General features: G+C 40.7%; 2 protein-coding genes across 11 annotated transcripts; both read right to left on the reverse strand.

Moving 5' to 3' along the window:
- Positions 1-21,203: 21,203 nt before the first annotated feature.
- ARL6 (ARF like GTPase 6) lies at positions 21,204-65,377 on the reverse strand. 10 transcript variants are annotated; one of them, XM_084625238.1, is made up of 10 exons: positions 65,242-65,377; positions 64,214-64,329; positions 62,665-62,745; positions 60,667-60,816; positions 57,951-58,012; positions 50,463-50,531; positions 46,530-46,624; positions 40,415-40,544; positions 25,765-25,820; positions 21,204-21,910 (listed from the first exon to the last, which is right to left on the reverse strand). In XM_084625238.1, the coding sequence occupies exons 4-10, from the start codon at positions 60,787-60,789 to the stop codon at positions 21,885-21,887; spliced, it is 561 nt and encodes a 186-aa protein (XP_084481364.1). In that variant the 5' UTR covers positions 60,790-60,816; positions 62,665-62,745; positions 64,214-64,329; positions 65,242-65,377; the 3' UTR covers positions 21,204-21,884. The 10 variants fall into 10 exon arrangements, with proteins under 10 accessions (XP_084481364.1, XP_084481362.1, XP_084481365.1 ...); XM_084625236.1 differs by having other exon boundaries at positions 65,236-65,321; XM_084625239.1 differs by having other exon boundaries at positions 64,180-64,329; positions 65,236-65,321.
- Positions 65,378-77,951: 12,574 nt separating this feature from the next.
- Positions 77,952-928,614, reverse strand: EPHA6 (EPH receptor A6). Its single transcript, XM_084646856.1, has 19 exons — positions 928,282-928,614; positions 891,039-891,103; positions 708,619-709,282; positions 458,346-458,501; positions 441,558-441,893; positions 324,928-325,052; positions 294,556-294,603; positions 293,971-294,133; positions 274,582-274,690; positions 269,730-269,800; positions 267,713-267,838; positions 246,015-246,200; positions 201,378-201,500; positions 177,647-177,708; positions 154,457-154,666; positions 95,686-95,835; positions 88,615-88,808; positions 79,948-80,097; positions 77,952-78,419 (listed from the first exon to the last, which is right to left on the reverse strand). Exons 1-19 carry the CDS (start codon positions 928,382-928,384, stop codon positions 78,305-78,307), a joined length of 3,156 nt encoding a protein of 1,051 aa, XP_084502982.1. The 5' UTR covers positions 928,385-928,614; the 3' UTR covers positions 77,952-78,304.
- Positions 928,615-1,153,433: the final 224,819 nt, after the last annotated feature.

The raw sequence follows: 1,153,433 nt of genomic DNA on the forward strand, positions 1-1,153,433 counted from the left end.
CACTGTCCGTACAAATGGGGAACATTTGATAATGGGCTCTTCAGTCTAGCAGAGAAAGGTATTAATAAGATCCAGTGGCTAGAAGTTGAAGCTAGAAAAATTCAGACTGGAATTGGAGTACATTTTTAACAATGAGGATAATTAACCACTGGAACAATTTACCAACGGTTGTGGTGGATTCTCCATCACTGGCAATTTTAAAATCAAGATTTAAAAAAAAATAGTTCAAAGATATGCTATAATTTTGGGGAAGTTCTATGACCTGCTTATACAGGAGGTCAGACTAGATCAATGGTTCTCAACCTATTTACCATTGTGGGCTGCATATGCAGCTGTGTGTGTTATGTGGGCCGCGTCCACTCAATATATATACTATCTAGATGGCTCTGAGGATGTCACATGGAACGGAGCTGTGTGCGACTGGACTGCAAAAGGCCCATGGACTGCAGGTTGAGAACCACTGAACTAGATGATCAACGATCCCTTCTGGCCTTGGAATCTATGAATCTCCCCTGATGGGAGTGGGTGGGTTGTGGGGCTTTGCTCCCCTTTTCTCTCTCTCTCGCTACTATGACCTTCCTCTCACTATAGCATCAGAGCACATCAACAACATTAGTGAGCTCAACCTGACAACACCCTATGATTAGGGCTTTTGTTTTTCAGAGTTTATTAACTTAATTTGTTAGGGTTTATTTTTAGCAATTTTTGAGTTTTAGATAGATGTCCAAAAACTGGGGACTCTTTGTATATCCTGTAACGCGTAACGTATATTATATACACTACTCATTACAATAATGAGTAATCTCTTTGTATTAGTCCCCAGTGTGTTTTAATGTAATACTGTTTCAAACAGCACTAGGGAACCTTTAATGCACACCAGTACGGTCTACACAGACCATTTAATGTGCAATACACTAGTGCAATATAGAAATTACACACACACACACACACCCCGTAGTCCACATTACTATAAGCCCTCAGAAACAAATGACCATTTCTGGTGTTTTTTCCATATTTATTGGATAGCCTGCCTTTTACATTTATTTATTTATTTAAATCAGGGGTGTTTTATTGGTGTTCGTCACTTAAAACCTAAAATCAGAAGTCCTACCTCTGATGCAAAGAAATATCATCTGCATTTAATAGATATACAACTGAGGCACAAGAGAAATGTAATGACTCACCCTAAGTCACAGTAGACTCTGGAACTGAACTCAAATCTTCTACAGCCCAGTCCAGTGCCTTATGTGGAAAAAAATCCTTCCTTCTTCCTCCCCTTGATGGTTTTTTCTCCTCCTTCCTTTCTTTCCGACTACATACCTCAATTTATTTGTGAGCCTCCTTTTCTGTGTCCCCCCATTTTAGCCCATTTTGTAATGTCCCTTTCTCTCCCTCTGATGATGTCCTCGTTCTGTGCCACACCACCCATCGATTCCCATCACTATCCTCCCCTCTATCCTGTTTACTGCAGCATTGCAGAAGCTGATGCTCCTGCTTTGCTGGCCACATATATGGTGGAGATGAAGTTTGTAGTATAGCCCATCTGCTCAATCAGCAGCCGGGAGACAGTCTGGGGCTGAGCAATCTTGATTCCTGCCTCAGCTTCTCTTACTGGTGTTTAAACACACAAAGACGCTGGGCGAGAGAGCTGAAAGGAGAAGTTGAAAGCCACATGCTGAGGTCAGTTTGCTACACACAGCAACATCTTAAGCAGGACCTCAGCTTTGAAAAATCCTTGACCAACTGCCTGTGCCACTGGCCAGGTCTCAGAGTCCCGAGAACAAAGTTTAAAAACCCAGGGCAGTTCCAGCCAAAGGAGGACATCTAGCAAGTATATAAGACTTCACAGAGTGCTGATCATTGCACTTAGCAACTCATGTCAAAGTTGGGATTGTCTCACAGAGTCTCTTCCTTGGCCCACTGTTTCTCACAGAAGTCAGCTCTGCCTCTCATGTAAAGTTAGTGTAAAAAGCTGCTGTTAAACAAGTCTTATTCAGGGTGTTAGTATTTATCCTGAACTCATTTTGAACATGCAGACACTTAAGGAACAAATCATTTCCTAGCAGCTGAAAGGCCAGTCAGCCACCTTCCCAAGAGGTGACTACAGTTATTTTGCAGATGTTTCCAACACGGAGGTGCTGCTGTTAAAAGAAGCCCAAAACCAAGCCCAGAAGTTAAGCCTTCCCCATAAAGCAGTGGTTTTCAAACTTTTTTCTGGTGACCCAGTTGAAGAAAACTGTTGATGCCCATGACCTAATGGGGCTGGGATGAGGGAGTGGGGTGTAGGAGGTGCTCAGGACTGGGGTGTGGGGGTGAGGGCTGCAGGGTAGGGCCAAGAATGAGGAGTTCAGTGTGTGGAGGGGGGGGTCTGGGCTGGGGCGTGGGAGAGGGTCAGGGCTCTGGGTGCAGGCTCTAGGGTGAGACCAGAGATGATGAGTTTGGGATGCAGGAGGGGACTCTTTTTGGGGAGACTCAAGGCTGGGGCAGGAGACTGGGACGTGGGCTTACCTCGGGTGGCTCCCGGTCAGCAGCACAGCTGGGGTGCTAAGGCAGGCTTCTTGCCTTGTCCTGGCACCAGGAAGCAGCCAGCAGCAGGTCCGGCTCCTAGGCAGAGGTATGCAAGTGGCTCTGCGCAGCTCTCGCCTGCAGGCACCACCCCCTCCAGCTCCCATTGGCCGGGAACTTGTGCTCCATGGCCCCCCCACTTAGGAGCCAGACCTGCTGCTGGCCGCTTCCGGGGTGCAGCGCAGTGTCAGAACAGGCAGGGACTAGCCTGTCTTAGCCGGGCAGCACTGCCGACGGGATTTTTAATGGCCCGGTTGGCGGTGCTGACCAGAGCCGCCATGACCCAGTGCCTTACATTTCGCGACCCAATACTGGATCGCGACCCGCAGTTTGAAAACCACTGCCATAAAGGGTCCTACTGCTTTTGAACTGTCAGCCCAATATAGAGGAAGATGAAGTAAGACTTTGAGAATGCCTTCTTACTTGCTAGCTACAGGCAGATTACCAGCAGTGTTACTACAAAATATAAGAGATCCCCATATGGATGGGCCTTGTGGTCTCAAGTCAATTCTTGGCTTATCATAGAATCATAGAATATCAGGGTTGGAAGGGACCCCAGAAGGTCATCTAGTCCAACCCCCTGCTCAAAGCAGGACCAATTCCCAGTTAAATCATCCCAGCCAGGGCTTTGTCAAGCCTGACCTTAAAAACCTCTAAGGAAGGAGATTCTACCACCTCCCTAGGTAACGCATTCCAGTGTTTCACCACCCTCTTAGTGAAAAAGTTTTTCCTAATATCCAATCTAAACCTCCCCCACTGCAACTTGAGACCATTACTCCTCGTTCTGTCATCTGCTACCATTGAGAACAGTCTAGAGCCATCCTCTTTGGAACCCCCTTTCAGGTAGTTGAAAGCAGCTATCAAATCCCCCCTCATTCTTCTCTTCTGCAGGCTAAACAATCCCAGCTCCCTCAGCCTCTCCTCATAACTCATGTGTTCCAGTCCCCTAATCATTTTTGTTGCCCTTCGCTGGACTCTCTCCAATTTATCCACATCCTTCTTGAAGTGTGGGGCCCAAAACTGGACACAGTACTCCAGATGAGGCCTCACCAATGTCGAATAGAGGGGAACGATCACGTCCCTCGATCTGCTCGCTATGCCCCTACTTATACTCTTGCTTAGGGCAAGAGGATCCCTCTTGTGTTTGGAATAAAAGTAATTATGATTCTGAAGACAAATTAGAAAAGCAACAGTTTATAAAGAGCAATTAAATGAAATTGCATGAGTAGGTCACAGTGTTGGCAGACGCCCCAGAAACTCCACCCTCACCTTTATTCTCTGGTTACAAACATCACATTTTCAGACAAAGTCCTCATGACTGATTATTCCCAAGTACATTCTAGTTTCTTCGGTACATAGGTACATATCTCGTACACCACAATCTTTCCCCACCCCATCACTGCCATAACCTCAAATCCCTGAGTTGTAAGAACCGAAAAGCACCCAGTAATAATCTGTGTTTATAGAGTACACAATATCCTCAAGCCTGAACAATCATCAATTAATGCTAACAACAACACTGTGAAGTATTTAAGTATGAAACGATAAGTGGTTTGCACACAGAGACAGACAGTTAGAAGATGTAGTTGCATCTAGAACCTGTCAACCTTACCATTAAATTGGCAGGGGAGTCTCTTCAATGCAACACAGTGGACAACCAGGTCTCTAATGGACCAGGTACAAAGAGCCAAACTAATCTGAAACTCTAGTCCCCTTCTGGTAAATTTTTGCACTCAAAATCATTTTAGATCTAGGCACTGTTTTTCCTTTCTTCAAACACAGAAACAATATCAACATATATGCAATAACAGTTCTGGTTTGGGGGCACACAGATAAGTATTCTACTCATACTGTAAACTACATTTATCCAAAGCTGGGCAGTGTTACTTCTGCAGTTGTAATACGTTTATTATCTTGTCAGGTACCCAGCAGTCTTTGGCCATCAGCTGCCTTCTAAATAAATAAATTAGGCACAAAAATAAAACAACAGACACAGGCATGTGTGGCTATAGCAAGCCAGCTTTAACCATCTATATCTTCCATGTAGGGGAAAGTTTACACTTATGCCCTAGGATGCATATTTACTCTGTGGCAAGTGGCATAGCATATTAGCACAGCTGTTAACATTAAAGACATTACTAACACATGCAAGCCAAGCAGATGGAGGGACACAGTCATCTGCCTCAAATTACAATAGCCACGTATGGCCAGCCCAGTATGAGGTAAAATGATATGGCCCAAGCTAGCAAAAACTCATTAAAACAATTTCAGCGTGAACTATGGAAACAGAGAATAACAAACCTCAGACCCAGTCTCCTCCCAGATGTTTACATTTAGTTTCTTAGGTCATCCTGCTAAAATTTTCACTAGGGTCACTACCTCAAATAAGAGAGAAAGTTGTATCCACTCCACAATCTGTTATTTTCTGCTGCCATTCAGAATATAATGGCTTGCACTCCAGGAAAATTTCCCTCCCTTTTGCTTCTTCAGTGTGAACAGATGGTGACATTTTAACTGATTGTGCTTTCAGAATTTCCCTCCTTTTACAGGCCCTTTAAAATGTTTTAGTAAATTGTTTTGCTTAGTTTGACAGAAAGAAGGAAAGTAAAATTCTTTAATGTACTGATTTATTATTTTTAAAACTGCATTAGATTGTTTGATATCGTATAGTGATAATTAGACAAAATATAGGTCTTAAAGCCATAACTTTAAAATTTTTCTTGCAAACATTATAGCAACTAGATGACACCAAAACATACCTCCTCAAGGGTATTTCTTTCTGGTCTAATACATGAAATCTTATAGTTTTAAGTATAGTCTTCCTAAATGTATGTACAGTTTAGTTTTCTTTTTCATTTAAATGTCTGAGGTACTTTATTACCTTAAAAAAAAAAAAAAACAAACCTCTTTGCTTTTTATTTCCTAAATCAGAAAATATACTGATCAATACATTCAGCATGAATGTTGCCAGCCATACCTCTTGATTCTCTTCAGAAAACGCACTCATAGGTAAAAGTATCGCAAATCTGAGATTGATTTATTTTATTAGGTGGTCCATCAGGCACCTCTTATTTGTCCTCCCTACAGTACAGTGTATAATGACAAGGTTTCCAACGTCTAGCATGAGACCACAAGTATGAAAACAGAATCTCATGTAACCACTTCCAACTGTTTTTGGCTAGCTAATATATAATCACTCTTCTGGATGCTGAAATAACTATATACTGTATATTATGTTACATGATGATTTCAAACCCATGTGCTCATTGCAGAATGAATGTGTATAATAAAACTGATTAGAGTTTGGATCTCAAATGTAGACACTTCATAGATTAAGTTTACTTGCAAAGATTTTTAGGGTATAAACTATTTGGTTATGAAGTTATGTTGGTTGGATCAGTCTCCCACCTATTATAATTTATATTGTTGAGTATGCAGCACCCAGCTTCACAACAATTTTTTGTGTCTTTTAACTATGAACACTCTGTTCCCCAATTTGATTTGTTGAAAGTTGTTTTAAGAAGAGACGCATGGTCAGCTGCTATTGTTAAATGCTTTGGTGCACGGAGGAGGCATCTAGAAATGGCTCATGTTATTAAGATTAACTGCAGCTCTCTCATGCAGCTACTGAAGGCCATAACTAATTTTTAATAGGATTAATACTGTTTCCCCTGTGGCTGGGGATCAACGTATTTCATATTACAAAATGGCATAAAATTATTTTTACAGAAACCTTTCCATTTATTCTCATCACGGCAGTTTGTGTTGTTTACATTTACACAATGGCAAAAACACTTAAAATGGAAAAGTAGTTTTAAAGAATATCAGTCTTTTGGCTCTTTTTATGAGCAGAAACGCAAGACTAACTGATATCATAAAGTTCATTTAAAACAGATTTTCGGTGGACCCAGGGAAGGGGCAAAAAGGCATACAAATCTGGACTACTTAGAAAGATAACAGAGTTAGTACATTTTAGCTAATTAACACAGCTAGTCTAAAATGGCTTTTAGGACATTTTCCACGGCACCAATATCAAATTACATCAGTGTGATCTGAATGACAAAATCTCACTACTTGTGCTGAGACCGACGCACACATGCCAGTGGTGATGCACTTATGGGCTGATCCTGCCTGTTGCTGAAAGCCTTCTATTGTAATGGAAGGCAAGGATTCTCAGCAGGCCCTTAATGCTAGCACACTCTCTAAGCTGATACCTTCTTGCTAAGCCAACCTTCTATCTACTGCCGCCCTATGTTCTAAAGTTCTAATTAGATGGATTAGTTTGGTATCTTAAACATCTTTCAATTTGTAATACATATAATATATATGACAAGAAAGTGCAAATGACTGACTACCCAAAAGAATGTGAGGACTATCAAAACATTCCTCTTACAAGAAAATAAAGATACCAAATATAGATTCTACAAATAATACTTTGTAGTTAATAAAAACACGTTTCACCCCAGGATCTCAGAACGCTTTACAAATATCAGACTAGTAATAATTAAACACTACTCACTATATAATATGCACAAACAACTGCATCTAATCTACAGATAAACTATATTTAAGATCAGAGATGGCCCAGCCTTTGAAAACCAAAATTACATTAGTGATAATTCTGAATCTTACAAGTCTGTGATAGATACATGAATATTGTTTCTTTGTCAGGTCAAAAAAACAATTGTGCAAACACCTTACCTTTGCTCAATTTCAATCAAGATGGAAATTATAATGCAAAAATCATATTCCAAAGCCCTCATACTCCTTCCCAAAAAATTATTTCCTCTCCTGGAAAACAGTCAAATGTAGTACAGGTAGAATGAACTCCTACTACTTCCTTGGAAGGAAGCACTCACTTTGCTCCAAAGGAAGAGTCTTGATTTTTAATCACAGAGAAAAATAACCCAGGATAATCTTGACTCGTGTGCTTGCACCAGTCTCTTTAATTAACTAGATTCAGTAAGAATTCTGCCTAACAGAGGTTTTCAGCTTCAAATGTTCCAGAGTCCAAAGAGACTGCATGAAACAACTTATTTGCCCCTTCATTTTATTTAGGTTTTCAAGAATAATAAAACTTGCAGATATAAAGAAAGCCCACAAATCACCCAGTCAGCAAATTATTCAGTCTTAGCACAGATACTGGAAAAAGTAATTCAAAACTTGTCTGAAGGTACATATAAGTTTCATTTTACAATCAGAGTTTATGAACTCAGAGTTATGAACTGACCAGTCAACCACACACCTCCATTTGGAACGGAAGTATGCAATCTTGGCAACAGCAGAGACAAAACAAAAGAAAAACAAAAAAACCATGGGGGAAAAAAAGCACAAATACAATACTCTGTTAAACATAAACCACTAAAAAAAATAAAGAGAAAGCAGCATTTTTCTTCTGCATAGTAAAGTTTCAAAGCTGTATTAAGTCAATGTTCAGTTGTAAACATTTGAAAGAACAACCATAACGTTTTGTTCAGAGTTACAAAAAAACCTCCATTCCCAAGGTGTCTGTAATGCTGAGGTTCTACTGTAAAAGCAATAATGCAGATTGCCTCCAAAAAGCACAAAAATAGGCTATACGGCAAATCTTAAGAAATATGCTGTGGTAAATGAAGGGGGCGGGGGTAGCTCCCTTTTGTGAACACCAGCCAGCCAGTTAGCTACAGAATCCCTCTTGGTAGCTGTTCTCTACTTGCTTTACCTGTAAAGAGTTAAAAAGTCTGACTGCATGCATAGGTAAAGGGAAGTGAGTGGGCACCTGGCCAAAAGAGCCAATGGGAAGGCTAGAACTTTTTAAAATTGAAACAAAACTCCCCTTTTGTCTGTCTGTTGTTGTTGTTCTCCGGAGAGAGGGGACAGAGCAGAGACAGGGCTGAAGCTATGCGGTAAAAAGTTGTGAACCAGGTATGAAAATCACCAGATCATACCTAGAACTACTCAATTTGAGACCCAAGATATGTAAGTAGATCAGGAAATGTCTAGAAAGATGCACTTAGGTTTCTCTCTTTTATTTCTGTAAGGCTGGTGGACTTCTCTGTGCTAACCCCCAAATGCTTTTGTTTTGATGTAAGCTGGACCTCAAGAAAACCATTCTTGATGCTTAATTATTGTATTTGCTCTTTTTAAATCTAGCAATAGCCTAAGTTCCAGATGTATTTTCTTTCTTTTTGTTTTTAATAAAATTTACCTTTTTTAAGAACAGGATCGGGATTTTTGTGTCCTAAGAGGTTTGTGCATATGTTGTTTCATAAGCCGGTGGCAACAGCTGCTTTCCTTTGTTTTCTTTCTCAGCTCTTCCCCAGAGGGGGTGTGTGTGTGAAAGGGCTTGAGGGTACCCCACGTGGAGGAATTCCCAAGTGCGCCTTGCTGAGTTCAAAAGATTTTTTTTGCACTTGGGTGGTGGCAGCATCTACCCATCCAAGGTCAGAGAAAAGCTGTAATCTTGGGAGTTTAATACAAGCCTGGAGTGGCCAGTATTAACTGTTAAAGTCCTTGCGGGGCCCCACCTTCTGCAAGAAATTCCCAGTTAGATTTTGTGTACACAATTGGGTGGTTAAGTATTAGCATAATTGAAATCAACTTTTTAAAAAAAACTCAATCATCAAAAATTTAGCAGGGAAAAGCAGAATTGTCTTAATAATCATAATTTGTGTCCATGGGTAAGTAAAGAGTGCCCTTCTACTGGTGTGAAAAGGTTTTACAAGATTGGAAAATGTCTCCGTCTCCTACACAATATTTAAGATTTTCTGTACAACTTTAAGTTATCATCATGATCCAATCATTGATGCAAATACAACAAGGATTATACAAAGTTGAGAAGAATAAGATGAGACAATGATTTAAAGAGTATTCTAACAATAGTGATAGTTCAAACTTCTGGTAATTGTTTCCTAAAATTATTTTAGTGGTACCCAGGGACGCACACTGAGATCAGGACCCATCATGCCAGGTGCCTGACATACACATAGTAAAAGATAATCCCTGCCTCAGGCAGCTTGCTCCTAAGGGGGAAGATTTTCAAAAGCACAAAGAGGAGTTAGGAAAATCAATGGGAATTAGGCACTTAACTCCCCTTTAGGCCTTTGAAAATCCACCATCCCACCCCCCAACTGATACAAAGTAGTGTTCCCATTCAGCAAATAGAGAACTGTTACACAGAAAGATTCAGTGACTTTCCCAAGGTCATATGGGAAGTCTGTGGCAGAGCCATAAATTGAAGCTAGATTCTATTCAGGTTATTAGCATATCCCTCACACATCCTACCACCTTCTGGAAGTATTGATGTATGTGACTAACATCCTTTCATGTGTGGTTCTTTCTTTCCCTCTTCCTCTTCCCAGGGAGAAACTGTGTGTGAATTCTTAAATATTTATTTTATGTATGATGTGCTTGTGAAGGCAACGTTGAAGAAGTGTTTCATACCTCAGAGCTCCTAACTCCCCAATCCTATGCCACAACCACAAACCATCCCTTCCTCTCAACTCCCTCTCTAGAATCAAAGGAAAACTATCACATGAGCCAATAATTTCTAGAAGGCTTAATATTGGCACATTAGAGGATTCAATATAGTTCACTCGAGTTTTATTTTACAGTGGAGTAAAATTATTTTACCCTGGTCTACACTGCGGGGAACTCTATTTAAGATACGCAGCTTCAGCTTCTGTCTGTCTGTGATGGCCATGAATAGTTGGGTTGACAAATGGAACTGCTGAGTCCTGTCTCTGTAGAACACCAAAACTCTTCTAACATTGAAAGTGTGCAGGCCTTGCGCCTCTCTATTGGCAAGTGATCTGGGGTAAAATGTAGGTAAGAAAATCACCAGGTTAATATGAAAATTAGATACCACTTTTGAGAGAAATCTTGGATGAGGGTGAAAATATACTTTATCCTTAAAAAAAGATTGTATAAGGCAGAGGTTCTCAAACTTCATTGCACTGCGACCACTTTCTGACAACAAAAATTACTTCACGACCCCAGGAGGGGGACCAAAGCATGAGCCCATCCGAGCACCACTGTCCTGGGTGTGTGTGGAGGAGAACAAAGCCCAAGCCTCACTGCTCTGGGCAGGGGGACTAAAGTTGAGGCCCAATGGCTTCAGACCCAGGCAGGGGGCCTGCAACCGGAGCCCCACCATCCAGGGCTGAAGTCCTCAGGCTTTGGCTTCGGCCCTGGGCAATGGGACTCGGGCTTCAGCCCTGGACCCCAGAAAATCTAAGCCAGCCCTTGCAACCCCATTCAAAAGAGGTCGCAACCCACAGTTTGAGAACCGTTGGCATAAAGTGTTTCAGATATCAGAATATGCAGCTTAACGAGGAAGCAAGGAGCACATTGCTAGAGGCTTCAATGGAGGCCCCATGAGCCTTGACTAACTAGGTTCAAGTCTCAAGGGGGACAGGCTCCCTCATTTGAGGGTACAACCTTTCCAGACCCTTCACAAATCTGATTGTCATAGCATTAGAAAATATAGAATTGATATCCACAAGGCTGGAAAGCGGATATTGCTGCAAAACAGACCCTGATAGAAGCAATTGCTATTTTAAGTGCAACAGATAGTCCTTTCATGAGACCAGATGGAAAAAAGCGTCCACTTTGACATGTAAGTAGACATGGTAGAGAGTGTTCTGCTATTTAACAAGACATTGCAAACTTGCTCTGGGCAAAATTCCTCTTTAGGATCTAGCTATGGAAGCCCCAGGCTGTTAAAATGAAGCACCCACAGATTCAGGGGGAGCAGTCAACCATAATCTTGGGAGATTAAGTCTTGGTCCAGTGGAAGCGAAGCTGGAACCTCCATTGACCCATTCAGTAGAGTGGAGAACCAGTGCTGCCAGCCTACGTTGGGGCTATTAGTATAATCCGGGCATGGTCCAGTTTGATCTTTAGCAACACTATGTAGGAGTGGGACTGGAGGAAAGCATAGCAAAGCTTGTTTGACCAGGGTACCAGGAGAGCGTCTGTCATGGAACCAGCTCTGTGACTTTGTAGGGAGCAAAACTGATGGCATTTCCTCTTGGTTTTGGTTGCAAATAGGTCTATTTGGGGATTCCCCACTGCTGGAAAACATGTGTCTGTCTACATCCAGGCAGACAGAGTGACTCATAAATGATCCTAGACTCCTCTTAGGCAGTCTGCCAGCTCGTTCAGCACTCCTGGAAGGTAAGAGGCTTCCAAACTGAATGAACTGGCAATGTAAAAGTTGCATAGGTGAACTGCCACTTGACAAAGCAGGGAAAAACGAACTCCTCCCTGCTCATTGCCGCAATGCTGTCTGTGAGAACAAACAGGCTTTTCCCCTAGACCTGAGATAGGAAGGCTTGACAGGCTAGGCAGACAGCCCTTAGCTCTCTGACATTGATATGTAGGGACAGATCCTTTGAGGACCTTAAACTCTGAGTTTGGAGGGGATCCAGATGAGGCCCTCACACCAGGGCAGATACATCTGTTACCAACATTAGCAAAGGTTAAAGGCAGACAAAGGGAACGCCTACGCAAACACTGGCTGGATCTGCCTACCAATCTACAGAAGTAAATACTCAAGAGGAACACACAATACAAAGTTCCAATGGTGATAACTTAGCTAATAAATGGAAGCCAGCCAACAATTAAGATATTGTGATGTAGTCCGTCTTGCTGGAATACGTATGTGGATGAGGCCATATGCCCTAGGACTCTTATACAATTTCAAGCTGTTATGACTCGGTGAGCCTTGAGATCTGCAGCAAGAGATCAAATTGTTCGGAATTTCATGTCTGGATGGAAAGCTGTCCTGAGTAGAGTCCATACTGCTCCTACAAACTCTACCCTCTGAACTGGACAAAGGGTAGACTTATCTGAGTTGAGCAGTAGACCTAGAACTTCAAAAGTTGACTGGATAAGATGTACACTGGACAGAGCCTGGACTGGCCTTTGACTACTGAGGTAAGGGCAGATTGGCACTCCTTGCCCTTTTCAGGAAAGCAGTTACCACTAACATACATTTTCTGAAAACCTGCAGAGCTGCTGACTGGCTGAAAGGCAGCACAGTGAACTGGTAATGAGAATGTATCACTACGAATGTGAGATACTTTTTGTGACTGATAAATTGCCACCTGAAAAGAGGCATCTTTTAAACTGAGGACAGCATATCCGTCTTTAGGATCCAGGGAAGGAATAACAGAAGCCAGAATTGCCATGCAAATCTTTCTGCGTTTTAAGATATCTGTTGAGCTGGCACAGGTCTAAAATTGGTCTGAGACCTCTTTTTGCTTCCAGGACTAGGAAATAATGGAAATAAAACCCCTTCCCTCAGATACTGTGGAACCTCCTCTATGGCTCCTACCTGAGGGAGAGCCTGAACCTTCTGGAGGAGTGGCTCCGTGTGACAGTGGTCTCTGAAAAGGGAAAGGTAGAAACAAATTAGAGGTGTGTAAGGTGATGAGTCACCCCTGAACTAGAGCCTGATTAAGCCACATGCATTGATGAGTCATTCCTGTGCTAGGCTCCATCCAATCCATAAGCCAGGTGCTGAGCTACTGTTTCTCCTTTGAGGCTTATATATCTGCCTTGAGTCACCAGCCCAGCTCCTGACTTGTATATTGGCTGAAACCTAGCATAAGAATGATCAATCAACGCATGTGACTTAACCAGGCTCTAGTTCAGGAATGACTCATCACCTTACATACAGTACTTAATACCCATTGGTCCGAGCTTATGCAGGACCAAGCACTGAGGAATTGGGAAAGGCAGTTGCGAATATGAGAGAAGATGAAACCTGGACTGTCATGGCATCTTCAAGCAACTCATCAAAACATCTGTTCAGTACTCCCTGGGTGTCTAAATGGAGCAGGCATTGATTCAGAGGCAGAAGAAGTAGGTGGTCTATGTCTATAACCTCTACACTTCTTTCTCTACAGGTACTAATAAGGAGCAGGGGAAGAGTAATGGCAGGTATGCGGAGGGCAGAAATGTTTTCTGTATGGGGCCAGAGTATACAACCTCAAACACTTTAAAGTCATCCTAGAGTCCTTCAAGCCATGGAACTTAGAGTTGGTTTGCTCCAAAAACAGTGAAGACCCTTCAAAGGGCAGGTCTTGTAATGTCTGTAGGACTTCTTGCAGAAGCTCAGAGGACTGTAGCCAAGAGCTCCTGAGCTTGGCCACTGCAGAAACCATGGTCCTAGCTGCCAAGTTTGCTGCAGTCAATGCAGTCTGCAGCAAAGTTCTTACTACAGATAACCCCTCATCAACAAAAGAGAACTCCTGCCTAGCATTTTCCAGCAGCATGTCCTTAAACTTTAATATGGAATCCCAAACATTAAAATCATAATGTCCCAAAAGAGAATGTTGGCTGGCAACCCTGAGTTGCATCTCTCAGTAGAATACATTTTTCTACCAAACAGATCTAGTTTTTTCACATCTTTTGATTTGGGATTGCTCCCCATTGGCCCTATTGTTCCTGTTCAATGGCTACTGACACCACCTAGGAGAGAACCTAGGAGGGATGAGAGTACAGATATTCAAACCCCTAGGACGGAGTATAATATTTACATTCAGCCCTCTCTGAGGTGGGAGGAAGGGACGAAGGGGTCTGCTAGAGAGACTTAATGGGACCCATAATTGCCTCATTAATAGGTAAGGCCACTCACTAAGGCTCTGTGGTGGCCAAAATATCAAAAAGGGTGGGGAAGGTCTCCTAACCACCTCCACCTGGATCCTCAAGCTTGAAACCGCCCTCTTCAATAACTCTTGCTGAGTCTTACAATCAATGGGAGGGAGAGGGGGAAGATGTTCCCTGAAGAGACTGCTCCTAATAGTGCTGGAGACCGGTACCAGGTCGGAGTAGAACCCAGCACAGCCAACATTCCAGGCTGGCCTTTCAATGGGACTGTGAGGCATGGAATCTGAGGCAATGGCAGTTGTCGCGATACTGAGTGCTGCACCGATGAAACTGGAGCCTCTAGGTCTGCTGGAACCAAGAGCGTGGTCTCCTGCACTGTCGGGAATACTTGTACTGAAAGGCGCAATCGATCTCTAACTACCAGAAATGCCTCCAGCATGGTCAGTATGGAGATGGTCCTGGGACTACAGATGTGAAAGGCGCTCCATCAAGCCCCAGACTCAAAAGGACCTGCCTTGGTGCCACTTTCTGTGGTACCAGAGAAGAGGAATGCTTGGGTTTCAGCTGCATTCTACTCTTATCCCCATGCCTTGAGGATTTCGGTTCCAGGGACATTGCTCTCTCAGTACTCTGCCTGTAGGTCTTGTGCCTCTTCTTTGGCACTGGGGAGGGCGAGCAGTGCCCGTTTTCAGGCAACATAGGAGGTACGCTCCTAACCTATGCCAAGGCACTCAGTGCCAAGTCCGAACAGATAGGCTCTGACAGAGGTCTCAGGGCTGCCTCCATGAGCAAAAACTTTAGCCTGGTTCCTCTGTCATTCCTTGTCCTAATCTTAAAATCTTTGCAGAGCTGGCAATGATCAAAACTATGAGCTTCCCCTAACCACTTCAAGCACCTTGAGTGTGGGTTGCTCATGGGCATCAGCCTAGCACAAAAGACACAGGGTTTGATGCCTTTGTTACCATGGCATCCTTTGGTACCAAGAAATGGAAACCCCAAACTGGGGCCTGAAAAAAAAAATCTTGTCTACACTATTAACTAAGTACTAATCAACTAGAAAACTATTTACAATAAATTTACTATGAGGACACAAAGCACTTGCTAACGCAAGCCAAGTAATTCCAATGACTGTCCTGAGCTGTAAGAAGGAACTGAGTGGACTCTGGTGCAGCGGGGCCCTTTATACAGACACGCAGTGACATGCAGCAGTAGTGGGTGCTTACGCCACTCCAACAGATACCACTGGAGGGAAAAAAAGTCCAACTGTGCATGAGGTACACGTACACCAAGAGTGGAATGGACATGTGCAATCACTCGAAGAACTGTCAAAATTCAGCTTAACACTTAGTTGCAACATGGGTCAGCTTTTTTTAGATGGGGGAAATGGTGTTTTTCCTCCCCTTGTAATGGATTAGTTTAGGAACCAATCCAGTTTGTTTAGAAGTCATTTCCATAAAAGTTATCAGCCACACTGACTTGCTTACATCTAATGCTCAGTGGATAACTTTTAAAGTTGTCAAGTACTGATTCTGTGTTAATTTTTCCCCCAGGTTGACAGTGTCTATTCTTAACTTATAAGAATTTAAAGGATACCTGAGTGTTTGTAAAGCCGGAGTATTACAATACCATCTTTTTACCTTGGAAGTACCTGAAAAAGGTTTACCTGCCTACATGAGTGCTGGCCAATCAGAATTGTGTAGGCAGGTAAAGTTGTGCCACATGATTACGAACTGATTTGGCTAATCAATTCTTGATTTAATCCTAAATGAGCTCTTGAAATACAGTAGAACCTCAGAGTTATGACCACCTTGGGAATGGCGGTTGCTCATAACTCTGAACAAAACGTTATGGTTGTTCTTTTAAAAGTTTACAATTGAACATTGATGTAATACAGCTTTGAAACTTTACTATGCTGAAGAAAAATTCTGCTTTTAACCATCTTAATTTAAATTAAAAAGCACAGAAAGTTTCCTTAACTTGTCAAATCTTTATTTAAACTTTCCCTTTATTTTTTTAGTAGTTTACATTTAACACAGTACTGTACTGTATTTGCTTTTTTTGGGGGTGGGGGAAGAATCTCTGCTGCTGCCTGATTGCATACTTCCAGTTCCAATGAAATGTGTGGTTGACCGGTCAGTTCGTAACTCTGTAGTTTGTAACTCTGTAGTTTTACTGTACTGTTATAAAGTGCAAAATAATGGCTCTACTGGTTTATAAGAATGGCTGGGTCAGAACAATGGTCTATCTAGTCCAGTATCCTGTCTTCCAACAGTGGCCAATGCCAGCTGTTTCCAAAGGAATTAACGGAACAGGGCAAACATCAAGTGATCTATCCCCTGTCATCCAGTCTGAGCATCTAGCAGTCAGAGGTTTAGGGACATCAAGCGCATGCATCCCTGATCATCTTGGCTAATAGCCATTGATGAATCTATCCTCCATGAACTTATCTAAATTTTTTTTTACCCAGTTATAGTTTTGGTCTTCACAATATCCCTTGGCAACGAGTTTCATAGGTTGACTGTGCATTGTGTGAAAAGGTACTTTCTTTTGTTTGTTTTAAACCTGCTGCCTATTAATTGGGTGATCCCTCGTTGTTGTGTTATGTGAAGGGATAAATAACACTTCCTTATTCACTTTCTCCACACCATTCATGATGTTATAGACCTTTATCATATCCCCCTTTAGTTATCTCTTTTCCAAGCTGAAAAGTCCCAATCTTTTTAATCTCTCCTCATATAGTAGCTATTTCAGACCCCTAATCATTTTCATTGCCCTTCTCCGTACCTTTTCCTTTTCTAATATATCATTTTTGAGATGGGGCAATCAGAACTTCATGCAGTATTCAAGGTGTGGGCGTATCATGGATTTATATAGTGGCATTATGATATTTTCCATTTTATTATCTATCCATTTCCTTTTTTAGATACAGTTTTTCCTTTTAAATTTCATCTGTATCCTGCCCAATCATCTAGCTCAATCATTTGCTTTTGTTGCTATTCTGAGCTCATTAGAACTTTTCTCTATTCCACCCCAAACACACATCTTATTCTTCCCTCTCCTTCCCCATGTACTCTATCTTGGTGCCTTCCCCACATTTCCCAATGTCCTTCTTTCCCTTTACTAAGGCTAAACTGATGACAGCCTTTGGCAGAGACAGTAGTTTAAGATGGCCAAATAATATTTTGCCCAGTCACCGTCTTGCTGAGCCTATATGGTAGTTACTACTCTTCAAAGCTATTTTCAAATCTAGATGCCTAAAATTAGGCTGTTAAATACATATTTAGGTTCCTAAATAAGCTTGGCCTGATTTTCAGAGGTGCCCATTGCATGTCACAGGGGAAATTACTTAGCCTCTCTATGCGTCAGTGTTCCTTTCAGTAAAATTGGGATAATGTATATCTCATAGGAGTGTTTACATTTAATAGATAGTTCATAAAACACTAAGACCTTCAAGTGACAGGTATTATAAATTATTGGTATTATAACTTTCATTTAATTAATAATTTTGTAAAAAAATATTTAGAACAGTGGCATTTATGGGTATCAAATTAGTATAGCATGGGAAACACCTTCATTAGAAAAGTGAAATAAAGCAAACCTAGCTCAATCTTATAGCGGGATGCCAGCAACAACTCATCTAGAATTATCTGTTCCTACAGAACCATTCTACCAAACTAAGGACTTGTTCTCTAGAAAAGTTCATGTGGATATGAATAGTAATCTAATTGGCTGAACATTGGCAAATTAATTATAAAGCACTAGTTTGTATCACTGCAGATGCTTCCACGAAATAAATTACCATGGCATGTACTACACAGCCTCACATCATATTAAGGGTATAGAATAGTGTTAAAACCACCACCACAATTGGCATTAGTTATAATGAAGAAGAAGTCCTGTATTAAGATTAGGCAGTAGCCATAATAATATCTATGCACAACACCCCCAATCAGACCTACTATATTACATAGCAGATGAATCTTCTTAGTATATGCGCAACATGCCTCAGATAGCATGTGACTAGGATTCATCAAGGGATTTGGTCTGCTGGTTGGATCATTAGCTTCCCTGGCCTGGGCACTGAATGTTGATCCAGGCCCCCAAGCAGATCAATGCATCTCTACAACTAATGGCTAAAAATCAGTCAAAATGCAGGATTTTCAATAAAAATTGGGATATATCAACATTTTAAAACAGGTTTTTTTTTTTTTAATCTCTCTGATACATGCGTGTTACCTCCTGCTAGTCTGACATCTTTCACAAGCATTAAACACACACACACTAAGAGTTTCATGGTACAACACATTATTCTAATTATTTGGCATTATAAAGTAATGTTGTTAGTGTTCTGACAGCAGTAAAAGACTGACAGGCCATCAACCTTTGGAGAAGAGTACAACAGCAGCATTTTGCGTAGACACAGGAGAGAATGGTGTGATTTACAGTCCTCGGGACAAATTTTGCTCTGTTGCAACAGTATAAATCTTAAGCAGCCCCTTCAGTTAATTATTCTGGATTTACACCTGTGAATAGAGCAGAATATGATAACTTACCACTCACTTCATATCTCACTATGTGCTCATTCTCAATGGAGTGCAGAGAGTAGGACATCTTCATCCCCCCATAAATCTCTAGTCCACTTAGCAATTAAAACATTCCAGGAATTAAAGCCTGCTGGAAATGAATATGTAATTTATTGGTCAGTGCCCTAGTGATTTTTTCTAAGAAGACATATTAGTGCATTTAACAGTTGACTTTAGCTTCAAGATAGCCAGCCTAGAATCTGTCATCAGCATTTCCACGTTGCTTGTTAGTTATAGTAAACAAAGTCATTTACATTTATTCTTAACACACATCTGCTCAAAGTAATGAATTTCTTAAATTCTAGATGATAAAAAAAAATAGAAGTATGAGGCTGCCACTTTGTGCTCACTTGTTCTTTTCCTATGGCAATAACAAATAATCATAATCATTAAAAATTATACATTATTTTACCATTTTTGTAACTAGAGTGTATTTATACAGAACTGACAAACTAATGTAGAAATTAGATGTCTAATTAGTAGTAATTAGAAAACAGAAACAGCTTTCATAAAAGGATTAACTCTCTAAAGTCATATACACATGTACTATTGTCTTCAGTAGGATGGCAGCCTACAAGAGGCCAAAATTTTAGAAGATTGGAGAAAGAGGGACAGACCATCCAAATAAAAAACTAATTTAATACACTCTTAGGAGGTATTTTAATGCAGTAATTCCTAACCCTACCATACTGGCATTAATTCTTTCTGGAGTTGTGCAGCTCACATCCAAACACAAGAATAGAAGTCTTTAGACATTGCCAAATGGGCCTCTCAATGGTTGAAATGTTTGGGGAATAAATCACTAGGAAATGGGAGTCCCCGCTCTTCCTTTCCTGAAAACCTCTCACTACAGATTAAGACCAAGCTGGAAGGAGGAAAAGATATCAAGAAATGTTAAAAGAAAAGAGCCCTTAATGTGCTGCTGCAAAAAACATCTGCATCTGAGCATAAAGGCAGAAGACTGGGGAGCAGTATCAATGCAGTTCACAAGGCAAACTGCACTGGAGCAAGTGAAAGCAGTAACAGTTTGCCTTTCTTTGAGAGTTTGGCGGGGGAATCAGCAATTCCAAGCCTGATGAGCAGCAGATTCCCACAACAGAGAAGATGCAGTTCTAAGTACAGAAAGTAAACTTTAGCACTTTAAGGAGTAGTCATTATCCAAGAAGGGGAACATCAAGGTCTAAACTCAGACACATTTTAAGCAAGAAAGTCACATACCTAGTTAAACCATATGATACGGGGTCTTAAACTTTCTTTCAGCATTAGGTACAACTTTACCCTTAATGTTATGTTTAGTTACAACTACAAAACTTCAGCCTATCGAGACTATTTTATTTAAAAAATAGTTAATCCAAGAAAAATTACATCCCCGCTGAGTGTTTTTCTTTTTTATTCATATATTACCTAGATCCAAAACAAGTTAGTAATATACAGTGGATAATATTCATAGCTGGGAGGGTCTCAGAGCCCAGGCTCTAGCCTGTGCCAAAACATCTACACTGCCATTTTTAGCCCTGCAGCACAATTCCCACAAGCCCAACTCAGCTGACCCAATCTCTGAGACTCGGTGTCATGAATTTTTATTGCAGTGTAGACATACCCTCAGTAACATCTGATGCCATGGAGACAGGACATGAAGGATAGGTACTGTCTGGAGAAGAGGCAGTATCAGGAGTAAATATTCTTCAGCTTTGACTCGTAGTAAGAACATTTTTATATGAATATTTAGTTGCCTGTAATGAACGGGTTGAGCTAGTACTAGTTCCCACATAACTATTTAATTAACTGAAAATATATGAAGCTATTCCACTATATCATGCAGTTCTCTTTGCTCCAAAAAATGAAAACGAGAGGGGGCAGGGAAAATGTCGTAAGAATTCAGTGCTGACATTCCCTCATAATTTAGCCATTCACTCCATTACTATATCCAATACATTCCAATAGTACTAAATATTGTGCCCTCCTTCCACAATTCTGGATTTTTTATTCCTGCAGAGAAAATCCTAGCAGAATTATAAAATCTATTTCCCAGGCATGAGCAGATCAACTTAAATTGCTATCTGGGATGTTTTTCCATCCAGCTAGTTTGCTGCAAGGATTTGATGCTAAACAGTTTAGTCTACCACATTAGATACGTAAAAAGATACTTTATATGACAATAGGAAGAGGATTATGTTCTAGTCGAGTGGACAAACTTCATTTTCAAAATGCAAGTTTAAATGGTAGTTTTTTTGAAGTGCCAGGCATAAAGGTGTAACTTATATGAAAGTTTACCAAAGAGAAGTAATTCTAACACAGTTTTATGCAAAGGAAGTTCGATTCTATTACCGCATTCCGTTCTCTTATTCTCAGTGAATTAGACAAAAAATTAAAAGGAAATTTTAGATTAAATGTTAACAATTCAAAACTGAGAACCATCAAGAGGCGATGACAAACACAATTCAGCTTAAAAACAACATGTTGTGTATCTTATATTTTATTGATAGAAATGTGTGTACAGCTGTTACATTACAACATAACCATACATTACATTATGAGCAATTCCTTAAAAACATCTGCAATCATTTATAACAAACACATATCACATTTTAACTTGCAATGTTACAAAATACTCTGAAAAGCTAAAACCAGGAGACAAGATTTTCAGAAGTGACTACTGATTTTGAGTGCCCTTCTTGAGACACCTTATGGGGACCTACTTTTCAAGAACTGCTGCACATCCACATTCTGAAAAAGTCTTCTTTAAAAGGTATCTCAAGTTTGGACATGCAAAAAATTATGCAGGCACACAGAAATCATTAGTAACTTCGAAAAACTGGATATTTAAATGATGTATTATAAGCTTAAATTGTATTTCACAATAAAACTTAAATGACTGCAGATGCTTATTTTAATTTTAGTATTTTCTCCAGACTTAGCAAAGATTTAATTTAATTCATGTATGTACATATCTGATGCACTACATTTTCTAAAAAGCTTACTCATCTTGGGCCCTTGTAAAAGATAATGAAAGGAACCAACAGAATGCACTGTATATAGGTTTTGTTTGTTTGTTTGTTTTAGGTCTTCCTTCCTGTTCCAGGGGCTTGTACATCCACTGCCAAAGTTAATGTATGACAGGTCTTTTATCTTACTGGCCTCTCATGTCTTCATTGCTTGGATCTGATCTGGTAACAAAAAGAAAAATACTAACTTTAGTACACCGCACTTAGTGGAACTGTCACCCCCAAAAGAAAACCAATATATTTAGGTTACAAAATGACAATATCATTTGTTGCATCTGTAACCAGGAGAAAATTGCAGTTTGCATCTTCAACTTGCACCCTAGCGGGTCTACTTCTGAGATTCCTCTCTGATTAAACAATTTCTGCCAGAACTGCCATTTAAACAGAAAGAAACTACCACAAAATTATTTTATTCTTTTCCACACCTTATGTGACTGCCTGGATCAGGGTAACAACATAGACAGGAAGTTACATGAGTATGCATTCCAACTCTGGCTATACTCAAGTTCTGGACCTCTATGTAATTGAATTCCATAAAAGCTTAGATCCTGAACAGTTTATAAACTATAGGACTCAACTTCAGTCTTACAGAGGTATTAATGCAGTTCACATGAAAATGCAGCTTCCCACTGCTGACCATATTTCTGTTGCCCAATGCCACTTCCCACTGTTGCCCAATGGCATTTCTTAGCAACGTTTCAATGTGTACTTAATTAACTCATGCAGAAATGGAATGTGGGTGCAAAGTATATGTTCCAGTTATAACTTTAATAAAATAAAATAAATATTTTTCTGGGCAGATGACAATAACCTATTCCTCAATGACAGGTTTCAGAGTAGCAGCCGTGTTAGTCTGTATTCACAAAAAGAAAAGGAGTACTTGTGGCACCTTAGAGACTAACCAATTTATTTGAGCATAAGCTTTCCTGAGCTACAGCTCACTTCATCGGATGCATTCAGTGGAAAGTACAGTGAGGAGATTTTATATATACACACAAACCATGAAAAAATATACATTGTAAGGAGAGCGATCACTGAAGATGAGCTATTACCAGCAGGAGAGTGGGGTGGGAGGAGAGAAAACCTTTTGAAGTGATAATCAAGGTGGGCCATTTCCAGCACATTTCCAGGAGTTAACAAGAATTATCAGTATTTCCTAATTTTCTGATAATCTGAAAAAAGTGAGGGTCTATAATAGAAATTTTTGCAAAATTAACTGCAGCAGAAGTAACTGCAATAATGATTTATCATCTTTTCAATTAAATGTGTTATTTTTAAATGCATCTTCTAACCCCTGGTCCAAGAGGTGACTGGGTCCATTTTTAATCTTTAATTTTGATCCAGAATGGGTTTTGCCAGGAAAGCATCTCTGGCTGGCATTTCAGATTCATGTAAACAACAGCCTGAAAGTGTGCACCTGGAGCAATACTTCCAAATCTGGGCTGTTGCCACCTGCAGGATTCCTCATGAAGACTAGAGGAATCAAAAGAAGTTGAGACAATAAGGAGACTTTCAGGTCAGGTCAGGTCAGGAACTCAGGAAAAACAGCTGAGCTGCAAGCTACCCTTTGTGATAGGATGTGGGAGAAGAAGAGCTCCCTCCCAAAAAAACCTGTGTGAAGGGTAAGGTGCATCCTGTCCTTTTGTGGGAGAACAGAACACCCTCCCATAAACATTATTTTTGGGGACTTGTTCCCCCTTCCTCAAAATGCTACTGCATAATGATAGGTAAGTAATTCCTTCACTCACATTCTCATCATCAACACACAGGAGACACAAAAGTAATTAAAAAAACCCTATGTCACTCCAGTCACTAGATTAGACTGAATAGAAAGAGTACTCTACTACTCGTGAATAAATGGAGATAATACAAAATATAGTACCTGATTAAAAGTAATTCTTTACTGCCATTTGAAATAAGACAAACATTTACTTTAGCTGTAATGTACTTTGGATCATTACTGACATCTAGTGGCTTGCTCAGAACAGACCACCAAAATGTGGGGGGGGGAGCAAATTACACAGCTTCTTATAGAAGGCCTTACACAAATATTGACTTTTGTTCCCAATTAGATTTAAACCAAATTATTTTAAGTTATGTTATAATAATTAATGAACTACTAATTTCAGAATGTGCATTAGAGTGAGGGAAATTAAAGTGATCCTACCAACCTAAATGCAGGATTTGTTGTTATTATTTGTTTAGCAATAGCTCTCAAGGACTCAAACAAAATCAGGGCCTCATTGTACTAAGCACTATACAAACTCAGTAGTACACAGACTCTGCATGAAAGAGATTAAAATCATTACATAAACATCTCATACTGTTTATATAATTATGAGACTGCTGCATGTGTTATTATCGGTATAATGTAAATGTATCACTTTGTCTTCCGTTCTTTAATCCTGGTCCCAAACAAGTAGTGCACTTCTTTTAATAATTAGTCTCAGAAGGATTTAATATTATTTTAGTTACAGTGCTTAACAGCTTCTAAGGATTGCACAAACTTTAATAAATAAATTAAATAATTAATCCTCACAACACCCCAAACAGATAGGTACTTTAGGAAGTATCACTCTCAGGATATGTTTATACTGCAATAAAAGACGCCCTTGCGAGGGGAGTGGGTCTCAGAGGCAGCTTCCAGCCTGAGCCTGAATGTCTACACTACAATTTTATAGTCAGCTGACCCAGGCTCTGAGACTTGGTGCCACAGGGGTTTTAATCACAGTGCAGACATACCTTAGAATTTCTAAAGGTATTTGCCAAGGAGCCAGGAAGTCCTTTAATGGGCTGCTCAAGGGCAGATGTGCCATGTGGACTTCCCTTGGCGAGAACCCCCAGGGCTTCTGAACTCCTGGGGGGCTGCCAGAGAGTTGTAGACCCTAGGGAGAGACCTGGCAGCTGCAGAGTAAAATTGACATTGATATTTCGTTAATTTTTTTTCAGGATTCCCAGTTCATAGAAAATGTTGAAAAACTTGGAATCATTCCAATTTGGAATGAACCCAAATATCAAAACCATGAACTTTACTATTAACTGGAAACCCCTGTGTTGGCCACCTGTACTTTTAATTCCTTTTTTGAAAGTGACTAGATTTTAAATTGACAGAGTCCCTTTACAACTCAGAGTGTTCATAAAAAACCTGTTCTACAGCTCCAACAACAAATGCAGAAGCCAGGGCCTAAGATGTCTTCAGCTTCCATATCATTATAAATGTATATGACACCATACAATACATTTTAATAGCCTTCTCTCTCCTCCAGACATCCATAAAAATTGGATATTCCTGAATGGATTGGATATTCCAATCCTTCTGTTTAAATCAATGGCAAGACTGCCATTCTCTTCAGTGGAAACACAATCACCCCTAAATGTCACAGCTTGAGTGGAGGACAGAGTCATATATGATGCAGTTAGGAAATATTTGGTGTTCAAGAGTGTTCAATAGTGCTCTCGTAAGATTAACCTGGACCAGGACTTCCAGTTCTTCTAGAAACCTTCATATATTGCTCGGCCTGTTTACTCAACATTTGAAAGGGATAATAAAATATGGAGAAAAAAAAGAAATATGGATCATTGGAGCATAACAGCTAAGGTAACTAGGAAAATAATTAAGTTACCATGTGCAACATAAGAAAGATTCAAGAGCACATTGTACTCTTACCCTAAGCAAGAGATTCTTAGACTGCAAGTCCCACTTCCAATGGTACACATTAATTTTTAGTAATAGTTTATCTTTTCTCCAAAGAATATTCTGTAATTTTGGGTTTATGTAAATTTTTAAAAAGAAATATCACCGCTGCTGGAACGGCCCTACCTGCAGAAAATCATAATAAAAAAACAAAACACCACGGCATAAAATATCAGGTTTGGTACTGGTACTCACTGTGTGATTTGATCTGAGAGCAGAAATAGATAGAAACAAGGCAAATGAAATGAAAGAAAACTTACAAAATGAAAACAAAGTCTAACGGAAAGAAAATAAAATTATAATAGAAGTAGATTTGACCTACCTTGGAGCCAATCTACACCTTCTTGTAACCCTTCTCCTTTAAGCGCATCACTAGCACTAAAACAAACAGAGACTACACTATAAAAGCCATGTAAAGACACTGGTTTGAGTAAAAAATGGTTATCACATCTGAATTATGTGGTAAGTACAGCAGAATATCTCCAAATGCAGCATGCGTCAGTGTCAGGCATATTATTCCTTAACAAGAAGTAGGCCACGCCTATATGAGCACATTGAACTATTTCACTAGAGCTATTCTAGTATAGCTTCTCTGGGTGGACACTATGCTGAAATATTTTCTCCGCTCTGCATTATACCAGAACAGTTATTCTGCCACAGACATTCCCCTGTGTAGACAAGGTCATAAAGAAAAACTTTTGCAAAGTTTATGATTAACATGAATTCTTCCACCTGGCTGGGGTACAGGGACCATGCTGAGGTTGGAGAGGAGGTCATTCTGCACCCTGGCAATCCCCAGCTGGCATTAGGGACCACTGCCAGCTGATGTAGGTTCGTGTATTACCCAGGCTAAACTGGGACTAATACAGATCCGCCATTGGAACCGAGGAACCATAACTAGCTATTTACAAGCCCTTTTTGCTGCAGCAAGATGAATTTAGCACAGCAGAGGATCTGGGCCACTATACTGGTTATTCATAAATCCATTTATAAAAGAATTCGGCCAATGCTAAAATATATGATCTTTGATCATTTTGAGGAAAAAAACACACCAAATCAAAACAAAAAATTGTAGCTATGTTATCATACGCAAACTGTGTAAAAGCAGAGAAAGGCTAGCAATTTATGAACAAGAGGTGTATTTTCAAGTATGTCAGTTTCCGTGCAAAGTATTTTATCTACATAATACAGAGGAGAAAGTCTTAAAAAGCATACTTGAATCACCATGATTATATATTTACTGAAAGTTGCAGCTTTTTATTTTTTAAGTTTGAGAATCAACCATTAAAAGAAGTTCAGAGATGACCATTTCACAGTATAAAATAAAAAGCAATTTCATTTCATTGTGACAGGACCTGCAGACTAGGCTTTCATCCTTTCCAAAAATCTCCAGGTATTTTAAAATCAAGAGAACTAGTTTAAAAAAAAAATCAGTAAATTAATGTGCTTACTACTAAAATTAAAGTTACACTATAATTTTAAAACATCTGGAAATAATGCTTTGGTTTTGTTTCTCTTTCCTATTACTTTAGTAGTATGAAGCTGTTGTAAGAGTAAGAAGAAAAAGTGGTGCCCCCTCAGGTTATGTCTACATTGTGATAAAAAACCCATAGCACTGAGTCTCAGACCCGTGTCAGCTGACTTGGGCTCCAGGACTAAAAACAGCAGTGTAGACATTCAGGTCTCAGAGTCTAAGCTCCAGCCCAAGACAAACATCTACACTGCTATTTTATAGCCCTTCAGCTTAAGGGTATATCTACACTGCAATGTAAGCCCAGGATTAGTGGGACTTGAATCCATGGACTCTGGGTTTGAAAGCCCAGGGCTTGAGCATCCACACATTAGTGACCCTAGCTTAAGAATTTTTGAGCCCAGGCTCCACCCTGGGACTCCAATGTCCACAACTTTCTATCGCCCTCCTGAAAAGTGGTTGTTCTAGCCCTTTGTTCATGGTGCAGTAAGGGAAAACTTGACTGCCACCACACCTATCACAGGAAGTTGTTGCAGCCCACCAACACATTCTGCTGAACCATCATTTTGCTCTGCATGCTCCCATTTGAGTCACCATTTGATGAACTTCTCTTGCTTGGGCTTTTGCTCTTGTTTCAGGAAACAAGCAAAGATTCCATGGTGGATGTTTCCTGACTCACCACTGGCACCTGACAGAAAAAATGATGGAGCAGGACAATGACGATACAGACGAGGAAGAATCAAATTGGCTGATGCTACTCATTACTCTTGGTATAGCTGCTTATGACCCCTTTGTGGATGGGTGCTTGTGGAGTAGGGCCACAAGCACAGACTGGTGGGATCACTTCGCCATGTGGACCTGGGATGACCAGCAGTGGGTCCAGAACTTTCACATGAAGAAACCTGCATTTCTGGAGCATTGTAGGCAGCTTGCCCCAACCCTCCAGCCTCACAACACACATGAGGATGCCATATCAGTCCAGAAGCAGATTGTTATAATCATCTGCAAGCTGGCTACCCAAGTGCCATAGGTCTGTTGCGAACCATTATGGTGCTGGAAAGTCAACTGTGGATGGCCAAGGTTTCTGAGGCAATCAGGTGCATTATTTACCCAATGGTGGTGGAAATAAACAATATTCCTAAAGTAACTGCTGGTTTTGAGAGAATACGCTTTTCAAACTGCACTGGGGTCACTGATGGGACTCATGTTGTTGGATCATATTAAAGAAGTTCTGTATTAAAATCACAAATGAGTTTGATTCCCCATAGTTTAAATTCCAGGGTATTACTAATTAAGAGGTCTCTTGGTTTTTGGTACTTTCTCTCCCTCTATGTGTGAAACTTGCAAGCTGCTAATTGTGTTAGTACATTCCAAGACAGAGTCTGTTCTCAAAGCAATTCACAGAGAGAGAGACTCAAAGCAATACTCTAACAACAGAAACAGCACCCAGAGACTCCCCGCCCTTTTGTTGTATTAACCATTGTGATTAAAATAGAGATAGAGGATGTATGTGGATGGATGCTTGGTGTGGATAATAACTGAATGATCAGGGAGGTGCCAGCCTAAGAATCCAGTGTCCATCGGCTGAAGAAGGCGTCAAGTGGAAATAATCAGAGGACCCCCCCCCCCGGTGGGCAGACTGGAATCCACCCAACAGCCTCAAGAATGGGAGAACCAAAGAACAAGATAACATCTTGGAGCCGTCAGGAATGTGCTATCTGCTGATTGATTCAGCAACAGCATGATGAAGCAATTCCCATAGACTGGCATAGGAAGAAATTCCTATAAAAATAGACTCTAAAAAGTGAGAACTTTGGGGTCTGATTCTGCAAACCAACTTCCAGGAGCATCAGATGAGCATCTGACAAGGCCCTGCTCCCTCCTCATGTCCAGGCCACCTGGCCAGTGGCTTGGCATGAGCAACTCTAAGGCTGGTAACTATGATAACAACCTTGCAGAACCTGTGTGTGTGGGTGTGTATGTGTGTGTGTGTGTGTTTGTATGAATGAATGTGTGAATAAATATGAGATTGAATGGAATGTTATAGCTATAACTAACTGCTTACTATGATTCTTTCTGTATTCACAATAAATGTGATGTTTTGCCTTTTTCCCTTTAATAAGATCCTGCTGGTTTTTTATTTTATTGGTACAACGTTTTGGTGGAGAATTGCGAAAGGGGGAATATTGGTAAAAAACCTCAGTTATTGTAAATATTGGTGTGCACACCGCCAGCTCTAGTGAGCTAGGCATTTCTATTAGGTTAACCAGACCTGCTGGCCTCCGAGAAGGTAGCAGGGGACCTGCTGGCCTCCGAGAAGGTAGCAGGAAAAACAGATTAAACCAGACCTGCTGGCCTCCGAGAAGGTAGCAGGGGACCTGCTGGCCTCCGAGAAGGTAGCAGGAAAAACAGATTAAACCAGACCTGCTGGCCTCCGAGAAGGTAGCAGGAGACCTGCTGGCCTCCGAGAAGGTAGTAGGGAAAACAGATTAAACCAGACCTGCTGGCCTCCGAGAAGGTAGCAGGGGACCTGCTGGCCTCCGAGAAGGTAGCAGGAAAAACAGATTAAACCAGACCTGCTGGCCTCCGAGAAGGTAGCAGGGGACCTGCTGGCCTCCGAGAAGGTAGTAGGGAAAACAGATTAAACCAGACCTGCTGGCCTCCGAGAAGGTAGCAGGGGACCTGCTGGCCTCCGAGAAGGTAGCAGGGAGAAACAGGTTAACCGGACCTGCTGGCCTCCGAGAAGGTAGCAGGGAGAAATAGGTTAACTGGACCTGCTGGCCTCTGGGAAGGTAGCAGGGGAAAAACGCATAGATTAAGCTATGATTTCAGAATCTAGGCTGTGTCACTTGCTAAGTAATACCAGCAGTGACAAAGAGATTGAAATATCCATGTTAAGATGTTTAAAAGAAAACAGGGTAAGCCAGTACCAGAGGGAGGAATGGAGTCAGAAGGAACTCCAACCTTACCTTTTGTTAAAGAAATTACACCTTTTAAACAAATCCTTCAAAAATGTGGGCACAGTCCTTGGACTAAACAAGCCCTAGCTGATGTCTGCACTATTTCGGACTTAGAGGATAGATTGACTCAGTATATCCTCATGTACAAACCTTCTAGTGCTGCCAAAAGAGATGCAGCAGCAATTTGGTTGTTGTGGGAGGCATGTAAGGATTCTTCCCTCCGCTTGTCTTCATGTAAAGAGGAAAAGGCACAAATGGAAAAGGGAGCAGACAATTGGAAGGTGCTGGCTACAAATATCCAAAGCCAGCTGAAAATAGTGAAAGAGGCACTCCAGGAATACAAAAAGAGTGAAAAAGTTAACTCTGCAGAGGCTGGAGGGAGGCAGGTAAAGGGGGAGAAGGTCCTATGTACGGCACCCCCAGGCATAATTACAAAGAGAAAAGAGAGTAAAAAAAAAAAAAAAAAGTTAACTCTGCAGAGGCTGGAGGGAATTAAGCAGTTAAACTTTGTATTTCACCCAAACAACTTTTAACCAAAAATGTTAAAAAGGAAAAGTGTTAGAGCATTCTTGGTTTCTTTGCAGCCATTCTGAAAGAAAAATGGGCCCTTTTCCAAAGGAATGTCCGTAAATTAGCCAGGCAAAAATAAACTATCTGATTAAAATCATTTGACTGGACAATTTAGTCAAATTTGCTAAAAGAACATAAGAGGGTTCTATTGGAACTTAACTGCCTCAAATGTATAAAGGGAATGTAAGATGTAAAAAACAGAGCAGTGTGGAAGGGATGTTAAGGAAAAGAAAATGTGTATGTATCTGTCTGTGTGTGTGTAAACATGTAAAGTTCTAAGGACCAGTTAGTTTTGTTTTTGTTAATGCCACTAAAAATCCATTTGACTCTTTAATTCAAAGTTGCAAAACTGACAGACCTTTTTGCTAGACACGGGTAATTAGTGTTGTTTGGCTTTGGGATTTGGCATTTAACCCTTAAAAGGTAACTCAATGCTTTACAAAATTTAAAATGTTTTTAAGTTGTGGCTGCAGCAGGGCAGTCAAAATCAGGAGAATATATATAAAAAAAAAATTTGGATTCTTTTTGTTTGTTTTCTTTGCAGCCATTCTGAAAGAAAAATGGGCCCTTTTCCAAAGGAATGTCCGTAAATTAGCCAGGCAAAAATAAACTATCTGATTAAAATCATTTGACTGGACAATTTAGTCAAATTTGCTAAAAGAACATAAGAGGGTTCTATTGGAACTTAACTGCCTCAAATGTATAAAGGGAATGTAAGATGTAAAAAACAGAGCAGTGTGGAAGGGATGTTAAGGAAAAGAAAATGTGTATGTATCTGTCTGTGTGTGTGTAAATATGTAAAGTTCTAAGGACCAGTTAGTTTTGTTTTTGTTAATGCCACTAAAAATCCATTTGACTCTTTAGTTCAAAGTTGCAAAACTGACAGACCTTTTTGCTAGACACGGGTAATTAGTGTTGTTTGGCTTTGGGATTTGGCATTTAACCCTTAAAAGGTAACTCAATGCTTTACAAAATTTAAAATGTTTTTAAGTTGTGGCTGCAGCAGGGCAGTCAAAATCAGGAGAATATATAAAAAAAAAATTTGGATTCTTTTTGTTTGTTTTTTGTTTGTTTGTTTTTGTAACAAAATAGCAGATGAGAGTTGTAGTAAAAAAAATAAAAATAAAAAAAGACAGTGCCTCTCTGAAGCAACAGCAGGGGTGAGGTGCACAAAACAAAAAGAAGCAATGTTAGAAACACTGAGTCTTAAAATGGCTCTGAGTAATCAGACTGTCACTTTGATAAAGGTACATGAAAACTCTGTAAGCAAAAAAAGAAATAGTGACACCTTATGTAAAAATGGATCTGGATAATGTTATAGAAGTTAAACTATGGAAGGAATGTGCATTTGCCCCAGAACATGTGCAGGGTATATTGTAGAAGGGGCAAAAGAAATGCAAACATACCATGCTACTTAATTAAAATGCTATTAGGGCTCCAAAGGGAGCCACAATAGGTTGGGTTTTCTTTTTCAGATTGCTGTGTGTTTTGGAAGCAGAAGTTAAAAGTAATCAAAACTCTGGTGAAAGTTGATTGTGTCCCTTTTAAGATGGAGTCTCTGAGCTGCTGATGGCTTTAAATCCAAAAGCAGGAAGTTTCTGTGAAAATGCAAATTACCTAAATGATAAAGGAAGGAAAGAACTAGCAGCACAAAGAAGCTGCAGATAAAGGACATACCTGGTCAGCAAACAAATTGTCTAAATAAAAGGCATGGGATAACAAGATAATTTTAATACATTTAATGATAATAAGTATCCCTGTAACAACGTATAGTGTGCATGATTTTTGGAAAAATCCTTTAAGGTCGTATGGTAATGATGCTTCTCAGTTATTACCTGTAAATACAACTTAAAGCTTAACACAGCAGGAAAAACATTATAAACTTGGTCTGCTGTATAAGAAGGAAAACTCAGGGATTTAATGACTAAACAGTGGGATAATTTCCCCATAACCCTTAAAAGATAAAAGCCTTTGAAACCTGGCCTGCCTATAGAACAAAAACAGGAAAATATGGGGGCAATTTCTCTGTTTTGCCTGCAATCAGCAAGGGTATTTGTAAAAGAAATATTTTAAGCAATAATCTGCCACCCCAAAAGGGGTAGAAACATGTTCTTTTTGTCTTTCAGAAAATCAGGAAAAGCTGCCAGCTGAAAAGCAACCCAATACCATGAATCTACTGTCACAATAGAAATTGTGTTCTATGTTTTGTCTTGTGTTTTGTGTTGTTGCTCGCACTGTTATGTGTTTAAAAAAAAAAATACTGAAGACCTGCAGGAACTTAAAAATAAATTAAGCTTTCTGTCCCAGCTACAGGACAGCCTGATACAAAAACAAGTACATGCCAATGTAGACTTGGTCCAAATTGGTCTGGGTAACCTAAAAGGCCAATGGAATCTTTAGTAATGGCTTAATACTACCACATGGCTTATCCATAAGAAAAAAAAAAATATTAGAAATAGGAAACTACACAGCCATAGCTATGGGATGCACTGAAATGCAGATACTTGCACTAGCTACTTTGGAACACAAAATGTTCTGGGTCATATTGGGAAATATTAAGGGTTTGATGCATTTGTTAAAAAAGAAAGAGATCATTGTTTGACACTTATCAATATGAATGGATGCAATATGTTTCCACTATTGTAAACCAGACTTGTTAATGGGAGAAATTGTTGTCAAAATTGCACACCAACAGTCCCTGGAGGCAAAGGTATTGAAGGTTAACCCACTCCCCATATTACACATGGGATCCTTTTGGCTACCCTGGACCTTGAGCCAGTGGGCTGGGGAGGGAGGGAAGCTATTGGACACTAGAGGTTGTACTGAATGGACTCCTCAAAAGTGGGTGTGCCTCACCTTGCCTGTTGCCCCAGAACCTTGTAGTAAAGATACATCACTAGGATCATGTATGTGGCATGAATTGGAATCACAAACTCAAATTGCCTCACAGTACTTTCTCTTGAATAGGCTACATAGAAAGTGACACTGACGATTATAAATCTTAGTGTCAAAAGGGGGATTATGTTGGATCATATTAAAGAAGTTCTGTATTAAAATCACAAATGAGTTTGATTCCCCATAGTTTAAATTCCAGGGTATTACTAATTAAGAGGTCTCTTGGTTTTTGGTACTTTCTCTCCCTCTATGTGTGAAACTTGCAAGCTGCTAATTGTGTTAGTACATTCCAAGACAGAGTCTATTCTCAAAGCAATTCACAGAGAGAGAGACTCAAAGCAATACTCTAACAACAGAAACAGCACCCAGAGACTCCCCGCCCTTTTGTTGTATTAACCATTGTGATTAAAATAGAGATAGAGGATGTATGTAGATGGATGCTTGGTGTGGATAATAACTGAATGATCAGGGAGGTGCCAGCCTAAGAATCCAGTGTCCATCGGCTGAAGAAGGCGTCAAGTGGAAATAATCAGAGGACCCCCCCCCCCCCCCCGGTGGGCAGACTGGAATCCACCCAACAGCCTCAAGAATGGGAGAACCAAAGAACAAGATAACATCTTGGAGCCGTCAGGAATGTGCTATCTGCTGATTGATTCAGCAACAGCATGATGAAGCAATTCCCATAGACTGCCATAGGAAGAAATTCCTATAAAAATAGACTCTAAAAAGTGAGAACTTTGGGGTCTGATTCTGCAAACCAACTTCCAGGAGCATCAGATGAGCATCTGACAAGGCCCTGCTCCCTCCTCATGTCCAGGCCACCTGGCCAGTGGCTTGGCATGAGCAACTCTAAGGCTGGTAACTATGATAACAACCTTGCAGAACCTGTGTGTGTGGGTGTGTATGTGTGTGTGTGTGTGTTTGTATGAATGAATGTGTGAATAAATATGAGATTGAATGGAATGTTATAGCTATAACTAACTGCTTACTATGATTCTTTCTGTATTCACAATAAATGTGATGTTTTGCCTTTTTCCCTTTAATAAGATCCTGCTGGTTTTTTATTTTATTGGTACAACAATGTGCCCACAGTTTGCCACCCTCCCCTTTCCAGGAGCAAGTGAGTACATAAACTGTAAAGGGTACTACTCCATTATTACATATTAGGCTCCTGTGGACCACAGAGGCCGACTTATGGATGTCGGCATGGGCTGCACTAGAAAGGTTAACGATGCCAGGGTTTTCTGCTGATTGAGAGTCTACCTTCCTGGACAGGCTGGGAAACTATGACATTGTCATAAACGGTGTTATTGTTCCCACTGTTATTCTGGGGGACCCTGCGTGACCCCTTTTGCCTTAAACATATCCTGATGTAAGAGTGCAAAATAGTTTAAAAAGAAGGTTTAAATTACACTCTCAACAGGTGTAGAATGGTGTTGAATGTACGTTTGGCAGACTGAAATCCCGCTGGTGCTGTCCACAGATCCCTTTAGATTCCAGTATCATTAAAGATGTCCACATTATTGTGGCTTGCTGTGCTCTTCGCAATCTTTGTGAAGCCTAAGGTAAGCTATATGCCCCTGAATGGACTTATGACGGGAATGGATTGCTGAACCAGTACACTCAACCAGAAAGCGAACACCTGGAGCCGGATGGAGCCAGGCAACAGAAATCAGGGACACTCTATGATCCCACCTTATGGACCTGCATGGGCCAACAGAAGATGAGTACATATATTAATATATTTGTACAGTAACGTTTACCATAAATGAGGTACTGTCACATCACGCGATGGAATAGAGGGTGGTGTCACTGTATACAGTGAATGGGGGGGAACGCGCTACTGATTGTCATGATTTTTGTTATGGATAATATGACTGCTAATGTAGTGGTGTGGGAACTGTGCATTTACATTATTGATATACACAGATTTCTTAATTTCTGGTTTCAGAGTAGCAACCGTGTTAGTCTGTATCTGCAAAAAGAACAGGAGTACTTGTGGCACCTTAGAGACTAAGAAATTTATTAGAGCATAAGCTTTCGTGGGCTACAGCCCACTTCATCGGATGCATAGAATGGAACATATAGTAAGAATATATATATATATATACATACACACATATACATATATGCACACACACAGATAAGTTGGAAGTTGCCATACAAACTGTAAGAGGCTAATTAGTTAAGATGAGCTATCATCATCAGCAGAACAAAACTTTTGCAGTGATAATCAAGATGGCCCATTTAGACAGTTGACAAGAAGGTGTAAGGATACTTAACATGGAGAAATAGATTCAATATGTGTAATGACCCAGCCACTCCCAGTCTCTATTCAAAACCAAGTTAATGGTATCTAGTTTGCATATTAATTCAAGCTCAGAAGTTTCTCCTTGGAGTCTGTTTTTGAGGCTTTTCTGTTGCAAAATTGCCACCCTTAAATTTTTTACTGAGTGGCCAGAGAGGTTGAAGTGTTCTCCTACCAGTTTTTGAATGTTATGATTCCTGATGTCAGATTTGTGTCCATTTATTCTTTTGCGTAGAGACTGTCCAGTTTGGCCAATGTACATGGCAGAGGGGCATTGCTGGCACATGATGGCATATATCACATTGGTAGATGTGCAGGTGAATGAGCCCGATGGCATGGCTAATGTGATTATGTCCTATGATGGTGTCACTTGACCAAATATGTGGACAGAGTTGGCATCGGGCTTTGTTGCAAGGATAGGTTCCTGGGTTAGTGTTTTTGTTGTGTGGTTGCTGGAGAATATTTGCTTCAGGTTGAGGGACTGTCTGTAAGCGAGGACTGGTCTGTCTCCCAAGACCTGTGAGAGTGAGGGATCATTTTTCCAGATAGGTTGTAAATCTTTGATGATGTGCTGGAAGGTTTTAGTTGGGGGCTGAAGGTGACAGCTAATGGTGTTCTGTTATTTTCTTTGTTGGACCTGTCCTGTAGTAGGTGACTTCTGGCTCTATCAATCTGTTTTTTCACTTCAGCAGGTGGGTATTGTAGTTTTAAGAATGCTTGATAGAGATCTTTTAGGTGTTTGTCTCTGAATAGAGACTGGGAGTGGCTGGGTCATTATACATATTGAATCTATTTCCCTGAAGTTAAGTATCCTCACACCTTCTTGTCAACTGTCTAAATGGGCCATCTTGATTATCACTACAAAAGTTTTTTTTTCTCCTGCTGATAACAGCTCATCTTAACTATTTAGCCTCTCACAGTTTGTATGGCAACTTCCAACTTATCTGTGTGTGTATATATATATATATATATATATATATATATATATATATATATATATATTTCTTCTTTCTATATGTTCCATTCTATGCATCCGATGAAGCTGACTGTAGCCCTCAAAAGCTTATGCTCTAATAAATTTGTTAGTCTCTAAGGTGCCACAAGTACTCCTGTTCTTTTTTAGTAATTTCTGTTTAGATTCACCTTGCTTGATGTGCCTTACTGTGTGTTTATCTTTATTATTCAAAATACCTATTATAAAGGTATGACATACTGATGGCAATAATTTTTTAAATAAAATAAAAGCCTTTATTTGTATTATAAAAATAACAATATTAAAGTATTGCCAGGCAGGCTTGCTACCATTAGAATACTGAAACAACAGTAATAAACCAATACCACAACCAGTAATAAAACAAAGTGCATGCAACACTGAACAATGCAAACAGTGCCGTCAGAAAAATCCTCCAGTTGTGTGTGTCACCTAGCAAGTTTTCTTCTTCCTCTCTTGTGCATTTACCACTCACTTGCCATTGCTGCATGGGCATAGAGGCCTGCGGGAGAGTGGCGGACTGCAAGAGGGAGAAGAAGGTCTGCACGGGGTGGAAGTATAAAGGGGTAGATTTGCCCAGTACAGCTGCTATTAAGTCCCAGTTGCATGGGCCAGCCAATCATGAAATTGTTCAAAGAGACCCTGGTATGCAGCACACGGTACCATGAAGAAAGAAAAGGAGTACTTGTGGCACCTTGGAGACTAACAAATTTATTAGAGCATAAGCTTTCGTGAGCTACAGCTCACTTCGGCCACAAGTACTCCTTTTCTTTTTGCGGATACAGACTAACACGGCTGCTACTCTGAAAAAGGTACCATGAAGGAGACTCAGGTCACAGTATAAGCATGGCAGGAGCCTGCACTCTTGCAACTATTAGCAAAAACAGCCATTAGTCAAACTGGTCGTTCTGCTACACTAAGTCTTCCGCCCCTAACCAACGTTCCTCTTCCAGGAACTGCGATGTAAGTATCTGCTCCCACGCTGTAATTCTGTCCTCATCTCTGCAACCTGCCTGTGCCTTTCCACTTGCCTCTCCACTTTAAGTGAATTCTTCTCTCTTTGGTATTGCACCTATTTGTTGTCCCTGTCCAGAATGTTGACAATAAATTCATCATGGGAATGCTTCCTCTAGGACTGGTGTATGATGGTATGGAAACCCAGGCTTCCAGTGGAGTGAGCAAAAGCTACCAAGGTACAACAGCCAGTAGAAGTACAAGTTCCTGCAAGCAGATATAAAACAGAACATTATTGTCACAGTGATTCACAAATAGTTCTGTGCATGAGCAAAAAAAAAAAAAAAATCCTTGTGGAATCTCAAGGACAAAAAAAAAAAAAAAAAGATACTTTGTAAAACTGAATTTCAGTATATTGTGAGAGGAATGCTTCAGATCCCAGAAGCTCCATGGACACAACCAGCTTAAATAGCAGTGAAAAGAGTGCACGGAGAATAGTAAATTAAAAATCACAATGGTGTTTAGAAATTGTAGACTGCTTTGCAGCAGGCGGGTGGCCGCAACATATTACATAAGCTTCTTTCTATGATGTTGAAGGACATAATGATTCTTGAGGCTCAGGCTGGTAAAGAGATATTTTATTCCAAGATTCCAGTGGTAAGCCAGCCATATATACCACCGAAGTATTAAAACTTATCATGACTGAACAGCACGTCTATCAGTGGAGTGGGCTGGTGACCTACCAAGATGGCCCTGGAAAATATGGCTCTCTGTGAAATATGACTACCTATCTGGAACTCCTGCTATGGGAAAAGTTTGTAGCCATCAGCACCCGCGATTGGAACAAAATTCATGGGGGAAATCAATAGGATGCCGCATTAGCATCCACATGGATCACTGGCTCCCTACAGCTTCCAAATACAGCATTTTAAGACTGCTGCAAACGCACACATTAATATGGACATACTGAAGAACTCCATGGTATATCCCCCCCTTATTAGCTTGTAATAACTTTTGCATTGCTTATAAATGGAAATTCCTCCCATTCCTATGTTAAACAACAACAACAAACATGGAGCCAAAAGCTTACCAGGCTGAGTTCTGTCTCTTCCGGTTTTCCTGCCAGTTCTGCAGCAGACTGCTTCTTGGGGGGCATCAAAAAACTCCTCTGAGGAAGGACTCAGGATATGTTGCAGCTGCTCCAGTGGCAAAGCCTCCTCCGGGACCAGTTCCAGCACCAGTGTCACTTCATCAGCCTGATCCAGCACCTAGTGACTCCCCTCCAGTCCTATACTGGATTCGGGGTCAGAAGGTCACCATCCCAGCTGATCAGGGCATTGTGAAGTACTGCTGGCTCTATGCTCAGCACAATATCCAGCACCTTGACAAACCCCTTGTAAGCAAGGCAGGATGACAGAGGTGATGTTCTCATCCCTGGCTTCCAGGTAGTCGGTCTTGAGCCACTTAATCCAATCCCTGCACTGGTGACCAGGCCAGGGAATCCCCAATGTTGCCAGCTTCATGGTATTCATTCATGGTATTCTTCCTAAAAATCAAACGTTTTGCTCGCCTTACTCCAGAGATTCACCAAAATCTGGCTGTGTTCCTGCAATCAGGAAGCGGCATGCTTGGCAAAGGACTTCTTCTGGTCAATGGCCATTGCAAATGCAGAAGGTTCACTGAGTTTGCAGTTCAGTGGTCAGAATAAAATAGTAGGGATAGATGTGCTAAGCTGTTGTATTTGAACAAGGGGGGGGTTGCTTCCATTCCCTAGGAGTTGAATGGCTTATCTTGGGATAGAGAGGACAAAGAACACCGACCCATGGGATTGTGGGATAGCCTTGGTGGACTCTCAGGACCCTAGTCTGGGAGTCCTGGATCCAAGCTGCATTGACATTGCAAAATGATGCAGTTTGGGCCCAAGTCCCAGCAGGACCTGGACTCAAACCTACCCACATTGCAGGGTCCTGGGGTCCAGGTCCCAGTGAGACAGAACTGTGTATAGACAAAAGGGGGTTTGGGCTCAAGCTGGAGTCTGAGCCCAGGCTTTCACTGCAGTGTAGACATACCTTAGAAGTCTCATGGTCTAGTGATTGAAAAACAAGGCTGGTGCCTGGAAGTCACAAATCCTATATACACCTTTATAGTTGCCACTAACAAATGCAAAGCTTTTGCCTAGTGAAGAATGGGACATAAGCCATCAATTTCAGAAGAATTTAAACTATTACTTAAAAAAAAGTTTCTAGTTTTTGTGACTGCAAAGATAACTTTCCAAATGTGAACTGATGCAGTGTTGTCTATCTTAATCTGCACACAGATAACTTCACTGCCTGTTGTACGATTGGTAGCTTTCCAAAGTACTCCCAGTGTGATATTACCAAGATTCTGATCAGTTTCACAACTGATACTCAGAATCCCACAGTGCATGAGAGGGACCGGCTACAGCACTCTGGTAAGAATCTACCACCATTCCACTTCCCAGCAATAGTGAGTAGGGTTGTTCTTCCCACTAGGACATTTCCTGAAACTTCACTGGGGACAACCCCTCTGATTGAGTTTCTGGCTAGGATATTTCTGGTAAATTTTTCAAGCCCAACTCTATATTATTTTACATATTAAATATTTTTTTCAAACCAGATTTCATAGAAAGTATTGTACAAAGCCCTGTACCTACTCAGATACCAGTAAAAAGTTACAGCATTTTATCTGGTTTGCTCTCATTTAAGTAATAGGATAGTGAATGCTATGGAATGGCTAAAAGTTGAACATTTCAATCAACAGCAAAAAAAAAAAAAAGAAAAAGGTGAGGTAATAGTACTTTACCAGATATGCCATGGTTTATCTTTGATGTTCTCTAAAGACAGTAATTGAGAGACTTTCACAGATGATACTGCATCCCTGAGGTCCATCTTGTTAGCAAAGAACAAGATAGGTATTCTACGGTGTTTGATATCTAAGCATAAACAAAAAGCAAGGAATACCAGAATATTTGGTAATGCTTGTCGTCATTTGCAAGTAATGAAACATGAACAACAAAAGAGGATATACTGCTTACCTGTCATTGTGGTTCTTTGAAGGTTGTATCCTACCAAGACACACACTGTTGGGTCACGTGGCCTCAGCCACATGCTTTAGGAGTGCTCACAAATTTTCTGGTAAGTTTTAGAATCCCTCCCCAACTCAAATACATTTATGGCTGTAGGCTGAGGTTGTTGGCGAAGAAGAGGAATGTGGAGGCTTCAAACCATAGCTTCCAATCACCACATCTTCACTATTTAGTGAAGGACAGGGTGTATAAATAGCCACAAAATTGATTAAATTAAGAGTTCATACCCCTGCAACCATAACTGAATTAGGATACGTTGAGCTATCCTCAGGTATCTGCAGGATGCCCATTACTTTCTCTAAAGCCTACAAAAATGGAAAAAACATGTACACCTCTACCCTGATATAACGCTGTCCTGGGAGCCAAAAAATCTTACTGCGTTATAGGTGAAACCGCATTATACCAAACTTAGTTTGATCCACTGGAGCGTGCAGCCCCGCCCCTCGGAGCACTGCTTTACTGCGTTCTATCCGAATTTGTGTTATATCGGGTTGCGTTATATCAGGGTAGAGGTGTATTTGGTAATCCCTCACATCCTTCCTGTGCTTGAAGAAAGGCCTCTTTTCCAATAGTTCTTCTCAGCTAGCAGCAGGAACCACAAGACTGGAGCAAGGAGCTCAGCGCATTGGCAATTGACTTAATTCTTGGCATACTTACATACACCCAAGAAGAATATGGAGAAATGTCTTTATGCCACAGATGCAGACGAAGCAGTGAGAACACACTCAGCATCTAAATGCTTAAGCCTGTCTGGCTAATATAGAATATTAAAGCATCACTGGAAGAAAACAAAGTCCACCAGTGCTCTAGCCTGTAACAAAAAATTGAGTAATAGCAAGTCTAGTCTATTCCTGTGTTGCAATCAAGGAAAAGGGTGGTGCATTAGGGGAGAAGATAAAGACGACGGCATTTGAATAGATCATCCAAATCTTGATAGGAAGATGCTACTTTTTCCCCCCTAACCATCAGAATTTGTAGTGAGCACTTCGGGCATAGCTTCTCCCTAAACTCCAAGGAACGGGAAGTAAGCACGACTAAGATATTTGAGTTTTTCAAAGAAATGTATGCTTTAAAGGATTACTAACTCATTTCTCATTACATTAATTGCCTACACTGGAACCCACAGACCAGTCTCCTTTGCTGACAAGTAAGTTTCATCATTCTGAAGTGGCTTGTGGTGTTTTGTTTGTTTTGGTTATTTTATTTTATTTTTTAAAAACAACTCTTCAGCCTTTCTTCATAATGACTGGAAACTACATTCCATCCCCCCACAACTCCCACATTCAGAGATCAGGATGGCTCATCGAAAAGTAAACAGTAACTAAAACTGTCTGCCAGCTTTGGAGTTAATTTGCTAGAGGCTGTCTGAGGAAAAAAGTAAAAGCCTCAGAACATGCAACTTATGCGTAATTAAAGTAACTTTTAGGTTTCACAGTTAAACAGCCAAGAAATGAAAAAGCTAGAGTTCCTACAGCAACATAAAGCTAATTTAATCGTATTGCCCATGTGTCGCATTCTATGGATACATTAAATATAGGAATAGGGATATCAGATGCATGCAAAGTGGCCAAATTAATGTTATTGTAGGAATCCTAACATTTTTATTTCCATCATTTATTTCAACTGTGCAAAGCTAATGTTATATTAACAGTTTACCACTCATAATTTCCTGGGTTATTATGGGGTTTGGTATTATTAATTATTATTATTATTATTATTATTTAGAGAATGAGGCTAAAGCCCATTTAAGATGCCAACATCATACACTGATAAGCGTACACTTCAGTAAGAGTATTCACTTCTATCTAGAAGCATACCTGTGTGTTAACAATATTTTCTACTGCACGTACACAGTAGCCAGTTGTTAGTCTTTCATATCATTCATATCCATCTTTTTTCCCAAAATTTGGTTATGGATGTTCTTATGGGAATTATTTTATATACCTCATTTCAAACATCAGCCATTTTTAAATTGTGTGAAGAGGTTGGTTTTTTTTAAATGGAAAAAGTATTTTTCTAACCTGCACAGAACAGAAATGTCTGAAAGTATTTTCCTCATACTTTCATCTTTTGCAAGAGAACATGCAAAGAAAACATCTGCCCAAGAAGTGGTTTTTCAGAAAGTTATGAACTTGTGAAACACTGGGGCTGAAACTGTTTTGCAACTTTTGCTTCCATTCTATAGTATCAGCTTTTTTTATATATTGCTACAAAGTTATACAGCTACAACATACCTATAAAAACACAGAAGAAATTCTCCTCTGCCGCCTTCAAATATCTGAACATTGTAGCTACTGGTTAATGCCTGCTTCTCTGTTATAGTCGGAGGCCATGGTATCTTCCCTCTCTCCCCGATGCCTTGGATTTTATATAAGAGGTTTCTGAATTTTCTGAAAAAACTCGAAGATATCTTATCCCTGGTCTACACTAGGGGGGAAGTCAATGCAAGGTCCGCAACTTCAGCTATGAGAATACCGTAGCTAAAGTCAACGTACCTAGATCGACTTCCTGCAGCATCTTCACGGTGGTGAGTTGACTGCTGCCGCTCCCCCGTCAACTCTGCTTGTGCCTCTCACGGCGCTAGACTAGACGTGATAAATCGACCCTCGATATATCGATTGCTACCTGCTGATCCGGCGGGTAGTGTAGACCTACCCTTAGAAGCATGTTCTGGAGGTCAAGTAACCCAAGAGTGGATATCTATGCAAGATAACAAACCTTTAGAGAGCATCAAGTATCTTAACTGCTGTACAATAAAGTCATAATAAAAATATAACTGACAACAGTGATTATTAAAACCCCCACTATTTGTAGTATGTGTTGTCCAATTATAGTAATTTATTTTTCTTTAAAAATGTTTTCATTTTCACAACACAGCCTGCTACTGTAATCTCAGGGTGCACACCAATATGCATCTCTTAAAAATAAAGAGATCACAATGAAATTTACTTTACCATCCTCTCCTCTCCAACCACTCCAGACAAAAGAGAAAGACAGGAACTTATACCTTACCCTAAGATATGTAACCCTCTTCTAGCAAACCTTCAGGGGAATATTGATTTTGAATTCTACACACCTTTTAGGGGATCACCAGACACCAGTCTCCATTTAAATCTAGGGACATATTCTCAAGTGCACCAATTGATCTCAACTGCTGCAGTGGCACATGGGAAGAAGTGGTTTTGTTCCAAGTAACAGCCACAGTAAATATTACTAGCCTAATCTAGATATTTACTGAATCAATCTTAAACTACTTTAATCAAACATAGTCAAACCTAGAGGATAAGGTGATAAGTAATGGCCAATACTGATGTGTCAAGAGCAAATCATGCCAAACCACCCTAATTTTCTTCTTTGACAGGATAACCAGCATAATGATGAGGAGGGAGCAGTATATATCTGGACCCCAATAAAGCTTTTGACACAGTGCCACAGGACAGTCTCATAAACAAACTAGATGAAGTTATTATAACGTGGATGCACAACTGGTTGAAAGAGCATACTCGGTAGTATAAACAGTTTCCTGGCAAATTGAAAGGACACATCAAATGGGATTCCACAAGGATCTGTCTTGGGTCTGGACCTATTCAGTATTTTCATTAACTATTTGGAGGACGGAATGGAGAATACACTTAAAATCTATAGACAGCAAACTGGGAGGGGTTGCAAGGAGTCAGGAGGACAGGATAAAAATTAAATGATCTTAATAAATTGGAAAATTGGTCTAAAAATCAACAAGATTAAATTCAATAAAGTGCAAAGTACTTCACTTAGGAAAGAAAAATCAAATGCCAGTTATTCCCTATTTTGTATTTGAGCAAGGCAGCAGTACTACAGAAAACATTGTGGATTATAGTGGTCTGAAGTTGAATATGAGTTAGTGCAATGCTGTTGTGAAAAAAGCAAATGCTATTTTGAGGTCTCAGCTGGAGTACAGTGTCCAGTTTTGGGCACCACGCTTTAAGAAAGATGTAAACACACTGGACAGACTCCAGAGGAGAGCTACAGAAATAGTAAGAGATTTAGAAAACATGACCTATGAGGAAAAGTTGAAAGAACTGGTCATGTTTAGTCTAGAGAAGAGAAGGTTGAGGGGGAACATGATAACAGTCTCCAAATATGCAAAAGCTTGTTATAAAGAGGCTGGTGATCAATTGTTTTCCATATCCACGGAGGGTACAGCAAGAAGTAATCACTTAGTTTACAGCAAGAGAGTTTTAAGTTAGATATTAGTAAAAACTTTCTAACTACGAGATTAGTTAAGCACTGGGACAGATTTCCTAGGAAGTTTGTAGAATCCCCATACTCAGAGGTTTTCAACAACATATTAGAGAAACACTACTGTTAAGGATGGTCTCGGTATACTTAATTCAGCCACAGCATGGGGAAAATGGATTAGATAACCTCTTGAGCTCCTTTCCAGCCCTACATTTCTGTGATTTCTATAATTACTGCTAGAATGATTGCTGCTACTCTTGCATACACCTTTGCATTATCAACCAATTCAGTAGTCCCATGAATATTCACAACAGCAAAAAAACAATTTCTATTACATTTGTTTTATGATGCTATGAGACAGAAATTCAAGATATCCCTTTCCTGGGCCAATGAGAAAATGGTGCCCTGGAGAAGGTCACGAGCTTGATCCCTGGAAACAAGGTTACATTCATTTGTACAGTGAACTTGCTCTTTCTGCAGTCTTCACTATTATGGGTCACACTCTTCTCCTTGACATTCTTCTCTCTTGGCTGTTGTGGTACTGTCCTCCAACTACTCCCTCTAACTGTTCTTTCTGTGTCTCCTTTTTGTAACAGAGTCTGTCCTTGGGTCCTTTTCTCTTCACCAATCAGCTCTCACAGATCCAACTACAATTTTGATGCTAATCAACTCATTAATCTTGTTGACCAAGCTGTACATATTTTGTTTTTACACCAGCCCCCAGAATCATTCTTATCTTCATTAGCTTCCACAATAACTTGGTTTCAGACCAAGAGGTACTGTGTAAACAACTTTTCCTTCTGTTGTCAGAATCCTACCCTACAATTTTTCAGTGTAATAGATCCAGCAATCAACACCCCACTGAACTGCTAGAATATGCCAGACTGGGAACTAAAATTAGGCTATATAGTGGTTTTACTTTGAATTTCCTGCATAGGGTTTGTTCTCTTGATTAGTCAGAACATCCGCATTACATGAGTAAATTGGTTTAATTCCAATACCCCTGGGAACACATGGAAACCCCCACAAAACCTATTTCAAAATGTAACCTTAGAAATAATCATGAATCTCCCTCCCCATTTAGACAGTTGAAATTGTGGCATCATTAGCTATCACTACTCCTGGCTGCAAAGTCATAAAAGAAGTTTCTAGTGTTTTTACCTCTTCAGAGGCCAATACTGAGGTCTGATACAATATTAACCAAACAGCAAAAAGTTACATTGAAGTAATTCATGGTCTTAAATGGAAATTTTTTCAGACATTGCATATGAAAACAAACATGTTGTCTATGAACTCCAAGCTTTTAAATGCCATGATTTACAGTCCCTCAAAGCAACTATTAACTTCTGTTCCACCTTGATCAAAAAAGGCCCAATCCGGCTCCTACTGAGGTCAGTAGGAATCTTATCAGGTCCTAAGTTTTGGTATTCACCTCAACAGAAGTAAATATTGGCTTATTATACAAATTCCATTTTACTTTTATTCTAGCTCCTATCAATGGCTAAAATGGAGGGAAATTTACTTAAAATGCAGAATGTCTATAATAACAAGAGTTTCTATGTTTGAAACAATACAACATAATATGGAGATGGTAGGAAAATACAGTCTTCTCACCTGGATGAGTCAGGAGGGTGTCAAGTTCTTCTTTGGCCACAACCATTCTTAATTTATCACTGCTATCAATGACAAAAATAATGGCCTGGCCTTCTCTGCATAATATAGAAAAGTAAAGAGGCAAATTGTAAGCTCGCTCAGAAACTTTGACCAACAAAAACCTTTCAAAAATATTTTCTTTACTCCTCTCCCATGCAGAGCTGTCTAGCTATTTCTACAATCTCAGGGAAGATTTTTGCTAGAAACCTTTGAGTTGAGGCCAGTTTGTGAAATCTGGCCTTTTGGTTAACAATGTAACTTTTCTGCTATAAAAATTATCAATTTCACAGCCCATAAGGTTTGTTGTACACAGATCTTTCAGGAAAGCTCAATTTCTCTGCTGAAAAACATGAACACCCAACGTAGCAATACTGGATGCTGACACAGCTGGGGCCAGCAAGCCAGAGTGAAAAGGGCTAAACCTTGTCAAAACTGTTTTGAAAAATTACATTCAAGTCATAGTTTTTTAGTTTCTTGTCTAAAGAACCTTGTTAAGAGTCCACTCAGACAAGTGGTTGGCTCATCTACAACCAGTTTAACAACTGTGTACATGCAGAGTCGTTAAGCTGTGTCAAAGGTCTACACAGATGAATCAGTATGGAAGAGATACCAACGTCTAAACCAGTAGTTCTCAACCTTTTCTTCCTGCAGACCACTTGAAAATTACTGAGGGTCTCAACAGATCACTTGATCTTTCCAGATGTTGTTTGTACCGTTAGCTAACTATTGTAATGCTCTTTGGATAAAAGCTCTATATAAAAAAAAAACTTAATAAACTTTTTTTGTTTTACAAATAAAAACACACAACTCATTTTAGTATCAGTAGTTTTACCTTTCTAATTCGATGGACATGCCCTCTCCCCCCCCCCCCGCCGTAGCAGCCATCGAGCTGGGGAGAAGGGGGGTCTCTCCCCTGCCACAGCTGCCACAGACCTGAGGCTGGGAAGGAGGGGGGGCGTCTCTCACTGGCAGCCGCAACCCTGGAGCTGGGAAAGTCGCCTCTCTGGCTGCCACAGCCCTGCACATCCCAAATTCCCCCCACCCCCTCTTCTCACCCCACTTCCCCCTCCACATACCCCCCCCCAGGCCACCACCTCACACGTGCATCTTCTCCAGGGTCTAGGCACTTAATTAGTGGAGCCATGCCTGTGCACCTCCACTAATTAGGTGGATGGCCCTTCATTCTCTTGTGTGTGGCTGCCCAGGCGCTCACCTTAGAGGGAACTACCGGGGGACCACCTGAACGGAGCTTGTGGACCATTGGTGGTCCACGGACCACAGTTTGAGAACCTCTGGTCTAAACCACTAGTATCTTGAAGAATGCAGAAACACTTTCAGTATGCATAGCCAATTCAACTAGTGACTTTGTAGACTTAATATTGAGAGTTATTTTTGCTTTCTAACAAAGGGAAAACTGAAAATGTTTATAAGAGTATATCAATGGATTTTCTGAACTGTATACAAGAAACCCCATACATAATTTTGCATTTTATTTAAATTTTTGTAATCTTTTTCTCTGCATCCTAATCTTCCTTGAAGGTCAGCTACCAGTATGTTTTTCCCTCTCATCTCCACAATACAACCCAATCCTGCAATTCTTGATCGCCTACCACTGCAATCAAAGTTAAGATTGCATGACTAGGCCCACATTTATTGGTGTGTATTGCATAAAAATCTAAATAAACTGTAAGCAAATGCTTAATATTTGTTGTGAATGTTCCAGCATATCTAAAACTACTCAAATAAAGTGTTAACAGCAGGTTTGTACAACAGTACTATAGTGAAGTTACAATTATAGCATATATTTACTTACAAAGAAACAAGATTCTCCTAGGTCTCACAGATACATACAAAAAAAAACCAAACCAACCAGTAACAGGGACAATACTCAAGAGTCAAGATACCACATGCATCATTAAATCAGATTTTGAGTTGTTAATGTACCCTTGAAGAGAGAGGTGTAAGCCAGATATGAAAAAAGTGCAAGTGTCAAGTACTTGGAAGTACCTACTTATGTGCACAGGTTCTAGATCAGACCTATAGATTAATTTAGCCATTTTTCTGTACTTGCAGTCTTGCTTATCTTTATTAGTTTATTATATTGCTTTTCTGTATGCTACTTTTAACTGGAATTAAATCCCATATAGATAAAAACTGCAGTGGATAGGGAGGATACTGATATTAGGGGGCACTGTAGTGTCAGTGTTACTGCTAAGAAACTATACTCAAACTGTGGACATGATACAAATGAAAACTAACCAGTTGTGCGCACACTGATTTTCTGCCACATAGGAGGATCACCTCAATGCCAGTTTTTAATATAGTGATGTCCTATCACACACTTTGACTGGAATTTTCAAAGCAGCTTCTGGGAATTTGGCATCCAAATTCCATCCAAATCCTGCACCTAACACCCTTAGGCTGCTTTGAAAACCCCAGCCCTAATGCAAATTTACAAAATACCTATCTACCTGACAATTTCTCAAACTGCAAATTAATTTTTGTAGGAAAAGCCCTCTATATTAATCTCCAATTTTAAAAAAAAGGAGGAAGAGGAAAAATAAAGAATATTACAGCAAAGTTTATCACATAATAAACACATCAAAATTCAAGCATTCAAAATGGAGAATTCAGGTTACTTTTGTCCTGCTCACTACTGGCCTTCATATTCACATGAATGATGATAACAACTGAGACTAGTTTAGAAGATAGAAATCACTAAAAGAGAGTTTTAAATTTTAGTATTAGCAAGAAATAAAATGGAACAATCTAAAGAATAGGGCATATGCCAAAACAACAGCACAATTTTATTAAGCACATTTATTTGATTTTTGCCACAACATATAGGATAAAAGGCATAACATTTGTTAGTACCCTGATAATTACATAGATGCCTCGTTCTTTGAAACTTTGCATTACGATTGTCTATAAAAACAGCAGTAAATCAGCATCTTTTATGTTCATCCATGCCCCATAAAGTGGATATGAATGTCAGGAAAACGATAAGATATCCAACCTCTAACCTCTGATTCCCCAACTTTTTCTTTTTTTTTTATATAAAGTGTTCAAATCTCTCCTTTTCTACACTGCCCTCAGTGAACTAACAACCAATCCCCATACATATGCTTGTTACCAACTGTTCATACATCTCCTTATTTTTTATCTCCACATGCTCCCCATCCCATGTTTTATTGTTCTAAGTGAGATGTGTTTTGAATTAATTTATACTAACAATCCAGTATAAACCAGCAGGAAGTATTATGGTTTAACCAGAAACACACAGCTAGACCTAACACAAAGTTGATGTCTCAGTACAAGAATACTTAATGAGACTACCATTATAAAGCACTGGATAACTCCAAGCCAATTAGTTTAGAAGTGGGATGTTGCTTAAACCTTTGTTTAAGAACAATATTCTTAGCAACAGTAGTAGCATAAGAACCACACTCTTTCATGACTCATCTAAGCTGCTTATAAAGCCATCATTATAGATTTTAGGACTAATAATAATCAAAGAGGCTGGTAAAACCACACTTTCTAATTTTCGTATATTATAAAACCATATGGGACTATTGTGATCATCTAGTTCAACCTCCTGTAAAACAAAGGCTATAGGCCTTCCGTGAATTAATTCCTGTTTGAACTAGAGCATACCTTCTAGCGAAATATCAAATCTTGATTTAAATTTTTCTGGTTATGTAGAATCCACCACAACGATTGTTGTGCCAATGGTTAAATACCCTCACTTAAAAATGTGCATCTTATTCCCAGTCCAGATTTGTCTATCATCATCAACTCCCAGCTCTTTAACATGTTATATCTGTCTAGATTTTAAAAAAAATCTATTTAGCTACTATTAGCAGCAACGTTTTAAAATAAAAAAAAATTACTCACTTGTAGTAATGTTCCCACAGGTTTCTGTATCTGCCTTGACCTGACATGTCAAACACTGTGAAAGACAAACTGAAAAGGAAGAAAGAGTGAGGTACAGATCCCATAGAACAAAAAAAATATATTTTCCTCATTTTAACACTTTTAAATGGACAATCAACTTAAAACATAGTAAATTAAAAAAAAATCAAAATAAAAACTTCTGATATGACACCAAACCCCAAAGCCTTCCTGCCAGTTTTTGTGGTTGTACAATCAATTTCCCATTAAAAAAAGGTTTTCTCTTCCCTCTTCTGCTGTGTGAAAGACCCCCCCCCCAAAACAGGGAAACTGACTACACACAGTAATGTCAAATACAAAAAGTAAATAACCTGAAAAAATGGGGAGCGAAGTGTGTTTTCTGTATATCAATCAATTACAGCAATGGTATAATAGTAGGTAAATAAAATTCAGATGGAAATGTGATTTTTAAATTTCATGGCATGCCTTTAATATGCACAGATGGCTTTCATTGGCTTCAGTGGGAAGAACTAACCTTCAAGACAGAATTCTTACAAGGTAATATTTCAATTTGCTCAAAACTTGAGTACTATTGGGTTTCCCCAAGCAGTTAAGTGATCTACTGTAGCTTCAACATTTAACCCAAAAACTAAGCACAATCGTAAGTCCACTTATGAAAGAGTTACAAAACAACATTTTGATCAACTTCTGGAATCAAATAAGTAACATCCATATAAATGAAACTAAGTACAATGTGGGCAAAGCTGACCTACTGACATTATTTGTATTTGTATTAAGTTCAGTATTAGGAATTGTCTACAGAGGGAAACTGACCAGGTTCCTTAGGGCCCTGGAAGGAGCCAGGTCTCTAACTTCTCTGACCCCTCTTTCCTCCCACTCTGCAGCAGGACACAGTAGCAGTAGCAGGGACCAGCTCCAGCAGGCCCCACACATGGCCAGCACCACAGGAAGCAGCAGGAGAGGGACCTCTGGTCACTTTTTACTTCTTGAAAATTTGGAAATAGAAATGAAGGTTTTCTAAAAGGGGAAAGTGCAGCTCTGAATGCTCTCCCAGCCCCTCAGCACAGGAACCACCCCCATGAACAAGGCTCTCCTCTTACAAAGAAGGATCCCTGAGCCCCAGCCCTGCTTCTTCACCTTCACCACTACCTGCTGGGCAGCAGGCCACTATATAACTTACTCAGACATGATACTGTATGATTAAATGCGAAGTACCATCTCCCTCCCAAAGCAAGTAAAAGCAACAGGGGGTGTCACAACACTGACAATATATTTCGAGAAAATGGATATCTGATCACATTGACGTTTTCTCTTGTGGGGCTCAAGCCTACCTAGTAATGATAGTGGCAATAATATTTGCATTGTTGTTATGCCACCACATTTCCAGCACAGTACTCCAGGAACACATTGCTCCAGCTCCACCCATTCCAAGGACTCAAGCAGGTTGCTGCACCAAAAAGATATACAACAGATCTGCCTTTCCTCTAGCATCTAGCAAACAAGACAACTGTTCCTTAACTTGGACCATCCCATGACATAATCCACTTCACTTGTCACTGTTCAAATTTGGAGGAACAGCCCAGGAAAACAGAAGAGCAGACATAAGAAGCTAGATTCCAGACAACTATCACCCATACGCTGCACAGGATCATTATCTAGGAACAGGTCAAAAGCAAACAGCACAAGCCACACAAACTAAAACTGACCTCAGTCCCTGGAAAAATCATGGAGCAGGTCCTCAAGGAATCAATTCTGAAGCGCTTAGAGGAGAGGAAAGTGATCAGGAACAATTAGCATGGATTCATGCTGACTAATCTAACTGCCTTCTATGACAAGATACCTGGCTCTGTGGATGAGGGGAAAGCAGTAGACGTGTTGTTCCTTGACTTTAGCAAAGCTTTTGACACGGTCTCCCACAGTATTCTTGCCAGCAAGTTAAAGAAGTATGGGCTGGATGAATGGACTATAAGGTGAATAGAAAGCTGGCTAGATTGTCGGGCTCAACGGGTAGTGATCAATGGCTCTATATCTAGTTGGCAGCTGGTATCAAGTGGAGTGCCCCAAGGGTCGGTCCTCGGGCCAGTTTTGTTCAATATCTTCATTAATGATCTGGAGGATGGTGTGGATTCCACCCTCAGCAAGTTTGCAGACAACACTAAACTGGGACGAGAGGTAGATATGCTGGAGAGTAGGGATAGGATATAGAGGGCCCTAGACAAATCAGAGGATTGGGCCAAAAGAAATCTGATGAGGTTCAACAAGGACAAGTGCAGAGTCCTGCACATAAGACAGAAGAATCCCATGCACCACTGCAGACTAGGGACCGAATGGCTGGCAGCAGTTCTGCAGAAAAGGACCTAGGGATTACAGTGGACGAGAAGCTGGATATGAGTCAGTGTGCCGTTGTTGCCAAGAAGGCCAATGGCATTTTGGGATGTATAAGTAGGGGCACTGCCAGCAGATCGAGGGACGTGATCGTTCCCCTCCATTTGACATTGGTGAGGCCTCATCTGGAGTATTGTGTCCAGTTTTGGGCTCCACACTACATGAAGGATGTGGAAAAATTGGAAAACGTCCAGCGGAGGGCAACAAAAATGATTAGGGGACTGGAACACATGAGTTATGAGGAGAGGCTGAGGGAAGTGGGATTGTTTAGCCTGCAGAAGAGAAGAATGAGGGGGGATTTGATAGCTGCTTTCAACTACCTGAAAGGGGGTTCCAAAGAGGATGGATCTAGACTGTTCTCAGTGGTAGCTGATGACAGAATGAGGAGTAATGGTCTCAAGTTGCAGTGGGGGAGGTTTAGGTTGGATATTGGGAAAAACTTTTTCACTAGGAGGGTGGTAAAACACTGGAATGCGTTACCTAGGGAGGTGGTGGAATCTCCTTCCTTAGAAGTTTTTAAGGTCACGCTTGACAAAGCCCTGGCTGGGATGATTTAGTTGGGGATTGGTCCTGCTTTGAGCACAGGGTTGGACTAGATGACCTCGTGAGGTCCCTTCCAACCCTGACATTCTATGATTCTGTGATGCCGATTATTGCAAGATCTGCCATAGCAAAGAACAAACAAACGCACGCAAAACACGTGACCATGTCAGCGATGAAGCACCTGAAAAAAGCTGCATCACTGAGACCTATCTGGATGACACCAGGAGCCCTGTGCTCGTCCACCCCATTCCTCCAGGATAATCAGTATGTCACAGAACAAGACAAGAAGGCAGGCAGCACTGTATTAATCTTCTCTGCAAACCTCAAATGCAGAGGTCCCTCAAAAGAAAGACAACTTTATTCAAATTCAGAGACGTGATGCTAGAAACCAGAGCCAAAACTAACAGATTTTATGCTAGTTTACAGGCCACTACAGATTCAAGGATTCATCAAGGAGCTCAGATACCTTGTTGAAACACCCCCAGACTACTCATCATTTGACATCAACAAAATCAACAAGGTTACAAGGCAGAAGCCCCAAAACTCATCACCTCATTTGCCTTCCTAGGAGTTTCATAGGTCATCTCAGGTCTAATCCAAGCAGCTGGTTTACTCTGGACCTGAGCTGGGGCCTGTATGTCAAGACGGAAGTCATCACAACCCAGCCACTGTACTGGACGGGCCATGGCCTCTTTAAAGCAGTGGTCACGGACCTTCCAGCTCGCAGGCAACATGATAGACCAGTAGTCCTGATTTGACCAAAGACTCTCATACTCCAATAAATTCTAAGGCCTGCTAAAGGACAGCAGCACTCCATCCACTCTCCCCATCCCCACCCCCCCGCAGCTTCCCTTTGCTTCCTGGCCATTTTCTGCAGGGAAGCACAGGAATTCTGCGGGGGGGGGGGGGGGGCGCAATTTCTGCAGGCACACAGAATCCCCCCCAGGAGTACTAGATGTAAATCTTATCTGGTAGGTGGTGCCCAGGAATACAGCCCATATGTAAGATGCCAGTATATAGTCAATATTTATAAATTCAGATACAAAAATGATACATGAATATAAACAATCAGCAAATCATAACTTTTTCATTGACATCTTGCATGATATGCTTTGTACAAAATTTGTTGCAATTGTCTAACAGTGGCAATATTAATGGTGACATTTCAATCATAGAGCATCACACACACCACTGTCACCAAGATAGCCCAGTGATTGGACAGCTAATGGATGAACAGTTGGCTCAAGCTTAATAAACCTGAGAAAAACAGAAGTGATGCTGGTAGGCAGAAGAAAACATTTTGAGGAATTTGCAGCCACAATGCAGTCTTCTTTGCTCGAAGGTGCTTATGGAGAATTCATTAATTTGGTCTGTGGTTTGGAAGAACTCTTGGATTCCTTGCTGATGCTAAGCTCTCACATAACAGCATTTGTGATGAATGTTTTCTATCAACTTCAGTTGATTAGGAGACTTCAGCGTATCCTGGTGAATGATTACTTGGCCTCTGTTATTCATGCCTCTGTTATTCATGCCATACTACAACAATGTGATAGTGATACATTAGGGCATGAAGCCTTCAGCACTTAGGAAACTTTGATTAGTAAGTGCATTTCTCAGCAACACAGATCTCTATGAATACATAAAAGCTGTCCTCTGCTCTCTACACTTGACTGTGGTCAACAACTAAGCTCCTCTGGCACAAGGGAACTTTCTACAATAAGAGTAAATAAAGCTTGTCTGTGTGGCAGACAACTTTCTCAGGGGCCAGTCTGAAACTGGAATGAAATCCTTCATAAACTAAGGACCATCACAAACCTCAGCACCTTTCACTCTAAGTACTAAGTGCATTTCTTTGTGTTTATACATAACAATAAACACCACCACCACCACATATATTCAAGCAAAAAACCCAAAACAAAACAATAACCCTAAAGCCCTACCAAAACAAGACACTCCGCTGCACACGCTTCTCCACCTGGGAGAGGATGAGAGAACAAACACTACATGACTGATGTGCGGTCACATTGCTTAATGCACTGCTGGAAGGAACTCAGGTACTAAGGTTCTTAAACCGTGCTCATCACCAATCTATATAATAAGATTCCAGGAATTGTCAGTGTGTGTCATTCTGAAGCCTAACAGGTCTGTTGAATCAGTGTAAAGTGAGGGAAACAGCTACAAGCATGGTTGAGAGCTTTTTTTGTTCAGAATATCATGAGGCTGAATCATCACTGGATCTCAGTCTGTTACAGTTCAGTATTTAATTTCTCAGCCATTTTGACTTTTACATATACGGAGTGTCTAGCTACAGTAAGGCATGCATATATTACTCCTGGGGAAATTCTGCACCAAATAATTATGTGCACAATATTTTAAAATTCTGTATATTTATATTGTGTTGTTTTGACAAATAAACCATGCCAATTTCATTTATTTTGGTAATTTATTTCTGTCACCAAGTAGGTAACGATACAGACCAAAGATTTTTTTTTTTAATTTTTTTTTTGGGACAGATTCCTTACTAGGCATATTAATACAAAACTCCCTCCCCCCCCGGAAAATATATTCTGCCCAAGAAGTGCTGCAGTTCCACCTTGTTCCCACCAGAGGCAGCTATGGTGCCAGAACAGCCAGCTGCATTCATGTGGCTGGTTGTTCTGGCACCACAGCGGCCTCTTGTGGGCAAAAGGTGGAACTGCAGTACTTCTTGGGCAGAAATGTATTTTCTGCAGGAAAAAATAAAATGTATGTGGGACACATGAATTTTGCACATCAGCAGATGCGCAAAATTTTCCCAGAAGTAATCTATGTTATACCAAGTGTTCTAGACCACTGTGATAGAATTAACTCAACCAATCACCACTCTTTACAGCTAATTTGCATGCAACAATTTCATTTGTTGTATGAGGGAGCCTGCAGTGATGGTCCAAATGCCACAACCATGCACCCAACTATCACCTATACAAATCAAGACATCTCCCAGCACAACTCCCAGACACAAAAACACGATCAGCATACACAATAACCTCAAATACACATTCCCTCCCCCGCAACACACATTCCTTATTCGCCACCTGCACAAATCTACATAACTGTTCCAGCACAATACACATATTCTCATATTTAGCATAAAACCATGAAACTCGAGTGGCAAAGCTGCAAGTTGCTCACTAGTATAAAACAGAATAAACTATTCTGTAATATCTACTCAAGAATAGCTCCCTATATGGAGACTTATTCCAAAATAAGGGTGCTTTTTTCGGATTTGGATTAATCCACTTTGGAAGTGGATTAGGCTAAACTGGAAAAAAAAAATAAAAAAGCACTCTTATTCCAGAATACCAGTCGCCACACAGGGAGCAATTCTGGAGTAGCTATTGTGCTTTAAATTCCACACCTTACCTTATTTAAAAATAATGTCCCTGTGTAGACAAACCCTTTGCATACTGGAAAATGGCTCTGACAGTAACCTCAGATAAATCTTTCATGAGCTGAAGAAAGCATTTTAAACATTCTTGTTGTGTATGAAAATGTGATTGCCACTCTGCCTCCCCTGCTAACCAACTCAAAAAGCAGATAAAGGACAGCAATACAGAGGGATATATACTGTCCTCTCCTAGCAGTGGTCAAAGCACTGTGATGCTGTGATTTGTAGGTGATATAAGGTGACCCAAAGCAATTAAAAATATTACTCCCATCAATCCCAGTCATCCAAGTTCAAGCAAGAAACGCATGAATTTCTTGCAGGTCTCCCAACCAATAGGCCACATTACTTTCAAGACTGCCTGCACACCTTTTTCAAAGTACTGTCAAGTTATATTTAGGGGTTTTTCATTATTCTCCCATATTTTTTCTATTTTTTTTAGACACACAAGTGGGGTGTTTTGAGGCAATTGCCTGTCTACCATCCTTCTTGAAACTGATGATGTCCCCCCTCTTTTCCTGACTTTAAACAATGCAACTTTCATATTTTCAAGGCTACAGCCACCATTTTTCAGTTAATGAAAGAAGACTGAAATCCATTCAAAGTATCTCAGTGATACTTCTTAACCTAGTACAGACTAATATTCAGTGATTTGAGACATGCCTAAAGACTACACACACTGAATTGGTAGAGTGCCAGCCCTACTGATTCTATAAGTGAGGCCAGGAATCAAAGCCAAGTCTCTCATGTGATACCGCAAAACATTATTGGCCTCTTCACACATTAGAGAACTGCACCAGAACATACAACATATTGTGATACAGCAACACGAGTGACTCAAATGACACTTCATTACATCACCACACATCATCACATTTGATTACATCACGCTGAAAGAGAGAGAGACTAATTTGGGGAGGGGGAAAGGGACAGCTCAGTGGTTTGAGCATTGGCCTGCTAAACCCAGGGTTGTGAGTTCAATCCTTGAGGGGGCCATTTAGGGATCTGGGGGAAAAATTGGGGATTGGTCCTGCTTTGAGCAGGGGGTTGGACTAGATGACCTCCTGAGGTCAACTCTGATATTCTATGATTCTATGTGTACACAAAAGTGGTGTTACCTGGATGTCTTGAATTTTTCTATACTGAATCCTATTGTTGGAACTATGTCTTGAGTTTGAGCCTTAAACAGAGAAAATTCATGTTTTACAACAAACTCATGTTAAGTTAGAAACAGCAACTGAAATGTAACTTCATTTCTAAATTACTTATATTTCCCAAAATTTTGGTGCAATATATAATATTCAGGAAACATTTGAGTAACACAGAATGGATGGACATGGCAGGTATTTAACATACTTTCCCAGGATTTCCTCCATCTCAAGATCCAAGTTTTGGATTTTCTAGCAAAAAAATTGAGACCTTGTATTACTTATGACCAAGACTCAGGAGTGAGGACGTTTCAGCCTTAATACTGAATTCCTTTGCTTTTGCAACAAACTAAGTTATAGTTTATGTACAGATTATGTACTGACCAGAGCTAAGTAACATACTATCACAGAAAGTGATAGCTTTCTGGGTTGAAGAGTTACCAATGAGGTCAGAGTACAAAGAATCCAAGTATTTCTACCCTCTGGAGGTCATAATTTCAACCCAAAGAGAAGTATATTATACCTCAACACCTTTAAATAGAAAGAGAGAACATATTGCCCCAATATTCTTTATCACAAGCTATTTACGTTGGGAAGCAGTAGCTTGAAATTTTAGGTTCTTATGTTGCACTAGTTCTTAGTCAACTACCAGAGCACTTCAAAGAAATTACCACATTTACCAAAGAAGGGAAGGTTGGGACAAAATAGAGCACCACGGCTCAACAAAAAGCCTGGTTACCAGTGCAACTTTTCTGGAAAGTTGGTGCAATACGACAGAATCTTTCAGAAAAAATAAGGGTTGCAAAGAGTCCAGCTATTTGAGACAATAAGAGGCTCTAAAACTTTATTTATAAAAGATGTTTACAAAGCAACTGGCTTTCCCCCACATACACACTAAAACTGGCTTAGTTTATTGATCTTTAAAACTATTTTATATTATATATAAATTAAATTAAATATATTAAATTAAAAATATATATATATATATAAAAATAAAAAAGTTATTTTCACCACCACAAGAAGTAGTTTGGCCAACAGTTTCCATCAAGAGGTCACAACTATGCACTGAACATAGAAGGTACAACTTTCCTTCAAGGGTATCTTACACTAGAAATTACAGATGACTTATTTGAATTTCATAACTAAACAGTGGAGAACAAAATTGTAGCTGGCAGGTAAAAAAGGGAGGTCTTTTAAATGCCTCTCTCTCAAGCTCTCTCAGCAAGGTGACTGCTCAGCCTGAAATATATTCATTGGCTTTGTACTCTGATGATTAGCTGACAGTTCAGAGCAATTTGTCAGGTGAACGAATTCATTTATCAGAATTAGTAGTTTTCAGGGACACTGATCTAATTAAGTTTGTTACATTTTAACAAATTAATAAAATAGTGTTATCGCATATTTTCACTTTACAATACATTCACAAATAACGACCATAATATGACTGATGAAGTAAACAGAAGGAGACAGTTTCTACTTGCTTTGCTCATATAATTAGCTTATCTATTTTAGGGTTTTCTATTGTGCCCATCATTGCCATATCTTAGCACTAACTTCAAGACTTGACCCATCCTCTGGATACTGCACTGTTTTGAGGCATATTATAAAAACAAATGTTATAATACAATCCCAAGGTCATCACTTTTGAGAACAAAGCCAGAAAAATAATAATGTGCTGGTTGTGGCAGCTTGCATCTACGCACGGCTAAAAAGTAATTTTATAGATATCTAGTTTACATTTATAGATCCAATTACATTTTATCAGAAGCAAAATTACTGGAGCAAGAAACATTAGACTCTCAGTACCTTTATAAATTGCAACTTGATATGACACGTTTTTGCTAAAAAGTCTCCTCCTTTAAGATATCAGTCTTCATTTAAATACATAATAGGATGTTAACAAATAAACAATTATGTTTTGTGACAGTTAAGGTTACATCAGGCTACACTTAACCCATCGGAATCCTTGAATGCATGGAAATAAAAAGGTAGGGAAGAGTTTCCAGTTTTCAATGGTACAGTCACTCCATAAGTCATTCAGTTCATCACCAAACCATATCAAAGAGCAGTATGTACCCTTCATCACAATCAGTTACACAAGACATTGATGGTGAACTCATACTCTCTTTTTATCAATGGATTAGTACATCTGATGGTCACAGTCCATTAATTTAGAAAGTACCAATGCTGAATTCACCATAAAAAAGTTTTGCATTCCCATTCTTAATTTCCTAGTTATGCAGCATCATCTTTAATCAATAATAGTCTAAGACAAAGATAATGATGTTTACAGACAAGTGCTAGTTGCAGTAAAACTGTACTTGTCCCAAACCATTAAAGTTTCAAACGATAATATTTATTTCTTCAAAATAAAAACAGTTTCCACAGCCCACTTTTAATCTCGTCCATCATAAACCCTTCTTTATCCTGTGATCTGAGAAGACAGTAGGCATATTAGTAGGTAGTGGTGGTTGTTTTTTAACCACTATTTAAAAAAAATATGTATATATACATATACATAAAGCGAGGTATGCAAATGGACTGAAGCTTTATTTCGGGGGGGGGGGGGCATTTTTATACATTATATTTTCTAAGCTTATAAACAGACCTCCACTTTTTTTCCTCTATATCAACTTTGCAGTAACATTTGGTAATAAAGAGTTAGCAGTGAACTAAGGTTACTTACATTTGAAGGTTTAAGTTTATTAATGATAGTTGTTTTGCCACTATTGTCCAACCCAAGGCACAAAACATGAACCTCCTTCTTCTTCAGACCAAGCCATCCTGCTAGCTTATCAAACAATCCCATGATTCTGATTCAATGCACAGAGACCACCTGTGATTCAGAAGAAAGGAAAAGGAAATCTCTATTTAAAATGGTTACGGTACCAGAGGTCTAGCACAGTAGGTAGGCATGTGGGTCAGAAGTCCTCAGGCTTTTAAAAGGACAATATGAATAAGACCCTATACAAGCAGTGTCACGGCAGGTTTGGTTAATACTGAAAGTAAACAGAGTGTAAGCTGATTACTGGGAAGAAGCCTGACACAAAAGTAGATTGTGCTTATATAGACAGTGTTATAAGTAGCCAATGTCCTTGTCAGTATTGCTAGCCAATGAATCATTAGTCAAAGTGTTCTAGTGTTGGATCATATTAAAGAAGTTCTGTATTAAAATCACAAATGAGTTTGATTCCCCATAGTTTAAATTCCAGGGTATTACTAATTAAGAGGTCTCTTGGTTTTTGGTGCTGTTTCTCTCCCTCTATGTGTGAAACTTGCAAGCTGCTAACTGTGTTAGTACATTCTAAGACAGAGTCTGTTCTCAAAGCAATTCACAGAGAGAGAGACTCAAAGCAATACTCTAACAACAGAAACAGCACCCAGAGACTCCCCACCCTTTTGTTGTATTAACAATTGTGATTAAAATAGAGATAGAGGATGGATGTGGATGGATGCTTGGTGTGGATAATAACTGAATGATCAGGGAGGGGCCAGCCTAAGAATCCAGTGTCCATCGGCTGAAGAAGGCGTCAAGTGGAAATAACCAGAGGACCCCACCCGGAGGGCAGACTGGAATCCACCCAACAGCCTCAAGAATGGGAGAACCAAAGAACAAGATAACATCTTGGAGCCGTCAGGAATGTGCTATCTGCTGATTGATTCAGCAACAGCATGATGAAGCAATTCCCATAGACTGCCATAGGAAGAAATTCCTATAAAAATAGACTCTAAAAAGTGAGAACTTTGGGGTCTGATTCTGCAAACCAACTTCCAGGAGCATCAGATGAGCATCTGACAAGGCCCTGCTCCCTCCTCATGTCCAGGCCACCTGGCCAGTGGCTTGGCATGAGCAACTCTAAGGCTGGTAACTATGATAACAACCTTGCAGAACCTGTGTGTGTGTGTGTGTGTATGAATGAATGAATGTGAGAATAAATTTGAGATTGAATGGAATGTTATAGCTATAACTAACTGCTTACTATGATTCTTTCTGTATTCACAATAAATGTGGTATTTTGCCTTTTTCCCTTTAATAAGATCCTGCTGGTTTTTATTTTATTGGTACAACACTAGTGATACAAATGCCAACAAGACTAACACTTCATTATCTTTTACTAAACTTCACCAATGACATTTATATAATATTTTAAACTATCAGAAGTCCAGCCAGTCATCACAATTTACATCATAAAATCTTCATGGTGTAATTTTGCAAAACAACATTTGCCTTTTCACACACCTACTGTAAGGTTATTGAAACCAAAACTGTAAATAAAGTATGATTAATTGAAACCATAACTGAAATGAGTTATCAATGTTGGTATTAAGAACTGTACATTAGGAAATAGTTAACTGTAAACAGAAACTGATTATGACGGATTAGTCAGAGATGTAGCCAGACAATATAAACACACTGCTACTTGTCAGAGGGAAGCCAAATTGTTACTTAGGCCCAGAAACTGTCTTTGTTCAGCAGTAGGGGGACTAAAAGGCGCTTGTGTTGTGAATTCTCTTACAGCATGTGCTTGGACATACTGTATATAGAAAACTAAGAACTGGCAGTCCTTGAAAGCTACAATCAGGGAATAATTTCAACATGTGATAATTGACACTGAATGTCTGTGGCACTCTAATAAAACATACATAATGCCAAAAGAATTTTCAGGAGGAAAAAAAATTTCACCTTGTATAGAGAACAGAACTATACACAACTCAGTTCCAGACACTGTCAGTGAATTCAGATTACCAAGAAACTTTCTGGAGGCTGGGAGAAAGAGGAAAGGAAAGCTGATAAAGACTATTCAGTCCCATTAGCTCAAAAATACCTTACAATATGAAAACCAAGATCGAACATTTAAATATTAAATTATTCTAAACACATTTAAAAGAAAATTACAGTTATTTTACCCACCACATTAGCTTAAAGTACGCATGGCAAGACGTGGATGTAGTAGAAAGTCTACTTAGAACAGATTTATAATTTCTATGATGTACTGTGTCTGAAACACTCTGCTTCGGGAATTCTACTACTATATTGTGTAGCTATATGTTCAACAGCATGTGCCTTAATTAAGTTGCTACTGAAGTAGTTTAACTTATTTGCTATTGGTAGTATTTCTTTTACAAATAGGAGTTTGTCAATGAACTGCCATAACTGTTTAATTTTCATTTTTCTTCTAGCTCTTTTTGATTCTGTTTGATAAAATAAAAGCTTTTTACATTTCTGGATACAACCATAAAGCTTGTACTTTGTCAAAATGAACCTGACCAGAATCATGTTCTCCAAAACATGCCATTTTGTTGTCTGCACAAGAGATTTGTCTGTATTCTGAAAGAGTAGCCAAAGAGGAAAGATACTTTCTGTTGAAAATTCTATAGTAAAGTACAATGACAAAGCTGACTTGGTCACTTGTGATAGTTTGATGATAAAAAAGAGTCACTCCGATGGTGATAGAATGAGCAAAGAACACAAATACTATAAAGGTACACACTGATGTTCTAGAAAACTGAAAACTTAACTTTACTAAAACCTACAATAGTGACTTTAATGTAACACAGAAGTTATACTGTATGTTTATGTATTTTTAAGAGCGTGACACATCAAATTTTCAACACCAACATTAACTCATCCTCATTACACACATCAGGCATATTTAATGGTGAAGTATATAAACATGAATATTAATCAAAGAACATATTGAACAAGAAAATACAGGTACAGAATATACTACATATATGCAATGCTGCTGAATTAACATTGCTGTTGGGACCTTCACTTTTTTTTTTAGTGATTTCATCTGGGCTGCTCTATTGTGGCAACAACTATTTTATTATAAATATTATTGTTTAACAGAATAATCATGCTATTGCTTAATATTAGGTATAAACTTCTAAAATGAGATTAGGATTATTTAAATGCCAACAGTGGGGACTGGGTGCCAGCCTTTACAGCAGCAGACAGGTTTCTGCAAGGTGGGTTAACAAAGGTTTTAATTTCACCAAAGGAGAAAGAAAAAATGTTACTGTTTTAAGAAGGTCAATCAATTGCAAGATATGTAGGACACAGAAAAAATGCTGTTAGTGCCCAAAATCTAGGAAGCTAGTATTTTTTGGGAGGAAAAATAATACGGACAAAACATTAAGCCAGTTTGTTTGAAAGACAGCGTTGTGTGTGTGTGTGTTTCAATAAAGCACTTACAGGCTAATTCATGGAAAGAGTCCTAGCAGTATACCTCAATAGCTGGGGGAACTTGATGGTACTGGCAGCGAAAGGCTACAGCCCCAGGCACAAAGGAGAAAGACACTATCAATGTCTTAGAAGCAGATCCCATATCCTTGCTTAAGCCCACTGGTCCACGTAGGCAGGAAACATGCAGAGTGATGACACAAAGGAGAGAGGGGCTTCAGAAGACTCAAAAGTCTTAGATGCCAGGTGAGCATATTCTCAAGCAATCTCTGAACTGCTTAAAACTTTATTTGCTATCCCGCTAAAGCAAACAAGTGGACATGAAGTACACAATCCTCAATGACAGGTTTCAGAGTAACAGCCGTGTTAGTCTGTATTTGCAAAAAGAAAAGGAGTACTTGTGGCACCTTAGAGACTAACCAATTAGTTAGCCGTAGCTAACTGTAGCTCACGAAAGCTCATGCTCAAATAAATTGGTTAGTCTCTAAGGTGCCACAAGTCCTCCTTTTCTTTTTAATCCTCAATGAGATCTTTATACCCACCCAGTTTCAAACCGAGGCCATTTTTTCTAGCAGCATTCCATAAATAACACTTTATAATTTTATCAAAGAACATAAAACACAGAAAAATGTGCTCCCAGACACCTGCCCTTCACCCTCCGACCTGCCCTCCCCTTAGCTAAAGAGAAAAAGGGAAGAGAAATGAGAGCAGTTAACTTAATCTTCAGGAAGAAACTAAGCAGGAAAATTTTCAGACAGTCGTGTGAAAACAAGGAATTTTACTGGCAGTCGCTCGGAGAGGGCAACGCACCCGCCCCGCACCCTGCGCAGGGACCGGGGCAGAGGCCAGCGCCGCTCAGCGCACCAGGGCAGGACCCCTCTGTTCGCGCTTTGCCGCGCGGGGGAGGGGGAAAAACCGGCCGCCGCAACAAGCGGCGCGGGACCGGCTCCGGCCGGGGCGGGCAAAGGGCTGACCGGGGGGAGGAACGGGGCCACCCCCCGCCCAGGCCGCGCCCAGCAGCCTCCTGCCCCGCCCCGCCCCTAGGCCGGGAGCTCGGTTCTGTCTCACCCCTACCGCGCCTCGCCCTGCACCGAGGCCTCGCCACCCGCTCGCGGGGGGGGGGGGGGGGGCTGCTGGAGCCCACCGGAGCCCCGCCCAACCAGCAACCGCCGCCTGCGCCGTTGCCTAGGAGACCACGCCGCCAGCGCGCGCGACCCTGACGCGACCCCGCCCTTCCTCCCACAAGCCCCTTTACTCCACCCTCTTCCAATCCCCACACGTGTAGCCCCGCCCCCTCCTCCTGCTCGCCCGGCATAAGCTCCGCCCCCTTCTCCGATCCGCTATCCGGCAACTCCGCCCCGTCCGGCGTTAGCTCCGCCCCCTCCGCCAATTCCCCCTCCTCCCCCCGGCCGCTGCGGCGAGGCGCTGGGGGCCTGTAGGTCGCGAGCCGCGCCGCGCAAGATGCATCCCAGCGACCCCGGCCCTGCCGCAGCAGCTCCCAGGCCGGGGGCTGCTGCTGGTGTCAGGTTCATCGTCCGCCTTAAGCAGGAGAGACAGGCCTGGGGAAAGGAGGGCAGTGGCTCCCCCCTCCCAAAGCTTGGTTTGCCCCCTGTGCTCCACTACGTCTTCCACACCGTGCCCGACTGTGGACACGGGCATCGGGAAAGCCAGCTTCCACCACGCCATCGCCTGATTTTTTCAGAAATGGTGCCGCTGGCGACAGCCCTTCCCTTCCCCACCTCCACGCACCAAAAAGCCTGCAACAACTCAGATCAGAACCAATACTTGACTGGGAGGGGTTTCAAAATCCGCCTCCAAATATGCCATTTTAAGGCTATCGTTATTGTGGAAACGGAGGCACAGAGAGATTACGTGATTTACCCAAGATCACACAGAGAGGCTAAACTGAGGATCAACAAAGCAAAAACTCTAGCTGCTCAGATAGCTGATAGAGCTGTAATATCTGCACGTTTCAGATGTTTAAAATCAGGGCAGGTGTACCCCGTCTACCCTTCCCTGGCCTGCAGGAAAAACGGATCTGGTGTGAGTATTCAGCCATTACTGAGGGAAAGGGAAATCAATGATACAAGTTGTGCATTTATTTCTGAACCTGGCAAGGGCTGTGGTCATTTTTAATCTCTGATGTGAGTGAATTCCAAAGTCTACAGGAGGCACCTGTAAAAGTTCTTTCCCACACTCATTTTCACTTCCCTAGTCAAAATTTCCATGGTTCCAGTGGAACACACAGCTGTTATGGAAGCTTATGGTTGGAGAAGGACCAAGCAGTAGGCTTTGGATGTAAAAGGAAGAACTTTTAGTTGAACTGTTTCATCAGTATCAGAGTAACAGCCGTGTTAGTCTGTATTCGCAAAAAGAAAAGGAGGACTTGTGGCACCTTAGAGACTAATGCTAAAATAAATTGGTTAGTCTCTAAGGTACCACAAGTACTTCTTTTCTTTTTGTTTCATCAGTAGAGAGCCTAGTACAGAGAGCAGAGCACTGGGGGATGTGATGATGGGAACCCAAGTTCCTAAGAAGACAAACTGTAGCACATAATGGTGGATGAAGTCTTAAACCATTTAAGCTCTATCTACTATGGTGAATAGAGTTCTAGAAGGATGTAGATTGATTGTGCTAGACATAGCAATGGAAGGATATTATTTAGTATATGTATTTCAGTAGTGCCTAAACATTTCTTTCTTTTTATGAAAGCTGAGATTCTCCCAAAATCACTTGACTCAAGAAGCTGAGGCTTTAAGAAAAACACCAACTGTTATGAATCTCGTAACAAAACTGCAAGAGTTGGCAACAGTATGGAAATTACTCAGCATGTGAAATAAGTCTCAGTGTAAGAGAAATTTTTTTGTTTCCTATTTTTCAGATTAAAGTTAGTCAGTAACCAAGAACTGAACCTAGATTCTTGAACTCACTCAAGTGATATGAATGACCAAAGGTCTCACTACAGTCAGAACCAAATGCAAAACTCACTTTATACTTTATGCCTTGTAGGCCAAATCTTGCAGTCCTTACTGAGGGAGCTTTTCCCAAGTAAGGACTGAAGGTTTTAACTCCAGAAATCCAGCATTCCACTACTATTAACCACATCTCTCTATTTAGTTTTGTACTGCAGTTAAGGCATTATGAAGAAAAAGCCTGCTTATACTTTTAGTTTTTAAACTTTTTGGGTCTGGGATTAAGTATTTCGTTTAGCATTTTTTTCCTGTTGTAAAATACAATGTATAATTCACATTATGTGAATAATAAAACAACAATAACTAATGTGTGTTAGAAACCTGCCGCCATGTGCGACTGGAAAGTCAAGTTTTTACTGCCATTTCAGAGAAGGAGCTGCAAGTACAGTAGCATTTTTCAGTGAAGACCAATGCTCAGAGACCCAGTTTATGGGGATTGAACAAAACTACAGAGCTTTAATAACAAATTTAAAACGTGTTCCGATTCAGATAAACAGTGTTTCTTTTGAAGGAGACAGTGTTATTATGTATATGGGATCGGATTCTTGTGACTGCAGGGATCTGCAGTTTGGGGATTATCACAGTATGTATAGTTCTTTAACAACATTATCAATTGCATGTGCATTTTGTGAAGACATTTATCAGAGCACGGAATCTACAGTGACATGTATATAAGAGTCCACACTGATTAGGAACCCTCCTGCTGTAAAAGACTACCTAAAGCATCCCAAAAATTAGAATACAATGTGATCCACTTTGATTGGTACACCACTCTGTGATAAGCAATTGATTTTTTTGCCTCGTCACATATGAGAAGTTTTACTGTGTATCATATGCGTAAGTTAAGGTAAAACAAAAAGCATGAACTCAGAAATAACCACCAGTACTATAACTTTTATTTGCTAATAAATATCTTAATAAACAGGCTTACCCCATCTGTAAGACCTGATAATGCCTCTTAGGAAATCATAGAAAAATAAAATACAATAATAATCAGTAACTTGTACTTTGTACAAAAATCTTATTATGTTGCTCAGCAGGTAGCTTTGCCAAACCCCATATTCGTTCTTCAAATAGATGGCATATGTAATGCAATTCACCTTAAAAATGCCCTAGTTTTGAGAGCTGAGCAGTCTATTACACTATTAATTTGTAGGCATGCCAGCACATGAAAATTTACATGTAACATCGTATCTTCATAATAGTAGATTTAAAAATAAGGAAAATAATACCACCTTCAAGTAAATATGAACTATTTCACCTCTGATGTAAAGTACGTAGGTTCCCACGTTCTTCTTGGGATTGAAGCTCAGTATTTTAAACTTTCTATTTCACAGTTATTTCCACAACACTGCTATAACTTGAGAGAAACCAAAATACATTTGGAACATGTGTGCGAGGCATATTACATGAAGAAAAGTAATTTGAAATGGTGAGGCAGTCCCAAGAGGAAAATAACTGTGCCAGCTGTGAAATGTTCTGTCTCTCAGAAATGTTGGATCTCACTTGCTGTTTGCAGTATTACACCCGCACATTTTTCAATGTTCAGAATCACTGAATGGCACAACTTAAAGGTACAATACCCAAGGGCCACTTTTATATGGGAAGAAAGGTGATTTAGATACAGGTAGTTCTCAATAGTCAAATGTATCTCTAAGGAGAAAGGAAGCAGTGCCAAAACACAAGTATTAGCTGGCAACTTTCTAAAGAGGTGGCTTTCAGAGTATTGATAAAGATCTGTGCAGAGGCCATTGTTTACTTGTAAAGTATTTTTCAAGTCTGATTATACTGCAACTTTAGATGTCATCTATCTTTTAAGTTTTGACATGGCTGTTTATATATTGCCTAAAGTGTCTGTTATCAAATATATATTTATATATATATATATATATATACACATACGTCAACACATTTTATGGCTATGCTAGAACAGCAAACTATGATGAGCAGTCATATTTAATCATGTATAACCTAATTTTACAGCAAAGACGAGATTAAAAACCCCTTTGGATTCATACATGTTTAAAGCCTAATACACAGAATTTAGACTATCCTGAGAAAATGTACCAAACACAACTAGAAAGACTGCTACCTTCCATGTCAAAATCAAAACTAACTTTTTGAGGGGAACAACTATGTTTTCTGCATATTTTCTCTAAATGGAAATAGCATATTTTAAAAATAATCTTGAAGACAAAATTAGATGAAGCAGAATTTTCGCCATCTTTGACCAAATTAAAGTTGCTTTACTAGACGATACTCCTTTGCCAATTAGTAAATGTAGTCTCACATCCAGATTTTCAGTATCACTTTTTTTAAAAAAAAACCCAACCTTTTAAGACCTTTTTTCCTTGCTGCATTGGAGTATTTGCAAAGTAGTTTTGTGCTTCCGCAAACTACACATGATTTTCAGAGGTGCAGAGTGCCTGCCAGTCCTATTGAAGTCAATAGGAGTTGAAGATGCACAGCACCTGTCAGAATCAGGCCATATTTTTGCTAATTTAATAGGCTTTCAATCTCAGTAGTAATGTCCATGATGTATTCTGTACTACTAAAGTAGTTTGGGGTTTTGACATTGACTTCGACAGGAGCAGGAATGAAGCCTTAGCTAAGAACTCAGGACCACATTCATCCCTGCAGTAGTATAGTAACTTCACTGGAGTTATCCCAGGGATAAATGTTGCCACCATAGTCAGAGTGGTCTTTTGCTTCCACGATAAGCATTGCTGTAAAAGGTGGAAGAAGAAACAGCCCTAAAATAATTGGTAGCTTTAAATGAAAAGGTTCTGGTTCAAACTTAACTCACCCTTCTGAGGGACGGGGAGTAGAAAAGGTATCTGTCACAAGTTCTACAAATGGATGACGGGTGTATGTCTTAGGAGTTTTCAAAACCATGCGATCCCAATGAAATATGGACTTGAATCAGGAGTCCAATAAAGAGATCCCCTAGAAGAAACATTTTTATTTTCACATTATTTGTAACTGTACCCTTCATTAACTGACATTAAAATCATGCTAAATGATTTTAAACCTCTCACATTACTTTGGGCACCATGCACTAAGGGTGTTTTTTCTGAATCTTTGGGCGTATCTGTAAGATACATAGAGGAAACTCCTACAAAGAGGAAAATTACCAGTAACGAATAATATTAAGAGGGGTCAGTCATAGTTTATCATGGTGTGTGTCACCTTAGGGAGATAATAAAACAAGAAGTACTATACAAACATTTGCATTGGGTTGGTAGGTTCTGTTTATTTGGGGGTGATTTTCTTCTAAATTGCATAAATTCACTTGTGGATATTATTTCTGAGGAGATATAGTTACAGAATTTCTAGATGTACTACTATATGCAGTACAGTATTTGAAGGTTTCTTTAATAGTACTAATTGTGGGCTAAATTATGGCAGCCCTCTTCAGGTACATTAATGGGGAGGAGAGAATATAGAGAGCATTTCCTCCTCACCAGATCTCAGCTCTGTCATGCAGAAAGTAACCATAAGGTAGCTTCCATCACTCCCTGAGCTACAACTGGTTATGCTCAGTGTCCTCTCTCCACCATCGTTCAGGTAGGGTATTTCTTCCTTTTCCCACAGCAATCCCCTAGCTGGAAAGGCCTGTTTAAGAGCCCATTTCAATCAACTGACATATTTTCACTCTTTGAAATGGCTTTGGAGCAGGCCCTAAGTGACAGAGTTTCATATCTTGTAAGTATCAATAAAGAATCATTAACAAGTCCCGTTTACATCACAAGAGAGCATGGTTACTAATACAAGTTTGGCCTTTAGCAACAACTGAACAGTGCTAATAGATGGGGAAAATACTCGTTTATACCGTCTGGACTGATCGTTATATATATAATTTACTTAGAGCCTCATTCTACTGTCACTGAAGTTAATGACAAAACTTCCATTAACTTCAGCAGGAACAAGATTGGACCCTATTGACATTTTCCCACTGTCCCACAAACTTCAAATCATCACACTATTTACATCAGTAACAGTAATCACTCTCATTACAGGATTCTACTATTAAAATACATTATTCTTTCCAGCGGGGTTTTAAATGCACTAGATCAAGTAGACTAAAAGATTCACAAGGCAGGAAATGTCTCCTTAACTGTATAGGCGTTTTACAGCACTGAACCTGTAGTTAGTGCTTAATGAATAATAATGTACAAATTTAAAACAATAACTACAGTTTGTCTGCTTCAGCTGATCACTTTTCCAGTCATGTAAAGTGATTATAAATTATATAGCACAAAGCATCCAGTATATTAACAAAATTTATGTTTTTTTTCTTTTTCACCTTTTGACCATAACCAGCAAGAGCTCAATTTGAATTAGAGAGAACTGAAATGTGGGCTTTTAGGGCTCTCATAATTGGTCAACTATACTCTTTACTGTTATTTGGGCTGCTTACAAAACGTAGTTATAAGAAGTGCAGAACAGTTAGAATTCCCAATTATTATAACATTACATTCACAAAAGAGACTCTTGTTTATTGAACATTCTAAGCTATAATGATAGTGCCTAGTATTGTCACAGGCTGGATTCTGGAGAACCAGCAAATAGATTTTTTTTCTTAATAGCCAGCATACTAAATCATCAAATCATCTTAGTGTGATAATATTGTGAAAATATTACTTCACCTAGGCTGATTTGAAGCACACTGTCTTCATAATTCACAACCAGAAATGAGCCATCATCTCAAAATTTAGATTCCAGTTTGGAATTTCCCAAACATTAAGGGTGTTCAGATCCAAGTTCAGGTATAGCTCATTATACTATATAGGACCCAGCCACTATACAGTTTACATTTAAATGAAGTTCTGAACTTCTCCAAAGGAGTCTGAGTCCAGGATTTTGGTTTGATCTTCTCTCTACTTCATATATACTAGGCTCACTAAATCACCACTAATGAAGAGGTCTTGTTATACCCATTAATTTTTTTATTAGTAAATGTGGAGAATTAGCTAACTTCCTGCTGTGCACTGAAGAGGAGAATATTTACAGAAACAAATGGAATTCCCCAAATAAAGACAGTCAGGAACTGAACAAAATCTTGCAACATATTAAAGAAAGATATAATCAGAAGATTTTCTAAAAATGCCACATAGATTAGACCTCTACTCAAGTAAACAAAATATGGTATTGAAGTTGAAAGAAAAAACATAAAATTAACATTATCTAATGTTGCTTTATATACATACTTATGAAAGCCTCAATCCTGCAAACACTTTAAATCTATGCTTAACTTCACTCATGTGAGTAGTCCTACTGAAGTCATGTGTGCTTAAGTGTTTGCAGATTTGGGGCCTTGTATAGCAACTTAGTATAGTACATATATTATTTCTGAGATACAGACATAGCGCCTAACCTGACATTGCCTAAATGTGGGACGTAAATCACAAATTAGGGACACAGCAAAAGTAGTAGAGAAAAGAGCTTGAAATGATTTTGGGATTGGTTTCTTTAATATAAAAGTGGCAAAGAGTCCTGTGGCACCTTATAGACTAACAGACGTATTGGAGCATAAGCTTTCGTGGGTGAATACTCACTTGCATCTGACGAAGAAGGTATTCACCCACGAAAGCTTATGCTCCAATACATCTGTTAGTCTATAAGGTGCCACAGGACCCTTTGCCGCTTTTACAGATCCAGAGTAACATGGCTACCCCTCTGATGCTTTAATATAAAGTTTTCCATATCCTTAGCTTCTCATTTAATTATACAGGGATAATAGAAGAGGTCTTTGTGGAACAGAGGAACAGTTGAGAAATTCCTTGCAATAAGGGAAAACTGAAAGATATTGTTACAGAACATCTTAACGAAACACAAAGAGATACTCTTACATGAACTGGTGTCATTATTTAACATAATAAAATAAGAAAATATGATTAATAATCTCATAGTGCTTACTATTTATTTTAAACCAAATGTATCTCCATAATAAGCTTCTGTCTATTGTCTTTTCTAAACTTGAATACATCTTGTTTAAAAAATCTGTCAAGTCCCATTGCCTTGAGACTTTCCCTTAAATTATCTGGGGATGGGAGGATGAGATCCTATAAGATGACATTTAAAAGAGAATAATTTATCCTGTATAAGCAGCTTGGGCTACTACAGCAGGAGATCTTAACGTTTATTTCACAATACGGACCACATCTTAATCGAGAGATTGGTTCAAGAACACCTCCCCTACCATTCATGATCACTTCAAATCCCTACAGCAACTACAATAATTATTCACATAGAAAAGTACCACTAGGACAGTGTTCAATGTGTTTAATGTGATTTAGTGACTGGAATTAGGAGGAGGGCCAGTATCATGTGACCAGCCAGCTCTCCATAGACCACAGTTTGAGACCCACTCTTCTGCACTTCTTAATATATTTATTTTGGGATGTACATTTTCAGATAAGAAGCCAGGAACTATACACACATGATACACACTGACTGAAATTTTCAAAGCTGACTGGGGGATTTAGCCACACAATTCTCATTAGTTTTAACAACAGTTGTATAATTAAATTCAGTAGTCTACTTTTGAAAATCTCAATTATAATACACACTCACACACACGCGCGCACACACACACACACACTTTTATAGCCATACTGTGCTCTGTGTAACCTAGTCTGTAATCTGAGGACCTATATTCCACCACACTATTCTTGTCTGAACAGTATGTACTACTATCTTCTAAGGATTATATGTGAAGGAGGAAGAGATTTGTGGATTCCAAATGCATGGAATATGTCTTTTGGGCAAGTGTTTTGTTTCTGTTATAGGGGACTTAAATGGGACTTAAAATTGCCCTAAAAGAGGATCTGGGGATTTCTCTGTCAGCAGACAATCCCCTGATAGCATAAAGAAGGTGTAGCCAGCTCAATTGCTACCTGTTTTCCCCCACTCTGTGCAGAGGGTATTCCAAGGTGAGTTAGAGTCATTAGGGCATTTGGCCAGAATGTGCTATGCTACAGCAACCCCCAAATGCCAGAATGGCCCCTATGGGATCATTCCAAGCCATGGAAGTTACTTGTACCTGCTCTAACTTGTACTGGGGGCCAGTTACACCCTCAGCTAGCCCCAGGGTGGATAAACTTAAAAGTTACATTAGAACCACATTTGGGGCCCTTTCCTGCTGCACTGACAATAAGCTTGGTGCAGCTAACGAACATGTCCATTATATTTAAAGAAACAGAAAACAGATATTCTAAGTTAAACATCATCAAAATACTTCAGTATATTGAAATATTCCTGTGTAAGTGGTGATCAGTCCAACAGATGTCTACCAAAGTTTAGGACAAACTTGAAGAGTGGGTAGGCCAAAGTAACAAATATGATCATAATATATGCATTTTGAATTTATGTTTGAATCTACTATTTTCAATTAAAGGATCATTTAATGTTAAAAATGTACATATATTGTCATAAAGTCCTGGCTGATGGCCAAGAATAAACATAATACTTGTGACTGAAGCCTATATATGAGCTGCAACTGATCATGTATAAGTTATGTTGAAGGAAAACATAACAGAGGCAACTTGTTCATTAGGGCAAATTTAAACCCATTTCTCCTAAATTTCCTTCCTTTTATCTCATGAGAAATCCTCGTCTTCTCAATGACTCGAATGCTACCAGTTGTGTGCAAATATCTCAGGGACAGAATATATTACAGACCTGGGTTTCTGTAGTTATCTCATTTCAAGTAAACTATCGTCAGTACTATGGACTAGGGATGAAATTCATCCTTTTGCAAAGGGCCAGCACAAGAGCTGTTCACTATATAAGTATCACTTGAGCCCTATTTTGAAGGCTCAAATGGTGCAAAGAACCCGTGTAGGCCAATAGCAGATGGATTTATTTCATTCTATATGAACAACAATAAAATCCTAGAGAAGAATGTATATGGAGACTTCACCTGTAAATTACTATATCAATAAATTTTCCTATGCCCACATTTTAATATACATTTTTGCATTTGTCTCTCTCACACTCCCTTTATTCTGTGCATTTTCAATAGTTTTGGTTACTGAATGGTGTGCATGGAGAGCTAGATTTTTAAGAATAGCCTAGTAAATCAGTTTGAATGCTAACTGCGTACGCTAAGAGCAGCTAATTTTCATCTGGCGGAACAGTCATCCATTTTAGTGGAAGCTGCTGGTAATGTTGTGCATACATTTGTAGGCTGCACAGAAATGTCCACATTTGAAAAGACAACACCAGCATATTAAAAACCCCCAAACCTCATTGCATTTCTTTTGTATGTTGAAACAGTGGAGTGGGCAAGAGTAAAAATGCAGTTTCTAAAGCTGGGTAAATGTAAGTTTGATCAAGATCATTATTAAGAAAGAATTATGCAGCACAACAACAAAAACCATCCATAGAAACCCACAAACTCTAGAAGATGATTTTTAGGTTGTTGTTTTTCTTAAATAAATGTCATCACCAAAAGAATCCTCTGTCATTCCTTCCCTGGTTACTTAAACTCTTGTTTTTATAAAAATATATTTAATTAATAAATGTTTCAATATTGTTATTATATTTGTTCTATTGAAAATATATTTTAAAAAGTGTGATAAATCTGGAAATTAATTTCCATGAGACATATCCAGGTTAATGTATATGTAACATGCAGCTTTGCATCCACACTTCCAAAAATGAACAAACATACGTATGAGCCCAAGAATGCACCCATATGGTTTGGATTAATTTTGAGTACCTCTTAGCAAGTACTGGACTCCCATGCCTCATTACATATTTAAAAAGCTGCTTGCAAAGATCTCTTCCCAAATGGCACCTTGATGGAGATGGAAGCAACGACAGGCAAAAGGGAAAGCAAAATAGTAAACGAAAATCAACTTTTAGATTTGAATCTGAAGTTCTTATTTTAAAAAAAAAGTCTTACAACATGGAAAAAATGGTATGCTTTTTGTTCCATAAGAGAACCCTACTTAACGAAAAATAAAATATGGAATTTGGGCAGAAATTTACAAGAGCGTGCCTCACAGAGAAGAACTAAAGCTAGTTTGTTCTATTAAGGGCCCTTGATCCTGAACTTCTCATGTGCACAAATTTACTCTTGTATGTGTTTGTGGGACTGGGGTCTAAGTTTTTGAAACATATTCAGCAAATTAGCATTCAAAGATACTAGTGAATCTATATCTTTAGGAAATCTATTCCTCTATTAGAACTTTAGAAAAACAAAACTAAAAAAATGCACTTGATTCACCACTATTACTCTGTTGAAATCAGTGGAGTCATCGGCATAAAAGTGGAGTAACAGCAGTGAATCAGACACAGTGTGTCTTACTCTGTGAAACTGGTTAGAAGGATAAACCTTTCTGTATCTTCTCCTGCTCTTCCTTCTCTGCCTTCCATATAGAACAGCAGCTTTTTCCCAGTATCAAGAAGTATGCTTTTTAAGCTGCAAATTAAGCAATAAATATCGTTATGATTACTTAGTCTGGTTAATTCATTTTGTAATACATATACATTTTACTGATCGCCCCAAATGTGCTTTTTAACTGAAAATTAATAATGCTCAAGTATATTCTTGCTCCACATAACTTTAAAAATGATATATAAATTAACACAAACATCTACATCCAGTTTACATGTGACATGCATGTAAAAATGTGTGTGGCTTTCAGAGCATGCAGACATGCGCTCATTTCATGGTTCACAGTAGCGCATATCTCATGCAAGTTTTGAAAATGTAGCCCATTATATCTATGTACGTCATCTGAATAAAGCATGAAAGCTTTAAGTCTTATAGAGGTACAAATATTGTGCTCGGCCTTTGCATCCATTTTCTTGCATGTAAATATGGCTATTAAACAGTTCTAGTTTTAAAGAGAATTATCTTAGACGTCAGTTAGACGTTTGTACTAAATGAAGACCAGCTAGTTAATAACTAGAAATCCATTTCATCATCGTCTGCTTTTTACTTCTAACAACAAACGTATAAAAGTAGACTCAAGGCAACATATTATTACACTGCTGTCCTAGGCCTCTCTCTCTGCCTACATATAATGTAGTAACTAATGCCATACTCTTACATTGCGTAACATACAGTAGTGATTAGTTTGTTTGTGTTCCACTGATCTCTCGTTGATGGTATGGTAGATCTGCTCAAGTATGAGGATCTCATCATCCCCCTAATGGCTGGCCCACAGAAGTTAGATAAGTCCTAAAACTACTAAACTAATGGAAATTCTCCATTAGCTGCAGTAGTAGAGGCCTGTGGTTTTGAAGCAGAAAGCTCTGTGAAGTCTATGTGACTGCAGTGTGCAGTATAGCTGACAACTGAATATTCTGTGTGGCTTACGAATTGTTACAACAGCCTTTCCAAGGGTTACTCACCATGTGGTAGAGGCAGCTATTTAGTATAAAAAAAGGATGAAAAATGGTGAAAAATTCTAATAATGAACCAATTTTGCAACCAACTCTATAAAGGATAAAATAATGTCAGCTGCTTATACAAATAAATTTAAACCCAGGGCCTCAGGAAGATTTAAAGTTCAGTTCTTTCTAATCCGCACCCCAGTTAGTTACACATAACAAGAATTCACTACATGAAATCACTGGTCATTTCTGCAAAGAATTCTAACATTTTCAGGCACCAGCTTACCAGCATTTAAACTATTACAAAGTTAAGGTCACAATCTGACCCATACATTTGGATTTAGTTAAGAGATAAAATAAATATTTATGTCAAACTTTTTTTTCTGATTGCACATTTGATATTGGAAGCTACATGATCACAAAACATGAAAAAAGTCAATTACTTTTTGATCTACCATCAAACTCTAAATACATCAATAAGGAAGCCACGCCAGGCCAAATAGGCTATCACTTTCAAAGAAGTCCATGAAAGTGTTCCAAATACTGTTATACAAAGTTACACATCCATGCTGAGTTATTCACCAGTGTGTAGCAACAGTCTTGCAGTGCGCCAGGATTGTATTGGCAGGTAACTGACGGAGGAACTATGCCGTGTGATTAAAAATTCCACATTGGAAGCATTAACGTAAAAGTGTGTATTTATAGTCTGAATGGGAGACTGCAGTTCTTGAAGTTGGGAGGAACATAAGGGAGGAATGAGAATATCTTCCATTTTAGAAATGCTGAGGCACAAAACAAAGTTGCTTCTAGTACTTTCATACATGAAATCCTTTCTCCTGTATGTGCATCATGTGTAATCGCAAAGTCTGTAAACTGCTCACTATTCGTCTCTGGTGTCCAATGAGTACAACTCCAATTCTCCTAATGTCACTGTAAGATAAAGAAAGGTTAAAATTCACCTTGCATGCATGTACAGCCACACAGAAAGAATTCTGATTGCTTCCACATATTGCTCAGCACCTAATTCTTCATCAGGACTATTCAATGTCTTGATTTGAATATGTAAAAATGCCCTACATTTGCAGGCATTCAAAGGTGCACCCACCTATTCTTTATTTGTATAGGCAGCCATTTAGAAAAAAAATCACATCTCATAGTTAGTCTCTAAGGTGCCACAAGTACTCCTTTTCTTTTTGTGAATACAGACTAACTCGGCTGCTACTCTGAAACCAGCTTTTTTGCTGTATCCTTAAAGGTCAAAATCCTTCTCCCAGCCCCTAGACACAAGCCTGAGAAGCAAGCAGAGAAAAGGGACCTCCACAGGGTGGGAGGAGGGAAGAAATCCTTCCCACCCATGCTGCAGAGGCAAGAAGAACCACTTCATGTTCACTATTGCAGGTGCTGCAGCACTTCTACTGCTTGCAGGATGAGTAGGGAGAAGACCAACAGTTTGTAGATCTGCATAGTAGCAAATCATCAGCTCTGCCCATGCTTATCTCCCAGTCCACCTTTGCCTCACCTACTTCTACAACAGGCTGATGCAAAAGAAACACCATGAAGCATCCAGCTCCTTCACTGTAGAACCTCCCAACAATTTAAGTGCATTGAGTACTGTCTGTGGATGAGGAGGGCAGTATTTGACCATTTAATGACAAATGGAAAGACCTAGTGGATGCTAATGATTCAAAACTGCAGTAAACTTAATTATGATCTGGTGACAAATCTTCACACTATAAAAACCCCACACAATAGACAAGCTCTGAATTGGCATTAAACATTAGGACAAAAGAGTAATTTATGTGGCTCATGCCAATCTTCTGAGGCAAGAACAGTGTTTTTTAAAAAAAATGTGAAGTACAATACAACTTTCAGAAAACCAGTACAGTATTATAGAATTTAGTATTATATAGCTCCCTTCACATTCAAAATGTGCCACAATGTGTGGTAAAATGTCAAATTAGATACCAATAGTAACAGTCATTATTATTCACTGCTCCTGCTCTCACTGAAATCAATAACAAAACTTCAATGGAGCAGGATCAAGAACTGAGTTCTAGCAGTGTGCCTGGGACTGCACACAACACAGAAAAGATATGATTAGTGTACATAATCTGGACCTGAACTTGTTTACAGAAAAGTACATTTTACCATTGGTTCAATGGGAGCAGATCAAGGCCCCTATCCAACAACACACTATGCATGCAAATAGTCCCACTGATTTCACATGGTCATGCAAAAAGTATGCGGTGGAGCAAGGAATTTAAAACCAAGTCCACTGAGTCTCTTAATCACCACATCATCTTTCGTTGCCATATTTTGGTTGAAAGTCTTTTATTAACTGTACTAGCAAAGTGAAAATATACTTTTGTTCCATACATCTTAGCACTTAGGCTCTATCACTGTTACATCTGAGCAATTGCAGTTTACCCACTGTACCGATAATAATTTACATACTTACTCAATGCTCATTCTTGAAACCACATCCAAAGTTGTGAAACCCGCTGCCATGAAGTTATTTTTATACTGACCCATTTTTATTGAATCTAGCCAATCAATGACTGAAACAAACAAAGGATATTCGGGAACTTCACCAGGTGAATCTGGCATTCTACAAAAACAAAATGTAAAAGCTTGTAAAGAAGTAATAAGCATAAAAAATAAAGCCTTGTTTACTTTTGTAGAGATATTTTTGTACTAAAAAGTTGACCAAACTAGGGCTAGGTCTACACTACAGCCTATCTTGGCAAAGCTTATGTCGCTCAGGGGTGTGAATATTCCACCCCCTGAGCGACATAAGTTACACCAACATAAGCATTCGTGTGTACAGCGCTATGTCAGTGGGAGAGCTTCTCCTGCTTACATAGCTTATGCCGCTTGTGGAGGTGTTTTTTTTATGCCGATGGGAGCGCATACAATGATACAGCTGCACTGCTGCAACACTGTACATAAAGGCATAACCTAAGTCTATCAACACTAGAAAGAAATAAGAGATGAGCTCATGCTGCAAAGTTCAGATCCTGAACTGAAGTTCTCCAAAGTTTCAGAAAAAATCAGATCTACTACTTTGATTCTGGCCCATTCTCTAAAATTTGTCAGTTATATTTTAGTATCCAAAATTCCTTTTTAATACTACTATGAAGGAAATCATTGGAACTCTACAGGAGTTTTATATGCACAAGAAGTTCAGAAATGGACCTATCCACATTATTACAATTTTCAATATAGAGTATATCTCTGCAGAAAAAGAGGTTACTTACCCTTACAGTAACTGATGTTCTTTCAGATGTGTGACATATTGCACAGTGGGTGAGTGCAAACCCAGTGTGCATGCATAGGACAATTTTCTAGTCAGCAGTACTCACTGTGATAGTGCACGTGCCCTTCTTCTCCTTGTTTGCTCCACAAGGGTGTAAAGGGCAAAGCCCCCCTGCCACATCCCAGGAGGCTGGGAACCAGGGGAAGAGTGATTGGCAGGACTATGGCGAGGTTGTGGAAGTCCAATATCTGTCTCAGCCAGGCTGGGGCTATGAGGATTGCCCTGGCCTTCTCCCACCTTCCAAAGTACCCTGGGGAGCAGGGGAAAGGGAAGGAACACATAGAACAGTCCCTCTGTCCATGGGTGGAGAAAGGCCTCTGAAAGACCCTGGACGTCTGTTCCTCCTCCCCCACGCAGAGGTCTCCCTCATTGCAAAAAGATCTGAGTAAGAGACCCTGCATTGTTGGAAGATGTCCTGGAGGACACACCTTCTAGTGCTCCCACCACTCATGATTGTCACAGAAGTACCTGCTGAGGCTGTCTGGACCGCTGACAGGGAGATGCCATGTCCTATTGCAGAGTCACATACTTGGATGGCTTCTGGCACAGAGCCTGTAATCTAGTGCTGCCTCTGCTGCCTGTTCAGGTAGAAGACTGGAGTGGTATTTTCCAACATTACCAGAATCATTTGACCTTGAATGACTGACAGGAAGGCTATGCATGCCTTGTATACAGCCCTGAGTTCCTACACATTGATGAGCATAGCCTTGTGTCATAAGATTGCCCATGTGAACCCCTACCCCTGAATGTAGAGGCATCTGTGATCACAGTCCTTGAGGGAGAAGTGGGACTATACAGAACCCCTGTGCAAATTATTGCTTGGGTCCTTTCACCAGCTCGGTGATTAGAGAATTGCCAGAGGGAGGTGCAGCACCTTGTCTATGGGTGTCTTTTGGAGCTGTAGATGGAGGACAGCCAAGCTTGATGGTGCCAGAAGTGAAGCCTCGCATATGGGCTGATGAGCATACAGGTCACCATAAGATCCAGAAGCCTGAGGCAGGATCTTGCTTGTGTCAGCAGATGGGAACAGAGATTGTGCAGCATCTGGAACTTGCTGAGTGATAGATAGGAGGTGGCTGCCCTTGCATTGAACATTGTCTCACTGAATTCCATCCTCTATGTGGGTGCTAATGTGGATTTCTTTTCATTAACCAGGGGCACAAGTGCACAAACGGTTGGAGAACAGTCCCAATGTTGGCCTGGACCAGAGGTTCTGAGTGGCTGATGAACAACCAGTTGTCTAAGTATGGGAACACGTGGCTAGCCGTCATTCTGAGGTAGGCAGCGACCACATCTAGACACTTCGTAAACACCTGGGCACCACAGACAGCACAAAGGGCAAAACCCAGTATGGATCGTGATTGTTCTTGAATACAGAATTCAGGAAGTGCCTGTGTGATGAGTGCATCATAATGTGAAAGTATGTATCCTTGAGCTTGAGGGCAAGGATCTAGGCAGGGGATAATTGATGCGAGGGAGACCATCTTTAACTTGAGATTTTTGTTGTTGGTAGTCAGGTCTCAGAGGTCTAATATTGGTCAAAGCCCCACTGGTTTCTTGGGGAATGAAGAAGTATCTTGAATAGAATCCCCTACCCCTCTCTCAAGAAGGAACTCCTCTACAGTGCCCAAAGCAAGGAGGGCCTACACCTCTTGCTGAAGCAGGGTCTTGTGGAGGGGTCCCTGAAGACGGATATGGAGGGAGGATGATTGTGTGGTAGAGAGAGGAAATGATGGCATAGCCACTCTGGACTACCTGCAGTTCCTAGTGGTCTGAAATGATGCTGGACCAGGTGTGAAGTTAGTGAGCCAAATGGTTGCCAAAAGGAGGGGAAGGCAAAGATTGTGGAACACTTGGTATGCTGTCCTTGGGCATTAAGTCAAATTTGTTGCCTGGTTGGTACCAAAGAGGAGTGGTGAGGTTGCAAGGTAGATCCTCCAGCAGGCTTCTTTCTTGAGGATATCTGCCTGCAACCCAAAGGCTCTGGTGGCCTGTAGTAGAAAAACGGTGGTTGCTGCTGCTAAGGCTAGGACCTGACGTGCCTCTGCATGGAGTCCAGGGGATAGATTCCCAAGGACCTGAGGATAACCTTAGAGTCCTTAAATGATTTCACTGCTTTTGTCGGGGGGTCGGCTGTGTGCTACAGGCTGGCAGTACTGCCTAATGACGATACTCCAGGGTACAATGCCTAATAGTGAGAGTCCAAGGCTGCTTTGCCTAGCGGCAATAGCTCAGAGCAGTGTCACTCATTGGCAAGAGTCTAAGGGTTGATTTCCCTGGAAGTTACAGCTTGTGGCAGTGTTGCCCAATGTTGAGAGTCCAAAGGCCGCTTTACCTAGTGGCAATAGTTCAGGGTAGTCCACGGTGCGGGGGGAGGTAGGGGGACCCAGGGTCCACCCTCCTCCAAAGGGTTCCGACCCAGGGCCCTTTGAAACAGTGGCCCTTCCACAAGGCTCAGCCTGATACCCCTAAGCGTGCTCCCTGGGTTACTTAATACCCTTGTTCCAGTCCCTCCAACGTCATCACAGGTTGACTTGGGGTTCCTCCTGTGTTCCCTTCTGATGTGTCTCCAGAGTTTCTTCTGTGAGCCCTAGCGTGTCGTCGCCCTCAGTGTCTGTGGTCAACATGCTTCCTGTGGCTGGGCTAGGAGGCGTGGTCCTGGCGGCATGGAGCCCTGGCAGCTTCCCAGCAGCTGCACCCGACTGCTCTTCTCCGCAGTCAGCTCAGACTGAGCTGAGTCACTCCCTTTTAAATGCTCCCTCCACTGGGGAGCATGCCCAGCAGAGGCGAGGGGATGTGGCATCTTGGGCCCAGAGCAGCTCTTTAACCTTCGCCTCACCAGTGTGGGGTTGGTGCACCCCTGTCATAGTTTTGTCAGACTTATCATGGAAGAGTAAGCAGCCCTTGAATGATGGATCTTCAAAGGTTTTTTGTAATTCCTTAGGTATACCTGCCAAGGTGAGCCACTAAGAGCAGCACATCGTGATCACTGTTACCATTGACCTGGAGGCCATGTCTGCCACATCCAAGGCCACATGCAGAGTGGCCCAGGCAACCAAATATCCTTCTGCAAGAACAGTTTGAAGTCATCCTGGCAGTCTTGCAGCAGCCTACTGATAAAATGTTGCAAAGCACAGTAATTGACATGGTCATATTTTGCCAGGATGGCCTGGTAGTTTGATATCCTCATCTGGAGATTTGAGGTGGACGAAGATTTCTGACCCAGCAGGCCAGGGTGCTTCGCCTCCTTATCCTTGGGTGTCGACTTCGGTTGGCCTTGGCAGGTTCTCTTGTTGGCCATTGTTATTACGAGGCTGAATTCAATATCTAGGGGTTCCTCTTAACTTTACAAAGCAGAACCAGCTCAAGCCCCAACCCAATCCCAGATTTCCCAGAAATCTGGGAAAACTAACTACTGCTGGGTGCCTCTAATAGGCAATATTTCCCCATTTGCAATCAATGAGTCTTTGTGTAACAAAATAAAACTTTTATTAAGAGTAGAAGGAACACATCATTAATTTGAGAAAACACCACAACAATGATTCAAAAGTATGCAGACAATTAAGTAAACACTCACCTCACACTATCTTGGGCAGTAGCCTTTCCCTCAGTTTCCCACCTTGTGGTGTAAAAGTCCATAGCACACCACTCTTCCTTTCCCTCCACTGCACCCCATTTGTGGTGTATTGTCCAAAGTCAGTGAAGTCTCAGAGTCCAGGAGTGCGTTCAGATGGGTTCACCTCTTGTCTCTGAATGGGGAGGGTTGAGTGATGCCTCTGCCACTGCTGCTATGTTGCCACTCTCTCTGTTCACGGTTATCATTACTGCTGCTTGCCGCCAACACTACTGCCTCTGCCTTCATCTTTAATGCCGTGTTCTGAGGTTCCACCCCCTAGCCCTAACCCTTAGTGATTTCAGCTCTTAGTGATTTCACTGGGTAGTGGGGAACCTCTCTACCGCTGCCTCCTCTGCACTATCTTTCACCACAATGCTGTCCTCAAACCAGGTCTTAGGCTCAGCCCCCTAGACCACCTTATCAGTGACTGCAGCTCTAGTGATCCCTGAGCAGAAAGAAAGACTCTCAATTGAGTCTGATCAGCTCTATCTTTAAACATTGGAGGGGGCTGGTCAAATGACATCTGGGATTCTTTCAACAGAGTCCAACCACCAGGGTGGAACACCTGTCCCCATCCCCTCTGACCTTCACTTGAATTTGCCATCACTACCTCACACTTAGTGAGTAACATACGTTTAGGTTGACTTCCTCAGTTAGGTTATATTAAGTAAAGTTCTGCTGCTGTTTAGTCATACAGTAACAACAGCAACATTTCATTACACTTGCATCCAAGACTTACGTGAATTTTGCCCCCAAACAGCCAAAATTGATCACTTTGGCCAAGCAGGTATGTCTGCTTATCTCCTAGGCACAGTAGGTACATCTGTGCAAATACGGTCTGCTCCTGAGGTGTTTTCCTTCAGCACATCAATAGATGGAAGGAGAGAGCTCATTCAGACTACGGGCTTACAGGATGAGACAGTGTAGTTCATTGGGAAACATGTTGCCCACCCTGTGGGTGTTGGGGGACCCCGGCCATATGGCACAAACATCAAGGCTGCTATGTCCAAGGATCTGGAATGCATCAGGGGTGACTGTGGCTCCAATAGCAGTAAGGACGCTGGGACCAGTGATGAGGCCTGAAGTGCTGGAGCCTCTGTGGGTTGGTCAGTACAGCTGTGAGCACACAGATCCCAGTGGTGAAGGCATCAGGATGTCCTGTACTGGAGGCAACTTGTAGCAGGTTCTGCACTAGCCGGTTACTGTTCTGACCGCCTCAATACCAAGGAAGCTAGCACTGCTTCGACAGCATTGGGGAAAGCCTCTGGACCACTGGGTCTGTTCAACTGGTGCTGGCTTCAATGCTCAGAAAACATTTTCAAAGTTTTGAGGCACCCTTAAAGTCTGACAGCATGGTAATTTTATTTAGCTTTGAAGTTGGGAGCAGGGGAGGGACATCTCCGTCTCTCCTCCTTCAAAAGCCTGCCCTCCGAGTTCAACCTATCGCTGCACCTTTTAGAGAAGTTGATGCTAGGGCCAATTTCGATGATCTATGTCCCCTGCATGTCTAGATGCCTGGAATCCAGGGTGAGAGTCTGGCCTCATCGCCTGCTTCATGAAGAAAACTCTCTGTTGTGCCTCCCTGGAGTGCTAGGTCTGCTTCAAGAAGAACCTGCAGATTTCACAGCATTCTAGGGCGTGCCCCTTGCCAAGGCAAAACTGACACCTTATTTGTCTGTCATTCAGCAGCATAACCGCCTCTCAGGACAAGCTGTTCTTGAAGCCCAGGTACTTGCCATGGTTGGCCATGGTGGTCAGTACTACCTGCAACCGTGGAGAAGGGTTCCTCTTCCTGCCGTGTTCACCTGCACCTATCTGACTAAAATAACAAGGCTAACTAGATGCCAAATTGGAGGAAAATCTGAAGAGAGTTGCTACAAAATGTACCTGTGGGTGGTAGAGAAGGAACTAGGTGTGGCATGGCAGTATCAGCCTTTGTACCCTCACAGAATGCATGAGGAAATGAAAGGTGCATGTGCCACCCCAGTGGGTATTGCTGACCAGAAAATTCTCCAATGCCTGTGCACTGGCCCTGCACGCCCCAGCTGTGGAATATGCATATGGACTAGCACTTGAAGAAGAATTTAAACTCTTGGGATGAAGATGATGACATAATTTTGAAACTCACCAAAGCAAAGCAGAGGGTATAAAAGCAGATTGAACCTTGGCTATTATGGGAAAATAGCACAATTTGAATGAAAATGTATTAATACCATGCTGGGTAATAACTTTTACCTTTATCTACATAGAAAATAGGTGAAAAAGGGAATGGCTGTTTATTGCTACATTATTAGGCAGTGGTTGCAGCAGCTGGAGTACTAACCTAAAGAGCAAATAAGAACTATATTTTATACTCTGATTTTCATGGGATTTTATGTATGGTAGTAAACAAAAATAAAAGGGTACAGCTAATTCAATCACACTTCTGTCTCAATATTTTTTAACCTACTATAGTTTCAAGTAAAATTTAAGAGATTAGAGAAAACAACATTCTCTGTTGGGTTGGATCCTTATTTCCTTTGGACTTTAATCCACGTGGTAGGGAGTGCTCTCAGCTCCCAGTGACTTTATGCATTTGGCAGCACATTGTGTATAAACGCTTTGTAAATTATTTTGTCTGTTATTTTCACCAGCCTGTGTGGTTCTTTGACAGAGCACACGGGGTGGGGCGTAAGGGGGGAACAATTTATAAAATATGAAAAAAATATAGTAAAACCACAAAACCAGGCAGGGAGACTGAGGGACAGGTGCAATATCTGAAACTATTTTAAACCAAACCTTTTAAAATTGATTAGATCACAAGCTGAATAGCAGAAATGTGTTTGTAACACTCTAAAGAATCAGTATTTTGTATTTCTGCCTTTATCTGTAATGCCATGTTCTGAGGTTCCACCACCTAGCCTAACCCTTAGTGATTTCAGCTCCCCCCATACATCACTTTGAAAGCATATTCTCTAAAACAAGCATATGATGGTTTATAAGTATTTTGCAGTACTTTTTAAAAGAAAGATATATTCTAATTTCAGTGGGGCAACTTACAGGGGAAAATACCACTCCAAACCTAACCTTAACAAGACACCACTAACTGTTCCAAACTTTGACTCTAGTGTGGGGAAACAAACCAACTCCAACTATCACACAAATCTGGGGTGGCCAGATAGCCACAGCTCTAAACCTAATCTGCATTTACCTAATAACCTTTCCCCTCAAGCTTACCTGTGGCAAACCACCAGCCACAACTTTAGCCCGAGCTACCAGCCTCTCTTCACGCTCTGGACCAGGGCCCCATGCCTCCCCCCCCAAAGTGGTCTAGACACTCTCCCTGGCTCAGGGCACTGCATCACCCCCCCAAAACCTGCAGCGAGGCTATGAAGTAGTAAGAGGTTCAGAGGGCCCTTCACACTGGAGTGAATTTTGACCTTAATGAATAGGAGTGGGGGCCAAATTCATCCCTGATATAAATTTACTGATTTCAGTTTACTCCTAGGATGATTTCAGTTTACTCCTAGAATGATTACAAAGGGCCAGTCATTTCTTCAACAGCTCTACACCTAAAATCTGCTTTATTCATGTGCATAATATTACTTTGGGAATAGGGAGGAAGCTTTGGGTAGCACCTCCAGGAATTAGTTGTGGAATGGGAGTGCCACAGATTTGTTGTATTAATATCCCTCTTCCATTAAGGGGAGCACGACTTCGCAAGTATAGAGTATAACTAGATTCAGAAGGAAAATACTCTAAGGCAGTTTACCAACTTTTCATGCACTCTGTGCTATTTCAAATGAAGAGACAGAGCACGGAAGAGAGAAGAAAATTAAAGCGGGAACTTGGAAAACAAGAGTATAGGACAAACACCAAACAAAAGGTGGAAAAACAGAGAGGAGACTCATGAAGATCAAAGACTGACAGAGCACAAACAAAAGAGAGAGATGAAAATGCTGGACCAAAAAAGGAAAATGGATATGAATGTGCTTGAGAAAAAAAAGTCCTTTTGCATGCAATTTTACCAGCGTCACTTGATAATAAAATATACTTTATAAGAGACTCAGAATGATTTTAAACACAGAACACTTAACAGCTAAGTGCTAGCTGAGCTCACAGCTGTGTCAGGATATCCCGTTCCTACATAATCCACTATGTTATCAGATGGCAGTCATGATTGTATGAGGAAAGAGCACTGAAGTGAGTCTTACACAAGTACATCCTCCACTAGGGTATGAAGGGAGCTGGGGTTGCGGATCAATTTGTCTAGGAAGCTGACAATGTCAATAAACTTTGGCCGGTGGTTTCTCTCTTTTTGCCAGCAGTGAAGCATAAGTTGGTGGAGAGAAGCTGGGCAGCCCATGGGAGCCGGAAGCCTGTAACCTTCTTCTATAGACAGTATAACCTAAATAAAGATAATAGGGGTGATTACAGATCATCATATTAACACACATAAGGACAATATCAAACTAGGAATGCAGATCAATGATAAATCAAGACTAAGACACCCTCATGGTCCAGCATTGTATGCAATTTTGAGATCCTCACATGCAGATGGGGTGAAGGCCAGGATTATGACTAGTGTTCTTTGCACTACACTTAGTCTCAGACAGAGCCAGCAAAGCATTAGTGACAAGAGTGTGTCCCATTCTATTATTTTTAACTGTTTCTACTATTTATTCTATTATTAACAACCTTTCTATTAACCAACTGTGAAGGAGGAGAAGAGGAGAGAAATAAGAAACATCCTTTTCCTCTTCAGCAACCTGAAGTCAGGAAGCCAACAAAATAATCTCATAGTAATATGCTCTGATATTTGCATTGTGACATTGCATTAATACATGCCAATGTCATGCTGTAATGAGATTGTCACAGTGCAAATACCACAGTGCAATGTCTGGCCCTCTGTAACTTCATTTGATGACAAAGTGGTTCTCCTGTTCTTCAGGACTGAGATGACTGATCCAGACAATGAAAGCCATTTTGCAGTACAACTTAATGCAACTTTGTCTTGTACAGCATCTTTCATAAAAACTGCATCCTAAAATACTTTTAGGGGTGTGTGTGTGTGTGTATTTATATATATATGAAATTACAATGTTAGATAAAAATACCAGGAAAGTTAATCTGCAAGGATTGGCAGGGGCAGAAAGATATGTTTTCAACTGAGGTTTGAAAAGAAATGGACTGATCAGATAGAGGAAAACTGTTCCATGTAGGGGGAGCTGCAGAGAAGGTGGCTTTGTTTAATAACTCTGGTGAGACAGCTGAAAGTGACAAACAGGCCAGTGCTATATAAGTGGAGAGAGCAGGAAGGAAAGCAGACACAGACAAGTTCTGTGAGAGGTCAGCTGGAGTGAGTTCATGAAAGATTTAAAAACTAAGACTAGAATGTTTACTAGATCCTGAAATGAAAAGGGAGCCCGTGGAGCTGTTGAAAGAAGAAGATGATGTAGTCATGCTTCTTTGCACATAGAGGGAAACAAGGACAACAACAAACAACCCATATACAATATCCACTGAAAAGTAAATCACAATATTTATAATAATACATTGGCCTTTGTGAGAAATATACCTGTTGAAAGCATGCACTCTGCATTAAAGTGACTACATATGTTACTATATATATGTTATATATGTTACTATAATTATACAAACACATACACGTGTGCATTGCGCATATAATCAAATACAGCAGTCAGAGTGCACACTACATTATTTACAATAAAGCAATGCTTTATAACTGTAGCTTCTGTATTTTCAATCCTGTTAGCATGGGAGTCTAGCTTGCTCTCTTTCTGAAGTCTGAATGAGCATTGTTGGCTGTTTATGCTGCAGGCGTTATGCTAATAACAGTAATGAAGCTACATTAAGACCTTCATTAAGACCCTTCACATTAAGACCCTTCACCTTGTAATGCAGAGGGAAGAAAGAGCATGATAACTGCACTCAACTGGGCCTGAATTTTTAGAAAGGAGAGCTGAGCAACAGAGCATTGCCCTCCTGTACACTGGCAGAAACCTACTGTGCGTAAAATCATAGAATCATAGAATATCCGGGTTGGAAGGGACCTCAGGAGGTCATCTAGTCTAACCCCCTGCTCAAAGCAGGACCAATCCCCAACTAAATCATCCCAGCCAGGGCTTGTCAAACCTGACCTTAAAAATTTCTAAGGAAGGAGATTCCACCACCTCCCTAGGTAATGCATTCCAGTGTTTCACCACTCTCCTAGTGAAAAAGTTTTTCCTAATATCCAACCTAAACCTCCCCCACTGCAACTTGAGACCATTACTCCTTGTTCTGTCATCTTCTACCATTGAGAACAGTCTAGATCCATTCTCTTTGGAACCCCCTTTCAGGTAGTTGAAAGCAGCTATCAAATCCCCCCTCATTATTCTCTTCCGCAGACGAAACAATCCCAGTTCCCTCAGCCTCTCCTCATGTGTTTTGAGCTGTATGGGCAACTGGGATTGTGATGGGGTAAGTTTTGAACCACTCAGCAATAGCACTAAGCTTTACTCACAAGTTAGTATAATTTGCCACAGAGATCTTCCAATTTATAGCTTCTTCCACTTCCTACATGCTTGGGTGTAATGTGCACTGATAGATCAGAGCCTAATGGGGGAGCTGGCTGTGCTGCCTGGGAGAAGTGTGTGCAGAGGGACAAACGTGTTGCAAGGGTCCTGGAAATTGCAGATTTTAGGCCTCAGATTTCTTGCAGGTCCTCAGTTTCCATGTGATTAGGAGTCCCTGCCCCCTCATTCATGCTGCTACCCATCCTCTCAATGGGAAAAACACTAGATCATTTCCAGGAGTTAGCCCACATGGAAATCTTCTTGAAATTTCCCCCTTCCATGCTTATTTGCAGGAGAAAAAACTCTGTCCATAGAGGAGAAAATGGCAGCAACTGAAATTACCACAATAGTGGATTATTTATGTCTTCCGCAGCAACACAGTCATCAGAACCCTTTCATTCTGCGCAATAAACTTGTATTTTTCCATGGCAACCATTTCATTATCAAACACAGTTTTACCATTAGGTAATATGGCCAACCCAAACTCAGGCTGATAAAGCCTTTTTACCACACTCCTCACCCTCTGTATCTATATATGTATGTAGGTGTTCAAATCTCTCTGTATATAGAGACAGGCAGATAGAATACGTACCACACGTGTGGAATTGATAACTATTGATAACTGTAGGAAGGAAAGGTACCTACTAAGTGGATAGAAGAACAAAGAAAGGAGCTCTGTGAGTAAGTTCTTCATAAAGGAGATCTTGCTGGCATGGGAAGCCCCTTTGCCAGGTCCTTTATAGAGAGGGAGAATCCTGCCAGAGGAAGGATACAGCCATACAAAATATTTCCTAGGAGACCAGTTGACTTTATGCCAATCTTGAATGTCATCCAACCCAAAAGTTTAACAAGCAATGTTAAGTATCAGCTAATGCAATGAATCAAAAATTATTTCAATTGCATGGCTTCTATTCTAAATAGCAGGAAGGGATAGATGTCTATCAGAAGTAGCTACAGAAAACTTAGTTACTTACTATAATAGTGGGTAGATTTTTATGGATACATGTTACTGAAGCTGCAACCTGTAGCTGCTCAGAAAAACAGATGTCAGCCTAATATATTACTGTACTTGCTGCAAATGGTGCGTTTCTGAATGGTGTTTTTACTTTCTAGGTCAAAAGTAAATGCTCCATACCTTTTATTAGGCATAAAACATTCAACAGTCATGCCAATACAAAGCTGATGAGGTTTTTCTGAAAGACATTATTTTAAAAAGGATTTCATTGGCATTTATACTTTCTTTGACCCATTACATTTTATAATTTCTTTGGTAGGGGAGCCAAAGGGCCCCCTCCCTCTCTGTGGCTGGCTGCTCCAGCGGTGAGCCCACTGCCCTCTCTTCTGGTGCCACATCAGCCCCTGAGGGATGAAAGCTGTAACTGCAGTGCCTCCCCAGCACAACTTCTTATTCTGCAGGGGACATGAACTCTGCACTTATATTTCTTCTGTTAAAAAGTGGGGGGCATAGTTCCTTGGCTCCCCGGTTCCAGTGCCTTGGACTCTCCATTACAACTGCCAACAAAAAGATTGATTAGCACTAACTGTGCTTCTGGTTTTCAGATGTAAACACTTGACCAGCAGGAACTGGACTGAAAGCATCAATTTATTTCACTCAGTTCACCAAGCAGAAATCAGATAGTCAAAGCCAGACTTTCTCTCTCTAAGTGATATAAATGTTAAAAGAGTTCATCAGTGAGTTTTGTGGATGAGAGTTAGAGTTAGTGAAATGTGTATGGTGAATTTTTACATATCAATATTGTTGTTATGTGAGCAAGAAGTTTTATTCAGTTTGCTATAGCAGTTTTATGCATATTCAATCAATCCATTAAATATTATATTTTTCTGAATATCCAAATTCTGCAATATGTAATAATTTTTACAACGGTCTCTAATAGGTGTTCCAGAAGAGCTCATTCACAGCTGTTCTGTAAACTGAATGCATCAGATATAAATCTTCCTTTCCTCACATGGTATTAGTGAGCTAGACTCTTAGCTCAATCTGTTCATCAGTACAATAGTTTCCTCAGAAAGCTCAATATCTAATCTAATGTTTATTAATTAAGCAATAAGACATGACAGACTGTGTAGCAGCCCTAATTAATGGACACCTCTAGTGCCTGATGCACATCCAAGAAGTGCATTAATCAGCATTACCACAGGTCTGAAATGACATAACACAATAATACAATGGTTATTTACTGGAACAAGTAACGTTTCTCAAATCGAGTAAGTTTTTAAGAATACATATTATGCTGTTGGTAATGATACAAAATGTATGGTCGACATTTTCAAACCTAGGTGCCTAAAGGTCAGCTCCTAAGTCCATATTTAGGCAATTAAATAGAAGTTGCCTGATTTTCAAAGGTGCTAAGCCTCTACAGTTCCCACTGACTTCACTAGTATTTATGGGTGCTTATAATTTCTGAAAATCAGATCACTTTTATTCAGATGCCTAAATATCACTTTATCAGACTAACTTTAGACTGTTAGGTTTGAAAATGTTGATCTATGTAAATACTTTTCTATATGCTTGTGTAGGGTGATCTGTGACAGTGAATTAAAAAATTCTAACAATTTTGACCATTGGTGCTGAAGCCCACAGTATCCAGGCTAGGAAGGGCATTTAATATATTAACAGAGTATAACTTCTAATTTTTTTCTTGCTGCTCAGTGAAGACCCAACAGGCATGAGGTGAAAGCTATCTGGGACATGGGTTTGACCAATTTGGAGGCCAACTACTAGAAGTGTCACTTAAAAAAATGTATTGCAAGATTTTACAAAACAGTCATAATAGCTGATATCTTTGCAGATCTGTAAAAAAATATAAGCTATTTCTGAAGTGATGTAAATGGTGGTGTCAGCTAGATGTAGGAAGTGGACATAAGGAGATACATTTACACACTAATGTAGCAGAAATATGGAGAATAGCAGGAAAAGCAACTAACAAAGAGAGTGTGGAATGATGTCAGAAAAAGGTCCCGACCTTAATTTGTTTTAATATTTCTTTTCTGCTGTATCTTCTTCCATCCTTTGGTATCTAGGGTACACTTGTACTGTCTTTCTGATGAGGGAGTAACACCACCATATATATCACCTCTGAATTCAGTTTAGAATGTCAGCTCATATAGCTAGTGTCCTTTTTGCTACAACAGGACCTGTGATTCTTCATATTTATGTAAGACTTGTCAGCAAAAGTTTGCACGGTGTCTTTTATACATCTGCTCTGTGCACACTTCCCCCACCCCCATTTCCCTTGCCAGAACTACAGTATCACTGACCTTTGGGAAATTCATATAATTTCTGTAAAACAAACTCATGCTTACTTAGAGTTACTTACTGTGCTAAAACATAGGCCACAATATGCTGCAAAGGTAGGTTTACACACTGTATGCCTAACTACTTGGAATTTCCCAATGCAATTTAAAGCCACTGAATGTTTGGAATGTCACATTTACTTGTTGTTAACATCTTGATCAAATTAATGAAACTTCATCAAATTGTATTGCAAAAGAGATATTTTGAGGCAACAGTTGCACTTTGGCACATATTGTACTGCATCCCAGTGATATATGTTTGGTACAGCATAATGTTGATTATATGGCAGTGTTGCCATGGATGATTTTTTTTCTGCTGCAACATTCTGAAAAAACTGGCTTCCTTAATAAAAGTACCGCTGTCAAACCTCTTTTTGACGAATCAGCCTGAAACTAACAGAAGTTGTCAGTCAGCGTGGAGTGACAACATCCTTGCAATAAGGTAAAAATAATCATCTGGAAAAGTTTTGTGATATAAAGATATATCTACATTATGCAGGGGCATGAGGAGTGATAAGAATGGGATGGCTGTCATTCTGCACCATGACAGGGAGATTGTCTCTTGAGTGAGGCTTAGACATGCTGTTCTAAACTATGGGGGTGCCATCCTCAATTGCAGTACTTGTAGAAAACTTAACTTGTGATAAAAATTGCCCCATCTCCTTCAGTGCTATAGTTTACAGAACAAACTTTCAACTTCCTTAGAAGATAATGTTTGTTCTAGTTAAGAATAACATAGATATAGTTGAAACTATTTTGAGCAAATGGCAGAGGAAAATATATCACTTTATACCTTTACATTGTCCTGTACGAAATGTAAAACTACAGGTAGTTTGTAAAGAAAACATTGTATATTAATTATTAGGAAGCAGAACTAGAAATATTCTTCTCACGGCAGCTTCAAATTGTATCCCATTAGCCCCAGGAGTGTTTTGGGATTGATCACCTAAAGTATGTTCATTGAAGGGCACCATCAGGATGCTGTAGATATATTGGACCAAACTGATCACTGGTATAACACCATTATTCATGGAGGAATTGATATATTGCTTTGTTGAGCAAATTGTATCCTCAGGTTCAGGCACAAGGCTCCCACTGACTTGGATGGAAGCTGCACACATCCAATCCCAGAATCTGGCAAACTGATTAGGACTTTTTGTGGTGTGGCTTTAGCTGTTCCAGGAAGCCAGTCAAAATTTTACTTATAGAGAGGCGGATCCTCAGCTGGTGTAAAACAGCAAAATTTCATTGAAGTCAGTGGAGTTAAGTTGATATATACTAGCTGAGGATCTGAGTGAGAAAGTAAATAAGACAGCAAAAAATGAAAGGGATAACAATCATTTGCAAAGAACATTTAATCAGAGTGGCAGATAGGTCTCATGCAGTACTTACATCCTGATTAGACATCTCCCAATATGGTCTTTCTCCATAGGACATCACTTCCCACATGACAATCCCATAGCTCCATGCATCACTTGCTGAAGAGAACTTCCTGTAGGCTATAGCTTCAGGGGCAGTCCATCTTATGGGGATTTTTCCACCCTGGAAGACATATTAAAAATGTCTCAGTATCACTAGAATACAGAACTGCAAGTACCTTAAAAATAAATAAGTAAACCCCCTTGCTGTTGAGGTTCCATATTCTGCTGTCTATGAAATAGACTGATAATACAGTTTTGCCTTGGCAATTTACTATAAATGACAATGTTGGTATTGGTGGCCTGTGATATGCAGAATCTCAGACTAGATGATCTGGTGGTCTTTTCTGGCTTTAAACTCTATGACACTACTACTGCAAAAAGGCAAATTTGCAAAAATTTGATCACCACAGTTCAATTATTTACCCCCTAACAAATTCACACTGTGGCGGTCTTTTGCATAATATTATACTTATACACTATAATCAGTTACATTTTATCTATTACATTTTGTATCTGGAAAATTATTTTGCATTTTTAAGAGTAAAATGATTTTTTTCCTGATACAGTCCTTCAACAAAAATTTGTGTTAATTATCACAAATTAGAGGAGTTCCTTGAAAAAAAGTTATTTATTTCTTGAAAGTAGTGTATTCAGAGTGCCACTAGATGGCAGAATGGGGCAGTCAGAAGAATTGAGATAACTAATCGTAGCTGTTTTTCAATTTACTGTACTGAGAATAAAGATTGTTCAGTGTGAACACTATTTCTGGAAGAAAGAAAATAAATTAATTGGAACACAGTTTTGGATACTGAAGAAAAGCCAGTTTTTAAACAAGGAAGCAAATTTACATTGTTAATCTATTTTGTTCATGTGGAAAATTATTGGTCAATAACTTGTCAAGATGATGATGACTCACAATGCTGCATCAAAAAGTACTGCAAGGCAAAACTATATAACCTTGTTTGAATGTTACTATTCCCTTTATTAATTATAACCACTGTGACAAGCCAATGTAGCTAGTTAATGTCTTTATGGTTCATAAATGATTGTAGCTAAGATGCCCTTTGTTTATATCTTTTTATTTAAGCACTATGGTTTTGTAAAAGACTTTGGGTATTCAAATTTGGCCTAACTTGATCTACTCTAAATCAATGGTAAACTCACTTTGACTTCAAGGGGAGCAGAGTTAGGCCACTATTGCTGAATTGCTTTTTAAAATCTCATGCTCTATTCCATTTATTTAGAGCTATACTGAGCCATTCAGGCACTGTAATTTTAACCCGGGGTGCTAGTACTGATTTTTCCTTGGACCTTGTGAGGATGAACAAAGGAAAGACATCTTCCATCCTGTCCCTACATGCAGCACTTGGGGCCACAGAAAAGACAGAAGGCCCGACACAGAAGTTAACATATTTGGGAACTGAATTGGATACAAGGCACTATGTATCACAGCTACCCAAAGAAAAGCTAGATAATATAAGGCTGTTGATAAGGGTACTCAAAGGTTCTAGGAAAGTTATACTAAAATGGGTACAGGTGATCATGGAGCACTTAAACTTTGCATGGAAAGTGGTGGTGCTGGGTAGGGCCTCATAATTTTATCAGGGTGACCATAGAAATGAGGGAAGATTTGGAGGTATGGGAAACATTTTTGGAACAGTTTAGTGGGCTAACAATCTGGTGATCCAGTTGCGTACTGGAATCAGAGTTTCAGGTACAACTGGATACCTCGGGGGGAATTTGTTGTAGACTGTATTACCAAGGGAGCACAGAGGTAGCCTGAGTAGTAGTAGTCTTACAACAAGAGATGTCCCATTTGAGTTTTCCACTAATATTGGTGTCTTCCAATATGTAGGGCCAGGAATTTAGAAATAAATGGGTTTGGTTTTGGTACAACATTCAGGCAGTAGTGACATTATTAACTGGCAGTCAGCATTGGAGGGTTTTCATTCCCAGTGAGTCCAGGCAATTGGACACTGGAAATTGGACTGTCACAGGACCTGTGCTCCCTTTGATGGGTGACTGGGGAAGGAAAGATGAGCTTATGTTGTCTGTCTGTGATTGCAGGAGACATCAGAGACAAGGTTGATGTTTGGATTTTCAGGCACTCTATTGTGCATTAGGCCCATACGCAGGCAGCCAGGATGGCAAACGGACTGCCGCTGAGCTTCAGGACTGAGGCTGTCTGCCTTCAGTGGTTTGGCAAAAAGGGCTCATTCTGGAATCAGCTCATGTCTCTTCTGCACTTATTGATGGGTGAACTATACCCACTGTCCTAGTTATTTACCTCGGGGAAAATGATCGAGGGGCCTGCAGGATTCAGAGGGACATGGGAGGATTAGACAGTCACAGCCAAACCTGAGATTGGTTGAGTTAGAAATACTCATGAAACATGTATGGCAGGGAGCCATCAATCTTTTTGGATGCAGGTGGCTCAGTGATTTCACAAAGGGACATCCAGTACAATGTGCTGGAGGTTTTGAAGGAGTGCACTTGTCTGGGGCTGACATTTTGGTTGTGGATTGGATTAGGTAAGAAACAGATCCCACCTGGCACTTAAACCCATCTCTGTGTCTTTCTTTTATTCACCTGTGTGTCTTGATCAGTGAATATTTCTCACTGTTCAGCTATAAGCCTATCCCCACACAACTGAAACAGGCAAAACTCCCACTCCTTCTGACCATCAAGAGCATAGGATTGGTTCTTAAGAAGAGACTAAATTTAACATTATTTTGTAGTTCTGCCCTTTTTATGTTCACCATTTCTCCTCTTGTCCTTAGTTTAGTAACTCAGGCAAAATTCAGGACCTGATCTGACAATGCATGTTAAAGGCAAAGGAAAGATTCCCATTAACCTTCTGTGGGTGCTGGATGAGGTTCTCCAGCACTATTTGCTTTTAACACAGCCAAGGGCAAATTGTGTTCATGTTGACCCTTACAAGTGGGTGCAATATCTGCCTGGATTATGCATGCCAGTTGGGGGAGGAGGGGGGTGGAAGGGGAGGTGAACAGAAGATGTAAGCATATGAGCTAAAAAGTACAAACTTTACCCTTTGAACCCAGGCCCTGTCGAAGAATTCCTCTTGCCATATGTCCATACACAAATGATCTGCAGAGTATGAACTCTGCAGGTTTTGAGGGAAGGTGCAAAAGAGGAATTCTCTGTTTCTCTTCCTTTCAATGGTTTTTTGGGTGAGAATTTATGTGCAGCTTGAGGACTGGCCCTCGAGATTTAAAAGATGCTCTTCAGCCCTATATAATACAGATATATTCCCAATTACTAACTTCAGTTAAAACAAATTTCTTCTCAGAGGCTAGTATCAACTGATATCCAAAGCCTTTTTTTAGATATTAGTGGCCAGAAAATGGACACAATCCAAATACAAGTCTTGAGACATCAGAACAGCAGTGAGGAATATACTATAACCAAGAATAAATGGAATGCTACTAATCTGAATGTTCAGTGTGTTAATTTAAAGCTCTATATCATGCAGTGAAACATATTCATAAATTGTTCTAATGAGCATACATTTTTAATTTTGTAGAAGTTTAATCAATGGAAGACATTTTTATCTATCATTTATCAGCATTTGGATTTTAATGAATAGTTCTGTTGTTAATTACTGAATTTCTATGTTTAGAGAAAACACACACAAATAATGAGTAGTTGACATTTGGATATTCATAAAATATTCTTTTGATATGAAATTATCAACAGAATTATGCATTCAAGTCTGAACGTAGACAATGAATTTAATCATTAAAGTTTGATTGAGGGTGAAGATCTAATCGTCATTCCTTCATGAATCTGATCACATACCCAGAAAATATACTGAGAAGAGGTCACAACTGTCACTTTGAATAGCATTCATAACAAAATTTGATTCTTCATGTAACTGACTTTTTAAAGAATCTGATTAGACTACCAAAACTAGCTTCATCATACAGCTTTACTGACTGATTCCTCTGGGACTGGATATTAGAATGTGAAAATAAGAATGGAGAATAAAATCTTAATAAAATTCATCGAAGTTCATTTCCCTTGGCACAGGATGTGCTCAATGTTGTATCATAAAAGGTATTTCCTGGGCTACCTAATGGCAAAGGGAAGCAAATCCTCTTAAATTCACAGTAGACTCTTTTTACGCATAAAGCCATTAGATGCAAACATGTATATTTCACTACTTAGTTATGTTTGAAGAATATCTTTTATGCAAAAAAGCTGTTTTATTTCTTGGGAAGAAATCTAAAAGGTTGAGACCTCAATATGACTAACAGTAAAGACTGATATAACTAAAAGAATTATCAGCCATTCATGCATAATAAGACACACATAAGCTTCAGGATAGCTAAAATGATACTTCAAGTTCATGATGAGAGTAATAAACAACACTATTGTTATTGGGCATTTCTTTTGAGTTTTCACCTAATTGAAAAAAAATTTGAACACAATATTGTACATGAAGTGAGCCACCTTCAAATTAAAATAATGTATACATTATCTAAATTTAACTACTCTAGTGGATTAATCAAAGCTGTCCCAGTTTCCTAGTCCAGAAGGCCTGTACACAAGCAAGCACTATTTTTGTTAAAAACCATGTTGCGTTTTTGCCCCATCTCTAAAATTTATAATGAGCTCAGTGATCAGGGCCGGATTAACACCTTGGGCTCACCTAAGCCAGTGAGAGCTGTGGAGGCATCGCTCGGGGCGAGAGCGGCCTGCGGAGCTTCCCTGATTGCCCCTGCATCTGGGGGCTGCAGGGACATGCTGGCCACTTCTGGAAGCCGTGCAGAGCCAGGGCAGGCAGGGAGTCGTCCTTAGCTCCACTGCACCACTAAATGGACTTTTAATGGCTCAGTCAGTACCGCTGACCGGAGCTGCCAGGGTCCCTTTTTGACCAGGCATTCTGGACAAAAAACGGATGGATGCCTGGCAACGCTAGCTGGCTTTGCCCTCTGCTGGGCAAAATTTGAATTTTTAGGTGCCTCTACAATGCTGGCGCCTCTAGGCATGTGCCTACTGTGAAATCCAGCCCTGTCAGTTATATGCTAATTTTGTTTTCCTGTAGTAAAACAGCTCTAATGGTGATATTCCAATGCTTATGATTTAGCCTGTTTTTTACTTGCTGCCTTCTGAATTAGGGTGACCAGATGTCAATTTTATAGGGGTAGTGCCGATTTTGGGGGCTTTTTCTTATTTAGGCACCTATTATTCCCCCCCGCCCCTGATTTTTCACACTTGCTATCTGGTCACCCTATTCTGAATAGTGACAATTCCCTGAATTATTCTTGCTTTTAATTCAGTGCCAAAATTCCTCAGTGTGCTGTCAAGACAGTACTTCTAACAAGAATACAAGCAACATATTATTCACTCAGTGCACCATGCAGCTTCAGAACACACACACACACACACACACACACACCCTCCCCTACATACACCCTACCTTACAGAGTTGACAAAAGTACAATGTGCCCTATTAACTAAAGATAGTTTTTGTATAATGTATAATTCTGTCTCCTTCTCAGAGTTTAGACACCTAAAAACTAAGTAAAAAATGGACATGTTTTTCCAAAACATCCTCTGTCTCATGACACAAACAAACAAACAAACAAACAAACAAACATTATTATTAATTTACTATTTAAACAGTTTTTGGAGATCCAGAAAGCAATGTAACAATACACTATCCAGAGTTAGCTCACCGTTGCAGCTACAGCACATTATGCTGCAATGCTGAAGACCAGACTACATTTGTTAAGCTCAAAATTACAGACTGCCTGATGGGGAGACATCAGGAATGGCAGAGAGGGAAAGAAGCAAGTGTGCTAGCTGCCCTGCCTTTAGTATTCCCTGCTAACCAATCCAAGAAGTGATACTGATGAAAACCTTAGACAAGAAAGCAGAGATTTATGAGCTATTACATATGTTAGAAGACATCATCACATGTAACTATCCAAATCATCCGAACATGATGCCTTAAAATCATGATATTCTCAGTATTAATACTAATATGAGGTCATGCCTATTTCTGCTACAATGGCTCCCTAATCTCCCCGAAAGTAAGCCAGAGTATTCCTAGCTGTGGAACTCCCTTGCCTACAGAATCCCCCATGCATGTCTCAGGCAACAACAGCAACTCCCCCCATGGCTATACGGACTCCTGGGTCAATTATATTGCTCTGCAGCAGATTTTGTTGGATGAGGCCTTGTCTACCTATGACCAGGGCAACTCTCATGTTCCTGATTTTCCTGAAAAATCCCTCCCCCCACTTCCTTCCCCCTCAAAGACAAGACAATTTGTATTTCAGTTGTTTTTAGTGAGGTAACAGAGTGTCCACAGCTATGAAGGTCTGCAGTGCAACCCACTAATCCTGCTACCATGGAACTTAGAACTGCCTACTCTTGGAGACAGGGTACGGAACTAGATAGATCACTGCTCTGATCTGGCCTGGCAATTCCTATGTTCCTATGAGTTATCAATCACATTTGCTTGTGATGTTTTGTAATAATTGTTCGTGGCACTCATTCAGTCTCAGCCTTTTACCCCAACCCACCTGACAGAAATAGAACGAAAGGCCCCGAGAATGAAAGGAGAGCAAAGACTCAGTGAGGAAACTGAAATTTAAAATATTGAATGCAATTCATCATTCTATATAAAAATCTCATCCCACTTTACTGGAGTGGTGTTTTTGTTTGAAGATGTGGATCTATCAACATTTTTCACATGAGAAATCAGTTTGGTCAACTTCAGTGAATCCCTAGAATCCCTAGTGGCATTTGTCAGCATCCCCAAACTATAATTTAGAACTATTCAGTATTACTGACATTCTTCTCCAGAGAGTCCAACTATTAGAATATCAGGGAAGCTACATGTTAGGACTACAAAACTGTTCTGGAAAGTTTCCCCAGAGTCTGCCACATTATGTCTAGCTTCAGCTAGTACTATCAATCATTCATTTTCATGAGAACTGAAATGAACAAAAAAACCCCGCAACCTAATTTTAAAAAAGATTGGATTTTTTTTCTCAAAGGAAGTACCATTTTATTTCAAACATCCTGCTAGTTTAAAAATACTACAGTTGGATACGTGCAACCTGATGATTTTTTTTTAAAGTTGGCCATCCCCATTTTTGTCTTAAAAATAACAGGCAACTTCTTAACATACAATAATTATTCTAGCAAACATCTTATTAACACTTATATTATACATGTAGGCATGTATGAGAAAAGGAAAACTATTTCTGGGTGGAAAGAATCAGCTATTAGATACCACTGTGATGAGTGCTAAAGAAACACCAAACATAGAGAGATTGGAGGTTCTCACACTGATCACCAAAACACTTCCAGATGAAGCTGGAAGTTTCACAGGGGAAAGAAGCACAGTCTTGTGGTTAAGGCATGGAATTATTACTCATAACACCTGGGTTCTAGTCCTAGCTCTGCCTCAGGTTTCCTGTTTGACCTTGGGCAAATAATCTGTGTACTTCAGTTCTGCACCTGTAAAATGGAGATAAAAATACTTCTTTACCTCACAGTGGAGGGACTGGGTCCAAGGGTCTTTGCCTAGAGGTAAGCAGATCACTAATCCTTTATCTCACAGAAAATCCAAAGGCATCTGGGACAGTGGGCAAGAAGGGTGCTACTCTGCCTCCTTTTCTTCTTTTTGCTTCATTCTGGATCATTCTCTTTTTGTGCTTGGCTAATACTACTACATGATTTGGACTATGACAGGGCTGGAGACTGCAAGCATACTAGACCTCAGTGATGAAAGCAATATTGAGTGTCTCATAGGAAATCAAGCTCATACATGATGCTGGTTTCGTTGACAGCTGATTTGTACCGTACTATGTTTGCCTTTTAGCAATAAGAACTTGTGGCTGTTTCATCTGCCACCCTGCTTGCTGTGGTTCCAGCTCAGAAATTTGATACACGGTTGGTTTTATGTCCCTGGTTGCAAAGCTTTGCCTTAGGACTTTTGGATGTATATCACTTAGTCCCGTTGATATGGGCCCCGATTCAGGTAGGCACTTAAGTACATGCTTGAAGTGAATGGGACTACTCACAGGCTTAACGTTAGGCATGTACTTAAGTGCATGATCAGGGTCTCAAACAGAGCTAAACCATGTCTCTTGAGTGTAAAGAGGCATACTGGTGGAAGGGCACTGTCCCAGTAGCAGTGCCTGGAGGCATTATAACTGTTAAAGCCTTAATTTAACCAGAAGCACTATGTGCCATGCCTTTACAAAGATCCAGCTAGCACTTCCCCCAGCTCTAACAGCACTAACATGTACATAGTGCTAGTGAGCGAACTAGGATAAACAACTCGGGAAACCCAAGCCTTCTATCAACAGAACTGGTACAGCATGGTGAGCAACAAGTGTCTCCAGAATACCCCACCAATTTGCCATTTTACTTTCCTGAAGGCCATCAATACTTTTGAACTGGTTCTTTCTAAAAACCAATTTTATTCTTTCTATGAATGACCCTTTGATTGTTCTCCAGCCTTAACTCAAAGGAATCAAAAAAATCAAACTTGTCTCTTCTCAATATTAAAAATTTTGTCACTTTTTAATCACACATTTTTTTCTATAAAGTAATAAAAGTCCCCATTAGTATTTCCTCTGTACCAAATCATTTTAACATTCAAGAAAAATCCCTTCCCTTTTTAAAGCATTGATCTTCACTTAGGTTGAAAGATAAGAAGTCTGATAAAAATGCATAACTTTGACCCTCAAAATTCACATAAACGCAAAGATAATGAATATTTCTAAACACCTAAATCTGTCCTGCAATCATTTTTCTTTATAGTACAATTTAACAAGCATTATAAAATGGCAAAGATACAGCAGACTATGCAATATGACAGGCTGATAACATTTCCAACTTGTTTGTACATCTAATGGGAGAGAAAGGGTCAAACCTCACTATTTAGGGTACCCTCTTTGACAAAGTGCCCATTATTTACCATTCATTTAAAAATATTTCTTTCATTTTAAAATGAACAAAATAGTAGAGATGGGAGAATGAGGAATCCGTAGTTGGAAACCTGATAAAACTTCCAGTATTCTAGAATTAAAAGCGTAGCATACTTTTTTGAGAAAGGGAGACAGACACAGATTTAAAAAAAATATATTTTTCAAAGTTAAATTGGTCTACACATACCCACAACCATTTTGGAAAAATCTCTATAGCCCAATCCTGCTGCAATAGAAATTAATGGCAACATTCATTGATTTTGACAATGTAGGATTAGGTTCTAATGTTTAGAAAGTGAAGCCTTACATTTTTCTAGGATTAAAATTGCTGTAGTGAATTTCACAAATTCAGATGCTTTAATCTAGGCAATGGAAAAATCCTTTTCTTTTCAGAAATCAAGTGTTTCAGAAGCACTCTTCTCTACCAGATTTAGTTTGGAAACTATAATACTACTTGATAATAGTGGAAAAATGTTATTTTCTGAAACATTAGTATTTCTGCTAAGATATACGTCTCTTCAAGCAGCATTATAGTAGAACCTCAAGAGTTATGGACACCTCAGGAATGGAGGTTTTTGTAATTCTGAAGTGTTTGTAACTGAACAAAACGTTATGGTTGTTTGTTCAAAAGTTTACAGCTGAACATTGACTTAATACAGATTTGAAACTTTACTATGCAGAAGAAAAATGCTGCTTTCCCTTTATTTTTTTAGTAGTTTATGTTTAACACAGTACTGTACTATGTTTGCCTTTTTGGGTCTCTTTTGCTGCCTGATTGTCTACTTCTGGTTCCAAATGAGGTGTGTGGTTGACTGGTCAGTTCGTAACTCTGGTGTTTGTCACTCTCAGGTTCTACTGTAATTTCAAGCTGTCTGCCAACTCAGATTACACCAACCAATTTCATGAAAGCTGCACATACCGAGTCCTTAAACCTGCATGCCCCAAACCTACCTTACTCAGACAAGTAGTCCTATTGGAGTAAGGTGAAGAGGGTTAGTTCTGAGGGTCTATATGAATGCTTACGTGCAGGATCCCCTGTGTTCCATGATTCTGTGATCATAGAATTTGCTACAGAGTCCACTCCATACTGTAGAATTGTGCTCCAGAATCTGAGTTCCCATTTGAAAAAACAATGATACTGCCCTTATGGTTAAACGCATGCACAAAGGCCCTGATTCTGAAATTACCCTGTACAGATTCTCAGCCACTTTATTGGAGGTCTTGTGTAGATCTGATTAAATTGCATTAAAAAGGGAAGAAGAAAAGCAACAAGGCAGTCTGGAAAATATTTTCAGTGCCTGTATACAAATGATAAGAGTATGGGGAACAAGTAGGATGAACTGGAAGTCATGGTGTAGAGAGGCCAAGTGGCCTCCCTCCAAGCGAGGGAACATTATACTACCCTAGGAGGGCGAAGCCTAGATTGCCCTGCCCCCCTTGCCGGAAGTACCTGGGTGTGGCCGGCAGTATAAAAGGCCAGCCCTGCAGCACAGTTGGAGGGGAGCTGTGGAGGAGAAGGATGCTCTGCTGGTTTGGCTGCGTCCCTGAGAGAAACCGTTGCTGGGCGGTGCCCAATCCACAGATGCTGACGAGGACTGGCCTGGAGTGCCTGCTGCTGTATACCCCAAGGAGCCAGAAGAGGCCTGGAAGCTAGAGGTACAGAACCCTGGGGTGGCAGGAGGTAGCCCAGGGGCAGCCATAGAGCAGCTGGCTGCAGAGCCAGGTGTGGCTCAGTTGGTGTGTTGCGGCTGGATTCCCGCCAATGCAGGGGCAGCCAATCCTGCCCCTGCCAGGGCCCTGAGCTGGGATGCAGTGGAGTAGGGTGGGCCCACATCCCCCTGCCACTCCACCCTGGGGTGGCTGACCCCCTACACTGTGCCAGGAGGCTCTAGTTCCGAAGAGGAGCTTCCCTTACCAGTCACCCTTAGAGACTATTTGTTTGCTGGCTGCCTGAGCTCTGCCCAGGCTAAAACCAGCCCTGAAAGACTGTGAGGATTGCTGGCAACCTGAGCCTACTCAAGCCCAGGCCCCAGCTCACCTGTAGACTGTGTTGTTTGCTGGCTGCCTGAGCTCTACTCAGGCCAAAGCCAGCCTGGATAGACTGTGTTGTTTGCTGGCTGCCTGAGCTCCAATCAGACCACAGCCAGCCCTGATAGATACTGTTTAAGAGCTGACAGCTTGAGCCTCCCAAGCCCAGGCAAAAGCCTGACAGTGGCTAGTGATCACCCAGACCTATTGTGGGCTCTTGGCATTCCTGTGAACTCTGGTCCTGGCCAGACAGGACCAGCCTGGGTGGCCTCCCTCCAAGCGGGAGAGCGAGGTACCATTACACATGGTATACGAAGAAAATTATGACTTAATTGGCGTTACAGAGACTTGGTGGGATAACTCTCATGACTGGAATATTAACATTGAGGGATATAGCTTGTTCTCAAAGGATAGGTTTGTGTAAAAAGGAGGAGGCATTGCACTATATGTCAAGAATGCATACACTTGCTCTGAGGTCCAAGAGGAAGTGAGTGATAGATCTACTGAAAGTCTCTGAGTGAGGATAACAAGGGAAAAGAACAGTAGTGATGTTATGGCAGGAGTCTATTATAGATCACCAAATCAGGAAGAAGAAGTGGATGAGTCATTCTACAAGCAGGTAACAAGATTAGTTAACACACATGAGCTAGTATTAATGGGGGATTTTAACTTCCCTGATATCTGTTGGAAGACTATTGCAGCAAAACATAATATGTCCCACAAATTCTTAGCATGTGTAGCTTTCTGATTCAGAAAGTTGAGGAAAGAAGTAGGAGGTCATCCATTTTGGATATGGTCTTGACCAACCGGGATGAATTAGTTGCGAACATGAAGATGGTTGGGAAATTGGGAGGAAGTAGCCATGATCTGATAGAATTCAAGATCCTATGGAAAAGAGGAATGAGAACAGCAAAACAAAAACACTGGTCTTCAGAAAGGCAGATTTCAGCCAACTCAGAGTTATAGCAGGCAAGGTCCCATGGAAAGACCAATTAGAAAGAAAAGGGGGCTGGCAGTTCCTAAAAGATGTAATACTAGCGGTCCACCATCAAGCTATTCTGACAAAGAGGAAAGATAAGAACCACCACAGGAGGCCAATGTGGAGCTTTTTAGTTATCTAAAAACCAAAAGGGATACATACGGGAAATGGAAGGAGGGGCATATCATCAAGGAAGTATACATGGGAACAGCATGAGCATGCGGGCACAAAGTCAGGAAAGCCAAGACAAAGAATGAGTTACAGTAGGAAAGGAATGTTAGAGACAACAGGAAGGGATTCTTCAAATATGTCAAACAAAGGAGATGTCAAGGATGGTGTGGGTCTGCTGCTCAAGATTCATAATAAAATGGCAAGAGTTGGCAATACTGCTGCCCCTTAAGACAGTTAAGAGTAGCTTAATGAAGGTAGAAAGCATCTACACTGAGGCTATTCACATAGTCTATCAAGTCCTGGCATGTATTTTACTACATGTATGTCTGTGTGGACTTGTTTTTAACCAGGACTTGTGGTTAAGTCTGTCCTGAAAAACTCACATTCAACGATGGTAGTCTCATTGTTCTGTAGCACTATCTATGAAGAGCAATAGGTTCCTGAAAGGCAGGTTCCCAGATGGTTAAACATGTATGTCCACTGATATTTGTCATGGGATAGTATATAAATATGATTGTAGAGGCAACAGCTGGCAGAGGGCATTCTCCTTTCCCTCCTCATTCAATATCTATATAAAGTGGTCTAGCAGATTGTTAGTTTGCATATTGCCCTAATGCTCCAATTCTTTTTCTCTATCATTAGGTTACTGTGTGGAGTCAAAGCATTGAAAACATGGGCATGGTGGTTGCTATAGCCCAGTGACACTGCATGTTTCCCAGGTTTTTCTCCTTTATTTTAGCTTCAGATAACAAGAGATCTTCTTCTTGAAGAATAAAAGACTTAAATCATAATGACAGGTTTCAGAGTGGTAGCTATGTTAGTCTATATCAGCAAAAACAAGGAGGAGACCTTGTGGCACCTTAGAGACTAACAAATTTATTTGGGCATAAGCTTTCGTGGGCTAAAACCCACTTCATCAGATGCATGGAGTAAAAAATTCAGTAAGCAATATAAATATTACAGCACATGAAAAGATGGGAGTTGCCTTACCAAGTGGGGGGGTCAGTGCTAACGAGGACAATTCAATTAAGGTAGAAGTGGCCTATTCTCAACAGTTGAGGGAAAATTACTTTTGTAGAGCTAATGAGGTCAATGCAATCAAGGTGGAAGTTGCCCATTTCCAACAGTTGACAAGATGTGAGTATCAGCAGAAGGAAAATTACTTTTTGTAGTGACTGATCCACTCCCAGTCTTTATTCAGGCCTCATTTGATGGTGTCCAGTTTGCAAATTAATTCCAGTTCTGCAGTTTCTCGCTGAAGTCTGTTTTTGAATCATAGAATACTGGGGTTGGAAGGGACCTCAGGAGGTCATCTAGTCCAACGCCCTGCTCAAAGCAGGGCCAATCCCCAATTTTTGCCCCAGATCCCAAATGGCCCCCTCAAGGATTGAACTCACAACCCTGGGTTTAGCAGGCCAATGCTCAAACCATTGAGCTATCCCTCCCCCTAAAGTTTTAGTTGTTGAAGAATTGCCACTTTGCAATCGACAAATAAAAGAATGAGAAACAGAAGCTGGGTTCTTGACAACTCTGATTGTCAGCCATGTAAATGGACAATGGAAAACAATTGTGTGGCTAACATCTCCATTTGTTTCCATGACTTTTCAGGGGAGGTAACTGTACACAAACAATGTTTTGTGGACAAGAACTGCGTTACAATTTTGTAGAGCTGCTCTTTTCAAGACCTTTTAAATCACGTCAATTATTCAAGGCTTTTGGCAATGCAATGTGGTATTTTGGGGCACTTGTTGAAATAGGAGAAAGTCCTGGCTAGAGGTAAGCATGACAATATCCAGTCTATGAACATTCTGGCATAGGAGGGTTAAAGAGCTCAGTTTGGGGCTGCCTTCTTTAGATTCATGGCAAATGTACCATCATAAATCCTGAGTCAGAAAAACAAGCTTGCTTTTGAATTATTCTTCAAATGTCTCTGCCATTATATAAAAGCTTATAAAGGAGAGGTTCTCAAACTGTGGTCTGCTGACTACCAGTGGTCTGTGAGCTCCATTCAGGTGGTCCCCGGATTGTTCCCTCTAATGTGCGTGCCTGGGCAGTCGTACACAAGAGAATGAAGGGCCACCCACTTAATTAGTGGAGCCGTGCAGGTGTTGCTCCACTAATTAGGTGCCTGGACCCTGGAGAAGATGCACATGTGAGGTGGTGGCCTTGGGGAGAATAGGGGGTAGGTGGGTGCGGGCAGTGGGGTGAGAAGAGGGGGGTCGGGGGAATTTGGGATGTGTGGGGCAGCGGTGGCTAGAGAGATGTGACTTTCCCTAGCTCCAGGGCTTGGGCTGCTGGGGAGAGAAGGCCCTCCTTCCCAGCGTCAGCTCTGTAGCTGCTGTGGTGGGGGAGAGACCTCCCTCCTTCCCAGCTCCAGCTTGGGGGCTGCCACAGTGGGGTAGAGAGGGCACATCCATCGCATTAGAAAGGTAAGACTACTGATATTAAAATGTGAGTTGTGTGCTTTTATTTGTAGAACAAAAAAACCTTGTTATTAAGGGTATTTTTAATATAGCGCTTTTAACCAAAGTGCTTTACAATAGTTAGCTACAATATTACAAACATTCTGATTGTTCCAGAAATGTAAGCAAATCATTATGGTTGGTTTTCACACTTAATATTTCACAAGTATTTCTATTTACCAGGAAAATATTTCCTGAAATCATTAAACTACATATAGTTCTTTTTTTTTTTTTTTGCAATAATACTAGTTGGTACTTTTCCTCTGAAGAGTGCTTTACAAGGCACAAATAATTACCCCTTTATAAGAGCCATTTGAGAAAGGCATTAACTCCATTTAACAAAAATAAAAATAGACACAAAGGTTGAAGATCTGACTTTCAGAGATGTTGAACACCTGCAACTCCCAGTGATTACAACTGTATTTTTGAATGCTCAGTATGTCTAAAAATTAGACCTAAAATTATTTGCCTAAGGTCAAAAAGCAAGAGTTTCAGGGGCAGAATTAGAACTGATATAATTCCTGTTTCCTAGTCTTGTGCTCAGTTCACACTTTTCTCTTACAATTAAGAAAGTTGTCCCATGTATACTGCATTGATAAGAATTAAAAAAAAAAAGGCAGAACAAAATAATGGCCCATTCCTACCATTACTTATCCATACAAGATGCCCCTTAGAGGTCTACTCACTTAAACACATGAACAAAAGTCAAAGAATTCACCTGTAAATTAGTAATGGTTGTAGACACAAAGGAAAACTCTCTGTTTTTGTACAGAGACACCATTGTCTAAATAATTATGCTGGTAATAACTGCCTTTAACGGGGGAGGAAAAATGCTGGACTTAAGGAAAGGAATTACAGTACTGCCAAAAATTCCATCTTGAAAACATCTTGATATCAATTTCTCATCTTATGTTCTACATATAATTGAGAAAATGTTCCTTGCAAATATGTTTAACTGTAGTAATGCAAATATGCCCCTCACCTTCAAATTGTGATCCAAAGTCATTATGATGATAATATCAAACCAATAATTTTCTGCAAAGGAAGGCTGAAGTATTCTACCTAAAAGTAAATCTCCTAGCATTGGTTTTTGTGTGCACTCCAAAAACAGCAGAAAAGCATTCATTCTCTGAGAACTTTTGATCTGTGCTAGTTTCAATTTTCAGTTCAGCTAGAAAGATCAGAAAGTGAGCTAAAAAAGACTTTCTGTCTAGCCTGAATAGGAGCTTGCACAATGAAAAATCAGTTTTATACTTTTGGCTGGCATTTGACACATTCTTTTTTTAATTCAGCAAATCATATAATTAATTTGATTAAACACATCACTACTATTAGGCTGGAAGAACAAAATGTTGGCTTTAATGGGTTGCTCTGGGACTTGTAATTGAGCCAAATTCACAGATGTTCAAATGAACAAACAACATTTGGGCCATTTCTAGTATAAATATCAACATAGACTTATACATAAGACTTCACAAGGTCCCATCATCTGCCCTGTCCATGTCTTCCTTATACTTTTTATAAACAGTCAAGAAAGAAGATTATTTACCAAAATCTTTTTACTCTATCACTATGGCTAGATTTTATATAATACTGTGGCAAGGATCTTATCTTTTTCATTTTGCGAGTCAGGTAGATGACATAATAGGACCCCTAGTGTACTCAGAAGGTACAAAGAACATTTTAAGGACTAGATTCCCTTCATTCATTTGGGTAAAAGAATAGAGTCCAAGATTATTAGAGAAATTTTAACATTCAATAGGACAGGAGAAATAACTCTACAATTCTACTTGATTAATTCTTACTAAATATTGTACTGATAAATAAATCACCAAGGCGCAATAAGGTTTGAAAAGCCTCTTTTAAAAGAATCACAGTAAGATATTGTGCCATTATAGGTCTTGCTGGAGCACTAAGCATGGCTAACTGTATAAACCAAACTAGGCCTTGTTAGAATAGTAATACTAGGCATCAGCTAACCAACTAAACACATTCCTGACCTGAAAGGATGGTACAGGAACACACAAACCTCTTAAGTAACAACATAAAATAATTCCTGAGAGGGTATACAGGAACACACAGACCCCTCATAAAGATAAGGATGGAATGACAGGATAATGGATGAGGGCGTTTTATTCAAACAAGGAGGGTAACAACATCTGGAATGTAATACGTACCTTGATAGTATTAATGTCTAAAAGAAGAAGCCATAGGAAGGGGATCTTTGTATTGGCCTAGGGGACAACATTATGTTATGCTGATTGAGCTGGCACCTTGTCGCAGCATACATGTGTTAGTGTACCTGTAACCGTTGATCCAGAGCACGGATACTATCCCTTGTCAACAATCAACCTGTTGAGCCTCCACCATTGAACTGAGCGTGTGGTCTTTCTCTATGAGTAACCTTGAAGTCAGCTCAATTAACAAGCTTCAAGCTATCCTGGTGCAGCTAACTCTGGAGTTCCACCAAAAAATAGTTTAAATTTAAAAGTTTTGACCAGCTCTGCTATAGGTAGAATATTGTTGCATATAGGGAGGATTTGAACCAAAATAAGACAATGAGGGTTACATATACAAAATACCACATAACTGAAATCTTCATCATGGTACAGTTAAAGAAATGCACTAGTAGAGACCAAAGAAACTAAACAAGCAGAATTGGCTAACATAGACACAAGTGAAATCACACTGTATGGCAAACCCTTCCCCTTTTTAAAGGAATTATAGTGTACAGAGCACAGAGTTTGCTATATCACTAAGGAAAAGAAAACAAAAAGGCAAAATTAGGGGGAAACTGCTCAGTCTACTTGTCTTTCTTATTCTTTTTTATTTGCTTGTGTTTTAAAAGTTCTTGGTATTGTGGTTATTGGAATTATCTTGTTTTGCTTCTTGTTTATAAGAAAAACTGTATCTTGTAACACAAGTTATTAGGTTACATGCCGGAATCACTGGGTGAAATTAGACGACCTGTGTTTTGTAGGAAGTCCATTACTAGATGATCATAAATGATTCTGGTCTTAGAATCTATGAACCCACTGTATATGTTTGGCCTCAGGTAATCTATTGTACTTCCCATATGCTACTGAAAAATATCCCCATAAGAATTTACAATTACAAAAGATTTACAATAAAAAAAGAACATTTATAGGATGAGGAAGTAAGTTATGTTGTTTTTTTGTTTTTTGCTTTTAAGAGCTCCATTTGCCTGTGGGGAGACTGTGGTTTTCATCAAGGATAATACTTGTAAGTATACTATGAGATGTAGCATAAGACAGTAGCTAAAAATAATGCAGTGCACAGGCTAAAAAGATCTATTGCATTGGAATAGTTCAAAAATCCTTTCATATGAATGCTGAGTCAGACTTCAGCATTTTCATAAATAAATGAATCCAACAAATGTGCACACAAAATCTGTGTTAGATAGCATTGACTCATCCATTACAAAAGATTACGCATAAGTATGAGGGAGAATAGCACGTGAGCAATAAACAGTTAGGTACATGAACTTCATGAGAAGCAGAGCAGCTGCAAAAAAACAAGTGTGTATTGGCTAGGAAACATAGCACTGCTTAACAGCTGTGAAACTGTGCACATGAGCCATGAAAAATGGTGTTGCATGGCAGCTGTAAAGTAGTCTGTGCACACTGTGAACCATGGCCTTTTACATGATATCTGTAAACTAACTGACAAAACTAGGTGTATCTCTTCGATAGCCATTGTCAACTATCCTGTAGAGATGGAGGACTGGGAAAAGGCCACTTGGTGAATGCTGCCCGGCCCCTTTTTCCATCTCCCTAGCCTAGATGAGCATTGATTTTCTGGGCGCAGTATTGTCAGACCCAAGCATTCAAAAATTATGATTCAGGTCCACCAAAATCATGAAATAAACCAAACCAAACCATTCTGAGTCTTTTTATTTGCCTTTTGTTTTTTTAGTACTTAAGAGTCACGTTTTTAAGCTTTTCTCTGCAACCATAACACAAATATGTTAAAAAATTTCAGCCTTATTCCTGGCTTTTCATTTCATCAAAACAAAACTCATTTAGGAACCTAAGTCTCATTTTCAAAAGGGATTTAGGCATGTAGGAACCTACATCCCATTCACTGTCTTTAAAACTCCCACCAAATATCACACGATTCACAATAAAATTACTCAAGTTCAAAACACTGTGGGTGCTGGATAGATTGCTGAATCTAGGGTGTCATTATGCCATTATTTTTTGCTGATTTTTGATCCCTAGGGATATAGAAATCTGAAAGAATCAATGTGAATACTTTATATCTAGGAGTGATATCACATAGTAGCTGTAATTAAATTTGTACACATGATGTAGAGGACACAGTATTACATATCAAGTTACCCTCCTTCTTGATCTCAGAGAGATTTTACAACTGGACCCTTTTGAATTAGATTTTACATTTTTAATTATTATTTATTTTCAAAAGCCTTTAGCATGTCATTTGATTTTTTCTTATGCTTTTACTTGTCTTTTATATTTTTTATCATGTAAGGTATCAAAGGGCAGCAGTACAGATGGCTAATAGAATTATCTTTTATTATAGTTATAAACAAATCAATGCACAAAGACAGAAAATCCAATGTGCAGCAGCCAAAAGAATAATTGTGCAAAACCTAATACAACGTTCAGGAGCGGCACCACCACACTGCATATGTGCTATGGGAGACTGTGCTGTGTGGCCACTGCAGTCACAACCATGAGTAATTATAATATGTGTACATATGGACTCTAAAGTCCATATCATTTAATGTTTTGTGACAGGGTCGGGCCAGATGGCTACAGGAGAGTAATAGAAGGCAGATATATTAGCCCCAGGTTAAGTAGGTCCCTTTTCCCTGGATAAGGTAACAGGGAAGGTTCCAGAACAATCAGGAACCTTCTGGAGACAATTAAGACAGACAGGCTGATTAGAACACCTGCAGCCAATCAAGAAGCTGCTAGAATCAATTAAGGCAGGCTAATCAAGGCACCTGGGTTTAAAAAGGAGCTCACTTCAGTTTGTGGTGCGCGTGTAAGGTGCTGGGAGCAAGAGGTGCTAGGAGCTGAGAGTGAGAACGCATACTGTTGGAGGACTGAGGAGTACAAGCATTATCAGACACCAGGAGGAAGGTCCTAGGGTGAGGATAAAGAAGGTGTTGGGAGGAGGCCATGGGGAAGTAGCCCAGGGAGTTGTAGCTGTTGCACAGCTGTTCCAGGAGGCACTCTAAACAGCTGCATTCCACAGGGCCCTGGGCTGGAACCCGGAGTAGAGGGCAGGCCCGAGTTCCCCCCAAACCTCCCAACTCCTGGTCAGACACAGGAGGAGTTGACCTGGACTGTGGGTTCATGAAAACGGCCAAACTGAGGGATGCCAGGAAGCTCCAAGGCGAGCAAATCCGCCAATAAGCGCAACACCCACCAAGGTAGAGGAGGAACTTTGTCACAGTTTACAGTTGAAACCACTGCACAACTATGTAAAAATGTTTCATAAGAGAAGCCCTTTTTTCCTAAGAATCAAAACATCTCCAGGCACACAGAGAACCTGATCTCCTGTGTGGTATATATGGAACTGGAGAATCAGGTTCCTCAGATGCAGAAAGAAAATATTCAGGCTTTGTATGTTGCATTCTGTAAATCCAAGAGGACTCAGGATGTAGTACAATCCTTTGCAGAAGACCAGCAGAATGGCTATGCATTACTTAAGTCTCATGTAAACCCCACTTTCATGGTGTAAGTGGGGCATAGGTCTTGTACTGGCCCTCTGCCACAGGAAATTGATTGTACCATTATTTTTTTCTTAAATCAACCAGATGGTCAGAGCTGAACATACAGATAGTGGATCCCAGTTATACATTTTCTTCCTCTGCACAGAACAATTACAATCGAGCCGCCTACTATCTTCTAGAAAATGATGTGATTCTCCCCATCAAACTACATAAAATGGCTTCTCATGCAATTATCATAAGAACATAAGAATGGCCATACTGGGTCAGACCAAAGGTCCATCTAGCCCAATATCCTGTCTTTCAACAGGGGCCAATGCCACATGCTTCAAAGGGAATGAACAGAACAGGGCAACAATCAAGTGATCTATCCCCAGTCATCCACTCCCAACATCTGGCAGTCAGAAGCTTAGGGACACCCAGAGCATGGGATTACATCCCTGACCATCTTGACTAATAGCCATTGATGGACCTATCCTCCATGAATTTATCTAATTCTTTTTGGAACCCAGTTATAGTACTGGCCTTTACAACATCTCCTGGCGATGAGTTCCACCGGTTGACTACATTGTGTTAAGAAGTATTTCTTTTTGTTTGTTTTAAACCTGCTGCCTATTAATTTCCGTGGGTGACCCTTGGCTCTTATGTTATCAAATTTTAAAAGATTAACTAATTTGTGATAGATTAGTAAGAGGGATGAAAAATGCAGAACATGAGGGCTCTGGGTTACTACAAATTCTTTCCCAGGCAGGGATGAAAGTAGTTTAAAGGATTTACTGGTATGCTGGAGTCCTGAGTGGGGGGTGTGGCCTCAACCGGAAGAGGCGGTGCCTCAACCGGAAGAGGCGGTGCTCCAGCTGCAGCTGGGAGCTCCAGGGCCTTTAAATCACCCCTGGAGCTACCATCTGCAGAGGCAGCGGAGAGCCCTGGGGTGATTAAAAGGCATAGGCCTCTGGCTGCCGCTACTGCAGCAGAGCTCCGTGCCCTTTAAATCGCCAATGGGGCCCTCCTACCCCAGCGCTCCGGCAGCGGGGCTTGGGTGGCGATTTGAAGAGCCCGGGGCTCTGGCTGCTGCAGGGAGCCCCAGGCCCTTTAAATCGTCAGCCTAGGGAAGCCGGTTCGGTTCGGTACACCGTACCGGCTTACTTTCACCTCTGTTCCCAGGTATCTGCCTTGTGGGTCCTGCACACATGCTCAGGGTCTAACACTAACTGATCGCCATATTTGGTGTTGGGAAGGAATTTTCCCCCAGGTCAGATTGGCAGAGACCCTGTTTGGTTTTTTTGCCTTCCTCTACAGCATGGGGCATGGGTCACTTTAAACTAGTGTAAATGGTGAATTTGCTGTAATTTAAAGTCCTTAAACCAAGATTTGAGGACTTCAGTAACTCAGCCAGAGGCTAGGGGTGTATTTTCAGGAGTGGGTGGGTAAGGTTCTGTGGCCTGCAATGTGCAGGAGTTCAGACTAGATGATCACGATGGCCCCTTCTGACCTTAAAGTCTATGAGGAGCTCGAATGAGAACACTCAGAGAGCTCACATTAAATATCCCAAGAGCTGTAGCCATGTGCAAATCTACTGAACCAGTTCACATCCCAATGTAGGGTGTAAGCAGAACAGACAGAGAGATTATTCACGAAGTAGCACAGGGAATGTAGCACAGGGAATGCAAATATAAGGAAAAATAAACCAAAATGTGTGCCAAACCAAATGCACAAATACAAAGTAGAATAGATAAACAAAATGCAAAGAAGTCCTGTACATACTGTGAAGAAAAAACATGACAATGGAAAAAGCTTTATATGTGGGGGTTATGTTATGTGCAATAAGTGTAATAAGAAAAAGCATTGTGCCAAAGCTTGCAGACAAGAAAACTGAGAAAAAAATGGACATTGGAAAAGCAAGCAGTGACTCAGCAGATGAGGTTTTTCTATGTTTATTACATGAATGCAGTGTGAAACAGCAAAAATAATGGGTTGCAAAGCTTAGACTAGCACTGTGTGCAAAGACAAGGCAGCAGCACACAAACAGAAAACTGAATACTAAATAGACAGGAGAGGCATCAGTGAATGTGCTAGCCTACAAAGACAACTTCTGTATCATACAAGGGAAGAAGGTGAAATTGCAACCATGCAAAGTCAAATTAAAAATTTATGACAGCACAATCATAATACCACAAGGACAAAGTAAATTACAAGCAGAATACCAAAGAAAAGTGTACAGGGTGAAATTTAAGATGCAGATAACAAAAAGTCTCTGTTTCCAGCTAAAACAAGTGAATTCATGAACCAAGAACACTAAACTTGGACAAATGATTCAGACAATAGACATATAAATAAAACAAAAAACATGTCCAGAGCAGACAGTACAATATGACATGCCTGAACCAAAGCTACTGAAAGATTACCATGATGCTTTTGAAGTACAGGGATGTTTTCCAGGCTTGTTACACCCAGAAAAAAAACAATTCAGCCAGTACAGCACTTGTCTTGCAGAGCACCCATTGCATTAGAGGGGAAAATAATGGTAGCAGTAAAGCAAATGGAAAAAGAAGGCATCATTGCTAAAGGCACAAAGCACACAAGCTGGATAAGCAGAATGATAGCTAGGGTCCTATCAAATTTATAGCCATGAAAAACAAGTCACGGACCATGAAATCTGGTCTCCCACCCGTGAAATCTGGTCTTTTGTGTGCCTTTACCCTATACTATACAGGGGAAACCAGCGTTTCTCAAATTGGGGGTCCTGACTCACAAGGGAGTTGCGGGGGGGTGGCAATATTGCCACCCTTACTTCTGCGCTGCCTTCAGAGCTGGGTGGTTGGAAAGCCGTGGCTGTTGGCCAGGCACCCAGCTCTGAAGGTGGCTCCCCATAAGCAGCAGCACAGATGTAAGGGTGGCAATACCATACCAGGCCATCCTTACTTCTGTGCTGCGCTGGCGGTGGCTCTGCCTTCAGAGCTTGGCTCCCAGCCAGCAGCTGCTGCTCTCCAGCTGCTCTCTAAGAGGAGAGAGTTTGAGTTGGTACACACAGAGAAGGGTGGGGGAACCAGAAGCTGTAGGAAGGAATCCACAGAAGGAGCAACAAGGGCTGAGGGAAAGCAAATCACAGTTGCAGGTATAGGATCCCTGCACAGGAACCTGGAGTAATGGGTGGGCCTGGGTTCCTCTACTGGCAACTGGGGAAGTAGTACCATCAGGACAGTGCTGCAGAAGACTGTCTGAGACGGTTTGTGTGGAAGGGTGTTGGGTAACCCCTGGAAGGAGAAAACACATAATGACTCAGCCAGAAGGAGTTCTTGGAGCGAGAGAGGCCTCAGGGCGAGACAGGATGGGTGAAGACACTGCCAGAAGAGGGTGCAATTTCTGGCAGAGCTAATCCCCAGGAGAGCCAAGAGGCGGCACCCCTGGCAGTGAGTAGACCCTGTCACAGATACATGCGAAGGCCAAAATAGACTAGACCAACAAACTAAAGACTTCCCAGTACTACAAGTGGGCGACAGTCAGGATCAAACTACTTCCTTAAGCCAAATCATTGACTTGGAAGAAAGTTACATGTCTTGAACAAATTAATCCTCATAATGTATCAATCCTCATAATGGATGGGCATATATTTCACTGAAACCACACAAACATTTGCCCACTATAAACACATGACAAAAACACTGACCTAGAAGATCATAAAATACACACTCTGAGACTTGTTCAGCAGCACTTAGAAGGCATGCAGGCCAACAAATGTTTGACAGGAATCAGAACAGATTCAAAATACCATAGCACCAAAAGAACCAAGTGAGAGGCCCTCACAAGAGAGACTAGGTCCTAACATCAAACTATCGACAAGTTATATTCAAGACTTTGTACAATACTAAGGCATGAAAGAACAACCATTCCAATGCCAGAAGAAAGACATAATTGTCAAGCAAGTTAAGAGGTAATCAAAAAGAGTTTTTAGATTATGTATATAATAATATAGAATAATTGAATGTTAAGAATGTAAGCAGATTATGGTATTCATGTTTAATTTAGCTATCTCAAATAAATGTGATACAAGGGATGTTACAATAAATAGTGTCCCAATAAGGGGCACTATAGTCTGATTATGTACAGGAATGTAGAGAGCTCTACTTTCTCTAAGTGCTCTTTTGAGAGAGAGAACAATATATGTGGAGGAAGGAATAAAGCTTGAATGTTGCACTGTCTTGCTCTCTTTCTTTATGCTTACACACAGAACAAAAAGTAATTATGTCACCTAACTCTCTAATATGTTGTGAGGAAAGGAAGGCACCTGCAAAAAGAAAAGGTCATTTTCGTAAAGAAGCTAGACTTGGTATCCACAATTATTGTTAAGGTTCCAATGCTAAAGCCCTACAAGAAGGTGTGAAGGACTCCTCTTTCCCCCAGCCTAACTTTACTTAAGGAAAACAACAGAAAGTAGACCCTGGAAAGTTTATCGTTTCCTTACCTTTAGAAACAGACTGTACACATGATGTAGAGCACACATCTCCTCCTGGAAGACTGGGAAATGAGAAGCTTGGTTACTAGTTTCCCTTTTAGCAAGGCATGCTGGGAATGGAAGGAGTCTGGGATTCTATATAATATAGACTTCTCTACTTAGTTAGTGTTGTCGGTAATAGCAGAAGGTGCTGATCTAGGGACCTGGGACGTACAAGTAAGTGCTTGTTCAGAAAGACAAAAAGCATTCTGAACACCAAACACTTGTGTGGCTTGTATATAGCTTGTCACTTCTGGTGTAATAGATATTACCATGATTTATAGAGCTATTCTATTTGACTTTATTTATCATACCAATTATGTGGTAAGCATGTATTCTGAATCACTACTGCAGCTGAAGACAGGGGGTTGATCATATTCTAAAAGGAAGTAAAGTATTAATGGACTTGATGACCCAGGAGGTTTCTGCCAGTCTTAGGTCCTATACGCCTCCTGAGAAGGAGGGGTGGTATTATTCTCAGGAGATAATGCAATAAAGCTCATGATTCCTTCAAATAGCACATCTTCCATAAGTGCTCATAAAATTATGGTAAACTTAATTATACCTTTATCTCTGCATTAGTGCAATCTTAATAAATGGAGATTGTTGAAATAACATTGATAGTCCTGTAAATTAAATTGTGATATAGCTGATAAAGTCACTTTGTTTAGTCTCTTTCCATTTGGATCATTTCATTATTTGCTAATCCTTTCATGACTCTCCACAGTAACTTTGACCAAATAACAGAAGATTATGAATGCCTTTGAAGGGGATAAGATCAACTATTTTGTAGCTATTGCATTTACATTATGTTTTTTGTGATATTTCATTTTGTTAATTTTCTCACATACAGACCCTCCCATTCAAAGCAACTGAGATAATAATGAGGTAATGTTTATGGAACAATTTGACTTTAGAAAGCAATTAGCTCATCAGGCAAAGACTTTCAGAAGTAACTAGTGATTTTGGGTGCCTCTCCTGAAACACCTTGAAGGGGCCTGATTTGCAAACATTGAACGCTCCTCCTCTGAAAATCAATCTCCTTTAAAATTTCTCAGGTTGGGCACCCAAAATCACCAGTTATTCTTGAAAATCTTAAGTTTGGGACTGGGGTCCAGTCCTGCTTCAACTGAAATTGATGTCTTCTGCCAGGGGAGCAGGATTGTACCCTATATATTACATGATATTGTGTAGGTTTCTGTTATGTATGTATAAAAATGGGATATTACTATTCTATTGAATGGAAGGTATTCCTGGTGTCAAAGTACATACAAAACAACCACTGTCCTCACTCTGTCAAGATAAAGATGTTAACTCTGCAGTCTTAGCCTTTGACGACAACCAGAATGTACTGCAGGCAATCAGCAGGAAATAACTTGATATTTTTAAAAATAACTTCTTAATGGCTCCCAAATATTTCTTTTAAGAAGAGTACAGCAGGTCTCCTACATACTTTATGAGGAGGATTGTTTTCTGAACCACTACTTTTGGAAGCTCTCATTTAGAAAAGACAAAGGGAAGTCTGCATACACAGTATCCATGACTTTCATTTAATAATTTACAATGAGTTGTGCGGTGAATTTTTTTCTTTATTCTATGAACGTAGCAATTTTCAGTAGCAATACTGCAGTGTGAAGTATATTCCGCTTGTTAGCCACAGCTGTGACGTGCATCTTTCTATTTGCTCTCATGTCCCCTCACACCATGGGGGTGTAACATTTGTCCTCTGAACAGAAGAAACGTGTGTTGCTGATCAGGTTGTTCATACACAGTAGAAATGACATATCAAGAAAACTGTGATCCTAGCTAGTTTCCTCAGTGCTGTTCCCTATAGAAAACCCATGCCAAGGAAAACGTACTGCTTAAAGTAAACCAGATAATACATTTATAGTGCACAAGGTACCTTCAGATTTTAGTTGGAAGCAATCTACTTTTGTAAGACTGAAATTCACCCCTGTGCCGAGGTCCAATCCATGTGCTCCACTTGAGTCTCACTTAAGCCCTATTTTGAAATCTTAAATGGGATATAAGAGGTGCATGAGTCCTGTGCTGACTTTCTGCACAGGGGTGAAGTTAACACTAAATGAGCTGACAAAATAATCACAGTCTATAAGGAAGACCTTGAGCATTGTAAATAAAAGGCAGAAATAATACCACAAAAAAGAGGAAGTAACTATCTCCTACAGCATATGCTGGGAAGCACACAGGGTAACAAAGAAAATTACACAGGGTGGTGGACAAATATCCAACTGTTGAAGAGGCTAAATTCTGCCCTCAGGGGATCTCCACAGACGACAAGGGGAGGGATGTGAATATCTGAGGTCAGTATTTGAAACTGGGGTGAGTTTCAGACTTCAGAATGTTTTTTGTTTTCTTGGTCTCTTGAAATTTCCAGACCTGGGGAATTGTGTTCATCATCCATGTCACCATCTTTATTTTGAATCTCATTAAAAATTTACCTTAAAGATGACATGGGGTTGATCTAATATTTTCTTATGGAGAGAGCTATTTAAAAACTCCACCTGTCATTGCAGTACTACATGATCTCCTACTCTAACTGTAAGAAGGCACCCAGCCTGGTTTTAACATTAATATAAGAACTTATGCTGGAGATCATCAGCAGTTAGCTTCATTAAAGTCAGGGGAACTTCACCAGTGTAAGTGATATCAAAATCAGGTCCACTGTGTTTACTGCACATACTTGCGGTGAATGGTGAGGGTTTTTTTAACTGTGCCAGTTTTAGGAACAACTGAATATCGAATGGATGTGAATGGAGTATTTTGCCCCCAGCTTAACTTTGCTTATCTCCAATTTTTACACTAAAAAAGTGTGCACAGGGATGTGTGTTGAAGAAGTATAGCAATATGCAGCATTCGTTCATTCAAAACAGCATAGACTGGGAAGTGACAGAATGCCCAAGAGGTAGAGGTTCACCCAGTACACAAAGCAACAAGGACCAGCACAAAACCTAGGCAACTCTTAAGCCCCACAATAAGACTTGTACTGGTTCTGTGTGAAGAGTGAATTTCAGCTAGAGAGAACTGTAGCAAAAGAGGAGGAAATGGCACCAACCAACAAGTTATATATTTACTTTTTATTTTTGGAAAAAAATTGGTGTTAATCTCCTTCAGAGAGATTTTGATTGAATGACTATTGCCTACTCCTCAGATGACAACTGGCTTGCTGATGCTGGAAACATTACTAGGTTCATATATTAAGGAACGGTGGACCAATCTGTTAAATCAAAATTCCCCTTCAATGTTAAGCCTGCGTGAATTTTCTCTTTGTACCAGTTGTTCATCTAATATTATGCTCATTGTAAAGAAAATTTGTACTGTCTGTTTGTGTGTGAATTCCACTATCCCCCTCTGGTAACCTGGAACTACAGGATCAAGTTGCTAATTCATATTTACTTTGTTTTTTTTGGAAAAAAGTGGCCTGCAAGACTCTAGTGCCTTGGTAAAATGGGTCAGATTTTCTTACTTGGGTGAGGAGCGAGAGGTAAGATAAGTTAATTATCACCACGAAGAGGCAGCACGTCTTGGGCAAACAAGAACAGGTCTTGGAATCAGAAACTCCTAAGCTCTAAGCCCAGTCCTACTACTGATTCATTGCATTGCAAATCACTTAATTGCCTGTGCCTCCATTTCCCCATCTGGGGAGGAATACCTGCCTATCTTACAGGAATGTGGTGAGGACAATTTAGTTTACATGTCTATACAGCCCTCAACCTGTATAAAGTGCTGTATCAGAGACTGTTCTCTTTCCTCATTCAAAGATATAATGGCACTAGTAGTTTAAGATGTTGTGTCAATCGTTTTTTGGGTACTAAAAATGTAATTGGGAGCTGCATTGTCATTGACACACTTTTCTCACTCTTTCCCCATGAATCTACTATATATAACCTCTGCTTATAACTCATGGTTTTCAAGTGTGCATGTAAATCTAGGAACATCAATTTCAGAGGTGCTGACTAAATCAGGGGAGATTGGACCAGCACTTAAGAAATTCAGGTTATCTTTAATTTAATTTAGGTTACTCTGTATATGGATTTAGATGCCTATCTTAAGCACCTGAAATAGCACATTTTGATCCAGCTGTTAACGATACACATGTAAAGTTTACATCTTGTCCAACAACTTTCACAGTGACTACATACCTTAAAAACTAACAGGAAATTCCCATGACTAAGAACCAGTAAAACTGCATCCACAAGCTGATGTGAATGTACTTTAGACAGAATACTGTATACTCAGTAAACCATTCACACTTTGAACTTTTTCAGGAGGAAAACATTCTATGTTCAGTTAAACAAGAGCCTGTAACCAGGGGCATCATTTCAGAAAAATTCTGGGCTTGGAGGCAGGCAAAGTTGTGCTGGCATCTCCTGCTTCCGCCATCCCACTGAGACCAGGGCTGCTCGAGGGGATTTAGGGGGCCAGTCCCATCCTGAAGGGGATGGGGAGGTGGTTGGCTGGTCCTATCCTGGGGACTGTGGGGAGGTCAGTGGGCCAAGGAGGGTGTCTCACCAATGGTCAGCTTGGGGAAAGGATCAGGGGTCTGTTCTCTCCATGCTCAGCTCCAGCCCAGAGGGCACCACTGCTGCTTCCTGTCCAGACAGCAGGGGCAGGGCGGGGGTGCTGACAACGTGGCAATTAGGAGCCCTGGTCTGCTCCACAGGGTATGTCTACAGCCTGGACACACAGACTTGTGCTAGCTTGCCTCCAACTAGCATGCTAAAAATCGCAATATAGAAGTAGCAACACTGGTGGCAGCTCAGGCTAGTTACCTGAGTTTGGACCCAGTGGGTTGGGCAGGGTTGGACTCAGGCAGCTAGTCTGACCCACTGCTGGTGCCGCAATGTCCAGGCTGCTATTTTTCGTGCACTGGCTTGAACTGAACTAGCGTGAGTCTGTGAACATGGGCTTAGTAGCTTGCTCCCAGCGACAGTGGAGACATACCCACAATAGCTTCAAAAGGCACCAGTCTTGGCTGGCAAAGAGCTATGAAAAGTCAGGGGGGCAAACCAAGGTGTGTGTGGAGGCAACTGCCCCCAGTGCCCTATAGCAAATGATGCCCCTGTCCTTAACCCTGTGTTTACAAAATATTGTTTAATAGAAATATATATAATAAGCAACTTCCATTTTAGACAAGCTTGGCCCAGCTCCTATTGGCCTGTCTAAAAGGAGGCTTCATTTTGACTCCCTTCTAAGTTCCTTCATATGATCCCCACAAGAGGTCTTGGGTTTCAGTCTTGGCTGTGAAAATGTGCAAGACTCATGTACAGCAAGACCAGCCACAGGACTCGGATAATTGGTTAAATTCTTTTTAGCATGAACAACTTTGGCTAAAATTTTCCCTCGAAAATTCAGCCTGAGGCAGACATGGAACACACAAACTTTCAGCCCAAACAGTTAAACTTGGCAAAATAAGGGACTTATAATGGGATATGTTGGGCAACCTTAACAGGCTCCCACTTTTTGAAATACACTTGGACACCTTAAAAGGGCTGCCTTTTTCTTTCATTCCCAAACCTTATTGTGAAAAGCCTTCATACATTTCTTCAACAATTTAATAACTCTCTAGTGGAAGCTAACTCTAACCAATACACAAGAATCCCCTTGTTATATAGAAGTAATATAGTAACACCTCGAGGAAATTGTTAATCATGATAGAAAGACAATGATCTTCTGAATGTTTGGGTTGTGCTTCCAATATAACCACCTTCTGTATGTGATTGAACAAGCAGGTATTCTGGCCAAATGGTAGTTTCAGCACAGAAAAGTGCTTACTTGCATAATATGTAACTGAATTATTTGCCTTCCTGCATTCAATTGCTGGTCTACCAAATGGGAAGTTAGTAAAGAACTATCCTCAAAGCAATTTATCTTGACACAACCTAAGGGTAGACTGGCACTTCAAGGAGCAAAGAACAAATTAACCTTCTATAGCAGTTATAGTTATTCAAAGTTGTATTTAATTTATGGTTTTAGCAGTTTGGATTAATATATTCTAATTTTGCTAGGGAAAAGATGAAGAGGAACCCTCAAGGTCAGGTGATTGCTATGAAGCTAAAATGTTCTAAAGAATTTTCTGATAAGTTAAATGGTCAATTCATAGAAAAACTGGTGTTAAATAAATATCTACCAAAATATAGCATTCAAACTTAATAACAATGGTAGTTTGAGAGACAAGGTGGGTGAGGTAATAGCTGTCATTGGACCAATTTCCGCTGGTGAAACAGACAAGCTTTTGAGCTACACAGAACTCTTCTTCAGGTCTGGGAAAGGTACTCAGAGAGCCACTAAATATAAGGGGAACAGATTGTGTAGCACAAGTAGTTAACATATATTGTAAGAGATAATTGAAGATGAAGTGGCTAGTTAATACCTCTGCAATCATAGTCAAACTCTCCCTAAAATGCTCCTACGTCAGCATAAACTTCTGGGACACCACAATCAGATTCAACATTGGAATCCAGGAACTGGCATTTACTGATTGTTAACTTCCAGGCAACGTTTGGACTGGCAGAGTCCTGAAGTTTGCTGGCCAGGCAGATAAGTTGGTGTGTCAGAGAACTGATATGCAGCTTAGCAGCAGCAAAGCTCACTTCTGCGAAGGTAGATGGGTAACAGAGTGGCTCAGAGTTCTCGGTGTCCTAAGCAAGACCACACTGTAGTATCTTCTAGTCAGGCTATCACAAAATAAGAATAATAATCTAGTCAAGAACATTCATTTGTTTACAGTTGGTGGAAAAAACTATACCTACTTTGCTTAAGAGGATTATTTTTTCCTGTGCTACCAATATGGGCCCTTTCACTTGACTTGACCTGTACTTTTGGCATATGCAAAAAGCTTGACAGCTTCCTGAAGTCTCAGCTTTCATTTGACGCCAGTATGAAATGTCTCTGGCCTTTACTTTGCTCCATGTATTCTTCTAAACATATTTTTCTGTAACACCTTAGGAATCATCACCCTGGTGCCTTTAAACAAAATCCCCTCTGGTATTGAGAACTTCCTCCTTAACTTGATAATAGGGGCTGAGAATATGCTGTTCTGGACATCCTGTGCTAACAAGCTTAATTATGTTCTGCAGGTCCTCATGCTGAGCAATATGTCTGGCAATCACAGTCCACATTCTGTCTGAGAACAGACAGGGATTTTTGACCAGACTCACATTCAAAAATGTGCACTCTGTCAAATGCTTTAGAGCATATATTTGTAACCACCAAATCTCTCCCAGATTTGTATTCAATTTGCAAATCATAGATTTTTAGCTGAAAAAAAATCTTTGTATTTTTTGGGGTGGGGTGGGGAGGCAAGGTATTTGTCAGATCCCTTTTGGCAAGGGCAAAAAGTGGTTTCTGGTTAGTTTCAAACAGAACAGTCCTGCCATAAACAAAGAAATAAAACTTTTTACACCATTAGACTAGAATCACAGAACCATAAGGTTAAAAGGGACTGCAAGGGTCATCTAGTCTAACCCCTGACTAGGCCAAAGCCTCCTTCTCTATTCGAGTGTACTGATACTCAGTTTTTGTTAGCACCTGTGACACATATGCCACGGGGCTCCTATTTTGACTACACTGTTGTAAGAGGCCTGAGCCAATACGCTCCATGGAGAAGTCTGTGGACAACTTAGTTTTGTGCTTATTTTCATAGTACCTAAGGACTGTGACAGTTTCACTTAACTCCTTCAGTTTCCCAAACCTTTATTAAGATGTACATCCCATGTCCATTGGATGTCTTTGTATAGTAATGCTTGCAGGTTATAAGTTCAGGCAGCTAGATGAGGCACAAATTTCCTAGCACAAATTTCCCAACACAGCTCACCTTTCCAAGGAATATTTGTACTCCTTCCTTGTCTGGTGGGGCAGGCATGTTGGTGATGGCCTCAGCCATACTAAGAGCTACATGTTCATCTTGCTGTGTTAACTTCTCCCCAGCTATGTTATTTCTGTTACATGGAATTTACATTTGTTTGTTTAGCTTTAGCACAGTAGCTGGGGATCTTTCCAAAGCAGCTCAGAGCCTCTGGTGACGCTTCTCTACTGTTTTTCCACACATCAAAACATCATTTATGTAAAAACCTTAGTACCTTCTGTGCCATCAAAAATCTGTTGTACCAAACACAACCCAAATAGCAGTCTGCAAAAACAGGGTCTTCCAAAGGGGGTGTTGAATGGGCACAAACAAATGCTCTGTTTTTCTAAGGGATCCTACCAGAACCCTGCTGAAGCATCCGATGAAGTGAGCTGTAGCTCACGAAAGCTCATGCTCAAATAAATTGGTTAGTCTCTAAGGTGCCACAAGTACTCCTTTTCTTTTTGCAAAGACAGACTAACACGGCTGTTACTCTGAAAGTGTAGAACCGTCAATCATCTTCCCCCCAAATTTCTTGCCGTGTAGATTGTGGAAAATGTTCCCTTTTCACATATTGAATTCTTTTGAATCTATACACAAGCGAAGGGTTCTGTCTGTTTTTCTGCAGTTATCCACTCTGTTGGTTCTTCTACTCGCTGTATGATTCCCAGAGAAGTTGCGCTCTTTCAGCTCTATTCTGTGTGCTATTGTGAGCTTCCCTATCCACTCAAACTCTTCCTTAACTGTTTTGGTCCTTTGCCCCTCCAAAGAATGCACCCTCTTTATAAGACTAAGGCTGTGACATGCTTTTAATCCAATAATGGGGGTGCTTTTCACTGGTATTATTACAAATTTTAATTTTTCCAATTTTTTATTTACTCATACATTTAATTTACATACGCCTTTAATGGGGATAAGCTTACCACGCTAAGCCCTGAATTTTACCCACTTATCCTCCAGTACCTGAAACTTTTATTTTAGTGCTAATAACATCATTTCTAGCAACACATTGGCTTGTGCACTAATGTCCAATGTAAATATAAATATCCCATTTGCTTTCAGGTTGATAGTCCAATCATCTTGTGATGCAATGTTTCTTGTTGCTCCTGTGAAGAATTCATCTGAGTCAGCAGTGCTTTTGTTGTGTTCTTTGTCCTTCCTGTACATACTCGCTGGTGCTTGCAAACTCTTGCAAACTAACGTAATCCATTACATTTTTCCATCTCTTCCCATAGAGCAGGCATTGTTTTGGTTTGTATTGGTTGCCAAAGCACGTGCAGCTTCATGTGCTGTTTTGGCAGGATTTTGGCTTTGAGTTTTGCATGCCTTTCTTCTTCAGGTCTCTTCTCTTGTAATATTTTCAGTTCTCTATAGTGTCTAGAGCACTGTACACTCTTCATAAGCTTTATTCTGGACTCGGTGACTTCCTTTACTTGGCAAATTCTAATTGCCCTATTGAGGGTTAATTCTGGGGGTCTCAGTAGTCTCTCTCTCTCTCTCTCTGTTTTTCGTGCAGATCTCAATCACGGTCTGGTCTCTTACCGGGGACTAAGTTAAACCCCCCAAATTGCAAGATTGGTTCTTCAGTTCTAGATCAGTCACAAACCGTGCTATGGTTTCACCTTGTTGTTCTACTGTGTTTAAAAACAACTCTCTCAGATGTTTAATTTTTATGTGAAGTGCAGTACTCCTCAAATTTCTTTAATACAGTTTTGTAGTTAGCCTCCTCTGCCTGAGTTTACCAAAAAATACTAAACACCAAAGAAACAGCTACTGTCAGAAATAAGGCTACCTTCCTGTCTTCTTTTTTTGCTGGCACCTGCTGCTTGAAGATCGAAAGTGAAGCGCTGTTTAAACCTTCTTAAGTTGTTTTCCACGTTTCCAGAGCTTCAACTCCACTGGGCCTTTTAACTGCTCCATTCTTCCACACAGATTCTTTTCTTAGTTCCTTTTTATTCCCCTTTAAGTTCCTTGTAATACCATGGGGGTATTCAGTGATCACTCAGTGCTGAAGGAGCTTGCAAGATAACTGTTTTATCCTGTATGCAGTGTTTTTGTAGTCGTGTTGGTCTCAGGAAATTAGAGAGACAAGGTGGGTGAGGTAATATCTTTTATTGGACCAACTTCTGCTGGTGAAAGAGATCAGCTATCGAGCTTACACAGAGCTCTTCTTCAGCTCTGGGAAATGGACTCAGAGTGCCACAGATATACTAAACCATCTATTTCATCTTGTATTTAAGTGGTTAACACATATTTCAAGGGATCACTGGATTCAGCTGCCAATGTGTAACAAGAAGAGCTTCAAAGCGCCCCATAGGGACACTCTGTCTGAGAGGCTCAGTACTTAAAGGAACAGTCCAAAATACCACAGCTATCACTTAATATTTAGACTACATTGTTGAATTTCCACCTTCTGTGGGATAGACTGAATGTGACCTGACAACATCTGCTTAAAAGCCTAATAAAAGATAATAGTAGCCCCTCTGTGACCTTGGGAAGGTCCATACACTAAAGAGTCTATAAGCAATTTTTTTAAAATTAGGCCTAACCAAGACACTGCTAAAAAGCAAAATGAAGTGCTTGGGTGTTGTGGAGGAACTCCAGTGTTTTGATATCATATTAAAGTTTCATAGGACCAGTTCTGCCCTTGCGTTTGTGGTTCCAGATGACTTTACAGGGAATTGGAGGGCAGAACGAGGTTTATCATTTTTAAACATTGCAGCGTTATTCCCGAAAGTCTTCAGTGTGACCAACTGAAGTATTACTCACAACAGATGTGGATACTTGCATCTTTTTTCTTAGGCTATTTTTTTAATATTATTTGCTTAGCTCCAACAGTGGATTTGGCATTCTGTGTGATATTGAGGAAGACAGTCCCTGCTCTGAGAGTTTTACAGTCTGTGGGCCAGGTTCTGACATTCCTACTCTGAGTAGACTCTGGAGTAATTGGCAAGAATAAGAGTAGCAGAATTAAACCCTAAAGACATGGACAACAGAAGTACTAGGAGACAAAGAGGAAGATACCATCTTAGATCTTTTTTAATGTAAAGAGTAGGGTGACAGCATTTTTATTGATTTGGGTTTGCTTTAAGGCTTCAGAATTGGGTTTTGAGCAAGGTGGAGGTGGATGCCTGGTACACTGGAACAGAAAAATAGGTCCAGGGATAGGGGCCAGCATGGAAGAAGGCATAAAGAAAAGAGAAGGTTAAAGGAGAGGTAAGAGATTCACTGGCATAGTGAAGGTCCACGTGGTTAGTAATGAGAACAGAGATGGAGGCATGGTTAGGGTTGTGTGGTCTTAAAGGTAAGAAGTTTGACCTTGAACTATATTTCAGCATAGTATAGAAAAATGTAAACAAAGCAGTAAGCTGCTCATATTGTTTAGGAAAAAAAACCTGGCGATCACATCCAGTTTCAAACTTTTAAATGCTTTTAAAAGTTTTAAAGTTTGAAATTTTGTTTACCTGAGATTAACTCAATGTGCTCATCTAATGATTTCCTTGCCAAGAAAGGATATTTTGGGCAAGCAGCAGAATCTCTGAATTTATTGATGACTTAACAACTTTGTCTCAGCTTTTACTTTAGATAGTTCTCTTCATAAATTGTCATCCCTCCCCTTCAGTGAGTAGAGTTCTTAAGGAGCCACAGGGAACCCAATCTCAGTAGCTAACAACATTCACGCAAACAGTTCACAGGAGAATGATTTGGTAAGGAGTAAGTTATGTTTTATATTATTAAAGACATAATAGCTGAAAACAAGAGATTAAAACGCTAGCAACAAAAGGACAGGGAGCAATGAAGCTACTGTATTAGTACAGGATATTGTTTTTCCAAGAGGCTATATGGAATTGTTGCACATAACTGTAAAAAGATTTTCAGAGTTACAGGTGATACAATAAGCAAGCAGTAGCTTTTTAATCTTCAACATAAAGAGGTACTCTTATTTTCAAGAGTGACTGAAGACTAAGCCATATCGTTTGCCACATATTAAATCCAATCCATTGCAACCACAGTGGGGCAGTCAAAGACAACACATAATATCTACTTTCAAAATGCATCCACAGTGCACAGTGAAGTAGATCAAATATGTTAGATACCAAGGGCAAAATCATGCAGTGCTTACTCAGCCAAAACTCCTGTTGAAGCCAATGGGAGTTTTGCCTAAGTAAGTACTGAGTAAAGACTGTGATAGCTGACCCACATTGATCAGAATCATACAAATCTTGGTCCGCTGTATTTTTAAAATTGGACAGTCAACCCCTATGCTGTAATATTCCTGCAGCATTCTGTTAAAGGGAAAACTCAGGAAACATATCCTAATCATTACATCGAATTATAATCTGTAAATCACCCCAAAAGGTAATGTCTCAATTGTAATAAACAGGAATCATTCAAAGCTGGTCAAGGAGCAGCTATTGTGTGTGACAATATGGCATAAAGTAGGACTGAATGAATCAGTTTTACCAGTTGAAATTATTGGAAATCAGATCAGAGACAGAAAAGCTTATATATAAGATTCCCAAGGGCTTTTGATTAAAAAAGAAAGGAAGAAAGAAATCGAAGAAACAATTTGGCTTTCATTCTTGCAAACAAACTACTCACAAAAGTAAACAGAACATCAGGTATGTATAATTGTTTCTTTTTATTACACCTACACTTCTGATTTACAGCCAAATACAACTCCCATTAAGTCAATAGAAAGACTCCTTATTGAGTTCAATCAAAATTGGGCTGGGCCCATAAGCTGGACAGTTCTGCTCCCTAATAAGTCACAGACTTTCACATTAACATAAATAACAGCAAATCAAGTCTAGCATATGCATATCTCTGATATGCCAACAAAAATTTCTTCTGTAATTATTTAACTTAAAAAAATTGAAACTCAGATATCAAAATATATTTATTAAAAAACTGCCCTGAAAAAGGCATAGTGCAGGATGAGTATAAAAGTCCTAGAATTAGCACCTGTCAGAACAGAAAAATTCAGAGGCATATAGAAGTAGTACACATGTTGGCCTTCATCTTGCTCCCATTGAAATCAATGACAAACCTAACACGTTCTTCAATGAAAGCATGATTAGGTCTTCTGTCTCAGGAAAAATAACTTATATGCTGTACATTATAATGCCTGCCCCTCATTGTATTTAACTAGGCCTTTTGTTGATTGGTAAGATTCTTTTATGTAAAGAATAGGAGGCAAACATGGAAAATCACTAGGAGCTATTTTTTTTAATTTGAGAGCTTTTCCATGAATAGCATACCCTAAGCCCTTCTGAACCGCATGATATTATCCGAGGAAGTTTGTGATTTCACTTTCTAGTATTCACCCAAAGAGTGACTTGATATTATCTATAGCAGTTAAATTAAACTTGTGTCTTTCAAAGGATAAATGCAAAGCCTAAAATTACCACCAAAGGGCAAATGCACAATCTAGTCCTTGTGCTTGTATAAAGTAAATGTAAAATGCACAGCCTGAATTCAGCCAACTTCAGATATGTCCACCAGATATAGAAGACAGTTACCACTGGCCTCCCTCTCCTTTTTGTAAGCATAAACGCCATAAATCCAATGTCTTTATTCAGTCCACCTGGAATGGTACCTTCAAATATGTGTTAACGACTTAATGCTAAACAATCTGTTGCACCTTCTTTTTGGCTGTGACACTCTGAGTACATTTCTCAGACCTGAAGAAGAGCCCTGTGTAAGCTCTTTTACCAACAGAAGTTGGTCCAAAAAAAGATATTACTTCACCCACCTCATCCATTTAATATCCTGGGACTGACACAGCTACAACAACACAGTTTGTTTTTGGTCATCTTTCACGTTGACTCTCTGATTCTTCTTCAAAAAATAAGAACCAACACCATCCCCCCTCAAAATAAAGAATAGATGCCATTCCTGAAAAGCTTCCTGGTCCCCAGTACATATTATGGCACATTCCCCACTCTAACAAGAGAAGTAAGATCATGATGTGTCTTTCAGTGCCATCAGATTTTTTTCTCTCTTCCTGCACTATATTTCTGATCTGATCTTCAGCTGGTCCTGTAGATAGTGATAAATTCACTGCAAGCTGAACACACACAAGAGCAGCACAGATGGGCCCAGTGCTATCAGAAGAGCATTTCCAGGGGCACAATATGGAATTATTTCCAAGGCTCTTTTTCTAGAAACTTGCAGCAGGAAAATTTGGAATATGTCCCCATCCTGTAAAGGCTTGATGCCCTTGAAGAATTCATTCTTCTCATATGCCAATCACAATTATAATGAACTCTTCTGGAATTCCTTTCCATGTACTTCAGTATGTAATGCAATGGGAATTCCATTCTAGTGTGGAATAGGCTAATCTTTAATTATGAAGTGTTTAAAAACATTCAGCAAAGTCAATAACTTTAAATTTTCCAATCTAGAAATGTATATGGAAACATGCAGAAAAGTTACTTTTTCACAAAAGCATTTGCTTTTAAGTTCATAAACTGGGCTGTTGCAACAACAGAATAAAAAATATTCAAGGTCTTGTTTCCTTCAACAAGTTCAGCAATATAATAGTTTGGAATTGAATTCTTTGGATCACTGGATCTGAATGGTACTTGTGTTCTCTCTGAATCACTCACCCAGTCTGACTTCTACAGTAGGCAGTAAACAGCTTCAATTTCTTAACCTGTTTTCAAAAGTAACTAGTGATTTTGATTGAAAAAAAATCATATTGGGTAAAAACTACATTCTCATTGACTATTTCTGGAGGATGCCGTACATGCTCTGTATATTGAAATGTTACTACCTGAAAGTAACTGTTAGTGTCAGGTTTCAGAGTAGCCGCCGTGTTAGTCTGTATTCGCAAAAAGAAAAGGAGTACTAGTGGCACCTTAGAGACTAACCAATTTATTTGAGCATAAGCTTTTGTGAGCTACAGCTCACTTCATGTCAAGGTTCCTTCCCCCACTCTGAACTGTAGGGTACAGATGTGGGGACCTGCATGAAAACTTCCTAAGCTTACTTTTACCAGCTTAGGTTAAAACTTCCCCAAGGTACAAACTATTTTACCCTTTGCCCTTGGACTTCCACTGCCACCACCAAACGTTTATCTGGGTTTATTTATTAGGAAAGCGTTGTTTGGAAACATCTTTCCCCGCAAAATCCTCCCAACCCTTGCACCCCACTTCCTGGGGAAGGTTTGGTAAAAATCCTCACCAATTTGCATAGGTTTTCACAGACCCAAACCCTTGGATCTTAGAACAATGAAAAAAGCATTCAGTTCTTGAAAAGAAACATTTTAATAGAAGAAACAGTAAAAAGAATCACCTCTGTAAAATCAGGATGGTAAATACCTTACAGGGTAATTAGATTCAAAATATAGAGAATCCCTCTAGGCAAAACCTTAAGTTACAAAAAAGACACACAGACAGGAATATTCATTCTATTCAGCACAACTTAATTTCTCAGCCATTTAAAGAAATCATAATCTAACGCATATCTAGCTAGATTACTTACTAAGCTCTAAGACTCCATTTCTGTTCTGTCTCTAGCAAAAGCATCACACAGACAGACACAGACCCTTTTTTTTCTCCCTCCTCCCAGCTTTTGAAAGTATCTTGTCTCCTCATTGGTCATTTTGGTCAGGTGCCAGCAAGGTTATCCTAGCTTCTTAACCCTTTACAGGTGAAAGGATTTTTCCTCTGGCCAGGAGGGATTTTAAAGGTGTTTACCCTTCCCTTTATATTTATGACACGCCCCCCACGTCACAGCTAGGGTGAAACGCTGGCTGGAATTTCTTCCTGGAGTTCTAGGAAAAAAAAGAGTTAATACGACTCATGCACCTCTAAATATACTACCAAGTACATAAAGACTAACAATATTTTCCACATCTCAAGGATGATTTTAACCAGTTGATTCTGGGAAACTTTCACAGGAGAGTGCATCAGCCACTTTGTTAGAAGCTCCTGAGATGTGTTGGATGTCGAAATCAAAATCTTGGAGAGCTAAACTCCACCGAATAAGTTTTTTGTTATTTCCCGTGATGGTATGAAGCCACTGTAGCGCAGCATGGTTGGTTTGCAGGTGGAAATGCCGTCCCCAAACATATGGGCGTAGCTTTTCCAGAGTGTAGACAATGGCGTAACATTCTTTTTCACTGACTGACCAGTTGCTTTCCCTCTCAGACAGTTTTTTGCTGAGAAACACTACAGGGTGGAATTCTTGATCCGGTCCTTCCCGCATTAAAACTGCTCCCACACCATGCTCGGATGCATCTGTGGTTACTAGGAACGGTTTGTCAAAGTCTGGGCCCTTAGTACAGGGTCAGACATGAGTGTTGCTTTAAGCTTGTTAAAGGCCTTTTGACACTCTTTGGTCCACTGAATCGCATTTGGCTGTTTTGTAGCTTGGTTACAAAGTCCAGAATGTTAGTTCCTGGAGAAGGTGTAAATCCCTCCCATTGCTACTTCACCAACTGTAATGGCCCCTTAACCTCGCGGCCATATAAAAGTTCAAATGGTGAAAACCCTAAACTGGAATGTGGTACAGCTCTGTAGGCAAAAAGCAGCTGTTGCAACACTAGGTCCCAATCATTGGAGTGCTCATTTACGAATTTACATATCATGGCCCCCAAAGTTCCATTAAACTTCTCCACCATGCCATTTGTTTGATGGTGGTAAGGAGTGGCAACCAAGTGATTTACCCCATGAGCTTCCCAAAGGTTTTCCATAGTTCCTGCCAGGAAATTAGTCCCTGCATCTGTGAGGATGTCCGAGGGCCAACCTACCCTGGAAAAAATGTCTGCTAGTGCATGGCACACACTTTTAGCCCTGGTGTTACTTAGAGCTGCTGCTTCCGGCCATCGGGTGGCAAAATCCATGAAAGTCAGTATGTACTGCTTCCCTTTGGGTGTCTTTTTCGGAAAAGGACCCGGAATATCCACAGCTACTCGCTGAAATGGAACTTCAATGATGGGGAGTGGCTGGAGATGGGCTTTGACCTGGTCTTGGGGTTTTCCCACTTCTTGATATACTTCACAAGACCAGACATAGGTAGAAACATTGGAATGACCTCCCCAAACGGTCTTTGGTTCTGTTCACCCCAGCATGGCCACTAGGATGATCGTGGGCTAAGCTCAAGAGCTTGACCCGGTACTTAGTTGGAACTACCAACTGTCTCTGAGGATGCCAGTCTTCCTGGTGTCCCCCAGAAAGAGTTTCCTTGTATAAAAGTCCTCTTTCTACAACAAACCTGGATCGATTAGAAGAGCTGAGAGGCGGTGGGTTGCTCCATGCCACCGTCCATGCTCTCTGGAGGCTTTCATCTGCTTCCTGTTCGGTCTGGAACTGTTCCCTTGATGCTGGAGACATCAGTTCCTCATTGGATTGTGGACCTATGCTTGGTCCCTCTGGAAGTGATGTAGGGGATGGGGCTGTTTCCGTTGACTGTGAACCGCTCTCCGCTGGGGTACTATGTTGGGGTTCAGGCTCCAGCTGAGCCTCTTTGTAGGGTTATGGGCTGCTGTTGGTTCAGGTTCGGTGGGGCCCTCTGGTGTTGGGGTTGCAAGTATTGGATTCAGTGCTGGCAATGGGTCTGGTGCTGGTTGTTCCGCCAGTTCCGGTTCTGGGACTGGTTCCATCTTGGTCTCTGGGACTGGATCCACTACCGCTGTCCAGGTCCATCACCTCTGACCGGGTCCTGGTAGAAGTTTCCGGAACAGCGCTAGGCGTGACGGCTGGTTTCGTCTGGCTGCGGGTGACCATTCCCACCCTCTTGGCTGGCTTTACATGATTGGCCAAGTCTTCCCCCAATGGCATGGGGATGGGATAATCATCATAGACTGCAAAAGTCCATGTTCCTGACAAGCCCTGGTACTGGACAGGCAACTTGGCTGTAGGCAAACTGAAAGAGTTGGACTTGAAGGGTTGAATCGTCTCTTGGATCTCTGGGTTGATTAAATTGGGGTCCACTAAGGAAGCATGGATAGCTGACACTTGTGCTCCAGTGTCCCTCCACGCAGTGACCTTCTTCCCACCCACACTCACAGTTTCCTTCTGCTCCAAGGGTATCTGGGAGGTATCTGGGCCTGAGGACCTCTGGTCACGAAAGCTTATGTTCAGATAAATTGGTTAGTCTCGAAGGTGCCACTAGTACTCCTTTTCTTTTTGTTAGTGTCAGTTCACTTGGTATTTAATACAACAATGCTGATCTTATGGAATTGACTTTAAACTCACCTAGAGTATGTATCACTTGTGCAGTCTACTATCAGACGTGTTTCAGGTTAATATGTTTATATGGTAAAAATATATTCTGGTACATTATATCTTAGCTGATTTTTGGAATATTAATATTCTAAATAATAAGAAAGCTTGGAAGGATTAGGTTTTTAATCAGTCAATGCTGGTAAACATCATTTTCCCACTACACACACAAACTGACAAAATATTTCCATCGATAATAATCAAAATTTAAAGAAAGACAAAGTAAGAGAAATGCTGCTTGAGAACTTATTAGAGTTTGATTTAAGGATTTTAGTTTGTATACTTTGACATATGTTGACCCGCCCCATAATTTCACATAACTGCACATTCAAATAGATAGAAACTGAAAAAAAATGCTTAAAAATAAACAGAGATATTATCCATCAAAATTACAAAAAAAAATTGAATTCTGCAAAGCCTAATAATAAGTAAACTACCACACAATGAAACTATACTTAATTTAGACATTGCAATAGCCTTCAAAACTGCCATGTACGATAAAGCCCATTCACATGATTATCAATAAACACAAAAGCTTTGATATGTCTGTAATATTCCTATATTTTTAATCTCAAGCATAGATATTATAGTATTAGATATTGCTAGACATCTATCAATAGCTTCATATTCTGCATGTTTGCCACAGGTCCCTAATTATAATCTTGCAATATGGTGATTCTGATTAATAAATTAAAAGTAAACAATTATGAATGCACGCAATCAAGCTTCATATGCGTGACAAAAACAGACGTGCATGAAATTAGATTGAAAATTCAGATAATTATTGAAGTGTTTTGAGAGGCTCTTGGTAATATTAGGTATTAATGGCAGAATGCCACAACAGTTCATGGAGAGTAGGTAAACTGTCATGTTCTTGTTTTATTGAAGCTCATGAAGGTCAAAACTACCTTGAAATGTTGACTGGTAGCTGTTGGAAAGTAACATTTTCAAAAGCATCTAAATCCAATTTAAAAAAATGGGACTTCGGCCCCTTAATCGCATGGGGTGTTTTAAATTTTTTTACCCAGTGTCATTCCAATATATACAGTCTTAATTTCATTGATATGACTTCAGAAATAATATTCAAGCACATCAGTTTGACATATCTATGACCGTGAAGATATTTAAGGACTACTTAGATCAGGGGTGGGCAAACTTTTTGGCCCGAGGGCCACATCGGGGTGTGAAATGGTATGGAGGGCTGGGTAGGGAAGGGTGTGCCCCCCAAATAGCCTGGCCCCCACTCCCTATCTGCCTGCTCCAACTTCCCGCCCCCTGACTGCCCCCCTCAGAGCCCCCAACCCATCCAACCCCCCCTGCTCCTTGTCCCCTGACCGTCCCCTCCCAGGACTGCCCCCCCCCGGGATCCCACCCCCTATCCAACCCCCCCTGCTCCCTGTCCCCTAACTGCCCCCTGAACCCTATCCACACACCCTCCTGGGACTCCCACGCCCTATCCAACCCCTCCTGTTCCCCGACTGCCTCAGAACCGCCACCCCATCCAACCGCTCCCTGTCCCCTGACTGCCCCCCAGGATCCCCTACCCAACCCTTTCACCGCCACACACGCGCGTGCCGCCCCACCCCCTTACCATGCCGCTCAGAGCTAAGGAGCTTGCAGCCACGTGCGGCAGCATGGGACGAGGGACAGCGGGGGAGGTGTCGGGGCTCAAGGGCCGAGCAGGATGGTTCCGCAGGCTGGATATGGCCCCCGGGCTGTAGTTTGCCCACCTCTAACTTAGATGCTAACAATGGCTTTTTGTTTTGGCCCAAATTCAGTGAGTGCCATACCTTTCACAAAAGCCAATCTTAATAATAATCAGAAGATCTTAAGGAAAAAATCCTATGAAAAATGAATAGTTTGATGTCATGATCTCACTGGACAAATTTCCAGTTATGGATCACAAGGGAAGTTCACTTCTGAAAATGACTCACTAGAAGCTGTACTAGTTAATTACACAACACTATCCCAGACAATACTTTGACAAATCTAATGAGTAACCATTATGGCTCTAAGCAGTTTATACCACATATGATGCAGCTAAAATATATTTTTAAAGTTCCTTGTATGCAGTGGAAGGTATTACCAAAGTCCTGCAAGGAAAGTGACCCTGTCCATGTATCCCAGAATCCTTAATTAGGGAATCAAGTCACCAGGAGAAACAGGAAATTGTATTTCTGAATACATAATAAAGACAGTTATTTATTTAAATTATTCCTTCTGAATTGTACGTTGTCTGGGAAGCATAGTTTTTATTTTGTTAGATTTTTCATAAAAGCAACTTAGAGAGGAAAGAGAACTCTATACCAGGCTATTAGATACATGGAGTATAATATACTGTCGTAGGTAGCCACATTTTAAAAGGTGGTAGGTTGAGAAATATGTAGCTTGCCCATGATTTCTCTCTTTTTTCCTCTTGCTAAATAATGATCTCTCTCTATTCCTATGTTCTCCCTTGTAGTTGTACTCCTTTTACCTTCCCCATCATCAATCTTCTCACTCCCTGATGTATCCTTACATAGAAATAAAGTGACTGAGTTACACACAGCACCATTACACAGGAGAAGGAATTATGCCTTTGGAACTTGGTCCACAGCATTTCCTCCTCAGTATAGGTAGTACAGTGTGCCAATTCTCTGTGGCTCTGATGGGTGCACACACCCTCTCATACATAAGAGAAACGGGGACACTTCCAGTCTGTTAAACAAATCAGCACCTCTGTCCGAAAGCTAAGGAGCAGAGGATTTGATGCCAGAATGACTGATAACTTCATATTAGTTGATTTAACTGTAATCTAGAAGGCATATTTTAAAACATAGATACAAAACAAAATACAGTACATGGTTAGGATTAACCATGACCACATGACACACTGTTAAACATAATCTTTGTCTACACTGTATGCTAAATTATGTCTAGCACTCTGTCCCTTTCCAGTGTAGACAAGGTCAAAAAGGAGAATGGAAGTGTTGGGCCTAACAAAACTTTGGTTTTGTGGACTGGTAACTTATTTAGTATGGTTCTGTATCTGAATTTAAAAATAATGCCTTCTAGATTGGACCAATTATTCTGCAAAGGTCTATCGTGCTATATCCACTAAGCAGCGTAGTGGTGGAAAAATCCCCTTTTTTGCCTCTGAAAATAAGTGAAGGATAGATTTCCTTTGAGATGGATCATCATACCAGTATACTGTAATGTCAACGCACAACATTTGAACTAAATCAATTCAACTATATCATTATCCTAACTTCCAAAATATAGCTGAAGACACTATCTAATTTTATCTGTATCTTTAAAAAAAATTCCAGACTCCCTCCTGGCCTGCGGTCTGCCATTTGCTTTTATTACCTCTTGTTTCTTATTATAACCAAGCACAGTGAAAATTCAAACTGCATTTTTTATAGGCTATTCCTCGCCTCAGTTTCATTTCATGACCTCCTGTTATTGGGTTAGTTACTATTTAAAGAGTTTATTGTTATCAATGCTTGTTTCTTTCTCTTCTGAATCTTTATTCTCAGAAAATTCTCTGCACAGGCTATTTTATCTATAAAAGTTAGCTTGGCTAATTTTTTGTAACTGTTTCAACTACCCAAATCCTAAATTATTTTGGTTGCCCACTTGTGCTCTGCTACAGTTTTTTATTTCTGCCATGTTTTCTCCATAATATGGAGTTTACAGTTACACGCAATATTCTATATTGAGTCTCACTAGTACAACATAAAACATCTTTCTGCAGATTTATATGCTTGTCCTTGTCCGCCTGGTTTCACTGCTCCAAACCCATTTCTCAAAATTACTCTTACATTCTTCTTCCTGGCTTGCATTCCATGTTATGCTTCCATTTGAATTGTAATTACTGTGTTCACCATTAGTTACTACCTTCATTAACATGCATTTGGCAAAATTAAACAACACACTTCTTTTGGTAAGTTATGCATTTTAAGGTCAGAAGGGATCATTTTATGATCATCTAGTATGACCTCTTGCATAGCACAGAGCACGGAATGTCATTGTGTAATTTTTGCATCAAGCCCTTTTCGTTGAGCGAGAACATATCTTTGAGAAAGACACAGAATTTTGATTTAAGCACTTCAAGTGACACAGAGACCACTACAGCCCCGGGTAAGTTGTTCCAATAATTAATTACCCTTGCTTTTTAAATCACAGGAATTACCATAGTGGATCGGACCCAAGGGTCCATCTAGTTCAGGATCCTGTCTCATGAGAAAATAATCAACATAATTACCACAAATCAGGGAAGTCACCACTACAGCCACATTAACATCTAGACCAATTTCATCTCACTCTTACCTCCAAAATATCATAATATCTATTACTGACTGCCGAGCTCCATAACAAACTCATTTTCAATTCTGTTATAAAATCCCGCACAATACACATATCCAGTTCCTCACAATTGTACTCACACACAACCTGATATCCAACTTCAGCAAACAATAAGATAGTTAATAGAATTTAACTCTTCACCTAGGTATGTTGATAAAGTATTTGCACATGAGAAATTGGCAGAAGGCAAGGAGAAAGTGAGTTGAAATCCAAGTTGGCAGAGAGACAGCTTGCAACTCTCCTAAAGGCAGCTGCCCCTTTGCCATCATAGACGCTATGTAGCTTATTGATTGGAAAATTTAGTCCACTCTTCCTGCTGGAGACTGAATTAATTATGATAAATTAAGGGAATAACGGTTTAGAATTTAAGAGTAAAAGGTAAAAAAAGACTGGTGCTAAATTTCCAAAATCATTATGGAAAAACTGTTTCCTTGAAAAAGATACATATTTGATACGAAAAAAAGGAATTTAATGGCATCTGAAGAATTATTATATTAAGTTTGGAGACTAAATTCAATCTTTAATGATGCAGGATTAAGTTGCCCCTAAATGCAAATCTCAGTGCAAATTTACTGTGGAGTATTTACTTGTCTCTTCATAGTTTAAGCAACAAACAACTACCGTAAGAAGGGGAACACACCAAGGTACAACAAATCACAAGGATATGGGGAAGGAGACTGTAATTCACACTCACTACTTTTATTCTTGTCCTAAGAAGAATATAATTATAACAGATCTTCCCCAAGTTCTTTTCCTGCTGTGCTTCTGGGTTTAGTTATGTTTTTGCCTTTTTAGCAGGGAATAAAATAAAAAAGCGGGAAAAAACAAACTAAAACAACCAACCAACCAACAAACCCTTAGATGAATCCAGAAGCTCAGCAGGAAAAAAAATCTTAAAAAAGAATCCAAGAACAGGGATCGATTGAAATACAGTAGAACCTCAGAGTACGAACTGACTGACTACCCACACACTTCATTTGGAACTGGAAGTGCAAAATCAGGAAGCAACAGAGACCCGCCCCCAAAAAGCTAATACAGTACAATACCGTATTAAATATAAACTACTAAAAAAATAAAGGGAAAGTTTAAAAAAAGATTTCTGTGCTTGTTTCATTTAAATTAAGATGTTAAAAGTGGCATTTTTCAGCTGCATAGTAAAGTTTCAAAGCTGTATTAAGGCAATGTTCAGTTGTAACCTTTTGAAAGAACCACCATAACGTTTTGTTCAGAGTTACAAACATTTCAGAGTTATGAATAGCCTCCATTCCCGAGGTGTTTGTAACTGTGAGCTTCTACTGTATTTACATTTTGATAAATGACACATGGTCTGTTGCAAATCAGCAAACAAAACAAAACAAAAAACAACCATCATCCCAGTGAGTAGATTTTTTTTTCTACTTTGAAAGATGTGATTTAATCAATTTTGGATGAAGTGACACCTTTAAATGTTACAGGTAGAGAGGAACACAACTGTTTCTGCAATCACATCACTTGTTTGGTCCCGAAGGTTATGTGTGCTTGCACAGAGTGAGCATTGGCTCTAGACTCTCATGTAACTTACCTCTGCACTAGGCTGACCAATCAAGAGGACAGTGGCTTGGTGAAGGAGGTGACATGGAGGGGCTGTATAATAATTTTCCAAGAGCAGATTGCAGAGCCAGTTGGGCTGGAAATTTAAGCAAATGAGACTTCACCACTACCCAAACACCACCACAATCCCACCATGTGTTGTAAAAGACCTATCTTAATTTATACATCTTCTATGTCCCCCCCACACATTGGGAATACAACTCCTTTCCTTTCACACATGGTCTCAGAAGTGAAATAGTTAACACTGCTGACATTTTAAAGTACAACTGGCACCAGAGTCAGCACCCATTGAAACAAACAGAGCAGTTCACTCCTCTCTGCTATTGTTTAAAGCTCTTTGCAAATGCAGGACTTCTCTACATGGTGCGGCCATGCACACGGGAGGGGTGGGATTTCTAAAGCCCAACAACATGGCTGCACAGCACTCCATTAATGCCCACCAGGGAACTTTTAGTGTGCACCAGCAGGGTCCATATGGCCCAGTCACTGCACAACACGTCGGTGCATTTTAGAAATCACCCCCATTTAGTGTGCATTGCTGCCCTGTGTAGACAAGCCCGTAGGCAGACATTGTTGCATTAGTTATAGTATGATCACATTTTGAAGATTTTGTTCACAACCATAAAAGCTCAGGCTTACTTTTAAAAATATGAAAATGGGGTCTCTGCAGAAAAACTGAGGCCTGTGTGCTGACCCTCATCCTTTCCATCTAGTCCCTGCACTTTGGGAAATACTGCCCTGGAGCAACTCTCCAAACATCCTGCACCTCATCCCCAGCAATGGGAAAGACAGAGATGGGAACAGGGTGTTCAAACTTGCACTTCACCCAAGTAATTTGTAGGGAATGGGGAGAAGGGAGAAGGAGGAGCCCAGGAGGCTATTTCTGCTCCTCCTCATTAGCTCTATTGCTACTTGAAGCTGACCATTCTGTCTGGAGCTACGTCAGCAGTGCTGCTCCATGAAATGGAAGGAACCTACCCCTTGTCAAAAATGGTGAGGGGGGACAACCTGAATATGCGCACGTCCTCCAACTAGATGACTCTGAGAATATTCTCTTCCGAGGGAGGGTAAGGAGTTGCACTGCTGTGTAGTGCTCAGTTGGCCAAGAAGAAGATGGGGAAAGGTGGGGGGGTTCATCAGCCCCAAGATACAGGTAGGACCTCTGCAATGCAGAGACTAGCTGGACTACACAAGTTCAGCTAGGCTTTCCCCTGAGATGCCCCATCAGGCAGGAATTCATTTTTTAGCTGATTGGTAGCAAGATCAAATATAAAATCTAGATAAAACAGTATTCAGTGGGATTCTAGAACACTTTCCATATCTTCAGAGGTGAACTGAGTTCCAAATACAAATCCATAATTAGTAATTTTCTGTAGATTCCTCTCATATTGGTGATACTAGAATGTTTTATTTTCATGGTGTCTGCAAAATTAGCTAGATGAGAAACTCTACCCTACCTAACGCAGTTAATGAAAGGGAAAACAAACACTGGTTAATACAAACCCTTGTGGCACCTACTCACTCTCTGACTTTGCCTGAACAGTTACCAGTAATTGTTTCACTCTATTTTCTCCTGGTAAGCTGATTCTTAAAGAAAATTTTCCAGCTATTCTGCTTGTCCCAGCACATAAAAAGTTCATACGATAAGTATCACTTGTCAGCATGAATTAACTAGGTAACTTTTTTTTATACTTTTTAGCAACCTATCGTGCATTTTTTCCTCATTAGGCTGAGCGTAATCCATGTACCATAACAAGAAAATAGATATTGTGTGATTCATGAAAACAACATAATTCACCTAATTTCAATGTATAAATTTGGGGCCCCATTCTGATCTCACTTAAGTTTTGCCCTGGGTTACTATTTAACTAGATTGCTGGCATCAATCTGTTTTGTTCCTCAATTGAATCTAATAACCTTGAAGTGTCTCTGCTCGGGCTACTTTATTCAACTTTAGCATCTCAGGCTGATTTAAGCAGGATCAGGCCCATAAAGTTCACCAAATTATACAGTGAGGACAAGGTAATAATCCTATTTCTACATAAAATTGGGGAAAAAACAAAATATATTAAGGACTGAATTCAGCAATATAACAGATAGGCAGGAGTAATCTTGAATTCTTCTTTATATACCATATAATTCAGTTTGAAGCAGCTTTTTATCTCACTAAATCACATTTAAGGCAGACCTATTAAGGCTTCACCATTAACAGAATCACCAACTTAGTCTCAATGCAGTGGCGCTACAAAGTCTATTCTAACTACATATGCACATTTCCCACATGTACGTGTTTCTCTGGGACTTAGAGTTCCTTCATAATTGCAGATAAACTTTTACTGTATTTTAAAGAAAACTGGTTCATGGGCTACAACATAGGGCTATCTGAAAACAGGGCTACCGAGCCTAAACTCCCTCTGTATTGACTAAAGTTCCTATTTATATGCTAGAAATGTCTTTTTTTTTACGATCTGGTGTTGTCTTGGCAACCTCTAGTAAAAGGTAAAATTTTGTCTCCCTGGAAAAAGGCATACCATTTAGGTCTCTCAGAAGTTGCCTTATCAGTTCCTGATCAATTTGAGACACAAATATTGCAGATGGGGTGTTACTAGGTCTTAATTCCCACTTTCTGTTCCAAAATTGAATCTTGCTGTAGGTCTTGCCTTCCATTACATCAAGTAGAGACAAATCTCTTATTCTCCCCACCCGCTAACCCTAATATCAAAAACACATTTACCCTCAGTTCTGTCAGTAGGTTGGAGGAAAAAAGGATGTCACAGAAGTCAGAAAGCCAGCTTCTGAGATTTTTGTCTTTTCCTGTACTGTTCAAACTATTCAAGAGCTCTTACAGTAGTCTCACAGTCTAAAGCCTTTGGGAAATTTACTAATCCTAAACTACAGTGCTTATTGGCATTCTCCAGCTGCTTCACCTTTCCTAGTTGTAAATTGTCTCTTAACTAGTGTTTCAGTTTGAGCTTGGAGTGCAACAACTTTTCTTAGTAATTTCTTCTCCGGCCTTTTCCTCTCACAACTTCATCTGTCATTTTTTCCAGTTCCTAAACTCCACTCCACTCCCAGATGTACCAAAAACAAAATAAAACCCAAACTAGTATTTTGTACCACTCTACTAACAGTCACGCATAGAGACTCAAATAAATAAATAAAGCTTCTTCAGATTAAATTTTAGAACCAGGGAACTCTACAATTCTCCATAACATCTGTCTTTACGTCAGCCATCAGATGCATCAGCTTTCCTTCAGTTACAGCTGTCTGCTTTCACATGTCAGATTTGTCAGAGGGCCCACTGTCCTTAGCTCAACAGCCCAAAAGAGATGGACACTTTTCTTGGCAATAGTCTGTTTGTGGATCAGTAATGATCCAACCAACCAGGCCTGATCCAGTCATTAAATACACCAGAGAAGGCAAAAATGTTGGTTTGCCTCTCAATTTCATCTCTCTGCAAATGCTGGCCCACTTTCCATCTGAGGCCTGGCTCTTTGTCCACACAGATGGGAGGCAATATACTGGCAGATTCTATGGTGTCCCATGGCATACGTACTTCTCCATGGAGAATCTCTGGAATAATTTTCCCCAAAGCTACTGAAAATATTAATAGGAATAACTCCTGACACTAGCAAAAAATTAGTGGTGTGTGCCAACAGAAAAAGGATAGCAAAATCTGGCAACTTTTTAAAAAAAATGTGATGAGTGCAGTCCAAGAGGTAACCTCCTTCAGATAAAGCTGTATTAGGAAGACTGCGACAAGGGTGGGATGGATTGTCGGACATGTTTTATGAGAAATTAAACACAGAAGTAAATAAATCTTTACAAGGGAAAGTAAAGAGATATTTGCTAAACCACACCAGAAGTATGTGATAGTAGTGAGACCTCAGAACATAGACTAGTGTGTGAAAATAAAAATATATATTGGACAACAACAGAAGAGCAACCTAGGATTCCCCAATGGATTGCAATACTCTCTAGCTAAAGGTTGTGTCTGCTGAGGGGCGCAAGTCCTGTTTGTAATACATGGTCAAAGGGTGTATGTTTAATCAAGCTGCTGCTTTTCATATTTCTTTAGTGTATACAGCCTGTTCTAGCCATAGTACATGACAACTTCATATTCTTTCATTTGAATTCTGCTCTCATACAGTATCTTCTCCAACTGCCAAGAGCTTGGCACCATTGTCTCCTGCACCATGGATGAGAATCTACAAAAAAAAGGGGTCTTACGGCTTCAGATTGGCTTGAGTCTTTCTAGGTAGACTCAGATTGCTAGGAAAATATCTAACTTGTGCCACTTTTTTCTTTTTGGCACAGAAATTAGGGTAAAAAAGGAGGAAGCACTATTTCCTGTGATCACAGAAAGAGTGTGTTGTACTTGGAGATAAATAAAGGAGAGGTGCACAGAACAATATCATTGTGGAATACGCCACAAGGCTCTTCTGTGGAGTACTGCATGCCCTATAGGTAGTTGGCTGTTAGAATCTCTATAAAAAGGAAATAAAGCAACCCATATTGTAGGAGCACAAAGTCTGTATATTAGCACCTGAAGTGCAAGGTTTACTCCGCATGTGGAAAAAGATTATATGGAATTGAATAGATTTTATGCTGCTTTGATAGATCTAGTAACATGCGGATTGGAGTAGAGAAGTTGTCCATGAGTTCTCCCACACGTTTGTTGAGAGCTGAAGGACACAGCTTCAAGGTCAAAACCCTGCGAGTATGAATAAACCAGCCTAAGGAAGTTCCATATTTTTTGCAACTGGAAGAAACTGATCTCTTTGCTTTCTCTTAGCATCATGCTAAAAGCTACCCCAGGTGTCAGTAGATTCTGTTAGTGGATATTTTCCTGGCTTACAAGAGGATATTTATGACTTTTGGTGAGTAACATAATGAGCTTATAACTTTTTACTCAAGAACCACACTGCTAAGATCAGGTTTGTCAAGTTTTTGCAAGGTATCATCTCCTGAGTGAATGAGGTCCTGGCCATTTGGGAAAAAAATAGGTTCCTCCTGACATCCTAACTAGGTCAGAAAACCAATTATGTCTTGGCCAGTAAGCTGCTATAAGGTGACTTTGTGTCCTGGTTTTATCTTCTTCATTATCCAAGGTAGAAAGGGGGATCAGAGAAAATGTATTCTGTAAGATGTTTGGACACAGATGTGAGAGGGTCCACCTTGGGATCTTCCCTTGAGTTAACTTTAAGGCCTGCTTAAGGACCAACAACTTCAAGAGAGTCCTAATTAACTCATCAGATTTTGTGCATATCACCTTTATTATGTGCAGTGTCCTGATGGATTGGATGTAAATAACTGCCAAGTGGAATAGCTGTATAAGATCTTGCTGTAGAATAGTCGTATTGTGGCCCCTGCTGATTTACATATGACATTATGGTTAAGTTGTCTGGTCAGAGAAAAATGTTTTATTTCCAGAAGACTCTTTGAAAGGCTCTCAGGGCCAGCCTCACTAATCAAAGCTCCAGGATGCTGATACCATTCTCTGCTCCATCTGGAGTCAAAGCCTTTAGGAAATGGATAGCAGCTTGTGTGGCTGAGGAGCACACATTGTGAAGGTAAAATTTGTTATAGTTGTCAGGTGAATGCCGCAATTCAACTGTGTTGACAACAGAGAGGAAGCTCAAGGCTTCCTGGGCTATAGTCACATGCTCTAGTGGCATATTGCCACTTTTTTATCATCAATCTATGGCTGAAACCATTATTCCCAGTAACGAATATATGTTCTTCTACCTTGTGTCTCCTGAGAAGAAGGAGAATTGGGATCACAGAGATTAGCTTCTGATTTGACTCTTAGGATATACATATCTTTCCTTACTGTATGCTGATCACGTGTCCCAAACTGAATTATTAACCTTTCTGTTCTTTAAGGATACAGCCATGACTCTAGGTATTAAAACCAAGCAACCAGTGATCCAATTACCAAATAACAAAGAAGGGCAAGAAAATCTCCAAGGGGAGGAAGAGAAGAAGGAAACCCCATGAGTTTAAATTATAGGTAAAATAGTTCATGAATCCAAACTAGTTTTGTGAACCCAACTTTTATGTTTAGAGGTTCACAAAGCCATTTTGCAGGTGTCCTCAATTAATGAAGTCTGACATGAAGCGCTCTCTGCTTCTCTGCAGTTCTAGTCTCAAAAAAGAGCTCAAATGCAGGAAGGAGTGATGCAGAAGGCATGTCAAGTCATTTATAATGCTGTTTGTGGAGAGTTTTCAAGCAAAAAGCTTTGTGTATTATGCTGTGCTTTAGCACTATTAAGAACAGGATAGCTGCCTTTGTGGATAAAGGCTATCATTGTTCAACTCTCTACCCAGTGTGAATGATTGACCAAACAGACATAAACATATCTGACATATGTGCTATAGTCTAAAGCAGGTCATGATTTTACAATGAGTTACCTCATTATTGCAAAATCACAATACTACAGCCAAAAAGGCAGGCACATAATAAAATCTAAGCTCTATGAAACACATGGAACAATCGCTCAATAGTTATATCTGTTAAAATCTATTGAATAGATAAAGCCCATGAAAACTTTCTAAGGTTCTATGATTTTTTTACATTGAATAGGGGAAAATTCCTATTTTTGGTTAAATGGTCTACCATTTCCCAGTGGTTTTAACCAATTGTAACTTGCCTTAAGAATCAAAACAGTTTGATCAATTCCTCCAGCCATCACTATATTCAGTGGGAGGGTTTAAGAAATAAACAAGGGAAGCACATTTACAATGGAATAAATTACAAAGTTTCATGAGTCTTTTGTGTATAGACTATTAATGCTGGAAGTGGTGTATTACAAAAAAGTTGAGACTGGATATATCTGACTTTCTTTTAATTTTTTTCAGTGTGCTGAAACGCTTCCAGTAAATGCCAGCAACATTTTGAAAGATTGTCAGTGTGTAGAATTTCAAACCATTTTTTGGTTTAACACCAAACAGACATACAAACCTGTTGTTTTGCAAAACCCTAGGCATATTATGGTAGCTGCGGTGAATTCAGCAGGATGAACAGAATAGTCACTCCAATAGAAATACACTAGATCAGTTCCACACTGTGGCTGCAATCCACTTCTTAAACTGAAAGCACGTTAAGGAATAGGTTGAGTAGCCATTTTGTTTCTGATCCTTATGATGGGAACCCATAAGTCTATGGGCATTCTGGAAGGATACTCTATTAATTAGAATATGCTGTGTATCTGTGTAATCGTTTTAGTTTCTATGGTGCAGATTAACATTATTTGAAATGAGCATATATTTAGTTAAGATTCTTAAAGTTAGTAAAAAGAACAGGAGTACTTGTGGCACCCTAGAGACTAACAAATTTATTTGAGCATAAACTTTCGTGGGCTACAGCCCACTTCATCGGATGCACAGAATGGAACATATAGTAATATATATATATACACACACACATACACACACACATACAGATAAGCTGGAAGTTACCATACAAACGGTGAGAGGCTAATTAGTTAAGATGAGCTATTATCAGCAGGAGAAAAAATTATTATCACTACAAAAGTTTTTTTCTCCTGCTGATAATAGCTCATCTTAACTAATTAGCCTCTCACAGTTTGTATGGTAACTGCCAACTTATCTGTATGTGTGTGTATATCTATATATATCTTACTATATGTTCCATTCTATGCATCCGATGAAGTGGGCTGTAGCCCACGAAAGCTTATGCTCTAATAAATTTGTTAGTCTCTAGGGTGCCACAAATACTCCTGTTCTTTTTGTGGATACAGACTAACATGGCTGCTACTCTGAAACCTGTCATTAATGTTAGTAATCATTACAAAAAGGGAGTTAAAATTTTATTTTACCAAAAAGACTGTCGTTCAGTATGGAACTTCTGTCGACACACCAACATACTCAATTTCTTATTCCCCTCATACTGCATCCAGTATATCTTATGTGTTGTAAGTCAAGTTTGAACAGTGTTCTCCAGGTTCAAGAATTTAAAAACAAGTATTCTTCATTATAGCCAACACGTTTACTTTTATAGCATAATGCACTTCAGTATTAATATGAGGAGACTTAAACCTTGAAAACAAGGTCAGTACTCTTTCAGATAGTAAACGTAAGCAACATAATTAGATATCTGAAGTATAAATGAGGGGGATGGGTTGATCCTTCAGCTCTTCCACTCATAGTATTCCCACTGAAGGGAGTTCCAGACTCCTGAGTACCTATGAGGTCAAGTCTCTGGTAAGATACTTTTCAGAATATTTTAGATAATGTCAGTGGATCACTGGATGCCAATATCGGTCGAAAAATGTACAAGATCAACTTAATCTTCATCAACACTGCATGCCTTCATCACAGAAATGTGTAAAAATGCCACTAAGAAGATACTGGCAAACTTTCCAATGAACAAAACAAAGTTAACAGCTGAAAAAATATGTTAAAAAAGCTAAACTGTGATTCACGTTTGAGTAGATGGATCCATAATGTTAACAGCATAGTAAGTTATCCCACTTCTCTAATTTTAAGAAGACCAAAAGAAATTAACATTCTTTATGCTAAAAAAGGCAGCATTTTTATTAATTTGATACTGAGGGAATAACCTGTGAAGAAAAATGATAAACTAGCAAGCTTGTTCAGGGCTTTAAGGGGACTGAATAAATCAACATATTGCTATACTACCAGATAGTTCAAAAACAAGCTAGTCCATATGAAATTGCTAAAGGTTTGAGTGCTTAATAAAGGTGATCACAAACACAGTTATAAAGACTTGCATGTGATCCAATTATGTTAGAATGCATTCTACCTGGAAAACAATGACCAAATGTTTCATGTGGTTCATAGGAATCAGCGAGAATTTTTTGTTCACTTTTTAAAAAAGCATGTCTTTGCAAATTTACACCAGGGCTGTGGGTGGGTATGATGGGGATTTATAAACCCCTAACTGAGGCCAAGACAAGAGAAAGCTGGAACAGGACTGGGCCAGGAAAGCTCCGCTCCTCAGGCACTGCCAAGCATGTTCCTGGGGAAAGGAGCAGTATGAAAAGAGCTCCAGCAGCCCAGCTAGTGGGGAAAGAGAGTTCCAGCAGCCCAGCTAGTGGGGAAGGAGAGAAACCATTTTCAGGAGGTGAAGGAGTGATTACCGAGGTGGCCCTGCTGTGAGGTTCCCCCACACCCCCCTGTAGGGACCACTCCAGATATAGGGAGAACTGTGTGCAGGGCACCAGAGGGTTGCCTGCATCAGGCCTGAGACTCTGGGGGTTTGGAACAAGGACTATTATCAAACAGCAGCCGTGCCCCAAACTGAGACATTGGGTGGGGTAGGAAGTGGCTGGGGAAGGTGAACGGGAGGTGACCCAAGTGTAGGCCAGGTGGTGCTGTCACACTTTCAGGGCCCTAGTCTGGGACCTGGTGGAATGGGAGGACCTGGGTTACCCTATCACCTCCAGATTCCCCTATGCTTAGTCCTGGGACAGGCAGGACTAGGGTGCTACTGACAAGAAAGCTGACCCAGCTGACCCCTGTTCAGGGAGCCCCTCACACAGTGAACTGAGAGAGAGACTAGAGCAGCAGGCCCTGACCACTAGGCCTGCTGACTGGACAGACCACTCTGCTACTGTGGGGAAAAAGGGAGTGGAAATGTTGCTGGCATTTACTGAGAGGAGTAAAACGCTGGTTGATAAGAAAACTGGGTGGCTTCGGCATTACTTAAAAACCTTCAGTGAAGATTACATTTAAAAAAAACAGCCCAGTTATCCAAGCCCCACACACTAATAATGAAACAAAACAGTCAATCCAAACTACTATGTCTGAGGCACAAATTAGGTTGAAATAGGAATAAAACAAATGCAGTTGACACAATTTAATAAACTGTTCAAATTAGATAAGAGACACTCACACTTGTTGTGTAAGCAGCTTCAGGGTCATCCTCTAACACTCGTGACAGACCAAAATCAGAGACTTTACACATGAGGTTACTGTTGACTAAAATATTACGGGCTGCCAGATCACGATGTACATAGCCCATATCTGAGAGATACTTCATGCCAGATGCAATTCCACGAAGCATGCCAACCAGCTGGATGACTGTGAAGTGTCCATCATGTTTCTGCAAGTAAGATAGTGCACAGTATAAGTTCAAGGAACATTTCTAGTTTTGATGTATTTAACACTATTTACATAAACTGCAGTTTGCATTTAAAAACTGATTATAGATTTAGGGTCCAATCCTGCACTTCCAATCCAGGCAAACCTCCCAGTGCAAATCCACTGTTATCACTTGCTAGTATTCCCACTGTTAGTTGATTCTCCTCCTTCTTGCCCCCTCCTTTCTCTGCAGCCCTTCAGCTCTCCAACCTCTCTCTGTCCATTATGTGGGTCACCTTCCTTTTCCCTTTCTTTCCCTCCCCTCCATCAAATCCCCCTTCTAATCCATCAATTCCCTTGTCTTCCCAACCTTCAGTCCCCAGTGCCCCTTCCCTCCAAATTCCCAAAAACCTAAAATCAATTTTGGACTATAAATGAAACAATATATAACAAAGTCCCTCCTCCCACAAACATCTAAGACCCAATGGAAATGACATGCTGTATATCTGCTATTACTCCACTCACTTTAGCTTTGTATGCAGTATCCCTTTGTATTGTCAAAAATAGCTAAATGCAGTCTGAAGGCTTGAAGCACATATAGTATTAATCAGTAATTTCAGCAGAGTGGATACTCTTATTTTTCTTTTGCTGGGAACAAGTCATAAAAATGCAACTCTTTCTACTGGCCTCTTAACTACTGTATAACATACCAGTAGCTATTGGTGCAAATCATTCAGTATTTTTAAAAACAGTAGTATATTTCCCCCCCTTAAGTGTTAAATGATTAGGAGCCCTGTATAAGTCAATATAGCTGATCTTATACAAGTTGAGTGTATTCACAATTTGTAACCCTCCCTTAGCACTGTAGTGAAGACACATGCATGTGTTATTTCTGATCTTTATTTTGGAGCTACTGAAAATGCTTTTGAGTCTAACTTTCGACATCCCTCTGTAATCAACCCTCATAAGCACCGAAACTCCAAGATGTGTCCTTTTAGGTCAAAAAAAGACCCACAGAGTGGACACATGATCAGATTTGTAAAGCTTTCAGCTGTAAGTCTCCAATCAAAGCAGAGATTTACAGACCCTCCATTTAAGCCAGTCATTTGTAATAGTTTTGCTCTTTAATGTCTACAACTTTATTATGCGCTTTAGAAGCAAAATGACTGGCATGTGATAAACATTAACTCTGAGAACCAATAAGTTTCATAATTACTTTTTCCTCCTGGATATCCTGTAACTGTCCCAGCTGCTTCAATACTGTGCAGCCTACATGTCCTCAGCTCTGCTATCACAGAAGTCAATGCTGATCCCCCAAAGAGTCATGCTGCATCTACATAATCCACTGATTCTTCCTCTGCCCGCCCAACTGCCATCTACAGTTAGGCTGGTCCACAGTTAGCAGTCAAAGCATTGGGAAGGATGCAGTGAGGTACCCTGACACTCCATAAGTGGGGAGATGGTTCCTTCTTAAAGGGGCAATATTGCATTGGGGGAATCTCCCAGATGAAAGCTCAATGATTGGGGCTATCGTGCCAAAAATCTCCACTTGGCAATTAGGAACAGAGAGATAAAACGGGATCTTCTCACTGACTCCAAATCCTCTCCCTCCCAATAATTAAGGAACCTATTCTGTCCTTCCCCTGTTGCAGCCACACAGGCCTAGGTGGTCTGACCTAGCAGCCACAGCTGGGCTACTGTTAGTCACAAGTCAGTAGTCAGGGAGCAGGGATCAGAGTAATGGCTTAAAGCCAGGATCAAAAGGCAAGAGTCAAGGTCAGAGTTAGGCCAGGGTCAGAGATGGCTACCAGGCTGGAATCATGAGGCAAGAGTCAGGGTCAGCATCAGGCTGGGGTCAGAAATTGGAAATCAGCAAGTGATGCGAAGTCTGGAGTCAAAGAACCCTGCATAGCTGCCCAGACAACTTCCTGGAGCACTCTCCATGGTGAAATAGTGACCATGGGCCAATCAGAAGGCCACAAGGTGCTGTCACTCTGGACCTTTTGGGCGGTACTTCCTGCAGTTCCCAATCTCCACAGTGCTCTTTGGATGTGGCTCTGCATTGTCTCCCAATGATGATGTGAGAATGTCATCTGCCCCACACCTGGATTCTAGTCTTGTGGATCCTTACAAGAATTCTTATAGTTTTAGGGCTTTTATAACTGCTAAACATCTAAGACTGGAGTCACCTAGGCCTGGCCAAGGATCCGTGTCAAAAACTCATATTCATCAGTTCTCCACCCACAGAACAGATGCAGGTTAGTCTGACCCCACCCCTCTATCCCAACATACTCAAACATCCCCTGTTGGCCAGGTGCAGAGAGTTCATGTGGCGACCTAGCAGTAACTTGCTCCTTATAGCTACATACATTTGCTTCAGTATTTGGTTCAACGTGTCTAGAACTGAACTTTTCTCCCAACATCTTTGGACTCCCACACCTCATTATCATTGCTGACTGTTCTACCTGCACCACCTCCCTGGGAATCCAGGTTCAAAATCTCAGACTCATTTGCAACACCTCCAGGTCTCCCTCTAAAAACCAAAAAATATCATCCTTTCCTCTACTCTCTACTCCTAAATATCTGGACGGTGTCTAGATAATAACTTTTCTTAAAATATAACCTCTTTATACTCGCCACATTCTAATATAACTGAAATGCCTATGATAAAATTCATCTTGCTCTTCTGACATTCCAACTACGTCTCCCCATCCTTGTAATCCCTTTATTAACTTTGTGTTGTACTGCATCAAGTTCAAGCTTCTAATCCCCAACTTCCAGTCTCTTCACAGGTTTCACATCTGTCTACATTTTGTCTCTAATTTCACCCTTCTTTCCCTCTCACTCCATATATCCTCTCCCGTAACTGCTCCCCTTTTCCCTTCCCACACTTGGCTGTGCATCTCATTTCATGCTGCCCCCACACTTGGAACAGTCTCCCTTTTCCTGGCAGCTAAACATCCTTCTTCTTCCATATCTTTCCTTAATCACTTCTTTTGCATTGATTTCCATGCCAATTTTATTCCCTTGCTATCTCTGAACTGCTGTTTTCCCCACATATCATACTTGTCTGTCTGACTTAAGCTGACCAGGATAGAGACCCTGGGTCAAGTCATCCCTTGAGCAGTTCAACTGAGTCAATGAAGTTACACAAGGTAAGAACTAGACCCCCTCCCCAAAGTCTTATGCATTTGTAAATCTCTATGTGCTCCTGGGAGTCAACACAATCCTCTGGCAACTTTCCCACATGTCTTGCTTCATTTATGTGTCCTAAGGAGACATAAAACACTCTCTATCATACATCTGAATGATACAGTAGTTGTTATCCAGGGCTTAGTTCCAATTCCCAGGGCTTAGATATGCAATGTGCTTTTGATATGATTCCCACCTGGCTGCAGAGGGTGTTCATCAGCACTGGCAACAATTCAGAAAATGGTGAATTTGTGCAGTTCCATCAAATTTTTAAACAGGCTTTAATAACTTTACCAAATAAACTTTTGTCATCAGCTGAGGATATATCTAATGTCTGCCTGATTCTGCATTTATGCTTCCTATCTAATGCTTTGGGAAATGTTGTTTTATGTTCAACTACAGATTTGTCTTGCAAAATCCTACTTAAATGAAAGGTTTCAGAGTAGCAGCTGTGTAAGTCTGTATTCGCAAAAAGAAAAGGAGTAATTGTGGCATCCGATGAAGTGAGCTGTAGCTCACGAAAGCTTATGCTCAAATAAATTTGTTAGTCTCTAAGGTGCCACAAGTCCTCCTTTTCTTTTTATTTAAATGAATCATTCCAATCAACCTACAGAACCTTCCAATCATTCTATAGCAGTGAATCTTAGTGTGCTTAAAATGTTATAGGCTGGTGGAGAGGATCAGTTAACTCAACAAAAATATCCCTCTCAGAAGGTCTACATTAGAAGCACCACATCTTAACTTAAAAGTTTTCAGAATGTGCTAGATACAGCCAGACAAAATAAGTATTTTACTTTGCCAAAAAAATGTAAAAGCCTAAAATTTGGCTATAGCTCAGCCCTTTGCAATCGAAGCAAAAAAAATCTGCTTCTGCACAAGCTTTCTCCATTTTGAGCACCAAGTAACTGTTTTGGTAGAATTTTCTGTATTGCTTCTGAGATCCTTCAGCTCTATCTTCAGTTCTCACTGGTTACTCTACCCTTTACATCTGAGTGAGCTCTAAACACTGAGTTAATGTTCTACTTTCCAGAAAGCAAATAAGATTTGACACAAGTATATAATGATATCGGACTGCAAGTGACAAAGATTCTATTTCAGTTTTAATTGATTATATGTTAGAAGTCAATAATTAGTTTACCAGGAACTAGTAGGCCTAATTTATATCTTATTGGCTGTTGACAGGTTCTTTGGATCATTTTTCATGAAAGCCAACTTCTCTTTGCTATAGTGTATTTGTTGTTATTATTTTACTAAGCATTGTACTAAGCACAAAGAACTTTACACAAATTCCTCAAGAATCACATTGCAACTAGGTATTACACAGACATATAATTCATGTTTTCATCATTATGTGGCAGGCACTCAGATTTTTATTTTTGTCATTGAATTATGTCAGCTGTCAACTTCTTCTTTAGTGAACAGGACTCCATATAATGGATACCAAGTAATTTCATAAAACATAATAGAAATTATTTTAGTTCATTTTAAACAGTGCTGAATGATACTGTTTCACAATAGTTCCAAGTGCTTCCAGATCCAAGATTCAAGTATTATATACTCGTGTATTATGCCATCAGAACAGACTAGGGATGCGTATCTTCTTCCTTTACAGTAACAGACTATGTTATCTCTAGTAGTGCTCAGATTGGAAACAAAATACCAGCAGTTGCCCAGTAGCCTCAACTGTTCCACCCCCCTTCTCATCTAAAGCAGTAATAAGCAGGGGATATGACATAACCATTTACCCTCCTTCTGCCCCCCCATCCCTAAAGCACTTGTCTCTAGAACACAGCTACTGCAGAATGCTCAGCACACACTTTTATACAATTGTTTCAGCACCACTACTGATTTAAAATCTTTACATTGGCTCCCCTTAAGACTCCATATCACTTTGAATTTTTTGTTGTTGTACATATTAATTACTAAATTATTTTTGTACTCCAGATCATTAGACATATGACCCTTGTCACTTCATTAGACATATGACCCTTGTCACTAAATGGGCAGAATATTTACAATGGTTGTCATTTTAAACAACCTGTTCTTTGAGCAGAACATAACTATGGTGTCTGTGGATAATGTTGGCTCTACAATGGCAACTATGGTAGTTTGCCCTCAGCCTAATCTTGAACCCCATGGATGATGGGACGTTATGTAACTATAATACTTGATTTTGTGGTATTTATTTCCAGCTCAATTTTTAAATGCCCAATCTGTTTTTTGGTTCAGAGAAAAAAAATTGCTGCCTTAACAGTCCCTACAAAAGGTACTGAAATGCTGGCTTTCTCCTACTGGGAAAGGAGTGCGCCTCCAATAAATAAGAGTGGAAGTGCATGTTGTGTCTGAAGGGAAAAGACAGAGTATTAGTTATGAGCTTTGATGTTGTTGCCTCTCTTGCTGCAGATAAATAAGAAAGGGAACCATTAAATTTAGCAATGGCATGTGGCCTCTTTTCCCCAAAGATGACTTTCTGACTAGTGAGGCCACATTAGATGGATTTACAACATGTACTTTACAACTTCATTTTATAGAACTCTCTCCAAGTCTTCATTTTTCTCTTTCCCTCCCTTTTCCCCAACGTTATTTAATGTAGGCTTCCACTGCAGCATCTAACCTCTAGCTGACAGGAAGGGTGAGGTTGATGGCAAAGCTGCTCTGGGAATTACATAATAATGGCTGTTGCCTCCAAGAGCAATATACTCAGAGACTTCTTCCCTCCAGAAACTTATCTTTCACTTCTTTTAGCCTCTACTAGACTTGCCTTGGGGAATTAAAGTTTGGTAATAAATCCTGGCCTTATAGTTTACAGTATAGTCTGCTACTGTTCATGCATCAAGATAGCTCAACAAATTATTTTATATAGTCTTTAAAAACACTTTTTTTGAGGAAGAGGATTAATTGTTTTACAGTGTTTTGGTACATGATGCTTCTCAGTATTGAAATCTAGCTTTTTCTATGACCACTTATTGTTTTACAATGAAAGAGAAAATAATGGCATAGGCTTCTAAGCAGGAGCAGGGGCCTTTCAGAAAGAGGGACTACTCAAAAATGAGGAATTTAGTTAAACAGAAATTAAAAGGTACAGTGCAAAAAGTGAAATTCCTGCAAGTTGCATGGAAACTTTTTAAAGAAACCATAATAGAGGCTCAACTTAAATGTATACCCCAAATTAAAAAACATAGTAAGAGAACCAAAAAAGTGCCATCGTGGCTAAACAACAAAGTAAAAGAAGCAGTGAAAGGCAAAAGCCATCCTTTAAAAAGTGGAAGTTCAATCCTAGTGAGGAAAATAGAAAGGAGCATAAACTCTGGCAAATGACGTGTAAAAATATAATTAGGAAGGCCAAAAAAGAATTTGAAGAACAGCTAGCCAAAGACTCAAAAAGTAATCGCAATTTTTTTTTTAAAGTACATCAGAAGCAGGACGCCTGCTAAACAACCAGTGGGGCCACTGGACAATTGAGATGCTAAAGGAGCACTCAAGGATGATAAGGCCATTGTGGAGAAACTAAATGAATTCTTTGCATTGGTTTTCATGACTGAGGATGTGAGGGAAATTCCCAAACCTGAGCCATTCTTTTTAGGTGACAAATTTGAGGAACTGTCACAGATTGAGGTGTCATTAGAGGAGGTTTTGGAACAAACTGATAAACAGGACCAATGGTATTCACCCAGGAGTTCTGAAGGAACTCAAATGTGAAATTGCAGAACTACGAATTGTAGTTTGTAACCTATTATTTAAATCAACTTCTGTACCAAATGACTGGAGGATAGCTAATGTGATGCCAATTTTTAAAAAGGGCACCAGAAGTGATCCTGACAATTACAGGCCAGTAAGCCTGACTTCAGTACTGGGCAAACTCGTTGAAACTATAGTAAAGAACAAAATTGTCAGACACATAGATGAACGTGATTTCTTGGGGAGGATTCAACATGGTTTTTGTAAAGGGAAATCAGGCCTCACCAATCTACTAGATTCTTTGAGGGGGTCAGCAAACATGTAGACAAGGGGGATCCAGTGGATATAGTATACTTAGATTTTCAGAAAGCCTTTGACAAAGTCCCTCACCAAAGGCTCTTAAGCAAAGTAAGCTGTCATGGGATAAGAGGGAAGGTCCTCTCACGGATTGGTAGTGGGTTAAAATACAGAAAACAAAGGGTAAGAATAAATGGTCAGTTTTCAGAATGGAGAGAGGTAAATAGTGTTGTCTTCCAGGGGTTTGTACTGGGACTAGTCCTATTCAGCATATCCATAAATGATCTGGAAAAAGGGCCAGAGCAAAGACAAAAGGGAATTGTCTTTTGTGAGCTGGAGTTTTCTCTACCTAAAGGCAGGGTAGTTAACCTCCTGCAGGGAAATTCACAAGTCTTCACAGACCTGAAGTTGTTTTTTACCTAAAAACAACTAGAGAGGTTTTCTGTCTATTTGCCTGGAGACAAAGGTGTTAGTTTTTGGGTTTTTTTTTTTTTTTTTAGGATTTTGATTTTTTGAACAAAAAGCACAGATCTTAAAAAGGAATTTTTTTTTCCTTTGGGCTGCTGAAAAGCAGGTTTTTGGCTGAAAGCAGTTAGAGTTTTTTTTCTCTGCTTTGGGTCCAGAGCAGAGACAAAAGGGAATTATCTTTTGTGAGCTGGAGTTTTCTCTACCTAAAGGCAGGGTAGTTAACCACCTGTAGGGAAATTCACCAGTCTTCACAGACCTTAAGAAGGTTTTTTTTTGTTTTTTTTTTAACCTAAGAGCAACTAGAGGGATTTTCTGCCTATTTGCCTGGAGACAAAGGTGTTAGGGTTTTTTTTTTTTTAGGATTTCTCTGTAAGCTGACAATCAGTATCAGAGAACATAGGTATCCGGACAGCACAACAAAATTTTACAAGCCAAGGGTTTTTTTTGTTTTGTTTTCTTTCTAACTCTCAGGTGTAAAGTTAGTTAAAAACAGAGAGGTTACGATGACAGACTCCACGGTTCAACAAAAGCTGGAATTAGCCAGATTTGAGGGTGAGGAAAAACAAAAGGAACATGAAAGACAGATAGAACTCATGCGGATGAAAATGGAAGAAAAGGAAAAAGAGAGGAAGCATGCACTGGAGATGGAGAAGGCAAAGGCTCAGCAGAATATACTAACAAACCCTAGCAATCCTTCTCCAGGTACCACTTCCCATCCCAGAAAGTTCCCCATCTACAAGGCAGGCGATGATACCAATGCCTTCTTAGAAAACTTCGAAAGGGCCTGCCTTGGGTACAGCATCTCTACAGACCAATACATGGTAGAGCTGAGGCTGCAGCTCAGTGGACCCTTAGCTGAGGTGGTGGCTGAAATGCCTAAAGAACACATCAACCAGTATGAACTGTTTAAAACCAAGGCGAGAGTCAGAATGGGGCTAACACCCGAGTATTCCCGTCGGCGGTTCAGAGCCCTAAGGTGGAAACCAGACGTGTCATTTACCTGACATGCCTACCACATTGTGAAACATTGGGATGCCTGGATATCAGGAGCAAGTGTTAAATCTCCAGAAGATTTGCCCTTCCTAATGCAAATGGAACAGTTCTTAGAGGGTGTTCCTTAGGAAATAGAAAGATACATCTTAGACGGGAAGCCCAAAACTGTAATCGAGGCAGAGGAGATTGGAGCCAAATGGGTGGAGGTGGCAGAAAGGAAAAAAACTGGTCGCAGTTGGAGCGGATACCAGAAGGGACAACTTCAGACCACACCTACTATCGGGGGCAGCCCAAGGCCCCAACTACCCCCCAAGGAAACCTCCAGAAACCTTATCGTCCCGCCACACCGTTCTCCAGCAACCCACCTCACCCCAGTGACCCGTCAGCTGGACGATGTTTTAAATGTAACGAGCCGGGGCATGTAAAGGCCAACTGCCCCAAGAACCCCAACAGATTACAGTTCATTGCAGTGGAATCATACCAGAGGTCCTCTGGCCCAGATACCTCCCAGATACCCTTGGAGCGGAGGGAAACTGTGAGTGTGGGCGGGAACAAGGTCACTGCGTGGAGGGACACCGGAGCACAAGTGTCTGCTATCCATGCTTCCTTAGTGGACCCCATCTTAATCGACCCAGAGGTCCAAGTGATGATTCAACCCTTCAAGTCCAACTCTTTCAATTTGCCTACAGCCAAGTTGCTTGTCCAGTACAAGGGCTGGTCAGGAATGTGGACTTTTGCAGTCTATGATGATTATCCCATCCCCATGCTGTTGGGGGAACACTTGGCCAACCAAGTGAAGCGAGCCAAGAGGGTGGGAATGGTCACCCGCAGCTAGGCTAAACAAGCCGTCATTCCTAGCTCTGTTCCGGAAACTTCTACCAGGACCCAGTCAGAGGTGATGGACCCGGACACCGGGACGATGTCTGCAACAGCAGTAGTGGATCCAGTCCCAGACAGAGCCAGAACCAGAACCGGTGGAACTACTAGCACCAGACCCATTGCCAGCACTGAATCCAGTACTTGCAACCCCAACACCAGAGGGCCCCACCGAACCTGAACCGGCAGCAGCCCATAACCCTACACAAGAGGTTCAGCCGGAACCTGAACCCCAACATAGTACACCAGTGGAGAGCGGTTCACTGTCAACGGAAACAGCCCCATCCCCTACATCGCTTCCAAAGGGACCAAGCCGAGGTCCACAATCCAATGAGGAACTGATGTCTCCAGCATCAAGGGAACAGTTCCAGACAGAAGAGGAAGCAGATGAAAGCCTCCAGAGAGCTTGGACGGCGGCACGAAGCAAGCCACCAACTCTCAGCTCTTCCAATCGATCCAGGTTTGTTGTAGAAAGAGGACTTTTATACAAGGAAATTCTTTCTGGTGGACACCAGGAAGACTGGCATCCTCAGAGACAGTTGGTAATTCCAACTAAGTACCGGGTCAAGCTCTTGAGCTTAACCCACAATCATCCTAGTGGCCATGCTCGGGTGAACAGGACCAAAGACCGTTTGGGGAGGTCATTCCACTGGGAGGGACTGGGCAAGGATGTTTCTACCTATGTCCGGTCTTGTGAGGTATGCCAAAAGGTAGGAAAACCCCAAGACTAGGTCAAATACCCTCTCCAGCCACTCCCTATCATTGAAGTTCCATTTCAGTGAGTAGCTGTGGATATTCTGGGTCCTTTTCCGAAAAAGACACCCAAAGGAAAGCAGTACATACTGACTTTCATGGATTTTGCCACCCGATGGCCGGAAGCAGCAGCTCTAAGCAACACCAGGGCTAAAAGTGTGTGCCAGGCACTAGCAGACATTTTTGCCAGGGTAGGTTGGCCCTCCAACATCCTCACAGATGCAGGAACTAATTTCCTGGCAGAAACTATGGAAAGCCTTTGGGAAGCTCATGGGGTAAATCACTTGGTTACCACCCCTTACCATCATCAAACAAATGGCATGGTGGTGAAGTTTAATGGAACTTTGGGGGCCATGATACGTAAATTCGTAAATGAGCACTCCAATGATTGGGACCTAGTATTGCAGCAGTTGCTCTTTGCCTACAGAACTGTACCACACCTCAGTTTAGGGTTTTCACCATTTGAACTTTTATATGGCCGCGAGGTTAAGGGGCCATTACAGTTGGTGAAGCAGCAATGGGAGGGATTTACACTTTCTCCAGGAACTAACATTCTGGACTTTGTAACCAAGCTACAAAACACCCTCCGAACCTCTTGAGCCCTTGCTAAAGAAAACCTACAGGATGCTCAAAAAGAAAAAAAAAGCCTGGTATGATAAATATGCCAGAGAGCGTTCCTTCAAAGTAGGGGACGAGGACATGGTCTTAAAGGCGCTCCAGGCCCATAAAATGGAAGCATCGTGGGAAGGGCCATTCACGGTCCAGGAGCGCCTGGGAGCTGTTAATTATCTCATAGCATTCCCCACCTCCAACCGAAAGCCTAAGGTATACCATATTAATTCTCTAAAGCTCTTTTATTCCAGAGAATTAAAGGTTTGTCAGTTTACAGCCCAGGGAGGAGATGACGCTGAGTGGCCTGAAGGTGTCTACTATGAAGGCAAAAGTGCTGGTGGCATGGAAGAGGTGAATCTCTCCATGACCCTTGGGCGTATACAGCGACAGCAGATCCAGGACCTGTGCACTTGCTACGCGCCGACATTCTCAGCCACCGCAGGACTGACTGAACGGGCATACTACTCCATTGCTCACCCAACCTTACCGGGTGTCTCCTCAAGCTAAAACTGCTATAGAATGGGAGATCCAGGATATGTTACAGATGGGTGTAATCCGCCCCTCTGGCAGTGCATGGGCATCTCCATTGGTTCTAGTTCCCAAACTAGACGGGGAGATACGTTTTTGCGTGGACTACCATAAGCTAAATGTTCTAACTCGCCCAGACAACTATCCAATGCCATGCACAGATGAATTATTAGAGAAACTGGGACGGGCCCAGTTCATCTCTACCTTGGACTTAACCAAGGGGTACTTGCAGGTACCGCTAGATGAATCCGCTAAGGAAAAGTCAGCCTTCACCACACATGTTGGGCTGTATGAATTTAATGTACTCCCTTTCGGGCTGCGGAATGCACCTGCCACCTTCCAAAGACTTGTAGATGGTCTCCTATAGGGGTTAGGAGAATATGCAGTCGCCTACCTTGACGATGTGGCCATATTTTCGGATTCCTGGGCAGAACACCTGGAACATCTACAAAAAGTCTTTGAGCACATAAGGGAGGCAGGACTAACTGTTAAGGCTAAGAAGTGTCAAATAGGCCTAAACAGAGTGACTTACCTTGGACACCAGGTGGGTCAAGGAACTATCAACCCCCTACAGGCCAAAGTGGATGCTATCCAAGAGTGGCCTGTCCCAAGGTCAAAGAAACAGGTTCAATCCTTCTTAGGCTTGGCTGGTTATTACAGGCAATTTGTACCTCAATACAGCCAAATCGCCGCCCCACTGACAGACCTAACCAAAAAGAAACAGCCAAATGCGATTCAGTGGACCGAAGAGTGTCAGAAGGCCTTTAACCAGCTTAAAGTGACACTCATGTCTGACCCCGTACTAAGAGCCCCAGACTTTGACAAACCGTTCCTAGTAACCACAGATGCGTCCAAGCGTGGTGTGGGAGCAGTTTTAATGTAGGAAGGACCGGATCAAGAATTCCACCCTGTAGTGTTTCTCAGCAAGAAGCTGTCTGAGAGGGAAAGCAACTGGTCAGTCAGTGAAAAAGAATGTTACGCCATTGTCTACACTCTGGAAAAGCTACGCCCATATGTTTGGGGACGGTGTTTCCACCTGCAAACCGACCATGCTGCGCTACAGTAGCTTCATACCATCACGGGAAATAACAAAAAACTTATTCGGTGGAGTTTAGCTCTCCAAGATTTTGATTTCGACATCCAACACATCTCAGGAGCTTCTCACAAAGTGGCTGATGCACTCTCCCATGCAAGTTTCCCAGAATCAACTGGTTAAAATCGTCCTTGAGATGTGGAAAATATCGTTAGTCTTTATATACTTGGTAGTATATTTAGAGGTGCATGTGTCTTATTAACTCTGTTTTTTCCTAGAGCTCCAGGAAGAAAACCCAGCCAGTGTTTCACTCTATCTGTGATTTGGGGTGTGTGTCATAAATATAAAGGGAAGGCTAACCACTTTTAAATCCCTCCTGGCCAGAGGAAAAAACCCTTTCACCTGTAAAGGGTTAAGAAGCTAGGATAACCTCGCTGCCACCTGACCAAAATGACCAATGAGGAGACAAGATACTTTCAAAAGCTGGGAGGAGGGAGAAACAAAGCCTCTCTCTTTGTCTGTGTGATGCTTTTGCCGGGGACAGAATAGGAATGGAGTCTTAGAACTTAGTAAGTAATCTAGCTAGATATGCGTTCGATTCTGATTTCTTTAAATGGCTGAGAAAATAAGCTGTGCTGAATGGAATGGATATTCCTGTTTTTGTGTCTTTTTGTAATTTAAGGTTTTGCCTAGAGGGATTCTCTATGTTTTGAATCTAATTACCCTGTAAGGTATTTACCATCCTGATTTTACAGAGGTGATTCTTTTTACTTTTTCTTCTATTAAAATTCTTCTTTTAAGAAACTGAATGTTTTTTCATTGTTCTTACGATCCAAGGGTTTGGGTCTGTGGTCACCTATGCAAATTGGTGAGGATTTTTATCAAACCTTCCCCAGGAAAGGGGGTGTAAGATTTGGGAGGATTTTGGGGGGAAAGACATTTCCAAACGGACTCGTTCCCAGTAACTGGTGTTGGATGTTTGGTAGTGGCAGTGAAAGTGCAAGGGCAAAAGGTAAAATAGTTTGTACCTTGGGGAAGTTTTAAACTAAGCTGGTAAAAGTAAGCTTAGGAGGTTTTCATGCAGGTCCCCACATCTGTACCCTAGAGTTCACAGTGGGGAAGGAACCTTGACAAGGGGTAAACAGTGAGGTGGCAAAATTTGCAGATGATACAAAACTATTCCATATAGTTAAGTCCCAAGCAGACTGCGAAGAGCTACAAAAGGGTAGCACAAAACTGAGTGACTGGGCAACAAAACGGCAGATGAAATTCAATGTTGATAAATGCAAAGTAGTGCACATTGGAAAACGTAATCCCAACTATACATATAAAATGATTGGGTCTACATTAGCTGTTACCACTCAAGAAAGAGATCCTGGAATGATTGTGAATAGTTCTCTGAAGACATCCACTCAATGTGCAGCGGCAGTTTAAAAAAAAAAGGCAAACAGAATGTTGGGAATCACTAAGAAAGGGATAGATAATAAGACAGAAATATCACATTGCCTCTATATAAATGCCTGGTACACCCACCTTTTGAATACTGTGCGCAGATATGGTTGCCCCATCTCAAAAAAGGTATATGGAATTGGAAAAGGTTCAGAAAAGGGCAATAAAAATGATTAGCGGTATGGAACGGCTTCCATATGAGGAGCAATTAATAAGACTAGGACTTTTCAGCTTGGAAAAGAGACGACAATGGGGAATATGAGAAAGGTCTGTAAAATCATGACTGGTGTGGAGAAAGTAAATAAGGAAGTGTTATTTACTCCTTCTCATAACACAAGAACTAGGGGTCACCAAAATAAATTAATAGGCAGCAGGTTTAAAATAAACAAAAGGAAGTATTTGTTCACACAACACACAGTCAACCTGTGAAACTCCTTGCCAGAGGTTGTTGCGAGGGTCAAGCCTATAACAGGGTTAAAAAAAGAACTAGATAAGTACATGGAGGATAGGTCCACAGTGGCTATTAGCCAGGATGGGCAGGGATGGTGTCCCTAGCCTCTGTTTGCCAGAAGCTGGGAATGGGTAACAGGTGATGGATCACTTGATGATTACCTGTTCTGTTCATTCCCTCCGGGGCACCTGGCTTTGGCCACTGTCAGAAGACAGAATTCTGGGTTATATGGACCTTTGGTCTGACCTAGGATGGCCGTTCTTATGTTCATGCTTTACAAGTACGCATGAAGGCCATAGTTTTACAAGAAAACAAACAAAATAAGGGCCAGATTATTCTTCTCCAAATGAAAAGAACTCTGATCTGACTGAAAAGGAAGGTGGGAGTGCCAGCTTTGAAGCCCACCCAAGGAGGCATTGTGCGGCTTGAGTATCAAAGGCTTTCAGACTATGTCTACACTGCAATTAAAAACCTGCAGGTGGCCTGAGACAGCTGACTTGGGGTCACAGAAGTCAGGGTAAGGGGCTGTAATAGCAGTGTAGATACACAGATACATAGATATTAGGGTCAGAAGGGACCATTATGATCATCTAGTCTGACCTCCTGCACAATGCCGGCCACAGAATCTCACCCACCCACTCCTGCGATAAACCTCTCACCTATGTCTGAGCTTACTGAAGTCCTCAAATCATGGTTTAAAGACTCCAAAGAGCAGAGAATCCTCCAGCAAGTGACCCGTGCTCCATGCTACAGTGGAAGGCGAAAAACCCCCAGGGCCTCTTCTAATCTGCCTCTGGAGGAAAATTCCTTCCCAACCCCAAATATGGCGATCAGCTGAACCCTGAGCATCTGGGCAAGATTCACCAGCCAGATACCCAGGAAAGAATTCTCTGTAGTAACTCAGATCCCACCCCATCTAACACCCCATCACAGGCCACTGGGCCTATTTACCATGAATATTTAAAGATCAATTAATTGCCAAAGTCATGTTATCCATCATACCATCTTTTCCATAAACTTATCGAGTTTAATCTTAAAGCCAGATAGGTCATTTGCCCCCACTGCTTCCCTTGGAAGGCTATTCCAAAACTTCACTCCTCTGATGGTTAGAAACCTTCGTCTAATTTCAAGTCTAAACTTCCCGATGACCAGTTTATATCCATTTGTTCTTGTGTCCACACTGGTACTAAGCTTAAATAATTCTTCTCCCTCATTTATCCCTCTGATATATTTATAGAGAGCAATCATATCAGATGTCTGGTGGACCCTCCTCCCTCACAGTGGGAACATCTACACCACAATTAAACAGCCCCTTGGCCCGAATCCTGCAAGCCTGAGGCAGCTGACATGGGCCAGCTGTGGGTGTCTAACTGCAGTGTAGACATACCCTCAGTGGCCAGGAGCAGGAGGAGCTGATCTCCATGGCATTCTGCTTTCATAGGCATCAGGAGACTGGATTATCCATTGCCCCCTTCACCACGTGTTGTCACTTAAACTAGTGACCAATGGGTGTTAGACACTACCAAAGCAGAATGACAGTGTTTACAGCCACTTTGCATCATGAAGATGAACACTCATAACTGAGGATACTTGAAGCACCCTGTACCTACCTGAGAGAGAAAACGGAGTTTTGCACTGGTGCAGGGGTGCCTGGACAAGAACCAGTGGTGCCGGAGGAGCAGGATGGAGAGTCTGACCAGCATGTAACTGGAAGATTCCCTTCCTTGCATATCTCTGGGAGTCACACAACTGGGAAGCTGCAACCCTTGACCCCTCCCTAGAACCCCATACCCCTCTCTCTTTATGGAACAGTTACATAAAAATGCCACAAGGCAAATCTTAAAGAGTTGTTTGGCCCCACCCCCCATAACCTCCCTCCCATGTAAATCCCTACAGCATTGGAATGGAAGAGTGAGACAACACACCACAATTAAATGCAAATGGATTACTAGTATAATCAGGCCTCTTAAAGAACAATTTATGGAACAAAGCAATTTAACTAGAACTGTGATCTGATTTAATGTTGCTGTGTCCCAATTTGCTATCTCAGTGCACTAATTATTGATTAGCGCATTTCAAAAGCCTAATGGAAATAAAATACAGTAGTTAAGATTAGCTACTCTGCAGCTGGAGAAAAACTACACAGGTAGCCAGGGAAGCAAAATAAAAGCTCTCGGAGGGAGAGTTTCTAATTTATTTTACAGGGTTCTAAGGTTCTTAGCCAGTCATAAACATAAACAAATCCCCAAATGTCAGTCTCTGGCTACATTCCTTTTGTGAAGCTTAAATCCTTAAAATGAACAAACCATCTCTAGCTACAGAACAGTGCAAAGTCAGGAGCTTTTCTATCTCTCACATTTCCCACTCTGACTTCTAAGCAGCAAAAACTCTCATGAACATGTAAGTCCATTCAATCTGTTTCTTACAGTTCCGATGCTAACTAGGCTCTGCTGCACTCAGTTGCTTCAGGCAGGCTGGCCCTGCTAGCAGGGACTTTGAAACAAACTGACGGGTTATAACTCAACAACCCCATGCTACCATCTGACCCTCTAGAACGACTGCTTAGACACCCCACTGGGGAGGGGATGAATCAACGCTGTGAGGCCGCTCCCAGGAGGCACCAAAAGACATACACCCGTTGTCACAACCACCTGATAAGACTGTGCTGAGGAAAATGTTGCTGTGCCACTACATTGCAGGGAGGCAGCGTGGTTCACTGACCAGGGTGCAGGAGTGGGAGCCAGCCTGACGTTCTATTTCTGGCTCCATCACTGACCTGGTATGTGATCTTGGCCAAGGTACTTCATTTCTGTTTCCCCACATGTAAAATGGGGATAACACCTCATTTGTAAAGCCCATGAGAGCTGTTACTGCTGATTAATTAATGGAGTGCCTGTGTGATATCTCACTGATCCTTCAGAAAGGATGATGTCAAAGAAAACAAGCCATGGAGTTAACAAAACAGGTAGGTTTCAGCAGTGATGTGCCAGTCTCTAAAGCTTTTCTTGTTCACATCCTATTTATCTTAATCCTCTCCTTAAACCTCTTCAAAGCTTCTTTGTTCCATACCAAGAGGCCTGAGCAAGACTCCCTTTTGGCCAGCAGCTCCCACCTTCCATTCATCCATATTGGGTACTTATATGGCCTCTATCAACAAAGCATCTCAGCATCTTTTGTTTCTCTTCACAACACCCATGGAAGGTAGAGAAGTGCTATTATTCCATTTTACTGATGGGGAGCTGACACACAAAGACAAAGTGAATTGCCCTCAGTCTCACACATAGTCTGTGGTGGAGCAGGAAATTATATCTGGTTCCCCCAATCCTGGACTAGCACTGTAATCACTGGACCATCATTCCTCTCTAGTCACGGATCACTTTCGCCATCAGGAGCAAAATTAATGGGGAAAGCTCTGTAGTCTTTTCTCTCCTAACAGGATACTCTCGGGTAGAAGCTCCAAATTCCACTCCAGAAGAGGCTGGTGACAGAAATGGAGCCACATACCCTCTCTTCACTGGCTAATGCTGGCACTGGTCCAAATCTGAAAGTCTGTACCCATTTTTTGCTCAGCTGATTTAAAGGAGTTTAACCCAAGAAAGAAATGAATATAGGGTTGCCAAGGGTCCGGTTTTCAGCCAGAATGCCTGTTCGAAAAGGGACCCTGGTGGCTCCGGTCAGTACCACTGACTGGGCTACTAAAAGTCCAGTTGGTGGTGCAGCGGGGCTAAGGCTCCACGTGGCTCCTGGAAGTGGCACACAGGGGCGGCTATGGGGGCTCTGTGTGCTGCCCCCGACCTGAAGGACCAGCTCAGCAGCTCCCATTGGCTGGGAACTGTGGCCAGTGGGAGCTGCAGGGGTGCTGTCTGCGAATGCAGGCAGCGCGCAGAGCCCCCTGGCCCCTCCACCTAGGAGCTGGACATGCCGACCGCTTCCGGGACCGCCTGAAGTAAGCGCTGCTGGGAGCCTGCGCCACGAACCCCATGCCCCAGCCCTGAGCCCCCTTCCATACCCAAACTCCCTCTCAGAGTCTGCACCCCCTCCCTGAGCCCCCTCATGTGCCCCAAACCCTTCATCCCCAGCCCCACCCCAGAGCTCGCACCACCAGCCAGAACCCTCACCTTCTCCCACACCCCAATCCCAGCCTGGTGAAAGTGAGTGAGGGTGGGGGAGAGTGAGCGACCAAGGGAGTGGGAATGGAGTGAGTGGGGGTGGAGCTTCAGGAAGGGGCAGGGCAAGGGTGTTCAGTTTTATACGACTAGAAATTTGGTCACCCTAAATGAATATGGACTTCTGGTTTGAGGCCACTGTGCTCTGGGAATTCCCCACTATTGGAACTTGAAAGTTGACTGCTTTCCTTAAAAGCCAAAGCTCTCTCCCGTGTATGAGATTTAAACAGAGGCAACATGCCCCAGTGGTAAGGAAGGCAGATTGATCATCAAGGGAGTGGAATTTTTATTTCTTCTTAAAAGGGTGGGTTTGGTTTATAGGTTAGGTTTGGGCATAGTTCCAAATTTAGGTCAGTCCTTTTGTAAGATCAGGGGAAAGAATTTAATTAAAAAATTTAACTCTTGTATTTGGAAGTTTAATTTGCACACGCATGTTACAAGAGAGGTGATATTATGCTTATCAATACTATCTAATCTAGTACAGTGGGATGGGGGAAGAAAAGGAAAACGATAGCAAGTCAGAATTTAAGAGGAGGGTATTGTCTTAGAATCCATGTATCTCGGGCCATTTAGGGTGCTTGGTGTCTTGCACACATTGCTGAGATGAGGTAAAATGAAAATGTCCTTTAATAAATAAATAACCTTACTGAGTCTGCTGTCATTAGTTGATTCTCATTCATTAAATGCACAGCTGAATCGGCTTTCAAAATTATGAATGTTTGTGTACTGTGCAGTGTGGCAAGGCATCTCTTCCACCTTGCCCAGGTCAGTGCTTCCCTCCTCTGGTAGTGGGAGGCTTGGAATAAATCAAACCCACTCCAGACACTATTTGTTTTCCCACTTGGGGTTTAGTTTTGAATATTTTTGAGGTAGGCCTCAGGACAGGCCCAAAGAGTGCTCCTCCATCAAACAAAGGAAACAAATTCACATCACAAACAAAGGGGAATACCTGTTCCTATGTCATCTCTGGGTGTGGGCTGGGGGTAAGGTGTGCAGCCTTGTTATTGACCGAGAGTGACAGTCCTTCCCCTAAACAGGCAGTCACTTAGGTAGTTTCTCCTGTAGGGAAAAGGGCAGGTTTCCGCCCTGAAGAAGCCTTTCTCCCTGCTGCTACTAGCTCTGCAGCAGCATCTCTCTCCTCTTCTCTCACCAGAGGACCGTTTTTTGAAGGTCTCAGGCAGCCCTTAATTGGACTCAGGTGTCCCTGGTTGACATGAGATAACCTCTTCTCATCAGCTTATTGGGAAAAGGACCTTTATCATTCCAGGGCTGATATACTTGCAATCTACCACTCTTTTACTGCTGTGCAGCCAGACTTTGTCACGACATATTTCAGGAACATAAGATCCGTGTGTGTCTCTTTCATATATATGTATTTTTTGAGTCTGCGGTCTATTTCATATAAGCTTCTATGTGGTGCTTAAGGTATTGGTTTTGACCTAGCAAATCCTATAGAGTTTGGACCATCTCTCTCCCTGTGTGATACCAAAGCAACATGAAGAAGCCTGATCTTGCATTTAAGACCCTGGACTGGGACTCAAGTGATCTGGGTTCAGTTCCCAGTTCTGCCACCCACTTCCTTTCTCTGTGATCTTGGGCAAGGCTCTTATTTTATTCATGGGAAACTGCAGCATGGGGATGAGGATAATATTTACTTTCGCCCACCCTTTGTTTGTCTTGTCTGTTTAGACTGCAAGCTCTTTGGGGCAAGAATTGCCTTACTATGTATTTTGTAGTGCCTAGTACTGTGGGGCCCCAATGGAGATAGGGGCATTTAGATTCTACTGAAATACAAGTAATAGCACTAAAGCTAACAATTCTCTGGTTTAAGAGCAGGGGCTGATAGTAAGATGTCTTCCATGAAGGTCTTTAAATTCTGGAGTTCACTTTCCACATTGGTCCATCAGAGCTCCCATATGATGACTTTCAGGAACTAAGATATCATTTTTTTTCAGGTTTTGGAGAAGGGCTGGGTTGAGGGATGTGGTGGTAACATGCAGGGTAACATTTTTGGAGGAGCACTTGCTATGGTGGGGGATATTCTTATATTTTGGATTTTTATCCTTTGGCTGCATGTAAGAACACCCAGAGCTGTAGAAAGAAACTCTTTTAAATATGAAGAAATATAGATGTTGTGAAGTTCTTCCAGATCTTGCCACATGAAAGGCTCTTTGTATTGTGCATAATGTGATAATACATTTTTGCATAATACAAAAGTGTATTATGATTTAGAGATAAACTCTCTCTCTACTTCTTTGTATCTTCACAAAAGCATTTCAAAGTTTAGACTTAAGAAATCGGCAGGAAGTAACTATTTTTAATGAAGCAAACTGATTTCTTTTTAAATTTGATACTGGCCGTCATTTGCTTTGGTAATTATTAACAGAAATTCCAATGAAATCTCCACAATGTTTTCGGATGCTGATTATTATTTAAAATCTTGTCAAAAGGCATTTTTAAATAGTAAACCAAATCTGCAGTGAGAAAGAAAGCTCAGAAAACAGCTGCAGAAAATAATGACTAGCACATTCCCAAACATTTTGCCTCAAAATATATTTGGTACAGTGTGAACACCATTGCTCTATAATTACCTCATAATTTTGATGATCTCAGCTTCTAACATAGTACTGTAAGTGCATATCAAGAATAGCTCATTAGATCCTACAGCTGTGCAGAGAAAGGTAATTGTGTGGAGGATTTCAGTATTTGAAATTGGCTTTCACCCTGATTCAGAACAAGACCCCAAAATTTCAAAGTTCTCCACAAAACAAAATGGAGCGCCAACTCAGAGAGACAATCTGCCTTGGAAGTCCAGGGGTCCCCAACTCAGAGGCAGTCTGACAGGTGACTCGCAATGAGCCAGTGAGGTGAACTGCTGGGAAACCAGGTGAAGGTGTGCCTGGCAGAGGTGTTTTGAAATCTGCCTGCGTTTCCGAAGGAACTTTGCCTGTGAAACAGATCGTCAACTTCTGATGAAAAATTGTTACATTTGAATTTTTCTGACCACCTCTAGTCGATACATCATAGTGTTATCCAATCTTGATGGAAGAGAGGGAGAGTGAATGTTTGGGACCAGGAGAGAGAAAATGGGAACTCCTGAGTTTCCTAGTGTAGTGAACAGAAATAGAGGGTAGATGAAAAAATAGAGGGGAATTATCAAAATGGAAGGCAAAAAATACATAAAAGCATCTTCAGTAATGCTTTTAAGGTAAAACTCTCTTCCCTCCAGATACCTCATCTTTTCCTGTATTGACTATTACCACTCTCCCCTTCCTTGCCTTCCTCTCAACCCTGCCCTGGTCCATTCAAAATACAGTTGCTAATATCACCACCTTTGCCTGTTATTCTGATTACATCACCCCATCTTTGAATCCCTCCGTTGTCTCCTTCTTCCCCACATCATCACGTTCAAGTTTCTCGCACTTGCTTTTGAAGCCACTGACTGCTCTTCCCCTCCCTGCTTCTCTGCTCCTATATCATACCAAGCCACCCCCAAGTGTTGTCAGGTTTGACCCTCTGCTTATACACTTTCCCACAAATACTTTCACACTTTCTTCCACCTCATCCCTTATACATGGAATGCCCATTCCACACTAGTCCACAAAGCCACTTAGCCTCTCCTCTTCCGAATCTCACTTCAAGGCCTACGTTTATCATGATGGCAACTAATAACGGTGAGATGGACGGTCAGTGTGGCTTACTGATATTTATACATGTAAGACAAATTTTAAATTATTCACATAGCTATCCTGAAATCGTAGGTTCCCTGCCGGTTTTGAGGGGTCTCTTAATGGAGGCTGTGCTTAAAGTAAGTGTATTTTCACGAACTGTGGAGAGTGCCAGAGCCCTCTACTGATGTTAGCAGAGGGCCCTGTATGACCTTGGGGGCAGCCTTTTCTTCCTTCCACCTCACTGATTAAAATCAAGTTCAAATGAAACAATTTCCCATGCTTTCTACATCCCTTCCTTAATAGTCACAGGGTGACCTTTAGGGGGAAAAGGGTAGTGTAGTGTAGTGTAGTGTAGTGTAGTGTAGTGTAGAGACAGTGCACCAGTGAACTGTTTTCTAATTCAATTTGTTAAATGCAAGTAACCATAAATAATTACAAATCAGTTACCAACCCTGCTGTATACCTCCCCGAGCAAAAAATTATAACAAAGTATTTCTGAAAGTGATTGAGCAAATGAACAGCTTCCATAAGGCAAGGCATTTGCGTTTCAATTTATCTTTTCCTTCATAATAGCACCATTTGAAATACATTTTGCTAAATATGGGAACTGCTCTTGTAGAAGAAATCAATTATATTCTTAAGTTTAAATCTTCTCTTTTCCAGTTATGCTCTAATGTATCACTGTACCTAAGAAATGTACCCTGGGGAAAATGCTTCTATTCTTCACTAAAAATCCATGAATAACATTATGTAAAAGTTAATTTATGATAAATGATTTAAAATCTTAACCTAGTATGGCTTCTTATTCAAATGTCATCAGAAAATGACACCTCACCCGCAGAAAGGAGTCAAGGGATCCATTCTCCATATATTCAACCACAATCATTACTGGTCTGCCTGCAAAGACAGCAAAGAAACACATTAGGATTATAGCTATATTAAGGGCTTGTTATATTTCCAGCTGTTACAAACAGATTATTTTAATTACTTAAATATGTAGCTCATTTTCAAAATCTTCCTCTACAGCACAAATGCATGTCATTGTTCTGTTATTCCTAAGCAACATTTTCAATCAATATTTTCTTTATTTGAGGCACTGAAGTAGCTGACTGCATACAGTTCATTTTGGCAGTGTTTTCTTTTCTTTAAAATAGTCAAACTAGAGTCCTCAATTCCAAACAGTTACCATTATTGTACCTGTCAGTGGGAGCAGTAGCATCTTTAACATGAAATGTGCAGTAATTACAGCTATATTCATAAAGAATACTTCTGAAAACACTCAAGGCAAGGCAAAAAAAAAAAAAAAAAAGGGAAATTGATAAATCCTCTCCAAAAGAAACCAAACCCAGGACCAAAATCTGCTCTGCCAAAGAAAAAGCATGTAAGCCAAAAACTTCAATGATGCTATATACTATGAAAGCAAGGAAATCTCTCCTTTATGGTGTGTGTGTGTGTGTGTATATATATATGTGTGTTTTGTTTTACTGATCTGCTTTTGGTGGAGTTTCTAAACCTACATTTCCGTGAAACATGGCCAGTATATTTTTATCCATAGATATGCTGATGTAGTGTGGTCCTAGGCCACCAAAGCACTGAATTCAGTGCTTAATTTTTTCAAATCAATGGAACTATTCATGTGTTTAAGTAAACCATGTGCTTAAATGCTTTACTGGATTGGGGGCTATTGGGGTCTCTTATGTATTTCGTTCTGATTGACTACTGCAGATTTCCTAGTTGGTTCTGTATTATGTTCAGAAAAGAACCAGCTCAGAAATAGATTAACATATGGTTTTTACCAACATGTCCAACTTGCCCAGTTTTACATTTTATCTGTTGTATGTACCTAAAAGGCATCTTGCTGCTGGTATCCAGGCATGAGCTGTCACTCCAGAACTGCCTAGCAGGAACAGCCCAATTTACCTGCTAATCGGAGCCTACAGTGAGATGTTTCAGAATGGTTAGTACTACACAGGGTCAACTAATAAATACAAGACTAAAGTAATGATATGCAAGATTGTTGTTCTATCCACTTTTTCCTCCTGCCCAATCTCTTTGTGGCAATGCCTGTATCTGGAAGGGTCTATGTAAAACAGAACTTTTAACAACAGGTGCCATCATGACTTATCCCACTTCTCTCTAAACAGTCCCAATAATTTCAATTCCTTTGCAAGACCTTATGTAGAAGTCTTTCCCAGCCTATCTTTTGGTTTGTAGTTGGCTGTCCCTGGACTCATTCCTATTTCTGCTATACATTTTTTTCAGATGTGGTAATGAGACAGTAACATAGTAATCAGGGTAAGTGTGTACCAGTGATTTGCATAATGACATGATAATATTTCCACTCCTATTTTCTATCCCACTCTTTATACATACTAACTTTTTGCATATTTTTTGACTGACTGTGGACATTGTGGACAGTTCAATAAAATACATAGGCTCACTGACACTCAGGTCTTTCTCCTGAGTTGTTACAGTTAATTTAGAAATGAGAAAGGTATAGAAGTAGTTTGAGCTATTCTTTCAAATGTGCATTTACCTGCCTTTGTCAACAATGAGTTTCATCTGCCCTTGTGCTGCCCATTGACATAGCTTTGTCAAGTTTTTCTGAAGTTCCTCACAGTATTCTCTAGTCTTGACAAAGAAAAGTTTATCTGCAAATCTTTCTAGCTGTTTGTTCTCCTTCTTAGATCATCAGTAAATATAACAGTTCTGTTACTAATGCAAATCCCACTGTTATTCTTCTGCTGTGTTGAAAATTGATTTTTTATTTCTTTTTGTTTTCTGACAAAAATCCCCTGTCATCACAGCATCTCTCTCTCCGTTGTAACCCCATCTCTTGGAAAGGCCTCTTTGGTGTGTGAGGAATTATCAGACCCTCTTTTGTCCACTGAGTGGTGGGTCCCATGCAGGACTGGCCTTACCATGAGGTGAACTGAGGCGACCGCTTCAGGTGCCAGACTGTGGGTGGGGGGGGCACCACTAGGATTCAGAGTGTAGAAAATTGTGTCTGCTGCTGGTGCATATGTATTCTCTCTGCTCTAGATGCACAGAGATGGTGGAGTGCTGTGCTGGAGGAAGTAGGGCACAAGAGACATAACAGGTAGGCAGGAGAAAAGGAGGGAATAACAGAAAGCAGCAGGAGCTGCAGGGAGAGAGAGGAGGAGGAGCCTCTTATGTACCTCTCTAGCACCCCCAGGAGCCTGGACTGAGTAACACCAGCTTCTCAGGGAGCTTCCTGTTTCCTGCTGCTTCCCTGAACCCACTTGAGGAGAACAGGCAGTCAACTGAAGTGATAGGAGCCAGTTAGGCCCTTAAGACACTGCTATCTTCCCTCACTCAGGCCCTACTACCAGCCTGTTTATTTGTCCCCTTCAACTGAGTGTTGAGAGCCAGTATAGTGGCACACAACAGCAGTCATGAGTGAAAGAAGAAAACGCCCCTCTGGGGCAGCATTCAGAAAAAGAAAGCAAGCAAAGGAAGCTTTTGTGTGGTGGAGGTGCAAGAAACAGCTGCTGCTGAGTTTAGTTCCTTAAGTCTAGAGGATCCTGGACTGTGGAGCCACTTGAGCAGTAACTTGAGGGACTTCCTTGTACTGCATGAGCCACAGCAAGTGAAAAACTTCATGTTCCCCAAAGACAATGAAAATAGGAGTTTCCATCCAACACATTACTAGCGTGAAATCCCCACTGGTGACAAAGAGGAGAGGCCATGACTTATGTACTCAAAAACCCAAAATGCTGCATACTGTTTTTGTTGCAAGCTCTTCCAGTCGAATGTTCCAGCCACATTGGGTTCTACAGGAACAAAGGACTGGAAAAATCTGGCTAGAAATCTGGCATGCCATGAGAAGGCAGCAAATCACCAGAGAGCATGAGATGAGACAAAGGTTAAAGGCCACCATAGATAATCAGCATCAAGAGAAGATTGCATCAGAGACTCTTTACTGGCAAAATGTTTCTAAAAAGGCTCATTGCCATTGTAAGAATGCTTGCTACCCAAAAACTAGCACTGCTTGACACTTCAGATCAGCTGTATGTGCCAAACAATGGAAACTTCCTTAAAATTGTGGAGCTGATGGCTGAGTTTGATGCTGTACTTTAGGAGCATCTAAGAAGAGTCACCACCCAGGAAATGTACACATACCGCTACCCTGGAAAAACAATTCAAAATGAGATCATACAGTTACTGGCAACAAAAGTCAAACAGAAGATTGTGGCAGATCAGAAGTCAGCAAGATATTACTCTGTTCTTCTGGACTGCACACCTGACATCAGCCATATGGAACAAATTACTTTAATTGTATGTTTTGTAACAACAACAGAACCTAGTGAAAATGTCCCTTCAATGGTGACTATCAGAGAGCATTTTCTAGAATTTATTGACATTGATGATACTACAGGAGCTGGTATGACAAATGTGCTTCTTAAAAAGCTGAAAGATACGGGAATTGCGATAGCTGACATGAGAGGTCAGGGCTACGATAATGGTGTCAACATGAGCGGAAAGAACAAAGGAGTGCAGACATGAATCTGAGAGTTAAGTGACACTGAAATCATTGAGTGCTACACGATGGGAAAGCCGAGTGGAGGCGATAAAGCCTCTCAAACACCAAATTGGGAAGATAGATGATGACATAGGTGCCATTATGGAGGATAATGCTATGACAGGAACTGTTCATGGGAGAACAATGGCAGAGGGAAATGGAATCACCAGAAACATACATAACTTCAAATTTCTGTGTGGCTTAGTGTTGTGGCATGACATACTGTTTGAAATAAATGTAAGGAAGAGACTCCAAGGTGTTGACCTAGATATATCTGGAGCAATGGAAGAACTGGACAAAGCAAAGTGATACTTACAGTCTTACCGGTCAGATGAGGGATTTCAAAATGTTCTGAAGAGTGCACAGAAGTTGGCAGAGGAACTTCACACTGAAGCTATTTTCCCACCCATCCAAGAATACAAGAGTCACCGAAGAAGAAGACATTTTGATTATGAGGCATGGGATAATCTCATAAGAGACCCCAAACAACAATTCAAAGTTGAATTCTTTAACCAGGTGCTAGATTGTGCAATAAAGTCAGTTGAAGAAGCTCAAGGAACACAGCAGTATATTTGGGATGTTGTATGATATTCCAAAACTCCTCACTGTACCTGAAGAAGACCTACACCAGCACTAGAGACAGTGTTGACACATGAGACATGTGCGATATTGATGCGAGTGATTTAGGGGAACTAAAAGCCTTTTCAAGATACATTTCAGCAGGATCAACTCCAAAGGCCGTTCTGGAATATATGTGCACAAATAAGATGACCACCCTCTTTCCAAATGCTTTTGTTGCTCTGTGCATATTTCTAACACTTGCTGTAACAGTTGCCAGTGGAGAATGCAGTTTCTCCAAGCTGAAGTTAATAAAAACACATCTATGCTCCACAATGACACAGGAGAGGCTGGTCGGCCTTGCAGCCATCTCAATAGAGCATGAGCTGGCACAGACTGTCAACCTTCAGCAGGAAGCAGTTCAAAACTTTGCAACCAAGAAGGCACGGAAAGCACCACTTTGATTATTCAAACAGATAAAAATGCCAGTGTTTACTATGCAGACAAGAAAAGTTACATTTGCTGTTTAGGCATTTGAAAGTTAAGTGTTACTTAAAATTTTTGAACAAGGCATTTTAAGTTGTTAGTTCTCCTTTATTGGGGTAGGTAGCAGAGCAGTACCATGAGAGGAGCAGAACAGGAAGAAGGCGGAATTGAGACCTTTCAAAGTTTTGGCCCAAGCGTGGGGACATGGGGGCATCATTTGAGCTCCCCGCCTCAGGTGCCAAAATGTTGTGGGCCAGCCCTGGTCCCATCTATGAGTTTATCCAACTCAATTTGTTTCTGATCTTATACATCCACTGATTATTACTGTGGGTTTTACTCTGACTGGGTGCTATGACATAAGTTTTATTTTGAAATTAGAAACTAGTGAGGGTTATTAATTTATTATTATTATTTAAATATTTTCTTCACCTCATGCCAGTAATGACAACTAACTGAGCAGCCTACTGTTCTTAGTGCCAAACTCCTAAGCAGCCCAAACTCACTTGGTATGAATTTGACTCATATAAAAACTAGTTCTACCTCTCCCTCCCAGGCAGGGAGAAACCAGAAATAACTTCCACAATGTAGACAAAGGCAACTTGCAATAAATTTAAGGGTAGAACAGGCCTACAGATGCTTATTGCTGCATTTGGTTTGACATGAGTTATCTAGCAACTTTTCTTGTTTAGTATAACTACCAAAAAAATAAGTGTGTGGAAAATTCTCCATTTGAAGGGAATGATGATGTGGCATATCCAGCTATGAAACGGAGACCTCTAGTTTACTATGAGCTCTTCCTTTGTACTATTCAGCAGCCATTTTGTAGAGTTCTATTCTTTCCAGGTTTTATTCCACTCTCATCTCCATAATATCTGAAAGCCTTCCAGAAGTATATGAAGCAATGTGACTAACATCTGCCCCATGTGATTTTTCCCCTTTCCTCTCCTAGGGTAAAATTGTGAGTATTATTTTTTTATTATTTGATGTCTTCTGGTGGTTGCAGTCTGTGACAGCAGCCCGACCTGGTGGTTATAGGATACGGAAACCCAGGCCCTCCCACTCCACCAGGTTCTGATCCGGGATCCTTCTTGAGTAAGGCAGGAGTCCGCTACCTGTGCTCTGGCTAACTCTCTCCACTGGTCCTCTTCTTACCTCTCTGCTCCTCCCCTTGGGGCCCATTGTGGCTGGCAATTGTCCCTGATCCATGGGTCTCAACAAGGTAGAGTGTCTCAGATTCATGCAGCAGACCTCCCCCTGGGAATACCTTCCTGGTGTAGTCTCTCTGCAGCAGCAAGTGCAGGACTGCCTCTCTCCGCCCACCCCCTGCTGTGCTGAGGAGGCTCTCTTTTAAGTCCTTCTTTCAACTGGAGCATGCCCAGAGAGCCTGTCAGGGTGGGTCTTCCTGGGCCTAGAGTTGCTCCTGCATTCTTAACTCTGCAGTGTGGGGTTTAGCCACCCCATCACAGTACTATGGAAGGCAAGGTCCAAGAAATGCGCCAAGTTCTTGAAACAAAAGTGAGCATATTTTAGATGGTTTTAAGATCCTCTGACAGTTTGTTTCACAGCCATGGACTGGCCCCTTTGAAAGCTCGGTCTCTTGCACAAATGGGCTTTACCCATGGAGTGCTCCCTAGTTTCCGAGGAGCAGAGTTGTCTATCATAGTCCTCATCCCAGAGTTTCAGATGATATCTTTGGTGAACAGGCTATTGAGCTCTTTGAAGATAAGGACAGAAACCTTGAATAGGACTTGATATTGTGTGGGAAGCCAAATGAAGGAATATGTTGCTGAGGCCAGGTCACTGTCTGCCAGGATTAGATGTCATCTTTTTGCCACTTGGAGATGTAGATAGTGTTTCTTGTGGACACAGCTAGGTGAGAGTTTTATGGCTCTCAGGAATCCCAGGAGCTATCTTAAACTGTGGACTGAAATGACCAGTTGTGGGAGTGTACTTTCAACCAAACCAGACCACACAGTGGCTGCAAACTCCTCATTTTGACAACCCGCATCACTTGCATTGTGCTTGGGTTTAGCTGATAGATGAACAGTTGGTTGATGTTGATCTCCACCAAGCACTGGGCCAAGAGTGATGTCAAATGTGGCAAAGACAAGGTAGAGCTGTGTGTCATCTGCATACTGCAACACTTGCGTCTATGTTGTCTTACCAGTTACCTTAGTGGTTGCACGTTGATGTTGAATAGCATCAGAGAGAGAATAGATCATTGTGGGACTCCAGAAGTGAGAGTTCTAGATGTGGAGGTGCAGTTTCCCATCACTATTCTATGGCTGAATCCTAAGGAGGACTCAAACCATTTCAGCACATTACCCATCTGAAGAAGGTTACAGAGTTGCTGGGGAAGTAGTATCTCATGAGGTCTAGGAGAATTAGAAGGACAAGTGCCTTCTATCAATCAATAGTGGAAAATCACCCAACATAGCCACTAATATGGTTTTCCATCCTGGTTTGAATCCAAATTTTGCTGGGTCTAGGATGTTGGCTTCAGTTACATGAACTTGTACGCAGCCTTTGACTCGCTTCTGTATGAGCTTGCTCAGGAACAGAACGTTGACACTGGATGGTAATTAGCTAGATGTGATGCATAAAATGCAGGTTTCTTCACTGTTGATTGTACTATTGCATGTTTGAAGGAGGAAGGAAAGATTCCTTCCCTAAATGAAGCATTAACTATTTGGGTAGTTTTTGGCCTGTAACATGGCACACCTTCATTGTGCTCTTTGCTGGAGGCATTGTGAGGGATCACAGCCCTGAACCCAGGTTCAGGGATCCCTAGGCAGCACTCAGGCCATGGCTGCCACCCAGCAGCTCACCTGGGTAAGTAGGAAGGGTCTAGGGAAGGGCTCACTCACAGAGGGTCCCATACCCAAAGCACCCACTTGGGGGAAAAATCTCTCCCCGTCATGGAATTGGTGAAGGAGTACTATATAAACCAGGAATAACAACAGAAAGTTGTCTGATTTAGATGATATGCTATGTGAAAATTAAAAAAATAACTTTTAAAAACTCATATGTAGTTAGTTCCCTTTGTGCCATACACCTGAGGAGGCTCAAGAACATGTTATTTTACATGTAATTAGCATGGATATGTGTAAAAAACCACCTGTTTCAAATGGTAGCGCAGGAAGGACATGATTTGCTAAAAGCACCCATATATGCACCTGTGGCATCACACCGACAGAAGAGACGCGCATCTGAAGATCTGCACCTTGTGAACTGTGGGAAAATTCTAGTGGAGCACAAGTTAAGCCACTGAGGCTACTGGTAGCTCCTCACAAACTCAAATTTGTACTCCTGCCGCCATGCTTGTAGTAAGAGTCTGTCTACACCAGATGCTTTATTTTTGTTTGACTGCCATTGTCCAATAGAAATGGAAAGGAGAGGCCTCCAAATTAGCCACCTATAACCTCCAGCAGAATAAGGCCTCTGTGAAAAGTGTTTAGAGTCTTAACTAGAGGTGTTGTAAAGTTTACAAAAGGGGCCATAACGGGAAACTCCCTATTCCAAACCCATTTGAAATTTCTTCTAGGGTTGGTATCAGAGCCTAATCAGTCCATATACCTTTGATTTCAGGGTCATATCCAAAATCAGAGGGGGGGGGGCTAGTTTATTGATCTTATGCAGATGTAATCAAATATCAGATTCTAATGGCCCCATTATAATCAGAAATAGTCCTTATGGAAGTCAGTAACAGCCTTTCCACAGAGTTTCCAGTTTACACTGAAGTTATTTAAAAAAACCTAACTTCTATTAGTATTGATAGTTGTACTTGTACAGCACTTTTCATACAATGAACTCAAAGCACGTTACAGACAATCTATGAAGTCTCAAGTCTCTCTGTGAGGCAGGGATTATTGCAGTTTTACGGAAATGGAAACTCAAGTATAGAGTGGTTAAATTACTTCTTCCACTCACACAGTGTCAGTAACAGAGCTAGTGACCGAATCCTCAACATCTGACTCCAGTTCTGTGCACTAATTATTAAACCAGGAGTTCTCAGCCTGAAACTCACCACTTCCAGGGGGGCTGTGGTCAGCTATCAGGTGATTAGAACCACCCTGCCCTTTCTAGAAAGCTAAACAGAACAGGGTTCCTGGCTAGACAGAGAGAAGTCTTCGGTACAGGAAAAGGCTGAGAACCCATATCGTAGACATTTCTCTCTCTTTAGGTATGAGACAGCATACATTACTATTTATATTACAGTAGCACTTTGAGGCCCCATTGTGCTGAATGATGTACACACATAGGAAGACACTGCTCCTCCCTCAAAGACTTTACAGTCCAAACAAAGCAACTATTACTTATTTAGCTCATAAAGGTACACAGTATCTATTCTTTGTCTCTTTAAATTAGAAGGTCTTCAGGTAGGGACTGTACCCTCTTCTAGTTGTACAGCACCTGGCACAATAGGGCTCTGATGCTGAATGGTCTTTGGGTGCTGCCCTCATATATATATAATGTATATATTTAAAATGATAATTGAAATGGCAGATGCTCAACTTTTTTTTATTCTGTTGCCTACAAGGCCCGATACTCCAGGAAGATCACAAGTAACTCCAGACCTGTCATTCGTGGTCGTCCTCTCTTTCCCTGATATTGTATCTCACTTTTTCCTCTTTTCAATGTGTGTGTATCACTTTGAGTCTAATTGCAAGCGTGAATCGATAGTATTAAAGCTGCTTTAGTGATTGGTTCATGTGGGCCTCGTAATGATCCAGTCTGCTCTTCTCATTCAATATGTCACTTAAGTGACAGACCTGGTCACAATATTTAATTGCACAAGGAAGCTGGATTCCTTAGGCTGCTCCTCAAAACTGAATCCTCAACTGGCAATACTACCTGCTGCCTCCATTTGACTGTTACTTTACAGGACTTTCAATGCAGATCAGAGCAGCACAAGCGGCTAAAACATCCTTGATTGATGCCTTGCCACCTCAGGGCATACATTACATTTTTTTGTATTTTGCATTAATTAATTCATTCAGGATTTCATTTTTTGTAAAAGCAAGAAAGAAGAAATATCTGCTATACATGGTAGTGTAACTTTAAATACCAGATGCATTTACAATTCATATTTATTTTTAATTTCCCTTCTAATTTTCTCCATAACATAGGATTTTGATAGTATGTAATTTAATTGAATGATAGAGTGATGAATAAGGATGAGACTATAAAGTATCAAATCAATGACAAAATATTCAGTTTGTTGTCTCCTGTTGTCATTTTAAATAATGCAGCAAAGCCCACTTTAATGAATTTTTTATGTAAGATTAAATCCACCAAAAACAAATATATTTAGTATATGTTAATCTCTACAGTCTTTATTTATAAGGAAATCTTTAATATCTGCCATGGGAATAAAACTGTTAAAGTAAACACAGGATATTTATTAGTACAGTATATAAAGAGAGAGAGAGAGAGAGGGTTGTAAGACCTAGTTTCTGTAATTTACGTGAAAATATCTTCAGGTCATCTCGACAAGTCACAGTTCATACTTTTATCTGGTATCCTCCCATTTAAGGGCCATATTCTGGTTTGTATTACAGCCATATGTCTCCCACTGAAGCTAGAAAGTGGCCCTAATTTAGTAAATGCACAGTCCTGCTTCTAATTAGGATTAGCTCTTTTAGAATTTAAAAATGCTCATCATAAACTCCCCACTTTCCTCATGTAAATGTTCAGGGCTCAAAACCCCAAGTCTAGTTACACTTGTGCTGTTTCTTATACACCAGGGGTCTCAAACTCGTGGCCCGCCGGGTTATTTTCTGCGGCCCACCAACTCCCCGCGGCACCCCTGTCCCCCCAGCATTTAACTAGAGCGACTCCAGCCCAGCACGCACCGGGGGCAGGGCAGGCTCCCTCCCTGCCGAGCCCCCGTGCCGCTCTGGGAAGCGGCCGGGACCTGAGTGGGGGTGTCTGTGTGTTGCCCTGGCCGCTCCTCCAGGTACAACCCCCGAAGCTCCCATTGGCCACGATTCCCCGTTCCCAGGCAGGCCTGCCCTGCCCCCGGTGTGCGTTGGGCCGGAGCCGCCCCCTGAACTGTTTCTGCAGCCGAACCCCCTGCCCTGAGCCCCCTGCTGCACCCCACACCCTGACCCCCTGCCCTAAGCCCTCTGCCGCACCCCTCCTGCACCCCAACCCCCTGCCCTGAGCCTCCTGCTGCATCCTGCAACCCGACCCCCTGCCCTGAACCCCCTGCTGCACCCCACACCCCTTCTGCACCCCAACCCCCTGCCCTGAGCCGCCTGCCACACCCTGCACCCTGACCCCCTGACGCACCCTGCACCCCTCCGGCATCCCAACCCCCTGCTGCACCCTGCACCCCTCCTGCACCCCCTGGGGGCAGGGAGGGGGCAGAGTTGCGGTGGGGATTTCAGGGAAGGGGTTGGAATGGAGGTGGGAAGAGGCGGGGCAGGGGCAGGGCCTCACAGAAGGGGTGGAGTGGGGGCGGGGCAGGGGCAGCGGTGTGAGGGGTGGTCAGTGGTGCAGCCCTCGGGCCAATGTACTATTTCTCATGTGGTCCTCGTGATCATTTGTGTTTGAGACCCCTGTTATATACAATATGCATTGGCAGAGTTTATTGCTCTATCTTTCTAGATGCTTCACAGCTATTACTGGTAACAGAAGTTATAGTAGTGATGTACACTGGTGGGACAGTAGATTCCAGGGAATAAATGTTTTCCCAAGAGACTTTAAAAAAAATACCCATCAAACAAAAACAAACACCCCAAAAACCAATGATGCAGAAAAGCAGCTGTACAACCAGTCAAATTTTACAGTATTAAATCAAAAACTAACAAAACCAACTCATGTACAAATCAAATGATGAATTTACCACAAATAATCGTATTTATACTAATTGTTTTAAATTAGAAATTTGTATTCCAAATACCCTAAAAGGATGGACGTGCAGAATGTGGAGTCGCTCGCCCAAACTCCCGTTAGTCCCTGGCCACTAGGATCTGTGCTAGGCCAGCATAAACACTACCATTTGAATAATATAGTTAAGGAATGACTCTCAGAGCTGGGTGTATACATCCTTGGCAAATAAACAACAGTAATGTACAATATATTGAAGAACATTATTTGCTGAATACTATTTAATACACACACACAAATGGCCCATAGCTGCCATTCCTAAATGACCAGAGTTTATTGTGTCTACATAGTATTTGAAAAATTGCATATTGTTCTTTGAAGTGTTTTTCTGCAAATTTTCATTCACTACATGTTGTTCTTCTGGTTTAATTTTGTTCTTTTCACGCCTTTTCCAAGCTTTCTCCTTCCCAGCTTATTTATAAAAGCCTTGTGGTCTCTTTCAGTATACTATACTGCCCTGTTTATCCCTCCTATATAGTTGCAGTTTTTTCAATGAAATGCTGAGTTCTGTTTCTTCTGAAGACTTCAGTGGGAAGAGGAGCAGACCCAAATACACGTAAAACTTACAAACAGAATAAACATGGCACTGCTATCACAAACTGCTCTGGGACATAGGCAGGTTTTTTTTAATTTAAACTACTGGGAACCTTAAATATGCACTCAGAGGGTCTTCCTCGCATTTTCCTGTTGAGGACCAAGGGGGATATAGAAGTTTTAAAATTCCCAGTTCTCCATTGGCTGAGCTCCCAGTCCCAGGGGGATCCATGTCTACACTGCAATTAAACACCCACGTCTAGCCTGTGTCAGCTGACTCAGGCTTGCAGGGCTTGGGCTGTAAAACAGCAGTTTAGACATTTGGGCTTGGGCTGGAACCTGAGCCCTGAGACCCTCCATCTTCCTGGGGTCCCAGAGCTCAGGCTGCAGCCTGAGCCTGAAGTCTACACTGCAGTAGACATGCCATGGAGGCCAGGATCATGTGTGTGTTGGCCCTGTACCTCCAAACTGCTTCCTAGCCTCCCCATGTCCTCTCCTCCCTCTATGTCAGGAAACATCCAAAGGTGCCATAAACCCAGGTGTACCCACTGCCCTAGCCATAGGGGTTTCACATCCTGGATGAGGAACATTCTTTAAAATAAACCTGATTTAGGAGGTGAATCCCTGCAAGGCTGAGAAAAGGACAATGCTTTAAAATGTTCCCTGTCTCCTCCGGCCTGCCACCTCTCCAGTCCCAAATCATCTGGTTTTCCGACAAAAGGGATTCTGCAGGATTGGGGGAATATTTTGGGGAAAGCTGTTTCCATGTTTATAGTTTCTCCCTTTTCCTGATCCAGTCCATCCCCACTCTCCATTCCATTTGTGGAAGCAAAGAGATTGCAGTAGTAGAGGCAAAGCACGTGGCAACTTTTTTCTATAGTTAGGCTGTACAAGTTTGATAAATGTACTGGTCAAATTTTCATTTTTACTGTTAATTTTCATTTTAGCTTTCCAGCCAGTTTTCTTTTAACAATTTTACATTCCTTCAAGATCTGCCTTGTTGGGGTCAATGCTGTGTTACTGCCTTTTCTACAGACTTATCACCATTACATATCTGATGCAAGAAAAGCCAAGTTCTGCCTTGGAGCAGTCTTATTCATCATACTCAGCTCATTTCCAACAGGTAAACCTCCAAAATATACATTCAAAATACAAACACTTGGCCATTCAATGGTCTGTGGGTCTGTCTAGCTGACCATGCATGCTTTAACACACTTCAAACATACATGTAGGGGGAACAACTTTCAGTGCTTTATAAAGTGACTACAGAATGGGGGCTGACTAATAAATAATTATTCTGTGTACTCCTATGATAGCTCTGATCTGAGGACCTCAAATTGCTTTCCAGACAGTAAGCCTTAATAGCCCTGTGAAACAGGTAAGTAAATCCATGTTATATCTGGGTCAGCAGACAGAGATTAAGTGACTTGCCCAAGATGTCAGTGACCGAGAACCTCAGCTGTGGCAGAAGGAACACACATCGCAGCCAGGAGGAAGTTTGGTCTCAATGTGCTTTTGATCATCTTTGTGCTCCCTTGATCCCATGAAGGCCGTGTGCCAGGCCAGGCCTCTGCAGTAATTGGAGCAGCCTGGAGACTGCTCTAAATTATATCAGCTGACAATAGCTCAATGGACCATTAGAGCTACCAGCGATTACTGATGCGCAGTAAAGCCTTGGCCATCTACCCTACAGCCATTTTGTCCGCTCTTCTGTTCTACAGAAGGATCCTACATTGGTTTTAGGACTACTTTCCACCAGTAGAGTGGTACAAAGCAGCAGACAAGATGGGTTCAGTGGCAGAGACAAGAACAGAACTTGGGAGTTGCAGTTTGCACAGTCTGGCCCTTATGCCAAGGAGCAAAGGAAAATGGTTACCTAAATTAATAACAGGTTCACTTTGGGCTTAATTCAAAGGATGGATAAAGTGTTTAGCCCAGTTAGATTATGGCCAGTAAAGGCAGCCCTAGTATAACTACATTTCAATACAATTTACTTATTTAATCTAATGCTGACATTTCACCCCTAAAAGCTGCTGTCCTAACATTTTTGATGTTCATACCACTATACACTTTCCTGTGTGAAGGGCAAGGGACATTCCAAAGTGAGAAAATGTGATTTCTGTCCCCAAATGAAGTCTCATTCGTTACGTGGTCTCTTGCTTTATTGACCTCGTAGTATGTCATAAAAATAAAAGGAGTACTTGTGGCACCTTAGAGACTAACCAATTTATTTGAGCATAAGCTTTCGTGAGCTACAGCATCCGATGAAGTGAGCTGTAGCTCACCAAAGCTTATGCTCAAATAAACTGGTTAGTCTCTAAGGTGCCACAAGTCCTCCTTTTCTTTTTGCGAATACAGACTAACACGGCTGCTACTCTGAAATCTGATAGTATGTCATGGAGTTTAAACAAAATGACATCTGCATATCAAAGGCTCCTATGCTCCATCAATATTCAATCTCCATAATACATAAGAGCTACTTAGAAGGATGTAAGAGGAAATAGAAACATTATACAAATTCACATAGTATCTGTGCCCAGGGAAATTAGGTGCATTAAATTTAAAAAACAACAACCTTTTGTCAAAAGTACAGGTTTCAGAAGTTTAAGGAAAATCAATAGAAAAAAAATGCATGCCTAGTGCTGCAGGAAAGCATGTTTCTCTGCCCTTATAAATACCCCAAGAAGTGCTCAACCTTGTCAAACTGTTACTTCCGTCATTCCGTGAAAGGTCAGCGAAAGCTTAGGTTATCTGTCACATAATTCCTGGTCATGTCCTGTTTATCTCGTATACGCTGTATTTCAAAATATTGTTTATATATTTTTCATTTATCATTTTGACAGCACTTGTGTTGCTTGTTTCCACCCTCACGCACAATGAGCAAAAACTGGATGCAATTATCACTGCCTACAGAGACCAAGGATTACTGTGCTAATGATTACTGCTTCACTAATTATAGGTAAATGTTCAAAAGGTTAAGTGAAGTTTGGTTTCATATCTGAAACTATCCAAAGTTGTTGAGCCAGCATCTTCCTCTCATTGCCTATGAATCTCTTTTTGCTTTCATGTGCATTTTCAATTCAGAAGCAGTTGGAGCTAGGCAGAAAGACTATGGACACTTCTGAAGCCCATAACTGTGTCTTCAGTTGTGAGGTGAGTGATATTCTCTATATTAAAATCATGAGTCAGGCCCCCCAAAATTGTGGGATTGATTTAAAATCATGAAATTTTAAAAATAAATCTGGGTTTCTTTTATTTCTCCTCTGGGTTGGAGCCTTTAGCGGATTAGATTTCCAAGTTCTCTACAACCATGAGGGCTAGAAATTTAATTTAATTTTGTAATTAAAATTGAGAGAGTCTCCCGTAATCCAATAATTCCAGGAGCTGGAGTTTAAGAAAAAACACCAAATATTGTGAGATTCGTGATAAAATTGTGCCACTTGGTAACACTAGGTGGAGAGATTGTCGTTGGAAGCAGAAAGACAGAACATATGGAAGATCTTATGAAAGGAAGTAAGCTAGTGAACAGGAAAGAGCTGTGTGTTGTGTGACAAAATTCCTCTGTTGCCTTGGTGGGTTCTGCACTTTCTGGCGGATTTGCTTCACTCAGAGGTTCACTGCAGTCCTCAGTTTGGCTCCTTTTTCTAGTGGCACAAACCTGCCATTCACTCAGCTAACCTCATCACTGGCCAGCCTGGGGAAAAGGAGGAGAACAATCCCAACAGTCTCCTTGCACGCACCTCACTAACTGAAGTGAGGTCCTTTTTAAAACCAGGTGCCCTGATTAGCCTGCCTGTCCTAATTGATTCTGGTAGCTTCTTAATTGGCTCCAGGTGTCCTAATTAGCCTGCCTTAATTGGTTCCAGCAACTTCCTGATTGTTCTGGAACAGCCCATTATCTTACTCAGGGGAAAGGGACCTGTTTAATCTGGGGCTAATATATCTACCTTCTATCACTCTCCTATAGCCATCTGGCCTGACCCTGTCACAGTTAGAAAGGAAACAAAGAGCCTTATTGGGAATGGGGAAGGAACTTCAGCTCTGCTGAGTCAGTAAAAGAGTTAGAGAGGCCTTCACTAAAAGGGAGTGACATCTAAATAAAGATTATGCATGTGTTTAGTTGGGAGATGTGTGAACATTTGAACCAGCTATTCGTGTAAAGCAATTTTCACATCCTTAATCTTTATGTTAGATATGAAAGAGATCCATTAAGATTCCCCGCCCATCATGAAAATCATGATTAAACACTGCATAATTCATTTTCCAATGGAGCTGGGTGTGTAAGTGCTCTCCCCTCAAACAAGATCTTTTTATACTTCCCTTTGTGCGGAATAGTAATCTTGCCTCAATTATCCCTGAACCCAGTTAATACAAATTATTTTTGTCAAAAATGTTCTGACATTTGTCTAAAAATGGTGCTGAATGTCCCAGAAAATGTTCCTACACTCTGATAATCCATTTAGACCTTGGTCCCACTGAAGTCAATGGCAGTATTTACATTGACTTCAATGGGTTTTAGATGACGTGCTTACAGCCAGTGTAGAGATGCAAGTCTCCAGCAGAATGATTGTTCCTCTCCCACACACAGTTTAATCCCAATTTTAGACCCTGGAAAAAATTTATGCAGCAGCATTGGCAATGATTTGCTCTTCTGAAGTTACCTTACAGCAAAGGGATGGATTAGCAAAAATACATCCTTTAGCTAATGGACAGCTCCTTGTATACTCCCACCTTGGACCTCTACCTTCCCCCTCTCCCACCCTGGCAAAAATGGGATGCATAAGGATTGTATAGTAAATTGACTGTTTATGCCAGTAAAATTACATTGTGTCTGTTCATAAATTGGACAAACCATTTCACTAGGGCATTCTGAAGAGTGTACATTTATTAGAAAACAGGTTTTGTTGCATTCTGCATCTTCAGTTATCAATTTATTACTAATCAAGAAAGATATTACATTTTTTCAATTAACAAAAATGCACACACTTCAGCTATTGTAACCCAAAGTAGGGAAAATGCATTAAGGTGCGGTAGGGGATGGCATGAGAGGAACTGAATGGCTATTTTTCTCAATATTGGTGCCACAACTTTATAGTTGAATTTCACTATGAATAATTGCTTCCTGATGGTTTTTGTTGAGTAGTTTTGTTCAATAAAGGGTTGTCAATGCAGTTTTACTCTGAATTGTCAGTTTATACAGTATCAAGAATAATGGGCTCATTCATTCAGGTGCATATGGAAATTATCATAAAATATTAATTTTGAGGAACAATGAAACTGATCGTCTGATTTAATTCATCTGATTCTTAGATTTGATTTTATTTAAGAGGCTCTGTAATAAATGTGGACACCACAGTAGGTACCAGGCAAACTTTGTTTTAGAAAGTCAGCGTGTCAAACACCCCACAGGCACCATCTCTTCTGTGTAATCTCCTTTGTTTGGGACACTACTGTTGTCATTATTCATTCCAAACTTGTATCTAACTTACTGCCCACTTCGAGCTTTTTTTCAGCCTTAGTGCTGTTTTGGATTATTTTTCATTGGATCTATTTGATTGACTTTAGGGAAATGCAATCTCATTTGTTTTCTGAACATAAATAATTTTTGAGGCCCATGACAGCAAATGCTGTTTATTTTGTCTTAGCCTCAATGCTTCCACTTTCCTGAGCTGTAAAATGGTTGAATACTTGCCTAACACAGGGGTTGGGAGGATTAATTAGCTATTGTTTACAGCACATAGAAAAAAAGATACAAAACATAATTTCTGCCACACCCTCCACACCAGAGGCTGTACAGGTCATGTCATAGGATCTACTGCAGGGGGCTTCAGCCAGATTTTCTGGTCTACCCTCACCTCCTTCTATTTAATTTGTACACCAAGTAGTGGTTCTGACTGCTAAACAAGGATCCTAGCGTAGTCTCTCCTCCTGACTTACATCTCCACTCATTACTATCAGAGAAGAATCCGGAGAGCAGCTATGAGGGAGACACTGACAGTGTTACCTGTATTTCTCCACATCTGTCTTTCTCCACGCTATAGCAGCAGGATCAGTCATCTGTCTTTTAAGTCTCCAATGATGAAAGTAGGGAAACTGGGAATATGGGTGTGACTAGCCATTACACACTGATTCCTGCCATGTGACAGGGGTGTAAACATATGTAATCCTGATCCATTTAACTTCACTAGGACCAAGAAATAAACTGAAATCTCTTACAGCACTCATGTATGGAAGAGTGAGAACTTGAGAAGGTGAATACAGCACTTCCAAATTTTCCTGCAAGCAAGTGGCACTGAGGAAAAATCAAAGATGGTGAATGCACAATTCTTTCCAGAGGGAGGATGAGAGGACTACAAATTGTTAGACTACAAATTGTTAGGCTTTCAAGAATATTTTGATTTACACACGAATGTCACTTGAAAAAGGTACACTGTCTTTACATGAAACCAGATGCCAGGTGAGACCACGGACCATTAACCTTACAGAGCTATGTAAGGCTGAGTCACATGAATTTGAACTGTCAGCAGATGGACTAAAAGAAGTCGAAATCGTTTGTGATATAACTGATCACAAGTCAAGGAAGTTACTGTGAGAAAAGGACTTGATTTTGTAAATAACAGTAGGTATTTTCAGGACTAGTGTGAACCAGGCTTCCCAAATAAAAGTGCTAGCAAGCAGTGAAAGAATTTTAATGACGCCATCAAATGCAAGCACTATTCCATCAGAATAGCAATGTCTAGTCTTTAAAATGCAACGAGATTTGCAATTTTGGAAGCAAGTCAAGAGTTTTGAGAAGTCTCACTCAATACGGAGGGTGGGATAATCAACTGCAAAGGGGTTTCTTTGCAGCACCCCTGCACCAGAAGCTAGGCTTGAAGTTGGCCAGATGAGGATTCCTGTGAATAAGAAAAGGAGTATTTGTGGCACCTTAGAGTCTAACAAATTTATTTGAGCATAAGCTTTCGTGAGCTACAGCTCACTTCATCGGATGCATTCAGTGGAAAATATAGCAGGGAGATTTATAGACACAGAGAACATGAAACAATGGGTGTTATCATACACACTGTAAGGAGAGTGATCACTTAAGATGAGCTAATACCAGCGGAGGGGTGGGGGAATGAGGGGAAGAAAACCTTTTGTAGTGATAATCAAGGTGGGCCATTTCCAGCAGTTGACAAGAACATCTGAGGAACAGTGTGTGTGTGTGGGAAATAAACATGGGGAAATAGTTTTACTTTGTGTAATGACCCATCCACTCCCAGTCTCTATTCAAGCCTAAGTTAATTGTATCCAATTTGCAAATTAATTCCAATTCAGCAGTCTCTCGTTGGAGTCTGTTTTTGAAGTCTTTTTATTGTAATATTGTGACTTTTAGGTCTGTAATCGAGTGACCAGAGAGACTGAAGTGTTCTCCAACTGGTTCATGAATGTTATAATTCTTGACATCTGATTTGTGTCCATTTATTCTTTTACGTAGAGACTGTCCAGTTTGACCAATGTACATGGCAGAGGGGCATTGCTGGCACATGATGGCATATATCACATTGGTAGATGTGCAGGTGAACAAGCCTCTGATAGTGTGGCTGATGTGATTAGGCCCTGTGATGGTGTCCCCTGAATAGATATGTGGACACAGTTGGCAACAGGGAATTCCCAAGGGATGCAAAGCCAAATACCAAATTCTACAAAACTGAATATAAAGCATCAGTTGTGGTAAACCCAGGAAAAACAGCTACAAAAGGGGGGTAGTAATTAGTCCCAGGGGATTAAAAGGCCCCTCCCTATCCACTGAGGAGAGAGAACCACAGGACACTAAGGTTCAGCTGGAAAAGAGGTTGCCAGGAAACCAATTAGGTTCAGCTGATTCCAACTACTTGGGACCTTTTTAAACCCTCCCCTGGGTGGTAGGAGGGGGAGAGTGAGGGAGTGAGAGGAGCAGGGAAGCTGCCAGTAGGCTGTTTGCAGCAAGACACCAAACCTTCCCAGTAGGGAGGCTGCACTTGCTCCCCAGAAGGGAAGGAAAACAAGCACAAGGGACGGACTGAGGAGAGGAGTAGCAGGACCCTGTGCCACCTATAAGGATTCGCCTTGCCCCAAACCTGAGTCTCCAAGGCTAAAAAGGACTGAGCCTGCTGAGGCGAACAAGGTATTTTGCCACGCAGTGCAATGGTAAAAGGCAACATTTTATGTTCAGTGAAAGAGAAAAGTCAGTTATTAGTTTCATTTTATCCTAAACCACTTTTGACACAAGTTCCTTAACAACCTATTTTCTACGTGCTCATTATGGAAGCTCTGGTCATTACTCCAGATTTAAAAGTTGAGTTTCATTTTCCACCTAAAGCAAGGATTCAACCTCTTCATTTTGTATGAAAGATACAGTGTATCCTCCCCAAACTTAAGAGCACTTACTCTTTGATTACAGAATTAGTTTTCTGATAATTTACAAGTAAATTTAACAAGTTTGAGTGAAAGGTCTTGGCTTGTAATTAACTTTAAGAAATTTAGCATCTGTCAGTCATCTTTGTCCCAAATGACCTCAACAGAATAACACAGATGCTTCGAACTTTCCATATAGTTAAAATTTCATGAAAATCTTATGCATGGACTATATTTGAATTAAATAGGTTGTAATTAAACTAAATCATTAGCAATTAGATATGTTTGTTATGCTTATAAAGCCTCAGATCAACAGCTTAGGTAACTGAAGAGGGGCCATTGTGACATCAGAGGTAACAACCAATCACTAAACTTGCTCTATTGCTAATTTGCATGCAATAATTCTATTGGTTGTTATGATTCAGAGGTATGGGGAAGAATGGACAAGTGTCAAGAATACATTATTCTGGTTGGTACATTATTTTGCTCAACCTCTCACTTCTCTTTAAAGATTCAGTAGGCATCAGCTACTTCTGCCTTAGCTCCACTGCGCACTGAGGCAGGAGGACCCCTTCATGCAGAGAATTGGGACTCAGAGGCCCTCCCTTCATAAAGCACCAGTCTCACCAACATAACCCTCCAAAATCAGGAAGAGAATTGCAAGTTAAGGGCTAAATTCACCAGTACACTGTGGCTGCTTCTAGCTACTTTTCTAGCAATTCAAAGCAGCTGTAAAGACAGCTTAATTGGACAGTGCACTCTGGCTGCTTTGGTGTATCTATGAATCTTCTCTTAAAATGAAATGTGATTTCATGACTTAAAGGTAAAAACATTACGGGGATGTTATAATTACCCCAAACCAAGCATTATAAATCAGGCAATTCAGAGTTAAGGTTACGCTTAGAAGAAATCCAAAATGTATTAAGGTAAGAAATGCACAGTTACAGCACCTAAACAACCTTCACTTTGTGCTGTACTCATGGCATGAAGGAAAAAATATGAAACAACTGAACGGCTTCAAAATCAGTTTAATCTAATCAAACTATAAACACTAAAATACCTTAATCACAATCATAATTATTGCATGGCATTGTACGGTGCAGACTTAAGGCTGTTAGTGTGCATTTCTTTACCTTAACATTGAAACTCCTCTCCTCCTCCTCAACCAAAAGTGCACTTAGTTCTTCCCTTCAACAAAATGCATGTAGTCTGCCACTGGATTAATCACGGCAGCCGTCTGCCCTTCTACAGACTGACAATCCTCCAACCTCTATAAGATGAGGCAGTTTGACAAGAAGCTGATGGGATGCCTTTCCTTCACTTGCTGCTATTGCTACAGTGGAAACTGATCTATTAGCTACATTATAATAAATTGTATATAGTAGTAGCACTTGCAGTTTCTTCTCTTTTGAAATATTCTACCAGTCTGAGTCATATTCCCTTTATTCATTATTATTAAGCCCATTATACTATATTAGCACCTACAGGCCAGCTAGGTCAGGATCCCATTGCACTGCTAGGAGCGGTACAAAAATATAGAAAAGGAAAGTCCCTGCCCCCAATGCTTACAATCAAAAGCAAGCAAGTAAACAAACAAAAAACAACAAAAAAGACAAAATAGGTAGATGAGACAAATAAGTGGGCCAGGGTAACAAATATAATAGGATGTCAGCAATTCTTAGCCAATGAGGGTCAGTAATACTATATATATATATATATATATATATATATATACACATACACGTGTGATACTCAAAGTAGGGAATATGGATGGAACCAGTAATAGCTCTTTAAAATTATTCAAGAAGCACTCTGTATAGTATTTTTCATAAGAAGATCTCAAAGTGTTTACAACCATTGTCTGCCAGCACCACTTGTGAGGTTAGTACAGTGGCCAACATTTACCAACAGTTATCAGAGAAAGTATCAAAACTATCTGTTACTTCCTATTTAGAGAATGAAGGAAAACAATGATTAATAGTGACCCCTGGCCTGTAACTATCTCTATGTTATGCATAAGTAAGTTGAGGTACAGAAAGATTAGGTGACTTCTCTCCCCAATTGGCAGAGGGAATCCAGGGCAGAATTCATTATGCTCATCCCCCCTGCTCTAACCACTAGACAACCCTTCCTGCCTTAAAGAGAAAATCCAGAGTATGTTAGAAATTAACTAGATTTTTGTGAAAATAGAAGAAACTGTAGTTCATAAAAAGGTAAACCATATGTCAAGGAGGCTGCCGTTTTCCTACTAAAAAGGGGAGAAGAAAGAAATTAAGACAGGAAGAAATTCATTCTATATTGAAATATGCAGTGTGGAAAGCAATAGATTTTGAATTCTGCTTTTAGACCTATTTTAATATAGACGTCTATTAAATTAATTAAGTGAAACTTATCAACTTACTTTTTATTTGCTAGTTTTATTGCCAGGTATCTTCCACGATTCCAGATGAAGACGGATAATGTGCATTCCCCTTCCGGAGAAAAGGAGCACCTGTGATTTGTCATTTTTCTCTGCCTCAGCCCAGCCTACTCCTGCAGATTATTTTTCTTCCCACCCTTCAGCCTGACAGTAGCCCACTCACTGTGTTGTGGATCTCATTACTACATTATGCTTCCTTTTTCAGCTCCATTGTACCCGGCAGGGAACAAACCCTAACTACTTTTATCTATATTTTTTAAAAATGCATGCTGAAGCATATGTAAAACCAGAGTTCAAAGTTAGTTGCTTTCCCCCATTTTTATTCCAGTGCATAATTAATTTCTACTTGTTCTAATTTTTTGTTACTTCCTCTTTGTTAGCTGGAAAATGGAAACTTTCATGGAAAACATTCAGGCATTCAGAGACAGCAAATCTGACATTCCAAGAGCCGTTTCTAAGTTATATTTTCTATTTACATAAGTTAATTTCATGCAATGCTTGATAAGAGAACATTGGCAGTTTTCATTTTATATTTCAGTTAACCACTTAGCTATGGCCGTTTCTCTCCTCCAGCTACAGTCTCTCCTACATATACATGGTCAGGTCCTGTACTAGCAGGCTGGTTAATGGATCGAAAAGATCCTCTTATTTTTGTTATTCATTGAGACTGGTATTAACCTCCCTATCCTACCACTAACAGATTTTGGTGCTGCTCCCCCAGTAAGGGTTGGTAGAAACTTCACCTGAAATACCTACCAGAGGAAATGCCGGGGGGCAAAGATCTGCCCCGTGAGACTGGATGTGGGGCCGGGATGCTACTTAAAAAGCCCGCCCTCAGGAATCTCGAAAGAGACTTCACCCCAATGGTTGGGAAGGATCCTTTTAAAAGATAAAAATGATCATTAATCAAACAAGCTGTTCTTTAGCTGATCAAAAGAAGCTGATTGTTTAAGAGAGTAAATGAAACCCTGCCAAATCAACAATGTCTTCACGGCAGCAGAGTCCATAAAATGCTGTTAAACGATAAAAACGTAACAATACAAACAAAACACACACAACCAACCAAAACAACAAAAAAAGAGAAAAAACCCCACACCACAAGCCATTAAGCGATAGAGTGCTAGCAAGAGAGGGCTTGTTTCCTCTGAACGTATAGCTGGCACAGTGTTTAAATGGGGAATTTCAGAACTTCAAGGAAGAAGAATATAAAGAGATTCACTTTTAAAAGCAAAATCAACCTCTGAGATCCACGTAGAGCAAAATAAGTTTGAGATGCACTATCTCCATGTGTAAAACTCCCACTGATGTCAGTGGAATTTCACACACATAATGGGAGCAGAATATCAGTCTAGATCTCTGCAATCACCTGAAAGTAGAATTTTGTCTTGGCAGGAAATGATGGGAAAAATATCATTTCAAAAGCAGTTATGACAATACACTAAACTTGTCCTCATTTTATGTCATTTATTGATAGCTATTTTGATATATTGAAGATGAAAAGATGAAGGCCCTTAATCCTACAACAGGATCCTCTGGGAAGACCCAACTTCAATGGGGCTCTGCACAGGCCTGTGCTTAGCAGATCTCTACGTTGAATAGGGGCTTGAAATCTCAAAGCTTCTTCGATATCAAAAAATACAACGGGGGGAAAAATCAAAATTCTCCAAGTTTGAAAAAAATTAAAATTAAATCTAAATTATAGTTGGTTAATGAATATTCAACATAACTTTTATGTTAGTAAAAACAACAAACAAGCTCCCATTCAAAAACTTAGGCAATGGTAAGTTTTGATATCTTCTTTCACCATTTTCAGTAGACACATCGTAGTTGCTCCTCAGAGATGGAAAAGCCTTATTATCATTATAATTAGAAAATAAACAGGTTTCTTAATCTTGATGCAGTTTCCATTTGTGGGGACTTCTGTAGATGCAGAGAAACCCAGATGAGCAAATTCATTCTGAAGAAACATCAATTTTTTGTTGAGCCTGTGTAGCCTTACAGAGATCTGAAAAAAAAAGTCGCTTCTTTGGTTTTCATACACAATAGAGCTGTTTTCCCTCAATACTTACTTCATTTCCCCTTTTAAAACCTAAAGATGGTACAAAAATTATTACAGTATGAAAAAACAAAATTGATATAATTTATGTTTTAAACACAGAACCTTTATAAGGTATCCTTAAAGATCTTTAATAACTGAAGGGTGGGATCAAAACTCTAAGGAATTTTAAAACCAAATCAAAACAATTTCTTCCCCCCACTATCTCAGGCAAGCCTTAATACATTTTTCCAAATTCTCAGTTCTATTCAAGAACTGTCCTTAATGAGCACTCCATTGGGCACTTTTGTACTGAGTTGTTCTGTGTCTACGACCTTGATCCTGCAAAGGGATCTGCATAGGAAGATCCTTCCATCCACGTAGAGGTGAATGAAGTCAGGGGACTCAGCACAGATGTATCTCTTTGCAATACTGGGGCCCAAATCAGTAATTTTCTTTTTCATGACCAAGTTTTCTCTCTAGGAGTGATCTGTGGTCTGCCAATAATACATTTTTAATGGTAAGAAAAATTAATAAAATAAATTTAAGAAGAGTCACCTCTAAAGCGATCTTTGTGACTCTTTTAAAAAAATTTGCATTAATTTCTCTTACCATAAAACATGAACTACTGGCAGACCTTAGATCATCCATCACATCTACCGATGTGAGGAAGAGCTCTATGTAATTGGAAAGCTTGCCCCTTCTGCGAACAGAAGTTGGTCCAATAAAAGATACCTTACCTACCTTGTCTCTTAAGGTATTTAATACAAAGTATATTGCAGAAGACTAAAAAAATTAATGAGAAAAATACAATATCAAAGGGGGAAAAGCAAAAATTGTAAGCATAACAGGAGGGCAGAGTGAAAAGTCTGAAAATGCAAATCAACATAAGGAAGTGGATGTGTAATAGTAAAAATGAAGTAACTGAGTTTCAGAAATGGTATAGAGAACTGCATGGATATCTCTACAGAAAATAGAAGTTCTCTCTAGCTTAGTGTGTTTTTTTTTTCCTTTAGAAAAGGAAGAAGCAGTCTTTATTCTGGTCCCAAGTCCAAATCATAGTTAGCAAAAAAGTCTCTGCAGGCTCCTATGCTTTATGTTTCCAGCTGTAAAAGTATAAGACATGTTTCTTTGCTGGGAGGTTGCTACTCTTAGGTATATTCTAAATATAAATATTTTAAACAATTGTAAACTTTAAACAATGTTTAAAGGAAAAGTTTTCTTAAAACTGATAAGAGTGGACAGCGTCCTGTTTTCATTTGAGTCAGTATAACATTTCTTTAATCAACTAGCCGTCTTCAAAAATGCAGTTCTCTCAGTGAACTTCATTGAAAGGAGAGGGCTGTACATCTATTTGGTAAAGCATTATTTTGCTCTGCACAAATTTCTTGGAGGGAGAGGGGCAGTGTTACAGCAGGTGGAGAACCTTTAGAGTAGTCAGTTATTACAGGTATTAAAAAGGAAAAAGTAGACAAGAAAAATAAGCCATTATTCCTGAGCAAGTTGAACACATTCCACTACATAGCCACCACATTAATGATTTCATCACACAAAAGAAGATCATATATATAATTACCCAGACAATGCCACAATAGCATGGAAAACTATAATTATATAAAAAAAGTATCAGCAGAAAAAATAAGGGCAACAAAACAATTAAAGTATATGGGAAGTACTTGGAATATCTGTCAGATATTAGATTTCAGAGTAACAGCCGTGTTAGTCTGTATTCGCAAAAAGAAAAGGAGTATTTGTGGCACCTTAGAGACTAACCAACTTATTTGAGCATAAGCTTTCGTGAGCTACAGCTCACTTCATCGGATGCATACATCTTCTGTATTTTCCACAGTATGCATCTGATGAAGTGAGCTGTAGCTCACAAAAGCTTATGCTCAAATAAATTGGTTAGTCTCTAAGCTGCCACAAGTACTCCTTTTCTTTTTGTCAGATTTTATTAATCTACCATATATAATAGCTAGATTTGGGTTCTATAATAATGGTATATGGTTAGAACTCAGGGCAAACTAACTTTCTTCCAGAGTTTTTACAACAAGGTTTAAAGCCAGAAAGGACAATTAAATCGTCTAGTCTGACCTCCTGTATATATTGTTATATCAGACCTATTATGTTAAACCCGGTTTGCAACCTTTCAGAATTTCAAAGGACAATACCATTGGATTGCAACTACCCAAAAACCCCAGAATGGCTTTCGTTCTGGTAGCTGGATCTCCGCTTGAGCACCTGCAGACACTTTCTGCTAACTATAATGCCGCAACACAGAAAAATGTTTTCTTTTTAAGCTATTCATCTGCATTTTGCTCCTGCCAAAAAATATTTCTGAATAAGAAAGAGAATGACTATATGATTATGTGTTTGCTTTTTATGTAGACTATGAAAGGATATGCTTTCTATTCTGTCCTTTCTAATTTTGTTGTTCCATTAATCCTTGCGAGATTTGAAACTGAATGTGGAAGTGGAAGAAAAAAAACGTGTTCAGCCTGGTCTTTCAGAGAACTGAAGTGATCAACGAGTGAGAACAAGGCACTTCAACTGAAGTGGTGAGGAAGAGCCTTGACAATAATTTTCTCATGAAAGGACGCTAGCAGATGACATTGCAGGACCAGGACCAAGGTGAGGCAATGAAAGAAACAGCTTATTTTATACCACTGTACACCATTGCAATCATATTTTGCAAATATTTCCATGTTTTGGAAAACTGTTAAACTTCAAGCTATAAGTCAATTCTTCATTGGTGACACATAGTGAGACTTCTAGAGCCCATTCTTGCTTTACTGGCACCTTTTCTGATTTACACTGTCTTGTAATGCACACAATTTCACAAGAAAAAAGACTATGCAGAAATTTGTTTGAGAAGTAGACCCAAAGAAAGTGAATAAATACAGAAGTAATGTGGAAAGGAGATAACTAACAAGGGATAATTTGAAACAGGAAGTGGTGGCAATAGAATCCCAGGGTCAGAGACCTTGGCGGGGGTGGGGGGAAGGTTTCAGAGCCCAGGCTCTAGCCCATTTCTACACTATTGTTAGCTCTGTAACCATGACTCCCGCAAACCCGAGTCAATTGATCCAGACTCTGAGACTTGCTGCCGCAGGTTTTTGGATTTTGTTTTGTTTTTGCAGTGTAGAGGTACACCTTTTTAACACATCAGGGCAGGTTCTGGTCCCCACTCCGGTAGTGAAAAGTAGCAGGAAAGCCACCTAAATTGGTTATTTGAGGATTTACTTCCTTGCATAAGGTAATCTCCAGGTGGTGCAGGGCTAGGACAATGGATTCTTTACTACACCCTTCTCTTCTGAAGTAGAGGGTTTGGCTGAGGAGCCACCACACCCAGCTTGTTCCTGTTACTGGAACAAATTCTTGGGACAAAAGGCAGTCAAATGTAAGAAAGAACAGCTTTCAGGCCACCTTTGTCTCCCCTGATCGTGTAGAGTATCCGCAGAATTCATTATTTCCTACTCAAAAATACAGAGGCTGGTTTCATTCTTAAGCATTTTGTCCAGCAATGGTGAAATTCAATTTATACAATTTACTCTCTGTTAAAGGGATAGTCTTACCTAACTAAGTATGTTACATATGACACAACAATTTTATTTTTTTCTTCTTCAGCTGTATTGCTATGCTAAATAAAGTTTTCTGGAAATAAAGAGCAGTTTGTAGCCATTTCTCTCCTAGGGCAAATACCTCTCTGAATTCCCTTCTCTCCTTGTTAGTCTCAGAATTCATGTCTGGAAATATAGAGGAAGTATGCTTCTTCCCAGATGAATTTTCCATCCTTTCCTAGCTTGTGAAAGAATGTTTTTCTAGTCCTCAAATCTCAGTTTTGTATTATGATATGCTCTTACCCTTGAATTTTGGCTGAAGAGATCTACAGAATCTTGTCTCTTCCAATTTGTGAGAGTCATTTCCCCCATCACTTTGTTAATCAGGTTGGTTACAAATTCAATCATGTTTTTGCCTTCAGCTTTCTGTGTCATCTTTATTGTTAGGTTTGAGCATCATGTTCTGTTTCTCAGGTCTTTTAATTTTATTATCAAAATGCTGTAATCACTTGACAATCTCTTCAGGCAGATACTTTAAAAGTCAACTACAGAGAGAATGACTCTTCAGTCACTGCAATTCTTGCAGTAAATATTTCAGTTGAGACGCTGAAGTTTTAATAGATAGCAGGAATTTTTGCTGGCACTGTAGGCTTCCTGTATGAATTTCTTTTAGGAATAGATGAATTACTGAAAAGTTCTCTATACTAGTTTCCTCTTCTCCAGCCACTACTAACTTTTGTGGTTTGGTGAGCAGCAAGTGCCCTTGCTGAAGTCTAGAACTTTCTCTTGGAGACAGTTTCCCTCCTCCTCTCTTTTTTTTGGTAAGTTTCCTAGTCCTCCTGTAGTATACAGGAATAGGGTAGTATCCGTTTTAATAGTTTGTAAGCCATTTAGTGGTGTTTATTGTTTTAGAAACTAGCAGTAAGTACATAGCTATGCCTCGGATATTTGTACTAATTTAGTAAGACTATGTCTACACTACAAGCTAGGGCCATAATCCCCCTTTTTCGTACACATACTCACTCTAGCTCGGTGAGAGGTTGCACGAGTATGAATAGTGTAGTGGTGGTCACACAGGGAGCGGTGGCACAGCGTTGCCATGCTGTGTAGAAACCTGCCTGAAGAGCTGCTACTGCCTGCGCCACTGCGGCTACACTACTTTGTACCCTCGATCTAGCTCTCATCAAGCGCGCATAAGTACGTATACATGAGCTGTAAATCACACCCTAGCGCACAGTGTAGAGGTAGCCTAAATATGGCTACTTCTGGCCCAACTATGCCTGTGTGGTTCCTTCATGTTGTTGTTGATGTTGTTGTGCAAAGAACAAAAGACAACACGTCCTGACTTCGAAGGAAAACTATGGGCTGCTGTTTAAGATTTAAGTAGAATTGACTATATTGAAACTGCTAGTGTGTCTCTTTGCTCTGACACTCTTCACAGTCCCACACTTACTTTGTTAATATATGCTGGTCACTTGACATCCTGAATGTCTTCCAATAAAAGGCCCCCACCTCTGTGCTGGACGTTCACTTGCTAAGGAGGATACTATTCATGTGGATTCTGCCTTGAAACTATAAAAAGTTAAGATGACCAAGAAATTAAGGGTCAGATCTTACAAATTTGAGCAAGTCAGCATTGTTCTATTGACAACAATGGCGCTATGCTGATTTCTACTAGCTGAAGATCTGGGTCTAAGGTTTGAAAAGTGTGCATGAATACGTTCAGTTCCGTAAACAGGCACTACAGAGAGAATGACTAACAGCCAGTGGTGCAAGCAGAGAATACTAACAGCCAGTGATGTAAGTAGAAATCACTTCTTGCCAGTATGCTGCACTCATGGGAGGGACACAAAGAGGGGGGCACGTGACATCCCCATGTGACTCCCCCACATGACTCCTCCCCGCCCTGCCCTCAGCGCGGGGCCCCCCGCACTCTCCCTGTCTCCTCCCCATGATCTACATCCATCCCACATTACCTGGGGTGGGGGGCTCTGTCCTCCTCCCGCTGCGCCGGAGACTTCTGCTGTACAGACCCCAGGCAGGAGGATTCAAAAGACACAGCTGTGTGGAAGGGCTGGGGGCTGGGGTTCGGGCGGTAGAGCTGCTGGCGTGAGGCTGCCCGGCGGCCCCATGTTCTGCTCCTTTCCCCGCTGTGGTTCCCAGGAGAGCTCTGCGGTTCAGGGCTCTCCCAGGAACCACAGCGGAGAAAGGAGTTGAACCCCCAGCCCTGCCCTCTGCCCTTCCACGAAGCTGCGTCTCCTCTGTCTGTACAGCAGCCCCCAGCCACGGGGCTGGGGGTGATACAGCTGCCAGAGGAGTTGCCTGCGTTCTGCTCCTTTCTGGCAGGGCTGCTGTACATACGGAGAAGACGCAGTTCTGTGGAAGGGCTGCGGGAGGGCTCCTCCACTGTCTTTCTGGTATGCCGTACCAGCTGTAAGTATTTTATTGGTACGGCATACCGGACCACACCACTGTACTTGCACCACTGCTAATAGCCTGAGTGTAGAACTATAAATCATGAACTTTTGAGATCTAATCTGGATGCTGACACTGACTTCCTTTTGTGGCCTTGAGCAAGTCACTTCACCACCCTGCCTCAATTGACCTATTTGTAAATAGTATCAGAGGGGTAGCCGTGTTAGTCTGGATCTGTAAAAGCGGCAAAGAGTCCTGTGGCATGTTACAGACTAACAGACGTATTGGAGCATAAGCTTTCGTGGGTGAATACCCACTTCGTCAGATGCATGTAGTGGAAATTTCCAGAGGCAGGTATAAATATGCAAGCAAGAAACAGGCTAGGGATAACAAGGTTAGTTCAATCAGGGAGGATGAGGCCCTCTTCCAGCAGTTGAGGTGTGAACACCAAGGGAGGAGAAACTGCTTTTGTAGTTGGCTAGCCATTCACAGTCTTTGTTTAATCCTGAGCTGATGGTGTCAAATTTGCAAATGAACTGAAGCTCAGCAGTTTCTCTTTGAAGTCTGGTCCTGAAGTTTTTTTGCTGCAGGATGGCTACCTTTAAATCTGCTATTGTGTGTCCAGGGAGATTGAAGTGTTCTCCTACAGGTTTTTGTACATTGCCATTCCTAATATCTGATTTGTGTCCATTTATCCTTTTACGTAGGGACTGTCCAGTTTGGCCAATGTACATAGCAGAGGGGCATTGCTGGCACATGATGGTGTATATTACATTGGTGGACGTGCAGGTGAATGGACCGGTGATGGTGTGGCTGATCTGGTTAGGTCCTGTGATGGTGTCGCTGGTATTAGATATGTGGGCAGAGTTGGCATCGAGGTTTGTGGCATGGATTGGTTCCTGAGTTAGAGTTACTATGGTGCGGTGTGTAGTTGCTGGTGAGAATATGCTTCAGGTTTGTGGGTTGTCTGTGGGCGAGGACTGGCCTGCCTCCCAAGGCCTGTGAAAGTGAGGGATTGTTGTCCAGGATGGGTTGGAGATCACTGATGATGCATTGGAGAGGTTTTAGCCGAGGACCGTATGTGATGGCCAGTGGAGTTCTGTTGGTTTCTTTCTTGGGCTTGTCTTGCAGCAGGAGGCTTCTGGGTACACATCTGGCTCTGTTGATCTGTTTCCTTATTTCCTCGTGTGGGTATTGTAGTTTTGAGAATGCTTGGTGAAGATCTCTAGGTGTTGGTCTCCGTCTGAGGGGTTGGAGAAAAGGCAGTTGTACCTCAGTGCTTGGCTGTAGACAATGGATCATGTGGTGTGTCCGCAATGGAAGCTGGAGGCATCAAGGTAGGCATAGCGGTTGGTGGGTTTTCGGTATAGCGTGATGTTAACGTTACCATCACTTATTTGCACTGTGGTGTCCAGGAAGTGGACCTCCCGTGTAGATTGGTCCAGGCTGAGGTTGATGGTGGGGTGGAAGCTGTTGAATTTGTGGTGGAATTCTTCCAGGGTTTCCTTCCCATGGGTCCAGATGATGAAGATGTCATCAATGTAGCGTAGGTAGAGAAGGGGTGTGAGTGGACGAGAGCTGAGGAAGCGTTGTTCCAGGTCAGCCATAAAAATGTTGACATACTGTGGGGCCATGCGGGTGCCCATAGTGGTGCCACTATCTGGAGGTATATATTGTCACCGAATTAGAAATAATTGTGCGTGAGGATAAAGTCACAGAGCTCAGCAACCAGTTGTGCTGTGGCATCATAAGGGATACTGTTCCTCATAGCTTGTATTCCATCTGTGTGTGGGATGTTTGTGTAGAGAGCCTCTACATCCATGGTGGCTAGGATGGTGTTTTCTGGAAGATCACCAATGCATTGGTTTTCTCAGGAAATTAGTAGTGTCACGGAGATAGCTGGGAGTGCTGATGGCGTAGGGTCTCAGTAGAGAGTCCACATATCCAGACAGTCCTTCAGTGAGAGTGCCAATGCCCGAGATGATGGGGTGTCCAGGATTTCTGGGTTTGTGGACCTTGGGTAGTAGATAGAATAACCCCGGCTGGGGCTCTAAGGATATGTTGATTTGTTCCTGTGTTAGTGTAGGGAGTGTCCTGAGTAGATGGTGCAGTTTCTTAGTGTATTCCGCAGTGGGATCTGAGGAAAGTGGTCTGTAGAATTTGGAATTGGAGAATTGTCTGGAAGCCTTCTTTCGGTAGTCAGACCTGTTCATGATGACAACAGCACCTCCTTTATCAGCCTCTTTGATTATAATGTCAGGGTTGTTTCTGAGGCTCTGGATGGCGTTGCATTTTGCACAACTTAGGTTATGAGGCAAGTGACGTTGTTTTTCCACAATTTCTGCCTGTGCACGTTGGCGGAAGCATTCTATGTATAGGTCCAGACTGTCATTTCGACCCTCAGGAGGAGTCCATGTGGAGTTCTGCATTTGCTCCAAACCCTCAAACAGAGATCAACACCTATAAGATCTTCACCAAGCATTCCCAAAACTATGATACCCGCATGAGGAAATATGGAAACAGATCAACAGAGCCAGATGTGTACCCAGAAGCCTCCTGCTGCAAGGCAAGCCCAAGAAAGAAACCAACAGAACTCAACTGGCCATCACATACAGTCCTCAGCTAAAACCTCTCTGAACCAGCGATCTACAACCCATCCTGGACAACAATCCCCCACTTTCACAGGCCTTGGGAGGCAGGCCCAGTCCTCACCCACAGACAACCCACAAACCTGAAGCATATTCTCACCAGCAACTACACACCGCACCATAGTAACTCTAACTCACGAACCAATCCATGCAAAAAACCTTGATGCCAACTCTGCCCACATATCTACACAAGCGACACTATGACAGGACCTAACCAGAACAGCCACACCATCACCAGTTCATTCACCTGCATGTCCACCAATGTAATATACACCATCATGTGCCAGCAATGCCCCTCTGCTATGTACATTGGCCAAACTGGACAGCCCCTACGTAAAAGGATAAATGGACACAAATCAGATATTAGGAATGGCAATATACAAAAACCTGTAGGAGAACACTTCAATCTCCCTGGACACACAATAGCAGATTTAAAGGTAGCCATCCTGCAGCAAAAAAACTTCAGGACCAGACTTCAAAGAGAAACTGCTGAGCTTCAGTTCATTTGCGAAATTTGACACCATCAGCTCAGGATTAAACAAAGACTGTGAATGGCTAGCCAACTATAAAAGCAGTTTCTCCTCCCTTGGTGTTCACACCTCAACTGCTGGAAGAGGGCCTCATCCTCCCTGATTGAACTAACCTTGTTATCCCTAGCCTGATTCTTGCTTGCATATTTATACCTGCCTCTGGAAATTTCCACTACATGCATCTGACGAAGTGGGTATTCACCCACAAAAGCTTATGCTCCAATACGTCTGTTAGTCTGTAACCTGCCACAGGACTCTTTGCCACTATTTGTAAATAGTGATGTCTTGTGAAATTTAACATCTAAAAAGTACTTCAAAAATAAAAGTGATATGGGTGCTAAGTATTATTAATAACATGCTGCTTAATATGCACATCATGATGAATATTGCAAGTATCCTTACTCCAAACTGTAAGTTATACTATGGGCAGAATCCTAGCATTACTGTGTTGAACCACATAGAGATGGAGAAGGGTGGGGTGGAAGTGGAGTAGAGCCATATACTGCACAATAAATCACAGTTATCCTACTAGCATAGCTCAGAATGGATCAGGATAGATGGATGGGTGAAGGAAATGCATCGTAGGAACACCTTACTGCTATTTTCATGCACCATCTATTAGAATCGATAGCACTCCTCTTCAAACATATTGAAGGAATGGCCATTCCCTTTGGCAAAACATGGCCCCTGGTGTACCACTGCGCCTAGTAATGGGGCTCCTGTTCTAGAGTTAGAGTGGTGGGTTAACCCATACCACTATTCAATTAAATAATATAAATTTTAAATGTTTCCAATACAGTTGAAAAATTGAGGCAATAATCTGCATTTAAAATAAAATGCACATCATACAAATATTGATGACCAAAACAGACCCAAAAGAAAAAAAAATTAAAAATACTCTGCAAAATAATTTAAAAGCAGGTAAATAAACTTGCATTTTAATATTTCAAGGGCTTAAATAAGTTTATTCCCCCCTCCCCGCAAAGAACTTGTATAGCTCATGAAATACATAAGTTACAAAAGTTTCTACTGCTTTTTACTGCTTTCCGTGGCACAGCGAACACAGCTTCTGTAAGAATCAATGAGCTGTATTCTACTTTGCATCAACAGAATTATTTCCAGGTTCCAATCACCAGCACCTGTGTAAACCCCATGGCAGCATTTGGACTACACAGGTGTCACTGGGAGCATAATTTAAAGGAACTAAATTGCACAGGCGTAGCTGAGACTCTAAATTGGCTTGCAGAATCTTTATTGTTGATTACGTGAGAGAAGGAAAGAACTCAGCTTTACTCTGAGCCCAGGTTGAGTTTTTCAGGCTGGCAGTTCGAAAAACTCTTTGTTTGTTTCTTAAACTTGTAAACAGAGTACAGTAATCATGAAAGTCCAATAGGGCATATTTAGAGTCATTGTTAAAAGAAAAGCATTTCTGGAGTTCATAGATTCTAAGGCCAGAAGGCACCACTCCGATCATCTAGTCTGACCTCCTGTATAGCATGGACCATAGAACTTTTGCAAAATAATTCCTAGAGCATATCTTTTAGAAAAACATCCACTTTTGATTTAAAAATGATCAGTGTTGGAGAAACCACCATAAAGCTTGGTAAATTGTTCCAATGGTTAATTACTCTCACTGTTAAAAATGTATGCCTTATTTCCAGTCAATATTTGTCTAGCTTTAGCTTCCAGCCATTAGATCATGTTCTAGCTTTCTCTAATAGAACTGAAGAGCCTATTATAAATATTTGTTCCCCATGTAGGTACTTATAGAGTATAATCAAGTCACCCCTTAACCTTCTCTTTGTTAAATTAAATAGATGGAGCCCCCTGAGTCTATCACTATAAGGCATGTTTTTTTAATCCTTTAATCATTCTTCTGGCTCTTCTCTGACCCTCTTCAATTTATCAGCTTCCTTTTTGAATTGTGGGCACCAGAACTAGACACAGTATTCCAGCAGTGGTCACAGCAGTGCTAAATACAGAGGTAAAATAACCTCTATGCCTCAAGATTCCCTAGTTTATGCAGCCCAGGATCACATTTGCTCTTTTGGCAACAGCGTCACACTGGAAGCTCATGTTCAGCTGATTATCCATCATGATCCCAAAATCTTCTTCAGAGTCACTGCTTCCCAGGACAGAGTCCCTCATTCAGTAAGTGTGGTCTACATTATCTGTTCCCAGATGTATACATTTAGCTGTATTAAAACACATATTGTTTGCTTGTGTCCATTTACCAAGCTATCTATATCGCTCTACATCAGTGATTGTCCTCTTCATTGTTTACCACTCCCTCAATTTTTATGTCATCTTCAAACTTTATCAGTGATGATTTTATGTTCTCTTCCAGGTCATTGATAAAGATGTTAAGTAGCACAGGGCTACGCACCAATCCCTGCGGGACCCCACTGGAAATGGACGATTCCCCATTTACAGTTATATTTTGAGACCTATCATTAGCCAGTTTTTAATCCATTTAAAGTGTGTCATGTTAATTTTATATTGTTCTATTTTTTTTAATCAAAATGTCGTGTGGTACCAAGTCAAATGCTTTACAGAAGTTTAAGGATATTACGTCAACACTGTTAGCTTTATCAACCAAACTTGTCACCTCATCAGAAAAAGATATCAAACTAGTTTGACAGGATCTATTTTCCATAAACCCGTGTTGATTTGCATTACTTACATTACCCTCCTTCAGTTCATTATTAATCGAGTCCTGTAGCTGTTGCTCTATTATTTTGTCATCCCATTTACCCTTTCCAGTGGCCTCAGTTAGACCAACCCTGAGCACTTGTGAAAATCCCACCTTTAACAAGTATGCTTTCTGGGAGCTTACTACAGACCTTTAACTTCTTTGGTGTCCTATGGACTTTTAATGAAGGACCATCAAAGTGACAAAGAATTTTCACAAACCATAGCAGGTGCTGTGTGAATATTCATACTTCCTGAATGCACACAATGTGTGACCCTCAAGGGTTTAAATATATTTCTTTCTATCATTTATTAGACAATTTTGAGTAACCAAATTAAAGCCACACATTTCTTTACATCCCTTCAAGGAGGAAATGACAATAAAATAATACTTGCTGTGTTTGTTTCAATACTCTGTCATGGAGAATTGTGTTAAGAAAGACTTCCCACTCATCCTGGCATTCAGCTAAACCCTATTTCTAAATACTCATTTATTTTTGATGTTATCTGTTCATTTGATTTGTATCAAGCCTTGCTTCCTATTAAATGGGACTGAAAAGAACAAATCAGACTCTGCGAAACACGCAGCTGAGGACTGCCTAACGTAGTATATTGTGACCCCTAGAGAGGGATGTTTCTCTTAGGGGAAATTCATGCCTCCATAGAGGCCAGCACAAAGCCTGTGCATTATGTTCCATTTATGCCCTCAAAATATCATTTAAATGGGACTTAAATGGTGCAGAGGCCTTGGCTGCCCCTCCTCACCAGACTGAATTTCACTTCTCAGAATATGGGGTAGTCTCTGCTGTTGAAGAACTCAGTCAGCTTTGCGGAGTTCTTGTGAATGAATAGTTATGATGGCTCCTTGCAGTAGGGTCAGATCTTTTCTAACTGGCAGGTACAAGCTCAGTTTTCCCAATTTCAACAGCACAGATTCAAAAGTTGAACTCACTCTAACTTCATTCGATTCTGGCATAGCAGTGGTCATAAATGGAGTGACCATAAGCACAACCTTTGTGCGTTAGTGCGAGGGGTTACACTGCTTCTTTTATTCTATTAAAGAAGCACTGTTTGTGGTTCCATACTTAAGGATGAGTTGTGTTTTGCACTTATAACAAAGATGAAACCATTTTGTATGAAGCATATAGTTATCCTCTCCAAAATTAAAGCACTTACTCTTGAGTATTGAATTAATTTTCTGAAGATTTACAAGTAAATTGGTTGATTAGTTTGAATTAAAATTAATTTAAAAATTAGTCCTTAAAAATTACCATATTGAGTCAAATGTTTTTGCTGAAGGATCTTAATAATAGAACAACACAAATGCTACAAACTTCCCTTGCCATTAAAACTCACTATAAGCTTGTGCATAGGCTACACTTGATGAATTCCCAGTAGAACTTCCCTATATCAAAAGGGCTATTATCTACCATTTTTCTCAGTGGAACTAGAGTCATAACTTGCCCACAACGAGATGGTCATTTTGAGAAAAGCAGCTATCTCCCTAGGTTTTCAATAAGACTGAGCCCAGAAACTGATTAAGGTCTGATAATGTTTCAAAATTTTCTAAATTTAAGTTTAACCTTAAATCTGAATTTCCTGGGTTTATAACACTTGGTTTTGGGATCATTACAACAGTCCTGTAATGTAGTTTGCCCTTAATTACTGATTTGTTCTCTTATTTCTAGATTTTTATACCAGTAGAACCTGGAATAAACCCAGGCTTAACCTGGTTCTATGTATTCAGTATAAATAACTATGACATTAGAGAACTGTACTCGTTCCCAGGATTACCAGGTTTGGAAGAAAAAGCAAGTGTAGACTAAGGGTCACAATTCCTGGGAAGGAAATGTTCGGAGCTGCAGAATGTTTGGGTGGAATAATAGAGTTCAGTTTCCCTGGTTGGTTCTAGACAAACAGCAATCTGAAAAAATCATTGGTGACTTGCTTGAAAATAGTTCTACAAACACTGTGATCATTTACTTTGTAGCTTGTTAAATGTTCTGGTTGCTGGGAAGACTAGTGTGAAAACATAAATATGATTAAGGCTTTTAACAGCAATAGCAACTGTTCTTTTGAATCATCTTCACATTCTTAATGGAACAGTAATTTAAAGTATTGTGTTCCTGTTATGCTGGCTGCCATAAAACAGTCTGTGTATGTTTAGTTGTCTATTAAATAAATATTTTTCAATCAGCACATAAACTGTGAAAATAGCTTTAGCAAGATACTATACAAGAGCTTTGAAATGTTAATATATTTATAGTTATGGATAATATCCGGAACGCCATTCCAAGCATTGTAAACTGTATATTTGGATTTCACAGTCATACATGTAAAATTAAATTAGGTGGGAATAAAATGTTTTAAATTTTACTATCTGATGGTTCAAGCGATGGATCAAGTGTACCAGGAACATCCCTGTAATTCAGGATATCAGTTTAAATCTTCAGATTATTTATAAGGGTTATGGAGAGAACAGATAGGCTCTGTTAAGGCTGAAAGCAGAATTCCATTATAAGCCTTATTTTGATCATCGAGTCACTACAACTTGCAGTAGGAAAAAGGGAGATTTGGTATGAGATTTTGTGATCAGTTCAGGCAGAGAAGAATTTATATTTGGGAGTTTGAAAGTCTGGGATGCATAATTTTAGAAACGACAAGTCCTCCAAAGTAACTCCGTAAAACAGGGGGCTGCAAGGTATGGACCTAGATGTATAAAATACACTTTTAAAATTTAAAATACTTTTTAAAATAAAAATGTATATTATATAAAAAGCAATATCACATCACTTTGAGCCTAATGCTCAAAAACTGAGGTGGTTTTCACTTTAGTAGGTGGAACTGCTTTCCACAGCTGTTTGTTATATTAGGTAAACTTAATGATGTGGCCTGTTGTGCAGTCATACTGTTCTGCAGTTACATCTTTGATTATTTACTACTTGTGTAGCTTGCCAGTTCATAATAATGAGAACAAAGAGTGGGGAGACAGGCAGATTCAATTCGGAGAGATCAAATAATGCTGTTGAAAGAGATTCATGGCTTTCAGTTAAGAAAGTGTTTGGAGATAGTGAACACTGTTGATAACAACCCCAGTAATGTATTCCTCAGAGTCAATTACAAGTATGACTTTTCTGGGCTTAAACTCTTTAGATTGCAGATTCACCTCTGTAAAGTGGTAGTTTGTTCTTTGTCTGCATAAAAACGTGGCGTTTAGGGCTATGCTGTCATTCTACAATTTCCTTAACAATAGTAACAATACTTAGCTCTTATGAACTAATGAAGCTCAAGTGAGAGCTAAGTGATAGATTCTAATGTCAGTCCTATCAGCATAAATCTGGAATAACTCCTTTGAAATAAATCCTTTGATATCAAGATTACACTGAGGTAACTGTGATCAAAATTTGACCTTATAGTGAATTTTGATGCTTAAATATTATTTTACCTTCAAAATATACATGATAGATATTTTTTAAATTTCTATTCCTCCTCCTCAGACTAAAGACTGATGTTCCAGCCCGGATTTTGTAAACCACCAGCAGAGCCATGTGTATCTGTTGCTACTGCCCACTGACTAGACGCAACATAGTGATTGGCAATACTAACTCTTATTGTGGAAACTGCTGCTCATCGATGCATATTATCTGTTGTTAGGGTTTTCTCCCCACTTTGAACTTTAGGGTACAGATGTGGGGACCCACATGAAAGATCCCCTAAGCTTATTTTTACCAGTTTAGATTAAAAACTCCCCAGGCACAAATTCTCCCTTGTACCTTGGGTTTAAGTAACGCTGCCACCACCAAGTGATTTAACAAAGAACTAGGGAAAAGAACCACTTGGAGTTCCTCTTCCCCCTGCAATCTCCCCAAGCCCATACATCTCCTTTCCTGGGGAGGTTTGAGAATAATATCCTAACCAATTGGTTACAAAATGATCAAAGACCCAAATCCCTGGGTCTTGGAACAATGGAAAAATCAGTCAGGTTCTTAAAAGAAGGATTTTATTTTAAAAAAGAAAGGTAAAAATCATTTTTGTAAAATCAGGATGGAAAATACTTTACAAGGTATTCAGATTCAAAATACAGAGGATCCCCCTCTGGGCAAAACCTTAAAGTTACAGAAAACAGGAATAAACCTCCCTCTTAGCACAGGGAAAATTCACAAGAAAAACAAAAGAAACTAATCCGCCTTGCCTGGCTTACCTATACTGGTTACAATATTGGAGAGTTGAATTGGGATGGGTTGGAGAAGATGGATTTCTGTCTGGCCCCTCTCAGTCCCAAGAGAGAACCCCCACACAAAACAAAGAGCTCAAACAAATCTTTTCCCCCCTCCCAAGATTTGAAAGTATCTTTTTTCCCCATTGGGCCTGTTGGTCAGGTGCCAACCAGGCTATTTGAGCCTCTTAACCCCTTACAGGTAAGGAGAAATTCTAGGCTACTGTTGTATCAACCAGGCAAGGTACTAACAAGCTTCAACAAGACTTTATTTTCAAATAAGAAGAAATTCTAGGCTACCCTTAACTGTATGTTTATAACATCTGTGTTTGTATTTGGAAGATCTCTTAACAGCTCCATACTCAATGAATCCTCTTTCTTGAGCTTCAGAGCCTGGAAGGGTGAAGGAAGAATGCACTAAGGTACATTCTACCTCCATGGTCCAGAGTTTGGTAACAATGCTTTTGACATAAACAGTGTAAAGAGAAGATTTAAGTAGCCGATAATGTCACCTCTACCCATACTTCTTAAGCTACCTGCTGCAGTAATGAAGATAAGTTGTAAATAAAATATCTAAACAATCTAAAGCACCATAAAAAACAATATGCTAAAAGAAGAATATACACTCACCAAAGGCTGAGCTTTTTTTAAAGATAAAACACTCATAATTCAAAATTAGGTAATTTCTCACTAAACCAATATTAATTTAATACATTTCTTTAGTTTCAGAAATCACGTAATACTTTTGTATTCATAATACAGTATTTGTTTCAATTTTCTATTAATATGCATATTCTGTTACATATCTCTAAAGTAAATACAGAAATTAGTCATTATTATCTTATTTATCTATGTTCAAATTTCATTCAGTAGAAATTACCTTGTTAAAATTGTGTAGAAAAATGACACTATTTACCAATTAACTTGGTCATGAATCCATTGTGGAATCTCAAACTGAATATATTTGCATCTTAAAATGTGTGTACACAACTCCCAGTAGCATTGTATGCTCACATCGAGAGGGAAACATACTTAAACTGAATATTCTGTAAATTCATATGATCTAATTATGAAATGCCTTTTAACTGTTTTCTATATTGCTTCTCCAGAGACTGGTATACTGATGATTTATTGGCAGTGATATAGTATGTTCCAAAGGAAAATGTAAGCAATAGTACTCTTTGCAAACTGTAATCCCAACCTAAACTTCAAGAGTCTAGAACAGATCCCAGATAGTTTGCATCTAAATTATTCAGTTAGCTGTAACCTGAACTGTACATGTAACAAGAACTGGAAGGACAAATATGGACTGTGAATTGGAAATGACAAGACTCCAAGAAAAGAAGAGCTAAAGAAAGGAGACTGTGGGATCAATACCATCAGAGGATCAAGTAACAGTGAGGAGCTGAGTGAGGAGATACTGCATAAACAAATTACATATGAAAAACTTCGCTAAATAAATGCTATTCTTTTGGTATTTTCATGAGGTGAGGGATTACAGGGGTAGTGGTAGCAGCATCAATTTGTCTATGTCTTATAGAGCTTGGAGCTTCAGTTCTGTGTGACATGTTGAAGTAAGATGCCAGAGAGCATGCGCACTGCAGATGACAAGTTCAGCAATGTTAGCAGCAAGTCTCTGTAGAACAGAACACAGGGAGCACATAGCAATTTTCAATGATTTATAACTCAACCAAGTCTGAACAGATTTTTATGGTGACAACAAAAGACAACTCTCTGATGCCAGGATTATTCCCCTTACAAATTTCAAAGGCCCGCTCAAATCATGAAATGGACTGTAAGTTATTACTTTCAGTGGCATTTAGTCGTGCTCACCAGAAACTGAGTATGTTTGCTTAGGAAACATGTTGCCTGGAGTGTCTCAGTTGGCTACACTCCCTAAAAACTTGTGTGTGTCCAGGGACACACCTCAGCAGTGGCATAAATATGGATGCCTCTGGTTTGGAATAAGGATAAATTCTACATAGAACTGTTCCCCTCCTTCAGCACTCCTCAGCCAAATCTGACTGCTGTTTGCATGTGGCTTTTGTGTTATGCCATACACAAATGGGAGAATATAGTTCTTCATTGGTCTTGTATTTCATATTTCTCATGAAGTTCCTTTTCTTTCTCTTTCTCTCAACTTTTCTCTGTCCCACTAAAAATATTTGTCAGGAATCCAGGCCTGAAGCAGAGCCACTCTCCAGGCACCTAATGAGTGTATCTGGATGAAGTAGGCTGTCTGATTGGCTACACTGCCTGATTGGTTGAAAGAGTCGGCACACCAGCTCTTTAGCCAAGCAGCTGCTCAAAGCTTTTGCCCATGGCTGTGACAACTCCTGCACCTGCTTGTTCCCAGACTTGCCTCACTTCAGGTAAGCTGGTTCCAATTCCAGCTCTGGCTTCTGACATTAATTTGGACCCTGAGTTCTGGCATTGGGCCTCTGACTCTGGCTCCTGACTCCAGCTGTGACCCGTGGCTCTGGCTTCTAGCACTCGACTTCTGCTCTAATCATTATGCTGGACTCTTGCTCCAACCACTGAGCACAACTGTCCATGTCCTGGTCTCTAAAACTATTACAGCTATGCTCAGTTACAATCATTTTTGCATTAGCAGGAGGATAGAGCAGATGACTTAAATTGCCTTTCACATATCTTGCTCCTATGGTTCTATGAATTCTAAAATCAGATTGCTTACATAAGAGAATAGGATCCCTTTACAATTTAATTTTAAGTGTCTATCATTTCTTAACCCGAATTAATATTCTCTGATGGCTATCTTCATTAACACACTTTGTTTTCTGTGATTCATTATAATTCTCCCCCCTAGATTCAGAGGTTTAATGATATACCATAAATTGATAAGACCTAAAGAATTACCAAAAATCTGACTAGAAGAGCAAGTCAGGTGTTTTTTGACATACATTTAGAGCCAAATTCTGCCCTTTAATGATAGCCATATGCATGAGCAGAGAGCAGAATTAGTCCTATCTGGAGAAAAAAGTGTATAAATTAGTTTAATTTTTGTAGTGAGGGATTGAGTGGTTCAAGTGTCTGATTAATTGGTTGCTCAGAAGAGGTAAAAATCTTGTATAGGTTTGAAAAGCAAAATGAAATCAAGCAGTAACATGTTTTAATAATGACCCGAATTAGTGCTTTCCAAACCTTTAGGAGAGTAATGTTTTCTGGAGTGCTTGAGTCCTATTTTGAAAAGCAATTTAGGCACCTACGACCAGATTTTCAAAGATATTTAGGTACCTAAGGATTCAGATAGGAATCTACTGGGATTTTTAAAAGTGCCTAGACACCTAACTCACAAGCACCCTTAAGAGTGTTTTGTTAATATAACTGTATATGTCACACTTTCAAAGAAAAACAAAAAAACTAATATCAAACTATTTACGTGTAATAATGGATTTTACAGTGCCTTACATCTGAGAATCTCAGAGTATTTTACAAACTACTTAATAAAGCGTCACAATATCCCTTTGATATATGGAAAGAGGTAGAAGATATATGAGCCACCAGTGAAATACAAACACCATTGGAGTGGAACACTGCAGCTCCTGAACCTCACACAAATACTACCCAATATTTTAAGATCAAAAATTGAAAAGAACACTGCATCAGCTTGACAAATTACAGGGGAAATTTTAGTAAGTAGAATATATTAACGTGAGTTAGAATTTGGCCAACACAGTGGAGTTAACACCCATTTCTCTTACAAAAAACAGCATTGGATATTTAATAGTAACTGTGACTGAGTCCTCAGCTTTACATCTGATTTGAAAGACAACCTCATGCAGCACAGTATTGCCTACTAGGCAGGGACACAGATCTAGCATACCACATGGTATGTCTGCTAGTGTGAGCTAGACACATGCAGTAATTTATTAAGATTTAAATATAATTTACAGTAATTGGTCTCTAGAGTTTTCATGCCATGGATGAGCCATCTAGGTGAAAAACCTTTCCATGCACCATCGCACCACCCCAGTCACACCCTGCTTGATCCACAAAATGTTTCTCTCTGGAGACTACTGCTGGTCCAAAGAATATAACTGGATATTATAAGACTAACAGCAACCCAAGGAAGAGAATAGTTGATAAATGAGCAAAGTGTGTGGCAATAAAGGTATTAAACATGACAGCAGTTATATCCTGGTCCAAGAAATCTTCTTTATTAGATAAATTACATGAAAAAAGGATAGCTTGCACATTTGTCCGAACTGCTGACAGGACAAAGAAATGAGAGTAAAAATGAACCTTAAGTTTCCAAAAAATGGCAGATTTGAAGTACACTGCTACATTTCCAGGCAGATATTGCACAAACAACTAAATTTAGACTTTCGTTAGCTGAGGGTCAATTTCTTAGCAAACCATCCTTGTTTAACCCCAGTAGATACTTACTTGGTAACTGTTAATGTAGATTCAGATATAGAACTATGTACAGAACCTATGGGGGCATAAAAGTAGTTGAATTATCAAACCAGAATTTCTTCTTGGAATAGGACTACAATCAAAATTACCTGTAATTCCTTTTGCTCAAACTCCAGATTAATATTACTTCCTGTTCAAATTTTAGTCCCAGCTGCAACTCTTGGAAACTAACAAACCAGCCAAAAAGAATGCAGAACCCTTTTAGGAGACTGGGTCATGTCACCCAAGGAATGCTACAGTTCCCAAATTCCACTTATTTTCTGACTGAAAGAAATGTTACAACTATCTGTGATCATTTCAGCACATAACTTTACTCTTATCAATAGAATTGGGCCCTGTAAGAGATGGGAGACTGAGTGTGGATATATTATCACACAAGAAAAATAGGTAGATAGTGATTTCTTTGCCTTTCAAAAAATAACCGAGTTATAGTAGTCAAATTCTGGCAGACTAAAATGCTTGATGGATGTCTCTGAACAGACACAGTAAAATCGTTTGCAAACAAATACAATACTGTAAGCGCCAAAAAACTAAAAAGTGCATCCTGAGCACAATAAGCTGCTGGGAGAAGAGGCAGGAGAGAGAGATGTCCAACACCAAAATAGCAGAAAATCCTACAAGTGAGTAGCACATAATTATCTCAGTCCCCTTAATTATAAGTGAGAGGCAAGACACACATCTTGGTAACTAAAATCTGAATTTTTTTGTAACATCTCATCCAAGAAGATTCCATATTTAGAAGGGTAGGAAACCATGTGTGACATATATTATGGATTGTATTCTGTCTCCATGGAGGAATTACAGGAGTTTCCTGCAGGAACTAAGAATCAGTGCGGGAGGAGGAATTAATGGAAATCACTAGACAGATAGCAAGTCTGGAGGAGCCAAACGCTCTGGGGAAAATTGCATAGACTGGTTTGACAGGTTTCAGAAGACCTGACAAAGATGAAAACTGTATGAAGTGACCAGCCTGCCATAAAAAAAGAGCTTGTTTTCACTGGATCCAAGGACAGATCCTGTAGAAAGGGTTTGAAGTATTTTGTTCTGAACAGGGTCTCCATGTAGTAGATGGATGGCTGCTTGGTAAGCTAAGACCTGCATGTAAGCTGTTTTACTATTTTTAAGATATATGTTTTCTCTGTAATGCTTTTGTTCTGAATAATAACAATTATCTTTATTAATGCTGGCTGGTCAGTGGTTAACTCTGCTATTGGCCCTAGGGGCACATCTATACAGCAATTAAACTCCCATGTCTGGCCCAGGTCAGCTGACTGAGGCTCATGGGGCTCAGGCTACAGGGCTGTAAAACAGCTGTGCAGACATTCAGACTTGGGCTGGGGTCCCAGAGCTCAGGATCCAGACTGGGCCTGAATGTCTATACCGCAATTTCACAGCCTGAATCAGCTGACCTGAGCCAGCTGCAGGTATTTAATTGCTGTGTAGACATACCTTGAGAGAACTGAATTGCACGTACTGAACTAAAGTCAGACTTGCTTGGGGATCAGAGTGAACTGCAGCCTAAATCCCCAGTGTAGACAGAGAGAGCTGAGACTCTGTCCCAAGAAAGAAGACTGGGACCTAAATGTGATACTCCCAAGGAAGTCACGAAGCGGTGAGAGGTTCAGTTATCTTGGAAACTGATGCCATGCAACTATAGTAATAGCCAAAATTGCTTGGCATGCACTGAACATGAGTAGTTTGTGGGCAGAGAGCTGCTGAGATGGCATTCTCTCTCCTCCCCTTGAAAGCTGCAGAAGGACCCCTCTGTGGATTTGTTGCCTTGTGGCCTGAGAAGCGGGGACAAGGTAACACGGTTGGCAGGATGGACCCAGAAACTCCACCTCAGAACCAACAGTTACTGCATAAGTTAGTATTGATACTGCCAGAATTATCTTGAGTGAAAACTCCTTCTGCGCATTAGAAAACCAGTTTGGGAGTTGGGGATTGGATAGGGGCAAAGGGGGCTGTAGACTAGTTTCAAAGGCAACATATACTAAGGTAGCCACATTTCAAGTGAAAACAGTCAAAAAGAGGGACGCAGGAAGTACCCACTCTCTTCTGCCTCCCTCCCATAGCTACAGAGATTTGCAGTGGGAGTCATGGAATGAAAGGTAAAATACCGCTGTGGATTAAAAACTGGCTGAAAGACAGGAAACAAAGAAGGGACACATGATTCATTGTCAATGCTCAAAGTTCTTTATTAGGACACTGTGTTGTTCAATATATTTTGTATATTGCATATGTTGTTTTCTTTGAAATTTCCCATTTTTGATGAAATTCCAATTTGAAAAGTTTGTGAGATTTTAAAAAAAAGTCTAGGTTTCCCCTAAAAAATTTCATTAAAAAATTGTTTTCCTACTGTAAGTTGAGATTGGAGCACTCTCCAAACTGTGACTGGAGACTGGGTTTTGTCACATGTCGCTATGGGTTACTCCATAACTGGATGAGTGTACTCACAAGTACTGGGTGTTGGGGGGGGGGGGATATAATTGGCTCAATTGACCTGCATCTCCGGGGTGAAGGACTTGATTTTGGGCTTTGTCTCACTGGTTTGTCTTACAGACTATTGCAATTTCAGCTCCTGGGCCGGGATTTTCAATATGAGGGGTTTGGATATGTCATACACAGTACAGCTTGGCCCATCTGCTAGTGGGGTTCCCTGTAGGGCTGCTGAACCATATACCCCTCCCCAAATCTTTTAGGGCAGAGAATAAGGATTTGAGGCTGGCAATTCTTTCACTGAACATTGCAGCTCCCCTACTCTTCCACAGCTCCCCTCTCTGCCTGTGGAGCTACCCTCTCCCGCTCCGAGGAGCTGAAGAGCTCTGTAGTGTATACCATAAAGGAACCCAGTTGCAGCTATGCTCGAGAGTGGACTTGGGGTGGCTGAGGGGGGCTGCACCTGGGAACGAGAAGGAAGAGGGGGTTGAGGATCGAAGGTGATGCTGCAGTCAGCAAAACAGTGTTACTGGCATCTTGCCGCACAGCTTGATGCTTCCTCCAGAGACGGCTTCCCAGAACTCTGCTCCCTCATTCCTGCCTCGCATTAAAATGGGAGTCCCTTCCTTACCTCAGGGCAATTGCTGGAAGCCAAGTTTGACTCTAAGATGGTGTAGTACAGCTCTCTCCTTCTGCCTTTGGGCTGCCAAGGAGATGCAGCTGTGTGCTTCCTCCATTATCACCTGCTCCACATCCCCCTCTTCTTCCTCCCTTCCGCTATACACTGAGGGTTTATTTTTGTCTGTTTTAGTGTGTGGTTTGGAGATGTTTCTTTTTTTAAGTGTGTCTACTAGAGAACAAACACTTCTCTTCTCTTCCATGACTACTGAGAAATAGATGCAAGATGGCCACTCTAGGACTCATGCTGCTGATGTCAAATTGATTTGATTTGATATTTTGTTCAGTTCAATTAGAAACTGTTGGAATATGTCAAATATTTTGAAATCTTGGAAGTCTGTTCTTTTTTGGAAGAAAATGATTTAAATTTTTGAAAATCTTTGCAAAATTGGTATTCAGTTGTTTGACCGGCTCTAGAGAACAGGCAGCAGCACAATGATAGATTCCACACTGACAGATGGAAGATCATGCATATCGGAAGGAAAGATCAGCACTAATACCTGTGACAGGGTTCTAAATGAACTGCAACACTCAGGACAAAGGGCTGGACTTCCTTGTCGATGGGTCAGTGAAAACATATGCTGAACATGCAGTAGGTATAAAAATAATGCATAAGGAATGACAATACTGAACAGATCATAATTCCATTAAGAAGAAGAAACACAATGGGATGGCCTCATCTGGGATATTTTGTTCAGTTCTGGTCACCCTATTGCAAAAAACATGTAGCAGAAACTGGTAGGGTTCAAAGATAAGTGAAGAAAATGATTAACAGGCATGAAGAGACTTTCATATGTGGAGAGACTGAAAAGATTGGAATTGTTTAGTTTAAAGAGACACATCAAAGGGATATATAACAAAATAGTGAAAGGTACAGCAATGGTCAATGGACATTCCTATTATCCCCTCATAATAAGTGACAACTGGAACAGTCAATGAAATTGAAAGACAGTGGATTTAAAACTGGGAAAAAGGATTTTTTTTTTAAAAAAGTCTACAAAGCCGTTTCCACTGGGTATCTCACTGAGTCTAAGAGCTTGGTACAATTCAAGAAGGATTTTCATGGATCAAAACATCCATAGTTATACTGGAGAACATGCACGCAAACATTTTTAGAGGGGATATTAGCCCTCACGTTTCAGGCATAAACCAACCACTAACTCATGGGGGTTGGAAGAAACTTCCCCAATGAGCAGGCTATTCTATAATTGTCTAGCATGGAGTTTCTTGCACTTTCTTTTTAAGTACATAGAACTGACCAACTTGACTAGATAGACCACTGGTCTGGCATGGCAATGTCTGTGTTGCTACGTAACTACAGGAATGCCGTTAGCACACCAACATAATTTACTATAGAAAACAACAACGTAGTAGCATCTCTTCTAATCCTAAATTCAGTCTCAACACTTTTATACTCTTTTTCTACCTAAGCTGGTAGAAATAAGCTTAGGGGGTCTTCCATGCGGGTCCCCACATCTGTACCCTAGAGTTCAGAGTAGGGAGGGAACCCTGACATGGTGGCAGGGTGGTGGGAATATTTTTGAACCAAAAGCACAGCAGGATTTTAAAAGGACAAATTTTTCTCTCTGCTTGAAAAAACAAGGAGGGTTTTTTAAAGCTGATTACAGCTGCAGGTTCTGTCTCTTTGCCTGGAGACAGAGCAGTTGCATAACAAAAGGATTTTTCTGTTAGCTGGGAACAGCTGGAGGCAAAGACATCAGATTACCACAGCGAATTGGAAATTCACAAGCAGGTTTTTTTTTCTTTCTAGCTCTCGGGTAAGCTAGGTAAGCAGGAGCTAGGATGGCGAAACGTAATATCCAACAGCAACTAGAATTAGCTAAATCTGAAGCTGAAGAGAGACAAAAAGAGCACAACAGACAAGCAGAAGAGAGACAAAAAGAGCATGACAAACAGATAGCCTTAAAACGCTTGGAGTTGGAAGCAGAGGCGAGGAAAGAGGCGAAACGCTTGGAGGCGGAGGCGGAGAAGCAACGCTTGGAGGCAGAGTTAGAGCTGAAGTGCTTAGATCTGGAAAAGGCTAAGCTGAATCTACGAGCTAACCCTAACAATCTTTCCCCAACACTCCACAAATGGGAGCGACTATGTCCACGGTATGATGAATCCAGTGATATTGCTGAATATTTTCTCACCTTTGAGAGACTGTGCACACTCCATAAAATTCCTGACGATCACAAAATGACCACACTGGTAGCAAAATTGACTGGAAGAGCTCTGGACATATTCAGTAAGATGCCCATTGATGATGCTTCTGACTATGGGAGATTTAAGGATTTGGTTTTGAAGCAATTTAAAATTTTTACCTGAAACTTACAGGGTAAAATTTAGAGTCCTTAAGAGAGGGGCTGGACTAAGTAATGTGACTTATGTAAACCAGATGAAGGATCTGTTCGATAAATGGGTCAAAGGAAGGGGTGTAACTAGCTTTGAAGGAATGGGTGATTTGACGACACAGGAGCAGTTCCTGACTGTGACCAATGATGATGTAAAACAGTGGTTATGGGATAAGAAAATGGACTCAGCAGAAAGTCTTGCTTCTTATGCCGATCAATACAAGCAGTCCCAGACCGTCAGAGAAGCGGGACAAACTGGAACAAAATGGGTGGAGGGACGAGAGAGGAACAACCCTGGTTTCAGTCTGAGTGGATACCAGAAGGGACACCCTCAGAACACACCCTACTACCGGGGGCAGCCCAAGGCCCCAACTACACCCCAAGGAACCCTCCAGACACCTTATCGTCCCGCCACATTGTTCTCCAGCAACCCACCTCGCCCCAGTGACCCGTCAGTTGGACGATGTTTTAAATGTAACGATCTGGGGCATGTAAAGGCCAGCTGCCCCAAGAACCCCAATAGATTACAGTTCATTGCACCGGAGTCACACTGAGGGTCCTCAGGCCCAGATGCCTCCCAGATACCCTCAGAGCGGAGGGAAACTGTGAGTGTGGGCGGGAAGAAGGTTACAGCGTGGAGGGACACCGGAGCACAAGTGTCGACTATCAACCAATCCTTAGTGGACCCCAACTTAATCGACCCAGAGGTCTAAGTGATGATTCAACCCTTCAAGTCAAACTCTTTTGACTTGCCTACAGCCAAGTTGCCAGTCCAGTACAAGGGCTGGTCAGGAACATGGACTTTTGCAGTCTATGATGATTATCCCATCCCCATGCTGCTGGGGGAAGACTTGGCCAACCATGTAAAGCTGGCCAAGAGGGTGGGAATGGTCACCCTCAGCCAGACAAAGCAAGCTTTCCCACCTATCCCTGTTCCTGAGCCTTCCACCAGGGCCCAGTCTGTGTTATCAGAGTCTCAGATAGAGGTGGTGGAACCGGATCGCCTGCCAACGACTGAAACAGCCATAGCGGAGCCAGTAGCAGAAACCTAACCAAAGCCAGTCCTAGAACCAGAAGTGGTGAAGCAACCAGTACCAGAACCATTGCCAGCACTGAGTCCAGCACTTGCAAAGCCATCTACAGCTCCAACACCACAGGGCACCATCAAGCCTGCACTGGCAACAGCAGCAGATAACCCTAAACAAGAGGCTCAGCTGGAGCCTGAACCCCAACATAGTGCACCAGTGGAGAGCGGTTCATAGTCAACAGAAACAGCACCATCACCTGCATCGCTTCCCGAGGGACCAAGCCCACATCCACAATCCAGTGAGGAACTGATGTCTCCAGCATCAAGGGAACAGTTCCAGACCAAACAGGAAGCAGATCAAAACCTCCAGGGAGCTTGGACAGCAGCATGGAGCAACCCACCTCCTCTCAGCTCTTCTAATCGATCCAGGTTTGTTGCAGAAAGAGGACTTTTATACACGGAAACTCTTTCCGGTGGACACCAGGAAGACTGGCATCCTCAGAGACAGTTGGTAGTTCCAACTAAGTAGAGGGTAAAGCTCTTGAGCTTAGCCCACAATCATCCTAGTGGCCATGCCGGGGTGAACAGAACCAAAGACCGTTTGGGGAAGTCCTTCCACTGGGAGGGAACGAGCAAGGATGTTTCTACCTATGTCTGGTATTGTGAGGTATGCCAAAGGGTGGGAAAACCTCAAGACCAGGTCAAAACCCCTCTCCAGTCACTCCCCATAATTGAGAGTCCATTTCAGCGAGTAGCTGTGGATATTCTGGGTCCTTTTCTGAAAAAGACACCCAAAGGAAAGCAGTACATACTGACTTTCATGGATTTTGACACCTGATGGCTGGAAGCAGTAGCTCTAAGCAACATCAGGGCTAAAAGTGTGTGCCAGGCATGAACAGACATTTTTGCCAGGGTAGGTTGGCCCTCCGACATCCTCACAGATTCGGGAACTAATTTCCTGGCAGAACCACAGAAAGCCTTTGGAAAACTCATGGAGTGAATCACTTGGTTGCCACCCCTTACCACCATCAAATAAATGGCATGGTGGTGAAGTTTAATGGAACTTTGGGGGCCATGCTACGTAAATTCGTAAATGAGCACTCCAATGATTGGGACCTAGTGTTGCAGCAGCTGCTCTTTGCCTACAGAGCTGTACCACATCCCAGTTTAGGGGTTTCACCATTTGAACTTGTGTATGGCCACAAAGTTAAGGGGCCATTGCAGTTGGTGAAGCAGCAATGGGAGGGATTTACACCTTCTCCAGGAACTAACATTCTGGACTTTGTAACCAACCCACAAAACACCCTCCAAACCTCTTTAGCCCTTGCTAAAGAAAACCTAAAAGATGCTCAAAAAGAGCAGAAAGCCTGGTATGATAAACATGCCAGAGAGCGTTCCTTCAAAGTAGGGGACCAGGTCATGGTCTTAAAGGCGCTCCAGGCCCATAAAATGGAAGCGTCATGGGAAGGGCCATTCACGGTCCAAGACTGCCTGGGAGCTGTTAATTCTCTCATAGCATTCCCCAACTCAAACCAAAAGCCTAAAGTGTACCATATTAATTCTCTAAAGCCCTTTTATTCCAGAGAATTAAAGCTTTGTCAATTTACAGCCCAGGGAGGAGATGATGCTGAGTGGCCTGAAGGTGTTCTACTCTGAAGGGAAAAGTGATGGTGGCGTGGAAGAGGTGAACCTCTCCGTGACCCTTGGGCATATGCAGCTACAGCAGCTCAAGGAGCTGTGCACTAGCTACACACCGATGTTCTCAGCCACCCCAGGATGGATCAAACGGGCATACGACTCTATTGAAACAGGTAATGCTCACCCAATTCAGGCCCAACCTTACCGGGTGTCTCCTCAAGCCAGAACTGCTATAGAACGGGAGATCCAGGATATGCTACAGATGGGTGTAATCTGCCCCTCTGGCAGTGCATGGGCATCTCCAGTGGTTTTAGTTCCCAAACCAGATGGGGAGATACATTTTTGCATGGACTACCATAAGCTAAATGCGGTAACTCACCCAGACAACTATCCAATGCCATGCACAGATGAACTATTAGAGAAGGGGCCCAGTTCATCTCTACCTTGGACTTAACCAAGGGGTACTTGCAGGTACCGCTAGAAGAATCCATCAAGGAAAGATCAGCTTTCATCACCCATGTCGGGCTGTATGAATTTAATGTGCTCCCTTTTGGGCTGCGAAATGCACCTGCCACCTTCCAAAAACTTGTAGATGGTCTCCTAGCAGGATTGGGAGAATATGCAGTCACCTATCTGGATGATGTGGCAGAACACCTGGAGCATCTACAACAAGTTTTCAAGCACATAAGGGAGGCAGGACTAACTGTTAAGGCTAGGAAGTGTCAAATAGGCCTAAACAGAGTGACTTACCTTGGACACCAGGTGGGTCAAGGAACTATCAACCCCCTACAGGCCAAGGTGGATGCTATCCAAAAGTCACCTGTCCCAAAGTCAAAGAAACAGGTCCAATCCTTTTTAGGCTTGGCCGGATATTACAGGCGATTTGTACCACACTGCAGCCAAATCGCCGCCCCACTGACAGTTCTAGAACTAGAACCTAACCAAAAATAAAAAGCCAAATGCAGTTCAGTGGACTGAAGAGTGTCAGAAGGCCTTTAACCATCTTAAAGTGATATTCATGTCTGACCCTGTGATAAGGGCCCCAGACTTTGACAAACCGTTGCTAGTAACCACAGATGCGCCCGAGCGTGATGTGGGAGCAGTCCTAATGCAGGAAGGACAGAATCAAGAATTCCATCCTGTTGTGTTTCTCAGCAAGAAGCTGTCTAAGAGGGAAAGCCACTGGTCAATCAGTGAAAAGGAATGTTACGCCATTGTCTACGCTCTGGAGAAGCTACGCTCATACGTTTGGGGACAGCGTTTCAACCTGCAAACCAACCATGCTGGGCTAAAGTGGCTTCATGACGCCAAGGGAAATAACAAAAAACTTATTCGGTGGAGTTTAGCTCTTCAAGATTTTGATTTCGAAATACAACACATTTCAGGAGCTTCTAACAAAGTGACTGATGCACTCTCCCATGAAAGCTTCCCAGAATCAAATGGTTAAAATCGTCCTTGAGATGTGGGAAATACTGTTAGTTTTTATACTGTCAGTAGTATATCTAAAGGTACATGTGTCTTATTAATTCTATTTTCTCCTAGAGCTCCAGGAAGAAATCACAGCCAGTGTGGAACAGGCTGTCCAATACTATCTGTGATTTGGGGGACATGTCATAAAAATAAAATAAATAAAAATAAAGGGAAGGGTAATCACCTTTCTGTATACAGTGCTATAAAATCCCTCCTGGCCACAGGAAAAATCCTCTTACCTGTAAAGGGTTAAGAAGCTGAAGTAACCTGGCTTGCACCTGACCAAAATGACCAATAAGGGGACGAGATACTTTCAAATCTGAGGTGTGGGGGGGGGGGGGGAGGCTTTGTCTGTCTGTGTGATGCCTCTGCCAGGGACAGATCAAGAAAGAAAGCAATCCAACTCCTATAGAGTTAGTAAGTAATCTAGCTAGAAAATGCCTTAAATTTTCTTTTGGTTTTAGCTTGTGAAATTCTTGTGCTTGTGCTGGAGGGAATGTGTATTCCTGTTTTTGTGTCTTTTTGTAATTTAAGGTTTTGCCTAGAGGGATCTCTATGTTTTGAATCTGACTGCCTTGTGAGATTATCTTCCATTCTAATACTGCAGAGTTGTTCTTTTATCTTTGTTTTGTTCTTCTAATAAAGTTCTGTTTTTTAAGAATCTGATTGGATGTTTAGGGTCCTATGCTCATCTTGTTTATTCTCAAGCCTCCCCAGGAAAGGGGGGTGTAAGGCTTGGGGGGATATTTTGGGTGAAGACATCTTGAAGTGGTCTCTTCCCTAATTCTTTGTTAAATCACTTGGTGATTTACAGCGTACCCTCCAAGGTCAAAAAGTTTGTGCTTTGGGGAAGTTCTACCCTAAGCTGGTAGAAATAAGCTTAGGGGGTCTTTCATGAGGGTCCCCACATCTGTACCCTAGAGTTCAAAGTGGGGAGGGAACCCTGACACTGATGCTGATGCACAAGAAGAAAATAACTCACTTTAACTTTCACAGACCTTGACTGTATTTGCAGCGTTGATAGGGAAAACCAACACCTTTTACTTGTAATCTGTGGATCATGGAGACAAGAAATCCAGAGCTGCTTTAATTTTTTTTTTCCTAGACTAAGACCTCACTTGTCATTCTCTGTGGCTTGTTTTTAAGATTCTGGCTAGTTTCTTATCTGTCTTCTCCATCTTCGCAGGGATTCAGTAACTAGTTTGTTTAATTTGTATGATTTAATGGTAAATTTTCCTCAGGGCTCAGTCCTAGGCCCTTTACTATTTTCTATGTACCACTTTTCCCCATGGTGAACTGATGAGTTCTTCTAGACATGACCATTATCCCTCTGCTGATTAGGTACAGTATTATCTTCCATTTTCTAGTTTCAGATGATATACTTGCTCTTATCATTAAAAATTTGGCAGATGTGTGCTGGATATACTAGAACTTCTTCACATGAACATGGCTAAAACTGAAATTATTTTATTCTCCTGTGATAGAAAACCACCCAGCTGTGTTTCTATGCTCAGGCCAACTTTAACCAAATTAACCTCAGTTGGCAGCAAGGAACCTGAAAGTCCTTTTTGATTCTAATTTTTTTTTAAACTGTTACTGCCCATGCCAATTCAGCTGACTTGCCTTCTACACTGCCTCACTGACATTCCTGAAATCAACACATACTAAACTTCTGCCACCAGTACTTTGATTCATTCCTTCATTATTTTACCGTTGGGCTTTTGTATTCGTATTCTTTCTAGATTCCCTGCTTACTCTGTCCACTACAAGCCAGGCCTCAAAGCATCACTTTAAGGTGCTCATTTAATTTTCCAATATCCTCACCCATCACACACCAAATTTTACTTTCTATACCCAATATTATACACAATAAATCATATTATGGATCCATCCTTGCTACGCTGATGGCCAGATACAAGTTGCCCCTATGCAACTGGTTGGCAGGGAGTGCGGATAGAAAGTACATTCTTCCCTTGTGCACCTACAAAAGGGTCAGCCAGACTCCCAAAGCTTGCACTGCTTGGGCCTGATTAAAACCAGTGAGAGAGGACACACTGGTGATTCCGTTTACTTCAGTGGAGTTACTCCTCATTTACAGCCGTGTGAGAGGAAAATCAGGCTCTTTCACTGCAAAAATGCATGAAAGTCATAGTTCCACCTGCAGTACTCTGTCTGAGCAGGGTGAAAGTCCGGCTTCCACAGTCTCACTTTCTCACCCAATGCATTGACTGAGGTGGTCTAAAGGCAGATAGGGTGAGCTTGTGCCTCACCTCCCAATATGGGCTGCTGCTAGTGCCCATAGCAGCATTCTACCTGAGTAATGCACAAGTGCCTCTGGACACTGATGCTGAAGTGGTGCACTTGCATATCTACCACCAAAATATAACAGCCCTGCAAAGATGCAACAGAGCCCTGTATGTATTGTAGAGAGGGAGCTGAAATAAACAGGACATTTGCACACTGTAAGACCAGCTTTGTCTAGCTTGTTATTCCCTCACTATTAATTTGTCTATTTTGATAATAAATAAAGCTAATCATAAGAGCTGCAGGTTTCATTGATAGGTGACAAGAAAGCACTTTCACTTGGTCAAGTTACACCTCCTTGATGCCACCACAACACAACTGTCATAGAGCTATCACAGAATGACTTATTATTGAAAGTTGGACTAAAGTTAAGCATTTATAGTGAAATGAAACAAAGAGACAAAGCTTTTACTGAATGTACAGCGAAAATTACTGTATTTTTTAAACTTAGGTTAAAAGTATACAAAATAATCCCTCAGATATGATCAATCGCTCCTAGACTCTAGCTTAAAAACACAGCAGAATCTCCCTAATCATCATTTTGGGAAACCTCAGACCCAAGAAGTTTTACCATTAAATCCAATGGTTTCCTCTTCTCATCAAAGACTTATCAGCAAGAGAGATGCAACTGGATTTAAGACTATTCATTTTACAAATTAGACTACAGTTAATTTACTAGGGCACTATGAGGCAATGAAGAAAGTTACAACAAATTAATGTATATTTAATAAAATAAATGAATAAAATACAGTTTATGAATCAGTGCCCTGAATTTTTTAAATTGTTTTATTTTTTACTCATTTGCAAAATAATCACTAATTTTCAATAGGTCTCACCATGACTAGGGCAAAACTATAACGGTTCTATTATACAAACACAAAATCAGCAATGTAAATAAGAAATAAACCTCATCAGTGCAACTGAACCTGTGTCCCTTTTACTCATTAATTCTCTGGACTGCATTCAGAAAAAAACCCACCATATTCCATCTACCCATTACAACTAATTTGTTCAATTTAAAGTTCAATCTTCTCACTCACTCCTAATGGGGATTTTAAAACAGGGAATTACATAATATATTCAGGAGAATGAAACCTATCCTGAAATGCAATTGCTTGCAGCTGGTAATGATGTTAATTATGCAAATTGATAGTCATATCAAGCCTTTTCTTAAAAAAACCCAAAACAAAAAATAACAACAAAAAATCTTGTGGATAACAAAAAGACTGATTTTAAAAAGTATTTAGATGACTAAAGATGTAGATAGGTGCCTAGTGGGATTTTCAACAGAGGCTAGGCATCTATCTGCATTTTTAGACACCTAATACCTTTGGAAAACAGGCCTTATGTGATTAAATACAGCCAGCTTTGAAAAAAGATCCTACAGAGTGTGTGAAATCCAGTTGCCTTCTACTTTCTTTACAGAAGCAGCTTTTGAAAAAAAAATGTATAAAGGTTTAGTCATGGTGGACACAGTATCATGGTCAGATTAAGCTACTACTAACAAGATGTTAGTTGTTTGACCACTTGACAATGTGCTTTTTCTTCATTGCTTATCAGCCTATGAAACATACAGCAAAGCTGACAGTTATATTGTATTGCTTGTTAGTTATAGTACAGAGAAGTAAAACACAAAAAGTGGAACTGCAGGAAACCATAAAAGCCTTTTGGTTCGTGCCAAAAAGTTCTGTCAGATGAAAAGAATAATTTTCTAGGGGTTTAAGAGCTAATTCCTTTCAAGTACTTGTCATTTAGGAAAATCAATTTACTGGGGTATTGTAGGTCTTGGCAGAACAAACCTTCCACAAATTATATGCAGGGTAGTGTATATATCTTTTGTAAGCCCTACTTTTTGTCTAATACTAACTCAGCATTATCTACATTAATTAGGTACTCTGGATGAGTCCATTAAGGGTAACCTATTTTACAAAAAGCATTGTGGATAAAATATCTTACTTTTGTCTTGCTTCTGTCAGACATGGTGCATAGCTCTAATTTCCAAATTTTGGATAATTTCTTCATTTTGGATCCCATTTTAATAAAACACATCCAGTGAAGATATATGGCTGATCTTTCATAATCTTTTTTGCAGTTCACCATGACACCATTTAAACTTACAGTAATGTGCAATGGTATTTAACTTTTTAAACAATATTAAAAGAAAAATAAAGACAGTGAGCCAAATTCAATCCTTGTATAAGCAGGTATAACTCCATTGGCTGTACAGGAGTGGCACGGGGTTCACTCACTGCTCGCAGCACCTTCTGCTGGTCATCCTGGGAATTAGCTCCACCAGCCTGCACTCTCCCTCCCATGGTGTCTTCCCCCATCTTGCCTCCTTCTGCTATCCCACTCACTCCCAGATTTGCAGTTTCCTCTCGTAGCTTGGCCTTCCAGGCAGGTAACTAAAATCCTCCCCTTCCAAGGAATTCAAAGGCCTTCCAGACCCTGTGTCAGGGTGGCATCTCCAACATCCTGTGCCATTACCCAATTGCTGGTAGGGGAACCCAAACTCTAACCCAGGCCTGCCCACTACACTGGGTTCCAACCCAGAGACCCTATAACAAGATATAGGCCTTGGCTTATATCTCCTTAGTCCTCATTGCTGTTTCCCCTGGGCTTTTTCCTACTTTACTGGCTTCTCCCTTCTCTAGGTTTGCCAAATCCTTTACTCAGGGAGTGGCTGCAGCCTGCCTTCCAGCAGCCCCCACCTGTAGCCAGCTACTTGGCTATATGCTGGGCCCCTGCCTGTACTGGCACAGCTGAGCCTACTCCTAGTTAGTGGCCAGCTCCTGGCTCCTCCTCCAGGTGCACTTACGGGAGTTAATTGGCATGCCTGGCCACCTTAACCCCTTGCAAACCAGTGTGAGGTGGGTGCTCCATCAAAAGGAGTCATACCATTGACACCAGGGATGAATTTGTCCCATGAAGTTTTGCATACAGTTCCAATATGCTTCATGAGACACATTCATTATTACAGTACGTGGCATTAAAAACTCAAAGTTTACCACAACACACCAGTTACTTTCACCACAATATTTGCTACATAGCATACTAGCTATACTTAGAATGGGAAATACCAATGATGCCACAATAACTAGCTGAGAATGACAGATATCACGATTGTAAAGCGACCCATAGTAGGTTTTAACCAACTACTATGGCTTTTGTTTCCCTTTTTACTAATCTATTCTAAACTGCTTCTCCATGCAAAATTGCTTCATTGCTAAAGTGACTACATTATTTATTATTGCTTTAAAAGTACTTTTTTGTGGGTGCTCATTTTCATGTCAGAATTCAGCATGGTTTTCCACTTCACAGGTATTTCTTAGCAGCGTTGGTGTCTTGAGTTATGGGGATAAAGTAAAAAGTTTTGTTATGGTTGCAGATACACTTTTATTTTTTTCTTTTGTTAGGTTTCCAAATTATTTATTAATATTGTAGATTTCAAAGACTGATAGACCTTTGACTTAGATACTCTGATCCAAGGAGAAGGAACTGACTGCGCTGATATATAACCAAACATATACAGCTGCAGCTATACAATTAATCAGTTATAAACCCTTATGGAAATACAGTACGTTTGAAGTATATGCTGTGTTAGTGTTACTGTAAGATAGTGTTAACATGACATTTATTTAAGTCAGATGTTTTCTGTTGACTTTCAAAATTTTATATTTTAGAAAACAATTACGTACAGTAATACAGTTCACATTGTTTTTTGGTACACAGTGCTAAAGACATTATGTAAACTAATATGTTGCATCCAAGTTCAGAAAGTCACTGTTTAACGTTTAATTTTCAACATTTTTTGTATACAGTGTAATTAGATTGTCTGAAAGTAAAATCTCATGATATGTGGTTGACATTAAAGTGTCACAAACTCAAAGTTACCTCATCCTTTTGCACAATAGACAAGCATATAGCACAGTATATAATAAATATATTGTCCTGTAAAATATGTAACCTTCCAAAGTGAATTCTGAATTCAGTTTAATAGTCTCCACCTGTTAATAGGATGGAGAAAAGAGCAATATTTGATGCATTATCCAGAGGGCTCAAAGACTTAAAACAACATCCTCCCTGAGGGGGTAAGAAAGGTGTGTGTGGGGGGGTAAGGAAGATTCATTGATATCTCTTGCTGACATTTGTAATGAGTGAAGAAGAGATCTGCAATGAAAAGTTACACACTGCAAATTGCAATGAATTAGGATCATGCTGCTACAATGAATTAGGATCATGCCCTCATCACGAACAATGCAAGGTGCTGCTGTCCTCCAGACTCTCTTCTTAGAGACAAGGCAAAATACCAGGAGTGGCCAAACTGTGACTCGCGAGGCACATGCAGCTCTTTTACCATTGAAGTAGGGCTCGCAGAGCACCCCCCATGCGTCCCCTCCATTCTCACTTACCAGTTGATGGTGGGTGGGGGTGTCTGGATCTCTACCTTGCAGCAGGATGGTAGGATAGGGGCTTCTTCTGCTCAGCGAGCAGGGGGTTCTTGGGGCTTCTGCCCCACAAGTCGCTGCTGCCACGTTTTGGGGCTTCAGCAGGAGTGGGGCTGAAGCCCCCAATCCCTGTCAGATGCCTCCTATGGAGATGGAGGTGTGCCCTGGCTCTCAAACTTCTGAAGATTGTCGTATGTGACTCGGAGGGTCAGTAAGTTTGCCCACCTCTGCAATATACAGTAGTTTGACAGGGAGCTCTGTGATTAAAGGTTTGAATTTGATTTGCAAGATTGCTGCCTTTTGGATTTCACAATCACATTCAAAATTTGAAAGTCACTTGAGCACAACACTCAGAAAATGATAAACAAGCTTCCAGTGTCATACCAAACTTACACCTATCATTACTGGAACATGGGCTGACACAAAACCAAGAATATGGGTGTCACCTTCTTCCATCCTCCCTTGCTGCATGGATAATTTTGAACCTTTCTGGAAAGTGACTCTACATATCATGTTATATAAAGGGCATCAGGTCTTCAAAAAGATTCAGCTTGTCAGAGTGACATTTGCAAATTCTGAAATATGCAAAAGCTGTGTTTTCAAATAGGAGGCAACAGCTATAAAATGAATTTGAATAGTTAGAGCACCAGGGCGGGAGGTGACTAACCTTCATAGTTTAGGTCACAGAGCTTGCATGGGAGGGGGATTTTCCTGGGTTTATGTAATATATAATATAATACGATTTAGATGTCAAATGGGTCCTGTTCCCATGGAGCTTAAACCCTGGCATGAGAGACTGACAATATCCTGGACAAATGGGTCCACTGAAGTAAAAATACAATTAAGGATGTGTTATTGTGGCACTGTCTGTACATCTAGTAGGACTGGGGTGCTAAGGTACTTCCTCTGTTATCAGCCCTTTGAAACCACTCCCCTGGAGAGATATACATATACTTGTTCAAACTAGATTCTCCAAGGATCAACAGACAACGAAAGGATTGTTGGATAAACAGCCTGGTTTTAAACTGGCTCAGGGCCTTCTTCCTGATCCAGCAAGGAGACAGGAAGCCTGTACAAGGAGGCCCCCAATCTTTAGGTTAGGGTTAGAAGGACTGGGCTTGCTGCGGCTCTGTAAGCCTGAGTGCCTGTTCTGAGCTGAAGCTGTGATAAACTTGTGACTGCAAAGAAAGCTCTTTGCATGCGGTGTTGTAGGACTGCTTCTGCCATAGCTCATGGTAGGATTGGGGGATTCTCTGGTAAGCATATTAGTGGGTTCTTTTATTGTTTTAATATGTTTTTTCTGTAGTGCTTTTACCCTAATAATGAAATAGGATTGCATAAAAAGAGCTGTGTGGTATCAGTAGTCATGGTCAGTCACACTGTTAACTGTCTCTGAACAGAAAGCAACTGGGTGTGCTTGGGCAACATATCTACTGGGAATAACACAGTGAAGGTAGGAAATTGCACAGCTTGGGAATCCCTGGTCAGAAGAGAGAAAGACACAAATCTTCACCCAAAAAAGGCAACACTGGGAGGCTTGAGAGTGGGTGCCCCTAGTGGACCACTGAGGGAAATACAGGTACTGTTGCCCTCAACTTCGACAACTGGCTTTGGCAACTATGACAAAGGATTAAGCAACTAGTAGGGTAAATGACCCAAATTCTACCTTTAAAGACATATTAGGAAAGTATGTAAATTGTAATTAGGATATTCCTTACAAGTAGCTAGCAAAGAAATGTTAGATAGGCTAGAGCTTCGAAATGTAAACTTGTAGTGTTAAAGAATTGGAGAAGATAGTGATTGTAGTAGTCTATGTTTACCTATATCTTGTTAGAGGTTAACAATGTAACCAAATGGTTCCTGTCTAGGGCTGTATTCTGTTAATTCAGGGATCAAAAAGAAATATTAACATTTAGATGAAACTTGGGTGAAGTAATTTCACTGTGTATATGTCTCCTTAAAGTTTGTGATAAATTGCTTAATGGATAATTACCTTATGTTAATCCATGTAGCTAATTACTGATGATGTTTCGGAAACAGAAGGTTACTTCAAAAGCCTGTTGTTCACTTGAGGACTCCCTGCTGTCAAGAGAAGGCCTGAAATTATCCTGATCCTTTTTATCTCAGATCTGCTTGAGGCTTATTCAGGTGAAGTTTGAGTCCTAAGACTGAGCTCTCCAGTCCCATCTGGATCACCCTGGGTATGAAATATTGGACGGAACCTATTTTCAGAACTCTCTGCATCTCCAATGCTCATCATCTCTATTATGAAACTGATCTCAGAACTGTATTCATGTCTGTATGTATAATGATCTTTTAACCAATACTCTCTCTTTTCTTTTTTAATAAATTTTAGTTTAGTTAATAAGAATTGTCTGTAGCATGTATTTGGGTGAAGATGGGAAATATTCATTAATGTGGGAAGTAATGTGTCTGATCCTTTGGAATTAGTAGAACTTTCATATTTGACTTGGCTGTCTGGGAGGAGTCCAAAGGCTGGGTTGCTTTTAAGGGAACTGTGTTTTGGCAGTAAGGTATTATAGAAGTTGTTTTTGGCTAGCTTGGTGGAAATAATTATTGGAAGAACCACCAGTTTGGGGGAATTGTCTCCCCATTCTTTGCAGTTTGCCCTAATTAAGCAACCTCAGTGTGGCCCCCCCCCCGGGACCTCAGTCACAGCAACATCTGAGTACTATGAAGCAAGCAGCTTCCTCACCTCCAACACCCATTTATGAAAGGCTGTCAGTGTGGCTACAGAAACACAAACTCAGCTGAGTCTGCTCAGAGTGAAAAACAAAAACTGGCTCATGAACAGGGCTCCCAAAGGCAGACTAACACCATCACTATAGCAGATTGACCTGAAAGGAAAACATGGATATTCTCCACTGCTCTAGACAAGCATATCTGAGTGGATCTGCTAGACAACAAATGGCCTCTTTATTGCAACCCACATAAATCAACAGTGTTTCTAAAACAAATCCAGTGTAAGCAAATGCTCTTTTTTGTGTTTGTCCCTTTGATGTAAATGAACTGCTGGACCCAGATTTTGTGCTGTTGCATGTCTGCTTTGGTCTGCAATGCTGACAGAAAGTGTTCCTACAGCCAACAAAATGGGCCATGGGAGGACCATCACACTGTAACTGGATCCTCTGGTGACAAAGAGCTGGTGCAGCAGTTATACCCAGATCTCCCTGCCATTGGGATGGGGGCATGACTGGCACGTGTAAGAAAGACAACAGTGAGAAAAGGGAATTACAAATCTGCTGAATAAATCCTTCAAAAGCAGAATTATTCATTTGCGAAAGGGCTGTTATAGCATTCTTTTCTTTGACAAACCACACACAGGGCAACTTTGGGGAATACTATTACTTAAATGCTAACTTCTGCTTACTTGATAATGCAAGATAAGATCTATCATTTGTGTAATGCATGGAAGCATTTGTTGTTCCCCGGTCAATAATTACTTGTTTGGTTGCGCTCTTCTGTTTATTGCAATCAATTACTTTCTCTTTTGTAGTTCAATAGCCAATGACTCAGTTAAGGAGAGTACTGCTTTGCAAACTGATGCAATATATACCAGCAATGGCTACAGCTACATAGCTGAGGGCTACTAGAGAGAAAAGTATGTGCTAAGCCAGGGGTCAGCAACCTTTTAGGAGTGGTGTGCCGAGTCTTCATTTATTCACTCGAATTGAAGGTTTTGCATGTCAGTAATACATTTTAATGTTTTTAGAAGGTCTCTTTCTATAAGTCCATAATATATAAAATAACTATTGTATGTAAAGTAAATAAGGTTTTTAAAATGTTTAAGAAGCTTCATTTAACATTAAATTAAAATGCATAGCCCCCCCGGACCGGTGGCCAGGACCTGGGCAGCGTGAGTGCCACTGAAACTCAGCTCGTGTGCCGCCTTTGGCACGCATGCCATAGGTTGCCTACCCCTGTGCTAAGCATAGTGGTACAACTCTATTAATCAAACTTATTCTATCAGATGTATTTCTACAGCTTAGTGCAATGGAGATATATATATCAGATAAACAGTGTCTGCTGTTATCAGTCTACCTCCGAAGACAAAGCACCTTGTAATCATTTTATCAACAAACAAGTCATCTAGGAACAAATTCTGCCTGACCTTTCCAGGGGTTCACAGTGGGAGTAAGAAACCTCCCTTCCTTCTTGGCTTGGTTTGGCAGAATTGCAGACTCTGCGCTCTCAAGAAAGCGCAGCGACTACATGCACACTACCCACCTGCGGGCATACGGTGTCCCAAAGGAGGCAGTGAGGGGAGAAGATGGAGCTATGGCTACCCCACCACAACATGCCGGGAAGCAGAAGGACTGCAGCAGGGTGCATGCTCCCTCTGTTTACCAGGAAACCTGGAACCCCTACTGGCACTTCTTTCAGAGTAAGTCAGCTCTGCATAGCTCCTTACTTCATGCTGTGTGCAAATTGCACAGTCTAGCATTTAAAGTGAAATTTGTTGACACTATAGTCCCAACCCCACCAATAAAACAGTGCTAGAATTAATTCTGTTGCATCCTACATATTTGTTTTTTTAAAGATCCAAATGCTAGATTTTTATTATTATCTGACAGCAATACATTTTTGTGTAACTATAACTATAAGCCACAGGAACACACACTCCCTATATCACCTTTAGGCAAATATTTTAAAAGCAATAGTCAGGTATCTGCAGTTCTTCATGGAAAGCACAAGGAATTATCTTATTGATTTAAGATGATTTAAGACCCAGATTTGCCTGTCCATGCTAGGAACGAACACTTGCACTGATTTCATTGTTTTTAACTCATGCCCACTTCTCATTAGAATGGATGACAACACATTATAAATAAGATAATTTAGAAGTGTGGCAAAGATTAAACACTAAGTATATTCTATTCTATTAGGTATGCAACATGTAATTGAATGGAAACAACTACTGTGAATCACAATCCCTAGCTTCTTTCAGAAATAAGACATATCAAATTACATTGTTGAATCAGCTAATGAGTAATGGGATATGGAGTCAAGTCATTTCTATGACACTAGTTCATAAACAGCCCAGGTCGGTAAAGATTGAAAGTGATTATTGCTATCAGATGACTGTCCACCAGTGTACATGAAACAAGCAGCTGCTTTCAATTAAGATCCTACAGATTTCCACGTCTCATACAACCATGGTTTTCCCCCTCAGTGGTATCTTACCTGGCATGAATTGGCAACCTTGCTATTTTCAGCAGAGTGATCAATGATTGAACAATCATGAAGATGGAAGTTTACAGCATATGGTCCTCATTACTGTAGTATCTGAGCACCTCATAAACATGAAAGCATTATTATCTACATTGTATAGATCTGGAGCCCAGGCCCAGAGAGGTTGACTTGCCCAAGGTCACACAGGGAGTCTGTGGCAGTTCCAGTTCAGTGTCTTAACCTGCCATCTTACTTCTAGTACATAGTGTCTCCCAAGTCTAGTGTTGGAAGGGGTGATAACAAAAAAGTTTGTGCGGCCTGTGTTGAATCTGCTGTGCAGACAAAAGGACTTCATTCCTTTATACTGTCAGTCATTACCTTTCATAAAGTCTAAATCCACTTTAAGAGAGAAATAAACAGAAGGAAGCATTGCAAATCAGCAAACATCATAAGTTGGTTATAGCAAGGATTTCATTATGAGAATATCATGCCTCCTGAGGCTTGGAATTCGTTGTTACAAAAAGTTTGCTATAAATAAATTTCATGCATGTTAATAGGACTTTCATCTCAGACTTAAATAGTCACTATGCATTTTAGTTCTTTAGACAGTTTCTTAACCTAACTAAAAATATGGATTAAGATGATCAGGGTTTTGCTGGAGCAGTAAGGTTTTTTTGTTTTTTATTTTTGTCTTTTTTTCTTGTGAGCTAGACTAGGAATAAAGATGAAGAAGTTCCATAGGTTATTCTAAATTAAAAATAGGGAATGAAGTGTATCTGTTTTTCTTCATAACGTTTTCCTGAAGGCTTTGCAAGTGTACGGCAATTTTTTAACAAAGGGTTTAAACTTTTACTTTCTTGTAGATAGGAAATGAGTTCATTCAGATATTAATGTCAGTGTAACATTATAGAATGATAGAAAGTGGGTGGCTGTGGGAAAAGAAGAATATAGCTACCACTTTCCTATCTCTGCAAGGTAATTTGCCTTCATGTTCACAATACTTGGGATTCTAGATTCCTCTCTTGTATTCAATTTTCCAGTAGATAACACTGCAATCCTATTTCATATTTACCTCTGAAGGTATTATTTGAATGAGGAGGATTTTTACAGAGATGTAGCATCCCTTATTAAAAACACATCCTACACTATTCTAAAATACTGCCCAAAATACTTACGGAAGTTTATAGTAACTTCCATAAACCTGTGGTTTGGGTCATTATTGTAGAAGGCAATCCCATTTATTTTTAACATGAAAGGTGCCCTTAATTTTGATACCAACAGGGAAGAAATAAAATAGATTAATAACTTACTTTTTGTAACAACTCCTTCGAGGCGAATAATATTTGGGTGGTCAAATTGTCCCATGATACTAGCCTCTCTCAGGAAATCTCTTCTCTGCCTGTCCACATAGCCACCTTTCAAAGTTTTAATGGCAACAGGAATCTCCCTTTTTCCTGGTGTCTTCAGACGTCCACTGCATACCTCTCCAAATTCACCTTAAACAAACAAGAGCAAATAATTTTGTTAAAAGACAATTCACATTTTGTAGAGGTCATATTTGATGATCATAATAGTTCTGTCTGGCCTTAGAATTTAGGACTCTATGAATGTAGGGACAAAGTCAGAAAGGTTAAGGCACAAAATGAGTTACACCTAGCAGGGGACATAAATGGCAATAAGAATAGATTCTATAAATACATGAAGAACAAGAGAAAGACAAAGGAAACATAGATCTTCTACTTAGTGGGGAAGGAGAGCTAATATCTGATGACATCTAGAAGGCTGAGGTGTTTAATACCTAGTTTGCTTCAGTCTTCACTAAAAAGGTTAATAGTGACCTGACCAGGATACTCAACACAATTAATATTAACAACACAAAGGAAGGAATGCAAGCCAAAATAGGAAAAGAATAGGTTCAAGAATATTTAGATAAGTTAGATGTATTCAAGTTGGCAAGGCCTGATGAAACTAATCCTAGGGCAGTTGTTCTGGAATTGGCCTGGAGCGGCGAACCACGGTCAGTGGGAGCAGTGATTGGCCGAACCTGCAGATGTGGCAGGTAAATAAATCAGCCTGGCCTGCCAGGGGCTTTCCCTGAACAAGCGGCGGCCCTAGTTTGAGAACCACTGTCCTAGGGTACTTAAGGAATTAGCTGAAGCAATCTTGGACCCATTAGCAACTATGTTTGAGAACTCATGGAGGATGGGTGAGGTCCCAGAGGACTGGAGAAGGGCAAACATAGTACCTTTCTTTAAAAAGGGGAACAAAAGAGGAACCAGGGAATTATAGACTGGTCAGCCTAACTTTGATACCTGGAAAGATACTGGAACAAATGATTAAACAATCAATTTGTAAGCAGCTAGAGGATAATAGCCAACAGGGATTTGTCAAGAACAAATCATGCCAAACCAACCAAATTTCCTTCTTTGACAGGGTTATAGGCCAAGTGGGTAGGGGAGAACCAGTAGAAGTGATATATCTTGATTGTAGTAAGGCTTTTGATACTGCCCCACATGACATTCTCAATTCATAAGCACACTAGGGAAATGTGGTCTAGATGAAATTACTATAAGGTAGGTTCACAACTGGTTGAAAGATAATACTCAAAGGGTAGTTATTAACAGTTTGCTGCCAAACTGGGAATGTGTATCTAATGAGGTCAGTCTTGAGTCCAGTATAATCAATATTTTCTTTAATAACTTGGATGATAGAGTGGGGTGTATGGTTATAAAATTTGGATATTTCACTTAGTTGGGAGAGGTTGCAAGCACTTTCAAGGACAGGATTAAAATTCAAAATGACCTTGACAAATTAGAGAATTGGTCTGAAATCAACAAAATGAAATTCAGTAAAGATAAGTGCAAAGTACTACACTTAGGAAAGAAAAATCAGATGGAAACTACAAAATAGGGAATAACTGACAAGGTGGTAGTATTGCTGAAAAGGATCTGGGGGTTCCAGTGGATCACAAATTAAACATGAGTCAACGATGTGATGCAGTTGCAAAAAAGGCTGATGTAGTTCTGGGGTGTATTAACAGGAGTGTCATATGTTAGAGATGAGAGGTAATAGTCTCACTCTACTTGGCACTGCTGAGGCCTCAGCTGGAGTACTGTGTCCATTTCCGGGCACCACACTTTAGGAAAGATGTGGAGAAAGTCCAGAGGAGAGCAACAAAAATGATAAAAGGTTTAGAATTAAAATGATAAAATATATATTTTGAGGGACATCCTGTGTCAAAGCCTTTGAGTGCTGGACACAATATAATAAATAAAATAAACAGATATTATACATCATTAGACACTATGCTGTGACAATGTCAGGGTTGCATGATTAATCATTCACTAATCAGTAAGGATACGATTCTGTCATGGAGGTCATGGATTCTGTGACTGTCTGGGACCTCCCTGACTTCTGGTAAATTCCAGAACACCAAAGCTAGAGTTGTATTCTGTTTGGATTCCAAACATTCTGTCATCAGACATAACAGAAAAACGTATATAGTAACATTTACAGCAGAAATTATATTTCTATGTATTACAGAAGGGACTAAGCCTAGAGGAAGTTCTGTTGTGTTTTTGAATCTTTTGTTACCCTGTAAAGTTATTTTCCACCCTGATTTTACAGAGGTGATTTTTACTTTTTTTTAAAATAAAATCCTTCTTTTAAGAACCTGACTAATTTCTCTATTGTCCTAAGACCCAGGGGTTTGGGTCTGTGATCACTTTGTAACCAATTGTTTAGGATATTATTCTCAAGCCTCCCCAGGAAAGAAGGTTTAAGGGCTTGGGGGATATTTTGGGGGAATAGGAACTCCAAGTGGTCCTTTCCCTGATTCTTTGTTAAATCACTTGGTGGTGGAAGCCTACCTTCCAAGGGCAAAGAATTTGTGCCTTGGGAAAGTTTTAACCTAAACTGGTAGAAATAAGCTTAGCGGGTCTTTCATGTGGATCACCACATCTGTACCCTAGAGTTCAGAGTTGGGAGGGAACCCTAACTCCACATTCTACAGGCCATTATCCTCTGATCCCACTGAGGATTACCAAAAGAAATTACACCATCTGCTCAAGAAACTCCCTGAAAAAGCACAGGAACAGATCTGTGCAGACACATGCCTAGAACCCCGACCAGGGGTATTCTATTCCCATCCAAGATCCATAAACCTGGAAATCCTGGATACCCCATCATCTCAGACATTGGCACCCTGACAGCAGAATTGTCTGGCTATGTGGACTCTCTCTTCAGGCCCTATGCTACCAGCACTCCCAGCTATCTTCGAGACACCACTAACTTCCTGAGGAAACTACAATCCATCGGTGATCTTCCAAAAAACACCATCCTGGCCACTATGGATGTAGAAGCCCTCTACAGCAACATTCCACACAAAGATGGACTACAAGCTATCAGGAACAGTATCCCCAATAATGTCATGGCAAACTTGGTGGCTGACCTTTGTGACTTTGTCCTCACCCACAACTATTTCACATTTGGGGACAATATATATCTTCAAGTCAGCGGCACTGCTATGGGTACCTGCATGGCCCCACAGTATGCCAACATTTTTATGGCTGACTTAGGGGACAAGAGCTAAGGAAACGTTGTTCTAATGCCCCTACTCTACTTGCGTTACTTTGGTGATATCTTCATGGTCTGGACCCATGGAAAAGAAGCCCTTGAGGAATTCCACCATGATTTGAACAATTTGTATCCCACCATCAACCTCAGCCTAGACCAATCCACACAAGTGGTCCATTTCCTGGACACTACTGTGCTAATAAGAGATGGTCACATAAACACCACGCTATACCAGAAACCTACTGACCGCTATACTTACCTACATGCCTTCAGCTTCCATCCAGGACACACCACATGATCCATTGTCTACAGCCAAGCTCTAGTATACAACCGCATTTGCTCCAATCCCTCAGACAGAGACAAACACCTACAAGATCTCTATCAAGCATTCTTAAAACTACAATATCCACCTGCTGAAGTGAAAAAACAGATTGACAGAGCCAGAAGAGTACCCAGAAGTCATCTACTACAGGACAGGCCCAACAAAGAAAATAACAGAATGCCACTAGCTGTCACCTTCAGCCCTCAACTAAAACCCCTCCAGTGCATCATCAAAGATCTACAACCTATCCTGAAAAATGATCCCTCACTCTCACAGATCTTGGGAGACAGACCAGTCCCCGCTTACAGACAGCCCCCCAACCTGAAGCAAATACTCTCCAGCTACCATACACCACACAACAAAAAACACTAACTCAGGAACCTATCCTTGCAACAAAGCCCGATGCCAACTCTGTCCACATATTTATTCCAGTGACACCATCATAGGGCCTAATCACATTAGCCATGCCATCAGGGGCTCGTTCACTTGCACATCTACCAATGTGATATATGCCACCATGTGCCAGCAATGCCTCTCTGCCATGTACATTGGCCAAACCGGACAGTCTCTACGCAAAAGAATAAATGGACACAAATCTGACATCAGGAAACATAACATTCAACAACCGGTAGGAGAACACTTCAACCTCTCTGGCCACTTCGTAACAGATTTAAAGGTGGCAGTTTTGCAACAGAAAAGCTGTTGACTCCAAGGAGAAACTGTTGAGCTTGAATTAATATGCAAACTAGATATCATTAACTTGAGTTTAAATACAGACTGGGAGTGGCTGGGTTATTACAGATATTGAATCTATTTCCCCATGTTAAGTATCCTCACACCTTCTTGTCAACTGTCTAAATGGGCCATCTTGATTATCACTACAAATTTTTTTTTCTCCTGCTGATAATAGCTCATCTTAATTAGCCTCTTACAGTTGGTATAGCTACCTCCACCTTTTCATGTTCTCTGTATGTATATATATATATATATATCTTCTTACTCTATGTTCCATTCTATGCATCTTATGAAATGGGCTGTAGCCCACAAAAGCTTATACTCAAATAGATTTGTTAGTCTCTAAGGTGCCACAAGTACTCCTGTCCTTTTTTTAGAAGGGACCCAGTGTCAAACAAAGAAATGGCTGCTTTTCTGTTCCTTGTGATTCCACTAGATAACTCAGTTCAGTAAGCGGTCTCAGGGTTGATGTTATCAATGCATACAGTACACTGGGATCTCCATATGTGTTTTTCTGTTTGTGTTTTATTTGTGTTCCTCGCTTTTTTTAAAAAAATATTTTTCAGTTGGAGCTCTCATTTGCTGATACATTAGTTTACTAAAGACATAGCAAACTAAATCACTCCATTGTCATAACAATTGCCTGCTGCCCTAAACAATGTCATACAAATACTAAATCAAAACCAAAATCTTTTCCATTAACAAAAAGAGAAGATAAAGTTTTCACTTGAAAAGCAAAGAGAGAATTGTTTCACTGTGCATTCCACATAGCTTGTGTACTTTAAAGAGTTTAACTGATTGGTCAGACTATATTAAAAATAGTTGCCACTGTGCACCACTGCAATTATTAACTTGAGAGCACCCCAGAAGGGTTGTTTTCCTGCAAAAAATATTGTAGTCGGGTTTTTTGTTGTTTTTGTGTTTTAGACATACTAGATATATTATGTCTTGTAGTGTAAGCATATTAAGCTAAATTCATCCCCCATGTAACTCCGTTGACTTCAAAAGAGTTGAATTACACCAGAGTATTGAGCTTATTGACTGATTCAAATGGAAACTGTGTTTATTCACCAGAGCATAGTGCCTTAAAAGGAAAACAAACAAACAAAAAAACCACCTTTCCCTGTTCAGCCCCAACCCTCCATATTGATGTAAATTTATCGTTATTTTGACTTTTTTAATTAAATTTTTAATCTTATAAAGTTACTTGGAAAATTAAAATTAAAATCTTTCACTTTCTATAATATTTAGCTAATGGAACTTTGTAAATTATTTGCAGTGAACCTTAAACCCACCTAAATTTATGCAGCACATGGGGCATGGTGGAGATTGTGCCGGGGGAGAGAGGGCATGGTCAGAGGTTGAAGTGCTCCAGCAGTACCTGGCCAACTTAATAGCCCCTAGGGGTTATTATAAACGAGGGTAACTTAGAGGGGTCTTGAGTCTGCTCTATTGTGTCAAAGGGCTGAACTGACCTCCAGAAGTCCCACAGATCTGGGGAGTCAAAAGTGTCCACCTTCTCTTCTATCGCTCTGGTCCTGCACTGAGCATTAGAGCAGGGCAGGAAACTCTTTTCCTAGCATGGGAAAATATTCACAATTTGGAAAACTCTTCTCATCCAGAATAAGGATGAAAAGTTGAAATCTTGAAAATTTTCACAAGTCAACAAACCCAAAAAATTTTCAGCTTGGGTCAGTCAAAATATTTCAATAATTTCTAAACACTTAATTTCACTTCCAACCTTTTTCTAGTTATTTATTTTATTCACTATAATTAGTAAACTAATTCCTAAACAAAAAGTCTTGTCAAACTGAGAAACCAAAATTTCTCATTTAGAAAATGTCAAAACGGGATGTTTAAACAATTTTGACACCTTTTCCCCCGCAATATTCTCTTAAGTCAAGAAATTTATCAAAACTACTTTTTTTTCTATGAACAGTTTTTGGTTTTCACAAATCAACTTTTTTTCAAGGGGAAGACATCTCATCAAAAATTCCAGACCAGCTTCACGGAGAGCAATTCAGATGGCCTCAAGAATTAAGGCAGTTGTTCCTCTCAGCTTCTCAGTTTGCCCACCTCTCTACCCATGTCATTTCTCAGAGAACTTGACAATTACAATCTTGAGTCACTTTCAAGTGTTAGGTGTGACATCTGCATTACCACACTGGCCACAAGGTCATCTGTTGCATTCATTTAAGGATATGAATGTTTGCTCAGGAGCAGTAATGTGAATGTTTGCCTCATTTCTGGCAATACCCATTGTAAACCAACAGTTAAAGTGACACCACCCCCAAACACACACACACTCATGCACACACACGAGAAATCTGCACAACTGGGATTTTAAAAAATGATTTCCTCTGAAAATTTTAGAAATTTCCCTTCAGAAGTACAAAACTCAAAGACCCCTATGCAGATATATGCAGGCCCATTTTCTATCTGCTCTGTGAGATTTGCATCAATGTATCTGGAGGCACAAAATGTTTGGGGCTCTGGTACCAATCATGTGTTTGGCCAGTCCCTGCTATAAACATGATTTGGTCCAGTGATTCCGTGTCAAGTACATGCAAGCCAATGGTCATGCCTCATGTGATATCTAACAAACAACTGAATTTTGAGTATTGGTGCTTCCAGTCTCCCCATTCCAGTAGGACTTTACTGAAAGCCTACCGTAGGTATTAGCGTGAGCTATAGGGTTGGGAATTTTTCATCAGAAAGTTTTCCAATGAAAAATGCCCCTTTCACAAAACTGAAATTTTCCATGTGAAAGTTTCAGTTTTGCTGAAAAGCTTGCTGGGACAATTAAAATGATGACTCCATGGTAGCCTGCCTGGAAGGCATTGGTCAATTTCAGGCAGAAAGTGAAACAGACTAAAGCTTTCCAGGAGGGCTGCTGAGGCTGAGCATCCTGACTCCTTGCCTCCCTGGCTTTCACCCTCCTTGTCTGCCCCCCACTTCTGGGGATGAAGAGTCAGAGAGCCCAGATGTGCAGCCTCCCCTCAACTCCAGCAGCTAGAGAGGAAGAGCATTGGGGCACTCAGGCTCTCTGCCTCTAGGGTGACCAGACAGCAAGTGTGAAAAATCGGGATGGGGGTGGGAGGTAATAGGCGCCGATAGAAGAAAATGCCCCAAATATCAGGACTGTCCCTATAATATAGGGACATCTGGTCACCCTATCTGCCTCCGTGCCAGCTCAGAGGCTGGAGAGGTTGAGCACCCCTGATATCTGTGTTTCCTGCTCCTGGAGCTGCAGGGGAGATGTGAGGCTAAGCACCCCAGTTCTCCAGAAGCCAGGCTGAAAAACTCTTGTCTATTTCACTTTCTGCTGGAGGAAGCCAAAACATTCCATTTCAGGAGAACCGAAGTAGAATTTTTCCTGAAATCCCTTCCCACAAAAGATATTGCAGTTTTGACTTTCTGTCCTGGTTTGGACAACATTTTTTTTTAAACATGAAATTTTTCATGGGAAGGGATTTCCATTTTCTAGCTGCTCTAACACATGGGAAATGAAGCCAAGTAATCAATTAGAAAAGGTAGAGAATGATGGAAGAACCAGTAGAGGCAACTATGGTTTAGTGAATAAGCAATGTTATAAAAGCCTCAGATGGCCCTAATGGTCACTCTGCTGGATTCAAACGGATCACTCCTGAAGAAAAAAAGACTCTATGGTATCTCATGCTCTGTATTCATTAGTCTTAGATTTCATTAAAAACTTCCATGATAAACATTCCTGCAGTAAGTTCATAACTTTTAGCAAATTATAATAGCAAAGGCAAAGCATCTACTCTTAAAGAAAGAGATTTTAGCTTGAGATTTTGTTTTCCACAGGAATGAATGCAGTGGTTAAAGCAGTACCTGTTATAATCCTGGCTGAGCTCCCCCGGCTGGATGCTCACCAGTCTGCAGTGTTTGGAACCAACCCTTGGATCCCACATCCTCTTGGGCTTGCTGAGTCTGCGCAGAGTCTCAACACTGTCTATGAGAATCCAGGCATGCTCTCGGGGTGGAGATTCTCTGTCTAGACTCGCTGTCCAAGACATGAGGTTCCACAATCCAACTGCTTAATCCTTGAAACACAAGGCCTCCCGCACAATAGCTCTTACGTATGCCCAGAGTTCTACTGTGGGCCCTCTAGATTACTATTTCCCCCTCTGTGGTTTAACAACTGTTAAAGCAACTAACACAGAGACTTTGCAAGAGGACTTTCTAAACCAATCACATTCTACTCATGGACAAACATAAGAGATATACAGATCTATGGGGAAAAAAAACGTGCACATATCCCTGCCTCAGTTTCTTCACCTCTCCTAAGAGTCCTTTGAGTCTTAATGACCTTCAGGGATTCCAGGATTCTTCCTCTCTGCATTCTCCTCCTGCATAGCCTCATGTTCTGGTTCTACTCTCCCACCCAACCCTTCAGTCCCCTCTTTCAGATGAGTTCCCCAGCTCATTGACCTAGTATGCTTCCATTTTAGTGGAAGACCCTCCAAGTTAACACCTCTTGAGTGTTCTCCAATGTTAATCCTCTGCTAAGACCTCCTGGAATCCCATATGGAGGTTAAAAGGCAAAATTGAAGATACAGTGCAGATTACTGTCAAAACAGTGTTCACAAAACAAAATGGGGTATTTAGTTTGACACAGAGATATGTTTATAACTGTTTGCAGATTATAATAGCGAAGATAAAGCAGCTGCTATTTAAGACAATGTTCAGCTCAAGAGATTTTGTTTATGACAGGAATGAATGTAGTAATCAGAGAAGTACTGTCTAAACATACTACTGAAAAGGAAAATTCCAGTAAAAAAAAAAAAAGATAAAATGAGTCACCTTGGGAAATTTCACATTTATTCTCTACAGCATCACCACCAACTAAATGATTGTAAACGGATGGTTACATTCCAGCAATAGGTATGATTTCGAGAGTGAAATTAATTATTCTACTTTGCTACTAGCACAGATTTATTTTTTCCACAGCCTCTGATAAAGTTTTATTTCTGTTTAATTTGATGTTACACACTCTTGGCTTCAAACCTTTTAAAAGCTCTCACTGAATTAAATAGTCGATGGTGTCTCCTACTTGTTGCTTTCAGTCAAGCATCACACTGATCACAGATGTGTCTGTATATTTCTTTACCACCTCTCACCAATTTGATCCATCTTCTCACTGCTATGTAGTCTCTTCAGGTGACTTGATTGTGACTCTTTTTAATGTTGAATTCTCTGCACTGTCCTAGGTGTTATAAAGTCCCTGTCTATCTTCCCTCCTAGTGACACTGCTTGCAATATCATCCATATTCTATCCCCACACAGTTTAAGTCCTGAATTCTCAAGCATCTTCAGGCTCCTTCACAAAATGCTGTCAGTGTAAAGTACCTTAAAGTGTGTGTACACTGCTGGAGGAATGTAAAGAGGTCTTAGATCAATTGAGATTCAGACCTAGAGGCACACGTAGTGGTGGCTCAAGAGACTGCAGGCCAGATAAGACAGGGTGAAAATGCTGGGGAGTGTGCACAGTGCATTCCTCTTTTTCTTACATGCCCAGGCAGGTTCCAGTCAGAAAACAGCCCCTACGCCCCTCTGTGTGAAAGGACTACTTCCTCCCAGCCCCATTAGCAATGCTAGTCACACCATGGAAGATGGAAAGGACGTGCAGCCATGATGCTGTTCCTTCTGCACTCAGCCAGCAGACCCTGGATACAGAGAATGCGGCGTGCTCGGCACCAGCCTAAGGAACGATGGAATGGACACCCTCCCCCTGCATTCAAGAGCACTCTAGAAGACATTCTGCTTCTCTTAGGTTCAGTGTCTCCCAGTGAACTGATCTTTAGCCTACTGTTTTTGTTTTTAGGAAATGTGCTGAATTTTGAACTTCTCATAGAGAGTGCTATGTTAGGGAAACGCATCTACTCATACCCTGCTCAAGTATTCCTATTATATTCTAATTTGCCATCTGGTCTCCCACATCTCCATTTAAATGCCTTATGATTAGCACCATGTCAATGGGTTTTGCTGCATTTGCTGGTAACATTTCATAGTTCCAGCAGCAGCAGCTGTATTTGTTCCTATGCACTGACCCCATATGGTAACCTTGTACTGGCTGCCAGAGTGGTAAGCATTTAGATAAGCCTATTTGACTTTAAGCAAAACATAACATCATTTTTTGACAAGCTGAAAGAGAGGACTGCATGGTTTCTACAGAACAAGTTTCTGGATTGCTCAATTAACTTCTTTCTGCCAACTGTACAATAGGGAAAGTCAGTTTTGTGTCACTAAAACAAGGATCATTTGCACATAATTAAAGCTGATCAGTTAGTGAACTCTGCAGTTTTTTCTAGTTAGCAGCAGCTTTCCCCTGAGCAAGAAAAGATGTCAACTTCACTGACTTCTGGCTCTTAGCTTTTATTTATTACACACATACTCAAGTTACTGCTGCAGGGTCAACATTTCTCTTGTTTAGCTAAAGTCTTCAAACTTGAGCAATCAGACTTAGATCTAGGAAAAGCATGATTCTATTCCTGTTGGAGAATATTTTTTCCTTTGGTTTTTACAGTAATTTAATATTCTTTCTTACCTAAATAAAAGTTTAAAAAATTGATCTCTATCCAGGACAAGTCTTAACATCATAAAAACAATCACGATTAGAATCCGTATTGGCTCTCTTGTCAAAGAGTCAAGGACTGAATGGCCCTGGAAACTGAAATCTCCTCTCACCTGTAGAGGTGATGCATCCAGAATGATGTAAAAACATTGGTCAGAGGAGAGTAGTGTATAGTGTTGTTTCCCATGCTTTATAAGTTCTGTGGATAGTGTGTCATCTGACATCTTTCATAAGTACATAATTCATTTAAAAATACTTAAATATCAAGAGTTGTTGTCCATAAGGCGTGAATGAATTTTAGTATCTTGAATGTTTTAGTTTCCACCTATAGAAGTAACTACAGACAAACGACAGACAAAGCAAATGGAAATTTTGGTCTATTGGCTGTATAGCTTTCTGCAGTATATCTGATCTGGCTGAAATTGTGTTATCCACATATCTGCCCTAGTTGCACAGTTTTCAATAGAAGGATTCAGATTTATCATCTGAACAGGAGCTGTTGCTGTCTGCTAAGGGATGAGTGGAATGACTTAGTAAGCATTTTAGCAAAGTCAACTATATTTATTGTAACTAAACTGCGTGGGAAAATATCTTGATAATATCAACTTTCATGCAAATAAAATCCTGCCTGGTCTTAATATGGTGCATGGAGTCAGCCTAGCAAGAGCCAATAAGTATTATTTCTCTGGTACCTAAGGTTAGATTGTGGTTGCCCAGTTGAGTGAGCAGGGTGCCATATGCAAGGAAACGACCCTGCCCATTTCATGATTCCGTGAGAGCAAATCACAGTAATAGTCTCTCTCTGTTGAGCCTTCGCTCCCTTTGGGGAACATGTCACCCAGAAAGAAGAGGAGGTGATGCCATCCCCCACCCTTCCTCACTGGCCCAGGAACAGAGACAATGCACCAGGAAGGGAAGGGAGCATTCTGTGATATCCTAATGAAAAGTGCAGACTCTGTACCTCTATCTACACCAAAAAGCCCAGGGAGATCTTGTTCCTCCTGAGACACAGCCTGAGGAAAACAATAGATAATATACATGTGAGCAGATGCTTCAGAGTCTTCATCCAGTCCTGTATTGGACAGACATGGGCTGGTGTGTCCTCAAAACCTGGGTGGTATCCCTCGGGGAACAAACCTGGGACATCTGCTTCAGAAATTCTGACCGCTGTCCCTACTCTCCTTCATAAATTGCAACATAGCCTAGTGAGGCTCTTCTGAGGCTGCAGCTGAAGGTTGTTGCTGCTGTTCCTGGTGTTCCTTTTCTCCCTCCTTTTGTATCTCTTTTGCAGAGGGATTTAAAAATTACTCATAACTCATGATGCTATATATGAGCAGGTGCCATTATCAATGTGCTCCACAACAAAGTCCACATACTGTGTAAAGTCTAATCCATTCCCTTCCTGGAGTTTGGCTTTATTAGCAATAAGATAATGAAATTCAGCTGAAGCCTTCTCCCCAAGCTTGGCAGCTCCTCAGGTTGGTACATAAGGACTATTCAAACCACACCCTAGATTTTCACTCTCAAAAGAGCCTCTCTTTTCCTCTTTCTGAGTTGTTTGCTTCATTAAGTCAGCAGAACCCACTTACGTCTTTCCTCGTAAATTAACATATGCTAACAGGCAAACACTGCCAGGCTTTTTAAGTACTGTACTGTAGGGAGCAATCCAGTATTGTCAAGACAATGGATAATATAACCTATGTGGTCTAATGCTGTGACCCAAATTGTGCCCAAAGATGACATTGTGCAACTCTGCCAACTTGACATATGAAGGCAGAACCTTCATCCTGAAGTTCTATCATCATTCCCAGCACTAGCTGCTTTCAGAAGGAGGACTTAGAGGATTTACTTTAATTTCAGGCTGTTTCACTTTGAAGTGCCATCAGAAAGTGCTCTGAAGATAAGTCCTATGGCAATTTAGCACTTCTGGATGCTTCACAGCTCCTCCATCCCTCCTTCAAAACAACGAGGCTGGGAAAAAAGATTCTGGATGTTTAAATCTGCTACTACCTTTCTTATGGCAATAGTCTGGGGAGTTCAACGAGGCTGGGAAAAAAGATTCTGGAAGTTTAAATCTGCTACTACCTTTCTTATGGCAATAGTCTGGGGAGTTGAGCTTTAGGCACAGCCTCATTCAGAAATGAAAACAATCAAAACACATAGCAAACTCACTACGCCTTTTATACAGTATTAGGGAACAGAATTCTTATCCAGTGAGGGCTGTCTTGTACACAGGGTGCAGTCTCATTTTTGGTTTTCAAAAATTATGCAAAAATAAAACAAATTGGCTGTTTTGGTTGTGGCAAAATCTACTGAACTTGATCTTCATTGGCTAGTTGTTAAAATATCTAATAATAAATATTCAAGGATTATGTTCACATTCTGTTAAATGTACTGCTTTGTGTTTGCTGCTGTTGCTGTATGTTGAGGGGAAAACAAGTTGTAAAGTTTTTTTAATTCCTCCCATTCTTCCTGGATTCCACTGGTTTATATTGCCTTTCTTGGGAGTGGGCATGACAGGGACTATTTCCATCCTAACCCCTTAATATCAGTCATAATTTTCCAAAACTTTCTTCTTTCAGGCTCAAATTTTCCATGTTTTGTGTCTACCAGAATATTTTATTTTATTGAAAATATGAGCATGAATAATTCAGGTTATATTGACTGGAGAATGAAAAAAATACTTCTTCTGGTTAAAACGACTTCTGTCTGTGTGTGAAGTTTTTTTTAAAACCGTACCAAAATGGCTGAGGTACCAAAATGGCTGGGGTAGAAATTTAAATTTGACATGGAAGTCTAGCCCTTGCTGAGGAAAAGATGGTTTTGTGAATATTGATTTTGATTTACTTATGACTCCTTGAAACCTGCCCTCCAAGTATCAACAGTATATTTGGTATGGGCTTAAAAGCACTTTTTAGTAACCCTCAGAGCAAAGGATGGATGTGACTTACCTACACACTTAGCTACTTTTGAGTATGTCTACACCTCGTGGTTCTCATCCTGCAGGCTGCTTGTGGCCCAATCAGCACATAGCTGCAGCCCATTTGACATCCTCAGGCCCATTCAAATAGTAGATATACTATGTGGATGCAGCCCACATAAAATAGAGAGCTACATATGTAGCCCATGATGGTAAATACGTTGAGAACACTGGTCTGCACTGCAAAAAAAGATGTTTTCTTAGCTTGGGCTACACAATTTGTGTTAATATATCAGTGAAGACACAGCAACTCAGCAGCTCAAGTTAAAGCCTATGAAGAGGCTTGGTTTGAATTTGAGCTGCTAACTTGAGGTAAAAGCCGAGTTGCTGTGTCTTCATTGCCATTTTAATCCAAATTAACTAACTCAAGTTAAGATCCCACCTTTTTTGCAGTTGTAGACATACCCTTAGTTAATTAGTAAATGTGCACAGAGAATAAGGTATTTTCCACAGGACCCCTTACCTGATTCAGTGAACAGCAGGTAAGGTGGGCAACAAGGTACTTCCCATTGTGCATCTTAGCTCTCATACATCAAAACATTAAGTGTGTGCTTAACTTTATGTACTTAAATCCCATTTAACTCAATAGGTGCTTAGGTGCTTTGCTGAATAGGGGCTGGATGGACAACCATTTTCTTAAGTGCTTGGCTGAACTGGTCTCCTTATGAGGTGCATGGAATACACGGAGAGCAAAGGAAGGCTACACTTTACCTACCCAATTAGCTAACTTGGTTAATTAGTACATGTGCACAGAAGATAAGATCTCTTGCCTGATTCAGGTTGTGTCTAACCAAATATTTCTGTGTTATGAATTTTTTCTATAAAACTGAACAAAAAACCTGTAAATACTGTAGCTAGGGCTGTACATGCAACTTTAATTCTGCCCCACTGGACATGTGCTTTACAATATATGGTATAATTACATGATCACATACTGATTCTCAAAGACAAAATGTTATCCTACAATTTATTTCTAGAACCATAGACACATAGCATTTTCTAATATTGTGTAGTTCTCTGTCATGTAATTCTGTGCTAGAGAGAGTTCATGAATGATACCTAACCAAATCCACATCTACAGTAAACAGTATGTAAAACATTGTAGATTAGATATAACAAGGAGAAAGTGATAATTTGCATGTAAGGAACACTGTGCTGGTGACTGAAAATAAATTATACTGTGTATAGTTGTTGACAAAATTATTAAAGAAAATACCATAGAATTAAAAGAAGTTATCAAAGTAAAATGCCTAAATCAATAAATGTATTCAGAACTCCTATGAGAATGAAATTAGTGTAAGACAAAAAGAATGGAAACATATTACAAGCTGCTACATGTTATTTTAGAAACTGTATGTGATCCTGTAATTAAGGACTTTATTGTAATGTATATGTGCAGTGGAGCTGAGTTAAAGATACTTGTGCAGCCTTTCTAGTAAAGTTAAGATTCTGTCACAGGTATTTTTAGTAAAAGTCAGGAACAGGTCTTGGGCAATAAACAAAAATTCACCGAAGCCCGTGATCTGTCCCTGACTTTTACTAAAAATACCCAGGGGGTGGGGGACAAATTGAGTGCTGCCAGGGGCTTGCAGCTGGTCCAGCCCTGCCACTGCTTCTGCGGCAGGGGCTGATCACTGCACCTCCTGCCCCAGGGGGGCTGACCCAATCTCGGCCTCTGCTCCGGCAGGCCCGGGGTCCACTGCTCCGGCAGGTCCGGGGTCCGGTGCTCCGGCGGGTCTGGGGCTGACCTCCAGTCAGCTATTCAGGCAGCCCCAGTGCGGACTGCCAGCTACTACTCCAATGGCCCTGGGGCTGACAGCTACTTCAGGTGAGAAGAAGCCAAATTTATTTTTTTTTACCATCTGACATCTTTCTAGTGGCCTGTAGTAATATTACCAATTGTGTGGTGCTTTACAAACATTAATTAATCTCCACAACATCTTAGTGAAGTAGGGAGGTATTATTATCCATATTTTACAAAATGGGGAAGACAACAAGTTTAAATGATTTGCGCAAGACCATACAAAGAATCAGTGTCAGAACTGGAATTAGAATTCTGGATTTTGTGGCTCCTACTCCTGTGTCTGCCACAGGACAGACCAGCACTGATACACTAAACTGTCTTAGTAGAAAAGCCAACAATTGGATAAGCAGAGAATGTAAACACTCTCCGTGCACAGTGAACAGTGAAAAAATCACTCACACTTAAACCCTGTGTCGTATAGTCATCAAAATTTGAGTTAAAAAGAAAACAATCTTACAAGATTCTATCCATTAAATGTATTTAGTTTTGATGTATGGTCTCAGTCCATCTGTACTCAGAGGAGGAAAAATACCTTCCCATAATAAAGAACCCACTCAATCTCAACTAATGGAATTGTTCTGGAAAGAAAACTACCTAAACCATCCAGATTTTTTCCATGCTACCACAGACCTGAGCACCTCTCACTATCAGGAGCTCTTACTTTATCCACGTTGTACCCCATTTACAGGGTGACCAGAGAGCAAGTGTGAAACACTGGGACAGGGGTGGGAGTGGGGAGGGTAATAGCAGCCTATATAAGAAAAAGACCCAAAAATCGGGACTGTCTCTATAAAATAGGGACACCCTACCCATTTAGGACCTGGTGAAAGGACCCTTCTCTTCACACAGGCTTTTCAATAAGAAAAGAAGTGCAGAAAGGTAGCATTTTCCTGGATAATGAAATACAACACTTAAACACGGGGAGGGCAAAGAGGCAAAACATCAATTCATTTCTGTGTGTTCAACAGAAGAGTGTCACATCTAAGTGTACTGGAGAGAAAAATGGCCAAATCTATGTAAAATACTGGTACATTTTCATCTTTGGAGTGTAAGGGCAATACTCAAATAGGATATGAATAAATCACTGAATCTTGTTCTACTGTATAAAGAGAAGAGACTCTTAAGGAAAGACAAACCTATTAACATTTCCGAATCATCATTGCATCTACCATTGTAGTATATCAATAAAACAATGAATGGAACTTTGCAGAAATAAATATTATAAACCACAGTTCTTCAAGCCAGACTCATAGTTCCCTTTGGGAAATGCTCATATTTTTATGTCTGACAGTGTTAAGGAAAAGTTAGCACATGTGACTCCATTTTGGTTTGGGGCCTACCACTGTCTAAAAGCAAGCACATCATGCACCAGGAGGAGTGTTCCTTAGATACTGCATTGCTGTGTAACAACAGCGCAGATCTCATCAGGTTAACTGCTAGGAACTAAACCGAATTTCATCCTCTGTATTTTTTCAGTTGAGCTTCCCTCCACAGAGATTTTCAGAGTTTAATGGTATACAGGAGCATTATGGGCACAGCACCAAAGTCTCAACATTTTCCTATGTAGAAAAGTGTTTCTAGGAGCATTCAATCACTCTGTCTGGTTGAGTGATTGAGCTCAGATCGGGAAATTTAACAGTATGCATTTCCCCCAAATAAAAGAATTTTCCAATTCCTTTCAAGTGCCTGACCTCTATACTTCTTAGAATCTGAGAGTTTGAACATAATTATGCCCTGCTCTGACTCATCTTTCTCTGGTGGAAACTTTCCAGATTAACAGCCTGTTTTTTTTTTCAGTGTAACATGAATCATCCACAATATTTTAAGATGTTCAGAGAAGATGAAGCTCTGCAAACATACTGTCATTGTCAACTAGCTCAATACTATGACCTTCCCCATTTTATTCATTAAAATATATATTCTGTAAGAAAAATTAATTGAATGTCTCTTGCAAGAAGTGCCATAAGGATTTAGCAGGTACTAAGATGATATTCACAAGACATCGTACATGCAATTCAGTTGGAACCAAAACATTGCCTACATTGCAAAAAAGACCCACAAGAGTGAGTCTGAGAGCCGAGGGCAACTGATTCAGGCTAGCAGGGGTTGTGCTATGGGGCTAAAAATAGCAGTGTAGATATTCCCGCTCAGGCTGGCATGCCAGTAAAAGCTACAAGTGGTGGCTATCTATAGTCTGGAAGGGCTCTGTAACTGGGAAAACTATATATCATATATTGAGCAGTTCTTTAAATATTTTTCATTGTGATCATTTTACATACATTGACTCTCGGGTATCATTTCTGCAACCCTAACCAGACACTTTCCCAAATACGTAAAAGAATAATACTGTTTTAAAAGACTTTAGTCCACTGCAGTGTCAATCTGTGTTCCTGTGCAGGTGACTTATATTGAAGTGACCTTACACTTCCTACCCTTTTAACTAGCAGAGACTTTACAGACAGATTCTAATCTCAAATAAAAGGTGTACAGAATTGGGTATCTCAGCGTCAGCTACTGTGCCTGAATGCTAATCTGCAGTAGCCTAATTGTTTATGAGTACCTTGGCAGAAGGCAGAGTGAGCCACTGCACAGGACACAGTACTAAGAGCTGGGAGATCTATGTTCCATTCCTAGCTCTCCTGAGTAATTTTAGGGCTGTCGGCCTGACATCGATCCCGGGCCAGATAATGGAGTGGCTATATAGGACTCGATTAATAAAGAACTAAAGAAGGCTAACATAATTAATGCAAATAAACATGGGTTTATGGAAAATAGATTCTGTCAAACTAGATATCTTTTTTTGATGAGATTACAAGTTTGATTGATAAAGGTAATGTTGATGTAATATACTCAGACTTCTGTAAGACGTTTGACTGGGCACAACATTTTGACTAAAAAAGTAGAATAATTTAAAATTAACAGACAAATTAAATGGATTAAAAACTGGTCAAATGATAGGTCTCAAAATGTAACTGTAAACAGGGAATAATCATTGAGTGGGTCTGCTTCCAGTGGGGTCCCGCAGTGATTGGTTCTTGTCCCTGTGCTATTTAACATCTTTATGTTAAAAAACAAAATCACCACTGCTAAAGTTTGCAGATGACTTTAAAAATTGTGGGAGTGGTAAATAATGAAGAGGCCAAGTCACTGAGGCAGAGCAGTCTTGATTGCTTGGTAAACTGGGCACAAGCAAACAATCTGTGTTTTAATATGGTTAAATGTATACATCTGGGAACAAAGAATGTAGGCCATATTTACAGGATGAGGGACTCTATTCTGAGAAGCAGTGACTATGAACATTTTTGGCGGGGTTCATGGTGGATGATCAGCTAAACATAGCTCCCAGTGTGATGCTGTGAGCGAAAGGGCTAATGCAATGCTGGGATGCATAAACAAGCATCTTAAGTAAGAGTAAAGAGGTTATTTTACCATTATTTTTGGCACAGGAGCTCCACTGGTGCCCACAATTCAAAAAGGATGTTGACAAGTTGAAGATGGTTCATAGAAGAGCCAAAAGAATGATTAAAGGATTAGAAACAAGCCTTATAATGATAGACTCAAGGAGTTCAATCTATTTATCTTAACAACTCTAGAAGGCTAAAGGGTGGCTTGATAACAGTCTATAAGTACCTAATAGGGGAACACATTTAATAAGGGGCTCTTCAATCTAGCAGAGAAAGTTATAAGACAATCCAATGGCTGCAATTTGAAGCTAGAGAATTCAGACCAGAAATAAAATATAAATTTTTAATGGTGAGAGTAATTAACTATTGGAACAATTTACCAAGGCTCATGGTGGATTCTGCATAACTGACAATGTTTAGATCAAGTTTGGACATGTTTTTAAAAGTCTGCTGTAGGAATTATTTTAAAGGGAAGTTCTATGGCCTGTCTATACCTCAATGGTCCAGAATCAATTAAACTTGCTCAGGTAAAACTACATGAGTGGCAGTCCAGTTGTGGGGAAAGGACTGAAAACTCCCAGTGTAGACATACCCTTACTGCCTAGTTTTTCCATCTGTAAAATGAGGATAATAATACTTATCCACCTTAGTAAAATGAATTCATTTCTATGGGAGAAAAAACATTCTGCTAAGTGCTAAGGTGCTCAGGTTAGCCTTATGTGGCTAAGGTTAGCCTTCTGTCTTAGATGTACCTGTGGAGGACTGTTTCTCACCTAGTTCCATTAATATCTGTTGTACATCCCATCCCCCATCAGAAATTTGATGCAGTTTCATGGCAGTACATACCACATAGATGAAAAGAAGCTGTGCAATGCTTTCACAACAAAACCACTACATTGGAAGAATATCATCTACCTGGATTTGGGTCAGATTTTGCAAACTTTTCAGTGAACCTGGACTGAGTTGTGAACAAAGCATGGTGAGATGATGATTTAATTTGGAAGCAAAGGGTGGAATTTTCAAAAAGCACATAAGAGAGTTAGGAGCATGAACCCCATTGAGTTTCAATTGAGTTGTGCTCTTCATATCTTTAGGCATTTTGGAAAATCCCATCCCATATGAACCTCAGTGCATGGTGTCAGCCTGAAATCAGACGAAACTGTAATCTTGGCTGAATTTCAGTTTGCATTCTGAAGTGAAACTAAAGGCATGAAAGTCAACATGAAATGAAATCAGAAAAGAAAATTCAACAAAACTTCATGTGCAATAAAACTAGCACATTCTGCGCATCTTGACAAGTTTTGGGACTATCTTTCCAAGGCCAACTAAGAATTAGACCATTTAGAAGAAAACGTAGAATTTAAAATAAATGAGCATGTTTGTGTGACCAATAAGTGGAAACATTCCAAAACCCTGGGCTCTGTTTTTATAGTCTTCATAGAGATTTTGCTGTATTCTGCACACTCTCAAAGAAAGAAAATAAAGGTTTTATGATTCTGGAAGGGAAGATAGATTTAACTCTGTCAGTCAAAAGCCTTGTGTTCATGAATCTTCTGAAAGATAGATTCAGAGGGAACTCTGAAAGAGGTGTGAGGAAAATTAACCTTTGCAAAAATAGTGCAAACTGTATTCGCGTACTGGCAGTACTTGGCAAACTGAATATCATTTGGGATATATCTAATCTATGTCAGATGATAGAGCAAAATGTGGCCTCAGTGACACATAGTTTGCCAAACAGCACTGATTTTGTTTTTTTCCTGTTACTTGGTGAATGTCATACTTACTTTTTCCATACCTACTTGTCCTACAGTGTCCCTTTTAATAGGAATAGGTTATCTTCATGCCTCTGTTTGTATTTTCTTGGAGTCTGTCTGTCTGGATGTGGAAATAAAGACAGGCACCACTAGATTTATCTGTCAATCTTCCCCACCAGACCAGGTAGGAACCCTTTTTACTTTGTCTTTTAATTAAACTTTAGAATACAGCAAAATATTTGCAAAGACTATACATCTGTCACAATCTTTTCTTATAAATGTTCAGCCACCCTTCCCTAAAGTCAGAGTGTACTGCTCTCTGAAGACTCAACAACCCTAGATAACCCTAGCCAACTTATGGAGGGAGGACTGAACTTCTACTTGTAGTGTTTGCTGTCCTCCCTCCACTGTACAGCAAAGAAGAATCCGAGGACTGGCCCCCAACTTTCAGTGGAGAAGCTAAGAGACGCAGATTACCACTGCCATCAATCTGGACTCTTCTTCTGGAGGCAGCGCAATGACCTTTATCATCCACACTTTCCTGGTCTTGAGGGAGCAATTAGTTCCCATTTTATTCTTCTAGACTCTTCAAAAGAATGGGTAGCGCATCCATTTTTCTACATCAGCAGGACAGGAAAGACTTCTATTGCCATTCCTGCTGCACCTTTAGCACTGTGGGTGAGACCTGTCCCAGAGTGTCCTTGCCTGTTGGGAAACTCTGCCCACATTTGATACAGTATTTGATTGCCACCATATGACTTCAAGTTGAGTAAGGAAGTTTCCCTATGTCTAGGGGAGACAATTATTAATATTTTTGTAAATCTGCATGCTTTTACCTGCCCCTATAACTCTCTCAATACGAATTCTTGAAGGATCTATCTCCTTTGCAAACTCATGGACAGCAAGAGATGGGTCTTCATATGTGTCTGGATCAATATACGTTTTTATTCCTGGGAAGCGCACTGGAAAGAAAGGAAGATTTTACTTATGTTTTAGTCAAAAATCCTTCAACAAACATTCCCATGCTATAACCAATATTAACTTTAAAAAATGTAGTGAACAGATGGTTCAGTGCATTAGTGATGGGATATTAAGCCTTTCATATTTAAGATGACAGACACAATCTGGACTAGGTCAATAGTGACTGAAAATTATTAGCAACCGATTGCTAATTACATTGTAGCCTATGTAAAATGAATGGGTGGCCAAACATGTACAACAGTTGGCGTGCTTGTTGGCAGCTTTAGAGCTGACAGAGATTGAACGAATATGGAAGTAACAATACCCTCCCCACATAGAGGTGGTCTTTCTATGTGGGCTTGAGCGACACTGGAGAAGTAGGGCAGCATGCGTGGAAGTTTATATTTGGATTAATAGATGACTTCAGTCTCCAGTTCTGCTAATCCAATACCTTGCACCATCATGAATATTCATTCATTCAAAGATAAAAACCTCCACCCCCGAACTCCCATCCTGCTTTCCAAAGGGTGGTTTATAATTTGGGGCCTGATTCTGCTACCCTTACGTAAAGTACTACATTACCAGGCAAGCAGTATAGTAAATATTCAGTGGGATTATGAGTAAGGTAAGTGGAAGAATCGGGCACTTTAGTAAATAAGATGATAAAATTAAGGAAGGTTATAATTAAATGTGCATATATGAATCCTTCAATTGAATACTCAGCCCCTATTCTTCAGATTTGGAGATAATTTAATTAATTTAAAGATAATTTGCTGCATTGGGAAAAAGTAGCTCTTCAGCAGAAAAATATTGAATCTCCATTTTAGTATTTCATGTAATACTACTATACATCATCAGTATCAATGATTTTGTTACTGTTAACACATGTGGAAGGCAGTGTATTACCATTAAGGAAGACAGTACCAATATGGAAACACTGGAAATGGTAAATACACAGATAGAATACTGTTAATGTTTATTTTTGGCACATCCAATTTGTCATGTTTCCCAGTAGAAGTGGGAAACCACCACAAAGAGAATGGTTACTTGCCCTATAGGAACTATGGTGTTTTGAGATCTATTGCCCATAGAGATTCCACCTTTGTTGCACATGTGCCCCAGGTGTGCAAGGTCAGATTCTTTTGGGCTAGCAGTATCCATTGGGGCAGTACCTGCACCTCAGTACCCCGTGCCCCTGCACCTCAGAGCATAAACGGTAGAGTAGGCCAAACAGCTCCATAGTTCCTTCATCAATATAGAATCCCATAAGAGAAGGACTGAGCAGTAATTGGAAAGGAGGGCAGGTTGTGAAATCTATGTTGATAACAGACCTCAAACAACCACAGCTACTACAGGGTAGAATAACTGTTCTTTTCTCAGTGATTGTCCACACAGATTTCACTCAGACTGACTAACAAGCAGTAGTCTATTTGCATGGAGGTGGGTATGAGGAGTCTACTTGAACAATGACCGCAGGACTGCACTGCTAATCAAAAGTGTCTGATCTCACGCATGTAAGCTGCATGCACCACAGGAGCAGAATCTATTGATAATCACTTCATAAAGAATAATATAATACAGAGCAGTTGTGAATTCACAGGCAAGCCTGGAAAACTGACAAAAAGTGTTAATGTTGAAATCCAAAAGACGATGGACCTTTTCCCTTGCAAACTTGCTCAGTAGAACAAATGCAAGTTTTTCAGTCAACTTTTGCAAAGAGGCTACACAGATAACAAGAGAGGCCTTGATCCTACAGTGTGGGTCTCCACAAACTAAGGGGTTTGTCCACATGGATTAAATTACAGGGTCAGGGTAAAAATGTATAGAGAAAATACATAACTTTCATTGAAAATGCGACATAGGCATTAAATAACACGATGTTGTATTACTTACAATGTCCATTTTGCAAATGAGCCCTTCTTTTTTCTTCAGACTTCATTTTGGCCTTTATGTACCACTGGCATCTTTTTAAAGAGCAAACAGTTTTAGTTAAAATGGTTGTCATACACAGAATAAATGCACTTTAAGTTTTCTATAGAGGTTAATGACATCATAAGCTACTTTGATTACAAGGTCTACCTATTCTGAATTTACAGAGATTTATAGATAACAAATTTTTGAAAGATTATATCTTATGAGCAACTACAAAAAAGCAACATATAAAAATATAATGTGGTTGGGGTGATTAATAGTGAAATGAACTATACTGAAATTCAAATCAGACACAATAAAATCCAAACTTTTCAAGTTTAGCTCAACCCAGATATTGAATTTCCAGGTTTGTATTTATCTTTAGTTTTGTCTACAAACAGCAACAGAAAACCCTTGCAATTTGGTGATAAATTATTGAATTTAGCCTCTCTCATGCTATGCCTTTGTGTTTTTGTATGTTGATTTGTACATTTTAAACCTGATCGTATTATCTTTAATGTCCTGTGGGTTAAAACAGCTCACTTTTTCTATATAGATGTAATAGATTCTATGACATTAATGGGCTTCATGAAGGATAAAACTGTTTTTCCATGTCAGAACCACACATTTTCTCTAATTAGCCTCTGCTCCAGTCTCTGCATTCATTATTTTGTCACCTCTGTGAAGATGTTAGTGAATAAACAACATACAACCAGCTGTGTGAGTGTAACAATTAACTATATGTCTGAATGTATTTATATCAAACTACAAACTCCATTTTGTTTTGTGAGCACCATTTGGTTGTGTGGCTGTACTCTGCCTGTTGTCTTTTTGCCTCAATCTTGGACTGGAATTCCAAGGGTGTTGACAAGCGAAGTTGACAAGTGAAGACAAGTGAGTGAGAAGACAAAAGAGTGAATAAGGATTGTTAAACATGACTGACTTTGTCCTGTGCAGCATACCCATTATGTTGCAGAGGATGGCCTACCTGCAAGAAAAGAGTTTTCATCTAGTCTGGACCTCAGGTGGATTGTAACCAAGCAAAGGATTCCCTAATGGGGACCTTGATAACCTAAGGGAGGCTTTGAGGCTGGCCTGGAAGATCACCTGTTAGAGGGGACTGGAAAGTACAAAAGGACACGTTCTTCTCTTGGAAGCTCTCTCTCACCAACCAGAAGAAGGGAAGACTGGACAGGACGAGCAGGGACAGTAAATCCCAAAGGCCACCTTGGAGCAGTGAGGACACTGGAGGGAGGGTATTTGTGCAAAGATGTTTATTATTTTTGCATGGATCTGTATGTCTTGTATGCTTTCTCTGTGACAAAAGGTGTGGGTATTTAGAAATCTCTCTGCAGAGTCTCTTCCTTACACTGTCACATAGCTCCAAAGAGGGAAACCGTAAATTAGTGGGTCCACAGTTTAGGTGGAACTTTGAGAGCATGTAACAACTACTGAGGAAGCTCGAGAGAGCTGGCACTAGTTTCAGGATGTAGGTAATTGGACCACAGTGTTCTCACTGCCAAGAGTGGGAGCAGACATGGCATCTGCACCTGGAGTTTATGCCTAGACACCTGGAGTCTGAGAGACAGTGCCTCAATTCTGTTGAGCCCAAGCAAGTCAAGAGCACATGGGACCAAAGGTTTGCATCCAGTATCAAGGGCACACTCAGCTGAACCACTTTCACTTTAGGGGTTGCAGCATCATTCAAGTTTGGTCTGGTGGTCTCTCCATTGTGACAGAGGATCTGTGGGGCAAATTGCAGTAAGTGGTACTGTGATCTCATGAAGTCAGTAGCAATCCCACTCCATTTGGGGGCTCTCTTTTCCCCTCCCTGGGTAGCCCTTTTTTCTCTCCCTGGGTGGTGCTGCCCCTGACAATGGTATGCACCATGAGTAACATGCAAATGGTGGTGAGCGCCACTGTCCATTGCAACAGCCTAGTGCATGTCCAGCAGAGAGAGCTCACCTGGGTTGTAACAGCGAGTCTCTCTCAGTTTTGACATGTTTTTATTATTGGTAGTTTAGGACAAAACACTGAGGAATAATTTCTTTAATGATCAAAATAAATCATACCAGGCTTTAATGCTGCGTTCCCTGGAATTTAGCCAACCATCCCACATAATTTTTGTGGCTCTAAGTCATTGCATCTTTCATTTTAATATCTGAAACTGATGGAAATGCTTCCTATTTGCTCTTAGTGGATAATCATTCACTGAAGTACACAAGCAGGTGCTTATCTCACCATGCCTCTTCAATATAAATAGACTCATCAGCAGCCTTGTGATTCGACAGTCCATCAAATTGCTAATTCTAAATAGTGAAGCAGAACACATCTGTAGGGTACCAATCCAATCTTTCACACTGAAATTTGCCTCAAATCCTATAGTAAATTGAGTATTTATTCGAAATTTTCTCACTCTGTCTTCAGAGAATAATTTCTAATGAATACTCTCTTATCACTGTGTTTAAGAGATACTTCAAAATGAATCCATATCTTATGTAATTGAAAAGTTCCATTCAGTAAGGTGTTAGAAAGCTAAAAGAACCTCTGATGTTCTTAACGTTAGCAAAGAGAAAGAATGAAAGTAGGAAGAATTCAAGAATACCCACACCAATACTAATCTTATTCCATTACTGAGTTCCTTTTAAGTGAGGCATTCACATTATTTTTCAGGAATTTCACTTGATGATTCTACGTAATAATTTCTTTCAAAATTTTCCTGTCTTTGTTGGCCGAATCCATCTTTATTTCCATTGAAACAATATATTTTCCAGTATGTAAAGCAGTAGCTACGAGTAGAGATCTCTGCTTACACTCTTAATACTGAATTTGTCACATTTAGTCTTTGAAGTTAACTTCTCCCATTTATCTTAATGGAACGTTAATACCTACTGGTTCTACTGTTTTTTAGTCTGTCATGTTACACGCTTCACAAGAGAGCAGTGCACTAATTCACATAATGACGGATATATTCACATTCAGGAGGGCTAGAACTTCATCTGTCAACCAAATGAAAGCTTAGATTCTAAAGACGAGTGCAAATACGGGGTTCAGTTCCAAGCAATTCATAGATTCCCCCTTCCTCCCAAACACCAGGTGGGACACAGAGGGAGAAACTCAACAACAATCCCTCTTTGGAGATACTTCCACTTCATTATGTTGTGTGGGGGAATGGAGTCCAGGGTTTGTGCATACACAATCCCTCCCCACGAAACAGGCTGTGGGACCCCTAACTCCAAAGAAAACAAAAGAACCTCTCTGTGGAGTCTCCTGGATCTACAGTTGGACAATTGAATCTGTACAGAAGCCTCATGCCTCTAGAGAAGCTCTGTCTCCCTGTGACTTTTCCTGTTTCCTAGAGAAGCTCCATGACCAATGACTCCCACTGGCTGTAGGAATCCCAGGCACAAAAGGGAGTGGGAACACACTGTCTTTTCCTTGGAAACTGAATCAGGTACAGGGGGGAGGTGATGTCTGTCCACCTGGCCCTCTCCTTTCTTGTGAAACCTTGGAGTGAGAGAGAGGCCACATCTTGGGGCCCAGGGAAGGTGGAGCTGGGGAAGTGGTCGAGTCCATTCTTCCACATGAGAAGGGGAGACTGCTGCATAGATATTCTTTGTGGAAGATCTGAGACACATGATTCCCCACGCTGGCAGGGAGTGAGGTTTTGATCTCAGTTACATCTGTGCAAAATGGTAGTAACTCCACTGAGGTTATATGGATTTACTCCAGATTTACATTTGTGTAAGGAAGAGCACAATCTGGCCAATAGAATAAAAGCAACTCCTCATCCAATTAACACAGTGTCAGTATTAGACCGTGATCATCATATCAAGTGAAGCAAGCTGAACAGTCAGTATAGTATTACAAGGAAGGAAATGGAAATGGAATAAGAGAGTCATTGGATAAGCCCTAATATGTCATCTAGTGCATCTCCTGCTAATGCATCAATGTTTGCTGAAGTAGATTTAATAGGACTTTGTTCAGTCTAATTTTAAAAATCCCAAGCAAATAGGACTCTCACCACTTCCTTTGGGGAGACTATTCTACAATCTAATTAGTATTACTCTTAGTATGTTAATTCTAATGGTTTTCGATTAACTTCTCCTTTACTTAAGTTGATCACATTTCTTAGTTGTCCTTCCTCTGCTTCTGGTACCACTTTCCTGATCTGTACTTAGATTAGTAAAACCATGATTATATCACTAGACTGGACTGTTTTCATAAACAAGATATATAAAAAAAATCAAACATTGATCAGGCAATAGATTTCAATAAGCATATTTTCTCTTTGTGTATTTCAATTGCTACATCTATTGTTGGATATCTATTTTTTTAAAAGTGTAATACAGAAAGCGGTCACTGAAATAGGCTACTAAAATAGGTTAATAGAGTACGCACTATTGCTAACTGCAAGCATACCAAATAATGAGTCAAGTCCCCCCACAATCATGAGATTGGCTTAAAATCATGAGATTTAAAAATAAATACATTTGGGATTCTTTTTATTTGGTTTCTAAACCCTTAGGGTGTACTTGGATCATGTTTTCAAGCTTTTCTCGGCAAGGAAGTCTAGAAAAAATGAAAGCGTGATTCTCACCTACTCACATGACTCTAGGAGTGGGGCTTTAAACAAAACACCAAGTATTAGAAGATTCTCACTAAAATTGGAAGAGCTGGCAACACTCAATAAGGTGACATTTACTCCATGACTACTGGACTACACAAGGCCCTATTTGCCACATAAGCTGTGGACAAATGATTTAACTAATATGAGCCACTCACTGGGATGAATTTCACCATATGTGAACTAGTACAGTGTAATATGAATTACCTCCCAGTGATTAGGAAGAACAGAGTGAGGATAACCAGGAGAGTGAATCCACCAACCGCAGCAGTGGCAATTACAAGAATCTGCCCCTGCTCCGCAGCTATATCAGAAGCTGAAACAGAAACACAGAGAAGAGGGGTTAAAGTTTCAATGAGTGGGATACATGCAGAAAGGATCATAATATTCCACCAGCCTAATGCCTGATTACTCTATGAGAGCTGAAAGTTGCAATGATTTCTCTGGTGGTTAAGGAGGGCAGTGGGTGGAATTTGCCAGTGGAGGGAAGGAGAGGAGGTCAACGGGCAGGTAGTTAGTTCTGTGCACTATTCCCGAAGGTGGGGAGGCAGTTTTGACAGAGAGAGATTAAAGAGGTACATGGGAACTGTGCAAACATTTTCTCCTGTGTTATTTGGTCCTGAAACTTCTGCTCCTGCCTGCCAAAGCTTATAAATTACAGTCAAAATAGCTGGGATAGCCAGCCCCTGGAGCTATCAGCTCATAAAAATAGCCAATAATTATGAAATTTAAAATTGAACCTGATTTTCAAACCTACACTGCATTGTCCTGTAATTATCCATATAGCTTGCGCGTACACTACCACATGCAGATGTCTAGACAGACTCTCCATCTAGCAATATGTAGATCAGTATGCATGCAAAGTGCACCGTTGCACACACAACTATAGTGTGAAAATCAGGCCCCATATTTAAAAGAACCCAATGCTCTACTATACTAGATAATTGTAATAATAATAGTAATAAGACAATAGTAAAAAAATGTGTTGTGTTCTTTCCAAACACAAGAAAATAAAACTCATGAAGTGGAATTGGTTTATAAGGGTTTTGGCAAAGCAATTATATTCAAATATTTTAAAAATATATTTAAAATCCTGAATGGTTTATGGCCTTGCTATATGAATAAACTGCTACTTCTTTTATATTCTGTCGCAGTTGTTAAGATCAGCTGTGGTTTCTTGAGTATAAGCTTTACAGGATGATCAGATGAAGGCCTATGGAATTCTCAGGCTCTTGCAATTTGCCAGGGTCCAAGTTTAGCAAAATTCAAGACACATGGACTGCACATTTATATAGTCAGCTTAACACTAAGCCCAATTCTGCATTCATTCTGTGGGCAAATCTTCCAGTATTGTATGGATAATAAGGACTATTTAACTGAGCCCCAAAGAAGCCAGAGACAAGACTCTTATTTAGCATGTGGGTGTTCCTTTGCAGCACAGGTTCTTCAGGCTGCTGAAGTATGTGTACAGCTTTAACTATAAGGTGCTCTGGTGAAAGGCATCTGTAGCAGAACATGATCCTTATCCTGCCTTTTTGCACTCCAGAAGCCAGCTCTGACTCTAATGGCTGTGTATGTACTGTATCATTTGAGTTCCTTCCACCAACATCTTTATACAACAGTACTGTTTACAATATCCCCTTTGCTTCAGTCCTCCCTTCAGGACCACAGGGAAGCAGTCTCCCTTCCCTGAGACCTCTGTGAGATTGGACTCAGCTAGCCCTGTCTCTCTCTCTTCACCTGGCACTTCCTTCCACTGCCTTTGTATCAGTCTTGAGCTGATGGGCTAATTGGCTCATTAGCTCATCCAGACCATCAGTCTGATTCACTAATTACCTATAATAATCCCAATCAGTTTTCTTCAGGGGAACTAATGGGTGTCAGAGTGATCCCAGTGCAGGCTCATCTGTTAACTCCCTCCCTTTATCCAGGCAACAAAAAATGTTGTTCTCAAGATTTGTCTGTTCTTATCACTTTCTCCAACAAACATTGGGTCTAAGCAAATCACCTGAAAATATTGCCTCTGCGAGTCTGAACCTATTATTATTATTATTATTAATATTAAACATTTATATTGCAGTAGTGCCTAGAGGCCAGTCCAAGGCCTCAGTGTATTAGATGCTCTATGAATGAGAGAAGGATTTGGCTCTGTTGTCTCTGTCTCTCTTGCTCTGTAATCCTGAGGGTCTTTATCTGCCCCTAATTCTATGTGACAGTTATCACCTTCCAGTACATTTCCATCTGTTATCTATTTGTTAGTTTCTATGAGATATGTAGTATTTTGAGAATTAAGAACAGGGACCCTATTGGGGCCCTCTGACAGTGGTAGAAATATAGTACTGGGTGTTTTAGCTGACTTCAATAAATGCAGGAAAGAGATCAACCTCAGCTTCATCAAGAAAACAAAATCTGGTTTTATGCAATTGTGCACTGCTCAGAAAGCACAACATGCAGCTCTCCCGGGGCCTCTGTTGATTCAAATGTTGGTACATCATCTGGGATGCTCTGAGGAGAAGCCTCAATACAATGTAGTCTCTTATTCAGTACTTTGTGACACCCAGAATACTGCACACAAACTGTCAAAAGCCTCATAAAAATGTTGTATCCAAGAGGGAACATTTGGACTTTAAATAATATTTCTGAGTGATTTAGCAACTAATAAATAGCATGAGCCATCTTTGCAACCATAATCAAAGCAAATAAAAACAATAGTAATTTATGTCCAATTTGCAATAAAAACAATGTATTAAATCTCTGGCATTAGGTTTCTGTCTCTATAATTTAATGGAAATATGGACAGGCAATAAATTACAATACTGCATTCAGTATCTATGGTCATAAACTGTTCACAGACAAGTTAGATACGTACCTCTTCGAATGAAAGATACACTGAAAGCTTTTATCAACTACTCACTAAAGAGTTAAGCTCCCAAACTGTAACCAGTGATAATGTGGGAATTACTTTAGACTTTGCATCATGTTCTATTCAATAGAGTCATATTTACTTGGAAAAAATCAACTTAATAAAAATGATGTGATACAAGTAACAATGCAAATAATGACAGGTTTCAGAGTAGCAACCAAGTTAGTCTGTATCCGCAAAAGGAAAAGGAGTACTTGTGGCACCTTAGAGACTAACAAATTTATTTGAGCATAAGCTTTTGTGAGCTACTGCTCACTTCATTGGATGCATTATCATCCCAGGCCTTCAGATCAAATGTTGAATACCATCTCTCAACTTTTGGGGTCCCTTCTAAACTGCTATAGAGGTTGTTAAGGCTAGAGACATTTTAAAGCCATAAAAAGAGAAGGAAATGTTAAATGAGTGCATATTGCCACCATTTGAAGTGGGGACTAGAGGACAAAGTGCAGCCCTTTCAAGATGAGTTTAACAGAAAAAAAGATACACAGGAGCAATGAATTCAGCAGGTACAGAAGGAGTATGATGGGGGTTCAGATAGACTAACCACCTGTGCCCAGACATCCTTCATACACACTTGCTGCTAAATCTGAAGCTTTCTTTCCTGATACTTTAAGTTCTGTATATTGGCAAAGGACAGAGTTGATGATGATAAAAATTGGTTCTGTAGCCCAAATAAGCATCATGCAGAATACTCAGAAGAGCAGAAGTCAGGCTTCCTGGATCATTTCTGTTTACTAGAACTGTTGTTTCTTGGCTTTTTGCGAGAATGAAGTGTAATATATCAGTTTAATAACATTAGTCCTCTAACCAGAACTATATCTTGCACATGCAGGGGGATGGACTCAATGACTAAATTTATCTTTTCTGTCTTTAACCAGTATGATTCTTAGCTGGGACTATATACTCTTAGAAAGTGATTATTTTGCTCCTCTTGTTCTCTTCTACCATGATGGCAGATACGCCAGAGTCCAATATATTAGGATTTTCTTCAACTAGCCACATCACTACAAAGGGTCTCTTCAAGCCTGACTCCTCCTGATTACCTTAATTTACTTGTCAGATAAAAATGTCAAATGACAGACAAGTATAACTGGAAAATGTGGGTTTGGTAAAAACTGACAGAGAAGTAGGCAAGGCCTGGAAAGTGATGGAAATGCTTTTTTTTACTTGAAGAAATCCTTGTGGAAATCAATAAAAGCACAGTGCAATGAGCAACACACACAAAAAAAGCCCACCTGGAAACACTGGCTATGGAATGGGAATACAGTAAAGCAAATGCAATTTACAGTTTTCTTACAAAATTCTTGAAAGCAGAGGTTAGATCAGGCCTTTTGCTGTCCTAGGCAAATTTTAGCATATGCACCTCCTTCTATCTGCTCTATTTCATCGCATTCTTTCACTTTTTCAAACTATTTTTTAAAGTTGACCTTTAAGTTTTAAGTAATAAAATCTTTAAGTTTTATCATGTCTCTGTTGTGTATTTTTCCACCCTTGCCACCTCTCTGCTTTTTTCTTCCGTCACCCTTTTTCTTTCCATCACCTTTGAATCTTGCTATCTCCTCCCTTCTTCTATTTCCCTTCAGATATATTTTTGATAATGTATTACTAAATTACTATATTCTTGATATTGTATTATTAAATTAAACATGAATTGTTTTACAGTGCCGTTTTAGAGGGGAAATTTGGTTTCATGGCGTACAATTCACTAAAATCAGTCCAAACTCTTCACCCTTGGGAGATGTCATTTCCTTGTAAGGCAGAATTTGGCAAAAGCAGAGGTTGTATTAGTTTGGCAAAACCCAAGTCAGCTAGTAATTTTGTAAACCCACAATGAGGGGTGCTTCAGATCTGGGTTCCATTTTTTTTAAACCTGAAGTTTGGATGTAGGGAGGTGGATAGATGTCTAATTCTATTTCAAATAGATGTGGGAAAGCTGGGGTTGGTTTTGCTTTGTCACACAATGGCACCTCTGGATGGCCTCCCCACTTAGTAATACTGTTAAGGTTCCCCCAGATCCTTGAATAAGTTCTGACATCTAAAATCTGAAATAAAAACATTTCTTCAGAATATTAGTCAATAGACGAGATCTGTCTATTTTAAGATTGTCACTGAATCATCAATTGTTATATACAGAAAGATTTCCCACCAGACCAGGAGCAGTTTTAAAGCATCAAAAGTGGCCTGTTGCAGGCTAAAACAAACCTGCCACATCAAGGAAAGAAAAAAATACACCTCTCTTTCCACTGGTAATAAGGCTGACATTATAAAACATTTTTCATTTTAAAAACAGCTTCTGTAGAAGGAGGTTACAACACAAAAATACCGCATGGTGGAACAGCTGTAAATTTTTCAATAGTTTACATGTTTCCTCTGGGCACAAAGGGCCTCTGAGGTGAATAGTAAAGGACATTCCTCCAGAAACAGGCATACTGTAACTCATTACATTTTTTTTTAAAAAAGTCTCCTGTAAAGCTCTAGTTCAAAAGTAATAAAAAGACATTAAAATATGCATACATTAGACCAAACAGATTGAATTGTGGGGTTTGAATCAGAAAAGTACATTTTAATATACCACGGACAGGCTTAGTGGTTTGTGTGGGGGAAAGCAACTCAGGTACATGGTGTTCTAGAGCCATACAAGCAAAAAACAAATAAGGGCTAGATTAAGACTCATGCAGCCACAACAGCAGGGTGTGTGTGTGGTACCCAGCCAAGCAGTTGCGGAAAACACTCTGCCTGTAGGCTGTCGATGCAGGCAGAATGCCTTGCGGGCATTAGGGGAAACATACTCAAAAGCAGCATCTACTATCCTCTCCATAAAGATACTGCACACAAAGCAATCAGTACTAGCATCTTAGCTATAATGGATGGGACTGGGGCCTGATCATGTTCCCACTCCACCCATGCATGCCCTTTTAAGGCATGGGGTTCTCCAGACCTTATTAGCTAACCCCACCCACTTTCACCCAGGGAGTACAAGCATCAGCATCAGGGAGTACAAGCATCAGTTCGATTTAACGTAGTTTCACCTATAACGTGGTAAGATTTTTTGGCTCCCGAGGACAGCGTTATATCGGGGTAGAGGTGTATTAGACTCCTTTCTTTACTCTCTACATGGAATATGTCAAGTCTAACCTCACTCTCATTTTTCTGCCTCTCCCCCCAATTCCTACAACCCAACTTTCTCTCTTTTGTTCCCATACATTTTATTGTTATCTACTGTTCAGGATCCTTATGTCCACTAAATGCGGTGTCAGATTAAGCAAGATTTGCTCTAAAGCTGGTACCAGTACATCTCTGTAATACATGTAGCTTTCCATATCTGCAGGTTAACCCACTGCCTTGTTCTTACTCATGCAGTGACTGCTGCCCTGCTAACAGGCTAGCCATCATGACTCCTGGGATCAGATTCATTGCAAGGATTTCTGAAACACTTTAAAAATCAAAGCAGAGGGCTGGTATAAAGCAAAGAACAAATTTAGGTATCCTCAAAATAGAGGACTAACTAATGAGAGGGAGGAGAGAAATGGCATAGAGAAGTGTGGGCAGATTTTTTAAGAAAAGGGTTGAGCAGGGAGGGGAGGAGAGAAAAAGGGTGTGAAGTAAATAACGAAGGAAGGGGATGACACTGGGAGTCTCAGCGTAGGCAAACAAAAAAGGAATGAAAGGATACATTATAAACTGTACTGTGTTCAATCAGCAAATCTGACAGTTGGGATTTTCAGGTACAGATTTTCCCAGCAATATTTTTGTTGTGCCCCCTTTCTGGCCAACACTCCTAGCCAGCTATTGATTATTGCTCATTCCAAATGGAAGTTCTATGCTCTACCACATTTCTGAGTACTCACACAATATGAATTCTACAGCCTCTTTGATTAATTAATTTTTTTATTACGCCTACAGGGTCAGACAGTCCTCTTTCTGCTTCATGCACCACCATTAATAATCATTCCAAAATTTCTAGCTGTTCCTTGTAATGATGTATCTAATTTTATCCCAAATAACTGAAGCAGCACAAATTGCATTTCAACCAGTAAACTGGAGCAAGCATGTAGTCTCCCACTGAAGGGAGGCTTAGTGCAATATTAAGGAAATGAAGGTTACTTGTAACTGGAGTTCTTTGAGATGACTCTACATACTCACGCTCAGGCATAATGCACCACCCTAGGCAGCCTAATGGTGGAGACTTCTCCAAAGTGTCCATTAAAGTGCACACATGCCTCCTCCTAGCCCTCTCTTCGGTGTGTCTGAACATTCTCAGGGTGAAGCTATATAAAGAAGTGCTGCGCTCTGTACTGCCTCAACTCCTTCCACTGCTTACCCAGAGAAACCAAGATAGGACTCCGAGAAATAGGGGAAGGTGGATGGGAAGTGTGAATATGCAGAATCATCTCAAAGAACTCTAAAATTGGACTGAAATACTCATCTTTTTTTGGCACCAGGACCCATCTGGAAAAAAAGCCTTGCCCCACCCCTTTATGAACTTCCTTTGTGCTCCCATCAAAAGCAATTTCTGAACTTCCAATAGAAGAACAACTTTTGTGAGATGTTCCCTGAAAATGGAAGGATAAGGGGAGTTAAAAAGAAGTAGTATTTTGAACCTTACGGCATAGATTTTTTCTATTATTTCTATGACCTGTTTGCGTGATGTAATAAGCCTCTCATAGCTGATAAAGTGGTCTAGCCTGTTTCCAAACAAGGGGTAGGAAGGAACTTTGCCAGTTGGTCCAAAACTTTTGACCCTTGTGCCAGATCTATGGCTATGTATTAAATGAAGAGGAGGATGAAGCAGATCTGCTTTGACTTTGGTCTGGACCTGAATGACTTCTTCTGTTGAGACTGCCAGAAAGAAGTTGTTTGCTGATGTTGTTGCTGAAGTTTCTGAGATAAAAAATATGAAGAAGGTTGAGCATAAAATGCACTCTGGTAATGAAAACAAGGAGTAGGAGGTCTCCTAGCAGTGGAGAACTAACCCAGAGAATGACCAGTAGATCTTGTCTCTTCTGACTTTTCCAAAAGCTCATCCATCCTGTTACTGAAAAAACCACCACCCTCAGAAGGGAGATCCTCCACCTTAAAGCTAGCGTCCACAGTCAATGATGAAGATCTTAACTATGCATGTCTTCTCAAAGTAACCACAGATGTTAAGGCTCTGGCCGAAGAATGAGAAGCATCAAAAGAAGCCCTGAAAGCATGTTTTGCCACATTTTGTCCCTCTGCCAAGACAGAATTGGCTAATTTCCTCTGATTGTCTGGTAACTCTTGCATAAATATAACCATTTTCTCCCACAGATGGAATTGACAGTCGGACATTACCACCTCGTAATTAGCTATGCTAATATCTAAAGATTAAGGAGGAAAAGCCTTCCTTCCAGGGGCATCCAATTTCTTCTTTTCTATTTGCTGGAGTTGACTGGTCTTGACCAAACTTAAATCTATTACTCGCTGCTGAAATCACTAAAGAATTTGGTGCAGGGTGAGTATAAAAATACAACACCCTCCTGTGGGATTTGATACAGTTTATCTGCTTTTTAAGAAATGGGCTGACAGGAAGCAAGAGTAACCTAAATGGCCTTAGCAGGTTGCAAGAGACCATTCAAAACAGATAAAGACATTCTATTCCTTGAAGGAGCACCAAGAATGTCAGATACTGGATGCAATACCGCTTCCACAGCAACTGAGGGTAAGTTCAAAGTAGATGCCAACTGATTCACCATACTCAACTCTTCTTTTTCTTCCTCAGACAATGTGTCAGGCACTGTTGTCTGGGGTGCAGACATACCTGATGGAATCTGATCAGAAAAATTCTCAGCAGCTGCATCCTTATTAGCTGGAACATCATTACTCCATCCACAAAGTGGATGACCCAAGAACTCATGTGGTGCAGCCCAATAAAACCATGCAGTCCAAGATTACCAGTCTCTCCCATAGTTAGTGTCCAGGAACATCTGCAAAAGAAGTGGTGGCACAAACTGACCAAAAGACTAAGGAAACCCAGCCTTGGGTGACATAAATCTGGAGAGCTGAAGTCTTTTGACTCTTTCATGATCCTCTTCTACCTGTGGATGCAACCCTGGATCTGCAATGGGTCTCACTGCACATAACTGCATGGAGGATGACTGATACGACAGGTGAGAAAGATCTTCCTGATAACCCTATAGAAGTCTTAAGAGGAGGACGAAGCAGAGGTAGTACTGTCCTATGTCTCTTTTCAGAAGTAGGGGATTTGACCTTGGAACTGATGAGGTCTTCCTCTTCCTGTCCCCCAAGAAACTCTCAATTTGGAGCTGAAGAATGATCAAGGGCCAAACAGTCAACATCTTCTACTACTGTAATAGTCCTCTTTGGATCTGATGTCGGTACAGGGCTTTGTAAAGACAATCTTACAGATTTAGGTATCACCAAATCCAGAGAGAAACTCAACTCAGTAATTCTGGATCATAAAGTAGAATGTGGAACTGACTTGGGTCTCAGACTTGGTACCACAGAAGATGGATCCAAATCGGATGGAACTGATAAATGTGATCCATGGGATCTGGCACTGCTGACTGTGGCTGTCTTCTCCTTTGTGTTCCTCTTTGGAATGGACACAATTGGAACCTAGGCATAGGGTCCTTATCTCCAGACTGAATAGATGGTGCCTCTGACACCCTGGCAGCTTTAACAGGAGGATATGATGAAATGGGAATGTATGCCAGAACCAGCGAAGGCACGGATCCCTGGGACTTCTCAGAAATCTTAGCCTTACTCGTTGATGCAATCAGAGACAATATGGGTCTTTTAGTCTTCAGATCCAAAGATCTCCTGGAACCCGAATAGTTAACAGGGAGATCTTCCTTAAATAGGACCACGTGCAGCCTATTACGCCTCTCCTCATGTGCTCTAGGTGTGAAAGTGTGATAGATGGAACACTCAGAAGGGGAGTGACCCTGCTGAATCACTTAAGGCACCTCAGATGGGCATCCAATACCAGGAAGACAGATAGGCAGAAAGTGCATCCCTTAAAGCCTGGCTTCTCCTTCATCTTCTTCTGATCTGTCACCCCACAGAAACAAATCTGCAAATTAACTTAGCTGACTATAACTACTAACACTATTTATACTAACACTAAAAATTTATGACAATAGACTATTCCAGACTAAAATAGGAAAAAAAAACCCAGATCCAAAAGACCAGAATGGTTCACTTCCATCTGACGCAAATGGTTGGAAGAAACTGAGCTGGTGCCCCCTTATATAACCTCAGTGCCCCTTTTGTAGCCTTGCCCTCAGACTGTTCATGAACACTGAGGGGAGGTATAGAAAGGGGGAGCACATGTGCTCTAACAGGCACTGCTGGGAGAAGGGGCTCCTGATAGACTATATCAGTTGGTGCCTTACCCATTAGTGGGAATATGCAGAGCCAACTCAAAGAACAATAACTTTACAAGGTAATTTTAAACCTTACTGTATACTCTTACTCTACAGAATAAGTCATCCGGTTTCATTTTAATCATGAGGTATTTTCCTTTGATATTTTAGCCTCTCTTTCCCCCAGATAGTGGTTAATTATATTATATTATTACCTTAGCATTAGCAAACACCCCAAAAACCCAAACCAGCATGTTTGACAAAGCTCGTATCCCTTTAACAGCTAATGGAGTAAAAAGGTTTGCTATATGTATCCATCTTGTTTCTGTTAGTCCAGCATTTAAAAAAATTATTATTTATTATCTCTCTTTTCTAAAATCCCTGTGAAATTGAATTGTGAAACCATGGAACATTTGAAACATTTATATAAAAGCTATAGCTTTCATTCCCACCCTGAGAGCAAAACTCCACATCCAAGTACATACTTCAATTGTGTTTATAACTATTACAAAACCAAAAACAACACAATCTATTCTATATTAAGGAAATATTTTTATGCTTGCTTTATTACTTAAATATATTTCTCCTAAAATGCTTTTATTAAATTTCATCCAATGAGTTTTCAAGCAATTTTCTCTCTTGCAATAAATTACTTTATTAGTATTCTACATGGCTTGTCCTCGTACAATTTTTCTTCACTGCCACTGAGGGAATATGTATGTATTATTTTATTATTATTTTAGCAGTAAATATTCATATTCTGATAGTACTGAAATGCCTCAGGACCCAAGTGCTTGATCCTGTACAAACACACAAAAGAAACAATCCTTGCCCTGAAGGAATTACCATCTAAAGCAGATGTGGATTCAATAAACAGGCAAATGAGTAAGGTGGAAAATTGGCAGAATTTGTTAGGTACGTGTATTTTAAGCTCTTTTGTTTACTTTTTTTGGTTTGTTTTAAACTGGGGTTAAAGGAAGGGAACTGGAAAAGAAAGAAGGGGAAGAGGAATAGTTACAGATTGTCAACTATCTATGATTAGCATGCTTAGTTTTGTATGCATCACAATAGAGACAAGTCAGGCAACAACTGCTACTAGAAGGAGCTAAATGTACTTGTCTTACAGTTAGGAAATACCATCTGCACTTAATTCTCTCTGACACCCCAAATCCCTCAGACTGCAGGAACAATTGAAGATGTGGGGAACACAACTCAAGCTTCAACTGACTGCAGTGCATCAGCCCTATTAGTGTCGAGATATTGATTTGTCATTTTACTTTTTCTTCCCTGGGTTTTGAACTCACTCTAATGAAAGGGCTAACGTCTGCTGCTATCAGTGTCTTCCTCATTTATCACAATCACATGTGATTACACTTTACACATACTGGGTGAGACTGAGTCCAGCCTTTATCCATCCTTCTTTTTTTACACCCACAATTATTTGCGGACATGACTTAGCCCTGGTCTACACTAGGAGTTTAGGTCGAATTTAGCAGCGTTAAATCAATGTAAACCTGCACCCATCCACACGATGAAGCCCTTTTTTTCGACTTAAAGGGCTCTTAAAATCGATTTCCTTACTCTACCCCTGACAAGGGGACTAGCGTTTAAATCGGCCTTGCCAGGTCAAATTTGGGGTACTGTGGATGCAATTAGATGGTATTGGCCTCTGGGAGCTAGCCCAGAGTGCTCTATTGTGACCACTCTGGACAGCACTCTCAACTCAGATGCACTGGCCAGGTAGACAGGAAAACAACCGCGAACTTTTGAATTTCAATTTCCTGTTTGCATGGTCACCTGCAGCTTGCCACGCTGGCCAGAGCTCATCAGCAGAGGTGACCATGCAGACCTCATCAGTAGAGGTGACCATGATGGAGTCCCAGAATCGCAAAAGAGCTCCAGCATGGACCGAACGGGAGGTACGGGATCTGATCGCTGTATAGGGAGAGGAATCCATGCTATCAGAATTCTGTTCCAGTTTTCAAAATACCAAAACATTTGTCAAAATCTCCCAGGGCATGAAGGACAGAGGCCATAACAGGGACCCGAAGCAATGCCACGTGAAACTGAAGGAGCTGAGGCAAGCCTACCAGAAAACCAGAGAGACAAACGGCCGCTCCAGGTCAGAGCACCAAACATGCTGCTTCTATGATGAGCTGCATGCCATTTTAGGGGGTTCAGCCACCACTACCCCAGCCATGTTGTTTGACTCCTTCAATGGAGATGGAGGCAACACAGAAGGAGGTTTTGGGGACAAGAAAGATGAGGATGATGAAGCTGCAGATAGCTCACAGCAAGCAAGCGGAGAAACCGGTTTTCCTGACAGCCAGGAACAGTTTCTCACCCTGGACCTGGAGCCAGTACCCCCCGAACCCACCCAAGGCTGCCTCCTGGACCCGCCAGGAGGAGAAGGGACTTCTGGTGAGTGTACCTTTTAAAATACTACACATGGTTTAAAAGCAAGCATGTTTAATGATTAATTTGCCCTGGCATTTGCAGCTCTTCTGGATGTACTCCCAAAGCCTTTGCAAAAGGTTTCTGGGGAGGGCAGCCTTATTCCGTCCACCACAGTAGGACACTTTACCACACCAGGCCAGTAGCACATACTTGGGAATCATTGTAGAACAAAACATTGCAGTGTATGTTTACTGGCATTCAAACAACATCCGTTCTTTACCCCTGTGGTATCCTCAGGAGAGTGATATCATTCATGGTCACCTGGTTGAAATAGGGTGCTTTTCTTCAGGGGACACTCAGAGGTGCCCGTTCCTGCTGGGCTGTTTGCCTGTGGCTGAACAGAAATGTTCTCTGCTGTTAGCCATGGGGAGGGGTGAGGGGCTAACCACGTAGTGGGGGGAGGCAAAATGCAACCTTGGAACGAAAGCACATGTGCTGTGTATGTAATGTTAACAGCAACGTTTACCGTGAAAGAGTGTAGCCATTCTTCTATAAAATGTGTCTTTTTAAATACCACTGTCTCTTTTTTTTTCTCCACTGCATGTGTTTCAAGGATCACAGGATCTTCTCCTTCCCAGAGGCTAGTGAAGGTTAGAAGGCGAAAAAAACACACTCGTGATAAAATGTTCATGCTGTCCTCCCACACTGACAGAGCACAGACGAATGTGTGGAGGCAGACAATGTCAGAGTGCAGGAAAGCACAAAATGACCGGGAGAAGAGGTGGCGGGCTGAAGAGAGTAAGTGGCGGGCCGAAGAGAGGGCTGAAGCTGAAAGGTGGCAGCAGCGTGATGAGAGGAGGCAGGATTCAATGCTGAGGCTGCTGGAGGATCAAACCAATATGCTCCAGCGTATGGCTGAGCTGCAGGAAAGGCAGCAGGAGCACAGACTGCCGCTACAGCCCCTGTGTAACCAACTGCCCTCCTCCCCAAGTTCCATAACCTCCTCACCCAGATGCCCAAGAACGCGGTGGGGGGGCCTCCGGCCATCCGGCCACTCCACCAGAGAGGATTGCCCAAGCAACAGAAGGCTGGCATTTAAAAGTTTAAAACTTTAAAACTTATTGAAGTGCTGTGTGGCCTTGTCCTTCCCTCCTCCACCACCCCTCCTGGTGCTTCTCTCCTCCACCACCCCTCCTGGGCTACCTTGATAGTTATCCCCCTATTTGTGTGATGAATGAATAAAGAACACATGAATGTGAAGCAACAATGACTTTATTGCCTCTGCAAGCAGTGATCGAAGGGAGGAGGGGAGGGTGGTTAGCTTTCAGGGAAGTAGAGTGAACCAAGGGGCGGGGGGTTTCATCAAGGAGAAACAAACAGAACTTTCACACCATAGCCTGGCCAGTCATGAAACTGGTTTTCAAAGCTTCTCTGATGCGCACCGCACCCTCCTGCGCTCTTCTAACCGCCCTGGTGTCTGGCTGTGTGAAACCAGCAGCCAGGCGATTTCCCACCCCACCATAAACGTCTCCCTCTTACTCTCACAGATATTGTGGAGCGCACAGCAAGCAGTAATAACAGTGGGAATATTAGTTTCGCTGAGGTCTAACTTAGTCAGTAAACTGCGCCAGCGCGCTTTTAAACATCCAAGTGCACATTCTACCACCATTCTGCACTTGCTCAGCCTGCAGTTGAACAGCTCCTGACTACTGTCCAGGCTGCCTGTGTATGGCTTCATGAACCTTGGCTTTAAGGGGTAGGCTGGGTCCCCAAGGATAACTATAGGCATTTCAACATCCCCAACAGTTATTTTCTGGTCTGGGAATAAAGTTCCTTCTTGCAGCTTTTGAAACAGACCAGAGTTCCTGAAGATGCGAGCGTCATGTACCTTTCCCGGCCATCTCATGTTGATGTTGGTGAAACGCCCCTTGTGATCCACCAGTGCTTGCAGCACTATTGAAAAGTACCCCTTGCGGTTTATGTACTCACCGGCTTGGTGCTCCGGTGCCAAGATAGGGATATGGGTTCCGTCTATGGCCCCACCACAGTTAGGGAATCCCATTGCAGCAAATCCATCCACTATGACCTGCACACTTCCCAGGGTCACTACCCTTGATATCAGCAGATCCTTGATTGTGTTGGCTACTTGCATCACAGCAGCCCCCACAGTAGATTTGCTCACTCCAAATTGATTCCCGACTGACTGGTAGCTGTCTGGCGTTGCAAGCTTCCACAGGGTTATTGCCACTCGCTTCTCAACTGTGAAGGCTGCTCTCATCTTGGTAGTCTTGCGCCTCAGGGCAGGGGAAAGCAAGTCACAAAGTTCCATGAAAGTGCCCTTACACATGCGAAAGTTTCGCAACCACTGGGAATCATCCCAGACCTGCAACACTATGCGGTCCCACCAGTCTGTGCTTGTTTCCCGAGCCCAGAATCAGCGTTCCACAGCATGAACCTGCCCCATTAGCACCATGATGCCCACATTGCCAGGGCCCGTGCTTTGAGAGAAGTCTGTGTCCATATCCTCATCACTCACGTCAACGCGCTGACGTCGCCTACTCGCCTGGTATCGCTTTACCAGGTTCTGGTGCTGCATATACTGCTGGATAATGCACGTGGTGTTTAATGTGCTCCTAATTGCCAAAGTGAGCTGAGCGGGCTCCATGCTTGCCATGGTATGGCGTCTGCACAGAAAAAAGGCACGGAACGATTGTCTGCCGTTGCCCTGACGGAAGGAGGGACGACTGACGACATGGCTTGCAAGGTTGGCTTACAGGGAATTAAAATCAACAAAGGGGGTGGCTTTGCGAGAAACTGAATGGCCCCCTCAAGGATAGAACTCAAAACCTCAAGGATAGAACTCAAAACTGGGTTTAGCAGGCTGTTGATTTCACAGAGGGAGGGACGGAGAAGAAAATGAATACAAAACAGATCTGGTCTATTTCTTGTTTTGAGCCACTTCATCTATCTTTATACATCTTGCTGGCAGCAGACTGTGCAGTACGACCGCTAGCCATCATCATCTCCTGGGTGCTTAGCAGAAGACGGTGCAGTATGACGACTAGCCATCATCTTCTGCTAGCTGGAGGTTAAAAGACAGTGCACTGAAGGTAGGACTCAATTGCCACGAGACAAAACAAGGGAAATGACCTGGCTGAGTCACTCCCATGTTTGCCCAGGCACCCGATTAAAAGAGCACGCAGGACTACGTCGATGACGGCTACCAGTCATACTGCACTGTCTGCTGCCAAAAGGTAATAAACTGCTGCTGTGTAGCAATGCAGTACCATGTTTGCCAGCACCCAGGAGACATAGAGTAATGGTTAGCTGAGTGGTGGTATGGCATCTGCACAGGTAACTCAAGAAAAAAGGCGCAAAACTATTGTCTGCCCTTGCTTTCACGGAGGGAGGGAGGGAACGGGGGCCTGACGATATATACACAGAACCACCCGCAACAATGTTTTAGCCCCATCAGGCACTGGGATTTCTACCCAGAATTCAAATGGGCGGCGGAGACTGCGGGAACTGTGGAATACCCACCCACAGTGCAACGCTCCGGAAGTCGATGGTTGCCTCGGTACTGTGGACACACTCCGCCGACTACATGCACTTAGATCATTTGTGTGGGGACACACACAATCAATTGTATAAAAACGCTTTGTACAAAACCGACTTCTATAAATTCGACCTAATTTCATAGTGTAGACATACCCTTAGATCATCATGAGATACTTAATCTGCTAACTAAATTAAAATGTGGTTGCAAATACTTTGGTCATAAAATTGCATCTCTCTGTGTTCCTTCTGTAATGTAATGAATCCTGTGACAAGATGGCCGATGTTAGTCTGGTGGGTCCTGCACTTTTCTTGGTGGGGAGCTAAGATGCAACCCCTTGCCCCTGTTCTTGGGGCATCGATGGCCCCGCTAGTGGCCCAGGAAGGTGGTAAAGGAGGGAAGCGGGCAAGGGGTCTGGGTTTGCTCTTCACTCTGAGCCCCAGCCCCTCTCAATCCCTGTGGGTTCTTACCCTCTTCCCCCTTGGGTAGGGTAGTCCTTAGATGCTGGGGAAGGGTCCCACTTACCTCAGTTCTCTGATTTTCAAAGTGTCACAGCACACCTCCAAACTCCAGTCCTCTCTCCTTCCTCCTCCTCTGTCTGCCTGAAGCAGGGGGGTTTATTAGGTTCCTAACAGGGCCTTAATTGACTGCAGGTGCTCCAATTAACCTGCAGCCACCTTCCCTAGGCTACAGGGAACCACGCCTTAATTAGCCTTGAGCTTATATATTTCCCCTCTAGCACTCTCCCACTGCTCCCTGACCCTCCTGTATCACAATCCCCAAACTATGTTTTCATGTATGAAGCACTAATCATTTCAAGCTAACTTGTGACAGTCTGGCAATATGTTGAACACCTACTTAAGGTTTGTCCATGCCTAGACACATCCAGTATTCAAAAAGCAGTTCTCATGGAGGATCACATCATTAGTATTAGGTCTATGGAATACACCACCGGAACTCTGATTCACTGATCTATTCTTGAGGTCTTTCAGGGAGACTTCGGAGAAACATAGTGATTTTAGTTTGCTCTGGATTCAGGAAAACCTTTTCATTTTAGTTCATGTAGATTCACACACCATTACATTTTGCTTCGAGTTAAGCATCTGAACAAATCAAATAATTCCTAATCTAACTCAGCTGAAACAGTCACATGCTAATTACAGGTCAAAACAACTGAGTTCCCAATGATTTCAATTGAAACCATTAATGAGCCCAGATTGACTCAAAACTCAGCCCAGATTTACCAAAATGTTAGCAAGGTGGGCCTGAATTTTTGGTCTGCAGTAAAATGTGAGAGAGCTATAAAATATGGATATTAAATAATATTATTAGTCACAATACTTAAAATAATGTATGCATGCCAATGATGCCTTTGCTGCAGCAAGCAAAACACCCGAAATAACAAAGGTGTTTTCTATACTTCACATAATATACATTTTCAGAATGAGAAAATTACTAATCACAACCTCTTGGTGCATACGTGACAAAGGAACTTCCTTCCTTTTTGTGATCTGCTTTACACTTGGTCCTTTATCTCGAGCAGCTGGGGCTCATGGTTTTAGATACAGAGGTGCAGACTCAACCCCCACAGACAGCCTGCCCAGGAGCATCATCACAGGTGGTGGCCCTTATGGCGGTTTGAACTGCTGTAGACCTCAGACATTTGGGATGAGGTTGTCTGGTCAGAGTGATTGTATATACCAAAACCACACTTGTAATGACACCGTCATCTGGATCTGAATGCATGAGCCTATACTGTTTCAGCTAAAGGGCCAAGGATAAACTTTTCAAAAGCATATAAATGACTTAGGAGCCTGAGTCACATTTTTCAAAAATAACTTAGGCACTTTGGTTATTCATATAGCTTTATTCCTATTTTTCAGTGGTCAAACTAAAAAAGTAAAATATATATTTTGGGTCAAACAAAACATGTTTCATTTTCAAAATTTTGATTTTTTTACCTTTTTGAAAAAATAAAAGTGAAGTAAAATTCAAAAGTTGAAGTGTTTCATTTCAAAAATGTCAAACCAAAACATTTAGAAGTATGCAGATATTTTGAAAATCCCACTTGGCGCCTATCTGCATCTTAAGGTACTTAGATACCTTCAAAAATCTGGCCCTAGCTTATTTTTGAAAATGGTATTTAAGAGTTTAAGGCGTAGGGGCACTTTAGGTATTTTTACCCTAAGTCCATTAGTGTAAAGTCAGGAGCAGTCTCAATGTTTATCTGCGATATTATGTATGAAAGGGATTAGCTATCAACTACTGTCTAGAGAGGCAAATTTAAATTGAATTGACATTTTAGTAACTAATTCTTTACATTCTTAGCTTCTGAATTGCTTTTGGTTGAATGGTCACTAACAGTCCCATAACCTTTGACTGGTAAACAGTTTGTCTGGATGCCAAGGATCCTTAGTTCCATATTGGTACAAAAGTCACTTTCCAAGAGCACTATAGAATTAGAATACATTTGCCACTTTGTCATAGCATTTCAACTTGTGATTCAGCTGATCATTCCTGGATAAATTTGAAACCTCTATGTTAAATACATTCATTTACATTTTGTCAGCAACATTATACGACCCTCTTGGTAAGATTTCTGTAATTTCTTATTCATCTATGAAGTCTATTTTGAAAACTTATACATTTATAAGAAGACTTCAGTCTGTACTTCAGCTTAAGCAGCATGAAGTTCAACACATTAATGAGACATGGTATGGGTAAGTGGTTAATTAATGTAATTTCACTAATGAATGTTTTTAATGTGGTATGTATACTAATTTTCTATCCAATATTTACAAACATCCTAACTGGGATTGTAATGGGGGCTTGGGTTTCATTACAGAAGTTGTTCACAGATCTTTTTGTGGCTTTTTATATGCTTGCTTCTTATTTGGGTATTTAGCAGACTTACTGTTTGATTGGATATACACATAAATGTTTCCATTACATTATTCTTAGATAATGGGAGTAGAGAAAGCCAACAGATGAAAGGCTCTCTGTGAGAAAATGTCAGGTTCTACTCTGCTGGCATCCATATCTTGTGGGTCTTATAAGCTCCATTTCAGGAGGATAAAAGATGGAAAGTCTCTAGGGAAAGAAAGGGGTTGGAGGGTGAGGAAATCTTGCAAGGAAAAAAAAATCCTTCAATGTTCTTCTTGGGCTGATTTTTATTTTTGTTGTTCCTGAGTTCAATATACAGGGAACCCCTCAAAAGGGGATGTGTGAGAATTGGTTTACATTAACCCAGTGGGCATTCTGTGTTGTGTATGTGGTGAATACTCAGCTCATTCACATTCCCAAAGTCTGACTGACTTAGAATTAGATACTACTTCTACTGTAGTCAGTTTTCTCCCTTCTGTAAGACTTACTTTCATCTCCAGTTTCAAATTCAAACTTCTGGCTATAGCCACTGTATCCTGCTGCAGTCCTGACTCTGATATGAAATATATATTTGGTGGCTGGCTTGAGACCTGTGATGATAACACTTGGAGCCTTGGACCTTGTGGAGGAATAGCTGAGCTGCTCATGCTCCTGAGGGACAAAAGAGGGGAGAAATGATATCAGGTTGAGTTGTGCAAACTTTGTAATAACAATAGTCCAAATAGAAAGCTCTGCTTTTTTCTAATGAATGTAAAATCTGTTCATAAAAGGAGGTGCAGGTATGAATTCTGGTTCTCTGATATTGTGCTATTATCACAATGTATGACATGACTTTGGATCAGAAATATTTTAAGAAATTTTGCTTATTCTTTCATACAGTGCACATTGTACCTTTGTGATTTGGGTTAGAAATATACTGTAGTCAAAATAATATGGTATTAGTACATGACTACATTCACAGAAAATGGCAGCTGAAATGGCAGCTACATATTTTGCACAACGGACAAATTAGAAGTTCCATAAGTACTAGTAAAGTGTAAAGATGTGGGAGTATTCAAATACCCGCTACTCACTTCTACCCGCAGGTAGTGCCAAAATGCCGGCGCTATCCGTGGGTAGGCCTGTAGGTAAAAGAAAATATAGATTAACTTTTTTTTAGTTTGAAAACTTCTATCATGGATCAACTGCTTTGTTGTTGCTGAACTTAATTTTTCTCTCCAGTTAGCTGTAATGTGATTGTATATGTATTCCCTGGCACACTATAAAGAAAAACATTCTTTGCAGAATTCCCATGTTAAGTATTTTCCAGCCGATTCTGGGAGTTGTTGAGAACCCCCAACTCCTACTGAAGTCACAGGGAGTTACGTGCTCAGCATGTCTCAAGATCAGGTCTTTAGTAGAAAGGTTCACTCTGTCAGACTGCTGCACAAACTCAGTAATATGTAGTTTTGCACACAGAGCATGCTGATGATAGTTCCATATTTTTAGGACACAGGGAGGGTGTCATGACAGAGCTGAAGCAGAACTGTCCATGGTACTCTCAATAATACAATAGCAGTACTCACAGAGCACCACAAATGTATACATGCACGGATATTATGCTATGTGACATATTAAGTTATTCAAAAGTTGTTTCTAGCTTGTTAACGTGGAGAAGATATAGCAGGGAAAAGAGCAGCTTGCAGTTACATTGCAGAAATTTACTACTTTTGAACAATATACATATGCTTTTACATGAAGCAGGGTATGGCAAACATATTAAGCCAGATTCATCCCTGATGGAACCTCACTGAGTTCAATGTAGTTACCCCACAGATGAATTTAGCATAAGTGCTTCCACTGGCCGGGATACAGCAAAATCAACTAACTAAACCACATCAGGATTTCATACAGATAAGTGTTGGTATTTGGGGTTGGGGAAACATCAACAGAAATTTAAGATTATTACAACCAATGCCCACTGTCCAAATTCTGGAGATAATTTGAGAAACTGTATTAAGAGAAAATCCTCAAGTTGCTACTTATTTAAAGCTGACTGTTATTAAATTTTGAAATAAGAACCAGTGCTACATAACAGAAAAACAAAATATGTAACATGTAAAATATATATGTACAGATGGAGAGAGAATACAGATTATACACAAACAACAGAATTTTAAAAACTGATAGACTGGTATGCTATGGTATCAAAAGGCAAAAGGATTCTGCTAAATCTCACACAAATTTTAACCATTTTGTTTAGGTCAATTTTGTGACCCTTAAACTTCTATTTTCTGTAAAGTTTGACAAAATTGGCTATTTTCCCATCAAGAGAGGCAAAAATGCTAATTTTGATTTTCAAAGCTGCTGAATAGAGTCACTTTTTGTTTGAGAATGGGCTCTCTTTAATTGGAAAAAGAGTAGCTGAGAAAAGAATCTGATTTTGCTTTGGAGAAACGGGACAGCTTTCAGGATTGCAAAAAACTGAAGACCTTTCCCTGCCCCCACCCCTGCACATATTAAACAGTACCCTGTTTCACTGTAGATGTTGCTATAGAGCAACTGTCGCTTATACATAAAAATAGTAGGCTAGAGATGAGGTAGATACCGGTATCATTAAAAAACTGGACAAGTTTTTGTGACAGTCATAATAGAAAACATTTTGTAGTCATCATCAGATCTAGTATTTAATTGGTTAGTGGCATGAGATTTTTGTTTATAGACCTGATGCTGGTTTTATTGACGTCAATGGGAATTTGATCACTGACTATTGTAAAATAAGAATTTTGATAGTGTTTTTAAAATTGTACCTGTGTCCAGAAAACTTGGTATTTGCTACATTTTATAAATTAAAAGAAACTGTGGTTGCCATTAAGAAGTCAGCATTTGCCAAAAGATACTACAGTATTTCCCTACACTTGCAATAGGAAATAATTGTGATAATTGTGTGAATCTCTTGGCAAGCATTGCTTTTTTATTGCTGATCACGGTGTGTCCTTTGGTCTAAGGAGAGGTTCATTTAAATTTGAACTATTACACCCATCATAATGTGACTACTACCATGAAGGAGTTCATGAAGTCTTTTCTGTAGCAATTTAAACAATTGTTAAGAAGCAAGTAGACATGATTGCTTCTATTCATAAATGACTTGTTTTCCATGTAAGGTTAAATTTCACCATTAACATGATGCCCTACCACAGTAAAACCATGGGAGAGGGTTCAGAGAGAAGAAGTCTTCAAGGATCCCCTTGCTGATACTTCCACCATACACATTGTGCCTTTGGGGTGGTAAAATATGGAGCCAATGTCATGGCCTGGGCCATCCCTGTAAAGGCCATGTTCCTTTGTACCAGCTTTGGTCTCTGGTTCTTAAGGCCTGTGATGATAACACATGAAGCGTTGGCTACCAGGGACTCTCTCAGCTTTAGTTGTCCCCAAGGACACTGAGGAGCTCAGTGGACAATATAACATAGTAACAGTTTGTATTATCTTTTCCAAGAATTTCTGCAGGGCTTGAGGTACATGTGGGTGTGGGGCAATAGAACAAATTTTGTGCCCTGATCTTCCCTGTCCACAAAGCACATGCTTGCATGGAGGAGCACAGGGTCACAGAGGGGCTTTTGGAAGAGTCCATAATAGGGGGAAAATAGTGCTGCGGAAATGTCAAACCTTTTTGCAGGGAAAGATAAAAGGCATGCAGATGGTCTCCCCTCTGTATATGGATCTGGGTCAATATGAAACAAGTATAGTGTTCCTCAATGTTAATAATAATACTTCACTGTAGTTTTCAGTCAATTTGGATACTTATCAGAAACTTAATTAGGGAGAACACACAGGCTGAAGGTGTGAAGCCTGAGTTAAAGAGGTAAATACAGTGTAAACCAGAAAAGTACCTAATGCTAGCTCACAACCAAAAATATGAAGTTCTGAGTGCCTAAGCGCTCCTCCTCATAACAAATTTAACTTGGCCAAAATATACAAGGCAAAAATAAACTAACCCCAAACCCCATTAATGGCATTATAATAGTACTACTGCACCAGGATAAATAGTTTAAGACTGTCCAAAAACTTAGGTAGAAAATATGCTATCAACCATACATGTGGTACCTTTTACTCTCTCTTTATTTCTAAGGAAATATTCTCTCTCCAGGTAAGAGCATATGAACATAAGAGCTACCATAGTGAGTCAGACCATGGTCCTTCTTTCCTTGTATCCTGTTTCTGAAAGTGGTCTGTTCCAGAGCTTCAGGGGGAGTGCACAGAAGAAGGCATTTACGGAGTGTTCCACCCTGTCTTCTGCTCCTTGCTTCTGGTAGTCAGAAGTCTGATGTTGTCCCAAGCATGGGGTTGCGTCCCTGACCATCTTGGCTAATAGCCATTAATGAACCTATCCTCCCTGAACTTATCCAGTTTTTTTTAAAAAAAAACAATTTTACTCTTGGCCATCACAACATTCCATGGCAATGAGTTCCACAGGTCAGTTGTGCATTGTGGGGAAAAGTGCTTCCTCTTATTTGTCTTAAACCTGCTGCTTATAAATCCCATCAAGTGACCCTGCTCTTTGTATTATGTAAATAACAATTCTCTATTCATTTTTCCACACCATTCATGATTTTACAGACCTCTATCAGATTCCCCTTTAGTCATCTTTTTTCTAAGCTGAAGAGCCCTAAATCTTTTTAGTCTCTCCTTACATGGAAGCCATTCCATAACCTTGATCGTCTTCATTGCCCTTCTCTGAACCTTCTCCAGTTCCGCTATATCCTTTCTGAGTTGGAGTGACCAGAAGAGGACAGAGTATGCAAGGGGTGGGCACACCTTGACATTACGGTATTTTCTGTCTTATTTTATACCCTTAGTAATTTAGTAGTAGTAGTAATTGTCAATTGAAAGGAAATTGCTCACTCTGGAGCCAATTTTCAGAAAAGCAGAGCATACACAACTTCCATGGAAGTCAATAAGGGCTGTGAGTATAGAACCTTACAGAATCAACCGCTGGGTTACCATCATCATGGTACAAGAACCTGAATTAGTACAGAATATCCAGATTCTGGACTTTATACAAGGCCAAGGACACTTTTCCAAATTCCATATCCAAAGGAAAATTGCTTTTGTTTTCTGACGTTCTAGATCAACAGTTTTCTTGGGAGGGCCACTGGTATGATTGTACAAAAGTGTGCAGTGGCACTGATGGCCCAATACTAGACACACTGAGGTGGAGTTCTGGCATTAATGTAAGAAGTACAGGATCAGACTGTGAAAATAATGGAAAGCTTGTTGTTTTTACAGTTCATCACAATAGCTACATCTCTCCCATCAACATAAACAGTCTATAATGAAGTAATTCTCTTGTATGGCATTGTCAGAGCAACTGGTTGTTATTCACTATGTGCCTCCATGAACAGGACATTAAGTTCACGATTCACATTATGATTTCCTATTTGGCCAAAAGAAAGGGGATTCTCTCTGCTGACATTTAAAATATGCTCTTGAATACAAAATCTTCCAGACACCAACCACGTCAATATACTGCTTTCTATATTTTTCCCCATCTGACCAGAGAGAGAGAAACAGCACAAAAATGAAAAATTTCTATGTTTCTATAGGTGAACTATTAATAGAGATAAAGTAGGATGTGGTAACATCTTCTCTTTTTAGCTTTAGATAGTGATCACAATGAGTAAAATGCTCATTTTGTGGATGACACAAAAGTATACCAAATTAGGAATATCTCAGGGCTTGGATACACTATGGAATACAACATTATACTGCCAATAATAACTTACATGCAATAACGCTCAGCTAGCTTTTAGATTAACTTTGCCAGTAAAGAACCGATATGCTTCAGCCACTTTTAGACATGTGGGTTTTGTCACCCTTCATAGATGAATGACAGAGAGAAATGCATCGCTAACTAAACTACAATCAGCACTTTAATTTACAAATGGAAAGATAACCAAGTACTCTTTGCTATTATTTTAAATTATATAACAGTAGTCCAAGAATTACCCCCTCCTCCAAATTACTCAGCCAGCCAGTTAAAGAAAAGACTTCTGACCAAAAGAGCCAAAGGGAAGGCTAGAACTTTTTAAAATTGGGAAGGAAGCTTTCCCTTTCTGTCTGTGGTTGTTCTCTCTGGGCTGAAGAGATGGGGCAACAGGAATGCTATGTAAAGTTTGAACCAGATATGAAAATAATCAGATCGTATCTAGAACTACTTTTAACAACCCACATATGTAAGTAAATTAGGAATGTTTAGAAAGACGTGATTAGGTTTATTTCTGTTTATTTTTTAAGCTGAACCCCCAAGAAAACTGTTTTGAGTGCTTGTCATAAATATAAAGGGAAGGGTAAACCCCTTTAAAATCCCTCCTGGCCAGAGGAAAAATCCTCTCACCTGTAAAGGGTTAAGAAGCTAAAGGTAACCTCGCTGGCACCTGACCAAAAAGACCAATGAGGAGACTAGATACTTTCAAAAGCTGGGAGGAGGGAGGGAAACAAAGGGTCTGTGTCTGTCTGTATGCTGCTTTTGCTGGGGATAGACCAGGAATGGAGTCTTAGAACTTTAGTAAGTAATCTAGCTAGGTATGTGTTTAGATTATGATTTCTTTAAATGGCTGAGAAAAGAACTGTGCTGAATAGAATGACTATTCCTGTCTGTGTGTCTTTTTTGTAACTTAAGGTTTTGCCTAGAGGGATTCTCTATGTTTTGAATCTAATTACCCTGTAAGGTATCTACCATCCTGATTTTACAGAGGTGATTTCTTTACTTCTATTAAAAGTCTTCTTGTAAGAAAACTGAATGCTTTTTCATTGTTCTAAGATCCAAGGGTTTGGGTCTGTGGTCACCTATGCAAATTGGTGAGGATTTTTACCAAACCTTCCCCAGGAAGTGGGGTGCAAGGGTTGGGAGGATTTTGGGGGGAAATACGTGTCCAAACTACGTTTCCCAGTAAACCCAGTTAGAGTTTGGTGGTGGCAGTGGAGATCCAGGGACAAAGGATAAAATTAATTTGTACCTTGGGGAAGTTTTAACCTAAGCTGGTGAAAGTAAGCTTAGGAGGTTTTCATGCAGGTCCCCACATCTGTACCCTAGAGTTCAGAGTGGGGGAGGAACCTTGACAGTGCTTAATTTTTGGAATTGCTCTTTTAAAATCTAGCAAAAGCCTAAAATCCAGATGTATTTTTTCTTTTTTCTTTTAATAAAATTTACCTTTTATAAGGACACAATTTGGATTGTTGTGTCCTAAAAGGTTTGTGCCTATGCTGTTTGATTAGCTGGTGGCAACAACTAATTTCCTTTGTTTTCTTCTCAGCTCTTCCCTGCAGCGGGGATGAAAGGGCTTGAGGTACCCCACGGGGAGGAATTCCCCAGTGCGCCTGGCTGAGTTCAAAGGGTTTTTTTTGCATTTGGGTTGTGGCAGCGTTTACCAAGCCAAGGTCAGAGAAAAGCTGTAACCTTGGGAGTTTAATACAAGCCTGGAGTGGCAAGTATTAATTTTTAAAATCCTTGCGGGCCCCCACCTTCTCTACTCAAAGTGCCAAGTGGGGATTCAGCCTTGACAATGTGGCACATGGGTTTTGGAAGCCTGCCTCTGCAAACATACTCATTGTGATTCAAAACTTTCAAATTTGCATGTGCAAAAAGAATTCACTTATACAATAACTGGCCATTTACACATGTAGTCAGCTGTTCTGTTTGCTAATGTAGGTTGGAACTATTGTGTCCACAAATGGAAATATGCCCTTAAATTATATTCCCCCTTCTCAGTACTTTCAAGGCACTATACAATATTGTGTGTATATATATATATATATATATACATGGGGGCCATCATTTTCTCCTGAGTACAGGTCACAATGTCAGAGCTGAATAAATACTATGTTATAGTAAAGAATAATATTACAGGGTTCTGCCACTTATAGTTTATCAATGTTTATTTAAAATCAATGAATGATGAACACAGAAAAGTGTAAAAGAACAATCTAATATTTTCTACTTTCCTGGGTGTATCAACCTGATGGATACATGTAGATGTGGCTGTTGAGAGAAGCAGCAGTATCTAAAGGAATCACCTAAACCTTGGGAGCAAGGAACGCCTATTAATCAAATCTCTGTGGGCATGCGAAAGGGGAACCTCACATCTCTTCTTCAGTTTCCTCATCTGTAAATTGGAGATAATGCTCGAAAGGGTGATGTGAATGTAATTAGTGAACATTTTCATAGCCATAAAATACAGCACATACTTGTGATAGATGTGACATCTTGGGAGCATGAAAATTTCAAAAGGCTGTTATACGGGGATGTGCCAGATGCCATAGGCACTGGGATTAGTAACAAACTTGTGTATCTATGAATATTATATGAAACTTTGGGCACTAGGGATTGTATACTAGCTTCACAGCAAGTTACCAAGCTTCCACAAGGAACTAAAACAAGTGAGGAGTAATTACCGCAGATCTCGAGAGAGAGGGAAACAACTCCAGAGAAGAACCTCTCCCTGGGATAAATTGCAGATGCTGGTTCAGCCCAGTTCAAGAGGGCCAGGAGACAAACAAAGATCTTGTGATATCAAGGGCCAGCCTGAACTGTTGAAGGGGACCCTCATTTTGATCCAAAAACTGACCTGAGAATGTAACCAAAAGGTCACCGCCCTGCTAGAAGGGTGTGAAGAACTGGACCCTTCCTGGGTCTCCATTTGGAAGATGGCTGACACGTGGTAACCTTAGCATGCAGGGAAACTGTTTACTGGTTTATGACAGATTTTCTCTGTAATGCATTTGTCCTAAAATAAATGTACGAGGTTTTGTGAAAGCTGCTGGTCACTGGGTACCACGGTCACTGTCCCTAGAGAGAGTGCAAGCTGCAGGTGCTAGACTAATGTCAGACTTGCTGGGATAATCACAGTGAATTGTAGGGGAACTGCAAGACCAAATTTTTGGTCTGGAGGGATAGGGATTTGGGTCCTTGCTCACAGAGAAGTAATGGCTAGAGGCCAGAAACCTAAAGGGATGCCCTGGAGGAGACCTGGATGGGGAAGAGGTGTAGTTAACATCACCAGAATTGTAACCATGATCACAGGAAGCAAAGGTCTTTGAAAGATGTAAAGTCTTGAGCTAGTTAGAAAGTCTACCCGTAGAAGGCAGGGAGTCAGCAGAAGCTGAAACTGTGTGTGGTGTCTCTTCGGGAGAAGAGACCAGAAGAGTTTGATGTTATAAGCCACCACATGTGTATTTTTTATTTTTGTTTGGTTTTGTTCTAATATCTGTCACTAATCTGATCTATAACTGTTTAGGTGCCTGAAATATTGAAGTGGGCTTTACCACTTTGGCCATTCAGTACTTTTATATTTTGATTGTCTGTCAGTCAGTTCATCACTCTTTCCATAAGTAAGCAAAGCTGTCAACAGGAAAGGGGTAGAATGGATAACCAATCTAAAGAAAATACAGAGAGGTCAGAACCCAGCCAAACATCACTTTAATTGGATTATATACCAGGAAAGGCTGAGGTGAAGTGAGGTGAGCCATGAACAGGAGAACATAAAATGGAGAAAGAAGGGGACAGGGTGACTCCAAAAGGTGCTTGAAATCTCACCAGCACAATGAATAATGTGGACTAAGTGAGAGAGGGTGTGTTATTAAAGGTTAAATAATGTGGAGGGCCAAGAAGAAATCAGGGTATAAGGACATTAGATAAGATATTATAAATCACATTGACAAGATGATCACATTGGGAGGAATAAAGTTAAATCTATGCCTTAAATCAATTATGGAAAATCTGCAATCAGAATACAGTAAAGAGGGTGGGGCATCTGTTTTGAAAATGCGAGGCTAGTCTGTATATTGACAAACATATACTCTCCAACAGCTATAAATTATTCTACTCATGCATCTTTTCTAATTTAAAATACCTGTGTTTACTAAAGAAAACTTTTGAATCAACATTTTAAAGACTGCTCTTCAGTTTGGCAGGCCAAAAAGTCAGAGACATTAGCAGTATTGCCAATCTCAACACATGAATCTAGCACCCCAAATCATGAGAATGGTTTATAAAAATCTGAGATTAAAAAACAAAATAAAACAAAAATAATCAGAGGTTCTTTTGTTTGCCTTCCAGTTTTTAAAGCCTGGAGGTCATGTTTTCATGCTTTTCTCTGGACCTATCAGGGTTAAAAACATTTTTCTTTAAGTGAAAGCTCAGATTATCACATTCACAAGATTGCAGGAGTTGTGGTTTTAAGCATAACACCAATTATCATGAGATTCATGAAAACAATCATGAGAGTTGGCAACATAGATTCAGCCAAACCAACCATAAGTGACACCACAAAGCCTAAACAACAGACTGCTACAACAGCAGAACCCCAGTATGACTTTACGTGTCATTCCTAGCTTCAAATTAGCATTGCCTCAGTTACAAGGACTACAAATCAAGCTTTACTCACAATGTGCTTTTTTTACCTACAAATCACCTCGGACATGGGTTCTAAAATTTATCGGTAAAGAATCCGGGACTACAAATTTGTGAGCCCTCAGAGACACGTCACCAGGCTTGTAGTGTAGAAAAGATAAACTACAATTGAGAACGGTACTATTCTTGGTGGAAGAGTCACCTATGTTACATTTTGCATTATTAATTTGAACATTATCCTATGAAAAGTTCACATATATAGCCAAACAGTAGAAAGAAGAATTCTGTGCAAAACAACCTATCATCTCGGTTGTTTTACTAGCAGAATATCAAATATGATTATTTAACAGCAGAGGGCTGACCAGAGTTTCTGTTCATTTCAATGAATTCTGAACATAAGGACGGTTAACTTTACGTACTTAATGTCCTGGGGATAATGTCTATATGTCCTACAGCACACTTTGTCAACATTCTTACCTAAAAGGTTTTATCACCTCAGAAATGAAGATGATTCACATCATTGTGTGCAAAAATCAACATTTTATTCAATTTACTCCTTACTGTGAGATCTTGGGGTAAATTTTCCATTTTAATTTGTTAAAGTTCCTCACTTTTGCAAAGTTGCCTGACTTACTTTTCTGGCATTTTATTCCTTTATGTATTATAGCTGTCTGCATTTCATTGTTCTATTTGTGAAAATTCAATAAGAAAAAATTAATTACCAGATACAGGAGGTGGATGTAGTGATCAGATTAAGAGGGGGATTAATGTACTACACTACACTGACCATTTCCTACATGTAATAAAAAAGCAGATAGATAGGCAATTGTGAGTTCTCTTTCTTTCCTCTTCATTTATTTTATTTAAGAACAGTGGTACAGTAAAGCTGAAGCACAGAAGTTGTGAATTATAGATTCATAGATACAGGGAAGAGAGAAAGAACAGAAGAAGTCAGGAGTCCATTATAAATATCAAAATTGGGAACCTTTAATTTAAGATCATAGAAAACTTACAGAGTTTCAATAACATCAATCACATGAAATTAGCCCCCCTTCAAAAAATCCAAACCTATGGCAAAAAAGACACGTAGCTGAAATCCTTCAACTGAAATCTAACAAGCATTAGAGCAAACTCCTAACACATACTGAACTCCTAAGCCACTAATGTGCTAAACATAACTTCTAAAATGTAGTGAGCCACTTCTGCTGGAGACCAGCTTCATAGTCCCTTGACTCTCTCCAATTCGCCTTTTTAAAATGCGCGCTTGCACACACACATTTTTCTTCTGGCTACAATTAAGGGACCACCACCATAAAACCCCTTATAGCAACCAAATGAATTAGTTAACAATTTTCCATTTTTCATAGGGGAACTGCAGTGCTGCTTTCCTTGCAACACTGAATTCCTAACATGAGATAGTACTGCATAAATATATAAATACAAATACATTAGAAGCAAAAGACCAAGGACAAGGTAGGCCAGTTACTCAATGGAGGGGGGGAACAATAACAGAAAATATGGAAATAGCAGAGGTGCTTAATGACTTCTTTGTTTCGGTTTTCACCAAGAAGGTTGGTAGTGACTGGACGTCTAACATAGTGAATGCCAATGAAAATGAGGCAGGATCAGAGGCTCAAACAGGGAAAGAACAAGTTAAAAATTAGTTAGATGTCTTCAAGTCACCAGGGCCTGATGAAATGCATCCTAGAATACACAAGGAGCTGACTGATGAGATATCTGAGCCATTCGGGATTATCTTTGAAAAGTCATGGAAGACAGGAGAGATTCCAGAAGACTGGAAAAGGGAAAATATAGTGCCCATCTATAAAAAGGGAAAAAAGGACAACCCGGGGAATTACAGACCAGTCAGCTTAACTTCTGTGCCCGGAAAGATAATGGAGCAATTAATTAAGCAATCCATTTGCAAACATCTAGAAAATAATAAGGTGATAAGTAACAGTCAGCTTGGGTTTGTCAAGAACAAATTGTGCCAAACCAACCTGATCGTTTCTTTGACAGGGTAACAAGCCTTGTGGATGGGGGGAAACTATAGACGTGCTATCTCTTGACTTTAGTAAGGCTTTTGATACTGTCTCGCATGACCTTCTCATAAACAAATTAGGGAAATGCAACCTAGATGAAGTTACAATAAGGTGGGTGCATAACTGGTTGGAAAACCATTCCCAGAGAGTAGTTATCAGTAGTTCACAGTTATGCTGGAATGGCATAACGAATGGGGTCCTACAGGGATCAGTCCTGGCTCCGGTTCTGTTCAATATCTTCATCAATGATTTAGATCAGGGATCGGCAACCTTTGGCATACGGCCTGCCTGGGTAAGCCCCTGGTGGGCCGGGCCAGTTTGTTTACCTGCCCCTGATCGCAGCTCCCACTGGCTGCGGTTCACTGCTGCAGGCCAATGAGGACTGCGGGAAGCGGCGCAGGCTGAGGGATGTGCTGGCGCTGCTTCCCACAGCCCCCACTGGCCTGGAGCGGCGAACTGCAGCCAGTGGGAGCGGCGATCAGCTGGACCTGCAGACGCGGCAGGTAAACAAACCGGCCTGGCCCACCAGGGGGCTTACCCTGGCAGGCCGTGTGCCAAATGTTGCCGATCCCTGATTTAGATAATGGTATAGAGAGTACACTAATAAAGTTTGCGGATGATACCAAACTGGGAGGGGTTGCAAGTGCTTTGGAGGATAGGATTAAAATTCAAAATGATCTGGACAAACTAGAGAAATGGTCTGAAGTAAATAGGATGAAATTCAAGAAGGACAAATGCAAAGTACTCCATTTAGGAAGGAACAATCTGTTGCACACATACAAAATGGGAAATGACTGCCTAGGTAGGAGTACTGCGGAAAGGGATCTGGGGGTCATAGTGGACCACATGCTAAATATGAGTCAACAGTGTAACGCTGTTGCAAAAAAAACAATCATCATTCTGGCATGTATTAGCAGGAGTGTTGTAAGCAAGACATGAAAGGTAATTCTTCCGCTCTACTCTGCGCTGATTAGACCTCAACAGAAGTATTGTGTCCAGTTCTGGGCACCACATTTCAGGAAGGATGTGGACAAATTGGAGAAAGTATGGAAAACAGCAACAAAAACGATTAAAGGTCTAGAAAACATGACCTATGAGGAAAGATTGAAAAAACTGGGTTTGTACAGTCTGGAAAAGAGAAGACAGAGAGGGGACATGACAGTTTTCAACAGTTTTCAAGTACATACAAGATTGTTACATGGAGGAGGGAGGAAAATTATTCTTCTTAACCTCTGAGAATAGGACAAGAAGCAATGGGCTTAAATTGCAGCAAGGGAAGTTTAGGTTGGACATTAGGAAAAACTTTCTGTCAGGGTCTTGAGCACTGGAATAAATTGCCTAGGGAGGCTGTGGAACCTCCATCTTGGAGATTTTTAAGAGCAGGTTAGACAAACACCTCTCAGAGATGGTCTAGATAATACTTAGTCCTGCCATGAGTGCAGGGGACTGGATTAGATGACCCGTCGAGGTCCCTTCCAGTCCTATGATTCTATGAAATAGAAGCACTGACAAGTCCCTTTCACACGACCCAACATGGAGTCCAATAGGCAGTAGGAAACACTATGATGTCTTTTTTTTCCTAGGAAAACTTTACTACAAAACATTGTTCTAAGGTAAGAATGCCTCCATATCTACTCTCTAAAGTAAGGAATGAATAAGTGCAGACTGCAGCATGTACTCTGTAGCTGGGTTCTCCTGTCTCATCTTTATCTTGGAATACAACATATAATTCAATAAATATATTTTAATGAAAATAATGTGCTTTGTTAAATTAACTGTTGCACAGATCTGTACTCCCCTCACCACGCCAGCCCCTCACTGCTCTTTGGGTGCAATCCTACCAACACTTACTCTGGTGAACAACTCAGTTGAATAAGAGTTTTCAGGTGTGAGCACTACATTTTTATACATATGCACATGCTTGCTTGCAAACATGAGACAGGAGGATAGTTTAATACGAGAGAAGGAAAGCTGACAGAGGAGTTCCTTATAAAGCACTTGTGCACTCTTAAATTTCCGGAAAACCACCAAAAAGAAGATATGTGTGTGGAGATTTTGAACCCAGTATTGAAAGTGAAACTCATAATTTTGGAGTAAATTTTGAGTTCAGAACCATGAGTACTTTAACTAAAGGTTCATCAAAGCACTGGAGGGGAAGAATTAGTTTTTAGCATGACAGACAGTAATACTTAAGATACTTTATTACAGCATCATGGTTGTTCCATAGCTGCAGTTGAAGCTAACTTCCCATAATGAACCCAGTTTATTTTACCCCAACTTCCTCAAAGAGAAACCAGTCCCCTTGTAATATTTTTATGCCACATTTCATCCCAATGTAGAGTTTTTTGGGAAGTCTGACACAATTCAGAAAAAAAATCTTAATGTTATGACTCAAATATTTTCCTGTCTACTTTTCCTAACTGTTTTTGGCTTATCTTTTCAGCAACTTTTTCAGCAGCACACCTGAGACAAAACCCACATAATATTGTGCTTTGTAGACAGAGTACTTCTAGGTAAAGATGAAAAGTAGGTCACTGGTTAATAAAGTTTTCAAATTGCAAATGAAAAACCCTAGAAGGAAGATAATAAAAAGGGATAGCTCAAGTAACTTTTAAAAATGCTCCAAGCCAAATAGCTGACAGTTCTCTAAGTTGCTGTGATAAATGGATGGGAGCCTTCTAACTTACATTAGCCTACTAGCAATATCAATTCATGTAATTATAATAAGGCTGTGCATATAAACTGATGCATTCCCACATGGCAGGGCCTAACAAGTTTTTTTCTTTATTTCAACCTCAAATCAGGAGACATTTTAAACTTAAGGAAGCATTTAAAGCTAAAACCAAACTTTAAATATAACAATGAAGATTCACTCTTCAGAGGAAGGAATCCAAAATGGAAGTTGTGATATAGCAGGTACTGTAGTTTGACTTACAAAAGCATCATAGTTTCAATGTGAGGGCACAATTCCATGTATACTGTTAATATTCAAATGGGTATCAATGCAAACAAATTACAAAATACTACAAAAGTAAGTGAGAGATGCACAAAAGTCAGGATATTCTATTGGTGCCTATGACAAGTGTAACTTGTTTCATTTGTGCATCTGTAGATGCCTGTCTGATTTCTATATCCCCACAATGTTCATGGGTGGTTGGATTGAGGATTTTGAACCCACCTCTACTACTGTACCAGTTTTCAGGATCCCATTACTCTACAGCTGTGATAAAGAATTTTAGCTGCTCTATATACTGTGTGCATTTCTATGCCTGCCTTTTTGAAAACTGTTATACTGCTTCAAAGACATTCTGTAATATAGACCTCATTTAACTCCCTTTTAATATATTCTAGGCTTTCAAGGTGGGAGGACACCTGAGAATGACTGGGCTGCTTTTGAGATCATTAGTTGTCTATCTTTAAACATCCACACCAATATAACCTTTTTACTTTCTCAGCACTGCAGATTTATGAATACCTTCTTGTTTTCCTTTGCCAGAGAGACTATTCCTACCTGCTAAGCTATGGAGAAGCTCCCTAGTGCTTCAATATTATCCAGCAACAAGACATAATTAATGCTAAGTTGGCTACTTTCTGATGGTTGATAAACACACAGAAGAGAACTCTGAATTGAGTAGAGTGTACCAAGTGAACTCTAAATGTCTCTCTTTTAAATTGGCTACTTAAACAGCCAGAACCAAGTACTTTTATTGATATAATAGGTCCAATTCTTTTGAGTTATGCTGATGCAAATCTGGAGTAACTCCACTGATGCAAATGGAATTATTCCAGATTTATATGCTGTAATACAGAAAAATCTGTCCCCATGTTTTTTTGTATGATTAACATTTCATTTTTAACTTTGCTTTTTTTGAATATGAAATGATTTAGCTCAGACATCTTCCTTTCCATAGAAAAGTAGTAAATGTTAATCTAGAATCATGTTGAAAAATTGAATATACATTGCAATAGCAATACAACTTGTGAGTATAATTGGGAGTCACTACCTCTGAAATATAAAGCAAAAACTTAATCTACCATGTTGCATAGATTTTGCTAACTACCAATATAAACTGTGGTTCTATATTATATTATCTCCTGTCTTGCTAAGGGTGGTGAAGATAATAGGGAAAAGAATTATATGGGACAGTGAAAAGTAATGAGAAGTACAATTTAGGCTAAATATCAGCAGAAACTTCCTGGTTGGCTCTGGAATTGTCTCGAAAAAGAAAAGATGGAAGCCCAGTCTTTTGTGACATCTAAAACTAGACTGGACAAAACAACTTGTAAGGTAATGCCCTTCTCTTCGTGTGCTAATATATATTTATGCCTGTTTCTGTAATTTTCACTCCATGCATCTGAAGAAGAGGGTTTTTTATCCATGAAAGCTTATGCCCAAATAAATCTGTTAGTCTTTAAGGTGCCACCAGACTCCTCGTTGTTTTTATACATTATAAGGAATTCCTGCATTGACAGGTAGGTTATCTAGTCTAGTAGTCCTTTTCTGTTTAACTGCTATTTTTTCCGTTATCACAGAGATCTTAGCTGTATGGTCCTACACGTAATGTACAGAAAATCTGAAATGTATGGGCAAAGGCAGCTTCTTCTGATGTCATCTTAAAGTGATTTGAGGGCACTAAGAGAGTTTCTTCCAGAGTTCTTGCTGGTGGTTTCAAAGTTTATATGCTTTGTAGGGTATATAGCACAAATTCCTAGAATGACTGAAGTTTGAATTTAATATGCAATCATTCCAATAAATATAGTAAGGGAGTTCAGGGGGATAGATTCTGACAAATATGCAGGGAGGACCCTGAGAGATTCAATTTAATGCATTTCATTATGCAGACACCTTCAGCTACACAAATCTCAAAACACTGTTTACAAACCAGTAAATTATCACACACAGTAGATATCTAATGCATGATTTTGTAATTTGGTTAGCTTCACAGGGCCAAATTCATCCCTGGTATAACTCCACTGTAGACTCTGGAGTTACATCACTGATAAATTTGGCTCATTATTGATAAATTACGTTTCTTTAGACATCTCAAAGGAATTTTTTCTCCTTACAGGAGTAAGTCCATTAAGCAAGTGTGAAGCTTGAAAAATAAGCCACTTTAAAGTTAGCTAAGTGTGTGTTTCAAAAAACAATCTCCCCACAACTTCCTCCCTAAAAAGCCAAACCAAACCCTGATTTTTTTTTCTTTTAAAGCAGGGGAATCCAAGGTTTTGTGTGTTTATAAAACTCAAAAGTGCCCCATCTGAATCTTACAAAACTCAGAGAAAACAACTTTGAGCTGAGCACAAAGTGTGGAAAACTTCACATGAAAGGATTGTTTTTAGGAAACGTATACATACATGAAACCAGATGTTTAAAATGGAAGTGCCTCCTTAACTATTAGTTCAGCAGCATGGCTACTACAATGCTATACCATACTAGTATTTGTGGTGATGTATAAAGGGAGACATGATCATTTTATTGAGAAATCCTTTTCTCTCAAGGTTTAAAATCAATGTAGCTTGTACAAGGTCACTGCAAATACAGGAGGCATCAATTTCTGCAGCAACATAAATGTTTTTATGAGAAGCAGGTGTATTCCCGCAAAAGACCATAAAGCTAGTAACAACTCAGGGAGGAGTACATAATAATAGGTTGTTAACTCAGTCTCCCTGACAAAAGCATTGAGAAAGGGCACTTTGAAATTATTAATACCAATGCATTTTTAAATAAATAAATAAATAAAAGCTTTACAAAAGAGAGTTTTCTATACACTATCTCTTTAAATCAACAGCATTATCTTTTTTTATTTAAATCGTAACAGAATTACATGAAAGTTCTTTCATTATACTGAGTAAGCAGCTTTCCTAAGTGCTTGAGTTGGTTAATCGAACCAAGCCTTTAAAGGTGAAACCCTATTTAATGCATAATCTTGCACTAACAAAAATAATTTAACAAGTCTATTCTTTTATTTAAAAATATCGTGTGCTATAAAATGTTTCATTTTCTTACATCGAAAAGGGAATGACTCACTCTGGAAGATCCCATCTTTCTTTTCTGAGTCCTATGTCCCCAGCCCGCTGTATAATTGTTTTGGATATGAAAGAGCAGGCTTCCGGCTTAACACATTTGCTTTTGGCATCACTGCTTAATCTAAGATGTGTTCATGTAGTTACTTGGTCTGTTACTGGGGATGAAAAATATTACAGGGTGAAATGATAACAATTTGTCCTATACGAGGGGGAGTTTCTGGCTGCAAAACTAGATTCAGGAGAACAGGGGTCTCTCGCCACTGTTCTTGCAGTACGTCCAATCTACTGAAGTAGTAAAATCACTGAAGTGAAGAACTGGGGCAAACTGGGAGGAAATACCTTGGATGGCAATGGTTTTAGTTTCTTGACAGTAAGTATTAGAATAACAGGCACACCTCAGACAATTAAGAGTCTTGATTCGGTATGGACAAGTCAGGATGTTTATCAGTTTATCTTCTGAGATCTTGTCTCACCTTGCTCAGCTTCCCAATCTTGTGCCTCCCTCACTCCAAATAAACTGGGTGCTTTTCACGTCCCAAAATTTGATCCCCACTCTTCATTCTTTGAATAAATTAGCCCTCGGGCTGGCTCTAACCAACTGGATCCAATGAGTCTTATTTTCGGGTCTTTGTTCCTACAGTTCTTTCTTTTACATCATAATGTTAGCATATTCAAAAACTCCAAACTTCCTCAGGTCACTGGCACATCAGAACACATTGTGAACACATGATGGTGGGCGAGAATTTGAAATTATGAGATTTTTATGGTAGCAGCTGATTCTATAATACCAAGACACTAAAATGGCCCTACTTGGATATCGGAAAAAGAAGGGGTCTCCTAGGGGAAATCCAGAATTTAGGTCTATGAAACTGGAGAAGTCTGAAGATGAACCAGAAAAAGAAGCACAGTGAAACGGAAAATGGTGTCACTGGGCTTAGGGTACAAGGGAGGACTTAAAAACCAAAACAAATTGAGCTGCCTGTGTGAAGAGAGCTGGATTAGGTCAGTGGAACTGAAAAGAACTGAACACTGATGGAGTTGGGGTGGGGACAGAAGGTTAAGAGGCAATTTGAACGAAGTCTATAGGAAACTACACAGGAAGAAGGTAACATACTAGAATGTGCTTTAGTTTAGACAAAGACATAATATTAAAACTGGAAATAAGTACAAGCTATAGGGCTCATAGGAATTACTGGGTGAAATGCTACTGTCTGTTATATAGGAGATCAGACTCGGTGATCATAATTGCCCCTTCTGGCCTCTATCTATGAATCCATGATGATCGTTTCAGGGGAAGAAGGATTTGGGGGGCAACAAACCGCTTGTGCTTTATGAAAACAGTGAACCACCTTTGGTCTTCAAAATGGTTTATGTTCAAGGATAAAGATTTTGGCCAAGGTTCAGGATAGTTCTTACTTTATGTAAGCTTATTCAGTTCCTAGGTTAATTACTTAGCAGACTTCAGCATAGTGGGTGTCTCCAAACACTACATTTAATTTGTAAGGAAAGAAATTATACTTGTCTATATAATCATTATTTGGTAGCTGTGCCATTACGTAATTAACTCTATACTTCCTGGAACTGACACACTACCATTTTTTGCTATCCAGAATGAGTCTCTTAAATCCATATTCAGGAACCTAAATAAGTGGCCTGATTTTTCAAGATGGTGAGTTCCTGCCACGACTAGCCAATGCACCTGTATGTCAAAAGGAAAACAAATAGAAACTAGTTCTCAATACAACAGCGTCTAAATTGGTATGTTCAATTAGTCTGTTGCTTAAAAGATTATATTAGTCTCCTATAAGCATTTGCTGTGTCAGATCTTTAACAGAGATCCAAAATGTCCTTTTCATCCTATGTTCATCTATATTTTGTTCCTTAGTGTGATCTGAAAGACACTAGGCTGCTGTATATTTTAATTTTTAAGCCTATTTATCTTAACTCTTCACACTAACAGCTGATGAGTGTAGTTAACTATATTATTCTTGCTGTGTTACTAAATTATTTGAAAACTATTTTTTCTTAAGTATGGGCTTCTAACGCTTGGAAAGAATGGAACTTGAGCACAACTTTTCTCAGAAATCCACTTCTATCATCTGCTATTTTTGAGGTACCCAACTAGCTGTGTAATGCTGTATTTATGGATTTGTAACCTGCCTTGCATATACTTTTCAAGCCTAAATCACAAGTGAAAAACACTTGTGGCTAACAACAGGTTTTTAGATGTACAACATTTGAATATCTAATCTATTGGGTTTATGGGTTTAATGTAAAGTTCCAGAAATGAAATGTAAAACAGCTCATTATCTTTATTTCCTTACGAAAAGTTATGATCAAAGAGTCAGTCATTTTTAAATCTGCCAATAGAAGGTAAACACACTGGAATAACAATCAAATGTAAATAGCTGATTACTCCTCATTACTTTTTGGATTACCCACTAAAAAGTACTAAATGCACTTTTTTTTACATTTATGTCTCTTACTATCATGCAATGCTTATGTCATGTTAAAAAAAAGAAAAAAGGTATTGACTACAGAAGGGAACACTAGAAAAGCAAGCACTGAGTATGTTTTCTTTAAATAATGTCCACTAGGATTGCTTAAACAGCATAATATTTCTCGGTGAGATCTTTGGTTTAGCAGGAATGATAACAGTAATAGCTCTCTGGACCACTCTATTATTAAATACAAAGTTTTAGAAGCTAGCTCTAAATAATTGAAGAAACCCATTAGGAGGACAGACAAACCAAGGCAGCTAATGGGGAAGGCCTAGTGCAGAATCTCTCTGATAGAACCCTGGGCTATACGTAATTGATATTTAGAGGCTAGATTTCCTTTTCTCCTAATGGTAATTATATCCGTGTCATTAATAATGGCTGCTGTAAGGTCTTTGGGTTTTTCCCAAAGGCAAAAATGATATCTGGTCAGAGAGGCCTCATAATTATTCACCTCATTTGCAACAGTGCTGAGACCTAGATTTTTCTCATTTGAGAATCTAAGATCTTATAGTTTTTCCCTTAGGGATCTACATTAATAACAGCAGAATAGGGAAATTGAAAAGCCTACTAAACACCACTCACTATACTAGAATCAGCTAGGCAATCTCCCAAAGCACATTTGCAGTAATTATTTTTAAAATTCTCAAGGTGTGGTTTATTTGGCAGTGGTTTTGAAGTGCTTCCTTATGCTGAAAAAGCAAGGAACATTCATGAAGCTTGTGGTGAGAATGCTGATCAATTCCTTGAACTATCATCAACTGCAGGAAGTCTAGAGGTTGATTTTACATCAGTGTTCAAAAGTTCACGTACTTATCCAAATTATTCAGAATTCTTGGCTCTGCAAAAACACTCGAACTCTCATGAGAACGGGGTTATCTCATGAGACTTACATTTCCGGCTTCTGGCTGCAACAGAAATATTGGTCTCTTACACTGCATGCAGCAATGTGTCTCAGTGAGATGTGAATTCTAAAGCACACCAACATGTGGCACACTCACTGGTCCACGTAGACATATTACAGTGAACATGCTCTGGAGAACTTTTGGTGCATGCCAGCAGGGTCTATATAGATTGCAACACATTAGTGGGCATTAGAATTTACAACCCACTAGTGAGCATTGCTGCACTATGTAGACATGCTCTATGTTGGCACTTCTGGTTGCACTGAGACTCCAGAAGTGCAGAGTTTAGACAATTTAAAAATAATGTGAAAATTGTTTACACTCTAAAACTTTGTGCGGGCCTGACCCTTTTTGCTGAACTGGCTACCCATCCTTAATAAGAATAATATTCACTAGCTTATGCCTTTCATACTTATTATACATAAAAATCATTTACTGAACCACTATAATGGCCACATACCTAAATCAAACTACCGCACATCTGTATTACTGTCAGCATGTCCCTGTAGACAGTAAGCTCACTGGGGTAGGGTGCATGTCTTCCTATGTCTATTATGAAGTGCCTAGCACATGTGGCTATGATATAAAATATATTTTTTAAATGGAAGCTTAAAAGTATATTCTTCCTCATTTTAAAATCTAAGATAAAGTCATAACCTGAATTCAGAAAGCAATTGCTGGTAGGTAACAGGGTTGCCTGTCACCTGTGCATTGTTTTCCAAGGATAGTCCCTCAAAAAAGGAATATCTGTCAAGGTGCACAGTACGCACTACCAGCTGTCCAATTTTATAGGCTCATGGTCATCCCAGATGTCCTGTTTTTTCTACCTCAGAGGTGGCAACCTTAGTAGGTAAGGGAAATATGGCATTAGTTGCAAAATGGTGGCCTCTGCACAAGCCTAACATTTTTGACTCAATCACAAATTATGTAAAAGAACAATTGAAAAACTTTTATTGTTAAGCTATTCACTACTATGAGAGACTTGAAAAGAATCAAGCGAGCTACATTATGTGGTGTAGATATCGCAGGAGGCTATGGGACAAAAGGGAATAACATTACTGTAGCTTACGAACATCAACCTCCTTCAACCAGAAATGTAGAGAGCTCCTTTATCTACTGACTACATTTATAAAATGTTTTGAAAAGTATTTAGGGTAAAATTCTGGCTGTGCCTCACGTAGGTGTAGTGTGTGTGTGAGAGCAGGAAAGACTTGGAATATCACACACCTAATGGGTGGGCAGAACTGTACTCTCTGCACTCAAGTGAATTGCAGAGACCTATCCCTTCTTACTTCCCCAAGAGAGCACACGGTGCCACAAAAATGGAAGGGAGGAAAACTGGCAGGCCATATGCGGGAGAGTAAGCTGTACTCCCAAAAGGAATGGAGCAGTTTGAGCACTTCCCTATGTGCTGTGGAGCTCTGGAGGCATTCTTGCCCTCTGAGGCAGAATGCCTCCATGATGCAGCTCTACAACATTTCCAGTACAGAGCTGTGCCTAAAACTGTACAATCTATTCTTTACTATGGATTTGGAAAAGTGGCAAGTCATAAAATAGCAATTTACAAGCCCATGTATATTCATGTAGCATGCAGCTTTCCTAGACTCAGGATTTAGAATACATAATCTATTGTGCACACACACTATGACTTTTAAAGAATATTGAGCACACATTCTGAGAGTTCATATCCTCGGAATTTAATAGAAAATTCCTATAATAGAAGTATTTATCAACAATAATATGTAAACACACTTTTCAAAGTGGTTTAAGTTCTGCATAACACACATGTATGCAGGCACTTTGGAAGAAACTTCCTGACGCATTAACAATTTTCCATTGTTCGTTTGTAACTAATCCTGATATTTAATATTGATTGCCCACTGATATTTAAAAAAATACCCATTTTAAGTTTTTAAAACTTCACATTGCTCCTACAAAAATTATTTACCTTGAGCTGATTTTAGGAATGTTACTGTCCCCATTCAGGTTTATTCATTTGAAATCACATGATTCAAAGAAATGGAAAAGTTTGTTTAAATATTTCATTTTGAAGTTGAGCATCATTTCTTATGTGAGTAAAGTCAATACAACTTCAGGCTGATGGGAAAATTAGCAAGGTCATATTGCCCTCAAAATTCCTTAAACCTGATGCTCTGCTATATCTCTCCATTTCATCAGCTTAATAAAAAGTAGTTATAAAGTAACAGCTCTTCATCTGTCCTCAAAATCTCACCTGAAAACTAATTTTCCCCGGTCCATACTACTCCAAGACTCTCTCTCTTTTATTTATTAAATTCTATAACCCCACAGTATTCAATTCAAAAGAATGGTAGAGTGTAGACATCAAGTTACAGAGAATCCACCATTTACTTTAGTTCTCTTTAATTGCCTCATGCTGCTGAGGAAGGCAAAACACCCACTGGGTCTCTGCCAATCTGACCTGGGGGTAAAATTTCTTCCCGACCCCAAATATGGTGTTCAGGAAGACCCTGAATATGTGGGCAATACCCAATGTTAAATCATTATGGAATCATATGGGCAGGTATCAGGCATATCATACTAAAAGATTTAATTTGCAAATGTCTAGTACCTCTGAGGACAGTGAAGCAGGGGATATCAAGAACTGCTTTGCAGAATACCTCTTGGATTTCTAGCATCAAACATTTAATGGATTGTTTGTCTCTGTGCAGACTCACTTATCATCTAAGGTGACATATGTTGCTAAATGGACAGTTTTTGGAATGATTCATCATCTACTAGAAATAAGATATGTGAATTTGCCAGGTTTCAAGATACAATGTTATTTCAGGTGCATGATATTCTGTAGCTGATAATATCACAGAAGTATTCAAGCAAAGGAAAATTTTCTATCACACAGTAATGGAAGCTTGGAATGAGATTTTCAGATTCTTTTCCCCCTGCCAGACTGACCCAAACTTTATAATCCTTTGACCAGGACAAGCAGCCACATGAAGGACAGGCACATGGGATAGGTTTAATTGGCACTTTATCAGTTATACATTGGGGAGGGGCACTATAATTCTCACCCCCTGCTCTCACATGCCAGGTTCCAGCAAGGGTACAGAGCTTTAGAACCAAACAATAACTGCCCTGTCTACCCCAGAGACTCAGCTCAGTTGTGAAAACTTCTCTCCCCAGAACTCCCAACATACAAGGTGGAAGAGGGGGTTGAGTGATAAGAGGCCACAAGCCTGTGTGGAGACCCAGAGTTTGCCAATACATCAGGTCTCTGCCCTGAGCACGAGGTCATAGAATCACAGAAGCTTAGGGCGGGAAGAGACCTCAGGAGGTCAACTAGTCCAACCACCTGCTCAAAGCAGGACCAACTAAATCATCCCAGCCAGGGCTGTGTCAAGCCGGGCCTTAAAAACCCCAAAGGATAGAGATTCTACCACCTCCCTAGGTAACCCATTCCAGTGCTTCACCATCTTCCTAGTGAAATAGTTTTTCCTAATATCCAACCTAGACCTCCCCAACTTGAGCAACTTGAGACAATTGCTCCTTGTTCTGTCTTCTGCCACCACTGAGAACAGCTGAGCTCCATCCTCTTTGGAACCCCATTTTAAGTAGTTGAAGGCTGCTATCAAATCCCCCCTCACTCTTCTCCTCTGCAGACTAAATAAGACCAGTTCCCTCAGCTTCTCCTCGTAAATTATGTGCCCCAGCCCCCTAATCATTTTCATTGCCCTCCACTGGACTCTCTCCAATTTGCCCACATCTTTTCTCTAGTGGGCGGCCCAAAACTGGATACAGTACTCCAGATGTGGCCTCACCAGTGTCAAATAAAGGGGAATAATCACTTCCCTCGATCTTCTGGCAATGTTCCTACTAATGCAGCCCAGTATGCCATTACCTTCTTGGCAACAAGGGCACACTATTGACTCATATCCAGCTTCTCATCAACTGTAATCTCCAGGTCCTTTTCTGTAGAACTGCCACTTAGCCAGTCGGTCCCCAGCCTGTAGCGGTGCATGGGATTCTTCCATTCTAAGTGCAGTATTTGCACTTGTCCTTGTTGAACCTCATCAGATTTCTTTTGGCTCAATCCTCCAATTTGTCTAGGTCACTCTGGACCCTATCCCTAACCTCCAGTGTATCTACCTCTTCCGCCAGCTTAGTGTCATCTGCAAACTTGCTGAGGGTGCAATCCATCCCATCCTCCAGATCATCAATGAAGATGTTGAACAAAACCAGCCCCAAGACCAACCCCTGGGCCACTCCACTTGATACCGGCTGCCAACTAGACATCACGCCGTTGATCACTTCCCATTGAGCCCGATGATCTAGCCAGCTATCTATCCACCTTATAGTCCATTCATCCAATCTATACTTCTTTAACTTGCTGGAAAGAATACTGTGGGAGACTGTATCGAAAACTTTGCTAAAGTCAAGGTATATCATGTCCACCGCTTTCCCTTCATCCACAGAGCCAGTTATCTCATCACAGAAGGCAATTAGATTAGTCAGGCATGACTTGCCCTTGGTGAACCCATGTTGACTGTTTCTGATCACCTTCCTCTCCTCCAAATGCTTCAAAATGGATTTCTTGAGGACCTGCTCCATGATTTTTCCAGGGACAGAGGTGTGGCTGACTGGTCTGTAGTTCCCTGGATTCTCCTTCTTCCCTTTTTTAAAGATGGGCACTATATTCGCCTTTTTCCAATTGTCCAGGACTTCCCTCGATCACCACGAGTTTTAAGATAATGGTCAGTGGCTCTGCAATCACATCAGCCAACGCCCTCAGCACCCTTGGATGCATTAGATCTGGACCCATGGACTTGTGCATGTCCAGCTTTTCTAAATAGTCCTTAACCTGTTCTTTCACCACTGAGGGTTGCTCACCTCCTTCCCATACTGTGCTGACCAGTGCAGCAGTCTGGGAGCTGACATTGTCTGTGAAAGCCGTGGCAAAAAAAGCATTGAGTACTTCAGCTTCTTCCATATCATCGGTCACTAGGTTGCCTCCCTCATTCAGTAAGGCTCCCACACTTTCCCTGATCTTTTTCTTGCTGCTAACATACCTGTAGAAACCCTTCTTGTTACCCTTCACATCCCTTGCTAGCTGCAACTCCAATTGTACTTTGGCATTTCTGATTACACCCCTGCATGCTCAAGCAATATTTTTATACTCCTCCCTAGTCATCTGTCCAAGTTTCCACTTCTTGTAAGTTTCCTTTTTGTGTTTAAGCTCACTGAAGATTTCACTGTTAAGCCAAGCTGGTCGCCTGTCATATTTGCTATTCTTTCTGCACATCGGGATGGTTTGCTCCTGCTCCCTCAATAAGGCTGAGTTCTCAAAAAGGTCCAACAGCAGAGTCCCAGATGTCATTTACCTCTAGGAACTGGCTCTTTTAGCCTCTAGCAGCACTGGGCAATGGCTGCAAGTTGCAACACGTCAGTGATCTTAATAGCATTATGTGAACTTCTGTATTTTACTATTTTCAACCCAATTGTGCCTCCCAGAGGCTGTGAGGAGGTGAAAACCCCTTGACCACATGCCAGTTTGGCCTCAGCAGGAAAAATTCCATTGTGATCCCAGTACTAAAGCTTCCCATATCTTCTGAGCAATATTAAAAGCACGTGAGGGACAAGAAGTTTTGTTCATGGGATGACTAAGTTCTGGTGGCTATAGTTAAATGAATGCAGAACTACCTATAGAGGTCTAGAATGTCTCTCTGGCCCATTCCCACAAATCACCAAAGAAAGCTCCAGGGAACACAAACTGTTACTTTTAAAAGGATTAAATATAATCCAATAATTCTGCTGAAATCCTCAGGGTTTCACAGAGTTAAACTATTGTCACACATTGTGTTATTCAGATGAATTGAGATTCTAGATGCTGCTTTCAAATAACGGAGTGTTCGATGGAGGCACTTGGTTCTGCAATGTCTGTGGGGGAAAAACCCAGTTTTCCCTCTAATATAAATGGGAGGCAAATGGGATACCATACAGGAAAAAAACTAAGAATACTCTGCAATATCTGTTCCATTCTTATTGCGGTAGTCTTTATAGCAATATCTGAGGCAAATTAAGATTGGTTGGGAATTATGCATCACTATATGCATTTTTATTGCCTCCTGAAGACTTTTCTTTTCCTTGCATAGTGAGAACTTCACATTTATTGTACAGAACTTCTCAGCTGTCTTGAGTTTAGGTTTGATGGACAGACTTATTTTGAGGCCTTAGAACTGTGTCTTTCCACTTAAGAGAGACCCACGGTAAACTGGACAGTAAGATACCATAACCAAACTCTTTTTGGGACTCCAATTAGGCATAAATCAGAATGCTGGCCACAATTTCCAAAGATCACAATACAAGGATGTCCGTTCGGTAACATCATTCACATTGATATGTCAGATCTTCACAGTCTCTACATGTTTATGGCAACAGTCCCATTTCAGGCTTGTAGTGGCCACTGAGAACTTGACTGCGGATATTTCCATCACCAAATGTTGCTGAGAAGCTTCTGTAATTCTAGACACCATTCTACAGTAAAAACTTTGTTATCCAGTATGTTGGGGGAGTCTGTGGAGGGTGGGTGCGGGTTAATCAAATATTCCGGTTAACTGAGAGTTATACTTTACCAAATGAATACTAATTTTCGAAGAATTAGAATACAATAAAATGAATAAAGTATAAAATACAGTCATACAGTATACAGGTATTCACCAATCCAGCAGTAGTACTGCACTGCAGAATGGTTGGTTTCTTGAAACACTTAGGTGTATACAGTTAAAGTTTTCTATATAGTAGGTTATCTTATGACACTACATATCACTATGAGCAGCACATGGCGTACACCCAGATCACTACAAATACACTTAACCCTAAAACTATACTCAACATAATTTAATCTTTTTTTGGTGATTCAGAAGGCACCTCAGGATCTTGTAGTACCTCAGAGTCATCATTGTCAACATCAATTATTATTGTAGATGTAGAAGGTGTAGGAGATTGGGCTGAATCTGTAATGACCCTATGACAAACCCTGGAAGTTGCTTTTTTGAATAAATCCCTGATATCAGCTTGCTTGCTTGTCTTCCTCCTCTTTTGCATAAAAGTAGAGTGCAGAATGTGCAATTGCATAACCTCCTGGGCAGTAAACTAGTCCCGGTTACTAGATTGAAGATTTGTATTAGGAGATATCAGAAATGCCAGTTAATAGAGTTTCTGGTTGATAAAGTGCTGGATAACACAGCTTTTACTGTAATATCGCTCTTCTGGGGTTTTAGTAACTGTACTCTGTGGAGTTTCAGGGTGAGGACAAATAGATTTTTGTAAAGGCCATACTTGTATTTGCTGGTTTTGGTATAGGAGCTTTCCTCTTCATTTCAGCGTACAATTTTGCTTTACATTTGGCCATTATACCCATTCGTTATCATGTCTGCAAAGCCTAATGTACTCCAAAGGTGCTATATAAATAACATTTCAATGGTGTTAAATAAAAACATTAATATGGCTACATCAAACACATTAAAATGGCATAAAATCAAATTTCCTATTTCAGTATCACAGTATAGCACATGATTCTAGTCTATCTTTCCAGAATCTGGCCTGCAAGAGTGGTACATGCCTGATGTTTCAGAGGAAGTTGTAACATATATCTTTTTTCCCCCTAAACAATCTTCCCACAGTTGTTGCTGCCCATGCTTGTCTCCCAGTTTGCCTTCTAATTAGTACTGCCAAAAGAGTGTTCTCCTATAGGCTATTGACAAAAGGTGCTTTGTTAAAAAATTATTGATTCAGTACAATGAGTGACTATCACAAGGCACTAAGGGCAAAATAACCACTGGGAGAAGCAATGTGCTATGCCAACAATGAATCCTCCTCCCCCCCGCCATGTGTAAGAGAAAGAATTGCTTACAGTAGAAAAATACCCCTGATGCATTATAAAGGACTAGAAAAGAAAATGGTGCTTTCTATATGGGGTTGGACAGGATTTGTTTGAGGTATCTATACCTTGAAATCTTTAAACCATGATTTGAGGACTTCAATAGCTCAGACATAGGTTAGGGGTTCGTTACAGGAGTGAGTGGGTCAGATTCTGTGGCCTGCGATGTGCAGGAGATCAGACTAAACAATCATAATGGTCCCGTCTGACCTTAAAGTCTATGACGCATGTGACTCTACTGTGCAAAGGTCAACTTCCTTAGGCAGTGCTAGATTTTAGTGCCCTGTTGACATTACTAAAGAGAATTCCTGTGCCAAGTTGCTCAGTAACACTGTATTTGTCTTCAGAGTATAATGTACCAATGAGTTTGTGCAACTAAGTTTGTGCTTAAAACTTAATCTAAAACTTTGATGGGCAGATCTCTGGAATGAGCCAAAATGTTTCCTACAGTTGAATTAATCTCTTAATAGAATACAGTATTTACAGTCATATTTTTTTATTGTTGATAAATAAAACAAGTGCCAGATCAAGTCATAATAGGGAAGCAACATGGTAAAAGTTATGGAATAGATCCTTGAGGATCCCTGGAATCTGTGGATTTTCCAGGCCTCATTTGTGTGTTTATCAAATAAGATAAACAGTGTAACTTGTTTTTCAATTTGAGTAATTTCAATTGTTGGACTTTTCTCAATTCTAGCTTTAATAAAACAGCATAACTGTGCACAGAACTGCAGACTCAGAACTTCTCAGGCTGAAAAACAAGAAGCCCAGATATTTACAAAGTAAAAATATAACTCCCTTTTCCTGTCTCTGCTTTATGTCTTCCTCCTCAGGGCTCTTTTCTCCTTTCCATTCATTGTTTTGTGCTTCTTAGAAAGGGAAAAGGAAATACTATTATCTCCTTAGTTTGGCAGGTTGAGATGCAGATACCTGAAAACTCCTGGATATGTCTCAAAGCATGAAGGTACCAATTACCACAAATGTTTATTTTGCAGCAAGGCTTACTCTTCAAACTAGGGTGTGCAAATATGCACAGAATGGATGAGAGCAAAAGCAGACCCCAGTTTGTGCTTACATGTGTGCACATCTACATCTGGAGTGAGGGACGTGTGTGTGCACCTTTGCCCAAATGGGCTTGAAGATTTTGGGTCCAGACTTGTGATATGAATGTTTGTTTCTTATGTGGTTCTCATTTCTCTTTCTAATCTTAAAAACAATGCCATTTTATTTAGTCTAATATTCTCTGTTCTTTGCTAATCCTGTAGCTAGAAATGTGTATCGTGTAATTTGGCCTCAGGTTGTTGCTAAATCAGACCACAAAAAATGTAATCACAATAACATTTATCAGAATTGTATTATATCAACAATATCATGGCAGACATCAAAACACATCAAAGGGACCACATATTTAACATTGTTTATAAACCTCACTAATGTGACACCATGAGATGTGCATATCTGTTTTCGTCTACTGTACTCAAATCTGACATAAAACAAGACAAATTAAAACATAAATAGATCAGTACAAAACAAAATTAACACTTAAACCTAATGATTGCATGTGGGGTAAAGTGAGAACAAGTTTACAAGTTAAAAAATATACAGATATTTCAATATACAACATGCTGCTCTGTAGAGTGTTATTTAGTTGATGTTCTAAGCAAGACCTACTTTCTCATAGTACTTGATCTCGTAGTCCAGAATGGCTCCATTGGGAAAGTCAGGCTCTTGCCATGAGAGGGCAATGCTGTTTTGGGAAGCCCAGTCCTTCCTTACCATACCTATCAAGGAGGGCGCTGAAAGGGAAAAAGATAACTAAGGGTTAAAGAGAAAGCACACTGTTTATCACTTTTTGACTTTACTTTCTTAGGATACTGAAAAGCAGTGACCTTTAGGCAGACGAGCATGACAGATGGAAATTCTCAGCCCAACTCAATAACCCGGAGTTAATGTTGAAAGTACATATCAGTAATTTCACGGTTAAAGTGTGGGTGTACTTTTGAGAACTGACTGAAAAATGGCAACACCTTATTCAAAAGATCTGCTCCCAGTTATACCTGCTGACTTTATAGACAAAAAATAGATTTTATTTTTTTAATTCTTGTTAGTACTACACAACCAACAAAATTAACAGAAGTGCTAGATTCTGTCCCTTCTTCAGCTACATAAACAGAATTGTTACATTCAAATCAATTGCACCTGTATAAATGTATCGATGCTGTCACAAGCACATAATCTGAAGGCAGTAGGGTTGCACTGGTACACTAAGGGCATCGTTTCAGATGCAGAACAAAAATTTATAGTTTATCTCTTACATAAGAGTAATCTGAATTGAATTCACCAGATTTCTTCATAATAAATAAGTAAATTTTATGTTTAATTTATAAATTGGGTCAAATTTATCTTTGGGTCAAAAGAAGTTAACAATTTAAAAATTCAATGCAATAAAAATTGCTATTTGTGTTAGCAAAATTTAGCCCCCCCCCCAAAACCAACCTAGTACATTTTAGTAGGTAACTGAGATTATGTCATCCGCAGAATGACCAAAGATATTGTAATACACTCATTTTATGCATTTTTTCTCTCTCTGACTAGAACACAAGTGAATCTACATTTCTAGATTTCTAGTCAAATATTGGGGATTATATTTTTGGTTCTAGAATAAACAGTGTGTAGTTTTTTAAAGATTTTACCCATTTACTGACTTGCAGAAAAAAGATACAGTATAAGAAATATTCTGCACAAAACTCAAATGCAGTAAAATTTTCAAGATAAAATGTATTTGTAAATAAATTAAACATTCATTTAGAAAAACGTTATTAGATTAGAGTTGTCTAAAGCACTTTTGAAAGTGAGAAAACTCACAATTAATGTTCCATATGCTATGTGAACTCTATCCTTTAAATACACCAATCCTCACATATTGTGGATACTAATTATAGCATTAAGGTCTTTAACTCATAGCTGCCCTTCCTCTGGCACAGGGAGAGTTCAGGGCAGTATTGAGAGGAAGTGTATGGTCATTGGAGTTTTGCAGCCCATTATATATGATGAATGCAGCAAAATTTGACTTGCCCTGTATATACAAGGTGGGTTCTCTGACCACTGGGTGAATGGAGTACAGTACAGTGTCAACCCATTATGTGTTTGGTGTGTAGAATATACAAGATTTTTTTTTCCTGGACTGTATTGGGAAAGCAGGAATCAGGATTGTGATATTTTCTTCATCCCAAAATATAAAACATTCTTTTTTCTAGGGAGAGGGATGAGGGGAAAACAACTGTAAAAAATGAGAGCAGGGGAAACACAACAAATAAGTTATTATATAAAACATAACACATACTCTGTGTTTTATTTCATAAGCATATTTACTCCTCAGCCATAATGGCATAAATATCATCCACATGAAAAGCTTGCAGTTCTGTAAGTAACACACAAACACAATTGAGAACTCACTTTGCTAATTAGTTGGGCCTACTACTCCCCTATATACCAACAACACTTTTGTCAACTTCTTTCTTTTAGTGCCTAGGTCTCTATTTTCAAATATGACCCAAATTGGGCATCCAACATCACCAAACACCTTAAAAATGCCTGTTTTTCAGAAAGCACCGAGTATCCACTCTCTGAAAATCAGGGCCCTTTAAATTGTCCCAGATTGAACAACCAAAAACTTAGGAACACGAAATCACTAGTCACTATTGAAAATGTAGGCCCTAGATTATTGCGAAGTTTTGACTGAACCAAATCCTTATGTCCTAAAATCAGACTCTACCGATCGTGAGCTGGCTGAACAGAAGGACAGAGTCTTTTGAAATGTTCTACTCTTCAACTTCAATTAATCATCAAGAACCTGATTTTCTGCAGTTTTTGAAATATGACTGAATTATTTATCTTGCTATTTAACAACTCCTATTCAATTTACTCCAGAAAAATTATCTGTTTTCATTATTTCAGTCCAATCAATTTAGGTATGTTAACCAATAATAAACTGTTTGTAGAATTGATCAGCAGTTTTCACATATACTACTGTGAAAATCAGAAACCACATTATAAATTGAACACTCTGAAAACTAAAACTAAGATGAGCAGGCCAGCTCTACAAAACACTGCATTTTCAGATTTTCTACTCCCTTTCCATCGAATGTTAGATTCTACTAAATAAGCCTCTTAATAATTCATAACTTTACCCACCCACCTCTCCAATATCCAATGGCAGTTAATTCCATCCATATTCCCCTCAGTCATTCACGATTCTACCCATCATATCTCCCTCCTAGGCTTCGTGACAGATCTATAAGTTTGTTTTTCCTCCATTAATTGCCCTAGTAGAAATAACATTTTTTTATCACTTTCCCTTTTTAACTTTGGAAAGAAAGTTTCTCATTTTCAGACTGAAATAAGAATCTGTTTCTAGTAACGAACTTCCAAGTATGTTTACTTTTCATGCAAATACTTTAGTGACATTAAAAGAGTAAAAATAATCAACAAACCCCAGAATAAAAACAAACCAAAACCCAGTGGGGTTGTTCCCCACCACCCTGGAGAAAGGAAGCTATCTCTCTCTATATATATATTTATCTATCTATATCTAAATATCTATATCTATATAAATACTGTGAAAAGACCTGTTAGGTCACATCCAGAGTCCATTTCTCTGCCTGTGAGGAATTATTCTCCACAGTTCAAAAATGTAGTCTCCTCTGATATATGAAAAGCATGCAAAATGTCATGCTGCAACTAGACTTTTTAAAATCAAAAGTGGGTTTAGAAAGGAAACTATCTTAAACCTTTATCTATGAAATCTCAGAGCATGCCTACACATACCTCCAGAGCGATCTATCCAGCAGGGGTCGATTTATTGCGTCTAGTGAAGATGTGATAAATCGACCGCCAAGTCTCTCCTGTCGACTACACCGGAGTGAGAGGTGCAGTATGTTGCCTTCAGCTATGTTTTTCATGTAGCTGAAGCTGCATAACTTAGATTGATCTCCCACCCTAGTGTAGACCAGGCCTCAGCCATGACTCCATGATACTTTTACCTTGCACAGGGCAATGCAAGCAAGAAGCAAGCAAACAAAACCTATCAAGCTATTATGCTGATAATAGAAGGCTTATAGGAAAATTCATTAAACAAGTGCTTTAAAAATACACAGTATAAAACATTAACACAATATAAGCCTAATTTTTCCCTAGAGATAGACATATAAATCTCTTAATGAAAATGACAATTGTGTACATGTATTTAAGGGCAGAATTTGACCCCAATACAATTATTTTTAAGGTAAGATCAACTCATCCAGCTGTTATATGCAACAAGGAAGCAGCAGCCTCAGATGAACAGGGACTATCTAGAGGAAAACATGCTAGCAAATACTATTGTGATGATGGCCATCCTCGTCTTTTGCTATTATATTTTTCTCTATGTGCCCCTCAAATTGTGAGCAAAAACTCTTTTAACATACAACGTATGGTTGATTATTATTTGGTGTCTACTTTTCAAACTCATGCAACAATTTGTGTTGCTTTTCAACCTGAGTTCACTGAAGTAACTATTATGCTTCACCCAATGAGTGTCAAATCACAGCCTTGGTTGAAGAGATTATCATCTCAAATGTTCCGTGTGTGAAGTAGTCTGTCCCTTCTCTCTTTGAAACAGCTCAGCAGCAAAATAACAAAACAAAGTGTCTTCAGCTCCCTCCCAAGCCAATGCTTATCCTGACTTGCAATGTTGAAAATTCTATACCTTGGACAAAGGAGCTTGTACATTATTGATCTGGGTCACTGCTAGTATTGTGCCTTGTAAATCAAAATGTATTTAAGATGCATATACTGCTGTGGTATTTTATTCCTGAGTTAGGGTGTTGAGCATCAAAATTGTTCATCCCCCAAATCACTACATTTAGCGAAACAAACAAGTAGGCCCATCATTAACTGTTTCTGATAAGTTCAGAGAGAGAGATGATCCTGTCATATAAAGATTCTTTCCGTATTTCAGGGGACACAATGACTTAGACAAGAAAGAAAACTCACAGTTATAAATTCATTCTACAAAAAAAAAAAAAAAAAAAGGAACAAACCAAAACAAGTGATACAACAATGAGCTCAGTTCAATTATGATTTCTTTAGCTCTCAACAAAAAATAACACTTTCTACAAGAGAGTAATCTTCTTGTAGGGACTGCTCCTCTCTAGAAAAGTTAAAACAGAAGTTAATTAAACCCCAAAGTAATAGGTAATTCTTCACAACTTGGAAATTTAAGACCAGGTGAATCCTGTATGTCATTTATAACCTGTTTTGTTTATCTCTAATGTCAAAGGTAAATTATTCTGGCTAGTCTTTTGGAATTCAGTACTGTGGGAGAGTTTTTAATTCAGTTACCTGATGAAGCCATGCAAATGAATTTGCTTAACATCTTAACATGTCTTTTAACCCACCGTTTAATGGCTGCATTTTCCCGCCTTTGGTGCTGGACTGAAGGATGCATTCCAGATCTTGGACTCATTGCTGTTCTTTGCTTTGTATGGAAGCTTCTTTGTGCCATCTGGTCTCAGTATTTCCCTGTTTCTGTAATGGATTACTTGAATTGCAGTGAGTCATCTTCTATGTTCTTAGATTTTTCATTCTTTCTGTATTCATTTCTTCATAATTTCCCTTTTGCACTGTGTTAATGAGTATTTGTTCTTTATTTCAGAGCAAGTTTATTTTGTTGTAAAATGCATTATTTTTAAGGTTTTTTATTCATTTTCTCATGGAGTACATGGAAGATGGAGAATATTCCTTTAAAGGATTTGTTTGTAAGATATTGGGGCTTGCCACTTCTCCACTGACTCATCTCCTTATGGTTTGTTTCAGTTATCTATGACCCTCTCTCTTGGGTATAGTTACCTCAGATCTCTGAAGCTTTATTTTTCCCTTCAGACCATTTTTTTTTATTTTCCAGTTTTCTGTTCCACAATGTTTAGGAGTATGTAAAAAGCTCTTTTGAATCAGTATAAACAAGCACAATATCTAGAAAATTCTCTTTGGCTTTTTTAAATATAGTACTTTTAAAGTTTGTTATAATAATCTTTGCAAAGTAGTTTCTTCTAGTAACCCTTCAGAACTCTTACATATTACAAAATTCAATGGGGAACTTGCATAAGTACAAACAATTTCTAAGTTCATCTGCATACACTATATCAGGGGTTGGCAACCTTTCAGAAGTGGTGTGCTGAGTCTTCATTTATTCACCCTAATTTAAGGTTTTGCGTGCCAGTAATACATTTTAACAGTTTTAGAAGGTCTCTCTCTATAAGTCTATATTATGTAACTAAACTATTGTTGTATGTAAGTAAACAAGGTTTTTAAAATGTTTAAGAAGCTTCATTTAAAATTAAATTAAAATGCAGATCTTATCAGTTTAGTGCAGTGGTTCTTAACCTGGGGTGCACGCACCCCCTGGGGGGTGCAAGATGCCCTTTCAGGGGTGTGAGACATTTGAGATTTTTTTAGAAGGTAAATCATCGAAAACACAAATTAAGCACAGACACATAAGTACAACTACTTTGTTTCATCAAACCTATGTATTTATTTACATTATACATTTTTTAACAATTACTGTAATATACAAAGTTTTTAAGTTTTCAAGTTTTTAAGCTAATTGTAGTGTAATTTTTGATAAGGGGTGAGAGAACATATTTTGAGAACTCCAGACTGTCAGCGGGCTGAGCGGAGCTGGGTGTAGTGTATTAAATTGATCCCCATAAGAATGTGCAATTTACAGTGGACTACTTACGGCTGCCAGTCCTGATGCTCTGAGCGGCATGGTAAGGGGAAGAGGAATGGGGTAGTTGGATAGGCGTGGGAGTCTCAGGGGGCCTGTCAGGGGTTGGGGGTGTAGCGAGGGGTCCGGGCAATCAGGGGATAGGGAGCAGGGGGGCTTGGATGGGGGGGTGGAGTCCCGGGGGTGGTGGTTGAGGGGGGTACCGGGTGGGGGTGGTCAGGAGACAAGAAGCAGGGGAGTTTGGATGGGTGAAGGGTTCTGAGGGGTGCAGTCAGGGGGAAGGGAGTCCCGGGAGGGGGTAGTCAGGGGACAAGGAGCGGGGTGGGGATTGGATGGGTCAGGAGTTATGAGGGGGACAGTCAGGGGGTGGGAAGTGGGCCGGCTGTTTGGGGAGGCACAGCCTTCCCTACCCTGGTGTAGTCTATTAAATTTCTCCCTTTAGGAATATGCTACTTACGGTGTACTACTTACGGCTGCCAGTCCTGGTGCTCCGCAAGTAGCACATTCCTACAGGGAGAAATGTAATACACTACACCAGCGGACAGAACCCCAGACCAGCGGCGGACTGCCGGTCTGGGGTTCCATCCACCGGCTCTTGCCAGCCGGGGTCGCGGCCGCTGCCGGGTTCAGTTCACCCAGGCTGGCAGTACGCTGAGTGGGGTTGGTGGCTGGCACCCTGGCTGGCAGCAGCGTCCCACGAAAAATCGGCTCACGTGCTGCCTTTGGCACGCATTCCACAGGTTTGCTGACCCCTGCACTATATCATCTCTCTATTTATATTTGTATATATTTATATATTCTATATATATATAAAATGTATGATCAAGTAGAAGGGGAGCTGGCAGTCACCCTTATATTTAAATTGCCTAACACTTTCCATTATAAAAGATTTTTACCACATTTTCAGAAACTAACATTTCTATTGTATTGTATTGCAGCAGGCCTTTCAAATTCACAGGGGGAAAAACCCTGAGGCCAGAGATGTGCCTTTTGCCCATCCCATGACACTCTATTCAGGTCTGGCTAAATTATAAGGTTCTGAAAATCACCGTTTCCCATTTTTGGCTTGCACTGCTGAGCATAATTGTAGCATCATTCCAAAATTCCTGAACATTCTCAAGCTGGACTCCTGATGTCCCAGCAGCAGGAGAAGCATACAGTGCTTAGGGAAATCACAGGGAATAGAAAGCCTAGCTGCTGATGGAGCAGCTGTAAGAGCAAGGGGGAGAGTAAACAGAGCTGTGCCATGCCCCTCACTGACCAGGCTGAAGACCCTGCACATGGCTCCAGTGGAGTCCTGATCCTCTGTGGGTGCAACACATGAGGTAGGAAACCCCGCCTCCCCCACTTCTCAGGGGCAAGCCAAGAGATCCAGGAGCAAACACAAATACAAATAATAAATAAATAAGAATCAAGAAAACCTGAGTTCTTGACTCACTTCCGACAGATGTTGATAATTATATATGCGTCACAACTCTTATTATTAAATATCAACCTACACCTCACTGGGAGATCATGTAAGCTGGGAATAAAGCCCAGTTAGGGGCAGCCCAAATCCCATATATTTAGTCACACTGCCTCTCAGGAAGAACCTGTCGTATCTCTGTCCTTGCCTAAACTCTCAGTACAATGGGGCTATTGAGTGAATTTGGCATGAATAAGTAACACACCCTGTTATGCTGCATCCTCTAGTGGCTGGTTTACAGAGAATAACAGCCTTCTCCTACTGCCTGCTAATATAGTTCTTTATCTCAAGTGGTAAATGTCTGCGCTGCAGATTTTGCCCCTCTGTATCTCCCCCCAAGTAAATTAAATTAAAAAGCCATTAAAATGTATTTAGGTTGCAAAGCAAAGCACCTGAAAGTTAGGAAATGCCAGTATTGAGCTTGCCTGTGCAATCTTAATTCTGGCCCTTAATGTAATATGTGTTATGTTATGGTCTTCATTATATAATAACATGCTATTTTTTTCCTCAGGACGCCTGCCTCATTCAGAGCACAAGATGAACTGTGCTCAGTGAATAACACAGCCATTCTATTTTCCTTTTTATTCTTTTAATGATATATAAGCTAAAATGCTTTCCCTACCTAGTGGAGAAAGGACCTTGGTAAGCCCTACTGGTGGAGGCAATTAGTCTGTTTCTGAATTCCTCCCCACCTTCAGCTCAAGGAAGATCTTAAGGATGGCAAACTAAGCAGACTATTATCCACTTTGGAGCCTGGCAGATCTGAATCCTCCTGGTTCCTTATTAGCTCCTGCCTGTCTTTCCTACATGGCATCTCTGGTAGCAGGAGACACTGTGTGTACAAAGCATTACATCGGCATAGTCTGTGCAAAGCCCAGGTGTGAGGTCAGTTTTATATAATGGGAAAGGAGGACATACTTTAACATCAAGCAAAGATAATAGTTTCCTTTTGTTGGGGACCAATGCTTTGGAGGGGTGAGGGATGGCTATGGGGACTAATCTGAGTGGCCTTTGGCTTTGAGTCTGTTGTGGCCAGAGAGAAAAAGAAAAAGATTTTATTGCTAAGTATAGAATGGTTTTGGTTATTGATATCATATGATATGTTTATGGAATAAGTTAAAAGTTGCAGACATTCATTTTATCCAGGAAATTGAGTGTAGAGTCCTTATTTTCAACCAAATGTTGTAGAGAATAATCTAAACACATCTATGTGTAAAAAACATCTAGTAGATGTGATAGGAACTTGGACAAAGAAAACATAAAATAAGTACTGCTCCTTTGGGTGATATTTTTTTCCCTTAATAGCAATGCAAGAAAGGGCTATTTGTATTTTCAGATCATCTTCTGTAAAACACTGATAATATTAGACTGAAAAACAACAACTGGTCTAGATGAGAACCTGTGTGGGTAGAGTAAAAAAATAGGAATATCTGGTTCCTTGATAAACAGCTTTTACATCTGGATACCTACAATTACAGATGACTAAATGGTACCATAAATGAATGTGACCTACAACTGCTAAGTATAAATCATGGTATCCTGCAACCCTGATATTTTTCTGGACAAAAATAAAAATTGTGTACCTTTTCAGTTACTGGAAAACACAATTATCCTTGTCCGATACATCTTAATCTAGATTTCTGTAACTGGATTAGAATTTATGAAATTTGACACTAAGTAAAGTGTTATCTCATACATGGCAATAAATGGAGTTGGAGGTTGTATTCATAGCATAGCACTTGGGAAAAAACATTATGGTGCACCGCAGGAAAACTATTGATTTTACTTCTGATTCTGAACAGTCTATAAGGAAAATGTAATGAGCAATAAAAATATGTTTTCTAAAGGGAGACATTTCATCTTAGCAACGGACCTGGAAGTACTGAAACCAAATTTCCTCATCAAAAGTGCAGTGTTCAGTATAATTAACACTGGAAATATATGTACTTTAAATACCATTAGTAGTTCTATGGGACAGTTGCAATTTTAGAAAAAAAAATCTTTGCTTTGGCTTTTGAGTCCATCTGTTTTGATCCTTCGTTGTAGAAACAGACCCAGAGGAAGGAAGGAAGGAAGGAAGATCATCTCAGAGCTGCGCTTTATATCTAGCTCTGCGTGGAGTTCCTGTATGATCTTGGATAAGTTATTTAATCTTTGTGCCTTGGTTCCCCAAACGTAAGATGGGGATAACTTTAATATTAGTTGGGTGTGGTGAGGATACATTCATTAATGTTTGTGAAGGGCCTGCATACTATGAGTAATGGGGGTTATGTAAGTAGATAATCTAGTAAAGATTTAGTTTTTATTAAACTGCTCTACATAAACAACAGCTCTTTATATATTTTAAAGAATACAACATGGCATCACCAGAACTGAAACATCTTTTGGTTTACACTGAATTAAATGAGGATTATTTTTCGTATTATAGAAGGCACAGAGAGTCTCTTCTCTTGATAAGCACTTCAGTGGTAATTCAGAATTATAGTGCTTGGGGGATATACTAGTACTAACCTTAGAGTTCAAAGTTGAATTTGAAGGTTTACTGACACAGCACTACAGCTATCAAATTCACACATTTGGGATGAAAAACAATGTTTTGCTTTATTTTCTAATACTACTTGCATAAAAGTTAGCATGCTAAAGACAGCATTACATTGTGTTCACAAGCAGTGCTTCATTAATTGAAAAATATACCAATACCAGCACGTGGTAATTATGATTTCCCCCTCCCCCATTTCAAGTTATTGTTCTCTTGCCATTTTCCTTTGTCCAGAAATGGTAAAGGGAAGCCAGATGAACATAATTCTATGGTTCAAAAGTGGATTCTGCTGCATTACTCTGGGAAAGAAGTTCTGATAGATTCAAAACTTCTCTCTCATCCAAGCTAAATTGTGGACTTGACCAGTTTTTTCAAACCTCATCTATAAATAGATCTTTTCTCCCTTTATCTCCTAGGATCAATAACAGATAAGAGAAAAATTGACCAAATGCTGTAATTTATACACCGTAAAATATTGCTGCACCATTTGTTTTCTATAACTTATACTGTTGTACATTGTATAGCAAGCAGGAGACTGCCAGTTGCTCATTGCTCATTGTATCTTACTAATGACTTGAGGACATAAGCAGGAGTTATGTGTTTGCAGAGAAGCTCCTCTAAAGTTGCACTGGACTGTGTACTAATTTGCAGACATTAAAACAAAACAAAAAAAGCCAATTTTATGTATTTTATTTCTGAAAATGCCTAAACAACAGTAACTGGAAAAATCATATCAATATTTTCCATAAACATATGTTTTAAATGTTACTGTATATTCTCTGCATGTTTGAGATACTCATAACAAGTTCAATTCAAACAAGCTTAGAGGAGTTGTAACCCTCTGTCATGGCATTGTGGTTGCCCTGTATCGCCCCCTGCTGGCCATGTGTGGCACTGCCAGCACTCCCTGCCTCAGTTTCTCTCCCCAGGGTGGATCTCCTTGGCTTACCAGACACCAGTCTGTTCTGGAGATGGGGTTTAGCCCTCCAGCCAAATCACAATCAAGCCTAACCGTTCCTGGGTAGCAAACTGAAAGTCCCAACAAACAAAAAGGTTCCTCTGCCTTTTGGGGGCTTCTCTTCAGTCCACCCTCTAGGTCCCATTCCCAGCCCCTTTCTGGGCTATCTTTATAGAGTGCTTAGCCCCCAGCCTGGTTTGCTAGAGTACCATTCCCAGCCCCTTCTGGGCTCCATTGCTTGCATCCTTCCCTGCTCTGGTATAGAGCACTGGGACTGAAGCTGGTTCTCCTGAACTACCCTTTCCCCTTCAGACCCTAGCTCAGGGCCTTCCACAGAAGCCTACCTGCTCCCTGTCATTCCAACTCCAGACTGATCTCATTCTCAGTCCTTTTATAAGGCCCAGGCATCCATTAATCTATCACCTGACGTTCCTTAATCCCACCCCCTGCAGGCTGGGAAACAACTAATTAATTGTGGCACAGGTATGTCTGGCCCCATTTCCCCTGAAAGGGACCAGTCACTCCACGATACCCTTCAGGAGCAATACATAAATGACCCATGCCAAACTAAAAAAGAGCCACACAAAAATATGTCCTAGTAGTAAATTTCAAAAAGCATTGCTTTCAAAACTGATATCTGAGCACAAACCAATTTACAAATTTAGTGCAAAAGGGTCCCCCAACACAACCCACTGCTTCCATTAGTGGCACAGCTGGCTGATGCCAGCTGAGAGTGCATGGCAGTGGAAACTGCATCATGTGAGGCTCCTTCTTTTGCTCTTAACCCTAAACCCTGTTGTTACAATTGGTCTATAACTTTAGCCTACTTAGGAGTTTACTAGGGAAAGTAGGTCAAGATATTTTCAATAAAGTATGTCATAAATAGGTGCAAGAAGACCAGATAAAGAAACTGAATTAGTGCAAACAAAAATGGCCTATTGATATGACTGAAAGATTATGTTGAGAATGAACTTCATAAATAAGAAAATGTGAGAAGTTATCTATGCCAAATTAGGGCTTGTGGAAATGGATTTAATTGGTGAATGAAATAATGAGGGGATGAACTATGCCACTCATTTCCCCCCCTTTTGGAGGACTTAAAAGGAGACTTTGAGAAAATATCATGGCTTTCCAGTTCATCTCATATTCTTCTAACCCCCAGACAGAAGGAACGAACCAGACCAAAGGATTTTCTTCCCAAGGCGGCCTGCTGTTGTTTAAGGAACTTTGTTTTCACCTGAGAGTCCTAAAAGTCAGCATATAATGACATCCAGTTATCAGTCCATCAATGGGGATACCTAATGGTCAGCACTGCAGAGGCATGTAAGATCCTGTTCTGTCTCCCTTCCTTTTGGTGTTACTTTCTCTCACACTATTTTTTCCCTCATATCCTATCTCTCACTCTCTCAGCTTTTGAATAGATCCTGAAATCAACTGCACTGCACAGATTACCACAACTAGATGAAATTGCCCATTCAGCCCTGCCTGGTCTGAGGAGAAAGGACCCCAAAAAATGACATCCCTGACCAGAATGTGAGCCTGTGTCCATGCAACAGGTGCCATGGCCAACCTGCCAGCCTAAAGCATCCATTCGTCACTGACAAGATACCTTGTGTTCCAAAGACACCAACAAAAGCCACATTTCCCCCACCTGTTCTATCATGTCTCTCCACCACTTTGTATCTGTGTTAAAAATAGTAGAAGTGAATGCATATGATGAATGAGAGTAAAATTAACTCTTTCCTTTTCATCAAAGAAAGGTTGTTGGGGAAAACAAGAGGCTTTGATATATTATCTCTAGAAGGAGAGAGACTTCAATAGGTTTTAATTGTTTGTTTTTGTATAATTATTCAATTTCAGTTTCAGTGTCAATGACTGTTTTGATTTATTGCTTGATCAATAACTTTTGATTTTGGAATGAATGCTTTTGGGTGTTTGCCAAGAAACTGAGTAAACCAGGATCTGTGTAGAAACCACCCCAAACCACTGTATCGTTGTTTTAATGTTGCACAATGAAAGAGTTTATAACATCTATCACTCTTTTGACCCTTGGGATTAATACAATAACGTTTCCACAAAGGGGTTACTTTTGTATGTTGGGAAAAGGATCCAGTCAGGCTCCGTAGGATTATTTCCCAAACTAGTTTGTACTTTAAGTAGCAGAGCTAACAAACTGGGGCTTGATCCTTCAACCCTTAATTATGAAAGTAGTTCTTACTCATGTGAATTAGTCGCACTGAGTTACAGTAGGACTATTGGTACATAAATTGCAAGACTGAATCATCCTCCTAATGTTACCTTGTAATTTGTATAAGTTTACTGAAAATAGAATTTGAGATTACAAAGGCATAATTTATTACAGCAAGGTGTCATTATGGAAGCAGTTTAATAAGTAAACCTCATTCAGCACAGCCACTTCATGGTCAAACGACAACCAAATTGCTGTGCAGAATTTCCTATTGTTAAATTGGTCTTCGAAGTTTGAAATGAAATAAACAAGAAAATAAGCATTAGCAAATCTTTAAACTTTCCCCTTCATTATTTGCTGCTTATACTGGTATATACAAAAACCAAAATATAATGTACATTCATTTAAGCAACCCCCACCCTATTCTTGTATACATCAAAACATGCTAGTCTATTGAATTGTAGGTCATCTTCTGTCAAACAATACTATATAGGTCCAAAAGAAGCTTTTACTTTAGCAAGGAAATCATGAATATTTTATCTGAATATCTTCTCTTAACCTGCTGTAAAAGCTGTGTTTGTTGACATTTGCTGAGAATGTCAGAGTGAGTTATTGTAATTTAAAATCTTCAGTTAATATGCGTAAGTGCATGTAGGCACATTGGCCATTGATTTAAAATATGTCATCCTAACAATTTCCCCAAAATATTTCTTTTTACATGGTATTTTAAAAATCAACAATATATTATATACATTTGACTTTATGAAGTAATTTATTTACATCAGAAATAAATAAAGCATACTAATGCCAAGGCAATTGTAAGACTTCTCTGGTATGGTTTTCATTATTGTAAAACTGATTATCTTGTGTTCTTCTCTATTTGGTGATATTTCCAAATGCAGCCTAATAATGACTGCTTATGGTGTTTTTTAAGTTTAATGTGCATACCTATGCACAAAAAGCATAAGCATTTCTGAAACTATTGCCTACAGGATTGGATAGCTCACAAGACTCACAAAGAACTCGTTCAAATCAATGGGTTACTGTACATGTGGAAGTGTTTCTCACTGTCAGTGAGTAAAATGAGTCAGAGTTGTTACCATCTAATGCTAGTTAGGTGGCCTTTGTGAAATGAAGGAGCTGCCCAAATTCAGTTTCTAGCCAAACAGTATCCATATCAAATTTGGCAATACTCAGTACCCGGTGGACAGTATTAGCACAGAAGCCTAAGACAGAATGGAACAAGGCAGAGGTAAGTTTTAGATGTACCAGCACCCTAGGCAATGTCTTCTTTTGATACCCCGGCTCCCAGTTTCCTCCTGAGTAAACAAAGTTTAACACCAGGTCCTCAATTTAACAAATGGGTGACGAGGACTGGCATCGCTGGCAGAGTGGAGGTGGGCATCAATATCTCAATTGTTTATGAGATGATAGAAAAGGCAGAGATAGATTATGACGGGCCATAAAAGCCCAATATATTACTATGTGTAGTACAGCTGAGTGTTTTCTCTGCCAATATGCTGTTATACACAAACTTGTAACTCTCAAAGACTGTTCTAGCCAATTCTAGGGACTGATGATACATGGGGAAAGATGTCAGGACTAAGCATTTCACACATACCTCATCATAATGGCTTACAATAGCTTTTAGCTATGGACACTGCACTGAAGTGGAGAAAATGAAATCATCAATGCACAGAGACTTCACAAGTGGAATCCTGGCTACATGTGAAAATGCCCATTGTCTTCAATGGGACTAGAATTTCACTCCACAAGTGCAGTGTAACTGTGACACTACATTGGAATCTTACATAGATTATGTTTTTTAAACATACAAAATTGGTTTGAACATTGTAAACATTTTCTACGTGTCTTCTCTTACTAAAAAATGTTTGCTTACTTCCTACAGATTTTAAATGACTAACACAAATACTTTGAAATTATTATTTTCATGCACAAATTGGCAATTGGATACAGTTTATGGAGCATGAATGAGCTGACACTTGCAAACAGCAGGGTTTTTAGGCAGCATCGGTTTAAAAGGAATAAATCTTTTCACACATACTAGATTATTTTTTAATAGAATTACAAAATTAGTGGATGAGGAGAATGTTGCAGCCGTAATATACCTGGATTTTAGTAAAACATTTGATATCATGTCATGAAATCTTAACTGAAAAATTAATTATAACTGTTTTGGATAAAACTACTATTGTGTGGATTGAAAACAAGCTAAACAACCATAAAGAAGGGTTAATAAAGGGCAATTTATCAGGCTGGAGTGAAGTGTCCTATGGGGCACCAAAGAGATTGGTATTATTTAACATTTAATTAATAATCTTAAAGAAGGGAAAACTTCAAATAGTGAAATTCATGAAAGACACTAATGTGGAGAGAGTTGAGAAGGTTGGTGAGGAAGAACAAGAATACAAGGTGACTGAGAAAGATCAGATCCATATGTTAACAATAAAAATGGACATCAACTTGGAAAAATGCAAGCTAAAATATTTGAAGTAAATAATCCAAAATAAATGGAGGGGAAAAAATCCTGGTAAATAATAATCTGAAATAGATCCAGAGATGATAATGGACATTACTAGAAGGATATTGACCAATTGGAAAAAGGAAAAATAAAGCAAGCAGTATGGGACTCAAAGGATTAACTCATGAGGAAAGGTTAAGAGCAAAATATGTATCACTTCACAGAAAGGAGAAAGACAAGCATGGTAACAGTGTAAAAATTAAAAGAAATCTACAAATACATGAAAGATGTAAACTCTACAGAGGGAGTGGAATTACTCAGGGCTTGTCTACATGGTGCTTTTAGTCCGCACCAGTGCGTTGTACACGCAATGGCCTGTGTGGATGATGCTGGCGCATGCTAGAAATTCCCTAGTGTACATTAACATAGTCCTGTTTAAAATGGGACTATGTTAACAACGTGCACCAGGGAAGCTGGGAATGGGTGACGGGGGATGGATCACTTGATGAGTACCTGTTCTGTTCATTCCCCCTGGGGCACCTGGCATTGGCCACTGTTAAAAGACAGGATACTGGGCTAGATGGACCTTTGGTCTCACCCAGTATGGCCATTCTGGTGTTCCTAATATTTAGTGTATACCAGCAGGATCCACACAGGCCAGTTAATGCATAACACGCTGGTGTGGACTGAAGCACCATGTAGACAAGCCCTAGTGTACCTCTCTCGAGAATACACAAAATGAATGGAATCAGATGAAAGGGAAAATTTAGGCAAAATATCAGAAAAAAAATCCTGACCGTGAGACTGTATTTAACGCCCCCTAGCCCAATCCCCTCCACAGATCATCATCATCAAGGTAGAAATATACAAAAAGTACCCTACTTAATTTAAGGTCTTTTCTTCTGAGCTTCATACCAAACCAGTGGGAAAGTATGCAGCCTAAAGCTCTCAACTGGAGAAGGCCTTTACCTACTTTCATGCTACCACTAACAGTGCCTAAGCTTTACTGTGAGAGAACCACTGGCTGTGTAAATCAGCCCTTTAGCATTTAAAAGCTTTTCTCCGTTCACTCCAAAAAACTTTTAAGATTTGTTGAGTTGCCGCTCTGATGACAAGGAAATTACTACTCCTGCTGTAGCCATTTGGCTCGATCAACTTCAGGTGAAACTGTAGTTGCTGCTCTACACCAACCCTACGAAAGACGAAGACGACTCCAAAAAAACCAAGTAAACTTTATGCTGCAGCTACCCAGATAACCCATCACCATGTTTCAATATATAATTCTTAAATCCACACACTCTAATTCACCACTACATTCTCTGTTATAAAAAGTTCTACCTCTGGCTGCAGCACCTTTATCGGGAGTGCAAAGAGGTGACTCGGGGTAAGTTATAACGGTCCATTTCTTACAAGCATACTGTTGAATGACATACAATCACCTTTTAACAACCAACAAAATAAGGTTCCTTTGAACAATACATTGCTCACCATCCCTTTATTTCCCCCCTGAAATAAGACTTTTCAATATTCAAAATTCCTCCTAAAGGCATAATACTATGTATTTCAGATGTCCCTCTTTGCCCAGTATGCTGCCCTATCTTGTGATAAGACTTGCAGGTTTCAGAATTCAATCAGATGACACCAAAAAAAGTCAAGTCCATTGCCCATCAAAATTAAAATCAAAGCCTTATCTATTCATATTCATGCACCCTACCTACAATGAAAATGACCAGGGCTTCAGTCCCATGCATTTCTACCATTCTGGCCTGGGTGTCATTTTATGCAATAGGCTACATTCTCAGGTATGATCTAGGTTCACCGGGGGAAGGAGACCAAAGCCCTGAGGTAAGTGGGAAAGCGGGATACTGGGAGGAAGCACAGGCAGGAATGTCTGTGAGGGGAGGGCTCCTGCCTCATACTGGGAATGAGGGGCGATCAACAGGTTATCTCAAGTGCTTATATATGAATGCACAAAGCCTTGGAAACAAGCAGGGAGAACTGGAGGTCCTGGTGATGTCAAGGAACTATGACGTGATTGGAATAACAGAGACTTGGTGGGATAACTCACATGACTGGAGTACTGTCATGGATGGTTATAAACTGTTCAGGAAGGACAGGCAGGGCAGAAAAAGTGGGGGAGTAGCACTGTATGTAAGGGAGCAGTATGACTGCTCAGAGCTCCGGTACGAAACTGTAGAAAAACCTGAGTGTCTCTGGATTAAGTTTAGAAGTGTGTGCAACAAGAGTGATGTAGTGGTGGGAGTCTGCTATAGACCACTGGACCAGGGGGATGAGGTAGATGAGGCTTTCTTCCGGCAGCTCACGGAAGCTACTAGATCGCATGCCCTGATTCTCATGGGTGACTTTAATTTTCCTGATATCGGCTGGGAGAGCAATACAGCAGTGCATAGACAATCCAGGAAGTTTTTGGAAAGCGTAGGGGACAATTTCCTGGTGCAAGTGCTAGAGGAGCCAACTAGGGGGGGCGCTTTTCTTGACCTGCTGCTCACAAACCGGGTAGAATTAGTGGGGGAAGCAAAAGTGGACGGGAATCTGGGAGGCAGTGACCATGAGTTGGGTGAGTTCAGGATCCTGACGCAGGGAAGAAAGGTAAGCAGCAGGATACGGACCCTGGACTTCAGGAAAGCAGACTTCGACTCCCTCAGGGAATGGATGGCCAGGATCCCCTGGGGGACTAACATGAAGGGGAAAGGAGTCCAGGAGAGCTGGCTGTATTTCAAGGAATCCCTGTTGAGGTTACAGGGACAAACCATCCCGATGAGTCAAAAGAATAGTAAATATGGCAGGCGACCAGCTTGGCTTAACGGTGAAATCCTAGCGGATCTTAAACATAAAAAAGAAGCTTACAAGAAGTGGAAGGTTGGACATATGACTGGGAAGAGTATAAAAATATTGCTCGGGCATGTAGGAATGATATCAGGAGGGCCAAATCGCACCTGGAGCTGCAGCTAGCAAGAGATGTCAAGAGTAACAAGAAGGGTTTCTTCAGGTATGTTGGCAACAAGAAGAAAGCCAAGGAAAGTGTGGGCCCCTTACTGAATGAGGGAGGCAACCTAGTGACAGAGGATGTGGAAAAAGCTAATGTACTCAATGCTTTTTTTGCCTCTGTCTTCACTAACAAGGTCAGCTCCCAGACTGCTGCGCTGGGCATCACAAAATGGGGAAGAGATGGCCAGCCCTCTGTGGAGATAGAGGTGGTTCAGGACTATTTAGAAAAGCTGGACGTGCACAAGTCCATGGGGCCGGACGAGTTGCATCCGAGAGTGCTGAAGGAATTGGCGGCTGTGATTGCAGAGCCATTGGCCATTATCTTTGAAAACTCATGGCGAATGGGGGAAGTCCCGGATGACTGGAAAAAGGCTAATGTAGTGCCAATCTTTAAAAAAGGGAAGAAGGAGGATCCTGGGAACTACAGGCCAGTCAGCCTCACCTCAGTCCCTGGAAAAATCATGGAGCAGGTCCTCAAAGAATCAATCCTGAAGCACTTGCATGAGAGGAAAGTGATCAGGAACAGCCAGCATGGATTCACCAAGGGAAGGTCATGCCTGACTAATCTAATCGCCTTTTACGATGAGATTACTGGTTCTGTGGATGAAGGGAAAGCAGTGGATGTATTGTTTCTTGACTTTAGCAAAGCTTTTGACACGGTCTCCCACAGTATTCTTGTCAGCAAGTTAAGGAAGTATGGGCTGGATGAATGCACTATAAGGTGGGTAGAAAGCTGGCTAGATTGTCGGGCTCAACGGGTAGTGATCAATGGCTCCATGTCTAGTTGGCAGCCGGTGTCAAATGGAGTGCCCCAGTGGTCGGTCCTGGGGACGGTTTTGTTCAATATCTTCATAAATGATCTGGAGGATGGTGTAGATTGCACTCTCAGCAAATTTGCGGATGATACTAAACTGGGAGGAGTGGTAGATACGCTGGAGGGGAGGGACAGGATACAGAAGGACCTAGACAAATTGGAGGATTGGGCCAAAAGAAATCTGAGGAGGTTCAATAAGGATAAGTGCAGGGTCCTGCACTTAGGATGGAAGAATCCAACGCACCGCTACAGACTAGGGGCCGAATGGCTAGGCAGCAGTTCTGCGGAAAAGGACCTAGGGGTGACAGTGGATGAGAAGCTGGATATGAGTCAGCAGTGTGCCCTTGTTGCCAAGAAGGCCAATGGCATTTTGGGATGTATAAGTAGGGGCATAGCGAGCAGATCGAGGGACGTGATCGTTCCCCTCTATTCGACATTGGTGAGGCCTCATCTGGAGTACTGTGTCCAGTTTTGGGCCCCACACTACAAGAAGGATGGGGATAAATTGGAGAGAGTCCAGCGAAGGGCAACAAAAATGATTAGGGGTCTAGAACACATGACTTATGAGGAGAGGCTGAGGGAGCTGGGATTGTTTAGTCTGCAGAAGAGAAGAATGAGGGGGGATTTGATAGCTGCTTTCAACTACCTGAAAGGGGGTTCCAAAGAGGATGGCTCTAGACTGTTCTCAATGGTAGCAGATGACAGAACGAGGAGTAGTGGTCTCAAGTTGCAGTGGAGGAGGTTTAGATTGGATATTAGGAAAAACTTTTTCACTATGAGGGTGGTGAAACACTGGAATGAGTTACCTAGGGAGGTGGTAGAATCTCCTTCCTTAGAGGTTTTTAAGGTCAGGCTTGACAAAGCCCTGGCTGGGATGATTTAACTGGGAATTGATCCTGCTTCGAGCAGGGGGTTGGACTAGATGACCTTCTGGGGTCCCTTCCAACCCTGATATTCTATGATTCTATGATCTGTCTCCTTTGTGCTCTAATAGCCTGGCCTGTGTAGACCAGCCCACTGAATCAGTGAGCTGTAACTGTGGAGCGGATCTGGGATACAGAAAAGAATTTACCCCGCATGTATAGCAATTTCTTAAGTTCCAAATATAGACTATTACCCTACCATCGTTAGATAATGGGTCCCATATATATATATATAAAGAGAGAGAGTTACAATAGCTAAGCCATGTTTTTATATATACCGTACAGAAAATGAGCACTAGAAAAATGTGTTCCAACAGCTAAATTAAAAATGCAAACAAAATAGTCACTTAAAGTACCCACTGATATTGACTGTATAAAAATATTCATGGTGTTTACATTAAAATAATTCTGTACATATAACGTTTCCACAAGGTTAATGATAACAAATCAGCCATATTTCCATCACAGTTTTTCACACAAAAAATGTACTTATTATCACTTTGAGGAATCCAGATTCTTGGCATTAATTTGCTGAGCTATCATGCTAGCTCTATAATAAATCAGAATTTTCCATGCTTCATTAATGACCATGATCACAAATTATTTGTGGGGTTGATTTAGTTACTCAAACAGCAGATGGTCAGAAATGATGTGACTGAGGATGTGACACTGCTAAAATAGCTCTGGTTGATCCTTCCTTGCATATGTTTTCCCAGCAATTCCCAGTTTGACTAACGGCATAAAGCAGATTTTTGGCGCAAAGGCTAAAGCCATTTATTGATATTAATTAACACATTTAACTCTGGATTACAGGAGAGAAGAGATGGGGAAACAGCTGCTCTGAGCACGAACTTCCTTGAGAGCAACCACATTTTGTTTCCCAATGTGTACCATATGTCTTCACCTCTAAAGGACTCACCTCCCATTGATTAGACAGACTCCAGTGTATAATAAGGAAATTCAGGGATGTGTGAGCATGTATGTCCAAAGAGCCGTATGTTTCTTCATTTCTTAGTGTTGCTTGCCCATCAGATGACCTTCTACTACTGTATCAGAAAAATGCTGAAAGCACCAACTTTTCAGCCACTAAAACAAGCACCTAGAAGAATGCAAGAAAACTCTAGAGGAAACTCTGAAAGACACCAGGAAATAATCTGAGTTATTTACAAGCGCCCTGACCTCTGTTTGGTCCATGCCCTGCCTCTTCCTCTTGGGATGGTAAACTGGAGCCAGAGGGCAAACAAACAAAAATCTCTGGGTTCCTTTTATAATACGTGCGTGGTAGGATGGGTAAGTACGATGCCGCCAGTCAAGTCACAACTGAGCCCCTGCTACTTGCCTATGCTCTCTCCATGATCCTCTGCAGCTCCAGTAATGGAGCTCTTTGGAGATGTCTATACTGCAAAAAAACAGGTGTGCTCTTAACTCGGGTTCGCTAACCTGCATTAATTAGCTAACTGAGGTTACAACAGCAGTGAAAACACAGCAATTCAGCTTTTAACTTGTGTTAGCAGATTGAGTTGAAAGCTAAAGGGCAGTCTTGAGCTGGTAACCTGAGTTAAAAGTCAAGTTGCTGTGTCTTCACTGCTATTGTAACCTGAATTAGCTAATGCAGATTAGCTAACCCAATTTAAGAACTCACTTTTTTTTTTTCAGAGTGGACATAACCCTAGTCTGCAAGCACTTTCTGAGCTGTGTTGACCCAATTCTACTCTCAGTTACACCCATTCAATCTCAATGGGTTCAATGGGATTGCACAATTGAAAGAGGGGGGAACATGCTGTTGGGGTGAAGGTATATTTCAGAGATAATATCACACACAAGCTCTGTATCATTTAAATTTATACACAAGATTCTCTCACACACACAAAGCACTGCATTAACATGGAATTAAAGTTGGTGAACTCCATTGATAAAGAAGTCAAACATTAAAAATATAGGAAATTCTGACTTAAGGGTTTTCCTTAAACTAGAAAAACATTTATTCTTTAACATGCAGATAAAAAATGCATTCATTACTTAAAACACCAATACAACAACCCACTAAAAAGGTAATTTTAACCATGACCCTATTGTATTCCATAGACTCACACAATGTCATAAACATATTAAATAATAATTATGACATCTCAATATACTAATTTTTAAAAGATACATTAACTATTTCGTAACACACTCAGAAAGGTGAACTCTCGTGAAGAAAGAAAGCAGATTGGGGTGCGCATTCAATTCTATCAAGGATTACCTCCAAGAAAAAATCAACAAGGCAACACACACCAGCCTCTTCAACTCAACAGTACTGCCAGCAATGTTGTAAGGCAACAAAACATTGGCGCTGACAATGACAGAGGAGAAGCCACTGTCTGTCATGCAGAGGGTAATGGAAAGAAGAATTCTAGGAATTTCAATCTGCAACTGAGTCCCCAGTGAAGTGACAGCAGAGTGGAGTGCAGGACGTCATTGTTGAGAGCAGGCATAGTAAAATGTGATGGGCCGGGCATATAGCAAGGCTCACTGACAATCGATGGACTGCAGCTGTCGCCGAGTGGTACCCTTGGGAACTGAAACCGCCACTTGGCCGACCTCCAAAGAGGAAGGCCAGGATATGAGAAGAATGGAAGACATGTTGTGACTGGTGCAATCTATACAAGGGCTGAAGGACGAATCAATCAAGGTGATCAAGGTGATAACACACTCATCCATATGAGTTATTTTCCACCATGTAAACATTTGCATCTAGATTTCAGAGGTGCTACTGTCTGGTGTAATAATAGTAATGTAACTGGTGGTATATAGAAGGGAACACATATCGTGAACTACAAATTCCAGAATAATAGTGTCAACTACTTCATGTCATTTTTTACAAGCACACATTCCTGAATGCAAAAACTGATCTAGAATGGCTACAAGGAAATATTTGTTGGTGTACTGCAGTAATTGGGGCTAGAGGTTGTCCAAGACTCAGAGACAATATATGATATATTTTGATATTTAAACAGCTTGATAAAATAATGTAAGCCACACCATAGCTTTTGTCGATAATTTTAAATTCAGCATAATCATTTGCTGCATAACTACTATTAGAATAATATATCAGATATATTCTTTAATCGTTCTTTGCTTTGTTTAAAATGTAATATATGAAGTTAGAGCCTATATTCCATTATCAGTGTCTGCAACATGTGACTACCTGTCTATTTATCTTCCAGATAATCAATTCTCAAGTGAAGAGTTCTTTTATGCATGTATTGTTATCAAGTTACTTAAACCTGTTCTGTACTTTAAAAGTTCATATGTGAACATGATGTTTTCATAATAACTATACAAAATAAGCAATGTGACATACAAACTTTTCAAACATGGTCAGAGTTAAAATTGCTATTTTTTGTTTTTGACTTTTTAAAATTAATATCGGTGTGTTTTTAAACTACTACATAGAGTAGGAAAGTTGAAGCTATTTTATTGTTTGTTTTTATAGATGGAGTTTGGCAACCTTAACTCCATGTTACTGCAGCTTTGATTTAAATTTTGTCCATTTTTCAAGAGGGTTATAAAAGTTAAATGAAACACAAATATGAAGATGCATGCACATTTTGAGATATTATTCAAACTTAATTGTCAGTTTACTGATTGAAATATTATGAATAAAAGAAAAGCAAAATGTACAGTAAAGCATGAGGACTTATTACACAAAACTTTAATGTGAGAAGATGACAGGAAGCCAATAGAGCCTGGACAGGGGCATAAGATACTTTATCTGATACTTTATCTCTAGTAATCCAGTGTGTGTGCATGGTCTCATAATGATAGTTCTAAAATCTGGTGTGTATGTACAGATGAGGCATGATGGTAATAGAAGAACTTATATGGAACCATCTGCATGTGTATAGTTCCAATATTATGTTGATAAGAGCGGCTGTGAAAACAGTTGCACATGCATAACCCAGATATTACAGTAAAGTTAGTTCTGACGTGAAAACAGCTACTATTGTTTATTCCCCAGCATTATCTTAATGGGACAGTCTATGTAAATCAATGTGCATGTATTCACAAAATGCTGAGGACTATATAAGCATAGCTGTTTCCACATCAGCTCTAGCCTGACTGTAGCTAGGCTAATCAGTGAACATTTCTAGTCCTAGTATTATGATAATGGGACAGCTACTGAGAATCCAGCTGCAACCTTTTATATCTCGGACAAAACACCTTTAGATATTGGTAATGGAATGGTGAAACATATTACACAATGTTGTAATTATTCCAAAAAACAACACAGCCATGGAGTGACACCAAGCAATAACCTTACAATTATGATTAATGAATTTTAGTGCTTGTGGTCCCAGATAAATAAAACTGATTTTTAAAAACACATTACATTTTTTTCTTCATGTTGTGACTACAGGGTAGAGTTAAGGCTGTTTGGATGCCATAACTGTGCATTTCCTCACCTTTTACATGTTTGGATTTCTTTAAGTTTAACATTTAGATCTGATTTTCCTCTTGACATAGTTTTTTGTTTGGGAATGTTTGTGTTTTTAAATTATTAATAAATAAGAAATGCAAAGAGAATGCTGCCAGGTGATGGATCTAATTATTTGAAGATAACGTTTAAATTTATTTTTTTTAGATCCATATTCACTAGTACATTTTTGCTTCTTTGTGCTGCTCTACAGCATTGCAAAGCAGCTAGTTCATACTGCTCAGTTCAGTTGGGTTTTTGCTGTTTTGCGTAATCCATGCTAATATGATGTGGTTCTTTGTTCCCCTCTAGTGACTAGACCATGTATAAAGGTTTGAGTCTGCTACCACCTCCACACTAAGACCTGGTCCTTTAAGCAATGGAAGCTCCTAATTTAGGATGAACTACATGGCCAGCAAGAACGTGTAACCTCCACTATAGTTCTTTGCCCTTTCGGGGGGAAAGGCTTAATGGCTATGCCATAGATGGCGTATTAAGGCTACTACTACTATCAGGCTACTAGAGATGGTTCTTTAGCTCAAGCAATAGGGGTTCATGTTTTTAGCTCTAGAGGTCCCTGGTTCAATCCCCATGGATGATCCAACCAGGAGAGTCATTACATTTGCATCATCAAAGCACCTGAAGTGTAGGTAAAATTGGCTCGTAGTTCCCAGTTGGCTTACTTATTATAAGAATGGTTTAATTTTTTTCTACTTCTTAATTAAAACTTTTAAAATTATAAATGCACACATACCAAGTAAACTTCTAAGATATGAAGCGTTGCCTTGCTGGAGGAAATACACATTCACTTTTCAAAATTGTGTCTCTCTCTGAAAGTGTGGAGATGGATTGGGCCGCAGGGTACATGAATGAGAGGGGCTGTACAAGGAGCATGTAGGGGACTGATTGGTGGTAATGGGGAAGGAAGAGAGGGTTCTGTGAGGAGATCGGGGTGGGTGAATGGGATGGTGGAGATGGGGCTTCAGTGGCACTGTTAAGAGTACGACGGGGAAGGCCAAGGATGCAGGTGGGACTGGGCGTGGTATGGGGGGAAATGGGTTATGTACGGGGAGGGTCCTGTGGTGTGAAGATGAGGATTGGGTAGGAGAATGGAGATACACTCCTTATCTTGACTTACCAGTCCTTATCATGACATACCAATCCTTCCATGCCCAAGCAGCAGTGTTTGAACAGCTCAGCATGGTATTGCTACTTTATCTTCACTGCAGGCTAAGGTAAGAGTGCAGAGAGTGACTTTATAGCTCAAAAATATTTACATCCAGGGATTGGGTTCCACTATAAGTCTCTTTCTGCATAGCACCAGTCTCTCTAACACAGCCCCCTTCCTCATACACAGCCCTCTGTGTTCTAGGCCCACTCACATTCCTGCTCTCTTCTGTTGACTCATTTTCACCCCATCTCCTTGCACACACTACATTTCATTGGGACTTTTTACTCACATGACAATCAAAGCATGTGCTAAGATTAATACACTTCTAGGCCTTTTTTCATAAAGTTCACAGAGTAGCTGAGGCCTGCCTTTTTTTAAATAAAATGACCTATACTCCTTATCATGACTTATTTTGTTAATGAACTCAGGGCCATCTGAAGTATCATTGCCACCAAAACAGCAAGCATGTCAATGAATAAAAAATGGACTCGAGTGAATATACTCATATGAAGAGACTTATTACTTAATAAATTTTGCATAGTGCATTTAGGCTGGAAGTAAATCATAAAAGCTTGAACATTCATCAGTTATATCAAGCAGTACATAAAATAAGGCATATCCAGTTACTGTCCAAAGGACAGAAAATAATATTTCCACTATCAATCAAAACTAAAATACGTAGAATTTTAAACTCTTTTGGAATGGAGGCACTAATGTGATTTTTTTAAAATTGGCATATAACTTCAAAATGTACAAAAATAATGTTCCTAGATGATTTTATACTATATCACATTTGCATGCTTGGATCTAAGAATTTTTTAAGATGCTTTTACATTGCAAAATATTTTTATAATTTTCAAAAACCAAGACAGATCATTTTCCTTCTATGACTAATTATGTTGCAATGAAAGGAGAACAGAGTATATGCAGATCATTTTGTGAAGTCTAAATTAGTAGTTCTTATCCTCTGGTAAGAATTAGCAGTGTGAATGCTGAGAGGTACCAGATGGGTTCAGTCAGGTTTTACCAATTTATTGAATTGTTGTTAGACACAGACCATGTAAAATCTGAGGCTGGAAGACAAATCTGTACTTGTGAAAGTGTATATGAATTATTTAACAAGTGCAAAGCCATAGTTACAAAAGAAATAAGCTAGGGGGGAAACAGTCAGACCTTTGACAACAAATATTTAATATTATACAGCTTTTTTAAGGCCATAATATTTTGAAGTAGTTCTTAAGTTTTTAAAATGTATTTGGACTTTTCTTTGCAACATCTAGAATGGTTATTTGTATCTTTTGCGCTCACTTTGATAACCGATTTTTCTGCAGGTGTTTGGTTCTGCATTATAAGCATGTCTATCCATATTGCTAACACTGGTGGAAAATCAAATTAGTTATCTCTTCAAACATTTTTGGTTACTGAATACATATTTTCATTGCTCCTTCCTCTTCATTTCTAAAAATGGGTACAAATCAAAGTCTAGTACCCACCATCTAACAACTATAACAAATTTTGCTTTCTCACCAAGAGAATACAAATAGCATTCATTACTTATTCTAGCAGTATACACACTGGAACACACAACTAGATTTTTCTCTTCCTATTTGGTTTCCTTTGTCAGTCTTTTTTGGGGGATAAGCTGCATCAAGGTGTAGTGCTCTTAGAGTGATCAGGTCTTGGAGCAGTGCTCTAAACATCCAGAATCTATCCCAGTCACCTACTGTCTCATTTCCTCCTGCAGTGGTGTTGTAGCAACCAGGTAAGGTACTAACAAACTTCAACAGGACTTTATTTTCTAAGTGGAAACCTCTTTATAAAGCTGCTGCTGCACCCTTGGTAGCTCTCATTCAGCCTCCTCAACTTCTCCCCCTTCCTTCCTGTTTCCTGTCCTTTAGACTCCCAACAGCTAGTGCTCCCAGTTCTAATAATTACAAGCAGCATCTAAACACTACATTCCCTCCTCTCTTAAGAAACTCTCCCAATTAAAATAAACATTGCTGTTATAACCCAGGGGTCGGCAACCTTTCAGAGGTGGTGTGCCGAGTCTTCATTTATTCACTTTAATTTAAGGTTTCGCATGCCAGTAATACATTTTAACGTTTTTTTAGAAGGTCTCTCTCTATAAATCTCTGTATTATATAACTAAACTATTGTCATATGTGAAGTAAACAAGGTTTTCAAAATGTTTAAGAAGCTTCATTTAATATTAAATTAAAATGCTGATCTTATGCCGCCAGCCTACTCAGCCCATTGCTAACCTGGAGTTCCGTTCACCTAGGCTGGCAGCGGGCTGAGTGGGGCCTGAGGCCAGGACCCTGGCTGGCAAGGGGCCGGCTGCCAGAATCCCAGATCGGCAGTGGGCTGAGCGGGGCCGGCGTCTGGGATCCCAGACTGGCAGTGGGCTGAGCGGCTCAGCCTGCTGCCACACAATCTGCTGCTGGTCTGGGGTTCTGTCCGCCTGCTCCTGCCAGCCAGGGTCCGGCTGCCGGCCCCACTCAGCCTGCTGCCGGTCTGGGATCCCGGCCCTGCCCACATAGAGTGGGTACCTACCTTCTCCCTGGTTCTAGCCCATTCTCTTCCTCTGTCTGCACTGAGCTGAGGGTGGGAGGGCACTGAGCACAGGGCTGGGGGTGAAGGAGCAGGCTGGGGGTTGGAGTATAGGGTCTGGCCAGGATCTAGAATGAGGGAGGGGTTGCAGGGTTGGGGCAGGAGGTTTGGGTGTGGAGTGCTTACCTGGGCAGCTCCCATTTAGTGCGAGGGGTGCAGATGGGAATGTGGGGTGTGTGTACAGGAGCTCCTGTTTGGTGTGCAGGGTGGGGGTGGGAATGAGGGGGGTGCAAGAGTCAGGGCAGGGAGCTGGGGTTGTGTGAGGGGGGTACAGGAGTCAGCCGGCAAGATCAAGCTTCTTCACCCTGCCCCTGCAGGGGTGGGTGGGTGGGGGGTGTGGAGAAGAGCTGGGCCGGCGATGGCTGGGACCCGGCAGGCCACAGCGTGCCATTAAAAATCACCTCACATGCCGTCTTTGGCATGTGTGCCATAGGGTGCTGACTCCTGTTCTAACCACAGGAACAAATATGAAACAAGACACTATACTGTTGACAGAAATATTACACTGAAAACACTGTAGATACTACATAACATAGTCTCTAGTCCAGACAGGTGGTTGCCTGGGTCTGACAGGCCATCTCTCAAGCCCTGGTTCCAGTGCAATGTCTTGTTGTGTTGATACTACAGTGAAGTCATCCATTGCAGACTGGGTGTTGGCATAATCTCCTCTTGGTGCATAGGCAGGTGCAAGATAAGAAGCATTCCATACCCGCCCATCAGAAAGTTGATAGGTGTAAGGTCCCTTCTTCTCTATGATTTTAAGAGTAGCTGTGAATTTATGGTCCCCTTTGCGTAAAATTCCAGGTTTTTGTATTCTAACAAAGGAACCACACTCAAACTTTGGTTCCTTAGTACCCCACCGCTTGTCTGTGAAAGCCTTATACTTTGCTTAGTTCTGTTCATCTGTTTTTCTCACATCATCCTCAGTTGGGGCATCAGGTTGTGCCTTTAACAATCCAGCAATGTTCAGTTTAGTATTCATCTGTTTCCCATGCAGTAACTCTGTGGGTGATCCATGCATTGTGGCATGTCATGTAGCCCAATATGTTTGCAAGAAATCAGTAGTGAAAGGTATCCACAATTGCCCTTTCAGTTTAGCTGTTTGCAAACTCTCTTTCAAACTTCTGTTAAACCGTTCGATTTCTCCATTGGCTTGAGGGTAATGACCTTCTGTGCAAAATGTTCCTCTCTGCTAGAAAAGTTTCAAACTCCAGGGAAGTAAATTGACTACCATTATCTGAAACCAGTTCTTTGGGGTTACCTTCCCTGCTAGAAACTGAAGAGAGGAACTTAATTACTGTAGCAGAAGAGATTTGCGATGTAAACGCTTCCCCAGGCCATTTACTGAAATAGTCTATTAAAGTGATTGCAATGGCAGTCACTTGGAGCAGTATCAAAGGGTCCTATAATGTCAATCACCACTTTTTCCCATGCAGATTCAGGAAGAGGAACAGGCTATAATGGAGGGATACATGTCACTGCTGTCTTATCATGCATTTGGCAAGTGACACATAATTTTATGAGTGCTTCAGTTTGAGAGTCCATCCCTGGCCACCAATACAGATCCCGTAGTCGTTGTTTGGTTCTGACAATTTCTTGATGAGTATCGTGTGCCAGGTTTATGAGTTTTGAGTGTAAATCTTCTGGCACAAGTAGCTGGTGTGTACCTCGTAGCACACAGCCATCAAGCAAAGAAAGTTCATCTCGAACTCTAAAATAAGGCAGCAAAATTGGGTCAAGGTTTTTAGGGTTACTGGGCCATCTCTTTGTCAGAAATTCCCGTACTTTTTCTTGAATTGGACACACTGAACAAGCAGTTTGAAATTGTTCTTTTGTAACTGCAGTAAGAGTGCTTGTAATAAGCGCAACTACTACATCCTCATCCTCCAGTGGACCATCTGGTGAAGACAAAGGCAGGCGAGAAAGGCAATCAGCTACCACATTTTGGTTTCCAGGCTTATATTCCAGTTCATAATTGAAAGAGAGTAGTCTTGCAAACCATTTAGCAATATGATATTCTGCTCTTCCCAGTCCTTTTGTGGTGAGCAACGTTGTCAAAGGGCTGTGGTCTGTGCGCAACTTGAACATGCGGCCCCACGGGTAAGTTCTCCATTTTTCAGTAGCCCAGACACAAGCAAGTGCTTCTTTTTCGACTGTAGAATATTTTCTCTCAGCATTACTTAGTGTCCTTGAAGCAAATGCAACAGTCCTCTCTGCGTTGTCCTCATGAAGTTGTGTGAGGTCAGTCCCAAGTCCATAATCAGAAGCATCAGTCATTACAATTGTGGGCAATGCAGGACTGAATAGTGCAAGTACTGGACTATGTACAATCAAATCTTTCACCGTTTCGAAACTAGCTTTTGCATCCGTTGTCCACACAAAGGTTGAACTTCTCCGTAGTAATTCTCATAACGGTTCAATGACAGAAGCATAATTGGGAATGAATTTTGCATACCAGGAGGTAAGACCCAAGAAGGAACGTAAGGTTTGCAAATCTGTTGGAGGAGGAGCATTTGAAATTGCCAGGATGTGATCTGGATCAGGTTTTAGTCCAGGCTGTGAAACTGTATGCCCCAGAAAGGAGAGTTCAGTTTGTCTAAATTTGCATTTGGAACTATTGAGCTTGAAGCCTGCTTTGCTGATGCAGTTTAGTACAGACTGCAAGTTATTGTCATGCTCCTCTTAAGTATTTCCAAACACGATAATATCCTCCAGATAGCACTGAACTCCATGTTGATTCTTCAGAATCAACGACATCATTTTTTGGAAGGCACTTGGGGCAGATGCGAGACCATATGGAACATGTTTAAAATGAAATAGTCCCTCATGTGTAATAAATGCTGTGAGGTCTCTGCTATCTTCATGCAACATAACCTGGTAGTATGCACTCTGCAAATCAAGACTAGAAAACATCTTTGCTCCACGGAGTTCTACAAATACTTCTTCTATGTGAGGAAGAGGATGGCTGTCAATCACAATAGCTTTATTTGGCTCCCTTAAGTCCATACAAAGGCGAATGCCTCCACCCTTCTCTGCGTCACTACCATAGGTGAAACCCATTCGGAGGAGCCAATCTCTGCAATAATGTCCTTTTGAACAAGTTTTCTAAGTTCCTCTGAAACAGCTTCCCTTACTGAAAATGGTAAGTGCCATAACTTCTGTCATACAGGCATCACATTATTCTGCATTTTAACTTTATGCAAAAACCCATAAGCACAGCCCAGTTTCTCCTCAACCTGGTGTTGGGTCCCAGCTGAAACTGGTGTGTGTACCGCAAGAGTGCTCTGCTGTGGAAGACCAATTCATCCATTAACTACCCTGAGATTTAAAGCAGGTAATAAATGTCTGCCAAGGATAGGAGTGCCTTTGTGGACAATGTAGAACTCTGCAGTTACACAGCAATCACCAAAAGTAATTATTGCTGGCAGGCAGCCATGTACTGGAATATGGATTTTCAAATAGCCCACCAAGTGAAGTTTGGGTTCAGTAAGAGGCACATCTTTAAAGTAATGCAAATAGATGGAATCAGGTAATATAGATACTGCTGAGCCAGTGTCCAACATTAGCTGAATAGAGTGTGATTTGCCTGAGGGAAAGGCGGAAATGTTTACAGTGCACTTTATTTGTTCTGGAATATGTGCAGTAGTGATTTTGTCCATGCTCAGCACAGTAACATCTGGTATTGTAACTGCACGCACCTGTTGATTGAACTGGCTGCTGCGATATACTTTAGCAAAATGCCCAATCTTTTTGCAATGATTGCATTGAGCTACTTTTGCCGGATATCCTGTGTAGCTTGCAAGGTGTTGTGGGGATCCACAGTGAAAGCATGCTTTTACTGTATTTTGAATTTGCTGATTCAGTGGTTTTTCATTAGTTTTCTTTTTATAATCGTTTGTCTGCAGCAATAGTGAACTTTTCTGCAAAGGAGTCACAGCCTGGACTGTGCCTCCTGTATCCATGCTCGTTATTTTGGCTTCAGCATTATTTGGACTCAATCTGAGTAGCAAGGCTTATTGCTTTTTCTAGTGTAAGTTGTGGTTCTAGAAGTAAGCGTTCTCTTACACGAAGCATAGTTGTTTTCTCAATGAGCTGGTCTCTAATAATCTCATCTGCCATATTCCCAAAGTCACAAATTACAATCAGACTCCTCAGGGAAGCAATATACTGCATTATAGTCTTCCCTGTTTTCTGCTCACGCTGGCAAAATCTGTAGCGATTAGTTACTGCATTCACTTTTGGCACAGAAAAGTTTTTTAATGCAGTGAGTACAGTCTCATATTTATCATCTGCAAGGGGAAAAGTGCAAAACATAAACTGCCCTTCTGCTCCAAGGCAGTGGATTAGCAGAGCATGCTTTCTTACTTCAGAAATCTCTGTAGCAGTGATTGCAAGCAGATAAGTCTCAAACATATGGATCCAGGCAGTAGAAGCAATTGGAGGCTCACCTGGGCTTTGCAGAAAGGGTGCAGGTGGGTTCAGAGGTAGAAGATCCATCCTTGTCGCTAAAATATTGTAGCAACCAGGCAAGATACTAACAAACTTCAACAGGACTTTATTTTAAAGTGGAAACCTCTTTACCAAGCTGCTGCTGTACCGTGGGTAGCTCTCACTCAGCCTCCTCAACTCCTCCCCCTCCTTCCTGTTTACTGTCTTTTCAGACTCCCAACAGCCAGTGCTCCCAGTTCTAATAATTACAAGCAGCATCTGAACACCACACATGGCCCCACCTCATGACTGGAGCTTGTCTGCAAACACAGCAATGACTAAAAGCTTAGATATCAGAATACCTACAGGCACATACACCAATGTATCGAATGAACGTCTGAGATAGAGGCAGACAAACAGAGTTTCTAAAAAGTTAGAAAAACCCACAATCAATATGACCTTTCAACAGAAACTAAAACAGCTCTAAAATGTGTACACTTGTACAGGCTAGCCTGATTGCAACCATTCTGCTGAATTCAGAATAACCCAAAAACCCTGTGCATTACAACAGTTACAAATAAGAAATGAAGATGGCTGAAGGAAGCTTTCAAAACCAGACATCAAAAATTAATCATCTTATTCCTGAGACAGAACAAATCTAGTCTTGCACAGTTTTCAGGGTGGCAAAGGTAAATGACAAAAGGATCAATTGAGATCAACACCAGAGTTCCTAGTTGATGAAGTGGTAAAGACAAGGCTGAGATCAATAGGATACAAGGTACAGTCTCCCTGCTTGAGGACACAAGCAAAGTAATGTTTCCAGACTTAGATTTACCAGCATGTGGAAACAGAGCTACTGAAGCAAAGCGCAGACAAGACAAATACTGGCACTGGGAGCGAATACAAGTACTTCAAGATGCTTTATAATCATTAATTATTTATTTAGTACAAAAAAAAGTGCATGTATGAAGACAAGGTCCTTGTTCAAAGAGATTTGAATCTAATAGCTGAAGATGTCAAGAGAGGATAGACAGAAGGGGTTGCACCAGATAGCAAATATGCCTGGTATGCTCTTTGGCCCTGATCCAGGAAAGCATCCATATCCAGGAAGGGCACTTAAACATGTGTTAAGTCCTATTGAATGGTGGTCTGAATCTGGTCCTACATTAGCTATATTTCCTTCTCACTCCGCGTAAGCTCTCTTGCCTACCTTTTAATTTTTTTTACCAATTTTACTAAGTTAGCTTGAAGGCAGGTGCCCTAACACGATTTATATCTTAAATAATGGACTAGCAATAGTGGCGATGGTTGGAATTATTTTTGAACTAAAAAAAAAAAAGTCAAAACCATTGCTCTTACCCAAATCAATAGGATGCTATAATCAACACACTTAGAGATGAATCTTTCTCTTGATTATAATGGTGTAAATCTAGAATAACTTCATTGCCGTCCAGAAATTAAGAATGAACTTTCACCAATATAATTTAGAGAAGAATCTGGCTCTTAAACTTCGTATTAAATATACAGTGCTACCAGTTTCATGTAATACTTTTAAGTTATCTAGTTATGACCTGGTTTTCAGAGGAACCCACAGCTCCCATTAAAGTAAACTGGTAAAGTAAAATTTATGGATTCTCAGAACCTCTGAAAATCAGGCTAAAGCATCTAACTAGAACTAATTGCTGTTATGGTTGTTACTTTTTATTGATTAAGACTTTTGGGGTGTGTGACAGGATGTCTTTTCAAGACATTACACCACCTTTGATTGTAATAGTAATTGGAGTTGTGGGAATCATGGATTTTTCTGTTCTCTGGCAATTCAAAAAATGTTTTGTGTCAGACCAATTTATTTATTTAATTAATGTATTTATTTGTGTCAAATCAAAAAAGCCATTATTTTTTATTTCAGGTTGAACGAAACATTTTGTTCAACCCAGAATGATGTGTTTCGTTTGATTTTGAGCATTTTAAAATGTTTTCAATTGTTTTTCTGAATGGTATTTTTTTAGGGAGCTTCTCAGCCAAAATAATATGGCAAAACAGACACAAATTTGCAAAATATTTTGGTGTTGCCAAATCTTCATTGACTGATCCATTAAAGTAACTTATCTCTGAAAACATGACTACTATGTTTCAAAGTTATCTAAAGTTTAACCAGGAGTATAGCATTGTTTAGTACATGGGTCCAGATTTCGTGACCAACATTAAGCATGTAGATAATCCGATTGAAGTGAAAGGGATTTCTTATGTCACAGACCAGATTAAAGCATAGGCACTGTTGGCCCATGCCTAGGCTCCAGCTCTTGGAGTCATGTGACTACATCACACTCTCAGCTTTTACTTAAAACAAAACAAAAATCCAGTTATCTATCTTCTGTAACTGCTGTTCTTTGAGATGTGTTGCCCATGTCCATTCCATTTTAGGTGTGTGAGTTGTCAGAGATTTTGCCTTAGCAGTATCCGTAGGGTCAGCTGCAGCATCCCCCTGAGTGTTGCACTCATGCGTCAGTATGTAAGGTGCCACTTACCCTACACCCTCTCAGTTCCTTCTTGCTGGCAACTCCAACAGAGGGGCAGCAGGGCGGACAATGGAATGGACATGAGAAACACACCTGGAAAAACAACAGATATGACACAATAGGTAACTGTTTTTTCTTCTTCGAGTGCTTGCTCATGTCGATTCCATTCTAGGTGACTCACAAGCAGTGCCCTCAGAGGTGGGCTTGGAGTTACAGTCTTGCAGCTTGCAATACTGCTCTACTGAAACTTAGGGAGTCCGACCACCGTGGTACCCCTGAGTAGCTCCGGAGCGGGCATGTGGCCTAACACAGCTCCTTTGCCCGAAGCCCCCTTTTCCCATGATGCCGGTGGGCCCTTCGACTTCAGCTGCTTCTTAGGTACCGGCGAGGGGGAACAGTGCCAGGCGGATTCCAGTACTGGTGGTTCACTGCGCACCGGTGCCAAAGTGCCGGGCATGGAGTCCTATCGAGAGGGCTCCAAGGCAGGATGAAGAACAGCCTCCTTGAGGAGGGCCCTCAAGCAGATATCCCGCTCCTTCTGAGTTTGAGGGCAAAAATTTTTGCAGATTCTGCACTTGTCCCTTCTGTGAGACTCCCCAAACACTTAAAATAGCTATCATGGGGGTTGCTAATGGACATTGGCTGGCTGCACGATGAACATGGCTTAAAGCCTGGAGAACGGGGCATGTCCTGCTCCGAGGCGAAGTCCCAGCCAGGACTCTAACTACTAAACTACTACTCTAACACTTAACTATATGGTCTAACTAAGTACCTATCAACTAAATACAAAGGAGACAGAACAATGGATTGTAAGAACCACTAACACTCTTCCAATGCAAGACAAGGCACTCGGACCAACCATCATGGGCAGTAAGAAGGAACTGAGCGGGCACAGGGCCGGCAGCACTTAACATACCAACTCATGAGTGTGGCACTCAAGAGGAAGCCGCAGCTGACCCCATGGATACCGCTAAGGCAAAAGTCTCCAATGACCACGCACGTGAGTGCGCACACACCTAGAATGGAACTGACATGAGCAAGCACTTGAAGAACAACATATGTTTTTAGCCTACAGATTTGCAAAGAAAATATCAAAAAATGAACTTAGTAACTAATATAGTGACATTTGTCTGAATTTGCAGACAGCCTGAAATATTAACACTTGATAGGTATGAACTGCCTCATTTATATTAGGATACATCTAACCTGCTAAAATAAAACCTCAAACCCATGCAGCTGACTCAGAGCCCAGGTAAACTGAGTCAGGCTCACAGGACTCAGACTATAGGGCTCAAAATAGCACTGTAGATGCTCCTGCTCAGGATGGAGTCCAGACTCTGAGACCCTTCCCCTCGCTGGGTTTCAGAACCCAGGCCCCAGCAGTAATGTCTACACTGCTATTTTTAGTCCCATAGTATGAGCCCCATGCGTCCAACTTGGTTGACTCAGGCTCTGGGACTCCCTGTTATGGGTTTTTTTCTTGCTATCCTCAGTGTGGTGTTAAGTCCAAGACTCTCAGTTCTGTTGTACCCCACCAACACCACCCCAGCAGAGGACTCTGTGTGTGGTAGAAGGAGAAGAGTACAGATGACCTGACCCACCCATCCAAGCAGATACATCCCTGCAGCTGGAGTAAATACTGGGAGGCCCCCTGATATCACCCTATGGCTTCCCTGGGAGGGAGAATGGACACTGCTGCCTTTGAATGAGGCCCTGATGCCACTTCTGGGGGAAAGATGGCCTTATGCTACTGACCCACCATCTCTGGGAGAGGGGACGCTCCTCTTCTAATGTCACTCCAAGTGGGGAGCAGGGCCATGAGGACTGAAGCTCTGGAGGACCCCATGTTGTAATGTGCCTAGAGCCCTAGATTGCCTTAATCTGGCCCTGCTCATCTCTGAAGAGCTTGCTAAATTGGGGCTACACACCCTCGGTCTCTTAAGTACAATGGTACATTTGAGAGCTGCCTTAATTATTTTATAGTGAATTATTGATTTATTGCACTCTATTTATTGAATTTTTTAACTACCCGAAGAGCAACAATTTCTGACTCAATCAATGACACCACAATGCTATGATTTACGATAGTTTTCAGTTAACGTCAGGCTGAATAAAATTTTAATTTATATCATATAATGTGATCATAATAATTGCATTTATCCACCATCTATGCTTGAAAATAGTTATATTTATTCATAAATGAAAGATAAAATGCCAACGTCTATTTTCTGTTTTTACAGTAAAACCAAAACATATTTAGTATTTAATAACCAATGCCATGTGGTCACCTTATTGACTTAGCTAAATGAAGAGGAAACTGATATTAATAAGCTAAAGATGTTGATATAATAAGTTAAAATCAGGAAACAAAACAAACCATCAGAAGCCTAATTTAGGTAACTGTCTATCTTGGGATAAGTCTCAATTATTTTTATGAAAATCTACAGCAAGTATTTAAGTCTGCACCTAATTCTGCTGCCATTTACACCAGAGTAATATTGTTGACTTATTAGAGCTATTCCTGATTTATATTAGTGTAAGTGAGAGCAGAACTGGGCCTTGTCTTTGAATGGAAATGTATCTTGAAAGTTGCACCATTCACACTTATGAATACCACTGCTCTTTTTGCCAAATCACCTGAGCCTTTTTTTTCTTTTAAATTTCTCCCACTTGTGATCCTCCCATTCTCTGCAGCTTGTCTATGTGGGACCTTGTCTCTAGACAAGTAGTATTTCAGCCATAGGGGAGAAAAGTTCTTAAAGAACAACGCTACAAACTCAAAACGAGTAAAAAATCTTCAGAGGAAATAAACTATGGAGAGAAAAAAAGGAAACTCTATTCCAAAGTCCAAAATAGTTCTATATCTCGATTCTTGCAGAACTATTTTAATCAGCCAAACTCATTTTAATCGTTGTAAGCATTTATCTATTTAATAAAATATAAGGCAGTTGCTCTTTTAATGATCCATTTCTTATATAGTTACTTTGGTAGTGACAGTGTACAATTACACCATCTGATAGTTCACAGCTAAATGCAGAAGGGAGGGCTCATGGTATTTAAATAAAAAAATAAACTAGAAGGGGAAGCTCACTAAATTCTACTCAGATTCTTCAAGACTGCTGTTATTAAAAATGGAAAACTTATCCTTCCTGCTGCCCTTCTGAAATTCAATTTGAAATAAGGAGCATTCTTCAGTATCTGCAACATTTCTAATTTGTGCTCCTCTAGTGTTAGGCAAAAGTCCATAATTATCTTGAGGAAGTCCAACTTTATGTTTAAATAAAAAACAAATAAGAAAATAACACCAACAGCGTGGGTTGGGAGAGGTTCAAACAAGCAAATAAACAAACGGCTATTTTTCTTTAAAGGAAATAGTATGGGATTCACTGTGAATTACAAGGTATATTACTTCTTGGTAATATTCTTTAGGGATTATTCTTTGTTCATGCATGCGGCACTATAGTAGAGTGGCTTTTTGGGGAGGTGGGGGGCTGTTTGGCATGGAGCACAGGAATGGAAACAATAAATGAGACAGTTAAGAATGTTTCTATGTTTTTCCCATTTTTTTGTTTATTCCTTTTCTAATAAGTGATTTCTTTTCACTATTTTGCAGCAAACATTAAAATAAAGTATATAAATAGAAACTGAAACCTGGAATCCCTAGCTATGCCAGCCCTCACTTTGCTACTCAGAAACACTGCTGCAATTCTGAACGCATCTGGTAATCAGGGATCATATTCTGTCCCCAGTTACCCCTGTGTAACACCACTAGGCAAAAAACTGCTCGTTCGCTGTATAAATCCAGAGTAAGGCCATGTCTATATGTACAGCGCTGCAGTGACACAGCAATACAGAGCCAGCTGGGCCGCTGCAGCACGTGTGGTGAAGACGCTCTATCCCGAGAGAAGAGAGCTCTCCTATTGGCATAAAAAAACCACCTCCACGAGTGGCAGATGCTATGTTGGTTGGAGCAGCTCTCTTGCTGACATAGTACTGTGCACTTGAGCGTTTATGCGGGCATAATTTATGTTGTTCGGGGGGATGGTTTATTCACACCCGAGCAACATAAATTATGCCAGCATAGGCTGTAGTGTAGACATAGCCTAAATCTGAGTTCAGAAGAATTACTGCAATTTACACCACTGTAACAAAGAGTTTTGCCCAATACAATCAAAATCTGTTTATATAATATTTAAGCATTATGAAAACAGAATTTGATCAACTGACTCAAATAGGGTTGCATGGGTGTAACTGATAGAAGAATTTTACTCTAAACTTGGGAGGAGAAGGGAATAGCAATGTGCTTTTACTAGTTCCACAAAGGTTTTCTTGCCAACTGACTCTTACTAAATTTGTATGCAGTGTAGTTGTGGCTGTGTCGGTCCCAGGATAGTAGAGACACAAGGTGGGTGAGGTAATATCTTTTACTGGACCAACTTCTCTTGGTGAGAGAGACAAGCTTTTGAGCCATACAGACCGGAAGAAGAGCTCTCTGTGTGGCACGAAAGCTTGTCTCTCTCACCACATAACAGTCTAATAAAAGATATTACCTCACCCACCTTGTCTCTCTCACTAAATTTGGCATTTAAAAAAAACTAAGAAAAGTTAGTATCAAGCTAGCATCAATGTTTAAAGTACTGGTTATACTACATGTCATAATAGAGTCCCAAAAGAACAGAATACTGTCTCACTACAAAGTCCTGCAGATCTGTGAACATGATGGGAATGATTTTGCTTCCACTGCAGTCAATGGCATGAAATGCCCATTCTCTTCAGCGGGTGCTGGATCAACCCCCAAAAATGGTTTTCTGCTCAGTTCCCCCAATTCATTTTCATGCTTTTTAAATGAATGCCTCTTTTTAATGTTAGAGTTTATATGATTTGCTGGACATTTGTACTACTTAACATTGCATCTCTTCTTTGCAGTCATAGCCTGCCTCTTTTCCTGATTCAGCAATGGAATCCACACAGGCAAATCTTTCTGCCCCCCAGATTACCATTTAAAGTTCTATTGACTTGAGTGGGGCCCTGCGTGGGCATTAGGGTACATCCATTCAAATCCCTTTGAAGGATGGGGGTCATTGTTGGTATATTTACATTTTTCTTTAGAGAAGATAAAAGTGCTGTATAACAGGTGTTGAATGATAAAGCACCTAAATATCCATAGATAAAAAACAGGACTCCATCAGAGCTACTGTGAAAACAAAATCAGCCCAAAAAAGAAAAATCTTTGTTTTGATATCAGTATTCTGACAAAATAGCCATCCCTCTTTTTTTTCAACACAGCAGCAGGTTTTTATTCATGATATATTGTTAAGGGATTGTAGATTGCCTAAGATGAAGGGGGTTTTTGTATTTGATATCACAGGCCAGGTGGCCTCTTAGCAGCAAGTTGGCTCAAAGCACACTTTCCAATCTCAAATCGTTCTCTCTGTGCTACTGTGGCACGCGAACAACTCTATCAACTAGCATCTTTCAATCAACAAATTGCACTTTGGCATGAACAGAAGGTTTAGGATGGGTTTCTGCCACCCTCCCAGTCACCAGCTAAATAGCTATGAACATATGCAGAGAGTGTGTTGTTCATTTTTAGGGCCTTATGATGGCACATTTAATTATCCTAAAAGTGCAACTGATGGAAAGTGAGTTACTGATTGAACAGGCAATGCAACAGATGTACAAGGTCATTCAACAAGGACTACTCATTACTTCAAATTACTACCCATGAGGAGAAACTCTGGTGTATGCCAGTCTGGAACTCTTTCACTGACACCTCATCTTTCAGTTTCATCCCAAAGGCCATCTTTGTCTTTTTACTGATAGCACTGCCCAATTAGAACCTGTTACCTAAAATTACAAGAACTCCATTGTCATTTTAAATAGAATTTAGATAGGCAAAGTATACTAACACTCCTGGAGATCATCTTAAGCAGAAGGCTGGCTGCCAGAAGAACTATAAAATATATTTGTATGGTCACAGACCAGTATTTCCCACCATTTGATATAAAGCAGTGAAGACTCAATACCCAGTCTAGTTTCAACCCAAAGCAGTGCTGTATGTTCATTTATCAGGACATGTATATTCTTAACTCTTCATTGAATGATAGTCTGACAAAGAGCTGGTCAAATAATGAAAAACTATGTTTGCTAATAACTTGATCAAAGATTTACAGGGGGCCAAAGCCACCAAACTATTTACCAACTGTTATTCAGCCATTGTGACAAAATGGCATGGTTTAGGCCATGGCAATAAGAGGTAGTCTGCTATTTCACACTTGAAGCCAGACCAGAAGCGGTTCCAATCAACTGTATAGAGGCTTGTGTATGGCTCTGAGGGAGAAGAGGACAGTAAGGCCAAAAATAGAAGGGACTTGCAAAGAGAAATGCAAGGCATAAGTAAAGCTCAGGAGAAAATTTAGGCTGAGGTTGTTTACGTTTCATTATTTAATTTAACAAGAGGCAAACCCCAAGAAGCAGGTAAGCTTTGGACGCTAACCCCCTATTGTTTGTGCTTCAATATGGCATAGAAGTCCGGAGCAGGGATTAGGGCACCACTGTGCTATCTACAGGCCCAGCGCTAAGAGTTTCACTGCCCCAAGCAAAAAAAAATTTTGGCCGCCCTCGCTATTTTTTTTTTGTGCCCCCCAAATCCCGGGCCCCGCCTCCTCCCCTGGGCGTGCCATGTTTCCCCCCATTGCTTCCCGCGGCGCCCCCCAGAATCCCCCGCACCCTCGCTCACCTCCGCTCCGCCTCCGCCTGCTCCCCGGGGCGCGCCGCCGCCGCTCCGCTTCTCCCCCCTCCCAGGCTTGCCGCGCGAAACAGGTGTTTGGCGCGCCGCAGGCCTGGGCGGGAGCGGGGAGAAGCGGAGCGCTCAGGGGAACAGGCAGAGGCGGAGCGGAGGCGAGCTGGGGCGGCGTGGCCGACGCCGGAATGCCTCCGCTAGACATGTGCTGGCCCAGGCACCTGCTTGTTTTCCTGGTGCCTCCAGCCGGCCCTGGCTATGTATAACAAAAAGATGGTGCCTGAGCCGGATTACTTACTACATTGCACACAGTGGGTGCTTACTCAGTTGCACACCACAGGTGTGCTGTGCAAGAGCAATTTAGGATTTCTGCCCACTCGCAGCTTACTACAGAGCAGGGTACATAATGAAAAAATATCATTCACCTGAGATGTCACCACATGCAAAACAACCTCAGGGGTGAGCCAGAGAAGGAAAGCTGGAGATTGGGAGCCATATAGTTATTTGTAAATGATTTACATGGAGAAAAACAAACATTTGTAAGCTTAAATTCAAAATGAGCCATTTAACCACCTCTATTTTGAAATAGAGTCTAGTAGCTTTCAAAGCATCCTCATTAATTGTACTGAAAAACATGAAAAAACAAACTGGTTTTCTCCTTAAAATACAAAAGAGGAAATGTCAAAAAAACAACAAAGTTTACTAGGTATATTAAATAATATGACTGATACCACTTATCCCACATGTAACATCACACCCAGTAATTAATAAAGAGTAAAATAAATTTCTCTTACCATTTTCTTGTCATCTTGTTTCGTAAGATCGTGCGTTAATTATATTTATATAAAAGTGGTCGCATATAAATGTCAAGATAAAAATGTTATCTACACTCTCAAAATGTTGAGATAACAAAGTTGTTTAACAAACTATTTTTTATTCATACACTATCTACATCTCTGCACTGGCCTGCTTATGCTACATATAAAGTATCCTGGAGCCTTCAATTACATCAATCAGCAGACACACTGCAAGTTTTATTGCTTTTTAAAAAGGCACAAAAAGTACAAATATCCCATGAATACTGCCGTAAGCGATCTTGCATTAATGTGTTGTAGATGTCTTCTCTTATTTTCATTTTCTTCTTTCTCCTTCATTTTTACCTCTGCTTTTCTCAGTCTTGCAATATTTAGCTTGTTTAGTGAACAAAATATACATTTTGATTCGATAATTTTTTCCACACATCGTTACTTTTAAAATGCCAAACTAAATCCATCATATTTAGACCTGACTATAAGGCCTAACCAATTCCTGTTAAAATCAGTGGAAAATGTCCTATTGACTTAAATATGAGTTAGATTAGGCTAGTAATAATGCATAGTATTAGGGCTTGCTCCTGTAATTAGCACCCCTTCAGTAAACATACTGTTTGACTGGCCGTCCAATTATGTGCAGCTCATTGCAGGATTAAGGCTTTGTTATTTGAAGATATATCCAGACCAAGAAGAGATTTCTCAGATCAGTGGCTGTCTGAAGGTTCTGTAGGAGGAAATCTGTTGAACTAGGTTGGTTTGGAGGCCTATCAACATCGAGGGTTTCTTAACAAATGAACTTTTCAAACACTGAAAACACAGTATTTTTAAGGAATTCATGAACTTTACGTTTGTGCTCTTTACCGCATTACAGAAAAATACTAAGTACTAAACTATTTCCTAAATGAAAACAAACCAGTCAAATCATACCTAAAACAATGAAATAGTGATTTCATTTCAATTCCTGGTAGGTAGGTTTCCTCATCATGTATCACAAGTATAATTAGCACCCTTGTTGGCAGTCTCAACAGATGCGCTAAGGACTGAGGGGGCAAAAAGTGAATTATCCTGTCCCTCCCTTGAAGTAGTCCCTCCACTCACAGTCAAGACACATTGATCAGGCAAGGTCAGAAAAGCTCAGATTGTTGTTATCTGTGCTGTTTTTGTTCTCTGGATTAATAGTTTCAGAGTAATAGCCGTGTTAGTCTGTACTTGCAAAAAGAAAAGGAGTACTTGTGGCACCTTAGAGACTAACCAAGTTCTTTGAGTATAAGCTTTCGTGAGCTACAGCTCACTTCATCGGATGCATACTGTGGAAAGTGTAAAAGATCTTTTTATACACACAAAGCATGAAAAAATACCTTCCCCCACCCCAATCTCCTGCTGGTAATAGCTTATCTAAAGTGATCACTCTCCTTACAATGTGTATGATAATCAAATTGGGCCATTTCCAGCACAAATCCAGGTTTTCTCTCCCCCCCACCCCCCTCCACACACACAGAAACCCACTCTCCTATTAGTAATAGCATCGGTGATCTTCCTGATAACACCATCCTGGCCACTATGGATGTAGAAGCCCTCTACACCAACATTCCACACAAAGATGGACTACAAGCCATCAGGAACACTATCCCCGATAATGTCATGGCTAACCTGGTGGCTGAACTTTGTGACTTTGTCCTTACCCATAACTATTTTACATTTGGGGACAATGGATACCTTCAGATCAGCGGCACTGCTATGGGTACCGGCATGGCCCCACAGTATGCCAACATTTTTATGGCTGACTTAGAACAATGCAGAACGCCACTAGCCGTCACCTTCAGCCCCCAACTAAAACCCATCCAATGCATTATTAAGGATCTACAACCTATCCTGAAGGATGACCCAACACTCTCACAAATCTTGGGATACAGGCCAGTCCTTGCCTACAGACAGCCCCCCAACCTGAAGCAAATATTCACCAGCAACCACATACCACACAACAGAACCACTAACCCAGGAACCTATCCTTGCAATAAAGCCCGTTGCCAACTGTGCCCACATATCTATTCAGGGGACACCATCACAGGGCCTAATAACATCAGCCACACTATCAGAGGCTCGTTCACCTGCGCATCCACCAATGTGATATATGCCATCATGTGCCAGCAATGCCCCTCTGCCATGTACATTGGTCAAACTGGACAGTCTCTACGTAAAAGAGTAAATGGACACAAATCAGATGTCAAGAATTATAACATTCATAAACCAGTGAGAGAACACTTCAATCTCTCTGGTCACAAGATTACAAACATGGAAGTTGCAATATTACAACAAAAAACTTCAAATCCAGACTCCAGCGAGAGACTGCTGAATTGGAATTCATTTGCAAATTGGATACAATTAACTTAGGCTTGAATAGAGACTGGGAGTGGCTAAGTCATTATGCAAGGTAACCTATTTCCCCTTGTTTTTTCCTACTCCCCCCCCAGACGTTCTTGTTAAACCCTGAGTTTGTGCTGGAAATGGCCCAACTTGATTATCATACACATTGTAAGGAGAGTGATCACTTTAGATAAGCTATTACCAGCAGGAGTGTGGGGTGGGGGAGGTATTTTTTCATGCTTTGTGTGTATAAAAAGATCTTCTACACTTTCCACAGTATCCATCCGATGAAGTGAGCTGTAGCTCATGAAAGCTTATGCTCAGATAAATTGGTTAGTCTCTAAGGTGCCACAAGTACTCCTTTTCTCTTTTGATTAATAGTGACTGCAGCCTTAAATACTGGCAACCTGCAATCTTTCAAAGCAATATATTCACGAAAACAAATTTTACAAATATAAACATTCTTACAAAAACAATTTATCAAATGAGGTGGGTAATGGATGCATTATTTCCACCATTATTGATCACCCGTCATATTACCTTTGAATTTCCACTTTGCTCTGCCAATTCTGAGTTATAAAGACATCAATAACTCAAGTAAAATGAATAATGTATTAACAGTCTGTCCACTGGATATCTTAAAACATACTGTGGTGGTCAAGGGCTTTCACAGAGTTCACTTTACTATTGCGATGACATTATTAATATCAAATTATTCTTTGATTAATAGACCCATTTCTTCTATTTGAAATTTTATGTGCAAGTTCTTACAATAGTTGAAATTTTGGTTGCTTAAAAAGGTGCTATTCACTCAGAATGGGGTGCTACTGCTAATGGTGCCACAGACACCTAGATAACTCACAACTTTTAAATGGACAATCACCGAATAAGCATTAATATGGCATCCATCACTATAACATCTAGGGAAAACTTGATGTGGCTTAGATTGCCATCAGTATTGCCCAAGTTTAGGAAGTAAAAATATCCAGGATGCTTTATATCAATGCGACTTCACAGGACAGAGATGGATAAACCTTGCCAAAAGGCTGAATATTAGGGGTACTGGAACAAGCAGTTCACAAAAAAACTGTACTTCAAACTTAGGTTAGCTTCTTTTGATAAAATGTTAAATGCCTTTTTGCTTAGGGCCATCTCAATAATGTCATGAAAATGTGAGTGAAAGTTAATGGAAAAGACTTTGTGATACCAAGAGTGAATGAAGTAGTGACAATGCAAATTTATGGAATATTATGATTCGGACAAACTGATTTGGATGAAGCTTTGGACTGCTGAAACCATGCCAATGTAATTCTAGAGACATGTATGTGAGAGTCTGTACCCTTATGTTCACTCTTTTTAGAAGACTATGGTAAATTTTGTACAAAGTGTGGTATCATTTGAAAATTCGTCGTTTGCTGATTATTACTGTCCTGGTAAAATATGTGAAGCAACAATGTATGTAAAGTTATAACATTCTACCATATGACTTTAGTGAGACATGCTCCAAGTTTAGAAAAGCAGACACAAGCCAATTCCCCAGAGAAAAAAGACTAGCCAGCACTTCAGCCAGGTGTTAATAGAATAATGGACTATCACCTGGTTAAGCAGCCATTTTTTGGCAGGAAGAAGGGTCTTAGTGAGAAATTTATCTCTTGGCAGTGGAACAGCTGGAAATTCCCCAAAAGTGAGAAGAGAGGACACAAATCATCTCTCCCTTCATCTCTACTCATGGCATCAAGGACACTTGAAAGACAAAGGCAGCATCATTAGACTAGGGAGCGATCTGTGCTGAAAGATTCAGTCAGTAAGACTGCTAGAACATGTGGTGAGAGAGATCCTTTCCTCTGACTTCACTTTAGATTGTTAGGTTAGGTATTAGTTTCCGTTTTACCTTTTATTTTCTTTTAACCAAATTCTGACTTTTATCACTCATTATTTGTAATCCCTTAAAATCTTTCTGTAGTTAATACTCTTGTTTTATTGTTTTATCTAAGCCGGTGTGTTTGGACTGAAGTGTTTGGGTAGCTCCATTTGAGATAACATAGTTTGTGCATATGGTTTTCTGTGAATGAAAGCATTAATATGAGCTTGTATTGTCCAGGAGGGTGTTGGGCAGTACAAGATGTACATTTCTAGGGGAAAGTCTGGAACTGGGAATTTTCTGGTGTCATTCTGCAGTGTAATTCAAGGGTGGCAGGCCGACTGGCTGAAGCACTCTTTCAGATTAGCTGGGGGTACTTTACATGCTGAAGGCTGTGGGTGAGCAGGCCAGAAGTGGTTGCTCTCACAGCAAAGCTGTGTAAAAGGCACCCCAGCTTGGAGAACTGAGGGGACACAGCTGTCCAACTGTCCAGATTGTACACTGGGTAATGTGACAACATAAAAGGCTGGAACCAGAGCAGCCATGTCAGCGCCAGGTAACTGTCCCTTATTCCACCACCCAATACACCCCTTAAAAAAACTTTAGAGGGTTTGTATATATATGAAGTCTCTGGTGACTTAACAACAAGAGTCTAAAATTACCAGCTCTATTTTGGCCCCATCTAAGTAGGGTTAAAACCCTGTTTACCAAGCTGTTTTAAAAGACGTTTTAAAATACCCCTCTCACTGTATTACCTGGGCATTCTTTACAGATATTTTTCATGCACAGGAATGCCCCCCATGATAACACATCTCCCCATCCGCTCTTCTTTGGAACCCACTTCAGGGACCATGTTCCAACTAGGGTCAGGGTGACTCTGCATATTCTGAAACTGCATACCACAGGGAGTGATGGGGTTTGGAACAAGTTCTGAAGGTGATCGTGCTTGAGCTCAGCCTGATTAAAGCAATCTGTGGCAGGACAAGACAAGTCTGTGGTATATATTACAGAAAACAGTAATGTAAAAAGCATGTAGGGTGAATTAATTCAAGCTTTCAGATACAAAAAGCCAGCAACAGAGGAAGAGAAATTAAGAATACATAAGGCATAAAAGATCTTTTAAGACTACGTTGTTAAGAGAGAAAGAATCTGAGGCAGAGAGATACATGATAGCAGCTCCAGCTTGTAGCAGATGCAGACTGTTTTGTGTGAAAGGATGTAGAAGGAAAGTCCTATAAAAATGGTGGCAGTATGAAGGAAAGCAGAGATAAAATCACTAAGATAGACTGATTAAAGTCCATAGAGTTTTTCAAAAATAAGGATAGGAATTCTGACATGCATCCTGATATGACTGGGGAGAAGATGGGAGTGGTTTTGTGATGGGAGTGATATCCCTTGTGCATGTTGGAAGATAGGCAGCACAAGGGATATCACTCCCATCATAAAACCACTCCCATCTTCTCCCCAGTCATATCAGGATGCATGTCAGAATTCCATGCATGCTGGAATCTGGGAGAATTGAGGCAAAAGATCTATTCCTCTTTATCCTGTGGGAACTTGAAGAGCCTCTTTCCATCTTGCGAAGTTTCAGTGTTGTGAATATAGTGAATAAATACATGAAATGGCTCACATTGTCATGGCCATTTTAGCTTTGCAGGTGATCCATTGGAAATTGTGCTCTGGAACTTTCCCCATTTTTATAGTCCAGGGTGTACTACACTCTGGAAATCCTCCAACTTTCAGAAGGTTGGTAAATCTGGGGCATAAATACTGATGAAGCTTCACAATGCAGCAGCATCACATCTGGTTCAAAGTCTCTCCTACTTACACTTTCCTCTTCAAACCAGCTGATCAGTTCTTCACAGCCCCTGCTCTGAGATACCAAGCTCCTCTCATATTCCTTCTTCCCATTATTCCTTGTCCCTATTTGCTGAATACAAAGTCTAGCTATTGTGTACCGGGAAAAGATCAAGAATTGTAATTAACTATGCTTCTAATATGTGTTACATGCCTTCTTTCTATATCAGGTGTGATGTGAAGTATAAAGAATTTTTTCAGCTGGTTTGTTGATGGAATATACTAAGATGCTGAAAATGTAATTGGGATGTTACTGATATCTCTAAGACTGATACAATAAACTTCTCAGTAAAAGGGCACATTGCATTACATCCCTAAGGAAGTAAAAAAATCAAGTCAATTCTGAGTTGATTCAACACCGATGCATTTAACACACAGCCTCAAAAAGATAAGCAGTAAACCATTTCAAAAATTACTCTACCAAAACAATAAAATAAACAAATAAATAAATAAACCCCAACCACCTTAAAATTGACATTTCCGAAGTGATGAATCTTGGATTAAATCATGTGAAATGTCAAAATGAAGAGAGAAAAAAATCAATAGCTGTACTGATGCAGCAGTGTGAGGTCAATCATTTTGTGCTGCAGTGACAGACCACCCATGTCTTTTTAATGGCAATATTTTAAAAATGTGAAATACTTGAAAGGCAGTGGAAATTCAACTTGAAGACTGAATCATCTTTTCACAAGAGAATTGTTAATTAATTTTGGAGTGGAACAACGGCATGGTAAGCCAACACGTTTCAGGCATCCTAATAATTTATTCACCAATCTCATCCTGGTAATTTCACCTTCTGCAAACTCTAAATGATACATTGTGGTGGCTTCTTCTTAAGAATGCAAATTATGGCAGGGGTGGGTTGTGGCGGCAGGCATGAAAATGAACTGAAAATTTAGGCCCTAATCCTGCAAACTTGTTTTGTTCTAGCAGACCTTTATCCTTATGTCAAATTCAATGGCCTCACAATTAGTGGAAATGTGAGAAAAAAGGCTCAGAAGTTGAGCCAACAGACCTTCCCTAGGACAAGGGAGAAGAGTTATTGAATGAATAACTGTACCTACAAGTAGCTCACTACTCTATTGGAGACTATTCACATAAGGGAAAAAGTGGTGTTATGGAGAGGTACATAGTATAATGTTTTTCATGTCAACTAACTTATTACTATTTTTTATTTATTTTAGCAAGAACTCAAGTTAAAACATATTCTGGGCAGGAAGCAGTAGCATTCAGTGATTAATCTTTTTTTTATCAAGTAATATTTTCATTTGAGAGAAAAGCAGAAGTTCACTGGAACTGTAGAACTTCTGCAAAGTTGTTAGTCATCACAACAGATGATAGGGCAGAGAAAAACATTCTCTTTGTATTTGGTAAGTGGAAAAGGTTGTTTCTTTGAAAAAGCAGAGGTCTGAGCCAATATCAGGGCTCATTCACTCTAAATAAAAATGGCATTAACTCACTATCCTATTTCTAAAGCTATCTAGTCCCGCTGTATAATAAAATGTATTTCATACTGTCAGTATATAGATTGCTGCTTCGCAGTCTTAAGGGGGTGCCCGAAATGAAGGTGTAGCTATACTGAAAAAAGCAATAGTACTCGTACCAGAAGGCTGCTCTGTGAGGTTTTCCCTTTAAGGTTAGACACTGTATTTATTATTTATATCTTCTACTGTGTGTAGAGAAAATAGAAATAACACACTATGAAGAATATCAATGCATCATATCAGAAGTTGTTTTCATTTTAGGACTTTATTTACAGCTAGAAAAAATCATCCAGCTTTTGAAATGAGATTTTTTTCACTCCATCACCCACTCCCAAACCAGCACCAGTGCAACCGTGGTGGTGAACACCAGCCTGCGTCAATTCATTCCATAATGGTGGAGCAGACTAGAGCACTTCAAAGTTATGACTGATAGACTGTTGCTTTCCCAAATCTGGTGGGAATCTTATTCAACTGAATGTGGTCAATAAATGTAAAATGAGATAACATTTATTATCTTTGAAGAGCTGGTAGATCAATACTTTCTTTCAAAATATCTTGGCTATGACAATTGATTCACAAACATGAATTTAAAAAACACCATTAGCAACTAGTGATGTGAATTGACTTCCTCAAAACAATTTTAATTCAGGAATTGGGCTCTGGGGTATAAAGGCAGTGTAAAAGAAAACTGCGTAGGGTATGTAATGTTGCAGGTAAGGCGTGATTCAGCATCTGCATTTACACAAACACAGGAAATCGGAGAATCATAAAATCATTGAAAAAACGCTGCCCTCTGACAGCTCACAGAAATACGTTTTGGGTTCTTTTTATTTACTTTCAGGTTTTTGAAGTTTTAGGGGACATATAGTTCATGTTTTCAAGCTTTTCTCTGGAAGGGGTTGTCAAGGTTCCTCCCCCACTCTGAACTCTAGGGTACAGATGTGGGGACCTGCATGAAAAACCTCCTAAGCTTATCTTTACCAGCTTAGGTCAAAACTTCCCCAAGGTAACAAATATTACCCCCGTTATCCTTGGAATGGCCGCTACCACCACCAAACTAATACTGGTTACTGGGGAAGAGCTGTTTGGACGCGTCCTTCCCCCCAAAATACTTCCCAAAACCTTGCACCCCACTTCCTGGACAAGGTTTGGTAAAAAGCCTCACCAATTTGCCTAGGTGACTACAGACCCAGACCCTTGGATCTTAAGAACAATGAACAATCCTCCCAACACTTGCACCCCCCCTTTCCTGGGAAATGTTGGATAAAAAGCCTCACCAATTTGCATAGGTGACCACAGACCCAAACCCTTGGATCTGAGAACAATGAAAAAGCATTCAGTGTTTTACAAGAAGACTTTTAATAAAAAATAGAAGTAAATAGAAATAAAGAAATCCCCCCTGTAAAATCAGGATGGTATATATCTTACAGGGTAATTAGATTCAAAAACATAGAGAACCCCTCTAGGCAAAACCTTAAGTTACAAAAAAGATACACAGACAGAAATAGTTATTCTATTCAGCACAATTCTTTTCTCAGCCATTTAAAGAAATCATAATCTAACACATACCTAGCTAGATTACTTACTAAAAGTTCTAAGACTCCATTCCTGTTCTGTCCCCGGCCAAGACGACTACAGACAGACACACAAAAACTTTGTTTCTCTCCCTCCTCCCAGCTTTTGAAAGTATCTTGTCTCCTCATTGGTCATTTTGGTCAGGTGCCAGCGAGGTTACCTTTAGCTTCTTAACCCTTTACAGGTGAGAGGAGCTTTCCCCTGGCCAGGAGGGATTTCAAAGGGGTTTACCCTTCCCTTTATATTTATGACAGGGGTATAAACATTTATTTCCAAATGGAAACTGAGAATCTCGTGACATCAAGAGCAGGGACTTTAAGAAAAACCCAAATTTCATAAGACTCACATTAAAATCATGATAGCTGGCAATACTATATTTATCCGATTGTCTCAATTATCTACTTTATAAATGTTAAAAGAGTGATAAGGTTGCAAAGTTAAGCACTCAAAATTTAGGAAATGCCAGAATTATGATTGCCCCATGAGATCTTAATTCAGACCTCTTGTGTGTATAGATTATGATACAGTCTTTAATTACATGGTCCCACACTATTTTTCCCATAGGACCTCTGCCTCGTTCAGTGCACAGGATGGATTATGCTCCCTGTATGAGTAACTGTTCAATATTTCTTTTTATCTTTATAATTCAGGATGTGGCCCAAGGTTTTATTTATTGCACATCATCCAAACCTTGTGCTTGAATTATTAATTCGCTTATGGGCTTTTCTATAGTACTGTCACTGTAGCATCAAATGCTTCACAAGCATTAGTGAATTTATCTTCAGAACAACCCCTGGGAGATGGTATTGCTAGCTCTGCTTTACAGAGAGGGAACAGAAACACAGAGATTAAGGCCAAAATTGCCTAAGGTGTCCATTGCTTTTGCATCTCCAATCTGAGACACCTAGGGCCTGATTTTTCAGAGCATTGATCACTTTCAGAGCACGTCACATGCTCTAAGTACAGATTCCATTGACTTCAGTTACATTTGTGAATGTTTAGCAGTTCTACAGATCTGGACCAGTTGTCTCAAGTTAGACTCAGAGTGTAAGGTCAGAGGCGACCATCATGATCACCTAGCTTGACCTCCTCCTGCAAATCACAGGCCATAGAACCTCACCCAACCACTCCTGTAAGAGACCCCTAACCTCTGGCTGAGTTACCAAAGTCCTCAAATCCTGATTTAAAGACTTCAAGTTACAGAGAATACACCATTTACATTAGTTTAAACTTGCAAGTGACCCTTACCCCATGCTGCAGAAGAAGGTAACCTCCCACTCCCCAGGGTTCCTGCCAATCTGACCTGGGGAAAATTCCTTCCTGTCCTAAATATGGTGATCAGTTAGACCCTGAGCATGTGGCAAGACCCACCAGCCAGAAACCTGGGAAAGACTTCTATGTAGTAACTCAGAGACCTCCCCAGCTAGTGTCCCATCACCAGCCACTGGAGATATTTGCTGCTAGCAGTCACAGATCAGCTACGTGCGATTGTAGGCAGTCCTGTCATACCATCCCCTCCATAAACTTATCAAGCCCAGTCTTGAAGCCAGTTAGGTTTTTTGCCCCCACTGCTCCCCTTGGAAGTTTGTTCTAGGACTTTACTCCTCTGATGGTTTGAAACCTTCCTCTAATTTGAAGCCTAAACTTGTTGATGGCCAGTTTATATCCATTTGTTCTTATGTCCACAATGACTCTTAACTTAAACAACTCCTCCCCCTCCCTGATATTGATCCCTCTGATGTATTTATAGAAACAATCATGTCTCCCCTCAGCCTTCTTTTAGTGTAGGTTAAACAAGACAAGCTCTTTGAGTCTCCTCTCATAAGGTAGGTTTTCCATTCCTCGGGTCATCCTAATAGGCTTTCACTGCACCTGTTCCAGTTTTAATTCATCTTTCTTAAACATGGGAGACCAGAATTGCACACAGTATTCTAGATGATGTCTCACCAGTGCCTTGCATAATGGTACTAACACTTCCCTATCTCTAATGGAAGCACCTTGCCTGATGCATCCTGGGACTGCATTAGCCTTTTTCACAGCTGCATCACACTGGAAGCTCATAGTCATCCTGTGAGCAACCAATATACCCAAGGCATCTGGAAAGTGAGGAACATTCAATCAGTGACCACATGTGAAAATTTCAGTTTCAGTGACTTGCCCAGGATCACATAGGAACTCTGTGGCAGAGGCAGGAATAGAATTCAGTTCTCTAGGGCAGCATTTAAATGCCTTAATCACAAGACCATCCTTTCTCTTCCTCACTCATTATACATTTTCCAACTCTTGCAATAAACGAGGCCTGTTCTACTACATCAGAGCCTGTGATCATGTCATTAAAGACTGTGTTATAATGCACACACACAAATCGGAACTAGCATATGCTAAACTAACTTTTAAGTTCTTGATCTGGCAACTTAATGTTGTAACATAGGGATTTTTATGTAGTTTCTCCTAAATTAAAAACTAAAACAAAGTAAAAAAACAAATTCCATTATGTGGAATTATATTGATCCCCACACAAGTCACAATCAGGGTTAGGACATTTGAATCTACAGCACAGACCTCTACCACCCTCTACCACTTCAATTAACAGAATAATTGGCAGCAATAGTAGGCTGTTATCCTACATATGTGCTACACTAGAGTGGGGATGAGACTCATTTTGCCAGTGGATTCCACAGCTATTTAATGACAACAGAGGAATGGTGAGACTCAGGACTCCTTTACTGTGCAAACTGAGATTTTCAAAGTTTATAACTTGGCCAGATTTGTGGGGATTTTCATGCAAACAGCAAAAGACACATACATCCCTGACACTAGGGTGACCCCCCACCAAGTCTGAATTCCCTGCTCCAAAAGCATGGGATGCTAGAATTTCTCAATATGATGTTTTTAAGGACTGATTTTGTACAAAAAAAATCCCTAAACCAATTCCCAGAAATGACTGAACCATTTTAATGGAAACTTAAAAAAAAAAAATCAGCCTCAGGCAAACACCCATCATGGAAACAACAATTTAGGTTTGGTAAAACTATAGATAACCAAAACCAGGGTCTTATTATGGAAAGTGTTGGACAACCTTAACTACAGGTGCAGCCTAAATTGTATGTCTCAAAACCCAATTTTCTTTGTTAAGACAGCATTGAAACTCCAATCCGCCAACAATGATTTCTATTGCAGATTAACTTTAATAGCTAGATTTATTTACTTTCTAAACGAGTGCACATTTAGGAAGCCAGATTTTCAAAAAAGCTCAGCAGCCAGCAATTTCCAATTAGATAGCTAAATGTAGTGGCAGAATTTTCAAAAATGCTCAGTACTCCGCAGCTCCCATTGTCCTCTAAGATTGCCACTGAGTGTTGAGCACTTCTGAAAACTTACCTCTTAATTTAGGAGCGTAAATGGGAGCTTTAAAAATCAGCTGTGTCAGAACCAAGCTGCTGTGCCCATCTAATCTATTGTCCCAGTAAGATCTTTCCTCTCTACCAATTTGAACTGAAAAAATTGTACATGCCTCAATGATTTCTATCATGAGAAATTCTTCTTCTTTCTTACGAGAGGCGACATTTACTTCAATGAGCAACACTTCCAGGTGGAGAAGAACGGCAAGTATAACTTGCCTTTGACATTGTGAACTCTCCAGTGTAATAAGAAAATATTGTTTCCTTCCATTATATAATGTAGCAAAAACAAGTATGGTATTTTCTTGCATGCTGAGCACTAATCCAATATCACAGATAACACTTCTTCTTGACTTTGCAAAAAATAGCCAACAGTTGTTAAAAAACAGGGACCTAATTCATCCACCATGTAACTCCACTGAAATCAATGGAGTGCAGTGGATGAATCTGGTACCAGGAGTTACAATAGAATATGACACTCTAAGGTACAATATTTACCACGAGAAACTGCAATAAAAAACATGTAAGGCAACAGGGATCCAACATCAGAATGTATATATCTCAATTTTCTTTATTAGCCCATTCATTTAAAAAAATCAAGGATGAGGTGGAGGTTTGTGAGGTCTGAGAGAGTAGGTGGAACATTGGTGACTGAAGTGGAAGAGGCAGGAGCAAAAAGAGATACCAATAGGAAGGCATGCAGGCAGACAAGCAGGAGGTCAGTAACAGAAAAGGATCCAAAAAGGGAAGGGGACCCACAGCAGAAATAGAGCCAGCTGGGGAGAAGGCCCAGCAGCTGTCTGCAGCAGCTGGTTGGAGGGAAGAGCCTGCAGAGCCATTTGAAGAGGACAAGCTCTGCACTGAGAGAGGATTACAGTGTAGGTGTTAATCTTTTGAAGATTTAAGCTATTTTCCAATGCATCATGTTGATGACACGACAGAATTAAGGACGCAGTTCAGCAAAGCATTTAAGCATGTGCTTTTGCTGAACGGGGGGATAAAGTATTAAGCAATCAATAGGGGCTCCCTAATTCAAATTTGAGAACCAGATTCTCAACTGGCACAGCTCCACTAACTTCAGATGACTTGCACCATTTGAGGATATAACCCTTAATACCTATAACCTTTGAGTGGAGTTTAATGTGTATATTTTGACTGCACACACTCTCTAACTGAACATATTACTCCCATAAAATAGCAGCAGTACCTTAGAGATATCCTAACTGGAAAGGTGTTCATCATAGAATTAATATATCAGGTTGGAATTTACATTTATTCTTGTCGTTTATAATATTTTTCAGTGGTTAGTAACATTCAGACATCGCCTGCACAATGAAAAGTTAAACCAAAAGTTAGAGAATGCTTATATACTTACTTTAGAGAATAAAGTTTGAGGGGTTCATTGACATGCCAGCTTCCAATATAAAATGTCATGACTGCAGTATTGATTAACATCATATCAAAATAAACATCTGAAAACTGAGATTATGCTTTGAGCTTCCAAGACAATCTTCCTGAACCAACAAAACTGGATATTTTGAGTACAAATATATATCCCTCTGCTAAAGCAGTGGTTCTCAAACTAGGGCTGCTGCTTGTTCCGGGAAAGCCCCTGGCAGGCTGGCCAGTTTGTTTACTGCCGCATCCGCAGATTCGGCCGATCGTGGCTCCCACTGGCCGCAGTTCGCTGCTCCAAGCCAATGGGGGCTGCACATCCCTTGGCCCACACCGCTTCCCGCAGCCCCCATTGGCCTGGAACGGTGAACCATGGCCAGTGGGAGCCACGATCGGCCGAACCTGCGGAAGCAGCAGGTAAACAAATTGGTCCAGCCTGAACAAGCCCTAGTTTGAGAACCACTGTGCTAAAGCATATAAAAATCCTGTTAAAATTTGTATTTGATGGGATGCTAACATTTCTCCTATTTCTTTCATAGGCAACTAAGCTCCTAGTATTTTCCTTATTCTTTTTGTGCTGCATTTTCACTGAGTATCATTCCTCTGGGAAGTTGGCCAAGAGTACAATGACTTCTACTTAATCACAAGCACTTGAAAAAAAAATTTTGGAGATAAGGTTCATAGCAGAAGAGTATACAAGACAATAAGCAGCTTCTGTGGCTGATTAAATATCAGAACAAAGTTGAAATGTTTATCACTGGAAAACTAATTCATTGTGAGTTAAATCCAACTCCAGTTTCATTATTTATATTATATACGACACAGAATAATTAAATCAACCATAATATAAAGAATGTTTCTCTTGCCATATGACTGTATAGGAGTTCAAGGCTGTTCCCTTGTCAGATTTCCCACTGACATCACTGGAGGGGTTTGGCATAAATGAATAATTGTCCATCAGTCTCAAAAAGGGAATATTTTGGGCATCATTTGGTCACAGGTAACATCAATACAAGTTTTCAGATTCATTTCTTGGAGGACAACTTTTTTAATGGACTAATTTACTGAAATCCTTTCATGCAATATGATTCTTCATCCATTTTATCATATTAAAAGGAAATATGTATGATTATGCAACATTCAGGCCACACAGTTCACATTAAAAAAAAAAGCAGAAGTTAAGGATCAACAAGCTAAACTTGGTCATGTTGCACATACTGTACACAGCATTTTTTCCCCTGCTTTCTGGTTAAATACATGACTCCATTTATTTCTTAAGTTCTAAAATGTATTGTAAACTATGCAAGGTGTGTATCATAGATGCGTTAATAACGGAACCTTAATTTTTGCATTCTGATTCTTTAAAATTTTAAATGGTGCATTGTTAATGCTATCTAACTATAGTTTTCAGTATTTAATTTCATTGGACATATACATAAAGAAAAATGACTTTGCCATGCTTAATGTTACATTTTAAATGTTTCCAATCATCCTTTAAATCCAGACCTCCATTAATAGGGAAGGAGACAGCAGAATTCATGTACAGGTGGGACAACTAATCATAGATTCGAAACAATTTTCCAGAGAGGTACTGTAGTCTAGTGCAGGGGTTCTCAACATTCATTGCATTGCAGCCCCCTTCTGACAACACAAATTACTTCATGACCCCAGGAGGAGGGGCCGAAGCCTGAGCCCTGCTGTTATGGGTGGGAGTGGTGGGATAATCAAAGCCTGAGCTCCACCACTCCGGGCAGGAGGGCCAAAGCCCAAGCCCAAGGGCTTCAGCCCCAGGCAGGGGGCCTGTAACCTAAGCCTGGCCACCCAGAGCTGGAGCCCTCAGGCTTCAGCTTCAGCCCCGGTGGTGGGGCTTAGGCTTTGGCCCCGGGCCCCAGAAAGTCTAAGCCAGCCCTGGTGACCCCATTAAAACAGGGTTAGCCACTTTGGGGTCCCGACCTACAGTTTGAGACCCACTGATCTAGTGAAAGTAACATCTTGTACCACAGAGACAGGGATTATACTTTTAGATTTGCCACAGACTTATTGTATGATGTTGGGTTGGGAAGGTTGCTTAAATATTGTTGTGCCTCAGTTTCTCTATCTGTAAAATAGTATGAATGATATACTTCCATAAGGAGCAAGAAGCGAAGAGTCAATGCAAGAGATCGAAACAGAAGTCAGCCGTCTGGCTTTTAGCCTTCTGTACATTACCCTTGGGTGTCTGTGAGACGAGGAAGGAGGAGGAGGACCCCTTTTTCAGGCCTCACTTTTCCTTAAACAATTTTGGAAATCTGTCCTGGCCTTCACTGGAGTAATTCAAGGAGCTAAAGAATTGAGGCCCAGGTTTCCAAAAATGGATGCCTAAATTTAGATTCCTAAAAGCATATTTAAGGCATCTAAATAAGCGACCCGATTTACCAAAGTGCTGATCAGCCAACAGTTCCCCTTCCAATTACATTACTTCCTTGAGTAGGAAGTGGGAGGGGAATCGCTGGGTGCTCGGTGGTTTTGAAAACCAGGCCACCTTTTTAAATGCCTAAATAAGGTATCTAAATTTAGGTATGCATTTTTGGAAATCCTGGTCTAAGTGTTATAACAGAAACTGTCAAGCAACCTTAAACTACAGGAGTCATTGTTAACTCTGATCCCCGCTCCTGCCAATAAAAACAAAAGTATATTTCCAGGTCAGCAAATCTAGAGGTCCTCAGTAAGACCTTTTCTATCATTGTGTAATAAGAAGACAGCTGTTTGGCTGGCATTGGTAAAAACTACTCTGCTGTGTCTGAGCTACTCACAGCTTTCCTAATGTTTGTGGGTGGACTAATTCAGCAAGGTTGCAGCCAGTCAACTTCCATTTTTTTATGGCAGTTGATCAGTTTCCTTCATTACATGGATTGCACCATAATCCATAGCACTATATTAAAACAAAATAAACAAATTCACTTAAAATAACTTTAAAAGAATATGCCTAATGTCGTTTGTCAATGTCTCTTTCTAATACAATTATTTGTTTGTGTGTTCAAAGTGCCAAGTTAGTGATCTTTGTTTATCGTATGTCTTTGTGGTTTTATTGTAGTTAGTTATAAGTATATGATCTGAAAGACTAAAACTGAAATATCACCTAAATAATATATACTGCTTAGGTATGTTACTCAGTTTATTTTGGTGGTGGACTGCAGATGTTGTGATCTTTTCAATCTGAATTATGTCCACACTTTTAATTATTATTGGTTTCTTCTTTTGGAAGTTGAGCACATGAAAACAGGTGGAAGTATAGTATAAACCATTTTGTTTTCTGTTGACATCAGTAGTTAAAACCCATTTTAATCTGAACAGAAGCACCAATAGAGTCAGTCAGTTACTACTGGGTAGAAATAGGAAGCAAGAATTTCATCTCTACTGTTGACATTGTTTAAAACGTTTATTACCTTTCATTTCCTAAAAGATGATTTTCCGTCAACTGAGTAACTGACTATGGATGAGCAAGAGCAAGTTTTGTTTTATTTTTTAACTAAATGCTAAGCTCCATTCAAGTCAAATTCCTCCATGTTCAGGTTGGTAGGACGCAATACCCATGAGGTATGAAGAAATAAACTTAAGCATCTAAGGTTGAGTTAGAAAGGAAGAGTCTTAAGACGTTCTAAATCCTGTACAGTTGCATGGTTCTCTCCTCCCTCTAAGCAACAGAAGGCCAGGATGTATAGTTGGATGGACCATAACCGATATAGGAGCACGTTATATGAAAATATCTTCCTTTCTGTTAATTTAAGTAAAAGTTTTCAATATTTACACTGTTAATTTTGTTCTCTATAGGTAAAAATAAAATTGCTGCTGTTAATAACTAAACAAAACCCCTGACATTTTACATTTAGACAGCATATTTTATCCTGAACGAGCTACCAAACCTTTTATGCTTTCTGACTCATGTGGAGGAAATGCTGCCAAGATCCTAATGACTTCAGTAAGACTTCAGCCAGGCATAAGGGCCCTCTTGTCTGCATTAAATTGCAGGGGTTTTTATGCATAAAACAGTAGTGAAATACAGCACCATCATATGGAGAGTAGAAACTAACCAACTTGCATGCTGTCCAGCAGTGGAGGGAAGGAGAAATTTTGGACAGGGACAAATCCATATTCTTATGAAAATTGACAAGGGATCTTAGACCTGCAAACTTTATGGGGTTTTCCCTATAGGAAAAGGATTTTCACAGTCTTGTGTAGGGAAAACTTCTATCTTACTGGAAATTCCCTTTGATAAGCTGCTTTTCTCCATACCTATGTCTCTATTTCAGAGCAGCCAATCAGAGCTTCTCCATGTGCTGATAGACAGCCTAGACTCTCAGCACAGGAAGCAGGGGGAATTTTTGCCCTCTGCCTCTCAGCTCATTGGCTGGGAACAAGCAGGGCTAAGAATGGATGGGGAGTGTTATGAATTGGCCCAGTAATCCATTTGTACAGTCATCAGTCTGCTGTGAGTGCACCCAGTCACTGGGTTCCATGCGCTTCCAAGCCAGTTGGGGTCTGGGAATAGTCTAGTCACTGTTTCTAGCTCTAGGGATACAAGGCACATTTCCAGATTCAGACCTCTGAGGCCCTTCTTTGGAACACTGCCAATCCAGCTCTCCGAGACCTCAAAACCAACGTCTCCACCCAGTCACTTACACATGCTCCCTTGAAATTCTACCTAGGCTGTGGGCACTCTGGGCTCCTGGTTTAACCTTTTCAGAGACAATGTGGCAGGAAAGCAAGGAACACAAGCTCAGGAGAGGAACATTTTAACCACACTGCTTTTCCTGTTAAAGCATTTGAGAATTACAGGTCTTTAAAAACAACAAAAATCCTGAGATGCACCCTCCCCATGCCTGATCCTGCCCTTCAGCGAGTCTCAGTTTTACAATGGTGTAAATGAGAATAGAATTTGGCCCAATATTTTTAAGTTGTCGTTGATAACAGAAAAAATAGGGATAGTGTAAGTAAGCATTAGAGAAAAAGCAATTCAGGGCTGCCATCAAGCAGAACTTTTTGCATAGAGATGCATACCTGGAACAGCCTTGCAGCCATAGTTTTTGAGGCCAAAAACAATGGGGATAGTAATTTAGGCAATCATTATACTGCATCCTGAGGAGAACAGAGTACTCAATGTGAGTAGGAATGAGCTTTGATGACTCAATTGGCCTCTATTCATTTCCCAAATGTATATTTTATGGCCTTACATTTAACTCACCTAAGAGAAACAGAAATAAATCCAAAGAACAGGACTATGAAACTTTAAAGAATTTTGCTTGCAAGAAATCTGTCCAATTAATGTGGGAATACAGAAGGAAGCAGAGAAATGGATTTACTGTTAAATTACTAGCAAATGAGATCTACAGAATAGCTGGAAAGTAAACACAGTGAGCCAAATTCTATTCTCAGCTACATCTGTGCAACCCAATTACTACAATGGGGTTGCACCTGTCTAACTGAGAGCAAAATTGGCCCAATGTGCATTTTTCCTACAAGATACCTCTCCTCAGTCCCTCTTCATGAGATAGAGCTAAGTGAATTGTTCATAACTAATTTATTTAATTTCAGCTGAGTTCATTGAGTAACTATGGACAGTTCATGATTGTCTCAAATTTATTTTTTATTCAAAGTTACCTGCCAGCATTGTTCGAAAATCATGTTCTGTTCCATCACTTGCTACGGCATTAAAAATTCAAGCTGTGACTCATCACAAAATTCACCTAATATTGATTCTAGCAATTGTAACTTAACATGGTGAAAATTTGCTTTCACTTTCAGTACTAAATCAGAGCTTGTCAATATGGAGAAATTGACCAGAATAGTTTCCAGTATGGACACAATATTCCAGAATAAAAAGCATTTTATGTCAGAATAATTACTCCTCTCAGAAGCTTAACAATTATTCCAGAATAGTGTGTCCACCTGGGGAATAATTCTGGAATAGCTAATGCAGAATATTTTATTCTGGAATAGCTATTCCAATCAATTACCCTGTGTAGAAAAGCCCTTATCTGCTTTTCTAGTTATGAAGTTGAAATCATCTCATTCTTCTCTCATTCCACCCTGCCTCTCAGAACAGGAGGTCTTAGTTAAAATCAACTAACTGCTGAACTATGCTACCAAGTGATGGAGTAACTGTGCTGGAGGGACAAAGCATTCATAGATCTTCTGGGAGCAGCTTTTTTAGAGAGTGAACTGTCTACTACTTCCACAGTGGGTCGGGGCAAACCTGAGTGAAGAATGCCTTGGGAATGTAAATGTGAACTTGGTATGTTTCTACCCAATATGCAGAAGTAGCCTGCTAAATTGGCTACTGATTTCCAACACAAGGTATTGGAACAGTTTAAAAAAATAGTGCAGGGTGCAACTCAAGAAATGGAGAAGATTAGTTTGGATGTTTATCTGACACTGATCTGAACCTTCCAGACATTTGTCTTCCCTCTCCCACTCCTTAATCAGAAGTTCTGGTTGCCCCCTTGCTGTTCTTTTCCTTCCTCAATCACTACCATCTGTCAACTCCCTCTTCTTAATTCTCCAAATAAGGATAGAATGACTATGGTGGCTGTGACAAGTCTCTCTTTCTCTCCTGAAATTTTAGTTGGCTCTTCTTTACATATATTGGGCAGGCCAAATTTTTGCCAGGAAGCATGAATTTCCCCTGCCATCCAACACTGAATGTCCAGGGGCAATGCCAACTCATCCTTATGCTGCTAGGATTCCTACCAGAGTATTTCTGACAGAGGACACTGCACAAGCAAACCTGCCAACTGTGGCTCAATCCCACACAATTTGTAAAATCTCACACAGAGAGACACTCCCCCACTCAACATCCTGTATTCTTAGGTGCACTGGGCTACAAACCAAAAGCTCTTCAGTTCTAATTCCAGCACTTTTACTGACTGTTCTTAATATTTATAAGCACTTCACAACCCTTATTAATCAAGGGTTTGTACTCCTACTTTAGGGGAGGCAACTACCATTCACCCACTGGGCAGAGCAGATAATGCAGATTGGACAAGATCAGAGCTGGGAATAGGACCCAGCTCTCTATCATGACAGACTCAAGCCTCATTCCACTTTACTATGCTGCCTTTCAGAAGAAATTCCCCAAATTATATGCTTGTTGATCTATGTCCTTCTCTAATGGCTCATCCACATACAGAGCTCTGAGTCTGATACTGCCTCCACATTCAGGTATGTAGTCCTTTAGCTACAGTGGCAGATGCCCATGTTTCTAAAGACAGAGATCCCTGTCTCAAGCACTGCATATCATCCAAACAGGGGCATCACTGCATTTGGATATGCTTGCTATCTAAACAATAGACCTTATTCTGCTCCCAAGTTTCTAGTGCAGGGATCGGCAACCTTTGGCACACAGCCCATCAGGGAAATCCGCTGGTGGGCCAGGACGGTTTGTTTACCTGCAGCGTCCACAGGTTCTTCCTGCAGCCCCCATTGGCCTGGAATGGAGAACCGCAGCAAGTGGGAGCTGCGATTGGCCGAACCTGCGGACGCTGCAGGTAAACAAACCGTCCCGGCCCGTCAGTGGCTTTCCCTGACGGGCCGTGTGCCAAAGGTTGCCGATCCCTGATATAATGGATATTTGTTGGCCCCACTATGAGTGAGTTTGGCAGGTCTAATTTCTAGCTCCTGCATCCCAAATTTACCATTACACTTTGCAATCCAGCAGAGAGGCTCAGAGCTTCATGGGCATAGAGACTCAGCTACCCCTATAGCCGCTGGAGGTCATTCCCCTCAGCTCCAGCATTTTGGTAGGGCAGTGTGTGCAGGAAGTTTGCATGGCTGCCCTGTAGATGAAACAGAGGCTTCCTGCACTATAGCTACATGAGCACTAAATCCACCTTTTTTTAAAAAAATCCATAGTTTAGTTACATGGAAAATAGTTGCAAATATCCACTATTAGCTTATTAAATTCTCTGCATAAAATGCTACACATGGAATTACAAACAGCTTTGCAGCTATGCACAGAGTTTCTATCTTTCTAATCAATGATTGTCTAGTCTGATACATTTGAAGCTGTCAACAAACCCTTAGGCTGTAGGAAAGGAGAAGGAACACGGACGCAAAAGCCTTCGTAGATTATGCAAATGAGGGTGTTTGTCATCCTGACACTAACCAGCCTCCTGACTGGTGCATCAGGGGTTTCTCTGCCGTTTTACCTCTTCCCCAGCACCCGGGATGCTACAGACAGGGTTTGCCTCTGCTACTATATTTTCGTCAGCTTCACTGTAGCCCACAGGTTTCTAAATGGCAGTGAAAACTCTCAAAGGAAAGCTATGGGCAGTAGAGGTGGTGGAGCTGTCTTTTGGGAAGACAACACTCCATTCGTTTGTAGTCTGTTCACATTTAGAAGGTTATCTTCACTATATATAAGCTAAGAAACTCTTTTTGCTTTAATGAGAGCTTAAATTCTACAGATGCTGATGGCACTTGCCTGAGAACCCTTCCTACTTGTGCTGTGTGATTAGGCAATTGGACTTTTCCAGACTTGAAAATAAACTTTCTCTATTGCCAGCTTCAAACCCTGTAGCTCCTGCATAGACGTCCTTTATAGCTCACTGAGAATAGCATATCTGTGAGCCCAAAGGTTGATGTTCTCAAATACAAAGGCTCACCCCACTGCTTCAAGGGGTCCTGTGCTAATTTAAGTTTTAGATGGTATATATAACCACATGACACAGACAATCCCTTACATTCAAGAGCTGATCCACAAGACCAATAAATACTAAACAGATATTATGGTGAACATCACTGTTAAATACTAGAGATAGATACATACCTACATGGATGAACAGAACTGTATATTTTATGTTGAATAAGGATAGTAAAGCTCAGTTCTATTCAGAAACTAAAAGAAAAAAAGAGTTCTGATCTGACAGGTATAGTGTTTCAGACATTAGAATTTGTTTAATTGTTTTTCCATTACTGATCTTGGTTACCCTGCAGTGGAAGGAACATTATAGCAAACCACCATTTTAAAATTCCTTTAGTTTCATTTTTGAAATCCAGTGGCTGTGGTGAGATGTTTTCACAAAGAAATCTAGTGGAGATCTTTTAAGGCTTTATTCCTTCATAATCCTTAGTAATACATCTATTTTAAAATCAATAGTCAATTTTCAAGATGGACAGCATCTTGTTAGTGGATTAAAATTAATTAAATGACTAAGTCACAGAGTATGTGGGGAAATTATGGAACAAGTCTTCAATGATTTTTAAAATAATTTGGTCTTTGTGAATACCACAAACAAAAGCAACAGACAATGGGCTAGATTCTGCGTTGCACCTAAAGTCAGCTTAATGTCAGTTTGACTTTCTGGCTCTGGCCAGAAGCCTGCGTGGTTCCTTGTATGACTTAGAACAACTGTCACAGTTACTCTAAATTAGAACAATCTTATGTAGTTCCTGTAGGTTCTTCTGCAGCCCAGAGTAGCTGGAATATAGTGTGGCCCATCACATTCACTGTGGGCTGTGTAGGAAGTTGACATATGACAGCTCTGTCAGTTACCACACTAGGTTGGGAGTCTCTTAATAAAAGGAGAATTCCCAAAGGAGCTGTTCTGTCCCCTTTATGCCCGGGCACATGGGACGGTAGTGTGGGATAGAATCAGGCCCAAAGTTTTTATATTTGACAGATAAATATTACTAGTGTTTGGCTCATTTAAGATTGAAATGTACCAAGTAAGGTGTCAAAGATATTCCACCCCAGGGCATTCACATGAGAGAGAGAGTAGTATATATAATCTTCTTGGTTATCCAAGAAGAAAACTCTTAACTAAAATTCATGTTAAAGTCCATTGGATATTCACCCCATCGCCCGAATTAAAAACTATCTATTTTACTTTGTACTTGTCACCATAAGACACTGACTTTGAAGGAAAGCAGTATGAGTGATGGTTTGGGGCAGTTTAAAAGAACTCAGTTCTGTGCTAGACACTTACAACATTTTTCAAAACAGTGGCATAAAAAAAGTGAAGCTACTGTTTGTAGGAATGTTGGACCTGATTCTTCACTGTTATGACAGTGCACTTCTGCAAAGTGAATATTATTAAACACTGTCAAACCAGAATGGTAGCATTTTCCCACCCACTTTACAGAGGTGTGCATGACTACATGAAACAAAAAGAAATGGAGAATCAGACTCTGCATTTCTGTACGTCCTATTACTACTTTGCCTTCTGGCTAAGATCAAGAGTAGCTTCAGTTTCAGTACCAGATTCATTCTCCATCAAGTGAATATACCCTGCAATAATCCTGGAGACAGACGATTATCTAAAATGCCTTTTCTAACATTATGATCCTATGAAACATTCAGGAATAAATGGTGGGTTTCAGGTGGTTTGGAGCTATATTTTCCTCACTTAAATTATATTTTTATTTTATTTTTAAAAAACCTACATTTTAAAATGGTCTTATCCCATTTGGTCTTTACCACTCAGAAGGTTGTAAGATCGAGAAAACTATTTTGCCAACTCATCCAAAATTAATAAAATCAGTTCTGGTGATTTCAAGTATACTGTATTAATCACAGGTATTTTATTTTTCTTGGTGAGCCTAACAATCTTTTCAATGAGATGCTGAATGCGAATTCTTACTTCTGCGTCTTTCCTTTTTAATTTTTTCATCTTCATGCCTACAGCAATAGCACCTGGAGCTATGTATAATCTTGTCAGATCTTATATCCTAAACAGTAATAGGCTGGATAAGGATTTGGATGGGAGGCTTTGACGATGAACTCAGATGCTGTTGGGAGTGCTATTGACTAATTAGTAGTTGCTATTCCTTCCTCAGAAATGAGCCAATGTCCATCACTGAGTGGGGCACAAAGTGCTGGATACCTCTTTCAACTAAGATATGAAACCTAAGCTTCTGAACACTCATAGTCATTAAAGATCATATCAGTATTTTTGTTAGCCATGGTGTCCTGGTCAAATTTCTTCTTGGGCACCAACATTCTACCTAATTAAATTCTTCAGTTAAGTAATTGGACAAGGCATTTTCTTCCTCACTTTATTCTACTATATACTGTATTGTTGTTGTTGTTTTTTTAAACAACAACAACAACATGATTGTGCTCTTATTCATCTTATTTTCCTCTGCTTCCCAGGCCAATCCTTCTGTTTCACTATCTTTAGCTTCATTTGTAAACTCTTTACACAATCACACCACTGTTGATGTGACAGCATTCTCCTCTGCAGCTTCTATACCTGGAATAGTCTTTCCTGTAGCTCACTGTCTCATTTGCACAAAGACAGTACACCAGGATGCAGCTACAATTAACACGATATCACTGACTCTTCTCCTGTGTCCAAATCTCATCTAAAAATGTCTTTTCTCTCTGACTATATAGGGAATGTGTCTCAGTTTCTCTGCCCCTTTAGTTTATATTTGTAACTCTACTATTTAACCATATAAATAATGCTGGAATACATTGTACATGAAGTAGACAATACAAAATTAAGTACTGAATTGAATACATACGCACACAACATAACACCTTCACCTCCTTGTGAGAGGCATTATATAACAAACAATTACATGAAGATGTTTTTGGGTATTATTGGTTATTCTTTACTAGCTTCCCTTTAATCAAATGAGAGGAAAAATCCATAAAAATCTATTACTTCAGAAAGAGGAGAAAAGTAAGATTAATTTGGGCAGGGATGGGAAAACTTTTTGGCCCGAGGGCCACATCTGCGTAGGGAAATTGCATGCAGGGCCATGAATGTAGAGCTGGGTAGGGGGTTGGGGTGCGGGAGGGAGTGCGGAGTGTGGAAGGGGGTGTGGTGCAGGAGAAGGTGCCGAGTGTGGGAGGGGGCTCAGGGCAGGGGATTGGGGTGCAGGAGGGATGCAGGGTGTACAGGACGCTCAGGGCAGGGGGTTGAGGTGCAGGAGAGGGCTCAGGGAAGGCGGTTGGGGTGCAGGGTGCAGGTGGGGTTCAGGGCGTGGGCTCTGGCCCGGTGCCACTTACCTTGAGCAGCTCCAGGGTAGCAGTGGCGCACAGCAGGGCTAAGGCAGGCTCCCTGCCTGCCCTAGCCCCGCACTGCTCCCGGAATCAGCTGGCACCACGTCCCTGTGGCCCCAGGGGGAGGGGGGGCAGAGGGCTCCACACACTGCCCTCGCCTGTGGTTCCCTGTTCCTAGCCAATGGGAGCTACCGGGCATGGTGCCTGCAGGCCAGGGCAGTGGGTGGAGCCCTTTCCCCCTCCTCAAGGGCCGCAGGGACGTGGTGCCAGACGGAGCATGGACAGGGCTGGCAGGGAGCCTGCCTTAGCATCGCGGTGTCACGGGGCTTGCAATCTCGCGGGCTGGATCGAAAGTCCTGACAGACTGGATCTGGCCCATGGGCCATAGTTTGCCCACCCCTGAATTAGGGAGACTGCTTGATAGCAAAATTTGCAATACTTGCAGTATCCTCCAACTCCTTTAAAGATGCAACTATGTGTGTGCGTACACTGTACTCTCTAACTTCAGCTCTCTGATAGTTTTAATTTACATGAAAGACACTATAAACGTCCCCCAAAGAGCTAAAACTGCTTCCCTAACCTGATAGCATCTTAATGTTTTGTTGTAATGGAATTCTGGAACAGGTACCTAATAAATTAAAGTGTGCTATCCATTATTGACTGGCTTAATTCCAACCACATAACTCTCGAATGGCAGCTTGTTTCATGTAAATTTTATTTTACTGAAAGTTTCATTTGTTACCAAGGGACATTCCTTGTAATGGAGAAAAAATGCAAAATATACTTCCCATTTTAAACAGAACAGTGTTAAACAAAAGTCAAACAAACAAACAGTGTTTTACTCAGGGCACTATAATCTATAGTATAGTAACTAGCAAGATGATCTTTTTGTTATTAAAAAGATTAAAAATTAACATAAAAAGCTAAAAGTTACCCAATACTGTACTTTGTTTTCCAACCAAAACTACTAAATAAAACGATTTGACCAGAAGTGGACACAATTCCCATAACATTTGCATAACTATCTAAAGCATGAAGCTCTCTTACAATTTTGTATGGGAAAAGATAACTAATGTTTCACAGAATATTGCATATGTTCTAAATGCATAACATCGTGGACCATATTGTCCCTTTCTGACGGAAACCCAACAAGTTGTCCCACATCGGGCTTTCTCTGGATTGTTCTGTCAGAAGTCAGGGTTGGCAGAATTTGCTCTTGTTGATGCTAATCCTCAGCAGATGAAGTCAGCTCTCAATTCCATGCAATCCTCACAAGTGTCTGTCTCTGATTTGCCTCTTGGGTAGGGGGTTCAGTGTGTTGACGGGGATACCGTGTGAGATAATACTTACATCTATGGTCTTTGAGAGAGATGTCATTTACAAAATGCTGCCATCTTGCAGTGTATTCACGGAGCTCTGCAGGATCTTTGGATAAAGGGCTCCTGCTTTCCCCTTTCATACTCAAGAACTCAAGACTGTGGGATGTGAAGCCACTCTATGGAATTCATAAGACAGGAGCACTGGACCTTCTGTATCTGGCACTAAGACAATTTGCTTAATTTAGTGAGCAACAAAAAGCTAATTTTTACTTACTAAAAATAGGCTTTTGTGAAGGGAAGATGTAATAACGGCTTGTATTTGAGGCACAGTCGGATATCATGTGACGGGAAGATGTAATAATGGCTTGTATTTGAGGCACAGTCGGATGGTATTGTTGATACGATATCTCGATTTGTTCCATTTCTGGTTTTGGGGGAACTACGAGTCTATATTTTTTAAAATAGTATTTTTAATATGTCAAAAAGGGATCCTACATCCTGTAGTGGTTGTTTGTTTTTGTTAATTATTCCTGAAGTATGTCTCTTATGCACAGTATATGCAATCAATGCAAAACTAACTAAATGAACAGAAGGCTATCATTAGGGCTTTATTGAGTTTTGTTCACATTTTTATTATTTGTAGAGCTAGTATTCAATTATTTTGTTGCCTAATTCTGCTCTTTCATCAACAGAAATTATGGCTGTTTCCATGTATGAGTTGCAGTAATTGAATTCTGTACATCTTTGGTTTTAGACTTTTTTTTTTTTTAAATTGTGCTACATTTTTCCACTAGACATGTGACATTTTGAATTAAAAATATGTAGGCATTTATGAAATGCCAGGTGCATATAGAGAAAAACCCTATAGTGAAAAATGCTTTGTCCAGTAATAATTCTGAGAAAGAATATGATTAAAGAAAAAAAATAAAACTTATGTTTCAATATAGAAAAATGGTAACTTGTTTATGTTTCAAAATGCATATTTGAAAGTTAGTCTAATTATTCCATTTGTCTTGCTTTGAATACATTTTGTTCAATGAGTTATTGATAACATTTTCAAGCATGATTATATCATTTAATTGCTAAGAGTTTAATGGCTAACATAATACATTGGTGTTCTAAAATTTTGTGTATTGTATTTTAAAGAGACAAATTGTTTACAGGATTTCATATTGGCTGAGTAAGTTCTTGGCATAAGGGGAAAAACATCAGGACTAACTAAGAATAAAAGCATTAATTTCTGTGTATTCAGCAGAAATATAGGATGGGTCTCATTTTCAGCGCTTCTGAAAAATCAGGCCCTCTACTTTTTAAGAATAACTCTTCAAAATGGAGGTTCTTTTGCAGTCTGTGTACTTGATATAAAATAGATCTCAGGAACCCTAGTTACTGAAGAGTTTGTTCACCTTAGTGCTTTAGTGGAAGATCATTTTGCTTTTAAAACATGTCTGGTACAGATGGGCTAGTATTTTAAAGTATTCAATAAAGTGATATGCTATAGTCACCCTACTATCACATAGCATATAGTAGGGTAACTATTACATAGTAGCTCAAATTACCCAATCACCATTCTTCCTCAAGTGACAGTTGATATGGTTGTCCTTGCTGTCACTATTTGCCCTGAGATTTATTGTACATAAATATAGACACACTTGTAAAATTAATTTCTAATTATTTGTTTTCTTTCTGAAAAGACTATAAGAGAGAGTTGCTCACCTTGTGCAGTAACATAGGTTCTTCAAGTTGTGTGTCTCCAGGGGTGCTCCACTTTAGGTGTTCGTGCGCCCCTGTGGTCATAATGGGAGATTTATGGTAGTAGTGCCCAGTTGGGTTGCACATGCGCGTTCCCCGTCTCGGCCACTTCAGGCAGTTATTTGGCACTGTGTGTCCAACACCCCTTCCACCCATTCCTTCTCTACTGCAGAGCCTTAGCGTTAAACTCTGAAATAGAGGAGAGGATGGAGGGTAGTGGAGCACCCACAGGGACACACATGTCAAAGAACCTAAATTACTGCACAAGGTGAGTTACTCTCTCTTCTTCTTCGAGTGATGTCCCTGTGGGTGTTCCACTTTAGGTGACTTCAGAGCAGTGCCCGCTGGTGGAAGGAGGGGGCTTTGAAGTTGAAGTCATAGCAGATGAGGGTACAGTGAAACTGAACAGGGCATCAGAGGTTGCATGTTGTTCTAATTCATAATGTTGAGTAAATGTATGGGGTGAGACCCAGGTTGCAGCCCTACATATTTCCGTAATGGGAGCATTGTTAAGGAATGCTATGAAGACCGATAAGGCCCTGGCAGAATGTGTGTGAATCCCCACAGGGGGTTGTAGATCACTTTGGAGGTAACACAGTTTTATGCAGTCTGAGATCCATTTGGGTAACCTCTCTTTGGATATGGTGTTCCCTTTGGATCGTTCAGTGATTGAGATGAACACTTTCAAAGACTTATGGAAGGATTTTGTTCTGTCTATGTAAAAAGCTATTGCCCTGAATACATCCAAGGTATGTAGTCTGGACTGCCATATATCCTCGTGGAGTTTGGGGTAGAATGTCAGTAGGTGGAATTTAGGCAGAAACTTGGGGCATTGCCTGAGGCAAACTTTATCTTTGAAGAAAACCATGTATGGTGGGTCAGCCATGAGAGCTCCCAGCTCTCCCACCCATCTGGTGGTTGTAATGGCCACTAGGAGTGCAATCTTCATGGAAAGCTGTAGTAGGAGCATGCCATCATGGGCTCAAATGGAGAGCCGGTGATGACACAAAGTACTAGGTTGAGGTCCCATGGTGGGTTAGGACTTGGAACTTCTGCATAGATGTGGGCGAGGCCTTTGAGGAAGAGTTCAGTAAGTGGGTGGGGAAAAATTGACAATTCATCTACTTTGTGGTGGAATGCTGTGATTGTGGCGGATACGTGCACTCTTAATCAGCTTGTGCAAAGGCCCGAGTTTTTAGTTCTAACAAGTAGTCTAGTATAAGGGGTAAGAGGGCTGAAATTGATGCAATCTGTTTATCTTGATACCATGTATCGAATCGCCTCCATTTGTGCAGGTATGTGAGGCGGGTAGTTGTTCTGCAGCTGTCTAACAAAATGTTTTGTACCTCTGTTGAGCATGTCATTTCAGATCCTGATAGCCATGGAATAACCACACTTAGAGGTGCAGTCTTTGGGGATCCAGGTGAAGGATGTGGCCTGCATCCTGAGACAGAAGATGAGGCAGAAGTGGAAGCGTGCATGGAGGACGCACCACCATCCTGAGAAGGTAAGGATACCAGGTTTCTTGAGGACATGTGGAGGCTATTCGGATTACTGTGGATCTGTCCTGTCTGATCTTGTGAATCACTTGAGCTAGGATGGGGGTGGGAGGGAAAGCGTATAGGAGGGGAGCATTTCAGTTGATGAGGAAGGAATTGCCTAGAGAGTGTGGATAGAGTCCGTCCTTGGAGCAAAACTGCGGGCATTCAGTGTTTTGCACAGTTGCAAAGAGATTCCCCAATATTGGAATACGTTTTGAAGCACATGGGTATCCAGCTCCCACTCGTGCTCCTGAGAGAAGTTTCTGCTTAGGGTATTTGCCATGGTGTTCTGGCATACTGGTAGGTATGATACTGTAATATGGATATTGTATTTGATACACCATTGCCAGAATCACATGGCTTCCATGCATAGGGAGTGTGATCATGCTCCCCCTTGTCTGTTTATGTAAAAACAAGCCACGTTGTCCGTAAGAACCTGTGTGGTCTTGCCTTTGATGATCGGTAGGAAGTGGGAGTAAGCACTGTGAAGAGCTCGTATTTCCAAAAGATTTATGTGAAGAATGGATTCCACTGGGGACTAATGGCCCTGGATGGAATGTGAGTTCAGATGCGCCCCCCCCAACTTAGGAGTGATGCATCTGTGGTGATGGTCAGTGTTTGGGAATTCTGTACAAACCACACCTCCCTGCTGACATTGTCTGGTTGCATCCACAAGAGTAGGGAGTTTTTATTTTTTTGGCATTGTGAGGTGTTTGTTTATATTGTGCCTGTGTGGGACATAGGTTGTTCGGAGTCAAGCTTGTAGACACAGCATGTGTAATCTCGTGTGTCTGACAATGAAGGTGATGGCAGCCATGTGGCTTAGAGGTTGCAGGCAAGTTTTGGCAGATACTTGTGGACTGTTTTGTATTGTGGAGATCAGGTTGGTTAAAGTTAGAAATCATTATCATGGTAGATTTCAGAGTAACAGCCGTGTTAGTCTGTATTCGCAAAAAGAAAAGGAGTACTTGTGGCACCTTAGAGACTAACCAATTTATTTGAGCATGAGCTTTCGTGAGCTACAGCTCACTTCATCGGATGCATACCGTGGAAACTGCAGCAGACTTTGTATACACACAGAGAATATGAAACAATACCTCCTCCCACCCCACTGTCCTGCTGGTAATAGCTTATCTAAAGTGATCATCAGGTTGGGCCATTTCCAGCACAAATCCAGGTTTTCTCACCCTCCACCCCCCCACACAAATTCACTCTCCTGCTGATGATAGCCCATCCAAAGTGACAACTCTTTACACAATGTGCATGATAATCAAGTTGGGCCATTTCCTGCACAAATCCAGGTTCTCTCACCCCCTCCCAAAAACCACACACACAAACTCACTATCCTGCTGGTAATAGCTCATCCAAAGTGACCACTCTCCCTACAATGTGCATGATAATCAAGGTGGGCCATTTCCAGCACAAATCCAGGTTTTCTCACACCCCTCCCCACCCTCATACACACACATTTTACTAAAACTAGACAAGCCATTTACAACGCACACTTTGCTTCTCTACAAAAGAAAAAGGACACTAAACTTTCTAAACTACTACATGCTACAAGGGGCCACAGCAATGGTTCCCTCAACCCACCTAGCAATATTGTTAACCTATCCAACTATACTCTCAGACCAGTAGAAGCAGCTGTTCTATCTCGGGGCCTCTCCTTCTGCCCCTCCACCCCCACGAACATGATACAGTTCTGTGGTGACCTAGAATCCTATTTTCGACGTCTCCGACTCAAGGAATATTTCCAAAATACCTCTGAACAACATACTAATCCACAGAGGTCTCCCTACCAACACTACAGAAAGAGGGATTCTAGGTGGACTCCTCCTGAAGGTCGAAACAGCGGACTGGACTTCTACATAGAGTGCTTCCGCCGACGTGCACGGGCTGAAATTGTGGAAAAGCAGCATCACTTGCCCCATAACCTCAGCCATGCGGAACGCAATGCCATCCACAGCCTCAGAAACAACTCTGACATCATAATCAAAAAGGCTGACAAAGGAGGTGCTGTTGTCATCATGAATAGGTCGGAATATGAACAGGAGGCTGCTCGGCAGCTCTCCAACACGAGTTTCTACAAGCCATTACTCTATGATCCCACTTAGAGTTACCAAAAGCAACTACAGCATTTGCTCAAGAAACTTCCTGAAAAAGCACAAGATCAAATCCGCACAGACACACCCCTGGAACCCCGACCTGGGATATTCTATCTACTACCCAAGATCCATAAAACTGGAAATCCTGGGCGCCCCATCATCTCAGGCATTGGCACCCTGACAGCAGGATTGTCTGGCTATATAGACTCCCTCCTCAGGCCCTACGCTACCAGCACTCCCAGCTACCTTCGAGACACCACTGACTTCCTGAGGAAACTTCAATCCATCGGTGATCTTCCTGATAACACCATCCTGGCCACTATGGATGTAGAAGCCCTCTACACCAACATTCCACACAAAGATGGACTACAAGCCGTCAGGAACAGTATCCCCGATAATGTCACGGCTAACCTGGTGGCTGAACTTTGTGACTTTGTCCTTACCCATAACTATTTCACATTTGGGGACAATGTATACCTTCAGATCAGCGGCACTGCTGTGGGTACCCACATGGCCCCACAGTATGCCAACATTTTTATGGCTGATTTAGAACAACGCTTCCTCAGCTCTCGTCCCCTAAAGCCCCTACTCTACTTGCACTATATTGATGACATCTTCATCATCTGGACCCATGGAAAAGAAGCTCTTGAGGAATTCCACCATGATTTCAACAATTTCCATCCCACCACCAACCTCAGCCTGGTCCAGTCCACACAAGAGATCCACTTCCTGGACACTACAGTGCTAATAAACAATGGTCACATAAACACCACCCTATACCGGAAACCTACTGACCGCTATTCCTACCTGCATGCCTCCAGCTTTCACCCTGACCACACCACACGATCCATCGTCTACAGCCAAGCTCTGCGATACAACCGCATTTGCTCCAACCACTCACACAGAGACAAACACCTACAAGATCTCTGTCAAGCTTTCTTACAACTACAATACCCACCTGCGGAAGTAAAGAAACAGATTGATAGAGCCAGAAGAGTTCCCAGAAGTCACCTACTACAGGACAGGCCTAACAAAAAAAATAACAGAACGCCACTAGCCGTCACCTTCAGCCCCCAACTAAAACCCCTCCAACGCATTATTAAGGATCTACAACCTATCCTGAAGGATGACCCAACACTCTCACAAATCTTGGGAGACAGGCCAGTCCTTGCCTACGGACAGCCCCGCAACCTGAAGCAAATACTCACCAACAACCACATACCACACAACAGAACCACTAACCCAGGAACTTATCCTTGCAACAAAGCCCATTGCCAATTGTGCCCACATATCTATTCAGGGGACACCATCACAGGGCCTAATAACATCAGCCACACTATCAGAGGCTCGTTCACCTGCACATCCACCAATGTGATATATGCCATCATGTGCCAGCAATGCCCCTCTGCCATTTACATTGGTCAAACTGGACAGTCTCTACGTAAAAGAATAAATGGACACAAATCAGATGTCAAGAATTATAACATTCATAAACCAGTCGGAGAACACTTCAATCTCTCTGGTCACGCAATCACAGACATGAAGGTCGCTATCTTAAAACAAAAAAACTTCAAATCCAGACTCCAGCGAGAAACTGCTGAATTGGAATTCATTTGCAAATTGGATACTATTAATTTAGGCTTAAATAGAGACTGGGAGTGGCTAAGTCATTATGCAAGGTAGCCTATTTCCCCTTGTTTTTTCCTACCCCCCCCCCCCAGATGTTCTGGTTTAACTTGGATTTAAACTTGGAGAGTGGTCAGTTTGGATGAGCTATTACCAGCAGGAGAGTGAGTTTGTGTGTGTATGGGGGTGGGGAGGGGTGTGAGAAAACCTGGATTTGTGCTGGAAATGGCCCACCTTGATTATCATGCACATTGTAGGGAGAGTGGTCACTTTGGATGAGCTATTACCAGCAGGATAGTGAGTTTGTGTGTGTGGTTTTTGGGAGGGGGTGAGAGAACCTGGATTTGTGCAGGAAATGGCCCAACTTGATTATCATGCACATTGTGTAAAGAGTTGTCACTTTGGATGGGCTATCACCAGCCGGAGAGTGAATTTGTGTGGGGGGGTGGAGGGTGAGAAAACCTGGATTTGTGCTGGAAATGGCCCAACCTGATGATCACTTTAGATAAGCTATTACCAGCAGGACAGTGGGGTGGGAGGAGGTATTGTTTCATATTCTCTGTGTGTATACAAAGTCTGCTGCAGTTTCCACAGTATGCATCCGATGAAGTGAGCTGTAGCTCATGAAAGCTCATGCTCAAATAAATTGGTTAGTCTCTAAGGTGCCACAAGTACTCCTTTTCTTTTTATCATGGTAGAGAGGCCCTCGCCTCGGGAGAACTGAGGTAGGCTCTAATGAACTCTGGCTCTTGCAAGGGTGTTAGAGTTGATTTTTGGGCATGTATTTGGACACTTAACCTTGTAAAGAGAGCTACCTTGTAATGAGACTAACCTCATAAAGAGAGTTCGGTGGACACTGCTTGTTGTGTTGGTGCTTTCAGCAAGGAGTTGTCCAAGTATGGAAATATCATGATTCCTTTTCTGCGGAGGTAGGGAGCTACAATGGCAAGGAACTTTGAAAACACTTAAGGGACAGTGGATAGGCTGAAGGGTAGGACCTTGTTCTTGTCCTATTGCAAATCAAAGAAACCTACAATGTGAAGGATGGATCATTATATGAAAATACAAATTCTGAAGATCGAGGGCTGAGAACCAGTCCCCTCTTTCTAGTGCTGGAATTATGATGGCTAGTTTGACCATCCTGAAGCACTGTATTTTCACAAACTTGTTGAGTCACTGTAGGTTGAGGATGGGTCTCCATCCTCTTTTTTTTTTTCATATGAGAAAGTATGAGTAGAAGCCCTTCCCTCTGTATTTTGTTGGTACTGGTTCTACTGCTCCTAGATGTATGAGGTGGGTTACCTCTTGTCTCTGTAGATGTTTGTGACAGGGGTCCCTGAAGAGGGATGGGGAGGGAGGGAGGGTGGGTAGCAGGGTTGGAAAGAAAGGGGATGGAATACACGGTTTGTATAATTTCTAAAAATCTGTCCATTGTAATAGTTTGCCAGATTGGTTAGAATGGGTTAGGCGATCTCCAAATGGTCAGGAGAGAGTTGGTGCTTCCAGCACAGAAAGATATGGGGGTCTCAGGCCCTCAACCAAAGTTTCAAATTTGCTGTCTGGATATCAATGGTTGGGATGCCGTAGCTGGAGTAGTAGGTTGTCGTCTCCTCACAGGCCTCTGTTTTTGGCCCTGTTTTTCATACTTCCTAGGTTGTTGTGAGTACAGAGTATTGCAATATCATTGTGGGGCATAACAACTCCTCTGTCGCTTCTTCGTTCTAGGTGTATAGATACCTAGGGATCTCTGCGTTGCCCTCAACTCCTTGAGTGTATGCAGGGAATTGTTGGTTTTAGCAGTGAAGAATTTGGGCCCCTCAAACAGTTGATCTTCAACTATCGACTGTACTTCCCTGGGAAAACTGAAGAGATGGAGCCATGATGCTCTTCTCATTACTACTGCAGTTGCTCCAGTTCTTGCTGCTGTGTCTGCAGAATCTAGTGCAGCCTGCAATGCTGTTTTAGATATAAGTTGTCCCTCTGATACAAGTGCTGTGAATTGTTCTTTTTTTGTCATCTGGAATAAAGTCTATGAATTCTGAGAGTTTTGTGTAGTTATTATGATCATACTTAGCCAGCAAGATTTCATAGCTGGCTATCCGCATGTGGAGCATAGCCAAGGAGTATGCCTTGCAGATGAAGCAGTCAAGCCTCTTCCAATTCTTATAGTGAGGCATGTTTTTATGGGGTTGTTGTCTGCCCCGTTCATGAACTGCATCAACCACCAGCAAATTGGGTGTGGGGGGTAAGAGAGGAACTCTGTCCCCTTTGCTGGTACATATTTTTTATCTGACCTTTTGCATGTCGGTGGTATAGTTGCTGGGGTCTGCCAAACGGACTTGACCAGTTCTATTATCACATCATTCATGGGAAGAGCAAATGTGGAAGAGGATGACATATATAGAATATTCAGGAGCTTGTGCTGTGCTTCCTGGAGATGTCTCGTGAACTCACCACCCTTTTATACAAGTCTTGGAATTGTTTAAAGTCATGTCCCATATTGGGAGGTGGGGGCACTACGGTATCGTCTGGAGAGGATGACGAAAGGTGGGTTGCTGATGCCCCTTCCTGGTCTGATGATTCCTCTTCGTCCCCTTTTCCGACCAGTTCTGAGGGCCCCAGTACCAAGGGTGCAGGTGATTGATGCGTGCTCACCCTGGATGTAGTAGGATTCCAGTATGCCCACTGCAATAGAAAAGGCATGGGTGGTACCCAGGATTGTCTGTACCACTGTGAGTGTCTGGCATTGGAGTAGTATGCCCCATGAGGGGGTCCTGTTTTGAGTAGTTCTTGGTGGGAAGGAGATTGTGGAAGATGATATATTTGGCCTTCCTTATCATCTTCTTCCTTGCTGGAGAGAGGTGGGGCAGAACGTGGTGGAGTCATGAGGTGGCTCGGCGCCCAACGCACCGGGGTGGTGTCTGTGCCGAGAATCAGAGACTCTGCTGTCAACCTCGCCATAAGATCTTTGTCTCGCAAAAACTGCTGCGGTGACTGTGGTGTCTGCACTGTGGGAAGCATGGTGCCAGTGCTGAGTATTACGGCATATTTGTCGATGCCGATGTCTGTGCTGGCATGCGCGCCGAGCATGCGATACTGGCCGAGGAGTTGCAGTCTATGGCAGTACTGAGCCACTCTGTGTTGGTGCAGAATTGGCTCCGCTGGTGCTGAGGTGTGGGGTTTCAGTTTCCCTTTGTTGCCTGTCTCAGAGCTGTCTCTTTTAGAGACCTTTTCTCTGGCAGTACCGCCAGTGCCGGAGGGTCCTGCTCTTTCAGCCACTGGGAAGGCCGGTGTGGTTGGTACTGATGGTGTTTGCATGTTTGCAGAATGGCGTTTCTTGAATGATTCCTGCATTGGGAACGTGGTATTTTGCTTCTTGTGCACCTTTTTAGTGGGATGGTCAGAAGCCTGAGCTGTAGCGAAGGAATCCCTGTCAGAAGCCTTGGTCGGCGAGCTTTGTCTAGGCTCAGATGCTGGTCTGAGAGACCTCTCCATGAGGAGTTTTAGTTGTAGGTCTTGCCTTTCTGGTGTGGGCCGTTAGCTTATGGCAGCGCGAGCACTTCTGAGGTACATGTGTATCGCCTACACAGTGAACACATTGTGAGTGCCAGTCAGAGATGGGTACAGAAAGCCTGCAAGTGAGGCAGCATTTAAAGCCTGGGGAACCAGGCATTCCCATCCAGGAAGGTCTTTCTCTTTGAAGGGGAGACTAAAACTATTCCAGAGGTTCAACTGAAATTTAGTTCCTAATGAGTAAAATATATATATTTTTCCTTTTTAAGAATAATGGAGGTAACAGGGACAAAAGAAAAAAAAAACCCTATCTATCCTAACTATAACTGTAGGTAAAAACTAAGCCAGGTAAGGTAAATACAGAGGCATTGCTAAATGTATCCGATCTGAGCCAAAGGTGATAGAGAAGGAACTGAGGTGGGGTTGGTCGCACGGTGCCAGATAACTGCCTGAAGTGGTGCGAGATGGGGACCACACACGTGTGACCCAACTAGACACTGCTACCATAAACCTCCAATTACAAGTACAGGGGCACATAAACACCCAAAGTGGAGCATTCCCAGGGACATCACTGGAAGAAGAATAGGAGATTCAGTCAAGAATCGAGAAGACGGTATGACTGGAGGGGAAGTATTTTGATAAAATGCTCAGAATATCACCCAAGGCAATTTTTTTCTAGAGTGCTCCTGCTGGAACTGACACTACAGAGATACCTAAATCTGTCAAGTGTTGAAGGAGCATGAATGAAATACAGTCATGCTTAGATAAAAGAGAAAAAGTAATAAAAAATGTCATTGAAGCTATTTGCCCAAATAATTCCATTAAAGGAAAATACAAGAATTTTGAAGCACACACCATATCTCAGGCTATTGTTTATAAGACAGCACATGTATTTTACAAATACTTTATAATTCATGAGCCTTTGATTTCTGTGGGAGTAAAACAATATTTTCCACAGATCAGTCTTTTCTGTTTTGAATTCTTTTATCAACCTCCTACTCCCATAACTCTCCTACTTTTGATCAATTTGCATAAAATGGATAGTACCCGTGTTCCCTAGCCAGTTTTATAAATAAAAGCAATAGCTTTAAAATGTGATGTCTTGACATTAAAACGAAAACAGGAAAAATCTAATTGGTTTATACATATGGAAGCTTTAAATAAAACAGGTCAAACATCAGGGAACTTCTGACGGCTCAAAAGAAAACTCTCTATACAAAATATGAACTCACTTGCAGGGTACTAATCTAGGAAGAAGAAGACCTAAATTCTAATCCCTATCCAGAAGTTTAATGTCATGCATCATTATTTCGCTAAACATAAATAGCAAGGGATATACATATGCAGAGAAGCTGTCATTTATTTAGAACAATCGCAGAACAGAACCTTCAAAGAAGAATAAAGCTGTCAGCAGCTTTTCCACTAATGCTCTACAGTAAATAAAACTTGCTTTCTACTGTTCAGCCCTTTTCCTTCTGAATCTTATTAGTTACCAGTGGATTTATATTTGCTTATTGCTCTTTATTTACTGGATATCAAACATTCTAGCCCTTTTCTCTCACCTTTTATTTTATCGCTTAACAACTGGTCTTGTTTTCTCTTTAATCTGTGACACATATATTATCATTATCTTATTAATATTTATGTTATGTTAATGCCTGATCTGGCTCAGGGCCCTGTTGTACAAGGAGCTTTACAGATGTAGACGTGGTCCCATCATAATCCTCATTAACAATTTACAGAAGACTGAAGTGAGTGTGCTTTTACTTCCCCTTCTTCATTTCACATACCTTGCTGTATAGTTTGTATTGCTATTCTCAATCATGGTTTATTTCTATAATAAGTTTAGGTTCATTGCCTTCCCTGTTGTCTTTTTTGGTATTTATTTATTGGGAGGAAACACCTAATCAGGTAGCAGCAATCATGAGCATAATAATTGCAATAATAGTCCATATTGCAATTTTAATTGACATTATTTTGAAATGTTTTTGATCTATAAGCCTTAGGCTTCTCTCATTGACCTTCAGGGACTGTGTATCATGGGGCCTAGTACAAAGGGGCTTAGTACTTATTTAGGGTTTCTAGGTACTCTTACAGAAGAAAGACGTGATAATGTAAAATACCCCTGGTAAGAATAGTAGATATTGATTTATCATCATACAAACATTCAAATTCTGTCTTTTACAATATAGCATCAATAGAAAGTGCTTAACGGCAAACATTTTCAGCATAAATACACTACAATGAGTAAAATGGTGTGGAATGTGTTTAAGAATGTTATGCTCTCTTAGTTAAAGTAACAATTACAATGATGTAATAAAGTTTCCATTATTTTTCTGCAAGTGAAGAAATTCTCTAATTCCCTGAAACCACTTGAACAAAACCAAATAGTGATGGAATACTCGTCTCATAACTCCACCAAGAGCATTTATAAATCACTTGTAAAATAAAATAGCAGATTGAGATTTTCCACTATTTTTCTTGTCACTGTGTAGAGCTCTCTACCACTGTGGGCCACCTCTACCCCGCTGTGATGAATTGGCACTTCAGAAAGCAGTGTTCCCTTTATTGTGTGAAATCAGCAGTCAGACACATAGAGAAGCTGTTTCAAAAAAGCCAATTCAGCAGAGCTGGTAGAAATGGTCCAATGGCAACCACAGCATATAATTAAAATGTGTAAAACAAAACAGGAAGAGAAGAGATAGAAAGTAGAACATGATAGAAAGGGAGATGCTGAAGAGGATGCAAAAGAGAGAGTTAAAATTTGTTAATTAATAAAAGAGAGAAATGAAAAACTCATCTGTTGTTGCCCAGGCCCAAATGTAAAACAAACGGTATGGGTCCCTGAAACTTTATGGACCAATATTATCTCTTTCCCAATGACCTGTCACAGCAGTTGCAATTGGCCAGGAAGCTTATGTTGTCAGTGTGTAGGTTTGAACTCTTAAGGTGCAATAAAATACCTGAGGCACCAAATCTCAGAGTGTAGGTCAGTTGACTTGGGCTCATGGGGCCTGGGCTGCGGGGCTAAAATTGCAGTGTAGGTGTTCCGGCTTGGGCTGGAGGCCAGGTTTTGAGGCCCACCCCCCTTGCAGTGTTTTAGTGCCCAAGCCCCAGCTCAAGCCCTAGTGTCTACACTGCAATTTTTAGCCCCACAGCCCAAACCCGTGAAGCCTAATCAGCTGACCTGGGCCAGCCATAGCCAGGCTGCGGGTCTTTTATTGCAGTGTGGATGTACCTTTAGCGGGTTGTCTGCAGGACATACTTAGTGAAGTGTTCCCAGGTCTGGAACTCATTGACATTTTCAGTCCCTAAGGGCCTAAGTTTTCACTTTAAAGACACATTTATTTTATTGGGAATTTTTGCAACGGTGAATGGAATTGCCTTGATGGCATGTGGCAACAGTTTGTGATTTTTTTTAAAGTCTATTAAAATTAAATATTTGTTTATAATTTGGTGTGATAGTCATGTGCCGAGGCAATGGATAGATTTTTATATAATATACAGCACTGTTATCATCTGGAAGACAGAGATAAATTATTAAATGGAAAAATTACATAGGAGTTGATATTGCTCCCTCACAGTATTCTAGCTTCCAAGCTCTCAGCCCCTCACTTGTCTGAAGTTACCTCCTCAAGAATTTAAGAACCCCCAGAACTCATCATCAGGAGGCGAGAACACCATCAGAAATAGTTACTTCTAGCAGTATTACCTCCAGTAATTACTTCTACCAGTATTGCTGTTATTAACGGTAGATCAGTACAATATTGTCACAAGATATCACTGAGACCAAGAGATCAGCAGGTTTCAAACTAGGATCAGACACTTATCCGGATAACAAGACTACCCAGAATTATAATAGCAAATACACAAGAGAGAAAGGGATATAATCCTTCAGGCATAAACCAACCTCTGACTAGTGAAGGTTCAGAGGAAACTATCCTTTGAGAAGGTTATCTCATAATTACCTAATACAGAGCATCTGGCACTGGTTACTGTCAGAGACAGGATATCAAACTAGAAGGACCACAAGTCTAAACCAGTCTGGAAATTCCTATGTTGACTATGTACTATGAAAATATAGTACCAAATACAATAATCAGTAACAAAAACTGTTAATATAAACATTAAGGACCTGTCTGAAGGCCCCCAAAATCAGGAAAATCTGAATTCTCAAAAGAGTAACAGTTATTTAAAACTAAAGTATCTCTATCCTGAATATTTCCAGTTAAGACCTATCTGCTTTTGTAACCTGTATAGAGACTCAATTTATTAAGAAAATTTTTCAGAAGGAAAGGGGTCATCTTCTGATATTTTACATTAAATGCAATAAGATTCTATGCTAGACAAAGTTTCAAAATGAAAATGGTGGCACGACCTTAACTACAGCACTGCTATGATTCTGTATTAAAATTACCTTTTGGGTAAAATCCAGGCTCCATTGAAGTCAATGACAAAAGTCCAAATGACTTCAATGGGAATCAGGATTTCACCCTTTGTCCCTATGTACGTTGTCTTCTCTGTCAGTCTTTAAAAAAAATCACTGATAACCTTCTAGAGTCAGTCTATACTGTTTTCAAAAAAGCAGAAGTGATACTTCAGCATTTCCTTAGTCAATTTCATGCTTTTGTAAAAGATCAATCAAGTGCCATCCTTTGCTCAGTTAATGACTGACATTAAATGACTTCATAATTGCTGAAAATGCCAACTCTTAATTAGGACATGATGTAAGATCTTTGCCAACATACAGTATATCTATAAGCAGGGTGTAAATATTGCTAGTGTCACATAATTTTCTTAATGGCAAGATTGTTGAGCAATTTCATTGACATACAGTGATTTTCAGTATTCTGAGTTTTCTTCATTAGGACTTGTTGACTGAAATCACTTGCTGTGAGATAGCGTTTCTCATAGCCATCATTACAAGACTGTAATTTTGAATGGATCATCAGCCAAGTCTAATATCTAAATATCTCCTCTAAATGGTATTGCCTTTCAGGTGCAACATTTATGTTTCCAAAATGATTGTTACTAGTGGTGGGTAAACTTTCCTTGGTTGTGTTCAGAGAAAAATGAATAAAGTTTGGATGCTTACATATAAGTACCCAAACTTTGTTGTATAAAACAAAACATATTTGTTAGCTCTTAATGGTCAGGAAAGTGGGAACAGATATTATCAGAGCGAACACTGGAAAAGCTAAGCCAAAGAAGTAAGTTTCAAAGAAGAAATCTGGAGGAGGAGAAGGACATTTGCTTGCATTGGTGCATAGTAATGACATTGTTCAAGGCACCAGGGGAAATCTTTAAAAATTGTGCCCATCTTTAAAAAAGGGAAGAAGGAGAATCGAGGGAACTACAGACCAGTCAGTCTCACCTCAGTCCCTGGAAAAATCATGGAGCAGGTCCTCAAGGAATCCATTTTGAAGCACTTGGAGGAGAGGAAGGTGATCAGGAACAGTCAATATGGATTCACCAAGGGCAAGTCATGCCTTACCAATCTGATTGCCTTCTGGGATGAGATAACTGGCTCTGTGGATATGGGGAAAGTGGTGGATGTGATATATTTTTACAAAGCTTTTGATACGGTCTCCCACAGTATTCTTGCCAGCAAGTTAAAAAAAGTATGGATCGGATGAATGGACTATAAGGTGGATAGAAAGCTGGGTAGATTGTCGGGCTCAGCACAGAGTGATCAATGGCTCAATGTCTAGTTGGCAGCTGGTATCAAGCGGAGTGCCCCAGGGGTCGGTCCTGGGGCTGGTTTTGTTCAACATCTTCATTAATGATCTGGATGATGGGACTGATTGCACCCTCAGCAAATTTGTGGATGACACTAAACTGGGGGAAGAGGTAGATACGCTGGAAGGTAGGGATAGGGTCCAGAGTAACCAAGACAAATTGGATGACTGGGCTAAAAGTAATCTGATGAGGTTCAACAAGGACAAGTGCAGAGTCCTGCACTTAGGACGGAAGAATCCCATGCACTGCTACAGGTTGGGGACCGACCAGCTAAGCGGCAGTTCTGCAGAAAAGGATCTGGGGATTACAGTGGACGAGAAGCTGTCAACAGTGTGTCCTTGTAGGCAAGAAGGCTAACAGGATATTGGGCTGCATTAGTAGGAGCATTGCCAGCAGATTGAGGGAAGTGATTATTCCCCTCTATTCAGCACTGGTGAGGCCACATCTGGAGTATTGCATCCAGTTTTGGGCCCCCCACTACAGAAAGGATGTGGACAAATTGGAGAGTTCAGTGGAGTGCACCAAAAATTATTAGGGGGCTAAGACACATGACTTATGAGGAGAGGCTGAGGGAACCGGTCTTATTTAGTCTGCAGAAGAAAAGAGTGAGGGGGGATTTGATAGGAGCCTTCAACTACCTGAAGGCGGGTTCCGAAGAGGATGGAGCTAGGCTGTTCTCAGTGGTAGCAGATGACAGAACAAGGAGTAATGGTCTCAAGTTGCAATGTGGAAGGTTTAGGTTGGATATTAGGAAAACCTTTTTCACCAGGAGGGTGGTAAAGCACTGGAACGGGTTACCTAGAGAGGTGGTGGAATCTCCATTCTTAGAGGTTTTTAAGGCCCGGCTTGACAAAGCCCTAGCTGGGATGATTTACTTGGGGTTGGTCCTGCTTTGAGCAGGGGGTTGGACTAGATGACCTCCTGAGGTCTCTTCCAACCCTAATCTTCTATGATTCTATGATTCTATAATTGGAAAAACAGTACAATAGCAGAAAAGTCACAAATGCGAGGAGGACTCAGATGAAGCACTCAGGAGATTGAAATGAAGACTGCACAGGATATGATGATAACCTATGAAAGCACTGGGATTTATACAGACAGAACTGTGATTACCCTGAGATTATGAAATATAACATGAATTTGGGTACTCTCTCCGTATTACAAGAATATTTTACTTGGCTTAAAACATGAAAAGAGTAGATTTCCATAATCATATTATGTATTATTTATGTTCTGTATTACTGTGCTGTTTTCAGGGTTTAATAATTAATTTGCTTCCCTCTTTGCACAGTATGCTTTTTGTCACTTCTGTTTTCCTGAAAAGTCCCAGTCCTATTAATCTTTCATCATATGGAAGCTGTTCCATACCCCTAATCACTTTTGTTGCTCTTATCTGAACCTTTTTCAATTCCAATATATGTTTTTTTGAGGTGGGGCAACCACATCTGCACACAGTATTCAAGATCTGGGCATACCATGGATTTATATAAGGGCAATATGATATTTTCTGTCTTATTATTTATCCTTTCTCTAATGATTCCCAACATTCTGTTCACTTTTTTGGAGTAAATGTTCCACTTTCCAAAAAAAAAAAAAAAAGATGTAGTAAGTGTCATTGCTGAGGAAGCTCTCCCAATAGCTTTTGAGAGGGTGGGGAGAAGGAGTGGGAGAATGGGAGGGAACTGTACCCATTCCTCACTGCTACCCATGTGCTGCAGCAGCTGATCCCTTCCCCCAATGCTCCATTTGCTCTGAGTCATAATTTAAGCTGTAATATATATCCTGCCCTCAAAAAACAAAACAAAAACAAACAAATAAAACAACAACAAAACATCTTCAGTCTAGTGATATCCAGGTAATACAGTTACTATACTAAATATACATTATGGCCATAACTTTAGAACAGAACCACTGAGGTGAAACTGGATTGAAGTGGCCTTTATATGAAACATGCATGGCACCGCATAGTAAAAATAGATCCCAGCTAAAGCATCTGGCTTGGCTAATAAAACCACTGAAAAGCCTGATTCCATAAGACTAGACTCTGAGTCCTTTGGAGCAAGAACCACACCTCCTTTTATTTTGGGAAAGCACTGAGCATATTGTGAAAACAAAATAAATGGTAACCAAAGAGTAAAAAATGCAGTGGTTTTAGCTAAATTTTTCTGCGTCCACTTGTTTTTCCTCCAACCCCCCTCTTCCACTCAGCAGTAAACCTACCTGAGACACAGGCCCTCAGTTTGGTAGGTGCGCTCACTTAGGGCAAGATGCTACCATATTTACCCACCTTGAGGAGTACTTTACTCAATGGGTTGTCCATTGAAATCAAATGGGCTACTGATGTAGTGGATATTACTCAGTGTAAGTGTGGAAGGATCTCATCCTGAAGTAATATCCTGACTAATTTTGGCCTCTTTATCCATTTTCCCCAAATCACTCTGGTTTACTGGGATATCCTGTATCCTTGTATTCTTTCAAATGGCGGTTTGCTTTAGACAAGATGGTAGTCCAATCCTCCAGAGAAGTGTGGTTTTTAGAATTTTCTTTACTTTACTTTCTCACAGTTCTCTGTGCTTTAGGTCCATTGAATTTAATGAGCTCAATATTAATTAGTGATAGCTATTAAGGAACACAGAGCCTGGCTTTCAATTCTCTGTATGCTTTGGTAATTTCAGCCAAGATCCAAGCAAAACTCTAACCCTCCCTTTATTGTTATCCTTTTTTTCTGGTTGTCTCCTAACATTCTATTTTCTCTCTCCCAACTCAGCCAAAAATTTAGATACTGGGTATAAATAATTTAAATATTCAGTTCTTATCGGAACTAAACCAAACCCATCTGATTTTTTGCCCATTACTAAGCATATCTGGATAATGGTCTCTGATGATACCAAGCGGACTCCACTGAGCATGCTATGGATGTATAACTACTGACATCTATATGGAAGGAAGAAGCTCCCTTTCATAAATACGTTGAAGATAAGTTCAAATAAGTAATAAAAACATACATCCTAAGATTAAAACTAAATATTAATGATCATTAATATTACAGAAAATGGTGTGGATTGTAATAGATTGGGAATCCAACTTCCACAACATATCAAATTTAAGATTTTCAGTATCATAGGATAGGAGCCCTGTGACTTTGTGGGGAGCTCCAAAGCACAGCTACACTGTCATTTTCTTTTACCATCTATAGCGTAGCAGAAAAACAAGCTTCCCATTTACACACTGCCCTGCCAATATGTTTCATCTTTGATCTGTGGGTAACTTCTTTACAGTCTCCAAGGCCCATGCTGTTCTTGGTATCTGTTGAGTTTGCTAATTAGTGAATTTGATGATGAGTTTGCGGTGTGGAAGCAGGAACTGAGACTATCTACAAGAGAAAGTTGCACTGATTTAACTTAAACCAGTTTCTAAAAAAAAAATCATTCAAATGGTGCAAAAGCCTGTGTAGATGCTCTGATTGCAGTTTAAGAGTGGCTTATTTCAGTGTAGCTAAATTGATTCCTAACTGACTTAAGCTAAATCAAAATAAGTCTGGTTTAAACCATGCACCATTGGTGGTGGAGTCAGGCATTCATTATGGAGACTAGCATCTAAATGGAGAAATGACACACATTTAGTCAATGTATTATACATCTATTTGTGAAGCAGCCTAGGAATGTTAGGTAGTATGATTCCTGAGGTTTATTTTTGGTTCTAGAAGCATTGTGTGGTCCAGTGGATAGAGACAGGACAACAAGACACATAACTTGGTCCATTGCTCCAAAACGTCAAAATGGATGAGAGTTGGGTAATTGTACTAAAGACACAGGTTCTATTCTCAGCTCTGCCAGAAATAATCTTGTTAGGTTAGATGGGCAATGGGTCAATAACACATGCTTCCCCTAAAATTGGAGCATGATGCCTTGTGATGAATAAAAGTGATGGAGTGTGCAGAAAACCTGGTTTACAGATCAATGCACAATCCCTTTCACTACAGTGTATTCTATGGGGGGAGGGTCTCACTTTCCATTTTCCCTGAGATGTGAGGAGGTGTGACCGACCTGCCTAATGCATGAGTGGCATGTGCGACACTGGCAGGTCCACCAGCCATGCTGATTTAACAGTGATTGAAAAGTAAACTTGATTTGTAAATGCTTGTATGATTCCTATATATTCACTATAAATTAGACAAAGCCTTTGCGTAAGGGGCTGTCCAAAGTAAGCCTTTGCGTAAGGGGCTGGCCCCACTCCAGGAAGAACCCTGGGAAGAAACATGAGACTCTATGTCCTTCCTTGCTTCTGGGGAGGGAGAGTAGAGTAACTGAACTGCAAGTCTTTTTTGGGTACAGGTTATCTCCTGCCTCATGTTGGCTCAGCTCCACTGATCAACGCATGGATGGGTCTGACCCAGCCAAGGCTCAGCACATGCCCTCCCCACCTACCTCCTTGTAGGAGGAACTTCCAGGGACTGCAGCCCCTGCTCTCATCTCCATGCTCCAGCTGCAAGGGGGAGGGTTAGTTTTTTGGGGGGTTGGGGGGTTTACTCCCCCTTACAGTTATAGAATCATAGCAGTGTAGGACTGGAAGGGACCTCAAGAGTTCTTCTAGTGCACTCAAGGCAGGACTAAGTATTATCTGTACCATCACTGACAGGTGTTTGTTTACTCTAACCAGACCCAGAATCGATCTCTGCAAGACTCTATTAGATATGTCCTTCCAGCTTGACTCTGAACCACTGATAATTACTCTCTGGGAATGGTTTTCCAGTCAGTTATGCGACAACCTTATAGTAGCTCCATCTAGGTTGTATTTCCCTAGGTTGTTTATAAGAAGGTCATGTGAGACAGCATCAAAAGCCATACTAAAGTCAAGTTAAACACCAGGAGAGCTCATTCCCAAATTTGAAAAAAAACTATTCTATTTTTTAAAATCTCCTATTCCTGAAACTCCTTTGGAGGTGGTTCTGGAGGGACACGAACAGCACCCTGATATTTGTGCTGAGTGCTCATGTGGGGCACCAAATATGTGTGGAATTGCCTTGTGATACTAGTGCACTGTACTAATATTTTGGCAAGAGTAGACCCATAAACGTGCAGAACAAAGCTGACTGATATCAGCACAGTATTGTAATCACAAGGAAAGCATGACTATTAATCATGTCTATTAAATACAAGAGAAAAGTTTAAATCAGGTAACCTTGACTTTGGATAAATGTTCAGTGTGGGCTTTTAATTATTTTCCTTTTGTATGAATTTGCCATCAGTAACATCATTGGATATAAGGATGAATACATTGTCTTATTATTTCCACAAAAAATGGTAGAACTTATTAAATTAACTGAGTTTAAATTAAATGCATGTACTTACGAGGGGAGGATACAAAGATAATTAAAATTTCAAGAAGATAAATTAAGCTGAGACAATTTTGTTAAGCAGCATCATGCTTTTCATTATTTAGATCAGAGTTCAGTCACCAGTGAATATGATCAAAGCAAAAAAAAAATTGAATCAGCAGTTTTTCATTTAACTTTATTCATGGACATGACATCACCCAGAACCTGCCTTGCTTATAGACAAGAATGGTAGTTAAATCTCTTTGTTCAAAAAGTGTGTCTTTAAACAGTCACAGTCAGGACTTCGTTGAAAATTCACATGCAAGTCCCACAATAACTTCACAGCAAAGTAAGAGTAACACAGGATACATTAAATATTTTCTTCCTGAAGACAGCTGCTTGTGTCAAGCTAAATGTGCTAATGTGAAGAATAGCAATATTATGGATGAACAGAATACAGAAACAATGTATCGAAAGCACAAGCATACAGAGTTAAAGACTCTCACTCCCATCTCTAAAACTGTAAGGCATATTGATTATGCACTGTTTGTTCCACATCTTTCAACCCCAGTTTCCAGTGCAAAAAGGAAGTGTTATGTTTCCAAGCTGCTTGCATGTATCAAAATGATATTACATCAGTGGCTACTCTTCTGTGCCCATGTCCTCTCAACCACCATATACTCAGGGAACAGTAGAAAAGACATCCATCTACTTGGTACAAAGGCATATACATTTTCCTTATGCTGAATCCCACAGTCTTTATTTTGGAATTGTCTAGTAAGCTGTAGCAGAGCCCAGATTTTTTTTTCCTCCACACATTTTGGAATGTAGAGGACATGCTGTTTTGCTGAAAAAGTTATCATTTCTGTGTTACAACAATTTTGCCAAACGAAAATTTTTTTTTAAAAGTTCTCATAGTATTTGATTCAACTTCCATTCAAGTCAATGGAAAAAGTCCAATAGACTTAATTGGTACAGGTTCGAGCCCATGGTTATTAAATGCTACCACCATAGAAAAAAGTGGGCTCTGCACTGCCCCTAGCAATTGTTTATCAAGCACAACTTGACTCTAATTAGAATAAAAATGGCAGAATAATCAGAAGGAAGGTTCTTTTAACAGAATTTATAATTTCTATACATGAAAAAAGGAGTCATACAGCATCGACAATTCTTCAAAAGGCAACAAATTACATTTCCAAATGGCAGTTTGAAATGCTGAGAACGGTGGATTAGATAACGGAAATGTTCCCAGCACAAGTGTTTTTCTAATGGACACATTGTCAAATGTATCAAGTCCCTGATGAATCCAATGACAAAGCAACTGGTCTATCTCCATCTTGTTCAATGAAAAGCTGAAATAGATGGCAAGGGAACCAGACAGCCAACATTTTCCCCTTAAGTTTGTATGCTCTTTCCATAAACTCCTGCGCAACTATGTGGACTTGAGCGACCTTCTCAAAACCTTTTGACTTCCAGTCTTTCAAGATCAAGATTTCCTGTTCTATTACGATTTGGTAAGTGATTGAAAGATATAGACAATGCTAAAATGGTGCAAAGGATTTGCATACATGTCTCTAAGGGGGAAAAAGCAGTCTTCACATTAACCTTTAGGGATAAATAATGCATGGATGCATTTCCATGATGGGTGAAACAATCCCTATATGTACATTACCACAGAAGAAAGTTTTGTTAGCTAACAGTTAAAGTTGCTACCAGCAATTCCAAAGACGATATGCCATTGCACACATCACTAAAAACCCCAAACACTGTAGAAAACAGACGTCACAAGCTACTTAAATCCACAATTTGGGCACCAACTTTTACATCCACTTCATGCACAGCAACAGAACTACTCACATGAACCAGTGGGAAGTCTTAGCCATGGCGGAGGGGAGGAAGGGATAGGGTAGTAGGTGTTTGTGAGCACGGGACTAGAAGACATCATGAATAGGAGTGACAGGGGCACAGAATTGGTGGAGGTGGTGAACAAGGGGGCAGAAGTGTATGTTAGAGTATGAGTGAAAAAAGGAAACAAAGCAGAGCTGTGCTTGGAAAGAAGCATGAGTCAGTCAGAGGAGGTGTGTAAGGATATAAGAGGTCTGGATTGAGCATTGAGAGGGATGGGGTGGCAGTAGGGTAGATGGGAGTTGTGGGGGCAGAGTGGAATTGCTGGCAAGGTGGACAGGCTTGGGGTGTGAAAAAAATAGGACAAGAGAAAAGCATGAGGTTGGAGGCAGTGAGAAGATGGAATAGGGGTTCCTTGGAATGCTATGGTAAAAAGGAGGGCAAGAAAGAGATGGGGGAAGAAGAAAGTAATGGTCAGAATGGGCCAGGAGGAAGGTGGGAGAAGATATGAGGCAGGCAGGGGAGCAAGCAGGATTGCTAAGCAGATGTGTGGAGAGTAAGGCAAGGAAGCCTCAATGGGTAGATGGGATGTGGGGGCAAGATATCCCCACCTACTGGCAGGGTGAGCCTGGGGCAATTCCATGTAAGTTAGAAGGCAAAAGAGAATTTAAAATCATGATTCTTGATTCTTTCAGGAATAACAGTAGCTGATCCTATTGGGCTGAGTGTCTGACTGCTACATGAGTTCTATCATTAACATGCTTTCACATTATAGACTTTAATGAAACAGTAATATACAAACCACAAGGAAAACTTTTATTCTATGCAATGTGTAACACAGCCACAAAGGATGACAGCAAATGGAGCTGTTAAAGCGGTAGCTACAAAAACATGTTAAATATGGAGAAAACTACAAACTCTGAAAAGGGCTATTAATAAAAGATATCAATATATTGCATCCAAGGAATCTGCAAAGCTTTAGAGATGACTTTTTTTCCTTTTCAAAAATATTTTTGGAACTCCCCTTCCCTTGATCACCAAACATGATGTTTCCATAACACCACACCACGCATTATATTATAGTGCCTTAAAATAAGGCAACATTAAGAACTTGATGCTGCACCTTTGATGTCCATAGCAAATCTTCCATTGAATTCAGTGGACGTAGAAGCGGGCCCCAGGGGTATGACTCAGATCCAGAGAGAAACAAGAAGAATAAAGACTAAATCCAAGATTCTGTACTGTCTCATTTACTCCAGCACAGAGGTCTCCAAAGAGTGACTGATCTTAGAATTATTTTGCATGTGCTGCAACATTAAGGCTCACACTGTGGAGATTTAAGGTAAAGATCACAATCGGTAATCCTAATGGTTCTGATTTTGCAGGTTAAAGAAAGAATCTCTAATTTACTTCAACTTCAGTTTTGAGGGTTCTTTTAAAAAATGTTTTGCTTTCCTGTTGCAAACATAAATGTTACCATTTTTATAAATCACAAAAGGAGTGGTCATACTACAAAACCGTAACTAAGGTGTTAGTAAAAGGAGCAAAGGGCAGATTAGTTCTGACATAGTGCTACAAGCCCTGATGCATGCATTAAATCAGGGAGCAAGACATCGGAAAGAGGAAACTGTTGTCCAATATATTTCTGAACATAATAGTGCCCATTTGTATCTCTGCACATAGTGGACATAAAGTAAAATAAATGAGAGACTAGTTAGGGAAAATGTGATTTACAACTTCTCTTGGTCTTTAAGGTCACATTCGCTTAAAGAGCAATTGTTCATCCTGGCACTTGCTGCCACAGGAACAGTTAACAGCAACTCTAATATCTAGTCAGATATATATATATATACACACACACCCACACACACCTATCTTCCCTCAAGAATCCGCAACCTAGTTACAAGAACTCTAATGCATCGTTCAATTTGCTTCCTCATTTTAGACTGGCAGATACATTTTCAAAGGAAAGTCACCTTCACATCCACACAGGCACAGCCACACAGACAGAAAATGCCCATTACTTCAATCAGACTAATTTTTTTAGTGCTTTTCTGTTTTCTGATATGTCAGATGGGGTTGCTGCAAAGGTAAAAAGTAGCTTTTTGATGCCTTTTCCAATCAGCATCATAGTATTTATTCCAAGCTAGCAATTAACTTCCTGCCTAATTTGTCACACTTAATTTGAAATCAAGCATGCAGTGATGTTTAGAGCTATAGTTATGGCATTTGTGTTTGGCTGAGGCACTGGCCACTAGCACTCTCAATTTATCACTTTTAATTTAAACTCGCATGCCAACGATTTTCATTCTTAAAAGCTGTGACTGGCACTTATGGATTTCAAATCAAAGTGAAAATAAACTACAGTTAAGAATTCAGCAGTTCAGATCAATGAAAAACTGTTTTATAACTGAGTGTCCTGCCATTAAATCTCAGTGGCCTGACAGAAAGTGTTTAGTGTTCCAAACAGTTCTTTCTCCCCTCTTAAACACTCTCAGAATATGTTTTCATTACCCAACAAGCCAACCGGAAGTGTGCATCGGTATGCTGGCATTGGTATATATTCTGGGCATACTAAGAGGCAAGAGACCAAAGGCAGAGTGTGTTCAATCAAAAGAGCAGTGCACTAATACCCTACTAATTCAAGATTATTTTTTACATTCAATTAAAAAAAAACTTTTACGAAAGATATTTAGAAACTGATGCTATGTATTCTTTCACTATGTAAAGAATAACAGTAATTAGTAGAAAAAGATTATACATTCCTTTTAGCTACTGTTCTGAATGTATTTGTTTATTCATTTTTCCTACCCTTCTCTCTCTCTTTTTTGGGGGCGTGTGTGTATGGTGGGGAACAGAGGCAAAGGAAGGGTTCTTTGACAAATTTGGGCCCATTACCCCCAGAATCAATAGCCAATTTCAACTCTTTTACAAAAAAATCAGTTTGGAATGGCGAACAGCTTCCAATTTAGCTTGCACACTAGAAAGCAACTTTAAAATGGATGAAGTGACCCCTCCCCCTCACAGCAGCTGGGAACTTTAGTAGGAAGTGGCACCTTTAAAGTGTTATTTGCTCTTTCAGCTCTTTACTCATCTCTCTCTTCCCCAATTGTATCTCTAGCCCCCTGCAATCTTTTACAAATAAATTATAGTTGGGGAGAATTATGATTTTTAAAAAAAATTTGGTGCCATCTAGGCCCTGAAGCCTTTTTGGGTATGTCTATAATGCAGCAGCCAGGAAGCTTCCTAGCCCAGTAAGAATCAGGCTAGCGGGGCTCGTGCTCGTGCACAAAAAATAGTTGTGTGGACATTTCTGCACCAGCAGAGGCTCGGGCCGGGCACCTGCGCACAGGCTCAGGAGGTAGGTTGGGCTTGCGTAAAAATGGCTAGCCTGAGCCTCCACTGATGCAACGCCCACACAGCTCTTTTTAGTACACTAGCGCAAGCCGCACTAGCAGAAGTCTGTCTACCTGGGCTGGGAGGCTCACTCGCAGCTGCAGTGCAGACATACTCTGTTGTATGTTTGGCCATGACAATGTCGAAGGTGATCTGAGGGCAGTTCTCTCTCTTTACATACAATGTACTCGTTTGATAAATTAAATATTTCCCTCCTTGTTTCTTTCCAATATTGCCTAGTCAGGAACTGGCCAAAAGTAGCTTATATCCTTGGGTAAGCTACTTTCCCAAATGGGAAGTGCCCTTCACGAAAACCGCAAGTACACAGGGAGCTCAAAAAGCCTGTCAGTTTTGACTGAAATGGTGTGTTCCTCATAGGAAAAAAATAATAAAGCAGCTATTTTTTTTAAAGAAAACTGAAGGGTGTTTGAGCTCTCTCTACTTCAGTGAGGTATTTTTGTGTGTGCGTGCAAGCACGTTTGCATGCTTAGTCACCAGGGCAGTACTGGACAGAAAATTAGATATGAGCCATTTATAACAAAAAAGGCAGTGTGATTTTAATACATCCATTATGGAACAGACTCTCTATGCAGCTCTACATGTGGATAACTGCATTCAGCTTTGGTAATCAAATTAGCAGTAGAAGCAGAGATGAGAGGAAGTGGTGAAACCCAGAAAAACTGGGTTCTATTCTGACTCTGCCATAGAATTATGTGACATTGGGGAAGTCGTATCAAAATGTTAAAAAATGCTACCCACCCGCATCAGCGGATGGAGGAACTTGTTGGGGCCAGCCCCAGTAGCAAGGGAGGGAGACACTTGCCAAGGGACAATAGGTAGCTCCTCCCGCTGGGAGTCTCTGGCACCCTTTGGCCATTGGGGGAGAGGGGTGCTAATTGGCCAGCTTTTCCCAGCTCCCAGAATTTAACCTAATGCAGGGGCCACGTGGAGCCTCTTCTGGTTCTGTTCCAGCAGCTCACCCTACCCATCCGAACTAGGAAGGGGAACTTGCCCTGACAGATACTGCAGATCTAGCCAATAATCTGTTTGAAGGGGGGTGGTCAGGAAGGAATTTTTCCTCCCATGAGCCAATTGGCAGAGGACCACGGAGGTTTTTGCCTTCCTTGCAGCACCTTCTAGCTACAGTGGGTTAAGTAGCAACATGGTTTGTACCTAACTGAAGTACTGGGGTGGGGTTGTTTTTGTTGCAACTTGCAGCTGGTTTCCAGGGAAGTTAAGAGAATAAAATGAATGATTCCCAGAGGTATAAGACCTGGGAGTTTGGTGATGAGCCTTGGCTCATGGGATAGTGTGAGACCTTGTGGCCTTCACGGGCCAAGGTCAGATCTTGTGGCCCCCACAGACTGAGGTCCCCACTCTGCCACACCCGCTATCCCCCAGCAGGGAGGAGGGTGCTAGGACTCAGAGAGCTGAGCAGAGCCTACCCTATGTTGTGGGTTAAATGGTAAGGAGCCCTGAAACCCCTGCACTGGAACTAATGAAATGCCTGGTATAGGAGAGTATGGGTGATAGGTGGGTAGCGCGCCTCCTGTGTGTTAAAGCTTCATAAAAGTTGCAGCCTGCTGCTTAATTCCACACCTGTGTCTGTCTTCATTTTACTGCTGTGCCCATATCTAGTGGCCACTAAGGGTATGTCTACACAGCAACTAGATACTGTGGCTGGCCAGTGCCAGTCGACTCAGGCTTGTGGGGCTTGGGCTGCAGGGTTGTTTCATTGCTGTGTAGTCTTCTGCACTGGGGCTGGAGCCCAGGCTCTGGGACCCTCCCACCTGGCAGGGTGCTAGAGCCTGGGCTCCCACCCAAACCTGGAAGTATACACAGCAATGAAACAGCCCTCTGGCCCATGCCCTGTGAGCCCAAGTTGCCTGGTATGGGCCAGCCGTGGATGTCTAGTTGCTGTGTAGACATACCCTAATTGTGTGTTCTGCATTTCTAGGTGCCCAACCTGTGATATTTAATACCTGATTTTTAAAAATACTGAGCACTCAGCTCCCACTGAAGTCAATGGGTGCCCAAAATTAGTGGAAACTTGTGCTAATTTTGGCCTTAAATACCTGTACCTGAGTGTCTCTACCTTTAAAATGGGAATAATTCAACTCTCCTACCTCCATAGGTGTTGAGCAAATGAATTTATTAATATGCACGAGGCACTCAGAAAATAAACTATGAGTGTATTACAGAATCCAGGAGGTAATAAAATGTGACACACACAGTGCAGGGTTTGTATAACTTGCAGTAAAGAAGGCCTGGGGACACAAACTAAAAGTTAAGAATAAGAAGAAACACTGAACTGCAGCCTAATTTCATACAGACCTGTGGAAAAAAGTTTATGATTATGTAACTAAAACTGTATCAAAATGCATATGCACAAGAGGACCAATTAAAAGGTTGCACAGGCAACCTGTAATTCTGGCATATCTTAACTTTTTAATGCTTGACTTTGCAACCTGAATGTTCTTTTAATGAAGATTTTTTGTTTGGAATTTGATTTTACATATTTAATATTAATATATATCCTTCTGAAATAAACATTGCATTTTTAGTATATTTTTAGTACATCTATTATACTGCAAATACACGAAGAACCAGATTTTCAAAGGAAATCAGTATCCATAATAGGAACCAGCTTTAATTTAGATATCTAAATTAAGTGGCCAGATGCTCAGCACCCTGGAGCTTCCTTCCTCTTCTCCCCCCTTCACTTAGGTGCCTAAACAGGAGTTGAGCACTCTTGATAATCTGGACACTTGGGCCCCAAATCCTACGAAGACTCATGCTGAACTTTCTGCATTGTGAGTAGTTACAACTCAACGGGAATACTCAGAATGTGTATTAAAGTGAAATCTGAGAATAAATCACTGTAGGATCAGGGCTTTTATAAAGTGTCTAATATGGGAGCTGTTGGGTGCTAAGATCTTTTTAAAATCTGGCTCTGAAAGTAATTAATACTCCATATTCCACTTTTACATAAGGAAATATGCAATATATCAGGCACTTAAATTGAGACAAGGTGGGTGAGGTGATATCTTTTATGGGACCAACTGTTCTGTGGGTGACAGAGATAAGGTTTTGAACTTACATAGAGCTGAGGAAAAGTTCTGTGTAGCTCATGAGCTTCTCTTACCAACAGAAGTTGGTCCAATAAAAGCTATAACACCTCACCCACCTTGTGTGTCTAATACCCTGGGACTGACATGGTTACAACACACTGATTAAGAACTTAAAATGTTTACTAATCTTAGACGTATAGGAAGATAGTTTAAATCATTTATTATTTATTGTAAAATGTTGGGTATCTGACTTGTGAACTTTTTATTTGTAATTATTAACCATATTAAAAGTGAACAGATTTATGGGTATTTTTAGTGATATTTTGCTTTTTTATTTTTATGAAAAAGTATAGTCTGTGTAACAATAATATAATTGTGATAAAATATTACAAAATTACTACAATATATCAAAAAAGTTAAAATAAAATTATGTCATTATCGGAAAATAACCCTTCTAGTAGAAGATCCTAGTGAATCTGTATTAGCAATTGGTTACTTTAAAATGAGTGGCAAATCATTATTAATTCATTTATTATAAGCCATGATTTTGTACATCAGTTACGTCTGTGTCTATGTGTGTATATATATTTTTTATATCTATTGAAACTTTAAATTATACTTAATTATAATAAAACTTTTAACTAGGGACTTTAATAGAACTAAACATTTTTGTTATCAATTGAAGGAATAAATAAAATTGACCTAATTATAATATCTATATATTTAGTAGTGAAAAAAACATAGCAGCTGCACATATTGCATAATCAACCAAGCCTGAACATGCCATAGATTTATTCCTCACTAGCATGAGGAAACCACATATTTAATGCCTTGGAATTTAACTGTGGAATACATACTTAAAACTACTCAATAATTATTCTTAACCATATCTGAAGACAGAAACTGCCAGTTTTAAAATAACAGGAAAAAGCTGGGCTCTAACAATATTCTGTTCATATTTGCAAGAGCTAAATAAGATCATCAATATCTAAAATGGAATTGGGTAAGTAAACGTACAACATCAAGAGCTGAACGCATGCCATATACTGAAGTATGATTTTCAGAGATGGGCACCTATTACTGCAAATTACTTCAGTGGAAACTGCAGTTGCTCATCACCTATGAAAATCAGGGCATAAATATCACAGCATTAGAGGACATGAGAAAAGGGGCAACAATTCTTTTTAAAAGGCAAAAATGAAAGAGATAGGACAGCGGAAGATACAAAAGACAGGTAAATGTCCATATTGGTTTTAAAGGATCTACCCATACAAACTGACCCATTCAGGTGGGCCCCCTGCACCCATGTTGAGTCCCATTGACAGACCAGTAGGAAGATGATATTTAAATTAGGGCTGTCAAGAAATTAAAAGAATGAATTGCATGATTAATCACACGGTTAAACAATAATAGAATACCATTTATTTAAATATTTTTGGATGTTTTCTAAATTTTAAAATATATTGATTTCAATTACCACACAGAATACAAAGTGTACAGTGCTCACTTTCTATTTATTTTTTACTACAAATATTTGCACTGTAAAAAACCAAAAGAAATAGTATTTTCAATGCGCCTAATACAAGTACTGGAGTCCAATCTCTTTATCATGAAACTTGAACTTAAAAATGTCAAATTACGTACAAAAAGCTGCATTAAAAATAGAACAATGTAAAACTTTAGAATCTACAAATCCACTCAGTCCTTCTTCAGCCAGACGCTCAGACAAACAAGTTCGGTTACATTTGCAGGAGATAATGCTGCCCACTTCTTGTTTACAGTGTCACCTGAAAGTGAGAACAGGCGTTCGCATGGCACTGGCCTAACTGGCGTCACAAGATATTTACATGCCAGATGCGCTAAAGATTGATATGTCCTTTCATGCTTCAACCACCATTCCAGAGGATATGATGACAGGTTCTGCTCAATAACGATCCAAACCAGGACTGATGCATGTTCATTTTCATCATCTCAGTCAGATGCCACCAGCAGAAGGTTGATTTTCTTTTTTCGTGGTTCAGGGTCCGTAGTTTCTGCATCAGAGTGTTGCTCTTTTAAGACTTCTGAAAGCATGGTCCACACCTCATCCTTCTCAGATTTTGGATGGCACTTCAGATTCTTAAACCTTGGGTCAAGTGCGGTAGCTATTTTTAGAAATCTCACATTGGTACCTTCTTTGCATTTTGTCTAATCTGCAGTGACAGTGTTCATAAATCAAACAACAGGTGCTGGATCATCATCTGAGACTGATATAACATAAAATATATGGCAGAATGTGGGTAAAACAGAGCAGGACAAATTCAATTCTCCCCCAAGGAGATCAGTCACAAATTTAATGAATGCATTATTTTTTTGACAAACATCATCAGCATGTAAGCATGTCCTCTGGAATGGTGGCAGAACATGAAGGGGTATACGAATGTTTACCATATCTGGCATGTAAATACCTTGCAATGCCGGCTACAAAAGTGCCATGCGAATGCCTGTTCTCACTTTCAGGGGACATTGTAAATAAGAAGCAGGCAGCAGTATCTCCCATAAATGTAAACAAACTTGTTTGTCTTAGCAATTAGCTGAACAAGAAATAGGACTGAGTGGACTTGTAGGCTCTAAAGCTTTACTGTGTTTTGTTTTTGACTGTAGTTATGTAACAAAAAAAATCTACATTTGTAAGTTATTCTTTCACAATAGAGATTGCACTATAGTACTTGTATGAGGTGAATTGAAAAATACTATTTCTGTTGTTTATCATTTTTACAGTGCAAATATTTGTAATAAAATAATATAAAGTGAGCAGTGTACACTTCATATTCTGTGTTGTAATTGAAATCAATATATTTGAAAATGTAGAAAAACATCCAAAATATTTAATACATTTCAATTGGTATTCTGTTGTTTAACAGTGTGATTAATTGCGATTAATTTTTTTAATCACAGTTAATTTTTTTGAGTTAATCACGTGAATTAACTGTGATTAATTGATAGTCCTAAATTAAATTATGGTATATTATTATTTTAAGGCTCTGACCATGCGCTGACGTCAGTAGGGCTCCACACGGATGGAGACAGTCAATCATGCCAATATAATTGAAAGTTCCCATTGACTTAATGGGAGTTGGATTGGAACATTAGTCACCACAACAAATTTGGCCATGAAGATCTGTCAGATATTCCATCATCTATGTCAGATGAGTCTGTGGCCACAGTCTAATAGCATATTGTCATATCATAAAAGCCAACACTGGAACTGGTACCTGTATTGGCAATTTCAGCAAGAGACCACGGATTAAATGGGTATGGAAACAAAAAAATCTTCTTACCCCTAGAGGTGGTCTCTCAGGGTCAATATTAAAATATATTGGTGGTCTAGCATATTAAAGCTCCTTTGTCACACCTGTTCTAGGAATAGGTGCAAGATTTAATCTTCATCCTGTTATTCTTCTTCTTTCACCATCAGTAAATTCTCTTAAAACAAAACCAACATATACCCTAATTTTTTTAAAGGCAAATTTCATTAATCATCTTGTAAAAAGAATATTGTGATTCTTCTTTAACTACCTCTTTTCTTCAGAAGGTTTTACTTACTTGCCAGGATTAATTTATTTGTAAATAAGATCAATATTTTAGGTAAATTGATATAGGGGATCTCAAATATCATTCATATGTTATTTTATATTACTCTTCCTTTTACTAGAATATCTAGTCATACCTACAAATGTGGCAATGGTAGATCATAATATATCAATCACACTGATATCAGTTAAGACTTGCATCACCACAAGAAAACCACAAACTCAGTAAAAACAGAAAAACGCAGAAGGAAAGTTCACATCAATTCTACATAGTGAATGACATAGCTATTCTGATACAAAATATAAAGAGCAAAAATAAAAAAAATATTTTGATATTCTCTGTTAAGGAAAGATAATGTGGCCCATCACCTTTGAATCTTAGATCAAATTTCCTGAACTCCACTAACTTAAATCCAGAACAATATTTTCCAGTCCTTATTGATCTTCAATTACAGAATAAAAATTGGTGAGAGATAATTTAACGAGAACAACCTAATTTTGAAAAATGAAGGCCCAGTATTTAATTTTAAGTATATATAAACCAGTCATCTGAATCAGTCAATTTGTTTTCAAGACAGATTTAAGTTAATAAAAGAAAATGAGTACTTGTGGTACCTTAGAGACTAAAAAATTTATTTGAGCATAAGCTTGTGTGAGCTACAGCTCACTTCACTGGATAAATTTGTTAGTCTCTAAGGTGCCACAAGTACTCCTTTTCTTTTTGCGAATACAGACTAACACGGCTGCTACTCTGAAACCTAAAATAAAATGGTCATTTATTTCCAAAATGTAACATATGGAATTGGAAACTGATTGAACTACTTGTCAGCTACTTGGAGGATCATACATCAACTGCTTGCATTGCATAACAAGTTCTAATTTATTAATCATTTAGATAATGTGCATTAATCTCTAACTCTTTTATATAATTATAAATCAAGCAAGCTGTTGCAGGTACTATTTAAGACTAATACACAAAAAGCCAGTGTAGCCTTTATTTTAAATTGAATGAATTGAAAGTTCTGTGGGAAATTACAGTCCATCCATTTTCTGTTGCTGCAGTTTAAAGATAAATAGAGTGGAGATTGGGAGTGTCTAGGAACAGACGAAGAATGTAACCACAAACATAGTTACACATAAAAAATCTTGTTTGAATTATAAGGTACACTCACATAGCCATTTACACAACCTGGGAGAATCCATGCACTGACCACTACTATATCCATACTCATGTATCCAAAGATTCACTGAGTTGGGTGGTTCTCTTAACAGGTAGTCATCAAGAGAGAAGTGGCTCCTGCTGGGGTCTTGCCAATGAGGTTATCCCTGGGTCTTCCTCCCTTGCAATTTTCCCACCTTGGGAACCTCTTTTACATTGTTCTGACTGCACCCTGGAGACAGCACAAGTGCAACCTTGCATACTTTACCATGAATGAGGCTGCTGCCATGTGGCCAACCAGCTGGCGACACATCCTGGCTGATATCTGGGGACAGACATCAGATATTTTCCACTCCCTGGAAAAATCATGGAGCAGGTCCTCAAGGAATCATTTCTGAAGCACTTAGAGGAGAGGAAAGTGATCAGGAACAGTCAGCATGGATTCACCAAGGGCAAGTCATGCCTGACTAATCTAATTGCCTTCTATGACGAGATAACTGGCTCTGTGGATGAGGGGAAAGCGGTGGACGTGTTGTTCCTTGACTTTAGCAAAGCTTTTGACACGGTCTCCCACAGTATTCTTGCCAGCAAGTTAAAGAAGTATGGGCTGGATGAATGGACTATAAGGTGGATAGAAAGCTGCCTAGATTGTCGGGCTCAAAAGATAGTGATCCATGGCTCCATATCTAGTTGGCAACCGGTATCAAGTGGAGTGCCCCAAGGGTCGGTCCTGGGGCCGGTTTTGTTCAATATCTTCATAAATGATCTAGAGGATGGTGTGGATTGCACCCTCAGCAAGTTTGCAGATGACACTAAACTGGGAGGAGAGGTAAATACGCTGGAGGGTAGGGATAGGATACAGAGGGACCTAGACAAATTGGAGGATTGGGCCAAAAGAAATCTGATGAGGTTCAACAAGGACAAGTGCAGAGTCCTGCACTTAGGACGGAAGAATCCAATGCACCGCTTCAGACTAGGGACCGAATGGCTCGGCAGCAGTTCTGCAGAAAAGGACCTAGGGGTGACAGTGGACAAGAAGCTAGATATGAGTCAACAGTGTGCTCTTGTTGCCAAGAAGGCCAATGGCATTTTGGGATGTATAAGTAGGGGCATTACCAGCAGATCGAGGGACGTGATCGTTCCCCTCTATTCGACACTGGTGAGGCCTCATCTGGAGTACTGTGTCCAGTTTTGGGCCCCACCCTACAAGAAGGATGTGGAAAAATTGGAAAGAGTCCAGCGGAGGGCAACAAAAATGATTAGGGGACTGGAACACATGAGTTATGAGGAGAGGCTGAGGGAACTGGGATTGTTTAGTCTGCAGAAGAGAAGAATGAGGGGGGATTTGATAGCTGCTTTCAACTACCTGAAAGGGGGTTCCAAAGAGGATGGCTCTAGACTGTTCTCAGTGGTAGCAGATAACAGAACAAGGAGTAATGGTCTCAAGTTGCAGTGGGGGAGATTTAGGTTGGATATTAGGAAAAACTTTTTCACTAGGAGGGTGGTGAAACACTGGAATGCGTTACCTAGGGAAGTGGTGGAATCTCCTTCCTTAGAAATTTTTAAGGTCAGGCTTGACAAAGCCATGGCTGGGATGATTTAATAGAGGATCGGTCCTGCTTTGAGCAGGGGGTTGGACTAGATGACCTCCTGAGGTCCCTTCCAACCCTGATATTCTATGACTCTATGATTCTATGACAGGTTCTCACTGGGGTTACTATATAGACTATTGCTGAAAATCTGTGAGCAGGGAGGAAGACTCTGGCTTATAAGGCATCCAAGTGTGCCCCAATAAACTCCAGGTGTTGTATTGGTGACAGTGTTGATTTTTGTAGGTTTGTACGAAGCCCGAGGCTTGAAAAGAGGTCCATTGTCAGCAGTATGGCATGAAGGGTGTTGGGTTTGGACGGGGCCTTGAGGAGACAGTTGCCTCAGTATGCAAATAGGACAATGCGTTGTTTGTGCAAGTCTTTGGCCACTCCTGTGAGGACTTTGGAGAATACTCAGGAGGCTGTAGAGTCTCCAAAGGGTAATACACTGTATTGGTAGTGATTGGTCCCCATGATGAATCTGAGGAACTGTCTGTGAGCAGGGTGTATGGTGATGTGTGAAAATATGTATTTTGGAGGTTGAGGGCCAAGAACCCATCCCTTTGTTCCAGTACTGGGATAATGGTTGACAGGGTAACCAACTTGAAGCATTGCAGTTTGATGAACATGTTGAGGTTTCATAGGTCTAGGATCAGCCTCCACTCACCGGATCTCTTTTGGATCATAAAATAATGGGAATAAACATCCTTCTCTCTGTGTTGGGATGGGATTGGTTTTATGACTCTTGATTGCAGGAGGTGGTTTATTCTTCTTGTAGAATGTCTTTGTGAGAAGGGTCTCTGAAGAGAGATGGATGGAGAAGGAGGGTGGGTGGGGGGGACAGGTAGGAACAGGATAGAATATTCTTCACTGATGATCTCTAAAACCCAATTGTCTGAAGTGACAGATGAATGGATAGATCGATAGAAAGGGGCTAAATGGTCGCCAAACTGGTGAGATGTTGAAGATGGTTGTAGTGACCGGAACATGGGGAAGGAGTCTTGGGGCCTCAACCAAACCTTCAAAATTGTCATCTGGCTGAAGATGTGTGAGAAGTAGGTCCTTGAGGAGTCGAATATCTGCGCTTGATAGGGGGTTTCTGTCACCAGCATTGTGTGTCGTACTGTTGATAAGAGGTGAAAGGTGGAGGTCAGGATCTCGGGGCAGGTTGGTATTTCCCCAGTTGTCTCTTCGGCATTGGTGTATAAATGCTGAGAAAATGGAGAGAGTCACTCGAGAGTCCTTTAGGGAGTGTAGGGACTCATCCATGTGTTCTGAAAATAATTTGGGGCACCCAAAGGCTAGGTCCTCAACAATGGTTTGTACTTCCTTAGGGAGTCTGAAGAGGTGTAGCCATGATGCTCGTCTCATCACTATGGCTGTTGCAATGGAATGGGCAGCTATATCAGTGAAGTCCAAGGAGTCTTGAAAAGCCATACTGTCCAAGAGGTGCCCTTCAGATATGAGCACCTGGTTGCTCCCTCTTCTCATCAGGAAGGTCTTGCCAAAATTCCTATATCTTAGAGTAGTTGATATAGTTGTATTTGGCCTTGAGAGCCTCATAATTGGAGGTATGGAACTGGAGCATGGCAGATGAATAAGCCTTGTAGACGAATAGGTCAAGTTGCTTCCAGAACCTGTCATAAGGGGGTGATATTGTCGCCCCTTCTCATGCATGGCATTGACAACCAGGGAGTTCGGAGTGGGGTAAGAAAAAAGAAATTCCATGTCTTTAGTGGGGACATAATATTTCTTGTCCGCCCATTTACAGGTTGGTGAGATGGACATTGGGCTTTGTCAGAGTACCTTAGACGGGTAGAGAAGGGCCTAATTGATAGGGAGGGCTATCTTTGCCAGTGCAGAGGCATACAGGATATCGAGCCGCTTGTGCTGTTGCTCTTTCACTTCCTGCAGAGGCATCTGGAGGAAGCCTGCAATCCTGCAAAACAGCTCCTAGAAGTGTTTAAAGTTGTCTGCTGACGTAGGGGGTGGAGGCATGATCGCCGTATCAGGGGACGAGGAGGAGATATGAAGTGGTGGTGTAATCTCCTCCTCTGATTTTACTTCCTGGTCCTCTAATAGGAGCGGATTGGCCTCTGGAGGTTGAGAGATGGATGAGGATGATGAGTGTGGATATCCCTGGCTTTGTTCTATGGGAGGCTTTGGAAACTGCTCTGTACACGGCCTAAGGGTCCCTGTACTACCACTGTGGAGGGAGTTTCACGTGGGGTTGCATGCATGGCAGTCTGTACCAGGGTCTTGGTTCAGTTGCAGGTTGTGGATATTGAGGAAGTGTAGATGTCGCCTTTTGTGCCTGTTCCAAATCTGAGTGTGAGACAGAGTATTCCTCCTCCTCTTCCTTGTTCGGGAGGGGTGGTGGCATCCTCAGAGAGGAAAGGGAGCAATGCTGTGATTTTGGAGAAGAGGACAGAAGTGGAGGGAGCTTGTGTTTGAGTAGTGGTGACTCAGGCATGTCAGATATCATCAGATCCTCGGGGTATCTCAACTCCTGGGGAGAAGGGAGGAGCATCATCTGCAGTTGCACTGGTGCGGACGGAGAGGCGCATTGTCTGAAACAGCCAGCAGATGGAGTCGAGGGCTTCCACGGTGCCAACTGTCTCGTCAGTGCCATAGGGCGTATCAGTGCCAATAGACATGCCAATGCTGATAAGAGATGCAGGTGTCAGCAGTTTCGTCAGTGCTGTGCTGCCCAAAGATGATTTGGTCAGGGCGCTCAGCACCATTCTTGAAGGTTTCATGCCACATTCGAGAGAGTGTGGTCACCTGTAGGTCTGCCTGTTTAGGGTCTTTAGACCTCTCTTTAGCTCCAGTACTGGAGGTACTCGGACAGTCATGGGAGCGGTGTCTCACCCAGGAAGATGCTGAGGCCACTGACCTCATAGGGGATGGTGTTCTGTTGGGCAGTTCTGCAGAGGCTGATGTGGTAGCCCATTTCTTCCCATCAGCATGGGAAAGAGAGGATTTCCTGTTGGAAGGAGGCAGCAAATGAGGGTCAGTGGGCGACCAGCAGAGTGGGAGAGCCATGTGGGGGAAGCGTCTGCACCAGGGTGCGAGGCTGGTTGGAAGGATCGCTCCATGATGAGAAGTCTCAGCAAGTGTCTTGGTCCTTTCGGGCCCTTGCAGTCAGATTGTGACAATGAATGCACTTCTGTGCGACGTGTCCTTTTCCAAGGTATAATACACATATACATTTCATATGCATTAAAGCACTTCCCTTTGAAGCCACAGATTATGTGTATAATAGAGGAAACATGTGTGATTACAATGAGATTTAACGGTATTAAGACAGCCTTTTATTGAAGTGGTGGTGTTGCCCCTCCCCCTCCCCCCAGTAAAGCTTTCAAACCCTTGACACTGGCCGTCATCCCCCAGTCCTGAGTCAGAAATAGAGTTCATACAGGAAAAAAAAAATCAAGCGTCACTTATGCCAGGAGTTAAGGGAAGAGCAAGTATTTCAAAATGAAATATTCATTGTGCATTTCCTAGACAATGTTAATCTTTTCACAGAAGCAATCTTTTGTTATTGTTTCTATGGGAGGCCTGTCTGAATTTTACTTTGGGGTGAAAGCATGTTCAGGTCTGTAATCAGGAGACGGAATTAGCAAGAGAGATGTCCCTCATTATAGAACCTGGTCAGGAGTAGGTGAGTATTTATTATTAGAAATAGTATTTGGAAAGTAGCTCAGCTGTAAAACAAACAGTTTTCTGAAACTTCAGAAACTTTAGGTAGATTTGAATTTGATTTTGACCTTCTTCCAATGTACATAACTTAGTACTCTCAGAGTATATAAATGAACACTGTCTCCAGAACTGTGAGCCTAAGGCAGATCCATATGGAAGAGAGACAGAAGTGGAAGGAGAAGGGTTGTTGAATGTAATGAAGAAACTACTTTTTAAGAAGCAAATGAATCGGAGCAACCTGCTACTGACATAATTGCTTTAAAGACCCCATAGCAAACATCAGCAGAATTAGTTTGTAATTTACCATGTCCTTCACTTTGAACATGCTCCCTAAAGGTTTATGTGAAAGTCATGACATTTACAAACACAATTTGTTTCAGATTGACTAGCCATGATTAATGTCTTCCTTTACTGCCTTTGACCAAAATAATTTCTCTTGCCAAGAAAGCAACCGAAGTCTTCATTTTGCTTGTGAAGTGGTGGGAACACGAGAGTTTGTTTTTTTTAATGAAATACCTTTCAGAAATGTTTAGGTAAACTGTGAAAACAGAAGGCTGATAATACAACTGAAGACTTTCAGCAGTCAGTCAATTAAGGTTTGTAGCAAAGGTTTCTAATTACTGAAGGCACAGGCTTATATCTGGAATCCCTTGCACCCAACCCTGACTAGAATATTCAATAATGATTCTTCTAACTACATATCACTCACTGTGAAAGGTTCCAACTCAATGAAATGTGCTTGATTACTTTAATACAGTTCTTAGCTGAGGAGGGTGCACATAGTACACATGGGCTTATTGAGCATTCTTTGTTTTAAATCATGCAAGATGATGAACAAACATCTTAACCTCTTAGGGTTTGATCCTGTTAATCCTCTTAACTTCCACTGATTGCAATGGGGTCAATTTAAAAAAAAGACAAACTTCTTCCTCCAATGCTATAAAATCTATCAATTTTTATACAATGTTCATTTTACTCGGTTCTTCACAAACATCCCTATTGCAAATTAAACTAGAGCAATTGTGATGTTATTGTCAAATGTATCATCAGGTAAACAGTTTGCACCCAGAATTTTAGTTCCTGGACCTTAACATGGTAATTTGGTGGGAAATGTACATCTGATCCTAAATATCAGTTATTACAAATACATTATTCATTCAAAGACATTGTTTGAAAAGCCAGAGAGACCATATCAGTGGGTACATTAGAGATAGATACCTAAATATATCACATTTTGTTCCCCTCTGCTCCCCATGATGCATCAATTAAAGACATATTTCGCAAAGCTGAGTAGATTCTTGTTGACCTAATTGATAATGTTGGATCACAAGACATTAAAGTTAATAGAATCAATTGGCTTGTGCTGCACTAAAGAGGGAGAGAGAGAGAAAAAAAAGAGAAACACATCTATATCTGCAAGGTAAAAAAATACACACTTGTTCAGGGAAAATAAATAAGATATTCAAAATTTTAAGGATATAAACGGAGATTTTTTTTAGGTTGACATTTGTCAGCAATTATCATGCAGAGCAACCACAGTACACTGTCTCCATTAGAGGATTTGCTGCATTCCTATTAAGTAAATGACCACACCACACCTTAAAGTGTGTGTGTTTTTTTTTTGGGGGGGATGTTGTCTGGCTGGCAGAGGGAAAGGGAACAGTGCTCTATGGGTTGGGTGGGGAGAGAGGTCAGAAGCTGCTGCAAAGGGGGGCTGAGGAATGGGTCAGCGTGGTGGCACTGACTCATCCCCTCGGACCAGAAGGGTGGAATAGTTGAAAAAGGGCAAGCACAGGAAGGAGAAGCCCTTTTCCACAGAGCAGGCAAGGCAGCACCCACCCTCCCTCCTCTTTAGACGGCAAAATATCAGATTTGGTCTGGACCTGCTGTGGGCATTGTGCTAGCTGGCCCTTTTTAGGGTGGGGGGCTGGGAAGGAATTTTTCCCTCACCACCAGATTGGCCTAGGTGGAGTGGGGCTTTTTTCGCTTTCCCCACAACAGGTTCAAGGAGGGCTCTGTTGATATAAGGCATGAAGGGAGTTAGTCTACATGTCACAACTCATTATGTAAGTGTGGGGCAGATGTCCAGTGCAGGTACTCCATGAGGAAAGTATACAGTGACCAGATAAATGGCTTGTTAAAGGACTTAAAATGGTGATATTCGTTAAAGGAATGGAAGGGGGAGGTTTGGAACTGCTATCTATGGTACGGCAGGGAGCCAATCCCCCTTTCTTATAGCCCACCTAAACCCTCCTAAGAGGAGGGGATGGTAAGGTCCCAGCATTGGGTTGGCTGGGGGACCTGGATGGAAAAAGACGGGGGCTGTTTGAACCCCTCCTCCGGGCACTTATTGAATGAACATGGGGTAACCTGCACTATACATTTTATCTGTTGGGTAGTCCTAGACATCTAATAATAAAGTTGCGGCCTGATTAAAACCATACCAAATATCTCCTGTCTTTCTTTCAGTATAGCCAGGCAATCCTACCTTTCCCCCCCCCATTCTTACAAAATATGAAGACAATAATTGGTTAGTTCATTTTAAGTAATTGAAGCACAGTTTTGGTATTTACATATTTCCTGAGATCCTTAAAACAAATATTTATAGTCCTGAACACAATATCAAAAACAGATTTGTTGTGAAATTTTGTATATGTATCTCTTAATCCACAAAGAATTAGTACAAATTTTGGCTCTCTGTATTCATTTTCAGAACAAAGGATCAATTTAAGGTTACAAAAACAAAGTTAATTTTCATCTATAACTCGGTTGGCTGTGAGCCTCCAGCAGATGCTTGAACTGAATATTTATGTCACAAGCACAAATAATCCAAGCATATAGAGGTGATGAGCAGATTATGATGTGTGGGCAGTGCCCACCTAGCCCAAGAGCCCCACCGTGAAATGTTGCTCTACCATCCAGCATGTAGAGGATCTGCAGAGGAACTATTGACTGTGAGTTGCATAGCTCTATTTGGAGCTCTGTGCGAGCCCTATTGGAAACTCTCCACAAGAAAGGAACAATAGAAGAGGCTGTAATTTAAGTAACCCATTGTTTTCTTGTCTTCATTTTATTATTATTTTTTCACATTCTCTTTTTGTTTTCCTTCCTGTATTAGATCCTTAATAAAAACTGTGAGTAATTTTGAGGGTCTTTTTAGTTATGGTGTACCCTACGGCACCTTATATGACTAAAATAGTAAGGGGTGTCTCATTTCTGAATTAGTTGTAAGAGAAGCACTTGTTTCTCTACACTATACTTTTAGTAATTTGGGGAATAAAATTATTCAGTGCTCAACACACTTACTCATGTGTAAAATAACCCTCTCTCACCCACACAGAGTTATAACATTCAAACACACTTTGAAAAAAATCTCATTTTAAGAATAAATTTCCTCTAATCTGGGCCAAGAGACAGTAAAATGCAAAACGCATCTCAGTCATAACTATAGAGTTGTCACCAAGACCTACAATACAAATATACCTAGGGCTACGAAGTAATACCCTATGCATATTTTAAAAGTTCTAAATACTTCATGCATATATTTGCCCAGGAGACTGAAATGTACCTTTTGGGTTTCCATAGCTGGGGAAGAATTTTGTGCAACACACCCTATTAGTAGGCTTATTTTGAAAAAGGAGTAGTTGGTCCCTAAAACATTTCACAGATACTGGAAACTATCTAAGCTTCCCCCCGCCCTCCATGTATATTAACTTTGTTCATGAATGATTATAGCCTTACCCATTAACACTTATTTATATTATTTTTTCTGTATTCACTAAGTAGTACAATAATAAACAATGATTTGCATTCATATAAAACCTTATATCCAAGAATTTCAAAGTGCTTTACAAACATTAATTATGTCTCCGCAATATTCAGAAACATTCGTTCTAATTTATTCAGATTAATTAGACAACTGCTCCTCTCACTGTTCTCTTTTTCTCAGCTCAAATTTCTAGAACAATTTCCATTCTGTTCTTTCATAGTTACTACTTTTTATTCAGGCCTAACCAGAAGATTGCAAAAAAAATTTAAAAAATTTTAAAAAAATTGTTTTCTCTACGTAGTTTCCATCAAGCAAATCTCTATTAATTTTCTTCCCGGGCATATTTCCTACTGACATTATTTTCTCTCTATTTTTTTTATATAGAACCTACTGTTATCACTATTTTATACAACTACAGAATTTCTAAGACTACAAAAGTGCTTTTATCTTTATAAAAATGTTTTATAGAGGCTTGTCATTTCATTTGTTACACTGCCTCTTCCTGTATATCTAAATAAACTGACTGAGATTCTGAAAATCTATCCTTAAATTCTCTGAAGCTTTAACAGTAACATCTTTAGAAATGTAAGAATTTTTGTGAGGAAAGCAAGCAGAGTACCCGCTAGAATTTATTGTCAGGCTGTCATGGATTACCAAATCATAGGTCTTTTCTCTGTTTGGCTAAACTGAAGTGAAAATCTATACTATTATACTGGGAACAGACAACAGCAAAAGATACATTATTTTTAAAAAATCTTTGGCTTAGCTACAGTTCACAAGCTGTGTTCAGATAGCTGTTTGCCAGCTTAAAAACAAAATCTCTGGTGACCTCTGCCTGTGAACACTTAGTAACATGCATTTAGCATCATATAACAGTACCTCTAAAAATAAGTACCGGTACATACAGTAGCTGCTTCTGACACAGCTTTTTGCTTTAATGAGAATGGGTAAGAGTTTTCAAAAGGGATGCAGATCAAGAAAGTGATACAAAGCTTGTGAGGGCTCCAGACAGTTCTCAAAGCAAAAAATATACCATTAGCATGTTATATCATTAGCTTTTTTTTATTACCATAATCATGTTAACGGGGGCAAGTAGATTTTGTGGTTTTTGTGGTCAATTTTCATGACCATTTTCTAACACAGTGATTTGTCTGTTTTTGTCTGCCCAAGTAGAAACAAAAACAAGTCATTACTCACTCATCAACAAAGCTACTTCCCCAGAATTGAAAGGCTGACCTATGCAGGAATTAAGTGTCTGAATACAACTAGAAGCCATGATTAGGTCCTCACAAACATTAGGGCTTTTACTAAGAAAAGGTTGACAAATGGATTATTAACTACTCCACTACCTGAAGCTTTACATTCAGAACTTCAGCTACAGTTGCAATGTCACAGCACAGCAGGTGAAAATACATTTCTGGAACAAATGTCAGCATGGAATAATTTTGAAGCAACCTTTTGATCTACAACACCTCAAGCCAGGAGAGAGCACCAATATAGATTATATTGTTGATAACACATGGTGCTGTTTGCTGTCATAGTAGGCATTTGTATAGGCTCCAGTAGAGAGAGAAAACACAAATAGAAATAAAAGATACAGGAATTCTTCTAGTTCATCATGTTCCCATAAAAATCCATCCACAACAGAAATTTTGTTACCAAAACAGAACCCACATCCAAAACAAAAAAATCCCCAGACCCAGCAGTTGAAAGCTCTCTCTCTCTCTTTCACACACATGCACATTCAGATGTCTCACATAATGAGAGAGGGTAGCTGAAAAGGCTATGTAGAAATCTTCTAAACTATAGCATACTGAATCAAGTATTGGGAAACTTGGCCAGATCATTAAACTAAATATTAGTTTACTTTCTTTTCACCCTTCTGAAATGTGAAATACATGAAATCAGTGTATAAGTAGTGTTAAGTTCTAATATTTTAAAATGCATATTTCATTTGATTATATCCATACCCCTGGGACTACAGCATGCCAATAAAATAACTGATTAATCCGTATACTTCAATAGTTTAAAGACTCCGACAATTCCCTTTTCCTAGGCTCTCCATAAAATGGATTCATATAGGTTTTCCACATCCTCATGCTACTTCTGGTAATCAAAGAAAAGTTAGCCTTTCAACATAATTCTTTATCCCTTTTCCTAAATAAAGCCATTTCTCAGTTAGCCAATCCCACTGTTTTCAAACATACTTAATTTTAAGCATATACTTAAATTTACAGCACTGAAGCATGTGCTTATGTGCTTTTATATATTGGTGCCATAAGAACTAGCCATGACAGGTGCTGAGTGCTATCAGTGAATGGGAACTGTGAGTGCTCAAAAACCCCACAAAAAGCACTTAGCAACTTCTAATAATTTGCAAAACTTACTCCTCATCTAATCAGATATCATTAAAACAGGTGCTACAACTAATATACACAAACTGTACAGGCAGTAATTGATGCATAACAACAAAACTTACCATCTTGATCTGTGGTAACTGTGATAGCTGTGAATGGCTTGGGGGAGAAACTCAGCTCAGAGACTCCATTCATGGCTTCTATTTCAAAGGTGTAGTTCACATGAGACACAAAATCAAGTACAGTCACAGATGAGTTAATCAGGCCTGTATGTCTTGGGATGAAACGGATACCTCCACCGCATATCTCACATTGGCTGGTGTCTGATCCACATTTCTTACAGATGACACTGTAGGTTAGATCTTTTCTCCCCCCTGTGTCACTAGGTGGGCTCCATTCCAACATAAGAGCTGTTTCATTAATATTAAAAATCACATTCCGTGGAGCAGAAGGTGGCCCTAGAAAAAAAGAAAACAGTTAAACTATCCTTATTGTGTAGTTTGGAAAAACAGAGAGCTTGAGCTATTGATTTATAATGACAAACTAAAAGAGTTCAATGTATACATATATATATATATACACATACACATATGCAAACTATACAATTTGGGTTAGTGACAAGTAGAACGGAACAGTCTAAATTATCTAAACATTTAAAATATTTGAAAGTTAAATATTAAGGAGGGGAAATAATTATCTGAGATTGTATAGAATGATATAAAAATGAATGGGGTGAAATTAAGAGATAATTTAAGATAAACATTAAAAATATCCCACTATTTGGGACATTCAAAAACTAGGCCTGACAAAACAAGAATTGCATGCTAAATACCCACAGGGCAAGTGGGAAGTAGGCATAGATTTTTTGCCCCCAAGATATATTTTGTTTATTTTATTTCTATTATGGTAGGCTTTTTAGGATGTCTTTTTAATCTGTTTTGCTATTCAGATTTTAAATGAATACATTTTAAAAACAGTAAATGTATAATAGGGAATAATTCTGCTCAGACAGAGAAGAGAGGGAGAGAGTGGGAGATAAACTAAACTGAGTTTTTTCCAATCCCTGACCTGCTATTATTCTACAACTCATCCAAAAGATGGCAGCTCCACTGAGGTTCAAAGGGCTCACGAGTATCACTCTGGGATACTATTCAGTAATGATTCAGAGGAAATGATGTCATTTGCTGACCCATCAACACCACTATTATTATGATGATGATCTCCATCCAAATTATGAACCTGTCCAGAACCCATTTAATTTGTGAGGCTTGACAGGATTCTGTTATAAATTGGTGTTACTGCAAGTGAAGGTCCATTACTATTGTTATAAAAGTTCATTATTACTCAGTTTCCTGATCACCATTCTGCTGTCCAGTAAGACACAGAGCAACCATCAGAGATGTCTGGTGATTAATATAGAAATAGAAGCCAAGAGAATCTTGGACTGTAATTTTAAAGGTAGATCAACATTTGCAAATGAAGGTGTCTAACACCATAAAAGGCACATGAATAAAAACGGTCTGATTTTCAGAGGTGCTGAGCACTTGGAGCTCCCTTTCACCTCAGGGCGAGTTCCAAGTGTTCAGCAGCAACTCTTAAGGCCAGGTCACTTATTTGGGTTTCTAATTTTGTCATGACAATATTGGCCTGTAATGACGAGAGGTCAAAAATCATGGTAGGGTTGTGTTCCTTTGCAAACCATTAAGTTCAGCAGATTCAAGAAAGCTCTAGGAATTTGGCCCCAAGGTATTTTCATGGCTCCCTTGCCTCCCACAGAACCACACCTCCTCCTATGCCAAACAGCTGGCTCTCTCCCCTGACTGGCCCAGGAAAGCACCTAACCTTGCCTTAGATGTCTTAGGATGGCATAGGCAGGAGCAGGAGGAAACTATAATGCCTAAGTCTAGGTGGAATTCTCCTGGCCTCTTCTCAGGATCTTCAGAGGTTTCTAAAAAGCCTCTCCCCCAACCATGGTCTTTAGGAATGCCACCAGCACCTAGAAAAGGCGGATGCCTCGCTGGTTTCATTTCTGATCTCCTCTGATCCTTGATTCAGCCAAGAAAGGCATCCATTTATCTACTGAACTGGCTGCAGAGAAGCACTTAAATCCTTAGTGTGGTAACTCAGGAAGACCTGGGTTTTCCAAGCAAACACGATAGCTATGATGCCACAAACTCCAGGGCATCGTTGCTCGGAAACCCCAAGGGAGGTTTTGAACTACCCTGCTAAACATTACAGGATTTCTCTGCAGCTGATTCAGTAACAGTTAGTTGGGAATGGGAGTGTTAGTGGCAGGGGACTGTGACGGGGCACACTTGCCCCCCATTGGTACTGTGGGGGTTACCTCTACTCTCTGGGCTGACGAGGCCATGTCCCCGCAGCCTTGGTGGGTATGCTCCAGCTGGAGACTAGATATAAAAGGGAGCAGCTCAGCTCATTCAGGGCTGACCGCGAAGGAGGGAGGACGCATGACGCAAGCTCCATCCTGGGAACCGTGAAAGCCCCAGATGGTGGAAGGCAGGGACACTGATACTCTGGAGGACACCCAAGGAGAGGAGCCCAGAGACCCTGGAGCCACTGCATCAGGAACAGGGTAGAAAGTAGTTCAGGGGGACTAGTTATTGTGCCACGTAGGGTCAGCATGTTTCCGGTGGGCATACTTGCCCCTGACATGGCCCTGAGCTGGGACCTTGTGGAGCAGGGAAGGCCCGGTTCCCCTTACACGGCCACCACCCCCACTCAGGTGGTGGCCCATGCCCCTGACCGGTGGCCAGGCCAAACAGCCTTACTGAAGAGGGCCATTATACTGACTCTGGTCATTGGGCCACGCAGCCCTGCTGAACAAAGCATGACCCTGACCCTGGCCACTAGGCTGTACAACCCTTCTTATTGACTCTGGTCGCTAGGCCACACAGCTCTGCCAAACCGGGCAGCCCTATGGACTCTGGCTGCTAGGCCACGCAGCTATGCCGAACAGAGCAGCCCTATTGACACGGATTGCTAGGCCATACATCCCCGAGAGAGGGACACCATATTGACTTTTACCCTAGGCCAGGGGTCTCCAAACTACGGGCTGGATCCAGCCCAGGGCTTCCATTTGTCTGGCCCTCCAACCAACAGGGGAGAAGCGAACAGCGGAGTAGGCAGGCCGAGCAGGCAGTGGGAGGGGCTGCTGGCAGCAGCTCAAGCGGGGAGGTAGCACAGCAGAGCTGTGCAGAGGGGTGAGTGCCTCCGGGAGCCAGTGGCCGCCCAAAGGGGAGCCAACTTAGGGGAGAGTCATTGCGGCAGCCGAGCAGGTACAGGGAGAAGCAAACAGGCAGGCTGCAGCTGAGTAGGCATGCCGAGCAGGCAGGGGGAGGGGCTGCCGGCAGCAGCTCACGTAGGGGAGGTGGGTAGCTCAGTTGAGCTGTGCGGAGGAGTGAGTGCCCCCGGGAGCCAACTTAGGGGACAGTTGCTGCTGCAGCCGAGCCTTAGAGTAAAAATACAAGCCAGATGCTTAATTACATCTCCAATAAATGGAGTAAAGAAGATGGAAATTAACAATTTCATAATGGTTACATTTTAACTACAGCACTAATAGAACCAAACAGTCCCAACCAACAATGGGAACCTGGAGCTTCTCTTACCAAAGTACAGCCCAACTTTCAATCCTTTGTCATTTTCTTCAGCAGAGCAGGCACGCCTAGCAGGCACAGGGAGAAGGGAGCAGGCATGGGGCAGAGCAGACCCAAACAGGGGAGCCTTATTTAGAATTTAATGCAATAATGACACCTTAGAGTAGTGTTGTTTTTTAAATGATTTTGCATATATTTAATTTCTTTCACAGTTGCTTCGGCCCACGAAGCCCCTTCAAAAATCTAATATGGCCCTTGCCTCATAAAGTGTGGAGACCCCCAACCAAGCTATCCCAAGACAAGTGATGGTTGTGTAGACTCAGCCGCGGTGCCATCATTACCCCCACCCCCTCCCAGGAAGGGATGCGGTGCACTTGCCTCGCAACAGGGACACTTTTTTTTCTTCCCACTTAACACCTCATAAGACCTTGAATTGAATGGGGAAGAACAAAAAGGCGGCGGTATAGAAGCAGAAAAAAAAAAATGCTTCTTAACCACTTTGGGGAAGATCATAGAGCGAGTTGCACAAGATAGACCAGGAGTCATGTCATCAGCACCTACTTCCCCATAATGACAAACAAAGTGAGATTTGGTGGACAAATGGAAAAGGAAGGAAAGATACACCCTAGTTGGAGAAAAGGTGAAAGTTTTTTAATGGAGATTCTGAGTTGTGTAGAACCCAAAACTCCATGTGACCTTCTAGGTTGAACTTGCAAAATGATCCAGTGCAAATGGACAATGCATTATTCTCCACATGACTAACATGAACTGAACCCTGCTACTGTGATCTTAGGCAAATCACTCAAACGCCTTAGGTACCAACCCTGAGACCATGTCTACACAAGCGGTTCTCAAACTGTGGGTCGGGACCCCAGGTTTGGTTGCAACCCTCTTTGAATGGGGTTTCCAGGGCTGGCTTAGACTTGCTGGGGCCTGGAGCTGAAGCCTGAGCCCCACTGCCCAGGGTCAAAGCCAAAGCCCTAGAGCTTCATCCCTGGGCGGCAGGACTCATGTTGCAGGCCCCCTGGCTGGGGCTCAAGCCCTTGAGCTTCAGCTTTTGCCCCCCTGCCCTGAGCTGCGGGGCTCGGGCTTGGGCTTTGGCCCCCTGACCTGGGGCAGTGGGGTTCAGGCAGGCTCAGGCTTCAGTCCCCCCTCCTGGGGTTGTGAAGTAATTTTTGTTGTCAGAAGGGGGTTGTGGTGCAATGAAATTTGAGAACCCCTGGTCTACACTATGTAGTAGGGTTGTGATTTCTTGGATTGTGTGCATATACTCGCGCTAGCTGTCGTTGAGCTATCCCAAGTATAAATAGCAGTACCACCCCAGTAGCATGGGGAGTGGCAACAGAGGCCCAGTTGAGCAGCACTGGCTCAGCCGTGCCTCTGCTGCCACTACCCATGTGACCGTGGCTACACTGCTATTTATACTCACACTAGCTTGATGAGCACTAGTGTGAATATGTCTACACGAACAGGGGACTGACCCCCCCAGCTCATAGTGTAGACGTAGCCTTAGAGACTGATATAAAACCATGGCAGAAGCCCATCGCCTAAATATTTGGAGCCAAGGACAGCATAGGGGATGGAAGAAAGGCAGAAATTATACCATTACGAGAATCTTAAGAATTAAAACCCCAATCTCTTTAATCTTATAGTATTTCAATGAATCACTGAGCAGCATGAGCTATCCAAAGCTAATTTTTCACACAACACAAAATATGCTCACAAAAGAATTCAGAATAAGAAATGGAGACCTGTCAAAATGCAAAGCCTCAAGGCCTAGTTCCTAAAATACACCAGAGGAATGTATAATCTCCAACTGACAATCTTTTTTTTCCCCCCAGGAGTTGACTAAGCATCATATTTACAGTTCTCAAAATAAAATTAGTGTGCACTTGGTTGAGTAGTGAATGGTTCGCAAGGCTTTGAGAAGTTTAAAGATGACTTATGATTTATCATTCCACATTCCCCAAAATTACATTTCTATAGCTTTTCATGATTTATACAACCTGCCAGTGAATCGTGACTACAAAGTTTTGATGAGATATCATTTAAACTTTGAGTACAGACAAAGCATTTTATGGCTTTAGAAATCATGAAGCAGATGTAAAGATCCTACTGTACATTTACAAACCATTCCGTATAACTCTAAAATAAAATATATTGCATGCAACACGTTGAATGTCACATAGAGTCCATGGAAAGAGGCCCAAGAATTAAAATATTATATTCTCCTTTAGAACAATTTTTAGTCAATTAAAAAAAAATCGAAGAACCAGGCATGTAAAAAAAAATCTCAATTTTTTTTTAAAACCCTGACTCCTGTACTTTACAACATGGGGGGCAGGGTCTTGTGCCCAAGGAAAGCACCTACTGGGGATTTTTGACCTAAGAAACAAGAATATGGTATATAAAGCACTATTATTTCAGAGCTTCAAAATCTTCATTTATAAATCAGGCTCTTTAGGGATGAAATAAAATGTTGTACATAAATACTATTTACTGATGATTCAACACCATAGATGTACATGTTTTTGTAAGATATGTACATCTGTTGTAGGCCTGATGCTCCAATTTAATTTTTAGAACTGAAACTGTTTGATAGAATGCAAAAGTAATGGTTTATAAAATCAACTACTCCAGCATTTCTGACAAGATGTTCATCTGAAGACTGAGATAAATCTGGTTTATTAAAATTCTGCTGTTTTTAAAGATGCCTCTGAATATTTACATAAAACACACCATCAGAAAACTGATATTTTACTTATAAAAATGCACAAAATGATCTATGATCCCACATATACAGACTCAGACAGAGCAATGATAATTAATGTTCATTTTAATAGAGAAACATGACTACAGTATCACAGCTTAAAAATATATATATATATCAGAATTTATCAACAGCTACCACAGTATTGAATGTAAGATAAAGCAGTATTTCTCTATATTAACAGTAGGAAATAATGACAGTATCTCTCGGATACTGAGAGGTATGGTAACTTTTTGGAGACGTTCATTTTCTCATGGAGATTGCTATACCTTATATTTAATGGAACAGCTGGTGTTATTAGCTAGTGTTTTAAAGGATAAAAGCTCACCTTGCTAGCTGTGGTGTCTCTTCTGCCTTCTCTTTGGATGTAAAGGGGCAGGGGGAGATCCCAAGTGGGGGCAGCTAGGAGATTGCTAAAACACACTTCCCCTGGTTTTCCCTCCCTCTTCTTGCCGCTTTTACATATGAGGAAGAGAAGGATGCTGCTACTTTTTCACTCCCTCTGCCCCTTCCCTCCCCCCGTCCCACTCCCGCACGTGATGGGAAAGGCTATTTCACATGGCGTCTAGGTAATGATGACCGTTCTGCTGCCATTGGACAGTGGACCCATGAGTGGCCAGCTGATTAGCTCTCATCAGCCAAGGTCAGAGGATGGGGGTGGCTACTGCCTGATCTTGCTACTGGACTCTGCAGCCATTTTGGACTCTGTTGCAGCCCAACCCTAACCAAACCTTATCTACTGAGTTGGATCTCTTATGACGACAGGGGTTTGGCTGATTGGCAAACTTTGTTTGGGATCTGGAAGCGATTTTTCCTGCATGGCAATATTGTCAAGCTGCCATGTGGATTTTTCCACCTTCCATCCATCATCTTGGAGGTCCAGTTTTGGGACTTTAAAAGAATCCAATGTGAAGTCTCTGTTACCCAATGGACTGCTTGGCAAAGGCCCAGAGACCTGAACTGAACAGTAATGGGCTATGTCCCCACCTCCTATGCAGTTTTGGGCTCCCCTCCTCTCATCTCTCCAATATCCTGTGTGGAAGACAAGAATGGTTTCAGCTTTGGCTTCTAGCCAGGGATCTTGGGCAGGCCTGAGGATGTAGAGGGGGCATTGCCCTCATATCCACCTTCATGTTTACAGAACCTGGGGCCCTCAGTTCCCACTTGAAATCTGCACTGGAACAGTCTTGCTGGTTTGTGACTCCCCATTTGTTAAAGGCTGTAGCCTCTGCATTTACCCATACTATGGCATACATGTTTCACTGTCTCCACATTCACATCAATAAGTTATCTCACACGTTACAGTTGTTTTCTTCTAACTAGGTCAAAACACACAAATCTGTTTTCCTCTGACTTTTAGTCCTTTATTTGAGTATACCTAGTAGAATAAAGAGATTACCCACACTGCCTGAGCAACATAACAATAACTGCTATTCCACTCCAAAGCCAAAAAGTGCACAAAATGATTATATATCAAGTACTAAAGCATTTACACTGTAGCAAGCAGTAACGTTACAGGTATGGTACTTATCAGCATCATAATACTGTTATAGGCTGGTTTGTCAAAAGGATAGGAATTTAGTTTGCTAGTAATAAAACAGGTTTCCATTGATTCAAACTGAAGTATGGCACTATTTCAGTATATCAAAGCAACTAGCTACACATACACAAAGTAACAGCAAATAATGTCCTTAACATGAATACACACATATACATCCATATATACACATACATAAAATTAAGAAAATAGGAGAAAAGATTAATAGTTTGATTTTAAAAGGTCGCATATTAACTAAGGTACTTTTCTTACCTTTAGCCTCCCCATATCCTGATACTTAAAGCTTTTATTTTTTTCAGGCATTCCAATACTAATCTTAGCTTTAACAATGTTATTTGTAACTAATGTTCTACCAGTAATTAATCTTTCTACTTTTCTTTTGATAACCAGAGTCCCAAAACAGTCAGAATTACACCGTATATGGAACCAATGTTTCCTTTTCTCATTCCTGCTCACCAGACCCACTTTGCCTTGTCTTCTTTTCTTATGTTTCCTTCTAATTCTGATTCTGCAAACATCTGTTAAAAAATTACTTCATGTATGCAAATAGTTCCACTGATTCCAGTGGGACTACTCACATGTGCAATGATATTCACATGTGTATTTGTTTGCAGGATAAGGGGCTTTATGCTCTGATCCTGCAATGAGCTCTGAGTAGTTGGGCCCCACATCCACACAGGACCCAAATAACTCCAATAGGGATACACAGACGTCGGGATCCACCCACACAAAGCTCATTGCACTCTTGTGGCCATAGACTGAAAGTGCTTTGAAACAGATTCGGTGTCTTCTTAACTTGTCCGTAAGGTACTAAATTATTCACCCCAGTAGTACCATATTAATAAATTCAATTCTAACAACAATTTGTTTGTGTCTAAATGTTTGCTTTAACTATGGTATCTAATGTGCATAATGACTGCTTGGGTTGGGGATATGGTGGGGTATGCCTATCACTGACAGCATGTTACAGGGTATATTTGGTTAATGTTTTGCTCCCCTGACCAGTATATTTTCTTCTGTTTTTTGGCACGTCCAGGAGTAATCTTGAAATGTACATGTCTCAATCTGAGGTTAAAGGACTGTTTAAAAGATCCTGACCCGAATATCAAAAGAACATTTATGTTCAGCAGGGATAGCTGGTTTCTCTAGGGGAGAATAAATAAAAGAGGCTGATTATATAGTTACTGGAATAATATTTAATCAGAGAGGGTTGATATACAATGTATTGATTTATGCATTCTTTACAAGTATTTTCTCTTGTTGTGGGATAGTTTGTAAGTGGCTTTATGTGTTTGTCAACAATCTGGGCAGTTAAAGTTGGAAAAATATAGCTTTTCCTGCATGTACTTGCAATTTGGAGCTCTCTCTAAGAGAGGCACAGCTAAAAATGTTTTTAGATTTGGTGATGTGGGAGATTATGTGAATTCTGACCATAAATCTTGTGGCTTTCTCGGAAATGTAGTTAAGTAACTGAGTGGCTATTTTATTACAGGTGTTTATTTGTAATGGTTAAATGGTGGTTTTAGTGGTTTTACTAAGATGAGTTTTGTATTCATGGTGGTGATAAATTAGTTGCTATATTTGGAACACATGCAAATTAAACTGGGTTTTTTTTAGTGGACAAGAATATTTTTGAATGGGTGATCATGGGTACTCTCTGCCTATATAGAATGTTGAGTTCAGCAGCCAGACACCTTTTATCAGCAGGAATCAGTTACTATTACAGGTACCAGGGGACAATTTAGAACCCTGGTTCTACCATTAGGCTGTCAGAAATATTATGGCTCATTCATGGTGAAAATGAACAGATAAAATACTTCTGCTCAGTTTCAGCAGTTATTTTTGTATTTTGCCTTCTTTATTCTTTTTAAATTAAACTTTAAATAACTGTTTTCTGGTTCATAAATGTGACACTGAAATATGTCTAATACTGCAAAACTGAAATTTAATTAAAATATTTATAAATACAATTTACCACCACATGCAATCATATTAACCAACAGTTTGCCATTGTTTTCATCCTTCAGACTACTTAGTGATAGACGAACTCCGTCTGTAACCTTGGCAATGTTAACTTCAACAAAACTTTCTAAAAGTGGCCACAAATTTTGTGTGCCTCAGTTTTAGGACCCTCAGCTTGAGACAGATGTGCTGATCCCACAATTTCAAACATAATGACTGGGGACCTGTGTGTGTTCAAAAGTCTTTCAAAATCAGGGTCTAGGTGTCTAAATTTGGGGCACTTAAAAATGGAGGCACCCAAAATTAACAAACACTTCTAAAGATTTTTGAAGTCCTTAAATTCGCTGTATGTATTTGGCCATCTGAAAAACTAGAATAATTTATGTCTATTTATCCAGGAGACATGTTGTGAGGATTAAATAATTAATGGACCTAACAAAGTCCCATTGTTTAGGTCAATGGAGAGTTTTAGGTATGCAAGGAACACAGGATCAGTCTTAGTAGCCCTGATCATGCTTGCACGTGTGTTTAACTTTACACCCATTAAAGTTAATAGGAATACTCATGCATTTATAGCTAAGCATGCGTGTAATTGTTTGAAGGACTGAAGCCAACGTTTGTAAAGTGGGTTGAATGTAGTACTATTTAAGAGATAAATATTATGATGATTATCATTGTAGTTCAGTTTCAATGCAATACTTGACTGGATTTGGCAGTTCAAGACAAAGTAATTAAAGTAGATCCAAGTATCAAGAGCACGGCTCTCATATTTCTTTGGCTTTATCTCTGTTAAATTTCTGCCAGATTTCTGTCACTCTCTATAGATGGTATCAGTACAGGAATGAATATTGTAGATAAAACTATTTGACACTTGTTGTTTTGTTGTAATTTTGTACTAGGAAGTGATATATTCAGGGTTTGGGGCTTTTCCTTAGTTATAATAGAAAACATGAATTATTGAGTATTCATATTTCCTTGAATAGGAAGAATGTTATCATTTATGTTGGGGATGTCTGAAAGTATATAACTGTCCGCCTGCAGATACTGCAGAAAAAACAGACACCCTTCATACTCAAGGGCCCTCATGCTAATTTGCATGCCGATTAAATAGCTTTTTAATTGCCGTTAAATTATGCCAGCTAAACTGTGATTTCATGCAATTATTAAGCTGTAATGACATGCAGTGAATCATTTACTAAGATTTAGAAATTGGAACAAAAAGAGACAATTAATTCTAATCCTCAGATTCAGCTAAATTATGTGTCACTGGGCTTTTATGAATGTGGTCTGATTGCTTTGTTATCATTTATAAATTATACAAAGATTTTTTGACACCTTGAAAAAAACTTGGCAGCAATAACCCTTATGCAGACATCTGTGTGCAAAGCTCTTAGGGATTTCCTAATACCATGGGGGCGGTTTAAGGGAAGCAAATGAATTGGTGAAAATGAAGGGTTTATTTCACCCTCTCCTTTCAGCAAACTTCATGACTGTTCTGATTATGTACAATAAAGTTAATTATTGTTAATACTTAATATCAGATACTTTCTACATAAGAAAATACTGTCTACTACTCCGAGCTGGGGCAGGGAGTTAGGGTGTAGGAGGGGGTGAGGGCTACGACTCCGGTTCTGGGCTCAGGGGTGGGGTTGGGGATGAGGGATTTGGGGAGCGGGAGGGGACTCCGGGTCGGGGTGCATAAGGGGGTGTGGGGTCGTGGCGCCGCGTACTGCAGCTCTAAGGAAGTGTCTGCCAGGTCCCAGCGGCCTCTAGGCAAATGGGCGGCCAGGCGGTTCTGCACGGTACATGCTGCCTTCCCAGCTCCTATTGGTCCCAGTTCCTGGTCAATGGGAGCTGTGGAAATGGCATTGGGGGCAGTGGCAGTGCACGGAGCCTCCCAGTCCTTGGCCGCCCCAGCCCCTAGGGCAGTAGTGGGCAACCTGAGACCCCCCTGACCGCACGCGGCCCGTCAGTGTAATCCACTGGGGGGCTGCGAGACAGTGTTTACATTGTTTACATTGACTGTCCGCAGGCACGGCCGCCCGCAGCTGCCAGTGGCCACGGTTCGCCGTTCCCAGCCAATGGGAGCTGCGGGAAGCATGGTGGGCAGCATCGCGGGCCGCAGGGACACACTGGCCACCGCTTCCCGCAGCTCCCATTGGCTGGGAATGGCGAACCGCGGCCACTGGGAGTTGCGGGCAGCCGTGCCTGTGGACGGTCAATGTAAACAAACTGTCTCACGGCCTGCCAGCAGATTATGCTGATGGGCCGCATGCCCACCACTGGCCTAGAGGCTGCAGGGACCTGGCAGATGCTTCCAGGAGCTAAGCAGAGCTAGGGCAGGCAGGGAGCCTGCCTTAGCCCCAGGCCCCCGCTGTGCTGCCGACTGGACTTTTAACGGCCTGGTCAGTGATGCCAACTGGAGCAGCCAGTGTCCCCTTTTGACCGGGCATTCTGGTTCAAAATCGGACACCTGGCAACCCTAGGCAGAGGACAGGAGCAATGCAGCTACAGAACAGCAGGGGTAGGGGCACCTGAATACACGCCACTGTGCACGGCCCTTGATTCACTCCTGGGCAGCTGCATGAGTGCACAGCTTAGGGAGAGCATAGCTGGGAAGAAGGGGAAGGGGAAGAGGAAAGGGTCCAGCTGGGTGTAAAACAGTTTGCTGGAAGAGACATGGCAAATAGGCCCATAGGACCAAATAGTATTCAAAAGTTAGTGTTTCCCCTCCCCAGTATCAACCAATTCAGAAGATCAGCCTGTTTGTCCACAACTAAAGACGATTCTTGGCCCTAAACTGAACACCATATCCAATCTGAATACATTCAGGGTGAAGTCCTGGCCGCACTGAAGTCACCAGCAAAACTCTCATTGGTGGACAGGATTTTATCCTGAGATTTTTGGAATGCTCAGAATTGGGATCTGAATTTTGTGCCTTGAGCCCATCATTATACTAACTAATACCTACATAGTGCAACTTGATACTGAGTGGCAAATTAAATTTACAAACCAGAAAGGAAGTTTTTCCTAATGATTAGAGCAAGGTCTGTGTGCTAAGAATTCTGGGTTCTATTCCTCTCTCTGCCACTTATTCTTCCTCTAACCTCTATGTCTCTGTTTATCTATCTGTAAAATGGGATGATACCCATATGACAGGGATATTGTGCGTCTTCATTAATTCAAGTTCTTGAAGTTCTTTGGCGGTCCATGAATGAAAAGCACTATTGTCTGTACAGAGAGGAAAGATAAATAGTAAAGAAATACATATATAATTAAGAGTATAGGCACCATAAATAAAAAACAAAACCCAAGGATTTGTTTTGTTTTTATTTTGCAGCTTCAAGACAATGGTGGTTTCCTACATAACTATTTACAAGTTTTAATATAAAGAATATTGTTTGGGTTGTTTTTTGTGAGTGGTGATGTAATTTGAAATTATGTAAGCATAGCATAATAAGAAATTTGTTCAGACTCATATACTTAATTTAAGTATAAATGCCTTTGATCTTGAAAAAGATAGATTTTTTTTCTAATCACACTCTAGTGATGTTAGACTTTATGTACATAGTGACCACTTAATATAGTCAAACATGATATTTTTCTTGATCATCTGGCACAGCATGCTGAAATATCAAGCATATTGCTTTATTATGTTCTCCATTGTCTAATTATACTCTTCTTCTGACTGGTAATAGACATTCCTCAACCATTAGACATCTTCTGTTCTCAGTTCTGTCCTCATAGAATATCAGGGTTGGAAGGGACCTCAGGAGGTCATCTAGTCCAACCCCCTGCTCAAAAGCAGGACCAATCCCAACTAAATCATCCCAGCCACGGCTTTGTCAAGCCTGACCTTAAAAACCTCTAAGGAAGGAGATTCCACCATCTCCCTAGGTAACGCATTCCAGTGTTTCACCACCCTCCTAGTGAAAAAGGTTTTCCTAATATCCAACCTAAACCTCCCCCACTGCAACTTGAGACCATTACTCCTCATTCTGTCATCAGCTACCACTGAGAACAGTCTAGAGCCATCCTCTTTGGAACCCCCTTTCAGGTAGTTGAAAGCAGCTATCAAATCCCCCCTCATTCTTCTCTTCTGCAGACTAAACATCCCCAGTTCCCTCAGCCTCTCCTCATAAGTCATGTGCTCCAGCCCCCTAATCATTTTGTTGCCCTCCGCTGGACTCTTTCCAAATTTTTCCACATCCTTCTTGTAGGGTGGGCCCCAAAACTGGACACAGTACTCCAAATGAGGCCTCACCAATGCCGAATAGAGGGGAATGATCATATCCCTCGAACTGCTGGCAGTGCTTCTATGTATTCAGCCCAAAATTAGCCTTCTTAGCAACAAGGGCACACTGTTGACCGATATCCAGCTTCTCGTCCACTATAACCCCTAGGTCCTTTTCTGCAGAACTGCTGCTTATACACTCGGTCCCTACTCTGTAGCGGCGCATGGGATTCTTCCATCCTAAGTGCAGGACTCTGCACTTGTCCTTGATGAACCTCAGATTTCTTTTGGCCCAATCTTCTAATTTGCCTTGGTCCCTCTGTATCCTATCCTTACCCTCCAGCGTATCTACCTCTCCTCCCAGTTTAGTGTCATCTGCAAACTTGCTGAGGATGCAATCCATGCCATCCTCCAGATCATTAATGAAGATATTGAACAAAACCGATCCCAGGACCAACCCTTGGGGCATTCTGCTTGATACCAGCTGCCAACTAGACATGGAGCCATTGATCACTACCCGTTGAGCCCGATGATCTAACCAGCTTTCTATTTACCTTATCGTCCATTCATCCAGCTCATACTTCTTTAACTTGCTGGAAAGAATACTGTGGGAGACCGTATCAAAAGCTTTGCTAAAGTCAAGGAATAACACGACCACTGCTTTCCCCTCATCCACAGAGCTAGTTATCTCACCATAGAAGGCAATTAGCTTAGTCAGGCATGACTTGCCCTTGGTGAATTCATGTCGACTGTTCCTGATCACTTTCCTCTCCTCTAAGTGATGGCATGGATTGCACCCTCAGCAAGTTTGCAGAATTAATTCCTTGAGGACCTGCTCCATGATTTTTCCAGGGACTGAGGTGAGGCTGACTGGTCTGTAGTTCCCCAGATCCTCCTCCTTCCCTTTTTTAAAGATGGGCACTACATTAGCCTTTTTCCAGTCATCCAGGAACTCCCCCGATCGCCATGAGTTTTCAAAGATAATGGCCAATGGCTCTAAAATCACATCCGCCAACTCCTTTAGCACCCTCGGATGCAGTGCATCCGTCCCCATGGACTTGTGCTTGTCCAGCTCTTCTATATAGTCCTGAACCACTTCTTTCTCCACAGAAGGCTGGTCACCTCCTCCCCATGCTGTGCTGCCCAGTTCAGTAGTCTAGGAGCGGACCTTGTTCGTGAAGACAGAGGCAAAAAAAGCATTGAGTACATTAGCTTTTTCCACATCCTCTGTCACTAGATTGCCTCCCTCATTCAGTAAGGGGCCCACACTTTCCTTGACTTTCTTCTTGTTGCTAACATACCTGAAGAAACCCTTCTTGTTACTCTTAACATCCCTTGTACTCTAACTTTGACCCTCTCTTATATGCAGATAATATCAAAATGTTTCTCTTCTTCATTAATTTCTGGCTCTGACATAACTGATTTCAACTCAATATATCCAAAAATGTTTTAAATTGATAAGAATGCCACAACATTCAAAACTCAGCCATTTTTCTCTCTCTCCTCAATACATTAAAGTTTATATATATTTAAATGATTCTATTTCACAAGAATTGAATGCTAACTTGTTTGAAGTTTGCAACAGAGCTCTAGCTTTGTGGGTTTTTAAAAAAATAATAATAATGTAGGCTTCTTGTACATCTAATGTTGAATGTGCTGAAAATTCACAGAATTATCTTAATAAGACGATTGTAGCACAAACACAATTTGAAAGAACCAGATCATTACTGGGTATTAAACAGAGACATGGCATTTCTTCACAGAAAACTTGAGGTCTTAGAAAATTTTGCGAAGTCAAGCCAGACTTGTCTTCATTAAATGAAGTAACAATATTTTATACCTAAATAGTGTGCTCCTGTCGCTGGTTCTATGCTCTCAGATGGAACACATATTGTTACTTTGGGACCAACAAATTAATATCAGTGAATAATGAACCAACGATGAAAATCCAGGGGAACTATTTTATTAACTGACAAGAAAATTTATATTTTTACATTGTCCCCAGACATGAGCAAATTGATCCAATGAGAAGAAAAATGTCTCTGTAGTCAGAATTTCTGCCTCCAGGTTTTCATACATTAGTTTTGTTTCCTGTCAAACATTACAGGATTTCATTTACATTTTGAAAAGACTAAATAATTTTCATTATCACAGCTGTATAAAAAGATCTCATTGTCTTTTGAAAGAAGTGGAAATGCTACAGGGTTTAATTGTACCTGTGTATGACTGAATGCATCTTCCCTGCCCCTCTTCACTTTAGGATTTTTTGGATAGTTAAGCTTTTAGGCCAATCTGTCAGGATGATGCTTGTTTGATATTTATTTTTTATTTAAGCCAGAGGAAAGGAATAAGTACTACCAGTTTTGTCTTCAACTTTATATGTGTCCTCAATGTTTTGAGGGTTTTTGTACAAAGCTATTTTTTTAATAGATGAAATATATATTGCTTCTCAAACGTCAACCCTGTTATCTGTGGGAAGAAATTACATACTCTGTCATTTTTCTTTAAAAAATAAAAAAACACCCACAACAAACCAACCAACCAGCAAACAAAAAATGTTCCTTAAGCTGGGAAACTTTCAGTAATTTTTAGGAGCTTTAAGACTAAAGAGAAACCTGCTGTTTGATTTGTAATTAAGGAAAACATTTTCCTTTGTTTTCTTTTAGAGGGATAGGTCAAAATATTGGCATGCAGAGGTGCCTTCTCTATTATGTAAAAATAAATAAGATGAAAATGAGGGGAATTTCAAACACTGTTACAGATCAGACTTACTGGTACATGCCATAGTTGGTGGATCTTTCTCAGCTCTGAAGTAACCTTTTTCACACTGACAGACAAAAGTTGCTTCTACATAGGTTAAACTGTGTGGAGGGCACTTGGAACACTTTATATTCCCAGCAAATGCTTTATAGAATCCTGGCCTGCAAGCTGTAAAAACAAGAAAACAATTATTCATTATTATCAGTAGGCTTCTTTCATACATACAGTATGTTCAATGCATTTCCAATGTACCTTCCTTTTCTCTGTAATCTAGATACAGAATACATTATAATCAGAGTATTAATCCTGTACTTGGCTTAATCTTCAGATATATGGACTGAATGAAAAACATCACTAGTCTCAGAACTCCAGGCAGGACAACAATGAAAAGAGGCAAACAGCTCTCAGCAATTTACAGCTGGATTTTAGTCAGCACTGCTGTTAGGTAACTGTTGTACAGAAGTCTCCGGGAATATCACACAGTGTAGAAGCAAGTTGTATGATGTATGCTAGTCCCATCTATCAGTAAAGAGAAAAAGTGGGGTAGGTCATTATCAATTAAGGTATTTCTATGGTCCCCATTACTGAAATAACTGAACACCCTGAAGTCATCAACATATTTATTCTCATAACACCCTTATGAGGTAGGGATGTGTTTGTATACCAGCCTCTGCAGCTGGTAGCTCCGGCAGTGATTTATGTTGTGTAAAAGTGGACCATGATCTTGCACTCTAGGGCTTCACCCTGTACTTCTTGTGGCTATTGACGGGTCTTGAGAGTGGCTTTTCTGGGTCACTGATGATAGTATTGTTCAAGATAGGCGTTAGGCTTGTAAGGATGTGTTTAGCATTTAGACTCTATGAAATGCTTGTAAATTGCTGCATGCATTAATCTCACTTGAAATGTTTGTATTCCAAGCTACAACATAAAATGTGTTTGTTTTATAATGGTAAAAATGCCTGCTCTAAACTTGTGAACTCAGATGGCAAGAGTGGCTGCTCCTCCCTATCTAGGAGGGCTATCAGAATTAAGTGGGCCGTTGTAGGACAAAAGCTTTGTTGATTAGCCCATCCACCCATTGAGAATTACATGCAGAAAGGCTGGTCCCATTGGTCTGAATGCTAGAAGAGGGAAATAAAAATAGCTGACAAAGATTCTTCCATCTGTGCTGTTTGGACTCTTACAAAGGTTGGAGCTAAGAAACAAATAGGCAGAGATCCCCAGGGTCAACCTGAGTTAGTCTTAAAAAGACATTCAGTGCTGACAAATTACGACATCTCTGTCACCTTTTGGAACCAGAGAATGAATTAATTTGTGTATACGTGTTGCCTGCTTTAACCTGTAAATAACTCTCATTTCTTTTTCCTCGTTAACAAATCATTAGTTTACTTTGGGATTAGCTACCTGCATTGCTTTTTGGTGCGAAATCTAAGATAAAACTGATCTGGGGTAAGTAGCTGGCCTCTTGGGATTGGGAGCAACCTGAATATTTTTGGTGTATGTGACCATTTATCATTAAGTCCAGCTTGCCTGGGTGGTAAGATAGAAAGGCAAGCCCACGAGGCTTGCTTGTGACTCCATGGTAAGTTTGCTACAGTGATCCAAGAGTTCACATTTGTTACTGGGTTGGTTAAATCTAACTGTAGAATATACCACCAGTTTGGTGTGTCTGCCCTGCTTTTTGAATATATATATATATTCCCTTATTTCTCATTTAATTGGGTTTCTCTTGTACCTTTGGTGGCTTATTTAAGATTTCTCAGTAGCATTATTTGCTTTGGGCCTAAGATAATATTCCATGTAAATAGCCAAAACTGGGGAAAAAAAAGCCTGTTGAAATCAGACGTATGTTGTTGCGCTGTCTGAAGTGGTTCACAACTGTGAGTACATGAGTACATTAAATGAGAAATAAGGGAATATATATATAATGTTATTAGACTGGTATTGTTGAGGCTGCTTTCATTGAATTCAATGCTCACCGGTGTAGGGAAAAGAATATTGTAAGCAGAGGTGAAAGTAAGCCGGGATGCCCCGGGACGCTGTACTGAACCAGCTTCCCTTTAAATTGTCACCAGAGCCCCGCTGCCACTTCCCCAGGGCTCCGGCAGCAGGGCTCAGGAGGCGATTTAAAGGGCTCAGGGCTCCGGCTGCTGCTGCCGTCACGGGCCCTTTAAATCTCCACCGCCTCCGGCAGTGGGGCTCTAGCGGCAATTTAAAGGGCCTAGGGTGGTAGCAGCAGCTGGCGCCCTGGACCCTTTAAATCGCCTCCTGAGCCCCGCTGCCGGAGCCCTGGGGTAGCAGCAGTAGGGCTCTGGCAGCAATTTAAAGGGCCTGGGGCTCCAGCCGCCACTACTGCCCCAGGCCCTTTAAATCTCTGCCAGCTCCAGCAGACCCTTTAACTTGCCGCCAGATCCCCACTGCCGGAGATTTAAAGAGCCGGGGGAGGTAGTGGTGGCCGGAGCCCTGGGCCCTTTAAACGGCCCCCAAGCCCTGGGGCTCCCAGCCGCCTCTGCAGCTGGTAGCTCCGGCAGTGATTTATGTTGTGTAAAAGTGGACCATGATCTTGCACTCTAGGGCTTCACCCAGTACTGCTTGTGGCTATCGACGGGTCTTGAGAGTGGCTTTTCTGGGGCACTGATGATAGGCAGACTGGGGTGGAGATCATCTACCACCATTCCTTTTGATTGCCAAAAATTGCCTTGTAGGTGCTTATAGATTATTACTATTCAGTCAGTACCCACGCTTGTGAATGTACCAGTACAATAGCACAGTAATAGCCATTTAAGACGTCTCCTCCCCAAGGACCATTCTCCCAAAAATTAATGTAACACATTTATCACCTACATTTTAGGATCTTTGGTTGCCCACTTCATTGTCTATGTTGGATCATATTAAAGAAGTTCTGTATTAAAATCACAAATGAGTTTGATTCCCCAGAGTTTAAATTCCAGGGTATTACTAATTAAGAGGTCTCTTGGTTTTTGGTACTGTTTCTCTCCCTCTATGTGTGAAACTTGCAAGCTGCTAATTGTGTTAGTACATTCGAAGACAGAGTCTGTTCTCAAAGCAATTCACAGAGAGAGAGACTCAAAGCAATACTCTAACAACAGAAACAGCACCCAGAGACTCCCCGCCCTTTTGTTGTATTAACCATTGTGATTAAAATAGAGATAGAGGATGTATGTGGATGGATGCTTGGTGTGGATAATAACTGAATGATCAGGGAGGTGCCAGCCTAAGAATCCAGTGTCCATCGGCTGAAGAAGGCGTCAAGTGGAAATAACCAGAGGACCCCCCGGAGGGCAGACTGGAATCCACCCAACAGCCTCAAGAATGGGAGAACCAAAGAACAAGATAACATCTTGGAGCCGTCAGGAATGTGCTATCTGCTAATTGATTCAGCAACAGCATGATGAAGCAATTCCCATAGACTGGCATAGGAAGAAATTCCTATAAAAATAGACTCTAAAAAGTGATAACTTTGGGGGTCTGATTCTGCAAACCAACTTCCAGGAGCATCAGATGAGCATCTGACAAGGCCCTGCTCCCTCCTCATGTCCAGGCCACCTGGCCAGTGGCTTGGCATGAGCAACTCTAAGGCTGGTAACTATGATAACAACCTTGCAGAACCTGTGTGTGTGGGTGTGTATGTGTGTGTGTGTGTGTTTGTATGAATGAATGTGTGAATAAATATGAGATTGAATGGAATGTTATAGCTATAACTGCTTACTATGATTCTTTCTGTATTCACAATAAATGTGGTATTTTGCCTTTTTCCCTTTAATAAGATCCTGCTGGTTTTTATTTTATTGGTACAACATCTATTGTGTATAACGATTTAACCCCATATTGACCGCTTCATTTCAAGTGACTGCCTCCCTCATATGTTGCCCTTTTTGCTTAGCAATTTGTCCCAATGTGTATTTAGCTTCGATATTCTGCTTCCTCACCCAAACCTGAAGAAGAGCTCTGTGGAACTTAAAAGCTTGTAACTTCCACCAACAGAAGTTGGTCCAATAAAAGATAGTGGCACCTCTCTTATCTCTCTCATATCCTGGGACCAAACACTGCAAAAATTATGATCCACTCAGTCATTCAACAGAAACACAGTATGAGTATTACACAAGATTCAAATTTAAGTCAATGAGAGAGATCCTCAGTCTCTGATCCAGCCCCTGTACACCATTTCTGAGTCTGGAAGCTGGAAAACTGCCTTATTATGACTGATGAGGCGCTTATCATCATCAGGGAATGCTCAGGTTGTGTAGAGTGGTGGGAGTTAGCTACTCTACTCCAGGTTCCAGCCCAGGGCCCTGTGGAATGCAGCTGTCTAGAGTGCCTCCTGGAACAGCTGTGCGACAGCTACAACTCCCTGGTCTACTTCCCCATGGCCTCCTCCCAATACTTTCTTCATCCTCACCATAGGACCTGCCTCCTGCTGTCTGATAATGCTTGTACTCCTCAGTCCTCCTTCTAGGAGCAGTATGCCTTCTCACTCTCAGCTCCCAGTGCCTCTTGCTCCCAGCTCCTCACATGCGCACCTTTTTAAGAAGTGAGCTCCTTTTTAAACCCAGGTGCCCTGATTAGCCTGCCTTAATTGATTCTAGCAGCTTCTTGATTGGCTGCAGGTGTTCTAATCAGCCTGTCTGCCTCAATTGTTTCCAGAAAGTTCCTGATTGTTCTGGAACCTTCCCTGTTACCTTACCCAGGGAAAAGGGACCTATTTAACCTGGGGCTAACATATCTGCCTTTTATCACTCTCCTGTAGCCATCTGGGCCAGCCCTGTCACATCTGCAATATTATTTTGAAACGAATTTCAGATTCACACCACCTATTCTGTGATAGCAGATTTTCTTCCTTCTCCTGCCAACTGCCAAATTTGCACATATGAATCTGCACACCTGTCCGACTGGTTTATTGCTTTCCTGCATTACAAACTCCTATTCAGATAACAAAACAGGACAAAGATTAACTAAAACATGTACGTGCTGTACACAGTCTCACACTCCTTCCAACTTCTCCACCATGAAAGTCTTTGTTATAAATATAATTTTAAAAATTAATTTGGCTTTTTCTGATTTTTACACATTCAGGCGTACCTGCTTCACCCTGCCACAAAAGCTAAAAAGCATTTCTGTTCTCCAGTCATAAGAAACAATGATTTTACCAAAGTAACAATTTAAGAGTGAGGTCCTCTACAAATATGTAAAGACTGCTAGTGACTATGCTCTTTAGAGCTGCATGGTCAGTTCATACTGAGTTTTTTAAATTATCATGAAGTGATATGTAACATATCCTACAGGCCCCGGTGCTGAGTCAAATAGGTTTGACACAAAGACAAGCTCTTCAGTGGCTGGGGCTGAAGGGGAGGGAGGAAACAGAAAGATGGGGGCCTGGAAAAGGCAACAATTAATTATGTATGAGAAAAAAAAATTTCAAATGCAATTTTAAGAGTTTAGCTTGGACCCAACAGCTTTAACCATTTTCGCAGGCGCCTCTCCTACTCCCTGTTGAATGAGCATTAAGGAAGAATGACCTCATCGCACATTAAGCTGCGAGGACCTTTGTCGGGAATGGCGGAGAAGGTGTGTTGCCCACTTTGAGGGTATCTAGAGAGCCAGTGAGTTACCTGCAACATGGAGGCAGCTTCATCCCAGGTCCCGCACAGGTGACCAGAAGATAAGGGGATTATTTATGTGCAAAGTCTGGGGCATGAAAGCCCTGTGTCCAATGCAGGTACTTCACACAGAATGAATACGGTGATCATATCAAATGGATTGGGAAAGGATTTAAGAAACGCATTCTTTAAAAAAGAGTGTAAATCGGCGGCAGGGGGGTTCGAGGTGCCTATGACTGGTATGGCAGGGTGGCAACCCTCCTTTATAGCCCCCCTTAACCAAGTGAGAGTGGCAAGGTCCCAGCAGTGGGTTGGCTGGGGACCAGGATGGGTAAGGGGGAAGGATGCCAATAGCCCACCAAGAATATGTAAATGATTGTGGAATAACCTGCACTATGTACAGTTTTATCTGTGGGTACTCCCAGACATTTAGGAAAGTAGTGGCCTATTAAACCACATCCATTGTCTCCTCTCCTCCTTTCTGCATAGCCGGACAATCCCTCCTGCAGTCACTGAAAAAACAATAAGTACTTCTGGTGAAGGAGACAAGGGGAGTGAACTTGGCAGTCTTGGCATTAGCAAGAAAGTATCAGACCCTACACCTGCTATGGTCATTACTGGGATGCATTGACCTCTACAACTCTAAGATTTGCAGGGTGGGAAGTGCACGCTCTTATCTTTTCATACCCCAAATCTTCCAATGGTTTACATACAGAAGAATGCAAATCAACTATGTATATGCACCTGTAATATGCACACAGGATTAGTCACAAGAATAATGTGACTAGAAAGTATTTTAATGATTAGAAGGGCTGAATGAGAAGCTCTGCACTTGCAGAGATCATGTGAGGAAGAGGCACAATGTTTGTCTGAGGAAATATATTCCAGTAGTTAGGGTGCCTTTGTAGGACTCAGGGCTCAAATACTTCCTCTGCCACAGATTTCCTGTGTGACCTTGGGCTTTTCTTAGTCTCTTAGTTGACCATCTGTACAATGCACGATGACAGCACTTCCCTACCTCACAGGGGTGCTAAGAGAATACATTAAAGATTGTAAGGTGCTCAGTTACTAATGGAAATGGGGTCCTACAGTTTACCTTACATCATCAGAGAGGGGCTTATCACTGGTAAATTTATCATAAAAAGAGACAATATTCTCTCCATTACGCTGGATTGTTAAAAGTGATGTCAGATCATTTATAGCCTCTTTTCCTTTTAGTCAGTGTACATGACAGAAGTGGACTATAGATGGTGTCTTTATTAAATTAATACTATTACTTATATTGCTCTAGTGCCTAGGAGCCTTGTCCACTGTGCTGGGTGCTGTACAAATACAGTCCCTGCCGCCTGGAGTTTACAATCTAAGTATAAGACAAGAAACAACAGATGGCCATGGATAGAGCGATGAGGGAGTATAAGGAGTCAGCATGATAAAGGCAGGGGTTTCAGCACACCAGCAATCTAACATTTGTCTAGTTTTTGTAGGCATCATGGCAAAGGAGAGTTTTAAGGAGGAATCTGAAAGTGGATAATGAGGTGTATTTGTAGCTCTTCATGAGGAGCTCCTCCTAAACTTCAGGGGCAGCATGGGAGGCAGCATGGAGGTGCTTTTTGGAAAATATATCAAGAGGGTGATGGAAGCAAGGGTCAAGAGCTCATTAGCAAATGAGAGATGATCAGTGAGGGGACTGACTGTGAAGGCCCTTAAAAATAACGACGATTAGCTTATATTAGATGTGATAGAGAAAGGGGAGCCAGCAGAAAGATCTGAAGAAAAGAGTGACATGGTCAAAGCAAGGGGCTAGGAAAAGGATATTTGCAGTAGCAATTTGAATGGATTTGACTGGGGCAAGATTGCATTGTCAAGGCTAGAGAGAAGGATTTGCAGTAACCAAGACATGACTACTGATATTACTATTTAAACAAGTTTGTGATGATGATGTTTATTTGTATAGCACTGAAGAGCTCACATTCTAACGCCCTGATCCAGCAACTGACTGCCTGTGTCTGCACAGAGCACCTTGACCTCCAAAAGGGTCTGTGTGGGTTCAGGGGTGTGGTTGCACAGAATCAGTGGCAGGCTTGGGACCTAGAGTGAGATGAAAGATGACAAAAACAAAGGGAAAAAGGATGGGAAAAGAGTATAAAGACTGCAGTTACAAGCACAATGGGTCGCTTGGGTCTTCATTTGCACTTGGTTTGCTTTGTGTATTTTTTATTTATTAAACACAATTATGGTTTTGTTTTGATATGATATATACAGACAAAAGAAAGAACATATTTACCACTCACACAAAGGTAGGAAAGGTAATGGCAGATTGATATAGTCAAGTGAAAAAGAGAATAATTTCAGTTCATACTGACAAACCAAGCAAATGTATCTGAAAATCCAGGTACATACCACATACCCTACGGCAGAAGAAGACAGCAGAGACGGATTTTTTAGTTAATTTTACAAAACTATTGACAAACCTCAAGGCCAAATATAAAATAAGACAGTCATAGTTATTGGATACTTTAAATAAAAAAATCAGTGCTTTATATATATATATATATATATATATATATATATAAAAACAACAACATATGCTGAAAACCTCCAAGTGATCACAAACTCAGAGTAATTGAACTCTGGAGAATGCTGATTGCCAAATTCAAGATGAAAGAAATAAGATGGCTCTTTATATAAATCAATGCATATGCAATTCGAATCTGAAATAAAGCATTTCAGCTGCTACACCTGTCCAGGCTTAGATTTCGCTTGCAAATATCAGATTTTAGTGGCAGAATTTCACCTTCAGATTAAATATTTGCTACAAACTTAACTATTTCCACAAAGGATTTACAAAGATTAGAATTACAACCAAGGATTTTAAAAAGTCATTTAACAAACTCATCAGCAGGGTAAAAAACACGAAACGATTTCAGTGATATATATGGTTTTCTTTACTACGTTGCAATCTTTGATTTTATAATGGTGTTCATTAGCACAATACAGCAAACAAAGCACAACATTTTGGTCAAGTTTATTTCAGACAGAGATAGTGACTAATAAAAGGATCAATGTGCTTGTAAAGGTTTACTAGGAAATTGATCAATAGATAAGAATGCAAAGTTAGTATGGGGCGGGGGGAGAACCCACATGCATTTGTTAGGTGACAAAAAACAGAAGGAAGGACATCCTAGCATTCCAGAGTCATACCTTAGATTTTATTGGTGATGACAAACTGAAAATGTTATTTTTTTCAGAGCTATGATTTGATCTAGTTTCAAATTAGCTAGGCTTTGGTGCAATACATACTCTGTTGTCTAAGGACTAAATTATGCTTCATTGTCTGAGAAACAATATCTGTGTAAGCCTCCAGAGGCACTAGGGGTGGGATGAGTGGAAAAAAGGGCATGAGCATCCTTGCCAGCAAATCCTTCTACACCTTTGGAAAAAAAAAAAAAGGTATCTAGATTTTCCCTCAGCGCTCCCTTTCTAGTGCCCCATAGTGTGCAAGTGACTGCCGCTAAATTGGCACAGAAGCCATCCATTTTCTTCCCATTGTCTGTAGCCAAACTATGTCTACCCTTGGTGATGCTGCACTTGACACGGCATAGTTGCCTAAAATATCTTCATAGATTCTAAGGCTGCAGGGGACCAGTGTCAACTACCATTGTAAAAATTACAAACAAAATATACAAACCAAGGAAAATCGTATCAAGGACCCAATTTTTAATAAGGTGCTCAACTGCACCTTCAAAATACACAATTTTTTGGAGAGTTTTGGGGCATGTAAAAACTCTAACTTGAGTGCGCAAACTATGCGCATGCATAAACAAATTAGATAATACTAGTTGGAGTTCAGGTTGTCATCACAAACGAGAGTTTGTGCAGCCCAAAAAAATCAAGATGCACAAAAATGTTCGGACCTGATTCAGCCAGGGACTGAATCAAATTGGCTACTCACATGGATTAAAGTTAGCTATGTACTTAAATTCTTTGCTGCATCAAGGCCCTAAATAGTGCTCAACTTCACCATAGTATACTCTGGTGGTAGTTCTAGTTATACAGAAGTATTACTTCGTACACAAAATGACTGCAGGGACTAAACTTCCCAGAATCTTTTAACAGGAAACTGGTTGCATATGTTTAGAAAGTAAAGTTAAGCACACAATTTTTTTCCTATACAGAATCCAATGTGCAAAATACATTACATAAATTTTAAAAGTTGGCCTCAAATGTGGAAAATATGTTTTAAAGTCTGAGTCAAAGCAGGACTGACAAGCAAGGTTTGACCAAAGGATGCATATTCACCAGTCTGTCTTGGTTCACATGTAAAATAAATACTGCAAACCACTGGAACTGTTTGGAAAACCGTTTGCATACAAGATCAACAAGAAGATGTGAAGGCAAACATTGGGCAGCACACTAGGGAATCAATCATTGGGGTCATCCGGACTCTGGGGGCAAAACAATGAACTTTGGGCACACAGAAAGAAGGCATAAGGACACCTTTTTATCCTTCACCGAAGCAAAAAAGACAGCACTTTTTGCAGTCATGAGAAGGGGATCCCAGCCATGTTGGCTGAACAAGCTGGGAGATTGTTTTATGAGGACAGATTAATAAGAAGACTGGTACTTTATGATGAAGGGGGGATATGATAGAGGTCTATAAAATCATGACTGGTGTGAAGAAAGTAAATAAGGAAGTGTTATTTACTCCTTCTCGTGACAAAAACTAAGGGTAACCAAATGAAATTAATAGGCAGCAGGTTTAAAAACAAACAAAAGGAAGTATTTCTTCATATAATGCACAGTCCATCTGTCAAACTCCTTGCCAGAGGATGTTGTGAAGGCCAAGACTATAACAGGGTTCAAAAAAGAACTAGATACATTCATGGAGGATAGGTCCATCAGTGGCTATCAGCCAAGATAGGCAGTGATGGTGTCCCTAGCCTCTGTTTGCCAGAAGCTGGGAATAGGTGACAGGGGATGCATCACTTGATGATTTCCTGTTCCGTTCATTCCCTCTGAAGCACCTGGCATTGGCCACTGCTGGAAGACAGGATACTGGGCTAGATGGACCTTTGGTCTGACCCAGTATGGTTGCTCTTGTATATAGATGAGATAAACTACTTTAAACAAGGATTTAGCCTGTTAAAGTTTAGACTTTAGGAAGTGTTTTATAAGTAATCATTTCTGTTTCCATAACTATCCTTATTCAATGTCTCTTAAATTTTCACATTTGATAATAAACTTGTGATTGTTTTCACTATAAATATATCTCAGTGCTGTGATGTTATATTGGTGCTGTTCCTCAGTTGGACCAAACAAGCTAGTGTGTGCACTGTTGCTCTGGGGACAGTTTACCTGCTAATTTCTGTGAGTGTCCCGAGGCTAAAAGCTGGATGCTGCAGGGGAATGCTCCAAGGGGCTCAGGGATTGGGTGAACCCATTGTTAACCTGCAAGGCAAAGTAAGGATTGGCAGAGCCTTGAGGAGATTGTTCAGGGACTGACACATAGTTAAGCACAAGGAGATCTTCCTCTCACTGGAGGCAGTGGGGTAACAAGGTGACTCACAGTCCTGGACATCCTGAGTCTGACATCCTGACATCACAATTACTATTATAGAATCATAGAAATGTAAGGCTGGAAGGGATCTTGGTCATCCAATAAGCCCCCTGTGATAGGTTTGCATACCTTTAATATGTTCTTCAACTAATACCCATGGAGTCTGTCATTTTTAGAAGTCACTTTTTGTGTGTGTCTGTGCTATTTAGTCATCTCAAACTATGAAAAACTGTAGAATGAAAAAGCATTCCAATTTCAGAATTATTCCAAAAATAATCTCTGCTAACACACAGGATATTTTCTAACCACCAAATTGCCAGTAGAGGTTTTGTTTCCCCTAACTTTATCTAACTGAAATGACTCTGTATGCTAGTAATTATACTAGCTACATGAGATCTGACTTTTGTAAAACCCAGGGGGATGATAATATGTTGACTTAATGGTTAAATAATTAGCAGCATATTTGACTGTACAGTTCAAAGCCTCCAAAGTAGGTTTCTCTCTCCAATGAAGTACCAGGGAAGCACTACTATTTTTAATTCTGTTGGTTGCTAAATAATTACCCTTCTGCATATGTACTTTATTGCAGTTTTGTCAGGGCTTGACTAAAATATATTTAAATTGCAGAAATTATACAATTAATATTACTTTCCTTCTTTAAGGCATGAAATTTATCTTGCATTACACACTGAACCACAACATGAAGGAAAATTAACTCTTTCACAAAGCTCTAATGAATTTTCTGAAGACAGTTATCCATTTACTGATCACCACTTTCGCATCCCAATACACAATTTCTCTCTCTCTTATACAGCACAATCGAGGGTTAACCTCTTATCTAGAAGTTAAAGTACTTAGAAGGGTGTCAGGTAGCCTCAAAGTGGATATTTTTGCTCTTTTGTGGTCATTACAAGTTTGTTTTCGCATGAATCACTTGCATGGCAAAAATACTATGATGTGATAATCTCATCTTTCAAAAAACCTTTACACTTTGTTTTTGGAGACATTTTAGTTTCCAAATTTTACAGCATTGCCTAAACAGTAATCCTAGTAAAACAGTCATGTTCTTGAATTCTGTTTAATTGCTGAATTATTTTTTTTTGTAGCACAAGATTTGCCACAGCCACTAAAACACATAGCCCCTTTGTCCATTTTGGTGCTTAATTCTTATCACATTCCATTCACTATTCATTAGCATGAGGCTGACAGGTAAGTACAATTTTCATATTTGTTTTGTTGCATATTATCTCTCTCTCTCTTCCTCTCTCTCCAGGTTTTTATACTACACTCATCACTGCAATATCCGAGTATCTTACAAAAGGTACACCTTATTTGTATTCCGGTAATGCCCACAATGTGCTAATCACAGTCCAGCTATACAAGAAGATAACCCCAACCACAAACAGTTTACAATCTAGTTAAAAGCTACATACAAAAGAATTGGGGAGACGAATACAATCCATATATGTTGTGGCACAGCTCTGACCTTGTCCCCGTGGGTCCTGCGCTTCCAGGCGGTTTATGCTAGCTTCAGAGGCTCACTGCAACCCTCCACGTAGCCCTTCTCTCTCTAGGGCCAGGGATACAGTCTACTGAGCCCTTTTCATCATAAGCCAGCAAGGAGGTTGGTGAGAGAGTTCCCACCATCTCTGTTGCTCCTATGGCTCATGCCAAAACAGTTTAGCCTCCTGTCCTGACAGAGGCCTGTTTTCCCCTCCCAGGAGGTGTTTCTGTAGTGGTGGGTTGGGGGGAAGTCTGGGTTCCGGCCCAGGGACCTTAATGGTAGCAGCCGTTGGCAGCCAACCTTTTACTGCCAGAGTTGCTACATTTCCCTGGATCACTTCCCCACAGCTCTCCTGCTTCTCCTTTCTTCACCCTTACCTTAGGGCTCCCTTACCAATAACTTGAGGGTGTCTTCATTAACCAGCTCTTCAGCCGCACTTCCTCTCCTCTGGCTCCCTGGCTCCTCTCTGCCTGACTGGAGTGAGCCCTTTTATATTATCAGAGGGACCTTAATTAGAGTCAGTGGGTCACATTAGCTTAATGGCCTAACCTGACTCTTTGCAGGTTAATTGGAGTCAGGTGTTCTCATTAGCCTGGAGCAGCCCTGCTCTGGTCAGTCAGGGAAGACAAAACTGTTAATCCAGTGGCCAGTATATCTCCCTTCTGCTACTCTGCTGTACCCAACTGGCCCGGGGCTATCACAACATATATTTTATATGTCATATGAAACAATATGTTAGAAGTGGCAAAGAGTCCTGTGGCACCTTCTAGACTAACAGACATATTGGAGCATAAGCTTTTGTGGGTTAATACCCACTTCATCAGATGCATGCAGTGGGTATTCACCCACGAAAGCTTATGCTCCAATATGTCTGTTAGTCTATAAGTTGCCACAGGACTCTGTCGCTTTTACAGATCCAGACTAACACGGCTACCCCTCTGATACTTGACAATATGTTTAAAGAATGTTAATGTTGCAAAATCAAGCTATTCAAAGTTAGGAAATGCCAGGATTAAGGGAGACTGTGCTACATTAATTCTACCCTCTTGTGTTGTATGCATTATCACACAAACTAATTACATCATCATATACTGTTTTCTCCACATGATCCCTGCCTCATTCAGGGCAGTGAGAGATGCAATGGGAGTTGTTAAAGAAATGGGCTGTGACGGGGGGATTGGGTCAAGTCAGGAGCTGAAAAACAGATGCTAGTTGAAGCCATGTAAATGGATGACATCACACACAGAGATGGCAGAAAGAGAGAAAATATTAGAGCCCCATGGGGGCCCTATGAAGAACAGGAAAAGGGACAATGAGGAGCCAATAAACGAGGCACTAAAAGAATGACCAAAGAGGTAGGCCGTAGGTCTATTTTTCCTCCTTACTTCCCATGAGGGAGCTGGGACTATGCTTTATTCAGTAGGCATACAGCTATTTCCCCCCATTTTCTTATCTTGCACACATTCACTGGCTTTTGTTTCCATTTCCAAATTTCACCACAGAATCATAGAATATCAGGGTTGGAAGGGACCTCAGGAGGTCATCTAGTCCAACCCCCTGCTCAAAGCAGGACCAATCCCCGACTAAATCATGCCAGCCACGGCTTTGTCAAGCCTGACCTTAAAAACTTCTAGGGAAGGAGATTCTGCCACCTCCCTAGGTAACGCATTCCAGTGTTTCACCACCCTCCCAGTGAAGAAGTTTTTCCTAATATCCAACCTAAATCTCCCCCACTGCAACTTGAGACCATTCATTACTCCTTGTTCTGTCATCTGCTACCACTGAGAACAGTCTAGAGCCATCCTCTTTGGAACCCCCTTTCAGGTAGTTGAAAGCAGCTATCAAATCCCCCCTCATTCTTTTCTTCTGCAGACTAAACATCCCCAGTTCCCTCAGCCTCTCCTCATAACTCATGTGTTCCAGTCCCCTAATCATTTTTGTTGCCCTCCGCTGGACTCTTTCCAATTTGTCCACATCCTTCTTGTAGTGTGGGGCCCAAAACTGGACACAGTACTCCAGATGAGGCCTCACCAATGTCTAATAGAGGGGAACGATCACGTCCCTCAATCTGCTGGCAATGCCCCTACTTATACATCCCAAAATGCCTTCTTAGCAACAAGGGCACAGTGTTGACTCATATCCAACTTCTCTTCCACTGTAATCCCTAGGTCCTTTTCTGCAGAACTGCTGCCAAGCCATTCGGTCCCTAGTCTGTAGCGGTGCATTGGATTCTTCCGTCCTAAGTGCAGGACTCTGCACTTGTCCTTGTTGAACCTCATCAGATTTCTTTTGGCCCAATCCTCCAATTTGTCTAGGTCCCTCTGTATCCTATCCCTACCCTCCAGCGTATCTACCACTCCTCCCAGTTTAGTGTCATCTGCAAACTTGCTGAGGGTGCAATCCACACTATCCTCCAGATCATTTATGAAGATATTGAACAAAATCAGTCCCAGGACCGACCCCTGGGGCACTCCACTTGATACCGGCTGCCAACTGGACATGGAGCCATTGATCACTACCCGTTGAGCCCGACAATCTAGCCAGCTTTCTATCCACCTTATAGTCCATTCATCCAGCCCATACTTCTTTAACTTGCTGGCAAGAATACTGTGGGAGACCGTGTCAAAAGCTTTGCTAAAGTCAAGGAACAATACGTCCACTGCTTTCCCTTCATCCACAGAGCCAGTTATCTCATCATAGAAGGCAATTAGATTAGTCAGGTATGACTTGCCCTTGGTGAATCCATGCTGACTGTTCCTGATCACTTTCCTATCCTCTAAGTGCTTCAGAATTGATTCCTTGAGGACTTGCTCCATGATTTTTCCAGGGACTGAGGTGACCATCTTTCCAGGGACCATCTTTTGTTGGTCTGTGTCCAGCATTTAGCTACCCTGGATAGGGTTAGTCATTCCTTGTATTTTGTTTGGGTAGCCCGAACATGTAAGAATGTCATATACACAAGGAAATGAAATTAGTTGTTCTTCCGTCTTTTCATTACTCTTCTTCAGTTGCTGGTTTCCAGACATTCAAACATTTCAATTTCCTACTGATGCCGTTTATTAAAAAATTATAATGAGAAACAACAAAATAGATCATGGGTAGATACCAATATTGTTTTCAGTTCAACTCAGTGCTGGTTTTTCCCCTTATAATAACTTGAGCAGTGAATGCAGTCACATTTTTTTAAAATTTTGGTGGTTTATCTAAACCCAAACAGACTATTGAACACAGATGAGGAGAGCAGTCAATTATATTAATATTATCAGTACCCGTCATGCTAGACACAATTCAATAGTTCATTAAACACTGAATATCTGCACTATATAGCATGGATGAATATTATTCTGCACTTCTTAAGGGCTTTGTCAGGTTCTCCTCAAACATTTTTAAGATTGCAACTAAGAAATCTTGCTAGCAACAAAGAGCAACAATTGGCTTGTTCCTGAAGTGACTCAAAACAACCTATTTCTGTGTGTTAGCACACACTCCAACTACATTTCTAGGCTTTGCTTTTGACATACAGTACAACAATCATGCAAAAAGAAAAGGAGTACTTGTGGCACCTTAGAGACTAACCAATTTATTTGAGCATAAGCTTTCGTGAGCTACAGCTCACTTCATCGGATGCATACTGTGGAAAGCATAGAAGATCTTTTATACACACAAAGCATGAAAAAAATGGGTGTTTACCACTACAAAAGGTTTTCTCTCCCCCCACCCCACTCTCCTGCTGGTAATAGCTTATCTAAAGTGATCACTCTCCTTACAATATGTATGATAATCAAGGTGGGCCATTTCCAGCACAAAAGAAACTACAGCATTTGCTCAAGAAACTCCCTGAAAAAGCACAAGATCAAATCCGCACAGACACACCCCTGGAGCCCCGACCTGGGATATTCTATCTACTACCCAAGATCCATAAAACTGGAAATCCTGGGCGCCCCATCATCTCAGGCATTGGCACCCTGACAGCAGGATTGTCTGGCTATGTAGACTCCCTCCTCAGGCCCTACGCTACCAGCACTCCCAGCTACCTTCGAGACACCACTGACTTCCTGAGGAAACTACAATCCATCGGTGATCTTCCTGATAACACCATCCTGGCCACTATGGATGTAGAAGCCCTCTACACCAACATTCCACAGAAAGATGGACTACAAGCCATCAAAAACATTATCCCCAATAATGTTACGGCTAACCTGGTGGCTGAACTTTGTGACTTTGTCCTTACCCATAACTATAGGGGCATTTGGGGACAATGGATACCTTCAAATGAGCGGCACTGCTATGGGTACCTGTGTGGCCCCACAGTATGCCAACATTTTTATGGCTGACTTAGAACAATGCTTCCTCTGCTCTCGTCCCCTAATGCCCCTACTCTACTTGCGCTATATTGATGACATTTTCATCATCTGGACCCATGGAAAAGAAGCCCTTGAGGAATTCCACCATGATTTCAACAATTTCCATCCCACCATCAACCTCAGCCTGGTCCAGTCCACACAAGAGATCCACTTCCTGGACACTACAGTGCTAATAAACAATGGTCACATAAACACCACCCTATACCGGAAACCTACTGACCGCTATTCCTACCTACATGCCTCCAGCTTTCACCCTGACCACACCACACGATCCACTGTCTACAGCCAAGCTCTGCGATACAACCACATTTGCTCCAACCCCTCACACAGAGACAAACACCTACAAGATCTCTATCAAGCATGCTTACAACTACAATACCCACCTGCGGAATTGAAGAAACAGACTGATAGAGCCAGAAGAGTTCCCAGAAGTCACCTACTACAGGACAGGCCTAACAAAGAAAATAACAGAACGCCACTCGCCGTCACCTTCAGCCCCCAATTAAAACCCCTCCAACGCATTATTAAGGATCTACAACCTATCCTAAAGGATGACCCAACGCTCTCACAAATCTTGGGATACAGGCCAGTCCTTGCCTACAGACAGCCCCCCAACCTGAAGCAAATACTCACCAGCAACCACATACCACACAACAGAACCACTAACCCAGGATCCTATCCTTGCAACAAAGCCTGTTGCCAACTGTGCCCACATATCTATTCAGGGGACACCATCACAGGGCCTAATAACATCAGCCACACTATCAGAGGCTCGTTCACCTGCATATCCACCAATGTGATATATGCCATCATGTGCCAGCAATGCCCCTCTGTCATGTACATTGGTCAAACTGGACTGTCTCTACGTAAAAGAATAAATGGACACAAATCAGATGTCAAGAATTATAACGTTCATAAACCAGCCAGAGAACACTTCAATCTCTCTGGTCACGCGATTACAGACATGAAAGTTGCGATATTACAACAAAAAAACTTCAAAACCAGACTCCAGCGAGAGACTGTTGAATTGGAATTCATTTGCAAATTGGATACAATTAACTTAGGCTTGAATAGAGACTGGGAGTGGCTAAGTCATTATGCAAGTAACCTATTTCCCCTTGTTTTTTCCTACCTCCCTCCCCCCTCAGATGTTCTTGTTAAACCCTGGATTTGTGCTGGAAATGGCTCACCTTGATTATCACATACATTGTAAGGAGAGTGATCATTTTAGATAAGCTATTACCAGCAGGAGAGTGGGGTGGGGAGAGAGAAAACCTTTTGTGGTGGTAAACACCCATTTTTTCATGCTTTGTGTGTATAAAAGATCTTCTATACTTTCCAGAGTAGGCATCCGATGGAATGAGCTGTAGCTCACGAAAGCTTATGCTCAAATAAATTGGTTAGTCTCTAAGGTGCCACAAGTACTCCTTTTCTTTTTGCAAATACAGACTAACATGGCTGTTACTCTGAAACCTAACAATCATGCAGTGACCAGAGCTGATTTCAGCATTTCTCTTAGGGTCCAATCAACACCTAATGTTTGTCATTTCCCAGTTATAGATAGCTTCTGAAAAGTCTGAAAGGACGACTGGCACTCCGCATTCTAGCCACTGCTAAGCCTCCCTTCAGTTGGGGACTTGGATTCACATCTGGTTAAACAATTTTGAAATAATTCGCCCATTGGTGCTTTTTAATCTTTATAGATTTTCCAAAAGCAGAGAAAGTGTCTGCTGTATTATCCTTTGGATAATTTAGTTTTATATGAAATGTTTTAGACCCTTTTGCTAGTTGCTTTCTCCACTACCTTTATCATTTTAACTTTGTGTGTTTTCCCACTGAGTTAATTCAGGACATTCAATTTGCTTTTGGGTAATCCATCTCACATTACCTTTCATAGAGTTAAGTAGATTATTTGGAAAAATGTTCCTCCAAGTTTTCTTAAATATATCTTTCACTTTCTTGTGTTTAATATTTTTGTGCTAATGCCTTTATTAATTTAATTGGTCATTATCAATGTCAGGTCAAATCCTGTAGCACTTGGAAAAATCTGTTTTTTCAGCTTTGTTCTATTATATGTAGGTTCTTATATACCCATCATTGTAGGATCTAAGTGCCTTCCAAGCACCAACTTGACTTAATAGCTGTCATATGTTTGTTCTCTCATGCTTTCTGCAGGGGGTGAAGTGTGTGCAGTGGAGTGTTTTGTTGTGTATTTTATTTTAAAAAAATCCAAACACATACACTGCTATATGTCAGAGAGACAAGGTCAAAGAAATTTGCCTTGCTCTCCAAGTAGGGTGAGGTTTGTCACTATCCTTAGTTCCTGTGAGAGTTTATTCCACAGTTTTGGAGCAGCCCAGGAGAAAGCTCTCCCCCCATTTTACTATTCTTGGCCTTGGACGATCATCAATTAAATGTCCAGACAACCTTGTTATAAATAATATCTGAAATATAATTGGTTTATTTTTGAAATAGAGCATATTTGTTTCCACAGGACACCAATGAGGTATATGTTTACTTGATTAAACTTACACTTATGAATACAATTAACATTAATACCTTCACAGTATAATACAAATATTTTGTCCATCTTTTCAAAAATATCCATACATAACTGTCTTTGCAGCTAGCAGAATATGAAATGAAGCTAATGTGACTGTAACAGCTATATGTGGGGGAAAAGTGATTTTGAGATTCTGCAAATGGAGGAATATGCACTTAAGTTTTCATGCATTTTACTGTGTAATTTTTTAAGTTTACTTAATTATTTTCACAAACTAAAAGAATTTTAGCATACCAAGACAACATGGGAGAGTGTACAGTGCAGCTGTAAAATTCAACAAATATACATACACTTATGGGGGAAGAAAGAGAAGAACCAGACAAATGAAAAAAAGTCTAAATATGTGTCAGGTATTTCATAAGTAATTAAATTTACCCAGACTTTGAGAGATTATTTTATTGAAGTACAAAGAAGAGAAGCAAAACTGGATAGAAATCACTAGGGTCAAAATTTTCAAAAGAGAAACTAGTGATTTTGGGTGCCCCACTGGAGATACCTTAAAGGGGCTTGATTTTCAGAACGGGTATGCTCATCGCTTTCAGCAAGTCAGGCCCATTCAAAGTGTCTCTAGTGATTTTTTGGGTGCTCAGCTTGTTTCTTTCAAAAATCCTGACCTCAGTGATTGCTATATAATTTGGCTTCTCTTCTCCGTAGTTAAATAAAATCAGTTCCAAAGAAAGCAATTGTATCTTTGCAATCTTTCTGTTTCCAGTACACAGCTGTGGAGCATGTCACTGCCGCCAAGAAATGAGAAATAAGCGAAGAGCTTTTTCAACTGATAGTTTTGTTACAGGGAGGCCTACAAGAATTACTAGAAGGTCCAAGGGAAGTTAGGTTTCTTAAAGCAGTGATTCCTGAATCCAGGGCAAATGCCCAGGATATTGTCACTATTGGACATTCCACTTCATGTTGAAAAACGTAGTTCTCTCAGGCAACATTTTAAAAGTATTTTGATTCAAGAAAGGATGGGTACCTTTGGAACATCACCTTTTAATTAGTCTCTTCAGTAGAAATGCATATAGAGGAAGTACCAGTCCTATTCCCAGTTACAGACCACTGCCCAGAAATTTTTTTTAAAGTAAGCTTTCCCCATGAGGAGGAAAAACTAAAAATGTATCTTTTTTCAGATTAATCTAATCTGAGGCCACAAACTCTAAAACATCAACAATCATGTGGTTCTTGCATGGTGTCACTAAAGGGCAGAGTTAAGGTTGTCTGGATGCTTTAACTGTACATTTTCATACCTTAACATGTTTGGATTTTTTAAAGTTTAAACTTAACTCTGAATTTCCTGGGTTTATAATGCTTACTTTGTTACAATATCCCTATAATATACTACCAATCTGTACTCGCAACTGTAACTCACTCTTAACAGTTTTTGTCTGGGAATATTTTCAAAGGTTCTCACCATACCCATAAAAGTCCATCTCCCATGATTGGTTTCCTAGGATTTGGAGACATAAGGGGAGAGCACTAGCTGAAACAAAGGTTACTGTTCAGGACACCATCCCACTCACAAACACCAGGATGTCCTTGTGGAAGAGAACAGAGTCAAGATTTATTTTTCACACTGCGCCACTCTGCACCCTGGGTATATTATTACTGTTAACCTTCTCTCTCCATTTCACTTTTCCCCCTTTTTGCTCCACCTTGTCACATCACGTCTTAATGTTGATTGTAAGCTCTTTAATACAGGGACCGCATCTTTATATGTCACTGTCAGGCACCTACTACATTTTAAAGTGCTGTAAATCTAAATGATATGCAACAGCTATGATAAAAGGACATTAAAGTTGTGAAATCAAGCACCCCAAATTTAGGAAATGGCACAACTAAAATTGCATATGGCTGTGCAGACAATACCCACCCCCCCGCACCTCTGGCATAAGCATGTGACACAGCAGAAGGAGACACTGTCACAAAAAGGAGGGTGAATGTCCAGAGCACTTTGTGCTTTGGCAGTCCTAAACTGCAGAGAAACCGACAGGCAAAAAGGTAAGGCTGCTTTAAGTCAGGCCCGCCATCAGAGCTGCTCTGATCTATACTAGGGGCTGGGAGACACAAAGAAAGATTAAGTCATCTTTGTCTCCCTCTCCTCCCCCATCTTGTACCTTCTATGGGCTTGTCTACACTTACCTCCAGAGTGATCGATCCAGCGGGGGTCGATTTATCGCGTCGAGGTAAGACACGATAAATCGACCACCGAGCACTCTCCCATCAACTCTGGTACTCCATCGGAGTGAGAAATGTCGGCGGAGTCAACGGGAGAGCGGCAGCAGTCAACCTACCGCAGTGAAGACACCACGGTAAGTAGCTCTAAGTATGTCGACTTCAGCTACACTATTTTTGTAGCTGAAGTTGCATAATTAGACCGACTTAGCTCGCGCGCCCCCTCCCCCCCCCAGTGTAAACCAGGCCTGTGTCTGTACTGTGCCTTTTGAAGGGCACAGCACAGAACTCTACCTCCTGAGTTCTAGCCCCAGCTTTACCAGAAGGGGCCTCGGTACAATCTTTCAATTACTACATCTGTAAAATGGGGGAAATTATATTTGCCTGCCTCCTGATGTAGGGACATGAAATCTTCCTTAATAATAAGAGTGGCAAAGCACACAGAATTATTCACAGCAGTCAGTTGATGAGCTGAGACTACAATTCATGGTCTCATCACCCAGCACACTTTCCATGGACCAAAGGAGCCACTGCTACCGCTGTTGCATTGTCTCCCTGTCTGCACATGAACATGTGCAGAGTGATTGCCATATTAGAGATCCACGTAGAGCTGAAGTGCTCAGAGATTTTAGCAAAATGACTACTTTGGAGGCAATAGGGCTCTTCAAAGAAATGGTTGGAAAATGCTTTTAATGTTGGCAGAACTCTATTTTCTCTTGACTTCATTTTCAGAAATGGCTGAACTGTTTTTGCTGAAACAACAACAACAAAAATTAACCTGAGGCAGAAAGAAAGTATGAAAAATCTCAGTCTGAATGAGTAAAGTTTGGCAAAGTTACAAGCAACTGAAAACAGGGTCTTCTAATAGCACATGTTAATAATCATAAATGAAATTGTCTTAATAATATATACTAAGCTTCCTTACAGAGAAGTCTGCAAGTACCGTGTATTGTTCATCAAGCATAGGGTTGCCAACATTCTAGTCGCACAAAACTGGACACCCTAGCCCCACCCCTTCCACCGAGGCCTCGCCCCTGCCCACTACATTCCTCCTCCCTCGGTAGCTCACTCTCTCCCACCCGCACTGACTTTAACTAGGCTGGACTAGAGAGTTGGCGTGTGGGAGGGGGTGAGGGTTCTGGCTGGGGGTGCAGGCTCTGGAGTGGGGCTGGGGATGCAGGAGGGACTCCAGGCTGGGGGGTGGGGCTGAAGGATTTGGGGTGTGGGAAGGGGCTGTGGGTTGAGGCAGGGGGTTGGGGTGTGGGAGGGGGTGAGGGCTCTGGGCTGGGACCAGGGATGAGGGATTCAAGGTGTGGTAGGGGGCTCTGGGCTGGGGCAGTGAGTCGAGGTTCTGCGGGGGGTGAGGACTTCATCTGGGGGTTCAGGCTCCAGGAATTTCAAGCACTCTGTAAACAGCTTACACAAAGTAAATAAAAATAATGTAAGAAAAGTAAATAAGGCCTGAAATTTATTTTGTGTGGATGCATGTGTATATCTTTAATATGTATTCATAAAAGAGTCCAACGAGTTGTCTGAACAATTTCATTTTGCTTTGGATCCTGTCAGTCAAGCCTGCATAAGCTGCAGCTCGCAAAAATAAATTCAGTTACTCACGTTAAAAAAAGAAAAAAAAATCCATTGTCCTTCTCAGCTATGCTTAGAAGAACACTAGCAATTATCCTCTACCCAGTGAAGCTGTGTCAGTGATTTGAGAGAAGCATATCTGTTCTGGGCATCTAAGTCAACAAAGAAGCTACATGAATAAATGAGGAGATTGGCATAGGAAGATTGCAGTTTTGATCTGTATATGGACTGTGGTGATCTGTAAAGCATTATTATATAGAATCGTTGCCTGATTCTCCAGTGATGTGTCAAAGAATGTATGACCTTTGTAAACTTTTGCTTAAAGTTTTCAGACACAAGCACTTGCGGTCTGATTTTCAGCGGAACTTTACTCAAATTCCTCTAACTGAAGAAAATGAGAGCTCTGAGTATTCAGCACCTATGGAACCAGCTCACTGACTAATCTCCTAAATATGAATTTAGGTTCTGACTTTAGGTACCCAAGCTGACACTAATTATCTCTAAATCCCACCAATCTTTGCAGAGTCATAAATCCTATGCAGAGTATCAGTTGTAATGTTTTACATTAGTTATGTCTGAAGATATCTGTGGAGATAGAGGTGGTTAGGGACTATTTAGAAAAGCTGGACGTGCACAAGTCCATGGGGCCGGACGAGTTGCATCCGAGAGTGCTGAAGGAATTGGCGGCTGTGATTGCAGAGCCATTGGCCATTATCTTTGAAAACTCATGGCGAACCGGGGAAGTCCCGGATGACTGGAAAAAGGCTAATGTAGTGCCAATCTTTAAAAAAGGGAAGAAGGAGGATCCTGGGAACTACAGGCCAGTCAGCCTCACTTCAGTCCCTGGAAAAATCATGGAGCAGGTCCTCAAAGAATCAATCCTGAAGCACTTGCATGAGAGGAAAGTGATCAGGAACAGCCAGCATGGATTCACCAAGGGAAGGTCATGCCTGACTAATCTAATCGCCTTTTATGATGAGATTACTGGTTCTGTGGATGAAGGGAAAGCAGTGGATGTATTGTTTCTTGACTTTAGCAAAGCTTTTGACACGGTCTCCCACAGTATTCTTGCCAGCAAGTTAAGGAAGTATGGGCTGGATGAATGCACTACAAGGTGGGTAGAAAGCTGGCTAGATTGTCAGGCTCAACGGGTAGTGATCAATGGCTCCATATCTAGTTGGCAGCCGGTATCAAGTGGAGTACCCCAAGGGTCGGTCCTGGGGCCAGTTTTGTTCAATATCTTCATAAATGATCTGGAGGATGGTGTGGATTGCACTCTCAGCAAATTTGCGGATGATACTAAACTGGGAGGAGTGGTAGATACGCTGGAGGGGAGGGATAGGATACAGAAAGACCTAGACAAATTGGAGGATTGGGCCAAAAGAAATCTGAGGAGGTTCAATAAGGATAAGTGCAGGGTCCTGCACTTAGGACAGAAGAACCCAATGCACAGCTACAGACTAGGGACCGAATGGTTAGGCAGCAGTTCTGCGGAAAAGGACCTAGGGGTGACAGTGGACGAGAAGCTGGATATGAGTCAGCAGTGTGCCCTTGTTGCCAAGAAGGCCAATGGCATTTTGGGATGTATAAGTAGGGGCATAGCGAGCAGATCGAGGGACGTGATCGTTCCCCTCTATTCGACATTGGTGAGGTCTCATCTAGAGTACTGTGTCCAGTTTTGGGCCCCACACTTCAAGAAGGATGTGGATAAATTGGAGAGAGTCCAGCGAAGGGCAACAAAAATGATTAGGGGACTGGAACACATGAGTTATGAGGAGAGGCTGAGGGAGCTGGGATTGTTTAGCCTGCAGAAGAGAAGAATGAGGGGGGATTTGATAGCTGCTTTCAACTACCTGAAAGGGAGTTCCAAAGAGGATGGCTCTAGACTGTTCTCAATGGTAGCAGATGACAGAACGAGGAGTAATGGTCTCAAGTTGCAGTGGGGGAGGTTTAGATTGGATATTAGGAAAAACTTTTTCACTAAGAGGGTGGTGAAACACTGGAATGCATTACCTAGGGAGGTGGTAGAATCTCCTTCCTTAGAGGTTTTTAAGGTCAGGCTTGACAAAGTCCTGGCTGGGATGATTTAACTGGGAATTGGTCCTGCTTTGAGCAGGGGGTTGGACTAGATGACCTTCTGGGGTCCCTTCCAACCCTGATATTCTATGATTCTATGATATAACAGCTCTCAATGCTTTTTATTTTTGGCAGGTTATTTTGATCAATAAGTATATGCTCATGTAACCCATGTGCCTAATAGGGAGATATCCCTTTAAGAGACCCACTGCGGGGAGGTAGGAGTGGGTTGTGTGTGGGTCATTGTTGCTAGGCAGATTAAGCACTCCACATCCAGAAGCTTCTGGAATTGGGTGTGGTAGTTTTGGGTATGCAGCCATGTGCCCTGTGTGAGTTGGGAGAAGCTGAGCCCAGGAGCAGGAAGCAGGCTGTTGTCCCTAACTCTGAAGCATTATGAAGCAAGTTAGTGATATTGTTATCACAGGGAAGCATGGTGTCAAGGTTCCTTCCCCACTCCGAACTCTAGGGTACAGATGTGGGGGACCTGCATGGAAGACCCCCTAAGCTTATTCTTACCAGCTTAGGTTAAAAACTTCCCCAAAATACAAACTTTGCCTTGTCCTTGAACCCTATGCTGCCACCACCAAGCGTGTTAAACAAAGAACAGGGAAAGAGCCCACTTGGAAACGTCTTCCCCGCAAAATATCCCCCCAAGCCCTACACCCCCTTTCCTGGGGAAGGCTTGATAAAAATCCTCACCAATTTGCACAGGTGAACACAGACCCAAACCCTTGATCTTAAGAACAATGAAAAAGCAATCAGGTTCTTTAAGAATTTTAATTAAAGACAAAGTAAAAGAATCACCTCTGTAAAATCAGGATGGTAAATACCTTACAGGGTAATCAGATTCAAAACATAGAGAATCCCTCTAGGCAAAACCTTAAGTTACAAAAAGACACAAAAACAAGAATATACATTCCATTCAGCACAGCTATTTTACCAGCCATTAAACAAAAGAAAATCTAACGCATTTCTAGCTAGATTGCTTACTGACTTTTTACAGGAGTTCTGAAGAGCATTCCTGATCTGTTCCCGGCAAAAGCATCACACAGACAGACAGAGCCTTCCCCACCCCCTCCAGCTTTGAAAGTAACTTGTCTCCTCATTGGTCATTTTGGTCAGGTGCCAGCAAGGTTATTTTAGCTTCTTAACTCTTTACAGGTGAAAGGGTTTTGCACAGATTCCAACTGAAGATTTCTACAAGCAAGTGGCGGGAAGATGTTGTTTTAGACTCAGCAGACTGTATAGATTTGGTGATCAAAGACAAACTGAGACTTAGGTGAACAAAACCTAAGCTTTTGAGAACTTTCAGTTTCTTCTCACTGTGTTTCTGTGGGGGCTGAACTGTTCAGATTTTAATTTGTTTTCTTTATTTATGTTTATGTATAACTGTGAAGGTAATGTCTGTGAATTATAAAATAGCCATGTCATGCTGTAAAAATAGATTATTATTTCTTTCTTTATCGTAAGATTTTATAAAGTTATTCTATTAAATTCATTTCTTTAGTTCCTTTTGGGACTTGAATGTGGGGAGTTTGACCCTGTGCAATCCTCGCTGAAAATCCTTAGAGACTGAACTCTGGGTCTCCAGTTACTTTCTGTGGGAGCTGGGGTTTTTTAAGGCACCAGAGAACAGCAAACCCAAAAGTTATACTCACAGTCTATAATAACAATATTTTGGAAGTTCCAGTGAATCTGGCTACCCAATGTTGGAGAAAGCATCCAGAGGACTATGTGCTGGAAATGGCCCACCTTAATTATGCACATTGTAGGGAGAATGGTCACTTTGGATGAGCTATTACCAGCAGGATAGTGAGTTTGTGTGTGTGGTTTTTGGGAGTGGGGTGAGGGGGTGAGAGAACCTGGATTTGTGCAGGAAATGGCCCAACTTTATTATCATGCACATTGTGTAAAGAGTTGTCACTTTGGATGGGCTATCACCAGCAGGAGAGTGAATTTGTGTGGGGGGGTGGAGGGTGAGAAAACCTGGATTTGTGCTGGAAATGGCCCACCTGATGATCACTTTAGATAAGCTATTACCAGCAGGACAGTGGGGTGGGAGGAGGTATTTTTTCATATTCTCTGTGTATAAATAAAGTCTGCTGCAGTTTCCACGGCATGCATCCGATGAAGTGAGCTGTAGCTCACGAAAGCTCATGCTCAAATAAATTGGTTAGTCTCTAAGGTGCCACAAGTACTCCTTTTCTTTTTGCGAATACAGACTAACACGGCTGTTACTCTGAAACCTGTTTTACAATGCACAGTGTGCCTTCCATAGGCCACACTCAGAGAAGTTGCTAGAAGTCTATAGATCACACTGGCACATTCCCTACACATTCTGAAATGCACTATCTCAAATTCTGTTTTATTTCCCTTTCATTTTAGGTCCATTTTCACACTGGAGAAAAAAAATACAAAGACACAGAATTTAAACAACAGAAACTCACGTGCACATGATACTCCGAATGAAGCCAGCAGATGCTACTTTTGTCCAGCTAAGGGCAGAAGCTAGTCCTCAATATCTTATATGGTTATTGCCTGCTCAATATTAGAGTCTGGCTAGGAATGCTGATGGTGGAAAGTCTCATTCCCAACGACTGGTTTGATGATATCACAGGCATACACCAAATCTCAGTGGTGGGACCTCATCATTCAAAAAATAAAAGCATTATCTATTATGGTCAGAGAGCTGGGAATAGAGCTGTGTAAATAATTTTCTAGTTCATTGACAAATCTGGAAAAAAAGTGTTAAAAACACTATTTTGGGTCAACTCGAAAATGAATTTTTTTTGAAATTTTCAACAAACTAAAAAAAACAAAAACCTTTGGGTTGAACAAAATGTTTCAATTTTGAGCCTTAAAATTTGTTTTTAAAATAAGATTAAAGGAAATTTCAAAACAAAAAGTTGTTTTGAATCAAAACATTTGATTTAGAATGTGTCAAAATGAAATTATTTTGAATTTCTAAATGTTTTTGTTTTTTGACATGAACAATTTGGCAAAACCAACACAAATTTGTGAAACATTCCAGTGTCACCAAATCTGCATTTTAGAACCAAAAAAAAAGAGTTTTGGAAACGAGATTCAGAAGGTGACAATTATGCTCCAGTCTTGAGAAAGCACATCCCTTTTGTAATTTCTGCTTTTCCCCAATAACACATCTTTAAATCCTGATTTTGAGAACAGCATCCCCTCAAGAACAGAGTAATCCATGTACCTCCTCAAGATCACTGTGCTTGCAATAAGCCATTTGGTGTACTAGATTTGTGATCCTAGTCACCAATCACAGTGGCTGATCAAACAGTCAAACCATCTGATACCTCCCTTATCCACACTTTTCCTCCTGCAGCCACTATGCCTGGAAAAAGGTAGAGCCCATGTAAACACATTGACTCTTTATTGGCATTGCTGGTCCTGGCTTTCCTGGTTCAGGGACATGTCCTTATGTCTTCTTGGATGATTTTCCCCACTACTGTAGCTATGTGGATGCAGTGGTCAGTGTGGTGCTAGTAGCCAAGTAGATTTAATTTCATGGCCAGGAATTCAAAAGAATGGATCTTGGCAAGCCTGGTATCCATAGTTTCAAAATCAAGCCTCTTTGTTATAGCCTTATGATAAGGCTGCAGTTTTTAATGTTTTAAGTTGCAGTGTTCACTTTTTGGCCTCAAGTTTCATGTGGCCACCTGGCATTACAATAGACTGGTGATAATTAGTCATACCTTGTTTTTCCTCTTCCATGTGTAATGGTCTCTAATAGAGCTGGAGATTGCTCATGTAACCTAATCCACTGCAAGGAAAAAATTATGTGGTCCACTTTTTAAAGGGAGAAGATTAAAAAGACAAATACATTTATGTGCGTACATTAGCAATCAGAGTTTTCACACCAGTGCTTTCAAACTGGGCATTTGTTCCTGCAGAAGGCTTAAGCACCTATCTATATTTGCAAGGAGAATTCAGGTATTTGCACATAAACATGAGCAAGATACTATAGTTATGGATGCCTAAGAATAAATAAAATGTAAATGTGCAAATTCTTGTGCGAAAATGCTTGCACAAATGGTCTCTACTTTTTTTTTTAAAAAAATCTGGCTTTTACTTTCTAAAACATTGTCATTCTTTTCCTTTTTTATGTCTGAATAGAATATCTATGGACCTGATCTTCAGAGATGCTGAAGACGCCAGCAATTCCCATTGATTTCAACTGCAGTTTTGAACACCTCTGAAAAACGGGCCCCTAGGTTTGTATTTATATGTACCAAAATAACTTCTCTTCTATCTTGCCATGGTTCAGAGTTTACAGGCAAGCAATCTCCTTTGGTTATTAAGAAAATATTGTAAACAAATTCCTGTAGCTGCTGTGTTAATGTACTATGCAGTAAACCATTTTATTATCCTATCACTTTGTAAGACATTATGTAACACTATGGGATACCTCTGAATAAGGTCACATCATACGTCAGCAATTTACAAAATTTAATCAAATACTGATTACCAATCTGGCTATTAATATATCATCTAAAATGGTTTACTGATGTTTACCAACTTACTGTCCATGCATTATATTAAAAATGTCTCCATACACACAAACCTCCAGTTTATGTTCACCTTGTAGAAGGACATGCTACTTTGAACTAAAAAGTGTAGGCACATTTAGGGCCTGATCCTTCTCTCCTTATCTTCATTGGCAAAATTCCCATTGACTTCAATGCAGATAGGCATGGGATCTTAATTTTCAGGTTACTAAATGCATTTATCATTCTTTTGGAAAGCTTTTCGCTCATTACATTTAATGCTTATGCTAAAGGTAACTACACTCGCCCTTTGCTCAACTAAAAAAGAATTACTCAATTTAGTAACCTAGATCTAGTAAATTTTGCCATGCTGAAAAAAAGTAAAGGCTAAATCCTGGGGGGAATAAAAGGGATGCATGCAGATACTCCCCAGTGTCTATGCAGAGCCCTAATGGATCAATACCTGGATGCAGAGGTGCATCTGGGTAGATCAGTTTGTAGGATTTAGCCCTAAGTTATTACATTGAAAGTTATAAAAGGGCAACTGAGTATACATACTAACTATACCCTATGTTGATTTTCTCTACAACATGAAAAAAAGTACTAGAAAACAATGTACATATTTTAAAAAAGGTCACTGTTAAAAAAAAAGCGATCCTTTCGCTTTATAAGAAACAATTCTGTATCCTTATATATATATATATATATATATATATATATATATATATATATATATATATATATATATATATATTAGGATATTAGGATATTTTATATATTATATATTAGGATATTTACTATATATTAGGATATTTACAATATATATATATATATATATATATATATATATATTGTAAATATATTGTATTGGATATATTGTAAATATAAACAAGCCAGCAAGCAAAGGTTATCAAAAGATCATTTTGGAGGGGAGTTAAAATCATCTTTACGTTGTGGTGATTTGATAAAGAACATAACCCTTGTTACTGTTAAATGTTTGGTATTTAATATGGGAACACTATATTTTTCCTTAATATTAGCATCAATGGATACAATTATCAAAAATGTCCAAGTGACTGAGGTACCTAAGTCCTATGTTTCAGAGAATCATAGAAAGGTAGGACTGGAAGGGACCTCAAGAGGTCATCTGGTTCTGCCCCCTGCACTCAAGGCAGGGTTAAGTATTATCTAGAGCAGTGGTCACCAACTGGTCGATTGTGATCGACTGCTCGATCCTAGAGGATCTCCCAGTCGATCATGATCTCTGGCTGCAGCTAAGGCAGTGTGGCTGCAGCTAAGGCAGACTCTCTGCCTATCCCGGCCCCACACCGCTCCCGGAAGTGGCCAGCGCAGCCCTGCAGGTGGGGGCATAGGGGTCTCCCTCCGCATGCTGCTCCTGCCTGCAAGCACCGCCCCCACAGCTCCCATTGGCCAGGAGAGCTGCAGGGATGGTGCTTGCACAGAGGGGCAGCACGCGGAGCCACGTTCCCCCCCCAGGGGCACAGATGTGCGATGGCGGTGTGGGGCGGGATAGGTAGGGAGCCTGCCTTAGCCTCGCTGCACCTGCCGCCAACCGGGAGCCACCAGAGGTAAGTGCGGTATGGCGGGAGGCCGCCCTCATCCTTGAGCCCCCTTCCAGAGCCAGCATCCCAAACCCCACCCCAAGCCCTCTCCTGCACCCCAACCCCCAGCCACCTCCTGGAGCTAGCACCCAAACCCCCTTCTGCACTCCAGACCCAAGCCCCAGCCCTGAGCCCCCTCCCAGAGCCAGCACCCTGTACCCGCTCCTGTACCCCAACACTCTGCCCCAGCCCGGAGCCCCCTCCTGCACCCAAACTCCCTCCTAGAGCTTGCACCCCTTACCCCTGCCCCAGGTTCAGCCCAGATCTCCCCCCACACTGCAAACCGCTCAGCCCCAGCACAGAGCCCACAGCCCCTCCCGAACGCTAACCCCCACCGCAGCCCGGTGAAAATGAGTGAGAGTGGGAGAGAGCAAGCAACAGAGAGATGGGGGGATGGAGTGAGCTGGACAGGGCTCTGGAGAGGGGGCGGCGTAGATCCTGGGTTGCCCTTAGATTCAAAAAGTGATCTTGGGTGTAAAAAAATTGGAGACCACTGATCTAGACCATCCCTGACAGGTGTTTTGTTTAACTGGCTCTTAAAAATCTCCAAAGAGGGAGATTCCACAATTTATTCGTGTTTAACCACCCTGACAGGAAGTTTTTCCTAATGTCCAACCTAAACCACGCTTGGTTAAATTTAAGCCCATTGCTTCTTATCCTAGCCTTAGAAGTTAAGAACAACAATTTTGCTCCCTCCTCCTTGTAACGATTTTTAGGTGCTTGAAAACTGTTATCATGGCCATTCTCAGTTTTCTCTTCTCCAGACTAAAGAAACCCAATTTTCTTTTTAATCTTCCCTCATAGGTCGTGTTTTCTAGACATTTAATAATATTTCAGAGGGGTAGCCGTGTTAGTTTGGATCTGTAAAAGTGACAAAGAGTCCTGTGGCACCTTATAGACTAACAGACGTATTGGAGCATTAGTCCATAACAGGAGCCGTCAACCTTTCAGAGGTGGTGTGCCGAGTCTTCATTTATTCACTTTAATTTAAGGTTTCGCGTGCCAGTAATACATTTTAACGTTTTTTAGAAGGTCTCTCTCTATAAGTCTATATATTATATAACTAAACTATTGTCGTATGTAAAGTAAAAAAGGTTTTCAAAATGTTTAAGAAGCTTCATTTAAAATTAAATTAAAATACTGATCTTTCACCACCGGTCCACTCAGCCCATTGCTGGCCTGGACTTCCGTTCACCTAGGCCGGCGGCAGACTGAGCTGGGCCTGCAGCTGGGACCTCGGCTGGCAAGGGGCCAGCAGCCAGAACCCCAGACCGCAGTGGGCTGAGAGGGGCCGGCGGCCAGGACCCAAGACCAGCACTGGGCTGAGAGACTCAGCCTGCTGCCACTCAACCCGCAGCCAGTCTGGGGTTTCGTCTGCTGGCTCCTGCCAGTCAGGGTCCTGGCTGCCGGCCCTGCTCAGCCCACTGCTGAGCCCTGCCCACATAGAGTGGGTACCTACCTTCTCCCTGGTTCTGGCCCATTCTCTTCCTCTCTGTCTGCACTGCGCTCAGGGTGGGAGTGCACTGAACATAGGGCTGGGGGTGAAGGAGCAGGCTGGGGGTTGGGGTGTAGGGTCTGGCCAGGAGCTATAATGAGGGAGGGGGCTCAGGGTTGGGGCAGGAGGTTTGGGTGTGGAGGGCTTACCTGGGCAGCTCCCATTTGGTGTGAGGGGTGCAGGTAGGAATGTGGGGGGCGGGGTGCAGGAGTTCCCATTTGGTGCTCACAGTGGAAGTGAGAATGTGGGGGGTGCAATAGTCAGAGCAGAGGGTGTGGGGGGTGCAGGAGTCAGGGCAGGGGGCTGGGGGTGTGTGAGGAGGGTGCAGGAGTCAGGGCGTGGGGGTGCTGGAGTCAAGGCTGGGATCGTGGGAGTGCAGGAGTCAGGGCAGAGGGCTGGGAGTGTGTGAGGAGGGTGCAGGAGTCAGGGCATGGGGTGTGGGGGGCTGGGTATGTGGGGGGGGTGCTGCAGTCAGGGCTGGGGTCGTGGGGGATGCAGGGGTCAGGGCAGGAGGCTGGGGTGTGTGGGGGTGCAGGGGTCAGGGCAGAGGTCTGAGTGTGTGTGTGGGGGTGCAGGGATCAGGTCTGGGTGTGTGTGTGGGGGTGCAGGGGTCAGGGCAGGAGGCTGGAGTGTGTGAGGGGTGCAGAGATCAGGGCGTGTGTGAGGGAGGTGCAGGGGTCATGGGAGTGCTCCCAGCCCCCTGCTCAGAGCGGCTCATGGCAGGGGGCTGGAGGGGATATGCCCTGATTCCACTGCCCTTCCCCAAGGCCCCGTCCCCACCTCTTCTCCACCTCCTCCCCGGAGCAGTGAGAGCGCTTCAGTTCTGCTTCTCCCCCTCCCTCACAAGGGCCATCAGCTGATCAGTGGCAGGGAGGGAGAGAAGGAGGAGCACAGCGGTGGGAGCTTGCCTGCCCTGCAGCAGCAGCTGGCAAGCTGGGGGGGAGGGGGGAAGAGCGGGTCGGGGCAGGCAGGATTTTTAATGGCATGCTGCTGCCTGCCGGGGTCCTGGCCTGGGTTCAGCAGCGGGTGCTGAGCGGGGCCGGCAGCTGGGACCCGGCAGGCAGCAGTGTGCCATTTAACATCGGCTGGCGTGTCGTCTTTGGTATGTGTGCCATAGGTTGCCGACCCCTGGTCTGTAAGGTACCACAGGACTCTTTGCCGCTTAATCATTTTTGTTGCTCTTCTCTGGACTTTCTCCAATAGGTCCACATCTTTCCTGAAACGTGGCACCCAGAACTGGATACAGTACTCCAATTGAGGCCTAATTAGCACGGAGTAGAGCAGAAGAATTACTTCTCATGTCTTGCTTACAAAACGCCTGCTAATATATCCCAGAATGATGTTTGCTTTTTTTGCAACGGTGTTACACTGTTGACTTATATTTAGCTTCTGGTCCACTGTGACCCCCAGATCCCTTTCTGCAGTACTCCTTCCTAAGCAGTCATTTCCCATTTTGTATGTGTGCAACTGATTGCTCCTTCCTAGAAGGAGTACTTTGCATTTGTCCTTCTTGAATTTCATCCTGTTTACTTCAGACCATTTCTCCAGTTTGTCCAGATCATTTTGAATTTTAATCCTATGCTGCAAAGCAATAGCAACATCTCCCAGCTAAGTATCGTACGTGAACTTTATAAGTGTACTCTCTATACCATTATCTAAATCACTGATGGAGATATTGAACAGAACTGGACCCAGAACTGATCCCTATGGGACCTCACTCACTATGCCCTTCCAGCTTGAGTGTAAACCACTGATAACTTCTCTCTGGGAATGGTTTTCCAATCGGTTTTGCACCAACCTTATAGTAGCTCCATCTAGGTTGTATTTCCCTAATTTGTTTTTGAGAAGGTCACGTGAGAGAGTATCAAAAGCCATACTAAAGTCAAGATATACCATATCTACCACTTCAGCCCTATCTACAAGAATTGTTACCCTGGCAAAGAAAGCTATTAGGTTGGTTTGACATGATTTGTTGTTGACAAATCCATGCTGTTACTTATCACTTTATTATCTTCTATAATTATATTCTAGGTGTTTGCAAACTGATGCTTAATTATTTGCTGGTTTATATTTCCAGGTACTGAACTTTAGCTAACTGGTCTAATTTCCTGGGTTGTCCTTATTCCTCTTTTTTATAGATGGGCACTATATTTGCCTTTTTCCAGTTCTCTGAAATCTCTCCCATCTTCCACAACTTTGCAAAGATAATTGCTAATGGCTCAGACATCTCCACAGTCAGCTCCTTGAGTATTCTAGGATGTATTTCATCACGTCCTGGTGACTTGAAGACCTCTAACTTGTCTAAGTAATTTTTAACTTGTTCTTCCCCCATTTTAACCTATGATCCTACCTCATTTTCACCGGCACTCGCTATCTTAGACATCCAATCACTATTAATAGTTTCTGAAGTGCTTGGGTCATTTTGAGTTTCAATTTTACTTCAGTTCCTAAATCATTTAGGCACTTTTGACAATTTTACTTAACATCTCTAAACTACTGACATTAACCAAATTATTGGAAAATATTTCTGTAATAGCTTATGTACATAGACTGCTTAAATAAATAATTAATAGTAATATAGTATAATAATGAAAGTATTAATTTGCACTTCTATAATCCTTTCATCAAACGATTTGAAAAAAAACTTTACAAACAGTGAATATAGGTTTTTTTTATTTCTGGTTTGCAGTTGTGGAAAGTGAGGGACACAGAGGTCAGGTGACTTGTCTAAGGTATTGCTTGCTTAACTGCCCAAAGTCCTAACATCAAACATCCTGTAATTTTTCTTTAAAATAAAAAATTACAAATCCTACCCAACCACTCTAATTTGAATCTATCTTCAATAGCTATGCCTCAGGTTAGCAAGAAAAAAGTATTTCTACGTGCTGAATCAAAGTTTCTCCTTCAGTTTATAAGTTGGCATCAGCTGAATACATTCATGCTGAAGCCCAAACTCACTACAAAAAAACCCAAACCATTATATATTCTATACAAGACTTACTATATATCACATTAATAGGTATTATGTGCACAGTATTAACATACTTTGTGCGTGTGTGTTGGGAAGTTATGTTAATGTATTATGCTCTTCCCACAATTCTGTTCACTCATGGTAAGTATCCCAAAACACACTGCAGAGCTGAAGTCAGCTTTGCCACTAGCTAACAGAACTTGTCAAAGGCAAAATATTTTTGTTCTTTGTCCTAGTGCAGGTACCTTCGTGGGCAGCTGGTTTAGAATGCAGTATCCAAAAGAGAGAGAAGAAAAGTACAGAACAAAACCACAAGATAAAGAATTGCTATGAACTGGGGGTTGGATTTTAGTGATGTATGTATGATTAATAGCAGTTAACTCACATGATTAACTCAAAAAATTAATTGGTTTCAGAGTAACAGCCGTGTTAGTCTGTATTCGCAAAAAGAAAAGGAGGACTTGTGGCACCTTAGAGACTAACCAATTTATTTGAGCATGAGCTTTCGTGAGCTACAGCTCACTTCATCGGTGAAGTACTTGTATTATGTGAACTGAAAAATACTATTTCTTTTTTCCACTGGAAATATTTGTAATAAAAATAAATATAAAGTGAGCACTGTACACTTTGTATTCTGTGTTGTAACTGAAATCAATATATTTGAAAACGTAGAAAATATCAGAAAATATTTAAATACATGGTATTTATTATTAACAGCACGATTAATTTTTTTAATTGCTTGATAGCCCTAAATGATTTATCAACTTATATACACATTCCCAAAAAGAAACTACCAGATGTGCATTCCATTCTAGATCATATCACACGGTCTATGATTGGTTCATAAATTTCTGAGAACCAGTCTCAAATGCCACACAGGTGCCATTCATTAGACATCATATACTTCTCTCCTATCCCTTACATATTATTCACTGCCCTACTTTTCTCTTATCTACTATATATTTACAAGGTTGCTGTGAATTCATGCTTCATTAATTGTTTTGCGTCTTTACTCACAATTGGCCTACAAGTACCCCTATTCACTTAGAATTGGGAAACAGGGAAAGAGCTGTGAGCATATGTCAAGGTTCCTTCCCCACTCTGAACTCTAGGGTACAGATGTGGGGACCTGCATGAAAACCTCCTAAGCTTACTTTTACCAGCTTAGGTTAAAACTTCCCCAAGGTACAAAATTATTTTACTCTTGGATTTCCACTGCCACCACCAAACTTTATATGGGTTTACTGGGAAAACGTAGTTTGGACACGTCTTTCCCCCCAAAATCCTCCCAATCCTTGCACCCCACTTCCTGGGGAAGGTTTGGTAAAAATCCTCACCAATTTGCATAGGTGACCACAGACCCAAACCCTTGGATCTTAGAACAATGAAAAAGCATTCAGTTTTCTTACAAGAAGACTTTTAATAGAAGTAAAGGTATCACCTCTGTAAAATCAGGATGGTAGATACCTTACAGGGTAATTAGATTCAAAACAGAGAGAATCCCTCTAGGCAAAACCTTAAGTTACAAAAAAAGACACACAGACAGGGATAGTCATTCTATTCAGCACAGTTCTTTTCTCAGCCATTTAAAGAAATCATAATCTAACACACACCTAGCTAGATTACTTACTAAAAGTTCTAAGACTCCATTCCTGCTCTGTCCCCGGCAAAAGCAGCATACGGACAGACACAGACCCTTTGTTTTTCTCCCTCCTCCCAGTTTTTGAAAGTATCTTGTCTCCTCATTGGTCATTTTGGTCAGGTGCCAGCGAGGTTACCTTTAGTTTCTTAACCCTTTACAGTTAAGAGGATTTTTCCTCTGACCAGGAGGGATTTTAAAGGGGTTTACCCTTCCCTTTATATTTATGACAGCATACGAACAAATTTAACTATCATAAAAAAAATTTGGTTCTGTCAAGACTACATGGTGAACTGCACCTTAGACTACTTTTAGTTGCTCTTGAGTTGAGTGAACCTCTTAGATCTGGCATCATGCACCTCACTCTCAGTGGAACCACATGGTCCAACCTGTTGACTACACCTCTGGGCTGAAGCCCCCTGGCTCCCAACTGTGGTTTTGGCACCTGTGTTTCCCTTTAGGAGTGTCAGGCTCTGGGTTCTAGGCAATCATGCCTAGTGGTGGAAGCCAGATGTAGGGTTGGGATCAGGCTGAGGGCAATGCTCAAACCAGGGTCCAGGGTCAACAGTGGGGCCAAAGTCATGGGCAAGCCAAATTAGAACATAGAGAGCAGGCTGAAGGTCAAAGCCAAGTTGGTGTCCGTCCAAGGATCTGAGAGTCAGGAGGCAGGTGCAAGGCTGGAGCAAGGTCAGGGCAGGGCACAGACAAGGCTGAAGCAGGCTGGGAAAAGGACTGGGTAGGAACAGGAACCAGATCCAGATCAAGGGCAGCCTGGACGGCTAGGGAGTCCATGACACTGAGGCAGCAGGAGGGCTCCTGGCCAACTAGTGCTGTTGTGCAGACTAACTTGCAGCTCTGGTGGGTGGGGTCAGTGAAATACTTGTGCGTGGGGGGCCACCTGACAGAGGCACTACTCAGGGAGAAGCTGCTACCACATGCGTGAGCGATGAGTCACTGCAGGCTCTGTTGGAGGGTTGAGTCATGGCAGCTGAGTAAGCAGCCCAGGCCTGGCTGTGGGTTTGCCTCACAGGGAGCCTGTGACAGCACACCTTTGCAGTGACAGAGAAAGAGTCTTCAGAACAAAGCATTATGTATTCATTTCTCAAAGGTGCAAATCATTTAGGAAAATGGGTTAACATAATAAAAAGCCTAGACACACAGCTCCTTACATAAGTTTAACTACTCTATCCATAGCTCAAGGGAGGTCCAGCTTATTCCTATCTCTGAGGTGGGAGAACCAAACTGCCCCACTTGCAGCACGCTCCCACCATTTTGGTCAATCTGGGTGTCAGACTCCATCTGCTGACAATCCGCTCCCCTCTTCTGCTTCCCAAGGAGACCAACATTTTTTTAGATATAGGGTTCCCTTTGATCTTAAAATTGGTCTTGGGAAGAGTAAGCCATTCTACCCTGCATGGAGACAGATACAGGGTATTCCCCAATAAACAGCTTTTCTATTGTTCTTCCAAATCTCTTATCAATCTCATTGTTTCATTTCCTTTGGGCTTCTCCCTTAATAGCCTTCTTTGATTTAACTCCTGCGGTCAGGCAGGTTAATAAAAAACAGATATCATATGCCTCTCAAGTTATTTATAAAAAAATATTACACAACTCCCTTGTTCCCCACAGCAGCCTTCATAAAATCTGTTCGCCGTTCCCAGGTTTGCTAGAGATGCTTACTGGCTGTTCTTTTAGCTCTAACCACCCACAATGAAGTACAAACAACTAAGTATAAACTTGATTTTAAGAAAAACTGATTTCCTTTAGAGTTTATCTTTAAATTACTTGCTGCAATACATGCATTGTATCCCTTCGAACAATAATGTCTCATTTGTGGGAGTGAGTCTTCTTAATGAAACAAAACTTTACTTTGTGGGCATTATATTTAAAAATAACTGCTTCTCATTGAAGTTTTTTATATTTTAGAAAACATATCAGCTTGTATGTTTATTTTTTAAAAAGAAACATTGTCACACACAGTCAGACAGATTAGAATGATCATTAAAACAAAAAAAATGAAACCTTACAGCTACATAAATATACAATGGTAGCAACCATTTAGGATGCATCCCCATTCCCAGGCAAATCACAAATTTGGTGTCTATTAATGGAGTATGACGGTTAAGTTAATTTTTCAATATTTTTGGAAGCTTTTTATGAAGGCAAAGTTACAAGAAAACTACACTGTATATTACTTATACAGGATCAGGTTAATATTCAAGTAACCTGGCTAAGGATTCTGGCTTGCTGGCTGGGGAGCCCTCTTCTTCTGAGAATACCAATAAGGGTGACCAAATTCTAAATACCTATTGTCTTTTTGGTACTTCTCTTGTGTATGTACTTTGTGTGAAAGCTTTTCCATTACTAGGACCATCCATATTTTGCTGCACCACAATTCCAAAGGAAAATGCACATTTTCCTAATAATGTGCAATACTAAGGCTAACTACTAGCAATAAAAAAATAAAATATTTGTTATTCTGTTTAAAATGTAGATCCTCTACTGTAACATTAAGTAAGCAGGTCAGGGGATATCTAGGAAGTTGGTCTTTCATCATAAAATTCATCTCTTAATTTCCTCCAGTAACCATCTAATTTCTGGACATAACCCCCATGTGCAAGTATATTCCCCTTTCCCCCAGCCCCTCTATCAGAGTGTCTCCCTGGTAGCAAAAATATGATGGATCTTAAGTGGAGTCAAATGCCATTTATACAGTAACTTATAAACATTTCTTTTATGGGCGATACAAATTGAAGATGTATATCCTTTCCCATATAGGGACCCACTCATCCAGATCAATTTCTTTGTCCAAATCCCTCCCACATCTTTTCATCTGGGTTGTATCTTATCAACATCATTTTCAATCTTCAACATTCCTAAAATGTATCTTCTGTTCAATAGACAAAAGATCTATTCCAGCTAACTAACACTTGGCTCCACCTTTTTCACACTTTGTTTTTGTATTTTTTTTTTAGATAAAGTACTGATTTTAAACAATTCTTTAGTAATTGAGAAAGTGTCAATAGTTTACACTTTTTTCCCCAGTTTCTGAGCAAAAAGAGTATATAGCAATTGTAAGCATTTATTATTATTTACACAGTAAGAAGATGAACAAAGACTCCACTACATTGAGGCTTTTCAACTTGGGAGTTCACAAAATCACATTTGGCTGCCAAGACTCTTATACTAGATTTTAGCCTTTGCATTTGATCATTTGTAAAAACCACAGTAGTTTTGGAAAAGGTCAGCATATTTTACCTTGTTGTTTTTAAGCCCCTTGAGAGCAAGTGGATTCTAGCAATGAAATTTGACAGATAAACATATTGTTCAAGTTCAGAATTTCCAAGATCAGAGAAGGCTCAGATTCAGTATAAAATTTAACACCAGTTCAGTAGTTGAATATTAAACATAATTAATCTAAATAGTAGACAGCCTGCAGTTCAGTGATCTAGGGATCATAAATTCAGTGATCATAAATGTCTATTATGTCTATTAGGCTGCTAAAGTTTTATTAAAGGTAGAAAGCAAGTATCACCCTGTATGCATAGGAAATTCTCTCTTCTTTCCTACCACGCACTCGCTCTCTTCTTCCTCATATCAACTTCTTTCACTAATCTTTCTCTTACCATAATTTCACCAAAACTCTTGTTTTGTATCATGTGTTTTTGGCTACAAGCTCTTTGGACAGGGAAAATATGTAAGGGCTTAATCCTAAACACGCTTTCAGATGTGGGTAACCTTTACTCAAGTGAGAAGTCAGTGTGTCTGCTTATGAGTAAAGTTACTTAGGTTCTTAAAGAGACACAGTGGGTGAGGTAATATCGTTTATTGAACCAACTTCTGTTGATGAAAGAGACAAACTTCTGAGCTACACAGATAGCTCAAAGGTCTGTCTCTTTCACTAACAGAAGTTGGTCCAATAAAAGATATTACATCACCCACTGTGTAATATCCTGGGACAAACAGGTCTACAACAACATTGCAAACATCAGATTCTTAAGTGCATCCAGGATCAGGGTCTAAATTTGTGAAGTGCTACATAAATTTAAGGTAATTATCTCTATTATACCTATATCTAATTACCTTAAATTATATTATACATATATGAAGTCTGAAATTATGTTGTAACAGATGCTAAAATCAGAGAAATCCAAACAGTTTAAAATAAGTTACTTATGAACACAACTACTGCAAAACAACGGAAAGTGAAAAGAAATGAACACAAAATCCCTTCACTATAATAAACAAACAAGTGAAGTGTTCATACACTGCAGGCAGCATGTATTTGGAAAATGGAAATTCATTTTAGCAATTAAAAACACTGGAATGCAGGTGTTACAAAAATGCTACATTTACTTGTTTTGAGGATTACAGAGACCAAATATGGCCTTTTTGAGTGTGCTCTGAAGTGTGTAAATGTAATGTTCTAGCAAACAATGGCACATTACGCACACTCAGGATTTGCATCTGTTTAGAACTGGGTGGCTTCTGATCATTATACCATAAATCCAGAAATCCGTATTCTGTATTATGTGATATCTAGGTTTTTTACTCTTCTGGTCCAGCGGTTCTCTTAATTACGGAATGGAAATTTAACATCAAACCATAGTAGGAACCTCTCCTATTCTGATTCTTGCTCGTCTTCATTTTGTCTGTTTATCCTTTGTAATTTTCAAGAATTTTAACAAATTCCTGTTTTCTAGGAATTCACCAAACTTCCAAGTTTCCAATTTTCCTTTCACAACCTACATTCATTGTACAATTTCACATTTTTTAACACTGACATTGTCACTGCATAAGTCCGTTTCTAATTTTTTTAAAAAATGACTGAAAACCAATGTCTCAGTCAAAGACTCCAAGAAAGCCACACTCTTCTGCTCTCTCAGTAACAAAGATGATTAAACCACTTAAATGTATTGTCTTAAATACCTTTACCCAAATTGACAGGATGTCTGTCTGAAGGATAATTTAGTGGAGGAAATATTCTTATCTAGGAGAAACTACATTGTCTTTTTTGTATTGATTACATTTTATATCAACCTGTACTGCTACCGTAGATTATAACAACTAAATTCTCAAAAATTGATGCTACTTAACTCAGAAGGTTTCTCAGAGTACTTCCTGAACTTTCACTCACGGAGCTGAACTTGCTACATGAAGTCTACATTTACATTTCTGTTATGCTGTAAACTAAATGAGTGGATCAGGAAAGTCAGCTTCAGGGATTCTGGAATATCAGGGAGGTAAATGAGATGCTACTGTTATGGGTTACAATTGGCTCTTCAGTATTTTGAGCTGTAAAGCAATGATCTAGGTTCATCAAATTGATAAGGAACAGGTACAATTAATTGTACACATTTAAATAGATGGTATTGATTATTTGTGAGATGAAAGGGTTCTACCCCGGTGCTGTAAACTGGCATAGATGACCTCAAAGACTCTGAGAAAATAGATGCTTGTACAAAATAGTGGAGTAATTTCTGGCTCAGTAATTGAGGAGATAAAAAGAGCAGGCTCCACAGACAAGCTCAGCTCTGCTTCTCCATTAAGAGGCTGCCAGCATCACTGTTACATTTCTATAACACAGTCACATTTTATATGCAAAGTGATGAATGTGTATGTCAGGTTACATACTGTATTTTCTTAGGAAGAAACAGATGGATATATAAGCAAACAATTGTCTGTATTTTAGCATAACATTTAAAATCATTAAAAATTAAATATGAACTTACAGATTCTTACACTGGAGCACCCAAAGGGACCATTATTAGGATCTCTAGTCTGACTTACTGCCTAACAGTTGATAAAGGTTTACTCCATAATTCATGCCTACAACTTGGAGTTGAACTACATATATATTTTACAAAGACATCAACCTTATGATGACTCCCTTGTTTTGTTCTCTTTCCATTTGTAGCTTGCTTTACTGTTATCTACTCCCTCCCATTGCAACTTGCACCCCACCCCAACTCCAGAACTGTTTCTCCTTCCTTCTGCAGTCTGCCTTCTGCCCTTCCTTACAGCCCCCAGCACTGCCCTCCCACTCACTTCCAGACCCCCAATCGTATTCAGTATCCACTGGACACTAATTTTAGATAATCAGTATCCACTGAAACTACAAAAAAGCATATTTATTGCATCTGTACAGAGGTGGTGCTAGACCATTGGGGGCCCTAAGCAAGAATACCGCCCCCCAAATAATACTAATAATTAATAGGGCTCCCCCTTGAGCTGCTCGGAGCCCTAAACAATTGCTTAGTCTGCTGCTTATGGCTAGTGCCGGCTCTGCATCTGTATTTAAGTACTTTTTAAATGTTCATTTTTAAAATCTCTCCTTTGATTTGAAGACCCTTTGTTTTTCCCATTCTACTTCCTTCTTCAATTTCATCCAGTCCTGCCTTTTCATAAATTTTCTTCCTCTATCCTTCTGTTCTTTCCTTCCTCATCCTCTCCCACTTTCATTTAAACACCCTCCATTCCTAGAGTGACAGATCTGACAAACACAGGCTACTGTATCAACTTTACAAATGTTATCTATACCTCTGTGAGCCAGGGCCTGTATGCTGCCTGGAAGGGAAGGGTTAAGGAGTTCCCTTCAGGAATTAAAGTCAGTGGAGGGGGGGGGGGTAATTACTGCAGGCACTGGGACAGGTAAAAGGAGTACCACCAGTGAAGTACTATCCCTTCAAGTGAATAGCGTATACTGGTTCAGACCAGGTTCATAGACTCAGGAGACAAAAGAAAGAGCCTAGGGTATAAAGGGTCAGCCTGAACTGAGAGGGCCATCATTTTGGTCTTACAAAGTGACAGGAAACTTTAACCAAGAGGGCAAACCCTGCTGAAGAGTCTAAAGGACTGGAACCTGACAGGGTCTCCATGTGAAAGATGGGGGATACCTGGTAAGCTTAAGCAAGTGTATAGATTGTTTATTGCTTTATGATAAAGCTTCTGTGTAAGGCTTTTGTCCTTAGATAGACTTTGCTTTGTGAAAGCAAAGTGATCTCTGATAAACCATTGTCTTAACACAGGGAGAGAAGGAAAACTCCAGAATCTGAGCTAAAGTCAGACATGCTTGGATAAATCACAATGAATTGTAGGGGAAATGCAACCCGAATCCCTGGTCTGAAAGGAGAGTGTTGTGGACTCTGCCTATAGAGAGGTCATGGCCAGAGGCCTGAGACTTAAAGGGGCATCCCTTGGACAGACCATGGAGGGGTCAGAGGTGCAATTACTCTGGAAAAAGGTTCCCCAATCTCCTTAAATTTCTTCATTCACCCCCTTTCACCACCGTCTAGCAGAGGGCCAGTACTATATCCCTTGCTCAATGCCTTCCTTCAGCCCCAGGGTTTCCAGAAGGAAGGAAGGGGATGGAGCAACTTCCGGGATTCCCCCTCCACCCCCCCCACACTCATGCATGGCAGTTGGGAGCAGGGGCAAGAAGAGAAGTAATGATGTTCTATTTTACACTATTGCATTACACAGGCAAAACATTTTGAACAATTCTTTACTGAAAAAGTCCCCAAATAAGCTTAGCATGTTTGGGGTGAGTCCTTTCAGCCCCAGACACTAGAGGACCGCATGTGCACTAGTGAATTTTAGAGTTCTTTTTAAAAATAGAAACATCATAATGATCAGGCATCAATGCTCATATAAGCTATTTTAAAAGGGGAACTACTAAGAAACCCATGCTGCTTCCAATATTTTATTCTAAAATAAAATATATTCTTACTTTTTACATTAGAATTGTTAGGTCTTGAATTCCCTGTTTTTGCTTAACAATCTTTTGTAGGACTACAAAGCCAAACAGAGATGTAGGACCAATTTTTGCTTCCCTTAATCATGTAAAATTCTCTTTGAAGTCAATATGCGAGTAAGGAGACCTGGATTTGGCTCACAGTAGTGATATTTTTCCTAGTACTTATATTGAACTAACTCAGATGCCGGCTAAAACTGATAAAAATTTTAAACAAATTAAAAAAAACGGAAAGAAAAAAACCACCACTTTCACTGCACTAGTAAAGAGAATATCAGAGATTCTTAATTATAAATGAGAATTTGGATGCATGTCACATTTTCAGGTACTCTGCCTCATGATATGGATAGCTACATTTTTATGGTCAGCGTGTGATACATAGGAACATTTGGAACACATACTGAGATATCTTCCTTAATACGGTAACATTTATCTGATCACAAAATATTCTCCTTCCTCCCCCAAATACTTATCCTTATTTAAGGACCATCCTGCAATCCTCACTCAGACAAAAATCTTGCTTATTTTAATTATTTTGAGTTAACACACACTGTTGTTATTCAGTAATTCCAAAGGGAGGGCTAGGTATTTAAAAAAAATATAAAGACACAAAGTAAAAAAATTCAGAAGTGCTTAAGTGACTTAAAGGCTTGTCACGGTTCCTCCCCCACTCTGAACTCTAGGGTACAGATGTGGGGACCTGCATGAAAAACCTCCTAAGCTTATCTTTACCAGCTTAGGTCAAAACTTCCCCAAGGTAACAAATATTACCCCCGTTATCCTTGGAATGGCCGCTACCACCACCAAACTAATACTGGTTACTGGGGAAGAGCTGTTTGGACGCGTCCTTCCCCCCAAAATACTTCACAAAACCTTGCACCCCACTTCCTGGACAAGGTTTGGTAAAAAGCCTCACCAATTTGCATAGGTGACCACAGACCCAGACCCTTGGATCTTAAGAACAATGAACAATCCTCCCAACACTTGCACCCCCCCCTTTCCTGGGAAATGTTGGATAAAAAGCCTCACCAATTTGCATAGGTGACCACAAACCCAAACCCTTGGATCTGAGAACAATGAAAAAGCATTCAGTGTTTTACAAGAAGACTTTTAATAAAAAATAGAAGTAAATAGAAATAAAGAAATCCCCCCTGTAAAATCAGGATGGTATATATCTTACAGGGTAATTAGATTAAAAAAACATAGAGAACCCCTCTAGGCAAAACCTTAAGTTACAAAAAAGATACACAGACAGAAATAGTTATTCTATTCAGCACAATTCTTTTCTCAGCCATTTAAAGAAATCATAATCTAACACATACCTAGCTAGATTACTTACTAAAAGTTCTAAGACTCCATTCCTGTTCTGTCCCCGGCCAAGACGACTACAGACAGAGACACAAACCCTTTGTTTCTCTCCCTCCTCCCAGCTTTTGAAAGTATCTTGTCTCCTCATTGGTCATTTTGGTCAGGTGCCAGCGAGGTTACCTTTAGCTTCTTAACCCTTTACAGGTGAGAGGAGCTTTCCCCTGGCCAGGAGGGATTTCAAAGGGGTTTACCCTTCCCTTTATATTTATGACACGCCCCCCAAATCTCAGCTAGGGTGAAACACTGGCTGGGATTTCTTCCTGGAGCTCTAGGAAAACAGAGTTAATAAGACACATGCATCTCTAAATATACTACCAAGTACATAAAGACTAACAATATTTTCCACATCTCAAGGACGATTTTAACCAGTTGATTCTGGGAAACTTTCACGGGAGAGTGCATCAGCCACTTTGTTAGAAGCTCCTGAGATGTGTTGGATGTCGAAATCAAAATCTTGGAGAGCTAAACTCCACCGAAGAAGTTTTCTGTTAGTTTCTTTGACGGTGTGAAGCCACTTTAGTGCAGCATGGTCGGTTTGCAGGTGGAAACGCCGTCCCCAAACATATGGGCGTAGCTTTTCCAGAGCGTAGACAATGGCATAACATTCTTTTTCAGTGACTGACCAGTTGCTTTCCCTCTCAGACAGTTTTTTGCTGAGAAACACTACAGGGTGGAATTCTTGATCAGGTCCTTTCTGCATTAAAACTGCTCCCACACCACGCTCGGATGCATCTGTGGTTACTAGGAACGGTTTGTCAAAGTCTGGGGCCCTTAGTACAGGGTCAGACATGAGTGTCGCTTTAAGCTTGTTAAAGGCCTTCTGACACTTTCCGGTCCACTGAACAGCATTTGGCTGTTTCTTTTTGGTTAGGTCTGTCAGTGGGGCAGCGATTTGGCTGTAGTGCGGTACAAATCGTCTGTAATAACCGGCCAAGCCTAAGAAGGATTGAACCTGTTTCTTTGACTTTGGGACAGGCCACTTTTGGATAGCATCCACTTTGGCCTGTAGGGGGCTGATAGTTCCTTGACCCACCTGGTGTCCAAGGTAAGTCACTCTGTTTAGGCCTATTTGACACTTCTTAGCCTTAACAGTTAGTCCTGCCTCCCTTATGCGCTCAAGGACTTTTTGTAGATGTTCCAGGTGGTCTGCCCAGGAATCCGAAAATATGGCCACATCGTCAAGGTAGGCGACTGCATATTCTCCTAATCCCGCTAGGAGACCATCTACAAGTCTTTGGAAAGTGGCGGGTGCATTTCGCAGCCCGAAAGGGAGTACATTAAATTCATACAGCCCGAGATGTGTGATGAAGGCTGACCTTTCCTTGGCAGATTCATCTAGCGGTACCTGCCAGTACCCCTTGGTTAAGTCCAAGGTAGAGATGAACTGGGCCCTTCCCAGTTTCTCTAATAGTTCATCTGTGCGTGGCATGGGATAGTTGTCTGGGCGAGTTACAGCATTTAGCTTACGGTAGTCCACGCAAAAACGTATTTCCCCATCTGGTTTGGGAACTAGAACCACTGGAGATGCCCATGCACTTTCAGAGGGGCGGATTACACCCATCTGTAACATATCCTGGATCTCCCGTTCTATAGCAGTTTTAGCTTGAGGAGACACCCGGTAAGGTTGGACCCTAATTGGGTGAGCATTACCTGTGTCAATGGAGTGGTATGCCCGTTCAGTCAGTCCTGGGGTGGCTGAGAACGTTGGCGCGTAGCTAGTGCACAGCTCCTGGATCTGCTGTCGCTGCATACGCCCAAGGGTCATGGAGAGGTTCACCTCTTCCACACCACCAGCACATTTCCCTTCGTAGTAGACACCTTCAGGCCACTCAGCGTCGTCTCCTCCCTGGGCTGTAAACTGACAAACCTTTAATTCTCTGGAATAAAAGGGCTTTAGAGAATTAATATGATACACCTTAGGCTTTCGGTTGGAGGTGGGGAATGCTATGAGATAATTAACAGCTCCCAGGCGCTCCTGGACCGTGAATGGCCCTTCCCATGATGCTTCCATTTTATGGGCCTGGAGTGCCTTTAAGACCATGACCTGGTCTCCTACTTTGAAGGAACGCTCTCTGGCATGTTTATCATACCAGGCTTTTTGCTCTTTTTGAGCATCCTGTAAGTTTTCTCTAGCAAGGGCTAAAGAGGTTCGGAGGGTGTTTTGTAGGTTGGTTACAAAGTCCAGAATGTTAGTTCCTGGAGAAGGTGTAAATCCCTCCCATTGCTGCTTCACCAACTGCAATGGCCCCTTAACCTCACGGCCATATACAAGTTCAAATGGGGAAAACCCTAAACTGGGATGTGGTACAGCTCTGTAGGCAAAGAGCAACTGCTGCAATACTAGGTCCCAATCATTGGAGTGCTCATTTACGAATTTACGTATCATGGCCCCCAAAGTTCCATTAAACTTCTCCACCATGCCATTTGTTTGATGATGGTAAGGAGTGGCAACCAAGTGATTTACCCCATGAGCTTCCCAAAGGTTTTTCATAGTTCCTGCCAGGAAACTAGTCCCTGCATCTGTGAGGATGTCGGAGGGCCAACCTACCCTGGCAAAAATGTCTGCTAGTGCCTGGCACACACTTTTAGCCCTGGTGTTGCTTAGAGCTACTGCTTCCGGCCATCGGGTGGCAAAATCCATGAAAGTCAGTATGTACTGCTTTCCTCTGGGTGTCTTTTTCGGAAAAGGACCCAGAATATCCACAGCTACTCGCTGAAATGGAACTTTAATGATGGGGAGTGGCTGGAGAGGAGCTTTGACCTGGTCTTGGGGTTTTCCCACTCTTTGGCACACCTCACAAGACTGGACATAGGTAGAAACATCCTTGCCCATTCCCTCCCAGTGGAATGACCCCCCCAAACGGTCTTTGGTCCTGTTCACCCCAGCATGGCCACTAGGGTGATCATGGGCTAAGCTCAAGAGCTTGGCCCGGTATTTAGTTGGAACTACCAACTGTCTCTGAGGATGCCAGTCTTCCTGGTGTCCCCCAGAAAGAGTTTCCTTGTATAAAAGTCCTCTTTCTACAACAAACCTGGATCGATTAGAAGAGCTGAGAGGCGGTGGGTTGCTCCGTGCCGCCGTCCAAGCTCTCTGGAGGCTTTCATCTGCTTCCTGTTCGGTCTGGAACTGTTCCCTTGATGCTGGAGACATCAGTTCCTCATGGGATTGTGGACCTAGGCTTGGTCCCTCTGGAAGCGATATAGGGGATGGAGCTGTTTCTGTTGACTGTGAACCGCTCTCCGCTGGTGTACTATGTTGGGATTCAGGCTCCGGCTGAGCCTCTTGTGTAGGGTTATCGGCTGCTGCCAGTTCAGGTTCGGTGGGGCCCTCTGGTGTTGAGGTTGCAAGTACTGGATTCAGTGCTGACACGGGGTCTGGTGTTGGTTGTTCGGCTGGTTCCGGTTCTGGGACTGGTTCCGTCTGGGTCTCTGGGACTGGATCCACTACTGCTGTTGCAGACATTGGCCTGGGGTCCAGGTCCATCACCTCTGACTGGGTCCTGATAGAAGTTTCCGGAACAGAGCTAGGCCTCACGGCTTGTTTAGCCTGGTTGCGGGTGACCATTCCCACCCTCTTGGCCTGCTTCACATGATTGGCCAAGTCTTCCCCCAACAGCATGGGGATGGGATAATCATCATAGACTGCAAAAGTCCACATTCCTGACCAGCCCTTGTACTGGACAGGCAACTTGGCTGTAGGCAAATTGAAAGAGTTGGACTTGAAGGGTTGAATCGTCACTTGGATCTCTGGGTTGATTAAATTGGGGTCCACTAAGGAAGCATGGATAGCTGACACTTGTGCTCCGGTGTCCCTCCACGCGGTGACCTTCTTCCCACCCACACTCACAGTTTCCCTCCGTTCCAAGGGTATCTGGGAGGTATCTGGGCCTGTGGACCTCTGGTGTGATTCCGGTGCAATGAACTGTAATCTGTTGGGGTTCTTGGGGCAGTTGGCCTTTACATGCCCCAGCTCGTTACACTTAAAACATCGTCCAGCTGACGGGTCACTGGGGCGAGGAGGGTTGCTGGAGAACGGGGTGGTGGGACGATAAGGGGTCTGGAGGGTTCTTTGGGAGGTAGGTGGGGCTTTGGGCGGCCCCCGGTAATAGGGTGTGGTCTGGGGTGGTCCCTTCTGGTCTCCGCTCCAACTGCGACCAGTTTTCTTCTTCTCTGCCACCTCCACCCATCTGGCTCCAATCTCTCCTGCCTCAATTACAGTTTTGGGTTTCCCATCTAGGATGTATCTTTCTATTTCCTCAGGAACACCCTCTAAGAATTGTTCCATTTGCATTAGGAAGGGCAAATTTACTGGAGATTCAACACTTGCTCCTGATATCCAGGCATCCCAATGTTTTACAATGTGGTAGGCATGTCGGGTAAATGACATGTCTGGTTTCCACCTTAGGGCTCTGAACCTCCGACGAGACTGCTCGGGTGTTATCCCCATTCTGACTCTCGCCTTGGATTTAAACAGTTCATACTTGTTCATGTGTTCTTTAGGCATTTCAGCTGCCACCTCAGCTAAGGGTCCACTGAGCTGCGGCCTCAGCTCTACCATGTATTGGTCAGTAGAGATGTTGTACCCAAGGCAGGCCCTTTCGAAGTTTTCTAAGAAGGCCTCAGTATCATCACCTGCCTTGTAGGTGGGGAACTTTCTGGGATGGGAAGTGGTACCTGGAGAAGGATTGCTAGGGTTTGTTGGTATATTCTGCTGGGCCTTTATCCTCTCCATCTCCTCCACATGCTTCCTCTCTTTTTCCTTCTCCTCCTCCACATGCTTCCTCTCTTTTTCCCTCTCCTCCTCCACATGCTTCCTTGCCTCCATTTCCCTCTTGTGGGCAGCCTCTTGGTGTTGTTCTGCCTCCCTTTCTTGTTCCTTCTTCAGCTGCATGAGTTCTATCTGTCTTTCATGTTCCCTTTGTTTTTCCTCAGCCTGAAATTTGGCTAATTCCAGCTGTAGTCGAGCTGAGGATTTGGCCATTCTAACCTCTCTGTTTTTAACTAACTTTACACCCGAGGTTTAGAAATAAACAGACAAAACTTGGCTGTAAAATTTTGCTGTGCTGGAATAGAATACCTATTCTCTGATAGTGATTGTCAGCCTACAGAAAAAGACAATCCCCTTGTCTCTGCTCTGGGCCCAAATTAAAGCAAAAAACCTCCAACTACTTGCTTACCCAGCCCAAAGAAAAAAAAAATTCTTTTCAAACCTGTGCTCCTTGTAAAACAAAACAAAAAAAATCAAAATCCTAAAAAAAACCCTGCCACTTTTGTCTCCAGGCAAATGGGTAGAGCACACCCCCCCTATTTACTTTTAGGAAGAAAAGAAAAAAAAACCTCTGGGTTGGAAGACTGTGAATTTCCCTGCAGGAGTTAAGTACCCTGCCTCCAGGCAAAAAAAACCTGCAATTCACAAGATAATCCCCTTTTGTCTCTGCTTGGCCACAAAGCAGAGAGAAAACAAGCTGCTTTCAGTTTCAAAGCTGCTTTCTGGACTTCCTAAAAATTCCTTTTTAAAATCTGTATTTCTAGTTCAAAAAATCTCAACTGGATCTCAAAATGATTTCAGGTTAATCCCACCACTGTGCCACCATGTCACGGTTCCTCCCCCACTCTGAACTCTAGGGTACAGATGTGGGGACCTGCATGAAAAACCTCCTAAGCTTATCTTTACCAGCTTAGGTCAAAACTTCCCCAAGGTAACAAATATTACCCCCGTTATCCTTGGAATGGCCGCTACCACCACCAAACTAATACTGGTTACTGGGGAAGAGCTGTTTGGACGCGTCCTTCCCCCCAAAATACTTCACAAAACCTTGCACCCCACTTCCTGGACAAGGTTTGGTAAAAAGCCTCACCAATTTGCATAGGTGACCACAGACCCAGACCCTTGGATCTTAAGAACAATGAACAATCCTCCCAACACTTGCACCCCCCCCTTTCCTGGGAAATGTTGGATAAAAAGCCTCACCAATTTGCATAGGTGACCACAAACCCAAACCCTTGGATCTGAGAACAATGAAAAAGCATTCAGTGTTTTACAAGAAGACTTTTAATAAAAAATAGAAGTAAATAGAAATAAAGAAATCCCCCCTGTAAAATCAGGATGGTATATATCTTACAGGGTAATTAGATTAAAAAAACATAGAGAACCCCTCTAGGCAAAACCTTAAGTTACAAAAAAGATACACAGACAGAAATAGTTATTCTATTCAGCACAATTCTTTTCTCAGCCATTTAAAGAAATCATAATCTAACACATACCTAGCTAGATTACTTACTAAAAGTTCTAAGACTCCATTCCTGTTCTGTCCCCGGCCAAGACGACTACAGACAGAGACACAAACCCTTTGTTTCTCTCCCTCCTCCCAGCTTTTGAAAGTATCTTGTCTCCTCATTGGTCATTTTGGTCAGGTGCCAGCGAGGTTACCTTCAGCTTCTTAACCCTTTACAGGTGAGAGGAGCTTTCCCCTGGCCAGGAGGGATTTCAAAGGGGTTTACCCTTCCCTTTATATTTATGACAAGGCTTTTGAAATTTGTATCCACAGTCCTCTCCTGAAAGAGCTTACTAAATAAGTTATAGACATGATATTACAAGTGACGGTAAAACAGAAGAGACATGAAGAGGTGATAAGGACGATACAATAATGTGATTACTTAACTTGGTTTATATATTGTGGGAATAAAAAAAAAAAGGTATTCTGTTATGAGAGAACACAAAGAGGTCCACAGGAACTCTGTTGGTGAAGGCTGCTGAGGGGATACACTGAATCAGCATGCTCCTTGGCTGGTGGTAGTGGTGTTTTTTAAGATACTCTATGGGCCTCTGGCAGAAAAGAACTAGAGACTGTCGCATCAACATCTGATTTTCTGCCTCAATAACCCTGGTGCTGGGTTTTCACCAGTGGCAAAAAAAAAAAAAAAAAAAATTGAGGCTCAGTTTATCCCATTAACTACAGTAGGATTATAATCAGTATCAAAGAGACCAGAATTTGATCGCACCATTTGTAGCACAAAGGAAAACTACAAAATATTACTTGTAATCACAGTAGGGTTTGGATCAGCTTCCCATTGTGCTAGGCACTGTAAAACCAAAGTGAGGTTCTGCCCCGAGGAACTTACAGTGTCATTAATGAAAATTTATATAGCCCCAAAGGCTATTTGGAAACCCATATCACTAGTGAAATGTCAAAATAAATTCAATTACACATAGTACATTTGGAATGACATACTATGAGACAAACATCGGTTGTTCATGGAATTCAAACATTGTTTAAAATGTTACTTCTCTCCATCTGGATTTATAATTCTCAAAGGGAGAAATGCTTTATGGGTCAAAGAAAACAACAGCTTAGGGCAAAAGTGGAAATGAATAGGGCAGTCTCATCCTAGTTCTGGGCACATATGCCTACATCCCATATGCCTATCACACAGTTGGCAGATTGGCATAACTGGCAGCCTGATCAAGAACACACAAAACCAGAACAACAGGGGTATTCTAATTTAACAGTGGCAGTTGTGCTGTGTATGCTTTCCCAGACATCTTTTATTCTGGTTGATACCAACTAGTGCTATAAATCTGTAATTTTCAGAAGTATCTCCAGTAATACTCCACAAACCTCCCGCCACACACATACTTGATAAACAGCTCACATCATACAGCTCGTGTAATGGATCCTAATCAGTCCCTCTCACATGGCACAATTAAGCAGTACAAACATTACACACAGAAGCACAGGCAATTAAATTCTCAGTCACTTTTGTTAGTGACATTTGGGAGAGAACAATAGACTCAACCCCACTGTGAAGGGAGACAGAAAAAAGGCTTCTTAGCACAATGATCAAGGAGCATCAAAACAGAACAAAAACAATAGAAATGTCCATCATTCATACAGTGTCTAAGACCCCTTAAAAATTAAACTTGAAACAACCTCAGGCCAGCAATCAGTGAGGCCAGCAAACCTAATCAGTGAGGATTCATAATCAACCTACAATCAGTTGAGTTTCTTCATAGCACCTACAAAATGGTTACAAGTTCAGTACCAATAACACAGCTGCTTCCACATATACCTGTTTCTAATACAAAACCACAGTACACAACCATCTTAAAAATATATGCAGAATAATGTGCTTTGCATCAATACCTTATGCTTAATTGTGAGTGAAAAATCTACTCTAATCTATTCAATACCAGACAAATAGTTCCCTCCAGCTCTCAGAGCCTCCATTTATGCGAGGGGACTGGACAATAGATAAATGAACTGGTGGGAAACACAAGCATAAGCATCAACAATGCAGCATGTTCACACCTGCTGTGCTGTTTCAGGTGCAGTTTTACCCCACTCCCATCCTTGTACTGTATGGAACCACTGCAGTTGCATTGTCCTCAAGCCATCTACTCTACAGTTCTTAGATAACTCTCTGAAGCAGGGTTCCTGGGGCATTTTTAAATGCCTTCTGGGTGTCCAGGCAGATTGTGAGAGAAATCAAACTAATAATTCCCTGAGAAACTCTCATAAATGGACAGAAACCAGAATAATTTCCAATTCCTTTTCTCAAAATGGAGGCCAAGATGAGCTCTGAGCTCTTGCTCCCTACTTGGCAAGAAAAGACTTCTGCTGAAGCTTTTGAAAACTATGGGGTACATTGGGTTGGTGTGGCGAGGCAGTGGAGATTGTTCCAGAAGTGCCTGTGGAGAGCCAAGACCACGCCTAGCAGTTCACTGAATTACTTCTGCAACTACCTTGCCATTCCCACCCCTGGAACAGCTGGATCTGGAAAGTACTTGAGCATGATGCTCACCAGCCGGAGGACTGCTTTTGGATTCATACCACACAGACTGGTAGAACCCCAATTTTTCTTGATAATGGCTGTTTAACTTCAGAATGAGAAAGGAGACTTTTCTATACCTGTTAAGAGCTCACCCTGACATTGCCCTGCCACAACACGAGGATGAGAGCTTCATTCAGCATGGAAAACAGTGGTGATTGCCCTGTGACAGCTGGATACCCTGGACTGTAGTGGCAATGCAGGCCTTCATGGATTCTCTGGCAGGTTCTGGACTTTTATATCAGGAGGTCAGGTAAAATGTATGATGTCAGAATTTGCAAAATTTCATGTCTTTACCCAGAGCAGGTGGAGTAGGAACGCTTCCTACTAAAAAACATTGACATGAATAGTATCCCGATCCTGACTATGGTCCTTGGTGACCCTACATACTCATTTTTCCGATGGCTTATGAAATCACCCCCAGATTACACAGATCTGGAGCTATTCCAATTTTCCTGTGTACTCTGCAGGCAGTGGGAAGGTGCTGGAGTGTGCTTTTGACAGATAAAAAGGTGGAAATATTGGTACAGTAGTCACTGAAATGTCATTCACAAAAAGAAAAGGAGTACTTGTGGCACCTTAGAGACTAACAAATTTAAAAAGTCATCCTTTTCTTTTTACGAATACAGACGAACACGGCTGCTACTCTGAAACCTGAAATGTCATTGTGGGTGAACAGATGATAATATCTGCCTCTTGCATTTTACATAAACGTAAGAGCAAAGGTGAGGTGTATCATAGACAGTGGAGTGAGGAGGCAGCTGGACTTTCTGCAATATATGCTCAGACAGATAGACAAGCTATCACAACTGCTGCTGTTACTCACATCAGCACAACCTGCAGTTGGCATGCTGCTAAACTAGAAATGCTCCATACACACACTTCTAGACTGATGGTGGGGAATGGGGATCAGTCACACATATCAGTGAACTGTTATTTTTTAGTTATTATTGGCAGTCAATTTTTATAAGTTAGGGTTGGGTTTCTCCTTATATATTAAATACAAACTTAATTAACCCCACTCACTTCATTTTGATGGGGAACAATTTTACAGAGTATAGAACTCTCAATGTATTAAATATGCTTATCACAGGGTACACTCACCACTAGGATGCCTTTTTGTGGCTGGGTCTGATGAATCAGCTCTCATCTGGTCTAGTGCCCTCTTCCATTGTGCAGTGGCCCCACAGTTCCTCTCCCTCTCCTGGACTCAGGCTGCTCTCTCCATTACTCAGCCCTCAAGACAGATCACTGTATAATTTCTGCTTCCAGGGTAGCCAAGTCCCACTGGCCAATCTACCCATGTGCTGTCTCAGGCAGCCTTCATTAATTCCTGGTCTGTGCCACTTCCCCAGTGGCTGGTAGGGGAACGCAGGCCTGCCCACTACTCTGCATTCCAGCCCATGAACTCTATCAGCAGCCAAGGTCTACAGAGTCTCAACTCTTGCTGCTCTTTCCCTATGCTTCTTCCTACTTCACCTCCACAGGCTCTTCCCTGCAACTCCTCTGGGTAAACCTCTTCCTTCAGGAACAGGATCCCAGGGCTTTTGCTCTTTCCCTGGGTTTCCTCCTATCTTCCTCTCTATGCCCAGAGAATAACTGCAAATTCCCTCCCTGCAGCACCCTTCTGCCCAGCTGGGCTTCATTCATCTTCAATTAGTGCTTATTCTCCCGCAGTGCAAACTTTAAGGTTAAATGGCCCCTTCTGAGCCACCTTAAGCCCTTCAGGGCAGGTGCAGGGTGGACACCCCATTACAATACCAGTAACTGCTTTTTATGTATTAAGTTGAAAGGCAGATTGAAATGTGAGTGCTGGTAGATAAGAGCAGTGTGCTAGCTAAGTGCCACACTCTAGCACAGGTTTCAGAGTAACAGCCGTGTTAGTCTGTATTCGCAAAAAGAAAAGGAGTACTTGTGGCACCTTAGAGACTAACCAATTTATTAGAGCATAAGGGGTTCTAGCACAGGGGTTCTCAAACTTCATTACACTGCGACCCCCTTCTGACAACAAACATTACTACATGTAGAGCCCCCATGTAGGGACTGAAGCTTGAGCTCACTGGAGCCAGGCCACCCTGGGAGGGGGTGAGGGGGCCAAGCCAAAGCCCAAGGGCTTCAGCCTCGGACACTGAGCCTGTAGCCTGGGCCCCACCACCCAGGGCTGAAGCCAAAGCCCAAGCCCGGCCACACCGGGCACGGGGGGCAAGCCAAAGCCCAAGGGCTTCAGCCTCGGACAGGGGGCCTGTAGCCTAGGCCCTGCTGCCCAGGGCCGAAGCCAAAACCCAAGCCCCACCACCCTGGGCAGGGGAGCCAAAGCCCAAGGGCTTCAGCCTTCGACAGGGGGCCTGTAGCCTGAGCCCCGCCGACCGGGGCTGAAGCTTTGGCTTCGGCCCCATGCCCCAGAAAGTCTGTCAGCCCTGGTGACCCCATTAAAAACAGGGCTGCAACCCACTTTGGGGTCCCAACCCACAGTTTGAGAACCGCTGCTCTAGCATGTGGAAACATGGATACAATGCTTGTTTCCCCCATAATGCTCCGTATTCAATATCCTGCAACAAAATAAACCCATTTTTAGAGGTGATATATTGGGGTTTCTGTTATTTTTCTTTTCTCTCCACTTGTCTGCCATTTGAGTCCAAACCACACGACATGGCCAAACCAAATGCTGTGCCCACTGAGCCAGGGTGTTTCACTTTAACTGGCAATAATGCCCCATACAGAAGTGAGGGGTGTTGAACATGGGGAAGTTCAGGAAAACACAACTGGGGGACCCAAAAAGGGTCTTGGTAGCTTCCATTTGTGCTTCAGAAGCAGGGAGGAGGGGAGAATAAGAGAGGTAGAAGGGGAAGAGGGATTGGCAATACAGGGAATGAATTTCCATCTTTATGTTAAGCTGTATCCCTCCGTCCCCTTAACAAGCGCTAACAGTGGTATTATTAACAACCCTGAAAACTTTGCTCCTGCTACAAAATCAGCCCATCTGAATTTACTACAATACAAATTTCAATACCTAGCATAGGCAGCCACTTGTTCCCCCATTTCCTCCTCTTCCTGCTGAACCAGGTTGGCTACAGTTTTCACTGCAATACATGGATGTTGGATTTTCTAAACAGAACTTTGATCTTTTTGAGGCACTACAGGTTATTCCAGGGAAGCCTGTCTCAGCTTGGTGATCACACAGCCAGCAGTAGACTAAAGTGTTCATTTTGACTGAGTTCAGCAGACCCCGCATTCCCCATCTCACCAGAGGATCACCAGTAGATGCTCACTGCCTCCGGCCCACTGCCAGCACGTACTGAGAAGGGCTCTTCTCAGGTATCCTAGCAATTAAAGCAGAATGAAGTCAACTGATTCTCAAAAAGCTGGTTACTGGGAAAATAGCATGCAAATTAGTTCCATGGTGCATACAGCACTATGTCTACAGTTAATATGGCTTCTGGCAACTTGTACATTTAATATGGTTTGTCCCTTGTGCAGTGGCAGGAGTGTTCACAAAGGGGGACAAGCAGGCACACCCCCTAATAACCGTCAGGGGCACAGAACTTCTCTGGCCCAAGGGCCACAGAGGCAGGGAAGAGAGAGCTCCTGCTGGGGTGGGGAGAAGACCCAGCTCCTCCTGGAGCCATTTCAATCTGCAGGCGGGGGGCAGTAAAGTGAACTCCTGCTAGGGTGTGGGAAAGAGCGAGCTCATGCTGAGGCCGGGGCAGTGGCAGGCACCAAGTTTCTCCCAAGGCTGGGGGGTGGGGAAGCAAACACCTACACAGGAGAGGCATAGAATATGCCCCCACAAAAGGGGTCAAACTTAAATTCCTGCACATGCTCCTGTGCAGTGGAGTGTAGAGAACAAATCAGACACACAAACTAAACAGTGAGAAGGGCACTGTGACAAAGTAGCAAGAATACTATTTGCACCACTGGGGCTATCATGTCATTGGCACTTGGCTAGAGGAGACTGTCAAGCTGGAGGACCATATGGTGGTTTGCTTTTTGTACAAAGGAAGTCTAATTCAAACAGTGATGTGATTTCCTGTGGACCACTGGGAGTACTTATGGGCATATGGGCACATGGTTTGTCACAGGCAGTGCTTGAGACACAAAATCGTGGTTTTTGCCCTATACTTTGGTCAAAAAGACGAGAAAGTGGATGCAAATATTAGAGAATGACCTCGTGTTCCTTTACGATCCAGCAATGGTTCACACTGATGTTCACACCTCGTTCAATGGTTCACACCTCGTGTTCCCTTACGATCCTCACAATGGTTCATTCACAAGCTATTCTCCCATATGGGACCAGAATCTGCAAGGACCTGAACCGATTTTGTGATGGATGGCTCTTTGCCCCTTTGGTAATGTGGTTTATGTTTTAGATTTTATTTGAGGCAAACTTTGTATTTTGTTCTGCTTCAACGCAGCATTACAGCTGACGGCTGTTTCACTTTGCTGCTGCCAAGTCTGGAGACATCAGGCCCTGGAGAGAGAATGCAAGGAGTTGCAGCCAGCTGACTGACAGGCCTAAAAACACCTGGGAGTGAACTAGTGCACAAGGAAAAGCAGCTCAGTACAAAAAGAAATTAGGAGCCCATTTATTTTCCAGGAGACATTTTATCACCTGCCACTCTCCATCCCATTGAAATAGTGTGGTAAATTGAGGTGAGTGAAGGGAACTCAGGTATGTCAGTAATGGCTGTTCAAGCAAGGGGCTGAAGGGAACAGTTCCTACCCCTATACAAAGCACTATTAGATGTTGGGGAGGCGGATAAAGAACATGGATTTATTGCCCCCTGCTTTAAGATTTCACAGTGAAATAAACTATTTTACAGTTCTATACTGGACAGCAGTTAATATATGAATATATTTTAATTTCATGTGTCTAGGGTAACTGGCAGAAAAGACAATGTTCTGGCTGAAAGTAGCCATTTGTACTTATAAAATCTGTATTTATTATTTCATCAAAGAAAAAGCACCAGTATTTGTATTTTAATGGCTGAGTTGTGGTTCTTAGCCACTGAACTGTAATACGGATGATACACAGCACCACTGCCCTATGAAGAGCTGCTCTCTGAGGGATTTTAACTTCCTGAGGCAGTGCCCATCCTGGATGTCCCCTGGAAACAAGAGGGGCATGGCTACTGCACTGCCCTTCAGGAGTGCCCTTCTGTGCACTCGGTCAGCTCTGGGGCACTAGGAAGGACTGTGCATGAGATGCAAGGCTGGAAACACTTTGTGCCCGCTATATCTAGGTGCACCCGTGCAGGGGCCAGGCCCAATTTTCATCTGAGTATTTTATCACCACAATCTGTATAAAAATAAGGATGACTTAAGCTTTTATGGGATTCCTATCAGCTTTATAGTAATTTTCTCAGCCCTTCTTTAAAAATACACCTCCCTGGAGAATTCTTTACTAGTCCTGTCAAGGTTCCTTCCCCACTCTGAACTCTAGGGTACAGATGTGGGGACCTGCATGTAAACCTCCTAAGCTTACTTTTACCAGCTTAGGTTAAAACTTCCCCAAGGTACAAACTATTTTACCCTTTGCCCTTGGACTTCCACTGCCACCACCAAACGTTTATCTGGGTTTATTTATTAGGAAAGCATTGTTTGGAAACGTCTTTCCCCCACAAAATCCTCCCAACCCTTGCACGCCACTTTCTGGGGAAGGTTTGGTAAAAATCCTGACCAATTTGCATACGTGACCACAGACCCAAACCCTTAGATCTTAAGAACAATGAAAAAGCATTCAGTTTCTGAAAAGAAGGATTTTAATAGAAGTAAAAAGTAAAAAAGAATCACCTCTGTAAAATCAGGATGGTAAATACCTTACAGGGTAATTAGATTCAAAACATAGAGAATCCCTCTAGGCAAAACCTTAAGTTACAAAGAGACACAAAAACAGGAATATCCATTCCATTCAGCACAGCTTATTTTCTCAGCCATTTAAAGAAATCAGAATCTAACGCATATCTAGCTAGATTACTTACTAAGTTCTAAGACTCCATTCCTGTTCTGTCCCCGGCAAAAGCATCACATAGACAGACCCAGACCCTTTGTTTTTCTCCCTCCTCCAGCTTTTGAAAGTATTTTGTCCCCTCATTGGTCATTTTGGTCAGGTGCCAGCGAGGTTATCCTAGCTTCTTAACCCTTTACGAAGGATTTTAAAGGTGTTTTAAAGGTGAAAGGATTTTTCCTCTGGCCAGGAGGGATTTTAAAGGTGTTTACCCTTCCCTTTATATTTATGACAAGTCCCTTGGCAAGTCACTTTACGCATTTCATTGTATTTTTCACTTAAAGAAATACTAATTTGCTAAATCCAAATCGGTTCTTAAAAAGTGAATGGTTTTGTGTATGAATCAGCATGAATGAAGTACTCATGATGCTCCCTAGTCTAACCCTTTTATGCAGTTCTTTTACTTTAATTTCAGGTAGACTTTTCAATTAGCTAACATGTCTCTTCTGAAGAAATCTGTCATCTTTTGTAATAAGGCACCTAATGGACTGGCCATTGTCACTTTTTGAGTACATATTTTTTATTTATACGTGAAATATATATCTTTAAAAGTATAAAATTACATCCCCCCTGCCTGATCATCCTGTTGTTCTAAAATGTGTTCACACACTGTTTGGGTGATACCATAAACCACTTATCTCCTTTTTTCCTGGTATAAACCAAACAGTTCTTGAGAGCACTTTACAATACTTAATACCAGGAGACTTTTCAAATATAAAGAAACTTCAGCTACAGACAATTAGCTAGAAAAGGGTAATTAATTCAGAAAAATGCAACCTAATGCATACAGGAAGAATAATTTGAAATAAATATTCAAAAGAAGGGGACAAGGCAGTAATGCTGAATCAAAGGGTGACAGAGCATAGCAAAATAGACATGAGTTTGCAATTCAAGACTGTGACAAAAAGGCCAATGTAAATTTGTGTTCAGATACATAGAATTGCAACATGGAGCAAGTAAGCACTGATATATGATTCTGGTGCAATCATGTCTAGAATAATGTATTAATTTCTGGGAACCTCATTGCAGAAAGATTTGAACCATCTGGAGGGAGTTCAGAGAAAAGCAACAAAGATGATTTATTGGGCTAGAGAGATTGATTTACAAGGAAAGATGAAAATAGCTGAATATGTATAGTTTGGCTAAGGAACAATTACTGGAGGGACAAGCAAATATTATTGAAATATTTTAAAAAGTGTAAACATCAAGAAGAGAAAATCATTAAGGGTAGGTTGTGGGATGAGGGTCTGCAACTAGGGTAATGGTCTGAAGTTAAAGGGAAAATTTAGGCTGGATAACAGGAAAAATATATCCCTGACAGACAGATCTATTCCGTTGTGAAATATTTTCCCAGAGGACAGGGAAGCTTCATAGCTTCTGACATTTAAAACTAGATTAGACAATCCTCTAATACAATATAAATTATGCAGAGAACAATCCTGCATTGACAGAGGGATGGACTAGGTGACCTAATACAAATACACTTTTCCACCTCTAATCTCTAAATTCAGCAAACAGCAGATTAAACTGTCCCTCTCTTCAGAGGTTGGTCTCATCAGATAGTGGAATCTCTAATGGTACATGCCTCCAGAAATCATAATTTCACCTGTGATATTCATACATGGACTGTAAAATATCAATGCCTGTATTTCCTTAAGTAATCCCTAGAAAGGACATTTCATTTATCTGAATGCTGAGGAACTGGAACTGTATTATCTGAATTACAGGTGTGCCCTGAGGGGATAGAACAAATTACCATGATGACTATTTATAGCACATTAGTACCTAATTGTATGTGATAAGAAACGCAAAATGCCTACTGTGTTCTTAGCTATCTTTTGCTTGCAATTCAACAGCAAAAAGTAAGTGATCTATATCATACATATCATATATTGAAAAGCTGAGAAAACAGAAAGACTTATTGAATGCCCAGAATTTTACAGGAGGTATGCAGCAGCACATAACAGAAAAGTTAAGTACATTTTCTTTTCCTATAAACAATAATGCCAGCTTTGAAAAAGATATTCAGTGTTGTTATACCCTCCTCAGTCCCATGATATTAGAGAGACAAGGTGGGTGAGGTAATACTTTTTATTGTATCAACTTCTGTTGGAGTGAAAGATAGGCTTTTGAACTTACAGAGAGCTCTTTAATTTTTTTCTTTGCAAAAATAAGAATTGAGCAAGGCAAGTGAAATGGCATATTTGGCAAGCAATTTCCAGTTCTTGGGGTTTATATAAAAAGGATGCAAAGGGACAGCAATTTCAGGTACAATTTTTAAACAAAAATGTTTCTCTTTCACCACGCATGACTCCTCTTGAACTTGTCTGTGTAAGTGGGGGAATGGCCCCACTATTGTGGGAAACTTTTCTGGCTTATAAATTACCCCAGTGAAATGGGCTAACGAAAAGATCTGAGCATAGGGCTGATGCAGTGTGTGCTCTGGGGCTGCCTCCAGCTCAGCTCCCTAGACCCTAGGGTGACCAGATGTCCTGATTTTATAGGAACAGTCCCGATATTTGAAGCTTTTTCTTATATAGAAGCCTATTACCCCCACCCCCGTCCCAATATTTCACACTTGCTGTCTGGTCACCCTACTTGGCCCTCTGGCTCTGGTTGCTGCAGTTCTCCTCCCAGCACAGGTCTGCTCTCTGGGCTGCTTCTGTGGCTCTGCTCCCAGCACTGACCTGCTTCCTGGGATGCTTCTCTGATTCTCTCTGGCTGGTGTGGCCCTACTCCCCAGCTCAGCTCGGGCCCCTGCTCTCTCCTTAGCTCAGCCCACTCTCTTCCAGGGAATTCCAGCTCACATGGAAGACAGGACCCGCCTTGGCCTCCTGACTCCCTCATTAGCCTGCCTGCCCCCTCAATCAGGCTGACCTGGAGCACTGGCCTCTCCCCATTGCTTCTGGGGACAGTCAGTCTCAGGATTCTGATTTCCCATCAACCCTTCCCCTTTCCTTTGGTACTGGGAGCCAGCCAACCAACAAAACCCCACTGAGTTCTAGTTGGGAGCCAACAATCCCCTTACATCTGGCTGAATCAATTTAAACATTGGCATGATATTTGGCCACTATTCATTGCTGTAGACACTCAGTCAGCCGCAACTGAATACATCAATCCTGTTAGCCATCAACTGGCTAATTCAATGAAAAATTAAGATTTAGAATCTGAGCAAATTCACAATGCTGATGAGTAATGATCCTCACCATTTCACTGTATCAGGTGGTTGGCTGCGTGGTTACAATCAGAAAAGGGGCACACCGTAAGAGGCACAACCTAGCACAATAGATCTGCTCACAGCATGTCCCATGAAGAGACATATCTGCTGACTATTAATAACAAAAATAATTTTAAGTACTTTATATTCCTGTTAGTGATGAAGAGCCATTTCAACCATGGGAGAGCGAGCTGGATTCTATTCTGCTCAGAGACAATTAGCCGAAGTTTTCACTAAAGGCTAAGTCAGGGCTGTCCCTAGCTATTCTGGGGGGGTGGCTGGCTTGGGGAATGGGGGAGAGCCACCCCCCAGCACTCACCGGAGGTGCGGCTGGGGCCAGGCCGCTGCACTTCCCGCTGCCGGTGAGTGCTGGCCCGGCCCTTCTTCAGTCCTCGGGGGCAGGAAGAGGCGGGGGTGGGGCAGGATGGGGGCCATGGGGAAGGGGTAGGACAGGGGCTGGAGCAGCATGCAGCTGCGCTGGGCACCAGGAAACTTGGTGCCCCAAATTTCCTGGTGCCCTATGCAGCTGCGTATTTTGCATATGGGTAAGGATGGCCCTGGGCTGAGTATTCCCCTACAAATCTCCATGCCATGGCAGCCCTCAACATGCAGCTCTCTCTGCTATGCTTTGTGCACACAGCTTGAACATAATGATACTGCAAGGTATGACCCTCAGCATGACCATGGGATGCTGTTCCAGGAAGGACTGCTAAGCAGAGATGGGGTCCACCTATCAAGGAAGGGGAAGAGCATATTTGGATACAGATTGGCTAATCTAGTGAGGAGGGCTTTAAACTAGGTTTGAAGGGGCAGGTGACCAAAGCCCACAGATAAGTCAAGAACATGGAGACTTGGAAGAAGGTTTGGAATTTGTGCGGGGGGGCATGGGCTGTGATAGCAGGGATAAAGGTCAGACAAGAAGAATTCGAAATGCTCATAAATAAACACAACTATGACATAATTGGCATCACAGAGATCTGATGGGATAATACACATGACTGGAATATTGGTATAGAAGAGTACAGCTTGCTCAGGACAGACAGGCAGGGAAAAAGGGGAGAAGGTGTTGCCCTATATATCAAAAATGTATACACTTGGACTGAGGTTGAGATGGAAATAGGAGACAGATTTGTTGAACGTCTCTGGGTAAAGATAGAAGGGGTAAAAAGAAGGGTGATGTCATGGTAGGGGTCTCCTACAGACCACCGAACCAGGAAGAAGAGGTTGATGAAGCTTTTTTTAAACAACTAACAAAATCATCCAAACTCAGGGAGTTGGTAGGTAAGATCCAATGGGAAGCAAGTCTAAGGGGAAAAACAATTGAAGACAGTTGGCAGTTTTTCAAAGAGACATTGTTTGTCAACAACAAATCACGTCAAACCAACCTAACAGCTTTCTTTGATGGGTAACAAACCTTGTGGATAGGGGTGAAGCGGTAGATGTGGTATATCTTGACTTCAGTAAGGCTTTTGATACTGTCTCACATGACCTCCTCATAAACTAACTAAGGAAATACAACCTAGATGGAGCTACTATAAGGTTGGTGCATAACCGATTAGAAAACCATTCCCAGAGAGTAGTTATCAGTGGTTCACACTCAAGCTGGAAGGGCATAGCAAGTGGGGTTCCACAGGGATCAGTTCTGGATCCGGTTCTGTAAAATATCTCCAGCAGTGATTTAGATAATGGTATAGAGAGTACACTTATAAAGTTTGCAGACGATACCTAGTTGGGAGGTGTTGCTATTGCTTTGCAGGATAGGCTTAAACTTCAAAATGATCTGGACAAACTGAAGTAAATAGGATGAAATTCAAGAAGGACAAATGCAAAGTACTCCATTAAGGAAGGAACAATCAGGTGCACACATACAAAATGAGAAATGACTGCCTAGGAAGGAGTACTGCGGAAACGGATCTGGGGGTATTAGTGGACCAGAAGCTAAATATGAGTTAACAATGTAACGCTGTTGCAAAAAAAGCAAACATCATTCTGGGATTTATTAGCAAGAGTGTTGTAAGCAAGACACTAGAAGTAATTCTTCCATTCTACCCCGTGCAGATTTAGGCCTCAACTGGAGTATTGTGTTCAGTTCTCGGAGTCACATTTCAGGAAGGATGTGGACAAATTGGAGAGAGTCCAGAGAAGAGCAACAAAAATGATTAAAGCTCTAGAAAAATGAGCAATAAGGGAAGATTGAAAACATTGGGTTTGTTTAGTCTGGAAACGAGAAGACTGACAGGGGAATTGATAACTGTTTTCAAGTATATAAAAGGCTGTTTCAACGAGGAGGGAGAAAAAATGTTCTTCTCAACCTCTAAGGATAGGACAAGAAGCGATGGGCTTAAATTGCAGCAAGGGAGTTTTAGGTTGGACATGAGAAAAACCTTTCTAACTGTCAGGGTGATTAAGCAGTGGAATAAATTGCCTAGGGAGGTTGTGGAATCTCCATCACTGGAGATTTTTAAGAGCAGGTTAGACAAACACCTGTCAGGGATGGTCTAGATAATACTTAGTCCTGCCATGAGTGCAGGGGACTGGGCTAGGTGACCTCTCAAGATCCCTTCCAGTTCTATGATTCTGTGATTAATTAAGCCTCACAACACTCCTGTGAGGTACCATTATGTAAGTATTACCCTCCTTTTTCATATGGAGTAACTGAGGTGCTGAGGGTTAAGTGTCTTAGAGAAGATTACAGGGGAACCCACCTCTGCTGTGCTGCGTACAAACCACTCAACAATGGCTAGGCAGTTGGTATGCAGTGGTCACAGCACATTATGCTTATCTCAGTTACAGTTGTGCTTCCCTCATCTATTTGTTGTGCACACCTGTTGTCTCATCTTATAATTAGACTTATAGTAAGTATTTTAGTGCAGGGACCACATTTTTGTTGTGTGTGTACAGTGCCTAGCACGATGGATCTGGGGCCTGTGGGTACTTCTACAATATCAAAAATATAATCTGTGGCAGAGTTAGGATTAGAACTCAAATCTGCTGACTCCTCCTGTGTTTACCCAAGAGGTGGTAAGAGTATTAAAGATAAGAGTGAGGCATATTTGTGGGGAGTGTAAGGAAATTAGCACTGCTGTTTCTCATGTTGTCCAATCTGTGGCTAAACAAAGGACTCTAGTCTCCTGGAATGGCCTTCTGGCACCTATCACAAACACATCCCATTTTTAGTGAACTTTTGTGAGCATGGGAGAAGGTCTGATCCTCAAACCCAATGTTTTTTCCAGTCTGATGTGAATAATTTGCAGAGTGCTCTATTAAAGGCATACAGAATAAGAGAGATATATGCAGAAAGAGTTTAGGGAGGTATCCTTCCAAGGATATACATGCCCTTCCTCCCTATATCAGTCTGGAAAGTGTGAGAGCTGAAATGTAGAAGAACGATTGTTCTCTAGACTGTCTCTGGCTGAATAAAGTTGCTTGTTTTATTCATGTCCTGCTGCACTCCTACTTTGGGATTTGGCTAAGGCCCAGAAACTTCACTCTTATTATTACTTACAATTCCATGCCCGGTTGGTGGTGCCAGAAATCAGACAGAAGTCTCTTGAGTAAGCAAGTGAACAATTAAAAAAGATACATTCATGCATTATGCCAGTGCCTGAGAACAGTATTTAATGAAAAAACACTTGACACAGCAGCAAAAGATTAATACATCACTTCTGAGATGAGAGTCTTGATAGGTTTTAAGATAAGTGTAGAATTTGGACTTTTCACATTTCCTGTTCTATATAAGTTATTCCATTACTGAAAACGTTAGCCTAGGAAAAGAGCACAGTAGGCAAGTCAAATTCCAGGCCTCCTTAATACCATTTGTGGAGGTACATGACGTGTGAACTAATGGAAAATGACAAATCCTTGGAAGTCTGGCTAAAGTGTAAATGCAGGTCCTCTAGTAATCCATATGTTTATGAGAAAAATTTTCACTGGCCATGAAGCTCCAGACAGAGCACAACTAACCCAAGGTCAAAACTATGAATAGTATGCTGCTTGCTCAATAAAAATGTAAATAACTTCCATTCTCTGAAACTATAAGTGTTTAGTTGCACTGTATAACTGGTCATCTGAACAGCAGGGAAGAAAGATTGATGGGACTATTATTCATAGAAAGCCAGTTAAGGATATTGATAAATGGTACAACAGTAAGTACATCTCTTGATATTACAGCACTTATTTGATTGTAGGAGATGAGGCCACTGTTAGGATAATGTAAGTGTATATAAATACACTAATCTATGTTGATCAAATATAATATACAAAACTAAAAGCAGGTATTTTATTCCAAGGCATCAGCAGTGATTACAGAGGCGACAAAATACCTGAAATGATTTTGAAACGTTTAAAAAATGCTTGAAGACAATTTAATATTTTGTTAACCTCATTTATATAACAGTTACCTGTAAATTACCTTGGATTGGGTATATGACATAATAACCAGGCTTTTTAAAAACAAACAAACAAACAAACAAACGTGTTTTAAATCATTCTCTCTCATTAGTCCTGATTCAATCTAACAAAATGTCCTTTTGAGCTTTGTGGAAATCCACTCACAGGTGTTGATTCTCAAAAACAACAATGATATAAACATGACAATCATGTCAAATATAGAACAGTTACATAATTTAGCATTTGTTTATATTTCAAGCTCTTCAGGGCATGGACTACCTTTTGGTTATGCACCTAGAAGAACGGGAATCTGATCCATGATTGGGACCCTGAAATGTTACTACAATACAAACTACTACTACTAACAATTTGCTGCCCATGCAATGAACAACAGTGAACTATAAAATAAATCTTTCCAATGTATGGTATGAAACAGAACTGGTTTTTAATAGAGTGGTTTTCATATTGAAGGCATCCCAAATCCTTCACAAATGATAAATCAAATAGTTGTATTGTGGTTGAGCAATTAAACAGCCATTATGCAGTTAACACTACCTCTTACACATTTTTAGACATGATGTTGGCATGACAGGACACTGGTATTGTACTACAATTTTTCTAAAAAGTCACAGAATCTTTAAGTGGTTGACCACTATCAATGTGAAAAAGGGACTTAACATAATCTTACCGTCTAAAGTTTAAATGTGTTGTATCTGACAGTATTGCACTGCACTGTGGACACTGAATCTGAACCCATGTCTTGGCTAGAAACATATACTTTTTATCCAGAACTATAAAGCATGTATTAAAAGCATATGGAAAGAGAAAGTCTATAGAGTAATCCTGAAACATAATGAAAAATGAGAATTAAAACTTCAGATCCTTAAAATTAATAATACACAATTTGCAATAAAATTAGCAAAAAAACTTTCCTTCTCTCCAGAAATTAACATATTTTTCATTCTGCTGGCTCTATTACATTAGTTGATAACATTAAAATAATATATTCTGAATGGATTATATTCCAAGTGTGAATCTGTTGTATTAAGTTATTCCTTATTTATCATTAACATACCTCATGAACATTCTTCATTTTTGATCCACAGTTTTACATTAATTTCTACCCACTTTAGGAAGATTTAAGTTTTGAAACAGAAGAGGCTGATACTTCATATTTACCACTTCTGTGATGAGTAGTAATTTTTGATCTAGAACACTTAGAAACAGTGGGCCAGATGCCCACCTGGTGTAAATGAGAATAGAGCCAATGAAATCCATGGAGCCTCACCAATTTACAACAGCTGAAGATCTAGACCAGTAGTTCTCAAACTTTTGTACTGGTGACCCATAGCAAGCCTCTGAGTGCGACATGCCTAATAAATTAAAAACACTTTTTTCTATATTTAACACCATTATAAAAACTGGAGGCAAAGCGGGGTCTGGGGTGGAGGCTGACAGCTCACAACCCCCCATGTAATAACCTTCTGACCCTCTGAGGGGTCCCGACCCCCAGTTTGAGAACCCCTGATCTAGACCACTATGTATACCTCAATACTATTCAATAAATGTTTTGGATTTTGATTTTAGAAGGGTGTTTGTTTGTTTGTATGAGGAAATGTTATTTTTGAAGTGCAAGGAATTTGGAAAAGGGAAAATATACAGGGGAAGAAATGCATGAAGCAAAATTAAATGGGCTGGGTGATACCGATTTCCAGGGAAAGAAGGAATCCTTTCCTCCCCTGCCAGGGCACGGAAAGCAGTGGAGCTGCTCCCTGGCGACCACCCTGGAGCATCCACTATATCGCTCACATTTTCCTCTATGCAGCGATTAGAAGAGGAGAATCTACGAAGTAGCACATTCCCTTGCTCCATTCCTGCTCCAGTGATGCCCCATGCACCGTTCTACAGTGAATCCCTATGAGAAGTGGACTCCATGGTGCTCAGAAAATACTCAACCCTGTGCAGCCCCCTGAAATCTGTCCCCATCTTACACAGAGGAACTGCACTTGTTTCATTGATGGAGGAGGGTGCAGGATTTGCCTTTAAGTCCATAAAAAGGTTATTGTGTTATCAGAATTAAAAATACTACAAACATTATTCACATATATAGCTACAGTAAAATGTTACTCATATATACAATGTATTTTATGTACTGCAGTTCTGAAGATTCGTTCCTTCAGTTAGATTACGTATAGTAGTTATATCTGTTCAGGAGAAATACTGAGTTGAGTTATGAATGTTGCATTAAGAAATGAGAGAAGAAAGCTCTTTGGTAAATTGTTTTTAGATAACAGTCTATAGTGCTTTATAAACTTCTTTTAAATCCCTTTATAATATTGAACAAACCTTGGAAGGCATATGTCATAAATACAAAGGGAAGGGTAACTACCTTTCTGTATACAGTGCTATAAAATCCCTCCTGGCCAGAGGCAAAGTCCTTTTACCTGTAAAGGGTTAAGAAGCTCAGGTAACCTGGCTGGCACCTGACCCAAAATGACCAATGAGGGGGCAAGATACTTTCAAATCTGGAGGGGGGGGGAGGCTTTTGTATGTCTGTGTGATACCTTTGCTGGGAACAGATCAAGGATGCAAGCCCTCGAACTCCTGTAAAGTTAGTAAGTAACCTAGCTAGAAAATGCGTTAGGTTTTGTTTGTTTTGGCTTGTGAAATTCGCTGTGCTGGAGGAAATGTGTATTTCTGTTTTTGTGTCTTTTTGTAACTTACGGTTTTGTCTAGAGGGATTCTCTATGTTTTGAAGCTGACTGCCTGTAAGATTATCTTCCATTCTGATCTTACAGAGTTGTTCTCTTATTTTTTTGTTCTTCTAATAAAGTTCTGTTTTTAAAGAATCTGACTGGGTTTTTTGAGTCTTAAAAATCCAAGGCTGGTTTGTGCTCATCTTGTTTATTCTCAAAGGGGGTGTAAGGGCTTGGGGAGATATTTTGGGGAAATAGGAACTCCAAGTGGTCCTTTCCCTGTTCTTTGTCTAAATCACTTGGTGGTGGCAGCATACTGTTCAAGGACAAGGCAAAATTTGTGCCTGGGGAAAGTTTTTAACCTAAGCTGGTAAAAATAAGCTTAGGGGGTCTTTCATGTGGATCTTCACATCTGTACCCTGAAGTTCAGAGTGGGGAGGGAACCCTGACAGCATAGAAGCTGCACTGATTACTAAAAAAGAAAAAGCAGCTAAAACAGTACTCATGAAGGAAAAGTCCTACAGAATGTAATTGGACAAAACCAATAAGGTTGTTCAAAAATTAAATAGGGCACCACAGATATTGCTTTAAAGAATTCAGATCATTAGATCTCCTTTCTATAGGTTTTTTGACATTGTAAGCAATTCTACAGTAGAAATATAATTCTCTATTAAATTCCAAAAATGGTTTTAAAAAACTAGTAGGAAAGTTAGTATTTTCTATTAAATTAGATGGGACTTTTCCATAAGGGATGAGAGTTTGTACCTTTTTGTATTTGATGGAAATCTCCAAACTGAAGAATTCACATTTTACATTTAAATCTCCTTTATGATTACAGATGTTTTTCTACATATGCATTTTTTCTAATACAAATATATTTTTTCATAAATTGTATTTCATTGTTAAAACGTAACTATGTATCAGGTGATATAAGAATTCAGTAACAAGAAATGCAGTGTTTACACAGTATAATGACTGATGGCACAGTCAAATGACTGTCCTCCTTAAAGCTCAAACCTTCTGTGGAATATTAATTATTTTTCTCCTATAAAAAGGAGCATTGCAAATAAGTACCACAGAGGCAAAATGAATCAGTGCAAGCCAACGAATCCAGATGCGACAACATTCTGAGAGAGGGCTATTGCTAGTCAGGCACATACCTGCAGACCTTAGCAAATAAAGAGAGTGGGGACATTTAGAAAGGCAAGAGGTAAACTGTGCAGTTTCACAAGTGAAAAGAATCATTATATGCAAACAAAGTGGGCTATTCTAAGACCTAAAACCAAGAGAGAGGTGGAATAAAGTTTTGTTATGCAAAAATCGTGTCTCTTCCCAAAATAAACATATTATTAATTATTATTATTATTATTATTATTATTTGTATAAGAGTCGCATCTAGGTGTCCTAGTCATGGTACTATACAAAAACAGAATAAAACTCCCTTCCTCTTCTATTTTCCCCTTTCTAAGGAATTAGCATACTTTTCAAATCTGTTAACTGGTTTCAACATAATTCACCTTTAAAACACAAGTCAGAACAAAAAGAGAAAAATCTTCAGCATGATGCTGGGAATGGATGACAGTGATGTAAATGATGGCTAGGGAGCAGTGGAGTTTTAGAAACAAAAATATGAACACACTAAGGGCCTTTTTTCATTGACTTCAAGGGGCATTAGATTGGGCCCTTAATAGCATGCCCCTTTTTACCATTTACAATAAACTCTACCTCAGCTACATGAAGGGGAAAAGGGAAGGAGCAGAAGAAATGGATATCAGTAAAAATACAGATGCTGACATTTCCTATCACTCCTACATCTGGAGTGGTGAAAATAAATGTTTACCTTGATCAGGAGATGAAGAAGAGAAATAATCTTATATTGGTACTGAAGTTACATACATTATGTAAACATTCAATTTAGTTTTCAGTAAGTTTTTTCATAACGATCTCTCTCATGAGGAAAAAAGAAAGGCTGGCACTCATGATCAAATGATCTGCGAGGAAGAAATGGATGCTGGATTTATAAGAAGATGGAAGTTCAGGAAATGTAAGTATTTATATATTTTCTAGTCACTGAACACAGCTGATTGGTTCACATGTTTTGAGACAGGGAACCATGTGATGTTCCACCCACATGGCTATTCCCTAAAATAGCTCCACTATGTACACCAACCTCCAGTTATTTCATTAGGAGATTCTTCTGAAAGAAAGATTGATCCAATTTACCCATGCCTGCTATTAAAAATTTTCTTCAAAGAAATGGAAATTGATAGATCCTGGAGCATTTTGTTCATTAGTGAGTTTGGCAACTGCAGGTCATGCAGTGGAAAATGGCCTACGTGAGAAACTGCCCATATTATTTTGAAAAGATTTGGCATGACTTGCAGCATCTGTTTAGAAAGGATTGCTGGAATTCTAACAGGACTCAGGTGCACTGGCACAGCTGTCTGAGGAAGCTCCTGAGACACATACCCATATTATGTCTCACTGTCTGCAATGACATTTGTCTCTGACTTTGGCCAGCACTAAAAGTTCACCCATCATGAAACAGATCATTATTTTCCAGATTAACAGACATCTGTTGACTCTGGGCTGTCACTACCCTCTTTCTTTGCTTTAATGATTCAACCTTTCCATAAGCAGTGTCTCCTGGGGCAGTGGGTGACAGGAGGTACTACTTCTCATGATGCTAATCCTATGTGCCTAAGGAAGGTCTGATCACCAGTGACGGCAGAAGTAGTAGTAGGAAAAAAAAACTACAATGCAGAACTAAAGCCTCAGAACTATGTGGCTTCTAAACAGGAAACAGTAGTTTACATGGCAGTTAGTAAAGTTCAAAAGTATGCGCACACAGCTGTATGTACTTTTTTGTATTGCTGTTCTGTGGAGCCACCCAGTTGTTTTTCTTAAACTTTCTTTAACCCTGTTTCTTTTAAGGATTTTTTCAAAGCATGGAAGAGATTAGATAGAGATTCAGCCTACTGTTAACAGGCTACTTCATCCTCAAAAGGCACACCGAACCTGAGTTTGTGTCCAGACTCAGACCCCTTTCTCAAGTTTGGATTTATTAGTAACTCAAAGTACGACAAAATAACCTCTGTCTAAGCTTCCTCCCTGCGATTGGCTGTCCCTAGAGTTTCCCATGAGGCCCTTCTCTTTGCTAGTTCCCTTTCGCCTCCAAAACACTCTCACCTCTCAGATCCCACCTGGAAATTAAATTAACAAACGGTATCTACCAGAATGAATCATAATACTTCAGCAGTTTTTAGACAGATTTAACACAGCTGCTACCCACACTTGTCACCCCTATTAAAGGTCCCTTTCAACCTAACTGGATCCCTTATACTGTGAAATATTGTGGGTAAGTATTTCACACTTCAAAAAGTCTTCGCCCAACCACACCTTTCTGTGCGAAAGAACTGCACGGAAGGGCAAAAACAAAACTGAAAACTCTGCAAATGTTAACCCATAGAATTTCCTAACACATGCTCCAATCAGGAGTAGTGGGGAGTAGTAGACATGCAAAGATGCATTCCCTTGCATTTGACCAGAATCCTCGAGACATATCACTATCAACCCTATGGAATTTAGGACGAGTAGAAGCCATGTGCTGGAAGTTAATGACACTCTCAGCATTCTGAGGCATTTTCTGAAGGATTAACCTGTTTCAAAGGAGAACATGTTACTTAGTTTAGAATGCCTCCCCCCTACCTCTCCATTGCTGCTTCAGTAGCATAGTGTTCAGAGAGATGGACTATTTTTGGGAAGTGGAAGGGAGGAAGGGCTGCTGTACAGGTTCTGCTCCCCTCATTTCTCTACTCTTAACGTTAATTTGTTCTTCTCTCTAATACAGAATGAAAGAACGCATTTGTCCCTGTATATTTATTATACTGTAGTCTAAGCAAATTAATCAGAATGTATATTTTCTTGGGACACTGTTAGTTTTTTTGGTAACAATTTTACTCCCAAATTTGAATGAAATAACATTTTCTAAAATCTAGGCCATTAACGTTATAAAACTTGAAAAGTTCCAATTCTCTAGAGCAGTGGTTCTCAAAGCCGGTCCGCCGCTTGTTCAGGGAAAGCCCCTGGCGCGCTGGACCAGTTTATTTACCTGCCGCATCCGCAGGTTCGGCTGATTGCAGCTCCAGCAGGCCGCAGTTCGCCGCTCCAGGCCGATGGGAGCTGCGGGAAGGGCGGCCAGTATGTCCCTTGGCCCACGCCGCTTCCCGCAGCCCCGACTGGCCTGGAGCGGCGAACTGCAGCCAGTGGGAGCCGCGATCGGCCAAACCTCCGGACACGGCAGGTAAACAAACCGGTCTGGCGCGCCAGGGGCTTTCCTTGAACAAGTGGTGGACCTGCTTTGAGAACCAATTCTCTAGAGCAGCATAAAATTCGTACATTGCATTACTAATAATGGTCAAAAGGGTAAAACAATAATTTATTTGTAGCCCGGGTACCTGTTAGGTTCTGTAATAATACAATATTCATTAGTTCATATTATTTTTATCAAGATGAATGATACTTTTATAGAGTGATGTCAGAAACAAGACAGTGTCCCAGCATCTGATTCTCTTCTGATTTACACTGATGTAAATCAGGATTAAATCAGTTAAATTAGTGTAATTACACTGGGATAAATTAGGTGAGAGAGGAGAGTCAGACTCCATTCCAAAAAATGCACAGGGAGTAAATTCAAGAGGATCACAAAGTAGAATTTTAGATCCACTACTTAATTTTCTGTTGTATTTCTGGCATATTCTATTCAATTTTCTGTTTACATGTTTTGAGTGTGCATATTCAAATAAGAGACACTAAACAAATAGGAAACGTGTACTATCTTTTCTTAAGTTCAAATAAACTAATTAAAAGAATCTCAAATAATCAGCATGAAAAACCTACTAAGATGTATCCATTTTAAATCAAGAGACAAGTTAAGCCTTCCTATAGCTTCAGATGCAGCATATACATTTTCTTTTTATCCATGTGCAAAATACAGTACTTGGCAATGTATAGGAGATTTGCAGAGTGTAAAACATACAAGAACTCTATTTTTTTGGTGGCCTCAGAGTGCGGCCACCAACTCTTGCTGGTGGCCGCTCTGACAATTTTTCCTAAAATACTTGATTAACTTTAGGAGAAACAAACAAATATGCACATCTACATGTCTAAATTATGTACATATACACATCATTGTCATTTATTTATTGCTAGCTAATAAGTCTACTGCTGTGAAAAATGATATTTGTATGTTTGTTAATATTGTTCACAGACTCCCAGGCCAGCTAGCTACTAAGTCTGCTGTGAAAAGTGATACTAACAAACATAGAAATATCACTTTTCACAGACTTACTCAGCCCTGGCAAGTCCGGGGACAAATTAAGCCCTGGATGGGGAGGTGGATAGACAGGCAGCAGGGACCAGGGGTTGGGGAGGTTGGGAAGGCAGCAGGGAGCCAGAGCCTGAAGCCCGGGGGATGGGGCCCCAGAAAGGAGCCTGAAGCCCCGTGGCCACAGCCTGCCAGCCTGCCATCCTGAGGTAGAAGCCTGAGCCCCACCACCCCCAGGAAGGTACGGAACTTAGAGGCTCCCTGCTGCTCCAGTGTTGTGCCCCAGGTGTCTCCAGAGGGGGGCAGCGCCCAACGCCTGCTGGCAGCCCCAGCGACATCAAGGTTGCACATCCAGGAGCAACAGGGAGAGGGAGGAGTGGCTGCTTTGCCTCCCAATCACTGCCCAGGAGGCTGTAGCCACAAAAAAAGCCTCTGGTGGCTGCATGCAGCCACAGTGGCCACATTTGAGAAACGCTGCTCTAACCCGTCATTGTAAGTGAACTACCAAATTCTGAAACCATTAAGCATTTTGATAAGCTAGTGAGAACATGAAATGCAAATACTAAAAACACAATGTCTATAAGATACAAAATCTAGAAAAAGTGTAAAGGCTTTTATGGTTATATCTACAAGTATATTATTTCCAGGTGTTTGTTTTTGAATACTAAGCAAATATGATCATTATTGTTATTACTAACAAATGTAAACCTTTTGAGGACTGTGTTACATATAGGGCCCTACCAAATTCACAGCCATGGAAAACGCATCATAGACTGTGAAATCTGGTCTTTTGGGTTCTTTTACCCTATACTATATAGCTTTCATGGCCAGTGTTTCTAAAACAAAAAGGAGGTTGTGGGGGGATCACAAGGTTATTGTAGAGGGGTCACAGTATTTCTACCTTTACTTCTGTGGTGCCTTTAGAGCTGGTGGCTGGAGAGGGGCAGATGCTTGCTGGCCACCCAGCTCTGAAGGCAGCATTACCCTTCCATGACACCCTTCTTTCTGCTGCTGGCAGTAGTGCTGCCTTCAAAGCTGGGCTCCCAGCCAGCAGTCGCAGAGCTTCCAGCAGCCGGAGTAGGTTCCTGGAGGTGAGTCTGACCCAGCCCCGGGAGTGGCCCCAGCAGGGGAAGGGGAAGTCCCTTCCCTCACCAGCCCGGCCAGGACCAGCAGCTGGAGCCTGGCGTACGGTAGGAGCCCTTGGCAGGGTGCCCTGAGCCCTGCACCTCCCTGACTCTGGGCCCAGCATCCCAGCGCTCAGGGGTTAAAGGGACCTCAGGCTGGCTGTGTGGGTGGGAGGGGTGACCACAGAATCCCCTGCCCCATCCCCAGCCATAGCACCCTGGGCGGTCACCACCTGTAAGGCTGGCCCTGTTCCCAGCAAAGTGAGGCCACTCCCATACCATGAAACCCTCATTTCTGCCCTGCTGTGGGCAGCAGTGCTGCCTTCAGAGCTGAGTGCCTGGCCAGCAGCCGCAGCGCTCTGGCTGCCCAGCTCTGAAAGCAGCGCCACCACCAGTAACAGCACAGAAGGAAGGATGGCAATATCGCGACCCCCACCATGACACCCTTTTGGGTCAGGACCCCCACAGTTACACCACCATGAAATTTCAGATTTAAGTATTTGAAATCGTGACATTTACAATTTTTTAAATCCTAAGACCGTGAAATTGACCAAAATTGACTGTGAATTTTGAACAAGACACTGTGTGTGTATTAGGTATTAAGAAAGGCCAATGAAGTACATTCCTTTCCACAGCACTTTGCAGGCCTCCTAATAAGACTAAAAAGTTAAAACAAAATTCAACTCCTTGCTACATGCCAGAAACAAAAGTAGTGATAACTCCTAATTCAGTCTCTGAAAATGAAAAAGGAGCTTTGAGCATTATATCCCACCTGATCTTTCATATTTTCAACCCCAGGGGGGTATAGTGTTCCACCATAGGCATCAACTTGTGTAATAAGTATATACATATAACACTCAAAGAAGGATTATTAAGGATGCAAAATCAAACACTCAAAATGGAAATGCCAGAATTAAGTTGCCTGTACAAACTTAATTCACCCCCCTTCCGCGTATGCATTATGATGCAGTCTGTAATTACATAATCATATACTATTTTCCAGCAAGACCAGTTGAGTTCTAATCTCCTCCTTCCAGCTCACAGCCCAAGTCCCGTCTAACCCCTCCCAGTCTCTTCTCCTTTCCACACCCAGTCCCAGTTTCCCCCTCCCAGCTCCTCATCCTCCCAGTTCCGGTCTCCCACCTCAGGCTCCTCATCCAAACTCAAGTCTTCCCCCAAAAGCCTCCCTGGGTCCTTATCCCAGTTTCTTTGTCCATCAAATACCAGTTTTCCCACTGCATTACAGCTCCTTGTCAGGTTTTTCTCTTTCTCCTCTCTCTCTTGCACCTATTTCCCCACAATGGTTCCTAGTCCCAGTCTCCTTGTCCAACCAGTCCCATCTTTGCCTCTGCCTCCCCAGCTCCTCATCAGATCTCAGTGTTCCCCTCACCAAATAGGTACTAGTCTCAGCCTTTCTTCCCACACTGACTCCTTGTCCCCTTGTCCAGTCAGTCCCAGTCCCTGTTCTGTCCCTTCTGCATTCAAATCAGATTACTTTCTATTCCATGCTGCCTGGGTGCTAACAGGGAGTGATCAAAATCACAGAAAAAGACAGCCTTCCAGCTCTCAATTCCAGTGTCCGGGCCAGGGCAGCTGGGATCAGCCATTACAAGGAAAGTCTGTCGGGGCTAGAACATGGTCAGTTGCTCTGTGGGGATGGTGCATGAGCTGTCCAGGGAGCTCTAGGAGCTGAAAGAGACTTGAGCATACTCCATGAAAATGGAATCTTTGGAGATTTTAGCTTTTCAGCTATAGCATTCTCTACTGAGCATGAGTAAGCTGTGATTTTTTAAAGGCTTACAATTTAGCCAAATTTGGGCAGATTTTCACAGGGATGACAAAAGGCAAATCCCTGACACAAAGGATACTTCTCTGGCATATTTCCAGGTTCCTGTTCCACAGCATGCGGGTGCTAGAGCATTTCAATGAAAAGGTTTCAAGAAATTTTTAATATGGACAAATCAACATATTATTCCCTAGTCTCTTCTCAGAACCAGGTGAACTGTTTTGGCTGAAAATTTCCAGAAATCTTCACACCGAGGCAGACACCAGGAATGCAATTTTCAGCCCCAAACGTTGAAGTTTGACCAAGTGATAAGCAACTGAAACAGGGTCTTATAATGGGACATGTCAGGCAAATTTAAGATCAGGCAATTCTATCAGTCCTGCCTATAACAGATCCAGAGGGAGGGTCATTCATTGAAAGGGAAAACACATGCTCTACCTCTCGTGGCTAGTTAGCTCCATGGGCATGGATGAGGGGAGGCCAAGATCCCACCCTTTTGGAGATGGCTACTGTGGTCCTTGAATTGAAAAAGAGACCATGTTCTGTAAATATGTTTGGCCCCTGCAACAGGACCTAAGGTTGAGGAAACATTTTTTTTTTGGGTAAACCTTCTCCCCTTTATTCTTAGTCCCTGCATGAGTGAATAATCAGCTCAAATCTGCATAAACACCTCTGTCTTGTGAAATAGGGCTTAATTCAATGTCACTTGACAGTCACAGAAAAATCAAAATTAAAATATGCTTAAAGCTTGATAGTATGCTTTTATCTTTAGGTAATACATGTTTTGAACTTTGTACTGCATTTGACTTTATGGTCACCTGTGACCTCCACTAACACTCTTCAATTAGCTTAAGTGGAATTATTGTTGCTCTACATTTTTCACTCCACTTTGAATAATGTGAATAAAAGTGTAATCTTTTTGCTAAATTATTTACATTGTGAGTACATTGTGAGTTCTCAAGATCAAACAACATAAAATGCTTAATATCACAAAGTAGTACAATATATATTTTGAGAATATATTTAAACAAGAGGGACAGACCAATCAAATTCACAAAAATCAAAGTTAGGGAATGTTACTGATCCATATATTTGTCTGTGTTTTTTTTAAACCATTAACTAAATATATTATGATATACTATTTGCCTTGATTCTCAGCTTCAAGCTCTTTGTATGCCTTTCTCCCTTGGAATTGAACAAATCAATAACTTCTTCTAATTCGCACTCTCAAGAACTCACTGCATGGGAATGGTCAAAGACAACAAACAACATATTTCCCATCCCCATTCCCATCCCCAATACCATCAATACCATTCATTGTTTTCAAGCACAAGATAATGAGTGAATCAGAAAGAGCACTCTACACCTAACAATTTTCACCTCACATAACCCAGAGCTAGATTATATTCTCCCCCAAACAAACCAATCAACAAACATAAACCAAAACAGATCTACTACCCAAACCACAGCTATTATTGCCTTGAAAAGTTTCATATCTTTTGTCTGAGGATATCAAATTTCAGTGCAAGTCCATACTCCTGGATCACAGCTCTCCCCCAGCACCCACTCTCCCCGATAAGACCTTATGTAAAGAACTACACAATGGAAAACATTTGGAGTGCACAATAACAAACTTTATTGATTTTACCAAACCCATTAAAATGATGCATATTCCTGAGTGCACATTTTCTATTAATTAAATTTTTACAAATATAAACACATACGGATCTCTTGTGAGATCCTACTTTTACCTACTTGGCCCCTCTCAAAGGTTTATTGAATGGATGATTAATAAAGTATTTTCCCACTCACTACATTGACTAATGAAAGGCCACCTGAAGAGCAGATCAACTCACACAATTGTTTTTAAATTTAAGGCTGTGTGGTAAGCACTTTACTCCTGGGGAAATTCTGTGCCAAAAAAATTAAAAATTCTGCACACAATATTTTTAAATTCTGCAAAATTTGGCCTATTTTATATGTCAAATTAATAATATAATCATGCTCCTGCTGTCAGTCTGGATGGCTGGGGCTCCCTCTGATAGCCGCTCGAAGCTGACAGTGGGAGCCCCAGCCGCCCGTGCCATGCAGGGCCAGCTCTAGGTTTTTGGCCGCCCCAAGCAAAAAATTTGCCACCCCAAGTTCCGAGAGCGCAATTGCCCAAGGCAAAAAAAAAAAAAAACCCACGTGCTTGCTTTGCCGGTCCTGGTGCCATGCCTAGGTGGGAGTGCTGAGGAGAAATCTGAAATTCTGTGGGGAAAAAATAAAATTCTGCAGGGAACATTAATTCTGCACAAATTCTGCATTGTGCAGTGGCACAGAATTCTAGCAGGAGTAGTACTTATGGAATAACAGCACAAACAATAGTACGGAATCACATCAGGTCACTAATTAGTCGTAAGGGAAATCCTCTCTTTTTATTGGTGGGTTGGAGGGGAAGTCTTGTAGTTAAATATTGTAACTAGCTGATCTGCAGGTAGATGTGGAATGAGACAGGCTGGGAGAACGGAAAGTGAACATGCTTATGGCTGCAATCTTGTCTGCAGCCAGGTCTAGAGAAGACAAGTATTGTAGTGAGAGAGATCTGGCTACATTAAATTGTCAGATTTTTAAAATATAGTCTTATATAGTCATAGTCTTGCCTCCTTCAATTTGAGACAGCACTGTTGTTACAATATGTTTTAAAAATGGACTGTGTTAAGCATTTGCTAAGCATGTCTATGCAACTGGAGTAAATTGTCACTGATAGCTTTCTCCTCCCTGGCAGCTGGGGCTGAGCTGAGTGGAGTTGTGCTTTGACTAGGGGTATGTATACACTATGGAATAAGGTCGAATTTATAGAAGTTGGTTTTTTAGAAATCGGTTTTATATATTCGAGTGTGTCCCCACAGAAAATGCTCTAAGTGCATTAAGTGCATTAACTCGGCAGAGTGCTTCCATCGTACCGAGGCTAGAGTCGACTTCCGGAGCGTTGCACTGTGGGTAGCTATCCCACAGTTCCCGCAGTCTCCGCTGCCCATTGGAATTCTGGGTTGAGATCCCAATGCCTGATGGGGCTAAAACATTGTTGCGGGTGGTTCTGGGTACATATCATCAGGCCCCCCTTCCCTCCCTCCCTCCGTGAAAACAAGGGCAGACGATTGTTCTGCGCCTTTTTTCCTGAGTTACCTGTGCAGACGCCATACCACGGCAAGCATGGAGCCCGCTCAGGTAACCGTCACCCTATGTCTCCTGGGTGCTGGCAGACGTGGTATGGCATTGCTACACAGTAGCAGCAACCCATTGCCTTCTGGCAGCAGACGGTGCAGTACGACTTGTAGCCGTTCTCGTCGTGTCCGAGGTGCTCCTGGCCACGTCGGCTGAGAGCGCCTGGGCAGACATGGGCGCAGGGACTAAATTTGGAGTGACTTCACCAGGTCATTCTCTTTAGTCCTGCAGTCAGTCCTATTGAACCGTCTTATGGTGAGCAGGCAGGTGATATGGATTGCTAGCAGTCGTACTGTACCATCTTCTGCCAGGCAGGCAAGAGATGAGGATGGCTAGCAGTCGTACTGTACCATCTTCTGCCGAGCAGCCATGAGATGTGGATGGCATGCAGTCCTTCTGCACCGTCTCCTGCCAGCCGAAGATGTAAAAGATAGATGGAGTGGATCAAAACAAGAAATAGACCAGATTTGTTTTGTACTCATTTGCTTCCCCGCCTCCCCTGTCTAGGGGACTCATTCCTCCAGGTCACGCTGCAGTCACTCACAGAGAAGCTGCAGTGAGGTAAATCTAGCCATGTATCAATCAGAGGCCAGGCTAACCTCCTTGTTCCAATAAGAACAATAACTTAGGTGCACCATTTCTTATTGAAACCCTCCGTGAAGTCCTGCCTGAAATAGTCCTTGATGTAAAGCCACCCCCTTTGTTGATTTTAGCTCCCTGAAGCCAACCCTGTAAGCCGTGTCCTCAGTCGCCCCTCCCTGCGTCAGAGCAACGGCAAACAATCGTGCATCTGAGTTGAGAGTGCTGTCCAGAGCAGTCACAATGGAGCACTCTGATGGGGCTAAAACATTGTCGCAGGTGGTTCTGGGTACATATTGTCAGGCCCCCGTTCCCTCCCTCCCTCCCTCCGTGAAAGCAGGGCAGACAATCGTTTCACGCCTTTTTTCCTGAGTTACTTGTGCAGATGCCATACCACGGCAAGCATGGAGCCCGCTCAGGTAATCGTCACCGTATGTCTCCTGGGTGTTGGCAGACGCGGTACGGCATTGCTACACAGTAGCAGCAACCCATTGCCTTCTGGCAGCAGATGGTACAGTACGACTGGTAGCCATCCTCGTCATGTCCGAGGTGCTCCTGGCCACGTCGGCTGGGAGCGCCTGGGCAGACATGGGTGCAGGGACTAAATTTGGAGTGACCTGACCAGGTCATTCTCTTTAGTCCTGCAGTCAGTCCTATTGAACTGTCTTATGGTGAGCAGGCAGGCGATACGGATTGCTAGCAGTCCTATTGCATCATCTTCTGCCGGGCAGGCAAGAGATGAGGATGGCTAGCAGTCCTATTGCATCATCTTCTGCTGAGCAGCCATGAGATGTGGATGGCTTGCAGTCCTTCTGCACCGTCTGCTGCTAGCCAAAGATGTAAAAGATAGATGGAGTGGATCAAAACAAGAAATAGACCAGATTTGTTTTGTACTCATTTGCCTCCTCCCCCGTCTAGAGGACTCCTTCCTCTAGGTCACATTGCAGTCACTCACAGAGAAGGTGCAGCAAGGTAAATCTAGCCATGAATCAATCAGAGGCCAGGCTAACCTCCTTGTTCCAATAAGAACAATAACTTAGGTGCACCATTTCTTATTGGAACCCTCCGTGAAGTCCTGCCTGAAATAGTCCTTGATGTAAAGCCACCCCCTTTGCTGATTTTAGCTCCCTGAAGCCAACCCTGTAAGCCGTGTCGTCAGTCGCCCCTCCCTCCGTCAGAGCAACAGCAGACGATCGTTCTGCGCCTTTTTTCTGTGCGGACACCATACCAAGGCAAGCATGGAGGCCGCTCAGCTCACTTTGGCAATTAGGAGCACATTAAACACCACACGCATTATCCAGCAGTATATGCAGCACCAGAACCTGGCAAAGCGATACCAGGCGAGGAGGCGACGTCAGCGCCGTCACGTGAGTGATCAGGACATGGACACAGATTTCTCTGAAAGCATGGGCCCTGCCAATGCATGCATCATGGTGCTAATGGGGCAGGTTCATGCAATGGAACGCCGATTCTGGGCTCGGGAAACAAGCACAGACTGGTGGGACCGCACAGTGTTGCAGGTCTGGGACGATTCCCAGTGGCTGCGAAACTTTCGCATGCGTAAGGGCACTTTCATGGAACTTTGTGACTTGCTTTCCCCTGCCCTGAGGCGCATGAATACCAAGATGAGAGCAGCCCTCACAGTTGAGAAGCGAGTGGCGATAGCCCTGTGGAAGCTTGCAACGCCAGACAGCTACCGGTCAGCTGGGAATCAATTTGGAGTGGGCAAATCTACTGTGGGGGCTGCTGTGATGCAAGTAGCCCACGCAATCAAAGATCTGCTGATATCAAGGGTAGTGACCCTGGGAAATGTGCAGGTCATAGTGGATGGCTTTGCTGCAATGGGATTCCCTAACTGTGGTGGGGCCATAGACGGAACCCATATCCCTATCTTGGCACCTGAGCACCAAGCCGGCGAGTACATAAACCGCAAGGGGTACTTTTCAATAGTGCTGCAAGCTCTGGTGGATCACAAGGGACGTTTCACCAACATCAACGTGGGATGGCCGGGAAAGGTACATGACGCTCGCATCTTCAGATCTGTTTCAAAAGCTGCAGGAAGGGACTTTATTCCCAGACTAGAAAATAACTGTTGGGGATGTTGAAATGCCTATAGTTATCCTGGGGGACCCAGCCTAACGTTTAATGCCATGGCTCATGAAGCCGTACACAGGCAGCCTGGACAGTAGTCAGGAGCTGTTCAACTACAGGCTGAGCAAGTGCAGAATGGTGGTAGAATGTGCATTTGGACGTTTAAAGGCGCGCTGGCGCAGTTTACTGACTCGCTTAGACCTCAGCGAAACCAATATTCCCACTGTTATTACTGCTTGCTGTGTGCTCCACAATATCTGTGAGAGTAAGGGGGAGACGTTTATGGCGGGGTGGGAGGTTGAGGCAAATCGCCTGGCTGCTGGTAACACGCAGCCAGACACCAGGGCGGTTAGAAGAGCACAGGAGGGCGCGGTACGCATCAGAGAAGCTTTGAAAACCAGTTTCATGACTGGCCAGGCTATGGTGTGAAAGTTCTGTTTGTTTCTCCTTGATGAAACCCCCCGCCCCTTGGTTCACTCTACTTTCCTGTAAGCTAACCACTCTCCCCTCCTCCCTTCCATCACCACTTGCAGAGGCAATAAAGTCATTGTGGCTTCACATTCATGCATTCTTTATTCATTCATCACACAAATAGGGGGATGACTACCAAGGTAGCCCAGGAGGGGTGGTGGAGGAGGGAAGGAAAATGACACACAGCACTTTAAAAGTTTACAACTTTAAAATTTATTGAATGCCAGCCTTCTCTTTTTTGGGCAATCCTCTGTGGCGGAGTGGCTGGTTGGCCAGTGGCCCCCCCCACCGCGTTCTTGGGCGTCTGGGTGTGGAGGCTATGGAACTTGGGGAGGAGGGCGGTTGGTTACACAGGGGCTGTAGTGGCAGTCTGTGCTCCAGCTGCCTTTGCTGCAGCTCAACCATACACTGGAGCATACTGGTTTGGTCCTCCAGCAGCCTCAGCATTGAATCCTGCCTCCTCTCATCACGCTGCTGCCACATTTGAGCTTCAGCCCTATCTTCAGCCCGCCACTTACTCTCTTCAGCCCACCACCTCTCCTCCCGGTCATTTTGTGCTTTCCTGCACTGTGACATTATTTATCTCCACGCATTTGTCTGTGCTCTGTCAGTGTGGGAGGACAGCATGAGCTTGGAGAACATTTAATCTCGAGTGCGTTTTTTTTTCTTTCTAAGCTTCACTACTAGCCTCTGGGAAGGAGAAGATCCTGTGATCATTGAAACACATGCAGCTGGTGGAGAAAAAAAAAGGGACAGCGGTATTTAAAAAGACACATTTTATAAAACAGTGGCTACACTCTTTCAGGGTAAACCTTGCTGTTAACATTACATACATAGCATATGTGCTTTCGTTCGCATTTTGCCTCCCCCCACCGCGTGGCTACCCCCTCAACCTCTCCCCTCCCTGTGGCTAACAGCGGGGAACATTTCTGTTTAGCCACAGGCAAACAGCCCAGCAGGAATGGGCTCCTCTGAGTGTCCCCTGAAGAAAAGCACTCTATTTCAACCAGGTGACCATGCATTATATCTCACTCTCCTGAGGATAACACAGAGAGATAAAGAACGGATGTTGTTTGAACGCCAGCAAACATACACTGCAATGCTTTGTTGTACAATGATTCCCGAGTACGTGTTACTGGCCTGGAGTGGTAAAGTGTCCTACCATGAAGGACACAATAAGGCTGCTCTCCCCAGAAACCTTTTGCAAAGGCTTTGGGAGTATATCCAGGAGAGCCGCGAATGCCAGGGCAAAGTAATCCTTTCACATGCTTGCTTTTAAACCAGGTATAGTATTTTAAAAGGTACACTCACCGGAGGTCCCTTCTCCGCCTGCCGGGTCCAGGAGGCAGCCTTGGGTGGGTTCGGGGGGTACTGACTCCAGGTCCAGGGTGAGAAACAGTTCCTGGCTGTCGGGAAAACCGGTTTCTCCACTTGCTTGCTGTGAGCTATCTACAACCTCATCATCATCTTCTTCATCCCCAAAACCTGCTTCCGTATTGCCTCCATCTCCATTGAAGGAGTCAAACAACACGGCTGGGGTAGTGGTGGCTGAACCCCCTAAAATGGCATGCAGCTCATCATAGAAGCGGCATGTTTGGGGCTCTGACCCGGAGTGGCCGTTCGCCTCTCTGGTTTTCTGGTAGGCTTGCCTCAGTTCCTTCAGTTTCATGCGGCACTGCTTTGGGTCCCTGTTATGGCCTCTGTCCTTCATGCCCTGGGAGATTTTGACAAAGGTTTTGGCATTTCGAAAACTGGAACGAAGTTCTGATAGCAGGGATTCCTCTCCCCATACAGCGATCAGATCCCGTACCTCCCGTTCGGTCCATGCTGGAGCTCTTTTGCGATTCTGGGACTCCATCATGGTCATCTCTGCTGATGAGCTCTGCATGGTCACCTGCAGCTTGCCATGCTGGCCAAACAGGAAATGAGATTCAAAAGTTCTCTGTTCTTTTCCTGTCTACCTGGCCAGTGCATCTGAGTTGAGAGTGCTGTCCAGAGCGGTCACAGTGGAGCACTCTGGGATAGCTCCCGGAGGCCAATACCTTTGAATTGAGTCCACAGTACCCCAAATTCGATCCGGCAGGGCCGATTTAAGCACTAATCCACTTGTCAGGGGTGGAGTAAGGAAATCGATTTTAAGAGCCCTTTAAGTCAAAATAAAGGGCTTCATCGTGTGGACGGGTGCAGGTTTACATCGATTTAATGCTGCTAAATTCGACCTAAAGTCCTAGTGTAGATCAGGGGTAGGAGTTGCAAGAGCAGGCAAACATACATTTGTCATCTGAAGCAGAGCTAACATATATTAAACAATTTCCTAGTAATTATTCCATTTTACACAGAGAAGTTACATGGTCCACAGGATAGAAGAATTTAAGAGCCACCACACAAGTTTACATTTCATCATACAGGTGAGTTATTTTTCACTAAATGACTGCAGTGTGTTATTTTTGAGACTCTCTGTTCATGAGAACAAAGGAACACATTTGAAGGACCCAATAACAGTAAATTTAAAAACTACACAACTATAATTGAATAATGACTTTCAATAACAGCTGCTGTAAACCTGAGCTATGTTTGAACTAGAGCTGAAGATGAAAGGTACTAATATCCCATTAAGCCGAGGTCATCGAAGAAGCCCTAGAGGAACTGTTTAATGTTTATACACATTTCTCTTACATATAACTATATTTTAAAAGAGCATAATTGTTCAACATTTCAGTAGGTTACCATAACTGAAATGTTTGTAATCATGAGAAAGGGAAAAATAACCGGGTGAAAAAGTAATTTACTGTTACTGTCTGCCACAAATGATCACTAAAAGTGGTCTTTGAATGAAGGCCCAGAACTCACAGAACTCATAGCAAGTTACTTCCTCTTAAAGGTATTTTGAAAATCCAAACACTGTGCAGGGGGATAGGATTCATGCATGATGTAAGTTATAGCTAGAGGGCGAACTGTGCTTTAGTTCCTCTCAAGTGCACCCCTTAGGCCCTGCACCTTACCCTGGGTGGAACCACATGGTCCAATCACTCATAGATTGGATCTCTGGGTTGCAGCCCTGATTCCCAATCATATTAATGACAGGGTCAACTTGATTTTGGTACCTGTAATAGTTTCCTTTTCGGAGTCTATGACTGTATACGTTTGCAGCAACACAGAAACAGTGTCTTCAGAACAAAGCATAGTTTATTCTTTCTTCAAAGGTATAAACCAGATACAGCAAAGAATAAAACTAATAAAAGGCCTACACACATGGATCTTACCTACATGTTAAACGTTCCTTGCTAGAATTTGTAAGCTCCCCCCAGCCCAGCTAATTCCATCTCTGGCAGGGAGAGGCAGCCTGTCCTGCTGAGCAGGCTCAATCTGTCTGTCAGCTTTCACTGATGTACCTTGGGTAGCCTCTGGCCGATCACTCAACCCCTCTTTTCTTCCCTAGCATCTCTGAAGTTTAGGATCCTTTTAGTCCTAGGCTCAGCTTTGGGAAATGTAAACCACTCTAGCCTGGATGGAGCAAGATAGTGGGTATTTCCCAACTGGTGACTCCACTTCCCCACACACACATTGTTTCCTCCAGCAGCCTTATCTTTCCTTGTACAGCCTCTTTTGATTTAGCTCCTGGAATTCAAAGAGATACCTTGAGGGGCACACGCTATTTATAACTAACTCCCTCATTCTCCACAATATTTTACACTTACTGTGACAGCATGGGATATATCTATCGAAATGAAGGTCCCTTGTAACTGGAATCCATCAAGATTACTCTACATATTTACACTTATGGGTATTGTGCTGCCTGGTGGCACTTCATAGTAGAAAGCCTGCCTGCTAAAGTGCACGTGCGCCCTTTCTCCTCCCCTCAGTATTCTCTGAATAGCCCCAGGTTGAGGCTATACAAGGGACAGTTTGCCCTCTACCATCTTGGTTCCTTCCACCGCCAACCAGAAGACCGTGATAGGACTCTGAGAAAGGGGAAGGAGGGTGGGAAGTGTGAATATGTGAGTCATCTCAGAGAACTCCAGTTACAAATAAGCAACCTTCATTTCTTCTTTGAGTAGCTCTGCATATTCCCACTTATGGATAATTTGACAAGCAGTGCTGAAAAAAACAAACCCCAGAGGTGGGCAAGAGTCCTGATAAAATCATGATTGTAACACTGCTCTGCCAAATGGGGCATTTGATCTGGAAAGCAATATCCAACACATAATGTTTAGTGAATGTGTGTACTCACTTGCAAGTAGCAGTGTTACAAATTTCCCTAATAGGAAATTATACCTTCTTGTTAACTGTCTAAATGGGCCACCTTGATTATCACTACAAAAGTTTTTTTCTTCCTGCTGATAATAGCTCATCTTAATTAATTAGCCTCTTACGGTTGGTATGGCTACTTCCACCTTTTCATGTTCTCTGTATGTGTGTGTGTGTGTATATATATATATATATATATATATATATATATATATATCTTCTTACTATATGTTCCATTCTATGCACCCGATGAAATGGGCTGTAGCCCACCAAAGCTTATGCTCAAATAAGTGTGTCAGTCTCTAAGGTGCCACAAGTACTCCTGTTCTTTTTGTGGATACAGACTAACACGGCTGCTACTCTGAAACTTAATAGGAACACATTAGAGTGAAGCCAAAGATGCTGCAGCAGCTCTAGTAAAATGAGACCATACAACAAGTAGCTCAGGAATTTCAGCTAACTATAACACTGCACAATGCATTGTTTAGCCCCATCTGGAAATAGTCTGAGTGAATACACTATCACTTATATGCATAAGAAACAAAAAGTCTAAATGACTCCCTAAAACGTAGTTCTATCTATGTTGTAAGCAAGAGCTCGCCTTGCAGCTTAAGTGCACCCTTGTGCATCTAAAGTATGTAATGTACACTCTATTAGCATGAGGCTTGGGAAAAAAATCTAGTATATTAATTGTATGATTGAAATGAAACTCAGACACCATTTTTGGTTAAAAAAACCCCTTTGGATCATGTCTGAAAAACACTTTATCTTTGTGAAAATTAGTAAATATTGGGTCAGCTATCATAGCATGAAATTCACTGACCCTTCTTGCTGATCTAATAGCAGTAATGAAGATCACCTTGATAGGTTATTCAAATAACAAATACTCCCCCCCACATGGTTCAAAGGGTGACCTCATACACATAGATAATACCAAATTAAGATCCCAAAATTGGAAGGAATAACTCCTTTACACATCTTTTTCAAGTCATGAACAAATAATGATCTAATCTCAACCAAAGCATGGTAAACTGAAATTGCAGCCACGTGAACTCATAAAGAAGAATTAGAAAATACTTCAGACTTTTAAGTACACTAACTATTCCAAAATACAGGTGTGATGGGGTGTGCATACATACCCTGCACTGGACAAGAAGTCCACATTATGGACAGCGGAACTCCTGCTCCTTAGACCATGCAGGACATGCTCCCACTGCTGCCTCAGTATAAAAGGGAGCAGTCCAGCTTATTTTAGGCTGACCACTGAGGAGAGAAGGCACTTGTTGGAGGCTCCAGACCAGGAGCTGCTACAGCCACAGACTGCAGGAACCAGAGAACCCGGGGACCAGACTGGTGAACTGCTATTTCCAGCAGATCACCGGCAGTCAGACTCCCAAGGAGTTACCCCTGCCAGCGAACCTGGAGACCCTGACACTGTATGGACTGCTACCTCAGGAGAGCCGGTAGTATGTGGCCCAGGGAGGCGGAGGGAGTGACACGTTGCACCCCATAAGGCTTTATGGAAATATGTATATATGACATAACTGGAATATGTTTTATGCTACATATGACATGTAACATATCTCTGTAAAGGTTATGATCTACTGAATACACTCCTCCTATTTGTATGCATGTATCATTTTTGTACTTGAAGTTATGAATATTGACTGTATACTTGCTTGATTTCTAAGTAGCCTCAGAAGAGCATCTGGTCAGCTTCTTGAGAAAAGGATGTGCAAATTAAGTGCCCAATCAAGAAACACTTAAAGGACAATGAACCTTTTGTAAGGCTCCAATCCACATAAGAAGGCTACCTGAGGACGTTCAAGGTAGCATGTAAGCAATGGCTGCTGCCTGTAAAAACTGAGTCATGCATGGACATGTGACTTGCCCATGTGACTCCAAAACTCCATCTTGGAACTGGACTTTGCATAGAAGAGAGGAGGGGGTCTCCATCCACAAGAGAAAGTCTATTTAAGCCTGTGAGAGACCCCTCCATTTAGTCTTCAGCTGGCTAAAGAAGACTTTCCACCCCCAAGGATACCTGAAAGAAACTGGAACAAAGGACAATAACTACAGGGGGTGTGAGTGATTGCTGGACCCAGACTAGAAGGAGACTACTCTGTAAAAGGAAGCTTACTGGGGAATTCCTCTGAGGGTGTCGGTTTTATCTGTATTCAGTTTTCTTACCGTATTAGACATAGATTTGCGTGTTCTATATTATTTTGCTGAGTAATTCACTTTGTTCTGTCTGTTACTACTTGGGAACCACTTAAATCCTACTTTCTGTATTTAATAAAATCACTTTTTACTTATTAATTAACCCAGAGTATGTATTAATACCTGGGGGGCGGGGGAGGCAAACACCTGTGCATCTCTCTCTATCAGTGTTATAGAGGGTGAACAATTTATGAGTTTACCCTGTATAAGATTTATACAGGGTAAAACTGATTTATTTGGGGTTTGGATCCCATTGGGAGTTGAGCATCTGAGTGTTAAAGACAGGAACACTTCTTAAGCTGCTTTCAGTTTAAGCCTACAGCTGTTAGGGGACTGGTTGAGACCTGGGTCTGGGTTTGCAGCAGGCTAGCAGGTCTGGCTCAAACCAGGCAGGGCGCTGAAGTCCCAAGCTGGGAGGGCAGGGAAAGCAGGGGCAGAAGTAGTCTTGGCACATCAGTTGGAAGCTCCAAGGGAGTTTCTGTGATCCAACCCGTCACAGTATTGACCACCTGAGCAAGGTCAGCATGTTGTGGTAGTATTTCCCGCTGACTGGGTGATGGCCACTCCTGTTGCTGACAGGGCCCTGATCTGGGACCCGGTGGAGAGGGAGGGTCCCCCTATGTGGCAGCCACCCAGCCCTAGGTGGCAGCCTGCTTCCCTGACTCTGGCACTAGGCCACACAGTGGGCAGCTGCACAGACCCTGGCCACTAGGCTGCACAGCCCTGATGCCAAGGGCAGCTGCAGCGACTCTGGCCACTAGGCTGCACAGCCCTGTACTCAAGTGCTGCCTTATTGACTCCCGCTGCCATATTGACTCTCACCCTAAGGACTGTCCAATAGATTGTAACTGTGGTGGTGTCACTACTCCGACCCACCCTAAGGAGGACAGGGTGTGCATACTTCTTGACAACAGGGTATAGAAAACTGCAAGTGGAGAATCAGATTTGCCTTTGATCTAGGAAACAAATCTAGTCCATTTTCATTGGTAACACTTTCTCACAGATCATTTTATAGAGCTGACCAGTACATTCTGTACCAAGGAAGAACATGACTGTTTGAGACTAGTCAAAGCCCAATAGCTCACACTGTCAGATGAAGAGACTGTTGATCCAGATGGAGAATCCTGCCTTGTTGCTGTGACAAAATATCCGGAGACAGAGGAGGACACATGTACCGTCCATCTGACAGCTGAAGCAGGTCTGTTCCACTGCTGTCTTGGCCATACTGGAGCAATCAATATTATTTTGCTCTGGCCTGCTGAATCTTCTTCATCATATTCTGAATCAATGGAAAGCAGGGAAAAGCATATAGCAGGCCCTTTCTCTAGTGTAGAAAGAAGGCATCACCCCCTGCTCTTGAACAGAAGATGGGATATTTTTTGTTGATTTTTTGTTGATTTCTGTCTCATGACGGAAACTAAAAAGGTCTACCTTGAGTTGACCCCAGTGAGAAAAAAGATGTCTTGAACTACTCAATCCTTCAGGAATCACTTGTGAATTTGAGAACTGTGTCTGCTGAGATGGTCCACTAGCACACTGCTATCCCCTGCTAAATGCAGGGCCACTGGACAGATATAGCAAAGAATGCCCCCATCACATAGTGTGACTACTTTTGGCACATAACTGGAATGAGTGAGCTCCTGCTTGTTTGTTCACATAATAAATAGCAGCCGTATTGTCCGTTGCCACCTGGATCATGCTCCCTTGTATATCAGGGAGGAACAATCTGTGAGCTAAATGAATGGCTCTTAATTCCAATGCATTGATTTGTAAACTCTTTTCTTGGAAAGCCCAATGACCCCCGAATTTGATCCAAATGAGCACCCCATCCAGTGTTGGAAGTGTCCGACAATATCACTGATGGGGGGCGGGGGTGAGGGATTTAACAGAACACCTCGAAGAACATTTGATCTGTTTGTCCACCCATCTAGTGAATCCAAAATGACCTGTTGCACAGTGGCAAACAAATGAAGACTGTCTTGATTGGGTGTATAAACTCACAACATCCAATGCTGCACTGTCCACATAATAAGATGAGCAAAAGGGGATATGTAAGCGGTAGCTGCCATCAACCCCATGAGACACCAGAAGAGAATCACTTTCTGGCACCAACAGGCCTGAATTTGCAAAAACACTTGTTGTATGTTTAGAAACCTGCTTTCCACAACAAAAGTTCTTCCTGCTACGGAGTCCATTGAACTTATAAAGGGAAACCTTTGAGTTGAGCAGAGATTTGACTTGATTGAGAAGCAATTCCAGATCTGAGAAGAGATTGTAACTCTGATGTGATGCAACAGAACATCGCATGCAGCGGCTTTCAGCAGCCATTCGTCCAAATGTGGGTTAACAAAAATACCTTGCTTTCTCAGCTGTGCTGCTACCACAGAAAGGCACTTTGAAAAAACTCTTGGAGCTGTGTTACAAACCAAATGGGAACAGCTTGTATTGTAAATGGTGCCCTGCTACCATGAACTGCAGGTATTTTTGATGACTTCCAGATAACAAAATGAAAATATGCATTCTTTAAATCAATAGTAGCGAACCAATCCATGACTGTGATTATGGAGGCCAGAGTTAACGTTTGAAATCTGAATTTTTGGATGTAGTTGTTTAAATCCCTTACGTCTAAAATGTAACCTCCCACCTTTTTTCTGTTTCAGAACATAACTTTACTAGAATCCCTGCCCCCCAAAGATGTTCAGATACCTCATCAACAGCTACCATCTGGAGCAGCTTGTGAACTTTCTTAAGTAAAATCACCTTGTGAGAAAGGTTCCTGAAATGGGAAGAGTAGGGGAAGTTGAAAGGGGGCAGGTTTTGAATTGAATGGTATAACCCCTTTTGATAATTTTCTGTATTCATGTGCCTGATATAATTTGGCTCCATTGGTTGATATAATAGATGTGCCTGTCTCTGAATAACATAGGAGACTGCATGTCACTGATTGGTCCACTCTCCATCATCACATCAAATCTATTGTCTGGTGTTTGCTGAAGATGAAGAAGAGGGAGCCAGTTGCTTAATCCTAGGCCTACACCTGAAAGACTTCTTCTGCTGAGATGGAAATGAAGTCTGCAGTTGCTGCTGCTATTGCAGATGCCTCTGGCTACAGGAAAAAATAAGGCGGCGACTTACAACAACTGCCATTAATACGCTCTCTGGTATCTAAAGGAAGGAATAGAAGGCCTCTTCCTGGTCAACAGATACAGATCTAGAGAGTGAGCAGTAGATCTAGTCTCCATTAATTTTTTCAAGAACTCATCTGTCTTGGAACTGAAAAGATCATCCCCTTAAAAGGGGAGGTCCTGGGCAGCGGACACAAAAGTTAAGGTGGAGAAAGATGACCAGAGCCACCCATGTCTCCTAAAGAAGGCTGCAGATGCTAAAGCTCTGGCAGAAAAGTCTGAGGCAATGAATGATGACCTGAGGGCATACTTTGCCACATTGTGTCCTTCAGTGAGAAGATCATTAGTTAATCTTCATTTGTCCTCTGGAAAGTGTTGCACGAATGCAGCCATCTTTTCCCTCAGGTGGAAATGATAACAGGTCATTACTGCATGATAATTAACCACCCTAATACCCAGAGAAGAGGATGAAAATACCTTTCTCCCCAGAACATCAGTCTTCCTCCCCTTTCTATCTGCTGGGGCAGAGTGAGCCTGGACAGATATAAACTTGTTATAAGCAGTAGCTACCACCAGCAAATTTGGTACAGGATGGGTGTAAAAAATATGAAAAACGTTTTTGGGAGACGAGATAAAGTTTGTCTGCCTTCTTCGATACAGGCTGACAGGAAGCAGTAGTTGACAAAATAGCCTTAGCGGGCTTCAAAAGTCTATTGAAAGTAGGAAGTATTTTACAACCCAGTTTCTCAGGAGGGAAAAACTTTGCTTTCATTTTTGCTTCCAGCTACAAAGGGCGAGAAGTTTTCCCTTGATGCAGTAAGAGCAGGGCGTTGCATAAAAATCTATTTTTCTCCTAGAGATGATGGGGTTGCAAAAGTCTGTCAAATTCAAAATCACATTAGTTGTCTATAGTGTTCCTGCAAGTCTTCTCCTTTTATTCTTTGCTTCCTGCTGCTGCCCTACCATACAGCAGCAATAGCACAAAACAAAAATGAAAGGAAGAGCCACAAACACACACTTGGGCTGTGTTTCCCCCCATGGACAGCAGGGGTCAAAATGATAGGACACTGTGTTGCCGCTTGCTCTTAAGCAAAATGTTAATAAATTAAGGAAATAGCCTTACGTTTCCCTCTCCCAGTGGGAAAAGAGTCTCTAATCTTGGGAAATTGAGATTCAACATCCCTGAGAAAAATTCTTCAGTAGCTTATAAACCTATATTTATTGTTGTGGGGTTGTCAAAATAGCAATGTGATAACTAAAGTCTCCATTTTGCCCATGACAATAAGTGTACATGGTTTCGAAAGGTGGCACCAATCGTGTTTTTGCGGTGATCCAAACCAGGTAATTCTGCAAAGAACCCAATTGTGGAATTTCACATTTTGCTCTTTTTACCAGCTTGCATTTGAATGTATTTTCTTGGAAAAGCCATGTCGCTGACCGCAGGCCTCAGGTCCTAGTAAACAACATTCCTCATTTCACAACAGGAAATCTTTGCTAAACATAGCACCTGTCTTGTAGAGTCCTAAGACAAAGCTGGAATGGAGACTGAATCATCTCTTCCTAAAAAGGAGTTCCTCTGCCATGAGAGAATTGGAATGAATGGCAGTGTGGAAACAGAAAGGCATAATCACTGCTATCCATCCTGAATCTGTTGATATGAGGAATTTTAAGCATCTATTCCTACACCACTCGCTGAAGCTTCACAAGTGCTCCTAATTACAGATATAAAAGACGCATTTTTGGAAATTTTACCTTAGGTTCAATGCAGTTAATATGATTTTTTAAATTTTCTCTGCGTGGCTCTGGGCCTAAGAAACTTCACTACTCACGTCTTCTTTACAGTGCTATTCCAACCCTCAATACAGCATACATAATTCCCATCAGTACCAACTGGAGTTATGAATGCTTATGGATGAGAGAATAGACCCTTTAATATTTAGCCTCAGCAAGAAAAATACATGGCATCAGGTCAAGCATGACATGTTAAAAGTTCATCAAATATTTGGTTTATGATAAACTGGTATACTTTTTACTCTTCTGCTTTTTATTTTGTAACCGTTTGATAAACAGACACTTGTACCTGTAGTAACCAAAAAAACAATTTTTGTTTTGCAAGAGACGACTGGTATAGAGCAAATGCTTTTGAGATATCTAACAGCAGCTTTGGAGATTGGAGCAATACTTTAAAAACAATGCGATACTAAACTATATACTACATATAAAGGGCAGATTAGACTGCAGAGTTGGGTGGAGCAGCATTATAACCAAATGAATCAACAGGCTAACTACATGACATTTCTGAATGGAGAGGAATGTACAGAAGGATATGTAAGGATACAAATCCCAAGCCATAAGAATACAAGTATACTTGCAGAGTTATACTATTAGATTGTGGTAATGAAAATGTATATTGGCTCAGATTTTAAAACTTTACTAGGAGACTTAGTCACACAACTCCCACTGAAATTAATGAGAGTTGTGTGGCTAAATCCCTTACTCATGTTTAAAGTTCAGTCATTGAGTTCACAGTGTTGAGGGTGATCAAAGAGACAAAATAACCCTGTTACCCATTATTATTGTTTTATTAAGCCACCCACTTATAAACTGGTTAACTGTCAAAAGTTTAGAGAAGCAATTTCAGCATCTCAATTTATGTCTTCTTGGAACACCCACTTCTACAGTACAAAAGAGGAGAAGCTGTTCTCAAATTAGTCCTAAGTAACATTCAGGAACTGGTGTAAGAAGTAACTATAGAGTAGCCACTAAGTAATAGTGACCCTAATAAAATATGCTCAATGTTCTTGGGGGAGGAAAGGTACCAAAAACTAGTACTGACAGAAAACTTTCAAAAGAGGCATTTAAAAACATAAGGAAGCTTGTCAAAACAATCATAAAAAAAAGACTAAACTAAAATCCTTAGCCTCAGCATGGAAGCTACTTAAGCATAAAACAACAGTCATAGACACATACATACTAGAGCTGGTTAAAATGTTATGTTATGAGTATCTCTTTTCCAGTAGAGATAAGGAGGTGTTAGTAGCATTATACAAGGCACTGGTGAGACCTCACCTGGAGTACTGTGTGCAGTTCTGGTCTCCCATGTTTAAGAAAGATGAATTCAAACTGGAACAGGTACAAAGAAGGGCTACTAGGATGATCTGAGGAATGGAAAACCTGTCTTATGAAAGGAGACTCAAGGAGCTTGGCTTGTTTAGCCTAACTAAAAGAAGGCTGAGAGGAGATATGATTGCTCTCTATAAATATATCAGAGGGATAAATACCATGGAGGGAGAAGAATTATTTAAGCTCAGTACCAATGTGGACACAAGAACAAATGGATACAAACTGGCCATCAGGAAGTTTAGACTTGAAATTAGATGAAGGTTTCTAACCATCTGAAGAATGAAGTTTATGGAAGGGATGGTATGATGGGATAGCCTAATTTTGGCAATTAATTGATCTTCAACTATTAGCCCAATGGCCTGTGATGGGATGTTAGATGGGGTGGAATCTGAGTTACTACAGAGAATTCTTTCCTGGGTGTCTGGCTGCTGAGTCTTGCCCCATGTTCAGGATTTAGCTGATCACCATATTGGGGTCAGGAAGGAATTTTCCTCCAGTGCAGATTGGCAGAGGCCTTGGGGGCTTTTCGCCTTCCTCTGCAGCCTGGGGCACGGTGGGTCACTTGCTGGAGGATTCTCTGCACCTTGAAGTCTTTAAACCACGATTTGAGGACTTCAATAGCTCAGACATAGGTTAGGGGTTTGTTACAGGAGTGGGTGGGTGAGATTCTGTGATCTGCGTTGTGCAGGAGGTTGGACTAGACGATCATAATTGTCCCTTCTGACCTTAAAGTCTATGTTTCTATGATTTTAAACAGTGGAAAAAAATCTATTGCGGTATTTTTGTTTTCTTCATATTCAGATTTCAATCTCTGACATTGTACCTCTCCCATTTCTTTAGGGATCATTATGGCTCTTCTCTCTTTTTCATGTATGCATTTTGTTGTACCTCTCTGCCCCCTCCCCCCCCTTTTTAACACCTTCATCACACCTCTTTTTCTTTTTATGTTTGGTCATTTAACATGCCTGTGTTTTTGTCTGGTCATCTTGTCACTGAAGCGCTTTTCTTCTTCTCTGTTCAGTTAGTGGTTCTGATAACATTGTGTGTGTGTGTGTGTGTGTGTTTTGTCATCATTTTCAGGTTTTAGGCGGTTTTATTTGGGATTTTGTGGGTTGGAGTATGAAAGAGTGGCACTGGCTTCTCGCCACTTCTAATCTTGGATACTCATCTTAGTTCATGGTAGGATTTATATCAAAATCAAAACTTTTCTGAAACAGGAAATATTTGTTTTAGAAAATTACTTTTGAAATTGAAAAAAAAAAACAGATTTTCCATAAAGTTTTGAAAGGACAAAGTTTTGAAAGAAGAAAGTTTTGAAATAATAATCAGTTCATTTAGAAAATGTACATTAAAAATAATACCCCCCCATTTTTCAACAACCTGTAATGAATATATTGCTTTCTTTGCTTTTCTGGGTCTTTGCTTAAGGCAACTGGTATGGATAATGGCAGAGTCAAGAGGTCATTCAACAAAATGGGTATCTTTCAGAAAATGGAAATCCAAATCTGCTGAAGTCTACAGAAAAGAGCACACATTATGGCAAGTAACCTGGAAAATAGAAAGACTAAGAGGAAATCTGAAGACCAAATAGTGGAAAAACAAAAAAGAAATAATCTGAGTAAATTAGAACAGATATACACAATACATAATTAACCTGTGGAACTCACTGCCTTCAGATATAACTGAGGCCCAAAGTTCAATAAATAATTAAAATAAAAAAAAGAAACTAGACACTTGTATGGATAATGGAAACATCTACCGGGCACTTTCATGATGAGATCTGCTCTTAGAGCCTTAACAGCTAACAAAGCCCTACAGATACACAAGCATCATCAAAGCTTCTCTCATAGGTTAAATATTAACAGGTTTTGAAAATTTGAACAATGCTCTGCAAGCCTGAATCAACTCTTCAACTGTCTGTTCCTCTGAGGAGAAAACTATCAGAGGCCTTTTCCCCTTTACTCATTATTTCAGCAAATAGTATGTGGAATTAATCTGAGACTGCTGTTTCACAGGAGGCCTATTTCCACCTGTAGACTGTATGGTTTAAAAACAACTGCAACAGAATACTTAAAATGGCTGGCTGGGTGGTCAGCTTTCAGTTGTTTAAAAAGTATGTTTCTCTCAGACCCTGTATTGGTGTGTATTAAAGGTGTGTTTTATCATTGTGTTAGCTTAATGCAATTGTAAGGACCTATCAAGACACAAGCTAGCACATCTGAAACCCTGTTAGCTGGTCACATTTTAGCCTAGGTTTTTAACACCAGAAAGAAAGGCTGGTTTAGTAGTAAGACACTAGTGTGCCATTTAGGAAACCTAGGTTCAATTCTCTGCTCTACCACAAACCTCCTGTGAGACCTTGGACAAGTCACTTAGTCTCTCTGTTTCTCAGTTTCTCTATCTATAAGAATAGAGATAATAGCACTTCCCTATTTCACAGGGGTGTTGTGAGGATAAATACATTAAAGATTGTGAGGTGCTCAAATATTATAGTACCTAAGATAGCCAGAGACAACTGAAAAAACACACTTTTTTTGCTTGTCAAGATAGGGCCGATGAAGTACCTCTAACAGATTTGGAGCAGGGACTTGAATTTGGGTCTTCCACATTGAAGTTGAGTGCCCCCACCACTGGGCTATGCACTGGAGTGGGAATCTCTCCTGTTTAAGCTGTTCCACTTCGTATAACAAATTAAATATGCATTTGGTGAGACAGAGAGAGATTTAATCTATAGCAGAGGTCTTCAATCTTTGGGGCACAGCCTCATAAGGACGCATGGAGTAACATTCGGGGGGGGGGGTGTGAAGCTGGAGGCGAGGGGAAGGGAGTTGAATTCACAAATAGTTTTGGTTGACCCCAAACTTCATTTTTCAGCAGCTAAACTATCTGAAAAAAGTCCCCCAGCTCTAGTTAGAGCTTTTCTATTTCTCACCTTGTTAGCACATGTCAGAATCGTGCAGAAAGTTTCCGAGTAAATATTCTGCTTTCTCACTGTAGCAGATGTGGATTGTTAACCCTACCAGGATATAACAAAGGTGGACGTGATAGACCTTGGCAGGGAAAATCCAGGAAGAGCAAAGCTTGAGGGGGGCAGTGTAAGCTGAGCTTTATGTTCTGTTAGTGTTGTTTCAGCTACCAATAAAGCCAAACCCTAAGGAGGGGTTAAGTTTGGATTATATATGGCTTGTAAATGCTGTTCAGATGAGCAAGGAAATTTCATATCCTCATATCATCATTAATAAAAAATTACATAATTTGTGCAAAACATCCCAATAGGACAGAGATGGGCAAACTACGGCCCGTGGGCCACATCCGGCCCACAGGACCATCCTGCCCAGGCCTTGAGCTCCCAGCCGGGGAGGCTAGCCCCCGGCCCCTCTCCCGCAGCCTCAGCTCGCCGTGCCACCAGCGCTCTGGGCAGTGCGGCTGTGAGAGCCACACAGGTGTAGTGGATTAAATTACTCCCTATAGGAATGTGCTACTTACGGTGTACTACTTATGGCAGCCGGTCCTGGTGCTCTGAGCAGCGTGATAAGGGGGAGAGAGGGAGGGGGTTGGATAAGGGGTAGGGGATAACGGGGGGGGGCAGTTAGGAGACAGAGAGCAGGGGCGGTTGGATGGGGCAGTGGTTCTGTGCGGCGGTCAGGGGATGGGGGGGTTGGATAGGGGGTGAGGTCCTGGGGGGGGCAGTCAGGGGACAAGGAGCAGAGGGATTTGGATGGGTTGGCGGTTCTGAGGGGGGCAGTCAGGGGGCGGCAAGTGGGAGGGGGCAGATAGGGGACGGGGGAGCACAGCCTTCCCTACCCGGCCCTCCATACAGTTTTGGAACTCCGATGTGGCCCTCAGGCCAAAAAGTTTGCCAACCCCTGCAATAGGAACACTTTACAATTCAATAAAAGCTTTCATCATTATTATGGTACTGTCTTCAAAAACCTGATACAGATGTTATCTTTGATAATATGCCGTTTGTCCCTGCTAACCTTTTGCATGTTGTTTTTATGAGCATCTGATGCTTAAACTTCAACTTTTTTTTTTAAACAAAGAGTTGACATAATGCTAGGTACTTTCATTTTCACAAGAAATTCTGGCTTTACAGCCATTGCAGTCAGTTTTAGCAAGGTTACTTTATATCACTGAAAAACTCTCATTTGATGCTTCACTTTTTCTCACTCCTATCCCAAGAGACACAAAGTGAAAGCCATGTAGGGAACTGGCAGACATTGGCTGATTATGAGAGGTTGACTGAACAATCGGTGGATCCAACAGATATGTGACTATTAAAAATTCACATGTGTACAGTGGTCAGGATCTAAATTTTGAACAGTTCACATGAGGCTGATTTGTGTACAGACTACATTTGATTAGGATGCCGTTTTCATTCTTGTTTTAAAATTAATGTTTACTGAATGGCAGGCGTATGAGACCAAGGCCTCACATCCGCACAGAGATGTGCTCGTCTTTGAGATAGAGCTAAAGTTCACATCACTGAAATCACGTATCCCAACAAGAAGCAGAGTAACTGCAAATCCACGTTCAGAAAGAGATGCTCTTATCTCTAGGATAAAGAGGAAAGTCCTAAGCTTAGAGGAGGTATGTCCAACTACTAGACCCTACACTTCATATTACACATTATGATGGTGGTTTAAGGAGTGGAGGCTCTGAACCAGAAAAGTTATTTCAGGCATCAACCTGTAGTAAAAGGGACTGGGTAGATTATTGTTGTGTCCCATAGTCCCCAGTTGTAGCCTGTATACCACAATGGTGGGGGGAAAAAAGAGTTTGATTTGTATACTTGCATTCAGCTGCCACTATAGCTTATTTTACACTATTCACTTCTGTTGTACTCCAGTGAATTGTATGCAAGTGGTGTTTGATCAGCTGTTATTTGTCACCCTGTGAAACACATGCAGTAGGAATTAATAACTTGCACTAGCAGGCATCCTCTCCCACAGACCGCTCAAATCCCTGCTCCTTCTCCTTGTTGCTCAGCTGCTTAGCTTATCTGTCCTTTGATACTGAATACAGAGTATGAATTCCCCCAGCTATATTGCACAGCTGGAAAACTGGGCTGAAGACTCAGTTGTCGCTCTCAGCAGACGTAACAAACTTAGCCACAAATTTTGATTATGAAATTTTATAATCAATTTTGCACAGAGAAAGGGAGACAGAAGTGCTGGTTTGAGGTATTTTATTTATCCTTTTACTCCAGCCAAGAATAGGAGCCAATAATAAAAGACTATTTTAGAACACTAGCAATCATATTTTGAATTTTTAATCTCCATAGTTCATAATGGAGGTGTATAAAATGATAAGAATGAGCTGCTGTAAGTATGAATTTCATTCCTATTTATCCATCTCTTTTCAGTGTCATAGCACCAACTTCAGGGTATGATTACCCAAATCAAATCTTTCCCTTAAGATACGTAAGCATTTTGTTGCTCACAGTAATTATGTAAAAGATCATTTGTTTTTAGAGTGCAAACTGCATGTCCAATATAATAAAGGTAAGAAATGGAGTAAAAGGAGTTAGAATCATAAATACAAGACTTTCTGATGCTAAATTACTTGATTATTAAAAAAAACCCAAGGTGTATAGGAGGCAGATGAGATAGAAAGCATCAAATATGCCTCATGAAGGTGAGGATTTGGACAAAGTAGCACAGCTTCCTTTGAAGGGCAACGGTTGCTTGGTAAGTTGAAGAAGACAAGTGCCATTGCAAAATGAGTAGCAGAAATGGGTTGAGCTGAATGCAGCCTGACAGGGGAAGCAGTTCTTGGATTCTTTTCCTGCGTGATTGTAGATGCATGACTAGGAAAACCCAAGGAACATTTCCTGGCAGCAAGTTCCTGCACATGTAGTTCATATAATTATAGGTGGGACTGGTAGTGCTGCCTGTTATTAAGGTTGCCTGATACGTCCTATTATAAGATCTTGTTTTCAGAGGCTTATAACATTGCCAAACTTTAACACTTTAGGCTGACTTTTTACATAGTGGGTGTCTGTCTTAGGCTGAAATTTTTGGGGGGGAATTTTCAGCCAAATTAGTTCAGCTATTCCCAAGAACAAGGCTAGAAAAAATCTGGTGACCTCTTTCAAAAAGCTCCAGTCACCCTATATTTTGGAGAAGGGTCTTAAAATTTGGCAAGAGGTGATCTTTGTGTCAGGGACATGTTTCTTACCAGCCCTTTGAAAATCTGCCCAAATTTGGCCAAGTTTTAAGCCTTTGACAAAATCATAGTTTGCACATGCTCAGTAGAGACCTATTTAATTTTAGCAGCTAAAAATCTCCAAAGCTTCTGTCCTCTGAGCATACTCAACCCTGTAACAGTTCCTAATGCTGAGCAGACTGCACATGCACCATCCCTACAGAGCAAATGAGTATCCTTCTGCCCAGGGCCATGGGAGTGAAACCAAACTTCCCATACAACAGCTTCTCCGAGCTGGGGTGGGGCTGGGCACCTGAACTGACAGCTAGGACCCTGTCTCTCCTGTGCTCTCAATCACCCTCTGCTGGCACCCAGACAGTATAGAGGAGAAAATTATCTGATTCAAATGCAGAAGGAACAAAAAGTGGATGGGGGAGGAAAAAGAATAGATTGGGACAAAGAGAACTGGCAGGCTCCCAGCTCCACAGCAAGGACCCCGGCAGCATTGGTGTTTCCCACCTCAGGACAGTCCACGTAGCAGGAGCCACATATCCAAGAAGCCCGAGCTCCCCAGCAGTCCGCCAGGTAAGTGGCAGGAAACCAGGCAGGATTCCAACAGAACTCTGTGTATGTTTCAGCAAAAGTTTGTTGTCATAGAATCATAGAATATCAGGGTTGGAAAGGACCCCAGAAGGTCATCTAGTCCAACCCCCTGCTCGAAGCAGGACCAATTCCCAGTTAAATCATCCCAGCCAGGGCTTTGTCAAGCCTGACTTTAAAAACCTCTAAGGAAGGAGATTCTACCACCTCCCTAGGTAACGCATTCCAGTGTTTCAGTTGTAACTGAACCATTTCCACAAAACTTTTCAGTTTTAACAAAAAAACAGTCTTTTTCAACAGTTTTGTCTGAAAATTTCTGACCAGATCTAATATGATGCAGAGCAGAAGGAGGCTGAACTAAGGCTGCACAAGCAACCTTAATTCTGGAATTTTCCATCTTTTGAGTGCTTGACTTTGCTCCTTTCACACCATTCTTTTCATATAGTGTTTGTGTATGTGTAATAAGAATTATAATTATTACACCAAAAGCTTTGGGGTTGACTGGATGAAGAGTGTCTAAAGAAAACAGTGACTTACTTACCGCACTCACAACCCCTAAACACATAAGTATCATCTCTAGCATTACACATTAGGGCATTAAAGAGAATACTGTAATACTGAATGATGGAAAAGCGCTTGTGGCATTCTAATCTAGGAGCACATGGCCAGCTCCGTGGGGAATATGCCTGAAATGGTAATAGAGTGCTGGGACCTGGTGCACCCAAGTGGAATAAGCAGGGAATTATCTGAAAGAGAGGAGCATGTATTTCATTTATATCGTTAATAGTGCAGTGAATACTGACTGTATTAATAGTGGGATAGAAACAGTAGTGGAACAGATTGATAGAGCCAGAAGAGTTCCCAGAAGTTACCTACTACAGGACAGGCCTAACAAAGAAAATAACAGAACGCCACTAGCCGTCACCTTCAGCCCCCAACTAAAACCCCTCCAACGCATTATTAAGGATCTACAACCTATCCTAAAGGATGACCCAACACTCTCACAAATCTTGGGAGACAGGCCAGTCCTTGCCTACAGACAGCCCCGCAACCTGAAGCAAATACTCACCAACAACCACACACCACACAACAGAACCACTAACCCAGGAACTTATCCTTGCAACAAAGCCCGTTGCCAACTGTGCCCACATATCTATTCAGGGGACACCATCACAGGGCCTAATAACATCAGCCACGCTATCAGAGGCTCGTTCACCTGCACATCCACCAATGTGATATATGCCATCATGTGCCAGCAATGCCCCTCTGCCATTTACATTGGTCAAACTGGACAGTCTCTACGTAAAAGAATAAATGGACACAAATCAGATGTCAAGAATTATAACATTCATAAACCAGTCGGAGAACACTTCAATCTCTCTGGTCATGCAATCACAGACATGAAGGTCGCTATCTTAAAACAAAAAAACTTCAAATCCAGACTCCAGCGAGAAACTGCTGAATTGGAATTCATTTGCAAATTGGATACTATTAATTTAGGCTTAAATAGAGACGGGGAGTGGCTAAGTCATTATGCAAGGTAGCCTATTTCCTCTTGTTTTTTCCTACCCCCCCCCCCAGATGTTCTGGTTTAACTTGGATTTAAACTTGGAGAGTGGTCAGTTTGGATGAGCTATTACCAGCAGGAGAGTGAGTTTGTGTGTGTATGGGGGTGGGGGGGATGTGAGAAAACCTGGATTTGTGCTGGAAATGGCCCACCTTAATTATGCACATTGTAGGGAGAATGGTCACTTTGGATGAGCTATTACCAGCAGGATAGTGAGTTTGTGTGTGTGGTTTTTGGGAGGGGGGTGAGGGGGTGAGAGAACCTGGATTTGTGCAGGAAATGGCCCAACTTTATTATCATGCACATTGTGTAGAGAGTTGTCACTTTGGATGGGCTATTACCAGCAGGAGAGTGAGTTTGTGTGTGGGGGCGTGAAGGGTGAGAAAACCTGGATTTGTGCTGGAAATGGCCCAACTTGATGATCACTTTAGATAAGCTATTACCAGCAGGACAGTGGGGTGGGAGGAGGTATTGTTTCATGATCTCTGTGTGTATATAAAGTCTGCTGCAGTTTCCACGGTATGCATCCGATGAAGTGAGCTGTAGCTCACGAAAGCTCATGCTCAAATAAATTGGTTAGTCTCTAAGGTGCCACAAGTACTCCTTTTCTTTTTGCAAATACAGACTAACACGGCTGTTACTCTGAAAGTAGTGGAACTGGAATACTTACAGTGGGCACACTTAAAAACGTAACTGCAGGTTAGATAATCTATGCCCTGTGTTTTCCACTCTGATAAAATACAATTTTCAGTTTACTAGATGCCATTACTGGTTAAATGTTAAAAACTTATTTCCACATCTTGGCACCTATTCCACTGGAGAATTAAAATAAATAAAATCTACTGAAAAGGATAAAAGAAAAAAGTGTACATAATTCAAGATCAGAAAATCATTAGGCAAAAAAATAAAAACATCTCTGTGTTGTGAAGAGGCAAATCTCAATGGGAAATATGTTCAGATTGCTTCCACTTGCCAATGAAGAAGAATTCAACTACAACAGCCAGTTTCAAAAAAAGTAAATTCTAAGAAGACTCACTCATCAGGAAGTGGCAAAAATATAAATGAAGGAATTCTGGTTTATTTTATAAACTCACCCACTTTGTGTCTCTAAAGAATCTGAAACCTCATTCAATAAACCATGACTGCCAGAGTAATAAACCTAAATGTCCAGAACACTTTATGCACATAACATTTTCAGTTGCACAAACCCAATAACACACCGAAAATTTATTATTCTCCACAATGTATATTAAGGGGAAAATAGACTGTACATTTTACACTAAAAAGTCTAAAATATTTACCATAGATGAAGCTGTAACTATAAAGTAATACACAAAACACAAAATAAAAACATATACATCCATCCTGAAAGTTTGGGTCAGATCTGTGGCCTTTTTCTGGCTGTCCTGCACCACTGCAACCACCCAGCCAGCCAGAAAATCAACAGATCCAGCTCCTACAGAGGATTCTTCCATTGTTGTCACAGAGGCACTAATTTTACACCATCCTTCCTGCAGCTCCCATTGGCCAGGAATGGTGAACCACGGCCAGTGGGAGCTGCAGGGGGACGTGCCTGTGGACAGCCAATGTAATCAAAATGTTGCGCGGCCCGCCAGCAGATTACCTTGATGGGCCGCATGCCGGAGGCTGCCAACCCCTGCACTCACTTTTGTTTGCTAATCTTCATCGTGACACGGTAGTTATTAAAAGCCATATCATATCATTATCTCTAAATGAAGAGCGAATACTGCTGTATAAGACTGAGTAGACATTTTAATTGACTGTATTTTTAATTCCCAATTTTTAGAAATATTTAAGCCAAAAATTTCAAATTTGGATGCCTAAAATTAATAGACTTATAGACTTTAAGTTCAGAAAGGACCATCATGATCATCTAGTCTGACCTTCACATTCCAGGCCCCACTTCACCCACCCACTGCTATAGTAGGCCCCTAACCCCTGGTTGTCTTACTGAAGTCCACAAATTATGGTTTAAAGACTTTGAGTTAAAGAGAATCCACCATTTACACTAGTTTAAAACTGCAAGTGACCCGTGCCCCATGCTGCAGAGGAAAGCGAAAAAAACCCAGGGTCTCTGCCAGTCTGACCCAGGGGAAAATTCCTTCCAGACCCCAATATGGTGATCAGTTAGACCCTGAGCATGTGGACAAGACACACGAGGCAGATTCCTGGGAAAGAATTCTCTGTAGTAACTCAGAGCCCCCCCACCCTCATGTAGTGTCCCATCTCCAGCCATTGGAGATTTTTTTGCTACTGGCAGTCACTGATGGGCCACATGCCATGGTATGCAGTCCCATCATACCAACCCCCCATAAACTTATCAAGCTCAGTCGTGAAGCCAGTTAGGTTTTTTGTCCCCACTGCTCCCTTGGGAAGGCTGTTCCAGAAGTTCAGTCCTCTGATGGTGTCAAGGTTCCTCCCCCACTCTGAACTCTAGGGTACAGATGTGGGGACCTGCATGAAAAACCTCCTAAGCTTATCTTTACCAGCTTAGGTCAAAACTTCCCCAAGGTACAAAATATTCCACCCTTTGTCCTTGGATTGGCCGCTACCACCACCAAACTAATACTGGTTACTGGGGAAGAGCTGTTTGGACACGTCTTTCCCCCCAAAATACTTCCCAAAACCTTGCACCCCACTTCCTGGACAAGGTTTGGTAAAAAGCCTCACCAATTTGAATAGGTGACCACAGACCCAAACCCTTGGATCTGAGAACAATGAAAAAGCATTCAGTTTTCTTACAAGAAGACTTTTAATAAAAATAGAAGTAAATAGAAATAAAGAAATCCCCCCTGTAAAATCAGGATGGTAGATACCTTATAGGGTAATTAGATTCAAAACATAGAGAATCCCTCTAGGCAAAACCTTAAGTTACAAAAAAGATACACAGACAGAAATAGTTATTCTATTCAGCACAATTCTTTTCTCAGCCATTTAAAGAAATCATAATCTAACACGTACCTAGCTAGATTACTTACTAAAAGTTCTAAGACTCCATTCCTGGTCTATCCCCGGCAGAAACCAGCATATAGACAGACACACAGACCCTTTGTTTCTCTCCCTCCTCCCAGCTTTTGAAAGTATCTTGTCTCCTCATTGGTCATTTTGGTCAGGTGCCAGCGAGGTTACCTTTAGCTTCTTAACCCTTTACAGGTGAGAGGAGCTTTCCCCTGGCCAGGAGGGATTTCAAAGGGGTTTACCCTTCCCTTTATATTTATGACAGATGGTAAGAAACCTTCGTCTAATTTCAAGCCTAAACTTGTCGATGGCTAATTTATGTCCATGTATTCTTTTATCCACACTGGTGCTTAACTTAAATAGCTCCTGGTATTTATCCTTCTGATGTATTTATAGAAAGCCATCATGTCTCCCCTAGCCTTCTTTTGGTTAGGTTAAACAAGCCAAACTCTTTGAATCGCCTCTCGTAAGGTAGGTTTTCTATTCCTCGTATCATGCTAGTAGCCCTTTTCTGCATATGTTCCAGTTTGAATTCATTTGTCTTAAACATGGGAGACCAGAACTGCACACACAGTATTCCAGATGAGGTCTCACCAGTGCCTTGTATAATGGTACAAACACTTCCCTGTCTCTGTTGGAAATACCTCACCTGATGCATCCTAGACTGCATTAGCCTTTTTCACGTTGGCATAACATTAGCAGCTCAGTGTCATCCTGTGGTCAACCAGTACACCCAGGTCTTTCACTTCCTCTGCCACTTCGAACTGATAAGTCCTCAGCATATAGCAAAAATTCTTGTTCTTAGCCCCTAAACATATGACCATGCACTTTGCACTATTAAATTTTATCCCATTTCTATTACTCCAGTATAACGGCACCCAGTTCTTCTTGTATGATATTCCGGTCCTCCTCAGTATTGGCAATACTTCCCAACTTTGTGTCATCTACAAATTTTATTAGTACACTCCCACTTTTTGTGCTAAGGTGAGTAATAAACATGTTAGATATGATTGATCCCAAGACTGATCCCTGAGGAACTCCACTAGTCAGCTCCCTGCAGCCTGATAATTCTCCTTTCAATATGACCCATTGCAGTCTCCCCTTTAACCAGTTCCTTATCCACCTTTCAAGTCTCATATTAATCCACGTCTTCTCCAATTTAACTAATAATTTCCCATGTGGAACCTTATCAAATGCCTTACTGAAATCCTCGTAGATGAGATCTACTGCATTTCCTTTGTTAAAAAAATCAGTTATCTTCTCAAATAAGAAACTCAGGTTGGTCTGGCATGATCTACCTTTTGTAAAACCGTGTTGTATTTTATCCCAATTACCATTCACCTCTATGTCCTTAACTGTTTTCTCTTTCAAAATTTGTTCCAAGACCTTGCATATAATTGGAGGTCAAACTAACAGGCTTATTGGTTCCTGAATCACATTTTTTCCGTTTCTTAAAAAAAGGAACGATATTAGCAATTCTCCAGTCATAGGTTGTGACCCCCGAATTTACAGAAATCCTTGCTATTGGCTTGCAATTTCATGTGCCAGTTCCTTTAATCTTCTTGGATGGAGATTATCCAGCCCGACCCTCCCCCTGATTTAGTCCCATTAAGCTTTTTGAGTTCACGTCCATCTTGGATATGCTAATTTTTACCTCCATATCCTTGTTGCTATTAGCTATTCAGCCACTACCCCTAAGCTCTTCATTAGCCTCATTAAAAACTGAGGCAAAATATTTATCTAGGTTTTGGGCCAGGCCTAGATAATCTTTAACCTCCATCCCTTCCTCAGTGCTTTGCGGTCCCACTTCTTTCCTTGTTTTCTTCTTATTTATATGGCTATAGAACCTTTTACTATTGGTTTTAATTCCCTTTGCAAGGTTCACCTCTGCTTGACTTTTGGCAGTTCTTACTTTATCCATACATTATCTGACCTCCAAGAGATAGCTTTCCTTGCTGATCCTTCCCATCTTCCATTCCTTAAAGGCTTTCTGCTTTCCCTTAATCATCTGTTGAGATGCTTGCTCATTCACCTTGGTCTGCATCCCTTCCCTATGAATTTTTCCCCCTTGCTTGGGATGCAGGCTTCAGGTAACTTCTGCAACTTTGATTTAAAGTAACTCCAAGCCTCCTCCATATTCAGATCCTGGAGTTCTTCAGTCCAGTCCACTTCCCTAACTAATTCCCTTAATTGTTTAAAGTTAGCTCTTTTAAAATCAAGGACCCATGTTGCAGATCTATTTTTGTTTATCCTTACATTTAGTTTAAACAGAATTAGCTCATGATCACTCAAATCAAGGTTGTCCTGTACAACCAGTTCTTCTATGAGGTCCTCACTACTCGTGAATACGAAACCTAAAATGGCATCACCTCTTGTTGGTTCAGCAACTATTTGGTGAAGAAATCAGTCTATCCATGACATCCAGGGAAATCTGGGCCCTACTATTATTAGTGGCACTTGTCCTCCAATCTATATCTGGGAAGTTAAAGTCTCCCATAATCATACAATTCCCAGTAGTATATATTTCATTAAAAACATGAAAGAGGTCTCTATCCATATCCAAATTGGATCCTGGTGGTCTGTAGCAAACCCTAAGCTCTATATCAGGGGAACGTTTAGTAGCTTTCTTCTTCAAAGATATTTTGGCCCTAACAGACTCCATCTTATTCATTCGATTTCTTCTAATTTCTTTACAGTGTTTCTCATAGTTAATATACAATGCTACTCCACCATCTTTGCCTTTATTTCTGTCTTTCCTGAAGAGCACATACCCTTCAATATCTGTACTCCAGTCATGACTACTATTCCACCACGTTTCTGTTATCCACATAATATCTGGTTTCACTTCCTGCGCCAGTAGTTCTAGTTCCTCCATTTTATTACTTAGGCTCCCTGCATTGGTGTACAAACATCTTAATTGTTCCTGCTTGGATTCACCCACATTCCTTGCTCAGTACAGTCATTCTACTGCCAGTATTGCCTATATGACTGGTATCAGCACTATCCTTCCTCTTAGTATCCATTCTCCTACCCACTGCTTTTCCTTTCTCCATTGCTGTATCCATTCTTACTTGATCTTCCTCCCTCTCAATGTTAAAATCAGTCATGGAAATTACATGAGCCTCTCCTGTTTCCCCCAAGTTTCTAGTTTAAAGCTCTTTTAATGAGTTGTGCCAACCTCCATCTCAGAAGTCTATTTTCCTCCCTACTCAGATGGAGTCCATCCCATGACAACTGTCCTCTGTCCATGAATACCTCCCAGAGGTCAAACATCCCACATTGCTCCTTATAGCACCACTGTTGATCATCATAAACATTTTGTTGAGGGCTTAAGCTACACAAAATAGGTATATGCTCAAACCCCACCTCCCCCGCTGTAACTACTGGGATTTATGGCTATTGGGCAAAAATGGACCACCACCATTTTGTGAATCTAGCCTGAAAACTGCCATGTTTTGGAAATATTGAAATGACCATTCTGACATTTCCCAAACAAATTATTCCTCCCCCACACCTGACTGAAACAATTTGCAAAAATCAACCCGAATTTATAAAATGTTTTGGCCAACCCAAATCTGGATTTTGGGCCAAAGAAAAGTTGGAGCCAGAAAAATTTGCCCTGCTCTATTGGTCATCCCGCTGCAAAAAAGGTTATTGTAGAAGTAGAGTGAGTTCAGAGAAAAAAGTGACAAGAATGATCAAGGGCATAGAAATGATATGAAAAGAGATTGAAAAGATGGGATTGTTTAGTTTAGAAAGGAGATGAAAAAGAGGGGACATGATAAAAGTATATAAAATAATGAATGGCCTAGAGAAGGGAGATCCAAAACTTCAATTCTTCCTGTCTGATAACGTAAGAACATACAATGAATGTGGGGCATTTAATTAAATTTTAAAAGTGGGAAATTCAAAACTAGTAACAGGAAATACTTTTTTCACAACAACGTGATAAAACTGTGGAGTTTTTTGCCACAGGAAGTCATGCAGGCCAAGAATTTAGCAAAATTCAAAAAGGGGTTGGACATTTATATGGATAACAAGAATAATCAGTTATAATTAATTATTAAAATTTTTGGAAGGGATATGAAACCTCATGCTTCACAGTCTAAACCAATCTTCAACTATTAGAGATAAGGAGGAGACTAGTTCTGGGCGGGAGGGGCAGATCAACCCACATCGGTCTCCTGCAAGGTTCTTACACCTTCCTCTACACTATAGCATCTCCTGCTGGCCACTATTAGAAACAGGATACTGGACTAGGTGGACCTCAAGTTTGACCCTTTATGGAAATTCCCATGCTCTGATTTGAATGAGTCAGTTTGAACCCACCATTAAGAGTCATAGTCCTCTTAAAACTTGTGTGCAACATACCAGAAAAGTTGGGGTTTTCATATTTTAGAGTTTTGTAACCCCAAATAAAAATAAGCAAGCTACTAATAAGCTAATGGAAGAAAACAATATAAACAGCATCTATACTTTAAACGAAGATCAGTTTCTTAAAAGATGCTCAGAAATATCATCACTATTTTAGCAGGGCAGCCTAAATCAGCAATCAGATTTTTTTAAAAATGTAAATTACAGTGATATAAATCTGAGGAGGCTGAATTCTAAATGAATTTTCTGCCAAGAACAAATTAACCCTGCTCTTTTGAGAAGATACTTTGGCCTCTTTTCCCAACAGTTAGTGACATCTGTTGCAGTGTCGCACCAATCATGCATGGACTGAAGAAGAAATTAATTCAAACACTCTTCATGACATTTATTTTCACAGTAACTGAATTAAGTTGAATTCTGTTTTATGGATTTCTAAAAGACGTCTTCTTAGTTTCCTGGAGAGGTGGGGAAAATACTCTCATTTTATACTGATATCTCTTCTGCTTTATAAAAAATTCTATCGTGTTTTACTAAGCACAATGCATGTACACACACACATACTTATTTATTCTCTCCCTCTCTAAAAATAACCAATTTAATGTATTATTCTATAAATGATTAATAAGAATAACTATTTTCCTATGACAGGTTTCAGAGTAGCAGCCATGTTAGTCTGTATCTGCAAAAAGAAAAGGAGGACTTGTGGCATCTTAGAGACTAACCAATTTATTTGAGCATAAGCTTTCGTATGCTACAGCTCTTTGTTAGTCTCTAAGGTGCCACAAGTACTCCTTTTCTATTTTCCTATGGTATGATTAGAGGATGTTAAATGGCCAGAGGTTTTTGGGCCTGGGGCAAGTGGACACATATGTTGTGTACTATGAGTGCAGCTGTGGATATATATTTATAAGGTAAGGTGAGCTGAGAAAGTATACTGCAATGGTGCTCATGAAGAGTGACTTAGTCATTTTCTAAAGTCATAGGGGGAGACTAAGTATAGTGTGCTACTCAGATTTCACAGTTTCAAATGAGGTCATCATTTGTTAAGGTTATTCTCCATGCTCATTTGACTATTTTCTTTTTACAAATATATAGCTTTTTAAAAAGTTTTCCCAGTCTATAGGCAAGCACTGGCTTTATGCAAAATACAATAAATTAACAATCTTCATTTTTTCATTATAAATATGAAGATTAATTTAAGATTATGGTTAGAAAATGCTACAGTTTATCAATCCTAAAAGTTAAGCATCCCTAAAGCTGTTCTAAAACGTGGAGAAGACCTGCCTGTTGGACTCCTTGTGTAACACTGCTTGAAAGTTTTCTTAGCATTCTAACAATTTAAGGAGTCAGCTAAATGGATCTTTCACACATGTTGAAATGTTCCACTGACTTCTTTGCTCATGAATGTTAATCTCATTGCCAAATGTAGCAATCATCTATGGAGTACAAATCGTAATTACTTCTTAGACCACACAAACAGAGGCTGCTAAATCAAGTTTTCAAGAAAAAGATTACTAATAATCAAAATCAATTTTTTAAACTGAACTCTCCCTACCCTCAGGCCCCAAACATAGGAAATATTGCTTTCTTTATATCTTATAGGCTGTGGAATACAGCTCCCAAAATTACTGGGGCTCCAGGTTTCTACCTGATTTTTCTATAGTAACAATTCCACAGCAGAAAATCTCACACTTCAAAAGGTGGATGGATCTTTTTAGTGTAGGACTTCTAGTTTGATTCCACACTTTACCACCCATCTGAAAACAAAACAAAATATTTAATGGGTCTCATCCTTTACTTCAACGGGAGTGTCTTAGGATTTGGGCCATTTACTATTAGAATTTAAAATGTAAATTTTAACTTCTGTTCCATGTCTAGAAATGATTTGATAAATATGATGGGCATAATTTTGCAACCATTAACTTCAGTGAGAGCAGCAAAAAACCCAACCCAGTACAAATATGCTGTTGCTGGTGTGCAATATTCCAGACACATACATTTGAAAAACAGTAACACTCTTTCCAAATGCATATTTGACTCTCAAATCTTCTCCCCTCCATCATTACATATGATGCATGGCTATAAGGTACAGATTTCTTATCTGACTACCAAGCTGAAAAGAGCAAGCCAACCTTTTAACAATGGACTGAAACGCTGTTACCTAGCAAGAGCCACCAAACAAGAGCTGGTCAAGGAAGGTAATTCTGCTTAGGGAGGGATTTTGAGATTTCAAAATCTGATTTTGTTCTAAATTGGAACAAATTCCCAACATTTGAAAATTCTTCCCGGAAAGGAAACTGAGCCCTGCTAGGCAGACTGCCGCAGAACCACAGACCCTGGAAGCCCTGGTCTCCAAGGTCAGAGGCAGCCTAGGTTCTGTCACATCATCACCAATATCAAACTATCTCTGTAAAATGTTTTGATTTTGGTGACTCTATAAATTCCAATGAAAAAATGTTTTTCCAGAATTTTTCCAGCCACAGAAGCTCTACACCAGACTTTTGGTTTCAAACAAGACAAACATTTGATGTTTATGTATATATTTTTTGACAGACATACTGCAGTTGTCTTTCAAGATGAGAAGACATTCAGATGACACACTACAATTTAGGCTGCACTACATACTGAGAAATCTGAAAGAAGATCAGAGGGGGGAAATGTGTTTATTTATTCACATGTATAAAAGTGTAAACATTATGCTATATTAGAATGCAGATATTGCAATCCAAACTAATTTAATTAATGTGAACAATTACAGCAACAGAAGGGTGGAAATCTATATAGGAAGAAACAGGAGTAAATTTGCTTCCTAAGAGCTTTAGTTTTAAATGTTTAGTAAAATATTTTAAATGTCATTTGCAATATTTTTGTGCCTATTAACCATAAATGATTGTTTACTAAGAAATTGTGTGATACTCTTTCTGAAGCTGACTGGAAGTTGTTACTAAACAACTACATTCAAGGTTTTGAATACAATTGTCCTGGCATTTGATTCTGTGTAATGCTTTCCAAATAGTTCTGAAAAGACAAAGTTAAAATGAAAGAGCGGAAAGGAAAGTGTAGTAGTAGTTGTATATAACTGATCCCATCACACTTGGTACATTTGCTTCACCCACTCACATAGAAGAGGCCTAGTTGTTTGTTTTTTTAAGTGAAATACAGATTTTTTAAAAGAATTGAGTTTGTCTGCCATTTTTATTTCTTAAATTTCCGATTCTCTCTCTAGCTCTTCTTTTTGCCCTGATATAGTTGTAAAAGCAGTCATTCTTCTTAACCATTTTCGTAGCACCAACTCATTTTGCTTTTTTCTGCCCATAACTCTTCCCTGCAAACTTTAAGGGACCACTTACATTTCTTTTTGTTTGTCTTTCTGTGACAGCTGGTGCAGACCCAAAAGGAGACATCCACAACACAGCTTCCATACTGCAGAGAAGCTAATACATGAATGTACCAGGACAAGGCCCCTCTCTTGGGTTTTAAGGAGCCTGTACCACCACTCACCTTTTTATAGTTACAGTACAAGCTTTGTTTAATTTCAGATACTTCTTGTACCTTGTATCCTTGTTCTTAAAAGAACCATGGCATTTATTCAGGTGAGCTTAAACTGGAATTGCACCAGCAAGCAAGAAGATTATTCCAGTTCTATTAGGTACTACAAACATTGCACCCCAACCAGAATATGAAGTTAGGAACATTATGACAAAAGAACAACTTTACATGGCTGATCATACTCTAAAAATATGCTGTTTCCTGCAGTTAAGCACTTTCATGGACCTTGAATATTCATCTGCAAGGTCCACTGGGAGAATTCCACTGGGCTAATGAACACATTTTAATTAAGGTAACATGAGATGGTGACCCTGATTGAGTAGCAAAGTCACTACAGAGAAGTAGAAAGGAATATATATATATATATATATATATGAAGGCATGGAGTCTGAGGAACAGAGAGAGAAACGTAAGCCCTATCTTTTATGCAGCAACAACATTGTACACTGTAATTTTGGAAAATCAGTTTCCACACCAACAGCAAGGCCATCAAGAAACCTCTTACCATTGTTTTTGTAATTAATAAATGGGAACTGATAAGTGAGGAAATGAAAAGAGTTAAAATTCTAGTTAAAACTATTTTATTTTAAACATGAAAAATATGGATAATTTAAATAATGTTTTATTGCTGATACATTATACTTAAATAGAATAAAAAAATAACTATTCATACAATCATAGAATCATGGAATATCTGGTTTGGAAGGGACCTCAGGAGGTCATCTAGTCCAACCCCCTGCTCAAAGCAGGACCAATCCCCAACTAAAACATCCCAGCCACGGCTTTGTCAAGCCTGACCTTAAAAACCTCTAAGGAAGGAGATTCCACCACCTCCCTAGGTAACGCATTCCAGTGCTTCACCACCCTCCTAGTGAAAAAGATTTTCCTAATATCCAGCCTAACTCTCCCCCACTGCAACTTGAGACCATTACTCCTTGTTCTGTCATCTGCGACTACTGAGACCAGTGTAGATCCATTCTTTTTGGAACTCCCTTTCAAGTAGTTGAAAGCAGCTATCAAATCCCCCCTCATTCTTCTCTTCTGCAGACTAAATAATCCCAGTTCCCTCAGCCTCTCCTCATAAGTCATGTGTTCCAGCCCCCTATTCATTGTTTTGCCCTCCGCTGGACTCTTTCTAATGTTTCCACACCCATCTTGTAGTGTGGGCCCCAAGACTGGACATAGTACTCCAAATGAGGCCTCACCAATGCCAAATAGAGGGGAATGATCACGTCTCTCAATCTGCTGGCAGTCCTCCTACTTATACAGCCCAAAATGCTGTTAGCTTTCTTGGCAACAAGGGCACACTGTTCTGACATTCCAAGAGCCAATGACTGCATATGCTCCCCATATAATGTCAAGAGCATCATATTTCCATGAGTATGGTGCTGAGACAGTTTTTAGTAACTTCAGATTTAGCAGCAGCCCCTAAAGATCAATAATCTCATATTTAAAGTGTCTAATGTTTGTTATGATCCTTCAAAATTCTTTTTTATTGTTGTAAAATCCCAATTTATCCCAACTAATGATGCAGTCTAATACTTCATGGGCAATATTTGTGAAGACAAAAGCCTGAGGTTTGCATGCAAGAAGGTGCGTGCACATTTGCATATCTAGATTTGCTTGTGTACATAAAGCTTTTATACATGCACACCAGGTATGTGAAAATAGGCATGCAGCAGTTTGAAACTGCACTCACTAGAAATGAAAAGGTTGCTCCCAAATGTGTACACATTTCAGCACGCCAGCTTTGATCTTCTGCCTTTAGATCAGCCCCATGAGCTTTATGTGGGGTGTATACATTGTCTTCATGATGACTAAGAGTATCTATCATATAGCCTGCTTACCTCTGTAAAATGCAACCTTCCCTTTTCATCATTTCCAATCAATGACCAGCAGTTCAATACGAATATTTCAAGACATATAGCATACAGACAAATTTGTCCTATAATGAAAAATATCAATTTAGCAGTTCCTTTGGACCTTATTTAAAACAACTCTACAAAACTACATTGAGTATTTCCACTCTAAGAAGACAGACTGCCACAAGTCTGTGCAGCAGCTGAAATTAGGTTTTAGTTTTTCCCTCCAGAACCACAAGTACATTCAGAAGATATGTTTGCAACAGCCTCTAAAAACAAAGCGCGTGTGCACATGCACACACAGGAACTATACAACTTTCCCCCCTCACGCTATCATAGTTTAGGATTTGCTTCACTGGATTTTTTAAAATTTATTTTTGTAGTTGTAAGAGCAGCAATTTCTTGACTTTATTAAACATTCTATCGTTGAAACTGTAAACACATAGGCAAAAAAACCCCGAACAACCAGTAACAAGTATATGTGTATGTGTTTTGAAGCTGTTTCCTCAGACTGATGGAAGATAATTTACCATGTTTTTTGGTGGTGTACATTTAGCCATTATCCAGATGTAATGGCCCAGGAGAGACATATTTACCAACGAGCGCTGCTACAAATTATTTCCTGTTGTGTCTCATTACGATAGCATTTGCAGGATTTTTTCCCCCTGACAGCGAATAGTCATTTTTCTTAGCAGATTGCAGGAATACATGAGACCTTCCTTACTTTTTTCTTTTATTTTTGCTGGTGGTTGAACCACTGTAATAGGATATAAAAACTAACAAAACTCAAGTGGTTTGTTCAGGAGCGGCTGATTTGTCCTCATTCCCAACAATGCCAAGTGCTGCCCCATCTCTCTCAATAAAGTCAAACCATGAAGATGCCCGAAGTCTTGTGGAGCACACACTAAGTCTGCAGATGAGCTAAGCTTTAGTTCAACATCCAGTTGCCCTGGGGTCTCCCATGCAGTGTAAGCTGGCACAAGCTGCTGTTCTGCTTTTCCCTTTTGTTCAGTCGGGGCAAACTGGCTAACAGACAGCAAACTATGGGAGACTGTGAATCTTCAGAAAACTAGGAATTTAAAGTACGCTCATTTTCCATGGAGAAGGCAACAGTACGACAGGGATGTGAATGATGATGCACTCAAAGCCCTTCCCCTTTTTGAGACTTTTTCCATCAACTGGATCAACATGACAGATTGGAAGAGTGAAAAATAATACAGATTTTTTTAAAAGATGCATCTATGCAAGGGTGAAATGCCTATGTTTTTTTCAGAGCCTAGCAACAGCTTTACAACTTAGTCTTACACAGCATGGTAACAGGCTTGCAAAGCCAGTGGAAGCTGGTTGTGTTTCTGTGTCAGATAAAGTACGGTGATTGTGACTTCTATGGAAAAGGAAGGGGATAAAATAGAAGTGGCAGACCAGAAAAATAAGGTAGTTAGGTACTAGTTTGAGATTTGTGGAAGGTACTGGTTTGGGGTAACTAGAAAAAAATTGCTCTGAAGAAGAAAAGCTCATGCTCCAGTGATGGGCACCTTTGTTTATGGTTGGTATAGATTCCATTTGTTTGATTCATTAATTTCATTTAGGATTCAAAAGCCAATAAAATTATTGGAAAAAATCCCCCTAATTTTATTCTACTAAATCTTCAATTGTTACCCTGTAGTACATATTTCATGTCATAGGGGCATATATAAGTAGCAAACTAAAACGTTCAGTGCCCATTTGCAAACTGGCATTGTTTCATTGATTTCAGTGGAACTAGTCTGATTTTCATGAGCAGACAATCTGGGCCTATTTGAATCAACATTATGACCTAATACCAGTGTGTCTTTTCTCTCTCTAACTACCATCATCCTAAAGGAAGATACTTTGTATAATACGTACTGCATATTAAAAAAAATTGTACAGGTTTTGCTTATGCAAAGTTCCTAACAATGATTATACAGAAAGGAAGACTTTAAAAAACAAGCCAATGAAAATATCTTTAAAGGTATTGATCCTGCATTCATTGTGCTGCCAAAACTCTCACTTAACTTCAGTGAAAGTTTGGCTGTGCAAAGGAGAGCAGGATCAGGTTCCACAGTTAGTATCATCCAAGCTAACCATTGCTGGGCTAGTTCACTGCTGGAGTGACACCTATGGGAAAAACACAGATGTGATACTGGTGTTTCAATAAGTGACACTCTGCCCTGGGCTGGTACTGAACTAATGCTCCATTATGGGGTCGGGGGCTCTTCTAGAGGTGCAATCTTTTAGTTACTAACCTTTAAATAACGACAAACAGAGTTGATGACAGTAGACGTTATTTTCTTAATTAAATATTAGGAGAGAAAGTATGACAAATCTACAGAAAAGGGATGCAGCAGAATTGAGGCAATAGAGGTTATGAGATGCAATAAGTATATATTACAAAAGTTATATCAATGATTTCTTTACCCTATCAATTCATCCTTCTTGATTCACCGTTATGGAAATAATTCAGTTGTTAATCCAGAACAGGCAGAATATCCTGGGTGAAACAAGGAATGCCAGTGGATTTCATGGAAGGGATATTTTTAAAAGGTCAGTAAAATCTTATTGCTATGTCCTGGTTAACAGAAGCATTGAAACAAAAATATCTGGAATTAATTCATTTTCCATTTCAGTTTTGCTGTTCACCTTTAAGAGATGACAAAACTACACAATTAGGCTCCAATCCTGCAAGCACTAGTGTGTATGCTAAATTTTACAGCTTTACTCCTGCACTCACAACTCACTGAAGTCCATGTAGCTCCACATGGGCACATGGTTCACCCTGTATAGATCCCGCTACAGGTTCAGATCCTTATAAGCACAATTATTCAAACAGCTTTCTAAAACTTGGAACATGAACAGTACAAGTAAAATCAAGAGACTAGTAAAAAGTTGCTCCTTGAGTGATTTTACAGTCTTATTATATTCAGCAACAATTTTAAAAATTGTCATTTACACATTTTACAATTACATTAAATATGTTATAAAATAAAATAAACTGCAATATTCTTTCAATAGAAATAGTAAGTATTTTGGCATATATCTGAAAGTGCTTTTAATACATGAATTAGGGCTGTCGATTAATCACAGTTAACTTACGCGATTAACTCAAAAAAATTTTCGCAAATAAAAAAAATCACAATTAATTGCAAGTTTAATTGCACTGTTAAAAAATAGAATACCAATTGAAATTTATTAAATATTTTGGATGTTTTTCTACATTTTCATGCATATTGTATTCTGTGTTGTAATTGAAATCAAGGTGTATATTATTTTTTATTATTACAAATATTTGCACTGTAAAAGTGATAAACAAAAGAAATAGTACTTTTAAGTTCACCTCATACAAGTACTGCAGTGCAATTTCTTTGTCGTGAAAGTGCAATTTACAAATTTGTTTGTTTTTGAGCACAGTTATATTACAAAAGAAATCTAATGTAAAACTTCAGAGCCTACAAGTCCACTCAGTCCAATTTCTTGTTCAGCCAATCACTAAGACAAACAAGTTTGTTTACATTTACAGGAGAAAATTCTGCCCTCTTCTTATTAACAATGTCACCAGAAAGTGAGAAAAGGCATTTGCATGGCACTTTTGTAGCCGGCGTTGCAAGGTATTTACATGCCAGGTATGCTAAACATTCGTATGTCCCTTTATGCTTCGGCCATCATTGCAGAGGCATGCTTCCAGGCTGATGACGCTCATTAAAAAAATAATGTGTTAATTAAATTTGTGATTGACCTCTTTGGGAGAGAATTGTATATCCCCTGCTCTGTTATACCTGCATTCTGCCATATATTTCATGTTATAGCAGTCTTGGACGATGACCCAGCACATGTAGTTCATTTTAAGAACACTTTCAGGGCAGATTTCACAAAATGCAAAGAAGGTACCAATGAGAGATTTCTAAAGATAGCAATAGCACTCGATCCAAGGTTTAAGAATCTGAAGTACCTTCCAAAATCTGAGAGGGACGAGGTGTGAAGCATGCTTTCAGAAGTCTTAAAAGAGCAACACTCCAGTGTGGAAACTACAGAACCCGAACCACCAAAAAAGAAATCCAGTCTTGTGCTGGTGGCAGCTGACTCAGATAATGAAAATGAACATGTGTCGGTCCACACTGCTTTGGATTCCTATTGAGCAGAACCCATCACCAGCATAGATGCATATCCCCTGGAATTGTAGTTGAAGCATGAAGGGACATATGAATCTTTAGTGCATCTGGCATGTACATATCTTGTGATTCCAGCTACAACAGTGCCATGAGAATGCCTGTTTTCACTCTGAGGTGACATTGTAAACAAGAATCAGATAGTAGTATCTCTTGCAAATGTAAACAAACCTGTTGTCTGATCGATTGGCTTAACAAGAAGTAGGACTAAGTGGACTTGCAGGCTCTAAAATTTTACATTATTTTATTTTTGAATGCAGTTTTTTTTACATAATTATACATTTGTAAGTTCAACTTTCATGATAAAGAGATTGCACTACAGTACTTGTATTAGGTGAATTGAAAAATACTATTTCTTTTGTTTTTTTACATTGCAAATGCTTGTAATCAAAATTAAATATATAGTGAGCATTGTACACTTTGTATTCTGTGTTGTAACTGAAATCAATATATTTGAAAATGTCGAAAACATCCAAATATATTTAAATAAATTGTATTCTATTATTATTTAACGGTGCAATTAATCACACGATTAATTGTGATAATTTTTGTTAATTGCATGATTAATCATGAATAATTTTTAATTGCTTGACAGCCCTAATATGAATTCATACAGCAAAGTATCTTTGTGTAGTAAATGAACTGTTCTTGTTACTATGATTTAAGTCATTTAGTTAAAAATATTTTTTGTATATTCTGTATATTCGAAGTAATATCTCAAGTTGTGAGACATTGTTTATGGGCTGTGAAAAGGAACACAGTGCCATTTTGACAATTTAATGAAGCAAGGACGACAAACTGAATCCTTGGAATGTTTTGTTTGTATTTTGAATACTGAAAAAATGTAAGACTTTTTGTTGCTTTAAGGTTTCACTTGTGGAAGTTTTTTCTTCCTAAAAGGAATACAAAAAAGGCTTGGAATGGATAATGACTTAGAATACTCATTCAAATAGGGATGGAATAACTATGAAAGCAAATGGAGAATGTATAAAAAACCTCTACACTTTTATGTTAAGAAATGGAAAGATACTAGGTATCTGCATGCAACAGACTGCTTCTTACTTTGGCAGATTGTACAGCATTATGAAAAAGTAATTCCATCACTATTTAAAAAGAAGAGGGTCCTTTTTTTTTTGCACTTAGAATTGTGTTTGTTTACTCATCATATAATGGCAATCATGAAATATGAAGCAAAAACATGAGCACATACAGAAGGAATTAAATGTTGGAAAGAAAGAGAGGCATGGGATAATGTGTGTTCAGTGTTACATAGTGAAGGAAAAACAGATAACTGAGTATGACAATAAACCGAGATGAAGAACATCTTGAAAAGTGATGTAATGAAGCAGCAAAGGGCTGACTGTGTCACAAGAAGAAAAGATAAAAGCTGGACTTCCTACAAAAAGCATGACACACCAATTTATGGAGGCAAGTGTAGCAAGGACACCGGTGACAAAGACAGAGAAGATGAACTGGCAAGATCTATGCAGCCAAGTCTGGCAACACATGAGTGAATGAGAACTGTCAATCAGCTGACTCTATGGAAGACTAAGGAATACAGAGAAGCAAAAAAGTGCACAGAGAAGAGTAGATGACTAGATTACTTACTAAAAGTTCTAAGACTCCATTCCTGTTCTGTCCCTGGCCAAGACGACTACAGACAGACACAGACCCTTTGTTTCTCTCCCTCCTCCCAGCTTTTGAAAGTATCTTGTCTCCTCATTGGTCATTTTGGTCAGGTGCCAGCAAGGTTACCTTTAGCTTCTTAACCCTTTACAGGTGAGAGGAACTTTCCCCTGGCCAGGAGGGATTTCAAAGGGGTTTACCCTTCCCTTTATATTTATGACAAAGACAGAGTCTGTTCTCAAAGCAATTCTTTGTAATAACAACTACTCACACAGAGAGAGACTCAAAACAATACTCTCTAACAACAGAAACAGCACCCAGAGACTCCCTGCCCTTTTGTTGTATTCATCTTGCTTTGTTAACAATTGTGATTAAAAATAGATATAGAGGATGTATGTGGATGGATGCTTGGTGTGGATAATAACTGAATGATCAGGGAGGTGCCAGCCTAAGAATCCAGTGTCCACTGGCTGAAGAAGGCATCAAGTGGAAATAACCAGAGGACCCCCGGAGGGCAGACTGGAATCCACCCAACAGACTCAAGGATGGGAGAACCAAAGAACAAGATAACATCTAGCAGCATGGAGCCATCAGGAATATGCTGTATGCTGATTGATTCAGCAACTGCATGATGAAGCAATTCCCATAGACTGGCAAAGGAAGAAATTCCTATAAAAATGGACTCTAGAAAGTGAGAACTTTGGGGTCTGATTCTGCAAACCAACTTCCAGGACCATCAGATGAGCATCTGACAAGGCCCTGCTCCCTCCTCATGTCCAGGCCACCTGGCCAGTGGCTTGGCATGAGCAACTCTAAGGCTGGTAACTATGATAACAACCTTGCAGAACCTCTGTGTGTGTGTGTGTGTATGAATGAATGTGTGAATAAATATGAGATTGAATGGAATGTTATAGCTATAACTAACTGCTTACTATGATTCTTTCTGTATTCACAATAAATGTGGTATTTTGCCTTTTCCCCTTTAATAAGATCCTGCTGGTTTTTGTTTTTATTGGTATAACATTCAGGGCCTGATGAAAGTTGCCCTACAATACTTAAGGAACTAGCTGAAGCATTCTCATAACCATTAGTAATTATATTTGAGAACCATGGAAGGCAGGTGAGGTACCAGAGAACAGGAAAAGTTGAAACATAGTACCCATCTTTAAAAGGGGGAACAAAGGGAGGCCAGGGAGTTATAGACCAGTCAGCCTAATTTTGGTATCTGAAAAGATACTGAAAAAAGTTATTAAACAATCAATCTGTAAGCACTTAATGGAGAAGAGAGTGATGAGTAATAGCCAGCACTTGTTTTCTGAGGACGGCATGATAATCTGCTATGATGCACACTCCTGGAGTAGATATTCTGCTAATTGATACATTTTTCTTTGAGTAAAAATTAATTCAAATATTGGAATGGGGGTAATGGTAAAATACTGTGGTTAATAATCAAAGCTTTCAAAAATAAATCAAACACATGGTTCTATTTATTCATATTCATACATATTCAGAGCTCATATTTTACTCTAAGCAGATTTTAATTTACAAGAATTCAAATGATTGTGCTTGACTTTTTCCTGATTTTTTTTTAAAGAATAGCTTGTCAGGATAATCGACAAACTTCCATATATCAGCATACTTCCTAACCGTCCTGATTGAATCAGAACTGTCAGCTAAGACAGGAGGTGTCCCAGTTTCGAAAGGACCCCCCTACAATTGCTTCTTCACCTGCAGACAATTGTAATCTTTTTGTACTATCAAAAAGCATCTAAAAAGAATTTGTTCTGACATCCGAAACATGGTTAAGCATTCTGAGCATATAACAATATATAGATAGATAGATAGATAGATAACTATATATATATATATATATATATATATATATATTCATATTCCAAGGCACAACATGTTACAAAATATATTTATTGTTAAAACAAAAGGAGGACTTGTGGCACCAGCACCTTAGAGACTAACCAATTTATTTGAGCATAAGCTTTCGTGAGCTACAGCTCACTTCATCGGATGCATTCAGTGGAAAATACAGTGGGGAGATTTATATACACAGAGAATATGAAACAATGGGTGTTACCATACACACTGTAATGAGAGTGATCAGATAAGGTGAGCTATTACCAGCAGGAGAGCGGGGGGTGGGGAAACCTTTTGGAGTGATAATCAAGGTGGGCCATTTCCAGCAGTTGACAAGAATGTCTGAGGAACAGCGGGGGTGGGGGAGGAATAAACATGGGGAAATAGTTTTACTTTGTGTAATGACCCATCCACTCCCAGTCTTTATTCAAGCCTAAGTTAATTGTATCCAGTTTGCAAATTAATTCCAATTCAGCAGTCTCTTGTTGGAGTCTGTTTTTGAAGTTTTTTTGTTGAAGAATTGCCACTTTTAGGTCTGTAATCGAGTGACCAAAGACATTGAAGTGTTCTCCGACTGGTTTTTGAATGTTATAATTCTTGACGTCTGATTTGTGTCCATTTATTCTTTTACGTACAGACTGTCCAGTTTGGCCAATGTACATGGCAGAGGGACACTGCGGGCACATTATGGCATACATCACATTGGTAAATGTGCAGGTGAACGAGCCTCTGATAGTGTGGCTGATGTGATTAGGCCCTATGATGGTGTCCCCTGAATAGATATGTGGACACAGTTGGCAACGGGCTTTGTTGCAAGGATAGGTTCCTGGGTTAGTGGTTCTTTGCCACAAAAACCTCTATGCCTCTTGTTGAGGTGGTGTTATTTTGTCGGCAAAGCAGGACAGTGTTGTCAGCAAGAGGAGCATAGCAGTGTGTACACCTTCACTGTTTTGTTGACAAAAGCTGCCTTTTGCTGACAAAACTTTTTAGTGTAGACAAGGCCTTAGAGGCAGAACACAGTTTTACCCATCATGTCCAGTGAGACTACTCATAAGTGTAAGGCAAGCTGGACTTGGCTCTAAGAAACAAGTCTGCACGTATGTATATATTTTTCTCTTTTTCTCCCCCTCTGCCTTTATTTTGTTATGTTTTATTATTTTTTTTAATTATTAAGCATGTTTGCATGAAAAACAGGATTTTTTTTTTAAGTAAGAGTTCACATGATCGTGCTTCTTGTTCCTTAACTAAACTCAATCTTCTGGTTTTGGACATTATTATAATTATACTCAAAGCAAAACCTTTTGATCTAAAAACTAGATTATGAGTTAAGAACTAAAATAAGTGTCAGGAGCACTTATACTACGAAATGAAGACCTTATTTGTTTGCAGAGATTCTTAAAAATAAAAGAGAGAATAGTAATACAGAAAATACATGATATAGCAGAACTGTTCCTAAATATATTTTCCACTAGGCCCTAGCAGCTCTCTCCACAGCAAGGAAGCCTGTGAAATCTGCAGGAACCATGGAAATTGGCTTTAAGTTAAGCTTCCAGCTTCAGCAAGACACCCAGCAGGCTTGAAGAAAACGTATTTTCAGTTTCTGTTTTTTTCATTGCCAAGCTATGGAAAAAAGGCAGGACAGGGTAGGAGGTGAAATCTCAATCATAAGCCCTTCTGTCCTGATAGTTCCCAATGTTTGATGCACCGAAAACTTTTTAAAATTTCACATCCACTGTTTGCTGAATTCTGCAGAGAAAAGGAATTTCATTTGCACTCTTATGGTGGAATTTACCTCTTTACTGGAAGGCATAAGGCACTTTACCTTCCTTTTATGAGATATTTTGACATAGTGCTATATCTATCTATTGATGTTAGAACTTCCAACTAGTACCTATCACTGTCATAGGTGAGTGAAAGGTATATCTGGATGAACTAATCTTAGTGAACAATTTTTTGGTTGAATTTAGTTCATTCTTTTCTATTTATCAGTTTTCTGTCAACATTTTTTCATTGTTCAACATCTTTCAATACATTTCATCCAATTCATTTAAGTTTCCATATGCTTGGTTTGAAATGTGAGCTGTTTTAATTGTGCACAAAGGTCACATAGCATTTTTTATTTCCCGCGGGAATGAATGAGAAAACTGACAATTATAAATATAATTTTTTCCTTCCATAACTACAGTCTGCAATAGTCACGTAAAATTCTCTGTTTCACCAAACATTCCTGCTAATAGACTTCTTCACTAGAATATTCACAGAAAGCAAACAAAAGGGGCAAGTTGAAGAAATTACACAAATATTTACAAATGATCTCTGCACTTTTCATACAGTTTGGCAATGGATAAACATACAGTACCCCCTTGCTGATTGACATGACTTCTTGCTGAAGTTAGCAAAGTAAGAAAACTGTTTTGGAATTACATCTGAGACTGATTTGAAGTAGGTACAAATTGAAGGGTTGTGGGTTGCTAATACTATAGACATATGGTGTTTACCTTATTTATGCATTTAGTCCCACTGTAGTTGATTTGATTAATCAGATGAACAGGATTTAACCCAATGTTTTTGTTTTCCCTCTTCTCCTATATGTAAGTATCTGAACTTGGAATGGCATAGCATTTACATGTTGAGGATTGGAGTGGTTTGAGGGACATTACACTCACCTGCTACTGAGTTCCCATAACCATACTAGAATATGTATTTTGAATTTGGTTTGCACTGCATCTGTATTAGATCTTTTAAAAATATTGTCTATAAAAGTAAACTGCACAGATTATATACTAAATAATGATTTTCTCTAAAAAATGGATACCTAAAACTAGGTTTCTAGATGTTTATTTAGGTGGCTAAACAGGTAATCTGGCTTTCACGGGTACTCTGCACCCAGTAGCTCCAGCTGACTTCAGTGGGAGTTGATGGGTGTTCAGTAACTTATGAAAACTTATGAACCATTGAATTAGTATACCTGGATTTAGGTGTTTAACTTTAGGCACTCACACCGAAGCATACATTTTGGCTAGTTTCAGCTAAAATCCGATTCTGAACTGCAGAATTTGTTGTACTTCATGCAACTCATGGATTATAAAGCATTTAAATATGTTTAATAGTAAGCTTGTGGGACAGGAAAGGGTTTTCATACTTGTATATAAATACAGAAAGGTTAATGGAAGAATGATCTATGTTTTTTTCCAATCCAGCTCTGTCTTTTAATTGGACTTTAATCAAGAAGCTTCATGGTCTCTATGTGCAACGGAACACTGATGTTTTAAGTATTATATGGTGAAGCCAACATATGTTTTAATAATTATTATAATAAATAGTGATCTTGAAACACCAGTCTGTAGATTATGGAAACCACAGTGCTTGCAAGTTATAGATATGATGAATATAGCCAAGAGAAAATTTACCCCCAAGAATTAGCTGGCAAGTGCCCTGATAGATTTTCCAGCCTGTTCTCTTTGTGAACAGTATAATGCCTTATTAATCCATGATCAACCAATTCCTACAGGAGTTACATTTCAAATTACTAACCTCATACTTATAATAGTAATGCATCATGGATTTATAACTTGGATATTAAAATTCACTCTGGGCTGAAACTCAGCATTTGAAATATCAACATTTTAGATTTTTTCCTTTGCGGTTTTGCAGTTTTGAAGATTGTATTTAACGATGTGCATATATTTAAAATAATAACTCGTTTAAACACAGACACCACTCACACACAAGCAAGATTTAAAAGACGCAATGTTGCAAATGATCGGCTCATAATATAATTCAGTTCCACTTGAGATTTTCAGTTATGATCCCTTTTTCAGTTTCCCTGTCTGCTCCCCAACATTCTCCTGATCCCTCTGCTATACCCACAAACACTTCTCTTGTCCTCTCACTGTTTCCTACCTGGACCTCACATTGTGAATGCAGCACCCTCTTGGCTGAGAGACCCTGGCTTTAACTGCATTGGAAACAATGGTAAATGACAGTTATTTTTATTTATTTGAATTTTTTTTTCTGTGCTACTGTAAGAGAGAGACCACCTATTGCTCTGGGAGCCTTGACAGACTTCTAAAAAGTCACTCATAAAGAAAACCATCATTTCCCCCTATCAAATGAACCAGCTAACTCCACAGTATAAATATACGAAAATTTAACTAATCTCCTCACACGATTCCTACATCACTGCTACCTAACCTGCCTACCTACCCATTACCCATCTTCTCGCAAGCAAAGAAGAAAAGAATCAATGAGCAGCATGACATCAAATTTACAAACCTGGGCTGTCACAGACCAGTGGGAAACAAGCTCCTTTTTAACATCTGCTTGGACACATACTAAATGCACTAAAATCCCCCAAACCACAGGAACCATAAAAATAAACAATGGGAACAGAGAGGATAGACTGGAAAAATGTACTTTAAATATAGCTAAATGAAAAAGAACATTTACTAATTTGCTCTCCCAACATAGAAACATAGAAACATCTCTCTGTTCACTTATCCTACACACATTCAACAACATGGTCAGAAATATTTTTAAAAACAAAGCATTTTTAGGACATATTTGTTGGAAACTTTTGCATTACTTTCATTAATTTCTTTCTTACTCTTGCACCTATCCGTTGCCAATAGGTTTTGTTTACCTAGACAGTTTTACACAATGACTGATTTACTTAGGGTACAGTTATAAGATGTAAACATTAAGGTCTCATTTTGTAATAAGTTTTATATTAGAAGCCTAATAGGAAAAGCAATTATGATGACTCTAACAAGTAATTTAAATGACAGTGACAGTGACCCTGTACATCCAAGAGCAGTTTTTCCTTCTTTCCTCCTTGCAATTAATCAGTAGATTAAAATATGCCTTGTGCATTGCCTCCCAGCTATCACTCTCTGCTTGGCATGAAAATTGAAACTATGATAGCACATATTACTTATTATGCTAAATGCTGAAAACAAGATCTCAAACAGAAATACAGCAACATCTCTCTCTCTAGATTAAAAAACAACTAATAATGAATATTGGAATGGTGCTCTTTAAAAATAAATATACAATTTTTTTTTGCTATTTTGCATCAATAAATGAAAATATATTATAATTTGCATATGCATATGTCTGCTCCTCTCTCTCACACAAGCATACATTCATGAATTAACATAGGCAACATAAAATCCCACTTCAGTCATTTGCCTACAACTGTCTCTCATGTACACATGACATAACATTTTCACATTTAAGAAATACAACTTTAGAGAGCTGGGTTTCTTGTTTCTGTTTTAGACAACCCGACCTTTTGAGAAATGACAGATTTACAATGATGGGGATATGATGTCTACCACAGACATAACAATGCAATTCAGAGCCACCTCACTCTCAGGAGCCCTGAAACAGTACTTCTTACCCTGGGGGTACATCTATTCCCCAGGCTGCAATGGGAATGAGAGAACTACACAGATGCTTCAGCATCAGTTGCTCGGGCTGACTGAGCCATTTTTGCACTGTTTTAAAATTGCCAGCAATTGCCCACTCTTGTTTTAATTATTGATACTAGCTAGCACATTGTTTTTATGTATTCCCAATCTCACTGTTCACTCTCATAGATTGTTGCTGACTTTTGCACCTCTTTCAGCTTTGTGGTGTTTAACTGTGGGAAATACAACTTAGTATACAATCCAGTTATTGTGCATGCAAGACAGACACTGTATTAAAAGGTAAGGAAAGCTACAAGGTAATGTGATATAGTAAAAAGTTACCTTGATACTGGAATGGCATGCTATCAATGCCAAATTGAGGGAGGGTATTTTCAGAGACCAAAAAGATATCCAGACGGGCTAAAGATAAGTCATCTTAATCTAAAATTCTTAGTACACTAGAAAAATAAACATTGACATTAGCAACCACAGGTCCCCCTGGAACATCCCTCCAATAGGTCCTGAAAATAGTTTGGCTGCTAGCCAAAACAAGGTCAAACTTTTTTTCAACAGCGATTCGGTTACAGAAAGCATGCTAGATCTTTTATTCCACCAAGGGTCTACCCTCTTTTTGCATCAACTGTTAAAAATGGTTGGTCCTGTAGTGACTCAGTATTTTTCAACTCCAATTCAGAAAGGCAGCCATGGGGAACAGATTTTTGATATTGGTTGTCAATCACTGTTTTTTTCTGTGGTGCAGACAGGGACGTAAAATAGCTCAAGATATTCTCTAGTAAGATATAGGTATTTTGTATGTTATAGTCCCCACTGGGTTTTTTTAATCCTAGAAACAAATGCAGTTCTCAAAGTATACAATTAAAACAATTTTATTAAATAACAAGGTTTCTCATCTCAACTCACAGGCAGTGTAAGTGTCCAGAAAATTGGAATTAATAAATAAGAGGTGGAGTTATGTCCTAAATAGGAGACATTAGATATGTGCAAAATTCTGATCACAAAATGGATTCTCAACAAAATATGCCAATATTTGAGTTTATGAAATTTCTGTTGAATTGCAACAATTTTGCTAAAAATGTTCTGCATGCATTGTTACAGTGGTAATACTTTGTGTTATAGTTTTAAATCTGTCAGTATGAGTCACACTCTCCTCTGAACTTTAGACATTTGATACCTTTAATAATGCATGTCTGCATTTGAGTTCTGCAAAGGATTTCTTCTGTGACTTGTCAAGAAAACTTTAAGGTCAGAAGAGACCATCATGATCATCTAGTCTGACCTCCTGCACATTGCAGGCCACAGAACCTTACCCACCCATTCCAGAAATAGACCCGTAACCTCTGGCTGAGTTACTGAAGTCCTCAAATCATGGTTTAAAGACTTCTAGTTACAGAGATTTCACCATTTACACTAGCTTAAACCTGTAAGTGACCCATGCCGCATCGTACCATCCAATTTATCAAGCTCAGTCTTGAAGCCAGTTAGATTTTTTGCCCCCACTGCTCCCTTTGGAAGGTTGTTCCAGAATTTTACTCCTCTGATGGCAAGAAACCTTCGTCTAATTTCAAGCCTAAACTTGTTAATGGCCAGTTTATGTCCATTTGTTCTTTTATTCATATTGGTGCTTACCTTAAATAGCTCCTCTCCTTCCCTGGTGTTTATCCCTCTGATATATTTATAGAAAGCTGTCATATCTCCCCTCAGCCTTCTTTGGGTTAGGCTAAAGAAGCTAAGTTCTTTGAGTTGCCTCTCATAAAGTAGGTTTACCATTCCTTGTATCATCCTAGTAGCCCTTCTTTGCACCTGTTCCAGTTTGAATTCATCTTTCTTTAACATGGTAGATCAGAGTTGCACACAGTATTCCAGATGAGGTCTCACCAGTGCCTTATATAACGGTACTAACACCTCCTTATCTCTACTGGAAATACCTCACCTGATGCATCCTAGGACAGCATTAGCTTTTTTTTCATGATGGCATAACATTGATGGCTCACCATCATCCTGTGATCAACCAATACACCCAGGTCTTTCTCCTCTTCTGTTGCTTCCAACTTTGCACTATTAAATTTCATCCTATTTCTATTACTCCAGTTTACAAAGTCATCCAGATCTTCTTGTATGATATTCTGATCCACCTCAGTATTGTCTATACATACCAACTTTGTGTCATCTGCAAATTTCATTAGCGCACTCTTACTTTTTATGCAAAGGTCAGTAATCAAAATGTTAAGTAAGATTGGTCTCGACAAATTCCTGAGGAACTCCACTAGTCACTTCCCTCCAGCCTGACAGTTCACCTTTCAGTATGATCCATTGTAGTCTCCCTTTTAAAATGAAGGACCCTTGTTGTAGATCTATTTTTGTTTATCCTTCCATTTAGTTTAAATTGAAGTAACTCATGATCACTCAAACCAAGGTTGTCCCGTACAACCAGTTCCTCTATGAGGTCCTCACTACTCATGAATACCAAATCTAAAATGGCATCACCTCTTGTTGGTTCAGCAACTATTTGGTGAAGAAATCTGCCTGCTATCACATCCAGGAAAATCTGGGCCCTACTATTATTAGTAGCACTTGTCCTCCAATCTATATCTGGGAAGTTAAAGTCTCCCATAATCACACAATCCCTAGTAGTATATATTTCATTAAAAACATGAAAGAGGTCTCTATCCATATCCAAATCAGATCCTGATGGATCACACCCTAAGAATTAGTAGCTTTCTTCTTTAAAGTGATTTTGGCCCTAACAGACTCTGTCTTCTCCATTCCATTACTTCTAATTTCTTCACAGTCTATTTCATCATTAATATACACTGCTTCTCCACCATTTTGCCTTTATTTCTGTCTTTCATTGAAGAGCACATACCCTTCAATATCTGTACTCCAGTCATGACTACTATTCCAACATGTTTCTGTTATCCATATAATATTTTGTTTTACTTGCTGTGCCGATAGTTCTAATTCATCCATTTTGTTACCCAGGCTCCTTGCATTGGTGTACATGTACAAAAATATTCATTGTTGCTGCTTGGCTTTGCCCACATTCCTCGCCTGATTGGGTACAGTCATTCTACTGCCGGTATTGCCTATATGACTGGTACCAGTACTATCCTTCCTCTTAATGTCTATTCTCCTACCCGCTGCTGTTCTTTTTTCCATTGCTGTATGCTTTCCTACTTGATTTCCTTGTTCACAATGTTAAAATCAGGTGTGGTCTCCCCTGAGTTTCTAGTGTAAAACTCTTTTAATGAGTTGTGCAAACCTCCATCCCAGAAGTCTGCTTCCCTTCCTAATCAGGTGGAGTCCATCCCATAAGAACTGTCCTCTCTCCATGAATACCTTCCAGTGGTCAAACATCCCACATCCCTCCTTATAGCACCAGTGGCTGAGCCATCTGTTGATCATCATAATCTTGTCTCGCCTTCATTCTCCCCCCTCAGGGACAGGCAGAATCCCACTGAAGATCACCTGAGCTTCCATTTCTTTAAGTGTGTCCCCCAGCCTGGCATAGTCTCCCTTTATATAATCCAGTGAAAATCTGTGTGTGTCATTTGTTCCCATGTGAAGGCAATCAATGGATTCTTTCCTGCTCCCATTAGGATCCTCTTCAGCCTCATGTCCACATCCCACATCTTAGCTCCCAGTGGAGAGCACACCCATCTGTTCTCCAGATCAATTCTGGTGACAGTCCTGTTTATTCTTCTTAATAGGGAGTCCCCAATCACATAGACCTGACTTTTCCTGGTAATGGTGTGATTCTCCGGCCTTCCTCCTGTTATTTCTGGCTGCGAGTCCTCTTGTATTTTATTCTCCTTTGCAATCTTCTGGAAGTTGTCCTGTATCCTCCTGGGGCTCTGAACTCTGGCTATGTCCATTGGCTCTTCCCCTCTTCTTACAGGACAAGCCGCTTTTCTCTTCTTCTTTGCCCCCTTTCAGTTACAGCCCGCTGTGCCCCTTCTTCATTTTCCAACTCAGAAAACTTTTTCCTGAGCTCTATTTCTCCTTCACTAGCCCGACTTTTCCCCTGCCTGGTTCTTGTAGTCACATGCTTCCACTGGCCACTTTCCTCATCCAGCCATCTACCCTTTGAGTTCTTCAGTCCAGTTTGCATCCGTGAGTCTTTTCTCTTTAGCCTCCTCTTGCCTTTGCTCCATCATCTGCTCAAAGCCCCTTCCAAACCTTCAACCATAGTTTCCACCTGCATCTCCAAGCCTCGGATATTCTCTTCCATCAGCGCTATCAAGCAGCATTTCACACAAATGAAGCTCCTTTCAGGTACCCACTCTAGAGTCATGTACATCCCGCAGCTTCCACATCTTCATTGTCTCCTCCATGGCTTGGATCACTACCACAGCTGACTCTGCACCTGTCATAGCCTTCCCACCTAAATTCCTGTCAAGGGAGGACAAAAAAACCCCAAACCCAATGACCCAAACACCAAAACAAATCCAGAACGATTCCCTCTACCCTCAAACTCCCCTGTTTACTCCTCCTATGCTGCTGCACCTGGCCACTGGCTGACCTTTGGCTGCCTTTATAGGCCCCTGAATCAGGGAAGCCCTGCCCTCTAATCAGGGTTCTGCTTCTCTCAAAACTCACTTACTGCCTCTAAGAAGCAGGGACTTGCTCCTCCCTTCTCCTCCAACAGAACTCCCACTCCAATTCCCCTGTTTATAGCTCTGTTTGCTGGCTCCTGTGCCACTGGATCTGATTTTTTTTTAAACATAAAGGTGTTGTCTTTCTGAAGTCACAGATCTGTAACATAGAAATGTGACCTCTCTTGCAATAGTATATATCCCATTATACATCTGTCTGCTTGGCCCTTCTTAGTAAAGTAATGCAGATAGTGATGGACCTGTCAATTACATTTGGAATTTTTCTCTTTTAACTACCCGGCAATTTTATATCCTACTTAAATTACTCTCATGATAATCTCCAAGTGAAAAATCTTTCTGCTACTCTCATCCATTGACAGAGAAAATGTTGTTTGATATGCAATGTGTTCCTCACCTTTCTGCATTTCAGATTTAAGCTTGTCTCAGCAATCAGCTCATTTTTTCTCTTAACAAATAAACACCTCACCCCAGCATATACAGAACAAAAGCAGTATGAGAAAGTTTAGAAAATTACTCCTACCTCCAACAAAAAATTCTGTAGAACACTATACAATAGTGTTCCCTGTAGGGAAAGTCACTACAGGGAATGAACTCCCCTCCCCCCATAGATTTGTGGTTTTATATAGCTCTTTTTATAGCCAAGGTGTTTGAAAGTACTCCACACAGCAAGATATAGCAGTTGCAGTGACTATAGGTTCACATATAGGCTTTTTCATTAGAAACAATTTTTAGTGAGAAAATGAATGTTATTCAAGACAATGGCACTATTTTGTGTTAATAGGCAATGGAACACTTCATTTTCATGCTGGAGAGTGGGTGCTGTCCCAAAATTAGCCCTGGAAAAGAGGAGGTTCAAGAGAAAAACTTAGATTTGGGGAGGTATAGATCCCCAAATTAAACTAGTCCTCAGATTTTGCCATTTGTGCTTTTTCTAAAAGGTCTCCAGAGATCTTTAATCTCCATTTGGATGGCCATCCAAAACAGGCACAAGGTGTGACACTAAACCTTTGAGGTGTATTCTGATTTACAAAAACAATGCAAATATGGTATGTGGTGCTGTCTCTCTGCTCTGAAAGCCTGTTTTGAAGTAACAGATACATTTCAGTACAGAGACTATCGAATCTGCCCTCCAACCAAGCAGTGTGGAATGCAGAATGATTGCGAGTTTTAATAACCTGCTGCTCACAGGAATGGAACAGACAGCTTAAGAAAAAGGACAGCATGTTGTGCCCTCACAACCATCAGAACATAAGCAGGACCTAGACATGGTGCTTTCCAAACACCTACCGAGGAGCCACTAGAAATTCAACAACGTTATACTACTTTAATTAGATCAAACTGATAGATTTGGAGGGTGAAAGGGCTAAATTCTTCTCATTGATCAGCAAGGTGGAATGCGAGCTCTCCATGCCAACATGCTAACCTCCTTAGATGTGTGGAACCCAGCCTCCGATTTGAGCATCTGAGAGAAAATTTTGCCCAAAGCACTGCATTGTATATATAGTATTTTAAGGTATCTTGAATTGCTGATTCATAAACACTGACAGATGCAGCAGTTTGGAAAACAGAATTTTTGGCCCACATAGTTTACATTCTGAAGTGGAAGAGGAAGTGGCTAAATTGAAAAATGTGGCCCAGCAAAAAAATCTAGAATGTTTCTAATCAGAAAAATCTAAACAAAAATGTCAGTTTTTATTGAAACATAATAATAGTTGTTCTCTTTTCACATTGACATTTCAACATAAAATGTCATTTTAATTTTGTTTTGTTTTGAACTGAAAAACTGAAAATAACATTTTATCATTTATCACCATTTTCATTTCAACATTTCTTGCCAGAAAATTGCAATTTTTAATCAGAATTTGGTTTCAACAATATTATCTTTTTTGGCAGGAAAACTTTCTGCACATAAAAAATTTCCAGTCACTCTATTAACAGTTTTCCTTTAGACACATAACAGAAACTTTCAGAATTCTGAGTGGAATTGCTAAAGTAAATCTTGACAAAGTCTTTACTGTGATGAACTGCAGCATAATCATATTTAGAAATGTGTTTAGTATTGTTCACATTGCAAAAGGGTTTAATTGGACAACACCCGTTAACTTTAATAGATTGTCAAAGGATGCTAGATTGTTATCACACTTTATACTACTATAGTTAAGCAATTATTCTACACTGCCAATATTATAAACTCTTTCTCAGAGACTTACATTTGTTGTCATGTTATCTTTATGTTAGCAGGGATGACTTGAATTGTCACCATCAGACTATCTGGACCAAAGCAAGAAGCCATACCCAAATGCTGGGAGTTTAGATAAACAGGACCCAGACTGAAAACACCAATTGTGCCCAACTCCGATTTCTAGTTTATATTATTTTGGGTCTCTTTATAATGGAAGCCACATGGTAGCACTGCAAAAAATAGAGTAGGTACTCATTTTACTGTAACTCACCTGTGTAGTGTTCAGTAAGCTGGAACCTTGCAAGCGAACCTCAAGTCTGTTGTTGGAGAAAGGTTTTTCTGTGGGATGTCTGCTTTAAAAAACTATAAAATAAATCTCTTTGGCCATTTTAGAGTTATTAGTGCAAAATGATATCTTGGAGGCATATCTGAATTCTTATTTAAGACTACTGTTTGGAGACATCTGAGATATGAAATCTTGTTTATAATGAACTTGTCTATAATGTGTAGTAAGGAGTATTTAGGTTTGTTCCCCCCAAAATTATAATTCCAAAAAACTATGCATATATAGTTGTTAGGTTTGGATATTGGTTATGCAAAAGCAACAGTTGTCAGTGAGAACCATATCCATGCCAAGTTGAAAACTTCAGCTGAGTTTGCCATAGCCCTCTTCAAAAGAGTGTGCTTTTATTTTTTAAGACTGGAAAAACAATGTATTTTTCTCCACTTCAGTATACCATAAAAATTACTGAAGAAGTTTTGCTCTAACTCACCAAAACATTGCATCTTCAGGCAGAGACCAAGCAGAGCTAATATCTGGTCATGAGACCCTTCCCCCATAGTCATCAAAATAGGGGGTCATAACAGTGATTTACAACTTTAATACACACTCTCTCTCACACACACACACACACACACACACGAGAGAGGGACACACACAGAGGTATATACACAGTAAACCATTTAATATTCTCACACTGGCATTAAATAGGAAGGTAGGTAACACATCTGCTGCTGAGAGGGTGACAGTCCACAAAAGCCTCACTAGCACATCAGGGGATGCTTTCTGAACAAACACTAGTTATACAAAAAACACCATTAAAAAAAAAGTTTTGAGCTATAAGAATGTGTATAAAGGGACACAAAAATCCAAATGTGAAACCAGAGACTGGTTATACTGTTACTCCTTCTGCAAAAGTTCTGCCTGATAGTTTATTTTCTGCTACTGAATTTTAATATTTTGTACACTTACAGTAATTCTAAAATATTATGAATTATCTTGATTTTTATCTTAACTCATATCACCTCAGTGATCCTAACTTAATCTAATTTAACATGATATTACCAAATGAAGTAAGCACACAAAGTACACATTAGCAGAGAAAAAAGGGCTCCTGGAAGTCAGTAAGACACATTTCAGATGTTTAACATTGTGAAAGCTTAATGTTCACAAATTACAGTAGTTATAGTGACTTTTTTTCATTTAAGTGCACTTAGAAGCTACTAAACAAAATAAAACCCAGCTGCCAGAATTATAGTAAATTAATCAGATAAAGGACATTCATCTACTAATAATTTTGAGAGAGTTTTCATTGGGAAGAAATTTTAATTTCATTTATAGGAAAAATGTGCAAATGGAGTGTGATGCAAGATGTTACATTAAATATATCTTAGTTATTCACTAGTGGGAGCCAAGAGAATTACAGAAGCCCTGGCCTCTGCCCTCATCAGCATTCCTATGTTGTGCAGAGGAATCTGATAGAACAGCTGGGAGCAGGTGGCATGAGAACAGGCTTAAAATGACTTGCAGGATTCATTAGGCAAGAGGCTCAGTAATTGAGAGTCACGGTAGTGACTTTGTCCATGTTAGAAAAAGAGCACCACAATTACTATCTCTAAATCACTAAACTTGATGGAAAAATCCAGGTTACCACAATAACGATATCAAACAGTAGAACTTTATCTTTTTCAGAAATCTGTACAGCCTTACAGTATTTATCCTGAGAAGATAATTCTTTTGAAGTTACCCTACACTGAGGAAATAAAGACCATTTCCCCAAATGGGGAAAATCATTCAAGTTTAACAAGCATAACAATTAATGAAGCTCTGCATTAGAGTATGTATGATTTTCGTGATGTGCATGCATGCTGAACTTGATGTAAATTTAATATTCTGTTAGGATTTAAATTTTCCACAGACTAAATAGAAACAGTTATGATGAAACAACTTTATACCTTTTGGCTTTTTATACATGAAATTTGATTATATCTACATCTACCTAACGCTTCAAGAGCTAACAAAGTTACTTATGAATTAAAGGGATCCAAAATAACTTTAGACGAGTCCTGAAATTTCAGAGGGATCATTCTTTGAACTCCTACACTGCTGAACAGGGTTATTTGTAAACATTACAAACAATTCAATATGTACCAAAAGAGTATGCGGTATGATTTTTGTGATAATACATACCTGTTTAAATGAATAACAAACACATTTATATCACACTTTAATTGAAAAACTAAGCACAACCTTAATTATAGAGCCATTAATAATATCTCATTACCAATAACACTGTCTAAAGACAGTAAATAAAAAAGCAAACACGGATGTTGAAAAATGAAATATACATTGCTCTAAAATGGCAAAGTCATTCTATACAAAATATGTATGAGAGTAATTCATAATTTGTTAAAAGATTTAAATATTTTGTACACTTATAGTAATTCTAAAATATTATGAATTATTTTGATTTTTATCTTAACTCAAAAAATTATAGAGTACACTGATATTATAACTGCAAGACACAATATTGTGTGCAACATCGCATTTGAGTGAAAACACACCATACATAATAATATTTATCTGCAAAATGGAAAGCGTCAAAAATTATTACAGACATTTCCTGCATGGGACTCCTAAAGTTAATATTGGATGTGCTCAAATTTTATGGTTGGCAAAGCACAATGGGAAGGTGGTGGAGCTATTTGCTGGAAATAGATATCCCAACTGTGATTAACAATGAGGAAGCGTATATTGAATTAATGAATATACATGTTGACTTTCAGCTTCAGTTCACTGAAATAATTACTTCACATTAACATATCAACAAGCCAGCAATCAACAATCTAACCTCTCCAGTCACTGACTACTTTCACAAAGGTGTATTTTGGGGTTTATTTCCTCCATAATTAGACAGACTTAATGCAAGATTTCTAATCTTCCCGTCACATGCCTAACTGCACAATATTTCAATATGAAAGGAATGAAATATATTTATATGCATTAAATATTAAATTAAATGTAATAGAGATAGGCTAGGTAGAGGATCTCAAAAGCAACGCTGACATGAAACATACTATAAACCTGGCAAACACCAATAATAAATCAGAGTAATCAGTGTGAGCAGAAGACATTACATAACGTTGTACAGTTTCAGATGGATTTGATTTGTCACATTCCATCCATTTTAGGGTGTCTTTTTATTGTGGTCTCCTTTCTTTCTCTCCTTGTCTATTTTGAACTAGCTATTTGATAGAGATCTGGTGCAGAAAGTGGATATGGGACTGGATAGTTCAGGGAATGGCAGTAAATGGCTTTCAGCTATAGGCCAACTGTTCAAATCTGACTCGTATAGAATTAAGCATGAGTTTTCAGCATCTGATTGGTTTTTGGTAGCCCACATAGCTGATCTCAGTCCCTGTCTCCGTGGTCAAATGTTCACTGCATATAAATCATTATGGCACAAGTTAAGCCTTGCTGTCAGGCTCAAAAGGCCAACCAGTGAATGAATCATAGCATCATAGAATCATAGAATATCAGGGTTGGAAGGGACCCCTGAAGGTCATCTAGTCCAACCCCCTGCTCGAAGCAGGACCAATTCCCAGTTAAATCATCCCAGCCAGGGCTTTGTCAAGCCTGACCTTAAAAACCTCTAAGGAAGGAGATTCTACCACCTCCCTAGGTAACGCATTCCAGTGTTTCACCACCCTCTTAGTGAAAAAGTTTTTCCTAATATCCAATCTAAACCTCCCCCACTGCAACTTGAATGGATATAGAGCAAACTATCTTCTTCCCCTAGAAGTGTTCATATAGATATTGAAAACTTGCTTTACTGTAAGAGACAATACTGATTGCCCATAACCTGTACTATTCTTGAAAACTGACACGGAAACTCTGGGCTAGGCAATACTGTATGGCACTCATTCAGGACTCAAACCCATGCAATGGCCTTTCATCCCTGAGGCTGGAGTGCTACTGAGTGTTACTATGAACTGACTTGATCTATTGTGAAACCATTTTAATTAGTAATATATTTTAAAACAGGCAATAATACAAGTGCCAACTTTTCCATTCCACTTTGAGCATACTATTCATATGTTGTTGTTACTATGTAGATATACAGACTCAGTCTGCCATGTTTTCCTCGCTGCTTCTTTCAGTTCCATTTCTTCCATGAGGCTATGGAAGAACAAAAATAAATCCCCTGATACTAACATAACATATGCTAAATATCTCCACTTGATGATGTGCCTTTTGTTGGATTCCAGCACTTATCGTTTGCATATCTGTTATTTATTCAGATCGTCAGCCCCTAAGGGCAGAGACTAGAGTTGCTAATGTTGGTTGGATGTATTCCTGGAGGCTTCATCACATGATGGAATCTTTAATTAAAGATTAATCTTTAATTCCTGGAAACTCCAGGACAATCCTGGAGAGTTGGTAACCCTAGCAGAGACATAGGGCCTACTCCTTCTGATAGCAGTGCCAAAACTTACATTGCCTCCAGTGGAAGAAGGGCCAGGCCCATTGTCTTTATACTTATTTGTGAAGTGCTGAGCACAATTTGGTGCTATAATAATAAATTATAGTAATTAAGCATTCTGACTGGTGTATGCTGTGATGTGTACCATAAGCAATATTAATTAAACAACACTTTTTGATTTACATTGAAATAAAACTAACAAATATGAATGATTTACCATTATTATGCTGTATTCCCTGGTTAATTTAATTAGTTCCATTAGCTAATGATAGCTCTTTTTTTTTCTCTTTTGGCAAAGACTTTCTTTGCCAGCCTAGTGTCCAATATATTTTTTTTTCTCTCTCTCTCAGACACACACTGCAGTGACTCATTTTATTTTATCTATAAATTTGTGGCTTCCTGAATTAAGTTTGCAGAACATGCCACTGATCTTTTACAAAGTTATAATTCATGTTCATGGTTAACATGATTGGGGCACATTGTAAGGTAAACTCATGTTAACAATTACATACGTATACAATTTTCTATTTTCTTGCATAATGGTATTACAACTTCTGTTAACTCTAATAATATTTATTACAAAAGGTTGTCTTTAATTTTCATGTTAATGTTTCATGTCATCTTTGCCTCCTGGAGAGGAGAGAAGTGTTTTCCTTAGTGGCCAAGCCCACGTTGGAATAATTGCTCTGACATTTAAACAGTTATTTCACTTTCACATTGCCGATGCCCTTTAAACAAAACATCTGATTATGAATTTCAATGTTTTCCATCAGTCAAGCTCTGTGATATATAGCCTTAAGTTGCAAATCTGTAACACTGAAATAGATCCCACTATGCTTAATGTACCGTAGCAGATTTTTTTCTCTGACAAAGCAAGTTCTTATTGCTTTAAGATTATCTTTAACTAAATCTTCTACTAATGGCTTTCAGGAAGCACAATGTCAGCAAGCCCCTCATGAATATTAGTTGGCAGAGACTGCAAAGGGCTTACAACTCAACTTGACAGCATTTCTCAGTGTTCTATCTATAACATGATTACTTTTGAATGCTGCATCTGATCAATTCCAAAATTTCAGGGAATGTTCTAGGCATCAGTGGCCAGTGGTTCTATTGATTTTGGGGGAAATCAGAAAACTGAAAGATGAAAAACAGGGTAAACATGGAGCCCCTGCCAGCTCTTTAGCATAGACACAGTTTAAAGCATCTCTGTTGCTGTTCACAGGTGAAACAAATAGTTGAAAACCTTCTAGGTTAACAATACCTCAAGCTCATTTTCCAAACAGAGTGTAACATGTTGCACTGTGACAGATTTAGCTCCCAGAGAGAATAATAATGATGGGGAAGAGAAAATTGGGGACATGGTGGGAAGAGAGGAATGGGCATGAACACACAGCCTCTGGCATGGGGGGGGGAATTGGTGACCCTGGTATGGAGTAGGAGGCATACATGGACTGGGGTAAGGTAGGAATGGAAGAACAGATGGAGTCCCTGGCATGGACAGAAAGGGAGTGCACACAGAGTCAGGGGATAACGGGGGACCTTGGTATGGGCAGGGAATAGGGAACACATAGAACGCTTAGTGAGGAGATATTGGGGGAGCACGATGGGTGGGAAGGGAGCACACACAACCCCTAGCTTTGGTGAAGAGGGGGCATATAGAGCCCCTGCCCTGGGCGGTGGGAAGTGGAAGGGGAGAATGGTGGTCTGGGGGGAAGTGGGAATAGGGGTGCACAAAGCAAGACAGTGCCACAAAACCCAGGACAGTTGGAAGTTCTGCAAGTCTGTCTGATAAGTTCTTTGCTCATCTCTCAATAGCCACAGTGTTGGACTGGGTTGTACAGGGCTGTTATGAAATCATTCACTGACTCACCTTTCTCTTGCTTACATAAGTGACACCATGCCTGCTCAAAAAACCACACTACGGCATGTCATGAAGTGTTTATCCAACTCTTCTTTAACAGTATTGAACTGTTCCATTTGAGCAGCTGTGAGGTGGCTGGAAAGGATAATGTCCTCTGTCAAGGTTCCTCCCCCACTCTGAACTCTAGGGTACAGATGTGGGGACCTGCATGAAAAACCTCCTAAGCTTATCTTTACCAGCTTAGGTCAAAACTTCCCCAAGGTTCAAAATATTACACCCGTTATCCTTGGACTGGCCGCTACCACCACCAAACTAATACTGGTTACTGGGGAAGAGCTGTTTGGACGCGTCCTTCCCCACAAAATACTTCCCAAAACCTTGCACCCCACTTCCTGGACAAGGTTTGGTAAAAAGCCTCACCAATTTGCCTAGGTGACTACAGACCCAGACCCTTGGATCTTAAGAACAATGAACAATCCTCCCAACACTTGCACCCCCCCTTTCCTGGGAAATGTTGGATAAAAAGCCTCACCAATTTGCATAGGTGACCACAGACCCAAACCCTTGGATCTGAGAACAATGAAAAAGCATTCAGTTTTTTACAAGAAGACTTTTAATAAAAAATAGAAGTAAATAGAAATAAAGAAATCCCCCCTGTAAAATCAGGATGGTAGATATCTTACAGGGTAATTAGATTCAAAAACATAGAGAACCCCTCTAGGCAAAACCTTAAGTTACAAAAAAGATACACAGACAGAAATAGTTATTCTATTCAGCACAATTCTTTTCTCAGCCATTTAAAGAAATCATAATCTAACACATACCTAGCTAGATTACTTACTAAAAGTTCTAAGACTCCATTCCTGGTCTATCCCCGGCCAAGACGACTACAGACAGACACAGACCCTTTGTTTGTCTCCCTCCTCCCAGCTTTTGAAAGTATCTTGTCTCCTCATTGGTCATTTTGGTCAGGTGCCAGCGAGGTTACCTTTAGCTTCTTAACCCTTTACAGGTGAGAGGAGCTTTCCCCTGGCCAGGAGGGATTTCAAAGGGGTTTACCCTTCCCTTTATATTTATGACATCCTCCATTGCAGGTCCCAGTATAGACAGCAGGGTATTAACTTGTTAATTAACTCTGATTGTTGGTCTAAACCAGAAACCTGGTGGAACCTCTAGAATTTGCTTACCCAGTGAGGCCATCACTCAGGTGCAGGAATTCATATTCTCCTGGGGATGGTATTTGGAAAAAAGGATTGGTCAGACAAAGCTATCTCTTACCAGACTATTGATTTCCCTCACTTTTTCTTTCTTGCCTCTGAGAGAAGTAAGGTGATGTGGCCCTTTAAGGAAACAAACTGGTATTCCTGTGGTCTTAGCCTTAGCTTACATGTCCCTGACTTTCCCATCCTCACTGCTGGCTATAGCCTGGACTCACCATAGCAGTTCTCTCTTGGTTATCTGTGTTTTCAGATCTCTTCTCTGCAAGCTTTGCTGCTAGCTCTGTGAAGCTTTTTGACTGTTCTAGAAAGTTTGCTCGCCTGTTCCTCTTTTCCCTTTTTGCAGAGGATCTGTTGGGTCTTTAGTCAAGCCCACTCTGACACCACGTAGAGATTACAGAGACCAGGGTTGGGGTGAATGCAAGACAGACCTGATTTCTTTGCTGTATGTCCCCTAGTGCAGTGATTCTCAAAGTAGGGCCACCACTTGTTCAGGGAAAGCCCCTGGAGGGCCGGACTGGTTTGTTTACCTGCTGCATCCATAGGTTTGGCCAATCGTGGCTCCCACTGGCCGCAGTTTGCCGCTCCAGGACAATGGGGGCTGCGGGAAGGGCGGCCAGCACATCCCTCGACCCATGCCGCTTCCTGCAGCCCCCACTGGCCTAGAGCGGCGAACTGCGGCCAGTGGGAGCCGTGATCGGCCGAACCTGTGGATGCAGCGGGTAAACAAACCGGCCCAGCCTGCCAGGGGCTTTCCCTGAACAAGCGGTGGACTGGCTTTGAGAACCACTGCCCTAATGACCACTTTAAACATTCACAACATCACACAGGCCTGCTCCCTCACACTTCCCCCTCTGCATATTCATGGAGGGACTTCCATAAAGTTAGTGAAAAGTGATTATATAGCTGAGTCAGCCTTTCCTTCTTCTGACGCTCCCCAGAACAGTGTCTATCATGTCACAGTGTCTCATCGAAAATGAGAAGAGCTCAGGACATATTATTTTCAGTGTGTACTATTTCTGCTTTGTTCCTTTGATACCATAATAATTTCATAATTCTCTTCCCAGATATTTTAGAAAGTATTTTAAACCTGTATTAAAATATACAGTATGTATGTTACAGAGGCATATATATGGTTTTCTTAAATGAAAACAAGTATTTCTGAAGTTAACTTTTTAACATGAAAATGATTGCAGAAGTACAGAATCCAACTGTACCAAATGTTTACAAAGATCTCCTCCAAGATTATATATATTCTAATTTATTTTAACTATAAGCTTCAAGACTCTATAGGAATTTAGAACCTGCAATACCTATCATGAAAGCAGGTGCTTTAACCTGATCTGCACCAGCTTGACAGTTGACTTATTTGAAGTCAGCACAGCTGTCATCTCACTGGAGCCAAATTCTTAATTCTTAAGGGGAGAATAAATAAATAAATAAATAAATAAATACCCCATCATTATTTTTTAATATTGGCAATTCAGAAGAGAGCCATGTGCTTATCAAGCCATGCTGACTTTAGATTTTGCATGCACTGTAGGGGCTAACAAGGGTGATGCACAAGATGCTGAAATAGGGGTTTTCCATCTGTAATATATATTATTTCAAAGCAGTCTCTGTTGAGGTGAGGGTACAACTTTCCTAAGAGTTACTGCTTGTTCCTACAGCTAATATCATTCAGCTAAATAAAAGCGAAAATAAAATAAACAGGAAAAATATTCCGTTTTCTGCTCTAACAGAAGCAGTTTTACATCAGAAAAGAATGTGCAGTCCCTTAAATCATTTTTATACAGTAAGACCAGGCCCAGAGTGGACTAACAGCAGTTTTGAACCATTTGGAGAACATGTGTCTGGCTTCTTTCTAGAGAAGTACAAAGCTACCAATAATTCCAACCACAAGGGGCTTGTTATCATTATGCTTTGAAACATGAGGAAGTGCTTTCAATTAAATAAACAAACAAAGTATTTAATGGCTTTTGCTGTTGAAAGAACAGCAGGCTACACCTACAGAATGCGGGTGGGGGGGTCGGCTGTGTCCTGGAAAAGAGCACCCACAGAATGGGGGAGAGGGGCTGTGTCATGGCAAAGACTCTAAAAAGAATTTAAAGGTCCTAGTGGACAAGCATCTGAAAATGAGCTCCCAGTGCCATGCAATAGAAAAACGGTTAATGAGTTACTTGATGTATAAACAACAGAGTAATAAGGTTTGGGAGGCAGGTTTATCTTTTTATATTGCATTGGTGAGACAAATACTGCACACAGTTCTAGGGCTGCCAACCCTCCCAGAACCTGCACCCCAAACCCCCTCCCGCACCCTAATACTCTGCCCCAGCCCAGAGCCCGCAACCAAACTCCCTCCCAGAGCCTGCACCCCACACTCCCTCCTGCACCCCAACACCCTGCCCCAGCCTGGTGAAAGTGAGTGAGGGTGGGGGAGGGCGAGCGATGGGGGGGATGGAGTGAGCAGGGAGCAGTGCCTCATAAAACGGGAGGGAGGGGTGTGGCCTTGGGGAAGGGGAGGGGCAGGGGATGGAGCAAGGGTCTTTGGGTTTGCACGATTAGACAGTTGGCAACCCTACACAGTTTTGATGTCCACATTTTAAGAAGGATTTTAATAACTGGAGACAATGCAGAAAAGAGCCACAAAAATGATCCAGGGGCTGGGAAAATAAGCCTTACAGTGAAAGACTTAAAGAGATCAATACATTCAGCTTATCAAAAAGAAGATTGCGAAGTGACTTGATTAATGTTTATAACCTTCATAAGGAGAAAACACTGTGTCCTAACGTGGTCTTTAATCTAGGGAAGGAAAGCATAACAAGAAGTTGAAGCCACACAAATTTAAATTAGACATTAGTCACTCATTTTTAATAGAGAGGACATCAAGACTGGATGCCCTTCTGGAAGATATATTTTAATCACACACAAGTTATTGGGCTCACTTGTTGAAATCTGATGATTTTTCAGACTGGATGATCCAATGGTCCCTTCCAGCCTTAAACTGTATGTAATCTATGAAACTTTGGCAGTGGGCCATTGTTACAAGTTTAAAGGTGCTTCCTCAGCCAATCCAAATCAGGAACCATATTAAATAGGAAAATGTAACAATTTACAAAGTGCTTGGAACAGCCATTAACAAGTAAATTTTCACAACATAAAATTCTGTAATTTACAAAAATTATGTCACTAAGATCTAAAAAAGAAATTATAAAACCCAAATTTATAACTATGTAGATATCCCTTAGAAAATGTCTTTTAGACTAATAAAACTAATTCAATAAAAAAGCAGAACAATTGAGAAATATTTGTCAGGCCTCATTTACATTGAATACATTTTCAGTGGTGTAACTATAGTAGGTATATAAACAAACTGCACTGGTGTAAAGTGATGCTTACACCCATGCAGCTTAATCCAGTAATGCCAACTCTGTCCACATATTTATTCAAGTGACATGATCATAGGACCTAATCACATTAGCCATCAGGGGCTCGTTCACCTGCACGTCTACCAATGTGATATATGCCATCATGTGCCAGCAATGCCCCTCTGCCATGTACATTGGCCAAACCGGACTGTCTCTACACAAAAGAATAAATGGACATAAATCTGACATCAGGAATCATAACATTCAAAAACCGGTAGGAGAACACTTCAACCTCTGTGGCCACTCGGTAACAGATTTAAAGGTGGCAATTTTGCAACAGAAAAGCTTCAAAAACAGACTCCAGTGAGAAACTGCTGAGCTTGAATTAATATGCAAACTAGATACCATTAACTTGGGTTTGAATAGAGACTGGGAGTGGCTGGGTCATTACCCAAATTGAATCTATTTTCCCATGTTAAGTATCCTCACACCTCCTTGTCAACTGTCTAAATGGGCCATCTTGATTATCACTACTGAAGTTTTTTTCTCCTTCTGATAATAGCTCATCTTAATTAATTAGCCTCTTACTCCACCTTTTCATGTTCTCTGTATGTGTGTACATACACACACACACACATATATATCTTCTTACTATATGTTCCATTCTATGCATCCGATGAAGTGGGCTGTAGCCCACGGAAGCTTATGCTCAAATAAATTTGTTAGTCTCTAAGGTGCTGTGATGGTGCTGCCTGTGTGAGCCAGCTGAGGTCACTCAATCAGGGTGACCTGCAAACAAAACGGGGCAGACAAACCCCAAACACTGGTGAATATTCCAATACTTAGATTTACCAAGCCAGCATAAAACAGCTTCTATAGTACCTCACTGGTTACTCAGAAGTCCAAATAATGCAGTTCCCTTAAAGTATCCAGCCTCAGACCCCCACCATCCAGACACACATGTCAAACATATGATGATAAAATCTGAAAATCTTATCATATAAAAGAAAAGGTTCTCCTGACCCCAAAGGACCAAGCCCCAGACCCAGGTCAAATGGTAACTCAGATCTTACCCAGAATACACGCTTATAGTCAATTCTTATTAACTAAACTAAAATTTATTAAAAAAGAAAAAAGAGAGAGTGTTGGTTACATATAGACTTGAATTCAGTTCTCGAGGTTCAGATAAATAGCAGAGATGAGCTTGTAGTTGCCAAAAGTCCTTTTAGAAATAGTCCATAGGTTATAGTCCAATGTCCATATTCAGGGTGACTCCAGTCAGTGACTGGGGATCTCAATTCTTATGGCTTAAGGTTCCCCCTCTTGAAACCCAAAGCAGATCTGAGATGAAGACTGATCGTGTCCCAAGGTTTTCATACATTTCCTGCAGCCTTTTGGCCTGAGAAAACAATAGGCTTAACTTTCCTTCTTCCAAACATCATGGCAATTAGCACAGGATAATTTATCCATTAAACAGTTCAGATACAGGTTATCACAACCTTCAAAGAGACATAGACAATAATACTATTTCATTCAAGTATATGTTAATATTTGTTTTTTGATCTTTGAATCAAAGCTATAGCCATAGACAAGACTTCTTTGCTCACATCACAAGACCTGAGCAAATATCTACTCTTCTGTATCTAATAATACAGGCTTGCAATTCAAAGCTCTATTCATTTACATACCTTCCTAACCAGTCCCTAAAGTTTGGCCATGGGTCAGGTCAGTCTGTGAGTTAATTAACTCTTTCTGGCCCTGTCACCTTTCAATGAGATATTATATTACACTCATAACATCAATGGTGCCACAAGTACAAAGGTAAACTGCACCAACGAGATAAACTCCACCTTGCACTGTTGAAGCACATCTAGATTAGGGATTTATATCTGTACAGACTTCCTTGATATAGAGAGGGCCTAAAGTTGACACACAATGTTTGACTGAATACATCTGATGAAGTGAGCTGTAGCTCACGAAAGCTTATGCTCAAATAAATTTGTTAGTCTCTGAGGTGCCACAAGTACTCCTTTTCTTTTTACACAACGTTTGGGAGTTGTCAGGGTTAATAAATACACTTCATAACAAGGTGAATTCACCAGACAAACACTCCTCTTAATTAACAGATTTATAAATATTCATATATTCAATTTGGTCTCTAATTAATCCTGGAGACTTAGAAAAGCCTTAATCTTTTACTAAGTATTTAACCTTTTTTTATTTTTTAATCCAGTAGCTTTTTGACCAAACATTAAGTCTGGCACTTGAAGAATCCTGTGGTGTTAAAGCATGAAATGCTCATTAGGATTTGAAGAGTTCCTTTCAAGGACAAGTTGATTTAATTAGTTTTAAACAAAATGCATGGAAAGCACAATAAATAGCACAACATAAGTTAAACAGGAAAGTTATATGAATAATGGAATTTTTGGTTGTCTGGAAAGCTCAAAATTAGAAAAAAAACAAAACAAAAAAAATCCTTTAGGGTTTAACCAATTTTTTTTCCAAAATTTTTGGCAAATCAAAAAGTAAAAAAAAATGTTTTAGTTTAAGCAGACCATTTCATTTTAATATTAAGCATTTAAAACACTTGTTAATTTTTAAAGCATAAAATTAAAAGAAATTTCAAAACAAAAAGTCTTCTCAACATGAAAATTTTAAACATTTCATTTTTGGAAATATCAAAATGAAACATTTTGATTTTTTTTCAGATTTTTCTTTTTTACTTTTTTTTTTCAACTTAAGCAATTCAGCAAAATTGGCATGAATTTGTGAAAGGCTTCCGTGTTGCCAAATCTGCATTTTTCACTTTAAAAAAGTTTCAGTTGAAAAATTATTGCTGAGCCTAAAGAAACAGCAGGAGAAGCAGCATTGAAGGATTATAATTCCAGGGAGTATGTACAAAAAATTTTATACTCAGCTTCTGTGTGGCAGAAGACCTGCATTCCATGTGCTAGTCTCCAGGGACTGGGGCAACTTCAGCCCCACTCAGAGTCCCTTGATGGCAGCAGGTGGTACTGAAACCCACCTACATCAAGAATACTAAACAGTGTACTGTGCAGGTGACAGTTATGGGATTATTAGTGATGGGGCTTAGGCCCTAATGACCAGCCACTCCTGAACACCAGTAAGAGACAAAAGGAGAAAAAAACTGGGCAAGCAATAGGTGGAGACAATGGCAGAACTGTGCAGGACACTCAAAAGAATGAGTCTGAAATTAATGTGAAAACAGACAAGGACTAATTAGTCAAAGGATTTAAGAAGGGAGGACAACATAGTCAGAACCAGTAGGATATAGGAAGATTACATTAGATTTAGCATGTTGAATAGACCTAGGGTGACCAGATGTCCTGATTTTATAGGGACAGTCCCAATTTTCGGGGCTTTTTCTTATATAGGCACCTATAACCCCCCCACCCTGTCCCGATTCTTTACACTTGCTGTCTGGTCACCCTAAATAGACCATATAGAGGAGGAAGAAGTGACAATCAGAGTATGTCTACACTACGAAATTAGGTCGAATTTATAGAAGTCTGTTTTTTAGAAATCGGTTTTATATATTCGAGCGTGTGTGTCCCCACAGAAAATGCTCTAAGTGCATTAAGTGCATTAACTCGGCAGAGTGCTTCCACAGTACCGAGGCAAGCGTCGACTTCCGGAGTGTTGCACTGTGAGTAGCTATCCCACAATTACCGCAGTCTCCGCTGCCCATTGGAATTCTGGGTTGAAATCCCAATGCCTGATGGGGCTAAAACATTGTCTCGGGTGGTTCTGGGTACATATCTTCAGGCCCCCGTTCCCTCCCTCCCTTTGTGAAAGCAACAGCAGACAATCATTTCGCGCCTTTTTTCTTGAGTTACTTGTGCAGACGCCATACCATGGCAAGCATGGAGCCTGCTCAGGTAACCGGCACCGTATGTCTCCTGGGTGCTGGCAGACGTGGTACTGCATTGCTACACAGCAGCAGCAACCCATTGCCTTGTGGCAGCAGACGGTACAATAGGACTGGTAGCCGTCATTGTCATGTCCGAGGTGCTCCTGGCCACGTTGGCCAGGAGCGCCTGGCGGACATGGGTGCAGGGACTACATTAGAAGTGACTTGACCAGGTCATTCTCTTTAGTCCTGCAGTCAGTCCTATTGAACCATCTTATGGTCAGCAGGCAGGTGATACGGATTGCTGCAGTCCTATTGTACCATCTTCTGCCAGGCAGGCAAGAGATGAGAACGGCTAGCAGTCCTATTGTACCATCTTCTCCCGGGCAGGCAAGAGATGAGAATGGCTAGCAGTCCTATTGTACCATCTTCTGCCGAGCAGCCATGAGATGTGGATGGCTTGCAGTCCTTCTGCACCGTCTGCTGCCAGCCAAAGATGTAAAAGATAGATGGAGTGGTTCAAAACAAGAAATAGACCAGCTTTGTTTTGTACTCATTTGCTTTTCCCCCTCCCCCGTCTAGAGGACTCCTTCTTCTAGGTCACACTGCAGTCACTCACAGAGGAGGTGCAGCGAGGTAAATCTAGCCATGTATCAATCAGAGGCCAGACCAACCTGCTTGTTCCAATAAGAACAATTACTTAGGTGCACCATTTCTTATTGGAACCCTCCGTGAAGTCCTGCCTGAAATACTCCTTGATGTACAGGCACACCCTTTGTTGATTTTAGCTCCCTGAAGCCAACCCTGTAAGCCATGTCATCAGTCGCCCCTCCCTCCGTCAGAGCAACAGCAGACAATCATTCCGCACCTTTTTTCTGTGCGGACGCCATACCAAGGCAAGGATGGAGGCCGCTCCGCTCACTTTGGCAATTAGGAGCACATTAAACACCACACGCATTATCCAGCAGTATATGCAGCACCAGAACTTGGCAGAGTGATACCGGCTGAGGAGGCGACGTCAGCACCGTCACGTGAATGATCAGGACATGGAGACAGATTTCTCTGAAAGCATGGGCCCTGCCAATGCATGCATCATGGTGCTAATGGGGCAGGTTCATGCTGTGGAATGCCGATTCTGGGCTCAGGAAACAAGCACAGATTGGTGGGACCACATAGTGTTGCAGGTCTGGGATGATTCCCAGTGGCTGTGGAACTTTTGCATGCGTAAGGGCACTTTCATGGAACTTTGTGACTTGCTTTCCCCTGCCCTGAAGCGCATGAATACCAAGATGAGAGCAGCCCTCACAGTTGAGAAGCGAGTGGCGATAGCCCTGTGGAAGCTTGCAATGCTAGACAACTACCGGTCAGTTGGGAATCAATTTGGAGTGGGCAAATCTACTGTGGGGGCTGCTGTGATGCAAGTAGCTCACGCAATCAAAGATCTGCTGATATCAAGGGTAGTGACCCTGGGAAATGTGCAGGTCATAGTGGATGGCTTTGCTGCAATGGGATTCCCTAACTGTGGTGGGGCCATAGACGGAACCCATATCCCTATCTTGGCACCGGAGCACCAAGCCGGTGAGTACATAAACCGCAAGGGGTACTTTTCAATAGTGCTGCAAGCTCTAGTGGATCACAAGGGACGTTTCACCAACATCAACGTGGGATGGCTGGGAAAGGTACATGATGCTCGCATCTTCAGGAACTCTGGTCTGTTTCAAAAGCTGCAGGAAGGGACTTTATTCCCAGACCAGAAAATAACTGTTGGGGATGTTGAAATGCCTATAGTTATCCTTGGGGACCCAGCCTAACCCTTCATGCCATGGCTCATGAAGCCGTACACAGGCAGCCTGGACAGTAGTCAGGAGCTGTTCAACTACAGGCTGAGCAAGTGCAGAATGGTGGTAGAATGTGCATTTGGACGTTTAAAGGCGCGCTGGCGCAGTTTACTGACTCGCTTAGACCTCAGCGAAACCAATATTTCCACTATTACTGCTTGCTGTGCACTCCACAATATCTGTGAGAGTAAGGGGGAGACGTTTATGGCGGGGTGGGAGGTTAAGGCAAATCGCCTGGCTGCTGGTTACGCGCAGCCAGACATCAGGGCGGTTAGAAGAGCACAGGAGGGCGCGGTACGCATCAGAGAAGCTTTGAAAACCAGTTTCATGACTGGCCAGGCTATGGTGTGAAAGTTCTGTTTGTTTCTCCTTGATGAAACCCCCCGCCCCTTGGTTCACTCTACTTCCCTGTAAGCTAACCACCCGCCCCTCCTCCCTTCCATCACCACTTGCAGAGGCAATAAAGTCATTGTTGCTTCCCATTCATGAATTCTTTATTCATTCATCACACAAACAGGGGGATGGCTACCAAGGTAAGCCAGGAGGGGTGGTGGAGGAGGGAAGGAAAATGACACACAGCACTTTAAAAGTTTACAACTTTAAAATTTATTGAATGCCAGCCTTCTGTTTTTTGGGCAATCCTCTGTGGTGGAGTAGCTGGTTGGCCGGAGGTCCCCCCCACCGCGTTCTTGGGCGTCTGGGTGTGGAGGCTATGGAACTTGGGGAGGAGGGCGGTTGGTTACACAGGGGCTGTAGTGGCAGTCTGTGCTCCAGCTGCCTTTGCTGCAGCTCAACCATACACTGGAGCATACTGGTTTGATCCTCCAGTAGCCTCAGCATTGAATCCTGCCTCCTCTCATCACGCTGCTGCCACATTTGAGCTTCAGCCCTATCTTCAGCCCACCACTTACTCTCTTCAGCCCGCCACCTCTCCTCCTGGTCATTTTGTGCTTTCCTGCACTCTGACATTATTTGCCTCCATGCATTCGTCTGTGCTCTGTCAGTGTGGGAGGACAGCATGAGCTCAGAGAACATTTCATCATGAGCGCGTTTTTTTTTTCTTTCTAATCTTCACTAGCCTCTGGGAAGGAGAAGATCCTGTGATCATTGAAACACATGCAGCTGGTGGAGAAAAAAAAAGGGACAGCGGTATTTAAAAAGACACATTTTATAAAACAGTGGTTACACTCTTTCAGGGTAAACCTTGCTGTTAACATTACATACATAGCACATGTGCTTTTGTTACAAGGTCGCATTTTGCCTCCCCCCACCGCGTGGCTACCCCCTCAACCCTCCCCCCCTCCCCGTGGCAAGGAACATTTCTGTTCAGCCACAGGCAAACAGCCCAGCAGGAATGGGCACCTCTGAGTGTCCCCTGAAGAAAAGCACCCTATTTCAACCAGGTGACCATGAATGATATCTCACTCTGCTGACGATAACACAGAGAGATAAAGAACGAATGTTGTTTGAACGCCAGCAAAGATACACTGCAATGCTTTGTTGTATAATGATTCCCGAGTACGTGTTACTGGCCTGGAGTGGTAAAGTGTCCTACTATGGAGGACGCAATAAGGCTGCCCTCCCCAGAAACCTTTTGCAAAGGCTTTGGGAGTAAATCCAGGAGAGCCGCGAATGCTGGGCAAATTAATCTTTTCACATGCTTGCTTTTAAACCATGTATAGTATTTTACCGGGTCCAGGAGGCAGCCTTGGGTGGGTTTGGGGGGTACTGGCTCCAGGTCCAGGGTGAGAAACAGTTCCTGGCTGTCGGGAAAACCGGTTTCTCCGCTTGCTTGCTGCGAGCTATCTACAACCTCATCATCATCGTCATCTTCTTCATCCCCAAAACCTGCTTCCGTGTTGCCTCCATCTCCATTGAAGGGTCAAACAACACGGTTGGGGTAGTGGTGGCTGAACCCCCTAAAATGGCATGCAGCTCATCATAGAAGTGGCGTGTTTGGGGCTCTGACCCGGAGCGGCCGTTCACCTCTCTGGTTTTCTGGTAGGCTTGCCTCAGCTCCTTCAGTTTCAAGCGGCACTGCTTCAGGTCCCTGTTATGGACTCTGTCCTTCATGCCCTGGGAGATTTTGACAAAGGTTTTGGCATTTCGAAAACTGGAACGGAGTTCTGATAGCACGGATTCCTCTCCCCATACAGCGATCAGATCCCGTACCTCCCGTTCAATTCATCCTGGAGCTCTTTTGCGATTCTGGGACTCCATCATGGTCACCTCTGCTGATGAGCTCTGCATGGTCACCTGCAGCTTGCCACGCTGGCCAAACAGGAAATGAGATTCAAAATTTCACAGTTCTTTTCCTGTGTACCTGGCCAGTGCATCTGAGTTGAGAGTGCTGTCCAGAGTGGTCACAATGGAGCACTCTGGTATAGCTCCCGGAGGCCAATACCGTCAAATTGTGTCCACAGTACCCCAAATTCAACCCGGCAAGGCCGATTTAAGCACTAATCCACTTGTCAGGGATGGAGTAAGGAAATCGATTTTAAGAGCCCTTTAAGTCGAAATAAAGGGCTTCATCGTGTGGACAGGTGCAGTTTTACATCGATTTAACACTGCTAAATTCAACCTAAAGTCCTAGTGTAGACCAGGGCTCAGAGAGGCCTGAAAAAAGGGCGTTACAGTCAATCAAGTGAAGGAAAATCATGGCATGAACCAGAGCCTTAGCAATGGAAACCTGAGGAAGGGCAAATTTCAGAAGTGTTGTATATTTTGTACTGCCTTTTAATTAAATGCTTCTCTAAACTCTAAGATTATAGCACAAGGGCTCTCAGGCAGAATCGGAATTTGGCTGGAGCTGGATTGGGAGGAGAGGAGGACACACAGGATGGTATGACAATCAGAAACAGGTAGATCTCTTTATCTTCCATCTTTCAATTAGCAGAACAGCAAAAGAAAACTGGGGATATTAGGAGTCAGCTATCCATATTACATGCAGTCAAAGAGATTACACCTCATTTGCATGTCTTTAATTCTTATAATATTCTTGCCATTCACTCCCCTTCTCTTGTTTGTCTCTCTCCTTTCCTTTTTTTTTTAAATCAGCATTTCTTACCATCATTCTTTTTCTCTCTTATTCACACCCATTATATGATGTTATGGTGTCTCTTGTAATTTGCTTACTTTCTTCTGTTCTCTCTATACCCTGTCCTTCCTGTTTTACATCACTAGCCTCTTCCCCCCTGTTTTTTAATATGTTCTGGGTGTTCTCCAACAGGGTATATTTCAGGATCAATTTGTTACCCTTAGCTTGAAGGTTTAGTTTTAGGAAACAATAATTTTTACTAAACATACATCAATTAATAGGGAGATATCTCCTCTAAGCATACTTGGTTTTCAGATAAAACATAACTGTAAATTGATTAAGTTAAATATTCTCTAACTTCAAGCTTCATAATATTCCAGGAATCCACATTTCAGAAAATGAGTTTCAGTCAGACAAACAAAATTCCAATTTCAGAGGAAGTGTTTGAATTTTGAATAATCAAAATTTCAGAAAAATTAAAATTACCTGTATGCTTTTTTATGCATTCCATATGTGGAGATGTCAAACTGCAGAAACTTATGTTAAATAAATGTATCATGAATTTTTGACCACTTCACTTGCTGCTAATTCATCTCTGCCAATACTTATTTTAACATTCCACCCCCTTGATTTCTCCCTCCCAGATACACAAACAAAGTTTGGACCTAGGTTCAGTTTGAGCAGTTCCAAAGTTCACTACAAACATTTGTATAACTCTATATATTGTTTTAATTGAACAAACAGAGTTTAAGTATATGACGCAATTTATGGTGCAACAGGCCTGCTTAGCAGCTATACATGAGATGTTTTCACTTCAGTAGAAGAAATGTCCAAAGAAGAAATAGTGAATATATTCTGCGACAAAAGGTTAGATACTGCAATATCATACATCAAGAAAGCTCTGTACAATAGCAATGACTGACAAAGGTACTACACAATTGTGGCATACAAGCAAAGAGCGAAGAAAAGATAGAAATGATATGATCATGAGCAATACAGGCCAAGAAAATATGGTAACATTGAAAGTATATCAATAAGGTTAAGTACAGCAACAGAATAAATTATTAGATAGGGAAAGGAACAGTGACAGGATCAATGCTATAATCTGAATCATTACCACATTCTTGATGAAAGCTGCTGAAACTACTTAGTCAAATATTAAACAAATAAAGTTTACAAGAAACCAAAATTTATACATTAGCTATTGTAGAAAGAAATTAATTAAGTAGTACATTTTGCACATTTTCAGATAGGTGTAAAAATATTTTATCTGAAGTCTGAAATAAAGCGCTGCAAGACAAAATGCATATATGAGTTATAAAACCTAGTTATATTTAAAGTGAAATTAATCAGGATGGTCTCAATTAGCTCAAATTAAAGCATGATTTGACAGATGACAATGTTTATTTTACATTTTCAAAGAATTAAAAAAAACAAAATCAAAGAAAAACAAAAAAAAACATCTTGTATGGAGGACTGTACCTTGAAGATTTCTTCCTCTCTTGTTGAGCATGTTGAGAGGTGGTACATCTTGACTTCAGTAAGGCCTTTGATACTGTCTCACCTGACCTTCTCATGAACAAACTAAGGAAATACAACCTAGATGGAGCTACTATAAGGTGGGTGCATAACTGGTTGGAAAACCATTCCCATGAAGTAGTTATCAGTGGTTCACAGTCAAACTGGAAGGGCATATTGAGTGGGGTCCCACAGGAATCAGTTCTGGGTCCTGTTCTGTTCAATATTTTCATCAATGATTTAGATAATGGCGTAGAGAGTACACTTATAAAGTTTGCGGATGATACCTAGCTCAGAGGGGTTGCAAGTGCTTTGGACGATAGGATTAAAATTCAAAATGATCTGGATAAACTGGAGAAATGGTCTGAAGTAAATAGGATGAAATTCAATAAGGACAAATGCAAAGTACTCCACATAGGAAGAAACAATCAGTTGCACACATACAAAATGGGAAGTAACTGCCTCGGAAGGAGTCCTGGAGGAAGGGTTCTGGGGGTCATAGTGGATCACAAGCTAAATCTGACTTAATAGTGTAACACAGTTGCAAAAAAAATGAACATCATTCTGGGATGTATTAGCAGCAGTCTTGTAAGCAAGACACAAGAAGAAATTCTTCTGCTATACTCCACGCTGATTAGGCCTCAGCTGGAGTATTGTGTTGAGTTCTGGGTGCCACATTTCAGGAAAGACATGGACCAACTGGAGAAAGTCAAGAGGAAAGCAACAGAAATTATTAAAGATTTAGAAAACATGACCTGTGAGGGAAGTTTAGTCTGGAGAAGAGAAGACTGAGAGGGGACATGATAACAGTTTTCAAGTACATAAAAGAGTGATAGAAGGAGGAGGGAGAAAAATTGTTCTCCTTAACTTCTGAGGATAGGACAAGAAGCGATGGGTTTAAATTGCAGCAGGGCACTTTAGGTTGGACATTAGGAAAAACTCCCTGACAGGGAGGTTAAGCACTGGAATAAATTGCCTTGGGAGGTTCTGGAATCTTCATCATTGGAGATTTTTAGGAGCAGGTTAGACAAATATCTGTTAGGGATGGTCTAGTTTAGGGTTGTCAAGCCATTAAAAAAATAATCGTGATTAATTGCGTGATTAAAAAAATTAATCGTGTGATTAATCACACTGTTAAACAATAATAGAATACCATTTATTTAAATATTTTGGATGTTTTCTACATTTTAAAATATATCCATTTCACTTACAACATAGAATACAAAGTGTACAGTGCTCACTTTACATTTATTTTTGATTACAAATATTTGCACTATAAAAATGATAAAAGAAATAGTATTTTTCAATTATCCCATTACAAATACTGTAGTGCAACCTCTTTATCATGAAAGTTGACCTTACAAATGTAGAATTATGCACAAAAATAACTGCATTCAAAAACAAAACAATGTAAAACTGTAGTGCCTACAAGTCCACTCAGTCCTACTTCTTCAGTCAATTGCTCAGACAAACAAGTGTGTTCCCATTTGCAGAAGATAATGCTTCCTGCTTCTTATTTAAAATGTCACCTGAAAGTCAGAACAGGCATTCACATGGCACTGTTGTAGCTGGCATTGCAAAATATTTACGTGCCAGATGTGCTAAAAATTCATATGTCCCTTCATGCTTCGACCACCATTCCAGAGGACATGTGTCCATGCTGATGATGCGTTCTCCTCGATAATGATCCAAATCAGTATGGACCATCATTTTCATCATCTGAGTCGGATGCCACCAGCAGATGGTGGATTTTCTTTTTTGGTGCTTCAGGTTTTGTAGTTTCCACATCAGAGTGTTGCTCTTTTAAGACTTCTGAAAACGTGTTCCACACCTCATCCCTCTCAGATTTTGGAAGGCACTTCAGATTCTTAAACCTTGGGTCAAGTACTGTAGCTATTGTATTTTTCTTCTTTGTTCTGGTTCCTTCATGGGGACATTAAGGTTTTTTCTGGTGGGTGGAGAATGTAGGCACCTTTTACTAGAGGGGCCTCTGAACTTTATTGGGAGTGTTCCAGGGGAAAAGCCTGTGTGCTGCAATCTAGCTGTAGAGACTACAACTCCTTAGGGAAAGAAGGAGAGACTTCCTTGTGCAGGGAGAGCAGGTGGTGGACTCCATTTTGGAAAAGGCGTGAGATTGCTGCTGTGGAGCTTGATCCATACCAGGAGCTGCTGCTAGGAAGCCAGAAGCTGCTGCTGAGAGCCTACAGGAGCTTTGATCGAGCAGGGAGCCTCAGAGGCTGTTAGTGGTTTCACTGGATTCAAGAGCAGAGACTATTTCTATGCATAGAGCTGACTGAGGTGGGCTGCAGTGAAGAAACTGTGAGTAGCCCCCACTCCTGTTTGGAAAATACTTGCAAGGGAAGGGCACCGCTGAGAGACTGAGACCAAGTCTGAGGAGAGGCAGAGTGATCTTCCCATCGAACCAGGACCCAGAGCTGCTGACATTTGGTGGGGCCAACTCCAGTTTCAGAGGGGTTCTGCAGCTTGTTGCCTTGGCTGGACTGATGCACAGAACCAAGAGAGTGCTGTCTCCAGCTGCAGATCTTCAAGCGCGCCCACGCAAGCAAGTGTCTAGGACTCTGAGATCCAGAGGAGTGTACACTCCCAGGTTGGATAAATGGTGACTGTGGATATAAATTAGTAGTGACATTTAATCTTAGTCTGTTATACCCTGTTTCTTTAAATTGTTAAGTAAATGAGTGTTAGCCCTAATTTAAGTATATTGGATTAATATTATTTATAATTGGTATTTGAGTTAGACCCATGCCACAGGTTATTATTATTACTACTACTATTTGAAGGTGTTTATTCCTGGAGGTTCCCAAGGCACACCATTGAGTGTGTGCAGGGGCCAGCCAGGTGGAGGCACCACCAATTTTAACTTCCTTTAGGAGTAAAGGGACTCCAGCAGAGGGGTGGATAGAGGATTCCCACTTATACAACATCACCACTGGGATACCCAAGATCTCCTTTAATGTCAACAACATCAGGCATCCAGGCACACAGGTGAGCTTTGCCTGCTCCCGAGTTCCTGCTCCGAGGGAAGAAAGCAGGGTGACACTATCTTCAGAAATCTCACATTGGTATCTTCTTTGCGTTTTGTCAAAACTGCAGTGAAAGTGTTCTTAAAATGAACATCATGTGCTGGGTTATCATTTGAGACTGCTATAACATGAAATATATGGCAGAATGCAGGTAAAACCGAGCAGGAGACATACAATTCTCCTCCTAAGGAGTTTAGTCACATATTTAATTAATGCATTTTTTTTAACGAGCGTCATCAGCATGGAAGCATGTCCTCTGGAATGGGGGGCCGAAGCATGAAGGGGCATGTGAATGTTTAGAATATCTGGCACATAAATACTTTGTGATGCCAGCTACAAAAGTGCTATGCGAACATCTGTTCTCACTTTCAGGTGACATTGTAAATAAAAAGCAGCCACCATTATCTCCCATAAATGTAAACAAACTTGTTTCTCTTAGCAATTGGCTGAACAAGAAGTAGGACTGAGTGGATTAGTAGGCTCTAAAGTTTTACATTGTTTTGTTTTTGAGTGAAATTATGTAACAAAAAAAAAAACTACATTTGTAAGTTGCACTTTCAGGATAAAGAGATTGCACTACAATACTTGTGTTAGGTGAATTGAAAAATACTATTTCTTTTCTCCTTTTTCCAGTGCAAATATTTGTAATAAAATAATAATATAAAGAGAGCATTGTACAATTTGTATTTTATGTTGTACATGAAATCAATATATTTGAAAATACAGAAAAACATCCAAAAATATTAAATAAATTTCATATGGTATTCTGTTATTTAACAGTGTGATTAAAGCTGAGATTAATCACAATAAATTTTTTAAATCGCGATTAATTTTTTTAGTTAATCGCATTAGTTAACTGTGATTAATCGACAGCTCTAGTCTAGATAATATTTAGTCCTGCCATGAGTGCAGGGGACTGGGCTAGATGATCTCTTGAGGTCCCTTCTAGTCCTATGATTCTATGATTTTCAGAATATTCTTTTTCTGAATATATGCAGAGTTGCAACTGTATCTGCCTAGAAAGAAAACCTCAAGCTTTATGCTGAGCACTCTATTCCCAGGTTTGTCCCTGTTTGACTGAGAAAGCAGCCTAGTGGCAGCCCTGAGAGATTCTCTTGTTTACATGTTTCTCATTTGTTATTTTAAACCCACACACTGACTGTGTATTAAAATGAACTCTTTTTTCTAGAAACTGTACTGACATGCAGTCTGTTCTCCATTAAGCTTAAGTTTATAGACAAGTGAATGTTACAAAAGGTGCCCAAACATCTTCACTGATCTAGAGACTAAAAACCTGCAGAGTGAATAAATAAGTGGAATCCTAAGGAAAGCATCATTTTTTATCCCACAGCTCAACAATTATTTGTCTACACTAAAATAAAATTAGGTCTTAACATGTATTGCTTTATTTATTATTTTCTAGTTTAGTATGTGCGGTTTGAGTGTTTTCCCTTTTAATTATGAACATGACTCAATTTCACTGATTATTTTGAGGTACCCCCTTGCCCTAAATTAAAAATAGAGACAGAAAGAAAATGAGTGAGGACATAGTCTGCAGACCCCATGACCATGATCAAGAGGCAAGGAGCAGGGTGGGCCTGTGGTGTGAGGCCACAGGAACTCAGGCAATGAGGGGGAGGAAGTGGGGGAGTCCATGATTGAGAGGGAGCCTGGGGAGGCAGCAGGGGCCAGGAGGGATGAATGGGAAGCTAGGGGCCAGCGACGATGGGGGGATGAGTGGGGAAGCCCAGGGAGGAAGCGGGGGACCGGGGGATGTATGGGGAGGTAGTGAGGGCCAGAGATGCAAAAATACAAGTTTGCATAGGGCTCCATTTTCCTTAAGGCCAGCCCTGGCGGATGCCCAGGGGGTCCGTGGATCTCAGGTTGAAAACCACTGTATTAGATCACCTCAATCCCATCCCTCAAGAACATATGTCAACTTCAGAAAGCTATTGCACAATCCAGTATGCTTGGATTAATTCTTAAGAGAGGCCCAGCACTGAAAGAGGAAGGTTGTTTGAGGACATGACTGAGGTGAATCAAGAGAGCTATACAGGAAAACATCTCTATGGCTAAACAGCAGTCACACAATTTTAAATACAGCTTACTGTATTTAAAACTTGACTCTTCTGCTGTAGTTGCTTTCAAAGCAATGAGGAAGGGTCAGATCACAAATGTCTTGTTTTTATCTTTTAAAGTTATGGACATGCGCATATGTATGGCGGCAAAATCTGTAAGTACTGATCAATAGAAAGACAAATATGTGCAGATTTATGCTACTATTATATATCCATGTGGAGATTTTCAGACAATGTTTTATAATATCAAATATTTTGAGAAAGTGTCCTGACAAATATATACATGAATACACTGGGCCAAATTCAGTGGACTTCCTCCAGCAGTGAATTTGACCTACTGAGTTTTCGCTCTTGCTCTTTCACTTAATACCAAATATATTTTTCAATTTTAGCAAGCTAAACATAGTGATAAATAATTGCTTCATCACAACTACTTTTGGCCCCCCCAGAAAAGAAATTCCGGATCCTCAACCATAATTCAGATTATCAGAATGTCACAAAACATTTGTCCATATCTTGTCAAGCAAATATTCTAAATATGATTGCTAAGGAGCAGTCAAGGAAGGAGATTGCAAATAAGCATAGACTAATATATCCAATTCTCTAACAGAAGTTACTCATATTCCTGGATAAAAAATATTCACTCTAAACTATAATGAATGAAAACAGATCAGCAAATATACAGAAAACATTTTGTAGACTTTATCCATCATGGTACAGCCGAATGAACAGAAAACAGCTAATCATGCAGTGTTTTCTTAGATTTCAAAGGAGTCAGAAACCTAGTCAAGCACAAATAGCAATTCTCTCAAGAGCAAACAAAGGAGCTGTGTTATGTTTTCTGTTGCTGTTGTGTAGTATATTTTCTCCCCTTATTCAATTATGTGGATATCATTCTTTGAAAACCTTTTGAAGATTTACAGACAAAATTTCAAAAGTGGCAACTGGTTTAAATTCACATTTAGTGCAGTAGTTCTCAACTTTTTCCATACCAGAACTCTGATCCCATCTGAATCGCCATGTTTTATTTAGCAATAGGGGTTAGAACAGGGTGCTTGCAAACCTTATATTGAGAACCCATGATCTAGGACCTGATTTTCAGAAGTTCTGAGCAGCCAAAGAATCCACTGGTATTAACTGGAATTGTGGGTGCTCAGGATTTTGAAAAATCAGTTAGATACCCAATGACCCCTTCTGTTTATTTCTCCTTAGTAATAATTAAAAACATCTTTTCTTCCTTTGTTTATTGCTTTCAACTTGATATAAAGGAAATAAAGGATACCACCATCATAGACATATTCTACATCACAATAGGTAAAATATAGGCAAAATGTTACACAACTGCCTTAACTAAAAAGCTTTTATATGCAAACTTTTGACTGCATACATTGTGCCTTTGATTTTCAAGCAGAACTGATATTTTCCATTGGGAGTATCAAGTTGCAGCGGGGCAGGTGTAGGTTGGATATTAGGAAACACTATTTCAATAGGAGGGTGGGGAACCACTGGAATGGGTTACCTCGGGAGGTGGTGGAATCTCCATCCTTAGAGGTTTTTAAGGCCTGACTTGACAAAGCCCTGGCTGGGCTGATTTAGTTGGGGTTGGTCCTGCTTTGAGCAGGGGGTTGGACTAGATGATCTCCTGAGGTTCCTTCCAACCCTAATCTTCTATGATTCTATGATTCTATTGCTTACAAATGAATGACCACATTGTACCACCCTTCAGTTTTGATCACTGCAAATATAAATTGGAGGAAGGAGAATGTACTGGGTAAAACATAAGACTAGAAATGGGAAGATCTTGAGTCTACTATCAACTTCATCAAAGATTTCTTTGTGTAATCTTGGGCACGTTTTATCCATCAGCTTCTCCATTTATAAGTGCCTGCACCAGCACACTGGACTTTACAGGTATGTTCATGATTTTAAAATTGCATGCACACTTTTGAAGAGTTGACTCTAGGTTATGTCTACACTATGAGGTAGGTGTGGAATCCCATCTCCGGTGTACATAATTGCATTAGTTCACTAAGCATAGTAGTGTAGGTGCAGTAGCATAGGCACTGGAGAGCGGTGGCGTGGGTTAGCTATGCCCAGGATGAATCCATAGGGTTCAGGTAGGTGTGTACTTGTTACAGCTAGTCTGTGACGCTATTTCCCATTGCCTGTGCTACTGCACCCGCACTACCATTTTTAATGCACTAGCTCAACGAGCTCTAACATGAATATATCTACTTGAGCTGGGAATTACACCCCGACCTCATGGAGTAGATGTAGCCAATGTGTCTTGCTGTGATGGATGCTCAATGTAAATTACAGCCTAAAACAAATGCAGCTACTAGTACAGTACATTTCAAATAAAATGTGATAAATCCCCTATTCACTTTCTTTTCCTATGATGGGAATAGAACAGTTTTATGAATATGGCCCTTGATGTCTCTCTTTTAGAATAAGAAATACGAGTAGCAATTATGATCATTAAATGTAATTATATTAAAATAATTAGCACTTTAGCTATCAATTGCTGTGCATTACACAGCAATTAAAACACAGGCCAAATTTCAATAAATTTTTTATTACTCTGTTCTTCATTCAAAACATTAAATGGACAGAATATTTTCTTTTCATGCATGGCATGTTCTCAACTAAATTATCACCATAGTTCTCAGAAGAGCAAGCATTACCATGGATAACATAACTGTCAAAACATTATAATTTGGACACTTTTTCTAAAAGACAAGGCTTAAGTAACTAAATTTAATATCTATACTTGTGATCAAAAGATGCTTGTCATCTAACTTCATGGTTTAATAGATTTTTTTTATTAAAGATATTTAAATGCAAAGATTATTGATAATTGGGTCAAATATAACTGGCCAACACACATTGACCCTGACGCTGCAAACTCAAGTGTTTATCTTTACTTATACAAACAGTCCTATGAAATCAATGGAACTGCTTGCATGTATAGAGTGACACAGATGTATGTGTATCTTTAGAATTGGACCAAATTCTAGTTTAAAAAATAAAACTTGTAAGCTCTGAATAGATTAATTACATGATTCATTTAAACATGGTATGGTATAGAATATATTTGAGCGTTTCATAATAGATATTCCTCAAGGACATGAACTTTGCTTAAAGATCCTCCCAGATGGTATTAACTAAGGGGCTCAATTCTTCCAATCATATCCTGGATATTATTTTACTTTAAACAGTCCCAATTACAGTGATTGTTCCCTGAGATCTGTGCATAGAGGGAGCTCCCTACATGTGCAGGTCTCCCGCAGATCATGCAAAAAGCATAGGGGACCCCACTGGATCCCACAAAGGGCACAACAGAGGTATGGTTCCATGTAGGAGAAGTGGGCAGACAGGGATTCAGGACTATAAATGAACACACATTGTCTGACTTGCCTTGTGGAAAATACCTGGAAAAAAATATAATGCAGCCTATAATGTTGATCTCCAGTGTTGGGGGTGCAGGCTCAGAGGTATATTCTGCCGCAGGAGAAAACTCCACTCTCCCAACTGACTGCATGTCAATAAGATGAATTATGAGTGACAAGTCCTCTCAGAGAAACCTCTCCACAGTATGTTTCTTTAGTAAGGGGAAAATCTGGGCCACTGAAATCAATGGGAGTACTTATGGTGTAAAGTACCACTCGACAAATAGAAATAAATAGGCCCACTACTGCAAACACATAATCCCATGCATATGCTTAACTCTGTGCATAGCAAACATATGGATTGGAGCAATAGTCTGCAAAATTGCATATATTATACCACAAAAAAAACCTATCTTAATTCTTCAAAATATTAAAATGTGATTCTACTCTGAAATCTGACTATAAAAATAGCATTTTGGTTTTCCATATTCATTGCCTCTGACTGATTTCCAGGTCAAAAGCGCTCAGTTTACAAAATGTTTTTTTCCCAAAAAATATAACTCTGCAAAGTCAAGCTGGATTCTCATATTCAACCTTCTCAATTCTTTCTTCTCTCTGATCTACAGCAGAAATAAAGATTCTTCAGGTCAAACCATGCCCTCACAATTACACCTGTGTGACTGATTGATGTTTGATGGGATGCTTTGGATTGGTAGGATCCCTTTGGACACCCCACTTTGTTTCCAACTGGTCAGCTGGATGGACTCCCCCATCCAGGAGATCTGACCCCCCATTTTCCCTTAAAACCTGATCCACAGGAGAGGGAGTCTGGCATTTTAAATGCAGACTTTTCACCCTTCTCCTGGGAAAGATCCTCCCTACAAAAGGTGACCGGACTCTTCGGTCCCCCATCACCTTCCATCTGGGCTTCCCTCTGGGTCAGACACTCCTGTGTCCCCCAAAAGGGAAGGTGACCTTGGTCCAACTGTGGGCTCACAGCTACCAGCTATGATAGACCCTTCAATGGTCAGCAAAATTCCCCCCCGCCCTTCACTCAGGTTGGGCTTGCTTCCAGCTACAGAGCCCTTGGGGGTCTGCTCTCACTGTAGCGGTCATCAGGACCCCAAATTCCACCTTCTGGACACATGTTTCTGTGCACCGCAGGGCGGGTCCTGACCCCTGCTGACCTGCAACTTCCTGGCAGTCAGCAGCTGGAGTGGCCCCCCTGCTACAAGGTGGTACATTCCCCTCCCCTGGAGAGATGATTACGGGACAGGAGCTGGCTTCATCCAGCCCCTCCCTCTGGATCTTGCCTTGAACCCCCAGGCTACAGGAACTGGCTACAACCATCCCTGCCCCCAGAGCTGCATTCTTTACTGCTACAGAGGAATCTAAGAGACACCATCCTATTCCCCTAGCAGTCCATGTGACTTCGCCCCCCTCTCTGGGGCTTTTAGCACAAGATTCCTTCTCACTGCTAACCAATACTGGGACAGATTCTGCCACATTAAAGAAATCATTCCCTAGTAGAAACAGTGCAAAATTGTGTGCCACCGTTGCAACAGTCAGTTCAGCATGCAAATCCCTAGTTTGCATGTGTACTTTAGCTAAAGGTGCAAGGACTTTGTAACTTCCCACCAGTTCTTATTCTGCCATTTTACCTGGCAACAAATCCTTCTCCTGGATCAGGTCCCTCCTGACCACAGAAATTTCAGCCCCCGTATCTCTCAATCCAACAAGTAATTTACCATTCAGTTTAACAGCATGCATAAGCTCACTGCTTGGTTGTGTAAAAGCAAGCTTTACAAATCCTGTGTGGAAAGAGGTGGCCCCCAGGCTCTGAGAAGGCAGCAGCTTCATGTGTTACTTGCTGCCTGTTTCCACTCAGTAAAGGACACTTATTCCTCAGGTGCTCAGTGGACTTACAATGATAGCCCCTCTTGGGTGCCTCTGCTTGTACAGGAGACTGGGGACAAGAAACAGGGGAATGGGGAGGTGAATGCCGGCCTCCTTTTCCCCATGGGTAAAACAGTGATTCTGCTTTCCCCCAACCCTGTACCCCTCTGCCAATGGTTTGTGTTTAGTTGCAGCTTGTGCTTGTTCATAAGAGTCTGCATACCCAGCTAATCCTCCTACTGCATCCACCTTTTTGTCCCACAAGTACTGTTTTACATCATTACTGCACATATTCAGGAATAGTTCCTGAGTAACCAAATCACACATTCCTTCAAAGCTTGTAATGCCTTTCCCCCTCACCCAGTCATCTACCAAATCTCTCATTTCATTTACATAAAACACATTACTTAATCCAGATCCCCGCTTAAGACTCCTGAATTTAACCCTGTAGGTTTCAGGTGTAACCTGAAACTGTTTCAAAACCAGTTCCTTAAATTTACCGTAGTTTGAAGCATCATCAACAGGCATCTTATTGAATACGTCCAGAGCTCTGCCAGTCAATTTTGCTAACAATGTGGTCATCTTTTGATCTTCAGGGATTGCATGGAGGATGCAGTCTCTCAAAGGTGATGAAATATTCGGCAATATCGCTGGATTCATCATATTGTGGACATAGTCACTCCCATTTGAGCGTTTTGTCTCTTCAACTTCATAACAGTCAGTTCATGCTTCTGAGCCTCAATCTGGGCCTCCATTGCTCTCTTGTGGGCAGCTTCCTCCCTGGCTGTTTCTGCTTCCATAGCTCTCTTGTGGGCAGTTTCCTCTGCATTAATTTCTAATTGTCTTAATTCCATCAGTCTTTTATGTTCATTTTCTTTCTCTTTTGCTTCCAGTCTAGCCAGCTCTAGTTTAGTAGCTGCTTCACTGGTAGTCATTTTCCTGCTTTCTTGTGCTGGGCCACACCCCTCTGCAGTTCACTGAAACTGGGCTCAGGGGCTTCTTAGTTAACAGAGACTTTCGCAGTGCCCAGTGTTCAACCTTTCTGGGCAATTTGCAACCTGTGAAGTTCTAGCTTGTTCTGATCTTCACCCTTACTTATTTTGCTTCCTTTTCTGTCCCTACTTCCCTTATCTGAAATAAGCAAACAGAAAATAACAAACCAGTAACCACTTTGTCTGTTCTCCAGCCACCACACTTAAAACTCACTTAAAATCACTACCAGTATCTCAAAGCAATCAGCTGTGCACAGATCCTGCTCGACTACACCACTGTGATGGGTTGGATCACAGAAATCCCCTTGGGGCTGCCAACTGAAGTGCCAAGACTACTTCTGCCCCTGCTTTCCCTGCCAGCTTGGGACTCCAGCACCCTGTCTTGCTGAGCCAAACTCGTCAGTCTGCTCCAACACAGACCCAGCGTCTGAACCATGTGCCCCAAAGTTGCAGACTTAACTGAAAGCAACTTAAGAAGTGTTCCTGTCTTTAACACTCAGATGCCCAACTCCCAATGGGGTCCAAACCCCAAATAAATCTGTTTTACTCTGTATAAAGTGTATACAGGGTAAACTCATAAATTGTTCGCCCTCTATAACACTGATAGAGAGATATGCACAGCTGTTTGCCCCTCCCCCCTGGGTATTAATACATACTCTGGGTTAATTAATAAGTAAAAAGTGATTTTATTAAATACAGAAAATAGGATTTAAGTGGTTCCAAGTAGTAACAGACAGAACAAAGTGAATTACCAAGCAAAATAAAATAGTACACACAGGTCTATGTCTAAGAAAACTGAACACAGATAAAACCTCACCCTCAGAGAAATTCCAGTAAACTTCCTTTTACAGACTAGTCTCCTTCTAGTCTGGGTCCAGCAATCACTCAGACCCCCTGTAGTTACTGTCCTTTGTTCCAGTTTCTTTCAGGTATCCTTGGGGGTGGAGAGGCTATCTCTTTAGCCAGCTGAAGACAAAATGGAGGGGTCTCCCCAGGGTTTAGATAGACTTTTTCTTGTGGGTGGACACCCCTCCGTCCCCCTGTGTAGAATCCCAGCTACAATACGGAGTTTTGGAGTCACGTGGGCCAGTCACATGTCCATGCATGACTCAGAACTTACAGGTAGCAGCCATTGTTCACATGCTACTTTGAACATCCTCAGGTAGACTTCTTATGTGGATTGGAGCATTCCAAGATCCATTGTTTGTTAAGTGCTTCTTGATTGGGCACTTAATTTGCACATTCCTTTCTCAAGAAACTGACCAAATGCTTTACTAAGGCTACTTAAAAATCAAGCAAATACACAGCCAATATTCATAACTTTGAATACAAAAATGATACATGCATACAAATAGAATTAATAGATTCAGTAGATCATAACCTTTACAGAGATATGTTACATGTCATATATAGCATAAAATATATTCTAGTTATGTCATATATACATTCATAAGCATATTTCCATAAAGCCTTATGGGGTGCACTGTCACAGTTACCAGATATGCTCAGTAGGTATTCTAAGGCTGTATAGGAAGTTTTCATTGTGGGCAGCTCACCTGCCAGGTCATACTCTACTCACCTTCTGAGAGCTGAGCCAATCGGAGAGCAAGTGGGTGGGGAGAGGAAAGTTATAAATACTAGCAGTTAAAAACAGCCTTGTGGACTCAGTGGCCGAGAACTGGGTCTGCTGCGAGGTCTGGGTCCCAATCTCTGCATCACTTTGGATATAGGCTACAGATTTCCATTTCACCAACAACTGAGAAGCCTGTCAGCTATTGACAGAAGGACTGGAATGCCACATCTCCAAAGTTTGAAAGAACTGAGATGCTGCTATTTTCCTCAAGCTCTGAATAGTCCAGGTGCTATACATTAAATAGTATGGTCATACTATAAAGACTGAGAAATTATCTCTGAGAGAAGATCAGCGGGAGTGTGTTCAATGTGTGTGTTAAAGTACAGAAAGTGTTATGTTGAAACCTTATATTTAAATATATGTAACAGAAACAAAAAGGGGAAAGTATGCATAAGGAACAACAGTAGATTTCCTGTCTAATAATTTTTGTTGAAAAGTTATTCATCGTATTCCAAATAATATTTACAATGTGTTTTTGTATTCATTAAATATTCTATTAAGAATGTGTAATGTGCTCTCTTTAAAATTAACTGGGAATAGTTAACATATGTCAAACCCTGATACATGGATAACGGCCCTGAGGTTTAACTCTGTGTAATGTTTTCTAAAAAGTCCTGAAAAGGCAGAACTTTGGCCTGTACTTCAGCACAGAGTTAAGCTGAGGTACTGGAAGAAGAGGAGTGTAACAGATGTATACAGAATATTACCTGAACATACCTGTATTAAAGAAAACCTATTATTAAGAGACTATCTAAATACCTATATTATTTTTGTGTCATACAAAGAACTCTTCTTAGAGTTGCAGCTCACATGAATATCCACTTGAGGAAGGTCTTTTGAGTCTACAACATTAGTTGCTCACATTCTGTGTCTTCTTTAAAATAAAGATTAAAACAACATTGCATGTGATGGAATCAACCTGATTTACAGCATATATTCCATTTCCACTGGAGTGCTTACAGAGTTGTGCTGTCAAGAGCCAAAGTACTTTAAGGAAATTTGAAGGAATAGTCAACCTGTATCTACAAAAAGAAGAGGAGTACTTGTGGCACCTTAGAGACTAACCAATTTATTTGAGCATGAGCTTTTGTGAGCTACAGCTCACTTCATCGGATCCACGAAAGCTTATGCTCAAATAAATTGGTTAGTCTCTAAGGTGCCACAAGTACTCCTTTTCTTTTTGCGAATACAGACTAACACGGCTGCTACTCTGAAACCTGCCTGTATCTACAGTACTCCTATGTATCCACATTCATCTTGTGCCCACTGCTGCCATAGCCCCCATGGCACATGTGGCACCAGGGCATAACCAGGGACCAGGACCACCCTGGTCTTTCTTAATCCTGACTCCAGTCTGCCCCATCCCTCCTCTGGACTGTACCTGATCTGTTCAACACTCTGTGTGTCAGGAGATTCTGCCTGGTGGAGTGGTCCCTGCACTGGTGCTATTTATGGGTTAGGGGTCTGACACCTGCCTGATAGACTCTTTATATTCAGAACAGTGGAGGCTCTGAAAACAGATTGGGAAACTTCACACCCCTAGTCCGCGGGAAAGTTCCCCAAGGAAATATAGGCATTTTTTAAAGGAAATATTGAACATGGTTCATTTTAAATCTCATTATAGTATCCTTACCATTTAATGAATGTTTCTCAGTCTCACTATGGAAGAACTAGGAGTTAGATATCCATGCCCTTAAAGATGACTCCAGATTAATATTGTGGAGCAACTAACCTACTTTGTCTGCTACTAGAGGGTAATGGTTAAGCTAGTTGCCCCTTTAACAGTTCTGAGGGTAAAGAAAACCAGTTTTTTAACAGTTCTGAGGGTAAAGAAAACCGGAAGATGCCAGAAGACCATTGGACTGCCTCTCAGAAGGATATTAGAAGTGATGGGGTCATGAGTATAGGTCTCTTGGGAAATTAGGGCCCAGTGGGAAATATGGGACTGGTTTAAATTCACTGCTCTCCTTACAAAAGCAAAAAACAAAACAAAACAAAACCCCAACAGTGATGTTGCATTCGAATTACTTGAGCTTTGCTACAAGTTTTAGATTGAGTGGGATCCTAAAACTGAAGTGAACCTACACAGCATCATGTGCCAATTTGGAGGAAACCTCACTGAGAAGGTCCACGAATCCCATGCAGACCGAATTAGCTTTGTTCAAGATTACACACACAAGTCACAAATATTCAAGAATAAATTACACCATGCTCTGGATTCCATTTTTCTCCCTGAACAATAGTTTTAAGAAAAAAAATTCTCCATGACCTGAATCCTTCACAAAGCTGTCCCATTATAGGCTAAACAATTCTTGGAATTCCTTCAAAAAACCTCATTTGTCCAAAATTTTAAAACTCAAATGTTTAGAAATCCTTTAAATTTCAGTTTCTCATAATGAAAAATCATACCTACCGGAATTATGTCATGAGAAGATCCTTCCTTCCTTTTGTAAGGTGCAATACACATTTGTAGTTTGGGTTTTTTTCCATCATCCTCTGAAATGTCTGGCATAGGCCCAGGCTGCAGAGGATATGGACTACAAAGAATGCAATGTGAATGATCTCTGACATATTAAAATATCCTATTTAACCCACGTAATGCCCCAGTTATAGCTCTGCCCAAATGGCAGAGGAAGGGTAAACTGTGAACTTAAATAACAGCAAAAAACTATAATATACTTATAGACAATATATGGTTAAAAAATGGCAATAGAAGTGTTTAACTAAATCATCGGTGTTTAGATTCAAGTAACACAGACTTTAGATGATGGAATGATATGGTAAACTATATTTGACACTATCATTGTGGAATAATTTCCCCATATGTTGTGTGGGCTGTCCTCCAAATGCAGGGAAATATAAATGAATATTATTTAGAGCTCTCTAGCCATCACAGCCTCATTGGTGTCCCTGACAGTTACAGAATGCAGTAAATCTGGAAATCACCAGACGCCGCTGCTGCTGAAGGAGCATATGATTGTCACACATAGCTGCATACATTTGCCAAGTCTTCTCTATGGACAACCAGTAATAATAGCTTCTGGAACAGAAATGAGTAGTTCTATATTTTTATACATTTGTTATGGGAAGTGACCATGATGCTTATTTTGACATGGGAAACCCCAATAGCTGCTCCTCCTAAATATAAACTATGCTTATCCATTCCTGGAACAGAAAACTTTGAACTTGTCTGACCAATAAGAGCTAACCAACACAGTAAAATTTCACATACTCACAGCAATTGTCTGAGCAATCCAAAAAGGCTTTTCCCCCTTTCAATTTTAAAAAAGTAATGAATAAATAATTATAATAAATAAAGTAATGGAAATCACAACCTACTTGTGACATTTCATGAATGTGAAAAGAGGATAAATTCATCAAGTGAATTATTCATGATGAATTATTCACTCAGCTCTAGACATGGTCACTAGTCTAAAATGACTTAAAAATGAGCTGATGAATTAAAAAATACCAGTCATCTTAACATCATTTCTACATGTGTTTCTGTGGTCATCTAATCAGAGGACTGAAACACAAATTGCAAAACCTACATAACAATTAGCTTCTCAAGCACCACATTTATTTCTTGGGGGAATAAAGCAGGATGTATCTGAAGGGAGGAGTTCGACTGAGGACCCCATTTTCATATATGATATGCTTAATAGGCAGTCCAAATCCTACACTTGAACACTCAAATGGACATTTGATAATGCACACAAAGTGCATTTTTGTGCTGTAGTGGTTATTAGAGTAGCCAAATTTCAAAATTGGATAGCCTATTAAAGGCATATATATTGAAAAGTTTGGCTCAAATGACTAGAATCCTACAGGACTAAGGCACCTAAATCCCAGAATCAGGCCCCACTGGGATTGACAGATCCCTGTAGGCTCCTAACTCACTCATCACCTACTTTTTTGCCATAAAACTTCCTTAAACATCTATTTTTCTGCCTCTGTGCATGCACACTGCAGCCCCATGCCAGGTGTCCCAACACTTAACAGGAGTGTGTGTGTGTGAGAGAGAACACAGAGATTGAGAATTGGGTCCTTAAAAAGTAATGTCCTAGGGTTTAAAAAAAAATAAATTTGAAGAAAAAAGTTGAGAAGCCTTTCTCTTATCCAGAACAAGACAATAATAAAAATAACTACAATTGTAATACAAAATTGTTATCTGTGCAGTTTAAGTAAACTGGATAGCAAATGACTATACTTACTTTTTATAAAGAACTTCTGAGTTTCGTATGAGGTGCTATGGTTAAAAGTTCATCCTGAGAGAGATTAAAAATGAGGCAACCACAATGCCCTTTAGAAATGTTAATAGACCACCATTCTGCTAGGACTTATAAAACTAATTGCAAGGTTGAGAGGGATACCAAATCCCTTTAACATGATAGCTGTATAATCTTTTGATATGTTTCATATGTTAGGACCCAAGAGGAAAGGGTTAAGATAACTGGGTTTGTTCAGCCTAGAGTAGGGGTTTTCAATCTTTCTCTCATTTGTGGACCCCTAAAAAATTTTGAATGGAGCTGCAGACCCCTTTGGAAATCTTAGACATAGTTTGCAGACCCTCAGGGGTCTGCAAATGACAGGCTGAAGCCACTGTTCTCTGGTAATGACAATGTTTTGCGGACCCCTTAGGCCTAGTCTGCAGACCCCCATGGACCACAGGTTGAAAACCATTGGCCTAGAGAAAAGATAGAGGAATAACAAGATAAATATCTACACACACATATATATATATAAGGACATCTATAAAGAGGAGGGAGACCAATTATTCTCATTTGTTCCTGAGGACAAAAATAGAAGCAATGGACTGCAGCTGCATCATAGGACATATAGGTCAGTTATTGGGAAAAACTGTATTACTAGAAAAACCATTAAGGAGTGGAGGGGGGAGTTGCCAAGGGAAGTTAAAGATTCACCTAGAGATCTTTAAAGAACATAAGAATGTCCATACTGGGTCAGATGAATAATCCATCTAGCCCAGTATCCTGTCTTCAGATGCTTCAGAGGGAATGAACAGAACAGGGTAATTTCAAGTGACCCATCCCTTGTCACTCAGTCCAAGCTTCTGGCAGTTGGAGGTTTAGGGACACCTGAGCATAGTCAAATTAAAAGGGAGGCAACCCTAACAGCATTGATGGACCTATCCTCCATGAATTTACCTAATTCTTTTTTGAACCAGTTATACTTTGGCTTTCACAACATCCCATGGCAATGAGTTCCACAGGTTGACTGTTTGTTGTGTGAAGAAGTACTTCCTTTTGTTTGTTTTAAACCTACTACCTATTAATTTAATCAGATGACCCCTGGTTCTTGTGTTATGTGAAGGGGTATATAACACATCCTTATTTATTTTTTGGACATCATTCATGATTTTATCAATCTCAGTCATAATCCCTATTAGTCATCTCTTTTCTAAACTGAATAGTCTCATTCTTTTTAATCCTCCTCATAAAGAAGCTGTTCCATACTTATAATCATTCTTGTTGCCCTTATCTGTACCTTTTCCGATTCTAATATATCTTTCTGGAGATGGGGTAACCAGAACTGCACACAGTATTCAAGGTGATGGCTTGGATTTATATACCATGGATTTATATAGTGGTATTATGATATTTTCTGTTTTATTATCTATCCCTTTCCTAATGGTTCCTAACATTCTGTTAGCTTTTTCTTACTGCTGTTCCATGTGGGGTGCATGTTTTCAGAGAACTATCTCCAATGACTCCAACATCTCTTTCTTGAGGGTAACAGTTAATTTAAAACCCATAATTTTATACGTATAGTTGGGGTTATTTTTCCCAGTGTGCGTTACTTTGCACTTATTATTATTAACATTGATTGACTAGATTTGAGTGAACTGGTTTGGATAAAATAGGAAAAAACTCAAATCTAAGCCTGTCTCTCAGATTAAACATTTATTGATCTTTAATTTTGAGGTTTGAAAAATTAAATTAAAAGGATTTCACATGCTTTTAGACTATTTACTTTGCATAAAAACTGTAAAAAAGGTGTGGAGTTTCCAGTCCATAGAAATCCAAATTAAGCCTCCAAGCATATGGATACTTGTCCAAATTGTTCAAACCTTCTTGAGTCTAGTTGAATGTAATAGGAGAAAAAAATTAAAGTTAAATATTATTTGGGGCTAACATTTCTCATTATTTGTCTAATTCAGAAGCTGAGTTATATTTGGAAAATTTAAAGGCAAAGTTCTTGAAGACTCAGTTTTGTTGATTCTTCCTCAGAAAAATAAACAAATTGATTTTTCAGGCACATGTTTTGCACTTGGATAACTTGAAAACTGGATTACTTTTAAAAATTTAATTTTAGTGTGGATTGACTCTTTGAGGAGGACTCATGATTTTTACATATAGGGAAATGTTGGCTGTCAAATTTAAAGACAAGTATAACTTCTAAAAACTATTATATTTCAGTAAATATGTGATTATACATTAATTAATTGAGAAGCTGGGGCAATGCTTGTCCAATATTATGTTCCAATTTAAAATCTATTACTGAGGCACAATGCCAATTATGTAGTACAGCATTAAGGTAATTTGGCCACTGCATTGCTGTAAAACCTATGCTGGAATTCTCATGGGACCTAGCCAATAAATATATAGGTGGCTAGAGAGTATTTAGCTGTGTAAAGGATTGTTCTGTGGTAAAATAAAAGGAAAACCATTGGAAAAAAATAGCACAACACTTCATTTCTTAAAGTTATTCTACCATATTTGGCTTTAAAATGATGTAGTCCTTCAAAATATGAATGTGGGGTAATTAATTCATCTGAAACTCCTCTACGTTAATAGTATACATGTTTTTAAGTAAGGGTCAGATTCTGGAATCTCTTTGCAAGTGAAACTCCCAATGACTTCAGTGGGACTTCTCATGTGAGTAAAGGAAGCAGGATTTCGCATGGGATTTTGGAGACTAGTTAATAATTTTATTAAGTAACTGATATTTTCTGAATAACGAATCCATAGACCTGTTTCCTTCCACAGAAAAGACAATTAGACTGACATACTTCAGTATACGATTATTTGACTAATCAAAAATCATACAGACACATACACCAGTATACATTATATTTGAAGGGAATTAATTTAAATTGCCACAAATTCAAATGCAATTATAATAAGACAGGTTTCAGAGTAACAGCCGTGTTAGTCTGTATTCGCAAAAAGAAAAGGAGTACTTGTGGCACCTTAGAGACTAACCAATTTATTTGAGCATAAGCTTTCGTGAGCTACAGCGCACTTCATCGGATGCATACTGTGAAAAGTGTAGAAGATCCCACAGTATGCATCCGATGAAGTGAGCTGTAGCTCACGAAAGCTTATGCTCAAATAAATTGGTTAGTCTCTGTGGTGCCACAAGTACTCCTTTTCTTTTTGCGAATACAGACTAAGGACGCTGTTACTCTGAAACCTGTCATTATGCAAGGCACTGCATTTAGCCGTATGGAGTAGAAAGTGAGATCTTCTACACTTTCCACAGTATGTATCCAATGAAGTGAGCTGTAGCTCACAAAAGCTTATGCTCAAATACATTGGTTAATTATAATAAGATAATTTTCCAATCAGAACATAACAATTCACCCTGTTCAGCTTATGCTTGTGCAGAGATGTGTAGATGGGAGGCACAAGAATTACGGCTTTTCCTCATAAAAAAAGGTTTTGGTTCTACACAAACTTGTAAGTTCTGTACATATATAAATGCAACATAAAATCAACTGCATGCCAGACAAAATGAAAATAATTCTTAATCTTCTAAATTCAAAAAGTTAAGCATTGTTTTATCAGTTCCTCAGGTGCTTAATGTCTCAGAGGAACTGGAAGGAACTGTAGCTACTTAGATCATCAGATAAAATGGCAAATGAAAATTTAGCAAAGCAGCAAAATGAACTTTTAAACTGGCACAGATACAGCACATACATTTTGAGTCTTACATCATCCTTCCCTTAGGTGTCCTACTTGGATTAGTTTGTCAATGAACTGCTATTTTTTCACATCCCAAGACAGTTTCCTTCCTTTCCTTTCGTCTCTACCTCAATTTTTTTTTAAAAAATTGATGTTGTCTTAGGTATTTGAAAGTGAAAATAAACCTTTGACTTTTTGTAAGTTAAGCTGCTGACAAGTTAATGTCATGTTCATCTAATGCAAGTCATTCACCATAAGAACCACTGAATATTTTTCAGCACTCACCAAGCAGCTTGCCTAAAGCAAGGTCATATTAAGCCATTATATCACAGAATCACTGTGCATGAACATGTTAGCTATGTGGTGTGTCACTTTATGTTTATAGCGGCATTACTCCAAGTTTGATGTAAATTTTATGACCCAGAAGGTTATATCATTTAGACAATTTGACAAATCTCATCAACCACATTAATCAAACTATAGTTTCTGATGGAAGAAAGCAATATATACATATAGTAGGAAGACTTTCTGACCCCCATCCCTCAAAAGGATGAGCATCCAAGCTGGTTAAGCTATAGAATCAGTAAAACAATGGATATGGAATCCTACATGTCATTTTGACAAAGCCCTGGCTGGGATGATTTAGTTGGGGATTGGTCCTGCTTTGAGCAGGGGGTTAGACTGGATGAGCTCCTGAGGTCCCTTCCAACCCTGATATTCTATTATTCTATTTTTATTACGTCATTTTTCAGGGTTAAGCCATATTTGAAGGGTACCTTAAAGTAGCCATACTCCAAAATAATGTTACATGACAATTCTGAACCATTACTGCCCTGTCAATACACAACCCTATTGGCAGTGACAGATGAATAATTTCTGTCACCCTGTGACAAGATTAAAATGCTGCTTTCCCTGAATACTTCTTCTGGGGCAGGAAGTTACGACAACAACAAAACTTGCCCAGAACCTTTGTAGTCTGTACCTAGGGCACTAGTGCCAAATTTGGCAAATGGGCAAATGTCAGATATATGCAATACTGAATTGGAGACACTGTTAAAATGAAAGGTTTCAGAGTAGCAGCCGTGTTAGTCTGTATTCGCAAAGAGAAGAGGAGTACTTGTGGCACCTTAGAGACTAACAAGTTTATTTGAGCATAAGCTTTCGTCAGCTACAGCTCACTTCATCGGATGCATTCTCTCTCTGTCTGTGTGATGCTTTTGCCGGGGACAGAACAGGAATGGAGTCTTAGAACTTAGTAAGTAATCTAGCTAGATATGCGTTAGATTATGATTTCTTTAAATGGCTGAGAAAATAAGCTGTGCTGAATGGAATGGATATTCCTGTTTTTGTGTCTCTTTGTAACTTAAGGTTTTGCCTAGAGGGATTCTCTATGTTTTGAATCTAATTACCCTGTAAGGTATTTATCATCCAGATTTTACAGAGGTGATTCTTTTTACTTTTTCTTCTATTAAAATTCTTCTTTTAAGAAACTGAATGCTTTTTCATTGTTCTTAAGATCCAAGGATTTGGGTCTGTGGTCACCTGTGCAAATTGGTGAGGATTTTTATCAAGCCTTCCCCAAGAAAGGGGGGTGTAAAGGTAAGGGAGGATTTTGGGGGGAAAGACGTTTCCAAACATTCCCTTTCCTAATAATAATAATACCGGTTAGACCTTTGGTGGTGGCAGCGAAAGTCCAAGGGCAAAGGGTAAAATAGTTTGTATCTTGGGGAAGTTTTAACCTAAGCTGGTAAAAGTAAGTTTAGGAGGTTTTCATGCAGGTCCCCACATCTGTACCGTAGCGTTCAGAGTGGGCAAGGAACCTTGACATGGTGAGCTGTAGCTCACGAAAGCTTATGCTCAGATAAATTTGTTAGTCTCTAAGGTGCCACAAGTAGTACTCTTCTTTTTGTTAAAATGAAGAGAAAGCCATCCCATGGGCCATGGTAAAAAAACGGGATCAAATCAAGAAGCAAATGGGAAAATATTATGAAAGAGATCATCTGTATACATATCCTTTCCCCCTTTCTCTTTCTCTTGACCACTAGATGTTACCCAGACGCACATTTGGTGCACAAGTTTGTGTATCTTTGACAGCTGGGAGGGTGATTTAGGCCCAGGTCCTGCAAACCCTTACATACACACTTCACTTTAAGCATGAAAGTAGTTCTACCAATATAACGTACATGTATTAGTATTTAGAAGATGTGGCCTTAACACATAAGATATCAATGAAATATAAAAGGTTACTATTTTAGTGTAAATTTTCTGCTAAACCATGAAATTATCTAAAAATTTGTAAGATAAAGAAAGGCTTGAAGGATGACAAGTATACACACAAACAGTAGTTACCCAGCCATTCTTTCACAGTGAACTTTTGATATATTTTTCAGGAGTGCACGGCCAACTGCCTTGAAGAGCTGAGTACTTGATGCTAAATAAAATTAATAGTATATGGTAGAATTTTAAACATGACATAAAAGAAACAAATGCTGCACTTATGGTAGTAAAGAATGGAGAAGAAGATGATCTTTCGAGGGAAAGGATTTTATTTAAAAGTTCTGCATGCATGACCACCTGTCCTTAGAGTTGACTAGCTGATCCTAAATAAAATTAATAGTAAGCAGTGAAGGAAATTTTGAAGCAAAGCAAAAAAGCAATAAATACAGTATTGATGTTACAATAAATTTTGGAAAAGTAAGATAGATTTTCTTTGTGAAGGAAGTTTTGCAGACACTGTGTTTATGACCAGTCACCTAAACAGCTTCTGAGAATAAATAAAAGAAAACTGAAAAAAGCAGAACCAATCAACTGACTAACTGGCGCGCACCCACACAACTACACACCCCTAAAAGATCACTGACACATAATGTAAAATATATTTTAATCTATGTTAATCTATTTGGGGTAGAGGCTATCTTTTTCTTCTGTGTTTGTACAGCACCTAGCACAACAGTCTTGGTCAAAGACTGGGGCTGCTATGCAATATAATAAAGAAGAAGAATAGACATCCAAAAGTAGCAAGGGTGATATAGTGGAAGGAGCTGAGAACTGGGAACAAGGAATGCCTCAGTTATAATGCTGACTCTGAAATTAACTCAACCCATAGCTTTAAGAAATTTACTTAACCTCTCAGCAACAAACAACATTTTGGAGGTACTGAAAATATGTATTTTAAAAAAAGTTTGAAAAAATATTTTCTGATATTTTTGCCCCTCAGCTGAGTGGACATTAATTTTGGGGCCTTACAACATGTTAGTTTCTGTTATTGGAGAGAAATTGATGTGATATCATCATGTCTGGTGTCATTTGTTTATTTACACCATGTGCATATTCTTATCTGCACTACGTGCCAGTTACTCTTATACTAAGAGACCCCAGCTGTGTACAGTCAAATCAGCAGCCTCCCTGTTCCTGTGCTGCCACCAGGGCTAGCTACCCTGATAAGTCTTCTCTATTTCCACTGAAACTTCCCTTCCTGGTGAGCTATCACCCTCCAGTCAGGACCTGGAAAAGTAACAGCAGATTCACACTGTCACATGCTTAATGCTGCTCAGCAGCTTCATTTATAATATATATTAATATTTAGTACATTTGGATTTTACTATTTATGGTAGCACAATTAACCACTGCCATTTGCCTTTCTGCATGCAAAGCTGAATGGGTTAACGATCAACAGATGTAATTAATTCCGAAGGTTTAATACTAGCTATTTTTCTAGTGATCTGTTTTGTATTTTGGTGTGTATTATGCAAGATAATGTGGAATTTAATGCCGCAAGATATTACATCCAGGGGATTAGTACCATGACTTTGCCTCTCTCTTCATTGTCAGAGCTTATTATACATTGATGTTATGTGTGACTAGAAAAGACGCGGAGGAGGTAGAGCAGAGAAGGGATTCTATAGGTGCTGTAGCCATGGAAAAAAATGTTTGTGCTGGGATGCTTCATTTTGCACAGGGAATTTTAAACAGACACCCTATGAAGTTGTGGCTTCTCAGATGTCCTAGCATAACCTACATATAATATGGTTTGAACAGATATCACTAAGCCTTGATCCACTGTCAGCATTTTGCTTTTTTAATGCCAAATTCATGTGCCTTTTTTTTTCTTCTCATTTCCACTAGCCTATTTCTTCCCTTTTGAGGACAATAGAGGGTTTGATTACTGATATGCCCAGTGTTATTAGAATGAGGTACATCATTAAATTAGCTTTCTGTGTTCTTCACCTTTTTTTCTTTTTAAATTTTGTTTAAGATAGCATGCCCAGGCATACTGTGACTTTTTTTTATTTTTATAACTACATTGTTATAAGTTATTTATCCTATGAAGATAAGAATGTGACTGGAGTACATGACCGTACTTTTAGTTCTTTGCTCGCTTGCTGATACTTAGATAGTGTTTCTAATTATTCTCAGTTTGGGTGTTGGAGGAAGGCTAGGCTAAGATGCAGAAAATGTGTGCGCACATACATCCATGCATGTATTGGTAAATCCCTTTTGCCACACACACAACACTGTCCACAACAGAACACTCTCCTACATATATAACTTGTTGGCTGGATATAGAATTTGATCTTTGATATTTATACACATAGCAACTCTTTGGAATTTGTTCATCAAATGATCATATGTTTCTGCTCATAGACTTCAAGGCCATAAGGGACCATCATGATCATCTAGTCTGACCTCCCGCAAATTGCAGGCCACAGAACCTCGCCCACCCACTACTGTCATAGGCCTATAACCTCTGGCTGAGTTACTGAGGTGCTCAAATCTTGATTTGAAGACTTCAAGTTAAAGAGAATCCACCATTTAATCTGTTTGCTACTGCTGTAAAAATTGTCAGTAGCTAGATATTGTTTTGTATTCAACAATTAAAATAATCCATATTGATATAAAAAATACAAGTCTGTGCTCTGGATCTGATCTACTACCACTGGGACAAATGGATTCTTGGTGTAAATCCATTAACTTTGACAACAGAGGAATTTGGCACATGGTCAGCAAAGATATTTATCCTCATTGACAAGTGCTGGCTTCAGACAATTCAAGTTTTATACAAAACCTGGTATGCCTTCATTTGGCAAGAATTGACGATAAGTGATAATACTGTGGGACATGTTATAAACCCAATGGATAGAAAACTCTCTGTACAACAAAACATTCCTCATGGGATTAATTCATGGATTCTAGTAGTAGATGGAACTTTTGTCTGCAATGAAACCATCTCTTCCTTGCTGTTTTACAGGTTAGGGGAGCCCTTAAATTACAAAAAGAAAAGGAGTACTTGTGGCACCTTAGAGACTAACAAATTTATTTGAGCATAAGCTTTCGTGAGCTACAGCACTTCAAGTTTTTCCACTAAATGCATCCGATGAAGTGAGCTGTAGCTCACGAAAGCTTATGCTCAAATAAATTTGTTAGTCTCTAAGGTGCCACAAGTACTCCTTTTCTTTTTGCAAATACAGACTAACACAGCTGCTACTCTGAAACCTTAAAATACAAGTAAATATTGTAACTCTGGCAATAAAATCTGTCAAATTCCAGAGTTTTTGGTGTTATGTTTTCTACTTAAAGGAACCTCTGATGGAGGCATGTGGGATACTCCTGATGGTACAAGTTTTTGATCACAGAGTCAACTATGTATCCATCAAAGCTGCTTTAAATGGGATCATGAGCTCTGATTTGGGCTTAATAGTAACACTAGCATTATTTTGTTCTCTCTGTGCGAACTCATAATCTCATAGTAAAAAAGAACTGTAAATGTTTAAATGGACAGAAATGTTTCAGAAGAAAAGTCTGTGGCACCTGGTTCAAAATGGTACAAGTATTGCTAGAGAGGGGCCCAAACTGGAACCCCAGGTCCAAAAGTTCTCAATTTGGGGGGAAGTTCAGATCCAGTTCCAAGTTCATGGCCTGAGCTTATCTCTATAATAAGCCTGATCTGGAACCCATTGTTAGAATATAGATATGCAGGCCTGCCTGTAAAGGCCTTTAAGAACGTAGGTGCATTTTTATCACTTAGCTATTATAGAGGTATAAAACAAAGAATCAAAATCATAAGTCTGCCTGTAAATGGGCCTTCTCTCACTAGGATGGTCTGAGGCCTTGTTCTTAGGCTAAGGCCTTTGGCTAAGCAGCAGAGGGCAGCCATAAACTGGGAAGCGTACAGTTACATCCTCACATTCCAAACCAGTCACATTGAAATAAGGTGGTATTGGAATGTTAGGAAGATGATCCTGTCCTGATAATGCCCATCACCACCAGATAAAGAAACAGATCTTAAGATGGTTAAAGAAAACTTAGTTTGATAGCATCCTATTTGGCATGAAATCACTTATCAATGGTTGTGAAACCCTCATTTCTGTATTGTTTTATCTTTATGGCCCACACTTTTCTATTGTTAATCTGTCTGGTTTCCTAATTGTTTCTGTCTGCTATATAATTAATTTTGCTAGATGTAAGTTAATTAGTAGTAGGTAGTGGGATATAATTGGTTAGAGAATTATGTTACAATATGTTAGGATTGGTTAAACAGATTTCAGTAAAATGATTGGTTAAGGTACAGCTGATAATATTACTATATAAACTGGGGTCAAAGTAGGTGGGAAACTGGAATCATGCTTGCTGGAAATTAACCCCAATAAACATTGCATTGTCTGCACTTTGGACTTCTGGTCTTTTGCTGCTTGCTGTCTGCGTGACAAGAACCAGGGAAGTGGGAAGGTGGAGGGAAAGCCCTCTAACACCCATGATTGGAGCTCTCCCAAATTATGAGAAAGTTTGGATCCAAATCTGAACTTTGCAGATCAGGCTCTATTTCATTACATGACTTGACTCAATTTATTTTACATTATTTGTAATAAAATGTTTATTCACGTATTCATTTTGTTTTTCATTAATGGCCAAAACTGCTTCCCTCCTTTACGAAGGTGGGAGATAATGCAGTTTAACAAGCAAAACTCCTTCCCTAATTACAGGAATTACCATAGAAAGGTTTCATTTGCAGTTTTTAACATTTTCATGCTTCTATTGTTTTGTTCTCACTTACCTTGGGCCTTATCTTGTTCCCACTGAAGGCAGTGGAAGTTTTGCCATTGGTGTCAATAGAAACAAGAAACTGACTTTTATTTCAGAGTAGCAGCCGTGTTAGTCTGTATCTGCAAAAAGAACAGGAGTACTTCTGGCACCTTAGAGACTAACAAATTTATTTGAGCATAAGCATTTGATGCATAGAATGGAACATATAGTAAGAAGATATATTATACACACATACAGAGAAGGTGGAAGTTGCCATACAAACTGTAAGAGGCTAATTAATTAAGATGAGCTATTATCAGAAGGAGAAAAAAACTTCAGTAGTGATAATCAAGATGGCCCATTTAGACAGTTGACAAGAAGGTGTGAGGATACTTAACATAGGGAAATAGATTCAATATGTGTAACGACCCAGCCACTCCCAGTCTCTATTCAAACCCAAGTTAATGGTATCTAGTTTGCATATTAATTCAAGCTCAGAAGTTTCTCGCTGGAGTCTGTTTTTGAAGCTTTTCTGTTGCAAAATTGCCACCCTTAAGTCTTTTACTGAGTGGCCAGAGAGATTGAAGTGTTCTCCTACCTGTTTTTGAATGTTATGTTTCCTGATGTGAGATTTGTGTCCATTTATTCTTTTGCATAGAGACTGTCCAATTTGGCCAATGTACATGGCAGAGGGGCACTGCTGGCACATGATGGCATATATCACATTGGTAGATGTGCAGGTGAACGAGTCCCTGATGGCGTGGCTAATATGATTAGGTCCTACGATGGTGTCACTTGAATAAATATGTGGACAGAGTTGGCATCGGGCAAGGATAGGTTCCTGGGTTAGTGTTTTTGTTGTGTGGTGTGTGGTTGCTGGAGAGTATTTGCTTCAGGTTGGGGGGCTGACTGTAAGCGAGGACTGGTCTGTCTCCCAAGATCGGTGAGACTGAGGGATCATTTTTCAGGATAGGTTGTAAATCTGTGATTTACTGGAGAGGTTTTAGCTGGGGGCTGAAGGTGACAGCTAGTGGTGTTCTGATATTTCCTTTGTTGGGCCTGTCCTATAGTAAGTGACTTCTGGGTACTCTTCTGACTCTGTCAATCTGTTCTTTCACTTCAGCAGGTGGGTATTGTAGTTTTAAGAATGCTTGATAGAGATCTTGTAGGTATTTGTCTCTGTCTGAGGAATTGGAGCAAATGCTCTCTCAGGACCTTCCCTCACAAGCAAGCATTACAAAGAATGTTGATAAAGCCAATATATTTTCTTTGGAAATAAACCATGTGAATACAGGAAATTATACTGATAACTTTAATGCTGTGCAGGCCTGGATCAGGAACTTTGGCAAAACATGTTCTTTCAGAGGAGCTGACCTCTGTCTGGAGTTGTCTCCACGAAGTGCCACATCTTCAGGCTGACCTTCATTTATTTCCTTGTAAATGAGGTGGTTTAGTTGGGTTTCATTCAACTGTGAATATTCATAAGTACCTCTACTAACCACAGTGCTGAATTGCTGGCAATTTTTTTCATTTACTAGTCAAAACAGAAACAAATATGTATCAGATTCTGCAGCCTACTGAAGTTCTGCTTGCAAAACTGCTCTAAGAATTAGGCCAAGAAAATCATGCTTGAAATGCATGTTTTTGTTGAATAGTAAATTTCTTCATACCATAGATCACAGGTTCAAGTTCAAATGACTCTTGAGAGACTGTATGCACTAACTGCATTGTAAAAATATTGGGAGTTTTCTTCTATGGACTTTTGTGATTTACAACAACGGTAGAACTATCAATAGAATGTAAAGTTTTGAGAACATCTACAACCAAAATTACATGCAAATTAAAGCCTGGTGGATATCAAATACTTTATATAATTTTCTTTATATATATTACCATCTTCAAAGTATACTTCATATGCCTACAATCAGTCAACTTTGATTCATAAAATAAATGCAGTTGGTATATAAAATCATACTATAAAATTGAAACTGTTTTTGAGATTATCAGTGTTTATTTTACAGACATCATGGTGATATGTGCTATACACATTAGAATTTATAACAATCTATTGCCAGCAACTGTCAACCAAACTAACCCATCCCTCTCTTACAAGCCAGATCCACTGACATAATTCCCAGCACAGACTGGACAAAGAAAGGTTTCAGAGTAACAGCCGTGTTAGTCTGTATTCGCAAAAAGAAAAGGAGGACTTGTGGCACCTTAGAGACTAACCAATTTATTAGAGCATAAGCTTTCGTGAGCTACAGCTCACTTCCTCAGATGTGAGCTGTAGCTCACGAAAGCTTATGCTCTAATAAATTGGTTAGTCTCTAAGGTGCCACAAGTCCTCCTTTTCTTTTTGGACAAAGAAAGATACAGATAAACCACATCCTAAATTTGGGCTTTACCAGATAGCAAAATTCCAGAACCAAGGGCACTCTACAGGGAATGAATCATATAAATCTCATTGGGTCGTCTAACATTATTTTCTTATTAGCCCAAGATTGTTCCCTACTGGTCAATTAATTAGTGTTTTGTTCAGTCCAGTATTAAACTTGCTAATTGATTAGGCTTCCACCACTTCTCTTGGGAGACTATTACACTGGCTAATAGATCTCACTGTCAGGAAAATTTCCTCGATATTTAGCTTAAAATTTCCTCTTTCTTAATTTCATCCTGTTACTCCTACTTATACCTTCCATCCAATACATAGTTTATCTCCATCCTGATTGTTTACAGCCTTCAAGTATTTGTGAATGGTTATGTCCCACCCATTTACCCGATTTCCTTTTCTCCTCCCTATCCCTGATTTTCTGCTATATCACCCGCAAGTTGACTGCCCTTGTTCACCCTCCAAAATACCTTTGGAAACCCTCTTGTTGAGGAGGCCTGGCCTTTATCACCCTTTCCTTCAAATCATTTTCAAGGAAGAGTGTAAGTGTAAGGGGACCATCAGGCCCATGGTCTACTGCTCTCCAGCCCTCCAAATCCCTACGGCATACTAGGATCTATCAGGAAAGTATAGCTAGTCAGAAAACAGAATTTCCATCCCATGGGAAATTCTGTTATGATGACATTTGTTTTAATCCCTGAAGCGGACAAATTCAAAAGACTGCAAACAAAAATATTCTGAAAATTTTGATTTTGAAACAAAATTCTTCAACATTTTTGGTCAAAACAAGCCACTTTGTTTCAAAATGTCAAGTTAAAATGAAACATTTTAAGCAGAAACATCAATTCAAAATGATTTTTTGTTTGTTTCTTTAGGTTTTCTGTTAGGAAATCACTTTTTTTTTTGGCCAAAATGGGCATTTTTTTTCCCATGGAAAAATTTGATGGAAACCTATCCTAGGAAAGAGCTACTGCCCTTCTTTCACCTCCCAGGATAAGGACCAACATGCATATTAAAGCTGGCCTTTTATAATCAGAGCTACGGGGACTCAGGTTGCAGTGGGTGAGGTTTTCCTATGTTCAGGGAAATATTACTAGTGCTTCCCCTCAACAAAGGGAAATTTCTCCTAATGGAAGCTGTACTTCCAAAGGCCCTGCCTATAAAAGGCAGACCCTATCATTAAGCTCCCGATTGCCTCCAATTCCCTCCAACAACTGTTATGATGCAGTTGGCACTGTCAATATAAAAATCTGTGGCATACTGAAAATTGAAGGTGTGGAAACACTACAAATAAACTGAATTTAAATTCCAAAATAAATAGCACAGGGGCTGTTGAACTATTTTATTATTAATTTTCATACTTAATTCAATACAAACCTACAGTCTAATTCATCTGAATCTGTAGCAGAATTCTACCAGGATGTGTCAGAATCCAGGGAGACTGCCACTGAGTTTAGGACCATCACCTCAGAGCGCTGGGGTGCTGGTGACAGGGCTGCTTGGTAAATAAGTGTTCTCTGGCTGGTTCCACCCGAGCAAAATGCCAAATATTGGCATTTATATTTAAAAGAATAGCAATTAAAAATGTGTTGGCAAACTAGAGGATTATTTTTAAAAGGCATATCTAGAATCCAAATTACAGTAGTTTAAATAGTCACATTTTATGTTTAAACTACTTTAATGAGAAAAACTTACCACATTAGACTAGTATTATTAATTCTTCAAAGAACAGAAAGCAAAGGAAATTGTTTTAGGTTTAGTTAATGTAATCTGAAGGATATTATCATCTGTTTCACAATTTTTTTTAATTGTTACCTAAAAAGTTGAATTGTCAAGCCTAAAAATGCAATTTAAAACAGCAAATTCCCAGAGGAGAATTTTCCATTGATGAAATCCTCAGTCACAAAAAGAAAAACTCAATAATAATAATAGTCTATCTCTAGTTTTAGGCAACACAGCTAGAATAATGGGCAGAGGCTACAGTTGCTTCCTACCAATCTGTTCGGCCATTTCCCCCTCATGCCTTACCCTTTTCCTCACATATTCTAAAAGCTGTGAGATAAATACCTTTTTTATTCCTCAGAGCCAAAGATACAATCTGATTGGGCACTGCCTTCCATACCTGTCTAGTTCATGTTTCCCTTACTCTGAACTTTTCCCCTTCTTCCCTTTGTCGTTCCTTCTTTACTTATTTTGACCTCTCACTATCATTTCCATTAATTGTTTTCCTTTCCTCTTCATTGCATTTTTATTTACCAATTAAATTAATTATTGGGAGAACATGTGTTTATAGCAGAACTTTACTACTTCATGATGATGACTTTGAGACTTGTGGATTATTGAAAGTTGTGCATTAAAAAGAAAGTGAGCAAACACAATTAAAAGTAAATACAATACGTCATAACACATACTTTGTTCATTTGAAAAGTGCCAGTTTATTTTATTTATTTTTGTCTCAATTTACTTTTCATAAAAGGAAATACAATATCTAACAGGGCACTAAAATTTGTACAAATTTCTAATCTTGCATATTTTATAAAAATAATGAACTTTTACTCAGATATTTCATTATAACATGTAACTGTTCTATCTTAGCCATAAAGGCTGGGTTGAGACCTTTTGTGAGAGGTACAGCATTAAATTTGTGGTTTAGTGAAGCAAAAGTGAGAATTAATGAAGAACTACTTTGAATATATCGACAAAGGGTTAAACTATTTCAACAGTTAACTTCATGTCAAAACTTTGGGTGGGCTCTTGTCTCAGCTCAACAGTATAAACCAGGAGTGATTCCCACTGAAGTCAGTAGGACTACCTAAGTGAAAACTCATGACAGATCAGAATCAGGACTGTTATTTTTAATGCAAGTTCTTATCACAGTTTGGAGCACTCATTTTCTTAATGTAACATTTCCACTATACATTGTAAAAGCCTCAAGGACAATTCCTTCATTGCTATGGCACTTCATCCAACAACCGCATCCTCATATCTTTATTTCATAGTGCCATACTTAAGTATTCCACTGTTCATTTAAGTGTCAGTGAGCAGCCCCTGTGCTTTACCAGTGGAATCAAATTCCTGGAAGATTACAAACATTTCTAAAAACTAATGACACAGACAAAGGTTTTTCTATAAACAAGACACTTCAGCTTATGAATTTTAATTAGTATAGACTATCAAGCTAAGATTTCCTCGATTTATTAGCTGATATAAAAAGATTCACAGGAATCCCAAGAGCTTTTTCTAAGTGCATTAGCTGTTTTTCTATATGCAGAAATAATATCTGCCAATATGTCTATAAAGGTTTGCCTCATCAGCTGTAGCAGAAAATCACAATAACTGTCTGCTTCTAGCAAAAAAGAATGGAAAAGCATTGCACAGCAATTTGGCGTTTGTACAAATAGATGAAAAGAATATGTTTTTCTTATTTGAAAGTCTAATAAAATAAGTAAATAAATAAGAATAAGAATAATGTGGCCTGGGCTCAAATTCAAAAAATGTGGGCCTGATTCTCCTCTCACTAACATTGGTGTAAATCAGAAATAACTCCATTGAAATCAGTAGCGATATACTAATTTACCCCAGTGTCAGAGATGAATAAAGCCCTTTAGCTAGCTCTAAATTACTTCAGTGGTCTCATAATGGTGTTTGTGACATTATACAGACCTGGAGCCTCTAAGTTTCACTTGTCCTGTAGGGAATTAGTATTGTTTCACTTGTTTTATTTCAAAGACTCAGTGGAAACCATTCTATAGTGAAGGACTATATTTGTTCCTCACACTCCAGGTATAAACCCTAATTTTCAGATATTTCTATGCAGAATTGAAATGGACCAGCTGCTTTAGTTTCCTGTAGTTTCAGCAAACAAAATGGGAAACCTGATTTTGCCCTTGTGGTTTATTTGGAACTTAATATGAATCCCCAAAGTCCAAGAGAACCCAAACAAAATTCAGATTTCCTATTAAATCCATCTTATTTCTTTATTTTGCATGCCCTTCATAGGACAAGTCACCCTCCCTTCCCTTCATCTGATGTCTGTTGAGAAATTGCCCTTAACAGCCCTCTCTTCACCACCACCTTTTATTTCTTCCAAAAAAACTTTGGGAACAGTTGTTTTGGCTCACTCTCATTTCTGGGCTCTTTGGATGGTGCCAGTTGACTTGCTTCCCTATCCTAAAGTTGGCAGTGGGTAGGCTGAGATGTATAGCCTTGAAGGGCACTGTACACATACTTACCGGTATGTTGAAAATGTGGCTGCAAATGACTACAAGACTTCACCACTGTACATTTTGGTAAGCGAGACAGAGAGCAACGAGGGAGCAGGAAGTAGAGAATACACAGGCCTCTACCACAGAACACTATCTTTGTCGTCAATTCTACCTCCCAAGCTTATTTCTTTTTATTTAGCTTCTTGAAATTACTATGTGATTAGGAACTTAAGTCATTATCAGTGAGTCAACCCAAGTGACTTTTTATGTTTATCTTCAAAATTAGTTACCATAGAAATCCACATTTCAATCCTGTATTTTGGAGGAATGAGGTAAAACCAGCAAATCAGACTGGAAATGGGTATTGCCACAAAATGTATTGACAGCTCTCAAGTTTAAAAATAATTAGCAGCATTCTTTTCAGACAATTGGAATAACTTTTAGTTTTATTATTTTAAAATCTAACCTTTCCCTCCATACTCAACTGCAGACTTCTTCCCCGACAATCTAATTATATCTCCTCAGCCTACCTCAAATTTGTTTTTTTATTTTAGAAACTCGCTTATTTCCATTTCTTGCTCCACTCATTGGCTTCCTGTTTTGAAGGGGCTTTTTTAATGATGCATAGCCAGTACCTGCCTCCAGTGTTCACCCATGCCCCAAGATTTTCCAAGTCCAGGATCTTTGGCTCATTTAACTGCTATGGACTATTATCCTGGGGTGCTTCTGATCCCTCTCTACTCCTGCTAGCACATCTTGGAAACAGACAACTCACTTCTAAGGATGAACTAGATCTTCCTTAAAAATAACTTTTGTCTTCCCATAATGACCTCTAGCTGCAGGTGTTGTTTTGGCTTAGAACTCTGTATCAGCTTAGAGCCATTTGCCTTAGCCATGCAAAGAATCCTAGGTTGTACTTAAGCCAGACAGGTAGCAGGCACCTCATTAGGGAATATTAAACTGGCTTGGATAATAAGGCAGGTAAACATAGGAACCTAAGAAAGACATCATTAAGATTGTGCTTTAAAATGTGGAAGGAGATAAATGTGGTTAAGATAGCTAAGTAAAGAAAAAAAGAGAAGAGAGAAGCAAGTAGCAAAGAAAGGCTATTGTGAAGAAAACACCTCTCCCTCCATTCCATTTTGTTTGAATCAATAAAACTTATAACCTAAAAATCTATATTATATATTAAACTCCCTGTCAAGATTCCTCCCCCACTCTGAATTCTAGGGTACAGATGTGGGGACCTGCATGAAAAACCTCCTAAGCTTATCTTTACCAGCTTAGGTCAAAACTTCCCCAAGGTACAAAGTATTCCACCCGTTGTCCTTGGACTGGCTGCTACCACCACCAAACTAATACTGGTTACTGGGGAAGAGCTGTTTGGACACGTCTTTCCCCCCAAAATACTTCCCAAAACCTTGCACCCCACTTCCTGGACAAGGTTTGGTAAAAAGCCTCACCAATTTGCCTAGGTGACTACAGACCCAGACCCTTGGATCTTAAGAACAATGAACAATCCTCCCAACACTTGCACCCCCCCTTTCCTGGGAAATGTTGGATAAAAAGCCTCACCAATTTGCATAGGTGACCACAGACCCAAACCCTTGGATCTGAGAACAATGAAAAAGCATTCAGTTTTCTTACAAGAAGACTTTTAATAAAAATAGAAGTAAATAGAAATAAAGAAATCCCCCCTGTAAAATCAGGATGGTTGATATCTTACAGGGTAATTAGATTCAAAATCATAGAGAACCCCTCTAGGCAAAACCTTAAGTTACAAAAAAGATACACAGACAGAAATAGTTATTCTATTCAGCACAATTCTTTTCTCAGCCATTTAAAGAAATCATAATCTAACACATACCTAGCTAGATTACTTACTAAAAGTTCTAAGACTCCATTCCTGGTCTATCCCCGACAAAGACCAGCATATAGACAGGCACAGAGACCCTTTGTTTCTCTCCCTCCTCCCAGCTTTTGAAAGTATCTTGTCTCCTCATTGGTCATTTTGGTCAGGTGCCAGCGAGGTTACCTTTAGCTTCTTAACCCTTTACAGGTGAGAGGAGCTTTCCCCTGGCCAGGAGGGATTTCAAAGGGGTTTATCCTTCCCTTTATATTTATGACACGCCCCCCAAATCTCAGCTAGGGTGAAACACTGGCTGGGATTTCTTCCTGGAGCTCTAGGAAAAACAGAGTTAATAAGACACATGCATCTCTAAATATACTACCAAGTACATAAAGACTAACAATATTTTCCACATCTCAAGGACGATTTTAACCAGTTGATTCTGGGAAACTTTCACGGGAGAGTGCTTCAGCCACTTTGTTAGAAGCTCCTGAGGTGTGTTGGATGTCGAAATCAAAATCTTGGAGAGCTAAACTCCACCGAAGAAGTTTTTTGTTAGTTTCCTTGATGGTGTGAAGCCACTTCCGTGCACCATGGTCGGTTTGCAGGTGGAAACGCCGTCCCCAAACATATGGGCGTAGCTTTTCCAGAGTGTAGACAATGGCATAACATTCTTTTTCAGTGACTGACCAGTTGCTTTCCCTCTCAGACAGTTTTTTGCTGAGAAACACTACAGGGTGGAATTCTTGATCAGGTCCTTTCTGCATTAAAACTGCTCCCACACCACGCTCGGATGCATCTGTGGTTACTAGGAACGGTTTGTCAAAGTCTGGGGCCCTTAGGACAGGGTCAGACATGAGTGTCGCTTTAAGCTTGTTAAAGGCCTTCTGACACTTTCCGGTCCACTGAACAGCATTTGGCTGTTTCTTTTTGGTTAGGTCTGTCAGTGGGGCAGCGATTTGGCTGTAGTGCGGTACAAATCGTCTGTAATAACCGGCCAAGCCTAAGAAGGATTGAACCCGTTTCCTTGACTTTGGGACAGGCCACTTTTGGATAGCATCCACTTTGGCCTGTAGGGGGCTGATAGTTCCTTGATCCACCTGGTGTCCAAGGTAAGTCACTCTGTTTAGGCCTATTTGACACTTCTTAGCCTTAACAGTTAGTCCTGCCTCCCTTATGCGCTCAAGGACTTTTTGTAGATGTTCCAGGTGGTCTGCCCAGGAATCCGAAAATATGGCCACATCGTCAAGGTAGGCGACTGCATATTCTCCTAATCCCGCTAGGAGACCATCTACAAGTCTTTGGAAAGTGGCGGGTGCATTTCGCAGCCTGAAAGGGAGTACATTAAATTCATACAGCCCGAGATGTGTGATGAAGGCTGACCTTTCCTTGGCAGATTCATCTAGCAGTACCTGCCAGTACCCCTTGGTTAAGTCCAAGGTAGAGATGAACTGGGCCCGTCCCAGTTTCTCTAATAGTTCATCTGTGCGTGGCATTGGATAGTTGTCTGGGCGAGTTACAGCATTTAGCTTACGGTAGTCCACGCAAAAACGTATTTCCCCATCTGGTTTGGGAACTAGAACCACTGGAGATGTCCATGCACTTTCAGAGGGGCGGATTACACCCATCTGTAACATATCCTGGATCTCCCGTTCTATAGCAGTTTTAGCTTGAGGAGACACCCGGTAAGGGTGGACCCTAATTGGGTGAGCATTACCTGTGTCAATGGAGTGGTATGCCCGTTCAGTCAGTCCTGGGGTGGCTGAGAACGTTGGCACGTAGCTAGTGCACAGCTCCTGGATCTGCTGTCACTGCATACGCCCAAGGGTCATGGAGAGGTTCACCTCTTCCACACCACCAGCACATTTCCCTTCGTAGTAGACACCTTCAGGCCACTCAGCATCGTCTCCTCCCTGGGCTGTAAACTGACAAACCTTTAATTCTCTGGAATAAAAGGGCTTTAGAGAATTAATATGGTACACCTTAGGCTTTCGGTTGGAGGTGGGGAATGCTATGAGATAATTAACAGCTCCCAGGCGCTCCTGGACCATGAATGGCCCTTCCCACAATGCTTCCATTTTATGGGCCTGGAGCGCCTTTAAGACCATGACCTGGTCTCCTACTTTGAAGGAACGCTCTCTGGCATGTTTATCATACCAGGCTTTTTGCTCTTTTTGAGCATCCTGTAAGTTTTCTCTAGCAAGGGCTAAAGAGGTTCGGAGGGTGTTTTGTAGGTTGGTTACAAAGTCCAGAATGTTAGTTCCTGGAGAAGGTGTAAATCCCTCCCATTGCTGCTTCACCAACTGCAATGGCCCCTTAACCTCACGGCCATATACAAGTTCAAATGGGGAAAACCCTAAACTGGGATGTGGTACAGCTCTGTAGGCAAAGAGCAACTGCTGCAACACTAGGTCCCAATCATTGGAGTGCTCATTTACGAATTTACGTATCATGGCCCCCAAAGTTCCATTAAACTTCTCCACCATGCCATTTGTTTGATGGTGGTAAGGAGTGGCAACCAAGTGATTTACCCCATGAGCTTCCCAAAGGTTTTTCATAGTTCCTGCCAGGAAATTAGTCCCTGCATCTGTGAGGATGTCGGAGGGCCAACCTACCCTGGCAAAAATGTCTGCTAGTGCCTGGCACACACTTTTAGCCCTGGTGTTGCTTAGAGCTACTGCTTCCGGCCATCGGGTGGCAAAATCCATGAAAGTCAGTATGTACTGCTTTCCTCTGGGTGTCTTTTTCGGAAAAGGACTCAGAATATCCACAGCTACTCGCTGAAATGGAACTTCAATGATGGGGAGTGGCTGGAGAGGGGCTTTGACCTGGTCTTGGGGTTTTCCCACTCTTTGGCACACCTCACAAGACTGGACATAGGTAGAAACATCCTTGCCCATTCCCTCCCAGTGGAATGACCCCCCCAAACGGTCTTTGGTCCTGTTCACCCCAGCATGGCCACTAGGGTGATCATGGGCTAAGCTCAAGAGCTTGGCCCGGTATTTAGTTGAAACTACCAACTGTCTCTGAAGATGCCAGTCTTCCTGGTGTCCCCCAGAAAGAGTTTCCTTGTATAAAAGTCCTCTTTCTACAACTAACCTGGATCGATTAGAAGAGCTGAGAGGTGGTGGGTTGCTCCGTGCCGCCGTCCAAGCTCTCTGGAGGCTTTCATCTGCTTCCTGTTCGGTCTGGAACTGTTCCCTTGATGCTGGAGACATCAGTTCCTCATTGGATTGGGGACCTAGGCTTGGTCCCTCTGGAAGCGCTATAGGGGATGGAGCCGTTTCTGTTGACTGTGAACCGCTCTTCGCTGGTGCACTATGTTGGGATTCAGGCTCCGGCTGGGCCTCTTGTGTAGGGTTATCGGCTGCTGCCAGTTCAGGTTCGGTGGGGCCCTCTGGTGTTGAGGTTGCAAGTACTGGATTCAGTGCTGACACGGGGTCTGGTGTTGGTTGTTCGGCTGGTTCCGGTTCTGGGACTGGTTCCGTCTGGGTCTCTGGGACTGGATCCACTACTGCTGTTGCAGACATTGGCCTGGGGTCCAGGTCCATCACCTCTGACCGGGTCCTGATAGAAGTTTCTGGAACAGAGCTAGGCCTCACGGCTTGTTTAGTCTGGCTGCGGGTGACCGTTCCCACCCTCTTGGCCTGCTTCACATGATTGGCCAAGTCTTCCCCCAACAGCATGGGGATGGGATAATCATCATAGACTGCAAAAGTCCACATTCCTGACCAGCCCTTGTACTGGACAGGCAACTTGGCTGTAGGCAAATTGAAAGAGTTGGACTTGAAGGGTTGAATCATCACTTGGATCTCTGGGTTGATTAAACTGGGGTCCACTAAGGAAGCATGGATAGCTGACACTTGTGCTCCAGTGTCCCTCCACGCGGTGACCTTCTTCCCGCCCACACTCACAGTTTCCCTCCGCTCCAAGGGTATCTGGGAGGTATCTGGGCCTGTGGACCTCTGGTGTGATTCCGGTGCAATGAACTGTAATCTGTTGGGGTTCTTGGGGCAGTTGGCCTTTACATGCCCCAGCTCGTTACATTTAAAATATCGTCCAGCTGACGGGTCACTGGGGCGAGGAGGGTTGCTGGAGAACGGGGTGGTGGGGCGATAAGGGGTCTGGAGGGTTCTTTGGGAGGTAGGTGGGGCTTTGGGCGGCCCCCGGTAATAGGGTGTGGTCTGGGGTGGTCCCTTCTGGTCTCCGCTCCAACTGCGATCAGTTTTCTTCTTCTCTGCCACCTCCACCCATCTGGCTCCAATCTCTCCTGCCTCGATTACAGTTTTGGGCTTCCCATCTAGGATGTATCTTTCTATTTCCTCAGGAACACCCTCTAAGAATTGTTCCATTTGCATTAGGAAGGGCAAATTTTCTGGAGATTCAACACTTGCTCCTGATATCCAGGCATCCCAATGTTTCACAATGTGGTAGGCATGTCGGGTAAATGACATGTCTGGTTTCCACCTTAGGGCTCTGAACCTCCGACGAGACTGCTCGGGTGTTATCCCCATTCTGACTCTTGCCTTGGATTTAAACAGTACATACTTGTTCATGTGTTCTTTAGGCATTTCAGCTGCCACCTCAGCTAAGGGTCCACTGAGCTGCGGCCTCAGCTCTACCATGTATTGGTCAGTAGAGATGTTGTACCCAAGGCAGGCCCTTTCGAAGTTTTCTAAGAAGGCCTCAGTATCATCACCTGCCTTGTAGGTGGGGAACTTTCTGGGATGGAAAGTGGTACCTGGAGAAGGATTGCTAGGGTTTGTTGGTATATTCTGCCGGGCCTTTATCCTCTCCACCTCCTCCACATGCTTCCTCTCTTTTTCCTTCTCCTCCTTCACATGCTTCCTCTCTTCTTCCTTCTCCTCCTTCTTCAGCCGCATGAGTTCTGTCTGTCTTTCATGTTCCCTTTGTTTTTCCTCAGCCTGAAATTTGGCTAATTCCAGCTGTAGTCGAGCTGCGGATTTGGTCATTCTAACCTCTCTGTTTTTAACTAACTTTACACCCGAGGTTTAGAAATAAACAAACAAAACTTGGCTGTAAAATTTTGCTGTGCTGGAATAGAATACCTATTCTCTGATAGTGATTGTCAGCCTACAGAAAAAGACAATTCCCTTGTCTCTGCTCTGGGCCCAAATTAAAGCAAAAAACCTTCAACTACTTGGAAACCTGCTTACCCACCCCAAAGAAAAAGCAAATGGGTAGAACACACACCCCCTATTTACTTTTAGGAAGAAAAGAAAAAAAACCTCTGGGTTGGAAGACTGAATTTCCCTGCAGGAGTTAAGTACCCTGCCTCCAGGCAAAGAAAACCTGCAATTCACAAAGATAATACCCTTTGTCTCTGCTTGGCCACAAAGCAGAAAAAAACAAGCTGCTTTCAGTTTCAGCTGCTTCTGGACTTCCTTTCCAAAGAAAAAAAAATTTCCTTTTTAAAATCTGTATTTCTAGTTCAAAAAATCTCAACTGGATCTCAAAACGATTTCAGGTTAATCCCACCACTATGCCACCATGTCAAGGTTCCTCCCCCACTCTGAACTCTAGGGTACAGATGTGGGGACCTGCATGAAAAACCTCCTAAGCTTATCTTTACCAGCTTAGGTCAAAACTTCCCCAAGGTACAAAGTATTCCACCCGTTGTCCTTGGACTGGCCGCTACCACCACCAAACTAATACTGGTTACTGGGGAAGAGCTGTTTGGACGCGTCTTTCCCCCCAAAATACTTCCCAAAACCTTGCACCCCACTTCCTGGACAAGGTTTGGTAAAAAGCCTCACCAATTTGCGTAGGTGACTACAGACCCAGACCCTTGGATCTTAAGAACAATGAACAATCCTCCCAACACTTGCACCCCCCCTTTCCTGGGAAATGTTGGATAAAAAGCCTCACCAATTTGCAAACCCTTGGATCTGAGAACAATGGAAAAGCATTCAGTTTTCTTACAAGAAGACTTTTAATAAAAATAGAAGTAAATAGAAATAAAGAAATCCCCCCTGTAAAATCAGGATGGTAGATATCTTACGGGGTAATTAGATTCAAAATCATAGAGAACCCCTCTAGGCAAAACCTTAAGTTACAAAAAAGATACACAGACAGAAATAGTTATTCTATTCAGCACAATTCTTTTCTCAGCCATTTAAAGAAATCATAATCTAACACATACCTAGCTAGATTACTTACTAAAAGTTCGAAGACTCCATTCCTGGTCTATCCCCGACAAAGACCAGCATATAGACAGGCACAGAGACCCTTTGTTTCTCTCCCTCCTCCCAGCTTTTGAAAGTATCTTGTCTCCTCATTGGTCATTTTGGTCAGGTGCCAGCGAGGTTACCTTTAGCTTCTTAACCCTTTACAGGTGAGAGGAGCTTTCCCCTGGCCAGGAGGGATTTCAAAGGGGTTTACCCTTCCCTTTATATTTATGACACTCCCAAAAGAACATTATTAAGGTTGCAAGGTCAAACACTCAAAGTATTAATTTCCTCATGGGCTTTTATATGGTGCTCATCACTACAGTTATCTGAGTGCCTCACAAACTCTGGGGAATTTATTTTCACATCATACCTGTAAGCAGGTGGTTCCCACTCACCAGCCAGCATTGACATAAAACACTCACCAGTAGCATTATTTCAGTCCCCTTTCTTCAGCATGTGTTTTTTGTTCCCCAAATTAAAATAATTTAACTTACAACCAACAGGTAAACCAGGTCCTTTTCCTTAGGTCATGTGCAGGAGCTGGTCTACTTCCTAAAGGTTTTGCTGATCTCTAAAGCTCACAGTCCCCCATCACTTGGGCTTTAGGTCCCTTTGGCCCTGACACTTCTCTGGGATGCAATGCTTCCCTTCTTAGCAACCAAAGTTCAAGCAATACAAAGATCTGGATAGCCAAATAAGATCAGCATAATTTAATCAGAAAATATTAGCAGAAAACTGAAGATGTGAGAACAAGTTGTTTTCTTTTTAAAAGAAAGAAAACTTTTCTTGACTGCTTAGCAAGCAACAGCTATATTTTGTTCACTTGTGTTATATTTATATTGCAGCCAACACACTAGAAGTCAGTTTGAAATATGGGTTTTAGAAGTGTAGGAAAATGGGATACAATTGGAGTTTGTTTGTGTTATAGGCATTTTATCATAATATGGTGGATCGGTACCAATTTAAGCCCTGTGGGACAACGCCTTTTTTGCTAATTATACAAAAAGTGCTGGCAAAAACTCATATTGTGATGTATTTGTTTTACAATAAATGTAAAACCTATCAACGGGCAAAGCACACAGCAATTAAATAAGATGAAGGCTAGCATTATCAAAAGAAGAGGTCATGTAATTTAAAAATCCCTTTAGTGGTTTCAGTTATATTGAAGACCTCAGTTTTAGAGTCTAAGAGAATCCAGGAGTTCAGAATTAATCGAGCGCCTTTATACTGTATTTATTTACAAATAAATCAATGAAAAGTATTTAATGTCAACTTCATAAAAATTAAATATGAAAAAGACTTTCAGAATATGCTATTCTCCTGCCAATGCAGTATTATTGCTTACAGTACAACAAAGATATCTCAGTCCTCGTACAAAGTCAGTCAGATTTCATTTATAAGTATTTTGATCTCTATTCAAAGGCTGGTCTACACTAGAAAATTAGATTGACTCAGCTACGTCACTCAGGGGTGTGAAAAATCCACAGCCCTGTGCGATGTAGTTAAGCCAATCTAAGTCTTTGTATAGAGAGCGCTAGGTCGACAGAAGAATTCTTCCTTCAAATTTGCCACTGTCTCTTGGGGCGGTGGATAACCTACACCACCGATGGGAGTAGATAGGGCCTCCTCTTGGGGTAGATAGGGCTAACACTGAAGCATTATAGCAGCACAGCAGCCACACTGCCGCTGTGCCATTGTAGCCTTTCACATGTAGGCAAGCCCTAAGTCTACCTTCCCATACAGGACATGCACCTGTATGTAGGCAATACAGAGTATATATAAAAATAGGTATTGATGTGTTGTGGTATACATGTTATTTTTACACACATTATATATGAGTAATGAAGCCATCCCAAACAGGTACAAAGAGAATATATATATATTAAAGTATGTATGTAATGGGGGGTTTCTGGGTCACCATACCCCTAAAGCAGCTAATCATGAACAGGATCCCTTACCTTGTGACTCTCTACTTTGGCTGCAGTGGGTTTCAATGGCTTGACTTCTTAGCCACTAATGGGTGGTGCTTCCACCCGACTGTTTATGGTAGCCAGGAACCCTACCTTTCTTACCTATGTAGTTTTGATTATCCCTGATGGGTACTCATCCCTATGACTAGCCTGGTACCTCATATCTATAGTCTTCTGACACTTCCATAAAGGATGAACCATCAATCAAGCTTATTTATAAAATATAGAGAACACATTAAAAGGAAGAGGAAGATGGATTTGGCGTGGGAACAGCAGTAAAACCCTACAACCCACAAATAACACAATCCTCGGGGCGGATTTCTCTGGATTCAGAAGTCCATTTTATTCCATACTAGTGGGTTCCCATAATGTGGAGGAACCCACATATCTTGATGAGGCATTGAAGGCCAGAAGGTGCTTGAGTGCAGCAAGGTGATGAGAGTATCGATTAAGGTTGCCAATTTTGGTTGGACGTATTCCTGGAGGTTTCATCACATGACATAATCTTTAATTAAAAATTAAATCTTTAATTCCTGGAGACTCCAGGACAACCCTGCCAGGCTGGCAAGCCTGGTGTCGATTCTCCCAGGGGGCTAACCTCTCTGCAGCAGCAAAAGGCGTTTCTCACAGTGGAAAAAGTCTCCACAACATAAAGATGGTGAGGAGGCCCTCGAAATCCTGTTGCTCTCCCACAAAGTAGTTTGGCAAACCCCTTTCAGGGCAAAATAGGCAATGCCTCAGGCAGGGAGAGACATTCAGATCTCCCGTGCTCTCTCAGACAGAGTGGTCTTCCTCTCATCCCACATCCAATTGTCTTAGTCGGCCTTCCATACTCTAGAGTTTACCCAATCAGAAAGCTCAACTTTGGTGAAGTGAGCATACTGCAGTCTTCCCCATCTCTCATCTACCCAGCAGTAAGGTTGGCTCCCTTTTTCATCAGACACATTAACCTGAGTTACATGTATGTAGCAAAATACCTATCCTAGCAATGTTTGAGCAAGTTTTCAAAATTTATGGTTAATTTTGTGGCCTTCCTCTTGTAAAGCCCAAGTTGCGCATGAATCCAACTGCACAGGCCTCATATAAAAGGAAAATTATAATTAATCCATTTTAAAATCTTCTAAAAATGACTAAGTAGATTTTCTATTAATCACAAATAGCATATTAATGTCCAATATCTCAGGCCTTTGCGGGATTAGAAGCTAGTGCTTGCATATTGTAATGGTGTTGGGGACACTGGGGCATGGCCACTAGGTAACTCGAGGGAATGGAAGACCATGAGTGTCGAAGAAGCCTCCTCGCACTAGGCCCAGGTGTCCTTGCCCTCGTCCCACCCCGGCCTGGAGGCACTCGCAGCAGCTATGTGTACTAGGCCCAAGTGTCCTTGGCCCCCCTGCCTGGAGGCACTCGCAACAGTTATGCTGAGGATCTGCAACAATATGTTGCAGAGTCAGACTGCCTGAAACTAAACAAGGCCAAACAGGGCAGATATGGAAGAACAATGCTGAATAAAGCAGCTTTATGTATAGTTTAACAAATGATACAAAAAACAAGGGAACTAGCTGGTAACTGGATTGGCTGGCTATATGGATACTTAGGGCAGCTTGCTATTGGATAAGTATGCTGAAGAAAGGATGTATAAAAGCCTGTGTAACTTCCTGCTCCGTGTGCAGGATTTGAGATTCTATTCTCCCTGTACTTTGTTTGCAGCTGCAAATAAACTTTTCTGCTTCTCCACCCCGTTGTGATTATTGAGTGAAGCACACCGCGTAACGAACCCCTGCTGTTGTTTTGCCTCTCGGCACTGGGTGCCGGCAACAGCGGGAAACTGAGATTACCAGTCCAATGATAGGATGCTCCTATTCCTAGCCCCAAATACTCTGAGTTATTGAATCTTAAATCTGGTTCAAGACTGATTGTTGTCCATCCAGAGTCATTAGCCTTGTAATGTTTTTTTGCAGGGAGATATGTTTCCTGCAGGAGTTATGTTTGAAGATTTCTATACACTTCGGGCAAAGAAAGAAAATTTATCTGTCAGGATTTTTTTTTAAACTGCAGCCATTTTGAATGTTAGTAGTAATCATCTCAGAGGAGATGGATTAGCTGACAGAGTGCAGGATAAACTGTGAAAAATGGACAATAAATACATTTTATCACATAGCTCTGAAATTTATCACAAGGTTATCACCATGTTATATGTAAGAATATATAGATATGAGATTGTACATGTACATTTGCACAGAAATATAGGTAAAGATGCATACATTACATATTACCTTGCAAAACCTATGACGGTTCACAGTGTATATTAGCAATTTAAAGATGAAAAACATAACAGGTATGTTGTAATTATTTCCCAAACCATACCTGCTTTGGGAATTCATGCAATAATCACACACATTATATTAATGTTTGAAATCTTGTTTTAGCTGTGTTGGCCCTAGGATATTGGAGAGAGACAAGGTGGGTGAGGTAATACCTTTTATGGACCAACTTCTGTTGGTGAAAGAAACATGCTTTGAAGCTACAGAGATCTGAAGAAGAGCTCTGTGTAGTTTGAATCGTGTCACTTTCACCAACAGAAGTTGGTCCAATAAAAGATTTTACTACACCCTGCTTGTCACATTATATTAAGGCATTTAAATGATTTTGGTCTAAGAGTGGAAGAAACTGATTTTTAAATGTTAGATTTCCCCTCCCCTTTTTTACCCCTCCACAAGGGATCACTACAGGGCAGAGTTAAGGTTGTTCAGGTGTCTTAACTCTGTATTTCTAAATTTAAGAAGTTTGAATTGTTTTTAAGTGTAACCTCATCTCTAAATTGCCTGGGTGTATAATGCTTGGATTTTGAATAATTACAACATTTCCGTAAAACTTTTCACCATTAAGATACTGATATGTACTCTCAACCTTAATTCCATTTTTTTGTCTGGGAATTTTCTTAGTTTTTTAAAAATTAAAGATTTCATAGATGAACACATAATATTTCTAATTAATTAAAGATACAAAGTGTTAGCCTTAAATAATTTTTTTAAAATTAACTTTTAAGCACAGACTCACTGATATGCTAAAGCAGCACAAACCAGTCAGAGTATACTCGTCAGTTAAACTGGGTTTACAGCTAATTTGCATTGTCAGAGTAATGCGAAGCAGCTGAAGCATACTGGTTCATCTGGCCTTAATTTACACTTGATTTATTGGTTCAGAAAGCTGTGTTTCTGAGACTGGTGCTTTGTAAAGAGCATGCAAGCAAAGATAGCCTAGTCCCCGAGTCCCAGTGTCTCTGTGTTTTATGGGTGCCCCTTTTGCTCCTATCTTCATTTTTCCCCCTCCCAGGAGTGCTGCTTCAATGTGAAATGGAGCATGGGTAGCCCAACAGAAACTGATGTCCAAGCTAAGATCCAGACAAAATCTTTAAAGAGCAAGGGAAGTTGAGCCACACAATCTACTTTGAAAACTCTCAATACATGTCTAATCTCCCTCATACCATTGACTCATTACATCCAAAATAAATGTACGGAAATTAACTGTAGAAGAAGAGTGGTGATTGGTTGAGTTACCTCTGACATACAGGCCCAACTTAAGAGTTAGTTGAGCCTGTCTGTAGCCAAAACAATCATAGTAATTACATACATTTTTAAATAATATAATTCATTTACAAGATTTTTTTTTAAATATCACCTATATGATTTCAGTTAATTTTAACAATAAAGGATGTTTTAAGTGTCTGCATTATTCCATTCTTAAGATAATTCAGGACAAAAAGAGTGACACAGATAAATTTTTAAAATGCCCCAGTTTTTAATTAATTTTAACTCAAACTATTTAGAAGATTTACTTGTTGTGATGGTTCTCAGGTACCCAGGAATGAGAGTCACTTTGTTACCCCTGCCTCCAATGAGGAGGAGTCTTTCTTGTGGTAGCAAGGCATCAACTCCCTGGCCCACCAGCCTTTTAGCTCTATTCTCTGGGCTATGATGTCCCTAACTTCAGCTTGCAGGTTAACAACTGGTGCACCCCAATCTCTTTGAATCATTCCCCTGTGATATCCAGCCTCTGACATTGCCTACTCACAGAAATTCCAGACCCTCTGCTCCATGAGGTGCAATGTACCCCAATTTACCTGTTTTACCTTAAACCACCACCCCTCTGAACTTGTGAGCCCTTACAATACATTTTAAAAAATGGTTTATTTAAGAAAGAATACAGATTTAACTAGAAACAAGAGAAAGTTATGGAAACACAAAACCAAACCATAAAAACTCAAACCTGGGTCTATACTTATCAGTTGGTACCTTTCCTATCTAATAAAGTAGATTCAGTCTTTTGGAGAGCTGGCTGGTTTCACACAAAGCAAGTGTTCATGAATGCCCTCCTTAAGGGGTTTCTCAGGGAAGGGATGCAGAGTGTCCTTCCCCTCACGCTGTTATACTCAAAACAGCCTTGTTTCTATTCATAGGTAGGGCTAACCCCTGTTTTGTAAAGTTTCTTTTTTTTTTAACCTTGACTGTGGTTTTGACTGTGTCCTTGCCTCTAATGGTTTCCCATTTAAAGCCCGAGTACTGCACAAAGCTAAACAATTGTGCCTTGCATTGTATCACTGGTCAGACAGGCTGCGGTGACAATTCTACCTTGCTTGAGTGGGCCATTATTGAGACATCCTCATGACTACTCTTTACTTTTTTACTTTAAGTCCCTAAAGCATATGTAATCCACATTCCTCCTGGGCGTGGTGTTCTGTTTCATCTAGTGGCACCAAAACCACTTAGAGAAAAAGATAAAATGAGTCTGCTCTACAGCCTTAGCTAATAGCCAGTTGGCTTTTAGCTCATGCGGTGAGGCTTATGCATTAAGCTCCTGAAGTCCCAGGTTCAATCCCGACAACCGTGGTCTGTCAGTGTTACACATATATGCAACATAAATACATTATTCCTTAAATATTACCCATGCTTACATCTCACAATGATTATGAATCTTGACAAGTTACAAGCTTTCTGTGGTTACCTTACACATTACTCTTTATGGATAAATATCCTCCAAGACACATATTTGGTGTAATGAGTTTGCCAGGCCTGAGATGAGAGTTGTTTGTAAACTGCAGGGGACCCTTTGCCAAAGGGGTCTCTGTCACACTTGGAAATTTTCAGAAAATTCTTACAGTGCTAAAAGAATAAAAGTTGCAGTTTTGGGGAGAATGTGCTGTATTTTTCATAGAAAATGAAGCAATTAAATATCACAAAGCAGAATTCCACCTTAACTATAGAGTTGTACCCAGCACATCCATAACAAATATTTTATATGGTGCTTTTCCAAAATTTTTTTTAAAAATGATGACATTCATCCTTTTTAGATAACTGAAAAATGGGTAAAAATCGGTAAAAACAAATAATGAGTAAACATCAAAACATTCTGTGTTTGGTTAGGGTAAGCATCCAGAAGTTTTACTATTTAGTCAAATGTTTCTGATCCACTTTTGTCTGGAAACCAGACTGAGAATCAAGCGTTCAGTGACAGTTCTGCCAGCTTAAGACTGCAAGCTTAATGCTGTGTCAGTGTTGTGCAATTTTATAAAATAATTATAACTGATGTGAAGAAGAAGGCCAGGCATTCTGTTCTCCAAGAGTCCTATTGTCCTATCCAAGGATATTTTACAATGGGAGGGGAAAAGGACATAATTGCTGCAAAAGTGGACTGTGATATCTGTATTATCCCTTCAAATAATTTGTGAGGCCTCTAGTGGTGCTCTCTGTGTTCAGAAACCGCAGTATTGTGTACAAGTTACTAGGACTTGCTTTGTTATGTACTGTTAGTAAACATGGGTATTTGAACTCCACTGTGCCCTTGTCATGTCTTCACATTATATTTGTTGTGTAAAGCGCAAAACTCACAACAAAAGGTGAGGAAGTGGAACAGGCAACATCAGCTCCTTGCAGGAAAAATTTGTCAGTAAGATGAAATTGTATAGTTTAAGGTTTTTTTGTTTGTTTTGTTTTGTTTTTCAGGAGAGAGTGGGGAGATCAGGCCATCCCAGCTAAAGAATATATATATATTTTTCAGTTCTTCATAAGTAAATCAAACCAATAAACTGAATTGTATAAGACTGACAAATTGTAAATCTGAGTGCATTTGTCTGGTTAGCAGGAGTTTTATTTGTTGTTTTCCTGTTTTAACCCTAATCACCTCTCATTTAATATAATGGAATGCAGAAAGCAATAACTGAGAGCGTAACACTAGAGAAAGAAAAAACATTTGCAAGATGTTCAACAGCAGTTAATTCAATTACTCTATTGTTCTCCATGGTAAACAATTACATCATTCTTGTAGCATTAAGTGAAAACAAACTATGATATTGTCACGGCAGGATTTGACATACCTAACTGGAATTACATTATTTTCATTCAGGTGACAGCTCAAGGGAGAAAACTGTACACTTGGATCACCACAGACAGGTTAAAATCAATTAGAATTGATCAGATAGAGGTTCTTTTCAAAATTACCAAAAGAAAGACTGCAGATTTTACAGGGTTCCAGCACTTTAAATATTTTCTCCAGCTACACTGGCCTATAAAAGAAGTAAAATTAGGGACAAGCTCTGAGGTATTAGTTCACTCTTTCATTTCAGTGTATCCGTTTACATATTTCAAATCATGTAGTACTCAAAATGCTACATATCATGCCTGATATTGTTAAAAATATTGCTCAAATTAAGTTTTAAATTTTGTATGGATTTTATCCTAAGTTTGAGACATTACCTGCATTCCATTGGTGCTCTGCAGATGGTTGTACCCATCAAAGTCTGAGTGTTTTGGAGAAAGAACCCCGAAGAGAACCTCCCATTACCACAGGGGAGCTTTGGGAAACACATTTTCCAGAGTTCAGAGAGAATATATATAGTACTTTGTCTCTTGAGATGATGAAGCCTACCACTCCTTATCTCCCCAACATGCCTAGTCATGTTACAGTCCCTTTGGAGTGAGTTGTGTCCCTGGGAACACTAGAAAGGAGCAGCCCTTGTGCACCTCCAAACACAACGATCACTATTTTGTCTGTGATGTGTCTTCTTGCCTCCCCTGTTATGCACAAATGCTAGGGTTAAATACAAACTGCCCTTTTAGCTTTGCTTTACCTAACCTCAGAGTCCCTGTATCTATGAACATTAAAAGTGCAAGAAGGGCTGGATTGAGCTTTCTACAAAATCCATCGACTAATTCTCCCAATAGTTAAAGGAGTGGATAATAGAGAGCAAAGTCGAGAGCTCTCTCCTATCAAGACCTGAGTGTACAGTTTCCATAGTGCTCCTATTCTTCTTGGGTTGAACCATCTTTGAATGTTTGAACATCTTTCACAGTGTTACATTGAAGATTTTACTAGTTCCATTTTTCTTGGCTTGACTAAATTCATAGGAGATTGTTTACAACAGGACTATATGCAAAACAGCTAAAACAGCAAGATGCACTGCAATAAAGCAAAAGAAATGGAACTACAAAAAGTTCAAAAACTTTTCAACACATGTGTAGTATGAAAATGTTTACGTGTGCCAAATTATTTATAAAATTAAGGGAAGACAATTCAATTATTTCATCACAGCCAGTGACACGTATTTTTAGGTGATCAGATTCTAATTGCATTGTAAAACACCAGTACAGTTATTACGTGTAAATAGGTCCATCACTAGAAAAAAAAGGTATCAATATTATGTGGGACAGTAAGTAGGCAGACACAAAGGCTGAAGTATTTGAATTTGAACAACTATAAATCCAAGATTTCTGTGTGCATCTACAACTGAAATTGTGTGCAGACATAGGGCATTGTCTGTGTGGTGGTTGGGTACATATTTAAGAGCATGCACATGCTGGAAAAAATATTAGTCTGATTTATATAAGATATACAGTCATGACCTCAATTAAAAAGCTCCATTATTTAAAAGTCTGCACCTTTTATTCACTTTTTATTTATAATTTATTAACTCACTTCTCTCTCAATGCTGTGTCAACTTACAAGTCCTTTGATACACCTTTCAATGTTAAACCAGATGACTGAAAAGATGGTGGCATATACAGTAGTGGGTGAAGACTGCAATGTAAGTGAAGTCACTCATCATCCATCGATGGTGAAGCTAGACTTTGCCTGGTTAAAACAAAACTAGGTGACAGGTCATGCTGTTATATGCGTGTAAATTGTAAAGTCTGACAAAGCCAAAAATGGCTGAGAACTTAAAAACTGGATGGTAACTGACTGTGAATCCCAGTGATGATTGATCCCAGCAATATTCTAAAGAAAAAGATCAAGCTTGTAGCTTTTTCCATTGCTTCACACTGACTCAACAGATATCCGAGGCTTCAGAATTACACACGGACGAGTGACAATCCTGTAATCTTATTATATAGGTATTCTAGACTGGCACAGAAGAACTAGCCCAAACTCGGATTATGAAGTGATAAAGCTAGGAGTGGGGAAAGAAACCAATAATTAGTCTATGATTTAGTTTGGTATTTGCATTAAAAAGTTTATTTTGTAATTCCCTACTGTAGAAGTAACATAACTTAATGGGTGAAAAAAGCCTATTAATTACAGTAAATATTTCCTAGTCTTAGCTAAAACTTAGCACAGTAAAGTTACTCAAGAATATGCTTCTTGCAGATGAAATAATGCTTGCACCTATTCACAGTCAGTATAAAAATAAATTGTGTGTGTCCATCAGTCCATTTGGTCCATGAACATTATGGGTATGCATAAAGATTGAGGGATAAATCCAATTCTCACTTTTCTGGAGTACCCAATAGGTGCCGTTGAGCTCGGTACTCTCCTGTCTGTATATAAAGCTTGGATTTTAGGGTCAAGGGCATGCTGCAGGTACACCCCACCACCGCAGCATTTAGCTCCCAAGGGTTTCCCCTGGATAGCAGAATTAGAATATCCGCTGCTGCACAGATCCTCTGGCTCCTTACTCTACCCACCTGTAAACATACACAGGTTTGGTACTGCATTCCTGGATTTGATTCTGGGTGAACAGTGCCAAAATAAAAGCCTAATCTGACAATTTATAATATTGGGGAAATTTAAAAAAGGTACAAGTCAAATTTCATATATTCCTTGCCTATTTTAAGGCTGGTTGAGAATAGAAGTTGCAACCGATGAAGTGAGCTGTAGCTCACGAAAGCTTATGCTCAGATAAATTGGTTAGTCTCTAAGGTGCCACAAGTACTCCTTTTCTTTTTGCAGACATAGACTAACACGACTGCTACTCTGAAACCTGAGAATAGAAGGAGTGCTAAGGTTTTCCAAAGTATTTCCTCAAGATTGCTTCCACAATTGAGAGATTATAGACGTGTAAGAGGAAAAGATTTTAAGGAACTGTGTCCATTAACAGAAATACTATTTCCTTTACTTAACCAAAGGCTTGCGACAGTTACCTGACAGCTTGAATAGTGATCTAGCATTTTCTCCCCTATAATTGAACCAAATCTGTTTTAAATTGAATCCACTGAACTTGGGTGCCTGATTCGCCTCACAGCCATGCTGGTGAAATGAAGGAGGCCATAAGGGTTGCCAACCCTCCAGGATTATCCAGGATTCTCCAGGAATTAAAGGTTAATCTTTAATGAAAGATTTTGTCATGTTATGACACTGCCAGGAATATGTCATACAAAAATTGGCAACCTTGGAGGCCAGTGAAAGGACACAGATCAATGATGACAAAATAAGATACAGCAAAAGTGAACTGCCACAAAAGGTATAAAACATTGCCAGATACTGCCACACGATCTGTATATTTTGAGCCAGATTGTGGCTTTCACTCATGGCTCACCTTGTGAGGATGGGGAAGCGAAGAGGAGCTGTGCTGCATGTTAGGATATAGATATTCAGGCCTGTCTGCAAAGGCCTGTACTTTAAGAATTTAGGGGTATTCTTATCACTTGGCTAGTTCTAGAGGTATAAAAGAAAGAATCAAAATCACTTCTGCTGGTGTAAGGGCCTTCTCTTACTGTGACAGTTTGAGGCCCTGTTCTTAGGCTAAGGCCTTTGGCTAAGCAGCAGAGGCAGCCATAAGCTAGGAAGCGAACAGTCACATCCTCACATTCCAAACTAGTCACATTGAAATAAGGTGCTATTGGGCTGTCAGGCACTATCAGGACAGGATTGTATTCCTATCACCTCCAGAGAAAGGGAAGTGCCTAGAAAATGTAAAAGGAAACTTAGTTTGATAGCATCCTGTCTGGCAAGAACTCACTTATCAATAGCTGGGATGTGAAATCCTCACTTCTGTATTGTTTTGTCATTATAGTTCCCACTTTGCTATTGTTTATTGGCATGGTCTCTGTCTGGTTCTGTGATTGTTTCTGTCTGCTGTATAATTAATTTTGCTGGGTGTAAACTAATTAAGGTGGTGGGATATAATTGGTTAGCTAATCGTGTTACAATATGTTAGGATTGGTTAGTTAAATTTCAGTAGAATGACTGGTTAAGGTATAGCTAAGAATATTACTATATAAATTAGGGGCAAACAGGAAGTAAGTTGGGATTCGAAAAGAAGGAAAAAGGAACTTGTATTTAAGCTTGCGGGAAGTTCACCCCAATAAACATCGAATTGTTTGCACCTTCAGACTTCGGGCATTGTTGCTCTCTGTTCATGCGAGAAGGGGCAGGGAAGTCAGAGAGTGAAGGAATAAGCTCTCTAACACTGCAGTGGAAGCCAGAGCCAAAATTTTGGCTGACTCAGCCAGAGCTCTCCTGGGTGTTCTAAAGAAATGTAAAGTGTAGTGGCAGCTCTGCCATCCCTAGGGAGGCTGCAACATGCACGTCCTGCTTCATAATATTGGCTTAGTTTGATAGCCAGTACAAAACAGAGGGACACATGGCCCCATGCTTATTCTCCACCATCCATGTCTCTTTTCTGTTAGTACCACTAAGCACACTAGCTTGGAGTAGTTGTCATGCTGAGGGGGCACAAAGACTGAATTGTGCCCCGACCTTGGTGCAAGGCCAGGAAGGAAAGGCTGTTTGTGCCCTTTTCTCCCTTGAATACCTATTGTCAAGGTTCCTCCCCCACTCTGAACTCTAGGGTACAGATGTGGGGACCTGCATGAAAAACCTCCTAAGCTTATCTTTACCAGCTTAGGTCAAAACTTCCCCAAGGTACAAAATATTACCCCTTGGACAGGCCGCTACCACCACCAAACTAATACTGGTTACTGGGGAAGAGCTGTTTGGACGCGTCCTTCCCCCCCAAAATACTTCCCAAAACCTTGCACCCCACTTCCTGGACAAGGTTTGGTAAAAAGCCTCACCAATTTGCCTAGGTGACTACAGACCCAGACCCTTGGATCTTAAGAACAATGAACAATCCTCCCAACACTTGCACCCCCCCTTTCCTGGGAAATGTTGGATAAAAAGCCTCACCAATTTGCATAGGTGACCACAAACCCAAACCCTTGGATCTGAGAACAATGAAAAAGCATTCAGTGTTTTACAAGAAGACTTTTAATAAAAAATAGAAGTAAATAGAAATAAAGAAATCCCCCCTGTAAAATCAGGATGGTATATATCTTACAGGGTAATTAGATTCAAAAACATAGAGAACCCCTCTAGGCAAAACCTTAAGTTACAAAAAAGATACACAGACAGAAATAGTTATTCTATTCAGCACAATTCTTTTCTCAGCCATTTAAAGAAATCATAATCTAACACATACCTAGCTAGATTACTTACTAAAAGTTCTAAGACTCCATTCCTGTTCTGTCCCCGGCCAAGACGACTACAGACAGACACAGACAGACCCTTTGTTTCTCTCCCTCCTCCCAGCTTTTGAAAGTATCTTGTCTCCTCATTGGTCATTTTGGTCAGGTGCCAGCGAGGTTACCTTTAGCTTCTTAACCCTTTACAGGTGAGAGGAGCTTTCCCCTGGCCAGGAGGGATTTCAAAGGGGTTTACCCTTCCCTTTATATTTATGACACCTATGCTGGCCCCATCTGATTGCCTATTGCTACTCATTTTAAGTGGAAGGTGCTCAGATATTATGTTGATGGGCAGCAGTATTAAACTCTGTGGCAGTCAGACAGACAGACAGTTCTTATTTACCAATCCAGTGGTTATGTACAGCACCACACCATAGAAGAACACCTATGGTCTTCGTAACTAACTGGGATTTTTCTTTTACATATTTGTCACCTTTTACATTTTTAATTTTTGGTAAATGTTGATGCTTGTGAAAATGTATATTCTATACAGGCACGACATGAGCAGGAACTATGCCAGCTTCCTTACATAGCTCAGCCAATGCCCTTCCAAGTGGCCAGTCCATAAAAGGATAGTATTCTTAGAGAAAGCCATAAGAAAAACTAATGAGAGCTTATACAAATTCTCGGGTAAAAACAACTTAACTTTATGCTATGTTAGGAGGTAAATCCATCTCCCACTGATGCCAGTGGAAGGACTCCCTTTGACTTCAATAGGAATGAGGTTGGACCGCTCGAAATGGCATATTATAGTTACCCAATCTGAGAATATATCAAGTGGCTTCCATTTCAGTGCAGATCACTGCAGTACAGAGGCAACATGAAAAATTAATGCCTTGGCTCAAGAAAGAAAACTTTATCACAGAAGCTAGCAATCGAGGAGATACTCTCTTAAAAACACACTAAGATTTAAACAATGACTAAAAACAAGAAGACATTCCTGGAAAATGTGGCTAGAAATACATCACAAATCAGAATCATATCTAAGAGAGTCTGAAGCCTATATCTGGGGAAATTTATTATTCAAAACAAGCTGTTAACTGTTATTGTGACAGGTTACCCCCCTCCCCTTTCCGGGATGCCACCAGATGTACTAGGGTACCACTGAGCCCGGCTGTTCCACCAGCCTGGGCTCCCTTACACTGTCCTGCTGTGCCAAGCCCTCAAGCCTCCCCCAGCACGTTCACAGGTAGGGACACACCCAGATACAGAAAGACACGAACACAGAAATCAGCTCTGCATAGGAAGACTCAGCTAGGGAATTGCCCAGCACTCAAGTGCAGACCCCCTCTAGAGTATAAACCCAAAATTGAATCATCTAGTGCTGGCACAGATAACTGTGCAGCATAAGCTCATGGAATTCACTCCCTCCCTCAATGTGGAGGAAGATATGCACAGCTTTTTGCCCCCAGTTATGAATTCCACAAACTGGTTTTAGAGAAAACAAAAACAAGTTTATTAGCTACAAAAGACAGATTTTAAATGATTACATGAAATAGCAAACAGATCAAAGCAGATTACCTAGCAAATGAAACAAACACACAAGCTAAACTTAATATACTAAGAAACTGGTTATAACTAGCAATTTCTCACCCTAAATGTTGTTTTAGGCAGATCGCAGAGGTTCTTGAAGGCAAGCTGCTCTTACTTGCAGTTTAAAACTCCAGGTATTTCTTTCACAGGCCAGACACCCTCTCACCTGGCTTTCAGTCTTTTCTCCCCCTTTGTCTTTGTTTCTTAGATGTTTTCAGCAGTCATCCTGGGTGGGGATTCAGTGAAGAATGAACCCTGATTAAGTCACTCCCCTGCCTTAAACAGGTTTTACATATGGCAAGAACCCTTTGTTTTCCAGTGGCCCCCCCCCAGCCCACCAACCCAGTGGAAAAATACTGGTACTCTATCATGGAGTTCAGTACTAAGTGACATGATCACATGACCCTGCAATGTCAAAGCAGCCATGAGCCAAAGGACATTTGTAGCATCCCAGGAAGGTGGGAGATTAGCATCTTCAAAGACCTATTGTTCTTCCTAATGGTCCACTGAACGTCCACAGCTAGCCAGCCAGACTGGTTGCATTCTGTCTGGTGGGCGTTCCCCAGGCGCAAACACTTTTGTAGTACAGCTGTATAGTCAATATTCCTAATTTTAGATTCAGAAATGATACAGACATAAAAATAGGATAATCATGTTCAGCAAATCATAACCTTTCCAATGATATCGCACATGCCTTATCTTGCACAAGATGTATCATAGTTATCCTATAATCATATTATAATAATATTTCTGTGAAGAATATGGGGCATCGTGTCACAGTTATATTATAAGAATTGGATGGGAAATGGTTTTAGAGACACAAAGTGGGTGACATAATATTTTTTATTGGACCAATTTCTATTGGTGAAAGAGACAAACTTTTGAGCTATTAAAGAGCTCTTCTTCAGGTTGTGGGTGTACAGGTCCTGAAGAAGAATTCTGTGTACGCTCAAAAGCTCCTCTCTTTCACCAACAGAGATTGGTCCACCAGAAAATAGTACTCTTTAGCCCTTAGGACTTTATTACAAGGAGATGTTCATGGGCATTACACTTCAAACAAATCTGATTTGCACAAGAACAGACACAGGCAATATTTAACACTAAGGAACTACCTAGAAAAGATCTTTGGAAAGGAAAATTTTAAGGCAAACATTTGTAGAAGTTTAATCAAAATAGTCAAATAAACACCACACTACAAAAGCAGGCACCTGAAATACCCTCAATTTCTGTTAGATCATGTGACAAGAGCCTCCATTATTTAAACTTTTATATCAGGGAAATTTGAACTTTTATTTTTAGAAAGTGACCAGTTACACTGAAGTAAGAGTTACAAAAGATGCTGCTGCTAGTTTCATGGAGTTTAAAATATTCTATGAACTTTGTTGGACCCCTGACAAAAAAACAGACTGGGCTTAAGAGACAACAACAAATGTTGGAGGTATTTGGAACGCATTGGGGATTACAGGCATATGTTCTGAGAGTGCTAAACAATAAAACCATTTGGGCAAAAGTTTCACAAATGTGTAAAAATATAATTATACAAAAAATAAACCATACTTACAACACAATGAGTCTTACTAGATCTGTCTAAAATACATGGAATCTCATGAGAAATGGAACTTGATCTTTTAGTCTGATTACTATAATAATTATTCTCAGGTACAAGAAGAACAAGAATGGCCCATCTGTGAAATAATTTATTGCTGTATCATATGAAAGTCACTTTGGAAAAGAGGATAGACTGGATACTTTTGGGAAAAAGGTGGCGAGCATTTTTTAAATTAGCAGACAAAACAAATACTTCCAAATAAGAGGGAAAAATAAACAATAACACTAAGAGAAGGATGTTGCCTGTTGTGGTAAGTGTAAATTCAGGAATAAAACAGTACCACAACAGTAAAAGAGAAAGATGGAATAGTAATAGACAACAGAGAGGCGGCATGGAAGCTCATCCTATTGAGTAGCCATTTTCAGACATATTAAAATGTACTCATTGACTTACTATGTTTTGGGGATTATACCTTTTGTTATTAAAGAGGGTTGCTAACTGTAACATAATGTAACTGAAGCTTTCTTTTTACTGTTTTACTTTATAAAGAACTGTGCAGAAAAAACTCTTATTTTAGAAGATGCTGGTTGAGAACACATTGGTAACTAGGCCTGGCAATCCTTTGAGCACTTTTCTTTCCCAATGTCCAAAATGACCTTGGCCAGCTTGCTTGACGTAGTTTTTGAGAAGGAGTTTTTTGCACTTCCTTTTGCTGTAGATCAAATACCCAAGGCCATTACCTGATCTCTGCTTTTTCGCTACATTGATCTAAGAACTTAGTTGTCTTTTACAGAGCCCCTTCTTATCTATCCACACAGTAAATACTTTCATCAGGTCTCTCATCATCTCATGTCTTGATAACTGCAATAGTCTTTTCCCTGGCCTTGACAAATGCAATCTTGCTCTGCTCACTTCCATTCAGAATGCTGCTGCAATCATTTTCCTAGCTCATCATTTTGACCATGTCAGTCCTCTCTTTGCATCCCACTTCTCTACTGCTTCAAAACACGAGCTTACTTGTCTTCACTTTCATGGCCTATCCCCACCCTACCTATCATCTCTCATTCCTCCTTTAAAACTCCCCTTTTCCATGATGTCTACAAAGAACTTAACAATGATTAGGTCGCTGCTATGCTAAAATCTTTACTTATCTTGCTGACCAATAGTGTCTCATGTGTCTGTATCCATCTGTTGTCTCTTGTCTTACACTTGACTATAAGCTCTTTGGGGGAAGGAACCATCTATCAGCTCTGTGCTTGTACCGCACCTGGTACAACAGGGTCCTAGTCCATGACTAGGGCTTCTAGGTGCTGCAGCAATGCAAATAATAAATAAATCAGTTGCCAGAATGCCAGTTACAGCATATGGACATGGGTCTTATTTCCCTTCTAATCAGCTAATGAACTGTATTTCTTTATCCAGTTTTCCTTACAGTTTCTTGATCTTGACAGATCCATAAAATATCCACATCAGTCCATATGCTGAGCTACTGAAACACAGTGTATATCAGGTGTGTATCCCTTTTGTTCTGATGACTTTCCGATGCCACAGAAGCTATGATTTCTTTAGTAACAATCAGTTTATTATTTGTCTTTCTTCTCAGACAAACCTCCTGTTAAATTTCAAATTCTCAATCCTTTTTTTTCTTCAGCTGCTGGCTAAATAAATACGGTCATAGATGCACTCTCAGTAGAATGCCTTCCCTCTTTTGACACTACAGTCAGCCAAACAAATTCAAACAGCTCAAGTCTCCCTCTTGTTAAGCCCGAATTCATAACACTGTTGACAATCTGAAGCCCCAGATTCCTGGAGCTATTGTATGTTCTTCCTGAATTAACCTCAGGGCGAACAATTTATGTTGAGATAAACTCAGCCATGACTGGTAGAGCATATTGGAACTATTTCATTGTTTGACTATATAAGAGACAGCCTTTTTTGCACTTATCCTCTTTCTCTTCCACTCTCTTTGGAGGGCTAAGCATACTTTGCATGGATTTTTTTTTAAAAAAGTTTAAAGCAGTTACAATACTAGTTTCTTAATTAAGACTCCAATCTTGCAAAGGACTCAGTGTGATTTCTTGCAGGCAGAAGGGTGTGCTATGCAAAGCTCTTTGCAAGACAATACAAGAAACACTACATTTAAAGATAATTTGAAAAAGATTGAAAAAAAAGTGTTATTGCCTCTTTATGATGTATAAAAGTAACTTGATTTTTCAAAAGCGTTTCTTTTTATGTTTACTGCTCACTTTCTACTTTAGAAATATCAGATATATGAAGTCTGATCTCTGGTTTTATTGGATTTATGAGATCTTAGGAATGCTTTTCATTTAAGAATGTCTAATTTTATAAGACTAAAATTAATTAACAAATGTAGCAAAGAAGCATCTGTTCTAAAACTGTTCAAAGCAGTTCTAAAATGGACTGCCAATCACATAATCACAATATTAATTTGTCATAATGTTATTTTATCTAGTCAGATGGCAAATTCAATGACTTTTCAAACATTCTTTTAATATGCTAGAACTTGTTTTGCAAAATGTTCAAATGAGTATTTATGGTAAAGATTGACAATTAAAAGGCCTACAATAGTTGCTATTATTTAAGACTGTACTTCTCCAGCAGCAGAGACAAATGAATGATGTTGACATCTGGAAAATCTGTCTTTTTGCGTAATGTTTCTTGGCTTTGCTGCCACCTACAGTTTACACAGGATAAAAGACTGGTGCAGAGTAACTTTGTTCTGTTCCACTTTGCTGTTCTAGTTCTGGCCACCATATTCAACCATTCATCCTTTACTACCAAAGGCTTTCTGAAGCTACTTATTTTAAAGATGTGTAAGTGAAGAACAGAGGTGGAAGGTTTCTAAACTACTTCGGACTTTTCCAACCATTCAATGTTTTGCAAAAAAAAAGTTCTGGCACATCAAAGACTGTTTATTTCATAGTTTTTGACTGAATAGATAAGGTTACTTTAAATCATGTGGAATTAAAAAGTATACTGCTCTCTTTGTTAGCAGAATCTATCAAAGCCTCTTCTCCTTTTCAAAGCCTAGTGATAAAAGGAAGCCTGTTCTTTCCACGGAAACAAATGTTTTGACTCTTGTGCTTTTACTATCAGGAAGCATCGTTATTTTGTGATAACGTATGGTAAGCTGTCATTACTATCTTTAAATAAATATTTGATTAAGAAAAATGCAAACTAAACTGCAATAAAAATTTAAATATTAATCAAAATATGTTTTTGTTGAAACTATAAGCAAATTAAATTTTAAAAAGGTTTGGAAGCAAATAAAGTAGTAGTATACCAATGACACCAGTAGAGTGCAAATACTGTTTTAAAGGCCTATATGTATAAAAACTATTGTAAAATCATAAAACTTCAGTATATTTTTTTCACATAATAGTTTCTGCTATAACTTGGAATGCACATACACACTGTTTTCTAATTTATTTTCACTTGAAATTGAAGGGTTAGAAAGCTATCTTGAACTTAAATTTACTTTAAACTTAGGAGAGATGTTAAAAAAAGAGCATTGAGAAGGGAAAAAAAATCTACGGAAAAAACAACCTGCCTTTCATACTTAGGGCAGTTACTGCTTGCTAGTCCAGTTTTGGGAACAATTTTTCTATCCTTGACACATAGCACTGTCTTTCCTTTTAGCTAATTTTAATTAAATCGTCCCAGAAAATAAATATTTAAATTTGAGGGAAAAAAATGTTATTTTGAACTAATTTTGCAATCCTCAGAAACAGTTTGTGACGTTGTCCCAACCTCTAAATCACATGAAATTTGCACATCTCTAATTGTATCACCTACTTTCAGACATTACTGATTTCTTGAGGAGGAAAAACAATGGAATGAGCTGTAACTTTCTATGTTTAGTTTTATTCCAAAGCTGAACCAAAGACGATTTTTCCTCAGAGGTAGACCTGTGGAATATTTGAGGAAATTTTGTTGAGTCATTGTTGAGTTTGGCAAGGATGAAAAAAAATTACTTCTCATTGGAAAAAAAATTCAAGTTATGCTTTTTAGAAACTGCTACAACTATAGCAACTGAAACTTTGAATATATAGCCCTTACTCAGGAGAAGTTGCTCCCTCAGCACTGGAAGAAATTTTTTAAAAATCACTCCTGACACTGACCACTGGACATCTACTTTTTTTTTTTTTTTTCCCCTAAAGAAGTGCCTAATCAAGCTCCATCTTCTTTGTGGAATGCCCTTTGCCCAGCCAGACAGGTACAGGGGTCCATGCTGGGATAATCTGCTGACAAACACATAACAAACACATTGGGGGTTTGTGACAAACCAAACACGGACTTAGGTTCATGTAATCCACTGAATTCTCTGAAAGAAAACTGGCATAAGCAAAACAAAAAAACCCCAAACCAAAACAAAACAAAAAACAAAAAAACCCTAATCTCTTTGAAAGACTGTTGAAATTCACCAGAGAAGATGATGAGTTGTAGATTAGGGCCCTAGGTGCATTGATTAAAGCCCTATATCTTCTTAATATTAAGAACTGGGTGATCGCTTGCCATTTCAGTGGCAGTTAGTCTCCATCCCCTTTTATGCATTTCATCAGTAATGTTTTTAATTACTAATGATAAGCTCCCTCCCTTGCTCTTCTATATCTCATCCTTTTTCTCACAGGTAATGTAATCCTTTACTTTGCCTTTGCTCCTTTTTAGTAGAGAATCCTGATTCAGTACTGAAAGGAAAAGAAAGCTTGTTGATCTTGTGGCTGGTATCACACAACAAAAAGTGTGTAGCCAACAGCTGACCTAATTATTACAGAACTGTAGAAATAATGGGGACCCAGGGAGGAAGAGGAAAAGAGGGCAGAGTGAGGCATGGATTGTTTCTCTGGGATCTGCAAGTGGCTCTCTCTCTCTGATACAGCTAAATGGAGAAGTGATGCCTCCACGGCACCATCCTTCAGGTGGGAAGTGATAGAGCAGAAGACTGGGTGCATTCCACAGTACTATTCCATACGAACCCTGAAGGTACCCCAGAGAACATCTGAGTAGAAGTTAATACTTGAAGCAGCATTAAATCCCTTAGGGTCCAATCTGTAGCTGCCACTCAGCAGCCAAGGGAATGTAGCCAACAACAGTAGGTCTGCTGTTGGAAGTGAGCTGCTAGAAGGTATCTCAGGAACCATGGAAAAAGTTTCCTGAAGTTTGGAGATCCATTAGAAAGAATGCTTGTCCCAAAACTCTATGAGAACCCTCTGACCCTCCACTGTTGGTTTCTCTACAGGAGGATGTGGTCTGGCTTTAATTTTAAATTTAATTATATATTTAAATTTAATTGTATGTGAGTGTGTGTGTGAGAGAGAATAGATACGAATAAATAATGCATAGTAAATACATTATTCCATTAATTTAAGCTCTTTCTGTTCACGAATCATCTGCAGGCACTTCATAATTTTCTCTAGTTTACTTAAAGTTATTCACAAGACTATCTCCTTTGAAAAATCCTAGGCCTCTAGAGCATTCATGGACATTTCATCCATGTAAATTAAATATTTGGAACTTGAGTGGACACAAAGGCCACATGGTATTGTTTCTGAGTAAATATTTATAGAAAATGTTCTTTTAAGTATTTGTTCCGCTCTAAAAAATAGAGTTTGGTAATACTGAACTTGTGAGAAGGTAAACAGGTTAGAGATAAACTCTATGAATGAAGTAAAACTAGAGTTGGGAAATTCTGAAGTAACTTTAAAAAAATTGTATAATGTGAAGCTAGGGCATGAAGAGGAAAGGTTTTTTTGTTTGTTTTTCCCAAATGCCATTTTTCTACTCGGTGACAGAATTTATTTTATGCTAATTTTTAGCAAAATAACGTACTATAAAGATATATATATATATATATAGCTACAGAAAATGTATCTAACTTCTCTTTACAATTCAAAGAAAATGGTATATATAGACATAAAGGACAGAAATTTCTTCCCTGCTTCACTGTTCTTACTTTAGTTCTCACTGGGGAGGAAATGACAGCTGGAACTATAAAGTATGTTTACTCATATCAGGCTTTTGATATGCAAATGATTGTTTTGAAAGAATTAGAAATACACTGACCAGTAGACATTCTCTTAGAAGAGAATCATTACCACCTAAGGGAGAAGAGAGATAAACATTCCTCAGCAAACATATGGTGAATACTGACTATGACAAGTCCTGTCACAATACTTCCCTATGGAAGGTGTAGTACTTTGAAATGTAACATCTTGCCTATATTTAAATGCAAAGAATATAGGTTATGGAAGAGTGAAATTTCCAAGAGACTCTCTGCTAAGCACCAAAATAACTTCTCTCTCAAGCTATTATTTTAAAATTATTTCAGCATACCGGCAATTAAGTTTTATAACTCAGATATGGTAATACATGGCAGGAGTTCTTAATTTAGATATAAAAAAACATATAATTAGGACAACAAAGAACAGAAAACGGCCAGTGTCTCACCTGGTGTAATTTGGTGCATCTCCATTGATTTCAATGAAGCTATGCCAATTTACAGCAGCTGAAGATCTCACCTCAACTGTTTTAAAAATCAGACCATTAAAAAAAAGTACTTATCAAATTTACGAAAATGTTTATTAATAACAAGAAATCACTATTATGGAAACACTAGTTGCAGCTCCAAATTTAAGGCTAACTTTTAATTACTAATTAAAGCAGGGATTCAGTCTTTTTTTATATATATGAAAAATACAGCATATCTTCCTCAGAATTACACCACTTACTCTTTCAGTATAAAATAAACACTCTGAGAATTTACAAGTAAATTAGGTTAGAGGGTAAACTTTATTTAAAATGGATCTTAAGTTTACCACTGTGGTGTCACACTTCTTTTGCTTAAGAAAGGATGTTGCGGCAGAGCCCATGCACGTCCTGCGAGCGCCCTCTATCGAATGTGTGTGCACGCCTGTTCTTTTTCAACTTTACGTTGCTCACAGAGCCTCCCACTGGCTACTGCCCCCGTCAGTTGGCTCTTTGGTGACTCAGCCGAAGGGCTGAGTCACAGAAAGCTTGCACGTGAACAAAACAAATCCTTTCTGGGGTACAAGTCCAGCAGGACCTATCACAGTACCCTCAGTTAGTCTCTTCCTGCAGCCCTCCCTGGGCTCAGTCCTTAATCAGTACAGCAGGGCCTTTCATAGTACTCTGGTTCTAGCCCCTCCTGGGCATGGTTCCCAAACTGCTTCTCAGCCCCTCCCCTCAAACTGTCCCTGCTCTGGTATGGAGCAGTGCTCCTAGGGCTTCCTCCCTGGAGACTCTTCACTAGTTGCCCCAGCTCTGTCACTCTCCTGGGTCTTCAGCCCCCTCCCTGGCCTACTCTTTTGCTCAGGGCTTAAGCCACTTCTCCAATGGCTGATGTCGGAGGGACCCAGGCTCATCCACTATGCTGGGTCACAACCCATGGACCCTATAAAGTAGAACCACCTGCTGCTTCCCTTTAACTATTTATTCTGTTGTTGTTGCTACGATTGTTCCCTGGGCCACTTCCCTGTGGCCTCAGTACTTTCACTTTTATCCCAGGGCTGAAGTCTTTCTTGAGTCCCTGCAGCCAGCCATGAGCACCTGCCCTGCTCCCCTAGTCTCTGCCAGCAACTGCTCTGTCCAGCCTTGCAGCCAGCCAGGAGCACCATCCTTGCTCCTCTATCTCTAGCTAACAACTGAATCTACTCTGTCCAGTAGCTCCCTTTTATATGAGCCCACTGGACTTTGACTGGATGCTCACAGCAGCTTCTTCTCCGATTGGCTGCTTCCCTACAGCCACTCTAAGCAACGTAGAGGACTCACCTCTCCTGCTCTTTCCTGGGATGGGGTGTGTTAGAATCACAAAGCTTACATATGGGGGCCTCTGAGCCTAGAACACCCCATCACAGATGTTAACTGAATAACGCAGATTCTTCAAACTTATATTTAAGTTCACTGAAATCCTGTCCATAAGCTATATTTGAATTCTCTTTTAAAAGGTTCCATGGCATTTTTTAAAAATCAATCATAACTGAAAGTTTCTCCTTGAACAGAAGCTGAGGAATAATATTAAAAGAATTCTACAAGTAACCACTTTCAAAATGGTTGCTATCTACAATTGTTCTCAATGGAACTGAGGCCACAAGCTACTCTGAGTTACATTGCAATTTTGAGAAGGGAATCTATTTCCCATTGTTTTCAATGGGACTGAGGCCATAAGCTATCCTTAGCAAAGATGACTGCTGCATCCATTTAACTATTCCTTAAAGTGCTCACCTCTACGTCCTTGCTCTAAAGTCTCCTCTGGACATGGAGAAGGAGAAGTCATATAAGGCTGGGTCGAGCTCAGGAAAGAAATGAGGTGGAAACCTTGATAATTTGGTTGAGGCACACTGCTCAGTTTACATTTCTAAGTATTTTACTTTTTTAAAAATTTGCATTCCTATCTGTCTACTCTGCAATGATTGTGCATGTCATTATTTGTTGATCCTTGCCCAAAGCAATGAGTGGCAGGAGATGTATGGTACATTTTGTTGACCTGCATTTTCAAGGTGAAAGCAGAATGGGGCCTCTCGGCTAGATGAATTGGGTACCTGCTGTGCACTGTAGGAAGCCTAAATAATGTTCTAGATGTAGTGGGGATTTATTGGGCACCAATTTCTGAAATAATGTTCAAAAAATAAAAAAAATAAAAGCTGTATGAAACAAAATATTTCAGAAACACTTAACATACAGCAAGAAAAGAGAAATGTACGTTGGGACCCATTAAAAAATATATGAGATGATACACTTGTGCTTCCATAGTCCTATAAACTATTCTGGCACATTATTTTGTCTGTTAATTCAGGGGTACAATGTGTATGCAGTACAGCTTAATTGTCACCTGACAAAATTCATCTAATTTCTTTCCATTTTTACTTGGAAGAGATTATGCAAGCAGTATGGCAGTTTCCTGCTCAGAAAAAAGTACCATAATAAGCAGCACAACTGTACTAGTAAGCTCTTATCTGCACCACATGGATTTCTAGGGATGGGGGGAACCCATCTTAAAGATTAATGTATATAGTGTTATGCTAGCAAATGAAATGTGGGGGGCTGAAGTTCTTGGAAGAGAGGTTTGAATACAGCAGTGGGTATATCAGGTACTTGGTGACATCTTTAGTAAGCAGCTGGTGGCAAAATAGCTCATGGCCAGGGACTTCTAAGGGAGGTGTCCCCCTCCCTTCAGCACTCGAGGAGCCTCAAGTGTGCAGATTGAGGTCTGAGTGATTGACTCACCATGAGTGGGAGGCCCAGGAGGAGTTCTCTGTACATCATTATACAGAGATATTTTGCATGGACAAACAAAAATTAAGAGAGAGGTAATGGATTGGCTGTCTCCGTGTTGTGGGTGTGGATTCCTCAAGTTTACTTGTAGGCACACTCTGAGCAATCTTAGTATAATTCAAAGCAGTATTGCGTCCCAGCTACAATACCAGAGAATAATTTCTCCTTCTCTCCTACAATTATGCTATTCTCCCCAGCACTGCAGTGTGGCCTACTTATTATCAGTTTCTTATCTGTGCAACATAGAATCTAGCCTTAACTCAAACATTAAGAAAGGGCAATCTCAATGCAGCCTTTAAAAAAGTAAACTATTTACTTAGATTAAGATCATTAGACTGAAGGATAATTTTTCCGAGGGCGTATTATTTTACCTATGGACTATTTGTGAGGAGCACCCATTTTTACATGTACCGCAGAAGAGATTATTTCTTTTGATTGATTGTGATGATCAATATGCAATACATTTTGAAGGTAACGAAATATGCTTATGTAGAAATGTGTGTATTCCTGAAGTCATTCACCAATCTAATGACTTTTATATTCTGATTATATGTAGTACTCTAGTGAAAAATATGAAAATTGAATTTTGTTTTAAAGTTTCTTCTGATTTTATCCATGCTTTACATTTCTTAAATGGAAGGAATTAGCATATATAAAGATTCTCCCTTTATTGTAGTTTGAGCTGTGGACTTTTTTGAATTTTGACACTTTACAAGGTAAATCGTTATTTATGTTAGTGTAATTCATTTACATGGAAATGTCAGATTGCTCCTACAAAATTGTTACCTTAAACTGATCTATGAATCAAAATTGTAGCAAAATTTTATTTAATCAGCCATTTAAACTTAAATACATTTGTATGCATGAAGAGCTACTATTTATGTATAAAATCAAATGCTCCTCAGACTGATAGAAAATTATCAAGGTCATATTACCTGCTGCTCCTTGTAAATGTCATAGTCCTCCTAAGCCAAACGCATAGAAGCCTGTCACGGTTCCTCCCCCACTCTGAACTCTAGGGTACAGATGTGGGGACCTGCATGAAAAACCTCCTAAGCTTATCTTTACCAGCTTAGGTCAAAACTTCCCCAAGGTACAAAATATTACATCCGTTATCCTTGGACTGGCCGCTACCACCACCAAACTAATACTGGTTACTGGGGAAGAGCTGTTTGGACGCGTCCTTCCCCCCAAAATACTTCCCAAAACCTTGCACCCCACTTCCTGGACAAGGTTTGGTAAAAAGCCTCACCAATTTGCTTAGGTGACTACAGATCCAAACCCTTGGATCTGAGAACAATGAAAAAGCATTCAGTGTTTTACAAGAAGACTTTTAATAAAAAATAGAAGTAAATAGAAATAAAGAAATCCCCCCTGTAAAATCAGGATGGTAGATATCTTACAGGGTAATTAGATTCAAAACATAGAGAACCCCTCTAGGCAAAACCTTAAGTTACAAAAAAGATACACAGACAGAAATAGTTATTCTATTCAGCACAATTCTTTTCTCAGCCATTTAAAGAAATCATAATCTAACACATACCTAGCTAGATTACTTACTAAAAGTTCTAAGACTCCATTCCTGTTCTGTCCCTGGCCAAGACGACTACAGACAGACACAGACCCTTTGTTTCTCTCCCTCCTCCCAGCTTTTGAAAGTATCTTGTCTCCTCATTGGTCATTTTGGTCAGGTGCCAGCGAGGTTACCTTTAGCTTCTTAACCCTTTACAGGTGAGAGGAGCTTTCCCCTGGCCAGGAGGGATTTCAAAGGGGTTTACCCTTCCCTTTATATTTATGACAAAGCCTTTAAACAGTTCTAAAGTTTATGACTACTGGCTTTTCTGATGAAATTTGCACACATATATTAGCAATTATTTTGGTCTTGTCCACATGAATAATTAAATTGCTGCAAACTGGGGTGAGAATCTAGCCTGCTGTGGTCTAACTGTCCACATATATCTGCTGACATGTGTTAACAATTCGTTAAAGCGCGTTGATCCACTCCTCTTTGAAATGGGGCTAGTTCGAAGTGCACTAATTAATTAACAAGCATCAGCACGATACACACAGATATTTGGAATGCAGCAGGCTAGTGTGGTATAGATTCAAATCCCAGCTTGCCACAGTCTAATTGTTCGTGTAGACAAGCCCTCAGTCAACCATCTATTCCCCTTAGATTTCCATGAGCACAATGAAAATTACCCACTATTTTCCTTTGAAAGCTGCAAATAATTTTCTAACGATTTCACTCGCTTACACTTATTTTTATACTGCATCATACAACTACATGAAACTGTACTGATCATTAAATAAATGATGGGTTCTTGTCCTGAGGACCTGACAATCCAATGACCCGATACTATAAATACTTAGGTAAATGAGAAACTTTACTCAAATAACTAGTCACTGTTGACTTTAATAGGACTACTCGAGCTAGTACCTAAAAGTAGTATTGTATCTTTGGAAGCTCCAGCCACCCCAAATACAATCCTGCTTGACCCCCTTGGTACATACTCATAGCGGAAAGCCCAAGCTGCTGCCCATGCCACTCTGGACCCACTGCTATTTTGAGGTGCTACCTCAGGTAGAGCTAGCACAGGTATGGTTATGAGTGTTGGGAATCACACTTCCAAGCTCAAATGTAGATGGATACCTGCACATTTTGGGTACCTGCATATTTGTGTGTTCTTTTTGCATTTTTGAAACACTCCATTGCTCTAAATTTTGAAAATGTAGTACTTGATATGAATTTAGTATATATATGGCATTTGATTTTCTTGATTTAGTTGGGGATTGGTCCTGCTTTGAGCAGGGGGTTGGACTAGATGACCTCCTGAGGTCCCTTCCAACCCTGATATTCTATGATTCTATGAACTCTTAATTAAATATACACAAAGCACCATCAACATAATAATGACTGTTAAAACGTAGTTCTAGTGAAAAATATTTTTAAAAAATCCTTGCTAATGTTTAGAGTCAATTTGTCAATGAAACTACTACAAAACCCATACACAATACAGACTAAATAATGTTACAACTTCACTTTTAAGTTTCAATCATGTTTTAGTTAAAGAATCAATCTGTTTCATTTCAACCTGAAATGCTCTACCCACACTGATAATGTAAACGAAGATCAACTTCTACTTTGCCTTTTTAACACTAGAGTTGTCATTTCTTGTAGAAGCCATTAAAAGGACAATATTTGCCAACCACTACCACATACAGTAGGGCAGAGGTCTCAAATATTTTCACAGTATGGACTGTGTGTTTTAACAGATTGTTTCTTGAACCACTTTACCTTCCATTCACGATCATATAACCAGCCAGCTCTCTGCAGAATACCCCCAAGGTTTTAGTGGCCAGATACTCAACACAATTAATATTAACAACAAGGGGAAAACACTACAAGCCAAAAATAGGAAAAGAACAGGTTAAAGAGTATTTAGAAAAGTTAGATGTATTCGAGTTAGTAGGGGCCTGATGAAACTCACCCTAGGATACTTAAGGAAGTAGCTGAAGTAGTCTCAGAACTATTAGCGATTATCTTTGAAAACTCACGGAGGAAAGGTGAGGTCCTAGAGGACTGAAGAAGAGCAAACATAGTGCCTATCTGTAAAAAGAAGAACAACGAGGATTTGGGGAATTATAGACCAGTAAGCCTAACTCTGGTATCTAGAAAAATGCAGGAGCAAATTATTAAATCATCAATTTATAAGAACCTAGAGGATAGTAGGGTTATAAGAAATAGCCAGCAAGGATTTTTCAAGAATAAATCATGCCAAACTAACCTAATTTCCATCTTTGACAAGGTTACTGGCCTAGTAGATAGTGGGGAAGTAGACATGACCTATCTAGACTGTAGTAAGGCTTTTTACACAGTCCCACATGATATTCTCACAAGCAAACTAGAGAAATGCAGCCCAGGTAAAATTACTATAAGACGGGTGCACAACTCAGAGTAGTTACCAATGGTTTGCTGTAAAACTGGGATGGTGTATGGAGTTGGATCTGGCAGGGGTCAGTCTTGGATCTGGTATTATTCAATATTTTCATTAATGACTTGGATAATGGTTTGTGGTATGCTTATAAAATTTGTGGGTGACACCAAGCTGGGAGGGGTTGCAAGCACTTTGGAGGAAAGAATTAGACAAACTGAAGAATTGGTCTGAATTCAACAAGATGAAATTCAGTAAAGATAAATAATGTACTTTGCACTTCAGCAGGAAAAATCAAATGCACAATTACAAAATGAGGAATAACTGGCTAGATAGTAGTACTGCTGAAAAGGGTCTGGGGATTACAGGGGATCACAGACTGAATCTGCATCAACAATGCTGGGAGGTAGGCAGAGGAGCAGGGACGCGGTGTGCTCAGGGGAGGAAGCGGAGGCAGAGGTGATGTGGAGCGGGGGGGCGAGGAGGGGAGCTTGGCAAACAGCACCCAGTAATTTTTCCCTGTGAGTGCTCCAGCCCCAGAGCACCCATGGAGTCGGTACCTATGAATTGTCCTGCTTTATTTGGCATGGGTGGGCCTCAGCTGGAGTACTGTATCTAATTCTGAGAACCACACTTTAGGAAAGATGTTGACAAATTGGACAGAGTTCACAGGAGAACAACAAAAATGATAAAAGGTTTAGAAAACCTGACCTATGAGCAAAAGTTAAAAAAAACTGGGCATGTTTAGTCTTGGGAAAAGAAGACAGAGGGCAGGACCTGACAACAGTCTTCAAATATGGTAAGGGTTGTTATGAAGAGGATGTTGAACAATTGTTCTCCAGGACCACTGAACGTAGAACAAGAAGTAGTGGGCTTAATCTGTAGCAAGGGAGATTTGAATTAGATATTATAAAAAACTAAGATAGTAGTTAAATTCTGGAATAGGCTTCCAAGGGAAGTTGTGGAATTCCCATCATTGTAAGTTTTCAAGAAGATTGAAGAAACAGCTGTTAGGGATGGTCTAGGTTTATCTGGCCCTACCTCAGTGCAGGGCATTGGATTACATGACTTCTCGAAGTCCCTTTAGGTTATACATTTCTATGTTTCTAAGTAGCCCCTAGACCACCAGACAATTAGAAAATCTCCACAGTAGGTCTTGGTTAACACTGCAGGCATTCTCCCAAGAATATCCATTCCAAATTTTCAACGAATGTGCTTTGCTTATGTTATATCTCATTTGTATACATTTTCCCATGATAGTACATTAGTTTAGTTCAGGAATCTTCACTACAACACTTAACTTAAGTACACATTGCGGAATAGTCTTAGAAATTGAACCATGAACTCATGAGTATTCATACTAGAAACTTGAATCAAAAGAGTTTCACCATCCAATTAGTGTACAAGGACATTGTATGTGTCTTGTCCCCAGTGAACACAGTTCAAATTTAGAGCATTAAATACTCAGAAAAAAACTGCTTGTGATAAACCACAGACTAAAGTTGGTTGGATAAACTTTGACAGAACCGTTTTCTGTCTGAAAATGCAGTTCAGTTGAAATCAAAATGCTTTGCAAAATGGTACCAATTTTGCCACAAATTCATTTAGGAGAAAAACTGAAAATAAAATTTCCAACAATTGAAAAACATCTTGTTTTGGCATTTCCAGAAGAAAATGTTTTGACTTTCCATTTTGAAATGACTTTTTTTTCAATATTTTAAAAATTTGTATTATATTATATATTATAATATTAAAAGGCAAATTCAAAATGAAACATTTTCACTGATTCCAAAAGATTTTTTTTAGAACTTTCTTTTAGAGAATTTTATAATTTGGGTGGTTTGTTCTGATTTGAAATAAAGCCAATTTTAAAATTCTAGACATCCTTCGTGAAATGCAATTTTTGTCCTCTGTACAGCTCTACCAGAGACCAATAATTAGACATATTTGAAATAATCAATGCATTTGAAATAACCACAATTCATTGGATAATTCACAAACAGAAAAACAAGCAAAAGTAATTGAATGAATTATTCCTCACTATGGATAGGGGAGTTCCTACCCTGGCTCTGAAGAGAGTGTGCACAAACTGTGTACTGAACAACCTTGTTTGTGTCTGGGGTTTGTCTTGACTATCATTCTAAAAACAACAAACCAAAAATCTTTCCTCAACAAGGCTGGCTGATCTGAGGGTGTCACAAACTTTCTAAATCAGTAAGACTATCCATCTCCTTTTATGCTCTTATATTTGAATTCAGGACACATATGATCTAACCTGTAAGTGAAAAAGCAAATCATACCTGAGCATCTTTATGTAGGTTCAGGACCCTAGTATCTTCCTGATATCCTGACACAGGTTTCTAGAATATATACATTACTTTCTAAGGTTTACTATTCATTTATTATAGATATCTATTATTCCTCGTATAGGAGGAAAGTACGGTATCTCAAATAGCATTATGTAGCAATTGCTGAGAGAAGCTGACTCAGTGCTTCTGTATTCTAGCTATCATATTCTGTGTTGTTACATAAAATGATATAAATACTTTAAAACAGAAAAAAAACAGAAGAATGTGTAGATTACTTTTTGTTTTGCCTTCCAAGGTACAACCTTTTAAAAATACTGCATGTACTCAAATCACTTTAAGACCAAAAAAAAAAAAAAAAAAAGGAAGATTAAATATGATTTGTTTCTTTTCAACTATAAAAATTTCCCATGGAAAGTAATAGTTTATACTAAAATGAAATCTAATTTTTGACCCACATGGGAGGATATAATGTTATTTAATTTACTTTTCTATGGGGACTTTATTAGGGCTGCTACTGAGCCATGCATCATTTTAATTAGAATTAACACTTTCATCTTGTTTATGAATATATATAAGATGAACTTTGAAATTTTTAACATCTGGGATACAGTCAAGCTGTCACAGCAAAATTAAGACATTCACATACATAACTACTAATATATAATAACCAGATACCAAATAACTAAACATTCATTGTTAGCATTTGGAGTAAAAATCCCTCTATGCATATACTTCCATGTCCTTTGGGAATTTATGCATGCTTTGATCATTATCCCTTTGAAGTAACACTCCTTTAAAGAGAGACATTTCAAGTACAGTCCTTGACTGTGTTAGATGTTTTACTGGTAGGTACGAGACTTATTTTACATAATTCATTCTGCAGTTAGCAGACATATTCCGACAACAGTGAAAGCACACTGCAATGGATAAGTTCTCAAAGATCACCTTGCTTTGCTAAGAATATTTACTTTTCAGGTTACATAGATTCATGGAAATTAGAGTGTGAAAGACCATCATCATAAGGTCATCCTCCTCCTGTCAATGAAGGATTGCTTCCTACAGTATAATCTCCAGTGATTTGACAGGTCCTGTTTAAAAGACGAAAAATTGGCTTCCACCACATTTTCTAAAACACGATTGTACTCGGAGATCTCACTATGAGGAGATTATATGCAGGGTTGTTTTTCATGGAAAATATTGTGCCACAGCAAAGGTGAACAGCACAGCAACTTTGTCCTACTCAGGCACAGTGTAGGCCTTTCTTGCTACCTGGTGCTGAGGTATAGCTGGAAGAATGGCTCTGTACCCTCTCACATGGGCAGTTATTTGCTTGTCAGACAATAAAGACTGCCATTGTAACTAGCTCCTGAACTAGCATGCAAGTAGGTTCTTCATTCTCTTACGTTGTTTGCACATCCACAAAGGGGAAAGTCACAATCTTGCCATTAGTGGCATCATACGTGCCACCAAATTAAGGTCTTTATCCAGCAAAGTGCTTAAGCTGTTTAAGAGTCCCTTAAGTACTTTGCTGGATTGGTGCCTCAAACATCACAGAAATCTGTGATTATTTATACATGATTTCTGAGGCTGTTGTTTTCTAATACCAGATGCCTTGGAATACTCAATTAGTCCATCTGACATATTATCCATCTTAATTCTGCATCAGACCTACACAATACAAAATAGGCCCTTTTGATACTATTCAATTTCAATCTGAGTCTTAACAAGAACAGGATACATTAGCCGGCTATAGTAAATCTCATCTCTCTGAGGGGACTTAATGTGAGTTATAAAAGTCAAAGAAATTTCAACTTTTTACCACTCACACATTTCCTTTACTGTCTCATATGAACTTTTATGTCAGAAAAGTCTTTGCATACTTACTTAAAACCATCTTGTGATTCCCAAGCCACACCATGCAACAGGAAATCCTTTACTGATTGCTTTTGACATTATATTTCTCAGCATAAGTGCATTAATAATTGACTGAATAAAATGCTGGCCAAACTCTAAGGGAAATAGCTCCATTATAGGTATTATTTTATAGGTTTGTTGTGAGTATGTTAATCACTAATAAGCTGCTTCACATGAAGTACAGGTGACTAGATTTTTGGCACTTGATTGTATAGGTTTTTATAAGGATACTATTATCTGTCACACTAGTGATACTGTAAAATGTCTTCTTTTTTTAACTGTATATCTGTGAACTTACACTTCAATAGTAGATGTGTTCTTTGTAAAAACAGAAGGAGTTTTATTTATCAATAGAAATTCCTAGATTTAGTGCATTGTCTAGTCATCACTCTCTCTGCCCTGCCCCCGTCTCCCCACCATGTTTCAGTTTCATTATGTTATTTAAGTCATCCTTTCCCTCTAGGTAGTCTCTGTTGTTGGTATAAAAGATCCATGGCACAGAAGTTTGCAGATTCCTGCTGAGCACTTCACTGAGTACACTATCATAGCCTTTCTTCCTTCTCTCCCCTCCCCCCCCCACGAATTTAATTAACCTAGTCCAGAGAATTATGGTAAATAAGAAAATCAACTGAAATATGTAGGAAGACAATTTAAAAATTAATTGGACTACCTGTTTCTTTCATTCATTTACACACACACACACACACACACACACACACACACACACTATATGCATTTTACCAAAGTTAGGAAAGATCAGTACTTGGTTACATGTAGTGTTAAAAGTGGAGCATCTGAACACCCCCAATAATATATTTCTGTGGGAGTATGACACAGCGTAGACTGTCCCTTTAAGGGCCGGGGCCTAGAGCTGGCCAGTCCCATCTATTAACCATGTCTGCCACACTTGGGATGGGGCCTGGAGTTAATTAGTAGAACCAGATGGGTACGGAGATGTTGCAGGGAAGGGGGATTGCTCAGGAATTTATAGAGAGATTGCAGTGGATGATAGAAGGTCCTGCAGGAAAGACCCTGAAACCAGGGGAGTTGTTCCAGCTAGGAAGGCCTGGGAGTAGCCTGCTATGGCAGGAAGAACCTTTAGACACCAGGGGAGTTTGGGGATGTGTCCAGCTTAAGGCCGATGGGAAGACATTTTTAATTTGGAACTTTAAGTTAATAAAGGAGGGCTACTGTCCTTAGGAGACCCTAAGGAGGGCTACTGTCATTGAACCCATGAAAGCCTATATGAATAAATAAAGTTTATTTTAAAAAAGCCCTACATGGGGGGCAAGGCTGGAACTGAGGCAGGCAATGGACAGAGGGAACACTCGGGAGGTGACTGGTCTAGTGACAGTGCCAAGGACAAATAATTGTAATTTAATAGAGATTGCTAGTAACTGGTGCTGATATCAAATTGTGCAGCTCGCTTACTGAGCCTGAAGCAAGAAAAATCAATCAGAAGAGAATCCTTTTAGCAATTTTTGTCTAGTGTTTATCAAAGATAGCTGGACTGATCAATATCCAACACTATAAAAGTGGTACAAAATCTAAACCTAGAAATATCTGAATACCAGCATGTCTATGCTTCTCAAAACTTCATACAGTAACTGTGTGAGTGCAGGTTATAGTGATAATCTTCGCTTGAAAATTAATTAGTAAAACAGTTTTGCTGTACCTAGTTTTACTTGATTATTTCATTGCAGACATGCATTTCATACTGCATATTGTACTTATTTATATTAATTTTAGCACAAGGATAAAATAATGGAGACAATTTTCTCTTTTCTCTTGGGTGCCTGAGTGATTTCATTTACAAGTAACATATTCTTCCACATACTTTTATTCAGAAGCCTTTATAAGATCAGGGCATCAAATTTTATATATGAAATGTAGCAGAAACCAGTTAATTATGTCTACTGCAAGGCTTTTTGGTCACTGTAAGAGATGCATGCAAATTCAGTATGCCATCATGAGACCATTCAGACAACTTTTACTTATTTAGCACCAATGCACTTTCACTTATGTGCAAAGTTTAAAAAAAAACAATTAACATTCTTCATTTTTTGAAATCGCTAAATCCTGAAGTGGCTTCCCTTTCCAGCTGCTTTGTCAAGTTGATTGCAGTGCAGTTTACACAGCTGAACAGGTCTGCAGGTGGCTAGAAATGTGTCAGGCAGGTGGGCTGCCAGGTATGGTGTTTTAATATGGAGGAAGCTAGGAAAACTTGATGGGGCTGAGATTTCGCAGGCTGTTAACATAGGTAGTTGTGGAAAACAGGTGTCCATAAGTAATTATTTCACTGCTGTCATTTTACCGTAGTAAGGAGCAAATCATTTCAGTAATAGACTTTTAAATAGATTTCTTCAACGTTAAGATATTGAATATGAAAAGAAGATGTCAGTTTGGTATAAAACTAGAAAAGTTGAACAGATAAAAGAGAAATGTTTTACAGCTTCCCAGTATGCATTTATATACACAGAAAAACCACTGAAGTGATCTAAAGGATTTTTTTTAAAAGGCACTGCTCTACCTGAACACAACATCATACATCTGCAGATCAGCCCAAAGCGACACATTGTTACACAAAACATGTGGTTCAATTGATTTTTTCAATATTTTAAATAATATTTCTTTAATATTTAACAGATGCCCAAAGATGAACAAATTGGACTGATTCTGCTCTATCCTCTGTTTGTAGTCTTTCTTTTCTTTGCTCTAACTGACCCACGCAAATTTCTTTTGTCAAAGCAAGCAAAATATTTTCTGTAACAAAGGAAGAGTCAAAATTGGTTTGTAACGTGGTAAGGAGATGAGTTATACATTGTATGCTACTGGGGAATATAAACTATGTGTGCATATAAAATAGATACAGCATGGAATAATTTTGACATATTGGCATTTGGAAAATGAAAAAATAAAAACAATGTAAACATAAAAAGCCTCACTACTGATGCAGGCTATACCACAAGAGCTAATAATATGAATTATGCTTTACTGTATATCTGCTTTTATTTAGAGAAAATAATCTATACTGTACTTGAGTTAAATAAGGTCAAATACAATTTTGTGCAGCTTGCCAAGAGTTATCTGTAGTTAACCATATTCAAAAGCTTTGTCAAAGTCAATAATAATTGCTTTTCTACACTGACTATTATCCACAGAACACATAGTTCCTGTGTTATTTCTCCATTATGTTGCTAGAATGTATTAAAATGTAGTCTTTTGGAAGAGGTGCCAATCAAAAGATGGAATTAATTGGAAGCACTGAATTGCAGTGACATTTCCTCAATATTTAGGTTCGGATTTAAATCTCTCTGTGCTTCATAGATACTATGCTACTCTACATGACAGACAGTTTATGACTAATGTATATTTTACACTGAAAAACAGAGTTTTTCTTGAAAATATGTGTACTGAAAAACAGTGAAAGCTTTTAATGTCAGCCAAATAAATAAATTACAGTAAAAAACATGTTTAATTTCTTTGGAACAGCAAAAGAACGTGTCTACTTTGCAAGTGATTCACACTAATTTAATAATTCACAGTCATTTCTAGTAACTATTAAAGAATTGTATGGGATCGTTTTTAAAAATAATTTAATTACTGGGTAATTTATAGAAATTAAACACAGTCACAGTTACTAAATAAAAACAATATTAAACCCAGGCTGTCCCAAGGTCAGACCCCTGTGCAGAGGGAGCCCTCCATGCCTGTGTATCTTCTCTGAGAGACTGGTATTGCAGACACTACTCTCTTTCTGGCAAGTGACTGTTAACAACTCAGGGTTACATAGGTGCTTAAGATAAGGACCCTAAAAGTAGCTGTTCTAGGAAGAGGAGGGTAAGGAAGCACCAGGTTCTGAGAATGGAATGGAGTAGGAAAGAGAAGCTTGGGCTCTGAATTCATGGCTGCAGAGTATAAATCCCAAATTAGTAATTAAAAACAATAAAAACCAACACTATTATGTTTTATAGACGTGCTTTACTCAACTGAACACCTTTATTCCCTGAAAAAAGGGACATACATGACTCCTGAGCTTACATGATGCTACCACAGAAGGGCATGTGGGAGCCTGGGGTCCTAGAACTGGCATAGGAGGTTGAAGCAGTCATGGGATAAGAGAGAAGGTCCTCTCAAGGATCAGTAACTGGTTAAAAGACAGGAAGCAAAGGGTAGGAGTAAATGGTCAGTTTTCAGAATTGAGACAGGGACATAGCAGGGTCCCCCAGGGATCTGTACTAGAATCTGTGCTGTTGGAACATATTCATAAATGATCTGGGAAAAGGGGTAAACAATGAGGTGGCAAAGTTTACGGATGATACAAAATAAATCAAGATAGTTAAGTCCAAAACTGACAGTGAAGAGTTACAAAGGGATCTCAGTAAACTGGGTGACTGGGCGACTGGGCAACAACATGGCAGATGAAGTTCAACGCCTAACCTCGGAAAAGATATATCAGAAATGGAAAAAATTCAGAAAAGGGCAACCAAAATTTTTAGGGGTCTGGAACAGCTTCCATATGAGGAGAGATTAAAAAGACTGGAACTGTTCAGTTTAGAAAAGAGAAGACAAAGGGGGCGATATGATAGAGGTCTATAAAATAATGCATATAGACTAGAGAAAGTGAACTTAACACAAGAACCAGGGGTCATCCAATTAAATTAATAGGCAGCAGGTTTAAAGACAACAAAAGGAAAAACTTCTTCAGACAATGCACAGTCAACCTGTAGAATTCATTGCCAAGAGATGTTGTGAAGGGCACAAGTATAATTGGGTTAAAAAAAGAATTAAATAATTTCATGGAGAATAGGTCCATCAATGGTTATTAGCAAAGATGGTCAGGGATGCAACACTATTCTCTGGATGTCCCTAAGCCTCTGACTGCCAGACACTGGGACTGGATGACAGGGGATGGATCATGCGATAATTTTCCCATTCTTTTCATTCCCTCTGAAGCATCTGCCAAAGGCCACTGTCAGAAGACAGGATACTGGGCTAGATGGACCTAAGGAAGCATTATGCTTCTGCATCCAAAAACAAACCGTCTGTTCTGTTGTCAACATATTTATCTTTTCTTGTGTCAGCAGACATGTAACTAAAGCATGGTTACCTCATGGTTTTTTTTGTTTTTGTTTTAATAACTTGGCACCGAGCAAGTTGGAAGTTGCCATATCATAAGTCACACGTTTTGTGAGATTACTCCCAGAAGCAAAGAGATGGGCTCTCTGGGCTTTTTTTTTGTTTTTTTGTTTTTTAAATTAATTTCTTTAGAGTTAAAAGAATTTCTAAATAAATTACAAGAAGTAATGCTGATGACAGGATATTAAGGTGTAAATCCTATAGCTGTAATGTTAGTTCAAATTAGAGCTAATTGAACAACAGAAAAATTTACCTGTTTTATTTATTATTAGCAAATTTCAATGGTGCTCATGCACTGCTCTCTGTGTCAAACAGAGTTTAAACAACCCTAGTTTAAAAATTTCAGCTTCAATCTACTGGTTAATATCATTGGAATGTCCTAACTGAGTTAGCCTGATAATCTATCAGTACTCACCCCACATGTCAACAAATTCATCCAGAAAGCCATACAACATTGTTTACTTTATTTTTCTGAGAATATTCTTCAAGGATATGCACTGTATAGATAAAATAAATTGCTGCATGCATTTTGATTGGATGAGACATTGAAATGGCACACATGCTGATGTATATATAATAACTAATATTTTGTACCACCTAATTTAAATGTACTCCATAAATAATGAATAAATTCAGCTAATTTTCACTGAACCATTAAGGAACCAGCCTTTAGCTAATAATAAGCCAATTAGTGGTATGTTAGTCTTATGGAAGACTTATCTAGCATAGTCATTAAAAATTATTCTGTGCGACTTTAATCTGGAATAATGATACAGATTATGGATCATCTCATCCAGTATTCAGTTTCTGACCATGGTGTCTATAAAATTCTTCAGAGGAGGGGGAACAAGTACCCATTATACACTGCAGTACCAAAAGTCCCGGGAATGCCTTCCTAACACAAACCAGCAACTAACAGCTTTTTTGTTGCTATCCTAACTAAAATGCACATTCTGTTCCTCTTTAAATGTCTACTCTTTACTCTTATTAAACTATCTGCCCAATAATATTCTGCAGGAGTGAGTTCTATAAATTGTACACTGTGTCAAACAATTCCATTTTGCCCATTCTTAATTTGTTACCTCTTATGTTTGAAGGCCAACTTCTTGTTTTATTTTGAGCAAAAGTGAATAGGAATATCCAAATTGGCCTTTTCCGCAATATTTGTTATTTTATAGATGTCTATCATATCCCTTCTTCTCTTCCCTTTTATAGTCAATGAAAATGAATATACCTTTCACCTCCAGCAATCCAAATTCACATCTTCTCAAGGATCACAAGTAAAAATTAACCATTTATTCCTAGTAGTGGTTTACACACTACAAACCACAATATGGCACATGTTAATTTCAGTATGATTTACATTCTCTGCTCAACAGAAAAAGAATGGCATGGAAATTGGAACTCACCAGAAACGTGTACTGATAAAGCCGTGTAGAGAATGCTGCATAATACCTGCCCACAGTATGGTGTGACTGGCTCTGATTTCTGCTATTAGCTTCTCCAATTCATCAGTACTATATAGTTATGCAAAATGTTTAATGAAATGTAACACACTGGAACATATAAGCAGAAGATACCCTATAACTATTTTTACTGACTTCTTGAAAATATAGTTTGAAATTAAACTCAGTTTCATAAATCAAAAAGGGACAGATGATGTATACAATTAATTCAGAGAAGACTGCGTTTTTAAAGTGCCTGTCACTAAAATATTTTTAAAAAGTACAGTGAGGGAGCAATTCTGTACTCATTTGGACTTTTTGCCATTGACTTCAATAAGAGTAGAATAAGTCCCTAAATCAGTACAAATGGCAACCTATTCTAGCACTATTTCTCCTAAATATTCCAGCATTAGCACCCACCATTTTCAGTAGTGAATTTAATAAATATGGATATAATCAGGCTGTCAAATTCCTCACTCAGACACATTCACTCTGAAATGGTGCTGCTGAAAAAAAAAAGTTGGATGGCGAATATTGACACTGAATCAGAAGAAATAATTTGTTTACTTGGTAAGTAAACTTAGTGCCATAGCAGAGAGATCTGGAGAATTGGATAAAAGAACCTAATGTGTACAGGCAGCAGTGAAAAAGGAGACAGGAGCACTGTGCCATTGGCAATTAAGTAAGCAACTAAAAGGACAAGCATATGCCGCATGTGTTTGTTCCGGCTGCTTTATGTTTTGGAAATGGTGGGTATTACGGAGACAGAAGAAAAGAAGATACAGTTATAGAAAATAATATACTGAGGAGAATGGTAGGCAACGTAGACAGAGAGTACACAGAAGAAATTAGCGGGGAGATTAACTTGGGATTCTCAGTGATAGATAGGTTGGAAAGCAGAGGCGAGCTGGAAATGCAATAAGAATGGAAAAAGAATGACCAGCAAAGAAAAGATGGGAGGAAGAGGACAGCAAAAAAGGACGTGGAAGACCAAGGATACAATGGAAAGATTCTAGCAAGAGTAGTTTGAAGAGAAAAGGTCTGGAACTCCAAGACTTATGAACCTGTGCCATGGACTGGAAGGAATGGTGAAAAATCGTGGGCGACTGCAACCCTGTGTAAACAGGAAAAAGAGTCAAGAAGAAGTGAAGTATGAATATTGACATGGGTACAAAGAGAAGAATAAATCAGTGGAAGTCTCCAGATATAATTACATAACATTAATTTCAATATACTAGGTATTTCTGGTTAAGCTGCTGCTAATAACTTTCCCAACAGCACCATGAAATTGACATGATTTTTGACAGTTTTCCTGCAGCCCACTGAATTTTTAAGAACAGCAGTAAAATTGACCAAAGATTTATTCATTCACTTTGTAACTGCTTACTGAAACTATGAGCAGCAGAAAGCAGCATTTCCACAGATTCAGAAAGACAGTTCTGCATCAGTGGATATTTTGTCGTGATCTTCACATCTCTAAGAGTAAGAATTTTTTTTAGTTCAGTGGAAACTGATCCATCCTCACCATGAAAGGCTTATTATTCCTCACTGGCAGGTGAGTGGGTGGATTACTCAACTCTTGGTGACCCGTAATTCAGCAAACAGGAAAAATATATATGGGGAACGTAAAATGCATTAATATAGTTTTCATAGTTAGCCTTTTCCCTCTAGTAACCCTTCAGCACATGCACAATATATCAGAACAAATGTCAGCATGGGATAATATTAAGAAGTCTGACAATTAACGTGGGGTAGAGAATGACACAAAATAGCTCTGATCACCAATTAACTAGCCTTTTCTCTTCCTTCACATGTAGACTTGGAGTATCATGAGAGAGTATATCCACTGAGGGGTACTGATGGAAGGGCATCAAATAGTTTGAATGTTCAGATATCTCTGAGATACAATTGCATGAAACTTCAATGAGAGAATTCTAAAGAAGTTTCTTGGGGACACAAATGGAAGGAATTATGTTGGTAATGTTTGGAATAAGCAATGATCATGGTGATCTTAAACAAAAAAAAGAACAATTGGTTTGGTGTGTGGTTTTTTATTTTATTTTACACTCTTCTTTCCTGTTTTTAATAAATAAATTAGAAATGTCAAATGGTGCATTAATTTCTGTACCAAACAGATACTTTTCAAATCATTTTAAGTTTAATTTGTGCATAGACTGGATGGCTTAGAAGGTTGCTGATGGGCACCAAGTCTTTTTAACTTTCTGGTTCAGACCTCACCCTGGCTAGGAGTGCTCCCAGATAGTTATCATAGAATCATAGAATATCAGGGTTGGAAGGGACCTCAGGAGGTCATCTAGTCCAACCCCCTGCTCAAAGCAGGACCAATCCCCAATTTTTGCCCCAGACCCCTAAATGGCTCCCTCAAGGATTGAACTCACAACCCTGGATTTAGCAGGCCAATGCTCAAACCACTGAGCTATCCCTCCCCCCCCAACCATGATTTGATGGTTGTTTGAGGGGACTATATTAAATGAGATGGTTATCTCAATTCAGTTTATTTTGACCAAGTGTCCACATTCCAAAACAAAATACAATAAAAACACCCTGCAATCAGACTTGGCAGAGATGTATGTCTGTATTGAAAGTCTAAGGAAATGAGGAAACTTAAATACCCTAGCAGTGATTCTTCTAGATCACCATTTAGGCACAACTAGTTGGTGAAAACAAAACACAAATGTACAGTAAGGAATTAAAAATTAGAAAGACCAGTGCCAACCTTAAAATACATGGCATAAGACTCAAGATGTACAGATGGATGGAAATGTCATCCACCTTTGAAATTAATTTATATCTCCACAGCAAGCCAAAAAGAGAAAAAAACCCTAAAGCAGTTATCTTAGAGCACAATCTGTTTAAACATTAACCTGTCACTCTCTGGGCAATTAAATAAAAATAAATACTCTATTAAATAAGCTTTTAGACACTCCTATAGTTCATTATGCTTCCATCTAGTATATGGTTGTTTAACAGTATTCTTGATCCTCTTACTGAATTAACAAATGGATGTACAGCGAGAAGCTTCAGAGTCACTCGCTCTTGGTTTAGGGTGCAGGTAGCATTGCTTACACATAGTCCTATAGTATGAATCACACAATGCAATGGAATTCACAAAGTGTTAATAGCTTTTGTTGTGGAAAATTCTTACTCTATTAGTCAGTCAGAGATAAAACGAAATCCTATGCAAAAAAAAAATCATAAATATCTTAACTGGATATACATTTCTATTTATGATGTTGCCAAAATTGGTATCTTTTCTGATGGATAAATTTCAGGAGACAGTGATAATTTTTTGTCATCACAACAACACTGGAGAAAGTGAGGTCCACTTTCTTATGGCAGTATATAAAGTGTTTTTAATGCTCCAGTGCTGATGTTCTCCATCCTCTTTATCTATCTAAAGTTTCTACACTGTTGTCCATTACCAATAGCAAAGTCCCTTGTGTAATTTATAGAGACTTTTGGCTTTTCTCCTTCCTCCTTACAAGCCAGACAGACTAAAGCAGGCAGAGACCTTTGTGCAAAGGCAAGTGGTTTTATACAGTGGCATGCCCTCTAAAACCCACTATTCAGGAACAGAGTCACCACATTCACAAACCTATATGCAGCTGTTACAGAAAGGAGAATAAAAGAACATTAAAAGCAGATATGCTCTTTAGTAGAGCCTGATTGTTTCTGAAACTGACCAGCATATTAACTTCCAGGACATTCTGCAAGATGAACAGAAGCAACTGCCTATATCACTAGTGGAAATAAATGGCACCCTTCCACACTGGTGGAAAGTCAGTATTGGCAGGTGTATTGTCTGCTGACATTAGGGTCAAATTCATCCCTGGTATCTGCGTAGTTGCACTAAGGATACATTTTTACTACAATACCTGTCAACTATAGATCTCAAAGACTTTTCAGGATGCCTTGTGATAGATGGACATGCAACAATCATTACCATGAGGAAACCTGCTGATAAACCTGACAGCTTCATATTTTGGGTGCTATAAGATGCATTGCTGTACCAAAGAACAAACATCTTTGACAGGTACTGAGAGAAGTCTGTCAACACATGCACATGGCTGAAAAGAACTAGAACTACATGACCAAATTTTCAAATTTTAGGAGGGATGTGCCCCAACCTCACAAAAATTCCTAATCTTACCCAAGAGTGTGACTTTATCAGAGTTTTATCTGAATGCCTATTTGCCATGTACCAAATAATCAGGAGGTTGAGGTCACAGGTGGACTTTTCAACTGAGCAAAAAGTTCAATCATCACCAACTTCCAATGATGCATCCTCTTTCTGAAGAGTCTGACACAAATAGTGCTATATTCCATAAACAACACTTGACAGCTGCAGAAGACTTTTTTTGTTCATACTTCCTGTTCTTTTGTGCTCTAATCCATGCATGGCAGGTGTAGCCAAGAAATGAAAATATTTTCCCTTTGAAGCCATCTTCAAGAAATTGTTACTTGTTCTGAGAAATCATTCATGCCCTTCCATGCCCTAAAAAAATGCAATACTATATCTGTCCGACATATTATATCTATCCTAAATAATATTCTCACACAAAATGATCCCCATAGAAAGTTTCAAATCACAAAACTATTGAATAGCATTGGGGTAGACATATTTTCCAAGGAGACAACAAGAAGCAGCAGCAAACACTGGAGAAGTTTGTAGTACTTGTTTGTAGTACTTGTACCGTACTACTTGTTTAAATGCAGGAGATAGCAATCCTGCATTTTTCAAAGCAAGAAATGGTAACAGATATTTGTTACTGAAACACCAATACTGGCTATGCAGTATAATTCAATACCATAATGAAAGAGAATTTGAGTAGCCTTATTTCTAAACTTTCACATTCACATTGAACTTATGCGCACACTGCAGTAAATCTTCTTTTCTCTCTGACTGAACTCAACATCCATATATTTTGTACCTAATTACTTTACTTGATATTCATGCAGCACTTAAAACTGTTCATTCTGAATGAATGATTATAAAAGTACATTTTGCTTATAGAGGCATTACTTATAAATATGTGGTGCAATAGTTTCAACATACAAATGCTTTATTTGCTATGCAGATAATTGCATAAGGTAACTTTTATAAAGTGCTATTTTCTTACCATGGCAGGAACCATCCACTTCCTCATATCCTACACTGCAGATGCATCGCCCAAGAGGCACAAGCCAATCCCCATCTGCTCCACAATACAGTTTTGGAGTATCCCGCTCCTCAGCACTCTTCACACAGGAACCCCGTACTTCCACCAAAGAGGAAGAATCAACCCTTGGAATAGTATCAGGAAACATAGCCAAGTTACGAACTGTGAAAGGGCACTTTTTGTAGTAAACGCGGGCAGAGACCAGAGCAATGCAGGCTCCAATGTCCTGGAAAGCAAGATAGAATCCTTTCCTGTTTACTGGCCCAACCTCACGAACTTCTGTGTTGAGTTTAAGGATGCGGTCACCCAAGTCCATCTGGGTAAAACTCTCATCAGCTGCAACAGTATCAATTTTAGTGTATTGGCTTGGCTTGAATTTAACTCCATGGGACTCATCTGACTCCATGTAGTAAAGGTTAAAAGTTTCTTTGCAAGTTCCCAGTACCCATGGAATGCTGTTGCAGTCCCTCAGGGTAAACTTCATTTCCACATAAATTTTCTGGGCTGCATCACGGGAGATCCAATTTGTACGAAGCCAGTTGTTTTGGTTTGGTTCCATTACATTACATACCTGGTAGGTGTGAATGGGACGATTGTGTTCATCCATTTCAGTTATGGCATCCCACTGAAAAGAAAACAAGTTGTTTGAAAAATCAAGAATCATAACCTATATATATATATATATATATATATATATATATATAAAAACCTTAATAGAGTTAGAACATTTCCTTTACTTAAAAATTAGAGCTTAGATATTAATTAAAAGAAGGTTTACTATGGAAAATATAGTTTGCATCTTAGAAGTTCCATGTTGAAAAGAACAGAAATAGAGAAACTGTATCAGGAAAACAAAATTTCTAATGATCGTGGCTTCAATGGGGGATGAAGATACTTGGCATGTCTCAACATCAGATCCTATATGTTCTGTATTACCTTTATTGTCTCTTCATCAGGAGTGGGTGGGTGAGATTCTGTGGCCTGCATTGTGCAGGAGGTTGGACTAGATGATCATAATGGTCCCTTCTGACCTTAGTATCTATGAATCAAGTAGTCCCTGATAGCCCTCTGGTAATTTTTGTTGCCCCTCCTTCAACAACATGAAACTTCCAAATTTGCGCACAGCATTCCAGATGTGGTATTACTGTACTTATTGCTGAAAGATGACCACTTTGTATACATCTGCTTCTTATGTGGAACAGATACTGAATAACAAATCAGCAAGGGTAAAAACTGCTTTTGAATAATGTGGCTATTAGCAAATTCATGAAAGGGCTTCTTGCCAAACTGTAGCATTTACAGAATTTAATAGGAAATCATGCCTTTATCATTTCATGGAAACTAACATTTCATATCATTGAAACTAACTTTTCATATCATTGAAACTAACTTTTCAAAGAGCACACAAAATTAGGGATGAGCCCATCTTGTGAAGGTTAGATCTGAATCTGAATTTCAATGTTCTCTGAATTTGGAAGATCAGGGAGGGATCTGTTTTTCCACTTCTGGACTCTCTGTATGATGAATAATGTTTTTGTATGACCTTTCCAACTGAAAAATCCAATGTGAATGTCACTAGTAGGATTCATCTTAGAAAAGTGTTTATTCTAATGCCACACATGAGAGACTTGTAAGATGCTTACTTTATTATGAAATCTACTAATTTAAAGGGATCACTGGTTGTCAAATATATACTCAGTAAAGTTGAGCTAATAATCATTTTACCTCCAAAGACTCATTAGCAACAATAGAAACTCAGGACATGTTCTTCCTTAGAAGAACTATACTAGTAGCATAAATCTCAGCACTATATAGATCTAAAGCACTAAGTTCTGAGTGGCCTTTCAGACATGCCATCCTCATATGGCATTCTAGATATAAACTGAGATACCAGTGAGCTGAACAGCTGGTCCTAAATATCACTGAAAATGCCAGACTTCTTTCTTTTAGTGCTATAAACCATAACCATTTACATTAACTTTTGTAGCTTATGTTTGCAATGCTTTTATTTTGAACATATATTGAACATATATTGAATAAAAGTTATTTCCTTGCAAATTAGTTAATAAGACACTCTTTGAAACCATCAAAATAATATGGGTAAAACAATTAGAAGTAGAGAAGTCCATGCAGTATTTTGTCTCTTGACACCGAATTTCATTTTACCATGTTAGATACATAACAAATGTTATGTAAAAATGTGCATTAGAATTATAGTCAATATGCAGTTTCAGGTGCAATAAGGGGATAATTACCTTCAAGTCATTAAAACAACATTATTCAAACATGAAGTCACATATTGTTAGCACATGATACTAAAAATATATTGCCCACTCCACAACAGACAAGACCAACATATTCTAATTTAGGTATCTAAGTTAAACACCTAAATAAATGCTTTGGTTTTTAGAGATGCAGAACATCTACCATTCCTATTTGTGTCAATGCCCTGAGGAATGTGTACTTTGCCTAGGGGACTCGAGACTGAGAAAATCTAGATTATCTGTGCTGAATATAATCTGAGTCCTATACCACATTCACCATTTATGAGCAAAGGAACTGTTCTAACCTGATTTTGAGGCATCTGTCCTCAGTAATGAGGACAAGAGATTGCCTCTTTACCTCCTTTCATTGTGGATATGAGGTGAAGAAATTAGTTAAGTATTAAGCTCTGTTTTATAGAATTCTAACCGTTTGATGTCATCTTAAAGGACAATGTGAATACTCAAATAGAGAGAAAACATATTGTTTTATTCCATAACTTTTAAGAGTGCATTGCTAGTCCCATGGGGGGAAAAGCAACGTGGATCCCCAAGGGGCTTCATCTCACCTCCATCCTCTCTGGACGTCTCTAAGAAAAGCATCAGTCCCCCTTGGAGGTAACAGATCAGTCACAGTGGCAACATCAGCATCATTTCACAGCCTCATGAACCTGCTAACTTTTACCAACCAACGCAGTTAACTTTCAACAGCCTACTGTCATCAACAGAAAGAGCTTAGTGTCTATGAAGATTCCTGCCCACCCCCACCCCCTAGAGGTAAGGGATTTGTGAAGGGGAGGAGACTGTCAGCAGAGAAGGCTAGGGAGGGAGAGAGGAACACATCAAAGTAGTCACACAATATGAAAAGAATGTTGAGGGCTCAGAGCATAAGGGAAAGCTAAGCAGGAGCTGATTAGGCTAGAGTTAAAATAATAGAGAATTGAGAAGGGTTAAAAAAGCTAGAGTTAAAGAATAAAACAAACAATAAACAACACAACATGGGAAATAGGGAAGAATTAAAAAAAATATATCACTAGAAACCCTCTGGACCCCCGTCTATATATTGTCTATATTGTAAAGTCTTTGAAGCAAGGACATGTAATCTTGTTTGTCTGTGAAGTACCTAGCACAGTTTTAGTAGATAACTAAATATATAATCTCCTGTAATGTAAACCAAAACAACAAAAAAGTCCAAAGGCTCTCTAGTGGCATGTGTACACCAAGGCACGTGTGTGAGGAAGATGCTACAAGAAATAGCTCCAGAGGTCTCTTACAAACATAGGGTCAAAAAACACAGAAGGATTAGCCAGAACGTAGTTTTTGAACAGGCAGTCAGTCATATACTGTCCTGTTGCAGTGACTTAGCTTTAAAGCAAAAAGCTCCAGCATGCTACTCTCTCCTCCAAAATATCTTGTAAAAATATCATTCTTCTAATATGATATTTTCCTCAGAACTATTTAAATATTTACTTTGAATCAATACCCTCCTCTGAACTTTAAAAAAATAGAGTCTTTAATGCTGCTGCTGGGCATGTAGTTAAGAACATAAATCTGTTTTTTCTGTGGTTAAGGAAAGGGTTCTCCATTTAAATAATAACTAATTTCAAAGAACAAAACAAGAAGATCCATATATAGAGACAGTTTTTCTAGTCCACTCAGAGCAGATACAAAACTTTATTAGAAATACAAATGTATTAAACAAGAAAGTAATAGCTGGATGATGAATAAATAATACACGTTTAAAATGAACATCTAATTTGCTCCTGCCATTGTATTTGGAAATAGAGTGAATTAGAAAATGCATATGTTTATATATTTGTGTGTTTCTTATCTCTACTCTTGGATTCCAAGCTCAAGAATGAAAATAGGTCCCCAAAGCATCTACCCAAACTAGTCTGAAATCTGACAGGCTTCTGAATTTGTGATAATCTGTGTCAAGAACATGTTGATCCTAAGATAAATGCTTGTTTCCGGTCTGTTTTTATTCTCTACAAAGTTAATATAGTGAATGTAACAGGTAATAATGGTCCTGCAATATTGAACAATTGCTAAAATAGTTACTTAAAACAAAAAACAATCAGAGCCAGACCTCTGAAAAGTACCTGGTTCATACATAGGGTGAATGCTCAACACTTTCGAAAACTAGGCCCTTTGAAGTTGAGTCAAGTTGGGCACCCAAAAATTTAGTCACTCAAAACATCTGGACACTTCTGAAAATTTAGGTCAAGTTGATTTTATGCTTCCATTTATTTTAAAAATATTTGATAGTAGCATAAAACTCATTCGATCAACAAAACTGAAATAGTGGAGAGAAGAATCTGGAGTTTGGAAGAGAATAAATGTACAAATTGTCAGTTACAAAGAGAAAATATTAGATTGGGCTACAAAACAGCAATGAAATTTTATTGAGATAAAGTCTCAGATGTTTTCATATCTTTACAAGCTACTTTACAACCTTCCATTTTCATTTTAGGACTTCACTAATGTTTAATCACTATATGGAGAACACTGTTGGGCTAATGACTTAATTTATTACCTCCTGGTGGCACTGTTACAATACTGGAAATTGTTTTCACAGTCTGTTCCACTCTCTCCCTCTGTGTTTTAAAAAGTGAACACTATTCTCAGGTTAAAAAATAACCATAAAAGAACCATTAATTGCAATTCAATAGTGTTCAATAGTGCAATTCAATAATAAATGCAATACTGATTAAGGTTTTATTTACACCACCATACAGAAAAGATTACATTTCATATGCCCAATTATTTTTCAAATACTTGTTTCTTTTTCTATAATAATATCCTCAGATGGAAAGTAAGATACTGGGCCATTTTCAGTCCACTGTAAGCAGGTATATCTCCTCTGAAGTCATTGGAGCAGCACTGGTTTAAACCATATATATCCAAACCTGGATCCCTGTGAACTGTCCAGGTAAAGGAGGGCTTTTCTGCACCACCATGGACCTATATAGTCCCCCTCCCCTTCTGGTCATGTTGGGCAGACGGTGGAGGGATATGATGGTCAGCGACCCCACACTGACCTGATCTGCAACTAGAGCAGAAAGTCACTTCCTGGCTCTCTATCCCTTAAAGGGGCACAGTCCTTTTCCAACAAGTCAGAAAATGGCCCCTGCCATTTAATGAGCAGTGAGGACATTAGTTTGACAAGTAATGAATTATCAAGAAGGAAAAGAGTAAATAATGAGGAATTCACAATAATAAAACATGTTAGGGGGAAAAGCAAGTATTCTTTACTCCGATCACTGTGTTTGTTTCATTACTTCCTAAGAAAACAAATCTGTAAAGAGAGAGAAAGACCAAATTTCTTTTAAAAATGTATAAAAGCTTTGTCATAAATATAAAGGGAAGGGTAAACCCCTTTGAAATCCCTCCTGGCCAGGGGAAAGCTCCTCTCACCTGTAAAGGGTTAAGAAGCTAAAGGTAACCTCGCTGGCACCTGACCAAAATGACCAATGAGGAGACAAGATACTTTCAAAAGCTGGGAGGAGGGAGAGAAACAAAGGGTCTGTGTGTCTGTCTACATGCTGGTTTCTGCCGGGGATAGACCAGGAATGGAGTCTTAGAACTTTTAGTAAGTAATCTAGCTAGGTATGTGTTAGATTATGATTTCTTTAAATGGCTGAGAAAAGAATTGTGCTGAATAGAATAACTATTTCTGTCTGTGTATCTTTTTTGTAACTTAAGGTTTTGCCTAGAGGGGTTCTCTATGTTTTGAATCTAATTACCCTGTAAGATATCTACCATCCTGATTTTACAGGGGGGATTTCTTTATTTCTATTTACTTCTATTTCTATTAAAAGTCTTCTTGTAAGAAAACTGAATGTTTTTTCATTGTTCTCAAATCCAAGGGTTTGGGTCTGTGGTCACCTATTCAAATTGGTGAGGCTTTTTATCCAACATTTCCCAGGAAAGGGGGGGTGCAAGTGTTGGGAGGATTGTTCATTGTTCTTAAGATCCAAGGGTCTGGGTCTGTAGTCACCTAGGCAAATTGGTGAGGCTTTTTACCAAACCTTGTCCAGAAAGTGGGGTGCAAGGTTTTGGGAAGTATTTTGGGGGGAAAGACGTGTCCAAACAGCTCTTCCCCAGTAACCAGTATTTGTTTGGTGGTGGTAGAGGCCAATCCAAGGACAAAGTGTGGAATATTTTGTACCTTGGGGAAGTTTTGACCTAAGCTGGTAAAGAGAAGCTTAGGAGGTTTTTCATGCAGGTCCCCACATCTGTACCCTAGCGTTCAGAGTGGGGAAGGAACCTTGACAAGCTTATAGCCCTGTCTAGGTAACATGCGATGATTTTTCTTCCAAATTAAAGGACAAAACATTTAATCATTCTTTCTATCAAAACCGATGCCAAATCTATTCTAACCTTGCTTTTTAAAAAAAGAGCATTTCACAGTGATTTAGGACACAATTCTCAGTGACACACCACATAAAAATGTAGACCAGCATTTTTAAACCAAGCACCTAATGTTAGGCATCTAACATAAAGTGCTCTGATTTTCAGAGGTGCAATCTTTGCTTTCACTGATGTCAGTGGATGCAGGATCAGATTCTTAAAAGAAGAAGTATTAGTTATGTTGGTATAAAACAGCCATGATGCAAAGAGGCTTTTCATTATATTATGAAAGTTGTGACAATGTGGTGACGTCCAGAATGTGCAGAAATGATTAATTACATTTCACGTAATCCTTACATCCAATGGGAGACCGTAGATATTTTTCTTAGTATTTTAATTTTTTTTTAAATTCATTACTGTCAATAATCTAATTTCTTACTTTATTTGGGTACCAGCACTTGCAGATCTCAGCTAAGAGTCATCACCTGAAGTCTACAAGTGAATTCTCACTTTCAACAGAAAGCTACTGACAACTTTTTTGATCCCACTTCCATGGAAACCGAGGTTGAACTGGTGAAAATAAAGTAAGGGGTTTTAAAAAGTTTTGAAAATTCCCTTTTTCTGTTTCCATTGAGCTGATCTCCATGGAAATGGGATCGGAAAGGTCAAAGCTAGACAGCAGCATAGAAGAACTCTCACTTAGCATATTTAGGTTGCAGGCATCTGCAAAATGTGCTGCCATCTGCAAATGCAGATTTCAAAATCCACTTACTATAGCAGCATTCAGAGCAAAGACAGTTAAAAATTATAGTATTGTGAAGTTTGGAAAAACTTTCCAATTAATACTTTATAAAGGGCCATTTAAAAAGCATGGTTGGCCTTTAAAACACAAATCTTTGAAAATGGCAAGGTCATGAAGTATTAATCATAAGTATAAACTTTTTTAAAAAAAAAAGCCTAAAATTTTAATGTATTAAATGTGTAGTTTATATGTACTTGCCTGGTGTTCAACTCTCTCTCCTTCAGTTCTGTACTTGCAGCTGTGACGCCGCAGAAATCAGAAGTTCCTGCCTCTAAGAACAGCATTAGAAAAGAAATGCAATAATATGTTGTGTTGCTGTAGGGAGCACGGAGAAGGGAACTTGACATTTTAGATCTCTTTTCTGTAACAGTGCATCATGTTAAAGCCAGTATATTATAATCTGAAAGCCTAACACTTCTGTTATGCAATTTGGGTGAGGAGGTAAATGACATGTCTCTATCTAATAGAACAGGTGGCAGAGATGAAGTTCCCCTTGTAAAAGGCCATAGTGATCCAACAGATCATATCTCTCTGCAAGAGAATGTGGTATGTGAAATATTTGCCTCCAGGCAAGTAGAGAAAGGAACCAGATGAGACTTTAAAGGTGCCCATTGATTCAAGTGATACTAACTTCAGTTCCAAATTACAAATTTGTTGACTTGGGAGTATGAAATCACAATGTAAATACAGTACAACACTGTTCTAGCTTTGCAGAACAACCATTATGGACATTATTTTTACAAGCTAAGCAAGTGCCTGAGTCATAGCCCTAAGCATGGAAAACACTGTACAACTGTGTATATATGCTCAAGGCACCCAACAGGCCAAATGTCATGAAATACGTTTGGATTTCAAGACCCTTGCAGAAGATGCAATGTGTCAGACTTTGGCCCCCAGCCAGACTCTACTCCTCCCCTCCAAAAAGAGATTCCATTTGCCCAGCACATGGAAAGGAAATATCATAAAATGTGTCTAGAAAAAAACACTTCATGGGGTAATGCCTATACCGGATAGATTTCAAATACAAGTCAGGAAAAGTAAAAGCAATTTGCTATGCACAAAGCAGATGTACAGCCAAGATGCCCCATTGATCAGTCAATGGTTGTAGGAAAAGATGACCTACAATCTGCATAATTGGAATTGTCCTTAAAACCCGTCAGAACTGAAGAATCCTAGAGCTGTCAAGGTTTACCAGCAACATTATCTGGAATATGCATGTCAGAGAGTCAACCCCAAAACCACAACCTCACCTCCCACCCACACATATCCCACCCTCAAAAACACGTTCTATACAAGCACAGTTTTGACACTGGAATGGGAGAAGTCACAGAGCCTCCACAAAGGCTGCTAGGAACCTTGCGGTTGCGATTGATTTTTATGTGGATGGCGCTCAAATACTATGGTGATGGGTGGGAGTACAAAACACTAAGACAGAAAGAGAAGATAGAGAGATGAAGGCACAAATAGAAATACTATAAAAATGAAACTAGAAGCCAAAATGAAGACACCTCAACAAATCAGTGTCATATCTTCAAGCAGCTACATGTTGAAAAAGAGACGCTTGAAAAAAATTCCCAAGGTGTGTCAAAAGAGAAAAGAGTAAAAAGGTGTCGAAACACGCAGTGGCTCAAAGAACAAGGCAAATTCCAAAAATAGCACAGAAAAAGGAAATATAAAATTGTTAAAAGGAACCAGGAAGGAAAAAGCATCTTGCCTTCCATTCCATATCACTGGTAGGCAAAAGCAAGTTATGTGAGGAGAAAAGGGCAAGACCGTTCATTGATACCAAATCATAGCAGTCCATTAGTAACTTTTCAAATGCTGATCTCTATAACGCTGTGAATGTGACCACAATGAAGAGACCATGGCTGAAGAATGACTGCAGAACTGTAAGAGACAGTGTTTTATTTTGCAAAACAAAACTATAAAGGTTTATGTTTCTTATCGATCGGTGGGCTTGTAAATCATTGGACGAGGGATACTATGGTATGCTCCTTTAAGGCCAGTACACTGTAATCTGGGAACATATGCACTGCTGGAGGTTAGTTTGCTGCATCAGCTGTTAGAGCTTGTAGCAGCTTGATGGAACTCTGCAAATAAAGAGCAAAAATCATCCTATACCTGTGCATACACCTAGAGTTACTCCAACAAGGCCCTACCAAACACACCTCAGCTACAGTAATCCGTTCCCTAGTGAACACTTTAGGATTGTAAAGATTCCCTCTTCATGCCTCTTTTAATATTGCAATCCATTTATTGCCTCTCATCTACTGCTGCCTTTAGATCCAAGAATTGCTGCAGACTGTCAACACCACTGCTATGAAGGCAGAGCTGCAAGTAAAGTGGACACAGTCTAAGTAGGGGACAACTCTCTTTATCTTTGATTGCTGCTGTTTATATTAGCTGAGGGCCAATATTGGTCGCTTTAAGCGAATACTCTCCCTGTCTTAAGTAGTGTCACTAATAGTGGCAATTCAAAGCATTCAAAAATCATGATCCAAGTCTCCTAACTTCCTGAGATAGGCTTAAAAATATGAGGTTTAAAATAATAAATACTTAGTGGATTCTTTTTATTTGCCTCATATGTTTCGAGCCTTTAGAGTTCACCTTTTTAAGCTTATTTTTAAGGTTCTCTCTGCAACCATTTATACCTTTTTACACTTTTTTAAAGATGAAAATGCAAATTTTTACATAATTACATGACTTCCTGAAACTCTCCATAAAATTGCAATAGTTGACAATACTGGGGTTATTCACCATTTAAGGCAAGCAGATTAAGACCATGAGTTTGCTATTTTCAAAACTGCTAGTCAGATAGGTGGAAAGATGGTCCTGAGATTAAGGCACAGGACTAGAAACTAGGAAATCTTGGTCTTAGTCCCAGCTCTGCCACAGACTACCTGTGTGTCCTCACAAATATCAAAGGATCTCTCTGTGCCTCAGGCTTCCCATTTTAAAAATGGGGATGAGATTATCTACTTTCATGTGAGTGTGGAGAGATTTAAATGGCTGAAATATGCAAATGGTCAGTGGAATTAATCTGGATTCTTTATTCCATCAAAACAAACAGGAAATCCAAGTGTTCCCATCTTTCCATCTCTTTCTTCCCTAGTATTTTTAAACAGGTACTGCAGTTGTTGCTGCTCTATCCAATGATTAGATGCAATAAACTTCTTTGTTTAGACTACAAGATCAAAACCATATTACATGGACTTGAATAAAAATAATAAACATACAAAGCAATTATGTAGTGTTTTTCATCTTCCAAGTGCTTTATAAACATTAACACATTAATCCAGACTCAGGCATAAAACTAAAAAAAAGAAAAACTAGAGATAATGAGAGGAAGGTTAGAGTAACAGATCACTGATTTTACCAGAGTGCACTGAGAGAAACAGTAATGAGGACCTCACTATATCATTGTGCATGCCCTTTATTTGACATTATAAAAGCACCATGTAATTTGGAAAATTCAGCAGTACCAGCACTGGTTCAAATCTTCAGTCGGGCACTGTTACCCTCCTTAGTTATACATTAACGGAGGACATTTCTGACAGTGCCCTTTATTTCTCTTCTGTAGCTGCTATTCAGTGAAATACAGATATCATTCATGACATTCTTATGCAGCTACTTCAGGGCCCCTTACTGAAATGTCTACTAAACACTTTATGGCATTCAAGTAGTTGTACCTTTCAAGGATCATTCATCCAGAGAGATAGAAGCAATGTGTTTTTTTACAAACAAATATGATGTAGAATTAAGATTAACAATTTTGTTTTACTTTTAATTTATTTTCTCATTCTTCTGAGTGGATCAGTGTCCTAAAGGCAGGACTCACCACCACAATTCAATGTGCTCAGAAGACTCTGTTCAAGAGAAGCACCAGAATTAGTATGATGGCGTTATTACAGTCAAGATCTAAGTTTATTGGTCTGCATGGGGATGCCTCTATGCATTCTAGATTCAGCTGAAGCCAGTGTTAATACAGTAACTCCCCACTTAATGTCCTCTCGCTTAACGTTGTTTTGATCTTACATCCCTGCTCCATTACAGAACATGCTCGTTTAAAGTTGTGCAATGCTCCCCTATAATGTCGTTTGGCCACCTGCTTTGTCCACGACTGGCAGTCCCCCTATGCACCCCCCAGCGCCTCCCACCCCCTGGCGGACCCTGAGGATCAGCGCCTTCCCCCTGTTCCCCCTGCCTCCTGTCCGTGGCAATCAGCTGTTGTCATAAATATAAAGGGAAAGGTAAACCCCTTTGAAATCCCTCCTGGCCAGGGGAAAGCTCCTCTCACCTGTAAAGGGTTAAGAAGCAAAGGTAACCTCGCTGGCACCTGACCAAAATGACCAATGAGGAGACAAGATACTTTCAAAAGCTGGGAGGAGGGAGAGAAACAAGGGGTCTGTGTGTCTGTCTATATTCTGTCTATATGCTGGTCTTTGTTGGGGATAGACCAGGAATGGAGTCTTAGAACTTTTAGTAAGTAATCTAGCTAGGTATGTGTTAGATTATGATTTCTTTAAATGGCTGAGAAAAGAATTGTGCTGAATAGAATAACTATTTCTGTCTGTGTATCTTTTTTGTAACTTCAGGTTTTGCCTAGAGGGGTTCTCTATGTTTTTGAATCTAATTACCCTGTAAGATATCTACCATCCTGATTTTACAGGGGGGATTTCTTTATTTCTATTTACTTCTATTTCTATTAAAAGTCTTCTTGTAAGAAAACTGAATGCTTTTTCATTGTTTTCAGATCCAAGGGTTTGGGTCTGTGGTCACCTATTCAAATTGGTGAGGCTTTTTATCCAACATTTCCCAGGAAAGGAGGGGTGCAAGTGTTGGGAGGATTGTTCATTGTTCTTAAGATCCAAGGGTCTGGGTCTGTAGTCACCTAGGCAAATTGGTGAGGCTTTTTACCAAACCTTGTCCAGGAAGTGGGGTGCAAGGTTTTGGGAAGTATTTTGGGGGGAAAGACGTGTCCAAACAGCTCTTCCCCAGTAACCAGTATTTGTTTGGTGGTGGTAGAGGCCAATCCAAGGACAACGGGTGGAATATTTTGTACCTTGGGGAAGTTTTGACCTAAGCTGGTAAAGATAAGCTTAGGAGGTTTTTCATGCAGGTCCCCACATCTGTACCCTAGAGTTCAGAGTGGGGGAGGAACCTTGACAGCTGTCTTGAGGCGTCCAGGAGGCTGCGGGGAGGAGCGAGGACACAGCACACAGCCTCCCTCCTCGCCTCCTGAATGCTGCAAACCAGCTGACTGCCGTGGGCAGAAGGCAGGGGAGGGAGGGGGGAGGCTGCGCACCACATCCTTGCTCCTTCCCCCCCCCAAGCCTCCTGAACCCTGCAAGACAGCCGATTGCTGTGGGCAGGAGGCGAGGGGAGCAGGGAAAGGTGCTGATCCGCGTGGTCCGCCGGCGGGCGGGAAGCGCTGGGGGGAGAGGGGCCATAGGGGAGCTGTTAGGGGGCTGCCAGCCTGTTTAATACCTATATTAAATTGCTTGATTAAAATTGTTTAAAATGTATATAATGCCTTTTGTTTGGCAAAAAAAAAATGTCTCTGGAACCTAACCCCTCTCTATTTACATTAATTCTTATGGGGAAATTAGATTCGCTTAATATAGTTTCGCTTAAAGTCACATTTTTCAGGAACATAACTACAACGTTAAGTGAGGAGTTACTGTATGTCCGTCACTTTAACTGAGGACACACGTTTTAGAAAATAAAGAAGTTTGATAACAAAAAAAGGACTCACAACTGGAGATATTCAATTTGGTTTGGGTCAATGAAGAACCAGCCCAAATCTTTGTCTAGTCCTTGAATTTATGAACACCTGCCTCTCTCCACGTCCCATGATTTTTCTGATTTAGGTTTAGAATGGAAGTGTGAAAATACTGCAAAAAGGCTGTTAAAGGCAGTTCTAATGAAAATGGAAACAAAGTACCCAAAATATTTTTCTATTTCATAAGTATTCATTTATATATTATACATTAAAATTATGCAAAATATTCATTGAACTATCATTATATTTACCTACATTTTAATTCCATCTGTATCAATATATAGGCCACTTTACCTATCCCTCCCAGAAAATCCAAAGTGGGAATAGGAAAAAGATTAATTGGAGGGTGGGGGGAGAGAAAACACACACTACTCCACCATACTTGCTTCCTCACATTTCCTATTTAATTATTTATTTAGAGCCTGAAGGTAGTTCTATCTTGTGAGGAGACACATTCTCACAAGGTGTATTCATCCACTCTTGTGGAAAAACTCACTGGAGGGGAAAACGCCTTCCTTTCATCTCATTGCCAATAGCACAAATGGAGGGAAGCACCACAATTATTATTTTAAGGTATAACGCTACCAATATCTGCAAATACTCTGTATCATAAAAGGTGGCAAAATACAGTATCTACTTAATGATCTGCTGTACCCCGCATTCTATACATCACCCTTTCATAGATACCTTAATAGGTTCAAGTGATCATGAGCTAATTCAGTTCAAACTGAACGGAAGGACTAACAAAAATAAATCTGCATCTAGGGTTTTTGATTTCAAAAAGGCTGACTTTCAAAAATTAAGGAAATTAGTTAGGGAAGTGGATTGGACTGAAGAACTTATGGATCTAAAGGCAGAGGAGGCCAGGGATTATTTTAAATCAAAGCTGCAGAAGCTATCGGAAGCCTGCATTCCAAGAAAGGGGGAAAAATTCATAGGCAGGAATTGTATACCAAGCTAGATGAGCAAGCATCTCAGAGAGGTGATTAAGAAAAAGCAGAAAGCATACAGGGAGTGGAAGATGGGAGGGATCAGCAAGGAAAGCTACTTTATTGAGGTCAGAACATGTAAGGATAAAGTGAGACAGGCTAAAAGTCAAGTAGAGTTGGACCTTGCAAAGGGAATTAAAACCAATAGTAAAAGGTTCTATAGCCATATAAATAAGAAGAAAACAAAGAAACAAGAAGTGGGACTGCTAAACACTGAGGATGGAGTGGAGGTCAAGGATAATCTAGGCATGGCCCAATACCTAAACAAATACTTTGCCTCAATCTTTAATACGGCTAAAGAGGATCTTAGGGATAATGGTAGCATGAGAAATGGGAATGAGGATATGTAGGCAGATATTACTATATCTGAGGTAGAAGCGAAACTCAAACAGCTTAATGGGACTAAATCGGGGGGCCCAGATAATCTTCATCCAAGAATATTAAAGGAATTGGCACCCGAAATTACAAGCCCATTAGCAAGAATTTTTAATGAATCTGTAAACTCAGGGGTTGTACCGTATGATTGGAGAACTGCTAACTTAGTTCCTATTTTTAAGAAAGAAAAAAAAAGTGATCCGGGTAACTACAGGCCTGTTAGTTTGACATCTGTAGTATGCAAGGTCTTGGAAAAATTTTTGAAGGAGAAAGTAGTTAAGGACATGAAGTCAATGGTAAATGGGACAAAATACAACATGGTGTTACAAAAGGTAGATCATGCCAAACCAACCTGATCTCCTTCTTTGAGAAAGTAACAGAATTTTTAGACAAAGGAAACGTAGTGGATCTAATTTATCTAGATTTCAGTAAGGCGTTTGACACCGTGCCACATGGGGAATTATTAGTTAAATTGGAAAAGATGGGGATCAGTATGAAAATTGAAAGATGGATAAGGAATTGGTTAAAGGGGAGACTACAACGGGTCCTACTGAAAGGTGAACTGTCAGGCTGGAGGGAGGTTACCAGTGGAGTTCCTCAAGGATCAGTTTTGGGACCAATCTTATTTAATCTTTTTATTACTGACCTCGGCACAAAAAGTGGGAGTGTGCTAATAAAGTTTGCGGATGATACAAAGCTGGGAGGTATTGCCAATTTAGAGAAGGACCGGGATATCATACAGGAGGATCTGGATGACCTTGTAAACTGGAGTAATAGTAATAGGATGAAATTTAATAGTGAGAAGTGTAAGGTTATGCATTTAGGGATTAATAACAAGAATTTTAGTTATAAGCTGGGGACGCATCAATTAGAAGTAACGGAGGAGGAGAAGGACCTTGGAGTATTGGTTGATCAAAGGATGACTATGGCTGCCAATGTGATATGGCCGTGAAAAAAGCTAATGCGGTCTTGGGATGCATCAGAAGAGGTATTTCCAGTAGAGATAAGGAGGTTTTAGTACCATTATACAAGCCACTGGTGAGACCTCACCTGGAATACTGTGTGCAGTTCTGGTCTCCCATGTTTAAGAAGGATGAATTCAAACTGGAACAGGTACAGAGAAGGGCTACTAGGATGATCCGAGGAATGGAAAACTTGTCTTATGAAAGGAGACTCAAGGAGCTTGGCTTGTTTAGCCTAACTAAAAGAAGGTTGAGGGGAGATATGATTGCTCTCTATAAATATATCAGAGGGATAAATACCAGAGAGGGAGAGGAATTATTTAAGCTTAGTACCAATGTGGACACAAGAACAAATGGATATAAACTGGTCATTGGGAAGTTTAGACTTGAAATTAGACGAAGGTTTCTAACCATCAGAGGAGTGAAGTTTTGGAATAGCCTTCCAAGGGAAGCAGTGGGGGGGGCAAAAGATCTATCTGGCTTTAAGATTAAACTCGATAAGTTTATGGAGGAGACAGTATGATGGGATAACATGATTTTGGTAATTAATTGATCTTTAAATATTCATAGTAAATAGGCCTAATGGCTTGTGATGGGATGTTAGATGGGGTGGGACCTGAGTTATCCAGGAAAGAATTTTCTGTAGTATCTGGCTGGTGAATCTTGCCCATATGCTCAGGGTTTAGCTGATCGCCATATTTCGGGTTGGGAAGGAACTTTCCTCCAGGGCAGATTGGAAGAGGCCCTGGAGGTTTTTCGCCTTCCTCTGTGGCATGGGGCACGGGTCACTTGCTGGAGGATTCTCTGCTCTTTGAAGTCTTTAAACCACGATTTGAGGACTTCAATAGCTCAGACATAGGTGAAAGTTTTTTCGCAGGAGTGGGTGGGTGAGATTCTCTGACCTGCGTTGTGCAGGAGGTCGGACTAGATGATCATAATGGTCCCTTCTGACCTTAGTACCTATGAATCCAGGGCAAAGATATCATCATGGATATTGAAGATACCATGTTGCTATTTTAGTGCCTCATTTTCAGGTTAGAATAACTCAGACTTTCTCCTAACCGATTTTTGTTAAAGTCGATGGTATGCTGTAGAGATGAAATATCATTTTAATACACCCAAGTATGCTTAGGTTGGCAGGGTAGTGCTTGGAATATTCTCTAAATAAAAACATGTGTAAAGTGTTTCTAACCTATTCTTTATGTTGCAAACATACATTTTATCACTCAGGCTCATATTTAGCATTGATAGCTTGCTCATCTCTGCAGAAGAAGGCATAGTTCCTGTCTCAAGGGGTTTACAATCAACAGCTTAGATTCTGGCATGGGATCCACAACTGTGGACCCTTACTCCCTACAGGGACTCCCACTGAAGTCAATGGCACTTAGCAAGAAAGAAAGGGACTCTGTTTGTGGATCCCTTTGCAAGATCTGTGCCTAAATTAGACAGTATATAGAACACACTCATGGGCAGAAAGAATGCCCTAGACTGGAAATGGTGCTGATCTTCCGTTTGTTTGCTTAGGATTGCTCTTTTTGTCATGAAATTTGTTCCTACTGTGGCTAATTGATGTAAAACCTCAACACAGAAGTGAATTTTAAGGAGGAATTTGAATGTATACTTTTAAATGTGTCCATCTCTGCTGAATAACTGCTTCTCCAAAGAGACCAAATACTTTACTTGAGAATATGTTAATACAACTTTTGCCTCGCAAAGGGATCTTGTCTATGATACAGACTTTGCAGAATTTAGGATTTTTAAAACATATACATTGTTGAAGCCTGCTGTGGTTTGAATTGAATTTTTCCAAGCAATGTTTTGAATGTACAATTTAGAGGTACATATAGAATTGTGTGCAACAGTCCTTGCCATATTTACAGATTAGGATTGTTTTGCACAAAATCCCTTTTCTCAGTTGTTCTCTAAATGATACATTTACTGAGGATCTATATCATTGTAATAACATCACTTATTGACAGGCTCCCTGGGCTACCTAAGTGGGCTGCAGCACTGCCCACGATCTCCACTGCACTATGTGCTGCAATTCTGTTCACAACATGGTCCCTATTTTGGGGATTGTGATGGCATCCCTGGAAGGGAATCCAGTGCTGTCTTCCATGGTTTCTGTGCTGGTGTAATCCTCCCTGAACCGAATAAGGATTCTGATTCTCTTTTACCCAATGTAAAGGGGCCAGAGCTGTGGTGAGGACTTAGACTTCTATCTTCTAGTGTAGGATACAACTTTTAATTTTTAGTCTTCATTTATGTCCTGCCTAAATGAAATCCAATATTATCTTGCCTATTCTATTAACCAAATGGAACTGGAGTCATTTTCATTTGCCCTTCCCCACAGGTTATTTGTAATATCATCAAAAACCTATATGTTCTTCATTAATTATTGGTCCCAAGCTACCTTGGCACTTATAAAAAATATTCTCATTTTGACCCCAAAGTAAACCACATTATCTGGGACACATTTGAATGTCCACTGTGTAAAGGATGCTGGATGACACATACTAAATAATACCAAAACTATTTTTCAATTTACATAGCACTCAAAAACTGTTCTAAACTCTGCTTCTCTGTTCAGGGTAGCTGGAATAGATTTGTGCAGCTCTTTAATAAGCAACAGAATGTCATCCATATAGATGAGCTTCATTTTATGTTCAGTCTGAATATATTTCATGTCATTCATGGATATGATTAATGTGACATATGTTTACAATATTAAGGCAAATAGAACTGAGAACAAAAGTCAATCCTGTCTAGTTCCTCTTTCAATCAAATGCAGCAGATCTCAGGATTCTAAGTCTCTAGTTTGTTTATTGAAATTTACATCCAATCTCTATTTATTTATTTATTTTTTTAAAAAATACACATTATGGGTATTCCCACTCTACTCTATCAAATGCTTACCCTTCATCTAATGAAACAGTATTCAGCTACAGTCGCCTATTCTTCCAAGGCATAGATTCTGAAATTTGTAGAATTACCATTTTGTTGACACCTCTTTTATTTGCAATCAATTCGGCTCCCACTAATGATTGAATAACCCTCTGTGACAATTACAGCAATTGTTTCATAGTAAAGAAAAGAAGAACACTATTTAATGTATATTTACCTTGTGTTAATGTGAGGTAAAAGCTAGAAACAAGGAGGAAAGTCGGCATCATGTGATCCTAGAGCTCTCTGCAAACTATCACCAAGTGCTCTACAAACCACTAGCAGACAAAAGACCACCATAGCTTGGGAAATTCTGTGGTGTGACATGTCTGTCTGGCACAGATCTTGCCCCATGTGACTATATTGTTATAGCATTTTTATTTCTTTATTAACAACTTGTAATCCATTGTTTAAGAAAAAAGATTGATCTAGAGCGGTCACAAAATTTAGGGTCTCTAGTAGACTAGGGTTGAACAGCAGCCTTCAGGATTTCATTTAGCACTCAAAGAAGCTTAGGAGCTAGTAGTTCACTTTTAAATGTTTAGAATGTGCCCAGAAATCATCACTCCATGGTACATTCCATTCTCCTTATGCTGCATCATTTTTATATTTTCCTTGTGTGTTTAAAGATACATTTGCTTAGTCAAAGAGATTAATTTGAGAACGTGTTCAAAGCGTTGCTCTTTATTACTGGAAGTTCATAAGGTTAGAGGTTCCTGTAAAACGTAGCACATTGATTATTTATTATCTGGCATTGCCTCCCACATTACTAATACAACCTCTACACTTTCACCATTCTTAGTTGCTAGTCTAGCAATTTTCCTTATCTCCTGAAGTATAATTGGTTATATTTCATCCTAAATAAGGCATATTCTACCTTGTTAGCGTACATAAGGTTGAGGTCATATTTTTGTTTACTTGTAAGAGTTTCCTCAGAGGTTTTTTCCCCTTTTTATATTTCGTCATGCTTGAGGGTAGTATTTTAAAAAAAGATAATCCTTCAGTTTGTAACCATTGAAGCCAACTTTTTCCAAGAGATGTTGCCTAAAGTTAGACATTTAAATCTACATTTAGACTCCTAAATAGATAGCTTGATTCTGAGAGATGCAGAACAGCCACAAGCTAATTGAAAACAATTGCAATTGTGATTTTAGGCACCCTTTCTGAACATTTTGGCCAGGTGGTTTTAATTTTATTTATGGTAAGAAATATATCTATTACCTGCACAGCTCTATCAGTTCGTCGACAATTGTGATTTTTTTTTTAAAAAGTGTTTAAGGTTGAACAATACATTTTCTTCAACCTTAAACAAGACACTTAATTTTGACAGTGCTGTTTAAAACATTTTGGTGTAACTAAATCTGTATTTTTTCTGAAAAAAGTTTTGGCCAAAATATTTCATCCATCTCTAAAAAGAAAGATTATATTTTGTTATAAAATGTCTTTTAAGTGTCCTATCCTTAAGCTTTAATGTATTTCTCCATCCAGAAGAAATTTACTTTATTATTTAAAAGTTGAATGCAAGAGACAGAAAGTGGGACATGGTCCCTAATTATGTGAACTATCTCATAATACAATGTCTCTCGTATGAAGCCTTGTACAAGCAAAATGAAACAATTTTAGATTCATAGACTTTAAGGCCACAAGGGACCATCATGCTATTTTGAGTATGCATTTTCCTGAGTCACAGATTAGGAGGAATACATCCTCCTTTTGTTTACCCAGAATACTTTATATATACTTTTCACATATTTTGATGAAAGAGTGTACCAGGAATGACTTGGATTTTTGGTATAAACTATGTGCCCAGATCCACAATTACACATAAATGAAAACCTCATCTTATTATACGTTGCCTAGTTAAGGTGTCAGGAGAAGCTTTAATAAAATCTTTTAATTAATTTTATTTAAATCATATACATTAAAAGGCAGACAATCCTTTAACTTTGTATACCACAGGCTATTATACAGATCATTCTATCATCATTCATGTTCTTTCCTTCAGTGGACTGACCTACATTTTTATTACAAAACACCAAGGCTTCTTTTTGTTTATAATCAATATTATGCTCTGTGAGACGAGTTCCTGAAGGCTCTTAGTAGCCTATTTAGTAGGTGTTTCCTAAAGAAATGCAGGCCATCTGTCTTTTGTTTCTCCCAAATATAAAAGTAATTTTTCCATTGTAGGTAACTCTGAAGGCCATTTTATTATTCCATGTTACTATTTTCAAAATATTTGCCATAATGTTTAGTATAGGAAACCTCTGTTATCAATAAGTAGTTTAAACATTTTGACAACTGTATTTTTTTGTTTCTAAGACAATACTGTCCGTCCTTTCCCAAATGCAAAAATATATTATGTACTTATGTGAAAGACGATGATGACATATCCTACAATGATGACGTATTTGCAGAAGGGCAAATCTCATCCCCTGAGTGCAAATGATATTATGAGGGAGTACTACCCATACTGATCGACACTTTCAAATTAATTTCGAGGAGATTTGTGGTGGTACTTAATTTTCTAATAAAGCCTATCTGAACAGACACACAATATAAGTTCCCTTATGTCTTTGCCAACTAATACTGTAAACATGTATTTACCATAATGATCTGACTGAAGTTTAGGGAACATAGCACTCTTTGCCCCTTCACTGAGCCCCTCCAAATCTGAGTGAGTGGCACTGAGACTTGGCACGCAGGGTTGTAGTGTCACTCAGGTTTGGCCCAGATAAAAGGGGGTTGAGCTATGGCCTTCTCCTGGCTTCCTGGCTCCGCAGCCTACGTGGATGCATACATGTGGCTGACACACATGATTCTGGGTAATGTCACTGAATTTTTGACATTTGTGAAGTTGGCATAAATGGATATTTTTCCATTATCTTTATGTGGGAGATAACATCATTAAATCAGGTGTTGGGTGTTTTTTGGTTGTAAACAGTAATCTCCCTGTTTACAGGGAGACTTAGTCAATACCGTACTGCCCCTTCTCAGGTGTTGCGAGAAACAGTCTGCAATTGCCTCCTAGTTCTCTGAGGATAAAGATAACCTTAAAAGAAATCATGCACTCCAAACAGCACAGATGGAGCTCTTAGAAAGGCAATAGACCTCCTCCCCTTTAGCAATCAGAATAGGGGTAAGTGCCTGTGATGAATTGGATCAGACTGTTTCTACTAATTTACAATTATAAATAAAAATAAAGGTAACAAACAGATTTAAATTAACATTCTTATTGAGTAATAGTGATCGTAATTAACTTAGAAATTAGCCTTTCCTATTGCATAGTATTTTCTGTGATTTTTTTCCCTCGTCTTCTCAGGGTTTCTGGCCTAATTTGCCAGACCCAAAGGTTTGCATATAGTCTGGGTAGACACTGTAACTTGTGTGTACTTACCCAAACACTGAGGTACACCAATCACAAATCTTAATCCACTATGTCATCACATTACTTTGTGCCTAGATCAGGGAGCCCTATCCATAGGAATCCTAACCCTAATTCCAAATATGCATAGGAATCCTAACTCTAGGGTGCGGAGTTCTACCCATAGGAACCTTAACCCTTAACCCTGTGCTGAGGTTATACAACTGTGATAAAGGAAATGTGCCCTTGCTTACAGTAATGTACAGCATTTTAAAGTCATTTTCCCACCCAACAGATACCACAATGATTTTCTGGTCAAAGACTATGAAACATCTCAGATACCAGCATTAGGTAACTGTGTGGAAATGTTGACTTTTTAAATGGTAATTGTGTTCCTTATGACAATGCTCTTCAATATTTTCTACCTCCTAATATTATAGTTGGCATGCTGGTATGGTACTGTTATCACATTTGCTGAAAGAGTGTGCGTGTGCATATGCATGTGTGAGTGAATGAGAGAGGGAGAGATCAAAAGGAAGAAATTTTAATATGGGGATTTGGAGAAGATGCATATCTGTAACTGTTCACTAGAGTTTGCAGAGTGCTTTCTTTACAGAGAAACAGTTAAATGGGTAAGTATACTTGTATCTGAATCTATGTTTTGTAATGGGATCTGACATAATAATTAGCGTGCAGTAGGCCAGGGATAGTTTAATATATTTCCCCCTTTTTTCAATCCAACTTTATAAAAATTTCATTAATCTTTACCACCCCCAACAAAAGGCAATGAAATATGTATAACTATGGAAGTAACAGCACTTAATAACAGTTTACTTTATCACCTATGGAAACAGACCATATTTAAAAATTTAGTATTAGATATTGGTTTCTAAAAATAATTGCACTAGTTTTCATAGAAGCCAATTATCCAGCTGTTCAGCACACACAGATAAAAGGCCAACCTGAGAACTCTTACTTCCTGAATTGCTAGAGATGAGGGGTGTAGCAGATATAATTTTCTTGTTATGGTGTATGAATATGACATGGGAAGGGAAAAGAAATGAGATGCTCTTGAAGTACCCATTACCCCACATTCTGATTACCCATTGTACTGTTGACAGCCCTAAATCCACAGCTAGAAAACTTGTTCTGAGAGCAAGAACCACAAAGAAGGAAAGAAAATCAAGAGGCAACATAGGAGAAAAAGGTAGATCAAATTAATGAGTTGGAAACAAACATGTTAACCTCTGTGAAAGCCACACATTAAAAAGAAATGTTCTGTTACTCTTCTCTAGATATGGTAAGTTTCTTTTCACCAAGGGAATAACTAAGCATGAAACTGCCTGTATGTGAAAAACTCCATGGTATTCCCCTTTCAAGGCTTCCTTTTAAATCTTCCAAGGGGGAGAAAGGGGTTTTTCCTTCACTAAATTCATCCCCCATAACTCTCAGATCCTGTGGGAATCCAACAGATGCCATCCAAGTACGAGGCCCTGTGGCTCCACACTACTTCTCACCCACATGTCACAGTTCCCTAGCTCCCAGTCAGCCTTTTTCTAGTGGAGCTGAGTTGACAAGGCTTTTTCATATATAGGCACTTATTACCTCCCCTTGCCCCCCCCCCCAGTCCTGATTTTTCACACTTGCTATCTGGTCACCCTATACCCTGCTATCTACTGAGCTTGGACTCCCTCTTTAAAGGGAGTTTCAGGACACTGAGGGGGTTTCTCTCAGATGTTATTACAACCTTAGCACATTGATACCGGGCACCTGCAGTTTAAGAGCAATGCTGTCATTTTTGAGGAATTTAGGCAAGTAAATTCATGTTGGCTTGATTGCAGGAACAATCATTAACTCTTGCATGGTGGGAGAATAACAAACTGACAAGTAAAATATGGGTAACTAATAGCAAAATATAAAAATTATGATGTGTTGTACATAAAACAAAATTACTTAGGTCAGGTTTGGATCTTCTTGGGGAGCTGAAAAGTTTGCGGAGCTAGAAAAATGAGCAAAGAAAGACTCAATAGGGAGTGGCATACGCTCAGCAGATTGGAAAGTCAGTCTCAAGTTCTTGCTTGCTCTTAGTTGCTCCATGTTGCTTGTGTTTTAATGCCTCCTATGCATTAGCACTGGCAAGGCCTTTCAGTCTTTATATATGTAAAGTTATGCTACAAGTTACTTCCGTGTGCAGAAACTTCTCACTTCTGTGTTTTTAATTCCTGAACAGGTCTGTAACAAGTGCGCAGATGCTTAGAGCTGAATAGGGCACCAGGGTACAGCCACAAGTGAATATTTATACCAACATAAAAAGAAAAAGAATTACAGGAAATATACTAAGATTAAGTCAGAATACAGAAATTGACCTCCCTCTCCCCCGCCCACATTACTTGCTAAACTAACATTTTTCCTTAAAGAAATGCTGTACCAGTACAATACCAGTACAGCAGCTATTATGCTTTAATGTGTCATGGATCAATAGTACTGGCATGCAATTCTTACTATAATCTAAGACCCATAAACCTCTCTTCTTGGTTTTTTCAAAATGAAATTCTGAGCTTACTCTCAACTCTATAATTCTAATGACTGCATGCAGTTTTGGTTATGATTTTTTTTTAAAAGAAAAGGTACTGGAATTCTTAGACACTAATTTTAGGCACAGAGAAAGGCTATAAAAATAACACATTGAACACTGAAAAAGAAGAATACTAAGCATAACAATCCACACATATAGCCTGTTGTATGCTTGGTTTTTATCATAGACTTAATAATGTGATCTAGGTATTTTCATATTAATAGCACTTTATACAAGACCAGTTAATGAAGCAAAGATTAATGGCCACATGAATGCATAGGCAAAAAAGGAAAAGAAATTAGCATTCTGTGTTTTTGAAAGTAACGCTAGACAACAAACTGCCCTTTTTTAATAGCAATTTCAGACCTAGGAAAAAGTCAATGGACAAAGGAAACAGTTAATTAAACTCTAGTGTGCATTGTAACAATTTACACCGTTACTTCGAAGCTTGAGAAATTCCAGAAAGAGTTGGCTGGCTGGGCAGTCAAACATTGTCTCAAAAGCATGTCTCACAGACATCTTAAAATAAGCAGAGGATTTGACACTAAACTAGTGCTTAAATTGTGCCGGGGCTTGCTAGTCTAGGTTTAGCAGTTCATAGCTCCAGAAGCTCTGGACTCTCGGCCATCGGCTGCTGCTTTATAACTGGCAAGCTCTGGAGGCAGCACCACTGTCAGCAGCAACTCGAAAGTAAGGGTGACAATACCATGCAGAGGAGGTCCTAGCCCACTGGGGGCCCTAAGCAGGAATATTTTTTCACCTCTCACACACAACACATACTGAAAAAACAAATCGGGGGAGGGGCCCTTTGAGCTCCTTGGGGCCCTAAGCAACTGCTTAGTTGGCTTATGCCTCGCACCGGCTCTGATACCATGCTACCCTTAGTTCTGTACTGCTTCTGGTGGGGTGCTGCCTTCAGACCTAGGTCCCTGGTCAGCAGCCACCACCCTCTGGCTGTCAAGCTTGAGCCTTGGTACCTCTTTCATTACAAAATTAAGCAATGCACTAAACTAGACAACTTCAGCATGCTAGCAGCTATTTATAATGCTCACCTCTAATATTTCATTGTAAATGCTCAAGTGTGGAAGTTTTGCTCTAATTTTCATCTTGCCAATTCATCTTTTGTTTCATCTAAACTGAATTGGTATTTGACTGTTAGAGCTGATTATGGTTACATGATGGTGCTCTCAATGGAAATGAGACTTTGAGCTCAAGGAAGTCAAAGAAAGGTTAAAGCATAAACCTCTGTATTGGTCAATGCTATGGAGATGACTGAGTTTTCTACAGAACAGTGCTACAGCTGAATTTGTGAGTTCCCACGGCAGGCCAACTGACCTAAGCATACAGTGTTCCATTACTAATATACAGTGTTCAAATACCCAAGAATAAGTCACAAGAATCTTTTCCCAAAATTTCAATATTTCTAGTAAATGTAAGAAATGACAAGTCCATATGTCTTAAATACAATAGAAAGGGGGGAAAAACATGTATAGGCCACAGCATTACACTGGCTGCATGCAGAAAGGTTTTTGCAGACACCCAGAGTCCCATTAGTGTCAGTGGGTTCTGTGCAGTACATGTGTGGTGCAGAACTCATTGCAGGACTGGTGCCATAGATGCTTTCCAGAGATTTTCAGCCTTCACTTTTACGTTCCAATATTGGGAAAGAGAAGTAAGTCTATCAAAGTTTCAAAACCATTATTAAAAAGTATTCATATTAATTTAATTTTAAGCCCTTCAAGACGGTTTAAACAGTCCCACACAATCCTGGTAGAGCTCCTCTTGGCTGTATGCTCAAGTAGGTTGTTATATTCGGCCCCAATCCACTGAACCCCATGTGCTTTAAGCCTTCTGAGTTTGAACACAGTCCAGGCACTGCCTCTGGCTGTAGTCTCTGGACATATTCTCGGGGTGCAGATCCTGTTTAGCACCCTCTTCTGAGAGCTGAGAATCCAGGATCCAACCGCTTAACCCTGTGATTAATGTTGACTTCTCCCAGTCTAAGCATACCTCTTCCCAGATCTCCAACCATGTGAACACTTTGGGTTCACAGCTTAACTCTTCAGGGGTACATAATAGGTTACCGAGTAGACTTTGCATAGCACTCTAAACAGGATTATTCTTTCCTTAGATAGCACAAGCAATACACAAATCTAGACAAAATAATAAACACAATACAATTTCCTTGCCTTGGTTTCCTTACCTCTCTGGAGAGCTTTTTGGGTTTAGGACAGAGTTATTTGAGGAGCATAGGTTTCCCTCCTCTGCACATGGCTTCTCTTCAGAATCATAGGGTCTCTCTCTCCCTCTCTTCCTGCTTCAAGTTAGCTTGATTTCTTTCACCCTGGCTGGTCCTACCATTAAACAAGACTCCCTTCCACAAATATGGAAACAAGCAGCTCTTTCCTGCCCAAATTTCCTGTCTCTTCCTTTGATTCTACTGAGTTTATGTCCCACCACCACCATCTGATTCCTTTGTTCTACTGCTGGGGATTTTGTACTCTCCCTCCCTGCAGGAAAGTTGGAGGAACTTGTTTTTCCACTCTGGCAACCTCCCTAGCATACCCATTCTTTGGTCAGAGCACAGTTGTTAAAGTTAATGACCTTCATCTTCCCTGGTCTAGTAGGTGCTGGTCATCAAATGGTGGATTCCACATACACTGGCATTCAAAAATACAACAATGTAATAACATCAACTCAGAATAATAAGTTGTACATAGACAGATAGTCCAAGTCACCACAGCAGTACTGTATCGGGCTTTGTGTAGTAGTTGGGGGAAGAGAATGGCTTCATTAGTTTGGGAGTTACCTTTTAGGTTCTTACTAAAACTACACTAAAATGAAAGGATACATTATAAAAATTAATTTAATCTGCTGATGCACAAAAAGAAATAAAGTTTACTTAGGCCCTGATTCTGCTGTCAGACTCCAACAGCTTCAGTGTGCATCTGCCATGGGTTTGGGTTTAAAACCTAGAACTCCTAATGCAGAAAAGGGGATTTATGGAAAACCAACACATGTATATTTATCTGCTGTTACTCTGTATATACACAGAAATTAAAAAGCCAATATCCTTTTAATTAAATAAATTTACTTAGTAATCTATGAATTAAAGAATAAGGAACATGCAAGCAATCTTTTAACTAGTCAGTCTGTCAAAATGTTTATATTGCAGGATGTGACACATTATAGATAATAATTTTCATTGGCTGGTTTGTATGTATTAAAATTAAAGTAATTGTAATATTTTGCAGTCATTGGACATCATCAAGAAAAAACACTATTGTGTTCAATTCTGGAACTCTCAACCATTTTAATAAACAGAATGCATTAAAGTCCTTTTGGAAGAGCTATTTATATTGCATTATTCAGAAATAATTACGGTGTGATTTGATAACTCAGGAAGAGTCATTGTAACAAATTTTAAAATATGGCCAGTTGCTAAATCTATAAAAGCATTAAATGTTTATGAAAGCTTTCTTGAGAATATAATCAATTTAGAAAACTAAACCTCTCCCTCCTAAAAGAACAGGAATTATACCATGAAATGGCAATGAAACAGAATACAAGATGTTTGTATGTGTGAGGATATTTACCCACTTCTCCAAAATTTGCCACATCAGCATATGATGGAATTCACAAAATGTTATTATTTGTTGTAACTGAATTACAGCATCTCTCTCTGTCAACATCAGATTTTAAATTCCCAAGCTTTAACTTGCCTAGATTTCAAAGGAAAAGACTGATTCTAGCCAGCCTCACTGCAGCAATGGTGCAGGCTACGATAACTTGTTGCCACATGAATTGAGACATAAACTGAGAGGCCGATTCTCACATACACCTAATATAAGGTCCCTTTATACTTTTTGAGTGGTGGCCCTTTAGTGTAAATAAGACTCAGCCCTGAAAATTCATAAAGATAACTGCTCATCCATTCCTAATCCCAATAACTTTACAGTAAATAAAAATCAGATAATTCCTTCACCAAATATCAAAGACCATTATTTAAGATTCAAAATACTTGGGTTAACATTTCCCCCTCCCCTAAATTGTGTGCCTCTTCTCTTTCTGGTTTCAGTTAAAATACATGCATGCTGGGTGCAGTAAAAATATTGTTTTTAATCCAATTTAAATACAAACATAAACTGGTACAAATTTAAAAAGTCATGCCAACTTTAATAAATATAGATAGATATGTTCAGAGATGCGTACATTTGTAGCTTTCTCCTCCATTTCACATCTGACAGCCTTATTCTGGGGTTTCCCTTCTCCATGCAGCAAGGTGCAGAACCACAAAGTTTCTCTTCCCTTCCTACTCACCACACTCTGTGCTTTTCAGAAGTAGAGTGTGACAAAACATTAATTCAACTTCAAAGATATAATCTTTGGTCTCAAAATGTCTAATTTGGAGATGTAATTTTCTTCTGAGTCAGTTCAGAAGCCAACCCTCATCATTCAGGTAATGGCTAGTGAGTTGGCTGATAGGCACAAAACCACAGACTATTCACAGTATGCTCATGATTTTTTCAGCTGTGAAGAGAGGAAGAAGCTTAAGAATCAAATGTAAGAAGGAAGTCATTTTGTTAATACCTAGGTCTCCTTTTTATATAGGTATTAACCGTGAGTACAATATTTGTTTTAAATACATCTTCTCTCTAAACTCCCTAAATATGAGAACATTAGAGAGGGTGGGAGTTTAGCACAGAGTATTTCATTTATTTTATTTAGAAGAATTTGGGTCTCAGAAAAAATTGGAATAGGTTAGACTTTGTTTTGTGTTAGACCATATCTGAGAAACTACCCTTCAAAGTGGAAAGCTCAGTCTTCATAGTCATAACTGTTTCTTGTCTTACAAAGAATGATGCTTCTGCTAAAACAACAGCAAATAATAGTGTGAAAAATTCATATTCTTAATGTGGTATACAATCATCTAGGCATTGGATGTCTAGCCAAATGTCATCCAAGTCTCTTCTGTTCTATCTACACTAGCTTTTTTCTCTTAAACTCCCATCACTAATACCACTGGTGGTAGCTCCTTAGGAGTGTATACAGGTAAGGACAGCCACCAATATGATGAATTGTTTGTTCAACTGAGCTCAGAGTCAATCTCTGTGATGCAGTACTTTAAAAATGTTGGTGGCCACTGACACCTTGTCTCAGTGCTCCCACTGTTTTTACTGCTGATGGACAGAAGAAGTTTGGAATAGAAATCTCATGAGTATCTGCTCTCTAATGAGATTCCCAGAACTCCCTGGAGTGGGCCAGGTGAGAAACACTATTAGAATTATATTTTAGTATTTCTCCTTCTTGTCCTAACTCCAAGGAGTTTATAATTTAATTTTATATGTGGTGCAACAAGTAGGGGTAGCACTCAGGAGGGCAAGGGTTATATTAAGTAACTGTGCTCACTTTAGACACCTCCATCCTTACAGTTAATTAAAAGTTGATAAGTACTGCTGCAGACACATTTCTAGATATCAAGGAGAAAGTGTGCTTTAATGAATTATGTGAAAGATGAGAGGGTATTAACTGGGCAGACCTACACTGAGAGGTGGTATAGATATCGTGGGAGAAAAGGACAATCTATACTGTACCATTCCTGGTTTCTAGGAACAGCAACTACATTGGAACTGAAATACAGACAAGTACATTTATGTAATATTGCTTTATGATTGAGATTTTTCATTCACTGAAATCAAGAATTTGAAAGTAGGCCTCCTTTCCACATACATAGGATGTTATATTAAATTACCTTAATTTTAATGCTTTATACACATATGGCAGCTACATCATATGGCAGTTACAGCTGACATGGGAATCATAACTTGCAATTTCATGACTTTTATGCTCACACACACAATATCAACAACAATACAGCTGCATTAATAGTTTTTTTTAATTGTATTCAATTTCCTTGATGAAAAGGTTATGTTGCATAAATTTGCACATACAATCACAGATGGTGCAAACACATTTAAATGTGAAATTTCAAATTGCACTCACTCTAACACTGGGCTTCTTTAAACAATGCTGTAATTTTAATTCCATTCAGGATCATATCATTGACAACATTGAAATGCTAATCTCATCAATGATGTTTCTAAGAACTTGCTTTTGGTGGTGACAGCTACGGAAGGCCATGTCTCCTTTTAAGGGCAGGAGTTATTTAGGGAAGAACCTGTTCTTCCCCAGATACAGGAATTTTTAATTGAAACAAGTAAAGAGAATGCAATTTATTACATAAAAGCTGCACTTTTAAAAACCTTCTGAAATACTGGTGTTTATCATCAACATATTAAAATACTTTCTCCCTTAGATTATTGGTTTATAGTGATATTTCAACTTGGAAAGGGGGAGTGGGGAAAGAGAGACACCTGCCTTGAAGAAGAGCCTGCTTCCATGTGCCAATGCAGTGGTCCTACCTCTGGATCCACTTTGTATGTGTAGTACTAGACCCTAAACATTAGCACTTCAGTGTGTTCAGCTATCGAGTTAGCCAGTATTTTTTAATTAAAATTCAGTGAGCTGCAAATCATTAGCACGGTGTGAGAAAGAAAAATCACCTTTAGTCTATTGGGCATGGGTAATAAAGTTTTGTTTTTTAAACTCACTGAGCTCCATCTGTGAAGGTGAAGATGAAGGTTAACGCTGTGGAAAGAGCATGGCTCTAGATTCTGGACCTCTGTCTGCTCATGATACTATCCTTATATCCTTAGACAGGAACATGAATTTTCATTCTGAGATTACATACGTATTTTTTCTTACAATCCTCCCTCCTTTTTTATTTTGTGCATAAGGTGCTTGAACCTCTCCACAATGGAAGTCTGCCTATAAAAATGTAAATTTAAGGCAGGCACTGGTATAAATGGAGCATGCTTAACTTCAGAATAACAGATATGAGCAAGCTTTCAAGCCTCTAGTAATTTAAATTCTGAGAATGTAACAAAACTATAGTTGGTATTCTGAATGACATGACTAAGGAGAGGAAGCAGTACTTAGCTAAACTCAAACAAAAGAAGTAAAAACACATTTTGCAATATAAAACATTTTTAGGTTTGTTAAAATTTTCATTTTACTCAAATTATAGCCTACTTTATCAAATTGTGAAATGGACCACAATATTTTATCTGACATCAGCAAAAATATCTAATTATTAAAGAACAAGCTTTGCCACTTGCATTTTTAGGGATGTTATTTCCTCTCAATGCATACAAGGAACTCCTATTAATGTAGTGAAGAATATATCTCACAAAACATAGCTTACAGAAGCTCTATTTTGTATTAATAATCTGCAGTATTTTAACTAGATAGATGTGTTGTACACTAAGCCAAATACTTTTATTTAAATTTAGCATTAAAAGCTATGTATAATGTTCATTTTGGTAATCTTTGTGAGAGTTCTCTGTGCAGACTTGTCCTCGCACTTATAATATAAAAAATAATAAATACTTCTATTGCACTTTTCATATCTAAACTGCCTACAAACTTCAACTAATTAATCCTCACAGCATCCCACCAAGGTAGAAACTGCAAGTAGGGCCTCCATTTTACAACTGTAGCATTACAAAAAGCACTTGAAGTTCAATGAACAGTTTACAGTATTCACTGAAAAGTTATAAAAATAAAGGAAGTTTTCCAAATTTTCAGAATCAGAACTCTAATTAATGGACTGCATTATAGGGCATCAAGCTAGTTGATAGCAGTTCTGATTCTCATGTGACTAAGCTAGTAGGTGGTACACATCCAATATAAAACAATTCATTTCTGGGCAAAATTCACCCCAGTCACAAAATCTATGTCCTAGGTAAATCCCATTTAGGACCTATTTTGAGAACATAAAGAGGATTTAAATAATGCCCAATATTAAACTGATCTTCTGCACGGGGATGAATTTCACCCTTCTCTGATTAACCAGGGTTTTGCACTACTTCCCGCAAGTTGTCTTAATTCTTACAAAGTGTTTTACGTTAACACACACAAATTATTCCATTCACCACAGAAATGTAGACATACAGTAAACAATGCTAACTCTTCCATTAAGCACCACATGATCTTTCATGGCCAAGTTGCTTAGGAATACAGATGCTCATCACCAAAATGGCAACTCCAGTAGAGCATACCCCTCTAAAATCATAAAAGGGATGTTAGTTCTGTACTTATTTGGAAGGGAGAATGCCCCTTATTGAGTTGCTACAATGACAGCTTTCATTGACCTGTTTTTTCCTTAGGTAAGTACTAAGATGGGAAAATCCTAAATTTGCTGTGAGAAGGAGCAAACAATGATTTACAGTTTTGATTATAGTTAATTAAGTCTCCCATAAAATATATATGACAGGGTAGATTCTCTGTAGAAACCTCTTGCAAACCCCAAGAAAGGGATTTTTTGGCAAAGAGGAGCCATTTACAGGCATACAGTCAGCTCCTAATGTTGCCTGATAGCATAGGGAGTGTGTCAGGAGGAGCAAAGGGGCAGTGAGAGTGAGAGTCTGGAACATGTGTTCTGGTAATCCCCAGATGGTTTAATGTTCGTTAGGAGATCAAGGCCAGCTGGAATAAGTTATAGCTGCCTCTAGACTCCTCTAATTTTTGCTACGGCTGAGACAGAGAATCAGGAGTTGCAAATGGCTCCCTGACAGCCTTCCAGGTGTAATCCACTCCTAGAGTTTTTCAAACGGAAACCAAAGATGCAAGAAATTTCTACATGATTGAATACGCTGGAAATGGGAATGATGCATCCAGAATACAACTGACTGCAAATCTGTCTGAATACCACGGATAAAACACATTCAGAAGCAACATTAGTGTTAAGCACCCTCAATATCTGTGGTTTCTGGAGACCATGATTAATTACACACTTAGTCTTGAGCCTGTGATCTGGGACCTGGACAGTTGCTTAGAGGTAGAGAGCTGATTTCTATGAGATATTATCTCTCTTCCCACTGGTTAACTCTAAATCTACCATCTAGAGTTGTTTTAACCCTTTGTTTTGGCCTTTCCCATAGAAAGATCTTTCCTCTGCACAGCTGGGGGTCATGGCATTCCATTTTTAGTGTGGGCTTGGAAGTCTAGGGGTATTTTCTATTGGTTACGGCCCCTATAGTGTTTTCCTTTTTTGTAGTTTTGTATCACACACTTACATGTCTGATATATATATATATATATACATAAAAGAGAGCAAGCATTTGAACTCCAGAAGTAAAAAAAAAAATGTATTGGTTTAATTAAGCAATTTTTCCTGATTGCTGATCCAAAGGCTGATCCAAGGGCTGATCCAAGGGCTGATCCAAAGGCTGTTGAAGTCAATGAGAGTCTAAGAGGAACCTTAAAGTATGCTTTTGTGAATAAAGCACTGGATTGAGACTTAGAAGGTTCCACTGCTACCAGTGTACAAACTTCCTGTATAATCTCAGTCAACTCACTTAACCTTTCTGTCCTCTACTTCCCTATCAGTAAAAACAAGATGCTTCTCCACCACCAGTCCATACAGTGGTGATGCAAAGATAAATGAATTAGTGTTTGTAAGGTGCTTAAATATTACAGTGATGACAGTGAGATGGACAAGCTTTCAAGCTTACACAGAGCTTTTCTTCAGGTTTGGGAAATGCACATGGTGTTATAGTTAAGTACAAGATGGAACAGATTGTTTAGCATAAGTAGCTAACACATTTCAAGGGACCTTTCAAGGTGAAGTGGCCTGTGAAATCCCCACCAGTCATAGGGAGAAATGAAAGGGGGGAGAGAGGAGGAAAAGAAGGGGGTGGAAAGCAGTTGGGGGGTGGGGGGGTTATAGATTATTGTAACAATGACTACAGTCTATTCAGGCCATGAACTTTAGTGTCTAGCAAAGTTATGATTTTAAGCTCCCAGGCTCGTCTGTTGAAAGTGTTGTGCAGGTTTCCTTTGAGGATGAGAACTGATAGGTCAGATATAGAGCGATCGCTTTGTTAGGCAACTTTGAAAATGCCACCCTTTACCTAGCTACTTGGGGTTCTTTTCCTTTAAATGCAGGTATTCTAAAAATAAGTGAACAATAATTGTTAATCTATAATGTGGAAATGTGAGTCAGGCAGGAATTGTTTTGCAGCCAGTACTTAAGAATTTGTGTTTGCTTCATAAGTATTCCTTCCTCTGCAGTTATCTGGCCTTCAGCCACTCCTCTTACCCAGATTCCCTGTTGCATACACATTAAATGACTACCAACTCCCCTGCAACAAGCAACCCCAAACCCAAGAAGTTTATAAAGAAGTTGTTTATAAAAGTCAGTTCTGTCAACCCATGGTGGATGTTGAGAAGTCACAGGGAACATTACTCAATCATTGGTGTTCCCCTCTTTCCCCACAGAAACCATTTGTATGTTTAAAAGTTTAATAAAGAATTACTGGAATGTATTTCTGATTCTGATTTATGTGACATCCCTACTGCAAAGATATGACAGATCTTTCACGCATCAGTCCCATGGTTTTTCTCTTCATTGAAGAACGTTCTTCATTTTTCACTCTGAGGAAGGAAACAATTGCTTTATGGAGCAATTTACTATTTCATAATCTAACAATTCAATGAACTGGGAAAATTTTTTATGGATTGAGATTTGATTTTTTAAACAGAATTTGGTGTTTCATCAGTATTCATAATCTGACACAAAGGATTTTTTTAATTCACCAAGATAGTCAACACTCAGATGCTAAAATATTAATGTTAAGATACTGTACATTTAATTTTGTTATTAAAATTTGATCATATTATCAAAGTGAGGTTGGATAGATAGGCAGATTTATAATTGAATACATTTTGTCAGCTGTAACACCAATTATGGTAGTTTTTTAGCCAAGTTAGAAGAGTACGACTCATATATCCCAGACCAAACTTGATAGGAAATTTGGGGACGACAATAGCTAACACTGAAATATACACTTTTCTAAACATGTACTTAAAGCAAATTCTATTTCAGAGAACACAATACAGAATATAATAATAGAATACACACATAAGAGGAAGAGGAATGGCTCAGAGAGACATAAAAGACATAAAATTTAACTCAAAGTTTCAGAGGAATGCTCCCTGTGGGAAGGGATTTGAATCCACATGAAAGAAGCAGAGGGTCACAGCCTTGGAAACAGAATAGATTCTCTTGTTCCTTCAAGAACACAGGATCCAACCCTTCATGTCACACAAATACTGAAAAGCTGCTTTTTCTCTAAAATTGACAGAGGAAAAATATTTATATTGGCTTATGAATTTTAATGTATGCATTTTATGATAAGAACATAAGAACGGCCATACTGGGTCAGACCAAAGGTCCATCAAGCCCAGTATCTTGTCCTCTGACAGTGGCCAATGGCAGGTGCCCCAAAGGGAATGAACAGACAGGTTATCATCAAGTGATCCATGCCCTGTCACCCAATCCCAGCTTCTGGCAAACAGAGGCTAGGGACCCATTCCTCCCCATCCTGGCTAATAGCCATGGATGGACCTATCTTCCATTAATCTATCTAGCTCCCTTTAGACCTCCATTATAGTATTGGCCTTCACAACACCCTCTGGCAAGGAGTTCCAGAGGTTGACAATGCATTGAGTGAAAAAATACTTTCTTGGGTTTGTTTTAAACCTGCTACCTATTAATTTCATTTGGTGGCCCCTTGTTCTTGTATTATGAGGAGGAGTAAATAACACTTCCTTATTTATTTCTCTATACCACTCATGATTTTATAGACCTCTATCATATCCCCTCTTAGTCGCCTCTTTTCCAAGCTTTTTTCAGCTTGGAAAAGTCCCAGTCTTATTAATCTCTCCTCATACAGAAGCCGTTCTATACCCCTAATAATTTTTTTGCCCTTTTCTGAACCTTTTCCAATTCCAGTATATCTTTTTTGAGATGGGACAACCACATCTGCATGCAGTATTCAAGGTGTGGGCATACCATGGATTTATATAGAGGCAATATGATATTTTCTGTTTTATTATCTATCCCTTTCTTGATGATTCCCAACATTCCGTTCGCTTTTTTGACTGCCACTGCACATTGAGTGGATGATTTCAGAAAACTATCCACAATGACGCCAAGATCTCTTTCTTGAGTGGTAACAGCTAATTTAGACCCCATTGTTGTATATGTATAGTTAGGATTATGTTTTCCAATGTGCATTACTTTGCATTTATCAACATTAAATTTCATCAGCCATTTTGTTGCCCAGTCACCCAGTTTTGAGAGACCCTTTTGTAGCTCTTTGCAGTCTGCCTGGCACTTAACTATCTTGAGTAGTTTTGTATCAATGTTGCCACCTCGCTGTTTTAATTATTGTGCAAATACTTAGAGCAACTGGACAGATAATTTCTGCAATAACTCAAAATCAATAAGAACAGTACAGTAGCCACTATTTATGAAGGACCTATGTTTTGTGCTCTGTTGCTGCATTTTACAGAGGAGAAAACAGAGAGAAGCATATATTTCTGAAATTAATAAAAAAATTCTGAGCAGGAGTGATCCCTGGAATAGACAAGGCTACCATTTTACTACCATTTTAGTTAAACCAGCTGAGAAGTCGTCTAATCAAAACAGTGGTTAAAAAGGGGCCTAGCTGTGGAAACCTAGTCTATACTATGGTTCCCATTGGCTCTAACACCAGTTAAGCAGTGCTTTGTAAAGTGAAACCCTATCAGTATTTTATAAATTTCCCCATTGTAGACCAGGCCTAAATGACTTGTCTTTGAGGCATCATGGTATAAGAGGTAAATTATAGACCTAGCAGTCAGCAAGATGTGGGTTCATTTAATCTTGGTTCTAACACTGATTTGCAGTGTGAACTTAGACAAATCATGTGGGAAAAGTTTTTCTGAAGTGGTCTCTGATTTTGGGTGTGTTAATTTTTATGTGCTCAGCATGATGCTCTTTGGGCCTGATTTTCAGAAATGTTGAGTACCTACACTCTTGTCTTAAGTTAGTGGGAGTCCTGGATACTCGTTACTTCTAAAAACTAGGATCTAGATATCAAGTTGGGCATCCAAAATCAGGGACAAACCCAGCATCAGAGGATACATTTGAAAATGTTGGCCTTAACCTCTGAGAATCAGTGTTTCTCTCTCTGTAAAATGGGGATAATGGCACTCACTGTACCTTACAGCAGTGGTTCTCAAACTTCATTGCATCGTGACTCCCGTCTGACAAAAAAAATTGCTTCATGACCCCAGGAGCGGGGACCAAAGATCGAGCCCACTCGAGCCCTGTTGCCCTGGGCAGGGTCAGAGGGGCAGCAAAGCTGAAGCCCCAGGGTTCTTCCCTGGGTGGGCGGCATGTAACCTTAGCCCTGGGTGGTGGTGCTTAGGCTTCAGTCTTGCTGGGGCCCAAGGCCAACAACAGCCTTAGCAACCCCATTAAAATGGAGTTGCGACCCACTTTGGGGTCCCAACTCACAGTTTGAGAACCCCTGCCTTACAGGGTGATTATTGATATGTAGCGTTTGTCAAGTGCTACACAAACAGTAAAGTTTATTAAACCAGTCAGTAGCAGAAGTGACAAGAAAACTCAGGAGGTCCTGGCTCTCAGCCTATGCCCAATCCACTAGACCATGCTGACTATAGGATATAGTCTCTCAGTACTTTATCAACTCAACAAGCACATTTTGCCAATTACACTTTTTCAACAAACATTTATTCCAGTTCTAATTTTACAATATCCACAAAGAAAGCCATGCCAGCTTGGGCCTGGTCCCTTCTCACTGCCATCAGAGCTTCCTCCCCTATAGCTACTTCCTAAATCCTTTTATGAAAAGGGTAGAAAAGACAGACGAAAGTTAATGTTTCATGGACCAGAATAAACTCCTGCTCAGAAATCTGCTGGGTGGCCAAAGGAACATGTTATGTATAGTCACTGCTCCTCTGTTGTCTTCTCTACCTTAATATGCTGCCACATAATTCATCTTATGGTTAGATCCCCAGCCACATGGAATCTAGAAGTCTAGGTGGAAGCAATGGAGAAACTCTTCTGCAGAGGAGTCAAAGAAATATTCATTATCCCATTTCAGTTCCTTACCTACCACAATTTTGCAGGCTCCTCTCCTTTACCTCTTTTCCACAACACAGGGTCCTTTATTTCTAAACAACTCCATCTCTACTATGGCACCCGGGAATGATTTACTAGTCAGAAACTGAAACATATCAAAGAAGGTTTCCATTGATTGCCACTGTTGCTGGTTTTCTACAACATCAGCTACTGACCGTGATCAATATACCTGTAACTGAATAATCCTCACATCTAATTTTCCCTCAGGTAAGGAACAATTGCCCTTGTCTTATGTGTAACACGAACTGGTATTTGAATGCTGTACAATGTATCAGGATTTTTTTTATTAACTGCTACCTGTGTTAAAGATATGCTTCACAATCTACTCATGAACGCAAACGTGTTTTAAGAGTTTATGAAGACTTTTCTTTATTGGAGCTGGCTCCACAGCTCTCACTGGCTGGGAACCATGGCCAATGGGAGCTACAGGGGCAGCCTTTGCGGGCGGGGCAGCAAGCAAAGCCCCCTCGCCGTTCCTCCACACAGGGAGCTGCTTGAGGTAAGTGCTGCCCGGAACCTGCACCCCAAGAATTCCCACACCCCAACCCCCTACCCCAGCCTTGATCCTCCTTCCGCTCTCTGAACCCCTAGGTCCCAGCCCGGAGAACCCTCCTATACCCCAAGCCCCTCATCCCCAGCTGCACCCCAGAGTCCACACCCCCTCATAGAATCATAGAATATCAGGGTTGGAAAGGACCTCAGGAGGTCATCTAATCCAACCCCCTGCTCAAAGCAGGACCAATCCCCAACTAAATCATCCCAGCCACGGCTTTGTCAAACCTGACTTTAAAAATCTCAAAGGAAGGAGATTCCACCACCTCCCTAGGTAACCCATTCCAGTGCTTCACCACCCTTCTAGTGAAAAAGTTTTTCCTAATATCCAACCTAAACCTCCCCTACTGAACTTGAGACCATTACTCCTTGTTCTGTCACCTCCTACCACTGAGAACAGTCTAGATCCATCCTCTTTGGAACCCCCTTTCAGGTAGTTGAAAGCAGCTATCAAATCCCCCCTCATTCTTCTCTTCCACAGACTAAACAATCCCAGTTCCCTCAGCCTCTCATCATAAGTCATGTGTTCCAGTCCCCTAATCATTTTTATTGCCCTCCGCTGGATGCTTTCCAATTTTTTCACATCCTTCCTGTAGTGTGGGGCCCAAAACTGGACACAGTACTCCAGATGAGTACTCACCAATGTTGAATAGAGGGGAACGATCACGTCCCTTGATCTGCTGGCAATGCCCCTACTTATACAGTCCAAAATGCCGTTAGCCTTCTTGGCAACAAGGGCACACTGTTGACTCGTATCCAGCTTCTCGTCCACTGTAACCCCTAGGTCCTTTTCTGCAGAACTGCTGCCTAGCCATTCGGTCCCTAGTCTCTAGCAATACATGGGATTCTTCTGTCCTAAGTGCAGGACTCTGCACTTGTCCTTGTTGAACCTCATCAGATTTCTTTTGGCCCAATTCTCTAATTTGTCTAGGTCCCTCTGCATCCTATCCCTACCCTCCAGCGCATCTACCACTCCTCCCAGTTTAGTGTCATCTGCAAACTTGCTGAGGGTGTAGTCCATGCCATCCTCCAGATCATTAATGAAGATATTGAACAAAACCGGCCCCAGGACCGACCCTTTGGGCACTCCGCTTGATACCAGCTGCCAACTAGATATAGAGCCATTGATCACTACCTGTTAGGCCCGACAATCTAGCCAGCTTTCTATCCACCTTATAGTCCATTCATCCAGCCCATACTTCTTTAACTTGCTGGCAAGAATACTGTGGGAGACCATATCAAAAGCTTTGCTAAAGTCAAGGAATAACACGTCCACTGCTTTCCCTCCTCCACAGAGCCAGTTATCTTGTCTTAGAAGACAATTAGATTAGTCAGGCATGACTTGCCCTTGGTGAATCCATGCTGACTGTTCCTGATCACTTTCCTCTCCTCTAAGTGCTTCAGAATTGATTCCTTGAGGACCTGCTCCATGATTTTTCCAGGGTTTGAGGTGAGGCTGACAGGCCTGTAGTTCCCAGGATCCTCCTTCTTCCCTTTTTTTAAAGATGGGCACTACATTAGCCTTTTTCCAGTCGTCCGGGACCTCCCCTGATCGCCATGAGTTTTCAAATATAATGGCTCTGCAATCACAGCTGCCAACTCCTTTAGCACTCTCGGATGCAGCCCATCCGGCCCCATAGACTTGTGCTCATCCAGCTTTTCTAAATAGTCCCAAACCACTTCTTTCTCCACAGAGGGCTGGTCACCTCCTCCCCATGCTGTGGTGCCCAGTGCAGTAGTCTGGGAGCTGACCTTGTTTGTGAAGACAGAGGCAAAAAAAGCATTGAGTACATTAGCTTTTTCCACATCCTCTGTCACTAAGTTGCCTCCCTCATTCAGTAAGGGGCCCACACTTTCCTTGACTTTCTTCTTGTTGCTAACATACCTGAAGAAACCCTTCTTGTTACTCTTAACATCTCTTGCTAGCTGCAACTCCAAGTGTGATTTGGCCTTCCTGATTTCACTCCTGCATGCCCGAGCAGTTTTTGTATACTCCTCCCTGGTCATTTGTCCAATCTTCCACTTCTTGTAAGCTTCTTTTTTGAGTTTAAGCTCAAAGATTTCTCTGTAAAGCCAAGCTGGTCACCTGCCATATTTGCTATTCTTTCTGCACATCTGGATGGTTTCTTCCTGCATCCTCAATAAGGCTTCTTTAAAATACAGCCAGCTCTCCTGGACTCTTTTCCCCATCATATTAGCCTCCCAGGGTACCTGCCCATCAGTTCCCTGAGGGAGTCAAAGTCTGCTTTTCCGAAGTCCAGGGTCCATATTCTGATGTTCTCCTTTCTTCCTTGTGTAGGGATCCTGAACTCGAGCATCTTATGGTCCCTGCCTCCCAGGTTCCCATCCACTTTTGCTTCCCCTACTAATTCTTCCCGGTTTGTGAGCAGCAGGTCAAGAAGAGCTCTGCCCCTAGTTGGTTCCTCCAGCACTTGCACCAGGAAATTGTCCCCTACACTTTCCAAAAACTTCTTGGATTGTCTGTGCACCACTATATTGCTCTCCCAGCAGATTTTAGGGTGATTGAAGTCTCCCATGAGAACCAGGGCCTGCGATCTAGTAACTTCCTTTAGTTGCCGGAAGAAAGCCTCATCCATCTCATCCCCCTGGCCTGGTGGTCTATAGCAGACTCCCACCATGACATCACCCTTGTTGCTCACACTTCTAAACTTAATCCAGAGACTCTCAGGTTTTTCTGCAGTTTCATACCTGAGCTCTGAGCAGTCATACTGCTCTCTTACATACAATGCAACTCCCCCACCTTTTCTGCCCTGCCTGTCCTTCCTGAACGGTTTATATCCATCCATGACTGTCATGTGAGTTCTCCCACCAAGTCTCTGTTATTCCAATCACTTCATAATTCCTTGACTGTGCCAGGACTTCCAGTTCTCCCTGCTTGTTTCCCAGGCTTCTTGCATTTGTGTATAGGCACTTAAGATAACTCGCTGATCATCCAGCTTTCTCGGTATGAGGCAGGAGCCCTCCCTCTTGCGCTCTCCTGCTTGTGCTTCCTCCCAGTATCCCACTTCCCCACTTACCTCAGGGCTTTGGTCTCCTTCCCCCAGTGAACCTAGTTTAAAGCCCTCCTCACTAGGTTAGCCAGCCTGCTTGTGAAGATCCTCTTCTCTCACTTCGTTTGGTGGTGCCCGTCTCTGCCTAGCACTCCTCCTTCTTGGAACACCATCCCATGGTCAAAGAATCCAAAGCCTTCTCTCTAACACCACATGCATTAGCCATTCATTGACTTCCATGATTCAACAGTCTCTACCCAGGCCTTTTCCTTCCACAGGGAGGACGGACGAGAACACCATTTGCGCCTCAAACTCCTTTATCCTTCTTCCCAGAGCCTTCATCCCCCCGCACCTCAACCCCCTGCCTCATCCCCCACCCCACCCCAGAGTCTGCATCCCCAGCCAAAGCCCTCACACCCCAATCTCTGTCCCAGCCTTGATCCCCATCCCACACTCCAAACTCCTCACCCCCAGACCAGAGCCCCCTCCTGCACCCCAAATCCCTCATCCCTAGCCCCACACCAGAGCCCTTACCCCCAGCTGAAGCCCTCACACCCCACCCCCCCCGCCCCAGCCTTGATCTCCCTCCCACACACTAACCCCATGAGCCAGCCCAGTGAAAATAAGCAAGTGAGTACGTTTTGGGAGAGCAAGCAACAGAGGGAGGGGAGATGGAGTGAGTGGGGCCTGGGAAGGGGTGTGGCAGGGGCATGGCCTCAGAGGAGGAGTGGTGCAGGGGTGGGGGAAAGAGTGTTCAGTTTTGTGAGAGTAGAAAGTTGGTAACCTTACTCTGAAGTCTGAACTGAACCCAGGATTTTCCCTGCCTTAAGGTGCACTCTCGGCATGCAGGACCTTTGTCTGGCAGCTCCTCCTGAGAACTGTGATCACACAGCCCAACTACCTAGTTCCTGGAACCAGTGCTTACCCCTCAAACGCACCCTTCTCCTACAACTCCATTGAAAGGTCTGAGCCTTCTGGGTTATTGTTTAACTCTCTCAGGGGGAATATGGGAGTTGTAGCATATGAATACATACAGACACTTTGCAGAGTTCTACAATGCTCTTGCTTTTACTTAATCAGACCAGAAATGCAAAGATCCATACAAAAATAATAAACACTACATCCATTTCCACTCACTCTAATTCATTCTTCCCTTGGGATGCCATTCTGGGGAGTAAGCATAGGGTGACTTTGTGCTTAAAAAATATGGTGTATGGTGGATCTGCCATGAGTGCTGCAATTTCTCCCAAAAATGTGGTGTATGGTGTCTCACAGAGGTAATTGCTACTGGAAATGCAGTTTTCATAGAGAGATGTAGGAGGAAATATGTGGCTAATGGTTCAAACGGTTTTTGGGTTAGGCATGTTAAGACTAGGAGAAGGCTCCAAGGTGGATTAGGCGGTTTGATGTCTGGGTATAGGGTTTGGGGTCCCTTAAGGAATCACTGAGTAATGGGGTGAGCAAAGATAGGCCTGTCGTTGGTGGCATCATGGGACATTGTAATTGTGGCCAAGTGGACTTTGATGGAACTCAGGGAGAGTCCAGAGAGTTTAATCTCTAACAGATAGTCGAGGATTAGTGGGAGAGGCACAGAAAAAAGGCGCAGTTTCTGTGGCAGCCCACCAGTGTGTAAATCTTGTCCAGTTATGAAGGCAGGTGGTGCATGTAGAATTTCTTGTGCTATGAAGGAGTACATTTAAAACCTGCTCTGAGCAAGTTTGCCCAGCATGAGAGAACCATGAAGGAGCCAAACCTTGAGGTGTAACATGGTTAAATTGGGGTAGAGTAGTAGACTGCATTTTTGGGACAAGAGATTTGGGCGGAGGGGTAATGGGATGGGTGTGGAAAGCACCATCTTGGCAAGGAAAGTGTACCATGCCTGTCTGGGCCATGTGGGGGTGATCCTTATGACCCTGGCTTGGTCTGTTAGTATTTTTATCAGTACTTTGTGTATGAGTGGTATTGGGCAAAAGCATCCATTTCCCACGATGTATCCATGGGAACATGAACATCCCCCAAGAAGTGTTTGCCTAGTTCTGCTCTGGAACAAAATTTCGGGCATTTCTTGTTTGCTGCAGTTGTGAAAAAATTTGTGGTTGGGTATCCCCATGTGTGAAATATGTCTAGTACTATATCCTTGTTTAGTTCCCATTTGTGGTCTATGGGAAATCTTCTGCTGAGGTCGTCTGCGGTGGTATTGAGAGATCCAGGTAAGCATGCAGCTAATATTCAGACATTGTGTCTGAGACACCAGTTCCACAGTATAATCGCTTCTGTAGAAAGGGAGTGGGATCGCCCCCCCCCCGCAACTTGCCTGTTTACATAGAATGTGCAGGAAATGTTGTCAGTCATTATCCTGACATGCTGGTTTTGTATGAAGGGGAGAAATTGGAGGCAGGCATGGCGTATCATTCAGAGTTCTAGACGTCAATGTGAAGGGACTTCTCGGCAGGAATACCTCCTGCACTGGGGAGTGTATTGGGGCATGTGTGCTCCCTATTCCATAAGGGATGCATCCATAGTTATGATAACCGGTGGGACGTCCTGTAGAAAGGGGACCCCGCAGCAAAGGTTGTGAGGCAATGTCTACCAGTGGAGGGAATACTTGACTGGGAGGTATGTATAAAAGGTTGTTCAGACCATGGACATTCTATCTATAGGCAGTGGTCATCCAACTCTATAAAAGTGCAAGAGGCCATGTGGCCTAGGAGTTGTAGGCCTCCTATCCAACCCCCCCCCCGCCCCACCGCTTCTCGCCCTCTGACAGCTCCCCCGGGACTCCTGCCCCATCCAACCACTCCCCTGACCCCTGACAGCCCCCCCAGGACTCCTACCCCATCCACCACCCCTTGCTTCCTGTCCCCTGACCATCCCTGGAGCCTCCACTCCTGACTGCCCCCTGCCGCCCCATCCACCCCCCCCCTTCCTGACTGCCCCCCTCGGGACCCTTGCCCCATTCAACCCCCTGTTCCCCACCCTTTGACCCCCCAACCCTTATCCACACCCCCACCCCCTGACCACAACCCCCAACTCCCCTGCCCTCTATCCAACCCCCCAGCCCCCTTATCACACTGCCTGGAGCACCAGTGGCTGGTGGTGCTACAGCCTCGCTGCCCTGAGCACCGGGTCAGGACGCGGCATTGTGCTGGTGCCGCAGCGTGCTGAGGCTGCAGGGGAGTGGGGGCAATGGGGGAGGGCCTGGGGGTGAGCCTCCCAGGCCAGGGGCTTAGAGGCCAGGCACGAGGGTCCTGTGGGCTGGATGTGGCCCGTGGGCCGTAGTTTGCCCACCTCTGCTTTAAACTCATGTTTGTTTTTCTCTCTCTCTCTCTCTCTCTCTCTCTGGAATGTCATCAATAAAGTGCATGAGTTTTTCATAGTTTTTGTGGTCATATTTTGCCAGAATGGCAGAATAATTAGATATCCGGAATTGTAATGTGGACGAAGCATACACCTTACGATCAAGCAGGTCCAGCCTTTTACTGTCTTTAACAGTTGGGGTAGACCTGGGAAACTGGTGTTTGTTCTTTTGGTTAGCTGCTCTACTGCCAATGAGTTTGGCGCTGGGTGAGTAAAAAGGAACTCAGACCCTTTGGAAGGAATAAAATATTTCCTGTCAGCTTGCTTACAGGTAGGTGTGCTAGTAGCCGGTGTCTGCCATATGGTTTTGGTGAGATCCATGATGGCTGAATTTATAGGTAAGGCAATCTTGGATGTGGAGGTAGGTTGCAGGATGTCAGTCAATCCATGCTGGTTTTCAGAAACTTCCTCCAGATTAATCCTGAACTTGTTGGCAACTCTTTTGAAGAGGTCTTGAAATTTTAAGAAATCATCTGACAGTGTTGGTGGGACAGCCAGTATTGCCTCATCCTGTGTGGATACGGGCTCCAGAAGAGTTGGGGAAGCATGTGTAGCATGTTCATCGAAGTGTGGAGTAACAGCTTGTTGTTGTGTCTCATTTGTAGCCGTATGCACTGGTGGTGGCGAGGTGGCATTGCTCCTATTTCTGGCATCTTGGCTATCACAGTGGAATCACTTATATGGTGCCCATCGACCTTAGTATTGCCACTGACTGGGGAAGATCATACGTGGTGCCATCCATGGGTTCATATACCAGGGAGGGAGGTCTTTAATGAATGAAGACCTAGAATTTGTGTGACCAGTGCTGATTTGGGTCTATGACTGGGAGAACTGGTATAGTGAAAAGTCTCCCTGAACTATGGCTTCCTCATCACTAGAAAAGGGAGATACAGCAGGAGACAGCTGTCTGGACCGCATGTGAATGTCCGGAAAAAAAAAAAGTGTCAAGTAGAGGTGACTGTAGTTTAGGTGACACTTATAGGTCTGGTGAATGAATGAACTGCTGTGCCGGAGAGCCTGTGTGAGAGAAACTTTCTGTTAGGAGTGTCTGCAGCGCTGGAGGGTCATTCGGCACCGACGTTCTCTGCACCGTAGCGCTCAATGCATGTGCTGAGGTCGATGGTGCCAGGGAGGTAAGCGCAGCCCACGTCTGCTCCGGCAAGGTCCTCTGTGCTGGCACCGTGTCCACTGCTGTGCTGAATGGTGCCATGAGAGAGGCAGGCAACTGGAAGCCTGAAGCCTCGGCACCGGGAGCTTGTGCTGTCGCCGCAGCCAGAGGCGGGATTAGCGCAATGCTGGAAGAACCCGGAGCATCAAAGGTACTGAGCTGACAGAAGATCTGCATAGAAGAAAAAGACCTGCTCAGCGACCTTTTTGCTTGCAGTGTTTCCCTTCTGGGTGAGGAAGGTAGGTGTTTTTCTCTTTTGTTCTTTTTTGGAGGCAGGAGGGCTGCGGTTCACTGAAGAGCCCGTACCTGGGTCAGAGGCAGGTCCTAGTGACTTCTGCCCAAAAATCATTTTCAGGCGGAGTTCTCTGTCTTTATGTGCCCTGGATTTTAATTTGGAACAGTGGGCAAATTTTTGAAGAATGAGGGACTCCCCCAGGCATTTTATACACTGGGAGTGACCATCCAAGATAGGGATGGTGTCCCTGCACGTATTGCACTGTTTAAATCCTGGGGAGCCAGGCATATTAGCATCGGCTGGAGGCTGCGAGGAACAAGCGGGAACACTTTTTTTTTTAAAGGGATGAACTTATCTAGTAACTAGAGTACTAAACTAAGGGAAAAAAGGATGTAGAATGGGTAAGAGAAAAAGTTTTAACAAGTCTGCTGTAGGTCCGACTCAAGCCGGGAATGGTAGAGAAGGAACTGAGGAGTTCGGCTGCGCATGCACACTATTAAGACAAGATTGGTATGTGAGGCAGGCTCCATGCATGCACGGCCGATATGAGTACTGCTGTAAAAATCTCTGAACAACGGCCCAGGGGCAGACCGACACCTACAGTGGAGCACCCATAAAGACACCTCTCGAAGAAGAATTAAAGATATTTTTATTTTTTCTACATATGTGAAAACTGAAGCACAGAGAGAAAGTCACTTGCTCACGCTCATACATCAGACCAGTGGTGGAACTGGGAACAAACCCCATGTCTTTGGATTCTCAGTCCAGAGCTGTATCCACCACGTCATACTGCCTCTCAACAATCATATCTCCTTTAAAAACAACTTCTTTCATTATGTACTTTTAATATTTTTCCTCAAATGCATTAGTTTTTGTTATTCTTGCACTTGTTTTCTTGGACTTTTTAATGCTCATTTTTCTAATTTCAGTAAGTCTCTCCTTTATATACCTCAGTTTTTCAATGTTTTTGTAGTCCAGCCCAATTTAATGTTTTCAGCATTCATTTAATGAACGATTTATATCTTTTCCAAACACATTTATGAAAATATTAAATATAGGATCTTAACACTGCACCTTTTGGAAGCTCCTGAGACTTCTCCTGAATTCATTGTCATGTTGCTTATAGTTGCTCTGTTCTTTATTCATATGAGTCTAACAGGGTCATTCTAATTTCTCTGTTTTCATACTAAAAACAAACCAGATATAATATAATCATAGAAATATAGGACTGGAAGGAACCTCAAGAGGTCTTCTAGTACAGTCCCCTGTGCTGAGCAGAACCAAGTATATTTAGACCATTCCAACAGGAGTTTCTAAAAACCTTTTAAAAACCTCCAGTGAAGTGTATTCCACAAGTTCTCCTGATAACACATTCCAGTGCTTAACTATCCTTACAGTTACAATATTTTCCCTAGTCTCTAACCTAAATTTCCTTTGCTACAGATTAAGTCAATTACTTCTTGCCCTATCTTCACTGGAGAAGGAGAACTATTGATGACGGTTTTTATAACAGCCCTTAACATATTGAAGACTATAATCAGGTGTCCCGCCCCTACATCCCCGCCTCCCCCCGAGTCTGCTTTTCTCAAGAATAAACTTAAACCCTTTTTTAACCTTTCCTCATAGGTCAGGTTTTCTAAACATTCTCTGGATTCTCTCAAATTTGTCCACATCTTAAAGCATGACATCCAAAACTGTACACAATACTCCAGAAGTCACCTACTACAAGACAGGCCCAACAAAGAAAATAACAGAACGCCACTAGCCATCACCTTCAGCCCCCAACTAAAACCTCTCCAACGCATCATCAAGGATCTACAACCTATCCTGAAGGATGACCCATCACTCTCACAGATCTTGGGAGACAGGCCAGTCCTTGCTTACAGGCAGCCCCCCAACCTGAAGCAAATACTCACCAGCAACCACATACCATACAACAGAACCACTAACCCAGAAACCTATCCTTGCAACAAAGCCCCTTGCCAACTGTGCCCACATATCTATTCAGGGGACACCATCACAGGGCCTAATAACATCAGCCACACTATCAGAGGCTCGTTCACCTGCACATCCACCAATGTGATATATGCCATCATGTGCCAGCAATGCCCCTCTGCCATGTACATTGGTCAAACTGGACAGTCTCTACGTAAAAGAGTAAATGGACACAAATCAGATGTCAAGAATTATAACATTCATAAACCAGTCGGAGAACACTTCAATCTCTCTGGTCATGCGATTACAGACATGAAAGTTGCAATATTAAAAACAAAAATACTTCAAAAACAGACTCCAACGAGAGACTGCTGAATTGGAATTCATTTGCAAACTGGATACAATTAACTTAGGCTTGAATAGAGACTGGGAGTAGATGTGTCATGACACAAAGTAAAACTATTTCCCCATGTTTATTCTCCCGCATCCACTGTTCCTCAGACGTTCCTGTTACTGCTGGGAATGGCCCACCTTGATTATCACTACAAAAGGTTTTCTCCCACCCCCACCCTCCTGCTGGTAATAGCTCATCTTAAGTGTTCACTCTCCTTACAGTGTGTATGATAACACCCATTTTTTCATGTTCTGTGTGTATATAAATCTCCTCACTGTATTTTCCACTGAATGCATCCAATGAAGTGAGCTGTAGCTCACAAAAGCTTATGCTCAAATAAATTGGTTAGTCTCTAAGATGCCACTAGTACTCCTTTGCTTTTTGTGAATACTCCAGCTGAGGCCTCCCCAGTGCTGAGTAGAGCAGGGCAGTTACCTTCCATGACTTACATATGATACTTTTGGTAATACAACCCAGAATTATATTAACTTTTTTTGCAATGGCATTACATTGTTGACTCATGTTCAATTTGTGATCCACTTAACTCCCTGATCTTTTTTCAGTGATACTGCTGCCTAGCCAGATATTTCCCATTTTGTATTTGTGCATTTAATTTTTCCTTAAGTATGTAGTACTTTGTACTTGTTCTTGATTAACTTCATCTTGTTGGTTGCAGACCAATTCTCTAATCTGTCAAGGTCAATTTGAACTTTACTCCTACTCCTAATGCTTGCAAGCCTTCCCCCTCCCACTCCTGTGTTGGTGTAATCTGAAAATTTTATAAACTTACTCTCCATTCCGTTATCCAAGTCATAAACGAAAATATTGAATAGTGTTTGCTTATGAGAATGTCATGCGGGACTTTTTCAAAAGGGTTACTAAAAATCAAGATACATCATGTCTACTTCTCCCCTTCAATCTACCACACTAGTAAACCTGTCAAATCCCGCATAGCCAACATTGCCCAATTACCCTTCAGATTGGCCTGGAAGTGCCTCTTCTGCAGTCAGTGCCAAAGCCGTGTTGGAATTTCCGCAAGGCGGACTGGCCTGGCTACACTCCAGAAACAGAACATCGGATCCCACGGCTCGAACGGATACCTAGAAACTTTGGCCATTTTACAAACATCTTAAAATCAACTGCTAAGAATACATCCCATGTGGTCACCACAAGGCTTTCACCCCCTTCTGGACAAAAGAATCCAAGTCCCTCCTGAGGGAATATGAAAAGAGCGGCAACCCAGAAAAAGCCACTGCACTGCTTGAGTCCTTGAATTCAGCATGCCTGGGAAGCTGGAAACAGGGTGCTGAAAGCCTTGATTTCACCCATTCGAGGCATAAGGCATGGGCAACTTGGAGGATCCCAGCCAGTAACGTGATGCCCAGCAAAGGTGACTGTAAGAGCTGTCACCTCTCATCTTCTTTCTAGTAGCAAGAGGCCAACGGACAAGAATACATGCCAGGACGTCCAGCAAGAACTCTGCAGAAACCGCCAACTATGTCTGGAGGAATCACTACTCTACCCTCCATATTCTGTTGAGGAGATCAATCTTGAACTGTCTGAAACCAAAAGCCGGAAAGCTGCAGGGGTTGATGGAATTTCTCCAGAATGCCTGGGGAGACAGGGTTGGGAATGGCTGGTGGTGCTTTTTACTGCCGTGCATAGAACCAGAGAAGTGCCAACAAGCTGACGACAAGCAACAGTGGCTGACTACTAATGCCTAGGAAACCTCCAGAGGATGCAGCCAGCTACCGCCCCAGCTCTCTCCTCTCAACTATCAGCAAGCTCATGGAACGAATGTTGCTCCACCGTCTGTCTGATATTATTAAATAGCGCAGCAGGCAGGATTTCACAGGAAGCGGAACAGCTGTGACGAAGTAGCTTCACTTACTAGCCACACTGAGGCAGGATTCCAACTAAGCTGAAGACAGGGTCACCCTTGTTGATCTGCCCTCAGCATATAAAACTGTCTGGAGACAGGGCCTCCTCCTCAAGATCTCCCACGCCACTCACTGCCAGTGAATGATCCGCCTCTTGGCGGCAATGACTGGGTACTGCCGCTTTAAGGTACACCTTAATGGCCAGATTAGTAAACCAAAACCTCTTAACTCAGGCATCACTCAGAGTTTGGTCCTGGCCCCAATACTTTTTCATCTATATGTTGTGGCTATACCAGCAACCGAGTCGAGGAAATTCATCTATGTGAATGACATTCCATAGCTGTTCAGCATACAAGCCTTCATACATTAGCTGCATCCTAACCTGAGATCTTAGCACAATGGATGATTATATCCAATGCTGGAAACTTAAGCCTACCCCCAAAACAACATGGTAACCGCTTTCCATCTGAACAATAAAACGGCTAATACCAAACTTGAGGTGCAGTCCTGCATTGAGAGCATCAGCCATGAGGCAAATCCAAAAGTATCTTGGCGTTACACTGGACTGGAGTTTGACCTTTTGACAACACCTCGAGAACACCTGTGATAAGGTCAGGTCTTGTGTCACGCTTAACAGAAAATTGGCCGGAACATCATGGGCCTCCAGTCCACGCACCTTACAAACCGCAACAATTGCCTTGGTATATTCTGCAGCTGGATATTGTGTGCCAGTGTGGTCTCACAGCAGTCACATTAAACTCCTTGACACTCAATTCAATAACACTATGTGCATAGTGTCAGGGACCCTCAAATCGACTCCAGTCAACTGGCTCCCAGTCCTAATGCACATCCAGCCTCCACAGATTAGAAGAGCTGCTCAAACATCTCGCTTTCTTAACCATGTCAATGCAAATGTGAGGATCCCGCTGCACAATGATCTGCAGAGGCCGCCAAAAACGAGATTAAAATCCTGCAACCCTTTATGGAACCGCATGAAGACCCTTACACCCAACTTCAATGCTGAATCTCAGCAGAGAGTCTCATGGAGCATTTAGATGGCTCAAAACAAATAACTGATCACTGAGACCCTGTCAAGGAACAACCAGGTTTTGATGCAGTGGTGTAGACTGAATCGTAACAGGACATCTCATGGGAGATATGGACAAACCCTCTTTAAATGGAAAATGAGGCCAAAACCTGTATGCGACTATGGTCACCAGGCATAAACGATGGAGCACATCATATCTGAGTGTTCCCTTTTTTCTTTTGCCGGGTCCTTAAGGATATTCACCAGCTCACTGTTGTAGCAATGTGCTGGCTATCAAGCTTAGATATAAATATGTAGTCATTGCTACCTACCCAAGCCATACAAAAGAAGAAGGAGACAACCCTGTCAAAGAAGGAAATTAGGCTGGTTTGGCATAATTTGTTCGTAACAAAGCCACGTAGGCTACTACTTATCATCCTGCTTTCCTCCAGGTGCTTACAAATTGATTGTTTTAATGATTTGTTCCAGTATCTTTCCTGATATTGAAGTTAGACTGACTGCTGCAGAATTTCCTTGGTCCTCTGTATTCCCCTTTTTAAAGACAGATGCTGTGTTTGCCCTTCTCCAGTCTTCTGGGACCTTACTTGTCTTTTATGAGTTCTCAAACATAATCACTAATGGTTCAGAGATTGCTTCAACTAGTTCCTTAACTACCCTGGGGTGAATTTCATCAGACCCTGACAACTTGAATACATCTAACTTATCCAGATATTATCTAACATGTTCTTTCCCTGTTCTGTCTTGTATTCCTTCCCACTTGCTGTTAATATTAGTTGTGTTGAGCATCTAGTCACAATTACCCTTTTTAGATAAGACTGAAGCAAAACAGAAATGAAACTCAACATGTAGGCCACAGCAGAGTGGTACAGGTCCTTGAAGATGAGTAGTTTAAACTTGATACAATGGGAAATGGGAAGCCACTTGCATAATATGTCCTGATTGTTAATGAATATGATCATTTCGGCTGCTGTATTCTGGTCAATTTAAAGGGAGCAATGTGTGTGCATCAGGTGGACCAGTGAGAGGGAGGTTGGGACAGAAGAGGGCAAGCACTTTACAGGACTTGAAGATGTTATTCAATCACCTCTGCTTTTGTGCCTTGTCTTGCACTACAGGTATTAACAGTGAAATGTATTTAAGTATGTGAATCTAGCCTGTATAGCAAAGCATTTTTTCATTTAAAAACTTGTAATACTTCTGAAAATAATTATTCTTATTCTTTTGATCTCAATACAGAAATAAATCCTTTAACTGTGTGTCAGGAAAGAAGCTGTCTTGCTTGTTCCATACTTCTAACCAACACGTGTACCCACGTACCTTAGAATACTCTTATTGGCCTTGCTACCTGACAAACTAAGAATGCAGACAGCTCATCCCTGTTCCTGCTAATATCTTATTCAATAAAAATACCAAAAAGGCTATAAGCATTAAAGAAATGTATCAATTAAAAAAAATCACTTTTCAAACCACACTGTAGTTTCTCATATAAATGACTCACACTTTAAAAAATAAAACTATTGACTTTTGCCACCAGGAATACTGCAGATTGGAGCCCCTTCACTCCACCCCCCATGTAAAACTGTTTTAAGTACAATATCACCACATGGTCTTTGTAAGCAGATTTCTTCCTTTGGTCTAGTGTGTTGTGCTTGTTGCTAATTTTCACAGTGATATATTTTGAGGTGTCAACTCGTATTTATTTCTAGTTAATTTAAGTTGCATTTTCCATTGGCAAAATCAAAATGGCACTTTCAGCATTTGTTTATCACCTGATTTATATTACAATGCAAAGCATGAAGCACACAATTGAAAAGCTAACAAAAAACTGGCACCACTTACTCCTTACCCATCTCCATATTCTACACGAGGAACCAGAAGCAAAATGAGACAAAGCTAGTATTTGATAATGGCTGTTCAGATTTCTCATATGCTATTTAACATATCTGCTCTGCCAGTGATGATCTCCAAGAGGGATATGTGGAGTGGTCATAGAGTTTCTGGTCCTCCACAGTTACCAAAGAGGACCATCAGCAGGGAGCTTAATAAACGTAGGAACATCTTGGTTAGGGAGTTCCCAGTTGCTGTTTGAGGCTCTTTGTGTTTACATCTCCGTACTACATGGTGTCAGAAGTGACAGAATGCCTGTCTCTAAGGAAGGATTAATGGGAAAAAAACCAAACCAAACAAAAAATAAACAAACAAAAACAAAATACCATTACCAGAACCATTACTCTCTACAAAGTTACCCGACAGACCTTGGCAGCGGATAGCCATAGATTTGTGTTTCTGGAAAGGACACATATACGTTATTGTAATTGATTACTTCTCCAGATATTGACTTGGCTATATTTACACAGACTTCACTGGCACAGGTAATTGAAAAACTAAAGTCAATACACATGGAGTTCTTGTAATCCTCACGTTTGCACAGAACTTTGATTTTGAACATTGTACTAGTAGTCCACATTAGCCCCAGAGCAATGGGGAGGTGGAGAGAGCAGAGCAGACTTTAAAAAGACTTCTGCAAAAAAAAGAAAAAGAAAAAAAATCAGTGGACTCATATAAAGCACTTCTGGCACATTTATCAAAACCACTTGGATCTGGGCTATCTCCAGCAGAAATTCTGATGGGAAGATGACTAAACACACCTTTACATATGGCACCTTTACATACAGCTTAAACCTACGAGGACCAACCTGAAGAAATTTCAAAAATGGAATGTTTCAGAGTAACAGCCGTGTTAGTCTGTATTCGCAAAAAGAAAAGGAGTACTTGTGGCACCTTAGAGACTAACCAATTTATTTGAGCATGAGCTTTCGTGAGCTACAGCTCACTTCATCGGATGCATACTGTGGAAACTGCAGAAGACATTATATACACAGAGACCGTGAAACAATACCTCCTCTCACCCCGCTCTCCTGCTGGTAATAGCTTATCTAAAGTGATCATCAAGTTGGGCCATTTCCAGCACAAATCCAGGTTTTCTCACCCTCCGCCCTCTCCCCCCCCCACAAACTCACTCTCCTGCTGGTAATAGCCCATCCAAAGTGACCACTCTCTTTAAAATGTGTATGATAATCAAGGTGGGCCATTTCCAGCACAAATCCTTAACTTGATGATCACTTTAGATAAGCTATTACCAGCAGGAGAGCGGGGTGAGAGGAGGTATTGTTTCACGGTCTCTGTGTATATAATGTCTTCTGCAGTTTCCACAGTATGCATCCGATGAAGTGAGCTGTAGCTCACGAAAGCTCATGCTCAAATAAATTGGTTAGTCTCTAAGGTGCCACAAGTACTCCTTTTCTTTTTGCAAAAATGGAATGCTGAAATAAAAATTTGGCAACAAACCTTTTGTGTTTGGCACAGAACAAAAGCACTACCTGAGCTGAGACCAGGGAACAAAATTTGGCTGAAAAGCTCCCAGAGGTTTGGAACTGTTCAGAACTTGGTAGAAACTCCCAGATCCTACCTAGTGGTAGGACTTCTCCAGGGGAACTGGGTTCGTCTTCAATATTTCCCAACACAATGAAGAGAGAAAGTGGGACCTGCAGGTAAGTACTCTGTCTGGAAGTGAGCCCCCTCCACGGGGTCAACTTTTTCAGGCAGTCTTTTCGCAAAAAAGGGAAAGAAAAATCCACAAACTCAGCAGAAGTGAGAACACAGCCTGAAAGACAGATCAGACCCACTCAACAACTTTATCTTTAGAATGCTGCTCAGGACTATTCAAATGCAATTGACAAGGGGACATGGTGGTGTAAATAGTTTTAAGGAATCTGAAGTTTAATTTGAAATGTTGTGTGTATATACATTGGTTTATAATTTAAGTTTTAATCTTTAATTATAAAGAAAGAGAGATGTGGAGTGGTTATAGAGTTCCTGGTCTTCCACAGTTACAAGAGAGGACCAGCATGTGTTGCAGTAGGGAGCTTACCAAATGTATTAACTTCCTGGATAGGGATTTCGCTTAAATCATGGCACTTTGTGTTTATGTTTTCAAACTACACCATTGCTGATTACTAGTTATTGTTTCTGAGGCAGTATACTTTGATTAAATGAATGGGAATCATACAGTTGGTAAACCACAAATGAGTTTAGGATTAGCAAATAAAATTCTACAGCTGCAAATGTAAACAAACTATTTGAATTTCTCATTTCCTTGAGTGGACAAAGTTAAATCCCAGAATAATTCTACTATAAATCACAAACAGATTTTTCCCTTAAATTTATGTAATAAATCCAGACTTAACTACCCATTTATCCTTCCTAGAGAATCACTTGTTCTACCATGACTACAAGAAACGAGCTAAATGGATCTGCTTATCTGCATGCCAGGGAAGGAATAAAGTGGGGAGAAAAGACCATAAGAATACTGGAACTGAAGCTGGAAGAGGACTTAGGACAAAGATAAAGAGGATCTGCTATTTAGGCAGATATAGGCGAGGGGAATTTAATGTATGTAACTTTTATTTAAAAAAATCAAAAACAACTAATTAGTAAGTCACATGCTTACCATTAATTCTGTTCATATGTGATATCCTGTTCCCAAAGACATCGCTCTCTCTCTCTCTCTCTCTCTCTAGACTGGATGCCTTTTGGAAGAAGAAGTGTCTTCTTCTGAGTTTGGAAAATATTTAGCTCATTTTGGGTCCAGTTTGAATCAAAACAATTAATTTTATTCTAACATCTTTAAAAAAGCACAACTCAAAAACCAACAATGCATTTCTATGGTCAAAAAGCAAACTTGCTTAAAATGGTGCTATCAGAAAGAGTAATAATCATAGACATATTTTTGGCGAGAAATGCATGTGGAAACAAATCTGAATTTAGAGAGATTATTGTGGAAACAGAAGGGGATCTATTTACTATACTCTAGTATTCCATACACTTTTTAATTTGCCTCTAACTGTAACTAATAAGTTAAATATCAATAGAAATATTTTTTCCAAAGGTGCATATGGAGTGGCTCAGCAGGAAAAAAGATAGGGACAATCAGCTTTTTATTCCTCCTAAAGGAATGTTTTCACAAGAAAGAAATGTAAGTTAACTAAGCAGAAGGAAACAGAAAACTTCATAGCATGAGGTTCAACCCAGTCCTTCAACCCGTAGGATCCTTTAGCCATGGGTGTGGAACCCATCCTTACCATAGGCCTCCTATCTCCTGTCTGTCTTCAAAGCAGATACTCTTTTAGCCTGTCTCTGGGCACTTTTACACAAAGGGAAGCTGCAATCAGGTTAATCCCTCATTTACTAAGGACTAGGAAGTTCTACTGTACCTTGTTGCACAGAGATATTATTTGAAGACCATAATCATTAAGGTGGAATTCATTCCAATGTAGAGGGCTTGCACAATGCCCCGTGTACTATTTAAACCTACATTAAGGGTTCAGGGCCCAATCGTGCACACAGATTCATGTGGCAGTCTTTAATCCAGCATGGAGTACCATAAACCTATCCATAACCAACAAGGTACCAAGTGTGTTGATACTATATATGCTCAAGTAGTTTTAGTAAATGCAAATAGACAATGTACTTCAAGCAGCCCACATATCACAATATGGGCTCTATTTATGAGTTACTAATAGAGTTCCCAACTTTCTAATGGCACAAAACCGAATGCCCTTGCCCCGCCTCCCACCCCTTCTCCAAGGCCCTAACCCCTGCTCAACCTGCCCCTCCCCTGTCCCTCACTTTCCCCCACCTCCACCTCACTCACTTTCACTGGGCTGGTCCGGGGGTTGGTGTGTGGGAGGGGGTGAGGTTCCGGCTGGGGGTGCAGGCTCTGTGGTGGGGCTGGGAATGAGGGCTTTGGGATGCAGGAGGGGGCTCTGGGCTGGCACCAAGGGGTTCAGAGCATGGGGGGACAGGGGCAGGAGGTTGGGGTATGGAAGAGGGTGCGGGTTCCGGCTGGGGATGCGGGCTCTGGGGTGGAGCCAGGGATGAGGGGTTTGGAGTGCAGGAGGGGACTCCTGGCTGGGGCTGAGAGGTTCAGAATGCGGGAGGGAGTGCAAGCTCTGAGAGGGAGTTTGAGTGAGGGAGGGAGCTCAGGGCTGGGGCAGGACATTTGGGTTCAGGGGGGCGTTCACGGTGCAGGCTCTGGCTGGGCAGCACTTCCCTTAGACGCTTCCCAGAAGCAGGAGCATGTCCCGCCTCCAGATCCTAGGTGGAGGGGCCAGAGAGGCTCTGCGCGCTGCCTGCGCCCACAGGTGCTGCCCTGCAGCTCCCACTGGCTGCATTCCTGGCCAATGAGAGCTGTGGAGCCGTCGCTCGGGGCAGGGGCAGCGTGCAGAACCCCCATAGCCATCCCTGCGCCTAAGATCTGGACATCCCAGCTGCTTCTGGGAGCCATGCGGAGCCAGGGAGCTTGCCTTAGTCCCGCTGTGCTGCCAACTGGACTTTTAACGGCCCAGTCAGCAGAGCTGACTGGAGCCACCAGGGTCCCTTTTTGACTAGGCATTCTGGTCAAAAACTGGTCACCTGTCAACCTAGTTACTAATCCATTTACAAAACTCCAGCTGTGTATTAAAACTCATATTTTGTTTTTCCATTTCTTGTGAAGAGACCGCCTGAAACAGTTGACACTCTTTACAGCACCATAAAAAGTATTGACAAGGGGATAACATGTATTTCATAGACTTTTCAGTTCATTTCAAGCAATTTCTCATTTTATGGACAGGAACCAGTTTTTCACCTTCTCCAGAAAGGCTGAAAAAGGCTCTTCATTTCTTTGATGGTTATTGTGATTCCATCAACTTCACGGAAGGATTTAATGTGTGACTGCACCTGGCTTTTGGTGGTGATTGTTTAAAAACACACTGATTGCTAAAATTTTGTGGTGAATACAAAACTCCTCCTCTTTTAGTGTCAGCACTTGTGTACGTGTTGGCACCTGCATTCTGTGTATATCAACCAATATCTATTCTAGGCTAAATTAAAGCAAAGAAAAGTAGAAAATGGGTAATATTTTTGTCTCTCTTCTCACTGGGGATAGACAATTGTTGATTCTCAGTACACAGAGTAGTTATAACATCCTGTTATGTACATTCCTTACTTTTATTGCACACACTCTGTAACTGTTTGGTTACAATCTATGATGGGGAATGTCATTGCTTCTCTTCTCTAATGGGCATTCAATAGATTTAAATATAAACAATACAATAAACCTATTTAAAATGTAATTACTTATACAATAGAGAATATTGCTTTTAAAACCATTTACCATGTTATATATGTTGTACATCTGCTTTACTCTTTAAAAAGAAGTGGATTATGACAAACATTGTAAATGCAGTGCTATTAAAAAGATGCAGTTTAATTAAAAGTGCAGTACAGAGAACTGCTGGATGGTATTTTCACCACCTAATAGTAACATCTAACTCCCATTAATAATAAAGGGATTTACAAGCAACATGGGAAAAATAAAATACCATAGGCTGAAACTGAATTTTGCAGAAGGATTCTTTTGGTGAACATGTTTTTTTCAGTTAAATATAAAAGGACAGAAGCTGTGGTAATTTTCCCTCCAAAAGAATTAAAATTAAAAGTCATTCTTAAGACCTCTAAATTTAACAGCAAAAAAACTAACCTCAATACTTTCTATGAGAATCATGATTTTTCAGTTTTCACAGGAAATACATTGCTGAACTCTGATTAATCAATATTGTTTAGTCAAATATACCATTGCCTATTCCTCGTTAAAATCCTTCAGATCTGTGTTATCCATTCTAAAACAAAAGGTCATAGTGAGACATGGTGCTTTGCATTCCATATTATACATACAGTAGGGGTTTCTATGTAATAAAATGCCTCTGGACTTCAATTACATGTCTAAAGGTAATTAACAGTAAATATTGTCTTAAAACACTATTTCCATTTTAAGTGTTTTTTTTATAGTAAAAACATTTAAAAACAAAGTCTAATTTAAATCACATAAGATACTTAGGAGAGATAGTTCTTGTAATTTAAAAATGTTCTCTGAAGAAAAACTCGTCCTAACAGAACATTTAAATTCTACTTTTATTATAAGACAATCTAATATTTTCTGAGCACCACATAATTTAAACAATCTTGAAGTGAACATTCATTGAGATAATGACTAATATACTTTCCTTCAAGTGAAAGATGCCAAAAAATAGAGAAGCATGTGTTAGCTCATTTAAGAAGAATAAAATTATAACAAAGCTTAACAATCCAATGAGATGGCATTATGTTTTCCAATTCTTCCTTTAATAAACCAAATTGACTGACACTCATACAGTAACCAAACAATGAACAAAAGAGGGAATTCTTGTAATAGAAAAAAAAAAACACCCGGAAGACAACAATAAGGTAGATATTTAGGGAAATAGAGCTTGTTGATTTACGTCAGCCTAGGATCTGGTCTTTAGAAACCAAACTTTATGAGCCTAATTTAAATAAGTTTGTGTTAGTGTAATATTTCAATCATCTCATATGATGAGATATCAATTTGTATTTCTCCATCTAGCAATTACTGAAAGGCTCAACCTCTTCTCAACCTGGTACCACTACCAAAATGGTGACTGCTAAACATCAAAAAATCACTTGTAAGCACATAACTAGAGGAGGAGGACCAGAAACATGACTTTAGATAAATCCTTTCCAATTCCCTATCAAGCACCAGGATGGTCCCTAGTGGAAGTTAGAGCAACACAAAAACTGCTGTGATATGGGCTGGTTGTTAACTGCCACAAGGACTTCTGGGAGGAACTGATTCACAGGATTTACAGATATTCCACCTAAGCCTCATTTTCCCTGGCTACCTCATCATCACCACATACACACACACACATAGTCCAAAAATATATGGACCTTCAAATACCATTTAAAACCACTGTGGATATTTTACCTCTAATTTTAAAGTATTAAAAAGTCACACTGTATCAAAATGTTTTGTTATCAGATCAACAATCAAAGATTATGCTAACATGTGGCAATCCCTAAAATCTTATGAAAATCTGTCCTCTTAATAGTATAAGGATCATGGATAGTCTGTATATTGATTATTTGCAAAGAAGTGGACAAGCAAAAGAAGTATATTGGGTGAGGTAAGAGACTACACAGTATCTCTGAAATTTTTGCATCAGTGAATCTCCCAGTTATGCTCAAAATCCTAACTGATTTTGGGTAGTTTGGTATATCTTCTCTGCCTGTCTTTATGTCATATGGTAAAATGTAAAGCAAATGGCAATTTATTTTGCTATGGGTGCTTTATTACCTAAGTTAAATAAACTCTAAATGGTTCATCTATAAATGACAGTTAAAATTCTCCATATTCAAATTACAGTTTTAATATAATAAAAAAGTGTTAGTAAGGTGTCATTAGAGGAAGTTGAGGTGTCATTAGAGAAGGTTTTGGAACAAATTCATCAACTAAACAGTAAAAAGTCACCAGGACCAGATGGTATTCACCCAAGAGTTCTGAAGGAACTCAAATGTGAAATTGCAGACCTACTAATTGTAGTTTGTAACATATCATTTAAATTTCCTTCTGTACCAAATGACTGGAGAATAACTAATGTGACACCAACTTTTATAATGGGCTCCAGAGGTGATCCCGGCATTTACAGGCTGGTAAGCCTGACTTCAGTACCAGGCAAATCAGTGGAAACTATAGTAAAGAACAAAATTGTCAGACACATAGATGAACACAATTTTTTGGGGAAGAGTCAACATGGTTTGTGTAAAGGGAAATCAGGCCTCACCAAACCTACTAGAATTCTTTGAGGGGGACAACAAGCATGTGGACAAGCGGGATCCAGTGGATATGGTGTACTTAGATTTTCAGAAAGCCTTTGACAAGGTTCCTCACCGAAGGCTCTTAAGCAAAGTAAGCTGTCATGGGGTAAGAGGGAAGGTCCTCTCATGGATTGGTATCTGGTTAAAAGGTAGGAAACAAAGGGTAGGAATAAACAGTCAGCTTTCAGAATGAAGAGAGGTAAATAGTTGTGTCCCCCAGGAGTCTGTACTGGACCCAGTCCTATTCAACATATTCATAAATGATCTGGAAAAAGTAAACAGTGAGGTGGCAACATTTTTAGATGATACAAAACTACTCAAGATAGTTAAGTGCCAGGCAGACTGCAAAGAGCTACAAAAGGATCTCTCCAAACTGCTGACTGGGCAACAAAATGGCAGATGAAATTCAATGTTCATAAATACAAAGTAATGCACATTGAAAAACACAATCCAAACGACACATATAAAATGATGGGGTCTAAATTAGTGGTTAAAAGTCAAGAAAGACATCTTGGAGTCATTGTAGATAGTTCTTGGAAAACATCCACTCAGTGTGCAGCGGCAGTCAAAAAGGTGAACAGAATGTTGGGAATCATTAAGAAAACGATAGATAATAAGACAGAAAATATCATATTGCCTCTATATAAATCCATGGTACGTTCACATCTTGAATACTATGTGCAGATGTGGTCGCCCCACCTCAAAAAAGATATATTGGACTTGGAACAGGTTCAGAAAAGGGCAACAAAAATGATTAGGCGTATGGAACAGCTGCCATATGAGAAGACAATAATAGGACTAGAACTTTTCAGCTTGGAAAAGAGACAACTCAGGGGGGACGTGACATAGGTCTATAAAATCATGAGTGGCATGGAGAAAGTAAATAAGGAAGTGCTATTTACTCCTCATAAACACAAGAACTAGGGGTCACCAAATAAAATTAATAGGCAGCTGGTTTAAAATAAACAAAAGGAAGTATTTGTTCACACAACACACAGTCAACCTGTGAAACTCCTTGCCAGAGGTTGTTGTGCAGGCCAAGACTATAACAGGGTTAAAAAAAAAACTATATAAAGTTCATGGAGGATAGGTCCATCGATGGCTATCCAGGATGGGCAGGGATGGTGTCCCTAGCTTCTGTTTTTCAGAAGCTGGGAATGGTTGACAGGGGATGGATCACCTGTTTATGTTTACCTGTTCTGTTAATTCCCTCTGAGGCACTTGGCATTGGCCACTGTCAGAAGACAGGATACTGGGCTAGATGGACCTTTGGTCTGACCCAGTATGACCGTTCTTATGTTCTTAAGATTGACATGATGGTCTAGTGGCAGCACAAAGTACTGCAATATGTGAGATTAAAGATAAATCTTCTCCTTGCCAAAAGAGATGGTAGGGGGCTGCAGATGCAGCAAGCTCAAACCACAGGAGACAGAATATTATCATTGATCTCTTTAAGCCAAAGAAATGCTCGCTCCAGAGGGAACACCACCTAGACTTTCTTAGCAGAGCAAAAGTTGCTGAGCCCTGGGGCTGTTTGGGGTTAAATACAGGACAGGTAAGGAGTCACATGTGCTGTTACTCTGATATCTAAAATTGTCCATATGATGTATCCTGGGACACTGCATTGAGATAACGAAGTGGCTTATACAATAAGCAACATCTCCCAAAAAGCTATTGCACATATATCACAAACTTATAGAAGAAACATCTCATTTCTGTAGCCCAAGCAGAGGAATTTTAGCGTCCATGCTGGAGAGGTTAAGGATGGTCTCACATAAAAAAACCTATAGGGTTAGGCACTCTCCTGAGGTACAGCTCTACTCTAAAAAGTGACAGAGTAAAAATGGCACCTCTTTTTACTCAACTGACCTACCCCCCCATGTATCGGTGGTTTACCTTTTTTTTTTTTTTTTTTTTGCTGTTATAACGGCTGGACCAATACCACTATGGGAGGGTGCGCTGGAGCTTTCTCTGCTTTGTGTATCTATAGAGGCTGAATTTTCAAAGAAGTGCAAGTGATTTGGGCACCTAATTCTCACTTAAATTAAATGGGAGTTGGGCCAGTTAATGGTTTAGTTAATGGTTAACTAAAGTTCAACGTCTCATCAGTTACACCTGTACAACGTATTAGGGTTTGTAGACCTGTAGAACAGGTGTAACTGATATAACAATTAAACTTGCAGAATATTTACTACTGGCGATAATGAACAAGCCAAAAGAGGGGACAGCTGGGCCTGACACATCCCAGGCTGAATTTACTTAGTTAGTAGCTAAAGGCGGGGTGGGGGAAGGTCTCCTTGTAAAGTGAACAGATTTGACTATGGAAGTCACTAGGACACAAACATGGAACCCTGAGATGCACTAATGCTGAATGCATTTTCAAGCCCAATCTTGAATTCCTTTCACATCCAAAATTGCTGACTATGATGGGAGATTTGAGCATGAAAAAAAAATGTGGGACTGGGCCCAAAACGGGATCAATGATTATATTTGGAAAGAGGATGTATGTAAGTTAATTGTAAGAGAGCATACAACACTACTGAGAATCTTCCTACAAAGTATTCGTGTGAAAAATAAAACAATGTCTATTTCCTAGAAATGTATCCACCTGGCTCCATTGGAGTAGCAGCATGAACATCCATAGTGGAAGCAGGTTCTGATGTGGAAGCTCTCTTCTCAGTGCCCTCTTGCTTCCCCCCTCCCCTTTTTTGCAGTGTTGAAAGTGGGTATGGAAAAGCACAGGAAAGCTATATCAAATATTCCTTAGGGGGGTTATTATATGGCCTTAACAACTTTTCAGTGGATGATAAAAATGGCATTATGTATTCGTTTTCACTGATGGGCTATTCTGTGCCAAAGCAACTATGCCCTCCAGTTTATTTGTATCAATTACCCTCAGACTGATTATATATATATATATATATATATAGGAGTTTTTGTGACTGGAGTTGGCTAAATACCAAATAGATTCTTGAACACTTTCCACAAAAAGGGGACATATTCACCACTGATGTAACGAAGTGTAACTTCATTGAAGTCAATGAAGTTGAACCCACCTATGCCACCAGTGAATTTGACCCATAGTCTATAAAGCCTCTTTTTCTTCCCAGTGTAGAAATCTGAATGCTGGGCCAATTTTAACAATCTGAAGCAGACAAGAAGTGATTTGACTTTATTATGTAACTGCAGTTAAATAAACTTGTTAACATTTAATTTAGTTACAGAAGAAAATTACAACCAGGACTTAGTATGACCTGGCTCTTTAATATCTACTGAAAGCTCAAATTCTGGTCCAACTGAAATCAACGCAAAATTGCCATCTGCTTCAGTGGGACCAAGATTTGTTCCAAAATGCAATATTCAAGCTAGACTTGTCATTTTTTTCAGACACAGAAGCACAGCCAAATCAGCCCAGTGTTAAGTTCTAGACTCTGAGAAAGGCTATCAGGCTTTATATTTTGTGTTTCAGAAACTACTCAAGTTGTCTGTGCGGTATTATCTATGCTTCCAGAACAAACATTCCTGTCTGATTCTATAGGGCTTGGAAAGTGTACCTACAGTTAAGGATGAATTCCAACTTTCATTCTAGTCCCTTTTTAAGAAGCTCACAGCTTTATAAAACAAATGCCATTGACGCTGAAATTTTACATGCTTGCTCTAAACCCAGTGGATTTTTTTTTTTTTTAATTTGTGCAAAAGTGGTTGATTACGCTTTGGGTTGGGGAGGGCAGGAGAGGTGAAAGAGAAAAACAGACACACACTTCCTTATACAGTTCAATCAAAATAATTATACCCGGATAAATTTTAAAAAGTGTCTTTAGGTAGAATGTTTATATTTGAGTTGTTTTCTAGATCTCATTTGAAATCTCAGAAATAAGCTAAGTTTAAGTATCCAATTTTCTTTAATTTTACCGTTAAAAATCTTTGATTACTCAGACTTTGAAACAACCCATACAATGCTAGATGCTTCATAATAATCAATAAAAAGTCCACTTGATTGTTATACATGTTATGATATTTTAAATATTCATAAATTTAAAGCTGCCAAAGTTTTTCAAAACCTGCTTAAAAACAATTAGGGAAAATTGAGTGAGCCTTTTTTGTTACACATTTTTTTCAAGCATGCGGTTAACCACATTTCAAACAACAATTTTGTGCATGGATAAGTCAACTGATGAAATGTCAAACTTGGCACCTAAAGAATAAGCCAAGATGATATAAAACTGGTTAAATAGCACACCGCATTCATCCAAATTTTAAGTGTTGCTGTAACTTGCTGCAAAGGAGTTCCAGTTTGAATTCTACTGTGTATTATATTATAAAATTTAAATAGTGATATAAATTGAGAGCCATATATTATGGTGTAGGCTTAAAGGGCAGAATTAAGTTTCAGCTGAACTCTGCATTTCCTGACTTTTATATGCTTGATTTATTAAACGTAAATAATGCATTAATATTTGCTCTCCTCTTCCGCTTCTGCCTAATGTCACATATTAAATTCAGACAGAAATATAAGATACAGGGTCATGCACAAATAGGGGCGACCCCCGCCCATGCAATATGCATCTGCAAAAATATGTACTGCTGCTCCAATCCTGGTGGCTGACCTCAGTTTGCTGCCCCAGCCCTCAGCTGCTGCTCTAATGTGCCCCTCCAAAAACGGCCAGTTTTAAATTCCTGCATACACCCCTGATAAGATGGACAAACTGAAATGTATTTCAGTATTGTTTGATTTGACCTGGAATGACCGTAATCAACAGGGTGACTATTTCTTGTAATATATTAAAAGAGTTGCCAGTATAAAACTTGTTTAAGGAATTAGTGAAAATGAACTTGGTAATAAACACCACAATAAGAAAGGCTGCTAACACAGAAAGGCATTTAATACTGTATTAATACAGAAATACCATTCCAGTCCATCCTGGCTCACTTTTAAATGTGTATATAGTGGCATATACAGGCAATATGGAATGTATGATGTAGTTAAGTTGTGATCATACATAACTAGCAACAGGATTTTTCTCCTATTTTTTATAGTTTAGTTATATAAGGTACATGGGACAAATCCTGCAATGCTGCCCTCAGTTTATTCAAATGTACAAACAGCACCTAACCTAGGGGCCTGTAGTATTTTTATATAAAAGAAAGTATACAAACTAAGGCTCCGGTCCTGCAAAGGGTTATACATGTGAACAACCTCACAGACATGTGTGATCTAATTGACTAGTACTACCAAAATTAGTAAAGTTATTGATGTACATTTTTGCAGGGCCAGAACCTTAGGGGAAAGTCCCCCATACATTAGGCACTGATTCATAAGTCAATCCTAAGTAAAATGAAATAAGCAACCAAAATAAGATACAAACTGCTGTCTCAGATCATCCCTATTTCTAAACCCTACAGCTCCACAAAAGTCCAAGAAAATAGATGCACCTTCCACAGCACTCCTAAAATTTTCAGATATTTTTCCCTTGCTTTTCTAACCTGAAACTTTTCAGAACAGTTTATTCTGTGAAATTTTTCACTATTTCAACTTGTGTCCTGATTCAGGAAGAAAAGAAAATTTTGAATTATTGGAACTTCTCACAAGACAGAAATTCCATTTTCTAAACAGCTGTATGCCAATAATAAAACCCTACTGACAAGTTCAAGTCGAGTTATATTCTGTGGAACTGAGTGAATAAAGTCTCAGAGGCTACGGAGTGAATAAAGTCTCAGAAGCCACCCCAACACCTAGTCTTTCTGGACACAGCACTGATCCTTCTGACTCCTCAGTACTTGAACACACCCATCTCCCAGAACTCCACCGAATAGGTACTCCTATATTTGATTATGAAAAGCCAGGCGAATACAGATTATACAAAACAATAAAACATCTTAAATGCAAACTCCCTCACTAGCTCACTGTTTCCTTGGGAGACCATCTGTGTTTCACTGGTCAGGCAGGATCCTCTACCTCAATGCCTAACCTGCTCCTGCAGCAGCATGCCTCATCTTAAGCTGGTGTAAAATGGCTTTCTCCCACTTCTTCACTGTGAGTCACTTTATAGACTCCTACAGAGGCCAACTTGCTTCTTTACTCTGCCTTTCCATTTTTCCACTGCTCTCAAAGCCACCTCCCTTCAGACAAGAGGAGGAAGTGTCTTCTCCCAGCTACAACAAAGCCTTTGTTGCAAGGTGTTTTTCTCTGAACAGATGATTGTTGAGTGCTGATCACTCCCCACTGTTCTTTGGCGTGGCAGAGAGGTGACACAGCCCTGTTAACTAACGGTGGGTCCATGACACAGTAATTTCCATGACACAGTAATTTCATGATACAATTTCATAAAATTATCCACAATTCAGAAGTGATACAGAAAGAACCCCCAGATTGTCACAGCTCCACATGTACGTCATAATTTGAAAACTAACCAAAAAGTTACCTCATTTACCTCTCCCAATAGGTGGGCATTTTAATGATTATATAATATATACATTTAAAGTAACAAACAGCTACAATAAGTAATTCTCACTTCTTTTTGAAAAATCTCATCCTGCAAGACTCTCACTGTCCACAACTGAAAAATTCCAGTGCTGTTGCTTGGGGAGGGGAAGGGGGGAAGAAGGTAGAATGTAATCACACTAGAGATGCTGCAAAAGGCAGGAAGAATTAAAGCAAGGTAATATGCCTCGAATGTTAATAACAAAACTTCCAGAATTTGTATGAACAGGAAAATTACAACAAATCGGTGAATGTGCCAACTTTGAAAGAAGATTCTGTAACAATGATGGACCAAATCTTTACTCCTATTCTGAGGAAGAGCTAAGGAATATTGCTTAGCAGAAGTGTATAGAGAACTCTAAAGGAATTACCTTGCTAATAGCAGACTTGCATCATACAGAATGGGATTTGAAATGACCTTCAAATTCTAGGCCTGGCAAGATACAACAATGAGAAATTTAATCAGACAGCCATTTGGATATGGTTCTCTTGTAGACAGTGGAACCTACTGAATTTGTGTCAAAAGAAAAAGCAGTGTTGACTTTTCTAAGGGCTTTACTCCACTCCAGACAAAGCCTTTTGACATACACGTATGAAAAATGGTCTTGCTGAGAAGGTCATAAAAACTGGGACAAAATGTCAAAGGACAACTAATTAAGGTGAAACTCTGAAATCACTTTATGAGAGAATTTAGGAAGCACCTGTAGCTCCATCTTACCTTTGGAAAGGTGGATCAGACACTATAGCCTGAAGCTCAATAATCCTGCCAATTTAGGTCATAGTCATGAGGACGATGACCTTCCTTATAAGAAATGGCAGCTAACAGGTATCGAATTGCTCAGAAGGGGTTTTCATCAGCACAAGCAGGATACTGGTAATATGCCTCCATTAAATTGTAAGCACTTTCAGACACAGACTGTGTCTCACTGTGTGTTTGTACAGTGCGTAGCAGAATAGGGATCCAATCTCAGTTCTGGTTCAAGGCACTACTGTAACAGAAATAATAACAGAGCAACAACAATAGGGGCTTTTAAAAAGATGCCGGTTATTTCCTCGTCTTACAAAACTGAAGTTGTTTTTTGGAGGCCTGCAACTGCCAGGGCCGGCTCCAGGCACCAGCTAAGGAAGCTGGTGCCTGGGGCGGCAAATCAGAAGGGGCGGCGCTTCGGACGTTCTTGGGGTGGCACTCCTCCCTTGGCGGCAGCTTTTTCATTTTTCTTCTTCGGTGGCCGTTTTTTTTTTTTTTTTGCGCGCTTCACTGCTTGGGGCGGCAAAAAAGGTAGCGCTGGCCCTGGCAACTGCAGAGCTGAAAGTGAGAGTGTCCATCATTATAGAAGGCTGTCACAGGGAAGCTGCTCCCTGTAGATAGACTGGATCAGAGCAGATGAGCCCAATCCAGCTAATTAAAGATGAGAGGGCTACACCTGGGCCTATAAAGGGCTGCTAGTGGGCACCTAGGGCAGGTAGGACTGAGACAAGCTGAGCCCTGGAAAGGGAAAGCCACACCGGAGTGAAGCTAGCTCCTGTAACGGGTCCCTGAAACAAGGGGTCAAGGGCTTAAGGCTCAGGGAAGCAGTCTGCTCCAGGAAGGGAGCAGAGCTGACTGAGACTAGCAGGCTGCCAAGAGTTGGAGTACCAAAGACCAGAGACAGGTGGTCCTGGAGCTTGGGACCAAGGATGGAGTTAGAAGATTGTTTTCTGTTTGTTTGTTAACCTCTGTTAAAGAAATAAACTTCCACACCAAGGACACATGCTTTGGAGATGGGGGAGAAGCCTGTCGCAATGACATGGGCAAAAAGACGAAGAACAAATATGTTGCATCCATCTTTGATGGAGGCATTTGTGCACAGACGAAGTGTTGGAAGCCCTGAAAGGGGAGCAGCTCATAAGATCTGCAGTAACAATTTATATCTAAAACTAAAAAGCAGCACTAAATTAAAGAAAAGTATTAAAAGAACAATGCCACAGCACATTTGTGGTAACATAACAGAGTTAAAGAGGAAAAAACACTGAGGGGAAAAGTAGCAAATCATTTACCATTGACTCCATACCAGACATTAATATCCAATGGCAGAAAGTAACAAGAACTTTTTTTAAAAAATATCTGTTGACTACATTGAATACTGAAAATCTGAAATGGAAAGCTGTGTGTGTCCTGCTCCACTGTCATGCTCCATGAGACAAGTAGATCCTCCTTCTGAACACTTAGTAATTTTTAGGGGATGTCATACACATGCGTGGGACCAATACTGATGTAAGTGCTGCTAACGGTCAGGATGCCAAGCTGGAACTCTTGACCCTGGATCCCTCAATATCAAAGTCTTCAAGGTCTTTTGGGCCCACCTTGTGTCGGCTTGACTTGAGAGACTGAAGAAGACCAGGCGAACTTTTAAGTGCTATGAAGAACACATAGCTCACAGAGACTTCTGTAAGAAAACGTACCTGTGAGCCACTCAGAACCTACTCTGTGGCACAGGCTAGAGCGTTCACGTCTGCACATCATGTGAAAGACATTCTTGAAGCTGCCAGGTTGCTTCTCCTCATCCCTGACAAATAAAAGGGGCTACAGGAAGAAGGGGAAAAAAGGCACAAATATGGAATTCAGCAGCAAAAGTGTCCTGCTTTGAGCAGGGGGTTGGACTAGATGACCTCCTGAGGTCCCTTCCAACCCTGATATTCTATTCTATGAAAGTAAGAAAGTCTAAGCCCTTTGATGCAATAGAAGCTGCTACAAACCTTGAAGCCTCAATTTTTTGACAACTGAGACAGTGCTAATGGAGCTCATTCAGGAAACGTAAAAAAAAAAAATAGAAACCCAACTGGCAGTTGAAACACTTAGCAGCACTGTGGAAAACATCAGTTGGAAGCAAAATGAGGTCCTGAAGATAAAATGGCTTGCAGTGCAGTTGAGAAACCATTTGCAGCTACCAAGGTGAGCTTCTTCTCTGATAAAATAGAACTGGTAGCTAAACACTCTGGGGGCACATAGATTACTATGCAGTGTTTGGCTTGAGATGGTCCACGTTGGAACCAACAGTTTAGTTCTTTGAGCGTGCCGTTTATAGAAGCACTGATTGGCCCAAGCTATCTGCAGCTTTATTATTTTACTTATGTCCAAAAGGGTGCGAGCCACCTCCAAATACAGATAAAAAGACAAGATCCCATTCCCAAGGAGCTTACGAATTTTGAACAGTAGGCAATAAGGGCAATAACAAGACAGTAGAGTAGGGTAGTAGCAAGGTTAGTATCCAGCCTGATGCATCTATTTTTATTTTATTTTTATAACAATACAAATAGGTGAGGAATGAATAAGTAGAAAATTAAACTGACAAGTTTCTTTAAGGCATTACAGAATATTTGAGTCTTACATTTCTATCCCCTTCCCCACTATTTGTCTATTTAAAAAAAATCATGAGAAAGGAAGAAAAAACAAAAACAACAAGTACTAGTGTGCCAACGGGAGAATGTCTATGTACAACGTATGAGCTATGGTTGATTTTATGAAGTTGCTGCATCACTGAATACCTCAGTGTATGCAGAATCAACCATCTGCTACAGGTGCTGGTGCTGAGTCTCTCCCAGGCCAAGGACAATGGAAATTAATTTACCCTAAACAGTTTCCCATTCAGGGGGGAGCACCTAAGAACAATGGGATGGCTGCAACTTAAGGGAAGCCAGTTCTCCCCAGCAGTTCCCTAGAAGGCAGTTGGAATAGTCGAAAATTACCAGCAGAACACAGGAACAAAGAAACCAAGTGTTGGGACTGGCTTTTAAAAGCTTAGATGCTAGCAAGTTTAGGGAACCCAAAAGGACATGCTTATTGAACTAGAGGGAATCTTTAGGCTGCCTGACAACCTCATGCTGAAGGGAGCTTGCTCTGGGACTCAGAGAAGAGAGCCCAGAAAAAAGAAGAAAAGACCGAGCTGAAGAAATGAAGTCCATGGAAGACCTGGGATTCCCAGACACTGACCAAATCTCATGGGATGCTCAACTCAAGAGTGGTGAAACCTCTGATAGGAGAGTATGGTATACAAGTGTTTTATTGTTTTCCTTAAATCTGTCTCTCTCTTGTGACGTGTATAAGTAAGGCATGCTTGGTTTTAGAAATCCCTCTGCAAAGTCTCTGTGTTACTTTTTTCAGCCATCACATGTCCCCCGAAGAGCTACATTATAAGCTGGTGTATCCACTAGTGTGGAGCGCCAGGAAAAGTTGTGGTTGACTGATTGGGGAGACATTCATGTTAGGCACTGGTTTTGGGGCCTTGGGCAGTTGAATCACAGTGTCCCACTTCCAGGAAGGGGTACCGCACAGGGAGTCTACACCAAAGGAGTAAGCCTAGAAGCCAGAGCGGGAGACAGTGGCTGGAGCCTGTCCATTCCCAGGGGAGATGAGAAGCACATGGAACCAATGTGTGGGTTTAAACACAGCTGTATGGTGAGCATCCACAAAGGGGAGCTCAGCCAGGATTATGACAACTAATAACACAAGAACACTTAAGAGATAAGCTGTCACCTGGATTTGTTCCTCACTCAGGAGCTTTGGAGGTACGAACAGAATGAGCACCTTGGAAATTCATACGAATTAGAACAGTCTACTCATTATTCTATACATTCAGTGATCCAGATTTAATATCGGAACCCTTGACATTGTATAAACCATCTCAGATTATGTCCTTTGCCAAAGAGTTAGAAACAGGATTAGCACATGGAACATAGCAGTTTGTGGGGGCAAGTGTTCAAAAGATAGATATAGGTTCTGAATAGCTCACTAAAAGTTTCCAAATGAATATAATTTTCATATTTCAGTGAAATCAGTATTTCCAGCAAGAGAATAAAAAGTGAAAGAGTTAAAAGACTAAAAGAGTGAGGTATTTCAGATCATCCTAGGAATGCTGAAAATTCATCAGGCTCTCTCTGTTACAGCATCTCGTAATATGACAACACTGGGTCATTTGATTAAATTAAGGGCAGGTATATGAAGGAAATATTAATTCCACAATTTCACCAATAAAATACATTATTGCTTCACAGAGGGCTCATACAAGTCCTGTGGAATTCATTGCTATAGCTGGTTAAATATTAGAAACAAAAGCTGTACATGGAATTTTAAAATCTGGATAATTTAATAACTAATAAAATTTTTACTTATCTACAGTAAACCAGGATAAGGCTTTCCATATTTCAGGGCACAAGCTTATTTCCTTTTCTGAAAGGAATTCATTCGGTATATTGTCTCTGCCTGTATGAACAATACTAATTGCTACCTTTACAGCCAGTGCCACTGTATTTAGTCCTCCCCTCATGCAATCAAATTGTAAAATTAATACAGTTCTTGTGAAAGACAAGACCATTCTGCTGCTTTTTTGGTTCTAAGTGGTTGATAGCCATGGCATCAATTTCAGACATACATGTTCTTTAAATTTCAGAACTGGCATAGGAAGCATACAGAATGAGTCACTACATTATGGGAGAACATTTACTTTTCAAACATCAGTTCAGGAAGAACCTCCAGTTCTCTAAGGATATGTCTACACGGCCATTAAAAACTTGTGGCTCGGCCATGACAGCTGACTCAGGCTTGCTGGGCTTGGACTGAGGGTCTGTTTAATTGTGGTGTAGATGTTCGGGCTGGGGGTGGAGCCCTGGCTCTAGGTCTCTGTGAGATTGGAGGGTCCCAGAGTTCAGGCTGCAGCAGCCTGAACCCGAATGTCTACCATGCAATTAAATAGCTCCTTAGTCTGAGTCAGTTGGCATGGGCCATGTCTTCACTGCTAAAAACAGGTGTGTTTTCATTTCAGGGTAACTAACATGTTACCTATCCCTAGGTAAAGAAACAGTGGAGACAAGGCACTTTAGTTTTCTTTTGAGGTAAACAATGTGAGGCGAGTACTATACTCCCCCTCCTGTGGCTGACCTTGCCTAATTTACCTGACAATAAAACTAAAGTGCCTTGTCTCCACTGAGTTTTTACCGAGAGATAGGTAATGTTAGTTATCCAGATGTAAAAATGCACCTTTTTTAGCAGTGAAGACAAGGTAGTTGTCCTGAGGATGCCACAGCAATGGTATAGAATAAATTAAATACATCTGTAGCCCTGCTCTGGATGTAGATACCCAGGCAGTGAATTGCCCTGCTTGCCCAAATGGAAAATAGATTCATCATGTCCCCAAAAATACTTATTCACAAATTTCTGGTTTTTCATAATTTGGTTTCGAATGAGAGAGAACACTGAACTAACTGTAGCTGAGGCCTGGCCTGACATGAGTAACTAACACATGCAAGGAAGCCTCATTTCTTGGAGGATAGAATTAGGGAGGTAAACAGATAGGTCAGTAGGCTAAATAGACAGAATATCTGAGCCAGCTAAGATAAGATGGAGAACACCCAAAGAACCATTTACTAACAATGGATAAATTAGGAATGCAAAGAGGAGGTCAAGCATGGATGATACACGGAAAGAACATGCTGCAAACATATTGGTTCCAGCAAAGTGACTATGCCAATCCAAAAATGTGTGATGTAATGTACAGTAAATGCAATGAGATGTGTAAATGTATACAAAGGGAGAGAGTTTCTCTGTAACTTTGGATGTGTGGTTCGCCCTACACTCACCCCCTATGCTCAACTTTGATCAACTCAGCATAGCTTTGTTGTATACCAAGTAAAGGATACCTAAGTGACAAAATCAGGAGTCAAACTGAGTTGTTTGGATCCCAGAGAACTGGATGAAGTGTTCTCCCAGAACTGGAAAAGGTGTTCTGAATAAGCCAAGTGAAAAAGGTCTCAGTGGGAATCCCAACACTAACAGAATTTTTCTGTAAGTGGGTGTTGCCTGACCAGGTGGGCAGAAGCAGCATCATTGCTTCTCTATGAAGCACTAGTTTGCTGTTTGTTCACCTCTCAAATTTCAAGTTCTGCCTTCACTGAGCTTCTGTGCTAGTGATTCAATTAACAAATCAAACAGAATATATGTGAGCAGAGAAAACAGAAGAGAGCCTTGCTAAATCCCCTAGTCCAGACTGAATCCATTACATGTTGGTGCTTATCTGTTGCTTTACACTGTCACTGAACCTGCCCAAACAACTCATTTGATGTCATTTTCACAACCAAGCAATTCCTTTTTCCACCTATATAAAACTCTTTCTCAGAGTCTAAACATAACAAAGGTGCAGTTAATTGAGAATACTGGCAACATCAAGAACTTTCCTGATATTTGATAACAATTTGCTGTTCTTTACAAACCCAGTTTGGTCTCTGTTTTTTCAGATGGACAGATCATCCTTTACCTGTCTGGATAAAATCTTTGGCAGAATTTTGGCAATTATTTTAAACCCCCTTAAATCCAAGGACAATCCAAAGAAAATGGAATAGGAGAACAAAGCACTTAACGAACATTGAAGAATCCATCATACTGACAGAGCTCTCTCCTTCAAGAGAAGGGAATATCACCAGCATAACATAATGGAGACAAGTTTACTTTCAAATCTCTACATCAGTTAGAACCAGTGGAATAAGAGACAGAACTCACATTTAATTAGGTTTCAGAGTAACAGCCGTGTTAGCCTGTATTTGCAAAAAGAAAAGGAGTACTTGTGGCACCTTAGAGACTAACCAATTTATTTGAGCATAAGCTTTCGTGAGCTACAGCTCACTTCATCGTGTATTCATTTAATTCATTTGCTTCTTTGCTGTATTTGAATAACTGGATGTTGTGTGTTGCAGCTGGCTTTGAAAAGGGGCCTTGCCAAAATATGTACAGGTCTCTTGTTTTAAGCACGTCTTAAATGTGAATCCACTTGCTCTAACCTTTGTTTCCTTTGAAGCAGTTTTAAAAGCTTTGTGCTTTTCTCAGTCAGTTATACATTGTCCTTTGGAAGGTGTGCTCAATTGGTTTGATCAATTTTTAAGTGCCATTTATTTCTCTTACAAGCAACCCATGACAGATATTACCCGTGACAGATCTGCTTTCCATAAGGATGGCATGATAAAAAAAAAAAAAGATAGTTACGTTAATTGGAACTATGTTCTAAAGCAACTGCAGCTCCTTGGTTACAAATACAGAGGGTCTATAGGAGTTCCTGACTCTGAGCCAATGGAGCACCAATCTTAGCTGCTTCTTTCTTTGTGAACTCTCTCTTTGCACATGTCTGGCCTTTTTGTTTTGCATTTTTAACCCTGCTACTCCCAGTCAGACCACAGAAGAACCACCCCCAATCACTACATTTATTGTTCAGGTTTATGACATCAAGTTTAAGACTCTCAGCTGTTACCTGCAGTATTGCACAGAGTGCTCTAAAAAAAAAAAAGAATCCTTTCAAAAATGTGGGGGGAAAGGAAGGAATTTGATCAAGGGCATGTTATCTTTGACAGGAGAAAAAGCTTTGGTGAAAAAAAGCATTAATTAGAGAAAAAATGCCTGCTGGTAGCTGATAAATCATGACTGTGAGAGCAGTTAAATCTAATGCAGTTTAAATAACTATCAACTTCACCATCCTCTGTAGCAGTTTCAGTAGACACAGACTGTACCTGGAATGCACACATGTAAATTGTCAACCCATTGTGCATGGGTACACAGAAAAAAATATTATAGTGCTTGGAAAAATTTAGTAAAGTTGGTACAGGAATTATAAAATGCACTTCCTTGTAAGAGTAAAACCCCTTTCATCTCAGGAGAAATTCAAGTCTTTTGAGCTCCACGGATTTTTTTCATTAGTGGTGGAAGGGTGTAAATCTTGTTGTGACCTCAAAGGACCTCCACCATGGAGGAATCTTCCAGAGAGCTACTGAATCAGTACAGTGTTTGGCTGCTCTGGCCATGCCCTTTTGACAGTGTACAGATCCCTGAGGGTCCCCACCACAATTACTTCTTTGTGTGATGGCATGGAACTAAAAGAGATCACACTCCTTGGACACATTCTAATGCTTTCTTAGTTAATTCTTTAGCCACCCAGAAGCACAAAATTATTCAATTTACATTTTTAAATGAAAAAAAAATTACCAAGTGGAAAAGATACTATAGAAAGACCAAAAAAAAAAAGGAAAAAAAGCAATGTCAATGAAAACCTGAAGTGTAGTTGTATAGCTATAGGATTGCTGCAGTAACTCACAGTTATTCAACATAGTTGAAAATAGGAACTTCTTCACCAGAGATTAAAAACAAACTAACAGTTACTGGTTCCTTGGCTACTGACCTTTACCAACTCTCATGATTTTTAACATGACTGGCAGGATTTTGGCAGAGCTGAAGCCACTCTTATGATGACACTAGAAACTTCACCCGTCTCGCAATTTGAGCCTTGCAATGGGGGAAAGGGAGAACATCCTCTGATTGGCTGCCTGCTGCAACACTAGCCTGCCTCTCCGGGAAGTGCAATTAATCAGACCTCTCCCACCTTCCTCTAGCAATCCAAAGCCATTCTTAAAGGAGGAGAGACCAGGAAGAGCTCAGCAGCTCTGAGTGGGTCTACTCCCTCCTTCACCTCCCCTCATGTAAGCAATGGGGAGAGGACAGTATCTCTGTTCCCCTTCCCTCCCTCCCTGCCTGCAAAGCCCAGCTTTGGAAGGGGGTCAAGAGCTTCTGGAGCCTCCTCCCCAAATCTGAAAGGTGGAGAAGGTGATCCCACTGCACTCCCCCAGGCCTAGGAGAGGGGGATGGAGATCCCCAGGAGGATTAGAAGTGAGCTACAGAGTCAGAACTGAAGGGGCTGGGAGAGCAGAACCGATGTGGGGCCAAAACCAATGTGGGGACTGGGGGAGAAGATTGATGAGCAGATTAGGATGTGAGAACCCCTGCTGTGGAGTCAAAATTACTTTAGCCAATAAATTTGGGAGAGAGGGCACCACCAATTGTTTTACACACACACGGAATGGGCAGGCAGAGTTCAAACATAGAAAGACAGAACAAAACAGACAATATAATCTTTAAAAATAAATCCCATGATTTCTTAATCTCATGAAGCTGACAATACTGCCAGTGTACATGGCACTCTGAACACAGGCCCCAAGATGGGATTTCACTTTCATGGAATAATTTACTTACCTATCTCAAAGAGATGTAGTGATAATTAGTTAATGTTAAAGTTCTCTGAAGTATTAATAATGCTATAAAAGGTATTAAGTGATAATATTCTTGTCCAGTATTTACAAGCTTCAAATCTTCATGATTTACATTGCTGAAGTACTATAATAACCCTACTTCCCAACTCAGGGCCAACCACAAGACCAAGTCAAGCACCACTGGAGGTCAGAATAATTGTTGTGACAGAAAGATTTAATGCATTAAGCACATGTGTAATCTAACGTAATTAATTAAAATATTTTATTAACAACTGCCTGCTCCGAAAAGTTATAGTTGTGTGAGATGAGCAAATTCTAAATTTATCTAAAATTATAAGTAGGGATGAAAGGACTTCACAAAATTCAGAGATACAGCTCTTCATTGCAGGCAACCATAGAGCCAGCCAAAAATGGTGCTCCGGAGCCAGTTACATTTTCTGTTAAATAACTGTTAGTTGCAGAGCTATGGTGCTCAAACAATCTGCAGGGGTATTTTTTGCTGAGCCTTTTCTTTCATATTAAATAAATGCCGCTCTCATTTAATAGTGACAATACAATATAGACCATTAATACTGCTAACGACTCAAGATAAATTCCAAGGTTACTGAATCAAAAGTGAAGATTACTGTGGATAAATTGAAGCAAATAAATATTAAATCACTTTCTAAAAAAGAAGGATCAAGAAAATCACAGGTATTCCAGTTTAAAATCCATCACATAAAGACAGATTGCCATCTAGTACTGGGAGTTTCTATCCTTCAGACTCCTCTAAGGGGTTACAGTTAAAACAGGTATGGGCTTGTACAGAACACAGTTTATCTTGACTTTTAGAAAACTCTTGATAAAGTTCTGCCTGGCAGGTTATAACTTAAGCTAAAAGCATCAAAAAACCAAGTCAGAACACAAAAATTGAAAAGAACTAGTTAGAGAAGACAAAATGGAACAGCCAAAGGAAGATCTATATCCAATAAAGGGAAAATATTGAGAGTCCTATTGTACATGTTAGTACTTGAGCAAGAACAGTATTTTCAAAGATAAGAAAAAGTGAGCCAGGCACATCCAAGGATTAAAAGGAAAAGAAATGTGGACAGGTTAAAAAAAATCTTCACCTACATAGCTTAAAAGAAAGTTGCAAGGGAATGGAATGGAAGCATACAAAATTGCAAAATATGTAGACTGTAGCAGTCTGGCTTACATTTTTTATCTTAAAACATAAAATCAGACAAAATGGCTCAAAGGGAGATTAAAGACAAATTCAGGACTTCAAAAAGGACATTTTCTCAGTGAAAAATGCTTGAATGGCCTACATATATGATAAAGATTCTATTTTTAAAAAGTCACTATGTGATAAGCTACAATAAGAAAAAAATATTAACAGGAAAACTGCACCCATTTAACCTATTCCAACAATATGAAAGTTCACCTGGTGAGTAGTACATGACCCCATGAATCACCTATGTAATAATGTAATGCTTTTCTTCCCTCTCTGAGAAAGTAGGTGCTGGGGTGAGTGTGTGCGTGGAGGGGGGATGGGCCCGAGAAAGGATAATGGATGTATATTTTGCTGTTATGATCCTTATGGTCTGCTCTAGGGGAATAAAAGAACTTCTGTAATTAAGGCTTTGACTGTGTAAATGAATTTAAAGAAATGTGGGCAAACCAAGATGTATCAGATGTATCAGCATACTTTTAAACAGAGTTTTAAATTATAACTGGCATTTTTTGGCTTCTGGGTGGGGTTAGCTATCTTGCTTAAAAATCACGTCATATTAAGCACTGGCAGTATAAAAACCCTATTAAGTAAATGTAAAAGAGTTTACAGGGTGCTTTAAAAATTGTTTAACCATCAGAAGAAGTGCTTGTTTAATATTAAGCATTGTTCTTTTATGACTCTTTAATGATTTTTCTAATATCAGAGTTCTTTATGAATTTTTATCACAGTTTCTTATTTCTTCTCATAAATATACGTACAAAAATAGGGAACAAGCCAAACTAATAAAGGAAATGCAGCAGGAAATGCCAGTTTCAAAATACTTCCCATAAGGTTCACTGAAAGAAAGGCAGTACAATCAAAAGCTCATTTGAACATGGGAAATAGCTGTGAATTTCTCTGACTTTGTTCCAAAGTCAGAGCTCTGATTAAGAATATAATACAATTCTTTCAGCTGAATTGGAAATGTTTTTTAAAAAAGAGCAAAACAACATTCTCAGACTGCAACATTTGATGCAAACCCCACATAACAGTATGACTACCAAATAAGTATATTTTAAGATGAGGACAAAGAAAACTAAAGAGATTATGAAGTTGTACACTGCATAAAAAATCTGCTGTGACTGAATTCCTAATGCCAAACGCGCCTCATTTAATTCTGAAAAATCAAATTTGGGGTTCCTGTCTTTCTTGCCATCTTTTTAATCCAACTTTATAGCTTAAAGTATGAGGTGTTTATCCTCTCAAATAAAACTAACAAACAATGGACAGGCTAAATAAAGTGCTATGTAGAAATTAGAGGAGTCTACCTTTCAGGACCATCTCCAAGAAATATTGAGCATTTCCAACTGTGATGTTATCGGATTAAAATATCACCATACAGATCAGTGGTGGGCAACCTGTGGCCCGTAGGTTGCCCACCACATATCTAGATCATTGTTGCAACTATTGCTATATATTTGCAGCAAATCTTGTACAAAGGCTGTCAAGTGAGGTGTCTATGAAGAGGCTATTATTTGCTGGTTATGATTATGCTATCTGTATGCATGTATAATTTTTGTATTTGAAGTTATAAGTATTGGCTCTATACCTGGATTTCAAATGTTTGTTCCTGGAGTACCACCCACAAGGTAGCTAGCCAGCACATCTTGGAGGGACTATTCAAGTTAAGTGGCTCATCAACAAACACTTGGTTGACAATGGACCATGGGAGATGCCCATCTACTTTGAGTGGACTGTCATGTAAACAGTGTCTGAAGTGTAGGTAATGGCTTCCTGCAATGACTGAGCGAAATTGGGCATGAACACATGACTTGCCCATGTGACTCCAAACACCACTTTCTTGCAGTAATTTTCCACAGTAAGAACAATGGGATGCCCTCAACATGGCAAAAGCTATAAGGCCCTGGAAACACCCCCATTTTGTCTTCAATCCTGCTTCTTACCTCTGAAGGAACTTTGCTACAAACTGAAGCTCTGAACAAAGGACTGAATGACCCATCCAAGCTGTGGATGTATTCCAGAGACTTGACTTAAGCAAGCAGTTTATTCCATCACTGCTACAAGCCTGAATCAAGAACTTTGCAATTACTGTATGTAATTGATTCCTTTAACCAATTTTAACCCTCATCTTTCCTTCTTTTTATGAATAAACCTTTAGATTTTAGATACTAAAGGATTGGCATCAACATGATTTTTGGGTAAGATCTAAGTTATATATTGGCCTGGGTGTGTGGCTGGTCTTTTGGGATCAGAAGAAACTATTGTTTGATGAGATGGGTTGTACAGAACCACTCATCTCTGAATCCAGTGGTTTTGGTGGTGATATAAGAACTGGAATGCCTGAGGAAACTGCCTTTATGTTTTTTTCTTAGCCAGTGTGGTGAAACAGGAGTTTAGTTTTGTTGCTGGATTGGTACATCCTATGGGGGATTAGCCACCAATCTTGGGGTGTATCTGCCCTATTTCTCAGCAGTTCGTCCTGAATTTGGCATCCTCAGTTGTGATCCTCTGAGGTACGGTTACACCGCCTATTACAATCAATGGGAATTGCAGGTGCTGGGGCATGAGGTTCTCACTATTTTCTATAATATTCAATTTCTGAATAGTGTCTTGCCATTTGGCATGTTCCGTTAAACCAACAGAATGAAATTTTCTATTGTTTTCAGATATCTGTCCTGAGATGTAAGAGTACATTATCTTCTAAAGCCTCTCCCATCGGTACATTGACACCGACAGTTTCAGCTTATAAAACTAAACATTTCTCTTCATATGGTTTACAATTTGTATCCAATTCATCATGTTTAGTTCCTAATTTGAGACTTAATGTTAAAGAGTGAATCTTTGCTTCGGTGCCTCACAATTTTGCAAGCAGATGTCGTCACTGTGGCTTTAGGTTCTCTTGCTATCCAAATCAGAAATATTCTTATTCACCACCAAGTTTCGATAATTTGTCAATTGACTGTATTTGGGTGTGTCATAAATATAAAGGGAAGGGTAAACACCTTTCTGTATACGGTGCTATAAAATCCCTCCTGGCCGCAGGCAAAATCCTTTCACCTGACCCAAAATGGCCAATGAGGGGACAAAATTCTTTCAAATCTGGAGGTGGGGGGGGAGGACAAAGGGTTTGGTCTGTCTGTGTGATGCTTTTCCCGGGAACAGATCAGGAATGCAGCCTTACAACTCCTTTAAAGTTAGTAAGTAATCTAGCTAGAAAATGCGTTAGATTTTCTTTTGTTTAATGGCTTTGTAAAATAAGCTGTGCTGGAGGGAAGGTATATTCCTGTTTTTGTGTCTTTTTGTAACTTAAGGTTTTGCCTAGAGGGATTCTCTATGTTTTGAATCTGATTACCCTGTAAAGTATTTACCATTCTGATTTTATAGAGGTGATTCTTTTAACTTTTCTTTAAATAAAATTCTTCTTTTAAGAACCTGATTGATTTTTCATTGTTTTTAAGATCCAAGGGTTTGGGTCTGTGTTCACCTGTACCAATTGGTGAGGATTATTATCAAGCCTTCCCCAGGAAAGGGGGTGTAGGGCTTGGGGGGGATATTTTGGGGGAAGACGTCTTCAGGTGGTCTCTTTCCCTGTTCTTTGTTTAAAATGTTTGGTGGTGGCAGCATACTGTTCAAGGAGAAGGCAAAGTTTGTACTTTGTGGAAGTTTTTAACCTAAGCTGGTCAGAATAAGCTTAGGGGGTCTTTCATGCAGGTTCCCACATCTGTACCCTAGAGTTCAGAGTGGGGAAAGAATCTTGACAGGGTGGTGGGGCTGCTGAGATGGAGGAGCAAGTACCTACATCTACTAAACCTTCATTCAGGCAGCAATTATGGTTTTACTACGAAGTGAACCATCAGACCCACATGTGCTTTATCCCTTTGCTGCCTTTCAGGTTACAGAATTGGTGCAATGAGATGTTACAAGGCAGAGCATCTCCTCAGCTTGCTAGGACTCACTGCCATGCTTAGTCTCTTTTAGACAGTTTTATTGTTCAAACATAAAAACAAATAGAGTGAAACAGTTCCTCAGCTCACCCTTCACATCTCAGACTCTCACTGCCTCTCCTCCAAGGGGACTCAGGTAGTCCTGTATCCTGCAGCTTCCTAGCTCTATCTCTCTTGCTCTCTCTCAGCCAGTTATTCCTCCTGGGGTCTCCCTGACCCTTTTAGCTCCTAGGGCATATCCCCCCACACCATAATTGTCCCAACTGGCACAAGGGAGCTGGAGCTGCTTCAGTTGCAGTGGCCAGCCATTTTCTGACATATTTTTCCCCACTCCCTTTTTAAAACAAAACTGTCTCTTTTCCAGTTATTTTTTTCTGGCCTGCAAGGCTTCTTCTAAGACTATTCTTACTCACAAATGAAAATACAGAAAACTCTATATAAACTCACACGTCAGTACTCCCCACAGTACTTTCAGCCAGCCTTACAATCCATATGCCCACCAGGATGCCATTCACATAACTTCATCTTCTTCACCAGGGCTTTGGGGGTCTCTGCACTCTAATACTCTAATTTTGATTGAGAGAATCATGCGACCTCTCTCATCCTGCATGCAGGACTGGCCTTACCATGAGGTGAACTGAGGCAGCCGCCTCAGGTGCCAGACTGTGCGGGGGTGCCACTAGGACCCAGAATGTAGAAAATTGTGCCTGCTGCTGGTGCATATGTAGTCTCTCTGCTCTAGATGCACAGAGATGGTGGAGTGCTGTGCTGGAGGAAGAAGGGCACAAGAGACATAACAGGCAGGCAGGAGAAAAGGGAAGAGGGAATAACAGAAAGCAGCAGGAGCTGCAGGGAGAGAGAGGAGGAGGAGCCTCTTATGTACCTCTCTAGCACCCCCAGGAGCCTGGACTGATTAACACCAGCATCTCAGGGAGCTTCCTGTTTCCTGCTGCTTCCCTGAACCCACTTGAGGAGAACAGGCAGTCAACTGAAGTAGTAGGAGCCAGTTAGGCCCTTAAGATGCTGATATCTTCCATTATTTGTCCCCTTCAACTGAGTGTTGAGAACCAGTATAGTGGCACACAACAGCAGTCATGAGTGAAAGAAGAAAACGCCCCTCTGGGGCAGCATTCAGAAAAAGAAAGCAAGCAAAGGAAGCTTTTCTATCTGAGCAGCAAGGAGCTCTTCTGAGATACACAGACACAAATGATCACGGTGAGCCTTCCGGCCCCAGTGAGGATGTGAGTGGTGAGGAGATGCCTGATCTTCCAGTTAGTCAGAGTGCAGGTGACCTGGCAGCTACTGCAGCATCCATATCTCCATCTTAAATGGATGTAACCATGCACATTCCTGAAGAAAAGTGTAGATCAGAGAAGAGTGTGGTGGAGGCGTAAGAAACAGCTGCTGTTGAGTTTAGTTTCTTAAGTCTAGAGGATCCAGTACTGTGGACCCACTTGAGCAGTAGTCCCAGGGACTTCCTTGTACTGCATGGGCCACAGCAAGTGAAAAACTTCACGTTCCCCAAAGACAATGAAAATAAAAGTTTCCATTCAACACATTACTGGTGTGAAATCCCCAATAGTGACAAAGTGGAGAGGCCATGACTTATGTACTCAAAAACCCAGAATGCTGCATACTGTTTTTGTTGAAAAAACTCTTCCAGTCTAATGTTCCAGCCACATTGGGTTCCAAAGGAACAAAGGACTGGAAAAATCTGGCTAGAAATCTGGCATGCCATGAGAAGGCAGCAAATCACCAGAGAGCATTCCATAGGTGGAAAGAGCTTGAGATGAGACTAAAGTTAAAAGGCACCCTAGATGATCAGCATCAAGAGAAGATTGCATCAGAGTCTCTTTACTGGCAAAATGTTCTGAAAAGGCTCATTGTCATTGTGAGAATGCTTGCTACCCAAAACCTAGCTCTGCGTGGCACTTCAGATCAGCTGTATGTGCCAAACAATGGAAACTTCCTTAAAATTGTGGAGCTGATGGCTGAGTTTGATGCTGTACTCCAGGAGCATCTAAGAAGAGTCACCACTCAAGACATGTACACACACCTCTACCTTGGAAAAACAATTCAAAATAAGATCATACAGTTACTGGCAACAAAAGTCAAACAGAAGATTGTGGCAGATCTGAAGTCAGCAAGATATTACTCTGTTCTTCTGGACTGCACACCTGACATCAGCCATAAGGAATAAATGACTTTAATAGTGCCTTTTGTAACAACAACAGAACCTAGTGAAAATTTCCCTTCAATGGTGACTGTCAGAGAGCATTTTCTAGAACTTACTGACATAGACGATACTGACAATTGTGCTTCTTAAAACGCTGGACGATATGGGAATTACGATAGCTGACGATAAGGGAATTGCGATATCATATCCCTGAGAGGTCAGGGCTATGAAAATGGTGTCAACATTAGAGGAAAGAACAGAGGAGTGCAGACACGGATCTGAGAGTTAAACCCTCGAGCTTTTTTTGTCCCAAACAATTCGCATTCATTGAACTTGGTGATCAGTGATTCAGCATCAGCTTCCAGTGAGGCTGCTGAATTTCTAAACGTAATTCAAAGCATCTATGTATTTTTCTCATCATCAACTAATTGATGGCAAATTTTGAAGCAACATCTGGGAACATCCTCTCTGACACTGAAACCACTGAGTGCTACACGATGGGAAAGTTGAGTGGAGGTGATAAAGCCTATCAAACACCAAATTGGGAAGAAAGATGATGCCATAGGTGCCATTATGGAGGATAATGCTATGACAGGAAGAACAGTTTGTGGGAGAACATTGGCAGAGGGAAATGGAATCATCAGAAACATACATAACTTTAAATTTCTGTGTGGCTTAGTGTTGTGGCATGACATACTGTTTGAAATAAATGTGTAAGCAAGAGACTCCAAGGTGTTGATATACCTGGAGCAATGGAACAACGGGACAAAGCAAAGTCATACTAAAAAGATAAGGAGTACTTGTGGCACCTTAAAGACTAACCAATTTATTTGAGCATAAGCTTTCGTGAGCTACAGCTCACTTCATCGGATGCATACTGTGGAAAGTGTACAAGATCTTTTTATACACACAAAGCATGAAAAAATACCTCCCCCCACCCCACTTTCCTGCTGGTAATAGCTTATCTAAAGTGATCACTCTCCTTACAATGAGTATGATAATCGAGTTGGGCCATTTCCAGCACAAATCAAGGTTTTCTCTCCCCCCCCCCACAAACCCACTCTCCTGTTCGTAACAGCTTATCTAAAGTGACCACTCTCCTTACAATGTGTATGATAATCAAGGTGGGCCATTTCCAGCACAAATCTAGGGTTTAACAAGAATGTCTGAGGAGGGGGAGAGGGTAGGAAAAAAAAAGGGGAAATAGGCTTGAATAGAGACTGGGAGTGGCTAAGTCATTATGCAAGGTAACCTAAGTTAATTGTATCCAATTTGCAAATGAATTCCAATTCAGCAGTCTCTCGTTGAAGTTTGGATTTGAAGTTTTTTTGTCGTAATATCGCAACTTTCATGTCTGTAATTGCGTGACCAGAGAGATTGAAGTGTTCTCCGACTGGTTTATGAATGTTATAATTCTTGACATCTGATTTGTGTCCATTCATTCTTTTACGTAGAGACTGTCCAGTTTGACCAATGTACATGGCAGAGGGGCATTGCTGGCACATGATGGCATGTATCACATTGGTGGATGTGCAGGTGAACGAGCCTCTGATAGTGTGGCTGATGTTATTAGGCCCTGTGATGGTGTCCCCTGAATAGATATGTGGGCACAGTTGGCAACAGGCTTTGTTGCAAGGATAGGTTCTAGGGTTAGTGGTTCTCTTGTGTGGTATGTGGTTGCTGGTGAGTATTTGCTTCAGGTTGGGGGGCTGTCTGTAGGCAAGGACTGGCCTGTCTCCCAAGATCTGTGAGAGTGATGGGTCATTATTCAGGATAGGTTGTAGATCCTTAATAATGCGTTGGGGAGATTTTAGTTGGGGGCTGAAGGTGACGGCTAGTGGCGTTCTGTTATTTTCTTTGTTAGGCCTGTCCTGTAGTAGGTGACTTCTGAGAACTCTTCTGGCTCTATCAATCTGTTTCTTCACTTCTGCAGGTGGGTATTGTAGTTGTAAGAATGCTTGATAGAGATCTTGTAGGTGTTTGTCTCTGTGTGAGGGGTTGGAGCAAATGCGGTTGTATCGCAGAGCTTGCCTGTAGACAATGGATCGTGTGGTGTGGTCAGGGTGAAAGCTGGAGGCATGTAGGTAGGAATAGCAGTCAGTAGGTTTCTGGTATAGGGCGGTGTTTATGTGACCATCGTTTATTAGCACTGTAGTGTCCAGGAAGTGGATCTCTTGTGTGTACTGGACCAGGCTGAGCTTGATGGTGGGATGGAAATTGTTGAAATCATGGTGGAATTCCTCAAGGGCTTCTTTTCCATGGGTCCAGATGATGAAGATGTCATCAATATAGCGCAAGTAGAGTAGGGGTATTAGGGGACGAGAGCTGAGGAAGCGTTGTTCTAAATCAGCCATAAAAATGTTGGCATACTGTGGGGCCACGCGGGTACCCATAGCAGCGCCGCTGATTTGAAGGTATCCATTGTCCCAAAATGTAAAATAGTTATGGGTAAGGACAAAGTCACAAAGTTCAGCCACCAGGTTAGCCGTGACATTATCGGGGATAGTGTTCTTGACGGCTTGTAGTCCATCTTTGGGTGGAATGTTGGTGTAGAGGGCCTCTACATCCATTGTGGCCAGGATGGTGTTATCAGGAAAATCACCGATGGATTGTAGTTTCCTCTGGAAATCAGTGGTGTCTCGAAGGTAGCTGGGAGTACTGGTAACGTAGGGCCATTGATAGATTGATAGATAGATTGATAGAGCCAGAAGAGTTCCCAGAAGACACCTACTACAGGACAGGCCTAACAAAGAAAATAACAGAACGCCACTAGCCGTCACCTTCAGCCCCCAACTAAAATCCCTCCAACGCATTATTAAGGATCTACAACCTATCCTGAAGGACGACCCATCACTCTCACAGATCTTGGGAGACAGGCCAGTCCTTGCCTACAGACAGCCCCCCAACCTGAAGCAAATACTCACCAGCAACCACATACCACACAAGAGAACCACTAACCCTAGAACCTATCCTTGCAACAAAGCCCGTTGCCAACTGTGCCCACATATCTATTCAGGGGACACCATCACAGGGCCTAATAACATCAGCCACACTATCAGAGGCTCGTTCACCTGCACATCCACCAATGTGATACATGCCATCATGTGCCAGCAATGCCCCTCTGCCATGTACATTGGTCAAACTGGACAGTCTCTACATAAAAGGATAAATGGACACAAATCAGATGTCAAGAATTATAACATTCATAAACCAGTCGGAGAACACTTCAATCTCTCTGGTCACGCAATTACAGACATGAAAGTTGCGATATTACGACAAAAAAACTTCAAATCCAGACTTCAGCGAGAGACTGCTGAATTGGAATTCATTTGCAAATTGGATAGAATTAGGCTTGAATAGAGACTGGGAGTGGCTAAGTCATTATGCAAGGTAACCTATTTCCCCTTTTTTTTTCCCTACCCTCCCCCCCTCCTCAGACATTCTTGTTAAACCCTGGATTTGTGCTGGAAATGGCCCAACTTGATTATCGTACACATTGTAAGGAGAGTGATCAGTTTAGATAAGCTATTACCAGCAGGAAAGTGGGGTGGGGGGAGGTATTTTTTCATGCTTTGTGTGTATAAAAAGATCTTGTACACTTTCCACAGTATGCATCCGATGAAGTGAGCTGTAGCTCACGAAAGCTTCTGCTCAAATAAATTGGTTAGTCTCTAAGGTGCCACAAGTACTCCTTTTCTTTTTGCGAATACAGACTAACACGGCTGTTACTCTGAAACAAAGTCATACTTACACTCTTACATCCCTTACAGATGAGAGATTTCAAAATGTTCTGAAGAGTGCACAGAAGTTGGCAGAGGAACTTCACACTGCAGCTATTTTCCCACCCATTCAAGAATACAAGAGTCACTGAAGAAGAAGATATTTTGATTACAAGGCATGGGATAATCCCATAAGAGACCACAAACAACAATTCAAAGTTGAATTCTTTAACCAGGTGCTAGATTGTGATAAAAGGCAGTTGAAGAATGTTTCATGCAGCTCAAGGAACACAGCAGTATATTTGGTTTCAGTGTAGCAGCTGTATTAGTCTGTATCTGCAAAAAGAACAGGAGTACTTGTGGCACCTTAGAGACTAACAAATTTATTTGAGCATCAGCTTTCGTGGGCTACAGCCCACTTCATTGGATGCATAGAATGGAACATATAGTAAGATAGATAGATAGATAGATAAAAACACATACAGATAAGTTGGAAGTTACCATACAAACTGTAAGAGGCTAATTAGTTAAGATGAGCTATTATCAGCAGGAGAAAAAAACTTTTGTAGTGATAATCAAGATGGCCCATTTAGACAGTTGACAAGAAGGTGTGGGGATACTTAAGGAAATAGATTCAATATGTGTAATGACCCAGCCACTCCCAGTCTCTATTCAAACCCAAGTTAATGGTATCTAGTTTGCATATTAATTCAAGCTCAGAAGTTTCTCCTTAGAGTCTGTTTTTGAAGTTTTTCTGTTGCAAAATTGCCACCCTTAAATCTTTTACTAAGTGGACAGAGAGGTTGAAGTGTTCTACTGGTTTTTGAATGTTATGATTCCTGATGTCAGATTTGTGTCCATTTAGTTTTTTGCGTAGACAGTGTCCAGTTTGGCCAATGTACATGGCAGAGGGGCACTGCTGGCATATATCACATTGGTAGATGTGCAGGTGAACGAGTCCCTGATGGCATGGCTAATATGATTAGGTCCTATGATGGTGTCACTGGAATAAATATGTGGACAGAGTTGGCATCGGGCTTTGTTGCTGGGTTAGAGTTTTTGTCGTGTGGTGGGTGGTTGCTGGTGAGTATTTGCTTCAGATTGGGGGGCTGTCTGTAAGCGAGGACTGGTCTGTCTCCCAAGATCTGTGAGAGTGAGGGATCATTTTTCAGGATAGGTTGTAAATCTGTGATTTACTGGAGAGGTTTTAGTTCGGGGCTGAAGGTGACAGCTAGTGGCGTTCTGTTATTTTCTTTGTTGGGCCTGTCCTGTAGTAGGTGAGTTCTGGGTACTCTTCTGGCTCTGTCAATCTGTTTTTTCACTTCAGCAGGTGGGTATTGTAGTTTTAAGAATGCTTCATAGAGATCTTGTAGGTGTTTGTCTCTGTCTGAGGTATTGGAGAAAATGCGGTTGTATCTTAGAGCTTGGCTGTAGACAATGGATCATGTGGTGTGTCCTGGATGTTGTATAATATTCCAAAACTCCTAACTATACCTGAAGAAGACCTACACCAGGAATGCAGGGCACTTGAGAAAGTGTTGACATATGATGACATGCGTGATATTGATTTAGGTGATGAACTGAAAGCCCTTTCAAGATACATTTCAGCAGGATCAACTCTAAAAGCTGTTCTAGAATATATGTGTACAAATAAGATGACCACCCTCTTTCCAAATGCTTTTGTTGCTCTGTGCATACTTCTAACACTTCCTGTAACAGTTGCCAGTGAAGAACGCAGCTTCTCCAAGCTGAAGTTAATAAAAACACATCTACACTCCACAATGACACAGGAAAGGCTGGTCGGCTTTGCAGCCATCTCAATAGAGCATGAGCTGGCCCAGACTGTGGACCTTCAGCAGGAAGCAGTTCAAATCTTTGCAACCAAGAAGGCAGGGAAAGCACCACTTTGATTATTCAAACAGATAAAAATGCCAGTGTTTACTATGCAGACAAGAAAAGTTACTTTTGCTGTTCAGGCCTTTGAAAGTTAAGTGTTACTTAAAATTTTTGAACAAGGCATTTTAAGTTGTTAGTCTCCTTTATTGGAGTTGGTAGCAGAGCAGTACCATGAGAGGAGTAGAACAGGAAGAAGGCAGAATTGAGACCTTTCAAAGTTTTGGCCCAAGCGAGGGGACATGGGGGAGTCATTTGAGCTCCCTTCCTCGGTGCCAAAATGTTGTGGGCCGGCCCTGCCTGCGTGGCCCAAAGTTCCACAGCCAGCTGTTCTTTTTCTGGCTGAATTTTCTATCACTTGTGTTCTGTGGCCACCAGTTGCTATGGTAGTTCCTCAGCTTCATAACAGAACCCATAAAATAGGTGTTCTCTGCCATTCCTCCTGTGAAGCAGCATTACTTTCACCCTTAGCTTCTTATCTGAGCCCTGGCCTGCTGATGTGGTACTATCTAGGTATTCACTATACCCTGCTGATCTTGAAGCTCTGTCTGTATCCCCACAGTACCTGATTCACCTCTGCTATCACATTGTTTTCCAGGGCCCCCTTCTCTATCCAGGGTGTGGCCATCTACTATTCCAGCATTAAACAGTGCTGTCTCCCACTCTCTGTCTCCACCCTAACCTGTGCAAATTCTTGTTCCAGTCCCCTCAACTGATGGATAATCTTCTTCTGGAAGATGCTTACATTCTCTAGTTCTTGTCTATACCTTTTTAGCTGATCTCATATATCTGATGATGATGGAGTGCTTCCTCTTGGCCTCACTCAACCATCTCTACTTGAGCTTTCAGCTCCCTACACCCCTTTCCATTGTCCATGAAAAGATAATGGAAAAATAATGGGAAGATAAAGAAGCAAATCATTAAGCAATTTCCAAACACATAGAAGATAATAACATGATAAGTAACAGTCAGCATGCATTTGTCAGGAACAAATCATGTAAAACCAACTTGCATCTTTGACAGGGTAACAAGCCTTGTGGATGAAATGGAAACAGTAGATGTGATATATCTTCACTTTAGTAAAGCTTTTGATACAGTCTCACATGACCTTCTCATAAACAATAGAGCTATGATCAGGTAAGTACATAACTGGTTGGAAAACCATTCCCAGAGAGTAGTTATCAGTGATTCACACTCAAGCTGGAAGAGCATAGCGAGTGGGGTCCTGAAGGGATCAGTTCTGGGTCTGGTTCTATTAAATATCTTCATCAATTATTTAGATAATGGCATAGATAGTACACTTATAAAGTTTGAGGAACGATACCAAGCTGCAAGGGGTTGCAAGTGCTTTGGAGGATGGGATTAAAATTCAAAATTATCTGGACAAACTGGAGAAATGGTCTGAAGTAAATAGGATGAAATTCAAGAAGGACAAATGCAAAGTACTCCATTTAGGAAGGAACAATCAGTTGCACACATACATAATGGGAAATGACTCTGTAGGAAGGAGTACTGTGAAAAGGGATCTGGGAGTCATAGCGGTTCACAAGCTAAATATGAGTCAAGTGTAACACTGTTGCCAAAAAAAGGAAACACCAGTCTGGGATGTATTAGCAGGACTGTTGTAAGCAAGACAAGAGAAATAATTCTTTCACTCCACTTTGCACTGATTAGGCCTCAACTGGAGTATTGTGGCCAGTTCTCGGTGTCACATTTCAGAAAAAGATGTGGACAATTGGAGAAGAACAACAAAAATGATTAAAGGTCTAGAAAGCATGACCTATAAGGGAAGATTGAAAAAAATGGGTTTGTGTACTATGGAGAAGAGAAGACTGAGGGGGGACATAACTTTTTATGTACTTGAAAACTGTTGTTACAAGGAGGAGGGAGAAAAATTGTTCTTATTAACTTCTTAGGATAGGACAAGAAGAGATGGGCTTACATTGCAGCAAAAGCAGGTTAGGTTGGACATTAGGAAAAATTTCCTGTCAGGGTACTTAAGCACTGGAATAAATTGCTTAGGGAGGTTGTTGAATCACCGTCATTGGAGATTTTTTAAGGGCAGGTTGGACAAACACCCGCCAGGGATGGTCTACATCACTGGTTCTCAAAGCCAGTCTGCCACTTGTTCAGGAAAAGCCCCTGGCGCGCCGGACCGGTTTCTTTACCTGCCGTGTCCCCAGCTTAAGCCGATCGCAGCTCCCACTGGCTGCGGTTTGCTGCTCCAGGCCAATGGGGGCTGTGGGAAGGGCGGCCAGTACGTCCCTTGGCCCATGCCGCTTCCCGCAGCTCCCATTGGCCTGGAGCGGCGAACCGCGGCCAGTGGGAGCCACGATCGGCCGAACCTGCGGACGCGGCAGGTAAACAAACCGGTCCGACGCACCAGGGCCTTTCCCTGAACAAGCGGAAGAGCAGCTTTGAGAACCACTGGTCTAGATAATACTTAGTCCTGCCTTGAGGTCCCTTCGAATCCTACGATTCTATGAGACTTTTCTTCCTTAGGCTGTTAGTCTACTCTCTCCTGCATCAGGACTGGGAAACTCAGCCAATTTTTCCCCAAGATCTCTGGCCAGGGCAAATTCTTGACTACCCCATTGCGTAGCTGAGCTCTCCGGCCTTGGACCCCCACAGTCCAACCATTGCCATGGTGTAATGTATCTTGCCATGTGTACACAAGACATGTACAAGGAAAAGCTGGTCCATCTTCTTTAAAGTTGCTCTCATCTTCCCAGACATGGGTGTACCCACAAACAGGGTGACAAGCTTTCCACTCCCACTCCTCCTAGTCTGACTGGTACCACATATGGCTGAGACCCTGTGTCATTCAGAGCAAACCCCAGGCCATAGGTTCAGTGTAAACACAGCCCCTAGGTAATCACATTCCATTACTGGGCATTCTTACCTAATCTGCCCAGGTTTCCCACATCTAAAGAGTACCATAAGTCTTCCTCAGCTACCACCATTAGTATTCCCCCAAAGTGCTTCCACTAGACTGTCGGATTGTCCAGGGCCCATATGGCTTCTATGCAACCCCCTGTACTGGGCTATTTGGCATCTTTTTTCCATTGAGAGCTTCGCTGAAACTCCCCCTGTTGTGCTGCTCTCACTCTGCCATGCTGTTCAAGTCACTTGTCTGCTTTGGCCCCAGAGATGGCTTCTGCCTGTTCTACTGCCTCCCCAGTGAGGCAGGCTGAAATCACCTTACTCATCTCTGGGCCTCCATGGGTAGGACCTTTAAGAACTGTTCCAGGATGATCTGATCCATGATTTTCTCTACTGAACTGCTCTCAGGCTGTAGCCACCAAGCCATGAGGTCACATAGTCTTTGAGCTACTACCCATGGTTGTACACCCCCCCCCCCCACCTATGGAAATGGTTTAACCTGAAACCAGTGCCTGTATACCTCTGGAGACAGTCCCAACCTTCACCACATCATAGGAGCTCACCTACTTGTCAGTTACCACTACCCATCACTAGGCTGCCTGTGCCTCACCCATCAGGGATGGTGCTATGCGGGCCACCTAAATAGACTCCTCCCAACCTGCTGCACTTGCAACTTTCTTGAAATTAGGCAGGAAGGCCTTCAGTTTGTCCTCTGGCTCCAGCTTCACCAGGCCAGGGACCAGCTAGCCAGAGCTTCCCCAATCCGTCCGCAACCACATTCCCGAGTCCCTTGGCCCAACCGCTTCAGCATCCACACTTGTTGCGGCAAGTCATCCTCTTGCTACCACTGCTGTCCTATCAGGGACTCCTTCAGGTTGTGGTTGCCACTGCCATCCTACAGGTAAAGGCATGCAAGTGGGAGAGATCTGGATTCTCTTTCTATAACTGTCACACATTCTGTTTGGGACCTTCAGGAAGTCATTTAACCACTCTGCTTCATTTTTCCCAACTGTAAAATGGGGATAATCACAAAGTCAAAGGTGTGCGGTGATTCTTAATTCATTCTTACTGGTACAGGCCCCAGTCAGAAGGCTCTGTAAAAGTGCAATGTATTATTTATAATAATGTAGTGGATTATGTCACACTGATAGCATTAGAGAAGATTGTTTCTCTTATTGTAATGGATGACGAGATATTAAAACTTTCCCTAAGGCTAAGTTAAGAAGTGCCCACATGATTCACTTACTGAGCAAGAGATATCATGTCTTTGTAGACATTAATAATGTACCCATGACTTCTGTATAAATCCATTACCTAGCCACAAGACCTAACTGATTTCTTCTTGTACTTATTTATCAACAGGTAATCTAAGTACAGATATAAAAAAAATCCTTTTTTATACATGGCAGAGAGAAAGATTGGTTTGTTTTCCTACAATGCTAAGACTGAGCATTAACCTGCTTTGAGTATCATTGGGTATTTGCCAAGGCTAGAGCTATGGTAATTAGATGACAGGGCTAGAACCAATACATATGTGTAACATCAGATCCCTAAACAAAGAGCCTCCAAGCGATAAGAGGAGATATTTACATAATGGTTGTTTTATTGTATTATTTTATATTACGTGCCATTATCTCCAAGTACAATATTTGCAAAGAGATTACCTAAATTGTCTTACCTTCTTTGAAGAAGGTGTTTGGGGAGAATTAATTTGTTATTACACAAACTAGTCACTCTAACTTGTAAAAAGACTACAAGAAGGCTGAGTCTTTTAAAGGTAATACCACTAACTAGTGGAGACTCTGCCATAAAATGAACTAATACAGGCTTCTCTTGTTGTGTGAAGCTCACTGCTGTCAACAACTTGGGGACAGACATTTCAGAAACTCTAGAGACCTATTATAATCTAGATGGGGGATATGCGTCCATACTGATGTGTCTTTGTATCACATAACAGAAAAAGAAAGATTAAGCATGAACCTCCTGGGATTGCTAAACAGACTCTCTGGACGGCATATTCCTGTGACTCTGAGAATAAGCAGAGTGGGTTTAGCTACGGAGGAAAAGACGTAAGAGGTTTACCTATTTTTATTATATCGTTTTGCTGAGAGGTAATGGTGACTGCTTGGATGACAAACTTCTTCGAGGCTGGGTGTGAACACACCCTTCAATTATCATAACGATCAAGATAAGTTGATCAAAAGCCCCCCTGTAGCGGTATAAGCACACCCCATCCCCTGTTACAGCGGGGCAATGGGGTAGTGACACCACGGTCACCATCTACCAGACTTTTTCAGGCCTCACCACGATAAGACACAGTGGTCAGATTCAACACATCTACCCTTGGGGTCAGGGCCATGTGGCCTAGTGGCCAGAGTCAATAGCACTGCCCTTGAGGTCAGGGCTGAGTGGCCTAATAGCCAGAGTCAAAGAAGTGGGTGGGTGGCAGTAAGAGTGGTAGGGGGACCCAGCCCCTCCCTCTCCACTGGGTCCCGGCACAGGGCCCTGTCAGCTGTGAGTGTGGTCACCACCCAGCCTGCGGGGATCCTACCGCAACACACTGACTGTGTTCAGGTGCGAGGTACCACTCACTATGTGCCCCTGGGCCACTTCCTACCGTGAGTCCCAAAGCCAGGGTCCATTCATTGTTGGGATCTCTGAGGTCCTTGGTACGGGTAGCTGGTTGGGACTCCGACACCTGTCGACTGGCTGGGGGCAACTGGTTTCCGGTCTGGGCCTGAGGCTCTCTGGTTCCTGCAATTGGGGGCTAAAGCGGCTCCCAGGCTGGAGCCTCTACTGAATGTCCTTCCTCCCCAGCGGTCAGCCCAGAATGAGGTGGGCTTTTTTCCTTTATACTAGTGCAGCATTTGGAGCATGCCCAGTCTGGTCTAAGGGGCAGGACTTCCGCCACCCATAGTGTGGGATTAACCCTTTCCTGCCTAATGTGGGTTATGCACGTCCTGTCACATCCCCACTAAAGATAAAATGGGCTTATGCACATCCCCAAGAGGTTTTGGACTGAGTGGGCAGAGAGAGTGTGTGTATATGTATATGGAGACAGAACGAGAGCACACAGAGGCAGACAAACAGCTGGCAAGGGCAGATGAAAGCATGGTGTATGACCCTCGAAGAAACCCAGGGAGAGGTTTTTTTTGGTCAGGCTGTTCTTGGTGTTGTGAGCAAAGAAGCTGTTTCCTGTGCTATTTGAGACACAACAAACTTGCATCAAAGAAATACCTGATTACCACAAATTTCTACTCCCAACAGGAACATCCCTAGGGCTCCCAACTGTGACTAGCCACTTGGGGGCAACAATATATATCAGCAGTTGTACAGATTTACTCTGTTATTTTACTCACCTTAATGCCTGTTTACAATTTGCAGACAATATGTGAAAATAACTCCATATAATTTCACTCTGTCATCTGGAGAACAAGATTATGTGTACTTGATAACCTCCACTCCTCATCACACAGGCACTTGCAGATTTTATTTGTTTCAAATACTTTTTTAAAGCTCTTAATTCCTTTCTCTCCCTAAAAACATAGGTCTTCATCAAAATGCAACAGTTCTATACAATTATACAAAAAGCTACATTCTTTGCCACTAGCCCTAATGCTACCTCTTTCAACAGAATTTCACAGGCTTTTGAAACATTACTTTGATTTAGATTTTCTAATAATATTTTAACTGTAGTGTCTCAGCCCCCTGTGATTCATTATTGAAAGTAACAATGGAACACTGGAGACTTCAAAGTAAGCTGTACAAAGATTTACAGCTAATCAAACTTTTTTATTTTAAAAATGAGAAAAATATTCTAAATGTATTTTAAAGATGTGTTTACTGTCTTTCCTATAGTTTTCTTCACTTTTCCTTCTTAATCTATTATTCAGTACATTGAGTAACAAGATTTTTAAAAATCTATTGTAAGACTAAGGTATTGTATTGTGCTTAACACATAAAAGACATTGTAAGGCAGGTCTTAAGTGGCCATTAAGGTTCAACATATCTCCAGCAGCTGAAGACACTTAGTAAAAGAGCTGAGGCTTGACTTCATAGTTCTGTAAAACATTTTTGCTGCATTTTCTTGTTAAAATTAAAAAGTTAAATAAAAGTTTCAATTCTCCATTTGCTGTAAAGCAAGACATTTATTCCTTTGGTACATACTTGTGGATTCTAATAAATATGCATTCTGTGCAAGAGTATACTATAGGGATAGGCTGTTTGCTGTATATGAGCAATAATCTTTCCACATACAAACCTTTACACAATAACAGGTTACAAATGAAAAATTGCTGTAAAAAAATTAAAATGTCTTTCTACATACTGGGGGGGAGGAGGAACTAGACCTGAAGAAGAGCTCTGTGTAGGTCAAAAGCTTGTCTCTTCCACCAACAGAAGTTGGTCCAATAAAAGTTATTACCTCACCCACCTTCTCTCTGATACATTTAAGTTTACAGTATGTAGAAAGACATTTTACATTTTTATACAGCAATGATTTTATAGACCTTTTTTACACCAATACTGGCATTACTCAGGGACAACTGCCTGTGACTATGATCCACATCTTTCTTGGGTGGTGAGAAAGAGTAGGAAACACTTAGGACATCTTCTAACAGAGTGCATCAACAGCACCTTTGAAGAGGGAATTCCCCTCCCACCCCAACATGGAATAATCTGTCCAATACCAAAGAAATATTTGCTTGTTACCAGCAACTTTGCAAATTACTTCTCAGATTCCAGCCTCCCATTTCTAAGCAAGCTAAAAAATATCTTCAGCATCACATATCTGTTGCCACCATCCAGCATCCCCACCAGTCAGGCTTCAAGGTATGGGACTGAGTTGCTCTGATGATCTCTTTATTTATATGGCCCCCCACCAGAATATCATCTTGGTGCATCACAACCATTCATCTGTTTATTCACAGAACATCTCTGTGAGGTAGGGAAGGAATTCCATTTTACAGATAGTAAACAGAGACTAAGTATCTCGCCTAAAATCATACCGGGTTTCTGTAGCCAAGTCTTTGGAGTCCCAGACCAGTGCCTTAACCATAAGAACACTGACCACAGACAGGGAAAATAATGTTCATATTCATGGACCTCTTTGCAGCATTTGATACTATGGACCACCAAGCTCTCCTGTTCAACTTCCAAGGGTTAGACAAAAATATCCTGAAATGGCTCAGATCTTTCCTTCTGAAATGAAAGGGTTATTATGGGTAACTGTTCCCTCAGTCTCCAAGACGCTCACATGTGGGGTCTCCCCCATCCATTTCAATATCTATCTGAAGCCACTGGGAGAGCTGGGAAGATGCCAGCATCATGCAGGCAACATGTAAGCCTTCATCCCCTTTATGACAAACAAGACCACCACCATTTGATGGTTCTCTGAATGTCTACCTGAGATCAGCACCTGGATGAGGGACAGCTGTCTGAAACCAAACCAAGGCAGAACCAACAGAAAACAGAACCCATGTGTCTAGGAAAGATAATACTTCTTTTGCCTGTAGTTCTGTAATGTAGGAAGTTAAAGAATTTAAGGGAGATGGCATGTGTTCTGGGCACATAACACTTATGAATAATAATCAGACAGAATACTTCTGCATACTCTATAGAAGTATCTAAGCATCATTTTCATCATATTTACATTTTGAAAAAAACATACAGAACTCAAATGACTTAGGCAAAATCACAAATCAAGTAAGTGCTAGAACCAGGATTTGGACTCCGGTCTGACTGCAATATTATTTCCCTAGAGCTACTGTCAAGGTTCCTCCCCCACTCTGAACTCTAGGGTACAGATGTGGGGACCTGCATGAAAAACCTCCTAAGCTTATCTTTACCAGCTTAGGTCAAAACTTCCCCAAGGTACAAAATATTACACCTGTTATCCTTGGACTGGCCGCTACCACCACCAAACTAAGGGTAGGGTTATTGGCTGCTGCCAGTTCAGGTTCAGTGGGGCCCTCTGGTGTTGAGGTTGCAAGTCCTGGATTCAGTGCTGGCACGGGGTCTGGTGTTGGTTGTTTGGCTGGTTCCGGTTCTGGGACTGGTTCCATCTGGGTCTCTGGGACTGGATCCACTACTGCTGTTGTAGACATTGGCCTGGGATTCGGGTCCATCACCTCTGACTGGGTCCTGATAGAAGTTTCCGGAACAGAGCTAGGCCTCACGGCTTGTTTAGCCTGGCTGCGGGTGACCATTCCCACCCTCTTGGCCTGCTTCACATGATTGGCCAAGTCTTCCCCCAACAGCATGGGGATGGGATAATCATCATAGACTGCAAAAGTCCACATTCCTGACCAGCCCTTGTACTGGACAGGCAACTTGGCTGTAGGCAAATTGAAAGAGTTGGACTTGAAGGGTTGAATCGTCACTTGGATCTCTGGGTTGATTAAATTGGGGTTCACTAAGGAAGCATGGATAGCTGACACTTGTGCTCCGGTGTCCCTCCACGCGGTGACCTTCTTCCCACCCACACTCACAGTTTCCCTCCGCTCCAAGGGTATCTGGGAGGTATCTGGGCCTGTGGACCTCTGGTGTGATTCCAGTGCAATGAACTGTAATCTGTTGGGGTTCTTGGGGCAGTTGGCCTTTACATGCCCCAGCTCGTTACACTTAAAACATTGTCCAGCTGACGGGTCACTGGGGCAAGGAGGGTTGCTGGAGAACGGGGTGGTGGGACGATAAGGGGTCTGGAGGGTTCTTTGGGAGGTAGGTGGGGCTTTGGGCGGCCCCCGGTAATAGGGTGTGGTCTGGGGTGGTCCCTTCTGGTCTCCGCTCCAACTGCGACCAGTTTTCTTCTTCTCTGCCACCTCCACCCATCTGGCTCCAATCTCTCCTGCCTCAATTACAGTTTTGGGTTTCCCATCTAGGATGTATCTTTCTATTTCCTCAGGAACGCCCTCTAAGAATTGTTCCATTTGCATTAGGAAGGGCAAATTTACTGGAGATTCAACACTTGCTCCTGATATCCAGGCATCCCAATGTTTCACAATGTGGTAGGCATGTCGGGTAAATGACATGTCTGGTTTCCACCTTAGGGCTCGGAACCTCCGACGAGACTGCTCGGGTGTTATCCCCATTCTGACTCTCGCCTTGGATTTAAACAGTTCATACTTGTTCATGTGTTCTTTAGGCATTTCAGCTGCCACCTCAGCTAAGGGTCCACTGAGCTGCGGCCTCAGCTCTACCATGTATTGGTCAGTAGAGATGTTGTACCCAAGGCAGGCCCTTTCGAAGTTTTCTAGGAAGGCCTCAGTATCATCGCCTGCCTTGTAGGTGGGGAACTTTCTGGGATGGGAAGTGGTACTTGGAGAAGGATTACTAGGGTTTGTTGGGATATTCTGCTGAGCCTTTATCTTCTCCATCTCCTCCACATACTTCCTCTCTTTTTCCTTCTCCTCCAATTCTTTGTCCCTCGCTTCCATAGCTCTCCTGTGAGCAGCCGCTTGGTGTTGTTCTGCCTCCCTTTCTTCTTCCTTCTTCAGCTGCATGAGTTCTATCTGTCTTTCATGTTCCCTTTGTCTTTCCTCAGCCTGAAATTTGGCTAATTCGAGCTGTAGTCGAGCCGCGGATTTTGCCATTCTAACCTCTCTGTTTTTACTAACTTTACACCCGAGGTTTAGAAATAAACAAACAAAACTTGGCTGTAAAATTTTGCTGTGCTGGAATAGAATACCTATTCTCTGATAGTGATTGTCAGCCTACAGAAAAATACAATTCCCTTGTCTCTGCTCTGGGCCCAAATTAAAGTAAAAAACCTCCAACTACTTGGAAACCTGCTTACCCAGCCCAAAGAAAAAAAAATTCCTTTTCAAACCTGTGCTCCTTGTAAAACAAAAAAAATCAAAATCCTAAAAAAAAAAAAAAAACCCTGCCACTTTTGTCTCCAGGCAAATGGGTAGAGCACACCCCCCCTATTTACTTTTAGGAAGAAAAGAAAAAAAACCTCTGGGTTGGAAGACTGTGAATTTCCCTGCAGGAGTTAAGTACCCTGTCTCCAGGCAAGAAAACCTGCAATTCACAAGATAATCCCCTTTTGTCTCTGCTTAGCCACAAAGCAGAGAGAAACCAAGCTGCTTTCAGTTTCAAAGCTGCTTTCTGGACTTCCTAAAAATTCCTTTTTAAAATCTGTATTTCTAGTTCAAAAAATCTCAACTGGATCTCAAAATGATTTCAGGTTAATCCCACCACTGTGCCACCATGTCACGGTTCCTCCCCCACTCTGAACTCTAGGGTACAGATGTGGGGACCTGCATGAAAAACCTCCTAAGCTTATCTTTACCAGCTTAGGTCAAAACTTCCCCAAGGTACAAAATATTACACCTGTTATCCTTGGACTGGCCGCTACCACCACCAAACTAATACTGGTTACTGGGGAAGAGCTGTTTGGACGCGTCCTTCCCCGCAAAATACTTCCCAAAACCTTGCACCCCACTTCCTGGACAAGGTTTGGTAAAAAGCCTCACCAATTTGCCTAGGTGACTACAGACCCAGACCCTTGGATCTTAGAACAATGAACAATCCTCCCAACACTTGCACCCCCCCTTTCCTGGGAAATGTTGGATAAAAAGCCTCACCAATTTGTATAGGTGACCACAGACCCAAACCCTTGGATCTGAGAACAATGAAAAAGCATTCAGTGTTTTACAAGAAGACTTTTAATAAAAAAATAGAAGTAAATAGAAATAAAGAAATCCCCCCTGTAAAATCAGAATGGTAGATATCTTACAGGGTAATTAGATTCAAAAACATAGAGAACCCCTCTAGGCAAAACCTTAAGTTACAAAAAAGATACACAGACAGAAATAGTTATTCTATTCAGCACAATTCTTTTCTCAGCCATTTAAAGAAAGCATAATCTAACACATACCTAGCTAGATTACTTACTAAAGTTCTAAGACTCCATTCCTGGTCTATCCCCGGCCAAGATGACTACAGACAGACCCAGACCCTTTGTTTCTCTCCCTCCTCCCAGCTTTTGAAAGTATCTTGTCTCCTCATTGGTCATTTTGGTCAGGTGCCAGCGAGGTTACCTTTAGCTTCTTAACCCTTTACAGGTGAGAGGAGCTTTCCCCTGGCCAAGAGGGATTTCAAAGGGGTTTACCCTTCCCTTTATATTTATGACAGCTACCAAAAGGAAATGTTTCAAAATAAGCCAAAGTAATATGACTGTGGGGGCGGGGAGAGGAACAGGGAGGCAGGGTAAGAAAAAAATGTTCAGCCCCGAGCTGGGTTTGTGCTCAAACAAAACCTTATGGGGCTTTAGTACCAGACTAATCACTGGGCGATCACAGTTTTGCAATACACAAAAAAATCAGTTTTTCTTTCCTTGCAACATTTACTTCTGTGTTATCCACTATTATGCACTGAAAGTCTCTAAGCCAGTAAGATCATAGGCTTAATGTACAGTAAGCAAAGCAAATTATCAGTGTGCTTTTTCCTATTTTTTTTTCCACTCCATGCCTTACAATTGTTTGTAAGTAGATCAGTTTATTTACAGAATTTACATAGTTCCTTGCACACTCTGAACCAGAGGTAAAAGTAAGCTGGTACGCCCCGGTACGGCATAACAGCAAGAGCTCGTGCACCGTACTGGGGCAGCCCAGCTTCCCCAGGGGGCAATTTAAAGGGCCTGGGGCTCCCCGCAGTGGCTGGAGCCCCAGGCCCTTTAAATTGCCTCCACAGCCCCACTGCTGGAGCCCTGGGGTAGCGGCTGCGGGGCTCCGACGGCTATTTAAAGGACCCAGGGCTCCCCTGCTTCTACCACCCCAGCCCTTTAAATAGCCACCAGAGCCCCGTCGCCACTACTCCAGGGGCTATTTAAAGGACCGAGGCAGTAGAAGCAGGGGAGCCCCGGGCCCTTTAAATAGCCGCCGGAGCCCAGCGCTGCTACTGCTACCCCAGTGGGAGGGGAGGGGGCACTTACCTTACAGGGTGGGCTGGGACTGGCTCTGACCCCCCTCAGCCCTGCCCCTTCTGCCCTAGGCCCCGCCCCTTCCGGGGGCCAGAGCTGGCCCCAGTGTACAGGTAAGTCACTTGACTTACTTTCACCCCTGCTCTGGACCCAATCTTACTCCTGTTTTTGCCATTGACTTTAGTGAGTGGAGGACGAAACCTCTGGAATGGAAGCTATTTTGGATATGTAGTGCTGATTTGGCAGATTAGCAGTAAACCCCTGGGACACAAGGAAGTTTCCATCTATATTAAATGAGGCAGGCTACTGGATTGAATCCTGCAATATTATAAATGTTGTCATGTGCTTTTTTTAAAAAAAATTCAGACAGAATAACTGAATAAGAGGCTCCATTTCAGTAGCCAAAGGAGTGGTCTGAAGGACTGTAGAGAAGTAAAAGGATATTCTTTGTTACTTGGAAAAGGAGGATGCATGATTTATCCCATTTAAAATGCTGCATTGCCTGTATTTTGCTGGGAATATAAATAAGTCTAGAGAGTGCAATCAGAAGACATGTCTACAGTAACACTGATGACCAGCACTTGGTATGTTGCACTGACAACACAGATAACCAGTGGATAAAGTGGACCTAGTTCTGCTCTTATGAATACCAGTGTTAAATGGATTTACTCCTGATTTAACATTTGTAGTTTATAAAACTGGTGTAACTGAGATCAAAAAGATGCTCAGTACATAGAGTTCCACAGGTGAAGCCTGTGATTAACACAGGGATCGGGAACCTTTGGCACGTGGCCCGCTAGGGTAAGCCCTCTGGCAGGCCAGGGCGGTTTGTTTACCTGCTGCTTCCACAGGTTCGGCTGACTGCAGCTCCCACTGGCCATGGTTCACTGCGGAAAGCGGCCAATGGGGGCTGTGGGAAGCAGCACGGGCTGAGGGATGTGCTGGCCACCGCTTCCCGCAGCCCCCTTTGGCCTGGAGCAGCGAACTGCGGCCAGTAGGAGCTGCGATCGGCCGAACCTGCGGACGCGACAGGTAAACAAACTGGCCCGACCTGCCTGGCGGGCCACGTGCCAAAGGTTGCTGAACCCTGGATTAGAGCATTAGTAATGTTGTGCTCATGAATTTGAAATTCACCTTGGGCAGCAGCTGATGAAGGGATGATGTGGTTTTATATTAAATTGTTTCTAAACAGTACAGGAAAACATTTTGCACCAAGTTGTTTATTTACTCTATGAGACAGCTTGCAGTTGGAGCTTTTCCATGGGTTGCATGTCATGAGTCTTTGGGAATATTCATGACTAGATGGTAGTTTTACTCTTTGCAGGTGTATTGATTCATCGTATTTCCTTCAGCAGTAACAAGGGGCTGGCCACTGAGGTCACTCAGAGAGAGTACCCAAAAGGCCAAGGGCTTTGTTTGCTTTATTTTTCCTTTTAAATTTCCTTGCAAATCATGATCAGATTGCCCGTAATCCTTGCATGTATTGTCAAAGACATTTAAGTTTAGAAAACTGAGCCAAAGGGGCTATATTTATAACTAAACAATTCTAAACTACTGCATAAACAGATCAAGGAAAATGTGAATACTGGAGCTCTGAATAAAAGTTCCTGCCACTCAAAACAACACTACCAGGAAGTACAAATCTATATAATTACTAAACTAATGAAGATTGTTTAATTTTTCTATAGTTGGTAGGAACAGAAGCATTTAAGCGTATGCTCAACATACTTAGAAGATGATTTATTAACATGCACCTCTGACTACTAAAACATGGTCGGGGAAGTGGTCAATGAGATAGTCCCTGTATTAAAATGTAGCCCAAGCTATAATAAAATAAAATAAAATTGAGCAATGCTGCTATATTGGATGTACTGTATGTGCAGCAGCTGAAATAATATTCATTGTTGTAGTATGCATTGTAAATTTGTCAAAAATATTTTGTTTGAACCTTCAACTCAGGCAAAACACCCACTTGACATATATTAAAGCTGTGATTGTCAATGGACTGAAATCCAAAGTGTGTAATGTATGTTCATACTAAACTACATCAAAGGATAAACCAGAATTATTTTTAAATGTCATATCATACCAAAGTATCTTAATGATTAGTACAGAATTGTTATGAAGTTGAAATTAATACCTTTTTAAAATGCTGTTTCTATATGGCTTTCATGAGTTAGTTATTTTTCACAAATTCAGCACCTCCTGCTTTGCACAAATATAATTGATATCAAACCCAGGGCGAGTCTCTTAAATCAGTTTCAACTAAAAGAAAACAATATTTGAAGAAATATGGTCAGTGCAGTGGGAGGGGGACCAATATGAGGTCTTTGTAACCCAGTGGGCTGCTTGTAACCCATGGGCCCCAACATGACATTTCAGTTTCCTGCAGCATGGAGCTCCCCTCAACTCATTTTTTGTACCTTCGGTGTGGATGAGGGGAATGGATTGGGACTGAAACTTCCTGCCAGGGTCCCTAAGCAGGCACAGAGATGTTGAGGGACATTACCTTCATGCCTATCCTCAAGTCTGTAGAACCTGAGGCCACTGATGCCCAATTAAATTCCACACTGGATCAGCCCTGTCAGGTAATCTGGGGAATGGCTCCTTGTTGCTTAATAGATTAATAAATTTGTAGCCTCTGCATTTAATCATAACTTTATTCATGTAAGAAAAGGTGGAGGAGTTGCACTGTATGTAAAGGAGCAGTATGAAACTGGAGAAAAGCCTGTTGAGAGTCTTTGAGTTAAGTTTAGAGGCCAGAGCAACAAGGGTGATGTTGTGGTGGGTGTCTGCTGTAGACCACCAGACGAGAAGGATGAGTAATATGAGGCTTTCTTCAGACAACTAACAGAAGTTTCCAGACACAGGCACTGGTTCTCATGGGGGACTTCAAGCACCCTGACACGTGCTGGGAGAGCAATATAGCAGACAATCCAGGCAGTTTTTGGAGGGTGTTGGGGACAACTTCCTGGTGCAAGTGCGAGAGGAACCAACGAGGGGCTGTGTTACTCTTGACCTGCTGCTCACAAACAGGGAAGAATTGGTAGGGGTAGTAGAAGTGGGTGGCAATCTGGGCAGCAGTGACTATGAGATGGTCAAGTTCAGGATCCTGACAAACGGAAGAAAGGAGAGCAGCAGAATATGGACCCTGGACTTCAGAAAAGCAGACTTTGACTCCTTCAGAGAACTGATGGGCAGGATCCCCTAGGAGGCTAATATGATGGGGAAGGGAGTCCAGGAGAGCTGGCTGTATTTTAAAAAAGCCTTATTGAGGGTGCAGGAACAAACCATCCCGATGTGCAGAAAGAATAGCAAATATGGCAGGTGACCAGCTTGGCTTAACGAGAAATCTTCGGCGAGCTTAAACACAAAAAGGAATCTCACAAGAAGTGGAAACTTGGACAGATGACTAGGGAGGAATATAAAAATATTGCTCAAGCATGCAGGGGTATAATCAGGAAGGCCAAAACACAACTGGAGTTGCAGCTATCAAGGGATGTGAAGGGTAACAAGAAGGGTTTCTACAGCTATGTTAGCAACAAGAAGGTGGTCAGGGAAAGTGTGGGACCCTTACTGAATGAGGGAGGCAACCTAGGGACAGATGATGTGGAAAAAAGCTGAAGTACTCAATGTTTTTTTGCCTAGGTCTTCACAGATAAGGTCAGCTCCCAGACTGCTGCACTGGGCAGCACAATATGGAAGGAGGTAAACAGCCCTTAGTGTTGAAAGAACAGGTTAAGGACTATTTAGAAAAGCTGGACATGTACAAGTCCATGGGTCCGGATTTAATATATCCGAAGGTGCTGAGGGAGTTGGCAGATGTGATTGCAGAGCCATTGGCCATTATCTTTGAAAACTCATGGTGATTAGGGGAGGTCCCAAATGGTTGGAAAAAGGCAAGGAAGAAATAGAATCCAGGGAACTACAGACCAGTCAGCCTCACCTCAGCCCCTGGAAAAATATGGAGCAGGTCCTCAAGGTATCAATTTTGAAGCACTTGGAGGAGAGGAAGGCGATCAGGAAGAGTCAACATGGATTCACCAAGGGCAAGTCATGCCTAACCAACCTGATTGCCTTCTATGATGAGATAACTGGCTCTGTGGATATGGGAAAGCTGTGAACGTGATATATCTTGACTTTAGCAAAGCTTCTGATACGGTCTCCCACAGTATTCTTGCCAGCAAGTTAAAGAACTATGGCTTGGATGAATGAACTATAAGGTGGACAGAAAGCTGGCTAGATTGTCGGGCTCAACGAGTAGTGATCAACGGATCAATGTCTAGTTGGCAGCCGGTATCAAGCAGAGTGGCCCAGAGGTCTGTCCTGGGGCTAATTTTGTTCAACATCTTCATTAATAAGCTGGATGATGGGATGGATTTCACCCTCAGGAAGTTTGTGCATGACACTAAGATGCGGGGAGAGGTAGATACGGTGGAGGGTAAGGACAGGGTCCAGAGTGACCTAGACAAATTGGAGGATTGGACCGAAAGAGATCTGATGAGGTTCAACAAGGACAAGTGCAGAGTCCTGCACTTAGAATGGAAGAATCCCATGCACTGCTACAAGCTGGGGACCAACTGGCTAAGTGGCAGTTCTGCAGAAAAGAACCTGGGAATTACAGTGGACGAGAAGCTGTATAGGAATCAACAGTGTGCCAAGATCGCTAACGGCATATTGGGCTGCATTAGTAGGAGCATTGCCAGGAGAACGAGGGAAGTGATTATTCCCCTCTATTCAGCACAGGGAGGCCACATCTGTAGTACTGTATCCAGTTTGGGCCCCCCACTACAGAAAGGATGTGGACAAGTTGGAGAGAGTCCAGCGGAGCGCAACGAAAATGATTAGGGGGCACATGACTTACGAGGAGAGGCTGAGGGAACTGGGCTTATTCATCTGCAGAAGATAAGAGTGAGGGGGGATTTGATAGCAGCCTTCAACAACTTGAAGGGGGGTTCCAAAGAGGATGGAGCTAAGCTGTTCTCAGTGGTGGCAGATGACAGAACAAGGAGAAATTATCTCAAGTTGCAGTGGGGAGATCTAGGTTGGAGATTAGGAAAAGCTATTTCCTTAGGAGGGTGGTAAAGCACTGAATTGGGTTACCTAGGGAGGTGGTGGAATCTCCATCTGTAGAGTTTTTTAAGGCCCAGCTTGACAAAGCCTGGCTAGGTTGATCAAGTCGGAGGCTGGTCTTGCTTTGAGTAGGGGGTTGGACTAGCTGACCTCCTGAGGTCTCTTCCAACCTTAATCTTCTATGATTCTATGAGTAGTCTGACTTAAGTCAATGGGTCTACTCACACAAGTAACTTTCTCCATATGTTGAGAAGTTTGCAGACTTGAGACCTTACTCTGCTACAGGATAGTGACTAATTCCTTGTTCTAGGTAATACTACATATGTTTTAGTGTGTATATATGTACTGCTACTACACTTTGCAAATTAAAAAAATTGGTAATTTTTCCAATAAGTATATTAGAATCAATATTCATAATTCCATCTCAGTGTTTCCCAGTTCATTAATTCCACTAGCCAAACAGTATTTTACTTAATATAATTTAAAGAGACAAAGCTTTAAATCTCTTTCCTGTACCTCTCAAAATTAAAATATCAAAAAAACTTTTAAAATACATTTTATATAAGTTTGATTTTAGATAGAGTTTATTTCCATCCTTAAATAATAACGTATAGCACTTTTCATTAGTAGATCCCAAAGGAGGCAGGCATTCCCATTTTACAGATGGAGAAACTGAGGCACAGAGGGGTGAAGTGACTTGCTTAAGGTCACCCTGCAGAGCCAGGAATAGGTCTCCTCAGTCCTAGTCCTGTGCTCTATTCACTAAGCCAAGCTGCCTCATCTTGCCACATATCATAGGCACCAACTTTTCAAAATGCCAGGGATGGGGGGCTCGACCCCCGACTCTGCTCCAGGCCCTGCTCACACTCCACCTCTTCTCCCGAGACCTCATCCCACCCCTTCCCGTTCAGTTCCGCCCTCTCCCCCGAGTGCGCCGCGTCCTCGCTCCTCTCCCTTCTCCCCCAAACACCATGAACCAGCTGATCACGGTAGATGGGAGGTGCAGTGAGGGGCGCTGATCGCCGGGGTCAGGTGGGAGGCGCTTGGGGGAGGGGGAGGTTCTGAGAGTGGGGCTGCTGGTGGGTACACCCACAGAGTCGGCGCCTATGCCACATATAGTGAATACTGATAGTTGGCATATTTCTTGACTCCATACTAGTCACAATCAGTAAAATTCCTCTCACAGATAATGCTGATTGATACACAGGTACATTAGCTTTTCTTTTTTTAAAATATATGATGTCCTGGGTAGTAAAGCATCTGTATGCAGTGTTGTAGCCATGTCAGTCCCAGGACATTAGGGAGAGAAGATGGGTGAGGTAATATCTTTTACTGGACCAACTCCTGTTGGTGAGAGAAAACAAACAAACATTCAAGCTTATAAAGAGCTTTTCTTCAGGTCTGTGTAAGCTCAAAATCTTGTCTGTCTCACAAACAGAAGTTGGTTTAATAAAAGATATCACCCACCTTGTCTCCCTAGTAAGAAGTCTGAAATATATATTGAACACTTCAAATGGCTTCCTCTATGCAGCTCGTTGTGTCAGCTAAATACTATACTGCTATTTCTGCTTTTAATACCAGTCTGATTTCTATATTCAGTATTATTTAAACACAGTATTTTAAGTGGCTCTTGGGATAAATGATGATTTCAACCTTTTAATTTATCTATTAAGGTGATCATGTAGTACAACTGTGATTGTTTAATGGCATAAATTCTATTTCATTCCATGTGCCTTAACACACGCATTGTGACATCCTCCAGCCCTCATTTGAAACCCAAATTTGCTTCCATTCCACACAAACTTCTTGTTCTCACTTTCATGAAATTATTTATATCAAGACTGAAGTTACAGAATATTTTCTACTTAAAAACACTCCTTATCCCACATCATTTTAAGTTTAACTTTAACTCTATTGCCCACATTTTGAGTGTTGGCAAGTGGCGAAGTATTCGGCGTCAGTCAACTGAGATTCTCTCACACAAACTTAATTTTGAAGCTGAAGCAAATACTGAAGTGGTGGGAACAGAGCTGAGTTTACACACTGAGCTAAGACAAGCTGAGTTTACAGCAGCAGTGGATGCTGAGCAGGCAGCCATAATATTTGCTTCTATTTGCATTTTGTATAACTGCCCTCAAGCCACCCACTATAAGGAGGTTGAGTCAAGAACTACCATGTTCAAACATCTACTTTCTCTAGAAAAGCTCTCTGCTTAACAGTGTCAAAGTTGGGTAGATTAAGATGCAAATCCTAAGAGGAGCAGCAGTGATATTGCAGCTGTTGCAGAAAGTGAAAATGGTGTTAATGATATTGATGACATAACATACTAGTCTGAATGAATATTCATATACCATCATCCATAGTGACTGGTCTCACTAATTTGTGTTTGTTTTGCTAATGTCCAGTGCAGTATGTTTATCTAGTTGTTGGGTAATAATAAAATAAAGGTTATTCCCAATTTACCCTGTGAACAGATGAGTTACAAATGATAAAACCAGAAACATTTGCCCACAGACATGTTATATTCCAGATGAGATGATGGCCTATGCAACTTCCAAAATCTGAATGGCTCCAAATCCAACCTGCACATTTTATGCAATCTATACAAAATATAGCTCAAGTGCACTTAAGTTTTCTGTGAGACCCATCAACGGGTTACATTCTGTTGGGATGGTGCTGAACTGGTGTGGCCATATTGAATGAATGGTGAGAACATGGCATGACATGACTGAACTACGAAAGAGAATTCTGGGAGCAAAATTCTTCTCTTAGAATCAGGCAGATGGCAGAGGTGAAAGTGACTGGCTCCATGCTATGTGTATGATCAATACTGATCTTTGAATCAGCAAATATGTCCACTTGAAAGCAAACAACATGTGTAGAACATCCTGAGTGGAGCATGGGCTGACCGGGACATCTCAACCCTGTTGAAGGACATCACAGGGGTCTGAAAGGGTCTAAAGTGAATGATTGATAAGGGAGTGAATGTGGGGTAATGTTCAGTTGGCACCACTCTGCAGTCTTCTCCTAAAGTATTAATTAGGTAAAAATTTGTAGCCACACGCCCACTGGGCATGCTTTTAAGACATGTGATGCCTCTGAAGAAAAAGTGTATAAGGGTCAAGCAAATTAAATTACTGTTGGGAAATTCCTTAATTGATGCTTGAAAACGCTACTAGACAAAGTAGCCAAAACTCTGCTCCATGGGCTTGAGTAGGACTGTGAGCCAGAGGGGTTTCCAGGCAGCCAAGTCTTGGCATCGAGGGAATCAGAGACAGACCATAGGGCTGAGGATACCAGGCCTGGAGAGAAGAAATCATCCACAGAATTTGGACCACCTTCTCTGTTTGCCAAGCAGGAACTGTGTGAGGCTGGCACAGGGCCTCTTTGTGTATGTTTGCGAAAGAGAGGCTTGCTAAGAGGAATGTATAGCTCTTACTATATAGTTCTTTAATGTCTAACATAGGAGTTATGTGCTTAATGTAACCCTTTACTACTTGTGTAATTCCTTCTCAGATAAACTGCAGTGTATGCAAGTTACTTACTGTGGACCTTTTTCACTGGTATGACAGTAATCTGCTCCACTCAGAGCCATTAAAGATCCATTCAGGGGTAGTAGCCCCCTGGTGCCAACACATACTACCTGCATATTTTATATCTATCTATCTATAAATTAAGATCCTCACTGTTTTTATGGGAGCTACACTCAATCATATGGAAGCAGAGAAGGGTTAAAAATTTAAACCAAAATGTTATCTCCCACCAAGAAACCACACAGGAAGGTGGTAGGTCTATGAACTGCAACTGCCAAGACTATAGAAGAATTTGAATTCAGTGGCTTCAGCTACTACAGTAGATGCTTTGAACTCCTTGGTCCTCTACTATAGTAGAGGAAGGAACCTGTCCATGTGGACAATGTCACTGTGAGCACAAGGTCTTAAGAGAGTGCGCTATTTTTTCTGTGTTCACACTGAACAAACATTGGTGACTATTTGGTGCTCATGTGAATACCAAAGGAGTAAAGTTGTCCCATCCTTAAAGATAGCCACAGAGCTATCACGTAAGTGTGATAAATCTGTGACCCCCACTTGAACTTTTATATGAGTGACATGAAACTCAATCACACAATGCTTTCCTTTTATCAAGTCAATCAGCTGCAACAAAAAAAAGATTTCACTTTTGAGATAACTATTTGATACTAGGCTGCCCAGTCCCTCTTTTGCATTTTAGGCTGGGTTTCCTTTTTTTTTTTTTTTTTTTTTTCTAAGACTGGTCACTTTCCTCACATTATATTGTAGTTTTAAGATTGATCGGGTAGTCAGGGATAGCAGAAGAAATTCTGCCTTGCTTTCACAAGGGTGTGGATTTACGTCCTGCTCTGATGCCGTGTGGGGAAAGGTTACTTATATCACCCTTGTGAATACTAGGTAGCATTTCAGGGCAAATGTGTCCTTGCCTGGTGGCCTCTGCAAGAAATGGGTGGAAGGGTAGAAGACCAATCGCCCTCTGTAAGAAGAAGAAAAAAATATGGTTTAATGGGAATTGCTTGGGGACAAAGGACTTTGTGACCTGGTGGATTGGTCCATAGATTCAGAGAGGTGGTTTTTCCACCATTTGATACATATAGCTTTACAGTTATGGTGAAGGTTGTTTATACTGTAGTGTTACATGTACTTTGGTCATAGCAGAGCTGATTTACTATTTGCTTTTGTATGTATTTGACTTAAGTTTGAGATTTGCGTGCCTTGTGTGCTATTCCCTTGCTTCTCAGTGATACTTCATACTAAGCCCGTCAAAATAATTTTTGGACCCTGGTACATCATGTTCACTGGGACCCCATTCTTTCCTATATCACTTCCATTTCACCCCAGTTCCAGACTTTTGGGGGCCTAACTGTGTTCAGGGCCCTGGTACAATTGTCTCCATCCCTGTTTTGTACACACTGAAGGGTAATAGGCTCATGTACCTGCAGCCACACCTTTGGTCCAATGACAACAACTATTATGCTTTCAGCCTCACAACTGCTTCCCTTACTTAGTTTCATAGACTTTAAAGGCCAGAAGGGATCATCATGATTGTCTAGTCTGACCTCCTGCATATCACAGGCAACAGAACCTCACCCACCCACTCCTGTAACAGACCCATAAACTCTGGCTGAGTTACTGAAGTCCTCAAATCATGATTTAAAGAAGTCAAGTTACAGAGAATCTACCATTTACTCTAGTTCAAACTAGCAAGTGACTCATGCCCCACATTGGAGGAAGGCAAAAAAACAACACCAGCACAGGGTCTCTGCCAGTCCACCTTGGGGGAAAATTCCTTCCCAAATCCAAATATGGTGATCAGTTAGACTCTCAGCATGTGGGCAAAACCCACCAGCCAGACACCTCGGAAAGAATTCTCTTTAGTAACTCAGAGACCTCCCCACCTAGTGTCCCATCTCCAGCCATTGGAGATATATGCTGCTAGCAGTTAGCAATCCTCCATACCATTAGCCACCCTGGCACTGTTCCCAAGCTCCTCACTACTCTTATTATAAACTGAGGCAAAATATTTATTTAGGTATTGGGCATACCTAGATTATCTTTAATCTGCACACCATCAGCAATACTTAGCAGTCCCACTTCTTTCCTTGTTTTCTTTTTATTTATATGGTTAAATAACCTTTTACTGTTTGTTTGAATATCCTTTGCAAGGTCTAACGCTGCTTGCTTTTGGCAGTTCTCACTTTTTTCTCTACACTTTCTAAGCTTCAACATGTAGATTGCCTTGCCGATTAATTTCTTCTTCCATTTCTTGTAGTCTTTTGTTTTCTCTTAATACTTGTTTGAGATGCTTGTTTACCCAGTTTGGTCTGCAACCCCACCCTATGACCTTTTCCCCTTGCTTCAGATACAGACTCTAGATAGCCTCTGCAATTTTTGCTTCCCCTGCTCTACCTGCCTTACAATTTCCATTTAAAGACACATGCCTCCTTAATTAGAAAAGGAGGACTTGTGGCACCTTAGAGACTAACCAATTTATTTGAGCATAAGCTTTCGTGAGCTACAGCTCACTTCATGTATGCATCCAATGAAGTGAGCTGTAGCTCACGAAAGCTTATGCTCAAATAAATTGGTTAGTCTCTAAGGTGCCACAAGTCCTCCTTTTCTTTTTGCGAATACAGACTAACACGGCTGTTACTCTGAAACCTGTCATTATGCCTCCTTAATTAGTCATTAATTAGTGACTGTAGGATCCATCCCAGAGCTCTCTGCCATTTTTGGAAGTGAAACCTGGCCACACCAAACCCTGACTGACTCAGTATGTGTAACCCACACACCTTCTGGGTGTGGTGTTCTGTCCCATCTAGTGGCACTGAGACCACTTAAAGAGAGAGATTGAGTCTGATCTACAGCCTTAGCTAACAAGTAGCTGGCTTTTAGCTCATGCACTAAGCTCCAGAGGTCCCCAGTTCAATGCTAGTGACTGGGATCTGTTGGTGTTACATATGCATTTACAGTACAGTCAGAGTAATCCAGCAAAGCTTACAGTTAAGGATGCAGAAGCATTCCCATTTCAAAGGACCTTTCCCCTCCCCACAAATTGCTTGCAACATTGTCCAATATTAACCACCGAATGAAATTCAGCACATTTGTTCTCAGCCCAACTGAAGATACGATGGTCACAAAGTGTTGTTTAGAAGCAACATAAGCAGTGATAATTCACTCCAGCTTTTTAAACTGACATGGAGTATGTAATATACACATTAATATCTATGGAGAGCAGGGAGACAGGGCACAGGATAATTAAATATGGCTCTGTAACAGACTTAGTGCTGTAACAGTGGCTGCAGAACAAGTTCTCTACTGCTCTTCAGGCTGCAAGGGAACATTCCTTATCCTCCAGCCTCTGCAATGTTCTCATCACAGAGCCAAAAATATACAGGATGTGAACAGAGACCAAGATTTAGCCCACAGCACACAATATTGAAAAGTAAATATTGTGCATAGTAAGTAGCTTGTTTTCAACATACTATTCTTTTCAGAGGTCTTACAAATCATTCTCAACAAAGCCTTTTTAGGTAATCTCTTTTTGTTATCTGAAAATTAAATAAGGGAATAAAAACAATAGATTAAGAAACTACAAGATAAGATGTGCTCCTAAAAGTCTGCTTCACCCCCAAAATATAAATTGGCCAAAAAATAATTACTAAACTACACGGTTCCTCCATTTATCACCATTTTTAACATGTTTACTAGAAAACCTCAGAAGTTGAAAACTATATTTCTGTCCATGGGCCAAACAATTTTCACATTTTCTTTCTGTCAGAAACATTTAAGTGAAACATTTGTTTTTAAAAAAGGCCCACTGAAAAACAACTGCATCTTATTCATGTTCTTATATTAAATGTGTGAACTCACAAGTACATCTTAAATCAGATGAAGGGCAATCTTTAGCTAAATTAATTCAAATCTAATTCAGTGCCTTTCAGTTGTAATATCTAAATCTTTGTCAATAGATACATGTGGCTGCTGTTCACTGCAGCTGAGGAGAAACTGATAGCAGATGTTGTAATTTAAAGCTCTGGTGATTTGCACTTTTCACTCCTGATATCCATCATATTCCTGAAAGTCCTCATCAGAATGCTACAACTTTGAGAGGCAACCAGCATGCTCTTTACAACCTGTGTTAAATTGCCCTGTGGTCACTCTTGGCACGTATTTGCAGATCTTTATTCTGTTTCCCTTGGCATCTCAAAGCTTTGATGAAACAAACTGGTTACTGATATGCTCTCAGACACCTATGTCAAGCTCAACACTTGAAAGTATGTTTCAATTTAAAGTAGAGGGGAAAAGTCACATTCAAGACCCTGCTAAATAAAGAACTATTCACATCCCATTGATTAAGAGGATTACATCAATTGCACGGAAGGAGGGCTCTGCTGTAGTATACCAATACTGTACCTTACCTAAATATTCTAAGATCTTGTGGTAAATCAATAAGTTTCCTATAAAATTACAGTTATTCTCCTATTGTTTTCTAGAGGAAAAGAAATGCTGCTCGTGCAAATCCTGCCTCCATATAGTACAATTTTAAATGCCAAATTTAAAGACAAAATATGACTGTGTGATGCACAAGGCCAATCAGGGAAAGGCACAGTCTGATGGTGTGAGAACAGGACAGAGAGCCAAGAGCGCCAAGAGTCAAATTCTGGCTCTGTCACCAACTTCCTCTGTAACCTGAGGCAAATCACTTAACTCCTGACTCAATTTACCATCCATGAGATAACATACCTCACAGGGGTTGAAGATAAATTCATTAATGTCTTCAAAGACCTTTTAAGATGAAGTGTTACAAGTGTTAATTATTATTTACATTATAGACATGCCTATATCCCAAATAAATTGAAGTTCATTTGGACAGACACTGTGCAAATAGAGAGAAGTAATTCCCAGCACCAATAAGTTTACTAGCTAAGTAGTATTATTACAACATATAAAACCTTTGTTATCAAATGTTTTATGCCACATGGGTAAAGTTCACAACATTATGCACCATGTAAAACCTCAATATGCGGATTGGATATAGTTGGATTTAATCAAATATAGGGCTTGAACTGGCCCTCAGCAATGGAATAAGTTTCACTTTATGTGAACTGCATTCTGCATGAGAGATCCAGTTTATAAAGTTATTTAGGGTGAAATTTTCAAAAGCACTTAAGAGACTTAGGATGACAAGTTTCACTGGAAGTCAATGGGACTTTTACTGCTAGTAGTAAATACAGTGTGTTTGCTATGCTTTACGAATAACCTTCAGCATCAACATTCCTTATCTTTCGGTGCTCAAATATTGTACTTCTCCCAAATTCACTTATAAGGGAAATCACTAATGAAAACGAGGGGTTTTTTTTGTGTGTGGACTTGACTTAAGATCATAAGTAACTGAAAATATTGTGATGTTACCCTTCTGCCAGGTCGTGTTGGCAGCAACAAGGTTCAATACAAAACTTAACTAGCTCAAGCCCCCACCCAGAAATTTGGGGGAAATAAACTCCGCTGGGCAATACTTCCCCACTCACAAGTATTGAGTTTGTGCACAACGGAAGAAAACTTTTAATAAAAGGAGAGGGAACAGCATTTATGACTTTAAGAGTCCCTATATACCAACTGGCAAAGGACACCCCGACTACAGTGTTGTCAGAATATTTAGCCAAACAGCACATTGTAAGGTATCATATAAAAACTGGTGACATACTGGTCATGTCTGCATGGATCCAGGTAACAGGCAGATAAAAATATTACAGCTTAATTACAAGCAAAGAACAACAGAAGTACACTTGAATTTAATGTAAACAAACAGATCAAAGCCAATTAAGAAAGCGAATTGACCTGTGGATGACGAAGGGGCGTGGTGCCTGCACTCCAAAGAACAAGCAGCAGAAGAGAGGAACTTTATCAGGGTTTGCTTTTCAAACACATTTCAAAGATTATCTGGACTATAAAAGGGAAGAAAGAGGCCTCCTTTGTTATCCATCACTTTAGGGGACAAAGGGAACAGCACCCTCTGATCCCATGAACAGTGGATCCTCCAGCCTGAGGGGAGGGAATGCTGATAGTTTGATGTAAGTGAGAAAGCTGCTTAGGCAAAGATTGTGGCTTGCTAAAGTTAAGTTTTAGTTGCTAGAAATCATGTTATTTTTGTTTTGTTTGCCTCTCCCTGCCAGGAGCTTTCCTGGCCATGTGTAGCTACACACCAAAATGACAAGTGTGGCTGCAGACTTCTTTCACTGCAGTGTGTAGCTACATGGGAAGTACCTGTACACTATATGCTGCCATAACTGTAGGCAAGAAATAGGAGTTGTTGGGCCATTGGGTCAAAATATGTTGCACTGATTACAAAACTATTCCATTCAGGTTCCAGAGAAAAAGTTAGGTTTTCTAGACATCATGGCATTTCATTTGTTCAATCAAGTTGACACTGGCAATAACTAAACAGTCAGACACATAGCTGGCTTAAAGTTAATTCTGGAGCGAAAAATAAAGAGGAGAAATGTCAACATATCCCTCAGATGTAAAAAATGGAATTTTGCCCTCTTAGGAAGAATGTTCCCTCTCATGTACTGATTGTTTTTGGTTCTGCTCTTTGATACTATTTACACCATTTCTGTTACTTTACAGTATTAGATGACAGAATAAGATTTTTAGGAAAGGTAAAAATCTGACGTAGAGCATAGTGGTGGCATATTTTCATGGCTACTGCAACATGGCATGTATTATTTAATATCATATAACATCAGCTCATGTTAGCCAGAAGCCATGATATCATCCTACCACAACATGACTGGCTATCTCCTATAACACATCACAGCTATACACTACGTCTGAGTGTTAGGTGGTAATAATATTAATTGGTCAGTAGGTGGGAGTGTTTATTTCTTTGCCAACAATAACCAATTTTCTTGTGCTTTCACAATGAAGTAGGTCAGCAGTAAGTGTTTGCTTTACAACAGTCTGTGGGCATTCCAAGCATACCAAGAACAATAGTTTTTATCATTTATATACTGCTGTAAGTGTGCAAATACTTTACACATATTTATGAAGCCAGATTTCCTGGACTAAGTAGCTTACAGTTTAAGAACCCATTCTGGTAAGTTGCTACAGTTCCTTAACCCCCATTAACTGCAACTGGAGTTAAGGGTGCTTAACATCTTGAAGGATTGGTCCATAAATTAGAGAGGAATAAAACACACATGAATAAAGCACCCTAACATGGCTGAGGGGATAATAAAGGGGTGGCATGGAATGGAGAAATGTTCCTTCAAGAGCTCCCCCCCGCCCTTTTTTCATATATTCTGTAAAGAAACAATTATTTTATCATGATCAGATATAAGAATGGCTGACAGTGGGGAGTATCTGACTGAAGATTAATGGCAGAAATCTAGCTGGAAAAAAAGAAATTTGAGGCCAAATATAAAGGGAAATTGATGCACATTTTCTTAAAAATCTTTATTTTGGATCTTCATGCTCCATCATATTTTAGCTATGACAGCTGATTTCTCTGTCCCTTGCATCATCTCCACTTTTGGCCTTATTTAAGATCTATTATTTTCAAGTTCTCACTGGCTGAATTCCTTTCACCTTTATGGTATCTTTTCCTCTTATATACTGCAAGGAGAGGTGGGTCATGCTACTTTATTGGCTTTGACTGGAATGCCAGCGGGCACTACTGATACCTGTGATGAGGCTATACAGAAACTTTCCTTTTGGAAGAGCCCAGTAGCACAGACTAGGAATGAAACCAATAGGGCTCTACAGAAATTGTTCTAAAAACACACAATTTAATAGAGAATGACCATATCTATATAAGTTTGCAGTACTGAATTCAAGAGAATTTTCTCTTTGCCATACAATATTATAGGTAAATATAAATATTCCATAGAAAGTCTCATTTCTCTATAGAGTTCTTTAAAAGGGTGTCAGCACGCTCCCCAAAAAGTGAGTACCCTTCTCCTACATACAGGGACTGATCGTGAGCTGTGAAAATTGTCAAAGTTCCATTGAAAAAATGGACAGATAAACAAATCAAAATAAAAGTGCAAGTGAAATCGCCCCAGAGATGTATAGGAGAACTAACGAGTATTCAAAGTTACCACCATCACAAAGCAGCTTTGTAATAGCTGCTGATCTACTGTTCTCAGGATTGTCCAAGCATTGGCACAATGCTTCAGGAACTTTAAATCAAATGGACCACTTTGCTTTCCAGTGTTACTTGTCATTTTGGTGGTTTCATGGGTGGCTCGGCTATCCTCTTTCACATTTCTCTTCGAAAACATGAACTGGGCTACCATTGTGAACGGTTCTTGGACAACATTTTAATGCTCCCATTAATGAATGCAAAAGTATCAATTTTGAATTTGAAAGCTGTCATAAATATAAAGGGAAGGGTAAACCCCTTTGAAATCCCTCCTGGCCAGGGGAAAGCTCCTCTCACCTGTAAAGGGTTAAGAAGCTAAAGGTAACCTCGCTGGCACCTGACCAAAATGACCAATGAGGAGACAAGATACTTTCAAAAGCTGGGAGGAGGGAGAGAAACAAAGGGTCTGGGTCTGTCTGTAGTCGTCTTGGCCGGGGACAGAACAGGAATGGAGTCTTTGAACTTTTAGTAAGTAATCTAGCTAGGTATGTGTTAGATTATGATTTCTTTAAATGGCTGAGAAAAGAATTGTGCTGAATAGAATAACTATTTCTGTCTGTGTATCTTTTTTGTAACTTAAGGTTTTGCCTAGAGGGGTTCTCTATGTTTTTGAATCTAATTACCCTGTAAGATATATACCATCCTGATTTTACAGGGGGGATTTCTTTATTTCTATTTACTTCTATTTTTTATTAAAAGTCTTCTTGTAAAACACTGAATGCTTTTTCATTGTTCTCAGATCCAAGGGTTTGGGTTTGTGGTCACCTATGCAAATTGGTGAGGCTTTTTATCCAACATTTCCCAGGAAAGGGGGGGGTGCAAGTGTTGGGAGGATTGTTCATTGTTCTTAAGATCCAAGGGTCTGGGTCTGTAGTCACCTAGGCAAATTGGTGAGGCTTTTTACCAAACCTTGTCCAGGAAGTGGGGTGCAAGGTTTTGGGAAGTATTTTGGGGGGAAGGACGCGTCCAAACAGCTCTTCCCCAGTAACCAGTATTAGTTTGGTGGTGGTAGCGGCCTGTCCAAGGTGTAATATTTTGTACCTTGGGGAAGTTTTGACCTAAGCTGGTAAAGATAAGCTTAGGAGGTTTTTCATGCAGGTCCCCACATCTGTACCCTAGAGTTCAGAGTGGGGGAGGAACCTTGACATGGTGGCACAGTGGTGGGATTAACCTGAAATCATTTTGAGATCCAGTTGAGATTTTTTGAACTAGAAATACAGATTTTAAAAAGGAATTTTTAGGAAGTCCAGAAGGCAGCTTTGAAACTGAAAGCAGCTTGGTTTCTCTCTGCTTTGTGGCCAAGCAGAGACAAAAGGGGATTATCTTGTGAATTGCAGGTTTTCTTTGCCTGGAGGCAGGGTACTTAACTCCTGCAGGGAAATTCACAGTCTTCCAACCCAGAGGTTTTTTTTTTTCTTTTCTTCCTAAAAGTAAATAGGGGGTGTGTGCTCTACCCATTTGCCTGGAGACAAAAGTGGCAGGGTTTTTTTTAGGATTTTGATTTTTTTTTTTTGTTGTTTTACAAGGAGCACAGGTTTGAAAAGAAATTTTTTTTCTTCTTTGGGCTGGGTAAGCAGGTTTCCAAGTAGTTGGAGGTTTTTTGCTTTAATTTGGGCCCAGAGCAGAGACAAGGGAATTGTCTTTTTCTGTAGGCTGACAATCACTATCAGAGAATAGGTATTCTATTCCAGCACAGCAAAATTTTACAGCCAAGTTTTGTTTGTTTATTTCTAAACCTCGGGTGTAAAGTTAGTTAAAAACAGAGAGGTTAGAATGGCCAAATCCTCAGCTCGACTACAGCTGGAATTAGCCAAATTTCAGGCTGAGGAAAAACAAAGGGAACATGAAAGACAGATAGAACTCATGCGGCTGAAGGAGGAGGAGAAGGAAAAAGAGAGGATGCATGTGGAGGAGATGGAGAGGATAAAGGCCCAGCAGAATATACCAACAAACCCTAGCAATCCTTCTCCAGGTACCACTTCCCATCCCAGAAAGTTCCCCACCTACAAGGCAGGTGATGATACTGAGGCCTTCTTAGAAAACTTCGAAAGGGCCTGCCTTGGGTACAACATCTCTACTGACCAATACATGGTAGAGCTGAGGCCGCAGCTCAGTGGACCCTTAGCTGAGGTGGCAGCTGAAATGCCTAAAGAACACATGAACAAGTATGAACTGTTTAAATCCAAGGCGAGAGTCAGAATGGGGATAACACCCGAGCAGTCTCGTCGGAGGTTCAGAGCCCTAAGGTGGAAACCAGACATGTCATTTACCCGACATGCCTACCACATTGTAAAACATTGGGATGCCTGGATATCAGGAGCAAGTGTTGAATCTCCAGTAAATTTGCCCTTCCTAATGCAAATGGAATAATTCTTAGAGGGTGTTCCTGAGGAAATAGAAAGATACATCCTAGATGGGAAACCCAAAACTGTAATTGAGGCAGGAGAGATTGGAGCCAGATGGGTGGAGGTGGCAGAGAAGAAGAAAACTGGTCGCAGTTGGAGCGGAGACCAGAAGGGACCACCCCAGACCACACCCTATTACCGGGGGCCGCCCAAAGCCCCACCTACCTCCCAAAGAACCCTCCAGACCCCTTATCGTCCCACCACCCCGTTCTCCAGCAACCCTCCTCGCCCCAGTGACCCGTCAGCTGGACGATGTTTTAAGTGTAACGAGCTGGGGCATGTAAAGGCCAACTGCCCCAAGAACCCCAACAGATTACAGTTCATTGCACCGGAATCACACCAGAGGTCCACAGGCCCAGATACCTCCCAGATACCCTTGGAGCGGAGGGAAACTGTGAGTGTGGGTGGGAAGAAGGTCACCGCGTGGAGGGACACCGGAGCACAAGTGTCAGCTATCCATGCTTCCTTAGTGGACCCCACTTTAATCAACCCAGAGATCCAAGTGACGATTCAACCCTTCAAGTCCAACTCTTTCAATTTGCCTACAGCCAAGTTGCCTGTCCAGTACAAGGGCTGGTCAGGAATGTGGACTTTTGCAGTCTATGATGATTATCCCATCCCCATGCTGTTGGGGGAAGACTTGGCCAATCATGTGAAGCAGGCCAAGAGGGTGGGAATGGTCACCCGCAACCAGGCTAAACAAGCCGTGAGGCCTAGCTCTGTTCCGGAAACTTCTATCAGGACCCAGTCAGAGGTGATGGACCTGGACCCCAGGCCAATGTCTGCAACAGCAGTAGTGGATCCAGTCCCAGAGACCCAGACGGAACCAGTCCCAGAACCGGAACCAGCCAAACAACCAACACCAGACCCCGTGTCAGCACTGAATCCAGTACTTGCAACCTCAACACCAGAGGGCCCCACCGAACCTGAACTGGCAGCAGCCGATAACCCTACACAAGAGGCTCAGCCGGAGCCTGAATCCCAACATAGTGCACCAGCGGAGAGCGGTTCACAGTCAACAGAAACAGCTCCATCCCCTATATCGCTTCCAGAGGGACCAAGCCTAGGTCCACAATCCCATGAGGAACTGATGTCTCCAGCATCAAGGGAACAGTTCCAGACCGAACAGGAAGCAGATGAAAGCCTCCAGAGAGCTTGGACGGCGGCACGGAGCAACCCACCGCCTCTCAGCTCTTCTAATCGATCCAGAGAATTAAAGGTTTGTCAGTTTACAGCCCAGGGAGGAGACGACGCTGAGTGGCCTGAAGGTGTCTACTACGAAGGGAAATGTGCTGGTGGTGTGGAAGAGGTGAACCTCTCCATGACCCTTGGGCGTATGCAGCGACAGCAGATCCAGGAGCTGTGCACTAGCTACGCGCCAACGTTCTCAGCCACCCCAGGACTGACTGAACGGGCATACCACTCCATTGACACAGGTAATGCTCACCCAATTAGGGTCCAACCTTACCGGGTGTCTCCTCAAGCTAAAACTGCTATAGGACGGGAGATCCAGGATATGTTACAGATGGGTGTAATCCGCCCCTCTGAAAGTGCATGGGCATCTCCAGTGGTTCTAGTTCCCAAACCAGATGGGGAAATACGTTTTTGCGTGGACTACCGTAAGCTAAATGCTGTAACTCGCCCAGACAACTATCCCATGCCACGCACAGATGAACTATTAGAGAAACTGGGAAGGGCCCAGTTCATCTCTACCTTGGACTTAACCAAGGGGTACTGGCAGGTACCGCTAGATGAATCTGCCAAGGAAAGGTCAGCCTTCATCACACATCTCGGGCTGTATGAATTTAATGTACTCCCTTTCGGGCTGCGAAATGCACCCGCCACTTTCCAAAGACTTGTAGATGGTCTCCTAGCGGGATTAGGAGAATATGCAGTCGCCTACCTTGACGATGTGGCCATATTTTCGGATTCCTGGACAGACCACCTGGAACATCTACAAAAAGTCCTTGAGCGCATAAGGGAGGCAGGACTAACTGTTAAGGCTAAGAAGTGTCAAATAGGCCTAAACAGAGTGACTTACCTTGGACACCAGGTGGGTCAAGGAACTATCAGCCCCCTACAGGCCAAAGTGGATGCTATCCAAAAGTGGCCTGTCCCAAAGTCAAAGAAACAGGTTCAATCCTTCTTAGGCTTGGCCGGTTATTACAGACGATTTGTACCGCACTACAGCCAAATCGCTGCCCCACTGACAGACCTAACCAAAAAGAAACAGCCAAATGCTGTTCAGTGGACCGGAAAGTGTCAGAAGGCCTTTAACAAGCTTAAAGCGACACTCATGTCTGACCCTGTCCTAAGGGCCCCAGACTTTGACAAACCGTTCCTAGTAACCACAGATGCATCCGAGCGTGGTGTGGGAGCAGTTTTAATGCAGAAAGGACCTGATCAAGAATTCCACCCTGTAGTGTTTCTCAGCAAAAAACTGTCTGAGAGGGAAAGCAACTGGTCAGTCACTGAAAAAGAATGTTATGCCATTGTCTACGCTCTGGAAAAGCTACGCCCATATGTTTGGGGACGGCGTTTCCACCTGCAAACCGACCATGCTGCACTAAAGTGGCTTCACACCGTCAAAGAAACTAACAAAAAACTTCTTCGGTGGAGTTTAGCTCTCCAAGATTTTGATTTCGACATCCAACACATCTCAGGAGCTTCTAACAAAGTGGCTGATGCACTCTCCCGTGAAAGTTTCCCAGAATCAACTGGTTAAAATCGTCCTTGAGATGTGGAAAATATTGTTAGTCTTTATGTACTTGGTAGTATATTTAGAGATGCATGTGTCTTATTAACTCTGTTTTCCTAGAGCTCCAGGAAGAAATCCCAGCCAGTGTTTCACCCTAGCTGAGATTTGGGGGGCGTGTCATAAATATAAAGGGAAGGGTAAACCCCTTTGAAATCCCTCCTGGCCAGGGGAAAGCTCCTCTCACCTGTAAAGGGTTAAGAAGCTAAAGGTAACCTCGCTGGCACCTGACCAAAATGACCAATGAGGAGACAAGATACTTTCAAAAGCTGGGAGGAGGGAGAGAAACAAAGGGTCTGTGTCTGTCTGTAGTCGTCTTGGCCGGGGACAGAACAGGAATGGAGTCTTAGAACTTTTAGTAAGTAATCTAGCTAGGTATGTGTTAGATTATGATTTCTTTAAATGGCTGAGAAAAGAATTGTGCTGAATAGAATAACTATTTCTGTCTGTGTATCTTTTTTGTAACTTAAGGTTTTGCCTAGAGGGGTTCTCTATGTTTTTGAATCTAATTACCCTGTAAGATATATACCATCCTGATTTTACAGGGGGGATTTCTTTATTTCTATTTACTTCTATTTTTTATTAAAAGTCTTCTTTTAAAACACTGAATGCTTTTTCATTGTTCTCAGATCCAAGGGTTTGGGTTTGTGGTCACCTATGCAAATTGGTGAGGCTTTTTATCCAACATTTCCCAGGAAAGGGGGGGTGCAAGTGTTGGGAGGATTGTTCATTGTTCTTAAGATCCAAGGGTCTGGGTCTGTAGTCACCTAGGCAAATTGGTGAGGCTTTTTACCAAACCTTGTCCAGGAAGTGGGGTGCAAGGTTTTGGGAAGTATTTTGGGGGGAAGGACGCGTCCAAACAGCTCTTCCCCAGTAACCTGTATTAGTTTGGTGGTGGTAGCGGCCAGTCCAAGGATAACGGGTGTAATATTTTGTACCTTGGGGAAGTTTTGACCTAAGCTGGTAAAGATAAGCTTAGGAGGTTTTTCATGCAGGTCCCCACATCTGTACCCTAGAGTTCAGAGTGGGGGAGGAACCTTGACAAAAGCCTATCAAATACTTTTCTTTCTAGTTAAGAATAACCACTGCAATTGCGGATTCTGTAATTAATATTAAGATATCTTGGTACATCAAGAGAAATCAATTCATTGTTTCTTTGTTGCCATTTTGAGGGGAGAGGGGTATCATCAAATGCTCGGTCTCTACTTATTCCACTTTTCATTTCTGTTTTGCAGGTCAACAGGGATGGAAATTCATTAATCCTATTAGTCTTGGAATTAGTTTCTATCCATCTGACAGTTTGGATCTAACAACACATTTTATCCAGTAACACCCAGTGGATGCTTTAGTCAATCCCATTGAACAGATTTAGTCAATGTGGCACTGAACAAACATTATAGGAAATTAAATTTCTGCACACAGTTACATTTCCTTTAGGTAGCATCATTCAGCACATAGTTTCCTCCTAAATAATCTAATCTGCCTGTTTACCGTAAGAAATCAGTCTATTTGCTGCACTGCGTTGGCTGCACAGCCCCATTTCTATATCAATAAACTCTTCCAGCTAGGTACTAACAAGTCTAATGAAGACAAAAAATGTTGAGAAGAAAGATGTTACCACAACATGTCTGTCTTTTATTTTTGGTTTATGTAAATCACAACTTACTGCTTCTTTCCTCATCCACTGAAATCCCCTCATCCAAAAAGAAATCAGAAGCCTCAATTCTATCATTAGTGTATACACTAATACCTTCAATGGTGGAATTACCTATTCCGAGCATTTAGCAGTAGCATGAGCCAGAAACATATGTCAGAATATGAGGTTGTCCAAAAAGCCCGTAAGATCCATTTCTTTGGATGATCCTCAAAATGCACCATAGTTTAATCAGAAATGGGGAGTTTTAACTCTCCATAGTGAATAAATGTACATTAAATGTCTAAAATTAGCATTTTGTTTGCAGTGTTTTAGTAGTCATGTTGCTCCCAGGATATTAGAGAGACAAGGGGGGCTGAGGTAATAACTTTTATTGGACCGACTTCTGTTAGCGAAAGAGACACGCTTCCAAGCTTACACAAAACTCTTCTTTAGGTCTGGGGGAATCTTTCTGGGGGAACAAAGAGCTCTGTGACAGCTCAAAAGCATCTCTCTTTCACCAGCAGTAGTTGATCCAATAAAATATATTACCTCACCTACCTTGTCTCTGAAATTAGCATATTAGGGATATATTTTTGAAGTGTACATATAAACGACACAACAAAAGGGAAGTTTCTTATTAAAAATGACAGTGTTGAAAATATCAGGAAAGTGAGAGACATGTCACAGTGGCTTTTCAGTTGTGTCACACTAGTCAAAACCCTAATGTGATATACTTTTCATAGTATTGAGAGGCATGTTACATGCCACAACATACTTTAAAGATTTTTAATTAAACATGATGTAGTATACACGTCAAGCTGAAGATATTGCTGATTTAGGCATATTTTCTGCTTGCAGCAGTCAAGAAGAATGTATGAAAAGAATCCAGATTATTTAATATCCCAAGCATGCATATGTTGGCTAAGCAACTTGAATACTGCAATTTTAGCCAAATACTGTTTATTCATTCAGTTGGATAGCCAAAATGAGGCATACATTAAATGCAAAGCTTTGTAAATAAACATACATGAGCATACTATGGGTCAAATAAATAACGAAGGTATTACATTACTGAAAATCAAGGTGCTGGTAAAATGAGGGACAGGGGTGTAACCTGAAATGGTTCCTGCCCACATTAATGAGAGATTACTCATCCTTTGACCAAGCTGTTCACTTGTTCCTTGAGTCCGAAGTAACATGAGAGGCCAAGAGTACCTCTTTTTACACATGCTTGGCTAGGCATTCGTGACCTTTACGCTTTCAAAGTAGTTGATCTACAAATTTTTGGAATTTGGTATTCAAAATTATGATGACTGGAGCAGGTTTCTTTCAGAAATGTTGTTTCACGTTATGGTTATATTTTACAATAGAAGCTAAGACTCTGAAATACAACTTGCTGTAGCAGGGGATGGACTGCATGGCAAAATCTGCAGCCACAGAAACCACACTGACTAGATACAAAAGTGTTAACACCTATTCAAAAGTAAGTAATCCCTGAAATGCACTGCAGACTACTCAACTAGATAAACTGGAGTCCCTGGTTTTAGTCCCATCACTTTACCTCTGTAAATAAATCTCTTATAGTATCATCAGACAAACAACAGATATCAAGTTTCAGAGTGGTAGCCGTGTTAGTCTGTATCAGCAAAAACAACGAGGAGTACTTGTGGCACCTTATAGACTAACAAATTTATTTGGGCATAAGCTTTCATGGGTTAAAACCCACTTCATCAGATGCATGGAGTGGAAAATACAGTAGAAGATATATATGAAGTGGGTTTTAGCCCATGAAAGCTTATGCACAAATAAATGTGTTAGTCTATAAGGTGACATAAGTACTCCTCGTTGTTTTAATAGATATCAAGTAATACACTGTTTTTTAGAGCAAAGAACTGGAATACCTAGGTAGTAATCACCTTTCTCTCAATTTGTCCCATTTCTAAGGGCTTTTCTACATAGGGAATTCACAGAGAATTTAGTGTGAAATAGGTAAGTTGTGAATTCAAAGCACAGTAGCTGTTCAGCATTAACTCCTCACGCAGACACATTTATTCTGCCAGTCTTAGTTGGAGTAAGAGAGTCCATGCAGGAGCTAGGAAGAAAAAGTTATTCTGTACTAGCTATTCTGGGCTTTTCCACTCTTCCCTCCTTCCCTTCCTTCCCCCCACCCCGTCCTCGACACAGACAAACTGAGAAATTTGATTTCACGTAATTTCTATGGAGGTAACTGGGGAGCTAAGCTAACTTCTGCTCATTGTATCTAAAGTTGTTTGCTTTAAAGTGAAAAATTAAAGAAGAAAGTTGTCTGTTTGGAAGGTGAAGCATTAGAGATAAAGAGAGTAAAGTGGGAAGGATTTAACTATAAATGGACACAAGTCTATTAATTAACAAATATTCAGTCGGTCGATATATTTTCCAGTATTTTTTTTTAAATCCTGTAATAAATATTCCACATAAATAATTCCATCATAAACAAATCTTTCTGATAAATGTACTGTAAGAATTTAAGACAGGCAAATCTTTTTTTTCCCCTTTAAAGAAAGTTTTCAACATAGTTGGAAAAATGACAAATCAGGAATTGTCACAGAGACTAACTTGCAGACTCCACTATTTTAAACATGGCTGGTCATGTTTTTGTATTAGCCAACTACCATAAACAGAGGGTAATCTACTGCAAACTTTATATGCTAGAAAGTTAATATGCTGCATATTATTTCATCTTACTAAAACATTTTATTACCAAATTTAATTCATCATAATAGATTTGAGTCAGTTTTAAATGGTACTTAGATGATACTAAGTTGGCATGGTTGGGGACTGAATTGTGAATTATCTTTATTTATAAAGCAGGTGTAGCTGAGGAAGCAGCAGTATAAGATTTCCCACACTGCATTGTTGAGATGCCTCAAAATTATCTGGAAAGATCACTTTTAAGGTGAGATGAAAGAATATGAATCCCTATGCATTTGGTACACTCTGTTGAGACTGCCTATGAAAGTATTATTATCAAATGCCGTTGTAGGATTTTGGTGCTGAAAATTTCCGCTAGACCCAGATCTGCAGTAGCTAAATTATTTAACATATTACCCAGTCATCTGTTAGTAATGAATTTTGATCCATAGACACTGTCCTCATCCAGAATACAACTGCTGACCTATGGGAGAAAGACCTCTTATCCAGTTACCAATCTTGCGAGCCATCCAGTCCCACAACTAAAGATATTTTAAAGAATAATTTCATTTTTTATTTTGTTTCAGCCAATGAGGGCATGTCAGAGACAAATACAATGGGATTTAACCTGAATGCACAGGCTACAAACAATGTAATTGTCTGCAGTTATGAGTTACCACACAGATCCTTCTAAGCAAGCATATTTATTCTTAAGGTGAAAGCATTACAGAGAAAACATTAACACAATAAAAAACTACATGCATGCTAAAAAAGCTTACCACAGATCAGCCCAAATCCAGCCCTGAGCTCTGACAGGTGTCAGTCCTTCAAAACATACAATTAGTTTTTTTTGTCCCCAATGGTTACAAGTTCATAACAATCTTAAATTCAGAACCAGAAAATCTTGAATAGTTCAGTCTTTCCTTTATACAGTTTGCACCTTTGATCTCGGCCCTATGTAACATGGGATCAGTAGATAATGATCCATTCCTAAGGGTGTAGCTTCAAAAGGCTGGGTTTTTGCATAATTAGAGGAGAGGAATTTGGATTCACTTCTCTAGATATTCACCCAGGAAAACCACTTAACACTTTTTGTTCCAAAGGTCCATTCTTGTTTGTTTCAATACTGTCCTTTGAACACCAGGATCTCATTTCTCTTCCCTTGAAAGGTTACATACAATCCTGGCCCGCAATAATACATAAACCATTCATTTAGTACAATGGACCCCACAGATACTTAAAATGTAATTCAAGATCTCCCAAGGATATGGTAGGAAATTGCCTTATCTGTCACAGATCCTTTGTTCCCAACCACATCGGCCTTGTCCTCATGTTTGTTCTCTTCTATAAACAATTTTACACTCTCTTTCACACTGTCCCTTAAGCATGGAACACTGTCTCTCAACCAGCTTGTAAAGCCATTATTGTAATCTTTTTTTCAAACCACTTCTGAAGATTCACTTTTACCATGCTGCCTATACGAAATTAGGTGACTAATAATGGCTAGGTAGAGGGGAAGTTGGGATTAGTTGATATTTGTTAAATAAAATAAGTTATTTTGTTGTTTTTTGGTTGCTTATCACTGTTATGGACAGTAATTGCATCTGACTGCTAGCATAGAAAGCATTTAACATAACATGGGTGCCACTATAATACAAATACTATTCATAAGAATGGCCATACCCAGTATCCTGTCTTCTGACAGTGGCCACTGGCCGATGCTTCAGCGGAAATGGACAGAACAGGGCAATTACTTCGAGTCCCAGGTTCTGGCAGTCAGAGATTTAGTGATATCAAGAGCATGGGGTTGCGTCCCTGAACATCTTGGGTAATAACCATTGATGGACCTGTCCTCCATGAACTTATCTAATTCTTTTTGGAACCCAGTTATACTTTTGGCCTTAACAACATCCCCTGGCAATGAATTCCACAGGTTAACTGTGCATTATGTGAAGAAGTGCTTTCTGTTTGTTTTAAACCTGCTGCCTATTAATTTAATCAGGTGACCCTTGGTTCCTGTGTTATGTGAAGGGGTAAATAACACTTCCCTATTCATTTTCTCCACACATTCATGATTTTATAGACCTCCATCAAGTCCCCCGTTAGTCATCTCTTTTGTAAGCTGAACAGTCCAAGTCTTTTTAAATCTCTCCTCATACGGAAGCTGTTCCATAACCGTAATCATTATTGTTGTCTTTTTCTATATCTACTCCAATTCCAATACATCTTTTTTGAGATGGGACGAACAGAAATGTATGCAATACTCAAGATGTGGGCATACCATGGATTTATGTAGTAGCATTATGATATTTTCCATCTTATTATCTATCCCTTTCCTTATGATTCCTAGGATTATATTAGCTTGTTGGACTGCCACTGAAAATCAGGCAGATGTTTTCAGAGAACTATCCAATGACTCCTTCTTGAGTGGAAACAGCTAATTTAGACCCCATCACTTAGTATGTATAGTTAGGATTATGTTTTCCTACTACTAACAACAGAAACAGGGTAATTTATTCATTGCTAGAGGACATTTGAGAGACTGATCGTAGCTGGCCTTGTGGGAACTCTAATTCTTTCTGACAGAGTAGGTCTATCAGCTGATCAAGATGTCCAATCCTGGTAGACCTATGGCCATATCATCCTGGGGCCATGTTGATCTTGGGTTTACTCAGTTTCTAGTTCTAAATTCTTGCCTTTGGCCAATTCAATGACCACAGCTAGACCTGGCTGCAAAGCCTATTTGCAAGTGATCCCTGACTTATTTAACGAAGGTGTGGCCTTTATACAGGTTCTTTATACAATTATTTTTATCCTCCTTTAGGCATACTAATTCCTTGTATTTTCTCATATCATATTAAAAATCACTGTATAACTTTTTTTTTATAAGTGAGCATATCCAGCACATTCAATTATAGCTTTTCCTGACACACGTGCACTATTTACAGTAAAACCTTATTAAAACTTTGATGAATTTGATCTGCTGCAAGCATTATGTGGCAGTGATGAAGCATCTAGAGTAAATTCTACCAAAGGTGAAAGCAGAGCTAACGTGAACATGAACCATCAGTTTGTAGCTTTTAAGTGAAAACAGAGTACACATGAAGAAAACTCTAAGGAATTTAAAACATAAAAAAAGCATTGTTTTTCAAACTAAAGAAGCTCAGTTGTATCTGTTTCTCTTTTGTCTTGCTACTCAACAGAGAAACAAACAATTCCTTAAAGGTAGGATGTATTAGACTCATATTTTAATACAATACAGTGCAGAAACCTCAAAATGTCACCAGTTCTTCAGGAAGGCAGGGACAGAAATCCTGGCTCCACTGAAGTCAATGGAACTTGGTTATTTTTGGAATTCTCCCTGGAGTACATGGAGTTCTAGAACAGGCAGAGGTTTTAGATTCCATGACCTCATGTGCAGTGATGGCTTAATTCATATTAATAATGATAGTTGCTTGATTTCTAAATCATATATCTTCAGGAGTATATAATTTTTGTTAAGTGGAGCATAATAGTATGGCTATCTGCATATATTAATTGTTTATAGAACATGTTTTTCCCAAAGAACTATCAGTCAGTGGAAGTCATTACATGAAAATCTTGATCGTTCTCAATCAATGACAAAGTATTGATTATTCCATTACTTCAGCTTGCCTATAATTAAACATGGATGTATTTATTGTTTGAACTTTTTATGGTTTATTTTATTGCACCTACTATAAATGTTGAAATAGGAGTTGTTTAGTAAAATTAAAAAGGGGGTTGGGAGGCACTACATTAGGCAATAGAAAGACACTGTACATAAATAAACCAATGCCATGCCAACCAGCCTTTTGTTATGCAGAGTATCAAAGTGTGCTTACTATTTCTTCCCAGTCCATTGCATAAAAAAATTACAGTATCCAAAGATATTTTACTACATTGCTCCAAATGGAGATGTTAGCCCTGCTGCAAAGTTTGGATCTGAACCTTGATTTGATCTTTCCTACAATTTGGTGCGTTTGGATCTAGGGTGTGGATTCAGGTTACTATTTAGTAAACATAAATAGAAAGGTAATAGCTTCCCCTTTAAATTTATCTCAGCCTCAGGGGCAGCAGGTTTGCCCAGAACACCCAGAACCCCCCTACCCCACCCCGCAAACTCCCCACACACACCCCTACCTAAGGCTCTGGGAGGGAGTTTGGCTGGGGGAGGGGGTCTGGGGTTCAGGTGATTTGGTGCATATGGGGGTGGGGATGCAGGCTCTGAAGGGAGTTTGGGTGCACAAAGGGTGAGAGGTCAGGCTCTGGGAGGGAGTTTGGGTGCAGGGGGTCTGAGGGGTTGGGCTCTGGGAGGGAGTTTGGTGGGGGATGGAGTCAGGGGTGCAGGCTTTGGGATGGAGTTTGGGGGCGAAAAGGGATGCGGGGGTGGGGGTGCAGGAGGAAATCTGGGGGCCGAAGGGTGTGTTTGCGGAGGGGGGGTTCGATGCTGACCTGGGGCACCTCCTCTGGCAGCGGCTCCTAGGTGGGGCAGGCAGGGGGGTCTCCTCACGGTGCTGTCTCCAGGCACCGCCCCTGCAGCTTCCCATTGACAGCAGGGGCGTTTGGGGCAGAGGCAGCGTGCAGCGGCACAACCCCCTCACATGGGCTGCAAGGACCTGCCGGCAGCCAAGTGGAGCGCAGGAAGCCGCTCAGCCCCGCTGTGCAGCTGGGTGGCGGCGGGAGCCCCTGGGCTGTTCTAAATTGCCCGGGGGTGGCAGGTAGGGCCCGGGGAAGCACAGGGGAAGTGTGGGGAGGTGGGAAACTTTGCTGGAGCCAGGCCCCTGGGATAGGAATATTCCTGGTGCCAGGCACCACGGGCCCATAGAACTCGCTGCCCAGGTTCAGCCTTCATTGAGAGGAAGAGGCAGAGTTAGTGAAAGTCACAGTTTAAAAATGCTGATAGGCCCCGTATTCATTATTTAGAAAAAGGATTGCAACAGTGTTGGAGTGCAGCAATCCTTAGCTGCACAAAAACAAAACTAGCTCAATAACAGTTCAGTCCTTGATTGAGTCTTCGTCCGCCTGCTTCATTCTCCACCCCTTTCTTCACTGCCACAGTGCCTCCTGCCTCCACATTTTTGCTGTTATATTGTGTGGTACAGTAGTTCAGTAATGTGGACAAAAAATGTCCACCAAGCACCGGGATAAGACTATCAAATATATTTCACTTATGATCTAAGAAAGGATTTAACCATACTATTCAGAGATGAAAGACTTGAAAGCTAATTTTCAATGAGGGTAAATATAGAGGAAATGGAGATTATAAGAAAGACTTTTGGCAACCTCGAGGCTCTGATGGGGACATAAGGAATTCACTGGAGAAAGACAGTTTGCATTTACTTACAGCACATTATTTTATCAAAGTGAATTTACAATTATGTTTTGTAAAACACCTATGGCACACATTTTAAACACACAGAAATGTGATATAATCATAAAAAAATCATTCAGCAATAATAGAAAATGTACCAATACTCTGCCAGGTTTTTTTTTCCCCAACTTAAACTTTCATTTATTATTTTCTCATTACTTCAAAAAACATTCTAGGGGAACGACTTACTGAATCATCTGTAGGTAATATATGAAATCATATGCTGGAGGAAGAGAAAGTGTTCATTCAGTGCATTGAACATTTGAGTAACAATGGATAAATGCTATCTTGCCTGGGGCAAAACACTTCAATACAGATTGAAAGGAGTACAAATGGTACTTCCCTGTGAGATCTTTTGATTCCTTACACTTGATTTTTAACCTAAAGCTATTTCAGCATGTAAAGAAGAAAAACTGTAGAAAAAAATGGATTCAGTGTGTTCTAATGATTTGGTTTAGAGGATTTGTCCAAATAATTCCTTTCTCCAGATAAACCACACTGATTGTTCAAAACACAAAAGCAGAATTTATTTCTTAAAATTACTTAACCTTGGCCCTGTTGACTAAAACTGATATGTTTCTTTCAAACTCCATTTTTGAATTGTTCAAGTGTGGGGAAAAAATCTTTTTTCAATTTTCAGACATATGTTTGGTAGTCTAAAAACTGTAAATAGTTCAAAATTCAGTATGTATGTGGGGTTGTCCATTGTATCTGATGATGACATCACAGCATATTGTGTGCTCTTTGTGGCTGTATAGTTGAATCTGCGAGGAGCAAGGTCACAAAGAGGTGTCATGTGTAGGCTCCCACTGAAGGCTTGGCATGATGTTTCGCCCTTTTTATCAAACTGTCTTTCTCAATGTGTTTATTGCTTGTTGTTCTCCATTCAGGTCTGTCCTTGCCTGTGTCTTGGAAGTTATCAATATTTAAGCCACATGAACTGAGATTCTGTTTAAGGGTGTCTTTGAAGTGTTTCCATTGTGCACCCTTCCTGCACTTTCCAAGTTTCAGCTCATTATAGAGGGCTTTTTCGGAAGTCTGTAGTGTCACCCATTCTGCTAACATCTAAAATGAACTTTGATAATCATTGCCTTGTTGCTTCCCCCACCCCTGCTTTCAAGGATGTTAAGGCCATCGGACCTTCAGAATGGAGCTCAGACAACACGTGAATTTTCAAATTGCTTAATGCGTCTGCAGTAAACTGTCCATGTTTCATATCCATATAAAAGGGATGCTATCACTTCTGTATTGTATATAACCAGTTTTGTTGGCAGTTTGATGATATGTTGGTTGAGTATCCTCTGATGAAGTCTTCTCAAAGCTGTATTTTGTATTCTGTTTGACATTTCCTGATCCAGAGAACTATTACTTGAGATGGAACTGCCAAGTTATGTAAAAAATTGATTTTCTTTAGTTTTGTCTATCAGTGGTGATGTTTGGCTCAGTGGTAGTGGTTGATGGTGCTGGAAGGAAGAGGTCTTCACTATTTTCCAGACTGCTTGTAAGTTAAAACTGTTTACGTGCCTCTGAGAGCCTGACAAGGATAAAATGTAGACTAAAATTTCATGTAGACTAAAGTAGAGGACAACCAGCCACCAAAAGGGTTCAAATGAGTCTCTCAAGGACTTCTGTCTTTGTAGTAAGTAGTTTCAGAGACTAAGAGTTTTTACTCAGTTCTGTACCTTATGTAGATGCCCTTTTCAAAAGTTGTCAGTTCTATAATTCAGAATGGCTGTGAAGAAGAGACCAAAGAGGACCGCTATCAGCATTCAGCCTTGGTCCACCCCTTTAGATATGGGGAATGGTTTAGAGAGGCCACCATCTCAGAGTACTCGACCAGTCATGACTTTATGAAATTGACGTATGATATTAATAAACTGGGCGGGGATATTAATAAGATGGGCGGGGCAGCCAAACTTTTGTAGAGTTCTCCCGAGGTTATTTCTGCTCACAGTATCAAATGATTTTTAAGATCAATGAAGACAGCATATGGTTCCATGTTTTGTTCAAAGCATTTTTCCTGAATGTTGCTCACCAGGTCTGTAGTGTTCCACAGCCACAATGGGGTCTCTGGTAGAAACTTTTCTGATACGGTTTTGATAAGGCAACTGAGCAAAATATGAACAAGGATTTTACCTGCTATAGGTAGAAAGAAGATACCCTGGTAGTTGTCACAGTCTAATTGTCTCTTTATTTTTGTGTAGTGTAACTATGATTGCATCTTTGAAATCCTGAGGATTTCTCAGATATCGTTAATTTTGTATAGACAGTTCAAAGTTTGGGACCTGCAAGGTTAAAAATTTCAGCTGGTATGCTACTTTGGTGACCCTTCTCACTTCATTTGATAGCTTTTTGCGTTTCCTCAATGATAGGGAACTGAATGATTTCTTCATGTCTGAGGTGATGGGTTAGTTCCTCTGGAACCTGTGGGTTGACAGCGAAGAGATAGTTGAATAGCTCAGTAAAATGCACACATCTTTCAGAGATGCCTCTCTTGTCCTTGATTATGGTAGCTCCAGAACTCTTCACTGGAACTGGTCCTGATTTTGATGGGCCATAAATGACCTTCCGGGAGTCATAAAACAACTTTGTGTGTTAGTATTGCCATAAAAACTTTATTTATTCTGCTTTTTTTCCCCACCCATTATCTTGTAGAATAGTGGTTTTCAAAATTTTAGGCTGCATACTCTTTTCCAAATGATGTAATCTACCACGTAACCCATCTGAGATAGAAAAGGAGTTCTTGTGGCACCTTAGAGACTAACCAATTTATTTGAGCATAAGCTTTCGTGAGCTACAGCTCACTTCATCAGACGTGTAGCTCACGAAAGCTTATGCTCAAATAAATTGGTTAGTCTCTAAGGTGCAACAAGTACTCCTTTTCTTTTTGCAAATACAGACTAACACGGCTGTTACTCTGAAACCTGTCATCTGAGATAGGTATATTATGACCCTATGATTAGATTGTCAAATCTTACTAAATAAAATGGGTTGTCTGCCATTCAGGATTTTTCTTGCGTACCCCCTGATGAGAGCTTGTATACCCATCCAGGTATGCATACACCAGTTTGAAAACCACTGCTGTAGAACATAAAGCCATCTTTGAGCTTTGGCTTCCAGGTCACTTGAGCATGTCCTTATTTGATATTGGTTCTCTGTCATTTTCCCAAGACAGAGATGCATCATTCTTTTCCTTGATGATCTTTTTTATTTCATCATCATTTTCATCAAACCAGTCCTGGTTCCATCTTTGCTTTTTTCCCCTCAAGTTTCTTTTGAAGCTTAAAGGATAGCTGATTTGAATACATTTCACGTTTCAAGTGAATATGATGTAATGTAATGCTATTTATTTTCTCATCTAATTTTTCTCTCCTTTTTTCTTGAGGAAATGGGTGTTTCAACTTTGTTATGTTCAATTTTGGTTTAATTCATTCAGCACTGTTTTGTTGAGGGGCAACAACATGTAAATTGAAAATGGCCCTTATCATTGTGTGGTCAAACCATCAGTTTGCTCCTCGCATTGCTCTGCTGATCTTGATGTCTCTGAAGTCTCCTTGCCATGTAACAATATAATCAATCAGGTGACAGTGCTCTGATCTCAGATGCAGACCTGAAGCTTTAGATTTGTTGACTTGCCGGTTCATTTTCCCAACTGCATTGCTCTTTATTACACCCTCTGTCACGGTTCCTCCCCCACTCTGAACTCTAGGGTACAGATGTGGGGACCTGCATGAAAAACCTCCTAAGCTTATCTTTACCAGCTTAGGTCAAAACTTCCCCAAGGTACAAAATATTACACCTTGGACTGGCCGCTACCACCACCAAACTAATACTGGTTACTGGGGAAGAGCTGTTTGGACGCGTCCTTCCCCCCAAAATACTTCCCAAAACCTTGCACCCCACTTCCTGGACAAGGTTTGGTAAAAAGCCTCACCAATTTGCCTAGGTGACTACAGACCCAGACCCTTGGATCTTAAGAATAATGAACAATCCTCCCAACACTTGCACCCCCCCTTTCCTGGGAAATGTTGGATAAAAAGCCTCACCAATTTGCATAGGTGACCACAGACCCAAACCCTTGGATCTGAGAACAATGAAAAAGCATTCAGTGTTTTACAAGAAGACTTTTAATAAAAAATAGAAGTAAATAGAAATAAAGAAATCCCCCCTGTAAAATCAGGATGGTAGATATCTTACAGGGTAATTAGATTCAAAAACATAGAGAACCCCTCTAGGCAAAACCTTAAGTTACAAAAAAGATACACAGACAGAAGTAGTTATTCTATTCAGCACAATTCTTTTCTCAGCCATTTAAAGAAATCATAATCTAACACATACCTAGCTAGATTACTTACTAAAGTTCTAAGACTCCATTCCTGGTCTGTCCCTGGCCAAGACGACTACAGACAGACACAGACCCTTTGTTTCTCTCCCTCCTCCCAGCTTTTGAAAGTATCTTGTCTCCTCATTGGTCATTTTGGTCAGGTGCCAGCGAGGTTACCTTTAGCTTCTTAACCCTTTACAGGTGAGAGGAGCTTTCCCCTGGCCAGGAGGGATTTCAAAGGGGTTTACCCTTCCCTTTATATTTATGACACCCTCCAAGCCTCACTTTGCCTTTTCCAACTCTGACATTAATGTCTCCCAGAAATATGGGTCTTCACTGGATATGGATTTCATTATGTAACAGAAATCATAACAGAACTGTTCTTTAATTTCTTCTATACTGTTCATGGTTGCAGCATAAGCACTGATAAGAGTTGCTAAGTGTAAATTTCTAGTGGGAAGTTGTAGGCTATTTAGACATTTGCTTAAGTCTTTCAGTGACTTCAGGAGACTGTTTTTAACAGTAAAAATAAATTCCATAAATACTGTTTCTCTCTGCTGGCTTCCCTTTCCAAAAGAATGTGTAGCCACTTCCTGGTTCCTTTATGGAGCCTTCATCTGCATGTCTGAGGGCAACTATGTTGATGCTTTACCTAGCAAATTCTCTTGCAGTTAATGCTGTAGGTCTTTCATGTCTTGATGTGTTATCTCTGTCCATTAGGGTCTGTAGTTCCTGGTTGCCACAATGAGAGCTTTTGTTTTTCTTACAGAATGACCACTGTATGGATGATCTACCAGTCATGGTGAACTGGCTAAATTGAAATTGGTACATATGCAGTCCTCAGTGAAGAATATATGCTTGGAGAAATTGGAATATAATTTCCTTGAGTAATAATGGTATTATAAATGAACGAAAATAATACAGTGAATGTATAGTATGAGATCACTAATCAATTTAAGTATGTATGGAATGTGGTTTTTTAGATGTGTGAGCATTTTATTATATATATGATATCCGTTTACTAAAATATAGGCCACCTCTATTTCACTAACTCCTCATCATAATAAATAGGAGTATATTTGAAAATGTGCTTCCATACAGAGGTTTATTTCCCCATCTTTCAACATTGTTTATATAAAAATGGAAGCAAATTAAATAAATTCATGTAATGTTATGGTTGAGATTTTACATGCACACAAGCCAGGAAGTTCAAAATTGTAGTTCCTATAGCAATCATAAACCACCACAGTGAATTTATGATGTAAAGGAGGAAAAGTTATCACCATAGACAAAAGAATATCCTATATGTATAAAAGAGGACCAAACCGTGGTGGACACATAGCTGTGCATTCCTAACATTTGCATAAATATAACTTTTTCAAATTTCATATTGTCTGTAAAATTCTTTTATGCATTAACTTTTAATATTGTACCTCTCTGTGCAATGTTGTTCCTGTACCAGCAGTCCTGTTTCTCTTTTCAAACTATGCATTGCATTGAACTGAAAGGTTTCTTCTGAAAATTATCATTCTGATTCCCTTGTCAAGTGACATTATATAAGCTAGTATGTTCTACAGAAAATAGTGCTGTATAGAGCCCTCACCATCCCACTTCATTGATTCTTTTGACATAAATGTTCTTATGAAAATTTTATGGTACCGACAAGCCCGTCAAATCCATATTGTAATAGCTATTGAGTTTTACTAAAATATCACATTGTACTAAAACTTCATACTGTACTTTCCTGACTATTAAGTTCCATTGTAGTTTATTGTACTATGTTATTTTCAAATACTGATACATCTCTGGACTAGGTCTGTATCAAATCAACTGCATCTATTCTTTTATCATACATTACTTCTGTAAACTGATTTGACCTTTCCATGTTCCTTGCATTGATTATCTTACTTTCCCCCTTTTTTACTTCAATTCTTCTGATACATTTAAAGCATATTACACTAGGTAAACATTTTGCATAGCATGCTCATTTAATTTTCAGCTTGGACAGTAATTGGAGATGTAAGCCAAACTAGGGCTCCAAGTGATAAATTTTTCACAGGATTGATTAGCAAATAACTACTATAAAATGAGCTGTCTTTTGAAATGTTCAGTATTAGAACAATGTTCAGAGCCACCTTTTTCATGGTTACAAATATTTAAAATATACAACTTTATATTATTTTTTCAGTTTTTAGGCAATGTATTACTACCTTTATCTACAAAAAATACTCTAAACTTACAATTGTTAACACAGGTAAGCACCATTACTGTGCTATAGCTCTCATGTATTTCACAAAATGGATGTTATCTACCATTTGCACATTGTTTGCCATAGTTTAAATCACTGGTCCAAAATGCCAAGACACAACATACTAACCAATACTTGGTGGCACAGTGGAATGTGATCCCCTCAATGAAAGTATCTGTTGTGCAATGATATATCTGATGCAGAACAAATTCTTATCGGATCCTACCGAAATTAACAAACATCTTAGAGCATGAGATTTGATTACTTTAGAAAACCTATATTAAACTATGCTTCTAATTAGCATGTGGAAATAGCGATTTTCAGAGGCTTATAACTTAGCTAAATTTGGGCAGATTTTCACAGGACAGCAAAAAGTACATCCCTGACACTAGGGCAAGCTTGTAAGTCTCTGCTCCAAAGCATGGAGGTACTAGAGTTTTTTCAATTAAGCAGTTGCAAGAATTTTATAACATGAGGGAGTGGAGGGCAGGGGTGGGGAGTGGGAGGAACCAAACAATGTTTCCCTTAACTTTGTTCTCAAAAGTGGCTGAACTGTTTTTCCTAAAACATAAATAAATAAAATTCAGCCTGACTCAGACACTTGACATGGGACATTTTTAGCCTGAATGGTTTTAGTGTGACAAAGTTATAAGCAACTAAACACAGGGGTTTATAATGGAAAGACTAGTGCTGCCTATAATTATCTAAACAATTATTTTAAAAATAAAAAGTAAATATTGCTTTCTTCTATTTAAGTTCCATTAAACTCAACCAACACTCTGAATAGTGCCCTTGAATGTGCATACATTGTATACAAAGTCTAGCAAGGAGTTGGGTTTTGGGTAGGGCAAAATAGTGGTGCTCTGGCAATCTACCCGAGTCATGGATCAGTTAAGTTTAGTTATATTTATGTTCTCCCTGTGTATTTGAATTGACTTGGAAGAACTGATGGGTAGGACTATTTTAATGTATTTTAAAAAAATGTCGAGAGGCCAGATTCTTAGATGGACACTCTTGTTATAGTTTATATAAATTGAAATAAATAAATAAAATTGTGGGCTGTATGGTAGAGTAGGGGTTCTTTTTTGACACTCCACTTCCAAACATCCAGTCCAATCTCAATGAACACAAATATGTCTATTTTTTCATTAGGGAACTCTGATGATACAATTCCTGAATTTAAGTTGCAACTCACTTTCCCTTATAAGTTTGATTTTGATACTCTCACTTCCTAATTGACCAAAAAATGTCGTTCCCCTGCTTGAACTCTCACTTGTGTAGCTGTGCCCAGAGAAAGAGATTACCTTTATTTATTAATTTTGACGTGAACGGGTCAGAGTATTTGAGATGCAGGTGTATTTCATTTTTTAATATTTTTTTTGAACAGCCAACTATAAAAAATGGCTTAGTCTAGAAACTTCAATTTTGTTTTATTCCAGACTCACTAATAAGGAATAGTGCAGTGGTTTTCCAACTCCACTGATGCATCTACAGAAAGCTACCAGTCATACTATGCTAGCTGCTACTCCTTGTCTGCAGCAGCCTGGATATTTGTTGAACCAGCAAGAAACAGAGAGAAGGGGACAGTCTAGCAGCCTCTACTAGAGAAGACTGTATATAAGAGGAAGAAAAGGAAGAGAGGAAACAGTAGCTACTTGCAGGGACTGAGGATATAAGCAATGAATGGAAGCTGTCAAGAGCTGCCTATGGGACTGGAGCCATCTGGGGCAGAAGAATTTCTCTTCTGCTGTGCTGCTTGTTAAGGAAGACTCTGTGTGTGTGTGGAAGGAAACAGAAGGACAAGGCTATCAGGTGATATATTATAGGTAGGACAGCATGGAGGAATCAGACCTGAAAGAAATGGGAGAAAGAAGAGGCCCGGAGGAGACAAAATGAAGGGCAGGAGATAGAGAAGGTGTTTTTGTAGTTGTGCTTTTTAAAACAAAAAAAACCCAAATGCCAAAACAAACAAAATACCACTTAAGTAAAGGGCACATAGAAACACCAATAGTTTTCTAATATTTGTTTTCCATGTAAGTAACTGCTGTAGTTGCTATGGAGATGCAAGGCAGATTTTCAAATGGTAAGGAATGTCCTACATGATATAAAACCTGTGAGCCCTCACTGTGCTGCATAGGAATATTTCTGGTAAGATTGACTGCTTATTTTAGGAGTTATATACTATGGAGTTTTGACCATTTGAATAATCTGCCATGTCCTGGTGGGCTTTACAAAGTTTGCCAAAGGTTTTGCACATTTCAGAAGCTCTGCTGGCAAACCAATAGCATCTAGGATTCCAAGATAACCCTAAAAAACCTGCACTAGTTCAAGGAGGTCACAAACTCTGATAGAACAACAAGTGGAGTTTCCAACAGACTAACAAATGAAACACTCAGATTAAAAAAAGATTACCAATTCCACTGGCAAAATTTGGCAGAATTGGTAAATGCTTCCAAACTCCTGTGTATTTGATTTTAATATCTTGTTATTCTGTGTTTCAGTTAATGGAACAGTTGTCACCTCTATACCACATTTATAATCATTGTAAAATGTAGTCTTTATCAGAAAGTACTACCAATTTAATTTTCCCCCATATATACATATTTCCCTTACATTCTTCTAAAAAAATCTTACATACAAGGTACAAAAAACTTTCAAGTTACAGTGATAGCTGTATGCTAAATGGATATTAAATATTCAGCACAATTAGAATATTGTAGTTAATGAAGTAATGTTTGAAATTAGAATATTCATAAATTCCATAAAAAGACATAACCGATGGTGAATCAGCACCTCAATCTATCCACAGTAATTCCCTGCATGCTAATCAACAATCTACTATATTTCATCTAGATTTTCTATGAACCCCAACTATCATACTGTAAACCCAGGAAAGATAGAAATAACTAGAGTTACTGGAATTACTTCAGTATTGGAGGTGCAATTCTAGTTCATATATGCACGATGAAAATTTCATCTACGATATTGGAATTACAGGATTACAACCCTTAATCACAAAAGCGCTAACCCAAATACAGATTCTCCAGCACATCAACCAGCCACTAGCAGAAAGATAAATATCACTCCTTATCTCTAAATTTGCAGTCCATGAACTACCTTGTTTCATATCCACCATAAGTTGAAAAACAAAACCTACTTCATTCATGCTCCAAAATATACGCTAATTGGCATATACAACATTTTTGTAATGAACAGGTAGGTAGACTGCAGGCAGGCACAAGGATCAATGTTAAGTTCTCATTTTAAAAAAAACCCTTACTTTTTTAAAAGTCTGAAAATTAAATAGTTATCTACAATGTTTACATTAATCTGATAGGTATCTGCCACGTTAACTTTGTTTAAGGTTTTATGCTTGAAAAAATACACTCTGTAGAGGGCCAAGAGGAACTCAGTTCTTCACTGCTCATATTACATTGGATTAAGACCCATTTGCTGATGATAGAGAGATACCTAGCTAACATCTACAAACACAAGTCTATGGCCAATTGATTCAGCTATACAATATACAAGGTAATTAAGAAAATCAACATTAACCTACATTGCATGAGATGGGCATGGGAGATAGGCTTCATTACAAGTGTCCATTGCTGAATTTTAGGAATAGATGAATCAAGTTAGCAAGAGAAAAATATCCAGCCTTCTAAACAATATGGACACAGCAGAATGAAATAATACAGCAGGAATTTAATATCCTTTAAATGTAGGCCACTATTTTTACAAATGGTTTGAAATGTACATCCATCGCTGTAAAGGTCATGGGATAACCGCCCTTCCGGAAAGTGTGTCACCCCACAGTCATCAAGGACCCCTGTCATTCCCAAAGCCCCAATCTGGTGGGTGGGGCAGGGATTCTCCTTCAAGGTGTTAAAGCACCAGTAAAAAGCTCTCTCAGTTATGCATAATTTAACCCTGTTGGGATAAGTGTGGGAAATACTGACAGTCTGAACAACGGAAAAGGACATCACAAGAGCACCAAGAACATACCCTCAGACAATGTGTTCTGACTGGAAACTTGATATTGAGGGCCTACCAAAGGATAGGGAATTTTTTCATCAGGTGGTGAAAGCCTAAAGGAGGAGGCAAAGCATTAAAATTGCCAGATAATAAAATTTCTCTACCAAAAAAATGATAGACTCTAGTCATGTTTAATGTCAATTCCTCTGCCATCAGGGCTATGATAAATATTGAAGATGTCTACATAAGATCACAGTTTTACTTTGTCTTCATCTGTGTTAAAAATAATATTTTAATGAGTTCTTATGACAATTCACAAATTTGTCCAATAGTTAAATTTTGTTATCTCCAGCCATGACACAAGTTTAACAGGGGAAATGGCAAAATGAATGAGGAACAGATTGATTGCCAGAGGGAACTAAATGATGCAGCCAGGAGAGAGAAAATGTCGCAGGCCTGCTGACAGATATGGAAGGAAGGGAAAAAAGTAGCCAAATGACCTAAGAAATGCTGCCAGAAGAGTTGGGAGACAACAAAATACCAGAAAGTTGCAGACAGAGTACTTGAGATATGTCTGTAAATTACTGAGATATTGCAAAGGACATATGAACATATGAGTGACCATGAAAATTACAGATATTTATACTTTATAATATTACTAATAACAATAATGCATTATGTCATAGTTAAACTGAATTCATATTTTCTAAATATGAGCATGATGTTTTAAGTATTGAGACAGATAAGAAGTAGTAAAACTGACAAAGAAATAGACAGGGTAATCTAAAAATAATTTCTTAAAGCAAATTTCCCAGTGGAAAATTCTCTTGATCCTGTGGTCCTATAGGGCATCAGGGGAAAAGCTCTAAATGAAGAAACAGTAGGTAAAATGTGTCAGTCCCTAGCTTCATTATGGGTAATTCTGAATTTTGTATAATAAAACATCTGAATTATCTGTGCACAATTTTTCTTTCTTGGGAAGCTGAAGTCTGCTAAACTGTTTGGATCCTTTTTAAAAAGGCAAACTCCTAGACACAGCAACTGCATTGCCACATAGCTCAAAGTATATTTCTACTGCATTTGATATGCAAGAGCATAAACAGATTTTTTTGATATACAAGTTGATGCCCTTCATACATCAGAGATAAGAATCAGGTCCTAAAGGAAGAAAATCCACTTATTTGTGTGATTTGGCCATGGAGCCCTTTCAAGTAAAGCTTATTTCCTTTCAAAGAGGCATGTCACTCTGTCAGCTCTCTTGAGAAGAAACTACGCCTTAGTATTTAATTTGATTAGTGTTCCTTTAATAGCATCAAAACCTACTAATGGCTGAAACAATGTTTCTAAAATTCTTTTACTGTTCCTAACTTATGTTAACCTTCTCAGCGGTGTGACAACTGACACTTGCCTCAATTGTCATACATTATTGGCAATTTCTATTTCTGACAGCATATCTTTAGGATGTATAGTTCATATCCTAAGGCAATTGAAAGTGTCTTTTCCATAGATTAATGTTATGCACTTCAGGGTACTGAAAGAGGTTATTTTTCTTTTGATTTTATTTGTAGCCATCATATGGACTCAACTCCTGTTTTGCAGAAATGCATGTACTTTTGGCAGACTGAAGTACACATGTTTTGTGCATGCATGCTATTTCTACACACCACATGCCACACATGCTGTATTTTTCTATTTCTGGAAGGTATCCAAATGTATTTACCGAAGAAGGAAAACTGATAAATGTGCCTCATTCAGGCAATTACTATGCAGTGAGTAAAGGACGACATGATCGGAAACGATAGCTGCAACTCTTTTTTCTGAAGTCACTACAAAATGTTCATTTGCTACAGAGGATGGTAGATAATTGATATAACTATCCATTTTCAGCAATGCTTTCGGTAGGGTTAGATAGCCTACCTGGATACTGCTGTTTGTTTTTTTTTAATTGCAAGACACATCCTTGCAAGACATAGGTTTTTTCGGTCATTCTGCCTTGGATGAGTCAGAGGGAGAACCGTTCAGATGGGTCTGGGCCTGAAAAAGCAGCAGTGTTCCATACATCTGGGGGTAAATGATGTATGCTACTCACATCAGTAGTCTTTGTACAACAGCAGGTACATTGGCGGGGCAAATGGTGTGACCACTCCGCCAAGATGTAAAGTCTTTTGGGACTGAGGAGGTATCAAAGATTGCTAAATTGATATTTCACCTGGATTATGAGGGTATGCAAAGGAGGCTCCCTTCCCCTTGTGGATTCACACGAGATGTGGTAGAATTTAGTCACAAGCCAACAGTAACTGTTCTTTAATAATAAAAAAAAAGAGGGAGAATCAAATAAAGATAGGAAGTTTACATTTGTTTTCATTTCAAAGGCTTTGTAAAAATACTTTTAACTTTAAGGGGGTTTAAAAAAATCCTTGGATTAACAAAATTCCTGCTTCAAATGCCATGTCAGTTAGCATTAGCAATGTCATTACTTTAGGCAAACTAAGACTTAGAATAGAAAATATTATTCTTCTAATGTCATACTCCCTGGGGTAAAGAGCATAATTACAAACAGTGACACACATAGATGTGAACATTACTGTGTTTGGTTTCATGTGCCTCCATTCATTTTATTATTTGACAAAACCACAAAATATTTATGAATCCCTGAATTTTATTTCCAAGAGTCTTATGTAAGATGATGTCACTGACTTTGACCTTATTTTTAAGGACACAATTAAACATTTTTTTAGCTGTCCTGCCTGAAGGAAGTGCAAGGCTTATAATATCATGCTCAGCAGCAGAAACAGAATGCCCAAAGAAACCTGACACATTCAGGAGCAACTGCTCCAAAATAATAAATCAATATATAACTTTTGTGAGAAAATGAAGTTTGAAGCACTGGAAGCATAGGAAAACAAAAATCTAAATCTTAGGAACAGTAACTAGGGTTTAAGCAAAATAACTGAAAGAAGCGATAAAAGCACCAAAGATTGAAAAAAAGAAAACTTTAATTATTATCTTTAGGAAGACTTTAGAGTCAAAGAATGATTATCATCCCTCATACCACAACTACCCTCTCGTTTGTCTGAGAATCCTAAAAATAATAGTTACACTAGAATATTACTTTGGCATTAGGTAGTTTGTAACACAATGCACTTATTCTTTGTCATCATTCCATCTCTCTCTCTTACATATTTAAAGCTACAATGCTAGAGTAGGTAATTTGAGAAATGCCTTTAAAGCATAATCACTAGGACTGTCAATTAATCACAGTTAACTTGCATAAGTAACTCAAAAAAAATTAATCGCGATTAAAAAATTAATCACCATTAATTGCAGTTTTAATCACACTGTTAAACAATAACAATACTAATTGAAATTTATTAAATATTTTTGGATGTTTTTCTAAATTTTCATGTATATTGCTTTCAATTACAACAGAAAATACAAAGTGTACACTCCTCACTTTATATGATTATTTTTATTACAAATATTTACACTGTAAAATGATAAACAAAAGAAATAGTATTTTTAGTTCATCTCATACAAGAACTGTAGTGCGACCTCTTTGTTGTGAAAGTGCAAATTACGAATATAGATTCTTTTTTGTTACATAACTGCACTCAAAAACAAAACAATGAAAAACTTTAGCGCCTAAAAGTCCACTCAGTCCTACTTTTTATTCAGCCAATCGCTAAGACAAACAAATCTGTTTACATTTATGGGAGATAATGCTGCCCACTTCTTATTTACAATGTCACCTGAAAGTGGGAACAGGCATTTACATGGCACTTTTGTAGCTGGTGTGGCAAGGTATTTACGTGCCAGACATGCTAAACATTTTTATGCCCCTTTGTGCTTTGGCTGCTATTCTAGAAGACATGCTTCCATGATGATGATGCTCATTAAAAGAATAATGTGTTAATTAAATTTGGGACTGAACGTCTTGAGGGAGAATTGTAATTCTTCTCCTTTGTGTTTTACCCACATTCTGCCATATATTTCATGTTATAGCAGTCTCTCATGATGATCCAGCATATATTGTTCGATTTAAGAACACCTTCACTGCTGATTTGACAAAACACAAAGAAGGTACCAATGTGAGATTTCTAAAGATAGCTACAGCACTTGACCCAAAGTTTAAGAATCTGAAGTGTCTTTCAAAATTCGAGAGGAATGAGGTGTGGAGCATGCTCTCAGAAGTCTTAAAAGAGCAACTTTTCTGATGCAGAAAAATCAGAACCTGAACCATCAAAAAAGAAAATCAACCTTCTGCTGGTGGCATCTGACTCAGATGATGAAAATGAATGTGTGTCGTTCCGTACTGTTTTGGAGCATTATCAAGCAGAACCCGTAATCAGCATGGACATGTCCTCTGGAATGGTGGTCGAAGCATGAAGGGACATATGAATCTTTAGCACATCTGGCACGTAAATATCTTGCTACCCTGGGTACAGCAGTGCCATGCGAATACCTGTTCTCACTTTCAGGTGACATTGTAAACAAGAAGCAGGCAGCATTATCTCCCACAAATGTAAACAAACTTGTTTGAGCGATTGGCTTTACAAGAGGTAGGACTGAGTGGATTTGTAGACACTAAAGTTTTACCTTGTTTTCTTTTTGAGTGCAGTCATTTTTGTACATAATTTGACATTTTTAAGTTCCACTTTCATGACAAAGAGATTGCACGATAGTACTTGTATCAGGTGAATTGAAATACTATTTGTTTGTTTTTTACAGTGCAAATACTTATAATCAAAAATATAAAGTAAGCACTGTACACTTTGTATTCTGTGTTGTAACTGAAATCAATTTGAAAATGTAGAAAACATCCAAAATATTTAAATAAATGGTATTCTATTATTGTTTAACAGCACGATTTATCGTGATTAATATTTTTATCCATGCAATTAATCGCTTGTCAGCCCTAATAATCACCTCTTTCGGAAAGGTTCATTTTAACCGAACATGTTACTACATGCCTTTTAATCCTTGTAAATGAAAATGCTTGTCACAACCTTCCTAATGGCTGCATAATACAACTGTTGAAACAATCTAGTCAAAACACATACATTCACACACAAAAATCACTGTGTCTTCTTTAGGCAGCATATATAGTTACTATTACTTGTTACTTGTATAAATTATACTTTGCCACTGGCCCAGAGAGGCACGAGTTAAAAGTTGTGAAGTTACTCAGGATTCTTCCCAGTGCTGAAAAAGCAGTTCAATACTAAGATGTGCTTTTAATCTTAAATGTGCTTTTATTTGGCTGACATTAAACTTTACTTCTATCCATCCTCAGAGGCAACCGAGGAGGAGTTTAGCTATCTGTTGACACCTTTCAGCAAAAATAGGTGATAATCCCAACTTGTAGCCAAAACTTCTTCCCTCAAAACCAGATCAAATGGCCAAAGTAACACAAGTGAAATATATTGAGTGCACAATGATTGTCACACTTTCTTACACAGTTACTGCATTCAGTGTATGTAATGTATTATTTTTTAAAGAGCTTTGGGACATCTTGGAAATAAAAAGGGCTATTAAAAGGAACACTATTTTCTATGTTACAAGTAAAAAGACTACTTATCTTAATGTGAAATTCTCATCCAAAAAACTTTGTTTCTGTTTCTTCAAATGTAGTCTGACAGAGCTGAAGACATAATGTTGGTATATTATAATTATTGCTGCCATCCTATTTTTGTCACTTAGCTTAAAAAAAAAAAACCACCATCACCAGTTAGTGAATAATGTTCTTACTTCCAAATTTGTTTTAACTTCAATTCCATATATTTTTCTAAATATTCCTAGTTGCAGGGCATAAAAAAGTATGCACATAATTTTAAAAAGATACATATATTACCCAATATTACTTCAAAAGGCTTGCATATGATAGGAATATAAAAGGCCCTCTCAATATCCAATACAGAATCAAGCTTTATCCTTAGTACGGAACATGAATTATCTCAGTTCTTACTCTGGAATTGCTACCACTGATTTTATATTCACACACACACGAAATTGCATTATTGTATAATTAAAGCTGCACAGTTAAAAAATCCAAGAGATGCAAGAAATGCAAAATTTCAGGAGCCAGCTCCTAGACTCAGCTCCACATTCTTTGCATTGCAAAACGTCCAGGATCCAACTCCCTGATATTTCTCACCAGAGAGTGAAATCTTGGGATGGCTGAGAGCCATTACAGTGGCTCCTATGCTATACCCCTGGTTCCTAGTGTAGGAACCACAGAAAGGGCAGCCCTACTCCCTGGCATTCCTCATTGCTGAAATGGCCCGTTGGAGCCATGGACAGCCAAGTTTAAGTCAGAGTAGCTCTAGAGAGCAGAATGACTCCCAGGCAACGCCAAAAGTAGAAAAAACGTAAAAAGGTTGCTTAAAGCAGCTTTGCCCAAACCACACTCTAATATCGTGTGATGTACAAATCCATTGGCTTTGGGGATTAGGGCCAAAATTCCTGTAGCAGTGTTAGCTCAATTATATTGCTCATATACAATATGTTGCTTTCTTGCTTTTATCAACATGCATACCTTAATATATGATGTTTCATGAAAAATGTATGCCATAAAATGTTCAGGATATGCAATATCTGGTAGATAGTGTTACTGTAAAAAAAACCTCTATTGTATTTCCTATTGTTTTAAACTTTTTAAGTCTCATGTTAACACTATCAGTTTTTTTAAATTTAATCCTTGTTTCAATTTTTTTTTTTAAAGATAAAGGCAAAAATATCCATGTGTAAAAAAGTTAGTATATATAAAGTCCCAATTAGTCTTGAAATCTTGAGGTTTGATAGCATGTGAAAGCAAAATTTCAGCAAACTTTTGCTGAAATGTATAAAGCAAAGTATGGAAAAAGGGAGCTCCAGATTGCGGTACTGTGATTTTTTGACTGGAGGCAAGGGAGAAACAATCCACAGATAAGCTCCCAAAAAGTTTACAAGATTCCCCCTCTCCTCCCGCCCCCCGATAACATATTCAGACAAGACCTTATTTTCAACACTGTGCATGCATATTTACACATCTCATGTGTTCATATAATTGACCGCCATTGCGTACAGAATTGCTTTGACTGCATGCATAGTGTAAATGGCCAATTAATGATTAAAATGGTTGTTCACACATATGGCTAGTGAAAGACCCTGTGCCAGTGTATTATGAGGCAGCTAAAATAGATGTGCGAATGCACACATTTTTTTGTGTCTATAGGCCAGAAAGTGTGAGCTGTAACTGTCTGCGTGAAAGTATCCATCTTGCACATGCAATCAATCCACACACTTGCCTGCAAATGCATGTTTTTGCTAGCAAAACATGTTGCCATTAAGGGCCCATTAAAAAAATCTGGACCTGAAAGTCTAACTATGTGCAACAATCAGGCAAAATAGGCACAATTATGGGGTGGCCCACTCCACATCCCTCCTCCCTATGCTGTAACTTAGACTCTCGCATCTTTCTCTGAAGCATCTGGTACTGCTGACTGACAAAGACTGGATAAAGCACAAAACAGGTCTAATCTGTTATGGCAATTCCTAAATGTATATTAGTCCATAGGAATGGTAACATTTTGGTTTAAAATACACAAGATAAGCACTAGGATTTGGCCGCTTCTCACGAGCATCACTTCCTAACAGATGAAGTTCAATTTGGGCTACATATGTGTGTCCTTATCATATGGCAGAAAGCTTGAAAACAACCAAATAAAATTCTCTCAATGAGAACAGAGAAAAAGAAAATTAATCAAGAGCCAAAAAAGGCAAGAGCCCTCAATACATCCATGTGGGCAGCTAAGGCAAATGCCCTTAGTTATTGTGTCAAAATGAAAGCTAATCCATTTAACTATCCCACATGAAAATGGGATCTAAAGCTAATCCTTTTATAGTAGCTATACCACATGAAATGGGGTATTTAAGCAAATCCCCTTAATCATCATGTCAAGAATCAGGGAGCTAAAGTCAATCCATTTAGATATCCCACATGAAACAGGGAGCCATGGCAATCTCTTTAGTTATGGTGGTGTTAAAAAGCAAGTCTGTCAACATTTTAAGCTCTTCTGACATTAAATGACTAGCACAACACTTCTGAATATACCAAAGCCCAAACTGGGTACATAGTATTGCCACCAGTGAAACAAACCTAAAATTACTTGATATTTTTTTCCATAATAAATTACATGTTCTATACCCTCCATTTCATGATTCAGTATTTTTGGCAGCATAGACTGCAATACGAATATAAATTTTGTTTCACACACAAGGTAATTTTTAATAAATTATGGATAACTCATAATTAGAAAAACTGACAGGTATGGTTACCGGGTGTAGTGAGAAGTAATTAAACAAGGCTATGTTAGTATATAGTTATATTATACATGATTTTAGACATGATGTCCACCAGCCTCAATTTAGTTACATTTTTGGGTTTTCAGTGAGCATTGTACTCACAACTATTAATATAATACCACGTATTTTGGGGCATTTGTTCAAATAGATCTGATTTGTTAAGATTACCCTTATATTACCACAGGAAACCAGAGAATTATTTCTAAGAGATAGTGGAGAAATTATAATATAATGAATAGCAACCTAATTCTCCGTGGGAATATATATTTGGCATTACATGCTTAAAAGTATGTTAAAAGAAGAAACTACATTATTATGATGGCAAGCAGTAGGAAATGCAGAGTTAAGGTACCTATGTACTACAGGTGGAATTAGTAGTGATACCCATATTAAAGTTGTCTAACACTTTCAATTATTAGCTCCTGATTTCAGTTATTTATAACTTTTCCTAACTTTTACCATATGGGCTGAAATTTTCCTTGCTTGCTCTCTGCTTCAGGCTGAATATTTTTTTGACAATTTCAGCCATTTTGGAGAAAGCAGCTAGGGGAGAATAGGCAGTTTTGACAATTTAAAAATATCCATTATTTTCTTGAAAAGCCCTAGGACCTTCAGATTTTGGAGAAGAAACTTAAAATTTGCAGGAAGAATATAATAGAGGTACTTTTTGCTGTCCCCCATGAAAATCTACCCAGATTTGGCTTAGTTCTAATGCCTCTGAAAATCACCATTTTCAAATGCTCAACAGAGCTTGTTAGAGGATTGCTGCTAAAAGTCTCTGAATAATCCATCTGCACTGAGCATGCTCCACCTCCACCAACTACCCTACAAGCCAACTTCCCTGAGCATTCTCCCAGGCACAAAGTCATAGAACTAGAGCTGTGGAGGAGAGAGGATAATTCTTCTGCACCTGATCCCCACCTGTCTTTTGTCTAGAGGAAGTTGAGCTAGGCAACAGTAAATGGCCATAAGCTCTTTCAGTGACTGGTGTTAATAATTCAGTGCACTTTACCATCCTTATTATGGAGCAAGGACTCATACTCTTACATCAGGAAGCAGAAAAGTATTCTGCCCCATTTAACAGATAGGGTAATAGATTTTCCTTTGTTCTTGGTCTTTTGGTCTCCTCACTTTACACCTTATCCATCAGCTCATATGGTTTCATCTGTAAGGTAATAACTTGCAAATATTTCCTCTCTGCCATTAAATGAATGCACTGATTCCCTCTCCCCCAACTCTGGCTTGGATAACATTTCCAATTAGGCTTCCAACATATCCACTCAGCCGAAACTGTTCTCACTGGCCTCTTCCTGGCTAGATCTCAGGCCTGTTCTTTAGCCTCATCCTCCTCTTGATACTGTTGAGCATCATCATGTTGCTATTTTTTCTCACATACTGGTGACAGTTGAAGCTATGTGAGTTTGTAAGATCACTTAGAAAGAATGTAAAGTGAGAATGTCAATGAGTCATATGGATCTTCTAAAGAGTGAGAGACGGGAGGAAGATCTACACCATTCTCCCCCTTTACTCAGACCTGTAGCCTCATTGTTATTCTTGATTCCTCCCTCTCCCTGGCACAATACATCCAGTTTGTTTCCAAATCCTGCCACTTTTAACATGATTAAAGGTCTAGACCAGTGGTTCTCAAAGCTGTTCCGCCACTTGTTTGGGCCGGGCCTGTTTGTTTACCTGCCACGTCTGCAGGTTTGGCCGATCGCGGCTCCCACTGGCTGTGGTTCGCTGATCCAAGCCAATAGGGGCTGCGGGAATCCCTCGGCCCACACTGCTTCCAGCAGCCCCCACTGGCCTGGAGCAGCAAGCCATGGGCTTTGTCCCATCAGGGGCTTTCCCTGAACAAGCGGCGGACCTGCTTTGAGAACCACTGGTCTAGATAATACTTAGACCTGCTACCTCTTGTCCATTCTGGTATCTTGAAAAACGCTATGTTCTTCAAATGTTGGTCAGCCTTTGAAGAAGAAATTACAAACTAGTAACATAGCCCCTGGAAAGAACTACCATCCCCCAATAGCCTTGACACACTATGCCCATTTTATATTTTTAAAAACATTAGTGGTCTCTGCTCTTTCCTCATAGCTGCCAAAAAGTTGACAAGGATAGTCTAATAGTCGCATCTCTGGACTAGTGAAGAGATTAAAAATTGTGGCCTTCCACTGCAAAATTATGTGTGGTAGAGGGGAATTATCGGCTTTTTCCAAAAAGAGAAAAAAATATACTTGTACCCTTGGCTTTGAACTGACAGGACCTTCAGCTTCTGAGAGGGAATCCATTCCCTTATGAAGAGAGGAGCAGCACCCCAGTGACAGCAGTGAAGGTCCCTGAGTAAGTTTTTCATTAGCACGTACAAGAGGAGCCAGGAGCCATTTAAGTTCCTCAGGAGGATCACACTTTTAAGCAGAAAGACACTGATGAACTAGTTCATGAAACAGGAGTATTCCCTAATGAAGAGGGTGATAGAACTGGTGGCTGAACAAATTTGGGGTCACACTGAGCCTGTCTGTGAACTGCCACCATCTCCTCCAGCTTCTGGTGAGGCAGAGAATCCCTCCAAATGACCAGGAGAAGCCTGCAGGACTCATGGAACCATACCCTTCAAAACTCAGGCGGGACTCCCTTAGTGTCAAAGCACAAACCCAACCCTAAGGTATTAACCCAGTGGAGATGCCCTGCTATAATTGTCTGTAATGAATGAATAGGCATAGGAATGTATGGCTGATGACCAAAGCTCCAGCGGAATAAAACTCAAAAAACTATGTAGCCCCACTAGCATGTGCCAGTATTCCATCCTGTGCTTTTCCAGCCACTGTACATGGTGTAAAGTTATCCCTTGGCACAGGCAGATGTTGTTCCAAGATGTGTGCACATATGACATTCTGCATTTCGCTTGAATCACTGACAACCAGGATCAGTGTGCACATGGATGTGATCTGGCTGCATGTACAGAGTTTGCAAACCAGAATATCTTAGCTGACTTGGGATGGAAGCAGTTCTCTTTACATTCACAAACATTATGGAGTGCACAGTAGGTGATAATTATAAGAACAACACTTGCTACATTGGCATCCAAACAGGTACGTAGGCAGCAACAATCTTTCAGCCTATCAAACATGTACTCGATGACTATTCTGCAGCTACTGAGATTGTAACTGAATTCCCTTTTTTCAGGGTCATGAGTCAGTTTAGGAGCGGGGGTGTTCCTCCAAAATAACAGTTGGCACAGACACACCAGAGAACCACATCATTTCTGAGGAATAACATCCTTTCTTCCCCCTTCAAGTACAATCCTGATCTCCTCAGCACCCTGGTGTCATGAAGCTTTCTAGTATTTCCCATGTTGGTATTCGTTAATCTGCTTCTCCAGTTCACTACACCCTATGGAATGAGTGAATAATAACTTTTTTGGTTCACACACTCACTTGCCGTTTTTGATGGGCAAAGTATTATGATGGGGTGCCACTGATGAACCCTGCACAGTTTGGAAACCCCACCCTCTGATATTAAGTTATGATTTCTGGGAACATTTCCAATGGAAACCACCCTTGTGTAGGTCGGTATTAATTGCCTGGCAAAACTTCACAACCATGACAGTGGCCTTTCTAACCCCAAAGTAGCTTGTAATGGATTTATAGGTGTCAGGTGTTTAGAGCTTCCACAGGGCAAAAGCCACCTGTTTCAGCACCAGTATGGCTTCCCTGAATCAAGAGTTCTGGCACTGGAGGTTTCATGTAAGTTCCTCACACAGGGCCATGAAGAAGAGCTCTGTGTAAACTCAAAAGTTGTCTCTCTCACCAACAGATGTTGGTCCAATAAAAGATATTACCTCACCCAGCTTGTCTCTGTTTCCTCATTTGGAAGTTCTGAAGCCACTGCTAGTCATCCCAGGCTTCCCAAATGGTGTGATTGCTCCACACTGTGCTGGTTCTTCCTGCACCAGAAGAAATGGTCTACCCATCGGCATACCATGGCAATTCTGGTATTCAGTATACCTGTACCATGTGAGCTGAATGAGTTGGGTCTTTGATCCTCAAGGTTAGACATCTTTGAGGTGTCAAAGTTGTGCCCAAATTCCATCCACCATCTCACTGATCACTGACTCCACTGCATAAACATTTATCCTGTGATAAGAAGCAGGAGCAGAACCATACCATCATCCCATTACTCCCTGTCTTCCACGCAGTTTGGCAGGAGAGAGACATGAGCAGGAAGTGCAATTTGCAAGTGTGTGACCACACAGCAAAATGGTTCCTAGAGTGTCTTCTTGTGACACACAGAACCCTGGGATACTTCCCCTGAAATGGTAGCACTAATGTCGCATAATAGTGGCAGTGTGGACACATGTACATGGTGTTATATCTATGTCCAACACAGCATACGTGGACACCTGATATAAATATAGGGAACACATGCAAGCATGTACATAGTCCTGTAACTAAGTATGCACACTAGTATACACATTGCATGCCTTAAGTGACAGGCAATAACATGCAAAAAATCAACAACATTTTATGTATTGTCAATATAGCAGTAAAGGTTCCTTCCACCCATATGCACAAATGCACACGTGTGCACACACACACACAGACACACAATCAAAAACTGCCTTAGCTTAATTCATTTCTTTAGAAAAAGCCTGCAAAAATAGATAGTCTGTTTGCTCTTTGGGGCATGTTGCCAGGCATATCTAATTCATTCGTCGGACTGATTCAACTTGGTGCAAGACTCAATGAGGTGGCATCCCACCATCACATTTCTGAATTTGCCAGAACTGCTAGTGACCAGTTTAGTGCCTGTTATAGTACAGAACATCCTGTTTAACTACTTTATAGTCACTTGCAATAGAGATTACTCAAAAGTGTTTGGTAGGACTGGGACCGTGGAGAGTGTCTCAAGTTTGTAGATCACCGTGATGTAGTGACGGCTTTAAAAAAAAAGAAATCTTGCACATGTATTTGCATCCTTTGAGCCACATGCAAATCCTACTTCTTGGACAAGAGTTAATAAATTGTTACGAAGACAGAGCCAAAAGAACTGAGAAAGTATCAGATACATTTTTAAAAAAATGTGTCTGAATGAAGGAGATTAGGGGAAGATCAGGATGTTGCAAAACTTTAAGAGAGTTAATGTATCCTATGTTGATTGCAGACAAACGATCCACTTCTTGGGAAAGAAATTATTCCTGCCACTCTAGAACTATGAAGAGGCATCACTGTCTCCCTTTTGATTTTAGCTACAAGTTTCTGTCAATTGAAAGTAGAAAGTAAGTGAAAAGCAGCAACTGGATAAGCCAGGAGATTGAATATCTCTTGCTGCTGATATTTGCTTCAGAAAAATAAACTAATGGATCTGTGGTCCTTGAACAATTCAAAGCGATTGCTTTTCAGAATACCCAGATACTTAACTCCTTAAATATTTCTGAACCATTTTCAAGGTTGGCCCATGCAACTACTTCAGTTGATAGCTCCCATGAGTTGAATAAATTGCAGTCAATAGTACTTCTTAGCCTCTAAAAATACATTGGTTCACGTCTAGAAATGCTCAGTATGTGGCTTGCATTTCCATGACTCTGGTTTTCCTTATGCTCTCTATGTAAGATACAATCATGGAAAAGGGAAATTATGCAACCAAACAGACTTAGCATCCTTTCAATTTGGTGTCATCTTTTTGTGCAATGTGTGTGTATGTAAAATAATTTATTTTTTATTTAATATTAGTTTTAACTAGGAACAAATTAACCTTGATTTGTTTTTGTCAACCTCATAATATTTTGGAGTTTGCAGAAATTGCAAAACTATTTCCCCTGAAATTTAAAAATATGTGTTTTTTTTTTTCAAACAAGATTTAACTTTAACCCGCCCCCTCCAACCTAGAACCCTGTCTGCTGACCAGAACATTTAGGCAGGAAGAAGTGGGTATGCCCTTTATATGATCGTTTCACTACTTACACTTAATTTTTCTCTTTCTGCCTCTTGGTGATGAACAGTAACTGTAATGTGCATTACATTTAGATAAACTTTTGAACCCATGATATTCAAGTGTCTCCAAATAAGGAAAAAATCACTTCCCACATGCACTGAGTACATATATTTAAAGGGTTTATATAGGACTTTTAATAGTTAATTTTTTGTTGTTTTTTCTTTTTTTTTTAAAAAAAAAAGGTTCCCAAAGACTTTATTTATTATCTGGAGGATATTTAGAAACTACATTTTACAGAAAAGACAAATATAAAGCCAAATGTACTATTGTCCAGCTATGCCAGATGAAGGACAATAGACACTACATATGGTTTAATTAGGCTGCAACTTTATTGCTAAATGTCTGGGAGTACCTGGCGGATAAAGTTGTACAGGGCAAGTAATTCCATAGTCATTTGCAAACACTCAGGGGGCTGCTGGAAGCCCTTTGCTTTATCCATCCTAGTTCCCAGTCAACCCATTAATGGGATCTCACTTACCTCACTTACCTTGAATGAGGTTTAAAGAAGGGAGATTGACTGCCTGCTATACCAGTCATAGAAGACCAGAATGCCCCATTTCCACTCCTTTAAATCCTTTCCCAGTCCATTTTATCTGATCACTTCATTAATTCCCTATGGAGTATCTACACTGGACATCTGTCACAAGCAGGAACCAGCAATTAATTTAGCTGCCTCCCCCCACCACCAAATTCCTGGCTCGATTCCCAGACATCTACTATTGCCTTCTTTAGTACTGGCCAAAAATGTATCAGCTCTCAAGTCTGGCAGATGGACTCCATCCTCCCAGAATAACTCTAACATCCCATGTGCTAGCCTGGATGAGAAACTATCAACTCCCCCTATGAATTTGCCCACCTCCCTGTTCACATATCTCCAGCCTTGTCGAACTGAGGGGGCTTCACAGCTCCCCACCACAGTGTGTTGCAACATACCCAACCAAATAATTTTTAATCCTGGGAAAAGTTCTCAGATTTGTCCAAAATCCCTTTTAGCTCTGAACATTATATGAACACCCCATTATATGTTCCCAAGTAATTTTCCCCACCTCTGAGGTGAATCACAATCATATCTGGTGCTGCTCATGGGCCACAACTGTGTACAGAAGGGGCATTAGCTGGTCCCATAACATGCCCCTCCTCCAATGCCAGCTCTGGACTGCTTCATCACCAACGTCCAGCTGTGAACCTCCAAACAACCTGGGAGCCCACCTCTGTACCCAGTGAACAATACTGTTCTCACAGATCTAAACTTTCAAGAATCCAGAATGCAAGCACAAGGGAAAATTAACACTGATTCCCACTTGGGCTCTCACACACTTTCTGTATATTTCAGAATGCCAATGCCCAATTGCCTCAACCCCCACACCAGCTGGGCTGGTGCTGCCCCAATCCTGAATTAGTGTGAACCAAATTCACGCTCTAAAAGCCCCAATCTCATCAGTTCTCTTTTAAAACTGTAACGAACTAGAATTTTGTGAGGGGACTCCTCTTATTGTGAATAAAGAGGGGCCCATCCCTCCCTGGTCTTCTTGTACTATCTGTTCTCAGCCTTTACAGGGCAGATCCTGGGCTCACCACCCTCCTGTAAAAGTGGATTCAGCCGAACCTGCTTGATCCATCTTTGACCTCCTCAAGATTAATATCATTGATCACCCCCACAATGTACATCCCTCAATTCCATAGTCCTTCCAGAAGAATCCCTACAGGACCCAAGTACTAGCTTGCTGATCCTAAAAGCTCCAAAAAATGCTACCAGGAATGCTGCCCTGAACAAGCCCACCTCTTGTCCACAACTACACGTGGGCTATAGGATCTACACCAGATCCCTAAAAGTTGATGCACACTAAGTTCCACTAGCATATCAAAATTAGGTTAAAGGATAATTTAACATTTGATTTTTAGCACTGGATTTCAATGAACTGAATATATGAACTAGTTTTAACTGAAGTGATTTTGTTAAGACTATTTTAAAGAAAAAATCTCAGGTATTTTGACTAGTAGCACTTCTATATCTTCTTTAAGGATTAAGAGTTTGGATATATGTATTTCCTCTCAACTCAAATAATATTTTTTTAAATGCAGAGCTTTTAATGGTCTTGAAAACATCTACAGAGGTAAGGAGGCAAACACAATACAACTGAAGAAAAACTAATATTCTTAGACAAGAAAGAGAAAACCTCATTAAGATCCATATGTAGTGCTATTAAATTGCTATAGCTGAATCAACTGTGTTGATACAACATGGTTTTACCTCCCTTGGAGTGGTTTATGTTAAACATTTGAACAGCCATAGAGGACGAAATGGAGATGACAGCTTCCCAGCTTGATGTCCTCCTGCTGGAAAATCAGCAAGAAAAATTGTTCTGCTTAGCAGATCTGATATAGCATCAACAGGTCTAGTTCTGTATGTGAATCTTTTATCTTTATTAGAAAGATATTTGTATAGAATACTACCCAAATGCAACAGGGATGAAATAGATACTATAAAAAGGGTATGTCATATATTTGTATAACAATATTTTGCCATATTGCATTACAGCTTTATAAATAGTGATGATAGTTTTGCTGCATTATCTATAAAGTACTTTATTACTACTGCTGATGATTAGCTTCTAATTGTGCATAAAGTTAGTCTATGCTGAACTATCTATTACGTTTGCAATCTTATACTTCTTCCTCACTACACACCTTCCTACAAGCTGCTTATTAATTTTCAGTCTATGTCATGTCTTTTTTTTTTAGACTGTAAGCTCTTTGGGGCAAGAACAGCCATTGTTTATACAGTACAGAGCACAATTAATCCTCATTCTGTCTGAGGCCTCTAAGTGCTAATATAAATGCATCCATAACATGATTCATTATTATTCCTTTTTAAGGGGTCTATCAGTGTGGGTATGCGGGTGTTATTTATATAAAAGGTTAATGTACAAAGGATGCCCCTGATAGAAACAGCTCTTAAAGTGTTTAATTGTCCTCCCCTCAATCATCTTATAATAGCAGACAACAAAATTCTTCCAAGGAATTTAATGGCTCTTGGCTACGCCCCATTGTCAAATCCTGGCAGAGATTCATTAATTACCAGAAAATGCCTTGCAACTCACTTTTTTGGGGAGTGCAGGGGGTTAGTGGTGTTTTACCCTCAAACGTGACTAAAAATTTGTGTATGAAGCTCCATATTTATTATATCTGATTCCCAAATCAAAATGGCTATTTTTAATAGTAATTCTTTTTTTCTTAATGCTACCCCTGCAAATTCCTCATGAGGTCTGAAAGCCAGGCTTTCCCTGTTTTGCATCACCACCACCAACAAAAATTCTTCAGGACAAATCCTATCCTCATAGTTACATCTGTTAAACCCCATGGTCTTCAAATTATTCCCTGTGACACTCTGGAACCTCAAATTTGAGGGTTGTGCATGGGTGTAACTTCATTATGGTTGCGCTGATATAACAGAAGGCAGAATTTGGCCTAGCAGTTGGCCTGGATGGCTTTGTAGGAGCAGGGGTCTGTTCCAATGTTCTTAGCTGAGATTTTCCTTCTCCCTACATTTACAGCTGTTGGTTGCCTGGTTATATAGTGTTCACCATCCCAGAGATGACCCTTTTTTTGAGTAATAACCAAACATCCATGTAATAGACTGCTTTCAGGTTACGACAGCTTGATATTTTGGCTTGCTGCTTTACCAGTGCACTTAGTTTACATATACTTTTAAAGAATTAGGGACTGCCTTTGAACTATGATGTAATGTACTTACAGCAGCAGTCCTCAACACCTGAGTCTCTTTCCTGACTGATTACACTTCAAAACTCTAGTTTAAATGTATTGGTGTAACTTTTATTTGACCAGGATTATGATTATTTTCTGCGCAATCCACCAACTTTCAGTGAAGAAAGTTATCTTCAATCCAGCCAGCCTTCAAATCTCCAACCTCCAGCTAGTTCACAGTGGTCGCTAGCAAAACTATCATGCACCCAGATGTGTTACTTACTAAAGTTGCAGCCTAGTTAAACTACATTTCTGGGGTGTTGTCTTATGAAAGTGTATTTGTCCTGTATACCACAGGAATCAGTCATTTGATTTGTTACTGCACCACATACTTATTAAAAAAATAGCAATACACAATATAAATAAAGTACACAATAAATGAATTAAGAACTCACTAATTGAAAGAAAAAGTAGTTGTCAATGGGGAATAATCATTGAATGAGGGTATTTCAAGTGGAGCTCTGCAGGGATCAGTACTAGACCCAATGGTAGTTAACATTTTTATCATTCTGAAAGTAAATATAAAATTATTGCTGATAAAATTTGTGGATGATGAAAAGTTGGTAGAGTAGTAAATAATGAGGAAGAAAACAAGAGTCATACAAAGCGATGTGAATCATTTGGTAAACTGGGCCCATTTCAAACAAAATGCATTTTAATATAGTCATATGCCAAGTTATACATTTAAGAAAAAGGAATACAAGCCATATCTACAGAATGGGTGGCTCTCCTGGAATGCAGAGATTCTGAAGAAGAGGATCTAGGGCCATAGAGAACAAGCAACTGAACAAGAGCTCCCAGTGCAATGCTCTGATAAAACAGCAACGTGATCCATGGATGTATAAACAGGGGAGTAGCAAGCAGGAGTAGGGAGGTGATTTTACATCTTCATACGGCATTACTGAGAAGGATACTGGAATATTGCGTGTAGTTTTGGTGTCTCCATTTTGAAAAAGATGTTAAAAACTGGAGGTGGTGTAGAAAAGAGCCATCAAAATTATTTCAGGGCTGGAGAAAAAGACCACTCTTTAGCTTATCGGAAAGCTTGAGAGGTGTGTTGATTACTGTGTAAAAGTACATTCAGGGGGAGAAAATACCCAGTATGAAGGGCTTTTTAGACTAGTGGAGAAAGGCATAAGAACTGCCAGTGATGGGAAACTGAAGTCAGATACATTCAAGTTAGAAATAAAGCATAATTTTTAATAGCAAGGGTGACTAATATAGGGACAAATGACCAATGGAAGTGATATTTTCCATCTTAAAATAAGACTGGATGCTTTTGTGGAAGGTATACTTTAGTGAAGCACAAGTTAACGGAGCTCAAATACAGGGGTAAAATGGATGAAATTTAAGGCCCCAACATACAAGATATCAGATCAACAGTCTTTTCTGGCCCTACAAATCTGAAGTTCCTTCCCCTTTCTGGATAACTCATCTGTAAATTCTATTTCATATTGTCCTACTTTAGTGCATTTACATCATAGGCACATTGCAAATCACTGTGGCTACAGTACTCTCTATCATACCATATTACTACTTGAATAACTTGAATAACAGAGCTCTATGCCTCTGTTTAGTATTGATTTCACCGTCTCTACACTAATTCTTGGATACCCCACAGAAGGAAATCCACCCCTTTCCCATTATCTACTATATTATCTGGTACCTTCTTGTGTCATTTTTATCTTCCTATCAGCCTATGTTATAGAATCATAAATATATAGGGCTGGAAGGGACCACAAGAGATCATCTAGTCCATTCCCTGGCATTGAGACAAGACCTAGACCACAACTGCAGGTGTTTGTCTAACTTCTTAAAAGCCCTTAATAGCCTTTTCCACTGGGTAACTATCTTTATAGGTAGGAAGTTTTTCCAATACCAAACTTCAGTCTCACTGGCTGCAAACTAAATCAGTTACTTCTTGTCCTATTGTCAGTGGACATTGAGAACAAATCCATCAGCATCTTCTTTATATCAATCCTTATCATATTTGAACACTCCTAATAAGTCTGCTTTTCTCAGGACTAAACATGTCCAGTTCTCTCCAGTTTGTCGATATCTTTCCAGAAGTGTGGCTCCCAAAAATTGGACATAGCACTGGAGTGGACCTAGCTGGAGTGTTGAGTAGAGTGATACAATTACCTTCCATGTCTTACATAAGACACGCCCATTAATACACCACAGAACAATATTAGCTTTTTTCCAACTGGATCACCTGACTCATTCAAATTGTGATTTCACTATAACCTGCAGCTCCTTTTCTACAGTACTGTTACATAGCTAGATATTCCCCATTTTGTATCTGTGCATTTGATTTTTCCTTCCTAAGTAAAATATTCACACTGGTCTTTATTAAATTTTATCTTGTTGAGTTCAGACCAAATTCTCCAATGTATCAAGGTCATTTTGAATTCTAATCCTATCCTCCAAAGTGCTTGCACACACACTCCCCACCACTCCCCCAAACATAGTGTCATCTGCAAATGTTAAAATACTCTCTCTACTACAAGTCATTAATGAAAATATTGATTAGAACTGGAACCAGCAGAGCCCCCCATTAGCTACAACCTCTTTTATAATTATTTCATGATTTTACAACATATCAAAGTTATAGACCAGTCAGCCTAATTTCCTGGCTCCTCTTTGCTCTTCTTTTTAAACTACAGACTATGTTTGCTCTTTTCCAGTCACCAGGGAACTCACCTGTCCTCCATGACTTTCTGAAGACACATCACTAGATAAGCAACTAGCCCTGGTCTACACTAGGAGTTGAGGTTGAATTTAGCAGCTTTAAATCGATTTAACCCTGCACCCGTCCACATGACGGAGCCCTTTTTTTCCAACTTAAAGGGCTCGTAAAATCGATTTCCCCTGACAAGGGGATTAGCGCTGAAATCGGCCTTTCTGGGTCGAATTTGGGGTACTGTGGATGCAATTAGATGGTATTGGCCTCAGGGAGCTAGCCCAGAGTGCTCCATTGTGACTGCTCTGGACAGCACTCTCAACTCAGATGCGCTGGCCAGGTAGACAGGAAAAGGCCCACGAACTTTTGAATTTCAATTTCCTGTTTGGCCACCGTGGCAAGCTGCAGGTGACCATGCAGAGCTCATGAGCAGAGGTGACCATGATGGAGTCCCAGAATCACAAAAGAGCTCCAGCATGGACTGAAAGGGAGGTACGGGATCTGATCACTTTATGGGGAGAGGAATCCGTGCTATCAGAACTACATTCCAGTTTTTGAAATGCCAAAAAACATTTGTCAAAATCTCCCAGGGCATGAAGGACAGAGGCCATAACAGGGACCCGAAGCAGTGCCGCGTGAAACTTAAGGAGCTGAGGCAAGCCTACCAGAAAACCAGAGAGGCAAACGGCCGCTCCGGGTCAGAGCCCCAAACGTGCCGCTTCTATGATGAGCTGCATGCCATTTTAGGGGGTTCAGCCACCACTACCCCAGCCGTGTTGTTTGACTCCTTCAATGGAGATGGAGTCAAAATGCAAAATGCGACCTTGGAACAAAAGCACACGTGCTATGCATGTTATGTTAACAGCAAGGTTTCCCGTGAAAGAGTGCACCCATTGTTCTATAAAATGTGTCTTTTTAAATACCACTGTCCCTTTTTTTTTCTCCACCAGCTGCATGTGTTTCAAGGATCACAGGATCTTCTGCTGCCCAGAGGCTAGCGAAGATTAGAAAGCGAAAAAAACGCACTCGCGATGAAATGTTCTCTGAGCACATGCTGTCCTCCCACACTGACAGAGCACAGACGAATGCGTGGAGGCAGACAATGTCAGAGTGCAGGAAAGCACAAAATGACCAGGAGGAGAGGTGGCGGGCTGAAGAGAGTAAGTGGTGGGCTGAAGACAGGGCTGAAGCTGAAAAGTGGTGGCAGCGTGATGAGAGGAGGCAGGATTCAATGCTGAGGCTGCTGGAGGATCAAACTAATATGCTCCAGTGTATGGCTGAGCTGCAGGAAAGGCAGCAGGAGCACAGACCGCTGCTACAGCCCCTGTGTAACCAACGACCCTCCTCCCCAAGTTCCATAGCCTCCTCACCCGGACACCCAAGAACGTGGGGGGGGGCTCCGGCATCTGGAGTATTGTGTCCAGTTTTGGGCACCACACTACAAAAATTGGAGAGAGTCCAGCGAAGGGCAACAAAAATAATTAGGGGTCTGGAACACATGACTTATGAGGAGAGGCTGAGGGAACTGGGATTGTTTAGTCTGCAGAAGAGAAGAATGAGGGGGGATTTGATAGCTGCTTTCAACTACCTGAAAGGTGGTTCCAAAGAGGATGGTTCTAGACTATTCAGTGGTAGAAGATGACAGGACAAGGAGTAATGGTCTCAAGTTGCAGTGCGGGAGGTTTAGGTTGGATATTAGGAAAAACTTTTTCACTAGGAGGGTGGTGAAACACTGGAATGCGTTACCTAGGGAGGTGGTAGAATCTCCTTCCTTAGAAGTTTTTAAGGTCAGGCTTGACAAAGCCCAGGCTGGGACGATTTAATTGGGGATTGGTCCTGCTTTGAGCAGGGGGTTGGACTAGATGACCTCCTGAGGTCCCTTCCAATCCTGATGTTCTAGGATTCTATGATTCTAGGGTGGTTAGCTTACAGGGAAGTGGAGTGAACCAAGGGGCGGGGGGTTTCATCAAGGAGAAACAAACAGAACTTTCACACCGTAGCCTGGCCAGTCAGGAAACTGGTTTTCAAAGCTTCTTTGATGCGCACCGTGCCCTCCTGTGCTCTTCTAACCGCCCTGGTGTCTGGCTGTGCGTAACCAGCAGCCAGGCGATTTGCCTCAACCTCCCACCCCGCCATAAACATCTCCCACTTACTCACAGATATTGTGGAGCGCACAGCAAGCAGTAATAACAGTGGGAATACTGGTTTCGCTGAGGTCTAACCTAGTCAGTAAACTGCGCCAGCGCGCCTTTAAACGTCCAAATGCACATTCTACCACCATTCTGCACTTGCTCAGCCTGTAGCTGAACAGCTCCTCACTACTGTCCAGGCTGCCTGTGTACGGCTTCATGAGCCACGGCATTAAGGGGTAGGCTGCGTCCCCAAGGATAACTATAGGCATTTCAACATCCCCAACTGTTGCGGTCCAAATACAAGACAGAACAAGACTTTAAGCAAGCAAGCAGGCTGGTCTGCCTTGTCAGCTTTCCACCCTCTCTTATTCTCTCTCTCCTCCTGCGCATTACATACTCCAACAGATAAAAGGAATACACTAGCTTTGTTTAATATTCTTATTTACCAATTTCTATCTACCGCATTCCTTGCTCTCGGGCCTTGAGCCCAGTCCTGGGAGGCTTCCCATGGTTCATGTCATCTGGGTGAGTTTCCAAGGTTCATGCCATTGAGAGGAGCCGTGTGTGCACTGCTCCTACACAACACTCAGGGCGTGCCCTGAATGTTGCCAAGTGCATGAACCCTGCATGAATCCTTCACCCAATGGTTATTTTCTGGTGTGGGAATAAAGTCCCTTCCTGCAGCTTTTCAAACAGACCAGAGTTCCTGAAGATGCGAGCATCATGTACCTTTCCCGGCCATCCCACGTTGATGTTGGTGAAACGTCCCTTGTGATCCACCAGGGCTTGCAGCACTATTGAAAAGTACCCCTTGCGGTTTATGTACTCACCGGCTTGGTGCTCCGGTGCCAAGACAGGGATATGGGTTCCGTCTATGGCCCCACCACAGTTAGGGAATCCCGTTGCAGCAAAGCCATCCACTATCACCTGCACATTTCCTAGGGTCACTACCCTTGATATCAGCAGATGTTTGATTGCGTTGGCTACTTGCATCATAGCAGCCCCCACAGTATGTTTGCCCACTCCAAATTGATTCCCGACTGACCGGTAGCTGTCTGGCGTTGCAAGCTTCCACAGGGCTATTGACACTCGCTTCTCAACTACAAGGGCTGCTCTCATCTTGGTAATCTTGTGCCTCAGGGCAGGGGAAAGCAAGTCACAAAGTTTCATGAAAGTGCCCTTATGCATGCGAAAGTTTTGCAGCCACTGGGAATCGTCCCAGACCTGCAACACCATGCGGTCCCACCAGTCTGTGCTTGTTTCCCAGAATCGGCATTCCACCGTATGAGCCTGCCCTATTTAGCACCATGATGCCCACATTGCCAGGGCCCCTGCTTTGAAAGAAGTCTGTGTTCATGTCCTCATCACTCTCGTCACCGCGCTGATGTTGCCTACTCGCCTGGTTTCGCTTTGCCAGGTTCTGGTGCTGCATATACTGCTGGATAATGCGTGTGGTGTTTAATGCGCTCCTAATTGCCAAAGTGAGCTGAGCGGGCTCCATGCTTGCCGTGGCATGGTGTCTGCACAGAAAAAAGGTGCGGAACGATTGTCTGCCGTTGCCCTGACAGAGGGAGGGGCGAATGACGACATGGCTTACAGGGTTGGCTTACAGGGAATTCAAATCAACAAAGGGGGTGGCTTTGCGAGAAACTGAATGGCCCCCTCAAGGATAGAACTCAAAACTGTGTTTAGCAGGCCGTTGATTTCACAGAGGAGGGAGGAGAAAATGAATACAAAACAGATCTGGTCTATTTCTTGTTTTGAGCCTCTTCATCTATCTTTATACATCTTGCTGGCAGCAGACTGTGCAGTACAACTGCTAGCCATAGTCATCTCTTGGGTGCTCGGCAGAAGACGGTGCAGTATGACTACTGGCTATCGTCTTCTGCTAGCTGCAGATTAAAAGACAGTGCACTGCCGGTAGGACTGAATCGCCATGAGATGAAACAAGTGAAATGACCCGGCTGTAAACTGCTGCTGTGTAGCAATACAGTACCACGTCTGCCAGCACCCAGGAGACATAAGGTGATGGTTAGCTAGCGGGCTCCATGCTTACTGTGGTATGGCATCTGCACCACCCGCGACAATGTTTTAGCCCCATCAGGCACTGGGATTTCTACCCAGAATTCAAATGGGCGGCAGAGACTGCGGGAACTGTGGGCTAGCTACCCAGAGTGCAATGCTCAGGAAGTCGACGGTTGCCTCGATACTGTGGACACACTCCACTGACTACATGCACTTAGAGCATTTGCGTGGGGACACACACAATCAACTGTATAAAAACGCTTTCTACAAAACCGACTTCTTTAAATTTGACCGAATTTCGTAGTGTAGACATACCCTTAGGTATTTATAGAGCCTCTTCCTGTTGGGATTTTATGTCCCTTGCTAGGTATAATTAATTTTGTGCCTTAGTTTTTCTGATTTTGTCCCTACACATTTGAGCTATTCTTTCAGACTCGTCCTTCACAATTTGTTCATGTTTCCATTTTTCCTAAGACTGGCTCTCTTAAGCTGTACGTGTCTTTGCTTTTGTACTGTTATGTGTGCCCTATGCATAATGTTGTATCCAATACTTTTGCAATATTACTTCACAGTAAAGTTTGTACTGTCTGTTTCTTTGGAAAACGCCTCGCTGTGCTTACTTGTGCTCTTTGTGTCTCCATTGACTTAATTCAGTTGAGTAATTTTATTCTGATGGGAGGGTTTATTCATTATTTGCATCAGGGACTGATGGACTGTGGACTATTGTCTCCATACTACTTTAAAGCAAATGCAGACAACTAACATGGAGTGACCTGAGTCAGAACTGGAGAATTTTTTGTTTATATAAAGCCAAAGAGTCTCATGTTGCAATACTACTTAGCTGGCCAAAAATTTTAAAACATAACATTGATAGCTTGATAGCATAACATGATTAAAAATAGAACAAAGATTCAAACGTATATAAATAGATATAGAAGAGGACAGTCTGCAGGTGAGCAGTGATATGCCAGAAAATCTAACAATATTTTCTAATTGGTTTAGAGGGAGCCAATATTCCAGTGTTCACTGAAACATATTGGAAATCAACTTATTGGAAAAGGGTTAAATTATTCACATCTGGAGTGCGTGTGTGATGGGTGAGAGGAGAACAAAGGAAAAACACAACAGACACAATAGTACCACAAGTTCCCTGTCAGTGATATGACAAATTTGGAACCAAGGAAGCTGCCTGAAACTTTCTGAAGAGTTTTAATCAGACAACCAGAAAAACAAGGTCAAAAGCTTAGAAGATCCCCCAAAGGAAAATGAGACATTTAAAAAAAACAACAAGAGTAATTACATCTGTGGTTAATTTTGTAGGAAGATTACTAATTGACAAGGAAGCATTTACAATAGCAGCAATCACTGGGATTAAATGTTCTCAGTCAAATAAACTAGGGTTCTCACTTTAAACTGTTCATTGCAGATGTGGTATAGTGTAATTAGATACTTTGGACACAGGTGTCAAATAAGAAAGTAAGCCCAGCTAAGCTGATGAGCTGGAAGGGCATGTGCAAATTCTTATCCAAGGGCTCTTTCTACTAAAAAGGAATCTCTGCATTCGTTACAAATATCATCTCTATGCCTTTTTCCTTGGGAGGATTCCCTGGAAAAATGTAAGCCAATATAAACCGATGCTAATGGAATCCTATGGTTGAAAGAAGCAAGCAGCTGGGCTTCACTGCCTGAGCAAGAAGTGGTGGTTTGGGGTGGCTTAAGATCTAGTTTCACTCCACACATACATTAAAGTTTAAAAAAAACCATCATTTTTATATAAAACAAACACAATGAAATAAGACAAAATTATCATTATTTGCAAAACAAAACACACATACAAACCCATCCACAAATCCACAGAGTCATGCAGGGTATCAAAGTGTCTAAATGGATAAATAAGTAAGAACAATCTATGAGTATAAGGGACTAATATATACACACTAAACTGCAAAAGTATGCAATAATTTCATGTGTAATAAGACATCCTTCATTTTTTCCAAATGTTTCTATTAGACAGTCTTTTTTCCCATTAATGCAGCAATAGAGTGCTCACTAAGCCAGTCTATGTACAAGGGAGGAACTGCAGATTTCCATTTTTTCCAAAATAAACTCTTTTTGCCACTAAAATAGTTACTGCAATCCATTTCACAATGTTAACTGGTAATACCGACTCATTCCACATCCTTAAAACATACAAGCATGGAGAAGGAAAGATAGTGGCACTTAGTTTGAGAGAGCACTGAACACAGCATTCCAGAACACATGCATTTTTGACAGGTATAGAGGATGGGCAAAAGGTTGACATGTGACTGTTTGGTAACACAGTGAGTGTTGGAGATTTAATCTACCCTTAAATGTTCTGGAGTCCAGTAGTCCCTGCTTAATATCTTGTTCTGGAAGAATCACAAGGATAAAGAACTTGAAGTATCTTTAACATTAAGCCAGATATCCTCCCAGGTTTCTGTTGAAATAATAAAGGCAGAATTCTTTCTCCCTTTTTTTTCCCTTTGAGACTGAGATTAAGAGTATTACAAAGCATTAAGACACCTTAATTCCTACAATGTGATTTGTTTCCATATTTCTTAACATGTTCTTCTAGAAGTGAGAGTTGAAAGAATTCAGTTCTCCCCTATCCTTTCATGAATTTCATGAGCATTGGCACTGAAGAAGGAACTGTGAAACAGTGGTAGCTGATATTTGTTATGCATGTAATTGAATGAAGACCAGTCTATCATCTCATATTATTTATTTTTTTTTTTTTTGGAAAATCCTTTGGCTATCCAAATTGTCTTTAAGTGTGGAGTTTGCCTTGATCCTGGTACACAGGTTATCCCATAGTGGTATGAGAAGAGAATTAGTAAAATCGGATGCTTTAATTGTATCAACAGATTGCAGGATATCGCATGTAGTTTGGAAGCCTCTTAAGGTATATACAAGAAGAGAGGAAACTGAACAGCAAGCTAAGCTTTTTTTCCTATCTCAAACCAGGCTGGTGTGTAAACAGAGCCACTGGAGGAGAACCATTTTACAATAGGACACATTTGAAATGTTAGCTAGGTACAAATCTACCAACCCTGTATCTCCAGTTTCTCGGGATTTTTTTTAAGGTTCTTGTGTGACAAGCAAAGCTATTTTGTATCCCATCTAAAATGCACAATAAGCCTACTAGTTGAGCAAAGCGTGAAGGAGGCTAACCATATAAGTTAATCTTGGGCAGATATTCATTTTGGGTATATCTATTCTCCCCAGCAAGAAAAGAGGGAGGAGACGCCACCTCTCTACATCCTTGGAAACCTCTTAATATGTAGTCCGTATTTACGGAAACAAGATTTGTCCTAATGTTCCAAAAATTAACACTTAAATAAGTTATTTCCTTGCATATTGGAAATGGAAAATGCTGAAACTGAAAGAATCTGATCTTTTGGATATATTCATTGCTTGCAGATTTATTTCAGTTAATACCAAAACCAGGGATCTCTCAAAAAAGTCAACTACATTCAGTAACAATGGGATTGATCAGGCTGAAGTCTTCAAAAATGTCATCAGCATGTACACTGATTTTGTATGCTTTCCTGTTTATAGTCATACCTTCAGTGGCTGACTGCTGACATATGTACATTGCCAGTGCTTCAGGAGAGATTAGGGAGAGGCAAGAGGGGGCAGACCTGCCAGTGTCCCTCTTTCTAGTTGAAATGTGGGAGAAATAATTCTATTAGTTGATAGTGAAGCGAGGGGAGAGTTACAAAATACTTGAGTTCGGTCAATGTATTGGTTCAAATCTGAATATTTTTCAGACAGCTATTAGATAAGGTCATTCAACCCTATCAAAGGCCTTCCCTGCATCTAGAGATAAAGCAATAGAGGGAATATCCGAGCTTGCTGGATCTAGTGATTTTTCTTGCATCAGCAGCAGCCAATCTACATGTATAATTGAAATCAATTAATTTTGAAGTGTACCCCAAGTAATCATTCTACTAGCCCTCCCTGAAATCCTGACTGTGGTCCCATGCATAGCAGTATGATAAGGGTAGATAGGATGGGGCAAGAACTCAAACTCAATCTGAAATTCTAAATCTGGCTCTACTCATTCACATTTTTAGTGCTTTCTGAGGATCACATTGAACTAACTGCTGTTCACTCAAGCAACTACCAGGAATGTCAGGAACAGCTGTGACAAGAGAAACTTCCCTCTTGTGCAAAGTTGTGCTGCTCCCCCTGCTCCCCACCCGCATGGCTAAAAGCGCATAGGTAAGGAATTACGTATTACCTCTCCATATGCATTTGACTATTCCAACAGTGCACAGGACAGATAATCTAGGATAATCTAGAAAGTAAGGCTACTCTTGTGCTAAAGGCACTGGATTGTGACTTAGAGCTGGGGTTGAACCCTGACCTCCCAAGAGACTTCCTCTGTGACCTTGCATATGTCACTTAATATCCTGTACCTAAGTTTTCCTGGTCTCTAAAATAAGGATAGTACTTAGTCTCTCCCACCCTTTGTCTTGTCTATAAAGTAAGATCTTTAAGGCAGGGGCTGCCTCTTACTAATGTTTATGTACAGCTCACGTGGGTCTTGATTTCTGGTGGGGGCATCTTGGCACTAAATTTAATATCATTAATAACAAAGCTTCTGATGCACAGTGCAAGCCTGGCAATACATCACAACCTTACTACCACAGGAGAAACCTGTTCCTCCTTATTTAGGAGAGACTCACCTCCCACATTGCCAGCAGTTAGGGTAGATCTACTAACTTCTCAACAATACAAGTACCCATACACCACCAGAAGTATCTGCTCTTGTTACTGTGAGGAACAGCTACCAGGTGACACCTAAAATAACCTCCATGTAGTGCTCGGGAGTTGGAAGTATGGTGGGTTGCAAGGGGTTGAAGTAAAGGATAGATAGATCCTGGGTAAGGAAGAATACAGAATTGATTATTTTCGGAAAGGAAGTATTGCAATGAAGGATTTGTTTGCAGGAAGCAGGGAAGGGCGAAGACTGTTTGAATGACTGATTTATTTTGAAATGAAGAGTATTTTATGCTGGAAGTGTCACACGTATCCCTGACTGAGGTAGAAAACTTAGGTAGCCTATCATGAATGCTACTCTCTAATTTAATAGAAACATCCTTTTTCAATCAGATATGATCAAAATATCAGTAAATAAAACTCAAAAAAGTCCCCTACAATTAGGTTTACATTGATAAGACCTGGGCTCAACAACAAAAGTGAGCATTCTCCAATCATTGAATCTTAAAATCCTATTTCTGCCTGAACACAGTTTTAACCTTTTATTATTCCAGGCAACACCTAAGATCAGTGTAACTATTAAACATGCAGTTCTGTCAAATGCACAAACTAAGAGAAAAATAGTTAGTTTCACTCCTGCTTCCCAGTCAGTGAATCATTTCCTCTATTTTAGTATCACTTACTTAAAAAAATATTTTCTCTGAAGAAAATGTTAAAGTAAATCCACACAACTTGACAGGGGGATCTCGGGACAGGTGAATGTGACTGAATGTACCCCTGTATTCACATCCAAACACACTACTGTAATAATCTTGTACAAAATATGCTTTGCAAGGCATCATTTGAAAACAAACAACTCACCGGTTAATAATATCATAGTGAAATGTATGTAGAAACATTTGTAAAGTTATGAACATAAACTGAAATTACGACTGAATTGTGCTTGCCAGAAAAGCCTGGGGAGAGACAGGAACAGATTGATTTGCATTTTAACCACCATCCATGAGACTCCATGTTCCATCCCCACAACTGGAAGAAACTTCATCTAGAGGTAACCTCACAAAAATGCATGCAGAGGGTGACAGGACTATAAAAAAGGGAGGGGCAAAAACCATCCAGGTACGCTCTCTCTCTTTTTCACCTTTTGGACTTAATCAGATATTCTGATTTGAAAATTTCATTCAGCAATGTTGCTGGGAACCTGTGATATGGATTTTACGTTGAACCAAGATAAATTTGTTTAAGTCTTAGCTACTAGGAATCATTTTATCTTTATTTCTCTTGTAACCATTTCTGACTTTAATACCTTGTACTTGTACTCACTTAATCCCTCTGTAGTTAAATAAACTTGTTTTATTTTTTAAGAAAAACTAATCCAGTGTTGTGTTTAATCTGAATTGTTGGGTAACTTCAGTTTAAAATACCAAATTGTTGTATATTGACACCTTACAGGGAAAAACAGACCTCTAATGTCTGAACTGTCCAAATTTTCTCCATGTTTCTGGAGAAAATCAGGGACTGGGAGTATGTTAGAGTCATCTTGCAGGTAATAGCAAAGGCTGGCAGAAGCCAGAGTGCTGTTGGCAGGCTGCAGCTATTCATAGACACTCCATGTGATCTGCACGCTCTTTGGCTGTTTGTGAGGAGCCCAGGTTAGGAGCTACAACAGAAAAGCATTGTGAGCCACTCAAGGCTGCAGGGCAGGTGGAGGCATATCCCCTCACTGGTCTGGATTGTACCACAGAATGTGACAGCGTACGGAAAAAATACTGATTTTTCATTTCAGTTTATTAGATGTCATTGTAGTGTCATTTTAAATTGTCTGTTAATAGAGTTACCCAAGTTTCTATAATCCTAAGAGGAGTATTAATGTACTAACAAGAGATGGATCTCATTTCTAGAAAGCTCCAGACAACCTACAAAAAAACCCTGCAGACTGGATTTGAGCTTTTTGTTGCCAGTGTGATAATTTCACTTTTACACGATTACACATCTTAGTATATAAAGAGTTAAATCATAGTGTCAAAAACAAAAACAGAAGTATTGAGAAAACATAAAACATGCCCTTAGCATAGCAAAAAGCAGACCTAATTAGGCTAGCTTCTCTCCCACCAATTAACTTTGAGTAGTCTCTTAAAGAGCTAAATAGCAAGACATATAAAATGGATGTTACATTCAGACTGATGGAAAGTCACATACAGCTAAACTGAATATACTTGATTCAAAAACAGATGCAATAAAAAAAGGTTTGCCACATGTAGACAAAAAAAGTGTCAGTTCATGAGGCCAGACAATTCCCTATATTTCTTCTAGGGCTATTTCCACACTGGGACAAGAAAATGTTGGAAGTTTTTATTTGTAATTTTGTTGCCTTTGTTTTGTGTGAGTGAGTGAGTGAGTGAGTGAGTGAGTGAAGGGGGTGAGTTTCCTTCTCCATCAAATTGACACAGAATTCTGCCTTGAAAACCCAGAGATTTTTGGGGATCTCCTACTGACTCTGTCTGCATATTATTTTCTGCCTATCTATTGCTCTTTAATAAAGCCAAGAGAAATAGATTTTTAGCAGTTGAAGGAAGACCATGAGTGAATTCTTGAGTATTTTAAAAAAAAAGTTTGGCAGAAGGGATGGATCTTTCTCCTCGTTTAACCTGTCAAAATTAAGGCTTTTAGCAGCACAGGGCATAAAATTTGGGTATCATTGCTATAAGATATAGTGTCCAAGAGGTTTGCAGGATTTAAAATACAAAGCAGACATTCATATGTATAACATCGATGGTCACAGTATACAGGATGAAAAAAATGGAATACAAACCATCCTACTTCAGGATAAGCCAACCAGCGAAAGGTTTTTGGAAAAAAATTCCTCTCTGAGCCATTTATTCTGTAATTGTCCATCGTGGGGATTCCTGCACCTTCCAACAACCAATGTCAAAGACTGAATTTCAGACCAGATGGACCAATATGGCAATGCTAGTGTTCCAAATTAGGAAATTAGATTGGAAGTGGATAAGCCTGGGGGAAGTGGGACAGATCAGGAAATTTGGAGACATTCATCATGGAGAATTAATCATCCCCTCAGGTGGGAGAGCTTTGGGATACATGGAGGTAACCAGGGTACATAGTCTCACAACTCTAGAGAGCCCTGCAATGAGGGAGGCAGAAGTGCCTGGATGGATGGGTGGCCCCTACATTCTGATCCTCCAAGAGGCACGCTGCCAATGGCTGGATCCACCCATGCAGCCACTGAAAGAGCTTCAATGTGAGTTAATGCTGCTCCACCTTCACCTTCCCTGGTCCCAAAGCCCTATCACATTCTGACTTGGAGCTTTGAAAAAAGAGCATCTGTGGGGTTTCCCAAACGAAGCGGTAATGCTGGGGAACTCACCAAGGACAGGAACATTTACATTCTCAGGGAAAATAAAATGATATCTAGATTGCACAGGTAGGCCTCAGAGTACAGGGTAACTATGTTAGGCTAGATCTGCAACTCTGGATAGGAATATTATGGACATGCAACATCTGTGATCGTTTTGTAAAGGATTTAGGAGAACAGCTATTTTATTGAACTTAAATTTTAAAATCAATAAATGCAAGGGAGTAATTTCTGGCATAACACAACAAGAGTCACAAACATGATTCTGAAGGCAGAATTTGGCCTTCAGTTCAAAGAAGTGTGGATATAACTAACCTATATATTGATGGAAATTCAGAACTGCAAACAAATACAACTGACAGATTATATGATGGACATGAAGGAGAGTGTGTAGGGCGCGTTCTGCAAAATTTCTGAGTGCTTATAAATGAGAAGGGGCTAGCAGTGATGGAAATTGTAATCCTTTTACCTGTATACCAGGTGCCGTATTCAAAAGTTATTTAAAACATAAGGAGTAAAGCAATACACTTTAGTTTTTAGCTTTAAAGATTAATTTCACAACCACTTTAAAAATAATTTGGTACCTCTGTATACAGTTTTTGCTATATTAACTTCTGAACTCAAAAAACTCTATTAAACTATGTATTAATTTAAGTAATTCTAAGCATGGCAGCAGTTATAAAAGAATTAGCAGCCACTCATTTTAAGCAGCAAGTTTGCATATATTTAAATTACTCTGCTGTGAATATTACAATTCATAAAAACATATCCGTTATTCTACAAGGACTTAGGATATTATATTCGCTTTTCAATTATTCATGAAGGAGGTTTTCTATTTGCTCAGTTCCAGTGTTTACTTAGGCCTTGTCCACACTATCACAGTAAATTGACCCAAATTATGCTACTCCAGCTTCGTGAATACACCATGCTGTGTCGATCGGAGACACTGTCTCATCGTAGCAGAGTAGACCGGAGAGTGCTCTGCCGTCAAGTTAGCGGGTCTTCATCAGACCCACTAAAATTGACTCCTGCTACCTCGATCACAGCAGTGTTAATCTCCGGTAAGTGTAGACATGGGCTTAGTATCAGTGAATATCTACTACTAGCACGTTAACAACTGCTCAAACTAACACTACACAGCAATTCAGGTTTTCACCTAACCAATGTTTTCCATTTCTTCAAGCTACAGCCACATAAATATGTAGGGAAAAGAGAAGTTATCACAATTTTCTCAGTGACCATTTTTTGTCAGATTCCCAAGAAAGACCATAGCATATCTTAAAAATAAACTGAACCCCAAATATTTACAATTAATTCATATGTAAGCTCTTTGTATCAGAGAAATAAGACCAATTCCTAAGACTGACCAAGTAGAAGCAATTCCTCTGGCAAAACATCAACGTATCTGTGATTTAAGTGAGCTACAAAATTGAGAGGGGGAAGGGTACTTACATGAGCAGCCAAAACAGGCATGTTCTGATGGTTATTGTGTAAGTCATCTTTGTTGTTTCTTCCTGCTTGCATTTTAGATCTGTTGTTGGTGGAACAGTTATAGCTTTCAAGAAAGCATATGAAAAACCCATTGCTACTTAATGGAAATGGTATCAGATCTTGCTTGTCTTATGCACACAAGTAGTCCTGTTGATTTTAATGGAACTCATCATTTGACTAAGCTAAAAGGTATTTGGCTCATATTGTAGCTTTCAGGCTCTGAGCCTGTTTATTTTGTCCATAATTTCCAAAGAAAACCTTCAGAATTTAGGATTCAGACTATATGAAACTGCATGCAAAAGTGTAAAATACTGAGATATGTATTAACAGACTAAAATCTTGTCTAAGAATACAAAGGACTGGAAAAGCCTGAAAAACGTTATCTATTATTTTGAAAATAGGCTGAGATTAAGAAATGTCACGTTGCTTGGAGTCCCTGGGGGCAGACACTAGCAGCACTTTTAAAGAACAGATTATTAAGGTGCTGAGGATGGACAACTTTTATTTCCTTCTAGAATGCGTTGCAAGAAAGAAAAACCCACAGAGAATGAAACAAAAGGCTTATCCCTGCATACAAAATACCCTCGGTGCTCTATAGCTCAGTCTGTTTCAGAAGTCAACACAGCACATGCATCATATACAGCAATTAAAAGATAATACCACCCAATATGAAAAGAAATGACACACAAGGCAAGAGATAGCTAAATTCAGGTCATCCTTAGAATAAGGACCCAACATATAAAAAGGACTTAATTGCTTCAATAGACTATCTTCATTAAAAGTGATACTAAAAATGACAAATGTGCTGTTAAGAGCACTGGACAGGTGGAAACAGCAATATGCCATTTGAAGATCAGCCACCAATATTTCTCAAGAGGTTACATTTAAAAAAAACAAAAACAAAACACCTTCTTCCCCCTCCCAGTCTGGTCACGTAATCTCCAAGCATGCCAGCCATCTGCAAAGCTCTGAGGCCTTGTGCCCTGCAAAGCACCCTGTGCCTCTGGTCATGTCAATCTATATTAACAATACTGTGCAATTGTGTAAAAACATTATCTAGGATACTGAACTTTTGATTAAAATGTCATAAGAAAAAGCCACTTTACATAAATATATCAATTTTCTAAACCTTGATAGCTTTGTTTTCACTCTTTTACAATATTTTAATAGGCCTTCAGAATTAACATTTGTAATCACGCATCAGACAGTGGAATCAAAAATGCCACTTTGATCATATAAATTGTTTCAAACTACTGTAATAAATGGATAAATTATTTTTTATAAAATTTAAAGAAAGCTTGTTCCTGATTTAAAAACTCAATTTAAGTTTTAGGACAGAAAAGATATCCATAAGTGAATTACACACCTCCAAATACAGACATGAGAAACCCTGACAAACCATTACCTATAGAAGTAGCAGCTGATGGCACTGTAATATGTGCACATATTACCTTGCTATTCTGGGGGCTCTTAGTGTTAACCACAATTCAGATACTTCAATTCACTATCCCAAAATCTTTTCCATTAGTACATACTGCAGGAAAGTAAAATAGTGCTGAATAAAAAGGACAACAAAAGCAAAACGAGAGCTTGACTTACCCCATTTAAAGGATAGGTTTTCCATCCTAGCTCTCCAAGTGCAGCTGTAGTATCAAGCAACACCACTAGAAATAAAAAATATATGTATATATATACACATCAGATACTTAATTTGTTCTAGACATAGAAATAGAGTGCTATAATTTAAATACCAAGCCTGCATTAATTTGGCTAGTTCTTCCTCTACAGCACTAGTTTAGTCCCACTAAAGTCAATGGGGTTGCTTGGCTGTACCTACTAATAGAATTTTAGCTTTGTGATTATCTTTCATAGTTAAATCCCAGAAGATATGACTTATTATATGAAAATTCAATCTTTTCTACAGTGTAATTTAAAAGTGTATTACACCATTGTGGTGTCCAGTGGTTATAACTATATATGCCTGAATGAGGAAACCCATTTTCAGACACCACCCCCACCTGGAAGCATGGGAAAGTTTTCATTCAGATGTGTTTCTGGATTCAAGTTTTGTGAACTTTAAAAATGAAGAAAAGCAGAGTTTAGTCATTTCCACATTTTAAAGTTAAATGTAATTGGGGTAAAATGCAAAGAAATAATGCAATCAATCAATATAATACCACCATTTAGCTCTACCACAGCACTTTCATTGGTACATCTCAAAAGCACTTTATAAAGGTCATTATCTCCATTTTACATGTCATCATTTGTAACTGAATCTTTAAGCCTAGAACAAAAAACAACTAGAAAGTCTGACGATGATTAGTTTTGCTAGTCTATTTGGATTAAGTGCTAAAAGATACTATCATTTCTAAAATTTTGTACACTGTGAATCTTTTGCAATTTTCATGTATATTTTTTATTACATGACAAGGGGTTTGGATATCATTACACTGACAAAAGTAATAAAAACATTCTTTTCTAAAAGATTTTTGGGTTTATATGTGTTCAAATAAAAAAGCATGGCAAACTGGCTCTCTTCCCTATCTTAATTATGCAAAAAACATACCACACACAATTCAGAACTCTTGAAACTGTCAGTAAATTCAGTATCTTGTGATGTGCCAGACTGTACCTGTACTAATGGAACAGTTATGTTTGACATTATGGTCTCAAATCAGAATCATAAACTAAGATTGAGATATAATGTTCATTGTTGACTAGCACTGTTAATTCTATTTCTCCAGTTATGGTGTTTTAAGAAAGTATCAACCAGGCCTCTGAGAAGAATATTTTTTTAAGTTGCATCCTATAGTTCCCTCCACACACACACACACACACACACACACACACACACACACACACACAGAGAGAGAGAGAGAGAGAGACATGGTGAACAACCAGCCTAGCTCTTTCACAAGTACCATTTTACTTTTCAACAGCAAGATCAAAGTTTAGGTACTTATAAGATATAGCCCTGGTAATATTGGGTTGTCATTACTTCCATCACACAAAAAGGTAAGAGTTACGCTTGTTGCTACCCCATGGCTCACAGCAGATGAAGTTCACACCCCTGAACAGCTAGCCAGGAAATGAACTATGCACCATGCATGTCTTATTTGTTTGTGGTAACAAACCCATGGTTCTCATGATTTTCCAGCTGTTCCAAAGGGACAGTCCCTGCCTCAAGCTGTTAAGACTAAGCAGGTACAAAGAGTCAGCAAGAGGGAGCAACCTTTACTTCAGTTGGACAATACCCTTGAGTTTGAACTGCTTTCTTGAGTAATGGTTTCTGGGATCAAAAAAGCTATACATGTAATGACTATCAACTTTTTAAAACTAGGGTATATTCATCACTGAAATTATGATAAAAATTTAGATTAGCATTTTTTTAAAGACAGATACAGCTGTTTTTACAATAATTGCCATTGCATAATGGAGTTCTGATTTAAAAAAAACGCTTTCTGTCATTGGCACAAAATAAATAAGGTGTGAGCTCCCCTAGTAGAAACTGAAGTACTAATTAAATAGTAACCCCTGAGAGGCTGTAGAAAGGTCCCAAACCATAACCCACTGAATTCAATAAGAATCAGATGAGGCTCAAAGCTACTAGCGAGGGTTTCATACACATAAAATCTGTGTTAATTGAAATTTCATTAGTGAAAAAGGATCAACAATTAACCAACCAAAAAATAAAGCCAGGAAAAAAACAAAAATTGTCAAACAGAAAAAGAAAAAATATAAACATGAAGTAGTTGACAGTACTAGACTATCACTACAATAGTAAAATAAAGATAAAAACCAAAACTAGGATATAAATGAATACAGTAACATTGAACAAAAGTTTTTTTTTTTTAAAAATTACCAATTACAAATACAAAAAGCTGTAGAGGTATTGGTAAGTCAAACAATGTTTCAGTAATTTTCCCTATATGATGATGTCAGAGAAATGCAGGAATTTAACCCTTAGCAGTCTATTAGCTTATGCCCAAGATCGCTAAGCAAAATGGACCATCCACACGTTATCTGCTTCCCATGCGGAAAGTTTTGTGGCACTGTCTCCTGCCTAGGAAGGCCCTCTGAAGGATTAGAATCCATGCAAAGAGGGAATGGGAAGAGAAGGCACATTCACCTATTTGTCTAAAATTTTTATTTAACTCAATTTCCCTCAGTTTTCATTAACTTTGACAAATTAGACTTTTTCCTCTGTTTGCCAGTATCAAATGCCATCAGATCATGATCACTGATCCAAAGGCAACCACCAACTTCCATTACACTGATGAATTAATTTTTATCAGTCATGAGGTCCAAAATAGAGTTTCCTTGTATTGGGTGCAATACTTTGTGTTAGAAAGTCTATAATTTTTACAAACTTGTGTTATTTTATTACCAGCTGCATTAGATCTCCAGCATGTGTCTTTGCAATGGAAGTCCCCCATAATATATTTTTTCTTTCCACACATTCCGAACAGGTACTTAAGGAGTAACTCAACCTGTTTGGTTTGATTCGATTGTTTGTTACAAACACTCATCAGTACCCCTTCCTGGACTGTGTTAGTTCTAGTTAGCACATTGATCCATATGCATTCAAAATCCTGTGGTTCTGAGTTACTGATAACATATAATGCTGTATTTAATGTAGAGTGTCTCTTAATGTAGCGGTTCAGTTCCCAAACATCTTTTACCCACTCTGAACAGGTTATATAACCAATGATTTTAATTCCAATAATGCAAGTCATCCCACCAGGTTTCAGTAATGCCAATTACATCTTTAATGAGATTTTTCCAATTCCTCTTGATTGTTACTCAGACTCCTCGTACTGGTATATAGGCAACTGAATATTTTCTTATCTTTCCTTTCCACACAAGTAGGGTCTGTTAATGATATACCAATTTTGAGTTTGTACTTCATTTACCTCATAGCACATATCCATTTTGAGGTTTGTTTAATACCCCCATGGCTACACTGGTTAACCTTCAAATTAGAATAGTCGTCCCTGACCTGAGATACATGTGCCAATATCTATCCTACTGGAATGTGGCTTTGTTTCCCCCAAAACCAAAACCTTCAGTTTCATACTAGTCACACAACCAACGGTTCACCTCCAGTATTTACTGCCTTTTCTTCTCTCTTACTAGTGGGACCTGAAGAATCACCAAGAAATCATTTGGACTTTCCTCTTCTTCAGCTCCCTTTCAAGATTCCTGAAGTCTTCTATAATCTGTAGTAGTTCCAGGTCACATGTTCCAATGGTATCAGAAAACTTCATAATTCCATCCAATCTTCCAGTTACATGTTGTATTTTTGCTCCAGGAGGACAGAACGCTGTCTTGTTGTCCATCGCTGAATTGTCTGCCCACTTAACTTAAAATGGAGTTACCAATGACAATTATTTACTTTCTTAGGGTGGCTGAAGAATTTCTCCATAGCTGCTTGCTTCATATCACAAGGACACCCACTGAATACGTTGCCTGTAGCTTTCTGTTCTCTTTGTCCAGAAAGAAGTTCCTTGGTAGTAGACTTGCTAAGTATCAGATAACAATTCCATACTTCTAGTTGGGTTGAGTGCCTCCTGGTTCTCTTTCCCATTTTGGAAATAAGTCAGTCTGCTTCTTCAATTTCTGTGCTTTGCAGTTCCCTTATCACTGCCCCTCTCCCCCACCATGTGGTATCTGTGGCAATGATTTCAGAGTCTGGTTGTTCAGAAAGTCTTTGTTTTCTTGGATGTTGTGTGGTGTTGAAACTTGTACTTCCAGATCATGTATCTTTCTAGTTCCCCCTGCTAATGGCTGCTTTGATCATCTGGGGGGGTTGCATCTTCTCTTGACTCATCCCTCTGGCCAAGTCACTTTAAATTTTCTCCCCTGCCAGGGTACCCAGGCAATTGCAGGATCAGGGCCCATTTGAAGTACTACAAGAGTTTAAGACTTTCATGTTTTTAATTATCCTGCAAAATTGAAGCTCCAAGTGTAGAAGGTCTAGAATTGGGATGGGTTTATGATTTCAGGAAGGGGCAGCCCTTGCATAAATCATTCTTATTCTTATGTTCTGTTCACTACTTTGTAGTTTATTTTTAAATAATGTATTTAAAAGAGCACTTTTTTATAAAAATAGCAAACACAAAGGATTTTTTTTAGAGTCAAAAATATAGCCAGCTTTAAAGATGAAGCATGGACACCTCAATGGACACCTTTTTGTTTTGTTTTTTAGCGAAGAGAAGTCTGCTGCTGTCTGAACTCTGAGAAGCATACTGGACAGAATTCATCCTTGAGGTAGCCTCAGTGATCTAAGTAGAATGCACCTGAGCCTGATTTAGGCTAATACATTTAACCTCTAAATATAAAAGTGAGTGTTGGACCAGTTTCCCTTTCCCCCTCCCCATCCTGTCACCCTCTTCCCCAAGAGAGCTGGGGTTCCAAAACAGCCTGTCCAACTCCTAGGAAGCTACTCTGCACAGTGGACTAGTACAGAAGCCACAGTACCTCCAAGACACTTACACGAGTGTTAGGCTCATTGGGTTTATGCAATGGTGGATATTAATATTACTGCCCTGTCTGATGCATCTGTCTATAACTTTAATGTCTTCCTTCCAGCATCAGGAGCCTGTCCATACGGCCATGCTACCGGTGGCTGCGTTTACGAAGAGGCTCAAGTGGGAGCAGCTGTCCCTAGGTGACACCCACTGTACCGGTATAACTTTTACCCAGCACACGTCTTTTTCCAACAACACAAGTTTAAGCCATATAACACTCGAATTCATATTCCTGCAAATATTCCAGGAGCTAGTGGGTGAAGTTCTGTGGCCTGTAATATGCAGGAGGCCAGAGTAGATCATCACGATGGTGCCTTCTGGCCAAAAAAAAAAATCTATGAGATTGGGACATGTTGCTGTGTCACCATAACTCAGATTTAACATTCTTCTAATTGATTTTAACCTTGTGTACTCTCCATTCATGTTTGCGTTTGCATTTGCATTATAATATTTTATTTCAAACATTAAAGCCATTTCAGCAAAAATTAACATGACAAGACTAATTTTTAAAACCATTTGAGTTCCAACTGAAATATAATTGAGAAACTAAACAATATTAAACTTTAATATAAACAGGTGAAATGTGTTAAATGTTTTTCAGAGTGTGTGTTCATGTGCTCTTCCTTTAATTAAAAGCCAAGCAAAATAATCTGAACTACTTACATTTATTGACTGACACTTCCAGAGCTGTTGCCTCATCTCCCCTTGGTTTCTAGGGGATCCTCCCTACTCAAGAGAGTGCTTCAGATAACTTCCCACCAAATTCCTTATAGAGCTTACAGAAGGAGGCAGTGAATAACCCAATGGCTTGCTCTCTCCTCATTGCAGATGTGACCCCAAAGAGGGCTCTCCTTGGGGTTCCAGGAGGGTGTGAACTGGTGCCGCACAGGAAGCTGTTGCCATCACCATATGCATGACTGCAGAAGTCTGTCTAGAGTGTCCCAATTCAAGAGTGAGCAAATGGTCGTGAGCACTTCATGCACCGTGAGCTGGGTTACAATCAAGAGATCTCCATGCTGATTAGTAGATAACCTGTACTCTCAAAGTTACAGTAACTGATCAGTAGCTGTAGGCAGCTCTTCAGTTCTCTTTCTACTTATCCCTCTGAACAGTTTGCATCATGGTAGCTCATGTCAATATTTACCCTCTGACACTGGTCTCTTTGGTACCCACACAGATTGCTTTTATTGTATCAAATAGATTTTAAGTCCATTTCAATTGACCTCTTACAGCCTCCATTTATTGCCAGTGTATATGAAGGCTAATACATACTTTTTTTGACACAATTATATAAGAAAAACAGATTCCTGTTACACCTAGTAGGATTTCAATTTTCTTCTCAAAATATTCTGCCTGCCCCTTATCAGAAGAAAAGTGTAAGAAACATCTGTCCTCATTTGCATGACCCACATAACTTCCACATGGGAATGCAGGGACTTCTCTTACTACTCACAGCCCCGACACCACACAATAACCTCGAGAGGGAAGGAAGTTGGCAAAGATATGACCCTGAACCCCATTAGGTGCTGACCTGGAGATCTGGATTATTGTCAATATGCTGCAAACCATGAAGGATCAACAGCAACAGGCCTGCTCTTTGCACTAAACAAAGCTTTAAGTGGCCAGAATGCCGACCAGTAGTCCTTTTAGGATAGCACAAGGCAGAACTGGGCATCATGTCACAGTGGAGCTCATGCAGAGTGCAATGAGGGACTGACCTTTTTAATTTTATGTAGTCAAAGATTTAATGAACAAAAAATTACTCTTATTTTTCAGTCTATAAACCAGTTTAATTAGCAAAAATCATCTAGTGCCATGATGAGTAAATAGAAAAATGTGTTATGCCTGAAAATTGTAGGCCTTTGATGCTAAACATACAATATCATTGTCCCTGCTTTACAGGCATGGACTCTGAGGTACAGATGTGAAGTGACTTGCCCAAAGTTGCACAGCCCATCAGTGGCAGAGCTGTGAATAGAACCCAGGTTTCCTGATGCCCATTTTAGTGCTTTATCAACTGGCTCACACTGCCTCCAGCAGTTAAAAATAAAGTCTTCAAATGTTTGGACGAACTGGTGCACAAGGGGCAAAGACAGTGAACCCACAGTGACATTGTGCAGAATTGGAGCTACCTCTCAGAGGTCACCCAGGAGATGTATGAATGAAGCAGAAAATACACCTCTTGGAGAATGAAATGGTATTAGTATTAATAATGACAACCATACCCAGAGTCAGGGTCCTGCTGTGCTAAGTTTTGTACCATCTTATGCAAGGACATGTTGTCTTAGCACTTCAGGGAGAAACCAGGCAACATATGAAGGATGGGAGAAGAGGAATACAATCAAAATATGTATTTTTCCTGCTTGCTTGAGGGGTTAAAGCTGGCTAGCAAGCATTCATACTGCTGTCAGCAACATGTACAAGTCAGCAGGCAACAAACATCTACTGGGAGAAGCAAGTGTGGTTTTCAAAGTTACCAGTGTAGTGAGGAAAATAAGTTATTTTACCTCACATGGCTTCTCACTGATTTAAAGCAGATATCTACTTTAAAGAGAGAAGTCATGGATAACCTTAAGAATGTTTTGTCTCATTTCCATATTTTAAAAACAAATTACGTAAAGGGAAGAGAATAAATGAGTTACAGGGAATGAAGATAAAGGAAAAATATATGAAGCAAATGTGATATGTAACAGACCTCAGACCATTTGAGGCAAACGTTAACATGAAAATCAGCTATGTAAAATGTTTAGTTTAATATCATTTTTATTGTAGCGCATCAGGAGCCCACCAAAACCAAATACAATTGAAATAGCTATGAGAGTTGCTCACTCATGACAACTAGATCCAGAGAGACCAGTCTTATTCTCATGACAATTAAATATTTCCTAACTCCTTTTAGGAAATATCCACCTAGCCAGTCAATTTAATGTTTCTCTCAGCTTTGTAATCCTCATTCGCTGAGCCAGTCTGCCACTTTTTGCTAACTCTTCATTTATAATTTACAGTATCAAGCACCAAGCCTTCACAGGGCGCACATTTTATAGGTGCTGGGTCAGGCTGTCAAACTGAAGTACATGCTAATAATTGGTAGCGTTGAAAGTCTCAGTTTCTTTATGTACCATGTAATATCAGCATGAGGGCTAAAACTGTTTATATAAACAATCAGGTTTGCAATGATTCTAATATTAACAAATAAATGACAGTTATGTCATTTGTAGAAGATACTGTTTTGATGGTCTTACCAAAAACTAAAATTGCCTTGCAAAATTGGACAGCATGAAGTACACAATACTAACACATGCAGAGTTTGAGCTTTAGCTTTGAATGATATAATGTAAAGGCACATACAGAGAGTTAACTTTGAAATCCTAAGAGTTCATTGTTAACTGAAGAATATTAGAGACCTGAGAACTTCAGGTTCATATAGTCTGCCCATTATTATACCTAGTCTGTTAAGTAATCTGTCTAGTATTTACTGATGTATAATTATTTTTTCCTATTACTGTAACTAAATATTTCAATAGGAGCAAAAAGCTCTTTCTACTGATGTGGAACATGATACAAAGCATTTAATAGACCCAATTTTTCCATATCACTTTAGTATACTTATTTATTTGGGGGGAAATGTGAGGGTGCTGATACAAAGAGGCATTTTCAACACCTCATATCCTACTCCATTGCCCCTTAAAGTCCAGTAGAAAAAACAACAACCCAGAATTAGTTATATACTCAAGTGAGTACTTGTTTTAATAAGGATAATTTTTATACAAATCTTATAACTAAGTAGTGTAAAAGAGTTCTAAGGCCTGATCTACACTGGATGGGGGGATCGACCTAACATACGCAACTTCAGCTACAAGAATAGCATAGCTGAAGTTGACATATCTTAGGTCGACTTACCTCATGTCCTCACGGCGCGGGGTCAACTGCCACCGCTCCCCCGTCGACTCCGCTTCCGCCTCTCACCGCGGTGGAGTTCAGGAGTCAATGGCAGACCGATCAAGGATCGATTTCTCACGTCTACACTAGATGCAATAAATCGATCCCTGGTAGATCAGTCACTACCCAACGATCCGGGCAGATTCAGATAACTGAAAATAGACTTTTGTAGCAAGGAGTCTCTTGTAACACAAAGGTTGGGAAGGCACTTCTCAGACTTCCATTTACCTGTAATTAATATGTCTGGGGCATGGTGATTATGTAGGAAAAATGCAGCAAAAGTGTTGCATCACTACGTTTGGAAATGCAATAGCAGTGCTTTGACTTACTTAGTTCCAAACAGGGTTTCTAAGAACCACTTCAACCTTGAGTGCCTCTTACATAACCCAGTGATGCAAGGGGAATGTCACTGAGGATTGCTGGAAAGGTGCTGAGGAAAGTTAAAAGGCAATGCCAAAAACAGACTATATAATACTGCATCAACACTATTATCTGAGGACTTTGGAACATCTAGATTTGTATCACTGTGTTAACAATTAGAATTAAGAATTTTGTATTACTCTGTTCACAGGGGCAATTTTTTGCTGTTCCGCCTAGCAAATACCTGAGAAATGGGGGAGGGGATAAATAGCCTTTCAACTGTACCAGTTAAGTACTTTCTTAGATGAGAGAACTAATGTTATAGCAATTATGTTTGCCTCCAATCGAAGAGTGATGGGTAAGTATTGCATTTCAACAACAAAAAAATCTAAGATCTAGTGTGAAAGAGTAGCCAATTTCTCTATAACACAATAAAGTAAGAATAAATTACCACTACCTCAGCTTTGACTTCCAATGTATTCCCTTTATATTTCAATATTTTGGGAGTCAAAAGGAAAAAAAAGTGCTTTTAATATGACAAATAAGAAACACCGTACACTTCTCCCTCAAGAAAACTATTGCTTCTATAAACTATAAATACATCTTAAGTTTTCCTTATTTTGATTGACTTCACTCATTTTAGTCCCAAAGTTATTTATCTCCATACAAATAGGGTTTCTTTTCACTATTATTGAAAGTTATAGAAGAAATAAAGCATGAGTTATTTACACTAAATATATGAATCTCACCACCTTTTAAGTTTCCCAAATGAATAGATTTTATTGTCTCACATAGGGTCTGTGTCACACATTGTCTCCCACATTTGGGCCTGGGCAGGTTGAGAGGTATGAAACCACATGTAGGAACATCCCTTGTAAAAAGGTAACTATATAATCAATTTGAATCAAATGGATGTGTGAAGCTTATGGACATAAGAATAGCCATACTTGGTCCGACCAAAGGTCCATCTAGCCCTGTATCCTGTCTTCTGACAGTGGCCAATGCCAGGTGCCCCAGGGGGAACGAACAGGAAATCATCAAGTGATCCATTCCCTGTTGCTCATTCCCATCTTCTGGAAAACAGAGGCTAGGGACACCATCCCTGCCCATCCTGGCTAATAGCCATTGATGGACCTATCCTCCATGAATGTATCTAGTTCTTTTTTGAACCCTGTTATAGTCTTCAGCTTCACAACATCCTCTGGCAAACAGTTCCACAGGGTTGACTGTGTGTTGTATGAAGAAATACTTCCCTTTGTTTGTTTTAAACCTACTGCCTAATCATTTTGTTTGGTGACCCCTAGTTCTTGTGTTATGTGAAGGAGTAAATAACACTTCCTTATTTACTTTCTCCACATCAGTCATGATTTTATAGACCTCTATCACATCCCCAATTAGTCGTCTCTTTTCCAAGCTGAAAAGTCCCAGTCTTATTAATCTTTCCTCTTACGGAAGCAATTCCATACCCCTAATCATTTTTGTTGCCCTCTTCTGAACCTTTTCCAATTTCCGTTTTTGAGATGGGGTGACCACATCTGCATGCAGTATTCAAGGTGTGGGCATACCATAGATTTATATAGAGGCAATATGATATTTTCTGTCCTATTATCTATCCCTTTCTTAATGATTTCCAACTTTTCATTAACTTTTTTGACTGCTGCTGCACATTTAGTGGATGTTTTCAGAGAACTATCCACAATGACTCCAATATCTCTTTCTTGAATGGTGACAGCTAATTTAGACCCCATCATTTTATATGTATAGTTGGGATTATGTTTTCCAATGTGCACTACTTTGCATTCATCAACATTGAATTTCATCTGCCATTTTGTTGTCCAGTCACCCAGTTTTGAGAGATCCTTTTGTAGCCCTTTGCAGTCTGCCTGGGACTTAACCATCTTGACAATGCGGTGAAGGAAAACATGCTAGTAAGTTGTTTAAGTGCTAAGATAAAAATTGTTGAATAAGGAGCTGTGATAAGCATAATAATTATGGAAGAAAGCTTTTTCCATTCTCGATAAAGCCTTAGTATTAAAAGGAAGTTCTTCCTTAGGGGTCTATAATGTCTCCGACAGAGCTGATAAGCAGAACAGAAGGAATGAGATGCCACAGAGCCCATCTTCCCACTACCACATCCAGGACCACAGAGACAGATACTATAGGGCATCACGCTTCCTCTACACTTTCTTTTCTCCTGTCCCTGCAGTGTCTGTGTGAGCATACAACACTGATCAGATGCTCTGCCCTCCTACAGCAGCTCCCTCCTCACATACAAGTAGGGCTTCTGATTTTCAATTCTAACTGCTAAACAGACAAAACACCCGAATAAAAAAAAAGATAGGTGTTTGTCCGACAAACACTGGAAATGGTTACTTGTATCAAAGGGCTTTTCTATACAGAATAATAATGCAGACTGTAAGGATAGGATTTCTAAAGTGCAATAACTTGTTGCACATTACTTGGCCCATGTAGACCCTGTTGGTGTGCACTCAAGGTTCCCCAGTACTAACTCAGTTTGAAACAGTACTACATTAAAGTGCAGTAAGGAACATTACAGAGGGATTATTCATTACAGTAGTGTGATATACATTATTCATTTCAGTATATACACAAGAGAAAGATGTGAAAATGATTTTTAGACATCTACATAAAACTCAAAGTGCTAAAAATAAACCCGAGTAAATGAGATGAATAAACTCTGAAAAACAGAAGCCCTACATATAACAAGAAAGGAAGGGATTCAGGAATAGAATGAGCTGCTCTGGCTTCTCTTGTGACACTCACTACCTGGCTATGAAAGCCCTGGGAGCAGAACAGATATCGCACTGATTCTGTCCTTTCCTAGGGGAGTGCCCTCACAAGCATACGGTGACACTGTGCAGTCAGAGGAGGAACAGGACTACTGGGAACTAGAGCTGGGCAAAAAGAGTTGCCTAAAATTCACCCCCCACCCCAAAAATGAAGATTCGGGTCAATTAAAAACATTGTGAATTTGTGTAGATTTTGCTAAGTTGATTCAGTTGAAATAAGCCGAAAAGAGAAAATTCAAAGCACATTTTGTTTTGACATTTTCAAAACACATTTGGTTTTTCAATTCAAAATTATTTCAGTTGAAATTTTAGTTCATTTAAAAAAAATAAAAACCGTTCAAATTTTGTTTTAATCATTTAAGTGTTTACTTTTGGTTTGGACAAAAACTTTCATTTGACCAAACATGAATTTTTCCAACTTTTTGTTTCACTGGAAATTTTGAAGAATTTTTCCAAATCAATCCCACCCTACCCCAGTTTTTCAGAATGCCCAGCAAACCAAAGAGGGGAAAAAATGGGGATCAGTTGGAGACAGTTCTACGATGAAGCTTGAATGGAGCCTGGAGTTATATGAGGGTCTGGTACAGGCAGGGAAATCAACTGGCTGGGAGAAAGAGAAGGTAGATTGGCTGAGAGGTGTGTCAGGGAGAGACAGACGATCAGTTGTCGGGGGAAGGCAGAGGGTCACCTGGCTGCAGTGCAGTGCTGTGGGGAGGCAGAAATTTCTAGAGGGATGAGGTGAATTGGCTATGGCAGTGAGGAAGAGTTAATGTCTAAGAATAAAAGTAGCCTTCAGTAGCCTGTTAAGTGAAGAATCAATTAATGGCGGGGCCTGTGGAAACAGCTGGTTGATTGAGTTGTCTAAAGGATCAGTTGATTGGTGGTGCCTATAGAGCAGAGGATGGATTAATTGGGTGGTCTGTAGCAACCACAGAGAATGTATTTTGTGAGGGCATAATGTGAATTGATAGGCCTACGAAGAAATACAGGCGTAAGGTGGTAGCGGAAGAGGATGAGTAGATGCCACCCCCAAAATAATTGATTGAGGAGGCTGAGTGGAAGAGGGTTGGACTGAGGAGAGATTTGTCTGGAAATCATTTGGCTGAAGGGAAGGAATAAAAAATTAATTACCATGAAGGACAGAAAATTGATTCATGGTACTGGGGTTGGGGAAAAGGTAAATAGGGGACTGCTGGGGGTCTCAGAAGATGGACAGATGGCAATGATCATGGATTGAAGAGGTGTGTGGGCAGAGGATGAATTGGGGATACTCAGCAGAAGTCAGAGGATGGACTGTGGGTCTAGAGGTAGTTTTAATGAATGCATGGGGGTAGGTGTAGAAGGAGAAACAGAGATTTTAACTGGGAAGATGTGGGATTTAGAGACAGGAGACTGACTGGTGAGCTATGATGATGTGGCGAAAGGATGGATGATGGACAGAATAGATCAAGGAGCTTGGGCATGAGTGAGAGCATGGATCAGTGGCACATTGGTTGATGCTGGAATCAGAATTTAAAAAGTGATGCAGAAGAGATTATCAGAAACCATAAAACTGAACCATAAAAGTGGGCTTTCCTTTACCCTCTCCTCCCACCCCCACTTTGCAAGTAAAAGCATCAAATTTAAAACTACTCAAAAGTTGCTAAAGAATTGTTTTACTGAAAGTAATTACCTTTATAAGTAGTCTAAAGCCTTCAATGTTAAGAAAAACCACTGATGGTTGGAAAATGTTTTGCATACAAAAAGAGTGTTGGTTACTTCTACCTCAGGTCTGTTTCCTCTCAGTGGTGCAAACCTGGGCTATTATTTAAGCACTTGAGATGACTTTGAGGTGTATAGTTGGAAATGTTTTACATTTAAATGCATATAGAAAATGTTAGTATCTAAAATAACCATTGATTATTATTTTATTTTCCTTCATTTAATTATAAAAAAGAGTCAGAGTAAGTTTACATTTAGTGGCAAGTAGAGTACAGGCACTGCATACCCAGCTCGTAGGGATATAAACAGCAGCACAGAGGAGGAGCCATGGGTTAGGAAGGTAGAGCAGAGGACCCTATATGCCTGAACCCTTAGAGTATATAAACCTGCATGGTTTTCTGCATGTCCAAACAGTGCCACCTACTCTAAACTCTACAGTGCTATTGTTAGCAGTGCAGCATCCCACTGCAGGGAAAGGCTGCAACAGCAAGGAGCTGCCAAAGCCTTTTCCTACTGCCTCCCCACTACCAAAGCCTTTTGCTGCCATTTGTAGCTCCATGGCAGTGTGTGTGGATGCGGCCTGCCTCTCACTGTGGCCTGCAGCTACAAGAAAAGGCCACAGTTAATAATTGTCATTATTTTGCTTGGTTTTAACCCTGGTGCCCCCTTACACTTGAGAGAAAAACCTACTGCAAAGATGGTGGGAGTCACATCCCTGAATTGGCATTGAGAAACAACCAAGATCTGACATTTCTTTTTTCCTCTAGAGTCTAGATTATAAATTTTTAGTAATTTTGGGGATAAAATTATTTGTCACTCAACACCTGAAATACTCCTTTCTAGACCACATTCTTCATTCAGATAGCAACCACTTTGGACTGTATGCTTTTCGGACAACTGAGCACATTACAGTTTCAGTTATAATCAAGTAAATCTGGAATAACACCATTATCCTCAGAGTTAACACATAGGCAACTCAAGATTTACAATGGTAAGCCTAAGAACAGTTTATGGTCAAAGGTTTTTCTGTTTTCATATATTACTTATTAAAAAGGAAGAAAGTGTGTGAATGAATGAGCTGGAAGGAATAAAGGTAAAAACAGCATATTTATAGAATGGAAAATGTTAAGTCATTCTTAGTTAAATGCAGAGGTGAAGGGAAAGAATATAATAAAAACACCACATAACAAAAACCCCTATCCTGAGTTAAAAAATATTTTCAATAAGCATCTATCTTTCCTTTTATAGTTAATCAAATATATTTCTGATTGATAGAATGGTAAACATACTAGATTCTTGTTGAATTTTAAAGCAAGTATGACTATGATGATAATAAAAGGTAGGAGAAATTCAAATTAACAGAATAACTACTCAGATTTGAGACCCCTAAATACTTATAACAGCAGCTGCCTCAGTACGAGCACTTCCTAAGAGATAACCAGGATCAAAGCAGGTCATTGGTCTAATTTTCCTGACCCTTCAAAACCTTTCTCAGAATATTTAATAAATATTAAGATCTGATTTTAGAGGTGTTTCTCTGATCCTACATCAGTAAAAACAACAATTGTTAACACTGTCAGTTAACTGTTTTTTTCCCTACTAGCAGCGATAGATTCTTTCATCAGCATTTAATTTTGCTTTCTTGATGCCTATAATTCGTGCATTTCTCATACACTCACAAATCAAAAAAAATGATTTAGATCTTATAATTTAAAACAGGTGAAGGGGGAATATAAGATGTTATTCATGTAAATTACAAATGTATAGCAGTGTAGATTACCTCTTTTCTACTGTTCAATTGCTTAATTTATTTGATCTAAGAGCAAAACAATAGACAGTATTGAGCAATTTTTCTAACGACCAAGAGATATCGAATCATGGGGAAAATGGACAGTGAATTATACTACTGTCAAGGTTCCTCCCCCACTCTGAACTCTAGGGTACAGATGTGGGGACCTGCATGAAAACCTCCTAAGCTTACTTTTACCAGCTTAGGTTAAAACTTCCCCAAGGCACAAATTAATTTTATCCTTTGTACTTGGAATATCCACTGCCACCACCAAACTTTAACTAGGTTTACTGTTTACTGGGAAATGCAGTTTGGACACATCTTTCTCCCCAAAATCCTCCCAACCCTTGCACCCCACTTCCTGGGAAAGGTTTGGTAAAAATCCTCACCAATTTGCATAGGTGACCACAGACCCAAACCCTTGGATCTGAGAACAATGAAAAATCATTCAGTTTCTTACAAGAAGACTTTTAATAAAAATAGAAGTAAATAGAAATGAAGAAATCCCCCCTGTAAAATCAGGATGGTAGATACCTTACAGGGTAATTAGATTCAAAAACATAGAGAACCCCTCTAGGCAAAACCTTAAGTTACAAAAAAGATACACAGACAGAAATAGTCATTCTATTCAGCACAATTCTTTTCTCAGCCATTTAAAGAAATCATAATCTAACACATACCTAGCTAGATTACTTACTAAAGTTCTAAGACTCCATTCCTGGTCTATCCCCAGCAAAAGCAGCATATAGACAGACACACAGACCCTTTGTTTCTCTCCCTCCTCCCAGCTTTTGAAAGTATCTTGTCTCCTCATTGGTCATTTTGGTCAGGTGCCAGCGAAGTTACCTTTAGCTTCTTAACCCTTTACAGGTGAGAGGATTTTTCCTTTGGCCAGGAGGGATTTTAAAGGGGTTTACCCTTCCCTTTATATTTATGACAACTGCATTAAGATAAAACATCAGCTGCAGTCTCACTTTGCTGGGTGTAATTTCTCATCTTTTTTTCTGTTGAAAATTACATGGAGTGAAAAAATATTTAGGAGAATTATTAATTTGCATTAAATGTTTCTGTATAGTTACAGAACATTATACTAGTACTTGTGTGGCAAGGGTAGATTAGAGAGAGTGACAGTTCTACTGTGTCGTGTCCTTTAAAAAAAATGTAAAGGATCAGATTGTGCCCCAAAACCCCACGTAAGAGAGGTCTTACCCCTAACCACATACACCTTTCATTGTACAGGAGGTACCATCTGATGTCTCTCTGGTATTATTCCTCCCCCTCTCTAAACCCAGCAGAGGACTCTGTACACAGATCCAGACAGGGAAGACATATCCTCCTTCTAGACCCCAGAGAAGCTGCATCCAAGAGTTATTACAGCCCCAGTTTAAAAATACAAAAAAAAAAACAAAAACACCACTTTATCACATACCTAGCTGCCACCCCCGAGGCAGCTATAATCTGGGTGGAGTGCTTGGGAGAGAGACTCCAAAATCATGAAACTTATAAACTTATACACAATTTTTAAATAAATCCTGTTGCCTAGTGTTGCCAACTTACATAATTTAACTGTGAATTGTGTGATTTTAAGTCCTTGCTAAAACAACTTGCAGCCCTGCCCAGGAGAAAAACTTCGGATTGGTTGCGTTCTAAACTTCACTGCCTCCTGGGGAAGGGCAGCCAAATCAACGCTGCTCTAGGAAAAAGACAGAGTGCTTTCCCTTCCTCTCAGAATTTTTGAGTAGCAGGAGAGAGAGCAGCAGATCCTATTTTCACAAGAGGGGAAGAGTGAGCAGAAAGAGCCCAGCAATTCTTTCCTCTCTGTTCCTTCTGTGGTTCTGTACCTTCTTCTCCTCTTGTGCAAATGGGTCAGTCTGTTGTCTTCACCCCTTCTCCTTTCTGATGCAGCAATGCCAGGCCTAGTAAGGGGTGGAGGCTGTGGGTGAAGAACTTCTGGAGTTGCAGGAGAGATGTGCTGAGGGCCAAGGGACAAACCTGGACGGGGGGGGGGGGCTGCATTGTTTGTTGCTAGACTGGAGGATGCGCAGATGTGGGGCTAAGAAAGACAAAGTAGTTAGAATTTTGGAGTCTGAGAAGAAGCTGTGTGTCAATAGCACATTATATAGAAATCTCTGCAATTTGATCTCAGTGGGGTCTTCCAGTGAACTCCTGCTGCAGGGGCCAAAACCACCTTGCTCTATGATTTGGGAGATTGGACAACACTATAATTGTCACACATACTGGAGTGAGGAGGGGGAATTTAAAAATAATAAACCACCTAATTTTCTGGGGTATGACTCATGATTTTTTGAGGTTGGCAATATTGCTTCTAGTTTTTGAGCCTTTAGGGTTCATATTTTCAAGCTTTTCTCCTTAACCATAGGCTAGACACTTTTTTTTGTAATGAAAGCTGAGATTTTCATGTAATTGCCTTACTCCAGAAGTTGGGGGTTTTAGAAAAAAAGTGAGAAACACGATAAAATCTTGAGTTGGCATATACTGAGTTGGCATATTGGAAGGGGCTCTTACACATACAAGGCATACCCTCCCCTGCTCGTATAATGTCCCCTCCACAGTTTAAGGTGGGATGGGAAAATCTGGGTCAAAATATGTTAAATTTAGAATCAAAATGGATTGCCAGCTAAGAAAGGACACACATTGTATCCTTCCCTCATCCACTCCCATAACCTGATTGAAAATCCATCTTAAAAGGGTAATGCACTGATGTCTGCATTAGCTTCTTCACATCTTTGCTCTAGACTGTCAACACCTTTCACCTTCTTTAGGAACTAAAGAAGATATAGAACTCTTAAAGGTTAAGTTTTGCATATTTTGCAACCTCAACAGATTTTCAAAGTTTTTATAATATCAGATTCACAATTTCTTTTGCTGGTTATGTATAAGTGTCATTTGACATAACATTAGCCATGGGCCGTTATCTCCAGATGAAGCCAACCTATGGGGTAAGTGAAGAAAACTATTTCAACTTTGTGATTCAGTTAATCAGGTCACACAACTAAGCAACTTCAGTTAACCTGGAAACTTTTCTTCAAACATACTGTTGCTCAGAAGCATTTAGCATACAGTATATAAGGAGGTTGGAAGAAAGCAGTAATTCTTTAAAGGACCTTCTCTCTGTAGCTCAAAGAAGTAATCTTCAGATGCAGTTACAACAGTGGCTGCCAAAAGAGGGACAGAGCCTATCTGCAGTCTGTGACTAGAACTGGTGAAGACTATTGGGTAAAACAAACATTTAGGCAAATTAGAAGCCAAATGTTTATTTGCATTCTGCATAGTTCCTGGAGAAATTGGCTTTTAGCATGTTTCTTTGCCAAGTGGAGTCAGTTGCTTCCTTGTTTATGGTTAGGATAAGTGTGATTGTTTAAACAACTAGATATACCAGTCCATTCCTGTCCTCTGTGCAAGCATGTGCACCACTGGGTACAGCATGTGATTAAAAACACAGGTGAGGAAATTTTTGTAATAACACTTTGTTAATATAAGAGTAAATGGGAAATGACAAACACGAAAGATGAAAGAAGCTACAAGATATTTGAAGATAAAAATGTTCTAAGGATATAGTTCAACTTTTTCTGTTAAACAACTGTAAATATTTAAATACTAAAATGTTACAATACATACAAATAACGCCTTCCCTTCTCCACTGAAGTTCAGCCATTTCCTTGATATTGATAAACCATCCCTTTCAGTGTTAACTTCTGCTCCTGAATCCTAAGGACAGCAAGAGACTAACTTATTTTTCCCCCTTTAGAGTATACCAGTCACAATTTAAAACCATCCCAAAGAAGCATAGCACCCCACCTCACAAACACACAGATTAAATATTTCTGAATTACTGCCCAGGTCTTTAACATAACCCTCCAAAGGGCACAGCGCACATTATGGACTAATGTCCTGCAAAACTGAATTTTGTGACCCAGAGCAGTTTTGCATAATAAAAGTGCAACAACTATTTGAAACTGTTTTCCCCTATAAATGAGGCACTGCCTCCAGAGCACACTTTGTGGCCTTGGATGGCTCTGCAACACCCTGCCTCAGTTTCCCTCATTCTCAGGGCTCCTCAAAGACTCCACCTAGTCAATATTATCTTAAAACATTCTGGAGGAGGTTCAATTTATTTAGGCCACACATTAGTACTCCACAGTTCAAATAGTTCTCTCTCCTTTAATCAGAATGCAGCCCTTCTTACCAGACCTAGGTTCAGTTCAGCATCTCTCTCCCTCTGAATGGGGACCCCTATCACCTCAGTCCTCTTTCCTGGAGCTGGATTGTAACCCAAACAGTGTCACCCTCTGGTTACCTAGGGTACTCAGCCCTCACTTCTGGAGTTGGGTTAAAATCCAAAACACTCCTTTGACTCCCTACAGAAGCCAGTCTTGCCCCTTGCAGCACTCACCTACAGCTGTTTCCTCAGGCCAGCTGCAGCTTCCCATGCTCTGTCCTGCCTAGCAATCCCAGCCCTACCAATCTACAGTGTTGCATACTTCACCCAAGCTCTTCATATTCCCTCTCTGGGATCCCTAAGCCTGATCTGAATTATTCAGGTGACCTCCTTCATTACTCATCTTCTCTGTCACAGTCTGCCTAACGGCCAGCAACTGTGCATTGCTTTGTCTCTGAGGGCTACGAACACTGTATTGCCAGCCGTTACAAGTTACCTCACAGCTCTTTCTAAGCAAGCACATTTATTTTTAAAATAAAAGCACTACAGATAAACCGTATAAAACCAATAAAAGTTCCCATATGCTCAAAGCTTACCAGGATCATCCCTCAGTCTTACAGGGCCCTAGTAGACCTTTCTATGACAAAAGCCCTTTCTTTGTCTGTTGATCTTTGGAAAATCCACTTTGAATCAGTGTATGCAGACCTACCCAGGTACCTCTCTGGAGGTGTTTACAACTTGAGTGATTCACATTAACCACTCTCCACTAGTCTTAGTTCCTGGAGGAGCTGTTACAAGCCTTCCCCACCTTGGAGTTGCACACAATCCCTGGCCCATAGCATTATATAACACTTTCATAAACTTAATACAATATGCTGCCCCAAAGATACTGCATGTGGTTGTCATATTTGTCACATTCCTCACTCAGGGAAATGAGCTAAGTTTGTCACAGATACATAAGTTTGTCCATCTCTACTTTATGAGCCCAGCCACCATATGACACTCCCACTCGCTCAAATTAAAAACAATTAAACTTTTTAAAACAACAATTCTTTTATATGCATTTTTGTTAGGCTCAGAACCTTGCAAAGCTGTACAAATCCACACAGCTATACCACGATGAAACATACAGGTGTTCACACATATGGTGAGGTTTTTTGCCATTTTTTTAAATAAAAATAAAAGATTGTAAGTCAGAATGCTCTTTTAAGAGAAACTCTAAGAGGAAGTCGATGGGCTTAACCCTTTCCTCTTCTTTCTATCTATCTGCTTATCTATTGCCATTGTGTCTTACTGTCCAAAAAAGAAAAGTCTCTTTCTTTATATTTTGTCAGCTTTATTCATGAAACTTGGTATCATTTTACTGCAATAAAAATAAGAAAGTGTCTTTGTGTTTCTTAAAGTACACAGAGATTTGGTTTTACATTTGCTTTCAAAATAGCATCTTGATGAAGTCCAGCACCATAGTGGGATGCTTATAAATGTATTCTTGCATCTTGAGTTGCTGAACATGTAAACTGGATTATGCTTATTCCCCTGCTTTGTTCTTCTTTTTATTTGTCTCTGTCTACTGTAGAGTGCTAGTTTGATAACTCGTCATAAACCTTTGCACATTAAAATCTGATTCTCGTTTTTCCAGAGTGTTTTCTTTTTACTTGCATTTAAAATTAGAACACAAAAATCTTTATAACATATGGTGCATTTAGACTAAATTTTTCAAACTTGAGTGTCTAAAATTAAACACATTTAAGTTCCTAAGTGAATAGCCTTATTTAATGAGGTGCTGAGCAACTGTCAAATCAGAGTTGTCCATGCTCAAGCAGCTCTGAGAATCAGGCCACTTATTTACATGTCTAAAGAAGGATTGTGTTGACTAATTTGTCATCTAGGTTTGCAAATGATCATACAGTATTAGTTCTATACTTCTGCTATCTATGATGAAATTTAAACATAGGGCCATGTTCTTAATTTCCTTCCATTAATTTGCCTGAATTTGTATACTTGGGAGTTTTGTATTTTGCAGGTGACTTGCCTTACATTAATGAAAATCTGTCTCTGCCATCTCTGATGTGTGGGTCCCAGCGAGCACGTCTACTTGCACAAGGACTAGTATCGAGAAAGTCCACAGAACCAAGCCCCAACATAAACATATGTCCTACTGAGAAAATACCAGCTCAGCTCAAAGAAATCTTACACAATTCTCCCATGCTCACCAGACTCTGGTAATAAAAAAGTCCCTGCTCAGAAAAGCATTTTCATTCTTTCCATAGGATACAGAGAGAGGCATCTCTGACCATTTGGGTCTCAGTAGGCTAATCAGCCTGATAGCAAATAGGTATTGGGTGAAGAACACGCTATGGTAGAGCTATATGCTCACAATAACTTGCCATTCACAAGAGATGAGCAGATGGATTCTGTACTAGCTGAATCTTTCCAAGCCCTTTTCAAAGGTAGCCCCAAGAAGAGTGCATTGCAGTAACCTAACCTAGAGCTTACAGTTGCATGAATCAATGTGGTGAGGTACATATGGAAAAGCACCAGTCAGCTTCCATGCTAATTACGGTGAAAAAAAGCACTACAGTAGAAACCACAGATGTTACTTGAGAGTACATGTGCACAAATAGATCCAAAATGACACCAAGACAGAAAACCTTATTAGCAAATGTCATAGAAGGAACTCCACGAAAAGGTACACTCAGGCCTATTCAAGGTTTCAAACATCGTGTTAGTCCTCCCCGAGCCCCCCAAAGGCTGGCTTAAAAGTAATAAGGTTTTTTAAAATTTTATTTTGGGTTCTTTTTATTTGCCTTCTGTCATTAGAATGTCTAGCGTTTATGTTTTCAAGTTTTTCCCTGCAACATGAAGGCTAGAAAAGTACTTGTTTTTAATGAAAACTGAGATTCTCAGGTAATAACCTAATTCCAGAAGCTAAAGCTCGAAGAAAAGCACAAAATATTGTGTGGCTCAATAAAATTGTGAGAGTCGGAAACAGGAACACCCACAGTTCCTAGCCATTTCCTTTGTATTCTTCCCATTATTACCAGCTCTGCTTCCTCGCTATCTGGATTAAGCACAAATTGGTTTATTTTACTTATTTACTCATCTCCTTCAGAGACATCAGATGTAATGAAAAGTCAAATTGTGTGTCATATTGGAGACACCGTCTAAAACATCTTTATCTGCTGTACATGCACATTAAACAGGAAGAGTGATAAGGAGGATGCTGATGCAAACTATATGTGAAGGCGCTCAGTGAGAACTACAGTCTGGCTGGGGACACCGATTACCCAAAGCTGCAGTTTGATTGGCTGGTTGGGACCTTTTGATGATATCATGATTGTGCACCAATTCAAAATGGTGCACAGTTAGGACGACTTCACTCAAGCAAAAACTATACCCCTAAACCCATTATATATAATGAGCAGAAGCAAAATAAATCCATTGCTGTTTAACTATTTTGAAAAAATATCCATAGAAATTTTAGTGTCAAAGGCAGTTACACTTGTAACTCTCTCTCTCCCAGTTTTTAACAACCTGTCCCTCTCTGCCTTTCCTCACAGACATTTTCTCCCCTAGCCCACTGCTTTTAGAAACTGAAGTGCCATGGAATCCCTAACAATTCAGTACAAATGCTGTTGGGGCTTGGGAGAGGTGGAATTACAACATTTACAGTTAAAACTAAGGGTGTTCAATGGCATTTTTGGTTCCTGGGGACTAAACAGGAGGTTGTCTTTACAAACACCAAAAGTGAATTTAATAAAACAAGAAGATATTTTCACAGTGAAAGTATGGAAGAAGCTTGAGGACAGGAACAATCAAAAATATTCTTGATATTCTAAACTACCATTTGTCACTTGTAAATGAGAAAATGTCACCTGTGAGGATGGAGATAACAGGAGGAAGTGCCAAGCTGCAATTCATGGCTTCTTCAACCATTTTTTAACTAGCTAGTGGAAAAGCTAACCTGGGAGATTTTGACACAATCTTTCACAAGAGCCTAGAAAGCAAACTAAGCAGTAATGGAGTGAGCGGTGAAGTATTGTCATGGATCAAAAATTGGTTAAGAGACAAGAAGAGTAGGAATAAATTATTATTCTTCATTGTGGCAATGCTTACCGGTAAGGTGCCATAAGGCTCCATACTAGGACCAGTGTTTGATATGTTTATTAAAACGATGAGCACTGGTTTAATGCTGTTTCACTATAGAGCTGATTCTCCTCTAGTTTAAATCAGTGTAATTGAGGAGTAATTTCACTCAATTCAATAGAATAACAGAACAAATAAAACTGGGTGTGAAAGGAAAAATGAGGCTATAAGGGTCTTTGGATTCACCTAAATATTCTAGCAATATAAAATTTAATATAACAAAAATATTAAATTAGATTTCACATATGACAAACTAGATTATAAAACATTCAGCCCTTTAGGCTAACGCCTGAACAATCAGATGAGCTTTTTGCTAATTTTATTATCATTTGTTCATTAACCTTTACAATATATGCACAATGATATATATGAACTGAGAATAGAGGTACTCTTGCAAATTAGGAGGAAGATTGTGTTGTCAGTAAATTTTAACATTCTGGATCTGCAGTGCTAAATGTCAACATCTAATCAAGCCTAATCTATTATTGATTTTCTTTTTTATTTTCAAAATATCCATCTGTGGCACCAGTTTCAATCATCATATATTTCTTGAGGCACATCTCCCAAGTATAAAATACATGATCTATCAGACTGTAGTTATTAAAAATAATTCCCCAATTTACTCTGATATGATGGAAAACCAATAACACTAAAGCTTCAGGACATTATTTAAAAAGAAAAATACTTACTACAAAATTAGGAAGGAAAATGATAAATAATGAAGTGTACAGATTAAATATTACAGGAACTTGTGATGTGCAATGGCAACAAAATGGATGCTATATTATATAAGGACTAGAACTGAGGAAGGAAAAGGGAAGTGAATGACATGCATTTTTATCCTAATTAATACATGGAAGTCTTGGTACATACTGGTTAAAAAAGGACTCCTGAATTCTATTCTCAACTCTGCCACTGAATCACTATGTGATCTTAGTCAAATCACAATCACTCTGTGCCTTGATTTATTTATCTGTAAAATTGATATATTTTCCTATATTAATGTTTGTATAGAGATTGTGTTCAGATGAAAGATACTCTATAAATGCTAAACTAGTATATGTACATACAATCTAGTTACTAAAGTTATTATAATTATATTATAGGTAGGGCTGATAGCGCAGCCTATAGTTAAAATTGCCAGATACTTTCCATTACAACACTCTGTTTACAGTCGCTTATAACTTTGAAAAACAAGAGAGGAGCAGTTCTGGGCCCACATGTCTTCACTCCACTGCACCTACAGGCCTGTTTCAGCTGGAGGAGGAGCTTAAAAGAGACCCAGACAATTCAGAATGAGGACAATTGTTCTGAACTGTGGAAATAGTACAATTAGGTAATGATGTGGATTCCAGTGCATGTTGGGATATGTGGGAATTAAAATGGCATATAAAGAGGCAAAAATGCTTTAAAAAACGAGGAGGTTGATATAAAGATTCCTCTGAGCACATAGGACTTCAAAAATTTGGTTAAGAGAGAACTTAAGATAGAATGGCAAGAAGTATGCAACCTAGCCGCTACTGAAGACTCTAGAGAAACAACTATCCTTCCTATGGGTCTAAGGAACCATTTGTTCTAACTTCCTGTGGATCATCTGTGGGACTTTTGACCATGCCCTGGGCTGGGAAAAGTAAGTTACAGGAAGTTGCCCAGGGAGGCAGCCCCAAAGCATTCTGTGAGTGTTTGCTACTGCTGTCTCTAGTAGGGCCCTGGGTCAGAGCCAGCTGGAGAGGGAGGGCCTGGGCTCTCTTGCCAAACACCCTCTTGTGAAGGGAGAACAAACCCCTTCTTCCACCCTGGAGATAAGGGGAATAGAGACATTGTAAGTCCTGAGACAAAGGTGCACAACCCTCTGGAGTAGGGCTGAAGACCCTTTCTTTTGTGGGGACATTAGACTACATACATACATTTTGTTAGATTGTTACCCTGGCTGGAGGGCCGAGTTGCTACCCACCGAAAGGGGGATTGCCACAGCTTCAGAGTAACTGAGGGCGGGGGATGCCAGAGACGGGGGAAGAGCTGGCATTCAGTGACCTAGCAGCTGGGAAGCACCACTGGCAAGCCCAGCCTCATCGCATCATCTAAATATCTCCACCTTGTGCATTGCTGTGGTACCTGAGTGTTTTACAACTTCTTATCTCCTTGTTAATCCAGTAAGGCTAGAAAATGTGTTGTTTTTTGAGATTTTACATTTCTGTTTGGGTCCAGACACACTTGGAACATGACTGACAACACAGCTCCACATGAACACTGCTGGTCCCAAAGGGTAGTTAGTGTGGAAGAGCCAACCCTCTGCAACTGTCCCTAGCTCTACAAATTTGCCATAGATTCTCTGACACCACTGGGTTGGACTCTATGGAGAGACAAATACTGCCCCTCTTGATCACATGATAGGTTGGAAACACTTTTTTCCTAAAAAGAAAAGGAGTACTTGTGTCACCTTAGAGACTAACCAATTTATTTGAGCATAAGCTTTCGTGAGCTACAGCTCACTTCATCGGATGCATACTGTGGAATATGTACAGTATGCATCCGATGAAGTGAGCTGTAGCTCACGAAAGCTTATGCTCAAATAAATTGGTTAGTCTCTAAGGTGCCACAAGTACTCCTTTTCTTTTTGCGAATACAGACTAACACGGCTGTTACTCTGAAACTTTTTTCCTAGTATCCTTAGCCCTTCAGGCTCTTTTGTGGGAAGGCACGATCTAAACTTCAATTCTTAGTTAAATAAGTTACATAATTTTTAGTTAAATAAACGACACACTTCTGGATTTATAAGCACACATATTGTTTAGTGACAATCTATCCAATCTGTGTTAGGATTTATTGTATGTTCTTTTAGAAAATGGAAAACAATAGCAAGTTGAGAATTTTGTAGTTAGCTATTAACATTTTGATGTGATTTTTTTAACATTAATATATTATAATATTTTACAGTTGTGTGTTTTCTCTTTCATTCTATTGTTTCCATTTTTATACATAGAAGTAGCCAGAAGCCTACGACTATGAATTATAAAAGCAGCTTCACTGTAACCAGAGGGTCCCAGCTAAAGCAAATAACTCATGACATGCACCAGTGATGGTATATGCTATAGGTGACTTTCCCCCTTTTGTTCTAGGTGTAGAAACCATTAAATACATGGTAAATTTAAATCCTGGTAAATTAATTAAATTAAATTAAATCCTGGTAAATACATCTTTTAATATGTCCTCATTTCATGTGTGTGCTTTGATGTAGTGTTTTGTTACTGATTGTTCTGATTGCCCTTTATGTTCCTCAAGAGGTGATTTCATGCCACACTACAAAATGCCATAACGTCCACAACCTCCAAAAAGAAGGAAGCAACACAAATTACTAAATGTCTAGTTCTATTATCTATCTATTCCCATGGAGATATTTCAGCCTAAATTACTGTGTTCTACACTGGGTTGAAAGTCTTTCTTAAGGGCTATATTATTGGGTCATTTAGACTCAGCCTCATAGTAAGAAATATGGAGCTTCACTGCCCTGTGGAGAGCTCCCACATGCACAAAGGCTGTTAATCTGCTCCAAATACCTTGTGTGAGGAGTTGGTCAGTTGGCAGGAGAAGATAGAATTACGTCTGTTCTGTAACACCTCCATTGCTCTCTTAAAACCTGTGCACCCTGAGAGGACTAGAAAGGAAGTAATCCCTACACTCACACGAGCACTGGGACTGCAGTTTTGCTTGGCCCTTATGGAAGGCCTGAGGTTGGGTGGGGAAAGTCCTTATGCCCTTTCAATGTATACCTGTACAGTGGGCCCTGTACAATCAGATTCTTAGTTAGGAAATACCCTTGGGGATGTGAAAAAGTGAATACATGTCTTACCTGTACCAGGTTTTTTCTCTTGTATACAGAAAATAATTTGAAGACATTGGAAATAAACATTACATTAATCAGTTTTATCAAATTTATTGAAAAGATGGAATAGAGGCGTGTTCATTTGAAGAATGGGCATGTTAAATCTGGGCATAAAGCAAAGAAGTAGCTTGGTCGACAACTTAAGACAAGTAGATGATAATTAAGCCTTCACCAAAACTCAAGTTTTTTTTATTGGCCTTAACAAAATTAATATTTTTTTAAAAGAAAACCTACACAAATCAGAGTACCCAGACAAGGAAATGCAGGATTTTGTCTTGTTAGAAATTATTTTGAAAACTATGCGGTGTAATTTAAGTGATTCTTTTAGCTAATAGTTGGGGCAAGGATGTTAACTGAGAAGGAGGGATTTCATAATTATATAGCTTTTTGTGAAAAAATGTAAATATTCCTTGGCAAACACCTAAAAAATGTAATGAAATGTTCCGGATAATTTTATCTACTATTTTTCTGTCACTTTATCAAAAGTTGGTTTCCAGAGAAAGCGTACAAAAACAGTATATGTCAGCTGAATTTTCCTGCACAAGGGCCTGATCCTACACCCATGTGTAGGGGAGGAATTTTACTCACACAAATTGTATTGGACTACTCACTATCAAGTGATGGTAAAGCTAATGTAAACAGGCACCTTTCTCAAACTGCTTTACAAAAATCACAGCCCATACATGATCTAGAGTCAAAGCTCACTATTTCTAGGGTTTGGCTTTAACAACAAAGGAATCAATATGGTAACATTCAGGTCCAAACTTCTCCTTCGGCTTTGCTGCCCCAGAGCTGCCTTCTTCGGGATTGCTGATTCCGCACCCTAGGTTCTCTCCCTCAGAGACCCACTCCCACCTAGTTATATCCAGTGGCATCAATGAGTCCACAGAACTCATGTAACCCTTTCCCAACAAGATCAACAGCTGCTAAGAGAGAAAATCTTGCCACTTGTCACTTTATTCTAATAACATTCCTTGTTCTGTGTGGGAAGAAAGGACAGAGTATTCTCTCTCAAGCTACCAATGCCTGTTTCATTCCAGAGTTTTAATCTGGATCCTTTCCCAGCCCCTAATGCTGCGAGTGAAGTTGCTCACAGACATAAGTGTCTCCAAGATTGAATCCTTTGAGAGGCCAGAGATATCCAATCTTCACCACAATAGTTTTCCTTAGTTTTGGAGCCATTAGGATTATAAAAGCAAACAAAGAGCAGGAATAAAACTGGGAAAAGAGTCATACAGTAATGTCACTTGCAGATCATATTCTAATACTAAATTTAACAATCAGTGTATCATTATACAAAAATATGTACTGGATTTGACCAACTCTCTAGAAATAAAGTGGGATGATACGAAATCAGGGATGTTAAAAAATAAAATCGCAAAACTGAAGCTAGCAGAGAGGTAAAAAATTAAGCTGACGATTAAGCTTAACAGAGAATTGAAATAAATGATGAAGGAGAATTGGAGGAAATTATAGCAAAAAGAATTGCAGAGATTGGAACTTCTTAAACTTAATATATGTTCTACAAGTATCAAAACCATAATGACAACATTACAGTTTGATTACATATTATGAACACTGCTGCTGTTCAAGGCATTCAAACATTGCCAGCCTCTAGTCCTGGTCTTCACCTCCAAGCTCTACTTTCTCAGTCCTACCTTGCAATCCACCAGACCTGGTTTTTGTCCCCTCTGCATTTGAATCAGATGGCTTCCTACTCCACACTGCCTAGGTGCTGGCAGGCAGTGCCAGGTTTACAATGGGTCCAGTGGCTCCATGGAGCCAGGCCCATGCTCAGAAGGGGCCACAGCCTACTCCGCCTGCACTGCGCCCCAAGACCCCCACCAACCACTTGCTCTTCTCAGCCTGCCCGCCAGCTGGCCGAGGGCTCCTCTCCGCCCCCTGGCCCCACCCCCTGCTCCTCTCAGCCCCCTGATCAAACCCCAGTGCAGTCTCTGCTACCCACCACCCGTGAGGCCCCACCTGTCTCCCCAGAGCTGAGCTGCCTGGGACTGGCACAGTGCAGAGGACTTGGCTGGGCCCCTCCACGCAAGTGTGTCTTAAGGGACCCCAGCCGGGGCAGGTCCTGGCCTGGTTGATTGTGCCACTCCCGAGGGGCTGGAGCAATTCCCGGCCCTAGGACCAGCCCTGGCTGCGCTGCTGGCTCAGCCTGGCAGACACAGTCGCCTCCCAGCCAGGCCGGTGAGAACAGCCGGGAGGCAGGGCTTGGGGGCGTGGGTCTGGGAGGAGTCTGGGAGGGGTGCTGGGCTGTGAAGGCGCAGGGAAGATCCGTGTGTGTTGGGGCACTAGGGAGTGGGGGATCTGTGTGGGGGTTCTGTGGGGCGTGTTGGGCAGTTGTGGTGGGGCTGCGGGCAGGGGTGGTGTTGTGCAAGGCACTGTGGATTTGTGGGTGGGTCTGGGGGGGCGCTGGGAATAGTGGGTCTGAGGGGCCTCCCGCCATAGGGAGTAGGAGGTGTTGGGAAGTGGGGCTGTGTGGCGTGGCATGGGCCTAACCCCAAAGGCCACTGTGGGTCTGGCAACTGCTGGTTTGTAATGCCCTCACATTGGGTGGGGTGGTGCTTCCCCTGCCACGCCATGCCCCATTGCCTCTGGCTGGCCCCTCTGTCTGTGGACTGACCTCCCCATGCCATGATCAGTTGCCTCCATGGGGGCCCACAAATATATTTGGCGCCGGGCCCCCAAAAGGTTAATCTGGCCCTGCTGGCAGGGGGTCACTGAGAAAACAGGAGAGATTGGCTCCCTGCTCAGTTCTGGTACCGAGCCTGGAACAGCCATTTTTATAGGGAAAGTCTGACTTTGTCCTATAGTCCTCAGCAGGAGGGAACATGCTCAGCTGGTCTGTGGAGATGATATATATGCAATCCTGTCACGTGTACAAGCTGTGAGGGGGTATAGCATGTTCAGTTGCTCTGTGGGCACATGCATAGTCTGGTCAGCACTAGGAGGTACGAGATGAAGGAACATGCTCAGTATGTGTGGGGATGACACATGCGCAATTAAATCAACACTAGGATCCACCAGAGGCTTGAGCATGCTCAATTAGGGTGGAATCTTTTGGGTTTTAGCTGCTAAGCGCTGGCAAGTCTACAATGAACATGTGTGAAATGCAATTTTTCAACTTGTTCCAAAGCATGGGGATGCTACAGCTTTCCAAAGAAAAGGTGGTTTTTAATGTTACAAAAATATTGCCAACGTATTTTTTCATAGCCTCATTTTTGGAGACATATGAACCAATTTGACTGAAATTTTCCAAATAAATTCAGTCTGAGACATTCACCCACATGGTAAATATTAGCTCAAACATTTAAAGTTTGGAAAAGTTTTATAAAAAACTCAAAACTGGATCTTAAACTGGGAAGTGTTGGGCAACCTTAATAGGCAGTGCCTATATTATATTTAATATTCTATATTATATTATTTTTCCATATTATGGAAACAAAATGTTTCTATGGCTTCATATAAAAAATATTCAGAATTTGTGTTTTGTGGGAAATTTTAGCTTTTTTGTTCTGATTCAGAACCCAAATAAATTTTGAAGTGTCAGAATTTCTCACAGAAAGGAAATTCCATTTTTGACCCGTTCTGATTTGTATACCAAAGAAATCTGTGAATTTTTCAGCTGTTGTGCAAATCAGCTGCACTTTAAGATACATATGGATGATATTTAGTACTCAGGTGCTGCTCAGAGTTTGAAGGGGCTTAAAATGTAGTAGAGCCAGTTGAATAGTGGAAAAATATTTACAGAAAACTACCAAGTGGCAGAAAAATTATGAATTACTGAGCTAATGCTATTTGACTGCTTATAGAGCTGACTGAATAGTGAACAAAATTAGTCATTAATAACTGTTCTGTGAAAACAATGCCAAAAGTTATAATGAATATTTTCAAATTGTTCAACCAGCTCTATATTCTGTAGACTGTTGGAATGTAGTCCAATTGCATAGACTTGAGACAACAAATGCTAGAGATGCTTAGACATCATACATCACAGACATATGTTGAGAGTGTTGAACAATGACATAAGCAAAACACTCAAAAGTTGCTAGAACTACAAACAAAAAAGACTTCAGGTCAGACTGCACTCTCAGATATATAAACAGGCCTCAGGCAGAAGACACTTGTGAAATGGGCACTTGAGTTGAAGCAGAATTTGCCAGTGAATTGTATTCAGCTATATATACACACCTTAGAAGTAATGTCTGAATTAAATGGAATCTCACAGGAATAACGGAACAGAATCTCTAATGCCTACCAATGATGAACAGAGTTATTCTTAGACAAGAATGGTGCATCCACAAATGAATTTGTTGAAAATTTGGTAACAAAATCATAATTGGAATGAAGGACATCGATGGAAAAGAGAAGAAGGTTGGATTACCTTGCTACCAGGCTCTAAAAGTTTCATAGTACGCTTAGGTTTGTTTCACAACGCCTATTTTCCATAAAACCATGTTGACTGACATTATATCCCTATCCTTTAATTCTTTATTAATTAAGTCCAGTATGAACATTTCCATTATTTTCCCTAGGATTGATGTCAGGCTGACGGGTTGACAGTAACCTGGGTGATCCTGCTTGCCCTTTTTGAATATTGACACAACATTAACACTCTTTCTGTCTTCTGGAATTTCCCTGATATTGCAAGATTTTTTAAAAATTGACATAAGCAGGCCAGAGATTCTCTAGGACAACTCTTTTAGGATTCTTGGATGCAAGTTATCAAGGCTTCTTGATTTAAAAATGTCTGTCCCTGGGAGATGATGTTTAACATCCTCCTTGGTTATTAATGAACTAGAAAGTGCTTTATCATCCTCATGTGATACAATTATATCATCCTACTTTTTCATTCCACTCCATTGATTAAATTAATCTTTATACAGCATAATCAAGTCTGAAAGAGTTACTTCATGATGATCTGAAGGTGTCAGAAATTAAAGTACACTAGGTTTACTTTCACTACTGCCAAATAGAGATGAACTGAAAGTGCTCACTCAGCATTTAGAACCAATATTTTATGAAGGGTTCTCTTCAAATCTGTTTATTGTAGATATTCTTGACTACTAGATATACAAAGTTGCATGTATATCTGCTACTGAGAAGGTTCCAATGCTGTCATTAGCACTCAAGATTATTATATGGCTCTAGGACACTCTGGAACAGTTTAAGCTCTATAAAAATTATTAATAGCTTGAGGCAGAAATAATATTGTTCTCATTATTCATTCTATGGTCTTTTAAAGGGAAGCTGTACACTTCTCCCAGACTGGTACACTTACTTTTTTTCATTTTCCCTCATATTTTCCATAGTGACTTTAATGTTAACAAAAGGTAGAGAGGGACAATCCAGAATGACAAACCCCACTGCCTACAAGACAAGCACAACATTGACAACAGGCAGCACAACTTTCCTCATACTGTCTCAAGTCCTGACCTGGAGGTAACCCTTGTAATAGCAAGCAAGTATTTCAATTTCTATACCCATTGACTCCATACGCTCATTATTCCTGTTTGTGGTTCCGGCATGTGCAATTATGACAGGGTTGTATATGAGATACGTATTTATCCATTAGGAAATGGATTTTTTTTAAAAAAAATCACCCAGCTTCCTTCAGCTGATAATGATTTTGGGTGACTGCTAATCTGTCTCAGATTTCAAGTACTGACCTATAGCTGAAAAGCTCCATTATCTGTACTTTGAGCCATGCTATTCAATTTTACTGGGGGGCGGGCGGGAGAAAGGGAAATCAATCTTATTAAAATTTGACATCATTTTGATACTGCATACTTGTGCTATGTGGACAAAGAATACAGTTTCTTTTTAAAAATAGCATGAAACAGACCAAGCTTGTACATTTCACAAGCTGGAGAAATGGATTGATACATGATATCGAAAAAGGTAACTTGCTCTTAAAGTTCACAGACATGCATGAAACATGCTATAAAATTCTGCAATCCCTGTCATTTTCTTTTGGAAATCTAAACTTTTAGTGACAGAAAGTAGTAAATATAACTTAATAGAGGGTGCAGCCCAGGAATTGTTGGATAGTGTCTTCTTCCAACATAAGATGTTTTTAAAATATCTGGGATTGTTGAATGATCTGTTATGACCCACATCTTATAGACATAAATATATTTCTGATAAAGTGACTTGTAGTTAGGATGCTATTTTCTGTATCTTCAAGCATAATTAAGAAGTCTGCTCTGATAAAACACACGATAAAATCTAGCCCCATTTATGCAGCTAGCTAATGGTTAGATATCGGTGGCTGATGAATGTGAGTCTGGACAAACATCCCACCCAAGATCCACCCAGTGAGGTCTATGTTGCAAGAATGCCTGTTTCAGGTTGATTTCTGATTCATTGCTTGTGCACAGAAATGTGTGGACAATTATCTCATCTGTCCACAGATCTTTTTAACAGTAGAAACTAGCTCTTAGGATGGTTGCAATTTATTTTTGAACTCACCATTCCATTAAGATAAATGAGTGAGTTCACTCCTCTGTCAATACTATTGTTTCAGTCTGTCTTGCCCAGATAGAACAAGACACTGTGCATTGATTTACTGAGTGAAGGGTAAGAACCTAAGAGTCTAGGAACTATATTAAAAAATTTAAAGTTTTATTTTTTTAAAGGAAAAGAACCCTTACCTATTCTGAATCTATGGATTTACTTAGTCCTTTAATATTATATTCCAGTTTTTGACATGGCACTGAAAAACATCATTTCAGAGGATTAACTGCAAACACTGCATTAAAGGCTCTTTTTGTTGCCATGGTGGGATACAAAAATGAAATAAATTACTCTATTTTTCTCTTTAAAGAATATTCCTTTGTGATTCTTCCAGACTTTTGATATTGTTGACCTATGTCTTCACCATTTGCAAATATGTATTGAAAGATAAGAGGTCAAAGACATCAAATCTTAAAACCAAACTCAAAACTCAATGGAACTTAATGAGCCTATTTTTAACTATGATTTACCCAACTCCATTTTCAAAATTAATATTCTGAAATGTTGCCATATGAAAACTTGAGCATAGAAATGTCTTATTTTTTCTTTAGTGCACTACAGCAGATTTCAAAAATTACTTATAGGTTCTTAACATCTTAACACATTAATAGATATTAATCTTAACATCTTAACACATTAATAAATATTAATCTAATTTGAACTATTTCCTACAAAAATCTTTATCCTTAGTCCAAGTAATCAGGCTTTAAATTTTTCAAAGTGACTACATACTTTGCTTTATTAACTATATATATTTGTATGCCTGGATAGGCCTTATAATGTAGTAGACTTTAGTATGCACTAGCAAGAAGGTGAAGTAAAAGACAAACAATATTGTGCTGCCATGGAAGATTTGTGTTTTCCATGCAAAAGAGGATATGTACTCAATGGTTTTTGTAAGGTTATAAATTGTAAAAATCATAATCCCTGAGCTTTTAAAAAATGTATTATAGAAAAGTTAAAGGGTCATTATCAACTTAATTGCTAATAATTTTAAAAACATGTATTAAGTAATTTCAGATACTATACCTGCCCCTCATTCCTCATGCAAATTTTTGCATTTTTATTATAATACTTTCTCATGTCTAAAAATGTTATTATCTTCTATTCTTGTGATAAAAATCCATTAAAAATGTATTGTACTGAGGAAAAATTAAATTGATTATATACAATCATATACATTATATACAATGTCAAATCCATGATTTTTTTTTAAAAAAATCCTTTCCTCTAATCTTTTCCTACTTCTTAGGTATTCCTTATAATGATAATGGTTAAAAATATTTCAGATAAATAACATTTAAGATGTGTCCCTTTAAACTGCCCTTCAACTATTTGATTTTACGCCTACACTAAAATTATATCACATGAAGTTGAGTCATGCGAAAATATCCCAAACAGTTAAGGATTAAATATATCACACATGTCCTCCAATATTTTGGCAGAAAAAACGTACATTAACAATGCAGTTAAGGAAATGCTCTGTTCTACTCAGATGTTGGATGGCATGCAATATAGTATGTTTCACCTTCAGCTATGTTTGTTTTCTTTTAATTTCTTTGAAAAAAATCTTAATGTTCCTTGAATACACAGTATATTTTCTACGGATCTTTTTAAATAGAGTGATTACTGTGTCGAGTCACTTTTGGTACAGAGACTACATTTTAGCATGGACTACGCTGTAGCCAAGGGGGTAAAATATATTGTGTCAAGTAATACATAACTGGCATGTACCTGCAATAACAAATTAAAAGAGCATTTTGGGCAGCCAAGAATTGCCACACGTGGAAAATAAAAACGTCATCTTGAGATCTTTATATGATTTCTCAATAAAGGGAGCAGTCATCTCATTTTAGATGCTGTGAGCTTCCAAAATTATTTTTGAGTGTGCTTTTTGAGTTAAATAAGAGGAAAGCACACCTTATAATTCAAATTTTAAATAAAAATATGCTACCATTCTGTGCTAACTTTCAGCCTAGACCAAGTTCTACTGTACAGTTATGTACCTATGAAAACAGACATTGATATAGAAAGCCCATTATGATCTTAATTACATCAGGACTAAGATCCCTTTCTACAGTACATGCTCTAATATTGCTATCATAGGGCAAAAAAGTCCCTTTAATATCACACCAATTTCATTCAGGATGGTACACTTTTCTACTCATTGTATGTTCAGGTTCAGTCTTACCCCTTTTGAAATCCAGGAAAGGTGGGGGTTTTTGTGGACTTCGGTAGGTATATGATTGGTCCCTTACTGCAAAAGAAAATAGTTCTAATATTCAACCTCCTCCACACACCCCCACCTCTCTCACACACACACTATAGGCTTCCTTCCCAGAAATACTAAGTTTTAAAGAGTCATCTACTTGCCTTTGAGGGAGTTACCTGCCAAATCATTCATAGAGAACAAATGAAAAAGACATTTAGGTAGGTATTTGTGTTTCCTATTATCTGTACCAGAAACAATCAACCCACCCAAGAGAAATCCCTACAGAGAAGACACTGGTTGTATTTTACAGAAATGGGCAAAAATATTTAATCTATTTGCTGCCTGTACCCATGGATCTCACTTGAACTTAAAGGAAGAGCTGAGGTCTTCAAGAGTCTCATTGAGGTTTTTAATCAGTGCCACATTTCCTGCTCACTGAGAGTATTTCCCTTGAGAGCACTGGACCAGCCACTGTCGGTGGGGCTGCGGAATCCCCCTGAACTTGTTCCTCTTCTTGGTGCTTTAGCATTGAAACATTGCCCATCAGGCCCCTAAGTGGGGCAGCCAATTCGCCCTCTCAGAAGAGGGCGAGCAAAGTACCCCCAGCCCTGCAGGATAAGCATTTGCTACCGTCATTGCCATGGCTACTGCCAGCTCCCCAGCACCCGACTGCCAGAGCCAGGTGCCTAGAGGTAAGAAAAGTTGATCTGAGCAAAGCCACACAGAGTGATGCCTTCCCATCCCGCCACGCCGCTCGTTACCTTGGTTGCTGGAGACTTGGCTGCAGCCCGCCGGGCACGCCGTCAGCAAAGGGAAGAACAGGCCAAATTTCCAGAGCAAACTTCTCGCTTCACCACCCCCCATGGCTAATGCCGGCGCCCCCTGGTCCTTGCCCCGGGAAGGCGGGGCGGGCTTCAGGTCCTCTTCCTCCTCCAGGCCAGCGGGAAACGCTGCTGCCCCCAACGCCGGAGGGCAGGGTCCAGTCGGCCAGGTGCCTCCGATAGAGCTGCCGCCAGGTGCTGCAGAGGCTGGAGTAATGGCATCCACTGGTGGGCTCCCGGGGCGGGAGGTCAGGAGGCGGCGGCCGAGGGAGGGGTAGCCACAGCGGCCAGAGGGCTGGAGCTGCCGTCCTGGCTGCGCCGGGGGGCGGTCACTGGAGCGCAGCCGCTGGCGGGAGCCGGGCCAGCTCCGGGAACTTTGCCTCGGGGCGTGGGAGCTCGCTGCCCTCCCGCCCGGGCTGCCGCCGCCCGCCCCGTCAGCCCCGCAGCCGCTTCGGCACCGGCCCCCACAGCGGCGGCAGCCTCCTGCTGGGGAGCATCCCCATCCCGCCTCCGCCCCGCCTGGCCCCCCCACCAGAGCCGACGCGGTTCAGCCTCCTCAGCCCCCAGCCAGGAGGGAGCTCGCTGCCGGCCGAGCCCCCCCGGCCCCGGGCCGAGGCGGGAGGCCGCTGAAGACAGCTGGACAGCTCCCCGAGCCGCCTCGCAGCGCTGCAAAACTTGCAGCGCGGCAGAGCCCCGGCGCCTGGCCCCCGGGCGGTCTCTTGCTCGCTCGCTCTGTGGCGGGGCGCGGGCAGCAATCCGGCGGCGCTCGGTGGGGTGGCGGCGGCGGCGGCGGCGGCTCTCTCCCGGGCTGCCTTGCCTTCAGGTCGGCTGCAGCCTCGGGTCCCCTCTGCCGCCTCTGGGGCGATCACCCCTCATTAGCGCCCGCGGGATGGCTCCGAGCTGGCGCCGGACGTGCAGAGCCGGGGGGTCTCCCCGGGCAGGCGGACACTGCAAGCAGCGGGCACTGCTCGCTGCAGAAATCCCCCCTCCTCCCCCCGAAAAAGAAGCGGATCGCAATAACGCGGCGGGTCCCTAAATGTGGGCACAATGTGGCAGGTGGAGTGGGGAGGGGGGGAGGTGCAAAGCAAGAAAGAGCTCGGACTCTCGCTGGCCCCTCCTCAGCGCCTCTCCTGAGGAGAGGTGATCCTGAGTGCGTGCGTGTGCGTGTGTGTGCAGCAAGCGGCGAAGAGCTTTCCGAGCCTGGAAGCTGCTCGCAGCCCGCAGGTCATATGCAGCCTGTTCAGCACTAGAGGGGGTTAGTTGACAAGACTTTGCTGGGGGACGGGGGACTGAGCATTAACATATTTTAAGAGGAGAGATGCGCTTATACTACACTTAAGTCATTTTTAAAGGCGTACTAGTCAACCTTGCAGCGTATTGTGCAATGTGGTTGTTCTTTTTAACTGTCTCGCTCTTTTCTTAAAGAATTTGTTTTCCTTAGAACAAGTTGTTCCCATTTTCGTCAGAATAATATAAGGGCCAAAGAACGAATGGGAAGACAGAGAGTGTGCGCATATATATCTGGGAGAGCAGGAATAATTTTACATGAGGGTATTTTTACTAATGAATATGGAAGAAAAGAAAAGGAATCTGTTGCCCAGCTGGACAACAATTTATCAACTATGATGTTATCAAGCATTTTAGGAAACCTACGCTTACTATTTACTAGATATAATGCCTTTTAAAGGAAAAAGTCACTCAGTTCACACAATACATCCCAGCTATAAATATTTTGGGCATATAGGTATGAAGAAAAACGAACTGTAGATTCTTTCTAATTCAGCTAGCTACACTCTCTCTCTCTCTCTCTCTGTATCCTCCCCACAGCAACAAAAAAGGATGCTACTTTGTATTTGTAGAAGTATGAAGCATAAGTAATTTTGGGGAATGTGTATATATTGATCAGATCTACATGGTCCACCTCAGAGGTTAATACAATATAACCCTGTGCATGACAAGAGGTATTACCTTAACTTTTGTTTTGAGGTGGATTCAATATTTTAACTACTGCACTTAAAAATAACCCTTTTATATACTGGGTCACTCACCCTTGTTATTTGTTTTGCCATTAATCCACGGTTGGCACTGTTTAAGGGAAATATTTGAGTTCCTGAATTTGTAGAGCTTGAGAAAAAAATATAAAAATACAAACAAATGTGGGAGCCTAACATTAGGTGACCAAACCCATATTCATACACTAAATAAAATTAATCTAATTTTCACAGGTGCTGAGCAACTATCAATCCCATTTAAGTCAATGGGAAGGTCAGGTAGAGGTGCACAGCACTGCAGAAAATCCAGCAATTTTTACTTAGATACCTAAGTATGATTCAGAATATAAAGCATTTCATGGAAATGACTGTTCTGTAATACAGGAATTTAAAATACTTACAAGAATTAAATTTAGAATCAGTTATCTTACTAAGGTTTTCTTTAAAATAGCTATTTAAAGTAATTTATCTTTTCTTATACTGTGAATGAACTAAAATACATTTCCAAGTCTTTTAGGCAACACTTTTGTGATACATATTGACCCTAAACTAAGTTAATCTTTCACACATCATTAGCTTAGATAACAACCTATTATGAAGTAAAACAGTTGGGTAAATATTAGTATCTTGCTCTAGTTTCATTTTGGAGGCATGAGGAGAAAGTTAGATTCTGTTTTTAGAATTTCATCAGCTATATGGAAGCCACAATTAAAATACCTTTATAATTACATCATTACTGTTTTTTTAAGGACATTGTAATGAAACAAAGAAATAGTAGGTTTCAGAGTAGCAGCTGTGTTAGTCTGTATTCGCAAAAAGAAAAGGAGTACTTGTGGTACCTTAGAGACTAACAAATTTATTTGAGCATAAGCTGTAGCTCATGAAAGCTTATGCTCAAATAAATTTGTTAGTCTCTAAGGTACCACAAGTACTCTTTTTTTAAAGCAATAGTAGTATTTTAATAAAATTTTAGTTCTGTTATTTCAGGAGAATTCAGATCTCTCAGATATTGCAAATGTATATTTGCTTTTGTTCTTGTTTCAACAAGATGCCTTACAACCAGATTGTCACAGGAAGCACTTAATTCACAAAAAATAAAAAGGTTACTCCTTTTACGTGTCATTTAGCCTCGTTCCTATCCATGAGAGTTGTCTGTTCATTAATTAAAACACATTTTAAAAATATTGTAATATAGCGGCCAATTAAAATATATTGTAAAATTATAACGCAGTAATACAAATATTGTGATTAAGGTGGGCTTCCATCCCTCATTTATGGTTACTATATGCAGATTTTGGCGTATTAGCCAAAAAAATTAGTTTTTTCTCCAACAGCATTACCTACACACCACATATGTATATATATGAAAATAAAATACACACTGTTGTATGCCTTCCTCAGAGGTGGCTGTATGACTTAAAAGGAAGTTGCTTACTGTACATCAACTATGCTTACTTGTGAAGAATAAATCCAAATTAAATTAAAAACGCTAAAAAATTCTGGTTTACAACCTTTTTATTTTTGCATGTAGTTAAATAATGTAAAAAGGAGTCAGTAAAGGATATGATAATATCACTGCAAAATCTTTGTATGTATGTTTTCTTAAACATGTAAAGTGCAGTCTGACCTCCAGGTAACCTTGAATTCTACAAGCTACAGGGAACAGTTATGTAAGAGAACAGTTAAAAGGGTAACACTTTATCTTAAGTGTCCATTAACTAATGCCTAGCTAGATGGTGAATTTCTGCAAAACTACTATGAAGGCAAACCTAACGTTCATATAAATGCTAGACGAAATGTCCTATTGCCATGAATTTCAAGTGCAGTCTTAATCAGACACTTTGTTTTATTTAAGCACAAACACACTAAGCATAAAAGAATACGGAAATACAAACACTCTAGGCATAAATATACTGGGTCTCCATAATTTGCCTACTCAGAGATTTTTGAAAAGTAACTCGGAAACTATCTTAAATAGTGGAACAGGTGGGACATTAAACTTTAAAAAACAGCAATAAAGCACAAGAAGGGGGATAGAACTTTGTAGCCACCTCACAACAGAAACAAAGATTCCTAATTAGCATATTCTTAATGAATCAAGGAAGTTGCACCCCTTTAAGCCAGAGCTGAATTTGGCCCATCAGTTCAACAGAAAAAATGCTGTTTGATTTTTTCCTGTATTTTTTGAATGTGATATACTCTGCAAAACTGATTTTTTCCCCTTTTTGGTTGGTGCACTGCAAAAAAACCAAACATTTAACTAAGATAATATCAAATTAAACTCAATATAATAGAAGGTAAACAGACTTAGCCTTGTCTTTAGTAAAAATATATAGAATGTATCTTACATTTTGTTCATGACAATAAACTGTAGTGTGAACTAACAACAGATATAGTTACAATATTTTACTATTTTCTCCACATATTTTTACATACAGAACTTGTTAAAGATAAAATAAAATCTTGACTAAAAAGTTGGGGTGTCTTGAGGATAGATCTACTGTAGTCATTAAATACAATTGTCTTTGGGAAGTTGATTGGATTTAGCATTTTTTAAAATATTGTCATAGTTGAGCCAAAAGTTTGAATAATTATCCAGGATTAAAAAACAGACCAATTTAGTAAAAAAATAATTAATCTGGAGTATATAAACTGAACAAAGTAATTGAAATATGGCTTTAAATCTAATATATTGATTCCATAAAACTGTCTGTCCTTTTAACATTCTTAATTAATTAAGTATACTGTTGAGTTGTTCGCTCTACCACCAACAATTTTACAGAATTGGTCACATGTTCAAGATTCTAAAATTACACTTTTCCATACAAATGAATTTTACATGAGTTCTATTGTTGTATAGAATTGTTGCTGCAGTGAGTAGTGCTGTTAGTTTAACACAGCCCTTACCTTTTAGCAAATGTAATAGTAAACTGTTACTAATACAGGACAAATAGTTTTCCCCCTATTACCACCATACTCTTTTTGACAGTGTAAAATATTGCTGCGGTATGTGTAAAAATGTAATCAGCAAGGCAAGTGTTTCTTTTGTTCAGTACTTGCAGGTTTTAGTCGTTTTCTAAGTTCACAAAAACCTAAAAGGCAGAAAAGGGCAGAAAAAAATATTTTAAAGGTGAAAAAAAAACAAAAAAACCCACCAGCACATTTTCCAAAAAAGACAACTTGATAAATCAAGCTAAGATTTTTTTTAAGTGATTACTACACAAGTAGATAAAAATACTAAGCTTGGACAGAATAATGTTCAAATTCTGACGTTGCAAAATGTTATTAGCTGTAAAGAATTTTTAACTTTTCACAAATTCAAAACAGCAGAAAAATAAAGACTACAATTCATAGTTTACTATGTTATAGAAGAAAGCGTAGTGGGAAACAATTACCGTGTATACAGTTACAAGGAAAGTTGCTTAAAGTTATGTTTGCTAATTTTTTAAGATATGTAGCTAGACTACTTATTTCATTACAGCTGACTTGTATATATCATGGACTTATTTTGATCACACTAATTCTAATGATATGCACTATGTAAGAATATGTAATTTCTTTAAGTGACAATGAGCCAATTATATTGAACAATTTTGGGGGCAATTATTGGTAAAATGTGAGGTATGGTAGCTAAACACCATCTTGTTACAGGGACACTGTGTAGCCTGGAGTTGCCCCAAATTATTTTTACAGTAACTACTGAGTCACCAGGGTTAAGTGGAATATTATATTCTTTTCCCACTTTACATATAGCATAGGGGCTTGTTGGGGGGGTGGATAGGGGTCAGGGCAGTCGTGGGGGGGAGGAGGTTGGATAGGGGATGGAGTCCTGGGGGGGCGGTTAGGGACGGGGAGTCCCAGGAGGGGGTGGTCAGGGAACAAGGATTGGGGGGTTGGATGAGTCAAGGGTTTGAGGGGGGCAGTCAGGGGGCAGGGGGCCAGGCTGTTTATGGAGGGCAGAGTAGGGAAGGCTGTGCCTCCCCAGAGTTTCGCAACCCTGATGTGTCCCTCGAGCCAAAAAGCTTGCCCACCCCTGTACTAGAGAGACAAGGAGGGTGAGGTAATACCTTTTATTAGACCAACTTCTGTGTAACCTTGAAAGCTTGTCTCTTTCACCAACAGAAGTTGGTCCAGTAACAGGTATTACCTCACCTACCTTGTCTCTCTACTATACTGGGAACAGCATAGGTAGAACAACTCTGCATCAACAAGGGTACATGCTGCAGGAGCGCATGAATGAATAATAACATTGCCTGCCTGTAATGGGACGTGACTCACCACCACAGCGCTGCCTGCTGGCTGTCCTGGGAATTGGCTCAGGGATTGCCAGTATGCCCTTCGCAGGTGGTGTCTCGCCCGTCATCTTGTATGTCTCCACCTCCAGGACGTGCATTGCTCCCTGGACTGTATCATCCTCTTCTGGACACAGCCCTCCGGTGTCCCAGTTGGTCCTTTCCCCCATTCCAGGGGACTGACAGTCCTTAGTCCAACCACTTGCCTCCGTGGCAAACTGCAGTCCCGATTTTAGCTGCTCATCTCAGTGGCAAATTGCAGTCCATTCACCAGTCACTCCCCTCAGTGGCAAGTGGGGGGGACCTGGGCCCGCCCGCTACTCCGGGTCCCAACTCAGGAACCTTATTGCTGGCACACACGTATTACCCCTCCTCCAACTCTGCCATCTCCTTCCCTGGACCACTTCCCTGCAGCCCCAGCACCTTCTCTGCACTTGTATCAGGGCCCCAATCTAGTAGCCATCAGCCTGGAGCTTTCTCCTAGTCTGCTGATCCTACCCAGCACTGCTCCATCCAGTGTTGATTAAAATGCTCACTGCATAATAATTCCAAATGGTATATTTACACTAATAAATTCAGCATTGTTTGACATTCGTATTTGAAAGGTGTGGGCTTTTTTTCTCCCCTATAGAATAAGGTAAGAACATTGGGGAAAACCCAATCTCCCACCAAAACAACAATACTTACAAGAAAAGTATAAAATATTGAAAACAAAAAATTAAATGAGACAAATTATCAGTGTAATCTTGTAAACAGCAACAATTCCTGAGTTTTGCTCTCAGAATGCTGTTAGCTTGGGACAAATGGAAGCTGTCTGTTTCTAAATATTCTACTTGAGTTCTACAATACCTTAGGAAAAAATGGGAAAACTTCCTGTGCTTTGTTAATATATATTGCTTCTGAAATCAAATCCTGTGACTACTTACTGTTTGTCTTGAACTAATACTATATCTGTTTAAAGATTTGAATCTTTCTGATTGGTTTTTCCTTTCAGTACTGCTGCCTTGTAGAAGAAAATGAGAAAACACTGAGGTTGTAAACCGTGGCACAGTACAGATAACAAGAAATGCAAACAACCAGACTTATTATAAAGACATATCTTTTTGCCCTTATCCAACTAAAGCTTAATGCTGAAATTGCTTCAGGCACAGGATCAGACATGTTTATCATTAACACAGATGAACATTCTGTTTGAACAATAACTCTACTTCTGTTCATGTCTATACTATCTTACTAGCTGGTGTGATGTGATGTTTATGATTCTAAAACACCATGTTGAGCTGGTCCATGGTAAGAGAAAGTAATTGTTCCCAATTGTGGCAAGGTTGCTGATACAAACTCCTTTGTTACTGCTTTAAATAAAAGGCCACATTCTGCCATTTTGTAGTTATATGCAAGAAGCCTTGTGATAGGGTACCAGGCCTTTGTGGACCATTGCTGGAGACCCCGCTGCTCCGCTACACCCCACCCCAGGAAGTGGCAATGTGGGAGGAAAAGAGTAGCAAAGGTGGGTCTGCCAATCCTATCTATAGAGGCTTCATTGGAGCAGCCATCTTGAAAGCTAGCTAGATCTCATACTCCATGGGGTAGAAAGGCTAGTGAAAGCGAATCAGAGCCCAGCAAGTTCAGATAAAAGGAACTACAGGACCTTAGCAGGTCAGAAGAGTGAAGAAAGGTATGCCTCTCTGGCTTGGAGATACTGACTCTGAGAGAGGGCTGGAGATAAAAGGAGCCAGGTTGGAGGAGTCCTAGGGAAATAGTGGTGATGTACTGGAGTAAGCAGTATGTGGCTGCTGTGTACAGGGTTCCTGGGTTAGAACTTGGAGTAGTGGGTGGGCCCCAATTCCCCCACTGGCCATAAGTAAAGTGGTATAAACTCCAAAAGGTGACAAGCTTTATTCTGGAGCCTGAACAAAGGACTGAATTTAAAAGGCCCAGAGTTGGGACTGAAAACCCTAGCAAGAGCAAATAGATGGCTTAGTTATTGGACTCTAAACACCCCGGAATGGGTTCATTTGGACCTTGTGACTTGGCCAGAAGGCCAAGCCACTGAAGACCTGCCAAGGGATGGTCAACAACCTACTCGGGGCACCAGGGGTGAGAAAAGGACTTTGGTCTGCACCCAGCTGCTTGGAGCTGCTCAGGACGTCCCCCTTTACAGTCCTTCACTGCTGTACAAACAAAAGTCAGTCTCAATCACTCACTCAGTCCTATACCCCACACAAAATACTTAGCTAAATTAAGGTTGAAAAGGTGTTAACCTTCAATCCAATCTTTTTAAGTCTCCATGTTAGAACATAAAACCCCATTAAGTATGAGAAAATGTACAGCTATGGTATCCAATCAATTCTCCAACACAATGTAATAAGTGACCATTCACTAATCACCCAATTCATACCACTCATTCAATCTTAACTTTGCCCCTTAAATCTATAAAAACTATTAACACAGGAGTACTGACAAAACATACAGTGAATTGAACTTATTATGCAAAATAGCAACAATACACTAGAATTATTCACTATATACCAGAATTATTCACTGTATCACAGTTATCTTCTAGAGTACTTGCAAAAAGAATATTTTACAAATATAGCACAATGAACAAATGTATTAACTCAAAACCCCCAAACATTCCAATTCTACATCTATACAAACAAACTTGCCCTGCACCAGAATGTCACTATATAATAAAACTGAAATATTACACATAATTTATGGGAAATGTGAAGGATTGTTATTTGTCCCATTGCAATCAATGGAAGCTTTGCCACAAACTTAAAAAAGACAAAGGATCAGGCCCTGAGGCTGACAGCTTTTTAAATATTCTAAATATACTCCTGAAAAATGCATGTGCATAACTATGAAACTAACACCACAGTTCAACTGAAACACACCAAACAAAGCTAATGTTGAGTGGTTGATAGAAATTACTAGGGATAACAGCCAATAGTTATCTATTTTATGGAAGTAGTGAATAGGTTAGATATCCTAACTGTACATTTTGAAGACTAACATTTAGGAGTTATTTTGTTTAGAAATATATGATAGGTCAGATTAAAAATATTTGGCTGGGTGTTAGCCAAGACTTAAAGGGTACTAATATTTACAGTTATAATTTAATTTTTACTTTATACTTTATACTTTTTGAATTATTACTTTAAGTTATGTACTAAAAGAATTAATGGTCAGTTTGTGTCATTGTGATTGGCACAGATTTTTTTTTGTACCCACATGGAAAGCAGGGGCAGCTGCATTCCTAAGGCATCTCTCTTTCACACATGGATCTCATGGAGGATTCTCCATGGGTACGCGTATCTGACTGGGGGTCAGATGGCCCAAATGGAGGTGTCGTTACCAGTGATGAGTTGCCAAAATCTTAACAACCGGTTCCTATAAAAAGTTCTGATTTAAGGGATGTGTCCAGTATGTATTTTTTGTACCAACAGGGTTACCATACGTCCGTATTTTCCCGGGAGGAATTTTTAAAATTTAAAAATGTTTAAAATTTAAAAATTCCTCCCGCACGGCGATTTAAGAACCAAAAAGCCTAACCTGTCCGGGAAAATACGGATGTATGTTAACCCTGCCTAAAGTTCTTTTTTAAAAAGATGGGCCTGAACTAGAAATGAGCTCCGTTTCACATGTGTGGGTCCCCGCCACTCCCTGGAGGTGTGCTAGGGTGACCAGATGTCCCGATGTTATAGGGACAGTCCCGATTTTGGGGTCTTTTTCTTATATAGGCTCCTATTACCCGCCACCCCCGTCCTGATTTTTCACACTTGCTGTCTGGTCACCCTAGGGTGTGCACATGTGTGGGTCCCAGCTGCTCCCTGCCCCCCTCATTGAAGCAGGTATGCAAGGTTACTGCCCTGGGAACTGCAGGGCACCAGTGGACGTGGGGCCAGCTGCAGACAGGGGCATGGGGCAGGGCTAGCTGGAGGCAGGGGGTGCAGGGCTGGCTGCAGGCAGGACATGGGGTGCGGAGCAGGCTGGAGACAGGACAGGGGCTGACTGGAGGTAGGGGCTGGCCGCAGGCAGGGCAGGGGGGTGCAGGGCTGGCTGGAGACAGGGGCTGGCTGTGGGTAGGGCAGGGAGTGCGGCAGAGGCTGGCTGCGGGCAGGGGGTGCGTGTTACACTAATAAAAATGATACCAACAGGAGCTTGTAAGAGGGACAAGGCAAATTGCCATGTTTATTGTAAATACAACAAAATATTCCTATATGCAATTTCTCTATAGATCCATTCACACACACAGACATTCACACACAGGTTCTATATAAAGGTTGTTATAGTTATCAGCCTAGATGTTGCTTGTGCCAAGTCACTGGCCAGGTGGCCTGGACACGAGAGTGGAGCCGTGTCATTATCAGATGCGCATCGGATGCTCCTGGAGGGTGGTTGTAGAACCAGACTCAAAGAACGCAGTCCCTGGACCCAATTTTTATAGGTCTCTGGTTCAATACAAGTCTATGGAAGTTGCTTCATCATGCTGAATTTAGATGACCATCAATCAGCTCAATCAGCAGGTGGTACATCCTGGCTAGGTGTTATCTTCTTGTTCTTCCTTGATGCGTTTTGGGTGGATTCCGCTTCGCCCTCCGGAGGTCATCTGGTTATCTTCACTTGGCATATTCTTCAGCCCATCGATATCAAGGTTGAAATTCTTAGGATTAGGCTGGCACCATTTACTGAACAATTATTTCCCTGCTTCAGGCTCTCAATTCCATGCACTCATCATTCATTCTTTTACTTAACAACACAATCTATGACTCTTGATTAATTTAACAAGTTTTATCCCACTATCTATTTTTCCCTCTTTGGATACCAAGATTTACATAGGCATGACAAGGGGCCCCCGCAGGGGAAGAGCATCTGGGTGTTGTTTTAAAGAACAGCATTGTTTCCTCAAAGTTCTTTTCACTTTCCAGCACAGACTCTTTGTCCTGTACCGGCCTGAAACAATTAGCACTTTGGCCTTGCATTTGTTACAGAGTGAAATTCAACAGCATGGAACTGATGTTCATACCTTTTTACAATACCTATATACTCTTTTGTCTATCTTTATTTCTACTACTACATAATTATAATTCTATCATACTTATATAACTTTGAGGGCGACCCAACATGCGGGGGTGGCTGAAGACAGGGACTGGCTGCAGGCAGGGCAGGGGGTGGCTGGAGATGGGGGCTGGCTGCAGGCAGGGAGTACAGGGGTGGCTGGAGACAGGGCAGGGGGTGGCTGGAGACAGGGGCTGGCTGCGGGTAGGGCAGGGAGTGCGGCAGCAGCTGGCTGCAGGCAGAAGGTGCAGGGGTGGCTGGAGGCAGTGGCTGGCTGTGGGCAGGGTGGCGGGTACTCATGGGGAGAGCAGCAGGATGCAACCCAGGCCCAGCAGAGCAGCTGGGGACCCACCAGGCAGCATCAGGAGCCCCAGGGCCAGGGGAGCAGCAGCTGCAACAGGGCTCGTGCTCAGGGCCCGGCGGCAGCCCACATGGCTCCTGCAGCGCAGCGCCCCCAGCAGTCAGAGGAGGAATTACATCACTTCCCGGCCAGAGCCCATGGAAGCCTCAGGACCCCTGCAGGGAAGCGGATTAACAACCGGTTCTAAAACTGCTTCAAAATTTTAACAACCGGTTCATGCAAACCGGTGCGAACCGGCTCCAGCTCACCACTGGTCGTTACTAGGGCCACATTAATCTGGGTTGACAGCCTTGGTATCTTGACAGATCTATGGCACTAGACCATTTCTTTTTTTCATGGACCACAGTGGCCATTCCTCTATGATAAACACATTCTCCTGCTGCTAGCTAGCATAGTTAGTACTAAGGGTGAGGGTTCAAACCTTACGAATGATACATGATGGGAGTGTATGTTACAACTGTATATAATAGGCTGTAGTAAAACTTGTTTAAAAAACCTAGGAAATAAAAAAAAAATTGTTTAAAAAATTAAAGAATGTTAGATTGCAAAGTCGAGTTATAGTTATACATATCATTGATCACATTTCTATTTAAAATAGATAGCATGTTCCAAACTACTTTCCATATTTTGTGGTCAAGTGACCTAGACAATGAAAATTCCTTGAACTGAAGGGTTCTGTTACAGGATGCCTTTAGATAGCTTTAATTTTCTGATATAGTTTCTTAAATCTTAATTGACACATTTAAGATATCTTTATCTAGTAAGAACATTATGCTATTGTATCAAATAGTATATCTTGAGCTCAGTTACAAACTTATAGGCATAAAGCATATAAGGCAGGAGAAAAAGATAAGAGGAATTACTTATCTTAGCAAGAGCTTGACTTTAAGACTAGTTAGCGGTTGTAACTCAACCTACATCTTGTCTCTGTGAAACACAGAAATGGCATCTGCCTCTTGACATTAGACCTTTATTCCAAGTTATTCCAAGGATTCTGGCCTATGTGTGGATGAATATAACATTGTTATTAAGCTCCATATTTTCTGCATTGTCACTTCAGCACTCAACTGCACCTGAAGTCAGTAGGACAGAGGTTTGCAAACTGGGGGTCAGGACCCCTCAGGGGGTCACGAGGTTATAACATGAGGGATCGCGAGCTGTCAGCCTCCACCCCAAGCACTGCTTTGCCTCCAGCATTTATAATGGTGTTTAATATATAAAAAAGTGTTTTTAATGTATGGGGGGGTCACACTAAGAGGCTTGCTGTGTGAAAGGGGTCACCAGTACAAAAGTCTGAGAACCCCTGCTCTAGGAACTCTGGATGCTCAGGACAATGGCAGTGCAACTGTGCTCATGCTTCCAGGCCATCCTGAGTTCAAAGTCAGGGGCAGGAGGTCCTAATTTATTAAATCCTGGCTTTGCCACTAATTCATTGTGTACCATCAGATAAGTCCCTTTGTCTCACTTTCCTGAGGGGATAATACTCTGGTCTCACTGTCGAAATAAATTCATATATTTTTGTGAGGCATTTAGAGACTACAGTGCTGAATGCCAAAGAAAAGACCATGAGGAAATGATTGTGGTGTTATAGCTGCATTGGTCCCAGGATATTAGAGAGACAAAGTGGGTGAGGTAATATCTTTTATTGGACCATCTCTTGTTGGTGAGAGAGACAGGCTTTGGAGCTTACACACAGCTGATCTTCAAGTCCTGAGAAGCTCTATGTAAGCTCGAAAGCTTGTCTTTCTCACCAAAAGAAGCTGGTCCAATAAAATATATTAGCTCACCCACCTTGTAGCATGTGGAAATGAATTCTGTAGTCAGTGCAGGCTCCGGATGGCATGTAGTAAATAAGGCAGAGACAACCAACTGAATGAGGATAAAATATTGAACATACCTCATTTCCTGAGCACCATCAATGCCATGCGCTGAATGAGGCAGTCGTCCTGTGAAAAAATAATATGTGATTATGTAATTAAAGACTATTATGAAGCATGTGTAACAGGGATCATATTTATGTTTCACAGTGTCAAATGTGGTAGTTTTAAAAAAGTTTTGAGTGCTTGATTTATATAATTTATAATCTAGTTTTTTAGATATTTTATTTGTACACACACAGACTATGCGACAAAATTAAGAAATGTGCTGTAATTTCCATGTAACTATATGCATATACATACAGAATAGGAATTTATTCATTTACATATATATGACATTTAGTATATTTGCATACACTGTATATGAAAATTGCTATTTCCAAATGTTTACATACATGTATGGGTGTTGATATATTTTTTCACTTAATTCATGGATGCACACTCACTATTGAATTAGTCATGTTTTTAAATGTACATTGTAATTGCTCTTGCATATGCACACACACCTATCTAAAAGATTAAAAAGGATATATAAAAGTAATGGCCTGTAAGATTTGTCTGCATGAGGCATACAGAGTTTTATATGTACTTAATAACAGGTATCAACATTTCTTTAAGTTTCCAAGAGATCTACAAAAAACAGTGAATGTCACTCCTCGTGGAAACAAAAGATAAGGCCCTCCTAAAGTTTGCAGATAAATACCTTTAAATAGAGCAAGAGAAAAACATTAGGTTTTTTTTTTGTTTTATAGTTTTAAGTAAGTTCTATATCCAAATACCTTATCAAGAAATATACTCAAAATTGGCAAATAATCTATTTTATGGTAGGTTGTGGCATGCCAGATTTCAGGTTTGTTTAATTCAGGTTTTTTTAATTTATCAAGTTACAGGAATGGGTCTGAAAATTGTCTTTATAATAGGACGCTTGCTTCAACCTTAACTATGGAGGAGAAGTCACATCTTTTCATAGTATGCTTCTGCTAAAGTATCATTAGGAAATCATGACATGTTGGGCCAGAACTACGAGCCATATAACCTAAGAAACCTATAAAATTACTTTTTTTTCTCATTCTGGTGCTGGGGGGCAAGATTTACCCTAGAACCTGTCACATCCGATGAATTGAGCTGTAGCTCACGAAAGCTTATGTTCAAATAAACTGGTTAGTCTCTAAGGTGCCACAAGTACTCCTTTTCTTTTTACACAGAAAAAAACTCTCACAGCCAGTTTCCCTAATGAAAACAAGAAAAGATGTGACTCTCTGAAGTCATAGTTTTCAAATGGAAGGCAATCCAACCTTGAAGATCTACATCAGTTCCAAAGAAGAAATAGGAAAAGATTCAGACTTCCTACAGCCAAAAGTCCATACCAAAAAGAATAGGGTTTCCCATAGCAAGGAGGAAGTTAGTGAGGGTGCTCATCTAGGGACATTCCCAGTATCTTGAACTCCTTTGTTGCAGTTACTGCCTCTATGTTAGGGAATGTGATCCATTTTCCTTTACTGTGCTTACCAGTATTTCCCTTGGAACTTCTGCCTCACAATTACCAATAAGTCTGGCTGTTAAATTTTTTGCAGCCAGAGTTTCAGCTGGTGGCCTCTCTCGCTCTCTAATCCCTGCACTGTTTGCACGGTTTAATTTAACAATGTGGAGCAGGACTTTAACAACCTGCTTGCTAGATGCATGGTTGGCTCCATTCACCAGGGTTTAATTCCCTATAATACAGTTATAGAGCTATTAGGAAACCCCTAATCCTGAATTGACTGGAGACCCACAGCTCTCACCCAAGTTTAGGGGAGCTGAAGATGTATAAGGAATGCTTTTCTCTATTTATGTGCTTCAATGAACAAGCCTCAGTGAATATTTTTCTCAGTGCTTATTGTCTCCCAGTGCACATGTGCTGGGAATCATTGTGCCCAGTGGAGTGTTTGGTTCCTTAAATTACCTCATTTGGAACAACTTCATTCCCAATGCTCTTCCTGCTAAATGCTTTCAAAGTCATTTTATTTCTAATTATTCATCATATAGTATAATGAGTATAATTTATAATACCCTCCAAATAAATTCTAAATAGTTAAACTCATCTGAATATACCCATCCTCAACCTAATGGAATAGAGTAACTCTGGTAAATGTACCAGATGGAACTAAACATGGTAATTGTGCTTTTAATTGATTGCTGATGTAATGGAAAAATGGAATAACAAAAAAAAAATATATATATATATATATATATAGTGGACATATAAACAAAATATGGCATCAAATACAATGTAAAGTGCAATATTATTTCTTAGTTTTTGTTCTTCATTGACTCAAAAAACCTGAAACAGAATATCACATAAATAAGTGCTGGATTTGACATGTAGTGAACACTATTTAATACATATACAAATAGAAATTCCAGGTGAAAATTTTTAACTGATCTCAGTTGCCAAGTGTTTTTGGAACAGAACAAATCTAATTGAAGTACTGCTCTTGGGTCCACTGGTCCATACATTAGAAACTAAGGGCATGTCTACACTGGCAAGTTTCTGCGCAACAAGTTATACCACTTTCATAAAAGTGCTGGAATTAAACCGTTGTTGTGTGTCCACACTGTGCTCCTTGTGTCAGTGGAGCGCATCCACATTAGCAGCTCTTGCAATGGCAAAGACAGCAGTGCATTGTGGTAGCTATCCCACTGTGCAATTGGCCTCCTGGGGCAGGCACAGCATCACATGATGCAGGTTTCCTAATCCCATTTTTCCAAGGGCATCCTACTACAATGCCAGCTGCTTTTCAACTGAAGGGCAGGGGACAGAGTGTGTGACAGGGAGTGTGTGTGTGTATGGAGGGGGGAGACAGTGTGTTTTGGGGGACAGAGAATGTGTCAGCATGTTGTCTTGTTAGACAGCGGCAGGAAGCAACCAGTCCTGAGACATGTGGAGGGGGAAACCCCCAACATCAGCCCCCGCCTCCCTCCCTGAGCTCTCTGCACAGCAATCTCTCTCTCACACACACAAACACATACACCTGCCTCTGTGTTCAACAACCCAAGCATTCCACATTAATGGTTTGCTTTGTATCCCAGAGCAGATCAGCACAACACACAAGGGCTGTCAGCAATGGAGCTTTGAAAGGGGAGGGGCACATGTCTCCTGGGTAGCCAAGTTCAAAACAATGAGCAGAGCGGCCACTTGAGGGATTATGGGACACTTCTGGAGGCCAACTGATTGCCTTCTGCACTGTAATGTGTTTACACTGCTAATAGAGCGCTGGACCCTTTGCCTGTAAGCTTACAACACTCATTGAGGTAGTTTTTTTGCAATGCTGCAACTGAGGAGTTTCTGTGCACTAAGTGGCTTGGCAGTGTGTACAACTCGGAAGTTACACTGCAGAAAGCTGCTTTACTGCACAGAAACTTGCCAGGGTAGACAGGGCCTAAGAAATCATTTTAAGAATTCTGATGGGAATTACTGGAATTTCCACTACTGCCTTTTGATTGAATAGCTTATACTTTTGAAAAAAATATTCAGAATGTACTATTAATGGTATAGTAGTGTTCAAATTATATAAATTTGAGGATAATGGAGGAGAAGACCTTGTAGCGATGACCCCAGATAGCGTCCCTGACTAAAGGTTTAGAAAATACCTGCCATTTTTTTTTCAATCTGATCCAATCCCTGTCACTATTGCTGAAAAGTGTTTGTGTGTATGTGTGTGTATATATATATATATATATGCACAAATGCACACACAAACACTTTTCAGCAATAATGACAGGAATTGGATCAGATTGACACAATATTATATATTATATATTTTTGCAATCTGCCTTTATACCTGCCAACTGAGCATTTATGAATATACTGATTGTTTCTTTTATCAGAAAGAGTGCTGTCAGGGACTGGATATTTGATTAAAAACATATATGTAATGGATAAAGGGTATTGGCATAGTACTTTTCATCTGTTTTCTACTCCAATGATAAACGCTCGGGAGCTTGAAACTGAAGTTGCTTCCGCTATCCATTACAAGCACACACTGATTTGTGTATTTATGGAGCTGCTCATGAGTTCAGGGTGGCTGGCATTCATATTTATTTTCAGAAAAATAGCTGATGGAGCAATCATGATCATGCTATCAATTCTAGCTACTGCATTAACAAACTTGTTCACGACTTCTAACACATCTATGTCAATCACATTGAAAAGAAAAGGAGTACTTGTGGCACCTTAGAGACTAACCAATTTATTTGAGCATAAGCTTTTGTGAGCTACAGAAAAGATTCACTCTTTTGTAGATAGTTTCATTAAGGACAAAACACGGGGAGGCAATGCTTTGAATTCATGCCTAGTTATTGGAGAAATTTCAGAGCAATGCTTGATGTTACACTGAGCTACAGTGCAGTGGCTTTGCATGATCAGTACACTTAGAGAAGGTAAAGACAGCTTATTGACCCATTTTATTATATCTTTAACTTTGCAAGTTTAAGCATGACCCTCAGAGTTTAATCTTTAGCATGATATTTAGAGATTTAGGTTATGAAACTCCTAACAATCAGGAAAAAATCCCCTAAATGAGTTATGGTAAAACTTCTAAAGTTTTGGAAGTTTGGTTCAAATTATTCAAATTCCCAGTTTATTGAGGTAATTGTCAGTTTCTTTTGTCCCAGCCTGTTTAATTTTCCTTTAAGATTCACTTAGAACCTGAGTCTTTATGTAGTCACAAGCAGTTGTTTTCTGTATCCTGAGATACTTAGTAAAAGGCTTTTATAAGTGTATAGTCCAATCCTGCAGCCCCTACTCATATAAATAATCCCTCTGTGGTCACTTTCCATTGATTTTATTTTGGTGCCTCACCTACCATCCCATATCCAAGCAGAAGTTATTTTTTTACCACAAATGTAGATAATTAGAATTACACGAGATATATAGTAGTCAAGTGAAGACAGAGCAGGGAAGAAGAATGAGAAATAAAGGGGAGGGTCATGATAAAGAGAAAAATATAAGGGAAAGAATTTAATAAAATTTAAATTTTATCATATGAGATAGGCCAGTTTAGAGTGAGTTCCTGTTTGGCATGTGCTTCTGGTTAGATCCTGGAAGCACTCAGTCAGATATACTCACTCAGGGTACTGAGACAGATATAGAGTAACTATTAATGGAATGATGTCAGATTGGAGGGAGCTCTCAAGTGAGGTTCCACAGGGATCTGTTTGGGTCTGGTGTTGTTGAACATCTTTATTAATGACCTGGACGTAGGAATAGAGAGCATACTGAACACATTTGCAGATGACACAAAAGCTGGGAGGGAGGGTTGCCAACACTTTGGAGGCTAGAGCTAAAATTCAGAGATCTTGATAAATTGGAGAACTGGGCTACAGATCACAAAATGAAACTCATCAAAGACAAATGTAACATGCTACACTTCGGAAAGATAAAACAGATGCACAAATACAGAATGGGGGATAACTGGCTTGGCAGCAGAACTGCTTGCAAGGGTAGGGAGTAGTGATAGATCACAATCCCCACACAAGTCAGCAATGCAATGCTGTTACAAAAAAAGCAAATGCAGTTTTAGGTTGCATTAACAGATGCATAGCATGCAAGTCACGGGAGGTGATAATACTGCTCTACTCAGCGCTGGTTAGGCTTCATCTGGAGAACTGTGTCCAATTTTGGTTACCAATCTATAGAAAGGATGTACAGAAAACTGGAAAAAAAATCAGAGATGAGCAACAAAGATGATCAAAGGGATCAAATGCAAGCCATATGAGCAAAGGCTGAAGGAACTGGATATGTTTATTTTGGAAAATAGGAAATTAAGAGGGAACATGATAGTGGTTTTCAAATACTTAAAAGGCTGCCATAAAAAGATGGAGAAAAGTTGTTCTCTAGTGCCACAGAGGGCAGGACAAGGGGCAATGGGTTCAAACTACAGAATAGCAGATTTAGATTATATCTCAGGAAAAAAATTCCTAATGATAAGAACAGTAGAACAATGGAACAGACTGCCTAGGGAGGTTGAGGAAGCTCTTTCACGGAACGTTTCAAGCAGAGGCTGGAAAGCCATCTGTCTTGGATGGTTTAGACCCAACAAATTCTGCATCTTGGCAGAGGTTAGACTAGATGACCCTTGCAGTCCCTTCTAACACTATGATTGTCAGGACAGGAGACATTTGACATGGGTTTAATCAGACCCCAACTTTATTATTAGATGTCTGGGACTACCCGGCAGATAAAAGTGTACAGTGCAGGTAACCCAATGTTTATACCGTAATTACCCACAGGGCTTTTACCAGTTCCTCTTTTTCCATCTAGGTTCCTCCAGCAATTCCATTGCTGTTACCTTACCGTACCCGGGATGGGGGAGCTTCCCCTAACTCCCCCTCTTTTTCCCTCCAGGAGAGAGAGAGAGAGAGAGAGAGTGTGTTCGTGTGTGTTTAGAAAAATCATTCATCGTATCGCCTTTAAAATCGTATACTTCTATTGAACATGATGGAGGCCCATGTCTTGAACACTACCGCTCACTTCTGCAATAATTAGTCATTTAATAAAACAAGAGTGTGGTAATGTGACTCACCCTAATAAGTCTTTTACATATAGATGTTTTTTCTTCTTGATTCTTATGAATGCCAGTGCACCTATCACATATAGCAGTGGTTCTCAAACTAGGGCCGCCGCTTGTTCATGGAAAGCCCCTGCCGGGCCACACCGTTTGTTTACTTGCTGTGTCTGCAGGTTCAGCCAATCACGGCTCCCACTGGCCGCGGTTTGCCGCTCCAGGCCAATGGGGGCTGCAGCAAGGGCAGCCAATACATCCCTTGCCCCACGCCGCTTCCCACGGCCCATATTGGCCTGGAGCTGCGAACCACGGCAAGTGGGAGCTGCGATCGGCTGAACCTGCGCACAAGGCAGGTAAGCAAACCAGCCCGGCCAGCCAGGAGCTTTCCCTGAACAAGCGGTGGCCCTAGTTTGAGAACCACTGACATAAAGCAAAATCACAAAACACTCAAGCAAAATGACCAAATGTAAACTGTCATAGTTTGTAGTGAATATAGGCAATTTAAAGATACTATTGTACATTGAACAAAATGCTGTGATGGCTCTGTAAATGCTGGGGTACATTATTATGCCTATTGATGTTATTGAAAATAATGACAAATCAATATTTTTGGTTCTTTAGCTCACTCATTTGGTTCTTATATTATTATATTACTCTAGTGTTTAAAGCCCCAAAACAAGATTGAGACCCCATTGTGCTAGATGCTGTACAAACAGTGAGACTGTCCCTTTCTCAAAGAATTTACAACCTAATATAATAAGAACTTTAGTGAAGATGAAGCATTCAAGAAGAATGTGGAATAAAGATGAGTGGACTGATAGGAGAAAATATGAAGGAAAGAGGCTTTCTTAAATTTAATCATGTGACAAAGTCAGCACTCAGAAAATATAACTAAAATTAAAGCATCTAGAATGTAATCATCATGTTTCACTGAAATACTGAACTTGGACTTTTAATTTCAGCAATTAAGGTTTGGCTTTCTATGATAGTTATTTGAATGGAAAGAGTGCTTATAACTTGTGTCTGAGTACTATATCTTATCCCAGCTTTAAGTCTTGTGTAATAATTTTGTCCATAGTTTGGACATATTTGTCCACAGATGTAATCACTATGTTGTGGCAAAAACACCAGCGTCTCAAAATATATTTCCAAGTAAACTTACTTTTATTTATAAAGCAACTGGATAAAATTTTCAGAAGTGCCTGCATGCCTTAGGAGCTGATGTCTCATGGAAACTCATTAAGTGAGGCTTCTGAAGGTCTGTCTACACTTCAAGCTGAGTGTGTAATTATCGGTTTGAGGAGACATATCCATGTTGGCTCTCACTGAGCTAGCATGCTAAAAATAGAGCACAGCCACAGTGTCACCAGGGGCTAGCCACCCTGAGTATGCGTCAGCATCTCAGATAGGTACATACATTGGGGCAACTACCCCTCCTGGCATGGCAGTTACACTCTATTTTTAGCATGCTAGCTTGATCAAAGCTAATGTGAGACTGTCTCCCTGTGCAGGGAATCACAGCTGCAGCTTCAATGTAGATATGCCCTGATTGCCTAGGTTTCTTTTGAAGATGGGCCACAGGTGCTTTTAAAAGTTTTATCCATCATCATATTGAAGGCAAATATTATGCAGAACTTAACACTTTTTTTCCCTGGAACTATTAAGAGGCAAGGTTTTTTTTCAGTTGACTAAGGATTTGGAATGCCTGTTTTGAGGCACCCAGAACTTAAAGGGCTCTGTTTTTCTGAAACACTGAGAGACCACTTTCTAACAGTCAGGCCTCTTTCAGATATCTTGAGCTGAACACCCAAAAACCAATGCACACCAAATCACTAGCTGGTTGAAAATCTTTGCCCAAAGCATTTAGAATTCCATCAGGTTTAATGTTAAGTGACTAAGAAAAAGGTGATGCCTTAGTGTCATGATTATCTTCTCACTACTTTGTATTATCTTCTAGCTTCTTTGCCATTTACTTTCCAAATGCAAATACTTTTCAGCGTTTTAGAGTAAGGGGCCACAGGGTGGTAAGCAGGCGGGCTCGTTAAGTTCCGATTTTTTTTTTTTAAAAAAAAACACACTTCAGTGTTATCTCCAGTGTTGTCTCCTCAGGCTGAATACCCAGTGATTCCAATAATGACAATTTCTTTATTAAAATAGATTTCTACTCTAACTATGTTTGGCACATACATGAACACAAAAACTCATTGAGCTGTTGCAGGAAATAGCAAATGAATTAAAAAGTGTTTGTTATTCTATATAAAATAGGTATTTGATATTCTTTTTTCAAATGAATCCTAAGTATATGGAACAAATGAGTGAGAAAATGAAACTAAGCTGTTATGGTTATCTATTGCATATACAATGCCACTAGAGGGACTTGTACAGCCAGAAGTATCTTGTATGAGATTCTGAAAGAACCGTGGAGAAATTAATAAATAATTACAACATTTATGAGTCATAGCTACATTTATATTTTTAAATCTAATGTAAAGAAAAAAAGGACTGTTTGCTATCTGTTTATCCATGCTCACTTTCTTCCCAATAGCATCTTTCTTGTGCATCCTTTTGATCCTAAGGATATTGCAACAAGGACCTGCTGACAATACTGTGTATATTATTGCACAGTTAATTCTGGAATTTGATATGTTTTTCTAATTTTTCTTTAATTACCTTTTTAAAACAATCATATTCCATCTAGCTTCACTCCACTTTACAGACAGCTGCATAATTAAAAATATCCACTTGTATCTGTGTAAGGAGGAGAAGGAGGAGGAGGACAGTGAACAGCAAAAAATGTGTAGTTTGCACACAGTGTAGATGAAAAATATTCCATGGGGGAATTGTTTGAAGAATTTTCAAATGAACTATGAGAAAATGTCATTTGGAGAGTGATGTTTATCTGACAGATATTTAGCTACATGGCACTGAGCGAACAGTTAATATGTAATTACTTGTCATTACAATATGAGCACATTGTGAATGGTAGCAAACAATGTTTTTTGCCATTGCAAGTTTTACTATTCATCTTTATTTAATTAGTTGAAATATATAATGTCAATACAAATAGAAAACAAACTGAAAATTTTACATCATGAGTAGAGCTGCATGACTTTTTTCAGGTGAATAGTTTATTTATGGAAAAAGGCAGCTTTGGGTCAGTTATAAATATTAGCAAATTCAGGTCAAGATTTAATAAACAATTTCAGTCAAAAAAAGGCTATTTTTGTAAAAGTCAGTGCTTTTGGTTTGATATTTTGAAATTTAACATTTTGACTTTATTTCAAAACAATGTTTTTTTAAAAAGTTAGATGTATTTAAAATCAAACAATCCTCCCTTCCCCTGAAAAACTAGACAAAATGAAAAATCTGAAAAAAGTTTTCATTAGATTAAACAATTTTTTTCCTGGTTTTTTTTTTTTTGGCTTAGATAGCAAACAAACAAGCAAACACTCAGCTCTAATCATGAGTCAATAAGAAAAAAGCAAGCTATTAAGTCCTCTGCTGAAATACTTAAAATGACAGTTACAATGGCTTAATGATTTGGGAACACATGTGATTTATAGTAACATAAAGGAAATGTATGAATACACTGCAGTATACCTATAGTTCTATTTAACACATTTCAAATTTTTAAAGGAACATGATCAAGTCAAATTTGACCTGTAGTTCAGATTTTATAAAAATAAGCTTTTACAAAAGCCAAGATCACTAGTAATATTTGATTTTTAAACATAACCAGTATTTACAATCCAAATATTGCAGCCCTATGCTACCTGAAAATAAAAATGGCTAGATACTGAAACTGATAAGACAATTCAGTGTCCAGGAGAAATGTAAAAGATAACAGCATAATTCTCTAAATTATTTTAATATAAGGTGTATTTTCAATATTAATAAGGAATTTTTAAGAAATGGGGAAAATTCTGTGCTGTCATAGATGCCCTGACTTCAAAGTTCCATGTGGTATAACACAGCAGAATCTGGCTTCTAAGTTTTAACCTGACAGTGTCCCTACAAATATTATGGAATATTTTTCTTTGAGATAAGTGACAATTATAAAAACTTTTGAACTCAGACTTGAGCAGTCTGTTAGGGACTAAAACTTGATGTTTAAATACTATCACCAGAAAAAGAATTCAAGTTAGAGTTAATGTTACATAGCAAGAACAATTCAGTTTTATGGTATTTTTATCGTGTCTTTTTAAAATGTTTTATTGATATTTTAACTTTGCAACCTAAATAGTAGTGTGCTGATAAACTGACAAGATTTTGTATGTGGCGGGGGGAATTATATTGGGACAAATGAAGAGAAAAGACTCTTTAAATAACCAAAAGAGGGGAAAGGCTAAGCCTTTCAACAAGACCTTTTAAATTATGCTAAAATATAATCGGTTAACGTACAAATTAAATTAATATTCCTGAACAGAATTTACCAATAAACCCTCAAACCTCTAAATTTCCTTCTGAAAAATTAAGTACTTTCTTTTAGTTCTTCATACAACAATGTTTTAGCAGAATTGTTTTAAAGTGTCTTTTAAATAATAGGGTTGAGCAGATGTGAGAAATGCAGCAATACCTATGGGAAAATAGGTAAAATAATTCTTGCTATGACCCTGTGTTGCTGTCTGTGTTAGGTAATACATGAGCTCCCCTCACCTCCTAATATTTCCAGTTCCATTACTTCTCCACATTTTTGATATAACTGCTATTCAATAATGATCTAAAAGAAATAACTGAAGAATGACCAAACAATGGAAGCAAGGCATGGAGACATGAATGGAATTTGGAGAGTGATGGATCTTTCAAGGAATAAATCCAACATGAGGACAAACTAGTACATCATTCATTTCCCGCTTAGTTTTGAAGTGGTCCAAAAATAAGTCTAATGTTATGGTATTTATTATTATTCATAATTTTAAAATTTACAGTGAAAATGGTATTTTCTTTGATTATAAGTAGACAAAGTTTTAAAGGTTTCAGTCTGAGTTTGTACATCCTTTATTTTATGCTTTAAGGATCTGATCCTGCAAACATACAGGGTAAAATTTTCCTAAGTGACCAAAGGATTTAGTCCTATTTTCAAAAATGACAAGGGTTTTGGCACATAAGAACTCATCTTATTGAAAGTGAATGCGACTTAAGTGCATATATATTTTTTTAAAAGGGGTTTAGGTGCTTTAGAAAATTGTACCCATAATAATAAGACAAAATTTAGTGAAATAGTCACATTGAATTAAATGGTACTACTCATGTGAGTAAATTAATCATATGCATATGTGTTTGGTGGATCTAGAACATTAATTAATTAGTCAACTGCTCATTACTAAAGCAGAATTTTCAGGTACAACTGAATCCCATTTGGGTACACATAAATCAAAAAGGCATTCAAGATTTTTTCTAGTGGGGAAAAACTATATTCAATAAAATTTTAGATGTAATTTTCAGAGGGGTATGTTGAGGATAAAGTTATTTTTTTTCTGCTGAACTGATATTGTCTAAAGTGACTGCAACTAAATGGGAGTAAAAGTGAGAAAAAATAGCATCTTTCCTTGTCACTTCACTCCCCTTTAGGAATTGCAGGGCTATGTGCAGAAGTTCATTTCTGTATACTTTCACCTTCTTTTTTACATGTCTCCTCAGATACATTGAGAAAGTGAAAATAGAAGGCTACATAACAGGAACAAGACAGGAACAAAGAGATCCCTTTAAGCTCAACTAGGTATTAAGCACTGTACCTAACTAGTATGTTTTAGACAATAAAATTGACACTTAAAGTAATAACAGCATTATCTTTCACAAACATTAATACCCAAGACGGCTATACCACATCAAAGTTCCAAGAATATGTAATAGAAGCAGCGGCTTCCTGTCAGAGAACGCACTGAAAACTCTCTCCTCCTTTGGAGGAGAGTGAGAGAAAACTGAGGGCCCCAGTAGTAGTCATTTGCTCTTTTTAAACCAAAATAACTCTTTATTATAATTACCCCCCAATGTATAAGTTAATGTGATGAAATCTTAGTGAAGCCAGGGCTGCATAATATTAATTATTATTGTATTAATAAGATTGCAGAACACACAGATACGTAACATTTTAAATGGCTATTGCTCCCATCAGCACTGACCTTAAATTTTATCATTGTGTAAGCTGGGGAATAGTCCTGCTATTGTGGGGAACTTTCCTGGCTTCTGCACTACCCCAGTGAAGTGGGCTAGCGAAAGGATCTGAGTCCTCACTTCCACTTCCTTTACCCAGTGGCCTAACTGCCCTTGAGGACTCCCCTTCCACTCTCCTGTCTGGCAGAGTCCTCGTAACCCCAACAAGGCTGGGCCCAGGATTCCTGGGGGCCTCGACCCCCAACCCTGCTGTGGTCACCTAGCACAAGGGCTAGGGTGTTCCCACTCAGGCGTACTTTCCCTGCCCTGGGCACTTCTCTGACCCACTGACCATTACAAGCAAGTTAAAGCAAATGCAAGTTATTTAATCAACAATTATTCTTTTCAAAATTAAGGAAAAATGGGAAAGGTTAAAGGAAACACATCAACCTGCTCTGTAGCCGGGAACATCACAAACAGTGTCTCTGGAACGTCCGGGCAGTTCACAGTCTGTTCCTTGTACGTCCCAGGCCTTTTTCTCAGGCCCTGGCTGTGCTGTAGGGATGCTACAAGTGGGTTGGACACTTGCTTTGGCAGTGGCCACACACTCTCAGGCTCTAAGTGGTAGGTCCCTTCTTCCCAGCGTCGCCCCCGCCCTGTCGGGGTTACGATCCAAGCCCGGCCTGCAGAGCCTCTTGGCTGAGGCGTCTCCCAGTGCTGGGCCCACTGCCCAGGGTCCCCCTCGCTCTCCTCAGCTGATCACCGCACCCAGCTCCAGACTGCTCCAGCCCCAGCTCCACTCTTCCTCAGCACTGCTGCTGCTCTGCCTCCAGCTCCCTGGGCTGCTTCTCTGGCCCCTCTGGCTCTGGTTGCTGCAGCTCTGCTCCCAGGACAGGTCTGCTCTGCAGGCTGCTTCTGTGACTCTGCTCCCAGCACTGACCTGCTTCCTGGGCTGCTTTTCTGGCCCCTCTGGCTCTGGTTGCTGCAGCTCTGCTCCCAGGGCAAGTCGGCTCTCTCTGGGCTGTGCCTCTGGCTTTGGGGCTGCAGCTCTGCTCCCAGGACAGGGTCTGCTCTCTCTGGATCTGGCCCAGCTCTGCTTCCCAGCTCAGCTCGGCCCCCTGCTTTCTCCTTAGCTCGGCCCCACTCTGTCTGACCCAGGCAATTCCAGCTCACACGGAGGACGGGACCTCCCTGGCCTCCTAACTCTCTGATTAGCCTGCCCGCCCTGTCATTCAGGCTGACCTGGAGCATTGGCCTCTCCCCATTGTTCCTGGGGTCTGTCAGTCTCAGGGTCCTGATTCCCCATCGACCCTTCCCCTTTTAGTACTGGGAGCTAGCAGCTAAAACACCCACATTGAATGTTAGTAAGGGGGCAACAGTCCCCTTACACTTGTCATCACTTTAAAGGTAATGGCTATAGAAAGATCATGCTTTTAAAGGGTATGGGAAAAAATACTGTTTGTGTGAGCCTAATCACCACACCTAAAGCTGAATTGCACTAGTCGCTCCTTTTTAGAGTGGTTGGGAAGGAATTTTTCCCTCATCACTATACTGCTTCAATGGAGTGGGGTTATTTTGCCTTCCACGCAGTGGGGGTCAGGGAAGACCTATTATGGTGAGGAGGAAAGGGGGTAGGTTATATGTCACAACTTATTTTGTAAGTATGGGGCGGATGTCCAGAGCAGGTGCTCCATAGGGAAGACATCCAGTGATCAGATACATGGCCTGGTAAAGGACTTAAAAGGAGGTGCTGGTTAAAGGAATGGAATGGAGAGGGGGGTGGGTTGGGAGCCAACCCCTCATTCTTATAGCCCATCTTACCCTACGGGTCCTACGAGGGGGGGGGTGGATGGTAATGTCCCAGCAATGGATTTGCTGGAGGGACCTGGATGGAAAAAATGATGGGGAGCTGGTGGAAGCCCCCCAGGTCATTACAGAATAAACAGGGGGTTATCTGCACTGTACTCTTTTATCTGCCGGGTAGCCCCAGGCATGTAAGAATGAAATTGCTGCCTGATTAAATCCATATCAAGTATCTTTGTTCTTCTTTCGGTATAGCTGGACAACATGTTCTTGGAATAGCTCTTAAAACTAAGTTGGTCCAGGATCATAAGGTCAAGTAAAAAATTTTGCATTTGTTAATAGTTTTGTGGTACAGTTATCTGTGGATTTATGAATATATCTATTTATCTTGTTTTAGCTGATATTTCATAATATGAAACAACAAATACTGATCTTAGCTAATATATTCCTTGTTTTCGGTTTCTCTGTGATTAGACTTCTGAATTCAAGTAAGAAAGTCTTTCAGAGTAACAGCCGTGTTAGTCTGTATTCGCAAAAAGAAAAGGAGTACTTGTGGCACCTTAGAGACTAACCAACTTATTTGAGCATAAGCTCAAATAAAGCTAGCTCACGAAAGCTTATGCTCAAATAAATTGGTTAGTCTCTAAGGTGCCACAAGTACTCCTTTTCTTTTTTAAGAAAGTCTTGTCACTGCATAAAGTGTGAAATATTCCTATTTTGGGGAGCAGGAGAAATGTTTTTAATTAAACCTGACATTTCTGAGCCTAGTGTGAAGGTGTCCATCTTGCTGAAAAAATTATGCCATTTGTAATTGACTCTCATTTGAAATGATCTCTCATTTGACAATAGCTCTCGGAGAGCCTTACAGAAAAGACTAATTAAAGTGGACTGGAACTGGGTTTTCACTTTCACTCCATGAGTACCCTCATGCTGACAGTTTCATAAGTGATATTGCTATTCAGAAAAGTGGGAACCTCTTGCTCTGGTCTCAAAAATGCCAATTATAGGCCTGTAGTGTTGAACAAGACTCTGTCATTCTCTACTCACACTTTTTTTTTTCCCCCAATGAATAGTTTATTTGTTGAAAACTGCAGTTTGGGCTGACTTCAAATGATTTATGAATTTGTGTCAGACGTGCTGAACAAAGAAAACAAAGAAAAACTCAGTGTTTTGGAAATGTCAAAACAAAATGTTTCTTTTTATTTTATTTTTTTCAATTTCAGACATTTTTACAAAAACAAAGGACCTTTAGCCTAATGGTTAAGACATTGCTTGGGATGAGGGTGACCTGGGTTCAGTTTTTTCCTATTGAGGGTTTCCCAGCTCTCAGATGAATGCCCTACACACTGGACTATGGGATATTTTGTTACAGAACTCTATATCTATATGTCTCAATCTCTTCTGTTGAATCTGTTCTATTTTTATAAATAATTAAATACCCATTAAAGCAGTGACTTGAACTTAGGTCTCCCCACATGTGTGGGGAGTACCCTAACCAGAAGACCATAAAATCATTCTCATACTTTTCCTGGCCTGGTGATTATTCATTGTCATTATGAATGAGCTGAATTCTAAAGGAAGCTCTAGCTGGCTTTATCCCCAAGTTGCTAGTTGTTGGGAACCCTGTAACAGTGCACTGGAACCAGTTAAATGCCTGATATGAGATAGCAGCGTCTCTTCCCCAGTCTTAAATTAATGAAGTTGCAGCTTGCCACTTGACTTCATCCCATGTATTTATCATTCATTCACCTGTGTGTCCTGATCGAGCCACAAGGGGTAGCTTACATCACACTCTGTTAATCTCTTTGTTACATGCTTTGGCAAACGTACAGTGATTTGCAACTTAATAGGAACTCCAGTTGGACTCATTATCTTCTTTCATACATCATCCACACGTGTTCTACTCTGTGTTGGTTTACCTAGATCCTTCATAACCAATACCAAGTCTCTTATTCTGGGAAATAAATTAGTGTTGCATCTCTAGCCTGAATTCTACTCCATCATTGCAGTTTCTTTCTGATCTTGACCCAGACATCTCTATGGAATTCCCCACATTCAAACCACAAGGCAAAAACGGAACAATTCCTGTATGGACTATGGGACATCTAGAAAGTAATTTTTTCAGGTTAGATTGTAAACACTTTGGGGAGGGTCTGTCTTTTTGTTCTGTTGTTTATACAGTACCTTACACAATGGGGTCCTGATCCATGAGCAGGGCTCCTGGGAGCTATGGTAACAGAAATAAATAATGATAGTGTGAAACTGCTATACTTGTGATTTTTGTTTGTTTGTTTTCATCTTTACATTTCAAAGAATTGTGCCTGAGGGCAGAAACAGCAGCTATTTCTCTTTTCAGAGGTGCTGCAGCCTGTTACAGAAGAGACATGCATTATGCTCTTATGTGATTTAATTTTTTTCTTTTGGTTTCCTTAATCAAAAGTAAATCATTTAACACTGAATACATATTTTTGCCCTTTGTGCATGAAAACATATATATTGTGTATGCTACCTTTCAAATGTAAATGCACAATTATATTTATTTGGAAGCAACTTTATTATTTTAAATGTTTAAAACTTTAAAACCCTATGACACAATTTATATATTCTTGTGAGCTTTTAAGATTGTTGAGCTGAGTACAGATTGTATGGAAAAACTGGGACTCGCCCCTAGCCTTGACAACCACAGCAATCAACATTTACACATTGAAAGGTTTCCTTCAAATAATATTTAGCATTTACGTAACTTATGGAGACAAACTTCTGAGGGCAAATTAAACAAATTAATAACCCCAGTATGGAATTACACAGAAAACAACACAATGCTTAAAAGTAATACATGAATACAGAGGCATGTCCTCAGTGTCTGTTCTCTGTTTAAATTGACTTACAGAAGGGGCTGTCTACTTTAGAAGGTTGTAGTTTCAATCTATGTTGATGAAAATGGATCCTACCTGTCTGAAATAGCACTCTCCTAAGATATGGAACTACCATTAGGTACATCATGCCACACTATTGCTTATAAAACAAAAACAATAAGTACTTGATTACATGTACAAACATAGCTTAATAATGGATTTTGATTTGTTAAGTACACAATGATTAAGTATTGAAGATATGCTGTAATATTTTATGTTTTCCATTAAGAGCTTGCCTATTGCACCATTTCTAGACTGTAAATTATTTAAGTCAGTTGAACATTGTGCCTTGAATAATTTATTTACTATAAAATTGTAAATTGCAATATCCTGTCAAATTTCATGTAATCTAGTATAAGGAATCAAATATATTGAAGTTTGATATTATTGGTTATATGAGTGCCACCAAAAAAACTGGTAAGAAATTACAAAATAAACGTTAAGTAGGTATTCCAGAAACAGAAAGGGAAAGACATTAGACTAGCAAAAAATAAACAAATTAAAAAACCCAAAACAAAAACAACCACCCCTGCTGCAGAAAATTCTTTAATTTTTTTTTAAAGTTTTTTAAAAGGTTTTCATATTTAGACAATTGCAACTTTTTGGCACTCCAATACCATAAAACTTGTATGTTTTATGTAAGTAGTGAGGATATTTAACAGATTTTGATTATGCTTTATAGCAATTTCTTTTTAATAGCTCACTTTGTTTAGATACTGATGACTGACTACAATTGTTAAATCTCTTCTGAAAATAAATGTAATTTGCATTGGCTAATAAAAAGGCCATTTTCTAAAATGAAGTAATTTGACTCATCTTTTCAATAAAAACCAAAACAAAACATATACATGTTGAAAAATAGTTTATTTTAATACTGTATGTCCATACTCTTGCAACCTTTATCCTATGACTTAATGGCAGACCAAAAATTTGAGTGACATTTCCAGTTAAACAGGAGTAAATGTTCCTTCATTCAGCTTATTGTAGTGAAGTGAATGGGACTAATTTGTGGGAGTAATGCAATCTAGATTTGGTTCAAGGAACAGCATAACTACTCAACCTGGGTGGGGGAAATAAAACAAAGGACTGTTACAACAATGGAAAGGTTAAAAGAAACTTGGATTACTACTGTCAGAAGCATACTGTTAAATAATATGTAATATGGCAAGCTTTAAAATTAGAGCTAGTCTAACTGTGGAAAAATTGTGAATAAGTTATTCTCCAACAAATACATAACCTATTTAACACATAATTTAAACATCTTTGAAGCTGATCAGATAGTGGCCTTATTTATTTGTGACTAAATACAGACAAAATTTACAGACAAAATTATGCAAAGAGACTATTAAAGAATATTAATTTACTAGTTTGTTTGGAATATTATTTTCTATGCCATCTGCTTTTTCAATATTCAAAAATGTATGTTGATTTCAATAGTTAATTATTCCATTTGACATATGATTCCATGTGACCTGTTTTCCTCTTACTTAAAATGGTGTACCTCAGGGATAACTGTCTGAAACATCAATGATGTCACAGTGGGGTAAAATAGGCGAGACATAAGCATCAGGCATCACATATTTTTCTGGTGTACATGGAGTGAATACCAAAAAGATGTATCAGTTCTCTACATGTGGGACTGGCATTCTTGAAAGAGCCTTTCTTGTATGCTGTTTTTTATTTATTAAGCCATCTTTTTAAAAATGTAAAATGAATGTTTTGCAGGAGACAGAGTAGGATTTTCCTTTGTATAATCTACTTTGCAGCAATATCCATGTCACTATTTGTGAAATTGTGTTGAGTTCGTCAAATGGTTTCAACTGAATCTAAAATGTCAAAATGTTTTGGTAATGTCAAAAAGAAACATTTTGTTTAGATTTTCAGGTATTTTGAGAAAAGCGTAAGAATGAAACCATTATACGTGTGAAGAGAATTTGATCACTTACTTTGTTCCTGACTAATAGGTACTGTAAAGAGTGGAAAGCACCTAAAAGTCTGAATTTCTTTTCAAAAGTGTTTTCTTTTTCACTAACATTCCTATTAAAATACAACAGTCCTTGGTAAACCCTTGCCCTCTTTTCCTACATATAAAAATACATAAATGTTGGAGACAAAAATCTAAGGAGGTGTATTGTTCCCTTTATTTGCAAACTTAAATCTCCTTTAACATTAATAAGAGTTGTACTGTATATACATTTGGGAGTGAACTATTAAATTATGTGAGAACATCAGAATGGCCATACCGGGTCAGAACAATGACACATCTAGCCCTGTATCCTGTCTTCTGACAGTGGACAATGCCAGTTGCTTCAAAGGGAATGAACAGAACAGGACAATTATCAAGTCATCCATCCCCTGTTGTGCCGTGCCAGCATTTGGCAGTCAGAGGCTCAGGGCCACCCAAAGCATGGGGTTGCATCCCTAACCATCTTGTCTAATAGCCATTGATGGACCTATCCTTATCTAATTTTTTTTTAATACAGTTGTAGTTTTCACTTTCACAGCATCACCTTAGCAACGAATTCCACAGGTTGACAGAGCGTTGTGTGAAGATGTACTTCCTTTTGTTTGTTTTAAACTTGCTGCCTATTAGTTTCATTGGGTGACCCCTGGTTAATGTGTAATGTGAAGGGGGTAAATTACACTTTATTCACTGTTTCCACACCATTCATGATTTGTCAGACCTCTATCATATCCTCCTTTAGTTGTCTCTGTTCCAAGCGGAACAGTCCCAGTCTTATTAATCTCTCCTCATATGGAAGCTGTTCCATACCCTTGATCATTTTTGTTGCCCTTCTCTGTAACTTTTTCATTTCTAATATATCATTTTTGAGATGGGGTGACAAGAACTGCAAGCTATATTCAAGGTGTGGGCATACCATGGATTTGTATAGTGGCATTGTAATGTTTATCATCTTCTTATCTATCTCTTCCCTAACATTTTGTAAGCGTTTTTTAGATGATGCTGCATATTAAGTGAGTTTTTTCAGAGCACTATCCACAATGACTCCAAGATCTCTTTCTTGAGTGGTAACAGCTAATTTAGATCTGATCATTTTGTATGTATAGCTGGGATTCTGTTTTCCAATATGCATTACTTTGCATTTATCAACATTGAATTTCATCTGCTATATTTCTGCCCATTCACCCAGTTTTATTAGATCCCTTTGTAACTCTTTGCAGTCTGCTTTGGACTTAAGTCTCTTGAGTAATTTTATATCATCTGCAAACTTTACCACCTCACTGTTTACCCCTTTTTCCAGATCATGTATGAATACATTGAACCGTACCGGTTCTAGTACAGACCTGGGGGCCCCTACTGTTTACCTCTCTCTATTGTGAAAACTGACCCTTTATTCCTACCTTTTGTTTCCTGTCTTTTAACGAGTTACTGATCTCTGAGAGGACCTTCCTTCTTATGTCATGACTGCTTAATTTGTTTAAGAGTCTTTGGTGAGGGACCTTGTCAAAGGCTTTCTGAAAGTCCAAATACACTATATCGCCTGGATGACCCTTGTCCAAATGTTTGTTGACCCCCTCAAAGAATTCTAATAGATTGGTGAGGCATAATTTCCCTTTACAAAAGCCATGTTGACTCTTCCCCAACAAATCATGTTCATCTATGTGTCTGATAATTCTGTTCTTTACTATAGTTTCAACCAATTTGTCTGGTACTGAAGTTAGGCTAGTGGCCTATTGTCAAGGTTCCTCCCCCACGCTGAACTCTAGGGTACAGATGTGGGGACCTGCATGAAAAACCTCCTAAGCTTATCTTTACCAGCTTAGGTCAAAACTTCCCCAAGGTACAAAATATTACACCGTTATCCTTGGACTGGCCGCTACCACCACCAAACTAATACTGGTTACTGGGGAAGAGCTGTTTGGACGCGTCCTTCCCCCCAAAATACTTCCCAAAACCTTGCACCCCACTTCCTGGACAAGGTTTGGTAAAAAGCCTCACCAATTTGCCTAGGTGACTACAGACCCAGACCCTTAGATCTTAAGAACAATGAACAATCCTCCCAACACTTGCACCCCCCTTTCCTGGGAAATGTTGGATAAAAAGCCTCACCAATTTGCATAGGTGACCACAAAGACCCAAACCCTTGGATCTGAGAACAATGAAAAAGCATTCAGTGTTTTACAAGACGACTTTTAATAAAAAATAGAAGTAAATAGAAATAAAGAAATCCCCCCTGTAAAATCAGGATGGTAGATATCTTACAGGGTAATTAGATTAAAAAAACATAGAGAACCCCTCTAGGCAAAACCTTAAGTTACAAAAAAGATACACAGACAGAAATAGTTATTCTATTCAGCACAATTCTTTTCTCAGCCATTTAAAGAAATCATAATCTAACACATACCTAGCTAGATTACTTACTAAAAGTTCTAAGACTCCATTCCTGTTCTGTCCCTGGCCAAGACGACTACAGACAGACACAGACCCTTTGTTTCTCTCCCTCCTCCCAGCTTTTGAAAGTATCTTGTCTCCTCATTGGTCATTTTGGTCAGGTGCCAGCGAGGTTACCTTTAGCTTCTGAACCCTTTACAGGTGAGAGGAGCTTTCCCCTGGCCAGGAGGGATTTCAAAGGGGTTTACCCTTCCCTTTATATTTATGACACCTATAATTCCCACAATCGTCTCTGCGGCCTTTTAAAAAAAATGTCGTCACATTAGCTATCCTCCAGTCATCTCATACAGAATCTGATTTAAATGATAGGTAATATGCCACAGTTAGCAGTTCTGCAATATCATTTGAGTTTCTTCAGTACTATGAATACCACCTGGTCCTGGTGGCTGATTACTGTTTCATTTATCAGTTTTTTTCCAAAACTTCCTCTACGGATACCTTAATCTGGGACAGTTCCTCACATTTGTCACCTAAAAAGAATGGTTCAGGTGCAGGAATCTCTCTCACATTATCCTCTGCAGTGAAGTCCAATGCAAATAATTCATTTAGCTTCTCCTTAATGGTCTTGTCTTCCTTGAGTGCTCCTTTAGGACCTTGATCATCTAGTGGCCCCACAGACTGTTTCTTTGGCAGGCTTCCTGCTTCTGATGTACTTTCGTTTTTTTGTTTGTTTGGGGTTTTTTTGCTATTAGATTTTGAGTCTTTAGCAAGTTGCTCTTCAGATTCTTTTTTTGGCCTGCCTAATTATACTTTTACACTTGACCTCTTTTATATGTTTAATTACTGCCCTGTCTAAAAACTAGTATTCTACAACATTCCATATAGTTCAGTATCCACTGCTGAACTTGAATGGCAGATATCCTTGGTCAAACCTGATTAGTCTTTTAACTGTCTCTCTGAACTAGCATACAAAAGGATCATTAGCAGGACAGGAGTGCAAGAGAGTTGCATGCATTGCTTAGCACTTGCCACCTTCCAGCATGCTAATTCCAGTTGCAGATGTCTAAGAGATGCTGCCCATGAATTTTTTTAATTGGTTAAACTTACCTACAAACACAGAACCAGCCTGTCAGAAAAGCCGATGTTTCTGTTGCTGCAACTAACAACATTTTCATTTGCAGGAGGTAAAAACAGGCTGGTGTCTGGCTGCATAGTAATCATAGGCCAGGATATCCTAATTTAATATCCTTTTCTTACTGGACTGCATACAAAGTATTTTTGTTGCACTACATGTTGAGATTGGCAGCAGAATGATCACATAGAGTGGTGATGATTCTAGTGCTGGTCTCCCTTTAGGCAATTGACTTCATTAGTCTGCTAGACTGCACTGGGAGGCAAAGCATGGCCAAATCTCACTCGATCAGCAGCACCTGCACTCTGCTGGTCAATTAAGAAAGCATTCCAAAAAGCAGTCATTGTGGTTGAGTCTGTCTGCAGATGAACCATATACGGAGCTTGTAAAATTAATCAAGGGATTGGGCTTCAGAATTATGAGCCAATCTGATGTCCACCAATCATACAGGCTAGGTGGATGGGGTCCAATTCTGGCAAACCGTGTCAGGGCAAGTACTTGCATTACTGATAGCAGACCTGAAGAACTAGCCGCACAACCTACAACCTGCTGCTCTTCGGTAGCTTTGCCCTTCTTATCATCATGAGTGTCAGGAGTGATGCCACAGGGATGGAAAGCTGTCCAATGGTATGTCTTTACACAGGGTAGAGTTTGAATTTGGATAAATTAGGTATGAATTTAACTCTACAAAGAAGGCCCACCTACTACCAATTAAGTCACTGAGGATTAATTAAGCAGATACTTAAATGGCCTATAGGACTCATGCTGGCTTTCTGCATGTAGGTGAATTTCACCCTTACAGTTTGCTATGCTTACGCACAATACAAATAGGAATGTTCACAGAAGGCTGTGTGAAATGCAGTAAGGAAGATCTAGTCTATTCAGTTCTAGTCGTTCACCTGGCTGACCTCTACTTCCTTGAACATCTTCCAATCAGGAAAACACTGAGTAATTGATTCCAGAATTTACTTCAAGTCTATTCCTTCATCAATAAAGCAAATGAGCTGCTGTAGAGAACAGTTTCCTTCCATGCCTTTGTCTAGTCTCCTTATCAAAGCAAGAGAAAATTTACTTTTTCATCTATGAGAAAATCTATATTTTTCCAATCATCCCCTTTAAAGCTAGAATTTAAGACGTTGCTGTGCTTATGGGAACATCTGTACACTAGGTAGTGTACAGAAAAGATATTATTCATTTATAAATATTTGTATTCTGCAGTGACTATAGAATTTGGTTTCAAACTTCACAACCCTTCAGCTTGTTGTTTAATATACATGAGTAACCAAAAGAATAGTTATAAGTATAATTACATTGATTTGCTCCTATCATTATGTTCTACCGTTTTAGAGTCCCTTGGGAACAGGATTGTAACTTACTTGTATTTTGAACCAAGTAAGCAAGACTTAAGCAGAATTTTACTAGAATCTTTGTTTAAACAAATTCATATTACACACAGAAAAGTATATTAAAAGAACATTGTTAAGGTTGCAAAGTGAAGCAATCAAGTAAAGAAATGTAAGAATTAAGGTTGCCCGTGCAATCTTAATACAGTCTTGTGCATATACGTTATGTTACAGTCTAAATCCATGAGCACATAATATTTGTTTCCCAAGGGACACCTGCCTCATTCAGTGCACTTAATGAGCAGCTATTCAATATTTTGTTTTCCTCTCCTTGTTCAAATTTGCAGTCCTAGGCCTTATTTATTGCTCACTATTCAATCTTTGCTCCGAAAATGAAATTATTAATTTCCTCAAAACTTTTTTATGGCTGTGATGGGACCTAACCGCCCATCACCTGAAAGGCTAGTGAATGCACACAGTTCCTCATGCTTTGCACCTGGGAAGGTGAGTAGCTAATTAGCTCCTCTCAGAGAGGGTGGAACTAAACCATACTAAATCGATTGAAGTCTCTCAGTTGAGGGAAAGGTGGCATAGGAGCCAGATTTCTATATGGTTAGCATATACAGAGTCAAGGGGGGCAGCCTAGGCTCCTGTAATGGAAATCCTGAGATATGGTTTGTAAGTAGAGAAAATTTCAGTTCCTCATAAAGCAAAACTCTTCAGTTTTGTTTGGACTTGATACCCCAGAAGGGGTCTGAACTTAGATGACTTGGCTGGAGGGTTGAGAAACAGAACACCTGGTGCCAGAGGCAGGTGGGCGCAAGAAGGTGCTGAAGCCGAAGGTTTTAGCACCATACTGCACAGATGCAAGGAGTCACTGTAAGGTGAGCGTGTGCTGCCCCAATGGCATTCATCACTGTAGCCCCCTGGTGCTTCACAAACATGACTTCCTGTTTACAACATCCCTGTGAGATGACTGGTTATTATCCCCATTTTATAGAGGGGGAACTGAGGCACAGAGACTAAGGTTAAAAGTATATACTAATTTTTGGTGCCCAATGTGAGATATCTTGGGCCAGATTTTTCACAGTACTTAGCATCATGTAGCACATTGTTTGTTTAAAGCAGTTCTCCCATTGACTTCAGTTGCTGTTTTGGGTGCTCAACACTTCTGCAAATCAGATTGAAGGGTCTCCAATGAGGCACCCATAAAATGAGGAAAACTCAATTAGTGATCACCTGTGAAAAATTGAGTTTAAGTGACTTGCCCAGTGTCACACAAGAACTCTGTGGCAGAGACAGGAATAGAATCCAATTTTCCAGTGCAGCATTCAGCTGCTTTAGCCATTAGAATGTCCTCTCCGATTGTGTAGTAGCCTGCCTCATTCACTTCACACCTTCCAACTTCTGCAACAGAGGGTCCTACGCACAACAGTCTCCTTTCCTACACAGCCCTAATTCATCCCCAGTGCAGGTCCACCCTGTGCAATGAATGACACATGGGTCCTGTGGAAAAATAGTGTGGGATCACATAATTAGAATGTATAATAATGCATATGCAGAAGGGGGTAGAATTAAGGTTGTACAGGCTCTCTGTTCTCAGTTCCAGAGCATAACGTGTAACAGCTATTGTGTAGAAAGTCTGGCTTTGATGCTGTAGCCCTGGGTTGGAAGAGGCACACTCAGTTGCTCTTTAGGAATGGTGCATGTACAGTAGAATCAGTACTAGGAGCTGTGAGAGACTTGGCCATGCTTGGTGAAGGTAGAATTTGGGGGGAATTTTAGCTGTCAAGTTCTAACAACTCTCTACTGAGCATGTGCAAACTGCTATTTTAAAAGGCTTATAGGATGACCAAATTTGGACAGATTTTTACAGGGATAGCAAGACGCATAATCCTGACACAAAGACTATTCTCCTGTCAAATTTCAAATCCCTTCTCCAAAGCAAGAGGGCATTAAAGCTTCCCATAGAAAAGGTTCCTGTGATTCTTTTCTAATATTGGAAAAACCATGCATTTTTCCCCTACACTTGTTCTCAGAAGTGGCTAAACTGGTTTGGCTAAATTTTCCAAATCAATTCAGGCTGAAGCAGACAGCCAGCATTGAAAACTTTAGCCTAAATGGGTGAAGTTTAGAAAAGTTATAAGTAAATGAAAATACTGTCTTAATTGGAAGTGTCAATCAGCCTTCCCACCAATAAAATTTTAACGCCTGAATTTTTATTCTAAATCTACTGATACTTTGTGTTTTTCTTGAAGCCCCAGATTCCACAGAAAAGTGTTTAAGCTTGCATTTTTAAATAGCACCTACTGGTTACAAAGAAAAAGTTTGAAAACTGAACTCTAAAGGCTCAAACACAAAAGCAAGTAAAAAAGAAGACAAAGTTTGAGATTTTCTTCTACAAAATCTCATGACTTAAGTCAATGTTATGAATTGCTGGAGCCAGATTCAAGATTTTTGAATGCATGGGGTCAGCAGTACCAAGTATTGGCTCTCCTCCATCATGGTCTCCCAAAGCTTCTTGGTTCCTATTTTAAGATCCCTGTAGTGTTTTCAAGCATGTGTTGTGTTCACTCACTCCATTAACAGGATATTTCCTATAGAAGGCTGGGTTTTGACCAGTTGTAATGCAGTTGTACATGGGAATAAGCCTGCATGATTATGTTATGGTCACTATGGCTGGGATTCAGGGAAAGGGGGGAAGGAAGATTCCATACCTGCTATCTGCAGGTGAAGAGAGACCAGAGCCATGGTTCCATCCTTCCTAAGTGCCAGATAGCAAACCTGGCCAGATGTGGGGGAGAATAAGCTTAACTCAATTCACCACTTTTTGGAGTGACCATCTTAGGCCTTGTCTACACTACACAGGTAAGTCAACCTAAATGACGCAACTCCAGCTACGTGAATAATGTAGTTGGAGTCAACGTAGCTTAGGTCAACTTACCATGGTGTCTACACTGCGCTGGGTCAACAGGAGACACTTTCCTGTCGACTTACCTTATGCTTCTCGTTCTGGTGGAGTACCGGAGTCGATGGAAGAGTGATCTGCAATTCATGTAGTGGGTATTCACTAGACCTGCTAAATCGAACCCCTGTGCATCGATTGCCACAGTGCTGATACCCGATGTCAAGGTTCCTCCCCCACTCTGAACTCTAGGGTACAGATGTGGGGACCTGCATGAAAAACCTCCTAAGCTTATCTTTACCAGCTTAGGTCAAAACTTCCCCAAGGTACAAAATATTACACCCGTTATCCTTGGACTGGCCGCTACCACCACCAAACTAATACAGGTTACTGGGGAAGAGCTGTTTGGACGCGTCCTTCCCCCCAAAATACTTCCCAAAACCTTGCACCCCACTTCCTGGACAAGGTTTGGTAAAAAGCCTCACCAATTTGCCTAGGTGACTACAGACCCAGACCCTTGGATCTTAAGAACAATGAACAATCCTCCCAACACTTGCACCCCCCCTTTCCTGGGAAATGTTGGATAAAAAGCCTCACCAATTTGCATAGGTGACCACAGACCCAAACCCTTGAATCTGAGAACAATGAAAAAGCATTCAGTGTTTTACAAGAAGACTTTTAATAAAAAATAGAAGTAAATAGAAATAAAGAAATCCCCCCTGTAAAATCAGGATGGTAGATATCTTACAGGGTAATTAGATTCAAAAACATAGAGAACCCCTCTAGGCAAAACCTTAAGTTACAAAAAAGATACACAGACAGAAATAGTTATTCTATTCAGCACAATTCTTTTCTCAGCCATTTAAAGAAATCATAATCTAACACATACCTAGCTAGATTACTTACTAAAAGTTCTAAGGCTCCATTCCTGGTCTATCCCTGGCAGAAAAACAGCATACAGACACAGGCCCTTTGTTTCTCTCCCTCCTCCCAGCTTTTGAAAGTATCTTGTCTCCTCATTGGTCATTTTGGTCAGGTGCCAGCGAGGTTACCTTTAGCTTCTTAACCTTTTACTGGTGAGAGGAGCTTTCCCCTGGCCAGGAGGGATTTCAAAGGGGTTTACTCTTCCCTTTATATTTATGACACCCGATAAGTGTAGACATGCACTTAGTGTCTTCTGACCTCACCAGGACAAACTTCCCAGTTCTCTTAGGACAGCACAGCTGCATGCCATCGCATACTCAGTTCTGAGCTTAAGAATTTTACTTATGCTCCAAATAGGCTGAGTTATAAATTAGAAGAAAATACCATTTCACTCTATTATGACAAAAAGCATTTTAAAAAACAACCCTTGTTAAAGCAAGCACAGGCTCACAATTAAATGAACAATTCAGAATTTTAGTACATAATTCCTAAATTGTTCAACAGATTAATTCAATACATTTATAAATAACCATATTTAAAGAAAATGCTGTTATTAACCGAAAAAATAATGTTACTACTGATATGATATGCCATATCATGGACATGCCATGCAAGTTTACATTGTTTTTTTTAATCCTTTCTCATTTTCAGTTTCTGGATTTTCAACCCAGATCAGTAAATGTTGAGATTCTTTTCCAAGATGCACTGTAGCTATATCATTGGTACATCTGCATGATTACTCTTAAAAGTCTCAGTGGTGGCTGCTCTCCTAATGAGCCAGGATAAAAATCATTAAAAAGTAATTGTGTGCAGGTTTTACAGATAAGCCTCCACTCTAGGACAAGGCAATCCTGACAGACTGCAATATTTCTAAGGCAATATACTCCTCCTTTCTTGTTTAATGAGCCATAGATTTGTAATCTGTGAGATTTTGGTGCTAGGCAAAAAAGAATGCACAGGAGGTATTGTCTGCACAGGCCTCCTTGCTCTATATATTGCAAAGTTGTAATCAATACAGGAACAGATAAGGTCTAAACCCAATCTCTAGACTCCCCCAAAATACTGAATTTCCATCTACATATCTTGTTTTCATAACACTTGTCACTGTACCAGTCAGAATCAGTGTTTCTGAACAGACCTTATTGCTGTTGTGTAGTGAAATTTCTGTTTATTCAAACAATATTACTGTTTTAAAAAAAGTTTGGGTTACATAAAGACAGTGACTTGAACTAAAGCTAATTTATAAAACTAGTAAATTAGTAAAACTAGTAATGTTTTACCAGCTAGTAAAACATTTACAGAGGAACAGTATAAGAGGATAAAAATATGTCCACTTATTAAAAATACAGCAAAACATTACATAAGAAATGCAGCTATAACATGGATAAATAAAAACAAAGATACCTACCCAGGCATAGCAAGGAAGAGAGAATTAACAAAGGGGTAAAGGATCAACATAAGAAAAATTTTGCAGGAATTAAAATATTACAAAATATCATGCACAATAAAACTACAATGCAATGCTTACTGCTACAATACTATATAAAACTACCCATCTCCCCAAAATAGCTTCCTTGTGAAACAGTTAAGATTGCCATACATGATCTACCAAAACCTCAAAGGTAAAGGAATGAAAAGTTAAGCCATTTAAAGATACATATCCTTTGTTTTTCAACCCACAGGCCAATACCATACCACTACTACAGTACACCACAGGTCACACACTATCACCTTAACTCTGCCAGCCTTCTAGCACCCACTTAACCAAGTTACCTTCTCCAAGGCAGTGCATCAAACTACCCTGGAACTTTCCTTCCTGCACATTACACTCATTACCCCTTCCCAACACTATATGTAGATGTGCAGTGTATAGTTTGGTGTCTTGGAAGGGGGATTAATTAAAAAAACCCTTTAAGCATTAGATGTCAAATTTGCATACAAACCCCCTAAATCCCTGTTTCTGTTTTCACAACAGGATCCTCAAGCCTTGAAATGTCAATCAGAAGCAGTCTTGGACCAATGAACTTTCCAGGAGAGACACCCACACCTGTTGCAGCTTATGTATGCCGGCTGAAGTTGTGGACTTTAAAAGCTCCTGCCACAGGGATTCCCTTGCCACAGGAACTGAGCAAGACATCCTTAGGCTGCCTTCTGATTTACCCCTTGGCAAATCCTGGTGAGACTCTAACCAGTATTTCCTCTCTCTAAAATAGACACTGAGAGGTTTTGATTAACTTTGTTTTGCAAAATCACTCAATTCCACTTCATTGCCTTTTGCTTTTTTGTGATTGCTTTCCTTTTGTGTGTTTCAAGTGATAACTAACCCTTGGCATGAATTTCCTAGGATGTTTGCTATGGTAGTAAGCAGGTTGAGTTCTCTGTATATTAAACTCTGAACCTTGTTCAAAACTGCGTAATGGTGGACCGCTACAAGGTCATGTTAACACTGTTGACTCTTTGGACCCATGTTTTCCATCTAACTCAATACAACTGCAGGCATATCTCATTGGGAGATTTGAAGCCAGGTGACAATTTTCACTTGGAGACAGAACTCATGTTGTTGAGATGTGTATAGAGAATATGAAGCAATTGGCATGCAGGTTACATGAAGGCGTGTGGAACTTTCTAAGGAGCAGGAGAGGATAAGCTAGAGTTGGCAGGAAGTTATTTTTCTTTTCCAGGTTATACATAGAGCCACTGGGTGATTACAGCTCACCGAGTTCAATTAAAGGGAATTTCTGATAAAGACAGTAGGCAGAATTTTTTCTCACACCACCTTTACACCATTGTAAAATCATTGACCTTAATGGACTGCTGATTTAAACATGTGTGGGAGAAGACTCTAGTTCAAATGGCCAATTTTTACTCTCATTTACACTTGTGTAATTCTGGAAAAATTGTGCCATCAGTGGAGTTACTCTAGGATTTAAAGTAATGGAAGTATTTGCAAATGTTTTCTGTGCTGACCAACCCATTATTTTATGTTGCCACCTCTCCCTGTGATTTTGTCCTCCAGCCTAGAATGCAAAGAATTGCTATGGTACAGGAAAATACTTCTATAATTTAACCCCTCCAGGTAAAGAGCTTCAGTAGCTCTAACTCATCTTGGATATTTGGAGTTTTAAATAACAAGGAAAGAGATTTCATAGCCTTTTGGGTTCTTTTTTTTGTGCTTTAAAGAGGATTAAAAGAGAATTTATTAAAAGTCAAAAGGGTAAAAAGAAAAATAGACCACAATTTATAAATAAAATCCGTCTTATTAATGGTGCTAAGGTTCATTATAAAGATGGCTGAGATTTGAAAGAGGGCCTTTCTTCCCCCTGAGCTTCTGAGGCCAAAGTCAGAGCATTCAGTTACAATTAAGGAGACATGTACTTTGTCTAGTATCTAAGGACAAGAAATTTAAAGAGCACTTCCTGTTCAGTCAAATATAACCGTGTCAATGAATTTGGTTCTTATGGATGAATACATCATGTTATCAGATCTAAAAAATTCTTTCATGTCACAGTACAGACATAATAGAAATGTATTTTATAAAAGCAGTATTTTTCTAAATTACCCTTATAATGTAGAAAGCAATGTCTTCTCTCTTGTTAGGTAGACACCCTGTTTATAATCATAAAAGGAAAACCAATTGTTTAAAGTACTAGGCTGAGAGCAGGTTTAACTTTTATCCTTTGCTGCTGTGGAACTCCTGTGTGACCTTTGGCCTGCATCGGTTTCTCTTTGTATAATACAAGGATAACATTTCCTTATATCTCTACACTGTGAGGATTCAGGCCCCAATCCTGCAATAAACTCCACAGTTTGACTCCTGTCTAGTAGTGGTCCCTACCCCTTCAGTGCTCATAAAACATTGAGCTCTTTAGGTGGATTGTGCTATGTTAGTACAAAATGACATATGTACTCGGTGAAAGTATTTGGTCCCTATTTGCACATTTAGTATGCTCCTAAGGTTCAGAATATTAAAAAGGGATATACAGATTACATGTCTAAACATTTACCAACCTTAAAACTAATCTCATCTGAACATCCACATTTCTATTACTATTGATCTTAAAAGATTCAGCTGAGGGGATATATTTTAATTATTCATCTATATCCTGTGTTCATTCCTCCAGCTACATAATTTCTAAGATCACCCATGTGTCAGTGACCTATAGGAAAATACTGTCAATTTGTAATCTCTTATACTCCTGTGCACTTATTTGTTTTCTGATCTGCTCCCTGGAGGATTCAGACTTTATGTAGTTAATTGGAGACTGTTGTAAATGTCGCCAATCTTCACTAATGTTGGCCATTATAAATTTCACACTGAAAATTATTGATTACTGAGTTCCTCCATGCAGCTGGGCATGCTTGGTGAGGCTTAAAGATCAGTAGTTTCCCGGCGCCCCAATTGTTCACTCTCCTGCTGCAGCCCTACCTCCAAACAACCACGCTAGTCCTGCAGACTGTGCTTTGAGGGGTGGGAGAATATAGAGACACCATGGGTCCAATGACGCTACATAGTTCTTCCATCATAAATCTGTTCCCCTTCATTTGACTTTTATGCAGATGAGGAACATGTGAAAATTAGCCTACATTAACTTTACTGCTGATTTAACCTATGGATCCACTAAGGGTTTGACTGGGAGCACTCTGATCAATGTGACTTCTCCCAGCAATACCTGGTTGTACAGAAGTGGAAGGGTGGCCTCTTGGAATAGAGAGGTGACAGTATCCCACTTAACTGCTTTGGTATATGACTAAATCATAGAGTCTCTTGCTTGATGCAACATTGATCATGCTAGAATTAAATTACTCAGCCTCAAACTTGTGAACCCATATTACACTGTCAACAACTGAAACTGTTCTTCATTATTTAATTTTAGGCTTTTGATTTACAAGATTGCTCAGGGATGGAAGTGAATTTTAGAAAGTTAAACAAGAAAAGCAAAACTTCTGTAATGCTGGCACAATTTCATTCAAATACATTGAAAATAAAATAAAAAAAAAAGAAACTCAATGAAAGTTAAAACTGTGCATTAAATTTTGGAGTCTTCTACCTAACACAAACAGACCTTTTCTAAAAGACTGAGTTAATTTCATTTGTACGACATTCCTTTCAAGGCATTCCATGGCCGTCTTCTCATGCTGCACTTTCTACCTCTGGGATGAGGGAAAGTTTAAATATGAGAAACCTCGTGGGTGTCTCTTCCTCTCTGGTTGGCTGCATGTGCATCAGTCAGTGGGGACTTTTCTCTATTTAATTATATGGTACAATAAAAACAATTCACAACATATATCAACCATACACTGCATATTGACACTTTTAAACTTATTAAATTAAATAAAACTGGTTTTTTTGCTAAGTGGTCAATTTTTCATTTTACAATAACTGACTAAAACGTACCATGTAATCAGACAACATTTTCATCTAATTAAATTACATAAAAAGTCAAACTCACTGAATATTAAATATTCAGCCTTAATAAGATGGTGCTGCTGAAGATACAAATGTCCAAATGAAATATATGTCAGGGAAAATGTTCCCAGATTTTGACAAGTAGTTCAGCAAATTGTTAGATTTCACTCCAGAGAATGCATTAAACAAAACATGATTACTTTAAACTTTTACTACCCCATTGATAAAAAGAGATTTATGCAGAACTATTTTAAGAACACTTATCACCTTCAAAATTTTGGGCAATTAGTTTATTGACAATTTATCTTTTGTTTTAACAACCTTTGGTTTTTCATTATGTAAAGTACCAGTAGCGTGTCTGCCCTCCTCTGAAAAGAACACCTAAATTTTTTTCTTCTAAGTGAACACAAAATCAGATAAGTTAAAGAGAGTTTTTTCCCCAAACATTTACACAATTATGAAAGATAAGTTCCTAAACATTACAACTGTTTGTTTGTTTTGCTTGCAACCTGTATGTTTTTCTCTTAGTTTGTAAACTCAGAGTATCATTAGGAAAAGGACTCATCCCTGTTTCGCTCTTCCTCACCATCTGTAGTCCCTAAGCAACTCCCTCTTCCCTTTCCTAAACTCACACATAATGCACTGATATTAACATAAGATTCTTAATGGGGTTTGTAGCCAAGTTCACAACTAACCTACATGCGCTACAAACGGAATAATTTCAAACTCCATTCAGATGTAAATGTTTAACTTTTAAACTATTGCAGCACTTATAAAATATAGATATTCATCTGCTCTTTCTACTTCAGAGAATTTATTGTATTCTCATGTTATATAGCCCCCATCAAGATTTTACATTTTAATTCTCCTTAAATTTTTCAGCAAGTTATTTGCAGTCATTATGAGAATGCATTATTAATTCTTTTTATGAGAATGCATTACTAACTCAGCAATAACCAACAATAAATAAGAAAACACTGGCAAGCGTGTGGGGGAGCTATGACATCTTACCAGTTAGAAGAATGACCAAATAAGCAGCAACAGAAGCTACCAATTCTGAAATGTTTTCTTTAGGGCTTTAATTCTTCTTATGCTTTATGGCAAAGCAGATTCATCTGCTGGGTCTATAACTGCCATCTACTAAATCCTTGTTCATTCATGCCACTGCACTTTCTTACCCTGCTCTATATCCTTAAAAAATGTAATAGAGCATTTTTTAAATATTACCCCACTTTCCCAATACTCTCACTAAACTCCTTACAGTATAGTCTGTCACTTTACATTGTCTAAACTCTTCATAAAGAGCCTTTCTTCCCGGGAACACTCCTTGTACTCCCATATCAGGTGATCAACTGTTTCTTTAACCTTACATGTGTTATGTATCTCATCTTTGTGTCAATTCAATAAATATAAATTATTATTCGAGCTGAAATGACCAGTTAGCAGTCAAAATGAGTATATCACTGATCCTTTCACAACTTCGGAGTAGCGCATTATCCTCCATTTTGTGGAATAATTCACAGAATCATCGTCTTCTTTCCTTCTTGGTCCACAATTCTTGCTATTCCTTTTAAAAATCCTTTTTAAACTAAACTTTTAAATTCCTGCTTACTCAAAGGGATCTTTATATCAATTTCTCTATCTTTTAATGCATTTTTGCTTCCTTCTCTGCCATTTCATTGCCAGGGATCACAGATCTATGCTAGTACTTTGTTCTCACCTGAGTATAACTGTTGTCAGAAACAATATTTCACTAATTAGATCACTTTTGCTTTCTGAGTTACCCCTGTTAGTTACCAATATACCTGATGATGAATCCAAAACGGTAGATGCTGTGGTAGGCTGTACATCCCTTATCCAATTTAATGCTAACATTATTCCCACCAATTCAGCTGTCATAATAATAATAGCTACAAAATTAGTTATTATTTTAGATTTCTTAACTCCAATCTCAAGGATGCAAAAGGCTACTCTTCCTGTTTTTTCATTTGTAGATCTGTCAATATATATTCATCAATGGTGACTCCATTTACCATATATATGCTCACACACTTTACTTGGCAGATAGGATGACTCTTTCTTTCCCTTTATTTTATTATATAATTCTAAACTCACACCCAGAGAGATGATTTTCCAGGTATAATTTACTGCCCCGTAACTATAGATTGTAATCTCTTCTAGTCCTTCTTTTTCCCTTGACTGTTTTACCCACATTATAACCCTAAGAGCATGAGGGAGTTTATTGTGTAGGGCTAACATTCCTCATATATTTGTCCAATATTTTTGAACTATTTTCCTTGACTTTAGCCCAAAATTTCTGATCTAACACTTTATTCTTAAATTGCTAGGCATTTCTCTAGTAGCTTACCTGCATTATACATAGTGAAAAGGTTTTAGTTGTTTGACTCTGCCAACTTTAAAGTGCTGGGGCACTCTCCCCAAAATGAATTATGGGGGAAAAATCCTGTTATAGGGCAACCTTACTCTCAAGAGTGGTAATACTGAGAAGGATGTCAATAGGTGTGGGGTAAATAGCTGCAGGGTAGCCGCCTTCTTTCACCGGGAGCCCAGTTTTCATTTGCTGTTGTTATGATTACACAGTCCTTTTTTTTTTTTTTAAAGTTGACTTCTTTTAGTAAACTGGTAGAATTTTATGGGCAGTGGCAATACAGTTGACTATTAGCTGAGACTGTTGATACAATTTTTTTTTTAAATTATAATTGCTTTAGGTAAGATTTAACTCTAGTTTCAGAAGTTTGAAAAATATTTAATATCTTTTCCACTTTGTATACAATCTTCTCATTTTTTGCAAAGGAAACAAACAATGTGAATTTCTATATGATAAAAGTGATTCTCCACTTCTGTAATTGTTTCAATGCAAAACTAGCCTTCTATTGTTAGACTATATAAGAACTGATTGACTTTTCTTGTGTACTAACGGCGAATGGCAATACTCTTCTACTACTGATAGAACTGTTAACTTGCAATTCAATGATCAGAGTCCTTTAGAGGCTGAAGACTTAGAAGCAATTTAAAAACTAACTCTGTTCATAGATTAATACACTTTCAGGTGGTAAGAAAGTCAAATGATTGTCTCTGTCGGGTAATGAGACTGAACTTTTAAAAACTAACAGCCTTATTATTCACTAAGCTTAGCTTCATGACTGAGGGGAAGCTAAGATTGCATATGATTACATTCATTCATGTAATCAGATTTAGAAAATCTACTTGAATTTAATCTGTCATTAAACCTGAATTATTTATTCTGTTACTGTGAACTACAGGTTTGCGTAATTGTATTTCTGGGCCCACAGTAACTAGTGCTATTTGTCACAAAGGGAATAAAACTTTGAATAGCTAAACAGAAACCTGATGTTTTTATATGACTGTGTCAAACAATGTGAAAGTAATTGTGCTCAGGATTGATTTACAAAACAGAGACTATGAAGGCATTGTTTTGTCAAGTTAAGAAGAAATTCAACACCAGTCACCCCCTGTAATTCTGATTCTCATTATGTAGCAGCTCATGCAGCTGTTGAACATACTTTATATATCTCCTGCAGGACTTTGACTGTGAAGTTCATTCCTCCCTATTTGCCAAAACACCGCTGAGCAGATTTGGATGAAGAATGGGGGGCTGGGGGGGGAGTAGCTGTGAACATTTAAGCATATTCAGATTCACATTTTGATTTGGCCATGTTCAAGCTGTTTCTGGCAAATGTTCACATGACTAAAGTCTTCATCATGTGGTATGAACATTTGTTGAAAGCAAAGTCTTGGCATGTAGCAAACATCTGTTAAATCAAGAAAGTAGCTTGTTATGTGATTAAATCAAATTTGTTTTGCATGGAAGCAGAGTACCTTATAAGGGTCAGGCCAGGCAGCTGAGGAACATACAGTGTATGTGACTTACATGACTAATGACACAGCTTGAATAGTGAATTCTGAATGCCAAGAGATCAAACAAATACTTACTATGAACAACATGTGAGTAATTCAAAGGCTGAAACTGGTTTGCATAAATTACATGGCAAACGATAACCCCCCCCCCCCCATTGATATATTATGTTCTGTTTGTGGACAACTTACAAATGGAAAAGGCTGAACTTCTCAAATTACTCACATGACTAATCTGATCTGCTCTTCTGCTGACCTTCATGACCTTCACTGACTGTTGAACTCATTTACCCTGTCTGACACGTAATACTACTTCCTTTTTTATTCCCTGAAATTAACTCCGATCCCACTTGTTGTCATTTGAGGGAATCCTGTGAGCTCCTGGAGTGGCTACTAAATTAGTAGCTTGGTATGCCACACATTGAGCTCCCTGAAATCTCTGACCACTGTGGGGCTCGAGGAGGTACCTTGGAGCAGACTTGGAACACAGCCCAATTTAGTGGGTAATATTACCACTGTCTTCATTTATTTAACCTGGTCTAGAAATAAAACAAATCATAGAATATCAGGGTTGGAAGGGACCCCAGAAGGTCATCTAGTCCAACCCCCTGCTCGAAGCAGGACCAATTCCCAGTTAAATCATCCCAGCCAGGGCTTTGTCAAGCCTGACCTTAAAAACCTCTAAGGAAGGAGATTCTACCACCTCCCTAGGTAACGCATTCCAGTGTTTCACCACCCTCTTAGTGAAAAAGTTTTTCCTAATATCCAATCTAAACCTCCTCCACTGCAACTTGATCTTAATTTGAGACTGTTCTTGTAAAGTGCTGAGCATCTTCTAACTTCATTGGCTTGACTGAAATGGAGGGTGTTCTGCACCTTGCAGGACTGGGCATCTTAATAAGAACACAAGGGATCAATTGAAAAAATGAATCTAGGAAACCCATGAAAAGATCTGACAAAGTCCATAATAATTTAGAGTTTGAGCCACAGACCTAAGAAGGTGGCTTTCTAAATCGTCCTTCAAAGTTTGAGAATGTGATCTCGTGAATGGCAGATACAAGAACTGTGTAACCTGTGAATCAAAGAGTCAGCTGTACCTGTATACGGATACAAGTAAAGCAATACAATCTCCCCTTAATGTGGATGCAATTATACCAGTATAGCTTATTTACCATTCCTGTTTGGGGAGCTTATCCTGCACATGGATGGTAAACAAGCTACACAGGTATAAGCCCATTTATACTGGTAGACCTGCATCCACATTAGGGTTGCTACTAGTATATCAGTGAAAAATTGCAGCCACAACTGACATAGGAACGTGGTATAAACTACATGTAGAGCAGGCCTAAAACTATCCCGACGCATAAGAGTTTACAGCCGAAATAGACCAGGGTGGGAGGGTAAACAAAGGTGAAGTGATGTACCAAAGGTCACAACGGCGGGTCAGTGCTAGAACTAGGACTAGAACCAAAACCTCCTGACTCCCAGGCAATGTTGCCAGCTCTTGTGACTTTATAACAAGTTATGCGATGTATAGGCCAGGTCTACACTCTAAAGGTACACTGGTAGAACTACATCGCTCAGAGGTGTTAAAAATCCACCCGTTGAGCGACAGTTATACTGGCCTAACCGCTGGTGGAGACAATGCTATGACAATGGGAGGGGGTCTCCCATCCACCTCTTGGAGAGGTGGATTAACTATGCCGGCAGGAGCAGCTCTCCATCAGCACAGTGACATCGTCACTGAAGCACTACAGCCCTGCAGCTGGACCGGTGGACTGACACTGCTGCAGCGTTTTATGGGTAGACCTGCCATTAGTGTGTCTTGTAAAGCTCCAGCTTTTGAAGCTGTGTGACTATGTGAGAATCTTAGCTTTCATTTTAAAATAATTTTGTAGCCCTCCTGGATGTGGAGAAAAGCTTGAAAACATGAACCCTAAAGACAAACCAGACAGCAAACAAAAAGCTAAAACTCACTTAATATTAAAATCTCGTGATTGAGAAGCATTTTTTTTTTTAATTTTGGAGAGACTATGGTAACTTGACTAAGGTAACAGTGTCAGTACGCTATCAACTAGACCAGCATTTCCTGAAGTGAGATATCCCCTCGGGAGTGAGATGGGGATCAGGAAGGTCAAACTAGAATACTGGGGTGTGAAAGATCTGAGTTAGGCCTTTACCACATGGTAAGGTTGCAAGGGGGTGCAGCTAGTTTTGTTTTTTTGAAGTAAGTGTTCAGTTTTTGAGTCTGAAAAATGCTGTGTTAAATCAACCTTCTGCTTGTTCCAGCCATCCTATCTTTACTTTTTTGTTTCCAGTTGAGATCACAGATGTATGGAGTACCCTCTAGTGTGCGGTGGAGGGAAAATGGGAATTGGGTTGTGAAGGTAAATGACCACCCCAGTTTCTATACAGAATGGGAAGCTGCAGCTTGACTGACAGAGGTCCCTTTTGTCTATAGATCCAGGTCAGCATGTGTATATTAGGTCATTCAATGTAATGATTCAAATGTTTTTTAAACTGGAGGCTTATGTCGATTTTTCTCTTGCATTGTAGTATTAAAACTCAAAGACACAAGCTGATTTGTATCTGCTTCATACACAGACTGACTTCAGCTGGGTTACTTGCAAGGCATGTTACACTGTACAGGAGTAAGGGGGAGGAAAGAATGTGGCTCCAAAACATTAACATGTTCTTTATAATTTACTATATTTCCTAAGGTAGAAATGTAATTAAACACACGCCTTTCTGGGGAACTCACTAAAATATTACAGTTTTCCCATTCGGATGTGTTAGAAAGCATTCAAAAGGTGCTGAAATGTTCATGTAGCCAATGTTCCAGTCAATATTCCTATACCAGAAATAGGATTATGATAGAATGATATCGGATTAAGCTGAAATCACTGCTCTGGTCTAGGGGTGTGCATAATGAAATAAGAAACATAATCCAATAAAACACAGACTGTACTAAGGGTCAAAATGAGATGATAATGCCAACTTCTTCAGCCAGCTACAATTATGTGCATCAGGGAAAAGCTGTTAGTGGATTGGGAAGAGGAACACTTTTTGTTCAGTTGCTATGGAAGCTCTTAGTGTGTGATCACTCTTATTGAATGTTGTTTAAATATATTACAACTCCATTCACAAAATGGTAACGAACCGTGAAACAAACTGGGTTTGTGACCCATAAACCCTTTAATGCCAACTGGCAAAGGAGGTTAAAGAATATCCTGATTGTGGTTCACCAAAGAATATCATATGAGGTCTTAAATGAAAGCCACGGTCATTCTGGTCATTAATATCATTGTGAAATGACAGATACGATGAGGAGCTATGTATGTATTGAAAATGTTTTTATCAAGGCAGAGTTGACAAATGGGTTTTCTGTCAGGCAAAACATGTTTAGTCACCTGTCTGGCATGTAAATTAAGCATTGTAAATTAACACAATGGAAAGTTATTTAAGTACAAAGTCAATGGGGGATGTGAAATCTATAGGGAAGCAGCACGCTGGAGAATAAACCACAAAGGATTAGACTGCCACAGAGGAAAAACTATGAACTATAGGGATATAAATAGAAGGCAAAAGGACACCCCTTTAACCTGCGTCTAGGAAATAGTTGGACAGTGCAATTACATTAATGGAATCACAAGTAGCCTTGGTTGTAAAGCTGCAAAGGATATTTGGGTGAGATAAACTTCTTTAGACAAAGGATATCTTGTTTATCCCTAGAAAGCATGTTATGATTGTTTTGTGTGTAACCTTCTTGTTTCTATTATCCTTACTCATGATCTCTTGAATCTCTGATAAATTTATCGTTGTTTTCACTATAAATACAACTTAGCGATGTGATATTAAGGTAGGTGCTGATCCTGAGTCAATTCATTCATGCTGGTTTGTATAATGTTTCCTTGGGGACAGCAGACATGGTATTTCTGTGAGTGTTCAGTAGGGGAGGGACTTGGACACTGTAGAAAAATGCTTCAAGGGGACACGGGGTCTGGGGTACACACATTGTTAATTTGCAAGGCAAAGGAGGGAAGATTGTTTGGGTGGCTAAAAAGCTGGTGGTGTCAGGGAGATGACACCCAGTTAAGCACAAACAGCGGAGGCAGGGGGCTAGCAAGATGACTTCCATTCATAGAATAAGAGAATTGTAAGATAGATCATCTAGTCCAGTCCCCTGTACTGAGGGAGGACTAAGTATTATTTAGATCATCCCTGGCAGGTGTTTGTTGAACCTGTTCTTAAAAATCTGCAATGACAGAGATTGCACAACCTCTCTAGGTAATTTGTTCCAGAGCTTAAGTTCCTTAGAGTAAGGAAGTTTTTCCTAATGTCTAACCTAAATCTCCCTTGCTGCAATTTTAAGATCATTACTTCCTGTCCTGCCTTCAGTGGATAAGGAGAACAATTTATCACCCTCCTCTTTATAACAACCTTTTACATACTTGAAGACAGTTATGACCCCTGTCAGTCTTCTCTTCTCCAGACTAAACAAGCCCAATTTATGTTATCAAATTTTCCTCAGATCATGTTTGCTAGCCCTTTAATCATTTTTGTTTCTCTCCTGTAGGCTTTCTCCAATTTGTCCACATTCTCTGAAGTGTGGTGCCCAGAACTGGACACAATACTTCAGCTGAGTCCTTATGAGTGCTGAGTAGAATGGAAGAATTAGTTCTGTTGTCTTGCTTACAAAACTCCTGCTAATACATCCCAGAATTATGTTCACTTTATTGCAATAATATTACGTGATGACTCTCATTTAATTTGTGATCCACTATAACCCACAGATCCTTTTCTGCAGTACTGTTTCCTGGGCAGTCATTTCCCATTTTGTATGTGATTATTTTTTCCTAAGTGGAGTACTTTTGCATTTGTTCTTATTGAGTTTCATCCTGTTTGAGACCATTTCTCCAATTTGTCAAGATCACGTTGAATTCTAATCCTGTCCTCCAAAGCGCTTGCAGCCCCTCCCAGCTTGGTATCATCTGAAAACTTTGTAAGTGTACTCTCTATGGCATTATCCAAATCATTTGTGAAGATATTGGCTATTACTGGACCCAGGACCAATCCCTCTGGGGAACTCACTTGATATGCCTTTCCATTTTGACTGTAAATCATTGATCACTATTCTCTGAGTGTGGTTCATCTGGACTGCATAGTTTGCTTATGAGAGTGTCATGTGAGACAGTATCTAAAGCCTTACTAAAGTTGAGATATATCATGACAAGGTATCCCGAGAAATGCCACAGTTTCCAAACAAGATCATGCAGAATTTTTTAAGACTATGGCCTTAAATTACAATCTCTCTGGGTATATATGGGAGGTTTAACTCATTGCATTTCAAATTCCACTGAAGATAGAACTGCTGCTGTTGGACCAATATATAACAATCCATAAAAGCAACAAGCTTTGAGCAAGAAGATCGGTTTTCTTTAATAAAACAAAGTTCAAAGGACTAAAAGCTCATATGATCATGAGGGAGAAAAGCAACATGGAAAATGGTAAGCTTCAAACCCAACAAGAGCAACAGGGCTTAATTTCAGGCTATTAAGCATGCCATGGAATTCATTAACCTGTCCCAGAGCACTGTAATTTTGTGGTTGTAGTCAATGGCCCTGAAATACACTGCAATTACAGGGCTCTGTGGCCCCTTCTTGAGTCTAAAGTGCATAGCTTCCTCTCTTCTTAGTCGAACTGGTTTCAGAAGTATAGAGCTATAAACTTGTCTGTGCAATATTTTGAAAGTATAAGACTGGAGATATCCTCTAGTAGTTATTTTGGGGAAGTTCTATAGGACTGTGGTATACAGGAGCTGAGACTAGATGGTCACAATGGTCCCTTCTGGACCTGGAATCTATGAATATTGCTCACTGTTCCCTTTTTAAGTGTTCTTTAGATGAATCTAATGATCATGAAAGCTATCAGATGACCTATCCAATAAACAAGAGTCTTCTATTGTACCACATTGGTAAAGAGCAATATAAACTTCCGGATGTTAGACCATATCAGATAGTTCTGATTTTAAATGGGGTGAGAGGGCCCACTTCCCTGAAAACATGCTTCATAGGTGAGAAATTGAATCTGTGACCATTCAGTTCTTAGACTCTACTGAGACCCAAAAATGGTGCCAAGTATCATGGTGACTCTTTAATGTGACAGTAGTTTACCAGGAAATGTACCAATTTCACATAGGCCACTGAACTGTCATTAGGTTTTAGCTAGTTTAGGTCACAATCAACAAGGCAGGATTGGACACATGACCCCGATGTGCGATTCTTAATCCCATTTCCTGTTCTCCCAACCTGCCAAAACCACAAACCTTCTCATTCTAATAGGGTATACATTAGCACTTGAAGTACACATTACAGATGGTAGAATTATTCATTGTGAAAAATTTTGTAAAAATCTGCCCTTTTTTCTCATGAATTGTCTGTAAAATATTGTAATTTGTGGATTTATAACATTTAAAATTTCATACAGGCAACTAAAAGTGAATACATCGTTCGCAACTATTCACTGAGCATTAATTTGAGTATTTAATATTTAGAATTATCTACTTGTGCTGTAGCGTATTGCTAATGTTTCCTGACTAGATGACTTAGCATTTATTACTGGGAAACATGTATAAAGTAAACAATGGATTTAAAAATACTCTGGTTCCTTCTGCCTTTGGGCAAGAAAAGATTTTAAGACATCCATTGGCTGTTTAGCAAGCTTATCTCATCTACCTAAAATAACTGTGTTTGCTTAGTGAAGTTATAAAAGTAGAGATGTCCTCTAAGTGAAGGGTGCAGTTAACCTGTCTTTTATTTTCTCAGTACGAGGGCTTTGACCAAAGGGGTCTGAGGAGATCCTAATCTCTATCTCATATAACTCCCGAGACACCCTGGCTATGACCCTTATGCTGGGAGTCAGAAGTGGGTTTGTGTGGAGAAGGAGCCTCTACTGAAGACTTTACGCCCAAGAATTTTCCTATGCAAGGGGGTCCTGAGGAGGCTAAATCTGCTGAGTTTTGAACTGTTTTACACCAGTAGACTGATGCAAAGCTGGGACATGGAAAGATCTAGGTCTTATCTTTTGCAGTATGTAGCATTTCTGTCTTACTGGTCTATTTCACAAAAGGAAACTTATTGTATTTAACATTGTACCTGGAAGCAAGGGAGGTCTTTAAATGTCAGATTTCCTTTTAAAAAATAGTGTTTTGGAAACATATTTTGTATCGTTAAAGTTGCTACATTTCTATATGGCTCCCATGAGTAAAAGATCACTTACACATCAACTCCCAGACACAGTTGTTGGAATGCATTCACAGTGACTTAAACACAGTGGTGAAGAAAGCAAGGCTAAACTCTGGTTTAAGCCTCCACGCTATGGATATGACATGATTTAAGGTGCAATTTTTCAATCTTGACATTTAATCCATGGGTTTAAATTACTCCAGGGACCAATCAGTGCTCCATTTCTTAATCTAGGAGCTAAATATGTTGCTAGATTGCCTGCATGCTATAAGCTCTTGTACATTGCCTTCATGTAGTCGTGCATCATACTGGAATTTTTGAGAGCAGACAAAGAAAATTAGCCTGGCAATTTTTCAGCTTTCCAGCAATGTAAAGAGAAATGGCTGCCTAATATCTTCACTCTTGAATTTAAAATTTTCTTAGAACTAAGAGGCAAATATCTTTTGTTTGATAAATCAAATATAGGGGGCACTGTTCTCTGAAATAATCAAAAGATAAACTAAGTAGTGGTGTCTCCCAGGGGTCTGTACTGGACCCAGTCCTATTCACCATATTCATAAATGATTTGGAAAAAGGAGTAAACCGTGAGGTGGCAAAATTTGCAGATGACGCAAAACTACTCAGGCTAGTTAAGTCCCAGGCAGACTGCAAAGAGCTGCAAAAGGATCTCTCAAAACTGGGTGACTGGGCAACAAAATGGCAGATGAAATTCAATGTTGATAAATGCAAAGTAATGGACATTGGAAATCATAATCCCAACTATACATATAAAATGATGGGGTCTGAATTAGCTGTTATCTCTCAAGAAAGAGATCTTGGAGTCATTGTGGATAGTTCTGTGAAAACATCCACTCAGTGTGCAGTGGCAGCCAAAAAGTGATCAGAATGTTGGCAATCATTAAGAAAGGGATAGACAATAAGACAGAAAATATCATATTGCCTCTATACAAATCCATGGTATGCCCACACCTTGAATACGGTGTGCAGATGCTGTTGCCCCATCTAAAAAAAAAGATATATTGGAATTGGAAAAGGTTCAGAAAAGGGAACAAAATTAATAAGGGGTATGGAACAGCTGCCATATGAGGAGAGATTAATAAGACTGGGACTTTTCAGCTTGGAAAAGAGATGACTAAGGGGGGAATATGATAGAGATCTATAAAATCATAACTGGTGTGGATAAAGTAAATAAGGAAGTGTTATTTACTCCTTCTCTTAACACAAGAACTAGGGGCCACCAAATGAAATTAATAGGCAGCAGGTTTAAAACAAATATAAGGAATTATTTTTTCAGACAATGCACAGTCAACCTGTGGAACTCCTTGACAGAGGATGTTGTGAAGGCCAAGACTATAACAGGGTTCAAAAAAGAACTAGATACGTTCATGGAGGATGGGTCCATCAATGGCTATTAGCCAGAATGGACAAGGATGGTGTCCCTAGCCTCTGTTTGCTAGAAGCTGGGAATGGGCGACAGGGTACGGATCACTTGATGATTACCCGTTCTTTTCATTCCCTCTGAGGCACCTGGCATTGGCCACTGTCAGAAGACAGGATACTGGGCTAGATGGACCTTTGGTCTAACCCAGTAGGGCCATTCTGATGTTCTTACGTTAAGTATAACTTTATGTATAACTGTATAGCTCCATTAGCTATATTGTTGAGAAAAATACTGTTCAGAAGACTCAAACATTCAATAATTAGGGTTAGGAATGTTTGGATACATATTTCAAAACCTCAGCAGGCAGCTTGCTCTGTACAATATACTACCTTTATACAGGCTCTTGTTAAAAATCTAGATTTTTGATTTTAAGATGGATACATTTTGCCTCAAAAACCGTGATAAAACTGAATAATTGGCACCCCAAAGCCATCCTTTCTATTGCTATAGTCCTCTGCCTTACTGACTACATGTTTTCAACTTCCTCAACAGCTGAGGCAGGGATCCTTTGCACATGTCACTGCTTAAGTTTTATTCAGTCACTCAGCACTGTCCATCCTGGGTGCTGAATGTGGAAAGTGTGTGGCTGTACAACAAAAGACCATATCAAATAAATACACACACAGTGGCATAAATAAGGTTTCATTGTAATTTATCATCTCTTGTATGTACATCATGTTTTCTATGTTAAGTATATTTCTGATATTTGTTTGCAATGCATTTAAAACCCAACTCAGTATGGAATAGCTTGTTTTTTTATATGCTTATATCCAAACAATATCCAGGAACTAGTTTGAATAATTAAAACAGTTTTCTCTTGGTCCTTAGTTTACTATGTTCAAAAAAGGACCCTGAGTCATCCTTGGCTGTGACAGCTTCAGATACAGTTGTGTTTGTTTATTCTGAACTACAGAAAGTGGTTGAAAACTTGCACTAATATACTTCCCTTGTGGTGAAATTAGAAAACACATGCTTGTGTGTTTTTGTAGATGCTACATACAGGTAATACAAAGATAAAATTTGTCTTCTCTTAGAATGAAGAATAAAAAAAAATATGGAGTAGGCGTTTTTCCTGGTGGATAACCTGTTGGTATCTGAGAGCAGTGCTTTGTAAAATGTATATTGCAAAAGAACGAAGACCAGGAAGTTGAGGAATATCACTACTAATGGTACTAAATAGATACATATTTTGAGTAGTCTCAAATTTCATTTTTTACTTGTGAATGAAACTATTGGACTTTTGCCACTGGCAGAGTTAATACAGATGACTGAACATTTTTTGCCAAAAAAGTGTAATATAATTTTGAGGTGCATTAAAAGAAGTGTCACATCTAAGACACAGGAGGCAATTCTGCTCAGCTCAGCAGGGGTGAGGCCTCACCTGGAGTACTGCGTCCAATTCATGGCACCACACATTAGGAAAGATGCAGACAAATTGGAGAGAATCCAGAGGAGACTAACAAAAATGACAAAAGGTTTAGAAAAACTGACGTATTTAAAAAATTGGGCATGTTCAGTTGTGAGAAAAGAGGAGTGAGAGGGGACCTGATAACAATATGTTAAGGGATGATATAGAGATGATGGTGGTCAATAGTTGTCTATGTCCTCTAAAGGGAGGACAAGTAGTAATGGGCTGAATCTACAGCAAGGAACATTTAGGTTAAACATTAGGAAAACTTCCTAACTGCAAGAGCAGTTAAGCACTGGAACAAAGCTCCTAGGGAGGTTGTTGAATCTCCATCATTGGAGGATTTTAAGAACAGATTAGACAAAGATCTGGGAGGAATGGACTAGATATACTTGATCCTGCCTCAGTGTGAGGGAATGGACTAGCTGACCCCTTCAGGTTCCAACCAGCCCTCTCTTTTTATGATTTTATAAAGGCTTCTCCTTTCGATGCATTATCTCAAATTTCTAATATCTAATCCTGCCAGGAAACTGGGTACTGGGATGACCCAACAGATGGACTTAGTCCCCTAGGTGGTGTTATAAATGTCATCTAGCCCCACTTTTGCTCCTTTGCCAAGCTTGGACTTTGGGATGCCAGACCAAGCTCATCATAATAACTGTGCCAGCGTTCATAACTATTAAATTGTGACTAACAGTAATATCCCTGTGAACTACCTTATAAACTATGTGGTTCCAGCTAATTTGACCAGAAGAAGACAACATGCCTCTCATTTTACAGAATATGAGAGAGTCCAAAAATGCCATCACAGGTAATTTACCTTCTAACTTTACAGGTAATATGAACAAAAGAAGGGGGAAGAAAAACGTTACAATAATACTGTGATAAGGTGTCTATCCTGTTAACTCTTTCACCACCAGTGGTGAAAGGGTTAATGTGGGCCTGAGAGGCCAATTAATAGATCTGGTTGCACCTGGAGTGTAGGCCAAAGCTAATAAAAGATGAAGCCCAGGTGGGGAGTAGCTGGGTGTTGCTATAAAGAAAGGAAGTCTGGTGCGGAAAGAACTGGAGCTGGGTAACTATGGGTTGAGAGAGGGCCATATCTTCTGAGATGAGGCCCAGTAGGCTGCTGTCTAGATGAAGCTTCAGCTGATGGGCTAGGCCAAGTGAGATGGAAGAGATTATACATGAAACTGAAACCAGGCTAGACGTTGGGGATAGGGAAAGTATTGAGGAAGACTGGATGCAAACAAGGTAAAATAAAAGGGTAGCGTTTTTGGGACTAGAAGAATGCTAGCAGATATAAAGTCATGACAGGGAAATGGGGAAAATTATATAACTGTAAAATCCCTATGTAAGTTCATAGAGATAGGGGATATCAACCCACCCTGAGTATTGCAGGGCAGATAAAAAAAAAGTTCTGGAAATATAATAAGTGTTAAGAAACTACCTGGTGGAGACTTGTTAATGGACTATAAAAACAAGGAACAAGTAGGGAAGCTCCTTAAGACAAAAGTTCTAGGTGAAAATAAAAATAAAGTGTCAGCTACCCAAATTCAACCAGGGGTGTAGAACATAATGCGCCAGTTGAAATGTCAGAAAAGGAAATAAAGCAAAATTAGTTAAGAAATCTAAATAAAGCAAAGAAAAAGGTGATGTTTCTTAAGAGGCTAATTGCAGTGTAGTTGTATCCAGCTCAGCCCCAGGATATTAGAGACATAAGGTGGGTGAGGTAATATTTTTCATTGGATCAGCATCTGTTGGTGAGAGAGAGACACTTTTGAGCCGCACAGAGCTGCTCTTCACCTTCTTCAAGAACTCGGTGTAGCTTGAAAGCTTCTCTCTCTCACCAACAGAAGTTGGGCCAGTAAAAGATATGACCTTACCCACCTTGTCTCTCTAAGGGTATGTCTACACTATGGAATAAGGTCGAATTTATAGAAGTCGGTTTTTTAGAAATCGGTTTTATATATTCGAGTGTGTGTGTCCCCACAGAAAATGCTCTAAGTGCATTAAGTTCATTAACTCGGAGGAGTGCTTCCACAGTACCGAGGCAAGCGTCAACTTCCGGAGTGTTGCACTGTGGGTAGCTATCCCACAGTTCCCGCAGTCTCCGCTGCCCACTGGAATTCTGGGTTGAGATCCCAATGCCTGATGGGGCTAAAACATTGTTGCGGGTGGTTCTGGGTACATATCATCAGGCCCCCGTTCCCTCCCTCCCTCCATGAAAGCAAGGGCAGACAATCGTTTTGTGCCTTTTTTCCTGAGTTACCTGTGCAGACGCCATACCACGGCAAGCATGGATCCCGCTCAGGTAACCATCACCCTATGTCTCCTGGGTGCTGGCAGACGTGGTACCGCATTGCTACACAGTAGCAGCAACCCATTGCCTTCTGGCAGCAGACAGTGCAATATGACTGGTAGCCGTCATCGTCATGTCTGAGGTGCTCCGGCCACGTCGGCCAGGAGCGCCTGGGCAGACATGGGCGCAGGGACTAAATTTGGAGTGACTTGACCAGGTCATTCTCTTTAGTCCTGCAGTCAGTCCTATTGAACCATCTTATGGTGAGCAGGCAGGCGATACGGATTGCTAGCAGTTGTACTGCACCATCTTCTGCCAGGCAGGCAAGAGATGAGGATGGCTAGCAGTCGTATTGCACCATCTTCTGCCGAGCAGCCATGAGATATGGATGGCATGCAGTCCTTCTGCACCATCTGCTGCCAGCCAAAGATGTAAAAGATAGATGGAGTGGATCAAAACAAGAAATAGACCAGATTTGTTTTGTACTCATTTGCTTTCCCCTCACCCGTCTAGGGGACTCATTCCTCAAGGTCACACTACAGTCACTCACAGAGAAGGTGCAGCGAAGTAAATCTAGCCATGTATCAATCAGAGGCCAGGCTAACCTCCTTGTTCCAATAAGAAGCCATATCGTCAGTCACCGCTCCCTCCATCAGAGCAACGGCAGACAATCGTTCCACGCCTTTTTTCTGTGCGGACGCCATACCAAGGCAAGCATGGAGGCTGCTCAGCTCACTTTGGCAATTAGGAGCACATTAAACACCACACACATTATCCAGCAGTATATGCAGCACCAGAACATGGCAGAGCGATACCGGGGGAGGAGGCGACGTCAGCGCGGTCACGTGAGTGATCAGGACATGGACACAGATTTCTCTGAAAGCATGGGCCCTGCCAATGCATGCATTATGGTGCTAATGGGGCAGGTTCATGCTGTGGAACGCCGATTCTGGGCTCGGGAAATAAGCACAGACTGGTGGGACCGCATAGTGTTGCAGGTCTGGGATGATTCCCAGTGGCTGCGAAACTTTTGCATGCATAAGGGCACTTTCATGGAACTTTGTGACTTTCTTTTCCCTGCCCTGAAGCGCATGAATACCAAGATGAGAGCAGCCCTCACAGTTGAGAAGCGAGTGGCGATAGCTCTGTGGAAGCTTGCAACGCCAGACAGCTACCGGTCAGTTGGGAATCAATTTGGAGTGGGCAAGTCTACTGTTGGGGCTGCTGTGATGTAAGTAGCTCACGCAATCAAAGATCTGCTGATATCAAGGGTAGTGACCCTGGGAAATGTGCAGGTCATAGTGGATGGCTTTGCTACAATGGGATTCCCTAACTGTGGTGGGGCCATAGACGGAACCCATATCCCTATCTTGGCACCGGAGCACCAAGCCGCCGAGTACATAAACCGCAAGGGGTACTTTTCAATAGTGCTGCAAGCCCTGGTGGATCACAAGGGACATTTCACCAACATCAACGTGGGATGGCCGCGAAAGGTACATGACGCTCGCATCTTCAGGAACTCTGGTCTGTTTCAAAAGCTGCAGGAAGGGACTTTATTCCCAGACTAGAAAATAACTGTTGGGGATGTTGAAATGCCTATATGTATCCTTGGGGACCCGCCTACCCCTTAATGCCATGGCTCATGAAGCCGTACACAGGCAGCCTGGACAGTAGTCAGGAGCTGTTCAACTACAGGCTGAGCAAGTGCAGAATGGTGGTAGAATGTGCATTTGGATGTTTAAAGGCGCGCTGGCGCAGTTTACTGACTCGCTTAGTCCTCAGCGAAACCAATATTCCCACTGTTATTATTGCTTGCTGTGTGCTCCACAATATCTGTGAGAGTAAGGGGGAGACGTTTATGGCGGGGTGGGAGGTTGAGGCAAATCGCCTGGCTGCTGGTTACGCGCAGCCAGACACCAGGGCGGTTAGAAGAGCACAGGAGGGCGTGGTACGCATCAGAGAAGCTTTGAAAACAAGTTCCATGACTGGCCAGGCTACGGTGTGAAAGTTCTATTTGTTTCTCCTTGATGAAACCCCCTGCCCCTTGGTTCACTCTACTTCCCTGCAAGCTAACCAGCCTCCCCTCCTCCCTTTAATCATTGCTTGCAGAGACAATAAAGTCATTGTTGCTTCACATTCATGTATTCTTTATTCATTCATCACACAAATAGGGGGATGACTACCAAGGTAGCCCAGGAGGGGTGGTGGAGGAGGGAAGGAAAATGCCACACAGCACTTTAAAAGTTTACAACTTTAAAATTTATTGAATGCCAGCCTTCTTTTTTTTGGGCAATCCTCTGTGGCGGAGTGGCTGGTTGGCCGGGGGCCCCCCACCGCGTTCTTGGGCGTCTGGGTGTGGAGGCTATGGAACTTGGGAAGGAGGGCGGTTGGTTACACAGGGGCTGTAGTGGCAGTCTGTGCTCCAGCTGCCTTTGCTGCAGCTCAATCATACACTGGAGCATACTGGTTTGGTCCTCCAGCAGCCTCAGCATTGAATCCTGCCTCCTCTCATCATGCTGCCGCCACATTTGAGCTTCAGCCCTGTCTTCAGCCCGCCACTTACTCCCTTCAGCCCGCCAGCTCTCCTCCTGGTCATTTTGTGCTTTCCTGCACTCTGACTTTATTTGCCTCCATGCATTCGTCTGTGCTCTGTCAGTGTGGGAGAACAGCATGAGCTCAGAGAACATTTCATCACGAGTGTTTTTTTTTCTTTCTAATCTTCACTAGCCTCTGGGAAGGAGAAGATCCTGTGATCATTGAAACACATGCAGCTGGTGGAGAAAAAAAAAGGGACAGTGGTATTTAAAAAGACACATTTTATAGAACAATGGGTACAGTCTTTCAGGGTAAACCTTGCTGTTAACATTACATACATAGTACATGTGCTTTCGTTACAAGGTCGCATTTTGCCTCCCCCCACCGCGTGGCTACCCCCTCAACCCTCCTCCCTCCCCGTGGCTAACAGTGGGGAACATTTCTGTTCAGCCACAGGCAAACAGCTCAGCAGGAACGGGCTCCTCTGAATGTCCCCTGAAGAAAAGCACCCTATTTCAACCAGAAGACCATGAATGATATCTCACTCTCCTGAGGATAACACAGAGAGATAAAGAACGGATGTTGTTTGAATGCCAGCAAACATACACTGCAATGCTTTGTTGTACAATGATTCCTGAGTATGTGTTCCTGGCCTGGAGTGGTAAAGTGTCCTATCATGAAGGACGCAATAAAGCTGCCCTCCCCAGAAACCTTTTGCAAAGGCTTTGGGAGTACATCCAGGAGAGTCGTGAATGCCAGGGCAAATTAATCCTTTCACATGCTTGCTTTTAAACCATGTATAGTATTTTAAAAGGTACAGTCACCGGAGGTCCCTTCTCCACCTGCCGGGTCCAGGAGGCAGCCTTGGGTGGGTTCAGGGGGTACTGGCTCCAGGTCCAGGGTGAGAAACAGTTCCTGGCTGTCGGGAAAACCGGTTTCTCCGCTTGCTTGCTGTGAGCTATCTACAACCTCCTCCTCCTCCTCATCATCTTCTTCTTCGTCCCCAAAACCTGCTTCCGTGTTGCCTCCATCTCCATTGAAGGAGTCAAACAACACGGCTGGGGTAGTGGTGGCTGAACCCCCTAAAATGGCATGCAGCTCATCATAGAAGCAGCATGTTTGGGGCTCTGACCCGGAGCGGCCGTTCGCCCCTCTGGTTTTCTGGTAGGCTTGCTTCAGCTCCTTAAGTTTCACACGGCACTGCTTCAGATCCCTGTTATGCCCTCTGTCCTTCATGCCCTGGGAGATTTTGACAAAGGTTTTGGCATTTTGAAAACCGGAACGGAGTTCTGATAGCACGGATTTCTCTCCCCATACAGCGATCAGATCCCCTACCTCCCGATCAGTCCATGCTGGAGCTCTTTTGCGATTCTGGGACTCCATCATGGTCACCTGTGCTGATGAGCTCTGCATGGTCACCTGCAGCTTGCCACGCTGGCCAAACAGGAAATGAGATTCAAAAGTTCGCAGTTCTTTTCCTGTCTACCTGGCCAGTGCATCTGAGTTGAGAGTGCTGTCCAGAGCGGTCACAATGGAGCACTCTGGGATAGCTCCCGGAGGCCAATACCGTCGAATTGTGTCCACAGTACCCTAAATTCGACCTGGCAAGGTCGATTTAAGCGCTAATCCACTTGTCAGGGGTGGAGTACGGAAATCGATTTTAAGAGCCCTTTAAGTCGAACTAAAGCGCTTCATCGTGTGGACGGGTGCAGGTTTACATCGATTTAATGCTGCTAAATTCGACCTAAAGTCCTAGTGTAGACCAGGGCTAAGATGCTATTACCTCCTCTTCTGCTAACTAGCAAGTTCTCTACAGCTGTGGAAAGGGTGCTATCAGATAGAGTAACTAAGGTAACAGATATTCTGGACTAAGCCCTATATTCTTTCTCTGGTGAGATGTTACACGTGCCAAAGATTTGGCCACATAGCAAATAATTGCAAAGGGAAAATATGGTGTAGTAAGTGCAGGAGTGAAAATTCATAGGATAATGGTGAGGAAGGGACAGAATAAAAATGTTGCAAGTGTGGCAGAAAACACAGCTCAACAAATGGAGGACGTACAGAGACAAAGCAAGCTAGAGAAATACAAAAAACCAAAATTAGTAATGTGCAGAAGCTGTTAGGACATATCTAAGAGGAAAAAACAGAATGTTGTGTGGGAAAGGGAATAGCCAGCAATAATTAATGGGAAGGAAGTAACAAGTGACACTGGGGTAAAAGGAGCTGACATACTACTTATAGAAACAGAGATTCATTGAGTTTATGATTGAAGGAATAAATTGTATGTCTCAAACGGGAAAGAAAACGGAAAATGAGAATTAAAGCTGCTCAAAAGTAGAATAACCTATCGGGGAATGACTTCATACTTACCTAAGTAAAGTAAATATTGAAGGTTAATGGTGGTTACTGTTTTCAGCTGGAGTGCCCATAGCATAATAAGACATGTGCAGGAATTAAAGAAAAATATTATTGATATGAAAACAAAGTCTAACATAATATGCATATAAGAGACTCGGTTAATAGAAAAACTATATTATAAAATCCCAGGCTATAGAATATATAGACATGATAGAGAAATAGGAAAGGGCGGGAGTGCCTCCACCTTTGTTTAAGGAGAACCTGAAGTACGTTGAAGTAGAGGTTAAAAAGCAAAATGTCAAGTATAATGCTATTGAGATACCTATACAAAACAATTCTGCATCTTTGAGCCTTTATAATGTTCATAACACATGCAGGAAACTAGAGGCTATGGATCAGAAAGAGTTAATTGCAGATGTCAGTTCATTACCTATGGTGATCTGAATGGTCAAGACAGATTGTGGGGAAGTGAGGAAAATGTATTAAGCAATTCTGTGAAGAGAATAATTTAGTAATATTAAATGATGATGCACCTACCACGTTCAATTCAGCTGACAGAAGCTTCTCTTGCTTGGATCTGGGAATAGCTTCTAGCACCACAGCAAGTAAAGCAGCTGGGAAATTTACAGAGAGGAGGGAATGGGTAATGACCACTTCCTGACATTAATTACATATCAAGGAAAAGGAAATACTGAAGATGATGATAATATTCCCACTTGGAATCTTAAAATAGCAAATTGGAAACTCTTTAGAAACTAAAGTGAGGAATATGTGAATGAGCAATGTATAAATGAAGTTATTGAGGAATTCTGTAGTAATGTTACTAAGGAAATCACAAAGGCAGCCAGCCGAGTTATTCTTAGGCTGCCAGCACTACTTCATTATAGTAAAAATGTACCATGATGGAATAAGGAATGTGAATTAGTAATTAGAGAAATGAATAAGGCAAACAAAACAGCAGAAAATTCTTTAAATAGCAAGGACTTAATGAAATATAAAATAAAGTAAGGCAGTTGCATACAGGGCTATAAAGGGCAACAAAAGAAAGCTGGAGAACTTGCTGCAGGAATGTAAATAAAGATACCACTACAGCAGAAGTATATAAACAAATTAGGAAAATGAAAGGAATAAACAGTAAGAGCCACATAATACCAAACCTTGCAGTTTCAGGGCATGGAATAATAAGCTCCAATAAAGAAAAAGGCAGAAATTCTGGCCACCGTGTTTTAAAAAGTCAGCAATGATGACAATCCCAGGAAGAGGAAAAAATATTCACTAAGGGTAGTGATGTGTCAATAAAGAGGTGGGAGAAGGATGTGGATATTATTTGAAATGGAACTTTAGTATGAGAGAGCTCCACAAAGTATAAGGAACAAAAGCACTGCACTAGATAGGAATGAAAAAAGCTTTGAAATGCTTAAACATCTAAGTGAAGGATGCTTGAGGATGATACTAAAATTATATAATAACATATGGAGAAAATGTGAAATACCTAAAGACTGCAAACATGTGATTATTGTTCCAGGGAAGGAACCAGCTAAATTGTGCTCAAGACCTGAGGCATGTCCTCACAGCATGTTTAGGTAAAACCATGGAAAGAACAGTAAAGAAGAGATTAGTAGCACACCTAGAAAGAAATAGATTCATAGCTGGGATGCAAAGTGGGTTCAGAATTGGTGGGAGAGCAATTGACCACACTGCAAGGATAGAGACAGAAGCACAAAAAAGCATGACAACCAAAGAATTAATTATAGTAACTTTCCTAGACATAGAAAAAACCTACAATGTGTTATGCATAAAGGAATGTTTCATAAATTGGCCTCCTAGGTATTACAGGAATAATGTACAGATGGACTTCTTAGGCAAAAAACTATGCAAGTCCAAATAGGGTAAGCTTTTTTCACCAAACGTTCAATCACATATGAAACTCTACAGGGGAGAGTAATTAGCCCAACCCTCTTTAACATTATGATAAATGATATTCCTAAGAAGATCACATTATTTGCTGACAACTGTGCCATATGGACCAAAAGCAGAACCCTTGAAAGTACCACCAAAAGAATCAGTGATGCACTTTAGAGAGGTGCAGAATTGGGGAAACAAGTGGTGCTTCAAATTCTCCATTAACAAAACTAAGTGAATGATCTTCACAACAAGGAAAATCCAAAATGATGTAAAGTTGTAGCTATGTGACCAACACAAAAATATAGAGACAATTATCACACCTAAGATTTTGTATTTGATCACAAGCTCACTTGTAGGGACAGTACTGAAAATATTAAAGATAAGTGTAAAGGTAGAATTAATTTACTTAAAAGTATCTCTGGAAGATCTTGGGGAATAGATAAGGAAAACATGATAATGCTACAGACTGCAAATTAAACCAATAATTGAGTGTGGATGGCAGGCCTCTGGGTGAGCAAAGCACAAAAATCTGAGAAATCTACACTATATCCAGGCACTGGCTTTGTGTATCATGTGGTTCCTTCATTACTGCACCTTTGTGTGTACTATAGATAGCAGCCAGTGAAACACCTATCACTCTTAGATGAAGCTCCTAGACTTAAGCTTTTGAGCCAAAGTACTAGGTAATAGCAAAGTTGACAACATGAAGCTATATATAATGATTGTTGGGAATTAAGTGGAGGCTGGGTAGGAAAAATCAAAATTTCTCATGTAAATAGGGTATAAAAGGGGATAAAGAGTCTTAATGAAAAAGGATTGAAAGAAACCAAAATACAAAACTATGGGAAAATACTGTCACTGGAAAATCATCGCCTGTCCCCATCATACACATGGAATTATATCATGAAATAAACAAATGGAACAGGAATAAACAAATAAACAGATGGAACAGGAAGAGTGAGAATAGCTTTCTGTGTGCCCTCACTCGGACTCAAGAAAGCCATAAGGTTAACTAACTTTGTATCCATCTTTACATCTAAACTAACAGGGATTATACTAGAACTAAGCTGGACTCTAGATGTGTGACTAGCTGCCCTGGCCATCCTGTCTGATTCCTTATCAGAGCTGCAAGCAATTTACAGTGGTAAATCTGACAGCAGAAATGATATTTTTAATGAAATATTACTGCTAACAACTGACCTGATGCAACTGGATATAACTATAGTAATAGCATGGACCCCAACATATGTAAGGAGAGTAGGCAACAAATTGGCAGACAAACAGAAAAAAAGTGCTATTAATCATGAACAAGTTGACCAAGGAATCTCATTAAGCAACCTGGAATTTAAACACCTAATAAAAAACTATTTAAGGAAGGAATGGCAAGAACTGTGGACAAATGAAACAAAAGGGAAAAAAATTCAAAGAAAGTGTGCCCAACAGTTGTGTTGATATAATCCAAAGCCCTCAGAGGAAGTGGCTTTATTTAGAATTCTAACAGGGTATTGTGGATTAAATAATAATTTATTTCTAATTAACAAGCATAAAGATGGATTATGCGTAACTTGTAAATTCAGGAAATGATAGATCCAGTAATTTGCAATTGTAAAGACTGTATCAGTGAAAGGAGGTGTTTATTTAGAAAACTCAGAAGTCTTAAAGTAACAATTTTCTTTGCAACATCTATCAAGAATATAAGAAAAATGGGGCCCAATAAAAAAAAAAGGTATTCTGCAATTCTCTAAATACTGGAAAAGGTGCAAGATTCTAAGTCATGAACAAGATACGAAGTACAGGGCATGACAGTCATAGACTCAGGAAGCAAGTCTGCTATGCGACATAACCCAGGAAGAAGAAGAAAGAGGTAGCAGGGAGGTAGGGAAGATCTCTGCAGTTTACTCTCTTAGGGTATGTCTACACTATGAAATTAGGTTGATTTTATAGAAGTCGATTTTCAGAAATTGATTTTATACAGTCAATTATGTATGTCCCCACTAAGCACATTAAGTCGGCAGAGTGTGTCCTCAATACCATGGCTAGCATCGATTTAGAGTGGTGCACTGTGGGTAGCTCTCCCACAGTTCCCGCAGTCTCCACTGCCCATTGGAATTCTGGGTTAAGCTCCCAATGCCTGATGGGGCAAAAACATTGTCGAGGGTGGTTTTGGGTACATGTCGTCAGTCGCCGCTCCCTCTCTCCCTCCGTGAAAGCAACGGCAGACAATCATTTCAGGCTTTTTTTCTTGGGTTCCCCGTGCAGACGCCATACCACGGCAAGCATGGAGCCTGCTCAGCTCACCGCTGCTGTTGTGAGCACTGTAAACACCTCACGCATTATCCTGGAGTATGTGCAGAACCAGCTAAGAGACGCCAGCATGAGGATGATTGTGATGAGGACATGGACACAGACATTCCTGAATGCATGGGCTGTGGCAATTGGGACATCATGATGGCAGTGGGGCTGGTTGATACAGTGGAATGCCAGTTCTGGGTCTGGCAAACAAGCACAGACTGGTGGGACCGCATAGTATTGCAGGTATGGGATGATTCACAGTGGTTGTGAAACTTTCGCATGCATAAAGCCACTTTCCTTGAACTTTGTGAGTTGCTTTCCCTCTCCCTGAAGTGCAGAAATACCAAGATGAGAGCTGCCCTGACAGTTGAGACGTGAGTGGCAATAGTCTTTTGGAAGCTTGCCACGCCTAACTGCTATCGGTCAGTCGGGAATCAATTTGGAGTGGGCAAGTCTACTGTAAGGACTGTTGTGATCCAAGTAGCCAATGCAATCACTGAAGTTCTGTTATCAAGGGTAGTGACTCTGGGAAATGCGCAGGCCATACTGGATGGCTTTGCTGCAATGGGGTTCCCTAACTGTGGTGGGGCGATAGATGGAACGCATATCCCTATCTTGGCACCAGACCACCTTGCCAACCAGTACGTAAACTGCAAGGGGTACTTCTCAATGGTGCTGCAAGCACCGGTGGATCACAAGGGACGTTTCACTGACATCAACGTGGGATGGCCAGGAAAGGTGCATGACACTCGCATCTTTAGGAACTCAGGGCTGTTTGAGCAGTTGCAAGAAGGGACTTACTTCCCAGACCAGAAAATTACCATTGGGGATGTTGAAATGCTAATAGTTATCCTTGGGGACCCAGCCTACCCCTTGCTCCCATGGCTCATGAAGCCAGACACAGGCAGCCAGGACTGTAGTAAGGAGCAGTTCAACTCTAGGCTGAGCAAGTGCAGAATGTGCCTTTGGACGTTTAAAAGGTCGCTGGTACTGTTTGCTGACTAGGTTAGACCTCAGCGCAACTAACATTCCCATTGTTTGTTATTGCTGCTTGCTGTGTGCTCCGTAATATCTGTGAGAGTAAGGGGAAGACAAATATGGCGGGGTGGGAGGTTGAGGCAAATTGCCTGGCAGCCGATTTTGAGCAGCCAGACATCAGGACAATTAGAAGAGCACAGCTAGGCACGCTGCGCATCAGAGAGGCTTTGAAAACCAGTTTCATGACTGGCCAGGCTATGGTGTGATGGCTGTGTGTGTTTCTCCTTGGTGCAAATCCACCCCCATTGTTGATTTTTAATTCCCTGTAAACCAACCACCCTCTCCCCTTTGATCACAGCTGGCAAAGGAAATAAAGTAACTATTGTTTTGGAACCATGCATTCTTTCTTTATTAATTTAAGAAAAATGAGATAACTGACAAGGTAGCCCAGGTGAGGTGTGGTGCGGGAGGAGGGAAGGACAAGGCCACATTGCTTATTGTAGCCACACTACAAATCAAAGCTGTTTGAATGACAGCCTTCTCTTGCTTGGGCCATCCTCTGGAGTGGAGTGGCTGGGTGCCTGGAGCTTCCCCCATTCCCCCGCGTTCTTGGGTGTCTGGGTGAGGAGGATATGGAAGTGGAGAGGAGGACAAGCGGTTATACAATGGATGCAGTGGGGGTCTGTGCTCCTGTTGGCTTTCCTGCAGCTCCAACAGATGCTTCATCATAACTGTTTGTTCCCCCATTAGCCTCAGCATTGCCTCCTGCATCTGCTCTTCGCGCTCACTTAGTGCTTTCCTGGCCTCTGGCACTGAATGCCTCCATGCATTAAGCTGTGCCCTATCAGTGCGGGAGGACTGCATGAGCTCGAAAAACGTGATCGTGAGTGCGTTTTTTTCGCCTTCTAATCTGCGATAACCTCAGGGACGGAGATGATAGGGGGTGCATAGAAACATTTGCACTTGGGGGAGATAAAAAGGGAGAGTAAAATTTAAGATGATACATTTTTGAGAACAAAAGGGAGACTCTTTCACAGTGTATCAAGCAATTCACAGCAGACAGCACATGTGCTTTAGGTACTAGGTTACATTTTGCCTTTTATATTGAGCGCTTGCCGGTATAGTGACACATCACACATGGCTGGGCAACAGAATTCAGTTTCCAGGCAGCCATGGTAAGCCTTTTGTTATGCGGGGTTGGCTTCTTCGCCTTCATAATGTGGGAATAGTTTCAAACTGCAGCGCCATCCTTTCCCATAGCAAGCAATGCCAGTTGGGGTTCACATTTAAAAGGAGGGGCTGTGGTTTTTGAGTGGATGTGCAGCACACACCTCCCCTTACCCCACCGCATGGCTATTCTCTGGTATGATTCCTTCACCCCTCCCCCCATCACGTGGCTATCCTCCGGGATGATCCCTTTTAGCCAAGCGCAAACAACCTAGCATGAATGGGATCCTTTTACTATTCCCTTACAAAAATTCCCCTATTTCAACCAGGCGACCATGAATGATATCACTCTCCTGAGGCTAACACAGAAAGATAAAGACCGAATGTTGCTTGAATGTGACCAAAACCCAGGACCTTTCTGGTGCACTCACCAGAGCTGCCTTCTCCGGCTTCAGGGTTGGGGATCCCGCCTTGGGAGAGTATTGGCTCCAGGGTGATGAAAAGGTCCTGGCTGCTGGGGAGAACAGATTCACTGCTTGCCTACTGCGCATTCTCCTCCTTCTCCTTCTCCTCCTTCTCTTCCTCATCCACAAAATCCCTCTCCCTGTTGCGTGAGACTCCCTTCTTGCAGTTGTCCACGGACAGTGGTGGGGTAGTGGTAGGGTCTTCCCCTAGAATGCCACGAAGCTGATCAGAAGCGGCATTTATGGGGCTCTGACCCAAAGCAACCATTTGCCTCCTTTGTCTTTTGGTAGGCTTGCCTGAGCTCCTTAACTTTCATGCGGCACTGCTGTGTGTCCCTGTTGTAGCCTCTCTCCACCATGCCCTGTATGATTTTAGGTATATATATTAGCTTTTCTTTTTGATCAGAGTTCGGCCTGCACAGATTCTTCTCCCCATACAGCAATCAGATCCAGTGTCTCCCTTTCGGTCTATGCTGGAGCTCGTTTGCAATTCTGGGGGGACTGCATGGTCACCTGTGCTGCTGAGCTCGCCACGCTGACCAAACAGGAAATGAAATTCAAAATTTCCTGGGGCTTTTCTTGTGTACCTGGCTAGTGCATTGGAGTTGAAAGTGCTGTCCAGAGCAGTCACATTGGAGCACTCTGGGATAGCTCCAGGAGGCCAATACCATCAAATTGTGTCTGCACTACCGCAAATTCAACCTATCAAGGTAGATTTTAGCGCTACTCCCCTCGCCAGGGAGGAGTACAGAAGTCAATTTTAAGAGCCCTTTAGGTCAATGGAACGGGTTGGTTGTGTAGACGCATTTTTTTAAATCGACCTAACGTGGCTAAATTCGACCTAACCCCGTAGTATAAACCAGGGCTTACCGGTAAATGGTGGAGAACAGGAAGGCTACTGCTGGGCAAGGAAGTTACCTGTAAGACATGAGATTGGTGCAAGATCCTGTAGCTGACACTCAAGGCAAGGAACCAGATGTGTGGGGAGACACTGAGAGGTGTTCCTCATTATGAAGAGCCCAGGGAGAGGTGGGGGAAAAAACCTGAAGAAAGATTAATGGTAGGAAAGTGTCCAGGAAAGTGGTAGCAAGGTGTCTGATGGAGCAGACCTTGACTGCTCATCCCAGGGTCCCAGGACTGGAACCCAATGTTGCCACTGAGAAGATGGCATAAAGTCTCTTGATGTAAGGGGATAAGGACAATTTGAACCTCTGAGAGAAGGGTATAAGGACCATGAGACCAAGAGTTGGAGCTGAAGACCTGATGCAAGGTCTTGGAATTATTTGTTGGACACATCCCAGAGGAGGGGAGAAATTTTAAAGTGACCTTGCTGGAGGGCTGAGTCACAAGAAGAGGCAGACCTCGGCAGGACTAGGGTGACTCTCAGCAGTGAGTGTTAGAGAGGAAAAACTGCAAAACCATGCTCAGCCATGTGGGGGTGTACCAGCAGTGAGTCCACTTTTCTACAAATCCCAAGTGACTGCTTGGTTTAGACCTGTGCACATCTTGAGGGTTCTGATAAATGTATATGTAACTTTTTAAACTTCTTGGAATTAGCTCACTATTTGTACATGATGCATAAGAAATAAAATTTTAGAACAGATGGTCCATATGACATTTCTTCTCAAAGCCTTATTCTACATTACAAGCAGGGCCCCATTGTATGAGGCACCATATGCAACGAAAAGATGATCAGTCTCCCAAAGTGCTTACATTTTGAAGTCTTGCCAGTGATCGATTCTTCAGTCAGGCTCTCTAAAGCTCTCTGTGGCATTCAAAATGGACAAGATCTGTCCAAACGCTTTGGAAGGCAGGTGAGCTGAGGTGGACAAGATTATATGGGAAACTTTACTGTTTACTTTACTTTACTGCTGTACTCTCGTGTCAGAGATTCTTCGTTTATAAATACTGAGAAATAATATGCAGTAGCTGTTGGTGAAGAAAGTTTTTAATGGCCAACACTCGTTTTAATCCTGTGGCTTTCAATAAACAGACACATGTACCTAGACACTGATATTAATACTTTACAAACTGAAACTAACTTGGACTCTAAAAATCCATACTTTGATTACATAGTTAAAACAAGACAAATTTTGTTAATCTGACTCTTTAAAGTTTTGATTCCAGTTAAACTTCCAGAATGATTTGTTTGCAGAAGACCGTAAATCTTGAGATAACAGGAAGATAAGTCCCGTTAGTAGCTAAGCAATGTGAACATAGAAGCTTTGGTTTAAGGCCAGAAGGAATCATTATGACCATCTGACTTGCTGCAAACAATGGCTATAGAATTTCACCCAGTCATTCCTGCATCAAACCCATAGCTTCTAGTTGAGCTAGAACATATGTTCCGATCTGGTATCTAGCCTTGATTTAAGGACTTAGTAATTGGGAAGCCACCACTTCCCTAGGTAAGTAGTTCCAGTGTCTTATTGTCCTAACTTAAACTTGCATTTTATTTCTAATTTGAATTTGTCTAGCATCTGCTTCTAGCCATTTGCTCTTATTATGCCAGAATAAGGAGGACTCTAGTGTTTGTTGTGGGCCCGTGGTAAGATAACCAACCTTTTGAACCATTCTCATTCTTAGAAAACAAACGGCATTACCAATGGCATGCCTTTGAGCTGGAATATAAATTTTAAAACCCTGACAATTATATTGAATTTTTTAAAATGCTGTTTTATTCAGCAGTTATTTTTCTTCTGTCATTAAGGAAGCAACTGTTTGGCTACTTAGTACCTCAGCATAAGTGTTGCATGTTATGCCAAGGAAAGGATTAGCATGTTGCAAAGGATAAATAACTGAGGTCTAAAGTAAATCCAAGGCAAAATGCCAAACCTATTTAAAATTAAAGAAGCTGCGAATCAACAATATGTACAATACACTGACATGTAAATAAGTGGCTGAATTTATTTTGTTGCGTGCAGAGTACAGTGATGTATGAAGTCTTTCGCCTTAATGCTCTTTAAAAAGCTGCTACTTCAAAGGTACCGAGGAACAAAAAGGTGTTTAATGTCACCTCTTTGACTTTCAGCTTCATCCTGGGAGGTCAAAAATGTTACATTGAACATAATCCATTAGCTTGTCAGTATGATTTCTGGGTACAATTTCAAACTGAACTGTGAAGTTTTAAAGATCAGCTGGGCTGACTTGCTTTGTGTGACCATAATGTGCTGTACTGAATGTGCTAGTACTAAAGATGATAGTTCAGTATTTCACAAATCATTTAACATAAAATACCACTAGCACAAGATTCAAACTACATATAATTTTGAAGTACATAACTGACTGCATGTTCTCATTTTAAAGTCTTTGGCACATTGACGCTCACAAATTTTAGTGTTAATAAACAGTTTAAAAAGTCCAAGTTTTAGTCTGTAGGTGAATCTTCACATGAGAGGAATGAAGCTGTGAAATGAGGTATTTAACCCGAATTTTAAGGTAATGTTCTATCTGTGTTCTGTCATTTCTGAACGTATGTAAAATTTTCATTTAACTATGAATATTAACACAGAAGTATTTAAACACACTCTTTTATTTAAACACTATCTTTTATTCCTAGATACTCTCTAAATCAAAAGATTAGCAGTAACGAAAAGCTTTCTTTTCCTTTGTTTTCTCATTGCAATAGGAACAAATGCCATTTAGTGAAAAGCAAAAATAGTATCTGCACTGGGATCTCCTAGCACTATTTGTGCAGACTTACACTGAAGTTAATAGGTTTGCATAGGAGTTTGCACTAATGCACCCCAATGTAGGATTTTAGTCAGAAGTCACAACAAAATAGAGTTGCATTTTAAGGTCATAATGAATGCCTAAAAGCTTTAAACTGCAGCTTTTTTATACTTGCGTGAGTGAGATTCTCACTGAGCTAAGGAAGTGGGTGGCTGGCTGGCTGGGAGAGAGGGAGAAACTGCACTTGATGGCAATTCAGGAGGAATGGCACTTTGGTTCTTAAGTTATCTTATGTACTTATATAGTCCCCACTACTGTAGTATCTGGGTACTTCACAATCTTTTATGTAGTTATTCTCACAATACCCTGCGAGGTAGGGAACTGTTATTCTCTGTTTCTCCATTCCCCATCAGATAAATGGGATAAGTGACTTGCCCAAGGTCACACAGGAAGCCTGGCCAAGCAAATACTTGAAGTCAGGTCTCAAGTCCTAGGCCAGCGCCCTAACGATTTGACCATCCTTGCTCAGAAGTTTAATATTCGAGGCTCAATTCATCAGCAACATAAATAGCAGTATAAAGAACATTTGCATTTAAATTGTCCAGAAAATGGGTATAAACAGTTGAGTAGTGTCACTCACACTGATCTGGAATTCAATGGTTTTACAAAACAAGTATCTTACACTACCATTATGTAACTGTGGAACTTGGCCCAGGCCCTACCCTGGGAGTAGTAACCAGGTTCCTCTTCTATTTTGTTTGGGCTTTTGTGCTTGTGTAAGTGAAAGGACTGTTTCAGCCTTTACAATTGACATACCTGGGGAAGATGGAATGCTTCAGTTAACAGTTAATGGTTAAACTTCTAAATTCATCCCACTGAACCTGGCAATCCTAAAGTGCTAAGAAATCAAAATAATATTTTTTATGGCTTGAATAATTCTATGGACTCTGGTTTATTCTTGCAGATAAATCAGTAATGGGGGCTGTAAGTGCACAGACAACTTGAAAACAGTAATTAAAGAGGAATTATTTTTGATTTAACTATGTTAGAGAATAGACAGGAATGGTGTCAAAATTCTGACTAAGTACACTCAGAAGAATGAGTCATACTGGCATAGAGCAATGGGACCAACATGAAACTGTATTCTCAAAAGTAACTCTAAAGATGGCGTTGTTTGATATTTTGAATCTCACTGATTCACGTAAAATGTGATCCATTTATAAACACAAATGGCTTTCTTCCTGTCCAACTTGTGGTGTAAAAGTACAGCAGGGTTGTCTTTTTCTGCAGATCGCTACCAGGAAAATGCTTCAGACCTAATCATTCCCTCTGTTACACCTGTGCAATGCTAATTAGGTTGCTGAGATGCAACTGAGGGCATAGATACCGCAGGCCTGCCTTGAGTCAGAGCTCAGGTTAAGTTTGCGGGGTTGGCAATTAAAACATAAACAACTCCCAATATGTAAATTATGCTTAATTTACGTGGAATCAATCAGACTAAAACATGAAACCCTACAATTCTGTTTAGTTACCTTTCAGATTATAAAACTTCAAGGGTCTTAAACCATTTCAAAGATTACATTTCATCCTGCTAGAACCTAGCAAACACTACTAGCCCAGCAGCCAGTCTAAGATTAATACTCAAAAGAGCTTCAAAGTTCAGATCCTGTTTGGGATATAAATGGATGAGAGGAGGAGGAAAGGGCAATTGAGATGGATTGGTGGGAGGAAGAGCACTATCTAGATGATAAAATCATATGTAAGACTTTCATTAGTAATTTATTCATTTCATCTGGGCATTGCAGAAATAAACTAGTACAATTTACCCAGATATGCTAATCAGACAGACTGGGCCAGCAGTGAGTCATCCTACTAAATAGGTCATCTAATGACTCTGCTACCTTTGGTCACAAAGGGCCAGATTCTGCCTCCCATATTCATGTTTAGGTAGCATCTTACTCTGAGAAGCCCCACTGATTAAATTATATGACTCAGAATAAGGTACATATCAGCATTAGTAAGGGTTGCCCAATCTGACTGTAGTATAGAAACAGGTGGCATTGTGTGGCAATAATCCAGTGGCATTTGGGTCACAATGTAGATGAATGTAGCTTCTAAATATGGACATAGGAAACAATGCTATGAAACGATTCTCTTTAACTTCACTGATGCAAAATATTTGCAAGAATTTAGAGTAGAAAAGTCTGCAGTCTTGTGAACATATTTTTTTTTTAATGAAACCCAAACAGTAGGCGCTGACACATTTTTTATGCTTAGTATTGAAACCTCAAATCCCTCATCTCACTTAGAGAACTTAGTGAAGGTTTGCAGCAAAACAACATAATTGACCTGATTGTTCCCTTGCTTATACCTGGTTTAAACCAGTGTAAATCCAATGACTAAATGGAGATGCCCTTGATTAATGCTCAAGTGTAGTAGAGAAGAATTGGGACCAGTCACCTTGAAGAGGTAAGAAAACCTTTCCTTTTATCTGAAGATGCAAAGAATTGTTGCGGTTCAAATACAAGACAGACAAGGCTTTAAGCAAGCAAGCAGGCTGGTCTGCCGACGGGCTGCTCCTGTCAGCTTTCCACCTTCTCTTTTATTTCTCTCCCCCCTGCGCATTACATACTCCAACCGCAAAAGGAAACAACAAAGGAAATAATATTAATTTTTGATTAATATTCTTATTTACCAGCCTTTATCTACTACAGTCCTTGCTCTCAGGCCTTGAGCCCAGTCCAAGGAAGCTTCCCACGGTTCATGTCTCTGGGCGACTTCCCATGGTCCACGTCCTTGGAAGGAGCAGTGTGTGCACTGCTCCTACACAACACTCAGTGTGTACCCTGAATGTTTTGAGGTGCATGAACCCTGCATGAACCCTTCATCCCCTCCTTTTTTGTTTTTGTGCTCGGCCATCTCATGGTAGCCATCAATTTGCTTTTGCAAGCGATTTAACTCCCGGACAGACAAGGACATAACTCGGGGAGCCTGCCAGGGTGGGTCTCTACAAAGCCTTAACAAAGAGGGAATTCATTGTATACAGCAGCAGCAAAAAATAAGCCCAACAATCACAAATACAGTATAACCGAAAAGTTGTCACAGCCATCCTAGAGAGGGCAGCCAACCTGTAAGCCAATTCCAAAAGTCCTTAAACCCCAGATCTTGGCGTATGTGTGCCATAAGATTGGCCAATTCAGCCAGTCTAGTTTCTATGGAACAACTATTATCAGTTAAATTAAAACAACACATATGCTGAAACGTGGAACAGCGTAGATAATGTTTCAAGAGCAGAAAATCAATGGCTGCTCTGTTATCCAAAATTGCATCCCTTAATTCGTGTTGCTCTGTGTTAAGTAGGGCAATTGCCTGGGATGTTGTATTAATTGCCTTTGCCGCAAAACACGCCAGGGCATTTAATGTTCTTGCTGTATAAGTGGCAAGCCCGGGGACCCCAACAGTAGAGGCCGCTAAGGCGGTATACTCAGAGCGGCTGAGAAGATTAACATCTGCGACACAATCTTCTGAAAGGGGTGTACTTCTTTTACTGCGCTTTTGGCCAGCAAAAGGCAAAACGAGTGTCATTCTACTGAGGCAACAAAGGGTGCCATCACTTAAATTTGCAGGAATATAACTAAAGGAACGTGAGCCGCAGGTAAAACCCACCCTGATGGTAGGATGATATGGCCATAATTGTATGAAACATTCACGGCGCGGGAACAATTTAAAAAAGGTTGAGAAATTTGCCGACAGCCTAAGGGCACCTTTGTACTAGTGCAATTGACCACACGCGCACAGGTGACATTGTTGGCCCCGGCCGGATACAGTGTGTGGAAGGATACGGCCGTTTGAGGCAAAGTATAGTTGGCCGGGCCCCAATTAGCCATGCCAGAGTACTGGGAAGAGAGATTCGCGTAAGCAGCGAGCATCGTCTCATTCCCTATTTCCTCAGGGTGATGACATACTGGAATGAGGCATGTACCTAACAGTTCTCCGGCTGCTACAGAATCAGATAAACAAAAGTGGGTAACATTTGCTATTGAAGCCAATCTTTCCCATAGGTTATATGTCATTCGGGCCCGTAACGGAGGAAGCGCTCCCGAGCCAACCCCTACAGGAAATAGCAGGCACAAAAGGCATACAATCAATACAGAATTAGCAATGATTTGGGCGAGAATTGCCACAAACAGAGTCTCAGGAGTCTCTGGCTGTTGGTTTGCTGCCAGTCTTCGTTGAGACGCGGCGACCAATGCTTTTACTGCTCCCCATGTCACGGGCTGTCTTGGGACGCTACACTTCCTCCGTTTCCGTCCTGCCGTTGTCGACCCGGGAGGCACCGCGTTCTCCTCCAAGGTCAGCTGAAACTCCGGTATGGGGTTCGATAGCCCCTGGTGCCACGCCATGCTGTTTCAGTGCCGGTCGCACACACCGGGCCGGAACCCACAACGGTCCTGCAGGGAGAGACACAGCGACATATCCCCGACCCCAAGTGATTAAAGGCACTGGGCCTAGCCATTGCGGATCGGGCAGCTGACGGTAATAGACACGCAGTCTTTCCAGTACCTCGGATTTGTGAAAATGCCGATCCACAGGGGTCTGCTGGTCTGCGTTCAGCATTAAATTATTTAAAGTAAACAAAAGGATATGCAATTGTTGCTGAATGTCTCCGAAGGTTCGGAGACGCAGCTCCCCTTGTTTTAATTGTTTGTCAAACAAGGTTTTTAGCATGCGATTTGCACGTTCAACAATGGCTTGGCCCGTGGAATAATAAGGAATCCCGTGTTTGAGACGGACGTCCCATTGGCACAAAATGTGGAGAGGGCTGTGGAGCAATCGGCTGGGGCATTATCCGTTTTTATCTGGCTTGGGCGACCCATAACAGCAAAACAGGCTAGCAAATGGTGAATAACTTTGGGAGTGGCTTCCCCACGCTGTGGGGTCGCCCAGAGGAATCCCAAATAGGTATCAATGGAAACATGTAAAAACGAATAGGGGCGGAATTGTGGCACGTGAGTGACATCCATTTGCCACAGCTGATTCGCTACGGTGCCTCTGGGGTTAACGGCATAAGAAAAGGTAGGGGTAGCAGCGGCACAGTGGGGGCAGGAACGAACAATAGAACGTGCATGATCAGCAGGAATGTGAAACTGTTGGGCCAAAACAGAGGCAGACTGATGAAAAAAGGAGTGGCTTTCAATGGGGTCAGAAAAAAAGGAATTTACCTGACCACGTAATGCGTGATCGGCGCGCGCATTGCCCTCAGTGAGTAGCCCAGGCAGAGGGGTATGACTGCGAATATGAGCAACAAAATAAGGGAAATTACGAGTAGTGATGAGATACTGTAAGGACAAAAACAGGCAAAGAAGGTCCGCATCGACCTGAGGGGTAATGAGGGCAAGGGGTAATGAGGGCAAGGAGTAAATGATCAATTACCTGATAAACATAATGCGTGTCCACGATTAAATTAAAGGGACAATCAGCAAAAAGTTGAAAGGCCAAAATAAGAGCAGCCAGTTCTGAGCGCTGCCCGGAATGCTGAGGCAGCGTAAAACGAGAATGCCAATGAGGGGGGTCACCTAATTGATAGGTGACAACACCTCGACGTGGAGAGCCATCAGTAAAAAGAGTGACAGCTGAAACAATAGGTCGAGAGCGGCTAAGACGATGTACGATGAGTGGCACCTTTTGTGTAATCACCAACCGAGGATCTTTTGGGGGATTATAAGAGATCTCTCCCACATAATCACAAAGAGCAACCTGCCAGGCCAAGGAGGTGTGGTACAAGGAATCAAATTCACGACATGACAAGGGGAACACAATGGCAACTAAATCAGTGCCCGAAAGTTGCACTGCGTGGTGGCAGGCTTTACGAACAAGGTCAGACAGGGTGTCTAAATAAGGATAAATGTTCCGAGGAGGAGTGGATGACAAATATATCCACTCTATGATAGAGACGGCTGTGTCTGTATGAGGTATAAACAGAGCCGCAGTAGGCGTATGAGGGGTGGCAAGGAGAACCAACCGCAGGGGACGAACCTCAGCAAGTCTATCCACAAACTGCTGACTCAACAGTGCATTGATCTGTCGAATGCAGGCAATGTGCTCCTCAGCGATGGCAATAACTGCGCCCGGTACCCGAGCTCCACGTAGGAGCTCGAACAACGGCTGCAGCATCGATGTGGGGAGACGGAAGTAGGGTCGAATCCAATTTAAATGACCCAAAATCTGTTGTAATTTAACAAGGGTTAGGGGTTGGGGTAGGACCACTTCCGGGCGAACAGGGGCAGCATAGGTTTGTAAAATCTTATGCCTGAGGTATTGGTAGGGATAAGAGCGTTGTATTTTTTCTGGTGCCACTAACAGGCCATTTTGGCCGAGAATCTGGGACAAATATTCAAGCTGTTGTGCCGTGACCTGGGGACCACTAAGCAAAATGTCGTCCATATAATGGTAGACCTTTAGTGTGGGGTATCGGGCACGAAAAGAGGCGAGGGCCCGATCCACAAAAAGTTGACACAAGGTTGGACTATTTTGCATTCCCTGGGGCAAGACTTTCCACTGATACCTTTGAGAGAGTCGCTGATTATTATATTCTAGCACCGTAAACGCGAATTTTTCGCGATCTTGTGGGCAAAGGGGGATGGTGAAGAAACAATCTTTTAAATCTAACACACAAAGCCGATCGGTTTGAGGAATTAAATTCGGGTTTGGCAACCCAAACTGCAAGGGGCCCATGGGTTGGATGGGTTTATTTATTTCCCTTAAATCATGTAACAGCCTCCATGCACCAGATTTTTTCTTAATAACGAACACTGGGGTGTTCCAAGGACTAGTGGAGCTCTCCAAACGCTGAGCATGCAAATATTGTTGCACAAGCGAATGAAGCGCTTTCAGCTTTTCTAGAGGGAGGGGCCACTGGTCAATCCATACGGGCTCTAAGGATTGCCATACCAATGGTAATGCGGAGGGCAAAGTGGGTGAGGGAGGGTTTTGGGCCATTATATATTAATATCGAGGGTGGTGCCCAGCTTTACAAGTAAGTCACGGCCCCAAATATTGAGGTGGACAGGGAGCACAAAAGGGCGGATCGTAGCAAGGGCACGGCCTCCTGGTTTAGAGACCGTGACCCAAGACAAACTTTGGCGCCTGGGTTTGCTACCCCCGATCCCCCACAACTCTTTAGAAGGAACTGTTGGCCAACTGACCGGCCACTCCGGATCACGAATCACCGTAACGTCAGCTCCAGTGTCCACCAGCCCTGTAAAAGGAAAATTATTTAAAAGAAGTGTTAACTGAGGTTTCGAGGGGTGGAGCGACATTGTTAGAGCAACAAGTTGAGAGGACGTGTTGTGAGGCGGCGACTGAGACAGCATCGATCCAAAGCCGCCTCCGCCCCGGGCTCGATCCTCTGTGGCTGGCACCTGATAGGGGACTAAAATCAATTGTGCAATTGACCATCCACGTGGGTGCGACTGCGGAAGATGGGTCCATACCTGAACCTTAATAAAGCCGGTGTAATCGGCGTCAGTGACCCCTGGGATGACAAAAAAACCCAGCGTGTGAGCGAGGGAGAACCAGACCCACAAATCCGGCAGGGAGAGGTCCCGTCACCTGTGTAGGTATGGCACAAACCTCCCCTGGCAGCCGAAAATCAGTGTCCTCCTGCATGATCAAATCAAACCCTGCACTTCCGGCAGTCACCGCCCTCATGTAGTCTATGGATTTTAAGGCAGAGGAACAGTTGTCTGAGTGGGAAACACCCCCGTTTGGCCCTGGGTTCGGGGGGGACCCGTCGTGCGGTTTCCCGACCTGCTATGACACTGATTAGCCCAGTGATAGCCCTTCCGCCACTTGGGGCACTTCTTTGAGGGGCGAGTGGGCGCCGTTGAGGAGCGGCACTCCCGCTGAAAGTGACCCTCCTTACTACAGCGGTAACAATGCTTCCCCTCCTTTCCTCTTTTCCGCAGGATGGAGGCCAGAACCCCAGCTTTATGTGCTTGTGTGCCGATGTTTTGGTACGCTTGCAGCATGTCCGACAGCTCTAGAATTCCAGAGACTTGTGCTGCCTGGAGAGCACGGCGGCAATCCTCGTTCGCATTTTCAACCGCCATTTTTAACAGGATCTCCTGAGCTGCTGCAGGGCTATCCACCTGTCGGAGGATAGCCTCCTGCAATCTGTTGGTAAAATCCATAAAAGACTCTGATGCACCCTGACGGATACTGGCAAAGCTTTTAGTAGGCCTGCCTGAATCCGGGACCTTCCGGAAGGCGTGCTGGGCGCAGGTGGAAATAATGGGGAAGACGGCCTGAGGGAGTTGAGACTGCATCTGAACGGTAGCAAACTGGCCCTCCCCTGCCAAGTGCTCATAAATGACACCTTGCTCTCTATATACCTGGGCTTGGCGTTCCGCCATCTGCCGATACTCACTAAGCCAAATAACATAACATGGACGTCAGCATCATGCGCAACAGCGCTTTCCAGTCTTCAGGGACCAGGGTGTACCCAGTACCTAGCCCTTCAATGAGACCATGTACATACGTGCTAGTGAGGCTGAACTCGCGAATCGCTTTCTTTACCTCTCTGATCACCGAGTAAGGCAAACTGACCCAGTTTGCAAGCTGGTTGCCCTGGCCATCATCCTGCCAGGTCACCGGACAAACTGAGACCAGATCAGCCAGCTCCTCTGCTGTAATATATGAGTGAGTCTTCGCTGCGTGAACTATTTGTTGCACCAGCGAAAGCCCCTGAGCAGACACGGATGACCCCCCGGGGGGCCCCGGAGCATGAAGCCCCACGGGGGGACGGTGACCACTCACCGGCTCCAGAGGGGAAGACAAAGGAGGCAGCAGTAATTGAGGCACTGGGGGCGAAGCAGGGGGAGGGATGGCTGCAGGAGCGGATGGGGGTGTCGAGATCGGCAGCCCCTCTATTGGCGCGGGAGAGGGTCTTTCCAAGGCGACACACTGTATCGTGTTGCGGCAGAGGTGCCAGGCATGTAAAGCCTGCACGGGCGCCCAAGGCTCTTTGTGCAATGTCTGGCCCAATCGCTTCCAGTCCGCTAGCTTAAGGGTTCTGGCTTCGGGGTACCACGGGCATTGGGCACTCACCTCCTCTAGCAGGAGAGTGAGTTCTCGAGTGGGGCAATCATGCTGAGCCTTACGCAGCAAATACTGTAGCTCATTGCGGTGTTGCACTTGCAAAGCAGAGAGGGCGCTTCCCATACTTACCACGACGAAAAATACTCACCGGGATCCGCGAAGCGGATGAGTGACGCGTCTGAAACCCTTGCCGGGCGAGGTGAGTGCTGAGGGCCCCACGTTTGGGCGCCAGTTGTTGCAGTTCAAATACAAGACAGACAAGGCTTTAAGCAAGCAAGCAGGCTGGTCTGCCGACGGGCTGCCCCTGTCAGCTTTCCACCTTCTCTTTTATTTCTCTCCCCCCTGCGCATTACATACTCCAACCGCAAAAGGAAACAACAAAGGAAATAATATGACTTTGATTAATATTCTTATTTACCAGCCTTTATCTACTACAGTCCTTGCTCTCAGGCCTTGAGCCCAGTCCAAGGAAGCTTCCCACGGTTCATGTCCTCTGGGTGACTTCCCATGGTCCACGTCCTTGGAAGGAGCAGTGTGTGCACTGTTCCTACACAACACTCAGGGTGTACCATGAATGTTTTCAGGTGCATGAACCCTGCATGAACCCTTCAAAGAACTTTGTGAAAGTTCTTATAAAAGAGGACTCTTTCTCCATTGCCTTTAGGCTTCTGAAGTTGTCTTTGTTCCAAATGTTCAATATCTGTAGAGAATCTGATGGCTGTACTTTTGTGGCTTAAAAAATTAGTCAATTTGCCAACTCAAAGTTGAACCTGGACCTCTGGGAAGACGAAAAGTTAGACTGCACTTGTGAGGGTGAGAGCTTATTTTTCTTTAAAAATTAATATTTTTATGAAACTCTCTTCCAAAGAGGCATTTGTTTTACTTACTGTTACTTGCAAAACTAACATCAATGTCTGCAAGCTTCTAAAAAATGTGAAGATTCAGACTATTCCAGTGGTTCCCAAACTTTTTGGCATCACACCCCCTTTTTAATTTTTGAGAAACCCTCATGCCCCCCCACCTCTCTTTACCATCATCCCCCCCCCGCTCCTTGTCCCCTGGCTGTCCCCCCCGGGACCCCACTCCCTATCCAACTACCCCCTGCTCCTTGTCCCCTGACCTCCCGCTCCCAGGAACCTACCCCCTATCCAACCCCCCCCCACTCCCTGTCTCCTGACTGCCTCCCTAGAACCTCCGCCCCATCCAACAACTCCCTGTCCCCTGTCTGCCCCCCCGGGACCTCCTGCCCCTTATCCAACCCCCCAGCTCCCCACCCCCTTACCAGGCCGCTCAGAGTGGCAGGACTGGCTTATTGGAAAGCCTGGGAGGTGGGCGGGTGCAAGCCGTACTGCCTGCATGGCGTTGTAGCTGTGGGGGAGTGTGGACAGGATGGCAGGGGCTGGGGGCTAGCCTCCCCGGCTGGGTGCTCAAGTGCCGGGCAGTCTCATGCTCCCCTTGGAATTTCTTCACGCCTCCCCGCCCCAAGTTTGGGAACCAATGATCTTTTCCTTTCTACTTGTCTTTACTCTTTCTCATCATCACAGTCCATCTTGTGAACATACAATATAATGATGCCATCAACAATATTCTAGAAGCCATCAGTCTGAATCTAGCATAGAGTAAAATCAACAAAAACATCCCCTGAATTTCACATAGAACATTACTTTGTATTCCCGTGGGGAGGGACTCCCTCTGAGGGAGGGCCAAAAGTAAAAATTTTATCCTGGGTTTTCTAGTCTGGCTGAGCTACATGTGGTACAGGTCTGGGAAGCATGGTGTAAAAGTGATTTGGTGCCTTTGCCATTCCCATTCCCGAGGCAGGCCTTGACGCCTGGCCTAACATAGAACTTAATTTGGAGACTTCTTAAATTAAAGCCTGAGCTGCCTATTGCCCCAGAGGCAGTGCTAGCTCTCAGGTTGCCAGAGAACAGCACTAATCCAGCCATACACTTTGTTAACTGCTGCTTGGTAATAGTGACCATAATATAATTAAATTTAATATCCCTGTGGCAGGAAAAACACCACAGTGGCCCAACACTGTAGCATTTAATTTCAGAAAGGGGAACTACACAAAAATGAGGTTAGTTAAACAGAAATTAAAGGGTACAGTGCCAAAAGTGAAATCTCTGCAAGCTGTGTGGAAACTTTTTAAAGACACCATAATAGAGGCTCAATTTAAATGTATACCCCAAATTAAAAAAACATAGTAAGAGAATAAAAAAAGAGCCACTGTGGCTAAACAAGAAAGTAAAAGAAGCAGTGAGAGTCAAAAAGGCATCCTTTAAAAAATGGAAGTTAATCCTAGTGAGGAAAATAGAAAGAAGCATAAACACTGGCAAATGAAGTGTAAAAATACAATTAGGAAGGCCAAAAAAGAATTTCAGGAACAGTTAGCCAAAGACTCAAAAAGTAAAGCCAAGAAGCCTGCTAAACAACTAGTGGGACCACTGGACAATCAAGGTGCTAAAGGAGCACTCAAGGATGATAAGGCCATTGCAGAGAAACTAAATGAATTCTTTGCATCGGTCTTCACGGCTGAGGATGTGAAGGAGACTCCCAAACCTGAACCATTCTTTTTAGGTGACAGATCTGAGGAACTGTCCAAGATTGAGGTATCATTGGAGGAGGTTTTGGAACAAATTCATAAATATCCATATTGGGATACCTGAATTTAGAGATTAGAAAGTGATACAGATGTCTTCACACAAAGTTTTAGCCCAGACTGGGATTAGATGAAAGACTAGGATTCCATTTCTCCGCAATGATCTCATTACTTTGTGCTGTTCTGGAAATGCAAAGCAGTTGGAAAGCTGGCTTAACTAGCCTTTGTCCGGATTCCCCTCGCGTAACTAGCATGGAGTCAGGATAGTAGGTCTCCACCAGGCCCTTCTCCTGGACTCTGTTGTAGGAGGTGAACATAAGACCATAAGAATGGCCCTACTGGGTCAGACCAAAGGTCCATCTAGCCCCGTATCCTGTCTTCTGACAGTGGCCAGTGCCATTTGCCCCAGAGGGAATGAACAGAACAGGTAATCATCAAGTGATCCATCCCCTGTTGCTCATTCCCAGCTTATGGCAAACAGAGGCTAGGGACACCCTTCTTGCCAATCCTGGCTAATAGCCATTGATGGACCTATCCTCCATGAATGTATCTATTTCTTTTTTGAACCCTGTTATAGTCTTGGCCTTCACAACATCCTCTGGCATGGAGTTCCACAGGTTGACTGTGCGTTGTGTGAAGAAATACTTTCTTTTATTTGTTTTAAACCTGCTGCCTATTAATTTCATTTGGTGACCCCTAGTTCTTGTGATATGAGAAGTAGTAAACAACACTTCCTTATGTACTTTCTCTACACCAGTCATGATTTTATAGACCTCAATCATATCTCCCCTTAACCATCTCTTTTCCAAGCTGAAAAGTCCCAGTCTTATTAATCTCTCCTCATATGGAAGCCTTTCCATATACCTAATCATTTTTGTTCCCCTTTTCTGGAACTTTTCCAATTCAAATATATCTTTTTTTGAGATGGGGCGACCACATCTGCACACAGTATTCAAGATGTGGGCGTACCATGGATTTATATAGTGGCAACATGATATTTTCTGTCCTATTATCTATCCCTTTCTTAATTATTCTCAGCATTCTGTTCACTTTTTTGACTGCCGCTGCATACTGAGTGGATGTTTTCAGAGAACTATCCACAATTACGCCAAAATCTCTTTTTTGAGTTGTAACAGATAATTTAGACCACTTCTACAGGGATGAATGGTGGGGTGAGGGAAAGAGGTGCTCTGCCCCATTATTTTCCTCTCCAGCAGATCCATACAACAAAGTAGAATTTCATCTGCAACATCCATTGAACAAGGAACAGTTTTCACTGACAAACTTCTTTTCCTTACAGAGGAAATTGTTGGGCTAAATCAGGTGACAGTCAATTCCTGTCCATGGACCTGGTCACCTGTGATCCACTCCTGCTTTGTGCACTGCTGATAGAGATGGATCCTGGGAAATACCACCAACATAAAGGCTATCCCAGGCTGAAATACAGCTGGGGTAAGAGCCCTATGCCAATCCTGCTCCCATCTCAGTGCTTAATTTACACCTCTAGGCTTGGCAGTTCAGAGCCCTGATACCTCTGGGCTTGGCACATGAGTTATGAAAGTAAAAAAAGTTGCTCGAGCCCCAGCATCTCTTTAATTACAAATTGAGCAATGTCCCATCTCCTGTGATGGGGTGATGTTGTGGCAGGGTTCACTGTGGTTTCGGTATTTTCTACTTTTTTGTTCATTAGGAAGCAGAACATAAAGTAGGCATCTGAGGTGGGTGTTAAAGCTGCCTTTGCACACCCACCTCTGCTTTTGGACTCAGCATAGTCATGGACTGAGAAGTGGGGCTTTGTTTTAGCTGTTTACCAAGTTACTAGATCGTTGAGTAGGGTAGATAACTGATGGACACCTGGAAGGCTGAAGGTCATTGTGGAGGTTTTTTTTTTTTTTTAATGGATCCAAAAAATAACATATGCTCTCCTACAACACTCATTTAAATCACAGTAATTGGAAGCCATTAGAATCAGTTATAACTAGCATGGTGGGATTACTTGTTCTAGTTTACAGGAATGTTCTATTTTATAAGGATAGTGGGCAGGAGTCTGTGTTCTGTTAACAGAGCAACACCATTAATTTCAGTGGATTTATTCTGGATTACACACACAGTGGAGATCAGAACTTGACCTTGGTATCGTAACTGTGTGATGCCCTGAAAATAGGATGCTTAAATGGAAATCTTGATAGATCTCTAAATATTAATGCATGAGCAGGTGCCACTATGAAACAATTAAACTTAGATTTTGAAGCAGATCTTCATTTTTCTTCATAGCTTGCTGTATGGGTTTGGGAAAGCAGTGGTTTCTGTCTGCAGAAACACTAAGTCCTATGTGCTGATAAAGTCAAAAAGCACTTCAGTTTACAAAGTTTTAAGCATCAAATACAGAAGCATTTCACCAAACCTACCTGTTCATTGTGAAGCCTGAATGAATGGTGAAAAATAATCTCATCTAGACTGCAAATCCACTGCTAACAAAAATCCATGGGAACTATAAATCATCTGAATTATCTGACTGTATTAAATGGTACTTAGGTTATCATTAGCTGATCGTGGTTGTTGTATTAACCCTTAAAGTGGATGAATACACTACAATTAGTTATTGATTTACAGCATTTTCTATTTTCAGCATCTATACAGCATTTTCACCTTTCATCATAATAAGAGTGCTATTCTTTTTTCCAAAACAGTATACAAGTTGGTTTAATTCGTACAATTACTGATGTCTTGACCGACACAACATATTCTATAGGACTGAATGTCTTGTCCTGGAGTTCTTCAGTGAAAACCTGGATAAAAGAAGTAACTATTTAAAGGCTGATAAAATGGAGCCCCTAAAGTTAGATAACAAGGCACATTGGAGAAATTAAGTTCTCTCTTAACTTACAACCATTTGTAATAGCTTATTTATTCAAGGTATGTCTCCTATAGGCAAACTGTCTAATCCTGGGAATTCCGATCTTTGGAGAAGTCTAAAGTGCAGTGCTTTCAAATGTAAGTGAAAAAAGTTATACTGAACCACATTCTTGAGGTCTTACTGAAGTCTTCAGACAATCACCTTTACAGTAATAAAACAAGTTATGGTAGGGAGCCATAAAGGTATTGTTCCAAGACTCCAAAATAAAGACCCATAACTTGGAACAGTGGAAATAAGATGAGAACTGGACTTAGTTAAGTATCTTAACATTATTGTTATATACACTTTTTAATGACTGTAAATCTCTTTTTCAAAGTATCTAATGCTACCTAGAATTTTTCGCGTTGTGATGATTGGACTCCTCTGAATTAATTGTTGTTTCAACTACAGTGTATCTTAAAAAAAATCTTGATTTAAAAATTGCCAGGTATGAAGAATGCTCTGCAATCCTTGGTAAATCATCCAGAGGTTGACTGCCCTCTCTGTTAAATTTTTGCACATTTTTTCTAATCTGAATTTGTCTAGCTTCAACTTCCAAGCCTTGTTATACATTTGTCTGCTAGAATGAAGAATGCATTATCAATTTTTGTTCCCCATGTGTGTACCTACAGACTGATCAAGTCACTGCTTAACCGTCTCTTTGTTAAGGTAAAAATATTGAGTTCCTTGAGTCTTCCACTGTAAGGCATGTTTTGCTTTCCTTTAATCATTCTCACAGCTCTTGTCTGAACCCTTTCAACAATCCAAGAAGGCTTTTGATAAACTGGATACCAGAACTGGACACAGTATTCCAACAGTGGTTGCAACACTGCCAATAAAGAGATAATATAATCTCCCTATTCCTACTCTCTATTCCCCTGTTAATACATCTAAGGATCATACTAACTCTTTTGACTACAGCATCTCACTGGGAATTCATGCTCAGCTGATTATTAACCATGACCACCAACTCCTTTTCAGAGTTGCTGCTTCCCAGTGTAGAGTCCCTCATCCTATAAGAATGGCCCTCATTCTTTGTTCCTAGATGCACACATTTACATTTTTCCATATTGAAAGGCATATTGTTTGTTTGTGTCCTGCTTACAAAGTGATCTGGATAGCTCTTTTGACTGAAAATATAGTCTTGTTTTGAGTGGAGTGGCTTCTCCACTTACACAGACGCAAGCAAGCAAGTTACTTTTACAACTGTTACATCAAATTTAACAGCATATTTCTATCTTTTTTTGCCCTCTCTCATAAGAAGAGCAATAGAACACTTCTAATCAAAGTAGTAACAGTGCATAAAACATGTTGTTACTGACATAAAGGCTGTGGTCCTACTTGTATTATATCAATCCAGTCTTGTCTCCAGGTACATTTTTAGGTTTTCCAGTCATTTTACACTTCATTGCTGTAATTATGTCACCTTGTCCTAGCGAGATTAAACATCCCCCCATGAGTATAATCTCATTTTGCTGAAAGAGAAATGTGCATTCCATCTTTTCATTAATTATGTTGGAGCAGCTGGCAAACTACTTATTTTTTATGTATTACTAGCCTATTGCATGAACTCTGCCTTTGTCATTTCTTCCTCTAATGTGAAAGGTCTAAGTGATTCATAAGCTAAATGGTGCTGGTAGTTTATCATAACAAAATCCAATTGCATGGTGGTACTATTTTAAATGATGTTTTCACAACAAATTAGCATTAACTTCCTCTACTGCCCTTATTATATATATTTCCAGAAACAGTAAATTCAAATTACATGTCTCTCTTCTAGGCAGACTGATACTGAAAATAAGCAAGCAATTTTTTTCAATGCTTGACATGCTATAATAGAAATAATTCTCAGCAGTCGGTAGTTCTAATAAATAGATATTTAGATGAACTGCTAATGAACGGCCTTGATAGGGTGTTAGGCCAACAAGATTACATGTTTTTTAATTCCATCAATATGCTGCTTATGGGTTTGGTATCACAATACTGAGCATGCAGGACTAACTTTTTGTAATATAACAACTGCCTTGATTTAATATGAATGGAATTTTAAAGATCAGGATAGAATTTTCAGATTATCGTCCAGAACTCACGGAGGTAGGGTAGGTCCCAGAGGACTAGCGAAGAGTATACATAGTACTCATGTTTAAAAAGTGTGCAGGGGGGAAAGAGGACTCAGGGACTTATAGACTAGTTAGTCTAACATCGATACCTGGAAGGATACTGTGACATTCCCTGCACTTGTGGCAGGGTGTACGGTACACGCTGCAGTGAAAAGCAGGATGTGTCCACACTTACTGGGGTGTGGTAGTTACACCTGGCAGTGAAAAGCTCTAGCAGTGGGGAGCAGAAGTGATCTCTTGAAGAGTAGTTATCAATAGTTCGCTGCCAACCGGGAGGACATCTCAAGTAGGGTCCTTCAGGGGGTCTGTCCTGGGTCTGGTAGTAGTCAATATTTTCTCTAATGACTGGAATAATGGTGTGGAGAGTGTGCTTATAAAATTTGTGCATGACACTAATCTGGAGGGAAAGGGATTGCAAGCACTTTGAAGATAGGATTATAAATCAAAAGGACCTTGAAAAATTGGAGAATTGGTCTGAAATGAATAAGATGAAATTCGTTAAGGATAAGAGCGAAAGTACTACACTTCATGAGGAAAAATCAAATGCACAGCTACAACAAGTGGAATAACTGGCCTTTCAATATGAGATTGATCAAGATTCAAATCCACAACATTCAGGATTGTGGTTGAGTGCCTTAACTACTGAGGCACTGCACTTTGTTTGAGACGAAAATGATTGTGCCTCCAATCAAGGCTGTTCAAAAAAGAATTAGACAACTACTGATTTTTTTCCTTGTTTGCTTTTGAATGCTACATAATTTCTTATTCTTTAAAGCACACTTTGATCTGTGTTTTTCCACACTTCATATTGTTAACAGGACTTCTGAACTTCTTCCAAAAAGCAGAGTGAGCAAACTGACTTGGATAAAAGAATTGGCCTCATTTTTGTCAGAACTTTAACATGAACACCCATTTCTAGAGTGTATATGTTACTTCTTGAATGCCATCCATATAGGGACTGTGCATTGTGTGAAAAAATACTTCCTTTTGTTCTTTTTAAACCTGTTGCCTATTAATTTCATTTGGTGACCCCTAGTAAATAACGCTTATTTACTTTCTCTACTCCAGTCATGATTTTATAGACATCTATCATAGTCGTCTGTTTTCTAAGCTGAAAAGTCCCACTCTTATTAATATCTCCTCTTATGGGAACTGTTCCATACCTCTAATAACTTTTGTTGCCCTTTCCTGTACCCTTTCCAGTACCTCCTCTTCATAGCTGCCCTTCTCTCTCTTCCCAGCATCTTGCCCATTTCTTCCTTCATTTCAACCACAAGCATTTTCTCCTGTCATCCTAGTTTCTCAATGTCTCTTCTGCTCAATGTCTCTTCTCTCTGCTTGCTCCTTGAACCTCCCTGATGGCTGACCTTTCTGATATCCATTCCTTCTGCCTTATCCTTAACTCTCTGTGCCTTCTTCAACTCTTCCTTCAAATGTGTTAGTATATCCTCAGAAGATGGTGGGGAAACTCACTGCCTGGGTGAAGCAGAACAAAACTTCCAACAACTGTTCAGTTGAAGACCCTTTCTTTAGGGCTGGCTTTATTTTCAAATGAGAGTTCTAAAACAAAAGTAAATATTCTCAAGTGCTTAGTAGCTCAGGCTTCCCCAAGTTCTGGCAGCTGGGAGAGGGTTGGCAATGGCCATGTTGCCAATTCTTGTCAATTTATCACAAATCTCATGAGATGAGTGTGTGTATGGGGGGTTGTTAATTTGTTTGATTTAGTTTTAAACCACGGTTCCTGGGTTCAAGTGATTAAAAATTAAAAAATAAAAATCAAAGATTAAGTAAAGAAAGTACATTTTTATCCATCCTTGTTCTGCTGAAAACATGAAACTCAAATGTTCCAACAGCAGAAGTCAAAAGACCAAAATGTTGTTGTTTTTTTCAAAATCTCATGGTTTGGCAGTACTACAGAGGACACACTCTTCCCCTTTAGTATCTAGGTTTTGTGACGAGACCAATACTAGAGCTTCAGTAACACTGGGACTCTACTGTCTGCTATCCCGGCCTATGAGGCAGGAAGCCCTATATCTGGCTTCCTGTTGGTTGCATGCTTGCTCCTAGTCATGTGCTTCTACAGATATTCCAGTTTTAAAGGATTTAAGGTCTATAAACAGGCACACTGGGGTGTTCACATGAACCCCAATGCCTAGTGCTATGCTCCACTCCTTCATCCTTGGACACATCAGCTCTTACTTCCACTTACCTATCCAACTCCTGCCCAATCTAAAACTCAAATCGTAGGCTGACAACCAAATAAAACAAGCATAAGCACAAACCATTACAAAAATTATTTTTCCTCCCAATCAAAGCAAAACTGCATGGCAGTACCGTCTGCTGATACTGAGAGTTGCATGTTAGAACTGAGCTTCTTGAAATCGTCCAATAACTGTTACACTGTTTTGAGGAAGAGCAGAAAATGCCCGTCATACTGTATTATTTCCTATTTTCCACATTATCGCGCCACATGTGTGCAGAGCACTAGAATGATATGTATATAAGGCAGATTCAATACCTGGACACACAATGTATTTGTTCCCTTGTGCTCTCTGGAGATGATATACTGAATGAAGAACAACAGGGTAGAAGACACTTCAATTTATCTAAGCCGCTGGCTGACATAATATAAGGCTGAGGAAAGAGATGTTTCATTGATCAAGGAGAAGCAGCACCAACATTCTTTCATTATGCTCCCATGGAAGAAAAGATAAGAAATGGAGGTGGGGAGGGGGAAGAGAGAGGCAAACTAAAAAACATGCCATAATAAAGATGAGAAAACCAACAACATATATTTGTCAAAAAATGCACAAAGAGCTGAAACAGAGGTCTCAGCTAATTGATAGCAAGAGGCTATTAAATAGTATGGTAGTAAAGAACACATAAATATGCCAACTAATTGAACTACCATCAGCAGAGGATTCAAGTAAGTAATTAAAGTGTGGTTCTCCTTGCACTAAATTTTAAAGCCAAATGACTCTATTCAAAACCTTAGGCATTTTATAACAAGGGGAGGAGGAACCTTCAGGAAAACACATAATAGTTTGCAAAGCTTGAAGTTGTGAATTCATACCTGCCTAGTGAGTGAACAGTCTTTCCAGATAAGAAGTTAACGTAATGTAATCAATTTTCAATGTACAAGAGAGAGAAATTAGGTTTGGAAGAAATTCTAAAATATTTACATCAGCTAAGATATGGCCCATTTTGTCCAGTAGTATTAAAGTTGAGATGTAGCACAATAAGTGTTTCACTTCTCTAAAACCTGTGGAAACAGCCATCATTTCTCTAAAAGAAAAGGAGTACTTGTGGCACCTTAGAGACTAACCAATTTATTTGAGCATAAGCTTTCTTTCATAAGACTGGGAGTGGTTCAGTCATTATACAAAGTAAAACTATTTCCCCTTGTTAATCCTCTTCCCCTCCCCCCACTGTTCCTCAGATGTTCTTGTTAACTCCTGGAAATGTGCTGGAAATGGCCCACCTTGATTATCACTTCAAAAGGTTTTCTCTCCCCTCACCCCACTCTGCTGCTGGTAGTAGCTCATCTTAAGTGATCACTCTCCTTACAATGTGTATGATAAACACCCATTTTTTCATGGTCTGTGTGTATATAAATCTCCTCACTGTATTTTCCACTTTATGCATCCGATGAAGTGAGCTGTAGCTCACAAAAGCTTATGCTAAAATAAATTGGTTAGTCTCTAAGGTGCCACAAGTACTCCTTTTCTTTTTGTGAATACAGACTAACACGGCTGCTACTCTGAAACCTGTCATCATTTCTCTGTTTGCAGCAGAATATTAAGAAAACTTTAACATTACTTAGAACCATTTATGATTTTTTCCTAGATGTACTCCATTGTAAAGGATGCATACAAATGACACTGTAAAGTTTCCTTTAACCTTTTTACTGGGTGGTTAGGTATTAAAGTTAGGACCAGGTATTCTATGTTCTTAAAATGGAGAATACAGCTTGATATCTTCCCTAAAGGTAATAGAAAAATGCATGGAAACTTTTTAATGATCACTGTATGGCTAATAAGGAGAAATTCACTCTTAGGTAAAAGTTAATAAATAAGGGAAAGAAAATGGCTTTAAAAAGGCATTATCTGGGTTACTACAATCTGTGTTTCCATGGAAATAGAAATAAAAAAAAATCTCTTGGCAGCTGGAAGGCCGGCAGCAGCTGACAACTCTCACTACCAGATTTTAGCAATTGACTTTTAGAGGCTAGTTCCAAGAGCCAACTTGCAAAAACAAGCACAAACTTTAGGACAAGGTTGGCTGCTATCATATGTACTACTTCAAAATGGGGGAGGGGGGTTGTGTGAGGAAAAAGTAGTTTTATTTAGAGAAATGTTTATAATTCTCCATTGGCTACTGTCACTTAGGCTTTTGCTTTCAATCTAGAAATGTACCCAATGTGTGCAGATATAATTGCATACCTTGCTATGTGTTGTGTATGTATTCATGTACATACTTCATGAGAGGGATTGGTATATAGCTACTGTGTCTTACTTTATATGCAAACACACAACAGTTTACAGCAAAATATAAGATTACACCAAGTAAATTTGGGAGAGAAATAAACTCACATAATGGTAAAGATGGTTTTATTAAGGAAAACTTAATTTCATATAATCATAGAAGATTAGGGTTGGAAGAAACTGCAGGAGGTCATCTAGTCCACCCCCCTGCTCAAAGCAGGACCAACCCCAAGTAAATCATCCCAGCCAGGGCTTTGTCAAGCCAGGCCTCAGAGGTTTTTAAGCATAGAGATTCCACCCTAGGTAACTCATTCCAGGGCTTCACCACCCTCTTAGTGAAATAGTTTTTCCTAATATTCAACCTAGACCTCCCCTACTGCAACTTGAGACCATAGCTCCTTGTTCTGTCATCTGCCACCACTAAGAAGCCTAGCTCCATCCTCTTTGGAACCCCCCTTCAGATAGTTGAAGGCTGCTATCAAATCCCCCCTCACTCTTCTCTTCTGCAGACTAAATAAGCCCAGTTCCCTCAGCCTCTCCTCATAAGTCATGTGTCCCAGCCCCCTAACCATGTTTGTTGCCCTCCACTGTACTCTCACCAACTTGTCCACATCCTTTCTGTAGTGGGTGGCCCCAAACTGGATGCAATACTCCAGATGTGGCCTCACCAATGCTGAATAGAGGGGAATAATCACTTCCCTCGATCTGCTGGCAATGTTCCTACTAATATGCCAATATGCCCAATATGCCGTTGGCCTTCTTGGTAACAAGGGTACACTGCTGACTCAGATCCAGCTTCACATCCACTGTAATCCCCAGGTCCTTTTCTGCAGAACTGCTGCTTAGCCAGTCAGTCCCTAGCCTGTAGCAGTGCATGGGATTCTTCCTTCCTAAATGCAGGTCTCAGTACTTGCCCTTGTTGAATCTCATCAGATTTCTTTTGGTCCAATCCTCCAATTTGTCTAGATCACCCTGGACCATATCCCGACCCTCCAACATATCTACCTCTTCCCCCCAGCTTAGTGTCATCTGCGAACTTGCTGAGGGTGCAATCTATCCCATCATCCAGATCATAAAATCATAGAATATCAGGGTTGGAAGGGACCTCAGGAGGTCATCTAGTCCAACCGCCTGCTCAAAGTAGGACCAATCCCCAACTAAATCATCCCAGCCAGGGCTTTGTCAAGCCTGACCTTAAAAATATCTAAGGAAGGAGATTCCACCACCTCCCTAGGTAACGCATTCCAGTGTTTCACCACCCTCCTAGTGAAAAAGTTTTTCCTAATATCCAACCTAAACCATGTTGAATTTGTTTCATGCAATGGCTACTTAAGGTCAATATGAGCTAGAATAGTGTGGGGTACTCCTGTATGGAAGGGACATAAACCATATCAATTGAGGGGTAGAATTCAGGATGCTGTCTGGGGACTCATCAGGTTAGGAAGAGAATCATAAAAGGACTGGAGAAAGTACGGGGATACTCTGAGGAGCTATGCAGAAAGGGAGGCAAAAATAAAGGATTGTCAAATACTAGCTTTCCACAGTGCTTGTGAGTTTCCTAGTATTGGCCATAAACAGCCATATATAGTCATCTTGTGGGTGCTAAAACTGCAAGCCTTTCTTAGAACTGCAGTTGTTGCCTGTGATGATGCTGGCCTCTTTCCTGATGCCACTGCCAATGAAGCCAATGTGGGACTTGCAAGCTGCTGTGAATCTGTAGATCAGTTCATCTGCTAAACACTCTCTCTTTCTCACCAGCACTCAGAATCTGGATTTTGGGACTATTCTGCAGATGAATATGGAGCACAAAGTCACTCATTCATTGTCTGCTGACTTTGGCCTATGAGACACCTTGCTCAGGTCACCTAGAACCGTGAGTCACTGTGTTATAACTCTGCCTCAGCAAGAGTGATATTCTCTAGGATATGAGTCAGCTCCCTGACACGCCAGCTTGTCTGCCTTGTTAGCAAACTCCTTAGAAGTCTGCCAATCCAAACCTTGTCTTGCAGGTAACAATCAATGAACCCTGAGTTTCCCAGAGACGCCTTTTTGCAGTGTTCAGTCCATCTCACAGGACTCTCACTGAAGTTATCAAATTTGCTGCCTCTAAAGAGACAGAACACACACCAGCCTGTTAGTTTGGCTGAGGATTTTAACATTCAGATTAGTACACAGCCCTGAAATAGTTTTGTAATAAAACAAGAATAAGTTTACTAACAAGGAAAAGAGAGGTAAGTGATAATAAGTAAGGACAGAAGACACTGATATTGTTACAAATAAAACAAACCATGTTTTCAGGTGACTAAAACTTACAATATTTTATGTAGGTTTCTCACCTATATTCAATTCTCAGAGACTCCAAGCCCCTCAGTTGAAGGATCCAACTTTCTCAGATTACAAGAGCTCTGTCCCCTTATTGACGTCCAGTGATGGATGACAAAACTGGCCTTTTGCCACTGTTTGCATCTTCCCAAAGTTTGCAGAACCTGTTTCAAGAGGTAGGAAGGCTTCCTGGGGGTGCAGTCTTCATCCCCCATTGAGATTGTTAAGCGGTCATTATCCCCCAATTGCTTGTCTGATTACTTTGTTTACCTGACTTGCAAATATGCTTTTTATGGTCTTTGGCCTCACTTTGCTTACTTTATATTGGGGACAATTAAGCCTGGGAGACAATTCCTTAATCTAGGATTGTATGCAGTGTAGTTATAGCTGTGTCAGTCCCTGGATATTAGTGAGACAAGGTGGATGAGGTAATATCTTTTATTGGACCAACTTCTGTTGGTGAGAGAGACAAGCTTTCTGTGTGTGTTTGTCTCTCTCACCACAGAAGTTGGTCCAATAAAAGATATTACCTCACCCACCTTATTTGTCCAGGATGGCAGGCACTGCCTAAAACCAGCCTAACACATTTTGGGAATATATTCCAGAACACACCTATAATTCTTTACATATCATCTATACGTATGTACATCATGCAATAATATTAATGACCACATATTACCAGTTTGCATATGACTCCTTACACAATATCTTTTATGTAGACATTATGAAAACAGTGAGTTGGAGGCAATGAGTGTGTCAGGCCTGATGAGAGTTATGGCATGATATGACCTCTGCCAGATGGCATTTGAGGGATTATCTGTGTCACAGCCTACTCTTGTTTGGGCTAGTGCCTGAAACAGAAAGATTCTAAGTTTGTATAGGCAACTGTTGGTTAAATTCACCTTTTGCAATCAGTTGCTCATGACCAAGCAACAGACAGAGAATGCAGTGAATAATTTTGAATAATAAAAAATAGATCTGAGAAAATAGCAAACTGCTAGCAAACTGCTCATGGAGAATCCCCCCCCCCTCAAAAAAAAAAAGAATGGTGACATTCAATTAGCTAAATGATTCAATATGAGTTACTTTCTGTCTGCTATACTCCTGCTTGAATGGGCAATCATCACTAGGGCTTTGCTAACACATAATTCCACATTCTGATCCTTCAAGGCTATAGCCAGCTGTGTCAGTCTGCTTCCCTCCTTGAGCTAATAGAGATAAAGCCAGTAGATTAACCTTCCATGCATATATTTTTGTCAATACACCCACACAGTCTGCAATGTTTCTAGGGGATGAAATGTACATATTAAACATCTCCTTTCACTTCTTGCCCCAGAGGAAAGCCATTTAACTTAAAATTAAAGTTTCAACAACTCACATGCTACCTGATTACCCTGGGTTGCTCCATTAGCAGTATGAGAATTTCATAGTTGGCTATATGATATCACACAACTTCTGCTGAAAAAAGGCTTAGGAATTGTTGTACTGGATAGAATGGTTTATTTTAAAAGACAATGTTCGGGATTAGGAGGCTTCTGATAGATACCCATTTTTTAATTTATTACTATTTACTAATAAGTATAGTACCTTGTGGAAGCCTCAAAGCACTGTATATGATTAAATAAATAATAAATAGTTCTTAGCTAATGCTTGAATTGGAAAAAAATGACATTGCACCCAGAAAGTGGTGGCATGCTCTCAGATCCAGATTAAAGCAATCTTAGGTTCACTCCCTTATGACCTTGCTGTGGTGCCATGACTCTATCCCTTCTTACGGTGGCTGTGGTAGGGTCTACCCACAGCACAGCAATCTGTTGAGTTCTTGGGGGAGCCCACCACCACTCATGTATGGGCCAACTGGGCCGTTCACCTCTCCAAACCTGCCTTCAGGCAGCCTGCAGTCAGTCCTGGAGGAAGGAAGACTCAGCCACAGACACTCCATCAGAGCTTTCACTCTGTGTGTGTGTGTGTGGGGGGGCGATCACAGTCAACACCACACTAACAGAGCCATGTTGCAGTGGCTTCAGCAAGTACCCCTTCTCCATACAGGCATCTGTGAGGTGGTATTGGCAGGGCCTCATGTTCACAATGAGGTTGCAGAGTTAACACTCCGTTGAGATGAATGGGCCACTTCATGCCTCTGAGAGCTATTTTTTCAGGCTGTCTGCAGATTCAGGCAGGCATTAATCCTTAGTTTGCTCAGGGCACATTGTCAAGCTTTTCTTCACAAACATGAGAGCTAGAAAAATTTTTAAATGAAAGATGAGATTCTGATATAGTCGCATGCTCAGAAGCTGGAGCCCTACCACGTACATTTAATAGTGTGCTTGGGTTCACATCTTGTCTAGCACCTCCAGCACTGATAGCCAACAAAATAATTGATTTTGTCCCTGCAATCATTAGCAATACTTTGTTAAATAAGGATGAATAATTTGGTGGAGTATAATTGCTTTTTCTGGAAGTGACCCTAGTGTAATTGCTGTTTCTCGAATTCTGAAAAGTATCATAAAAAAATTCAACATACTGACAGAATGAAACACAATTATAAATGCTGTTGAGACCCGTAAGGATGCTGTTGGAAGATACTGTATCTCCAGATGAAATGTTTAGTAATGGGTATCGATTCTAATACCCTTGTTAAAGTGTAACTGATAGCTATGCTATGATTTTATCTTAGGGCTGTGAGAGGAAGTATAGATAGAGAAATGAATGGAAATGAAATACATTATTTTAACTGGTATAGGTGATAGTCTGATATTCCTAATTACAGTGTTGGTATGTCAGGGTGAAAAGAAAATGAGAAAGGGGAAACAATTTTGAATAGTTAGCCCACTGAAGCCACATAATTTAATTGTTGTTTAATTAGCCTAATTCAAGTACATGTTTTGTCTGCATCTAATGAGTTTTATGAAATTAAGGCTTCTAAGGCATAGTGATGCCCTCACTATGTATGTGGAATATTTCCTCGTGTAATCTGAGTCTTTAAATTTTTTCATTGAACCATAATTACTTATTTAAATGCACCTTAGTCTTATTTTGTCTTCACATCCGGTGAGAGTATGAGGTAAGCTCTGGTTATAGGATACACAGACTCAAAGCTTTTTGGGGAAAACTTATGAAAATCCTCACCTGTGTGAGTGTGAAAGTAGTATTCTGGGCATGAGGTCAGGGGTTGAATGCCAAAATTTAAACCAGCCAGGTCATAGTATGGTGGTTAGGGTGATTGTCAGAAAAAGAGCGGGGGAGGAAAACGTAGTTCCTTTGTTCAGAGGCAGGGAGGGTGCAGCTTACATTTTATTTGATGGAAATATATTCTCCCAGGAAACCAAGTTTCCATTTTTATATGTTGACATATTTTCTGTAATAATATTAAAAAAAACAATCAAACAAAAAACTTGCTCCCCTATACAAGACAAAGTGTTTGTAATAAAGGAAAACTACTTGTACAGAATTATCAGATTCTACTTTCTGTTACATCTGCATAACCTTGTAGCCAATGAGGTAACACAGATGTCTCAGAGGGGAATCTGGCGAAGAGATGACTGGTGGGGGGAGACACATGATAACAGTCTTCAAGTATGGAAAAGTTTGTTATAAAGAGGAGGATGATAAATTGTTCTCTTTAACCATAGAGGACAGGACAAGAAGTAATGGGCTTAAACTGCACCAAGAAGATTTAGATTAGAAATTAGGAAAAACTTCCTAAACATAAGGGTAGTGAAGCACTGGAACAAATTACTTAGGGAGGTTGTGGAATCTCCATCAGTGGAGGTTTTCAAGAACAGGTTAGACAAACACCTGTCAGGGATGGTCTAGATAATACTTAGTCTTACTTCAATGCAGGGGATTAGATGACCGACTGGAAGGTCACTTCCAGTCTTTCATTTCTATGATTTGACTCGAGACATTAGTAGTATTTTTTGGCAACTCTGCTCTTATCTTCCTGAAAATCTCAGTTTATTAAGCTTTCAGTTTACTCCAATTAATTGGTCAGTCATGTTTGGGTTTTTTGTTATTGGGCTTGTGTGTGTGTTTTGTTTGTTTTTAGTTTTTTAATTTGTAACAAGTTGGAGAATCAGAAAGTTAAGATTTTGGAAAATGGTGGATAATATTGTGGGACTGTTGACAGATTGTCATGTAAGCAACAAAGATAATTTAGAGATAACAAAGACTGCTGGCAGTCAAAAGTAGACATTGAGCAGGGAAAAACAAATATGAAGGCTGAAGTCAATGGACCAGAGCCTCATCTCATGTAAATTGGTGTAGTCCATTTAGGTCAATAGAGCTACACCACTTTACATTAGCTTAGGACCTACTCCAATATCAATAGAATGACAACCCTTAGGGCATGTTTATACTTACCTCCAGAGTGATCGATCCAGCGGGGGTCGATTTAACACGTCTAGTGAAGACACGATAACTCAACAGCCGAGCGCTCTCCTGTCGACTCAGTAATCCACCGGAGCGAGAAGCATAGGTGGAGTCGACGGGGGAGCGTCAGCAGTCAACCTACCACAGTGAAGACACCACGGTAAGTAGCTCTAAGTACATCAACTTCAGCTACGCTATTTTCATAGCTGAAATTGCGTATCTTAGACCAACTTAGCTCACTGCTCTCCCCCCAGTGTAGACGAGACCTTAATTTGGTCATTCCAGTAATTATTGTTTAAAGCTCACTTTAGTCTTGTGATTAAATTAAAAGGATCAACAGTTAATGATCTTTAGTTTAATATATAATGTTCCCACATATATTAGGAATTATATTGGGGAAATTATATGGCCTGTGTTATATAGGAGGTTGGACTAGATCATCACACTGTTCCCTTCTGGCCTTGGAATCTATTAATCTATTTTCATAAAATATATACTTTTCCCAGGGTGTTCTGCATTCCTAAAACCTAAGGGGAAAAATGAGATAAAGAAAAATGGTTGCACTCTAAAAAATGAGGTGTTATAGGCAACTGGCATGTTTTCAGTGCAGTGCCGTAGACTTAAGGGAAACTGTCCCACTAAAGATTAATGTCTCTAATTGATTTAAAAAAGCTTCAGAAATTTCAACTTTTTCCATAAATTTTTTTCAAGCCAATATTTGGCTTTTTAGTGACTCAGAATTATTTTCAGTGTTGATAAATAGCTGAATAAAATTAAAGGTGGCCTAGCTTCTGTGTCCAAAACCAGCGCTGTTGTACACCTAATGCAACCTCATTAAAGCCAGTGAGGTTATACAGAGTGTAAGTCAGAGCAGACTTTGGTCCCAAGAAAACTACTGATATATATATATATATATATAGGCCCAGATACACAAGGGTACTTAGCTTTCTATACTGCAGACTTAGGTGCCTAAGTCTCAGTTTCAGGCACCACTGCCATCTACAAATGTCCCACTTGGCTGCCCCCTAACTCTGTAGGTACCTGAACACAGTACCTAAATTTCCACTGTAAAATTCCCTAGGTGTCCAAGTTTCTGACTCTGGGCATGTGCACTACTGCCTCACCCTAGTTTCCCAGATGCCTATCACCTGCCTAGGCCCCAGTGTGATGCATTAACTAGGGGAAGATAGACAGAGCATGCATGCAGGGCCTGATCAAGAAGTTGTTATTAGAGGCCCCCATCATAGAATCATAGAATATCAGGGTTGGAAGAGACCTCAGGAGGTGATCTAGTCCAACCCCCTGCTCAAAGCAAGACCGATCCCCAATTAAATCATCTCAGCCATGGCTTCGTCTAGCCTGACCTTAAAAACTTCTAAGGAAGGAGATTCCACCACCTCCCTAGGTAACGCATTCCAGTGTTTCACCACCCTCCTAGTGAAAAAGTTTTTCCTAATATACAACCTAAATCTCCCGCACTGCAGCTTGAGACCATTACTCCTTGTTCTGTCATCTGCTACCACTGAGAACAGTCTAGAGCCATCCTCTTTGGAACCCCTTTTCAGGTAGTTGAAAGCAGCTATCAAATCCCCCCTCATTCTTCTCTTCCATAGACTAAACATCCCAGGTTCCCTCAGCCTCTCCTCATAACTCATGTGTTCCAGCCCCCTAATCATTTTTGTTGCCCTCCGCTGGACACTTTCCAATTTTTCCACATCCTTCTTGTAGTGTGGGGCCCAAAACTGGACACAGTACTCCAGATGAGGCCTCACTAGTGTTGAATAGAGGGGAATGATCACGTCCCTCGATGTGCTGGCAATGCCCCTACATATACATCCCAAAATGCCATTGGCCTTCTTGGCAACAAGGGCACACTGTTGACTCATATCCAGCTTCTCGTCCACTGTAACCCCTAGGTCCTTTTCTGCAGAACTGCTGCCAAGCCATTCGGTCCCTAGTCTGTAGTGGTGCATTGGATTCTTCCGTCCTAAGTGCAGGACTCTGCACTTCTCCTTGATGAACCTCATCAGATTTCCTTTGGCCCAATCCTTCAATTTGTCTAGGTCCCTCTGTATCCTATCCCTACCCTCCAGCGTATTTACCTCTCCTCCCAGTTTAGTGTCATCTGCAATCCATGCCATCCTCCAGATCATTAATGAAGATATTGAACAAAACCGATCCCAGGACCAACCCTTGGGGCATTCCGCTTGATACCAGCTGCCGACTAGACATGGAGCCATTGATCACTACCCGTTGAGCCCGATGATCTAACCAGCTTTCTATTCACCTTATAGTCCATTCATTCAGCGCATACTTCTTTAACTTGCTGGAAAGAATACTGTGGGAGACCGTATGAAAAGCTTTGCTAAAGTCAAGGAATAACATGACCACTGCTTTCCCATCATCCACAGAGCTAGTTATCTCATCATAGAAGGCAATTAGCTTAGTCAGGCATGACTTGCCCTTGGTGAATTCATGTCGACTGTTCCTGATCACTTTCCTCTCCTTTAAGTGATGGCATGGATTGCACCCTCAGCAAGTTTGCAGAATTGATTCCTTGAGAACCTGCTCCATGATTTTTCCAGGGACTGAGGTGAGGCTGACTTGTCTGTAGTTCCCCAGATCCTCCTCCTTCCCTTTTTTAAAGATGGGCACTACATTAGCCTTTTTCCAGTCGTCTGGGACCTCCCCTGATCGCCATGAGTTTTCAAAGCCCTGGTCTACACTAGGACTTTAGGTTGAATTTAGCAGCGTTAATTCGATTTAAACCTGCACCCGTCCACACAGTGAAGCCCTTTATTTCGACTTAAAGGGCTCTTAAAATCGATTTCCTTACTCCACCCCTGACAAGTGGATTAGCGCTTAAATCGACGTTCCCAGCTCGAATTTGGGGTACTGTGGACACAATTCGATGGTATTGGCCTCCGGGAGCTATCCCAGAGTGCTCCATTCTGACCGCTCTGGACAGCACTCTCAACTCGGATGCACTGGCCAGGTAGACAGGAAAAGAACCGCAAACTTTTGAATCTCATTTCCTGTTTGGCCAGCGTGGCAAGCTGCAGGTGACCATGCAGAGCTCATCAGCACAGGTGACCATGATGGAGTCCCAGAATCGCAAAAGAGCTCCAGCATGGACCGAACGGGAGGTATGGGATCTGATCGCTGTTTAGGGAGAGGAATCCGTGCTATCAGAACTCCGTTCCAGTTTTCGAAATGCCAAAACCTTTGTCAAAATCTCCCAGGGCATGAAGGACAGAGGCCATAACAGGGACCCGAAGCAGTGCCGCGTGAAACTGAAGGAGCTGAGGCAAGCCTACCAGAAAACCAGAGAGGCCAACAGCTGCTCTGGGTCAGAGCCCCAAACGTGCCGCTTCTATGATGAACTGCATGCCATTTTAGGGGGTTCAGCCACCACTACCCCAGCCGTGTTGTTTAACTCCTTCAATGGAGATGGAGGCAATACGGAAGCAGGTTTTGGGGACGAAGAAGATGATGATGAGGAGGAGGTTGTAGATAGCTCACAGCAAGCAAGCGGAGAAACCGGTTTTCCCGACAGCCAGGAACTGTTTCTCACCCTAGACCTGGAGCCAGTACCCCCCGAACCCACCCAAGGCTGCCTCCTGGACCCAGCAGGTGGAGAAGGGACCTCTGGTGAGTGTACCTTTTAAAATGCTATACATGGTTTAAAAGCAAGCATGTGAAAGGATTACTTTGCCCTGGCATTTGCGGTTCTCCTAGATGTAGTCCTAAAGCCTTTGCAAAAGGTTTCTGGGGAGGGCAGCCTTATTTCGTCCTTCATAGTAGGACACTTTACCACTCCAGGCCAGTAACACGTACTCGGGAATCACTGTAGAACAAAGCATTGCAGTGTATGTTTGCTGGCATTCAACCAAAATCCGTTCTTTATCTCTCTGTGTTATCCTCAGGAGAGTGAGATATCATTCATGGTCTTCTGGTTGAAATAGGGTGCTTTTCTTCAGGGGACATTCAGAGGAGCCCGTTCCTGCTGAGCTGTTTGCCTGTGGCTGAACAGAAATGTTCCCCACTGTTAGCCACGGGGAGGGAGGAGGGTTGAGGGGGTAGCCACGCGGTGGGGGGAGGCAAAATGCGACCTTGTAACGAAAGCACATGTGCTATGTATGTAATGTTAACAGCAAGGTTTACCCTGAAAGAGTGTAGCGACTGTTTTATAAAATGTGTCTTTTTAAATACCGCTGTCCCTTTTTTTTTCTCCACCAGCTGCATGTGTTTCAATGATCACAGGATCTTCTCCTTCCCAGAGGCTAGTGAAGCTTAGAAAGAAAAAAAAACGCACTTGCGATGAAATGTTCTCCGAGCTCATGCTGTCCTCCCACACTGACAGAGCACAGACGAATGCGTGGAGGCAAATAATGTCAGAGTGCAGGAAAGCACAAAATGACCGGGAGGAGAGGTGGAGGGCTGAAGAGAGTAAGTGGCGGGCTGAAGAGAGTAAGTGGCGGGCTGAAGACAGGGCTGAAGCTCAAATGTGGCGGCAGCGTGATGAGAGGAGGCAGGATTCAATGCTGAGGCTGCTGCCGGACCAAACCAGTATGCTCCAGTGTATGGTTGAGCTGCAGCAAAGGCAGCTGGAGGACAGACTGCCACTGCTGTCCCTCTGTAACCAACCGCCCTCCTTCCCAAGTTCCATAGCCTCCACACCCAGACGCCCAAGAACGCGGTGGGGGGGCCTCCGGCCAACCAGCCACTCCACCACAGAGGATTGCCCAAAAAAAAGAAGGCTGTCATTCAATAAATTTTAAAGTTGTAAACTTTTAAAGTGCTGTGCTTAAAGTGCTGTGTGGCATTTTCCTTCCCTCCTCCACCACCCCTCCTGGGATACCTTGGTAGTCATCTCCCTATTTGTGTGATGAATGAATAACGAATGCATGACTGTGAAGCAGCAATGACTTTATTGCCTCTGCAAGCGGTGATTAAAGGGAGGAGGGCAGGGTGGTTAGCTTACAGGGAAGTAGAGTGAACCAAGGGGCGGGGGGTTTCATCAAGGAGAAACAAACAGAACTTTCACACCGTAGCCTGGCCAGTCATGAAACTGGTTTTCAAAGCTTCTCTGATGCGTACCGTGCCCTCCTGTGCTCTTCTAACCGCCCTGGTGTCTGGCTGCGCGTAACCAGCAGCTAGGCGATTTGCCTCAGCCTCCCACCCCGCCATAAACGTCTCCCCCTTACTCTCACAGATATTGTGGAGCGCACAGCAAGCAGTAATAACAGTGGGAATATCGGTTTCGCTGAGGTCTAAGCGAGTCAGTAAACTGCGCCAGCGCGCCTTTAAACGTCCAAATGCACATTCTACCACCATTCTGCACTTGCTCAGCCTGTAGTTGAACAGCTCCTGACTACTGTCCAGGCTGCCTGTGTACGGCTTCATGAGCCATGGCATTAAGGGGTAGGCTGGGTCCCCAAGGATACATATAGGTATTTCAACATCCCCAACAGTTATTTTCTGGTCTGGGAATAAAGTCCCTTCCTGCAGCTTTTGAAACAGACCAGAGTTCCTGAATATGCGAGCATCATGGACCTTTCCCGGCCATCCCACGTTGATGTTGGTGAAACGTCCCTTGTGATCCACCAGAGCTTGCAGCACTATTGAAAAGTACCCCTTGCGGTTTATGTACTCGGCGGCTTGGTGCTCCGGTGCCAAGATAGGGATATGGGTTCCGTCTATAGCCCCACCACAGTTAGGGAATCCCATTGCAGCAAAGCCATCCACTATGACCTGCACATTTCCCAGGGTCACTACCCTTGATATCAGCAGATCTTTGATTGCGTGAGCTACTTGCATAACAGCAGCCCCCACAGTAGATTTGCCCACTCCAAATTGATTCCCAACTGACCGGTAGCTGTCTGGCGTTGCAAGCTTCCACAGGGCTATCGCCACTCGCTTCTCAACTGTGAGGGCTGCTCTCATCCTGGTATTCATGCCCTTCAAGGCAGGGGAAAGCAAGTCACAAAGTTCCATGAAAGTGCCCTTACGCATGCGAAAGTTTCGCAGCCACTGGGAATCGTCCCAGACCTGCAACACTATGCGGTCCCACCAGTCTGTGCTTGTTTCCTGAGCCCAGAATCGGCGTTCCACAGCATGAACCTGCCCCATTAGCACCATGATGCATGCATTGTCAGGGCCCATGCTTTCAGAGAAATCTGTGTCCATGTCCTGATCACTCACGGGACCGCGCTGACGTCGCCTCCTCGCCCGGTATTGCGTTGCCATGTTCTGGTGCTGCATATACTGCTGGATAATGCGTGTGGTGTTTAATGTGCTCCTAATTGCCAAAATGAGCTCAGCGGCCTCCATGCTTGCCTTGGTATGGCGTCCGCACAGAAAAAGGCGCGGAACGATTGTCTGCCGTTGCTCTGACGGAGGGAGGGGCGACTGACGACACGGCTTACCGGGTTGGCTTCAGGGAGCTAAAATCAACAAAGGGTGTGCCTGTACATCAAGGAGTATTTCAGGCAGGACTGCACGGAGGGTTCCAATAAGAAATGGTGCACCTAAGTTATCGTTGTTATTGGAACAAGGAGGTTAGCCTGGCCTCTGATTGATACATGGCTAGATTTACCTCGCTGCACCTTCTCTGTGAGTGACTGCAGTGTGATCTAGACACGGGAGGAGGCAAATGAGTACAAAACAAATCTGGTCTATTTCTTGTTCTGACCCACTCCATCTATCTTTTACATCTTTGGCTGGCAGCAGACGGTGCAGAAGGACTGCATGCCATCCACATCTCATGGCTGCTTGGCAGAAGATGGTACAGTACGACTGCTAGCCATCTTCATCTCTTGCCTGCCTGGCATAAGATGGTACAATACGACTGCTAGCAATCCTCATCTCTTGCCTGCCTGGCAGAAGATGGTACAGTACGACTGCTAGCAGTCCGTATCGCCTGCCTGCTCACCATAAGACAGTTCAATAGGACTGCAGGACTAAAGAGAATGACCTGGTCAAGTCACTCCAAATTTAGTCCCTGCGCCCATGTCTGCCCAGGCGCTCCCAGCCGACGTGGCCAGGAGCACCTTGGACACGACGAGGACGACTACCAGTCGTATTGCACCGTCTGCTGCCAGAAGGCAATGGGTTGCTGCTACTGTGCAGCAAAGCCGTACCGCGTCTGCCAGCACCCAGGAGACATAGGGTGACGGTTACCTGAGCGGGCTCCATGCTTGCCGTGGTATGGCGTCTGCACAGGTAACTCAGGAAAAAAGGCGCGAAATGATTGTCTGCCCTTGCTTTCACGGGGGGAGGGAGGGAACGGGGGCCTGACAATATGTACCCAGAACCACCCGCGACAATGTTTTAGCCCCATCAGGCATTGGGATCTCAACCCAGAATTCCAATGGGCAGCGGAGACTGTGGGAACTGTGGGATAGCTACCCACAGTGCAACACTCCGGAAGTCGACGCTTGCCTCGGTACTGTGGAAGCGCTCCGCCGAGTTAATGCACTTAATGCACTTAGAGCATTTTCTGTGGGGACACACACACTCGAATATATAAAACCGATTTCTAAAAAACCGACTTCTATAAATTCGACCTAATTTCGTAGTGTAGACATACCCAAAAAAATGGCCAATGGCTCTGCAATCACAGCCGCCAACTCCTTTAGCACTCTCGGATGCAACGCGTCCGTCCCCATGGACTTGTGCACGTCCAGCTTTTCTAAATAGTCCAGAACCACTTTTTTCCCCACAGAGGGCTGGTCACCTCCTTCCCATGCTGTGGTGCCCAGTGCAGTAGTCTGGGAGCTGACCTTGTTCGTGAAGACTGAGGCAAAAAAAGCATTGAGTACATTAGCTTTTTCCACATCCTCTGTCACTAAGTTGTCTTCCTCATTTAGTAAGGGGCCCACACTTTCCTTGACTTTCTTCTTGTTGCTGAAGAAACCCTTCTTGTTACTCTTAACATCTCTTGCTAGCTGTAACTCCAAGTGTGATTTGGCCTTCCTGATATCACTCCTGCATGCCTGAGCAATATTTTTATACTCATCCCTGGTCATTTGTCCAATCTTCCACTTCTTGTAAGCTTCTTTATTGTATTTAAGATCAGCAAGGATTTCACTGTTAAGCCAAGCTGGTCGCCTGCCATATTTATTATTCTTTCTACTCATCGGGATGGTTTGTCCCTGTAACCTCAATAAGGAATCTTTAAAATACAGCCAGCTCTTCTGGACTCCTTTTCCCCTCATATTATTCTTCCAGAGGATCTTGCCCATCAGTTCCGTGAGGGAGTCAAAGTCTGCTTTTCCGAAGTCCAGGGTCCGCATTCTGCCGCTTTCCTTTCTTCCTTGTGTCAGGATCCTGAACTCGACCATCTCATGGTCACTGCCTCCCGGGTTCCCATCCACTTTAGCTTCCCCTGCTAATTCTTCCCGGTTTGTGAGCAGCAGGTCAAGAAGAGCTCTGCCCCTAGTTAGTTCCTCCAGCACTTGCACCAGGAAATTGTTCCCTACATTTTCCAAAAACTTCCTGGATTGTCTGTGCACTGCTGTATTGCTCTCCCAGCAGATTTCAGGGTGATTGAAGTCTCCCATGAGAACCAGGGCGTGCGATCTAGTAACTTTTGCGAGTTGCCAGAAGAAAGCCTCGTCCACCTCATCCCCCTGGTCCGGTGGTCTATAGTAGACTCCCACCACGACATCACCCTTGTTGCTCACACTTCTAAACTTAATCCAGAGACTCTCAGGTTTTTCTGCAGTTTCATACTTGGCCTCTGAGCAGTCATACTGATCTCTTACATACAGTGCAACTCCCCCACTTTTTCTGCCCTGCCTGTCCTTCCTGAACAGCTTATATCCATCCATGACAGTATTCCAGTCATGTGAGTTATCCCACCATGTCTCTGTTATTCCAATCGCATCATAATTCCTTGACTGTGCTAGGACTTCCAGTTCTCCCTGCTTGTTTGCCAGGCTTCGTGCATTTGTGTATAGGCACTTGAGATAACTCGCTGATCGCCCCTCTTTCTCAGTATGAGGCAGGAGCCCTCCCCTCTCACGCACTCCTGCTTGTGCTTCCTCCCGGTATCCCACTTCCCCACTTACCTCAGGGCTTTGGTCTCCTTCCCCGGTGAACCTATTTTCAGATCTGGTACCATTCAAAATCTGGCCACCAAAGGGAACAGAGCATAACTTATAGGCCAGTGGTTAGAGCATTTGTCTTGACTGTGGGATTCACTGTGCTACAGGCTATTCTGAAGTGGACGACTCCCTTAGTATCTCTTTCCAATTGAGGCTATTTCACTGTTTATGAATAAATTAAGTCACCCAAGCAGGGAGCATGGACTCTGGATCTCCCATGGGGTATCCTACACAAAAATCATTTTTGCGCTCTTTCTGGCTCAGTTAATACATATATGTGTAATGAAACACTAAAACTGCACAGAGTTTTTCCTCCTTCCTTCCCCAACTCAAGCAAACCTTGAGAGTGCTAGCATAACAAGGTTGCATGGGTATATACCAGAGCTGACTTTGACTAATTCTTTGGTGAGCTTAAATTTATTCAGCTACTTATCAAATGCAACTACTTGTCAATTTATCAGCTACTTAGATATGCAAAGATTTTTGTCTGACAATAAAGTGCCAAATTTTAGCTCAGTAGAGTAGTTTCTGGTAAAAGTTGAAGGTTTTACAGTTTTTTAATGAATTAGTGAAAATAGAAAATTTTGTTAAATGTACTGCAAAATGTGAGATATAATAGCAGAATTGCAGGACTGGCAAAGGATTTTTGTTTTGTTTTTTAAACTGAACTTTAATTTGGGCTCCTAGCCCAATAACAGTGAAAGATTGATAGCATCATCATGAGGCAAAATAGCAGGGCAGTCTTATCAGTGTGAGTAATTTACATCCTTTACTTGGACTTTTAAAATCTAGCATTAATCTTGCTATTGTATGCTTCTCCTGGACACATCCAGGCTCTGTAATTTAGATTATTTTCATTTATTTTGAATAATATTGCAGAGTTTCTCATTAAGTTCCTATTACAACTCATTCATTCATTGATATCTCTAAATATCATGGTTTTATTTAGTAACCACCACTGGAAAACTTCTCTCCTCCTTCTCCCACTGCCTCACTGTGCTCACTCATTTTCAGCCTTACCTTAAACCTTCTCATTACTTGTTTTAGTGCATTGATAGTCCCTTTTGGAGCAAAATATTGCATTCAGGCCACTAGTTTTGGCCTCATTTGACTTGTGTGGTGTTCCTATTGCTAGCAAATTTCAGTTTTTGATATTAAAGTTGCAGCATGAATGACTAAAACTAAAACATAACAAGCAGCAAAATAATCCAGTTAATATTTTGGCCATCCATGTGCCCTCTCATAAACTAGAGATGGGGAGGGACTGTTGGTCTAGTGATTATAGCAAGGGTGATGGAGTCAAAACTCCTGGCATAAAACTAAAGCAATGGAGAGAAGAATCAGGCATAAGTCTTCAACCTTGTGGCCCACATTTATACATTTTTCCTTATTGCTTTGCAACCTTTTAACACCCATGTTCAAATTCTCTTCCTATATTGTTGTTCATGTCCATCCTCCCACTGTGTGCCCCCTTGATCATAGCCAAGTTCTCATCATTAGTACTGAAATGTATATTATGCATGTTGCAAGTTGTATGCCATCAGTGAAATCTCACTTTTAAAGAGGTGATTTCTTCGGTACATTTATTTTTATGTTGTTCATTTATGAAATGACAGCACAACTTCATTTTTATTTCTTTCTTTTCTCTTGTTCTGTGACAGTTTTATATTGCTTAGGTACGCAAGTCCACAGAAGAGCTGATTGTTCTCACATTTTTTTTGTAAGTGACAAAAATATAAAGAAGATTAAAAATATTTTTCATCCCACTGTTGTCTGAATAGGCAGCAGCACAGCATATGCCCTTACACTACAGTGCTTATTATTGCAATGCTATGGCAATAACTGAAGGAAAAAAATATTTCTGTGCCATGAGATAAAGAAAATAAAACCCACGTACTATCACAGTCCCATAATGGAAGCAAGTTTACAGAAGAATCTTTTTTCCACTTGTACTCATGAGTAGTGGGATAATTCCCTAGGAGCCTTACACCAACTCACCAACAGCCAAAGATACCAGAAAGTTTACTTATGTACAGTCTATTCCTGATCCCATTAAAGTCAGTGGCAAAACTCCCACCGACTTCTATCCATCTTGGTATTTATGGCCGCCATCACTGTAGCTTCTGAGCACCTCAGGATCATCAATGAAGTTCTCCTCAGAACACCACTCTTATGAAGGGGCTGTGCTGGGAATCAAACTAATACTTCTGAAGCCTTAGCCCAGTGGTTTAGTCACAAGACTATCCTTCAATAGGACCAACAGTGAGCTCTTAGATAGATAACTTAACTAGGTTATCTAAAACACGAAATCCTGTCTCGCCACATATGTAAATAAAGCAGCCTGTACCATTTGCATGCATCAGTTTAATTTATATTTTTTACTATTAGCATTTGTTCTATGCATAATGAGTGTTTTGTGGGCAAAGCAGCATGTACCTGTCCACAGCCAGAATGTGACTCAGGCCCCAATTCAAATGGGGTTGCAGTGGGTATAAGTAGTCACAGATTTTGTCCCATCGTCTTTTTACAACTAGACTTTTTTGCTTTAAGGACAATTTTTGAGCATAATAGTGTCATGTTATAAATAAGTAATGTAAATGCATTTTGGCAAAAACACCAAGATTGTAATAGTTGCTTTTTTTGAAAAAAAAATCATAATTATAATTGTAAAGGCAAAATCCTGATGTAACTGCCAGGGTGATGCTGAGGGATATGGTACAAGAGCTGTTCTGGACAGGTTGGAATTGGTCAAGGTAGACAGACTGTCATGAAGCTATGCAGGTACATTTTGCTTCTTTGAAAAGGAACAGCACATGCTGCTGGTCATAATATTCACAACCAGTTTTACAGGGTTCTGCAGACATGCCCCTTCATGCCATGGTGCTGTTTTGAGTACTGTATAGAGATCATGTGCTGTTTGCGTCCGCCTCTGTCTGCCTTCTCTACTAGCAGAGCTACAGAGCACGTGGCAGGGCTAGCTACAAACATGCTCTCTGACCCTCTTCTTTCTCCCATCCCCGAATAAAAAATCGAATACTTTGGAGACTTTACACACTATAAGCCATGTTAAAAATATTGTGAGTATGAAGTAGAAGGTAAAAGGCTTTCAGCTGGCACAGTATGCAGAGGAAAGTCAGGACATCCACAATAAGTTCCTCCGCTAGTGTCATGGGAGATTCTGAATCAGAAAAAATGAATGTAGGACTCCTGCCTTGAACTTGCATGCTGAAAGTTCTGTCTATATTGTAATTGGGTAAATAGCACTTCACTGGAAGTCAATAAGAGGGGTAAGTGACATTCACACCTCTTAATTGGTGCCAGGAGCAAGAGAAGCAAAAGATTGGAGTTACTAAGATTATAATACCACATATAAAATGGAAATTATTGCCTCTTTGAAAATCCAGTACTTCAGACTTGGTTAGGACCCTTTATACTTCATGCAAATGTTTAAAACAGCTTGTGTTAAAATGAGCATCTAAACTTCTTCTAAAAAGTATTTTATTGGATATATGGTCACTTCCTACAACCCCTGTAGTCTATTATCTATCCTCCGTACTGAATGACCCTGTTTTGTTCCCTACACATTACTCCCTTCTTGTTTAGGTTTAACCAACCATTTTACCTAAGCTACATATAGCAGATTTCATCTTCCTTTTTTTCCTAGATGAGGTACAATACCACTGATTTTTCCCTTAAATCTGAGTAAGGTCCTCCTACAGTCCCAAAATACCTACATGGGTAGACAAAAATTTCTGCTGAAAAGATCAGCAGTGAAATAATCAGGCTTAGAAATTGTTTAGGAGAAGAACGGAGCAAGACATACTTCCTTAGCAGCGACTGGTACTGTTTGTTTCTCTTCATACTCAGTAAAACAGTATGTCTGTGTATCTTAGGTCCTCGTGCCCATATTCCCACACTATGTGAGCGTCTCACAATTATTAATGTATTTATCTTCACACCACCTCTGTGAGGTAGGGCAATGCTATTATCCCCATTGTATAGTGGGGAAGGGAAGCAGATGGAAAAAAAGAAAGGGCTTTTAATATAAAAGGACAAGCTTGAACTGACTTGTGGTCTTGCTTTTGATTCAACGAATGGATGGGACCATTGGTCCTAGAGGAACCCCCAACCCTGTATGGCGGGGTTGGAAGAGCATTGGTCTAACAGGGCCCCATAATAATGATGGGTGATTTCTGGTGCTTTTATTAGTAAGTCTGCAGGAACTTTTATTGTTTTTATATGTTTTCTCTGTGATGCTTTTACTCTGCTGAGAAAGAGCTGTATGGTAACTTGTAACTGCTGGCAATACACTGTTCATTGCCCTTGGAGAGAAAGCAAAACACAGGCTCTGGCTGGCTAGAGATATCCCAGCATAAGACAGGGAGCTGTGCAGCCTTAGAACCCCTTGTCAGTGGGGAGTGGGACACTTATCCCTGTCCAAAGACAGGTGATGGCTGGAGACCTGAGACCTGACTGGGCATTCCTGGAGTGGACCATGTTGCGGAGGGAAAAGGTGCAGTTACCCTGAAACTGACATGTCTGATACCTCCTCACACAAAGATACTGACTTGGGTCTGGATTCAGGAAAGCATCCCTACTCAGGACAGCAAATAAGCACTTGCTGACGTTCCTCTGAAGACTTGGACTAAAATCCTGTCCTGAATACAGATGGGCTTGAGCTCATACTTCTGTTCTGTTCTGAATCAGGGTCATTATCTGGACATTAAAAAAATTGTCTCTGCTTTTTTTAAAACAATATTTTTGTGCAACCTATGAAATTAGTATGACTTCCCTTTTATATACATTATGGCCCTGATTCACTACTCCATTTTTAAGCCATTGTAACTCCATTGATTTCAGTGAAGTTACTGTGGTCTACAACTAGAGTAATGCAGTGGCAAATCAGGCCTCATAAAACTAAATTACTTTTAATTTAAACTAATCTGAAAAGCAATCATGATGTCCTCTGGTTGCCCCTGGGCTCTACAGGTGCTTCTGTCCAAAGCAGATTTTGATTTAGAATTAGATAAACCTACTTGTGAATGTTTACTAGTTTTTACCAGCTTTAGTCTTTGATTCAATATGTATTACTGTAAATGGAAATGTTCAAATCTGACAAATTAAATAAGGAAATTCTTTCCAAACACTTCTTTTTATTACTGTTTGGGGCTTCACCAACTGCTTGTGTGTCTGTGGGAAACCCACACGTGCATATATTGAGGAAATATTTGAAATGATCACTTTAAAATAGACCTTTAGTTTGTTGTAAAATGTGAGAATAACAAATTTGGGACCTCATAAGTTCAGGTGCTTTTCCAAACAATCCAAACCTCCTACCTATAGGATTTGGGACCTCATCTATATGTGGGTGCAGGTAGACAGGTGACTGGAACAAGGCAAAAGACTACAGAGTCCACATTTTCAAATCTGGGTGGCTGAAGTTAGGCTTCTGTGTCCATATTTAGGTATTTAAAGGACCCAATCCTGCAAAAAGAACAGCACAAATGAAATCCCATTCCACATAAAACCCATTAACTTCAGTGGGGCTCCATGTGGTTCTCTCTGCAGGATTCAGGATCTAACATTTTCTATCGTGTTGAGCACTCACAAATCCCACTGTAGACCATGGGAGCTGCAGGTTCTCAACACCTTTGAAAATCAAGTTACTTTTTATTTCCAAGCCAAAATAAGGATTTAGAAGCTTGACTTCAGGTCAGGGGGGCTGGAACAGTTTGTATAGTGGGGGTGCTGAGAGCCACTGAACCAAACTGTAAACCTGGTATATGATGGAAACCACTTCAAGCCAGGGGGTGCTGCCGCACCCGCAACACTCCTAGTTTCATCACCAATGCTGCAGGCACCAGGTTTGGAAAATTTCAGTCTAAAAATGAAGTCATATTCCCTAATATATAAGGAATACATGTCTTGTGTATTTATATCTAGTTCATTACCTTTTACTTTTAGAATGTTATAGCCTTTCTTAAGCAAAAAGTTAAATTGGGCATTTGCACTCTACAAAAAATGCTTTCTTCGGTTATTTCTCCATTCTGTGGTATGTGGTGGAGTTCTACATATATCAGTTAAGCCCTCTTTGCAGCAAGTGTAACCCACACACCTTCTGGGTTTGGTGTTGTCCCATCTTGTGCCACCAAGACACTTAGAGATAAAATGAGTCTCCTTAACAGTTAGTTCGCTTTTAGCTCATGCAGAAGAGGCTCATGCACTAAGCTCCAGAGTTCTCTGATTCAGTCCTGCCCACTGATGACCGGGATCTGTCCATGTTACACAAGCACTATGTTATACTTAAATGTTTTGCAATTCAGTGTACTTACATATATTTGTATGCTCCAGTGAGATTTGTTAAAAATTTAGCTTACTTGGAATGGCATCCAGGTTATGAAATATCACATGATGATGATGTCACATGCATGAAAGATGAATGTTGAATGCCTAATACTTTTGTAGTATTTGTTCTACTTGATATATATGTGTGTTAGAGAAGGAATTTTAAAACCTTTATAGTGAACTGCTGTTTTTCAATGGGAGAAAAAATCTCACTCTCACAGAAGAACATATTCCTTGATTTATATCCTAGCCATGAGAAAAAATGTTGGAAATTCATGCTGCATTGAACAAAGATCATACACATGCATTTAAATCACTTAATCTAACTTTTTAATGGTGCAATTTAGAATTATGTTCTTTTTGCATTTGTAATTAGAGGGTGGAACAGATGTGGAAGACTTAGTTTAAAGTGATGTGTTCATTAAAATAATCTTTGTTGCCAAGTGATCACTCACCTATAGAAGGAGTTTTATTCCCTATTTCAGGTTTTTGCTCCATTTAAATACATTGAAAGCTGTATAGAATTTAAGAAGAGCTTGCTTTGGGAGCGGGAGGATTACCACAAAGGGATTTACTAAGCTTCTACTTCAGATCCATCTCCTAATACTGAAATTTAATTCTGCCAGACAATTAGAGCATATATGCTGTTTGGTCACTGATTCACCACTATATGGTACAATAATTTTAATTTACCATACAATCTGGTAAAATCCATATCCAGTGCTATTTAATGTCTTAGACTTTGCTTATTTTGACCAGGATATGGTTATTTAGACTGCAAACTCCTTGGGCTAGGGACCCGATCTTCATTGTTGTATGTAAAATTCCTATTGAAGTGCACAGTTGATGTCACACAGACTATAAAAATCTCTCAAACAAGAATCACCTTGAGTTATCATCTACAGTGGGCATACCAAACTGAATATATGACTAGTCGGGTTGCTGAATAGCTGTCCCTTACTTATTCAAGTGAAAGTAACATTTAAAAATAAACAAGCTTTAACCATTTAGGCTCTAATTCAGGAAAGTCCTTTAGCCAATGCATAATGTTAAATGTTTCCTTAAATGCTTTCCTGAATGAGGATATTTTCTTGAATCAGGGCGTTTCAGACTAACTTATTTACAAAAAGAAAGTATGTTTTGTAAGAGCTCTTACATGGACACACTGATTGCAGTGTGATGCACTAACAAATTGTTTTCCAAACGAATTAAAATGTCACTAGTTAACAATGGTATGGTGAACTAATGTCACTCTACTGGAACACTATCCATCAGTCAAAATGCTTGCACCAAAATGCTTGCACATTTGACATATAGTAAAAAGAAAAGCATATAGATCACCATTGTCTCCCATTCCCAAAAAAGAAAATTGACTAGGAATGGTTGTCTAAACTAGAATCTGAAGGATCTAAATGTCAGATACAAAGCCAAGGAAAATAGCAGGAGCATGCAAATCACTAGGTTGTACATGACCAAGCCTTTTGTCTTTCATACATCCTATTTTTCCTAGGATTGCATTTAAGTTTTTCCTGAGAATAACCCCTCTAATGCTCTATCCATGCTAAAGACTGCATGGGCATCAGAAAAACGTAGTGAAAAAATGAAGAGTGAAATGATATTCTTTAAGCAGGTTATTTTAAGAATTCTGGAGCAAATAAACAAAAGGCAGACGCTAATTAAGATACAGGGGGGAAAAGATCATTTGATGCTTCTAAGGAAAGTATCCTAGTCCAAGAGAAAATCTTTTTGTTGGGTCCAAGTGGAACTTAAAAGGGATTAGATGTGGTTCAAAGAGGCAAAACTTTGAACGATGCTGTCACAGTACACTTTATACATGCAGTTTCTCCATCTATTTAGCTTCTGTACTTAGGCTGCTAGAATAGAGGAAAAAAAACTCACCTAGCAGTTTTTTTCCAAGCTACCTATCTCATTCATTTTTTTTTCCTTTTCACATAAATATTGTACCTGAACTGTTAATGCCAGTAATGCTGACAATTTAAATCCTGGTCACTAAGTACAGTGAAAAGCGACATCTTTCTTTTTTTTTTTTAAATGAAAGTTTTGAAATATTTTGCATGTTTTTCATGGACTGAAGTTCAGACATTAACAGCTAGAAATGCCAGATGGGAGGCCCCGTTGCAATTGTCTCTTGTGGTACAACTGCTAATCTTTAGCCTACATGCGTGCATAGGCATACGTGTGCATATATGTATAAGCTAACTCTCTCTTGCTGGGGCCTTTGTCATACCAAATAAATCTTGTGGACTAAGTAACAGAAGGCCACTAATCCTAACTTGATTATGGCCAACACATACAGTATTGGATATGGAACCAGTCAGCTGGAAGCACTTCCTTGCTGCTAATTGCAAAGTCTGACTGTTGGATAAAAGCCATTGTGGCTAATTTCACAGGCACAGACAGAGGCAAGAGAGAAAGCATCTGGACACTGACAAAAACTGACTTTAAAACTGCTACTTGGTATTTAGTGATATTCTGTTAAATCCTGCCTCAGCTGAGTGACATTATGTTTATAATAAAATTACTTGGGCTTAGGGAGCAAGAGAGAAACTTGCATGGCTGAAGATGATTCTTGAATGTGCACGTGCATATGAAACCAAATGGCCTTTTGTTCATCATTAACATACCTTGTCTTCAAGCAATCCTCCCCACAACCTCCATCTGCTGAAGTTATACATGTATGTGCTGATTTACCCAGGGCTGGGTATTACTACCCTTATTCATAGGATCATAAAGTATCAAGGTTGGAAGGCACCTCAGGAAGTCATCTAGTCCAACCCCCTGCTCAAAGCAGGACCAATCTCCAGATCCCTAAATGGCCCCCTCAAGGATTGAACTCACAAGCCTAGGTTTAGGAGGCCAATGCTCAAACCACTGAGCTATCTCTCCCCTCTGTTACTCCTACTTTTTAAGCCAAATGTACTGAATGAACTTGCTCTTACAAGATTTTCATCCTCCAGGTAGGAAGTTTAGATTGGGAAAGCACCTGAACTTTCATTGCCTAGTATTACTAAAGGTGTGACAGACTAGAGTCTGTCAGTTTCACTCACATGGAGTAATAGCTTACCTGGAGCCATTAATGTCAAGAAGATTACTCAAGATAAGGCATAAATCCAAACAAATAAGGGCGGCAGAATCAGGCCCTAAATACATAAATGAATAATACACAAGAAAAGACACATAACACCAATTCAAAAGAATGGAGGGGGTGAGAAGCCTGGATAAAGAAAGAAGGATTATGTGAAAAAGAGGGAAAAACAAACCAAAATTTAGTAAGTTAAGATGCAGCTGCATTCCTCACAACTCATGATCCTTACCAATAGAAGAATGAGTGAAAAATTTCTGCAGCATTAATCATGCTTTTTCCCCTATGGAGCAGCTCATTCACAGATTAAACCTTGTCTAATATTACTTGGATCATGGTGTTATTAATTATCAGCCTCCTGAATGCACTAGACCAGTGGTTCTCAAAAAAAATTTTCCGCAGAGCACTTGAAAATTGCTGAGGGTCTCGACAGACCATTTAATGTTGTTTGTACTGTTAGCTAGCTATTGTAAAGCACTTTGGATAAAAACGCTACATATAAAAAAACTTAATAATTAACGTTTTTTGTTCCACAAATAAAAGCATACAACTCATATTTTAATATCAGTAGTCTTGCCTTTCTAATGCAATGGATGTGCCCTCTCTCACCCACTGCGGCAGCCCCCGAACTGGGGCTGGGAAGGAGCTGGAACTCTCCCTGTCTCCCCCACCATAGCAGCCACCTAGCTGGTGCTGGGAAGGAGGGGGGTCTCTCCCCCGCCACAGCAGCCACAGAGCTGAGACTGGGAAGGAGGGCCATCTCTCCCCAGTAGCCTCAGCCCTGGAGCTGGGGAAAGTCGCCTCTTTCTCTGGCTGCCGCAGCTCTGCACATCCCAAATTCCTCCCACCCCCTCTTCTCACCCCACTGCCCCCTCCCACCTACCCTCCCTAATCCCCCCAAGGCTACCACCTCACCTTACATGTGCATCTTCTCCAGCATCCAGGCACCTAATTAGTTGAGCCACACCTGCCCTTCATTCTCTCATGTGCGGCTGCCCAAGCACGGACCTTAGAGGGAACTATCCGCAAACCACTGGTCTGCAGACCACAGTCTGAGAACCTCTGCGCTAGACTCTTTAAACTAGCTTATTAGCTCTTTAACACAATGAATTTAAACAGCATCCTTGTTTAAATTAAAATAAGATCGGGTTTGTTCCTTCTTTATAATGCTTTTCTTTGCAGTGTGATGATTACAAGGAGTAGCTGTTTCTTGCCTGTATAAAATAATGGATTAGCTTGACATTCCACAGCCTGACTTGTCTTCTAAAGGACAGGTTTGCCGCCACTGCTCATGTTGAGTCATCTCTCACTCAATGAATAGTCCCGCTGAATTAAATGAAACTGCTCTTCTGGAATAAGATATTGATCAGTGCAAGCTGATGTGGCACAAAAAGACCCTAAATGAACTGATACTGTACAAATGTTTGTAGTGCAGCAGAAATGGTAATTGTATTAAATCAAAAACTTCACTGAAATATCTGAGATACGGCTTCCTGCAGAAAGAGCTAACCAAAAGGGCCCTAGTAAGACACTCATTTTATTTTTTTTATTATTATTATTATTAATATTATTTATTATTATTGTATGATTATAACACCTAGGAGCCCCAGTCAAGGACCAGGACCCTATTGTGCTAGGTGCTGGTACAAACCCAGAACAAGAAGACAGTCCTCACACCCAAAACCTTGCAATCTAAGTCAAAGGGACAAGAAATGGATACAGACAAACTGACAGGGGAGTACAAAGAAGAAATGAGATAATATTGGTCAGGATGGTAGGCTGTAGTCCTCCAATGTCTGAACTACTGTGGCCTAACATCAGAGAGAGTTAGACACTTGTAAAGGGCATATAAACATAGGTGTCTTGCCAGGTGGACTCAGCTATTGCCTCAAAAACCAACCAAACAAAAACTCTCTGAAAGTAATGGCTCCTTTATGGTTTGAGTGTAGGGATTCTTTTTTGAGTGATGGAGCCCAAGGAAATGTTCCTAAAAGAGACTTGAATGCTCTTTTTAGTTGGAATAAAGACTGATAGATTTTTCACAGCAGTTACAGACAGGTTGTGTATGACAAGTAGCCTGGCTGGAGACTGGAAGATTGGTGCATCTGTGCATGGCTTGCTGCTATTTTTCTATTTGAAAGTATTGATGGAACAGAGGGAAATCAAGATATTTATTTTACTTTATTTTATTTTAAAAACAGAGTGCTTAAAGTCAGGCCTTGAATCCACAGGAAGGCCTCCCTAAAGTCAATCAGAGCTGTTGGTGTTCCACCCTTTTGTAAATCAAGCTACTCAAAAGCATAAGTGTGGATTTAGGAGCCTAACTTTAAACACACATTTTAACAGTCATGTCTTATGTGTATGTTGTAAATTAAAAACTAAGAATGAATATCCTTTATCTCCCAAGAAAACAATTAATGCACTCCAGAAGTTCAACTTTTTTTTACTGCTGATGAGCCTGGATTAGAATGTTCCTCAGAACGGACTATGTACCATATTGTGGGGAGTTTATAAATCACAGACGATAACAAAGAGCAAAATCCAGGAACCTGCTCCTGGCCTAAAACAAAAGGCTGTGCACCAAGGCAGCCCCGCAGGATCTGGGCTGGTGCTCCTCTCCACCAGACCATGGAGCATCAGCATAACCCCTCCAGCACTGGCACAGCAGCCTAAGAATTGCAGTAGTATCTGTGATGCACTAGGGCTGTAATATTGCACCATTCACGTGTTGCGATTAACTTTAATGGTTGTAGCATCAGTCTCTGTTTGAACAAAATACACTGGATTAGCCCAAGCAATCTACATAGTTATGGACTGTCTGGCCATGCCACCACAATTGCCTTGTGAGGTTTCAGTGTGGAGGCTACTATGAGATGTGCTCCATCATTACTCCTGGGGGAATTGTAGACCAAAAGGTAAACATTCTGCATACAATATTTTAAAATTCTGCATATTTTATTTGACATAATAACAAAATATAATCACGCCAGTTTCAATTATTTCAGTAATTTATTTCAAAATACCTGTCAGCAAGTATGTCTGTAACAATACAGACCACAAAAAAAAATCAGGAAATGTTTTTTCACAAATAGATTCCTTACTGGGCATATTAATTCAGAACTTTGAGTAATAATTAATTTAAACTACAATACAGAAATGTTTTTACCACACCCCTCAGAATCAATGCAAAGGCTTGGGGGAACTAGGGGCAATAGAGGAGCTGAGGGAGAGGGAAGTAATTGCTGGGAAGGGGCCTGGGAAGGGGCCTGGGAGTGAACCTGGAGGGTTGTGTTGGGTGTGGGTGGAAGAAGTATGGAACAGGTTTTTTTGGGGGGAGGATTGTTAGTGATTTGGGGAGCCTCCCCCATACAGACCCTGACTGACCTCTAGCCTTTCCCATTCAGTCCCAATCTTCCCCTGTCCTCATGCACTCCCTCCCCATCCCCATGTGTCCCTGCCCCTCTACCCCCATGTATCCCTGCACCCCATCCCCATGTGTCCCTGACCCTCACTCAGCCCTGTCCCCATATGTCCCTGCAGTCCCATTCCCATTCAGTCCCTGACACAATCTGTCCACCCACTAGCCCTTCTGAACCCCAGTTTGTGACCCCCAGCAGCCCCATGTGCCCCATACTGTCCCCCCAGATCCCATGCCTCCTCACCTGGCCTCACGGGCTGGGCACTGTGAGGAACACAGCCTCTTCTCTCCCCTCTCCGCAGCTGGCTGCCCCCAATCAGGACCAGCTGCTTTCTGTGTTGGTGCCACAACAGCCTCCGGTGGGGAAAAAGGCATAACTGAAGCACCTCTCTGGCAGAATGTATTTTCTGTGGAGAAAAAAAAACCCTGGGGAATGGGAATGAATTCTGCACATGTTCAGTGGTTCAGGATTCCCCTAGGAGTACATCTTGCAGAAGCCCCTTTTATAGTTTCTCCTTATCGGGCTTCTCCCTTCAGGTGAACTGCTGCATTCAGGGCCTTCTGTGGCCTTTATTTTGGCTGCGGGATTATTCAAACAGGATGATTTTTATCGACATAAAATGATTTTCTACTCAGAAAATTTCAAAAGAAGGGGGGGTGAAGGTTGATATTTAAGATATGATATGGAAAACAAAAAAAAAATATAATGATAGGGCTGACACACACAGTAGGACTGAAATATAAACTATTTGAACAGTAACTACATTTTGACTGTAAGCTTTCTTTTCCTTATTACCATTAATGTGTTCTACAAATAATAATCTACAGAACATTGCTAAAGTAACCTTTTATAAAACAAACAACAAAAAAACAAACAACCCCCTCATAATAACAATAAATTAGCTTTCATTAAAATTCAAAACAATAACAATAAATTTGAAGGAGTTCCATAAATGGAAAAGGATTGCATGGATTAAGAAGGAATGGCTGTCAATATTTATACTAAAAAACATTTTTTCGGGAACAGCGTGGGTGAGGTAATATCTTCTATTGGACCAGTGTCTGTTGGTGAGAGACAAGCTTTCCACTTAGAGCTCTGCTTCAGGTCTGGGAAACATAGTGTCACAGATAAATACAAGGTGGAGCAGATTGTTTAGCATAAGTAGTTAGCACATATTTCTGGGACCATTCAAGGTGAAGTGGCCTGTTCCTCTTCCCCCCTTCCCCCCTGCCCCATGACTGGGGGGCGGAATTAAGGAAGCGGGGGGAAGGCAGCTTTGGGGAGGGAGGTGATTAGTAGGTTATAGATTGTTGTAATCAGCCATAAATACAGTCTCTCTATTCAGTCTATGATTTTTATTGTCTAGCAGAGTTATGAATTTAAGCTCCAAGACTCATCTTTTAAACGTGTTGTGCAGATTTCCTTTGAGAATGAGGACTGAGAGGTCAGATATAAGGTGATCGTTTTGTGAAAGGTGTATTTTGGGGGGAAAACATTTGAAGGTGCTTTTTAATAACTAGGTATGAAGGAATAAGACTTATGCTACAGGATAGCGAGTTCCATCCCTTAAAGCCCATAGGAGCTATGTCAAAATTGTCTGCTGTCAATGCTCCTGTCACAGGAGCTATGTCAAAATTGCCCTAACGTGATAATATGTTCTCTAAAGGTCTGACAACTATAAGGGGAAGGGTCAAGAAAATGTTGTACATAATATCACGTTGGCATGTACAGGTCAAAAGAATTTTCTAGCCAAATTTATTCCTGATGCACAAGAATCCCCTTGACTCCAATGGAGTTACTAGAGAGATCCTACATGTCATGCATTGGAATTTGTAGGCATTTTATAGCCAGGGACAATATAATCTCTGTTCTATTTCTTCTGAACCACTGAAGCCTGTGTAAACCTTGAAATATCAATTTTGGGGGAGTTTGCACAGCTTTTCTTTGGCTTTTGCCAAACATTGCAAAAACCTGGTGTAATTCTTATTGAATCTGGTCTTCGGTGTTATGAGTCAAGGTAATCTCTGGTGGAACACCATTGTCTCCACTGGAGTTACACCAGAGATAAATTGAAATGATATTCTTCATGATGCTCAGTATCTTACTTCCTCTCTGAGGTCATTCTTCAGCTGAAACTCTTCTCCTCACTGCATTTCAAAGCACTAAGGATACAGATAGGATATGTGGTCAGTTTAAATATGTTCTGAAAATATATTTATTTATTCTTTTTATTTATTTATTCTTTTCTATTTATTTATTATTTTTATTATTTATTCTAGCAACTAGAGATGCCAAGTGAGGTTCTGCTAGGCATTTTACAAACACACAGTAAGAGACAGACCCTGACCCAGTGAGTTTACAATCTAAATAAACAAGACAAAGTGTGGGACAAGAAAGAGACAAAAACAGAGGGTACATGCACAAAGGCACTTTTAGTATGCAGTAATTGTGTCCACATAAGGAGTTAAAGCAGAATAGCGAGTGCTCTGTAAATTCCAATCCTAGCTTTCTCTGCAGTAACTTTCCCATGTAGACAATCCCTAAATTCATGCAGGAGGACAGCTGCAAAGCCAGGAATAAAACCCAGGTTTCCTGGGTCCCATGCCTGTGGCCTATCCACTAGACCATGCTACCTTTAAGTGTATTTTGTATAATACTTAGTATTCTAACCCAAGGTGGTTGGAGAAAATATTTTCCCCCCACAGAAAACTGAGTTGTCAGTGAAAAATAGCCCCCTGCCCCCAGCATTTCATAGTTCAGTTCTGAAATGCCAGAGTCTTTGGCGCCACATGGGAGCTATAGTTGAAGCGCCTCATGCTTCTCTTCTCCTCTATAGGCGTAACTTCCTGGTTAGACTACATGTTCTCTGGTACTCTATTGTTTCCCCTCTTGGGGGTGTGGGGGTATAGAGTGCATCATAACATTGATATGGCCAAAATGCATCATGGGAGAGGTATTTAAGATAGCATGCCCAGCTCATAGAGAAAAAGAGGATTGTGAGGCACCTGAATGGCAACTCCCAACATACACCAGAGCTGTGTTTTTTAAATTTAAATATTTCAGTTTTTGGCTGAAAACCAAAATATTTGTATTCAGCTTTTTGATGAAATACTGAAGTTTACCAAGGAAAGCAGATATTTTTAATGAAAAAACCATGCTTAAAGAAAACCTCAATTTCCATAGGAAAATAGTGATGGTGGAAAATTTTCAACCAGTTGTAATTTAAATACCTTTAGTCAAATAATGAATCACACATGTACAATCACAACTCCCAAAATGTTTAGCCACTTCTTTCTCTTTACTACAAAAAGGCAGCTTAGTGTGATTTTATTATAAACATACATAAACTTTACTAAATCTGTAGTAAGTAAGCAAAGTCCTAGGAGGGCAGCTCTTACTCATAGAAGTAGTTCCACTGAAATCCCGTGAGTAAAGGTTGAGGATTTCACCCCTAGTATAGTTCATGTATAAAGCATTTTGAAGGTGAGTTTGGGTGAATTGATCCAAGTGAGGTTTTCCATGTAACATTAGCAATTATTTGATTTAAACCTGCAGTATTTGAACATGATTTAACCGACCATGGAAAGAATACACAATTGAATTTTTGAATTGAATGGCTTTTCCTCTAACCGTCATGGTGCCACAACATATGTATCCAATAGCAATTGTCTGAGGAGATGGTTTATTATGTAGCTGTAAGATACTGATGTTAGTCACTAAGCATAGGGTAAAAATCACATAAAAGACTAAGCAAAACAACACACATACTAAAGCTGCCTAAGGTGAGAGAGCAGAATATAAAAAACGTCTCTTCAGCAAGGAAAGATGAATATGCAATCCTGCTTCTCCTAAGTTATATTATCAGACAGTGAAAAATATCGGTCTCAAAAAGGAAATAGTTAATTAGCAGAAGAGACATGTCCCTTGTCCTAGGCTGCACTCTGACTATTTTGTGATGTTCTGTGCTTTGAAAGTACCCCTACACACACTAGAGCTCAGTCTTTCCTGCACAGGGAGATCCTTGGGTGACATAAAACCACAGTAGTGGCACCTATGCCACCCTCCCATTGTTGGCCAGGTCTCTCTGTTGGCCTAGCTGTTCTACCAGCACATTGGCTCCACTGGCCATTTGGAGTAGGTAAGAGCAGCCATTAGGCTGCTGTAGCATGAGTTAGCGCACAAGTCTGGTGTACAATGGCTTCAGGATTAGGGGAGCACAAAGGGCATCTGTGTGCCTTTCTCCTTCACTCTGCCAGGTGCTCCTTGGCTGCATCTCAGGATCTGGCTCTGTAAATTAATTTTAAATGATTGTATTTACCATCACTACATCTGAAAGATAGTTATTTTAAACATTTTAATAGCCAGACCCTCAGTGTAGGCCCTTTGTACCGCTACAGCATTGCAAAGTGGAATTAAAGCTGCCTGGAAAATTGTATGCACCACTGGTACACAGGTGATTTTACATCACCCAGTGGCCCTGCCTCCCTACCCCTTCAGTACTGGACACATGTCAGGGTTGGGCTGGAAGTGGGAAGGGTCTGAGTCAGAGTTTGCTGCACTCTGGATATCCTTGTACCAGGGCTTGTGTCAGTTTAACTATTTTGGTAAAAATCATACCCCTAATCAAAATAATTATTCTGGTAAAACTAGAGTAGACCAGACCTTAGTGTGATATGCAGAAGACACAGACATATGTAATTATGACATGTTATAAATGCTTGAATTATTATTTTCATCTCATCTTTGAAGAGACTAGAATACTGCTGAACTGACAAAAGGAGAACATGTCTTCCAATATAGGCATGTCCTTTAGATTTCATCCAGACTTTTTTAATGCAAGCTCTCAGGCTTCAAGGAAGGCACATGCGGGGGAAGACTTGTGACTGAGTTACAATTACTTCACAGGGTTTCTCCTAAGGCAGTTACCTTCACCCCTTAAAAAGAACTGAGGCTGAATGCTCCATCCATCCCTGTGTTAATTTTGAAAGTTGCTTTTAGCCATTTATGAAATTCCTCTGGGACTCAGTGTTGCCAACTCTCATAATATTTAGTGGTTTTATTTAAAGCCCCAGCTCTCAAATCAAGTGACTATATGAGAGTCTGAGTTTTAATTTATTTTTAAAAGTAAGTTTCTCCTCTTCATTATTTCAGAAAAAAGCCTGAAAACATGATCCTAGTGCACCCAAAGGCTCAAAAGTCAAATAAAAAGAACCAATCACTTATTGTTTTTATAAAAGATGATGATTTTGGGGGAGGTAGGATGACTCAGGATGTTTGAAAGCTTGAAGTTGACAGTGCTGACTCAGTATAATCCTACATGAAATGTGGATTTGTAAACCTTTTTCTCATTTCCACTTCATTCTGCTTTACTTTTCCTGCTTTGCTTGTTTTCCTGTCTTTCTCTTTCTCTCTTGCTTTGCTGCTCCCCTATAACAAGCACAAGTGACTGTTGGGGCTTGTCTACATTACAGGTTATGTTGGTATAATTTAGGTCACTCAGGGGTATGAATAAGCCAATAAGAACATAATGTAAGAACGGTCATACTTGGTCAGACCAAAGGTCCATCTAGCCCAATATCCTGTCTTCCGACAGTGGCTAATGCCAGGTGCCCCAGAGGGAATGAACAAAACAGGTAATCATCAAGTGATCCACCCCCTGCCGCCCATTCCCAGCTACTGGTAAACATAGGCTAGGGACACCATCCCTATCCATCCTGGCTAATAGCCATTAATGGATCTATCCTCCATGAATGTATCTAGTTCTTTTTTGAAGCCTGAGTGACATAAGTTACACCAACCCACACACGGGTGTGGGCAGTGCTATGTTGGCAGGAGAACTTCTGCCACTGACATAGCAACAGCCTCTCAGGGAGGTGGGTTTATTATGATGACAGGAGATACTCTCATGTCAGCAAAAAATATCTTCACCAGCCATGCTACAGAAGTGTGCAGCTACATCAGTGAAGCTGCAACTCTATAGCGCTTCTAGTGTAGACTATCCCATATTAGAATTTTCAGTGCAATTCAGAAAGCTCACATAAAATGAAGTACCTTTTCACATATAAAAGGTGACATGCTAATATGTTTTCTGTTCACTTTTTAAATTGAATGTGCTTTCGTAAGCTGAGAACTTGAAATTAAAAAAATAATAATAAAAAATAGCAGAATCCTCTCCTGTAAGTAATTCTAGATGGGGAATATTTTTTTTTTCAGATATTTGTGGTGGTTCTGCATCTCACATCTACCCCAACCTCTTAGTATTTCCTGTATTTCTATTTTCACTTCAGAGTAACAGCCGTGTTAGTCTGTATTTGCAAAAAGAAGAGGAGGACTTGTGGCACCTTAGAGACTAACCAATTTATTTGAGCATAAGCTTTCATGAGCTACAGCTCACTTCATCGGATGCATATTGTGGAAAAGACAGAAGACGTTTTTATACACACAAACCATGAAAAAATGGGTGATTATCATTACAAAAGGTTTTCTCTTCCCCCACCCCACTCTCCTGCTGGTAATAGCTTATGTAAAGTGATCACTCTCCTTACAATGTGTATGATAATCAAGGTGGGCCATTTCCAGCACAAATTCAGGTTTTCTCTCCCCCGCCCCCCCAAAAAACCCAAAACCCACTCTCCTGTTGGTAATAGCTTATCTAAAGTGATCGATCTCCTTACAATGTGTATGATAATCAAGGTGAGCCATTTCCAGCACAAATCCAGGTTTTCTCCCCCCCCCGACCCCACCACACACACACACAAACCCACTCTTCTGTTGGTAATAGCTTATCTAAAGTGATCACTCTCCTTACAATGTGTATGGGGCGGGGAGGAGAAAACCTGGATTTGTGCTGGAAATGGCCCACCTTGATTATCATTCACATTGTAAGAAGAGTGATCACTTTACATAAGCTATTACCAGCAGGAGAGTGGGGTGTGGTGAGTGAAAACCTTTTGTAGTGATAATCACCCATTTTTTCATGGTTTGTGTGTATAAAAACGTCTTCTGTATTTTCCACAGTATGCATCCGATGAAGTGAGCTGTAGCTCATGAAAGCTTATGCTCAAATAAATTGGTTAGTCTCTAAGGTGCCACAAGTACTCCTTTTTTATTTTCACGCCATTATCTTTCAATTTTTCTGTCACTTGTTTCTTTTTTGTCATTTTGTCATTATATTTTTGTTCTGCCCATTACCAGTTTTATTTTCTCTCTATTCTCTGCCTCTTTATTCATTTAACATCCTTTTCTCTTCTTGATAGCTGTTTATTTCCTCTACCCAACCCCCTCTAGTTGCTTCCCTCTCCATTTTTCATTTGTTTTCTCTTTCCTGCTAGCAGGCAGATGGGCGACTGGCTGCTTGGCACTTGTAATGTTATGGGAAGACTTATTTTCCATCCCACTATGAGAACAACCTGTGCCCATGATATTTCTTCACAAATAGAATGAAAAAACTTTTCACTGCTGGATAGAATGGAACACCAAATGGTGGTTTTTTGTTCCATCTTCATGACACTCTGCAGAGTCCTAGAAGATGTTCAAGGTATGCTTCTAATCAGAAGTGTTCACCCACATCTATTGGCAGCACAGGAGTGAGTTCTTAGTTCTGTCACAAATCCACAATTCTCACTAAATATATCTACTGTATTCAGCACTGTTCATGGCAAGTGCCCCTCAAAAGTAGCTGAACAGTTTTCAAAGCTTTAAAAGGTCTTTCTTGGGACCAAACAATATTTCATTTTATGCTGTAGAAGTGGAATAATATCTAGACTATATAGGATAGGTTGATGCAGTTTATCTCAGCTGTGCTGCTTTACTCTGAGCAGATGAGTAAAAGATCCATGCTATGGATATGCACAGATGTACTTAAAATATCCCATTCATTCTCTCCACCCTAGTTTTGTTAGTAGGAATGATGCTTGTGCCTCTTTTTGGTGTCACTCAGCCTATGGCTTCCCCCTCTTTTTTTTTCTTTTCCTATCTATTCCAAAATATTTTTCCATTCTGAAATATTTTTTACAGAAATATGTAAAAATTCTGATCCACGAGGTACCAGTATTTGGCCTGTACCTGGGAGGAGAATGGTTGCTTTGCACGCAGCAATTGGTTTATGAACATCCTTTCAGTGTTCTATTTCTGTATTCTCTGGAAATAAGGTTTCAGTTCTATCATTAAATTATAGATAAAGCAATTTTCCTAACATAGCACTAATAGCTAATAGCACGCCCCACCCTGAAAGCAACAGACTACTGATTCCAGTTTCCATTGGCATCTTCAGTCTTAGAGTTACAGCATCAGGATCCTCTTTGCCTGCAAATGATTTTGCCTGATTTACCCAGTACATAAACATTTCAAATAGGTAGAAGGTAAGCAAGTTAACTATAGGAGTCTGGTGGGCAGAAGTACGTTAAGGTCAACCTTTAGGGGACTGGACTAAATGACCTCTCGTGATCCCTTCCAGTCCTACACTTGTATAATTCATTTTCCAAGCTTGTATTTTCCTTTATCATTCAATGATAGCTATCTTTTGTTTCAGGCAGGGTTTGAAAAGAGGAGGAACAGTTTTCCTCTTGTTAAAATATTAAAACAGCTTGATTAGTTTAATATATCTGGTGAAAGAAGAGTGAAGAAGGGGATGCTATCTTTTTATATCTTGACTATTCATTTCAGGAGCAAATTTGTCATACAAGCAAATTTGAACAGTTTAGATTGACAGCATTTTGTGCTTGAGTGTGCAGCTAGATGATGCTTAGACGAGTCAAAACATCAACTCCTTGCTTCCATCTACCATAGAAAATTAACTTGGACGGACTTAGATGAATACGTGAGCCATAACACGAGGTGCTTGACATCTAACACCAAAGATCTTTCATTCTTATCTTTTGCAAACTATGTTTGAAATCTTCAAAGCTGCCTAAAAGACTTGGACATCCAATTCGCATTAATTTTAATGGAAATCAAGTCTTCAAACCCCTTAGGCATCTTTGGAAATCTCTGTTTAAATTGACATTTTCTTCAGAAGAAAGGAGAAGATTTTTTTGGTCTGTCTTGGTTTTAAAAATTAAAACCATCAGGCCCAGTTCTGTAGTCCTTGTTCAGTAAAAGCTTCTTTTGAAGTTCTGACCCCGCAGAATCTATATGCTTGTGAGTATGTTTTAATATAATATATATTATACAGGGAAACATTCTTCCTTTATTTGTTTCTAGTAAATAATAATTTTTGAAGACTCTCTTTCTCTCTCAGGGATGCCACCTTTACTTTGATAGCTACTTACAATGACAAAGTTTTGACTGATGTTTATCTGTGAACATCAACGTACATTTTCAATGTAATCTGCAATAGATTTCTGTTGCTTTTGTTTTTATAGTTTATCAAATTCTATACCCTTATTTTTATTTCTAGTTTATATTCACAAATAAAGAATGTCATATGGTTAATATCTGAAAAAATAGTTTTATTTTCTATTTCATATATGGATCAGATATCTTGGATGTATGGGTGTGGGATTTTTTAAATCTTGGATTTGGTGTTGGAACTTTTATATATCATCCTACTTAATTTTATATTAGAAATGGAAGATCCTGGAGCTTGGAACATCAGATTTATTTTGGCAGACTCTGTTCTACATAATATGCTGTCTTACATTTTTCCTTTTCTTAAATTTCCATTTTAAACCTTTTGACTGGCCAGTGCAGTGGAGAAGCAGAAGAGTGGCAATTTTCCATATGAATGATCCAGATTGAGGAATGATGACCCTGAGATTCTCATTTTTTTATCCAAAGGAGACTGTGTGCGTTGTGGAGAAGATGTTCTGTTTGTATGCAAGGATGGCAGCCACATTCATTTTCAAAGCCTCACAGACCTCAGAGAATGCTCCTGGTGAATAAACAAAACAAGTAAACAATGAAAAATTTAAAATATGTTCAGTTTATATTTGCCAGATTAAAATTAAAAAAATAAATTATCTTCAAGTCCCCAGTCCTGCAAACACTTAGGCCCATTCTTAACCTCATACATATGAGTAGTTCCATTGACTTCAATGATATTGCTCACATAGGTAATATTAAATAATTGCATCAGAGTTTGTAAAATCAGGGCCTGATTTTTTCTTAAAGTGAAATATGGTTACCTGAGATAGGGCTGGTGTGAGTCTCAATCCCACTGTTAAATTGTAAAGTCTATTATACAAGGGGTTTAACCATGTCAGTGTTTAATTAACTTCAGTATTCAGTAATTTAAAATATTGAGGAGCCTGGTAACAGGATAGTTTTCATATCTAGGTTGCTGGTCTGAATCAATTTCAAGACAGTAGTGAACAAAATCAGTGTCACCTAAAGACCATTCACTGGCCTGTGTATATTTCCTAGAGGAGAGGGAGTTGCATTGCAAAAACCCTGTTAGCTGTTGCTCTCAAGCTAAGGGCCCTTCATTTTAAACTGGAAGCACTGGTGCTGTGTGTTTCTGGGGAGATGTATTTTAGCAGTAAGATGTAATCTCCACTCTGTCTACAGGTTTGTTGACCTTCAGGCCTATTTATTTTTTTCAGGCTTTTTGTCCTAGATCCTCAAAGGTATTTCAGTGCCTAACTCCCACAGTTAGGTGCCGAAATACCTTTGAGGATCTGGGCCTTTGTGATTGTGTGGAGGGACACCATTCTGGGGTTTTTTGTGTCTGTTTTTTTTAGATTGGCTGGGATATTTTGTGTCTAATGAACCCATACATTTTATACATGTTTTTCTGTTAGAAGGTAATGTACAGTAAAGCCACCTAAACCTTGGTACAGGTACTTCTAATGAAGCTGAAATAAATTCATTAATTGAATAAATGTCCTATGCTAGAACTTTTAGGACTAGCAGAAATAATTTTCAAAGGAGAGCCTTTAACTGTGAAACTTGCTACCTATGGCATTTAGCTAGGGACCAAATTTCAGAGCTTGGTATAATGTTGGTGCTTGCCTCTCAGAGAACTACACACCAAAAGAGCAATTTTTTGGCTCTGTGTGTATGTGACTCATTCTTTTTAATGTGGCATTCTGAAGTGGATATAGGGCACCAAGATATTGCAGCATTGGTCCTCAACCTTTCCAGATTATTGTACCCCTTTCAGGAGTCTGATTTGTCTTGCGTACCCAAGTTTCACCTCACTTAAAAACTACTTGCTTGCAAAATCAGATATAAAAATACAAAAGTGTCACAGCACACTGTTACTGAAACATTGCTGACTTTCTCATTTTTACTGTATAATTATAAAATAAATCAATTGTAATATAAATACTGTACTTACACTTCATTGTGGTACTTGAACCTGTTTTTCACTTGTGAGCTTTGTTTGAAGCCTGAGAACCAGGCAGCAGGGCTGAAGCATATAACTTAGCTTTGTGCAGCCCCCTGTGGCAGGGAACTCCAGGCAGTTGCCCAGCTTGTCACCCCCTAATGCCAGCCCAGGACTTATGACCCCCGTAAACCCATTCCATGACCCCCCTTGGTGACTGCAACCTCCAGGTTGAGAAACACTGATCTAGATGAGTTGAGTATTTCCTGGAAGACCTCTAAGTACCCCCAGGGGTACACAGACCCCTGTTTGAGAACCACTATACTATAGTATACTATACATAAGTACTAAGTATCCTTGACTTTGGGGAATTAATGTCTCCCAGGCGCAGACTGCAAAATGACTGGTGATACTTTGCCCACTGGTGGCATTAGAGCGAGATACTCCACACAGTAGATTATTCAGATTTGCACAAATATGGCTCCAATCATGCTAAGACACATGTGGTTAACTTCACAGTGGGAGTAGACCCATGAAGCCAATGGGACTACTCAAAGTACATAAAGCTTAGCACATATGTAAGTCTTTGCAGGATCAAGGCCTAGGAGTGTATCTTTCCTTATTGTATGTTTTATTCAGCAGTGCAATACTTAAGAATGTTGATATAGCTTGAGACTGACAATATTACACAGCTCTCTAACTGGTGTTTGAAGCTGTCTGCAGGGATCACTACTCTTGTGTACACTTGGTTTGCATTTTGAAGGTTATCTTCACAAGTCTAAGGGCTAAAAATTAACCGTTTTTAAAAAATGAAAGCATCAAATACGAGTTGCACCAATCATAGAGAAGCTTTGGCTCACTGAATCACACAAACTGGCCCAGTTTGACCCTCTTTTAGCATTTCTTGACTGGACGCCCCATTTCCTTTTGTGGGTGGCTATCATCTCTCTTTGATATTGCTGAGTTAGCATGATAATGCATAGACATGATCAAAACACAAACTGAGGTTGTTCCCTGACTTTGCCTGGCAGCAGGTATTGTACTCTTTACAGAGATCAAGTACACATCCCATCTGATGATAGTGTGGGTGTGAACCCCAGACTTAGGTGCCCAAGTTCCAGTTTTGGCTCCACTGAGATCCACACAACTGCCACTGAACCCTGAGGCACCGAAACTTGCTGGGCACCTAAATGTTAAGAGTAAAAGTTCCTGCCTCTGGGCATGCGTGCTGCTGCCTCACTCTGGGAATCTGGGTGCCTGTCATCTGTCTACGTCCCAGAGTGTGTCACAAACCAAGGGAATACAGGAGTTCGGCTGCATAAATCACACAGGGGTCCCAATCTGGTAGGTGTGCTCAGAGGCTGCCTTCTAGATTGGGTCCCATTCAAAATCTGGCAGGAGAAGCTGGTACCCAACCCACATGTTTTAGCTCAGCGGTTAGAGCAATTACCTGGATTGTGGGAGACCTAGGTTCAATTTCCTCCCTCTCTGCCAAAGAGGGAGAGAGTATTTAAAGCAGGGGGCTCTGTTTTAACAATTGGTCTTTAATTTTTGCCTGCTTAGGAATTTGCCATGGAAAATAGGTAAAGTTATTTTCAATAAAGAATGTTATGAACAGGTGCAAGAGAACCAAACAGAGAGTTTAAATTTGTCCAGACATAAGCCATATTGGTACAATTCAAGGACTGTGTCATGCCTGGTAAAAACTGATATGGAACTAGAAATTAATGAACCAAAATTGGTGTGTCAGATAATAGGCCTAATTGGTGGACAAAATAATGAGAAGATCGGCTTTTCCACCCATCATTCCCTTTTTGGATCATTAAAGAAAATAAAATATAGGGAAATATGGGAAAATATGGGAAATATGGGAAAAGAACATATAGAAGAACGGATGAAAGCTGTGCAGTGAGCTTCACTCTCATGACTGCCACCTCCATGGTCTCCGAGGACCCTGGATCTTCTTCATCCTAATCCTGAAGGCTGTCCTGACAGACCAGGCCAGAGAGAAGGATCCAGATGACATCACCATCTCTATCAGCTCCAGCTGAATCCCAAACACCACCTGCCAGGAGTTGGGATCGGACTTTAACAACAGCAACTCCAGTCATATCAACTAACTTCTTCTCTTTTCCCCAAAAGGACAGTTATTACTATCTTTGATACCATCTAAGTGGCTAACAAACAAAGGATTTTTTTTCTTCTAGAGCTGTCTCCAGTTACAGGGAAAGGGAACCAAAAAAAAAATGATAAAATGAGAACCTTATTTAATACTTTACATTTCAAATCTTTTAACTCTTTCTTTCTTTTCTGTATCTTTAATAAAAAGTTAAGGGGATTTTTAATGGCGTCATTGCCATGTTACTAAGAAGCCTGAGGTGTCTGTATGCCAAATCACTGATCTTGTTTAACAGTTGGACAGTGAGTGGGTTATGTCAACACCTTTGACCCATTTATTCCATCTAAATTAATACACCAGCTCCTTCCTCTTAGGAGGGTGGTGCTCAAATCCTGAGCTATGGGATATTCTGTTGTGGGGCTCCTTCAGTCTCTCTTGTGAAGCTCTTCCCCTGTGGATAAATAATGAGCAGTGGGACTGGACCTAGAGTCTCCTATCTCCCAGGTGGATGCCCTAATCACTGGCCTACAGTGTCATTGTCACCCTTTCTCTCTCAAGCTCCATGGGTAGGTATCACAGTGTGCAACTCGCCACTGTGCGGCACACACTGTCTTTTGGGAAATTTGGGCAAGGCAGGTTGAAGCAAAAACGAGTCATGAAGAGGTGTCTGCAACAATGGGTCAAGTTTCCATCATGCAATTTTCTGTATCCCATCATGCATCCATATGCCATAATTTTCATGCCTCTTTTAAAAAATCCCACAAACTCACATGGCAATTGTCCCTGTCCACCATCTCTGACAAGCATGGAACCTGCACAGCTCTGCACTTTTATCATGAGTGTTGTGAACACAGAATGATTGGTTCTCCAGTATTTGTGTAGGTGCAAGAAGAACTGCAGCAGCTGGGCACCAGATAATTTTGTGGAGGACTTATTACTGTGGGACATTACCAATACCAATCTTGAATCAATTTTTGCTTTCACAGAGCAGCTGCAGACAGGGGAGTGCTGCTTCTGGACCAGAGAAACAAGCACTGGCTGGTGGGATCTCATTGTAATGCAGACTTCAGCTGATGAGCAGTGGCTGCAGAACTTTTGGATGCAAAAGGCCACATTCCTGGATCTGTGTGCTGAGCTTGCTCCAGCCCTCCAGCTCAGGGACACCAGAATGAGAGCTGCTGTAACAGTGGAGAAGTGAGTGGCAATCACACTGTGGAAGCTTGCAATGCCGGACTGGCAGTGGTCAGTGGGAAATCATTTTGGAGTTGGAAAATCCACAGTGGGAGCCAATGGCATGCAAGTGTGCAGGGCCACTAATGATCTGCTATAAAGGTCTTTGATTCTTGGTAATGTGCAGTACATAATGGATGTATTTGCAGCAATGTGGTTCCCAGTTGTGGTGGAGCGACAGATGGCACACATATCCTTATTCTGGCACCAGCCCACCTTGTCACAGAGTACATCAACAGAAAGAGTTACTTTTTTGTGGTTATACAAATATTGGTGGATCACCGGGGATACTTCACCATCATCAATATTGGCTGGTCAGAGAGTCCATGATGCTCACATCTGAAAGTACCCAGGACTATTCAGAAGGCTGCAAGCTGGAACATTCTTTCCTGACCAGTGAATTACAATTGGTGATGTTGAAATGCTGATAGTGAACCTGGGGTACTCAGCCTACCCCTTGCTGTCCTTGCTTATAGAGCCATACATTGGCCACCTCCATGGCACCAAGGAAAGATTCAACTCAGCAGCTGCAGAATGACAGCTAAATGTGCTTTTGGTTGATTGAAGGGACACTGGTGGTGTTTACCCACAAGACTGGAATCTCTGTGAGGAAAAATATCCCAATGGTGATAGCTACCTGTTGTGCCCTGCCTAATATCTGTGAGGTTACCACTGGGGTGCAGATGAAGCATCTGTCTGCTGAGTTTGAACAGCCAGACACAAGGGCTATTAGATGAGCTCAGTGCAGAGTTATGCAGCTGAGGGAGGTCTTGAAAGATCACTTCCACAGTCAGCCACAGTAATGCAGAGTGGTGGGCTGCGCACTGCTTGGGTCCTGACATTTTGGGGACTTAGAAGGAATGGTGTGGGTGCTTGTTGTGCATGTATGAATATAACACTGTCTGTTCCTGCACCTATTAATTTTATGGTTCCTGCTGTACATGTATAGTTATTACACGGTGTTTCTCACTGATCCTTATTCTGTCACCCTGTACCACAATAAGTAGTGGATGTTTTCATAAGCAGTAGGCATTTTGCAACATATGTTGTGAAGTATTAAAAATTAATTATTTTCCAAAAATACATATTTTATTGTGTACTAAAACAGTGGGGGGAAAATTATGTGCAATTAAAAAACAAATACAATAAAAACAGCTGAAATAAATTAACGGAACAGAACTCAACAAGGAGAAAGAACATTTTTGTCCATTTCAGTCCATTTTGGCTATACCTATGCCAAGCAGGTCAGTGTATGTGAAGCTGAGATTGTCCTTACTGTCCCCCTGCAAGAAGTGGTAAAGGTAGGGATGCAGCCTTTGATGCCAAGTTGAATGTTGGTGGTTGTAGGGAGGTGCTAAAATGGAGTTCTCCACTGAGTGGAGAGGGAGGTAAGCTTGTGCTTCTTGAACCTGTAGTCCAACCACAATCTGCCTCATCAGTGTTTGCTGTCAGAGAACCTTGATTATGTTCCGGTGCATTTTCTTCTCCTTTTCCTGCTGGGCCTCCTGGGACTTTCTCTTTTCCCCTCTTTAACTGTCCAGCTTGTCTGCTATATTCACTCTTCAGGACCTCTGTTCATGGTCTGATGCAGTACTGGCTTGCAGGATCTCAGAGAACATGTCCTACAAGTCCTCTTCTCTTCTCCTTATCATGGTCAGGCATTGCATAGGTGTGTGTGTTGCAGGGTGGGATCCTCAAGACCGCAACGGCAGCAACTGCAGATAAAACTCACAAAGGTATGATTGTCAGTATAGTCACAACAGAAAGCAAACGCTGAATTTCAGAACTCTCTTTTCTTGCTTCCCTAAAGTTTTAAACAAGATGGGTGTATTAACACTTCAGCTTTGGAGACAGTGCACACCACCACTGTCCAGTCCCAGTTTTGGCCTGCCAAGAGCTGGGTGGTAGGAAATTGTTTGGTTGCATGAAACAATAACATTTCAGCCCCTGTCTTCATGAGTATGAGTATAGGGCAGTGGCACTGAATTCTGGCACTATTTTCCACAGGAGGTGTTGATTTTAGCTGATGTCTGACTCTTGATGGTAATAAAGAGACAGAAATCACAGATGCTCCTGGCATCCCAAAGCCACCCAAGTCTGTATACCACTAGCCTGATTACTGCAATGGTGCCAGCTGAACCCATTGTGGACTGGTGTGGGAAAGTGCTCTACTGTGGAGGGAGAAATAAGGCAGCCATCCCCAGAGACTTTTGGGACAGGACTGCAATGTACCTCCATGAAAGTTTTATCAAGCTCTCTGAGGAGGCTTCCAGGGACATCCACGTGCACATAAAGAAATTGCTCTACCTCGCCCCATCCCTATGGGTCAATGAAAAGCAGATACCTCTACCTCTGTTTGTTGTAGCACTACCTTGTCTACTATGAGTGAATAAATGAAAAATCTCTACCCATATCCTGTGAAATTGGGGTCAGGCACCATCTGTTCATTTTAACATCAAAATGGAAAATGCATTCACAGACTTTACCAAGGTTCCTTCCCATGCATCATGCTCACCCTTGCTTGGCTATCGGGACTGGCTAGATTGTGGTGGAGTGATGAATAGGTCCTGGCTCGTGCCATAGCTGGACCCCTTGATTGCATGTCCTTGATCCTCCTCTTCCTCCTCCTCTTCCCTCCTCCTCCTCCATCCTCGTTGTTCACATCAGGGATCTATGTCTCAGGCTCCTTGGAGGTATACATGGTGGTATGTGTGGTGCTTGTGAGGTATCCACCAAGTATGGCCTGCAGCTCATTGTAACCATAGTAGATCTGTGGCTCAGCACTAGACTGACTATGGGCCTCCCTGGCCTTCTGATATGCTTACCACAGTTCCTTAGCTTTCAGTGGGCACTGCTGCTGATTCTCTTGCGTCCTGTAAGCAATCTGCTAGTAGATGTCCATGTTTCTGTGATTGCTCCATAGCTGTGCCTGTACAGCCTCTTCTCCCCACCGGCACAGGAGATCCAATACCTCCTGTCTGCTCCAGGTAGGAGCATGTGTGGCGTGTGTAGCTGGCAGGGTCAACTGGGAGAATGCACACAACAATGGAGAGCTTGTGAGGCTGGGCAATTAGCAAAAAAGGCATTTCAAAAATGTACAGGGATTCTAAGGGGTGTGGCTTCCAGTCTGAGTGACCCCCCTGGACAGTGGAGTTCACAGTTTACCAGAGCATTCAGTGTTGGGCATTGTGGGACAGCTGCTGGAGGACTGTTGTGGTAGACATAGGTCATGCTGTGTATACACTCACACTGCGTTGACCTCAGTACGTTGACCATGGCTCAGCACTTCTGGGAGGTGGTGTTACTGCTTGGTCATAATAGGTCATTTACATTGTCAGAAGACATATTTGAGCAGGGACACTGGAACAATCTGTATTGCGGGGGTGGTGAGAGCCATCAAAACAAACTGCAAATAGTCTGCAAACTGCAAACTGGGACTATTCATGATAGTGAAGTGGAGCACATGTATAAATGTCTTAAGGATCAGGGCCCTAGACTATAAGCAACTTGCAAGAATAAGGCATTAAGCTTCCTGAAGCCGGGGCTATTCTTCTGTGGTGTCTGTGATGAGTAACTACTAATAGTAAAGATTATAGGGAACTACTGATTGGTACCTGATTAAATCTTTTGGAAGCAAAAACTACTTGATGCTTGCATGTTTTGGAATCCTTCTGATTCATACAGACTATGTCCTGAAACATTGTATAGTGTGTAATTATGATAGTGTGTTGCGTTTTTTTAATCTTGGAAAATTTAATCAGCATTTGTGTGTGTGTACGAAAATGTAATTTAGTATTGCAATATAGTGGTGATGGGCAGAATACCAAAAAATCCACCCAAAACTCACATTCTGTAGAAGTACTGTCTTTATAGACTTTATGCATGTACTTAACTTTGCTACTGTGTGTAGTTTCATTTTAAATCAGTGGGACCTTTCACAATAGTAAAGTTAAGCAAGCATGTATTGCCAGGACTGGGGTCTTAGCCTCTACTTAATCTGCCCAGTACAGGGTATGAACCTTTTCCTTCAGCGTGGCTTCATGGGGCTGGCCCTTTAAATTTGGCAGTTCAAGGCAGTTGCAGCCCTAATATGGCCATTTTGCAAATGCCTGCTGCAATGCACTCTTCTAGCTGGTTAGTGCTTATGATGTTCTCCCTCCTGCCATGACCCACAGTTTAACCTGTTATTGCTGAGGAATTGAGACATTTCATGGTTTGGTTTTATTTCTCAAGGACAGTTTTAAGCAAACAGTGTCCAACTTTGCTCAGTTGCTGTGCCATTCGCATGAAAATGTATTTAAGATTTGTAGGCCAGTTAGGTATAGTAGTCCGAAACAACCCACATACAGAGCTATTTCTGTATAAGTTCTGTTTCATTGCTTAATGCTACTGTATTATCTGTCATTAAAGCACAGATTTGAGAAGAAGGAAGAATGAGATAAAAATGTCAAAGTCACCTATGTGACTTAATTTTCAAAAGTGACTTAGGCATTCAGGAGCTGAAGGCCCTTTGATTTCCACTGAGACTTGGATGCCTAAGTACCTATGCCATTTTTGAAAATGGCATATAGGCTCCTAAATGCCAAAGTCACTTCTGAAAATTGGGTCGGAGGTACCTAAATCACTTTGGTGGTTCTGAAAATTTTATCCAGCAATTGTCAGGTTTTAAACTGCTTTATTTTAAACTGTGTTTCTACTCAAAATTCCCTTAAGTTTAGATATAAAACCTTACAATCCACTTTTGAAAGACTGTCTAGAAAGCTGGCTCCCTTTTAAATGCTCTTCTCATTTGTTTAAGACTTTACAAGTCACATGACCCACAGTATGTCACTTCAAATGTATAGGTTAATTTAAGTTTAAGCTCAAACTAAATAAAAATATCCCAATATATCAAAAACATGTCATTTTCCATTTTTATCTGTTTTTCAAAGCAACTGCTGGAAATATAGGAAGCTGATAGATTATGTTAAATGTCTTACCAAAATGACAAATTCTAGTGTCATTGCAAAGAAAAGGTCTTATCCTGCTGTTGGCATAATACAAAACGGCTATAAGAAAATACATAAAACTTGTTTCTATCAATAATTTAGATGCTAAATTGTTGGTAATTGATAATTTACTAATGCAAGATAAATTATCTTTAGGATGACTTACTGCCCGTTTTTTAACTGTGATAACATTGTGCCTTAGAAAATTATATAGTGTTCCCTATTCATTTGCAGTATTTGGTACAATAAATATAGGGAATACTGCAAGTAATATTATGTAACTGAGGCAAAAATGTCAGGTTTTTTTCAAGAGTACCACTAGATGACATGATGCTGAATACAGTGGTCACAATTTTTAAAATTCATCTTTTATTACTGTACTGTGATATTAAGATACTACAAGTATTTCCTATTCTGCCTACATTGCACTACATCTGTACCACATGTTATAATGTAGTAATGGATGGTAAATACAAAGTTGTTGGGAGGGATATCTGTATGGCTGCCGCCTCGATTTTTCTTGCACAGAGCAGAAGTCAAGGGGAGTGGGGTGGGGGCATCAGCTGAGAAAGCTAGATCTGGCTCCCACAGGGCAGTTTGGACCTGATGTAACTTAAAGTTACTTCCAGGAAGCTTTAAGTTGGGCCATAGACTGGGGTACTTAATTGTCCATAAACCAGTGGAGGGTTCCTATGATAGAGCAGAACTCTCCTCAACACACCCACAATGCACTATGAAGCCAGGGTGCAGAGGCACAGAGTCTGTGGCCAGCTGGGAGTTCCCTTCTGGTAGTGGGATTCTCTGCAGGGTACTTGCAGCTTGGTTACTGCCTCTTTTGTGCCATTTAATTACAGGCTACAGAAGTAGGATTGGGAAGTCCTGAATTGTAGTATAAAATAAGGCAACTGCCCTAACAGGATTATAATGGAGATTAGAATCTTTACTTCCTTTTTTCCAGGAACAAAGGTAAATGAAGGTAAATTTGTTTTCCCATACAAGGATGGGGACTTTGCTTCTGTAAATGGGAAAGGCTAAGTATAACACCTTCCAAACTCTGCAGGTCTGTCTAACGTAAACAAAACATCCCACACCACTGTCTACACAAATTTTCTCTTACAGTATTTATTCTAAAATAGCTTCATTATAGACACCGGTGTATTGCTCCCAAAACATTTTCTCTTTTTATGCAAAGCATGCATATAGTTAACAGAGCAACCATTTGTAACCTTCAGGAGGATATACAGCTGGATCATTTTGTAGTAGCAGAGTTGACCCAGCACAGCAGTAACTTGCTTTCTGTCAAGCTGTAATAAAATAAAAATGGAGTTAGGTTTCCCTTTAATCCCTGTAAAATTGTAAAATGGATCAGCAAATGTCTAATGATAATCAAGCCACAGACCTTACAGACTATAGAGTAAAAACCTATCCTAAGGCTCTATGCTGTCAGATAAACTCTTTCAATTTGGTGTTTGCTGTCTCAGTTTATTGTTTCTTTAATGTATTACAAATTTAACGCAATAAAAAAAGTAGAGAAATGGGAGCTAAGCTGTATTTTCACATGCAGTCTACAAATATTTAAATTTCAAAGCAGAGTTAAATTTTTTATGTTACAGAAATGTGTGTGGGTTTTTTGCATGAAAGCTTAGGGGAAAAGGCCTAAATTTGAAGGATTTTGCAAAGCTGAGTTTTGGTTTTGAGATAATAATGTAGTGCCCACATATTTGATAAACTACTACTTAGATAAATCTACCACCTATTTATCTTTGGGTCCCAGCTCTATGGTTCTTGCACACCCAAAATTCCTACTGAAGTCAATGGGAATTGTAGATGTGCAAAGGATGCAGAATTCAGCCTTTTAGCAGTCTTTTTTTGAACAGCTGTGCTGAAACAACTCCGACATACTTTCCATGCAATGCAGGACTTCTAGAAGTGACATTTTCACTATAGCTATTTTTTTCAGGAGACGAAGCATCATTTCTGAAGTGATCCTGTTGAATAAGGAATGACTTCGAGAAATGGTGAGTGACTTGAAATCACCCCCTGATAAATCTGTCATAAAAATCTGAGCGAGAAAACTTTTTTCTGTTGTGTGAGAATAATAGATTCAAACATAACACTAATGGAGCAAGTCAAGTTAGAAAATAAAACCTACTGTTACTAAGCACACATGATCTGACTAGAAGCACCCGGACATGTATTCTCTTGGTTTTCATAGTTCTGACCAAAGTAACATTACATGTTGAAATGATTTCAAGAAGTGCCCTATTTATGAAGACATGAATAGGGAATAGAAATAGAAATAGAGTATATGTAGAAAAATTCCTTTCAGGATCCTTTCACACTTTATTGAATAAGCATACAAGGTTGGGTGCCTGTGGTTAGGTTTCTTAAAGACATGTACAGATACTGCCCTAATTACTGAAATATCTAACTTCCAGCAACCATATCTGAAAATGTTGTAACATTAAATAGCTTCATTTGCATGATATGCATAAGCACCCCCTCCAACACAAGTGAATCTTCATTTTAACCAACTCACATCGCTTTTGCTTTCTGAGTAATGAATCGTTTAAAGGGAAAAAACCCCATTTGAAAGTCTGTATGCCCTGGTCTGCATTTGAAAAGTAGATTGCTTTAACTATGTCAGTCAGGAGCATGAAAAATCCACACTCCTGAGTGACGTAGTTAAGCCAGTAGTGCTAGGTAGATGGAAGAATTATTCTGTCAACCTACTACCATCTTGATTTAGTTGGGGTTGGTCCTGCTTTGAACAGGGGGACTAGATGACCTCCTGAGGTCTCTTCCAATCTTCTAATCTTCTATGATCTTTTGAGGAGATTGATGAACTAAACTGGATCGGAGGATCCCTCGCATTGGTGTAGGTAGTGTCCAAACTGAAGCAGTTGCACAGCTATGCCTTTGAAGCATTTTAGGTATATACAAGTCCTAAATATGTTCAAATATCCTTGTTCACAAAAAAGTCAGCTTTTAAGTAGCAGCTCCGAGGTTCTCTTATTAAAGGTCAATATTGTTTCTGAAGACAAAATGTGACAAATGAACGGACAGTTAGTGGAAGATCAGAGGCACAGCAAATGGTCCAATTTGTAACTCCTTGACATCAGCTTTACTCCCTTGGTTCTGGAAAATGTTTGCTTAGGTCGCTCTTACTTTCTTCTGGCTGGTCTATGGAAAGTAACATTTTTACCAGGATCAGGCTGCTCAGGAATCATTTTTAGCTTGACAGATTCCTAATAAAGTGCTGCAAGGGTAGATTTGTCATGGCGAGTTTAGCCAGCTTTTCACTAGGCAGAAGGCAAAAAGAAAAAAAAAAAGAAGTAGAAGGATTAACATGGAGGTGGAAATGGACACGCTAAGAGGAGAATAACAGAATCTAGGAACTGGTCATGACTCAACCATGGAGATGGCTGTGGTGGCTGGTTCCCTCTGCTCATCTTTCAGGATTATGAAAATGGATTCTTAATGTTGTGATGATACATTTCTAATTCCCTATAAGAAATATCCTATATGGAAGCAGGGTTAGGTATTCAGTCAAATAAAGATTCAAGATGTCCAGGGAAATCATGGGAATCTTAAATTTCCTTCAGATGAACCCTTCTAAAGAGTATATTTCTTGTATTCGCAGCCACAGTCTCTCTGGAGTGCCGTAAATAAGTGTGGAATTCAGTGGATCAATGGCTATTAGGACGGTTTAACATTTGTTAACGTAGACAGTGTGCTTAGTACTATACCACAAAATCCGTGCCCCAAAGACTGACACAGCAGGGAAGGCTAGAGGCGGGAATTATGAGATTTTTTTTATTGCCTCACTTGTTGAGGACATCGCAGAAGAAATTAGCTTTTAGGAAGGATTTGAATGAAGAAAGAATAGTGGTGTCTGGCAGCATGAGTTTTTTGTAGGCCTTACAGAGGATAGAATGGCAATGTTTGTGCTAGAGACACGGGGTGAATCATTATTTTTCTACTGTTTTCTGATAAGGTTTTTAAGGTGGTATTTTTTTTTTAAATTGTAGCACTCAGACTATATGTGAGACAGATGCTCAGCCTCTAGACACCATTCCTCCTGTGACTCTTGAGCTACCAATTTGATTGAATATGAGCTCAGCAATGCTTTTTCTCCTTGAGACAATCTGACAAATGTTCCTTGTGTGAAGTGTGCATTTAGTTGCTCCAGTAAACAAAGTCTTCTTTTAATCCAGATGTCAGGAGAAGCAATGACTTCCTCACAGTGCCTCTGCAATGCACCATATCTCATCTCTCTAAGGAACCAAGGGGCTACAGATGCCACCTGATATTTCTTTTAGCTGATGCAGAGATGTTTGCAATCAACAGGCTGAAAGCTCCCTCACCACAGAAAATCTGTATGCGAGAAAACTTGCTCCACATGATTTGCTTCATGTAGTTTACAACAAATTCTCCCATCAGAGGGGAAGGGTTTATAGCCATGTGGAGCTGAAGCAGGGGAAGTGTCAGCCTCTGCCCTGTGTGGGAGCTAGACAGAATTGGGCTAGACAGAAAATACCATCCCACCCTTACTTCTGCATACCATTTGACCTTTGCGCTGGGAGGGTTGGCTATGGAAGGCAAATTTTGGGGATAACTATAGTTAGCACCCTGCAAATCTGTGCACATCTGGTTTATATCCATGGATATGTGCATCCACGGACGATGTTTGCAGATTGTGGATTGGATGAGTATACAAATTTTGTATCCCTGCAGGGCTCTAGGTATAGCCCCCCTCCCTCTCCCGTCTCCAGCACCGCCTGTAAGCTGAAAGGGGAGAAGTGGGAGAGGACAAGCTGGGGGTACATCCTTCAAATCCTGACGAGCCCAAGGATTGTGGAGACTGGGTCATAACCCCTCAGGCCCTTTGAAGTCCTGCCCTTCTCTGTGCTGTTTATTGGCCTTTCTTGACATCTTTATTCATGGCTCATTCAAGAGCCCCATTTCCACTCATTTTCTACCCTTATGGTAAACGTTACATGCCATCAACCATGCCACTCTGTTCTGAGGTGAGTGAAGATACCAAGTAGAAGTTACTTCTCTGCCACTCAGCACTAATTCCCATATAGGTTTGTGTCTGAAAAGCTGCCACACTGACTGGGGAGCAGTCACACCCCTAGCCCTGGTCTACACTAGGAGTTGAGGTCGAATTTAGCAGCGTTAAATCAATTTAACACTGCACCCGTCCACACGATGAAACCCTTTTTTTCGACTTAAAGGGCTTTTAAAATCAATTTCCTTACTCCACCCCCGACAAGGGGATTAGTGCTTAAATCGGCCTTGCTGGGTCGAATTTGGGGTACTCTGGATGCAATTAGACGGTATTGGCCTCTGGGAGCTATCCCAGAGTGCTCTGTTGAGACCGCTCTGGACAGCACTCTCAACTCAGATGCACTGGCCAAGTAGACAGGAAAAGGCCCGCTAACTTTTGAATTTCAATTTCCTGTTTGCATGGTCACCTGCAGCTTGCCACGCTGGCCAGAGCTCATCAGCAGAGGTGACCATGCAGACCTCAACAGCAGAGGTGACCATGATGGAGTCCCAGAATCGCAAAAGAGCTCCAGCATGGACCGAACGGGAGGTACGGGATCTGATCGCTTTATGGGGAGAGGAATCCGTGCTATCAGAACTCCATTCCAGTTTTCGAACGCCAAAACATTTGTCAAAATCTCCCAGGGCATGAAGGACAGAGGCCATAACAGGGATCTGAAGCAGTGCCGCGTGAAACTTAAGGAGCTGAGGCAAGCCTACCAGAAAACCAGAGAGGCAAACGGCTACTCCGGGTCAGAGCCCCAAACATGCCGCTTCTATGATGAGCTGCATGCCATTTTAGGGGGTTCAGCCACCACTACCCCTGCCGTGTTGTTTGACTCCTTCAATGGAGATGGAGGCAACACAGAAGCAGGTTTTGGGATGAGGAAGATGATAATGATGAAGTTGTAGATAGCTCACAGCAAGCAAGCGGAGAAACCAGTTTTCCCGACAGCCAGGAACTGTTTCTCACCCTGGACCTAGAGCCAGTACCCCCGAACCCAATCAAGGCAGCCTCCCGGACCCACCAGGTGGAGAAGGGACCTCTGGTGAGTGTACCTTTTAAAATACTGTACATGGTTTAAAAGCAAGCATGTTTAATGATTAATTTGCCCTGGCATTTGCGGCTATCCTGGATGTACTCCCAAAGCCTTTGCAAAAGGTTTCTGGGGAGGGCAGCCTTATTCTGTCCACCATGGTAGGACACTTTACCACACCAGGCCAGTAGCACATACTCGGGAATCAATGTAGAACAAAGCATTGCAGTGTATGTTTGCTGGCATTCAAACAACATCCGTTCTTTACCTCTCTGTGTTATCCTCAGGAGAGTGATATCATTCATGGTCACCTGGTTGAAATAGGGTGCTTTTCTTCAGGGGACATTCAGAGGAGCCCGTTCCTGCTGGGCTGTTTGCCTGTGGCTGAACAGAAATGTTCCCCACTGTTAGCCACGGTGAGGGGTGAGGGGCGAGGGGCTAGCCATGTGGTGGGGAGAGGCAAAATGCAACCTTGGAACGAAAGCACATGTGCTGTGTATGTAATGTTAACAGCAAGGTTTACCATGCAAGAGTGTACCCATTGTTCTATAAAATGTGTCTTTTTAAATACTACTGTCCCTTTTTTTTTCTCCACCAGCTGCATGTGTTTCAAGGATCACAGGATCTTCTCCTTCCCAGACGCTAGTGAAGATTAGAAGGTGAAAAAAAAACGCACTCATGATGAAATGTTCTCTGAGCTCATGCTGTCCTCCCACACTGACAGAGCACAGATGAATGCGTGGAGGCAGACAATGTCAGAGTGCAGGAAAGCACAAAATGACCGGGAGGAGAGGTGGCAGGCTGAAGAGAGTAAGTGGTGGGCTGAAGAGAGGGCTGAAGCTGAAAGGTGGTGGCAGCGTGATGAGAGGAGGCAGGATTCAATGCTGAGGCTGCTGGAGGATCAAACTAATGCGCTTCAGCGTATGATTGAGCTGCAGGAAAGGCAGCAGGAGCACAGACCGCCGCTACAGCCCCCGTGTAACCAACCACCCTCCTTCCCAAGTTCCATAGCCTCCTCACCCAGACACCCAAGAATGCGGAGGGGGGGCCTCTGGCCACCCAGCAACTCCACCCCAGAGGATTGCCCGAGCAGCAAAAGGCTGGCATTCAATACATTTTAAAGTTTTAAACTTTTAAAGTGCTGTGTGTCCTTGTCCTTCTCTCCTCCACCACCCCTCCCAGGCTACCTTGGTAGTTATCCCCCTATTTGTGTGATGAATTAATAAAGAATGCATGAATGTGAAGCAACAATGACTTTATTGCCTCTGCAAGTGGTGATCGAAGGGAGGAGGGGAGGGTGGTTAGCTTACAGGGAAGTAGAGTGAACCAAGGGGTGGGGGGTTCTATCAAGGAGAAACAAACAGAACTTTCATACCGTAGCCTGGCCAGTCAGGAAACTGGTCTTCAAAGCTTCTCTGATGCGTACCGCGCCCTCCTGTTCTCTTCTAACCCCGCCCTGGTGTCGGGCTGCAGGTAACCAGCAGCCAGACAATTTGCCTCAACCTCCCACCACACCATAAATGTCTCCCCCTTACTCTCACAGATATTGTGGAGCGCACAGCAAGCAGTAATAACAGTGGGAATATTGGTTTCGCTGAGGTATAACTGAGTCAGTAAACTGCGCCAGCGCACCTTTAAACGTCCAAATGCACATTCTACCACCATTCTGCACTTGCTCAGCCTGTAGTTGAACAGCTCCTGACTACTGTCCAGGCTGCCTGTGTACGGCTTCATGAGCCATGGCATTTAGGGGTAGGCTGGGTCCCAAGGATAACAATAGGCATTTCAACATCCCCAACGGTTATTTTCTGGTCTGGGAATAAAGTCCCTTCTTGCAGCTTTTGAAACAGACCAGAGTTCCTGAAGATGCGAGCGTCATGTACCTTTTCTGGCCATCCCATGCTGATGTTGGTGAAACGTCCCTTGTGATCACCAGTGCTTGCAGCACTATTGAAAAGTACCTTGCGGTTTATGTACTCGCCGGCTTAGTGCTCCGGTGCTAAGATAGGGATATGGGTTCCGTCTATGGTCCCACCACAGTTAGGGAATTCCATTGCAGCAAAGCCATCCACTATGACCTGCACATTTCCCAGGGTCACTACCCTTGATATCAGCAGATCTTTGATTATGTTGGCTACTTGCATCACAGCAGCCCCCACAGTAGATTTGCCCACTGCAAATTGATTCCCAACTGACCAGTAGCTGTCTGGCATTGCAAGCTTCCACAGGACTATTGCCACTCGCTTCTCAACTGTGACAGCTTCTTTCATCTTGGTATTCATGCGCTTCAAGGCAGGGGAAAACAAGTCACAAAGTTCCATGAAAGTGCCCTTACGCATGCGAAAGTTTCGCAGCCACTGGAAATTGTCCCAGACCTGCAACACTCTGCGGTCCCACCAGTCTGTGCTTGTTTCCCGGGCGCAGAATCGGCATTCCACCGCATGAACCTGCCCCATTAGCACCATGATGCCTGCATTGCCAGGGCCCATGCTTTGAGAGAAGTCTGTGTCCATTTCCTCGTCACTCTCGTCACTGCGCTGACATCGCCTACTTGCCAAGTTTCGCTTTGCCAGGTTCTGGTGCTGCATATACTGCTGGATAATGCGTGTGGTGTTTTACGTGCTCCTAATTGCCAAAGTGATCTGAGTGGGCTCCATGCTTGCTGTGGTATGGCGTCTGCACAGAAAAAAGGCGCGGAACTATTGTCTGCCGTTGCTTTCACAGAGGGAGGGAAGGAGGGACTGATGACATGTACCCAGAACCACCCGCGACAATGTTTTTTGCCCCATCAGGCATTGGGATCTCAACCCAGAATTCCAATGGGTAGCGGAGACTGCGGGAACTGTGGGATAGCTACCCACAGTGCAACACTCCGGAAGTCTACGCTAGCCTCGGTACTGTGGAAGCACTCCGCCGAGTTAATGCACTTAATGCACTTAGAGCATTTTGTGTGGGGATACACACAATCGACTATTTAAAAACGATTTCTAAAAAACTGACTTCTATAAATTTGACCTAATTTCATAGTGTAGACATACCCGTAGGGCCAAAATGCTTAATCCTGTTCCTTGCTTTGCTTACCACTTCTGCACAGTGGAGACAATTCTCTGCCCTACAGACACAATGGTCGTAGAATCTCCATTCCCACTGTAATATTTTAAGGTTCTTTCCTTTCCAGTCTATGGAATCAATTCTGTTGAGTTTTATGCATACAAAAGCAATGACAAAACTAATGATATTAAGGAAAGTATTTGTTTAAAATAAACTATGGGGGAGAAAATCTTTCTGCTGAAAGAGATTTTACAGCTAAAATTTGGATGCATACTGATGCAGCTACAGATCCCTCTCTTCTCCCCCACCCCCAAAATTTTATACCACATAGCAAAACTATATATTGTAAATATTCCCCAGTACGTGTTATAATACTATAGAGCTAATATTCTTTCTCAGGGTAGATATAATTATGTTTGGATTATGTAAAGGCACACATATCGCCTCTTAAACTACATCCGGCATGGCACTGGGAAGAGATCTTGGATGCATGACCTACCACTCACACGAAAGGAAAATCTAGAGAAGTATAAAGCACCTTTATTAAATGTAATCTTTTGCATGAGGAGGTCACAAAGGGCCAATGTGCTGGTGAGATTCTTGATGTATATTGGGAAGGGGTGCTTTCAAATTGGAGTTGCCACTTCTCACACCAAGAGATCCTAGTACCAGCCCCATGCCAGCAACCCTGGAGCATAGACAGGATGGGCCAAATTCTTAGCCAGGTGCTACAATTCCTTTGTGCAACTGGAGATGCAAAGGGGCCATTATCAAGCTGAAAATGCCCAGCAGAAAATTCCCCTGATTTAAGGGAACTTTGTGCTACCTGTGTACCCTGTGCCTTCCTACCTGCTGTAGCAGATGTGGAAGGGGATGTGTTATAACTCCCCTCTTCCATGCCAGGCCTCAACTGGTGTAGGGTCTGTTAAGGACTCTAAACCAGCAGCAGTATTTAGAGCTGCTCCCAAGCAACTTTAAATTATGTTGGGGCCTTGGCTGGCCTTGAGAATAAGGGAGCTGAAACTGACCCACTGATGCCTCCCCGTCCTGTTCAGAGCTTTGCTCAGTGCAAGAGAGATGCTAGCCCCTTTATCTTTAGAAAGACGAGGTAAAGCTCTGTCAAGGTGCTTTTTTTTTTTTTTTTTTTTAAGTAGTAAAAGGGAGATGTTCTTTTACAATAACGAGAAGCTATTCAATGTGTTGCTGTGAAAGAATGAACTGCCAAGAGATACATTGTTGAGAACAAAAATCTAGAAAGCTGACTGAGTGAGATGACAACTGAGTATAACAAAATAAGGAGGGTTGAAAGGATTTTGACAGTTTTCATTAATAGTGTCATCTGAGGAAAAATGCCTACTTTGCCAGTTTTGGCAGCAAGCTAAGACAGCAGTACAGGGAATGTAATTACCCTGGGCCCTGAGCCAAGTAATTTTGTAGTAGCATTATCATGCAAAACACATTAAATGTTTGACATACATTAGAGAATATCAGTATACCTCCCATTTTAAATGTCATGCTCTTGACTTAAAATGAGCTGGGATGATCATAGATGGAAACTTTTACTCTAAGAAGCCTTACTTTCCAAACCATGTGTGACATACAGATAGAAAATGATGGCTTTCAACCTTTTGGGAAAAAAATATATGTATATAATGTTGTTTCCATAAGGTAATGTAATATTTAAAACAAAACCAACAAATCTTTTTGATACGTGTTAGAGCTTATTTCCACTTCCGAACAGTAACTCTAAAAAAAAAAAAAAAAAGTGTTTCTCAGTGATACTCTGTATGGGCCTGGCCCTCGAAACAGAATGTAGTTCTTTCTGTAGTTCCATTGACTTCCATGGGACTATACCAGGTAGTGCTCCCAGGAATGGGCCTCTAGATATTTCTTCCCCTTTCCTCTTTTGCTCTTTGTTCCTCATCTTTGCATTTTAATTAGGTGGCTCAGCATATTTACTTTGCCTGGAGGTACCTACAAGTGGAGGTATCCCTGCAAACAATTATATATTTTAATATTTCTGTGATATAACTTTTTTCTCAATATAATGGGTTTCATTATGAAAACACCAGAAGCGTGGAGAATTTATGATCTGTCATTGCTAAATTCTGGAGCACCATTTTACGTGGGTTAGAGGTAATTTGATTACCACTGATATGAGTTTTCCCAGACTAGAGTTGGTTGCAAAATAGAAAATATTTTTAATGTAAATCATTATTTCCCCTTCCTGCTTTTTATCAATTCTGAAACTTTTGAAATTATCCTATAGCTCTACCCTGGACACATTAAAACAAAAGGCAAAATAGGTACACTGCCTCACATATACAGCGACAAACTTCTTAAATGTTTAAGTGCATTTTAATTCAAACTAGAACTTATTTGAAACTAGCAAGAAAAAAAATACCCCCAAAACCTTTTTCTCTACCATCCCTGTATCCTTTAGAATTCTGAAGCAAGGTCCTGTCAAATATTTGGCTTAAAAATCAGCAGTATTTTTTAAACATCCTGGTAACATGTTAGGACTTTCAAACACTAGATGGTTTTGTCTGTTTAAAAAGAAACATCAGATCCAAATCCTACTGAAATCAGCAGGCTCTGGTATGGGCACATAGCCCAATCCAGCAAGGTGCTTAAGCATGTGCCTAAAGTTAATCCTGTTGAAGAATTGGGACATTTAAAGTAGACTTAATAAGATAGTTACCCCATTACCTATTTTGGGGGTAGTTTTTATATCATTTAAATTTGTGTTGTATAGTCTTATACTTAATTTGTTTCCAAACTGTGGGCTAGATTGAGCCTTTAGGCTCAGACCTGGGTATGATGGAAGCACTTAGCTGTGCTGCTCAGAGAAAAGCATTTGGAAGGAATTTTTAGTTTAGAGACACCCCTTTCCCATTGGTGGTGGGTGGGTGTTAAGTATGCTGCTTCAGACTTGGCATACTCTCCTTTATTCTCCACCCCTGGAGGCATGAATAGAGGGATAGATCTATTGCTCTACTTCCTCTTCACCCATTTGCCTACAGGAGAAAATACTGGGTGAACAGTCCCTGTTCTTTCCACCAGCCCCAACCCAAGATCCAGGTAGGCTTTACTCCACTGTCTAGCCATGTCAGATGAGAGCATAAAATCTATCCCTTTACCAGTACATTAATTTCCCAGACTACAGTGCAATTAACCCAAAGAGATACGAGAATTTCAGCCACTTAACAGTTTTCTCTGCTTGTGTTCTGCTAACCAAAATTGGCTCTGACAGAACACAGTGGACTCATGTAGGGATTCTACAGTACAGCGGAGTGTTTGGCAATCTAAAGCTAGTCTTATCTTAACCTCTTCTCAGGCTTGGCAGACAAGATGGACATGTTCTGCCAGATGTAGCTTTGGACTAGGGGAATTGTCTACACGTCAGGTTTGATGTAAACATCATGCTAAATCCCTTCTACACACATGCACACTCTCTGGTGCATCTTTGCTTTATGGTGCGCTGAGCAACTAGCTGGTGACAACTGTCAAAACCAGTCCTGCAGTGTCATCCAGTTAGGTTTTTGTAAATACATACAAAGTCAGAGGAAACTATTCAAATATTATGTGGTATTTAAGGTGTTGGTTTTGACTCATAGAGTGGTAAATAGTTAGGAACTTACTTTCCTTCTAAGGTGGACTCTCTCCCCTCACCATCTGGCCACGAGGTGGTCAGAAGAGGTGCTCAAGCTAGAGCCTTCTTGGTATAAAAAGACAGGGCTGCCAACATGGCATATTCCATGTGGCCCCTGGAACTCTGAAAAATTGATCCCTCCATTCTTCATCCAAAATAGCCCAAATCTATTGACCTTTAGTACATACCATCTAGCGGGTAGGGCCTTTGGTGAGAAATGAAGGTTGTATGTGGTAGGGTGGGGTTTTGTTGTTTATTTTTAAATTAACCAGCCAGTAGTTCGATTGTTTTTTTATACTAATGGTTATTTTTTATATGCTAGAGATCTAGAGCTGCGCCAAGGTGTCTCCCTCCACCCCTTCGGGCTCCCCAATGTATATAGAAATATACAATGAATGTTCCTGTCCGGTTAGAACCTATAAACTATGGTGAATAGTGGACTGTGTTGTTACTGCAGACGTAAGCCCCATGAATAGGAGTTGATAATGGGAATACTAACCTAATCCTAATCCTAGTCACAATATTCTAGAACTGCTAATAATGCTGGAAATCCACCAGTTCAGCTAGAGTAGCCACTATAACAAACACAAAGTTGTTCGCACGATAGAAGCATGCTAACGCAACAGGAACTTTGTGTTGTTTATTTATGACTTTTTGCTTATTCTGCAATTATTTTCCAGCTAATGACTTCTTTGTTTCCCATTTTTCATGCTTAAGTACTTTTTTATTGTTTTCCTGCTGTGGAATCTTTTATACTGGCAGGTTTAATTTTTTCTCTCTAATTTTTAAGGCTGTAGGTTTTCTTTCGCTCCCTTCACTCCCTCCCCCCCGCCTATCTATGGAAAGGACTGTCCAATATAATTTTTAAGAGTCTTTCTTAGTGCTTTCCTTTGGTTTCCTGCTGTGGGGAAATGTTTTAATAAATTATTTCTTGAAGGTGGTTATTTTATTTTTTTCTCTTTATGTCCTGTTGTAAAACTGTAAGCCCGGTAAAGGTGATTAATTTTTAATTTTAATACAACTTACCACCCTAGGCAGTCAGGTGATGGGCAGGCTTTGACAGAGCAGATACTCCTGAACCTGTCCCCCTTCCCAGGCTGTGAGCTTGTCCTGGTTCCTACCACTGACCCCTCTCTTGTGGTGCTCATGATCCTGCCACAGTTGGTTGGAGAATTAGCCAGGTGTCCTGAATGGGACCCAGGCTGGGGAGTTTGTTAACGCCCCTCCCGCCCACACAAAAAAAGCTGCAGGGAAATATAAAATACACTTTGCGATTGCAAGTGTCCCTGTCTTTGGACCAATGCTAGTCCCACAGTGTTCCTATGAGGAAAGAGAGAGCTTTGTGGGTGCCCTACATTGAACTTGGGGTCAGGCTATAAGCTCTGATTAGACCCTGAGCCATTAAGCTTGCAGCTGGAAGATGGGATTGGTTAGTTGTTGGTTCAGGGGTCAAAAGATTTCCCTGAAGAGCTTTATAATGAGCCTGACACGTGCAGTAGGCCTATTCCTTCTCTGAGAATACCATCTTTTGTCCCTCTGTTCCCTCCTACTGATGCATGGTAAATTTTTCTCTGTTGGTCTGTTATTGTACATAGGGGAATCTTTGATACATAGTCCTATGATATCTCACTATTTCAATGCTTATTTTGCAGTGCATTTGCCTTCAGGACTTGTGGGATTAGCTCACACTATCTGAGGGGCGAAGAAGGAATTTCTTGCTAGGTTTTGATCCTACTTGGGTGATTTGTTTGTCTTCAGTGGATTTTCATATTTCTCAGGGGCTCAACAATATATTGTATATTCATGGTGCAATGTCTGGGTGTTTCTGTATTTACTTCTAAGTTTTATGGGGTTGGTTGACCTCACTGATTAAAGTTTGATCCATACTAAAAGAAAGTTTAATACACAGGAGTGAAAGCAAGAAATTGAGACCTTGTGTCCTGGCTCCATTAATGTGACCTGGTGTCACGGTTCCTCCCCCACTCTGAACTCTAGGGTACAGATGTGGGGACCTGCATGAAAAACCTCCTAAGCTTATCTTTACCAGCTTAGGTCAAAACTTCCCCAAGGTACAAAATATTACACCTTAGACTGGCCGCTACCACCACCAAACTAATACTGGTTACTGGGGAAGAGCTGTTTGGACGCGTCCTTCCCCCCAAAATACTTCCCAAAACCTTGCACCCCACTTCCTGGACAAGGTTTGGTAAAAAGCCTCACCAATTTGCCTAGCTGACTACAGACCCAGACCCTTGGATCTTAAGAACAATGAACAATCCTCCCAACACTTGCACCCCCCCTTTCCTGGGAAATGTTGGATAAAAAGCCTCACCAATTTGCATAGGTGACCACAGACCCAAACCCTTGGATCTGAGAACAATGAAAAAGCATTCAGTGTTTTACAAGAAGACTTTTAATAAAAAATAGAAGTAAATAGAAATAAAGAAATCCCCCCTGTAAAATCAGGATGGTAGATATCTTACAGGGTAATTAGATTCAAAAACATAGAGAACCCCTCTAGGCAAAACCTTAAGTTACAAAAAAGATACACAGACAGAAATAGTTATTCTATTCAGCACAATTCTTTTCTCAGCCATTTAAAGAAATCATAATCTAACACATACCTAGCTAGATTACTTACTAAAAGTTCTAAGACTCCATTCCTGTTCTGTCCCCGGCCAAGACGACTACAGACAGACCCAGACCCTTTGTTTCTCTCCCTCCTCCCAGCTTTTGAAAGTATCTTGTCTCCTCATTGGTCATTTTGGTCAGGTGCCAGCGAGGTTACCTTTAGCTTCTTAACCCTTTACAGGTGAGAGGAGCTTTCCCCTGGCCAGGAGGGATTTCAAAGGGGTTTACCCTTCCCTTTATATTTATGACACCTGGTTTAAGGTTCACAAGGCAAATACCCATTATGTGGCCTAGTTTAAAATCAGTGACTCCAGTGGTTAATGATATACAACTTACAAGTAACCCATAGTAATGGTATCCAGTCAGACTACAGGGTGGTTACCAGAGCCAGTTCTGGCTTATCGGTAGTTGCTGGAGTTCTCAGTCTTTGTAGCTCTTGTGTTGTGTATCGATCTCAGTCAGGTATGGCTCACCTTCTACAACTGATTAGTTATAAGCTTTGGCCACTTTGACCCCAAGCCCCATAGCTGTTTTTATTTGCAGCCTTGAACACTGTATTAATCTGTCCCAATTTGCTGTAGATGCCACTTATAAAATTGCTTTGCTGTACTTTAGTTTTTGTTTGTTTCTAGATCAGCTTCTTCCCAGACCTAATAAAGAAACAAAAAAAGCTTGAACTCCACCCCTCTTTTCAGAAGAAGGCTTTGTTCTGATTTTTATCTTATCTTTGTGACTTTGACTGTGGCATCTTTGATAAGCTTTCACTGCTCTGGTGCTAAGAAGCTTCTGTCTCAGAAACCAGATACTTTCCTCAGGGTTTTTCCTTGAATCACACGTTCTGAGCTTTGATTATACCACCTGAGTAGCACCGATCCAGCCATCACTTCTCTCCCACATGCCCATTTCTGGAAGGTGCCTCATGCTGATAATGAGAATTAAATACTGATGACAGAATAGAGGTCTCTCCCAGGTAGGTCCATATCATGGTGTCCCAGCTTTAATAAAATAATAAAAAAGAGGGTGAAATTCACCCAGGTTCAGAGGGCCACTGCAATATCACCTAAACCCTGAGGCCTACAGTGGTGCATCAGACTTGTACTAGCCTTCTGCCCTCTTTTTTTCTTTTACTTGAATATTTCTATGCAATGTCAGTTTACAAGTGCAATTTATCTGTATGGATCAGATGACAAAAAAGAAAAATCATAACATCTGTCCATCTGCTGGCTCACAAATGTTGATTAAAAAGAAATTTATAATCTTAGATTTAAGGAAACAACAATATTAGACTGAATAAGATATGGTATAAAGAAATACCTAAGAGCAGATCACTGTACTGTGTGAGTAATTAAAAATGTGGGCCTACTGCAGAAACAACATTTTATTTGTTCGAATTGTTACCCGGGGTACTTTCAACCGAAAGCTCTTGGTAACTTTTACTCTGTGCGAGGTGGTGTCAGGAAATAAATCAGGGGAGACATGGCCATCCGACTGATAGATGGCTGGCACAAACAGGACATCACACGAGTGCTTTCACTTAAAGCTAAACTTTACTTAGTCTCAATCATTTATACACACGTCCACAACAGGTTAGTAAAACACCCTCAACCCTTGACAATTACCAAAGCTGAGTGTGGCTCTTGAGTGGCACAACGGCAGCCCGTCTGCTGGTGGGGAACACAAGCTGCATCCAGAGGGAGAGTCCAGACCAGAAGAGACCCCTTCTGCCCTCAAACTTTTCCCCCTTTTATTTATACATTAGTAATAGAATGACATGTCCCCTAAAGAAAACTTGGCAAGCAAGCAGTTTCAATGGTCAAGCAAGAGGCTTTCTTCTGATTATTGATTAACCAGGTTTGGGTTTTTCCAGAGTTTGCAGGCTTGAGACCCCAATAGATATTCCTGGGGCACATCCTGCTCTTCTAAAATGCATGTATCAGCAACTTCAACGCAATTCTTATCAGGAAGGACGCCCTGGGGTCAAGCTGCCCTTTCTGTGGTACCCAAAAGCCCCCTTTCCCCTCCTGCCTTGGTTAAACTGAGACTGCTGAATGGCCAATTCACAGCCTGCTGACTTGGCTGCTTTTAGCAATAAGCCATAGTGGTTTCAGGCACTTTACTGGTTTGCCAGAGTCTCCCCGTACACAATAGATAACATATGTATTTGTGAAAATCATTTTATGAAAAACTTTTATTTTTGGTGTATGAAAGAGAAGACTAATTTCGTAGGTTTAATAAAGTTAGTTTTGCACAAAATGCCACATTCTGTAATTTCTTATCTATGTTAGATGCTTTTCTAACTAGTGTCTGTTTTAGGAACTTATCTGGATCCTATTTCTGTGGTATCTGGGTTCCTCCCTATTTTTAATGTATTTATTCTCAAACTAACCTAGTGAGATAGGCAAGTGCCATTATCCCCATTATATGGATGGGCAACTGAGGTGCAGAGATCCCAAGGGATTAGGCCAAAATCACACAAGAAGTCTTGAGGTGGAGCAGGGAATTGAACCCATTTCTTTCAAGTCTTTGGCTAGTGCTGTAAGCACCGGAACACCCTTCTGCTGCTTTTTTGAGCATGACAGCAGCTCTTCAATTACCAACTCAGCTCAAATGTTGCTATCAGGTGCTTGCTTATTACACATATAGCTGCTACTGTTTATTGGATCGTGAGTGTATCCCAGAGGTAGGATACATTGCTTTAATGACCAGTAAGGGCAGATCAAAAACTTCCATTTGGTGCTATGGAGCTCTACTCCCACCTTCAGTGGACAGTCCCCTCACATAAATTTGCCCACAGAAAGGATCTACAGAAACCACCCTACCCAAGCACTAGGAAATAGCCTTTGGGAAGCATCATGTGGGTAAAATATCAACTCATAGCCCAAGAGATTGCTTTCCCTAGCCATAGAGAAGGCAGATAACAAGCTGGGCAGCCTGAAGGCCACACTCCCAGCTGACAACTCCAGCATACAATAACCAACTGAGAGGGAGGAAACTTCAGGGCAACCACAGGGTTGAAGAACAATCTCCCAGTGACTAATGATTTTGCTTTAAATCATAAGGGTCATTAAGAAAGTATCTAGTCTGACCTATTTAATAATATGCTAGGGCACAATAAATTTCACAGTCTCAATGTGTCTCTTTGTTACAGACCATTTTTTCATCTGTGCAGAACTTGTACAAGGATGTGCTGAAGTGAGTCAGTCACCAAAGATTAGAAAAATGGAGATGAATAAAATCTGAGCCGTGGTCAAGTACCTCTATAAGAAAGGCTTGATCCCAAAGGAAATCATTGAAGGCATGGTGGCAACACTGGAGGATGATGCCCTTTCATATGCCACTGTAAAAAACTGGGCTGCTGAATTAAAGCAAGGGAGGTTGCCACAACTGATTAAAAGAGCTTTAAATTAGGAATTCAGGGGAGACGGTTGGGAGATGCTCATGTAATCTCCATGCCTGATTCTACTATTGAGTGGGAGAAAAATCAAGTAAGAGAGGATACAGCAATGCAAAGAGGATAGAAGAATGGTCATCAAGAGGAAAGATAGTTCCGATATCAATGACACTAACAGTCAGGTAGGCAATTGTGGCAGTTGACTGACTGTACCTAACTGGGCAAGGAATCTGGGCAAAGCCAAGCAGAAACAATTAAGATGTTGGTACACCAGTGCAAGGAGCTTGGATAACAAAATGGAGGAACTAGAAATACTGGTGCAGGAAGTGAAACAAGATATTATAGGGATAACAGAGACATGGTGGAATAGTAGTCATGACTGGAGTACAGGTATTGAAGGGTATGTGCTGTTCCGGAAAGACAGAAAAAAAGGTAAAGGTGATGGAGTAGTATTGTATATTAATGATAAAGCTGTCTGTGAAGAAATTAGAAGTGATGGAAAGGATAAAACAGAATCTGTTTGGGTCAAAAGCACTTCAGGGAAGAAAAGTACCAGAGGCTCCACTGGGATAGTGCCTGGGATATGCTACAGACTCCCAGGATCTGATTTGGATAGGAACAGAGACCTCTTTAATATTTTAATGAAATAAATATTACAGAGAATTGTGTGATCATGGGAGATTTTAACTTCCCAGATACAGATTGGAGGACAAGTGCTACTAATATCAGCAGGGCCCAGATTTTCCTGGATGTGATAGCTGACAGATTTCTTCACCAAATAGCCACTAAACTAGTAAGAGATGATGTCATTTTAGATTTAGTATCGATGTGTAGTAAGGACCTTATAGAAGAACTGGTTGTAGAGAAGAACCTTGGTTTGAGTGATCATGAGCAAATTCAGTTTAAACTAAATGGAAGAAGAAGAAAAAAAGTCTGCAATTAGGGTCCTTGATTTTTAAAGGGGAAACTTAAAAAAATTAAAAGGAATTAGGTGGACTGGACTGAAGGAGTGGAATATAGACAAAGCTTGAAATTACTTTGTCAAAGTTGCTTAAGGTGTCAGAAGCCTGCATCCCAAAGCAAGGGGAAAAAGTTCATAGGGAAGGGTTTCAGACCAAAGATGGATGAACAAGCATCTCAAAAAGGTTATTAAGAGAAGGGATGGATCAGCAAGAAAAGCTACTTCTTGGAGGTCAGAAGGTGTAGGGAAAAAGTGAAAACTGTCAAAAGCCAAACAGAAGTAAAAGGTTCTGTAGACATATAAATAAAAAGAAAACCAAGAAAGAAGAAGTGGAACTGCAAAGCACTGAGGATGGGGTAGAGATTAAAGATAATATAGGCATGGCCCAACACCTAAACAAATTCTTTGCCTCAGTTTTTAATAAGGAGCTTTGGGGAGTGGCTGGGTGGCTATTGGAAATGAGGATATAGAGGTAGAAATTACCACATATTTGAAATGCTTCCAGTTCCAGGGTCTCAATGTGTGGATAAGATGGTGTATGGAGGAGAGTTTTAAGTTTATTAGGAACCGGGAAAGGAGGAGCCGATACCAGAAGGATGGGCTCCACCTAAACCAAAGCAGAACCAGATTGCTTCCATGCAATATTAAAAAGGCCATAGAGGAGTTTTTAAACTAAGGGATGGGGAAAGCCAACAGGTGCTGAGGAGCACAGGGATTGGACAAAGATATTCCTTAGGGGTGATCTATTAATGGGGACTCTTTATAGCCTAGTAAAGAGGAGAGAGATAGAAGTTGACAAAAGGAACTGTAAAAAAATGACAAAGATAGTTAAATGGAAATGAAAAGAAACAGTTACAAGAGTGAAATGTCTTCAAGCTGGATGGAAACTTTTAAAAACACCATAATAGAGGCTCAAATTAAATGTATACTCCAAATTAAAAAAAAATAGTAAGAGCACTAAAATGCCACTATTGCTAAACATCACAATAAAAAGAGAAGTTAGAGGTTAAAAAAAAAGGCATCCTTTAAAAATGGGAAGTCAAATCCTACTGAGAAAAATAGAAATTAGCATAAATGCTGGCAAGTCAAGTATAAAAGTATACTTAGGCAGGTCAAAAAAGAATTTGAACAGCAACTAGCAAAAGACTCTAAGACTAATAGAAAAAAAAATTAAATGCCTCAGAAGCAGGAAGCCTGCCAAAGAAATAGTGGGGCCACTGGACAACCCAGGTGCTAAAGGAGCACTCAAAGAAGACAAAGCAATTAATAAGAAGCTCATTTAATTCTTCACATCAATCTTCACTGCAGAGGCTGTGAGGGATATTCCCACACTTGAGCCATTTTTTTTAGGTGACAAATCTTAGGAACTGTCCCAAATTGAGATGTCAATAGAGGAGATTTTGGAACAAATTAATAAATTAACAATAATAGGTCACCAGAATCAGATGGTATTCATGCAAAAGTTCGGAAGGAGCTTCAAGATGAAATTGCAGGACTACTAATTGTGGTATGTAATCTATCGCTTAAATCAGTTTCTGTATCAGATGACTGCAGGATAGTTTGGTGTGCTGGTGTTTCTGGGACATCCTGACCTTGTCTCATCCTCAGTGCTTTTTCTCTCCTGACATGTAGAAAATCCTAAAAGGCAACATAGAGGAGAGAAAAAAAGTGAAAAGGATGGAGCACCAGCTAAGACACATGAGGCCAAGATTTTGCCTTTACAGCAGTTCTGTTAAGTGAATAATAATTTGGGGGAGAGGCCTGCATGGGAAAGAGGTGATGTGATTGCATACATAATACCACCAGTAATGTTTTAGTGTTTCTTCAATGAAATTAATTTTGGTCATAGGCAACCTAAGTAACGTGTGTGTGTTTGTGGGCACTAAATTTAGGGAAGGGGATAGAAGAATCCCAGTTCAGCCTCTCTGCAGCCACTGTTCTCACTCTCACTAAAGTATGGCTGTGCCTGCTGCCTCAGTTTAGTCCCTCAAATGGACTGTTAAGGTCACTTAGTTTCTGTGGTTGTGGCCTTTGCCCATCCTCTTCCCTACGTCCCTCTAGGCACCATCATGTTCTGAGTCAGTTTAGAGCCTCTTACAACAGTACTAGGGATGAAGAGATGTAGCTGGCCATCCATTCCTGCCCTCTCTCCTATCTTGCTTAGCCTTAGCATAGGGCTTACATGGTGTCCTTCCAAATGCCTTCTGAGCTATAGATCAATTTAGAGTACCTTTATGAGGTACTAATGTCCATTTTTCGAGTTTGGGTGTTAGTGGCAGAGGTTTTTCTCCTCTCAATTAATGGTGCAGTATTTATAATATTAAAATTATATTAGACATGTTTATGGCACTGCACTCTAAATGACGGAACATTACCATAATTCTGGTACAATCTATTTACTGTGTTTTGCGACATTTGCCATTACTTATTCACCCTTTTACAGCTACGTATGGTTAAGAATAATTTTCCAGCTATATCTTCCTGTTTTCTTACTAACACACTTTTGCAATGAGTATTTTATTTTCACAAACATGAAAGGACGGCGGCACTAGTGCTAATCATAAAATCTCAGCACTGGAAAGGACCTTGAGAGATAATCTAGTGCAGCCCCCTGCATTCATGGCAGGACTAAGTATTATTTAGACCATCCCTGACAGGTGTTTATCTAATGTAGAGGATCATCAACAAAATCACACTCTTATAGATTTCTTAAATATTCAACACCACAATTTGGGTTTTTCTTGAAAGGATTAGAAGGTGGTCTTAGAAGATAGCCATTCTGCTCACTCTTGACCTCTCATGAATCTGTTATGCCAGCTGTACCTGTCCATGATACACTTAGTCAAATAATGTAGATAGCTGTTCATAAAGGTAGAAATTCACCCTGGTTTGGGGAGCCATCACAAGGCCTATGCATGGCCTACATCCTATGTAAATGCTATTTTGAGGACATAGACCCTTATTCAGCAAGCTACTTAAACACAAGTGTAACTTGGAGCACACACTTAAATAATGTTGCTGAATTGGAGCCTTAAATGGCACTTAGAAGTAGAGCCTGCATTCATAATTTCAAGTTAGACAAAGTATTAGATATTATCCACAATTTCAAAGGTGAAAGTCTAGTTCTTTTCTCACTGTTTTAGATTTAAAACCTTGCCATTACATTAATATAGTATGGTGCATCACAAAATATACATATCCATTTTGTTAGTGCGCTCTCGTTGTCTCTTTTTTTAAATGATGAAGAATAAAGGAAATAGCCCATGGAAAGTGTGAAATCTGATTTTCCTGAAAAACATCAACGTTCCGGGTAATTCTTTATGATCAAATGCAGTAAGAATAGAGAGCCTGGAATCTTTTAGTCTGTGAGCGGAATTCATTTGTTATGTAAATTGAGTAGAAAAATTGTGTAGATGTGGGAATAGAAAGTTTCACACTCTAAATCATACCCTTATGGTCTTTGCACTAGTTCAGCTTTTATTGAAATTTTCATCAATTTTCTGTTAACTTTAATAAGTGTCTAGCAGGGATTTGGAATGTAATTGACCAAAATATTTTTTTAAAAATATTTCTCCTGTTTCTTTTCTTTCCTTTTAGAAACTTTTAACTTTCAGTAATTCCATCCAATTGATACTCATTGCATACTAATAAATGTGTAAGCATGCCGTCTTTGAGCCATTCCACATTCTCAGTTTCTTCTAAATCAGTTTTTCCCAAATTGTGGGGTGCGTCCCTTTGGCAGGGGGAGGGAACACGTGCAGATAATTTAGTTGTTCCTCATTATGGCAGCAAAGGAAGAATTAGAAGGTAAGAATAAGTTAAAATTGGAAAATCTATATGAACATGTACCAAAGTGATAGAGGAATTAGTAGGGCTTAGGGAAGAGGGAACCAAAGATGTATGATCATTTGTGTAGGTTTATGATCATACAATATTTAGAGAATCCACTAATGATCCATTGAACTTCATAGAAAGGACTGTGTAAGTTTCTAGGATAGAAGATCCAATAGGAAGTCATCCAGCACTGGAATGCTGAGAAATGTAATGGTTTTCTGATTTGTATGATTATTTTCTGTTATTAATTTGCTTGGGACCTGACTGCCACTTTGTGCTGTGAGTAGCTCTATTAAAATCCATGGGTCTACTTACATAGGAAGGTGCTACTCAGTATAAGGATGACAGGCCATTTAGAATGAAGGCCCCAATTCAGTTGTCAATCACTATTTAGCAAAACATTTGTAGCCCATAAAGCTCGCTTAGCTTTTTATTTTACTTAGCAGTAACACAAGGAACCTACTGGCCTGTATCCTGTAAGACACTGGCTTAATCAAATTAGTGTAAGTATAGAAGGTCTGAGGGACCAGAGGAGTTACAGCCAAATGCCAGGTTAAGAAGTAGGGTGGATCCCAGCTCTCCTCTGTGTAACCAGGACAGCCAGAAATGCCTAGTCAGCCCCCTAGCAGCTGAGAGACACAAAGAGCTGGTCAATGATAACAAAATAAACTCAGCTGCCAAAGCTATCCAGCCAGAGCGGGAGCACTCAGCATTGCTGCAGCTTTTTGTTCAGCAGCTGGGAGTGTCCTTTTGCCCAGGCAGGGTGAATGCAGAAGCTAGTAATAAGGCAGGTTCAGCAGAGTCCCAAGGGACCAACCAGCTTCCCACTCCTTGAAGGGGGATTTTGACCAGTTAGCATTTCAGTGGCCAAAGGCACAAATATCTGTTGACAAATGGCTTTTCCTGCATCACCCTTGCCCATGGAGTGGCACCTGCCCTTTTCACTAATCGTTTGTACTAAGCAGCAGATCATAACTTTTCCCCTCTTCAAGCCTCCTCTTTCCATTAGATCTGGCTTTTCACCCCCTCCCCGCCACAAAGACTCAAAGCTAAGCCCCAGTCACATGCTAAGCATTTATTCTACTCCCAGGAGCTCTAGTCAAACCCTTCCTCTCATTCACCTCTCGCCCAAGAAGCACTGGAATGTGCTTCCTTCCGAGGACATGCCCAAGTTAGACGTAATCACATCGACTTGGTGTGCAACAGAATGCAGTAAGCAGAGCATGGAATGGATTTTATTAACACTACTGAGCTGCTTGTGAATGATTTTGTGACTATAAAAATTGGTGACTTCTTTCTCTGAATATCACTGTAATTGGCAGTGAAAGTCGCTAGACTTCTCACTGGTCACGTTGACGCTTATTTCCTTACTAGGGAAACCAAAAATTTGCTAAGTCTAGTGAAAATATCGCTACGTTGGCACCACTGCTATCTTCCCCTGAATGAGTGGGTCGGTTCCCTTGCTCCAAGTGGTGCATGCTCAGCAGGGGCGGGGGGAAGGGAGGAGGCTTCCTGTGCCCAGAGCTGCTCTTTAACCCCTTTCTGCCCAGTGAGGGATTTATACACCATGTCACAGGAATAAACAGAACAGGGCAATTATCAAGTGATCCATCCCAGGTCATCCATTCCCAGTGTCTGGCAGTTGGAGGTTTAGGGATGACCAGAGCATGGGGTTGTGTCCCTGACTATCTTGGCAAATAGCCTTTGATGGACATGAACTTATCTAATTTGTTTTTGAACCCAGTAATAGTTTTGGCTTTCACAACATCCAATGGCAATGAGTTCCACAGGTTGACTGCACACTGTGTGAAAAAGTACTTCCTTTTGTTTGTTTTAAACCTGCTGTCTATTATTCCATTCCTATTATTCCATTCACTCAGAAATTGAATTAATTCTACCTCTGAGATAAATGCCATTAAGAAATTCTCCTCTGAGAAGGGTTAATCAGCTTTGTTGCATGCTGCCAAACATCTAACCTCCAAGGGGGAAAATAAAAAGCTATTGAGAAGCAAGTTCACCATGTTACACTTTTAGAGGTAAATTTTCAAAAGTAGTGTGTGATGCTTCAACCATATGACTTCTATAGCCTTTGTCTTGATTCATGAAGCTACAGCCCCGTGTCACTCATTGACAATGTTCTTTTAGGGTATATCTACACTGCTGAGCTGTAGCCCAAGCTGCAGCACCCACCACACTGCTATTTTTAAGGTGCTAACTTGAGCCCCTCTAGCATTAGTCTGTCTGCCCAGGCTTAGTGGCTCATTCCCAGCTGCAGTGTAGACACACCCGTTCACCCTAATCTGGCACCCACTGAAGTCAGTGAGAATCTTTCCACTGATATCAATAGGCACCAGATCTGACTCTCAGGGCTGGTCTACATGGTTTATTAGTCCACAATAGAGGTGTGGAAATTCTACTGTGCACTCGCGTGTTATGCATTAACTGGCCCATGTGGAACCTTCTGGTGCACGCTATATGTTCAGTAACGCACATTAATGTAGTCCCCTTCCAAACAGTACTATGTAAACAAGCATTAGGTTACTTTTAGTGCATGCCAGTGGAGCTAGTGAGTGTGTAACATGCTAGTGTGCACTTCAATTTACACCCCTCTAGTGCAGACTAGTGCACCATGTAGACAAGCCCTGGATGTCTTTAAGAATGTACAACAGCAGAACAGACAAAATTAAGAAACAGTGTAAGACTAATTGACTTCTCTCTAGCAGGGAGCTGGCATTGACACAGTCTGCTCTAGAGGATGGTGAGTGTATCACAGTGGCAAGGAACAGTGCTATAGTTTCAGCAGCAGATACAGGAGCAGTAGCAGCCATTCTAATTCAGGATATGTCAATGAGTCTGAAGATGGAATAACATGAATCATGCACTGTAGATGTAGGACCATAGCGCATCCTAATTCTACATGGTTTAGGATGTAAATGCTAGTAGTGCGCCCACATTCTTTGTAAGTTAAAAGCATATTTCCATTACAGGAATGAAGCACTTTCCCTTTGAACTTGAATAATCACAGACTAGATGAAAATAAGTATAATATTTATGCATTTGCAGCTGTAATAAATCATGAAAAGCACTAAGTCTAGTGGGAATCTGGTAATAGAAACTTTTCTCCTGTCACATATTACTACAATTAAAGTCTGAGTTTCAGGAAAGGGTTAGCATTTAATTATCTGAGGCCAAATCTCGATATAATGCACCACCCATGTTGTTTCCCTTTCTACTGTCTTAAGAGTTACACATTCTCTCTTATAACTATCACAGTCCTAGTTTGTTTATCTAGAATCCTCCAGTCCTTTCTAAGTCCCCCAATCCATGGAATCTTTATAAACTCTCCAATAAAAATAAAGATAAATTCAGCTATTGATACAGACAGAACTTCAGGAGAAGGTTTAATTTTCTGTCTCCTGAAGAGATCACTCTAATCCTCTTGCTGATTTTCCAGTTGTGTTCCTTTCACCTTCAAGTTACGCAGAAGATGCTCTCTATTTTACTCACACTTACATATATATACAGACTTTGAAACAGAAAAATAACACAGATCAAAAACATTACCATAACCCCACAACATTTACTGTATACAACAAATATGAAGTTAAAACTGTTACCAAAGGTTATTTTTTCATTGACAAAGCACAATTAGTTTACATCACCTTGTGTTGTTGAGGGGCATATTTAGGACAAAACCAGTAATTGTATGACAGGCTGTTTGTCCTGAGGTCTGTGCATACATCCCTGGACCCTGTTCTAAGCTTTTTTCCTTTAGACTGAGTTGAGGGAACACATACAGTGGGTCATTTGACTTCAGGTTCCAAATTACATCTGCTATAGAGACATTTAATGCTCGTTAGTGAGAGTCCCAGGGTTGAGCAAGTACCTCAGTGGGGTCTCTGTAGTATGTAGCAAGCCAAAGGCTGCGTCCAGTCCCCTTCACCAGCTGTGAGAAAATGAGAACGCATTTTTTCTAAGCCATTTGTATTACTTTGAGCCTTTTGTACATTCTGTTTTATAAAATCAACTTTGAGGAAAGGGACAGGGAACTGGATTCAAGCATTTGGAAGCCATTTGTAAAAACTGGTGTGCAGATGCACCAACTAGGGCAGTCCTAACTGTGATTATAAGATTAGCTATACAGGATTAATCCATTGGTCCACTAAGTCTGGTATCCTGCCTCTGACCGTGGCAAACTCTGTCTTCGGTTTCTCTTCTTTTACATTATGAAAGGTATTTTACTCCATCTTCTGTTACAGAATAATAATCTGTAGAATTGCTTTGGGGAGATGAAATTTCATAGATATTTTAAAGACAGACATTTACATTAAAATGTGACTGGTTGGGGCTAGTGGGTTCTTACATCTTTAAGAACCGTATCTGCCAGTGTTTGCATGAGTATGATCCATGGGACTGCTCCAGCCTCAACAAAGATTAAAGTTTACCAGTATGAAGCCAGTTCTGTTGATGTATGTTATACTATTTGAATCCTTTCCTCATTTCCATTCTAAGTGGAAACCAGTTTATAGCCTTGTAAAATGGAGCATTCTAATAATTATTTCTAGCATTAAAAATCATTTAACTAGACCGCAATTTTATATTAGTGAAGGACCATGTAAATAAAACATGCCTTTAAGAGCTCAGAATCTTAGATAGGTAAGACAAAGACAGGGCACAGAACAATAGCGGAGAAAAGAGAGGGTTACTGGTGAGGAGAAGCTGTGCATTTTGAGGAGGGAGAATAGATGATTGATGAAAAAAGGAGGGTATTTTTCCAGCCATAGCAAGTAACACGGTGGGAGGTGTGGAGCAGAGAGTGAAAGAGAGAAAGATCACAGTAAGATGAGAGGACTCACAAGAACACTGGGACTAACGGTATACTTACAATGCAATCCAAGGTATGACTGCAGCTTGGGTAGACATATCTATGCTAAAATGGCTAAAAATAGCCATTTAGCTGCAGCAGAGCAGTCTGTACAAGCATGCCGGGAACCTTGGGTATCTACTCGTGTTGCTGAAGTCTGGGCCACAGCATCTACCCTACTATTTTTAGCTATACTAGCACCTGTAAAGCTAGGGCTTATATGTGTACGCAAGCTGCAATCGTACCTCGCATTGTACTGACATATGATATGCAGGGGAGTGGGAGGATCGAAGAGCAGGGATAGAGGGGGGCAATCCTTGTATGTGATGATGGGGAAGTTGAATTTAATGCCGTAAAACAGAACGCTGATGAAAGGACTTGGAAAGTGGGATGACATGATTTTTGCAGAAGTGAGAAGCATGGAGGCTGGGGAGGAGAAGGTGGGTCTGTAGTCCAGATGAGAGGTGACAACAGCACAGGAAAGGAATTTTGTTTCATGTGGTTTTGTTTTGTTTTGTCGTCTTGAAGGTGGGATAGTGAGAAAAAGGAGAACTTCAGTGATATTAAAATGGAACCAATGATCACTTTACTGAGTGTCTGGACTGAGACATACCAGCCTGTCAATAAGCCATATGTGCCACAGAGTAGAAATGAAGTTGAGCGCATTATAAGAAAATCTGAGACCTCTCTCTTTAAAGGCAAACAGGGAGCTAGATTCAGATTCACACCACCTGACATGACAACTAACCTCTGACAGTCCCTAGCCACTAGGGAATCTTTCCTACCTTTCCTGCAGTTGGAGGGAGGAGGGGGACCTTTTTTCTCTTTCTTGCAAAGGTGTCAGAAATGAACTTCTGTGCCAGTGTAGAGCCTGAGATAGGGGCTGAGAGGAGATGCTTTCTGCCTTGTTTATGCTGTGGCTGGTGGCTGGATCAGGTGGAACCGCTGAGCAGGTTTCAGCAGTTTGAGGGGCTGCTGAACTGGTGCTCCCTTCTGCCATTGTCCTTGCGTGCACTGTATCACTGGGGAACCTCAAGGGATGCCTCGATAGTACCTTTTTCTGCACCAGAATGTCCCTGTCAGGAGACTGTGGAGCTGACAAAGCAGGTTTTGTAACTGCCACCTGTAACAAATAGTATGCCGGGCATACTATCTGTTCTTGTCCCCTGCACTGCTATCTGAGAAACCCCTCCTGAGGAGATTTTCATACTACTTGCATCAATAATTCATAATATGCATTGTCTTACCATCTAGGTGAAAGTCAGAGAAAAGACAGAGAAAGAAGGAATGATAGAAGTAGAGAGAGAAGAAAAAGGGGAATATTTCAACAAAAAGAAAAAGACTAACAGGTAATATAATCTAAAAATGGTTTGTAACTACTCTCAATCTTGTCTTCATTGCCCTGAAGCCTCTAAATTGCCTTCTCATTTGAGACCGCTTCTGCAAGCGATATTTTCTATTCCCTTTCTGGTCGAGAGGGCTGAGATTTCTTTGTCCCAGAATTATTACCTTGGCAACCAATAAACTTACACTAATCCATGTGAGATTTCCCCTTGAAATTATTTCTATATTGGAAGTGTCATGCAGGAGGCAAAATTAAGCTGAAACTTGGAAGAGTTATGTTTAATATTTAATTCATTTTATCCATTATCTCCTTCCGAGAATTTTGAAACATGAGTACACCATGCAAAGGGATGAATCCTCTGCCAAGCACACAGCCTGAGTAACGGGGTTGTGCACTGGGGATATTTTTTGAGGGCTGGGGAGGTGTGTGTGCTTGTGTGTGTGTTGGGAGGGGCAGGGAGTGGAATCTCCCTGGCTGCTGAGTAGGAGAACTTCGTCACAATAGATACTGCAATCTCAGAACTGTGGGAGGCCATGCAACTTCTGCGCTGTCCCCTCTATGGAGAGGTTAAGTGGCTGCTAGTTCCATGTAATTCCATAACCAGTGGTCTTCTCCCTGCTTCTACCTCAGCTCATCTTCCAAACCCACTGCATGTGGGAATATAAGAGGAGATCCAGCCTGGTGCATCTCCATAGGGCAAACAAACTACACAGACTCTGAAAATCCAGGCTCCCACTCCACAGTGAAACTTTACCAGCAATTTCACTGCAGCCAGGGTCCTCCACAACCATTGGGGTTGGGGAAGTGACAGGATTTGACCTACAGTCTCCATTATCACATAAACTTCTCACATAAGGTCAAACAGGCTGTAGGCCTAAAGCTATCAATTTTGTGAAATGGAGCTGGAACACCAGTCTGTCATGTATTAGTTTTGATTTTGACTATCTCTAACCATTCTGGTGTCATCTAGCCATAAAATGTATGTGACCATGTAACCCACACACCTTCTGGGTGTGTGTTCTGTCCCATCTAGTGGCACTGAGACCACTTAGAGAGAGAGATTAATGCATTTCCTCTACAGCCTTAGATAACAGCCAGTTGGCTTTTACTTGATGTGGTAGAAGCTCACGTATTAAGCTCCAGAGGTCCCCGGTTTGATCCTACCCTCCAACGACCGGGGTCTGTCGGCATTACAAGTGGAGGCTCGTCCGGGGTATCAACTGGGAAGACTCTGAAGCTCAGGACATGCTTCTTCAGCTAGGGGAAGTACGTAACCCCCACACACCTTCTGGGTGTGGTGTTCTGTCCCATCTAGTCGTACTGAGACCACTTAGAGAGAGTTAAGTGAGTCTGCTCTACAGCCTTAGCTAACAGCCAGCTGGCTATTAGCTCATGTGGTACAGGCTCATGCACTAAGCTTCAGAGGTCCCCAGTTCCATCCTGCCCGCCGACGACCAGGGTCTCTCAGCATTACAACCACTCCAAGTAAGAAGAGATGAATCTAAACAATATCTATTTCTTATAACTGAGTGTTGATGGAATTTTTCTCAATAATTACCCTAGGGTGAGGAGGCTTCAGGCAAGATCCAGCAGTGCAATGCAGTCTTTGCAATCATTGTCCTAGTGGCAAGAATGTACAGAAATTTGATTTCTCGAAAGTAATCTTCACATTTAAAAAATTAAGGTTAAAATTTAACGCTTGACTCCCAATAAAACACAATGGAAGTCAGGTGCCTACCTCCATTAGGCCTCTTTGAAAATCCTGCCTAAATAAGTTGAGCACTTACAAACAAATCAGCAACTTTTAAGATACCCTGTTTTATCCATGAATCTCTTTGCAAGGGATTCTTGTCTCTTAATTTGTGAGCTACAAATATATATATTTGCAAATGATAGCATTTCTTAGAGCTAAGCAACATTTTTTCATGTGTGTCCTTGTTTTGAATTTCTATTCTTGTTTGTTACTGCTGGAGATTTACTATCTGTCTCCTTTTGCCAAAAATGATGATGAAGAAGAATATAAAAACATACACAAGAGGGGATTTGTGAGCTTATGGCTAAAGCTGAAGACAGTTACCCAAGAAACTGGGCTTTTGTTTCCCACTCCTGCCACAGACTTGGGCAAATCATTGAACATGTTCGTCTGTTACTGTTTGTAAAATGGGGATAACTACTCCCCTAATTCATGTGAGCAAATTTTATTAATGGTGGTAGAATCCTTTGAAATCTTAGGTGGAAAGTGCTATCAAAGTGAAAACTACTAGTAACATAATCTTTCTGTCTCCATCCTCCAAAAAAGCTCCAAACAAAACCAGGGAAATAACAGTGTGCACACCCCCTCTTCCCAATGGATAAAGAATACAAAACAACCCCATGATCCAGAGAGATATTGAGTATCCACAACTTCTGTAGAAGTTTAATTTGACTATGATTTATAAAATTTAATGATGAGGCTGTGAAAGTGTCCTATATTTTTAACATGCCTAGAATCCAAATACACAGAGCCACTGAAGCCTGTAGAAAAAAGACTCTGAATTGACTGGGAGCAGGATTGGGTTCATAGACAGAAAAGTTTCCTTTGTCCATAGTTTGATGTAAGGAGAAAGCTTCTTTGAACCAGGATCAAATCAGGATAATGGAAGGCTTGCTCCAGCCACATCAATTCAGATTAAAATATGACTGGTTTTAGCCAGTTTAAAAGCCAGATGAGACAGAGCTAATTTCAAGAGTGTAAACAACTTCACTTGTGCATGAATGCACACTGTCTACACCTGGGCACATTCTTGGCTATTTTATATCCCCTGCACCTCCTTAGGCTCATGTATCAGCTATCAATGAGGCTTAACAACATTACTGCATGGATCACCTGGTAAGCCACCCATCCTTGTTAGCAAATTGCAGGAACATCTGGCTGCCTAAAGAATGGTATTAACCTCATTGCTGCCAGGTTCTTTGTGATATAACTTCCTTATCTCACAACCCCTATTTTACCAAACAATCATGGAAAAAGGGGAAATCATTTTACACACAGCTCTATTTAGAATTTATTTTGTATCAGTTTCAGCATTGCCAACCCCAAGCATTCAAAATCATGAGGTTACCTTAAATATCCTGAGAGTAAAACAAGTTGTTGGATCTTTCTTTCTGTGTTTTGAGCTGTCAGGGTGCATGTTTTCAAGCTGGGTTTGGGTGAAAAGAAGCTGATGTATTCTTTATGGGTCTGATTCTGATCCCCTTTCTCATGCTGAGCAGCACCTTACTCTACAAGAGCTCCCACTAACTTCCAAGGTTACAAAACAGACAGTGTGGTCTAGTGAATAGCTCACTGGTTTGGGACTCAGAAGACCTGAGTTCTTCGAGGAGATGCAGCTGGGAATTCCATGTTGGTGTGCATGTGCCCAGAGCTCCAAAGTTGGAGCCAAAATCCATCTAGTCTGTATACCCTTTTGAATGCCCTTGCTTAGAGATATGTTCTCTTACATTAGGTTAAGATAATTTCTGCTATTGCTGTGCTTGGCAATTTGTTCTGTATCTCACTGACCTTTTATGTAAAGAATTGTTGTCTGAATTGCTTTCCTGGTCCCCTATTTGTGCCAGCTGCTAGTTCAAACAGCTTGCCGACATTGATCTGACCTTAGTCTTCAGGATCTTATATGTCTCAGTGTATTCCCCCCTTTACACTCCTCCTTTTGAGGAAATGAAACTGAAATCAGGCTTCTTCCAACATTAAGTCCCAAAATGTGAATAAGTTGGTGATACTCAAACATTGTAGTTTATACTTCATTTGTTCTGTATAATATGGTTTTTAAAAAAACAAAGAGAGAGAGAAACAAAGCTCCCTAAATAGGCATTTAAAAATCCACTTTTTAATTTCTTTTCCCTTTTTTCTTTGCTGCTTTTAAAGCTCCTGTATTCTAATTTAGGAAAAGTCCCTGGAATGTGTACCATTGCTCTAGCTCTGTAAGAGCACATAATTAAATGTATATTATTAAATTAATATTTTGCAACAAGTGTTTTGAAGTGCTATTGGGTAAACACAGTAAACATTTTAAAAAGTACAGATTTTGGATCTGATTGTGTAAATGCAGTTACTGCCCGATTTTCAACACATGCTGGGTATTCTCAGCTCCAGTGAAGCCGGAGTAGTTGAGGGTGCTGTGCATTTGTCCACAGATGGCACTTCCATTCACAATCAATTGGAGTTGCACAAATTGACTGCTAGCAGTGCAAGGCCCGTAGTTAGCAATTCTATGGTGGCTAAATCTTGATTGGACTAGCACATGATGTGGATATGCAACTTTGGAGAATGGTCACACCTTACCACCAAAAGATTTTCTCTAGTAGTTAAAATACATTTATTCTTTTTGAACTCTTTTTCATTGATCTTTAACACTGCTGTACTATGTGAATAAATCTTTCTCCTCTGCTGCTGCTATTTTCCTGTAGCTATAGTAGTAGACAATTATCATAACCCACTTAAATGGGTTAACCTACTGAGGCATTAAAATATGCCTTCCTTAAAGAAGATAAATCCCATACAGCATTACTAATAGATATTATGTACTTGGCTGTAGATTATGTTTATCAGGTTATTATGTTAGGTGCTGAACAAATGCACAAAACGTAGACCTTCCCCTAAAGAGCATGTAACCTATAATGACAAAGAAAAGATACAAATTGGGATGAAGGGGGAAACAACACACAAGGCAACATGATCAGGGTGATGGTTGGCATGCAGCAGGATAGTTCCAAGATTATTTTTCAAAAAGGTATGTTTTATGGTTAATACAAAACTTAGTTTTAAAGGGTTTTTCTTGGGGGCACTTGGATTTGATGTGTGAGAGGAGAATAGTGCTGCAATGAGAGGAAGGAAAATGAGTGGGAGGGATGAAGAAAAAAAAGAGTGCATAGGGGGATGACAACTGTAATGGTAGGGAGAATGAAATGGAAAGGCTGAAGGGCTGGAATGAGAGGAGAGGGATGGGATGAACAGGGGCCAAGAATCAACAATACATCTAATAAAGAAAAAATCCAGCATCAAAATGCCACCCACATGCATCAACGTGGGGACAGGGGAGAGGGAACTTGTTGGGGCCAGCAATAAAAGGAAGACTGTACTAGCAGCGAGGGAGGGAGATACTCACCAAGGGACAACAGGTAACTCCTCCACCTAGGAGTCTCTAGAAGCCATTGGCCATCTGAGGGAGAGGGGTGATGACTGGCCAGGATTCCCCAGCTCCCAGGATTTAATCTGGGGCAGGGGCCATGTGGGGCCTCCATTCCAACAGCACACCCTACTCACAGAAACTAGGAAAGGGAACCTGGCCTGAGAGATGCTGCTGATCTAGCTGATCACCTGTTTAGGGGGTCAGGAAGGAATTTTCTGTCTCATGATCCAATTGGCAGAGGACCAGGAAGTCTTTTGCCGTTCTTGCAGCACCTTCAAGACACAGTGGGTTAAGTACAAATGTGCTTAGTAATGCTTGGAAGTGGTTTAAGCTAAACAGGGACACAGTGCTCTTTTTCTGGAATAAGAGTGGCCACACAGATCTATTCTGGAATTGCTAATTCCACTTTAAATCCATACACCACCTTTTTCCACAATAACTTTCTCATGTAGACAAGCCCTAAAGTAATTATATTTTCAGTTATTTTCTCTCTCTCCCTCTGTTATTTATAAAGTTTTTCTAATTTGTCACAGTGTCTTTTCAGTGTGGAGGTTAGAACTGCCCATAGTATTCCACATATAGTTTTACTAGTGCAGCAAAAAGTGATGACACAACCTGCTAAACCACATATATATATATATATATATACACACCCTCTATATATGTATCCTTTGTCAGTGGCATTGCAATGAGAACTCATATTCAGTTTACTATTGATAATTATTCCCAAATCTCTTTCATCATGACTACTTTCCAAGTATTAGTTGACTTGTGTATATCTCTGCTATGTATTGGTATTCCATAAATGTATTATATTTATTTACATTCAGTCTTTGCCTGAAAAAAACCCTGTTTCTATTTGCAGGGGTTTTAATTTTATTTTGCTCTGTGACTCTGCCTGGTCAGTAGAGCTCCGGTGTCTGTAACCTCATAACTTGAATAAAGAATTTATTAAATACTTACCTGAGTTCCAAGTAGTCAGTATGCAAACAAACCAGGAGATAGCAGGAGATAACCAGAGGGGATTACCACCACGCAGAGGAAGGATAAACATCCTTAACAATTTGTCCCCATTTCTGCTTTTTGTAGGATTCTTTTGATTTTTAGGTTATAGAGTCCTGATGCATCCTTTTACTCATCTCTCTCTCTTTCCTTTGCTTTGGGATAGATTGCTCTTGTGTCTTTAATATTGTCTCCTTGAGAAACTGTCAGTGTTCCTGAACTCCTTTTCCCTTAGATTTTCTTCCAGTTGGATCTTACCTTCCAGTTCTGAGTTTCTTCATCTGAGTTTTTGAAATCCATTGTCCTTTTTCTGAAATCTCACTCCTTCCTTTCTGTAGAATCAAGAAATCTATCATTTCTTGCTCACTTTCATTCAAATTGCCTTTAATCTTCAGATACATAACCAATTCTCCCGTTAGTCAAAACTGAGTATAAAATGTTTGTCCCCCTGGTTACTGTTTTCACCTTCTGAAACAAGAATTTGTCCCCAGCACATTCCAATAATTTATTGGACATTCTGTTTTTTGCCATATTACTTTTCCAACAGATGTCTGGGTAGTTAAAGTTCCCCATTTCTATCTGGTCTTGTGTTTTGTATATTTCTGTGATTTGTTCTAGAAATGCCTCATCCACCTCCCTCCTATTCCTGATGTGGTGGTCTATAATAGACCCCTATTATGACATTGCCCTCATTTTTCCCCTTTTAGCTTCACAAAGAGACTGTCAACTGGTGTGCTTTTCACCTCCTTCTGGATCTCAGAACAAGTGACTATGTTCGTGATGTGTAATGCAATATCTTATCCTTTCCCACCCTCCTTGTCTTTCCTGAACAAGCTATACCCCTCTATACCAATATTCTAATAATGAGATTTATTCCACCAAGTCTCTGTGATACCAATTAAGTAATAGTTTAGCTTGTGTAGTAAGTTTTCCATTCTTCCTCTTTATTCCCCTTATGCCTTGCATTTGTATATAGACATCTAAGATGTCAGATCTGCAGATGGATGTCTCCATCCCTTTGGAAGAGTTCCGAACCACCACCATCCTATGTATCCTGCTCTTGGAGATGGTGGCCATGAGCCTCCCAGGCTTGGGGGGCAGTAGCTGCTTTTCCTCAGCCATTGTAATCTGCTCCTCTTATTCTTGATGGATGGGGGATCTTGGTGGGCAGTTGAGCACTGTCAGCTGCCCCAGGTGTCCCCATAGCCAGTCTACTTCCTCCTCTGGTGCCACTGTAGTCTTCTCTAGTCAGCTAACATTCTCCATCCTGGACATCTCCATGTGCATCCTGTCAATGAAGTCCTGGAGCTCCCAGATTCTATACAGACAAGACCTTCATCTTCTCCTGCAGCTCTCATGCTTACTTCCTGAGGGACTCCACCAAGAGACATCTCTCCTACTGGATGGCTCTCCCTGCTGGCTTTCTTTGGCAGAGACATGCTGACTGAATTCCCAGCAAGTCAAGACCACAATCTGGGTAGAAACCTCCAGGGTCACAATGCCTGTCTGGCCAGGGGCTCCACAACTGCAGGCAGAGGAAGAGCTAGCAGTGGTGCTGGCTGTGTGCCATTTCCCTACTATTGTGGATTCTTCCTTGTGGAGCACCTGCTTTTTAACTCAGCTGGCTAGCTTCATTAGTCTCCCAACTGCCTTCATCTCACCAGCCAAGTGTCTTGTAGCATTTTAAAATCTTCCACTGCAAGGTATCATAGAAGTACAGAGTACAGTTATATACTCTATATTAAAAATAGCTTAGTTATTAACAATCTTAAGATTGCACTCATCAGGAAATGTATGTACTATCTTACTCTTGTCCATCATGAGCATGAATGACATTGCAGTCTTCAGTATGGTCACATATATTTTAGAAATACCTAAATATTAGTGCACTTTTCTATAACCTTGGATACAGCATATAGCATCTTGATTTTTCTATTCTTCTATATTTGTTACATTATTTTCAGTGTCAGAATGGTTCAGTGGATATTAATTGATTTAGACTCTTTTTTATAAGTACTCTTTTCTGTTTGGTGTGCATTTTGTTAATTTTCTCTTCCATCCATAACATTACCTTTTTTAGCTGCAGTTCAGGGCATTGGGCTGTTAACTATGAAGTTATTTTAGCGGCGTGTGTATGCATGCACAACACAGCTTTCCTGAAGTGCTATTCAGAGGATACGATAGTTAGCTGCAAAGTTAAGTAGCCTATATATGCCAGCAAAATGTCATTGTTACTCTGTGGTGATACACTTAATCTGCAGCATGTTGTGTAAGTACCTCTTGTATGTACATCATATAAATGACTTTCAAGGACTGTTTATCTGACATAATGGTATAGAGTACTGCAAGAAGCTACCCGTGTATCTCAGGTGATAGAAATGCTAGAAATAGATATTTTACTGCATTGGAGATAGTAGGTAATTGTGTAATTAAGGACTGCATCATATACTCAAGGAGGCAGAGTTAAGGAGTGCAACCTTACCATTGTCATCATGATTTTTTGATCACTTAACTGTGCAACATTAATTTTCTATTATGGTTATTTTTGTACAGAATTTCTTAAGTTTTTTTTTTAAATATCAAAAACATCAAATAAAAGAAAAGAAAAAGAAAAGTACTTCAGTTTCCAGGACTTCTTGAGTTGTGGTTGCTGGCAAGGTATGGCAAATAACTGAGTAAAATTCCAAATATTTATATTTATTACTAATACACTCCATAAATATTTGCCCCCATCTTGTGTGCTTTAGGAGAATCCATGGAAATAAAATTCTTTTCTGCACAATTTAGGGGCTTCTAAATTGCTTCCTGAGGTATATCTTGACATGGATCCCTCCTGCATGTCTTAGAAGGTGCACAGATGGGACCTGCTCTCTCACAAACCTTCCCAGCTTCAAAACTCCTTAAATGGGTCAGACTGGGGTCCCTATTGCTAACTTCATGAACTCTGAGATAAAGAAACTGTGGAAGGCAGACTGGGGAGGTGGACAAGCAGCTTTTCGTATTTCATGTAGCTGTGAAGAGACAGGGAGTCACAGCTGTAAATGTAATCTGGTTAAATGGTTTAAACTATTTGTATGAACTAGTGTAAGCTTTAATTAAACATAAAAAAATCCAGTATTTTTTTAACTTAGCGACATAGGTGTTCACTTTAGAAATGATGCTGTACGTGCTCAGCACATTGTTTAAAAAAACAATCATAAGTCAGGTAACTCAAAACTCATTTCCTTTGAGACAAAAGCTTGAATAGCTCCTCAGTAATGACTATCTCCATACCAAATTACATCCTGAAGTTTTCAGCAGTTTTGGCTAGAGGGCTCAGAAAAGTGGGTTTTTTTGGCCAGAATTTAACAATCCCCTTTGAGCGGATACCTACCCTGAAAAAAGAATGCACATTTCAGAAAGTTATGAGCCATTAAAAACAGGGGGTTGGGAAGTAAAATCAACACTTAACTACAGTGTTTTCTATTGCTTTTTCTAGAATGCTATTAAGATTATATTTTCCCCGACATCATTTATTGACATTGAATAATACTGTTTGTGATACCAATCAGAGTGTGGTTTCATCTGATACCTCTCCATCTGCTGATAACATGTGTTGCTTTCTATCACCGTTTACTTCTTCTTGTACCATCTTCTTTCTTTGCCAGTTTATCTGAACTTTCTGTGTGGTATTGTGATAAAAGACCTGTTAAAATCCAGAAGATTTTATATCCACACTAATGCCTCCATTGTCCGAATTTGCTACTGGGCTCCAAGTTAGTTTGGCATGATCTGTCTTTCTCAAATTCTCATTCTGGCTGTAACTCAGTTTTTTTGTTCCATACAGGATGCCGAAATATATTCAGAGATTCCCTTATGATGTTTACTTAGTATTATACATACAGTCAAAATCAGGTTCAGGGGTTGAAATGAAATTCTGAAACATTCTAAACTTTGAATGTTAAGGCTGAGACTTTCACAGGTTCCTAAGGGATCTGAATGCTCAAGTCTCATTAAAGTTAATAGGAACTGTACATCTGGGTCCTCTAGATAGCTTTGAAAATCTTGACCTTATTGTTTTGTACAGAACTCAAAAAACCACCCACTATGACACAATGTAATAGGCCAATTGTTACCAAAGCAGGTATCTAATTTATATGGCTATTATAAGCTCAGATCCCATTATATATATGTATTAGCTCAAAATACACCAACTGTGAGTACAGAAGATATAGACTTGTTAGATTTGTGTAGATGAGAATATAGACATTTGAGCTAATCCTATATTCTTATTACAATGGAGAGCCAGGGTATGTCTATGTCCACAGGATCGGTGCTACACCTTCAGCTTTGGGACAGCTTCTACGAGGAACCCCGTCAGTGTGCCAGACCCTTAAGGAGTCTTACTTTTCCTGTACAGGTTAGGCCATGTGTTCTCACTACCTCAGACTGAACTTCTAGGCTCCAGCACTCCTGCTTAACACTATGATCTGTGTTCATCGAGTCCAAATGAGAGAGATTCCTGTTAGAGATTTGTATACTCTTCAGAGATTTTAGTACAGGTTGAACCTCTCTAGTCCGGCACCCTTGTGACCTGACTGGTGCCGAACCAGAGAATTTGGCAAACCACAGGAGGTCAATGAAGAGTGCCAGCGGTTCTCCACAGGTGTGGGAAGTAGGGTGCAGAGGGTGCTGTAGCACCCCCAGGTTTTACACCCAGTGTGGCCCCCAGCCTGGGGGCTCTGATGCTGGCCCCTCACCCAGGGTCCCAGCTGTCGGTCCCAACTGCCTGACCCAGGTTCTCTCCCTCCCTTCTGGAGCTTGAACACTGTGAATCAGCTGTTCGTGGTGCTCCAGAAGTGCTGGGAAGGAAGAGGTAAGCGCGGGGTCACCAGCGCATGGGGGAAGGGGGGCAGAGTGGGGTGCTTGGCACCAGTGGATGCTCTGCACTCCCTAATTTTTCCCTGTGGGTGCTCCAGCCCCAGAGCATCCACAGAGTTGGTGCCTATGCCAGACCACAGATATTGCCGAACCAGGGAGTGCCAGATTAGAGAGGTTCAACCTGTACCTCACCAAGCATTTGCAGTGACCCTCAGACAGCGGTAGTGTTTATTAGTCAACTGGAACACAGCAAAGGAAGTCCTTAGGTTAGCACATGGTGGGGTAACTCACATGACTGTCATGGATGAGTATAAACTGTTCAGGATGGACAGAAGGGGGAGAAAAGGTGGAGGAGTTGCACTGTATGTAAGAGCAGTATGATTACTCAGAGCTCCAGTATGAAACTAGAGAAAAGCCTGTTGAGAGTTTGGGTTAAGTTTAGAGGTGAAAGCAACAAGCATGATGTCGTGATGGGCGTTTGCTATAGACCACTAGACCAGGAGAAGGAGGTTGACGAGGCTCTCTGACAACTAACGGAAGCTTCCCGATCACAGGTCCTGGTTCTCATGCAGGACTTCAGTCACCCTGACATCTGCTGGGAGAGCAATACAGCCATCCACAGACAATCCAGGAAGTTTTTGGAGACTGTTGAGGACAACTTCCTGGTGCAAGTGCTGGAGTAACCAACTAGGGCCCATGCACCTCTTGACCTGCTGCTCACAAACAGGGAAGAATTGGTAGGGGAAGTAGAAGTGGGTGGCAATGTGGGCAGCAGTGACCATGGGATGGTAGAGTTCAGGATCCTGACAAAAGGAAGAAAGGGGAGGAAGCAAAATACAGACCCTGGACTTCAGAAAAGCAGACTTTGACTCCCTCAGGGAACTGATGGGCAGGATCCCCGGGAGGCTAATATGATGGGGAAAGGAGTCCAGGAGAGCTGGGTATATTTTAAAGAATCCTTATTGAAGGTGCAGGAACAAACCATCCTGATGTGCAGAAAAAATGGCAAATATGGCAGGTTACCAGCTTGGCTTTAAAGAGAAATCTTTGGTGAGCTTAAACACAAAGGAAGCTTACAATAAATGGAAACTTGGACAGATGACTAGGGAGGAGTATAAAAATATTGCTCAAGCATGCAGGGGTGTAATCAGGAAGGGCAAAGCACAACTGGAGTTGCAGCTAGCAAGGGATGAGAAGGGTAACAAGAAGGGCTTCTACAGCTATGTTAGCAACAAGAAGAAGGTCAGGGAAAGTGTGGGACCCTTACTGAATGGGGGAGGCAACCTAGTGACAGATGATATGGAAAAAGCTGAAGTACTAAGTGCTTTTTTTGCCTTGGTCCTCACAGAAAATGTCAGCTCCCAGACTGCTGCACTGGGTAGAATGGTATGGGGAGGAGGTGAGCAGCCCTCATTGGTGAAAGAGCAGGTTAAGGACTATTTAGAAAAGCAGGACATACACAAGTCCATGGGCCCAGATGCAATGCACCCAAGGGTGCTGAGGGAATTGGCTGATGTGATTGCAGAGCCATTGGCCATTATCTTTGAAAACTTGTGGCTATTGGGGGAGGCCCTGGATTATTGGAAAAAGGCAAATATAGTGCCCATATTTAAAAAAGAGAAGAAGGAGAATCTGGAGAACTATGGACCGATCAGCCTCACCTCAGTCCCTGGAAAAGTCATGGAGCATGTCCTCAAGGAATCCATTTTGAAGCACTTTGAGAAGAAGCAGGTGATCAGGAAGAGTCAACATGGATTCCCCAAGGGTAAGTCATGCCTGACCAACCTGATTGCCTTCTATGATGAGATAACTGGCTCTATGAATTTGGGGAAATCAGTGGACAGGATATCCCTTGACTTTAACAAAGCTTTTGATACAGTCTCCAAAAGTATTTTTGTCAGCAAGTTAAAGAAGTATGGAATGGATTATAAGGTGGATAGAAAGCTGGCTAGATCGTGGGGTTTAACGGGTAGTGATCAACAGCTTGATGTCTAGTTGGCAGCCAATCTAGCTGGCAGACTGACCCAGGGGTCGGTGATGGGGCTGGTTTTGGTCAATATCTTCATTAATGATCTGGATGATGGGATGGATTGCACCCTCAGGAAGTTCGCAGATGACACTAAGCTGTGGTGAGAGGTAGATATGCTGGAGGGTAGGGATAGGGTCCAGAGTGACCTAGACAACTTGGAGGATTGGGCCAAAAGAAATCTGATGAGGTTCAACAAGGACAAGTGCAGAGTCCTGCACTTAGGAAAGAAGAAACCCATGTACTGCTACAGGCTGGGGACCGACTGGCTAAATGGCAGTTCTGCAGAAAAGGACCTGGAGATTACAGTGGATGAGGAGCTGGATATGAGTCAGTGTGCCCTTGTTGCCAAGAAGGTAACAGCATACTGGGCTGCATTAGTAGGAACATTGCCAGCAGATCGAGGGAAGTGACTATTCAGCATTGGTGAGGCCACATCTGGAGTATTGCGTCTAGTTTTGGGACCCCCACTACAGAAAGTATGTGGACAAATTGGAGAGAGCCTAGCAGAGGGCAACAAAAATGATTAGGGGGTTGGGGCACTTGGCTTGTGAGCAGAGGCTGAGGGAACTGGTCTTATTTAGTCTGCAGAAGAGGATGGAGCTAGGCTGTTCTCAGTGATGGCAGATGACAGAACAAGAAGCCATGGTCTCAAGTTGCAATGGAGGAGGTTGGATATTAGGAAAAACTATTTCACTAGGAGGGTGGTGAAGCACTGGAATGCGTTACTTAGGGAGGTGGTGGAATCTCCATCCTTACAGGTTTTTAAGGCCTGGCTTGACAAAGCCCTGGCTGGGATGATTTAGTTGGTGTTGGTCCTGCTTTGAGCAGGAGGTTGGACTAGGTGACCTCCTAAGGTGTCTTCCAACCCTAATCTTCTATGATTCTATGAAAAAAGTTAAAGCACAGACCATTCTGGTTTGCCCAGAGCCCAGACATCCTGAGGTGAATCCCATTGTTCAAGGTCTGTGTCTCTCTGACTGACCCCTTGATCATTTCTCAGGTGAGAGCCTAGACTCCTTCCAACAGTCAACTCTTATCCACCATCTCACACCTTTCCAGGCCTTTGTTCTTGAGCTAGGGAATTTTGCCTGGCTTCTCTGCTGAGGGGTTGGGGAATTCATGTCCCTCTGGGTTGGTGGTTGTTAGGTGTCAATGTCCTGGTGATTGGATTTGTAATTGTCTTCTCAGATTCTCCATTGTTATGGTGTCAGCCTTGGCTAGTCCTTTTTAATGGCTCATTCAGGTTCAGATGGGTAGGTGTCATTCATACCTGTGGACTTGTCTACATCTGAAATGCCACAGTGTCACAGCTAAAGCACTGCAGTTTGGGATATGACATGCCTGAGAACTGAAGATAAATCTACTCTTTGGTGCAGGTGCTTCTTCAAACTCCATTTATACTGGGAGGTATCAGAGATAAAACCAGAGGCTCCAACCAGAGCATGACTTGTTCTCATCTTTAGTATTCCATGGTTACTGTTAAAGGGATGATTGTATACGAGCCCTCAGGACGTCCCTATACCATCCCCAATAGACTCTGAACCTTTCCAGACTATTATCAGTGGTGGAATGTTTTAACAAGACCTTGAAGAGCATGCTAGGCAAGTTTGTGGAAGAGGATCTACAACAGTGGGATATGTTACTCCCAACCTTATTGTTTACTATACAGGAGGTACCCCAAGCCTCCACAGGTAACCCCCACCGGCCCCGTCCAAGATGCCGGAGGCTGTTAGGAAGGAACTGGAGGTCATGTTAGACATGGGCATGATAGAAGAATCCCATCGCAAGTGGAGAAGCCCAACAGTTCTAGTTCCAAAACTGAACAGCTCCATCTGGTTTTGTATTGACTTTAGAAAAGTGAACAATATATCTCGATTGACGCCTACCCAATGCCACGGGTCGATGAACTCCTTGAGTGGTTAGGGAGAGCCAAGTTCCTGTCAACTTTGGATTCACCAAGGGATACTGGCAGATCCCTCTGACCCTGACCTCATGCCTGAAGACGGCCTTCCCAACCCCCTTTGGCATATACCAATTTGTGACCATGCCATTCGGGTTACATGGATGGGATATTGCAATCCCATGGATGGTACGCTGCCGCTTACATTGATGACATCATCATGTACATCACCAGCTGGAAAGACCACCCCTCATTCCTCTCCCAGTAGTCGGGACCCCCTTTGAACAAATAAGACTTGACTTGGTGGGCCCACTAGAAAAGAGTGCTTCCGGCCACCAGTACATCCTTGTGATCATGGATTATGTGACCCGGTACCATTACGGACTGCCACTGCCCTGAAGATAGCCACTGAACTCATCAAGATCTTTGCCCGGGTAGGGATACCCTGTGAAATCTTAATGGATCGGGGACAAACATTACTTCCCGATTGATGGCTGACCTCTGCCATCTTTTAGGTATATGAGCCCTCAGGACTGTACTAGCGCTGTAGACTACCAGGCTCTGGTCTGCAGACAAGAAACTATGGTCCAAAACAAAAACAATCATCCCTCTCGAGATATGAGAGCCACTGCACTAGATTATGCAGGGATATTACCTAATTTCTTTAGTAGCCTTAGAAGAAAATAACTTAAGCTCCTCCAAAGAAACAATTCCCCTGCACAGTAGTGGCTCTTTTAACATGGATTGTGCTTACCAATGAGATTGCACTCCTTTTCTAAACTAGATCCCAATGATATACATTACATTACTATTGCCATTGATTTTCTTGAGGGAAGGAGCTGCGTTTTAGGCATGAATTATGGAAGGAGTTAACACCCATCATGAACCCATTATATTGTAACTTTTTCATCAGAAGAAAACAAGTTTATCAGCCAATGAAGATTCTTCAGTGTGAAAAGCCAACACAAGCTATTCTAAGGAACATTATAAACTTCCGAATGGTGGTGAATTCAGAAACCCAAATGACAAGTAAATGAAAGCTATAATTCCATTAAAATTTTTGAATTAATATTAAGATTGCACAGTTAGGCAGCTATAACCATAGCTTCTGAATACCTCACAAGCTTAATACATTTACCTTCACTCCACCACTACGAGGTAGGGAAGTATTATTGTTATCACCATATTATACAGAGGGGCATGATCCAGTGCTCACCCAATTCAATGGGTTGAAATTTATTTATGTAGCCCTCCTTCCTACCTCAGGGACTCCAAATCAGGGAATGCAAAACATTTCCGCCCCACCCCCTTTTCCAAAATCTCACTTGCAGATGATTTTTTCAAAGTCCAGTAATAATGTATCACTTATGAATAGTAATTGATTTACCTGACTCTTCAGCAGTTTACTATTTACAATGATAAGAAATGTCACTGAGCCAAATATTTATTTAAAAAACAAACAAAACATTATTCCCCTCCGTGACAGGTTGGGGGGAACCCTGTCCTGTGCGGGGCAAGTGCAACTGCCTCTTTTAAGAAAAAAAGGGGGAGTGGGCGTACGTATCTTACATCTACATCACTCCCAGCCCGAGTCCATACACTCGCCCTTATCAGCAGGGTAGTATGGCATAGTGGCTGGAGTCCATACAGTCACTCTTGTCACTGGGCAGTAAGGCCTAGGTGCCAGTCTCCACCAGTCCGCCCCCTTTCGCAGGGCAGTAAGGCCCAATGGCCCAAGTGAATAACTTCACCCCTTTTTGCAGACCAGTAAGGCCTAATGGCAAGAATCAGGAAATCTGCCCCATCTTGCAAGGCAGTAAGGCCTAGTGGCTCAAGTCAATAATCTAGTCCCTCCTTGCAGGGCAGAAAGATCTAGCAGACAATGTTGGACACAGGGGGATTGGTTGTGCTCCCCAGCAGTGTGGTCTAGGCCCTCCCTCTCCACTGGATCCCAGCCCAGCACCCTGGTAGCGCCTGTAGCACAGGCCACTGAGTCAGCGGAGAAAGGCTCCTACCTAAAGATGCTGACTCAAGGCTTCGGCTCACTCACCAGTCCGCCACCAGATTCCCCTGGGCTGCTTCCAGCCGTCGTCCCTGCTGCTATGGTCTGGGCCTCCCTGTTACCTCTCGGTTCTCTGGTCTGCCTCCGAACTCTGCAAGGCCTCCGGGGTTGCCGTGGCATCCACCTGGGCTGCGACATCTCCAGCTCCTAAGCTTCTGCTGAGCCTTGGCTGGAGTGAGCATCGTACACCCTTCCTCCATGGCAGTCAGCCCCAACTGAGCCAAGCTGCTCCCTTTTATGCTGGTACACCTGGAGCATGCCCAGGGGGGTGAAGTGGGTGTGGCTTCCTCTGCCCACAATATAGGATTAACCCCTTCCCATCCAGGGTGGGGCAAGTGCACCCTGTCACACCCTCACTTTCTCTTCCATGGCAATCTTTAACACCTATCAGTTAACAGAGAATACATCACTCTTCTGCTTTCACAATTTATTGTATTTGTCTTGTTTTTCGAGAAATTGCTTTTCTCATTCAGGTCTTATGAGAGCAAATCTGGTTCTAAAATAGTATTTCAAAACAATTCAACCCAGGTTGTTCTGCACTGGTGCTTAAAGGATAGTATGGTTAGACAACAACAATAAAAATAGCTACTCAGTGGCTTGTGGACAAAGCTGAGTGATTAAATTTGTCTGCTGCTGCTTTTAATGAATGAGCAAACTGCTTTGCCAGCTGATTTGTTGCATTGAAGTAAGTGGCTCATGTAGCATGCTTTATGTCATTCTTCTTTAGAATGTCTGAAATTCCTTAGCTGTGACTTGAGGATCATTGTTTGTGGGGTTGTTGTAGGCATGTTGGTCCCAGGATATTAGAGAGACAACGTGGGTGGGTGTTACTTTCTGGGGTGCAATCCAGATGGGTGAAGAATTGTCACCTCTTTCTCTGTACCCTGGAGTGCCTCATGATGCCTTTCTACTGAAGCTCTCTGTCTGGGACACTTGCAGTCAGCCATAGGCATGTACTTTATGTCTATGTATTGGGTAGCCCTAGTTCAATGCTTTGGATCCCAGAGCCTGCCAACAGTACCACAGATTTCCACTGGTCTCCACCAGCCGTGGTTAACAATTGGTAAGGTGACTCCACACTCTCTCCAGCCCTGAATTTTCCCCAAAACTTGTGTTCTGAAATGTCCAGACCTATCCTGGGACAATCAGAGGAATATTACAGTGTATTGCTCCTTTATAGAATCAATATCTAACAATTTGTTACTTTAAATGGCAGTACCATATAGTTCAGTTCAAACACAGAAGGGGACTGGTTTTGATTAAAAATTAATGAAGCTTATTCCAAGAGATAGATTTTAAGTGGGTACAAGGTATATGGATTAAAGTCAGAAATGGCTACAAGAGAAATAAAGATTAAATGCTTTCTAGTAACTAAAACTTAACAAGCTGCACTTGGATCAAGGTAAAATCCTCACCACACGTTTCCATCAAGGTGACTGACTGAACCCCAAGGTCAGGATCTATCCCTCAGAGTCAAAGGGCTGGTACCTTTGTCGTCTTAGGTGAAAGATAGATAACCTGGTGTTTCTTTGCCCCTCTTTTTTGTCGTCCAATGAACCTTTGAAACTGATTCTTCTGAGGGACACATCCAAACAAAGCTGTGAGGTAGGCAACATGGCACTTGTCTTGAAGGAAGTGTCCTGCTGGTTCTTCCCCCCCGGCGCGAGGCAAGATGTGTCTGCCAAAATGCAAATTGTTTAGTTCCCGTCCCCTCTGGTGCAACTGAGTGAACGTTTGACATCTGATTGTCAATCGCATGCCCCACCCTGATAGTGTGAGGTTTGCCTCCACTCCTTGTTAGCTTGATGAGTCTGTTCATGTGGTATGTAAATACATTTGCGTTGTCTTTCAAACAACTTTGAAAGTAACTTTTAAGTGAAGAAAGAACATTCTTTGATCCGGGATAGACCTGTTTAACAACTTTACCTAGGCAAGGGTATCTGGTCTTGAATATATGCTGGTGACATCCTAAAAGGTGAATTCATAACATTATATGTAATGTTGTTAGATACATTCTACTATGATGATATTGACCAGCAAGTTATTAGTTTTTAAATGATATCTCACAAGGCATATTTTGTACAAAGATTATTACAGTAATGCATAAGATGTGAATACTGGGATGTGTATGGTCACAGGGAGATAATATCTTTTATTAGACCAAATTCTGCTGGTGAAAGAGACAAGCTTTCAAGCAACACAGAGCTGTTCTTCAGGCCTGAGAAAGGTACTCAGAGTGTCAAAAGTAACACTGTCAGATGAAGTCCATATATAGCAGGCATCTTTCTTATATCTTCAGTGGTTTTGTGAGAGGTAGTACTATTGAGGTCTATTATTTCTGGTCTCCTTCAGTATGCACTGATTATTATGAACAACATTTGCTTGTGGGTCTCTGCAAAATTGATATGTATTTTCTGCCATGAATGCTGAATCCACTTCCAAGCATGGCATATACCAAAGGCTCATGATGGCAGTTGGCATGTATCTCATTGTTCATTCACCAACTCTGTGTCCTGATTCAAATTGGCTACCAAAAGTAGTTTCTACAGACAGCTTTCATTTTTACTATTTCACTGTGACTTTCATGAAATTATGCCAACAATAAAGCTTGCTAGGACTTTGGGTTCTTTGCGATAATACCCCTCAGACACCTACAAGATCTCTATCAAGCATTCTTACAACTACAATACCCACCTGCGGAAGTGAAGAAACAGATTGATAGAGCCAGAAGAGTTCCCAGAAGTCACCTACTACAGGACAGGCCTAACAAAGAAAATAACAGAACGCCACTAGCTGTCACCTTCAGCCCCCAACTAAAACCCCTCCAATGCATCATTAAGGATCTACAACCTATCCTGAAGGATGACCCAACACTCTCACAAATCTTGGGAGACAGGCCAGTCCTTGCCTACAGACAGCCCCCCAACCTGAAGCAAATACTCACCAGCAACCACATACCACACAACAGAACCACTAACCCAGGATCCTATCCTGGCAACAAAGCCCGTTGCCAACTGTGCCCACATATCTATTCAGGGGACACCATCACAGGGCCTAATCACATCAGCCACACTGTCAGAGGCTCGTTCACCTGCACATCCACCAATGTGATATATGCCATCATGTGCCAGCAATACCTCTCTGCCATGTACATTGGTCGAACTGGACAGTCTCTACGTAAAAGAGTAAATGGACACATCAGATGTCAAGAATTATAACATTCAGAAACCAGTCGGAGAACACTTCACTTCAATCTCTCTGGTCACGCGATTACAGACACGAAAGTCGCTATTTTACAACAAAAAAACTTCAAATCCAGACTCCAGCGAGAAACTGCTGAATTGGAATTCATTTGCAAATTGGATACAATTAACTTAGGCTTGAATAGAGACTGGGAGTGGCTTAGTCATTATGCAAGGTAACCTATTTCCCCTTGTTTTTTTCCTAACCCCCCACCCCCCAGACGTTCTTGTTAAACCCTGGATTTGTGCTGGAAATGGCCCACCTTGATTATCATACACATTGTAAGGAGAGTGGTCACTTTAGATAAGCTATTACCAGCAAGAGAGTGGGGTGGGAGGAGGTATTTTTTCATGCTTTGTGTGTATATAATAAGATCTTGTACACTTTCCACAGTATGCATCCGATGAAGTGAGCTGTAGCTCACGAAAGCTTATGCTCAAATAAATTGGTTAGTCTCTAAGGTGCCACAAGTACTCCTTTTCTTTTTGCGAATACAGACTAACACGGCTGTTACTCTGAAACCATACAATATGCAGTCACTCTCTACTGTGGATTCTTTTATTTTGCACAGTGTATGACTTAACCTGTTTATTGTCAAATACACTTACGCTACCTCCTAATCCAGACAATGTTTTATCTTCTTTTTAAGAGACAAGTTTTGTTTCAATCTCAGTTCCTTTTTCCCCCTACCAAAAAAACCTCTTGCCTGAGTGCCACCTGCTGGTAAATGTCAGAAAAATCTAGTTTTGTAATATTTTGCCTCCTGCTAACTGTGCAAAGATCCTAGGCCTTTGAGGTTGGAGATTGCACCGTATCTAACCAGAGGTTGATTCACCATTTCTTTATGAACTTTACTAATACGGACAGTGCTCTCTTGTTTCAGAATACACACAATGTGTCCTGTTGTTCTGATAACACCACCTGAGACCTTCAAGAGCCCCTCTTACAGAATATGGCCTGGGTTTTGTCTTGCAACATTTTGGTATGGCATCTGCAACTGTAAGAAATTCAGACTGTGTACTTTTTCCTCATGCTGTATAGTGGGTGAACATCTCAGCACATGTTTCAACTCAGCTTTTGAGGATATTGGATCTTATTTTTAACCAAGGTATTCAGGTGCAACTACTTTTCATCAGTTACGATCCTAGAATTCTACAACTCACCCTTCTATTATACTACGCTTGGTATTTTTCATTTACCTTCATTTTTCTCTGAGGGTACCTTACTAAATCTTTTTCTATTAAGCCTTTCTGAATTCAGAAAACGACAACTCCAGAATCGTCTGCATTTTTAACTGGAGACTCATTTTTCAGCCCTTCAACATAAGACGAAGATAAAGCATTTTCTCTGTGTTTAAAATTGTGTGACATCTGGCAGCTCACGTGTGGTCTTTTCTTTGTCCTTTAATTCTGAGCAAGGATCACTCCTTCCTTTGGCTTGCTATGTGACCCCTGAAGTGGTGTAAATTGCAAAGGCTGTGCTCTTTGGTCATCTCTTGCAGCACATCTTAAATGCATAGGTATAGTTTGACTTCTGTATTTGTGGGAGCAGCTCCAGTCAGGCCAATGGGGCCATGCAGGGAGGTGGGGGAAATTCTGCACCTGCCTGAGGCTTGCAGTCGGGGGGGGGCAATGTCCCCCTCTCCCCAAACTATGCCCCCTGCCTCCCCCCAAACTATATTCATGAGTAAATGTCATCTATTCCCAAGGATTACTCTCAGTTGTGAGTAGACAGCTGCAGGTGTAGTGGGTGGGAGCTTTGGTCGCTTCTGGGAGGTGGAGCTTTGAAAAGGCCAAGGCAACTGAGCTCTCAGGACAGCAGTGTTGGGAGGATCATAATAAGCAACTGACAGAAGGGATGTGGCTACAGAGAAAGCACCTCCAAAAAGCAATGGGCCTGACAAGTGCTGTGGGACAATGGAGGAAAGCACTGCTATGACTAGGTTTGGGCTTTGGGGGTAGGCCTACTTGAGGGATTTCATTTTTTTTCCATCTGTGTCCCTCATTTCTGAAGTTGTCATTTTCTTGTCCTATGGTAATTCTTCTAGGGTACTGGAGGTTATTTTCTCTACCCCTCCGCAACTGGAGGGCTGGGTTTCTTACTTGCTAAGCTGGAGAATCCTCTTTTAATACATTTTCCATTTTCTCAAAGATAATCCTGTGCTTGACTGCTGATCTTTGATTGGCTGCCATAGTGGGACTTAACATGGTGTCTGGTTCTCTCTTTTGACTTGGTGAGGAAGAAATAATCTGTGGGTCACAAAGACTTTGAGGTGTGTACTGCTTGGCTAAGGACAAAGGAGAATTCTTTTTTGTAAACAATTCTTTTCTGTTTAGTGATTTATTTTTGCCTGCTGGAAATTCTCTTATGTGCTAGTTCATATTTTGCTCTCCTTATCCTTGCTAGTATTGTAAGTTACATTTTTATGTCTTTCTCACTAACGGGTTAGCCATAATGTTGTGTTATTTAACAGAACCATTTACATGGCTAACCCTTTCTGCAATGTGGTTCATTATGTATATCACATTTTATGGATGTAATACTATTTTATTCTTCTTGTGAAAGTTCTTGATTAGATAAACGCTGCATACATATAGAAATACAGATATTGCCTGACTTTAGTGATCTGTCTAGTTCTGTATCCCAGATCTGACCGTGATCAGTACCAGATGCTTCAGAGGAAGGGCGTCAAAACCCTTGCATAGGCAATTGTGGGGTAATCTGCCCACAGGAAAAGTTTCTTCCCAATCTCCATGATTAGTCATTGGTCTGTGTCTTGAAGCATGAGGAATTATATCCCTTCCACATCTCTTGTAATTTTCTTTTTAATCCTCACCATTGTAACACTCCATGTCCTCATTATCCCTATAAATATATATATTTTTTGAATCCTGCAAAATTCTTAGTCTCAAAGGATAACTTGTGGCAATGAGTTCCATAGGCTAATTGTGCATTCTCTGAGAAAATGCACAAACATTTTTCAGTCATGTTTAAATGTTCAGCCTTTTAGTTTAATTGATTATCCACTTATTCTTATATTAGAAAAGGCTGAATAGACATGTCTAATCTACCTTCTCCATACCATTCGCTGTTTTGTATAATTCTATCATGCCTCTTCTTACTTGTCTCCTGTCTAAGGTAGGTTCTTGTGACTTCATAGTAACCATGAGATCAAGTAATCAAAATGACTGTAGATATGGGACCATTTCCTGTAAGCAAAAGGCCCTCAGCTGCCATTTTTAGGGCGCTCAGAACCTTGTGCGATCAGGCCCTTAGTGGCAAATTCTAAAAGGTGCTGTGTCCCTGAATGTCCCATTAATTCAGGATTAAGTTCATTCGTTCAGATTTAGGAGTTGATGCTACAAAGGACTGAGACCCTCCAGGGAGGAATTTAGGATTCTCAATCCCCTTTGAAGTACTATTGATACAATACAATATACCCGATTCTTACAGTTTCCTCGACTTGATTTATTTGTTCTACTACTAAATGGTAGAACCATGGATATGTCTGTTTTTAATTCCCCTTTTATACTGAGGACAAAGCTGACAGTAATTATTATATCCAACCTTGTTAGATTCCTTATTCTTTCTGGCACCCATGTTTACTACTGGTATTCTTACTGCAATCTTATGTTTTGCATTGTTTGCATTTGTGCTAACACCACACACATCTATGACATTATCAGTGGAACTGACTTTAAAATGAAATAAAAAGTTATGCATTCAAAGAGTTTTAATCACAAATCTTCTGCATTCATATGGAGAGGCACAACAGTGTCTGACTGGCAGCTAGAGTACAAATGACACTATGACCGGTTTCAGAGTAACAGCCGTGTTAGTCTGTATCCGCAAAAAGAACAGAAGGACTTGTGGCACCTTAGAGACTAACGCATTTATTTGAGCATAAGCTTTCATGAGCTACAGCTCACTTCATCAAAGCTGTAGTCGTTTTAAATAGTCCCAAAATAGAAAAACTTGGATTTGGAGGATTTGGCATGTGGCTGAAAAAAGAGAAATATGGGAAACCTTATGGTAATCTGTTTGAATTAAAAGATTAGACTGTCTGGTGGCTGGGTTCAGGTCACGGATGTCTTACTGCAGCTGCATAACCTGCTTACGTTTTGTGTCAGTAACACTCTCCTTTAAAGAAAAATTGTGCCGTGGCGTTAATAACAAAATCCAGATGAATTTGGGTAAGTGGTCCTGGGGGACTAGAGATTTCATTAGTGTGAACTTTTTCCTGCCCTACAACCCAGGAGTACTTTGTGAATGGCCTGGAGATAAAAGTAAGCAAAGAATTTTGCATGGCCTCATTCAGTTCCCCTTGAATCTGATGCTGAAGGTAGAATATCTCTCTGGATTACTTGTTTCTGTTTCAGCCTTGCTGACTTTACGTGGGGATTTTGTTTCTTCCAGGAGTTTGGGAGTAAATTGGATGATCTTCCTAAATTCATTGGTGACACTGCTGTACTAGTCATTTGCAATAGGGGTAAAACGAGGAACAAACGCTTTCCTTTTTTAAATTACATCCATTGATGCAGTCTTGTGGATTTCAAGAGCAAAATGTTTGTTTTTCAGAAGAGTTTCCTCAGACAGGGCTATAGTCATCCCTTGCAGGTCCTACCTAGCAGTAGCTCAGAATGCTAAAATTCTGGAGATGAACTCCCCTAGAAGTAAAGAGAGCCCTTCATTCCAATTTCAACGCTAGGCAGGAAGTGGATTAAGAATGGTTTCAACCAACAAATCAAGCACAGTGCACTCTTGTTTGGAACCATTCCTTAATAAAACCAGAACTAAAAGAATTACAGAGCTACATGCTTACAAATTGCAATCCTGTTCCCTGTGAAATTATTAGCAAAACTCCCATTTACTTTGATAAGAGCAGGATCAAGAGGTCAGAGCATAATTTTGGATGTGGGTACAATCATTTTATCGCTCTGAATATTTTCAGAGAAGCTATTACAATCCGGTCGCTGTTTGATGGATGATGTGAAATTAGTTGGTGGGTCTCACTTTCGTGCAGGATGGACAGGGGCCAACATCATAAAACCACTAATGTAAGTTACACCCATGTTAGAAATCTCCATAAAGGGGGTAAAGACAGAAGCTGGTATTTTCAAAGGGGCCTAAGATTGTTGGGTCCCCAATTTCCATTGATTTTAATAGGGATTTGCCTATTACTATTATTATTAAAGTGCCTTACTCTCTCTCTCTAAGCAAGGTTACTCTGGAAATCTCAGCATGAAAAGGAAAGAGAACATTGCCCTTCATTCCTCAGAGGTGGTCCATTCAGGTCAGGTTTGTGAAACAATGGTGTGATTAGCCAGCTAACCCTTGCTGTCATAAATATAAAGGGAAGGCTAACCACTTTTAAATCCCTCCTGGCCAGAGGAAAAAACCCTTTCACCTGTAAAGGGTTAAGAAGCTAGGATAACCTTGCTGGCACCTGACCAAAATGACCAATGAGGAGACAAGATACTTTCAAAGCTGGAGAGGGTGGGGAAAACGAAGGGTTCTCTCTGTCTGTGTCTTGTTTTGCCAGGAACAGAACAGGAATGGAGCCTTAGAACTTAGTAAGTAATCTAGCTAGATATGCGTTAGATTCTGTTTTGTTTAAATGGCTGATAAAATAAATGTGCTGAATGGAATGTATATATTCCGGTTTTTGTGTCTTTTTGTAACTTAAGGTTTTGCCTAGAGGGGTCCTCTATGTTTTGAATCTGATTACCATGTAAGGTATTTACCATCCTGATTTTACAGAGGTGATTCTTCTACTTTTTTCTTCAATTAAAATTCTTCTTTTAAGAACCAGATTGCTTTTTCATTGTTCTTAAGATCCAAGGGTTTGGGTCTGTGTTCACCTATGCAAATTGGTGAGGATTTTTATCAAGCCTTCCCCAGGAAAGGGGGTGTAGGGTTTGGGAGAATTTTCAGGGGAAAGACATTTCCAAGTGGACTCTTTCCCTGTTATATATTTGTTAGACACTTGGGGGTGGTAGCAATAAAGTCCAAGGGCAAAAGGTAAAATAGTTTGTACCTTGGGGAAGTTTTAAACTAAGCTGGTAAAAATAAGCTTAGGGGGGTTTTTCATGCTGGTCCCCACATCTGTACCCTAGAGTTCAGAGTGGAGAAAGAACCTTGACACTAGCCCTAACCCTAAATTCAGGATGAAGGAAGAGTGGATATTTCCCCTAATTTAGCTGAAAATGGAGGAGGTGAGAGGGCTCTAAAACTAATGAATGGTATCCTGTAAGTGCAGTTCTACAAGTAGTTTTCTGACGAGTCTATCAGTCATCATCATCATCTCCTTTATCCTATGCCAAGGTTGGGTAGGGCTGAGGTGATGAGCATATTCCACCCACATCTCTTCTGAGTCTCCATTTGGGCCTGTTAGGTGTTGCCTGGATGGCTTTATATACCGGATTATAACTTTTCATTTTTTAAGACAAGGGAAATGCAGTAGATCTAATCTACTTCGATTTCAGTAAGGCATTTGATACAGTTCCACATGGGAAATTATTAGTTAATTTGGAGAAGATGGGGATTAATATGAGAATTGAAAGTTGGTTAAGGAATTGGTTAAAGAGGAGACTACAACAGTTCAGACTGAAAGGTGAACTGTCAGCCTGGAGGGAGGTTACTAGTGGAGTTCCTCAGGGACTGGTCTTGGGACCAATCTTATTTAACATTTTCATTAATGACCTTGGCACAAAAAGTGGGAGTGTGCTAATAAAATGTGCAGATGACACAAAGTAGGCAGATAACTGGAATATTACACAAGAAGATTTGGATGGCCTTGAAAACTAGAGTAATAGAAATGAGATTAAATGTAATAGTACAAAGTGCAAGGTCATACATGTAGGGACTAACAACAAGAATGTGTGCTATAAACTGGGACAAATCAGTTGGAAGTAACAGTGGAAGAAAAAGACCTAGGTGTATTGGTCAATCACAGGATGACTATGAGCTGCCAATCTGATGCAACCATGAAAAAAAGGCCAATGCAATCCTAGGATACACCAGGTGAGGTATTTCCAGTAAAAACCAGAAAGTGTTAGTACCATTATATAAGGCACTAGTGAGAACTCATCTGGAATATCATGTGTGCTATTCTGATCTCCCATGTTTAATAAAGTTTAATTCAAACTCAAAAAGATGTAGAGAAGGGCTACTGAGATGTTCAGAGGAGACTTAAGGAGATTGGCTTGTTTAGCTTAACCAAACAAAGGCTGAGGGGAGATATGATTGCTCTCCATAAATACATTGGAGGGATAAACAACAGGGTGTGAGATGAATTATTTAAGTGCTATTGTTGGCACAAGAACAAATGGGTATAAACTGGATGTCAACAAGTTTAGACTTCAAATTAGACAACAATTTCTTACCATCGGAGGACTGAAGTTCTGGAACAGCCTCCCAAGAGGAGCAGTGGGGCAAAACCCCTAACTAGTTTCAAGACTGAGCTTGATAAATGTATGGAGGGGATGGTATGATGAGGTTTGCTGCAATGGCATGTGGCCTGTCTATAGCTGCTAGTAGCAAATCTCTCCAGTGGCCAGAGATGGGACACTAACGGGGGAGGGCTCTGAGTTATTACTGAGAATTCTTTCCCAGGTGTCTGGCTGGTAGACCCTGAGCATGTCAGTGAGACCCAACTGATTGCCATATTTTGGGTAGGGAAGGAATTTTCCTCTGCATCACATTGGCAGAGACCCTGGGGTGTTTTTTTGTTTTGTTTTTGTTTTTGTTTTTGCCTTCCTCTGCAGAATGGGACATGGATTAATTGCTGATTTGTACTAGAGCAAATGGTAAATTCTCTTTAACTTGAAATAATGATTTGAGGACTTCAGTAACTCACCCAGAGGTTACAGTCTGTTCCAAGAGTGGGTTGGTGAGGTTCTGTGGCCTGCAATATGTATGAGGCCAGATGATGGTCCCGTACAGCCTATTCATAGGGATAATATGGCTCCTTGGATGTCCATGGCCTCTCTCTGTGTGTGCACTCTTCCATAAGGGAACTATTTTAGACATTTGCTAGGTGGCCATTCTAGCATCCTCATTTCATTTCTTTCATCCTCAAGCTTTTGCTTCAGATGCTTTGTCATTATCCATGTTTCACAACCATAAAGTAATGTGGATAAAAATAAGCATCGTATATAATCTGATTTTAGCTGCCGTGCACACTGATTTAAGGTTCCGAATATTTTTACTCAGGCACACAAATGTTCTGATAGGAGTAGCTGTCCTCTTGTCAATGTCATCTATGTAGCAGTTGTCATATGTTATGATGGATCCTGAGTTGCAGAAACTGGGTACTAGTTTGATGTCTCCACTGTTAACCTGTTTCTTGATTTTTGATGTTACCATTAGCTTGGTTGTTTGTTCATTCACAGTGTGGATAATTCTGAACATAAGGCTGTACTAGTTAATCCTGAAAATACTTACGTGCATATAGTTACTCCAATATTGAGCTCCATTGTAAACAGCGGAACTCCATGCTAGAGTAAATACACGTGTAACTGTTTGCAAGATCAGACACTAAAGGTCTATGAGCAGATCAGATGCTTCGTCACCCATATCTCTGATGTGATGCACTTTGGATGCAGCTGCTTCCCCGGGTATTATCCAGAAATGGCATTGTAGTTTTGGAAAATGTACAATCTGTTTAATGTTTCATATATAAACAAGAGAGCCTTGTACTGACTTGAAACAACTATGTGTGATGGAAGGTATTTTGGGAATCTTTGTGGCACTAGAGTCTGGTGTCTTGATTTTCTTAGATATCATTTATTTATTTATATTGGCACCAATGACACTGGATACAGTAAGAGTACCAGGAGAAGCACTAGCAGTCATTTTAGCGTGGGCCTGTCCCTCCTGGATCATGCATAAAGAGGACACTCCATGTATGGTTCTTCTTTACACAGAGAAGTGGGGAATGGCATTGCAGAACTTGCTGATCCATCTCTATATCTAAATCCAGTGAGGCCTTTCCATGAGTTGAGGATTCTTGCTATGGAAAGGGGCGGACACTGGATGGGCCAGGATTAGATGTGGAGAGAGACACACATCATTCCCTCTTCAGTGCCTGGTAGAATCCCTTGAGAAGATAATGCTGCCAAAGGCTCTATCATCTTTCCCATGGAGCTCCTCATTGATGGGCCCACGGTCAATCCCAGCCAAGGGGTAGTCTCTGGTAGTGAGACTCCAATGGGGCTAGGGAAGGGCTGCTAGGAATCTGTGTTACTGCAGCAGCACAGGGTCTCCATAAAATTCACACCCCTGAGGAATGCACTACGGGAGGGCTTCTCCCGTCGACATAGCTACCGCCTCTTGGGAAGGTGGACTACCTATGCTGATGGGGGGAACACCTCACATCGTCCTACAAAACCCTCTTTACTGAAGTGCTACCGTGGAAGAGCTGCATCAGTGCAGCTGTGCTGCTGCAGACTTTTAAGTCTAGACAAGCCCTTTCTGAATGAATTCTTGCAGAGATATTTGCTTCAGGGGCCACCTCCTGAGGATTTTACTGTGGAAAGGGATAATACGGCTCTTGAGATTCCTTCATTGTGTAGTGCAGCATTAGAGATTTGCTGATCACTGTTTTTCATGAGCTCTGTAAGCCTAAGGGAAGCTCTTTCACCTTTCATTTTATTTTTAGCTTTCTGTGCTTTGAACGTTTATGTTTAGACACAGCACGAGAAGGGAAGAGATTCAGCTGAGGTGAAACAGTGACAGCATTGAAGCTCTCTTGATGACCAACCAGATACAACCTTATTGAATCTCCTTTTACAAATGAAACTGCCAAGAAATAGAACATACTGCACTTCTTTTTATAGTGTCCCCCAAGATTCAGGTGTGATAGAAAAAAAGATTGAAATAGAGATAACAGATAACATGATGTGCTGGAATGAAGTAATACTTATCACTAAGGCCAAACTCTGCCCTCAGATATGCATGTGCAAGTCCCACAGGAGTTGAGCAAACATATCTGAGGGCAGCGTCTAGTCCTGAGAGAGCTCAACAAAAACAAAATTGATTTTCCTTTGATTTGGGAGGCAGTTGGATGCTTTGGTGATTCTAGCCTAAAGAAAGCCCTAAGGCCTTATCTACATTTGCTGTGGAACATAAAAGTAACCCCTTCCCCACAGTTTCTTGTATTTTATTATCTCTCCCTCATACCAGATATAAAGTAAGAGACTTAAAGAGAAACTGCCTAAAGTTAAAATTAGTCATATATAATTATATATATATATATATATATATATATATATGGAGATGTGGTATAAGGATTATATCAGCATGTGTTTGGGGTGGGTGCATTACTCATAAGTGGTAAAATCATGAGTGAGTTATACAGCTTATTCCAAAGGAGTGCTGCTTTATACTGTACCATGCCATCCTGTAATGTGCATTTAGTAGAGAAAATCAATTTTAGGATTATTTCAAAGTTTTACAAAATGGCACTTTGACTACTTCTGATATTTTCTACCAATAATGCCAAGCTACCTAGCTACCATGGGTCCAGCTTTTTAGCTCTCAGCAGTGACCTGCTCTGTGACTTTCGTCAAGTCACTTCACCTCTTAGTATCTCCGTTTTACTATCTGTAAAATGGAAATGATGATTACTTCACTTCTTAAGTAAAGAGCTTTGAAATTACAAATGAAAAGTACTAAATTATTATATTTAACTTCTGTTACTGGGCCATAAAACCCCAATAAATGATCTAAAATAGCTTTTCTATATTGAAGAGCGTCCCAACTTTAAACTCCATTATTTCAGGCCCTTCCAGAACTGTGTGTTCTATTGGAAAGATGGGTGTTTTCCCTTTCCAATGTTATTGAGATCCTGTTTTTAACTTTGAAGTGTAATAAGAAAACAATTTAAATTGTGATGATTTTATGTGCAAAAGAACTGTTACTTAGCCTTAGACTGAATATTGTCGATCTTGGGCTTCAGGCAGGTGTAATTCTGGGAGAGAATGTCACACTTTGGAGTTGAAGGAGGGAAAATGTCTACTGAGGGCTGATTATTTAAAAAGAAAAAAAAAGAATAAAAAAAGAATAGCAGCAGTTTGAATCTGTGCAGGGGTTTGGAATGTTAATCATCTCAACAGAGATGGATTAATGGGCAGCGGGCAAATGCGGCCATCAGAGGTGCATGATACATTTATTTATCTTATGGCTCTTAATTTTTTCACATGGTTGTGCAGTTTCTATTATAGCTTTGCAACTTAAGACATGGACATTATCTCCACATATGTGGTGTGTAGTCTATAAAGAATAGCAGATAGTCACATTAGAATCTTAGTTTGGCCCCTTGTCAAAATATGTCTCATTCAGACCTATCAAACTTGATATTTTAGACCCAATTAAGCAAAGCACTTAAGCATATGTATACCTGTTAAATAAGGACTGACTTAAGCACAGGGGTAAGTATGGTGCTTTGAATTGGGGCATTAATGATGTTTTTAAAGCTAGGAATGAATTGGAGAATAAGTGTGGGCACTGGTTTAAATTTATACTATACAAAAGTCAATGGTGTTCAGGGGAGTGAATTGGGTCTTTGTATGTAAAGAGTTGGTGGTTTGCAGTATTGCTGTTGCTATGTTGGTCCCAGGATATTAGAGAGAAAAGGTATGGTGAGGTAAAATCATTTATTAGACTAACTTTCGTTGATAAAATAGACCACCTCTTGAGCTTCACAGAGCTCATCTTCAGGAGTTGGTGAACTCAGTCTAGTTCCTAATTAATAGGTTTTCACATTACAAAAATTATCATGATAGGATTGGGCACTAATTGAAGTGCTTGTTGCTAGCCTTAGCAGAGGCACCAAAGTCTGAATGGATGGAGACTAAGTGTGGGATTTTTGAAAGTGCTCAGCATTGTCCTAACTGCTTCCACTGAAGTCAGTGGGAATTTTAGCATTGATTTGGTGGAAACAGAGTTGGGACAGTGCTGTGTCCCACCCTCAGACCATCTTACCCCTAGAACTGGTAGTGTAAAACAGACAGGGGAGGGAAGGTAAAGGAAAGCACTGCTTTGGTTCAGGATATACTTTTTCCTCAGGATAAATAGCAAATTTTCATTTTCAGTGCTGTTAATTTGGCACCTTTCACAAGCCTTGAGTTCACTTAATACAATACTTACAAAAAGATAGGTTATTTAGCTGTGCCTGGTGGCTCCTCCAGATGACATCCTGTGACTCTCTGGCTATTATTAACAATGACAAAATTTAAATATGATGAGTCTTCTTCAGTGTTTTTTCAATATATTTCATCCTGTTGTTTATGGTTACATGGCACTTGCAACACTAAGAATATACTTGCTTTTAAAAACTTTGTTTTATAGCATTTTTCAGCAGAAAGGTTTAAAAGGTATTCAAATAGAGGGACACTACCATATATACACTACGTACCATATAATCTTATATAGATCTGGTTAATAATTATTCAAGATCAGATTTTTAAAATCCAGGAATGTTTATATTGTTTTTGTTTACTTTCAGCAAATATTCATGTGACTCTTTTGTTTGCAAAAGAGTTTGGGAAGGAGATTTTATTCATACATGAACATGTGTTTATGTACTAATGCGGATAGTGTCTCTGAAAATGTGTGCCTGATTATCCTATGTGAAATGGCACTATGAGAATATTAAATAAGGGAATGAGAATATCAAAGGCTGGAAGGTGAAAGGAGTATGTCCATCTGTCTTTCAGAGAAATGGAATTAGGAACAGCATCCTCATAATTGTGAGTGATGCCTATTTCTTGGGATCTGCATCCAAAGATAACATACCTTAACTGTCTCAGATTGTTATTCTCAAGATTTGTAATACTACTGCTAAATTTTAAAATGATGCAGGGGAAGAGAGGTGATTTTGATTTGTGGAGTGACTTATAGAAGAAAAGTCCTAGCCCTAAATTGGAATAGCCCAGTGTCCTGCTAAGTAGCCTGAGGAGACAGATATGTTGCCTTGTTCAGTCAAAGTGCATACTAACTACAAAGGCAAGGAGTATTTGTTTGACAGGTTTGTCATTAATGGAAACGCTGCATTCTGAGACCAAAGCCCAGCCATTGAGATGGGCCTTATACAGGAAGTTGGGACAATGTTTGGCAAAAATGGCCTGCTTGATGGATAACCAATGATTCATCTTGTTCTCTGATATTGTATTATTTTTGGTTCATTGTTTATACAGAAAAAAGGGTGTGTGATGGGGAAGATGTGAGGCTATGTATATTGTAAAACTATAGCAGGAAGCCAGGCAGCAGTGGGAGCTAGAATGGGATCCGGGGAGAATCCCTGCACCGAAGCAGAGGAAAACAGGGCTTTTCTACACAAGCAAGTTGCAATGGTTTATCTTAAAATGTAAGTGTAAACAAGTGTAAACCCCCATGTACACTCTCTTATCTTTTGGATTTTAGAGTGTCTTATTTCAGTTTAGTTTAAACCTGTTCCCAATAGACTTAAGCTAAACCTCTATAAGCCACTCTTAAGCTCAAATAAGAGAGTGCACACAGGGTTTGATACTTGTTTACCTAAATTAGTTTAAATTCACATTCACAATGCTATATTTTTCTTGTATACAAGCCCTTACTAAGTTTGTAAGACTAGGGAAACAGGATCAGACTGAAAATTCCTTAGTCAACATTAAAAAGGAGTAACTCTTTGTGATTCTTTATCATTGTCTCATAATAAATGAGAGAACTATTAATTTTTAAACAAACTTAGTAAACTCAAGTGAGTGATCAATGATCACCAGCATCAGTGAGGAGGAGAGGGGGCATATAGCAGCAGTAAGTCCCATGTCTGGGAAGTTTCTCCCAAATGCTGGGTCCCAACCCACCAGTGGATCACAGGAAGGTTCCAGGTAGGTCGCCACGTCCAGGACTCCATTAATTCATCATTAGGTCCTGATCTAGGAAAACAATCTCTTCATTTGGCCTGATGTGGAGGGGATGCCCAAGGGGTTGGAGAGCAGGCCCACACCACACTCCATCTGCAGTAGCAGCTCCTGTCCTGCGGGTTGTGCCCAAGGCAGCTGGGCAAAAGCTGAGTGGTGCCGTGATCCCGAGTGTGAGGTGGCAGCTCCCAGAGCAGGAAATGGGGCCCAGCCCCATGGAACAGGACCTGCTGCTGTGAGGTGGGCTTGATCTCCATCTCCCTCCACCCTGGGGCCTCCTTCCTGCAGCAGGCCAGGATTAGGGTTGTAATCCCAGGGTGGGGAAGGTGCATGTACGCAATGGTGGACTACACAAAAAGACAAAATGCAGTTGGTGGGTCATCTTAGTAAAAGTTTGGGAACTGCTGGTCTAGACATCGTTCTGGCCTCGACATGGAGCAAGGTGTCTGCCCTGGAGCTAGATACTGAGGTGCAGGTTCAATGTCTGCAGGCCTTGGTTCTAGAGAACATGCATGGCACAGGTCCATCTATATTTCTCTGCAGTCTTAGAGATGCTCACGGGGGGCAGCAAGGAAGGGCTGTTGATGGGATGGGAAGACCACTACCTCTGCTGCTGTTGCCATAGTGAAATGAGCTGCCAGCAAGCACCTGTGCCAATCAGGGAGGAAGGTGGTATCAGGGGCTGAGAAGATTTCACAGCATCATCCAGAATAACAACTTGTTGTGAATATAAGAAAAGAAAAGGAAGTCTGCTAAACAAACCATAAATCTGGTTTATATCTCTCTCCTTCAGTCAGGGAGGAACCCAGCTAATTTTAAATCTGGGATCCATGAAAAACAAACACAATATTCCTTGCTGTATAAAGGAGGGACGACAGAAGGTGATTTAAATACCTTAAGCCTGCTTGTCTTCTGTGTCTATCTCCGTAAAATGGTCCTTTGGTAGGATCACTGTCCCTGGGCCCTCATCACAGGCACATCTGCCTCAGATTCCCTTCTGAGTGTAATCACCCCTGCCCCTCCCCCACAGCTTTTAAAGTTTAAAACAAAAACTGCTCTTCTGGGGTGTCATTTAATAGAATTTCCAAGCACAAATTCCCAAACATTCTAAGCCTTGAATCAGGATTTCCCCTTCCCTAGGTTTCAAGGGTCCATCTTTTGGTGCAGAGGTTCCACACAGTCAGTTCACCTATGCTACTGGGGTCCACAGTGTCCCAAGACCACCCTCTGCCTGTTCACCAGCTTTTTCTCCCAGCCCCTTGCTAGCCTGTGTCTTTTGGCTCTCTCTGGGCTTACAGAGGTCTCTCGTCAGTTACAGAGGTTAAGTCCTTGGCTCAGCCCCCCAGGCTCCTTCCCTGGGTTCTGCCCAACAGCTCTGGCTGTTTTTCAGATTTCCCCATGGAGAGACTTGCAAGCAGTGTCTTATTCTCTACAGGCCTCTCTCTAACTATCAGGCCTTGCCCTGTATTTTCTGCATGTGATCAGTTGTATGATTCCAGAGCTACATGCCCTGTCAGTTCCTACTGATTACATAATCCTGAAATGCTGGCTTTTAAAAAACGGAGGTCCTGTAACTACCATGCTGGGCTGTGGCTGTTCGTACAGGACCGTACTCTACTACTCCAATGATGTCTCCAAGCATTGCTCCTGTTCAGACGGGTTATTCCATCCAGTCAGGATTCAGAAACTTGTGACTTAGGTGACCAGTCACACCGCTTGAACGGTGAAATCTAGATGCTAAGAAGAATACTATTGCAAGCAGTTCACAGAAACAGACATGCCCAAATCTATTAATACAGTCTACCGGTAGCGCAATTTTTGAATAGCAAGCAAATAAGTACAAATCACGACCTCCTCATGGACAATCCACACCCTGAAAAAAAGGGCAGAATTGGGTGAATAAATTGTTCACAACAAATAGTCCCACTGCACAGCAGTCCTGCAATCCACAAAACTCCCATCTAGCTGCTGCCTAACTCTGTAGATGCCTAAAGTCGCTCAGTGTCTAACTTTCCACTGTAAAAGTTGGGCATAATAAGATGCATAATAAGTATAGATGCATAATAAGCTTTAGACCCTGGGCATGCACACTGCTGCCACCCTCTAGGCATCCAGATGCTTATCTCCCACCTAAGCCACAGAGCAATTCACAAACCAGGGAAGATAGGTGTTCGCCCATTAAGTCACATGCGGAGCCCAGACTGGTATGCTGGCTCAGAAGCTGCCTATCGGATTGAGTCCCCTTCAAAAACTGGCTGGAGGAGGAGGTACCCACCTTATCATTTTTTTCCAAGTGGTTAGAGCTCTTGCCCAGGATGTGGGAGACCCAGATTCAATTTTTTTCCCTTCTGCCAGATCTGACCTTGCAGGTGGGTGCTCTTACCCATGAAATATAGAGTCATTTTCTCTCTCCTCCCAATGACTCTTCCACTGTGGAAAAATACTTAAATAGTCATTGGTCCAGAGACAGAGAATGCCTGTAATCCAGTGACTGGAGCAACTACCAGGGTGGTGAGACACCCTAGGTCCAGTCATCTTGGTCCAATCATTCTTTTATTATTTATCCACAGTAGAACAGCTTCAACAGGAGAGACTGAGGGACCCCCATGCTAGAATATCCTATAGCACTTTCTTGAGAGGTAGGAGACCTCTACTTAAATCCTTTTACCTCCTCTGGCAGAGGCTGGGGGAGGAGGCACGACTGAACAGTGGTGTTAGGATGCTAGTCTCAAACCCCAGCCTAGCAGGTTCTTGGGAAGCAGCCTTAGTCATCACATCACACCAACTAATTGAATTACCAGGGAATTTGGGTATGTCAGTGTCAAGGGTTCTCTGACTTGCTTCCTGATTGGCCACATGGTCTTGACCTTGATTGTCTGGTGACCATCTATAACATCTTGCTTTCTTTCTGGCCTTGTCTGAGCAACAAGCCATTGCTTCCTAGTTACTACTTGGACCCTACATGGCCCTGAATTGCCTGCCTGTCTTGCCACACAACCTGATTCTGCCTTGCTGCCTCACTCAACCCTGCCAGCTGCCTCACTGTACCTTCCAATTGGGTTGGATATCCTGGCTATTGGACCTCTTCCAAGAAATCTCACCATTGATCTGGATAGCTCTTCAAGCTGCCTGACGGCTTGTAGTCCATCTTTGTGTGGAATGTTGGTGTAGAGGGCTTCTACATCCATAGTGGCCAGGATGGTGTTTTCAGGAAGATCACCGATGGATTGTAGTTTCCTCAGGAAGTCAGTGGTGTCTTGAAGATAGCTGGGAGTGCTGGTAGCGTAGGGCCTGAGGAGGGAGTCTACATAGCCAGACAATCCTGCTGTCAGGATGCCAATGCCTGAGATGATGGGGCATCCAGGATTTCCAGGTTTATGGATCTTGAGTAGCAGATAGAATACCCCAGGTCGGGGTTCCAGGGTAGTGTCTGTGTGGATTTGTTCTTGTGCTTTTTCAGGGAGTATCGGTGATCTTCCTGAAAACACCATCCTGGTCACTATGGATGTAGAAGCCCTCTACACCAACATTCCACACAAAGATGGACTACAAGCCGTCAGGAACAGTATCTCTGATAATGTCACAGCAAACCTGGTGGGTGAACTTTGTGACTTTGTCCTCACCCATAACTATTTCACATTTGGGGACGATGTATACCTTCAAATCAGCGGCACTGCTATGGGTACCTGCATGGCCCCACAGTATGCCAACATTTTTACGGCTGACTTAGAACAGTGCTTCCTCAGCTCTCGTCCCCTAATGCCCCTACTCTACTTGCGCTATATTGATGACATCTTCATCATCTGGAACCATGGAAAAGAAGCCCTTGAGGAATTCCACCATGATTTCAACAATTTCCATCTCACCATCAACCTTAGCCTGGACCAGTCCACACAAGAGATCCACTTCCTGGACACTATGGTGCTAATAAGTGAGGGTCACATAAACACCACCCTATACCGGAAACCCACTGACCGCTATTCCTACCTACATGCCTCCAGCTTTCATCCAGACCACACCACACGATCCATTGTCTACAGCCAAGTTCTACGATACAACCACATTTGCTCCAAACCCCTCAGACAGAGACTCTATCAAGCATTCTTACAACTACGATATCCACCTGCTGAAGTGAAAAAACAGATTGACAGAGCCAGAAGAGTACCCAGAAGTCACCTACTACAGGACAGGCCCAACAAAGAAAATAACAGAACGCCACTAGCCATCACCTTCAGCCCCCAACTAAAACCTCTCCAACGCATCATCAAGGATCTACAACCTATCCTGAAGGATGACCCATCACTCTCACAGATCTTGGGAGACAGGCCAGTCCTTGCTTACAGGCAGCCCCCCAACCTGAAGCAAATACTCACCAGCAACCACACACCACACAACAGAACCACTAACCCAGGAACCTATCCTTGCAACAAAGCCAACTGTGTCCACATATCTATTCAAGGGACACCATCATAGGGCCTAATCACATCAGCCATACTATCAGAGGCTCTTTCACCTGCACATCCACCAATGTGATATATGCCATCATGTGCCAGCAATGCCCCTCTGCCATGTACATTGGTCAAACTGGACAGTCTGTGTAAAAGAATAAATGGACACAAATCAGACGTCAAGAATTATAACATTCAAAAACCAGTCGGAGAATACTTCAATCTCTTTGGTCACTTGATTACACACCTAAAAGTTGCAATTCCTCAACAAAAAAAATTCAAAAACAGACTCCAACGAGAGACTGCTGAATTGGAATTAGTTTGCAAACTGGATACAAGTAACTTAGGCTTGAATAAAGACTGGGAGTGGATGGGTCATTACACAAAGTAAAACTATTTCACCATGTTTATTCCCCCCTTCACCCCCCACTTTTCATCAGATGTTCTTGTCAACTGCTGGAAATGGCCCACCTTGATTATCACTACAAAAGGTTCCCCCCCTCCCCCTGCTCTCCTGCTGGTAATAGCACACCTTAAGTGATCACTCTGCTTACAGTGTGTATGGTAACATCCATTGTTTCATGTTCTCTATGTATATAAATCTCCCCACTGTATTTTCCACTGAATGCATCCAATGAAGTGAGCTGTAGATCACGAAAGCTTATGCTCAAATAAATTTGTTAGTCTCTAAGTTACCACAAGTACTCCTTTTCTTTTTGCAAAACCTGATATGAGATTATAGGTCAGTAGTGATAATGATCTGACGTCCTTATAGTACCTTTCAGTCTGAAGGCAAATTTTAAAATAATGGTATTCAGTTTATACTCAGGAATCACCTCACGCAGTACTAAAATACAGCCCCTTCTGGGTGAAACAAAGCAGCTGTTTACCAGTGTGCAGCAACCCAGTCAAAACTGCAGGGGGAATTTAGGTAGACTGAGTATAATTTAACAAAATCAAATTTTCCCAGGACACCAGGATTAACAGCCCCACTCTTACAAAGAGGGTGAGGGATGGGCTCTTTCCTGAGTATAAATGGTTGGAGATGTTGGTTTTAGATCTCCCATGTCTTCCAGCTGGCATGCAAGTATGTTGCTTTCATTGAAACAGTGCAGAAGTTTAACATACATTTTCTCGAATCCTCTTTCCAGTGTTAGCTCTCTAGAGTGAGAGCCAGAGGAAGCAGTGCCCACACTGCCTAGAGCATAGACTGCAGGAACTGTTAGTTGGGCAGGTTCTTATGCTGCTACACACAGCAGGGGATTTTTGTACACACACACACACACACACACACACCTCTCCTTTGGGCAAGGGCTGCTGTGATGGGGACACTGATACAAATTCCTTAGAAATCTCATACAGTTTTCTCTTCAGTTCAGAGCTTCCTGTCAGACTGGCATGCAGCTCTCTGATCTGCACCGTACATGTGTCCACATACCACATTTGGGATTCCTTTTTATATCTACACATGCTTTTTAAAGTATTCTTTGGCTATCTTGTCAAGTAAACAGTCAGAGTTTGGTAGTGAGCGTTCGGCAGATGCTGTGACCTGAATCTAATGCTCAGCCATTTTAATGCAGTAGCTAATCAACTGGGTCAGCACTGATACAAAATAAATATGCTGTGAAAACAAAATGGTTTTAGCATATTGGGTCTTAACTGCCTTTAGGGTTTGATGTGCTTTGCTAAATTGAAATTTCATACACAGAAAATACCTCCAGTAGCACAGTGGCTTCCTAATCCCATGCTTTTGTGATAACTTCCTTTCTCAAGGAGAAAATAAAATGTAAACTTAATTGCTTAAACTCTGAAAAATGCTTTTCTTTGAACTCCAATGAAGCACAGAGATGAATAGTGTATTAGTAAAGGGAATTTAGCTCTATTTATGACTGCTTGTACTGTGAAATTGGTTGTTTGTGATCTCTAAAGACTTGCTTTCTTTTCAGCATATTGCACTATAGCTCAAAATACAGAGGAAGACCAGATTGTAAGCAAATTAGTCTTTGGGACATATTATTTCTGTATTTATGGAAAATACATATGCTGCTTTACTAACTTCTGGGTCCAATGCAATGAACTTCTGTCATAAATATAAAGGGAAGGGTAAACCCCTTTGAAATCCCTCCTGGCCAGGGGAAAGCTCCTCTCACCTGTAAAGGGTTAAGAAGCTAAAGGTAACCTCGCTGGCACCTGACCAAAATGACCAATGAGGAGACAAGATACTTTCAAAAGCTGGGAGGAGGGAGAGGAACAAAGGGTCTGTCTGTAGTCGTCTTGGCCGGGGACAGAACAGGAATGGAGTCTTAGAACTTTTAGTAAGTAATCTAGCTAGGTATGTGTTAGATTATGATTTCTTTAAATGGCTGAGAAAAGAATTGTGCTGAATAGAATAACTATTTCTGTCTGTGTATCTTTTTTGTAACTTAAGGTTTTGCCTAGAGGGGTTCTCTATGTTTTTGAATCTAATTACCCTGTAAGGTATCTACCATCCTGAGTTTACAGAGGTGATTCCTTTACTTCTATTTCTATTAAAAGTCTTCTTGTAAGAAAACTGAATGCTTTTTCATTGTTCTCAGATCCAAGGGTTTGGGTTTGTGGTCACCTATGCAAATTGGTGAGGCTTTTTATCCAACATTTCCCAGGAAAGGGGGGGTGCAAGTGTTGGGAGGATTGTTCATTGTTCTTAAGATCCAAGGGTCTGGGTCTGTAGTCACCTAGACAAATTGGTGAGGCTTTTTACCAAACCTTGTCCAGGAAGTGGGGTGCAAGGTTTTGGGAAGTATTTTGGGGGGAAGGACGCGTCCAAACAGCTCTTCCCCAGTAACCAGTATTAGTTTGGTGGTGGTAGCGGCCTGTCCAAGGTGTAATATTTTGTACCTTGGGGAAGTTTTGACCTAAGCTGGTAAAGATAAGCTTAGGAGGTTTTTCATGCAGGTCCCCACATCTGTACCCTAGAGTTCAGAGTGGGGGAGGAACCTTGACATGGTGGCACAGTGGTGGGATTAACCTGAAATCATTTTGAGATCCAGTTGAGATTTTTTGAACTAGAAATACAGATTTTAAAAAGGAATTTTTAGGAAGTCCAGAAGGCAGCTTTGAAACTGAAAGCAGCTTGGTTTCTCTCTGCTTTGTGGCCAAGCAGAGACAAAAGGGGATTATCTTGTGAATTGCGGGTTTTCTTTGCCTGGAGGCAGGGTACTTAACTCCTGCAGGGAAATTCACAGTCTTCCAACCCAGAGGGTTTTTTTTTTTCTTTTCTTTTCTTCCTAAAAGTAAATAGGGTGTGTGTGCTCTACCCATTTGCCTGGAGACAAAAGTGGCAGGGTTTTTTTTAGGATTTTGATTTTTTTTTTTTTGTTTTACAAGGAGCACAGGTTTGAAAAGAAATTTTTTTCTTCTTTGGGCTGGGTAAGCAGGTTTCCAAGTAGTTGGAGGGTTTTTGCTTTAATTTGGGCCCAGAGCAGAGACAAGGGAATTGTCTTTTTCTGTAGGCTGACAATCACTATCAGAGAATAGGTATTCTATTCCAGCACAGCAAAATTTTACAGCCAAGTTTTGTTTGTTTATTTCTAAACCTCGGGTGTAAAGTTAGTTAAAAACAGAGAGGTTAGAATGGCCAAATCCTCAGCTCGACTACAGCTGGAATTAGCCAAATTTCAGGCTGAGGAAAAACAAAGGGAACATGAAAGACAGATAGAACTCATGCGGCTGAAGGAGGAGGAGAAGGAAAAAGAGAGGAAGCATGTGGAGGAGATGGAGAGGATAAAGGCCCAGCAGAATATACCAACAAACCCTAGCAATCCTTCTCCAGGTACCACTTCCCATCCCAGAAAGTTCCCCACCTACAAGGCAGGTGATGATACTGAGGCCTTCTTAGAAAACTTCGAAAGGGCCTGCCTTGGGTACAACATCTCTACTGACCAATACATGGTAGAGCTGAGGCCGCAGCTCAGTGGACCCTTAGCTGAGGTGGCAGCTGAAATGCCTAAAGAACACATGAACAAGTATGAACTGTTTAAATCCAAGGCGAGAGTCAGAATGGGGATAACACCCGAGCAGTCTCGTCGGAGGTTCAGAGCCCTAAGGTGGAAACCAGACATGTCATTTACCCGACATGCCTACCACATTGTAAAACATTGGGATGCCTGGATATCAGGAGCAAGTGTTGAATCTCCAGTAAATTTGCCCTTCCTAATGCAAATGGAACAATTCTTAGAGGGTGTTCCTGAGGAAATAGAAAGATACATCCTAGATGGGAAACCCAAAACTGTAATTGAGGCAGGAGAGATTGGAGCCAGATGGGTGGAGGTGGCAGAGAAGAAGAAAACTGGTCGCAGTTGGAGCGGAGACCAGAAGGGACCACCCCAGACCACACCCTATTACCGGGGGCCGCCCAAAGCCCCACCTACCTCCCAAAGAACCCTCCAGACCCCTTATCGTCCCACCACCCCGTTCTCCAGCAACCCTCCTCGCCCCAGTGACCCGTCAGCTGGACGATGTTTTAAGTGTAACGAGCTGGGGCATGTAAAGGCCAACTGCCCCAAGAACCCCAACAGATTACAGTTCATTGCACCGGAATCACACCAGAGGTCCACAGGCCCAGATACCTCCCAGATACCCTTGGAGCGGAGGGAAACTGTGAGTGTGGGTGGGAAGAAGGTCACCGCGTGGAGGGACACCGGAGCACAAGTGTCAGCTATCCATGCTTCCTTAGTGGACCCCAATTTAATCAACCCAGAGATCCAAGTGACGATTCAACCCTTCAAGTCCAACTCTTTCAATTTGCCTACAGCCAAGTTGCCTGTCCAGTACAAGGGCTGGTCAGGAATGTGGACTTTTGCAGTCTATGATGATTATCCCATCCCCATGCTGTTGGGGGAAGACTTGGCCAATCATGTGAAGCAGGCCAAGAGGGTGGGAATGGTCACCCGCAACCAGGCTAAACAAGCCGTGAGGCCTAGCTCTGTTCCGGAAACTTCTATCAGGACCCAGTCAGAGGTGATGGACCTGGACCCCAGGCCAATGTCTGCAACAGCAGTAGTGGATCCAGTCCCAGAGACCCAGACGGAACCAGTCCCAGAACCGGAACCAGCCAAACAACCAACACCAGACCCCGTGTCAGCACTGAATCCAGTACTTGCAACCTCAACACCAGAGGGCCCCACCGAACCTGAACTGGCAGCAGCCGATAACCCTACACAAGAGGCTCAGCCGGAGCCTGAATCCCAACATAGTGCACCAGCGGAGAGCGGTTCACAGTCAACAGAAACAGCTCCACCCCCTATATCGCTTCCAGAGGGACCAAGCCTAGGTCCACAATCCCATGAGGAACTGATGTCTCCAGCATCAAGGGAACAGTTCCAGACCGAACAGGAAGCAGATGAAAGCCTCCAGAGAGCTTGGACGGCGGCACAGAGCAACCCACCGCCTCTCAGCTCTTCTAATCGATCCAGAGAATTAAAGGTTTGTCAGTTTACAGCCCAGGGAGGAGACGACGCTGAGTGGCCTGAAGGTGTCTACTACGAAGGGAAATGTGCTGGTGGTGTGGAAGAGGTGAACCTCTCCATGACCCTTGGGCGTATGCAGCGACAGCAGATCCAGGAGCTGTGCACTAGCTACGCGCCAACGTTCTCAGCCACCCCAGGACTGACTGAACGGGCATACCACTCCATTGACACAGGTAATGCTCACCCAATTAGGGTCCAACCTTACCGGGTGTCTCCTCAAGCTAAAACTGCTATAGGACGGGAGATCCAGGATATGTTACAGATGGGTGTAATCCGCCCCTCTGAAAGTGCATGGGCATCTCCAGTGGTTCTAGTTCCCAAACCAGATGGGGAAATACGTTTTTGCGTGGACTACCGTAAGCTAAATGCTGTAACTCGCCCAGACAACTATCCCATGCCACGCACAGATGAACTATTAGAGAAACTGGGAAGGGCCCAGTTCATCTCTACCTTGGACTTAACCAAGGGGTACTGGCAGGTACCGCTAGATGAATCTGCCAAGGAAAGGTCAGCCTTCATCACACATCTCGGGCTGTATGAATTTAATGTACTCCCTTTCGGGCTGCGAAATGCACCCGCCACTTTCCAAAGACTTGTAGATGGTCTCCTAGCGGGATTAGGAGAATATGCAGTCGCCTACCTTGACGATGTGGCCATATTTTCGGATTCCTGGGCAGACCACCTGGAACATCTACAAAAAGTCCTTGAGCGCATAAGGGAGGCAGGACTAACTGTTAAGGCTAAGAAGTGTCAAATAGGCCTAAACAGAGTGACTTACCTTGGACACCAGGTGGGTCAAGGAACTATCAGCCCCCTACAGGCCAAAGTGGATGCTATCCAAAAGTGGCCTGTCCCAAAGTCAAAGAAACAGGTTCAATCCTTCTTAGGCTTGGCCGGTTATTACAGACGATTTGTACCGCACTACAGCCAAATCGCTGCCCCACTGACAGACCTAACCAAAAAGAAACAGCCAAATGCTGTTCAGTGGACCGGAAAGTGTCAGAAGGCCTTTAACAAGCTTAAAGCGACACTCATGTCTGACCCTGTCCTAAGGGCCCCAGACTTTGACAAACCGTTCCTAGTAACCACAGATGCATCCGAGCGTGGTGTGGGAGCAGTTTTAATGCAGAAAGGACCTGATCAAGAATTCCACCCTGTAGTGTTTCTCAGCAAAAAACTGTCTGAGAGGGAAAGCAACTGGTCAGTCACTGAAAAAGAATGTTATGCCATTGTCTACGCTCTGGAAAAGCTACGCCCATATGTTTGGGGACGGCGTTTCCACCTGCAAACCGACCATGCTGCACTAAAGTGGCTTCACACCGTCAAAGAAACTAACAAAAAACTTCTTCGGTGGAGTTTAGCTCTCCAAGATTTTGATTTCGACATCCAACACATCTCAGGAGCTTCTAACAAAGTGGCTGATGCACTCTCCCGTGAAAGTTTCCCAGAATCAACTGGTTAAAATCGTCCTTGAGATGTGGAAAATATTGTTAGTCTTTATGTACTTGGTAGTATATTTAGAGATGCATGTGTCTTATTAACTCTGTTTTCCTAGAGCTCCAGGAAGAAATCCCAGCCAGTGTTTCACCCTAGCTGAGATTTGGGGGGCGTGTCATAAATATAAAGGGAAGGGTAAACCCCTTTGAAATCCCTCCTGGCCAGGGGAAAGCTCCTCTCACCTGTAAAGGGTTAAGAAGCTAAAGGTAACCTCGCTGGCACCTGACCAAAATGACCAATGAGGAGACAAGATACTTTCAAAAGCTGGGAGGAGGGAGAGAAACAAAGGGTCTGGGTCTGTCTGTAGTCGTCTTGGCCGGGGACAGAACAGGAATGGAGTCTTAGAACTTTTAGTAAGTAATCTAGCTAGGTATGTGTTAGATTATGATTTCTTTAAATGGCTGAGAAAAGAATTGTGCTGAATAGAATAACTATTTCTGTCTGTGTATCTTTTTTGTAACTTAAGGTTTTGCCTAGAGGGGTTCTCTATGTTTTTGAATCTAATTACCCTGTAAGATATCTACCATCCTGATTTTACAGGGGGGATTTCTTTATTTCTATTTACTTCTATTTTTTATTAAAAGTCTTCTTTTAAAACACTGAATGCTTTTTCATTGTTCTCAGATCCAAGGGTTTGGGTTTGTGGTCACCTATGCAAATTGGTGAGGCTTTTTATCCAACATTTCCCAGGAAAGGGGGGGTGCAAGTGTTGGGAGGATTGTTCATTGTTCTTAAGATCCAAGGGTCTGGGTCTGTAGTCACCTAGGCAAATTGGTGAGGCTTTTTACCAAACCTTGTCCAGGAAGTGGGGTGCAAGGTTTTGGGAAGTATTTTGGGGGGAAGGACGCGTCCAAACAGCTCTTCCCCAGTAACCAGTATTAGTTTGGTGGTGGTAGCGGCCTGTCCAAGGTGTAATATTTTGTCCATGTCAAGGTTCCTCCCCCACTCTGAACTCTAGGGTACAGATGTGGGGACCTGCATGAAAAACCTCCTAAGCTTATCTTTACCAGCTTAGGTCAAAACTTCCCCAAGGTACAAAATATTACACCTTGGACAGGCCGCTACCACCACCAAACTAATACTGGTTACTGGGGAAGAGCTGTTTGGACGCGTCCTTCCCCCCAAAATACTTCCCAAAACCTTGCACCCCACTTCCTGGACAAGGTTTGGTAAAAAGCCTCACCAATTTGTCTAGGTGACTACAGACCCAGACCCTTGGATCTTAAGAACAATGAACAATCCTCCCAACACTTGCACCCCCCCTTTCCTGGGAAATGTTGGATAAAAAGCCTCACCAATTTGCATAGGTGACCACAAACCCAAACCCTTGGATCTGAGAACAATGAAAAAGCATTCAGTGTTTTACAAGAAGACTTTTAATAAAAAATAGAAGTAAATAGAAATAAAGAAATCCCCCCTGTAAAATCAGGATGGTATATATCTTACAGGGTAATTAGATTCAAAAACATAGAGAACCCCTCTAGGCAAAACCTTAAGTTACAAAAAAGATACAC

Source organism: Lepidochelys olivacea (genome assembly GCF_965140295.1).
Source record: "Lepidochelys olivacea isolate rLepOli2 genome assembly, chromosome: 1".
NCBI lineage: Eukaryota > Metazoa > Chordata > Testudines > Cheloniidae > Lepidochelys > Lepidochelys olivacea.

Bases quoted from the DNA above. Each gene is read 5' to 3' on its own strand.
- ARL6 (XM_084625238.1), bottom strand. From the start codon at position 60,789: ATGGGATTGTTTGATAAGCTAGCAGGATGGCTTGGTCTGAAGAAGAAG. The intron at 50,532-57,950 runs GTAACACCACTT...CTTCCTTTTCAG, and splicing joins GAAAAATTCAAGACATCCAG to TTTGTCTTTCACAGTGTTTG. The intron at 25,821-40,414 runs GTAAAGTACTAT...TGTTTGTTTTAG, and splicing joins GATAAACCATGGCATATCTG to TGCTAGTGATGCGCTTAAAG.
- EPHA6 (XM_084646856.1), bottom strand. From the start codon at position 928,384: ATGGGGGGTGGTGAAGCGAGAAGTTTGCTCTGGAAATTTGGCCTGTTC. The intron at 267,839-269,729 runs GTAAGTAATACA...CTTTCTTTCCAG, and splicing joins TCATTTGCAAAATGGACATT to TGCGCTTCCCAGGAATAAAA. The intron at 78,420-79,947 runs GTAAGTATGTAA...TTTATCTTACAG, and splicing joins GTTTCAAGAATGAGCATTGA to TGACATTAGGAGAATTGGAG.